This window comes from Bubalus bubalis, chromosome 23 (assembly GCF_019923935.1).
Source record: "Bubalus bubalis isolate 160015118507 breed Murrah chromosome 23, NDDB_SH_1, whole genome shotgun sequence".
In the NCBI taxonomy this organism is placed as follows: Eukaryota; Metazoa; Chordata; class Mammalia; order Artiodactyla; family Bovidae; genus Bubalus; species Bubalus bubalis.
In genome coordinates, this window is record NC_059179.1 from 35,454,269 (window position 1) to 36,438,864 (window position 984,596).

At 38.8% G+C, this 984,596-nt stretch overlaps 1 protein-coding gene, 1 long non-coding RNA gene and 2 other non-coding genes across 8 annotated transcripts; 3 read left to right on the forward strand and 1 right to left on the reverse strand.

Annotated features, from left to right (window-relative positions):
- The first annotated feature begins 73,904 nt into the window (after positions 1 to 73,904).
- Positions 73,905 to 876,536, forward strand: ATRNL1 (attractin like 1). 5 transcript variants are annotated; one of them, XM_025273995.3, is made up of 29 exons: positions 73,905 to 74,360; positions 110,880 to 110,963; positions 112,058 to 112,171; positions 122,271 to 122,399; positions 124,030 to 124,238; positions 135,701 to 135,875; positions 138,880 to 138,967; positions 144,751 to 145,006; positions 182,860 to 183,043; positions 210,018 to 210,172; positions 233,477 to 233,561; positions 235,516 to 235,724; positions 236,971 to 237,089; positions 241,352 to 241,484; positions 245,044 to 245,225; positions 253,766 to 253,979; positions 255,639 to 255,827; positions 268,340 to 268,558; positions 288,829 to 288,966; positions 312,532 to 312,625; positions 336,084 to 336,136; positions 356,736 to 356,830; positions 363,603 to 363,681; positions 365,571 to 365,728; positions 405,718 to 405,779; positions 433,595 to 433,673; positions 599,846 to 599,953; positions 743,289 to 743,403; positions 872,092 to 876,536. In XM_025273995.3, exons 1-29 carry the CDS (start codon positions 74,056 to 74,058, stop codon positions 872,214 to 872,216), a joined length of 4,155 nt encoding a protein of 1,384 aa, XP_025129780.3. In that variant the 5' UTR covers positions 73,905 to 74,055; the 3' UTR covers positions 872,217 to 876,536. The 5 variants fall into 5 exon arrangements, with proteins under 5 accessions (XP_025129780.3, XP_025129781.3, XP_044791039.2 ...); XM_025273996.3 differs by lacking the exon at positions 743,289 to 743,403; XM_044935104.2 differs by lacking the exons at positions 599,846 to 599,953; positions 743,289 to 743,403; positions 872,092 to 876,536 and adding an exon at positions 515,497 to 516,596.
- TRNAF-GAA lies at positions 361,284 to 361,355 on the reverse strand. Its single transcript has one exon. It is a non-coding gene; the product is annotated as a tRNA-Phe (tRNA).
- Positions 614,287 to 614,358, forward strand: TRNAW-CCA. Its single transcript has one exon. It is a non-coding gene; the product is annotated as a tRNA-Trp (tRNA).
- Positions 876,537 to 882,160: 5,624 nt separating the features above from the next.
- On the forward strand, positions 882,161 to 898,567 carry LOC123331366. The gene is made up of 3 exons (XR_006547954.2): positions 882,161 to 882,632; positions 895,856 to 896,002; positions 897,791 to 898,567. It is a non-coding gene; the product is annotated as an uncharacterized LOC123331366 (long non-coding RNA).
- Positions 898,568 to 984,596: the final 86,029 nt, after the last annotated feature.

Below are 984,596 nucleotides of genomic sequence, written 5' to 3' on the forward strand. Positions count from 1 at the left end.
TGTCTGACTCTGAGTGACCCCATAGACTGCAGCCTACCAGGCTCTTCCATCCATGGGATTTTCCAGGCAAGAGTACTGGAGTGGGGTGCCATTGCCTTCTCCGAAGGGCTTCCTGCTGCTAAGTCACTTCAGTCGTATCTGACTCTGTGTGACCCCATAGACAGCAGCCCACCAGGTTCCTCCGTCCCTGGGATTCTCCAGGCAAGAACACTGGAGTGGGTTGCCATTTCCTTCTCCAATGCATGAAAGTGAAAAGTGAAAGTGAAGTCACTCAGTCGTGTCCGACTCTTCTTGACCCCATGGACTGCAGCCTACCAGGCTCCTCCATCCGTGGGATTTTCCAGGCAAGAATATTGGAGTGGGGTGCCATTGCCTTCTCCAGAAGGGCTTTCTAGGTGGTACTAATAGTAAAGAACCCGCCTGCCAATGCAGGAGATGCAAGAGATGCGGGTTCAATCCCTGGGCCAGGAAGATCCCTTGGAGGAGGGCCTGGCAACCCACTCTGTATACTTGCCTGGAGAATCCCATGGACAGAGGAGCCCGGCAGGCTACAGTCCACGAGGTCACACAGAGTTGGACATGGCAACTTAGCATGCACAGGAGCTGAAGGTTAAGAATATCCATTGTGGGAGCATGTTAGGAGTCAGTGAGAGATGGGTAACAGGAGGAATGAAAGCAATCGGGGAAGAGATTGGGTCCAGAGAACCATAAGCAGAGATAGGACAGAAGAATCAGCAGAGCATCAAAGGGCTTGGAGTTGAAGGGTGGTGCTACATGTATTGTTGGGAGAGCTGACTTTGGGGTACCAAACAGGAAGGTAAATGATGCCAGTAGGGGGTGATGGGGAACAGTTAGGTGTGAAGGGATTCTTATGATGTTATATGTAAACACACACAGTGCGACAGTGGAAAATGGTTTGCACCTGGCTTTCCTAGGTGTGGAGGGAAATCCTGACTTAGAGCACTTTTTATCTTTGTGCTATAAATAAACCCACTATGTGAAGAGTTGACTCATTGGAAAAGACTCTAATGCTGGGAGGGATCGGGGGCAGGAGGAGAAGAGGATGACAGAGGATGAGATGGCTGGATGGCATCACTGACTCGATGGATATGAGTCTGAGTGAACTCCGGGAGTTGGTGATGGACAGGGAGGCCTGGCGTGCTGCGATTCAAAGAGTCGGACACGACTGAGCAACTGAACTGAACTAAACTGATGACTGGTTTCAAGCCAACACCCTGAAAGCAGAGCTGAGAATAGATTGCACATGACTGGTTCCCAGCCAAGGAAGAAGGTAAGGAAGGTGAAATCAACAAGGTCAAAGAAAATTCCAGGTCTTGAGATGCCTCAGGTCTACAGGATGGCTATGCTAAGGGTGGGTGTAGGAGTGATTGCAGAGGCTATGAAGCTGACAAGGTGGAAATGGAGGGTAGGAAGATCCATAAATTTTTGCGGATGAGCATAGATGGGGTGGAAGATGGAGTTTATAGAAGTCTTCTATGGCTCTCAGGTCCAAAAGCCATAAAGGATGTGTGACATGGTGCTCGAGACCAGTGGATGTTGGACACAGAATTCTTGCGATGTCACCATTATTCATCACCTGTTGTTGAGCCTCTTTTATGGGTCTGACACTGTGTGGATTATAAAGATGCAGAAGACATTCCTATCAATTAGTAGGGAATGAGGCCAGTGCACCAGGAATTGGAGTGTCATGTGACTGCTACAGACAAGATGTGCATGCTAAGTCACTTCAGTCATATCTGACTCCTTGTGACCCTATGGACTGTAGCCCACTAGTTTCCTCTGTCCATGAGATTCTCCAGGGAAGAATACTGGAGTGGGTTGCATGCCCTCCTCCAGGGAATTTTCCCAACCCAGGGATTGAACCCATGTCTCTTGCATCTCCTGCACTGGCAGGTGGGTTCTTTACCACTAACACCACTTGGGAAGCCCACAGATCAAGTATACTATGGATTAAAAGATGAGACTCTTAATATTAATGATAGATGCCATTTATTAGAGTCCTTAGAATGTGCCTGACACTGTGTTAAGCACTTTCCCTGCATTCCATTTAATCTTTAGACCAGCCCAACTCATAGATGAGGAAATTGAGTCCAAGGTCACATACTTTCCAAGTGGCAGAACCAAGCCTGGAACACGGGTCTTTCTAATGTCCAAAAGTCTGTCCCCTAACCACTGTGCATACTGCCCTCCCCACCCATACAGATAATACTCGGATGGAGGTGCAGGATGGTGTAATAGGAGATTTGGAATTTCTTTTTAAAAAATTCCTCAGTTGGCATATTCCTAAAGAGTCAATTCATGTTAAGAAATAATTTCCCTTGTGCTCGCATGTGACATGTATTTTTAGGATCTGCTGTTAGCAAGTGTATTTTTGTGTGATTGAGTGGGAGAGTGGGAAAAGTTTTGCAGAGCTGTTTAAGCCAGAATGCAGGGGGCACAGCAGAGAATGTAAAATCGCTACCATCTAAGGTCTCGGAAAAACCACAGAGAGACGTGCTCTCAATTTATTATTCTATGTTCATCCCCAGATGAATGACTAACTAAAGGTATTGTTAAAGCATTTTAAATGACCCATTTCCAGCAGTGAACAAAATCACTTACTGTGCCAAGCCAACTGGCGTATCTGAGATTATAAAACCACAAAGTGAGGAAAACGCTAAAACTGCTAAAGCAAAAATGATACACCGTAGTGAAGAAGGATAAAAATTTGAGCTCTATTGTCTGCAGAGGCAGATGGCTGACCACTAGGTGGGCCTTGGTGTAATGTCCAGGGTAATTGGCTGCTGGGGTTTTTTGGCGAGGACCATTCAGACTTCAGCTTGGGACACAGATCCTGGCTCTTTCTCCCCTACGCCTTGCTCTCACCCCCACAACTAGATCGGTGGATCCAAACAAGAAATTGAAAACAGAAAGTTACCTTTACCTTTAAATGCTTTTCTGGAAATAACGACGTGAAAAGTAATTAAGGACCGGATTTCCTACCCATCATTCTCTTCTGCATGTACAATTATCTGCAGATATAAAATTGCCAGCTTTGATAATTACACCCTCCAAATGAGGGGCAAGTGGCTAATTATGCCCACATGTGGCCGATTGCACTCTCCATTAGCCAATTATGTGCACAATCATTTGTGCACGTAAATAATTGTGCTCATGGAAAATAGCGGCCCTCCTTTCAAATCCTCCTGCTTGGAGTGGCTGATGGAGTAATGGTCACACTGGAAATATTCTTGGTGGAGAATGAGAGCGTGTCCGACACCAGGAAACATGTAAGTGACCAGAGCTTGCAGATATGCAGTGAAGCAGATGTCATTAGGAGTCAAAGAGCAGAAAGGACCGCAGGAAGGAACTCACAGGCCAGCCTGTGAGTTAGGGAACCTGCTTCTAAAGATGGCTGAGCTTCTCACATGTGCTGACCCTGTGCTAGTCCTTAACCTTCCTCCAGTTCTACTCCTTCTACAGACCCAACGAGGGTGATGACAAAGCCCAATTCCTTCTACTATTGTAGACGGATCAGACAATTCAAGAGGATTTGCAGTCTATTTTGGGATAAATGTACTACATAAATATGAAGCATTTTCATGTCCATCAGCTCATTTTCAATTGGTAAGGCAAGGTTAGCATCTTCATAGCAAAGTAGGATCCCTGGCTTGGAGGCTGGTGAGGACTGAGAAGACCCTGGGCCCTGGTGTTTCCACTGATGAGAAAACAAAGTGGCATATAGTTACACTGAATTCGTTCATTCATTCCACAAACTCCTATAGAACTCCTGCTCTCTCCTGGGCATTTAGAAACATTTGTCTTGCCTTAGGAGGTCACTCGGAGAAGGCGATGGCACCCCACTCCAGTACTCTTGCCTGGAAAATCCCATGGACGGAGGAGCCTTGTGGGCTGCAGTCCATGGGGTTGCAAAGAGTCGGACATGACTGAGCGACTTCACTTTCACTTTTCACTTTCATGCATTAGACAAGGAAATGGCAACCCACTCCAGTGTTCTTGCCTGGAGAATCCCAGGGATGGGGGAGCCTGGTGGGCTGCCATCTATGGGATCGCACAGAGTAGGACATGACTGAGGCGACTTAGCAGCAGCAGCAGCAGGAGGTCACTGGTACCTTGGCCTAGCTCAGCCATTTACCTGGACCTGCTCTGATTAGTAAATGAGAACTTTCACCTCACATATGGAAATCTGATATGGGTTTTTAAGGTTCGGTTGTTAGGTAAATTCAATGCCAGTGACTTGCTGGGTATGGTTACTTTTATTAACTAAGAACTGTGGTTTTTATTCCAATGCTGCCAAGTGGTAGATGTCACAGAGATATTGGAAGGAGGACCCCTCCCAGGGCCTTGTCTAACTCTTAGAAATGAATTGTCCAAGGAGACACACATGCTGACACAGCCAAAGACTTTACTGGGAAGGGGCACCCAGGTAGAGAGCAGCAGGCTTAGGAAACCAGGAGGACTGCTCTGCCATGTGGCTTACAGTCTCAGGTTTTATGGCAATGGGGCTAGTTTCCAGGTCATCTCTGGACAGTCATCTTGTTTGTGCCCCTATTTGGTCCAATTCAGGCCCCTCCTGGTGGCACACCATCTCTCAGCCAAGATGGATTCCAGCGTGAGGGTTTCTGGGAGGTGGGCAGGACGTATTTTGGGCTGGCGTCTCCTCCCTCCTTTTGGCCTCTCCCAGATCTCCCAGTTAGTTTTGTTTTGTTTTGTTTTGTTTTTGCAGCAGCACTGTGTTCCTTATTGGGACCTCCTGTTGTGAGACAACTCAGGCAAGTAATTATTAATTTTCCTGGCCAGGGTGGGCAGTTTTGGTCAATGGTTCCCTAACAACAGTGTTGCAGGGAGGGGGGGAAGCAAGTGGCAGCTTTGCCCCTTGCCTGGGACCTCATCTCTCCTCTCACTCACAGTGAAAAGAAGTATTCTACTTCACGGGGGGTGAGGAAAGGATTCACAGAGGCAGAAGTGCTAAGTTAGTCTTGTAAGAAGTGTTGGCCAGAAAAATGGGACATGGGGGCTGTGCTCACATTATAAAAAGCCAAGGTATGAAAACAGATTCATCTACGATTAACAGTGTAGACTCTGAAACCAGACTCTGCCTGGATTTGAATCCTGTCTGTGTGATCTCAGGCAAGTTTCTTAATCTCTCTGTGCTTTTGCCCACTCTTCTATAAAATGGAGATTGTAAATATACTTCAGAGAAGGCAATGGCACCCCACTCCAGTACTCTTGCCTGGAAAATCCCATGGGCGGAGGAGCCTGGTGGGCTGCAGTCCATGGGGTCACTGAGAGTCTGATACGACTGAGCGACTTCACTTTCCCTTTTCACTTTCATGCATTGGAGAAGACAATGGCAACCCACTCCAGTGTTCTTGCCTGGAGAATCCCAGGGACTGGGGAGCCTGGTGGGCTGCCATCTATGGGCTCACACAGAGTCGGACACGACTGAAGCGACTTAGCAGTAGCAGCAGCAGTAAATATACTTCTGCCACAAAGTTGTCATAAGTGTCAAATTAGTAAATACATAAATGGAAGTATTTAGAATGGTGACTAAGCACTGATTGCCACTATTGTTATTACTTGACAAAAAATGGACAAAAAATCTATCCAAGAAAAGCAATACCAGGGGTTCCCAAACTTGACAGTCACAAGGGTAACATCTCAAATAAAGCAAAGTCCTGGGTTCCATCCTGAGAGATTTTCATTCACTAGGTTGGACAACAGTCCAGGATGGGCTTCCCTGGTGGCTCAGCTGGTAAAGAATCTGCCTGCAATGCAGGAGACCCCAGTTCGATTCCTGGTTTGGAAAGATCTGCTGGAGAAGGGATAGCTACCCACTCTAGTCTTCTTGGGCTTTTCTGGTGGCTCAGCTGGTTAAGAATCCACCCACAATGTGGGAGACCTGGGTTCGATCTCTGTGGTGGGAAGATCCCCTGGAGAAGGGAAAGGCTGCCCACTCCAGTATTCTGGCCTGGAGGATTCCATGGACTATGCCATGGGGTCACAAAGAGTCAGACACAACTGAGCAACTTTCACTTTCAGAGCCCAGGATTCATCACTGTAAACAAGCATCTCCCCACCCCTACCCCATGTGATTCCAAGGACCAAGGTTTGAGAAACAATCTCAAGGAAGCAGCCCATTTTTTACCTGGTATATCTGTAACAGGAGAGAAGAAGGTATGAAGGCCTTTGGTCAAAGGTGTTTTTCTGGGATTTGGGCCTCTTCTGTGACAGGCAGTGAGAACCCCGAGTAGCACGGCAGTCTCCTCAGGGGCAGGGCTGTGTCCCTGTCCTGGGTGAATGTGGCTCTTGTTGGGAACACTTAGCACCTTCCCTCTCGAACTCTTCAGTAGTTTCAGGAGATGGATTTTTTTTTTAACATGACCGTTTTTATTATGAGATGAAGCCCATCTCACTAATTCTGAAAATAAGAAAAAACACTGCACTTAAAGGAACAAGCTACCAAAGCTGAAAGTTCTCAGCTCCAAGTGATTCACAGCAGTGGAGATGGAGGTGGATTGTGATCACAGGGCAAAAATATCAATCGGTTGTGGGATGCTCTGCATTTTCCAAAAAGAATTGGTTCTGCCTGTTGTGCTTCAGTGCTTAAGGTAAGTGGTTCTTCAAAAGGCTGGATCTTTTAGCCCAGCTTCCTTAAGTAGGAACATTCTAATTGTGGCAAAAATAAAAAATGCATCTAAGTCAAAAAGCTGGGGAAGGGAAAGCAACCTACTCTGGTATTCTTGCCTGGAGAATTCCATGGACAGAGGAACCTGGTGGGTGACAGTCCATGGGGTTGCAAAGAGTCGGACACAATTGAGTGACTGACTGAGACTAACTCAGGCTAACACTTACTGAGGTTAAAAAGGGACCCAGTGCACAATGATTGTCACATAACTTTCTCCTTAGATCATGAAGATGATGGACGGCCTATGTATTTCAAAATATCTCCCAGGCTCCAAGTGATGAAGCAATTGCTGAAAAGATACCATGCATACTTGACAGAGGCATTTTGTTGGCATAAAAAGAAATATTTGTCAGTTATAATAAAAATTGTCTTCATTATATATTACCAAAAAATAAAAAAGATTTGCTTTCCGCAGATCTACATCTTAAATTTTCATGAAGCCAATATTCCCCTAAATATCCACTAACACCAGGAAGTATGCTATGCTTTGTAATGTATTCACACAGATCTCATTGCCTCTCAGGAATGGCAGAGATAGTAAAGGTCATCCTCTCCCCATCGAAGGAGTATTCCCTACATGAAATCCCTAAGAATGGCTTCTACCCCTGCTGGCAGGCAGGTTTAGCTGCCAGTTGGTGGCGGCCACGTCCTCAGTCTTACCCTCATCAGTTTTTATCTATGGCTTTCAGATGAGAACACTGGAGGCATAGTTATCTGAAAAGAGCTTCTCAGGCAAGAAGGAGGAAATGAATCCAATAATATGATACGTGATGAAGATAATTGTGTAACCAGACTCTAGACTCAAAGAGTCTTGCATCATAGTTTTGAGAGCAGCAGAGCTAAGCTTTGGTTGATGAGAACTTCTCTTTGGGCAAAGCAGCCCATTCCATTTGGCCAGCTGGAAGTGCTCACCTGCCATCCATTCTTGCTGTGGTCTGGAAGGCTCGTGTGCCCTGTTCCTCCTACCTCTCCCTCTGTGTCTTAGTATGTGTTACCTTCATGGCTTAACCTCCTTTCCCCCGATCACTCCATCCCAGCCACACTGGAGCCTCTTCTCTGGTCTTTAACAAACCAAAGCACTTCCTGTCTCCAAGCCCTGGCCCAGCTGTCCCACCTCCTTCCAAAGCCACCTCCTTCTCATCCTGTGGGACTCAGCTCAGCTGTCTTCTCACCCTGCTTCAAGTGACCCCTCCACTCTCACTCTTTTTACCCTGTAAATTTCCTTCTAGCGCTCACCATAACGTATATTTATTTTAATTTTTAAATTACATTTGTTACTTGTACTTGGATTCTCTCTCCCATCTTCCTTGTCTCTGTATGCCTTCATAAGCCAGTAATTTAAATTCAGTTAATTTTTTAAAAGATTTTTATATGTGGACCATTTTAAAAGGTTTTTTTTTGTTGTTGTTGTTACAATATTGTTTCTGTTTCAGGGTTTGAGTTTTTGTCTGGGAGGCATATGGGACCTTGGCTCTCCCACCAGGGATTGAACCAGTACCTCCTGCATTGGAAGGCAAAGTCTTAACCACTGGTTGGCCCGAGAAGTCCTTCAGATTAGATCAGTCGCTCAGCCGTGTCTGACTCTTTGTGACCCCATGAATCGCAGCACGCCAGGCCTCTCTGTCCATCACCAACTCCCGGAGTTCACTGAGACTCACGTCCATCGAGTCAGTGATGCCATCCAGCCATCTCATCCTCTGTCATCCCCTTCTCCTCCTGCCCCCAATCCCTCCCAGCATCAGAGTCTTTTCCAATGAGTCAACTCTTCTCATGAGGTGGCCAAAGTACTGGAGTTTCAGCTTCAGCATCATTCCTTCCAGAGAAATCCCAGGGCTGATCTCCTTCAGAATGGACTGGTTGGATCTCCTTGCAGTCCAAGGGACTCTCAAGAGTCTTCTCCAACACCACACTTCAAAAGCATCAATTCTTTGGTGCTCAGTCTTCTTCACACTCCAACTCTCATATCCATACATGACCACAGGAAAAACCATAGCCTTGACTAGACGAACCTTTGTTGGCAAAGTAATATCTCTGCTTTTGAATATGCTATCTAGGTTGGTCATAACTCTCCTTCCAAGGAGTAAGTGTCTTTTAATTTCATGGCTGCAGTCACCATCTGCAGTGATTTTGGAGCCCAGAAAAATAAAGTCTGACACTGTTTCCACTGTTTCCCCATCTATTTCCCATGAAGTGATGGGACCGGATGCCATGATCTTTGTTTTCTGAATGTTGAGCTTTAAGCCAAATTTTTCACTCTCCTCTTTCACTTTCATCAAGAGGCTTTTTAGTTCTTCTTCACTTTCTGCCATAAGGGTGGTGTCATCATTTATCTGACATGCTCCTCTAAATAACTGTATATAATTTTGGTTCATCCTGAGTTGACAAATTTGTTTTAATTATTTTATGGTATGAAAAGAACAAGAGCATTTGTTCATCTATTCTTACCTATTGTTGTACTAAATGATTCAAGGGCTTCCCTTGTGGCTCAGCTGGAATCTGCCTGCAATGTGGGAGACCTGGGTTCAGTCCCTGTGTTGGGAAGATCCCCTGGAGAAGGAAATGGCTACCCACTCCAGTATTCTGGCCTGGAGAATTCCACGGATCATATAGTCCTTGGTGTCGCAAAGAGTCAGACATGACTGAGTGACTTTCACTTTCATTTTCAAATGATTCAAAGCAGACACTATGGGAGGTCTGATGTGTGTGATGACTGGGCAGTCCGCTGTTCCTACACACCCAGCTTTCTGGCACACACACTCCAGCCTGGCCACGTCAGGTCACGGGTCCTGTTCAGAGTGTGTGGTTTCTGAAGCTGTGGCCCCCACCCTCCCCAGGATTGCCATGTGGATCAGGATCCACCGGGCCGCCTTTAACGGTCCTTGCACAGCAGCCAGCTCAGTCCTGATTGGTCGGTTGGCTGGAGCTCGCAGAAGCCCACGGGGTGCGGAGCTGCTGCTGTGAGCGCCTTTCACAAGGACTGCCAAGTAGCCATCAGACAGTGTTAGCGACTTTTGATTTAGGTTTGAACAGAGCAGTCCCCAGGGCCACTCACTATGCTGCATCATCCTCTTTGGAAAATGCTCTTCAAGTAACTGCCCAGCAGACTGAGGAAACGAAATGCTCACAGAGGAGAAAAGCACAGAAAGTCTGACTTCTCCTAACACGGTGTTTCAGTGTAGAACTGCATTGTGAAAAGAGTTCACGTCTTCTATAGGCATTGCAGGAAACACATTTCACCCTGCATCCCCCTTCCACCTGCCTGTCTTTGTCTCTCTGTCCCACACTTGCACACACTTACTTATTCACTGCCAACAGTAATAGAGTTGCTTCTCTCTCTCGGAAAGAAACCTCATTCTGATGAAAACCATGCCGACTAACCTTGCTCTTAATGGTGACGACAATGCTTTACACCTTTATCCTTGCACAGCTGAAAGATCTCTAGAAGCAGTCCTCCAAATGAAATAGAAGGATTCCTGCCAAGAGTTGGCAATGCTGCAGGCTTCTCTCCCTACACTCCACCCCACCCCACAGATTCTGAAGCAGAAAGGGAGTTTGGGTGAGGGTCACCCATGGGCAGGGCCACTTGAAGATGTGATGGGTGATGAAATATGTGTGGAGGTCAGGCTATGGTGCTGACCATGAAATAAAGGGTCTACCCCTCTAGTAACTGCTTTGTCACTTTGGTCACTGCTCTGAAATAACTTGGCAAAATCCACAAGGACCTATTGTAAGTATTAGAAGAACTTCTTAAGGCTGAGGTATATTTATTCCTGCATAGTCGCATGGACTGTACTTTGTGTATTGCTCAGCATTCTTGCTCTGACAATGGTGGAGGGAAGCACTGGAGGGCATGGCTGTCCTCCCAGAATTATAATGGAAGGGTACATCTCCTGGTGTTCACTATGTGCCAACTGCCGTGCTAAGTGCTGTCCTGTGTAATCACATCTAGCCCTCACGGCTATCAGAAGGAAGTAGGCATGGAGCAAAAACAATAAGGACGATCTAGAAGAGGTACCCCTGGTTTCCCTGGTGGCTAGTGGAAAAGAATCTTCCTGTCAATGCAGGAGACACAAGAGACACAGGTTCAATCCCTGAGTCAGGAAGTTTCTCACTCTATTGGAAAGAAGGAAATGGCAACCCACTCCAGTATTATTGTCTGGGAAATCCCATGGACAGAGGAGACTGATGGGTTACAGTCCATGGGGTATCAAAGAGTTGGACATGACTTAACAACTAAACAACAACCAGAGAGGTACCCTCTTCAGATCCCTGCAAACATAAGAATGTGTGTTCTTGCCTCCAAACCCCACCTATTGCTTCTAGGTCTGAGATATTTATTATAGAATGGAGATTTAGAAAGTGATTGTGTATCAGGGTGCTAGTCAAGACAGTGATCGAATGATCAAATGTGGTGCTTATTGAAGGCTGGGCTAAAAATCCCAGCTTCTCCAGCATCCCAGAGTGTAGATGGCCTGGCTCAAGGAAAAGCCAGGTAAATGACTACTCTTTGTTATATGAAGGTTGGATGAGCAGGCTTCAAAAAAAGTGTAAAGAAATCTTTGTGTTTTCTGACACTCAAAAGGCAGCCTCACTTTTTGGGTCAAGGATGGCCAGGTAACAACTGTCCAGGTGAAGGGGACCTGTTTCATCTGGTTCTGTGAGGTGGCAGACACTGACATGAGATTGACACTTGGACCCCATATGCCCTTGACTTTGAGCTGTAAGGACTAAGCACTAGCAGCCGTGACTTTCAGAGCAGCTGTACACATGGTTGGCTGAGGTGCGCTCCAGCAGAGAGGGCTATACGTTTGTAAAGAATCATTGCCTGTGTGCTTCCATCTAGGCTAGAAAGGGCATGATAGGACTAGTAAAAAGACATTGTGAGAGGGACTGTCACACCTTGTAAAAGTGGTGCCTCAAAGAGTCTCCATCTCCTTTTGGTGTTGGAAAAAGACTGATCTTTGTGTTCAGCAAACCCAGTAAGTCCTGGGAGAAGGCAGTCTCATGAGGAGTATACTGCACCCTCTGGGATGTTGGGTAGGGGAAAGGAAGGGTGAGTACTACTTCAGGAGGTCATTCAGGAACCTAGGTGGAAAGCAAAGCTGCCATTTGACATCTGGTTTCCAAGGTGACTGTGGTCATTGACATCTCTACTGTGGCCCTGATGAAAGAGAAGGTAGCTTGGAGGAGTATGTGTGGGAATTTTTATGGGCCAGACCTGAAATGTGTATATTCCATTTCTGATCATACCTAGCGGGAAGGGAGGCTAGGAAATGTAATCTAAGGAAGATGGATTTTTTGGACAGTTAGCAGTTTCTGCTACCTAGGATATGGGGAATCTCAAGAAGCTAATGAGAAAAATACAATGAAAAATGGTGATAGCTAACATTTATTCAGAACTTCATATAGTTGACCCTTTTGAACAACATGGGTTTGAACTGAGCAGGTCTACCTATAGGTAGATTTTTCCAGTAGTAAACATTATAGTACTACATGATCCCAAGTTGGTTGAATCCAAACTACGTGAATTCTGATGTGAATTCAGAACCATGGATATGGAGGAAACTCGGATACAGGAGAACTGGGCCAGTGGACTATAAATTATAGGCAGATTTTTGACTATGAAGAGGGTCTGGGTCCCTCACCTCCATGTTGTTCAGGGTCATCTGTAACAGATGTGGATTAAGTCATTTAATCCTTACAACAGCCCTATGAAGTCAGCTGTCATAATCCCCATTTATAGATGAGGAAACTGAAATGCAAAGAGGTTTAGGAGAGAAGGGGCCATATTTGTACCCTCCGTTTTTGAGCAGTTACTACAATATCACCTGGAATGTGGTGTGCAAAATAGTCTAATAAGGTGTGAGCAAGGGCACTGAGCCTAAGTTGGGCACTTGGGGATGGATGGATGGATGTTCAGATGGACAGATGGATTGGACTTAAAGTTTGATGGAGAAGCTGATGCTTCACAACTTTTGTGGAGCCTTGAAAAGTATGAGGGACTTCACAGAAACTGCTGGGTAGGGCAGAGGAGTGGAGGAGGAAAGGAGGCACAAGAAACCATCCTACGATGGAGAAACCGAAGACGCTAGAGCATGTTCAGGATGTTAAAGGATAATTTTTAATGGTAAATCATGACCTCATACAAATGTAAAGTGAACACTTACCAAAGATTTTATTTATTAATTTATTAATGAGGAAGCCCAGTAATATTCAACAAATTCAAATGGTTCAAGTCATAACCAGTTCAAAGGAGAATTCAAGAACTATTCAAATACAGGCAATGAGGAATGTTGAAATGAATTTGCAAATGGATGCATAGCTGGTTTATCCGTAGAACAATAACCAATCACATTCCATGAGACATGATTCTGTTACATTTCTACAGTCAGGGATTATTTGTATCATTATCAATTTTCTACAACTAATGGAGTTGTGCAATAGCTCAAAAACGGTGAAAGGCAGAGATAGCACAGAAGGGTATGCTAGACAGGACACGCAGGATTTTTTTTCTCATTTCAAAATCTTTCACAATTTTTCAGTTGTATCATTGATTTTGTGTGGCAGGAAGTGAGACTGGGGAAAGAGTTGGGCCAAGTTTTAAGGAGAAAGAGCCACACAAAAGCTTGTGGGCACTATCTTACGGGTCAGTGAGTCTCTAATTATTAATAGAGTGTATAAGGAACACTTGTAGAGCTTGTTATAAATTCATTCCCAGGCTTGGCTCCAAAAGGGTCTGATACAGTACACTGTAGGGGAAACCTGAAAGTCTGCAGTTGTATAAAAAGCAACCCAAAGTGATTTTGATGTATTTTGAGACATACAGGGGAAATTAATAGAGAGATATTGAAGGTTTTTAAGCAGGGTGGGGGCTTCCCAGGAGGCACTAGAACTCTCCTGCCAATGCAGAGGACACAGAGGCATGGGTTTGGCCCCTGGATTGGAAAGCTCCCCTGGAGGAAGTTATGGCAACCCAGAGGAGCATAGCAGGCTACAGTCCATGCGTGCTAAGTCACTTAGGTTCTGTCTGACTGTTTGAGAATTCCACGGACTGTAGCTCACCAGGCTCCTCTGTCCATGGGATTCTCCATGCAATAGTACTGGCATAGATTGCCATTTCCTCCTCCAGGGGATCGTCCCAACCCAGGGATCAAACCTGCGTCTCCTGTGACTCCTGCATTGCAGGCAGATTCTTTACCGCTGACCACCAGGGAAGCCCAGGCTACAATCCAGGGGGTCGCAAAGAATCAGACATGACTAAAGAGACTTAGCATACACATAAGCAGAGTGGAAACTGGAGGACATCTATGCTGCAGCAGAGGAAATTTGATAAGATGTGGGAGAAACTGGATGGTCTTAAAAGACTGCGAAACAATAGCAACAACAGCTAACATATGAGCACTTGTGCTGGGCCAGGGAATGAGTAAGGGGTTAGACGCAGTGGAAGCCTGAACTAGTTCAGTGTCTGTGGAGTGAAAGGCGAGGCTGGAATGGAGAGACATTTCACCAAATCTTGACAACTCAGCCTCCTCCCAAATTCACACTCAGTGCGGCACCTGTGGATGTGCTTCCAGGCTCCTCCAGGGACTGGCCCGAGGTCCTAATATATGGGGAACTTTCCCAGCAATGTAACGCCTAGGCCCTGGAACTCCCTGGATGTTGCTCATGAAAACAATCCAAGAGCCTCAACTCATAAAGCCACTCATCATTTGGAAGGGGTAAAGCACCCGCGATGCAATGAAAAGCACCATTTTCAGTCATCCGTGAAATGAACATTCTGGGAGGTACAGTAAGTTGCTGCGTCACCTGGAGCAGGGCAAAATGAGTGCTCGCCAGGCAAACACGGCGTTTTCCAAGGATGGCAAAGGGAAGAAGGGTGGGGGTGGGGCAAATGCTTGAAATACGTTTCCCCCAATCATATACTGCAATTGAAGACAATCAAATTATAATTTTAATTAAGTACTCTTGGAGCCCTTATTATTTGAAAATGAATTGCCTCCTAACTGTTTATGTGCAAATCCAATACATTAAATCTATTTGAATAAAGCATCAATTTTCAGAAGCCCTAGGAGGATCTCCCAGGTCACATTGATAAACCATAAAGAACAATGTCAACTCATATTTTTTCCTGTGATAATGGGAAATAAAGAGAAATGAGTAATTCAAACTAATGGTTTACTTTTAGCCATAGCTTGACTCTTCTTGTCTCCTTTCCTCTTGCCTAGGTCATTACCCAGTAACCACACAGGCTGGCTTGAGTCTCACTGTTGTGTTCACCGTTTCCCTGACCGTACTGTGCAGAGGCTTTTCATCTGTTAAAATAAAGAATGATTATGTAACTAGGGCTCTCCCGAACCAGGATTTCCAAAGCCTGGGTTCTGATTGTCTTTACTGTTAGGTCTGTGAATGACCTTCACCAAGGCACCTGAGGTGTGCACAAAACTGCAGGCTTGTCATCTTTAAGATGGATTTGATAATTCTCTCTCTATCCCAAGCCCACACTGGGAAAAAGATTACATGATTGTAAGTAGTTACTTAAGAGCCTCGTGGAAAGATGTCTTATAAATATTATAATATATGTTATCCTTAAGTATTGCTTCAATGCAGATCTTCTAAGTATAAATATCAGCTAAGAAGTCAGTTTTCCCTGAAACAAAAATGAAACTTGAAAATGCAAGTTTGGTGGCTTATTTTGCCGTATATGATCCCAAAGTTTGTGCAACACGTATGTAATTTTTTCCTACGTGGAATATTGACAACAAAATTTGACTTAAAAATTTTGTTTCCAGGAATGTTCAGAACCTTAATAAACTCTGATGAGAGGTTTTTATAATTAGTCATTAGATATTTACCTAATGACTTTCATGACAATTAACTTTTTTTTCTATGTAATATCAGTTCACACAAAAGCTCAGAACAACCACACCTTGATGGATTAAATGTTTGTATATATTATTAATGAGAACATTAATCTAGTATGTGTAATAAACATTTATATGTATATGCACAATATCTATCACCTTTTGCCTGGTTAGTTTAAAAGTTAATATAAACTATCATAATATGTGGTGAACACTGCTGAAGTGGACAGAGAGTAGAGCTAGAAGTCAGAACCCTTGGGCTCCCAGGAATTAATAGGCTGCATGGTACACTCGGGGGTATTCAAAGTGGGTGCCCAGACCAGCATCAGGGTCTCCCCAGGAAACCTGTTAGAAATACAAACTCTTGGGTCTGATCCTAACCCCAGTGAATCAGAATCGGTAGGTGTGAGCTCTGAAATCTCTCTTTTCATAGGCTCTCCTGTGCCTCTGATGTGCATTAGAGCTTGAGAAACACTGTGTAGTTAATCCTAACTTAGAAACACTAATGACTCAGACGGTAAAAGCATCTGCCTACAATGTGGGAGACCCGGGTTCGATCTCTGGGTCGGGAAGATCCCCTGGAGAAGGAAATGGCAACCCACTCCAGTACTCTTGCCTGGAAAATCCCATGGATGGAGAAGCCTGGTAGGCTACAGTCCATGGGGGTCTCAAAGAGTTGGACACGACTGAGCGACTTCACTTTCTAGACACACTAGAGATATGATCTTTGAAAAAGTTACATAATCTCACCGAGTTCAGTTTCCTCGTATTTAAAATAGGCCCAATTCTATTTATTTCATAGGATTGCTTTGAGGATTAGCCACAATGTCCATGTTTAGTCTATGGTTGACATTCAACAAATGGTAGTTTCCTTGTTTCTCTGCTCTGCCATATCGTAGCTTGTTAAGTGTGAGCAAGTAATTTAGCTGTTCTCAGTTTAGTTTCTCCATCTGTAAAACGAGGGAAATATCTGTTATATTCCATGAATAAAGTGATTAAAAAATCAGTTGAAATTATATGCACAAGGGCTCTTTGTATACTCTAAAAGATGGGGAGATTAATGAGACTGGGTTGGTGATTTTTTAGCTCAAGTGGGTAGTAAGATTGAGCTTACTACCCTTTTCTGTGTCCACATAGAAACTCTAAGAAATATGCACGTTTGAAATAGAGGTACCATTTGGGGTAGGTGATAGGTTAGTCCTTCAGTGGTGTGCTAGAGCCAGCTTGTAGTAGCTCATGAGAGCCAGTTGGTAAATTTTAAAAAATTTTGTAAACTGGTTGCTAAAAACGGGATTCTTTGCTTGCTTGCTTTGTTTTTCTTTTGGCCATGTAGCATGTAGGATCTTAGTTCCTCAACCAGGGATTGAACCTGTGCCCCCTCCATTGGAAGCAGATTCTTAACCACTGGACCACAAGGAAAGTCCCAGAACAGTTACTATTTTAAATTAACTTATATAAATACATTTATTAAATAAAAACTAAAGCAATGGTTACTCCATACTCTTCCTTTCATAATTATTTTACTATCTATTCCTCAAGATTCTTTACATTTGTTGTACACATATGGTTATAATATTTTATAATGGGGTTCTCTCCATAACTCCACATAAACTAACACTGGGCTAGTAGCTGGAAATTGACCCCAGTAGAAGTGTAAATATTTGCACCATGGAGATTGGCGCTTTTTTTTTTTTTTTCCTGGAGTGCTATCTGTTAAAATTTGCCAACACAAATTTAGTGATTAACTTATAATAGGATACAAAGGCTTTCTCCCATTACAAGAATACATATATTAGTAAAAATTTACCCCAATTTTGGAAAACAAAGTTCTAGCCCTGACTTTAGGTCAGTAGTCATCTTTTCAGTCATTTCCAAGAAGGGACTATCTATTATTATTACGCCTGGTGACAGAGGGAGAAACACAGGAATAGAATTTGCTTTATGTGCAATCTCAAGGTACACAGGCTGAAGTGCATATGTTTAGATACCATCACTAAGAAAAAAAGAGAATAAACTTTCATGAGTAGAGACTGGCACTTTGTCAGAGGGAAAGTCATTCTAGCTCATTGGTTCTTCACTAGAGACGAATGTGACTCCAGGGAACTGGTGGCAATGTTTGGAGGCATTTATGGTTGTCACTCTTGTTGGGGGGCAGGGCAGGTGAGGTGCTACTGGCATCTTAGTGGGTAGAGACCTGGGATGCTGTTAAGCGTCCTGCAAAGCACAGGACAGTCTCCCCACAAGGAAGCACGAAGCCCCAAATGTCAATCGGTCCAAAGTTAAGAAACCCTGTTTTCCTTTTCCCTTTTACATTCTAGTCAATTGTTTCAGCATTTAGGATTCATCCCACAATCAATTGCCCCAGCAGTTTCTGGAGAATTTTTAAAGGGTTGAATCATTTTAATATCACCAGAAAAGAATAAATTCACATAAAAGGATGGATCATTTCACTTGATGATGTCTTTGCCTTTCACATAGCAGAAGCTCAGTAAATATTTTTTAATTAAATGGATTAACAGATTAAAATATTGCTTTCATACAGATTTTAATAAATAACAGGAAAATGGCTTCTTAGAAGTAGAACTTCTATTTGTCTTGAGTGAATCATCAAACGCAGGCTACGTGCAGTTCCCTTTGAATGGATCCAAGAATAATGCTCTTTAAAAGAGAACGCAAAGTGCTATTATTTGCTGAGAGTGTAATGCTAATAAAAGCCAGCCATGAATCCAACCCCCCAGATCTATTTAAAGAATTCAAAGAATGTCATGTGGCTTCAAGGTTAATGTGTAAGATTCACAGAAACTGAAAAATATCACTATGACAAAAAAAAAAGTATGAGCTCTCTGCATGCCTTTAAATCAGAATGACAGCCCAAGCCAGTTAATTATAAAAACAGCTAATTTAACAGGTTTTCATATTTGCCTCCTGCCCCACCTTGCATTTAATCAATAAGCCTTAAAGAGAAATAATGAAGAATGGGAAGCTGTGAACCAGATTTTCTTTATTGTGTACCCTCAGGTCAAACACTTGAGTTTTCCGTCGGCAATTTGGGTGCTTCTGTAGTTTTGCCGTCACAGAGACATGGGAACAGAGGAAGAGGAATAACCCCAGCCTGGATTTAATTATAAAAAGTGACAACAGTTGTGATTAGGTGGACTACAGAGAAAAGTCAAAAGCAGCACTAACAAGGAGCCTCATTCATTATTGCCTAACATAAAATCACGGACCCTTAGAAAAACAGATATGATTAGAAATTTTTAAAAATCCAGTTTCTTTAGTTTTCAGCTGGGAAAACAGATGGTCAGAGAGGCTACATAACTGGTTTAAGAACACAGAGCACAACTCACCCTGCAGTGCAAACTCCTTAATTAACATCAACTTGCAAGGTTTTTGATGTCCCCCAGTCAGCACGAACTCACACTTGACAGAGTCTCATTTCTGCCTTTCTCAGAACAGTTGCCAGTCTGACTAGTTTGGGAGTTGTTTAAATATCTGTCCCTTCAACTGTATCATAATCCCCTCGTTCATCTTTATTCTCCAGTGTCTTGGACTCAATAAATACGGTTGAACCAAACTGAGTTGAGCCCAGGTTTCCCAATCACAGTGTGAAATTAGGATCACATGTCATTTGCCCTTAAGCTTTTTTTCTGCTTTTTTGTTCATATACTTTTTCCATGTGATGTTCCACAAATGTTATTCAAATCTGATACAATGCTACATTTAAACTCATCTGATTAGATTTCTTAAATGTGTCACAGTGATCTTTACACATCAAGTTGTTTTGCATTTTCTAATGCAACTGGATGAGGTCTGGGGATGTGTTAGACGCCAAAATGTATTTTTGTAAATTTTTATTTTCTTTTTGTTCTTTTTAGATAACTTTTATCTTATTATTAAAATAATTCCTGTTCATTGTGGAAACCTTAAACATAGTAAAGGAATAAAATGCATCAGTTCAGTTCAGTCGCTCAGTTGTGTCCAACTCTTTGCGACCCCATGGACTGCAGCATGCCAGGCTTCCCTGTCCATCATCAACTCCTGGAGCTTGCTCAAACTCTTGTCCATTGAGTCGGTGATGCCATCCAACCATCTCATCCTCTGTCGACCCCTTCTCCTCTTGCCTTCAATCTTTCCCAGCATAAGGGTCTTTTCCAATGAGTCAGTTCTTCACATCAGGTGGCCAAAGTATTGGAGTTTCAGCTTCAGCATCAGTCCTTCCAATAAATATTCAGGATTGATTTCCTTTAGGATGGATTGGTTGGATCTCCTTGCAGTCCAAGGGACTCTGAAGACTCTTCTCCAATACCACAGTTCAGAAGCATTAATTCTTTGGTGCTCAGCTTTCTTTATAGTCCAACTCTCACATCCATACATGACCACTGGAAAAACAATAGCATTGACTAGATGGACCTTTGTCAGCAAAGTAATGTCTCTGCTTTTTAATATGCTGTCTAGGTTGGTCATAGCTTTTCTTCCAAGGAGCAAGCGTCTTTTAATGTCATGGCTTTAGTCATTTTCTGCAGTGATTTTGGAGCCCCCCCAAAATAAAGTCTTTCACTGTTTCCATTGTTTCCCCATCTATTCGCCATGAAGTGATGGAACTGGATGCCATGATCTTCGTTTTTTGAATGTTAAGTTATAAGTCAGCTTTTTTATTCTCCTCTTTCACTTCATCAAGAGGCTCTTCAGTTTTTCACTTTCATAAGGGTCACTTCACGCCATAAGGGTGGTGTCATCTGCATATCTGAGGTTATTGATATTTCTCTCAGCAATCTTGATTCCAGCCATAATTGTACCATAGATTCTGATTTTATTAAGCCTTAAGTAAATGCTAGGAATGAGCTTCCCTGGTGGCTCAGTGGTAAAGAATCCGCCTGTCAATGCAGGAGACATGGCTTTGATCTCTGGATCAGGGAAATTCCCCTGGAGAAAGAAATAGCAACCCACTCCAGTATTCTTGCCTGAGAAATTCCATGGACAGAGGAGCCTGGCGGGTTACAGTCCATGGGGTCTCCAAAAGAGCTGGACACAACTTAGCAACTAAACAATAACAAATGCTAGAAATTCAGTAAAGCATCGAAGGTTACAGTTTGGAGAAGCATATTTGACTTAAGAAATTATCTAGGCTAGGCATCTCCTTGCTGGGGTTATTTTGCAGATGATATAACTGAGAAGGTAAGTGACTTGCCAATCCCATGCTAATAAGGGCTTGGAAAGGATATTGGAACACAGATATCTAGTCTCCAGGAAATGGTTAAGAGAGAAGCACTAAAAAGCTAACAGTCTCTCTCTGGATGGACATTTATTCTATTAACTACAATAAGCCACATGGTAAGTCCTAAGGGGCATTTTATTCTTCTAATATGTCTCTACTATATGTAGAATCTGATAATGCCACTATTAGAATTCATCTCTTTAAGAATAAAAGGAACCAAGGAACTAAAGAGAGGGTTGGAATAATCCATTAATTATATCCGTTAAGCTTCAGTTGCAGCTAATAAGGTACATCACATGACCACAGTGTATGTGCTTGTTCTGAACAATGAAGAACAGGAGGAAAGATAAGAGTCGGGACTGAGATGTCCTTCAGCACTATGTAGGTAGTGGTGATGAAAGTCATTAAAAGAAAAATTGATTGAGGTATTTTTAGTAAACAAAAGGATTCACTGCTTACCCATCAGGAAGTGCATTGTGAATATAGTGAGTGCTGTTCAGCCTACTGGAAGAAAATGTTTCTTCATGCTTCTCTTTAGCCTAATTCTTATCCTGTCACTTTTCAGAAGAAAAAAAAAAGATTGAAAACGATGGCCCTATTTTATCTGCTTCAAAAGAAAGAGGCTGTTGCATTGTGCTTGGAACAGTTTACTCTTGGCCTCGACGTAAGTGTGAAAGGAAGACCATGTAATTGACTAGGCTATCTCTGGGGAGGCAGCAAATACAGTGTTAAGAAGAGGAACAGGCATGAAAACAATGGCTCTTTGATAAAAGTAAATAATTTCTGCAACTAACATGTTCTCGACTTATTTTCTTTGATACTGACTTGCTTAATAAGACAATAGCAGAACCATATGTAGCTTGTGGGCATTGCCTTTCTGATATTTTTATTTTGCATTATTGAAATTATAATCACTCATATTTATATTACATTTGGGTGGCACTGAGGATCTGTGACTTTTTATAATAATCTGGAGCATCCAATAGCTGACATATATCTACAGTTTCTGAAGTCTGAGGACTGAACTAGAACATTCTTGTGAACATTAATGTGTTCAGTTACTCAGGCATGTCTGACTATTTGCAACTGCATGGACTGTAGCCTTCCAGGCTCCTCTGTCCATGGAATTTTCCAAACAAGAATACTGGAGTGGGTTGCCCTTTCCTTCTCCAGGGGATCTTCCTGATCCAGGGATTGAACCCAGGTCTCTTGCATCTCTGGCATTGGCAGGCAGAAGTTTTACCACTGAGCCACCTGGTAAACATCAATATCAAATATCAAAAGGAAGTTTTATCTAAGACTTCCCTGATGCCTCAGCAGTAAAAAATCCGCCTGCAACGCAGGAGACAGGTTCAATCCCTGGGTTGGGAAGATCCCCTGGAGGAGGAAATGGCAACCCACCCCATTATTCTTGACTGGAGAATCCCGTGGACAGAGGAGCCTGGCGGGCTACAGTCCATGGTGTTGCAAAGAGTTGGACACGATTGAAGTGATGTAGGATGCACGCATAAACACAATAAAAATACCAGATTCCAAAATGAACATCAGACCATCATACAGATTTTTTAAGTGTGTTGGCAGAGTGTGGTGGGGAGAGACAAGAGAAATATCAGTCTTACAACTTCTAAATATTTCATCCTTGATAAGAGGATGCAAGTGTGGGATTTGGAAATCAGGAAAAGAGCATGTTTGGAAGAGGTGTTTGTTCGCTGTGAATGAATCCCACCCCTTCTAGAACACCCCCATGGAGATAGGATAGGGAGGCCTGTCCTTCCCTTCCAACATGCTTGGAAAGGGTCTTCAATAGGACTTTCAAGAGCCTACTGTGGGAAAACTGTGCTTCAGGAAACAAAGGGCTCTGGTTGCTGACTCTCAAGGAAACAGAGAGACGCTGGTTGGCTGCTTTGATGGTGGAGTGAAGATCAACTGTGCTGGAGTGCCTCTTAAATGTTACCTTGGGGCTCTGCTGCATGGTTCAGGGAGGTCAGCTCAGTGCTGTCATGATCTAGAGAAGTGGGATGGGGGTGGGGAGGCGGGAATGGGGTGTAAGAGGGAGGTTCAAGAGGGAGCGGATATATGTGTGTGTGTATATATATATATATTCAGTTCAGTTCAGTTCAGTCGCTCAGTCGTCTTCGACTCTGGAACCCCATGAATCGCAGCACGCTAATTCATTTCATTGTACAGCAGAAAGTAACACAATGTTGTAAAGCAATTATGCTCCAATAAAAAACTTTTTAAAAAATCATTTTTTATTTTCATGAAGAAAAAAATGTTTCCTTGGGTCTTGGCCAAGAGATGCCCTTGGAGGAAGCAACACACAGCAGCAGAGAGAGGCCAGAAGTACCTTCGGGGCTGAAGGAAGAAGAATGAGTAATCAGTGGGGATTGAATTCATTCACCCGTGTAAGAGTGACTTGGGAAAGATAAGACTCCCTGTCATGGGAAGTGGGGATACCTCTAACAAATACATGCCACCCAGACACACACGCACACACACACACACACACACACAAAGCTAGTTAACCATTCAGCTGTAAAGACATGCCAAGCCTTTAAAAACTCAGATACTAAATCACTACCAGGATACCCGGCAGTAAGAGCTTTGCTCCTCCGCTTACATTTTCCTCCTCCATTTTCTGTTTTCTCTAATCTTAGGGTTCATAAGAAGAGGAGAGGAGGAGTAGAAACCCAGGGTGGGAAGACAGACAGGCAGCTTTCCCTCCTTCCTCAGCTGCAAGTTTCTCCTTTGCCACAGGGTCGGGTTGGGGGAGGGAAAGAAGCGTTTGGTTGAAAATTAAAAACTTGGTGTTATTATTTAATTCAAAAGCATTTTATATCTTGATGATAGTGGGACTGTCTATTTTAATTATTAAAACAAGACCATGTTTTGAAGCTCGAAGTGATAAAAGAATTCTTTTCATTACTTATGAGCATATAGAAAATTTGAGGGGCCTGACAGTGTTTATGCTGGGGCAGGGGGAAAATGAGGTCCTAGAGCAGATTTAAAGGGTAGAAAGAGGAACTTCACTGGTGGTCCAGTGGTTAAGGCTTCCCCTTTCAATGCAGGGGTTATGGGTTCAATCCCTGGTCGGAGAGCTAAGATCCCATATCCCCAAAAGCCAAAACATAAAACAGGGGGAATATTGTAACAAATTCAATAAGGACTTTAAAAATGGTCCACATAAAAAAAGAAATCTTAAAAAAATTTAAAACAAACAAATAAAGGGTAGCAAGAACTTTTTTAAACTTGACAATGTAATTCGTAACTATGCTGACTTATAGACCACAAAAATATTTTTTTTTCTATTTTTCCTATCCTTTTTTAGAGAAGAAAGCTGAACTAGCATCAAAGCCCAATTCAAAACCCCATGGGTGTATTTGCATATTTAGGTCTAAGACATAATCATGTAAGCACTGAATTATGGCATTCATCACTTCAAATGACAAGCTGTGGGGGTTTTTTTCCTTCTAATATAACAAATTAATTTTCCTTAGAAACTTTGGTTCAGGTTTTAAGGTTTTAAGCTTTCATCATGAAAAGATGACAGCATGGGAGATTAAAGCGTCTGATTCTTCTCAAGATGTTCTCAGCCCAGCAAATGATTCTGTGCATATTCAGGTTTCTTTCCTCTCTCATCACCTGTATTTCTCAATACGCTCTTTATATTCTGTAAGATTTTTTTAAAAGAAAAAGAAAGACTTCTGTGGTTGAAGGACACGTCAAAGAAGAGAAGATACAGTTTTAAATCAAAAGAAGTTTCATGATATGGCTTTAGAAGCTCATTTGACTTATGGCCCATCTTTCCTCAAGGAAGCATTAAATAGCTCTGTACAATAAGGCTGACAGTCTTTCTGTAAAATACAGGTGTTTTTCTTCCTGCTCTAAAGAATATGTATTTCAAAATGTTCATATCAGCAGTTATAAAACCATATATATATATTTACTTCTTTTTCAATGTCCTCGAAAACTGTTCCTAACCATAAATATATTTTTCTCCACAGATTTTTTTTTCCCCTTCCAGAAGCTTAGATGTTTCTTTGCATGACACCAGGACCAATGTCTTTTTTTTTTTATTATGTAGAGATGAAAAAGGAGGGCCATATCCCCAACCAGGCATATAAAATTCTGAAGGCCCCTATTTTTTTACTTTGTTTTGCAAAAAGGCCCTTCCTTTCGGGAAAGGTAATTTGTTATTCAGTTTCCTTGTCCTCATATTATCAAGGGACAAATTGTAGAAATTTTAAAGAAAGCTCTAGGCAATGTTTTCATTCCTGAATCTTTGGAGAGTTATAAAAGCAAATAGATTACTGAACCTACAGGAGAAACAATCGTGAAGTCATTACATTTAAGTATAAGCAAAATTTCCTCTTGGATCATTAAGTTATAGAAGAAGAGAAAGATTGCCTTTTGAGATTCAGATAAAGCTAGATAACTTTAAGTCAAACAAGTAAAATATTACAAGTCAAGGGTATTAACAGCAGTTTAGTTTAATAGACTTCTCCCATTCCAAATTTAAAACTTCCTTTACCGGGCTAATAGAGGTCCTGCCTTTAAGAAGAAAATAAATAGGATGAACCAACAATTAAAAATTATAATGTGTTTTTTTCATTCTCTTTATTTGCAAACATTTTTAATTTTTTAAAATATTTACATATATTTCCTGGACTGTGCCAGGTTGGGTCTTATTTGTGGCATGGAGGATCTAGTTCCCTGATCAGGGATTGAACCTGGGTCCCCTGCATTGGGAGCACAGAATCTTAGCCACTGGACCACGAAGGAAGTCCTTATATGAAATTTTTAAATCCCCACAAAAGATTTGAAAGAAGGAAGGAGCAAAAGATCACTCACTCTCTCTCTCCCCAACCATCTCCTTCCAATCTATGCCTTTTCCTCAGGCATATGTGTGTGTGTGTGTGTGTGTGTGTGTGTGTGTGTGTGTGTGCTTTAGTTGCTCAGTCGTGTCTGACTCTTGGCAACCCCAGAGACTGTAACCTGCCAGGCTCCTCCATCCATGGGATTCTCCATGCAAGAATACTGGAGTGGGTTGCCATTTCCTTTTCCAGGGAATCTTCCCAACCCAGGAATCAAACCTGGGTCTCCTGCATCACAGGCAGACTCTTTACCAACTGAGCTATGAGGGAAGCCCCTTTCTTCAGGCATAGGAGTTGCTTAGTGTGCAGCCCCTATCTCACAAGAGGAGTGTCTAGGTAACCTGGTCCTGATCAGACCAAAGCCGTTGACCCTCCCACTCTCTCTCCTCCAGCCTGATCACAGTTCTTGACTTTTGGTAATTGTTGCAGTTCAATCCCTAGGACCTGATTGGCTTATTGATGGATAAAGCTCCTCCTTTCCCTCTGGTTGGTCTAGCCCCTTCTGCTACCTCCAGACCCCTCATTCAGAACAAAAGGGACTCTAAGACCTAGACCTCCCTCTGGCTTCAGGCCATAAGGCAGGCACTCCTATCCAGTGGGCCTAAATCCCTCAGAAACCCAAGGATCTGCTTGAGTTTCCTTCCAGTCCTTTTCTAGTATCATTTTTCCTTCATAGTTATAGGACACTCCCACACATTTGAATATCCTGTCTTTTTCTTTAAAGTTACATTATAAGTATTTAATATCATCTCTATAAACATCATTTTTAATGTAAGAAAGTACTCTCCAAATGGTATATAACAATTTATTGGGTCATTCTGCCACAAGAGTGAACATCTGTTCTTTCTTCTCAGCATCTCTCTTTCCTCTCTGGAAATGCCACTCCCCCTCTGGATAAGATTTTTTCCCTAATTTTATTTATTTATTTATGTTTATTTTCTGTGCTGGGTCTTCGTTGCTGTATTTCCCTAGTCGTGCAGAGCAGGGGCTGCTCTCTAGCTGTGCTGTGCAGGCTTCTCATTGTAGAGGCTTCTCTTGCTGTGGAGTATGGGCTCTGGGACTTGCAGACTTGGTTGCAGTTCATGGGATCAGTAGTTGCAACTCTCGGGCTCTAAAGCACAGGCTCAGTAGTTGTGGCACACAGGCTTAGTTGCTCCAAGGCCTGTGGGAATCTCCCCAGAACAGGGTTCGAACCCGAGTCTCCTGCATTGGCAGGCAGATTCTTTACCACTGAGCCACCAGGGAAGCCCATGGATAAGATTTTGTTGATCACAATGTTTTCATTCCTCATTTTGCCTCACTAAGAGAGAAGCAGATGACCCAAGCCAGGCTGGTTAGATATGTTCTCCAGATAGTATTGAGCAAAATATCACCCGACTCAAAGTTTCCTTGATGAGCCAACAACTTAAAATGTATTTTTGTTATCCTCCTTATTTACATAAACTTTTAATTTTTAAATTAAAAATTGTGACTGACATTGGGTCATTCCCTTTTTCATGTTTTAGGACTTATTTTTTGAGGAGGTGTTACATATTTTTTAAAATTAATTTTTATTGGAGTATAGTTGCTTTATATTGGAGTATAGAGCTTCCCTGGTGGCTCAGACAATAAAGAATCTACCTGCAATGCAGGAGGCCTGGGTTCAGTCCCTGGGTCAGAAAGATCCCCTGGAGAAGGAAATGGCAACCCACTCCAGTATTCTTGCCAGGAGAGTTCCATGGACAGAGGAGCCTGACGGACTACAGTCCATGGGGTCATGAAGAGTCAGGCACAATTGAGTGACCAAAATATTTACATCTGCATAGTTGCTTTACCATGTTGTGTTAGTTTCTGCTGTACAGCAAAGTGAATCACCTATATGTTCACACGTATCCCCTCTCTTTTGGATTTCCTTCGCATTTAGGTCGCCTCGGAGCACTGAGTAGAGTTCCCTGTGCTATACAGTCAGTTGAAGTTAGGTCATCCTCATCACAGCATCCCTGAGAAACATCATCCGCTAACTTAGATTCCTGGAGTTACCCTGGTTCCTATCCTTCCTGATGCCATTGAGTTGAGAAACTACCCAAACTTCTCAATATTCTTTTTTGCTGAAGATTGTTAGAGTTGTTTTCTGTTCTTACAACCAAGGAATTCCAAATGGTAAACTTGTTGCTAGGCATCTTTAGTTATGTTTACTATTTCGAATACTTCTCTGATAAACATCTTTGTATGCAAGCTTGTATGTGTGTCTAATGGCTTTTTACATATTTTAAGTAATCTCCTAGAGGTGGAATTACTTAGTCAAAAGATATGAACATTTTTCTGATTCTTAATATAAATTACTTAAATATTTCTTAAGAGGATTATACCAATTTACATTTTGTATATGTTACTGAAAGTACTATTGAAAAACACTACAATAATCTGTTTCTCTGTTCAGAAGGACCTTGTAGTAGATAATATGTTGAAAGCACTCGATGTAGGAACATCAAGTGTTTTCAGTTTAACTTTTAAACAATTTTATTGAGTTGTTTATGAGATTGTAAAGCATTATGGCAAAACAGGCATTTATAGGTTGATCTGAACCAAACATAGGATAGTAAACAGATTGCCTTTTAAACGAACTTAAATCTGTAAAAAAGATGGACACTTACTGAATGTTTGATATATGCTTTGCAAATGGCTTTGCAATATTCCATGTACTTCTCAAATGATGACATTACTATTATTCCTATCTTATAGATAAGGAAAGGCAGACTTAGAGAACTGATTAACTCACCCACAGGTTGTACTAGGGCCAGAATCCAAATCCATGTGACTTTTAACCCCACTATAAAACTGAATCTCAACCATCTCTTTCTATAGAACCTGGGTCAGAAAACCAGGCTGGACTCCTGATTCCACTACATAGTAATTGCATAGCCTTGGGGACTTCACTCAACTTCTGTGAATCTTAGTTTTCTAAGTTTTATAGAACTGAAAGAGTCATACCTTCTTTACTTACCTCATAGGATTTTGTGAAACACATAGAGATTATGTGGGAAATTTCTCTGCAAATGTTAAATATTAGCATGGTTGCTTACAGTAGTGAACACCATGGAGAAATTTCTCAGACCTCTGCAGGAGATCATAAAGAGTACTGGGGCCTTGGGATACCCACTCCTCTTTTTCTGCCTTGAGTTTTGAAGCAGTTGGGATACCTGCACAAGTCTAACAGATGAAAATGAGCTATCATCTGGACTGGGAGATGGTATATGTGTGACCACAGCAGGCTTCCTTACACTTCATAACTGAATAAGGACACAGACCTACTGACCTGTCATGGACAGATCTGGACACTTTGTGTCTCTCTCACGGGGCAGCATCTTCCTGCTCAGTGATGGAGGAGAAAACTGGCCAAGGACGGGCTACTCCAAAGAGCAGAGCATGGATGGCCCTGAGCCACAGCTGGTCAGGTCCTCCTTACTGAGTCAACAATTGCATCGCTCAGTCTGGACAAGGCCAGTAGGTGGGTGTGGAGACAAAAGGGGCAAGAGTCCTCCCCATCTTTACCTCCTGGGTGTCTCTATGGGAATATGGAAATCTGAGGTTAGGGAGAAGAAAGTTTCCCTCTTTACAGTGAAGAATCACATCCTTATTAGTAATAGGAAAACAAGGATCAGAGGGTATCTTTCCTCAACTCTTTCTGCCTCCCACGTGGCTGAGCTGAAGGGAGCCATCTGTGGTGGCTGCATATGATTTTGTCAACTTTATAATTCCACACCCACTCCCTAACTCCCCACCATGTGGCCTTCAAATTGTTCCTTTAAAAAATAAAATGTGTTCCTTCTCCTATGAAATACAGACCACTGTCAGGATGCTTGCGTTGTTAGCTCTCTGATGTAACTCCTGGGCACCATGTAGGCCTCCTGCTTTCTCTGTGGGGTCCCCTTCAGGTACAAGCATGTGCCAGCCTTCTCTGGGCAGCAGAAGCCCGTGGAAGGGGCACTAGGGCTGATCAATCACAAGAGCTGATTGGGGTTTTGTGATTCGGTGTCATGGATCCCTGGTCCCGTCAATAGTGCTCAATAAAGCCACCAGGCCAAGCGTTATCTTCCGCATGCTAATGGCTGGATCAGATTTCGCAGTACAGAAGTACTTTTCAGGCAGTCAGTTTTAGAATGTTTGTCTTAGTTCTTAAGCGGTTAAAATCCCCAGCTGGTCTCTTATCCGGGTCCAAAGAAATCTTAGTTATGGCTGAGATGCTGCTATGACATTTTTGCCCTTAATATACACACATCTTTTTCCAGTTTCTTAGCTCCCTGAGTCAGCTATATCTGATCAACTGTCTCTTTCAAGTCTCCAAGAGTGATACATATGTACTCTACCAGGTTTAGAGGACAGGAGAACTTCTAAATGTCTCTCTCCTTGCTCCCTTTTCTTTCTTACTGCCTCCCTACCAGTGAGACCCTTCTCTTCACCTTCACCACGACAATAGCCACTAAGGAGGTCGTCTAGGGCCACCCTAGTTCCTGTCCATCCAGAGGTCTGTTGCTCAACCCTTTCTCCTGTTCAATGACCAGCCCTTCCACCATATTCCTATATTGGCTTAAGTTAGCCAGAGTCTTCTTGCAACCAAAAGACTAATAAAACACCAGTCTGTAGTGACCTATGTTGCTGCTGAATTTATGCAGCTTTTCTTGTTGAGTGTATGTTTGTGCACATGTCTTTTCTCCCCAGATAGAAGTGGTCTTCTCAAGGGTGTTGGTCCATGTTCCATCCATCCGTAGATGTTGCATAGCACCTGGCAGTGCCTTTGACAAACGAAGTATACAACAGACATTGATTGACTTGATCCATTTTCTCCTTCCTTATCTCCAGCTGCTCCCCACTGACATCAAACATCTCCACAGAGTACCAGAGAAATAATTAGCTTTATCTGAAACTCTGGTCCCATCCTTGCAGCAGCTAAAGGAGAACCCAGAGAGAGAAATGTAATCCTGACCTGGTGTCAGGCCCTCAGTTTTCTGAGGCCCCCTGGCAAGTAGCAGAGCTTGCCTCCTGAGAAATCTGTATGCAGGTCAAGAAGCAACAGTTAGAACTGAACATGGAACAACAGACTGGTTCCAAATCAGGAAAGAAGTTCATCAAGGCTGTCTATTGTCACCCTGCTTATTTAACTTATATGCAGAGTACATCATGCGAAATGCTGGGCTGGATGAAGCACAAGCTGGAATCAAGATTGCCGGGAGAAATCTCAATAACCTCAGATATGCAGATAACACCACCCTTATGGCAGAAAGTGAAGAACTAATGAGCCTCTTGATGAAAATGAAAGAGGAGAGTGAAAACATTGGCTTAGAACTCAACACTCAGAAGACTAAGATCATGGTATCTGGTCCCATCCCTTCATGGCAGATAGATGGGGAAACAGTGGAAACAGTGACAGACTGTTTTTTGGGGGCTCCAGAATCACTGCAGAAGGTGATTGCAGCCATGAAATTAAAAGACACTTGCTCCTTGAAAGAAAAGCTATGACCAGCATATTCAAAAGCAGAGACATTGCTTTGCCAACAAAGGTCTGTCTAGTCAAAGCTATTGTTTTTCCAGTAGTCATGTATGGATGTGAGAGTTGGACTATAAAGAAAGCTGAGTGCCAAATAATTGATGCTTTTGAACTGTGGTGTTGGAGAAGACTCTTGAGAATCACTTGGACTGAAAGGAGATCCAACCAGTCAGTCCTAAAGGAAATCAGTCCTAAATATTCATTGGAAGGACTGATCATGAAGCTGAAACTCCAATAGTTTGGCCACCTGATGTGAAGAACTGATTCATCGGAAAAAACCCTGATGCTGGGAAAGATTGAAGGCGAGAGGAGAAGGGGTCAACAGAGGATGAGATGGTTAGATGGCATCACCGACTCAATGGATATGAGTCTGAGCAAGCTCTGGGAGTTGGTGATGGACAGGGAAGCCTGGCATGGTGCAGTCCATGGGGTCACAAAGAGTCGGACACAACTGAGCAACTGAACTGAGCTAAACTGAACTGTGGGGGCTATTTTTGATCATCTTCTCTTCTATTCATGCTATGGACCCACTCTGGACTCTCTGCAGGGAGTAAACTGCTAGAGTTTAGGAGCCAGATGTAGGCAAAATTATTATTTAATCATAGCAGTATAAATATTGAGTACTCTGGCGTGTGTTTATGGAAAGCCTATCTTTCTTGGTATGAGAGATAAAGAAAAAGTGAAAACTAGACTATCGTGTATATTATTCAGAACTCTCTGGTTGCAAGTGACAGATACTCAGTTCCAACCAACCCGAGTCATAAAGGAAAATATATTGGCTCACATAACCTTATCACAGAGAGGCCAGGGTGGATAAGGCCTCAGGGACAAAAGACTGGGATACTTGGATTAATCCAGGGTAGATTGCCCACCTGCTCCAGAGCTGGTAGGGTGATAGTGGAGGCTTCTTAGAGGAAGGGGGGTATGCTAGGGTCGGGGTGAGCAGACAAGGGTAAGGCCACCCTACCATTTTTAAAATGGTGCTTTTTGTATCTTCTTAAATTGTGCAAATACTTCCAACAAAGTAGCACACAGGGGAAAGAACACAGGGACTATACTTGTGGTTACTGTTTTTGTGTCTTGAGCCTCATGCTGGCCTTGAACAGCTCATTCACTGCCTTGCCTGAGGCTATGCCTGTGTGCATGCTAAGTCGCTTCAGTCATGTCCAACTCTTTGCGACCCTATGGACTGTAGCCCACCAGGCTTCTCTGTCCATGAGATTCTCCAGGCAGGAATACTGGAGTGAGTTGATATGTTGCCTGTAAAAAGCTTCTACAAAGTGGTTCCCATGCTGGGTTCCTCATATGGTTCTGCCCTTTCCCTGTTGCTTTATACTAGTGAGCTCCCTCGTTTCCTGACCCCTGGGACTGATGACTTGTTGGCATGAACTGCCTAACTTTGCTTTTGTTTTGATCCTGGAGGGCAGTCTTCAGATTACCTTAAACCAAATGAACTGTAGCAAATGAGGCTAGTCTCCCCCTGCTCCAGCTGGGCCATGTTCCCATTTGGGGAGCATGCTTAGGTCTAGCTTAAGTCAAGCATTCCTGGATAGGGAAAAACCTAGCTCACAGTAGACATTCTAAAATCCGATTGTTCTTGATATGTAGTAAAAGTTATTCACACTTTGAAACTGAAACATGACCCCACTAAAAGCAACACCAGCCAGACTGTCCCTGAACTGTGTTAGTCACTCAGTCGTGTCCAACTCTTTGTGACCCCATGAACTGTAGCCCGCCAGGTTCCTCTGTGCATGGAATTCTCCAGGTAAGAATACTGGAGCGGGTAGCCATTCCCTTCTCCAGAGGATCTTTCCAACCCAGGGACTGAACCCAGGGCTCCTGCATTGCAGGTGGATTATTTACTGTCTGCCCCCGAACTGTGGGGAGGGCTAAATGTGGAATGTTCTGGAGAGCAGTATTTTGGGCACATAATGTCTTCTCCAAAAGGTTTGCTTAGGGCACAGCACTGGAAATTAACACTCCTATGTCTGTCATATCCATGGGGTTGGTCTCATGCAACACAGCTTCAGAAGCGAAACCAATCTCTTCTGTTTGGCCAGCCTTCCTCCCTTCAGAAGTCAGCTGTGGTATCTGCTGACTCTCCACAGGAAAAGCAGTGCCTGGATCCTCAAAACCATCACCTGGAGTAGTAAGTAATCCTGACAGTCCCAGAAAGCATTCAGTGTTCCAGCTGCAGGACCTGTGATAGATTATAGGAGTGGAATGAGAAAGCTGAGCTCTTCAGATAAACCTTGTTTTTACAAGTTCCCTCATTTTATTGCATAATTAATTCTGAATCCACTGATAATTTGTACAATTTTCCTATAAGTCATTCACACACAGTTCTCTCTCATTGCAGCACTTGGCTTTGCTAATACGTATGTATTAATGAGAGCTGTGTTTCTCAAGTGTAAATGTTTTATATGTGTTATGGCTCTTGGCTGACATTCAAAGGCTATTGAGTATTCTGATACCAAGATCTCTTCTCTACACATATCAAGAATTCATGGGATTGCTGAGATAGACTGATTTATCCATTTCTATGCTCACATGTAACAAAGGCATCATCAGCTCAGGAAAAAGAAATAAAATCCATACAGTTAAATGAACAGACTGACTTCCCCTGATACAAAAATAAGACAAAAGAAACTACATGAAAGACAGTTTCTTTAATCAGGTCATTGAGATACTGTCTTTCATGCAGTTTCTTTTGTCTTATTTTTGTATCAGGGAAAGTCAGTCTGTTCATTTAACTGTATGGATTTTATTTTATTTTTTTTCCTGAGCTGATGATGCCTTTGTTACATGTGAGCATAGAAATGGATAAATCAGTAAACCTCAGATATGCAGATGACACCACCCTTATGGCAGAAAGTGAAGAGGAACTCAAAAGCCTCTTGATGAAAGTGAAAGTGGAGAGTGAAAAAGTTGGCTTAAAGCTCAACATTCAGAAAATGAAGATCATGGCATCTGGTCCCACCACTTCATGGGAAACAGATGGGGAAACAGTGGAAACAGTGTCAGACTTTATTTTTCTGGGCTCCAAAATCACTGCAGATGGTGACTGCAGCCATGAAATTAAAAGACGCTTACTCCTTGGAAGGAAGTTATGACCAACCTAGATAGCATATTCAAAAGCAGAGACATTACTTTGCCAACAAAGGTCCGTCTAGTCAAGGCTATGGTTTTTCCAGTGGTCATGTATGGATATGAGAGTTGGACTGTGAAGAAGGCTGAGCGCCGAAGAATTGATGCTTTTGAACTGTGGTGTTGGAGAAGACTCTTGAGAGTCCCTTGGACTGCAAGGAGATCCACCCAGTCCATTCTAGAGATCAACCCGGGGATTTCTTTGGAAGGAATGATGCTAAAGCTGAAACTCCAGTACTTTGGACACCTCATGCAAAGAGTTGACTCATTGGAAAAGACTCTGATGCTGGGAGGGACTGGGGGCAGGAGGAGAAGGGGACGACAGAGGATGAGATGGCTGGATGGCATCACTGACTCGATGGACGTGAGTCTGAGTGAACTCCGGGAGTTGGTGATGGACAGGGAGGCCTGGCGTGCTGCGATTCATGGGGTCGCAAAGAGTCGGACACGACTGAGCGACTGATCTGATCTGATATATATATATATAATATATATAATATATTATACATATTGCATTATATTATATACAATAATATATATTATATATCAATTATATATTGATATTAATAATTATATATAATATATAATATAATTATTATATTATTTATGATGAGAACTATCTTGATTCCAGTGGTCAGTGATAACCTCTCTGACCTGTTGTATTTACATAGAATGATGGCTTTGCCATAAAATCTCATCTAGCAGGACCACTGAAATAAGTGCCCTGGCTTGCTTTTAAAAGCACTCTGGATTATATTTTAATCTTTCAGTGAATGAAAGAGAATAAACAAATCCCTCTGTGAGAATACCTCTTCCATCCTTGGGGAAGTCATTCTGCCGGAGTTCTATCTATTAATAGTAGTTACCTTTTCTAATTCATTACATGTTTTCCCAGACCCTGACACTGCTCATTTTTCTCTCATTTGGGATCAACTTAAATACATGGAATTAACTGTTCAACTTCTTTTCATTTTTTCATTATTTGAGTCTCAGGTATATGGCAATACAGTTCAAAATTTGTAAACAAAAGTTCAGCTTGCCTTCTAGGATATACTCAGCCTTATGTCAAAGATTTAGGGAAGGAATTTAGATTTCTGCAGAATCTCTATCATCTCTTCCATCACTCAGATTCATTCAATTGCTTATTCTGTCCCTAAGTTCTGGAAGACAGGCAAGAAGAAAATGCTCCTAGTCCATTTTCTGTACTGGAAACTGTGTTTGTGGCAAAACTGACTTTACAAAGGTACATTAATGCTGGATGACATTAAGGACCTTCTATAGGTCATTTCTTTAAGCACACACACACGCACACACAATATTTCTGCAAAACAGTGGTGAAGGCAGTTTACAGACTGAACCAGCTGTTTCCCAAGAATGTTTTATCCAGTATCCTCCATAGACAGTGAATGCAAAAGACTTAGGTTGGAAAAGTACATTAGCTTTTGATTAAAGATTGGAAGAGGGCCAGTTAAAATTTTAAATCTGAATGAGCTTGCTGACTCAGGCTCCTTAGCAGCATAATGGACAGACAGTCCTCAAAGCTTTCATTAAAAAGGTTTCTGGTAACTGATGTCTAGAGAAATGAGTTGAAATACAATTCACTGAACTGCTCAGCTTTCATCTAAAACAGAATATATAATCTCAGAGAAGTCAACTAGTCTCTTGAAATTTTTAAGTGAAATTAAATTTAAAGAAGCTAGAGCTTAAATATTTTGAAGAAAGGAAGACTCCAGTAGCTTCGTGACTATATCATTTTTTTCTTTTGCATCCTGTATTTAATTGCTTATTGCATTTTGTGTACAGCTGGAGTCACTGATCTCCTGATAACAAAGTTTGGAATCATTGGTGGGAGGTTTTCAGGATGTTTCAGAGGCTGATTTGATTTGAATTTTATTTTTAATTTTGAGCTCTGTCTGAACGATGCTTTCTACTTTTTGTCTTTTTAATCCTCAGTAGTAGAAACAAACCGTCTTTGCAGAAATATCCTGGGAGCTTGGCTACAAAAAAAAACAACTGGAACTACCCTGACCTTGGAGGTGGTTTCATAAATCAGGACAAATAACTCTCATGGGCTTCCCTGGAAGCTCAGTCAGTAAAGAATCTGCCTGCAGTGCAGGAGACCCAGATTCGATCCCTGGGTCATGAAGATCCCCTGGAGAAGGAAATGGCAACGCACTCCAGTATCCTTGCCTGGAAAATCCCAGGGACAGAGGAGCCTGGTGGGCAGCAGTCCATGGGGTCGCAAAGAGTCAGGCACGTCTGAGCAACTAACACACAGGCTATAACTCGAGGTCTGTCAGCTCTCCTCTGCAATGAATGACCCTAGAGGAAAAGGTCTCCCTTCCGTTTCTCACCACAGAATGTAAATGATATTAATAGCCTCCTTTCCTATGGTATCTTTTAAAATTTATGAGATTATGGCAGCTTTTCTGGAAGATGGCTGCCACAGTGGCTGCTTTAGAAAACAGCAGAATTCTTTGCAGTCCACTCTGAGTTGAAGGCTCCTTGAATAACTCATCTTCCCAATTAGGTTGTGAGCTCCTTAAGGCAGCCCCCCCTATCTCTTACTCCCCCCTGATCTCCTCAGCCACTTCTGTGCCACAGGATTCCAACCATCTGTCACCAAGCCATCTTAATCCTTTCTCTGAAATTCCTTTTTGAATATCTGCCAGTTTCCAAAGACCACCGTTCTCTCTTGAAATCAGCCTTACCAGCCGTATTTGTACTATGTGACACATTTGGAGCAATAACTGATTGGAACACTGATGCGCAATGGCCACTAACTGAACCAATCAAATTCTCTCTCTTGGATTTTGAATTGAGATTCAGAAATAGCCATTTAGTCTCTGCATGAGGGTAGAACTGAAACATAAACTCAGAGCTGGAGGAACAGAGGCTAAGAAGTGGAGAGAGATGGAGAGGAAGTCAGCCTGCATAGAGAGAATGAAGTAGCAAGAAGAAGCAGACATGAGTTCAGAGAAGCCTGATAACTTTCTGGTTAGATTCTAGCCAGTTCAGAGGTCCAGATGCGTTCCCTTCTGGGAATATCATGATCTGCTTGTATAAATCTTTAATACATCCCTTTCTACCCCCTTTGCATGTTAGTTTAAGTTCTTTTGCTCTTGAAATCAACAATTCTAAATGATATGAAAATATCTGTTATGCCCAAAGTAGAATGGTGGTAACTAGAGGCTGTGAGGAGGGGAAAATGGGAAGTTAATGGGTATAGTTTCTACTTTGCAAGTTGATAAAGTTGGAGATGGATTATACAACAATGGGAAAATATTTAAGACTACTGAACTGTATGCTTGAAAATAATTAGAAAGGTCAATTTTATGTGATGTATATTTTTTTCACAATTTAAAAGAAAAAAAACCAGTTTAAAAATATGTTATAGTCAGCTTCCTTGTCTTCCTCACCACTACAGTCTTATTCAGGTTCTGTTGCCCCAAGTATGGACAATTGTTGTTATCAAATTAGTCTCCCCTCCTCCTTGAAGCTGATCCCTTGAAGCTGATCCCCAGCAATCTATCCTATTCGCATGGAGCAATTTATATTCCTCAACCTGCACTCAAATTGTGCCTTTCTCCCAATATACAGACTTTCATGGCTACTCATTGAATTCAAGATCAAGTTCCACTCCCCAGTATGGAAAACAGGACCTATGGGACCTTTCTGAGCTTCTGACCTACGGATTCCCAATAGTACTTAAGCAATTTCCCCACCTTGAATATCTTCCTCTGCTGATCACATCTTCTCTCTCTTTCAAAGTCCATTTCCAGGCCCACCTCTTCCATGAAACATTTTCTGACCACTCTATTTCTCCAAGGACATTTATTAGTAGAATCACACTTGTTAGTACTTAAATGCACAGTTTCTTATGTATCCAAACTGTTCATTTGCTAGTTTGCAAAGTGATGATAGAGACTGAGTCTTATACTGTTTGATTTTTCCTAAATTACCTACAGAGGACGAGATGGTTGGATGGCATCACTGACTCAGTGGACATGAGTTTGAGCAAGCTCTGGGAGATGGTGAGGGGCACGGAAGTCTGGTGTGCTGCACTCCATGGCGTCTCAAAGAGTCGGACACGACTGAGTGACTGAACAACAACCCACCAGATACCATACTCTTAATAGGCTCTTAACAACGCTTGTTGAATAAATTCAGAAGCAACGAAGGGCTGCTTTACCAGCTTGCCTCTTCAGGACAAGCACCTGTAGAGAAGTAGTAGAACCATTTATTGAACACTCAGTATTTGCCAGATACCATGCCAAGTGTCTTAAACGGATTATGTGAAGTGTTTAGTTGTTCAGTTGTGTCCAACTCTTTGTGACCCCAAAGACCTGCCAGGCTCCTCTGTCCATGGAATTCTCCAGGCAAGAATACTGGCATGAGTAGCCATTTCCTTCTCCAGGGGATCTTCCTGACCCAGGGGTCGAACCTGTATCTCCTGCACTACAGGCAGATTCTTTACCGTCTGAGCCACCAGGGAGGCCTTACATGGATTATAGACCTCAATCGTTCCAACAATCCTCTCCAATAGAAATGATGATTATCCTCCTTTCACAAATGAGGAAATGCAGGCATATGCAGGAAAATAACTTGTCCATGATCATATCAGTAGAAGGCAGCATAATGATTCTGAGCTAAATCTATTTGGCTCAGAATTTCTTAAACCTATGTTCTTTATATTCTATCACCACACACTTCATACTCTATTGTTATTGCTAGCTTTCTTGCCTGATTTTCCTATGAATTATAACTTCCTCAGGGGGGAGGAATCTTGTCTTAATATGTGGTAGAGGCTCACTAAAAATCTATTAAAGAATGAAAAGATAAATTGCCTATCTCATGTAGGAAGGGAGGGAGAGAAGCAACCAGGGGGGAAGAAACTTTGGGGCAGAGCTTGTCCTGTTACTAAACTTGGCAAGATTCAGTCTTGCAAGGGGCTTGGCTAGAAAACCCTGGCTCATCTTTCTGAACCACATTCCCAATGTCATTGATCCCTTTCCTCTGGGGAGTTTTCAATCATGTGTTCACTGTATGGGTGATAGTTGATAATAAATATTCTCTTGCCCTGGTCTCTCTGGCCAGGGTTCCTTGGCTTCCAGCCTGCACCCTGCTTGCTTTAAACAGATAGTACACGGCCTTCCTTTCTGCTGGCAAATGCTGAAATTTGGCCTCTCTTAGCCACCAAGTCTCCAAATCAAAAGAAAAAGATGGGATGCTCTGCTTAGGCCTGCCTACCCTGTACCCCAACCAGTTATCCATGGGAGCTGTAGATGTGGTGACATAGTTTTAAGGATGAGTAAGCAGTAGCTACAGACTTCCCAGGTGGTAGAGAACCTGCTTGCCAATGCAGGAGATGTAAGAGACGTGGGTTTGATCCCTGGGTCAAGAAGATCCCCTGGAGGAAGGCATGGCAACTCACTCCAGTATTCTTGCCTGGAGAATCAAATGGACAGAGGAGCCTGGCGGGCTACAGTCCATAGGGTCACAAAGAGTTGGACAAGACTGAGGCATGCAGGCACACAAGGAATAGCTACAATCCCTGAAATTACATTGTTGAAAATTATTCCTTTGGTTTAAGAGTCTCCTCTCTTTTCTCTCCTACCTCCTTACATCCCTGATAGAGATAGTAAGGTTGTGATGTTTTAAATGTTTTAATACATATATGTGCCTAGCACAGAACCTCCACTCAATAAATAGTAATTACTGTTGTTGGTGCAGTTGTTATTATAACCAGTGTGTGTGAGTGTTAGTCACTCAGTGGTGTCTGAGTCTTTGCAACACCATGGACTATAGCTCGCCAGGCTCCTCGGTCCATGGAATTTTCCAGGAAAGAACACTGGAGTGGGTAGACATTCCCTTCACCAGGAGATCTTCCTGACCTAGGGATCAAACCTGAGTCTCTTGCATGGCAGGCAGATTCCATACTGTGTGAGCCACCCAGGAAGCCCACTATTTTCAATTGCTCCATAGTGTCATAACCTGGGAAAAGCAGCACATTAAGCCAGGATTAGCCATGAGCTACCTCGAGGGGATTAGTTCATTAGCCTTTTCATGCCATTTCCCCAATGGAGGGTTCATCAAGATGAGAAACAGACAGAAAAGACTTACTGTAAATCTGGAGTCTGGAAATGAGAAATGTTGGGTATTTCAGGAGCAGTGTGAGGAGACAGGAGAGACCCAGGCAGGGGCGAACCCTTTGGCTAATTCAGGTTGCTGCTGCTGCTGCTAAGTCACTTCAGTCATGTCCGACTTGTAGGGACCCCATGGACTGCAGCCCATCAGGCTCCCCCGTCCCTGGGATTCTCCAGGCAAGAACACTGGAGTGGGTTGCCATTTCCTTCTCCAATGCATGAAAGTGAAAAGTGAAAGTGAAGTCGCTCAGTTGTGTCTGACTTGTAGGGACCCCATGGACTGCAGCCTACCAGGCTCCTCTGTCCATGGGATTTTCCAGGCAAGAGTACTGGAGTGGGGTGCCATTGCCTTCTCCCAAATTCAGGCTAGTTTAAGTCAAAGAAAGCTTATCAGAAGGGTAACTGCAGGAAAGTAGGTGTCTCCTCTCACTTCCAATTCTCTTGAATTCCACAAGGCTTTATATTCTCTCTTTCTGTAAACAGGCTTTTATCCATGATGGTGATGACAACCAACAATATATCTTTCCACATCTGTGACCAAAAGCACAAAGACTGTTTTTCTCCTGGTTTCAAATTTGGAAGAGAATCCCAGGCCAGAATGTGCATTGACTCAGTCTATACACCCTGGCTTCTGAGAGGGAGAATTCAACCAGCGTTGGTAATTCCACAAGACTCACAAGAACAGAGCAAAGTAGGAACTAGTTAAGCCAAAAACAACAAAGCTCCCCGGAGTTTATAGTATGTGGGTCTAAGAGCGCAGATATCCAGAGCCAATGTGGCCTACACATCTTCTTTTAGGCAGATGAAAATCCACATTCTTCCAGCTAAAAATATTTCCATATTCTTTGTGAAGAGTTTCCATGGAGAGGCAAGATTCGTGGGAGAGAAGGAAGAAGACAACTCAAGCTGTTTCTCTTTGGGAGCACCTACCTCTTCCTGGCAGTCTAGTCCTGTCCTTCCCCCGGTCCACATGTCATTCCTTACCCTTGTGGCTTCTGAACTTTTTCTCTTCTCTTTGCCTACTGCTCATGTTCCCTCCTCTAAAAGCGACTCTATCGAGAGGGAGATTAGTCAAGTGGGCTGGTTTGAGTACACTCATGATCATAAACCTGGAAAAGAAAACGTCAGACACTCTTTAATAGGTCAAGATATAAAACATGGAGGACAAAGCAAACGGCAGGCTTTCTCATTGCCCACGGACTAATGGAACAGGCAAGGAAAGAACATGCTGAAGGACAGTACTTAACAGCAACTGCTGTTGCTCAGTCGTTAGGCTTTGTCCAACTCTTTGTGACACCATGGACTGTCCAGGCTCTCCTGTCCTTCACTACTCCCACAATTCATGCTGAAATTCATGTCTGTTGAGTCGGTGGTGCTATCCAACCATCTCATCCTCTGTCACCCTCTTCTCCTGCCCTCGATCTTTCCCATCATCAGGGTGTTTTCCAGTGAATTGACTCTTCACATCAGATGGCCAAAGTATTAGAGCTTCAGCTTCAGCATCAATCCTTCCAAAGGAAATCAGAGTTGATTTCCTTTAGAATTGACTGGTTCAATCTCCTTGCAATCAAAAGGACCTGCGAGAGTCTTCTCTAGCATCACAGTTCAAAAGCATCAATTCTTTGGTGCTCAGCCTCCTTTATGGTCCAACTCTCACATCTGTGCTTGACTACTGGAAAAACTGTAGCTTTGACTATATGGACCTCTGTTGGCAAAGTGATGTCTCTGCTTTTGAATACACTGTCTAGGTTTGTCATAGCTTTCCTTCCAAGGAGCAAGCATCTTTTAATTTCGTGACTGCAGTCACCATCCACAATGATTTTGGAGCCCAAGAAAACAAAATCTGCCACTGTTTCCATTTTTCCCCTTATATTTGCCATGAAGTGATGGGACTGGATGCCATGATCTTAGTTTTTTTCGTGTTGAGTTTTAAGCCAATTTTCTACTCTCCTCATTCCACCCTCATCAAGAGGTTGTTTGTATTTCCCTTGGCAATCTTGACTCCAGCTTGTGATTCATCCAGCCCAGGATTTCACATGATGTACTCTGTGTATAAGTTAAATAAGGAGGGTGACAATGCGAATGGTGGCAATGTCTGGTTTTATCTGGGAAGACCACGGTAATGGGGGACAGAAAGAAATGACATCGTCTTCTCTTTTTTTTGGCTGCATCTACATGTGGGATCTTAGTTCCCTAACTAGGGATCAAACCTGCACCACTGCATTGAACATTCAGAATCTTAACCACTGGACTGCCAAGGAAGTCCCTGACATCAAGTCTTCAGAACAGGGTTTATAGAGCAAAGGTTAAATAATGAGAGAAAAACAAATGAAGTACAGTTTCACTGGCTGTTTGATTGGGCCCAGCATGGGCTGTGTCTGTGATGGTACTGTTTACCTGAAGATGCTGGACACTGTCCTTTCCTATTTGGCAAGGGCCTGGTTGAGATAGAGAGAAACAATCACGCTTGTATAGCCTACAAAACATTTTCCTAGTTTAATCCTCTCAATCAGTTTGAGGAGCAGTAATCATATTCCCATTTCATAGAGGGAGAAACTTCGACTAGAGCCCTCGGCTGGTGAGTTTGGAAAGCAGAGCATTAGCTAGCTCTTAACTCTAATGCACAGAAGCACCTACCAGACTTCTAAAAAGGATGTTCTTGTTCTCGACTTGCAGAGTGTCCAATTGAGTGGCTGATTGGGAAGGGCCCTGGACACTTGATTTTTGTCCTGTATTCTAGGTGATTTTAAACCACCAAATATACTTGTGAAACATTGTCCTAGGCACTAGCTGAGGTGGATGTGTAAAAAACTGAAGCACACTAATGATGTGACAAAGTTATTTAACCTTTCTGAGTCTTGGTTTCTTTAACTGAAACACGGGCGATAATGATGAAAATAGCTAGGCACGATGCCGAGCAACTTACATACATCACTTCAGTTAATCCTTCCTATAAACCTACAAAGCTGTGCTATTCTTGTCCCCATGTTATAGGACTCAAAGCCAGGTCATTTGTATTCATTCCTTCTTCGCAGAATTGTCAGGTAAATTAGAGGTAATACAGCGGAAGTATCCAACACATATTTCTGATGAATGAACGGCAGCAGCTCTTAAAACTAACTACTGAGGCCAACCACTCGGACAACGTAGCCACCGCTGAGATGCAGAGGCTGAACCAGATAATCTCTAAGGTCCCTTCCAGCCCTATGAAGCTGTTATTTCAGCATATTGGGTAGTTTCTATTTAGAGAGATTCCTAGAAAGAATGTGGCAGCAACTTAGCTCAACTAGATGAGTGACCTAATTCTTCTTTAAACAGAATTTGTGTAGTTTTAGAGTGAGCCTATAGATGAAAAGTAGACAGATACATTGCTGCCCTGCAGACACAGAGAACAGACTTCTGGACACAGTGGGGGAACGAGAGGGCGGGAGGAATCGAGAGAGTAGCATTCTCGCATATGCATTACCATATGTAAAACAGAGCCTGTGGGAATTTGCTCTAAGGCACCACACTGGGTGCTCTGTGACACTCCAGAGGGGTGGAATGGGCTGGGTGGTGGGAGGGAGGTCCAAGAGGGAAGGGACATGTATTTATCTATGGCTGATTCATATGGCAGAAACCAACACAATATTGTAAAGCAATTATCTTCCACCTCTGTGTGCTCCCATAATGCTCTGTCCTTATCACAGGCATCGGGTGTGACCATTCACACTGTATTATAACTGACTGTTATCCTTCTCTGTATCCCTAGATTGTGAATTTCATTTTTTAAAAATAATTTTATTTAAAAAAAAAAAAGGAAATTTAAAAAACTAGACAGGTATCAAGAAAACTGAGAAATACTGTGCTTTGATAGTACAGTAGGGAAGTAGGGATAGTATTTTTTTTTTTTTTTTTAATTTGAACAGCTTGTTTCTACATATGTTAATCTGGTTTCTAGAAGAAATAAAAATTCAGCAGAAAAGTAGAATACCCTATTTCTCTTGTGCTGTCTATTTACAGTATATTTCTTAAAAGTATTTTTATTATAGTCAGCAACTGAAAATCCTCTATAGAAAGCAAACAGTAAAAGGAAGGTATCAGAGCTAAAAGACTTCACAGCCAACGGACCTAAAGCTCCTCTGTATGCTCACCAGCCTTGGCTTATCTCAAAATATTAGAAGCAAACTGTGATTCAATGCACCATTGCACAGTGTCGAGTCATCTCAGTAGAAAGTTCCCAGAACTATCTGTGCCATAATTGTAACATTCACTCAGTTCTTGGGCATTAAATTTAATCTTCTGTTCCTGCTCCTGACATTAAACAGTGCTTTTAACGTCATTGAAAAGTCAACTATTGAGACCTAATGCTGTGCTTTTTATGTGGGGCATCAAGCACAAACATTTACGGTTCTGAACCTGAGGTTTCCTTGTGTTTAGAGTAGACAGCGGGGGAACAAGAGTGGAAGTGGGAAAATCAGCTAGCAGCTATTATAACAATCCAGGTGAGAGGTGATGGTTGTTTAGGCTTGGGTGATAGCAGTAAGGGAGGTAGGAGTTGGATGATGGACATGGCTAGCTGGCTGATTCACTCTTACACCCGTTATGTCTAAGGTATGTGGCATATAGTACTTGGCACATAGTAGGGACTCGATAAATATTTGCTGAGTGAATGAATAAATGAGAAATAAATTTGGGTAAGGTGACTTCTCCAAGGCTCTGTTTCCTTACCCTTAAAATGGATGTTAGGGGATGGAGATATTAATAATATTCACCTTTGAGGGTTATCATGGGGACTAAGTGAGCTAATTCCTTAAAGAGCTTATCATGTTTCTGAAACATAAACGTGGCTAAGATGTCTTTATGAAGCACATAAATATAAAACACTTGGGGAAGGGTTTATCTTTGGAGAAATGGAGGAGGGTATTATTGTCATTCTAAAAATAAGGCAAGGAAAAAAGTATTGGAATTGTAAGTCATTTTTAACGTCCTTTTTGTACTTTTTATTACTTTTTGAAATTTTTCTAAAATGAATATTGTGGAGTAGAGACAGAAATGAAATGATAAGGTCACCCAAAATTTCAGGGTTTTAGAACTTCATAAATACAAGACTATTTTTCTGCTTCTTCCACTTGGCCCATTTCTCTGACTCTTTGAATGTGAGTATCAATGCTTATCACCTTCCCCTCCTGTCTCTCTTTTCATTTGAGTAAAGTGAGCTATTGAAGCTATTACAAAACAAGAACAATAATCTAGTTCATCCTCAAGGTTTGGAGCCTCTCATTCCTTCGAAAGAACAAGCACATCCATTTAGTGGCTGAAAGTCCCTTGAGCTGAAACTATTTATCATTGTAACTATACTCCATCTGTCTGAAATTTAAGTTATCATTAAAGAAATGAGGCTCCTTGTTGGAATTTATAAATCAAATATCCAAAAAAGGATTCTGGTGCTTTTAAAATAGGGGCACAAAAAGATAACAGCAAGATGCTTGGTTGGAAGGAAAGGAAAAGCCTGAGGTCAGCAGGAGACTTGGTTATTAAGTTTAATCTTAGGGCCATATCAAGAAATAATTATGGGGACTTCCTTGGTGGTCCAGGGACTAAGAATCCACCTTCCAATGCAGGGGACACAGTTCCATCCCTGGTTGGGGAACTAAAATCCCACCAGAGAGACACCTCCGTGCCACAACTAAGACTCAACACAGTCAAATAAATAAATTAATTTTTTTTTTAAGACGTAATTATACTAGAACAAGCTCTGAGATGTAAGCAATGCAAACAGCATAGCTATGCAAACAGCGTAAATCTTCCTGGGCAAAAAGTCCTCCCTGCAATTTCTCTTGCTCTCCTGGACTTCAGCACCTTTTTCTGTCCGCCTTACTGGTGTTAGAGTGCTTGATCCTAAGGTTTGTCCCTTGCGCACATTCAGCTTCCCTGCTAAGATCCAGCCGTCAGTGGCTCTCAACTCTAATCGTACATAGGAAACTCCTAGGAAAAATTTTTTAAGTGAGTGCCTGGGCCCTATCTCAGCCCCTTTAATTTAGAATCTCTTCCTGCGGATCCTGAGTATCCCTTCTCCTCCCTCCCTCCTCCACCCCTTGCCACTTTTTAGGTGTTTCTTAATGTGCAGCCAAAGTTGAGAACCACACGGATAATTAATAAAGCTTAAGAGGTGAACTTTTCCAGGGAGAATTTGCTTTTCTTGGGGATTTGGGAGACCAGAAAACTGTTAACACTTAAAAGAATATAAAAACAATATGAACAATAGCAGTAATAATAGTAATAATATTATTAATATGAATACTTAATATTCACTGAGTTTAAACGTGTTAGCCAATTTAATTTTCAACAACTCTGTGAGATAGTTACTATTATTGTTAATGTGCCCATTTTAATATTCAGTTCAGTTCAGTCGCTCAGTCGTGTCCGACTCTTTGCAACCCCATGAATTGCAGCACACCAAGCCTCCCTGTCCATCACCAACTCCTGGAGTTCACTCAGACTCATGTCCATCTAGTCGGTGATGCCATCCAGCCATCTCATCTTCTGTCGTCCCCTTCTCCTCTGGCCCCCAATCCCTCCCAGCATCAGAGTCTTTTCCAATGAGTCAACTCTTCGCATGAGGTGGCCAAAGTACTGGAGTTTCAGCTTTAGCATCATTCCTTCCAAAGAACACCCAAGGCTGATCTCCTTCAGAATGGACTGGTTGGATCTCCTTGCAGTCCAAGGGACTCTCAAGAGTCTTCTCCAACACCACAGTTCAAAAGCATCAATTCTTCAGCACTCAGCTTTCTTCACAGTCCAACTCTTGCATCCATACATGACCACTGGAAAAACCATAGCCTTGACTAGATGGACCTTTGTTGGCAAAGCAATGTCTCTGCTTTTCAATATGCTATCTAGGTTGGTCATAATCTCACTTTTAATATTACTTAGCCATAGAAGGAAATGAAATTGGGGTCATTTGTAGTGATATGGATGGACCTAGAGTTTATCATATAAAGTGAGTCAGAAAGAGAAAAACAAATACTGTATATTAACATATATATATGGAATCTAGAAAAATGGTACTTATGAACCTATTTGCGGGGAAGAACAGAGATGCAGACATAGAGAATGAACATATGGACACAGCAAGGGGAAGGGGAGGATGAGATGAATTGGGAGGATGGGACTGACATATATACACACTGCTGTGTGTAAAATAGATCGCTAGCAGGAAGCTGCTGTATGGCACAGGGAGCTCAGCTTTGTGCCCTGTGGTGACCTAGAGGGGCATGGGGGGAGTGGAGGGCATTTCAGGAGGGAAGGGATATATGTACACATATGGCCAATTCATGCTGCTGTACAGCAGAAGCAAACACAACAATATAAAGCAATTATACACCAATAAAAAATAAATAAAATAAAATTTTAGAGATATACCCATTTTACAGATGAGGAATCCAAAACACCCAGAACTTAAATAACTTGCCAAGTAAGTGAGTACTCAAGCTGGGATCCAAATACTATCTAGGATCAGTGCTTATACTTTACTACAAAGAGTGGTCATCTTAGGCACCCCACTCCAGTACTCTTGCCTGGAAAATCCCATGGACGGAGGAGCCTGGTGGGCTGCAGTCCATGGGGTCACTAAGAGTCGGACACAACTGAGCGACTTCACTTTCACTTTTCACTTTCATGCACTGGAGAAGGAAATGGGAACCCACTCCAGTGTTCTTGCCTGGAGAGTCCTAGGGATGGGGGAGCCTGGTGGGCTGCTGTCTATAGGGTCGCACAGAGTCAGACACGACTGAAGTGACTTAGCAGCTGGTATTTGTCTCCTCCTTTTTAGGCCTATCCATTCATACTCCAGTGGGCTACACTTTAAAAGCAGAATGTGACTAATATTAATATATGTAACTCCTCTGATATAATTTGATCTAATCAAGAGACTCCATCCCCTGTTTTTAAAGCAATGTCAATTATTTACCAGAATTCTGAGATTCTTTTTGGACTCTAATTTGTGAAATAAACTCACAGCATAAGTTAGAATCATGCATTTTCTATAAATTGCTCATCAATCAGTATGTAATGTAAGATAAAGCAGTAAGCATTTTTCTCCAAAGAATGGTCTTTCTGTTTCTGACAAATTATTCTTGGCAATGTAATTAGCCAGTTGGGTTATTGAAACAGATGGGAAATGTTTCTTCCAAATTTTTAGAACTGAAATGATTCTTATCCTGTTTTGTGATAAATGTCAATTAAAATAGTTTCCCTTCACAGGAAAAATTAAGAAAAAAAATAATTTAGGAAGGTATCAACGCTGATTGCCAGGGGAAATTTGTTTCTGCAGTAGAACAAGCAAAACAAATCAAATCCTTAAGCTTAGGAACAGACTGTATTCTGAAGTCAAGTTTACATCTGAAGATTTTTATAAAATTTATTGGAACAGTTTTGGGTACCTCTATTTTTAGCAAAACAAAAGATTCTTGTTTTTTGTTGAATTTGATCTAAAATGTTACTTTTAGCTGAGTCCTGACACATTCTAACATGACTGGAAAATGTTCTCTATGTTGACAAAGAAGCAAAGATCTTAAATATCAAAGGCAAAATGGACCATCAATCAGCTGGACACTCTTAGACATTCTTTGTAAACTGTGTCTAAGGCCCTTCACCATGGGTTTGATCAACAAGCAAAGAGCTGACAGCAAGTAGTAAAATTAAAGAATTCTTTGTAAGCACACTGTTTATTAATGCTTTTCAAATACACTATCTTAAGTTGCATTTAAAGAATGCTACTTATACTGGGAATTTTTGCCTAAGATGTTTTTAACTATGGCATCTGATGATAGAAATCTAAATAGAATTTATTTAAAAGGACCCTGGAATAACTGAATACTCATCTGTGCAAAATTCTAAGTTTTAATAATTGAAATGTTCTTTCTAATTGCAAGATAACTTTTGGTCATATAGAGGTTTCCACGTGCTAAATTTTTAGGTTTTAACATTAATAAATATGACTTAAAACTCCATTATTTCACAAGTAAACCACTTTTTTTCTTTTTTTATAGAAAAGACAAGGAAACAGCCTCATCCAGCTCCCTAAATCTTGGATGAAAAATATTGACATTTTGACCAACATGGAAAACATTCACATATTTTCATAAAAAGAAAAACTTGGATTCATTATCTCTTTTTTCTTTAAATTTATTGTTATTGAAGTATAGTTGATTTACAATGTCATATTATTTTCTGCTGTACAGCTTTTCCACTATGGTTTATCACAGGATAGTGAATATAGTTCCCTGTGCTACACAGGAGGACTTAGTTTATCTACTCTCTGTATACTAGTCTGCAGCCGCTAATCCCAAATTCCCAATCCATAGCTCTGCAATCTCCGTTTCCCCCTGGCAACCACAAGACTGTTCTCTGTGTCTGCAAGTCTGCAGATAAGTTCACTTGTTTTGTATTTCAGATTTCATATATGACTGACATCGTGTGGCATTTGTCTTCCTCTTTTTGACTTATTTCACTTAGTAGACTAATCTCTAGGTCTATCCATGCTGCTGCAAGTGACGTAATTTTATTATCTTTTTATGACTGAGCAGTGTTCCAGTGTATAAGTGTACTATATCTTCTTCTAAATGTTCTTCTGTCGATGGACGTTTGGGTTGTTTGTATGTCTTGGCTATTGTAAATAGTGCTGCAGTGAACAGTGGGGTGCATGTATCTTTTCAAGCGAACATTTTCTCCAGTTATATGCCCAGGAGTGGGACTGCAGGATCATATCTTCATTATTTCTTCTTCTCAGCATATAGCAGATTTTCATTCGCCTTTTTAGAAAGGACATATTAAACTAGTTTGCTTTCTGGTAGCCCACGGAGGATAAAAATATAGACTTGATGACTCTACAGAACAATAGAAAATTGAACCAGTTCTGAGAATGGCCCAGGTAGCTCTGCAGCAATGCTGGGCACCCTCGTGAGGACCTTGATGTATTCTGCTTGCACAGAATGAAGGAAGACAGCCTCAGAAGGTGGCATGGTACCTGTGCTGGGAGTTGCAGCCTGAAAGAGGCGAGCAAGAACAGCAAGAGTTTGCCCTCCCGCTGCTCACTGTCCATGCCCACACCATCATGGCACATGATGGGAGCCTTTTCCTAAAAGAAGCATGCCTCAGAGTCTTCCTTAACCCTCCTCCCCTGTTATTGCACCTATTTTTCTAGATTTGATCACATTCCAGGTGGCACTAGTGATAAAGAACCCACCCACCAATGCAGGACACGTAAGAGATGTGAGTTTGATCCCTGGGTCAGGAAGATTCCCTGGAGGAGGGCATAGTAACCTACCCCAGTATTCTTGCCTGGAGCAACTTAGCACATATGCACATGTGTGTAAGTAACTAAAAGTGTTTATCAGACAAGCTGGCAGCCTGTCTCTATTCACCTCCCTGTTTTTCCTATAATTTTTTCACTTGTGCCCATCACTCTGCTCCATCCCTCTTGTCTCTGGTGTGCGGCCCTGGAGGGAGTTGGAAATGGGGTTGCTCTAACAATGAAGGACTAAAGGAATAGTAAGTTTTCCATTTATGAGCAAGCTTTCTCTTTGACGTGTAGGTCAATGTCTATGTAATAGGAATTACTGGAATGTTAAAGGAAAAGAATGGACAGACATTAAGTGCCTACTGATAGGGGTTACTACTGGTTTGATGACACTATGGCCTAGGATCCAGGAATGCTAAAATCCTACCTTAACCTACATCCACCCCTCTCCTTGAAGTTCCTAATGTGGGATGGATATATGTACAAGGACTAATGGAAAGTCTAGAAAATCAAAGTGCCACTTTATTATTATCTGGGTCTGCTCCCAAAATTCTATGTCAACTTGCTGTTAAAATGGACTGGATTTTAGGGATTTAGAGACAAGACCCAAGGGGGTAGTATGGGAGGTAGAGAAGGAAATCTCTCTTTCTTTCTAAGCCCTAATCTAAATCTTACAGCCACTCCATTGAGGTAAAGAATGACAAGAGACTCCAAGCACACTTGGTCAGAGAGGAGAGGGAGATGATGGCCTCAAGGGGGCTGTCCTCTTATCGCTCTAGCTACTTGATCAGATGAAGCAGGGGGAAAAAAACCTGCCACCTCCATGCATGCAGTGTTTAACACACAGTGATCTGGAACACTAGTATAAATAATCCATCAACATCCTGGAACCTGATCCATCAGATTACAATTCCTGATTTTTTAAAGGGTGTTGGGAAGTGTGTCAATTCCCCAGAAGTCTACACTTACTGTATTGATATTTTAAGCATATTATTTTCTATAATCTTCGGAAAACTTCTCTATTTTCACTGTTGAGTGACCTCATCCAGTGTTATCTTTTTAAAAAATTTAAATGTAAATGCTAATCTACATATCCTACTCTGTATTATATAATGGATATATGCTGTATTTATATACTTCTCAATTGTATACAATTCTCAAATATATATCTTCATTCCTGATTGGTCTCCTAAGCTCAGGCTCGAATATCCAGCTGCCTATTCAATATCTTCACTTGGATCTGTGATACGCATCTCAAACGTGCCATGTCCAGAAGTGAAGTTCTAATCTTCCCTCCTAAAGCTGCCTTTCCCACAGTTTTCCTCATCCTAGTAAATGGAAATCCCATCCTCCCAGGGTTACTAAAAAACCTGGGCATTATTTCTGACTATTTTCTTTCTCAAACCCCACATTCAATCAACTAGCATATTCTGAAACCTTTAATTTCAAAACATAGCCAGAATGTGACCGCTTTTCTCCACCTCTGCAGTTACAATTTTGGTCCGTTATCTCTTAACTGGATTATTGTAATAGCCTCCTTAATTTATCTTCATTCTTCTATCCTTGTGCCTACTACAGCCTAATCTTAATGAAACAGGTAGAAGGGCTGCCTAAAAAACTTTAAAATCCTAAACCAGATCATGTTATAGGTTTATTAAAACCTCCCTGTGGCTTCTCATAAATGTCAAAGTCCTTGCATTTGGTCTTTAAGACCCTGTGTCATCTGCCCATACTCTCCACCCTTCTGATCTCATCTCCTGCTATAGTTAGTTCAGTTAGTTCAGTCGCTCAGTGTTGTCCGACTCTTTGTGACCCCATGAATTGCAGCACTACAGGCCTCCCTGTCCATCACCAACTCCCTAAGTTCACTCAAACCCATGTCCATCGAGGTGGTGATGCCATCCAGCCATCTCATCTTCTGTTGTCCCCTTCTCCTCCTGCCCCAAATCGATCCCAGTATCATGGTCTTTTCCAATGAGTCAACTCTTTGCACGAGGTGGCCAAAGTACTGGAGTTTCAGCTTCAGCATCGGTCCTTCCAAAGAATACCCAGAACTGATCTCCTTTAGATAGACGGACCTTTGTTGGCAAAGTAATATCTCTGCTTTTCAATATGTTATCTAGGTTGGTCATAACTTCCCTTCCAAAGAGTAAGCATCTTTTAATTTCATGGCTGCAATCACCATCTGCAGTGATTTTGGAGTCCAAAAAAATAGTCTGACACTGTTTCCACTGTTTCCCCATCTATCTGCCATGAAGTGATGGGACCAGATGCCATGATCTTCGTTTTCTGAATGTTGAGCTTTAAGCCAATTTTTTCACTCTCCACTTTCACTTTCATCAAGAGGCTTTTTAGTTCCTCTTCACTTTCTGCCATAAGGGTGGTGTCATCTGCATATCTGAGGTTATTTATATTTCTCCCGGCAATCTTGATTCCAGCTTGTGTTTCTTCCAGTCCAGTGTTTCTCATGATGTACTCTGCATAGAAGTTAAATAAGCAGGGTGACAATATACAGCCTTGACGTACTCCTTTTCCTATTTGGAACCAGTCTGTTGTTCCATCTCCAGTTCTAATGGTTGCTTCCTGACCTGCATATAGGTTTCTCAAGAGGTAGGTCAGGTGTTCTGGTATTCCCATCTCTTTCAGAATTTTCCACAGTTTATTCTGATCCACACAGTCAAAGGCTTTGGCATAGTCAATAAAGCAGAAATAGATGTTTTTCTGGAACTCTCTTACTTTTTCCATGATCCAGCGGATGTTGGCAATTTGATCTCTGGTTCCTCTGCCTTTTCTAAAACCAGCTTGAACATCTGGAAGTTCACGGTTCACGTACTACTGAAGCCTAGCTTGCAGAATTTTGAGCATTACTTTACTAGCGTGTGAGATGAGTGCAATTGTGCAGTAGTTTGAGCATTCTTTGGCATTGCCTTTCTTTGGGATTCCCTGGTGGCTCAGAGGTTAAAGCATCTGCCTGCAATGCAGGATACCTGGGTTTGATCCCTGGATCAGGAAGATCCCCTGGAGGAGGAAATGGCAACCCGCTCCAGTATCTTGCCTGGAGAATCCCATGGATGAAGGAGCCTGGTAGTCTACAGTCCACGGGGTCGCAAAGAGTCGGACATGACTGAATGACTTCACTTCACTTCTTTGGGATTGGAATGAAAACTGACCTTTTCCAGTCCTGTGGCCACTGCTGAGTTTTCCAAATTTGCTGGCATATTGAGTGCAGCATCATCTTTCAGGATTTGAAATAGCTCAACTGGAATTCCATCACCTCCACTAGCTTCGTTCATAGTGATGCTGTCTAAGGTCCACTTGACTTCACATTCCAGGATGTCTGGCTCTAGGTCAGTGATCACACCATCGTGATTCTCTGGGTCATGAAGCTCTTTTTTGTCCAGTTCTTCTGTGTATTCTTGCCACCTCTTCTTAATATCTTCTGCTTCTGTTAGGTCCATACCATTTCTGTCCTTTATTGAGCCCATTTTTGCATGAAATGTTCCCTTGGTATCTCTAATTTTCTTGAAGAGATCTCTAGTCTTTCCCATTCTGTTGTTTTCCTCTATTTCTTTACATTGATCGCTGAGGAAGGCTTTCTTATCTCTCCTTGCTATTCTTTGGAACTCTGCATTCAGATGCTTATATCTTTCCTTTTCTCCTTTGCTTTTTTTTTTTTTTTTTAAATTTTATTTTATTTTTAAACTTTACATAACTGTATTAGTTTTGCCAAATATCAAAATGAATCCGCCACAGGTATACATGTGTTCCCCATCCTGAACCCTCCTCCCTCCTCCCTCCCCATTCCATCCCTCTGGGTCGTCCCAGTGCACCAGCCCCAAGCATCCAGTATCGTGCATCGAACCTGGACTGGCAACTCATTTCATACATGATATTTTACATGTTTCAATGCCATTCTCCCCCCACTTTCACCATTACTATTCAACATAGTTTTGGAAGTTTTGGCCAGAGCAATCAGAACAGAAAAAGAAATAAAAGGAATCCAAATTGGAAAAGAAGAAGTAAAGCTCTCACTGTTTGCAGATGACATGATCCTCTACATAGAAAACCCTAAAGTCTCCTTTGCTTTTTGCTTCTCTTCTTTTCACAGCTATTTGTAAGGCCTCCTCAGACAGCCATTTTGCTTTTTTGCATTTCTTTTCCATGGGGATGGTCTTGATCCCTGTCTCCTGTACAATGTCATGAACCTCTGTCCATAGTTCATCAGGCACTCTGTCTATCAGATCTAGTTAGTCCCTTAAATCTATTTCTCACTTCCACTGTATAATCACAAGGGATTTGATTTAGGTCATACCTGAATGGTCTAGTGGTTTTCCCCACTTTCTTCAATTTAAGTCTGAATTTGGCAATAAGGAGTTCATGGTCTGAGCCACAGTCAACTCCCAGTCTTGTTTCTGCTGACTGTATAGAGCTTCTCCATCTTTGGCTGCAAAGAATATAATCAATCTGATTTCGGTGTTGACCATCTGGTGATGTCCATGTGTAGAGTCTTCTCTTGTGTTGTTGGAAGAGGGTGTTTTCTATGACCAGTGTGTTCTCTTGGCAAAACTCTATTAGCCTTTGCCCTGCTTCATTCCGTATTCCAAGGCCAAATTTGCCTGTTACTCCAGGTGTTTCTTGACTTCCTACTTTTGCATTCCATTCCCCTATAATGAAAAGGGCATCTTTTTTGGGTGTTAGTTCTAAAAGGTCTTGTAGGTCTTCATAGAACTGTTCAACTTCAGCTTCTTCAGCATTACTGGTTGGGGCATAGGCTTGAATTACTGTGATATTGAATGGTTTGCCTTGGAAATGAACAGAGATCATTCTGTCATTTTTGAGATTGCATGCAAGTACTGCATTTCAGACTCTTTTGTTGACCATGATGGCTACTCCATTTCTTCTAAAGGATTCCTGCCCGCAGTAGTAGATACAATGGTCATCTGAGTTAAATTCACCCATTCTAGTCCATTTTAGTTCGCTGATTCCTAGAATGTCAACGTTCACTCTTGCCATCTCCTGTTTGACCACTTCCAATTTGCCTTGATTCATGGACCTGACATTCCAGGTTCCTATGCAATATTGCTCTTTACAGCATTGGACCTTGCTTCTATCACCAGTCACATCCATAACTGGGTATTATTTGTGCTTTGGCTCCATCCCTTCATTCTTTCTGGAGTTATTTCTCCACTGATCTCCAGTAGCATATTGGGCACCTGCTGACCCAGGGAGTTCCTCTTTCAGCATCCTATCATTTTGCCTTTTCATACTGTTCATGGGGTTCTCAAGGCAAGAATACTGAAGTGGCTTGCCATTCCCTTCTCCAGTGGACCACATTCTGTCAGACCTCTCCACCATGACCCTCCCGTCTTGGGTGGCCCCACATGGCATGGCTTAGTTTCATTGAGTTAGGCAAGGCTGTGGTCCGTGTGATCAGATTGGCTAGTTTTCTGTGATTATGGTTTCAGTGTGTCTGCTCTCTGATGCCCTCTCGCAACACCTACCGTCTTACTTGGGTTTCTCTTACCTTGGACTTGGGGTATCTCTTCACAGCTGCTCCAGCAAAGCGCAGCTGCTGCTCCTTACCTTGGAGGAGGGGTATCTCCTTGAGGCCGCTCCTCCTGATCTTGAACGTGGAATAGCTCCTCTTGGCCCTCCTGCGCCCATGCAGCCACTGCTTCTTGGACGTGGGCTTGCTCCTCTTGGCCGCCACCCCTGATTTCGGATGTGGGGTAGCTCCTCTTGGCCGCTCCTGTGACGACGCAGCCTGGCACTCTTGGTCGCTGCTGCTGACCTTGGGCGAGGGGTAGCTCCTCTCGGCCAGGCTTCTGCATTGTCTGTCCCATCTCCTGTTATGCTGTCCCTCAATTTAATCTGCTCCAGGGACTCTGGCCTTCTTTTCAAACATGCCACCAACATTCCTGCCTCAGAGTCTTGGCACTTGCTGCTTTTTTTTTCCCCCCACCTGGGACCCTCTTCTAACTCTCTGCTTCTGTCACTCCTGTTCAAAAGTCAGTGGGCACTTCCAAGATGACTCTTTTTAAAATCACAATTCCCTCCTGCCCTCTCCATTGCCCTTTCTTGACTTCTTTTTCTCATTAGCACTTTGTATATCTTACTTGTTTGTTACCTCCTCTCATTAGAGCAGAGAAGTAAGAGCAGAAAAAAATGAAGTTTGGATTCATTCACTTGGTCAGTTTATGTATCTAGGGGAATCCAGTCTTCTAACCTCAAATCTCTCGAATACACCATGCTATTGGCTATAAGGGTTGGTGCTATTACTGAGCAAAACATGCTATACAAGGAGAAGGCAATGGCACCCCACTCCAGTACTCTTGCCTGGAAAATCCCATGGATGGAGGAGCTTGGTAGGCTGCAGTCCATGGGGTCTCTAAGAGTTGGACACAACTGAGCGACTTCCCTTTCACTTTTCACTTTCATGCATTGGAGAAGGAAATGGCAACCCACTCCAGTGTTCTTGCCTGGAGAATCCCAGGGACGGGGAGCCTGGTGGGCTGCCGTCTATGGGGTCTCACAGAGTCGGACATGACTGAAGCGACTTAGCAGCAGCATACTATAGCTAAGTTAGCTAAGTTGCTTCAGTCGCGTCCAACTCTTAGCGACCTCATGGACTGCAGCCTACCAAGCTCCTCCGTCCATGGGATTTTCCAGGCAAGAGTACTGGAGTGGGGTGCCATTGCCTTCTCTGCAGCATACTATATAAGGCTTAAATATTAATATATGTAGTAAATCTATAAAGCACCAGAGAAGAGTACATTTCTAGGAAAGTGTATTTTCTGCTTCCCAGCTCTCACTTCTCTCCTTTTTTTTTTTTTTACTGAGTTATAACATACCTACAGTTTAGTGCTCAAATATTAAATATATATATATCTCAATGAATTTTTATATTTGTATGCTTCCTTGTAACCTCTGCTCCGACCACATTATAGAACATTTTCAGCACTTGGTAATCCCCTACCTTGAGGCTGCCATGATTTTGATGTCTATACACGTATCAGTTTTGCCCATTCTTTAACTTTATTTAAAAGGAATAATATATGATAAAGTTGGCTGTGCCTGCCTTCTTTTGCTCAATATTATATCTGTGAAAGTCAGCCATGGTATTGCTTATATCTGTAGTTCCTTTTTTTATTGCTTTATAATGTTTCGTGACATGAGTAGACCATGATTAATAAATATATGTGTATATGTATATGTATGTATGTATGTAGGTAGGTATTTAAACTACTCTTGTACCAACTTATACTCTAATCAACAAGGTATGAAAATTCTGGTTGCTCAGCATCCTTGGAAATGTTTGATGTCATTGACCTTTTTAATTTTGGCTATGTTGATCTCTGCCTTGTGGTATTTTATTGTGGCTTCAGTTAGCATTTCCCTCATCACTATTGATGCTAGGCACCTTTTTATGTGTTTACTGGCCATTTGGATGTTCTCATTTATGAAATATCTATTCAAACCCATTTTCAGTTGGATTGTTTATGTCTCCAATGTTCACTTCCAAGTTTAATATAGTCATTAATGATCTTGAGAAGAGAATAAATATTATAGTATAGATTACAGAGTCATTCGCTTATTCATTTAGCTTAACAGATGTTTATCAAGTACCAACTATCTCCTACCACTGGAACAAGGCAGTCTCTGCCTCCGATAGGCTCACTGTCTAGGGAAGGAGACTGTGTAACATGCAATGATGTAGATGTTATCAGAGAGGTATGTCAAAGACATCATGGGATTTCAGGGTGGGAGCACAAGGCAAGGACAGGTGACATAAACTGGAGAAAATGCTTGTAATGGAAGATGTGAAAGTGAAAGTCGCTCAGTTGTGTCCAACTCTTTGGGACTCCATGGACTGTACAGTCCATGGAATTCTCCAGGCCAGATTACTGGAGTGGGTAGCCTTTCCCTTCTCCAAGGGATCTTCCCAACCCAGGTATCGAACCCAGGTCTCCCACATTGCAGGCGGATTCTTTACCAGCTGAGCCAACAGGGAAGCCCAAGAATACTGGAGTGGGTAGCCTATCCCTTCTCCAGCGGGTCTTTCTGACCCAGGAATCGAACCAGGGTCTCCTGCATTGCAGGCGACCAACTGAGCTTTACAAACTGAGCTATCAGGGAAGCCCAGTGGAAGATGATCTGAGCTAAAATATGGATGAGAATGACACTCATGGTTAGGCTTTCAGAGTTTCTAGGATGAGACTCACTCAAGCCAGCTCCGGTAATAGAGTTATTGGATAAATACCAGTACACGTTTGACTCTCATGAAAATCTATGACAGGGAGTCATGGAGATAGGAATTCAGCGGTCATTTCAAGGCAGCTCTAGAATCCTCAGCCACAGGAGTTCATGGCTCATCACTCTACTGCTGGCAATATGATTCAACAACTTTCTATGGGTTTGTTTCTTTGTCTAATTACTAGAAAGAAAAATCTCCTTATCTTCTACTTTATCATTTCTCTATGTCAGAGTTGCTACTTATCTACAATTTTTTCTTCTTAATAACTCTGACCTTCTCATAAGTTGAGTTATACCTTTTTGGCTCCTTCTCTACCCAATGGTTTCTCTTTTTCTGCACAAATTTTCAACTTTAGTTGCTGCTCTTAATTGCTTAATCCTTTTCATATTTCCTAATTCAAATGCCCAAATGTGAGAATTTGATTGCCCTAGTTCATCTCTGTTTGATTAGCACTGGTGAGCCTAAGGATTGGCTGTCCCTAGGTTGGCGCATGTGTCTGTGCTAATTACCAGTAGTTAGTGTTAGTCGCTCAGTTGTGTCCAACTCTTTGCTACCCTATGGACTGTAGCCCGCCAGGCTCCTCTGTCTATGAAATTCTCCAGGCAAGAATACTGAAGTGGGCTGCCATTCCCTTCTGCAGGGGATCTTCCCGATCCAGGGATTAAACCCGGGTCTCCTGCGTTGCAGGCAAATTCTTTACCATCTGAGCCATCTGGAAAGTGCCTTTAGTAGTTAAGCAGAGCTGCTTCTCTGGTAGCATAGACTTGAAAAAATCTTCCTGCAATGCAGGAAACCCAGGTTTGATCCCTCAGTCAGGAAGATCCCCTGGAGAAGGAAATGGCAACCCATTCCAGTATGCTTGCCTGGAGCATTCTGTGGACAGAGGAGCCTGGGGGGCTACAGTCCATGGGGTCGCAAAGAATAGGACACGACTGAGCGACTAACACATTCGTTCATTCATTCATCATGTGTGCAAAGCAGGGCTGCCTAAGTAGGCTTTATCAGTGGAGGAGGGTATCTGAAGGATGTGCATGTTAAGTTGCTTCAGTCGTGTCCAACTCCGCACGATGCTGTGGGCCATAGCCTGTCAGGCTCCTCTGTCCATGGAATTTCTCAGGCAGGAATACTGAAGTGTTCCTTCAGGAGGAATACATGACCTCCTCCAGAGGATCTTCCCAACACAGCAATTGAACTCTATGTCTCCTGCATTGGCAGGCAGATTCTTTACCATTAGGGCCACCTGGGAAAGGATGCATGCACGCATGCTAAATCGCTTCTTTTCCTCAAAAGAAGTCGAGGGTTTTATCTCTAATTATAATTATCTAGTGCAGATGGGAAAGAAATAGTGGATTACTCAAAACTCACAAATGTGGAAATCTAGAAGTACCTACACATTTTACTTAACTAAGTAGAGGATCACACCAAAGATAGAAATTTATCTTGAGATTCTTTGATTCTAATGAGTCTGAGAAAGGAATAATTTCAATAATATCCCCATGGGTATTGAATTTTTTCTAAACCATATTGGAAAAGTATATAGACACCATCAAGAATTGTTCAAAGAGTACATCTTAAAGAGTAGTGGTAGCCAAATAAGTAATAAGAAACCATTCTGGTTAAAAGGGTTATAGAAAATATTGTAATAAATTTATGTTCATTTTTACAAAGGGCATGTCCTAATTTTGAATGGCTTCTTTCTGTTTTTCTTTATCTCAGAAATGACTGAGCCAGATCAGAAATAAATTAGACAATTTCAAGTAAAATAATTATAGCTCGTATAGGAAGATAGAACCCAGAGATGAATGGTGAGGAATTTCTAGTCAGGAGAAAAGAAAGCAGAAATCTGATAAGAGCTATAAAATGATAAAGGTTAAACAGAAGGATAATTGGACACTTTTATTTATGTTTTCTAATAATTAAGGACTAAAAGGACACCTGGTAAAATGAAAAAGCAGAAAAATTTTAAACTAATAAAAGAGTCTTTTTTTTTTTTTGAACTTAACAGTTAACTTTAGAAATTTAATCATGGGATAATTGCTGCAGATAGCTTAGGATGATTTAGCAAGTTCAAGCATTCATGTGAATGAGGATAGCGTTTGCAGCAACAGAGTTAGAATAAAAATAATGAGCACCAGCAAGTCCTGGGGCTTCAGGGCATACACTGATCAGAAGCCAGAGGAAATGTTTCCACTTGATGTAACACTGTTCACCCAGTGGGACCGTCCAGTACCTTCAAGCCTTCTGAGCATGTGCTCGGGTGCTGGCATCAGCTTTTTCAGCTGTTTCCTTGAGTTACTCTACACTCAAAGACATCATACCAACAGTACTGCTGCTTTGCTGTTTATTCCTACATATTTTTGGTGTCTGGCTAGCTCAGAATGCCCAGATTTTCCCCCTTATTAATGAGGCTGATTTTTTTCTTTATTTTGAGTGATCATTTCCAGTTTCATCCTTTCCAATCTTTCTCTAATAAGTATTTCATTTTGACGAGTCTGCATGTTTAAAAGAAGATCAGTTGAGCCAAGAATCTGTCGGCAGTGATGTTATTATTTATGCAGAGGAGACTTGGGGTAATCTTAGAGACTGACATTTCCTTAAGCATTCTCCTAGCCGTTAAAAATAGTCAGGATTTTTGCTGATGATCCCTACCAGAATTGAGTCTGGGGAGGGTGCTTCCAAGCAAACACCCAACCTTTCTTTCTAATTCTTCCCTTAAATTCATTCATCATGTAGTCAGAGATGCCAAAATCCTACTGCTAGTCCAATTTCCATTTAGAAGTAGGTTAGCTACCCACCATACAGCCCGTGTCAACTTTTTCATCCAGAGCCACTAAAATCCCGCCGTTAGCATTTAATTCATTTGTGTTTGTTCTCTCATTGGACTTCATTAATTTTTAAAAAATTATTGTCCATGCCACACGGTGCAGGATCTTAGTTCCCTGACTAGGGATCAAATCCATGACCCCTGCAATGGAAGCATGGAGTCCTAACCACTGGACTTCTGAGGAATTCCTTAGACTTCTTTTAAAACATATAAACGTTCTCTCCATGGACATTATATATATCAGTTCAGTTCAGTCGCTCAGTCGTGTCCGACTCTTTGCCACCCCATGAATTGCAGCACGCCAGGCCTCCCTGTCCATCACCAACTCCCGGAGTTCACCCAGACTCATGTCCATTGAGTTGGTGATGCCATCCAGCCATCTCATCCTCTGTTGTCCCCTTCTCCTCCTGCCCCCAATCCCTCCCAGCATCAGAGTCTTTTCCAATGAGTCAACTCTTGGCATGAGGTGGCCAAAGGACTGGAGTTTCAGCTTTAGCATCATTCCTTCCAAAGAAATCCCAGGGCTGATCTCCTTCAGAATGGACTGGTTAGATCTCCTTGCAGTCCAAGGGACTCTCAAGAGTCTTCTCCAATACCACAGTTCAAAAGCATCAATTCTTTGGCGTTCAGCCTTCTTCACAGTCCAACTCTCACATCCATACATGACCACAGGAATAAACATAGCATTGACTAGACGAACCTTTGTTGGCAAAGTAATGTCTCTGCTTTTGAATATGCTATCTAGGTTGGTCATAACTTTCCTTCCAAGGAGTAGGCATCTTTTAATTTCATGGCTGTAGTCACCATCTGCAGTGATTTTGCCACCCCACTGAAGAGCCGAGGTCTGCAGCAAAGAGAGTTTAGAAGAGAGAGGAGACAGAAGAACAATCTTCCAGCCCTCCCTGCCCTCCCCACCTACCCCCCCCCCCCCGACCCTGCCCCTCCCTACCAGCCCATGGACACCATGTTATAATAAATTGCTAAAGAGTGTTACTATTTTCTTAAATTAATTTTCTTAAGAACAGACTGGGTAGTCGCCCTGTGTGCCATGTATCCTGAGTAGTAGGGAGGGGTGGTTGGGGAGATGATACATCTTTATACTTTTCTTATAATTATTATCAAAACTAGTCTTAGGAATAGGTACAAAGTCATTCATACTAAGATGTTATTGACTGCTGCTGCTGCTGCTAAGTTGCTTCAGTCGTGTCCGACTCTGTGCGACCCGATAGACGGCAGCCCACCAGGCTCCCCCGTCCCTGGGATTCTCCAGGCAAGAACACTGGAGTGGGTTCCCATTTCCTTCTCCAGTGCATGAAAGTGAAAAGTGAAAGTGAAGTCGCTCAGTCGTGTCTGACTCCTAGCGGCCCCATGGACTATAGCCTACCGGGCTCCTCCGTCCATGGGATTCTCCAGGCAAGAGTACTGGAGTGGGGTGTCATTGACTTCTCCGACTGGTACAAACTAAATAAGTTAACCTGTCGAAGGCATCTGCATTAGTACAAGTGCCCCAAACAAAACCTTAAGCTAAAAGACAAAAGCACTGAGCTTGAGTTCCAGGTTTTAACTAGAGTGTGGGGGTAGTATGTTTTGTTCTCTGGGCCTTTTCAGTGGTCACTGGATACATGTGGTCATTTACTTCACCCAGGCATAAGGCAATGGGCTAGGTTACTGCAATGGGGAATCAAGACACTGAGGAGCTACTGAGTTTGCTCTGTGACTCTTCAGTGTCATGTGGCCCCTATGGGTCTCACCACAGTGTTTGCCCAGAAAGAATAAAAGGAGGCACAAATAGGGCTTTACAGTTTTTAAAAAACTTTGACATTTTATCTCATTTGGAATTTTGATTCTCCCATTACCATTCAGGGATGGCTAATATTTTTTGCTGTTTTACAAATGAAAGAACTGAGAGCAAGTGAGGTACATACTGTTTAGTTTTAGAGTTTGGGTCTCCTGGCTCTTTATTCCATCCTCTTGGCACTATTGTGTGCTACCTCCAAAAACTAAAGGACCGTGTCCAGTAAGGAAGAGCATGGCCGTAAAGCATGTCCAAAAACATCTGCTGTCAAGTGGGTTAGATAATTTAATAAATACAGCTCTCGCATATACTTCCTAGTTGTGGATATAACATTTTTCTCTGTTTACTGTAGAAGGAATTTTCCTAGAAAAATATATATCCTCTTCACATGCAGAAAGTCTCTCCAACTACATTCTGATTTAAAAATAGAAAACTTGGGGTTCTTGCTTGAAATCGGCAATGTTCAAGTTGATTTTTTTTTTCATTGCATTTTAAATTTCACATCAGATTTGCAGAGGGATATGGGTGAGGGCCTTACAATAGGAAGAATCATAAGCCTGGTTTTAATTTACTCGTGTATATTTTCAAAATTACTGTGCCTGGAGTCTTCCAAGACTGATGTTTTTAATAAGTAGAATGTCGTGTTATCAGGAGTTGTGGGGCCTGGCTATCATTTGTCAGATATTTTTCTTTTTTTATATGTGCTGTTTTGTGGTTCTTCTGTGTGTCTGAGCTCTGTTCGAGGAAACCTCGCTGCATCCTGATGGCTTGGTTTCTCCTGATCAGAGTGTCCATAATTCTCTTTCATGTTCTTTTCCTTGTAAACATAAACATATTTTCTGATGTCAGGACCCCAGCTTTCTAAAGCTAGTATGTTACTGTTCATATGAATTGTTTATTTTGCTTGGGAGCTTTTGTTTTTGAAGTACTTCCTGTTTTTCTTACAGTGACTCACTTTTTCTTAAAACAGAGAGAACATGAGGCAAATCCCAACTTAATTAAGGTTTATAGAAATTCTACCTAGCTTAGGAGTGTGTAGCAGTTGTTGGATTTTTCTTACAACTAGAGCAATTCTTTCTATTACTCAAAGTCATTTGTATTCAATGACACTATTTTTTCAGCGTATGACCTTTCTTAAAGTTGGTTCATTTGAAAGTAAGGTGATACAGCATAATGCAGTGATTACTAATAAGAGTCATCTGGAGAAATCAGTGATCTATTGGAGAAAACTTAAGACTTTTGAAAATAAAAGACTATAATATTTCCTTTTTTGTTACCTCATTCAAATTGAAGTTTTAAATATTTCTATTAATAAAACTATGTTTTTTTTGAAAGGGGGTTTTGTTCTTTTGCATGAAGGAAAGTACCAGCAAATGAGATGCTGAGTATGCAATAGAGAAACTTTCCTCTGCCTTCATTCTTTCAACACAGTCACAAAAAAGGAGAAGATAGGGAGACCTATGAGTTATCTTGGAATATTTTGGAGAATTCTAAATTTAGGTACCGTTTCTTGACACTTTTTGTCTATCATGGGCCATGCCCTCTCTTCATTTTCAACCATCTTTCTCACATCCTTCTCTCATTCAGTAAGTAAAATTCTTACATTTCCATTTTCAAGAGAAATTTTGTTGCTGACTTGGCTTATGTTTATTGCAGCTTTTTTTTTCTTTTTAAGTTTCTTTCTTTTTTTTTCTTTGTTTTTTCTTTTCTTTCTTTTTCTTTCTGGCTTTTCTCTCCATACTTTGGGAGGACCTTTATTCAGTGGGTTAATTGATACTAATTGATAATCTGTATGTTGCAGAGTCTGAGCTGGGCTTTCAAGGTCTGCCTTTAGCTCTGCTGGCAATTTTTCTAAGTGCTTGGTACAAGGTTCATTCTTTGTCTGCCCCTTGGTTTAGTTTTGCCTCTGATGTCACTAATTTATGTGATGTTGGGCAAATCAGTTAACTTCATTAAAGCCTTGGAAGGCCTTTATGGAGCTAGGTATGGATGACTAACCTGAAAATTTCTCCTATTAGCCTGAACTTTTAAGGTATAAGACAAAGAAAACTGGACTGCTTTTCAAGTAAACTAGGTTTAGACTAAGCTCCATCACTGTGCGAGTTTGCATAAAACTTCACATTTCTGGGTCCCAGCATCTCATCTGCAAAATGAGGAACTTGGACTAGATTCATCTTTAAAATAATGCAGTTTTCTTATAGCTCTGCCTCTTTCTTTGTGTTTTTGTATTGACCAAATCTCTCAATAATTCTTTACCTCACATGGGATTAGAATTCTGTTCCTAAAAGTAATTTTTGAACATTAAATATCAATATTATTAATATATTATACTTTACAATATAGTATATACTTCCCTGGTGGCTCAGACAGTAAAGCGTCTGCCTATAATGCGGGAGACCTGGGTTTGATCCCTGGGTTGGGAAGATCCCCTGGAGAAAGAAATGGCAACCCACTCCAGTATTCTTGCCTGGAAAATCCCATGGACAGAGGAGCCTGGTTGGCTACTGTCCATGGGGTTGCAAAGAGTCGGACACGACTGAGTGACTTGACTATCACTATATTAATATATAGTATAACACTGTATAGTACTTTACCATTTACTAGGTGTGTTCATATATTAGTCTGCTTGGACTGTCATCCCAGCTCTGAAATGGGCATTGACAAGTAGTTTGATTATTCCCATCTTACAGGTGACAAAACTGAGTCACAGAGGTTAATGTCACACAAAGGTAACTAATATATAGGTGGCAGAATTTGGAATCAGACTCAATAGTCTGTGAGTCTTAGGTCCCAAGCTACCTTATTTATTTTCTTAGGGACCTATATTTTTATTTATTATTTCTTTATATTTTATAAGTAATTTAAAAATTTTAATCAAGGAGTACTGAAAGTTTTATAATAAACTGTTGCATCTCCTGCTCCTCTTCCCTATTCCCTAAGAGAAAGTAGCTTTCAACTCTTTTCTTCAGTGTCATGTACTTATTCTACTAGTTCTGTATTTATCAGCTTTGAACTTGTAATCATTTCTTATTAAAGAATTAAGATTTAGCACTATCCTCCTTTACTCTGCTCCCATCTTTTTAATATAGACATTTTATAGATTTTTGGTTAAATCAATAGTGTGCGTGCTTAGTCACTCAGTCATGTCTCACTCTTTGTGACATTTTGGGCTGTAGCCTGCTAGGCTCTTCTGTTCATGAGATTTTTCAGGCAAGAACCCTTTCTCCTCCAGGGGATCTTCCTGACCCAGGAATCATACTCACGTCTCCTGTGTCTCCTGTATTGCAGACAGATTCTTTTCCTGCTGAGCTATGGGAAAGAAAAGAAAGTCTTAGTCACTCAGTCATGTCCTAGCCCATGGACTGTAGCCCACCAGGCTCCTCTGTACACGGGATTTCCCAGCATGAGTACTGGAGCGCGTTGCCATTTCCTTCTTTAGGGGATCTTCCAGAGCCAGGGATCTAAGGCAGTTTTCCCACATTTCAGGTAGATTCTTTACCATCTGAGACACAGGGGAAGCCATGGAGGAAGTCCCCAAATCAACAGAGTTTGCATTATTATGACTATGTAAGTATAATTTCCTGCTGAACCATCTCATGAAGGTTTCCTTTTTCTCATTCTTTCTTTTTTTCTCTAGCCTACGATTGGTTCATTTTGTTCATTTACTTAGGTCTCTGTTGGCTTATTCCATCTTCTACCCAAATACTCCAAGATCTGTCACATATTGTTAATATTTTTTTTCCAAAAGCTCCAAAAGTTTCAAGCACTCATATCCGTTACTTATCTAGATACCTCACTCCCCAGCCTCTGCTGGGGCACTGCTGTGCACCATCCTAGGATATCCTTTCACAGTTCTCTTATATTCAGCCTCTTGTCCCTTTGTTTCATTCTTCAGGAGTTTCCTAAAGAAGGGTCCCTTAGGAGATACAATTTATGGAGGTTTGTGTGTCTGAAAATGTCTTTATCCTCATACTTGCGGACACCATTGCATTTGCCTGTCTCCTTCCTCTCTCTCTTCTCCACTCCCCCCATATATGTGAGTCTGTTAATCTCAGTGTTTTAGGAATCTGGAGTCTCAGTCTAGTTCTGGGAAATTTTCTTATGTTGAATAAATTAATCTAGATAATTTTTTTTTCTGCTCCTACATTGGAGTTGTGCATTAATGAACCATTACATTAATAAATGTCCTCATATGATAAATGCTTAATTTATAATCATACATCATCATTAATGAAGCTTCTAATTTTCATCAGATCAGATCAGTCGCTCAGTCATGTCCGACGCTTTGTGACCCCATGAATCGCAGCACGCCAGGCCTCCCTGTCCATCACCAACTCCCGGAGTTCACCCAGACTCACGTCCATCGAGTCGGTGATGCCATCCAGCCATCTCATCCTCTGTCGTCCCCTTCTCCTTCTGCCCCTAATCCCTCCCAGCACCAGAGTCTTTTCCAATGAGTCAACTCTTCGCCTGAGGTGGCCAAAGGACTGGAGTTTCAGCTTTAGCATCATTCCTTCCAAAGAAATCCCAGGGCTGATCTCCTTCAGAATGGACTGGTTGGATCTCCTTGCAGTCCAAGGGACTCTCAAGAGTCTTCTCCAACACCACAGTTCAAAAGCATCAATTCTTCGGTGCTCAGTCTTCTTCACAGTCCAACTCTCACATCCATACATGACCACAGGAAAAACCATAGCCTTGACTAGACGAACCTTTGTTGGCAAAGTAATGTCTCTGCTTTTCAATATGCTATCTAGGTTGGTCATAACTTTCCTTCAAGGAGTAAGCGTCTTTTAATTTCATGGCTGCAGTCACCATCTGTAGTGATTTTGGAGCCCAGAAAAATAAAGTCTGACACTGTTTCCACTGTTTCCCCATCTATTTCCCATGAAGTGGTGGGACCGGATGCCATGATCTTTGTTTTCTGAATGTTGAGTTTTAAGCCAACTTTTTCACTCTCCACTTTCACTTTCATCAAGAGGCTCTTCAGTTCCTCTTCACTTTCTGCCATAAGGATGGTGTCATCTGCATATCTGAGGTTATTGATATTTCTCCCGGCAATCTTGATTCCAGCTTGTGTTTCTTCCAGTCCAGTGTTTCTCATGATGTACTCTGCATAGAAGTTAAATAAACAGGGTGACAATATACAGCCTTGACGAACTCCTTGATGCCTTGTCTTTTATTCTAATTTCTAGATGATTTCCTATATTTATCTACATTTATTTAAAATGCAACTTTCTATTGCATTTTAATTTTGGCTGTCCTGTTTTTTTTTTTTGTTTTTTTTTTAATGTTCTCTGAGTGTCCTTTTATGTTTTTAAGACTATCCAGTACTTATTTCATGGTTGCAAAACTTTCTTTTATTGCTTTGACTGTGTTTTCTCTAATTTCTTTTTCTCTGTTTTGGTTTCTGTATTTTATGTCAGATGAACTTTTGCTGTCTATATATAAGAAAGAGTCATAAGAAAAAGGATTGAATTGGGCTTACTGACTAGCAGGCTCCATTGGGCTTCATTCATTTGCCATCTGATTGGGAGACCCCAAATGACAGTATCTTTTCTTGTGGACCATTCAATTTTTGCTGATAAGCGTCCTTCAGGTTTCTGCCTGGAGGTTATTCAGTTGGCTATAGGTGTTCTGGGAATAGGTAGGCAAAGGAGGCAAGGAAATGATATCATTCAATATATAGATTTTCACTTAATCTCTCCATTTTTAACTATGTACCTCCTCACTGCCTCCTTCCATCATCTCTGGTGCCCCAAATCTGAAACCTCTTTGATTTAATTTCTTAAGAGCTTTAACCTCCTGTCAGTTGGGCCTGGGTTAGTTTTAGCTGCTTGGGGTGAGGAAAGGTACTGTGGGTCCTTATGTTACCTTAATCATTTACCCTGTTTTCATCCTAAAGCCCCATCTTTACTTTCCATGATAACTCTTGCCTCTGAATCTTGACTTTCCTGGGGTATTCAGGAGAAACCGGCTTCTTATTATAATTTATCTTTGCAGGAATGTATTTCTCCACTCAGTTTCCTCCTTCCAATGAATTGACTCTTCCAAATGCATGGATACCTGTCATCTACTACTTACTTGGTTCTATTCTCATTTTCTTTGTGACTGTGAGTTTATACCTTTAAAAGTTAAAAAAAAAAAGTTCTTTTTTTCCTCCCATGTTGGTAAAGTTCAGAGGAGGAGTAAATGCATACTTAGTCCACTATGTTTAACAAGACGTCCTAGCCCATATTTTTATTGAATTGTTTCACAAAAGACACATTTTTGCAACTGAGTGCTGGCAATCAACTTTTTTGGGTAACAAGTCTGAATATTTAGGATAAAAAGTTTAAACATGCTCATTTTATTTCCCAGTTTTAAACAAAAATGTATTAGTCCAGCAGAGTATATTTAGAATTGTTGGACTTATTTCCTTGGATTTACTTATAACAATATGTTTGAAATGTGTTAAGTTGAAAAAATTGGCAGGATCAGTCTGTATGTGTGTGTTTGCAAGTGTGACAGCAGGAGAAACTGCTAGAAGAAAAGAATGAATCCAAGAGAAAGCAGCATGTTTGATTTTGGTTGTGGAGGGGAGGCGGGGTTTCAGGTCAGAGCCGTATCAATATTTCAATATGATCAATATACTTAAATGAGTATTTAAAGGTGATATTTTTCCCCCTATGCTCAAAACTCATAGACCATTCATACTCTATCAGTGTCTTAAAATACTGCCCCATTTGCACTAAGGGTCCCTTTGAATTAATGCATTTCTGGTTCTTTGGGCCACACTAGCTACAGCTCTCATTACCTTGGCTGCTTTCAGAAGCCTCCCATGAGCCAAATAATGAACAATAACCAGAGTAGAGATCATTCTTCAATCAAGCAACTGAGAAGGGGCTGCTTTGGTTCATAAGTTCAAATAGGATCTTTTACTTTATTTTGAATAGCAATCAACAGAGCAATGGATCTATAATTTCTCTTGTTCTTTAAAAGCAAAATCATTTGCATTTCCTTCAATTTGGCAACATGAAGTCTCAGACTTTCCCTTTTATATTATAGACCCATTGTTAGGTGGTACGAATGGAAATGGAACACACTCCCCCTAATATTTAAGGCTAATTGTTGAGCAAATATACTTTATCTTTCCCCTTGGAGCAAATTTAATAGATACTTTCAAAATCTTAACAGTTTCATTCTACTTCAGTAAAAGTGACTTTTCCCGCACTATCTCTTTGGAGTAAATTTTCACTTTTCTGCTGGATTTATGACTGTTATTACCAATACTATGAATTATTGTAGTGTCATGTAGCACAGCTTGGATGCTGACTCTCCTTCTTTGGAAAAAAGAGAAAGCATCATGTTGGAGTTTTAAAATTTCTTGATCAAAGAAGATATTGAAACATTTGTCAAGATTCTGGGCAAGTTTTATCACTGACTCTTTTGTGAGACCACTGTAAATCATTTAAGTTTTCTGTGTCTACATTTGTAAAATATGTGACATTCAACTGTATAAGGAACTCCCAGTCTAGTGAGCCTAATAAAAGATAAGCTTATCCAGGGGTAGAAATCATGTTTTATTCATCTTTGTTTTCTCTTGCTTAAATTCATAATAGTTACTCAGTAAATGCTGACTGAAAGAGTTTGAAAGAAAAATAGGACATAGGGCAAGTGAAAATCCTGTGAGATCCTTCTGAGAACAATTTTATATAAATTTAATATATTCAGCTTGATTCTAAAGGCAATGTTGAGAGGAGGCCTGTAGGGCCGCATGTTCTTCAGTGTAACGTAAAGTACTGAGCTGATTATAGTGGTTAGAAGATTAAAAGATGTATATTTTTAATGGACAAACCCTTTGCTTAAATATTGCCTACAGTCAGTAAGTGGCTGAGCAGTGATCTCTCTTGTTAAAGTGGCTCCTGTGTACCCTTTGCACTACCTTTGCACTCAGTGATGGTTTTAAGAGCTTGGCCACTTTCCACGTGTCTGAAAGCACCTCTACATTAGACATGAGAAGGATGTGGTTGACTTTAAACTTTGGCTGGCATGAGCGGAATGGAGAAAGCCACAAGGGATTGTTCATGCATGGCTAATACTAGAGACTTGTGATTTTGCCTTCATGGAAATTAAAATGTGTGATCTAGAACAATATCCTCCTTTTACATTTTTTTCCAAAATGTTCTCCTCTCCTCATTTCAACTAATCTCTAAGGGACAAACTGATATGGAAAAGTTGTGAGGTGAAGGAGCTGTCCTAATTTTTAGGTTTGAGGAGGACATTTCTGGTTCTGCTACTTTGGGGGAATTGTGATTTGTTTGTTATATAAACGAAAATCATGGTTTTCCTTTTCCTTTTTTTTACTTCCGAAGGAGTCACCTCTTTCTTGACCTTTTTTCCCCTCCTTAAGTCATTGCTGAGGTATTTGCAAACCAAGCCAATACTTACATTTTATTCACCAAACTAGAACAAAGCATCTGCTAATAGAAACAGCCTGTTAAACAGTTGAAAAAGCACACAAGTCAGAAGACTTGTGTTTAAAGTGCGGTTCATTGCTTACTTCTAATATGTCATTGACAAATCTTTGGACCTTTTTGAGTCTTTCTATTCTCATCTGCAAAATGGGGTTAATGGAGGATTTCATCTACAAAGTGGGGGTAACAGAGATTAAAACAGATGACGTGGGTACATTATGCCCCAAATAAACACGAGTTCAATCTTAACAATAATATTATGACTGTGTGGTTACAATAAAAACTTTTTCTGCTTTTGCTGTCAGAAATGCCTTTGGTAGATTTCAAATTCTTTTCCATACTGCCTGCTCTTTGGTGGGGATCCAATAACATTGCTGTAACTCGAGTGTCCATGGCTGCATTTCATCTTTCTCAAGGGTTCAAATAGCCTGTTCAGAGAAGGTACGAAGGTACAAAGCAAAAATTTCAGCATATGCCATCAAATCTTGGAAAGTCATCTAAAGGAGGAAAGCCTGCCACCGAGGAAGTTAAAAAAAAAAAAAGGCTCTTTTCTGGGCATCATTTCTGCCCTTCTGGAAAAAAAAAAAAAAAAAAAGCCCCGATGTTGCAATATTTTTCATGGCAGAATATTGTCCCAGATGGAGAAGGAAAAACTGACAAGCAGAAAAGGAGATACCTGGGGTTCTGAGGCAGCGTCGGAGGGGTGCGGCGCGCCGGGGGGGGGTCTCAGAACCTCGCCGCTCTTTGTTGGGGGCGGGGGAGTCATTATTTCCGTGGAAGAAATGACACCGTCCCCCACCCCCCACCGCCCCGAGAGGTCCTTCGTCGGCGGATCGGGCTCCGCGACCCCCGCCGTCCCTCGCCCCCGCCCCTCCCAGTTCTTGCGGACCCCTCAACGTGGTCGGACTGCGGTGCCTTTAAGACTTTTGCCTGCTGCACATGCTCAGCTCTTTGTGTGTTGTTGTAGTTTTTCTCTTTTAAGAAAAAAAGAAGAAATAGGCTGGAGGATGGGACGGAGGAAGGGGCGGGGGGAGCGCTGGGGGAAAAACGCTGCACTTTTACCGCTGTAGACAGTGGCCTGGAAGGGTTTCTTTTCTGCTGAAGCTGCGAAGCCGGTCCCACTCTGATCTTTCGTTTGCGGCGGGGTGTCGCGGGGTTGGTGCGGGGGGGAGATCCGGAGGCGCGGGGGCCGGGTTCTCCGGGGCCCCGAGGGGAAGTGCACCGCGGGCGCTGGGGGCCACACCTGGGCGGGGGGCCGGTCTCCCCTCCCGCGGCGGGCCGGGCGGGGTGGGTGCGCGCGCGCGCGCGCGCGCCGGGGGGGAGTCCCGGGTCTCTGTAGGGGCGGGGCGAGACCACGCGCAGGGCCCGGCGGGGAGGAGCGGAGGCCCGCGTGCGAGCGGGAGGTGGCCCCGCACCCTGCGGGCCCTAGAGGCAGCCCTGGCGTCTGGCTAAAGCGGCACCGAAGAGCAGATGGCTGCTGGGGGGCCGCCGAAGGCCGGCCGGGCGGGACGAGGCTGAAGCCCCGCTTCCCGAGTACCCCCTCCCGCGGTGGGCGCGCCCACCTCGGGGGGCTCCCGTGGCCCTCCGCCCTCCCGGGCGCGCGCGGCGGGGAGCCCAGGCTGTTGGCCCGAGCGGCGGGCGAGGCGGGGCCGCGCGCAGGGTCCCCTCCCCCTCCCGCAGGTCCCCGCCTCCGGCCCGGTCCGGGGCGCCACGGCGGTGGGCTCGGCCTGCAGCGGACAAGGTCAGCGGACGGAGAGGCGATGCCCGAGCGCGACTGCAGGGAGCCGAGCGGAGGCGAGCGCGGCTGGGATCTGCCCGTCCGGACCGGGGAGCGGGACTGGGGCAGGCGCCGGTGAGGAGGAGGAGCGGCGGCGGCGGCGCGGTGCTTTCCTCTCCGGCCGGGTTTCCCCTCTGGAGCATCCCTGTCGGCGCCCGCGAGCGCAGCCCCGCCGGCCCGGGGCGCTGGGGAAGATGGAGCCGGGGGGCCGGGCCCGCACTGGCCCCCCGCAGCCGGCGGCCCCGGGGCCGTGGAGGGCTCGGCCGGCAGGCGGCGGCGGCGGCGGCGGCGGCGGGGGCGCCTCCTCCTGGCTGCTGGACGGGAACAGCTGGCTGCTGTGCTATGGCCTTATCTACCTGGCGCTCTACGCGCAGGTGTCCCAGTCCAAACCCTGCGAAAGGACCGGCTCCTGCTTCTCGGGCCGCTGTGTCAACTCCACCTGCCTCTGCGACCCGGGCTGGGTGGGCGACCAGTGCCAGCACTGCCAGGGCAGGTTCAAGTAAGTGCTTTCGCCGGACCCCGAACCTCAGCCTTGCCCCGCAGCGTCGCGGCCTCCTCCCCCACCCTCGTCCCTTCTTGGTCCGGGGTCCCCGGGCTGGGAGCGGCCCCCAGCGCTGCCTTCCTCCGGGCCCCGCGCCTCGGAGATCCCGACCCTGCCCCCAGCGCCCGGCACGACCGCCGTGGACGCGAAGCCACTCTGGGTGGTCTACCTGTCCGCTGCCCGTCTTTTTCCCTGATCGTCAAAAATTTCGCACTCAGTTACGGTGCCAAACACCATTTTGTTAGCGGACACTATTTTTCAATAAAAAATGATGCACGTAAGTCATGAAATACTTGCGCATAGTGAAGCGTTCAAACATTGCAGAAGTGTAAAGGTTAAAAGTTCTGGTCTGCCGGTATCTCCCTCTTCCCCAGCCTACTCCCTTCTCTAGAGGTAACCCCTGCTAACTTGTTAGTGTATTTAGTAACAGTGATCATAAGTCGAATTTATGATGACCTTACTATGTGCCAAACACTGTTCTGAGTGCCTTACGTGGGTTATCACATTTGTTCCTTAAAGAGTTCCTAGTAACAGGATTCCTATACAGGTTTTACAGAGAGAAATCGTGGTAATGAATTTAAGTAATTTGCCCAAGATTACACAGTACTGATGGCAGAATTGTGATCCAAATCAGCTAGCCTAACTCCAGAACGTTTACTTTTAGCCAGTATTACTGTGCTGAATTGTGCGAACAGAATCTTGGATTGAGAAATACAGAGTGACTTTGAGTTAGATAAAGGGATGAAATACCTGGACTTTATAATGTGGTGGCGATAATAGATATTCCTAACTGGTTATTTAACTATCAGCTATTGTGTGGAAGCATCACTTCGGTTTTTCGGAAGCTTAAGGCCCTAAAGGAGCTTGCTTTACAGCAGTAAAAATACTTGTCCCCCATTGGTTCATGTGTATTGCGTGGCTGCCTGATATGAAAAGAAATGGATGAGTGTGGGGCAGCAGCAGATAAAATACTTGAGACTAATAGGGTATCCATCTGACAACTTGTGCAGAACAGTCCTTTAAGTAAGTCAACTTCTGTGTCATCCAGATAGTTCAGATCGAGTTTGCTGGCTGGGTTAGTGGCTCAGAAATTGCATTCTGTGGGTTACTTATTGTCACAGTGATAGCCAAGTCTAAGTGGAGTGTCTCTTGGGTTCTAAGGCAGAGATGAGAATATGGTTCACCTTTGTTGTTGTTTAGTTACCAAGTCCTGACCAGACTCTTTGCAAACCCATGAACTGTATATTCCACCAGGCTCCTTTTCCCATAAGATTTCCCAGGCAGGAATACTCGAGTGGGTTGCCATTTCCTTCTCCAGGGGATCCTCCCCACTCCGGGATCAAACCTGTGCCAGGGCATTGGCAGATGTATTCTTTACCACTGAGCCACCAGGGAAGCCAATGGTTCCCTTTACTTACATATCAAAAGAAAATTTCCTGGGAGTTTTAAACAGCGTATTTTCCTTTTTTTTTTAAACTTGCCGGTTAAGACAAGTCCTTGAAACCTTATTGTAAAAATGTATTTTTTAAAAGGGGATTTTTAAATTTAAGTAGATCGTACTGTTTAATTAACAGCAAGATTTTGGAAGTGAAATCTCAGAATGAAATTTTATGAAATTCTTTTGTAGAAGTTGAAATGTTTCCTAGCTTTGTAATTTCACAAATTAGTGTAATACTCTTGTTTTTTAAAATACTTTAAAAAATTTAGTAGAGTTACTAATTAAAAGTTTTAAAAAATGTTGCAAGACCCACAAAGATACTGTTTTGAACTGGGCTTGTTAGTAGTCTTTTTTACTTAAGTGTTCTTAAACTTTTGCTTTGATCGAAACAGCCAGCCCAGCCTCTTGACCTGGCAAGAGAGGATTTTGAACATAGAAACTGGTAGTCAGTAATAAAAAAAGCCACATACATTTTTTATATCAGTTTTTACATAAAGAGAAAGATTGCCTGATTCATATGTAATTTAGGGACATTGGCCTTTGGTTGGAATTGCTCTGTTTGTCTAAAGAGGACAAAAATTGCTGCAGTCCTGAGAAGCCTCTGTCTACATTGTATAGCAGTGGAATTGTTAATCAGCTAGATCAGCAGCCTGTAACCTCACTAGCAGATGTTGTCCCAGTTAGTAGGAAAGGTCACAGATCAAGTTAAAACCGGCTTGAATAGTATAGAGAGATGGTTGCTGTTCATAAACAGTACATTAGTGAGTAAAAGAGGAATAGTTTTTTTAAAATACAGATGTAGTTAAATAACAATAAACCCTGGACTAATCATTGAATATTCATTTCCTTGGAAGCTATTTCCTATGATTCATTGTACTCTATTAGTAAGTACTTTTTCATTCTCTGTGGAGTACCAGCTATTAATTAGAGTAAATACAACTGGTACAACTCTTTGTGTTTTGTTATATATACTCTTAGGGTAAAGAAGTATTTAATGTTAAAGGGACGAATCAATTTAGAAGAAAAGATTTCTTCCGGGTAAAGTACCTGCTAAGCTAAGAAAGGTTTCTTTCAGAATGTTGGCTTGTTTTATCCAATATTTGAAGTAATAACACAGTGGGAAAGACTTTTAACTGGAAATTCTCACTTCATTAATTATCTTGAAAATCTTTTACTAAACTGAAGGATAGCAACCTTGCACACAGACATCAAAAATGATCAATCTTGGTAAGCAGGTGTCAAAATTAATTGGCTGGTTCCATGGTAACTTAGCTCTTTTTTTCTAGTGTAGGGATTTCACTAGGGAATGAGTATTCTTCAAATGCTTCTTTAGAAGGGAAGATTGATGGTTGGGGGGAGAAATGCAGCAGCAAATATGTTATCAAAAGTGGTGCTTCAGTTCTCTTAGGATTGATTTCAGCCTTCTGTTTCCATTTGAAAAGAATAAAACTCTCAGATTATAGGCCATTCCTCAGCTAGGTAAAACAGAATGAACACCGATCTTTAGCCAAAGCTAGACTGAAAGACTTAGGACTGAGAATCAGAAAGGACAGTGCCAATTTGAAATACAGTAATCAAGGATATGATATATGAAATATATGCAAATTTGAATTACATTTACTTGGGCAGCATTGTATAACATTGGGCTAGAAAGCATTTTGCTACAAACTCTATTTAAATGAATAATACTCTGTTATAAGCTAGGTCTTTAGAATTATTTTTGTAGAGTAGTTGAGATTTATGTTTATATAAATTTATAATTTGAGTTCATACTTGGACATTTTTTTGCTTATATGACTTAGGAACCTAAGACTTCTAATTTCTCTTAGGTAAAGAGAATAGCTGAGATTAATGTTCTGAGATTGGAAAATACCTCATTATATTCTAAATATTTTATAAATCTAAATTTATTATTCAAGTATATTTGTTGAATAGTCCTCTAATCATCTATTAAATCTTGCTGTATGTTTAATGCATGCAGATTTTTTTAAACCTCTTTGATCAGTCGAATATGGATGATGAATTTCACACATTTATAATAGAAGTAATCCATTTCTATTTTAACAGCAAAATGAAGATATACTACCAGGAGTGAGGTTGCTGTTGTAAACAGAAAGCAGTAGCGTTAAATGTGTACATATTTTTCCTAAGTTACTGCTGAGACTCCCCAATATATGTGTGTATATACACATACATCATTTGGAATCCTTTTTAATAATAATAGGGAAGCTATCAGTAACTGTGATGTTTAAATTGCATGCTCCCTGTCCCCAAGTCTTTATTTCAAACTTAGATTCTAATATGTAATTTATATGCATGGGTTCTTTTCATGCTATTAAACTATGAAAATCACACAATGGAATTTTATAATAATTTAAATTGAGTGTTTCTGAGATCCCCAACTGATAAGTTACTTGGAGTAGCCTGGTTTTCAAGACCATGTGTCTGCATAATTTGGTTCCCTTAGCAGATGACTGACGCATTCTTCCAGCTTTCCTGCCTTTTAAAGTGCCTTCAAAGTGCCACATTGCTTTTGGACTCAGGGCATTTCACACATACTGTTACATCTCTCTGAGCCCTCTTTCCTGTGTGGTCTTTGCTTGACTGATTACTAAGCATCCTTCAAATTTTAGCATGTCCTAGTGTCTGAAGGAAGCTTTTCTAACTCTTCAGACTACGTGACTCCTCATTATATACTCTTAGAGCACTGTTTTTCCTTTGTAGCACTTTGAAAATGAATAATTAGAGTTGAAATTTTTTTCTAAAAAATTATTTTTAAGAGCTTAATCAAGGTATAATTGACATGCAGTAAACTACAGTTTAAAAAGCTCTGATGTATGTATGCCCCTATTAAGCTGTCATCACAGTCAAGATCCTAAAAATATTAGTCACTCTCAAAAGTTCCTGGTTGTTGTTCAGTTGCGTCCAACACTTTGCAGCTCCATGGACTGCAGCACGCCAGCCTTCCCTGTCTTTCACCATCTCCTGGAGTTTTCTCAAATTCATGTCCATTGAGTTGGTGATGTCATCCAGCCATCTCATCCTCTGCCGTCCCTTTCTTCTCCTACCTCCAATCTTTCTCAGCATCAGGGTCTTTTCCAGTGAGTCGGGCTCTTCGAATCAGGTGGCCAGGTATTGGAGCTTCAGCTTCAGCATCAGTCCTTCCAGTGAATATTCAGGGTTGATTTCCTCTCGGATTGACTTGATTTCATCTCCTTGCTGTCCAAGGGACTCTTTAAAGAGTCTTGTCCAGCACCATGGTTTGAAGGCATCAGTTCTTCCGTGCTCAGAATCCACCTGCACTGTGGGAGACCTGGGTTTGATACCTGGTTTGGAAAGATCCCTTGGAAAAGGGAAAGTCTACCCACTCCAGTATTCTGGCCTGGAGAATTCTGTGAACTATATAGTCCATAGGGTTGCAAAGAGTCAGACACGATTGAGCGACTTTCCTTTAACTTTCAATGACTAATGATGTTGAATATCTTGTCATGTGTTTACTTGCCATCTGTAGTTTCGTTTGGTGAGCTGTCTGTTCAGATCTTTTGCACATTTTTAAAATTGTTTTTTTCTTATTATTGATTTTTATAAGTTCTTTACATATTTTGCATACTATTTCCTTATAAGATATGTCATTTGCAAATATTTTCTTGCATGTTGGGGCTTGTCTTTTCATTCTCTTAACAGTTTTCAATGGATGGAAGTTTTAAATTGAATGAATTACAGCTTCTCAAGTTTTTCCTTTTATGGATTTTTTGTGTGTGTGTGTGTTAGTATCTAAGAAACCTTTGCCTAAATGAAAGATTTTCTTTCTTTCTTTTTTAGAATTTTTGTAGGTTTACGCTTTGCATTTAGGTTGAGTCCATTTTGATTTACTTCTGCATTTAGTTTCTGCTGTACAGTAAAATGAATCAGCTATATGTATACATATATCCCCTCTTTTTCTGACTTCCTCCCATTTAGATAACCACAGAGCATTCAGTAGAGTTCCCTGTGTTATATAGTAGGTTCTCATTAGTTGTCTATTTTATGCATAGTATCAAAGTGTATATGCTGCTGCTGCTGCTGCTGCTAAGTCTCTTCAGTCGTATCCGACTCTGTGCGACCCCATAGACGGCAGCCCACTAGGATTATATGCTGCTGCTGCTGCTGCTAAGTCTCTTCAGTCATGTCCGACTCTGTGCGACCCCATAGACGGCAGCCCACTAGGATCCCCCGTCCCTGGGATTCTCCAGGCAAGAACACCAGAGTGGGTTGCCATTTCCTTCTCCAATGCATGAAAGTGAAAAGTGAAAGGGAGGTCGCTCAGTCATGTCCAACCCTTTGCGACCCCATGGACTGTAGCCCACCAGGCTTCTTCGTCCATGGGATTTTCCAGGCAGGAGTACTGGAGTGGGTTGCCATTGCCTTCTCCTCAAAGTGTGTATGTGTTGATCCTAATCTCCCAATTCATTTTACACGCCCCCCCTCCATTTTTGTAGTTTGATTTTGTATCCTTAGATCTTCCTAAAATTACTTGTTTGTAGTAGTAGTAGTTTTTGTAGATTCCTTATGATTTTCTACATACTTGATTATGTTGTCTGCAAATAAAGATACTTTAAGCCCTTTCTCTGCAATCGAGATGCCTTTCATTTCTTTTCCTTGCCTTATTTCACTGGCTAGAACCTCCATTATAGTGATATATACAGATGATAAGGAGTAGTTGACTGTGTCTTGTTCCTGATTTAAGGGGAAAATATTCAATCTTTAACTATTAAATATGATAGTATGTGTAAGTTTCTTGTAAATCCCTTTTATCACATTGAGGAAGTTCCTTTCTATTAGTTTTCTGAGAGTTTTTATTGGAATTGAGTTGAGATTGGAATCTGCATCTGTTGAGATGATAATTTTTCATTTTAAGCTTAATATGAATTATATTGCTTAATTTTTGAATATTAAACCAGCCTTACATTCCTGGGATGAACCTCATGTGAAATGATTTATTTTTCTTTTTATGTACTCTTTGGATTTGATTTATTAAAAATTTTAAATAATTTTTGTGTATATGTTCAGGAAGGATATTGTTTTGTTCTTTTCTTGTAGTAACTTTGTCTGGTTTCAGAGTCAGAGTAATGCTGGCCTCATAGAATGAGATGGGACCTTCCTATTCAATATGCCAGGAAAGTTTGTGTAGAACTGACATTATTTCTTCATTACATGTTTGGTAGGATTCACCAGTGAAGCCCTCAAGACTTGGAGTTAATTCTTTAAGTTTGAATTTAATTTATTTAATATAAACTCAGTTCATTTAATAGTTATAGCTAGAAGTTCAATTTATTTGATATGTATAAGGCTGTATGAATAGGACTTAAACTTATTGTCTAGAGTATTGTTCACTTTGGTAAATATTCCTTGTGCACGTGGAAAGAGTGTATTGTGCTACTGATGGGGGAGTGTTCTGTAAATTTCAGTTAGGTCAAGTGGGTTGATAGTTTTGTTCAAGATTTCTAAAACTTCTCTGATTTTCTGTCTTATTCTGTTAGTTATTGAGAGGGCATATTGAAATCTTCAGTTATAACTTTGTAATTATCTATTTCTCTGCAGCCATATCTATTTTTGTTTCATGTATTTTGAGTCTGTGTTATTAGGTGCATGAAATTTTATATTATATCCTATTGGTAAATTGATCCCCTTTTCATTATGGAGTGAGCATTTGTTGAAGAGGCTATCCTGTTTTCATTGATGTTTTGCTGCATTGAAAATTGGTTGGTCATCTCTATATCTGTTTCTTGATTCTATTCTGTTCCATTGATCCATGTGTCTGTCCTTCTGGGGATGCCTTTTTTGACTATTGAATCTTAATAGTAAGTCTTGAAATTAGATAGATTTCTTCAACTGTTTTTATTTTTGAATATTCATTTGTTTATTCTAGTTCATTTGCTTTTTCCATATAAATTTTAAAGTCAGTTTGTCAATTTCTTAAAAAAAAAAAAGCTGGAATTTTGATTGAGATTGTGTTGATTCAAGAGATCATTCTGGGTAGTATTGACAGCTAGATATACTGAGTTTTCCAGCCCTTTAACAGATATATTTCTTCATTTATGTAGGTTTTCATTGATTTCTTTTCAGATACAGATCCTGAACGTATTTTGTTAGATTTGTACCCAAGTAGTTTGTATTCTTTGACGCTATTATAATTGATAGTGTTTCTTTTAATTTCAGTTTCCAGTTGTTCTTTTTCATTACGTATAAATAACAATTGATTTTTGTATGTTGACCTAGTTTTCTGCATTGTTGCTAAACTCAGTTTCAGTAGCTACAGTCAAACCTGTTTTACTTCTTCCTTTCCCCTTATATCCCCTGTTTTTCTTCTTGTTCTGTTGCCCTAGCTAGGACCTTCAACCTGATGTTGAATAAGAGTAGAAGAGTGGATATCCTTGCCTTGTTTCCAATCTTAGGTGGCAAACATTCAGTCTTTAAACATCTTTAAACATGAAGTATCATGTTAGCTGCAGGCTTTTTTTTTTTTTTTAATAAATGCCCTTTATTAGGTTAAAGAAGTTCTCTGCTGTTCCTAATTTTGAGAGCTAATCATTATGTGATAACGGAAAATGTATATTGATCTGCCCCTGGTTCCTGGCATAGAGTTCTTAAAACTCTTATAATTTCCTGAGTGATAAGAGTACTAGAAGCATCTCGTGTTCTAATGTTCTTTTACCTTTGTTCCTAACACAGAGCTCCTGAAACCCTTGTAATTTCCCTGGTGATCATACTGTGTTTTTATGAGGTGACTCATGGGCTCCTGGTTGGCTCCTGGATAAGGGCTAGTTACCAGAAAGACCAAGTCATTGTTTGAAGCTTGGACTCTTCAGCCCTGTCCCCCATTCTCTTGAGAAGGGAGAATGGCTGAAAATAGAGATAATGATCTACGATGTCTACATGGTCAACCCTCCATAAATCCCCGAAGTTTGGGGTTTGGAGAGCTTCTTGGTTGATGAACACTTGGAGGTGCTGGGAGAGTGATGTGCCTGGGCAGGGCAGGGAAATTCTGAACCCCATCACCCGTACGTTATCCTATGTAGCTCTTCTGTCTGGCTGTTCCTGAATTATATACTTGTATAATAAACCAGTGATCTAGTAAATAAAATGTTTGAGTTCTGTGAGCCTCTGTAGCAAGCTGATCCAATACAAGGAGCGGATGTTTGGATCCCCCTGTCTGTGGCTAGTTGGTCAGAAGCATAGGTGATAAATGGGATTGTAGTTGGTGTCAGAGTTGAGGGGGGAGCTTTATAGGACTGAACCCTTAACCTGTGGAATCTGATGCTGTCTTCCTGTTCAACTCCAGAATTGAGTTGAATTCTTGGACACCCTTCTGGTGTCTGTGAGTTCCTTGGCTGTTGTCTTTCTTCAGTTGCTAAGTCATGTCTGACTCTTCACAACCCCATGGACTGTAGCACTCCAGGCTTCCCTGTCCTTCACCATCTCCTGGAGTTTGCCCAAGTTCATGTCCATTGCATCGGTAATGCCATCCCATCATCTCATCTTCTATCGCCTTCTTCTCCCTCTGCCTTCAGTCTTTCCCAGTGTCAGGGTCTTTTCCAACGAGTTGGCTGTTTGCATCAGGTGGCGAAAGTATTGGAGCTTCAGCCGAATTCCTTGGTAATGGGGGAAAAACCGCCATGCATTTGGTGACCAAAGTGAAAGTGGTGTGAGTAGAAAATGAGACTTATGGGGAACAATACATGGTGGGGAAGAACTGGAATTTTTTCTATACTGTAGGAGAGGAACTGAGAGTTTTTCCATTTATAGTCATGTATGGGTATTGAATTTTGTCACATGATTTTTTTCTACATCTATTGAGATAGTCATCTGATTTTTCTTCTTTTGTGTGTTAATATTGGTGAATTAAATTGATTGATTTTCAAATGTTTAATCAACCTTGCATTCCTGGGGTAAACTCCTTGGTTTGCAATGTATTACACTTTTTATAAAGAAAGGCAATGCCAAAGAATGCTCAAACTACTGCACAATTGCACTCATCTCACACGCTAGCAAAGTAATGTTCAGAATTCTCCAAGACAGGCTTTGGCAATATGTGAACCGTGACCTTCCAGATGTTCAAGCTGGTTTTAGAAAAGGCAGAGGAACCAGAGATCAAATTGCCAACATCCGCTGGATCATGGAAAAAGCAAGAGAGTTCCAGAAAAACATCTATTTCTGCTTTATTGACTATGCCAAAGCCTTTGTGTGGATCACAATAAACTGTGGAAAATTCTGAAAGAGATGGGAATACCAGACCACCTGCCCTGCCTCTTGAGAAACCTATATGCAGGTCAGGAAGCAACAGTTAGAACTGGACATGAAACAATAGGCTGGTTCCAAATAGGAAAAGGAGTATGTCAAGGCTGTATATTGTCACCCTGCTTATTTAACTTATATGCAGAGTACATCATGAGAAACGCTGGGCTGGAAGAAGCACAAGCTGGAATCAAGATTGCCGGGAGAAATCTCAATAACCTCAGATATGCAGATGACACCACCCTTATGGCAGAAAGTGAAGAGGAACTAAAAAGCCTCTTGATGAAAGTGAAAGAGGAGAGTGAAAAGTTGGCTTAAAGCTCAACATTCAGAAAACGAAGATCATGGCATCAGGTCCCATCACTTCATGGGAACTAGATGGGGAAACAGTGGAAACAGTGTCAGACTTTATTTTTCTGGGCTCCAAAATCACTGCAGATGGTGACTGCAGCCATGAAATTAAAAGACGCTTACTCCTTGGAAGGAAAGTTATGACCAACCTAGACAGCATATTCAAAAGCAGAGACATTACTTTACCAACAAAGGTCTGTCTAGTCAAGGCTATGGTTTTTCCTGTGGTCATGTATGGATGTGAGAGTTGGACTGTGAAGAAAGCTGAGTGCTGAAGAATTGATGCTTTTGAACTGTGGTTGGAGAAGATTCTTGAGAGTCCCGTGGACTGCAAGGAGATCCAACCAGTCCATCCTAAAGAAGATCAGTCCTGGGTGTTGATTGGAAGGACTGATGCTGAAGCTGAAACTCCAGTACTCTGGCCACCTCATGCGAAGAGTTGACTCACTGGAAAAGTCTCTGATGCTGGGAGGGATTGGGGGCAGGAGGAGAAGGGGACAACAGAGGATGAGATGCCTAGATGGCATTACCAGCTCGATGGACATGAGTTTGAGTAAACTCCGGAAGTTGGTGATGGACAGAGAGGCCCAGCGTGCTGCGATTCATGGGGTTGCAAAGAGTCAGACACGACTGAGTGACTGAACTGAACTGAGCTGAACACTTTTTATATATTGTTGGATTTAATTTGATAATATTTTGTTGAGTATTTTTGCTTATGTGTTGATGAGAGATTGCTCTGTAATTTTCTTGTTATGTCTTTGGTTTCCTTATCATGGTATGATGCTAACCTTATAAAGTGAGTTATAAATTGCTCCCTTTTCTTATGTTTTCTGGAATAATTTATGTAGAATTGGTATTACTTTTTTCACAGATGTTTGACAAATTCATCAGTGATGCCATCTGGGCTTGGAATTTCTTTGTGGAAGGCTTGAAACTGTGAACTCAATTTCTTTAATAGGTGCAGGGATATTAATTTTATCTATTTCTTGAATGAGTTTTGGCAGATTGTACCTTAACAAAAATGAGTCCATTTCATCTAAGTTTTTAAATTTATGAACATGAAGTTGTTCATAATATTTCCTTATCCTTTTATTTTTTTTGTTTTTTATTTTATTTTTTTAATTTATTTATTTTAGTTAGAGGCTCATTACTTTACAATATTGTATTGGTTTTGCCATACATTATCCTTTTAAAGTCTGTGGGGTTTTTAATGTTTCTTCTTCAATTTTTGATATTGGTAGTTTATGTTTTTTTCCCTTCTTTTTTCCTGCTAAGTCTGGCTGGACATTTATTAATGTTATCAATCTTTTCAAAGACTATGTGTTTGGTTTCATTGATTCCTGATGTTTGTTTTTTCTTTTGTTGTTTTCAGCTTCATTGCTTGCTGTTTCCTTTTTTTTTTTTTTTGTAATTTATACCTGGGCCCACAACAGTGAAAACCCCAAATCTTAACCTCTGGATTACCAGGGAATTCCCTGCTTCCTTTGGTTTTAATTTGCTTTTCTTAAGATGAAAAGCTTTGGTCATTAATTTGAGATATTTCTTCCTTTCAAATAAGAGTATTTGAATGCTATACATGTTCTTCTAAGCACTGCTTTAGCTGAATCTCACATATTGTGATATGCAATACTTTGATTTTATTCAGTGTAATTAAACTAAGTTATACTTTACCTTGAGACATTCTTTTTGGCTTATGTAGAAGTGTTTTGTTTAATTTCCAAATATTTGAGAATTTACAAGATCTTTTTCTTTTATTTAGTTCTAGTTTAATTCCACTATGTTAAAAAAAATGTACCTAGTATGATTCCAGTTTTTATAAATTTGTTAAGACTTGTTTTTTGGACTTAACTACAGAGGATGAGATGGCTGGATGGCATCACTGACTTGATGGACTAGAGTCTGAGTGAACTCTGGGAGTTGGTGATGGACAGGGAGGCCTGGTATGCTGCGATTCGTGGGGTCGCAAAGAGTCGGACACGACTGAGCGACTGGGCTGAACTGAAGTGATGGTCTGTTGTTGTGAATGTTGCATGTGCAGTTGAAACAATGTACGTTTTGTTGTTGACTGGAGTGTTTTACAGAAAAGTCAAGATGGTCAAGTTGGTTGTTTAAATTGTTCAGATCCTTTATATCTCTCAGTTCAGTTCAGTCGCCCAGTCGTGTTCGACTCTTTGGGATCCCATGAACTGCAGCACGCCAGGCCTCCCTGTCCATCACCAACTCCCGGAGTTCACTCAGACTCATGTCCATCAAGTCGGTGATGCCATCCGGCCATCTCATCCTCTGTCGTCCCCTTCTCCTCCTGCCCCCAATCCCTCCCAGCATCAGGGTCTTTTCCAATGAGTCAACTCTTCGCATGAGGTGGCCAGAGTACTGGAGTTTCAGCTTCAGCATCATTCCTTCCAAAGGAATTTTATATTTATATCCCTAATGTTACTCTATCCACTTGTTCTGTTGGTTACTTAAAGAGGAGTGTTGAAATTTCCAACTTTATTTATGGATTTATCTGTTTGTTTCCTTTCATTTCTGTCTGTTTTGCTTCTTGTATTTTGAAACTTTTTTGGTAGACACATACACAATTAGAATTGTTATGTCTTTTTGGTGAACTGACCTGTTCATCATTATATAATTTCCTGTTTTTCTCTGGCAATTGGTTTTACTTTGACATCTACTTTGACATTAAGAGCCACAGTAGTTTTGCTTATTGTTTGCTTTATGTATCTTTTGTGATTTGGAAAGAATAATGTGTGTTTTTACGTGTGTGGTTGTGTTGTTTAGTTGTTAATTTGTGTCCAACTCTTTGTGACCCCATGGACTGTAGCCCACCAGGCTCCTTCTGTCCATGGGCTTTTCCAGGCAAGAATAATGGGGTGAGTTGCCATTTCCTTTTCCAGGGGATCTTCCTGACCTAAGCATATGTATGTATGCATATGTAAATATATATATAAAATCCAGTCTGATAATCTCTGTCTTTATATTGGTCTGTTGAGGCTGTTTACGTTTAATGTATCCAGATATCTTTTAGCATTCCACTTAAATTTTCCATTGTCCCTTTGGGTATGTGTCTTTATATTATTTTTTAGTGGTTATGCTAGTGTGTTAGTGATTACAATATGCATGGGTAGCTTTTTATAGTCTATTCAGAGTTAATATTTATATTACTTTAGGAAAATTAAGAAATTTTTGAATCACATAGGTTCATTTATCCTCACCCACTGATCTTTGTTATAATTGTCATATGTATATATATGCTCAGTCATACCCGACTCTTTGCAACCTTGTGGACCGTGGCCTGCCAGGCTTCTCTGTCCATGGGATGTCCCAGGCAAGAATACTGAAGTGGGTGTATATTTACATATATATATATATATATGCATATATATATATCTCACATCTACATGTATGGCATATCCCATCAGATAAAGCTATAAATTTAGCTTTCAAAAATCATACATATTTTAAAGAATCCAAGAAGGTGAAAACAGTCTTTTTACATTTTCTCGGATATCTGCTCTTTCTTTTGCTCTTTATTTCTCAAGATATAAATTTCCTGCTAGGGTCGTTTCCCTTTTGTTTGAATTGGTTCCTTTTGCTTTTTGGGGGGCACAACTGCTGCTGATAGATTATCTTAGTTTTCCTTGTTCTGAAAGTGAAAGTGAAAGTTGCTCAGTCGTGTCCGACTCTTTGTGACCCCATAGACTATACCGTGCATGGAATTCTCCAGGTAAGGCTACTGGAGTGGGTAGCCTTTCCCTTCTTCAGGGGATCTTCCCAACCCAGGGATTGAACCCAGGTCTACCATGTTGCAGCAGATTCTTTACCAGCTGAGCCAACAGGGAAGCCCAAGAATACTGGAGTGGGTAGTCTGTTCTGAGAATATCTTTATTTTGCCTTATTTACTGAAGGATATTTTCCCAAGTACAGAATTCTGGGTTGACAGTTCTTTTCTCTCAGTATTTTAAAGATGTTGCTTGACTCTCTTCTAGCTTTCATGATTTCTGATGGTAAGTCTGCAAGTCATTCTATTCTAATTGTTTTTCCCCTGGGTGTCCAATTCCATTTTTCCTACTTACTTTTAAGCTTTTTATACATCTTTTGTTTTTAGCAGTTCAGATTCTGATGTCTCTGGGTGTAGCTTTCTTTGAATTTACTCTGGTTAGGGTTTGCTGAGCATCTTGAATTTATATTTCTGTCTTTCACCAAATACAGGGATTTTTTTAAATAAAGGCATTATTTCTTGAAAGATATTTTTCTGCACCAGTCTTTTGCCATTCTCTTTCTGGGACTTAAGTGATACTAATGTTAGACTTTTGTTTAGTACCATGAATCCTTGAGGCTCTGTTCTATTTTTTTCTTTCTTTAGATTGTATAATTTCTATTGAACTATCATCAGCTTCACTGACTGTTGCCTCTGTAGTCACTATGCTTTTGAACCCATCTAGTCATTTTAAAATTTAAGATATATTTTCTAGTCGTAACATTTCTGTTGTGTTCTTTTTTATGAATTATTTTTCTCTGTTGGAAACTTTTCTTGCCGTTTCATTTAAGTGCCTTTACCTCATGGAGTCCAGTTATAATAGCTAACATCTTTGATGATTCCAATTTCTGGATTTTCTTAGGATTGATATCTGTTGATTTTCTTTTCCACTGAGAATTTGTTACATAGTCCTAGTTCTTTGGGTGTTAAGTGGTTTTGGATGTATTCTGGATGTTATGTAGGTTCTGGGTCCTGGAGAATATTGATTTATTTAGTTATTTGATGATGGTGGCCATGGTGCTCAGTCATGTCCGACTCTCTTCAACACTGTGGACGGTGGCCTGCCAGGCTCCTCTGTCCGTGGGATGTCCCAGGGAAGAATACTGAAGTGGGTTACCATTTCCTCCTCCAGGGGATCTTCCTGACCCAGGGATGAAACCTGCATGTCCTACATTGGTAGGCAGAATCTTTACCACTGAGCCACCTGAAAAGCCCTGTCCATTTATTTGTACTTATATAGTAGGCAACCCACCAGTTAGATACAAGTAGCAAATTCTCTTGGAGAAGGCAGTGGCACCCCACTCCAGTACTCTTGCCTGGAAAATCCCATGGATGGAGGAGCCTGGTAGGCTGTAGTCCATGGGGTTGCTAAGAGTTGGACTCGACTGGGGGACTTCACTTTCACTTTTCAGTTTCACACATTGGAGAAGGAAATGGCAACCCACTCCAGTGTTCTTGCCTGGAGAATCCCAGGGACAGGGGAGCCTGGTGGGCTGCCGTCTATGGGGTCGCACAGAGTCGGACACGACTGAAGCGACTTAGTAGCAGCAAATTCTCTGTCGTGCTTTTGGAGGCCAGTGGTTCTAATCTTAGTTCCGTTTTCAAAGCCTTTGGATCTGAATGCACACACGCGACTCAGGATTAGTCTGAAACTTTGCAATGTTTTAAATTTTATTTCAGTTCTCAAAGCCTCCGTTAAGCTGCTTTTGGGTCTGTCCCACACATGAGCCGTTCAGATTGAGCCTGAGTCTTCCGTGGGTTCATATACAGAACTGGAATATCTCCATCTTCAGCTCCTCTTTCTTATGATTCCTCCCACACTCTTCGTCTTGAAAGGACACTTTTAGGCAGTTATTCTTGCTGTTTGAAGAGACAGAATTTCTGTTAAGATGTGATCTACACTTGCATGTACTGCTGCCGTTCTCGCCAGGTTTGGCCATCCTTGCCATCTCTCTGGCCGTTTTTGCCCGTTCCTAAAGTTTTTTTTCTTGAGTTGTTGCAGTAGCCCTTTGATTAATCTGATTCTTTTTTTTTTTTTTTTCTTCTTGCTAATTTATCCTGTACTGCGGCCAGAGTTTGTTTGATAGAAGAAAAATTTGATCATATCTCTCTTTTGCCTTGGAGAAGGAAATGGCAACCCACTCCAGTATTCTTGCCTGGAAAATCCCACAGGCAGAGGCGCCTGGAGGGCTGAAGTTCATGGGGTCACAAACAGTTGGACACGAGTGAGTGACTGAGCACTCTTTTGCCTAAGAACTGGAGTATTTAAGATAGTGAGTGATGCCAAGGATTCTGATGAAGGATCTGTTGTCATTTAAATTGTTATTCTCCTCTAAGTAATGTGTCATCTTCCTTTGTCTTTTTTTTTTCTCTTAGGTTTCCAGAAATTTGGTTAGGATGTGCAATTCTTTGAGTTTACTTTGTTTATTATTTGCTCAGCTTCTTGTAAGTTTGTATCTTTTTCAAAATTTGCAAAAAGTTCATTTCTTCAGAAATTTTTTTCAGCTCTCCAGTTTTTAATTCTCCCCTGATTCCAATGAGACAAATGTGAAATGTTTTGTTATTAACTTTTAGGTCAGTGCAGCTCTGTTCATTTCCTTCAGTCTCTTCTATCTATTCAGATTGGATGGTTTCTATTTATGTATCTTTATGTTCACTGATTCTTTCCTCTATCTTCTCTATTCTGCTCTTGGGCCCATCTTGTGAGTTTTTATGAGAAGTTTAATTTATTATATTTTTACATTTTGTTCTTCTTTATGTCTTCTGTTTCTTTGCTGAAACTTTTTTTATATTTGTTTCAAAAATGTTTGTATCTGCTGTTGGGCCATTTTTCTGATAGCTGCTTTAAGATTCTTGACAGATAATTCCAGGATATTTGACATATTAGTAATGGTATCTGCTGATGATCTCTTCTCAGGTGAGTTGAGATTTTATATGGCAAGTAATTTTGGATTGTATTCTGGATTATTTTGAGTACTGTGTAGGAAACTCTTGTTTCTATTTAAATATTCTGTTCTAGGAGGCAGTTGGCTCATATTGGCATATATGATGTAGCTCATTTTTAAAAAGTGACAGCTTTATTGAGTTATAAATTATAGCCATAGTATTCATACATACCATAATACCATTTTAGAGTATATGATCAGTGGTCTTTAATATATTCAAAGAGTGATGCAGCCATCACCACTCTCTAGTTTTAGAACTTTTTCATCAGCCTGTAAGGAAAGCCACACCCATTTGTAGTTGCTCTCCATTTTCTTACCCACCAATTCCATTAATTTAGGCAGCTGCTAATCTACTTTCTCTATGAGATTGCTTCTTATGGACATTTCATATAAGTGGAATCATATAATCCTATGGTCTTTTGTCCCTGACTTCTGTTGCTTAGCATGTTGTCAGATTTCATCGTATCGGTATTCCACATTTGTTTTTCTGTTTATCAGCTGGTGGACATTTGGGTTATTTCTACCCTTTGGCTACTATGAATAATGCTGCTATTGGTTTTTGTGTACAGGTTCTGGACACGTTTTAATTTCTTTTGGGTGTGTCCTAGGAGTGTGCTGTCTCTTCATTGTGCTGAGATTCGAAGACCCATCCAGTTACAGTTTAGTTGGCTTTGGCAGCGCTGTTCGTCTGCCTTGCTTGTCTACCACCCAGAGCCCATTCTGAAACACAGATGGCGTTCCATTCCGTAGTTCAGTTCTGTAAGTTTTTGCTGTGCTGATTCTGATTAGTTTCACACACATGTGAAACTGTATGTGGGAATGTCAAGGACTTCATACCGGCTGTAAAGAATCCTGTTTCACCTGTCTTATCTTTGTCATTTCTTCCCATTCTCTAGTTAGGAGGATGTATGTATTAGTTGCTCAGTTGTGTCCGACTCTTAGCGACCTCATGGATTGTAGCTTGCCAGGCTTCTGTCCATGGAATGCTCCAGGCAAGAACACTGGAATGGTTTGCCATTCCCTTGGTGCTAACTCTGCTGTTCTTCGCTTAGTGCAGGGCAGAGATGGTCCACCCCACAGTCTCTGTAGCTGCTGCACCCTCAGGGGTGAGAGGCAACAGTGCAGCCTCTCTGCTGGTATTTGCTTAGCACAGGTGGGCATGGTTGACGTGACTCCACCCCCATTTACCCCCTCCCACCCCCATGAGGAGGGAGAGATACCATTTTCCCCCATAGAATGTGGGGAATGTAAGCATTTAAGAAATAAAGCCACTGTGTAAATTAGGAACTTCCAAGTTGATTCTCTGTCTCTTATGAAAAATAGAAGATTCAGAGCATTTTCCACATTTTGATGTATTAAGTTTTATGCCAGGCTTCATTTGTACTTTTATGACACTATAATTATGCTAATAATGAATTTTTTCTAGAAAATAGAATTTATTATTCCAGCTATCTCATGTAAGACTAGTATTAATGGCCTTGAAACTAACATTTCCCGAGTTAAAATATGAGTTTAGAGGAGAAATGATATTATGTGGTGAAAAAAGCTTTTACATGTATTGCCGTTTTCATTGCTGATGAAAATCCTGTTGTTATTCTCATTTTGCAATTGCAGTAGAGAATGAAAAACCTGAAGCAGTTATTTATGCAAAGTCTGATAGCTACTAAATTGATAGCTGGGTTGCCAAACAGGTCTTTTTGGGTCTTTTTCCGTAGCAAGCCATCTTCTATTCTTCAATACAAAGTTTCTCCTTAGATATAAATCTCTAATCTTCTCGATTTCTAGATAGCATAGGGGTTCTTATGATCATGAGTTTTGGCACCAAACTGACACAGATTTGAGATCTGTTTCTGTAATTGTGCCGTGAATGTTGCATGGATTTACTTTGTTGCTTTACTGAACACTTGTTAAGTTTTATGTCATTATAGTTTTAAAACAATCTTGTGAGATAAGTGTTATTACTCTTAATTATTTTACACACAAAGAAACTGTGGCTTAGGGAGTTTGCGTGACATATCCAGCAGGTGACCAGGCTGAGATCCTGTAGCTCTCCTGAAGTTTTTCATGTTTCTTCTAGTTTCTTCTTCGTGTCTATTCCTGAGTGAAGAGAGAATATTCTACAGAGTTCTTACGTGTCCTTTATGAAGTTAATATGAATGAGTGCATTTTACAGCACACAGAGATACAGAAAAAAATGTTTAAGCTCATTAAATAATTCTCCATGATATAGCAGTATTTCATGTGTCTCCAAGCTTGTTGATTATTTGAATGTGTATTATAACAGAACTTTTAATATCAGGTTCCTGGATGGGCTGAGAGTGGTTGGTGAATCCTCAGATTTGTATGTTGTTCAGTTGCTCAGTCGCTTCCAACTCTTTGTGACCCCATGGACTGCAGCACGCCAGGCTTTGCTGTCCCACTCCGTCTCCTGGAGCTTGCTCAAACTCATGTCCATCCAGTTGGTGATGCCACCCAATCATCTTGTCCTTTGTCGTCCCCTTCTCCTCCTGACTTCAATCTTTCCCAGTATCAGGGTCTTTTACAATGAGTTGGCTCTTCGCATCAGGTGGCCAGAGTATTGAAACTTCAGACTCAGCATCAATCCCTCCAGTGAATATTCAGGATTGATTTCCTTTAGGATTGACTGGTTTGATTTCCTTGCAGTCCAAGTTATTTTCAAGATCTTGTCTTCTCCAACACCATGGTTCAAAAGCATCAATTCTTTGGCGTTTGGGCTTCTTTATGGTCCAACTCTCACATCCATACATGCCTATTGGAAAAACCATAGCTTTAACTAGACAGACCTTTGTTGGCAAAGGAATGTCTCTGCTTTTTAGTATGCTATCTAGGTTGGTCATAGCTTTTCTTCCAAGGAGCAAGTACCTTTTAATTTCATGGCTGCAGTCACTATCTGCGGTGATTTTGGAGCTCTAAGAAAATAAAGTCTGCCACTGTTTCCATTGTTTCCCCATCTATTTGCCATGAAGTGATGGGACTGGATGCCATGATCTTAGTGTTTTTGAATGTTGAGTTTTAAGCCAGGTTTTTCACTTTCACCTTCATCAAGAGGCTCTTTAATTCATCTTCGCTTTCTGCCATAAGGGTGGTGTCATCTGCGTATCTGAGATTATTGATATTGCTCCCAGGGCTCTTCCCACCTCAGGGATCAAACCCAGGTCTCCCATATTGCAGGCGAATTCTTTACTGTCTGAGCCACCAGGGAAGCCCAAGTATCCCTTCTCCAGGGGGTCTTTCCAACCCAGGAATTGAACCTGGGTCTCCTGCATTGCAGGCAGATTCATTACCAGCTGAGCTACCAGTGAAGCCCTCAGATTTGTATATAAAATATTATTTGTATGAATTTTTCTATGCAGGAGGTAATAGCTTTTACAAGATTCTCAAAAGTGATCTCAGACCTCAAAATGGTAAGAATCATTGTATTATAGGAAAGGAAGTATAATAATGGTCACTGTGTGTGTGTACAATTAAAAATAGTTTTCGACAGATGGAATGATTTCAAAAGTAGTTTTTTAATTTATTTTTTCAAAAAAGTTTAGAAGATTATACAATGAGGATAAAAATTTTTCCTGTTATTGATTGAATTACAGTGTTCAATATTTGTATTACCTGAATATCTATATTACATGTAGATACATATAGATACAATGAATCTCTTTCTCTCTCTCTATATATGTGTGTGGTGTAGGTATGTTTGTGTGTGTATATATATAGATACACATACCTGACATATTTCTATAGATCTCCATCTTTGTGATGGGAAGTTTTCTATCACTCCATCTATATGATACGTATCATTACTTTATATGTTCTACATTTATTTGCTCTTTGTATATTGTCTTCCCTCTTTCTAGACCTAAGTTGTCCGATGTGGCAGTCAGTATCCACCTGTGGTTATTAAAGTAAATTGAAATGAAAGTTTAGAGGATCAGTGCACCTTTTGCACTGGTCACATTTCAAGTGCTCAGGATCCACGTGTGCCTAGTGATTACCATATTGCACATATATAAAACATTTCTATCATTTCAGGAAGTTCTGTTGGACAGCATTGTTCTAGAATGTAAGGTCCAGGAGGGCAAAGACTTTTTTTCCTTTGTTATTTTTGTGTTATCTATTTTAACAGCTTTATTGAGATGTAATTTACATAACATAAATCTCACCAGTTTAAAGTATACAATTTAATGGTTTTTAAGATACACTTACAGAGTTGTACATCTGTAACTATAATTTTAGAACATTTCATCATTCCATAAAGTCAACCTTGTATTTAAGAATGTTCACTCTCCTTTCTTTCCCTAGGTTAAGATTAATCTGCTTTCTAAAGACCTTTCAAAATCTTATCCCCCACACCAAGAATATTGCTTGGCATTTAAGATGGCTCTCATGACCTTTGCTTCCTGGTGTTACTCTGATGATTTTATGTTGTATGGCCAGAGGGAGACTGTCTCAGTAACTTACTCTAGTCACATGGGCCATTTAAAAGTGCCTAGGATTGCTGGAAGGAGAGGAAGCCAAAGGTTGGAGATGCAAGAAGGATTTAACATATTGTTGCTGGAGGGGTTAAGATGGAAGGGCCATGTGGAAAAGGACTCTAGAATGACCTCTGGGAGCTGAGAGCAACCCCTGGACAGCAGCTGTCAAGGAAACGGGGCTTTCAGTCCCGCAGACTCAAAGAATTGAACTTTGTCAACAAGCTGAATGAGTCTGCAAGTGGACTCTTTTCAGAAGCCTCCAGATAAGAGCTCAGCTCAGCTAACTCTCATCTGAGTCCACAGGGACTCCGACCTATAGGAATGTGAGAAAATAATGTTGAAAAGCATGCTGTTTGGGATTTCTAAGTTTATGGTACTTTGTTAACACAGCAATAAAAATAAATTCAAGAGTACATAGAGCAGCAAATCATTGAAAGAAGGTGTTGTTTGAGTTAGTTAATCATATTATTCAATTAACCATAAAATTAAATCATTTCTTTAAGCATGGTAGTCAATTGAGTTTTGTTATTTTTAACAACAATAACACAGGATAATTTGTGGGTTTAGTTTCTTATAATGCTTTGTATACCTTCCTTGGCTTTCTTTGATCTACCATGATTATTCACACTCTAAATGATTTTAGAGGAATCATTTAAATGGTTCTTCACACTCTAAATTATTTTAAAGGAATGACTTTAGAGGAATTCATAGTCTGAGTGATTGGTATAAGTTTACTAATTGATAAGAAAGATGCTGTGGAATTTTGATGGTCTCATCAGCTTGGCCCCAGTGTTTTTCTGAAACACTGCTTGAGCCAAAGATACCTGTTTTACCCTGTAGGTACCTAAACTATATGCTACCTAAAAATAAATCAGAAAATTTTGTTACAGACACATTAAGGTTCTGAAATGATTAGTAGATGTGATGTCAGTTTAGCCAAAGGGGAAGAGGTCGTCTGTGTTATTAGATAGTAGATGAGTTTGAAAAGGATGATTAGCATGTGGAAGGGACTATGTAACTAAAAAAATACTTGAAATATATAGTTTATCCATAGGCAGTGCTAGGCAATTGCTGGTCCATAGTTCCAGGCAGAGCCCTTAATGTGTAGAGGAAGGTAGGCAGAATGCATCACTTCTAAGTTGGCTGCGCCTCACTTGTCCAGGTTTCTCTTCTTAACTTACCAATCAGAAGTCACCGCTTCTGCACTGGGGAAGGAGGAGGGAGTGAGATGTGGGAAGAGAGGCCAGGAGTGTCAGTCTCATCAAAATCCTTCCACATGGAAACACGAAGAGTGGACAATATATGCTCTTTTACAGTCACTAAAAAAAAAAAAAAAAAAAAAAAAAGAGTATGACTGAAAATAGCCTCTTCAAAATTGAAACAGCTTTGCCTAATAATTTTTCTTCCTATCTTTGCAGTTTCCTTGCTTGATGTGGAACTCAACTTGACATTAACCATATTTAACATGGCCAGAAATCTGAAAGTAAATTAAATGCTTAATTATGATATTTGGCCCACAGATACTCAAACATTTGAATTAGGCCTCTGAGGACCTAGAATAACTGTTGTCAAGTCCAATATAACTTATCCATTGATAAGTATTGACATACAATAACTAATGGATTGAGATGACGAAGTCTTTTTGAGATTGGTCTTAGTAACATTCTGCCTGAAGACACTGTTTTGTCCTGGCAACTGTTTGAAGTCTGGTTGAAGATGAAATTGGGAAAGATTAACAATGGGAATGGGGCTTTCCTGGTGGCTCAGTGGTAAAGAATCTGCCTGCAATGCAGGAGATCTGGGTTCTATCCCTGGGTCGAGAAGATCCCCTCGAGAATGGAATGACTACCCAACTCACAGTATTCTGGCCCGGAGAATCCCTTAGACAGAGGAGCCTGGCGGGCTACAGTCCATACGGCTGCAAAGAGTTGGACATAACTGAGCGACTAACTCTCTCACTCAGCAATGGGCATACAGTATTTTGAAGGATCATAGAAAAGAGTTCTCTTTATTTGCTGGAGGGAGATGGTGATGGTCCTACCAGTGGCATTCAACCAGAAGTCAGTGATTTTCCACCCCAGATCCTGGGAGAATGAGGAATAAAAGCGCCTTCCTTCAAAACTAGGCTTGATAGCCAAGCAAGCACATACTGTTTGCTCTCACTGAGGTCAGTGTGTAGACATTTTAGTTAGTGTGTGCTGGTGGCCAGTCCAGTTGGTATATGCAGCTTGGTTAGTGTACTTATATGGGGGAAAATATTAGCTAATAAAGTCAATACTGCTGTGGCCAGGATATGACTCATACAAATTAGTGATCTCCAAAGTGGGCTGATATCCAAGGTGACTTACTGGAGTGTGGGAAGAAAACATTAGGGCTTCTGTTACTATTATTTTTAATTTTGATTTCTTAAATTTATGCTTCATCGTCCATAATATTTAAATGGTCTATGTTTGTTAACATGTAAATATACGTCTAAGAGAAGGAAATGGCAACCCACTCCAGTAATCTTGCCTGGAGAGTCCCATGGACAGAGGAGCCTGGTGGGCTACTGTTCATGGGATTGCAGAGAGTCAGATACGATAAGCACACACATACATATATTATATTTATGTAGTAAAAAATATTCCTGATGAGAGAACATGATAATTAAAGTTTGGAGACTTCTACTGTAGTGGACAAAGTCATCTCACCTCAACTTTTATTAGGGATCAGGTGGACAGAGAGTGCAGACTTGGAGTGAAGATGCACAGCACACTGTAAAGAAAGCAGGAAGAAGTGCAGGCTCAGCACGGTGTAATACAATAAAGTATCACAGTGCAGAGGGGAAAAAATACCAATGAATGTAATCTAGAGGTTCTCTTCATTTTATTTAAAAATAAGTCAATAAATATCAAGTAATATTTTAATTAAAAACACTATTTAATAAAAGACTTGCATGTGAAGTTGACTTCCAAAGGCAGCTCTGGGTAAAGACTATCCCTGGGTGGATCTGATATTTTCTCTCTATAGTGGTTATGCTGGCATTAAACCCATATACTTTGATAAGCAGGACTTATTGTTTCCTGTAATACTTTATAATATTAAAACAATTGCATTTTTCTTATTTTTAAAATGTCTTAATCAGATTTTGTATTCATGGCCAGGGTAGAGAAGAACACTTTAATTGATTTAATGGTAATTCTGTTTAATGTTTCTGCCGGTTTTTCTGCATTTAGTAGTGGCCATTCCTGTGTTATAAACATCGTGGTGTGCTTATTTGATTAAGGACTCTGGATTGAAGCGCTTCAGCTGGTGAGACATTGGCAAGGCATATGGGCACGTGCAGGCATCTAGACAGAGATTGGCAAACTTTTTCTGTGAAGGGCCAGATAGTAGATATTTTAGGCTTTGTAGGCCAGATGGTCTCTGTTGCTACTACTCAACTGTTCTTGTAGCATGTAAGCAGTCTTAGATATAAGTAAACAAATGGGTGTAGCTGTGTTCCAATAAAACTTCATTTACACAAACACACAATAGGCTACAGGTTTATGGAGCCCTGATCTAGATTAACCATATCAATATGGTTCTCAATTCAAGAACACAGTTGCTACAAATTAAGAGAGAAGTTAATTGCTTGAAACTTAGAATGCATTGTAGAAACAACATGAGAAACAGAAGCAGCCTATTTTATCTTTTATGTAGTTGAACTGTTGTTCAGTTGCTCTGTCGTATCCTACTCTGCGACACCATGGACTGCAGTGCACCAGGCTTTGCTGTCCTTCATCTCCTGAAGCTTGCTCAAACTCATGTCCATTGAGTCAGTGATGCCATCCAACCATCTCATCCTCTGTCATCCCCTTCTTCTCCTGCCTTCAGTCTTTCCCAGCACCAGGATCTTTTCTAATGAGTCAGCTCTTCACATCAGGTGGCCAAAGTGTTGGAGCTTCTGCTTTAGCATCAGTCCTTCCAGTGAATATTCAGGATTGATTTCCTTCAGGATTAACTGGTTTGATCTTCTTTCAGTTCAAGGGACTCTCAAGAGTCTTTTCCAACACCACAGTTCAAAAGCATCAATTCTTTGGCCCTCAGCTTTCTTTATGGTCCAACTCTCACATCCATACATGACTACCGGAGAAACCATAGCTTTGACTAGACGGACCTTTGTCGGCAAAATGATGTCTGTGCTATGGGCCTTGGTCCTGTAGTGTATGCTACCTAATTTTTAAAAATCTCAACCCATCTGGAATGTATAGACGTTAAGAGTAAGAGGTGAAGAAATAGATTGGAAACTAGGTGTTTGTGGTCAGAGTGTGACCTTGGAGCGCAAGACTTCTGAATTTTAGAAGAACAGTTCCAGGTTGTGAAGATGTCCAAAGTGTGTAATCGGAGTGCTTTGTTCAAGTGGCATAAAGATGAAGATTCTTTCAGCTGGAGAAGAGATCAGGAACTCCTTCATTATTGTGGAAGTGGTAGGAGTTTTCCTCCTTTTTCTCCTAACTCTTGATGATAAGAAAGGATTTTCCATCCCTTTTGTCTTGGTTTGTGTCAGCACCCCGCTTATTTCTAATAGAGCGAAAATGGCAAAAAGGAAACCTCTTTGCAGTAAGTAGAGGTAAAGATAAGCTCTTGGTAGGTGCTTTTGTTAGGGATGGGGATGAAGGTAGAGAAGAATTTCAGGTGAGTAGCGTTTTCTCTTGGAGAAAGCAATGGCACCCCACTCCAGTACTCTCACCTGGAAAATCCATGGACGGAGGAGCCTGGTAGGCTACAGTCCATGGGGTCGCTACGAGTTGGACACGACTGAGTGACTTCACTTTCACTTTTCACTTTCATGCATTGGAGAAGGAAATGGCAACCCACTCCAGTGTTCTTGCCTGGAGAATCCCGGGGACAGGGGAGCCTGGTGGGCTGCCGTCTATGGGGTCGCACAGAGTCGGACACAACTGAGGTGACTTAGCAGCAGCAGCAGCAGCAGCAGCATTTTCTCTTAAGTCTGTGTAATTGTGCCTCTGAAGATGAAGAGGGTGGGACAGAGTAGGTAGGTTTCATGTGCTCTTGTGCAGCTGAGGTGGGGGAATATAACAGTTCTTTTGCATGACCTTTTATGGGTGGTAGGTAAGGGTTATAGTGGTAACTCCTACAGTATGTGTTTCTTTAGAGGAGGGAGAATATATTTTAAACTAAGGGGAAGAAGTTTCCGAACATAGCACAGGACTGGGTTAGTTTGAGTGGGTGGGTGATAGAGAAACAGAGAGGTTTTGGGGAAAGAAGTCCCAAGTAGCAGTAGATTTCCTCATATGCAGTTCAGGAGGGATATTCCTAACTAGGAAGTTAGAGTGCATGCATGCTTAGTTGCTAAGTCGTGTCCAACTCTTTGCAGAAGATAGATTATACTGTAGATAATAGTTGCAAAGGACTGTTGCTGAAGCTGAAGCTCCAATACTTCAGCCACCTGACTTGAAGAGCTGACTCATTGGTAAAGACCTTGATGCTAGGGAGGACTGGAGGTAAAAGGAGAAGAAGGTGACAGAGGATGAGATGGTTAGATAGCGTCACTGACTCAATGGACATGAATTTGAGCAAACTCTGGGAAACAGTGGAGGACCAAGGAGCCTGGGATGCTATAGTCCATGGGGTTGCAAAGAGTCGGACATGGCTTAACGACTGAATAGCAACAACAACAACAGCAGTTGCAAAGTTGCCTGTTCTTAAACTTCCAGATTTATTTTCTTACTTTTAATAAAAGAGCTGCACATTTCTTGACTATTAAGGTATTTTTTTGAATATGTTATACTTCTCTTCTTCCATTAGAGAAAAAATGGGAAAAGTGGCTGTGTAGGGTCATGGAACAAATTAGGATTCCTTTAAAATTGACTCTCTGAGGCTCTAAACTGTTATCAACAGGCGTGATTTATGTCTGATAATTTGTATCATTAGGTTCAGCCCCAGTTTGGGATTTTTGCAGTTTAAATTGTAGCAATATTTTGATTTTAAGGGTTTGTTACACTATCAGAAACTAGGGAGAAGGATTTCTTAATGGACCCCACTGATGGATCCAAGCCTTGTTTAAATCCAGAGGAAATTTTTATAGCGAATTTCCTCTTTTATTCACTTGATTTTTGAGAGAATGGAAATAATATATGACTTTGAAGTTGTGATAGTAAAATTTCTAAATATTTATTGATATTCTCTATTTGTCAAGACATCATTTTCCTGTTTCCATCTTTCATCAGCTGTTTGTCTTGATTTCCTTTAGCATTTTTGAGTATATTTAGAATACTTGATTTAAGTGTTTGTCTAACAAATACAATTTCTGTGTTTGTTCAAGAACAGTATCTGTTAATTTCTCCTGTGAATGGCTAAACTTTCGTCTTTCTTTATGCTTCGTGATTTATGTTGAGACTGGGCATTGGATTATTTTAACGTGATAACTCTAGAAATTGAGTTCTTTCCCCCTTTCAGGGTTTGTTTTACGTGGTTGTAGATGTGTATTTGTTCAATGACTTTTCTAAACTACTTTTTGTAATGACTGTACTCTTCATTGTGTATGGTTTCTAAAGTCGCTGTTCCTTAGTTTATGGTAAGCTAGTGTTTTGACATCGGAGAAGGCAATGGCACCCCACTCCAGTACTCTTGCCTGGAAAATCCCATGGACGGAGGAGCCTGGTAGGCTGCAGTCCATGGGGTCGCTAAGAGTCGGACACGACTGAGCGACTTCACTTTCACCTTTCACTTTCATGCATTGGAGAAGGAAATGGCAACCCACTCCAGTGTTCTTGCCTGGAGAATCCCAGGGACAGGGGAGCCTGGTGGGCTGCCGTCTTTGGGGTCGCACAGAGTCGGACATGACTGAAGCGACTTAGCAGCAGCAGCAGTGTTTTGACATAGATTTCCTAAAGTGTCCAACATCAAGAAAAAATAAAGAACTCTCTTGCTGTGTACAGATGAACTCTGTTTGGACACTCCTGCAGTGCTTGGCCAGGTGGTTTATGACTCTGCCTTAGCCTTCACTTCCTTCTTGCTCTGAGTCTAAAAATCAGCCAGAGGTGGAAGTGTAGAGTCTCTTCAAGTCTTTTCTGAGCTTGCAGTATAAGAAAAGTCTCCCTGAGCATGCATGTGGCTTCCCAAATTCCCAAGTCAAATAATTGATTTTGAAATTTTTAATATATATGTTTAGAGCTATAAATTTCTTTCTGAATAGTGATTGAGCTTCATCTTATAAATTTTGATATGATGTGGTTTTAGTATTAACAATTAATTTTTTTTTTTGTAATTGTCCTTGAGACTTACTAGTCTGTTTAACTGCCAAACATTTGGGGATTTTAAATTTATTTGTTTTTGGTCACTATATATATATACGGCTGCCAGTAATTACATGGCTTTTGAATGCATGGCTCCTATAGCCAGCTGTCATTGATTTAATCATTTCTGCTGTTACTTGTTTGTGACTTAAGAACAAGTATAGGCATGCTGCTGCTGCTAAGTCGCTTCAGTTGTGTCTGACTCTGTGCAACCCCATAGATGGCAGCCCACCAGGCTCTGCCATCCTTGGGATTCTCCAGGCAAGAACACTGGAGTGGGTTGCCATTTCCTTCTCCAATGCATGAAAGTAAAAATGAAGTCACTCAGTCGTGTCTGACTCTTCACAACCCTGTGGACTATAGCCCACTAGGCTCCTCCATCCATGGGATTTTCCAGGCAAGAGTACTGGAGTGGGTTGCCATTGCCTTCTCTGAAGTATAGGCATACCTCAGAGATATTGTGGGCTCTGTTCCAGACTACCACAATAAAGCCAATATTGCAGTAAAGCAAGTCACATGAAAATTTTGGTTTCTAAAACCAAAGTTGAGCACATGCAGTATATTTGGGAGATTTAGGGACACTGATACAAGTGATGCAAGACGAGAGAAGAAGCTAGTAAAAAAGGTATATTAGCAAGTCAGGTGCCACATTGGGTGACTGGAGCCAAATCCCACAAGGAAGTGCACTTCATTATTATGCCAGCAAAGAGGTAAGGAAGCCTGGAGTTTTTCCAGGTCATTCAGTGGCCAAGGCCCACTCTGGGAGGATGTTGATTCACAGGTACTTTCAGCCCACCACAGGCACAGGAAGAGTGGGTTTTAGTAGATAGAGGGAGCCCTTCAATATAGATGCAGGTGCTGCCGTCTATAGGGTCGCACAGAGTCGGACACGACTGCTGTGACTTAGCAGCAGCAGCTGGCCTGGAAAAGACAGACTCGAGTGTATGGAAATGATAAGAGAATATGGTTAATGCTGACACTGTTGGCTACTATGTATGATATGTCTATTTTCAGCTATGTAAGATAATTTCAGATTACTTTGTAAAGTTATTGTACTGATTTATTCTGTGAGAATTCTTTATATCCACATCCTTGCCAGTATTTGGTATTATTAATCTTTCTAATTTTAGCCATCCTGTTTGGTGCATAGTGGTATGCTATTGTGATTTAAATTTGCATACCCTTTATTATTGTTGGTTTGTTTGGGTCCCGATGGCTCAGTGGGTAAAGAATCTGCCTGCCATGCAGGAGACAAAGGAAATGTGGGTTCCATCCCTGGGATGGGAAGATACCCTGGAGGAGGAAATGGCAACCCACTCCAGTATTCTTGCCTGGAAAATCCCATGGACAGAGGCGCCTGGAGGGCTTCAGTCCATGGGTCGCAAAGAGTCAAACATGACTGAGCGACTAACACTAACTAACTTGGGTCCAATCAGGAAAGAGAATCACAGAGTAATTTTAGTAGGAAAAGCTTAATATAAAGGATTATAGACTGTAACACAGATTGGAGCAATGAGAAATTGGCTGCTGTTGTTCAGTGACTCAGTCGTGTCTGATTCTTCGTGATCCCATGGACTGCAGCACGCCAGGCTTCTCTGTCCTTCACTATCTCTTGGAGTTTGCTCAAACTCATGTCCATTGAGTCTGTGATGCCATCCAACCATCTCATCCTCTATCATCCCCTTCTCCTCTTGCCCTCAATCTTTCCCAGCATCAGGGTCTTTTCCAAGAAATAAAGAGAACTCTGCAGGATATGGAAATAGTAAGATACAAGGATCAGTGCCTACCACGTTATGTCTGAGATAGAGCACATAAGTGAGAGTCCCTGGAACCTGGCCTGAGATCCAGACCTTTTTGGGAGAGCAAACTTGGCTTATTGTTTGGCTGAAAAGTCACTGGAAAGCTCTACCTGTGAAACTTGCTTGACATTTGCCCTTTGTACCTTGCTGTGGTTACTTATAGGATGCTGGGGAAAGCTTTTCACGGAGTGGTGTCTCCCTGGAGGTGCTCCTCTGCAGAACTACCTGAGGGGAAGTGCTGGGGGTCCTGTTGGTGGCTGGGTGCTGGTGGCCATCGGGCACTGTAGGAGCCCAGTGCTGCAGAAGCCGGCAAGGTGCAGGAGCTTGTTGTGTGAGTACATTGGAACCTAGGAGGCAGATCTCTTTCCTTCTGCAGTCTCCAATGTGCTCTGTTGAGAAAGCCTGCAGGCTTAGAATCCTGCCATCTGGAAAAAAAAATTGTTCAAAGGGCCTAGATCCATTTTCACAGAGTAGGCAAAATTTTGAAGTGGGAGTCAATGGATAACTGATACAGTCTGCCCTTTAATTAGCTTCTTCTGTATGCATCCTTCTAAACACATATGAAGTCCCCAACAACCAACAAAGCTGTGTTTCTACCTAAGAATATATACTTTTTCTAAGTGAAGAAGTTCTCATCTTTTGTCCAAAACAAGGAAACAGTTTCCAGAGTCATTGTATCCATCACTGGTTGTATTACTTGCTCTTCATATTCAGTCATAGGCACACATTAACTAAAGTCTAAATTGTAAAGTTAACTTACAGCAACTTGTAAATAAAAATATAGAGGAGAGAGAAGATGTGGGGGTGTGTGTATCAAATAGACACTATTCAAAGCTGTTAGGATACTTAATGTGTTTAATTCAGTTCAGTCACTTAGTCATGTCTGACTCTTTGCGACCCCATGGACTGCAGCATGCCACGCTTTCCTGTCCATCACCAACTCCTGGAGCTTGCTCAAACTTATGTCCATAGAGTCAGTGATGCCATTCAGCCATCTCATCCTCTGTCATCCCTTTCTCCTCCTGCCTTCAGTCTTTCCCAGCATCAGGGTCTGTTTCAGTGAGTCACTTCTTCGCATCAGGTGGCCAAAGTATTGGAGGGAGTTTCAGCTTCAGCGTCAGTCCTTCCAGTGAATATTCAGGACTGATTTCCTTTAGGATGGAAACCTTTAGGATCGAACCTTTAGGATGGTTCCATCTCTTTGCAGTCCAAGGGACTCTCAAGAGTCTTCTTCAACACCATAGTTCAAAAGCATCAATTCTTCAGCACTCAGCTTTCTTTATGGTCCAACTCTTACATCCATACATGACTACTGGAAAACCCATAGCTTTGACTAGACGGACTTTCGTTGGCAAAGTAATGTCTCTGCTTTTTAATATGCAGTCTAGGTTGGTCATAGCTTTTCTTCCAAGGAGCAAGCACCTTTTAATTTCATGGCTGCTTTCACCATGTGCAGTGATTTTGGAGCCCCCCAAGATAAAGTCTCTCACTGTTTCCATTATTTCCCCATCTATTTGCCATGAAGTGATGGGACCAGATGCCATGATCTTAGTTTTCGGAATGTTGAGCTTTAAGCCAGATTATTCACTCTCCTCTTTTACTTTCATCAAGAACATGTTTAGTTCTTCTTTACTTTCTGCCATAAGGGAGATGTCATCTGCATATCTGAGGTTATTAATATTTTTCCCAGCAGTCTTGATTCCAGCTTGTGCTTCACCCAGCCCAGCATTTCGCATGATGTACTCTGCATATAAGTTAAATAAGCAGGGTGACAATATACAGCCTTGACGTACTCCTTTTCCTATTTGGAACCAGTCTGTTGTTCCATGTCCAGTTCTAACTGTTGCTTCTTTATCTGCATACAGATTTCTCAGGACGCAGGGCAGGTGGTCTGATATTCCTGTCTCTTTAAGAATTTTACACAGTTTGTTGTGATCCACATAGTCAAAGACTTTGGCGTAGTCAATAAAGCAGAAGTAGATGTTTTTCTGGAACTCTCTTGCTTTTTCTGTGATCCAACAGATGTTGGCAATTTGATTTCTGATTCCTCTGCCTTTTTAAAATCCAGCTTGAACATCTGGAAGTTCACGATTCATGTACTGTTGAAGCCTAGCTTGGAGAATTTTGAGCATTACTTTGGTAGTGTGTGAGATGAGTGCCATTGTGCAGTAGTTTGAGCATTCTTTGGCATTGCCTTTCTTTGGAGTTGAAATGAAAACTGACCTTTTCGAGTCCTGTGGCCACTGCTGAGTTTTCCAAATTTGCTGGCCTGTTGAGTGCAGCACTTTCACAGCATCATCTTTTAGGATTTGAAATAGCTCAACTCGAATTCTATGACCTCCACTAGCTTTGTTCGTAGTGCTGCTTCCTAAGGCCCACTTGACTTCCCATTCCAGGATGTCTGGCTCTAGGTGAGTGATCACACCCTCATGGTTATCTGGGTTTAATGTGTTATTTAATGTGTTAAAAGACCATAATTGATGTATATTATTTTGTTCTTCCAGTCCCCATTCCATATTTCTCCTGCCCTTGGCTAGGATTTCATCTTCTCGGAGTTTTGCTTGTTGGAGTGACTCACACTCAATGGGTTGAACCCTCAATCATCCTGCTGTAGTCTGGATATTTTCTTATGGACCTGTCTTCTAGATTGCTCATCCTATTTCAGCTGTGTTTAATATATTTAATGCAATGAACATGAACTTGGGCAAGCTCCAGGAGATGGTGAGGGACAGGAAGGCCTGGTGTGCTGCAGTCCATGGGGTCACAAAGAGTTGGACATGACTGGACGACTGAACAACAATAATAGCAACAACATCAACAATGTGTTGTTAAAACTGTCCATAAGATTCTTAATTTTGATTAATATAGTTTTCATAATTAGAATTTCCATTAGTTTTCAAACATACTGTTATTTTTTATGGCTTCAATTAACTTCCAAAATTTTAAATCTTGTCTGTTGTCTTTTTGAACTTAGTAAATCATGTTTATTATGTAGGGCACATCTGATAATCTCCACATATTGGGAATTCTTCAGATCTCTTTCTGAAGCTATTCTGTTGGTTGTTATTTTGTTGTCTTCTATCTTCATATACCTGATTATCTTTGATTATGCTGCTGCTGCTGCTGCTAAGTCGCTTCAGTCGTGTCCGACTCTGTGTGACCCCATAGACGGCAGCCCACCAGGCTCCCCTGTCCCTGGGATTCTCCAGGCAAGAACACTGGAGTGGGTTGCCATTTCCTTCTGCAATGCATGAAAGTGAAAAGTGAAAGTGAAGTCGCTCAGTCGTGTCCAACTCCTAGCGACCCATGGACTGCAGCCTACCAGGCCCCTCCATCCATGGGATTTTCCAGGCAAGAGTACTGGAGTGGGTTGCCATTGCCTTCTCCGGCTGCTGACCTAACAAGTGACAATTTTATTTATAAAATGGGCCTAACAGTCTACAACTTCACTTAAGAATAAGTAAAAGAACAAACATGAACTTGTCTGGAGACAAGAAATATACACTAGATACATTTAAAACGATATAAATTCTCATGTACCTGTCATCTTTCCTTGGGTACACTTATCTAACTGCTTTTACTGGTGTCCTTGGGTACACTAGCTGTATATATAAGATTTATATGAAAATGGAAAACACCAAACAAGTCAAGTAATTGCTTTGGGGGCAAAGTTGATGAGATCTTTATGATGAAAATAACCTTACAATATATTTCTGTTAGATTCCCATGAAATGCTTATAGTAGACATCTTATTTGAAAAATTACTGCTGGGAATAAGTTGAGGACTGGGATCATGTTATCTTTTTATAGAGAACGTTTTTGTATCTTCTGTTAGGAGACTTGGCCTAATACACTGTGGCCTATAGCCCACCAGGTTCCTCTGTCCACAGGGTTTTCCAGGCAAGAATACTGAAATGGGTTGCCATTTCCTTCTCCAAATAGTAGTTCTAGTCTCACCTTAAGCCGGTGGTAGGTCTCGGAGTTTTCTGCCATCCCGATGACTTGTAGCTGGGTTGCAGTCCATGCAGATTTCGTTTCTGGTTCATCTTCACCCTTCTAGCAAATCATCATGTCCTAGATCAGAGTGCCATGCTGTTTATTCGAGCCCCTACTTTTGTAGGTTATTGCCTCCAACTTTTGTCCCCCTCCCTCCTTGAGGCTGCTGAAAGCACTCTCTGCCTTTTGGCAGTCTCTAATAAATATATGAAATTCTCCATAGCAAAAGTCACTCTGGATGCCCAGTTCTTAAAGAATTTGCAACTTCTGGATCTTAGCTTAGTAGATCTTAACCATTCTGTTACTTATAAGATTTAAAAATTGTTCTTTTAGCTTTTTCAGTTATCTTCAGTGGAAGTTTGTTTGAATTACTTCATCTGGAGCTATTATTGGAAGTGACAAATCAGGACAAGTTATTTAACCTGTTATTAAAAATGTACTTCAGTTTTCTTATCTGTAGTATGGGATTAATAATGTTTACTATCTCGTGGAGTTTTTGAGATTTTTAAGTGAGGTAAAATTGTGTGCTTCGGAGAAGGCAGTGGCACCCCACTCCAGTACTCTTGCCTGGAAAGTCCCATGGACCGAGGAGCCTAGTAGGCTGCATTCCATGGGGTCGCTAGGAGTCGGACATGACTGAGCGACTTCACTTTCACTTTTCACTTTCATGCATTGGAGAAGGAAATGGCAACCCACTCCAGTGTTCTTGCCTGGAGAATCCCAGGGACGGGAGAGCCTGATGGGCTGCCGTCTATGGGGTCACACAGAGTCGGACACGACTGAAGTGACCTCGCAACAGCAGCAGCATTGTGTGCTTACAGTAACACCTGATACGTAGGAAATTTAGTGTTAGATTAATTTGAGAACCCTGGAGTTTTCCAAGCATGAATTAGCCCCTTTTTTTGCCCAAAGTAATTTTCAGGGATTCTGAAAGATTTATAAGTAACATTTATATTAATTGATCTTTATGTCAATGCTGGTTTAGGTAAATGAAGCTTTTTTCCCCCCTAATGTTTTTAATACTCACTGCTATAAGGAGAATTTAATATTGCCTTAAACTAGATAATGACCCTGGTATCTTTGTGTACATGTATATATATGTGTGTGTGTATATCTATATGTGAATGTATAAAGACCGATAAGCCCCAGGGTGTGTTTCTGTGTTGTGTGTGCGTGAGCTAAGTCGATTTAGTCATGTCCAACTCTTTGCCACCCTGTGGACTGTAGCCTGCCAGGCTCCTCTGTCCATGGGATTCTCAAGGCAAGAATACTAGAGTGGGTTGCCATGCCTTCCTCCAGGGGATCTTCCCTACCCAGGAATCAAATCTGCGTCTCTTATGTCTTCTGCAGTGGCAGGAGGGTTCTTTACCACTAGCGCCACGTGGGAAGCCTGTGTGTATGTGTGTGCCTATATAAATATATAAAGGCTAAATGGAAAGATATCTTAATTATTTAAAACATTGTCTTTTCTTTATAAAATAAATGGACTGGAGCTAAGAACAACATGAAGTAGAATTGGGTTATTCTTTAAATATTTTAAAAGTCTGAAAATCTGAAGCTTTTCTAATTATCTTTTTCTTTTTTGTGTTTAAAATAGTGGATAATTAAAAACCCCTTGATTTACCCTATTTTTAAAATTGAGTTCTTGGACTAGGTAGAAAGTAGGCAAAAGAAAATGATATAAAAACAGGTAGCTGAATTCAGTCAAGTCTGGTGATAGCTACTTTGCAGTCCTGCTGCATGAAAACAAATAGAGCTAACAGTGTAACCTCCCCCCAAAGCGCTAGGTACATACACTGTTTCTCTGCTCCATAGATCTGCATCTTTCAAATGCATTTGATCTTTCTTTTGCCTCCATCTAATTTTTGTGCAGAGGAAGTGTTACTGAATTCATTTTGCATCAGCATGGAACCCATCTGTATAATATTCAGTCTTTCAGTGTGTTTCTCCAGTTTGTAAAATGCAACAATCATATAAAAACTTAAAGAAATTAAAAAAACAAGTTTTTTTTGAGATTTAGAGAGATAAATGGCAATTTGAAAATTTTCTTAAGTTGTAAACAAGTTCTCCTTTTTGGAAGCTTGGATTAGTGTCTTTAAATGTTTTATGCTATTATAGGTATTCATTTTTGTGATTTTGTTTTCTAGGTTAACAGAACCTTCTGGATATTTAACAGATGGTCCAATTAACTATAAATATAAAACTAAATGTACATGGCTAATTGAAGGCTAGTAAGTATACAATTTGGGTTAAATTAATTTATTCTGCAGTGATAAATGCTTACCAATATAGAACATTATAAAGGTATAACAGCTTAAAAGTTACATATTCTGTTGCTTATTGTTGGAAAACATTATTCATTATATTTTAAAATGGGATTTATAAATTTTAGATATCATGTTTACTATAAATTACAATACCCTTGTGACAGTAGTTTAATTTTTGCATATATTTTATTTTTAAGTTCTGTCACTATGGCATTAAATAAAGTATGCATTTTTGGCTTATTTTAAATAGCTTGTTTTAGACTTTGAAGACTCCATAGAAAGTATAAAAATATTCCATGCTGAATTATGCCATTTGTTCATACTGTTCATCATCTTAGTTCTAAGGGTGTTAAAAAAGAACATTTTGTAAAAGAGTTAATTGTCGTTTTAGAGGCATTTTTCAATAATTAGGTTGTGACTGAATTTATCTATTTAAACATATGAATGAATCATAGATGAATTGATATTAGTTATTTTTTAACTGTTTTATGATTTTTAAAGAGTCTGGAAAACTGGGTATTTGTTGTTGTTGTTACTTTAAAAGCTTTTTTAAACTTTAGAGTTATTAATTCCCTGGGAACCTATGGTCTCCTTTATTTGTTAACAAATGGCAGTGTATCATACTGAGATGTTTTGATTAAATTTGAAGACCTTATTAGTACCTGTAGTTAAAGGTTGATAGAAATACGAATAGTCTTGAGTGCTGAATTTAAAAATCAACTTTAGTTAAGTACAATTTGAATATATATTAAGTGTACATGTCAATAAAGTTTCAATGAAGTTTACAGTTTATGTATCTCTACCTTAAGACATAGAACATTTCCTGTTGATTAAATTTTTAGAAAAGGATGATGCATGCCTATGGCTGGTTAATAGATTTTGAAGTTGTATGTCTTTTTACAAATTGCATATGACTGCTTATCAATCTTTTATACTGATGACTTAGGGATTTATAGCTAAATTTCTGTAAATAGATTTTTAATAAAATATTGTAAGATTTCTTCAGATCATGCTTTACATATTACATATTAATTTTTAAATATTTTAATTTTTTTCAGTCCAAATGCAGTGTTAAGATTAAGATTCAATCATTTTGCTACAGAATGTAGCTGGGATCATATGTATGTCTATGATGGAGATTCAATATATGCACCTTTAATAGCTGTACTTAGGTGAGTAGTTTTGTTTAATTGGTGAACTTATAGTCAGTTGTAGAAAAGTAACTGTATAGTTTATTAATTTAAAATATATACTCATCTGTACTTCAAAAATAAATTTAGCATAGATATTGGTGGCTAAATTTCAAAGCTGGTATAAGACTGTTGATACTATGTCAACTTAGGTGTATGTATAATAATGTAAACATTGATATAACAAAGATAAATAAGTACTGTCTCAGAAATATAGATTCATATTTTTATTTTTTATGTTTTTAATTAATGTTTGTATAGTATGTATTTTTACCCTTTTACTTTCAACTATATCATTATAAACAGTATAAGTTTCTTGTCAGCAGTGCATAGTTGGGTCATGTTTTTGTGTGTGTGTTTTTTTTTTTTAACTTTGTGTATGTTTTCAGAACTGCCTATATGGATAGGTTAACGTGAGTTCTAACTGACAAAGAAATTAATAGATGTGTGTTTTTTTTTTTAAGAAAATTAAAATTTATTTTTTCTGGCTTTATTGAGATATAATTGACATACTGTGTTAATTTAAATTTATAACATGATTATATATATATATACATGAGCACACAATTATATAGTGTGTGTGTTCAGTTGCTCCATCTTGTCTTTTTGTGACCCCATGGACCGTAGCCTGCCAGGCTCCTCTGTCCATGGAATTTTCCAGGTAAGTATACTGGAGTGAGTTGCCATTTCCTTCTCTGGGAATAGACATGTATTTTATAGTTGTTTTTAATTTTAGAGAAATTATAAATTTTAAATTCTGTAAAAAAAGATTACGTTATATTTTATGTAGTGGTTTAATAAAGGTGTTTGTATTAGTTCTCATAGTTTGGAAATTTTGGTTGCTTCAAAATATATTATTGTTAGTCAGATGGTCAGACTTAATTTAAAAATTTTAAAATCACAGCATTTTCAGGATCAATTTAAAAATCTTTTTTATGTGTGTATGTACATTATTATGAAATGTTTTATGAACAGAAGAAAACATATTAGAAAAAATTTTGAGCATATAGTATAGGTTTTGTGTACAATTTAACTAGCATGATTGTTGAGTTATTCATTACACTATTCCTTACTTCTGTTGTTAACACAGTATCTCTTTAAAAAAAAATAATTTTATTTATTGATTCTTTTGTCTGTGCTGGGTCTTCACTGCTGTAGAAGCTGCTCTCTATTTGTGTGCATGGGCTTCTCATTGTGGTGCCTTCTCATGTTGCAGAGCGTGGGCTCTTGGGTGTGCAGGCTTCAGCAGCTGCAGCTCATGGGCTCAGTACTTTCGGTTCCTGGGCTCTCAAGCACAGACTCAGTAGTTGTGGCGCCTGGGCTTAGTTGCCCCAGGGCATGTGGGATCTTCCCGGACCAGGCATTGAACCCAAGTCTCCTGCATTGGCAGGCAGATTCTTTACCACTGAGCCACTGAGGATGCCCTACCCCAGTATCTTTTATATGTTCTGTCATTGTTAAAAATTTATATATGGGTAAAAGCTTACTGTTCCCTTTAACTTTTTATTTTACTTTTCTTCTTACTATTTATGTTGTCATTATCCTGTTTTATCAGGAATGTAAATTGTTATTTTTTTGGACAACCAAGGAATTGTATTTTGGAATGACTGTTTTAAAGTGACTCCTTCAGACCTTAGACACACTCTGACATTGCGATTGCTCAAGATCCTTATAGAACTTAATTTTTGAGTTGTTTGAAAGTTTTATAAAGGGTATTCTTGAGTAACCCTTCATCTAAGAATAGTAGATGGAAAATGGAGCAGAGCTTTGTGAATAATTACATTTCGATAGTTAGATAAGATCCTAGGTTCATACATTTATTTGTTGCAATTTAGATATAACTTTCCATTTCTCTAGCTTGGTCTACATTTGCTGACCATCATTTAGATGTGTGGCTTTTTATTTGTGTTTCTAGTAGTTGTGATGACTTTCTGTTAATTAACAGTGATTCATTAATGCTCTTACCAACCATTCCTTTGATACTAAAGGAAACTTTTGTTAGATAATTAGCAGGATGGGATTTAGTATGACCGTGAAGGTGGAACCAGTGACTTTTCATTAGCAAGTGTTTCTGTTAGCTATCCTGAGGGAGATAGAAAGTTCATGTTTATTAAATATCCACTTGATCCTCAGCACTGTATCAGGCAGTTTAAATGTCATCACGTCCTCATAAGGACACTGTAGAAGTGTTGTTAACCCCATTTATTGTTGAGAGAATTGAGCCCCAGAAAAATCAAGTCTGACTTCTGATAGATGGTAGAGCCAGGATTAGGACTTAAAGCTTATACTGTTTGTACTTTACTAAGAATGAGTTGTATGAGTATTTATTGTTCAATAAACGTTTGATAACCTACCCAGTTCCAGAGACTACCATAAGCCTGGAGGATGCAGTAAGGAGTAAGGTACAGGTTACTGCAGACACAGCTACCTGAAGCTGGGTCAGACTTCACAGGTTAAGTGCACAGCCCTCCCCAAAACTGCCCTCACTTCAGACACCAGCTGCAAGTTCAGGGGTGCCCAGGCCACCTGCACTTCTGGACCAGCTGGTTACAAGTTGAGAGGTGCCGTAACCCTCTCAGGTTCAGTCATTAACTAGATAACGCACAGAACTCAGGAAAGCACTGTACTTATGATTATAGTTTTATTCTAAATTATAAAAATCAGGACTAGTCAAATGAGACACATAGGGTGAGATCTGGGAGCATCACAGACAAAGCTTCTGTGTCCTTATGTGTGCTTGGTCATTCAGTTGTGTCTGGCTCTTTGCGACCCCATGGGTTGTAGCCTACCAGGCTTCTCTGTCCATGGGATTCTCCAGGCAAGATCACTGGAATGGGTTGCTATTTCCTCCTCAAGGGGATCTTCCCAACTCAGGGACTGAACCCATGTCTCCTACATTGCAGACGGATTCTTTACTATCTGAACGACCAGAGAAGCCCAAGAATACTGGAGTTAGGCAGCCTGTACCTTCTTCAGGGGAAGTTTCCGGCCCGGGAATCTTAACTGGAGTCTCCTGCCTTGCAGGCTGATTCTTTACCAGCTGAGCCATCAGGGAAGCACTCTGTGTCCTTAGGACAGATGTTATCCTCCCAATGTATCAGTGTGTATTAGGATGCTGTCCTGAGTTTTAGGTGTATAGAGTTAATTGGGAATTGTGTTTCCTATGATTGATTGACTCATTGACCACATGGTCAAACTCAGTCTCCACCCCTATTCTGACTCTGGAAGTCAGGTGAATTTCTTGTGGCTTAGAGCTCCAGGACTTTAATCAGTCACTTGGTCTTTCTGTTGTGGGCAGCTCCTATCCTGAGTCACCTCTAGCATAAACTGTGAGCCCACAGTGAATAATAGAGACATTCTTGTCAGTTGGGAAATGCCAAGGTTTTGGAGGCTGTATCACCACACAGTCGATGTGCCCTGAGAGTGACATGTAAACAGACTGTTTACATGTAACAAGTGTTGTAATCAGATTCTGAAAAGAGTGCTATATAATTTCAGAAGTAGCTAATTTTTCATGGTGTCTTTCATTGTCAGTAGAAGAGTGAAGACAAAGTGTGGGGATTAGATAGGACATCCTGGATGGAGAAAAACACAGTTCAGTTCAGTCCTGTTGCTCAGTCATGTCTGACTCTTTGTGACCCCATGGACTGCAGCATGGCAGACTTCCCTGTCCATCACCAATTCCTGGAGCTTATTCAAACTCACGTGCATCGAGTTGGTGATGCCATCCAACCATCTCATCCTGTGTGGTCGCCTTCTCTACCTGCCTTTAATCTTTTCCAGCATCAGGGTCTTTTCAAATGAGTCAGTTCTTTGCATCAGGTGGCCAAAGTATTGCAGTTTCAGCTTCAGCATCAGTCCTTCCAATGAACACCCAGGACTGATTTCTTTTAGGATGAACTGGTTGGATTTCCTTGCAGTCCAAGGGACTCTCAGGAGTCTTCTCCAACACCACAGTTCAAAAGCATCTGTTCTTCTGCACTCAGCTCTCTTGATAGTCCAACTCTCACATCCATACGTGGCTACTGAAAAAACCATAGCTTTGACTAGATGGACCTTTGTTGGCAAAGTAATGTCTCTGCTTTTTAATATGCTATCTAGGTTTGTCATAGCTTTTCTTCCAAGGAGCAGGTGTCTTTTAGCTTCATGGCTGCAGTCACCACCTGCAGTGACTTTGGAGCCCCCCAAAATAGTCTCTCACTGTTTCCCCATCTGTTTGTCATGAAGTGATGGGACCAGATGCCACAATCTTAGTTTTTGAATGTTGAGTTTTAAGCCAACTTTTTCACTCTTCTCTTTCACTTTCATCAAGAGGCTCCTAAGTTGTTCTTCGCTTTTTGCCATAAGGGTGGTGTCATTTGCGTATCTGAGGTTATTGATATTTCTCCTGGCAACCTTGATTCCAGCTTGTGCTTCATCCAGCCCAGCATTTCGCATGATGTACTCTGCATATAAGTTAAATAAGCAGGGTGACAATAATCAGCATTGACGTACTGGTTTCTCGATTTGGGACCAGTCTTTTGTTCCATGTCCAGTTCTAGCTGTTGCTTCTTAACCTGCATACAGATTTCTCAGAAGGCAGGTCAGGTGGTCTGGTATTCCCATCTTTTTAAGAATTTTCCACAATTTGTTGTGATCCACACAGTCAAAGGCTTTGGCCTAATCAATAAAGCAAAAGTAGGTGTTTTTCTGGAACTCTTGCTTTTTCGTTGACCCAATGGATGTTGGCAATTTGAACTCTGGTTCCTCTGCGTTTTTTAAATCCAGCTTGAACCTATGGAAGTTCACGGTTCACGTACTGTTGAAGCCTGGCTTGGAGGATTTTGAGCGTTACTTTGCTAGTGTGTGAGATGAATGCAACTGTGCGGTAGTTTGAGTATTCTTTGGCATTGCTTTTCTTTGGGATTGGAATGAAAACTGACCTTTTCCAGTCCTGTGGCTACTGCTGAGTTTTCCAAATTTGCTGGCCTACTGAGTGCAGCACTTTCACAGCATCATCTTTTAGGATTTGAAATAGTTCAACTGGAATTCCACCTCCACTAGCTTTGTTCATAGTGGCATATACACCCTAAAGAACATTATATTTTGGGACAGTAGTAAGTAGTGATGAGTAGCTTGATCATAGGAAATATGAAGGGATAGGTGGGAGCCCGAGTACTCTATAAATGGTAATCAATAGCATCTCCTGAATGCTCATGTGCCAGGTAGCATTTATATATACATCAAGTCCTTTATATATACATCAAGTCACTGACTCCTCACAGTAACCTTTCAGGTAGGTATTATTGCTATTTTGTAAATGGAGAATTGAGGCACAGAGAGATTCTGCCAGTGGCTCAGAGTTGCTTAACTTGTAAGCAGTGGAATCAGAATATAAGCCTGGTTTTATTGTCCCTTGATCACTGTAACTGGAGAAGGCAATGGCACCCCACTCCAGTACTCTTGCCTGGAAAATCCCATGGATGAAGGAGCCTGGTAGGCTGCAGTCCATGGGGTCGCTAAGAGTCAGGCACGACTAAGCGACTTCACTTTCACTTTTCACTTTCATGCATTGGAGAAGGAAATGGCAACCCACTCCAGTGTTCTTGCCTGGAGAATCCCAGGGACAGAGGAGCCTAGTGGGCTGCCGTCTATGGGGTCGCACAGAGTCGGACACAACTGAAGCGACTTAGAAGCAGCAGCAGCAGGTCACTGTAACATTGCTTTCTTATTACCACACTAAAGAAATTGACTTTATTCTGCAGGCAAGATAGAACTATATATAATTCTCCATTTTATAATATGGAGATGGGTTGGAATGGAGATGCGTTATTTTTTTTATTGTGTGCTGGACGATCATGTGCCGGACACCTTGATTGTAAAATCATTAGTAGTAATAATTTGAGGCCTAGGAATTTGTTATATTCCCGGAGAATGCTGGGGACACTAGAAATTCACAGCCAACTAAATTCTAAGTCAGGTGTTGAGGTGATTCACAGCCACGCTGTAGTTTCTGAAAGTCCTGTCTTACGGGTTCGCTTTTACTCCTATTGGGTCTCAGGTCAAAGGGGGTTCCGTGTTCTACTCTCTGGTTTCCTAGCTCTGTGAAACAGTCCAGTTTCTTAGCCCTTTGAACCTGACCTCCAACTTTGAAATTAGTGAATGCCTGTATGGAGAAATGGTGAGGCCAGTTCCTTTTCTAGTTGACTTCAGTGAGAAGGTTGGTTGGTCCAATTAGGTATGTTATGTGGGAAGTGGGAATCTTCTTTCATTTATTGTTTTTAAAACACTTACAAACAAACAGCCAAGCAAACAAATCTGCTCTTTTCATCTGTTTCAGAGCATTTAATCATATCTGTTAAAGAGATCTGGGAATATTATTTTTAGCAATGTACTCATGTGATATAATCTTACTACAGTGAAAATTATATATATGTAACTAAAGCTGGTCTTACAAAAATTAATTCTGTTGACAGGCTTCTTTTAAAATCTTTTGTTCCTTCACAAACAGAAGCTAGTAAATGTTATAATAATTGTTAAAACATCAAGAGTTGTTTACTTTTTAATTTGTTTGCTTTTCAAAATGTGTTTACAAAATGAATTCTTGACTATAATATTTCATTTTGTTCTGTCAAATACAATCTGAATGAGGGACTTCAGTACCTGTTGGTACCTAAACAGAAGTTTAACAGTGTCTAAAGGAATCGGATACTTTGAGTAATGTAATTTGTTGTTAGCAACTTTTTTTTTCTTATATGTTTTCTTAGATTTAGAGAGGATAGTATGGTATAAGTAAATGAAGATATGTAATTTTCCCCTGTGAACAAGAATGCTTAAAAAGGGAGAAATACCAGTTATTAATATAGAACTCCTGCTTTTACACAGTTATATTTTTCCCCAACAAACTTCATTTTCTTTTGTGTTTGTTGTCTTTTGGAATAACTATATATTGATGTAATTTGCATGAGTATGCAAAATGCTAAAGAATTATAAAAAGTATATATGTTAAGATAATCTAAAACTAGGTTAGTGAATTGCAGATGTGCAACTTTAACTGGAATATCATTGTAATCACTTAGCTGATCGGATGAAGTGTTCTGTCTAGCTTCATGAGAATTTGCAACCAGTGGGGAAGAGTAACGCTATAAGGTCATTTGTTAGAGAGTACCAAGGTGGTTTTATTTTATCTATCTAATTGAAGTATAGTTGCTTTACAATATTATACTAGTTTCTGGTATGCAACATAGTGATTTGATATTTTTATAGATTATATTCCATTTAAAGTTATTATCAAATATTGGCTATATTCTCTCTGCTGTATGTTATGTCCTTGTATCTTTTTTATGTATACCTAGTACTTTGTACGTCTTAAGCCTCTTCCCCTATCTTGTTCCCTCCACCACCCCTCTCCCCACTGGCAACCATTGGTTTGTTCCCTGTGTCTGTGAGTCCGTTTTGGTTTTGTTTTATTCATTTGTTTGTTTTATTTATTTTTTTTTTAATTTCACATGTAAGTGAAAACATACAGCGTTTATTTGTCTTTCTCTGAGTTACTTCACTAAGCAAAATACCCTTCGGGTTCATCCATGTTGTTGCAAATGGCAAAATTTCATTCTCTTTATGGCTAAGTAATATTCCATTGTGTGTGTGTGTGTGTGTGTGCGCACGCCACATCTTCTTTATCCATTCATTTCTTGGTAGACACTTAGGTTGCCTCCATATCTTGACTTTGAAATAATGCTGCTAAGAACATTGGAATACATATATCGTTTTGGATTAGTGTTTTCATTTTCTTTAGATATATCCCAGAGTAGAATTGCTGGGTCATACAGTATTCTGTTTTTAATTTTTTGAGAAACTTTTATACTGTTTTCCGTAGTGGCTGCATCAATTTACGTTCCCATGAAGAGTACAAGAGAGTTCCCTTTTCTTCACATCCTCTCTAACTTTTGTTATGTCCTCTTTTTGATGATAGCCATTCTGACAGGTGTGAGGTGATGGTTCATTGTGGTTTTGATTTGCATTTCTCTAATGATTAGTAATGTTTAGCATCTTTTCATGTGCCTGTTGTACATCTGTATGTCTTCTTTGGAAAAATGTCTATGCATGTCTTCGCAATCAGGTAAAAAAAAACTTTTTTAAAAAAATTTGATATTTAGTTCTATGAGCTCTTTCTATATTTAGGGCATTAACCCCTTATCAGACATCATTTGTAAATATCGTCTCCCTTTCAGTAGATTGTCTTTTTGTTTTGCAGATGGTTTCCTTTGCTGTGCAAAAACTTTTAAGTTTGATTGGGTCCCATTTGTTTATTTTTGCTTTTGTCTCCCTTTCCTGAGGGGGCACATCCCCCCAAATAATCCTACAACTATGTCAGAGGGTATCCTGCCTATGTTTTCTTCCAGGAGTAGGTATGGTTTCTGGTCTTATATTTAGGTCTTTAATCCATCTTGAGTTTATTTTTGTATGGTGTGAGGGCATGTTCTAATCTCATTGTTTTGCATATAACCATCCAGTTTTCCCATCTGTACTTGTTGAAGAGACCAGTTTTTCTCCATTGTATATTCTTGCCTCCTTTGACATTGATTAATTGACCATAAGTGTGTGGGTTTATTTCTGAGCTTTCTATTCTGTTCCATTGATCTTTTTGTCTTTTTTATGCTAAAACTATTCTGTTTTGATTCCTGTATCTTTGTATTATAGCCAGAAGTCATGGAGCAGGATGCCTCCAGCTTTGTTCTTTTTTTTTTTCTATCAAGATTGCTTTGGCTATTCAAGATCTTTTGTGGTTTCATACAAATTTTAGGATTATTTGTTCTAGTTCCATGAACAGTGTCATGGGTGTTTTGCTAAGGATTCCACTGAATCTGTAGATTGCTTTGTGTTCAGTTCAGTTCAGTCATTTAGTCATGTCTGACTCTTTGTGACCCCATGGACTGCAGCACGCCAGGCTTCTCCGTCCATCACCAACTCCTGGAGTTTGCTCAAACCCATGTCTATTGAGTTGGTGATGCCACCCAACTGTCTCATCCTCTGTCGTCCCCTTCTCCTGCCTTCAATCTTTCCCAGCATCAGGGTCTTTTTCAATGAGTCTGTTCTTCGCATCAGGTGGCCAAAGTATTGGAGGGAGTTTCAGCTTCAGCATCAGTCCTTCCAGTGAATATTCAGGACTGATTTCCTTTAGGATGGACTGGTTGGATCTCCTTGCAGTCCAAGGAACTCTCAAGAGTCTTCTCCACACCACAGTTCAAAAGCATCAGTTCTTCAGCACCCAGTTTTCTTGATGGTCCAACTCTCACATCCATACACGACTATTGAAAAAAACCATAGTTTTGACTAGACTGACCTTTGTTGACAAAGTAATGTCTCTGCTTTTTAATATGCTATCTAGGTTTCTCATAGCTTTTCTTCCAAGGAGCAAGCAAGCGCCTTTTAACTTCATGGCTGCAGTCACCATCTGCAGTGATTTTGGAGCCCAAGAAAATACAGGTAGTATTGCCTTGGGTAGAATGGACATTTTAACCATATTAGTTCTTCCCAGGTGGCTCAGTGGTGAGGAAATCTGCCTTGCAATGCAGTAGATGCAGATTGATATCTGGATCGGAAAGATCCCCTGGAGAAGGAAATGGCAACCTGCTCTAGTATTCTTGCCTGGGAAATGCCATGGACAGGGGGCCTGGCGGGCTACAGTCCATGGGGTTCCAAAGAGTCAGACATGACTTAGCAGCTTAGCAACAACAGTTCTTTCCCAAGGTTTCTTTAAATGAAGGTTTACATAGAACTTGAGTAAAAGATCACCCTATGGTCTTATGAGAGAATGGACAACAGGGCAAAGGGGAGAAATGGGACCTTACAGTCTAGTGTTGAGAAGAGAGAAAGGAGTATGGTGGCCTGAGAGTACATGTTAGTCAGTCAGCAGCAGCAGTAGAGCTCATGGGTGAGAAATAACTGGGAACTCATTTTAGATTTATTCTTCTTGTTGCCCATTGTAATATATAATAGATAGTTAATGAGTGTGAAAAGAATATTTTGAATAAGTCTTATGTGATTAACACTCATACGTACATTAATATACGCAGTGTTCAAATTTGCTCTCTTACAGTGGTTTGATAGTTCCTGAAATACGGGGAAATGAAACTGTGCCTGAAGTTGTTACAACATCTGGCTATGCACTGTTACATTTTTTTAGTGATGCGGCATATAATCTCACTGGTTTCAACATTTTTTACTCGTAAGTGTTTTTTTTTTTAATTCATATTGTAATAATGATTCTTATAATTTGACATAAAAGAGTTTATTATTTGTTTGTATAAATGTCTTATGTACCAGGAATCGGCTAGGGTGTTAAATTCCAAAATATACAGCGTCTCTTCCTGTTACATAAGATTTTTAATAATATGATCCCCCAAATCCTGTCTAAGCTTGTATTAGGATAATTTGTAAGCTTCAAGGCACCATGGTAACAAGTTAGGTTTGGTTGAAAATTAATTACAGAATTAAAAATCGTTGGGAAACGATTAAGTAAAGAAACACACACCGAGTGTAACTTTAAGTCACAAATGTTCAGGATTGCAGAGAGCTGTTATCTGCCCCTCTGTGCTCCAAGGTATTTTATACCTAATCTGAAGAATGAAGAGAGCTACATTTTCATAGTCCTTCTTATTGCAGAAACTGTGCTGAATGCTGTATATACAATAAGATTCTTTAATTCTCTTCACGTCAGTTCTGTCAAGTGAGTATTTTCCCCATTTTACACATGAGAAAATTGAGGCTTAGGAAATAAGGTAAGTGGCTATATACCACTGTCTCTTTAAAATTAGAAAAATAATATTTCTTGAGTGTCTCTTATGTCTAACTCTCTGTGCAAATTTTTTAGAAGTCCAAAGGTGAAGTGAATTAGCCAGAGATTCTTTTGGTTGTTTTCATTAGGAATGACCACAGAAGAATTTGATACATTTTTTTGTTTGTTTCTTTTCTTCAGTTAATGTAGAAAATGATAACCGAGGATTTTTCATGAGGAATAAGACATCCTAAATATCCTTGAATCAGCAATTTATTATAGAGTTTATTTATATCAAGCATGTACACAAGGGAGAATAAATATATAGTAAAATATAATCAGTTAGGGAGCCTTAAAATAAAATCTGATAAACACCTTTTAACTTCCACAACAGTGTTTAGGTGATAGCATGCTATTTAAGTATCGTGTGGCAATGGCACCCACTCCAGTACTCTTGCCTGGAAAATCCCATGGATGAAGGAGCCTGGTAGGCTGCAGTCCATGGGGTCGTGAAGAGTCGGACACGACTGAGCGACTTCACTTTGACTTTCACTTTCATGCATTGGAGAAGGAAATGGCAACCCACTCCAGTGTTCTTGCCTGGAGAATCCCAGGGATGGGGGAGCCTGGTGGGCTGCCGTCTATGGGGTCGCACAGAGTTGGACACGACTGAAGCGACTTAGCTTAGCAGCAACCAGGGTATGTTTTGCCTTCTCTTACTGTTTCATGTATTCATGACCTTATTTTTTTCCTATAAAGTGTACTTATATCCTATAAAACATTTGAGTACTTGAATATTTACCAGACATTGTGCTTGGAACTGTATAGATCCTGCAGATGTTGAGTGTGTAGCCTTGGTAGCAGAGTAAATTCGTTGAATGGACTGAGGCCAGTTGAAGATATGTATACCTGAATCGCCTTAGGGGTAAAAAAGTACAGAGTAAAGAATTGAAGGCACACTGTAAAATGTGTTAAATGAAACACATGGACACATATAACAGTTATAAATTTAACAAAATACCAGCCCAGATTATTTTTCTAATCATCTTGAATTTGAATATATATGAATTATATTTTACAGAATCAATTCTTGTCCTAACAATTGCTCTGGTCATGGGAAGTGTACAACTAGTGTCTCTGTTTCAAGTCAAGTGTATTGTGAATGTGATAAATACTGGAAGGGTGAAGCTTGTGATATCCCCTACTGTAAAGCCAATTGCGGCAGTCCAGATCATGGTTACTGTGACCTAACAGGAGAAAAGTTGTGTGTCTGCAATGATAGTTGGCAAGGTAAGTGGCTTTTGGAACGTATAGTCACATAGCTAATATATTAATACAAATAATACCTACACTCATTTGCTGTAGTTTGCACACCCAAATCTCATAGATTCATTTTTAGAATTTCAATAATAGTCAATGTCTTAATAATTTGCTTCTTCAAAAGGCTTCCCTGGTGACTCAGATGGTAAAGAATCTACCTGCAATGCAGGAGACCCGGGTTCCATCCCTGGGTGGGGAAGATCCCTTGGTGAAGGGAATGGTTATCCACTCCAGTATTCTTGCCTGGGAAGTCTCATGGACAGAGGAGCCTGGTGGTGTGTAGTCCATGGGGTCGTAAAGAGTTGGACATGATTGAACGACTTTCACTTTTTTCACAAAATCAGTAAAGATTTTGTCTACATGCTATTACAAGAATCAAATAAGTTTATAAATGAAACTCTTTAAATTGTAGATGTATGAGTATTGATTTTCTTTAATTTTTTGATGGGTTCCCAAAGATTTGGTGGCTTGGCTAAAATTAACACCTGGTACATCAAAATTTGATTTATAATGGGTAACATAAATAGCATATTGTAAAAATAGATGCTTATCTTGGAAGGTACTGGACTATATTAAACTTCTTTCTTAGTAAAGACTGACCTCTTGTGGCTATTTTTAAAAGAACATAGAATATTTTAAAAAGTTTTTCAGTTGCTTGTGGCAAAAGCAGTAAGAATTAGGGAAGAATTTCTAAATAATTTTTATCAACATGTATTATTAAATATTAAATTTAGAGTATATTGACAAGTTTTAGCTTTAGGTATTTGGGTATAAAATCATAAATCTTACTATTATATAGGGTCTGTATAAAATATATTTATAGATTGGGCTGGCCAAAGCATTCATTTGGGTTTTTCCCTTGCGATGTTACAGAAGAATCCCAGCGAACTCTTTGGCCAACTCCAGTACTTACCTACCGATAGCTTGCTTTGTGCAACTTATATTTACACATTGAGAATCCTGTGTATTAATCCTGTTGATGGGGGAAATTTGACTCAAGAAAATACATAATCTAAAGTTACATGACCATGTGTAGCAGTCGTAGCAATAGTTCCTATCAGACCCAGGTGAAAAGCAAAGAGAGTGTGCTCCTCATATTTAACTTTCCTCAGACAAATTAAACAAATGTTGCTGAGTGTGCTGAGTAGTTATTTGGAGCAATTATTTTAGGCTTTCCATAAATTATGCCCATCTTTAACACATGTTATTTCATTAAAAAATTAGTTACTCCAACCATATGAAATATCAGTGATTATTGAGTTGCATTTGATTCCCTATTATGATTATGACAGATACAAATTTTTCAGTGTTTTTGATTATAGGATGTATTTTGTTGAATGGCTATTTTAATAATTCATGGCCTTTCTTCCCTTAAAAAGTGCCTTGAGGTATCTTTTTTTTTTTTTTCCATTTCAGTCTTGAGTCTAAAATAATGTCCTTTTCTCTGAAGAGACTAGTAAGTACATCAAGAATATATTTAAGCTAAGGCCTGAGAAATAGAAGTATAGCTTATATGCAAGGTTTTTTTTCTAACTTGTCTTCATCTGCTATTAGTCCCCAGCTCATCTCAACAGTCTTAAAAGCAAACGAGAAATATATTTGTAAAATATTCTCTATGAACATCTTTGTCCTTTCTTTGTTCTTTTCTTCCATCTTTAAAATACTTTATTTTCTGGGTGTTTTGTAATATATATCTGGTTGAAAATGTTATCTGTTGTTTTTCTGGCTATGTTTATTGGCATTTCACATTTTATTATTCTTGTCAGGACTTGACTCTTAAATGTCTAAAAGAAAGTGGAAATGGGGGAACAAATACTGGGTATGTTTACTTTTAAAGCAAAGTGATATTATGGAATAGATGGTAGTAGTCGACAGGTGGAAAAAATAAACCAGCAGGCTTCAGGGTCCAATTCTTAATTTATTACCACAAAACATTCCCTCCCCCAATTCTATGGAGTTGAAAAACAGATTATCAGGTTTTGTATGAAAGATCATTACTTGGACAATGAAAAATCGTCCCCGGTCCTTTCCTATTCCGGCATATCCTGTTCAATTCTGTCCTTTAGTCCTCTAATTCTTTATGAATATTCAGTATTCCTTTTCAGTCCAGTCATAGTTCTCAGGGAAGGATTGAAGTTGGATGTTTTCAGCCTTTGAGATTATTGATTAAAAGATAGCATCTTAATGTGTAAGTCAGGTAATTTGTAGTTTTCTATAGTGTTTCTGATTCTTTAAATTTAGTTACAGTTTGTTTGGATTTATTTCGGTTCCTTGCGTGTTCTTTGTCCCTAAATATCTCAAGGCCTTTCTTATTTCTGCACTTCTCCTTCACACCCTCAGCATTCTCAGGGCAGGTCCTGCATTAGATGCTTTCCTAGCACTGTCTCCTTTCAATTTGTAGCATCCACCACAGTTATGCTGGTGTGATTCTTTGATTATCTTTCCTACTGGAATGTAAACTCCATGCAGTTAAGAATAATTATGTTTTGATCATCTTTATATCCTCAGCATCTTCTCTAGTGCCTGTTGTATAGTAGGCACTCAAACTGTTTTCTTTTTTTCCTTAAATGAATGAATTAGAAATGTTTACTTTGCCTGTTTAGTGCTGTGTGGACATTCAGGTACAGATGTTTCAGTAGACTAGTAGTCCGATAAATTATGAAATTTACTTGATAAATAAAACATTTTACATACTGAGGTGAGCATTTGAGTTTAAACAGTCTGGTCAGGTATTTCCTTTCTGTCCTTTGGTTTTAGATTTTAGTATTTGCCATCGGGTGGCAGTATTGACTACCAAAGCACGCACTTAGGACTCCATGGCATTTTTCAAGTTGTAGAAACTTGATGATTTTGTTTGTTTTAGAAAAAGAGGAAATCTTTCATCTCAGATCCATGAATATTTTATCATAAATTATTTTTTTCAGGGTTATTCATGTAACATATTAGGACATAGTTACTTTAGGATAGTGTGTATAAGTACACAGCATAACTTACGTTTTCCTTTAGAAATTTAATAAAGGGAGAAAGAAAAGAGACATTTAAACGACACTAAAATTGACTTTAAGACTTTTTTGACCTTAGATTAAGATAGAGTTGTCATCAATGGATATGAGGGAGACTTTAGGAGGCAGATCAGTTTGGGTTTGGCATGTTATGTTTGAGATATCTTTTAGACGTCTTAGAGGAGATGTTAAAAGGCAGTTGGAGTTTAGTGGAGAGAGGTCTGTACTGTTTTGGGCTGACTGGCTTAAAAATGTTAAATTGGAAATAGTTGATGATACCGAAAACCATGAGTTCAGCTGAGATCATGAAGGAAGGGAGTACAGAGAGAGAATGGAACAAAGGACTGAGTTGTGGGTTACAACAAAATTCACAGACTATTCTGTGCTAGCAGAGGTTTCTTGCTTATAGAAACTTACCTAATGTAGAAAAACTTACAACCACTTATTTTATTGCCTCTGGCTTAGACAGGTAGGATAGGCAGATCTTGTCCTCAATCCCATCTCACTCTGTATTTATCATTTTCAGCTAATCAGAACCAGTCTGTAAGGCTTTGTTTCAGGCCTTTCACAACACGAAAACTGTAATTGGAGAGCACTGATCTTTGCTAAAAGAAGGACAGTCCTTTTCATACTGTAATAGCATCATTGACCTAAACTGTGAGAACCACGTATTCTTGGAACAGACTACTGTAGTGATTACCACTCACACAATTCATTGTTTTATAAAATTCAGATATTGTCAGAATAGCTGTGGACATTTAAACTGCACTAAAATTGATAACTGTCCTTTGGAGATTGGTTTTATGGGCCTTGAAAATGTTTAGAATACTTTGGATACAGAACCCAAATCAGATTTTTCTAACGATGTTAGAAGATAAGATGCGTGCAGCAGTGTTATCTCATTTGCCTTTTATTGTAGAGAATTTCAGATGCAGTGCACATATTAGACCACAGGACTATTTCTGGAGTGATTACAGTAAGTTACGTGTACTGCTCTTCACATCTTCCTTCTCAGCATATTTCTTCCTTTCCTATTAGCAATTCAATTTCTTTTTGGGCAATTGCCTTTCACTCATTGTGAGTAATCTTGATGGGATGATAAATCCATATACCTACCTATTTTAAGTGTAACTTTTCAGCCTCTTTTAAAAATTATTTGAATTTCCCCATATTTCTTCAACAAATTCCCGTTTTTCCTTAATTTCCCCAAAACGAGTTTCTGTGGCTTACAATCAAAGAAATCTGATATACGACACTAGAGATACTATTAGAGGACAAGTTGTATTTTCTGTTACTAGATTTATTTAAAATACCAAAAGTTCAGTATAGAGTTATTTATAGAAATGCAGCTTAACGAGTTGTGTTGATATAGTTCAAAGTTAGCAATGTTTATTTAATATTTCCTGTTGAGGAACTACAAAAAGAAAATAAATAAAAAATTTGTCCTTAATATGTTTCACCTTAGTAGTAAGATAAATATTTTTTTCATGATGTCATAGATTAAATATGAATTAAATGTATGAGCCAAAACTGTATCAAAAACAAGTCTAAAACTCTGGAGCATGATTTTTTTTCCTCCCAAACTCTTGTTTGACTGGGTTACTTTTCAGTTTTTTTTCCTGCTTTAAAATGATGTAAAGGAACTCTATTCAGACTAATTCTTTTTTTTTCTGAGAAATCAAAGCATGCTGTTAAAATGCCAGTCAGTTGTTAGGAGAGATAAAATTTTACTGCTTGATTTTCCATCCTGCATCTTTGTATATAGCACTTACAGTTTTTCTAGTAACATCAGCAGTTAGTATATAAATCTATTCATGAAGTTAGGGGACCTTCCAGGAATTGCTGTTTCACTCAGTTGAAGACTTTAAATTTATATCATTCTTTATGGAAGAAAAAGTATTTTATAAGATTTGTCTAAAGCAAGTAAAATTTTTGTACTGATTTCCATTATCATATCAGAGATAGATTCCATTAGAAAAACTTTTCCAGTGCAAAAGAGAGAAGGAAGGAAGAATGTAATTCAGTAATTCTGGAATTGCTTTGGAAAAACTTTCAAAACTTTGTAGTACTTTATTCTGGGTTTTGTCATTTGCAATTATTTCTTAATTGGATTTACCTGTGATTATAGAAATGTTTTAGTTATAATTTTATTGTTTTCTTTTGGCATGTATATTTATAATACCTAATAATGCTAGGCTTCATTAGCATATTTTGCCTGTAGACTTAATTATACTTAGTTTCCTTGTATATTGAAATGAGAGAATAAACTTCATAATAGTAATATGCTTACTATTATGAAGCTTTCATAGTAGTATTCAATATTAAGTACAGTTTCATTCAGTCTTACTTTATTTACACAGGAGTCTATGTTCTTCAGGTATAATCTCCATGATTAAAATGAAGTTTAGAAAAGTTAAATAATTTTTCCAAGATTTCATGGCTGATAAGTGGGAAAGTGAGGTTTGACTTTGTTTTAATCTTTTGTGATCCTAAGGACATTTTCATTCATCCATTCAATAAGTGAATACTGAGGCCAGTCATGTAGGAGTCGTAGACGATCTTTAGGATTTTTATTTTTAGCGTGATAGCAAATCAATTGAAAGATTTTGAGGGAATTGATAAGAGTAGATTTATGTTTTTAATCATTCTGGTTGCATTATGGAGAGTTGAATGTGATAGGTAGAGAAGAAGAATAGAAATAAGAAGACCAGTTTGGAGACTATTTCAGTAATTGGGGTGAGATGGATGGTGGCTTGGACAAGGATGTTAGTTGTAAAGGAAAGGATCTGTGTGAAGAGACTGGTAGAGATGATTGAATTTAAAAATGTTTATAATTGGTAAAGTTCAGACACTGAGACACCAACCAATCAACAGGATCCTGGATAAGCCATGCTGTGTAAGGTAATTACCCCTTTAGTGGTCTTTTGTGAAGAGTCTGGATTATTGCAGAGGGGCCAGGGTAACTTGGAAGGGGAAGACCTGGTAACCTGCACCATCTACTTAATCAGTGAAGTATTTCTATATTTTAACAGTTGGGAAGGCTGCATTCCTACGTACCTAATGAATGTCAGTCCAGGATTTGTTGGATATGGATATGGGAGAAAAAGAGAACTCAATAGCTCTAAGATCTTTGTCCTGAACAACTGGGTGAATTAGAGTACTGTTTACTGAGATGGTAAACACAGGTGAAGGAACAGATTTGGGAGGGGGGCATCAAGGTTTTAGGTTTGGACATATTAAGTTTGAGATGATTATGAGACATCCCAGTGGAAATGTCATGTCATTTCAGTTCAGCTCAGTCATTCAGTCGTGTCCGACTCTTTGCGACCCCATGGACTGCTGCACGCCAGGCTTTCCTGTCCATCATCAACTCCCAGAGCCTACTCAAACTCATGTCCATCTCATCAGTGATGCCATCCAACCATCTCATCCTCTGTCATCCCTTTCTCCTCCTGCCTTCAATCTTTCCCGGCATCAGGGTTTTTTCCAGTGAGTTGGTTCTTTGCATCAGGTGGTCAAAGTATTGGAGTTTCAGCTTCAGCATCAGTCCTTCTAATGCATATTCAGGACTGATTCCTTTAGGATGAACTGGTTGGATCTCCTTGTAGTTTAAGGGGACTCTCAAGAGTCTTCTCCAACACCCCAGTTCAATAGCATCGATTCTTTGGCGCTCAGCTTTCTTTATAGCCCAACTCTCACATCCATTCTTGACTACTGGAAAAACCTTAGCTTTGACTAGACTGACGTTTGTTGGTAAAGTAATGTCTCTGCTTTTTAATATGCTGTCTAGGTTGGTCATAGCTTTTCTTCCAAGGAGCAAGAGTCTTTTAATTTCATGGCTGCAGTCACCATCTGCAGTGATTTTGGAGCCCTCAAAATAAAGTCTGTCACTGTTGCCGTTGTTTCCCCATCTGTTTGCTATGAAGTGATGGGACCAGATTCCATGATCTTAGTTTTCTGCATGTTGAGTTTTAAGCCAACGTTTTCACTCTCCTCTTTCACTTTCATCAAGAGGCTCTTTAGTTCTTCTTCACTTTCTGCCATAAGGGTGGTGTCATCTGCTTATCCAAGGTTATTAATATTTCTCCCAGCAATCTTGATTCCAGCTTGTGCTTCATCTAGCCTGGCATTTCGCATGATGTACTCTGCATATAAGTTAAATAAGCAGGGCGACAATATATGTAGGTAGTTTAATTTTGAGTCTAGAATTCAAGAGAGATTGTAAGGATGGAGATATAAATTTGAGAGGGATCAGAGTATAATTCTACTTTGGGTTATAGAATAGCCTCAAAAATATTTCTCTCAATGGCACCCCACTCCAGTACTCTTGCCTGGAAAATCCCCATGGACGGAGGAGCCTGGTAGGCTGCAGTCCATGGGGTCGCTAAGAGTCGGACACGACTGAGCGACTTCACTTTCACTTTTCACTTTTATGCATTGGAGGAGGAAATGGCAACCCATTCCAGTGTTCTTGCCTGGAGAATCCCAGGGACGGGGGAGCCTGGTGGGCTGCCGTCTATGGGGTCGCACAGAGTTGGACACGACTAAAGCGACTTAGCAGCAGCAGCAGCAGCCTGTCACTAGTGCCAAAAGTTACATCATTAGAAATTCATTTGTGCTCTTGGATTAACCCGTGGAAAAGGTAAATATTTATGAAACACACTGTAACTTGAACTAGTTTAGTACATCTTTTTCAAGAGAGCTGTAATCTACTTACCTTGAGGAGATTCCCATATTGATTGATGAAAGTTATACAGGGAGAATTATGCAGAGATGTTCCATAAGTGTCCAGATAATAAAGTGATGGATTTTTCATGGATGTATTTTTATGAAATGGGAGTCTTGGATGGGCTTAGATGATATTTAATGGGTGGTGGAGCCTTTGTGTGTATAATGCATTCTTTATAGTTATTTGTGTTTTAAACTAACATTCAGTATATAAGTTAACTCTTTTAATCATTTTAGTTGTAGAGTACAGAAAACTACAAATTAAGACATCTAATTTTCCTTAAAATTTTAAGTCATATTCATATATCTTTCATTCTGTATATAAGTGTATTAATTTAGAGTAAAATAATGACAATCTGTAGAGTTTGGCTGTTGACCATTCCTTCTAATCACTGCTAGAAGTTACAGAAAATATGGTAGTAACAAAGACAGGAAAAAGTTTCTGTTTTGCATAGAAAAGTAGATATTTCAGATTGCACAGTAAAGTTTTTAAAATCTCTAAAGTCTAGTTTCTTGTACTAAAGAACAATATTTATCTTAAGTTAAATCAAAAATTTTAGTTATTAACATTCAGTCAGTTCAGTTATTAGCATTAGTTTCCTACAATTGCTGTAACAAATTACCACAAACTTGTTGTCTTAACGGGGGCTTCCCTGATAGCTCAGTTGGTAAAGAATTCCCCTGCAATGCAGGAGACCCCGGCTCGATTCCTGTGTCGGGAAGATCCCCTGGAGAAGGGATTGGCTACCCACTCCAGTGTTTTTGGGCTTCCCTTGTGGCTCAGCTGGTAAAGAATCTGCCTGCAATGCGGGAGACCTGGGTTTGATCCCTGGGTTGGGAAAATACCCTGGAGAAGGGAAAGGCTACCCACTCCGGTATTCTGGCCTGGAGAATTCCATGGACAGTCCATGGAATCGCAAAGAGTCGGACATGAGTGAGGAACTTTCACTTTCACTTTGGTGTCTTAACACATACTTAAAGGTCTGAATCGGTTTCACTGAGCCAAAATCAAGGTGTTGGCAGGGCCACACTCCTTCTGAAGTCTCTTAAGAAAGAATCTGCATCCTTGACTTTTCTAGCAGTAGAGTTGCAATGCCTGCTTTCCTTGGCTTTTTCCCCTTCTTCCATCTCCGAAGCATGGAGCACAGCATCTTGCTTCAGTGGTCCTGGTGATTTCTCCTTCTGTAGTCAAATCTCTCTTAGAAAGGCATGTGTGATTACATGAAGAGCCCACTTGGTTTGTCCAAGATAACTCCCCAGCTCAAGATCTTTAACTTAATTATGTTTACAGAGTCCCTTTTGCCCAATAAGGTAAGAGTCATAGATTCTAGTGATTAGAACCTGCTTTATCTTTGGTGCTCATTATTTAGCCTACCACAAGGTTGCTCTGAACTGTTTTGTTTTAGTGTGGACTTCATACATGATTATTGATTTGAATATCTTAAGAAGTTTACATGCCAATATTCTCTATCAACCTCTGCCAGGCAAAACTATATTATTTGACTGTTTCCAACTCTGTGCCTTTAGGCAGCAGACTTGTTTTTAACTTTTTATTTAGAAAGAGTTTCAAATTTATAGAAAAATTGCAAGAACAGGGATTGTACAAAGAATATACAAATGCTCTTTACCCAGATTAACCTATTAACATTTTATAATTTTGGTTTATTATTCTTGACTTAAATCTACATTTTTCTTTTAAAGAAAACAGCATTTAGTATTCAGAGCAGTAGGTATACCACTTATGTATAATGCCCATATGATCTTATTTCTTTTCAGTTAAATTAGAGGTTGGCAAATTTTTCTGTAACAACATATAGGAAGTATTTTTGGCTTTGTGAATTGTATGGTCTCTCTTGAAACTGCTCAACTCTGCCGAGTATGGCAAACGCAGCCTTCAGTAATACTTAACTGAGTGAGCATACTGTGTTCTTACAAAACTTCATTTACAAAAACATGTACTGGGTTGGATTTTGCTCATGGACTGTTTTTTGCCAACCTGAGTTAAAAGAGGTCTCAGTGGTTTAGAATTGTAATTTTAACTTAAAAAAAAATGAACATGTTCCTTTAATTTCTTTGGTTACTAAGGTGTAGTTCACTGACTTTTCACTTAGAAATGATACATTTTTCTGTGTCTGATTTAAAAGATTTTTTTGTTATCAAAGAGGTGATCTATCTAATTTTTACCTGAAAAATACAGACTCATAGAATGTAAACCTTGAAAAGGACTTTGAAGATGAATGAATGAATGCATGGGTGAGTGAATAAATAAGCAAATAAAAACTGTAAAGGTTAATATTTCTGAAATTAGGGTCTGTTGGGATGTTTTAACATTTTGTGATTCAGTGATGATCTAAAACTTTTTTGATAAGAAATCATTACTTTCATAATTGTGTAAAAATGCTGCTTGATTGCAGTGCCAGCATTTGTGTTGACTGTTGAGTTAGGACCAAATAGTATTCTTATTATAGGCTAAAAAAAATAATAAAATGTACTGATACTTTTGTGATACGTGGAGGTCAAATGATGTTAGGGTCTATTTTATAAATTAGAAAGGTTTGTAAATGGTAGATGAAAGAAAAGTGCCGTGAGAGTTATTTTGTCAAAGTAATACAGGTATCTTAAAGTTGTGTAAAAAAGGTGCTATAGCATTAATATCATTTCCAACAGGAGTCTAATGAATTACTTTGAGCAGAACAACATCATCCATCATGTTAAGCAAATATTAATTTTACTGATTTTATAAGCTTTTTTATGAACATAATTTATAAGCTTATGTTAGTTTTATATTTATAAAAGAACTTTGAACATAATATATTTCTATTAGTTTCATTAGAGTTAAAATAGTTTATGAGCCCTTAAATTTGATGAAAATAAATGTATTTCCATTAGGAGCATTCCTTCCAAGTTTGAGAAACACTGATCTAGCCTAGTTGGCTACATTTTACAGATGATGAACCAAGACTCATGAGCAACGTAGTGAATGTGGATAGGAAAAGACAATGTTTTCAACTTGTAGTATTTAAGTTATCCTCTACTCATTAATAGTTTTTTTAAATTATGCATAATAATTTTTTCAGTTTATGAACAGTAAGCCTCTCTACCAATGCCAATTTTGGTTGTTCAGTAAGAATGCTGCTAAGAAAAAAATGTAATTTTTATTTTTGTGTTTCTTTAATACAGTTGTAAACAGAAAGTGCCACAATTTACAAATGCTTTAATTTCCACTCTTCTTTAAAAAAACTTAAATATTTATAATAACCCTTAGGAGGTATTTCTGTTTCATAGATGAAGGCTTGACGGTGGCGGAGGTAAACAGACTTACCCAAGGTCACACTTTTAGTGACTGAACTGGGGTTTGAGTACATTGTTTTCCATTTTCCTTTCTAATATTCAAGTAGAATATTAGCATACTAAAATAAATCTGAAATTTATATTATTTAAAGGATTCTTTCAAATTGTGATATGTATTTGAACATATTCAAGCCTAATTTGAGTATATGATTTTTTTTTCCTCCTGTAAGCATTACATTTGCTATTAAGAGTTTTTCCTGTAAGTTATATTCCAGACTATTTATTGTGTACAGTATATTTATTAATATGATGAGCATTGAATTCTTAAATTCCCTTAACCCATATATTCTATTTCTGTAGTCTAAGGTCTTTGTTTAATGCATTGCATTGTTTGATTTTTCTTTTACATAGGTCCTGATTGTTCTTTGAACGTTCCTTCTACCGAGTCTTACTGGATTCTGCCAAATGTTAAGCCCTTCAGTCCTTCCGTAGGTCGGGCTTCCCATAAAGCTGTTTTACATGGGAAATTTATGTGGGTGATTGGTGGATATACTTTTAACTACAGTTCTTTTCAAATGGTCTTGAAGTAAGTTTTTTTCCCATATTTTTACAATCTATTTTTTAAGCTGGGTATTTTTGGATAATGAAGACTATCCTAAATGTCTTATTGCTATGCTGATTCATGAATGGTTGTCTTTGTAATAGTATCTGTTTTCCACATGGGACTGATTTGAGAATGTATAAACTCAGTATATCCAAAAGTTATTTGTCACTCTGCATATATGTTTGTTCTTTGTAGACATTTCTTTAACTTTCTACAGTGCTTTTATTAAATTCTGAATAAGAAAGTATTAGCTTTAAATAAGGCCAGGCCAGGCCTTTGTGAATCCTGGTCACCTTTTATTTTTTCAGAATGAAGTATAATTACTTATATAAAAATAATTTCAGTTTTTTTCCCCCTCAAATTTTAATTTACCTAAACTTTTACTCTGCATTTACTTTGCAAACTTTTATTGGTAGAACGGTACCAGTGTTGTAAAATAGTTTATTGATTTACTGTGGACTTAATGGAGATTGTCCTTTGCATGATTGGATGATAAGGAGAGTTGCATGAATGCCAGCTTTATCTGATTTTTTTCAGCTGTTGACTGTATTTTATAAACTACTCAATAACAAAATGAAAGAGGAAATAAAAATAATTTGATTATCAGTGCTGTTTTCAGGGGTCACATTCATAATATGTAATAACTGGTTTAACTTGGGCATCAAGCAGTCAGAAATGACCTTGGACGGTGTACCATATGGTGTATGCCCCAAAAGGGTTGCTGTATTTAGCAGATAAATATACAGGACACCCAGTTAAATTTGAATTTCAGATCAACAGTGAATACTTTTTTAGTATGAGTAGGCCTTTTGTAATTTTATTTTTCAGTTTTGTCTTGAATGTTGCATGGGTCATACTTATACCAAAAAATTTGTGGTTTATTTGAAATTCAGATTTAGCTGGGCATTCTGTATCTATAAACCCTAATTTCTGAATATATTGGCCCTATTAATTTGGGGGATTAAAAAATTCTGTATATAAGAGGAGATTGCTTTAAAACTATGATTGAGTATGACTGGAATTACAGTGTAAAATAAATTCTGGAGAGAGAGAGGAAGAATTTTGAGTAAACATTGTAATAAATGAAGGATAACAATATCCTTCAATATCCTGTAACAATAAATGAAAGATAAAATATAGTAGAAAGAACTGAAAGAGAATTGGTAGGATTATTAAGATATGCAAAGAACTTGAGGAACTGAGATTTAAATGTGGAAAAGAAAAGGAAATTAGCTATGATTCATGAAAACAAAAAGTTTGTGAAAATAGAGTGGAAGTTTGGATTAAATTATAGCATTTGCAAAGTAGGGTTGTGAAGACAGTATAGTTGTCAAGGAAACTTGGACATCTTAAAAGTTTGTATTCTGTACAGGTTAAATAGCACATTTTAAATTAAGTGATGAAGTTTACTGATATTCTCCTAAACATAGATTTTCTATTTGAACCAGATAGTTTATTTTTTTTGTTTGAAACCTGTTTCTTTTGGTTACAGTGTTTATTTAGTTTTGTGGTAAACTAGAGGTATAAGATTAGAAGTAACTTTGTTGCTGTTTTCACAGGTTAGAGAATGTTTTTTCATTATTCTGAAGGCGGTTTAGTTGTAGGTAAGGATGTTTAAAAAGCTTTTTAGAAGTGATGGTGTCAGTAATAAGTTGATTAATCTTCTATAATATAATTTAATTGAGGTGTACATGTTACATTTAAGACAAATTATTCAGTAAATGATATAAGAATTTTGTATTAGTGTCTATTAGTATTTTACAGAATATTTATTCATTGACATTAGTGAAAATTAACTTGTAATCATGGGCATAGCAAATCGTTTTGAACGCATTATGTGCTTAGTTCTTGTGATATAGAACATCTCAGGTGGCTCAGTGGTAAAGAATCCATGTGCAATTCAGGAGATGTGGGTTCAATCCCTGGGTCATGAGGATTCCCTAGAGAAGGAAATGGCAGTCTACTCCAGTATTTTTGTCTGGGAAATCCCATGGACAGAGGAGCCTTATAGGCTATAGTCCACAGGGTTGCAAAATTGTCAAACATAACTTAGTGACTGAACAATAACAGCTTGGGATATATCAGTGGATATGATGAATAGCCTATCTTTATGAAGTTAGTGAGGAAAGATAGACAATTAGATGAAAAAAGTAACTACCGTGATAACAAGTATACAGGACTTCCCAAGTGGCTCAGTCGTAAAGAATCTGCCTGGCAAGCAGGAGACTCGGGTTTGATCTCTGGGTCAGGAAAATCCCCTGGAGAAGGGCATGGCAACTCATTCCAGTATTCTTGCCTGGGAAATTCCATGAACAGAGGAGCCTAGCGGGCTGCAGTCCATGGGGTTGCAAAGAGTTGGACATGACATACCCACTGAACAACAGCAACAAAATGAATTATGTATATGCACATATATACACAGATAGATATAGATAGATAGCAAAATAGCAGCGGTAAGCAAATTAGGACTGCTGAAGAGGAGGGAGTTGCAGTTATAAACGCAGTGGTTAAAGTGGCTTCATGGGAAAGATGAGAACTGAGCAGACTTGAAGGGTCAGACATGGGTGGTGCAGTTATCTGGAGGCAGAGAAAAGAGCCAGACAAAAGCCTTAAGGTGGATGCTGCTTGGAGATTTCAAGATGCAACAAACAGGCCCATATGACTTTAAAAGTGTAGACGAGCTCACTATTGTTTAGGTTAATCAACTGGTTCAAATGATTAAGCTGAACAGAATAATTCCAGTAATAAATAGCCTAGTCAAGTTAATGCATATTACATATTTAGATGATTGAATCCTAATTTAGAGTAGGTATGTGTTGAATGAGTCTTTATTAAAAATTTCTAATATGGTATATGAAATTATGAGTTTATTTGTAATTGTTTTGAATTTAATGAATATTTAAATACAAAGAAAGCATATGCAAATTAAAAAACCTAAAATGAATCTTAGCTTATGAAGTTATATTTATTTTCTTCTTGTTTTTAGTTACAATTTAGAAAGCAGTATATGGAATGTAGGAGCTGTATCAAGGGGACCTCTCCAGAGATATGGGCATTCTCTTGCTTTGTATCAGGTATGGATCCTGCTTTAAATTTTAATCTTTTTTTTTTTTTAATTAGCCTTAGAGAAAAAAATACTAAATCTCAGATTTATTTCAAATACTTAATGAAAATAAGAGATAAGATGAGTCACAATAACTTGAAATGTCATAGATTTTTTATACTATTTTAGTAAAAAAATAGATTTTAATGCTATCCTTCATTGAACATGGGGAGAAAAGAAGATTGACTTTTTGTTCATGACTTTATACCTTGTCATCAGATCAATCACTTAAAAAATTTTGATAAAGTACACATAACAAAAGTTTACCATTTTACCCATTTTTAACAATACAGTCTATCTAGTGGCATTAAGTGCATTCACATTATGAATGTCATTTCCATTCATAATTTCCATTATTCCATTATTTCTTTTTTTTTTAATTTTATTTTATTTTTAAACTTTACATAATTGTATTAGTTTTGCCAAATATCCAAATGAATCCGCCACAGGTATACATGTGTTCCCCATCCTGAACCCTCCTCCCTCCGCATACCATCCCTCTGGGTCATCCCAGTGCACTAGCCCCAAGCATCCAGTATCGTGCATAGAACCTGGACTGGCAACTCGTTTCCTACATGATATTTTACATGTTTCAATGCCATTCTCCCAAATCTTCCCACCCTCTCCCTCTCCCACAGAGTCCATAAGACTGTTCTATACACCAGTGTCTCTTTTGCTGTCTCGTACACAGGGTTATTGTTACCATCTTTCTAAATTCCATATATATGCATTAGTATACTGTATTGGTGTTTGTCTTTCTGGCTTACTTCACTCTGTATAATAGGCTCCAGTTTCATCCACCTCATTAGAACTGATTCAAATGTATTCTTTTTAATGGCTGAGTAATACTCCATTGTGTATATGTACCATGGCTTTCTTATCCATTCATCTGCTGATGGACATCTAGGTTGCTTCCATGTCCTGGCTATTATAAACAGTGCTGCGATGAACATTGGGGTACACGTGTCTCTTTCCCTTCTGGTTTTCTCAGTGTGTATGCCCAGCAGTGGGATTGCTGGATCATAAGGCAGGTCTATTTCCAGTTTTTTAAGGAATCTCCACACTGTTCTCCATAGTGCCTGTACTAGTTTGCATTTCCACCAACAGTGTAAGAGGGTTCCCTTTTTTCCACACCCTCTCCAGCATTTATTATTTGTAGACTTTTGGATCGCAGCCATTCTGACTGGTGTGAAATGGTACCTCATAGTGGTTTTGATTTGCATTTCTCTGATAATGAGTGATGTTGAGCATCTTTTCATGTGTTTGTTAGCCATCTGTATGTCTTCTTTGGAGAAATGTCTATTTAGTTCTTTGGCCCATTTTTTGATTGGGTCATTTATTTTTCTGGAGTTGAGCTGTAGGAGTTGCTTGTATATTTTTGAGATTAGTTGTTTGTCAGTTGCTTCATTTGCTATTATCTTCTCCCATTCTGAAGGCTGTCTTTTCACCTTGCTAATAGTTTCCTTTGATGTGCAGAAGCTTTTAAGGTTAATTAGGTCCCATTTGTTTATTTTTGCTTTTATTTCCAATATTCTGGGAGGTGGGTCATAGAGGATCCTGCTGTGATGTATGTCAGAGAGTGTTTTGCCTATGTTCTCCTCTAGGAGTTTTATAGTTTCTGGTCTTACATTGAGATCTTTAATCCATTTTGAGTTTATTTTTGTGTATGGTGTTAGAAAGTGTTCTAGTTTCATTCTTTTACAAGTGGTTGACCAGATTTCCCAGCACCACTTGTTAAAGAGATTGTCTTTAATCCATTGTATATTCTTGCCTCCTTTGTCAAAGATAAGGTGTCCATATGTGCATGGATTTATCTCTGGGCTTTCTATTTTGTTTCATTGATTTATATTTCTGTCTTTGTGCCAGTACCATACTGTCTTGATAACTGGGCTTTGTAATAGAGCCTGAAGTCAGGTAGGTTGATTCCTCCAGTTCCATTCTTCTTTCTCAAGATCGCTTTGGCTATTCGAGGTTTTTTGTATTTCCATACAAATTGTGAAATTATTTGTTCTAGCTCTGTGAAGAATACTGTTGGTAGCTTGCTAGGGATTGCATTGAATCTATAGATTGCTTTGGGTAGTATACTCATTTTCACTATATTGATTCTTCCAATGCATGAACATGGTATATTTCTCCATCTATTAGTGTCCTCTTTGATTACTTTCACCAGTGTTTTATAGTTTTCTATATATAGGTCTTTAGTTTCTTTAGGTAGATATATTCCTAAGTATTTTATTCTTTCCGTTGCAATGGTGAATGGAATTGTTTCCTTAATTTCTCTTTCTGTTTTCTCATTATTAGTGTATAGGAATGCAAGGGATTTCTGGGTGTTGATTTTATATCCTGCAACTTTACTATAGTCACTGATTAGTTCTAGTAATTTTCTGGTGGAGTCTTTAGGGTTTTCTATGTAGAGGATCATGTCATCTGCAAATAGTGAGAGTTTTACTTCTTCTTTCCCAATTTGGATTCCTTTTATTAATTTCCAGACTTTTTTTCATCTTCCAAAACTGAAACTGTACCCATACAGCAACTCCACATTTCCCCCCTTTCCCAGCCCCTGGCAAACCACCTTTCTGCTTTCTGTCTTTGTGAGTTTGACTATTCTAGGTACCTTATGTGAGTGGAATCATACAGTATTTAATGATTAATAAATGACTGGCTTATATAATGACTGGCTTATTTCACTTGGCAGTGAAATTTGGCACTTCACTTGGCACTTATTTCACAATGTCCTCAAGATTCATCTGTCTTGTAGCATGTGTCAGAATTTCCTTCTTTTTTTAAAGGCTGAATAATATTCCACTGTATCCATTTTGTTTATCCATTCATCCATTAGTATATACTTGGGTTGCTTTCACCTTTCTGGCTAGTATCAATAATGCTACTATGAACATGAGTATACAACCATCTGTTCAAGTCCCTGATTTCTGTTCTTTTGGATAGATAGTCAGAAGGGGAATTCCTAGATTTATTGGTAATTCTATTTTTAATTTTTTTTTTGAAGAACTGTCATATTGTTTTCCTCCATTGAACATGCTATCCTCCATTGAACATGGGGAGAAAAGAAGATTGAGTTTTTGTTCATGACTCTATACCTTGTCATCAGATCAATCACTTAAAAAATTTTGATAAAATACACATAACAAAGTTTACCATTTTACCCATTTTTAATAATACAGTCCATCTAGTGGCAGTACTTAATTCAAATTGTTGTACAGTCACTTCCATTATTTCCACACCTCTTTTCATGTTGCAAAACTGAAACTCTGACCATTTTATATTCCTACCAACAGTGCACAAGGATTCCAGTTCCTCCATATCCTTGTTAATACTTACTATTTTCTATTTTCTTTCTTTCTTATTTTTAAATAATAACATTCCTAATGAGTGTAAAGCAGTATCTCATGTAATTTTGATTTGTATTTCCCTAATGATTTATGATGTTGAACATCTTTTCAAGTGCTTATTGGCTATTTGTATGCTTTCTCTGAAGAAACTTATATCAAGTGTTTTGCCCGTTTTTAAGTTTTTCTCTTTTTTGGTGTTGAGTTGTAGGGGTTCTTTATATATTCTGGATTTTATCTCCTAACTGGATATATGATTTGCATATATTTTCTGTCATCCTGTGGGCTGTCTTTTTACTTTGTTGATAGTGTCCTTTAATGGGCAGGTATTTTGAAATAGTCCCGTTTATCTGTTTTTTTCTTTTTTTGCCTGTGCTTTTGGTATCATTTCCAATTTTGTATGAGGGTTCCAATGTCTACACATTTTTGCCAACACTAGTTACTGCCTTTTTGATGATAGCCATCCTAATGGGTATGAAGTGGTATTTTATGTTTGATTTGCCTTTCACTGTTGACTAACAATGTTAGTAGTCATGTGATTTTTTTTTGGGTATTTGTATTTTCTTTGAAGAAATGTCTGTTTAAGTTCTTTCCCCATTTTAAAATTATTGAGATGTCAGAGTTCTTTATCTATTCTAGATACAGGTCCTTTATTAGATACGTGATTTGCAAATATTTCTTCCCATTCTGTGAGCTTTTACTTTCGGTGGTGTCTTTTGAAGCACAGAAGTTTTTAACTTTGATGAAATCCAGTATATATACTTTTTCTTTTGTTGCTTGTGATTTTGGTGTCATATCTAAGAATATGTTGTCAAATCCAAGGTAATGCATATTTAGCTTGCGTCTTCTCTAAATGTTTTATAGCTTTTTGGCTTTTACTTTTAGGTCTTTGATCCATTTTGAGTTGTTTTGTATGTTCTGTGCAGTAAGGATTTAGGTTCACCCTTCTGCACGTAACTATCTTTCTTTTCTTAGCATCATTTGTTGAAGAGACTATTCTTTCCTTGTCGAATGGTCTTGGCACTTTTGTCAAATATCAGTTAGCCGTAGGATATGGATTTTTTTCTGGATTCTCAGTTATGTCGATTTATGTGTTTATTTTTTCCAGTAGCTTGCTATCTTGATTACTTTTGCTTTGTAGAAAGTTTTAATATTGAAAAGTGTTAATCCTCCAATTTTCTTTTTCTTTTTCAAGGTTGTTTAAATATTCTGGATCTATTGCAATTCTATATGATTTTTGGAATCAACTTGTCAGTTTCTACAAATCTGGAATTTTAACTGAGATTGCATTGAATCTGTAGATCAGTTTGGAGAGTACTGCAATCTTAACAATATTAAGTCTTCTGATCCAGGAACACAAGATGTCTTTGTATTAATTTAGATCTTTCAACAATTATTTGTAGCTTTTGAAGTATAAATTTGGTGTTTCTTTTCTTAAATTATTCCTAGTTATTTTATTCTTTTTGCTGCTTTGTAAATTGAATTGTTTACTTAAGTTTCATTTTTGGATTGTTCACTGAACGTGTATAGAAATATAAATTGATTTTTTTGTACATTGATTTTCTATTCTGCAGTGTTGCTGAAGTCAATAACTCTAATTCCTTTTTATTTCTTAGGATTCTCTATATACAAATTCCTATCACCTACAAACAGAAATATTTTACTCTTATTTTCCAATCTGGATGCCTTTATTCAGTTTTTGCATATTTGCTCAGGCTAAAAATCTTGAGTACAGTGTTGAATATAAGTGGCAAAAAGCAGGCATCTTTATAACTGACCTTGGTGAAACATCCAGCCTTTTATCATTAAATACAATATTAACTTTGTGTTTTTCTTAGGTGCTGTTTATTAGGTTGAAGAAATTCTTTTCTCTTTCTAGGTTATTGAAATAATAGTGATTTATGTATCATTCATTTCAATCACATATGATTTAATGCCATATGATTTTTATAATTTATAAGTGCTCTAAAGTATCTGCTCATAGCCATGAGAAGTGGTAATAAAAATGTACTCCACATAATATACAGAAATGTGTCTACTTTTCTGGTGAACAATGCTTGATGAAAACGGTGAATGTCTGTACTGCACAAAGCAGTACAAATAGATGGTAAAATTCAAATGTAACAACTAGGGACTTAACAACTACGATGGTTAATCAACCATATAATTTTTAATTAAAACACCTTAAAGTAACTTTTTGAAAGTGTGGCTTTCCCCCCATCTTGTAAGTAAAAGAATTAATCATCATTGTTCATGTGTTCCCATTTGACTTTTTACACATAAGAACTATGTCTTATGCATGTTGTGAGCAATTACTAAAATTTAATGTTTAAACATAGTCTTTAATTCATGTATCTTGATAAGATAGAAATATTTGGCGCATTAACATATGTTTTTTAATTTACAGGAAAACATCTTTATGTATGGAGGCAGAATTGAAACAAGTGATGGCAACGTCACAGATGAATTGTGGGTGTTTAACATACACAGCCAGTCGTGGAGCACAAAAACGCCCACGGTGCTTGGACACGGCCAGCAGTACGCTGTGGAGGGACACTCCGCACACATTATGGAGCTGGATAGTAGAGATGTTGTCATGATCATAATATTTGGATATTCTGCAATATATGGTTATACCAGCAGCATTCAGGAATACCATATCTGTGAGTTACTTTGAACATATAGCTATACTCTTTTTTTTATTGGTTGAGAATATTTTTATCTTTAATAAAATATTAATTTGGATTTATCAAAATGATTAGTTATTTGAAATTAGAATTACAAGCCAAGAATTAGTATTTTTTTATATAAACTTTTAAATTTTGTGTTAGATATTGCCCTATAATATTTATCTTCTTAGCTAAATGTGTGGAAATGTTACAGTACAGACACATTTTCTAAGGATTGAGAATGTGTATTTTTAAGTATGAGAGGTTCCAATAGATGGTGCTATTTCTTTGGATTTTACTTATGAATTGAGAGCTAAAATTAACCCAGTTATCTTTACTATGCATTCCATGACTTCAGGATTTTTCATTTTTCAGGGTTTTGTTCCTAATCTTATTGCAGTATCTCTGTGTATGTATTACTCTTCTGAAGTAAGCTTCTCAAGAATCGTCTTTTGGCTTCTATGAAAGATGATATCTGATGTGTGAGGGTGACTGGGACAATCATATATGACTTTCTCTACTATACTCTTAAATATTCTAATTTATTTTCTTGGTACTTTATTTCTTTGAATTCTTTATGACATTTTCAAATAGATGTAAGCTTTTTTTTTTCTTAATTTGTCTACAAATATGTATATACTATGGTTGCTATTTAGATTCAAGAACATACTTCACTTCTAGTTCTAGCCAGAATTATGAAATCAAGTTTTTGGCCCTTTTGTGTATAGATAACTGTATTCAATTATTTAGAGTCCTTGTGCAGTCTAAGTGAGAAGACTCATTTGCAGATCACTATTAGCAGCAACTTGCCTGGAAAAACCCATGGGCGGAGGAGCCTGGTAGGCTGCGGTCCATGGGGTCGCTAAGAGTCGGGAACGACTGAGCGACTTCACTTTCACTTTTCACTTTCATGCATTGGAGAAGGAAATGGCAACCCACTCCAGTGTTCTTGCCTGGAGAATCCCAGGGACGGGGGAGCCTGGTGGGCTGCCATCTCTGGGGTCGCACAGAGTTGGACACGACTGAAGCGACTTAGCAGCAGCAGCAGCATTAGCAGCAACAGGAGAGAGCTTGCATGTGCAGGAAAGGACTTGCTCCTGAATACTCCACGGTTTCCCCTGCAGTCCTTTTAAGTGATCTTTTCTTTTTCATCTCAAAGTGCAGCTGGGCTAGAATTGGTATATATATTCTCTTTACCTTTTATTGCCATTTCCTGATTTTGCTCCATCCTCCCTGAAATCACTCAGCTTTGAATCTTATGGCATCAGACTGTACCACCTATTACCTCTTCTTACACTCCTCTGTTGTTCCTTTGGTCACTGTGCTTAATTCCTGGAAGAATATAGCTTCTGGCTCACTGTCTGTGTCCCGCATACGTTAGTCAGGTATATTAACATCCAATTAAATACTTCTGGCCTCTCAACTTTTTTGATGTCTCTTCCAAAGATCTTGTCTTCCATTCTGTGGTACCCTTGACTCTGTGTACCTGCAATGAATCCTATAATTTCCACTTCAGATATCTTAGTCTTCAAGTGCTACTGATGTTTCCAGCTTACTTCTGAAGAGGATCCAGACTGGTAGTTCTTCAACCTTACCTCAATAGTCCATTGAGCCTCCTGTCAAGTTTTCAGTCTCTCCCTACCCTCTTTTGTCTGTTTACTTCTCACTTACGAAGTTTTAAGTTCATAATCACCAGTGTTTCTTACGGCTCTCCAAGATGGCTGTTTCATATATTTTCCACTCCCTTAAAACCTTTTAACAGTTTATGCCTCATCATTACTCTCAGTTGATGACTTTACTTCTTATTTTACTGAGAAAATAGAGGGACTCTAAAGAGACTGAAACTCTAATACTTCGGCCTCCTTATGCGAAGAGTTGACTCATTGGAAAAGACTCTGATGCTGGGAGGGATTGGGGGCAGGAGGAGAAGGGGATGACAGAGGATGAGATGGCTGGATGGCATCACCGACTCGATGGACGTGACTCTGGGTGAACTCTGGGAGTTGGTGATGGACAGGGAGGTCTGGCGTGCTGCGATTCATGGGGTCGCAAAGAGTCGGACACGACTGAGCAACTGAACTGAACTGAACTGAAAGAGACTTCTGGTGAGAGGAACATTTTGGATGTAATGGTTAATAAGAAATGCTACATTAAATAAGCTTGTGTACGTGCATTATTGTCATAAACACTCAAGCCCGCAATGAAGCAGATGTGGGTGAGTCATTCTCATTTTTCAAATGGGCCCCAGAGTTGTTTAAGCAAGAGTTACAGATTTTCTGTGTTAAAAAAGTTGCTTTTTAATTTTTGTTTTTATTATAGTGTTCAGGGAATATTTTGGGTATTATTTCTCCTTTTTGTAATTTATTCACATTTTCTTTGGAATCTAGTTTTCATAATTGTTCCATGGATAGTTGAAAAGGAGGTGAATCCTATTATATCAAGATACGCATAGGTTGTTTTCGTTGTTCAGTCACTCGGTCATGTCCGACTCTTCGCAGCCCCATGGACTGCAGCACACTAGGCTCCCTTGTCTTTCATTATCTCCCAGAATTTTGCTCAAACTCATGTCCATTGAGTGAATGATGCCATCCAACCATCTCATCCTCTATCGTCTCCTTCTCCTCCTGCCTTCAATCTTTGCCAGCATCATGATCTTTTCTAATGAATCGGCTCTTCGCATCAGGTAGCCAAAGTTTTAGAACTTCAGCCTCAGCTTAAGTCCTTCCAATGAATATTCAGGATTGATTTCCTTTAGGATTAACTGGTTTGATCTCCTTGCAGTCCAAAGGACTCTCAAGAGTCTTCTCCAGCTCCACAGTTCAAAAGCATCAATTCAGCACTCAGCCTTCTTGATGGTCCAACTCTCACATCCGTACATGACTACTAGAAAAACCATAACTTTGACTATACATAACTTTGTTGGCAAAGTGATGTCTTTGCTTTTGAATATGCTGTCTAGGTTTGTCAGAACTTTTCTTCCAAGTAGCAAGCATCTTTTAATTTCATGGCTGTAGTCACCATTCACAGTGATTCTGGAGCCCAAGGAAAAAAAGTCTGTCTAAAATCTACTTTACTGCTCCTTCTGGTTAGGTCTTCTCTTCCTTACTTATGATTTTTTGATTAACTTGATCTATCATGCTCTGAAAGTTAATAAAAGTATAAAAATACTAGTTTATTTTTGCTTTTATCTTGTTATATATTCTTGAATTTATGCTTTGTAGAATTTTCTATCATGGATATTCATAACTACTAAATCTTTATTGTGAATTGTGTCTTTTAATAGTATATAAGGTGCTTTGTTTGTTTATTGTTTTCTGACCTGATTTCTACCTTGTCTATTATTCATATTATGGCTCTTGAATTTTGGGGGATGGCAAGTTGGTCTTTTCTTGGTGTATTTTTGCCCATTCCTTTATTGTTAACCATTAAGAATCACTTTAAATGTATCTCTTGTATACAAGAGAAAGTTGGATTTTGCCTTGTGATCCCATCTGGTTTTTCTACATTTTCTGTGTTTTGTTTGTCTTTTTTAGTTATGGCTCTTCTCATGTTTAGGGAGCGTGGAGCCCATTTTTTGGTGAGAATGAGAGGGGTAATTTTTGAGATCTGCCATTAGGCTTCTCCCATGTTCCTTGTTCCTTGTCTTCCTTTCTGAGTTCTTGCAGGTTTCTCTACCTGGTTCTCTTAGTTTCATTGGCTTTTTGCACATTCACATCTGATTTGGAGTTGTTGAGTTTATTTTCATTCCTAGTTTCTCTGGAAATTTAATTTTCTTTTTCTTTCACTTCCCCTACTCCATGTTTTCCTTATTTTGTATGTCTTGGGGAGAACAGGAAGATTCAGGATTAAACCGTCATCATGCTTTTGAATTTGAATCATATGTGATGACTTTTGAAGTTTTAAGATGAATACTTAATTAAGTTGGCTGTTAACCAGGACTTTACTCTTTGGTCAACCTCCAATTTACAAGCTACTGTTTTCTACTAATTTAATTAATATTGTTTGTTTTGAACACATGTGACATTATTATAAGTATTTAATGCAAAGGGTCACAATCTTTTCCATAAAGGGACAGATAGTAACCATTTTAAGCTTTGTGGCCCATATGGTCTTTGTCAAAACCAATCAACTCTGCTGTTACAACATGAAAGGATCCATAGACATCAACAGATGGACGAGGCTTTGTTCTAGACTTAGCCTTGGGTCTTCGCTTGTCTACCCCTGCCCTAGAGAGAGAGTGTGTGGACTTTTAGGGGCCTAGCAACCCAGGTCCAAAGTAAGTTAAAGTTTTGGCCTGTGGGTTTTTTTTTCCCTGGAGTTTGTTTGCAGGATGAGTTTATGCCCCAAAGTGACATGATATCTAGTCTATAACCAAACTAGTTTTTTCTTCTGTGTAGAGCCTGAACTGAAATAGATTTTTTTTTTTTCTGTTTGCCTCTGCAGAACAGATTTTAAAAACTCACCTTTCATTAATAGTTAAGCCCTTTAGGGATCCTGGCTTTATATAGAAGTTCTGTGATGCAATAACTGCATGAGTTTACCTGTGTGTGTGTTAATCACTCAGTCGTGTCTGACTTTCTGCGACCCCATGGGCTATAGCCCACCAGGCTCCTCTGTCTATGGGGTTTCACAGGCAAGAATACTGGAGTGTGTTGCCATTTCCTTCTCCAGGGTGAGTTTACCTGTAGTATTGGCTATTAAAACCAAATTCTGTAGGCCACCTGATTGGTACGTGCCTTCCCTACCCCATCTGCCATCTGAATATAGTTTACAATTCACAGAATGCATCTTACTTTTTACATATTTCCCTTTATTGAAGGATAGGCCTGAGACATGGTGGTGGCAGTACTTCCAGAGAATTAGGAAGGCACAGATAATTTGTTCTAATCTCAAATGTTAACATAGATTGTTATTTGTTTTTATTTGGAATAATTTGATTATAGGATGCCAGTTGTAGTTCTGGTAAATTTAAAAGTATTGAGGGTTTTTTTTTTTGGCTTATCCTATAATCAGAATATTATTTCTGTCAATGAGTAAATTTATCAAAAGGATAAATTTTTGGTTTGATTTTTGTCCTATTATTTGTGAGGCACCTTTATGAATGTAGTATAAGATAGAAATGGGAGGAATACATGATTTATGAGTTTTATAAGGATAGTAAATGACTTATGAGTAGTTTTAAAATTCTGTAAATTACTTAGGTACAAAGTAAATTCTAAAATTATATCTTAATAATAAAATTATCATATTAATATTACTTTACTCCTAAAGCATTTTGGATTTGTAGCTTATTGTTAAAGGATGTGATGTCAAAAAAATAATCTGTAAGTACTTCCACTTTTAAAAGTGCTTAGAAAAGAATACAAAACAATAGGTGTATATAGTTTAAAGACTGTCAGAATAGCTAAGTTGTGTATACCATAGACAAGTTCTACTTCAGGTAATGATACGAAGGTAAGTAAAGATGCTCTGAACATAAGTAATGAGATAATTATCTTAGTTATAAGTGAATGCTTATCTCTATGAAAGTGAAAGTGAAGTCGCTCAGTCGTGTCCGACTCTTTGTGACCCCATGGACGGTAGCCTACCAGGCTCCAGGTCCATGGGATTTTCCAGGCAAGAATACTGGAGTGGGCTGCCATTTCCTTCTCCAGGGGATCTTCCCAACCCAGGGATTGAACCCGGGTCTCCTGCATTGCAGACAGACGCTTTACCGTCTGAAGCTAGGGAAGCCTCTATAGGCAGAGTTAAAAACATTTTTCCTTTGTTCTTAGTGGTAATTACTACACTGTGATATGACTTAGGCTGTCTTTTCTTGGCTGTTTTTAATGGCATTAACTACCCAGATGTAGATTGGATTTACTTTTGATTATCCTTACTTTTTTAAAACTTCTAGATAACTAAGAAAAAAGTGTTTTTTAAAAATATTAAATAGGGGCTATGTCTTCAGCCAGCATTGCAGTGAGGGTAGCTGAAAAGAAAGCTGAAGTTATAGCATAGTCATCCACGAAAACAGGGCATTTTACTAGATAAAAAGTTACTCTGAAATATACTCAAAGGATACTGGTCTTAACCAATATGTAGAAATTTTTTAAAAAGACCAAAAACTTTCAGTTAGCATACTCCAAGTGACCACTTACTCAATTTCTAATAGTATTGCAGATAATTCTGAAGTATCTCTGGCTCTGTGATTAGTACTATGCATCTTCTCTGAGATTTTTGTAATATGATTTAGAACAAAGGAACTATCTGGTTACCTTACCTCTAATTATCTTAATTTTAACATTGTACATTGACCTTTGAAAAATATCTGAGATACTACAGAATATTTTTTAGTTCTTGAGACTGTAGTTAAAAGTCTTAGGTACAGTCATTGGTATTTATGAGTTTTAGAGTATCTGTTCTGCCAGAGCACCTTCAAATATTGTGTCAGCTTAGTAGCTTATTGAAGCTCAGTTTTGGTTCCACTTAGTTCCAGAGATATGCAGTAAGGCTTCTCAGCAAAGGATACATCAGGTGTTTTTCCTTCTCTTTATAGAACTTATTTCTAACAGGAAGATACAGTAAAAAATAAACATAATAGGTATGCATATATATGACTTTTATTGTTGTTTAGTTGTTAAGTCATGGAGAAGGCAATGGCAACCCACTCCAGTACTCTTGCCTGGAAAATCTCATGGACGGAGGAGCCTGGTGGGCTGTAGTCCATGGGGTCGCTAAGAGTCGGGCACGACTGAGCGACTTTACTTTCATTTTTCACTTTCATGCATTGGAGAAGGCAATGGCAACCCACTCAAGTATTCTTACCTGGAGAATCCCAGGGATGGAGGAGCCTAGTGGGCTGCTGTCTGTGGGGTCGCACAGAGTCAAACACGACTGAAGTGACTTAGCAGCAGCAGCAGTTGTTAAATCATGTCCAACTCTTTTGCGACCCCATGGACTGTAGCCCACCAGGCTCCTCAGTCCATGGAATTTCCCAGACAAGAATACTAGAATGGGTTGCCATTTCCTTCTCCAGGGTGTCTTCCTGACCCAGGGATTGAACCGCATCTCTTACATCTTCTGCAATTGGCAGGCAGGTTTTTTAACCACTGAACCACCAGGGTAGCCCCATATGATGTATTACAAGGTAGTAATTTTTAGAGTTTGGATGTAGAGTCTGAGGAAAAATGACGAGTCAAGGATGATTCCAGAGTTTTTGGCATGAGCTGCTGGAAAGATGAAGTTGCCATTGAATGACATGTAGAAGTCTCTGAAGCAGGTTTGAGGTGAAGGTGGTTTGAAGGTCAGGAGTTCAGTTTGGATATGTTTTATGTGAGATATCTGTTAGACGTTAAAGTGAAATCGTCAAGTAGGCAGTTGGCTGTTTGGATCCGGAGTTCTAGAGAGAGATCTGGGCTGGATATGTAAATTTGAGAGCTCTTGGCATTTGAATGGCATTTAAAGCTGTGAGACTGGATCAGATCACTAAGGCAGTGGGTATAGATAGAAAGGACTGAGCCTTAGGTTGTTCCAGTAATAAGAGGTAAGGTAAGAAGGAAATAAAAAAGAGTATAGTGAACTAGAAGCTAAGTGATGAAAGATTATTAAACAGAAGAGTAGTCAACTGTGCCAAATGCTGCTCTGCTGATGACTCAAGTAGAATAATTACTAAGGCCTGACCAGTAAATTTAGTACTGTGCAGATCTTTGGTGATCTTGACAAGAGCAATTTTCGTATAGTGTTGGGATTAAAAGCCTGGCTGGATTGGATTTAAGACCGAGTGAGAGGAGTGGGAAGAGTTGACTCATTGGAAAAGACTCTGATGCTGGGAGGGATTGGGGGCAGGAGGAGAAGGGGACGACAGAGGATGAGATGGCTGGATGGCATCACTGACTCGATGGACGTGAGTCTGGGTGAACTCTGGGAGTTGGTGATGGACAGGGAGGCCTGGCGTGCTGCGATTTATGGGGTCGCAATGCGTCAGACACGAATGAGCGACTGAACTGAACTGAACTGAACTGAGAGGAGTGGAATCTGATACAGTGGGCAAAGCCAGCTCTTTCAGGGAAATTTGCTTGTGAAGAAGAGCAAAGAAATTTAGCGGCAGGAAATGTAGGATGCTTTAAAAACTGGGTTTTCACAGAAGCAGAGCATGAAACAAGCATTCAGGTGAGTTTTACTTCACTTGAAAGTGCAGCTGTCGCTCTTAAAGGATTTGAGAAGTGATGCAGGTGTGAGGAGGCCACCATTAAAGGGTCTGTTAGTAAGGCACGTGCCAGTGGTGATGGAGCTTAGTTGTCCAGGCTTTAACTCAGTACATACTATTTCAGTTGCGTGGGCTGTCTCTATAAAGTCAATCGATTCTTTAGCCGAGGATTTGTTTCATTGAGTGTGGCTTGATTTATATTAAAATGTGTGCAGATAACATAACAGAATATAAGAACAGAATACTTAGTATGGTAATAGCTTGTGTGGAGCACACGTGAATAGATCTGGTGGAGAGATTTTTTATCAGCTACCCTAGGGTACAGCTTCTAAAATTATTTGGTTATCAAGGGGTTGGGAGTGACAGTAACCAACAAGCTTCATGCAAAAAATTATTAGAAATTAGCAGGAGTATGTATAATGAGAAAATTAGCTTGCAGTAAATGCTCCATAAACTTTGGTTCAAGTAACAAAGTGGAGGTGGCCTTTGTAATTGTGTAATGATGAAAGACTCTCTGTGTTCCACAGTTGTACTTCTGCCTTTTTCATTTTCTGGAAATGGTTTAATTATCCTCTAAATTCCTGCATCTCTTTGTTTATAAATGAATATGACACATATACTGCTTTTTTTAAAAGGTATTCTTGTTATATTTATATATTTTTTCTAAGTTAATTTTGGAGCAGAATCCTGCTATATATCTCTTTGTATATGTATTTCTAGTAAAGTGCAATGTTTTCAGCAATATTCCTTAAAAGTGAATCTATTCTTTTCCTGAATGTTTTTAAAAAGTGTATTAGCCAAATTATTTTGATTATGAACTGTGCACTTTATTCTTCTTTCATGCTTATTCGTATGGTACTGGATTTGATATTCTCCATTTGTCTCTCCAGATCTACCCTCATCTGCTCCCATGCCCTCCAGCTTTCAGTTGGGATCAGAAGGTGGGAGATGGGTGAGGTTAAGGTATTTTTTCTCCTCTTGCTCCCTCCCTGCTGGATCTTCTTGGTTTAATTGTGTTTGAAGCCTGCACTGTCAGGCATTCTTCCCCATAGCAGTTGCTCTTTTGAGTTCTAGAAATGTTCTTCCTCTTGCTTTTTTCATGCAACAGGATAATAAAGCCTTGCTGCTATGATAGTCCCAGGAATTTACCCTGGCCATACTTCTGTAGGGCTTCCCTGGTGGCTCAGACAGGGTCAGGAAGATCCTCTGGAGAAGGGAATGGCTACCCACTCCCATATTCTTGCCTAGAGAATCCCATGGACAGAGGAGCCTGATGGGCTACAGTCCATGGGGCCACAAAAAGTTGGACACGACTGAGCGACGGACTCTTTAACTTTCACATACTTCTGTAAATAGTCTTTTTATTAGACTCTGTGTGTGTGTGTGTGAACATGCACTCACGCTCAGTCTCTTCAATCATGTCCAACTCGGTGACCCTGTGGACTATTGCCCACCAGGCTCCTGTGTCCCTGGGATTCTCCAGGCAAGAATACTGGAGTGGGATGCCATGCCCTCCTCCAGGGGATCTTCCCAACCCAGGGATTGAACCCGCGTTTCCTGTGTCTCCTGCACTGCAGGTGGACTCTTTACCACTGAGCCTCTGGGAACCCCTGTCACACTCTTCACAGTTAGTCGTCTTGAGCATGTTGTGTTTCCTGTCCAGGTGCTGACTGCCTGCACCTACTGTTCATTCTTAGAGAGTCAAATATAACTTTTAACCTAAATGGGACCTGGTGTGTACTGAGGTATTAGGATCCTGGAAGTTGGGAGAATGAAGTGTTTTGTGAGAGGACGTCACACTTAATGGAGAAAAATGTCAGAAGAAATACAAACTTTTGTAATAGGGTGGAGCTAGGTCCTTTAGTGCTTTTCTACTACTACTGTTCTTGAATTTTTAAATTTTAATGTGGTTATCTGTGGCATTTTAGTTTCTCTTAATGTTAAAGATCGATATATTTGCTTAACATATTTCAAGAGCATTAACTATTCTGACTTTTTAAATACGCAACATTCTTAGCTGTCAATTTATTACTTTCTAATTACTGAAAAACAAACATTTGTTGAATATTCTTTTAAGTTTTCTTCTCATAATTATGTTTACTCTAACTCAACTTTATTTTGTTATTATGTCATCAAAATAGAAGTAGTCATGTTTTACTAGAAAAATCACCCCCAGAAGTACACACCTGATAAGAGGATATTTATTTTTTATTTATTTTTTTTACAGCTTAAAATGTGTCTTTTATTTATTTTTATATATATATTTTTTATTTTATGATATTCATTTTTTAAAAAAATAACAATTTGTAGTGTTCTTTTAAGTTTTCTCTTTATAATTGTTCATGTTCATAATTTTTTTATTTAAAAAAAAGTTTTCTGCTTTCCATTAATATGAAATCCAGAATTTCTTAAAATGCACCATTTTTTTTTCTTAAAAGGAAGAGAGCTTTATCACATAGACATGTATGCTTATATGGGATATTATTTTGCTTACTTATATTTTAATTTTTATAAAGCAGAAATAATATTTTATGCAGTTTTCTGTGGTTTTATTTCTTTCACCACTGTATTACCAGGGTTAATTCATGTTGTTTTGTATTCCTATAGTTAACTTTTTTGATGTATTTCATTGTCTAACTCTTCTGTGATTTGCCTATCCATTCTCCTGTTTATAAGTTTTCAAATTGGGTATCAAGTAAAATTTACCCATAGCAGCAATTTTGAGACATTTTGGTAAAAAACTATATTTTTAAAGATAAAGAAAGAAAATTCCTAGACTCTTTAGGCAGAAAGATGAACGATCTTACAAGGACAAGAGATTAGATTAACAGCTTGAAACTCATGGCAGCCATGGAACAAATATTTCAAGAAACTTAAGGAAAGAAAATATAAGCTAAAGGTTTTTCAGTTCAGTTCAGCTCAGTTGCTCAGTCATGTCGGACTCTGCAACCCCATGGACTGCGGCACGCCAGGCCTCACTGTCCATCACCAACTCCCAGCTGCTGCTGCTGAGTAGTCGCTTCAGTTGTGTCTGGTATTCTTGCCTGGAGAATCCCATGGACAGAGGGACCTGGCAGGCTACAGTCTATGGGGTCGCAAGAGTCGGACACGACTGAGCGACTATGCATACACACAGTTATCTATGAAGTTGTTTCATAAATTTCATTCTTTCTTAGAAGGCTTCCAAAAACAAAGAGAACTTTCACTTATTTTAAAATATGAAATAAAATATTCTGTATGTAATTACCTAGATGGATCTGTTGGACCCTTCTACAAATCTAAGATACATTGTGGGATCTTAGTGTTCTTTTTTTTTTTTTCTATATTTTGAAATATTTCATTACTTTATCCTAGGAATTCATTGCTCATCAGTTATTCCCAACTGTGCTAAAAAATTAAATTACCAAGAAAATAAGTTGTTTAGAAGGATTATGCTACAGTGAAATATATTGTCGTCTTTCTGTTTTCTTATGGTAGTGCCCAAATTATTTTATCACATTTAAAGGAAGCATAAGAGAAGACTGGAAGCATCATCATAGTAGCCTGTTTTTAGCTTTTATTGAACACAGTTGAGAATGTAGGTTTTTTCATTTATGCCTATAATGATAATGGAATAGATCATCTACTTTAGATCTCAGACTATGACTCTTCACTTGATGACTCTTCATATATGACAGTTCATACCCTAAATAATTTTTTCAGGCTCAAAAATTGATGAGTGCACAGTATATTTTAATCCTTTAGTATATTTATTCCCCAGCATTTATTTGATATTGGCTTCCCTAATGGCTCAGGCTTCCCTGATAGCTCAGTTGGTAAAGAATCTGCCTGCAGTGCAGGAGACCCTGTTTTGATTCCTGAGTTGGAAAGATCCGCTGGAGAAGGGATCGGCTACCCACTCCAGTATTCTTGGGCTTCCCTGGTGACTCAGCTGGTAAAGAATCCACCTGCAATGTGGGAGACTTGGGTTTGATCCCTAGGTTGGGAAGATCCCCTGGAGAAGGGAAGGGCTACCCACTCCAGTGTTCTGGCCTGGAGAATTCCATGGATTGTATAGTCCATGGGGTCACAAAGAGTCAGACACGACTGAGCAACTTTCACTTTCACTTCCCTGATGGCTCGGAAGGTAAAGAATATGCCTTCAATGCAGGAGACCTAGGTTCAATCCCTGGTCAAGAACCTAGGTTCAATCCCTGGTCAAGAAGATCCCCTGGAGAAGGGAATTGCTACCCACTCTAGTATTCTTGTCAGGAGAATTCCATGGACAGAGGAAACTGGTGGGCTACAGTGCATGGAGTTGCAAAGAGTCAGATGATTGAGCAACTCACAGTTTCACTTTTTTTTTTTTCAATTTAAATTCTTACTGATATTTTCAAGAAGTAGTTTTTCACTATCTTTTAGTTTTCTATAATTATTTTTAATATGACTTGATAACATAAAATAAGTAAAAGGAATTATTGAACCAAGATAGTAAATGTTGATTACTGTTGTTCCTGGGATACTTAGGATTAAAACTGAGATACAGATGTTAAAAGTTAAGTAGGAAAGGAGAGAATTAAGGCCACTGTGAAGGTATGAACATAGAGGAAACCACTAGAGCAAAAACAGAAATTTTCTTAAATACCAATAAAAGAAGATATCAGATAGAAAAAAAAACTCAGAAAACCTCATCCTAAATCACACAGTAATTATAAATTAGTATGGCAGAGTTGAGATCCAGCATAATATTATCAATAAACATGGATGAGATTAAGTTGCCTGTTCAAAGAAAACATATTCACATTGGTTCATAAAGCAAAATTCAACTGTATGCTGGTCATGGAAAATGCCCTGGAAACATGTTGATTGAGAAAGACTAAAATGAAGAGACAAAGTGAAGGTTTACTAGGAAAAGTGGATACAGTGAGAAAGAGGGGCTGTGATCCTCAATCAGAGAAAGTAGAATTCAGATCACCAAAACATTACATAAGAACACCTTAAGATAAAAAACCTACAATTTATCATAATGATATGATATATGAGAAGAATATCAGTGCAGCAAATAACCCAGCAACCACCTATGCAAAACTGAAATTACAGGTGATGCAAAGAGAAATAGATGGCATCACTGTCATTAGCAAACAAGCCAAGCATTACTTTCAGTACTTAAGAGGACAAAAAAATACACAGATACACACACACACAAATGTCAAACAATACAGCCTGATTACAGACAATGTTATCTGTCCAACTAAACGTAGAAAACTCGCAAAAAGTTGAGTTGACCATATGAAGAAAACAGTATTTTCCAAAAGGTGCAAATATTGAAATTAAATACCTGCATGTTAAATAAAGCCTTCTGGTTGGATGAAAGAAGGAATAAATTGCAAACTTAAATTATAAAATTGCTGAAAAATAATGACAGTAAAAGCAACATGTATAATAATCTGTGAGATACTTTTAAAAGCAGTCATCAGAGGAATATTTTTAGCATTGGTCAACTATATTAATATGAATGAAAATAAATGAACCATATCCCCTTTTTGTGGTATCTGAGACCTCGGCTGGGTGGGCTCACACAGCTGGGGTGACTTGACTGGGGGCGGTGCTGGTATCATCTGTAGCCTTTTCACTCATATATATTGTGTTGCAGTTGAGATGACTGAAAGCTAAGCTCAGATGGGACAGTGTTTAGGTAACTACACAGTCTGCATATAGTTTGGACTTCTCAGCATGCCAGCTGAGTTTGAAAAGAAGCATCCTGAGAGGGAACATCAGAAGATCAGGCATCCACAAAAATCAGGCAGAAGCTGCATATCTTTTATAGCAGAGCCTTAGAAGTCCCATAGCATCACGTCCATATTCTCTCAACTGAAGTTGTCATAGACTTTTGATTCAGAGGGAGGGCTCATTGATTCTCCTTCTTAGTCATAAGCGTTGAAGAGAATTTGGGCTGTGTTTTAAAATCACTTAAATCTCCAGTAGAAATACATATCAGTTTCATTCCAAGGAATTTATCCTGTAGATCCTTTTTTTTGTATGTACAAGGTTATTCACTGTAACATTATTTGGAAACTCCTTCAATGATAAAACTAGGAAAGTGATGGATAAGGTAGTACATCCACATTAGTGGTCATGCACTTGTAGAAAATAATGATGAACTCTCTGAAATCAAATGGAGTGATTTACAGGATATATTGTCACCAAGTATATAATATATATAATGTACTACATTTTGTGTATTAGTGAAGTAAGGGAAATCAGAAAACATACTTATGCCTGTTGATATGAGCAAAGAACACCAGAAGGATAGACCAGAAAACAGTGATGTTGATTACTTACAAGGGTCAGCAGAGAATGCTGTGGAAAGGATAGGAAATGAAAATATATTTCCCTTAATTCGTATTTTTTAAAAAATAGTTTGGACTTTTAAAAGCATATTGCCATTAGAAACATATGTGATCTATGTATAAAAATTAAGTAAACAAGGGAAAGAAGAAAAGAAAACAAAACTCTAGAGTAATGCAAACTGAAACAAATGAGCCCAACTGCATTTCAAACGAATAGTATAATTAAACGCTGAAAGGGGAGAAAAGAACTAATCCAAGAGACTTTTTACAATGACGTTTGTTTGCCTTTAGAATATGTGTGAATGTGAGGAAGAACTACTAACAGATCTTGCAGGTTTGTCTTCTGAAGGGTTTGGTAAAGCAGTTCTAAAATTATCTCAGATGCATGGTTAGATTGAAAGAATGAGTACATGTGTGGATATTATTGGGAGCTAGAGTTCCTGATATGGAAGACAGGAGATACAAATAAGAAATGAGGAAGGCAAGGAAGGATACTGCCAAGATGGTTCAGAATTGGAGGTATCAGCGTGAGTTTTTGATTAGAAAGTAGACAGTTATAGATACTTATTAATTCTTCAGAAAGGGTCTAGATGTGAAGACACCCCAGTAAATCGTGAACACATTGGTCAACCTTATTCCCAGATAGAATTTTTAATAACATTTTTACCACAAGAAGCAGGACTCTTTGGAGAACTGGCTGATTTTAGGGCTGTGGTAGGGAAATATAAAGATAAGCCTGGTATATCTTGTTATGTTAAGTAAAGAAAATATGTGAAAAGAACATAGAGGTCAGGTTGAAGGGGTTCCGTTGGTATATCTGGGATAATTTGAGCATCAGAAAGAAAAATGAAAGTGAAAGTCATTCAGTTGTGTCTGATTCTTTGCAACTCTATGAACTATAGAGTCCATGGAATTCTCCGGGCCAGAATACTGGAGTAGGTAGCCATTCCCTTCTCCAGGGGGAACTTCCCAATCCAGGGATCAAACCCAGGTCTCCTACATTGCAGGTGGATTCTTTACCAGTTGAGCCACCAGGGAAACACAAGAATACTGGAGTGGGTAGCCTATCCCTTCTCTGGTGGATCTTCCCAATCCAGGAATTGAACGAGGGGTTTCCTGCATTGCAGGCGGCTTCTTTACCAGCTGAGCTACTAGGGAAGCCCATCAGAATAATTTAGAGTAATTAGAATAATTTATGAACCACTGAAAACACCGGAATTCGTGAACCTACACAAACTGACGGACACAAATAGAGGAGAAGGGCTGCCTCTTTCCTACACGGAATGCTGACTGACGTTGCTAAAGTTGAAAAATCATTTTTTTTTGGTGACAATTACAGTGAAAATTTATTTAGGAAAGAATCAGCAATGGAATGCCAAATCTATGGGGGTGGGAACAAATTTTTAATGTGCATGATATTTAGATGTCTTTCCCACAGATTGTTCATTGGGTTCGGGGGGAAAATAGTAACTATGTACTGTAAAAATCCATTAGAACCTTGTCAGGCGATGAAAATGAACATTACAAACCATGGGAAATTGGACATTATGTGCCTCTGGATATGGTACCTGCTAAAAGAAACATTACTTAGAGCAGAGTTCTATAAACTTTTTCTGTAAAAACTTACATAGTAAATATTTTAGGCTTTGTTGATCATACAGTCTCTGATTTACTCAATTCTTCCATTGAAGTTTGAAAGCAAGCCATGGATAGTATGTAAATGAATGGATATATCTGTGTGCCAGTTCATTTTGTTTATGAAAATGAGTGGCCGGCTAGATTTGGCCCATGGAACATAGGTTGCTGACCTTTGGCTTACAGTATTCTAAGAATTAATACCTGAATCCAATCATGAGGCCATATTGTATAAACTTCAAATGAGGAAAGCGATTCAAGAGTGTCAGTGTCGTGAGAGAGAAGATAAGGCTGGAAATTGTTCCAGATTAAAGAAGGCTAAAGAAACATGACAATTGAATGCAGTAAAGTGATAAAAGACTGAATTGTACACTGGGAGAATTTGAATTCATAGATTGAAATATATGTGTTTTATTAAACTATATAAATGTTAACCTCCTTTATGTGGATAACTATAATATTGTTTTGTAAAAAAAAGTTTTCATTCTTAAGATATACACCAAATATTTAAGCGTAATAGGAATGATCATGCCTGTTTTTTTTGTGTGTGTGTGTGTGTGTCTGTGAGTATGTCTACACCCTTGCACACACGCGTGCTCACATGTTCGTGTGAGAGATGGAGAGAGGGAACTAACGATAAAACAACTGGGCAGAATATTAGCCATTAGTGAATCTGAGTAATGAGTATATGAAATTCCTTTGACTATTCTTATAACTTGTTTGTATCTTTGAAATTGTATCTAAATAAAGTGCTGAAACAGATGAGAGGAAATAGACTCTTTTTTCATTTGGGTTTATAGGATATATATTTGAACTTGTGAACTCGCTCTGGCAGTGAGGGAAATGTCAGTTTGTCCTTTCTGCTGCACTTAGAATTATAGGAATTTTAGAGAATCTGTAAATCTCAAAGGGGAATTATGTGCATGGTTTTACTCAGTTGGGTCATAAAGCTCTTCTGGGTTAGTCCTGAGAGAAATTGATTTCGTTTTAGGTTAGCAGTACATTATACACTTTATAAGACTCTCAGTGTGAGTCTCAATGTTAGTATAATATTAATGTTTTGCTGTGCTATATTACACGCCATGAGGATTTGGAGGTATAGTTGGGAAGCCATTATTAATGTCATTTTACTTTGCATTTTTTCTTTTGATTGAAAAACCATTAGATATGGTGTTCTTAGCAAGGTAATTTTTTTTTCTCTATAGGAATTGTGATACTATATGGCTTTCTCGTCTCTTCACTTTTAACATCACAGTTTTTTTTTTTTTTTTTCAAAATTCTGTGGTGAATTTCAAGTGTAGATTGAACATTGCTTTCAGCACACTGGTTACCTGGAAATACAGACCTACAGAACACAATATTAGGTGGCGAGAATTAGAAATTTTTAATATATGTAATCTCCCTTTAAAAATAATCCAGTCATAGGAATCATAGAAGACAAATTTTAATGGTGCATAAATTAGGTTTGGCATTTGCTGTATGGGGCTTCCTTGGTGACTCAGACAATAAAGAATCTGCCTGTAATGCAGGAGACCCAGGTTTGATCCTTGGGTTGGGAAGATCCCCTGGGGAAGGAAATGGCAACCCACTCCAGTACCCTTGCCTGGAGAATCTCATGGACAGAGGAGCCTGATGGGCTGCAGTCCATGGGGTCACAAAGAGTCGGATACGACTAAGTGACTTTCACTCACTCACTTTGATGTGTAGTTTCAGTTGTGAAGAACTCGGAGAACTAATTAGATAAACTGAAATAGTTGCAATGTAATAAATAAAATATTTAATAAATTGCTAGGTTTGTGTGACAAAGACTACTGTTAAGATGGTATATGTTTTTATATTTACTAAATGTTTCCCAAAGTACCACAGTAAAAAGCCCTTTAGTTTTGATAAGTGGAATTATTAAACTATATTCTTTTAAAACTGTTTTTAAGCCATAAAAATATTATACACAAATTTAAAAATATGCATTGGTTATATTGAGATGTTTTAATAGATGTGCATTCAGGATTCAGAAGACTCTGGTCTTTTTGTCTCTGCTTAACATTCTTTCATTGATGGAAGTATCAGTCCCTTAAAAGACAGCCATCCTACTATTTTATGTATTAAAATTTTTATTTAGAAGAAATATGCATTTCTTATAATTCGTACTTAGATTTTCATAACTATATAGAACTGTACCTGTGCAAGGTAATCACTCTTCCACATATTGGCCCTGCAAATATTTCAAGATATCTTAGTTTTAACTTACTATTTTCCATGCTTTAGATAAACATCCTTTGTTCCTTCAGTCTTCACATAACAAGCTTTCCACTTACATCTTTTTGATAGTCTTACATTAACACATATTAATGATTTCAAGAATATTTTCCAATAATAATAACAGCAAGTGTTACTCTGTGCTCGGTGTTAGTGTTAACACTTGACAAGTATTGACTCATTTAGTCCTCAACATGAACATGCAAATTTGTGCTCTTTTTACCCATTTTTCAGATAAGGGAACTGAGGCTTAGATGTCTCACCTAACTGGCCAGTGACAGCTACTAAATGGCAAAATCAGGATTATATAAATATAAGATACACATGATCTTAGTTGACCCTTTGTTGTCTTTATCATACTCTCTGGACAAACTACTATTTTGACCTATTCAAACTTATTAGAGCTTAATAATGTGCTCCCTAATGTGAGACCATTGTTTTCACTTGTTCTGGACATATTTTTATTAATATTTTTATTGCAACCTAAATTTATATTTTATACTAATATTATGTTGATTTTGTAGCTAGCCTACAAAGAAGAAAACTTCATGCGTACAAAGTTGCTTCTGTTGTATCTGACTCTTTGTGACCCCATGGACTGTAGCCCGCTGGGCTCCTCTGTCCATAAGATTCTCCAGGCAAGAATACTGGAGTGGGTTGCCACTTCCTCCTCCAGGGGATCTTTCCAACCCAGGGATCGAACCTGCATCTCCTGTGGTTCCTGCATTGCAGGCAGATTCTTTACTGCAGTTCATCGATTTTTGTTTTTTTATGTAACTTCTGGGAAGTAAGGTACTTTATCCTATAGTTATCAATTGAATGTTGTACTTTCAGTGAAGGTCTTGACCTATTAATACATTGTTAAAATAGTTTCAGCTCATCATTGCTTTTGATTCATAATTCTTGTATCTAAAGATTTAATTAATTCCTCCTTTTACTGGGTCAGTGGTCATTTAATAAGTACAACTTCTATGCCTTCATCCTAGGCACTGACAAAAAAATGTTGAAGAGCAAACTGTTGGCAATAAAAACAAGAGAATGGAGAATATATAGATTTAAAGAGGTTCAAAAATCACATCAGGCAACTGTGATGTGTGGATCTCTTTAAATCCAGATTTCAACAAACTTCCAAAAAAAAAAAGAAAAGAAACTTATAAGCTAATTAGAAATCTGAATACTAACTGGATCAGATCAGATCAGATCAGTCGCTCAGTTGTGTCCAACTCTTTGCGACCCCATGAATCGCAGCACGCCAGGCCTCCCTGTCCATCACCAACTCCCGGAGTTCACTCAGACTCACGTCCATCGAGTCAGTGATGCCATCCAGCCATCTCATCCTCTGTCGTCCCCTTCTCCTCCTGCCCCCAATCCCTCCCAGCATCAGAGTCTTTTCCAATGAGTCAACTCTTCACATGAGGTGGCCAAAGGACTGGAGTTTCAGCTTCAGCATCATTCCTTCCAAAGAACACCCAGGGCTGATCTCCTTCAGAATGGACTGGGTGGATCTCCTTGCAGTCCAAGGGACTCTCAAGAGTCTTCTCCAACACCACAGTTCAAAAGCATCAATTCTTCGGCGCTCAGCCTTCTTCACAGTCCAACTCTCACATCCATACATGACCACAGGAAAAACCATAGCCTTGACTAGACGAACCTTTGTTGGCAAAGTAATGTCTCTGCTTTTGAACATGCCATCTAGGTTGGTCATAACTTCCTGGTTTTAAAAATTAACTCTTTTTTTTGAGCATCACAAAAAACTTCTAGGGGTTTTGGAGTAAAGTCATAATCTCTTCTACAGATAACTTTTTGAGAAACAGTTTCTGTTTTGCTAGGCAATATAATTCTTTTTTTCCATTGTCTGCAAGTCTTTTTAGTTACTACTTTTCCTGGAAATGCTTGGTGTAAGTCATCTGTTCTCTTTCTGGCAAGATTTTAAAATGATAGATTCAAGTTATCTGATAGTAAGATTACTCAAGTTTTTTCTCTCTTGTCAGATTTGGTAATTTGATTTTATTTTCAGAATTTATTCATTTTATCTAAAAATTTCCAATGTATTGATCTAAAGTTTTTCATAATATGCTTTTAGTGAAGTCTAAAATAGTTTGTAGTCGTATGTGCATATGCTCAGTCATGTCTGACTCTTTGTGACCCCATGAACTGTAGCCCCCCAGGCTTCTCTGTCCATGGCATTATTTTTCCAGGCAAGAATACTGGACTGGGTTGCCATATCCTCCTCCAGGGGATCTTTCCCAACCCAGGGATCGAACCCATGTCTCCTGTGTCTCCTGTATTGGCAGGTGGATTCTATTATTACTGAGCCACCTAGAAAACCCTAGTTTATAGCCATATCCCCTTTTATATGCCTAATATTGGCTGCCTGGGCCTTCTTACTTTTGTTTGATCAAATTCTCCAGAAGATTATTAATCTTAATATTTTTCAGAGTACTAATTTTCAGAGTTATTGATTTTTAATATATTTATCAATTTCATTAATTCTTATTTTTATTATGATCTCCTTTTAATATATTTTGATTTGTTATGCTTTTTCCATTTTATATTGTTGCTTAATTCATTATTTTTCAGGTTTTATGCATTGAATTTTTAAAAATATATGCCTTTAAAGCTGTAACATAAACAGTGTAAACATGGCTATCCTACATGATTTGGTATCTAGTATTTGGTATGTAGTATTTTAATTATTTTTTAGCTCAAAGTGTGTTTAAAATTCCATAGTCATTTGTTCTTTCACTCATGGGTTATTTAGTAGTGCAGTTTAAAAATTTCAAACACAGGTTTTCTAGTTATTTATGTTTTAGTACTACTAATATCTAGGTAGTTATATTATGGTCCCAGAACATATTCTGTGGAATTCCCCTCAAAATTATGAAATATTTCAGAAATACATGTAAGTTGAAAGAATTGTGCATTGAATTCTCATAGACATGCTACCTACATTCTACAGTTAATCTTTTGCTTTTTCAGTTACCAATGTATCTCTCATCCATCTGTCAGTGTTTTTGTTGTTGTGGCATTTTAAAGACTGTTGGAAACATCAGTACACTCTAAAGATGATACCATGTCTGTTATTAACTTGAGTTCTGTACTTACATTTTTAATGTAAAAGTTACATGTCAGTTCAGTTCAGTTGGTCAGTTGTGTCCAACTCCTTGTGACCCCATGGACTGCAGTGTGCCATGCTTCCCTGTCCATCACCAACTGCCAGAGCTTACTCAAACTCATGTCCATTCAGTTGGTGATGCTATCCAACCATCTGATTCTCTGTCATCCCCTTCTCTTCCCACCTTCAATCTTGCCCAGCTTCAGGGTCTTTTCCAGTGAGTCAATTATTCACATCAGGTGGCCAAAGTATTGGAGTTTCAGCTTCAGCATCAGTCTTTCTAATGAATATTCAGGACTGATTTCCTTTCAGATGGACTGGTTGGATCTCCTTACAGTCCAAGGGACTCTCAAGAGTCTTCTCCAACACCACAGTTCAAAAGCATCAATTCTTCAGTGCTCAGCTTTCTTTATAGTCCAACTCTCACATCCATACATGACCACTGGAAAAATCATAGCCTTGACTAGATGAACCTTTGTTAGCAAAGTAATGTCTCTGCTTTTTAATATGCTGTCTAGGTTGGTTAGCTTTTCTTCCAAGGAGAGAGCATCTTTTAATTTCAAAAGTTACATATAGTGAAATGCATAAATTCTATGCACAATTCACTGAGTTTTGACAAAACATACATCTGTAACCCAAACTTATATCAAGATATAGGATGTTGACCATTACTTGTGAAAATTCTCTCATGATCCTTCGCAGTTGACACCTGTCCTGCTTCCTGAGTTTTTTCATCATCAAATAGTTTTGCTTGTTCTGAAATTCTGTATAAATGGAATCACACATTATGCATCTCTTTTAAAATAAGGCTTCTTTCACTCATCATGCTGCTTTTGAGATTTATACATGTTGTATTTATTAGTAATTTGTTCCTTTTTATTGTTGAGTTCTTTTCCAATGGATGAATACATGGCATTTTCTTTGTTCATTCTCCTACTGATGAATGAAAGTGAAAGTGAAAGTCGCTCAGTTGTGTCCAGCTCTTTGTGACCCCCATGGACTATACAGTCCATGGAATTTTCCAGGCCAGAATGCTGGAGTGGGTAGCCTTTCCCTTCTCCAGGGCCTGGGCTATTTCCAGTTTTGGACTGTTGTGAATACAATCGCAATGCACATAATATACAAATCAACTTGTAGACATGGTTTTATTTCTCTTGTTTGAATAACTAAGGATGCTGGATCAGGAGGAAAACATATCTTTAATTTTTTAAGAAAGTTTCAGAACTTTTTTTCCAAAATGGCTTAATGTAGTTGTTTATTAAATTTAATTACTCATGTTGTTTAAATCTTGTAGATCTTTACTGACATTTTAACTGTGCTTTCAGTCACTGGGAAGGGTACATTACATTTTCCATGATGCTATTGATTTTGTAGATTTCTCTGTATGATTCTTTCAGTTTTTACTTTACATATTTTGAAGCTTTATTATTGTATATTGATCTTTTAACATTCTTGATCTTTATCTTAGATCACTATTTAGGAATCACTGAGAGATTATGTAAAACCTGAGGAAAAGGAGTCAAGGATAGTTCTAAGATGTTTGGCCAAGCACTATACTAAGTTGAGGGAGCCTGAGTCAAGCAGATTTACTTGTCAGCAGTACATATGTATGTGTTGTGCGTGTATGTGTGTGTGTGTGTGTGTGTGTGCATAAAAATACTAGTTTTCAGAGAGCAACTTGATGAGCTTTAACAAATTGATATAGTTGTATAAGTGCCACCTGAATCAGGATATAAAACATTTCCATTACTCCAAAAAGTATGAGTACATGTCCCTGTACAGTCAGTCTCTCATGATTCTTGCTGGCTTATTTGCAGTTCTGTGTTTAACTTTATAAGAAACTTCCGTACTGTTTACCAAAGTGATACTAACATCTGCAACCTACCAGCAAGAGTTCCAGTGACTTCTCATCCCCACCAACACTTGGTAGTGTCAGTTTTTTTTAATTCTAGCTATTCTGGAATTGTAGGGATATCTTATAGTTTTTTATTTGCATTTCCCTGGTGATTAATGTTACTGAATGTCTTTTTATTTCAATATTTGCCGTTTATATATTCCTTGGTAAAATGTCTGTTCATACTTTTTGTCCATTTTAAAAATTAGGTTGTTTGACTCCTTATTATGGAATTTTAGGAGATTTTTAAAAAATATGTTATGGACATTCATCCTTTCTCTGATGTATATTTTGCAGATTCTTTCTTTCAGTTGTGGCATACCTTTTCATTTTTACAGTGCCTTTTAAAAAGCAGAGCTTTTAAATTTGGATGACATACAGTTTATCAATGTGTTCTACCTAAGAAATCTTTTGTCAAGTCCAAGGTCACAAAAGTTTTTCTCTTCCGTGTTTTACTAGATATTTAGTTTTGGCTCTCATCCTCCGATCTGTCTTCTCTTTGAGTTAAATTTCATATGTGGCGTGGAGTAAGGGCTGTGGTTTTTATAGAATATACAATTGTTCTTTGCTTGAAAAGATTTTTCTTTCCCTATTGAATTACCTTGGTAGATATATTGAAGAGTCAAATAACAACATATGTGTGAATCAACCTTTGGATTCTATTCTGGTTCTTTGATGTATTATGTTTAACATCATACTCTACTGATTACTATAGCTTTGAAATCAGGCAGTGACTGTCTTCCCATCATTTTTTGTTTGTTTTGTTTTAAAAAATTTTGGCCTACTCTAGATCCTTCACATTTCCATTTAAAATTTAGACTCAGTTGGTCAGTTTCTTAAGGAAAAGCATGTAGGAATTTTAATTGGAGGTATATTTCATCTATATTGGGGAAAATTGAGCATTTAACAATATTGAGTCTTCTAACTTCAGCATAAAAACACTTATTATTCCTTGTAGTTTTTAGGTAGATTCTTGTTTTGTACACAGATGATCATGTATTATGCTCAGGCTAATAAATATTCATCTTCCTTTTCACTCTATCTACATTTTATTATTTTCTTTGTACTGCTGGGAGCTCTGGTACAATACTGAGTAGAGGTAGTGCTAGCAGACGTTTCTGCCTTTTTAAAAATTTTAGTAAAGAAAGCTCCAGTCTTTTAATTACTGTTACTATATTAGCGATGTGTTTTTTTGGGGATGCTTTTATCAGGTAGAGGAAATGCACTTTTTTTAAAGTAGGTAAGATTTTTAGTTGGAGTTTCAATATCAAACTCTCACAAATTATAGAATGAATATACAGAGAAGTAGAAGGATATAGTAAACCTGAAAAGCACTGTGAACCAATTCAACATAATTAAGATTTATACAATTTTCACACACCAGTTGGATACAAGTATGTTCCCATAAGCTATAAAGGAAATTCACTTTTATTCCTGGTTTGCTGAGTCTTTTTCATGAATAATGTTAACTTTTGTCAAATAATTCTCTGTATCTATTGAGAAGATCATTTTTTTTTATTTCTTTTATTTCTTTTTTTGATTTCTTAGTGTGGTGAATGACATTGATTTTTAGATGTTAAGCTACTATTGCATTTTGGATAAACTCTGCTTGGCCACAATGTATTATTCCTTTCATACATTGCTATAATTGATTTGCAAAAATGTTGTTAAGGGTTTTTATGTTTATGCTCACAAGAGATCTTGGACTATTGTTTTCTTGTAATGTCTTTGCTTTTATAATCTGGGTAACGGTCAAATGATTGAGAAATGTTTTGTCCTATTCTATTTTCTGTAAGTGTTTGTGTAGAATTGGTATTACTTCTTTCTTAAATGTTGGGTTCACCAGTGCAACTATTTGGCCCAGAAACTTTCTTTGTAGGAAAGATTTTGACTATGGCATTTATTTTATTTAATAAATGTTAGCGATATTCAAATGATCAATTTCTTTTTGAATGACATTTGGCAGTCTGGGTTCTTAAGAAATTTATCTGTGTCATTTAAGATGTTAAACTTATTGGCATGAAGCTGTTCATTATAGTCCCTATTATTCTTTTTAATACTTGTAAAATCTGTAGTGATATTTCCTCTTATGTCTGATAAGAATATCTGTGTCTTATTTTTCTGGTCTGTCTGACTAGAGATTAGTAGGTTAATCAATTTTATTGACTTTTTCAAATAACCAGCATTTGTTTCCTGTTTTCTATCATATTGATTAATGCTTTGTTACATTTATTTTCTTCTTTGAGTTTTATTTGCTCTTGTTTTTTTGATTTCCTAAGGTGAAAGAACAGATCATTGAATTGAGATTGAGACCTTTCTTCTTCTTTTTAAAAAAAGTATTGTTATGAATTTCCAAGTCAGTAGTTCTCAAACTTCATACCTAGGAACCACCTGGCAGGTTGTTAAAATAGATCACTGTGCCCTAAACTCTGATTTTCTTATTCATGATGTTAGGATTGTTGCCAGGGAGTTTGCATTTTTAAAAAGTTTCCAGGTAATGCCAGTTGCTTCAGGGAACCACTGTTGAGAATGACCGCTGTAAGTACCGCTTTAGCTGTATCACATAGGCTTTGAAAGAGGCTTCTTCTTTCTTGTTTCTATTTAGTTCAAAATGTTTTCTGCTTTTTTTTTTTTTTTTGTGGTTCTTTTCTTTGGCTCCTGGGTTGTTTAGTGGTATTTTGTTTGATTTATATATTTATATGAAGATTTTTCTGATATCTTTCTTGCCTTTATTTCTGGTTTAATTCTACTATTGTCAGAGACTGTATATTTTACAGTTAAATTTTTTCTTGAGTCTTATTTTCTGATCCAGAATATGGTCTACCTTTGTGAATGTTAAATGTGAATTTGAACAGATACATCTTCTGCTGTTGTTGGTTGGGGTGTTCTATAAATGCCAGTTATATTATGGTTGATAAAATGATTCAAGTCTTCTGCATCTTTACTGGAATTTTGTTTAGTACTTTCTTTAGTTCTTGAAAGAACAGTGTAGAAATTTCCAGTTATGATTGTGGATGTATCTATTTCCATTTTCACTTCTACTGGTTTTTGCTTTACTCATTTATTTTTAATTTTTGAAAAATTAGTTAATTTTCTTAAATTAAAATTTTACTTTGTTTATTTATTCATTTATTGATTTATTTTTGGCTGTGCTGGGCCTTCATTGCTGCCCCCAGGCTTTCTCTAGTTGTGAAAAGCAGGGACCTCGTTTCTAGTTGTGGTGTGCAGGCTTCTCAACATGGCGGCCTCTCTTGTTGCAGTGCATAGGCTCTAGAGCACACAGATTTACTAATTGTAGTGCATGGACTTAGTTGATGGAATTAACTTAGGTGATGGAATTCCAGCTGAACTATTTCAGATCCTAAAAGATGATGCTGTTAGAGTGCTGCACTCAGTATGTCAGCAAATCTGGAAAACTCAGCAGTGGCCACAGGACTGAAAAAGGTCATTTTTCATTCCCATCCCAAGAAAGGGCAATGACAAAGAATATTCAAACTACCACACAGTTGTATTCATTTTACATGCCAGCAAGGTAATGTTCAAAATCCTTTAAGCTAGGCTTCAGCAGTTTGTGAACCAAGACTTTCCAGATGTTCAAGCTGGATTTAGAAAAGGCAGAAGAACTAGAGATCAAATTGCCAACATATGCTGATCATAGAAATGACATATGATCCAATATATGCTGGATCATAGAAAAAGCAAGAGAATTCCAAAAAAGCATCTACTTTTCCTTCATTGACTATGCTAAAGCCTTTGATTGTGTGGATCACAACAAACTATGGAAAATTATTAAAGAGATGGGAATCCCCATGACCTTACGTGGCTCCTGAGAAACAAGCATGCAGGACAAGAAGCAACTGTTAGTACTGGACATGAAACAATGGACTGGTTCCAAATTGGGAAAGGAGTACATCAAAGGAGATATTGTCACCCTGCTTTTTTAACTTATATGCAGAGAACATCACACAAAATGCCAGTCTGGATGAATCCCAAGCTCGAATCAGGGTTGCTGGGAGAAATATCAATAACCTCAGATATGTAGATGATACCACCCTTATGGCAGAAAGCAAAGAGGAACTAAAGAGCTTCTTGATAAAGGTGAAAGTGGAGAGTGAAAAAGCTGGCTTAAAACTCAACATCAAAAAACAAAGATCACGGCATCTGGTCCCATCACTTCACGGCAAATAGATTAAAAAGTTAACAGTGATAGAGTTCATTTTCTTGGGCTCCAAAATCACTCCTGACAGTGACTCAGCCATGAAATTAAAACCTGCTTGCTCCTTGGAAGAAAAGCTATAACAAACCTAGGTGGTGTGTTAAAAAGCAGAGGCATCACTTCACCGACTAAAGTCCATATAGTTAAAGCTATGGTTTTTCCTGTAGTCAAGTATGGTTGTGAGGGTTGGCTCATAAAGAAGGCTGAGCCCTGAAGACTTGATGCTTTTGAATTCTGGTGCAGGATAAGACTCTTGGGAACCCCTTGGACAGCAAGGAAATCATACCAGTCAATCCTAAAGGAAATCAATCCAGAATATTCTTTGGAAGGACTGATGCTGAAGCTAAAGCTCCAATACTGGAAAAGACCCTGATGCTAGGAATGATTGAGGGCAGGAGGAGAAGGGGGCGACAGAGGATAAGATGGATGGTATCGTGACTCAGTGGACATGAGTTTGCGCAAACTCAAGGAGATAGTGAAGGATAGGGAAACCTGACATGCTGCAGTTCATGGGGTCACAGAATCAACAAGGACTTGGTGCTTGAACAACAAGGCTACTTCCCTCTGTCCTTCATAGTTTCTTAGGATAAAGTCTGTGTCATTTGAGCTGTTGTTCCCCTATAGGTTTTTTTTAATTTTTCTGTAGCTGCTTCTGAAATGTTTTCTGCGCTTTTGGTTTTCAGCAATTGCATTGTGATATGGATTTCACGAAATTTATCCTGTTTGTGGTTTTCTCAGCTCCTTGAATCTGTAGGACCATTAATTTGTTAACTATACTTTAAAATCGGAGAAGGCAATGGCAACCCACTCCAGTACTCTTGCCTGGAAAATCCCAAGGACGGGGGAGCCTGATAGGCTGCAGTCCATGAGGTCGCTAGGAGTCGGACACGACTGAGTGACTTCCCTTTCACTTTTCACTTTCATGCATTGGAGAAGGAAATGGCAGCCCACTCCAGTACTCTTGCCTGGAAAATCCCAGGGACAGGGGAGCCTGGTGGGCTGCTGTCTCTGGGGTCACACAGAGTCAGACACGACTGAAGCGACTTAGCAGCAGCAGCAGAATACTTTAAAATTTTATTTTTATAAAGGGTACTCTAGGGTTTATAATATGTATATTAGCTTATCAGATTCTACTTTTAAGTAGTGTTCTACCACTTTACACATAGTGTCAGAAACTCAGAATAGTATTCCTGCATTTCCCTCTTTTTTCCTTTGTGCTTATATCATATCTTGTATGCTATGAAGAGCATAATACATTGTTACAATTTTAGTTTGGACAGTTAATCATCATTTACTGGGAGGGAAAATGAGAAATGACACCTTGAGTATTTACTCATATATCAACCATTTCTATGGTTGATCATTCATCTATAGAAATCATTCATCATTCATCTATAGAAATCCAGATTCTGTCTAGTTTTAAGAGTAATTTTTATTCAGTTTAAAGAACTTTTTGGGTTATTTTTTATAGGGCACGTCGTCAATGATATATCCTCTCTTCTTTTTTTTCCTTTGTCAAAAAAAGATTTTACTCACTTTCACTTTTGGAAAATACTTTGTGGGATATAGATTTCTACTTTGATAGTCACTTTTTAGTATAGAGTGCTTCTCATTAATTTAAAAGTGTAACTTCCTTGACTTCCCCCTTCCTTGGTTTCTGTTGAGAGTCAACTGGCATTCTTAGTTTTGCTCTTCTGCTGGTTCATCTTTATCACTTCATGCTGTTCCTTGGCCTGGGTTTATTTCTTTATTTTGCCCTGTTTTATATCATTGATCTTCTTGGTTTTATGGGTTTGTAAAGATGTCATTATTTCTGTCTGCCACTGGCATACTTCTGAAACTCTTATCATATTAGATTAGGCTACTTGATATGGTTATACAGGTCCCTGATATTCTGTTAATTGTTTTTCATTGTTTTTGTTTGTGTGCTTCATTTTGAATAGTTTCTATTTTTGTGCTTTAAATTAATTGTTCTTTTTTCCCGTAGTGTTTACTCTTGTGTTAATTCTATTCAGTGTATTTTTCATTTCCAGGGATTCTTTTTGAGCCTTTTCTTAAATCTCATGTTCATATTTTTTCTAACACTATTGAACATATTTGAGTGGATTTACAGTAGCTTTTGAAGCACTCTCTTCTTTTAATTCTATCTTCTTTTTTATTCCTGTGTCTCTGTTGATTGGTTTTTCTTCTTGTTATGGATTGTATTTTCTTTGGCCTCTATGCTTGTTAATTTTTTAATGCATTTTGAATATTGTATGTTTTTACTCTGTTGGCTGCTGGGAACTTTGCTGTATTCCTTTAAAGAATGTTGGACTTTGTACTAGCATGGGGTTAAACTTCAAGTGTAAATATTTTGGGAGATTGCTTCTGAGGTCTGTTAGAGTGGATCCAGAGTAACTTTTAGTTGATGGCTAATGTAATCTAGTATTTCATTCCTTTACATCCAATATTACATTTCCTTTTCAGGACCTAATGCCTCTTATACTATGAGGTCTATCTTCTGTGGCTGTTGGGAGCTCAGATTGTTCCCAGCCCTGTGTGAGATCCAGGAATTGTTCAATCTACTGGTTTCTGGTGGTTCTTTCCATGGCTTTAAGTAGTTTTCTCTTATGCACATGCAAATCAGTACTCAGCAAAAACTTGGAACACTCCCGCGATCTCTTGAGCATCCACTCTGTAGAAACCACATATCTGGTATTATTTCCTATGAATTCTAGCTTGTAGGACTGTTCTTTTTTTTTTTTTTCCATTTTAATTGGAGGCTAATTACTTTACAATATTGTGGTGGTTTTGCCATACATTGATATGAATCAGCCATGGGTGTACATGTGTTCCCCATCCTGAACCCCACTCCCACCTCTTTCACCATCCCATCCCTCAGGGTCATCCCAGTGCACCAGCCCTGAGCTCATGCATCGAACCTGGACTGGCGATCTGTTTCACATATGATAGTATACATGTTTCAATGCTATTCTCTCAAATCATCCCACCCTTGTCTTCTCCACAGAATCCAAAAGACTGTTCTATACATCTGTGTCTCTTTTGCTGTCTTGCGTATAGGGTAATCGTTACCATCTTTCTAAATTCCGTATATATGCGTTAGTATACTGTATTGGTGTTTTTCTTTCTAACTTACTTCACTCTGTATAATAGGCTCCAGTTTCATCCACCTCATTAGAACTGATTCAAATGTATTCTTTTTAATGGCTGAGTAATACTCCATTGTGTATATGTACCACAGCTTTCTTATCCATTTGTCTGCTGATGGACATCTAGGTTGCTTCCATGTCCTAGCTATTGTAAACAGTGCTGTGATGAACCTTGGGGTACACGTGTCTCTTTCAGTTCTGGTTTCCTTGGTGTGTATGCCCAGCAGTGGGATTGCTGGGTCATAAAGTCAGTTCTATTTCCAGTTTTTTAAGATATCTCCACACTGTTCTCCATAGTGGCTGTACTAGTTTGCATTCCCACCAAGAGTGTAAGAGGGTTCCCTTTTCTCCACACCCACTTCAGCATTTATTGTTTGTAGACTTTTGCATAGCAGCCATTCTGACCCACGTGAGATGGTACCTCATTTCTCTGATAATGAGTGATGTTGAGCATCTTTTCATGTGTTTGTTAGCCGTCTGTATGTCTTCTTTGGAGAAATGTCTGTTTAGTTCTTAGGCCCAGTTTTTGATTGGATTGTTTATTTTTCTGGAATTGAGCTGCAAGAGTTGCTTGTATATTTTTGAGATTAATTCTTTGTCAGTTGTTTCATTTGCTATTATTTTCTCCCATTCTGAAGGCTATCTTTTCACCTTGCTTATGGTTTCCTTCATTGTGCAAAAGCTTTTAGGTTTAATTAGGTCCCATTTGTTTATTTTTGCTTTTATTTCCGTTACTCTGGGAGGTGGATAATAGAGGATCCTGCTGTGATTTATGTCAGAGAGTGTTTGCCTATGTTTTCCTCTAGGAGTTTTATAGTTTCTGGTCTTACATTTAGGTCTTTAATCTGTTTTGAGTTTATTTTTGTGTATGGTGTTAGAAAGTGTTCTAGTTTCATTCTTTCACAAGTGGTTGACCAGTTTTCCCAGCACCACTTGTTAAAGAGATTGTCTCTTCTCATTGTATATTCTTGCCTCCTTTGTCAAAGATAAGTAGGACTCTTCTTTTCAAATGCTGATCTTTGTTTTCTCAACCTGGTAGGATCACCAGAATCTATTTGCAATCAAATCCTGCTTCTTGCTCAGCGGTGAGAAATTTCCCCTCAGTGTATGTTTCAGCAATCACAGGGCTCACCTTGTTTCTCTTTTCTTTAAAACGATAATTCTGTGCTGCTTGCTATCCAGTATCATTTTTAATATTTTCTTCTGCTTTTTAAGTTGTTTATGGCAGGTTGTTAAATGCTATCTAAATATTTCCATCATAACCTGATAAAGAACTCCTGGTATATATAAGTCATTTTTGCTTTTTACTTTTTCAAAATTATTCTGTTGCTTCATGTATTTGTGTATTTATTGTCTCTCTTCTCTTTAATGAATCAGTGTTTCATTTTTAATAAATTGGGAATATGATAGAGCACATTACAGAATTAGAAACAAAATTCATTCATATGCAAATAACATATCAATCATAAGCAAATACTTTTTCTGAAATGACATATTTTGTTACTTTAAATGTTTATTGAGACAAAAATGATTTTTTACTATGTGCACATTTCCAAATGCGAAAATAATAAAATAAAATGAGAATGTAATCTTAATTTTACATTTCAAGTTAATCACCTATGTCTGAACAAAATTATTTTCGAAATTTTTCATCTGAAACTACCATATCACCATTTCTTATTTGAACTGCTGGTGACTAAACCTTCAGAGATTCTGCAGGGGTATTTAGTAACTCACTTTGGTGTGTCATACCTCTTACACTTTTAAATAGATTTTTAAAAAATATTTAATGAGTATTTGCGTGCAGATGGTGATTGCAGCCATGAAATTAAAAGACGCTTACTCCTTGGAAGGAAAGTTATGACCAACCTAGAGAGCATATTCAAAAGCAGAGACATTACTTTGCCAAGAAAGGTCTGTCTAGTGAAGGCTATGGTTTTTCCAGTAGTCATGTATGGATGTGAGAGTTGGACTGTGAAGAAAGCTGAGTGCCGAAGAATTGATGCTTTTGAGCTGTGGTGTTGGAGAAGATTCTTGAGAGTCCCTTGGACTGCAAGGAGATCCACCCAGTCCATTCTGAAGGAGATCAGTCCTGAGTGTTCTTTGGAAGGAATGATGCTAAAGCTGAAACTTCAGTACTTTGGCCACCCCTTGCGAAGAGTTGACTCCCTGGAAAAGACTCTGATGCTGGGAGGGATTGGGGGCAGGAGGGAAAGGGGACGACAGAGGATGAGCTGGCTGGATGGCATCACCGACTCGATGGACGTGAGTCTGAGTGAACTCCAGGAGTTGGTGATGGACAGGGAGGCCTGGCGTGCTGCAGTTCATGGGGTTGCAAAGAGTCAGACACGACTGAGTGACTGAACTGAACTGAACTGAGTGCAATAGTGTGTTTCATGATGAACCTTCCATTACTAGTAGGGTGATATATTTTTTTCCATTTAAATTTTAATTTGAGAAAATTGTAAGTTCACATACACTTGTAAGAAGAAACAGAGTGATCATATATATCCTTTATGCAGTTCTCCTTGGTGGTAAACATCTTGCAAAAATATAGTACAGAATCACAACCTGGATATTAACATTGATACAATCCACTGATGTTGTTCAGATTTCTCCAGTTTCATTAGAACTCATTTGCTTGTGCATGTATGTAGCGTGTGTAGATGTGTGTGTATATTTAGTTCTGGGCGGTTTTATTGCATGTTGTCTCATGTATCTACCACTGCACTGTCTGTCAACACAAGAATCCTTCACATTATCTTTTTTAGACCACACCTACTTCCCTTACGGTTCAGTGGTAAAGAAGCCTCTTGCAGCCCAGGAAATACGGGTTTGATCCCTGAGTTGGGAAGATTCCCTGGAGAAGGAAATGGCAACCCACTCCAGTATTCTTGTCTGGAGAATCCCATGGACAGGGGAACCTGGCGGGCTACAGTCCTTGGGGTTGCAAAAGAGTGAGATACAACTGAGTGACTAAACAACAACAACATTATCTCCCTAATACCTTGTTCCTTTCCCCTCCCATCCTAACCCTTGACAATCACTCATCTGTTCTTTATGTAATCTTACAATTTTAAGAGTGTCATAAGTGGGTCATTTAAGGTAACTTCAGTATGTTAGTGCCTAAGTCTGCTATTTTATTATTTTTGTTTGTTTCCTGTTTCCTGTGCCTCTGTTTCTCTTCACTTGTTTCTCATGGGTTAACTTAAGAAGTTTTAGAATTCAGTCTTGATTTATTTATAGTGTGTGTGAGTGTATTTCTCTGTGTACTTTTCTTAGAGAGTGCTCTGGGTATTAGAATATACGTAAGTGACTTGTCTGTTTTCTGGTATCAGCGTTTTACCACATCAAGTGAAACGTGGAAACTTTGCTTTCATTTACATCCCTCACTTTCCCCACTTCTAAATATCATTGTCATGAGTGTCAGATGACGTTATAGGTTTTGTTTCCTTCGTCAGATATTATTTGTAAGCCGCAAAGAGGAGAGTTTATTGTGTGTAGTTACATATCTGCTTTATTTGTTTTTCTTTCTTGATGTTATCTTTTCATTTGTCTGAAGAATTTTCTTAAGCCATTCTTTAAGGAGAGGGCCACAGATTTCAAAGTATTTTAGTTTAGTTTTTTTTTAAACTAAATTTTTTTTTGACTGTGTCACATGGCATGTATGATCTTAGTTCCCCGACCAGAAATTGAGCCCGCACCACCTGCAGGGGAAACATTGAAGAGCTGAGTCTTAAGTACTCAGCTGCCAGGGAAGTCTGCATATTTATTATGTCTTATACACAGTTTGGATGTTTTCAGCCACGATTTTTAAAAATAGCTCTTTCAGCTCCATTCTCTTTTTTCTCTTCTTGTGGGATTCCAGTGGTACAAATGTTGGACCAATTGTTATTGTCCCAAAGGTTTCTTAGACTGTTGGTTTTTTTTGTTTGTTTGTTTGTTTATTTTCCCTGGTGTTCAGATTGGGTAAATTTTACTGCTATATCCTCAAGTTTACTGATTCTATCTGTCATCTCTACTATTGAATCTGTCCAGTTAACTCATATTTGTTACTGTATTTTCTTTTCTTCCTTCCTCTCCTCACTGCTTGCCTCCCTCCCTTCCTTCTTTCCTTCCTTTGTCTCCTCACCCTTTTTTTGGCTGAGATTTGTTGTTTCAAGAGAACTTGTAGTTGCTTGTTGTATCATGGCTGCTTTAAAATTCTTGTTAGATAATTTCAACATCTCAGAGTTAGTGTCGCTTGACTGATCTGGTTCCCAACATGACAGGTGATTTTTTTTTTTAATTAGTATCTTGGACATTTTGGCTTTTATATTGGGAGTCTTTGAGTCTGTCTTAAATCTTCTATTTTAGTAGGTTAGTCACTCTGTTTAGGTTTAACATTAAGATCTTGTGGTGGGAGCTTCTTTTCCAATCTCAGGCCTTTGGGGAAAGTAGAACTCTTTCCCTGTCTGCTTATTATAAGCAGTGTTTGGTGAATCCCTCTTGCTGGGCTCCTAGTGTCATCTGGGGTTATCCATGGGGGTTCCTCTTCAATTTGCGGAAGGAATAAGCCTACCTGAGTTGCTTCTTATTGCTGAGTTATGGGTTGAGAAATGCTGGGCTGACTGGCCTTCTTTTGTTGGCTCAGAGGTAATGAGATATCCATCCTATAGTCTCGGAGGCCCTAAGAGTCAGTGTTCCTCCTTACACCTTTCATATTTCTCCTGCGGTTTTCTTTGGGACTGTTTACTGGGTTTGTTAGTGGAAGGAGAGGGAGAAATTAGTCTACACCAACTTTAAACATTTGGTGTGTTAATTTTTTAAACTCTAAATTTTCTTAGTTGTAAAGAAAGGATAGCAATAGTAAACTTTCAAAGCTTTCATACTGTCAAATGAACTAGTGAGATACTCCCTGAGACATAATATATACTCTGTAGATAATGGTGCTATAGCTGATTGCCAGGTTGCTTATTGCATCATTATTTTTAAGAACAAACTAAAACACTAATGAGTCACTATGTAGGATTATTTAAATAAGTTATCATCAGTACAATAGAATTTAGCTAATGAAAGTGAAAGTAATAAATGGGATGTGAAAAGATGCCCCAGATGTTTTGTTAAGTGAAAATATATTTGTAAAATTGCATGATTTTTTTGGTATAAATATTTATAGGTATCTATGTACATGTAAGTCATATATATTTGTCTTGTCTATTGTAATAAAATATTCAGAACTGTAGTTTCAAAATCTTCTGAACATAACAATTTGTGAAAAATACCTCTAGATAGTGCGCTAGGGGAGAAGGTAACATGCACTGTTGCATTATATACCTCTTTATTGCCACAATATTTTTTAATAAGTAGTTTTATCTTTTATTAAAAAGAGAATGAATAAAAATATGAAAACCTTCAATTTGGCGCTATATATATACACACAGATATATATATATATATAGCTTTAATAAGTAGTTGAATATTAAAAGAATGCCCATTAGTTACAAGAATACTGCGAAATTTCTTTAAATATGTTTAGTTTTCTCTGAGTAAAATTGGCTTTAACAAATCCTTCTGATACTTCTTTTATGACTGTTTTTATGATTGATGATGGAGAGGGCAATGGCACCCCACTCCAGTACTCTTGCCTGGAAAATCCCATGGACGGAGGATCCTGGCAGGCTGCAGTCCAGGGGGTCGCTAAGACTCGAGCAGGACTGAGCGACTTCACTTTCTCTTTTCACTTTCCTGCATTGGAGAAGGAAATGGCAACCCACTCCGGTGTTCTTGCCTGGAGAATCCCAGGGACGGGGGAGCCTGGTGGGCTGCCGTCTATGGGATTGCACAGAGTCGGACACAACTGAAGTGACTTAGCAGTAGCATGATTGATGAAGTATGATATTCTTAACTACCTTAAAATTGTGTGAATGTGAAGAATTTTTAAGCATCACTTTTATTTTCTGTTACTTGCTTTGAGTATTTCAATGAGCTGTCTAGAATGCCTAAGTTTAGGTGACAAAGTTAGAGAGAAGATGCAAGTGTGATATGATTGGATATTTAAAGACTAATAACAGATTTCTGTATGGTTGCTCTTTATAATCTAAATTCCTTTACGGCCAAAAGATATGTAGTTTTTCATTTGCATATTCATAAAAGCATTTCTTGCATATGATTAGAACTTGTTTCAGTGAATTTGCTATAGAAATGAGAGTCCCTTCTAGATAGATATATCAAGTAGAATGGGACTTAAAATAGGGAGTTAATTACAGTAGTACTAGAGACATCGAAATGAAGGAATTAGTCAGAAATCTGGAGCTGCTGCATACCTGGGCTGGAACTTAGGACCACGTTTGTAGGTGAGCTGCTTACTGTAGATGCCGCTTCTGCCACTGAGCAAGTGCTGCGCCTGCCTCTGTTGCTGTAAAACCACCACTTCCATTGCCCAGTAGCACCTACCTGTTCCTACTGCTCGAGAAGAAAGAAAGTAGAATGTCTTTCTTCCATTTGCCTTCTGTTCTCTCCCATGTACTTTCATTACTGGAAACTGATGGTAACACAGCTGTCAAATGAGTCTTGGAAATTTAATTTTTAGGTTTTTATCAGTAATACAAAGGACTCTTAGAAGGGATAGTGAGACTCATAACCAAGAGATAAAAGACTAGCACAGTGCGAAAAATTGTTAAGACAAGAGTCTTATCTTTTTAGTCTTTGTAATGTCAGTGACTACCTCAGCCTGTAACATAATAACCTCTCATAAACTTTTATTAGATCTTTCTTTTTTCAGGGTTATTTACAGATACAGAGATATATGTGAGAATAAGGTTTAGTTTTTTCTTGCATATACAAAAAATTAGATATTTTCAATATTTCAAAGATTAATTAAAATCTACAAAGAGACCAGTTTTAATCACCTTTGGTCTTTAGCACCCAACATAGTAACTAGCACATATTTAATACTTTAAATTATTATTAGATATACTTTACTCATAAAATGTGGTATTAGAATGAACTCGTTGGTAGTTTGGTGGTATATTAGTTTTTTAAAAATACTATTTAAGTTCACATTTTATCTTCTTTCTCTTATAGCATCAAACACTTGGCTTGTTCCGGAAACTAAAGGAGCTATTGTTCAAGGGGGATATGGCCATACCAGTGTGTATGATGAAATAACAAAGTCCATTTATGTTCATGGAGGCTATAAAGCATTGCCAGGCAACAAATATGGATTGGTAGATGACCTTTATAAGTATGAAGTTAACCCAAAGACTTGGTGAGTAGATTGGGCTGAAGTATGATGGGAAAATTGGGCACTGTTCTATTTTATATTTGTATAATAGTGGTGTGTATTAAATATTTTCAAGGAGGTATTCTTGACTTTTTTCCATCTTAATTTCGACTAATGATAGTCTATTATGTAGCAGAGGCACTACATGATACATTTTCTCTGTAGCCATCTTTACTGTAAATGATTGACTTTGCAGTGTTTTCCAGTCCTGTAGACAGTCTTGTTCTGTATAAATCACTCATAAGTGCTGATACTGTGTGCAGTTCAGAAGAGCAGTTTTCTTACCAATATATCTTTGAGTTTTGACATTATCTGTACTGGGATTTGTTCTTCTTTACACTCATATTTTATTGTCAGTTGTAAATTTTGAAAGCATTTGTTCAGTTTCATCGTCTAATTTCCTGTGAAATACAAAGCTGTGACATTTAGGTAAATTTTCTTTTATTGTTGTTATAAATAATACTACAATGTACATCTTGAAGCAGTCATTTTACATAAGCAAGAGTTTCTCTGCGGTGCATCTCTAGAAGTGAAATTGATGTATCTGAGGATATTCACATCCTCAACTTTAGGACACATTTAGCAAGCCTAATTGCTTTTTGAGTCACTGTGATAACGTAGTACTTCCTCCAGCAGGGTATGAGTATTCTTGTTTCTTCATAGTCCCACCAATACTTAATAATTATGAGGATATTTTCCTTTTGCCAGTGCAATGGATGTGAATGGTATCCTACTGATATTTTAATGTGCATATCCTGATTGGTACAGTGAATAAGCATATTTTTATGTGTTCATTTGCACTTGTGTTTTTTGTTTAGTGAATTGCTTATTCACAGCCATAATTTTTTCTTATGTTTAAAATGTTAATTTTTCATTTATTGATTTTTCTATGTATGAGTTTTATTGACCAATATGCTATTTTTATTTAAAGTTTTTATTATATTTGGAAAATTTTCAGCAATTATTTCTTTTTAAAAGTTTTAGTTGAAGTATAATTGATTTACAGTGGTGTGTTAGTTTTACGTGTACAGCAAAGTGAAGCATATATTCACTCTTTTTTTAGATTCTTTTTGTTGTACTCATTTTCTTTTCTAAGATCTGGAAAGAGACCAGTGTTTTGTTCTAAGATACTAAACATTCTTTTAAACTTACATGAAATTAACTATATGTTTAAATGAAATACAGTTTTCCACTGAATTGTGATTTGTTCTGTCCCCTTCACTTTCACACATATATTCTAATTTTTGCTTTACTTGAAAAAAAAAGAAAGACAGAATTAAAGAAAATGAAGACTTTTCCTTTGAGTAGCTTTGCTAATTAATTTTTTTTTTTTAGTTTAAATAAAATGCAGTATTTTATTTTAGTAGATAGGCTACTTTGCTGAACTTTTAGAAGATGTGTATTTGGAGAAATTATTTTTCAGTGGTGAAGTTAATTATTCTGGACTATAATTTCCACTTAGAAAAATTAGAAATTACCTCTTTTTAAGGCATGAGAGAACTATAAAGACAGTAAGAATATGTTGGTCAAGATTTAGGAGAGGTAAATGACAAAGGAGGTATGACTGGCATTTTGTACAACTGTTGTTCTTGAAACAATTGTGAGTCCTGAAAGCTTCCTGAGAAACTGAGCAGAACTTTTGTCAATCAATATGGAGGACCAAGTTGTATTTCTAGGTGTGCCAAGGAAGAGAGGTTTTTATTAATGATGTAGTCTGGTCCCTGAAGTTCTAAACCTAAGAGTGAGGATAAGATTATCTTTGAAACATCATGCTTTTTGATTGGATTATGGTGATCTGCCCATGGCCTAAATTGGTGACAGAGAAAAGTAAATCCTCTCTTGAGTAAAATAGTATCATACAGAGGCTCAAATTAGTTCATTTACAATATATGTTGCAAAACAAAAAATAGTAAGTCTTAGAAAAAGAAAAGCCATGAAAAAAAACCCAGCCATTTGAAATATACCAATAGGATAATGGTGGTTTCATAAAGAAACTATAAAATAATTAGGATTTTATGATCGAGGAATTACAGGTAGGAAAATATTGACAGACAGCTGCAAACTTATACTAACTTGATTACTAAGTAATCAAGTAGAAATTATAGAATTGGAAAATTGATTATTAACAAATTCTAGTCAAGGCTATGGTTTTTCCTGTGGTCATGTATGGATGTGAGAGTTGGACTGTGAAGAAGGCTGAGTGCCGAAGAATTGATGCTTTTGAACTGTGGTGTTGGAGAAGACTCTTGAGAGTCCCTTGGACTGCAAGGAGATCCATCCAGTCTATTCTGAAGGAGATCAGCCCTGGGATTTCTTTGGAAGGAATGACGCTAAAGCTGAAACTCCAGTACTTTTTGCGAAGAGTTGACTCATTGGAAAAGACTCTGATGCTGGGAGGGATTGGGGGCAGGAGGAGAAGGGGATGACAGAGGATGAGATGGCTGGATGGCATCACTGACTCGATGGATGTGCGTCTGAGTGAACTCTGGGAGTTGTTGATGGACAGGGAGGCCTGGCGTGCTGCAATTCATGGGGTTACAAAGAGTCAGACACAACTGAGCGACTGAACTGAACTGAACTGAACACAGGTTAGACATAGCTGAGGGGGAGGTTAGTGAAACAGAAGATGGATCATATTGAAATAAAGAAAGACAAAGAATGAAAAATAAAAGAGGAAAAGAAATATGAGGGACATGTGGAAATATTGTAACATGCATGTGATTGAAGTCCAGAAGAGGATTGAGAAAATAATGTAGAGCACTATTTGAAGTCTCAAGTGCCTGAGAATTTTTAAGACAAAAGATGTCCACATACAAATTGTGTATGAGTATGGAGGGGTGAGTACAAAAAACATACACTTAGAAATATCATTGCAAAATTGATGAAAACCCAAATAGAATGAGAAAAGCCACCAGAGGGGAAAAAGACATATTCTCTTTAAAGGAGCAACACTAAGACTGACAAATGATATTTTTTTAATTGGAAAAATGGAATCTAGAAGGCATGGTGTCTTCAAATAGCTGAAGGAAGATAATCATCTGTCCAAAATTACCCAGTGAAAAACCCTTAAAAAATGAAAGCAAAGAATAGACTTTTCAGAAAAATAAGAATTGAATTTGACAATAGCAGATCTGTAATACAGAAAATACTGAATAAATAAAGAAAATTCTATTGAAGTAGAATAAAAATAATCCTGGATACTGGAGGGAATAGAGAAATGGAAAGGGTAAATCTAAGTGATTATTTATTGTAAAATAGTATAATGGTAATTATAAAAAAGCCCTCCATGTCCAACAAGTGAATAGAGGGAAAAATGAGAAGACTACTTAATGCATTTGGAAGAAAACAAGAAAGGAATGGAAAGGGAGCAGAATAAAATTGGGACAAATATAAAGGAAGATGGTTTAATGGTAATTGCTTCCCTGGTGGCTCAGAGACTCGGGTTTGATCCCTGGGTCGGGAAGATCCCCTGGAGAAGGAAATAGCAACCCACTCCACTACTCTTGCCCAGAAAATTCCATGGACAGAGGAGCCTGGTAGGCTACAGTCCATGGGGTTGCAAAGAGTCGGACACGACTGAGCGACTTCACTTTCACTTTCATAATGGTAATAGAGGCTTAAATACATCAAAATTTAAACGCTTGTTAATAGCAGCATATAACTCAGGAAGAAGGGTAAATGTTGTTCAGTATTTCTAAGGTCTTCATATTATATGGGAATTAATTAGAAAACTAATTTAAAGTGGACATAATTAGTTAAGGATTTATATTATAATCATTAGGTAACAAAAAAGCACTCTATGTCCAACAAGTGAAGAGAGGGAAGAATAAGAAGACTACTTAATGCATTTGAAAGAAAACAAGAAAGAAATGGAAAGGGAACAAAATAAAATTGGGACAGATATAAAGGAAGATGGTTTAATTAACTCCAAATATGTCATAATTACACTAAAAGTGAAGAAGGAAATATTCCAATTACACTAAATGTAAGAGACTAAATATTCCAATCAAGAGCTAAAGATTTTTAGACTGGGTATAAAAATTAAAGCCTATCCATATGCTTCTTAGAAAATATACAAAAAGTATAAAGGTATTTAGAGCAATTGAAAGTAAAGGGTGGAAGACAGGTACATATTATGCAATCACGAAACAAAAGAGTGTTGGTATAATTGTACTCAGTTCAGTTCAGTTCAGTCGCTCAGTCATGTCTGACTCTTTGTGACCCCATGAACCACAGCACACCAGGCCTCCCTGTCCATCACCAACTCCTGAAGTCCACCCAGACCCATGTCCATTGAGTCGGTGATGCCATCCAACCATCTCATCCTCTGTCGTCCCCTTCTTCTCCTGCCCCCAATCCCTCCCAGTATCAGGGTCTTTTCCAATGAGTCAGCTCTTCGCATCAGGTGGCCAAAGTATTGGAGTTTCAGCTTCAATATCAGTCCTTCCAATAAACACCCAGGACTGATCTCCTTTAGGATGGACTGGTTGGATCTCCTTGTTCCAAGGGACTCTCAAGAGTCTTCTCCAACACCACAATTCAAAAGCATCAATTCTTTGGCGCTCAGCTTTCTTTATAGTCCAACTCTCACATCCATACATGACCACAGGAAAAACCATAGCCTTGACTAGAAGGACCTTTTTTGGCAAAATAATGTCTCTGCTTTTGAATATGCTATCTAGGTTGGTCATAACTTTCCTTCCAAGGAGTAAGCGTCTTTTAATTTCATGGCTGCAGTCACCATCTGCAGTGATTTTGGAGCCCCCAAAAATAAAGTCTGACACTGTTTCCACTGTTTCCCCACCTATTTCCCATGAAGCGATGGGACCAGATGCCACGATCTTCGTTTTCTGAATGTTGAGCTTTAAGCCAACTTTTTCACTCTCCTCTTTCACTTTCATCAAGAGGCTTTTGAGTTCCTCTTCACTTTCTGCCATAAAGGTGGTATCATCTGTATATCTGAGGTTATTGATATTTCTTCCGGCAGTCTTGATTCCAGCTTGTGCTTCCTCCAGCCCAGCGTTTCTCATGATGTACTCTGCATATAAGTTAAATAAGCATGGTGACAATATACAGCCTTGATGTACTCCTTTTCCTATTTGGAACCAGTCTGTTGTTCCATGTCCAGTTCTAACTGTTGCTTCCTGACTTGCATACAGGTTTCTCAAGAGGAGGGTCAGGTGGTCTGGTATTCCCATCTGTTTCAGAATTTTCTACTATCAGACCAATAAGAATTTAAGTCAGGCATATGCCTGGAAAATATAATAGTTCTGAATTTAAATGTACCTTATAACTCTATGTTAAGTAAAGCAAAACTGACAGAAGATGGGACAAATCATAGTATGATGTTTTAAACCCAGTTATTTTGGTAACTGTTAGTTCTTGAACACTAAAAGCCAGTAAAGATAGAAAAGATTTGAAAAGCTCAATTTATAATTTTGGAGTTTTTTTAACCAAAAAAACCCAAAATATGAGTGCATATTATCCTATGACTGCAAGAATATATGTTGTTTTCAAGTACCCAAGGACCATTTTTCTAAAATTTACCTTATACTGGGTTTTAATGCAAGTCTAAAGAAATTTAAAAAGAATGAAATCATGCAAAGTAATTAACCACAGTGAAATAAATAAAAAGTAACTAGAAAAGGATGTCTGTAATTAATAAACTCCTTAAAATTGGTTAACTAAATTATGCAGAAAATTAGAAAACATTTGTACTGAATAATAGTACAAGATGATTATGATGCTGTCAAGTAAAGACATTTATAACTTTAAATGCATTTATTAGAAAATACTTTAAAAAGCCTGAAAATCAGTGGTCTAAGCTTAACCTCAAGAAGTCAGACTATAAGCAGGAGATTAATCTCAAAGAAAGAATAAAATGAATAAATGTAGAGTAAGACAATAGGAGATAGAGCACAAATTAGTGTGAAATAGAAAACAAACATGTGATAGAGATACAGCCATCAAAAATCAGCAAAGTTGGTTGTTTGTGGAGATAGATCCCCACCCAGATTTAGAAACAGAGATCACAGTTGGCCTTCTGTATGTGTGGATTCAACCAATCATGGATTGAAGATATTAAAAAAAAGTTCAAAAAAGCAAACAGAACTTGAATTTGTCAGGCACCAGCAGCTACTTGCATAGCATTTACATTGTGTTTACAGCAGTTTACATAGCATTTACATTGTATTAGGTGTTATAAGTAATCTAGAAATGACTTAGATTATACAGGAGGATGTATATAGGTCATATGCCATTTTATGTAAGGATCTTGAACATCTGTGGATTTTGGAATTGGCGAGGCTTCTGGAACCAATTTCCCACAGATACTGAGGGATGGCTGTATACTCAAATAACCAATTTTCAGAATGAAAACGGACATTATGGACATTATAGACATTAAATGATAATACATGAACATGATAAGCAACTGTATGAGAGTAACTTTAAAAGCATTAAATGAGCCATGTCAAATATCTAGAAAAATGAAACTTACTAGAATTGATGCATGAAGAGACAGAAAATTGGAATAATCTTATAACAAAGAGGTAGAGTCTATGCTTGAAATCCTCTTCCATTAAAGAAACAAACACAAAGCAAGACAAAATAAAACCCCAAACTAAGACAGAATAAAACCCCAAACTCTCCAGGCCCAGATAACTTTATTAGTGAATGTGCCCAGATATTTAAGAAGTATATATTTAAGAAATAACACCAGTCATTCACACACTTTCAGAGAACAGAAATAATTATTTTGCAGTTTTATGGAGTAGCAAAACCTTGAGACAAAAATATGAAAAACATATTACAGCTAAGGAAATTATAGTGTTATCTTTTTTCATTAAAATAGATAAAAAATCAGGTGAATCCAACAATTTATGGAAAGAATAATACATTATTTGGGTTCACTTTAAGAATAAAAGATTAAATAAAATTTCATGAAACAATAATTAAAACATTAAAAGAATAAAGAAATAAAGGCATATATTTTTCTCAAACAATACATAGGATGTTTAGAAAAAATTTAACTTATATTCATGAAGAACCTCTAATGCAGTAGGAATAGAAGTAAACTATTCATGTAATAAAAGAAAAACTTTATTGCAAACATTAGAGTGTATTGTTGAAAAATTTCCCTTTAAAGTTAGGAATGAACAAGAGTGGTTACTGTCACTGTTTCTATTCACTATTGTATTGGAATATCCAGACAGTGCAATAATATAATTAAAGTAAAAGGGAATACAAAATATAAAAGATACATAGGTAATAGTTTGCTTGACATAAGGTCAATATAAAGAAAATATAATTCTGTATACCAAGAACAATTGGAAAATGATAATTTAAAATTAATATAAGATCAGGATGTCAAAAACATGAGAAGTAAATGTCATGACATATATGCAGGATCTTTACATAGAAAATTCAAAAACCTTGTGAGAAATTGAAGGCCTACATAAATGGAAGATACAGGGTTGGCCAAAAAGTTCATTTGGGCTTTTCCATAAGATCCTACAGAAAAATCCCAGTGAACTTTTTGATCAACCCAATGTATTATGATAATTAGTTGAAATACTCAGTATTATAGAGATATCTATTCTGTCCAAATTGATCTTTAGATTTAATGTAATCCCAAAACACAATTGCAGAAAGTCATATTTTCTTTTAGAAATTGACATGCCTATTTTAAAATTTGAAAATTCAAAGGATCAATCATAGCTAAAACTAGCTTTTAGAAGAACAAAGCTGAAAGTCTTCTTTTCTAGATTTCATGAATGTGAAGCTACAGTAATTAAGTATTGCTGCAAAGATAGAGACATAAACCATTATAGCAAATAGGAATTCCCCAGATAGACCTACACATTCATCAGAACTTTATAACATGGGGCTCTCCTGATGGCTCAGTGGGTAAAGAATCTTCCTGCAATGCAGGAGATACTGGAGGCGTGGGTTCAATCCCTGGGTTGGGAAGATCCCCTGGAGGAGGAAACAATGACCCACTCCAGTATTCTTGCCTGAAAAATCCCATAGACAGAGGGACTTGGAGGGTTGCAAAGAGTCGAACATGACTAAGCGACTAAGTACGGACTAGAGTATAACACAGTCGGCACTAAACAGTTGTTTTTCAATAAATGATTCTGGGTCAGTGGCTATACAGTTGAAATAAACTAATCTGGGGCCCTGTTTTACATCTCATACACAAAAATTAGTTTCAGATCAATGTAAATCTAGATGTAGAGTACAAAATAATAAATATTGTAGACGATAACAGATAAATGTCTTTGTTTTTATTGGTAAAGAAAGACTTTAAAAATAGAATTTAAACAGTATTCTCAATAAAGGAAAAATGATAAACTGAACTATATACATGTAAAAATATCACTAAGAAACTGAAAAGGTAAACTGCATTGTAGGAGGTACTGGCAATACATAAAGTCAACAAAGGTCACTTTTCCTGAATATATAGAGAAGTATTACAAATCAACAAGAAAGTGTCAGACAACTCAGTAGAAAATGGGGAAGCAACTTGAACAAAAATATATCCAAATGACAAAAACACATACTAAAAACTGCTCAACCTCAATTACCACAAGGTAATTTAAGATAACATTCAGATACCACTACACATCCACCTAAACGGTTAAAATTTATAAGGTTGTTTATCCAAGTGTGTATAAGCTGGTAGAAGCATTCTGAAAAACCTGTTGACAGTTTCTGCTAAATTTGAATACATTCATACACATATGTAATATATGTATGCTATGAAATAGTTTTCTAGCTATATATTCAACAAATGTATTATATATGCAAATATAGTATACAAATATATTATATACAAATATATATAAATATTGTGGGCTTCCCTGGTAGCTCAGAGGGTATAGAATCCGCCTGCAATGTGGGAGACCTGGGTTCGATCCCTGGGTTGGAAAGATCCCCCTGGAGAAGGGAATGGCTACCCACTCCAGTATTCCGGCCTGGAGAATTCCATGGACAGAGGAGCGTGGCAGGCTACAGTCCATGGGGTTGCAAACAGTTGGACACAACTGAGTGACCCTCACTTTTTCATAAATACAGTATATGTAAATATAAATATAGTATACAAATACACTATATTTCAGACACTCATTATGCAGAGAAATTGTCAAGGATAAACAGCACCAATGGCACGTTCATCAGTATTTTGTAGAATACTGTTAACTAATAACATATTTGTGAAATTGTCTTGTGTCACTTTTCCAAAACCTGTGACAGTTACATTTTTAGAGAAATCACAAAATCTTGATAGTTCAATAAAGTAGCTTTGAATTGTTCAGTCACTCAGTTGTGTCTGACTCTTTGTGACCCTATGGACTGCAGTCTGCCAAGCTTCCCTGTCCATCACTGTCTCCCAGAGTTTTCTCAAACTCATGTCCATTGAGTCAGCTTTGAATACTCTAATGTAAAAATAACTCTCATTATATCAAATTTAAGAAGCTATAGGAAATCATTTCATGTAACCCAATTAACATCATTATGAAAATATATTTCAAGTATATGTGATTTCAGAGATTTTTTTGAGATTTTAATATAGTCCCACAGAAGCATTATCTAAAACATCCTGTATCTGTAGAAATTCTCATTTCTCAAAAATGATTCCTTTTGTATTTTAGGATGTTTTATTTATTGGTATTATCCTTTGCTAAGAGACTTTAAATTTGCTGTAATGATTTTTGGTACCAGGGCCATTAGGGTCTCCATTTCTTAGCCTCCTTAAATGAGATGTCTCATAATGTTTTTTGCATGTACGTGTTTGTAGAACTTGTAGCAGGAGCTCACATCTTCATTTTTCTTCTGTGTCAAGGCTTTTATGTAACAGAGACCTCAGATTTTTTTCTCTTGTTGTTGAATTTATTTTCTCTATTATGTTCCTTTAAAACGCAATAACAAAAGCACAGTATGTTTTAACACATAAGATACATACAAAACATTATCATTTACAACTTACAGCTGTAATGATAAATTTGATATTTTTTTCCATTTTTTTCAACTTAAAAAAGATTTCAACTATACTTAGAAATACTAAAAAAGTAGTGTGTCTTATGTTTCCTTATGATTATATTCAGAGTTTGCATTTTGGTAGAACAGTAAAATGTGTTCTCCTGTGACTTTTTTTGGAAAAAAAAATAGAAGTCTTGTTACATAAAATTCTCCATTTTAACCATTTAAAGTGTACAATTCAGTGGTTTTTGTTTATTGATAACCTTATGCTGCCATCACCAATCTCAGAATAGTTCCTTCTCCCTTAAAAGAACTCCTGTTCTTTCCTCTACCCTTTCCCTGCATCCCTTGGAAACCACTAATCTACTTTCTGTCTCTATAGTTTTACCTGTTCTCAGTATTTCATGTCAAAGAAATGTACAGTATGTGACCTTTTGCATCTGGCTTCTTTCACTTAGCATAATTTTTTCAGGGTTCGTCTACGCTGTAGTGTTTCTGCACTTGATTCTTTGTAATGACTGGATAATATTCCATAGTACGAATATACCACGTATTGTTAATGCACTCATCAGTTGATGGACAGTTGTTGGGTTGCTTTTACTTTGGGCTATTGTGAGTGAGGCTGCTGTGAACCTTCTGTAGAGTTTAACTTTATATTTTGGTTAAAGTAATGGTTAAAGTGTTTTCAGGTTTCTCCTCTGTAAAGATACAATTTTTCTTTTTTAAATAATAAACAACCCTGTGGGGGATACTTTTAGCTTATGTAAACACAGTTTCTCATTAAATTTTTTCAAAAAATTATTTTTAACTGAAAGATAATTGCTTTACAATATTGTATTGATTTCTGCCATACATCAACATGAATCAGCCATAGGTAGATATATGTCCCCACTCTCTTGCACCTCCCTCCCACTTCCCACTCCATTGTACTCCTCTAGGTAGCCCCTGTTTGAGTTCCCTGAGTCATACAGCAAATTTCCATTGGCTATCTATTTTACGTGTGGTAATTGCATGTTTCCATGCGACTCTCTCCATTCATCCCACTTTCTCTCTCCCTCATCTCCCCCGGTCATATCTATAAGTCTCTTCTCCCTGTCTGCATCTCCAGTGCTGCCCTGCAGATAGGTTCATCAGCAGCACTTTCTAGATTCCATATATTTTATACTAGTTTTAGCATCCATTAATAATTCTTGTGAGAAACAGTTATTACTATGATGATTACCATATGGTGGTATGCTAATGTTTTTCTGTATAAATATCTCAAGTTGTATGTTCACTTATATCAGTATGAAAGGGTAGATTTTTATTTTATTCAATGTTTTATAATCTATTACTGTTCTTTCTTTTGGTGCCCAAAGTGTCCTGGATGTGGCCTCTGTGAACTATTTCAGTAAGTGTTCTGTATTCTTTAGACACGTCCCCAATCACTCTTGTGCCTTTCTATACTTTTTGGCACAGGACTAAAATAAATAAATTTTTTTTACATCTTATAGTTTCCCTGCCCAAGTAAGTCATTTATTTCTTCAAGGAATCTTGATTGCATCTAGTATATGGTTGGTTGGTGGTGGTTTAGTCGCTAAGTCATGTCTGACTCTTAAGACACCGTGGACTGTAGCCTGCCAACCTCCTCTGTCCATAGGGATTCTATAGGCAAGAATACTGGAGTGGGTTGCCAGTTCCTTCTCCAGGGGCTTCCCGACCCAGGAATCAAACCCAGGTCTCCTACATTGCAGGCAGATTCTTTACCCACTGAGCTATGAGGGAAACTATCTAGTATATAATTGTATTTAAAAACAAGATTAGGGGACTAGGTATGTTTATTACTTTTTTGATGTGTTTATCAGTTCAGTTCAGTTGCTCAGTTGTGTCCAACTCCTTGTGACCCCATGAACCGCAGCACGCCAGGCCTCCCTGTCCATCACCAACTCCCGGAGTTTACACAAACTCATGTCCATTGAGTCAGTGATGCCCTCTAACCTTCTCCTCTGTCGTCCCCTTCTCCGCCTGCCTTCAGTCTTTCCCAACATCAGGGTCTTTTCAAATGAGTGAGCTTTTCGCATCAGGCGGCCAAAATATTGGACTTTAAGCTTCAACATCAGTCCTTCCAATGAACACCTAGGACTGATTTCCTTTAGGATGGACTGGTTGGATCTCCTTGCAGTCCAATGGACTCTCAGGAGTCTTCTCCAACACCACAGTTCAAAAGCATCAATTCTCCGGTGCTCAGCTTTCTTCACAGTCCAACTCTCACATCCATACGTGACCACTGGAAAAACCATAGCCTTGACTAGGATGACCTTTGTTGGCAAGTATGTCTCTGCTTTTTAATATGCTGTCTAGGTTGGTCATAACTTTTCTTCCAAGGAGTGTCTTTTTAATTTCATGGCTACAATCACCATCTGTGGTGATTTTGGAGCCCCCCAAAATAAAGTCAGCCACTGTTACCACTGTTTCCCCATCTATTTTCCCTAAAGTGATGGGACCAGATGCCATGATCTTTGTTTTCTGAATGCTGAGCTTTAAGCCAACTTTTTCACTCTCCACTTTCACTTTCATCAAGAGGCTCTTTAGTTCTTCTTCACTTTCTGCCATAAGGGTGGTGTCATCTGCATATCTGAGGTTATTTATATTTCTCCAGGCCATCTTGATTCCAGCTTGTGCTTCCTCCAGCCCAGAGTTTCTCATGATGTACTCTGCATATAAGTTAAATAAGCAGGGTGACAATATACAGCCCTGATGTACTCCTTTTCCTATTTGGAACCAGTCTGTTGTTCCATGTCCAGTTCTAACTGTTGCTTCCTGACCTACATACATGTTTCTCAAGAGGCAGGTCAGGTGTTCTGGTATTCCCATCTCTTGAAGAATTTTCCACAGTTTATTGTGATCCACACAGTCAAAGGCTTTGGCATAGTCAATAAAGCAGAAGTAGATGTTTTTCTGGAACTCTCTTGCTTTTTCCATGATCCAGTGGATGTTGGCAATTTGATCTCTGGTTCCTCTGCCTTTCCTAAAACCAGCTTGAGCAGCTGGAAGTTCACAGTTCTCATATTGCTGAAGCCTGGCTTGGAGAATTTTGAGCATGACTTTACTAGCGTGTGAGATGAGTGCAATTGTGCGGTAGTTTGAGCATTCTTTGGCATTGCCTTTCTTTGGGATTGGAATGAAAACTGACCTTTTCCAGTCCTGTGGCCACTGCTGAGTTTTCCAAATTTGCTGGCATATTGAGTGCAGCACTTTCACAGCATCATCTTTCAGGATTTGAAATAGCACAAATGGAATTCCATCACCTGTACTAGCTTTGTTCCTAGTGATACTTGCTAAGGCCCATTTGACTTCACATTCCAGGATGTCTGGCTCTAGGTGAGTGATCACACCATCATGATTAACTGGGTTGTGAAGATCTTTTTTGTACAGTTCTTCTGTGTATTCTTGCCACCTCTTCTTAATATCTTCTGCTTCCGTTAGGTCCATACCATTTCTGTCCTTCATTGAGCCCATCTTTGCATGAAATATTCCCTTGGTATCTCTGATTTTCTTGAAGAGATCTCTAGTATTGTTTATAGATCCTGTCAGAAGATAGAGCCAGGAGATTTACAAACATACATCTGTATCTATTTATAGAAGTTGGTGTATATCTTTATTACTGTATATCTGTCTAAGTTGCATTATAATGTAATACAACATTATAGGATTTATTTTAGACTTCCTCTCCTTCATATTGGTAAATCCCAAATCCCTTTTGAAAGTGAGAAATCCAGATCCCATTTTATAATTCATGTATTTTTTAATAATTATCTGCTTATTAGGTACTGGAGGTTGGTTTATATATTGTAGTAAAGGTATCACATCTGGAAAAAGAGCCGCAATTTTTATCACCATCAGTTAATTTTCTTCTTGTCTTTTGATTAATAGGCTTTATTTTTTAGAACAGTTTTAGGTTTAAAGAAAAATGAGCAAAAGGTAGGGAGCAAGCAAGCATGCCCAAATACCTGCATATGTTCTCCATGCCCAGTCTATTATTAACATTTTGCATTAGTGGGGTACATTCATTACAATTGATGTCAATATTGATCCATTGTTACTAACTAAAGTCCATAGTTTACATCAGGATTTACTTTCATGTTGTAGGTCCAGAGGGTTCACACCGTGTATAATGACATATTCCACTGCTACTGTATCATACAGAATAGTTTCAGTTGCCCTTGAAATCCTGTGCTCGCCTCCTGCTCTCCCTGCCCTACCCCTGGCAACTGTTGATATTTTTGCTGTCTCCATTGCTTTGCCTTTTCCAGAATGTTATGTAGTTGGAATCATACAGTATATATCCTTTTTTAGATTGGCTTCTTTCTCTTGGCAATATGCTTTTATGGTCCTTGAAGTCTCTTCATGGCTTAATAGCCTATTTTATCACTGAATAATATTGTATTGTATGGATGTGGTACAGTTGTTTATCCATTCACCCACTGAAGGACATCTTGGTTATTTCCAAGTTTTGACAATTATTAATAAAGCTGCTATAAACGTTTTTTGCATCAACATAAATTTTCAACCAATGATCACAGTTATTGGATTGTGTGGTAAGTGTGTTTAGTTTTTTATGATTATGTTTAGTGCTGTAAGAGTGATTGTATAATTTTTCATTCCTACCAGCAATAAATGTTGCTCTGCATCCTTGCTAGCATTTGGTGTTAATGTGTTGAATTTTAGCCATTCTAATAGGTAGTGGTGAGTCATTATTTTAATTTGTAGTTCCCTAATGCCATGTTATCAGAGAAGGCAATGGCACCCCACTCCAGTACTCTTGCCTGGAAAATCCCATGGACGGAGGAGTCTGGTAGGCTGCAGTCCATGGGGTCGCTAAGAGTCGGACACGACTGAGCGACTTCATTTTCACTTTTCACCTTCATGCACTGGAGAAGGAAATGGCAACCCACTCCAGTGTTCTTGCCTGGAGAATCCCAGGGATGGGAGAGCCTGGTGGGCTGCCGTCTCTGGGGTCGCACAGAGTCGGACACGACTGAAGCGACTTAGCAGCAGCAATGCCATGTAATGATGCTGTGAAAGTGCTGCACCCAATATGCCAGCAAATTTGGAAAACTCAGCAGTGACCACAGGACTGGAAAAGGTCAGTTTTCATTCCAATCCCAAAGAAAGACAATGCCAATGACTGCTCATACTACCACACAGTTGCACTTGTCTCACACACTAGTAAAGTGATGCTTAAAATTCTCCAAGCCAGGCTTCAGCAATACGTGAACTGTGAACTTCCAGATGTTCAGGCTGGTTTTAGGAAAGGCAGAGGAACCAGAGATCAAATTGCCAACATCCGCTGGATCATGGAAAAAGCAAGAGAGTTCCAGAAAAACATCTATTTCTGCTTTATTGACTATGCCAAAACCTTTAACTGTGTGGATCACAATAAACTGTGGAAAATTCTTCAAGAGATGGGAATACCAGAACACCTGACCTGCCTCTTGAGAAACATGTATGCAGGTCAGGAAGCAACAGTTAGAACTGGACATGGAACAACAGACTGGTTCCCAATAGGAAAAGGAGTACATCAGGGCTGTATATTGTCACCTTGCTTATTTACCTTATATGAAGAGTACATCATGAGAAATGCTGGGCTAGAAGAAGCACAAGCTGGAATCAAGATTGCTGGGAGAAATATCAATAACCTCAGATATGCAGATGACACCACCCTTATGGCAGAAAGTGAAGAGGAACTAAAGAGCCTCTTGATGAAAGTGAAAGTGGAGAGTGAAAAAGTTGGGTTAAAGCTCAACATTCAGAAAACTAAGATCATGGCATCTGGTTCCATCACTTTAGGGCAAATAGATGAGGAAACAGTGAAACCAGTGGCTGACTTAACTTTTTTGGGCTCCAGAATCACCGCAGATGATGGTTGCAGCTATGAAATTAAAAGACGCTTACTCCTTGGAAGGAAAGTTATGACCAACCTAGATAGCATATTCAAAAGCAGAGATATTACTTTGCCAACAAAGGTCTATCTAGTCAAGGCTATGGTTTTTCCAGTGGTCATGTATGGATGTAAGAGTTGGACTGTGGAGAAAGCTGAGCACTGAAGAATTGATGCTTTTGAACTGCTGTGTTGGAGAAGACTCTTGAAAGTCCATTGGACTGCAAGGAGATCCAACCAGTCCATCCTAAATGAGACCAGTCCTGGGTGTTCATAGGAAGGACTGATGCTGAGGCTGAAACTCCAGTACTTTGGCCACCTCATGCGAAGAGTTGACTCATTTGAAAAGACCCTGATGTTTGGAGGGATTCGGGACAGGAGGAGAAGGGGACGAGAGAGGATGAGATGGCTGGATGGCATCACCGATTCAATGCACATGAGTTTGGGTAAACTCCAGGAGTTGGTGATGGACAGGGAGGCCTGGCATGCTGAGATACATGGGGTTGCAAAGAGTCAGACACGAGTGCACAACGGAACTGAACTGAACTGAATGCCCTATCATGTTGAAGATATATTCATATACTTATTTTTCCATCTTTATGTCTTCTTTGAAAGGCTGTATTTTCAGATCTTTTGCCAATTTTTAATTGAGTTATTTTCTAATTGTCGAGTTTTAATTAAGAGTTCTTTGTATATTTTGGATTCAAGTACTTTTATCAGTTATGTGTTGCGAATAATTTCTCCAAGTCTGTGGCTTACTGTTTCATTCTCTGAATGATGTCTTTCACAGAACTTAAGTTTTTAGTTTTAATAAGTTAGACTTAGCGTTTTTCTTTTATAAATTGTCCATTTGTTGCTGTATCTAAGGAGTCATGAAACTCATGGCCACCCTGTGGTTGTCCTGTGTTATCTTCACGGAGTTTTATAGTTTTGTATTTTACATTTAGTCTTATGATTCATCCTGTGTTAATTTTTGTAAAAGGTATAAGATCTGTCAATTTTCTTTTCTTTTTTTTGCATTTGGATGTCCTGTTGTTTCAGCACCATTTTTTGAAATGACTGTCTCTCTCTGTTGAGTTGTTTTTGTTAGAAGCCAGTTGACTATATGTGGGTCTGTTTCTGGGCTCACTGTTCTGTTCCATTGATCTGTGTGTGTGTCCTTCCCCTAGTACCATGCTGTTTTGGTTGTTGTATCTCTATGGTAAGTTTTGAAGTCAAGTAATGTCAGTTTTCTGAGTTTCTTCTTCTCCCACAATATTGTGTTGACTATTCCTCCTAGAATTTTGACTGGGATTGCAGTGAATATATAGACTAGACTGGGAGCAGCGATGTCTTGATAATAGTAAATCTTCCTGTCCATATATATGGACTATCCCTTTATTTACTTCCTTGATTTCTTTGATCAGAGTTTTGTAATTTTCCTAATATAGATCTTATCCACATTTTATTAGATTTATACCTGTTTCAGTTCGTGTGGGTGCTATGTAAATGGTGTTGTGTCTTTATTTCAAGTATCTATTGTTTATTGTTGATATGTAAGAAAGCGATTGACGTTCATATATTAACCTTGTATCCTGAAACTATAATCACTTACCAGTTCCAGGAGTTTTAAAATTGTTATTGTTGTTGATTGTTCGGTTTTTTGTACATAGATGATCGTGTTATGTGTGAAAAGACAGTTTTACTTATTCCTTCCCATTTTGTATATCTTTTATCCACCACCCCCCTTTTTTGGCTTATTGCAGTAATTAGAGCTTCCAGTAAAATGTTGAATAGGAGTGGTACAGAATATATCTTGTCTTTTTCTTTTTCTTAGAAGGAAAGCATATGTTTTCTTGCCATTAAGCATAAATTTTGGATAATTTTTTTTTTATCAAGGTGAGGAAATGCCCCTCTATTCTTAGAGTTGTTAGAGTACTTTATATGTTCTAGATATAAATTCTTTATCAGATACATGACCTATATTTTCTTCCATGCTGTGTGTTAGTTTTCATGTTATTTTTAGTGTCCTTTGAAGCTCGAGAGTTTTTAATTTTTAAGACTCTTTTATCTGTTATACATTTTGTCACACCTGTGGTGTCATATTAAGCATCCTTTGCCTAATGCAAGGCAAGGAATATTTGTTTCTACAGTTTCTTCTACAAGTTTTATCCCTTGTAGCTCTTAAATTTAGGCATTTTATTCACTTTTTAGTTAATTTTTGTATATATTGTAAGGGAAGGGTTCAGTTTCTTTCTTTTGGATATCCAGTGGTCCTAGCGCCATTTGTTGAAAAGAGTATTCTTCCCTTTCTTTGAATTGGCTATTTTGGGCCCTTGAATTTCCACATGAATCATAGGATTGTTTTTATTGTTCAGTTGCTAAGTGCGATCTCAGGACTGAAGGCTCCTCTAGCCTTCACTATCTCCCGGAGTTTGCTCAAATTAGTGTCCATCAAGTCGGTGATGCCATCCAACCATCTCATCCTGTGTCACCCTCTTCTCCTCCTGCCCTCAATCTTTCCTAGCATCAGGGTCTTTTCCAGTGAATCTGCTCTTTGTATCATGTGGCCAAAGTATTGGAGCTTCAGCTTCAGCAGTCTTTCCAGTGAATATTCAGGATTGCTTTCCTTTAGGATAGACTGGTTTGATTGCCTTGCAGTCCAAGAGTCTCTCAAGAGTCTTTTCCAGCATCACAATTCAAAAGAAAAAATTCTTTGGTGCATAGCCTTCTTTATGGTCCAGCTTTCACATCTGTACGTGGCTACTGGAAAAACTGTAGCTTTGATTGTTCGGACCTTTGTCGGCAAAGCGATGGTTCTGCTTTTAACTACGCAATGTTTGTCATAGCTTTACTTACAAAGGGTTTGTCAGTTAAAAAACATCCAATTGGGATTTTATAGAGTAAGTTGAATCTGTAGATCAGTTTGGAAAGTATGACCATCTTAACAATATTTTGTTTTCCAATCTAGGTAAAAAGGTATCTTTTTATTTTTTAGGCTGTCTTTAATTTCTCTCCTCAATATTTTCTTGTCTTCCTGGTATAAATTTTATGTGTTTCATTAAATTTATTTCTAAATGCTTTATTGTTGTCGATCCTGTTGAAAATTGTTTTATTATTTTTATCTTAATATTTTTCATTTCTTGTAATAGAAGGACAGTTTATTTTTTGCACATTGTTCTTTTAGCCTCCAAACTTGCTAAACTGATTTATTAGCTATAGCAGTTTTTTGTAGGTTTATTTGAATTTCTGTGAAAGATCATGTCATTTACAAGTAGAGTTTTACTTCTTCCTTTCCCATCTAGAAGCATTTTATTTTCTTGCCCGTTTTCCTTTCTATAATCTCAAATACAAAGTTGAATAGAAGTGACAAGAGTAAAAATCCTGCTTATTCCTGATCTTAGAGGGAGAACATTTTGTCTTTGACCTTTAAGTATGACGTTGCTGCTGCTACTAAGTTGCTTCAGTTGTGTCCGACTCTGCGCGACCCCATAGATGGCCTCCTACCAGGCTCCCCTGTCCCTGGGATTCTCCAGGCAAGAACACTGGAGTGGGTTGCCATTTCCTTCTCCAATGCATGAAAGTGAAAAGGGAAAGTGAAGTTGCTCAGTCGTGTCCGACTTTTCGCAACAGCATGGACTGCAGCCTACCAGGCTCCTCTGTCCATGGGATTTTCCAGGCAAGAGTACTGGAGTGGGGTGCCATTGCCTTTTCTGAAGTATGATGTTAGCTATGATGTTAGCTGTGTGTTTTGTTTGTTAGTTTTGTAGATATCCTTTGTATTAGGCTGCTGTAACAAATTACCACAAACGATGTAGCTTAAAACAATGAAAAGATATTCTGTTACAGGTCTGGAGGCCAGGAATGCAAAATCAAAGTGTAACCGTGGCCATGCCTCTTCCAGAAGTGCAGGGAAAAGGCCTTTCTTTGCCTCTTCTAGCTTGGCCTGTTAGTGTTCCCGGAGTTGTGCTTGAACCACTCCAGTTGCTGCCATAGTTACATTCTGGTTTTTGTTCTTGTTCAGTTGCCCAGTTGTGTCCGACTTTGTGACTCTGTGGACTGCAGCTTGCCAAGCCTCCCTGTCCCTCACCATCTCCCAAATTTGCCCAAGTTCATGTCCATTGCATGGGTGATGCCATCCACCCATCTCATCATTTGATGCCCCCTTCTCCTGCCCTCAATCTTTCCCAACTTCAGGGACTTTTCCAATGAGTCTACTGTTTGCTTCACATGACCAAAATACTGGAGTTTCAACGTCAGCATCAGTCTTTCCAGTGAGTATTCAAGGTTGATTTCCCTTGAGACTGACTGGTTTGATCTCCTTGCTATCCAAGGGACTTTCAAGAGTCTTCTCCAGCACCACAGTTTGAAGGTATCAATTCTTTGGCATTCTGCCTTCTTTATAGTCCAGCTCTCACAACCATACATGACCACTGGGAATACCATAGCCTTGACTATAGGGACCTTTGTGGACAGAGTAATGTTTCTGCTTTTCACCACACTGTCTAGGTTTGTCATAATAGCTTCCTGCCAAGAAGCAATTGTCTTCTGATTTCATGGCTGCAGTCAACATTTGTAGTGATCTTAGATTCCAAGAAGAGGAAATCTGTCACTACTTCTACATTTTCCCCCTCTGTTTGCCATGAAGTAATGGGACCAGATGCCATGATCTTTATTTTTTAAATATTTAGTATTAGGCTGGTTACCTTACCTCCTCCTCTTTGCTGTGTGTCTCTTAAATGGACCCTTGTCATTGGCTTAAGTCCACTGGATAAACTGTGATGAGTTCCTCATCTTTAAATCCTTAATTTAATTGTATCTGAAAAAAATACTTTTTCCAAATAAGGTAACATTCCCAGGTTCTGGAGATTAGGACATGGATGCATCTCTTGGGGTGGGCACCATTCAGCCTTACCAGGTTGAGGAATTTACCTTCTGTCTCTCTCTTTTTGGGTGTTCTTTTTTTATCAGGAAAGGGTGTTGGAATTTTTCAAGGCTTTTGCTGTATCTATTGGATATATATACACACACACAGAAGTGGGATTGCTTGATCATATGGCAGCTCTTGGTAGTTCAGTTTTTATTTTTATTTTTTTCAGGAATGTCCATACTGTTTTCCAAATTGACTAAACCAGTTTCCATTCCCATCAGTAGTACTTCTATATCTTTTCTTCACATCCTTGCTAACACTTAGCTTTTCAAACTTGTTAATTATTTTAAATTAAAATATAATCGACATATAACATTATATTAATTTTAGGTGTACAGCTTAGTGAATTGATACATGTTTGTGTTGTAAAATGATTACAACAGTAAATTTAGTTAACTTATACATATAGTTATGAATTATTTTTTCTTGTGATGAGAACTTTTAAATTCTTAGCAACTTTCAAATATAATGCAGTATTGTTAGCTATAATCAGCATGCTGAATATTATATTATCAGGGCTTATTTGTCATATAACTAGAAACTTATGCCTTTTGACCACCTTTACTCATTTCACCCACCTTTTACCACCTGCCTTTTGTGTCCACCAATCTACCCTCCATATCTATAAGTTCATTAAAAGATTTTTTTAGATTCTACATATGAGTGAGATCATAATGTATTTCCCTTTCTCTGACTTATTTCCCTTAGTGTAATGCCCTCAAGGTCCATATGTGTTGTTGCAAATGGCAAGATTTCCTTTTTTGTGGCTGAATAATATTTCTCTAGCTTTTTCTAGTCAACAGTTGATGGGTACTCAGGTGGTTTCCACGCCTTAGTTATTATAAATAATGCTGCAATGAGTATGGGGGTGCAGATATCTTTTTGAAATAGTTATTTCACTTGGATAAATAGAGTGGAATTACTGGATAATTTGGTAGTTCTATTTTTTGAGAAACCTCCATACTGTTTTCCACAGTGACTGAACCAATTTATAGTCTCATCAACAGTTCGTAAGTGTTCCCTTTCCCACATCCTCACAGCACTTGTTACTTCCTGTGTTTTCGATAATACCATTCCAACAAGTGTGTGTGTGTGGGCGGTGGTATCTCATTGTGGTTTTCATTTGCGTTTCCTTGTTGAGTGATTTTCATGTATCTGCTGATTCTTTGTCTTCTTTGGAAAAATGTCTGTGCAGATCCTCTGCTCATTTTTAATTGTTTTTTTTTTCTATTGAGTTATGTGAGTTTTTATACATTTTAGAGATTGCATTTTCTCAACTCCACAAAGCCAGGCCTGCTACGGAGAACCTGTTATTTATTTTGCCCAGGGCATTGCCTGAAGTGTGCAAGTGCCTAAAGTGTGCAAGGTTATGCACATTTGGCCACTCAGCAGAGTGGAGCCAGTTATACACGTGTGCTCGTGCGTGACGTGTAGAAACTAAAGTGTACTGTCTGCGGGGTGTGTTTGGGGTACTGGCTACATGGGGGAGGGATTTATGCGTATGCTGGCTTGGGTGAATCTAATTCATCCTATGAAGTTTATGGGTGGGCTTCTTGGTGAAGTTCCTGAGGTAGTTAGTAGAAACCTTTGTCCTTCTTGGGTTTTGTACGCTGGTTGCTGAGAGCCCTGTTTTCTCTCCCCTGCTGATCCCATTATTGTTTTGGATGGCGTGAAAAAGAAGTGGGCTTCTTGGGCAGTACCCTGCTTGGGTGGATGCTAGTCACCCACTAGGCTCTCTCTTTGCTCATGGGTGGAACAGCAGCTTGGAGAAGTTTCTCTTGACAGTGAGCTCTTGCCTTGGGGCAGGTGAAGTGAGAAAGGTAAACTGTTACTAATCGCTTCGGTCCTGTTCTTGGAATTTTTGCTCTAAGTAGTGCTAGGACTACTCTGCTGGACTGCTGGGCTCTCACAAATGTACTCCTGTCTCCAAGTAGCGGAAAAATCACTGCTTCTGTGGGAGCACCAAGGTGCTGTTGACTGATAAAATAACGCACAACCTAAAGGTTCAGAATTATGTTTTATTTGGTGGACAAATTTAAGGACTTAGGCCCAAGACACAGCATCTCAGATAACTCTGAGAGACTGCTCCAGAAAGGCAAGAGAGAAGCCAGGTTAATAGGAGTTTTTGCAGCAAAGTCCATGTAGCCAGAACATCAGAAGATTACTGTTACTTAAGGAAAACCAGACATCTCAAATTAAGGAACTTAGCACTTTTTCTACATATGAAAAGATACAAAATCTAGGCTCATAGAAATCATTGCTTTGAGATGCACCTCAGCTCTCTGGGGCCAGATGCTTCTCATCCTGAATCTGCTCAGGGTGCTCTGTCCAGGGTGGCCTCACTGGCAGGCATTCTGTTTCCATTCTGAGTTTCCTCAGGGCTCACCATCGAGGTTGCAATGTGATTGCTCGATGGCTGCAGCATCCTTTTTTTTTTTTTTTTTTTACTGATATGACAGGCAATATTTTTTATTCACAGCAGGAAAATCTTATTACAGCACCTTGATAATGTCTCTCCCCTGTATCTTCTTATTCTGGCTTATTAAAAAATTCAACATTTTCATATGCTATCCCATTGCCTTTTGGCCCTTATTGTTTCTGATGAGAAGTCAGTTATTTATCTTATTGGGGTTCTCTTGTATGCAAAGAACCTTCTTTCTGTTGCCCAAGATTTTATCTTTGGCTTTCAGTATTCCTGTTTTATGTCTGAATGTGGCTTTTCTGTACTTTTTTCTTACTTGCAGTTTGTTGAGCTTCTTTAATATGTATGCTAATGGTTTTCATCAAATTTAGGAAGTTGTCAGTCATCATTTCTCAAACAATTTTTTACCTTTTCCCCCTCTACCTTAGAATTCCCAGTAAATGCATCGTCTTGCTGTTAATGGTGGTGTACATTTCTCATAGACTGTTCATTTTCCTTTCTGTTTTTAGAACTGCAGAATCTCTACTGATTTATCTACTAGTTCACTGATTTTTTTCTTTTATCTGCTGAAATATGCTATTGAGCTTCTCTGCTAAATTTTAAAATTTCAATTTTATACTTTAAAATTCCACATTTTTCTTTTCCTGGTTATTTTTCTTTGTTGATGCTTTATATTTAATAAGATATTGTTATACTTCTTTAAATTTTGTTTTCTTTGCTGCTGCTGCTGTTAAGTCGCTTCAGTTGTGTCCGACTCTGTGCGACCCCAGAGACAGCAGCCCACCAGGCTCCCCTGTCCCTGGGATTCTCCAGGCAAGAATACTGGAGTGGGTTGCCATTTCCTTCTCCAACGCATGACAGTGAAAAGTGAAAGGGAAGTCGCTCAGTCGTGTCCGACTCCTAGCGACCCCATGGACTGCAGCCTACCAGGCTCCTCCATCCATGGGATTTTCCAGGCAAGAGTACTGGAGTGGGGTGCCATTGCCTTCTCCTTGTTTTCTTTAAGTCTTTTTAATAGCTGCTTTAGAGTCTTCTTTTTTTTGTTTCATCTGGCATCTGGGTTCTCTCAAAGGTGGTTCTGTTGCTTGCTTTTATTCCTGTGTATGGCATGGGTCACACTTTCCTATTTCATTGCATGCCATAATTTTCCCTGAAAGCCAGGCATTTTAGGCAGTACATTGCAGCAACTCTGGATCCTGACTTTTCCTCCCTCCCTGAGGCTGCTGTAATTTCATTTGTTTAGGGACTTGGCTGAATTCTTTTAGTGAAGTCTCTCTCTTTCTCCACATGCCTTTTTAGTGAAGTCTCTCTCTTTCTCCACATGCGTCCTCTGATGTTCCTCTTCAGATGGTACAGGCTGGGGAGAAACATAGTCACCCTGGGATGATTGGGATTTTAGCAGAGTTCTTCAACTTTTTCCTCTGAGCTCTTTGTTAAGCTATCTGCCTCTGTTTGTATCACCTCACCCCCTGTGAAGTGAAGTCTCTCAGTTGTGTCCAATTCTTTGCGACCCCATGGACTGTAGCCTACCAGGCTCCTTTGTCCATGGGATTTTCCAGGCAATAGTACTGGAGTGGATTGCCATTTCCTCACACCCTAGCCTCCACTAATTGCCAACTGATAGTTCTGTTATTTTCAGCAAAGCTCTGTGGGCATGAATTGCTCCATGGTCTGAATTGCATTTTATACCTTTTACAGGGGTAGTCTGTGAGGCTAGTTGTTGATGTTCTGACCCTAGTAAGGCTCTTATTAGCTGTCTTTACCCCTGATTCTCTCCGATAAACTTCTGGTAGGTCTATTTTTAACTTTTTATTCTCACATAGATACTTGAGAAACAACCTCCATTGTTTCTGAGAGTGCCTTTAAGGCTTGAAGTTTGCTGCCCTGTACCCAATGAAGTCAGGTTCCCCTGGGAGAGCTTTGGGCCTTTCCTTTTCTTAGGCTGCCTCTCCCTGTTGGGGATAACCTCTCTGTGATTGCTTTGGAAATATAGGTGGGGGTTTCTGGCTTGTTCTTTCAGTGACACCACTGTGTTATGTACACTGGATATTGATGGTAGCCTTTGCTCTTCTCAGCCTTCTTCTTTTATCTTGGAACTGTTGCCCTGTAAATTAGGGGTGAAGATTTTTGGGCCCTCGTGTTCTTAACCTGTATGTGAGGCCTGGCTTCTACTCTGTGAGTGGGAGCAAGGTAGAGAATGAGCACTCACACCTCTCGTGCTTTCTCCTTGAATAGAGCTTCTGCCACCAAGAGTTAGGGGGCATGAGAAGTACTGGCAATCTGCTACTCCTGGTTGTATATTATTGGCCTGAACTAGGAACTGAGGGATAAAGGAGTATTCTCTTCTCAACCTTACCAGCCTGGGGTTGAGCAGTCTTGCTGAACAGGTTGTGTTTGTGTCGGGAGGTGGTGGTAACGGGAAGAATGAGAGTTGGTAATGAGTCAGATATCATGAACTGTTGCTGTTCTTACTGAAATGTAGTTGATGTTCCTGAGTAATTCTTTATTTGTTGTTGCTCTTGGCAAAAGGTTTTGAGATCCAAAAAAGACATTTAAAAAAAAATAATTTTTACCAATTATAGTTCTTTCCCTGGGGAGATTGTGTATGGACCTCCTTATGTTGCCATTCTGTAGGTCATTTCCATATTCTTTAAGCATTTGTTGCTGTTCAGTCGCTCAGTCGAGTCCAGCTCTTTGCGACCCCATGGACTGCAGCACACCAGGCTTCCCTGTCCTGCACCATTTCCTGGAGTTTGCTCAAACTCATGTTCATTGAGTGGTATTAAATCTATGGTTTCTAAGATACTATATTTGCCTTATTAACTGTACCATACATGTTAACTGTGTTTATGTTCTGATTCTTTGTTTGTACTGGGGATTTATTTATAAAGTATTGACTCATATTGTCCTGAACCTTTAATATATATCAGTTCATTCAGGTAAAATATACTTGTGAACATATATTTGTAGTTTTTCTCTCAAAATTGCACTGTAATTAATTAAAAGAACATTTACATTAATTTTATTGTTTCTCAAAAATGCATTGAGATTTTCATTTATACACAATATAGATATACCTCAGAAATAATCTTAAGCAAATGAACATGAATACAAATGAATACCAACTATGTCATTCCATTTTGTAAAGTACAAAGACAGCCATCTAAATGTTTGCTATTAGAATCAGAATAGTGGTAATTTTTTATTTTTTGGTCTTAGTACTCATTGCTTAGTTGTATTCATTTTGTGGAAATTCATTGGGTTTTAGACTTATGTGCACTTTTATGTATATATTTAATGAGTTAAAAAACATTTTATTGGATCCATATGCGTCATATAGTTTTAACTGCATACTGTTTAGAATAAATTTATTACATTTAACTTTATTTACTTTGGTGTTTAAAACTGATGATAAGTCAGTCCTCTAAAGAAAATTTGTTTCCTACTTTTATAAATAAAAACAAAATGCAAAATATAAATTATTATGAAATCATTAATGATTATGTTTAATATTGTGTTTCCTCAAAGCATTTTAAGGTACTCTGAATCTCAAAGTATTTTTTAAAAACATTGACGTTTAGAGGCCATTTGTTAAAAATAATAAAGCGTGTTATTTTTACAATTCCAAGGAAAATTCTGTATTCAAACTAGATCCTTTCTGTACTTGATATAAGATCAGGGAGGTCTTTTTATCTTTTGTAATACATTTTTAAATTTTATCCTGTAGGACTATTTTGAAAGAAAGTGGGTTTGCCAGATACCTTCATTCAGCTGTTCTTATCAATGGAGCTATGCTTATTTTTGGAGGAAATACCCATAATGACACTTCCTTGAGTAACGGTGCAAAATGTTTTTCTGCCGATTTCCTGGCATATGACATAGGTATGTATCTGTTAGGACTGTACAAAGTAGGAAATACCAGAAGTTTTTCATGTAGAGATTCTCAAATACATTACTAAACAGCATGTGTATATGTCATTTTAGAGAGAGAAATTCAGCAACAGATTTTGAAAGGAATTCTCTCCAATTTCAGCATAAATAGTAGTATAGGTGAAGGGAGCAAATGAACTGAGGTGAATGAGTGGTGAAGGCAGGGGAATTGAGAAATCTGGGTTTGAATGTCCTATTCGAAGGCTTTTATGTTTTGTGTTCCTACACGAGCACTTTATTAGTCTGTTTTGTTTGACTATTACTGTGTTAGTTTTGATAATGGATAGATACGAAGCACTATCAAATTTACATTGCAGAGAGTAGGAATACAAGCATTTTAGATTTAGTGGGGATGAGCACAGAAAAATTTAAATTAAACTCACAAGATATACTTTCATGGTATAGGAAGCTGATAGAATTAGAGAAAGAAATATAAAGATAGAAAAGCTAATGAAATAATATTTTGGGACAAAATGGAAACCCAGAACATATCTAAGCATGGAAGTAACTAAGTTTTTACCAGGGAATCTAGAAATATAATACATCTATGATTTTAATTGATTTTAATTATCTTATCTATAGTCCTATCAATTTCTGAATGTTAAACAATGTATTTATTGAAATACTAAATTTAGCTACCTATTAGACCACTGTAATGAAAAAATTTCTTCTCTCTGTATATTATAGATAAAACCTAGCTGATTTAAATCTTTAGCAGCACTTAAGAGCACTTTTTATTGATTGTGTGAGGTAATATACCAATTTTAAGCTATTAAGGAACATTTTGATAAATAAAAATAAAAGAGACCAAAGAGTAACACATTTAATGGATATAAGAAGTATACTTCCACTCTTAAACATCATAATGGTACATAATCTACTTTAGAAAATTATTTCAAGTGTCAGCATATAAAGAAAATTATGAACTATTAATAAGCACTTTGACTTCTAAACTATTGTAAGCATGTTTGGAAAGAAATTCCTAGTAATAAAGTTAGGCATAGTTTTAAAACTCTATGAATATTTGCATGTGAGTCATCATTGAAAAGAATTCACTGTCTTTTAGAACCTAAATAGTTAAATATTTGCCTTTTTGAAATAATAATTTGAAGTCATGGTTCATGATGAAATGGGATTGTAATGGCTTTTATAAGGCTTAAAAATCAGTGCCCCAGATCCAGAAAATCAGTTAAATGAAATACAGAATCTAGGCTGGTTTATTATGATGAGACAGTAAGCTTATTTCTCAGGTGGATGAACATTTTATGTGTTTTTCTTCTAGGAATTAAAATCCTAGGAAAAGTGTAGAATTTTGTTGTTATTTTTAAAAATCCATGAAGTGAGATGTTGAACTTTTGAAAAGATTCTTCAGGCAGCTTCTACTCAATTTCTATATTTTAATGAGCAAATTAATGTTGAGCTATTTTGTAGCTGACATATTGGGAATTTATTTTTATTTCTTCCATATTGTTCAAGATGACCATATTTTAGGTTTTATACATTTAAAATATACCAAGGTGAAAAACATTAGAAATATAAGTTTTTCAGAGAAAGAAAGGACTCAGATTATTATTATTCTAATAGCTACTCTTTATTAAGTCAGTTCCAAGAGCTAGGTACTATTGTTGCTGTTTAGTTGCTAAGTCATGTCTGACTCTTTTGTGACCCCTTCCAGGCTCCTCTGTTCATGGGATTTCCCAGGCAAAAGAATACTGGAGTGGGTTGCTATTTCCTCCTCCAGGGGATCTTCCTGACCCAGGGATTGAACCTATGTCTCTTGTATTGCAGGAGGATTCTTTACTGCTGAGCCACCAGGGAAGCCCTATAATAAGAGCTTTATTTACAATGTCTGTAACCTCTCTAATAACCTTGTAAATAAGATGTTAGTAAACTCAATTTTAGATTATTAAGCACAAGACTAAAAGGAATTAGTCCAAAGCCCTGCTGGTGGTAAATCCAGTTTTGTTAAAAACTCCTAAATTGATAGTCTTTCCACTTGACTACACTGTGGTGTTTAGTTGACTCCATTGTATGTTCTTAATTTTGTCAATAAATTACATGACACTTAATTTTTAGTAATGTTTAGTAATGTTTCTTAATGCTATGGAAAAAGTAAAAGTTGCTCAGTTGTGTCCAACTCTTTGCAGCCCTATGGACTATGAAGTCCATGGAGTTCTCCAGGGCAGAATACTGGAGTGGGTAGTCTTTCCCTTCTTCAGGGGATCTTCTCAACACAAGGATCGAACCCAGGTCTCCCGCACTGCAGGCAGATTCTTTACCAGCTGAGCCACAAGGGAAGTCCAAGAATACTGGAGTGGGTAGCCTTTTCCTTCTCCAGGGGATCTTCCTGACCCAGGAATCAAACTAGGGCCTCCTGTATTGCAGACAGATTCTTTACCAACTGAGCTATCAGGGAAGCCCAATGCTATGGAAAGATAGAAGCAAATAATTAGTTTCATTTTTCAAGCAAACTGTTAAAATTGGAGGAAGAATAGCACATTTTAACAGTATTGTTTTTTAACATAGGTTTTTGTTTGCCCTGTGCTAATAAGTAACAACAAAAACAAAAACAGCCTTACAATCAATACAGGATAAAAGCATTTTGTTTTACCTTATTTGATTATTTCTCTGCAGTTCCCAATAAAGTCTTCCTTCCCTGCCCAATCTGTATTTATTCTCCTGGGTTTGTATCATCAAATATTGAAATATTTTCTTGGGAAAAGTGCTTTTCACATTTCAGAAAATGTCTTCCAAAATAATTGTTTTCCTTATGAAGTATAATTTTGTGGAAATAAAATACAACCATTGCATAATGAGCCAACTATGAAATAGATCCTTTTGGGGAAAAATGTCATGTTGCTAGTTTTTCTCTTTTGCACAGTACACTCGGAGTTTATGGCATATTTAATTGGAACGCACCTTAAGATTTAGTTGATTGCTTTGTGTTCTGTGATGTTTAGACAGTAAAAATATGTATGGTAATACTAATTTTTCATTGCTCTAAAATGTACTATTTCAATCGTACTGCCATAGTAAATTTTATATAGCCAGTATCATTAATCTTTGAGGACATAACCTTGCCTTCCCAGTTCTCATTATACTATACATGATGGATGTAGAAGGCATATGATGGTGATTTTCAAGCATGACTTACCTTGGCATTCCCTTTGAAGGTTGAAGGGAGAAAAATCAGACCTCAATAATCTGATTCTCTTAGATTAGGCACTGCGTATTCATATTTTTTAAAAAAATGACTCAGGCACAAGTGATCATAGAACCAGCCTGGTGAATAAGACTCAGTGGACTGTAGCAGATAAAATGATATGTTACTAAATTTTCTAGCTTGTAAATCTAGCTTGAACACATTTTAAATCTGAAAACTTTCTTAATATATTTTTGTCATTGTTAGTGGTATCCTTATTGCACCTGATTCAAGATTAAAATGAATCTGTATCTAGTAAAGATACAGCCTTGTAGTACTGTTGAGGCTAAAGGTGCAATGGAAGGACTTGTCTTACTGAGCTGATCTCAGGTTATTAGTTACATTTATACTTTAAAAAAATAATAATTTATTTTTGGCAGTGCTGTGTGGCTTGCAGGATCTTAGTTCCCAGACCAGGAAGCAAACCTCTGCCCGCTGCAGTGGAAGCACAGAGTCCTAACCACTGGGCTGCCGGGGAATTACCGAGACATAGTTTTACTTTTCGGGGCTTCCCAGGTGGCTCAGTGATAGAGAATCTTCTTCCCAAGCAGGAGACATGAGTTTGATCCCTGAGTTGGGAAGATCCCCTGGAGAAGGGAATGGTGGCCCTTTCCGGTATTCTTGCCTGGGAAATCCATGGACAGAGGAGCCTGGTGGAATGCAGTCCACAGGGTCACAAAAAGGCACTCACAACTTAGAGGCCAAATTACAGCAGCAGCAGCATTTATGCTTTTAACCTGTTTGTCTGTAGAAAGTAAATAGTGTCATAAAAGTTAGTTTTGTAGGGTCCATGGGATAAAAGGAATCAAGCAGTTTGTAAATTTTTCACGTCTTTTTTAATAATCCACCAATCTTTTGAGGGGTTTGACTGAAGATTTCAATATTTGCAAATGAGAGATTTTCCTGAATTTAAACATACCTTAAAGTTGAATTGAATCTTGGGACATTATTTCAGAATTATTTAAAAAATCTATTATAGGATTTTCAGTAGGCCTAACATAATTATGATGGTTTTAATTACAAATGGTGGTTATTATTTTTCAATTATTATTTTATTTAATATTTATTAATATTTTTCAATTATTATTTTTCAAGAAAACTTATCTAAGAGTTAGGAGATTGCATAGAATTATGAAACAAGATGAAACATAGCTCAGAAATACATTGATTAATTTGTTGAGTAGGTTATTTCAGAATAGAGTAGGGTGTCAGATTTGCATCAGAAATACATTGTGTAAAGTGAAGTACCTAAACTTCAAACCAAAACAATAATACAATTAATACAATTAAAAAAATAAATTTCCTGCATATTACAGTTTTACTTATGATATTTAACTTATTCAGTTCAGTTTGGTTCAGTTGCTCAGTTGTGTACAACTCTTTGCAACTCCACGGACTGCAGCATGCCAGGCTTCCCTGTCCATCACCAACTCCTGGAGTTTACTCAAACTCATGTTCATTGAGTTCGTGATGCCATCCAACCATCTCATCCTCTGTCATCCCCAATCTCGCCTTCAGTCTTTCCCAGCATCAGGGTCTTTTCAAATGAGTCAGTTCTTCACATCTGGTGGCCAAAGTATTGGAGTTTCAGCTTCGGCATCAGTCCTTCCAGTGAATATTCAGGACTGATCTCCTTTAAGATGGACTGGTTTGATCTCCTTGAAGTCCAAGGGACTCTCAAGAGTCTTCTCCAACACCACAGTTGAAAAGCATCAATTCTTCGGTGCTTAGCTTTCTTTATAGTCCAACTCTCACATCCGTGCATGACTACTGTAAAAACCATAGCTTTGACTAGACGAACCTTTGTTGGCAAAGTAATGTCTCTGCTTTTTAATATACTGTCTAGGTTGGTCATAGCTTTTCTTCCAAGGAGTAAGTGTCTTTAAATTTCATGGCTGCAATCACTATCTGCAATTTTGGAGCCCAATAAAATAAAGCCACTCTTTCCACTGTTTCCCCATCTATTTGCCATGGAGTGATGGGATTGAATGCCATGATCTTAGTTTTCTGAATGTTGAGTTTTTAGCTAACCTATTCACTCTCCTCTTCATTTTCATCAAGAGGCTCTTTAGTTCTTCTTCGCTTTCTGCCATAAGGGTGGTGTCATCTGCATATCTGAGGTTATTGATATTTCTCCTGGTAATCTTGATTCCAGCCTGGCATTTCTCATGATATACTCTGCATATAAGTAATAAGCAGGGTGACAATATACAGCCTTGATGTACTCCTTTCCTGATTTGGAACCAGTCTGTTGATCCATGTCCAGTTCTAACTGTTGCTTCTTGACCTGCTTAGAAATTTCTTAAGAGGCAGGTCAGGTGGTTTGGTAGTCCCATCTCTTTAAGAATTTTCCATACTTATCGGTAGACAATAATTTAAAAACATAGTTTAAAAAACCCTGCAAAATACTTAATTCTTTATTCGAAGAAGTAATCTTATTTTAATTGGTAATATATAAAAATCATTCTAAACACAGTGAAGTTGTAGTTATGTATACCCTTAAAATCACTTAACTAGTTTATGAAACGTAGCATAAATGTTTTTGTACAGCCCTTTAAAGTGATACATATATATACACACACACATATACATACAATATAAGGAATCATGTGCCTTTCAATTTTTTGGAACTTTCCAGTAGAACTACAAAAATTCAAATTTGCTCACTTTTCATGTTTTTAATTATTTTTATTTTTTGGAGGTTATTTTATTTGTTTCTCTCTTTATTAGTCAGAATTTCTCTATGCACTTTGTTAAATTCTTAGGGCTCTTCCTTGACAAAAGCAGCACCCCTTGTCCAGGTGAACCCTTTGTCCTGAAAGACCCCGTTTGTTTCTTTGTCAGAAAAATTTTAAAACCGTCATGTAATTTTTTCAAAAATTGTCACCAACTGTTGACTGTTTGAAGCTTTCCTACATTCTTTGTCCAAGGTTCTCTTTTTCTTTCCATAATAAACTGTTGCATAGAAAAAATAACAGTTTCTTCTTTTTTAAGAAGAGGCCAGTAAGTAAGGGAGTAAGTGACCTTTCATTTTGAGAAAAGGGAGAACTAATATTCCCTGAAGGCTTCCTGTAGTGTTTTGTACTTTGCATACATTTATAAAGTAATTCTCATGGCATCTCATAACACCTGTGTAAAGTGTATTATTATATTCATTTATAAAGGCAGAAACTGTGATTTAGCCTGACTAAATCCAAATTCACATAGGTTGTGGGATGGTATATTCAGAATTTGAACCTAGGTCTAAGTTCAAAGTTCTTTTGATTCTACCACTGTACTATGTATTGATACTTTCTTGATGTAACAGGAAAAAGTTTGAATGATCTTTAATTTGGGAAAAGGCATATAATATTTGTTAATGTGATGTGACACTCAAGAAAATTAGTTTTATTGATACATTTAATCGGTGACCTTTAAGTTAGAAAATCAAGAAGGAAAGAGTAATGAGCAGTAAATCTCTTTCTTAACAGATCTATAAGCATTTTGAGAGATTGTCTTGAATGCAAAATTTGATGAATAAAGATTCTCAAAAGGAAATGTACACTGAAAGAAAAGTATTTAAATGTGGAAGAAGGCGAGGAACACAGCCATGAACAGAAAATCAAACACCTAGAGTAAAATATTAGCAAATAGAATTCAGCAGTGTTTCAAAGTTATAATGAACTTTACCCAATAGGAATTATTCTAGGATTTCAAGTATGATTCATTATCAGGGAATCAGTAAATATAATCTGTTACCTCAAGACTATTTACTGAAGCCAACAGGAAACCACACTGACATGATAAAGTCATTTCGGTTTGAAATGTCAAATATTGATGTCCATTTTGCCTGATAGAGGATGAGAAATTAAATAAATATTTGTGGAATGAATGCCAGAGGATAAAAATCCTGAGAGAAACTGTGGAGTTGAAACTGTGGGTACATTAAGTGTGCACCTTTTAAAATATTAAGATAAATTTTTACCTGGGGAAGTAGGGCCAGTGAAGCCTCAGCATTTCACGGTTAGGGGGGAAAAGATTTTTGGCAACATTCAAAAATGTGGTTTTTTGGTACATAATATATCGAAATGGCTAATACAAGTTTTTCTTTGTATTCATTTAGTTTTGAGTCTTATGCCTGTGACATGTGCTCTTGTTAGTGTATTTTGAGTGTGCAATTAAGACTGAATTATGAACTGGCATTTGAGATGGAGTATTAAGTGAATTTGTAAAATGTATCCTTAGAGTATTAGAGATGCATATTTTCATGGAAGAATGTGAGTAGAAAAATGAATGTGCATTTTTTTTTACCTGTACTGTTTTATGCATAAGTGGTAAAATAAATATGTCTGTAAATTTCAGCCTTTGGTTTTAATATAACTGTATGGTCCCTCATATGTGAATAGTCCTGGCAGCACAGTATTCTCATTGCTGAGATTTGTGTTTGAGAGAATAGTTACTCTAATTTCTTGATCATGCTTTTTGAAAGTATGGTTTATAAATCAATATTTAGTACCTTGTAGCATAGATTTTTAAAAAGTCTGTATTCCAGAGAGTATATTTTACTTTGGTCTTTATTGCTATGTGACTTTTCTGTTGGTATGGGATGGCATTTCTGTCAGATTTTATGATATCAGTAACTGTGTGGAATTTGCTTTAGTCTGTCTATCCTTGAACTGTTTATGAAGTGATAATGACCTGAGTGCTCTGGAAATATATTTTCTTCTTGGCAAAAAATATGATTATGGATCTTGCAGTCAGACATTCGTAAAAAAGTTATATTAATTTAATATTGAGCTTTAAGGCATTTGATAATTTCTAGATTTTATGGAGAATCCTGATCAAGAATGTGAAAACTTAGCAACAAAATTTATCTAGCCCAACATCCTCTTTATTTGTTATTGAAAAGTTGGAAGGGATAAGTGGAAAGTGTATTTGCCATAACGGTACCTATGTTTTACTCCTGTCATTCTGTTGATAAATCCTGACAGGTGGGCAGATAACCAGCAAGCAGGAAATGTCTCTAGAGCTGCAAGATTACTTACCTCAACTAGCTTTTTATAAGCTTGCAAGTTAAATTTTCTTCTAAACACTTTTGGGAGCGAAAACAATTTACTAACTATTTTAAGATACTCTAGAGGGAAATTTGCACTTATTATAGTGTATCCATCAGTACAGGTTAAGTTAGACTGAGGTAACAAACAATCCTGTCAGTTTGGATCCTCTGAAAAACAGACTCTGAGACAGAGTTTAGTGTTCAGGGTACTAATTAGGTCCTTGGATTGAGCAGCTGTGAAAGAGAAGGGGAAGATGCAGGATTGGGCAGAAAGTACAAGTCAGTTCAGTTCAGTTCAGCCGCTCAGTCGTGTCTGACTCTTTGTGACCCCATGAATTGCAGCACGCCAGGCCTCCCTGTTCATCACCAACTCCCGGAGTTCACTCAGACTCACATCCATCGAGTCAGTGATGCCATCCAGCCATCTCATCCTCTGTCGTCCTCTTCTCCTCCTGCCCCCAATCCCTCCCAGCATCAGAGTCTTTTCCAATGACTCAACTCTTTGCATGAGGTGGCCAAAGTACTGGAGTTTCAGCTTTAGCATCATTCCTTCCAAGGAACACCCAGGACTGATCTCCTTTAAAATGGACTGGTTGGATCTCCTTGCAGGCCAAGGGACTGTCAAGAGTCTTCTCCAACAGTACAGTTCAAAAGCATCAATTCTTCGGTGCTCAGCTTTCTTCACAGTCCAACTCTCATATCCATACATGACCACTGGAAAAACCATAGCCTTGACTAGACGGACCTTTGTTGTCAAAGTAATGTCTCTGCTTTTGAATATGCTATCTAGGTTGGTCATAACTTTCCTTCCAAGGAGTAAGCTGGATCATCGAAAAAGCAAGAGAGTTCCAGATTTCTGCTTTATTGACTATGCCAAAGCCTTTGACTGTGTGGATCACAATCAACTGTGGAAAATTCTGAAAGAGATGGGAATACCAGGCCACCTGACCTGGCTCTTGAGAAACCAATATGCAGGTCAGGAAGCAACAGTTAGAACTGGACATGGAACAGCAGACTGGTTCCAATTAGGAAAAGGAGTACGTCAAGGCTGAATATTGTCAGCCTGCTTATTTAACTTATATGCGGAGTACATCATGAGAAACGCTGAGCTGGAAGAAGCACAAGCTGGAATCAAGATTGCCGGGAGAAATCTCAGTAACCTCAGATGTGCAGACGATACCACCCTTAATACAGAAAGTGAAGAGGAACTAAAAAGCCTCTTGATGAAAGTGAAAGAGGAGAGTGAAAAAGTTGGCTTAAAGCTCAACATTTAGAAAACGAAGATCATGGCATCTGGTCCCATCACTTCATGGGAAATAGATGAGGAAACAGTGGAAACAGTGTCAGACTTGATTTTTTTGGGCTCCAAAATCACTGCAGATGGTGATTGCAGCCGTGAAATTAAAAGTACAAGTCAAGCAGACTTAATTAACAGCCACAGGCAACCCCAGGGCAACTCAGGTTGAAATGCCCATCAGAGGCATTCCTCATTAGGGTGAAACGGACCTGGATGGGTCAGTGTATGAGGGTTGTTCCCAGAAAAGTAGGACCTTGGGTGCAGAAGCTATCCATAGCTAAGGCCATCTCTGCAGGAGCTGGCAGCTGAATGATGTCTACCAGTAACAAGTCCTTTCCTGAAGGGATATTCAGACAGTGCATTTCCATGGTCATCACAATTCATTCTTTGGACCACTCAGCCCACTTCTAATCTGTTTGTTAAACAGCTCCAGTCGGGGGAGCCTAGATTATTGAGCTGGCTTAGGTAAGGTCTCAGGGCTGTTTCCATGGCCTTTGTCCATTATTCTTTCATGTCCCTTCCCCTGAGCTATCACCTGTTCTGGGCACTGTTGTCTTACCTGGAGCATGACCCAGACCCTTGCCCTTAAGTATGTGATCTTCTGATCGCCATGTACCTTCTAGCCTGGGTTACTGTACCTGCCCATTTTTCATCATACTTGGCAAAGGGACACCAAGAGACTCCTAAATGTATTGTCTGTGTAACAGATGTATCCCCTTCCCGCGTTTGTAACAGCAGTCCCTCCCTTTGATGGTCAACTCCTTTTTTGCCTGGTTGTTGGTCCCTTGGCACAAGGAGCCTGAAGTGCCCAAGTGGCAATTATAGCTAACAGTTAAATGGGACATTGCTACTTCTGCCAGAATACTTTTCCCCTTGCAGAAAAGTATCTCTAATCTTGAAGTCCAAAATGAGGCCACAAGAAGTGGCTTTTACTCCTGGATTTTTGGACCTACTGTGTGTCCTTCCTGTTGGTTATGTAGCACCATTTAAAGGTCTTAAGTTGAGGTATATCATACATCCTGGTGGGCTTTCTTTGTGGCCCAGCTGGTAAAGAATCTGCCTGCAATGTGGGAGACCTGGGTTCGATCCCTGGGTTGGGAAGATATCCTGGAGAAGGGAGAGGCTACCCACTCCAGTATTCTGGCCTAGAGTATTCCATGGACTGTATAGTCCATGGGGTTGCAAAGAGTCAGATGTGACTGAGCAACTTTCACTTCAATGACATCCTGGTGCTTTAGTTGTGCCTATGGAAATCTCTAGCAAGTTGTTTGGTTTGTGATCCAGTGGGTTTTAAGGTAGTGGGCCTATTTCTGTACCTTCTTTTCTGTGAAGTGTGTCTCCTAATACATGGGATTGATTGATCAGACGCTGGTTCATTTCTATGATGATCATGCTGGTTAAGACCCTATGGGCAGAAAAAGCAAACATGTATCAAAATATGTGTTCTTGTCATAATGAATTATCAGCCCATCCAGAGTAGAAGGGGCCCAGCGTAGTCAACTGGCCCCAAGTGTCCAATTGGTATTCTTGGGGATTGGCCTTCTCACGGGATCAGAAGTAATACCTTGTTATGAGGCGGGACACTTAGTGGTAAGAGTAGCTCCATCAACTTTTCTCAGAAGGAGCCCCTATCAGTGAATTCCTGGATGACTTCTATCTCTGCCGTGTGGCTACTTAGTTCACGTGCATTTCATTGGCACCAAGGCATTCTGTGATAAGAGACTGACTGGTGTTAGCTGTCTCAGTTGTTTGTTTATTGGTTGTTTAATGTCTCTTCCATGTTGCGTGCCCTCTGATGGCCTTTTACCTACATCACAAAGACTTCGACATTTCACGCTCATCCGGATACATCCATCCACATGTGTCTACTCCAGAGCCTCCTTGTCCCTGATCTCCAATGTTTCTTCTTCTAGTCTCTTGACCAGTCTGCTCGGTCATGAACTACTGCTCTTGGGCCATTTCTCTTTCCACACAATGTACATGAGCACGTTTCTCAAAGGCCTGCCCTAATTGGGAAGATTTATCCTTTTCTACTGTTCTCCCAGGCCGCCCCTGAGTGAAGCTTTCTTGTAGTGATAACCATTTTTGAATTGTGCCTGCACACGAAGTGTCCGTGTTAGCCTTTTTCTCTTCCTGTTATCTGGCATACAGGATTCCTTAATGGCCGTGGCTGTCAGACGCAGGATGAGTGCCAAGGCAGCAGTGGTAGAGAACGCGCGGGCTGAACTCCCAGCTCGTGCAGATTGCGTGTGCACTGCACTCTTGTTCATGCTTGATCTTGAGTACAGCTTCCCTCCTATGTTCCTGTGATTACTGATGACAGAGACAACCTCAGAAAACTCTGAAAACGTGGTCACTTAATAACCCACGTCAAGCTCTCCATCTCTGCCAGGGCTCAATAGTGTGGTGGGACTAGAGATGTAAAATTTTCCACTGCAGATGGCAGGGCCTTTGACCTGTGTGTTGGGTTTTCACTGGGAGTCATTCACAGAAGCTTTCCAGATAATTGCACATGATACTTTTTCCAACACTCCACCGATAGCCATCGTATCTACTGGGGCATGGTGCCCTAGCTGCAGGACTGTTTGCACTGTATCCTGGATCTATAGCAGATCTGTTTTCTGCTGTGATGTGTACTCAAGAGCTGGCAGAAATTTCGTGGTATATGGGTTTGGAGAAGGCAATGGCACCCCACTCCAGTACTCTTGCCTGAAAAATCCCATGGATGGAGGAGCCTAGTGGGCTACAGTCCATGGGGTCGCTAAGAGTCGGACACGACTGAGCGACTTCACTTTCACTTTTCACTTTCATGCATTGGAGAAGGAAATGGCAACCCACTCCAGTGTTCTTGCCTTGAGAATCCCAGGGATGGGGGAGCCTGGTGGGCTGCTGTCTATGGGGTTGCACAGAGTTGGACATGACTGAAGCAACTTAGCAGTAGCAGCAGTATATGGGTTTGAACAGTATTCCCAGGAATAGAATATACTGCCTTCAGAACCCCCAAAGACCTATTGGATGTTTGCTTTTTTCCTTGCAGTGGGAGTTGAAAAGTGTAATAATTGGTGTTTCAGTTCAGTAAGCTATCTCAGAATGTTTTCAGCCTCCAGACTCCTAAAGAACTTAGTAACATGGAAGGTCTCTGAATCTTTGTAGGTTTTATCTTCCACCCTTTGAAGTATCTATGTTTTGACAAGGCCTCCATTGCATTACCAACTCTTGTTCATCTGGCACTATTAGAATGATGCCATTGATGTACCAGAAAAATAAAATGTTCTGCAAGATGTTCAGTTGGACCAAATGTATTCTGATAAAAGTTAACATAACCCTGAAACAAAATTGTGAATGTATGCTCCTCTAGCCCATATGAATGCATACTGCTCAAGGCCCTCTTTTCTGATAGGGCTAGAAAAGAACACATCGATGCAGCATTCTGTAGATTATTTAGAATAATACTAATGTGTCCCAGTCACTCCTTCTGAAATGTAACAGTATTTTAAAACTTATTTTATAACCAACGAGTAACAGTTCTTTTTCAGTGTAACATCCAGGGACCCAAGGTGGGGATGATGCCATTTGCCTAGAATGTCTATTCCAATTATTAATCTAGGGACTTAGGATATGACCACTGTACAGGCCTGCAGACCCAGGGGCTCATTTTGAGCAGAAGCTTGGCCAGGATGCCTTTAATCTCATCATCCTCATGCTGTCCCTGCTGTACAGAGAGGCTGTGATGTGCCAGTGTTAGCTCAGACCTTGTGTCCAACAGTACCTGCCATGTTTGTGGTGGTTTCTTTCTCTAGGCTAGGATTACCCAATAAAATGTCCATTGGTACCTTTGAGGAAGAACTAGGGACACTCTTAGCATATACACTTGCTGTGGTATTGCTGTGTCCTTCTTCCTGGGCCTCAGAATTTTAAATGTATCAGCTGTAGATTTAAAAAGTGACTCAAGTCCAGAAATTGAGTGGTGAATTATGACTTTTCATTGCACCATCTGCCATCCGAATTCTGATCATTTATCCTTGATTTCTTCCAATGACATGTTAGCTAGCACCCTCATTGGCTACCCATCTATTTTGCTTCTAGGGATGCTGTGTTCTATTAAATGTCTCTGTAATTCTCAACAGGTCAGTCCCCTTGACTGATTCTCCAACCTTGCTACTTATTACAATAATTGCACACTACTCAAGTCACCAGCTGGCCCCTGTTTTTCCTGTTGTCTCCATCACTGAGCACAGTTCCGTTACGGTTTTTTATACCATCCGCTTAGGCCCGTGGAGGAAAGCCACCGCTTTCTTAGTGATGCCAGTATCCCTCTCAGCATCACGTCATGGTTTCAGTAAATGGCATCCCTTCTGGTCTGTTCTGTAGGTATAATGACCTGGTGGGTTGTCTGGTGTTACACAGAATATCATGATAGAAAACTCAGGGCACATGTTCACTTAGTTGTCGATGTCAAGCACTCCATCTCTACCATGGCTCAATAGCATGACAGGAAGAGAGGTGTAAAGATTTCCACTGCAGATGGCATGACCTTTGGCAAGTTTGTAGAATCTGCATTGGGATTCTTTCACAGGGACTTTCTATATATTCCACATACTACTTTTTCCAACTGTGACACTGTCATATTCCTAGACTTTTAATCTCTGCTTTTCATGTTTGTTATGACGTTTTAACTTTACTTAGCATAGCCTAATTTTCCATGTTTCCGTGTTTCTTCTCCACCCCCAGTTTTATTGAGGTGTAGTTGATAAAACTGTAACATATTTAAAGTGCACATTTTGATGATTTGATATAGATTCTTGATGATTCGATATAAATTCACATAGTGAAATGATTCTCTCCTCCCATCTAGCAACTGTTGTCACCAAATTATACATTTAGATCCTAAACCATATTATCTTATAACTGAATGCATGCACCTTTTCATCAGCCTCTCCCTATTTCTCCTACCCCTGGAAACCACTTTTCTATTCTCTGTTTTTGAGTTTGACTTCTTTTTTTTTCTTTTTTTTTAAGATTTCACATATAAATGATTTGTTGTTTTTCAGTTGTTAGGTTGTGTCCAACTCTTTGCAACCTCGTGGACTGCAGCGTGCCAGGCTCATTATTTGTCTTTTTCTTTCTGGCTTATTTCTCTTAGCATAATGCCCTCAAGCTCCCATACATGTCACGAACAGCAGAATTTCCTTCCTTCTCATGACTGCGTAATATTCCCTTGTATATATACACTGCATCTTCTTTATCCATTCATTTATTGACGGAAACTTTGTTGTTTCCATAACTTGGCTATAGAATAATGCTGCAGTGAAAGGGAGTGCAGGTATCTCTTTGAGATCTTGTTTACATTTCCTTTGGATATATACCCACAAGTGGGATTGGCGGATCATGTGACAGTTCTATTTTGAGTTTTTTGTGGAACGTCCATATTGTTTTCCACAGCGGCTGCACCAATTTACATTCCTACTGGCAATGCGCCTGGGTTTCCTTTTATCCACATCTTTGCCAACACTTGTCATCTCTTATCTTTTTGGTGATATCCATCTCTCATGTGTAAGGTAATGTCTCTCTGTGGTTTTCATACGTGTTTTCCTGATGACTAGGAATGTTGAGTACCTTTTCATGTACATGTTGACCATTTGTGTGTCTTCTTTGGAAAAATATCTATTCATTTCCTCTGCCTATTTTTTAATCATATTGTTTGGGCTTTCTTTTTTTTTCCTATTGACTTGTGTGAATTCCTTATATATTTTGTTAACTCCTATAAGATATGTGATTTAAAACATTTTCTTCCACTCAGTAGTAAGTTACTTATTCATTTTGTTGATGGTTTATTTTGCTGTGAATAGGAGTTATCTTTGTAGTGAGTTCATACTGTCTTCCAGGGTTCTTGTAAGGGGATGAATCCTAAATCTTGCATCTTGGAGAGTGCTTTCATATAAATAAATTCTTCCTAATCCAATATAAGGGTCTACTCTTTTGAACAAACCCCCTTCAGCAGCTTGTACCATGTGTCGTCCCCCAACTATTACCAGTATGTGCTGTCTAGGTCTTATAGGTCATTTGGGATGTAGCCTGTTTCTTTTCTTGAAGTCCCAGCCTATATCTGGCAGGGTTATGCTGAGCCAAGTTATAGGCCTACTGGCCATTTGGAAAAGTGTGAGCAGATTCTGAACTAAGGCGCAGGTCTTGCTGGCGGGAGGCCTCTGCCCTGTGTTCAAGCGAAGGTGGAGTACTGACTCTCAGTGCAGTAGGGTAGACCACTTCTGCAGTCTCAGCTGATAGAGGAAAATTTGAGAACGCAAAACTTGGGGAGGTTTTCAGGGGCATTACCTCAGATGTTCCCATGCCATGTGTCAGGGTCTTATTCTCTTCCTATCAGGGCCTGGTCTTTGGAATAGTGGACTTTCTTTAACTAGCAGACTCTCCATATTTGGGAGCCTATTTATAAGGCACTAAGGAGGCCTTCTGCTTTCCCAACCTTTCATTATCTTTTTCTAGAGCTCAATATGACCAAGCAGTAGACATGAATTCTGGTATAGTAATACTTTTAATATTGATGCTTCTCAAACATCTAATTCTTCACACCTGTGGAGGATTACCTTCCAGGGGCATACCTTCCTAATATACCACAGGTTTAAGTTTTACCAGTTGGATGGCCATCTCATGCTGGCTGCTATCTGTGCCCCACCTACCACCGGTGATGGATTCTTCTTTATTAGCCTTGCAGTCTGTGCTTCAGCTTCCAAACTCCATCTTATTTCTTGTGTTCTTGTATCACTCTTGGCTCCAAATGCCATAGTGTGAGTTTTCTGGGAAACAAACTCTTATGATAGAGTTTAGTATTCATGATGTCCATTGGGAGTATCCTTAAGATCAGTGTCTCTAAAGAGGCAGAGGAGGAAACAGGGTGGGACAAAGGGAAAGTGATGCTGGATGGATTACCTCAATCAGCCCTACAAGGATCTCCAGAGATAAAATTGTTGCTCAGAGTTGTTCTATATTGGGCTGAAATGGCGGGATATTTAAAACCCTCCTTTGATCAACCATTGCATATAGGTCATCCTTGGAAAAATGTGTCCTTGAATGAAGTGACTCTGCTCCTGAGACAGTTCCTGAGCTTAAGCAGATGACTGTTCACTGACAGCATTCTTAGCAACACAGTTTCTGCCTTGATTGATGGTGTAGGTAGCACATATCCATGTCCATTACAAATCTCCAAAATTCAGATTAACACCAATAAAAGTTTATTTTTCACTCCTGATTCATGCCTAGTGATGGTGGGGAGGATGGATTTGCTTAATCTGTCACTTGGAGGTTAAGGCTACATTACATTTTCTTTCATTGGCAATTAAATGGCTCCATCCAGAAATGGCGTTATCACTTTAGCTTGCATTTCCTTGACTAAAACAAGTCATATTGTCACATCCAAGTTCTCAGGAGTGTGTGAGTATCATTTTGCCATAGGCCTTAAGGAAGAGAACTGGAATATTTGTTGAGCAGCACCAATGTCTGCCACAAATATTGTCTATAATTATTTTTGAAAATTTAGTATAATTGAAGGTGATGTCCTAGAGATAGTTATAAAACCTTCACCTCCTACTACTGCATATGTTAAAAGGCAAATAATTTTAGAAGTAGAATTGTGTTGTATTATTGTTTGTCCAAATTAATTGCTCTCATGTGTAATTAAATACTGTACTGAATGCTTTTCTTCTGAAGGGATGTGAGTACTTAAAAAAAGATTATTATTGTATTTTTATTTTCATGAAGTTAATGTTTATATCAAAAAGGATCTTTTGATGATGTGTTGAGGCAGTATAGCATAAAGAAGTTAAAGAGATCTGGTTTTGTTTTGAGTTTAATATTTAATGACTTTAAGGAAGTTACTTAACCCCTAAAGACTCTCCCTATTTTTAACAGTGATAAAAATATTTACTTCTCAGAGTTGTTCTGAGAATTAAATATTTTATAGCACTGGTAAGCAATTAGCATATTATTTTTACTAGGTGAAAGGTCATGGCTGCCACTTATTTTAGGGATCTTTACCTGTCTAAAAGGGCTTTCTCTGTGGTTCAGTGGTAAAGAATCCTCCTGCACTGCAGGAGACCTGGGTTCATTCCGAGTCAGGAAAATCCCCTGGAGAAGGAAATGGCAACCTACTCCAGTATGCTTGCCTGGGAAATCGCATGGACAGAGGAGCCTGGTGGGCTACGGTCCATGGGGTCGCAAAAGAGCTGGACACGACCTAGTGACTAAACACCGCCACCGCCACCACCACCACCTATCTAAACAGACTATAAAAGGTTTGGTGAATTCTTCAGGTAATTTTATACAGTATTATTCTAGTAATTAAAAGTGTTTTTTAACAATTAGAAGCAGCTATACGCGTTTCTATTTTGGGCTTCCATCGCTTGTAGAATGGAGGAGGAAACGGCAGCCCACTCCAATATTCTTGCCTGGAGAATCCCATGGGCAGAGGAACCTGGGGAGCTTAAGTCCATGGGGTCACAAAGAGTCAGACATGACTGAAATGACTTAGCACAGCACACAGCACATAGCCTGTAGTAGGGGATCAGGAGACATTTTTTGTGGTGAGCCTGCTGGGATTATTTGACTTTTAAACTTTGCATGTGTATGTTTGTGTGTGTGTGTGTGTGTGTGTGTGTGTGTATGCAACTGGAGTAAAAATAAACCATGGCAGTATAGAAATGAAAGGAGACAAATAGTGGGTCAGGGATAAATGCTCAAAAAATGGTTCTAGGCATTTGGTATATTTAAATATACTGAGAAGTATCTGGGAAATGTGGTATATGGGAAAAATTTAGTTAGATCCATGCAACAAATGCAAAATAACTTCCAAATGGATTGAAGATAAAAATAGTAAAAGCCAAACTATGCATCTTTGAAGAAAATTAGAGATTATCTTTAAAATCTTTTGAGGTAAGAGTAAAAAGCACAAATCATAAGGAAAATAGTAAGTTTGACCAAGTTAATGTACAGGCTTTCTGTTGAATTGTGCTACAGAAAAGATATACAGGTGGCCCAATAAGGATATAAAAAACACCCAACATCACTAATCATTAGAGAAATACAGATTAAAACCACAGTGAGATACTACTTTATACCCATTAGGATGGGTGTAAAATAATATTAAGAAATGGAAAATAGCAGTTTTTGGCAAGGATGTGGAAAAATTGGCACGCTTGTACGATGCTGAGGGGAGTGTAAATGGTGTGGCCACTATAGGAAAGGGTATAGAGGTGCCTCAAAAACTTAAACATAGTGATCTAGCTTAAACATAGTAGATCTAGTGGTCTACTTCTGGGAATATACACACAAAAATTGATGACAGGGGAAGGAACAGATATCTGTACATCCGTTTTTCTCACAGCATTACTCACAGTAGCCCATATCTGGAAACAACCTACATATCCATCTATGGATGAATAAACAAAGAAAGTGGTTGCTCAGTTCAGTTGCTCAGTCATGTCCGACTCTTTGTGACCATATGGACTGCAGCATGCCAGGCTTCGCTGTCTATCACCAACTCCCGGAGCTTACTCAAACTCATGTCCATCGAGTCGGTGATGCCATCCAACCATCTCATCCTCTGTCGTCCCCTTCTCCTCCTGCCCTCAATCTTTCCCAGCATCAGGGTCTTTTCCAGTGAGTCAGCTCTTCGCATCAGGTGGCCAAAGTATTGCGGTTTCAGCTTCAACATCAGTCCTTCCAATGAATATTCAGGACTGATTTCCATTAGGATTGACTGGTTGGATCTCCTTGCAGTGCAACAGACTCTCAAGAGTTTTCTCTAACACCACAGTTCAAAAGCATCAATTCTTTGGCACTCAGCTTTCTTTGTAGTCCAACTCTCACGTCCATACATGGCTACTGGAAAAACCATAGCTTTGACTAAATGGACCTTTGTTGGCAAAGTAATGTCTCTGCTTTTTAATATGCTGTCTAGATTGGTCATAGCTTTCCTTCCAAGGAGCAAGCGTCTTTTAATGTCATGGCTGTAGTCATCTGCAGTGATTTTCAAGCCCAAGAAAATAAAGTCTGTCACTGTTTCCATTATTTCCCCATCTATTTGCCATGAAGTGCTGGGACCATTTGCCATGATCTTAGTTTTCTGAATGTTGAGTTTTAAGCCAGATTTTTCACTCTCTTCTTTCATTTTCATCAAGAGGCTCTTTAGTTCTTCTCCGCTTTCTGCCATAAGGGTGGTGTCATCTGCATATCTGAGGTTATTGATATTTTTCCCAGCAATTTTGATTCCACTTATGCCTCATCCAGCCCAGCATTTCTCATGATGTACTCTGCATATAAGTTAAATAAGCAGGGTGACAATATATAGCCTTGATGTACTCCTTTTCCTGTTTGGAACCAGTCTGTTGTTCCATGTCCAGTTCTAACTGTTGCTTCTTGACCTGCATACAGATTTCTCAGGATGCAGGTCAGATGGTCTGGTATTCCCATCTCCTTAAGAACTTTTCACAGTTTGTTGTGATCCACACAGTCAAAGAATAAATTAGAACAAATCTGACTGCTATAGTAGTCAAACATTCATAATATAATAATATAATAGTAATATATTAATAATATAAATATAATATAATAATAGAATAAAATAAATTTAATATAACATTAATATTTCACTGTATATACAGAAGTGTCATATAAACATACAGTTTGTATATTATTAATGTTCAGGGTTAAAAGGAAGGAAATTCTGGAACATTCTGCAGCGCAGATGTACTTTGAATACATGCTGAGGGAAATAAACCAGTCACAACAGGAGAGATACGTCATGATTTTATTCATTGAGGTGCTAGACCAGGCACACTCGTAGGTAAAAAAGTCAAATAATGCTTACCAGGGCCTGGGGTAGAGAGGAATGGGTAGTTATTGTTTAATCGGTACAGAGTCATAGTGTAAGATGAAGAAAGCCCTGGAGATGGATGGTGATGATAGTTTCTCAATAGTGTGAATGTACTTAATGTTACTGATCTGTCCCCTTTAAAAATGGTGAAAATGGTGAAAACAAAAAACAACAGGTTGAACAGAATAAGCAAGGTGGAGAAGAATCTACATAGTTGGCATAGTTTTATACCAGTTGTATTAATATAAAGTTTTATAACCTACAAAAATACTCTATACAGATCATAAATATGAAATTGATAAGCAAATACAGGATAGTGATTGCATCCAAAGACAGAAGACATAAAGCAATCAAATTTGAGAGGGTGTATCCAGGGAGCTGCCATCATATATGTAATGCTTTCTTTAAAAACTCTACCATAGACTTGGTAAAATACTGCCTTTGACAAGTCTGGGTACTGGTGTGTAGGTACTTATAATGTCATTGTTTTTACTACTCTGTGTGCTTAAAAGTTTTTCTTGTTTCCTGAAGACAGTAGCTTGTAGAACTGAAAGAGTTCTTATAAAGGCCTAATTTTTAGAAAATGACCTTTATTCTCTCAGCTGTTTTTCCTGACTCACTTCTTAAATGGTTTCTCTGGGCATTTTTCCTGGTTCTCATCTCTGAAATCTGCTTTTCTCCCTCCTGCTGCTTTGTTTTGAATGATGAGCCAAATTACTTAGTCTTCAGTTCTGGATAGGCTCAGGTTATTGGGTCACTTTCTTTTCTGGACTCCAGATGTCCCCAAAATGATGCTGGATATGATTCTTCTTTGGAGGTTTTTATGATGAACTGGTTTCCAGAAGTCCTACTCTTTCATTTGACTCTGTTTCACTTCCTTGAAGCGTACTCAGGTTTCTGACTCTGTTGTTGGAATACTATATTCAACACACAATTTATGAATTATTGGCTATGTGAGGGGTGTGTGTGTGTGTGTGTGTGTGTGTGTGTGTTGGGTTTTGGTGGCATGATTAAAATCTATCTATGCTAACTCATTAGCTGTCTCTAACATTTTCATCTCTTTTCTTTTTCAAAGTCTTTACCCTTTACAAGTCACCCCTTCTCTCCAAATGGGAATAATCTTTCAGAATCCCATCAATATACTTTTATAAATCAGGCATTCATAAACATAATTTATAGCAAAACAGAGGTAATCTAATGGGCCTTAAGGACATTACTTAACTTCTCCTGGGTCTCATTCTTCATTTCTAGCATATGGTGATACCTGCTCAGTTAGCCTCACTGGATTCTTAACAAAGACTACTTAACTTATGCAGATGAAAGCACTTGGAAATTTTTAATATTACTATGTGCATATTAATGCACATTTCTTAAGTGAACTTTAGCATGTAAAAAGTGGTAGACTATGAATGTTACATGTAGGCCTCTATAATAGTTCTCAAAATGTGATCTTCAGAGCCTTGGCTCTCCTGGGATTGTAAATAGATGCTATGTGAATAGTGCTTCTATGGATAAAACATTGGGAAAACACTGGCTTTAGTAAAGTTAGGCTTCTGTGCCTTTGTACTCTCTTTTTTTCAGAGTATTTAATAATTACTTCATGGACTAAAAAGATTATATCAACTAAAAAATACCCTTTTGGTGGAGGGTATTTATGTACTGTGGGACATAAAACCCAAGATACATTTTATTATTCTGAGTCTTCCAGTTTAATTTTCTAAGCTATGATTTTGGTTTTTGTAATTCCCTTGATCTTTACTAGTAATAATATTTAATTGAAACCAAATTTATTATTTTACTTCTAGTGTAATATATATGGCTGTTTATATAGGAAAACAAGTAATTCAACAGTTACAACTAATTGTATTTTAGATTATTTTTTTCTGTTTCAGAAGGGCTTCTAAGTTGCCAAAATGTGGAAAAAAAATGTTTTTAAAGCTTGTTATACCTATGTACTTATATTAAATACCTAGACCTGCTTTTAGGTAGGCTACACCTAAGAGGATAAAATCCAGAACACTGTCCTGAGAATGTTTCTAGTCATTGAATCCTGAGTTATTTGACATCTCAAGATTTCTAATAATTGATGTGTGGATTCTGAGGTTATATGTAAATGAAAAAGTTTTCTTTAATCATTTTTCTTTCCATAATCATTATGTAACTCATGAACTATTTAGATTTTTTTTCATTTGTTCCTATTTTTTGCAACTAAAGCTCTTCTTTACATAAAATGAAAACTTTTCTTTTGAAATATCAAATTATTAAACTGATTTAAACATTTTATTTTGATGATTCCATTTTAGGCTTTTCTCACGTAAATTCTTTTTAATTTTGCATGCATACATGTAAAATTTGATTTAATGATTTAACTTTATGATACATTTTCCCAGTATTGATGTTCATGAATTTTGCCATATGAACCTTGTGTTATATGTCATTGAAATTACCCTCCAAAATAAAGTACACCTAATTTGTTTCCTTTAATTTCCTTTATTCATTGAAATTGTCATTGAAATAAAGTATGTCATTGAAATTACCCTCCAAAATAAAGTCATTGAAATTACCCTCCAAAATAAAGTACACCTAATTTGTTTCCTTTAATTTCCTTTATTCTCATACATATAAAATTATTTGTGAGAATTTTAGACAGAAGTTATTTTTATTTAGGGAATAATGCTAGTTGAGTAAATCACGTTAAATTGTAGGTCACGGGAAATTAATGAAAGCTTTCCTAATTTTAAGTATTGTATCTTTGTTTGTCCAGGGATCGTTTTGTAGTATGTGTCTTAAATTGTTCTTTTATTTCGTTTTTTGTTTTGCTGTTTGCGTTTTTCTAGCTTGTGACGAATGGAAACTGCTACCGAAACCAAACCTTCACAGAGACGCCAACAGATTTGGTCACTCTGCAGTTGTCATCAACGGGTAAAAGCAGCGTGTTTACCAGTCACACTGCCCACGTATTTTGTTATTCTTTAAGCAAACTATTGTTTGTAATCAGTGGCAGTAGTTTTATGTATCGCTTCAATACCGTGGGAATAAATTTTGGTTCAGTAACCATTATCCTCCTTTCTTTTCTGTTTAAATTTATTTAAGGGGCAGGGGAGTATCAGAGGAAAGATGCTGAGACAGAGCTTCAGATACTCTTTAAAATTTTCATCCTGCCTTAATTTCTTTCTCCAGAGATCAGATCATGAATGATTTCCCTAAAAAAAATCAGCCTGAAGTTATAGAAAGGCTGGCCACATATTTCTATTGAGGAGAGCAAGGGAAGTGAGAATAATTAGGTTCTCATTTTGGTTCTGTCATAACTGAATGTGTGACTTTTGACGAGTCCCTTAACCTATCTGGCTTTTTCATGTGTGTGTGCTCAGTCTCTTTAGTCCTGTGCTGCTGCTAAGTCGCTTCAGTCGTGTCTGACTCTGTGCGACCCCATAGAAGGCAGCCCACCAGGCTCCCCCGTCCCTGGGATTCTCCAGGCAAGAACATTGGAGTGGGTTGCCATTTCCTTCTCCAATGCATGAAAGTGAAAAGTGAACGTGAAGTTGCGCAGTCGTGTCCGACTCTTCGCGACCCCATGGACTGCAGCCTACCAGGCTCCCCCGTCCCTGGGATTTTCCAGGCAAGGGTACTGGAGTGGGGTTCTATCGCCTTCTCCGCTTTAGTCCTGTAGTCCTGTCCAATTTTTTGCGACGTTCTGGACCATAGCCTGCCAGACTCCTCTGTCCAGTGGATTCTGCAGGCAAAAATACTGGAGTGGGTTGTCATGTCCCCCTCCAGGTGATCTTCCGGACCCAGGGATAAAACTTGCATCTCTTATGTCTCCTGCGTTTGCAGGCGGGTTCTTTACCTTGTGGCTCGGACGGTAAAGCGTCTGCCTACACTGTGGGAGACCCAGGTTCGAGCCCTGGGTCTGAAAGATCCTCTGGAGAACGAAATGGCAACCCACTCCAGCATTCTTGCCTGGAAAATGCCATGGACAGAGGAACCCGAGAGGCTACAGTCCATGGGATCGCAAAGAGTCGGACACGACTGAGCGACTTCACTTCACTTCTTTACCACTAGCGCCACCTGGGAAGCGCATCTGGCCTTTAGTACCCTTATATTCACTGGGAATTTGGACTGGATGATCATTAAGTTACCTTCCTCCTGTAGGGTAGTGTGATTTTGCTATTTGTATAGCAAAAATTCATTAATGTGGACTCATGACCATAAATAACATGCTAGATCATCCATTAGCTTAAAATTTGTGGTTCATAATGACATTTTTATCAGGTCATTTTATTACTACCTTATTCTAATTATGTAAAAGTTGTCCAGTATGATGCTGAAAATAAAATTGTGCAAATGGTATCAGTTGGCTTTTGTAATGGAAATAAGTGAAATCCAGAGTGTAAACATAAAGACTTTAAGCTTCTCTGTTGAAAATTGCATTTCGTTGATTTTTATTTTACTTTTTAAATAATAAAAAATATTCTTGAAGTATTTTCTGATCTTTTCCATAAATGAAAATTAGGCTGTTTTGAGGCCATTTCAAATTTCTTTGGTGCTGGTAGTATTACTTCAGTAATCATCTGGGCTTTTCTTTTCAAATTGAAACTTTGAAAATCTTTTTGATTATTTTACTCTTGGTCATTTTATTTTATAAAAGGATAGTAACAGTATACAAAGAATTCTATATCCAATTTCTAAATTCTTTGTATTCAAAAAATTTAATTCTATATGGCAATTCTAAAGTATATCTTGTTATTTCCATATAGCTACTATATATTTCTAAAACTGTTTCCTACCTAGATAAAAAATGTAAAATGCATATTTAAATTTATTTTAGAAACTCATTAGATACTTTTTTTTAAGATTCTTGTTTTGTTTTTAATAGGTCCATGTATATATTTGGAGGATTTTCTAGTGTACTCCTTAATGATATACTTGTATACAAGCCTCCAAATTGCAAGGCTTTCAGAGATGAAGAACTTTGTAAAAATGCTGGTCCAGGAATAAAATGTATTTGGAACAAAAATCACTGTGAATCTTGGGACTCTGGGAATACTAATAATATTCTTAGAGCAAAGTGCCCTCTGAAAACAGGTGAAATATTTTTTTACTTCTTTTTGACATAAAGCATCTCTACTTGGCTTGAAATGGAAGTGCATTCCTGCTCATAAGAATTACCTTAATAGTTTTCAAAAATTAAAAACTCATAATCCTCTAATTAAGAATCCTAATGTTTGAATTTAGCAGTGATTAATAATTTAATATCTTTCTTAACTATCTTTAGTTTTCTTTTTTGAATGTGTAATAGTCATATATCTCTGTGTAATAGTAATATATCAATTTTGACATGTAACATAGCCATATTATATGAATTATTTTTGTATGTAAGTATAAAATTCTCTCAAATACATCCTTTCTTAGATATATTGTATGCTTCAAAGAAATAAAATGAAGTAATTTATTCTGCATTTGGTACTTTTTTTCTTCCTGAATTATTGTCAAACCATCCCATAAAGCTAAAAAGTTTCTAGAATTTTGATGTCCTGTTATAACTCAATATTTCTTATAAAATATTGAATAAATAATTCAAACTTATGAATGTGCATGCCAAGTTGCTTCAGTCATGTCGAACTCTTTGCAACCCTGTGGACTGTACTCCTCCAGGCTCCTTTGTCCTTGAGGATTCTCCAGGCAGGAATAATAGAGTGGGTTGCCATGCCCTCCTCTAGGGGATCTTCCTGACCCAGCTCAAACCCGCATCTCTTGTCTCCTCTTTTGGCAGGCAGGTTCTTTACCATTAGCACCATCTGGGATGCCCTGATTTATGAATAATTAATAGTAAATATTTATAAAGAATGATTTGGACATAAATTTTCAGTTTTCTTTGAATGAATGGGGCTTTTATATATTTTTGGTGCTACAATGAACAGATCAGGTTTTGCTAATCTATAATCAGTCAGATGTCTCTAGATAGCTTTATGAAGAATGATAAACAATGAGCATTTGTTATAATCTTTTCTTTTAAATGTATAGTAATACATTTTGTTTAATAAAATACCTCTAAGTCTTTTCCTTCCTTCATAATGTGTAAATGTCAAATGAGTGTAGGATCCTGATAGAGTGAATAATCAAGAGGAGGGCAGGAGGTATTTAAATCCCTGTAAATCCAGTTAAATTAAAAAACTGCCTTCATATTGGAGAACTTATTTTGATATTGATGATTATATTTATGGTTTAAAAATGTCCTCGTGATTCTTAGCAGATGTTAAAAATATGTGAATTAAGAAGTGTGACATTTTCTTTTCATCCTAATGTGTTCTGTCTCCCATTTGTATCACAGCTGCTTCTGATGACAGATGTTATAGATATGCAGATTGTGCCAGCTGTACCGCCAATACGAATGGATGCCAGTGGTGTGATGACAAGAAATGCATTTCATCAACCAGTAACTGCAGCATGGTTAGTATTTATGGGTAAATGATGATGTAGCTAACACTGCTACTTTATAATCACTAGCTTACCTGTACAAAACACTGCTACTTTATAATCATTAGCTTACCTGTATCAAGACATTTAGAAAAGGGAAAGGGGAGAGGCAAAATAGAATTATGGTATTAAGAGATATAAACTACCATGTATAAAATAGATAAGCAACAAGAATATATTGTATAGCACAGCGATTTATAGCCATTGTTTTGTAATAATGTTAAATGGAATATATAATCTTAAAAATGTTGAATCATTATGTTGTATACCTGAAACTAATTCAATATTGTAGTAAGTAAGTGAAGTCGTTCAGTTGTGTCCGACTCTTTGCGAACCCATGGACTGAAGCCTACAAGGCTCCTCAGTCCGTGGAATTTCCCAGGCTAGAATACTGGAGTTGGGTTGCTGTTTCCTTCTCCTGGGGATCTTCCTGACACAGGGATCATACCCTGGTCTCTGGCATTGCAGGCAGACACTTTACCATCTGAACCACCAGGGAAGCCCTATAAAATTTTGTTTGCGACACCATGGGCTGTGTAGTCCATGGAGTTCTCCAAGCCAGAATACTGGAGTGTGTAGCCTTTCCCTTCTCCAGGAGATCTTCCCGACCCAGGGATTGAACCCAGGTCTCCCACATTGCAGGTGTATTCTTTACCCGCTGAGCCACAAGGGAAGCCCAAGAATTCTGGGGTAAGTAGCTATCCCTTCTCCAGCGGATCTTCCTGACCCAGAAATCGAATCAGGGTCTTCTGCATTGCAAGCGGATTCTTTACCAACTGAGCTATGAGGGAAGCCCCAATATTGTAAGCCAACAATTAAAGAAGACACTTAGAAAATATGTAGGGCATCACTTTACTTCTTGATATGTTGTCAGTCAGTCTAGATTCCATGTTGAATCCAATAAACTTTACTTTCCATGGATAAGATTGGAAAATTCTTTCAAAACTTAATTTAAAAAGACTGTAGCAGAAACATTGGCTTCTGTGCTGATAGAAATAGGAATGTCTAAGTAAGTATTGAAGTCATTTCTATGAGAATCTTGTCAGACATGTGTTAATAGTGTTGTGACTTAGGTTTTATTTACATGCTTTGTGTGCAAGCTTAATCTAAAGTGTTGATATTAGTAGTTTCATTTGATCATTAAAATCGTCTATAGATCTGTGTTTTAAATTAAAAAAATTTTTCTTTAGATCTGTGGTTCTCTGAGGCAATTCTGTCCCGCATTGGGACATCCGGCAATGTGTATTTTTCGGTTGTTTTCACAACTGTGGGACCGCTACCAGCATCTAACATAGAGAAGCCAGGGACACAGGTAAACATCCACAGTGAATGAATAGCGCTGACACAAAAAATCATCACCTGGCTCGAAGTTTCACTAGTGATGAGGTCAAGAACCTATTTTAGGTAGACTATTGAAAATATAATGAAATTAATATTGATAGATTAAAATAGATCAAGAGGAGTAAAAACTAACCTTTTAATGGTGGCATCTCAAAATGTTCCATGTTTTTTAGATGTCAGCAAATTGAAGGAAAATTTTAAAAAATTATTAAGGATTGTATTCAATAGGATTAAAGATTCTCATATTGGAGTGTAGCTTAAATAACTAAAAAAAGTTCCCATACAGATTTTAAACTAAATACATATTAATTTTTTCTTTTTTTGAATTTTTATTAAGCGAGAAAAGTATCCACTTGTTTTTCAAGATAGCAGGAAGTAAAAGGTAAAGAAAAGGGAGTTTGAAAACTAAGTAAAAAGTTTTTATTATGTTATCTAAAGTTTTTCTCCAGTAACCAATCATATTTTGAAATAATTAAAGCTTTATGATTCTATTCTAAAATAATATTAAAATCTTAATAAGGAAAGCTTTGAATTATTGCCTCATCAGATTGAACCCTTTTGTTTTTATACTTACTGTGTTGGTGTATACTTTGCAGAGATATGTTTCTTTAATAATAATAGATACTTCAATTTTATTTGAGTTTGAATGTTAATAGAACATGACTCACTTTGAATGTTTGAATTACTTTTTTATATTTGCATAATATTCATGTAATGGGAGTTATATTAGTGAATAATGCAGACATGGTATCAAAGTAAAATAAAACATGGGAATAAGGGACTAAAATGGAGAATGTCATTAGATAAGAATTGCAAGCAGATTTTATTTAAAACTTTGTTCAATAACTGAGTTAATTTGTATTTAGACATTTACAGTATGTGAAAATACACATCTCAAAAATTGTATTACGCAAATTACTATAAAGTATTCATTTTATAAAGTGGCCTTTTCCTTTAGAGTTTAGTGTTGATAATGTGTTAAAAAAGAAATCAGTGGGTGAGATAGTACAAGTGAACAGATGGAAGTCTCTTATAATTTAGACTTTGATGTAATGTGTCTTTTGGACAGTTTTATCAGAATGTCTGGTGATTAAAATAAACCAAATGCTAATAGATACAGAAGGGTCTATGAGATTTTAACATAAATGATGTCCATTGATATTCTGTTTCATTATTTAGTCATTTTTACGGCAAGTTGCATATTTTGTGCTCTAATAGCCCAAATAACTGCTTTTTTCTTGCAGATTTTCATTTTACATTTACATCTAGATATATTAGGGTGAAGATGAGTAGAGTAGGGGTTATTCTTCATAGTCTGTTTATGAATGTGCATCTGGTTCATTAGGCCAAAAAGTGCCAGCCATGTTTCAGAGTAGCAGTCAGCTTTCTTCTATTATTGAATAAATTGACCCTGTGTGTGATGGAAATACAGTTTCATCTATTGTACTGGCTCAGCATCAATAAATGATGATACTGTTATGAAGAGCAGTAGAGTTATTTCGATGGTGACTCTACCATTGCTGTTCTAAAGATTGGCATTAAGTTCTCATTCTTCCTCTTATTCTAATATGTTGTTTAGCTATTCTCTTGTCTTTCTTATAGACTACTTTATTTATCAGATGATTCAAGTAAATTGATTTGTTTTCAGTTATGTGACAAACATTTGGAAGTATAGTAATCCTATAGACTAATACTAAGATTTATATGCTATATGAGAAAAAAAAGCTTTGAGTCAGAAAAATAACATCAAGAAAATTTGCATGTTCCTAATGAAAATGGTGGTTGAATAAGACTTGCAGTACAATTTGGGCTTTAAAAAATGTATCTTATGTGATTTTTTTTAAAGGAAGAATAAGATAAAAATTTCTTCAACCATTTTTAGGTATGGGAAATTATACGTAAGTTTTAATTGTCAAGTTTTTTGGTTGAAAAGAAATATTTAATCACCCTTACATGAGAAAGCCTCAGGTAAGAGTGTCTACCTCTGGAAAGGAAAGGGAGCTTATGATGCAGCATGTGTTTTTTTTTTTTTTTCCCTCAAAAATGGGTCACAAGAAGAGTTGAGCCCAAAGAATCTGATTTTCATTATCACAGGTATTGGTAACATCATGTGAAATAGCAAACCTTGATATACATAGGGAACTCACACCAAAGTTCCTATGTTGCCTTTTGTTTTGTTTTTTGGCCTTTAACCTTCAACCTCTTAGACCTGAAATTAGTTGAAATATGAGTAGTTGTGTAATAGGACTGATCAAAATGTAACTTTTGCAGGTTCTTTTCAACCTTTATTGAGGAAATGTGATAGATACACACAGGAGAAACATCAGTTAACCAAAATCATTATTTAATGTCTGTGGAAGTAACCAAAACTGTTATTTAATGTATGTGGAAGTAAACTTAGTTTGGGTTATTGAGAAAATAATTTATTGTTTTAGATTGTATTGGATTTTGGTAAAGCATCTCTTTAACTTTTGCTTCTCACTATTTCCTGGAGAAGGCAATGGCACCCCACTCCACTTCATTCCCAGGAGTCTGCATGATAATTTTATTATGACTAGAATTCTTGGATGTGATCATTGAGAGAAATGACTTTGTTCATCAGCTTTATTTATTGAATTGGAAGCCTGTTATCAGATTCAATAGAATACGTTTTCATTACTTGATTTCTGTTTCAGATTGTGTAATTTGCTTGTTTTTTCAATAAGCATACATTCTAAATCTAAGAACTTTGCTTCAATAAATAAATGAATAAGAAATTCTGATTCAGTAGAACTGGGTTTGGTGTTAGAAGTCTGTGTTGTAAAGTTCACCAGGTGATTTATGTGTACGCTCACTTCATAAGTCATTACTGTACAAAGGCGAAAGGTAACACGTTTTATCTTTTAACTTTATAGTCTGTGAAAAACTATACCAAATGCCATGTGAGAAATGAGCAGATTTGTAACAAACTTACTAGCTGTAAAAGCTGCTCACTAAACTTGAATTGCCAGTGGGATCAGCGACAGCAAGAGTGCCAGGCTCTACCAGGTAAAGATTTATATTTGGTAAATCGGTTTTACAGTCCACAGATGAATGCTATTTTTGTAAAGAATGTTTAGTAAGAATATTCCATTTTCTAAAATTAAATCAGTAGCAAATAAACAATAGTATTGGAGTAAAGATAGCAGTGTTTCTACAAGAAAGATTTATACATTTGTTTTCGATTAAGACTTTCAAAGTATCTTCTGTTTATTACTGTTGACTTGATCAGAATACTTTTCAATTAAAAAATTATATCTTAAAAACATAGAAAATAGTAAGTACTCAGATTAATATCCAGATCTAACAGTGTTAACATTTTGGCATATTGGATTTAAGTGCCCTTTATTTTTTAAATTCCAGGAGCATTTTTTTACTGACTGTTCTTTTTTATTAGACATGGTAACATTTATAATAATTATTATATGATTCAATGAGATGCTTAAGTTCTGTAAATCAGAACAAAACTCATTTGAAAAAGAAATTTCAATTTATTTTTACAGTTAGCATTCTTCTTAGTAGACCCCTAAGTATTCTTTCTTTTGAATATGAAAGAGAAAATCAGAAAATCAAAAACTTGTATAGATATTTAACCAGTTCCATCTTCTTGTTATACAGATAAGCTGAGACTGGTTACATGACCTGCTTAAAACAGTAACTGGGTGTTTATCTCTGTTCAGTTTTTTGCCTGTTTCTACCTCATGATTTTTTTTTTTTCATTGAAAAATATCTGAACCTATGTAATTCTAGAAAGTGTTGGAAAATCCCTTCATAGAATTTAAGTCTTTCTTATAAGTTCATGTAATAAAATAAAAATTAGATTGCCTTTAAAAGTACCATTGAGATTTTGGAATTTTGTGTATGTACTAAGCTTTTAAATAACGACGTATGCATGTGTGTTCATTTTGAGTAATTTAGAGGATATTAATGTGGTAGGCAAGATTTGAAAAGCCAATAGTGAGATGACACTTAACTTGAAAGTAATAATTTCTAAGTGTTAAAGTCTAAAAGCTACATGTAGATTAATAAAAATACTTATAAAGTTTCTTTAAAAAGACAGAGTAAATCCTGGACTAAAATTAAAGTTGATTGAAGGAATATATATGTAAAGGAATATTATTCAATAAGAAGAGAATTTGATTACCAGTGGAAATTTGGGAAAACAATAGTGAAGTTATATTTAGTAATACCCATCTACTCTTGCCTGGGAAAAAATTTTGGTTTGGCCTAAGGGTTGTACTTGACCAGGTTATTACTTTGGAGAATAATAAATATAATAAGCTATTTTATTATACCTAACTCCCCTTGTTCTGTATTCATATTTACTAAGAGCCAGCTTGGCATTATATGTAGTTTGGTTTCTGTTCAGCTTGTCTCAAGGAAGTGAATGCTCTAAATGGAGAACTTAGTCTGTAGTAATTGCCGTTTTCCATGAAAATTTGTGAATTGCATTTTTTCCATTGATCTCCTGTGAAATTGGCAATTTGAATTTATTAAGCTTAACCTATTTTAAAAATTAGCTACTATCCTAAAGTTGAGGTGGTGCTCAAAACTACAGAAACTTAAGACATCACAACATTTGGTTTAGTGCTCTGATTTTGTTTTTAGCCTCAAAGGCCCATGCGTTGTTTGCATTTGTATGATTCATTAACCAAGTATTTTTGATCTTATAAAACAAAAGATAACCAAAACTAATGTAAATCCTTCCTTGATTCAGTAAGGAAAGAAAAAGCTGAAATTTAACAAAAACTCCTGCACTGTTTCCTTGAAGTGAGCTGGTAATTTAGATTTCAGAAGACAAGGAAGATTGCTGTATGTGTAGCCTGAAAATGGAAACAGAGGCGTTTGAAGTCTTGCTAAGTGAATGTGGTGTATTGAGTGCTTACTGTGTTCCAAGCACTGTGTGTTATTCTCATTACGTAGTTTAATAGGACAGTAGTTATTCAAGAAGCAAAGGGCCCTGTAATACTGAGATAGTGTGTGCTTTTGTAATTCTCATTCTGTTATAGGTTTACTCTGTATTAATAGTTTTCCAAAGGCTACATAGTGTATGATTCTAATAGATTGAATGTTAAACCAACATTAAAGGGATTTGCAAAAATATAGAACAAAGCCACACTCTTTTATTTTTTGGAGACTATAATTAAGAGAAATTAAATATGCTACTTATTTTGTTATGTATTTCCCTAACATTTTTTAATGAAAAAATTTAAACATTTTTTTATGATTTTTTTAATGAAAAATAGAATTCTAGTGAGGACACTCAGTAACCACACCCTAGATTCTGCGATGCACATTTTACTCTGCTCTATCTCTGATTTCTCTGCCTATCCATCCCCTGTTCATTTATCAACCCATCTCAATTTTTGATGGCAAGGGCCTAATTTAAAACCGTCAGCTTTACTTTCTCAGGGAGAAAATGTGAAGATATTAATACATCCTCTTTGGGTGTATAATAATAGCATTAAGGGGCAAGACATCCCAGAAACTGGAAGAGTAGGTTTGTAATAAAATTTTAAATGAATCAATACATGTATTTTTAAAAGATTAGTTTTAATTTTTAATATGGTCAAGCTCCATAGATATGAAATGTATAAGGAAAAATCTGTGGCATTCTCAATAATTTTTAAGGGTTTAAAGGGGTCTTGAGACCAAAATGTTTGAGAACTGCTGCTTTATAATAATTCCATAAGACCGAACTGATGCATCCAACCTGAAAGGGCAATAGACACTGATATATTTAGTAATATGAAACTGACGGATATTCAAGTCAAGCTTCACAGATTGGTGTGTCAATAAAACACCTCAGTGTTAATGTATCCTAGAGCATAACTATATTGAATTTATAAGTCTGTGTTTTAGAAAATAGACACTGTTTTAAGTTCAATTTGGAGCCTAAGGATAAACCACTGTTACTGAATAGTATGTTTAAACTTTCAAAAGACCTGAAAGGTTATGTAAAAATAAATATTTGAAAGCAAAGTTTCTAGTTTCCTTACGAAGCATAAATGAAATGAGACTTCTCGCCCCATACTTATAATTAAAGAATCAAAGAACCCAGCTTATATCAAAATAGTACACCTGGGCTAAGGAGATTAGTTAATCTAATTCCATAGCCCAGAGGACGGTTATTAATAGCTACACTTGTAGGAATAACTTGCTTTTGTTGTGTGCTGGTTATTTTTCTACTGAAGTGATCTTGTATAAAGTGAACCTTGTGACATATAAATGCAGTAGTGATTTCACTTGCTGTGAAACAATATATCAATACACTAGATTTACACAGAAGACCTAACAGTCAACAGATTTTGACTGATGTTACAGAGCCATAGCTTTTCTTATGTTTAATAGAGAAAAAATTAGGATCTTCTGTTCTTATTCTTCACCAAAATATTAGTCAGATTTTGTTTAGTATAATACAAGGATATATTTAAATTTTATCATAAAAATTATTTAAGCAAATCTAGAAGTTGTATTTATTTAGCATTCTGAAATAATTGAAAAATACGCATGTGTTTGGATAATCAAAAAATAAGACATGATTTTTTTTTTTTTTTTTTTTGACTAGCTCATCTTTGTGGAGAAGGATGGATTCACGTTGGGGATGCTTGTCTTAGAATTAATTCCAGTAGAGAAAACTATGACAATGCAAAACTTTACTGCTATAATCTTAGTGGAAATCTTGCTTCATTAACAACTTCAAAAGAAGTAGAATTTGTACTGGATGAAATACAGAAGTATACACAACAGGTAACAACTGTATTTGTTTTTATTATGGGAATATGCTTATAATCATATAGCTATTGGCAATGAATCATTCTGTTTGTTTTTAAATACATTATTTTTAATAAACCTTGGAAGTGAAAGTAGAACTCATTTCAACAGTAAGTAGTCAGGGGGCTCATTCCGTACTTGTATTTGGTAATATGCCCCTCCCCCCAGGTGGCAGTGGTAAAGAATCCACCTGCCAATGCAGGAGACGCAAGAGATGTGGGTTTGATCCCTGGGTCAGGAAGATCCCCTGGAGAAAGAAATGGCAACCCATTCCGGTATTCTTGCCTCGAGTATCCCATGGACAGAGGAACCTGGCAGGTTACAATCCATGGGGTTGCAAAGATTTGGACATGACTGAGCACAACACAGCATTTGGTAGTTTGGTAATTTTCTAAATTGCTTATCTCATGTTTTGCTCAGTAAACCATTGCATTACCTTAGCAAAAAGTCATCTCATATGAATAAATATACTTTAAAACTTGTGTGTATAATTTAATAATTTGTTTGAAGTGTTATTATTCTTGTAACTTAGGATGTCGCTTATGATCAGAACACTAGACCAGCATATTGGCAATATTGGTATAGGTGTATTTGTGTGTATGTGTGTTTATGTGTATGTTCTGAGGGTTAAAATTTTGAATTATCCTCTTACTATAGATATGCTTGAAATAATATACAAGTAGTTAGCTGGACTTAAACAGATCATTAAAGTATATGGAAGATTTGGAACATACAACACTTGGAAGCATTTTTAATTTCCTTGAAAGCTGTTTTATGGAAAATATTTCCATAGAAATGGACTATTTGCTTGGAAATGGTATCAAATATCATTTTACAATAAACTTTTAATAGGAATCCATAGTAGTTATTTGCTGTTCTTGGGATGTTAAAATATAGCCAACTCTTAAGAACGGATTAAGTTGGAGATTTGGAACTAATCTACGAAACGTAGTTTTGAAATATCTTAGTTCATATACTTACTTGAAGTGTCTTGAAGACATTTGAAAAAATTGAGTAGATTATATTATACATTGTATTGTTTTAGGTGTACAACATAATGATTTGATATTTGTATTTATTGTGATACATGTTGTTCTTGAATTTCTTTTAGATTCTGCATATAAAAATATATGGTATTTTTCTTATCCTGACTTATTTAAATTAGACCTATCCATGTTCTTGCAAATGGCAAGATTTCAGTACTCTGTGATCTCACATATATGGTGAATTTAAAACAAACAAACAAACATCCTAAAAACTAAAAAACCAGGCTCACAGACAGAACAGTTTGGTATTTGCCAGAGGGAAGGATGGAGGGTGGGCAAAATGGATGAAAGCAGTCAAAAGGTACAGACTTACAATTATAAAATAAATAAGCCATGAGGCTAGAATACACAGTGCGATGACTATGTGAATAATACTGTATTACATGTTTGAAATGTGCTGAGAGAGTAGATCTTAAAAATCTTCACAAAAAACTGTGTATGGGGACATATGTTAACTAGACATATAATTCTACAATGTATACAAATATTGAATCATTATTTTGAGTTCTGGAAATTAAAATAATATTATATGTCAATCATGCATCAATTAATGGAGCTTTTCTGGAGGCTCAGATGGTAAAGAATCTGCCTGCAGTGCAAGAGACCCAGGTTCGATCCCTGGGTCAGGAAGATCTCCTGGAGAAGGGAATAGTTACCCACTCTAGTACTCTTGCCTGGAGAATCCCATGCACAGAGGAGCCTGGTGGACTACAATCCATGGAGTCACAAAAAGATGTGGACATGACTGAGTGTCTTTCACTTCACATACCTCAATTAAAAGAAAAAGTATAGTCAACACATAAGAATAGCTTAAGTAGGAGACTTAGAAATAGTTTACTAAACCTAGTTTTGAAATACCTTATTTCGTTCAAATATATACTTGAAATATGCTAATGTAAATTGTCATAGCATCATTATAGACTTTTGAATTTTGTGTCGAAAGTAAAATTAGAGCTCAGTATAGATTAGTTAAGTGATAAAACTAAACAATAATAAATACCTCAGATCTGAGGTATGTACACTTTTGCCCAATGTTTAAAATGTATACACACATATAGACACCACGGGCTAAATAATCCACAAAGTGGCATGATTTCCACACGGGGCTTCCTGGTAGCTCAGCTGGTAAAGAATGCGCCTGCAATGCAGAAGAGCCCAGATTGATTCCTGGGTCGGGAGGATCCCCTGGAGAAGGGATAGGCTACCCACTCCAGTATTTTGGGGCTTCCCTGGTGGCTCAGCTGGTAAAGAATCTGCCTGCAATGCGGGAGACCTGGGTTCAATCCCTGAGTTGGGAAGATTCCCCTGGAGAAGGGAAAGGCTACCCACTCCAGTATTCTGGCCTGGAGAATTCCATGGATTGTATATAGTCCATGGGGTTGCAAAGAATCAGACATGACTGAGCAACTTTCACTAATGGAGGTATGACAATAATTCAAATATTGCTTTGAAAATGGTATTAGATTTCAACAACTTTTTTCGACCTTAGATTATGACTTCTATTTGGGCAAGGAGTCTTTTGGTACAGTGCAGTGGAGATGGTTTTGGCTTGAAAACATCTCAGAACATATATTACCAGTTGCTTTCCATTGAAACAGTTAAGTGATATGTTTTTGATACAGATGATTTTTAAACATTGGGGACAAATGATGCATTAAGTATCAAACTGATGGAGAGCAGGCATCACATATCTCTACACCTTAGTAGCAAGTTAACTTCCACAGCTCTATGTTCCTCATCTGTAACCTGGGATAGTTATTTGCTACCATCCTGAATATTCATTGGAAGGACTGATGCTGCAGCTGAAACTGCAATACTTTGGCCACCTTACTTGAAGAACTGACTCATTTGAAAAGACGCTGATGCTGGGAAAGATTGAAGGCAGGAGGAGAAGGGGACGACAAAGGATAAGATGGTTGGTTGGCATCACTGACTCAGTGGACATGAGTTTGAGTAAATTCCGGAAGTTGGTGATGGACAGGAAGGCCTGGTGTGCTGCAGTCCATGGGGTCACAAAGTTTCAGACATGACTAAGCCACTGAACTGAACTGAACTAATGTTTATTGTGAGAAATAAGTGAGATGTTGTATGTGAAGAATATAAATTTTATTTAAGTGTTTACTAAAGTTATTATTATTATTGTTTGCATTTTTAAGATCGTTATTTTTGTATGTTTCCACTATTGCTATTACTACTATCTCTAGGAATCATTAATTAGATAATGAATTTTTAGGTAACTAAATGAATTTATTCAATGAATAGTTAATATTGATATTGTCTATAGAAAAATATTTACCCCAAACTGGTGTTTTAAATTTTTCCATTTTACAAAGCCTTCCCCCCATCTCCATTAATTATACTAGGATCTTTTTCCTCTTAAGAACATTCCTGATTTATGCTAAAGAATATGAATATATGTTATGGATTTTCCTTTTGCTAATAACAGGGGTATAAGTGTCTGAGTTTTAAAAAGTGACTTAACAGTTTTGTATAAATACTAAAAAAAATTAGAGGGACTTAAGCATATACCCTTTTGAAATGTTTGTATGAATATTCAATTCACTGTTACTGCCTACCATAATTTTTGTATGTGTGTTTCTCATGAGTATTGACATGGATAATTTAATTTCTAATGACATTTTATATCTGTACAGAGTCAAAAGTCTCCCCCTTCATTAGTGAAATTGATAATTTATATCCTTGAGTTCAGTTCAGTTCAGTTCAGTTCAGTCACTCAGTCGTGTCTGACTCTTTGCGATCCCATGGACTGCAGCATGCCAGAATTCCCTGTCCACCACCAACTCGCAAAGCTTGCTCAGACTCATTTCCACTGAGTCAGTGATGCCATCCAACCATCTGATCCTCTGTCATCCCCTTCTCCTCCCGCCTTCAATCTTTCCCAGCATCAGGGTCTTTTCTAAGGAGTCAGCTCTTCGCATCAGGTGGCCAAAGTATTAGAGCTTCAGCTTCGGCATCAGTCCTTCCGGTGAATATTTAGGACTGATTTCCTTTAGGATGGACTGGGTGGATCTCCTTGCAGTCTAAAGGACTCTCAAGAGTCTTCTCCAACACCAAAGTTCAAAAGCATCAATTCTTTGGTGCTCAGCTTTCTTTATGGTCCAACTCTCACATCCATACATGACTACTGGAGAAACCATAGCTTTGACTAGATGGACCTTTGTTGGCAAAGTAATATATCCTTAGTTTTTATAAATATTCAAAATTTTACATGGACATTACATTATGATACTTAGTTGTCTAATATATTAAATGCTTGATATTAATAGGGTAAAGAAAAACTATAATAATTGTTTGTATTATTAAACCATTTTTGTGTGAACTGAAGCTATTTTTCTGAAAAGGATGGGCTAATCTTCATTCATTTAGTATGTATCTGTTGAGCACCCTCCAGAGAAGGCAGTGGCACCCCACTCCAGTACTCTTGCCTGGAAAATCCTATGGACAGAGGAGCCCAGTAGGCTGCAGTCCATGGGATCGCTAAGAGTCAGACACGACTGAGCAACTTCACTTTCACTTTTCACTTTCATGTATTGGAGAAGGCAATAGCAACCCACTCCAGTACTCTTGCCTGGAACATCCCATGGATGGAGGAGCCTGGTAGGCTGCAGTCCATGGGGTCGCGAAGAGTCGGACACGACTGAGCGACTTCACTTTCATGCATTGGAGAAGGAAATGGCAACCCACTCTAGTGTTCTTGCCTGGAGAATCCCAGGGACGGGGGAGCCTGGTGGGCTGCCGTCTCTGGGGTCACACAGAGTTGTACATGACTGAAGTGACTTAACAGCAGCAGCAGCAGCAGCAGCAGCCTTATAGTTGAGGATAAGATGCACATGGTATCATCTAGGAGAGATATCTTGATTTTTTAAAATATTTTTGAAAAATGTAACAGAGTAGTATTTGTAGTTTTGTTTTTAGTTATATGGAGCATACAACATAATTTAAGATCTATTTACATTTTTGTACTAGCACGTGCTTCATTGTTTTCATTACAAAATTGAGGGGTAGTTATCAGTGAATATTTGGACATTAGTTCTACTGAATATATTTAACTTACAAAGAGCTTCTTATTGGTAGATCCACATTCTTTGAATTTTAGAAAAGTACTTCTGTTTGGCTTTGGGCTTCCCAGGTGGCTCACTGATAAAGAATCTGCCTGTCAGTGAAGGAGCTGCATAAAACCATGAGTTCAATCCCTGGATCAGAAAGTTCCCCTGGAGAGGGAAATGGCAACCCACTATAGCAGTCTTGCTGGGATAATCCCATGGACAGAGGAGCTTGGCAGGCTACAGTTTATGGGGTTGCGGAGTCAGACACACCTGAGCAGTTGAGCACAAGCACAAACAAGCATAGTGTCTGGTGTTAGAACTCAACTGCTTTTTCCTTTGTTTATGTTATTCTTAGTGTTTACATTAAAATCTCAAAAAGCGCTACTTGAGAAGCTTCACATTTCAAGACTTCTTCAAGGTGCTTATTTTTTCTTGCTTATGTTTATAAATCATAAAGATTAGACCAACAATTAATTTGAATGTATGCGTCTATGGTGTCGCATGGAGTCGGACACGACTGAAGTCACTTAGCAGCAGCAGCATGATGAACTTAGATTCAATAGTTTGCGGACTATCCTTCTCTGTAAATGTTTTGTTTCATTAGAAATATGAAGTTTAGCAAAATTTCAAAGGTGGAATTTTCTGCAAGGTGACATTGCATTAAACGTATCATTATAGAAAGGGAATTATACCCTGGCCCATTGCAGTTGTATAAACTTAAGATAACCCTTCCGTCATAAATGGAGACTGACACATTCATGCACTTTAAAGAGACATCCTGGGTCAAATGATTATTCACTTATTGGCAATGGCTAATGAGATGTTGCAGTGATTTATGGTGTACTGCAGTAATTTTCATAATATAGTAATTTATCTTTTGTTTCTCAACTGCCTGTCCAGCTCATTTACTGGGTAATAGTTACTTTAATTGTTTCATCAACTGCTTATTTTCCTGCTCTTCTCTTCTTCCTTGCAGATTCTTATCATGATGATTTAGAGAAAAATGTTTCATTTTAAATGACTTGTCTTTACTATAGATAGTTTGGAAATACAGGCAGAGTTGCTATAATGTAAAGCACAATTATTCATCTGAAATATCTGTGCTGGATTGATTCCTGCTGTTATTATCAAGAATTATAAAAATATTATAGCTTTTTTGTTATCAAAATATATTGAGAATAATGTATGAAATATATGATGGTCACAAGACAAAGCAGCATGTGTGTTTTTATAATTAGAAAACATTATTTATTAAGCACTGTCTCTGTGTCAAAAACTGGACGTTAGAAAATAACTATCTCTGTTCTACTGGCCTTGTTTAGCAAAATTTATTGTCTACCTCTGATATGTACAGTACTTTGCTGGGTGATATGAGATCTGTTCTAATGAATGTTTGTTGTTCTTTAGTCCCGAAGTTGTGTCCGACTCTTGCAACCCTATAGACTCTAGCCTACCAGGCTTCTCTGTCCATGGTATTTCCCAGGCAAGAATAATGGAGTGGGTTGCTCTTTCCTTCTCCAGGGGATCTTCCTGACCCCGGGACTGAACTTGTGTCTCCTGCTTGGCAGGTGGATTCTTTATCATTGAACCACCTGGGAAGCCCCTAATGAATGTTAATAATACTTTAATTTTATTTAAGGAATATTTGTTGAGTATTTATGTGTAAAAATCATTATATTTGTACACTGTATAAATTTCAAGGTCTACAAGTTCTTTAGAAGCTCTCAAGGACCATTTGTACAACATATTTAGAATAAATACTGAATTAATATATCTTACTTCTATATTGTCAAAGACCCGGTGGAGGAATGTATTTTTCTCTACCCTGACAGTCGGTAAGGTTAAAAAAAAAGATGATGTGGAGTTTTGAAACCACTTCACATTAAAATATAATATTATTAACTCGATAACTTCAAACATAAATGTATTATTATGTGTATTTAAGTGGGAATGTTTCGGAATGATGTTAACAAGATGGTAGAATGGATATTTCTGATACTCATTCCCTCCCAGAAACACTGATTTAACAAATTACCCATACACAAAATACCTTTACAGAAGCTCAGGAGTCCAGGCGAAAGGTTATAGCATCAGGCATGGCAGAGGGAATAGATGAGAGGATACAAAGTTTCAGTTATGCAGGGCAATAAGTTCTGGAGATCTAGCGTATAGGACAGTTGACCATAGTTAATACTATATTGTATACTTGAAATTTGTTAAGAGAGTAGATCTTACATGTTCTTACCACACACACACACACACACACACACACACAAAGTTATATGAGGTGATAGGTAATATTGATTACCTTGATGTGATAATTTACAATGTGAAACACATATACCAAACAAATATGCCATACACCTTATATATGTATAATTTTCATTTCAATTATACCTCAGTTAAGCTACAAAAAATGAAAATTGAAACCTCAAAAAGAGATGTGTAACTCTAAGCAGAAACAAGACAAGAAAAAGATGTTTGCAATCTACAAAGATTTGTAAGGAGAGTAGCTTAGCACAAGAATATCATTATTTCATCAGTCTCATTAGAATAGCCTTTTAAAATTTAGGAATGATTAAAATAATCTAGGAATGATTAAAATATATAAATACAGAATATATTTTGTTTTTAAGCTGCCTTTGAAGTATTGCTGAGAGTGTTAAGAATATTTACTTTGGCATTTATCAACTTCTGTTAATTAAATTTTAGGCAACAGGGTCAAAGATCTTTATTATTTATTTATTGATCTCTTTAATAATGAAAGTAGATGACTAATTTTATCTAAAACTGCACTTAAGTCCTACTGTACTAGTAGAGGTCTGATCTGGAAGAGGGGCACCTCTTTGTCTTTCTGTGAACCTCTTGTGAAGTCTTCACTCAGCCTTTATTCCTGTTCATGGTTTTGTTTTCTGTTTTCTCAGAGTGCGTATAATGGCACTTGAGCTTTAGATTCTTAACTCCATGACTCATTAGATTGATGGTAGCGGTAGCAATAGCAGCTGCCGCAGAAATATCAGTAACAACAGTAGCGATACAATATGTTGTTTTAAAAAATGATCTGTTCTCATAAGTGGAGAAGGAAATGGCAACCCACTCCAGTATTCTTGCCTGGAGAATCCTGTGGACAGACGATCCTGGTGGGCTATTGTCGATAGGGTCGCACAGAGTCGGACACGACTGAAGCGACTTAGCATGCATGCATGCATTTCATAAGATAGGCAAGATAGATATGTATATCAGATACCCCCATTTTATAGAATAGGAAACTGAGGTTCACAAAGGCTAAATAAATGACCTGAGTCATGTCGCTAAATCTATAGTTTAGACATAGTGTTCTATTGTGCATCATTTTCCAAGATGTCCTAGGATTGAAAAATGTTGCTTTTGCTGTTGTTTACAGAAAGTATCACCTTGGGTAGGCTTACGCAAGATCAATATATCCTACTGGGGATGGGAAGACATGTCTCCATTTACAAATACGACACTGCAGTGGCTTCCTGGTGAACCTAATGACTCTGGATTCTGTGCATATCTAGAGAGGGCTGCGGTGGCAGGCTTAAAAGCTAATCCTTGCACGTCTATGGCAGATGGGCTTGTCTGCGAAAAACCTGTTGGTAAGTAGTCTAAGTAGTCCTGTAAACTAATGTTTCTTTAAAGATGTAGTTTATATTTCCAACTCTTCTTCCCACAACTCCCTTCCAGCCTGTGATCCTACATAGGCCTGAAGTAACTTTCACCATCTTTTAATGCTGCTGATTACTGTGTAAATTTTACCTTTGTCCACTTTCCCCATTTACTGTTAGTGACCTCAGCATTAACTTGTAAAAGTAATAGAATTGTATTGTTTTATACAATCTTTATTTCTTGGTTAAAATAGTGATGTTATAGTAATAATCTGTTCTTAATTTTTTACTGTGTTTGCTTTTATAATAATAGTTTTTGTAAGAAAGATTAATCATTAAGATGAACAACAAATTTAGAATCATTTTAATCCTATAGCTCTATTTCAGTTGGCAAGTGAAAAGAAGCATTCCTGTTACATCCTTTGAAATGGAGTTTTGTTAAGTGAGAAAGGAGTACTGAATTCTTTTCTCTTTTCAAATATTATATTTTGTATTGCAGTGAAATATACATAATGTCAAACTTCATTTTAGCCATTTTTTTCGTTCAGTGGTTTTGAGATATGATTGAGATTTCTAAATCATTTTTAAGTGTCGAGTTCAGTGTCATTAAGTACATCCACATTGTTGTTAATCTATCAACACTATCCATCTCCAGAACTTTTTCATCTTCCCACACTATATCTCCATATCCATTACACAATAACTCCCAATTCACCCCTCCCCAACCCCACTGCTAAGTATCTCATATAAGTGGAATCATGAGGTATTTGTCCATTTGTGACTGGCTTATTTCCTTTCAAATAATGTTTTCAAAGTTCACCCATCTTGTAGTATATGTCAGAATATCATTCTTTTTTAAACCTGAATATTTATCCATTGTGTTTATAGTCCACATTTTCTTTACCTCTTCATACATTGGTGGACACTTGTTGCTTTTACCTACTGACTATAGTGAATAATGATGCTGTGAAGATGGGTGTGCAAATAACTGTTTCAGCTCCTGCTTTCACGTCTTTGTGTATATAGCCAGAAATGGAATTGCTATATCATATGGTAAATCTGTGTTTAATTTTTTGAGGACTTGCCATACTGTTTGCTACGGAAGCTTCACCATTTTACCATTCCTAGAAGTGGAATACAGGGTACAATTTCTCCACATACTTACTAACATTTAAAACATAGCAATCCAAATAGGTGTGATAAAGATTATGTTTTATGTTAAGATTTTATAGTAAATTGTATTGTTAGTTGCTTTTATAAGGTGTGGAATGTTTATATTAACAGAACTGTGACTAGCTTAAAAAGTAAATAATGATAACCATACATATTATCTAGCCAATAGAAACAAAAGCCTAAGTCATGTATTACATTGCTATTAAACAAATTTAAGTTATACAATTTTGTGTACATTGTAAAGGATTAAAATTTTCCAGGGTATTATAAATTTCAAAGTAGGTAATAAATTTAAGAAGTATTGACATGCCATCTTCATTCTCATTTTACCTTATATAATTTTGACTCTAATTTTTATCCCACACTTGGCTTCATTGAAACCTTCCCTAAACAACAACAAAACAAACAAAACTCACATCCTTGTGTCAAAAAAGCACTTAATAAATAAAATAATTATCTTTTGTTAACTTATTCCAGTTAGTCCAAATCAGAACGCGAGGCCGTGCAAAAAGCCCTGCTCTTTAAGGACGTCGTGTTCCAACTGTACGAGCAACGGCATGGAGTGTATGTGGTGCAGCAGCACCAAGCGGTGTGTCGACTCCAACGCCTACATAATCTCCTTCCCATATGGGCAGTGTCTGGAGTGGCAGACTGCCACCTGCTCTCGTAAGTGTTTCTCTAGAGTCACTTTTTGTTTAACTTCAACATAAATCCCCTTTCTGTGATAAGCCGAAAAGTTTGAGGAAGTTTAATAAAAAAAAAAAAATGAGAAAAAATGCTGTCACTAGACCTTCCTTTTAGTTCAGAAGGTAGAGCGTCTGCCTGCAATGCAGGAGACTCAGGTTCAATCCCTGGGTCGGGAAGATCCTCTGGAGAATGGAGTGGCAATCCACTCCAGTATTCTTGCCTGAAGAATCCCATGGACAGAAGAGCCTGGTGGGGTACAGTTTGTGGGGTCCCAAAGCATTGGACATGACTGAGTGATTAACACTACAACTAGTTACCGTTAACAATTGCTATTTACAATTAAAAACTAGTTTTAAAGCCTCTTAATGCTACAAGCCCCTGATTTGCATTATCCCATCATTTTGAATTCCAGTTAATTTTCTTAGCCTTTAGCATTTTGCCATGTTTGTGCTCCCCCAAACTCTGAGTATGTATTGAAGACAGTGGAATACTTCATGAAAGTGCTCCTTCAGAAGAATCCTATATTGCTTCATTATGTTTCTGTGAAAGTGAAGTTGCTCAGTCGTGTCTGACTCTGCGACCCCATGAACTATAGCCTACCAGGCTCCTCTGTCCATGGGATTTTCCAGGCAATAGTACTGGAGTGGATTGCCATTTCCTTCTTCAGTGGATCTTCCTGACCCAGGGATCGAACCTGGGTCTCCCGCATTGTAGACAGATGCTTTACCGTCTGAGCCACACTTCCCATGTCTTCTTTTTTTAACAAGTGTGATTTATAAAAGAATTTACACCAGTTGCTTTGCAGGTTTCCTAATTTGCATTTGTCTAATTGTTTCCTTATGGTTAGATTCAAGTTAAGCATTTTTGGATGAGGATATCATCACAATGGTGGTATGTTGTGTCGTTGGTTAGTTGCTAAGTCATGTCTGACTCTTTTGCGATCCCATGGTGTAGCCCTCCTGACTCCTTTGTCCATGGGATTTCCCAGGCAAGAATCCAGGAATGGGTTGCCGTTTTCTCCTCCAGGGGATCTTCCCGACCCAGGGATTGAACCTGAGTCTCCTGTGTTTCCTGCATTGGCGGGTGGATTCTTAACAACTAGTGCCACCTGGGAAGCCTTTTCTTCTCCTTGGGACCTAGCCAAATCCATATTTGTTCCATATTGGGCACCCCTGTTGCTTAAAGAGTTGAGACAAACGGTAATTGCTACCATGTAGACTAGAACTTGCAGGCTGCAGCTGTTGTGTGCATTTATCCTCCCAGGCTCTTGGTATCAAGTAGAGAGGTGTTCCTGGGATGGGATGGCTGGACCTGACTGTATTGAGCTCCCTGTTGCTCTCCCTTTTTAGGAATTTTGATAAAGAACAGGAATATACTTGATCAAGACTGTAACAGTGGGTTTGTTGCAGACATAAAATGATCTTGCTGGCACAGAAATTTTCTTATAACTAGGAACCAGCTCCCCAGGAGAGTTGAATACCAGCCCCAGGTACTTGTTGGGAGTTGAGACATTGCTCAGCTTCTCCTGCTTTAATTGCTGCTTTTGTTTCTCCACAAACATCAATGTTTAGTGAAAGATGCCTGACACCAAAGATTATGTATGTATGACCCATTTAGATAAAGTCAGGCAAAACTATGCTGTATTATTTAGGAATGAATTTTTTAGGTAGAACTGTTGGGTAAGGTTTTTTATAAATGTTGGCTAGTGGATGCTGCTGGGAAAGAGTAGAGGTGCTGATTAGGAAAAGGGTAGGGAGGCAATGTTCTGCTTCTAGACTGAATGCAGGCACAGAATATTCATTTACAATAATTTATTAATCTCACGTTTTTCTTTATGTAGTTCTCTGTAGGTGTGTTATATTTCACAATGAAAAGAAGTCTAAAAGGTAGGGGGAAAGGTACTTGGAAAGTCTCCAAGCTCTTAAAATTTTAAGAACTTTATAAAAATTATTTAGAGTTGTCTAAGTTGTCTTCTCTGTTCACAAATCTTTATTTTCTTCTCATTTGTTCATCTTCTGGAAAATAGTCTTCAGTAATTCTTTCCAAATAAATTGTTGGTTAGTAAACCTTTTGGGCTTCCCGGGTGGTGCTAGTGGTAAGGAACCCTCCTGCCAATGCAGATTAGATGTGAGAAACTCAGGTTTGATCCCTGGGTCAAGAAGATGCCCTGGAGGAGGGCATGGCAACCCACTTCAGTTTTCTTGCCTGGAGAATCCCATGGACAGAGGAGGCTGGCAGGCTGCAGTCCATGGGTTCGCAAAGACTCAGACATGACTGAAATGACTTAGCATGAAGTAAACCTTTTGAATCTTTGCATTTTTTCATATTCACTTGAATCATGAAATACCTGGGTGTAGAGTTCTAAATATTTCCTTACTTAGAATATCTAGCATTTGGTGTTGTGGGTTAGAATTTTCATGCCAGTCAAATATTCTTTCCTTTATAAGACATCTTTTTTTTCCCCTTTTTTGGAGAGCTTTAAAAACTTTTCTGTTTATCCCTCGCATTCAGAATTTTGCAATTTATCATTCATTCAGTTTTCAGTAACTGATGTGAATTTCAAAAATGGATTCTCATTGGCTTTTTTAATCTGACGAGTATTTTCTATATTCATTTGCTAAGAATATTCCTTAATGTCATAGATTGTTTTCTTCTCTTTACTCTTATTAGAAATCTTAAAACAGTTGTTGGAATTTCTGGGTATATCTTAACAGCTCTTGTTTTTGCATTTTTTATTGTAATATAGTTTATTTACAATATTGTATTAGTTTTAAGTGTATAGAAAAGTATATAGATATATATACACACACATATACATACATATATATATATTCCTTTTTCAGATTATATTCCATTATAGGTTATTAAAAAGATAATTGAATATAGTTTCCTGTGCTATATAGTAAATCCTGTTGCTTATCTATTTTATGTATAGTAATTTTTATCTGTTAATCCCGTACTCTTAATTTAGTCCCCCATCCTTACCCTCCCTTTGCTCTTCAGTGATCATAAGTCCATTTTATAAATCTGTGATTCTGTTTCTGTTTTGTGTATAGATTATTTTAAGATTCTCTGTATACGTGATATATAATATTTGTCTTTCTCTAACTTCCTTCACTTACTATGATAATCTGTATGTCCATTATGTTACTGTAAATGCCAATATTTCATTCTTTTTTGTGGATAAGTAATATTCCATTCTGTACACACACATCTTTTTTTAATTTGTTTTTAAATTGGAGGAAAATTGCTTTTCAGTGTTGTATTGGCTTCAGTGTACAACAGCAAGCATTAGCCATAACCATACACATATACCTCCTTCTTGAGTCTCTCTCCCCTTCTCCCATCCCACCCCTCTAGCATCACAGAGCACCGGGCTGAGCTTCCTGTGTTATATAGTAACTTCTCAACAGCTATCTGTTTTACACGTTATAGTGTGTATATGTTGATGCTGTTTTCTCCATTCGCCCCACTCTTTCCTTCCCCCACTGTGTCCACACGTCTCTTCTCTACATCTGTGTCTTCATTCTTTCCCGGCTAATAGGTTCATCAATGCCATTTTTCTGGATTCCACATATGTGTGTTAATATATGATATTTTTGTTTTTCTCTTTCTGACTTACTTCACTCTGTATGACAGACTCTAGGTTCATCTGCCTCACTAGAACTGATTCAAATTCATTCTTTTTTATGGCTGATTAATACTCCACTGTATATATGTACATTTTCTTTATCCAGTCATCTGTAGATGGACATCTAGGTTGCTTCACTGTTCTGGCTACTGTAAATAGTGCTGCAATGAACACTGAGATATATGTGTCTTTTGGAATTGTGGCTTTCTCATGGTATATGTCCAGTAATGGGATTGCTGTTTCATATGGTAGATTTTATTCCTATTTTTTAAAGAAATCTCCACACCATTCTCCATAATGGCTTCATTAGTTTGCATTCCCACCAACAGTATAGGAGGATTCCCTTTTCTCCATATCCTCTCTAATACTTGTAGTTTGTAGATTTTTTTTTGATGATGACTATTCTGACTGGTATGAGGTGATACCTCATTGTAGTTTTGATTTGCATTTCTCTAATAATTAGTGTTGTTGAGCATCTTTTCATATGTTTATTGGTCATCTGTATGTCTTTGGAGAAATGTCAGTTAGGTCTTCTACCCATTTTTTGATTGAGCAGTTTGTTTTTCTGATATTGATCTATATGAGTTGCTTATATATTTTGGAGATTAATCCTTTGTCAGTTGCAATTGTTTTCTCCCATTCTAAGCGTTGTCTTTTAATCTTGTTTATTGTTTCCTTTGCTGTAGAAAAGCTTTTGTGTTTAATTAGGTCTCATTTGTTTATTTTTTATTTTATTTTCAGTGTACTAGGAGGTGGGTCAAAGAGGATCTTGCTGTGATTTATGTCACAGAGTGTAGTGTCTATGTTTTCCTCTAAGGGATTTATAGCTTCTGGCCTTACATTTAAGACTGTAATCCATTCTGAGTTTATTTTTGCACACAACATCTTTTTAAGCCAGTCATCTGTTGATGGGCACTTGAGTTGATTGTTTCCATGTCTTGGCTATTGTGAATAGTGTTGCTGTAAACATTGGGGTGTGTTTATCTTTTCAGATTAGTGTTTTTATCTTTTCTTACAGCTTTGGCTGAATAAGAGAACTCTTGCCAGTTTCCAGTTGGTTTTCTGTGAAAATTGTTCCACTTGTAGGGGTATTTCTGTTTTGTTTTTTGGGGGAGGTGTGCCCCATTCTGCCATTTTGATCCTTATAAAAGTTTAGTATGTGTTAAATTCATTTGTACTTTCCATATTGTTGTTTGTTAAATGAGGTTCAAATATTTTTTCTTTTTTATGTTTTTTCTTAAAATCTGGAGCTTTTTATCTATTTAAAGTGAATTTTTGAGAACCTTGTAATCCCATTGTAAAGATTGAAGCTACATTTTTTGAAAGGTAAATTAAAAATGATTAGCTATTTTAACACAGATAAGAACCTCAGTTTGACCACAGATGAACCAAATGATGATAACTATTGTTGGTGAGATTGCTAGCTAGGCATGCATGGATCAGTCCTTTAGAGTTGCTTTGGCACTCTTGATTTTTGATGTTTTGCTTCTTTTGTTTTGATTGTTGTAGAGGCTTACTTCCCACTTCTGCCATTTGTTCCTTGAACAGTTAGTCTAGTCTGCTGGATTTTCTCTTTCTATAGGTCTTCTCTCTCACTGTTACGTCTGTTGCCACATTGGCCTTCCCTGTGGCTGTATATAGCTCATTTGAGCTGATGATGTCTAATCACAGTTGTTTTTGTTCCATAACTTTTAAAATTGTACATCCTGTGCATCCGTGTGGAAAAGAGGGGCATTTTACCTTGCCTCAAGGAGCCCTTGTGTCCCTTGGAAGCAGCATTTACCTGGCAGTGACCCACTCCTTATGAACACAAACTCCTTCTCTATTACATTTAATTCTTTTCCATGTGTTTAACTAACAAACATTTACTGAGCAGTGAGGAAATGCCAGAAAATAAAATAGAGACTAGGAATGAAGATGCCATCCTTGCTCAAAATCCAAGTGCTTTCAGCAGTAGTGTTACTGTTTCAAAATGCCAGCTGCTGAGCAATGGTTTTGTCATGCTTTGCCTTGAACAATGTATTTTTTTTTAGTATGAATTATATGTAATGGATTTATATTATCTTTTTGTGGTATATGTTTCTAGTTATTCACCAAACCTTTGACAGTAGGAAGTCTTCACAGCCATTTTTACAGTTATAAACAGAACAGTATTAGAAATGGTCTTAAGCTCACACGCTAATAAAGTAATGCTCAAAATTCTCCAAGCCAGGCTTCAGCAATAAGTGAACCGTGAACTTCTAGATGTTCAAGCTGGTTTTAGAAAAGGCACAGGAACCAGAGATCAAATTGCCAACATCCTCTGGATCATGGAAAAGCAAGAGAGTTCCAGAAAAACATATATTTCTGCTTTATTGACTATGCCAAAGCCTTTGACTGTGTGGATCACAATCAACTGTGGAAAATTCTTCAAGAGATGGGAATACCAGAACACCTGACCTGCCTCTTGAGAAACCTATATGCAGGTCAGGAAGCAACAGTTAGAACTGGACATGGAACAACAGACTGGTTCCAAATAGGAAAAGGAGTATGTCAAGGCTCTATATTGTCACCCTGCTTGTTTAACTTATATTCAGAGTACATCATGAGAAATGCTGGACTGGAAGAAGCACAAGCTGGAATCAAGATTGCCGGGAGAAATCTCAATAACCTCAGATATGCAGATGACACCACCCTTATGGCAGAAAGTGAAGAGGAACTAAAAAGCCTCTTGATGAAAGTGAAAGTGGAGAGTGAAAAAGTTGGCTTAAAGCTCAACATTCAGAAAATGAAGATCATGGCATCTGGTCCCATCACTTCATGGGAAATAGATGGGGAAACAGTGGAAACAGTGTCAGACTTGATTTTTTTGGGCTCCAAAATCACTGCTGATGGTGATTGCAGCCATGAAATTCAAAGATGCTTACTCCTTGGAAGGAAAGTTATGACCAACCTAGATAGCATATTCGAAAGCAGAGACATTACTTTGCCAACAAAGGTCCATCTAGTCAAGGCTTTGGTTTTTCCAGTGGTCATGTATGGATGTGAGAGTTGGACTGTGAAGACAGCTGAGCGCCAAAGAACTGGTGCTTTTGAACCGTTGTGTTGGAGAAGACTTGAGAGTCCCCTGGACTGCAAGGAGATCCAGCCAGTCCATTCTGAAGGAGATCAGCCCTGGGATTTCTTTGGAAGGAATGATGCTAAAGCTGAAACTCCAGTACTTTGGCCACCTTATGCAAAGAGTTGACTCATTGGAAAAGACTCTGATGCTGGGAGGGATTGGGGGCAGGAGGAGAAGGGGATGACAGAGGATGAGATGGCTGGATGGCATCACCGCCTCAATGGACGTGAGTTTGAATGAACTCTGGGAGTTGGTGATGGACAGGGAGGCCTGGCGTGCTGCGATTCATGGAGTCTCAAAGAGTTGGACACGACTAAGCGACTGAACTGAACTGAACTGAAGCTTTATATTGCTTTTAGAAGGTTGTCTTCAGTGATTATTTGAAGTGTTTTTCTTAGTAAATGAAACTTGAAGAAAATTTTTCTTTGTAAATGAGAAACAATCTACCCAACTCTTTTCAAAGTAGCTGTGTTTTGTAATCCCACCAGTAATGAACAGGAGTTCCTCTTTGTTCACATTTTACACACTTGTGAGCATTTGGAGGTGTCAGTGTTTTGAATTTTGGCCATTCCAATAGATTTATAGGGGTTTCCCTGGTGGATCAGTGGTAAAGAATCTCCTTTGAATGCAGGAGATGCAGATTTCATCACTAGATTGGGAAGGTCCCCTGGAGAAGGAAATCCCTCCAGTTTTCTTGCCTGGGAAATCCCATGGACAGAGGAGTCTGGCAGGCTACAGTCCATGAGATTGCAAAAGAGTCAGACATGACTTAGTGGATAAACAACAAACAACAACACATTCCATTTTAGGTTATCTGTAACATCCATCAGCAGTAGAAGAGAAGAGGACTCATGAGGGCTTAAACTAATAAGGGGAGAAGGCAATGTCACCCCACTCCAGTACTCTTGCCTGGAAAATCCCATGGATGGAGGAGCCTGGAGGGCTGCAGTCCATGGGGTCACTCAGAGTCAGACACGACTCAGTGACTTCCCTTTCACTTTTTACTTTCATGCATTGGAGAAGGAAATGGCAACCCACTCCAGTGTTCTTGCCTGGAGAATCCCAGGGACGGGGGAGCCTGGTGGGCTGCCGTCTATGGGGTCACGCAGAGTCTGAGACGACTGAAGTGACTTAGCAGCAGCAGCAGCAAACTAATAAGGGGAATGGAATACAGAGGAAGTCATAAAGAGTCGGATGACTTACCAACTAAACAACAAAAACAGCATTAGGTTTATAATGATATCTTAATTTTTTAGTATTCAATTCGCTAATCATAAATGATGTGGACCATCTTTTGGTATTTGCATTCTGTATATATCTTGTTTGGTGAGGTGTCTCTTCAGGTCTTTTGCCTATGAAAAAATTTTTATTGAAGTATAGTTGATTACTGTATTATGTTCATTTCAGGTGTACAGCATAATGATTCAGTGTTTTTGTTGTTTATACTCCATTTAAAGTTTTTATGAAGTAATGACTGTATTTCCCTGTGCTGACTATATTTCTTGTATATACTTAAACAAGAATAAGTATAGTCTTGTTACTTATCTCTTTTTTCAGTGTAGTTTGTATCCCTTAATCTCATGTATCCATCTAGTCCCTCCCCACTTCCTTGTCTATTTTAAAAAATTGAGTTGGTTGTTTTCTTATTATCATTTTGAATATTCTTTATATATTTTGAAATCCAATCCTTTATCAGATGTGTTTTTTGCAAATATTTTCTTCCACCGTATGGCTTGTCTTTACATTCTTTTGACAGTATCTTTAACAGTGCAGAGATTTAAAATTTGGCAAAGTCAAATTCATCAGTTTTTTCTTTCATAAATTGTGCTTTTGGTGTTAGACTGAAACATCATCACCAGACCCAAGGTCATTTAGATTTTCTTATCTTTTGTATTCTAAGAGTGATATAGTTGTGCTTATATTGCCCATCTCTTCTTGCATGCTCTCTTTTTTCTGTTAGAGCCGTTAGCATATTTTTTTGAACCTTCAGCATATTTATCATAATTGTTCTAAATTCCTGATCTGATAATTCCAACATCCCTGCCCTGTCTGGTCTGATGCTTATTACTCTGTCTCTTCTGTGTTTTCTGCCTTTTGGTATTCCTTGTAGTTTTTCTCTTGACAGTCAGATACAAAATATGGGTAAAAGAAACTGTTGTAAGTAGGCTTTTAGTAATGTAGTAGTAGGATTTTGGGGAGGGGAGGTGTTCTACAGTCCTGTGGTTAGGTCTCAGTCTTTTGGTGAGCCTGTGCTCTGTACAGTTCTCTGAACTTCACTTCACTAGTACATCCCAGTTTTTTGTTTTTTTCTTTTTTCCCTCTCTCAGGTGGTACAGGATAGCTGGAGGGAGCTGGAGTTGTATATTTCTCGTTCCCCACGTGAAAGACTAGAACAGGCTAGAGTTGGTTATTTCCCTTTAACTGGTTCAGTTCTGATAAAACCCCAGTTTAGTCTGTCAAACAGTTTCTCCAGACTTATTAAGAACAGTGCTCTGGCATATTTCAGAATAGTTCCTTTTCCCCTCCCATTGTCAAAAGCACAATGGGGTTTTTCTTCAATATTAACTGTGAGAACCTGTTAGGGCCCCTGAAGGTCACACCCAGAAAAATGTCGGGGCTCTTCCCATAACTGGGTTCCCCTGGAGATATGAAGCCTTAGAGTTGTCCACACTGAGATTCCGGCAATTCAGTAGTTAACAGTTCAGGTTATCGTACCCCGGCACTGGGTCCTGAAGAGGTTTCCATGCCACTAAGTCATGATTTTCTGTATTCTGCTCTCTCTCCAATTATGGATGCTGTTGTTTGCCCTGTGACCTCACTTGTCTCATGGATCTAAGGAGTTGTTGATTTTTCAGTTTGTGGCTGATTTTTCTTTTTCTTAAGATGGAGTGGTGACTTCTAAACTCCTTCCATGCTGGGAAACCAGAAGTCTGCAGTCATCATTTGGTGATATAATTTGTTACGGATTGATTTTTCAAATTCTTACATATCTCATAAACCATATTGAATATTATAAAAGTTAATTTTTCAAAAAGCCAAAAATAAAGTAAAAAATGATTGCTTTGATTACTTATAGCTCATACATAGTCTCCATTCTAGCCATAATGTAGTCAAAATAGCACAGCCTACAAAAACTTTCCCATATTATTGTTTTCTGTAAGAAAATAAAAATCATTAGAGTCTTTCAGTTTTTTGGTTACCACTATAAGGAATGAATATTCTGCTAATTTTTCAGTGTGCACATTGCTCTCCACTCTTGAGCAAGAACTAAACCAGTATTAACTTTTGTAATAATTTCACATATAAAAAAATATAGGAGAGTGAATGTTGCTCTAAATATGACATTTTGTAGCTCATTTTTAAAGCATGCTGCTGCAGCTTCTGCTGCTGCTGCTAAGTCACTTCAGTCGTGTCTGACTCTGTGCGACCCCATAGACGGCAGCCCACCAGGCTCCCCTGTCCCTGGGATTCTCCAGGCAAGAACACTGGAGTGGGTTGCCATTTCCTTCTCCAATGCATGAAAGGGAAAAGTGAAAGTGAAGTCGCTCAGTCGTGCCCGACTCTTCGCGACCCCATGGACTGCAGCCTACCATGCTTCTCCGTCCATGGGATTTTCCAGGCAAGAGTACTGGAGTGGGGTGCCATTGCCTTCTCCTTTTTAAAGTATAAATTCTAATAAACAGACCATTATTAGTTTGTCATTCAGTCAATGCAAGAAAGGCAGGATTCTTCAATCTAAGACTTACCCAGCTGTTTGAAAAGCAACAGAGCAGGTATGCTTGTTTGAGAGCGCGCTTGCTGTGCTTAATCTCTCAGTCATGTCTGACTCTTTGCGACCCCATGGACTGGACCTGCTACGCTCCTCTGTTCATGGGGATTCTCCAGACAAGAATACTGGAGGGGGTTGCCATGCCCTTCCTTCTCCAGGTGATCTTCCCAACCCAGGGATCGAACCCAGGTCTCCCCAGTTTCAGGCGGATATTGTACATTATGCTTCTTTAAGATATTTGATTGGTTATTTTACTTAAAAAGTTAATCCTAAAATAAATTTTATTTTCCTTGGAGATATCTTTAGACTATAAAGTCTAGATTATTCTGGATGAGACCTAGTAAAGATTTACTTCAGTTTATCATGTGACAGGAAATAATTAGAATGTTAAGCTAGCATACCTAATTTGATGTTTAACATTATTTCCCATTGGCTTCATACCAACCCAATATAGGTTTGAAGACAACTAGAATAATCTAGTCAATGGTACTGTGGGCTAGCTACAGAGAAAAGAGAAATATTTCACAGTAAAAAGTCTAAGGAGGAGTATTATAATATATGAAAGGTTCAGTTATCTAAGGATATTTTAAATGAAGTGCTGTTTAACGCTGTGTACTGCTGAAAAAAATTTTCAGAAAGAAGTATGTTCATGTCATTGAATTATTTGTCTACAGGGTTAACATTAATCACTTGTGTTCAATGACTCAAAGAATATTCTTCCTTTTAAATTTATTATTAAGGAAATATGGGAGATGGTAGTCATTCTTCACTTTCTTACATCTAGTCCCTGAAATGCTCAGCACTGAAAAAATTCACAACAACAAATCATACTGTAATTGATGAATTCTTTAATCCAATATTCTATTATCCCTGCACGGTCTACAGTATTGAGTTCCTGTTTTGTTTGCTGAGAAGCTTATGCTGTTCTTATTTGCAGCTTTCTGAGGTGCACTCCTCTTTCCAGTAATATTAAACAACTAAGTAACAATTAAGTTATTACAACAAAAATGAAATTGAGACGGCCACAAGTCTGCCTTGCTTTTCCTTCTCTCTGAGGTTCTTCTAGCACGTGACTAGAAGACCATTCATGGTACTTTGTGCTTATGTGCTGTGTTCTATGGATAAACAATTCCCAAGAAAATATGTGCCTTTTATAGCAAAAAAAAAAAAAAAAAACAGACTAATTTAAAAAACCTCAGCCTGATACAGGGTATTATGACTTTGAAGTAAAAATTCAAAACATCACATAGCAACTATTGTGAATGTGATGGCAGGGGTAATATGTTCATCCTTGGGAAAGGCATCACGGTGGTCATGGGCTTTGCTGAGGCTCATAGTCTAGATATCAGTTAGACAAAAAAAGGTTGAGCTTCAGTGAGATAATATTCTGCAGCCCTGGAAGTCAGAGAGAACCTGTCCTGCTGGTTGCCTGCTGAGGCAGAGTATCCAGTTTCCATATTCCCGTTCAGTTTGGCTCTTTGAGTGAGATTACTTTCAAACATCGCATATCAGGCAGATGCTAGTATCTTGGACGCTTAAGGAGCGCATTGTCCATGCTGGGGTCAGCTATCTCAGGGAGGGCGTAAGCATGACTTAGAGTGGACATTCACAGGCAGATGCAGAGTTTTTCCTTAGAGGCACTTCCTGAGCACAAGAAGAGCTAACATCGCTCTATATCGCAGAAGATGGTAAGTGTGGTCTATGGGCGCCTGCATAAAAAGGTCCTAGTACTGACACAGTTCTCAGAAGTGTGTGAATGCTGACTTCATTTTTCTCCACGCCAGTCCATTCATCTCTTCTTTATTCATAATGTATGCTTTATTTGCTCTTGAAGTAATTGCTGTTTCTTATTATTACAAAATGTTTACATTAACCATAGATGACCCTTTACTGTCTTTTTTCCAGATCATATTTATTTTTCCATTAGCTTGCAATTCCATTTAAATATAAAGTCGTGTAACATATTTGTTAATAATGTTCCTGCCATGCAGCCCAAAATTGTTCTGGATTGAGGACCTGTGGACAATGTTTGGAACAACCTGGGTGTGGCTGGTGCAACGATCCTAGTAATACTGGAAGAGGACACTGCATTGAAGGGTCTTCCCGGGGACCAATGAAGCTTGTTGGAATGCTTAATAATGAGATGCTTCTTGATACCAGTCTTTGTCCTAAAGAGAAGAACTATGAGTGGTCCTTTATCCAGTGTCCAGGTAATAAAAATATTCTGAAAGAAATTTTAATTTCTGCTCAAGAACACTAAGAATTACTTTCCTTTCTTATAAAAAGATTTAGGAAAAAAAAATAATGAAAATGAGACTGAAAATAAAGGATTAAAAAAATTCTTTCCAATATCCATGTTTGTTGTATAGATGATATTATGTTTGGAATCATTAAATAGGCTCGATATATAACTGTCAGATTTGGTTTCATGTGAACTATTACAAGGAAAAAGAATACTGGTTCCATACCAAATTTCTATGCTATAGTATAGTCTTTTGTTGTTTATAATATAATATCTTAGACTTCAAAGGCAACTCAGAGGATTCAGTCAAGCTTCATGCTAAGTATGGAAATATTTTGTGTAATATGCCTGATAGAGTCATTTGACCTTTGGTGTTTGGTGTCATTCAATTTTGAAGGCCAGTGAAGCTTTTAGAGTTTTTAAAATAGGAAGTTGGTTGTTATATGGAATAAAATCAACCACTTGAAAAATTAATTTATTCAGTATATTTCTATTGAGTGCCTACTATATACAAAGAGTGTTTTACATTCTAGTGACATAACAGTTAAAAAAGTTGACTAAAACCACTGCATTAATTGAGCCTAAAGTGAAAGTGAAAGTCGCTCAGTCCTGTCCAACTCTTTAAGACCCCATGGACTATACAGTCCTTGGAATTCTCCTGACCAGAATACTGGAGTGGGTAGCCTTTCCCTTCTCCAGGAGATCTTCCCAACACAGGGATCGAACCCAGGTCTCCTGCATTGCAGGCAGATTCTTTACCAGCTGAGCCACCAGGTAAACACTTAGTTGAGCCTAATTGTATTCTAATTGAAATTAATCAACACACACACAGTGTGTGTGTGGTTATAAGTTAGGTGGGCATAAGTCCTATTAAATAAATCAATAAGGGAGATAAGGCTTGCAATTTAAAATAGAGTGGTAAGAGAAGATCTCTCTTAGGAGAAATGGGTATTAAACATCTCAAGTAGATGAGGAAGTGAACCATGGGGCTGTCTGGGGAAAGAATGTTCCAAAAGACACAAGGACTGGGTGAGATAGTTTATTTACAAGATGAACCTGGGAAGCATAATTGAAGCAATAGAGAGTTTCAGAGAAGAGAGGAAAACCATTAATATGTACATTATGAAGCTGGTTACTGTACTGGGAAATATGAACTCAGACCCACTGGGACCTTTGAAGAAATATGTAGAATGCTCCTCAGGGTTAAACCACTGAAGGACTAGGAGAGTGGGGTATTGATCCACTAACTCTCCTCCACTGAGAGGTGAGTGATGCCTTTGAGGGTGTTGTGCCAGCATGTCTGGTATCAGCTTGTCCTGATACCAGTAAACGTCCTGAGGCAAAAAGCAGAAGATACTGTGGAACTTGCCTCAGGTGAGGCATTGACAGTGCTGCACTGAAACCAGGTAGACTGAGGAAACGCGACACTTCTTCATAAGCTTTGGAAGGTACGAAAACTAAGACGAGGGACTAACTACTGACTCATACAACGGCATGGCTGAATTTTAAATACATTTTGCCTAGTGAAAGAAGCCAGACCAAAGGGCCACGTGTTGTGCTATGGGGATAGAAAAGAGATGAGTTATTTGCCAGAAGTCGTAAAGGCAGAGATTGCCTTCAAGAGGGCTTCACAGTGAAACTTTTGGAGTTGTGAAAATGTTCTTAATACGGTGGTGGTTGATAATGACTCTGTGTATTTGTCAAGCCATACTGAATACTACGGAAAATAAACTTTCCTGACTGCAAATTAAAAAAAAAAAGTCAATCAACCAGGGTGTCAGAGGATGCAACTGTGACAAGTAAATGTAACTGTATTACAAATGCCATAACTTCATCAAAAAAATGAGCTGATCTAAGTAACCTTGGAAAATAGTGTTTTGTTTGGATACTGTGAAACTAAAGCAAAAAATTATATAAACATTATATTCTGATTGGTAAATTTGTTTCTCACATAGTACAGATTAACAATTCTAACAATACTTTATATGTTTACTAGGTTTGGACAAATACATAAATTAATCGTGTTTTATGTGAGCCAGGTATTCTCACTGTCAGAGAAAAAAGTTAAAAATATGCAGAGTAAAGACTATAAAGAACCCTGTGTGGAATTCCCTGCCTTCCGGTGGTTTGGACTCTATGGTTCCACTGCAGGAGGCACAGGGTTGATCCCTGTTCAGGAAACTAAGATTCCCCCATGCCCTGTGGCACAGCTGGGAAAAAAAACTAAGCAAAACAACAGAACCTTGTGGTGTTGGTTTCACGTATAAGCATAAATTCGAGTTTATTTCAATATTTATATATATGTAGAGAAAATCTCATGGATGGAGGAGCCTGGAAGGCTGCAGTCCATGGGGTCGCGAAGAGTCGGACACGACTGAGCGACTTCACTTTCACTTTTCACTTTCATGCATTGGAGAAGGAAATGGCAACCCACTCCAGTGTTCTTGCCTGGAGAATCCCAGGGACGGGGGAGCCTGGTGGGCTGCCGTCTATGGGGTCGCACAGAGTCGGACATGACTAAAGTGACTTAGCAGTAGCAGCAGCATATGTAGATGTGTGATATATATACACATATATTTTCTAGTTTAGTTCTTCAAGGCCTGGAAGCCACAGTGCCCCAGTAGCAATGAGCATCTTCAGTGCCCACATCCTGGTTTCAAAATACTGTTTCCAGTGAAATGAACCAGGACTGTTTGGAGAAATGACCGATTCTATAACTGAGGCAGGGAGAATACAAGATTAGCCTGAAGTATTGCCTAGGCCAGAAAGTAAGAAAGTGCTCAAAACAAAGCAAAGGAGAATGGGAGCATGTCAAAGCGGCATAGTCAACCTGAAAGAGTTCTCAGTGGGTCAAATCTGGGCAAAAAAATAACGACGGTATTAGATTGCAACCCAAAGAACAGAATACATATCCATGATTCTTCACTGATTTAATGATGGAATAAATAATACACAAGTGAAAATGGATAAATATTTCTTACAGAAAATTCTGAATAATAAATGTAGAATGGAGGACTTCTCTGGTGGTCCAGTGGCTAGAACTCTGTGCTCCCATGCAGGGGCCTGGGTTTGATCCCTGGTTGGGGAATTAAGATCCTGCAGGCTGCATGATGTGGGCAAATATATAAATGAAGAATGAACGAAGGAAATAAAAAATTACTGTAGAATCCCACAGTGGTTAAGTGCTGTAAGAAAAATCTGCTTAAGAATATTCAAATTTAGTGGGTGAAACTTTAAGGAGAAGCAAGATATTTGTGTAGCTTCCAAGTGTCTTCTTCAAAAGTATTTATTAACTGCTCTGGTGGTTCGAACACATGTCCACAAGTACCTTGACACTTGTTCCTCTAGGAACTGAACTGAACTGAAGTCGCTCAGTCATGTCCAACTCTTTGAGACCCTACGGACTATAGCCTACCAAGCTCCTCAGTCCATAGAATTTTCCAGGCAAGAGTACTGGAGTGGGTTGCCATTTTCTTCTTCTTTCTCTAGGAAGTGGAGCCTAATTACTTTACCCCCACATGTGAATTGGACATGATGACTCACTTTTAATGAAGAGTGTGTGGAAGGGAAATATTGTAACTTTACAGCAGAGAATATAAGGTGGCATCACCTTGAACAAGTGATCAAGGTTAACTCCACCAGTGATAAGTCATGTTAATATCATGTACCCCTGATGTTATGTGGTAAGAAGGACACTTCACTTTGTAATATTCTTCCCCCAAACCTGTAACCCAGTTTAGTCATGAGCAAACATCAGACTAACCCAGATTGAAGGACATTTTTCAGCATTCTTGACCAGCACTCTAGGAAAGAATCTGCTTCCAGGCTCATTCACATGTTTGCACAATTCAGTGCCTTGTGGTTGTAGGACTGAGGTGACTGTTTCTAAGAGCCCAGGAGACCACTTGGGCTCTTAGAGAGTGCTCACGTTCTCTCCCCCATCCCTCTTCCATCTCCAGAACTAACAGTGTAGAGTCTCCACAATTGAAATGCAAATACCCACATCTTGTATCTTCTTCTTCAAGACCAGTGCCTTTTGAGGGATTATCTGACTGAGTCCATTCAGGATGATCTCCCTTTCTCAAAGCCAGCTGTGCCGTGTGACATAACCTAGTCATCAGTCAGTGACTGTCCCATCATATGTGCAGGTCCCTACCGCACTCAGGACTTCCCAGGTGGCACAGTGGTACAGAATCTGCCTGCCAGTGCAGGAGATGCAAGCTCGATCACTGGGTCGAGAAGATCCCCTGGAGTAGGAAATGGCAACCCACTGCAGTATTCTTGCCTGAAGAGCTCCATGGACAGAGAAGCCTGGCAGGCTACGGTCCATGGGGTCTCAGAGAGTCAGACACAGTGACAGCGCGTGCTACCACACCCAGGACGAGGCCATTAGCATTTGATCAAATAACTGAGGTATTAATGACCTGCGTTCATTGATGCATAAGACTAAGCAGCATACCTTCCTACAGTTTACCCATGTGTAGTGTAGAACTCATTGGATTTTAGCATATTCACAGACTTTTACAACCATCACTACAATCAGGTTAAAAACATTTATCTCCAAGAGAGATCTTGTACTTCCTAGCAGTCACTACCTGTTCACCCTGCCTACCCTTGTCAGCTATGGATTGCCTTCTGATCATCTTAATAAATTAGTTGTAGTTCTTTTGACTGGCTTCTTTCATACTGGCATGATGTGTTCAAGGTTTATCCATGTTGTGGCCTATAGCAGTACTTCACTTCCCTTTGTTACCAAATAATATTCCATTATGTGAACATGCCATGTTTTATTTATTCATTCGCTATTTGGTGGACATTTGAGTGTTTCTGATTTTTGGTTTTTAAAATACGCTTCTTGAATACTATGTACAAGTTTATGTGTGGACATATTTTCATTATACTGGGAATGGGATATCTGGGTCAAATGGTACCTGTGTTTAACCTTTGGAAGAACCACCTGACTGAAAGCTGCTATATTATTTTACATTTCCACCAGCAAGGCATGAGGGTTGCAATTGTTCTACATCCTTGCACACATTGCTTATTTCATACTGTTTCGATTATAGTCATCGTTGTGGGTGTGAAGTGGTATCTCACTGTGGTTTTGATTTGCAGTTATTTGGTGAGTAATGATGTTGAACATCTTTTCATGTGTGTATTAGCTACCAATATTTCTTCTTTTGAGAAATGTCTGTCAGATTCTTTGCCCACTGTTTAATTGGGATATTTGTCTTTTTATTATTGGACTGTAAAGCTTCTTTATATATTCTGAATATAATAAGTCCCTTACCAAAGATTGATTTGCAGGTATCTTCTTCCATTCTGTGGGCTGTCTTTTCACTTTCTTAGTAGTGTCCTTGAAGCACAAGTTTTAAATTTTAATAATTTTTTTTCTGTTTTTTCTTTTCTTTCTTGTGCTGTTGCTTTCATGCCTGTGAAATCATGTGTAGTAAAAGATCCCAAGGATTTTCATCTATATTTTCTTTTTAGATGTGTAGTTTTCTCTCTTACATTTAGGTCTTTGATCTGTTTTGAGTTAACTGTCTGTAGGATAAGATAGGGACCCAATTTAACTCTTTTGTACATGACTATCTGAGTGTCCCAGCACCATTTGTTGGAAAGACTATTCTTGTCTTACTACATGTATTTTAAATTTTGTATGTATTTTTAATCTTTATAAATTGAATTTTAGTCATTTTTATATTTTCCATTTCTCTCCTCATTTTCATATTTTACTTTGTATTCTTGAGTATATGAAGCATACTTTAAATAGCTGTTTTAAAAATCCTTCTCTACTCATTCCAACTGGTATGCTGTTTTCTCTGTTTCTATTGGGGTGTGTGTGTGTGAGTGTGTGTGTGTGTGTGTGTGTGTATTTACTGGTCATGGATCAAAATTTCCAGGATGATTATTTTTGATGGTATTTTCTGGACATTGTGATTTTTTTGTAGGTTATTCAGCTTTATTTCTTTTAGTGTGTTGGACTTTATTCTGCCATGAAGTTATGTTACTTCGTAGATTGTTTGTAAGATTTGTCAAGGCCTGTACATAGCAGCTCTAAGTTCAGTGTTAATTTATTCCCACTACTAAGACAGTGCCTTCTGTATGATGTCCTTTGTATTAAGAGGTCTCTTCACTCCGACTAGTGGGAATACAAGCTATTTCCAATCCTATATGAGTTCTTGGCATTGTTTTAACATATTGTTTTCTGATGGTTCTTTCTCCAGCTTTACAGAATTTCACATTATGTTCATTATTCAACCAAAGATTCAAGGGCACCCATTTGCAGATGGCTAAGTGCAGCTCTCTGTTCTCTAGTATTTGCCTCTCAAGGTCTGGAACCATGGCCTCCCTGAACTTTGATCTTTATCCTCAACTATGTGAGGGTTTGGGGTTCCTTCCCTGAACTGTAGCCTCAAATCTGCCTCCAGGTAGCAAGTCAAGGCAGTCATATTTTGTTTTCTTTTTCCTCAAGGCTGCCATTCCTGAACTGCCTATTATATTTGAAAGTAGTCATTTCATATATTTTGTTTAGTTTCCTTATGGTTTACAGTAGAGGTCAGTCCTCACAGTGATTGATCCTTCGTGGGAAGAAGTGGAAATCTTCTAGTGTTTTTATTTACAATGAATTTCTTGTAAATAGCATACACTACTTGCTTTTTTGTTTTTAAAATCTATTCTGATAGTCTCTGTCTTTTATCAAATTGTGTAGTCAATTTAGATTTAATATAATATTGGTATTATTGAGTTTAGTTCTGGCCTCACAGTATTGGTTTTTAAAATTTCCTTTATTTTTCTCTGTGTTTGTTCTTCCTTTTGCCTTTTTTAGATTAATTGAGTGTTTTTAAAGTCCACTTTTATCACTTTTATTGGATTTTTAGCTATACCTCTTTTGTGTTTTTTTTAGTGACTGCTGTAGTGATTGTAATAGTCATCTTTATCTTATCACAGTCTACCTTGAATCAGTGTTATACTGCTCCATGTATAAGGTAAGAATATTACGCAAGTGTAATCCCTTTGCTCTTTTCCTGTCCTTTGTGTAATTATTGCCATATATTTTACTCCTGTATATGTTATTAACCACATAATACATTATTTTTTTTTTTACTTTATAAGGATAACTTTCTCATAAGGAAATCATAGTAATAAAAAATCTTTTTGTTTACCCATGGATTGACCATTTTCTGTGAACTTCGCTGTTTCCTATTGATCTGAATTTTTTTTTTTCTGTAACATTTCTTTAGCTTGATGAATTTTATGTAACATTTTAAAATGGTGTGTTTCTAAATTGTGGCTATAAGTTGGCTTTCATACATCTGAAAAATTTTTTATTGTGTGTCCATATTTGAAGGATATTTTTACTGGTAATAGCATTCTATGTTGATAGATATATTTTTTTAGTAATTAGAAGATTTAATTTCTTATTCTTCTGGCTTCTACTTTCTCTTAAGAATCCTTTATCGATTTTTTTGTTTCTCTTTTGAAAGCAGCATGTCTTTTTCTTCCCTCTGACTTTTTAAAATACATGTTTTTCCTTAGTTTTTAGATGTCAGTAATTTTAGTATGATGTATCTAAGTATTCATTTCCTTTTTTAAATTATGACTGTGAATTGTATAGTCTTTTTGCTCTGTAGATGTTTCTCATCATGTTTGTAAACTTTTCTGCCATTATCTCTTCAGATATTGCATCTATCCTATTTGAAGGCTTTGCTTCACTTATGTTAGGCTTTTTCACCGTGTCCCCGTCTTTTCTTACTGTCTTGTCTGTATTTTACATCCTTGTATCTCCCTTGATCGGTATTTCAATTCGCTGATTCTTTCTTCACAATTTTCCAATTTTCTTTTAGAACTATGTTTTAATTATCATTATTTAACATAACACTTCAGGATTTGTGTATTAAAACAGTTTTATTCATGATTCTACGTCATCTGTTTTCCTGAATTCTGCTAGGCAGTTCTGCCAGACTATCCTGATTTTTCTCTTGTGGTTCAAGTTATCTGGCCACTTTACTGATTTTGGGTGATCTCAGAATTCTTCACTCACATATCGGGTAGTCTGAACTGAATGGTTGATCTTGGAGTCCTCAGCTACAAATGATTGTTCTCTGCTGTATTTGGTCTGTTATCCTCCAGAAGTGTAGACTGGGCTGCTCTACATGGTATTTTTAAAATAGAACTCTGAGAGAGAGAGAGCAGAGTATATTTTCCTCTTGAGGCCTAAGCTCAAAATTTCCATACCATCACTTCTACATTCTACTGTTCTGAAAGTCTTGATGCCAATCCATGTTCAGAAAGTGGGAAGAAATTGTACTTTTTCAGTGAGAGCAAGGATAAAGTAATATTATCAATGGTGTACATACAGAGATGGCAAGAATTAGGGTGAATTATTTCTCATCTCATCCAATTAGTTCTGTTTTGTTTATTGACACATACATACAATCTTTCATTTTAAAGTGTACAATTCCATGGATTTTAGTATGGCTAGTGGGTGTGCAACCATCATATAATTCCAGAGCACTTCAATTACCCCCAAACAAAATTCCATACCCTTTACCAATCACTATCTATTCATTTCCCCCTCTAATACCGAAAATGACTAATCTACTTTCTTTTCTCTGTGTATGTCTATTCTGGACATTTCATTTAAACGCAGTCAAATAATGTGTCTTTTAGTGTCTGACTTCTTTCATTTAGCATACATTTTTGAGGTTTATCCATACTGTGGCATATATCATTCCTTTACATCTTTTTTATGACTGAGTAATATTAAATTCTGGAGAAGGAAATGGCAATCCACTCCAGTAGTCTTACCTGGCAAATCAAACGAACAGAGGAGCCTGGTGGGCTATAGTTCATGGGGTCTCAGAGAGTTGGATACCACTGAGCGTCTGACACTTTCACTTCACTTTCAATATTAAATTGCATACCACATATTTATACCTCATCAGTTTATGGATCTTCAGCTTATTTCCACTCTTTTGCTGTTATGAATATTGTTGCTATGAACGTTTGTATGTAAGTTTTTGTGTGAACATGTTTTCTCTTTGGTATTTATATAGGAGTTGATGTTTTTGGTAAATGGTACATGTATATTTTACCTTTTAAGGAATTGCCAGACTTTTCCCAGAGCTATTGCATCATTTTATGCTATAGCCAGCAGTGTGTATTGGATCTAATAACTCTCTTCACCAATACTGGTTATTCATCATTTTCTTTATTATCCTCCTACTTGCTGTGAAGTGGTAGCTCATTGTGGTTTTGTTTCATATTTCCTTTATGACTTATGATGTTCTTTTCATTTGCTTAATGGCTACTCATGTTCTTTCTATGGGAAACGTCTGTTTAAATCATTTGCCCACTTAAAAAATTAAGTTGTTTTTTAAATTGTAGAATTGTAAGAGTTATTTATATGTTCTGAGTATGAGATCCTTATAAGACATATGATTCTCAGATATTTTCCCCTATTCTGTGGGTTGTGTCTTCACTTTCTTGATGGTGTCATTTGAGACACAGTTTTTATTTTTTTTAACTTGCAGTTAAAGTATCTTTTTAAAAAATTATTATTATTATTTTTTACTTTACAGTGTTGTATTGGTTTTGCCATACATCAACATAAATCCGCCACGGGTGTACATGTGTTCCCCATCCTGAACCCCCCTCCCACCTCTCTCCCCATACCATCCCTCTGGGTCATCCCAGTGCACTAGCCCCAAGCTTCCTGTATCCTGCATCGAACCTGGACTGGCGATTCGTGTCTTATATGATATTATACATGTTTTAATGCCATTCTCCCACATCATCCCCCACCCTCCCTCTCCCACAGAGTCCAAAAGACTGTTCTATATATCAGTGTCTCTTTTGCTGTCTCGCATACAGGGTTGTCGTTACCATCTTTCTAAATTCCATATATATGCGTTAGTATACTTTATTGGTGTTTTTATTTCAGGCTTACTTCACTCTGTATAATAGGCCCCAGTTTCATCCACCTCATTAGAACTGATTCAAATGTATTCTTTGTGCTGTGATGAACATTGGGGTACACAGAGACACAGTTTTTAAAAATTTTTTATTTTGAAGGTGTCTAGTATATCTCTTTCTGTTAGTTTACTTAAGCTTTTGATGTCATATCTAAGAAACTGTCACCTAATCCAAAGTCATGAAGATTTATATCTATATTTTCTTCTAACATTTTTATAATTTTAGTTCTCAAGTTTTTGGTCATTTTAAGTTAATTTTTATATGTTGTGAAGTGTGGGTCCAAATTCATCCTTCTGTATGTGAATATCAAGCTGTCCCAGCACCATTTGTTGAAAAGACTCTTATTTCCCCATTTAAACGTGTTGACACCTTTGTTGAATATCGATAGGCCATAGATGTATGGTATTATTTCTGTATCTAATTCTGTTTCATGATCTATATGTCTATCCTTATGACAATGATGCATGGTTTGATTATTAAGACATTGAAATAAGTTTTGAAATTGGGAAGTGTCAGTACCTTTAACTCTGTTGTTATCAAGACTTTTTTGCCTAGTCTGGGCTTCTGTTTCTCAATATGAATTTTAGGACCTGCTGTTTATTCCTGTGAAAAAGAAATCTTTTGGAATTTGCATTGAATATGCAGATCAGTTAGGATGAATTGCTATCCTAATTTGAAGTCCTCTAACTCATGAATACAGAAGCCTTTTCACTAACTTTTTTCAATGATATTTTATAGTTTTCTTAACTTCATTTTCAAATTTTTCATTGTAAATGTATATCAATACAATGAAACTGATTTCTCTGTAAAAAACCTGTAACATTCTTGAGGACATTCAGTTCAGTTCAGTTCAGTCGCTCAGTCATGTCTGACTCTTTGCAACCCCATGAATTGCAGCACGCCAGGCATTCCTGTCCATCACCAACTCCCGGAGTTCACTCAAACTCATGTCCATTGAGTCGGTGATGCCATCCAGCCATCTCATCCTCTGTCATCCCCTTCTCCTCTTGCCCCTAATCTCTCCCAGCATCAGAGTCTTTTCCAATGAGTCAACTCTTCGCATGAGGTGGCCAAAGTACTGGAGTTTCAGCTTTAGCATCATTCCTTCCAAAGAACACCCAGGGCTGATCTCCAGTAAATTAAATAATTTTTATAGATTTCTTAGTTTTCTGTATGCGAGATTATGTCATGTGGAAGCAAAGTTAGTTTTTTTCTTTTTAAATCTGGTTGCCTTTTTTTTTTCTTTTTCTTGCCTAATTGCCCTGTCCAGAACCTCCAGTACACTGCTGTTAGAAGTGACAAGTGAGGACAATTTTGTCTTGGTCCTGACCTTAAAAGGAAAGCTTTCAATCTTTCACCATTAAATATGATGTTAGCTATGAAGTTTTTATATATGTCCTTTATCAGGTTAAAACAATTGCCTGCTGTTCCTAGTTTGTTAAGTTCGCTTTGCTTCTGTGTTTTGGAAATGTTTGTGAATAATTGTTAATTCTCCTTAAAGTGTTTGGTAGAATTACTGAGTTAAGCCTCCTGCTTTTGGGCTACTCTTTTCTGGCACTTTGTTGATTTGTAACTCAGTCTCCTTACTGTTATAGCCTATGCATATTTTCTTGGTAGTATCTTTCTAGGAATCTCCCCCTTTCATCTAGGTTATCTGCTTTATTGACATACAGCTGCTCATAGTGTTCCCCTATAGTCTTTTTTCCTCGTCTTTATCAGTAGTATGTCTCATCTTTCATTACTGATTTTAATAATGCGTCTTCTTAAATTTCTTTGTTAGTCTAGCTAAAGCTTTGTTGATTTTGTTGCACATTGCAAAGAACAGTTTGTATTTAGCTTATTGATTTTCTTTATTCTTTTCCTACTCTGCATTTTATTTTATTTTTTTTCACTCTGATTTTTATTAATTTCCTTTCTTTTACATGCTTTCAGTTTACTTTTCTATTAATTTTTTAGTTTATTAAGGTGCAAAGTTAGGTTGATATGAGACCTTTTTTGTTTTTGAATGAAGGCTTTTACAATATAAATCTCTTTCTGAACAGTCTTTTGGCTGTATCTTGTAAGATTTTTGGTATGTTATGCTTTATTTTAGTTTACCTGAAAGTAATTTTTAAGTTTCCTATGATTGTTTTTGATCCATTTGTTACTTAGAATTGTGTAGCTTAATTTCCATAATTTGTGGTTTTTCCATAGATTTCTAATTTCATTCCATTGTAGTTAGAGAACATACTTTATATTACTTCAGTCCTTTTAAATTTATTGAGGTTTAAGACCTGAGGAGGATGAGTTTTTTATGTGTAATTGAGAATAAAGTATATTCTGTTGTTAAATGGATTTTTAAATTTATTTCTATTTGGTCCAATTGGTTTATAGCATTTTCTAAGTCTTCTAATCCCTCGCTGATCATCTGTCTAGTTCTTTTATTCACTATTGAAAGTGAAGTATTGAAGTCTCCAACTATTTTTAGAGTTGAATTCTTTATTTCTATTTTAATTTCTGGCAGTGATTGCTCCATGTAGTTTTAAGGCTCTGTTGTTAGATGCATGTATGTTTACAATTTTTATATCTTATTGATGGATTGTCCTCTTTATCATTATAAAATGTCCCTCTTCATCTCTGGTAACATTTTAAAAGCCATCCCAACTTTCTTGTGGTTGCTGTTTGTATGTAAATATTTACATGTATCTCCTATAAAGGATACATAGTTAGCTCTTTGTCTTTCATCTAGTCTGTCTTTTCTGCCTTTTGATTGAATCATTTGATCTATTCACATTTAATGTTATTTTTTTATGTAATTGGATTTATGTTATTTTTCCCCTGTATATGATGAATGTGGTTCTTCCACTTTTCATGTATTTATTTAGCAGTAAGTAAATATTTTATAATATCACATTTTAATTTTTAATAACTTTTTCATTATATTTTATGAACTATATTCTTAGTGGTTACTCCAGGGTTTTCTTTATATATCTTAACTTATTAAGATATGCTTCATTTATGCTAACATAATTCCAATGAGATAAAATGATATTACTTTTATAGGTCTAATTTCTTTCTTCTCTTTTTGTGGTATCATCATATATATTACATCGATATATGTTGCAAACCAAAGAGTACATTTTACAGTTATCACTTTATATAATTTCATGTCTTTTAAAGAATCTGAGGGAAAAAAGGAGGATGAGTATTTACTTTTAGCTTTCGTTAATCTTTGTATTTACCGTTTCTAGTTTTCTTCATTTGTTCCTGTGAATCTGTGTTAGCCATCCAGTAATACCACATTATATCCTTAGACCAATAGAGATTTTTTTTTTCCCATGCACTTCCTCTGTGCTGTTATTGGGAAGTACTTTCAATTTTATGTTTTATAGGCCCAATAATACCCTTATATCATTTAAAATGCAACCTGTAAAAATCAGGTAAAAGAAGAAAGGAGACAAAATACATGTTTTTACCTTCTTTTATAAATGACAGTTATTGGTGCTCTTTGTTTTATTTTGTGGAGTTAAATTACTGTCTGGTATCATATGCCTTCTCCTTCAAGAGCTTGCTTTAGTATTTCTTGTAAGGTATATCTCCTGGCAGTGAATTCTCTCAATTTTTGTTCATCTGTGAATGTTCTGCTTTAATTTTTGAGAAGTGGTTTTGTTGGTAGAAAATTTTTGGTTGATTATGTGTTCTTTTTTTGAGAACTTTGAATATATTATTCTAATGCCTACTGACCTCCGTTTTTCTTGATTAAAAGTTAGTTATTAATCTTATTGGGATTTTTGTAAGTGAGAAGTAATATTTTCTCCTGCTGCTTTCAAGATTTTCTACTTGTCTTTGCCTTTCATCACTTTTATTATAATGTATTTGTCAATCTCTTCATATGTATTGTAGTTAAAGTTCATTAGGCGTCTTGGTTCAGTTCTGTTGCTCAGTTGTGTGTGACTCTGTGACCCCATGGACTGCAGCACGTCTGGCTTCCCTGTCCATCACCACCTCCCAGAGCTTCCTCAGACTCATGTCCATTGAGTCGGTGATGCCATCCAACCATCTCATCCTCTGTCATCCCCTTCTCCTCCTGCCTTCAATCTTTCCCAGCATCAGGGTCTTTTCAAATGAGTCAGTTCTTCTCATCAGGTGGCCAAAGTATTGGAGTTTCAGCTTCAGCATCAGTCCTTCCGGTGAATATTCAGGCTTATTGGATGTGTAGATTAATATTTTTATCAAATTTGGTGACTTTTAAGGAATTATTTCTTCAAGTAAATTTTAGCCTTCGTCTCTTTCCTATCCCCCCGACATTCCCATTACGTATAGATTGGCTCTTTTCATGGTTTCCCACTGAGGCTTTGTTCATTTTTCTTCATTTTATTTTCTCTGTCCTTCAGCTGACATGGTTTCTATTGATCTCTCTTCACATTTTCTAATTCTTCTGACAGTTCAGATTAACTGTTGAATCTCTCTCTGTAGTATATTTTCATTTCAGTTTTTGTAATGCTTTTTTCCCCCCAGTGTTTGTAGAATTCTGTTTACTTTTTGTTTTTTTTAGCCACACTGCATGGCATGCAGGAACTTAGTTTCCCAACCAGGGATTGAACCTGTGCCTCCTGCAGTGAAAGTATGGGGCCTTAACCATTGGACCATCAGGGAAGTCCTTCATTTCAGTTATTGTTCTATTTTTATCGCTTCCATTAGTTATTTTTTATAATTTTTATATTTTTTGATATTTTCTTTTTGATGAGACTGTAATCTAGTAATACCCACCTTTACTTCCTTAAACTTGGTTTTCTCAGTTTTTTTGCTTTTGTTTTGAATACTTTTATTGTCTTGTAACTGTTCTTTTACTCAAATTCTTAGGGTGTTGGTTCTCATTTTTATTATCTCCCTCTCTTTTTCTTGACTCTCCTTTATGTGGCTTATAATTATTCATTTTGAGGTTTAATTCAGTAAGCGTTGTTGGTTTTTTTCTGTATCAAGGATTTGCAGACCAAGGTCTGATGGCCAAACCTGTTGATTGCCTATTTTTATGAATATAATTTTACTGGATTATAGCTATTATCAATTGTCTGTGTATTGTATGTGATTACTTTTGCACTACAAAGGCAGCAATGGTAGTTGTGAAGAGATTCCATGGTCTGCAGAGCCTGACATACTTGTGTGACCTGAGTTGAAGAAATATTTCAAGAGGCCATTTAAAACTGCTTTTGCAAGCTGCATGAGGCTTTTCTTATTTACAGAGCAGGTTTTAATACTGTTGTTTAATGTTGAGGTTTCTCTACCATATAGACAATGTAAATTTCAACCCAACCCATCTGACTGGCACAGGCTATCATAAGTGACTTTTGTCTTCTATGCAATATGCCAGTGGACTTAATGTTCTTTTCTGCTTCTTTGGGCTTTGATGTATTTTAGTACCTTTTACTGGAGAAGGCAATGGCACCCCACTCCAGTACTCTTGCCTGGAAAATCCCATGCATGGAGGAGCCTGGTAGGCTGCAGTCCATGGGGTCGCTAAGAGTCGGACATGACTGAGCAACTTCACTTTCACTTTTTACTTCCATGCATTGGAGAAGGAAATGGCAATCCACTCCAGTGTTCTTGCCTGGAGAATCCCAGGGACGGGGAGCCTGGTGGGCTGCCGTCTATGGGGTCGCACAGAATTGGACACGACTGAAGTGACTTAGCAGCAGCAGCAGCAGTACCTTTTACACAGAGAGAGGCTACACTTGAAGGCTTTAAGCATTATAAATATGGTTCAGGTTATCTCTTAAGTATGCCAGAGATTATATCTCCTGGTCCTCTAGGTTTTGAAACCCAAACCCACTAGCTCTTGCTTGTCTAGTCCCATGTATAGTAAAGTTCTGTCACTAGCTCAAGCTTCTCTTTAACATTCTTCTTTTGAATCCCAGTTTTATTTTTAGCAATGATAATTCCCTTTTCTTTTAAAGGGCTATGTTTTGAAAAAAAAGTTTTGGGTAAATTTTAGTCTTGACTTTCTGTGTGTATTTTTTTGAGTTTTATTGAGAATGCCAAGCATATATTTTTTAATGTCTTACATCTGTTTTAGAGAACACATATTTTTCAAAACTATGTATTTTATTTGCATATCAAATGTATTTTTCATTATGTTCTGTTTTGAGTTTTTTTCTGTTTGTATGTATATATGTGAAGAGCCATCTGGACTAGTTTTAAAATTTAAACAAAACAATATGGATGACTTCTCTTTAGTTTCACTCATGTTACAGAACCAAATTGTTACTAGAACTGTTCAAGTAACAGTGAATCCTGGAAGAACTGTTAGGTACAAGCTTACATTACCCTTTGATCCAACAAGCCGATGGTAGTGGAAAATAGAGCATCGTCCTAGGTTTCGTGGTGTGTCCTTTTCCTGTATGTTTGATACAGTCGTTACTCCTGGGTCCTGCTCTCTATCACATGCCTTCTTTGCCATACTAGTTACAAACTGCAAGAATGACCATATATATTTTTTTTTCTGGAAATTTTGCAGCAGTTAGGTCTAAATTATATCAGCCTTCTGTATGGTATATTCATTACTTGGAACCTTAGACTTTGCCATATCACATTCTAGCAGCAGTATGGAGGCTACCAATGATATGCTTCTTGATTGCACCATAACCCAGAGCTGCCTTCAGAACTTCTCACTTTTAGGAAGGTTACAGTTGAGTGGCATTATGCCAGAAGTCCTCCTTTAATTCCAAGAGATATAGTAGGTTTCTACTTTCTAGTTTTATTTATGTAGTTGTCATCCAACATCTGTTGGATCATGGAAAAAGCAAGAGAATTCCAGGGAAACATCTACTTCTGCTTCATTGACCACACTAAAGCCTTTGACTGTATGGGTCACAACAAACTGTGGAAAATTCTTAGAGCGATGGGAATACCAGACCACCTTACCTGCCTCCTAGAAACACATATGCCAGTCAAGAAGCAACGGTTAGAACCAGATAAACAACAGACTGGATCCAAATTGGGAAAGGGTTATGTCAAGGCTGTATATTGTCACTCTGCGTATTTAACTTATTATTGCAAAATGCCGTACTGGATGAAGCACAAGCTGAAATCAAGATTGCTGGGAGTAATATCAATAACCTCAGATAATATGCAGATGACAGCACTCTTATGGCAGAAACTGAGGAGGAATGAAAAAACCTCTCGATAAAAGAGGAGGGTGAAAAAACTGGTTTAAAACTCAACATTCAAAAAACTAAGATCATGGCATTTGATCCCATCACTTCATGGCAAAAGATGAAAAAACAATGGAAACAGTGACAAACTTTATTTTCTTGGGCTCCAAAATCACTACAGATGGTGACTGTAGCTATGAAATTAACAGATGCTTGCTCTTTGGGAGAAAAACTATGTCAAACCCAGACAGTGTATTAAAAAGCAGAGACATCACTTTGCCAATAAGAGTCCGTCTAGTCAAACCTATGGTTTTCCAGTGGTCATGTATGGATGTGAGATTTGGACTATAAAGAAAGCTGAGCTCTGAAGAACTGATGCTTTTGAACTGTGGTGTTGGAGAAGACTCTTGAAAGTCCCTTGGACTGCAAGGAGTTCCAACCAGTTAATCCTAAAGGAAATCAGTCCTGAGTATTCGTTGGAAGGACTCATGCTGAAGCGGAAGCTCCAATACTTTGGCCGCCTAATGTGAAGAGCCAAATCATTAGAAAAGACCCTGATGCTGTGAAAGACTGAAGCCAGGATAAGAAGCGGATGACAGAGGATGAGATGGTTGGATGGCCATCACCAAGTCTACAGACATGAGTTTGAGCAAGCTCCAGGAAATGATGAAGGACAGGGAAGCCTGGTGTGCTGCAGTCCATGGTGTCACAGAGAGTAGGGCACGACTGAGAGACTGAACAGCTACAACAACAGCAACATCATACTACAATTCCTGTTGTTGCTGGCAAGTTTTCTTATTATTTCATTGGTAATCTCTGAGGAGGATATTAGATGAGATTACTAAATTTAGTAATTTTATTCAGAAGTTAAGGCATTTATGTTTCTGATGAAAAAAATGTAGCCAGGGGTTTCATAAAAATACTTGTAGTAACCTATCTCTTATTCTGACTTTTTCAGATAATACTTTACATGTAGTAAGAACTCAATAACTTTTGTTTTTAACCTGAGTGAATCAACCCTAGTGGCCTTACATAAAATTTTCTATAAAAAATGACTTAAAAATTTAAGCACAATTTTAAAAAATTAAAGTTCTTATCATTATTTTTTCTTATTATAATAGTAATATGAATTTATAGTAGAAAATTGATGATGTAGAAAAATCTTACTAAAGATAACCACCATTTTCCATGGGCATATTTATACATTTCAAAACATAAGTGTGGTAATTCTAGATATGGGTCAGAAAGATCCCCTGGAGAAGGGTTGGCTACTGAATCCAGTATTCTTGGGCTTCCCTTGTGGCTCAACTGGTACAGAATCCGCCTGCAATGCAGGAGACCTGGGTTTGGTCCCTGGGTTGGGAAGATCCCCTGGAGAAGGGAAAGGCTACCCACTCCAGTATTCTTGCCTGGAGAATTCCATGGACTGTATAGTCCAAGGGGTCACAAAGAGTCAGACATAACTGAGCAACTTTCACGTCACTTCACTTAGATACAATGTTTGATTTCTTATTTTACTTAATTTATTATGAATGGTTTTCTTGTTATTAAATTTTCTCCAAGCTGTTTTATAATATAAAGTTTGAAAACTATATTGTAATTCTCTCAGTTTTATTAGGAGTAAGATTATTGTCCCATTTTTCCCTGATGGCTGCATGCCATTTTTATACTATGTTACATATATTAGAATTATGCCTCTGAAAATTTCTGTAAGATATACGTATTTATTTTTTTACTCTTTTTCTTTACCCTTTGATGTTAACTCATGTTGATGACCTAGTCTCTTGGGATTTCCCTCTTACTTTCAAATTTTCTATATAGAGTATGTATGAAATTTAATATCTGATCTTTGATTCATACATCCTGATTGTGTGTTTATTGCTGCTACTGATGAGATGTGTTGCTTAATCCCAGCTTCTTGATCTTGGAAACAATCCTGAGACTAGTACCTTCTATACAAAACTGTTGTGAGGATTAAATTACGTAATTCATGTATACCACTTGATATTCTATCTTGCAGTGGGGTAGTAGTTACAATATTTAAGAAAACTGATGCAGTATGTGAACTGACAAAGCAGAATAGATAACAGCACAGACTATTGCAGTCGATTTAATAATAGTGGCTTTACTGGTTTGAGGTAAGGGCGCTAATTAAATGCATAGTCGTAATAATGATGAAAATGATGATGATGTTTCTACAAAAAGTTACCAAAGTTAATATTATGCCCCCAATAGACAATAAACAGGAGCTTTCATATATAAATTTTACTTCTCATCTGAAATTTTAAAATTCTATTGTAATATTAATATGAAAATATATTAGATCTGATATCAAGATATAAAATATCTCATGCTTCAAATTTCTTTGTTTTAGTTCACATTTCAAGTAAAATTTCTAGTAAGCCTTGAAGCTTTTTTTGCCCAAGAAGATAAACATTTATCCAAATTAATTTAAAAGTACTATGTTAAATTTTACACTGATGTATTTTCTTGAAGTAAGGCCTTAGCATCACACAGTTTTCTGTGTTTACTGATCCTTTTTTATTATACCTAAGGACAGTTGATACATTTTAGCATCTTTATCAGAGCTATGTTATTTATTGTTGTGTTAACTTAATAGACATAACAGTCACATGCATCTTTAAGGAGTATGTTAAAATGTATTCCCTCCTGGTGGCTCAGATGGTAAAGAATCTGGGTGCAGTTTGGGAGACCCAGGTTTGATCCCTGGTTTGGGAAGATCTCCTGGAGAAGAGAATGGCTACCTACTCCATTATTCTAGAGAATTCCATGGACAGAGGAGCCTGGTGGGCTACAGTTCCTGGGGTTGAAAAGAGTCAAATGACTGAGCAAATAACAGTTTGACTTTCCATTCTCTCCTTAGCTATAACTTTTATGTTTCACTTGAATTTTTAGCTGTTACGTTTTACAGATCGTAGGCAAAATTTGTCCCATGTTAATATTTTGAGACGTATATTAAAAAAAAAAAAAGAAAAAACACTTGGGAAATGCCATTTGTACTTTGCTGTCATTCAGATTTGTAAAATAAATTCTTTATGGCAGTTATACTTGATATTGTTATGTAGATATTATCAACCTTTTTTTTTTTTTTTTTTACTGTTTTCTTTAGCTTGCCAGTGTAATGGACACAGCACTTGCATCAATAATAATGTATGCGAACAGTGTAAAAATCTTACCACAGGGAAGCAGTGTCAAGACTGCATGCCAGGTTATTATGGAGATCCAACCAATGGAGGACAGTGTACAGGTAATTATTTTTTCTTTCACTTCAATGTAGTTTTACTATAGGAAAGAAAATTAAGAAAGATGAGCCCCTTGTGGAAATTATATTTTATTAAAGAAGTTTTTTTCATTGAGCATTTTTGGAAGATAATATATATTTATTGAGGACTATGAACTATAAAAATTCTGTGATATACTTGCTTTAAGAAACTCCTACTTTTTCTTATTTGAAAATGAATACATATTTGCAATAGGAAACAGCAGATGCAGACAAATTAAATTTAGAAATTATGTGTCATCTCAGTATTCTGAAAAAATCACTGCTTATAACTTATTTTTAATAATAGTAAGTGATCACTTTACATTTTAATTTAGAAATAAGAAATAAAGATTTTGTGTATTCCTTATATCTGGTAAGTTTTTGTTTGTTTTTGACAAGGTGATATAGCATAAGGTTTAAGACAATGGGTTTGGAATCAGTCGTTGGCTGAAATTCCAGCTATGCCACTGTTTAAATGTATGGCTTTGGTTAATTCACTTAACCTTAGAGAGTGCTTCATTTTTCTCATATGTAAAAGTGAAATGATAATACTTCATTGGATTGTTGTAAAGATCAAGTGAGATCATGTGTAATGGAGGCACATGTAATAGGAATTAAAGTACATTACAAGAGCATTGTAAGTGCTAACTATTACCATCTCAGGTTTTTGATCCTGAAATCCTTTTATTTGTTTTCTTTCTCTGTCTTGCTACTTTTTTCTTCTTATTTTTAAAAAAAGAAATTTTGGTTTTTCTTTAAAAAAATTTCTTTTAAGTTGTAATTTTTCAATAACTTTCTTCATTTCTAAGTTGGTCCTTGTTCCTTAAATTTTTACTCTACTTTTTCTAAATGAAGAGTGTCTGAATAGCACTCACAGAAAAGCTGTGGTAAGATGTGGAATCTTTAGAGAGAATTGGGCCTGGGGCTGATCTAGACAAAAATTTTAATACTACCTGCATTTTAAAACCACCTGGAAAGCTTTTTTAAAAATATGGATGTATAGGCCACTCCCTAAAATAATTAAATCAATCTGTTAGTTTAGGTCCTAGGGTGATTCTTGGTTCTTTAAGTCTGCCCAAACGACTCAAGTTTACACTCAGAGTTGAGAAAGACAGAATGATGAGCTATGTGCTAGAGTCAATGAAACTGGTGGTAGCAGGTTTCCATTCATTTCTGCTGAATGGAAATTTTGCTCTGCCCTGATTGAGGCTCTAACACATGAATTGGTTGACACTTGCATTTTCTGTGCTTGAGGTACTGTACTCATAGCTTATATTCATTGTCTCATTTCAAGACAACTGTAAGGGAGGAATCACAATTGCTTCCATTTTAGGTACAGCCAAATATACAAAGAAGTTAAATAAAATGCTCAAGATTATACTGCTACTAACAGGCAAGAAATATCTGATTCTTAGACCTAACTCTTGACTATCAATGCAGAAGTAGTGTTAATGTGAACAGGGAGGATCCAGGAACCCTTAGCCAAAAGCCACAGCTTAGTGCTGTGTTCAATGTGTAAAGAAACTGCAGGAGATATCTGTACAATGGAATCCAAAAAATTCAGAGCTTGTCTATTATAATCATAGTATTATATTTTGTTATTTTATGTTTGTTAAGTAAAAAGAACCATACTGTTTCCCAAAGCTTTTTACTACTAAATTTTCTTTAGCCAAAAATTTCACTGGACAAAAAATGTATTTCAGATAGATTAGATAGATAATGATTATTTATAGGGCTTCCCAGGTGGTGCTGCTGATAGATTCTGCCTGCCAATGCAGGAAACACAGATTTGATCCCTGGTTTGGGAAGATCCCAGGAGTAAGAAATGGAAACCCACTCTAGTATTCTTGACGGGAAAATTCCATGGACAGCAAAGAGTCAGACATGACTGAGCTACTGAGCACAGACACACACATACACACACACATGCACACACACACACCTATAAATGCTTTGTTTCCATGACTTTAAGGAAAAAAACCATCTCTGGGTTTGGTTTTTTTTTTACATTGCAATTTTTATGTGTTTGTAACCTTTCAAATATTTATATATAATTGTTTTAATTTACTTTTATAAAAGTTACTTTATTTATGCTTTCCAAATTATTTTAATGCCTATATAATAGTGCATGGGGATTTTGTGAAGTAATTCACTTAATATTTTTCTGTTATTTATATATTGCTTCCATCCATAACCCCATTTTTATAGGGTTTTTCTTAAATTGGGGTCAAATTCACATAGCATAATATTAACCATTTTGGGTTACAATTCAGTGGCATTTAGTACCTTCATAATATTGTGTGACCATCAGCTCCATCAAGTTTCAAAATTTTTTCATCACTCCAGAAGAAAATACCATATTTATTAAGCAGTTATCCCAAGCCCCTGGCAATCACATATCTGCTTTCTTTATGTATTTACTTGTTCTGAATATTTCATATAAATGGTATTATAAAATGTGTGACTTTGTGCCTGGCTTCTTTTACTTAGCCATAATATTTTTAATATTAATTCTTGTTGTAGTATCTATCAGTACTTCATTCCTTTTTACTGATGAATATTATTCCATTGTATACATGTATCGCAGTAGTTTTACCCATTTATTTATTGATGCACATTGCTTTTTTCCACCTTTTTTGGCTCTTGTGAATACTGCTACTGAGAACATTACTGCACATGTTTTTGGGGGGGATTTCAAGTTTTTGGTTATTTTATGTAGCAACTAGAAGAGGAATTGCTGGGCCATTTGGTAATTTTATGTTTAACCTTTTGGGGAACTGCCAAGTTCTTCAAATTGTTTTCCATGGGGGCTGCATGATTTCACATTCCCATCAGTACTGTGGATCATTCCAGTTTCTCTATGTTCTTGCCAACACTTGTTATTTTACATTTTTTAAAAGCTTCTAGCTGGGGTGATAGGTGTAGAAATATTTCTCATTGTCATTTTGATTTGTATTTTCCTCATGACTAGTGATGAAGTTGTTGGCCATTGTATATAGTCTTTGGAGAAATGTCTATTCAAGTTCTTGAGCATTTAAAAAATAATTTTTAAAATTGTGGTATGTACGTAACATAAAATTTTCCTTAAAAGAGTGTGTAGTTCAGTTGCATTAAGTGCATTCACCTTGCTGTGCATTCATCATTACCATTCATCTTGAAAGTTTTTTCATCTTTCAAAGCTAAAACTATATAACCATGAAATAATAAATCTTCATTCCTCAGCACCAGCCCCTGGCAACCACTCTTTTACTTTCTGTCACTTTGAATATGGTTAGTCTAGATACCTCAGATAAGTGGAATTTTCAGAATTTGTCCTTGAGTGATTGGCTTGTTTCAGTTAGCATGACGTCTTCAAGGTTCTTTCATGTTTTAACATATGTCAGAATATCCTTCCTTTTTATTGCTGAATATTCTGTTGTATATGTATACTACATTTTTTTGATCCATTCATCTGTTGAATACTTGAGTTGCTTACATCTTTTGACTATTATAAGTAATATTGCGATGAATATGGGTGTACAGATATTTGTTCTTTTATTTTCTGGTCTCTTCATGTGCCTGTTTCACACTTGTATGTCTTTGGAGAAATGTCTATTCAAGCTCTTTGTTCACTTTTTATTTGGATTATTTGGTTTTGTTGTTGAATTCTGAGTTCTTCATATATTCTAGTCATTGTTGTTATTTAATTGCTAGGTCCTGTCTAACTCTTTTGCGACCCCTGGACTGTAGCCCATCAGGCTCCTTTGTCCATAGAATTTCCCAGGCAAGAATACTGGAGCAGGTTGCCATTTCCTTCTCCAGGGGATCTTTCCAACCCAGGGATCAAACCCACGTCTCCTGCATTGGCAGGCGTATTCTTTACCACTGAGCTACCAGGGAAGCCCGTATTCTAGTTACGAGGCCCTTATCAGACATACGATTTGCAAATATTCTCTCCCATTGTATAGGCTGTCTTTTCACTGTCTAGACAGTGTTCTTAAAGGCACAAAAGTTTTCAGTTTTGATGAAGTCCAGTTTATCTCTGTTTTTCTGTTATTGCTTGTGCTTTGGTGCATATCTAATAATCCAAGAATATAATGTCATGAAGATTACCCAAAGTATTATTTTAATTTTTTTGCCGACATAGGCAAAAGGAACCTTTGAATAACTATTAGCTAAAAGCTGTTTTAAATTAAAATAAGTTATTATTATTCCGACAGGCAGAGTGCTTTTAGAAATATGTTTCCCTTTGGGAATCATACTTCTCTGCTAGATTTAAGATTAATTCAGTTATTTCATATTATTTTTGTTGCTGACATTATACATCTGTAGAGCTGAGGTACAATGCAATAGAAAATTAAAGAGAATGAAAGATAAATACCTTTCTTTTTTTGCTGTTGCACATTCTCTGGTAGTTTATGAAGCTTTAAATAATTCCTTATAGTTTCCTTGTTGCCCAAATTTGGCAAAATAATATTTTGCTGTCTGTGACTTTTCTATGGTGATGTGATATATGAAATTCATTTTTATTTCTTATAGCCACATTAGTTATCTAACTAAATCAAAAATATGCCACATGCAGTGAATTATATTTAATGCGGCAAAGGCTAAAATCAATTTATAAAAAAATGAGAGGCAAAGTTTATTTCTTCATTTTTTTTCATTCACCTCATTGAGAAAAGTTCATTTTCCCCTTAGTATTTGCATTTATTAAAATTCAAAGTCCATAGTGATATTAAGGGAAGTGAGGAAATAGATTTATATTTAAATGGTAAGGCTTAAATGTACTGTAGATGTAGATATGCTTTTAAAAATTCAGCCTACTAAAGCCCTTTAACATTGTTGTAAATATATAAACGTACTTACAAACTTTTGTTAGTTGTTTTTAAACTATGGTATATTTATGGCTATTCTATTAGTGCAATTAACTATTGAGAGTGCTTTATTATTAAGCTATTTTATTTCTTATTAATGTTCAGTCAGATTCCTTGATACATACTTATTCTGGTGCTGATAACTATTTATCTTCCCAGGTGATGCTTGTTGTAAAGAATCCACCTGCCAGTGCAGGAGACATTAGAGATTTGGGTTCAATCCCTGGGTCAGGAAGAACCCCTGGAGAAGGCAATGGCAACCCACTCCAGTATTCTAGCCCAGAAAATCCCATGGACAGAGAATTACAGTCCACGGGGTCACAAAGAGTTGGACACGACTGAGCATGCACACACGCATCTATCTGTCTGTCTGTCTATCTGTCTATCTGTATATGTAGCTATAAAAGAACATAACATTGTTAAGTGTTTGGGCTTTGAAATCAAACTGATTGGATTCATATATTGGCACTGTCACTGTCTCCTTGGGTAGTTATTTAACCTCTTAGTGTCTCCCTTTACTCACCTGCAAAATGCAGCTGAATTTAATTTGTTGTGTGGCTTGAACAAACAGGAAATAACATGTGTTTCTAGCAAATGTTAGCTTTACAATGCAAGCTGATAGTGCATATTATTATTATTTAGAACACCATTAGGGTTAAGTATTTTAATATAAGCGTATGAATCATATTTGTGGGACAGTATTGCTTTTGCTCTATTATCTCCAATATGACTGATACATTTTAGTAGAGAAAATAAGTAGAGAAAATTTCATTGAATAAGAGTAACGGCTCAATGTGCTACAACAATTCAACACTCATTATACTGTATTACTTTGTGATGAAGGATTATTCTTCAATTCCCCAATTATTGGCTACTTACTATATGCAAAGTAGTGTGTTAGGACTTAAGTTTATATACAGTTGACTTAACAGAGATTTGAGCTGCACAGGTCCACTTGACCCGAACTTTTAAAACAGTAAATGCTGTAGTACTACATTGTCTGCAGTTTATTGAGTCTTGTGTATAGAGGATGTACACCTGTGTGTAGAAGGAACCCGATATCTGGAGGAACTGCACATATGGACTGCCCGACTACAAGTTATGTAGGATATTTCTGTTGCACAGAGGGTTGGCATGAGCAAACCCTTTGTTGTTCTAGGATCAACTGAACAGTGTGTAGGTGCTTTAATAGTGTTATGTGGAAGCTGAATGACGGGGAACGCAATGGCACCCCACTCCAGTACTCTTGCCTGGAAAATCCCATGGGCGGAGGAGCCTGGTAGGCTGCGGTCCATGGGGTCGCTAAGAGTTGGACATGACTGAGCGACTTCATTTTCACTTTTCACTTGCATGCATTGGAGAAGGAAATGGCAGCCCACTCCAGTGTTCTTGCCTGGAGAATCCCAGGGATGGGGGAGCCTGGTGGGCTGTCGTCTGTGGGGTCACACAGGGTCTGACACGACTGAAGCGACTTAGCAGGCAGGCAGAAGCTGAATGACAGAATCATGGACTAAGATTAGTTTTCATGAGAGTATTGGGTAGGCCCTTGAAATTGAGGGCAGTTCACAAGCTTAATTTTATGTGATTGTCATTAGTTGCATGTTTTTACAACTTTCTCTGAATATAAGAAACTAAGCTATAATGTTATTAATCTTAAAAATATTTTAATATATTAAGATATATTTTTTGTTTCATTATTCATAAAATGTACCATAAGACAAAAGCTCTCCATACTGAAATATACAGACATTTAAACAAATGCAGTCTTGGGATTTCCCTGGTGGTCCAGTGGTTAAGACTTCGCCTTCCAGTGCAGGGGGTGTGGGTTTGATCCCTAGTCAGGGAACTAAGATCCCACATGCCTTGTGGCTAGCAAAACAAAACATAAAGCAGAATTCATATTGTAACAGATTCAGTAAAGACTTTAAAAATGATCCACATTAAAAAAATCTTAAACAATGCAATCTTGTACAAATAATTTGCTTCATCTAGGTCTTACTTTTTTTTTAGTTTACTGCAAGATGTCTAATGGGTTTTGTTGATGTTACAAATAAATTCTTTCCCTCTGACATTGCATGCATAACTTGTTTTAGTAAATCCGATTTTGTATTTGCTTTTGTCTTTTAGTTCATTTTATTATTCTTTTTCTAGGTTCTTAAATACTATACTTATATGATTTTCTTTCTGTATATTTTTACTTTCAATAATGTTAAATAATTATTTTTCAGTCTGGGATATAAAGAGTTCTTTCAACATAGTGACAGTTCTATTTTTACCTTTGTTTCTTATTAGCAAAACTTATGTTTTTCTTTTTGGCATGCTATTAATATCTGTCCATAGCAGGCTTTTACAGAAACAGTTAAAACTTGACTAAACACACTGGGCTATTCTCTGAGACTTGAGGATAGTAAAGAAGATGAATGAACTCTTCCTTCTCTCTGCTGGAATAAGAGTTTTTTTCATTTTAAACCTTCCTTACATATTGCAGATTGTTCATAGAAGTTGAAAATTTATACCCAAGTGAACTTGAGCATTTCTTAAGTGTAAGAGTTTAATTCTCTCAAAATGGGAGTATTGGCCTGAATAATCTAAAAATGCAGATAACAAAAATCACTGGATATGGAAATCTTGTTTCTGTGGATTATTTTGACACAACAAAGTTAAAAATGTGTATTTTCTGAGTATACATTATCATCCTGTGTGGCCAAGAAACGGCAATATGAGATTTTAAATATTTCAAAGCGAGGACACTAAATAAATAATTGCATTTATATGGTGATATTTAGCATAGGGTATAGCCATGAAGCTATACTTTGACCTAAAATTCTCTTAAATGACATTTTTATATAAATTTAAGAAAATGAGAGAGCCTTTTAAAATAGAGCTGCTCGTTTCATCTGCCTGGTTAAAAAAACAGTCGGTGCACAGTTTCTGTACTATTTTTAGCTAGTTTCTCTTCTCTTTATACTAAATATTAAAAAAAATATATTTGACTGGGTTGGGTCTTAGCTGCAGCATTTGGTATCTTAAGTCTTCGTTGTGGCCTGTGGAATCTAGTTCCCTGACCAGGGATTGAACCCCGGCCTCTGCATTGGGAGCATGGAGTCCTGGACTCCATGTACTGGACCACCAGGGAAGTCCCTATACTAATTTATTGATATCCTTTGTTTACCTTGTAGAGGTGTTCCTTTACATCAAATGCTCAGTAGTCCTGTTTTCTTTTTCTACTCCATCTTTCAAGCTCTTTTCATCCTTTTTGTCCTCATAAAAAGACTTTAAAGGACAAGAAGAACTTTAAGGACAAGAAGAGTTTATGAAAACTGTTTGGCCCTGATATCGTCAGGTATTTTAGAATGACTTTTGATTGTGGATTATTAGAAGATGCAGTTTACTCCTCTTTTCTCTTAGATTCCTTTTGCAAGAATGTCTGTGGACTGTCTAATGAAACCGCTAGAGATATTAGTCAGTGAATTTCTAAGAGCTGGGAACTTTTCCATGCATGACTGACTTTGGCACTTTCCTCATTGGCACTTTTTATTGCAGAGTTTACCAACTAAAATATTTTCTCTGATTTTTTGCATTTGTTTAATGGTTTTTAGGCTCCTAGACATAATGTAGATTATCTCCACCTCTGATTTGTAAGTTTTTGACCGAGAAGTGTGTCACATGAATGCTTTCTTTTCATTAGTAAGTTCACTATATATCTCTTATGGAATTAAAAAAAAAAAGAAAGGAAAACTATTCAATGGTTTTCAGTTCAGTGCAGTTGCTCAGTCATGTCCAACTCTTTGTGACCCCATGGACCACAGAACGCCAGGCCTCCCTTTCCACCACCAACTCCCAGAGTTTACCCAAACTCATGTCCATTGAGTCGGTGATGCCATCCAACCGTCTCATCCTCTGTCATCCCTTCTCCTCCTGCCTTCAATTTTTCCCAGCATCAGGGTCTTTTCTAAGGAGTCAGCTCTTTGCATCAGTTCATTTCAGTTCGGTTCAGTCGCTCAGTCGTGTCTGACTCTTTGCGACCCCATGAATCGCAGCACACCACGCCTCCCTGTCCATCACCAACTCCCGGAGTTCACTCAGACTCACGTCCATCGAGTCAGTGATGCCATCCAGCCATCTCATCCTCTGTCGTCCCCTTCTCCTCCTGCCCCCAATCCCTCCCAGCATCAGAGTCTTTTCCAATGAGTCAACTCTTCGCAAGAGGTGGCCAAAGGACTGGAGTTTCAGCTTTAGCGTCATTCCTTCCAAAGAAATCCCAGGGCTGATCTCCTTCAGAATGGACTGGTGGGATCTCCTTGCAGTCCAAGGGACTCTCAAGAGTCTTCTCCAACACCACAGTTCAAAAGCATCAATTCTTCGGCGCTCAGCCTTCTTCACAGTCCAACTCTCACATCCATACATGACCACAGGAAAAACCATAGCCTTGACTAGACGAACCTTTGTTGGCAAAGTAATGTTTCTGCTTTTCAATATGCTGTCTAGGTTGGTCATAACTTTCCTTCCAAGGATTAAGCGTCTTTTAATTTCATGGCTGCAATCACCATCTGCAGTGATTTTGGAGCCCCAAAAAATAAAGTCTGACACTGTTTCCCCATCTATTTCCCATGAAGTGATGGGCCCAGATGCCATGATCTTCGTTTTCTGAATGTTGAGCTTTAAGCCAACTTTTTCACTCTCCTCTTTCACTTTTATCAAGAGGCTTGTTAGTTCCTCTTCACTTTCTGCCATAAGGGTGCTGTCATCTGCATATCTGAGGTTATTGATATTTCTCCCGGCAATCTTGATTCCAGCTTGTGCTTCTTCCAGTCCAGCGTTTCTCATGATGTACTCTGCATGTAAGTTAAATAAGCAGGGTGACGATATACAGCCTTGACGTACTCCTTTTCCTATTTGGAACCAGTCTGTTGTTCCATGTCCAGTTCTAACTGTTGCTTCCTGACCTGCATACAAATTTCTCAAGAGGCAGATCAGGTGGTCTGGTATTCCCATCTCTTTCAGAATTTTCCACAGTTGATTGTGATCCACACAGTCAAAGGCTTTGGCATAGTCAATAAAGCAGAAATAGATGTTTTTCTGGAACTCTCTTGCTTTTTTGATGATCCAGTGGATGTTGGCAATTTGATCTCTGGTTCCTCTGCCTTTTCTAAAACCAGCTTAAACATCAGGAAGTTCACGGTTCACATATTGCTGAAGCCTGGCTTGAAGAATTTTGAGCATTACTTTACTAGCGTGTGAGATGAGTGCAATTGTGCGGTAGTTTGAGCAGTCTTTGGCATTGCCTTTCTTTGGGATTGGAATGAAAACTGACCTTTTCCAGTCCTGTGGCCACTGCTGAGTTTTCCAACTTTGCTGGCGTATTGAGTGCAGCACTTTCACAGCATCGTCTTTCAGGATTTGAAATAGCTGAACTGGAATTCCATCACCTCTACTAGCTTTGTTCGTAGTGGTGCTTTCTAAGGCCCACTTGACTTCACATTCCAGGATATCTGGCTCTAGGTCAGTGATCACACCATCGTGATTATCTGGGTCATGATGATCTTTTTTGTACAGTTCTTCTGTGTATTCTTGCCACCTCTTCCTATCGCATCAAGTGGCCAAATATTGGAGTTTCAGCTTTAACATCAGTCCTTCCGATGAACACTCAGGACTGATCTCCTTTAGGATATACTGGTTGGATGTCCTTGCAGTACAAGGAACTCTCAAGAGTCTTCTCCAACACCACAGTTCAAAAGCATCAATTCTTCGGCACTCAGCTTTGTTTATAGTCCAACTGTCACATCCATACATGACCACTGGAAAAACTATAGCCTTGACTAGATGGACCTTTGTTGGCAAAGTAATGTCTCTGCTTTTTAATATGCTATCTAGGTTGGTCATAATTTTCCTTCCAAGTAGTAAGTGTCTTTTAATTTCATGGCTGCAATCACCATCTGCAGTGATTTTGGAGCCCAGAAAAATAAAGTCAGCCACTGTTTCCACTGTTTCCTCATCTATTTGCCTTGAAGTAATGGGACCAGATAATAATATTTACGTATTGGGGGCAAGATAGAAAGCATCAAAGTGTTCAATGTTTCCCTTTAGTTTTGCTTGATGTAATGCTTAGCTTCCTCATCATGTTTTACTTCAGGTTTTATGTTGCAAGGAACTGGCACAATTTGTTTTTTAAAAAGTAAGATAAGGTGTTATAATTTAAAGACAAAAATGGCTCTAACCCTAAACCTACAAATGTTGAGGAATTCATATTAGCTCCAAATGACAGGTGTAGGATGAAAATGAAGAGGTGAATTTAAATTGGGGGGTACTACTCATATTCTAAAACATATAAAACACTTATTTAGTATGCTACAGAAAATTAGAGGTTAACTAAGAAACTCTCAGCATGTATTTATCTTTTTCTGATACTTACAGATTTTTTCAAAAGCAAAATCAAGCTAAATACCAATTTACACACACACTTTTTCATATCTCAAAACTACGTAGTGATGGTGGCGAAGTTAATTATATATTAGAAATGCCTAGAGCAGGTGTAAGAAAGCACCAGCAGAAATACTCTCTGTAAATAGTTCATAAACATATTAAAGTCTGTCTTAACATATTTTTTAGGAAGAAATGCCTTTTCTTCAAAGGTCCATTTTTATATATTATAAGACCTCAATGTAAGTGTTAGCTTTTTTCTTAATCACATATAATTTTATATATACCTTGTATATTGCTTTTTCTTTCAAATTTTAGTAAACAAAATTTACTAATTTTACAATAACCATGGTCTGTGCTTTTACGCTTTAAAGCAACTATATAAACATTTAATTGTATATTTAGCATATAATTTATGTTTTGCATAAATTGTACGTATAACAGCCTACTTTATTAAGCAATTTTAACTTATTTTTGACTTCTTATTAAGCATTTCTGTAGAAGGCCACTATTATTCAAATTAATGTTCATAAACTAAATTCAGTAACTATTATGTGAAAGAATGTTCTCCCTTCACCCGCATCTTTAGGCTCGATTTCTGTGGTACCTTTGACTTCTTTTTCTTCAACCCTTGTGCCGTAAACAGACTCCACGTTGTATGTGGTATCTGTACCCTCCTCTGTATTCCATTCCCCTTTATTAGTTTAGGTCCTCGTGATTCCTCTTCTCTTCTACTGCTGATGGAGGTTACAGATTACCTGTAATGTTATTTGTTGTTCTTTGTTGTTTAGTTGCTAGGTTGTGTCCGACTCTTTTGCGATTCCATGGACTGTAACCTGCCAGGCTCCTCTGTCCATACGATTTCCCAAGCAAGAAAACTGAGGTCTTGCCATTTCCTTCTCCAGGAGATTTTCCTGACCTAGGGATCAAGCTCATTTCTCCTAAATCGGCAAGCAGATTCTTTACCACCGAGCCACCCAGGAAGCCCTAAAATGGAATGGATTTTTATTAAATATTTGTTGAGTTAGTGAACGATTACCCTCCTTATATGCAGTCTCTCCATTTCTAATCCACCTTTATACCTCCTTTATCAGAAGACAAAGACACATTTTCTTCCCTCAAAATTCAGTGATTTTATGACCATTTCCACAATTTTTCATTGCTTCCAGAGTATCTGTGAAATAAATAAAAACTCCTTGACAAGACATTCAAGGCCTTTTATGCTCTGACCCTGAGTGATATTTCTGGTTTAATATCCTACCATGGTTCTCATATTTTACCACATCTTTACTTCTCTTTTTCACTGTGTCCACATTTAAGATTCTCACATTTTCCTAGTCAGCCAAGCTCCAAGCATTATATTAAAAACATATATAACTAATATTTAATAGTTTATTTATATCAGGAATATTGCTAAGAAATTTCCCTAATGTTTTTCATTCTCTCCTAAGCATTCTTTCAAGTATGTACTATTACATCCATTTTACAGAGAAGTAAACCAAAGACATAGGGCCAAAGAGTCATGTAAGAGGTTAAGCCAGCAAGTGATGGGACCAGAATTCAAATGTGGACTCCCAGATTCTTGTGCTCCAAAGCAAGTATGTACTTATTCTGTTGAATAAACAGTGGTCAACTCTTATGCATTTCAAAGCCATAATTGAACTGCCATTGTCTGGTGGTGTTTATCTTTACTTTAGCTTAACCCGTTGTAATAATTCCTAAATAGTTCATCTTCTCTCTCTTTTTTTTTTTTTTCACTTGATCATTTGTTCTTCTCTGTGATATTCACAATATTGTTTCTTTACACCTCATCTCCAGTCGCTTCTTTATATTAACCCAACTCTTCACCCGTTTTTCTGATCTTTACTTTCCTGGACATTACTATGCCTCTGCACTCCATTACGCATTTTTCAAATCTCAGCTGAGGGGAAATTTCAGCCTGAAAACTAGTACTTTCCATCCTGACTTCAGGCAGTGTTTGCACCTTCATGGTGATAGCCGGCAGTGTTTTTGTAAGTTACTGTTCTCTTGTCTTTCTAAGTAGAATGTGAACTTCTTGATGAGAAAAGTTTTGTCTTACGTTTAAAAAATCATTTTATATTATCTCTGTGTCCCTATTACATAGGTAGTGGTACCGTGCTTGGTATGCAGTTAATCCATTGCTAAATTAGTTACTCAGAAAATATAATGTTTGTGTGATACGTTTTCCTCATTTTCATATAATCCAAGAGAAAGTGGAATTCAGACTTTCTGCCTAGATGGCTTTCACATTTCAACCAGTTGTTTCACTTCAGAGCCAGAGGTAAAAAGCAGGTTATGATTTTTGGCATGTTAATTTTTCAGTTTTATTTTTCAGTAATAGAGGCAAGAAGCAATATTGACTCAAAGTATATATATTGTTTTTCTCTAAATGAGGGTTAGTTTTAATAATTATAAATGGTGTTTCAGTCTGTACTTATAACATATATTGATTAATAATCCAGTATTTTGTATGTAAATTTTTCATTAAGTACCGAAAAAAGGAGTTATATGAAGTTTGGATAAGGAATAAAATGGAATTTATGTAATTCTTTTCAGTTTCTAGTTTTTCAGACAATAGAATAGAATCTTGGTGTCTGACTTCCCTAAGCTTACCATCTACATTTCACTTCACTAACCTATTAGTTTGGGGTCATTTTAGTGAATATATCATCCTATAAATGTTTTCAGCTGACATCAAAAATATTTATTTCCCTATACTATATGATTTATGTATTTAATGATTTTAAGAGTGTATTTTGTTTATTCTATCTGCCAGCAGTTAACTCTTTCAAGTTCAAAGCTGCATTGTGATTATGAATCCCATTGTTGGTAATAGAAGGCATTTGGGTAATTCTTCACATGGGCGACTTTTCTTTTAAAAATAGGGACTAATATTTTCTTGAGAAATAAAATCATTTTTTATTTTATATATTGTTAACCATGTCCCTTCACTCAAAAGTATAAAAACAAACCCTTAGTAACATACAAGAAAAACAAGCAACTCTTCAGTTAGCATGTTATTACTGACTTATAAGTAGAATGCATAAAAGTGTATTTTATTGTCTGTTTTTAAGTGTAGATATAGTTAATCTTTTCAAAATCAAAAAGGTCTATTCATTTTGGGGAGCATAATTTTACACAGAAAAGTTGTTTAGGATATTCTTTCAAATTTGTTTTTTTTCTTCTTATCTCTCAATTAAATATCATAGGCTTGATGTCCCTCTTTTCCTTAAACATTTTTGGATTTATTTTTTAAAACCTGGGAATTCTCTTATCTACATTATAGTTATAGAAATCAGGCCAGTAACATTGATGCTTATTGTTATTAAACGTAGAACTTACCGCACACAAGATACGACTCTACAGTGAATATCACCAGATGGTCAACACCAAAATCAATTGATTATATTATTTGCAGCCAAAGATGCAGAAGCTCTATACCTCAGCAAGAACAAGACCCAGTGCTGACTGTGGCTCGGGTCACGAGCTCCTTATTGCAAAATTCAGGCTTAAATTGAAGAAAGGGGTAGACTCTTGAGAGTCCCTTGGACAGTAAGGAGATCAAGCTCATCAGTCCTAAAGAAAATCAACCCTGAATGTTCACTGGAGGGACTGATGCTGAAGCTGAAGCTCCTTTACTTTGGCCACCTGAAGCAAAGAGCCAATTTGTTGGAAAAGACCCTTACACTGGTAAAGATGGAGGTTAGGCAGAGAAGGAGGTGACGAAGGACGAGATGGTTGGATGGCATCATTGACTCAATGGACGTGAATTTGAACAAACTCTGGGAGATAGTGAAAGACAGGGAAGACTGGCGTGCTGTGGTCCATGGGGTTCACAAAGAGTCAGACACCGCTGAGCAACCGAACAACAAGAGGGACAACCACTAGACCATTCAGGTATGGCCTAAAACAAGCCCTTATGATTATACAGTGGAGGTGACAAATAGATTCAAGGGATGAGATTTGGTAGACAGAGTGTCTGAAGAACTATGAATGGAATTTTGTAACATTGTACAGGAGATGGTGATCATAACCATCCCCAAGAGAAAGAAATGCAAGAAAGTAAAGTTGTTATCTGAGAAGACTTGACAAATAACTGATAAGAGAAGCAAAAGGCAAAGGAGAAAGGAAATGATATATACCCAACTGAATGCAGAGTTCTAGAGAAGAGCAAAGAGAGAGAAGAAAGCCTTCTTAAGTGAACAATGCAAAGAAATAGAGGGAAACAACAGAATGGGAAAGACTTGAGATTTCTTCAAGAAAATTGGAGATACCAAGGGAACATTTCATGCAAAGATGGGCACAGTAAAGGACAGAAATGGCAAATACCTAACAGAAGCAGAAGAGATTAAGAAGAGGTGGCAAGAACACACAGATGAACTGTACAAAAAGGTCTTAATGAACCAGATAACCATGATGGTCTGGTCACTCCCTTAGAGCCAGACATCCTGGCGTGCGAAGTGAAGTAGGCCTTAGGAAGCATCACTATGAACAGAGATAGTTGAGGTGATGGAATTCCAGCTGAGCTGTTTAAAAACCTAAACGATAATGCTGTAAAAGTGCTGCACACAGTATGTCAACACATTTGGAAAACTCAGCTATGGCTACAGAACTGGGAAAGGTCAGTTTTAATTCTAATTCCAAAGAAAGGCAATGCCAAAGGATATTGGACAATTTTGCTCATTTCACATGCTGACAATGTAATACCCCAAATCCTTCAAGCTAGGCTTCAACAGTAGGTGAACTGAGAACTTCCAGATGTATAAGCTGGATTTAGAAAAGGCAGAGGAACCAGAGATCAAATTGCCAACATCTGTTGGATCATAGGAAAAGCAAGGGAACTCAAGAAAAAAACATCTACTTCTGCTTCACTGACTACATTAAACCTTTGAATATGTAGATCACAACAAACTGGAAAATTCTTAAAGAGATGGGAACACAAAGCCACCTTACCTCTCTTGTGAAACCTGTATGTGGGTCAAGAAACAACAGTTACAACCAAACGTGGAACAACAGACTGGTTCCAAATTGGGAAAGGAATATGTCAAGGCTGTATATTGTCACTCTGCTTATTTAACTTATATGCAGAGTACATCATGTGAAACGCTGGACTGGAAGAAGCACAAGCTGGAATCAAGATTGCAGGGAGAACTAGCAATAACCTCACATACACAGATGACACCACCCTTATGGCAGAAAGTGAAGAGGAACTAAAGAGCCTTTTAATGAAGGTTGAAAGAGGAGAGTGAAAAAGCTGACTTAAAACTCAGCATTCAAAAAACAAAGATCATGACTTCCGGTCCCATCACTTCATGGCAAATAGATGGGAAACAATGGGAACTGTGACAGACTTTATTTTCTTGTGCTCCAAAATCACTGCAGACAATGACTGCAGCCATGAACTTAAAAGACATTTGCTCCTTTAAAGAAAAGCTATGACCAACCTAGACAGCTATTATAAAGCAGAGACGTTACTTTGTGGACAAAGGTCCATATAGTCAAAGCTCTAGTTTTTCCAGTAGTCGTGTATGGATGTGAGAGTTGGACCATAAAGAATGTTGAGCGCTGAATCATTGATTCTTTTGAACTGTGCTATTGGAGAAGACTCTTGAGAGTCCCTTAGGCTGGAAGGGATCAAACCAGGCAACCCTAAAGAAAATCAACCTTGAATATTCACTGGAAGAGCTGATGCTGAAGCTGAAGCTGAAGCTCCCAATACTTTGGCCACCTGATGCATAGAGCTGATTTATTAGAAAAGACCCTGATGCTGGGAAAGATTGAAGCCAGGAAAAGAAGGGTGCAACATGGGACGAGATGGTTGGATGGCGTTACCTACTCAATGGACATGAGTTTGAGTAGGCTCTGGAGATGGTGAAGGACAGGGTTGCCTAGCCTGCTGCAGTCCATGGGGTCACAAGGAGTCCATCATGACTGAATGACTGAACAATTAGAGAAACAGCAAACCCCTCAAGCTACAAGAGTGGCACCACCAAACTCCTTCCCTGGGAATTAGCCTCAGCATCTCAGCATCAAGGTGCTGTAGCTTAGAATTGCTTCTGTGAGCATCTGTGCTTTGTCTTGATTTATTTTGTACACTCTTAGCAAGATGTGTCCTACGCTAATATCCCCTTTGTTTTACACTCTTTCAATTTAGGAAAGGTTTCATAGAATGCTCTGCTGTAGGGTGTCCTAGGAAACCTGTCTGGCCTATTTTTGCATGTCTCTACAGTCGGTTGGCTCACAAAGATTCGGACATGACTTAGTAACTGAACAACGACAACTTGCATATACTATTTGGCTTTGTGTGACATTTCTTCATCATAACATTTGATTACACACTTTTGGCAGAAATACCCGTGTAGTTATGCTAAATTCTTCTCACTATATCAGGAGTTACATGCTGTCGTCATTCAGTAATGGTAGTGTTCACTATGAATATTTGGTTAAAGTGGTGTCTGCCAGATTTCCTCACTATGAAATTACTGTTTTCTCCTTTAATGGAAAAATGTCTTGTAGGAGATACTTTGAGACTATGTGAGTATCATATTACTTTTCAAACTTTTATCCACTATTTTTATGATTTTTTTTTCCAAGTGGAGATTTTCTAATTCTGTCATCCTTTCTACAATATCAGTTAGATTTTTTTCTACAATGAAAAGCTTTCTCTTCTCTGTTTTGTCTGTCTGTGAATTTTATCTGTGTATATATCTGTGTATCTATGTATTTATCTGTGTATCTATGTTTTTACAATTCAATGCAACTTTGAAAAATAATCTCATTGAAAGCAATGCAGATTTGAAAAGAGACATGATAAAAATTCAATAATTTGGAATTTAGAATTTGAACTTGAGCCAAGCAGTAATTTTTGGTGGTAGACCTGAATATGGGGAAAAAAACGCCTGGTATTTCACTTATTATTGATGTTTGGTTTGTGAACAGATTCTAATACTATGTGGCATTCTTGCCTCTTCTCTAGCACAGGGTATTAACATTTTGCCCTACTTTTTTAGCTGAATGAAAGCTATAGATTAAAGAAAGAAAACGTAAGAAGTCAAAGTTGAAGAGGTCAAAAACTAATGGTAGTGATTAGGGTGTTCAAGAAATTTATCTTGCTAGTGTTAGAAAATGAAATATGACTAAAGTTACTCATTTATCCAAGCGAAATACAAGATATTAAAAATACAATGCCAGGACAGTTGGGTTGAAATTAATTTTGGTAAAAATTTTTCAGTGTTTATGCCTAACCCTCTTCTGTCAAAAAGGAAAACCAAAACCTTGTTTTGTTTTTAATACATTTTATTTCTTTATTTTCAGCTGTGTTGGATCTTTGTTGCTGTGTGGGCTTTTCTCTGGTTGTGGCGAGCAGGGGCTGCTGGCTAATTGCAGCGTGCAGGCTTCTCTTTGCACTGGCTTCTCTTGTTGCGGAGCACGGGCTCCGGGACGCGGCAGCTTCCGTGGTCGTGGTGTGTGGTCTTAGTAAGTGGGGCTCCTGTGCTCTGGAGCATAGGGTCAGTAGTTGTGGCACGCGAGCTTAGTTGCCACTATCTGGGATCTTCCCAGGTCAGGGATTGGCATGTGGATTCTTTACCACTGAGCCACCAGGGAAGCCCCCTTTTTGGTTTTAAATGAGAGCTTAGTTTTTAACATTCATTCAGAATGTAAAACTGACAAGTTATGTGACTCCAGGCTTTCTGATTGTATTTCTGGAGTTGGCATTTTTTTTTTCCTCTCTAAAGGATCAGAGAGTAAATGATTATTTTTTGACCCAGGTGTTATTGCTGCTTTACTGCTGCCTCCTCTGCTTCCTCTTTCCCTCGCGCTTCAACTCCTCCTCCTTCTTCACAATTGTTTCCATACGTAGAAACCATTCTCAAGTTATGAGCCATTTAAAAATAGGAAATGAGGACATGGCCTTATAGATATCAGTTTACTAATTCTTAAACAGATGGTTAAGGGTTTTTTTTTTTTTTCATTTTTCAATATGTTAGATGGCTTTGAAATGTAAAATATGAAACTTATAGCCCTTTTGGCACTTGAAGACTTTTCAGTCTGTAATTTAAATCCTCAAAACAGCGCCATTTACTTGGCAGTTCCAGCCCTTAAGTTGTAGATTATTGTTCACCATTATATTCTCAGAGTAGCTCTAGAGTACTGCCTTTCACCCAGTAGCATCCAACAACTGGAACAAGGACAGAGCAACTGAGTTTCACTGTACTTCACTTGCTGGGGAAAGGATCATTTCTTAATTTCTCATTTACTCTGTATTTAGGCAAATACAGGTGCCCAATATCCCGAGTAAACAAAGTAATCTCATAAATGAAATGACATATTTTAAATTATGAGACTTATCTTTCCAGAAGAAAACAAAATCGTACTCTGAGTAACAGGTTAATATGTGATAATATTTGTACTTTTTGAGTTTTTTGTGAGAAAAATCAGATTGCTAAGATATTGATATCGACATTCATATTTATTATATTTCAACTATGTTTTTTTTCCTATTTGCATAAGCCACAGATGGTGAATATTTGAACTTAGAACTGTAAATAAAAATATAAGAAGTAAAATATAATTTTAAGTCATGTGGCTGTTTGAACATTTGTCTTTGCCAGAATTCTTACTATATGTGAAACCTAACGTATATCTACTAAATATCAAGTATAATTATGCTAGAAATGTAGAAAGGAAATTAAATGGACATGATTTCCCAACTCCCAGAAGTTGTATGTGCTTGTGAGAAATAGCAATGACATAGAAATTAAAGCTCTAAGCACATAAACTGACTTTGAAACAAATACTGCCAATGACTACTGTTTGATTTCAGTTTTCTAAAGTATGTTCTTTATATACAATTTATTTGAATAACTTTTATAGCGTTTGTTTTCCTATCCTTATTTTTTAGTTTCGGTTATAAGTTGATATTGAAAATTTATATTATAGGGAAACAGAAATACCATGTGACCACATAATGTTCCTCTAGTGTATATCTAAGCTGTAAAATCATCATCATATAAAATTTACCAAATAAAAGGCCACAGTATGATGGTTTTATAGGTGCTTATTCAGCATAAAAAGATAACCTCAAATGCTGACAAAAACAGAATAATTTCAACATTGTCATGTCATAAAATATACATTTTAAACAATTGAATTTAAAATACATTTGTGCCATTTTAGCCCAAAGTATAGTACCTCAAGGGAATTCTCTCAAAATGAGTTTACATTGAAAAGTATTTTAACACAATTTTTTTCTATCTCAGAAATTATTAAAGTTACTATACAATGATAATTCTTTAAAGAAACACTGCAAGTATGACATTATTTAGCTCTGCCGTAAGGAAAAATAAAATGTTTACCCAACTTTTAAAATATTAATGTATATCATTTATTTTTTAGTGTAGTTTTGAATACAAATAGTATTGCTGTGAAACTTCAAGTTAATATTAAAAGATATCATGTTATATTCATTTACTATTTATGATGTTACCTGTCATCAGTACATCTGAGTTCCTTTTTTGCTCACGATAATTTCCTTTCCCTTGCATTTCTGTACCTTGTCATTCATTTCTGTGGTTCTCACATATTGTGTTTCCAGAGTTTATTCACAAATGTAATCTGATCTATTTGCATATTCTTTATGAAGGAAAAACACTGTTATGTAGAAATCTTTTCTAATAAAGAAAACCTCAGTTCACTTCAGTAGCTCAGTTGTGTCCGACTCTTTGTGACCCCATGGACTGCAGCATGCCAGTCTTCCCTGTCTATCACCAACTCCTGGAGCTTACTCAAACTCATGTCCATCAAGTCAGTGATGTCATCCAACCTTCTCATCCTCCATCATCCCCTTCTCCTCCCGCCTTCAATCTTTTCCAGCATCAGGGTCTTTTCGAATGAGTCAGTTCTTTGCATCAGGTGGCCAAAGTATTGGAGTTTCAGCTTCAGCATCAGTCCTTCCAGGGAATATTCAAGATTGATTTCCTTTAGGATTGACTGGTTGGATCTCCATGCAGTCCAAGGGACTCTCAAGAGTCTTCTCCAACACCACAGTTCAAAAGCATCAATTCTTCAGCACTCAGCTTTCTTTATAGTCCAACTCTCATGTCCATACATGACTGCTGAAAAAATCATAGCTTTGACTAGATGGACATTTGTTGGCAAAGTAATGTCTCTGCCTTTTAATATGCTGCCTAGGTTGGTTATAGCTTTTCTTCCAAGGAGCAAGTATCTTTTAATTTCATGGCTGCAGTCACCGTCTGCAGTGATTTTGGAGCCCCCCAAAATAAAGTCTTTCACTATTTCCATTGTTTCCCCATCTATTTGCCGTGAAATGATAGGACCGGATACCATCGTCTTAGTTTTCTGAATATTGAGTTTTAAGCCAACTTTGTCACTCTCCTGTTTCACTTTCATTAAAAGGCTCTTTAGTTCTTCTTTGCTTTCTGCCATAATGATGGTGTCATCTGAGGTCATTGATATTTCTCCCAGCAATCTTGATTTCAGCTTCTTGTTCATCCAGTCCAGCATTTCCCATGATGTACTCTGCATATAAGTTAAATAAGCGGGGTGACAATATACAGCCTTGACGTATTCCTTTTCCAATTTGGAACCAGTCTGTTGTTCCATGTCCAGTTCTAACTGTTGCTTCTTGACCTGCATACAGATTTCTTAGGAGGCAGGTAAGGTGGTCTGGTATTCCTATCTCTTGAAGAAAGAAAATCTTGAAAGAAAATCTCATCTCTTGAAGAAAGCAAACCAAGGTTCATAAAAATCTACCTACTACCAAAATTATTTTTTGTGTGTATGTAGGGTTGTATGTTTTTACTGTACATTAATTATGTGTTTTTTCAAAGCGAGTGATCATAAGCAATGAGAAGCTTAGTTTCTGCAATATTTTGCCACATAAATTTTATATCCTAGGAATACAAATTAATTAGATCAGTGGTTCTCAGTGGGGATAAATGTGGGGATGACAATTATCTCCATAATTATAAAGTTCTAATGGATCCTATTAAAGTAATTAAAAAAGAGGCAGAAGACGATAGGTATCCTGAATGCACAAGCAAATAACTCCACATGACAGTATTTTATATTTTGATCAAAATAGTGACTCATTATCTCATTTTTAAATGTGTATGAAAATCAGGAAAAAGCCAAATAATTTCATTTTTATCAGTAGAATTTTTTAACTAGCTGATTGTGTGCAGAAACACAATAGTTCTCATTAAAAGTTTTTGAAAGGCCTAATGGCATGATCAGCCCTATCTTTTTAAAATACGTCTGAAGGTTGAGGAATGAAATTGTAGCCGAACTGAAGGTGGAATGATCAGTTACCGAATTATATTGGTATCAGTCAGAGAGTGTGAGTGACAGGACTTGAGTGATGGCTATCACCATGGAAAGGAAAGGTCAGATACAAGAAAGATGCTTCCTTGTAGAATCTAGAACGGACTGGCTGATTAGATGTTGGGCACAATGAAGTATGAGGTTTGTGTCCTAAATATTTGGAACACTGATCTTTAACAAAGGAATGTGGAGTAGGAAAATGAAATGAGTTCATATGAACCAAATTCACTGGGTATAACTATTATACTGTGGCATGTTTCAGGTAGTATTCTGGAATACTAAAACTGAGAATGACTTTAGAAGTTTAAAAGAATGATTTTTGGGCAAATAAACTTTTTTACAATACATAAAACTATATTATATTATTGTTGGCAGTGGTAACAGTAGTGGAGGTAATAGTTATTAAGTCCTTGATATGTGTTCAGAATTTAAAATACATTATCTCATTTAATTCTCACAGAAGTCCCAAGAGTATCTCCCTGCTTTTGAGGACAGAGAGACTAAGACTAGAGAGGTTATATAAATTGCCCAAGGTCAACATACTAGTGATTATTCATGTGCATTTTGTAGCTAAGTTGTTTGACTCTAAAGATCTTGTGTTCTTTGAAACTCATTTTATTAAGTAGATGTTCCAAATTAGAAATGGAAAAACATCCAGAAAAGGATGCGATAAGTATTTGGATCCACACTAGACTTCAGGATACTCCAAAGACTTTGAAGCGTTTCACAAAAAATTTTAAATGAGTAAATTAACTTGCCTTTAATTAAAAATAACCCATGTCATAACCCTAGTTTTTGGGTGGCAAGAGGATAATCGATGATTTTAAAAATAAGATAATAAAATCTTCCCTGAAATGTGATGTACATGTTTGTGATGGGGAATATTCAATATAATTTTGGTTTTGACTTACAGCTTGTACATGCAGTGGCCATGCAAATATTTGTCATATGCACACAGGAAAATGTTTCTGCACAACTAAAGGAATAAAAGGTGATCAATGCCAATTGTAAGTAAAAATTACTTTATAGAACTTTCGTGGGTTAAATTTCTGCTGTAAAAGTAATTGCTACAGGTTTCCCTTTGAAGTTTAGTGTTGTGTTAGTTAAGCAACCAATGTTATTATCAACTATGCTGATTTGCATTTTATCAATCTTCATAGAAGTTAAGCCTTTAAATGACGATTTTGTGGAAGTTTTAAAACAGAGCCCATAGAATATTTGTCTTTTGTACCTTTCTGATAAAAAGAAATATTTTTATTTTTTCTAGAACATCTTATATATGAAATCTCAAATTTGGGTGGCTATCTTTATAATTTTCCTCTACATTTTGTTAAAGAACTGAAATTCAATGTTTCTGTGCATTTCTTTGTTTTAAATCTTTTATTATTAATCCTGATCATCAAAATCTCATTAAGCCTTTCAATTGGTTTCTTATACTCATTTTCTTTTTTTTCTTTGTTATTTCATTAGACATGAACCCCCACTCTTGTTGCTACTCTGCTTTTAGTAGTTCTATGAGTGGTTTTTGTCTTTTTGTAATTTAGTTGTTCGGAGAAGGCGATGGCACCCCACTTCAGTACTCTTGCCTGGAAAATCCCATGGACAGAGGAGCCTGGTAGGCTGCAGTCCATGGAGTCGCTAAGAGTCGGACACGACTGAGCGACTTCACTTTCACTTTTCACTTTCATGCACTGGAGAAGGAAATGGCAGCCCACTCCAGTGTTCTTGCCTGGAGAATCCCAGGGACAGGGGAGCCTGGTGGGCTGCCGTCTATGGGGTCGCACAGAGTCCGACATGACTGAAGTGACTTAGCGTAGCAATTTAGTTGTTAATCTGAAGATTGATTCTCGCCCACCTCCAAAAGAAGTAACTTTAAACACTAGTTGTTTCAGGTTATTTAAATGATTTTTCTTACTTATATTCTTTATATACTAAATCATTTTGATAGTTTTGAATTATTTATCTGCATGCACTTGTCTTTGTATTAGATATAATATACTGTATTTTACATAAACCACAAAATTATTTTAAAAATTAATAAAGCATTCTCCAAAACTGTATCTATCTATATATAAATAAAAGTTTATATCCAAAGAAATCTGTTAGCCTTGGAAAATGATCTTTCTGCTTGTTTTTACTTAGAACAAATGTATTATTTGCTGTAGAATTATTCTGCATTTTTCATGTTAGATGATCATGTCTTTGGCTAGTCTCAGAGGTGTCATAGGTTTTCAAGAGAATGTGAGCAGAACAAGTTTTTATTCCTTCTCCATAGTCTCTAAACTTAAAAGTAAAGTCAAAGCGTAAGATCATAGGGAAATTCCTGTTAAGGAAGGCTATTTTGTTCTCAGTACCAATTTAATTAAGCAGAGTCCTATGCTTTAAGTCAGAGATGCCACCAGTATTTTGCAATGCCGTATACTGGTTGTTATAAGCAGGGCTACCTTGGTGGTCACGTGACACGTGCATTTGCACAGGGCCTCATGCTTAGAAGAGCTTCTTGCCTGATTCAGTGTTCTGCTGTTGCCATATTAAAATTTTAATAGATTCTTAACAAGAGCCCTTCATTTTCATTTTCCCCGGTTCCTTGCTTCCCCTTTTCCTAGTGATTTATGTAGTAGATCTTGGTCTTAAGCAACAAATATTTTTGTTGAGCTTCTAATATCATTTTAAACACTGACAGTTTAAATTTGTACTTTATTTTTTCATAAATGGCATAGCCATCCATAATAATTATCTCTTTTGTGATGTAGTACTTTAGTAACACATTTTTGATTCCAGGTGAAAGAGATAGTATTTTAATTCATTGAACTCATGGGTTTGTAAGCTTAGATATACAGTTATAAGATTTGACATATGCATGAAATATTAGAAAAATAATTTATGTAGTTCTGAATGATGAAAGTACATTTTACTGCTAGTGACTAGAATTAGGGTAAATTTTTTACAAGTATGGGAGAAATTGGAATACTAAATTGTGGGCGTATTTTGTAGATAGTTTTTTTGTTTGTTTTCTTTTTTCTTTTTTTAAAAAAATAATTTATTTATTTTAATTGGTGGCTAATTACTTTGCAATATTGTAGTGGTTTTTGCCGTACATTGGCATGAATCAGCCATGGGTGTACATGTGTTCCCCATCCTGAACCCCCCTCCCACCTCTCTCCCCATCCCATCCCTCAGGGTCATACCAGTGCTCTGGCCCTGAGCACCCTGTCTCATGCATCAAATCTGGACTGGTGATCTATTTCACATATGGTAATATACATGTTTCAATGCTGTTCTCTCAAATCGTCCCACCCTCACCTTCTGCCACAGAGTCTAAGTCTGTTCTTTACATCTGTGTCTCTTTTGCTGTCTCGCATATAGGGTCATTGTTACCATCTTTCTAAATTCCATACATATGTGTTAATATACTGTATTGGTGTTTTTCTTTCTGACTTACTTCACTCTGTCTAAGTTTTTTTTTTTTTTTCTAAGTTTTTATAGATAGAATTACTCTCATTGCTTTTTCATTTTACTTATTTGTTTTATTTATTTATATTTATATTTGTAATTATTTACATAATATATACAATATATTTATAAAATAGAAATGTTTATATTACATATTTATATTAAATACCTATAATTATTTTTGTATAAATATTTGTTTTATTTATTTTAGTGTGGGGCAGGGGTGACATTAGCATCCTCACACAATTTTTTTAAGTTAATTAATTTTTTTTTTTTTTTTGGTTACCTTGGGTCTTCTCTAGTTGCGGTGAGTGAGGGCTACTCTTCGTTGCGATGCATGCTCTTCTCATTGGTGCATCTCTTGGTGCAGACCTTGGACTCCAGGGTGCTTGGGCTCATTAGTTGCCCTGTGTGAACTCAGTAGTTGTGATTCCAGGGCTTAGTTGGTATGTGGTACGTGGAATCGTCCCAGGCCAGGGATTGAACCCGTGTCCCCTGCATTGGCAGGTAGATTCTTAACCACTGGACTGCTAGGGAAGTCTAGGGTCCTCATTCTTAAAGCAATTAAAGCAGTAATTTCCTGCCATATGCTTATACTGGAAAAAATGCTCTTGTTAGGAAGTAAAGCTAGTCACTCATGTCAGTAGACAATCATTAAATGAGTGCTTCTTACTATTAATGAAGATGAATAACACATGGCTTTTACTTAAAGTATTAGGCTTTACTAATGGAGACACTAGGCAAAATATACTACACTACTTTCTCACATTAGTGCTTTGAGATGCTTAAGAATGAGCCTTTCCTTCTTCCCAGGATAATTTGTTTGGCTTTAAGTAAGGAGTTGCAAAGAGTAGGATACCACTGAGCAACAGAACAACAACAAATGTAGTTAGAAGGGGGCTTCCCAGGTGGCACTAGTGGTAAAGAACCCACCTGATGTTGGAGACGTAAAGACAGGTTCAATCCCTGGGTCAGGAAGATCCCCCAGAGGAGGGCATGACAACCCACTCCAATATTCTTGCCTGTAGAATTCCATGGACAGAGGAGCCTGGCGAGCTACAGTCCACAGGGTTGCAGAGAGTCGGACACGACTGAAACAACTTGGCACAGCATGCACATGTAGCTAGACATCACATCTTCTGGTAGATTTCATAACCTCTCCAAACTGAAATTGAGTCTCTTCCTATTTATGAATTTTTCCAATGTATTATGTGTGTGCTTGCTTATATCCTTTATTGAGTGAAACTCTTTGGGGACTGTTGCATCAGTACCACAATGTAAATGTTCAATGAATTTATTTAATGGAATAGAATGAAGAAAATATTGAATGAGGACTGAAAGGAATGATTGATTTATCATGGAAGAATAAGGATAGTTAGAACAGGGCATATTTAAGATGAAAGTTGAAGAGAGTTCAAGTTTTCTGAGTATAGAATATAGTAAAGAGAAGGGGAAACAACATTAGTAAAGCAAAGAAATAAACATGAACATGATCATAGCGTTTCTAGTTTTTGCTCAAGGATGTAGAGAGCTGGAAAAAGCATCATTCCCACCTTTACAATGAAAGAAGTAAAGCTGGGCAAATGCAGATTCATGAGTTTTCTTGAAAGCATTGGAGTCCTGAGATTATAGGGTGACCAAATGGCCAGAAATCTAAAGAGAAGCAAGAGGTTTCAGGGAGAGATGATAAAGAAATACTGACTAACATGGAGTGAAGCCAGCAGGAAGCTTAAATGTCCAGCTGATAAATTAGTGCTCAAGTGCTCATCATCAATAATATGAAGGTCCTAGGAATGTGGAGTTGCGGGTCCCCACCCTTTTTAGAGTCTTTTTCCATGAACCCTGCGGGAAATAATTAGAGAAAATTTTAACAATGCATTTCCTGTGGTGTAAGATAGGGAGAGGGGAATAGCAGACATCCTGGGCAGGCCTTCAATATGGGGTCAAAATATTTATTTAAAGGAACACCAAATTATTAATCTTGCACTGGTGGAGTCCTTATTCTGGCACTGGCCTCAACACAGTTGGAACTCAAAATGGGTAAGTTAAAAAAATGAATTTAATGAAACTACAAGCTAACATGAAATGAGTGAAAATTGTTTCTCTGGAAAATTTTTTCAATTTGAGGAGCAACATGCAGACTTTAAGGAAAACACACATATTTTTCCTGTAAAATTTCTCAGTTAACAGTGTGAGGGTGACGCTTGTTTGCATTATGTACAATACAATGTCTGTCATTTTCAATGCGTGTTTAAAGAAGGTCAGAAGTTTTAAGTTTTAAGAAGGTCAGTGGTTCATTTATTTTTCTTTCAACCTCTGACAACACTTCTGATAGATACGGATGTTTCTTGGTGGGAAATAAAAGATTTCAGATGAAAATAGGTGGAAGAAGTTTTGATAAAATATTATGGTATATACTTATGATATCGTCTGGCCAATTCCCATGGCTTTTATGGTTTCACCATGACTACAGTAGTTACTTTTCTGTACCTTTCAATATTCTGCATAAAGAATGAAGATCTTTGTTACTCTTTTAGTTGCAAAGCTACTCATTTCTACTCAGGTACAAACAGGAAGTGTAAGTCAATAATATGTTATATATTGTACCCAGTAAGTATGAAGCTCAAAATATTTTGGCTGGACAAAGGAAACATCCATTTATTAGGTCAGTGGTTCTCAGTGATGATGGAATAGCATCTCTAGAACTTAATAAATTTTCCTAAACCAATACAATATTGTAAAGTAATTAGCCTCCAATTAAAATAAATAAATTTATATTAAAAAAATTAGATAGTGCTATGGCCTTTAGAGATGAATCATAGCCCCTTTGTTAGCATGGAAGCTTATAGGGACCAGGTTATAAATGGAATTTTGGTCCAAATCTTTTTAATTAAGTGTGATAGCAGTAGTCCCTCAGTTGTATCCAATTCTTTGCCACCTATAGACTGTAGCCTGCCAGCTCCTCTGTCCTTGGATTTCTCCAGACAAGAATACTGGAGTGGGTAGCCATTCTATTCTCCAGAGGATCTTCCAGATCCAGGGATCAAGCCCAGGTCTCCCGAATTGCAAGCAGATTCTTTACAGTCTGAGTCACCAGGGAAGCCCCCTACATCGGTCTGTAAACTCACTCTGTGGTCATTTTCCTGTCCCTACGTGCATGATTGGAATGGATATACGTAGCAGCTGACAGAACCTCTTGTTGGTCTTCTGACTCATGGGTAAAGAGCTGTTAGGTAGAAAGGGTCAAGTAGAAGGAGTCTCTGAAACTCCTTCCATCCACTCTGGACCCAGTGAAGATGGTAAATTAGAAATTAGAGATCTTATACCAAGATAAGTGATAGGCTGTTGAAATAGAGAAAATAAGAAAGTATTATATTCTCAAATATTAGCTGGATCTTATTTGTAAATGTTCAGTTCAGTTCAGTTGCTTAGTCGTGTCTGACCCTTTGCCAAAATAATTCCTTAGATTAAAATATAGGTAAGATTTAGATAAAGTGTCACAGAAAGCATTCATTCTACCTGAAACCCTACCGCATATCAAAGCACACATTCTATCTCTGGAACTTAAAAAGACCTTGGAAACTATATCATTTCTTAGACAATAGGAAATAGAGGATAATTTGGAAAAACACACAGTAATACCAAGCTGGTAGAGTTGTGTTTTGGGCTTCTGGGAATGCTGTCAGAATTCCTAGCTGAAAATCAATTGGCATTACTCAAATAAATAGTTTTAATATGTAATTTTTCCATGTACATTTTATATCATAGGAATACAATTTTTTAAATATATAGGATAGGATTAAAATAACAAAATTAGCTCTTATTTTCTTTAAAGGAGTCTGAAACATTCTCTGGACACATATTCCAAAATGTGTGCTGTATATACCATGAATTGCATAAGTATTTGTTGATGAAGTTTTCTGAAATGTTGAATTCATCTTTGTTAAATTCTGAATAATTATATATGGTCTATTTTCAACTTATGTGGTAATAGCATTCCTAGAAAATTCACTATATATTATAAACATGGAAAACTAATTTTTGTTTATAGGTAAAATGGTTAGGTTCTACTGTCAAATAATTATGGACAAAACTCTTTATTTTCTGTTTTCCAAGGTGTAAAATTTGGATTGACTCTTTTTGTCATGTGGAGTTGCCTTGTGCATTCAGGTCATCTATCATCCTCTGCCTCTTTTTTTAGTTATTTTAATATGGTCCATTAGAACTCTATAATTATGGAGATAATTGTTACCTGCACATTTATCCCCATTGAGAACCACTGATCTAGTTAATTAGTGTTTTCCTTTGTTGTTTTATTTATTGTATATAAGATATTCAGTTCAGTTCAGTCACTCAGTCGTGTCCGACTCTTTGCAACCCCATGAATCACAGCACACCAGGCCTCCCTGTCCATCACTAACTCCTGGAGTTCACTCAAACTCATGTCCATCGAGTCAGTGATGCCATCCAGCCATCTCATCCTCTGTCGTCCCCTTCTCCTCCTGCCCCCAATCCCTCCCAGCATCAGAGTCTTTTCCAATCAGTCAACTCTTCGCATGAGGTGGCCAAAGTACTGGAGTTTCAGCTTCAGCATCATTCCTTCCAAAGAAATCCCAGGGCTGATCTCCTTCAGAATGGACTGGTTGGATCTCCTCGCAGTCCAAGGACTCTCAAGAGTCTTCTCCAACACCACAGTTCAAAAGCATCAGTTCTTCGGCACTTAGCTTTATTCACAGTCCAACTCTCACATCCATACATGACCACAGGAAAAACCATAGCCTTGACTAGATGGACCTTTGTTGGCAAAGTAATGTCTCTGCTTTTGAATATGCTATCTAGGTTGGTCATCACTTTCCTTCCAAGGAGTAAGTGTCTTTTAATTTCATGGCTGCAGTCACCATCTGCAGTGATTTTGGAGCCACCCCCCAAAAAGTCTGACACTGTTTCCACTGTTTCCCCATCTATTTCCCATGAAGTGATGGGACCAGATGCCATGATCTTCGTTTTCTGCACGTTGAGCTTTAAGCCAACTTTTTCACTCTCCTCTTTCAGTTTCATCAACAGGCTTTTAGTTCCTCTTCACTTTCTGCCATAAAGTGAATATGCATATTCACTTTATGCATATCTGAGGTTATTGATATTTCTCCCGGCAATCTTGATTCCAGCTTGTGCTTCTTCCACCCCAGAGTTTCTCATCATGTACTCTGCATATAAGTTAAATAAACAGGGTGAGCTCTTAGAGCAATTTATTTCCTTCTGGAGACAAGTATATACATTCTTGATGTTATTAGATATTATGTTGGTAATTTAATCAAAATTTTTGGGTTGACCCACATTCCTGCTTTACTTTTTATCAGTAGTAAATTGAAGATAAAGTTTCTGAAAGGCGTTTGGAACTATAACTACCTGAGATATATGGCACTATTAGTAAGCAGGATATTTTAAGTTTAGTAGTTCAATTCATAACTGAGTACCCCCTTTCTCTTCCTTACATCTTTCCTCTTTAGTGGTCATAACTTTTTCACAGCTACTATGGTAGGATTAAGACTCTGGCTCTCAAAAGTAGGGTGAAGAAGAATCTCCTGGAAAATGGTGACTTAAGCTCTGTGATGGGATCAAAATTTTGCTTTATTATAAGCATTGCAACATTAGTAGTTCTTGCCACACTTCAAGAAATATTGCCATAGGAAAATCTTCTTCCTGAGCAATTTTTCCTCTCCAGTTTACCTTTAGACCAGCAGTATTTAAGATTATTACCCATTTTAATCGATGTTGTTTTGATGGTGGGAGGCAGAGGATGATGTCAGTGCCTTTTCCATTTTTGGATGATCAAATTTGTGCCTTCCTTTTTAGACTAGTTTTTGGGACATAGTAAGGGTTTCTAGGCTTCCCTGGTGGCTTAGATGGTAAAGAATCTGCCTGTAATGCGGGAGACCTGGGTTCGATCCCTGGGCTGGGAAGATCCCCTGGAGGAGGGCAATGGCAACCCATTCTAGTGTTCTTGCCTGGAGAATCCTCACAGATGGAGGAGCCTGGTGGGCTACAGTTCCTGGGAGTTGCAGAGCTGGACATAACTGAAGCGACTAAGCACAGCACAGCACACAAGGGTTTTATAAAACAAATGTAAATTAGTATATTTTAGGATTTTGTTTTCCCCAATTATTTCCACACCCCCCACCCCTTGCTAAATTTCTTTTTGGGAAGGGGAAAAACAGTACTTATCCTGGTAGGAAGGTCAACTTGAATATTAATATAAAATCTCCCATGTCAGGTAAATATTTGAATTGTTGAGTGTGTCTTTTTGAGTTTAAAACTCTTGGATTATTAGGAACTTTCAAATTTAAATGTTAGTTCTGCCATCAGTGTTTCTAAGCCAACACATCATCCTCCAGAACTCTATTAGATTGAATTTCATTTAGTTGTCAGTTATGAAAACTTACTGAACATAATTCGGCATTGTTTCCCATTTTCTATCAGAGTTAGGTTGGAGGTCATACAATTGGATTATGTCCACCGCTTCAGACCTGGCCCCTTAAAAGCTCTTGTGTTATACAAGCTCTCTTTCCCCATATATTGCTTCAGTGGAGATAAAGATGAGGACCTACAAGATTGCAGGACTTAGGAACAGCCCAAGTCCTGGAAAATTGCATGGAATAGCTCTTCCTCCATTCCACCCCTCTACACTGGATTGTGCCTTAAGCTACAAACCTTTTTTATAAAAGACTAGGTTTTAAGATTGTTTGTTGCAAGAGTCACACACCTTTCCACAAGTAGTTATGTTCACTTGGCAGCTTGCTTGACATCCTTAACTATTGCACTTTCATTTGAATAATCTTAAATGACCTGTTCTTTAAGTGTGACTTCTAGGTTTAGATTAGTGAAATGTCTGAGATTTAGAGTCAAATTGTTCCTTGATTCCCATTCATCTCTCAGAACCTTTGCAGGCTTCTCCATTTCTTTTATCAGAGCTTTTGTCATTGGAGGCTGGCTCTTAGGAGACTTTGCCTTGTCCTTGATCTCCAGTTTGATTATTGCATTGACATCAGACATAACAAAGATGTTATTCTTCAGTCGCTAAGTTGTGTTCGATTCTTTGCGACCCCATGGACTGCAGCACACCAGACTTCCCTGTCCTTCACTGTCTCCCCGAGTTTGCTCAAATTCATGTGCAAAGTTAAGTGGTTTTAACTCTAGAGTGTCAGAGTAGGTCTCAATACATGTAGAATTGTTGGGATTGTTAGAATAAAATGATCGTAAAATATAGTGACCAAGAGGACAGAGTAGGAAGAACCTGAACTGATTTCCTCCCATGGACACATCAAAATTACAGAAAAGCTATCTATGGCATTGACCTGAAGACTAGCAGAAAGGACATTCCTGCTATAAAATAAAGACATTAAGGAACCACAATGAGATGAGTAAGTGGGGTGGCGACACAGTATATTCAGAACCCACACCACGGGGCTGGTGATCCACAAATGGCAGAAACACTACAGTCATGAAGGAGTGGTGGGTCTGAGCCTTACATTGGCCTCCTCAGCCCACTGATCCTGTACCAGAAAGACAGGCTCTCAGAATGTCTGGCTTTGAAATGCAGCAGGTCTTATAGTCATGAGAGCCAGAGAGCTATTGGAAACAGAGACGCCCCTCTTAAAGGATGTGCACAAAATCTCAAACCCTTCACTTCCAGCGCTGAGGCAGTAGTTTGAAAGGAGCCTAGGTCAGACGCATGTGCTCATTTTGGAGAGCTTCCCAGTGAAGCAGGAAGCAGCTGGATCTCTGCCTGGGCTGGAGATACTGGTGGCAGGCAGTTCTGAGACCTGGTTCTACTGTGATAGTGAAAGCGCTGCCCTGGCAGGTGTCTTTTGGAATTCTCCCTTTAGCCTCTTCCCGCCAGGGCCTTACCCAGCCCTCAGTGAGCTGGCACAAGCCCCAGGCCCTGCAGGGGATGCACACAGTCGTGTGAGGTCCTGGCCTGACCACCAGTGAGCTGGTAGCAGCCTTCAACCTGCCATCCACTTTCCCTGGGCCATTCAGCCAACTATGCAGGAAGCCTACCCCACATTCTAGAGGGCCTGCAGCTACTATGTAAAGCATGGTCTCATAGCTCACCAGACCAGAGGCCACGTCTGCCTACCAGCATACCCATAGGCGTAGGCTGTGTCACACAGAGGGGTACACACAGCTCATATAGGGGTACCCCTTCACCATATAGTTCTGGTTACCAGAGGCAAGCATACTTCTGGGCCCCATAGGACAATCTCCTACAGAAGGCCACTTCTTCAAGATTGGGAAACATAACCCACCTACCTAAGAAATAGAAATAAACTCAGAGCATTAAGCAAAATAAGAGGGAGGGATATGTCCAAATAAGGGGATGAGACACAACCTCTGAAACAGAACTAAACGAATTGGACATAAGCAATCTCCCCAGTAAAAATTTCAAAGTAATGATCATAAAGATGCTCACTAAACTTGGGAGAAGAAGGGATGAACACACTGAGAATCTGAACAGTACCATAACTGAAATGAAAAAAACACTGAAAGGAATCAACAGTGGCTTAAATGAAATAGGGGAACAGGACCAGCCATCTGGAAGACAGAGGATGTGAAAATACCCAAGCTGAACAGAAAAATGAAAAAAAGAAAAGAAAGAAGGATAGTTTAAGAGACCTCTGAGATAGTATAAAATGTACTGACATTTTCATTATACGGATTGCAAGCGGAGAAGGGAGAGAAAGGGACAAAGAATTTATTTGAAGAAATAATGTCTGAAAACTTTACCAACCTGGGGAAGGACACAGACATCCAGGCCCAGGAAACACAGAGTCTGAAAGAAGATGAATCCAAAGAAGTCCACATCAAAACACATTATATTTAAAATGGCAAAAATTAAAGTAAAAGAATTTCATAAGCATCAAGTGAAAAGCAACTGATTACATACATGGGAAGTCAAGAGTATAAACTGACTTTCAGTAGAAACTTTGCAGTTCAGAAAGGAAAGGCACAATACATTCAAAGTGATAAGAAGAAAATACCTACAGCCAAGAATATTTTACCAGGTAAAGTTAGTCACATTTGAAGGGGTAGATGAAGAGGTCACTGACAAGCCAAAGCTGAAAGAGTTCAGCACCATAAAACTGGTCTTAAGGGCCAGACGTGTTAACAGGACTTCTCTAAGTGGAAAAGAAGAGACCACGTAGAAATGTGAAAATTATAAAAAGGAACATCTCATTGGTAAAGTCAAACATACAATAAAAAGTCATAGACCAGCTACTTTTGAAGCTAGTAGTCAGGTTAAAATACAAACATAGTAAAATCTTCCGTATTCACAATATGTAGTTAAGGGATATACAGAACAAAAAGATAATATGACATTAAAAACATTAAATTTGGGGGCAATGAATTAAAAGAAGTTTGAAATTGTATCAAATATCTTTTCCACCTACAGTGGTATGAGACTAGGAATTAACTACAAGTGGCCTGTGAACAACATGTGTTTCAGCTGGATGGGTCCTCTTAAACATGGAATTTTTTCAATTATATATTGGAAAAATGTATGAGTATTTGGGACAATTTGGAAAAAAATCACAGACAAACCCTGTAATCTAGAAGCATTGAAAAACTTAAGAAAAATGTCATGGACGTATAAAGTATATGTTGATACTAATTTATCATTTACTACCATAAAATAAAAGTTTATTATTAAAATTTATTATGTGCTGAGTTGCTTCAGGGAGAAGGCAATGGCACCCCACTCCAGTACTCTTGCCTGGAAAATCCCATGGATGGAGGAGTGTGGTAGGCTGCAGTCCATGGGGTCGCTAAGAGTTAGACATGACTGAGCGTTTCACTTTTCACTTTCATGCATTGGAGAAGGAAATGGCAACCCACTCCAGTGTTCTTGCCTGAAGAATCCCAGGGATGGGGGAGCCTGGTGGGCTGCCATCTATGGGGTCGCACAGAGTCGGACATGACTGAAGCGACTTAGCAGCAGCAGCAGCAGCGAGTTGCTTCAGTTGTGTCCGACTCTTTGTGACCCAATGGACTGTAGCCTGCCAGGCTCCTCTGTCCATGGGATTCTCCAGGCAAGAATACTGGAGTGGTTTCACATGCCCTCCTCCAGGGGATCTTCCCGACCCAGGGTTTGAGCTGGCCTCTCTTATGTCTCCTGAATTAGCAGGCGCTTCTTTACCACTTGCTCTACCTGGGAAGCCTTTAAAAATTTATTATAAAAAGGAAAAATTAGTGAAAAGTTATGCATGTACTTATAAGACCTTACAAGGCCCCATTTGCGGTTGGAATTAATGTAAATAAATGTAAAGATGCAGTATTAAATTATAACTGCATGAAATTAACAATAATACATAGTTTACTACTGTCATAATCTTGTAGCCATTGTGTTGCTGTTGCGGTGAGCTCAAGTGCTGTGAGTATCCACTTAAAAAGCCTTGTGATGCTAATCATATCTTCATGAGCAGTTCTTCTCTCCAGTAAATTATACATCACAGTAAAAAGCGATCTTGCATGGTTCTTGTGTATTTTTCATCGTGTTTAGTGCAGTGTTGTAAACCTTGAAACCAGGGGACCCATATGAAGTGCCACCTGTGATACTGGAAGTGCTCCTGAGAAGCAAAGTCATGACACTATAGGAAAAAGTTTAATTGCTTGATATGTCCTATAGATTGAAGTCTGTAGCTGCGGTTACCTGCCATTTCAAGATAAATGAGGCCAGCATCAGGACCATTGTAAAAAATAAAAGAATAGAAAATTTGTGAAGCTGTCACTTCTGCTACCCCAGAAGGTGCTCAACCCTTGTACTTATTGCGTAAAAGCTTTAATCTAACATTGAAAATGCAGTTTAAGTTTTTTTTTTTTTTTTTTACGATTTCTTTAAGAAATGTACACCTATAGCCGCCTCTTATTCAAGGATAAGTGAAGTCATTATATGTCAACTTACAGCAAAAGGAAGGTGAAGGGTCTACAGCTGGAGAATTTAATGCCAGCAAAGAATAGTTTGATAATTTTAAAAAGAGGTTTGGCTTAAAGATGTCAAGATGACAGGAGAAGCAGCTTCTGCCGACTGAGAGAGAGCAAATGACTTCCCAGATGCCATTAAGAAACTCATTGATGAGAAAGGATATCTGCTTGAGCAGATTTTTAATGCAGATGAAAATGCTCTAGTCTTAAAAAAAAAATGCCATAAAGGACTGCTATGAGTAAGGAAGAGAAGCACACACCAGGATTAAATCAGGAAGGGATAGGCTAACTCTACTATTTTGTATAAATGAAATCAGGTTTATGATCAGGACTGCCATTATCTATAAAGCTGCTAATCAAGGAATCTAGAAAGGAAAAGATTGTCTTTGGTTGTACAAAAAGGCCTGGACAAGGAAAATATATATATATATATATATATATATATATATATTTTTTTTTTTTTAATTGGTCTCATTGATGCTTTGTTCCTAAAGTCAGGAAGTACCCTGCCCATAGTGAAGTCGCTCAGTCGTGTCCTACTCTTTGCGGCCCGATGGACTGTAGCCTACCACGTTCCTCTGCTCATGGGATTTTCCAGGCAAGAGTACTGGAGTGGGTTGCCGTTTCCTTCTCCAGGGGATCTTCCCGACCCAGGGATCAAACCCAGGTCTCCTGCATTGTAGGCAGATGCCGGGGTCCAGCCCCGGCTGATCCAGGGTATTCGAAGGAGAGACGGCTAGGCGACCTATTCAAATGTTAATTAGAGATAATAAAGAGGAATAGAATGAGGATAGCTCAGTAGGAAAATTCAGTGGAGAAAAGAAGCTGAGTGGCTTGGTTTACGCAGAAAATCAATATAACCCGTGACACCAGGTTAGCTCTGACCACGGAGGCCGCAGGCGCCCTCTCGAATAGCGGAAGGTGCCCCACCTTAGACACCTTCTCGAGTGGGTCTTAGAAGCCCAGGCAAATAAATGGTCGCAGAGGACATCCACGCTCCAGATGGACACTCAGCTGGAAGTTAAAGGGAAGGATGACATGGGGAGACCAAGCGTTGGTGAGCAAGGCCCATAGCTTTATTTTCAACAGGGGCTTTTATACCCTAAGTTACACATAGAGGATAATAGGGGATGCAAAATCAGCAGTCTTTGATGCTTATCAAAAACCAGGGTTTCTTTCCTGCAGATTTATCGTATACAAATGGTTTAGGTGATTTACATCATCTTCTGGCCAGAGGCCTATTAACATTTTATGACTCTTGACAAGCACTTATCAACAAAGACTTATTTTCTCTAAGAGTAATTATTTTAAGGTTTGGCGCCATCTTCCGAAGATAAGATTACGTTCCTATAGGGTGGATGTGTAATGGGTTTACAAAGGAAAGAATTTACTACCTTAAGGGTCTAAAGTTACTAACACCAGGCCACTACTTATTTTTTCTACATACCAACTATATTAATTAATGCACATTCAAGGATACAATTCAGGGGATGTGAAAACTTGGCAACAAACATTGGCTCATCAATGAAATCTTTTACTAGTTTTATTCTGACAGTTTCTAATTCTCTGAGAGGCTTTAAGCTATTTGAATATCTTAAGCTTCCCTTGCCTCTGGAGGCTGGGAGACTGTAAACAATCGTATGCATAGCTGTAGGTGTCCGGGTAAACTTGTCAGGCGAGTTAGAGAGCCATCTGAGGGGTTTGGATTTAAACACTCCTAATTGCCCAGGAACTTTATTAATTGGAGCTGTAAGTTAACTCTTTGACAGAGAGAGTGAGATGGTGGTGGGGGACAGCCCCCAGTAAAGTCAGAGGTGAGAGCACAAAGCAATAAAGTAGGCAGACTCTGGTTTTTTGGGGGGTAGATGCTCGAGAATATCCGGGGGCACTCCCGAGGCTCGATCCCGCCTTTGTGTATGCCGAGCCCCCTTCCTCATGACCTTTGTCACGAGTGGAATGTCTCTCGCCGGCTCCCGGCAGGCAGACGCTTTACCGTCTGAGCCGCCAGGGAAGTCTGCCTATAAGGAATTGACTTTTAAAGTTGTTTTTGATATTGGGCTATGCCCCCTGGCCACCCACATCTTGACTTCCATACTGAAGGCATCCAAATGCTCTACTTGCCCTCTCCCACAATGTCTCTAATTCAGCCACTAGATCAGGGCCTCATAAGAACCTTTAAGGCTCATTATACACAGGACTCAATGAAAAGGATTGTCGATGCTATGGAAGGGAACTCTAATAAGGTGAACATCCTGAAAGTCTAGAAGGATTTCACCTTGGAAGAAGCCATTGTGTTATAGAAAGAACTGTGAAAACTGTGGGGCCTGAAAGAATAAATAACTGCATCCATGTAACTATAATTTGATATTTTCAATGCCATAGAGTATTTGATTATATTGATATGATTATACCACACTTCATTTAATCATTCTTCTATTTTTCTATTGAATATTATAGTTTTCTTTTTTTTAAACATTAAAATTGGTGGGCTTAGAGGATTCTCATGTGTCTCTTGATTCACAAGTACAGACATTTTTGATAGTCTTTGTTGGGCACCCATTTTTTCAATTTTAGAGGATTAGCTCTTATAAAATTGCTATCTGAAATTATATGCTTTCCAGGGCTGTATGAATTTACTTAATGCTCTGCACTCTTGACTACTTGGTGTTATAAGACATTTTAAATTTAAGGATTCTGATGAATGTATAATTGATAGGTTGCAATTTGAATTTGCATTTTCTTAAGAACTGAAGTGCTTCTTTAGTTCTCTAAGATTTAGTATGCTTAATATTTAAAAAAATTTATTGTTTAATCATCAGTTGAAGTTCTCTTTTCTGAAATAGTGCTCTTTCAAATTTCTTGCGATTTTTTTTCCCTATTCTGTTCTCCTTTGCTTAATTTTTTGTAGTGTTTTATATATTCCGGATGCTTATCTTCTATTGATGATATGTGTGGTAAATGCCACGGTGTGGTTTAGGTTTTCACACTGTTTTGTATGTCATTGGTGAAGAGAAGTTCTTAATTTTAATATAATCCAATACATCACTCCTTTCCATATGGTTAGTGCTTTTGGGGGATTCTGTCTGCAATTTCCTCATCTTTCCCTGTATTCAGTTCAGTTCAGTCACTCAGTCGTGTCCGACTCTTTGTGACCCCATGAATCGCAGCACGCCAGGCCTCCCTGTCCATCACCAACTCCCGGAGTTCACTCAGACTCACGTCCATCGAGTCAGTGATGCCATCCAGCCATCTCATCCTCTGTCGTCCCCTTCTCCTCCTGCCCCCAATCCCTCCCAGCATCAGAGTCTTTTCCAGTGAGTCAACTCTTCGCATGAGGTGGCCAAAGTACTGGAGTTTCAGCTTCAGCATCATTCCTTCCAAAGAACACCCAGAGCTGATCTCCTTCAGAATGGACTGGTTGGATCTCCTTGCAGTCCAAGGGACTCTCAAGAGTCTTCTCCAACACCACAGTTCAAAACCATCAATTCTTCGGCGCTCAGCTTTCTTCACAGTCCAACTCTCACATCCATACATGACCACATGAAAAACCATAGCCTTGACTAGATGGACCTTTGTTGTCAAAGTAATGTCTCTAATTTTGAATATGCTATCTAGGTTGGTCATCACTTTCCTTCCAAGGAGTAAGCATCTTTTAATTTCATGGCTGCAGTCACCATCTGCAATGATTTTGGAGCCCCAGAAAATAAAGTCTGACACTGTTTCCACTGTTTCCCCATCTATTTCCCATGAAGTGATGGGACCAGATGCCATGATCTTCGTTTTCTGAATGTTGAGTTTTAAGCCAACTTTTTTGCTCTGCTCTTTCACTTTCATCAACAAGGTGACCAGATGGTTTTAGATTTTTCTTTGTCGAAAGGTTTTAATTACATCTTTAAAATGAGATATAAACTATTGAATTTATTTAAGAGTAATAAGCTATTCAGATTTTTAATTTTTTCCTAGGTCTCTTTTACTCTTTGACTTTAAGTTTTTTCTTTATTTTACCAATTTTACAGTAATTGCTGAAGTTATTATTTTTCATTTGCCATGTTGGGCATTTCAGAAATTTCCAACATTCTTCAAATGTGGCTTCTTCTCCATTCTCTCTGTCTTCTGCTTTCGGAGCCAGTAACACCATAGCTTTTATTTCTTTTTCATATTTTTCCACTCTCTCCTGACCTATTTTTCAGTTTACTGGTTTTTTTTTTTTTTTTCTCCACTGTGTATAGTTTGCTGTTATCCATCCAGTTCTTAATTTTGGTTATCATATTTTCATTTGCTTGTTTTTATTTTCTAGTTTTTCAGACTGAATTCTAATTCTTCATCTATTATAGTTTCTAGTTGCCTTTTATAGTTTCCAAAATTTAGACAGAGTTTTATTCTTGCCTGTTGTCTTCCCCAATTTAATAATTATTTTAAAGCCAGTGGCTTTTTCTAGGTAATATCTAAATTCCCACAGCTCTGTTTCCATTATCCTTAGTTTCTGCTGGTTTCTGTTCTTGTTTTCTTGTCTATTCCTGTCTGTGCCTGGTTATTTTTTATTGATGCCATATTGGCAAAATATGTTTGTAGAACATTTGAGACCATTGCTTAAATCATAAGAGAATTTAATTCTCCTATGTGCCTGAAAATAGTAGTATCTTCATGATTTTCTGGGATAAGGTTGGGTCAAAGTAGATTTGGGCTTCATAGGTGGCACTAAGGTCAAGAATTCTCCTGTCAATACAGGAGACATAATAGACGCAAGTTTGAACCCTGTGTTGGGAACATCCCCCGGAGGAGGTAATGGCAACCCACTCCAGTATTCTTGCCTGGAAAATCCTATGGACAAAGGAGCCTGGCAGACTGCCGTCCATAGGGTCACAAAGAGTTGGAAAAGATGAAGCGATTTAGCATGCAAAGTAGATTTGCAGTCTCTGAAAGGCCTTTTAATGCCTTTAATCCTAAAATTACACTTTGAGTTAAGCTTATCAGTCTTTGGTGTGCCTCGACTCAAGTCCTTTTCTGTGATATGCTGTTCCCATTCATAATTGGAAACATAGGGACCCCTGAAATGGTTCAGCATCCTGGGATTCTATCCTTCTCTGCATCTTGGCCTGGTAATTTTTCACCCCTTTGCTCTCCAATATTTTTAAGTATTAGAAAAAAAAAAACTACTCTTTTTAGTAGTTTTTAATTACCTGGCTAGTTCTATTCATTATTACTGGACTCTCCAAGTCTGTAAATAGCATTACAGTTTTAAACCTGTACCTTTCCTACTATTTCAGAATTTACCATACATTCATGTCTGAATTTTTACTGTTTGTTTATGATACATTGTCTTAGAAGTATGATATCAGTATTGATACTGTGATATTACTTAATATAATTTTTTGTTTATATGATTTTTATGAGTCCCTTTAGAGGAAAAGCAAAACAAAAGCAAGTGTGTCTTACTTTGTGTATAACTTTCATAATTTTTACAAAAACATGAATTTATTTATCAGATTCTCAATTGTTTTAAATATTATGTTTTGATATTTCAAATTATAGCAATTAGATTTAACCCTTCTTTAGCTTCTGAGTAGAAAAATTGTATCTTACAGTAAGATATATATATATATATAGATATATATAAGTAGGAACAAAATGAAAGGTGATATTTTAACACTTAGAAATGGGGGATTATTTTATATTTTGTTTTTTCAAAATGATATTTATGATTTAATATGATCACATAAATAAATGGTAACCATTATTTAGGTGCCATGTAATGATTATATTTACCCTTTCAAAGTCCCTAATGAATATTTCAGCCTAAGCCTGTTTTATAAAAAGGTCTCGCTGTTTGCTTAGTGGGAATAGAGGATGATTATCTCTTTGCTTAGACCCAGAAATACTTTGAAGTTATGTTTTTAATTAAGCCAGGCAGAAGACTTCTGAAGGCTTTTAATGTTTGTTTCTAATCTTTATACAGAAAGATTCTGAGTTTTAAAAACAGTACTTAGCTTACATAACTGAATTATTATTGTAATCTATATAGTACCATACTAATTGGTTTGAAGAATTATTTATGCATATACTTTTCCATTCATATTCTCTTTACCCCTTATAATACGAGTTTGACCTCAGTCAAATACTTTTAGCTTCTCAAATTATTTATTATGTGAATTAGATTGTACATACTCATATCTCAAATAATTGTATCAAAATATCTTATCATAAAAACTTTGTGTATAACAAAAATATTATTGTAGACAGATCCTTAGGTGACTACCAATAATTTTTGCCTTCTGGTCTTCACACACTATTGTATAATCCCTTTTCCTTGAGTATGGGGAGGACATGTGACTTACTTCTAAACCAGAAAATTTAGCAAAGATGATGGATAGCACTTCTATAATTATGTTTAGTGTTTTGTGTGTGTGCGTGGTGTGAGGATTGACTCTAATCTTACATTTTTTTCCAAATGGTTATCCAGTTGTCTCAAGTACTATGTAAGAGAATACTGTCTTTTTACCCCAGACATTTAAAGCACTGCTTTTATCGTATACTAGAATTTTAGAAAATAGTAGCTGTACCTGTTTCTGGAATTTCTGTTCTGTACCATTTATCTTTCTATTGATGTACAAATACCATATTGTTTTAATTATATACATGTTGAGTATATTTTATTTTTTTTCTTTCATTTGTTTTCTTTGTACGTTCTTTTTTTTTAATTTTATTTTTTAACTTTACAATATTGTATTGGTTTTGCCATATATCAACATGAATCTGCCACAGGTATACACGTGTTCCCCATCCTGAATCCTCCTCCCTCCTCCCTCCCCATACCATCCCTCTGGGTCGTCCCAGTGCACCAGCCCCAAGCATCCAGTATCGTGCATCGAACCTGGACTGGCAACTCATTTCATACATGATATTATACATGTTTCAATGCCATTCTCCCAAATCATCCCACCCTCTCCCTCTCCCACAGAGATGTCTTTTCAGTCTAGGTTCCCTCAAAGCCCTTCCTTTCATTGTTGCTTCTAGCTATTCTTGTATGTTTATTCCTGCATGTAAACATTAAAATCAGCTTTTCTAGCTCCTTTAAAGCTCATTAGAATTTTTCTTAGATCAAATTAACCATTATCTTTGAAATTAACTTCCAATTTGATGATCTTGAGATAGCCTAATGAAAAACAAGGCATGTCTTTCAGTTTATTTATATCTACTTTTGTGTTTTTCCAGCTGAATTTTATGTCTGAAATTTCATTATGTTTCCTTTGCAACTATTTATTTCCTCAGTTGTTTGTAAACACTGGTGAGTTTTGAAATGAAATCTGAAATTAAAATGCCAAAAACTGGTGTTTAAACTCAGCTCATATTTTGAAAGTATTTTTAATCATTCAAAAATTTTCAATAATGATTGATATAAAATCTTTTAGACAATGTTGTTTCTAATTTACTTTTTTGAGTTTGAAAATGTAAAGAGAATGTCATTTTTATATTGGATACCTTCAAGAACTCTGTAAAGCCTTTGAGTTTTATTCTTATCAAGGTCGTGTTAATTTCTTATTTCTCTTAAAATTCTAAGTTTGAGTAATGAAAGTCAGCAGAAGTTATTTCCTAAACAGAAGCATATAATTTCATCCTTCTGAGAGAATTTGTGGTTTAGAGAAAATAAAATTTTAAGTATTCCTTGTCAAAATTATGTTGAAGGTATACATGTTATAAGTATATTGATTATTTGAAAAAATGAATTATTAATAAAAAGAATGAAAACTTCATAACTTCCATATTGGAAAATAGGTTTGGGTTGGAGCTTTTAAAGTTAACTCATTGATCAATTAAAAAGTATTTGAAATCCCTTGTTGTTTGTCATGCTAAATTGCTATGGGAACTTGAAAGTTCTCTACTCAATATTTAGGCAATAAGATATGCAAGGAATATGCATAAGAATGGAGGGAATATTATGTTGAATGTTTTCCTATTTTGAAAATGCTACCCAATGGACTGTGGCCCGCCAGGCTCCTCTGTCCATGGGATTCTCCTGGCAAGAATACTGGAGTGGGTTGCCATGCCCTTCTCCAGGGGATCTTCCCAACTCAGGGATCAGACCCTGGTCCTCGTGCATTGCAGGCAAATTCTTTACCATCTGAGCCACCAGGGAAGTGCAGTATTGAGTTATCCATTTGCAACAAGTCAAGTTTACTTTTTGTGAGAGAAAAGGAATTATAGCAGTATTGTAAATCAGTCCTTTAGCATACGTATATATTTGGTATAAAGTGGTAGGATTTAAGGAGCTAAGTCTAAAGGAAGGAACAATAATATAGGAATAGTATGGATTCTGAAGTTCTTAACCCAGCTGTAATGGCGTTCATCATTTTCTAAAGCTGCTGCTGCTGCTGCTAAGTCTCTACAGTCGTGTCCGACTCTGTGCGACCCCATAGACGGCAGCCCACCAGGCTTCCCCGTCCCTGGGATTCTCCAGGCAAGAACACTGCAGTGGGTTGCCATTTCATTCTCCAATGCATGAAAGTGAAAAATGAAAGTGAAGTCGTTCAGTCATATCCGACTCTTAGCGACCCCATGGACTGCAGCCTACCAGGCTCCTCCGTCCATGGGATTTTCCAGGCAAGAGTACTGGAGTGGGGTGCCATTGCCTTCTCCGTTTCTAAAGCTAGAAAACTACTATATATCACACATTTAAAAAGTACCTTTTGGAGAAGTCACCTATACCCTGAAGAAAACCTATACGCCAGAGTTTCTTTTTTCCAGAGAATAAAGTTAGTGGTATAAAGGGCTATATAATAATTTTGTAGTTAATGTAGAAAAATATTTACTCTTCACTTCATTTTTTTTTCATGGATACAAAATATTAGCATGACTGAAAAATGCATTCAGAATGTAACTGATTATTTACTTTATTATTCTCAACTGTTTGGACCTTCGTCGATTAAAACATATATGTATTCCTTGGTTCTAATTGACTCTACTAAAACTAAAGACGTTTTTGGAAGAACCTTCTTGCTTTTTAAAATTCTACATATAATTTAATATTGAGGCACTTTATTCAGTTACCTATGTGTATATATTTTATAATAATTAATTTAGAGGACATTCCAAGAAGTAGTATTATGCAAAACCAAGCTATCTCTCTTTTAGGCATTAATTGTCATTTTAACTGAATTCTGGAAACAAGGATTGGAAAAAATACAAACTTCAGAAATTTTCAAAATACTTACGATTTTCTCCTACTGTTGTAGTTAACTATATTTTTGAAGAATTTAACTTAGAATTCTTGAGCCTGAATGCTCACGTGTTCTTCCATTTCATTATAATCTGCTTACAAGACTTCAAAGTTTGAACTCCTGAATTTAATCTTGAATGATTTAAAGAAAGCTTTTCTCCATGATACAATTGAGGATGTATTTTAAAAATACAGATGAATTGGTTTAAAAACTGGGGAAAATATATTAATTTTGATTACCAGAAGTAAGAAAATAATATGATTTATGAATTCCCGCACTTTTCCATACCTAACAAAATGTCTTTAAATCTTTATCCAGACTTGTAAATTCTTCCTCATGTTGTTTTTTTGTTTTGTTTTTTTTTTTTTTACTTTACAATATTGTATTGGTTTTGCCATACATCAACATGCATCCGCCATGGATGTACACGTGTTCCCCATCCTGAACCCCCCTCCCACCTCCCTCCCCATACCATCCCTCTTCGTCATCCCAGTACACCAGCCCCAAACTTCTTGTATCCTGCATTGAACCTGGACTGTTGTGTTTGTTAAGGAAGAATACATATCCCCTAATTCATAATTTTATCTCATCCTCTATATTCCTTTTGTGTGTTTTTTTCCACTTATTCTCTCACTCATGTCTGTATATAGGCTTTCTACATTAATTCTTTTGAAGATTTGCTTTTAAAACTTTAATTAATAGTATAGCTTTTAATATGTTTTAATGTAGAGTTTAATTACTTGTTTGCTTGAAGGAAAAACATGAAGCTTTTGAATTTTGTTGTTTAATGGTAAATGAGTTTTTTGTGTTTCTACAGATGTGACTCTGAAAATCGCTATGTTGGTAATCCACTTAGAGGAACATGTTATTGTAAGTATTTGTGTTTTTTATTTTAGATAATATATGTTTTATTAGTTTCAGGTGATTTTACAGGTAATAAAATTCATTTTTAATAACTAATGTCATCAATAGTTTATCATTTCTATTTTTGAATCTTATAGCTCCATATATTTTGCTAGGGAAGTAGTGTCTCTTTGCTATATTCTCTAATTATATTAATATTTGGTGCATTTTTTTCCACTCTGAGGAGTAAAACAGCAGATCTTATTTTGAACATGCAATAAAAAACAAAACTTGAGTAACTCAGCTGGATTTTAATGTAATCTTTTTTCATTATGCTGAAATTTTGAACAAATAGAATTCTGTGGTAGATTTTTCTGGGAGGCAATTTTGGTTTTACTAAAAAGCAGTACTGATTTTGTACTGAAAGATCCTGTTATTGGGTAGTGATCATATGGCAGATATATTTTTAACTTTCAAGAAACAAGCAAACAATTTCTCAAATGGTTGTACTATTTTCCATTTCTACCAGCAGTTTATGAGAATTTCAGTTCTTCAGAATCTCTCAGCCCTTCGTATAGTCTTTTACATTTTAGCCATTGTAAGTGTGGTTTTTCTTTTCTGACTTCATTTTGTGTAACTATGGTAATAACTTTCAAAGATGAATTTGACAAGATTGTGTTTTAAAACAAGAATAGTTAAACAGTATGAAGTGAACTTCAAAGATGAACTAAATTCAACTGAGGTCTCTGGATCTGGTAGTTTTTTAATTGGTAGATTCTTTGTTGTTGTTCGTCTTCTTTTCCCACATACATAAATGTGGGCTTTTGGGTTTATTCATTGTTTCCACTGATTTTGTTTTCTAGTTCATCTGTTTTAGGTTTTGTCCTTAGCGATGTCCTTCTCTTTTATAGTTTGTAATGGTTGTTTTTGCCTCCATTTGATTTATATTTGCTTTTTAATATTACTCTGTATAGTTTGTGGTTCAATTTTAACTTCTTTTTGAATTTTTAAAGAATTTTCTTAATTTCAATTAAGTAAATCTTACTAAAACCCATTTTAATTATTTTTTATAATTTTATTGAGAATGTAGCGTAAAAATCCCCAAACTCAGTAAGATATTTTTATAGTCTATGGGACATTTGACAGTGTTTGTAGAGGTTTTTATGTATCACAAGTAGGCATGGGGTGTGGAGCCTGTGGATTTCTAGTGGGTAGAGGTTGCTATTGATACATGTCCTACAACACACGAGAGCTCCTTAGAACCAAGAATCATCTGACTCAAATTTCAGCACCATGAGGGTTGAGAAACCCTGATTTAGAGGTTTAATCAGATTCAGATATGATTTTGGAGGGAATACTTTCACAGGTGGTTTTGTGTTCTTCATGTAACTGAAGCACATAATGCCCGCAAGTCTCCTTTTGTTCTTAGCAGACACTGATGCTCAGTATTAGATTGCAATTGATTTAGGGGTTATAAACTGGTATTCTTACTCCTTTATTTCTTGATTGGAAAACTTTTGTGAAAACAAATTTCCTTGAGCGAGGCATTTGCTTACTTATTGCTACAGGCACATAGGAAAGGCATGATAAATTTTTAATATATTTTTAAAAAATATATCAGTTTTCAAAATAAAGAATACTTGGCCTAATAAGGTTACAACTCGGTTTGCTGTGTTTGTGTCATAAACTTATGGACACATGCGTATTTAATATGTTTCAGTCCACTTGCAATTATTGTCTTTACTGATGTTCACATTGTCTATTTTCTGTTTGTTTTAATTTATCTTCATTCTCTATATTTTCCACATGAATTTTATTTACTTCTCTCAAACATCCTGGATTTTATGGGGACATATTTTTGTCTGACTTTTTAAAATTAGAAATTCCTGTTTTATTCTTCTTAAATTTTAGTGTTTATTATATCCCCAAAGAGTAATGTAGTTACAATTATGGACACAAATAAATTACATTCCAATTTTTAGAAATAATGAATACACTAATATTTAAGCCTTCTATATTTAGGACTAAGATGATTTTTCTTTAGATCAGTGTTATCCAAATTAACCTAGTGTAAGCCATATGTAGAATTAAAATTTTTCTACTAGCTATATCTCAAATATTAAACAGGTGAAGTTAATATTGATAATATATTCTATTTAATTCAAAATATCTAAAACATATCATAGTATTAAAAATCATCAATGGCCTATTTTTATTTTTTCCAAGTGTTTGAGTACAGCTTGTATACTATACTAATGGCAATCTCAATTCATATTAGTCACATTTTAATTACCCAAGACACGTGTGACTTAGTGACTACCATATTGGAAGCTCATCTATTATATAGGACTCCTTGTCTCTTTAAAATGTTATAGGAATAGTCATAAAGCACTAGATGGCAGTCTTGTCACTTGTTATGAGACCTTAAAAGCGTAATAACATTTTAAAAGAAATGGTGTTTTTTAAAAAAGAGAAAAAAGGTCCGTGGTTCTTGTAATAATGTTAATGGAAACTATCCTGATTTTAAAGACTGGAGTGAAATTTAAAATGCAGGTCCACACTGTAACTTGCAGCAATTGACCGCGATGTGGTGTTAATTTAATTGAAACTAATACTACAGCGCTTGTGTCCTATAGAGAGTCTTAGTAGTTTTTTAAAATTCAGTTTAAACCCCCAAATCAAATGTATTTGATAGCTATCATGTATCACATGGAAAAAAAGTTTCTGTCAATGATATCAAGTTTGACCCCTGTAAACATTGAAGGACTTAATTATTCTAGGCAAATATGAAAAGTAGTAGCTACAAACTAGTATAATTTCTTTTTTTTAATGCATTTTGAAAAATTATAATAGCAATTATAGTGAAGAAAACCATAAACACAAGATGGAAGACTGGACTATGAAGATGTTATAGAGATATATTTTCATGAGTAGAATCAGAGTACGAAAAGCCACTTACTGAAATCATCTACTTTATGCTTCTACTATATGTAATGTTCAAACTGCTGATTGTATTTCAGTATATTTCCAAGTAATCTAATATATTTTTGTCACCTTTTTCTCTGAAAAAATAGCTGTTTTGCTTTGATTTTCTCCCATTGCTTTTTAGAGTTCAGTGTGCAATTTTGTGATGAAAATAATACACTTCCCTCTTTTAAGAGTAAGAATTTTACTTACTACTTTTATATTCCAGTCTCACCTCTACCACTGATCGCATCTTGCATTCATTCATATTACTAAAAATTAAAATATTTATCCATTTATCTCCCTGTAAAACCTCTCATTGATTTATTTAATTGATGTTTATGTCTTGACTGAAAGACATTATTTATAAATGTATTATTTACTGGATTTGATTTTTACTTTTGTTTTATAAATGAGAGATAATATTTCTAGTGTGTGTTTTGTTGTTTCTAGTGTGTGTTATAGCTATAAATTAACAAATATCAGCCTCAATTTAATTACTTAAAATTCTATGTCATGTAAAATAGTGAAAACAATTAAAACTTGAATTAACCTTATGTTTAGTATAACTATTCTGTGTTTTGTTTTAAAACAGAGTAAAAAATTTCTCCTCTTTTAAATGAACTATATTGTACTTTAATGGTTTATGTGACTTTTTAAATGATAAATATAAATAGCAATTTAAATCTTCCTAGTACATCTGCAAATACAGCAGAAGTGACCTTGATTGACGCAAAGAATCTAAATTTTTATATTTCACAAATTGAAGAATGATGAATTGAAGATTGATGTGGCAAAACATAAATGAGCCACATGGTTGACATTTTAATCTTATTCTTTGATTCATGTGTTTTTATTAAATTTCCTGAAGCTTATACGCCAGTGTTTTTAAATATGTATCTTAGAATTATTGAAGATCTTAGCATATTCCAAAATGAAGGACGACACAGCACAATTATGAGAAAGTGAAAAAAGCTGAGAGAAAAAAGTTGCTATTAACTTAGAAAAGAGATGAAAATTTATTTGATTGTATATTTATAAAGCGGAGAAGGCAATGGCACCCGACTCCAGTACTCTTGCCTGGAAAATCCCATGGACAGAGGAGCCTGGTGGGCTGCAGTCCATGGAGTCGCTAAGAGTTGGACACGACTGAGCGACTTCACTTTCTCTTTTCACTTTCATGCATTGGAGAAGGAAATGGCAACCCACTGCAGTGTTCTTGCCTGGAGAATCCCAGGGACGGGGAAGCCTGGTGGGCTGCCGTCTATGGGGTCACACAGAGTCGGACACGACTGAAGTGACTTAGCATAGGATAGCTTATTTATAAAGACATGTTGTTCTGGTTATGTAAAGAAACATTGTAAAAATAGTTAAATAAAAAAAGAAGTTTAAGGAGGGGAGCAAAAATGCCTGAAAACCTCCCCCCAGGGCTCCCAAGTGGAGCTGTGCTGTGTGTGTCCTCTGTAAAGGTGCCCAATGCGAGGGAGCAACAGCTGTTGGCCTGTACTTACTTTTCTTGCGAAGCCATGAAATGTGATGCGGGGCTTTATAAGTCTTGAGCAATGGTTGATAGCTCCTTATTTGTATGAAGATGCTGAATGTGCTTTTCTGATGCTGAATGCATGCTTTTCTAAATAAATTATGTCCTGAGAATGGTTTCACATAAAAAAGGTAATAGCATGTCTCATATTCCTATTGTGAACAACTATTTTTCACAGATATATAGTTCATTATTTTGGATCATTTATTAAATAAAACTGGAAAACCATCTGATTTTAAAATAACGATAAACTAGTTAAACTTTATTGAGCACTTACTGTGCCAGGTTATTCTAAGCTTTGTCCATTTATTAGCTTATTAAATCCTTATGAGAAGGGTATGCTTATTATCACCTTTTTTTTTTTTTTTTTCCTCTTGTGGAAACATAGGCAGAGAAAAGTTGATTCATTTATATAAGATCACAGGGTGAGGAAATGTCAAATCCAGTTTTAATCCAGGCAGCCTGGGTCTGTAGCCACTTCTGGGTCTATATCACCCACTCTCAACTACAGGTGATAAAACTATTTCTACTAAAATTCATGATATATTTAACCTGAGTTGTTTTTATATAAATATATGTGTATATATATAAATAAAATTAAAATGGTAATTCTTTACCATTTTAATGGTAATTAAATTGGTAATTCTTTACCATTTTCATGGTAAAGAAAATGAAAACAGGACCTAAATAATTAAAAAAAATTAAACTGTTTTCTCAAATGATGTCTTCATATGAAAATAGGCTTACCAAAATGGATGTATAAATTTTATATAGTTTTAATTAGAATTCATTCAGTTTAATTTTTTGAAATATATGCATTGGAGTAAATTATCATAAACTTTATTTTAAATGATATACTTTTAGAATATTCAGTAAAATTATAAAAAGGAAAAATAGTGAGAAATTCCCACCTGGTAGATACCTAGACATATGGTAACTCTAATCGTACTGGTTCCTATTTGGTAGAGGAATCAAATTAATAAGACAGAGTTCAGAATTAGATTCCTGAACATTTGGAAATTTCTATGGCAGTCAATTTATTTTTATAGACATTCTTAATGACTTAATCTGCTTGTTCTAAGATATCCCAGACTTTACCTTAGATCATGGCTTTTGGATTTACTATTTTTCTGTCTCAAATACTCCATCTCTATTACTTTACTCTTACCTAAAATAGACTTGTTTGGGATCATGACAACTTTTTTTTTCCATCCTAACACTTACACTAAAATGAAGTTGTATCTCACTTATTTGTTTACTTGAATGTGGGTTTTCTTTACTCACTAGAAAGAAAATCTGTTAGCCCAGGACTTTCTCTTGTTGGAACCATACTTATAACAGAAGAGCCTGTGGCTCCTAGGAAAGCTTTCAGTAAATATACTAGGAGTACACATGGAAGCTATTAATAAATAGATGAATACACATATTTGTTGCTGTGTGGGCAAGTTTTTTAACTGATGGGGTGTTTGACCAAAAGTTTTGGAAATCATGTTATAGGTTATCAAGTAAAAGTTGCTTTACATTATTTTTTAAATTAATTTATGTAAAGGGGTACAGTTCATCATTGAAAAGCTTTAAGCACCAGCCATTCATTTAAATAAAAATGAGTTTCAATCTTTGTTTTTCTAGTTAACCTATGGAACATTTGCAGCCAATACAGTTTGAGCAGTTTTCCATGTATCACTGCAGAAAGCTTAGCTACTTGGAGATAGTATGAAGCAAAGGGAGGTGGCTTTTGAAGAGATCATGGTATATTATATGAAAACTTGCAAATTAGAATCACTGACATGTAGACATTGGTGATCATGGTTCATCTTCTGTTATTCATTGAGAAAAAAGTAAGACTCAGTGGGTTGAAGTATGTATCTTAGGCCTCACAATGAGTCAGAGTGTGGATAATAGCAAGGGTTCTGTATTTTTTTCTGTGATACTGTACCTAGAAAGTGTTCAGTTTTTAAAGTTTCTAAACAACAGATTTTGCCTTGGCAATTATTCTAAATGTTTCAAGCTTAGTATAAATTCTTAATAATTGTAAGTATGGATAGTACTGTTCAGGATGCAAGGAAATGTTAGTATTTATTGAGTATTTATTATGTGCAAAGCAATTTATTATTATTTCATTTAATATGCACAAGGATGACATCTTTTTTCTCCTTAATTTTTACTTACTCAAGAGTTACACTAATAGAGCTTGGAGAGACTGTCAGTTATTGGAATTAACTCGCTTTTCTTTATTCATTCAATGTATATTTATTGACTAACTACTCTGGGGATTGACTAACTACTTGTGTTCTGCTCCACTGAAGCTGATAAAGCAGTAGGAAAGATATATATTAAACTTGTCGTACAATTACCTAGATATGATGATCATAAGACCCCTGAATAAGAATTATAGATGCTTTGGGAATAGATTACAAGAGAGCCTGACCTAATTCGTGGACCAAGGGGTAGAAGTGGGTGAAGCAAGAGAACGAGGAAGCGATGACGTGAAAGCCGACTTGGTAGTGGACCGGTGATGGTGTGACGATGGGAAGAAGTAGAATCAGTGGCGGCAGCATCCACAAAGGCCAGTGGTTGGAAAGATCATGGCGCATGAGATGCTCCCATGTTAACACAGAGAATTAGGAGAAGGAATCAAGGGATGAGGTATGTGAGATATGCAGGATCAGATCATGCAGTGCTTTATAGAGCATGCAAGCTTAATAGAGCATTTGGTCTTCATCTTAAGAAAAATGAGAAGCCATTGAAGGATATTAAGAGGAGAGTAAAATGTTAAAATTTAATTTTAATATAATCAGGCTGCTTGCAGTGTGTCAAACAGCTTGGTGAGGGCGATAGAGCATGAGAGCTCATTTTAGCTCATTTTCTGAGGCATTGTTCCCATAGTTACTTTTTAATTATGGCTGTGATACATTTAGACTATAAGTATACCTGACCTTATATTTACTTAAATTTTATCATTTACTAAACAGTTATCTAAGTTGGCACATACATGTACTTATACATAGTTGAGTTCAGTCGCTCAGTTGTGTCCGACTCTTCGCAACCCCAAGGACTGTAGCTCGCCAGGCTTCACTGTCCATCACCAACTCCCAGAGCTTACTCAAACTCATGTCCATCAAGTGGGTGATGCTGTCCAACCATCTCATCCTCTGTCATCCCCATCTCCTCCTGCTTTCAATCTTTCCCAACAGCAGGGTCTTTTCCAATGAGTTGGTTCTTTACATCAGGTGGCCAAAGTATTGCAGTTTCCGCTTTAGCATCAGTCCTTCCAGTGAATATTCAGGACTGATTTCCTTTAGGATTGACTGGTTTGATCTCCTTGCAGTCCAAGGGACTCTCAAGAGTCTTATTCAACACCACAGTTCAAAAGCATAAATTCTTCAGCACTCAGCTTTCTTTATAGTCCAACTCTCACATCCATACATGACTATTGAAAAAGCCATAGCTTTGACTAGACAGACTTTTGTTGGCAAAGTAACGTCTCTGCTTTTTAATATGCTATCTAGGTTGGTCATAGCTTTTCTTCCAAGGAGCAAGCATCTTTAAATTTCATGGCTGTCGTCACCATTTGCATTGATTTTGTACATATACATGTACTTATGTATGTGTTTACATATCAGTGATATGTACTTTTACATATGCCATTGTTTAAAACATACTGCTGCTGCTGCTAAGTCACTTCAGTCGTGTCCGACTCTGTGCGACCCCATAGACGGAAGGCCACGAGGCTCACCCGTCCCTGGGATTCTCCAGGCAAGAATACTGGAGTGGGTTGTCGTTTCCTTCTCCAAAACATACTAGAATTCTCAATGTTGTTGTCGTCAAAGTCTATATATATCCTCTTCACGCTCCTCAGGATGGCTAAATACATAATCATGGGCTCATATATTTAAAACAAATACATAAGTGTATCGGCTGCTCTTGTGTCTCAAATGGTAAAGAAACTGCCTGCAGTGCAGGAGACCCAGGTTCCATCTCTGGGTAAGGAACATCACCTAGGGAGGGAATGGCTACTCACTCCAGTATCTTGCCTGGAGATTCCCATGGACAGAAGAGTCTGGTGGGCTACAGTCCATGGGGTTGCAAAGAGTCAGACATGATTGAGCAACTCTGAAATTGATTTTTGAAATCTTGTAGAATTCATTCAGCCCCAGTAAAACGAATATTGAAAGTGAAATAATACTTATTGAATGCCTTGATTTTATGAGACAGTGGCACTAATATATACTAACACAATTATGTTTAACCCACAGAGCAGTCTTATGAAGTAGGTGGTATTATCTTCATTGTACCACTGAATCTCACTGAGAAAATTAACCAGCATACTATAACCCAGTTGGTACATGGGAGATTATAATTAAGATCTCCTTAAATACTGTGCATAATGCTGAGTTAAAAGTAAAATGCAATATTCACTGGTAAAAAAGCAAATCATTAAACCTTAGTCCCTTTCTCAAAATATTCAAATTAAGAATTTCTGAAATTTGTCTGAACAGTGCATTTATACATCATATGCAAATTGATTTCATTTGCAATCCTGACAGGTTTGCCTTTAGACCTCAGATATATAGATATTTCCAGTATCTTTGCTGGGTTTTATCACTGGTTACTATTTTCTTAAAAATACATTATTTTATATAGCTTTTGCTAAAAGAGTAAAGCAAATATTCACCATTTGCTTTTCATCACCCCAATATAGCATGTACTCAAAAACTTCCCTCGCAGTTCAAGTTCTCTTTGAACATGTATTTTTCTATGTGTAAATTTTTAGTCATCTCTTTACACTTAATCATTAGTTTGGTGGAATATCTGACCTTTTAAATCTGTTCTCTTGATATTTTATTTGCTTAAACTCCTTTTAGCATACTGTTTGAGTTTTACTCATGACCTTGATTTTTATATATAACTTGTTATTAATTATTTGTAGTAAATAACAGCCACTTTTTTGTTGTTGTTGTTGCTCCAAAACTCCTAGTCCTGTATTGACTGAACTATCTAAAAAAATTTGTTGCGTGTTGGAACTTCACCCTTGATTTTTTCCAGCCACAGAAGACTAGGAAGACAGTCTGATTATTTTACATGTTTCAATCATCTGTACCTAAGAAGTAAGTGAATTTGGAATTAGATATGCCATTTTTGGAAAGATATGCAGCCATATAAATTTAATTTCTTGATATGCAAATGTAAGTCATGTGGAAAGCACATTAAAGATCAAGGATCAAAAGAAAAAAAGCTCTCTGCACACTTAAAAAAAAAAATTCCCCCTTTTGGCCCAGTTATGAAAGTTATGCATGTTTCATTCTAGAAAAGAGATAGACAAAAAAGACAAATTAAAAAGCACTGATAATTCTTCTATCCAGAGAAAATTGTTGGTAACATTGTATCAGATACTGTCTCAGTCTTTTATTTATGTACTAACACTGTTTTATGCTGAATAAATGCCTCACTCTCCAAAGAAGGCTGCATTCTAACCCTTGACTTGTGAATATATTATCATAAATGGTAAAAGGGCATTTGTAGATAGAATCCAATTAAGAATTTTGAGATTATCCTGGATTATTCTGGTGGACCCAGTGTAATTACGTGTGTTCTGAAAGAGGGTAGAGGGAGGTTTGACTGTAGTGGTGGAAACTGTAATCACATAAGCAAAAGATTGGAAAGACAGAGGTAGGCTTCATTTAGGTAAAGAGTGAGAGGTCTTCAGAAGCTGAGAGAGTCAGGAAATGGAATTTTTTGAGCACCCCCAGAAGGAACCACCGTCACACTCTGGTTTTACCTTGTAAGAATCATTTGGACTTCAGACTTCCAGAACTATAAGTGAATAAATTTGTGTTGTTTTCAGCACTAAGCTTCTTGTAATTTGTAACAGCAGCAGTATATAAAATATACACACTTTTTGTGTATTTATTTCTTTTCCAAGCATAGCATTACAAATGAAGTATTTCACAACGTTATTATTCTTTAATTTGTTCTTAATACCTTTAAGTATGTCATATGTTCTCTTGTCTCTATCAGCATATCATAGCTTTAAATTATTTTTATTCATTGTTTTTCCATGTTAGCAGTTTCTAAATCGAATTAAATTGAAAATTATATTTCATCTTTAACATGAAGTCTATGCTCAACAAATTTTTATTCACCTTGCTAATTGAGACTTTATGTCTGCTGTCAAGTCCTATTTTCCCCCTCCTCTTGGCCCCTGGCAACCCTCTTGGTACTCTCTAATTTTATGGGCTTGACTGGTTTAGATTCCTCGTATAAGTAGAATCATGCAGTATTTGTACTTCTGTGACTGTTTTATTTCACTTAGCTCCTGCAGTACCATTCTAGGTGTTCATCCAAGAGAGTTGAAGTTGAGATCTCAAAGAGATACTAGCTTTCCAATGTTACTGCAGCGCTATTTAATACAGTCAAGATGTAGAAGTAGCTTAAGTGTTCATTGACAGATAAATGGAAATCCTGTAATATAAGACTTGACTGGAACTTGAGGACATCTAGGCAACTTTACAAAAAGTTCTTTTAAAATTTTCCATGTGAAATAATTTCAGAATTGCAAAAAAAAGGTGCAAATTTCTTAAATGACTTTGACCTTCGTAAAATGTCAGACAGTTATTTTATAGACCATCCCTCAATTTGGATGTATCTGGTGTTTTTCTTCACGATTAAGTTCAGATTATGCATATTTAGTAAGGATACTGCAGAAGTGATGTGTTTTCTCAGTGCATCCTGTCGGGAAGCATATGATATCAATTTGTTCCATTATTGGTGATATTGTCTTAGATCATTGTTAATGCTCAATGTCTGCCAGTTTCTCCACTCTAAAGTTACTTCTTTTTATTGTGTTTAATGAGTGTATTACGGGGAAGTTCTTTTAAAGTGTGTAAATGTCCCATTTCTCACTGTGCTTCCGCCTAGTATTTTCACCAGACATTGATGTGTTTGCCAGATGGTAACTTTCTATTCCATTGTGGCTTCTGTTTTTTCTCTATTTATTACTGTAAGGAAGAGCAGTCCCTTCTCCTTCATTTATTTGTTTATTCACTTACTTGTACTTATCAGTATGGACCCATGGAGATAAACACACACACACACATTTGTGGCTTATAATAGCTATTATTCTTTATTTTATAGCTGAAATTGCTCTAGAGTTGGCCATTGGGAACTCCCTCAGATTGTCTCCTCTGTCTTTTTGACAGTACTGTATCATTTTCTAAGTACTTCCTTATTTTCTTAGACTATAAGATATTTGAGTCACATTGTTCTTTCTCTCCTTAGCACTATAATCAACCATTTTCCAAGAAGCCTTGGTTCCTTATATTAGAGAATGGTACTTAGAAACAAGAACGGAAGCTACATATGCCCATTGGTTCTGGGATATTAGTCTTTCTTTACTTTAAAAAATGTTATTTTTAAAATTAAATCACCAAATACGTTGTTACTCTGTTTTTGAAACTCTGCTATTTTGATTTAACAGAAACTTGTTGTATCTGGAAACCTGACTCTTCTCTAAGGAAAGTGTTAACTGTTTTTTTTTCTTTCTTTCCTGGTGTCCATACCTTAGAATCTAGACATAGAAATAGTATCAGCCTTGCTTCCTTTGAGTTTGACAAATAACTGTTTTTCTTTACTCACTCAAAATTTTTGTCTCCTTTGAAGCAATATTTTACCTCTCCTTGTCGGTGTCTTGCTCTGAAATCCTGTCCACTCCACTTAATCTTTTACCCATTTAAAACTTTGTCCCCTGCCTGCTATCTCTCTTGACATTATTCTTGATTTGTTTCCACATGTGCTTTAATTATGCTTGAAGCATGTTGTCTTCAGTTTCCATGAAGGCCTATAGGACTTGAACACTCTGTACTCTCAGGATAGCTTTATTATAAGCAGAGGATATGCATTGAAAGGGGCCTGGAGATCTTAGATGTTAGGGTTAGCTATATAGTTATAGTAATTAAGGTGGTATAACTTTTTTGGTGTAGAGATAGGCATAATCTCCAACATATTAAAATAGTCCCTAAGGAAGAACTCTAGATGTTTATGTTTTATAACCACATGCTGAAATTTTTATTATTTTAGTAGCTTTTTAATCATTTTATATTTCTTTCAAAACAATCTGATTTTATTTTATTTTTTAAATTTAATTTTATTTTTTAACTTTACAATATTGTATTGGTTTTGCCATATATCAAAATGAATCTGCCACAGGTATACTGATTTTAGATATAAAAAGAGAACTGTGTTTTCTTCTCTAACTTGAATTCTGTCATCTATTCACTGCCAGATCTTTTTGCTAAGTTATTTTCGTATCTGTATTTGTCTCTTAGTTGTAGCATGTGTATAAATAATTTTTTCAGTATATTTTGTGGCATTTTGCTTATCTGAAATAATCATTATGTTGTTTTTCTATTGGGGATGGTTGAGTATATATATATTTCATAAAACATTGCTCCAGTTTCTTTTGACTTATGTCATTACTCAAGACCACCTAACATCTTGCCTAATCTTACTTTCTAAATATTTCCTTTGTGTGTGTGAATGTGTGTGTGTGTTGTGTGTGTGTGTGTGTGTGCACATGCCCATATGCACATGACTGGATAGCAGTAGTATTTTTTCAATAACAATTAATATATAATCTACATACCTAAAATATCACCCTTTTAAATACAATTCAGTGATTTTCAGTATATCCACAAGGCTGTGAAAACATCATCATTATCTAATTTTACAACATTTTTCTCCTAAGAGAAATCTTGGAGACATTATCAGTCACTGCTTCTCCTTTCCCCTAGCTTTTGACATCCTTTTTCCTATCTTTATGGATTTGTCCACTCTGAAATATTGTATAAGTAACATCTTGGAATATGTGGCCTTTTGTGATGGCTTCGTTTATTTATCATGATATTTTCAAGGTTCATCCATATCATATCATCCAAAGTGTTAGCAGGTATCAGTATTTCATTCCTCTTCATGGCCAAACAATATTCAAATGTATGGACATATCATATTTGTTTTCCATTCATCAACTGATGGACATTGGGCTTGTTTTTACTTTGGGGCTATTATGAATAATACTGGATTTTTAAATATTTTATGCAGGTTATTTCCTTTTAATATTTAGGTTTGAATCTTCAACAGATTTTTATCATATATTTAACATATAAGTGTTTCTTTTCAATTTGTTTTGATGTCAGCTTTAGCAGTATTTTCCATGCACATATTGAAAATTTCTGTGTCTTCCGTGATTTTCATCTCTGTTCTATTCTCAGAGGCTTTTTCAGATTTGACCTACATAGCACTGATGCAGAATTATGTTTTAATTCCCTTACTTTCTGATCTATTATTTTTAATTTTGCCATTATATAATTGCATTTTGTTTCTGTTTTGTTTCTTACAGTTGTAACTTACCTAACTCTCTTTTATTGTAGTTTTAAGTGTTATTATCTTGTCTTTTATCTTAATTATGTGGGATATTTTTAGATTTTCTTTTTTCTTTCATGCATACTGCGTAGATACTTTAAATGGCCTAACACACTGACTCTATTGTTGACAAACTGATATTTTTCTCTTCTCTCTTCTTACTATGCAAGTCAGAGTAACAATACAAAAGATGTCCACTTTTCTTTTCTCTTTATTTTCAGAATTTTTTTCATTTATACAGTCAAAATTTGAGGCCAGACATATGAGCAACCTCATGTTTACCTTAAGGTCTACCACGTTTGTACATCCCACTTACCCATATCGCTTTTAGATCTAATTGGGAAATTAATGGCCAGCATCTAGATTTCCTGGAATTATCAAAGATACTTTGCTAATTGTTAGCCAGAATATTTAGTACAGCTGTTACAACCTTCAGGGCTCAGCCTAGAAAATCAGAAGATTGATTTATGTAGTGTTAATAACAAAGGTCCGTCTAGTCAAGGCTATGGTTTTTCCTGTGGTCACGTATGGATGTGAGAGTTGGACTGTGAAGAAGGCTGAGCACCGAAGAATTGATGCTTTTGAACTGTGGTGTTGGAGAAGACTCTTGAGAGTCCCTTGAGAGACTCCCTGCAAGGAGATCCAACCAGTCCATTCTGAAGGAGATCAGCCCTGGGATTTCTTTGGAAGGAATGATGCTAACGCTGAAACTCCAGTACTTTGGCCACCTCATGCGAAGAGTTGACTCATTGGAAAAGACTCTGATGCTGGGAGGGATTGGGGGCAGGAGGAGAAGGGGATGACAGAGGATGAGATGGCTGGATGGCATCACTGACTCGATGGACGTGAGTCTGGGTGAACTCTGGGAGTTGGTGATGGACAGGGAGGCCTGGTGTGCTGCAATTCATGGAGTCACAAAGAGTCGGACACGACTGAGCGACTGAACTGAATTGATAGTTTTCTTCAAGCTTTGAAATGTATCTTTGGTATTTTTCCTATTCACAAAGTTTTCAAATAGTTGTCTCTAGTTAGTACTATATTTGTTGTTGTTCAGTCACTAAGTCATGTCCGACTTTTTGTGACTGCATGGACCACAGCACACCAGGCGTCTGTGTCCTTCACTATCTCTCCGAGTTTGCTCAAACTCATGTCCATTGAGTCAGTGATGCCATCCAACCATCTCATCCTTTGTTGCCCCAGTACTACATTTAAACATACAGAATGCAGGTTTTCCTTTTTAATTATGAAAGATTAAAATATGCTGAAAAGTATAGTGTATATTTTCATATGTATAATATATATAGTTTTGTATGACATATGATTTTAAAAGACCTCCTGCATGATCTAGTGGCAGACTTTATTTTCTTGGGCTTCAAAATCACTGCAGATGGTGACTGCAGCCATGAAATTAAAAGACCCTTGCTCCTTGGAAGAAAAACTATGATCAACCTAGACAGCATATTAAAAAGCAGAGACATTACTTGCTGACAAAGGTCCGTCTGTTCAAAGCTATGGTTTTTCTGGTAGTCATGTATGGATGTGAATGTTGGACCATAAAGCTGAGCACTGAAGAAATGATGCTTTTAAACTGTGGTGTTGGAGAAGACTCTTGAGAGTCCCTTGCACTGCAAGGAGATCAAACCAATCAATCACAAAGGAAATAATCCTGAATATTCATTGGAAGGACTGATACTGAAGCTGAAACGAATATTTTGGTCACCTGATGAAAAGAACTGACTCATTGGAAAAGACCCTGATGATGGGAAAGATTGAAGGCAGGAGGAGAAGGGGACAACAGAGGATGAGATGGTTGGGTGGCATCACCGACTCAATGGACATGAGTTTGAGTGAGCTCCGGTAGATGGTAAAAGGACAGGGAAGCCTGGTGTGCTGCAATCACAAACAGTCGGACATGCTGAGTGACTGAACAATAACATGATTTTAAAATTGTGGACCTATCACTGAGTTTAACAAAGCTTAACACTTCGCCCTGTTTCCTGCAGCAGCATGGCTCTACCTCTGCTCACCTTAGTACAGGATGGGTATGTGGTACAGGGCTTCATCCTACGATCCAGTAGCAGGATTTTCTTAAGGCTTTCTTTTTTCCCTTTGTTGTGAATTTGTTGTTATTTCTAGATTACAGCTACTTTAGCACGCAAGTGGGGAGAGATATAGAGGAAAGAAAAACCAACGAAACAAAACCCCCAGAAACCCAGGGGACTCACATCTGGGCCATCTTTTGAGTTAGGAGATCACTGCCTTTTACCTACCCCAGGGTATTGTTCTAAAATTTCTTCTCTCTCTCCTTTATCATCAACTTTTTCTATTCCACTAAATTTTATTTATGCCAATTATTATGAAAAGCTGTCCTTTCTCCCAGTTTAAAAAAGAAGCTCTCTCACCGCACTGTTCACACTTACTCCTCCAATTCTGTCATTTCTTTGTATTCGTCAATAATTCTATGTTATTTGAATTGATTTATAGTCAAACATGATTTTCTTTTTTATACCATAATAAATCGCTTCATTAAAGTGGTACAAAAACTTATTTTCAAATTATGCACATTTGCATAAACTTGAGGATTTTAATGTTTTATGTTCTGTACCCTACTTTAGCTAAGAAGTTCAGAGTAAATTATAGCATTAAGGTATATGTTTTGTGCCAGGTAATTTCTCATTTGCAACCCCTTTAAAATATACCAGCATGATAGTATTTGAAATTAGGGAGTGAAATATAACTTCTGGTTAAGTGGAAAATTGTACCGTTGGTTTCTGGAATACTTTAAGCAACCTTAAAAGGAACCATTTTGTGTAGAATTCTGAACTTTCTTCAGTTTATAAAAATTCACATTCACTGAGTAGTACCTGATTAGTCACTTGAGTTCAGTAATGCTCCTACTAATTTTGCCCCAGGATTCAGACTGACTTTCTAGCTCAGATGATGTTAGGATTGATCATTACCATGCTTAATATACATTTTACTGATCTTGTTCTTCCAACTATAATAAATAGCAATAGAGAAATCAAATGTCTGGGCAAGAGTTGGGTGACTGTGGCTGAGGACCAGAGTCCCTAAAGCAGAAGAATGTTCATAGGACCAGGGCACTGGAGCCTCTACCCAGAGCTGCTCAAGTGTCCCAGTCACCCAGTCCCTTCCTCCTGAAAGCCTTCTGTTCCTGACTTTTAATGCTAAGTTTCAAGCTAGAAAAACAGGAAGATAATTATTGAGATAAGCATTTGAAAATAGTTTTGAAGTGTTTATTTTTCCTCAGTGGCGGGGATGTTTGTTCAGTCGCTCAGTCTTGACCAACTCTTTGCAACCCCGTGAACTGCAGCACGCCAGGCTTCCCTGTCCTTGGGTATCTCCCAGAGTTTGCTCAGACTCTTGTCCATTGAGTTTAGTGTTTTCTCTTTATTCTGAATTGATGGTATCTTTCCTCAGTATTGTAGCTGTCTGTACTTCTAAAACCTCCTCAGTGGCAGCTGACCGAGCTGATCACTGTTCTCTTTTCTAAGCACTTCGTTTACTTCGTTCTCTTTTCTAAGCACTTCGCTCACTGGACACTAAATTCTGGTTGTGTTTCTATCTCGTGGGTTGCCCTGTCAGCCTCCTTTGTGGGCTTCTTCAGAGGATCTGATTATTTAACATTGTTTTACCTCAGGGCTCATCCCTGGCACCTCTACTCTATTCATGACTGGTGATTTCTTGGCTTCGCAGCTTTAGAGGCCATTACAATGAGGATGATTTCCAAATTGTTATCCATTAGGCACCTGAGCTCAGAGTATCATGTAGATACTCAATAAGTAACTCAAACTTAACATCTTCAAAACTAAGCTTCTAATTATTCCACACTGGCAGCAAATAAAACCTGTTCTCACCCATCTCAGTTAAAGCTGACATTTTACCTGGTCTTGGGCCAAAAAATACAACCTTTTCTTTCTTTAAAATGCTGCATCTGTTTATTTAGCTAATTCTGTTTGTTACACCTTCCAAATTCATTCACTGTGTCTGACCCCTTTCCGTTACCTTCTTTGCCATTCCTATCTCTACCATCACTTTTTGTAGCATTCTTGCCACAGTCTCTTTATAGGAATCACACTTAAGACTTGTTCTTTTGTTGAGATTTTGTGCTTGTTTCCTCTGCCTGGATTACACTTTCTCTTGTAACTGCCATGACTTCTTCTCTTAACTACCTTTGATCTTTAAATTGTTGTTGTTCAGTCGCTAAGTCATGTCCAACTCTTTGCAACACCAGGCTTTCCTGTTCTTCACTATCTCCTGGAGTTTGCTCAGATTCATGTCCATGGAGTCAGTGATGGTATTTAACCATTTCATCTTCTGTCACTCCCTTCTCCTTCTATCTTTAGTCTTTCCCAGCATCAGGATCTTTTCCAGTGAGTCAGCTCTTTGCATCCGGTGGCCAAAATATTAGAGCTTCAGCTTCAGTTTCATTATCTGTAAATTTTCCTTTGCAAAATTGCAAGTGTACTCCTACCTGGACAGAAAATTTCTCTCCTCTTTACTGGATTATGACTATTACATTTATTGTCATTATTATACTAGATGCTTAAATTACTTATTAATTTTCAATGTCCATTTGATGTAAGTTGCATGGGACACAAATCTCTATCTTTTATTATTTTATATTTCCAATGTCGGGAACAACACTGGGCCATTGAATTTTCCCTGCATTTTCTGGCAATCATATGAAAAACAGAAATATGACCTATTATATAATCCTCATTATAATGGATAATGCTGCCTGTAAAAAAGTCTTGGAAAAACAAAGTATTGCCTTTTATTAAATTACATAAGAAATATATAGAGTGGATCTTACAAGGTATAAAGGAAGCAACATGAAGAATGATGCTCTGACAATAAATCCAGTGATATTGTTCCTATCTTTACTTTTAACTTTAATAGTACTTAACAGCTGAGAGATAACATGAATGTTATGTTTCCAAAAAATAGAATTCTTTTCTATTTAAATAATTTGAAATATTTAAAAGATTTCACAAAGTAAAAATTACCATAATAATAGGGACTAGTAAATGCTTTATGGCATGTGGTGAAATATTCACTATCAGTTCAGTTGCTCAGTTCTGTCTGACTCTTTGCAACCCCATGAACTGCAGCATGCCAGGCCTCCCTGTCCATCACCAACTCCCAGAGTTCACTCAACTCATGTCCATCGACTTGGTGATGCCATCCAACCATCTTATCCTCTGTTGTCCCCTTCTCCTCCTGCCCTCAATCTTTCCCAGCATCTGAGCCTTTTCAAATGAGTCAGCTCTTCGAATCAGGTGGCCAAAGTACTGGAGTTTTAGCTTTAACATCAGTCCTTCCAATGAACACCCAGGACTGATCTACCTTAGGATGGACTGGTTGAATCTCCTAGCAGTCCAAGGGACTCTCAAGAGTCTTTTCCAATACCACAGTTCAAAAGCATCAATTTTCTGCGCTCAGCTTTCTTCACAGTCCAACTCTCACAACCATACATGACTACTGGAAAAACCATAGCCTTGACTAGACAGACCTTTGTTGCCAAAGTTATGTCTCTGCTTTTGAATATGCTGTCTAGGTTGGTCATAACTTTCCTTCCAAGGAGTAACTGTCTTTTAATTTCATGGCTGTAGTCACCATCTGCAGTGATTTTGGAGCCCCCCAAAATAGTCTGACACTGTTTCCACTGTTTTCCCATCTATTTGCCATGAAGTGATGGGACCGGATGCCATGATCTTTATTTTCTGAATGTTGAGCTTTAAGCCAACTTTTTCACTCTCCTCTTTCGCTTTCATCAAGAGACTCTTTAGTTCTTTTCACTTTCTGCCATAAGGGTGGTGTCATCTGCATATCTGAGGTTACTGGTATTTCTCCCGGCAATCTTGATTCCAGCTTGTGCTTCTTCCAGACCAGTGTTTCTCATGATGTACTCTGCATGTAAGTTAAATAAGCAGGGTGACAATATACAGCCTTGACGTACTCCTTTTGCTATTTGGAACCAGTCTGTTGTTCCATGTCCAGTTCTAACTGTTGCTTCCTGACCTGCACACAGGTTTCTCAAGAGGCAGGTCAGGTGGTCTGGTATGCCCATCTCTTTCAGAATTTTCTACAGTTTATTGTGATCCACATAGTCAAAGGCTTTGGCATAGTCAATAAAGCAGAAATAGATGTTTTTCTGGAACTCTCTTGCTTTTTCAGCGATCCAGCGGGTGTTGGCAGTGTGATCTCTGGTTCCTCTGCCTTTTCTAAAACCAGAATTACTTAGCCATTAAAGTTCATGTTTTCAAAAAATTTTGAATTTATTAAAGTAGAACATCAAAATGTCTCCCTGTTATCTATTTATACAATCTTAACTTGAATATAATGCACCAAAATATTACCTGTATTTTTCTCCGATTGTAAGATTATGGATGACTTTATTTTATTCTCTTGTGTAGTTTTTCAGGAAAAACTGTAGTTTGTTGAAATTTTATAATGGTAACAGGAGTAATAAATAGAATTTTGAAGAGATAAGTGCTTTTATATCTGCATTTTACTTTTTGTTGCTTGATAACAATGATTTATATTTTGCCAGTCTTGAGTACACCACTAGTAATTTAATGACAATAATTTTCAATGCTGATATTCAATATATTTTCACCTACCTTGTTTTCAAGCAAGTTTTAAAAGTACATATCGGGATTGTATTTTTTTCCCCTACAGACAGCCTTTTGATTGATTATCAGTTTACATTCAGCTTATTACAGGAAGATGATCGCCACCATACTGCCATAAACTTCATAGCAAACCCAGAACAGGTGAGACGATCCTTTAACTTTTATAGTGTAGTTATATCAATGGATGATATGTTTCTTTATGTTTCCTTGTGATTGTGCCTCTTCTCAGAATTATCACACTGTAGGGCTTTCGTAGAAGAACAAATCCTATTAGGTTTTTCTTTTCATAAAACCTAAGTATCTTTGTAATCAGAGAATTTTTGACCTTGATAGTTTAGATTTTGCAAATAGTCCTACAGTGTATACATTATTTCTGATATTTTTTCAGGCTTACAGCAGTGTTTCTGTTTTTAACTATGTTTTCACACTGGTAGTAGTCTTCTTTGAAAATAAAACCTATTACTTCATAACACGAGCTATATTATATATATATGTATTTTTTTAATATACTGTTACATAATAGTAGGTTTTCATTGTCTTTTTTTTAATAAACCCTTTGGTTTATCTGAATTATATGAATGCTAGGTTTTAAAAAACATTTTTATTGAGATATAATTGACATCTTACAGTATAAGTTAAAAATGTATAATATGCTGATTTAATATATGTATATATTGCAATATGATTACAACCATAGCATGACGTAACACTGCAGTCATGTCACCTAATTGTAATTTTGGGGAGTTAATGATAGTTAAAGTCTCTTAACAACTTTGAAATTTATGATACAGTATTGTTATTCATGTTCATTGAGTCATTGATGCTATACAACCAGCTCATCCTCATGTCCTCATGGACATGAACTTAAACAAACTCTGGGAGTTAATGGAGGATAGAGAAGCCTGGCATGCTGCAGTCCATGGGGTTGCAAAGAGTAGGACACAACTTAGCGACTGAACAACAACGACAGCAGCAACAGTATTGTTACTCATAATCACTATGTAGACCATTAGATCTTTAGGTCTTAGCATGTGGTGCTAGTGGTAAAGAACCCGCCTGTCAGTGCAGGAGACATAAAGAGGCGGGTTGGATCCCTCGGTCAGGAAGATGCCCTGGAGAAGGAAATGGCGATCCACTTCAGTATTCTTGCCTTGAAAATCCCCTGGACAGAGGAGCCTGGTGGGCTCCAGTCCATAGCATCACAAAGAGTCAGACAGGACTGAGGCAACTTAGCACACGCTGTTTGCAAGCTTGTATCTCTTAACACTTTTTTCTGGGGGAGAACTCTCAGAGTTGTGCACCTTCTACCAATCTTTCTGAGTCATGTTGGCTGTAGTGAGCCACACACTTTTTGTTTGTTCTTAACTGATGTCAGATGTCCACACTATGCTTGATTTTTCAGTGCTTTCTGTCCAGTCGAGACAGAAACAGGTCATTTGGGCAGTAACCTTAAATAAAGATCAAATATATTGGATACATGTTATACTCTGTTTCCCTTAAGGGAGCGGTCATGGGCCATGTTGGTCTTTCTGATATTGAGCTGTGCTCTCTGGGGTGAGCTGCTGACCTTGGTAGAGTGAAATTGTTCTTTTTATGCATTATATTGTAGCTACTCTCAGTTTTGCACTTAATTTTTGTACTGCAACTTCTTAACTGGATTTTGGTCTGCTCATAACGGTAATTTGGTCCATAGATCATTGTTAAATTGGTGTTTTTGTCAGGGATGAGGGCTAGGACTTCCTATTACACTATTTTGCTGATGTCACTCTTTCTGTAGTGCTTCATTCTAACTATACTTTAATTCAGCTTATTAAGCCCATGTCATGTTTTTTAATGGTTTTTCAAATAGGTGAAACCTCAAAATGTATCCTGACATTTGCAAGCTTCTTTCCTCTAAATTGTTTCACTGAACTTGCCAGCAAGTAGTGTAATTGCTTAAATTTTCATTTTTTAGTAAATTAGATCTCTCTTTCCCCAAAATAGAGAAGTTCGTTTTATGTTCCTCCTTAGTCCTTAGGTTTTAAGGAATGCCTACATTTTGGGGATTATATTTAATGTTTTGACTTTTCCTGGAGTAGGAAATGGCAACACACTCCAGTATAACAAGTTGCATTTTATAGTTATTTTTTCACACTGAGTATTTTTAAAAACAAAACATTTTATTATTAAAATAAAAACTTTGTATAAAGTTTTGATTTTTAAATAAGGACTTTAGAAGATATTTTCTTTACATGATAATACTCTTCACTGATGGCGTGCATTTTTATGAAGACATTAATAATATGTCAGAAACTACAATTTTAGTATAATGAGTGCTTTAATAAATGCATTGTAAACACTGTAGACTTTTTTTATCATAGTAAAGCATTATATTTTAACCATTTTTAAGTGTACAGTTTCATGACATTTAAGTAAATTTACAATGCTATACAACCATCACCACAATCCATTATCCTGTAATAAGCTATTGTATTTCATCAGTCCAAGTAGGATCTCTGTTTCCATTAAGTAATAACTCTCTATTCCTCCCCTACTCCCATTATTGGGAAACCTTTATTCTACTTTCTGTCTCTATATTCCAGGTACCTCATGTGTGTAATCATGTAACATTTTTACTTCTATTTCTGATTTATTTCATGTAGCTTAATGTTTCAGTGTTTCCAATGTTCATCCATATTGTTGCACGAATCAGAATTTTATTCATAAATAGTAATTCCAAACTTGTGGAGTTCATTGAGGATATAAGAAATATAATATAAGTGGGATGTCTGGCTCACAATGTAGGTGTGAACAGTACTTCTCTCCAATATTATCCGTGCTGCTGCTGCTAAGTCGCTTCAGTCGTGTCCGACTCTGTGCGACCCCATAGACGGCAGCCCACCAGGCTCCCCTGTCCCTGGGATTCTCCAGGCAAGAATACTGGAGAGGGTTGCCATTTCCTTCTCCAATGCATGAAAGTGAAATGTGAAAGTGAAGTTGCTCAGTCGTGCCGGACTCTTCGTGACCCCATGGACTGCAGCCCACCAGGCTTCTCCGTCCATGGGATTTTCCAGGCAAGAGTACATGGTGTCATACAAATAAGCTCAGATTAGCCATAATTCTAGTTTGTTTCTCTCTTGACTATTCTCCTCTTTCAAGTCCCAGAAATCCTTGAATTCTTACAGTATCACAGCTTTCAGTTTCACTTTCTGCTGTTTTGTTCAGTTGAAACCAAGAGCCCAGACACATGTTTTGAGAAACTGATGGACACTAAACTATCATATCTTAGTACCGCTAAGAATGCTTGTAACATCATTATAAGTAGTTTATAATTATGTATATATCTATGCATACAATTTATAATTAAAGAGAAATGCAACTTGGAACAATTTCTGAAATTAACATGTATTGTTATTCTGGGCCTCTTCTACAAAAATGAAGTACTTTCATTTTTATGCATTTATTACATTTTGAAAACAAATTTAATTCTAACATACTATATGTCATCTTCAGCCAAGACTTTCATGTTAACAATTTCTGGAGTAGTTTCTTGTATAATTTGATCTTGCTGAACTTAACCATGTCTGACAACAATGTTCTAAATGACTAATTTTTTCACTTACTGTGGTAGTCACAGTATTACTTCTTGGAGTCCAGCATATTTTCCTTAACCTTAAATATATTTTATAGGGCTTTAGTTATAGTACCATATATTCAGTAATGCCTTAACTTGAGAGGATGAAGTAAAATTTCAAGAAAAGTTTTATAGTTTTCTATATCAGTTGGAAATTTTGTGTGACCTTTTTTAGTAATAATAGCAGTTATTCTCAAATTTCCCTGACACAAAATAAGACACACACAATTACTAAGATGCAATTTCATGATAAAAATAATGATTTAAGCTTTCTTAGGGGTGCACTGTTTCTACCATGTTTTGTTTTCATAGAAAACAACTTTTTTTTTTTACTAGTTGATTAATAATAAAGAAAGTCAACCTTTCTCAGAGGTCAGCAGTCATGCCTTCTTTCTGAGTCCTCTAGTAAAAAGGAAGATGAAAAAGGAAAAGGAAAAGAAGAAATCCTGTGTCCCCAGAACTAATAATATCAACAAAACGACCATTATCAGCACGGTGGCCTGAAACCATGATAAATTTTTTGAGAAATTATCTTGTTTAATTTTCCCCAAAAAGTCTTTAGGGAAGTCATGATATTCCCATTTTAGAGACTGTTGTTGTTTAGTTGCTAAGTCATGTCCAATATTTTTGTGACCCCATGCACTGGGGCCTGCCAGACTCCTCTGTCTATGGGATTCCCCAGGCAAGAATACTGAAGGGGACTGCCATTTTCTTCTCCAGGGGATCTTCTCAACCCAGGGATCGAACCTCCATCCCCTGCATTGGCAGTCAGATTCTTTACCACTGAGCTACCAGAGAATCCCATTTTAGAGATAAGAAAGCTAATTTTCAGGAAGGATAAGGGTGAAAAGAAAGTGAAGTTGCCCAGTCATGTCTGACTCTTTGCGACCCCATGGACTGTAGCCCTCCAGGCTCCTCCGTCCATGGGATTCTCCAGGCAAGAATATTGGAGTGGGTTGCCATTTCCTTCTCCAGGGGATCTTCCCAAACCAGGGATCGAACCCAGGTCTCCCGCATTTCAGGCAGACGCTTTAACCTCTGAGCCACCAGGGAAGCCCCAAGGATAAGGGTAGCTCTCTCTAAATCAATACGCATGTACATTAAAGGTCTAAGATTTGAACCCAGGCTTATCCGACTCAACAATGAATACTCTGCAAATTCACTTCATTGCCTCATGAACACGATTTAATTAATATGAAGCAGTGATTGGTTTTTGGGTCTGGTTAGTTCATTATTGATGGAGTAAATCAGTATTTATTACCAAAGAAATTTTTTCTTTTCATATCTGGGTTCTCCTTAATGCAGCATTACAAGTATGATGAAATAGATGTTATTACCACACCTGAATAATGCAGTCTGTTAGACAGATTTATTTGCAGACTGACAAAAGCTTTTTGCATTTATTACTTGAGTCATTAATATTGGCATTATTTTTGAATCAGTGTCGTCTGTTTTCATATCTTTAAAAAGTGCAAAGGTCTTAAGAAGTTTGAAAGTTTTGTGGTACATATTAGAGAATATTTTAATAGCTTACCAATAGAACTCAGTAAATTAACTTCCTTCTTATGTTTGTGGCCAGTTACAAATATGACTCTGATGGATAATATAATGCCCTTCTCAAATACTGTATATTTTTAAACTCCAAGCCTTGTTTTTCTTTGATCACTTCAAATTCTCCGATGTTATCTCTTCAGTAGTAATGAGCACTACCCTGAAAAGTCTATGTGGCAAAATTGTTCAGCCTTACTACCACACATTTTATTTTGTAGGCTCTTTCAAGATGACCATTCTTGTTGAGTTTATATTTGCTTCCTGGAAACTTTGAAGAGAGTATCTTTCAATGATTATGGAACATTGTTAGTAGTTTTTAATAGAGGCCCAGCTGTCCCTGTCTCTATGGCAATCGCTTAGAGTAGTTTTTGCTGCTGCTGCTGCTAAGTCGCTTCAGTCGCATCCGACTCTGTGCGACCCCATAGACAGCAGCCCACCAGGCTCCACTGTCCCTGGGATTCTCCAGGCAAGAACACTGGAGTGGGTTGCCATTTCCTTCCCCAGTGCGTGAAAGTGAAAAGTGAAAGTGAAGTCGCTCAGTCCTATCGGACTCTTAGCGACCCCATGGACTGCAGCCTCCCAGGCTCCTCCGTCCATGGGGTTTTCCAGGCAAGAGTGCTGGAGTGGGGTGCCATTGCCTTCTCCGAGAGTAGTTTTTATTTGAGGTTAAATAATTGGGTCTTGGTGTATCATTTATATGGAATGACTGTCACACATCACCCAGCAGCCCTTGCCTTTTATCATGCTTCTTCTTACTCCTCCCGTATCAGGGAACAACCATGTCCTTCTGTCAGTTTCTTCCTAACACTATTTCTATCAGATATGGGGCACTTAATTGCTTATAGACTTACTTTCTCTAAGAGCCACTCAGAAAATTGGCGATATGTTTTCTATTGGCTTTCTTATTCTTATTTAGAAAAAGTTGTAATATCAAGGTACTAATTTTAATTATTTTAGTAGCTAGGTCTCAGTAACACAGCTTTTTCTAAGAGTCTCTGTATATTTAAAACACAGCAAAGCACACTCAATATCTGTAGCTAAAGCTATTCAATATGACTGTCTTTCTATTCTTTTCTGCAAGTCCTGATAGTTATAATCATACGTAATTTTTGTTCCTCGTCTCTTGGAGTAGGATAATAGCAAATAACATTTAAAGAAATCTCTTGGGTATTTGCTTCTGTACAATTAAATTAATGACAAGATGCAGGTTGATCAATATAAAATTCTTCAGTGCTCCTCTCGACAGATATTTATATGACTTGATCCCCTCTTTTTCCCCAAGTAGGTTTATAACTTTTACCTCTAAATTTTACATTTCAAGTATTTTTTTTCCACCGAAAAATGTGTATATACTAATACTATATGCAGCTAACATGAAATCTTTCAACAAAACAATCATCCATTGCTGTAACATAACTTTGGACTAACCAAACCCATATCATTTAAATATTAACTACAGGTAAGCCAAGAAAATCAAAATACAAGTATTGAATTATAGCAGCCTCTGGCTACATGTGGAAGACCAGGTTACAGTAGGAAAGATAAATGGGAACTTTAAATATACCTTTGATTTTATCACCTTTTTTTTTTTTTCCATTAAAAAAGTGTAATTGGCATCTACACTTTCTCGCTTAACTATTGACTTAATGGTCACAGTTAGAGAAACATAGCATGGACATAATTAAAACATTAAAGATAACATCTTGTATAATTCTGTTTTTTAAATCTTCATGTTTTCTTTCTTGGTAGTCAAACAAAAATTTGGATATTTCAATTAATGCATCAAACAACTTTAATCTCAACATTACATGGTCGGTTGGTTCAACAGGTAAGAGAATTTTGTTGTCGTGTGTCTTTTGCTTCTGTTCCTATATACGTTAGGTTTCTAATATGACCTTTCTACTGTTAATTTAAATAATTGAAATAAAAATATTATATGCCAGAATCTTCGTGCTGTTTTAGGTAAAACTATTAAGTAGCGTTATTAATAAAATATCATTATTCTGTTAACTTTCTCCCTAATTCAGTTAATATTAGGTAGATAACAGATATTTTACACTACTTTTTTTATGGCAGTGTTATGAATTCCTGTGATTTTAATTAAGACAAATTACTTCTTTAATGACTAAAGAGACTGACATTTCAATTATTTGATTCACCATTGAAGCTATAAGTTTAATAACTTTAATATTGATATAAAACAACAAATTGTCTGTGTATGTTGGTAAATTACCAACTTACCTATTACCTTTAAGCTTGGATTTATACCCCCTACCATTGTTGGATTTGGTTCTGAGAGAGGGTTAAAAAACTCTACACTTAATATTTCTTCCATAATAAGGTTTATAAATTGAAATTGCTAACTTTTAAGAAATACAAAAAGTACAAATCTGTATGTTGGATTATGAAAAAGTATGCTTGCTGTCTTAAAGAAATGCTGTATTTCTACTTTCTCTATAAAGGGTATATACTGTTGCGTAAAAATACTGTAAACTTTTAAAGAAAATATAGGAATCCTTAGAAATCCATATTTGATTTCTTAAAATTAAATCATGTGCTATTTTAATAAGTATTAATAGAATAATAGAAACATAATTCAAATGAGAAGGGGTCTTTGCAATTCCAGTTTTTATATTACATATATAAGAATTGAAAACTTTAGATACATATGTACATATTTTGTTACAATAGTATAAACATATAGTAAACTCTTGGCACTGTAAGTTTCATTAACTATGAATTCATGATAACTTGTACTGTTAATTTGAAATTCTGCATAACAAATTGACCCTACAAGAGTTTTAAAATGTGGCAACAAAAATATATAAAACCTCAGTTACCACTTGAGAACAGTGCCTTCAGTATGCAAGAGATTACTTGTAACTTTCAGATTCTCAAAACCAGGTCTTAGATATTTTGATTTATTAGTTTTGGAAGATGTCACCAGGAAACCTGCATTTTAAAAAACTATTCATAGTAATTTTGGAACAGATGATCAGTTAGAAAATAATTCAGTTGCTCAGTATCCTAACTATTCTTAACTCTTTCTTCCATTTGGTTAATTTTAGTAAATATTTATTGAGTACTCAATATGTGCTTAACTAATTGAATTTTTAGCTCATGTTTTAAATTACATCTTCTTTCCACTTTATTCAAAGTAGTGATGGTTCAATACGTGGTAAACAAAAAAAAATTGATTTCTTTTCCGTTTTTTAATTGGATTAAGACATATTTTGTTTTGAAAGGCTCTGTGGAGAAATAAGTAGTGAAACATCAGTTCCTGAAGCTATGTATTACTTGAGTTCCAAAGAGGACTTTACTGTTTAGTAGCTACAAACTTGAGGCAAATGTTTTCATCTTTCTGAAGTTCGGTTTCCAATTTGAAAAACAGAGATGGAATACCTATGGAATAAAGTTTTTATTAGAAGAGAATGTAAAGTCTCTAAGCCAGTTCCTAGTATGTAACACTTAAAATAATTGGTATTATTTTAAAAAATAGTTTTTATACTAAATCTGTTTCCATTATATTTATGACAAATCTTATTTCTTCCTTGTCATTCTAAATTATAAACATGAGTTAATTTGGATAGTTATGTATGTCCTTATAAGCACAGTTACAAAAAGTAAGTAAATATCATATATATGTAAGTGTTACATTAATAAAGATATGTTTGCTTAATATAAATTATTTACATTTGTTATTATTTACATTTTTAGCTGGAACAATATCTGGAGAGGAGACTCCTATAGTTTCCAAGACTAATATAAAAGAATACAGAGATAGTTTTTCCTATGAAAAATTTAACTTTAGAAGCAATCCAAACATTACGTTCTATGTATACGTCAGCAACTTTTCATGGCCTATTAAAATACAGGTAAGTGTTAACAGTATTTAATCTAATGAACACTGAATATTTTCATATGAAAAAGAATGCTGTTTTTGTTCAAAGAGGTGATAAAGGTTTCTATATTTTGCACAATGTAAAGCATGTATTGAACCTTCATAAAAAGGATATAGTGGGTGTCTGTGATGATTAATGTCTTCGTAAAAAATGTTTGAACAAATAATATTGAATATGTACTAATAAGTATGGACATGAGTTTGGATAAACTCCTGGAGTTGGTGATGGACATGGAGGCCTGGCGTGCTGCGATTCATGGGGTCGCAAAGAGTCAGACACGACTGAGCGACTGAACTGAACTGAATAAGTATGTACTAATTTTTCAATGTGATTATATTCTTAAAAAATGTATCAGAACTTGAAATAACTATGACATTTATATTTTCTGATTAATTTCATTCTTTGAGGGTTAAATAGATATTATTTTCTTATAGTCCCTCTTGAAATCATTGACTGTTTTTAGCAATATTTATTATATACTGAACATAATTCAAATCATCATGAAAAATTTAGAACTAGCAGTACCTTACAGTTAGTTCTTTAAGGCTCACTACTTCTCACTACTGATTTCTTTATGTACTCTGTGTATGTTATATATTTTATTTTTATTGTGTTCAGTGATAGACTGCTAAATGCTTCTGATTTATTGCTAGGGACATTTAGGATATTCTTACTATCTTAAAATAGTCAAGGTGTGTATTCTTAATTTATTCTTTTATGAAAGAAATATCTACGTGTTAAAATGTTTAGATTTATTTATTCATTCTTTTATGATTGTATGATTAGATTGAGTTCAGATTAGTTTATTAAATAGCCCATGTGTGCCAAACTCTGTGCTGAGCTGTTATGTTTTGTTATCTTTAAAAAAATTACAGATAATTTATTCTTTTTTATTAATAAATGGCCATTTTTTATTTGTGACTAGAAAATTCTTGCATGCTTTATCAATTTCTATGTGATTTGCGGGAAGACAGAGTGACTTTTAAAAATTGTATATTTGCTTGAAAAATTTTGATTTGTAAGGTTGATTTCATGTCTAAATTGAGGAAATTACTTACTTGTTCAAGAAATATTAGTATAAATTACTACTTAGTAAGTAGCAATGATAATTAATTTGATAAATTTACTTCTTTATTGTGATTGAATTAGACATTAATATAGTAAAAAAATGCCAGAAATGTTTTCTTATGGGTTTTTAGAATTTTGACCTTTAGGATGCTAGAGGTATCATTTTATTTTTTATGATTTATATAGAAATATTAATCAGATTTCATTTGTTTTATTCAGATTATGATTGAAGGTGACAAAAGGCTCATCCATGAGCTTATTAAATAGTAATTAAAATTGAAAGAATTGCTATATTTCTGATTGTTTCCTGCCCTTTATTTCATGGCTATCTAATTATATTTTATTTTTAAGCAAATTACACACTTTAGAATGTTCATGAATATTTAATGATTAGAAATTAACTTTCTAAATTGGATTTTCTTTTGAGATCATACTAGTAATGTGTTCTGGGAGCCAAATCAGAATTTCTATAATGAAATTAAAATATCCCACTTTCCCAAAGTAATAAGATGTTGAAAATAACTGTGATGGTCAAGATAAGTACATCCTAATTCCTACTCTTTGAGTAAAATCATTATATCAATCCTGTGGAATATGTTATGTTACTATTAAGGCTTATGAGTATGTGTGTATGTTTATACAACTATAATAAACTTTGTTTTTAAGTGTAAAAATGGTAAAATTATTTTAATTGAGATCTGTTTGCTAATAGAATTGAGCTACATTGATTTATTTTTGAATGGTCAGCCAATCTTGGTAAAGAGGGGTAAGCTCCACTTAGTCATTTTGTATTACAACTTTAATATATTGCTGGATTCAACTTGTTGAAATTTTACATATTTTTATGCCTATGTTTTTGGGGCAAATTAGTCTGTAGTTTTCTATTCATGCAGTCTTACTAACTTTGTAGGATGGTGCTACTGGCCTTACAAAGTAAATTGGGACGTGTTCTTTCCTCTGTAATTTTCTAAAGCTATTGATATATAATCTCTATATATATGTTTTTAAATTTGTGTTAGAATTCAACATTGGGTTTATTTGAACTTGAGATTTTCTTTGTCGAAATGTTTTAACTACAAATTGAATTTCTCTTATGGATTGAGAACTTTTCTGGTTATCTCTATTTTTCTTGAGTGAACTGTATCAGTTTATGTCTTTCAGTTGTATATTTCCCATTTTGGCTATTTTGTGTAATTTGTTGGCAAAAGATTTTTCATAATATTCACATATTACCCACTGGTATCATCTAATTCCTGAAACTGATAATTAGTTTCCACGTTCTCATTTTTTATCTTGTTCAGTCTGGCTAAAGAGTTAGCAAGTTCATTTACTTTTCTGTCTTTTATTTCATTAATTACTTCTTTTAAACTATTCCTTTTCTTGTGCTTCCTTGACATTCATTTGCTCTTCTTTTTCTGTTTTCTTCAGGTAAATGCTTTCTAATTTTCTTTTTGATTTCTTCCTTGATCAATGGGGTATTTAGAAGTGAGACACTGTATTTCCAACTATTTAGAGAATGTCTAGAAGTGCTTCTGTCACATATTAAATTTTTAAAGATTTGTCAAGACTTATTTTATGGTTCCAAGTGTTTGACATAATAATGGCTCCGCAAAGGTGATCGCATTCTAATCTCTGGTACCTGTGTAAATATTATCTTACATGGACAGAAGACTTGAAGGTGGATTAAGTTTGGTACATTAGGACGATTACTCCAAGTTACTGAGGTGGACTCAACCTAACTACATGAGTCCTTATTATGACCTTTATTTGGCTGAGGTCAGGGTCAGAGGCTGATGTGCTTATGGGAGAATGGTCAGACCAGAACAACATTGCTTGGAAGGGGACTCGAGCCAAGGAATATAGACTCTAGAAGCTAGAAAAGTTGAGGAAACAGATTCGTCATTAGAGCCTCTAAAAAGAAATGTGGCTCTCTGACGCCTTGATTTTAGTCCACTGAAACTTCTGTCAGAGTTCTTACATACAGAACTATGAGATAGTAAATGTGATTTGTCTTAAGCCACTACGACTGCTCTTATTGGTTACTCAGCATTAGAAATGTTCATTTGATCTCTCCAGTTTTCTTGAAGAGATCTCTAGTTTTCCCGTTCTGTTGTTTTCCTCTACTTTTTTGAATTGTTCACTTAAGAAGGCCTTCTTATTTCTCCTTACTAATCTCTGGAATTCCGCATTCACTTGGGTATATCTTGCCCTCTCTCCCTTGCTTTTCACTTCTCTTCTTTCCTCAGCTATTTGTAATGCTCCTCGGACAACCACTTTGCCTTCTTCCATTTCTTTTTCTTTGGCATGGTTTTGGTCACTGCCTCCTATACAGTGTTACAAATCTCTGTTCATAGTTCTTCAGGCATTCTGTCTATCAGATCTAACCCCTTGAATCTGTTCGTCACCTCCACTGTATAATCATAGGAGATTTGCTTTAGGTCATACTTGTTTAGCCTAATGATTTTCCCTACTTTCTTCAATTTAAACCTGAATTTTGCAGTAAGGAGCTAATGATCTGAACCACAGTCAGCTCCAGGGATTGTTTTTGCTTCTCCATCTTCGGGTGCAAAGAATATAATCTACCTAATTTTGGTATTGACCATTTGCTGATGTCCATGAATAGAGTTGTCTCTTGTATTGTTGGAAGAGGGTGTTTGCTATGACCAGTGCATTCTGTTGGCAGCACTCTCTTAGCCTTTGCCCTGCTTCATTTTGACTCCAAGGCCAAATTTGCCAGTTACTCCAGCTCTCTCTTGACTTCCTACTTTTGCATTCCAGCCCCCTATGGTGAAAAAGACATCTTTTTTTTGGTGTTAGTTCTAGAAGGTCTTATAGGGCTTCATAGAACCAGTCAACTTCAGCTTCTTTGGCATCAGCAGTTGGGGCATAGACTTGGATTACTGTGATGTTGAATGGTTTGCCTTGGAAGTGAACTGAGATCATTCTGTCATTTTTGAGATTGCACCCAAGTACTGCATTTCAGACTCTTTTGTTGACCATGAGGGCGACTCCATTTCTTCTAAATTAATCCTAAAGGAAATCAGCCTTGAATATTCATTGGAAGGACTGATGTTGAAGCTGAAGCTCCAGCACTTTGGCCACGTGATGCATAGAGCAACTCATTGGAAAAGACCCTGATTCTGGGAAAGATTGAAGGCAAAAGGAGAAGAGGGCGGCAGAGGATGAGATAGCTAGATAGCATCACCAACTCAATGGATATGAATTTGAGGAAATTCCAGAGATAGTGAAGGACAGTGACGCCCTGCATGCTGCAGTCCATGGGGTCACAAACAGTTGGATGCAACTTAGCGACTGAACAACAGCAGCAGCAATAGAAAATGAATAAACCTAATGTCTTAGTCCATTGGGCAGCTATGAAAAAATACCATTGACTAAGTAGCTTATAAACAACAGAAATTTGTTATTCACAGTTCTGGAGGTGGGAAGTCCAGGATCAAAGCACCAGAATGGAATGGTCGGATTTTGGTGATGATTCCCATGCCCTCACATAAGGGAAGGTGATGGGGAGTTCTGTGGGACCTCTTTTATAGGAGCACTAACCACATTCATGACCACCCACCCTCATGACCAATCCACTCTCATGACCTGTCTAATCATCTTCCAAAGATCCTATCACCTGAATATGAATCTGTTTTGGTCAATGTTCCTGGGGCAGTTGCAAATGTCCTTTGCTCTTGTTGGGTGAAGTCTTCTACAGAGATCAGTTGGGTCAACTTTTTCAAGTTGTCTAGTGTCCACATTGATGTTCTGTCAGTTTGAATAATAAGTGTGGCAATCTCTGACCATAATTTTAGATTAGGTTATTGTTCTTCTAGCAATTTTTACTTCATGTATTTTGAAACTCTCTTACTTAGATAATTGTTTAGGGTTTTTAATGTCTTCTTGCTCAATTGATGACTTGACCTCTTTATTATAAGGAAATTGGTTTCTGAATCCCTGGTAATATTCTTTGCTTCAAAATTTATTTTGCCAAGTATAAAAAGTGTAGTCACTCCAGCTTTTAAAAAATATTACTAGAATGCTGTGTCATTTTTTCATCCTTCTACTTTAACCTATTTGTGTTTTTATATTTAAAGTAGATTATTTTAGACAGCATATAGTTATGTCTTTTTTTTATCCAATCCTTATCCATATGCATGTAATGTATGTATGTATTTATAGGCATACCTCATTTTATTGTGCTTTCTTTTATTGCAGTTTGCAGACATTATATTTCTTATGAATTGAAGTTTTTGGCAACAATGAATTGAGAAAGTCTGCAGATGCCATTTTTCAAAAAGCATTTCCTCACTCTGTGTCTCTGTGTCACATTTTGGTAATTCTCATATTTCAGAGTTTTTCACTGTTATTAGTTATGTGATCTGTGGTCAGTCATTTTTAATGTTAGTTGCTGCTGCTGCTAAGTCGCTTCAGTCGTGTCCGACTCTGTGTGATGCCATAGATGGCAGCTTTCCAGGCTCCCCTGTCCCTGGGATTCTCTAGGCAAGAACACTGGAGTGGGTTGCCATTTCCTTCTCCAATGCATGAAAGGGAAAAGTCAAAGTAAAGTCGCTCAGTCATGTCCGACTCTTAGCGACCCCATGGACTGCAGCCCACCAGGCTCTGCCGTCCATGGATTTTCCAGGCAAGAGTACTGGAGTGGGGTGCCATTGCCTTCTCCATTAATGTTAGTACTAGGATTCACTGAAGGCTCAGGTGATGGCTACTTTTCAGCAATAAATATTTTTTTAAATTTAGCTATGTACATTTTTTTTTAGGTTAGTGCTATTGTACACTTGGTAGACTATAGTATAGTACAAATATAATTTTTATATGCACTAAAAAAACAAAAAAATGATGTGAAATGCTTTATTGCAATATTTGCCTTATTTCAGTGGTCCTGAACTGAACCTAGAGTATCTTTGGGATATTACTGTATATTTTGGGGTTTAAATCTAACATATCATTATTTGTTTTCTATTTTTCTTATTTGTCCATTGTTTGTTCTTTCCTTTATTGTGCTTATTCTTCTGAATTTAACATTTTTTTCTTGATTTCATTTTATTGTTGGCTTATTAGCAGCAATTCTATGTTGTGTTATTTTAGTGGGTATTTTGTAACATTTTGTACATCTTAAACTTTTTATTGTCTGTGTTTAAGTAATATAATATCACTCATTTCTTTGTGTGCATTAACCTTAAAGCAGTCTGCTTTCATTTCCTTCCCCCTGGCCTTTGTGTCATTGTTGAATCTATTTTATTGCTTCATATTTTATAAAACTCTTGTTATACTTTTAGTAGTTTTGATACAGTCAGATTTATTCAGAGATATTAAAAGTAAGAAAACATTTTCTCGTTTACCTACATACTTATTGTGTCCAGCATTCATCATTTCTTTTTCTTTTTTTTGTAAATCCAGACTTTTAAAGATTTTATTTCATATTGGAATATGGTAGACAAACAATGTTGTGTTAGTTTCAGGTATACAGCAAAGTGATCCAGTTCATACACATGTATCTATTCTTTTTCAAATTCTTTTCCCATTTAGGCTACTACAGAATATTGAGCAGCTTCCCTGTGCTATATAGTAGGTATTTGTTGATTATCTGTTTTAAATATAGCAGTGTTTACTATCATTTCCTACTATCTAAGCTGTTGCTACTGCTGCTAAGTCGCTTCAGTCATGTCCGACTCTGTACGACCCCACAGACGGCAGCCCACCAGGCTCCCCTGTCCCTGGGATTCTCCAGGCAAGAAGACTGGAGTGGGTTGCCATTTCCTTCTCCAGTGCAGGAAAGTGAAAAGTGAAAGTGAAGTCACTCAGTTGTATCCAACTCTTAGCGACCCCATGGCCTGCAGCCCACCAGGCTCCTCCGCCCATGGGATTTTTCAGGCAAGAGTACTGGAGTGGGGTGCCATTGCCTTCTCCGAGGGACATACTTTAATACTTCATTGCAGATCTGCTGGCAGTACATTATATCTGCTCGAATATCTGGAAAAAAATATTTTACTTTCGTAGGGCTTTGGAAAATTTTAAATTGTAGCATTTTCCTTTCACTATTTTTGTATATAATCTTTTGGTTTCCATTGTTACTAATGAGAAATCGATGTTTAACCTTATTGTTCCTTTGTGTGTAATGACTTTTTTCTCTTTCCATCTGCATTAAAAGTTTTTTCCTCTTTGTCACTGATTTTGGCCAATTTGATTATGATGTGCATAGTTGTGAGTTTTTGTTTTATGTTTCTTGTGCGTGGGATTTATTGACATTCTTAAATTTATGAAGTTGTAGTTTTCATGAAATTTAGAAAATATTAAGCCATTATTTCTTGATTTTCTCCCACTTCTCTCTTTTGTTTTAGGAATTCTAACAATATTGTATTAAACTGTTTGAAATTGTTTTTTGCTCACTAAGTCTTATTTTTATTTCTTCCTCATTCTGTGTTTCACTTTGGGTATTTTTGTTACCTGTGTCTTCAAGTTCATGAATATTTTCTTCTATAGTATCCAATCACACCCAGTGTATCTTATCTATAATCTCAGACATTATATTTTCTATTTCAAGAATGTTTCTACTTAACAGGGTCCATCAATTTTCTGCCTTCTTGAGTTATAGAATTACAGTTATTATAACTCTTTTAATGTCCTTGTCTGCACATTCTGTGATTTGTGTCATTTCTGAGTTTTTTCAGTTGATTTATTTTTTCTCTTCCTTATGGGTAATATTTTGATTAGTTGCCAGACATTCTGATTTTTAGTTTTTTGGGTGTTTATCAATTTTGATAGGTAAGTTTTACCTTTGTTCTGCAATAGAGTTAACTTGCTTCAAAAATGTTGATCTTTTCAAGACTTTTTTTTTTTCTTTAATAGACCAGAAGAAAGCATAATTTAGTCTAGGGTTAATCTTTCCATTCATGAGGCACTACCCATAGGGGTACTCTACTCTATGACACATGATTTACAGGTTATCTTCCATGGTTGGAGCATGAACTGTTCCCAACCCTATCTGAGTTTTGAGGATTTTTCTCTCTGCTCCTTTCACATGGTCCTTTCCCCAGCCTTGTATAGTCTTTTCAGCAGTACATAGCATTTGAAGGTGAAAAAGGAGACTGAAAAAGTTGACTTAAAACTCAACATTTAGAAAACTAAAATCATGGCATCCAGTCTCATCACTTCATGGCAAGTAGATGGGGAAACAGCGACAGACTTTATCTTTTTGGGCTTCAAAATCACTGCAGATGGTGACTGCAGCCATCAAATTAAAAGATGCTTGCTCCTTGGAAGAAAAGCTATGACCAACCTAGATAGCATATTAAAAAGCAGAGACATTACTTTGCCAACAAAGGTCTGTCTAGTCAAAGCTATAGTTTTTCCAGTAGTCTTGCATGGATGTGAGAGTTGGACTGTGAAGAAAGCTGAGTGCCGAAGAATTGATGGTTTTGAACTGTGGCGTTGAAGAAGACTCCTGAGAGTCCCGTGGACTGCAAGGAGATCTAACCAGTCAATCCTAAAGGATATCAGTCCTGAATATTCATTGGAAGGACTGATGCTAAAGCTGAAACTGCAATACTTTGGCCACCTGATGTGAAGAACTGACTCATTTGAAAAGACCCTGATGCTGGGAAAGATTGAAGGCGGGAGGAGAAGGGGACGACGGAGGATGAGATAGCTGGATGGCATCACCAACTCAATAGACATGAGTTTGAGTAAGCTCCGTGAGTTGGTGATGGACAGGGAAGCCTGGTGTGCTGCAGTCCATGGGGTCACAAAGAGCTGGACATGACTGAGCGTCTTCACTTTCACTTTTCACTTTCTTGCACTTGAGAAGGAAATGGCAGCCCACTCCGGTGTTCTTGCCTGGAGAATCCCAGGGATGGGGGAGCCTGGTGGGGTGCCGTCTATGGGGTCACACAGAGTCGGACACGACTGAAGTGACAGCAGCAGCAGAGCCACAATAATCTGTGGCATTCAAAGGCTTACATCATTTTTTTCTTCTTGGAAATCTTTGTCCTATATTACTTAATATCCAGTATCTGAACAGCAGTGTTTTGTATAATGGGTCTGCTTTACTAGTTGTTTTGGCAGAAGGACAAGTCCATTCCCTGATACTCCATTTTGAAAGAAAGTAGAAAGCCTACATATAATTTTCAGTTCATATAGTAATTGGATTAATATGATAGCGATACATGATGACTGTTAACTATATAAGTTTTATGCTTTTACTGATAAATTGCTTAATTTATAGTTTGAAATTAAGTTTTCAAGTACTTTTCAGATAAATGACATTTTATAGACATGTATCAATATATTTTAAGTTTCATAAGGAAATACTATTGCAAATTCCAGCAAGCTGCAAGTTATGAAAAAGTTTACAATCCCTAGATGAAATTGTTCATCAAGTATTTATAATCTACACTCTGTGGAAGCAGTTATTTTGAAAAGTGGCTGAAAGTGAAAAGTAAAAAGATCCAATTCCTATTTAAAAATATCCACGAGACCACGAGGCACCAAGAATTCTCTGTCCAAAGACAAATGTCACTGTTTTATTTTCACAAAATTTTATCAGTGATGCATCAAACAAGCAGCAATAGTTTCTGATAAAAAATATTTAATTTTTATGATTGTTTTTGCTTAATTAATATAGTTTAATATTTGCTTTAGTTGACTTGTTACACAGGGAGAGAAATTACTATATATAGCTAAAAGTAAGTATTTCATGTTATTTTAGAATTTCTGCTTGTAATTTACTTCTTTTTTATATGCTATAGCATAAAAGATGTATGAAGAGTTTAGTATTTAATTGTTATTTGCATAACAGGACATTGTCGTACCATATCCTTTTTGCAAGCCAAAACTTTCATATAGATTTTGCTTTAATTATTGTCGATAGTTTTTAAATATGTTTATGTGGTACTTTTTTATATTACAGTTCTTTTGAGTACTTTCAGTTATAATGTTTCTATGTATGTTTAAACACATTTAACAGATCACAATTTTAAAAGTGTTACATGAATAAGGAGACACATTAACTGATATGTAAGAAAGTAGAAAAGTACTTCATCTGGTTTGATCCAATTTGGATCTAATTTTGCTTTTAATGAGAAAAAACTTAGTAGTGTGATGATAGAATTTTGTATATTTCTGAAAAATTAAGAAAATAAAGAGGATTGATAATAATTGTTTCTAAGTATCTTCTGTATTTAATCCGTCAAAGGCTAATATAAAGTAGTGCTTCCTACGGAAATGGCGGATATTGTACATTTATATAAATTTTTGGCTATACTCTCCAACAGACGGAGAAGGCAATGGCAACCCACTCCAGTACCCTTGCCTGGAAAATCCTATGGATGGAGGAGCCTGGTAGGCTGCAGGCCATGGGGTTGCTGAGGGTTGGATGCGACTGAGCGACTTCACTTTCACTTTTCACTTTCCTGCATTGGAGAAGGAAATGGCAACCCACTCCAGTGTTCTTGCCTGGAGAATTCCAGGACGGGGGAGCCTGGTGGGCTGCTGTCTATGGGCTCGCACAGAGTTGGACACTACTGAAGTGACTTAGCACTTAGCATCCAACAGATGTTTCTTAAGTTTCAGTCACACACAGGATATTTTGCTAGGGGATGAAATAGTACTGAAAGTATTCTCCACTGTCAAGTAGCTCAAAAAATGTTAATCATCATTGTCTTCAGTTCAGTTCAGTCTCTCAGTCGTGTCCGACTCTTTGCGACCCCATGAATCGCAGCACGCCAGGCCTCCCTGTCCATCACCAACTCCCGGAGTTCACCCAGACTCACGTCCATCGAGTCAGTGATGCCATCCAGCCATCTTATCCTCTGTTGTCCCCTTCTCCTCCTGCCCCCAATCCCTCCCACCATCAGAGTCTTTTCCAATGAGTCAACTCTTCGCATGAGGTGACCAAAGTACTGGAGTTTCAGCTTCAGCATCATTCCTTCCAAAGAAATCCTAGGGCTGATCTCCTTCAGAATGGACTGGGTGGATCTCCTTGCAGTCCATGCGACTCTCAAGAGTCTTCTCCAACACCACAGTTCAAAAGCATCAATTCTTCGGCGATCAGCCTTCTTCAGAGTCCAACTCTCACATCCATACGTGACCACAGGAAAAACCGTAGCCTTGACTAGATGGACCTTTGTTGGTAAAGTAAAGTCTCTGCTTTTCAATATGCTATCTAGGTTGGTCATAACTTTCCTTCCAAAGAGTAAGCGTCTTTTAATTTTATGGCTGCAGTCACCATCTGCAGTGATTTTGGAGCCCAGAAAAATAAAGTCTGACCCTCTTTCCACTGTTTCCCCATCTATTTCCCATGAAGTGATGGTAAATAATCCTAAAGTAGTCTAAGGTGTCAGCATATCAATGACATGGCAAATGTAACAAATATTAAGTCTCTTATTAATGTTATGACTTCTAGGGTAAATCTAAAGAAGAATAAAGGAAAGAATGAAATAACAAGTTTATTGAGAAGAGTTGATGAATAGAAATGTTTTATGAGCTCACAGGAATGTGTGAAAAGAGAAAAAAGGTACATAATAAAGGGTTCAAATAAAAATTAAATAGTAAAATGAAAATACAAGCCTAGCTATATCAGTAACTATATTAAATGTAAGTAGACTAAATATACCAAGTTGAAAAAATACTGATAATTTTTAAAGGAGACACACTTTAGATATAATGATTCAAAATGATTGGAAGTAAAATTATACCAAAATTATTCTAGACAAAAAGAAAATTGAATCATACAAAGTGCACTTTAAAGCAAGATTCATTGCTAGAGTTAAAGAGGTATATTTCACCAAGATGAAGAGGTAACAGACCCACTGAAGAGATGGCACAATCCTGAATCTGTATGTGCCTAAAATGTAGCTTCAGAATGTATGAAATTAATGAAAACAGATTGCTATTTAACAATCCGGTGTAGTACTTAATTGTTGTTGTTTGGTCTCTATGTCATGTTTGACTCTTTGCAACTGCATGGATTGTAGCTGGCCAGGCTCCTCTGTCCATGGAACTTTTCAGGCAAAAATACTGGAGTGGGTTGCCATTTTCTCTTACAAGGGATCTTCCCGATTCAGAAATTGAACCTGTGTATCCTGCATTGGCAGGAGAATTCTTTATGAACTGATGAGAAAATTTTAAAGTGGTTGTTTGGATGGGAATATTGTAGTATTATTTTCAATATTCTCTTTTAAAGGATAATTTTAAGCAGAAATTGATGACATCTTTGCCATTTACTATGTGTAAGGCCTCCCCAGACAGCCATTTTACTTTTTTGCTTTTGTTTTCCATGGGGATAGTCCTGATCCCTGTCTCCTGTACAGTGTCACGAACCTCTGCCCATAGTTCATCAGGCACTTTATCTATCAGATCTAGTCCCTTAAATCCATTTCTCACTTCCACTGTATAATCATAAGGGATTTGATTTAGGTCATACCTGAATGGTCTAGTGGTTTTCCCTACTTTCTTCAATTTCAGTCTGAATTTGGCAATAAGGAGTTCATGGTCTGAGCCACAGTCAGCTCCTGGTCTTGTTTTTGCTGACTGTATAGAGCTTCTCCATCTTTGGCTGCAAAGAATATAATCGATCTGATTTCGGTGTTGGCCATCTGGTGATGTCCATGTGTAGAGTCTTCTCTTGTGTTGTTGGAAGAGGGTGTTTGCTATGACCAGTGCATTCTCTTGGCAAAACTCGATCAGTCTTTGCCCTGCTTCATTCCATATTCCAAGGCCAAATTTGCCTGTTACTCCAGGTGTTTCTTGACTTCCTACTTTTGCATTCCAGTTCCCTATAATGAAAAGGACATCTTTTTGGGGTGTTAGTTCTAAAAGGTCTTGTAGGTCTTCATAGAAGCGTTCAACTTCAGCTTCTTCAGCATTACTGGTTGGGATAGACTTGGATTACTGTGATATTGAATGGTTTGCCTTGGAAACAAACAGAGATCATTCTGTCATTTTTGAGATTGTATGCAAGTACTGCATTTCGGACTCTTTTGTTGACCATGATGGCTACTCCATTTCTTCTAAGGGATTCCTGCCCGCAAGTAGATATAATGGTCATCTGAGTTAAATTCACCCATTCCAGTCCATTTTAGTTCACTGATTGCTAGAATGTCGACATTCACTCTTGCCATATCCTGTTTGACCACTTCTAATTTGCCTTGATTCATGGACCTAACATTCCAGGTTCATATGCAATATTGCTTTTTACAGCATTGGACCTTGCTTCTATCACCAGTCACATCCACAGCTGGGTATTGTTTTTGCTTTGGCTCCATCCCTTCATTCTTTCTGGAGACCTTACAAATAACTGTAAAAAGAAGAGAAGCAAAAAGCAAAGGCGAAAAGGAAAGATATAAGCATCTGAGCGCAGAGTTCCAAAGAATAGCAAGAAGAGATAAGAAAGCCTTCCACAGTGATCAATGCAAAGAAATAGAGGAAGACAACAGAATGGGAAAGACTAGTGATCTCTTCAAGAAACTTAAAGATACCAAGGGAACGTTTCATGCAAAGATGGGCTTGATAAAGGACAGATATGGTATGGACCTAACAGAAGCAGAAGATATTAAGAAGAGATGGCAAGAATACACAGAAGAACTGTACAAAAAAGATCTTCACAACCAAGATAATCACGATGGTGTGATCACTCACCTAAGAGCCAGACATCCTGGAATGTGAAGTCAAGTGGGCCTTAGAAAGCACCACTACGAACAAAGCTAGTGGAGGTGATGGAATTCCAGTGGAGCTATTTCAAATCCTGAAAGATGATGCTGTGAAAGTGCTGCACTCAATATGCCAGCAAATTTGGAAAACTCAGCAGTGGCCACAGGACTGGAAAAGGTCAGTTTTCATTCCAACCCCAAAGAAAGGCAATGCAAAAGAATGCTCAAACTACCGCACAATTGCACTCATCTCACACAGTGGTAAGGTAATGGTCAAAATTCTCCAAGCTAGGCTTCAGCAATACGTGAACTGTGAACTTCCAGATGTTCAAGCTGGTTTCAGAAAAGCAGAGGAACCAGAGATCAAATTGCCAACATGCATTGGATCATCGAAAAATCAAGAGAGTTCCAGAAAAGCCTCTATTTCTGCTTTATTGACTATGCCAAAACCTTTGACTGTGTGGGTCACAATAAACTGTGGAAAATTCTTCAAGAGATGGGCATACCAGACCACCTGACCTGCTTCTAGAGAAACCTATATGCAGGTCAGGAAGCAACAGTTAGAACTAGACATGGAACAACAGACTGGATCTAAATAGGAAAAGGAGTACGTCAAGGCTGAATATTGTCACCCTGCTTATTTAACTTATATGCAGAGTACATTATGAGAAACGCTGGGCTGGAAGAAGCACAAGCTGGAATCAAGATTGCCGGGAGAAATATCAATAACCTCAGATGTGCAGATGACACCACCCTTATGGCAGACAGTGAAGAGGAACTAAAAAGCCTCTTGATGAAACTGAAAGAGGAGAGTGGAAAAGTTGGCTTAAAGCTCAACATGGGGAACACATGTATACCTGTGGCGGATTCATTTTGATATTTGACAAAACTAATACAGTTATGTAAAGATTAAAAATAAAATAAAATTAAAAAAAAAACACTTTAAAAAAAAAAAAAAAAGAAAACTAAGATCATGGCAGCAGGTCCCATCACTTCATGCAAAATATGTGGAAACAGTGGAATCAGTGGAAACAGTGTCAGACTTTATTTTTCTGGACTCCAAAATCACTGCAGATGGTGATTGCAGCCATGAAATTAAAAGACGCTTACTCCTTGGAAGGAAAGTTATGACCAACCTAGATAGCATATTCAAAAGCAGAGACATTACTTTGCCAACAAAGGTCCATCTAGTCAAGGCTATGGTTTTTCCAGTCGTCATGTATGGATGTGAGAGTTGGACTGTGAAGAATGTTGACTGTGAAGAATTGATGCTTTTGAACTGTGATGTTGGAGAAGACTTTTGAGAGTCCCTTGGACTGCAAGGAGCTCCAACCAGTCCATTGTAAAGGGGATCGGTCCTGGGTGTTCTTTGGAAGGACTGATGCTAAAGCTGAAACTCCAGTACTTTGGCCACTTCATGAGAAGAGTTGACTCATTGGAAAAGACTCTGATGCTGGGAGGGATTGGGGGCAGGAGGAGAAGGGGACAACAGAGGATGAGATGGCTGGATGGCATCAGCAACTCAGTGGATGTGAATTTGAGTGAAATCTGGGAGTTGGTAATTGACAGGGAGGCCTGGCGTGCTGCAATTCATGGGGTCACAGAGTCGGACATGAGTGAGTGACTGAACTGAACTTGCCACTTTACTGGAGCACAAATTTCTTTAGATATATACATCTATGGTTTAAAAAAGCAGAAAACAGGCTATAGGTTATGATTAGAAGCCAATTCTAAAATTCCAGAAGTTTCACCTTTCTCGGTTGCTGTAATCTTACGCTGCTACCATTTATATGTATTGTGTCATGTATTTTGGAAATCAGACAGCTAGTATGTAGCAAGCAGTTTTAAGCCATACCAGTCAGTTTGTCAGTGATGATGTCCTCGTTAGCATGCCAATGGATCCTGCTTAGTCCTTGTGCTATTCATGTCTCCGTAGCATTTCTCACTGATTTCTTTTTTTCATTCTGAACTACTTTTTTCTCTGATTTCTGTTAAATCTGTCCATCCCCCATTTGTGACTTCAGTTAAGCTCTTCCTTTGCCTTTGCTTTAGTTATCTCATCTATAAAATAAAGATGGTAGTGCTTACATCATAGGGTTATCATGATAATTAAATAACATAATTATGTAAAATAGAACCCTGCCTGTACTACAGTAAATTACTGCAGTAAGCAGCAGATAGATGATCATTTTCTGCCTCCTCAGCACCATTATCATCACTGTTATGTAAGAGTGTTTTTAATCTTCTTATCATATATCTCACCTGTTTAAGTTCTTCTACGATTTCTCATACCGTTTAAGATAAATGGTATTTATTTTACTTGTCTATAGTAGGTTGATATCTTACAACAAAAAGTAGTACAACAATTATGCCTGCTTATATAACAGTTGAAAATGAAATAGTTTATTTTAAATAATTTAGTTTAATTCACTTTTTTTAGCTTCTTAAGGTTGGAGTTTAGATCACTGATTTTTGAACTTTCTTCTTTTATATGCCTCTGATACTATAAATTAACCTCAATGCATTGCTTTAGGCACATTCCACAAATTTTGGAAAGTTGTAAGTTCATTTTCATTCACCCCAAAGTATTTCTTAATTTCCCTTGTGATATACTCTTTGACTCCTGAGTCATTTAAAGTTGTCTTAATTCTCAAATACTTTGGTTTTTTCCATGTGTGACCCTCTTATTATTTCCTAATTTAATTTTCTCTGTGGCCAGGGAAAACTATTTATGATTTTAATCTTTTATATTTATTTGCTTTGAGTTTTGCTTGTTTACCTTTTGCCCAGAATATGGCTGCTTTTGCTGAAAATTCGTATCTATTTAGAGAAACAAGTGCACTTTTTAATATTTTGTTATTCTTTAAATGTTAGTTGAGTATTTGGTGGATAATATTGTTCAGTATTCTGTACCCTTATTTTCTTTCACCTTTTTCTGTCAATTATTGAGAATGTTTTTGGAATTGCCAACTATATTTGGTGATTTTTTCAGTACTCTCCGATTTTCCTCTTAATTCTTTGCAATTGCACTCTTTCCTACAGATATTTACTTTGGCTAGTATTCCTGCTGTATTGACCCTTTTATTGTTATAGCAGCTCTTTATTTTATTATCTCTAATTCTTGCCATCCCAAGGTAACTTGCAGTTCCAGTGTCTGTCTACTCTCTTTTTTGTTTGTTTGTTTCTGTTGATGACTTTTCTTGTCTTAACTTCCTAACTATCGCTTAGCCTTTGTCCCAGTGCAAATATAACCTCCTCGTATACATGACTCTTCTCTTAAACTGGCAGATTCTTCAGCATATCACATTTTGTTGTAATTATGGTTTCACTCCAGTTCAGTTCAGTTCAGTCGCTCAGTCGTGTCCAAATCTTTTATCCCCTATTAGCATCAGAACTGTGTTACAATAGAAACTGTCCTCATTGCTTAGGTGAAGTAATTCAATGAATAGTTTTTAAATTAAGAGATGAGTAATCTATTTCTCCCTAGGGAGAAATCACAGCAAGTCTACATAGAGAGGGTTTGGAGAAAATGGAATCCTCTTACACTGTTGGTGGGAATGCAAATTGATACTACCACTATGGAGAGCAGCATGGAGATTCCTTAAAAAGCTAGGAATAAAGTAACCACATGTGGATTCTTATAAAACAAAACAAAACCTTTTTTTTTCCTCCAAAAATGAAGTTTTATAGTAGTTTTATTAGATAAAATCTTTTGTAAGGAGTAGAAACTGTCTCTGATAACAGGCAGATGGAAAATATATTATTAGCATAACATACTACTTAAAATGTGAAGCAGGGAATAAGTAATCCAGTTTACAATAGACAGAAAGCTCTTAGTCCTAGAAGTTTTCAGTTCTGAGAAGTGCTTTACATTCTTGCCTGGTCATGGCTACTGTAGTGAGTGAAGTCTCATGGATTTTTCTATTCTTCTATATTACTCAGTCAAGATCTGAGAATCATAGGTGAATGAGTCTGGCAAATTTAGGTCACCCGTCTATTCCATTGTTGTACCAGAGGGTGGAAGAAAAAAGATTTCCCAAAAGAGCTTTCTTAGCTTCCATACTGGAATATATGAGACTAGAGTACACTGCCTCAGTAAGAAAACAAATGTTTGAATAAAATAATTCCTTGTTGGGGCAGGAGGTTTTTTCTAGTGACCAGAAATCAACAAATATATGCTATCATAGGTGACCTTGCTCAAAATATATAATTATCTAGGGAATGAAAGTATCTTTCTGAAATTGATATTTGCCTATATTAGGAAAATATTACATATTTCACTGAGGAAATTATACAATTGTTATTGAAGTGAGAAAAGAGACTTCCTGTATTTTTAAAAGACACAGGAAGTATATTAATTTTAATTTTAATTAACCTGGAGCAAGGTAAATTATATATAATATTTTTTTTTAATCACTGCCGGTCTTCTGTGAATGTTTTTATCTACCTCTCCAGGTGACAGTTGCTTACTTTCTTCATGGTGCTATAGAGTAGGTATTGAGAACACAGATCCTAAATCAGACTATACCTTTACATTTTCCATTTTCGAGCTGTATGATTGGGAAGGAGTCTTTTAAGTGTCAGTACTTCAGTTTCTTCATTTGCAAAACTGGAAATAATAATAGAGTCTGCCTTTATTAGTTTTCTTGCTAAGTAGCATTTAGCCACAAACGTATCAGCTGAAGACAACATCCATGTAGAGCGTCAGTTTTAGGGTCAAGCTCGTTCCTCTGCTCAGTGTTTCCCCAGATGTAGTCACGGTGTCTGCCAGGCTCTTATCTGTGCCCAGATGTTTTGGCAGAATTCGGTTGCTTGCAGTTGTAAGACTGAGGTCCTAGTTTTTTCTGCTGCTTTCAATCATAGTATGTTCTCAGCCCCTAGAAGCTGACTGCCATTGCCTGCCATCTGACCCTCTAAGAATCATGGCATGTTGCCTCTTCAGTATCAGCTGAATAATCTTTTTTTGTTTAAAATCTCTCTCTTTAGTCTGTTAAAGGGGACTCTGATGTAATGTAACAATCATGGGAGTGACTGTTCCATCACCTTTGCCGTAAAATGTAACCTGATTAATGGTGTGGCTTCCATCCTTTTCATAGATTCATGGGAAAGGATGTATAGGGTGTGTACACTAAGGACTGGAATCTTGGAGGCCTTATTAGAATTTTGTCTACCACTCTGTTTTAGGGTAGTTTTGCAGGTTAAAAAAATAATACATGTCAAAATTTCTAGTTAGGACTTAATCAGTGTTGCTGCTGCTAAGTTGCTTCAGTCGTGTCCGACTCTATGCGACCCCATAGACAGAAGCCCACCTGGCTCCCCCGTCCCTGGGATTCTCCAGGCAAGAATACTGAAGTGGGTTGCCATTTCCTTCTGCAATGCATGAAAGAGAAAAGTGAAAGTGAAGTCACTCAGTCGCGTCCGACTCTAGCGACGCCATGGACTGCAGCCTACCAGGCTCCTCCGTCCATGGGGTTTTCCAGGCAAGAGTACTGGAGTGGGGTGCCACCAGTGTTAGCTGTAATTAATATTATTTACATATAAAATTCTTGATTCTCACTAAAAGTAGTCATGTGAAACTAAAATAACCTTCAGATTTTGTAAATAATGCTCAGCTGGATTATAAACTAGATGTATATTTTACAGATAAAATATCAACTTAGATTTAAATTATAAAAATGCCACATCATTCTAATTCTTAGTTATGTGATATACTCTTTCTCTTTAAAACTTCACATTTCTCTCAAGAATTTTTTTTTATACTTGATATTATTTAATTTTACTCTTATGTGGACAGGTGAAGGATTTTTGTCATCTTGTTTTTTTAATTCAAGGAATTGTATCTACCTTATGTTCAAATACTTCAAGTCCATTTTTCTTTGCTATTTTCAGGTTCTCATTATTTGTCCGATCACATTTCTGTTTCTGTCTTCCAAACCATGTAGCTTTTATTTCAAATTTTCCTTTTTCCTCTCCTTCTTGCTTCTCAATCTATTCTTCTAGCATAATATTTTATTGTTTTCATATATCCATTCATTCTGCCTTTTTTCTACTTATTTTATTTTTTAAATGTTTCCTGATTCTCCTTTCACAAAGTATTCATATTTTCCCTTAAGTTTTAATATGCTTATGGAGATAATTTGAAATTTGGGGGCCTAAGGAAGTTGGCTGCTCTGAAAAGTACTGCATATGGGAAGGTGTAGTAGACAATAGTCTGTGTCAGACCTAATAACTGTAGGTGGTAGAACGGATGCTGAAAATGTATAAGATAAAAATCTCCAAGGTGTGTTAATTTGTTATTTAGAAATTTATTACTCAACCCTGAAGCCTGGTGTGCTGTAGTCCATGGGTCACAAAGAATGGGACACGACTGAGCGACTGAACTGATCTTATACCTCAACCCAGTCCTGTTTTATCAACACTAGACTTGCATATCCAGCTACGTTGTTGATATGCCCACTTGATATATAAAAGACATTTCAGACTAACATGTCCAAAAATATTGTCTGTAATATTTTCTCAAAAAAAACCCAACTTTATTCCTTTGTATAATAAATATATAGAGGATATCCAGGCCACAGGACTGGAAAAGGTCAGTTTTCATTCCAGTCCCAAAGAAAGGCAATGCCAAAGAATGTTCAAACTACCACACAATTACACTCATCTCAGATGCTAGCAAAGGAATGCTCAAAATTCTCCAAGCTAGGCTTCAACAGTATGTGAACTGTAAACTTCCAGATGTTCAAGCTGGATTTAGAAAACGCAGAGAAACCAGAGATCAAATTGCCAACATCCGTTGGATCATCGAAAAGGCAAGAGAATTCCAGAAAAACATCTACTTCTGCTTTATTGACTATGCCAAAGCCTTTGACTGCGTGGATCACAACAAACTGTGGAAAATTCTGAAAGAGATGGCAATACCAGACCAACTGACCTGCCTCGTGAGAAACCTGTATGCAGGTCAGGAAGCAACAGCTAGAACTGGACATGGAACACCAGACTGGTTCCAAATCAGGAAAGGAGTATGTCAAGGCTGTATATTGTCACCCTGCTTATTGAACTTCTATACAGAGTTCATCATGAGAAACACTGGCCTGCCTGAAGCACAAACTGGAATCAAGATTGCTGGGAGAAATATTAATAACCTCAGCTATGCAGATGACACCACCCTTATGGCAGACAGCCAAGAAGAACTAAAGAGCCTCTTGATGAAAGTGAAAGAGGAGAGTGAAAAAGTTGGCTTAAAACTCAACATTCAGAAAACTAAGATCAGGCCATCCAGTTCAATCACTTCATGGCAAGTAGATGGGGAAACAGTGACAGACTATCTTTGGGGGCTCCAAAATCACTTCAGATGGTGACTGCAGCCATTAAATTAAAAGATGCTTGCTTCTTGGAAGAAAAGTTATGACCAACCTAGACAGCATATTAAAAAGCAGAGACATGACTTTGCCAACAAAGGTCCATCTAGTCAAAGCTATGGTTTTTCCAATAGACATGTATGGATGTGAGAGTTGGACTATAAAGAAAGCTGAATGCTGAAGAATTGATGCTTTTGAAAGTTGGTGTTGGAGAAGACTCTTGAGAGTCCCTTGGACTGCAAGGAGATCAAACCAGTCAATCCTAAATTAAATCAGTCCTAAATATTCATTGGAAGGACTGATGCTGAAGCTGAAACTGCAATACTTTGGCTACTTGATGCGAAGAACTGACTCATTTGAAAAGACCCTTATGCTGGGAAAGATTGAAGGCAGGAAGAGAAGGGGACGACAGAGGATGAGATGGTTGGATGGCACCACCGACTCAATGGACATGAGTTTGAGTAAATTCTGTGAGTTGGTGATGGACAGGGAAGCCTGGCGTACTGTAGTCCATGGGGTCACAAAGAGTTGGACAAGAATGAGTGACTGAACTGAATTGAACTGAAGAGGATTATCCAGTACCAGTTGCTGCATATTAACAGGGATATTGACAAACTGGGATACATACAGAAGTAAACTGTACATGGGAATTATATGAATAAGGGTTTAATATTTTGAAACTTCTATGTGGACTAAAATTTTAATTATTTCTATAGAACATTAGAGAGTGGAATTAAAATCAGTTGATAGATATTATAGAGAAATGCGTGTGTATGTGTGTGGGCTTCCCAGGTGGTGCAGTGGTAAAGAATCTGCTTGCTAATGCAGGAGACTCAAGAGACGCAAGTTGGATCCTTGGGTCAGGAAGATCCCCTGGAGTAGGAAATGGCAACCCGCTCAAGTATTCTTGCCTGGAAAATCCCATGGACAGAGGACCCTGGCAGATTACAGTCTAGGGCAGTGCAAAGAGTCAGACACGACTGCATGACTAAGCACACATATACATGGAACACTAAACACGTGAATTAAATCAGTCAGTTGATATTATAGAGAGGTATCTGTGGTGTGTAGTTGCTAAGTTGTGTCTGACTCTTTGCGACCCCATGGACTGTAGCCTGCCAGGCTCCCCTGTCTGTGGGATTCTCCAGGTGATAATACTGGAGTCAGTTGCCATTTCCTTCTCCAGGATAGAGAAAGATAGTGCAACTTAAAACAAAATTTCTAATGAACAGACTTGTCCAAAAGAATGGTTTTCCAGCCTTAATAGTGATCACTTCACTTACAAAATTAAGTAGAGGCTTTATTATAGTCATAAGTATTGTAGGAAAAATATAAGTGGCTTTCTAGCTATAGTATTTCATAATTCTACCATTTTAATCACACCATAAGATTTTATATTTTAAACAGATGAGAAAATGTTTATGCCACTTAGTTATTAGAATGCTTATAGAAATTGGTATGTTTGATTAATGAAAAGTTTCTCATTAAATGCTTTAAAATTACTGTTACTTGTATACTTTGTTTTAGATAGGCATAAAATGTTCTGAAAAAGTCAGAGCTGATGAAGTACAAATAGTTTAAATGCAATTTGAGTAGGTAAATACAAACTCTTTTAAAGTTTTTTTTTAACTAGTATAAACTCTTACAAATATATATAAAGTAGTGAATGTGGGATATTATACATATCATATAAAATACATTATAAATCTGTACACATCTATCTATCATCTGTTTATCTTTAGACCTGAGGTAAAAGTAAAATTAAATGGAAAGTTTTATAAACTGGATTTTTTAAATAAAATTTTGACTGAAATAATATTAGTATTTGTATTACATTTTCATGGAAATATATAGTTTCCTTTGGTTATAATGTATATTTTATTACAAGCTGTATATCAAATGTTTTTGTTTTTACCTATCTCTTGTTCCTTTCCTCAATAATCCCATTATATTTAAAATTTTTTATTCTTTTATTATTCAATAGAACCTTTTAATATGAATTATATAACCTAGAATCCTTATACAGATGGCATATGGCTAAATATTGTAATAATCGCTAAGTTAAAAGGTAAATTAAGGCTTCTCATTCTAAAAGTATTATTTCCACCAAAATCCACTGGCCCCATGATTTTTTTAATACTCATTAACATGTTTGAGGAATAAACATCTTTACTGAGGTTATTTTTTTGTTCTATACCATTATTTTTTAGTCCCTGTTAGTGAGTTATATGGATTGTAAAGGTTTAATTCTAATTGTATCATAAATAATATTCTTACTGATAGAATTTTAGAAATCACAGTGATTATTTTGTTCTGCCAGATACGTAACATGTCTACCAGAGTAGGACATTTTTAAGTAGGTAGCCACTTGTACACATTAATCAGACTTTAATTGAAGGGGGAGCCTCTGCCATTTAACGTATTATTTGATCAATTTATATATTTAAGACAGCCATTTCCATTTAAAGTAAATCATTCTAATTTTTAAACAATTTTCTTTATTGTCTTCAATAGAGTATTTTATGTTTTAGATTGCCAAACACTAGCATTCAGACATCTTTAAGACTCCTAATTGTGACTGTAACACCCCTAGCTAGCAGTATTATGTGATAAATATACCAATGATGTAGTAATTAAACAGGAAAATTTTTTCTTTGGTAATGTTAGGAATCATGCTGTTCAGTTGATTTGCATCAGCTTCTTGGGGGAGATTTTATTTTGTTAACCCTTATTCTTTATTACTTGTAATGCCATGCAATTGAATTGACAATAAAAAAAGAAAAAAAATTACTGCTATAACTGCAATGCTAATACCTTAAAAACAGAGAGTGCATTGAACTTAAGTACTTTGTATTCTCCTGCAATAATGCTGGAGATCATCATCAACACTTATACATCACTGTTTAAATTAAATTAAATTAGATTGAATCTAAATTACCTGTTTCTGAGTAAATGGAATTTGGTAATTCACTATTAAGTCAATCTGCAAACTGATGTCATAATTTAGATTTGATTTTTTTAATGAGAATGATGCTAGGAATCATTCTTCAATTTGCAAATCTAATTTCCATAGTACACTAGGTGATATCCTCTTACTAATAATAGTTAAGTTATATAGAACCAAAGAGAAAAAGAACAAAATCCTAATGTTGATGTTTGTAAATTTTTATCACAAGTCTGTTAGTATTTTGAACATAGACATGAGTCATTTGAGCACAGAAGAAGATGCTAGCTACTTGACAAACAGGAATTGGAGCCTACAGGAAGTTTTATCTTGTGAATATGGTGTGAAAGTAAAAGTTATAACAGATGTGTATTAATAAAGATGTGCTTAATTGTTCAGTTGTATCCAACTCTTTGTGAAGCCATGGACAGCCTCCTCTGTCCTTGGGGTTTCTCCAGGCAAGAATCTTGGAGTGGGTTGTCGTGTCCTCCCGGGGATCTTCCCAACCCAGGGATTGAGCCCAGGCCTCCTGCATTGCAAACAGATTCTTTACCAGGTAAGCCACCAGGGAAGCCCAAGAATACTGGATTGGTTAGCCTATCCCTGGTCCAGGGGATCTTCTGTCCCAGGCATTGAACTGGAGTCTCCTGCCATTGCAGGTGGATTCTTCACCGGCTGAGCTACTGGGAAAACCTAAATAATAAAGATGTCCTTGTATAATTTTTCCCAAATTAACTCAAAGGACATATTATAATAATAGCATTATTATCATGATTATCTGCTGTTGTTATTATTGTCTTCCAAATGGGAAAAGGTCAATTTTCATTCCAATCCCAAAGAAAGGCAATGCCAAAGAATGCTCAAACTACCGCACAATTGCACTCATCTCACATGCTGGTAAAGTAATGCTCAAAATTCTCCAAGCCAGGCTTCAGCAGTATGTGAACCGTGAACTTCCAGATGTTCAAGCTGGTTTTATAAAAGGCAGAGGAACCAGAGATCAAATTGCCAACATCCTCTGGATCATCAAAAAAGCAAGAGTTGCAGAAAAAACATCTATTTCTGCTTTATTGACTATGCCAAAGCCTTTGACTGTGTGGATCACAATCAACTGTGGAAAATTCTGAAAGGGATGGGGATACCAAACCACCTGACCTGCCTCTTGAGAAACCTGTGTGCAGGTCAGGAAGCAACAGAACTGGACATGGAAAAACAGACTGGTTGCACATAGGAAAAGGAGTATGTCGAGGCTGTATATTGTCACCCTGCTTATTTAACTTATATGCAGAGTATATCATGAGAAATGCTGGGCTGGAGGACGCACAGGCTGGAATCAAGATTGCCAGAAGAAATATCAATAACCTCAGATATGCAGATGACACCACCCTTATGTCAGAAACTGAAGAAAAACTAAAGAGCCTCTTGATGAAAATGAAAGAGGAGAGTGAAAAAGTTGGCTTAAAGCTCAACATTCAGAAAACTAAGATCATGGCATCCAGTCCCATCACTTCATGGCAAATAGATGGGGAAACAGTGGAAACAGTGACAGACTTTATTTTTCTGGGCTCCAAAATCACTCCAAAATCAAAATGAAATTAAAATACACTTACTCCTTGGAAGGAAAGTTATGACCAACCTAGACAGCATATTAAAAAGCAGAGACATTATCAACAAAGGTTTGTCTAGTCAAGGCTATGGTTTTTCCAGTGTTAGTGTATGGATGTGAGAGTTGGACTATAAAGAAAGCTGAGCGCCGAAGAATTGATGCTTTTGAACTGTGGTGTTGGAGAAGACTCTTGAGAGTCCCTTGGACTGCAAGGAGATCCAACCAGTCCATCCTAAAGGAGATCAGTCCTGGGTGTTCATTGGAAGGATTGATGGTGAAGCTGAAACTCCAGTACTTTGGCCACCTGATGCGAAAAGCTGAGTCTTTTGAAAAGACCCTGATGTTGGGAAAGATTGGGGGCAGGAGGAGAAGGGGACGGCAGAGGATGAGATGCTTGGATGGCATCACCAACTCAACGGACATGGGTTTGGGTGAACTCCGGGTATTGGTGATGGACAGGGAGGCCTGGCATGCTGCATTTCATGGGCTCGCAAAGAGTCGGACACAACTGAGCAACTGAACTGAACTGAAATTGTTAAAGGCTTGAGAAATTTGTTATATATATTTTCAAATGAACCTTTCCTTTTAAGATTCTTCTTTTATTAAACTGTTAGCACAACTTCAAGAAATAGCATTGGAAATTGTTAATTTTATCAGTTACTCAACTAATGTATCAGTTCTGATACTCAGAAAATATCTATGTGAGGACTAAATCTAATAATATTTAAGGAATATATTCTTATAGAGAGGAATGGAAAGTTCTTATGACAGTGACAAAATAAGATTGGTTATGATAGTTACAAATGCTCTGGAGATTCAGAGAAGGAAGATATATCAAGTTTATGCTATAATGTCAGAGTTGAGTAGTAAAAATGAGACCATATTGCTCAGAAATCACAAAATATGTACTAATTTGTTCTCTGCAGAGTTTTGGTGAGTCCTTATATGAAATATTGCTACCAGTGCTGTTTTTTATAACCAACAAAATAGTTTCAATTAGATATGATAGCTTAAGTGTAAAATATTTTTCTAAGAATATGGCTTATAAAAATTTTCAATCTTTTCATTTGTAAAATATTTCTAAGAAATTTTCCAGCTTCTCTATAGTAGTATTTTTAAAAGTCATTACTTTTCCTTTGATGTTTAATTAATCTCTTAAGATTTTTAATGCATTCCGTGTAAATACTCATTGTTGTTCAGTCACTCAGTCATGTCTGACTCTATGAGACCCCATGGACTGCAGCACACCAGGCTTCCCTGTCCTTCACCATCTCCCGGAGCATGCTCAAACTCATGTCCATTGAGTCAGTGATGCCATGCAACCATTTCACCCTCTGTAATCCCCTTTCCTCCTGCCTTAAATCTTTCCTAGAATGAGGGTCTTTTCCAACGAGTCAGTTCTTTGCATCAGGTGGCCAAATTATTGGAGCTTCAACTTCAGCATCAGTCCTTCTAATGAATATTCAAGATTGATTTCCTTTAGAATTGACTGATTTGATCTCTTTTCAGTCCAAGGGACTCTCAAAAGTCTTCTCCAAAACCACAGTTCAAAAGCATCAATTCTTTTGTGTTCAGCTTTCTTTATGGTCCAACATTCACATACATACATGACTACTGGAAAAGCCATAGCTTTAACTATACAGACCTTTGTAGGCAAAGCAGTGTCTCTACTGTCTAGGTTTGTCATAGCTTTTCTTCCAAGGAGCAAGTGATTTTTAATTTCATGGCTGCAGTCACCATCTGCAGTGATTTTGGAGCCCCTGAAAATAAGACCTGTTACTGTTTCCATTGTTTGCCCATCTATTTGCCATGGAGTGATGGGACCAGATGCCATGATTTTTGTTTTTTTGAATATTGAGTTTTAAACCAACTTTTTCACTCTCCTCTTTCACCTTCATCAAGAGGTTAAAGTTTAGTTTAATTTCTCCCCTCTTTCTGCCATAAGGGTGGTGTTATCTGCATATCTGAGGTTATTGATATTTTTCCTGGCAGTCTTGATTCTAGCTTGTGCTTCGTCCACCCTGGCATTTCACATGATGTACTCTGCATATAAGTTAAATATTCACATAACCTAATAAATATTTTTAGATACTTGCACTCATAATTTGATCTTATAGACTGTAATATTTTTATATAAAACAGAAAAATTTTGTTTCTATGTAATCTCCATTATTAATTTTTAAACTAAAATAATTTTTTATTCTATCATACACCTTTCATTGTACATAGCTGAAATTTGAAGTTTTAAAAAAGTTATTGTTGCAGTTCAGTCAATGAGTCGTCTCTGACCCTTTACAACCCCATGCCCCATAGCATGCCAGGCTTCCCTGTCCTTCACTATCTCCCAGAGCCTGCTCAAACTCCTGTGTATTGAGTTGGTGATGTCATCCAAGCATATCATCCTCTGATACCCGCTTCTTCTCCTGCCTCAATCTTTCCCAGCATCAGGGTCTTTTCCAGTGAGTTGACTCTTCACATCAGGTGGCCAAAATATGGGAGCTTTAGCTTTAGCATCAGTCCTTCCAATGAATATTCAGGATTGATTTCCTTTGTGATAGATTGGTTTAATCTCCCTGCAGTCCAAAGGACTCTCAAGAGTCTCTAACAGCACCACAGTTCAAAAGCATCAGTTCTTCTGCATTCACCCTTCTTTGTCTTTTACCCTGGCATTTCACATGATGTAGTCTGTATGTAAGTTAAATAAACAGGTGAGAATATTCAACGTTGATGTACTTCTTCCCCAATTTTGAACCAGATAGTTGTTCCATGTGCAGTTCTAACTATTGCTTCTTGACCTCGAGGTTTCTCAGGAGACAGGTTAAGGTGATCTAGTAATTTCATGTCTAAGAATTTTCTACAGTTTGTTGTGATCTAAGCAGTCAAAGGTTTTAGTGTAGTCAGTGAAGCAGAAGTAGATGTTTTTCTGAAATTTCTTTGCTTTCTCCATGATCCAGTGAATGTTGGCCATTTGATCTCTGGTTCCTCTGCCTTTTTTAAACTCAGCTTGTACATCTGGAAGTTCTTGGTTCACCTACTGCTAAAGCCTAGCTTGAACTATTTTGAGCATTACCTTGGTAGCATGTGAAATCAGTGCAATTGTACAGTAGTTTGTACATTCTTTGGCATAGCCCTTCTTTGGAGCTGGGATGAAAACTGACTATTTTTAGTCGTATGGCCACTGCTGAGTTTTCCATATTTGCTGGCGTATTGAGTACAGCATTTTAAGAGCATCATCTTGTAGCATTTTAAATAGCTCAGCTGGGATTCTGTCACCTCCACTAGTTTTGTTCATAGTAATGCTTTCCCTGGTGGCTCAGATGGTAAACATCTGCCTGTGATGTGGGAGATCTGGGTGCAATCCCTGGCTTGGGAAGATCCCCTGGAGAAGGAAATGGCAACCCACTCTAGTACGCTTGGCTGGGGAAATCCCATGGAAAGAGGAGCCTGTTAGGCTACAGTCCATGCGGCTGCAAAGAGTCAGACACTACTGAGCGACTTCACTTTCAGTGCTTTCCCACTTGACTTCGTGTTCCAGTATGTCTGGCTCTAGGCGAGTGACCATATCATCATGATTATCTGAGTTATTAAGACCTTTAGTTCTGTGTATTCTTGGCACCTCTTCTTAATCTCTTCTGCTTTTATTAGGTCCTTACTGTTTCTGTCCTTTATCATATGCATCCTTGCATGAAATGTTCCACTGATATCTCCAATTTTCTTGAAGAAATATCTGATCTGTTCCCATCCTGTTGTTTTCCTCTCTTTCTTTGTATTGTTCATCTAAGAGGAAGAGAAGGAAAGGGCAAGGGAGAAAGGGAAAGATATAATCAACTGAATGTAGAGTTCCAGAGACTAGCAAGGAGAGATAAGAAGACATTCTTAAATGAACAATGCAATGGAATAGAACGGTTGTGGGGACCTACTAAATTGGTTTTAAAAACACTTTCTTATGGAAAGCACTGTATTCACTGCTTTCTGGTCCATTAGTCTAAATTAAATGGAGAGAAGAGAATAAAAATTAACCTTCAAAGTTTCAAATTAGATGTGTATAGAAAATATTTTTTTCTTGAAAATTTTATAACTTTCATTGTTTCTTTAGCAACTATTAATGCCTTTTTGAATGCAGATGGTTCAATCACTTATTTAGTAGAAGTATATATGTATGGAAAAAATGACATTTGGCAAGTACTGCATGCTTTAGTAAGACTGTGGCTACATTTGCTTCTTTGGGGTTTAGCTGTAAACCTGTTTTTGAAGTTTTAGAGGTAGAACTGAATGATGAAGGGTTGGTGAACATCACTCTATAAAAGGAAGGTCCCTTTTCACCACTTAAATTATAGGAGAGAAGCTAGGTTGTAGGGGGAAAAAAGATAATTTATAGAAGGTAGTGTTACAAGCATAAACTGCATATAGACTTCTATATTAGCCATTACTCTTGCAGTTTTATATCTTTGAATTAAAACCTGATACTTGAAGAATACCTCCTAAATATGCTAATACGATAATCAGGAACAGGTTGCATTACAAATATAAAACTTTATCTTTTCATTTTAATGGTTTGGTTTCATTTTTTAACACTTAATACCGTTTTTGAAATGATAATATCCTTTAACTTACAGAAAATTTACTCTGAATATGTAGATTTAAAGCTCTATGTGTTTTTACTGACTATTCTTGATTTAAAAAGTAATCGTTTTCCTGAACAGCTTGACCTTCAGTAAAATGAAACTGTTTTGAGACTTTCTATTTAGAGCATTAAGTTGCAAATCTCGAGAAGTTACTGCAATTCATTCACTCCCTGGTGTGTCAGATGGTAAAGAATCCACCTGCAACGCGGGAAACCTGGGTTCCATCCCTGGGTTGCTAAGATCCCCTGGAGGAGGAAATGGCAACCCACTCCAGCATTCTTGCCTTGAGAATCCCATGACAGAGGAGCTTGGTGGTCTACATTTCGTGGGATCGCTAAGAGTCAGACACACCTAAGCGACTAAGTACACAAAGACATATAAGTAAAAACGCTAGGCTCTTTGCTAGTTGCTAGAAATGTTCAGCTCAATATTGTACTACTTGACTTCAAATATCTTGAAGTTGAATGGAAAGAGAAGACAGCCGTGCTAATTATTGCAGCGCACTCTGATTAATTTTCGCTAGGAAAGTGTGGAACTTAAGAACTAGCTTCAGAATGCATTGGTTTCCATTTTACCTCCCCTGCTTATTGCCTGAGTAATCTATAAACCTTTATTTTCTTATCTATAAGATGAATTTAATAATATTACCTACTTTATTGGCATATTCTGAGGATTAAATAAATTAGTGTGTAAAAAACACTCTGCGTAGTGCCTGGGCAATGGTAAGCACTTGAATAAGTGTTAGTATTTTAGTAGTACTGCAGTAAAAGTGTATGGTAGGAACAACAGACGTACAATTGAGGGCCACTGTACAGGATCTGGACGTGCCAGGAAGCGGATCATTTGGATAGCAGTTACTCAAGAGAAGAACGTGTTAGTGCAGGAGGAAACAGTTTGTGGCAACCAAAGCGCAGAGGCTGGTAATGTGTGCAGCGTGATCACGGCCCTGTCAGCGCGCTGCGTAGAGAGAAGCAAGGGCCAAGATTTGGGGATCATTGCTTCTATGTCACGGAGAAGGCAATGGCAACCCACTCCAGTGTTCTTGCCTGGAGAATCCCAGGGACGGGGGAGCCTGGTGGGCTGCCGTCTATGGGGTCGCACAGAGTTGGACATGACTGAAGCGACTTAGCAGCAGCTTCTATGTCAAGGAAGGTGGAGTTCAGGCTACAAGTGGTGGAAAAACAGTGGGGATATTTAAGTGGGGGAGTGAAGGATCCTGAGGAGTAGAATTATGGGAAAGTCCTTCAGTTTCAAATAAAGAACATTTTGTAGGCGGGTAAAGAATGACCAGAAACTTATGAGGTTGAAGAAAGTTAGGTTTTTACATTAAACCAGGAGGAAAGTTATAAGTGCCTTCACTAAGGCATGTATTTTCTCTAAGAAGAATTAAACTCATTAAATTTTTATAGACAACATTCAAGGTTTTATAATCAGAGTAATTTGTATAGTATTTATGCAGAATTGGCCAGTATGTTTGTTCATCATACATTTTATTCTATTTTTAAAATCATCCATTTTTTATTTAACTGCATTTACAAAATATTACTTTATCAGAAATGATATAAATTTATATTATCAATAAGCAGTGTATTAGTTATCTATAGGAAATTTATGCTTATTAATATCTCAAATAGATTATCTTAGTAGAGCTTATTCAGTAATAGTTAATTTAAGCACCATTGTACTTTATTTTTAAAAATGTAGAGATAGACCTAATATGATTTTGAAATGCTTTCCTGAAACAAGCCCAGTTGTCTTTGAGATAGGACTTGATGACTAACTTGGATTACTTAACTCTGCTTTTTTGTCATCATTTTGAAGGACCTAATCTGAATAGTGGTTTGAAGAACCTCTCTTTTACTTTCAGTTTGTTAGATGAATTTAATCATTTTAACACATCTCTTCATATTTTCATTTTTTTTATATCTCAATATTATATCAGAATTTATAGCAAGCTGACATTTTGCTAAACACACCAATTTGTCCTTCATAATAAGAACATTTTTTCTGTCTTATAAAATCTGACATTTTGTGGTAAATATCAAACTATTAATCTACTTTTTCATCAAATCATATATTCAAAATGTTGATCATTATTGTTGTTAATGAAAAATACAGCATATTTTAAATCAGGTTTTAGATTTTGGACATGTTTTCAATATGAATTTGCATTTAAGATTAAATGGACAAAATGTATTATCTTTGTTGCTGTAGTTTCAGCTAACTCTGATATTTAGCATTCTAGTTTATCAGTCATTTGGGGCACTTTAAAAGCATGAAGAAAATGAGAATATTGTGAAACTTTAATTGGTTTCCTGATTTTTAAATAATTTTCTTTGAATAATTATTAGATAACTTGAAAAAAATCATTAAAGAAAAGAGAATTTCAGAGGTACATTTTGTTGGTTAAAATTTTAAAACTAAGTTTAAATTCAGCTTAAGTAAACTTTTCATATTTTTCATAGTAATGACCACAAAACCAAATTGGAACATATTGATTATCCATAAAGAGCCATGTTATAGCCAAGTCTTTCTTATTAGACAATTAGAGATTTTAGAGTCAGAAGTGTCCCATATCCTCTAGAGATACACTTTCAGGAAAACTACGAATATAGTATTGCTTTTGTTGTTATAATTTGTCTCACTGTTGTCTAAATAATATTAGCTAAGTGATCAAAAGACCACTCTGAAAGATCACTTGAAAACAGTATCATTTTTTTCATTGGTTAAAAAGTAATATTTCAGGCAATACCATATAGTTTAGATGAGAAGATTGTAGTCTGAACTAAGTCATCTTCTGAAAGAAATTCCTGGAAGACAAGCCTAGTTAAAAATGTTTATTGTTGAAATTAAGAACTGAGGTAAAATACATATTAAGAAACTATTTCTGATATCTTGGTTTCAAAATATTTTATTTATATGTAGGTAAAATTATAAATGGTAGATATTAATTTTTCTGTGATTATAAATACAAACATTTTATTCACATGCAATTTTTTTAGAACATCTGAACTCTATATAATTTTTCTAAGAGTTAATGCTATTTTATGATCTGAAATTAGAAGGTATTTATAGTCTATATGCTTATTGATTTATAAAGGAAGATCAAATAAATAATTTTTTAATGTTTTGAAGAATAACATCTGTTCTTCCTTCCTTTCATGGCTGTTAATAAGGATTTATGATATGCTAAATTTTGATGTTGTTATTTATTTATTTAGCAGATTTTTTTAAATTAAATGCTTACTATGTACTGTGTCGGAGAAGGCAATGGCACCCCACTCCAGTACTCTTGCCTGGAAAATCCCATGGACGGAGGAGCCTGGTAGGCTGCAGTCCATGGGGTCGCTAAGAGTCGGACATGACTGAGTGACTTCACTTTCACTTTTCACTTTCATGCATTGGAGAAGGAAATGGCAACCCACTCCAGTGTTCTTGCCTGGAGAATCCCAGGGATGGGGGAGCCTGGTGGGCTGCCGTCTATGGGGTCACACAGAGTCGGACACGACTGAAGTGACTTAGCAGCAGCAGCATGTACTGTGTACCAAATAGTGTTCTACATAGTAGAATAATGCCACAGATAATATGAACAAGGCTAGTATTCTCAAGGAGTTTACATTTTAGTGGGGAAAGATATTTTAACTAATAATCAAACATCAACCAACAAATCAGATAATTTCAGAATGAAATATTTATAAAAGAAGTAGGTTCACATAACAGTATAGAATAAGGGAGAGGGAAGCCACTTTATCTAAGTGTCTTAGAGCAGTGTGTTTGAGGTGAAATTTAAATGATAAGGAGCTAGCCCTATCAACCAATATCACATGAAGACCAGTTGCCAGTATCACTTAGAACAGTTCTTCATTTATCTCTATTTAGTTCTTTTTCTGTAGGTCTTCCGATTTCATTGGAAGGGACCTGGAGTTGCTGGATACTCTTCCTAGATGGAAAAATACTGAGAATAGTCAGATATATTTGCAACTAATGCTCGTATCATTTCTTTCTGCTACTCCTGCCTTTTTCTCCTATCTGTTCTCAGTATTCCTGCCTATTTTTAGATAACTATGTACATTTATATAGAAGATAGGGCACATTTAGTTTTTTTTTTTACACCATTAGAGTCACTAAATTCTGACACAGTTTATAATTTACAATCGTTATTACTGTTTTTGTCTACTTCTGCTACAACCGCTAAGAATCTTTTCTTCAGTGATATATCCAAGAGTCTGACATGGTGCCCAGATTATAATAGATTTTCAGTGAAATATTTGATGGCTGAATACATTAACTCTCCAGAGAGGGAATCTTGAGAGGGAATCTGCTTGAGTTAGTATTTGCTCGGCCTTGTTCACCAGTGCAACCAAATCTCCTTGTATCTGCCTTCCATTTTTACACCTGTGCCTGATGCTGGACTCGCTGACACAGTATCTTTCCAAGGCTATCTCCTGTGGAACTTCTTAGAAAATCCCAGGTGGAGAAACAACGAAAGAGATTTGCAACACCCATTGTAATACTGACTTTCTGTTTGAACAACCAATATCAAATGCTGTTCAGCTTGAGTCCCTAGAACCCAGATGGCATGCTAAGTATAGAGACTGCTTGCGCCATGCACACTTTTTCTTCAGCACAATTATGTTAACAGATTAGACACAGACAGATAATATAAGTTTCTGAATGTTTTAGCAGTTTAGTTCATTATTGTAGCTTGTAGATGCTTGCTTTGTCTGCTTTCTTTTCGCAAATATTCTTTGGGGAAATTCAGGAACGTATTTTCATGGGTGTCTGTGTTTTGCTTACTTGCCTCAAAACATGATTTTTTTTTTCCAAGTTACTTAGCTATATGGACCTAGAAAGGGCAAAAAGCAATAATAAAATTCTGCAGTACCAGCCTGAATCATGTACTTTGCCATCCTAAATGTATTTTAACACTGTTGGCTATAACCAGTGTTTTTGCATTACGTATCTTGAAGGAATACAAAACCCTTTGTAGATTAAAGAGTCAGAGTGATGATAGCTAACACTACATGTATAAATATGTAATGGTAATGTTAGTTGCTCAGTTGTGTCTGACTCTTTGCAAGTCTGTGGACTGTAGGCCACCAGGCTCCTCTGTGCATGGAATTCTCCAGGCAAGAATACTGGAGTGGGTAGACGTTCCCTTCTCCAGGGGATCTTTCCAACCCAGGGATCGAACCAAGGCCTCCTGCATTGCAGGCGGATTCCTTACCATCTGAGCAATGAGGGAACCCCATATGTGTGTGTCTCCCTCTCTCTCTATATATATATGTATATATATGCCTTTTTCCCTCTCCTCAATATGTGTCACTTGGTTTTTAAAGATTTCCAGGCTCTGTTCCTCTCCCAGAGTTGGACCTTTTTTCCTTTGTTTCCATTTTCCCTGCTCTGCTCAATTTTGATTTCACTTCCAACAGTTTTTCCTCAATATGGGGTCTGTCTTGGAATAGAGATTTGAGTGGTTGCTTTTGAAAATTCATGTGTCCCAAGCTGTTCTAGCCTCTTTTGGAACTTCTCGAAGACCCTTTGCACTCATATACTCTTGGAGTAGACAAAACCACTTCAGTTTTTACTTCCTGTATTCAAATTGGCCTGCCTGGTTCCAGTGAATGTCTTTTGGATTATCCTGTTCGTTCTCTTCTTACTCCCACGTGGACTCTGGTTCCATATGTGCCTTGTGCTATGGCTTATCAGTACCTGTTCATGTTTCAGCAATCAAGAGGATGAGAATTTTTCCTTTAACTGTGTTGAATTATTTTCTTCTTCTTCTTTTTTTTTTTTTTTTTTGCAATTTACTTGATATAGATAGGTAATGGGCAGACAGATAGATACTGTGTTTTTTTCTTTTAATGTGGAAACTAAGGGATATTAAAAAAAAACTATGCTACCATTGTCACTCTCCACCTGGAACTTGACCTCACCGATTATATTTCTCAGTTTCTGAGTAGTTAAGCTTTTTTTGTTTATATTTAAAATTATAGTTTTAATTTTGTTATAATCTGATAGTACATAAAACCCCTACCATTTGGAATTTTTAAGTAGTTTCTCTGCATAATGTATGCTGTCTGCTTTTCTAAATGCACTATGGATTTAGGAAAATATTTGTTTTCCTATTTAATATGCTCCTGATTCTGTCTGCTGTTTTCTAACAGATCTTTTTGAAAGTTCAATCTGTAGTTGCTGTCTCTACTTCCTCACATGACATGTTCGCCTTGCGTTCTCTGTTTAAATGAACATTCCCACCCCTTCATTGAAAGTGCGTTTGTTTATTACCCATGCACAAGGTTGATGTCGGTTCAGTTCAGTTCAGTTCATTTCAGTTGCTCAGTCGTGTCCGACTCTTTGCAACCCCATGAATCGCAGCACGCCAGGTCTCCCTGTCCATCACCAACTCCCGGAGTTCACTCAGACTCAGTCCATCAAGTCAGTGATGCCGTCCAGCCATCTCATCCTCTGTCGTCCCCTTCTCCTCCTGCCCCCAATCCCTCCCAGCATCCCAGTCTTTTCCAATGAGTCAGCTCTTCGCATGAGGTGGCCAAAGTACAAATTTAATATTAATAGTCATATTCCCATCTTCATCTTACTCAACCAACAAAACCAACCAAGACTTTCTTCTTGCAACATTGCTTTTCCTTGACATCCTTGACACAATGCTCTCCTGATTTCCTCCTACTTAATTGTTCACTTTTTTGTTAGTTCTGATAATGGGGTGGCCCTAAACTTCTTTTTAGTTTTAAATGACTCATATCCAATCTTTACCAGGCCCTCTCACCTTTCACTCCAAATTCTGTGCGCATCAACTTGGTTTTATCTGCAAGGATGTTACCCTTGTACAAGCTACTATCATAGCTAGAAAAATCTAGTGTCCTTCTTGTTAATGTCCCTGCTTTTCTTTATCATCTCTTCCTCACCCAGAAGCCAGGATATTTTTCTTGAGAGTAAGATCATGTTATTATATGACTTAGCTCTTATAAAACATTCCAAACTCTTTATCATGCTAAGGACCTAGGTGAATTAACCCCAACTTGTCACACTGTACTCATTTTGTAGCTCACAATACTGCAGCTGTTGTGACTTCAGTTTCTTAAACATCTCTAGCCTAAGCACGCTATCCTCTAAGCCTCGAATTCTCTTCTAACAGACCTTTGTGTGGCTTTACCATTCTTTTGTATGTCAGCTTACACATGGCTTCAGTAAGTCTGGCAGTAACTGCCTGATTTAAACTAGCTACGTAGCCTTCTCCTTCATCACATCACCTTATTTTTCTTTGGAATATTTGCCATTATCGAAAATTATGACATCCACTTATGAGTCTACCTGGTTATTTTCTGTCTCCTGCTATTGGGATGCCAATTCCAAGAGACAAGGAACTTTGTCTTATTTACAAGGTTGTCCCCAGCTCCTAGAACAAAGCTTGCTTAAGCAGTATTTCTTTGAATCTTTCTTCATGATCTGAATGACTGAATAAATTAATTTTCTGTCTGCTTGTTCAGATCAGTTATGAAAGAGATACACATATTAAAATTTTACTATTTAATTATGTTACCTAATTCTTCTTGAAGTCCAACCTTGTGTTTTCACTTATTTGGCCTGTATTTTGGTGCATATAGGTTTATTATTTTTATGAATTATTTGTGCCGTTTATGTTTTATTAAACCAGGTTTTGATTTTGAATTTCACTTTGCTATTTATATTATCCTTCATGGCTTCATTGTTGTTGTTTTTAAGAGCCAATTTTTTTTTTCTTCCCTCACAATCCTTTATATTTTGGCTATAGGTGTGTTACTGTTGTGGATGTGCTGTCTATAGAAAACATAAAGTAAATTATGCCTTTTAACATGCTATGGAAATCTTTTTCTTTTGATGAGGATTCAGTCTGTCACATTTAATGCAACTGCTTCTATACTTCATCTTATTCTTTTATTTTTAAGCTTATTATTTATTTCGTTTCTTTTTCTTTGTATTTGCTAATTTATTCAAGTCTTTATTCAAGTTATTTTTCTGTATTATTTAGATATTTCTAAACACTGTCTAATTTTACCTTCCTAATCCAATTTATCTTAAACCAATTTCATTTATTAGGATTTCAAAATAATTATCCTTTTGAAGATTATCCAGTTAGTTCTCAATTGCTGTATTCTGAATCATCTTACTATGGTTTTAAGTTATTGTTGACAGTATTATTTGGTAAGCTCTGTTTGTAAGATACTCTCATGGACAGTACCTGGGGAGATGATTCATCTATATCATTTCCATTTTAAAAGATGTTTGTTCTTAAATTTTTTAAAATGTTTTCACCTAGAACCAATCTCCTATAGCAATTATCTTTCCTCAGTCTCTGTGTAAATGCTTTGTAATTCTTCAAATGCTTAGAAGCATTTTGGAAATGAATGTTATTATATTTAAGCTTTCATGTATATACAAAAATTTAACTATCTTCTCAACTCGCTATAATTCTTTGTTTTATATAAGAAACAATATTTCTTATTTTAGAATGCCATTTCATTTCCTTGCCCTGAAAACTGGTACAATTATGAAATTCATTTCCTTTGTTTTCCTTCACTCATGGATTATATCGCTGTTTGCCTTTTGTCTAATGTCTGAAAATGGTTTTTCTGTATATTTTGTTTAGTTTTTAGTTCTTTAAGATGAGAGAAATCTCATATTTGTTAGTCTATTTTCACTGGAAGTGGAAATTGTATTACATATTTTTGAAAGATTTACATAAAAGATTATTAAAGGAAAAGGAGATTTCAAGAACTTAATTGTTCACCTCCAGCTACCTGGAAAAATTCACTAGTGTTGACCAGCTCCTTTATACATGATGTAAAAGCATGATATTTATTGTATTATGCCTACTATATACCAGATAATTTTATTTCTATTAATTGAGTTAGTCTTTCCTCTAACACAATGAAGTAGATGCTTTTATTATTACTGTTCACACATGGGACAAAAATAGGTTAAATAGATTTCTAGAATATTTACACCTAATAAGTGAGAAATTGGCTTTTCATATCAAGTATTCTCTATTCAGATGCTGCATTATTGACTAGTACAATGTATAATAATTCTTCTTCAAGAAATGTTTTACAATATGATCTCTATAATGTTAACAAAAGTGGAAAACAACTTTAGATTATTGACTTCTCTCCTGAAATCATTAACATGAAAATATAAACTTTTAATATGTTTTATTCTTTCAGGGGTTTATAACAAAATAATTGCAGCTTCATTAGACAATAATACATGAGAAAAACCAGTTCCCTCTGTTTCCTTTGTAGAGTTGAAATTAAGTTTTTTATCTCATAAGCAATTATCAACTGTATTGATAGAAAAATATGACCATTATTAGATGTAGAAATGCATTTGCATGTTTTAGTTAGGCATATTTTATAGGATTTCAAGTGACAATCTTAGCATAGATTACTGAAGTAATTTTATAATAGTTTTCTTAAAGCATTTAGTGCTATAGCCTGTGTAAAGGTTGTCTTCAGTTTTTGGATGTATGAGGTGTTGTCAATGAAATTTTGGTTCTAGCACATATGATTTATAATATGGTAATCCAAATTTCTTGATGATTTAAAAGTATTGTATTTACAAATGCCATGAAACATCACCACTTTGAAGAAGAACATAGATTCAGTAAGTTTCAAACTTCCTTTTATTTTGATTTTTCAGATTGCGTTCTCACAACACAACACAATCATGGATCTTGTGCAGTTTTTTGTCACCTTCTTCAGGTAATTTGCTTTTATTGACTTTGAATGTGTTAAATCTGTATTCTGATGGCCTGTCAATCTGTTAGGTAATATCAGTTCTTTAACCTTGAATATGATACAGTGTGTCTTGTATAGTTTTATGTACTTAAATATATACTGCAGAGCGGAAGAAACATATTAGACATGTACTATTACAGGATTATTTTGCTATACTACTATTTAATAGCTAGTTAATTTAGTGGAAAGAAGATGATAACCTTGTGTTCTACTGTCACATAAGTAATTAAAGCCTGTTTTAATTAGTGAAATTAACAGTGTTTTCATCATATTGATTAGGTACGTTTCCTAGCATTAAAATCAATTTTTTTGCCTTCTTAAGTTATTATTGTATGTACTTAGCAATGTGATAAAATCAATAGGGGATGAGAAAAAGGATGTATTTTTTTTGCCCTCAAAGAGCATGTAATCTGGAAGTACTAAATGTGACCTAGACTCTACCATAATTTCCTAGAACTTTAGTTATTTGAGATGTTAACAGTAGGTTCACTAAAAAGGGTTCCATAATTAAATATGTTTGGAAAATACTATGTATGTTAAAGTTAAATAGGTCTCTTTATCTCACAGTTTTTAATGTGTTCATTTGCAGTGTATTGTTCTAAAAGAGAGGATAGAGTTTGTAGCATTTCTCAAAACCTAAAAGTTCTTTTCATAGAGCATTTATGTTCATTTCCACGGGATATAACTAAACAATGGGTGAGGAGAAGGAGCTGAGTTTCACTGATAGAATATCTGAGACATGGCATCTAGTTTGGTGGGCTGGGGTGGGTGGCGAGGGAGGTTCTCAAGGGAGGGGACATATGTATACATGTAGATGATTCACTGCATTGTACAGCAGAGACTAACACAACATTATAAAGCAGTTATACTCCAATAAAATAAAAAGACCTAGTCGGTCAATACAGTACTTAAAAAACAAATATTGTCTTTATTAACACGATTATGATGTGTACAGCTTATATTGATCCACAGGGTGCCTTTGTGTGAAGTAGACAATCGTGCCTCCTCCTTCTGGTAGACATAGCCCCACATCACAGCACAAAGATGCAGATGATTTTGATCTTCACTCACCAAGTTGTCTGGGCTGCTTTGTACAGTAAAGAAAATGAAAGTCGCTCAGTCGTGTCTGACTCTGCGACTCCATGGACTGTATAGTCCATGGAATTCTCCAGGCCAGATACTGGAGTGGGTAGGTGTTCCCTTCTCCAGGGGATCTTCCCAACCCAGAGGTTGAACCCAGGTCTCCCACATTGCAGGCAGATTCTTTACCAGCTGAGCCACAAGGGAAGCTTTGTACAGTAAAGAACCTGTTAAACCCAGTCCTTGACACAGATGGTATGCCCAGTACTTCCTCTGCACCTAAGTAAATGATAAGTATTGGTTATCTTATCAAGATACCATACAGTACTTGAATTCCTAATCCCTTATCCACAGGAGTGAGCAAACTTTTTTTATAAAGGGCTGGTTAGTAAATAATTTCAAGATTTGTGGGCTATAAGGTGTCTGTGGTGCTAAAGCAGCCGGAGTCAGTTTGGAAACAAATGGGAGTGACTATTTATGTTCCAATAAACCTTCACTAGAATGAAAATAGCTGGTAGCTTGAATATGGGCTTCCCTGTTGGTGCTAGTGGTAAACAACCTTCCTGCAAATGCAGGAGACATGAGAGAGCTGGGTTCCATCCCTGGGTGGGGGACATCCCCTGGAGGAGGTCATGGCTACCCACTCCAGCATTCTTGCCTGGAGAATCCCATGGACAAAGGAGCCTGGTAGGCTGTAGTCCATAGGGTCACAGATTTGGACACTACTTAAGTGACTTAACGTGCACACAGGCTGAATCCTGCCTGTGGACACAATTTGTCCAACTACTGATCTAACTTATGCCTGAATGCCTTTAATGGCAGGAAACAGAACATCTCTTGTGATAGCATTTTCTAATTTCAGATAATTAGTTGTTCTTTATAATTGAGATGAAATCTGCCTCCCTGTGATAGCTATTCTAATTTACCCATATGGGCCCATACATAGCAAGTCTAATTCCTTCATCTCCATTTATGGCCTTCCAGTTTTCTAAACTCTTTTCTCCAATTCACACATTATCTGTTCACTTATTTGCTTCTTGTCAGAATCCTTGCTGCCGTGTTAGTCACTTTGCTCTGAAAACAATCAGGTTGGTCTGTCCCTTAAAAACATTAATTTCCAAAATTTAATGCTGAGAACATATTTCTTATAACATTGCAAAGTTCATTCATATTTAAATTTGTCCCTTAAAGATGAAATTTGAGGAAACATCTTAAATATATTTAAACACTTTCTGATTTTATACTTGTGAATATTAAGGGATATTAAAACTTAATGACGTTACAATGTTTTTGAAAATGTTAGAAGTTATAATCAAATGAGGTTTATTTAATGCATAAAACTAAAAGTTTTTGACAGGATAATGTAGATGTTAATATACTGAAAAGTTTATTTTGTATAAAAATTCACAAAGCTGAATTGATAAATTATTTAAGTGTTTAGGGTTTTAGTGTAAGCTTTTGAATTTGTGTGCGTGTTTAAGTTCAATAGCTCTTTTATTAAGTAAAAGAAAGCAAGTGTTAACGTGTACCATGTCTTAGAGATGATCCTATTTATTATGTTGGCATCATAGACAAAGTAATATACTCTTGTTATTGTGTGAGATAAAATGTATTTGATGGGTTTTTTATCATTTAAATTTTTTCAGTAGTGAAATGTAAATTAGATGATTTTAAAATTGTCTCATTGTTAAGGAAAATCATGGCCAGAATACTTTTAAGTTTATTTTTATATTAAGTAGACTTACTGTTAAATTTTAAAAGAGAGTTTTAGACAGTTCAGCATTTATGGACAGCCTTCAATCAGGCCACTATTACTGCTATAGCTGTCTCTGTATTACTGAAGTGGTACAGCTGAAGTGTCAGCCTTTCATTTAGGCAAGGTTTAAAGGAGGCCAGTGTCAGCTTTTTACTTTTATATTGGGAATAGTTCTGGTGGTAAACGTAATTCAGTCAGTACTAGTTAGATCTTTTATAGTCACAGCCTGGCTCTGATCTTAGCTTTCAGCGCCATCTAAGCAGATTACCTGAAAGTGAAGTCGCTCAGTCGTGTCCGACTCTTTGTGACCCCATGGACTATAGCCTACCACGCTCCTCCGTCCATGGAATTTTCCAGGCAAGAGTACTGGAGTGGCGTGCCATTTCCTTCTCCAGAGGATCTTCCCGACCCAGGGATCAAACCCGGGTCTCCCGCATTGTAGGCAGACGCTTTACCATCTGAACCACCAGGGGAGCCTAAGCAGATTACCTACTTCCTCTGAATCTCAGTCCTTTTAGGTTTTATTCTGTATTAGAGTATAGCCAGTTAACAATGTTGTGAGAGTTTCAGGTGAACAGCGAAGGTATTCAGACATATATAAACATACACAGATACGTATGTCCTTTATCATAATAGAATTAAAAGGTGTTGTTGTTAAAGCCTGTAGTGTACAGTAATATATAACAGTGAATAATTAAAAAATTGAAATAAATCATTTAAGAAATAAAGACTTTTCTGGTATGTAAAATGGAAAAGCAAGTCTGAATCTGAAAAGTCGGAATTTTTTAAAGACGTTCAGCCTGGTAAATTAAGTGGAGATATAGCAAGGACCCTGTACCATTTAGATTTTTAAATGGTGGTTCTAATTTTCACTGTCCTACAAGGATTACATAATGTTTTTGATTTACCATCTTGACCAAATGGAGGATATTTTCAGAGGTTGCCACTTGGTCTTTCTTATCTTTCTTGATAGATCTTACCTCACAGGCCAGAGACACAATGTAGGGGTTTACTCTAACCACTTTGTACATAAATTCTAGTTATACACTTGAAAAGTAAGGAAATTATCACTTGTTGTTGTTGTTCAGTCACTAAGTTGTGTCTAACTCTTTGTGAACCCATGAACTGCAGCCAGGCTTCTCTGTCCATCACTATCTCCCTGAGTTTGCTCAAACTCATATCCATTGACTCAGTGATGCCATCCAACCATTTCATCCTCTGTTGCTCCCTCCTCTTGCCCTCAATTTTTCCCAGCATCAGGGTCTTTTCCAATGAGTCAGTCAGTTCTTTACATCAGATGGCTAAAGTGTTGTATCTTCAACATCAGCATCAGTTCTTCCAATGAATATTCAGGGTTGATTTCCTTTAGGACTGACTGGTTTGATCTCTTTGCTGTCCAAGGGACTCTCAAGAGTCTTCTCCAGCACCACAGTTCAAAAGCATCAATTCTTCAGCATTCAGCCTTCTTTATGATTCAACTCTCACATCTGTACATGACTACTGGAAAAGCCATGCTGCTGCTACTGCTGCTAAGTTGTGTCAGTCGTGTCCGACTCTGTGCGACCCCATAGACGGAAGTCCTCTGTCCCTGGGATTCTCCAGGCAAGAACACTGGAGTGGGTTGCCATTTCCTTCTCCAGTGCATGAAAGTGAAAAGTGAAAGTGAAGTCGCTCAGTCGTGTCTGACTCTTAGCGACCCCATGGACTGTAGCCTACCAGGCTCCTCCGTCCATGGGATTTCCCAGGCAAGAGTACTGGAGTGGGGTGCCATTGCCTTCTCCATAGCTTTGACTATATGGACATTTGTCAGCAAAGTGATGTCTCTTCTTTTTAATACACTGTTTAGGTTTGTCATAGCTATTCTTCCAAGGAGCAAGCATCTTTTAATTTCATGGCTGCAGTCACCATCCACATTGATTTTGGAGCTCAAGAAAATGAAATCTGACAGTTTCTACATTTTCCTCATCTGTTTGGCCATGATGTGATAAGACTGGATGCCATTATCACAGGGTGGATGTATAGACACAGTTTCCTAGTATGAGCCAGGATTTAGCCAGAATTTGTTATCTGGACCCTGGAGACACCCCAACTCTAACAAGGGGCCTTGGTGGTGTTCTAGTCATTGGCTATCTGGGTCATCACTAACCCTGTCTCTTATAGTAATGAAAATATATATTAATTTGTCTTGCACTGAGTATATACCCATAAATATACTTGTGTAAGCTGCTAAGTCGCTTCAGTCGTGTCTGACTCTGTGCGACCCCATAGACAGCAGCCCACCAGGCTTCCCATCCCTGGGATCCTCCAGGCAAGAACACTTAGTGTGCCCTTTCATCAGCAGATTCCTCATGGCCTCAGTGAATGATGCGTCCCATGGAAAAGTAATCTTCTGGTAGTTCTTCTGACCTTACACAATACATTCTTTCTGGCACATTTCCTCCTGTCAGCTTCTTTATTCTCTTTCTCTTCCATCTTCTCAGGGAACTCAGGCATTTCCATTTCACTTTGCATTGGCCATTGCTTTATTCAGACTACTAAGAGTCACTTCTTCTTCAGCTTTGCACCATCCCCTGGAGTCTTCCATGGGGTATTGCGTTTCCTGGTCCTGAGACTGTGCACCAAAATTCATGAATTCTTGCTGATTCCATCCCCCAGGATCAGATACCACTGATTTCTAATTCCTGTTATACTCCCCTGGCTGTTGCCATTACCTGCTAGCCAGTTCTTGCAGCTCTTCCAAGTATATAATCTCCTTCCTTTTTTATCAGCCCAGGATGCATTATGCTGTCATTAAACCCTAGTTATCAGTCCAGCAACCAGGAAAGGAGACGTTGACAGCTTGTTGAGGGAACGACCCTATTGTTTCTATAGTTGTAGAACTGACTTCCTCAAAAACATCCATCTAGATATTTCATTTTAGATATTCCTAATCCCATATTTCAAGAGCTCCAATTTTCCCAAGCATGGCCATTTTCTTTACATAAGAGGACTGCTCTAGCTGAGCAGTCTATCATCTCTGGAGCTCTGCAGCTCTCACCCTTGGATCATTAGTCTGCTGCTCATTCGTATTGGCTCTTCCACTGTCAGGGATACGAGTCTGAATTAAAGCTATAAAAGAGACCCTCCGGCTCTTATATTTAGCCTGTAATATTTGTTAATGGCCTTCAGTTTCTCAGTAGCCCTTTGCTGGGCTAATGCAAACATTCAGTAATTATCCAACTCCACTATCTTTTGAAAACATTTTCCCCAGATCAGCACTGGTGAAATCTTTAGCAGTTGAAGTCTTCTTCCAGGGATGAATCAAGCAACATGGATGGTTTCCCTTTAGCCTGCCAAGTAGTGAGTGAGCCAATTACAAATCTAAATTTTGCCTCCTGATATCTTAGACTATGAGTCCTCAGAGAAGTGGAGACCAGAATGGCATTAGCCATGCAGTAAATGTATTAGGGGGAGCTCTTGTGACAGAAAGATCAGGGGAGAAGGTGAGAGATCTTTTAGACCACAGTGCCAATCTGACATTTGTGAAGTAGAGCAGGAAGAAAGGAAAGTTGAATGAAAGAGCCTAATTGTGTAATTTAGATTACATTGCAGTCATATGTAAAGTCTAACAAGGTCAGTGGTGAGTCTTCAAGTCAAACTGCATGTACAGAGGAGTTACTCATCTCTCAGGATCAGGCCTTTCCTGCTGTCACCGCCATGCTCAGGAAGTGTGGCCTTGGTGATTACTTCTGTCTCTATGATCTTTACTAATCTAGTTATCTGATGTAAGTAATACCATATAATACTTGTCCTTCTGTAACTGGCTTGTTTCACTTAGCATAATGTTCTCAAGGCTCATTCATGTTGTGATATAGGTAAGAATTTCCCTTCTTTTAAGGCTGAATTATATTCCATTATATGTATTATATATACCACATTTTGATTATTCATTCACCTGTTGATGGACACTTGGGTTCCTTCCCTATTTAGCTGTTGTGAATGATACTTCTGTGAATTTGAATATATAAGTATGTATTTAAGATCTTGTTTCAGTTCTTTTGGGTATATTCCCAGAAGTGAAATTGCTGAGTCATATGGTAATTCTATTTTTAACTTTTTGAAGGGCCTCCATACTGTTCAATTGCACCGTCCACATTCTCAGCAGCAGTGCCATGGGTTCCGATTTTTCCATATTCTCACCAAATACGTGCAATTTTCATTCTTTTCCTTCCTTCTTTTTCATAGTAGCCATCCCAGTGGATGCAACTTGGCATTTCTTTGTGGTTTTGATTTGCATTTCTCTAATGATTACTGCTGATAAGAACATTTTCATGTGCTTATTTGCCATTCATGTCTTTTTTTGGTCTATTCTTTTGCCCATTTTTATGCCAGTATCATACTCTCTTGATTACTGTAGATTTGTAGTAAATTTTGAAATCTGGAAGTGTGGATCCTCCATCTTTGTTCTTTTACAAGATTTTTTCGGGCTACTTAGGGTCCTAAAATTCAAATGGATATGGGTATCCAGATAATTATGTGAGCTTTTCCCCTTTTTGTTAATATGGTGTATGACATTGATGCTCTTTATATGTTAGACCATCCTTGCATTTCAGGAATAAATCCTTCTTGGTCACCATATATAATTCTTTTAATAATAATAATTTCCCTTTTTCTGTGTCGTTATTCATAAAGAATGTTAGTACTTTTCTTGTGTCTTTGTCTGACTTTGGTATCAGGATAATGCCGGTCATATGGACTGAGTTAGGAATTGTTTCCTTTTCTTTAATGTCTGGAACAATTTGAGAAGGATTGGTATTAGTTCTTTTTGAAATGCTTGGTGGAATTCATCAGTGAGGCTATCAGGCCCCAGGCTTTTCTTTGTCAGGAGATTTTTGATTACTGATTCAGTCTCTTTACTAGTCATAGTTCTAGACATTCAGTCAGTTTTTTCATGATTCAAGCTTGGTTGCTTTTGTTTTTTCCTTAAATCACAAATTCCTAAATTGTCCATTTCCTCTAGGTTACACAGTTTGTTGGTGTGCATTTGTTCATAATACACTCTAATAAATCCTTTTTATCATTTTAGGATGAGTAGTATTATCTATACTATATTTATTTTTAATTTATTTTTAGTAAGTTGAATCTTCTTGCCTTTTTTTCCCCCCTTAGTAAATCTGGCCAAAAGTTTGTCAGTTTTGTTTTTCTGTTTGAAGAACTGATTGCTGGTTATGTTGATTTTTCTCTATTATTTTGTATTTCATTTATCTCTGTTTTAATCTTTATTATCTCCTTCCTTTTGCTAACTTTGGGTTTAGTTCTTTTTCTGATTCCTTAAGTTTAAAGTTAGGTTGTTGATTTGAGAGCTTTCTTGTTTTTCCATGAGAACATTTATAGTTAAACCTTTCTTCCTTGGCACCGCTTTCGCTGAGTCCCATCAGTTTTAATATGCTCTGTGTTCATTTTCATTTGTCTCTAAGTAGTTTCTGATTTCCCTTGTGATTTCTTCTATGAGCTGTTGGTTGTTCAAGAGTCTGGTGTTTCCTTTCCCCAAATTTGTGAATTTTCCAGGTTTTTTTTCTGTTAATTTATTTCTAGCTTTATTTTGCTGTGGTTGAAGGAGATACTTTTCATGATAGCTATTATTTTAAATTTATTGAGACAATTTGTGACCTAAAATATGGTATAGCCTGGACAATATCTCATGTGCATTTGAGAAGAATGTGTATCCTGTTGTTGGGAATGTGTTTTATATATGTCTGTTAACTAGTTGGTTTATTGTGTTGTTCTAATTCTGTTTCCTTTCTTCTGTTTACCTGATGTTCCTATAAAGAAGAGTTTGAATTGTTGTTTTAACAATTTTGAATTCTCTTTGTCTCTAGTGAAATTTCGGTCTTAATTTATATCTTGTTTTATGTAAGCTTAGTATCATTTTGTTAGAATTTCCCTCGTAAATCTATTTTCATTACTTTCAGCATTTTTCATCTAATTAGATTTTAAATGTTTCTTCTACACCACAAATATCTGGACATTGTTTATTCTGTTTTAATAATCTGAAAAATCTCTGCCTTTTAAAGTGACAGGTTTAATGAATTTCTATTTATTGTGATTACTGATGTATTTTAGTTTTTTCTTCATCTTTTCACTTTATAAAATGCTTTCTCAAGTCATCTTTCTTTCTTCTCCCCTGCTTTCTAAGAAATTGAATATCCTTTTAATATCCTTTATTTTTTTCCTTTTATCAGTTTAAGAATTATACATTTTATATTTTTTCTTTGATGACTGTCCTTAAATTTTAACATGTATATTTTTTCTAACCAGCATTAATGTTAATCAGTGTCTTTTTCTTTCTACTCCTAAATCATATAGGAACACTAAAAAATTTGAAACTTCCAATTTTACATACAATTGTTTAATTTTCAATTCATTTTCTAATTTCTAATTTTAATTTATTTTTTCAAATAGCCTTATTGAGATATTTAAAGTGTAACTCATCTATTTAAATTGTAAAATTCAATGGCTCTGCAGCCATCTTCACAGTAATTTTAGAACATTTTCATCACCCCCCAAATAAACTGTATGCACATTTGTAGTCATTTCCCATCCCTCTCAGACATCCTAAGTTTTAAACAGTCACTAATCTAGTTCCTGTCTATAGATTATCCTATTCTGAACATTGTCGTATAAATGGAATCATACAGTACGTGTTCTTTTGTGACTGGATGCTATCACCTATGACAGTGTTTACAAGATTTGTCCATGATGTTGTATGTATCGGTGCATTATTGCTTTTTATTGCTAAACAATATTCCATTGTATGGATAAGACACATTTCATTTCTCCTTTTTTGGTTGATGGGCATTTGAATTTTTATCTCTTTTTGGTTCTTGTGAATTATGCCACTGTGAACATTTGTGTTCAAGTTTTTGTGTGGCCATATGTTTTGCTTCTCTTGAGTATGTACCTAGGAGGGGCAGTGATAAGTCATATGGTAACTCTGGATTTAGCATTGTGAGAAACTGGCAAACCGTTTTCCAAATGAGTTGCACCATTTTACATTCTCACTAGGAATGTATGAGAGTTCCAGTTTCACCATATTCTCAGTAACACTTCTGTTTTTATCTCTCTTTTTTTGGTTATAGCTATCTTAGTGGGTATTGCCAAAAGAAATGATGATACTATTTTGGAGGATCCAGAAAGGAAAGGTTTAGGAATCTAAAGAATAGAAAAAGAAAGAAAAAATAGGAGTTTAGCAATTAAAAACAAGAATAATCAAAGATGACCTTATAGAAGTAAGGATGTGAGTGGGAAGAATAATTTAAAATTAATACAGTGATCAAGATTTAGGAAAATGAAGCAATCATGTTGTCCACGAAGATATTTCAAAAGACAAAAAGGAGAGATGTAACAAGGAGAGAGGTAAACCTAAGTCATTAGTATCAAAATGGCATAGCCCAGAGGGGTATGTGGTATAAACATTCTTTTTTTTTTTAATGCTATAAGAACAAAGAACGCTGGTAGAATGAAAAATAGAAGTCCTCCTCTTCCAAAGTAAAATTATGATAATGGATATGTTAATGGAAATGAGGTCTGAAGATACAGATTTCCCTAAGTAGAAACCATAAATTACATCTTATTATATTGGAGGTTTCTTCAGGAATTCTCTCCCTGGCTTTGCTATAGAAGAAAACAGACATATAGGTCCCAACTGTTCTTTTAAACCAAAATATCAAATATGGCTCGAGTAAAAATGTGCCAAGTTCATTGCAACTTAGCTAAACCAGTGCTCCATGTCTCATTTTCAATGCTGAGATTTAGAACACTATAGACTAAAACATACTTCTGTAAGAGTGATATCAGTAACATCATATTTTCACCAGAATGTTGACTAACAATTCAAAATCAACATGTCCTAAACTTTCTGTCTTGGCAAACAGCTCTTTTTTCTAGTAATAGTATTTTCTAGCTCAGTTATGGGTACTGCTACTCCCCCGGTGTCAATACCTTTCTCTTAATCCATGCAAAACCTGATTCTTCCTTCAATCTATCACTCTATTATATTCAAAACAGCAAAAATGATTTTTAACATAAATGATGAGAATCCATTGTTTAAAAGCTTCCCTTCACATTTATAATTCAAACTAGACTTACAAGTTCCTCTGAAACCAGGCCTAATTATATGCCTCCTCTCATACTCTCCACAAATTTGCTATATTACAGTCTCTTTCTTTGGAGGTATCTGGTTTATTTCTTGTCTGTTTTGTTTTTCATTCCTATAAAGTCTTTTAAAATTTATGTGCAGTAAAATTCCACTTGGTGGGATACAGCCATATGAATTCTAAAATACGTATCAGTTTAGTTCAGTCACTTAGTCGTGTCTGACTCTTCGCGACCCCATGAATCACAGCACGCCAGGCCTCCCTGTCCATCACCAACTGCTGGAGTTCACTCAGACTCACGTCCATCGAGTCATTGATGCCATCCAGCCATCTCATCCTCTGTCGTCCCCTTCTCCTCCTGCCCCCAATCCTTCCCAGCATCAGAGTCTTTTCCAATGAGTCAACTCTTCGCATGAGGTGGCCAAAGTATTGAAATTTCAGCTTCAACATCAGTCCTTCCAATGAACACCCAGAGCTGATCTCCTTCAGAATGGACTGGTTGGATCTCCTTGCAGTCCAAGGGACTCTCAAGAGTCTTCTCCAACACCACACTTCAAAAGCATCAATTCTTCAGCGCTCAGCATTCTTCACAGTCCAACTCTCACATCCATACATGACCACTGGAAAAACCATAGCCTTGACTAGACGGACCTTTGTTGGCAAAGTAATGTCTCTGCTTTTGAATATGCTATCTAGGTTGGTTATAACTTTCCTTCCAAGGAGTAAGCGTCTTTTAATTTCATGGCTGCAGTGATTTTGGAGCCCCAAAAAATAAAGTCTGACACTGTTTCCACTGTTTCCCCACCTATTTCCCATGAAGTGATGGGACCAGATGCCATGATCTTCGTTTTCTGAATGTTGAGCTTTAAGCCAACTTTTTCACTCTCCTCTTTCACTTTCATCAAGAGGCTTTTTAGTTCCTCTTCCCTTTCTGCCATAAGGGTGGTGTCATCTGCATATCTGAGGTTATTGATATTTCTCCTGGAAATCTTGATTCCAGCTTGTGCTTCTTCGAGCCCAGCGTTTCCCATGATGTACTCTGCATATAAGTTAAATAAGCAGGGTGACAATATACAGCCTCGACATACTCCTTTTCCTATTTGGAACCAGTCTATTGTTCCATGTCCAGTTCTAACTGTTGCTTCCTAACCTGCATACACATTTCTCAAGAGGCAGGTCAGGCGGTCTGGTATTCCCATCTTTTTCAGAATTTTCCACAGTTTATTGTGATCCACACAGTCAAAGGCTTTGGCATAGTCAATAAAGCAGAAATAGATGTTTTTCTGGAACTCTCTTGCTTTTTAGTTCTTGTAATCATGAGCTCTACCATAGACCAGTTCCAGAATGTCAAAGAATCCTTCATAGGGCTTCCTTTACACTGATGCTTTTTCTTCATCCATAAATCCTGGCACCTATTGGCTGGTACCCTGTCTCTAGAGTTTTGCCTTTTCCAGAATGTCATGTTCATGGAAACATACAGTATGTTATCTCCTGAGACTGATTACTTTCCATTGACATACTCCTTTTAAGATTTATCCAAGTTGATTTTTTTTCCATCAGTAGTTCATTTCATTTTTGTTGTTAAGTGGTATTCCATTGAATGAATAGACTCCAGTCTTGTTTATTCATCCACCCTTGGATAGATATGACTTGTTACACTTTTTGGCAACTATGAATAATGCTGCCCTGGATAAGATACATAACTTGTATAGGGATTGTACACACGTAAGTTTTTGTTTCTTTAGGGAGATTAAAGAAACTTTCTTTAGTGGAAGTGAGATTGCTGAATCATTTGGTAAATGTATATTTATCTTTATAATAACTGCAACTATTTTTTCAGAGTGACTGTATCATTTTGCTTTGCCACTAAGAAAGTATGAGGGTTTTGGTTGTTTTAAATCCTCAATACCTAGTACTGTCAGATTTTTTTTATTTTAGCCATTCAGATGTGGTAGTATCTTGTTAGTTGTTCAGTCTTTTCTGACTCATTGCGTAGCCCTCCAGGTTCCTCTGTCCATGGGATTTCCCAGGCAAGAATACTGGAGTGGGTTGCCATGCCCTTCTCCGGGGGATCTTCCTGACCCAGGGATTGAACTCTGGTCTCCCACATTGCAGGCACATTGTTTACTGCCTGAACCATCAGGGAAGCCCGTGGTAGTATCTTATCATTTTAATCTGCATTTCTCTAATGGCTGACATTGAATATCTTTAAAAGACTGGTCTTTCCTTTTGAAATGCCTTTGCAACTCTGTCAAAAATCAATTCATCATCTAGTTTCCAGTCCCAGGAAACACTACATAACCATACATCTGTATGTCCCACTGGTCTCAACTAGAAAACCTGGATGATGTGCTTGGGTAGTTTCATTGGACAGATCAGGGAAGAACACCAAAATTCAGAAACACCCTGAAATGTTTGAAAGTTAATGGTTTTTCCCCTCCTGTCTCCCCTGACTTGAGCCTCAGTGTGGTGTGAAAACTTAAAGTGACTATTGTGGTCTAGACAGAAAACATCCTGGAAAAATCCCCCAGTTTTTTTTTTTTTTTTTTTTCTTAATTTTTGGTCACGCCTGTGACATATGGAACCTGGGAGCCACAGGTTTCCCTGACCAGGGATCAAACCTGCACTCAGGTGCAATGGAAGGCAAAGTCTTAACCACTGGATTGCTGGAGAAGTCCCCAAATCCTCTATTTCTGACTTATGCTATGGAAAAGGAAATTATTAAAGCTACAAAGAGAGTAGGGGAGATCCACCCCTCAATTTTCCTCTCTTTTCAAAAATTTACTCATCCCCAATTCCAAGCAGCCTTGAGGCAGTGACATTAGCTGCAGCTAAAATGCCTGGGAGGGGAAAGCTGCTAGAGCAAGATCTCCAAGAGGTGCGAGTCTTCTAGGTAACGTGGAACTGTGATCATAAGAGTCTATACAAGTCCATTGCTTTTCCCTCTTCTCTATCCTCCCAACGCAGAATGTGGTCCAGTCACAGAAGTGGGTAGTTATGTGCCAGAGGAAGGCAAAGTGAAGTCCAGAGAAAGTTTGGGAAATATCAGAGAGAGAAAAGCCATCCCAGAAAGTTGAACTTTATACGACAAAGGTCTGTATAGTCAAAGTTATGGTTTTTCTGGTAGTCATGTATGGATGTGAGAGTTGGACCATAAAGAAAGCTGAGTGCCAAAGAATTGATGCTCTTGAATGGTGATGTGGGAGAAGACTCCTGAGAGTCCCTTGAACAGCAAAAAGATCAAACCAGTCAATCCTAAAGGAAATCAGTTCTAAATATTCATTGGAAGGACTGATGCTGAAGCTGAAGCTCCAATACTTTGGCCCTCTGATGCGAAAACCTGACTCATTGAAAAAGACCCTGATGATGGGAAAGGTTGAGGGCAGGAGGAGAAGCGGATGGCAGAGGATGAGATGGTTGGATGGCATCACTGACTCGATGAACGTGAGTTTGTCCAAGCTCTAGGAGTTGGTGATGGACAGGGAAGCCTGGTGTGCTGCATGCAGCCCATGGGGTCTGTTGGAAAGAGTTGGAAACGACTGAGCAACTGAGCTGAACTGAACTGAAAGGTGAACTTCTGGAATCTTCCATGTGAGACTCTTTTCCTAATTAGCATACCAAAATATTTAAGAAGAGGCTAATGGTTAGAACTCTTCCCAGGCCTTAGACAGAATCCACCGGACAGACTCAAATAGAACTGAAAAAGCTTTGGGTACATTGTAAACATAGCCTACAGATACCTAAAATAAAATATCTCTATAATAATATCAACATCTCTATAGGATAAAGTAAGACCTCAGTCCCTCTGTAAGTCTGATACATCAGAGAGGGCTGTTATGGAAGTGGGCCATTCTTCAGCTTGGTTAGCAAGTCAGCGAGTGTCTGTCAGTATTTATTCATATCTTTAAGAAAAACTTTATTATATGTTGGATCTGTTAACCATCCATATTGAGAAAAGTACCATTTGACTTCTACCTCATACTAATAATAAAAATAAATTCCAGGAATAAAGGGAAAACAAGTATCTAGAGAATAATATGGGAATTCTTCACATACTTAGAAATAAACAGAACACACAAAGCATGTCAATAAAATTACAGTAAAACTAACAATTTTTGTCATCAGAAGATATCTTTAGCATCATGCGAAAGCAAGCCATCCAGTACTACAAAATACTCAGATCCTATATAAAGGACAAAGGCCTTATAGTCACAACGTATAACATGTAAGTAAAGAAAAAACAGTCTTAAATCTCATTACCACTCCCCTAAAATGGCAATAGACTTGAACAAGCAGTTCGTGAAAAAAGATATAAAAGTGGCTAACAAAATATCAAAAGGCACTCCATTTAGTTTTTATCAGGGAATGCAAATTAAAACCACAATGTAATACTATTTACTGTTCATCTATCATAGTGTCTGGAAAGGACAAAATTTTGTTGTTAGTCACTCAGTTGTACAAATCTTTGTGACCCCGTGGATTGTAGCACGCCAGACTTCCCTGTCCTTCACCATCTCCTGGAGTTTACTCAAACTCATGTCCATTGAGTCAGTGATACCATCCAACCATCTCATCCTGTATTGCCCCCTTTTCCTCCTATCTTCAGTCTTTCCCAACAGGAGGGTCTTTTCCAAAGAGTTGGCTCTTTGTATCAGGTGGCCAAAGTATTGGAGCTTCAGCTTCAGCATCAGTCTTTCAAATGAATATTCAGTGTTGATTTCCTTTAGGATTGACTGGTTTGATCTCCTTGCAGTTCAAGGGACTTTTAAGTGTCTTCTCCAACACCACACTTCAAAGGGATCAATTCTTCGGCACTCAGCCTTTTTTATGGGCCAGCTCTCATATCCATACATGACTACTGGAAAAACCATGCCTTTGACTATATGGACATTTGTTGACTGTCCAGATCAAATGTTGGAGTAGTCGTGGAACTGTAAACACTTCTGGCAGTCTAGAAGTTGGTGCAGCAACTTTGAAAATAATTTGACTATATTGTAAAATTGAGTTTATACATCCTCTGTTGATCCAGCGATTCCATTCCATCAAAGATCACATTAAACACATTTATAATAGTGCATTTCAAATACCTAAAACTTTGGCATAACCCAAATACCTAAAACTAATAGAATATGGAACAATGAAAAAGAACAGATTAATCCTCAAAGAACAATATAGATGGCATTCATCAACAAAGTGTTGAACAAAAGAAGCTAGAAATAAAATAATATTTTAAGGTTACATTTGTATAAAATTCAAAATAGGCAGAAACAAACTGCGGTGCTAAAAATTTTTATGATAGTGACCTGTGAGGAAGAGGGGATGGGTAAAGTACTGTTTCTTTACTGGGGTGGTTGCTTGTGAACATGCTGAGTCACTTCAGTCATATCGGACTCTTTGCGAGCCTGTGGACTGTAGCCTGCCAGGCTCCTCTGTCCTTGGGATTCTCCAGGCAAGAATACTGGAGTGAGTTGCCATGCCATCCTCCAGGGGAACTTCCCTGCCCAGAGATGGAACCCATGTCTCTTATGTCCTCTGCATTGACAGGCAGGTTCTTTTTACCACTGGTGCCACCTGGGAAGCCCCAGGTGGTGGTTACATGGGCATATTTTCTTTGGGATAATTCATTGAGCTGTGGATTTATCATTTCTCTATGTGTACTGTGCATTAATGTTTTAGGAAAACTGTTTAAAAACAGTGTTTACTTCTTTTAAAATATTTAGAATATTTTGTATTTGAAACTTTTTATCCTATCTACAAGGTTTCAAAAGGTGTGCTTTACATAAAAGTTGAGTGTAGAAAAGAATACTGTATAATTTTTGTGTAAGTTTGTAAGATTAAGATGTTATCCACGTACATGATTTGTAATAGAAGGAGTTAACCAGGAAGGTCTTCCTTATGATATGTTTCTTGCTTTTTTAATAGTTTGCCAGCGAGGCTTTAGAGCAGTCTATTTTCTGTAAAATATTTCAGGAAAGGAATGTATAGTTAACAAATGTCCTCTGTGGATTTTTAAGTCTGTTAGCAATTTTGAGAGGTTCATTTTGATATTTTTCTACAAATTTTTCATAAATGATATCTGTAGTAGATTTTATGGATTCTTTCCCAACTTCATTTAATTCCTTCCGCATGGCTGTGTAGTGATGATTCAATTTGGGAGAAATTGATCTCCCACCAGCGTCATGGGTGGGCTGAAGCCTTCAGTTCACCAAATGATTGGGGAATAGTGGGTGTGCGTGATTGTGTGTGATGTAAATCTGGAACTGCTACATTCATTTTTGTATCTAAGAGGAAAACAAGCCTGAGAATTAAGCTGATGCACAACAGAGTATGTCGTTCAGAAAACAGAGAGAAATGCAGCCAAAGCCTTGACCAGAACAGACCTGCAAGTTATTTTTCTTTTTTACTTTGAGGAGGGTCTGTTCAGGCTCCCGTAAGCAACGAACACAGACTGTAACAACAGAAATTTTATAATCTCACAGTTTTGGAGACTGGGAAGTCAGATCTGAGTGCCAGCATAACTGGCTTCTGGTGAGAGGTTTCTTGGCCTGCAGATGACTGCCTTCTTGGTGTGTGTTCCTCTGGCCTTTTTCTTGGTACAAGTGCTTGGAGAGAGAGCACAAGCTCTGTGGTGTCTTTTGATAAAGGGCACTAATTCTGTTGTCTCAGGGCTCCACCATTATGACTGCATTTAACCTTAGTCACTTGGGGCTTCCCAGGTGGCACTAATGGTAAAAGTACCCACCTGCCAATGCAGGAGACATAAGAGAAGCTGATTTGATCCCTGGGTCTGGAAGATCCCCTGGAGAAGGGCCTGGCAACCCACTCCCATATTCCTGCCTGGAGAATCCCATGGACAGAGGATCCTGGTGAGCTACAGCCCATAGGGTCCCAAGAGTTGGACATGACTGAAGTGACTTAGCATACATGCACAGCCTTAGTTACATCCAAAAGTTCTTCCTTCTAAATATAATCACATTGAGCTTTAGGGCTTCAGCAGAAAGATTTGGGAGGAGCATTTGTAGCATTCTGCCTCTAGCCCCCTCGGTCATGTCCTTTTTGCATTCAAAGTACATTTATTCAATCCCAACAACCCGCAAAGGCTTCACTCATTCCAGAATCAACACTGAAGTCTAAAGTCTCATCGAAATATCATCTAAATCAAATGTGGGTGAGATTGGGGGGTATCATTTAACCTCGGGCAAAATTCCTCTCTAGTCATGAGCCTGTGATACCAGGCCAGTTATATTATTCCAAAATACCATGGTGGGATAGGCACGGAATAGATATTCCCACTTCAACAGGAAGAAAAGTAAAGGAAGAAAGCCATGATGGGTTCCAAGTAAGTCTAGAGCCTAGCAAGACTAGCTCCATCAGCCCTTAAAGATTTGAGAGTACTGCTCTTTGGTTCAGTGTTCGACCTCCAGGCCCCCGAGGGGGCAGTGTCACCCCATAGCCCTGTGGAGTGGCCCTGCTGCTGTATCTCGCCAGGTGACCCTGACGCTGCAGCAGGGGCTGCAGCCCTGGCCCCAGGCCCTTGGCGGTGGCATCCTGGTCCTGCAAAACCACACTCCACACTCGGAAACTGAGGAGCACCCATTCTTGTCCCCTGGGCCGGTGGTGTGAGTGGGAGCCCTAAAGATCTCTGATTCACCTTTGGAGTCATTCTTCCTTTTTCCTAAAGGATAAAACATGTTCCCAGCTGAACAGCCTTATGTTCCCATTTTACAGAATCAAAGAAACCTTACCACCTTCTTTCATTGCATCTTGTTTTCTCTGTTTCCTTTAAACTCGCGGTATCTTCCCTGGTATTATCACTTCTCTTATCCTGGCTTACACTGAAATGGCTGACTAATTCCATGAGTCACACCCATCATGTTTTTATAAAATGGTTCTTCAGCCACACTCTTAGTGTTCTCTTCAGAACAAGTCTCCCCCCCCCCCCCTTTTTTGGTGCAATATAGATAGACTGAGAATTTTCAAAATCTCCAAATTCTGGTTCTGTTTTGCTTTTTAATTCCTACTTAAATTCATCTCTCTCCTCTTGAGTTTATCTATGAGCAATAAGTGAAAGTGAAAGTGAAGTTGCTCAGTCGTGTCCAACTCTTTGCGACCCCATGGACTGTAGCCTACCAGGCTCCTCCCTCCATGGGATTCTCCAGGCAGGAGTACTGGAGTGGGTTGCCATTTCCTTCTCCAGGGGATCTTCCCGACCCAGGGATTGAACCCCAGTCTCCTGCATTCCAGGCAGACACTTTAACCTCTGAGCCACCAGGGAAGCCGATGAGCAATAAGGAGGACCAAAGCTACGTCTTCAATACTCTGGAACCTTCTATGCTAAATACTCAGTTTCAATGCTTTCAAGTTCTACCTTCCACAAAACACTAGAACAAAGTTCAGCCAAGTTCTTTGCCATTTTATGACAAAGATGACCTTTTCTCCATTTTCCAATAACCTATTGCTTGTTTGCATCTGAAACTTTACCAGAGTGGCCTTCAATGTCTTTATGAATATTGGTCTTGATTATTTATGTGTTCTCTAAGAAATGGAAGCTTTCTTTCTAGCTTTCCTGGGTTTTTTTGTTTGTTTGTTTTTTTGAGCTTACATCATACTTGGCTTTAATGTCTGTTTCTATCAATGGTCCTTTCATAGCAATCAAAGCTTTTTCCAGAGTACACCTCAAAATCCCCCCAGCTTCTCCCTATTACCCACTTCCAAAGCTGTTTCTGTATTTGTAGATGTTTGATCCCAAAATCTGTCTTAGCTCATGTTGCTGTAACAAACATGAAACTGAAGGCAAACAACAGAAATCTATTATCTCGGAGTTCTGGAAGCCAGCAAGTCCCAGATCAGGTTGCCAGTATGGTTGGTTTTTGATGTGGGCCACTTATTGGCTTTCAGATGGCCACTTTCTCCCTGAATGCTCCCTTGGCCTTTCCTCAGTGTGTACCCATGGGAAGAGGGAGAGACGGGCAGGGGGGCAGTAAAGGGAGAGGGAGAAAGTATGGGAGTGAAAACTCTCTAGAGTCTCTTCTTACAGGAAGACTAATCCTGTTGCATCTGGTTCCCTCGCTTATGACTTTATTTAACCTAATTAGCTCCTGAATCCCCTGTCTCCAAATATAGTCACGTTGGGTGTTAGGGCTTCAAAAATATGAATTTGGGGAGAACATACTTCAGTTCATAGGAGACAGTGTAAAATCTGTTTAATTCCAAGACCGTTTATCCCATTTTGTGTTAGTTTGTGTTACTTGTATTCGAAATCATCTTAACTGACAGTGCCTTCTAAAGTGTAGTTAACTCTTGCTGCAGATCAGATCAGATCAGTCGCTCAGTCATGTCCGACTCTTTGCGACCCCATGAATTGCAGCATGCCAGGCCTCCCTGTCCATCACCAACTCCCAGAGTTCACTGAGACTCACGTCCATCGAGTCAGTGATGCCATCCAGACATCTCATCCTCTGTCGTCCCCTTCTCCTCTTGCCCCCAATCCCTCCCAGCATCAGAGTCTTTTCCAATGAGTCAACTCTTCGCATGAGATGGCCAAAGTACTGGAGTTTCAGTTTTAGCATCATTCCTTCCAAAGAAATCCCAGGGCTGATCTCCTTCAGAATGGACTGGTTGGATCTCCTTGCAGTCCAAGGGACTCTCAAGAGTCTTCTCCAACACCACAGTTCAAAAGCATCAATTCTTCAGTGCTCAGCCTTCTTCACAGTCCAACTCTTGCTTATCAACCCTCAAAAAAGTTTTTAGCAATTTATGTTGTGAACATATTGCTTCTCCAGTTTCACCCCCTAGGCTTTGCTGGGTTTTCATCTTTGCAAATATGATGATGGAAACAAGTAATTTTTTTAATATGCAGATGTATTGCATTCTAAGTTGATAATTTACTTTGTGAACATTTTAGTTGGTTAAGACAAAAATATCCTTCAAGTGTTAGGAAGGTGTTTTTAAAAGCTTTAAAATATATTTTCTGCAATAGTAGTAATTAAGAAGTAAATGAGTTTTTATAATATTATGTTTCTGTATTTCAAAACAATTCCCTAGTTTGTACATTTTTTTCGGAGAAATAAAAGCATCTTTTAAAAATGTATTTAAGACAAATTTTATGATCACTTAACCTAAATTTCTATAAAATCTTGACAATATTATCTCTTTTTGCATTTGGCTGACTAGATTACCACCAGAGAGTATTTCTCTGTCACTAAAACCATCCTTTACATTATAACCTTACACCACACTGTGTTACTTTTCTTGAATTCTTTTTAATTTTCCCTAAATGAGAGTACCTAATGACTTCCTTATATTTTCACATTAAGAATCTTTTCCATAATGACCATTTTATGAAGGTTCAAATCAAATTATTGAAATATCTCTCCCTGAGTTCTTACGTTTCCTTTTTTTTTTTTAATCCCTGTAGCTTATACATTTGCTTTTAAGAGTTTCTTTTCTTTTCTGTTTTTCCTGTTTCCATTGGGAGGATTTTTTGAAGGGTGTTTAATAGTTCCCATCTTCTAGACTGTTATACAGCTTAAAAAAAAAAAAAAAGACAGCTCAGTTACTTCCTGTACCGCTGCTTCCCTCTGCAATACCTATACCAAGGAACAATTCAAGCCATTGTAAAATATAATAGAAAACAAGATATGAAAGACAGCAGCAAAACTAATTTTTATCTGACAAACTTGCTGCAATATTAGGTTAAAGGATGTTTGATGTTGCCCATTAAGACCTTTGACCTAAGAAATATATTAGGGAAAAGCTAATTGGAGCAGATAAACCCAGAATCTTGGTCACTTTAGATAATAATAATACAAAGTTCATTTATCATTCACTTAAAGTTCAGTGTGCAAAAGGGAACATGTGGAAGGGGCAGAGTGGTACGTAGGGCACTGTGCCACCAGTGAAATTAGACTGATAAAAATGTTGTCATTCTTCAGGCTTCCAGGATTGTCAGTGGGTACTGGCATTTTCTAACAGTCACCAAAGTATGAGTGTAACATTTCAATTATGCTGTCTAAGTTAAGTGTTTTCTTTTGTTTGCCATTTAATAAAGTGAATACCAGCTACCCTGGTAGCTCAGATGGTAAAGCGTCTGCCTACAGTGTGGGACACCTGGGTTCCATCCCTGGGTCAGGAAGATCCCCTGGAGAAGGAAATGGCAACCCACTCTAGTACTATTGCCTGGAAAATCCCATGAATCGAGGAGCCTGGTAGGCTACAGTTCATGGGGTTGCAAAGAGTCAGACATAACTGAGCAACTTCACTTTAATAAAGTGAAAGTCCTTAATTAATTGGATTTTATGTAGATTTTTAATAAGAACTGTTAAGTTTTATTTGCTGTGTAGTTTAGTAGAAATAAAAAAGCTTTATGAAGTATTTACTTTGCCATAAGGATAATAATGCCAAAAAAGGCGTTCAGTTTCAGAAAAAATGATAAGATATTCAAATCAATTAACCAATTTTATTCAGTTAGTAAAGGTTTAATGATAACTACTATATGCCAGGAATTGAGATATATTTTTATTGAATTTTTAATATTTATTGGAGGTTATTAGAATATTAGAAGAAAATTTGCTTAAGCTATTTATTGATTTTACCAATTTCTCATCAGGATAATCTCTGTTTACATTTTATTACCAATCTAGTATGAATTAACATAGAAAACATGCAGACCCCTAAAGTGTATATCTCCTCTTCTCAAGGAGAAAAAGTCATTAAAACTGAAAAATTTTATACTGCCTTTCTGTATTGTTATAAAAGTAACACTCTTTACCTGTGTCATGAAATTTAGATCAGAAAGATTAAGTTCCAAATGGAGAAATTTGATGTCTTTACTGTCCTAAACTGAACCTTGATCATGTAACTATTCTGGAGGGGAGGATATTGTGAATTACTGATTATCAAATATGAATACTTTTTATTGGTATTTATCTTGTGTTTAATCATTAAATATGAATGGATTTTGGTGCTTATACTATTGCCTACTACTGCAGACATTGTGAGAGAAACAGTTGGCAAGATGTGACGTCCGACTGAGTATAAGGGATGATAAAACTGAATGTGTTTTGACATTTTAGCTGGAAAAATAATAGACAAGGCAACATAAAGGGGAGGACTTGCAATTTAAGACTTTGATAACTTTGGCAATTTACATAAACACTTCATGACCTCAACTTTCTCATCTTTAAAATGAATATAGATCATGTGTGATTGTGGTAATGAAAGAATTAATGCATGTGAAACATGTCATGCAGTGCTTGGTACATATTACTCAGTAGGTGTTAGTTCCTTTTATTATGAACGTTATTCTTGAGTTCAGTTTGTATATGGCAGATTTATCTCTTATGTTAAAATTCTTATAGGGTAGGACTTAAATTCAGATAAATGGATCCTTAGATTATATATAAATTATCAATTCTCAGTACCATATTTCAACAGTTTCATGTTAGCCTGGAAATAACATGGGAAATGTAACTGCTGTGCCAGCAATTCAGACTACGACAGAGTTTCAACAGTGTTGGAAGGTTGGGCTGGGGAAAATCTTTGTGATCGGGAGGTGGACTGGCCTCTCTATTGTAGCATATTTATCAGCACCCACTTGTGTCCACCAACTGTTGACAACCAAAAAGGTCTCCAGCCACTGTCAAATGTGCCCTAGAAGGCAAAACTCTCCTGATTGATAAACACTGGGCTAGAGGAATCATGTGAATGTCTTCAACTATATAAAGAAGTATTAACATATAGAAGAAGGAAATGACTGATTCAGTGTAACCCAGAGAAAGAAGCAGCACTGATTAATTAAAGTTAGAAAGACAGGTTAATAGAAAATTTCATAGTTTGAGCTATTATCTTAAAATGCACTAACATGAGTCAGCATCTTCTTAGCTACTATGAATATTTAATTAGGCTCTGGGCTTCTGCTGGGAATTTATTTCCTGGGAGGGAGTCTGAACTAAATAATCTCATTCAGTTCAGTCGCTCAGTCGTGTCTGATTCTTTGCGACCCCATGAATCACAGCATGCCAGGCCTCCCTGTCCATCACCAACTCCCGGAGTTCACTGAGACTCACGTCCATCGAGTCAGTGATGCCATCCAGCCATCTCATCCTCTGTCGTCCCCTTCTCCTCCTGCCCCCAGTCCCTCCCAGCATCAGAGTCTTTTCCAATGAGTCAACTCTTCGGATGAGGTGGCCAAAGTACTGGAGTTTCAGCTTTAGCATCATTCCTTCCAAAGAACACCCAGAGCTGATCTCCTTCAGAATGGACTGGTTGGATCTCCTTGCAGTCCAAGGGACTCTCAAGAGTCTTCTCCAACACATTTCAAAAGCATCAATTCTTCGGCACTCAGCTTTCGTCACAGTCCAACTCTCACATCCATACATGACCACTGGAAAAACCATAGCCTTGACTAGGCGGACCTTTGTTGGCAAAGTAATGTGTCTGCTTTTTAATATGCTGTCTAGGTTGGTCATAACTTTCCTTCCAAGGAGTAAGCGTCTTTTAATTTCATGGCTGAAATCACCATCTGCAGTGATTTTGGAGCCCCCAAAAATAAAGTCTGACACTGTTTCCACTGTTTCCCCACCTATTTCCCATGAAGTGATGGGACCGGATGCCATGATCTTAGTTTTCTGAATGTTGAGCTTTAAGCCAACATTTTTACTCTCCTCTTTTACTTTGATCAAGAGGCTTTTTAGTTCCTCTTCACTTTCTGCCATAAGGGTGGTGTCATCTGCATATCAGAGGTTATTGATATTTCTCCCGGCAATCTTGATTCCAGCTTGTGCTTCTTCCAGCCCAGCATTTCTCATGATGTACTCTGCATAGAAGTTAAATAAGCAGGGTGACAATATACAGCCTTGATGGACCCCTTTTCCTATTTGGAACCAGTCTGTTGCTCCATGTCCAGTTCTAACTGTTGCTTCCTGACTTGCATAGAGGTTTCTCAAGAGGCAGATCAGGTGGTCTGGTATTCCCATCTCTTTCAGAATTTCCCATAGTTTATTGTGATCCATACAGTCAAAGGCTTTGGCATAGTCAATAAAGCAGAAATAGATGTTTTTCTGGAACTCTCTTGCTTTTTCCATGATCCAGCGGATGTTGGCAATTTGATCTCTGGTCCTCTGCCTTTTCTAAAACCATAGGTCTCTTCTAATGATAAGATGCTCTCACTTTGGCAGGTTTAATGACTTTTATTTGGAAATGATTCCAATTGAGGTCTCTGTTGAAGCCATGATAGTAACTGACCTCTTTCTCTGAGCGCAAGAGTAGATAGCAACATGGTTTTGTGAATAAAATTTCAGGGATGTCCATAATTTAAATCAAGGAATCTGGAATGCAGTCTACCTTTGTTGACCCATAGTGTGTCAAGAAGAATGAAAGGAAGCCAAGTAAATAAAGTGTTCAGAAGGAAAAGAATGGTTGGTTGGTATTGTCAATTGAGAAGTAAAAGTCAGTTGATAGAGAAAAGACTAGTTTATTTAATTTTTAAAAAGTCAGGAAAGTAGTCACTAAAATGTTGCATGCTATGTAAACATTAATTATCAATACTAACAGTTTTATTAGTATAAAAATTAGATACCAACTTAATAGATACTAAATAAGACTAGGTTATGAGAAGATTGATATGGCAGTAGCTATGTGGACCACTTGCTCAGTCAATTAGAGAAAGCTTCAGGATTAATAAAATAGGGTTATTGCTTTTTATTTTTTAGGAGACTTGAGCACTTCTGAAAAATTGAATTTAGACAAAGCAAATGGTTTATAAATATTTGGGAGAAAGACAATTATGTAAAAACCAGAAAGGCACCTCGGTGGTTGATCCTGGGGAATATGTAAAACAACTGGTTGTGAGATGGTGTGCAAGCTCAGAGTTCCTAACAGGTGGAGAGGAAAGAGTTTGAGGCTTAGCTGGCTCATTTTGAATTTTTGCTCTATCACTTAAACTCTCTGTATGACTGTCAGCAACTTACTTTGAACGTCTCTGAGCACTGGATTGTTCTTTTCTAAAATGAGAATAGTATATCCCGTCTGGAATGTTCTTAGAACAGTGTGACATACCTAGCACTTACCTGGAATGTGTTCCTACTCAGTGTATCGGCGTTAGAGTTGTCTTCGTCGTCATCATTGAAAGATATTCTAAGATCTCTAAATGAGGCAAGGAGAAAAAAATATATTTAAGGAGAAAAAATATATTTAAGGATTTGACAAGAGAAGAAAGTGTCAACATTTACACTGCTTATGAGTGAATCAATTGATGAATACAACAATTATCATTAAGAGTGAAGACCAGGGTTTTTTTGTAATGACCAGTGGCCAGTGAATTTGTAGTGGCCCTATTCCACTCCCTTCTGGGTCCCTGGAAAAGACTCTGATGCTGGGAGGGATTGGGGGCAGGATGAGAAGGGGACGACAGAGGATGAGATGGCTGGATGGCATCACCGACTCGATGGACATGAGTCTGAGTGAACTCCAGGAGTTGGTGATGGACAGGAGGCCTGGCGTGCTGCAATTCATGGGATCACAAAGAGTTGGACACAACTGAGAGACTGAACTGAACTGAACTGGATCTTTTGATAGCATAATCTTTGACCACAGAGCCAGGGAAGAGAAAAGAAGCAGTAATGTATGGCTGGGGTTGATGAATCATATTCACATAAATCTGTTATTTTGAGATTTATCAGTCTCAAATTACTGCTAAAAATGTATATTCTCCATTATCATTGTCTATGGCATATTGTACTTCATACATATTGACCACATGTATATACATTGTAACTGAATTATTTCTTAATTTACACATTGGCATATACAGGCTTCTCAACTTCAGTACAACTGATGTTTTGGATTGAATAATTCTTTGTCACCGGGGGCAGTCCTGTGCATTTCAGGATACTTAGTAGCATCCCTGGCTGTACTCACTAGAGTATAGTTTTTCTTCTCTCCCATTATGATAATCAGACATGTATTTTGTTGTTCAGTTGGTAAGTCGTGTCCAGCTCTTTGCGATCCAGTGGACTATAGCACGCGAGGCTTTCTTATCCTTCACCATCTCCTGGAGTTTGCTCAAACTCCTGTCCATTGAGTCAGTGATGCCATCCTACCATCTCATCCTCTGCTGTCCCCTTATCATCTGGCCCTCAATCTTTTCCAGTAGAAGGGTCTTTTCCAATGAGTCAGTTCTTCACCTCAGGTGGCCAAAAAATTGGAGCTTCAGCTTCAGCATCAGTCCTTTCAATGAATATTCAGGACTGATGTTCCTTTAGGATTGACTGGTTTGAGCTTGCTGTCAGAGTCTTCTCTAAAACTGCAGTTCAAAAGCAATATGTATGTAGACGTTTTTAAATGTCCCCGGTCCAGGGCAGTGGCAGACGGGAAAGGGCTAGATCACCTTCAGTTCAGAACTAGAGGGATATTCTCAGATATAAGATAGTTGCTGATAATTTAAAATGAATAAATGTGTGATCTTTAAATTTATAAAATTGCCAGAATTTATGACTCGTAGCAATTCTAGATAGATTTATTGATATGTAAAACCAATGGAAGTATAAAGTTACATTCCTTCTGACAGAGAAAGTCTGAGAGATAGACTCTACTGTATCTCAAGGAGTATAAATAATTTTTTCTACCTGTATACTTTGATTTTACTTGAGAATGTTTTAAAAATTTCTAATTTACTCTTTGTTTCTTGAATATTTACCAAGGCAAAGTGATTACTTAAATATATTTTAAAATATTCTACATATTCTTTTATTATTCCATGATATATTACAAGTGTTTAAAGCAAAATTTATTTGTGTTTTATTTTCTAGTTGTTTTTTATCTTTATTATTGGTGGCTGCCGTGGTATGGAAGATCAAGCAAACATGTTGGGCTTCTCGGCGGAGAGAGGTAATAGTAATATTTACTTAATGTTTTGTTTAAAGATTCAGACAAACATATGGATCTCTAGTGCCTAATTGACATGCTCCTTTCAAATAGAGTTTTTCAAATGAATTTCATTTATTAAGATTGAACAAGTCAATCTAGCATTGTTTAAGCTTTAGAGCAAAATTTGCCACTGCCATCTTAAATCCATATCTGTAGAAGCATTGTTTAGTTGAAAGCAGTTTTTTTTAAATAGTGTTAGAATTTATAGTGAATACAAATATTAGTTTTATTGATTAAATAACCTTCAATCACTTTAATTTAGGTAATTATAAAAACATAATTTATTTTTATAACTCTTAAAATTTAAAGGAATATTCTGGGCAATAAATATTAATTTTTTGGTTTGTATCTCATAGAATTTTTTGATAATCAAATTTTTTCCATCTCATGGGTATCTGATAATCCAAGTATGTCTGTATTGCCCCTCAATATGATATATTACTATAGCAGAATTAATCATGTGTATCTGTTATATCTTAAAATTGATAAAAAATATAATAGTCTTACAGAACAACAGCTTATGATATAAATATATTATACAAATATAGTTTCTTAACTTTGTAAATATTACTTAATTGAAAAGAGCAAAAAATATAATATGAGGACCCCATGTGTACAGTAGATTTTTCTATGCTTTATATAATGGAAAAGCAAGTTTCTGTTTTTATTAATATTATTTTAGTCTATTACTATTAATATCAGTATTATTAGCATTCTATTTGCTGTTGCATTGCCCAGTATATTTTTATATGTTTAATTTTGTGCAGTGATGTATAGCAAAGATATAATTGCTTACCTACTTATTTTCACATATTAAAAGATTATGTTTAAAAACAATCCAGAACATTCCAAACTATAGAATTAGTAAATAATATGAGTTCTTCTTAATTATTTTGTTTTCAAATATCCAGTGCCTACCTATGTTTGCAAACTTGAAACCACTTCCCTGCATATGAATTACTGATCCTAATTCCCTCCACCTTTCTGATTTTCTGCATATGGTCAGTGCAATGTCAGTGCGAGTTTACTTGGTATGATGCCATGATAAAAAGTAATCCAATTTAAAAGGAGTTTTTAAAGTGTAAATATATAAATATTTTGCAAAAAGAGTTCTGTGTAGAATTCAAAAATCTTCTACACATGCTAGGCAATTTGTTAAGGTAAAAGTATAGATTCAGGAAGGCTAAAACAGATGAAAAATAAGTGAAGCAGTTTGAAGACCTTCCATAATGGAAGAGAACAAGTGACATTTTATGCCTCTATTCATTAAAAAAGAGGTCAGGAGCAATCAGGGAGACTGGGTTCATACTTTGTTATGATTAGCAATGTTTAAGTATCTGATTTCTACAGTTTATAAAATATGACTATATAAATATAGCATTGTGGAAAGATCCGTGTACAACTCTGCCGTTAACTAGCTGGGTGAGTGGTCTAATGGAATTTGCTTTCCTCTTGTATTGCGCTATATAGCTTAATCTCAGTTAGAGGTTCCTAGAACTGTAGGAATGTTTATATTTAATGACTAAAGTTTATAAGCTATTAAATATTTGAGAAAAATGTTGAGAATTGTTCATTTAATTATGAAACTTTCACACTTTTCAAAATGACAAATTATTTTTCATTAAGCTATGACCTCAGTATAGTAATGTTTACTGCATATTATTGGATGCTCTGGTAAAATGAACTTACTTTAATTTTTAAAATATAAATATATAAAGATTTTTAAACTTTTAAATAAAAAATATATAAATATATTTAGTTTTTGACTGGCAGTCAAAATCTTTCAAAGTATGTGTTGCACATTTGAGAATGAAGGAAAACTAGGAAGGGTGAACTTGGTTAAGGACCTCCGGACCTGTTCTGATCTGTGGTTCTAAATGTTATTGTGTCCTCTTGATAATCCGCAATTTAATGTCCTTCTTTCTAAATCTTTCAGGTAATGAGTCTTTTTAGAGTATAATAATATTTGCATTTAATTTGCTACCTCTACGAAAATTTAAAAATCTGTCCTGTTGAAGGGTCATGTCATGTTACAATATCATATGTTAAGAAATATTATGAGGAGTTTTATCATTTATAATTTTATTAAGTCTTTTAAATGTAAAATTACAAATGTCTTAGAAACCATTCATATGCTGATGTCCAAAGTAAAGATGACATTATTTTGATGACTACCGGACATCTACTTAATTAGTAATTTTTGAATTATTAAAAGACTGTCATTTTGGTTTTAGAGACCCAAAGACTTTTAACTACCCAGTGGTAACAAATGTGGTAATCCCATTTATAGACTTTCTGTAAATGGAGGTTAAAATGTATTTTTATCTGTCTTTATTCAGTCATACCTAATAGATTAGCACTAACATTCCCCAAAGGAAAAGACCTCAGTATTTTTTCTTTATATGGAGATGTTGCTTTCTCTAAAGCGTTAAGACTTCATTTATTATAAACCACAAAGGATCCCTGTGAACAGTAGAATGACAATTTATCTGTAACAGTAAATGAAGGTCATTTAAAAGATTCTTCCTTTTTAGTATTTCTATAATTTTGTTACAGAAATTGTGTTATTTGATTGTCTAAATATAAGGACTGTTTTAAAATAAGTATTATCTTTGAATATTTTAAAAATATATTGTGTTAATTAAACCAGACATACTCCTGTTTTATTTTTAGCTATTTGAAACTTTGGGTCTCATAAACACACACATAGAATTTTGTGTTATAATTTTAATATCAGAAGCCAATTAGTAATTTCCTGCCTTCAAATAATACCTCTTGAAATTCAGGGGCTCTTAAAAACACAAAAATGAAACTATAAAGGACTTTAATTTTAATGTTACCTCTTCATATAAGAGCTCAAAACTCATTTCTGTGACAAGTCTATTAAAAACTTGGAACTTTTGTGTGTATATGGGGGTGCTATGCTAATGAATGCATACAGTAAGTGGATATTGATCAGTGGAAATACTATTATGTATGAGAAGAATTAGTTCATTTTTATAGCTTATGCTTGTTACATAGGTCTTGAAAACCTTCATTTTCAGCGGCATATTTAATTTTAGATAGTCATTACATTACAAAAACATTTGTTAGGACCAAGTATATGTTAAAAGGAGACTTTTAAAATAGCATTGCTGTACTTAATAATTTTCGTGCTTAAACTGAAATTTGAGATTTTCAGTTCATTTCAGTTCAGTTCAGTTGCTCAGTCATGTCCCACTCTTTGCGACCCCATGAATTGCAGCACACCAGGCCTCCTTGTCCATCACCAACTCCCGGAGTTCACTCAGACTCACGTCCATCGAGTCGGTGATGCCATCCAGCCATGTCATCCTCTGTCATCCCCTTCTCCTCCTGCCTCCAATCCCTCCCAGCATCAGAGTCTTTTCCAGTGAGTCAACTCTTCGCATGAGGTGGCCAAAGTACTGGAGTTTCAGCTTTAGCATCATTCCTTCCAAAGAAATCCCAGGGCTGATCTCCTTCAGAATGAACTGGTTGGATCTCCTTGCAGTCCAGGGTATCAAAAGGCATACACTCATTAAAATGTTATGATTACTCCTTGTAATAAAAAAATCTACTCTTATATTTGACTAACATAAGTGAAACTATTGTGCATATCTTAATAGTTAGAAGAAGTTAATTTTTTCAGTTGACACATTTATTCCCATTTATTTTGGGTAGTTTAACTGTATTATGCCTCCATTAAAATCTAACTGAAATATCTATGGACTAATAGATCCCATAAGCAAAGGTAAGGTTATGTTTAATCAACTTCATAATTCTAGTGGGTTTGTGTATTTGAATGATTACGTTTCTTATACCAGGAGCTTTTATTTCTTTAATTCTCCTTACTGTTCTTTAAAGGATAAAAACGTATTATTATAGATCATTATCACATTATTTGCTTATCTTTCATAGCATGATAATGCATCTTTAATGCTTGAAAATCAATAAGAACAATATTGGGGATAAGACAGTGTCCACTGAGTAACTGATCTTTTGTTCATGTTGCTCTATTTTCCTTCACATTTCACAATCCCACAGCATATAGCCTAAATTAGAATTTAACACAATCTACCTGAAATTTGAGTTAGAAATAATAAACTAAAACTCATAAATAGAATCTAGTAGCTCTGAGTAACAAACTACTTTTCTTGAGGCAAGCACATTAATTATTTTCTCTGTATCTGTTCATGGGTCACAAAAAAATGCCCAGAGAAGAATTAATATTATTGTTATACTTTACTAAAGACATGTCATGAGTAAATAATTTATGATAAAATCATCTCTGAGAGGGTAGATTTGCAGTAAATGTGTTCTCATCTAAATACTATTAATGCAATGAATCAATGTTTACAAAGTAGGTTGCTCTACCTCTTTGGAAATACACCCTATTTATTTAGAGAGAGGAGAGTGGACATAGAGTGAAGAAAGTAATGAGAAAATATTATTTGGGGTGGAAAAGTTAAAATTAATTAGTTAGGTACCATACAAAACTTCTTATAGAATTTAGAATTGGTACTTTAAGAATTTGCATTTTACTTTTAATAGTCAAAGATTCCAGTATCTAGATAAAGCTTTCCATGAAACATGTTCCTTTGTCAAAAAAGCAATAAGTTTTAAAATTGTTATTAAATAATGAGCTCATGTAATGTCTATCTGTGCAGTTAATGGCCTTAGTATTACCTTAGTATTTGCTTACCATTTACTCTAACACTATGATAGAAATCAATCATTATTTGAGGTAACAGAAAGAAAGACAATTGCCTATTAATTATGGTTCTCTTGCCACTAAGAGTATTTGTTTTATACTTATTCAAAGGACTCTTAAATAATTACTTAGATATAGATTTTATTATATATCATCACATATATACATTGAACGGAAAGTAGAAGAAAAATAAATTGGTTAAGCTATTACCAAAACTTGTTCACGTTCATAGTTCAGTTTTTCATAAATCACTTTTTGACTTAAGAAAAAATGTTTTGTTTATTTCACATAATATTATTGACTAGAATAATCAAGTTTGTGTCTGTACAAGCAATGACAACTATATCATAACTGCCATCTGGCCAGTATTGGTTGTACAGTTTCATTGATTGTAAGACACATCAGACTTGAGAGATATTAAAATGTGAAAACAATGTCTTAGAGTCAATAGAATATGGTAGGGCCTACTTTATAAGGTTTATAGTACTAAACAAGTTAATATGTGCTGAATACCTCAGTGCCTATTACTTACCAGACTACAACAAAAGTTAGCTATGGTTGTAGCGATGTAAAATAAATAATGACTAGTGTTATATTATGCATTCATATTAGTAACAGCAGCTCCTGTATATCTAGGATTATTTTCCGCTTCCACTTTGACACAGGGGTTATCAATCTAGCAGGTACTTTGGAATCACCTGTAGATCTTAAAAAATATATTTATGTATCCCTGAGTGTCACTCCAGTACTCTACCGCCACCTGATTCATAAATCAAAATTTCTTTGAGTCTCAGCTTGATGTATCTATTTTAAGCCCATAATTGATTATAATATGCACCATTAGCACTGAACTTCTCCTCTTAGAGAGAAAAACATTGAAGGGTTTTCTACAGAGGAGGTAAGTGATTTGAGTTAAAAGGATGTGCTTTTAAACTGATAGTTCTACTGTCGTGTTGAGACTAAATTATAGACAGACCCTTTAGACAGAGGGAGACTAGTAAGAAGGTTATTACCATACCTTGTGAGAGATGATGATGGCTCAGATCAAGAGGTGGCAGTGTATATGGCAAGAAGTGATTGGATTATGAGTACTTCTTGAAGATAATAACTGGATTAGATGAATGGGGTGGTGTGAGAAAGAAATAAACCAAGCATGACTTCAAAGGATTATAAAAACAAGTGTGACTTCAAGGTTTTTGTCTGAGCAACTGTAAAGATAAAGTTGCCATCAACTGAGATGGAGTTGATTGCAAGTAAAATTGGTTTGATGATATGAGTTCATTTTTTCATGTTAAGTTTGACAGTTCAATTTTACATGTTACATTGGATATATAATTAGACAAGTCAAGGAAGCAGAAGTTGATTCTGGATGAGGAAATAGATCTGGACAGGAGAGACAAATTTGGGAATCTCAGAGTATAGATATAGAGAGCAAATAAAATCATGAGACTGGATGATATCACTGAGAGAGGAGAGTTAAGCCCTGAGGCATACAAATATATTGTTATAAACTGACTGTGTTTATTCACAGATTCATATTTGGGGCTCTGAACCCCAACGTGATGGTATTTGGAGGGTAGGTCTTTGGAAGGTATTTAAATTTACATGAGGTTGGTACAGTTGTGATGGGAATAGTGCCCTTATGAAAAAGAAAGAGACACAAGAGCACTATCTTTCTGCTAGTACACAGAGATCTCTTATACCTTTCTAGCACCCTCTTCATGAAATAGATGAGTTAATCAAGAGAGATATGAACCATTCTTCCTACCAGCAGCTCTGGAGCAGTAGCATAGAAATTTTGCCTAGGATGGCAGGTGGTTGTAAGAAGGGTGAGCTTAAAAGTGTCTCTTTAAGTGAAGTGACTTTATTTGGAACAAATTATAGGTAAATTTAACCCTAAAGCTTCTCTTGAAAACAAGGGAGATTGTGGTGGTAATCAATAGAGGAGACTAATTTCTCCATGAGACCAAAAAGCTAAGTCATAAAGAGCTAGAAGTTTACTAGAAAGATTCAGGGCTATATAACATGACGAAGATCTCTCCTAGGGTTGTAAAAAACGTCAAAGCACTGGTCGCAAATATTATCCCTGCGTGCATGCTCAGTCACTTCAGTCGTGTATGACTCTTTTCAACCATATGAACTGTAGCCCACCAGGCTCCTCTGTCCATGGGCTTCTCCAGGCAAGAATACTAGAGTGGGTTTCCATGCCCTTCTCCAGGGGATCTTCTCAACCCATGGATAGAACCCATGGCTTCAGCACTGCAGGCTGATTCTTTACCCACTGAGCCACATGGGAAGTCATTTTCCCTACAGTGGGCCCCAAATTAAGTGGATCAGATTACAAGTCAATTTAAGCCCTAGAGCATTATCATAAGCAATAATCAGGCATTAATTCATGAGGCTCACAGATCAGATCAGATCAGATCAGTCGCTCAGTCGTGCCCGACTCTTTGCGACCCCATGAAGCGCAGCATGCCAGGCCTTCCTATCCATCACCAATTCCCAGAGTTCACTGAGATGCATGTCCATCGAGTCAGTGATGCCATCCAGCCATCTCATCCTCTGTCGTTCCCTTCTCCTCTTGCCCCCAATCCCTCCCAGCATCCGAGTCTTTTCCAATGAGTCAACTCTTCCCATGAGGTGGCCAAAGTACTGGAGTTTCAGCTTTAGCATCATTCCTTCCAAAGAAATCCCAGGGCTGATCTCCTTCAGAATGGACTGGTTGGATCTCCTTGCAGTCCAAGGGACTCTCAAGAGTCTTCTCCAACACCACAGTTCAAAAGCATCAATTCTTCAGCGCTCAGCTTTCTTCACAGTCCAACTCTCACATCCATATGTGACCACAGGAAAAACCATAGCCTTGACTAGACGAACCTTTGTTGGCAAAGTAATGTGTCTGCTTTTGAATATGCTATCTAGGTTGGTCATAACCTTCCTTCCAAGGATTAAGTGTCTTTTAATTTCATGGCTGCAGTCACCATCTGCAGTGATTTTGGAGCCCAGAAAAATAAAGTCTGACACTGTTTCCACTGTTTCCCCATCTATTTCCCATAAAGTGATGGGACCAGATGCCATGATCTTCGTTTTCTGAATGTTGAGCTTTAAGCCAACTTTTTCACTCTCCTCTTTCACTTTCATCAAGAGGCTTTTGAGTTCCTCTTCACTTTCTGCCATAAGGGTGGTGTCATCTGCATATCTGAGGTTATTGATATTTCTCCCGGCAATCTTGATTCCAGCTTGTGCTTCTTCCAGCCCAGCGTTTCTCATGATGTACTCTGCATATCAGATCAGATCAGATCAGTTGCTCAGTCGTGTCTGACTCTCTGCGACCCCATGAATCGCAGCATGCCAGGCCTCCCTGTCCATCACCAACTCCCGGAGTTCACTGAGACTCACATCCATCGAGTCAGTGATGCCATCCAGCCATCTCATCCTCTGTCATGCCCTTCTCCTCCTGCCCCCAATCCCTCCCAGCATCAGAGTCTTTTCCAATGAGTCAACTCTTCGCATGAGGTGGCCAAAGTATTGGAGTTTCAGCTTTAGCATCATTCCTTCCAAAGAAATCCCAGGGCTGATCTCCTTAAGAATGGACTGGTTGGATCTCCTTGCAGTCCAAGGGACTCTCAAGAGTCTTCTCCAACACCACAGTTCAAAAGCATCAATTCTTCGGTGCTCAGCCTTCTTCACAGTCCAACTTTCACATCCATACATGACCACAGGAAAAACCATAGTCTTGACTAGACGAACCTTTGTTGGCAAAGTAATGTGTCTGCTTTTGAATATGCTATCTAGGTTGGTCATAACCTTCCTTCCAAGGAGTAAGCGTCTTTTAATTTCATGGCTGCAGTCACCATCTGTAGTGATTTTGGAGCCCAGAAAAATAAAGTCTGACACTGTTTCCACTGTTTCCCCATCTATTTCCCATGAAGTAGTGGGACCGGATGCCATGATCTTCCTTTTCTGAATGTTGAGTTTTAAGCCAACTTTTTCACTCTCCTCTTTCACTTTCATCAAGAGACTTTTGAGTTCCTCTTCATAGGGTGGTGTCATCTGCATATCTGAGGTTATTGAGATTTCTCCCGGCAATATTGATTCCAGCTTGTGTTTCTTCCAGCCCAGCGTTTCTCATGATATAAGTTAAATAAACAGGGTGACAATATACAGCCTTGATGAACTCCTTTTCCTATTTGGAACCAGTCTGTTGTTTCATGTCCAGTTCTAACTGTTGCTCCCTGACCTGCATGCAAGTTTCTCAAGAGGCAGATCAGGTGGTCTGGTATTCCCATCTCTTGAAGAATTTTCCACAGTTTATTGTGATCCACACAGTCAAAGGCTTTGGCATAGTCAATAAAGCAGAAATAGATGTTTTTCTGGAACTCTCTTGCTTTTTCCATGATCCAGCGGATTTTGGCAATTTGATATCTGGTCCCTCTGCCTTTTCTAAAACCAGCTTGAACATCAGGAAGTTCACAGTTCACATATTGCTGAAGCCTGGCTTGGAGAATTTTGAGAATGACTTTACTAGCATGTGAGATGATTGCAATTGTGCAATAGTTTGAGCATTCTTTGGCATTTCCTTTCTTTGGGATTGGAGTGAAAACTGACCTTTTCCAGTCCTGTGGCCACTGCTGAGTTTTCCAAATTTGCTGGCATATTGAGTGCAGCACTTTCACAGCATCATCTTTCAGGATTTGGAATAGCTCAACTGGAATTCCATCACCTGTACTAGCTTTGTTCATAGTGATGCTTTCTAAGGCCCACTTGACTTCACATTCCAGGATGTCTGGCTCTAGGTCAGTGATCACACCATAGTGATTATCTGGGTCGTGAAGATCTTTTTTGTACAGTTCTTCTGTGTATTCTTGCCATCTCTTCTTAATATCTTCTGCTTCTGTCAGGTCCATACCATTTTTGTCCTTTATCGAGCCCATCTTTGCATGAAATGTTCCTTTAGTATATCTGATTTTCTTGAAGAGATCTCTAGTCTTTCCCATTCTGTTGTTTTCCTCTAATTCTTTTCATTGATCGCTGAAGAAGGCTTTCTTATCTCTTCTTGCTATTCTTTGGAACTCTGCATTCAGATGTTTATATCTTTCCTTTTCTCCTTTGCTTTTCACTTCTCTTCTTTTCACAGCTATTTGTAAGGCCTCCCCAGACAGCCATTTTGCTTTTTTGCATTTCTTTTCCATGGGGATGGTCTTGATCCCTGTCTCCTGTACAATGTCACGAACCTCATTCCATAGTTCATCAGGCACTCTATCTATCAGATCTAGGCCCTTAAATCTATTTCTCACTTCAACTGTATAATCGTAAGGGATTTGATTTAGGTCATACTGAATGGTCTAGTGATTTTCCCTACTTTCTTCAATTTACATCTGAATTTGGCAATAAGGAGTTCATGGTCTGAGCCACAGTCAGCTCCTGGTCTTGTTTTTGCTGACTGTATAGAGCTTCTCCATCTTTGGCTGCAAAGAATATAATCAATCTGATTTCGGTGTTGACCATCTGGTGATGTCCATGTATAGAGTCTTCCCTTGTGTTGTTGGAAGAGGATGTTTGCTATGACCAGTGCATTTTCTTGGCAAAACTTTATTAGTCTTTGCCCTGCTTCATTCTGTATTCCAAGGCCAAATTTGCCTGTGACTTCAGGTGTTTCTTGACTTCCTACTTTTGCATTCCAGTTCCCTATAATGAAAAGGACATCTTTTTTGGGTGTTAGTTCTAAAAGGTCTTATAAGCCTTCATAGAACCGTTCAACTTCAGCTTCTTCAGTGTTACTGGTTGGGGCATAGACTTGGATTACTGTGATATTGAATGGTTTGCCTTGGAAACAAATAGAGATCATTCTGTAATACCAAAGACAGCAGGTAGCTAAAAAGAAAGATCTAGAAAGAAGCAGTCAAAGAGAGCCCTGATCAAACCACTGTCATCTCAGGTGACTGCACAGGCCCAAAGCTCCAGTCTCTCTGGAGCAAGGTCACAGCTGCACTGCAGAGAAAATAGGCTTCATTCAAATAGCCCGACATTGTTACTGCACAAACAAGCTTGTAGAAACATCAAGTGTTGGGTATGTTGAGTAGGGGGCGTGAAAAGAATCACTATCCAGAGTTGCTGCAATCTATTACCTAAAATGTCAGTGTTTTTCAACAAAAAATTATCAGCTGTTCAAAGAAAGATGGCTTTGCAGTGCATACACAGGACAAATAGCAGGCAACAGAACCTGCTTGTGAGAGAACTCTGCAGTTAAATTTCACTGACAAAGGCTTCAGAGCAGCCAATGTAAATATGTCCACAGAACTAAGTAAACAGGGATTAAAGAAGGACAGGAAAGGAGGATGGATATACCTCATTGAATAGAGAATACCAATAACAAGACAAATTATAAGAAAAAAAAAAGAGAACCTAATGGAAAATCAGAATTGAAAAATACAGATTAGACCTAAGCAAAATTATAAGCTTTTTATCTGAAAAGGAATGCATAAACAAAACAAATAAAAAATATTCTACAGATTAGGGGGAAATATATGCAAATAATACGAACCATAAAGGCTTAATTTCCAAAATATATAAGTAGTCCATGCAGCTCAATAACAATAACAAATAAAACAACCCATCAAAAAATGAGCAGAAGACCTAAACAGACATTTATCCAAAGAAGACATATAGCTGACCAAAAGACACATGAAAACATGTTCAGCATCATTAATTATAAGGAAATGAAAATCAGAACTACAATGAGGTACTACCTCACACCAGTCAGAGTGGCCATTATTTAAAAATATATATATAGCAAATGCTGGAGAGGGTGTAGATAAAAGGGAACCCTCCTACACTGTGGACTGGAATGTAAATTGGTACAGCCACTATGGAGAACAGCATGGAGGTTCCTTAAAAATCTAAAAATAGAGCTACCATATGATCCAGCAGTCCCACTCCTATGCATGTATCTAAAGAAAACTATAATTCAAAAATATACACACGTCCCTGTGTTCATAGCAGCAATTTTTACAATAGTCAGATAACCTTAATGTCCATTGACAGATGAATGCTTATAGACAATATGGTATACATACACAATGTAAAATTACTCCGCATAAAAAAGAATGAAGTAATGCCCTTTGCTTCCCTGGTGGCTCAGAGGATAAAGCATTTCCTGTATTGCAGGAGACCCGGGTTCGATCCCTGTGTTGGGAAGATTCCCTGGAGGAGGAAATGGCAATCCATTCCAGTATTCTTGCCTGGAGAATCCCATGGACAGAGGAGCCTGGCGGGCCGCAGTCCACAGGGTCACAAAGAGTCGGACACGACTGAGAGACTTCACACACACACAGTGCCCTTTGCAGCAGCATAGATGGACCTAGAGATTTTCATACTCAGTGAAGTAAGTCAGAGAAAGGCAAATAACACATGATATCACTTATATGTGGAATCCAAAATAGGGCACTAGTGAACTTCTTTATGAAGCAGAAACAGACTCACAGACATAGAAAACAAACATAGTTACCAGAGTGTTTGGGGGAGGGATGAATTAGGAATTTGAGAATCACAAATCCAAACTACTACCTATTACTATAGAATAGACAAACTACAAGATCTTACTGTATAACACAGGGAAGTACATTTAGTGTCCTACAATAAGCCCTAATAGAAAAGAATATGAAGCAAAACAAACAAAAAATCTGGAGAGGAATGAAAACGAAAACATGATATTCTGAAACTTATGGGACAAAGCGGAAGCAGTGCTCAGTGGAAATATATAGCTGCGCATGCAAATATTAAAAAGAAAAAAGAAATTGAATCAGTAGCTTAACCTTCCACGTTAAGGTACTTAGAAAAGAAGAGCAAACTAAACATAGAGGTAGCAGAAAATGAAGGAAATAATAAAGACTAGAGGAAAAATTAATGCAATTGAGAACAGAAAATGAAATACAAAATCAGTAAAGACAAAATTGGTTCTTTGGAAGATCAATAAAATTGACAAAAAAGCTCACTAGGCAAGAATAAAAGAAGATTCAAATCACTAAAATTGGACATGAATGAGGCAATATTATTACTGACCTTCTGGAAATAAAAAGGCATTCAAAGGTATGTTCTGAACGTTTGTCTACCAGCAAACTAGATAATTTAGCTGAAATGGAAAACTCCTAGAAATGCATAAACTGTCAAAACAAATTCAGTGAAGACATATAAAATCTGAATCATGTAGCAAACAGAAGGATTGCATTAGTAAGTTCAAAATTTCCCACTAGATAGATCAATGTCGTGTCTGTAACCAGCACATATAGTGCCCAGACCTTTCTTTCTAATACAGTTTTCAGATGAAAGGAACCAGGGTGTTTTCAAGAGTTGGCCAATTCTAAGACTGGGACAGAGTGCCGGAGTCAAGCTCCAGCAGCCAGGGAATCAGCCTGAAGGGGTGAGCAGTGTTGGTGGACGATGATGTAGCCTCTGACTCATAGTATGGAGCTACATGTTTATTTCAAGCTTCAGGTTCTCTTTTATATTTTGACAAGAGCATGCCGTCAGAGGTTTGACACTCCCAGTTTCCCCCACCCAGATTTACTGTCTCCAGAAATCATTGTTGTCCTACAGAGTTCCTGCTTCAGGGATTCTCAGAATCGGCTTTACTATGTATTATCTACTTTCTCTTACGTGTTCTATACTTGTGATTACACTGTAACTCATGCTACATTCCTCAGTTTATTTCTTATCTTTCTAAATCCTGTTTGCCCCTAGCATCTTAAGGGCACTATCTCCTAAAAAGGCTTCTAGCTATTATTAATTATTCCTAAACCCTAAACTCAGCAAACTTCTTTTGCCATAAACATTTCCCTCGCAAACAGGTCTCAGAAAACAATCCTTCCCATGGCCTCAAGCTGCGGCCTACATGCTCATCCTGGGACATTCTTTGTGAAGATCCTTGAACAAATGTCAGTGGTTACTTTTTAGATTATTTTCTGGGCACAACTGCAGAAGGCTCTGTGCTTTCTCATGCTTCTCTCAAGAACAATGAGCACCTTAACATTCTTTCCAGCCAGCTCAACCGAATAAAGGGAAGAACAAGTCAGAATCACAAGGCCTAACTCCTTCATCCTGGGGCCGTGCCTGGGAGATGAGGAGAGGGGGTTGGGGCCGTGCCTCCATTTTGTCAGTAATGCCTCACGTGGCTCCCGACAACAGGGAATACAAAACTTGAGTTTGGAGGTTTTTGTAGTGCCCAAATGTTAGGAATTGTTCAAACACACAAACACACACCCACATAAACACTACAATGATGTGAGTACGTCAAGAGAACAGTAGGGCCACCAGCAACAATTCCCATGATCATACAGGAACAAGTTGAACAGTAATGTTTCATTATAACCAGGTATATAAAATAAATATCAGTGAGCCCATACCGATAAAAAGTTATTAAATAAATTAATAAATGGGGCAGAACTGATGTTGGCCCATGAAGAAGAATGCAAAATAATTTTATGTAGGTACTTTGCCCCTAACTGGATACTCCTTAAGTGTGAGATAAACATAGTGACTCCTTGCAAAGAACACAGTAAGGAATAGAGTAAAAAAAGTAGAACTGAGTCACATTGCAGCAGAGAACTCTGGCAAACACTCCCTTAACCAGGTGGTCAGGGTTAACATCAGCAAAGCTTTGTCGTGGTGATGTGTGCTATGTGCTAAGTTGCTTCAGTCGTGTCCATCTCTTTGCAACCCTGTGGACTGTAGCCCTCCAGTCGGAGTGACAGTATGTAGCTCTGATATGATATGACAAGAAAGGTTTTTTATCTCTGTGGTCTTCCTCAGATCATGAGTGAAACATTAGGTCAGTCCTAGTTGAGGAACAATACTTGATTCTAAAAAAATACTTGATTAGTGCTCATCAAACCCTTAGGAGATAAAACTATTAAGTGTAATGTGATGTTCTAGAAAGGGTCGTGAAACATCAAAAAAGATACTAGTTTAGAAAGGAAGAGACCTGAATAAAATAATGGACTTTAGCTAATAATCATTAACTAAATAAATATTGGTTCATTAATTGTCACAAATATACCATACGAATGCAAACCGATGCTAATAAGAGAAACTGGGTATGGGACATACTGAAACTCTCTGGAAAAAATAATCTTTGCAATTTTTCTATAAATCTAAAACTACTACAAAATGAAGTTTATTTTTTTTTTAATTTCACAAATTTCACAAAAATCTATGTTCAGATGGCTTAGCTGGTGAATCCTATAAAACATTTAAAGAATTAGTACCAATCCTTTGCAAACTCTTCCAAAAACCAGAATGGGAAGGAACACTTCCTAAGTCAGTTTGTGAGACCAATATTATCCTAATACCAAATACAGACTACAGCATCACAGGGCAAGCACAGACTGATATCCATTGTGATCCTCAAGATCATGCTAACAAACTCATACCAGCAACACAAAGAATTATATTCTATGGCTAGGGGGGATTTATCGCATGGATGCAAGACTGGTTTGGCATCTGAGAATCAGTCAATACGATACACCAAATAAAGAAAATTAGGGACATTGATCACATGAGAATTTCAATAGAGGGTTGAAAAAACCAAACCCTATATTAGAAAAAAAATGAAGTACTGATAGATGCTACAATAATAGATGAACCTTGACAGCATTAGGCAAATCTTTAGAGACAGAAAGTAATTTCATGGTTGCCTTGGGCTGGGAGGTCACTGGTTTTTGAGGAGTAGGAGTGGCGGCTGGATAGCAGGTGGTTACTAATAGGTATAGAGTTTCTTTTTGTGTCATTGGGAATATTTAAATGAGATTGGTGTTGATTGTTGCACAGCTCTGTGACTGTACTAAATACCATTTAATTTATACTTTAAAAGGGTTAATTGTCTTGTATATGAATATCTCAAAATAGCTGTTAGAAAAAGAAGAGGTGTGATAGGAGAAGGAAGAGAGAACTTAAAACACAAAGTGTAGCTAATTGTTTTCTGAAAAACTATTTATTTTGTATTGGGGTATAGCTGATTTACAATGTTGTGATAGTTTCAGGTTAGTAGACTCAGCCACACATATACATGTATCCACTCTCCCCCAACCCCGCTCCCATCCAGGGTGCCGTATCACATCGAGCAGAGTTCATGGTGCTGTACAGTAGGTCTTTGTTGGTTCTCCATTTTGAGTATAGCAGTGTGTACGTGAAGAGGGTTTTGGCTTCAGTGGGACCCTTGTACCTGTAGAGTGTATATATTTTACACTTGTGAGTTTGTTCTGGGGAAATTTATGTTCAGTGAGTGCTTCAGGCTAAAGCTAATCCTTCTAATTCTACACTGTATGCTCATTAAATCACAGATAAGGTAACCATACAGTTGACTGAACTTAATTGAACTTAAAAAAAAGCCACACATGTAAACTGGTTATTTAATTTTAGTGTTGTATAACGTAAATGATTTGCTGCCTGCTGCATAGCATGGGGTCACAAAGAGTCTGACAGGACTTAACAATGAACACAACAACAACGCAAATGGAGTCTTCATTAATATAATAAGTAGAGCAAAGCAAGGAAATTACATTTTATATTTGAAATCCAAGATAGATGCTTCTTATTTACTATCATTTACATGGGTCGGTATTAGAGGAAACAAACTAAAGTAGAAATCCATTTTTGTTTTGTATTTACACCTACTAGGTGACTAGGATTCCCTAATAGCTCAGTTGGTAAAGAATCCACCTGCAATGCATGAGACCCCGGTTTGATTCCTAGGTCGGGAAGATTCCCTGGAGAAGGAATAGGCTACCCACTCCAATATTCTTGGGCTTCCCTTGTGGCTCAGCTGGTAAAGAATCTGCCTGCAATGCTGGAGACCTGGGTTTGATCCCTGGGTTGAGAATATCCCCTGAAGAAGGGAAAGGCTACCCACTCCAGTATTTTGGCCTGGCGAATTCCATGGACCGTATTCCATGACTGAATTCCATGGACTGTAAAGTCCACAGGGTCGCAAAGAGTCAGACACGACTGAGTGACTTGCACTTGCACTTTCAGATGACTAGGATGGGCTCCCCGATAGCTCAGTTGGTAAAGAATCTGCCTGCAATGCAGGAGACCCCAGTTCGATTCCTGGGTTGGGAAGATCCCCTGGAGAAGGGATAGGCTACCCACTCCAGTATACTTAGTGTTCCCTTGTGGCTCAGCTGGTAAAGAATCTGCCTGCAATGCAGGAGACCCCAGTTCGATTCCCTGGAGAAGGGAAAGGTGACCAGGGACTAGTATGTTCCCTCTTAACATAAAAATACCTGGTTACTAAAAGAATTTTTCTTTTATTACAATTTGCATTGCCCTTGCTAAAATAATATCTTTTGCAAAGTAGCAGTTTATGATCTTTTGTTTTCCATAAACTATTGTGGAATGATAGACATAGACTTTTTCTGAATTGTATTAAAAGTTGAGTGTGTAGGAGATAATGTTGCCATCATTCTATATTATCATCATTCATATTTTTAAAATTCCTTAAAATAAGGAATTTTTCCATATAAGAATATTCCATAATTTTCACGTCTGTGTTGGAAAATCCCTCCACCTGACTCCTGGGGCTTCCCAGGTGGCACTAGTGGTAAAGAACCCTCCTGCCAATGCAGGAGGAGGGTTGATCCCTGGGTCAGGAAGATCCTCTGGAGGAGGGCACAGCAGCCCACTCCAGTATTCTTGTGTGGAGGACAGAGGAGCCTGGTGGGCTGCAGTCTATAGGGTCACCAAGAGTCCAGATGTGACTGAAGTGACTTACCCTGCATGCATGCCCACCTCCTACCTCCTTCCTACACCCTCCCCCTTGCCACTGCACACTTTTTTGATAGCTGTATATTATTAATAGTTGGGCATTTATATATACATATAAGCCTAATTCATAATTAAGCAGTTTGTATAATTTTATGAGCTAAAATTTCTTCTCTTTGTGAACTTTAAAAATATATTTTACTGATTCTAATTAGAAAGAATCGGCTTCCAGCAAAACATTTATGTTCTGACTGAATATAGTTACTGTAATGCATTACGTATTGCGTGTCCAAAAGTAGTTTAGTTACCTAACAGCATATAGTTATCTCTGTCATGTGCTTAGTATTTTTATTTCAAAATAAAAGTGCTTTTATTAATAATATCAGCACCCTGAAGAATTGTTTTTTTTTTCCTAGTAATTCAACCATATTAAAAGGAGCTTGAAAACAGTAATAAATGGAAACAATTGATATTGTGCACCTCCATCACTGGTAGTGGTTTATGGTAAATTGTAGTTGTTGTTCAGTCACTAAGTTGTATTTGACTTTTTGCTGCTGCTGCTGCTGCTGCTAAGTCGCTTCAGTCGTGTCCGACTCTGTGCGACCCCATAGACGGCAGGCCACCAGGCTCCCCTGTCCCTGGGATTCTCCAGGCAAGAACACTGGAGTGGGTTGCCATTTCCTTCTCCAGTGCAGGAAAGTGAAAAGTGAAAGTGAAGTCGCTCAGTCGTGTCCGACCCTTAGTGACCCCATGGACTGCAGCCTACCAGGCTCCTCCGTCTGTGGGATTTGAGTCTTTGCACCTCCATATATTATAGCATGCCAGGCTTCCTGTCCTTCACCATCTCCCAGAGTTTGCTCAAACTCATGTCTTGAGTTACTGATGCTATCTAACTATCTCATCTTCTGCCGTCCCCTTCCCCTTTTGCCTTTAGTCTTTCCCATCATTAGGATCTTTTCCAGTGAATTGGCTCCTCACATCAGGTGGCCAAAATATTGGAGTTTCAGCTTCAGCATCAGCCCTTCCAGTGAATATTCAGGGTTGATTTCCTTTGGGATTGACCCATTTGATCTTGCTGTCTAAAGGACTCTTAAGAGTCTTCTTCAGCACCACAATTCAAAAGCATCTATTCTTCGACACTCAGCCTTCCTTTTGGACCAACTCTTACATCCGTACTTGGCTGCTGGAAAAACCAAAGCTTTGACTATATGGATCTGTATTGGCAAAGTGATGTCTTTGCTTTTGAATACACTGAGTTCGTCATAACTTTCCTTCCAAGGATTAAGCTGTAAGGAAGCTTAATTGCTGTCGTCATCATCTGCAGTGATTTCAGAGCTCACGAAAATAAGATCTATCACTGCTTCCACCTTTTCTCCATCTTTTTGCCCTGAAGTGATGGGACCAGATAACATGATCTTTGTTTTTTGGAATGGTTAAGTTTCAAGCCCGCTTTTTCACTCTGCTCTTTCACCCTCATCAAGAGGCTCTTTGGTTCCTCTTCACTTTGTGCCATTAGGGTAGTATCATGTGTATATATAAAGTTTACTGTATTAGGGATTCTCAGTCAAAGAGAACATTTCAAAATAGTGTAATTTGAAAATGTCTACTCTGGATGATTTTGATGTCCCCTTTAGAGAAGCAATTCTCCTTTCTCATCCCCTAGAGTCATAGTTGTACTGGAAGTAATGCTAAATTGGCATTTAATGACATATACTGTCTTTATCAAGAAATTACCTGGTATTCTTGCTATGTAGTATGTTACATTTATTTATTTTAAAATTATTTTAATATCTATGTAATTATGGTCTAATTTGGCTTGCCATTCATTTAAATATTCATATACTTTAATTGTGATATTTAGGTAAAACACTATTAGAATAGTATATTTAATGAACATGGTATTTGTAGAACTTGAAAGAATCTAATATTGAAGGAGTTAGCTATTTTAGTATATTAATTAATTCGAGTCCGAAAACACTGTTACAATATAACCAGTACCTTGATCAAGGGCAGACAATGACAGCTTGATTCTTTATTTCCTAGCACATACAAACTCAAACTCATTTGATTAGCTAAGGACAAGCATGAATTTTTCCCCTCCCTTTTTTTTTTCTAGACACACGTTTTTCATTTCTTTGGTAATTTATATTACAAAATTATATTCTAATAGTGGAAGAGAATATTAACAGTCACTCTCCTCTCTATTGCAAGTAAACATGGGCACATTGTTACCAAATCAAACATTGTTTTTATTAACATTACTTTTTCATTTTTAATATCTATTTTTAATAAGTGATGTATCTGTTTCAAATTCAGTATTTGCACCCTTATTCCCTTATCACTCAATTCTCTCCTTCCCAGAGCCAATCCATGTTACCAGGGCATTTTTGTTTTTGTATTCTTTTGAAGTTATTCAATGCATATACAAGTAACTGTGCACATACATTGCCCCCTTATTATTTACGCTAATGATAGATAATGCATACACCCTGTTTTGAAGATTTTAACATTTAACTTTAAAATTCTGATAAATTCTTGTAATTCTTAGTTATTATTTAAAATAATATATCTAATAGTGAGGAATCAAAAGTATATAAATTGATATTTTCATGCTATATCACATTTTGAGTATTTAAAATTTTTTTTCCTCTTTACTATTTATTTCTGCAGTGAAGTCATGAACTTAGACTATTCTTTCAAAGAGATTTTTGTAAGAATTCCAGTATACCAGTTTATTAATTCTGAAAAATAATTATTTTCTAAAACTTTTTATTAAGGTATTACAGTGTTGTGTTAATTTCTGCTATATAGCAGAGTAATGCAGTTATACACATATATATTATATTTGATATTCTTTTCCATTATCGTTTATCACAAATATCAAATATAGTTCCCTGTGCTATACAGTAGGACCTTGTTTATGCGTCTTGTATGTACTGGTTCACATCTGCTGTTCCCAAACTCCCATTACTTCCCTTACCTACCCTCACTCCACCTTGGCAGCCACAAGACTGTTCTGTATGTCTGTGAGTCTGTTTCTGTTCCATAGACATGGTCATCTGTGTCATGTTTTAGATCGCACATAGAAGCGATATCTTATGATATTTGTCTTTCTGCTGACTTCGCTCAGTATGATATTCTCATGTTGCTGCAAATGGTATCATTTCATTCTTTTGAATGGTTGAGTAATACTCCACTGTGTGTACTTTTCATCTGTCACTAGACACTTAGGTTGTTTTTATTTTTTGGCTATTGTGAATGGTGCTGCTATGACCATAACTGCACATCTATCTTTTTGAATTTATGGTTTTGTCTGGATATATGCCCAGGAGTGAGATTGCTGGATCATATGTGTGTGTTAATTGCTCAGTCAAGTCCGACTCTTTGCAACCCCATGGACTGTAGCCCACCAGGCTCCTCTGTCTGTGGAATTACCTAGGCAAAAATACTGGAGTGGGTTGCCATTTCCTTCTCCAGGGGATCTTCTGACCCAGGGATCGAACCCAGGTCTCCTACATTGCAGGTAGACTCTTTACCATCTGAGCCACCCTGGAAGCAGGATCATATAGCAACTCTATTTTAGTATTTTGAGGAACCTCCACATGTTTTCCATAGTGGCTGCACCTAATTTCCTCTAACAGTGAGGAAAGTGAGAGCGGTGGTCGCTTACTAGTGTCCAACTCTTGCACCCTGTGGACTGTAGCCCGTGTGTAGGCGGATGCCCTTTTCTGCACGCCTTCTCCAGCATTTATCATTTGTAGTTTTTAATTATGGTTATTCTGACTGGTATGAGAACATACCTCGTTGTAGTTTTGATTTGCATTTATCTAATAATTAGCGATGATGAGCATCTTTTCATGTGGTTATTGGTCATCTCGATGTCTTCTTTGGAGAAATATCTTTTTCAGTTTTCTCCTCCCTTTTAAATTGGGTTTTTTTTTTGTTATTGAATTGTGTGAGCTGTTTGTATATTTTTCAAATTAAGCCCTCATTTGTTGCCTCATTTGCAAATATTTTCTCCCAGTTTGTGAGGTTATCTTTTCATTTTGTTTATGGTTCCCTTTCCTTTGTGGAAGCATAAACTTGATTAGATCCTGTTTGTTTATTTTTGCTTTTGTTTCTATCGTCTTGGGAGACTGACCTAAGAAAATGTTGGTACCATTTATGTCAGAGAATGTTTTGTTTAGGTTCTCGTCTAGGAGTTTTGTAGTGTCTTGTCTGATATTTAAATCTTTAAGCCATTTTAAAATTTATTTTTGTGCATGATGTGAGAGTGTGTTCTAACTTCATTGATTTACATATGGTTTCCAATTTCCTATTACCATTTGCTGAAGATACATCTTTTCTCCATTGTATATTCTTTCCTTTGTCCGTAAGTGTGTGGGTTTATTCCTGGGCTCTGTGTTCTGTCCATTGATCCATATTTTTGATTTTGTGTTAATACTACGCTATTTTGATTACTCCTGCTTTGTAATATCATTTGATGGATGGGGGGATTATGCTTCCTGCTTTGTTCTCTTTCCTCAGGATTGCTGTCACAATTATGTGTCTTTTATGGTTCCATATAAATTTTAGGATTATTTGTTCTAGTTCTCTGGAAAATGTCATTGGTACTTGATAGGGATCACATTAATTCTTTAGATTGCTTTGGCTTGTATTGCCATGTTAACAATATTAATTCTTCCAATCCAAGAATATTGGATATCTTTCCATTTCTTTGAGTCACCTTCAGTTTCCTTTATTAATGTTCTGTCAATCTTTCACCTCCTTGGTGAGGTTTATTCCTCAGATTTTCTTATTTTTTTATTTAACCTTACAAAGGATTGTTCGTTTACATTCCCTTTCTGCTACTGAGAAATCATTCTTAAAACCACACTCCCAGTGGAGAACCTCTCAAAAGTTCATTGCTCTTATAATAATAAGTAAGTAATAATAATAATGTTTATAATAATCATATAATGAAAATTCCTAAGGATTTCAGTAAGAAATTTAAGGCACAACAAACTAAATTATAATCTTTGAGAATTAAACTATTGTAAAACTGCTTTAGATTATATTGTAAACTCTGAAATGTGAATAAATGAAAAATAATAAAATTTGGCATATGCTATTTTTGCTTCATTTAAATTTTAAAAATATTTCTATGTAAATAGTTTGTGTTGGTATAGTAAGGCTATGTAATTGTATGGTTGCTGCTAAGTCACTTCAGTTGTGTCCGACTCTGTGCGACCCCATAGACGGCAGCCACCAGGCTTCCCCGTCAAATTAAAAGGATTCTCCAGGCCAAGAACACTGGAGTGGGTTGCCATTTCCTTCTCCAATGCATGAAAGTGAAAAGTGAAAGTGAAGTCGCTCAGTCATGTCTGACCCTTAGCATGGACTGCAGCCTACCAGGCTCCTCCGTCCATGGGATTTTCCAGGCAAGAGTACTGGAGTGGGGTGCCATTGCCTTCTCCGAATTGTATGATAAGGCTATGTAATTGTATAGTCATTATGTCATGTAGTTATAAGTTTGTATGATAGCATTGTTTTTAAGGGTGGTACAGACTCATAAATCAGCACTCAACTACTGATCTTCCACCTATTTCATTTAGAGCAGTTCATATTTATTTACCTTGGCCCTAATTTTTTGCTTTGAAAATTGACTTACAGTGATTTTGAAATGGGCTTCCCAAATACAATCTCTCCAAGTGCTAGTATTTGAACTATAGTAACATCCAAAGTTAAAATCTACACATGGTTAGCATTTTAGGTAAAATATAGAAGATAATAATTAAAAATCCAGGAGTCATCATTTATACTGGAAATTTCCCTTTTGACTATCTTTTCTTGAGGAGAGATTAGTCTGCCTTCATCTTTAATGGTCTACCTTTATTTTTATATATTGCTCTTTATCAAATATTTCTACTAGCATAAAAGTGTATTTTTCTTAAAAAATCCAAGTTCTTTTTGTGAAATACAAACTGACACAATCCTGTTTAGTCTATTCCTTTTGTATTGCTTCACTAAAAAGCATTAATTTAGTACTTCCTGAAGTACTGACATTGTGGACTCCGGTGAGGTTTATAATTGGAACATTATATTTGACTTTCAAAAACCATTCATAACTGTTTAAACAATTCTACATAAAGCCCCTCGTTACTAATCAAAATGAAAGAAATGCACAATTTTTTTAAGGTCGGTTTTATATTATATCATTGAATATAAAACATTTATCTCAAATAGCTGTGGACAATTTATTGTTACTTTCAGAATAGTTATTTGCCTAACAGATGAGCTAACATGAATTAAGCTGTAAATCAGTTTTACTTCCTTTAGATAATTAGTAATTTACATATAACCTTTGGCTATTCTTTTATCTTAGGGTATTGATATAAGTTGCATAAAATTATTTTCTATATGGAAAATGCTTTGAAATGCAAAATCTAATTAAAATGCAGTATTATTTTAAGACAATTGTGTTGCTACATGATTCTATAGAGACTATTGAATACCTGAGGAGTATGAACCAAGTGTATGCAAGCTAAATTGTAATCTCTGTGCACTACTCTAGGTTTTTTCTCCATCAGTTCAAACAAGTGAAATTGTCAAAGTGTTTCCAGTGTTGCATTTTCTTTGTCTACTATAAAAACAGCACTAGAAATTGTGTTATTGTTTCTATATGTATGCTATCTAGCCTATTTCATGGAGAAGGAAATGGCAACCCATTCCAGTGTTCTTGCCTGGAAAATTCCATGGACAGAGGAACCTGGCGGGCTATAGTCCATGTGGTCACAAAGAGTTGGCCACAACTGAGCGCATCAGCACAGCAGCCTATTTGAAGTCAGGTACAAATTAAAAGGATAAGTTTGTAAGATACACCAGGTAAGAGGGAAGACTTGGAATGCAGGTGTCCTGCCCATGAGCTGTGATACAGACCCCGGGGGATGCCCTAAAGTGAGGACATCAGCATATTGTTGTTGTCGTTGTTGTTGTTCAGTCGCCAAGTCCTGTCCAGCTCTTTGCAACCCCATGGACTGCAGCATGCCAGCCTTCCCTGTTCTTCACTATCTGCTGGAGTTTGTTCATATTCATGTCCGTTAAGTCAGTGATGCTATCTAACCATCTCATCCTCTGCCGCCCCCTTCTCCTTTTGCCTTCAGTCTTTCCCAGCATCAGGATCTTTTCCAATGAGTTGGCTCTTCGCCTTATGTGGCCAAAGTATTGGAGCTTCAGCTTCAGCATCAGTCCTTCCAGTGAATATTCAGGGCTGATTTCTTTTAGGATTGACTGGTTTGCTCTCTTCTAGTCCAAGAGACTCTTTTAAGTGTCTTCCTCAGCACCACAATTCGAAAGCATCGATTCTTTGGTGCCAAGCCTTCTTTATGGTCCAACTCTCATATCAGCACATTAATAACCAGTTAATTGCACGCTGGTTGGTGAACCAGACATCAATTACTGGCAGCTAAAATCTAATTTTGGAGAAAACAAAGTAAGTGTTGTACCTGTCTGTCACCTAGGTCATGCAAAAAGTGTTTGTCAAGAACATCTTATTTGCTTAACACATATTGTTTAGCAACTGCTCAATATTGGGTCCAATGGTTGCTTTTAATTTTAAAAGTCTAAAATTATTAGGCTTTTAAAGACAGTGGATTGAGAATACAATCTTGCTTTGACTGGAAACTTACGTTGCTAGATAATTAGTTTTCAAAATTTTAATGTCTTGGGTAATAGGTTATAATCTTAAATTTTTACAAATACAGAGTTAGTGCTCTTTTAGATTGCTGTTTTTTGTTTTCTATGGTTTTGTGGTAAAATAGACTACTGTATTTAATGATTTTTTGAACTGTATTTGGTTCAGTTTTTTCTCCACGAAAACATCTCATTTTGTTTCAGAGGTTAATTAAAAATTAGGATTTGCCTAATTAAATTTGTTTTTCATATAATTTTGATGGATCTATTTTATCATGAAAAATATATATTAATAGTACATATCAGAAGAGTTGGTCAGGGATACTGTACAGCCAACAACCTATGAAAAATCAAGAATTGTTACAATTCATTTCACTTTGATGTCTCTGTTGATAGTTTTATTCTATTTTTAATTGAAAAGTGAAATCGTGTACTTACTCTCAAGTCTTTTTAAGGTGTAATTTTAGATTAATGCAAGGACGTATTTTTTCCTTATTTTGTTAGGACTTACTCATTTTTACATCTCATAATTAGCAAATTATCTGCTCATTAGTGAACAACTAGGAGGCATTTTAATAACAGTAAGTTTAATTAGGATGGTGAAAACCAAATGAATTCTCTAGAAAGCGCTTGCAAGGAGAATAATACATAATAAGTAATCACACTGTCTGTATTTCCTTTTTGTTTAACCTTTATAAAACCTTTACAGTCTTGCTTCTTGATGAGTGAAATATTTGGTGGCAGCTTGAGTACTATCATTCTTTATCTAGTTGTTACTCTACTTAATATGCCTCATTATTGTTCTTAGAATTACTTTTTATTTTTCTTAAGATAAATGTTTGTTGGATTTCAAATGAAGGTGACTTTGACGCTGAAAGCTGGCAGTTAACGATAACAGTAGAATAACTTTTTATGAGTGTGGGTGCATAGAATCACGTCTGGCAGAGGTTATTGTCATACATAGTAAGTGGCCAGCACACTGTGTGCAGGCTATTAAATCTTGGTGATATGTGTTATTTCAGCTAGAGGAAAAAGGATATTATGGTAAGTCCTTTGTCAATATTGAAGTTCACAAGAAATGAAACAAATTCTAATTGACTTCATCTTTTTTATGCCAAAAATTTAATATTGAAAGTGATCTTAATAACCTGAGTACAGGAGCATTAATCAGAATAAAGTATATTCATTGAAGATAGTGTATCAATTTCTAAAATCATGTTTTAGCTTTTTGTTGTATTAAAGCTTTTAAATTACAGCAATAATACTTCTATGCCTTTATTTTCAGTTAGTATTGTCCATAATGATAATGTTTACAGGGACTGGATGTTACCTCCAATTTTATTTTTTTACAAGAATTTAGATTCTAAATTAAAAGTTCTCAGTAATGTTTGGCAAAAACTCAGATGTTATCTTAGCAAGAAAATCATGTGGTGAGTAAAAAGCAAAGGTAGATTCTTTTGAACATTATTTTAAAATTGATATTTCAGTGTATGTTTTATTTAATAAAGTTTAATTTTAGATAAGTAATACATTTACATAGTTTAAAATTATAAGGAAATAAACCATTATAAATTGAGAAGTTTCACATCCTGATGTAACCTTGTCTACTCCTTTACATAGAGCACTATTTCTTACATGTCCTTCCAGGTTTATTGATACAAATATCAACAAAGGCAAATATATAATTATTTTGGACTCATTTCTTACACCAAGTAATATATTTTCTTATTTCTTCAAACCTGACAGCACACAATATAATGCACAACATTTTTATGTATCACCAAGAAAGAAAAATGCTGGCAGTTAGACTGGGACATGGCATTGATTATAAAGTACATTGCAATGTCAGAAATATTAAAATGTGAAATATTCACATCTTAGAATGAAGATGGTATGAATCCTCTGCTACACATAACTTTTATCATTTGATAATATAACCTGAATATCTTTGCATTGCAGACCTTCTTCATTCCTTTTTTTACAGGTACATTGTATTTTATAGAATGGCTGTACCTTAGTTAGCTTGGGCTTCCCTTGTGGCTCAGCTGGTAAAGAATCCACCTGCAATGTGGGAGACCTGGGTTTGATCCCTGGGTTGGGAAGATCCCCTGGAGAAGGGAAAAGCTACCCACTCCAGTTTTCTGGCCTGGAGAATTCCATGGACTCTCTATAGTCCATGGGGTCACAAACAATCGGACACAACCAAGTCGCTTTCACTTTAGTTTGCTTAGACCCTATAAATGACACTTGCTAGTTTTTAGTTTTTGAAACTTTGTATATAGATGATTTTTTATGTGTTACAGATATAACTACAGTATAAATTCTAAATGGGGTTACTGGCTTAATAGTAATGACATTTGTAATTTTATAGCTTTTAACAGAAGTATAGTTTCATCACTATGTTTCTCCAGCAGCTGCATGAAGAGTATGTTGTCAAGCTTTGGATTTTTGCCAATCAAGGAATGGTATTTCAAAGTGGTTCTAATTTGTATTTTTTGAATAAGAGTAAGGTCAAGAGCAGTTGACTATGTTTAAGGGTCATTTGTTTTTCTTTTCCTGCATTCTTTATGTTCTTTGTCCACTCTTCTATGAGATTGTTGTTTTTTTCATCTTTTTTTCTGGACACTCTTTATACTTAAGGAGATTAACCTTTTTTCCTCTGGTATGAGTTGTAAGTATGTCTCTCAGCTTTCTATTGATTCTTCACCTATTTTTCTTTTAACATAGAGTTGTTGTTTATATGTTTAATATAGTCAAATCTCTCAAAATTCTCTTTTCTGATTTCTGGAATTTGAACCAGAGTTAGAAAGATTTCCCTCTCTAAGATTATAAGATTTCCCATGTTTTTATCTGGAAATAGAGCTTCAGTTTTTACATTTTGTGTAGACTTTTACTTTGCTGACCTCCAATGGTCCATATATCCAGATGTTTACACCCTATATATAGTACACCCTTTCTATACTGACTCTCCAATTTGACTCTCTTTATTTTGTCTGATCAAACACAATAGGTGTGATGCTTTGCTAGTTTGAGGTCCAGTCCTTCATTAAGCTGGCAGTTCTTCTTCCATCTTAGAAACTTACTAATGAAACACTCCTTTGGAACCCAGCTGTCGTATATTAAGGCAGCCCCAGCTAAGAGGCCCATATCAGAGAGGACCAGCATCACCAGACAGCGGCTTCACTGAGTGTCCGGTCATCTCCAGATGAGGCAGAATATTCAGGTGCACTAGACCCTTCAGCCCAGGTTAGCTCTCACTTGAGCCTCTGGCTGATTGCAGACGTCCCAGACACAGCCAGCTTCAGGTGGGGCAGAACATTCCGGATAACCCACCGGATTGTGAGAAATAATGCTTTTTTGCTTTAAGCCGCTCAATTGTTACATACCACCTCCAAACTTAGTGCTCAAAATAAGAAAAATCATTTGTTTGCTTAGCGTTTAGTCAGGACTCAGCACACGTGGCCTGTCTCTTCACGAGATGGCATCAGCTCTGGCAGCTCCACTGGGACTGGAGGATCTTTGTCAGTGACGAGCTGGCCATTGGCTTAGAGCTCAGTGGAGTTGTTGGCTAAGGGCTCCTTTTCCTGCAGGTGAGTCTGTCCATGTGACTGCTGGCTTTTCTGATAGCATGGTAGCTGAGTTTTGAGAGGAAGTGGCAGCTGCAGTTACAGGCTTGGCCCGTAATTTTCACAGTGTCACCTCCGCTGTACTGTGCAGGCAGGAGGAGTCACAGGACTAGCTCAGATTCCAAGGTATGGAGGAGTAGATTGTCTTCTTTATGGGATAAGTGTTGAAAATTATTTTTAATATACCACACATTTAAATATTTGATCCAATTTTATCTTTTACTAGATGGCTCTTAGGTTATTCAAAACTGTGTGTGGATAAATTCCTTTCTTTTAATATTTCGAGATGCTTTTATTGCTACATTATAAATTCCGATGGTTTCTGTGCTGTTTGCTTCCATCCACCATCACCATGCTGAGGCCTTAGACTGCGGTTTCTCTCTGGTAGGCTAGTTGCCTCTCATTCTTTTGCTTTCGTAATTTTATTGTGTATGCTTACATAATTGGTTTTATAAATATATTTTATAGTCAGTTTGTCAAGACTACTGGTATTCTTACTGAGATTGAATTAAAATTATAAATTTACGTATTTTTTTGAGTCTTCCTGTTCTACTTTTGTGTCCTTAAGGGCTTTCTTCAAGTAGATTTTACATATTTTAAGTTTATAAACACAGACATACATAGATATGTGCAAATATAAATACTATAAATTCATATTTATTAATGTAACATCTTTATGCTGTATTGAATTTTCTGATCATCGGTAATAGTTTTTTGGTCCAGGCTTATGGGTTCCCATCACATCAGCTGAAAACAGGTTTATTTTTCCCTTTCTAACATTTGCACCTTATATTCATTTCTTTTGTCTAATTATTCTGGCTGATGTCTAGAGTACAGTGTTATTAGTGATGGTGGTGATGGTGGATGTCCTTGTCTTGTTCCTGACTTTGATGGAAACCTCTTCAATGATTTTGCATTAAGTAAGATGTTTTGCAGCTTGGGGCTGATTGATTAATCTATATATCCATGAAATTATATGAAATTAAAATTCTATTTTATTGAGTACTTTTCTTAAGAATTTGTGTTGAATTTGTATTGTGAAATAAAATAGCTTCTGCCATATCAATAAACAAGGATCTAACAGCCATCAGGGACTTCAGGCCTCCAAAGGTGATTGACGGCTCCCAAAAGGGAACCCATTGCCTGTAATCCAGCAGATGCCCCCACCCCCTAAAGTAATTGCTGATGAGCTGGGGGGCGGGGGGATGTGAGAAATCAAAAGGACAGGATGCTGGCCACAGATAGCTGAGATGCATATGAAAGAAATGGCTTTAATCCAAGACTCCTGCATCTTCCCACAAATAGAAGAGCACTAAATTCCTTAACTTGATATCTGGTTTTCCTTACTTAGCAAGAATCTTCCATGTTCAGACTGCCTGCCCAAACTTGTATATAGTCTGATTCCTTCTTCTGCCTCCTAGGGGCAGTCTCTCAAGGGCTACGTGAAATGCTGTCTCGTGGGCTCAGAGTCCTAACATTCCCACCAAATAAAATAACTTTGTACTTTCAGGTTGTGAACAAATTTTCTTAGTCAAATGTATCCAATGTCTTTAAGATCTGTGTAAATACTACATTTTGGCAAAGAAGGAGAAATTGGAGCCTTCACACATTGTTGATGGGAATTTAAAGTGGTACAACTATTTTGGAAAGCAGTTGTAAGTTTCCAAAATGTTAAACCTAGAATTACTGTATGACTCAGAAATTCTACTCCTAGTTATCTGCCCAAGAGAAATGAAAAAAAAAAAAAAAGGTCCACACAAAGATGTGTATGTGAATTTTCATAGCAGCCAGAAAAGTCAAAACAAATTTAATTATCTACTAGTCAAAGAGGAAACAAAATAAAAATGAAGCCTACATGGTATATATATTATATGCTTCAGACACAAAATAAATATTGTATGCTTACGTTTACATGAAATGTACAGAAAAGGCAAATATGTAGAGATTCCCTAGAGCTAATGTGAGAATGAAGAATGACTGGAAATGGGGAAGAGGTTGCTTTTTGGGCGATGGAAATGTTCTTATAATTATATATTGTGGAGATGGTTTTCACAAATCCCTAAATATATTAAAATTCATTGGATTATGCATTATGGTGAATTTTATGGTATGTATATTATATTGCAGTAAAATTGTAAAAAGAAAATCAGAAAGCTCTAGGTACCAAGTGGAGAATTGATTATAGGATAATAAAAGCAAAAGTAGGGAGACTAATTTATATTCCATGTAAGACTAGCTTATATTCCATGTAAGAGATGTTAGTGGTTTGGACCAAGTAGGTGGTAGTAGTCATGGAGAGACAGGTAAATTAAGGATTTGTTTTAGAGGAGGAGTGTATAGTTCTTGCTGAGAGATTGAATGTAATGGGTGAGGGAGAGAGAAAGTCTGTATCTCACTATACCACTAACAGTTTTATCTTCAATGACTAAATATTAGGTTTTACCATAACCTGAAATGATAAGAACTAGGATAGAAAAAATGCAGGGAGGGTAGTTAGGCAGCAATCAAAATGTTATTTAGATTTGGTAAGTTATAGGTGCCTCATAGGTGTGAAATGGATGTACACTTTGTTTTAAAAATACTGATCCATCCATTGTGAGTTGAAAGATGAAGTGAAAAGATACTTCTGTGTCTGACTATAGAAGTTACAACAAGCAGGAAAAATTTGGAAACAGAATTGAATAAATCATTTAAAGCAGTATAGTCTTTGGAAAAAAAATGGTTATCTCAGTTATTCCTTATGGAATCATGCCATTTCTCCTACTTTGTATAAGAATCAAGCTAACTAGAGCAAAATATCCATATCTGCATATGGATATATGAACCATTAGCATGCATATTTTCATTTTCAAAAAAGATGCCTGTAGTTTTTAGTATTATTCCATTGAAACACGTTCTTTCAAATTATTTTTCCTGTTTCTATGTACTTAAAAGATCGTAACGGGTATATCATTAACTATCTTGAGTTCTTTAATGACCAACCCACCTTCTCAACCTTTTATAATTTTTCTGCAACCTATGTGGAGCATCTGGCCGATATTCCTTCCTAAATGCAGTCTACCATTTTCTTTTATCCTAATCACATTTAAACTCTCTGTTCCTCAGGTGCCAGAGGTTTTTTAGCTGATTTCCATATGCAGGTTTCCAGTATCCCCAGAAATCCCCTAGTCATTGCTAGCATGAAAGCCAGTTAGAGTTTGCTCAATTCTGTTCTTGACTATTGCTATTTCTACTTCATAACAGGATGCTAGGACAAAAATTCCCCAATTCTTTCTGTGCAGATTCATTTCAAACATAGCCTACCTCTTTGTGTACACTTAGATATATTTCCTAATTAAACAAAATTGCTTAAAAACAGTTATAAACTATTTTGAAATGGCTGTAAGTTGTGGAAAATTATTGGCATAGTATTTCAAAATAGTATACAGTACTTTAGGTTTGGCTCTTAATTAAAAAAACATAATTCAGTGTAACATACAGGTAACACTTCATTTTTGCCTAGCTAAAAATTTTATGATATTTTGATTCCACTTGTTTGACTTAGATGAATATGCTAGATTTCTAATTTAAAAAATTAGATATGTAACAGCAACAAAAGTTTAGTGTATGCACAGGAAGCTATAGTCAGTATCTTGTAATAACTTGTAATGGAAAATAATTTCAAAAATAATATATATGTATATGTATAACTGAATCATAAGAAAAAATTCTACTTTTTGAAGTTTAGTCATGTTTATCTTTTTGCCAGTTTTTCTAAGTGTCCTATGGATATCTAATAACAATGTATGAGTTATAAAATTTTAAATATATTTGTGTTGGGTATAAGATTAATATAAATTAATACAAAAACAAATATTATATTTACATTATTAATGACATCATTCAAGATGCTCCTATCCTTATTTTTTTGCACTTGATAAAATATTCTCAGAGAAATGTTAACATGTCTCACTATGATTATATATTTTTTTCTTTTCCCCTCTATTTCTTCTGATTTTTGCTTTATGTATCTTTGTTTCCTTGTTGTTACACATCTAATGGTTTATGATGCCTATCTCCTTTGTGAATTGTACCTTTTATCATTAAAAATATTCATCTTTGAACCATTTAAAAATAAATAAATAAAAATAGAATTGTAATAAACATTGCTAGTTTTTCCTTGAACCTGTTAAACTCATTGTTTTAATGGAAAGTCTTTAAATACTCTTTATCTCCAGAATTTATAAACTGCACTATTTTAGAGCATCAGATTTTGGAAAGTGATTTAGGTAGAGCATATAATACATATTCATCTTTTTCTACTTAATGTTGAGCTTAGAAATTGTATGTTGTTAATGGGCCATCCACTTTCAAGTCATTTTGTTTGCTAAGCTAGAACTGAGATCTGAGCAATTATGTGTGTAGTAAAACCTTTAAAACAGAAATGCAGTGCATTAAAGAAAGCTCATGTTCATTTTCAGTGAAGCAGAGAATGGTGTCAGAATTCTGCACTAACTAGGATTAAGTTGAGAAGCAAACTCTGTGAACATTATTGCATTTATTTTTCTCTGAATGTCTGAAGGTTTAATGTTGTTGACATCTGGAGTGTTTTTCAACATTTTTATAATGTGTTTTTACTCTCTTTTCATTGTTGATCACATAGCCATTTCCATTCCTGCTGGTGTTTTCCAAGTGTTAGAGAGACCTTTTTCCTTTCTTCATGTTAACGACATCTACTTGCCACAGCTATATTTTGCAAACATCCTAGATGTAGAATTCAGGCACACTTAAAACAACTATAGGTGATTTCTTTACAATTGTAGCATTTCTTTCCATGTTGAAAATTTTTACAGATGACTACAACATTAATATCGAGTACTAAAGAAGTTACGACTTGATGCTTCCACCTGACAATAAATTGAACAGTAGAGAAATGGCAAGCAAAATAAGAAATATAAGGGAGGTACATATGTCTATGAATTGTGATGGCGGATACTGGGAAAAATGAATATTTTTTTAGGATAAAATTATGCCATGACTATAACATAATACATTACAATGACTTTAAAGATTATTATCATGCTGCTGCTGCTGCATCACTTTAGTTGTGTCCAACTCTGTGTGACCCCAGAGATGGCAGCCCACCAGGGTCCCCCGTCCCTGGGATTCTCCAGGCAAGAACACTGGAGTGGGTTGCCATTTCCTTCTCCAATGCATGAAAGTGAAAAGTGAAAGTGAATTCGCTCAGTCGTGTCTGACTCTTAGCGACCCCATGGACTGCAGCCTACCAGGCTCCTCTGCCCATGGGATTTTCCAGGCAAGAGTACTGGAGTGGGGTGCCACTGCCTTCTCCATTAAAGATTATTAGCATACTTACAATCTATAGAGCATAAGGTAAATTTTGTCAATAATGTCAAGGAAATGCTTGCCGTGGTTATTACTTAGGTGAAGCTTGAGGAATATTTTAATGATCTATTTAAAACTCAAGTACCCTTTGAGCATTTATCTTGGGCAAAAAGTTATCTTTCAAAAGAAAAAAAAAACAAACTCAAAAGAGCCCCCTAGATCAGTATGAGGATTATCATATTTACTCACAGACTTTTATAATTCTATTTTTGCTTTGTCACTGGATTGTCATTTACTTAATGAACAGAACACATTGTATTGTCACAGGGACTGTGTTTTACTCTCTGGCCCTTTGACAGTGATTGTGTAAGAGCTCTGGACCTCACACGGATACTCTCAAATTCTCACTGTATAAAGACGACTTTCAAAGGCTTTCAAAAAGACAAAGGAAGTTTACTTCTCTTTCCTTATTTGAGTGTTTAGGATAAAATATTTCCTGGGCCTAGACCATCTATACCCAGTTGTGGCTATCTTTTTGGCAATAAGTTTTGACAGAGATTTAACATCTGTCATCAATTTTGGTTTTAACTTTGAGTGACATTGTTTAGTATTAAATTTGTTTATGTAACGCCTAATTTTTTCCCAAAGTCTTTTGAATCCAAAATGTCAGAACGTTTATTGATGAGACATGAGGCTGTTAACCTTCCAATAGAAAGGTTAGGTGTCCGTGGCCAGTAATAGTCTTATCAGACAACTCCATTTGGCAACAGGCCATCTCCTTTGCTGCTGTTCATCATTTTCCGTGTGAGACTAAATTATAGCCAACATAGCTTTGTGTTGGTTCTCTGTTAAAAAAAAAAATCCTCTAATATAGCAGCTTACTCCAATAATGTGAAATTCACAGTATAGAATACATTGTAGCAAAATAAATGAATTCATTGTTGTGTTACTTAAATCAGAAACATGGACTTTCGTAGCCGTAAGAATAAATAGATCTGAATTGTAAAGAGTCTGATTGTTAAATAACTGGAGTCATTTTCTGTCATAGGCCACAAAACTTTAAAAGGTCTAAGTGCTTCTTTTAGATAGAAATGCGGAAACTGATTTTACATGAATGCATGTTCTAACAAGATTAGTAGGCTTATTCTGGCCTCTAAATTATACTTTGTTCATCATGAGGAAAAAGGCTTGTAACTACTTCAGTGGCATCCTATTTTCGTTATGATCATAAGTAACTTAAGTTATGTTATTTGCCTTAGCACTTTCCTGAAAGTATATGCATTTGATAAAATGTATATATTAACCTTTAATTTCCTAATTATTGTTTTTGGGTAGATATTTAATATTTTTTATTTGTGTTTTCCATTATTTGTGATAAATACATTGCTTGCCCCGTAAGTAAGTAAATATAAAAAGAAAATATACTCCTTTCGTGTCATGGGGAAAGGAGAGGAGAGATATTTGTAAACAATAGTGAAATCTACTACAGTCCATTTTCTCACACATAAGACCTTCCCTTCCATTTATATAAAGTGTGCACTCATTGCCCAGCTCCCTCATCCAGGAGGAAGCTCAGATGTCTCATCTAATGGTTTAAAAACCCTGAGGTAAAAATATAAGGTGTCTAGCACCATCTCCCTCCACATTCAACACTCAGCGGTGAAACGAGACAGGATGACCATAACAGACACTTCCATTGGAAAGGGAAGAATGGAAGGCAATACGGCACACAGCATTTCTGCACTCCTGCGAGTCGTATGTTCTCGTCTTCTTCACTATGAGTCAGAACTCTTTGCTTAGGCTTTTTGGTAGCAACTCGTTAGTCTGTTGCTCATGGGTCTTGATTCTGCCCTCTGGGAAATCCTTCTATTACCATGATCTTGCCTGGTCATGTATGAAGAGGGCGTTGCAGAATCTATCATCTTTGGAGTTTGAGTGTTGAGTCTAAAACCATGATGGGTTTGGTACAGATACACATGTATACAAACATACATAGTTATTAACAATATGCATATATGCATACACACATACATATATATGTATATATATGCATGTGTATACACAGGCCTTGCACACACACACACATAACATGCACATTATATTGACAGAGTTTGAAAACTCTGGTTCAGAGACACACTGTTTGCCCATACTGTACCTTGTTTCGCTTCCCTGTGCCTCGTTTTCCTGCAGGGTGACCCCCCAAGAACCAGATTTATTCTGCACATGCAGTGAGGTTTGTACCACAGGAGAAATTATGAATCTTGAAGTTTCTATAAGGTAGCTGGTACTTGTGCCTCTCCCTTCCAGATCTGGATATGGAGAGAGGGACCTTTGGTCTGGAATGTGAACAGATATTTCTGGGGGAGATGCTCCTTAATCTTCTGGGAAGTCCTCATCTTTACCTTCTAAGATTTGTTTGCTCTTTCATTATACTTTAATGTAATTTGCCAGTAATATTTTTTTCATAAAGTCTCTTTTTTTTTTTTTTTAATTTGGCTGCGCTGGATCTTAGTTACAGGGCACGAGATCTCCGATCTTTGTTACAGCATGCCAGATCTTTTAGTTGCAGCATGTGGGATCTAGTTCCCTAACCAGGGATTGAACCCCAGACTCCTGCATTGGGAGCACAGAGTCTTAGCCACTGGACCACCAGGGAAGTCCACATAAAGTTTTTAATGTGCTTAGAAAATATCCATCACATTCAGACATTTTCTACCTGGATATTTGTGATTTCAAAGATGGTCCTTTTAAAAATAACTACTTTCTTTAATGGAGAAGGCAATGGCACCCCACTCCAGTACTCTTGCCTGGAAAATCCCATGGATGGAGGAGCCTGGTAGGCTTCAGTCCATGGGGTCGCAAAGAGTCAGACACGACTGAGCGACTTCCCTTTCACTTTTCACTTTCATACATTGGAGAAGGAAATGGCAACCCACTCCAGTGTTCTTGCCTGGAGAATCCCAGGGATGGCAGAGCCTGGTGGGCTGCCGTCTATGGGGTTACACAGAGTCGGACACGACTGAAGTGACTTAGCAGCACTTTCTTTAAATATAATTTGTACACATACAATTCACTGATTGAAAGTGTACCCTTCAGTGGTTTTTATGTTTTCACAAAATTGTATAACTGTTGTCACAATTTTGGAATATTTTTATCACTCATAAGAAACCTGTCCATTGAAAGGCACTCTCCCATTTTCTCCCACCTCCTTCTCCCACCAAGCCCTTGGCAGTCATCTGTATTTTCTGTCCCTGTGGATTTACTTATTCTGGACAGTTCTGTAAATGAAATCATGTTGTACCAAATCAGTCCTGTTGTTTTTCACTTAGCGTTGTCTTTTTGACGTTCATCCGTGATGTATCGTGTATCAGTACTTCATTCCTGTTTGTTGTTGAAGAATATTAAATGTAGTGTTTTATTTTTCCAGCAGTCATTGTCTCTTTTCATCTAGGATGGTGGCATTTTTGACAGTACGAAGCCCTGGAAAACGTAGTTGTTTTTGTTGTTGTTACTCTCTGTTTGATTGCAGTCAGCAACCTGTGCCTACTCACAGTTCTTTACAGGAAATGCTGGTATCTGACTGATCACCCTCTCCCCTTTAACTAGTTATAGGTACTTTGAGCTTATCAGGCATTTTGGTATATATATTTTTTTACTTGTGTTCCCTGAGACATTTTGTTCAACTTAATAGATTTACTGGGGATCGACTTAATCTAACCACAGACTTCAACAAAAGGCATACATGTCATGGAATTTCTGACCTGTCTGTTTTCAGTTTCATCTCTTCCTGAACAGGGTGACAGTTCTTTTCTGAGATTGTTTCCTTAATGGATTAGCTCATTATTTTTAGCAGTAATAGCTAATTCACATCGTGATAATTGTTCTTTGAGAACTTATTTATTGTCTACAATCATATGTTGATTATATATGAAATGATTTGTTATACTTTAAAGTGTTATAGATTTACCAACTCTTTTGTCACTTTATAACAAGGGTTGCCTTTATCCAGCCTGCACGTATACTGTCCTGTCTATCTCCTGGTTTTGAAGCCAATGCTGTGTACTTTAGTTTAATGTAACAACCCAAGTTTTAGGTACCTTTTTTTTTTCCTGTGTTTTTGTTTTTTTATAATCAGCATTTTTTGTAGTAACCCCTAAATCGTAGTAGGTAATGAAATTGTTCCTACCATATGATGGTGGGGACAGTTAACGGTGGCTCTCCTCCAGGCAGCAGATTGACTGTGAGTCTGTTCCATGTTCTTCTTATCCTAAGACTTTAATTGCATCAGCAACACCAATCTGAGAAGACATGCTGTTCTTATGGCAGAGACCAGTAGTAACAGAGCTGTCAAGCCAAATGGTGTAATTGCATTTAAAGCTCTTTTAGAACATGGCATATATCATGTCTGCGCACATTTCATTGACCAAAGCAAAGAACATGATCAAGTCCAAAATCAATAGGTTGGGAAGAATCCTTGCAGGACACATGAAGAAAAATGGGTGGCAAGGGGAGTATTTGTGACATCTTCTGTGAAAAGAAAGGAAATATGTGACTTTTTTCTTTGTGTCAGTGAGCAACTCCCAGTTTGTAAGAAAATGAATGAAGTGATTAGTATCTAAATAGTTTGTTCCCTGTTTCAGAATATTTTATGTGGTTTATTGTTGTATTTGAGAGTCTTACAAGAAAAAGAATTCCATTTCTATCATGGAAATAAAGTTTTATTTCAAATAGGAGCTTATATTTTTATGATGCAACACTGAATATTGATTATGAGAGTCTGGAAAAGCAGGATTTTTGAAATCAAACACAGAGTGATTCTGTTTCATAGTTCGCCTGAGTCTTATTAAACATTAACTCTTTTGCCATTTTAGAATATTTCAAATGCCTGAATGTGCACCAGTCTGTAAATTTCATTGATCAAAGAGTTTGGTTTGGGGACACATAATTGATCTGAATTCCATTTTTATTCCACAGTTTATCAGCAAATCAAGTGACAGATTTCTAGCAGGTTTATTTTAGTAATACATCTCTAACTAGCAAACCATGTATCAGTGTTCTAATTTTTAAAGTTTTCTTTCATCAGTTCAGTTCAGTTCGGTTTAATTACTCCGCCATGTATGACCCTTTGTGACCCCATGGACTTTAGCACACAAGGCTACCCTGTCCGTCACCAACTCCCAGAGCTTGCTCAGATTCACATCCATGGAGTCGGTGATGCCATCTAATCATCTCATCCTCTGTATGCCCTTCTTCTGCCTTCAGTCTTTCCCAGCATCAGAGTCTTTTCCAGTGAGTCAGTTCTTCGCATCAGGTGGCCAAAGTATTGGTGCTTCAGTTTCAGCATCAGTCCTTCCAATGAATATTTAATACTGATTTCCTATTGGAGTGACTGGTTTGATCTCCTTGCAGCCCAAGGGACTCTCAAGAGTCTTCTCCAACACCACAGTTCAAAAGCATCAATTCCTCAGTGTTCAGCCTTCTTTATAGACCAATTCTCACATCTATACATGACTACTGGGAAAACCATAGCTTTGACTATATAGGCCTTTTTTGGCAAAGTGATGTCTCTGCTTTTTAATATGTTGTCTAGGTTTGTCATAGCTTTTTTTCTAAGGAGCAAGCGTCTTTTAATTTGATGGCTGCAGTCATCATTTGCAGTGATTCTGGAGCCCAAGAAAATAAAGTCTGTCACTGTTTCCATTGTTTCCCCATCTATTTCCCATGAAGTGATGGGACCAGATGCCATGATCTTAGTTTTTGAATAATGAGTTTTAGGCCAACTTTTTCACTCTCGTCTTTCACTTTCATTGAGAGGCTCTTTAGTTCTTTGCTTTCTGCCATAAAGGTGGTGTCATCTGCATGTCTGAGGTGACTGATATTTCTCCCGGCAATCTTGATTCCAGCTTGTGCTTCATCCAGCCCAACATTTCACATGATGTAGTCTGCATAGATGTTAAATAAGCAGGGTGACAATATACAGCCTTGACGTATTCCTTTCCCAATTAAGAACCAGTCTGTTGTTCCATGTCCGGTTCTAACTGTTGCTTCTTGACCTGCATGCAGATTTCTCAAGAGGCAAGTAAGGCGTTCTGGTACTCCTATCTAGTAAAGGATTTTCCACAGTTTGTTGTGATCCACACAGTCAAAGGCTTTAGCATATTTAATGAAACATAAGTATGTGTTTTTCTGGAATTCTTTTGATTTTTCTATGATCCAGCATATGTTAACAATTTGATCTCTGGTTCCTCTGACTTTTCTAAATCCAGTTTAAACATCTGGAAGTTCTCAGTTCATGTACTGTTGAAGCCTAGCTTGCAGAATTTTGAGCATGACTTTGCTAGCCTGAGAGATGAGTGCAATTGTGAGGTAGTTTGGACATTCTTTGGCATTGCCTTTCTTTGGGACTAGAATGAAAACTGAGCTTTTCTAGTCCTGTGGTCTCTGCTGAGTTTTCCAAATTTGCTGGCATATTGAGCTCAGCACTTTCACAGCATCATCTTTTAGAATTTGAAATAGCTTGACTGGACTTCCATCACCTCCATTAGCTTTGTTTAAAGTGATGCTTCCTAAGGTCCACTTAACTTTGCACTACATGATGTCTGACTCTAGGTGAGTTACCACACTGTCATGATTATCTGGGTCATTAAGATTTTTTTTTTTTGTACAGTTCTTCTGTGTTTTCTTTTTTATTGAAAACTAATATATCATTAAAGTGATATTTGAAAAAACAGAACCAGATCATAATTATTTCATCATTTTGCCACAAATGTCTATTTACATTGGCACCTAATATGGTCTTATGAACATGTATATATGGAAATTTATATTATTTTTAATGAACATCATTTCATAAACATTTCCAACACATCTCTGCTTTAATGACAGAGTTTTAACAATTATATCTAAAATTTACATTGTAAGAAAATTAGTATCAGCTCTTCCTTGTAATAATTCTGAGACAATAGTTAAATAGGTAGTTTGTCTTTTAATATAGATATTTTTGGAATTCTTAGGAGGTCCAGTGGTTAAGACTTTACCTTCCAATGCAGAGAATGTGTAGTTCTCCTGGCTGGGGAGACAGAATCCCACATGCCTCAGGACCAAAGAAACAAAACATAAAGCTGAAGCAATATTGTAACAAATTGTGTAAAGACTTTAAAAATGGTCCAGATCAAAAAATCTTTTAAAAGAATAGGTATTTTGCTCATTACATATTCTCATTGTCTTGTTTTACAACAAAGATTTACTTTTCTTATCTTTTCCCCCACATAGTGTATGATTATTTTGTTCAATATATGCTTGTATATGTGTGTGTGTCTGTGTGTAACCTAAGAAAGATGGATTTTCATACTGCACTATGAGATAAACTCTGAAATGTATAATTTGGTCAGTAAGATTTCAGATATATTTGGTTTTGATCTATTTATATCAACTGTGGGAAGCTCAGGTGGCTCAGTAGTAAAGAATCCACCGGTAATGCAGGAGACATGGTTTGATCCCTGGGTCAGGAAGATCTATTGGAGAAGGAAATGGCAACGTACTCTAGTATTCTTGCCTGGGAAATTTCATGGACAGAGGAGCCTGGCGGGATGCAGTCTGTGGGGTCGCAGAGAGTCAGATATGACTTAGTGAATAAACAACAACAGCAAATCAGCTATAACACAATTCATATTTACTTTTATTGGTTTAGAATGAATCTAACTATACTTTCTTATGACTATAATTTAATGATTCTTCCTAGAAGAGGAAGAAGCATTTAGCCCATCTTTCATATCTGAATGCAATAAATTCCTCAAGATTTGAAATGCTATCTATCTATATATGTAATCATACATGAATTATAGATCATAAGTAAAATGTTGCCTATTTCATATCCCCCTTAAACATCACATATAACTGATTTGCTTTTATTATAAATATATGCTAAGTGTAAGCTGATTTTTAGGCTCTTTTCTTGTTTTTTCCTGGGGGAATTTCATTTTGCTTCCACAAACTTTGCTTGAAGACTCTGAAAATTTGACTTTAATGAAGAGTCTTAGGTAGTGTGAATTTGGATGTGTCTCAATTTTCATTGCCTCACCAGGGACTCTAGGGTAAGAAAGTAATTCTCCAGTAATCTTATTTTCCTGTAATCCTCTATTTCCCCAAAGAGGTCACATGGTGATTGATGGCTCCAAATCACAGTAGATTTCTCAGAATTTGCTTGTCATCCTTCTTGAGCCATCGTCCCTTTTCAAGTCTCTAGTAATGGAAGCTTAGCAATTCTTTCTTTGATTTAAAAAAGAAAAAATCTTTTCATTAATTATTATGTGTAGGACTATACCTGTTGAGGTTTAATCTGTGTGCTGCATATGAATCATTAAATAAATCAGAAATGCATGAAGATAAATTTATTTACCTGAGCATCTTCACAGAATGAGAACTCCTGTGTAACCATCATCCACATATGTTTATATAAAGAATTGCACTACAGAAGGTCTACTTAGCTCCTACCGAAGCACAGTCCTTTTTAAAATAATACTGTTTCAACATCTTAATTACAATCATCTCTGTCCACTTCGGGCATTTGAAAAAACAGTTCCCCTTCCTTCCTTCCTTCACTCCTTTTTTTCTTTTTTTTTTTTTAATTTACAAGAGGTCGAATACAAGACACCCATAAAATCTTATCTGATATCATCCATTTCCAAATGGAAAATCTCAAGCATAAATGAAATGTTTTTACTTTGTTTAAATAGAGACCACCATGAAATTTGTAATGATATATTTTATCTAGTAAAAATAGCTATTAAAAGCTGCTGTACCACCTTTTACTTGGTACTTTATTCATTTTTAGATTTAACTTATGTTTGGTTAATATGTTAAGAAAATTATTTAAAAAGAGTGAAGAGCTTTTTTTTTTTTTTTTTGAGGAGCTCTATTTTTATGTAAAAACTTTTTTTTCCATTTCTTTGAACATATATATTATATTCCCACTCATTTTATTTAGTGGGCAGAGTTAATTTTTATTTTTCTCAAGATTCAACTGTCACAATATATGATGCATTTGAATCTTTTTAGACATAAAAATGAAATGGGAATCTGAGTTCTTGTTCGCAGAGCCGAAGAATGAATTTCACAAACACACAAGCAAGCGAATAGGATTTATTAAAGAGAAGGAAAGTACAAACCTCTCAGCATAGACTCTGAGAGGGGTTAAACAGTCCCCCAAAGGTGGGGCAGCAGTTTTAATAGTCTGAATATCTACATTTTTGGTTGTCTCCTGTCCTTAAAATGCATCATTTTTAATTATTTTAAAGATCAAGATTCTTAACTTAACATCTTTATGGTTTCTCTTGATCCTCGGATTAAGTCATCACCCTTTTTCATGCTCCCTGGCCAGTCTACAGTGGACCAGATGTATGAGCTAAAGATTAATGATCACCAGTTGTTTTTCCCTCAGGCATATGGAACAGAAGTTAATTACTGCCCTTCCCTGGATCTGAGTGTGATAATTTATCAGACCAAGGAATTAACTTTAGGCCAATGGATGTGTATTGAAAATAAGATCTAGGTCTCAGAGTCTTATACTGATTGCCTAGTAATTTCTACCTTAAAAATAGCAATATGGCTGTTGACATTTTTATATTTATGACTCAGCATATTATGAATTGTTTTATTATTAACTCAAAATGTTGCAATTTGCTCTCAGTTTGAAAGGTTAGATTTAATTATTATGAAGCATTAAGGATTGATAATTAGAATTTGAAATCAAAAGGTCAGTCTATTTATTGTGAAGCTACTTGAATGAGGTGAGATTTTCACGAGTCTGTCAGTTTCATCTGTCGGTTAGTGATCATGAAAACTCCAGCAGGATTCTGTAGACAGCACTGTCTTCAAGTTCTCCTTCAGTTTTTTTTCTCCCTGTGATCTCGTAATTAGAGAAGTACTATTTGGAATGGTGTTAACAGTTTATGTTGTGCTTGTAATTGGAAATGAGTCACACGAATTACCTGTTTTTCTCATTTGAGTTAATAGGCATAGGCTAGCATTTAAATACATGTTCAAATACTATTTTCAACTCATGGTAAACACATTCATAAATAAACAAAAGGAGTAACAGATCGAAGGTCTTTATACTTTTTTCTAACATTTTATAGTAGAGAAAATGGGCTAATAAAAGGAGTAGAAGGAACATTCATGTTCAGTGAGTATACAGATTTATGTGAATTGGGGAAAAGTGCTAGGATAATACTGCATACCTGTGATTTCATATGTATTGATGTTTACATGATAGTCAATAGGAAGTAATATTTATGCAAAAATTCACTTTGTCAAGCTTTAAATTAGTTTGAAATGATTAATCCATTTATTTTTACGGTTAGTTTAAATATCATTATTCTTAATATGTAATATTAAAAAGACATCTGAGATCATTTCTTTGTCATAAAAACCACATATTGTTATCCTGAAATCAGGTTAAACTTACAAGTTGCCTACCATAACTAACTTGCATTACATTTATTTCTTATTTATTGAATTAGTTAAAAATAAACATGAACAATAAGCTTGAAAAAAAAACCTTTCACTGTAATGTTAATTTCTTTTGGTATTATTACTCACATCTCATATTTCAGCCCTAAATAAATTTAATTTATCTTAAACAGTCTAGTATTTTGATTGTATTTACCTCAAAAGATAGATAAATAAATTATTTTAACAGTAAGACAGTATTTTCCCTGTGTTTGCTGAAAGATTTTTTTCTCAATAGAAAAGATAAAATTAATTTTTAATTTTCATTGTTTTACCAAAATGATTCAAGGCTCATCATTTCAGCTAGTGAATCGTACAAGTTCTAAAACACAAATATTTTCAAAAATAAATCTCAAAACTACTTAAAATAGTAATCTCAGTTCAGTTCAGTTCAGTCACTCAGTTGTGTCTGACTCTTTGCGACCCCATGAACCGCAGCACACCAGGCCTCCCTGTTTATCACCAACTGCCAGAGTTCACACAAACCCAGGTCCATCGAGTCGGTGAGGCCATCCAACCATCTCATCCTCTGTCATCCCTTTCTCCTCCTGCCCTCAATCTTTCCAAGCATCAGGGTCTTTTCCAGTGAGTCAGCTCTTTGCATCAGGTGGCCAAAGTATTGGAGTTTCAGTTTCAACGTCAGTCCTTCCAATGAACACCCAAAACTGATCTCCTTTAGGATGGACTGGTTGGATCTCCTTGCAGTCCAAGGGACTCTCAAGAGTCTTCTCCAGCACCACAGTTCAAAAGCATCAATTCTTTGGCACTCAGCTTTCCTTATAGTCCAACTCTCACATCCATACATGACCACTGGAAAAACCATGGCCTTGACTAGACGGACCTTTATTGACAAACTAATATCTCTGCTTTTTAATATGCTTTCTAGGTTGGTCATAACTTTCTTCCAAGGAGTAAGCGTCTTCTAATTTCATGGCTGCAATCACCATCTGCAGTGATTTTGGAGCCCAAAAAAAGAAAGTCTGACACTGTTTCCACTGTTTTCCAATCTATTTCCCATGAAGTGATGAGACTGGATGCCATGATCTTAGTTTTCTGAAAGTTGAGATTTAAGCCAGCTTTTTCACTCTCCTCTTTTACTTTCATCAAGAAGCTCTATCATTCTTCACTTTCTGCCATAAGGGTGGTGTCATCTGCATATCTGAGGTTATTGATATTTCTCCCGGCAGTCTTGATTCCAGCTTGTATTTCTTCCAGTCCAGTGTTTCTCATGATGTACTCTGCATATAAGTTAAATAGCAGGGTGACAATATACAGCCTTGACGTACCCCTTTTCCTATCTGGAACCAGTCTGTTGTTCCATGTCCAGTTCTAACTGTTTCTTCCTGACCTGCATACAGGTTTCTAAAGAGCCAGGTCAGGTGGTCTGGTATTCCCATCTCTTTCAGAATTTTCCACAGTTTATTGTGATCCACACAGTCAAAGGCTTTGGCATAGACAATAAAGCAGAAATAGATGTTTTTCTGGAACTCTCTTGCTTTTTCAGCGATCCAGCGGATGTTGGCAATTTGATCTCTGGTTCCTCTGCTTTTCGAAAACCAGCTTGAACATCTGGAAGTTCACGGTTCACTTATTGCTGAAGCCTGGCTTGGAGAATTTTGAGCATTACTTTACTAGCGTGTGAGATGAGTGCAATTGTGCGGTAGTTTGAGCATTCTTTAGCATTACCTTTCTTTGGGATTGGAATGAAAACTGACCTTTTCCAGTCCTGTGGCCACTGCTGAGTTTTCCAGATTTGCTGGCATATTGAGTGCAGCACTTTCACAGCATCTCTTTTATGATTTGAAATAGTTCACCTGAAATTCCATCACCTCCACTAGCTTTGTTCGTAGTGATGCTTCCTAAGGCCCACTTGATTTCACATTCCAGGATGTCTGGCTCTAGGTGAGTGATTATACCATCGTGATTATCTGAGTTGTGAAGATCTTTTTTATACAGTTCTTCTGTGTATTCCTGCCACCTCTTCTTAATATCTTCTGCTTCTGTTAGGTCTCTACCATTTCTGTCCTTTATTGAGCCCATCTTTGCATGAAATGTTCTCTTGGTATCTCTAATTTTCTTGAAGAGATCTCTAGTCTTTCCCATTCTTTTGTTTTCCCTTCTTTGCATTGATTGCTGAGGAAGGCTTTCTTATCTCTCCTTGCCATTCTTTGGAACTCTGCATTCAACTCTGCATCCTTTGCTTTTCACTTCTCTTCTTTTCACAGCTATTTGTAAGGCCTCCTCAGACAGCCATTTTGCTTTTTTGCATTTCTTTTTCATGGGGATGGTCTTGATTCCTGTCTCCTGTACAATGTCATGAACCTCCATCCATAGTTCATCAGGCACTCTATCAGATCTAATATAATAATAAATAAATAAAATAGTAATCTAGTTATAGTTATTGAAAATTTTATAGTCTATTTTGTGTATAAAACCATTGCTACTCTAGCTTTCTCTTGGAGTGGTTGAAAAATAAGGGGACATGAATGCAAAGTAGAATAATATCTTTCCATATATTCAGTCTATTTTATGATAAAATTTTAGAAAAATATTTTCGTTTTACTAAATACTTGCCTACTATATGAATTAAAATAGTAATTATATACAAATATGTTTTAATCATGTTAAAATTTTTATTATAAAGTATTGGATAATATTTTGAAAACATACTCTGAAACATTGATGCAGACACTTTAAACAAAGATATCCTTAACATTTTTGTACAATTTCTATAGTAGCGAGAATTATAGTCATATAACTGAATGTGTTGCCTAGCGGTATATACATTTCTTTAAGCCTACCAACGTTTCTTTTAGTCTAAACAGGATTTTAAAAATTAAAATACCTCACATAAAAATTCAGATTTTCAGCTTCTGTTAAAAATTGTGAGACATAGGAGCAAGAGACTTAATTCAAAATGACAGATTACCTGGGAGTGAATAGTGCCTGCTCCACTTAAACAGGCTGCACGGTATTTTGGTTCACTCCAGGTCTCGCCACTTTCTCTTGCTTTCTGACTTGGAGTTTGAGTCACTCAGTGATGTTACCTGCTTATAGCCACTTCTGATGTTGATCACTCTTAGCATTGATATTTGCTAGCTGTGTTTCTCTGTTTTCTCACTTGTAAAGTAAAATAGTAATGTCTTTCATTTTTGTTCTGCCTCTTTACAACAGGAATGCCCTGCTTTGTTAAAGGTTGAAGTTGAAATATTCATCTGGTGAAAGCAACAGTTAACCTACTGGTTGCATGTGTCAGAGTAATGAGGCTCAGAATTTGCTATTGTTTAGTCACTAAGTTGTGTCTGATTCTTTGCCACCCCAGGGACTATAGCCCACCAGGCTCCTCTGTCCATGTGATTTCCCAGTCAAAAACTGGAGTGGGTTGCCATTTCCTCCTCCAGAGGATCTTCCCAACCCAGGGATTTAACCTATATCTTTTGCTTGACAGGTGGATTCTTTACCACTGAAGTACCTGGAACGCAAGGGTCAACCTTTCCTGACTGTTGCAGGGGCCACGAGGAGAAAAGAAATGGGGAGAAAACAGGCTGAGAACAATTTCAGGCAGTCAGGAATGTCATCTCAGTGGCTGCAACAATATAATTCCATTCAATAAAGCAGCTCTCAGACATTTTGGTCTCAAGACCATTTTTTATGCTTAAAAATTCTTGAAGGCCCCAGAGAGGTTTTATTTATGTGGGATCTAGGTATATATGTTTATCATTTTACAAATTAAAATTGACAAAATTTTAAATGTAACAAAATTTACTTAAGAAACAACCTAAAACGCATACCTGCTATAATAAATAACACATTCTTTAAGAAAAAAGTATTTTTTTAAGAAATCAGTGAGAAGAGTAGCATTGTTTCACTTTTAATGAATCTCTTTAATATCTTGCTCAATAGAAGATAACTGAATTCTCAAACCTGTTTCTCACATTTAATGTGTTGAGATATGTTTATTGGGAAGTACAGCAAGACAGTCTGACCACACAGACAGGTAATTGGAAAAAAAAAAAAAAAAGGAGTGTTTTTAAAGTCTTTTCAGATAATGAGAATATTTGTTTTGATACTTCATCGAAACCTGACAAGTAATAATTTCTTAAAGTTAGTTTCAATATGTAATCTGAAAATATAGCAGTATAATTTTTGTACCCATGCATGATTGTATAGCATCATGCACTGGTCACTTGGAGAATACTGATTCATTGAATAATTCAGGTCTTCTAAATATTGCCCTATTTCATATTATAGTAACAAAGTATATCACCATCAAAGAATAAAAATAGTCTAAGTATTGGAAGCTGTCAAAATCACAGTGTATAATATAATTTTTTTTCTTAAGTCTCCTATTTTATCATTGCTGACAACACTGACAGTTATTTTCCTTTGTTAATGTTTGAGAAAATGTCTGCAAAATACCCAGTCTTAATAGCTTTGCCTGTAAGTCGTTCTTCAGGGAGAAATGCATACCATTTCTCTTCAGTCGTGTCCAACTCTTGCAATCCCCTGGACTGTAGCCTGCCAGGCTCCTCTGTCCACAGGAATTCTCCAGCCAAGAATACTTTGAAGTGGGTTGTCATGCCATCCTCCAGGGGGTCTTCCCAACTCAAGGATCAAACTTGCATCGCTTGTGTCTCCTGCAATGGCAGGCAGGTTCTTTACCACTCGGGCCACCTGGGAAGCCCCTCAAGGGTAAATAGTGCTCCACAAAAAAGGCAGCTGGATCAGTGGCAATGCAATCACGCAAGTGCATTTCTGAGACACCTTTCATTATGCAGCAGAAATGCTGTGTGTGTCCTTCCCATTTTATGCACTCAAGAGTTGCGATTTTTTTAAATCAGTAATTTCTACTCATTTATCAAGGAAAACTTTAAGTGAATTTGTTTTTTGTTTGTTTTTGTCATTATTCTACAAGAGCTTGGCAGTGAAATTCCATGATGACTGGGAGGTTGGAGCCACTGTGATTTGCGCTGAAGTCCCAGCAGTTTTGCTCTTGCATTGTCTGTGTAAATGTCCACACAGTGTGAAAGGCAAATGACATCCTAGAGTTCACGTCAAAATGTTAGTTGACACCCAGATGCGTTCTGTAGAGCTTCTGCTGCTGCTGCTAAGTTGCTTCAGTCGTGTCCGACTCTGTGCAACCCCACAGATGGTAGCCCACCAGGCTCCCCCGTCCCTGGGATTCTCCAGGCAAGAACACTGGAGTGGGTTGCCATTTCCTTCTCCAATGCATGAAAGTGAAAAGTGAAAGTGAAGTCGCTCAATCGTGTCCGACTCTAGCGACCTCATGGACTGCAGCCCACCAGGCTCCTCCATCCATGGGATTTTCCAGGCAAGAGTACTGGAGTGGGGTGCCATTGCCTTCTCCTCTGTAGAGCTTCCCAGAATCTATAATTCACACTACTATTGCTCTATATCAATTTGCTAATTTTAAAAAATAAATTTAATTAAAATGAAATTTATATACAATAAAGCGCACCATTTTAGCTGTATACGTTAATGAATTTTGAGAGAAATATGCAGTCATTTATCTACCACTACAGTGAAGATAAATAATATTTTCATAACCTCCAAAGATTCCTTTGTATCTCTTCATAGTCACTCTCCATTTCCATTTCCACTCTAAAGCACCATTGATGTGCTTTCTTTATTTTTTTTAAAATTAATTAATTTATTTTTGGCGGTTCTGGATGTTAGTTGCTGCCTGGGTTTTTCTTTAGTTGCAGCAAGAAAGGGCTACTCTCTAGTTGCAGCACTTGGGCTGCTCGTTGTGGCGGCTTCTCCTGTTGTGGAGCACAGACTATAGCGTGCTCAGGCTTCAGTAGCTGTGGCACGTGGGCTCAGTGGTTGCAGTTTCCGGGCGATGGAGTGCAAGCTGTTGGTTGTGCCACAATGGCTTAGTCGCCCTGCAGCATGTGGGATCTTCCCGAACCAGGGATCTAACCCACGTCTCCTGTTTGGGCACCAGATTCTTTACCACTGAGTCACCAGGGAGGCTCATGAAGTGCTTTCTATCACTGTAGATTTTATTTCTCTTTCCTAGAGTTTCAATAAATCCATATACTGTATCTAGGGCTTCTTTCACCCAGCATAATAGTCTTGAGATATATAAGTATTTCTGTGTCTGACATCAGTTCAGTTCTTTGGCGATTAGCCTTTTTATGATGTGAGCATTGGACCATAAGGAAGACTGAACACTGAAGAATTGATGCTTTTGAACTGTGGTGCTAGAAAAGACTCATGAGAGTCCCTTGGACAGCAAGGAGATCAAACCAGTCAGTCCTAAAGGAAATCAACCCTGAATATTCATTGGAAGGACTGATGCTGAAGCTGAAGCTCCAGTTCTTTGGCCACCTGATGCGAAAAGTCAACTCTTTGGAAAAGACCCTGATGATAGGAAAGATTGAAGGCAAAAGGAGAAGGGGTAGACAGAGGATGAGATGGTTGGATGGCCTCACTGACTCAATGGACGTGAGTTTGAGCAAACTCTGGGAGATAGTTAAGGATAGAGAAGCCTGGCTTGCTGCAGCCCATGGGGTGGCAAAGAGTTAGACAAAGCTTGGCAACTGGAACAACAACCAGTTCAATAATTTCTATTGCTCAGTTGTTTTTCAAAACTGTTGCGAATATTTGTTTATAATTTTTTTAGTGAACATTTGCTTTTATTTCTCTTGTGTAAATGCTGAGGAGTAAAATATTTTGATATTACTCTAAAAGTCCATTTTAACTTTATCAGAAAATGTCAAACTCTCTTCCAAAATGGTTGAACAATTTTATGTTCCACCAACAATATATGAGAATTCCAGTTGTTCCACATGTAGTACTGTCAATCTTTTTAATTTTAGTCATTCTAGTGATTTTATAGTGGTTTAAATTTTCATTTTTGTTGCTAATGATATTGAAGGTCTTCTTATGTGTCTATTTACCAATTGCATATCTTTTTGGCTAAGTATGTCTTTAATCTTCTCATTATATTATTTTTTAATCTTATTGAAATGGAAGAGCTCTTAATACATCCTAGGCAAGTCTGTATTAGGTTTATGCAATTCACGTCATTTGTTCCAAACCTAAAAGCTTGCTTTTTTTATTTTCTTAGTGTCTTTCAAATATGTACAGTTTTTAATTTTGATGAATTTCATAATTTTTGTCTTTTATTACTTCTGCTTTTTGTGTGAACATTTAAGAATATTTTGTTTATTTAAAAGTCACAAAAATATATCTTCTGTGGTTTTTTTCTAGTTTATGGTTTTAGCTTTTATGTTTGACCGTGATCAGTTCAGGCTAATTTTGGAATATGGTTAGACTGTGCAACGAGGAAAAAGGAAAGATGTTTTTAAAGGGCTGAAATTGCACAGCCTCTGGTGAAGAAGATTAAGTCTACTGTAGTCTTAGTTCATCTAGGCATAATATGTCATTTTTTGGGGGGTTCTGTGTTGGGTCTATATTTATTCACTGATTTATTTGTCTCTCCTTGTGCTCAGTTTCCTGCTTCTTGGCATGTCTAGTAAGTTTGTATTGGGTTCAAGACATAATATATTTTACGTTTTTGACTATCTGGGTTTTTTTTAATAAACATTTTTAAAATAAATATTTACTAAGTGAATTTTATTTTGGCAGACAGTATAAGTAAATTATACTTGAACTTAATTCTTTTGAGGACTATTTTGAGCTTTATTAGAGCAATCCAGACTATCCTTTTCTCTAAGATTGAAACCACTAAGGTACAGGCTTTCTGTGTTCTCTACTGAGTACTTATAATGACTAACAAAGACTCAACAACCTGGCTGATGGGAGCTCAAGTGTCTTCCAGCCATTTCTGAGCTCAGAAAACTATGAAACTCACCATTCTTTGGTCATTCTTTGCCTTGCCTTATTCCTTTGAGGAAACAGTGGAAATTTAAATATATTTGAAGTTCTTTTTCTGCAGGTACCCCTCCTCTCCAGGATGGAGCCCTATAGCTGGCCACTACCTCAGCCTCCCTGAACTTAGGTTTTTTAACTCAAGTCACCTCTCCTTTTGGATGTACTTCCTGCTCTCCAGGCTGTGATATCCCACCAGAAAACCAGGACAATTGTTAGCTCACTTGATTTGTTTCTCTTCTCAGAAATTGCAGTGCTATTCTGCCTGTTGTCCAATATCTAGAAGCAATTCTACACTCTGTCCACTTTTCTAATTGTTTCTGACAGGAGGATAAATCTAATCTCTGTAACTCAATCATATAGCCAGATGTGGGCATCTTAATTTGCTTTTTAATTAAAAAAATGTATTTCCAATTAGGTTTCTAAAATTGGTATCTAAAATACATATTATCAAAGATTTTTCTCTTAAATTGTGACCTCTGTGCAGAAAGACTCTAATGTTTACTCTTTTGGTATTAGTTCATTTATGACAATTATTTCCTTATAATGCCTTGGATCACAGAGTTTTTTTTCATTATTTCCTTATAATGCCTTGGATCGCAAGATCGTTCGATGTTGCTCTTATTGTGTTCACCAGGAAAAATAACTCTGAATGCTGGAAGTACAATAGGATTGTTAGTTTTCTTCGTTTGAAGGTAGTAATTTGCCTGGCTTACTTGCAAATAATATGCTAGATCCTGATGATGAATTAAACTTACCTCTAGAGGAATGTGCAAACATAATTGCTAATAAGAGAATGTCCAGTAGCTACACTTAGCATGCATGCATATTTAAGTGTGTCTGTATGTATATGTTGGAGAAGGCAATGGTACCCCACTCCAGTACTCTTGCCTGGAAAATCCCATGGACGGAGGAGCCTGGAGGGTTGCAGTCCATGGGGTCGCAAAGAGTCGGACACGACTGAGCAACTTCACTTTCACTTTTCACTTTCATGCATTGGAGAAGGAAATGGCAACCCACTCCAATGTTCTTGCCTGGAGAATCCCAGGGACGGGGGAGCCTGGTGGGCTGCCATCTATGGGGTCGCACAGAGTCGGACACGACTGAAGCGACTTAGCAGCAGCAGCAGCAGCAGCAGCAGCAGTATGTATATGTATATATGAAGAGAAAGAATATTTTAATGAAACACCTTTACGCTTTTCATAGATTAAATACATTTACTCTCATCTTTACCTTTCAAACATCTTTTACGGTAGAGCAGTGTCTTTCAGTATGTTATACAGTAATCCATTGGCAAAATATCAGTGGATCTCATTCATCAAAGTATTTAATTCCTTTACATTTTGCTATTTCTGAATTATATTTATCTTAATTTCTACAGACTGAGTTGTAGAAAACTTATTTTTTCTAAATAGGAGTTTGAGGGTCATGGTCCTTACCATGTATTAAGTAATAACATACATAATGGTTTGAAAAAAAATGGTAGGGAAAAAATAAAAGTAGTGTGTTTTGATGAGCATATCATATCATCATGTGTTAAAAGTCCAAGATCCACTCCCTGACATTGATCGTTCTGGAGTAAATTAAGATGTATTAGACATGACTTGGATTGTCATTTTGCAAATGTACAATGTTGTTTTTTTCAAAAATATTTTTCACACAGACCATTTAATTGAGAGGCAAAAGTTCAGATAGCAGTTATACAGATTAGGCTTTGCATATTTGATTTTGGAATGTACATATTCAGCATGGCACTCATAGAATTAAATGCACAGCTGCCAAAACTGTTAATGAGAACTGCATGCTTAATTTAGTTCTACATGGAAAATATATCCCTTCCTGCTCAATATTTTCAATCAAAAAAATTCATTAAGAAGTGTTCTTATCTACATTTCATTTTCAAGACACAACAAAAGAGTGTTATATTCCATTAAAAATTAATGTTTAAGTAACAAATTTCAGAAATAAAATATTGACTTTTCCAAGTGCTTTTTGGAAAATTTAATTTATGAAGAAGAAAACTCCTGGAATATGATTGTAGCATTTCAATTTTTTTTCCTGTGCTTGCAGTTATTATGCAAATATTATTGCTATTGCAAAAGACCTTTGTCATGAATTACTTTGTAATGGAGCAAGGTTATTGAATACTCTTTTAAAAATAAATGTATCTGCGATAGTATTATACATAAGACCTGAAGATAAATTGATCGTGGTAAAAGACTAAACAAATGCACCCATTTCCCCCCCCTAGAATGTCAGAATTAAAGATGTTTATCCAAATGGTTTAAATCAATTTATTTTTATATTTTCAAGCTAGGCCTGTGGTAGTAAATGTGAAACAATGGTGTACTCAGCTTTCTTCCTTAGCTGTCACTAAGATGGTGTCATAATGTTTAGAGATATGCTCTCTAACTGTCAGCATTTGTTACAGTTCAGTGGTGCGTGATAAAGCGTGAGGGACATTGTCTTCCTGCATTGCTAAATGTATTAATGCAGGAGGATATTTCCCGATGACTTCTTACTCAAGGTCAAAATAATGAGATTCATCTGTATTTCTTCAGCAATTTGTTTATTAATATATTTTGTATCTTAAACTGTTTCCTTAAGTTTGTTAGGTACTTGCTAAATTTTAAGGCAAATATATATTGCAATTTAAAGAACCTGCCATTTTTAACCTTTAATTTTATTTTAAATAATCAACTATGATTTCTCTATTTTTTTAAATATATAAAACCACATTTTGAATTTCTTTTTGTTGTTTCTTATGAAATATAACAGAGGTAGGATTGTAGATTTCTCTAATCCATTTACATTTTCTTCCTGTTTGCGATTTCAGTGAATAGGGAACGTGTTTTGTAAAATAGTTATTATTATATGATAGCCAGCCATTAATTCTACTTGTTCAATAATCATCTATCATTCATATAGTATTTTGAAGTTTATAACTTGCTTTCACATGCAATATTTATTTTCATTCTGATAACAGTTTTTTGGTAGGTATTTCAGAAACTGTTATCCCCATTTTACAGGTGAGGATATTGAACTCAGGGATGTTAATACGCTAAGACCAAACAGCTTGAACTTAAAGCTAGGCTTTTTGGCCTCAAATCCAATACCTTTCCTTCTGTTGCATTGGTATTTGTTTATATTTATTGATAATTTGAACATTGCATAGTACTGGCATAAATATAACATTGTGTTTTCATAGAAAAAAAGTTCAGTTCAGTCACACATTCATGTCCAACTCTTTGAGACCCCACGGACTGCAGCACACCAGGCTTCCCTGTCCATCACCAACTCCCAGAGCCTACTCAAACTCATCTACATGGCATCAGTGATAACATCCAACCGTCTCATCCTCTGTCCATCCCTTCTCCTCCCGCCTTTAAAGCTTTCCCAGAATCAGGATCTTTTCCAGTGAGTCAGTTCTTCCCATCAGGTGGCCAAAGTATTGGAGTTTCAGCTTTAGTATCAGTTCTTCCAGTGAATATTCAGGACTGATTACCTTTAGTATGGACTGGCTGAGTCTCCTTGCAGTTCAAGGGACTCTCAAGAGTCTTCTCCAACACCACAGTTCAAAAGCATCAATTCTTCAGCACTCAGCTTTCTTCACAATCCAACTTTCACATCCATACATGACAACTGGAAAAACCATAGCCTTGAACTAGATGGACCTTTGGTGGCAAAGTAATGTCTCTAGTTTTTAATATGCAAAGTAATGTCTCTGCTTTTTAATAGCATATTAAAAACTTTCCTTCCAAGGAGTAAGCATCTTTTAATTTCATGGCTGCAGTCACCATCTGAAGTGATTTTGGAGCCAAAAAAATAAAGTCTGACATTGTTTCCACTGTTTCCCTATTTCCCATAAAGTGATGGGACCAGATGCCATGATCTTCGTTTTCTGAATGTTGAGCTTTAAGCTAACTTTTTTACCCTCCTCTTTCACTTTCATCAAGAGGCTTTTTAGTTCCTCTTCCCTTTCTGCCATAAGGGTGGTGTCATCTGCATATCTGAGGTTATTATTTCTCCCAGCAATCTTGATTCCAGCTTGTGTTTCTTCCAGTCCAGCGTTTCTCATGATGTACTCTGCATGTAAGTTAAATAAGCAGGGTGACAATATACAGCCTTGACGTACTCCTTTTCCTATTTGGAACCAGTCTGTTGTTCCATGGTTGCTTCTGTATTCATTTTTCTAAATTATCACTCTAAGTGATGTCACCTCTTTGCTCACCAAACTTCAGTGGCTCATTACCAACCCTATTTTTCCTCCATATATCCATACAGTCATTTCAAGAGAAATATTTACACAGATAAGAAATACCATTGTTTGAAGATTTTCATTCACTATAGTTGATTTTATTTCACCGAGTACCTATTGATTGCAAGTGTTGGCATGGGATAATTTCATTTTATTGATTTAATAAGACCCAACATACTCTTTTAGGGCTTCCTAGATGGTGGTAGTGGTAAAGAACCCGTCTGCCCGTGCAGGAGATATAAGAGATGCAGGTTCAATCCCTGGGTCAGGAAGATCCCCCGGAGGAGAGCATGGCAACCCACTCCAGTATTCTTGCCTGAAGAACTCCACAGACAGAGGAGCCCTGGCGGGCTATGGGCCATAGGGTCATAAAGGGTTGGACATGACTTAAGAGACTTAGCATGCAAGAACATATGCTATTGGATTAATGCCAGCTGTCTTTCCAGTTACAATCTGCCTGTCTGTGATATTTGGTCTTTAATTTCCCCATAGCACTTTAGACTTTTTAGGGACACAATTTTCACTCAAAGTTATGCTATCCAACAATATTATTCAAAGTAGGCTCTGTAAAATTTTAAATTCTATATTATTAGCAATGTCATATGCATAAATTAATTCCTTATAACCACTCTTCTACAATAAAGCATCTAAAAGAGAAAAATGTATAACTTGAAAACCTGAACTCTGGATTTCAAAAATCCTCAAGATCAATAAATTTATACCAAGTTAATTTGAAAACTATATCTGAACTGTTGAGTTCTGTGTCAGAAGTTTTGTTTGGAAAATTCCCCATAAGTCAAAAATCAAGGATCATGAGCATTGCATACTTATGCTGATACTTTTAAACAAACATTTATAGCCATGTATCATAGTAGCTCATATATGTGACAATTCAAAATTATTACAAAAAATAGACATTCATATTTTCAGCTATTTAAATTGTGTTATATAGATAATAACCAGATTTTTTATTAATTAAAAATCCAAAAGGTAAAAGTGCATTGGGAAGATCCCCTGGAGAAGGGATAGGTTACCTACTCCGGTATTCTGGCCCAGAGAATTCCATGGGGTCACAGAAAGTTGAACATCACTGAGCGACTTTCACTTTCATACCAATAATATATTTTACTGTTACTAAATAGAATAATTTCCATTGTTGGAAGTTTGAAGAGTTTTCTTGTTTTGTTTTGTTTTTTGTTTTTTTATGGGAACATAAATTCCCAAAAGGATTAGGTTCAGTGGAGTGCCTACAGGTTAAATAAAGCTGCACACTTTAGTTTTCTTAGCTTTATTTTAAAGAATGTATGGTTTGAAGTTTTGATTGGAAGTAGTGAATTCCTTAATAGTTTAAAATTACAGGAGACATAATTAAAAATTTTTCTTTAAACTTTTGTCTGATTTGCTGTGTATAAATAGTAATATTTATTGGAGATTATTTTTAAATTTCTAATTGGATGACATGAATTACAGATATATAAGTACTTATACTGTTAATATAAATACTTTGTAACTAACAGATACATTCAACAATAAAAATTAAGTTGAAGTGTTTATTTTAATGTTATTAGAATGGAATAACACTAATTACTATGAATAATGTTTGGTGAAAATTATGAATTTTTAAAAGGTATATAATTACAGTAGGGCTATTAAGGCTTCACTCTACCAAAATTATCCAGCTTTCTCTGCAAGCATCACTGCTTCTTCAGTTTCACTGCTCTCTGTTGATACGATATGGAGCACAATGAGTGTCTGACAAAGGAGTAGCCAGGATGTGTGTAGTGAGAACACTGGTTCAGACTACAGTGAAATCCAAGCAAAGGAACTCTTCTCTAACCTGCAGGAAGTTGCATCCACAGGGCGGGGCGATAGGGCATAAGTATGCTGATATCATGAGATATGGAGTCTAATCGGGAGGACATAAGATAATTGACAAAAGTTATAAATTTACATTAAATTCTATGCTAAGTGCCTCCTTTAAAATGTATTTCACTTTTCCCCTTTACTTTTTTGAAGTAGATAAAGTTATTATCCCTGTTTGATAAACCAAGCTTGTAGAGGCTATGGAGATACCCAACATAATGCAGGTAGTAAGGCAGAAACCAGAACGCAACCCTGGGCATCATTATTCCAGAAACCATGCTCTTAACTACTCTTTCTGGTACACTGTATCATCTTTCCAAACTTGCAGTAAAAGCAGATTTGATTAGCTAATAGAATAAATTTAATAAATTAAGGAAAGCAATTGAATTCTATGAAAATGGTTTAGAACTAGAAAAATCTGTCTACTAAAGACTTTCATATTCTCTTGGTAGCTTTATTTCTGTAGCAATAATGAGCCAAAAGCCTCATCAAGAGTTTTTCTTTTTTTTATGATATACTTAAGCAGCATTCAAAATGATAGAATAAAGACTGTTTTTATTGTAACATTATGAGTTAATGAAGAGTATCATTAAAATAAAATAACAAATGTAATCAGTTACCTTTGTTCTAAAATTTTGAATTTATCAGTTCAGTTCAGTTGAGTCACTCCGTCATGTCCAACTCTTTGCGACCGCGTGGACTGCAGCATGCCAGGCCTCCCTGTCTGTCACCAACTCCCAGAGTTTACTCAAACTCGTGTCCATTGAGTTGGTGATGCCATTCAACCATCTCATCCTCTGTCATCCCCTTCTCCTCTTGCCTTTAATCTTTCCCAGCATCAGGGTCTTTTCAAATGAGTCAGTTCTTTGCATCATATGTCCAAAGTTTTGGAGTTTCAGCTTCAGCTGATTATATAGATGATATAATATACAAATGTAGAGCTTCAAAATATAAATCCTCCCCAAACAACACAGTAGGTTTCAAAGGACTTTGTTTCTTTTTCTTTTTACTATATACTGCATAATGCAATGAAATCGTGAGAGAAGAACTTAATAAGGTGGAACTGATTGGATTGGACATTTGTATACCTCTGTGGGTATTGTTTAATTGTCCATGTGAGAGTGTTGTTAAATAAGGAGATTAATGTAAGTAACATAAAGAAAGAAAATAATAAGAATATTGGGAAAATAAATTTATTTCTAATGTACAATTATTTATAGGTGGCTTTTTGAGCTTATAAAATATGTACATTTCATTTGGAGACTTATTTTATTATATCAAGTTGCTTAGATTTTATTTCATATAGCATTTGTTGGATACTATCAAAATGAAGCATTTAAAGTTAAACAGAGGTAGAAAATATAAATTAATAGAATGGGTACTTTAGGATTATATAATTCAATGGATTTAGTTTATGTCTTAAGTATATTCATGAAGCATCTCAGTCTACTGTCTTTCACATGTTTATGTTCTAAGGGAAACATTTATGTAATGAAAGAAGAATTAAGGTATTTATAGCATACTTTTTATTGATTTTGAAAAGAATAATTTTTAAGTAAGTAAATGGTGTGATAGAACACTGGAGTGGGTCGCCATTCCCTTCTCCATGAGATCTCCCTGACCCAGGGATCAAAGCATTACATAGGCAGATTCTTTACCATCTGAGCCACAGGGAAGCCCAAAATGGTGTGATATTTAATTAAATGCCATCAGTTCTCATGTAATGCACACAGACATAAAGAGCTTTTGTTTAACATTAGTTTGATTAATATTATTTTAATCATACTTTGTGGCTTGGAATAATGTTACATAGAGAAAATAAGGGCCAGTAATTAGAGACTCATATTGACAGAAGAGGTTAATCAGATCAATTTTTCCACTGGGTTTTGAAGTAGTATATAATTTAAAAAAATTTTCTCAAAAGCATAAATAAGTTGACAAGATGGTAGTTATAAGGCAAAACACTAGGGTAAAGGAGAACTGAGAGAAAAAGCACCGAGGAAGTTTTGCCCTGTTGGCTGCTGCTGCCGCCACCAAGTCACTTCAGTCGTGTCCGACTCTGTGCGACCCCATAGACGGCAGCCCACCAGGCTCCCCCGTCCCTGGGATTTTCCAGGCAAGAACACTGGAGTGGGTTGCCATTTCCTTCTCCAATGCATGAAAGTGAAAAGTGAAAGTGAAGTCGCTCAGTTGTGTCTGACTCTTAGCGACCCCACGGACTGCAGCCCACCAGGCTCCTCCATCCATGGGATTCTCCAGGCAAGAGTACTGGAGTGGGGTGCCATTGCCTTCTCTGTGCCCTGTTGGCATTTGTTCATAAAGGGAAACTTGATAAAATGTCAAGAATGTTTTAAATAATCAGTTTCATATGAATCTCATTGTGTTTCTCTAATGCAGAAAAGTGGGAAATTAATATTAAAAAATTTAACTAGAAAATTCCAGGAATTAGAAAAATCTTTAAAAGCAAATGCTAATGGGACCAAGAATAAATTGATATAAAAATCAGAAAATATGTGTAGTTGAGTCATACTGAAGATGTTACTTATGAAAACTTACAAGATACAGCAATAGCCATACTCAGGCATATCTTACTCTTTTGTGACCCCGTGGACTTTATCCTGGCAGGCTCCTCTGTCCATGGGACTTTCCAGGCAAGAATATCGGAGTGGGTTGCCGTTTCCTTCTCCAGGAATGAATTTTCCTGACCCAGGGATCCAATATGGGTCTCCTGTGTTTTCTGAGTTTCCTGCAGTGGAAGGAGGATTCTTTACCACCAAGTCCCCTGGGAAGCCCGGAAAAGCAGTACTTAGAGAAAATTTATAGGCTTAAATGCTTATATTAACAAAAGAAAGAATCCAAATATCTCTGTCTAGTACTCATCACCCATAACATTCTGAAAATCTTTCCTGCCATTTTTTCATCCATAAGTGTAGAAGAATGAGGGATGAAAGGAATAAAAACAACCAGAAAGATTCATGGTAAACATGGGTGTTACTTTCAGGAAAATAATTATATTTCGTTTTACTTTAAGAAATGGAAACTTAACGGAAAGTAAAATAATTCTTGAAATTAAAAAATTTTATTACCATAAAAGATAGTAATTTCTAAAATATTCCTCTAAGGTTGCAATAAGAAAGTATGAAAAATGTTAAGATTTCAGAATCTAATTTCTTTTTTTTTTTTATGTTCATTTTATTTTATTTTTTTTAATTTATTTTTTAACTTTACAATATTGTATTGGTTTTGCCACTTAACTTTCTGTTAGAGAATCTTTTTATTCAGTTCAGTTCAGTCACTCAGTTGTGTCTGACTTTTTGCGACCCCATGAACTGCAGCATGCCAGGCTTCCCTTTCCATCACCAACTCCCGGAGCTTACTCAAGCTCATGCCTATTGAGTCGGTGATGCCATCCAACTGTTTCATCTGCTGTCTACCCCTTCTCCTCCCGCCTTTAATCTTCCCCAGCATCAGGGTCTTTTTAAATGAGTCAGTACTTTCCACCAGGTGGCCAAAGTATTGGAGTTTCAGCTTCAGCATCAGTCCCTCCAATGAATATTCAGGACTGATTTCCTTTAGGATGGAGTGGTTGGATCTCCTTGAAGTCCAAACGACTCTCAAGAGTCTTCTCCAACACCACACTTCAAAAGCATCAATTCTTCACCCCTCAGCTTTCTTTATAGTCCAACTCTCACATCCATACATGACTGCTAGAAAAACCATAGCTTTGACTAGATGGAACTTGGTTAGTAAAGTAATGTCTCTGCTTTTTAATGTGCTGTCTAGTTTGGTCATAGCTTTTCTTCCAAGGAGCAAGCATCTTTTAATTTCATGGCTGCAGTCACCATCTGAAGTGATTTTGGAGCTCACAAAAAGAAAGTCTGTCACTGTTTCCACCTCTTTACCCATCTATTTGCCATGAAGTAATGGGACCAAATGTCATGATCTTAGTTTTCTGAATGTTGAGTTTAAGCCAACTTTTTCACTCTCCTCTTTCACTTTCATCAAGAGGCTCTTTAGTTCTTCCTAGCTTTCTGCCATAAGTATGTTGTCATCTGCATATCTGAGGTTATTGATATTTCTCCTGGCAATCTTAATTCCAGCTTGTGCTTCATCCAGTCCAGCGTTTCTCATGATGTACTCTTCATAGAAGTTAAATAAGCAGGGTGACAATAGTCTTGACGTACTCCTTTTCCTATTTGGAACCAGTCTTTTGTTCCATGTCCAGTTCTAATTGTTGCTTCCTGACCTGCATCCAGATTTCTCAGGAAAAATCTGGTATTTCTGGTATTCCAGTCTCTTGAAGAATTTTCCAGAGTTTGTTGTGGTACACACAATCAAAGGCTTTGGCATAGTCAATAAAGCAGAAGTAGATATTTTTCTGGAACTCTATTGCTTTTTCGATGATCCACCAGATGTTGGCAATTTGATCTCTGGTTCCTCTGCCTTTTCTAAATTCAGCTTGAACATCTGGAAGTTCACGGTTCACGTACTGTTGAAGCCTGACTTGGAGAATTTTGAGCATTACTTTACTAGCATGTAAGATGAGTGCAATTGTGCGGTAGTTTGAACATTCTTTGGCATTGCTTTTCTTTGGGATTGGAATGAAAACTGACCTTTTCCAGTCCTGTGGCCACTGCTGAGTTTTCCAAATTTGCTGGCATATTGAGTGTAGCACTTTCACAGCGTCTTTAATGATTTGAAATAGCTCACCTGGAATTCCATCACCTCCACTATCTTTGTTCATAGTGTTGCTTCCTAAGGCCCACTTGACTTCGCATTCCCAGATATCCGGTTCTAGGTGAGTGATCACACCATCATGTTTATCTGGGTCATGAAGGTCTTTTTTGTATAGTTCTTCTGTGTATCATTTGATTAGCTGCTTTGATAAAAGAAAATAAAAGTGTTTTCATCACAACTTCACATCTCCCCTGACCATCCTCCCAATTTTGTTATTTGTGTACTCTCTATATTGTGTTGACTTCTAAGGGTCACCTTCTAGTCTATGAATTCTTGTGGTTGGGTAGTATTGGTTATGTATTGTGATGGATTTGATATATGTTACCAGTCCGTTTACTGGAGAAGGGAATGGTTACCCACTCCAGTATTCTTGCCTGGAAAATCCCCTGGACAGTAGAGCCTGGTGGGCTACCGTTCAGAGGGTCACAGAGTCAGCCCTGACTGAGTGAGCACACCAGTCCTTTTACCACAGCTAACTCTTTTATTTTGGTTTATATCTTAGTTGACTGAGTTTCATTGTTAGTCATTCCTTTCTTTCTTTCTTTTTTTTTTTTAAAGTTAATATAGAGTTATTTATTATCCTGTCTCTTTTACAACAGCACAATGAAAAGCTCAGAAGAAAGAAAATTGCTCTAGAGTTATGTTAAGGAACTTTGGTGTTATGTGAGCTATATTTTCCAAACGTTTCCAAAGCTTTTTCTGTTCTAGTACCTTTAGTGTCTCTATGCTCTGAAGCCAAAGAAGTACCTGTTTTGTTTAGTAAATAGTTACATACAGACAGCTTAACAAGTTTTTATAGTCTAAAGACTTAACAGCTATTTTTAAAATGCATACAAATTTAAAAAAGATTAATATTTTATTTCATTCTGATTTACCCCTGTCAGTTACTAATGGGACACATATATGTCTGCTGGATACTGCATGGCTTCCAAAGCCTTAGAATCTGATTGTGCTATGTAAATATCCTATTCTGTGTTGATTTTCATGTGTTTCTTGCCTTTTATCATAACAAGTACTGAATGTTCAGCACAAAGATATGACTTTATTGAAAGGAATGTCAGGCAATCTAATGTTTAAATTGGGTACTACTTTAAGCAATCATCTGCGTGATGTGTCTTTAACTAATATCACTGTATATGCATTTAGTGTTTGACAGAAGTTTTCCCTATTGAACTGGCATTTCAACAATCATTCATTCTACTATCTGTGGCACTTTCCAATCTATGTTACCACAATTGGAACTAGAAGATACTTGCTGTCCCTGAGTTTGCTGAATATTATTCTTGCTTCTGAGAGCAGTTTGATCAGGGAGAACCCAGGATTTGGATGCTGAGGATGAGGGATGACCCTGCATGCTTACAGTTTTTCTTTCATTGAACAGCTTCTCTCTCCAGAGTAAACTTTAATGCCCCTAAATCAAAATCCCTCCAGCATCCCAACTCGCCCTCTGTTAGTATATCCTTGACTAAGCACCCTTACTTTACTGATTGCACACCTTCTTTCTCACCTCCTAAATTTGCCCCTGCAAAATTTTGTTCTTGCCTGGAGAATCCCAGGGATAGGAGCCTCGTGGGCTGCCATCTATGGGGTCGCACAGAGTCGGACACGACTGAAGTGACTTAGCAGCAGCAGCAGCAGCCCTGCAGGGAAAATATCTTGTTAATAATAATTCCTAGTGTGTGGTATATCTTTGTGCCACTTGAGACTGGTACTGACCTGAAACAAGATACTCAACAGTAATTAGTCCTTCTTGAGTAGATTGGATATATTAATATATCAATCATCATTTACACACACACACATCTACACATATACTACTTTTGCTAAGACATATTGGGTAGGTCAGAAATTTGTTTGGGCTTATGCCCAAACATATTATGGAAAACCCAAATGAACTTTTTGGTCAACCCATACACAACAGTGGCTCAGTGGTAAAGAATCTGCCTGAAATGCAGGGGACCCAGGTTCGATCCCTGGGTCAGGAAGATCTCCTGGAGAAGGGATTGGCTACCCACTCCAGTACTCTTGCCCGGAGAATCCCATGGACAGAGGAACTTGGCAGGCTACAGTCCATGGGGTTGCAAAGAGTTGGACACGACTGTGTTACTAACACTTTCACTTTTCTTTCAATATATAACCTATAAATTGTAGGTTAAATAGTGGTTTTCCTATAGCAATTGTTTTGGGGAAGGATTAGGAATAATTATATTTTATAAATTATCCAGTAGACAAAGCAGCAGAGTTTTATTTGAAGCATCAGCTGTCCTGGTAATTATACTTAGAGTTAACAGTGATTTGGCTCAAACAATTTATTTTTGGTCTCTATATTGCTTAAGCATCTGTCCATGAATTAGTTTTTGTAATGTTTCAATATGTTCTGGTTCGTGTTTGGCATATTTTGTTCTGTTATAATAATTAGATAAAACTATAGACTTTCTGATAGCCCTTGGAAAATATTTACCAAGTTCCCTTACACAGGCAGCACATTAAATTATTTTAAGTTCCTAATAAATCTGCTTTTCATCTTATTTGTATTTTATATTAGTGATTAACTTGCAAATCAGCTTCTCAGAGTACACAAACTAAATTGGGGCTAATTTGAAACAAAATAAGTGAAAATGTCACAAAGGAAGATTTTTATCACTGATTGATAGAAAAAAATAATATGTTTTTCCTAACTCAATTTATGACATTATTTTGAGCTTACATGTAAGAGGGAATCTATCTTCTAGCGCCCAGAGAAGAGTCATCCCCACATGTGGAAATAATCAGTAAATGTGGCATGCTCTTGATTAGCCCCTCTTGAAAATCCTTGGCACATATGTATTTCTCAGTTCTTATGTTTAACATGTTTCTTGCCTCCTTAAAATTTCCATATTTCATGCTCTGATGATCGAAATATAATTAGGCAGATAAATGAGTCAATTAAAAAATTAATTCACAAAACTTAAAATTAGCCATTGTAAAGTAAACAATTCAGTGTGTTTTCAAACATTCACAATGATATGCAGCCATCCCCTCCATCTAGTTTCAAAACTTTCTCATCAGCACAAAATAAGACCCTGTACCCATTAAGCATATACCTTGTCCCCCCAACCCTGCACTGGTCAGATCCCTGACCTCCACCAGTCTGAGTCAGCTCTATGGATTTACCTATTATGAATAATTCATATAAATGGAGTCACACATGGGGCCTTTTGTGTCTGGCTTCTTTCACTTAGCAGTGCTTTCAAAGTTCATATTGTAGCACGTATCAGTCTTTCATTGTATGTGTATACGATGATTTTTTTTTCCATTGATGGACATAGATATTGTTTCCAACTTTTGGCTGCTATGAATATTGCTGTTAGGAGCATGACTGTACTTGTATTTGAGTACCAGTTTTCCACTTTGAGGGTATATTCCTAGGAGTGGAACTTATGGTTAATATGTTTGTTCTGTCTTTAACCTTTGAGGACTCACCAAATGTTTTCCACAATACAAAATGAACCCTTTTAATCCCCTTCAGCCATGTACAAAGGCTCCAATTTCTCCACATTTTTGCCAACTTTTTGTTATTTTCCATTTTAAAAATTATAGCTATCCTAGTGGGTATGAAGTGATATCTCATGGTTTGTGTTTGCATCCCAAATGACTAATAATTCTGAGCATCTTTTCAGCCTTTTATGAATCTTTTTGGGAGAAATGTTTAAGTCCTTTGCCCATTTTTTAAGTGAGTTGTTTGTCTTTCCATTGTAATATATTCTGGATACTAGGCCCTTATAAGATATATTATTTACAAACAGTACCATTCTGTAGGTTGTTTTTTTATTCACTTTCTTACAAATCTTGCTTGATGCACTAAAGTTTTAAATTTTGTTGAAGTCTAATTTATGTTTACTCTTTTGTTGTTTGTGATTTTGATATCCTAGCTAAGAACTCACTGACAAATCTAAGGTCATGAAGATTAACCCCTATGTTTTTTTCTGAGTTCTGTGGTCTTACCTCTTATATTCAGGTCATTGATTCATTTTTTGTATTTCTTGTGAGAAAGGAATTTGACATGTTTTCCTTTTTCTTATTTATTTATTTTTGCATATGGATATCCAGTTGTCCCAGTACTATTTCTTTTAATTTATATTTTTAATTGAAGGATAATTGCTTTATAGTATTGATTTCATTTCTGCCATACATCAAAGTGAATTAGCCATAGAAGGAGATCAGCCCTGGGATTTCTTTGGAAGGAATGATGCTAAAGCTGAAACTCCAGTACTTTGGCCACCTCATGCAAAGAGTTGACTCATTGGAAAAGACTTTGATGCTGGGAGGGATTGGGGGCAGGAGGAGAAGGGGACGACAGAGGATGAGTTGGCTGGATGGCATCACTGACTCGATGGATGTGAGTCTGAGTGAACTCCGGGAGTTGGTGATGGACAGGGAGGCCTGGCGTGCTGCGATTCATGGGGTTGCAAAGAGTCGGACATGACTGAGCGACTGATCTGATCTGATCTGATCTGATTCATGTGTCTGGAGAAGGCAATGGCACCCCACTCTAGTACTCTTGCCTGGAAAATCTCATGGACGGAGGAGCCTGTAGGCTGCAGTCCGTGGGGTTGCTAAGAGTTGGACACGGCTGAGCGACTTCACTTTCACTTTTCACCTTCATGCACTGGAGAAGGAAATGGCAACCCACTCCAGTGTTCTTGCCTAGAGAATCCCAGGTGCCGGGGTCCAGCCCCGGCTGATCCAGGGTATTCGAAGGAGAGACGGCATAGGCGAGGGTCAGGAAACAACTGCTTAATTACACTTTAATTAAGGATACAAAGAGTAATAGAATGAGGATAGCTCAGTAGGAAAATTCAGTGGAGAAAAGAGGCTGAGTAGCTTGGTTTACGCGGGAGACCAATAAAACTTCAAGACAAGAAGTTTGCACCACTTACGTAGGCCGCAGGCGTCCTTCCGTTCTCCCGAAGGAGAGGAGACACTGAGGCCTCCCCGGTCGGATCTTAGAAGCCCAGGCATAATTAGCAAGCATGGTGGGTTCTGCGCTCCAGATGGAGACTCAGCCAGAATTTGAAAGAGAGAGCGACATGGGGAGACCAAGTTTCAGTGAACAAGGCCCGCACTTTATTTTCCAAAGTAGTTTTTATACCTTAAGTTATGCATAGAGGATAATGGGGGAAGGGGTAGAGTCATGCAGCAAGCCAGGCTTTCTTCCTGCAAACTTATCATATGCAAAAGCTTAGGTGATTTGCATCATCTTCTGGCCCGGAGGCCTGTTAACATTTTAAGACCCTTTCTTCAGAAAGCTTATTTTTCTCTAAAGGTGATTGGTCAGGAGCCACCCTCCAAAAGCATTAGATAAAGTTGCATTCCTACAGAACAAAGGTGTGGTGGGCTATAACAAGAAAAAGAATTAACTCAAGGGTCCCAGGTTACAAACATTAAAGCTACTACTTACACCAATTATATTAATCAATACACTGCCAGGGACACAGCAGGTAAGGGATATGGAAACTTAGCAGCAAACATTGCTCCAACAAGTGAAAATCCCTTCACCAATACAATTTCTAATCAATCTTTTAACTGCTCAAAGGAATCTGTATTTAGACAGTTTAGAACATGGAGCTGTAAGTTAACTCTTTTTCAGAGAGAGGTAGTGGGGGACAGCCCCCCTAAAGTCAGAGGTGTAGGTGAAAGCACAAAGCAGAAAGTAGGCAGACTCTGGTTTTGGGGGGTAGATGCTCGAGAATTTCCAGGGGGACTCCTGAGGCTCGATCCCGCCTTTGCGTATGCCGAGCCTCCTTCCTCATGACTTTTGTCATGGGTGGAGCTCCTCACGCTGGCTCCTGGCAGTGATAGAATTCCAATTGAGCTATTCCAGATCCTGAAAGATGATGCTGTGGAAAGTGCTGCACTCAATATGCGATATGCACTCAATATGCAATATGCCGGCTCCCGGCACCCAGGGATGGGGGAGCCTGGTGGGCTGCCATTTGTGGGGTCACACAGAGTTGGACACGACTAAAGTGACTTAGCAGCAGCAGCAGCATACACATGTCTCTTCCCTCTTGCACCTTTCTCCCACCTCCCACCCTTTCCCATCCCTCTAGGTCATTAGAGAGCCCCAGTTTGAGTTCCCTGAGTCATACATAAATTTTCCATTTGTCTCAGGACCATTTCTTAAAGACACTATTTTCCCCACTGAATGGTTTTGACCACCTTGTCTTGGCCCCCAAAATCAATTTGCCAGAGGTGTATGTGTTTATCTAGACTCTCGATTATATTCCATTGGCTTATGTTTCCTTACATAAGCTAAATTTCATAGAAACTTTGTTATCTACACTTTTAAATTTATTAATCTATAATTTTCATTGTCACATTGATGTAGATACTGAAAGGTTGTTGTTGAATCACGCGAATACACCAGGATTTTTGGCCCCCGGAGGAGAAGAATTTAATCCGGGGCCAGAGACAAGGCTTGATCGCTCAGAGCTTTTGTGTAATAAAGTTTTATTAAAGTATAAAGGAGATAGAGAAAGCTTCTGACATAGGCATCAGAAGGGGGCAGAAAGAGTACCCCCTTGCTAGTCTTCAGCTGGATGTTATATAGTCACTAGCAGTCTGTTAATGAAAGAAAGGAATGTCTTAAAATTTAGAATGGCACCAAATGGTTTATCTTGGGCCATAAAATAATTAACTTGAATCTTAAAGAAGGACAGACCACCATACAAATAGTTTCATTTACATAGATTAGGGGAACAATATCTGAGTATAACATACTGGTTTGTCAAGTAGGTTTTGGGCCAAGAGGCGGAACCGACTTGGAGACAGAGTTTGGGGTAAAGGCGTAGTACATTAGCATAGCTTAAGACAAACATTTCCATAAGAAAAAGGCATTGGTTATCTCTAGTGTCATTATGGCAACACAGTATTTTAAGAGAAACCTCTCTTTAAATTTGTATAGAGAAGGAAAAAAATATTGTTAGTTTGTTTCTTCCTGCCGCTTAAGAGAGAGAAAAATGTCTGACACTTGCAGGCTATTTCCTCCATTTGGAGACCCCTGGCCTTCCTGCCTGTTACCCTCTCATTTCCCCCTTTTCTTTTAGGAGAATTATGTTGTCTAGGGAAAAGGGGCGTCGTTTTTATTTCATAACTGCTTTCGAGCTGACAAGGGGCGTTGTCCCTAAATTGGTGAGGCAACATATTTTCCTAATCTTCATATTGAGGATATCTGATCCAGGGGCCCCAAATAGTAGTCGGAGGAAGCTACAGCAGTAGCAGGAGTTTGAGCAACCATTTGTAACTTAAAAGCTTTTATGCGGCTAGAAACAAATCTAGTTATACAATTACAGATGCAGGGAGCAAACAGCAAGAACAAAACAACCAGAATTATTGTAATTAAGATAGTCGTCCACCATGGGGAACTAGTTAACGTCTCCCAAAGTGAGGCAATTGAGGCTTCAGGAGTATCCATGGCCCTAATCATCTTGTTCATGTGGTTAGTAAAATGAGTAACATTCGTGTTCATATCAGGTATGTATGTACAGCATTGGGTATGAATAATGGCACAGGTTCCTCCTTGTGCAGCTGTCAGAATATCTAGAGCCAATCTGTTTTGTAAAACCACCTTTTTAATTTGTGCTTGTTCAGCATTAAGAGCTGAAATAGTCTTCTGAGAATCTTGTAATGTCTGTTGAGTAAAATTAGTCAAAGCATCCACTTGTAACATAACATCTGTAGTCCCCAAAGAGAGAACAAACGCTGCAGCCAAATAATCATATCAATAAAATACAGACCTTGTCCACCGAGTTTTAAGGTGGGGTAAATTAGCAGGCTTTTCTGGAAGCTCTGAAAATATAAAGCCATGAGTAAAGGCTAGACCCAGGGTGCATCTCCCTATCCAACCAGGGGGAAGCCACGCCCATAGGTAAGAGCCACATATCCAATAAGTCTCATTTGGCGCAAGCCAGCGTGACTGAGACATCCAGTCCCAATTTGTGCCTGGCCAGACAAAGGGAGAACCTGATCTGGGGTTGGAAAACACGGGAATGATTACATTGTATGTTTCCTGAGACAAATATCCCAATTGTTTCTAATCATTGTAATTAAGTTGTTGGCTAACTTTTGGGGACGGCTCTGTTTGTTCCCAGCATATAGAGGCAGTAGATATTAAGCGTCCTTTTTCAGGAGTTAGCCATGTAACCTCGTCTCATATTTGATAAACGTCAGGCAAAAAACCATTAGATCTAGACCGGTTTACCTTATATGTAGAAAAATAGTCATTGAACCTAGACAATGTATAATCAAAGTTAAAAGTCACATTATGCCCATAGTTAGAGTACAAAGTGTTGCACCAGTCCATTTTAGGGTTGGTAGTTGTCATCAGATGAAGAAGAGGCATCGCATGTGATTGCTGTCGAAGGTATTCACAGACTTGGAGAAAGTCTTTTTCTTGAAGTGGGGACGTCCACCACGGGAAGCCTTTCATTGACGAAGAGGGGAGTGCTCCACAGACCCAGCAGTTAGACCGATTGTGGAATGCAGCATAGGAGTGAGCCCAGGACAGGAAGACATTGTCTTGAGGATCCAACGGCAGACTCAGGATATTTGGAGTCAGCAGAAGTAAGCTCGCATAGGTTATCAGGTACATCTAAAAGGTATAAAGTCAGAGCATAGAAAGTAAAGACATAAAATGAAGTCACTTAATTTTGGTCAGGGTGCCACCTCTTAACTCGAGTATGATGTACCCACGAATCAATTCTTGGCACTTTGACAGCTGTGGGAGAAGAAAGAATAACCTGGTAAGGACCTTTCCAGAGAGGCTCGAGGGATGGGCCCCCAGATCCCAATGTTTTTATGAGGACCTCGGTTCCTGGCTCAAATAGAGGCTTGTTTGTCTCGGAGGCTGGGTCAGGAGTTGTCTCCCGGAGTTCTGTTAATGCCTGTTGAAAAGCTGAGAGCTGAGTTACATAATTAGTTAATTTCAAGGCTTCAGGGTCTATAACAATGTCTGTGCGTAAGAAAGGCCTTCCATAAATACATTCAAAGGGGGACAGTCCCTTCTTTTGGGGGGTAGTTCGAGCCCTCATTAAAGCTATGGGTAGGACTTTAATCCATTTGTCCTGCGTCTCTTGAGTTAATTTGCGCAGATGTCTTTTGATAATGTCATTTGCTTTTTCAACTTTTTCGGAGGATTGGGGTCTCCAGGAACAGTGTAAGTGATATTTTATTCCTAGAGCTTTAGACACCCCCTGAGTTACAGCAGCTTTAAAGGCGGAGCCATTGTCACTCTGAAGGCTCCGTGGCAGCCCAAACCTGGGGATAATTTCATGGATTAAAATCTTTATAACCTCCTTAGCCTGTTCACTACGACTGGGAAAAGCCTCAATCCATCCAGTAAAGGTATCTACCCAAACTTGTAAGCAAGAATATCCATTAGCTTTTGGCAAGTGAGTAAAATCAATTTCTCAGTCTTTTCCAGGATACTTCCCACTTCGTTGTAATCCAGATTTTGTTAGCTTTTTAGTCTTTGGGTTATTTTTTTGACAAATCTCACGCCTTTTGATAATATTCTTTAAAGTTTTCATTACATTTTTACCTTCAAACAAACGAGAAACCATTTGGTAAGTACTCTCGGCACCCAAATGAAAACTCTGATGTAAACCCTTAAGAATTTTCCACTGAGCATTTTCAGGAATTATTAATCGTCCATCCTCAGACTGTAACCATCCTTTATCAGTAATCTTTGTTCCTCGTTTTTCATATCTTTTTAATTTTTCTTCAGTATATTGTGGTCTTTCCTGTTCCACAGGACCTGTCCAGATCAAAGGCGTCTGTAGTGAAGGGGTTTCGTAAAGTGCCGCTTTTCTGGCTTGGCAGTCAGCCAGATGATTACCTTCGGCTATTTTACTCTCATCCCTGCTGTGCCCTTTGCAGTGCATAACAGCTACTTCTTTAGGACAATATATAGCAGTTAAAAGTCTCTCGATCTCTCTGAAATGCTTAATAGGTTCTCCTGTTGCTGTTTTAAAGTGTCTCTCTTTCCATATTGCAGCATGAGCATGTAAAGTCAAATAGGCATACTTAGAATCTGTGTAGATATTTACCCGCTGCCCTTTGCTTAACTCTAGAGCTCGGGTCAGGGCCACAAGCTCCGCTAACTGAGCACTGGTTCCCTGGGGGAGAGATTTTGCTTCCAAAACCTGTTCAGCAGTCACCACGGCGTAACCTGCTTTATGCTTTCCATCCTGAACAAAAGAACTGCCATCTGTAAATATTTTCATGTCAGGATTGTCTAATGGGGTATCCTTTAGATCCTCTCGAGCTGCATAGTTTAAAGTTAGGAATTGAGAACAATCGTGATCAGGTGTTTCATTTTCCTTCTCAGGAAGGAAAGTGGCAGGATTTAAATTTCCACAAACTTTAAGCTTAGTTACTGGTCCTTCTAACAACAATGACTGATACTTAAGAAGCCTACTGTCTGTCATCCAAATATTAACCTTAGAATTTAAGATTCCACTCACATCATGAGAAGTCAGGACAGTAAGCTTTCGTCCATTAATTATTTTTAAAGCTTCAGGTGCTAATAAAGCCGCTGCCCCAATTACTCTTAGGCAGTGGGGCCACCCACGTGAAACTACATCTAATTCTCTGCTTAGATAAGCTACAGGTTGCTGGTGAGGCCCTCGGGGTTGTGTCAAAACTCCCAATGTCACACCTTTTCTTTCAGTGACAAACAAATTAAATTCTGACCCTGTGGGCAAGCTCAGAGCTGGAGCTTGCAGGAGAGCAGTCTGAAGAACCTTAAAAGCCTTTTGAGTTTTTGGAGACCAAACCAGTTTGTCGGTTTGGGCCTGCTGAGTTTCAGCTATAAGTTTATATAAAGGCCGGGCAAGTTCCCCGTAACCCGGAATCCAAATGCGACAGTAACCTGTGATTTCCAAAAATCTTCTCAATTGTCTTAAAGTCATAGGTAAGGGGTGATTTAGTATAGGTTTAATTCTCTCAGGGCCTATGGCCCTAGTCCCTTCTGATATGATTAGGCCCAGATATCTAACCGATTGTTGACAAAGCTGAGCCTTTTCTCTTGATGTCTTGTAACCACAGTCCGCCAGAAAGTTTAAGAAATCTTCAGAGGCTCGCGAACAAGCTTCCTCTGTCTCAGCACAGAGCAAAATATCATCTACATATTGTAACACCACTGTTTCAGAGCTATTAAAGTTTTGTAGATCTCGTGACAAACTTTGTCCGAATAAGTGAGGACTATCACGAAATCTCTGGGGCAAAACTGTCCAGGTTAATTGAGAAGCTGGCTGCGTAGGGTCTTCAAAGGCAAATAGGAATTGACTTTCTTCCGCCAAAGGTACTGAATAGAAGGCATCTTTTAAATCAATTACTGAGAAATATTTGGCCCGTTCAGGAATTTCAGACAATAGAGTATAAGGATTAGGCACTACGGGGTGTAAAGGAACTACAGCCTCATTTATTATTCGTAAATCTTGAACTAGTCTCCATTTACCATTCGATTTCTTTATACCCAAAATAGGAGTGTTGCAAGGACTGTTACAGGAAATTAATAGTCCCTGTTCCTTTAAATTTTCAATGATGGGTTTTAACCCTTCCTTAACTTCAGGTTTCAGTGGATACTGTTTCTTATGTGGAAATACGTGCGGGTCTTTGAGCTTAACAACTACAGGAATAGCATTTTGAGCTCGACCCACAGATTTTCCATCCGCCCATACTCTAGGATTTACATTTTGTTCAACTAAAGGGAGAGAAAGGGAGGGCTCCATATTCATGAAAACAGAGGCATGGACCTTGCTCAGTATATCCCTTCCCAAGAGGGGTGAGGGAGATTCTGGCACAATCAGAAACTCGTGTGAAAACAGCACAGAATCCCAGTTGCAAGATAAAGAATAACTGAAATAATACCTTTTGGCTCGTCCAGACAGTCCCATTACGGAAGCGGATCGGGAAGAAAGTGGGCCAGGGGCTTCAGTGAGCACAGAATAAGTTGCCCCAGTATCTAAAAGGAAATCGACGGATTGGCCCCCCACAACTATTAATACCCGGGGTTCCTCAGGTGTAATTAGGACGGGAGCTTGTGTGGGGACCCCCGGGCACCTTCAGTCCTGATTGTCTTGAGAGTCCGACCCGGGAGACCTACGCCTCTGGGGGCAGTCTCTCTTCTAGTGTGGTCTTTTGCAGACCGGACATGGAGCCGGGGGCGGCTTAGATGCCTGAGGGCAATCCCGCTTGAGGTGCCCCTCCTTTCCACAGTAGTAGCAAGCCCATCTGTTTTTACCTGGGCCCCTCTGGGCACTTTTCTCAGGCTGTTTAAGAACGTTTTTCATAGCCATGGCGAAGGCTTCCGCCTTTTTCTTTGTCTTTTTTTGTCTTTTTTTCTTTTCCTCATATTCCCTACCATAATAGACTGTCTGAGCCAGTTGTAACAGAGTATCTAAAGACTGATTTGGTCCATACGCCTGTTTTAATAGCTTACGGCGGATATCTGGAGCCGACTGAGTGAGAAATCTATCCTTTAAGATCACTTTTCCCTCTTCACTTTCGGGATCAATCTCAGTGAATCTGCGAAGGCCTTCTCTCAGTCTATCTAGGAATTTACCAGGAGCTTCTTTTTCCTCCTGTTCTATATCTGTCAATTTGCCATAGTTTAAAGGCTTAGAACGTGCCTGTCTAAGTCCTTCAAGAATACATCTAACAAAATGATTCTGATCCCATCTTCCTTTAGCTGTGTTGTAGTCCCAGTCTGGTTCTACGGTTGGGACCGCCTGATTCCCAGTGGGGAGGGCCGCTATCTCGTTCTCCCTCTTCCCTACTGATTCATTACCAAGCCATTCATCTCCATAAGCAACCGCTTTTCCCAAAACTCGAGTCTTTGACTCGGGAGTCAGCGTTTGTCCCAAGATATACATCACATCCTTTCAAGTGAGGTTATAAAGCAGAGTAACACCTTTAAAAGCTCTAATATATTTTTTTGGGTCATCTAAATAGTCTCCCAGATCTTCCTTGATTCTTTGTATTTCTTGATAAGAGAAAGGCTTATTAACTCTCACAGACTGATTATTTCTCCCGGTGGGTGTTTCATAAAGAGGCAACAGCTTCTGTGGCTGTTCCTCAGTCTCTCTGGCTGCTCTGCGCATATGATCCCAGGGATAGATTGGAGAAACCTGTTTTTCCTCTTCTCTTTGTCTCCTGTCCTCTATCTCATCTCTTACTTCGATGGTCTGAGTTTCTACTGAAACCAGAGTAGTCTGAGGTCGTACTTAGACAGGAGATGTTTGGACCTCCATGTGGGCAGTTTGAATCCCAGTTTGGAGTCCCCAGCACGGGGGCAAAGTAAGAGGACAGGAGGGAGCTGAAGGTTTCACGCCCAAATCTATACCCTTAGGACATAAGTCTGGCATATTTTGCAGAGAGTAAAAGGGCAACACATATGTTACTTCTACCCATTTCCCTTGTTCCTTGCAGAACCGGTCTAATTGTAGAACAGTATTATATTTAAGAGACCCTCCAACCGGCCACCGTTCGCCGTCCTCCAATGGATACCATGGCCATGCAGTATCACATAGGAAGACCAGGTGTGTCTTTTTTAAGCCCTGGGGATCAAATCTATCCCAGTTTTTCAGGATACAGTTCAAAGGAGTGAGGCTGGAATTGTTAGCTCCCATCTGTAAGAGAGAAAAAAAGCGACCAGCGCCAATTTTTCTACCGGAGGCGTCCCTCCCTGCTCTAGATGGGGGTGTAGACAGACGTTACACCAAAAGCTTTTCCTTCCTGGTCGGACTTAGTCTGTCCCTTACCGACGCAGGCGCCGTACTCGCCCCTCCCGGTTCTACCACCGAGATGGGGTGGGGATGTACCAGGGGTAGACTTGATAGCATCTCTACTTGACGTCCAGCTCTTCACCCTTAACCTTGTTTGCCTCTGATGTCACCTGGGGTGAATCAGAGTAACCTTCCGGAATGCCTCCCAAGCTAAAACCGCTGTGGGAAACATTCGTCACCTGAGTGCCTGTGCACGACCCTGAGCATTTCCTGACTACAATAAGACCGACGCGAACATAAAACTGAGATGTTCTTTTCAAGCATCACCACACCAGTATAACAGCCTCCTCTGATCCACTAAGAGCCGGCGTTACCCATCGCAGTCCCAATCTGCGTAACCTTTAACCTCAGAGATGTTCTGGGAGCTAGAGCTCCATCTAGCTTCCGAACTTTCGATTTCTAGCGAGGCTAGGCACTTTCTTGAATACCAATCCAAGTTTGGGACCTAAGCCACAGTATACAGTAACAATATAGATCACAAGTCTCTTGAAAGTCTATGATCCGATAGATTAGATTAGTACTTCTGATTTTCAAGGAGTTATGAAATGGTCAAAGAGACCGAAAAGTTTGACCGAGAAAGGAGAGTTCGGTCCACACGCTTTGCCCATTTCTGGTCGGTTCCCGAAGGAGACATTGAGTGCCTCTTGGCATTGGCAGGTCGGTATAACGCCCCAACAGGTGTTTTCCATAAGCCGTATGAGATCACTGTGGAACCGCAGAGCAGGGCCCCTTGTTTCACGCAGGGCCTGTCATTCATTCACACAAGCACACGGTAGAGTTAGTAAAGCACAGCAGAAAACGTGTTCGCTAAGAGAACAAAGAACTAAAGCTCCAAGCATCCTTACCTTGTCCTGAAGGATCCCGGACGAGCCCCCAAGATGAAAGGTTGTTGTTGAATCACGCGAATACACCAGGATTCTTGGCCCCCGGAGGAGAAGAATTCAATCCGGGGCCAGAGACAAGGCTTGATCGCTCAGAGCTTTTGTGTAATAAAGTTTTATTAAAGTATAAAGGAGATAGAGAAAGCTTCTGACATAGGCATCAGAAGGGGGCAGAAAGAGTACCCCCTTGCTAGTCTTCAGCTGGATGTTATATAGTCACTAGCAGTCTGTTAATGAAAGAAAGGAATGTCTTAAAATTTAGAATGGCACCAAATGGTTTATCTTGGGCCATAAAATAATTAACTTGAATCTTAAAGAAGGACAGACCACCATACAAATAGTTTCATTTACATAGATTAGGGGAACAATATCTGAGTATAACATACTGGTTTGTCAAGTAGGTTTTGGGCCAAGAGGCGGAACCGACTTGGAGACAGAGTTTGGGGTAAAGGCGTAGTACATTAGCATAGCTTAAGACAAACATTTCCATAAGAAAAAGGCATTGGTTATCTCTAGTGTCATTATGGCAACACAGTATTTTAAGAGAAACCTCTCTTTAAATTTGTATAGAGAAGGAAAAAAATATTGTTAGTTTGTTTCCTCCTGCCGCTTAAGAGAGAGAAAAATGTCTGACACTTGCAGGCTATTTCCTCCATTTGGAGACCCCTGGCCTTCCTGCCTGTTACCCTCTCAATACTGTGTTGTAGGCACTGTGCTAGGCAGAAGGGGATGTAAAGTTGAATGTGACACTGTCCCTCCTCCCCAGGAAGAGCCTCATGTTTAGCATGGTGCCACCATAAATAAATCAGCAATTTAAGTTCAGTCCGATAAGTGGTAATATTGAGGTGGGCTCAGGATGCTATGTCAACTGCAGATGATTGGTCTAAATCAACCATGGGACCTTATGTCCTTTGCCAGGAATTTTTTTTCATGACGGTGTATGCCTAAGTCACTTTAGGCTGAGATTTAGAAATCTCAGGAGAGGTTTCTAAGGGGTTACAGAAATGAAATTTTATTACTCTAAAGAGAAAGCCATAGAAAGTTGATCTCTTTCCAATGGAAATGAATTAGGAAATGCGTTCCCCGAATGGTATCAGTGGTCTTCCGCGAAGCTGCAGTGGAGACTGCAGAGCAGAGAGTCCAAACTGAACTGAGTCCTTAATGGCATCATTGAACTGTTGGCTCAACCAGCCCTGAGGACTGAACTACTTTTATGTGAGCTCATAAATTTCTTTACTATTTATGGCAGCCTGAACATGGAATTATGTTTCTTGAACTTGAAACATCCTTATTATAAGGGGGGGCATAGTGCCAGAGGTACGTCTAAGTATGACTAAAGATCAGATACAGCTTCCCAGAAATAAAGAAATTGAATGTTAAAGAACAGATAGCACTTACCTAAGCAAAGAAGAAGGGAAGTGGCATTGCAAGAAGGAGCATGAAGTGGTGATTACAAAGAATAAAACACGAGCTCTGCTAACAAAGATTTTTATAGTATACTTAGGATAATGGATATAGATATACAAAGACAATGTGTGTTCTCACATGTATTGTGCTTTTTAGTTTTCAGGTCAACCCAGTTAGGGAGGCTAGTGAGTGTAAGGGAATAAGTAGGAGAGACATTGAGAAATTCCAGAGCTCAACAGTGACATGCTTGAATACACAAATAATTGTTGAAGCCAGAGGTGCTGATACCACATCGAAGTGATAACTTAATTGAGGAACTTTCAAAACATCGAAGTCATAACCAAAAGATCCTGGTATGTTCTAGTTAAGGTCTACCTATAGTAGTATATTAAATCTGACATACACTTGTTCAGTTGCTAAGTTATCCAACTCTTTGAGACCCCATGGACTGTAGCACGCGAGGCTTCCCTGTCCTTCACTATCTCCCAGAGTTTGCTTAAACTCAGTCCATTGAGTTGGTGATGCCATCCAACCATCTCATCCTCTGTCTCCCTGTTCTCTTCCTGCCCTCAGTCTTACCCAGAATCACAGTCATTTCCAATGAGTCAGCTTTTCGCATCAGGTGGTCAAAAAGTATTGGAGCGTCAGTTTCAGCATCAGTCCTTCCAATGAGTATTCAGAGTTGATTTCTTTTAAGATTGACTGGTTTGATCTCCTTGCTGTCCAAAGGACTCTCACGAGTCTTGTTACCAAACATAAGGTGGTGACGCCTTCTGATATGATCAAGATCATATTGTGAAAGGAGGAGAAACATCATGAGAACATTTCTAGTGAGTTTCTAGAACTGAGCATCAGTTATTAACATACTGATAGAATGGCCCTCTAGTCTACTAGCAGCAGGGTGGAGTGCCTCCATCTGTGGCAGAAACTCTGCTTCTTCAGGTGATAATACTTACTCCACTTTTATTTTCATTGTGATTTCATTTCCCAAATTGGGCTTCCCTGGTGGCTTAGCTGGTAAAGAATCTGCCTCCAATGTGGGAGACCTGGGTTCGATCCCTGGGTTGGGAGGATTCCCCTGGAGAAGGGAAAGGCCACCTACTCCAGTATCCTGGCCTGGAGAATTCCATGGATGAGTAAGGCTTACCACACTATGTTTATTGTAATTTAATTTCCCAGATTACCTGGATTTAACAAAAGAATACCCTTTTCAAACTGGCAAAACTACTGATTATCCCTGAAAATTTTTCCCCAATATAGATTAATGAATTTGTGTGTTATTTTAGTTTTCAGTGTTTTTTGAGTCATGATTATGATAAAGCTGTATAGTGTATTGGTTAAGACTGCTCACTCTGGAACCAGCCTTCCTATTTGGGTTTGGATACTAGCTTGGTCACATACTAGCTGTGTAACCAAGAGCCACTTAAGTTCTTTGCCTCTAAGAAAGAATGAAAGGATAATAATTATAGAACCTTTCTTACTTAGTTGTTGTGAGAATTAAATGTTGTCCATGTTGAGTTGTCTAGAACAGTACTTGGCATAAAGTTTGCAGTCAATAAATGTTATTCTAATAGGTATTTTATTGCTATACAGTTATTCCATTTTGAAAACATTGATAAAATCAAATTTCTGGGTTTATGAGTCCAAAAAACAGAAGTTGTTCTCTCTTAGGCCAGTTGAGATATCCATGCTAAAAGATACACTTGATGGACTAGCCAGTATCCCTGGACTCCATTGTTATCTTCCATCCGTTGTAAACATGGTGCCATTTCATGCCACAGTAGAATAAGTGAGATAGCCGTCTGATCAGGAAATAGACTCCTAGAGGGAAGGTGATCTTCCCATTGTTGCAGAGCAAGTGACTTTTGGGCTTGGGGCCTGACCTCTGGTCATCTGACTCAATAATCCTGTAGTCGTTTCACTGTATAATGAACATATAAGATTTTCTAGTCCTCTTTTCTCTCGTTTTCAGATTACCAGGATTCATATAAGCAAGTACAGTTTAATGTTCTACAAAGAGGTTCTACTAGTTAAAGCAGGGCCTTTCTTTGAAAACTCATATCCCTTGTTGTGTAGATGCTTTTCATTCTAGAGCACATTCTGCTAAAAGATGATGTGGGAAGAACTTTGGGAAAACATAGCATTTAGGTAATGGTGCATTATTCTCCTCAAGAAAAAGTTTTTAATTCCACTCATAGACGTAAGCATCGTGTATTGTATAATTGTATTACAGAACTACACTGCCTGCTAACTCGTTAAGTTGTGTTCAACTCTTTACGACCCCATGGACTGTAGTCCTTCAGGCTCCTCTGTCCTTGGGATTTACTGGATTGGGTTTCTGTTTCCTTCTCCAGGGGATCTTCCCAACCCAGGGATCCAATCCACATCTTCTACATTGACAGGAGGATTCTTTACCACTGAACCACCTGAGAAGCAACAAAAATATAGTAAACACATCTTAATCTCTCATAGCATGTATACATTTAGTTTATTTATTCATATTATTTAGCAGACAGACTGAATGCTGTAATGGAGACTCTTCAGAAAACAGTGTGATAGAAATGTGTTTGTCTGCTCTGGTATTCCAGGGCTGGAGAATGGTTCAGGGCAGACAGGCAACTGTGTTGCACAAGCTCATCCAGGACCCGAGGTCCGTTCTCTCATTTTCTTCTGTGCTCCAGATGTTTCCTCATTTACATGCTGCAGCTCACTCTCAAGTAGCACATCCTTACGTTCCAGCCCATGTAACCATAAGAAATCAGAACTTTTTCAAAATAATTTTTGAAGAGTATTGTTCAGTGTTGATACCCATCACTTGGTTCACATTTCAGTGCTCAAAATTTATATACTAGTTTCAAAGCACTATGGAACATATGGGCTCTGCAGCTCTGTTCCTGCAGGCCATTCTGGTATTAAAAGGAAGAAGGGAAGCATTAACTCTGGAGAATAGTTAACAGAGTTACATAAATCCATGGGGTGGGACAGGTGATTTCTAGTGACTAGGTAAAGGCAAAGAGATTATATAAGCAGGTAGTCCAGTTATCTGGATGTGAAGGAATTGCTTATTACATGCTTATGAGGTTGGAAATGAATACAACTCTGTAGATCCAATCAATGTTACTGGGAATGGAGCACTGTGTCTTTATGGCTAGGATAAAGAGAGAAAGAAAAAACTCAATGCTTGATTATTTTTCTATGGTCTTCAGTGAATAAGCAAGTTGACTGTAAATAAGAACTCCTTATCTTTTGTTTTCAAAGTAAAAATAGAGACGAGAAGTAGAATGTTTCTTAAATGAGCGTTTTATACTTCTTTAAGAATTTATTTGACGTAGGATGTTGACTGTCTTTCTGTTTCTCATTTCACTCAAATGTTAGCTGATTTTATTTGTCTTAGCAAGCTACCTAATTTTACATGTTATGATATTTTGGATATTTCTTTAGAGTTCTCAAAAACCATAAATAATAAAGGGAATATGCATTGAGTGATGGAATATGCTCCATTATTTATTTGTTTTTTTTTTATCACACTAGGAAGTTCTAGTAGGTATACTGAGATTATCACATACACATACAGTGTTTTGGTAAGCCACAGTACATGAATAATATAAAACTAAGTTTTAAAATCCTGAGTCAGTATTGTAAATACAACCTCTAGGCCCTTAAGCTAAAATTTCAAGAGACAGTATTCTTGTCCATTATTCATTGCAAAAATGCATGTATCTCTAATGGGAAAACCATTTCTATCATGAAGTACAGAAGATCTTTGAGTTTTAGTTCTGTTTATGCTAATGTAAGTATTTTTATCACTATTAAGTTTGCAGGTTGGGTTGTTTTGGGGTTCATCTTGGACAGTTTCTTTCAATGTGTTGAATTTAGTTTATAAGTATACAGTGTAAGGAAACAAACATTCCTTTCTCCTGTAATCTTTAGAGTCATTTCAAAGGCATGAGTTGAAATATTTTGGTAGCAGACATATAGCCATGGGCTCTGATTTAAAAATAAAGCCAGTCAGTAATGCTAATAAATGATTGCTTGCATTTGTTTCTAATTGTTTCTACCATAAATAGAATGTGTGGCAGCTTACTATTAACACTGTGTATGTGACGTAGGCATTTTATAAGTTGTAAATACTGTAAGCGTGAACTAATGTATTTCTTCACATTAATGCTTCTGGCAACAGATTCTTTAGAAATAATCAAATACGGAAATCCTGAAGTACTTGGACATCAAGGATGCCTTAGAAAGTGAGCCTTTTCCTGTGTCCCATGGTAGAAATGACAGAAGGCCTGTATTTGGCATTGGCTGTGGGTAAAGTTTTTCTTATTATAAGAGAAAATTACCTTTATTATATTTACTTTTTATTATCCTCAAAATCTTTATTATAATAGAGAAAAGGGGAAGCAAGTGTTTTATATATCTTGATAATATAATACTAATGATACCAAGATCTGAAAATTAAAATTAGTGTCAATGAAAAAAGTCAACCACACTAATCTTATCCAATAAAACAACTTGCTGCTGCTGCTGCTAAGTCACTTCAGTCGTGTCCGACTCTGTGCAACCTCATAGACGGCAGCCCACCAGGCTCCGCATGCCATTATTATTATATAATTTTATTATCTTGCTAAATTATTTTTGCTATTTTCTAAGTCACTGCAGTGAAACAGATTTTTTTATTTCACACTACACAGTATCAATTCATTAGTGTCTATAATGGCACTTGAATTCAATCAACCATATTAAACACTGACCTATTTCCAGAATAGTTTGAAGAATAATGATATGTATATTTGGATTTTGAGAGTCTTAGAATCGGGTAAAATGTAACATATTTTATGGCTGATAAAATTCATACTGGAACAATGAGTTTAATTTACCACCAGACAGTAAGCAAATAAGATGTCAAAAATTCATGTAATTTAGTAGTCCATTAAGCCTGGTATAGCCATATCCTATATAAGCCAATGGATTTGAGTAAAACTGTATTTTGGAAAATCATCACTGTCCTTTACTATTTGAATGAAATTTAGGAAAATGCTTAATCTGAAAGATTTTAAGCTATTTAATTTTTTTTACCACCCAGTAGTAAACGTTATGCTCAGTAATTTAAAAAGTAGATGCAATTGATCTATTCTAAATAGATTATACTTCTAAATATTTTAGATGTATTTTTAAATACACATTACAAAATTTGTGGAAACAAAATATGTGTTACTTATTAAAACATATTTTAATAACCTTACAGTAGGCAAAGATTTCTTAAACAGGACATAAAAATCTTAACCATAAAAGAAAAATTAATGAATTAGATTATATTAAGATTAATAATTTATCTTCATTAAAGTACATGATTAAGATAGTGAAAAATAAGCTACAGAGTGCAAATAAATATTTTCAACGCATAAATCTGGCAAATGAAGCATATTTAGAATATATGAAGAATTTTTTACAAATCAGTAAAAAGGGATGGATAACCCAATAGAAAAGGGGGTAAACATTTGAACAGACAGGTCTTCCCTGGTGGTGCAGTGGTTAAGAATCTGACTTGCAGTGCAGGGGTATCAGTTCCATCCCTGGTCTGGGAAGATCCCACATGTTGCGGGAGAGCTAAGCCCATGTGCCACAACTGCTGAACCTGCCCTCTGGAGCCTGCAGGCTGCTACTACTGTGCCCATGTGCTGCACCTGCGGAAGCCTGCGTGCTGTAGAGCGTGTGCTCTGAAACAAGAGAAGCACTGCAATGAGAAGGCTGCATACCTAAACTAGAGAACAGTCCCCGCTCTTCTCAACTAGAGAAAAAGCTGCGCTCAGTAACAAACCCAGCACAGCCAAAATTAAAAATAAATAAATAAATAATAAAAATAAATTTGAAAATAATTGAACAGGCATTTCACAAGAGAATATCCAAATACCCAATAAGTATATGTAAAATATGTCAGTTTCTTTAACCATTACAAAAATGCAAAATAAAACTACAATGAGAGAAGACTACACATCTATCAAATGGCTAAAATGAAAAGACAGACAATGCTGAGTTTGTCCATGATATGTAGCAAATGAAACTCTTATCATAAATAGTCATATAAATTGATGCAGACAAAGCATTTCACAAAATTCAATACAGATTCATGATTATTAAAAAAAAAATCAACAATTGAGGAATAGAGGGGCATGGGTTTCCCAGGTGGCTCACTGGTAAAGAACCGCCTGCCAATGCTGGGAATGTGAGTTCAGTCCCTGGGGCTCAAATATCCCTTGGAGGAGGAAATGGCAACCTATTCCAGTATTCTTGCCTGGAGAATTCCATGAACAGAGGAGCCTGGCGGGCTATAGTCCATGGGGCCACAGTGAGTCGGACGCGACTGAGTGACTAAGTACATATACATGTGAGTTCCTCAAAAAATAAAAATAGAGCTACTATATGATCCAGTAATCCCATTTCTGGGTATACATATATATGAAGGAAATGAAATCAACTTATCAAAGAGACATAGGCATCTCCATGTATATTGCAACATTATTTACAATATCCATGATATGGAAGCAACCCAATGTACACTGATGAATGAATGGATAAAGGGAATATGGTATATTCACACAATGGAATATCAGTTTATCCTTAAAAAGGAGGAAGAAATTGCTATTTGCATCAATAGGGAAACATTATCCTAAGTGAAATAAAATAGTCACAGAAAGACAAACACTATATGATTCAACTTACTGGGTTGGTACAAAAGTAATTATGGTTTCAGACCCTGAATTTTAAATCATTATAACTAGGCTCAAATATATCTTTATTAACCAAAATAGTAACCATTACAATGAACACATTTTTGCCGATGATAAATGATATTTAATTCCTATTGCATAAAAATCCACGCTTCGGGATTTGACGAACTCTTGGAAAGCATTTTCTGCCTCCTGCTGGTTGTGGAAGCGTTGTCCCTGCAAAAAGTTGTTGAGATCCTTGAAGAAATGGTAGTCAGTTGGCCAGAAGTCAGGTGAATATGGCAGATGAGACAAAACTTCACAGCACAATTCGTTCCACTTTTGAAGCATTGGTTGTGCAACATGCAGTCGGGCATCGTCACGGAGAAAAATTGGGCCCTTCCTGTTGACCAGTGCTTGCTGCAGACATTGCATTTGCTGTGCATTTCATCGATTTGCTGAGCATACTTCTCGGATGTAATGGTTTCGCCAGGATTCAGAAAGCTGCAGTAGATCAGACAGGCAGCAGACGACAGAACAATGACCATGACCCATTTATTAGTGCAAGTTTGGCTTTGGGAAGTGCTTTGGAGCTTCTTCTTGGTCTAATCACTGAGCTGGTCATCGCTGGTTGTCGTATAAAATCCACCAATCAAGAAATGGTTTGTTGTCATTGTATAGAATAAGAGAAGATAACTCTTCAAACAGAGAAGGCAATGGCACCCCACTCCAGTACTCTTGCCTGGAGAATCCCATGAATGGAGGAGCCTGGAAGGCTGCAGTCCATGGGGTCGCTAAGAGTTGGACACGACTGAGCGACTTCACCTTCACTTTTCACTTTCATGCACTGGAGAAGGAAATGGCAACCCACTCCAGTGTTCTTTCCTGGAGAATCCCAGAGACAGGGGAGCCTGGGGGGCTGCCGTCTGTGGGGTCGCACAGAGTCGGACACAACTGAAGCGACTTAGCAGCAGCAGCAGCAGCAGCAGCAACACTCCACAATGACAGTTTTTTTAAAAAAAAATTTGGTCAATTCATGAGGCAACCACTTATCGAGCTTTCTCACCTTTCCAATTTGCTTCAAATGCAGAACAAGCATAGAATGCTTGACGTTCTTGGACAACTTCTCCTGTAGGTATAAAAGGATCAGCTTCAGTGATCTTCTCAGTTGGTCATTGTCAACTTCTGATGGCCAGACACTGTGCTCCTGATCTTCAAGGTGCTTGTCTCCTTTGTAAAACTTCTTGAACCACCACTGTGCTGTACATTCATTAGCAGTTCCTGGGCCAAATGCATTGTTGATGTGATGAGTTTGCCTCTGCTGCTTTATGACCCATTTTGTACTTGAATAAGAAAATCACTGGACTTTGCTTATTGTCTAACATCGTTTCCATCATCCAAAATAATTATACAATAAGCAGCAAGTAATAATTCATTGGCAAAAACATAAAGCAGGAAATGTGCATCAAAATTAGGTATAATATAACCACATTTATTTAAGAGTGTATTCCAGTATCAAGCAGCAAAGCTCAACAGTGCAAAACTGCAATTACTTTTGCACAAACCTAATATAGTGCTTCTTAGAAGCAGAGACTGGTGGTTGCTGGAGCCTACAGGGAGGAAGAAATGGGAAACTGTTTTTCAAAGAGTACCGTGTGCTTTGCTTAGTTGCTCACGACTTTGCAACCCCCTGGACTGTAGCCCGCCAGGCTCCTCTGTCCATGGGGATTCTCCAGGCAAGAATACTGGAGTGGGTTGCCATTTCCTTCTCCAGGGGATCTTCCCAACCCAGGTCTCCCACGATTGCAGAAAGATTCTTTACCATCTGAGCCAGCATGGAAGCCCACGAATACTGGAATGGGTAGCCTATCCCTTTTCCAGGGGAATTTCCCAACCTGGGAATCAAACCAGGTTCTCCTGCACTGCAGGCAGATTCTTTACCAGCTGAACTACTATAGAAGCCCTTTCAAAGAGTATATAGTTTCTTTTATGTAAGATAAAATAATTTCCGGAGATGTACTGTATAACAAATACATAAAGTATCTATACTTTAAATTGTGATATTTTCCACTTAAAAATTATTAGGAGGAAAGATCTCAACTTAATTCTCCTTACCAAAACACACACATGCACAAACACAAGGAAGATTTTAGAAGAGATGGATGTGTTTAGTATTTTGGTTGTGATGATGGTATCTTGGATATATGTTCAAATTCATCACAATATAGACATTAAATGTGTCCAGTTTGTTGCTTATCAATTATAACTTGATAAAACTAAAACAAGTGCATTATGTGGTGTAGTATCAAAGTTTTAAAAAATCAGTGAGTTTAGCATGGCCAGAGTTTACAAGGCCAATACATAAAATTGAGGGACTTTTATACACACTCAGTGAACAATGAGAAATTGAAATAAATTTAAAAGGTGATACTTAGAATATCTCTGAGAAACGTGAAATATTTAGGTAATATTTAAGGAATTATGTGCTGAAAATTACAAAAGACTGATAAAAAAAAAGTCCAAGCCCTAGGTGGAGAAATCTACTTTTCTCATTAATCGGAAGAATCAATAATGTTAACATTTCAGTAGTTCTCTAATTTATCTATAGATTTCATATAACCCAGATCAGTATTACAGTATATATTTTAATATAAATTAGTAAGATTATTCTAAAATGCGTATGAGAATATGAAGGTCTTAGAGTAACCAAAACAATTTTAAGAAAGTGCCAAACTGGAGGATTCACAACACTTGAGCCACGGGGGAAGTCCTAATTTCAAAATATTCTAAAGTAATTATTCTCAATAGGGCACTGTTTTGCACTTCCAGGGAGAGAAAATATTCGGCAATGCCCAAGGACATTTTGGTTCTCATATTTGGGAGCTTGCTACTGGTAAAGGCTAGAGATAATGTTAAACATTTACAACAATTATTTATAATAGTCTCAAACAAAGAATTCAGTTCAGTTCAGTTCAGTTGCTCAGTCATGTCCAACTCTTAGTGACCTCAGAGACTGCAGCACGCCAGGCCTCCCTGTCCATCACTGGCTCATGGAGCTTGCTCAGACTCATGTCCATTGAGTCGGGGATGCCATCCAACCATCTCATCCTCAAACCCCCTTCGCCTCCTGCCTTCAATCTTTCCCAGCATCAGGGTCTTTTCTAATGAGTCAACTCTTCACATCATGTGGCCATAGTATTGGACCGTCAGCTTCAGCATCAGTCCTTCCAATGAATATTCAGAACTAATTTCCTTTAGGTTGGACTGCTTTGATCTTCTTGCAGTCCAAGGGGCTCTCAAAAGGCTTCTCTAACACCACAGTTCAAAAACATCAATTCTTCGGCACTCAGCTTCATATATGGTCCAACTCTCTCACATCAATACCTGACTACCTGAAAACAGCATAGATATGACAAGACAAACCTTTGTCCGCAAAGTAATTGTTTCTTCTTTTTAACATGCTATCTAGGGTTGTAATAGCTTTTCTTCCAAGGAGCAAGCCTCTTTTAATTTCATGGCTGCAGTCATCATCTCCAGTGATTTTGGAGCCCACGAAAAGAAAGTCTGTCACAGTTTCCATTGTTTCCCAATCTATTTGCCATGAACCAATGGGGTCGCAAAGAGTCAGACATTACTGAGTGACTGAACTGAAGTGAACTGAATGGGACCAGATGCCATGATTTTAGTTTTCTAAATGTTGACTTTAAGCCAGCTTTTTCACTCTCTTTCACTTTCATGAAGAAGCTCTTTAGTTCCTCTTCGCTTTCTGCCATAGGGTGGTGTCATCTGCATATCTGAGGTTATTGATATTTCTCCCGGCAATCTTGATTCCAGCTTGTGCTTCTTCCAGCCCAGCGTTTCTCATGATGTACTCTGCATATAAGTTAAATAAGCAGGGTGACAATATACAGCCTTGACGTACTCCTTTTCCTATTTGGAACCAGTCTGTTGTTCCATGTCCAGTTCTGACTGTTGCTTCCTGACCTGCATATAGGTTTCTCAAGAGGCAGGTCAAGTGGTCTGGTATTCCCATCTCTTTCAGAATTTTCCACAGTTTATTGTGATCCACACAGTCAAAGGCTTTGGCATAGTCAATAAAGCAGAAATAGATGTTTTTCTGAAACTCTCTTGCTTTTTTGATGATCCAGCGGATGTTGGTAATTTGATCTCTGGTTCCTCTGCCTTTTCTAAAACCAGCTTGAACATCTGGAAGTTCACGGTTCACGTATTGCTGAAGCCTGGCTTGGAGAATTTTGAGCATTACTTTACTAGCGTGTGAGATGAGTGCAATTGTGCGGTAGTTTGAGCATTCTTTGGCATTGCCTTTCTTTGGGATTGGAATGAAAACAGACCTTTTCTGGTTCTGTGGCCACTGCTGAGTTTTCCAACTTTGCTGGCATATTGAGTGCAGCACTTTCACAGCATCATCTTTCAGGATTTGAAATAGCTCAACTGGAATTCCATCACCTCCACTAGCTTTGTTCGTAGTGATGCTTTTTAAGGCCCACGTCAAATTCCAGGATATCTGGCTCTAGGTGAGTGATCATACCATCATGATATCTGGGTCAGGAAGATCTTTTTTAGTCTCAGGTAAATACTAAATACATTATAACTATTATTATGCCTCACTGCCTTTCCTCATTTTGGAGTAAGGGAGATTTCATGGTAATTAGAAAACTACCTGTAAGGTGCTTAGAGGCAACATTTCTGGCATGTTGTTAGCAAACCATAACTTGTAACACTTATTGTTCCTGCCTTTGTTGTGCATGAGTATTTGAGGAAATCTTTGTTCCAGCAGGCTCACTCTTAAAATCCTTTTAAGTGCCCAACATTTTATCTAAAATTTCTAGTGAAACACTCAGCTCTGAAGTAGTTATTTGTAAGACAAAATCAGATATTTTCACTTCATGTTATTTCTCAGTTGAGTTTAGAGAATATATGGTGAGGGACATTATCTAAGATATCAAGATTTTACCTCATCACTCAAGCCGTGTGTAAGGCTGAATATTCTTCCAAGAGACTCTGTAAAACACTTAAGATTTGCACTGCTTGTGTTTTCCGTGTTCAGTGGTAGGAGGGTGTATATCTAGCTTGCCAGTGCATACTTACATGAGACTTTATACAGTAGATGAGAAACTATATAGCTTCTCTATTTAAATCTCTAACTTACTCATGAGAAAAAACGTGTTCTCCACTTAAATGCACTGTCCCTCTTAGAGAAAAATTATCAAAAAAGTAATACAGTGAAAAATTTTCTTCATCTTTCATTTCTCATCCTGCACAGTTCCCAACCCATACTTAGTGGTTTCCACTATTATTAGTTCCATATATACTTTTCAGCAATTTTTTTCCTTTTTATGCATATACAAGCACCACAGCATTTGCTAAGAATTTTGGCATGTAACCAAACTGGGTTCTTACCACAAACATTAAGAAGAAAAGATCTGTGCCCTACCATGGGGATCTAAAGAGTGCCTGCGGAGAGACTTGACAAAGTAGACAATAGACACATACTTTGAATGTTTATCTAGTGGTGTTAGTTCTTCCATTTGTTTTCTGGTAGTGATTCAGGGTAGAGTTAGCCTGAAGTTGTCATTGAACTGACCTTGAAGTCCCATTCATTTCACACCACCCCCGCCCAGTTGTGTTTGAAGTAGAAGCTGAAGAGTGAAGATGGTGAAGGTGAACACAGATGTGTTTTAGTCTTTGGCATCTCAAGGCAAAACTGATGCTAGAAACCAGGCTTCTGCCTTCTGATCACATGTGCTTTTGTGGTACTATGCTCAGCCCATGTATTCTCTTTTTGTATGTTTTAACTTTTAATCTGCATGATATACACACTTAAGCCAAGGGAACAGCAGAAGTTATGGAAGACATATAAAAGAGATGATTTTCTTTGAAAAGGTCTTAAAAGTTTTATTGATTTATAGTAATAGGTAAAAATTATTATTCATTTAAAACTATATATTGATACCTTATAATAATGGCTGCTCTAGCATGAAAATTAGTCGACATCAGATCTGGTTTGAACCCTTTATTAATAAGATAATATAGAAATGCTAATTTCAGTAGCCAAAGGAATTTATTTCTCTCTCATGGATCAGTTTAATTTAGCTGTTCCTGCCAGTGGTCTGTTTTCCTTCATATAGTATATCAAGGAGCCCTTTCCCTTCCATCTGTGGCTCCCTCATTCCCTAGGTCTTCCAGTGAGCAGAACAGTGAATATTTTGTGCAGAAGGCACACCTGCTTCTTAAAACCCAGGAGCTTAAAATGATATAAATCCAGATCTGCTGCGTTGCATTGTTGTGAAATAGTCATAGGCTACATAAGAAGAGTAGTTTTATCCATTGATGGATAGCTAGTCATCTCTGGCATAGACTCTTTAAGGTATTTTAAGGTATTTATTACTTTAGTTATTGTCTCATTATGTGGTCCTGTAATTTAGTACATTAGCAAGTTTTGCAAAATTTTGTTTTAATTCAATGGAGCAGCAAAATAGCAACCACCACACTTTGTACAGAACATTTACACGCAAGTTCTCATAGACAGTGCAAAGAATATTTCCAGCGTGAGAATCAGGTCTGTATTTGCTGCTAGTCTCTACCCTCTCTAAGTGTGCGACCTTGGGAAAATCATTTAATCTCCCTGAGCCTGTGTTTCCTCATCCTTAAATTGAGGGGCTGTTGTGATCTCCAAAAGTCCTTTCAGTGTTAAAATTCTATGACATTTAAGTTATGCAGTTTTTTTAAAGTATGTAGTGTGATTTTTTTCACTTATTTGTCACTTTAACATAATGTCATGGTCATTTTAAGTCAGTAGTCCTACTGAAAGAGTAAAGTTTTGGTATTTGTATTTATTCATGCCTAGTTAAATTTAACAGCAACATGAAATAAATGATTACCTGTTTGGATATAATTTCATAATAAGGCCTCTGAAGGTCGTTTGAAATACTGCACTAATTAATGTTTTATTTCCAGCCTTCCTTAATTATTCTAGCCAGATGGTCCTTTATTTATGTTATTGCTAGAGGTTTCCAGCTGAGGTTGTTTGATTGTTGAAGAAAAATATGTGATGGCACCATAAGATAACTGTAATTGAATTGTTAGGTATGTTTGAGCATTCACGCCTTCTGTCCCTGTTTTAGCCACATCTGGGAAATAAGTTTGTTAACAAAGCACTTTGACACCTCATCTGATACTTGAGTGGGATTCTGAACTGTGCAGAAGGAATTCAGATGGGAAAATGACTCTGCATTTATTGTAAAAGGATACACTTTGCAAACATCTCTCTGTGCAAAATTTGTTTTGTGGATGATGAAAAAAAACCTTTCAAATAAGTACACTTTTAAGGACATGATCTGTTTTCCAACGTCCTAATAACTTCAGGAATAAGCTGTTCCATTAAGGTCAAATTCAAAATTTGTGCAGATTAACCACCATTTAGGAAGCAGTTAAATGGAATTTTTATGGCATAGAACTTCAAAAGTCTAAATGAATTATCAGCTGAATAGATAGTCCAATAAAAGAAACAGACTTAAAATGGAAGATAAAAGTGATAAAGTGACAGTAAATTAGAGAATAGAGCTAAAAGCTCCATTGTTATAAAGAACAACAATAGACCTCCTGAATTATCTGTGTTTCTTTAGAAAGTATCTCCTCTCCTTCTTTCACTTGTGAGTTTTAGAATTACTAAATAAATTAATAGCATTTGAGCTGGAAGCTTCTATCAGCCAAGTTAGGTAGGAAGCCTTATTAACATGGCCTTTGGCAACTTAACACTGGACAATTTTCTTCCAAGAGAACGTGATTTCATTATTATAGTACTTAAGCTGTGCACATGCAGAATAAATCAGTTCAGTGACCTTCATCCCAATGTGTTCAAAGACTTTGAGGCCTTAGTGTATGCACAGTGGTTATAATTATAATTAGCATTATTTTCCAACATGCTACTAGTTCAGTCTGTATGCTCTTTGTTCATATCATAGAAGCTCTGCTTGTGCTGTCTTTGCTTATCATGATTCATATAGAAATAAAATTGTATTGGTCAGAAGACTGTTTGCTGTAAATCAAGTTATTGCTTGAATGTGTGTGTGCTAGTCTCTAGGTAGTATCCTACTCTTTGCGACCCCATTAAATGTAGCCCACCAGGCTCCGCTGTCTATGGGATTCTGCAGGCAAGAATACTGCAGTGGGTTGCCATTTCCTCCTCCAGGAGATTTTCCCAACCCAGGGATGGAACCCATGTCTTTTATGTCTCCTGCATTGGCAGGCAGGTTCTTTACCATTAGCACCACCTGGGAAGCTTGAATATAACAAAATTAATAGATATTTGTTGTTAATTATTAAAGAGGTATCAAATCAGGGAGATAATTTTATATTTAATGATATGGATGAAGCAAAACAAATTACTCCCAATAGAATATACCTACATGCACACACACATAGATTCACTTGAATAGGAAAACTGACCATGTGGATTTAAAAAGATTTTTAAAGAAACCAAAGAGGAAAATAAACTATAAGGGGATTGTGTTATTGCTTTGCCTTCTGTTTTAATTTCGTCTATCATTTTTCTCTTTTATGTCAATAAAAGTTAAATGGCACACTTAAGTCAGCCATCTTAAAAGTACTAAATGCTGCTTTATAAAAGGAAAAGCTTAATAGTATGATTATTATTATTATTGTGTTCCCATTTCTGTCATTTGGTTAGTTGATTATCCCAACCTGGATAATTTCTCCCTGCAGTACTCTTTTGGTACCAGTGACTGAAGTCACTTAATTTATATAACGCTGAACTTGTTTAGATTTGACCACGTGGGACATGTTCTAAGAAATATCCACATATGCTGCTTCAATGTACTTAGTTATAGGCAGAATAGGAGCTAGTTTGAGTGTTCTCTTGGCTTGCCATGGAGAAATACTTAACCACAGCCCTTATTTCACCTTTTGGCCACCACCTAGTATACAGGGCTTCCCTGGTGGCTCAGATGGTAAAGAATCTGCCTGCAATGCAGGAGACCTAGGTTCGATCCCTGGGTCAGGAAGATTCCCTGGAGAAGGAAATGGCAACCCACTCCAGTATTCTTGCCTGGGAAATCACATGGACAGAGGAGCCTGGTGGGCTGTTACAGTTCATGGGGTCACAAAGAGTTGGACTTGACTGAATAGCTAATACTTTCACTTTCTTAGTTTATAAGGGGGAAGATCCATGATCCTAATTCCACATGAATTAAAAGAAGAGTTATCTTTGAAAAGATAACCAAACTTTTCATGAAAGTCATACAGATTATGAAAAATTAGAGAGAAAGGAGAAATTAGCATCTTGCTGCTGCTGCTGCTAAGTCACTTCAGTCATGGCCAACTCTGTGCAACCCCAGAGACGGCAGCCCACCTTGCTAGGAATTATTAAATGTATTTTTGTTGGGATCATAAGGCTTCCCAGATGGCTCAACAGTAAAGAATCCACCTGCAGCGTGGGAGACACGGTTCAATCCCTGGGTGGGGAAGATGTCCTGGAGGAGGAGATAGGAACCTGACCCAGTATTCTTGCCTGAGAAATCCCAGAGGAGCCTGGTGGGCTACAGTCCATGGGGTCACAAAGAGTTGGACACGACTTAGTGACCAAACAACAATGGGGATTCATAAGAAGATGAAAGATGTTACATTTAACTAACTTCTTTTATTTACTTTGTTTTTTTGTTTGTTTGTTTAATTTTTTTTATTTAAATTTATTTATTTTAATTGAAGGCTAATTACTTTACAATATTGTATTGGTTTTGCCATGCATCAGCATGAATATGCCACGGATGTACATGTGCTCCCCATCCTGAACCCCCCTCCCACCTCCCTCCCTGTACCATCCCTCTTCGTCATCCCAGTGCACCAGCCCCAAGCATCCTGTATCCTGCACCGAACCTGGACTGGCGATTCGTTTCTTATATGATATTATACATGTTTCAATGCCATTCTCCAAAATCATCCCCTGCCTCCCTCTCCCACAGAGTCCAAAAGACTTTTCTATACATCTGTGTCTCTTTTGCTGTCTCGCATACAGGGTTATCGTTACCATCTTTCTAAATTCCATATATATGCGTTAATATACTGTATTGAGGAGAAGGCAATGGCACCCCACTCCAGTACTCTTGCCTGGAAAATCCCATGGACGGAGGAGCCTGGTAAGCTGCAGTCCATGGGGTCGCTAAGAGTCGGACACGACTGAGCGACTTCACTTTCACTTTTCACTTTCATGCATTGGAGAAGGAAATGGCAACCCACTCCAGTGTTCTTGCCTGGAGAATCCCAGGGACGGGGAGCCTGGTGGGCTGTCATCTCTGGGGTCGCACAGACTTGGACACGACTGAAGCGACTTAGCAGCAGCAGCATACTGTATTGATGTTTTTCTTTCTGACTTTTATTTACTTTGAAGTTGACTTTTACAGCTGTTTGTCATTTGTCAGTGGTTGGTCAGTGCTGAATTGATCTCTCTTCTATATAGCAACAGTGTCTAAATATTGTATATGAAACTTAAAATTAGGCAACCAAATTATACACTAGGATGAACTCTTCAATTACCTACCATTGTGATCATAAAGACCTCTATAGTTTTCTTGATTAAAACCTTTATAAAGTAAGGTTATAGGAATTTGTTATTTCTGTATACTCAGTGACCATTGTGTGAACACATTTATTATAAATTTTAATAACTTCATGCTACGCAGTAGAATCATAAAAATTGTTAGTAGAGAATTACCCTTTGCACTTTTAGCCTTTTATATATACTTTTCATATTTTCATTCATATTTAAGGATACCATTTCTCTTTTCAAAAATATTTTCCAAAAATCATTGTTTTTGTGTTAGCTTTAGATTAACATAGTTTAAAGAGAGTTAGAGATTTTTCTTGTTTGTGTTTTTCTTATTGTATATTTGAGATAAGAAAATCATTCATCATTCAATTCCTAGAAAATAATTCACATAAAGATTAAATATTGTTTTTAATGGTTACATTGTTGTATTATAACTGACTGGTACACTATATTTTATTAAGCCAAAAAATTAGATACAAAATGTTTGCTATTAATCTTGAATTTTATTTTGACAAAAGGGACTTTTTTCTGAATTTTCTTATTTTCTAAATCATTATTGGTTATTTAGTATAGATGAATTATTATAAGAAGTTTATAGTAAATATAGACCTTCCATCAATGTAGTGAAATGGAAAGTCTATTATTGCCAATTTAAATATTATATAGTTTCTAGTTAAAAATATAGAACTGAAGCTTTTTTAATAGTCACTTTTTAAATAATAATCTATACTTTCACTGCATAAAATAATTATTACTGTAAAACTATAAACACTAAATCAATAGGTACTCTAATAAATGCCAGCAACCAAAAAAACACATTTAGCTCATAAATAAAACCCTTCAGATTTTTGACTTTAAATTTGAAAGCTTTCATGTGCTTTTATTTTTGAACTCTGATATGTGACTTTTCAAAAATGGTATACTGGTTGATTACTAGTATGTTTTATATATGTGGCTGTGCATATGTAAGTATTCATCTGAAATGATCGTGTTCATTTACTTTGTCTATTAGTGCCTCCTCGTGGCTTTCAGTGTGAAATCATACTCATCTGCATCAAATTAAAGGCACTAAGTGCTAAGACTGTAGTTATCTCCCCGGGGCATATGTTTCAAAATGTCTTTCTGCCTCAGATCTCGTCAGGCTACACTAGCTTGTTCTGAATCCGCCATGATTTCTCTTTTTCCAAATCTGTTCATAACCTTGGTGCCTCTGTTTAGAATGTTTGCAAACTCCTCCATTAGTCCAAACTGGTCTCCATTGCCAAACAAGGACAATATCCTTGTAATGGACCTTCAGCTGACATTTCCCTTAAGTCCTCCTACCCCAGACTGCACATCCCATATTGTGGAACTTAGGCTGTTTTAGAATTCCCAGTTTACTCATTTCTCTCCCTGATTATCTGAGTTCCTTGTTTGCAAAAATGGTGTCTTTTTTCGTCTTTATATCTCCAGAACAGCACAGCACAACACTGTGGCACAGAGCTAGTACTAAATTAATGTTTGTTTCATTAATGTTTATAAAACAAAATTATTCATGAGATCCACCTACACATGCAATATTAAATGTGCCTATGTTCATATCTTTTTATGCATCATTTCTAAATTTAGATAATGTATCTTGAATGCTGCTATTAAATATGATTATCTTTGGTTTCTCTTGTGAGACAGCGAAATAGCTCTCTATACTGGTCTCTGATAATGTGTTTATCCTTAGAACTGAATGCAGTATATGCAGTCTGAATGATTCTATTCATCATTGACATTTTGTCAAAATAGGCGTGATTTTTAGTCTTTTCCTCATGAGAGAGGTTGGCATTGCTATTGTAGAAAAATGGAAATCTGAGGATTTCTGAAAAATTTGTTTCTCACTCTTACTCATTTTCTCCTTGACTGGTTTAAAATATTGTTAACTGTTTATAGTTGCATTTTCATTTTTTGAGTGAAACGTTTAATTCCCTATAGTAAGACACTGTGTTTTGTATAGCACTTAGCATGGTGTTTTATATGTACTTGGTGTTCATGTTTAGATAGCACGGGGTTCCTTGGTAGCTCAGCTGGTAAAGAATCCTCCTGCGGTGCAGGAGACCCAGGTTCAATTCCTAGGTCAGGAAAGGTACAAAGGCTGTTCTTGGGCTTCCCTGGTGGCTCAGCTGGTAAAGAATACACCTGCAATATGGGAGACCTGGGTTCCATTCCTGGGTTGGGAAGATCCAAGGATAAAGGATCCAGGGAAGAGAAGGGAACAGCTACCCACTCCAGTATTCTGGCCTGGAGAATTCCATGGACTGTACAGTCCATGGGGTCACAAAGAGTGGGACACGACTGAGGGACTGTCACTTTCACTTAGCTAAGTGTGAGAATTGGACAGGAAAATGAATAATTTTCATTATTCCTTCAAATAAGATGTGTTGAATTTAAGATAACCACAATCCTGTGGCATTACACTAATACATAGGTGACACTCTGTCGCCTCCCGTTGAATCGAGGCGATCCCTGTGATGGCTTTGTCCCATGGTACACTGTGGAAACGTCACTGTGCTAGTTTACAGGCCCAGACCTTATGAGATTGGCACCTTCTACTTCTTTTCTTTTCGAATACTTGATCTTAGAATATTTACTCAGGGTAAGCCAGCTGTCATGTAGGGAAGTCTGTCTTCTTTGACACTACAGTGTTGTGGGTAGAAGGGAGTGGAATGAGATTCGGATAGAAGGAGCAAGAGACATACAAAGAAGCATCAAGACACCAGGTATATGACTGACAAAGCCATCTCAGAAGTGGATTTTCCATTCCCGGTACCCTCAGCTGACACAATATGAGTCAGAGATGAACTAAGTATCCCACGTTCTTTCAGAATTCCTTACTCACAAAATTGTGAATTAAGCATTTGTATGGTTTGTTAAACTACAATACATAATCAGAACAAAGGCAATAACATGGAAGCTTGCCATAGTTTCATCTCTACTTCATGAATAATAAGTACAAAAATACATTATTTTTCAAAGCAATTATTATATTTTATTTGAAAGCTGTTAAGAGACGTTGAAAATGTCTTCATTATACAGCTTAAAAAATAGTGAATTATGAGTTATATCTTCATCACCCTTGGCAGCTGTCTCATGTTGTCATAATTTTGTATATTTATTAATAAATTATTCAGTTTATGCTTTTATTATTTAAATACTGACATGAAAAAAGTTTGCGGGGTTTAAAAGAGTAAATTTTAGGGGATAGAGAAAAATCTCATCCTGTAGTAACTGTCTCTTCTGAATTTTGTGAATACTTTTGTCTGACTTGCATGTTTTGAGGCTTAATTTTGCACTTTTGGGGCAAGTCCAACCCACTTAGATGGCAGCAAGATAAGGGTAATAATCTACTACAAATTGCTAGTAATGTGAATCTGCTTGAGTTCTTTCCATATATTAATGCTTACAGCTGAAAATGATGAGGTGTGTTAGTGCTCAGCTGTGTTCAGCTCTTTGTAATCCCATGGACTGTAGTCCACCAGGCTCCCTTGTCTGTAGGATTTTCCAGACAAGAATACTGGAGTGGGTTGCCATTGCCTTCCTCCAGTTTTGATGGAGAGGTGAGTATGGAAACCAGATTAGAGAAGTGAGAAAGCAAAGAGAATGAGCATAGACAACCCTTTCAGGGATTTTTTCTCTGCAAGGGAGAAGATTGTTTTATTGTTGTTTAGTCGCTAAGTCATGCCCGACTCTTTCACAACCCCATGGACTGAAGTCTGGCCAAGCTCTCCTGTCCATGGGATTTCCTAGGCAAGAATACTGGAGGGGGTTGTCATTTCTTTCTCCAAGGGCTGCAGTTTTGGTGGAGATGGTGGTGGCTCAGGAACATGGATGGAATATATGTATGAACACATGTAAGGACATGTATAAATGTACATTCAGTCATGTACATTAATGGAGGAATATTAAGGAAGGAATGATGCTGAAGCTGAAGCTCCAGTGCTTGGGCCACCTGATGCGAAGAACTGACTCATTGGAAAAGACCCGGATGCTGGGAAAGATTGAAGGCAGGAAGAGAAGGGGACGACAGAGGATGAGATGGTTGGATGGCATCACTGACTTGACCGACATGAGTTTAAGCAATCTCCGGGAGTTGGTGATGGACAGGGAAGCATGGCGTGCTGCAGTCCATGGGGTCGAAAAGAGTCGGACATGCCTGAGTGACTGAACTGAAGTGATTAAGGAGGTCTAGATGCTAACAGAAGCAGGCAATAGGTAGTAAATTAAAGGTTCAGTAAAAGAATAATTGACAAATTTGCATTCATGAGAAGATAGGACAGGAACCATATTATCAGTTTACATTGTTCTTTCCTGATAGCTTGGGCACTGAAAAGGCAGAATTTATAAGTTTCTTTGTATCCTCAGCACGTAAAACGTTACCTAGGGAATAGTAGTAGGATCTTCAGTATTTTAGTTGATGGAAAGCGGGAACAACAGCCTGCTAAAATAGTTAATTTCCCTCAGAACTCTCCCAAGATCCTGGGCCAATACTTTCATTATATCCCATCTTTAAATTTGTCAAACATCCATTCCTTATGTATTTTATCTACAGAAACATTTTTAAATTATCCACCTCAGACATTTGATAACAGTTTTAATAATTTTGAATTGGTATTAAGTGTATAATTTCAGGGCTTTTCTATATGCACTAAATGAAAAAAAAAAGTGATAAATGTGAGAAATGAGTAAAACCAATATGGTTAAATTTAATAAAATACAGATTGAAGAACCGACATTTTTTCCACAGTAATATCAGTGAGATATGTGACAAACCTTACTCAATATATAGGTTCCAACAGTATGAGTAAGATGATTACGGGTAGACAGCTTTTGTTTTCTCGGTCCCACATCTCACCTGTTCTTTTGTATTGATTGATTCAGTTTCAAGAGACTCCAGTCTGTTTACATTAGATTAAGACTGCATACCAGCCACATGGTTCTCTGTCATGCTAAACTTTAAAATTTAATAAATGATCAGAAGTTATCTGGATTCAGTAATAATAAATCACAACGTAGTTCATGGATCTTGGCCATGACTCAATTAAAATGAAATTTCATCTGGTTATACTGGTGGTAGTAGAATGTTATTTTGGCGGGAGTGTGATGTGTGTTCTCTGCATCCCATTGTCATTCTTTCTGAAGCATTTCGAATAATCATGTATTCTTAAAAATACACTTATATTTGGAGGACTTTGTGGATTTTTTCGTTTTTGCTATCCCTCATAATACAATTTCAAAACACCAAAAAATAGTTGTTTTTTAAATGATAGGAGAAGCTAAATCCCAATGACTGACCATCAGAAAAGTAGAATTATTAGCTTGATGGTAACTTGATTTTCTTATGCCACAAAAATTAGTGTTCCACATAAGACAAAAATAATTTTACTGAAAATCTTATTAGTTTAAGGGTGAAAGAAAACAGGTGACATATTCTTAACATTAGCTGATGAAAATTAATTTGTGTAAATATATAAAGTAAATAATATAAACAATGAAACTATTAAGTGAAAAATATATACTGTTATCCATTCTGAAAAGTGACTAAAATTTTTCTTACCATACAAGTTAAAATTTAGTGCAGTTTTTTAAACTGGCTGTCTCTGTGTTGCTTTAATAGTATATATCAGGGTTTGTACCAAGTTATTTATTATTATAAACAATATAATAATAGATATTATAAATATAATATTTATATAGTAATAAATATAATATAAAGTATAAATATTATTATACATTACTCATTTAATCTACATAACAGTTCTATAAACTATTATTATTATTATTGCCATTTACCAATGAATAAACTGAGGTTCAGAGAGTTTAGATTGACTTGATATGACTATAAGCTAGTAACTGGCAAAAGAAGTCAAATCTGAGTTAGTCTGAATTGGAAACCAATGCTTTTCATCTCTGTGTTGTACTGTCTACATACACATATTATAATCTTGGCAATCTGTAACATTTGATTTATACTTTAAGTATTACGGGCTTCCCTTGTAGCTCAGAGGTTAAAGCGTCTGCCTCCAATGTGGGAGACCTGGGTTTGATCCCTGGGTCTGTAAGATCCCCTGGAGAAAGAAGTGGCACCCCACTCCAGTATTCTTGCCTGGAGAATCCCATGGATGGAGGAACCTGGTAGGCTACAGTCCATGGGGTCACAAATAGTTGGACACGACTGAGCAACTTCACTTTCACTTTTCACTTAAGTATTATATTTATACAGCCATAATGTAATTGGCTATTATCGTTTATATATTTAAATGTATTTAAGGAATATTTATGTAGTAACTATTATTATGCATAGAGCAGCACTAGGCTTTATGGGTTTCAAAATGTATAGTAAGCTGTCTACTCTCAAGGAATATTCAATCTAGCTAAAAAGGATAACACATACAAATAAAATAGTGTGTAGGCCAAATCGTATGCTTTATAGTACCATATAATTGTATAATATGCAAAAATGTTTGTAAATTATATAGAAGTTTTAAAATAAAATTCTATAGGAATTTTAAAAGAGAATTTGATGACATATTCCATTTTGGGGGGCATGTGTCATTTAGAAGAGTCTTTCGGAAGAGATGAGAGCAGTCATTAATGGATATAAGACACTTGAATTGATTTAGATGCAGAGAATGGACTTGCTGAGATCCATCCGCTTTAGAATTAAGGTTCCTATGAAACTGAACAGTCCCATTCATGTTCTTGTTCTGAAGCTACTTATAGTACAGCAGCTATATTACTGTGATGTAGCCAAGGCGTTTTATTTTGAATTCTGGCACCCCACTTGGCTAATTGAGACATTTCTCTGCTTGGTCCATACTGTTTCGTCATAATGCTTAAGTTTCGTTCTGGAGGATGTGCTCCACCTTATTCTTACTTAAAGGAAACCTTCTTACTGTAGCTTCTTTCCCTGGTTTCTGGTCTCATTGAGCTTTCTTTCTTGATCCCTTAATCAAAGTTCCCCGCTAAAGAGATGGCTAAGTATAAATATTTGCCAGCTTCTGTGGCTAACGGCCTCAGCAACTTGCTGACTCCTGTACCAATGTATAACAAGCCTCGCAGTTAATCACATGCTGTGGTCTCCATGGCAGAGTCAAATGTCCTGAACATCAGGTTTTAGTGGCGGAGAACAGCTTCACCATGACAAAGACATGGCAAAGAGAATAAGTGAATCATCACACCATTTTAAATCCCAAATGTCATTTTCCTTGCTGTGCTTTTAGATTTGAACAATGATGATTTATGAGGATAATATGTAGGTTTTTGATCATTTCTATTTCTAATTTTCTATGAGAATGCATATATAGAAAGAAAATAGTTTTGTTCAAGATAGTGAGTCATTATTTTGCTTATTAACTTTTTATGTCCTGCCATTATGTATGAATAAGCATACAGCTTTGAAACAATTTAATGTTTTGCAGTAAAAACAGATTCAGACATAAAATAGTTGTGCATTTTTCATGTTAATCTATTTTTATCTTCAAGGTTTACAGTCACTTTCCAATACATGAAAATTACCATATGAATAATTTGATATAAAATTTGTCCTCTTCACATTTCAAGGCTTATTTTTAGACACAGAAAAAAAATCAGCTTTCCCCCCTTCCTTCCACTCCCAGAATCAGAATCCAAACCACTTGTGTACTTCTTAACCTGCCTCACTATGACTGTATCCAGTAGTGAACTGCACAGGATCAAGGTCACCTTGCTCTGTGTCAAGCCACTCCAGTTCTTCACTGTTTCTGTATTTTAAAATGTGTTATTAGACATTAAATTCTCAGTTTTTGTTGATTTAATTTTAAAGCCACAGCTAAATTGGTTTGGCTTAGGAACATTATCCCGGAAATGTTTTTAAGTGTACTTGGTCATTTGGCTACTGAAACTGAAGGCCGCATGGGAAAACATCGAATGGTTTCTCATTTATATAGAAAATGCAGCTATGGAAGAAACAATATATTCATTGTAGAAGCCAACATTAAAATAAAAATTATTAAGACACTAAAGACTGTTGTGGAGTGCAAGACAGGAGTTGAGGAGAGGGACTGAGGCATTATTTTTTATTAGAAATATATTGCAGAGCCATGGATTGTTAAAATGAAAATTCCTTAAAAATCTTCTAGTAAAAATTTCTCATTTTCCCAGAGGAAACCAAGGCACAGAGGAAATAAGTGACCTACCCAAGTGCACCCAGGCAGTTAATATTAACCAAGACTGGAACTCCATCTTATTAATCTCAGCCAATACTCTTGTGTCCTTTAAAAAAGAAATTTAAACACATTGTTGTGTTATAGACACCAACATTTGGCAGGAAATATATAAGAAATTCTTAATATTGTTACCTTTGGTTAAAAAAGATGAGTTCATTTTATATATTTTTTTAATTTATAATTTCAAATGAATAAGTGAAACATTAGCACATATGACTAGGATTTTTAGATTCAAAATATTCATTTCTCACGTTAAAATTTGAGTTGGGAATACTGAGTCAATTCTATTGCACTATTTGGCTGTTCTCTGTTAGATACTTTTTGAGGAACTGATAAAACTGTTGTTGTGTACAGCAGTAATTTACCTCCTGATACCTCACTGATTGGAAATCAGCAATATTTTGTGAACCAGCAAAGTGATTATGTATAATATCTAACCTTATAGAAATTGTACTCAGTGGGAGTGGGGTGTGATTTTGACATTCTCGAGGATGTTTGGTAATGTCTGGTTTCCGGTTTTGTTGTCATAATATATGCTGCTGGCACTTAGTGAAGAGAGGCTGGACATGGTGTTAAATATCCTACAACGAGCAAGACTGTCCCCCTACACCTCCCTAGAGACCGAATGTTTGTGCCTCCTGAAATTTGTATGTTGAAACTTAATACCTAATGTGATGTGTTAGGAGACTGGGGAAGTACTTAGGCCATGAAGCTGGAACTCTTACAAAAGAGGCCCCAAAGAGCTTCCTTGCCTCTTTCTCTTATGAGGTTACAGGGCAAAGACATTCATCTAAGAAGCAGACATTTATCTAGGAAGCAGGCCTTCAGTTCAGTTCAGTCGGTTCAGTCGCTCAGTCGTGTCCGACTCTTTGCGACCCCATGAATCGCAGCACGCCAGGCCTCCCTGTCCATCACCAACTCCCGGAGTTCACTCAGACTCACGTCCGTCAAGTCAGTGATGCCATCCAGCCATCTCATCCTCTGTCGTCCCCTTCTCCTCCTGCCCCCAATCCATCCCAGCATCAGAGTCTTTTCCAATGAGTCAACTCTTCACATGAGGTGGCCAAAGTACTGGAGTTTCAGCTTTAGCATCATTCCTTCCAAAGAAATAGTTATCAATAGCAGGCCTTCACAGTACTCCCAAATCTGCCAGATGCCTTGGTCTTGAAATTCCCAGCCTCCAGGACTGTGAAATACAAATGTTTGTTGTTTATAAACCACCCAGTTAATGGTATTTTGTGCTAACAGCCTGAACAGACTGAGATGGCTCCCACAGAAAGGAAGTACCATAAGGCCTGTAATGTCAATAGTGTTAACGTTGAGAAACCAAGCACTAGGTGTATTAACTCCTTGATGGAGCAACAGTGAGATAGGAATCAGGAAGTGCATGACACAGTGCATGGCATTCTAAAAGCATTCCAGTACTTGATAGATACTGAGTTAAGATAGCACTGATTGTCAGTCACCCATCTCTTTTTAGCAACCTTAAGAGTTTTTAGACTAACAAAATAATAACACCTCCCTTCATCTTAAAAGTGGAAAAGGAAAGCTATAATAGTGAGCATGTCAACTTGAAATCACAGAAAAAGTAATAATATTAATTTTAATAAGATTTTTGTTTTAAAATAATTTTATATCCATAAAAAGTTACAAAGATAGTGCAGAGTTCACATATACACCCCAGACCATTCGTTTATTGTTAACATTGTCTATGGCCATGTTACCTTGATCAAAAGTAAGAAACCGACATTGGCACATTACCGTTAACTGAATTCCCAACTACATTTGGATTTCTCCAGTTTTTGCACTAATCTTCTCTTTCTATTCCAAGATCCAGTCCAAGGCACCACATTGTTGTCATGTCTCCTCAGCCCCTTCTTACCTGTGATACTGCATACATAAAAGTTCTTCCTGATGTATAGTTCTCTGAGTTTTGACCAATGCATAATTTCATATATACACCCACCCACATAATGTAGAAAACTGTTCCTTCTTCAGAATTCCTTCTGTGGCTCCTTAGTAGTCACTGTTCAACCCCTCAACTGCTAACAACCAGTAGTCTGTTTTCCATTTCTACATTTTTATCTTTCCCAGAATGTTATCTTAATAGAATCATACATTGCATAACCTTTGGGTCCAGCTTCTTTAAATGCACTCAAGTTTTATTCACGGTGTTGGGTAAAACAAAATCTCATTCTTTTATCACTGAATAATATTCCACTGTATAGATATACCACTGTTTCTTATTCACTCCCTTATTTAACCACATTTGGAAACTTCCAGTTTTTATTTATTATGGATAAAGCTGCTATAAACATTTGTCTATAGGCTTTAGTATGAATGTATGCTTTTAAATCACTCAGTAAATACCTGAGAGTATAATTGTTGGGCCCCATCATATACAAACACACATATATATTATAAAGTTTTATTTTTATTTTTCATTAGCGTTCACACATTTTGATGTTTAAACAATGCTTTGACTTTCATTGAATCAGTCAAGTTGAAAATTGAACTGTATCAGTTAGAGAGAGTTGGTCTTAATAATTCAAATCCAAAAGAGCTTTTTTAAAGGTAGTTCCTCTCCTTGATTTATTGTGTCTGAGTAGTTTCTCATCCCCCACCAATTTTATTGAAGTATAATAGCAAATATATTTAAAGTATATATTTAAAGTGCATAATGTGATGACTTCATATGTAGTGAAATTATTACCATAATTGTTAGTTACCTTGTTTTGTATGTGTGTGTGTGGTAAAAACACCTGCGATCTACTGTCTTAGCAAATTCTAAGTATATAATACACTTCTATAACTACATTCACCACGGTGTATACTAGAGCCCCAGAAGTTATTCATCTTAAACTACACGTTTATACCCTTTGACCAACACCTTCCTGTTCCCCTCACCCTCCCAGCCCCTGGCAATGACCATTCTACTCTCTGCTGTTGTGAGTTCAACTTATTTTCTTTTAGAGTCCACATATAAGAGAGATCATATAGTATTTGCTTTTTCTCTGTCTGGCTTATTTAACTTGGCATAAAGCCATCTAGGTACATCCATGTAGCTAATGGCAGGATTTCCTTCCTTTTTATGAATGAAGGCTATTAAACTGTGTATATACACATTACATTTTCTTTTTCATTTACCTGTCAATGGACATCTAAGTTAAGAGTCACTGTAAAAAAAAGTTATTGTTCACTTTTAGCAGTGTTTTGGTAGAGTCTTTAGGGTTTTCTCTATGTAAGAGCATGCCAACTGCAAACAATTTATTTCTTCCTGTCCATATGTATGCCTTTTATTTATTTTTCTAACCTAATAGTTCTGGCTGTTCCAGACTTTATTGAATAGAAGTGGCAAAAATGGGTACCCATATCTTCGTCCTGGTCTCAAAGGAAAAGCTTTCATCTTTTCTCTGCTAAGTAGGATGGTAGCTGTGGGTCTGTTATATGTCACCCTTATTATGTTAAAGTACATTCATACTATATCACTGAAAGCCTGAATTTTGTTTGTTTCTTGTTCATATTGCCAGCAGAATGTAATAGTTTTCTGAAGAATATAAAATGTTTATCAATAGGGATGTAGCAGATACACACAAGAACTGGAGTGTATCTAGATGTAGAAACACTGGATTTCCTTATTGAGTTCACCACAAGGTGGTATTTCATTGCAGCTATAAGAAATGTATATGACTTATCATAAGGTAAATGCCAACTTGGCAACATGTATCACTTTTGTAGCTGGCATTCTATGTTCAGGTTCATTGTGTTTCTGACATATTCCCATCATTTCCTTTCATGAGAGAATCTCTTCCTTGTGAACTGCAGTGACTTGTTTATTGACATAATACAAGTGCAAAAGCTTTCCAGCAAAGCATCACTTTGTAACAATAGGCCAGAAACACTCTGCCAAGCAATAAGTCATCTATATATTCACTGGAGCACAAAAATATTTCAGTGATGTGCCAGGTAAGATTGACATTCTAGTAGGGAGATTTCAATCAAATGCAATTTCTTATGCAATTTTGGTAAAATTTAAGGTATTTAATTCTTGTGTATAATTATGTTTCTGAACTTCATATATACATTGTTATATTTTTCAACTGAATTCACAGCAGAATAGAAAAACTGAGAACAAGAAGAGGTGTTATTACTTAGAGGTGTTTTTTAAACAGTTCTTCAATTTCATAACTTGTTTCCTTCTACTTTGATTTAGAAATGTGTTACACTCCTGCAAGGTTTCACATTTGATATACATTAAAAAAAAAAAAAAACAAGAATAATTTGAGAGGGATTTTCTAGCATTGGAACTGTTGATAAAGAACCTGCTTGCCAGTGCAGGAGAGGTAAGAGATTGATCCCTGGGTAAGGATTGATCCCTGGGTTGGGAAGATCCCCTGGAGAAGCACTTGGCAAGCCACTCCAGTATTCTTGCCTGGAGAATCCCATGGAGAGAAGAGACTGCCGGGCTACAGTCTGTGGGGTCGCACAGAGTCTGACATGACTGAAGTGACTTAGCACATACTAGCATAGTGGTTAAGAGCTCTATTCTAAAGCCAGACATTTTGAATTTTTAATATTAGCTCTGCCTCTTAACTTGTTTTTAACTTCGTGCACAATACTTACTCTCTTAATACTTCAGCCTCTTCTTCAAAAATGGAAATAATATTCATCTAAATGGGAGCAATAGCTCTGAGCAACCCACTCCAGTATTCTTGCTTGGAGAATTCCGTGGACAGAGGAGCCTGGCAGGCTACAATCCAGGGGTCACAAAGAGTCAGACATGAGTGAGCGACTAACACTTTGAGTTTCTAATATTGTGAATATCATATAGGACATTCTGTGTTTGCTATCATTATTGCTTTTGAAGGAAAATGAAAATACATTTGCTCCAAATATTGAACATATTTAGTTCCAATCATTGCTGTTAATTTATTTCAAGTTTCCTACAGTGAAAAAGGGCTTCCCAGGTGCTCAGTGATAAAGAATCTACCTGCAGTGCAGGAGATGGCGGTTTGTCCCTGGGGGGGGGAAGATCCTCTGAAGGAGGAAATGGCAACCCATTCTCCTGTGCTTGCCTGGGAAGGCCCACGGACAGAGAAGCCTGGCAGGCCGTAGTCCGTGGGGTCGCAAAAGTGTTGGACGTGACTTAGCAGCTAACCAACAGTGAGGAAGAAGGCAGCCCATTCCTTCACCATTATTTGATATTTTAAGTGTTGTAGTTAATATTTATGTATGATATAGCACATATTATTAGATATTGAGAATTTATATATATATTTCACAAGATATTAGATATTGAGAATGTAATAATATATGGGTTGTCTCCATTCCCAGAGACACTAACACCATCCTGCTGCTGCTGCTGCTAAGTCGCTTCAGTCATGTCCGACTCTGTGCAACCCCATAGATGGCAGCCCACCAGGCTCCCCCGTCCCTGGGATTCTCCAGGCAAGAACACTGGAGTGGGTTGCCATTTCCTTCTCCAATGCATGAAAATGAAAAGTGAAAGTGAAGTCGCTCAGTCGTGTCCGACTCTTCGCGACCCCATGGACTGCAGCCTACCAGGCTCCTCCATCCATGGGATTTTCCAGGCAAGAGTACTGGAGTGGGGTGCCATTGGGAAAACAAATTATTATATTACCTACTAAGTAGTCTCTTTAAAATCATCTCATTTGGGGGTTAACATATACATGTTATTCTTTAAGCATTTAATGGTTGATAGTTTTTGGTTTCTTACCTTGATTAAAGATTAAGACCTTCTTTTAACTAAAAAGATGTTTCATTAAGAGGGAGAGGAAAAGAATAACTTTTTCTTTTCTTTTCCAGTTTTTTTAAGAAATATTCTATATACATACTGTATGTGTTTCAATGGTTCAATATGATGGTTTGATTTATATATATTATGACGTGATTGCCACAATAGATTTAGTTAACTTTATCATCTGATATAAATACAATAAAAATATTTCTCCCTGTGTTGAGAACATACAGAATCTATCCTGTTAACAACTTTTCCTATACATCATACAGCAGTGTTATATATGTTATGCATCACATCCCTAGTATTTATTTATCTTATAACTGGAAATTGTATCTTGTGACATTATTCCTCCAATTTCTTCTCCCTCTACCTCTCTGGTAACCATGAATCTGATCTCTTTTTCTATGACTTTGGTGAGTTTTGTTTATCTGTTTTTAGATTCCACATATAAGTGAGATGATGCAGTATTTGTCTTTGTCTGTCAGACTTATTTCATTTAGCATAATGCCTTCAAGATCCATCCATGTTGTCACAAATGATAAGATTCTTTTAAACAGCTGAACAGTAGTCTATTTATATATATATCACAAATTTCCATGTGTTTCTTATCCTAAAAAATCATAACTGAAATTTTACATCTCACTTCATGGCTTTTGGGTTGGATTGTGGGTACTTGGAGTTAATTTTGGATATGATATTATGGTGAGACTGATGACAAATAAGAAAAAAAAAGACTTCTGAATAAATTTCACATACAGATTTGTTTTTAGAAAATACAGGGATAACACCACTGGATTTTTGCAAATGTTCACTTTAAATATAATCTTTAAAACTAAATATTTTGGTCAAAGCTTGAAAATAAGTCAATAAAAACAATGGATTACATGTAGTATATTATTGTTTTGATAATAAAACCTACTGCCATATGTGAGTGCCAAAACCAGGAATTATTCTGCTGCTACTGCTGCTAAGTCACTTCAGTCGTGTCTGACTCTGTGCGACCCCATAGATGGCAGCCCACCAGGCTCCCCTGTCCCTGGGATTCTCCAGGCAAGAACACTGGAGTGGGTTGCCATTTCCTTTTCCAATGGATGAAAGTGAAAAGTGAAAATGAAGTCGCTCAGTCATGTCTGACTCTTAGCGACCCCATGGACTTAAGCCTGCCACGCTCCTCCGTCCATGGGATTTTCCACGCAAGAGTACTGGAGTGGGGTGCCAGTTCTAGGTGTCTTTATATCATGTAATCCTAACAATAACTTGAAACATTGTAAATGTTTAAATCCTTATTTTGAAGATGGGAATAAGAAAGCACAGTTGATCTGCCCCGGATGACCCAGGTAGAAAATTTCAGGATTGGAATTTCGCTTGAGGTTGACTCCAAAAGCCTATTCTCTTTGCAACTTATTATGTCCCATTGGAAAGAATACAACTTATTTCAGCAATTACTTGTAGAAGTATCTCCCACTAATTCATATTTGTAATGTCATATACCAAATCTGAGATCATAGCACTTTAGAAAATAGTATATAAAAATGGAACATGTTTGGATTGGTACAAAGAAAATGATTAAGAGGATAAAAATAACCCAAAGTGATAGTTAATTTAAGCAAATTTAAGCTAAACATTGAGAAGTTAAGAATATAAGCTTCTTAGATTTTCAAAACAATAACCTTTCCTGTTGCAGAAAGCATTTATATAAGACACTGATAATTTTTTTTTAAAAAAAGACTAGTTATATGTTATTAATGTCTCCAACTTACTGAGTTATATCGGCTAATTTTTATATTAAAAAAAATTTTTTTGATCCAGTGTTCCTGTTTCACTTGAGAAAAGAAGAAAAAGAGAAAAGAAATCAATTTTTGAATCCTCATACATGTTGAAGTCATGTGTCAATAGCAAATTAAATAGTCTTATGAGTTCAGTTTATGATACTTTAGTAGTTTTTCCCTTCCTCCGCATACACTTTGTTTCAGTTACTTAGTTCACTGACAAATCTTCCTACTTCTCAGTTTATTTTTCCCATTTCAAATCTAGTTGATATTTTATTTTACAGATTTTGAGAAAACGATGTATGTCGTCTATGTATTCACCAAGAGATGCCCCAGAAGTGTGTATTAATTTTTTCTTAGTGTAGAGTGAAGCATGTGGTTGTGGAAGTACCATGGAGATGGATTCTGATGGAGAAACCCAGCAGCTGTTTAGGATGCTACAAGTGAAGTCAGAGCTTAGGGTACTTATTTGAGGCAGTAGTTTCAAACTTGAATGATATAACACCCACCTTTAAAAGAAATTTTGAAAAAAGAACTCTCATCATTCTTATGGTTGACTTTAATTTTATTCTCTTCTATGTATATAAATATTAAATTAGATATAGTAAATTTGTGCCCTTATAAAGCTATAAACCAAAATTAAAATATTATTAAAATTTTGAACAAAATGAAAATCCCCAAATTCAAAAACCCAAATAAAGAATCTGAAGACCTTTTCTACTCCTCATTTCCCTGTTACAATCTGTCTTTGTCTTAGGAAGTTAATATAATGATATCTCTCCCAAGAAGTCTTTCTTAATCATCCCAGATACAGTGAATGATCACTGTTCCCTAGACCTCTGTGCGAATCACACATCTTTCTCTTGTGGGACTTATCTTGTAATATTTCATTACAGGGAATAATATTACCCTGAACTCTTTTCTGGCTCAGAGGTAAAGAATCTGCCTACAACACAGGAGATGCAGGTTCAATCCCTGAGTTGGGAAGATTCCCTGGGGAAGGAAATGCCAACTCACTCCAGTATTCTTCCCTGGGAAATCCCACTGATAGAGGAGCTGGCAGGGTCGCTAAAGAGTGGGACATGACTTAGCAACTAAAACAACAGTATTACCCTATTCAGTCATGTGTTCCTTGAGAACAAGAACCATACTTTATTTATCTCTGCACACCATAAGCCTTGAATGATATATTTTTCACATAGTTACTTATTGCTAATTATAAAAATAATACATATTCATTTTTAAAAATTTAGAAAATAGAACTTTTTAAAGAGGAAATTTTAATCACCCATAGCTCCAGAGATAGCCACTACTAAAATTTCAGAGTATATCTCTCCATTCCTTTATATTAATCATCACAGAAACGAATTAACAACATAGTTATTTTAAAGGGTAAATGTATAAGGATATGTATGTATTTGTTTATGTATTATTGTTTTCATCCATTCAACCAGTGCTTTTGGTGATATTACTATATACCAGGCTTTTAAAAAAATAATATTAAAATTATGCTATCTGTATGATTTAGTATTATGCTATTTTTACTTTCATTATATCAGGAGTATTTCCTCATATAATTAAGTATTATTCAAATATGAGTTTTATGACTAAATGCAATTATAAGTGAATCCTAAGCTCTCTATTTTAACAACTATGCAATTATGGATGTATTGTAACCTCATTCTATTTTTATATACATTTGTTTTGTGTAGATTAGTATCTTTCACATAAGTATTTGTTGAATAAATAACCTCAGTGTTATTTTATAAGCTTTGTGTCTAAGAATATACCCGTATGTTTGCATAGTTATTATCATTCCACCAATGCTTTTGGAGGTCTGATTGTATGCCAGTCATTGGATAATGTCTGGAAAAACAGAATTAAATGCAATTTCTGTACTAAAAAGGGTTAGATCTCTTAGAAAGACAAATGAGCCAACAATTACAGTACTTTAAGATAGAGCCCAGGGTGCAGCCAATTCACTGATGGAAACTTAGCAATAATGATGTTTTCAGTTTCCTGTCTAACTTGCATACGTGTGTGTGTGCTTAGTCATTCAGTAGTGTCCAACTCTTTGCAACCCTTTGAACTATAGCCCACCAGGTTCCTCTGTCCGTGGAATTCCCAGGCAAGAATACTGGAGTTGGTTGCCATTTTTCTCCTCCAGGGGATCTTCCAAACCCAGGTTTCAAACTTGCATCTCCTGTGTCTCCTGCATGGCATGTAAATTCTTTACCTGCTGAGCCATCACAGAAGCTTAATTTACATGAAGAATGAAAGAAAGAAAGTGAAGTCACTCAATAGAGCCGGACCCTTTTCAACCCCGTGGACTGTAGCCTGCTGGGTTCCATTATCCATGGGATTTTCCAGGCAAGAATACTGGAGTGGGTTGCCATTTCCTTCTCCAGTGAATCTTTCCGTCCCAGGGATCGAACCCGAGTCTCCCACATTGCAAGCAGACTCTTTACCATCTGAGCCACCAGAGAATCCCTAATTTACATAACCCTAAGTAAATTAAGCATTCAGCATTAGACACTTAAAATTAAGGGATGCAAAACCCTTAGTAGAAAATATCATATATCTCATGCCTTTCTCTTTCTCCCCACCCAACTTAGATTTCAGCTTTTGGTTCTATGAATAGAAAACTTTTTGTGAGAGAGCTTAATACATTTGCGGAATGAGCTCTTTTTGAACTGTCAGATGCCTTATTCCTTATTTCCACCTCCACTTTCACCTCCCCACTGATGCCTTTGACTTTAATTTCTCTCCAGTGACCTAGGGATTAATTTTTGTTCTTTCTTCATGTAAGTTTATAACTGTGTTCTCATATGAGAAATTTTATAATTTTAATTAATAAAAATAAAACAGAAGACACCACTATTCTTAGGCATAATGAAAATTAAGGGATTGAAGTTCAGTTCAATTCAGTTCAGTCGCTCAGTCATGTCCGACTCTTTGCGACCCCATGAATCGCAGCACGTCAGGCCTCCCTGTCCATCACCAACTCCTGGAGTTCACTCAGACTCACATCTGTCGAGTCAGTAATGCCATCCAGCCATCTCATCCTCTGTCGTCCCCTTCTCCTCCTGCCCCCAATCCCGCCCAGCATCAGAGTCTTTTCCAATGAGTCAACTCTTCGCATGAGTTGGCCAAAGTACTGGAGTTTCAGCTTTAGCATCATTCCTTCCAAAGAAATCCCAGGGCTGATCTCCTTCAGAATGGACTGGTTGGATCTCCTTGCAGTCCAAGGGACTCTCAAGAGTCTTCTCCAACACCACAGTTCAAAAGCATCAATTCTTCGGTGCTCAGCCTTCTTCACAGTCCAACTCTCACATCCGTACATGACCACAGGAAAAACCATAGCCTTGACTAGACGGACCTTTGTTGGCAAAGTAATGTCTTTGCTTTTCAATACGCTGTCCAGGTTGGACATAACTTTCCTTCCAAGGAGTAAGCGTCTTTTAATTTCGTGGCTGCAGTCGCCATCTGCAGTGATTTTGGAGCCCAGAAAAATAAAGTCTGACACTGTTTCCCCATCTATTTCCCATGAAGTGATGGGACCAGATGCCATGATCTTTGTTTTCTGAATGTTGAGCTTTAAGCCAACTTTTTCACTCTCCTCTTTCACTTTCATCAAGAGGCTTTTTAGTTCCTCTTCACTTTCTGCTATAAGGATTGTGTCAACTTTCCCTCAAATCATTGAAAACCCACTGCAGATGTGGAACATTATATATAACAAGTGCAATAATTAATTTATTTTCTCTAAAAGTACCCCTTGAGAACTAGTATATACCAAGCTTTGAGCTAGGTCCTAGTACTATAGTAATGATTTCTTGCTTTCATAGAAGTTATATTCTAGTGGATGATAGAAGTATACACAAGATACCACGTGTTCATTAACTTAATTTTTGTAAGATACTTGTAAATGGAATTATGTTTGTAAGAACATCTTTAAATAATGTATATTAAATAAAAAATTATACTAATAATGATTACATGGAGTCATTAGCACTATATTTTTTAATAGGGCTACTGTAAAAGAACTTCTGGTTTCCAGTACAATAACTACTGGAAAAATATATGCCAAGATTCAAATTGAAATGCATATGACATTTATCTTCTTATGGAATGAACAGTGAGAACTAGAACCCTGTTGTTACTCCCTTATCATTAGGTAGAATCTTACTCTTCTCCCTTTAAGTGTGGACTGGAAGCAACTCACTTACGACAGAGGTGGAGTGTATTCCATCTAAGTTGGGGATGGAAGAAGCCACAAGGCTTCTTGCTGTTGTGGTGTCTTGAAACGCTTGCCATCTGGATGCTTCCTTTCAACATACTTCCTCTAGGGAGCTACCATGATGTTAAAAGTCCAGGTCACATGAGGAAGGCCCATGCAGGCACTCAGTTGACACACTCAACTGGGTCAAGACTCCAAGTCACTCAACCCAGGTCTCAGACCTGTGAATGAAGTTCTGTATGTGCAAAGAGGAAAGCAAAGAGATATTTGGTGGTAGGTATCAGGGAAAGAGGGCTTCCCTGGTGGCTCAGTGGTAAAGAATCCACCTGTATTGCAGGAGACCTGGATTCAATCCCTGAGTCGGAAACATCAAATGGCAATCCACTCCAGTATTCTTGTCCATGGAGAATTCCATGGACAGAGGAGCCTGATTGGCTACAGTCCATGGGGTTGCAAAGAGATGGATGTGACTAAACACATACACCTAAGACATAATCTTAGATCTCAAGGAGTCAGAGTCTTAGGGTAAACTTTTCTAAATACTTAATTGTTTACTTGCCACTTACAGACTTTGTCCAGAAGAGATCTTTGAAAGTCGAAATTATTTAGCCTAGAATGCAATACCTTTCAAATATGACCTTAACTTCTCATACGTTTATTATTTTCTGTAGCACTTTCCAACCAGAAATCTGGTTTTCCTAAAAAAAAAAAAAAAAAAAAAGGTCTGTATTTCTCAGTTCAGTTCAGTTGCTCAGTCATGTCCGACTCTTTGCGACCCCATGGACTGCAGCATGCCAGGCTTCCTTGTCCATCACCAACTCCTGGAACTTGCTCAAACTCATGTCCATAGAGTCGGTGATGCCATCCAACCATCTCATCCTCTGTCGTCCCCTTCTCCTGCCTTCAATCTTTCCCAGCATCAGAGTCTTTTCCAAGAAGTCAGTTCTTTGCATCACATGGCCAAAGTTGGAGTTTCAGCTTCAGCATCAGTCCTTCCAATGAATATTCAGGACTGATTTCCTTTAGGATTGACTGGTTTGCTCTCCTTGCAGTCCAAGGGACTCTCAAGAGTCTTCTCCAACACCACAGTTCAAAAGCATCAATTCTTCGGCCCTCAGCTTTCTTTATAGTCCAACTCTCACAACCATACATGACTACTGGGAAAACCATAGCTTTGACTAGATGGACCTTGGTCGCCAAAGTAATGCCTCTGCTTTTTAATATGCTGTCTAGGTTGGTCATAGTTTTTCTTCCAAGGAGCAAGCGTCTTTTAATTTCATGGCTGCAAGATGACCTAAATTATCTCTGTTCTTCAAAATTCAACTCACTCTTTATAACCCAACTTAAATACTACTTCTCCAGGAACTATTTCCTGACTGCCTTTCCAAATATGATATATTTTTCTGCTGAAACCTCAATAATAATTTATGCCATCTCTTTATATTTCCTTCCCACTAGACTTTAAGTTCCTTGCAAACAAAGGCTACTTCTTTTTATCTATATCCTATATACCACCTAGATTGAAATATTCCACACAGGAAGCATTCAACAAATATTTACTGAATGGAACTGAGTTGAACACAGTGCCTTGAACTGCAGCTGCATCATTTGTTCATGAATGCATCATGGATTTTAAAAGTATAAGACAAAATTTGATATAGTATGAATATACGGAAATGGGGTTCCAGTTACTATCCTTTGACATTATTCCAGTTACTATTCCATTATTCCAGTTCCAGTTACTATTCCCTTGACAAAATGAAGATTAGTGTATCAAAACTGTTGAGAAAGAGAAAAAACAGCTGAAATGTGAATACAACAATCTTATATAACACCCAGGAATCTAAATTTGCTGTATAAAGTTGATCAATTTTTAATTATTTGATATTAATGAATGCTTTTAAATCAACAAATTTCACCTCTAGGTATAGATTTTTAAAGAGTAAAGAGGAAGATGCCCTAAACTACATGAATGATCAATTCTGACTTCAAAATCCAATAAAATTCAGAAAGTAAAGTATATTAACATTTGGAGTGAACCAAAGACAATGTAACATTCATTAGTTTCAGACTGAAAATCTCATTTTCTGTCCTAGACCACATTATTTATTTGCTTAAGCCAAACAGACTCTTTAGGAGCTTCTGTCTTGCCTTATGTTCCTGTTCCCCTGGAAATACATAGTAATGAAGGTCCTTTAACAGATGTTCCTCTAGACATATTAAATTCCAAGGTTCGCTGTTCATTTTGTTCACCACAGCTATTTTTATTACCGCAAATAAAAATAGGGAAGTACATCAGATCAAAGGACAGCGCACCTACTGCGGTTGTACACCTGGCTGATGTCATTAATAGCACCGCCATAGCTCACTTTATTGAGTGCTCACAATGCCAGCTAGTCTTATAAACGCTTTACATATATTATTCAATCTGATTATCTTAACAGCCTTATAATGTGGTTTATTACTAGTCCCATCGTAAAGATAGAGAAAATGTGGTACAGAAATGTTTGTTGTTGTTTAGTCTGGAAGTTGTGTCCAGCACTCTGTGACCCCAAGGACTGCAGCGCGCCTAGCTTCCCTGTCCATCAGTATCTCCTGGAGTTTGCTTAAATTCATGTTCATTGAGTCAGCTGGGTTCCTGATTTTTCTTTGAAAATCCTGACTAACATTTCAGTTAAAGTAGAAACAAAAGATAGCTGAATCATTATAGTTCCTGTTATATATCTTTTATGCAGTACTTATTTCTCTTCTGTAATTGCTTGTTTTGTATCTGGTTGCTTGCTAGCATATATAAGCCTCCATGAAAATTGATTATGCTGTGTTTAGCTCTATTTATCTTCATTTTCTCAGTGCCTAACATAGTGTCTTACATGTACTAAGCATTTGGTTAGTATCTGTTGGATAAATGCATGTGTGCATGAATGAACAGAAGAAAATAAGCTGATAAAGGGGTCGTGGATATGCATAATTACTCTCCTGGCATAAATGCTATGAAAGTAAGCGTAGGGGAATTTTTGAGTGATTTGGGGGCTCTTTAATGAAAAATGTATGACCACAGGTGCCAACAGAACACACATTTTATTTGGGTGACACTCTGACAATTCCTTCACAGCAGGAAACTCTAGAATCTACCGTGAAGGGCCACCACTCAAAAGGGGAAGGTGAAAAGGAAGCTTCCAGGGGAGAAGTGGTAAAGAGGGGGAGCTTACATGTTTAGATGATGTGGTTCAGCAGCACTTGGAGAGTCTGCTCAGGTTGGAGAGCTGCAAAGGGCATTTAAGTCTTTATGTTTTTGTTGCTATTCAGTTGCTAAATCACATCTGACTCTTTGCGACCCTATGAACTGCAACACTCCAGGCTTCCCTGTCCTTCATTATCTCCCAGAGTTTGCTCAAATATATATCCATTGAGTCAGTCTTCCCCAGTATAGCCCAGTCCCCAGCCCCTGGCAAACACTGATCTACTGTAGGTCTCTGTGATTTGCCTGTGTAGGATATTTCATGTTAATGGAATGATATACCTTTGTGTCTGGCTTCTTTCGTGTGGTGTAACATTTATTCCATGTCATAGTGCATGGTTCTTCATTCCTTTTTATGGTGGTATGATATTCCATGGTATGGATAGACTACGTTTGGTTTACCTCTGCCTAGGGTGATGGGTTTGGGGGCTGTTTCCACCTTTGGCTATCATGGATATGCTGCTGTGAACACTTGTCTGCCAGTTTTTGTGTGGATGTTTGTGCTCCTCTCTCTTGGTTGTGTACCAAGGAGTGGAATTGCTGGAACATGTGTTAATCCTATATTTAACTATTTGAAGGACTGCCAGATTGCTGTGCAAAGCAGCTGCACTGTTCTGTGATCCCATGAGCAGTGCGTGAGGTTTCCAGTCTCTTCACATCCTCACTAGTACTTATTATTATCTGCCTTTAGGGCTTCCCTGGTGGCTCAGATGGTAAAGCGTCTGCCTGCAATGCAGGAGACCCAGGTTTGATCCCTGGGTCCAGAAGATCCTCTGGAGAAGGCAGTGGCAACCCACTCCAGTGCTCTTGCCTGGAAAATCCCATGGAAGGAGGAGCCTGGTAGTCTACAGTCCATGGGGTTGCAAAGAGTTGGACATGACTGAGCGACTTCACTTTTTTTTAATCTGTAGCCTGGGGCTAGCCGATGCAGGGCAGTTATCTGGGGTGTACAAAGCAGATAGGCTCTTATTGTTCAGTTGCTAACATATTCAACTCTTTGCTACCCCATGAACTGTAGCACACTAGGCTTCCCTGTCCTTCACTATCTCCTGGAGTTTGCTCAAACTCATGTCCAGTGAGTCAGTGATGCCATCCAACCATCTCATCCTCTGTCGCACCCTTAGCCACCTGCCTTCAATCTTTGCTAGCATCAGAGGCTTTTCCAGTGAGTTGGGTCTTTGCATCGGGTGGCCAAAGTATTGGAGCTTCAGCTTCAGCATCAGTCCTTTCAGTGAATATTCAGGGTTGATTTCTTTTAGGATTGACTAGTTTGATCTCCTTGCTGTCCAAGGGACTCCCAAAAGTCTTCTCCAGCACCACAATTTCAATTCTTCTACACTCAGCCTTCTTTATGGTCCAGTCCTCACATCATTATATGACTATTGGAAACCCCAATTATCCATGCAGTTCATTAGTTTTAACAAATGTACCACACTGTGGCGAGTGCTGATGATGAGGAAAGCTATGCATATGTTGAGACAGGAAGTGTATGGGAAATCTCTGTGCCTTTCCCTGAAGTTTATTGTGAACCTTAAGAACCAAAAAATGGTTCCCTAAAAAAATAAAGTTTAAATTAAAACAAAACAAAACAAAAGTTTGACCATATGGACCTTTTTTTGCAAAATGATGTCTCTGCTTTTTAATATGCTGAATGGTTGGTTTTGGCTTTTCTTTCAAGGAGCAAGCATCTTAATTTCATGGCTGTGTTCAATGTCCACAGTGCTTTTGTAGCCCAAGAAAATTAAACCTGCCATTATTTCCACTTTTTTCCCCATCTGTTTGCCATGATGTGATGAGACTGGATGACATAATCTTAGTTTTTTGAATGTGGAGTTTCGAGCCAGCTTTTTCACTCTCCTCTTTCACTGTCATCAAGAGGCCCTTTAGTTCCTCTTCACTTTCTGACATTAGACTGGTATCATCTGCATAACTGAGCCTATTGACATTTCTCCTGGCACTCTTGATTTCAGCTTGTGATTCATCCAGCCCAGCATTTTGGATGATGTACTCTGCATATAAGTTAAATAAGCCAGGTGACAATATATAGCCTTGACGTACTCCTTTCCCAACTTTGAACCAGTCTATTGTTCCATCTTGGATTCTAACTGTTGCTTCTTGACCTGCATACAGGTTTCTCAGGAGGCAGGTAATGTGGTTTGGTATTCCTGTCTCTGTAAGATTTCTCCACACTTTGTTGTGATGCACACAGTCAAAGGCTTTAGTGTAGTCAATGAGGTAGAAGTAGTTTCTTTTTGTTTTGTGACACAGCAGATGTTGGCAATTTGATCTCTGGTTCCTCTGCCTTTTCTAAATCCAGCTTGTACATCTGGAAGGTCTCAGTTCATGCACTTGAAGGATTTTGAGCATTGCCTTGCTAGCAAGTGAAATGAGTATAATTGTACAGTAGTTTGAACCTTCTTTGGCATTGCCATTTTTGGAGATTGGAATGCTCTAGCTGACTAAAAATCTGCTTGTCTGGGCGATGGTTTAGACAATAGAGTTATGGTTAGTCACTAGTCATGTCCAACTCTGCAAGTCCATGGACTGTAGCCTGCCAGGCTTCTCCATCCATAGGATTTCCCAGGCAAGAATACTGGAATGGGTAGTTACTCCCTTTTCCAGGGAATCTTCTAACCCAGGGATCGAACCCACGTGTTGCACTGCAGGCAGAGTCTTTACTGTCTGGGCCATAGGTTGTGTAAAAGGTGCTGATGGGCTTTTGAGCTAATGGGTCTCATCCTTCTATGAAGAAATAAACAGCCTAAGTGCAGAGATGATGTTTGGCTCATTTGTATAACAGTAAGTAAACAGGATATAAAAGATAATAATTCAAGAAAGAGAAGAAGTGAGTTTATTGGCTTTTACCCAGCATTATTTCATATACTTAATTTTTTCAAGCACGTCAAGCTAAAAGATTAGATCATGGTAAGGAACAAATTTATACCAGTGTACACATACTCAAATTAATGATCATTTCTATGGTTTGAGTTTCAGTGAAACCACAACTGAACCATAAATACCAATCTCCATAGATTAAGAAATAAGCTATGAATGTTTTTATGAAAATTGATTATGAAATAAACTTTCACTTTTATTAATATAAAAAAGGAATATTATATGGAGAATTCATTATGGGAGAATGAATTAAACCCCTGAAGAAAAATGAATCATAATTGTACTTTTATTACTGTTCCACTATGTATTAGGAAAACTCACTCTAGCTTCTCTTTTAAGAGAGAGATTGTTTGTAATTGTTTAATGTCATTTGAATACCTGTAATATATTATTTGAGTTAACCTTTTACTGTATCATCTATCAGAGTCCAAAGGGTCGCACAGAGTCAGACATGACTAAAGCATCTTAGCACAGCACATCTCCTACTGAGAGGAACTTGTATCTTAAGTCAAATGCTTAGGCTGCGTGTTTTTCACAGACATCACTAAAGATGTCGTGAGTCACAGATGCCAGCGAGGGAAACAGCCCAAAAGTCCTGTCCAATCACTGCATCTGGACCTGGCTTTCTTAGTCCTGAGACTTATGAACTGCAAGGATAATGTCTCTGTTCATGCTGTATTCAGTGCACAATGGTAGACCAGGGACTGGATAAACAGAGCAAACACTTGTATTCAGAAATATGAGGAATGGAAGACAGGCAGCAAGCACTTGGTCTCCAAGCACTTTGAGAACTCCCTGTGCAGTGATGGTGAGGGTGAGGAATCTCAACTGTGTGTCGTTTCTTGTAGTCCCTGGGTGTACTCTCAGGAAGGAACTTCCCTTCTATTATCCTCCTTGGCCACATCTGAAGTAGGTGTAGTAGAACATACCTTACATGGGGGCTGTGAAGCTTTCTCTTCGCACTTTCTGCTTAAAGAAAGTTCGTAACTTAAGGGAAATTTTATGTCTTGAATGATGCCATTATTTTTTTATTGCAGATTTGTGGTTTCTCTCAGAAACTCATAGGGCTTCTTCTCTATTTGATTGCAGTAATTTCCATGTACAAGTAACTGTGTCCATGGTTCTTTTAGAGACGTAATTCTCAGATCTGCTGCTTTCTTTACTTTCTCTCCCCTTACCTCACTCTTTAGACATAGTGGGGGCTGCATTGAGCTACCTGACTTCTGTGCAAAGGCTGAGCTTTTAATCTGATCTTTGTTCTAAGTTATTTGATCCAATTGAAATATTTTAGGGTACATCATTGCTATATTATATTTGCCCCATGGCATCATAATCAGCTCAGCAATTTTCAAACTGGGCAGAAGGCTATAACTTTAATTTGGTCTTTGACACAATGTTAAATTTTAATGAGCCTTTGTCACTCAGAGTCTTTCTCAGCTGTATTATTTTCTGCTTAGGGTCTATAGCAGTTAGTTTTCTCAATATTGCAAGAACTCGAATTTTTGGACTCTCTCATTTCCTTCATGTCTCTTTGCAAACTAATTCTCTCATGATCAAAGATCTTTCCTTAATGCCTTGACAAATGCAACCTAACACACTCCACTAATGCTCTGTTTTCCAATCTCTTCCCCTAAAGTTTGAATGTACTTGGTACATGGCTTGTTTCCCAAGTTACCAAAGACAGCATTCAACCCGATATCTTTCCACTGGATAACATGGATTGCTATCTAGTCAACTACCAGTATGGATTTTCTCATAACCTAGCTACTAAATCAATGCCACGTGGCTAGGTTTTTGTTACAGCAGGGCCTCATGCCAACTTTCAATTGTGGATTAGTCAAGATATGCTTTGTAATGCTGTGATGATGAATTAACATTGAAACCTCAAGCTTTATACAACAGTGGTTGATTTCTTACTCTGGTAACATGTCTAAACGTGATCAGTTAGGGACTTCTGTTCTACATAGCACCCAGGGACTTAGAGTAATATGAGAGCAACATCTAGATTCTCACTGTCAGTTCTTTCCAGTTCTTCCCAGGTGGCGCTAGTGGTAAAGACACTCCCTGCCAATGCAGGAGACGTAAGAGACACAGTTTAAACCCGTGGGTCAGGAAGTTCCCTTGGAGAAAGGCATGGCAACCCACTCCAGTATTCTTGCCTAGAGAATCCCATGGACAGAGGAGCCTGGTGGGTTACAGTCCAAAGGGTCGCAAAGAGTTGAACACTACTGAAGTGACTTAGCACACATAACTCTTATTGGTCAACCAATGCAGCCATAGGTAGTTCACGGAGAATTCACATCTCTGCTTTGGCCCAGAAATGGTAGAACTTTGTCTCCAAATTTCTGGGTTGAAATTTGTATAAATATCAATATTTGTTAAAAATTTACTATGTTTCATAACCATTGATAAAGCATACAAACATAGATAAATAATCCTCCCAAGAAGATTTTCATTAACTCTAAATGTTTTGGCCTAATTAGGTTCTAGGCTAGTAATCTGGATTTTTGATATATAGAGTTTTGTCTAATAATGTGTCATGAGTTCTTCTAGTATCAGTAGACAGTTCATGATAACTGTCTCCATATTCCTATATTATATATATAGCCTATATTAATAATTACATAGTTGTTTAATTGAAAGGAAAGTTTTTAAGAAATCTAGTAGTCTTTAAAATGTATTTCTATTAGCTGAATGTTTTTAGTTTAAACTTGCTCAGTCACTTCAGTTGCTCAGTTGTATCTGACTCTTTGCGACCCTATGGACTGCAGCATGCCAGGCTTCCTTGTCCATCACCAACTCCTGGAGCTTGCTCAAACACGTATCCATCGAGTCAGTGATGCCATCCAACCATCTTATTCTCTATCATCCCCTTCTCCTCCTGCCTTCAATCTTTCCCAGCATCAGGGTCTTTTCAAATGAGTCAGCTCTTTGCGCCAGGTGGCCAAAATGCTGGGAGTTTCAGCTTCAGCATCAGTCCTTCCAGTGAATTAAACTTGCTACTACTTGGCAATATATTGTTTACTAAGTATGTGCTTAGTCGTTCAGTCATGTCTCTTTTACATGATATTTATGTACTTAATAAGATATTCCTAATAAAATAATTTTTCATGAGCCCTCCAATTTCAGTGCATTTGAAAGATGTATTAAAACTTTAATATGAAGCATAATGGGGAACATTTTTCTGTTTTTCTCATGACTCGCTGTGGTTATGTATAATGTTATTGCAAGCAAACATTTTAAAAGCTTTTCATCTTATGGTTTGATGTCCCCCCAGTTTTAAATCTTTAAGGTCTTTTGTGTGTAATTAAAAAAAAATTTTATTGGAGTATAGTTGATTTACTCTAAGGTTTTTTAAATTCTTTTGGAATAAGACATGGATATGAAGAAATAACATAACTAGTGTTAATCAGTTGTGTCTGAAATAACAATATGTTCGTTATGGAGTTGTGGGTAAATTAAAGAAGACACTGTATGTATAAGCGGCTAGCACGTAGTGTTGCTTTAAAAATGTTGGTCTTCTTCCACATCTTTTCCTAGTAATTTAATTGATTTGTGGCTATTACTGCAGAATACTGAGTATTCTACATCAGTGTTTCTTTTACAGTAACTTTAAAATGTAAAAAATGAAATGCAATAGTTATCTGTAGTTATCAGCAAAACTAACTACTTAAACTACATCAGCAATTTCCAATCATGAGTCAGTGGATAGGTGCTATCTATGACCACATGTTCAGTGTACAACTAAAAAAATATCAGGATAATAAATTTTTCATTATGCTAAATTAATTTCGTTGAAGTATTATTCCTAATTGTGTTGTGATTCAAATATTTTCAATGAAATTAAAGTAAAACTAGTAAAGTTTAGGGTCTTAAAATATCTTTTCATAGCAAAATAAAGAAGTTGGGACTCAAATTTCTTTTAAAGTTTATTTTAAATATCAGCTTTGCCACTTACTGTGTGACCTAAGGCAAAAATTATTTAGCCTCTCCTTGCATCGTTTTCTCATCCGTAGAATGGAAATACCAAAAGTAACTAATTGTTGTTCTGGTTTAGTCACTAAGTCATGCCCAACTCTTGTGACGCCATGGACAGTAGTCCACCAGGCTTCTCTGTCCATGAGATTTCCCAGGCAAGAATAGTGGAATGGGTTGCCATTTCCTTCTCCAGGGGACCATCTGGACCCAGGAATCCAACCTGCGTTTCCTGCATTGCAGATGGATTCTTTACTGCTGAGCCAGCAGGGAAACCCACAACTAATTGTTGTTAAAATAAAATTAGATAATACATCAAAACTCTTAGAAGAGTTCTGGAACATGAGAAGAGTTCCATGAATTGCTAAATTATTGTCATAATCACTTGTCTATGAATCTAAAATGCTGGCGATCATGCATGTATTAATTCATCTTATGCCAAAATTACCTCTAAAGTAAGGAAGTCTTATATAGGCAGGTGACGTAATACTTAAAGTCAGAGATTGTCTTTGTTGACTTTGTGATTGAGTATCAAAAAATTTTAAAAATGAAGGAATTTTACAAAATATCCCTATTTTCTGTAATAAATTGAATAGTCATTGAACATTGTTCATACATTATTTGGTGATTTTTAAAGCCCTGTATTTATTTTTTGTATTAAATTATGCTTTGATGCTTATGTTAAGCCCAAGAAAAGAATTTATGACTACATTATTTTTACATCTAAATTAATTATTAAAATGTTCCTATCTTCCTTTTTTTCTCATTAATTTCTTAAAGCAAGTCTTTTTCTACATACCGACTGCACAGTGATGGAGGTCTACATAGTTTTATTATAAATAAAAATAACTGTCAAATATGAGATCTAATTTTTAATTTTTTTTCTTGAGTTGCTTGTATAGTTTATTTCTTGAAGTTAGGAAAATTAGAGTGGTGTTTGTAATTTATTCTTTCTTCTCTTCTTGTAAGGAATCACAAGGTGAAAAAACAATCATTAGATAACTTTCTAATAAAAAGCTTAGCATTTCCTTTCATTTGAATAGCATTTGTTTTGTTTTTCTCAGGAGGAAGTGCTATTGTGTTAATTCTGAATTATTAATGGTATGCCACACCATGGGGGAAAAAACCTACAACCACATATTTCAATGGTTAAAGAGAAAGCATCACCTTTTAAGGAAGAAAATAATGCAGTATTGAAAATATTTCCCTTATAGCAAAAAGCATTGCTCCCTTGCAGACTTTTTTTTAGAGCATTCTAGTCTGACTCTTCCTTGAGACATGTTCATTTAGAAGCTTTTAGTCACGTTTTTCCTAAATATGTAATCGTTGCCCTTTGTCCTCAGGATAAGAGAATAGGAAGGTCCGGTAGGAGCTGCCCTACACCCTCACTCATCTGTGTTTTGGGGGCACAACAAAATTCTGTTCCTGGAAAGTAAGGTTGAGTGGCAGGGGTACCGTCTTACTTTCGTTTCTAGCATGTAGTGTGATACTGTTGGCGCTTTGGCCGGGGTTCAGTGGGCATTTATAAAATGAATAGGTTTCAAGCCAGTGGACGTTCACATGTCCGATGTATGATTAAATTGTTCAAGTCACTTTTAGATAAGTCATTTAATTCAAGTTTTGCACTCCTGGCTTGCTATCCAAATTACCGTCTTCCAGTTTTCTCTGGACTTATTTATTAACAAGTGATAGAAACCGTGACTACATTTGGAACACATGTTGGCCAAGTACTGTGTTGAGTAATGTGTAGAAAAAGTGAGTGATGAATGAGATATTATGAACTTCACCAATGAAACCCTTTTGATCAGTAATGTTCTGAGATTCTTCTCTAGAGTGGAATAAAATAATATAATCTAAATTCCTGACTCCTGAACAATTGAAGAAAATGGTATTCCCCTCAACTGCAGTAATTAAAGTTTTGGCTATTAACAAATAACTGAGCCCTAGTTAATAATGTATGAAGCTGACAGGTGTCTGATGGAACCTCATTACTTTAAGGACATCATTGCACCCTGAATTGTCTTTCCATTACTATACTTGAGGCAAGAGTTCAGGTATGATTGTCAGGAAGCAAAACAGTGCAGGGACTTGCAGAATAAATTGCCATATGGCACTGCCAGGGTACAAAGGTGCAGTCAGGAGCCCTGAACCCTAAGCACATGTACTAGATATGTTACAGGTGAGGGCGTCTCTATTACATTTATGAGCCAATGGGTCCTGGAAGGCTTTATTAGACAACAGATGTTAACTTGTTAAAGCATTTTTTAAAAATAGCCTTATAAAAAGTTTATAGAATGCATGTTTTAACCTGCTGAGATCCAACATAAATAATACTTAGGAAATAATTGTAAAACCAAACAGTAGTTGTAGGAAATGTTGATATTTTAGAAAATACTTTGACTCATTGTAAAGTGTATGCCTTTAGCCATTATTATTTGACTGTAGATATAATCTATGAGTCAGGCAGGATCTTTGTTTTTCCATAGTCTCTTTTAAATGCAATATACCTCTTTATATATAGGCATGATTGCTTCCAAGTTACCACATTCTTAAAAAGGCACTTAGCAAATCCATTCAAATTTAATACATTTATGTGCTGAGGAGCAATTTCTGTAGAAAGTTCTTTCTTAAATTAGTTGAATTTTTTAAATATGTAATAGAATAAAAAGGGGAGATTTTATTCAAATAAGGGTATATCACAACCTTTTTTTTTGATATATAGCAGTACTTTGGTATTGCTGTACTTATATAGCAGAAAGGTGACTACTTATTTCAAAATGTTTTTGTACTCATTTCTTTTTTAATATCCTATTGTGGGCAGAAATGAAACTATACTTAAGTTCAGGTTATTACCATTACTCTAATAGCTATAAATGCACCACTATTTCATGTGAGCAAACATGGGCTGAGATTTAGTGAATCTACTGGATGAGAAAAATCTATTTATCCAATGGCTGGTTTATAGTTTTTCAGTAGAACATTGGCCTCCACATTTTTGGTTAACTTCAGTACCCTTTATCTGAATCAAATTGCTCATGATTCTAAATATAAAATAAATACAAGCTTTTTTGACAGTGGTAGAAGACAGGAGGGGCCAGAGCCTTGTCAGCTTTTATCCTCCTGTGTCCCCAGCCCCATATCTCTACCCCTAATGTTATATTCTGCTATGCTAAGTTGTTTCTGTCATGTCCAACTCTTTGCGACCCCATGGACTGTAGCCCACCAGGCTCCTCTGACCATGGGATTCTCCAGGCCATGCCCTTCTCCAGGGGATCTTCCCGACCCAGGGATCAAATCTGTGCCTCTTACACAGATTTGTAAATCTTGACAACGCAGTTGAGTTCTTTACCACCAGCATCACCTGGGAAGCCCACTAAAGTGCATTTCAAAAAAGTATATTTGAGTGGAAAATCAAATAACATGTAAATTAAATGACTGTCAGTATTTCTGGTAAACTAATTACAAATCCTACATCAACTATCATACTGTTTTCTGATATAACCTCTATATGGTGTTTGCCACTTTTGTTATTCTAGATACCACTTTGCCATTTCTCACTTCCACCCCTGTATCTACCCCCTCTCCCACAGTCTACAAAGAAACACACACACAGACACATACACACACATGGAGCCCACTCTTGATCACTGTCAGTTTCTTAAGTATACCTTATGGTAGATAAAGAGCTTCCCTGATGACTCAGTCGGTAAAGAATGCACATGCAGTGCAGAAGACTGTACAGGTTCAATCCCTGGGTCAGGAAGATCCCCTAGAGAAGGAAATGGTTACCCACTTCAGTATTCTTGCCTATGAAATCTCATGGACGGGGGAGCCTGATGGACTCAGTCTATGAGATTGCAAGATTTGGACATGTGGCTTAGCCATGACTCAGCTACCAACTACCACCACTATGGTGGCTAAAGATCAGATCAGAAGCAAAATTTTGAAGTAGATAGTAAAGAAATTGCTCATTCTATCACTAATCTTTCCTCCTTCGGTAATCCTTCACTAACAGAACCTAGCCATTACCACTTTTCTGGGGAGCACCTAATCATTCAACTTTCTCAGTTGTTTGATGTTGTTATTGTTTGGTCAGTACTTTGTGTGCAATGCTTTAAAACCCAATGGACTGCAGCGTGCCAGGCCTCCCTGTCCTTCACTGTCTCCCGGAGTTTGCTCAAATTCATGTCCATTTAGTTGGTGATGCTATCTAACCATCTCATCCTCTGCCTCCTTCTTTTGCCCTCAGTGTTTCCCAGCATCAGGGTCTTTTCCAATGAGTTGGTTCTTCACATCAGGTGGCCAAAGTATTGGAACTTCAGCTTCAGCATCAGTCCTTTCAGTAGATATTCAGAATTGATTTCCTTTAGGATTGACTGGTTTGATCTCCTTGCTGTCCAAGAAACTCTCCAGAGTCTGCTCCAACACCACTCAATTGTTTGCTTTCTACCAAAACAAATCTGTTCTAGGCTTGGATTCATTCTCTCAAAGCCCTGGTAATTGACATACATCCATTAAACATGTAGCTAATATGTTAATATTAGTAATACAAAATAAATTAGTTTCCCCTCCCTCATCATATTTAACACCCCAATCATTATATTCAGTTGCATAATACAAAGACTTAAGTTTTACCCAGTAGTAGAACTCATTAAATACTTTCATGAATATCATACATTTGGCTGACTACCTAATTATGATAATATTTTAGAATTGTATATTAATAGCGATACTACCTTAGATTTTTATAGTGCTTATAATCTCATTTCTTGAAGTAAGTTAGCTGCATACTAACTTAATGCAGAGAACCAGTCTACCACTGATGTGGAATGTGTAAGGCAGTCTGGGGTGATATGTAAACATTTGGAATTAAGAAGCATTGAAATATATGTTCATTTGTAAATTGTCTTTTTTCCCTTTTGAAATCCGAAACAGAATGTCACTAGTTTTATTTTGAAATAAATTATAAAAGGTGAGTGGATTTAAATCAAAAGGTTATATAACTAATAGTATAGGGGAAAATGACAAGTTTACTAAGGCAGTTCTGAAATTAGGTAAACTTGATAAGCTGCACTAGCTCACTTGCTCTTCATAAAAAATATTTGGGTGGGTGATGCAGCTCTTGGGTCCCCATTTATCAGCTAACGAAACCAAGGCTGAAAGGGGAAAGGGTTAGTGATTTGTCATGTCTAGACAACAGCAAACCTGAATCCTCTCTTCTGACAGTTGTCAAGTTCTCTTTATTCTATATCAAGATATTAAAACAGACTTGTCTTATGATTGGTTATGTTCATAAATATGTGTATATTTATAGTAATAAAAGTATTTTGTGTATGACTATGTACATATCGTTTATTACTGAAAATATGTGCATACAGATAAGACTTCATGTGTTCTAAACTTATAGAACTAATTTGGATAAGTTCTTATAAAGGAAATATTAGACAAATATCTTGCTTAAAGTAGAATGTAGGTAACAGTGTTATATGAAGAAACATGACTTTCAAATTTACCTATAAAATGCATTTCCAAAGAAATTGATACTGTTATATATATTTTGTATGCACTTAACACCATTTCTGATGTTCTTTTTAGGCTCTTGATAGTAAATAAATAATATTTGAGGGAGTAGTAAAACTTATTTAAACACGATTTTTCAGCACAACAAGTTGTGAGTGGAACACAGAAACACTATAAAAGAGGAGACATTTGGAAAAGAATTTCCCAAGATGGGAATAAAGCATATGTTATGATTAGACTAAGTATTAGATTGACTTTTCCTTGCTTTATTTGGGAGAGCAGAGGATAATAGAAATGCGGTTTCAAGGCACTGAATTCTGTTTTTCCAGTCATCTACAAATATTATAAAATACCATACACACATACATATGCACACATATACACACACACAAACACTAAAGATCTCCATCTATTTATTTATAAGACTCTGGGGAGAAGAATGAGGTTGTGAAACATGGTTTAGATTTAGCTAGTATGTCCTAAATAGCAAAAGCATACTGAGTTTGATGAAATACATGTGATGCTTTCAAAAGTAAGCTTTGGGAAAGATCAAATAACTGACAAAAGAACATTTATTTTTTAATTTAAAACGAAAAATCCCAAACACTCTCTTAGTCTAGAAAGGACAGGTGTCAGCAGGTTGACATCTTGCAAATTTGACTTTAGCATTGCTATTCTGAAGTAGAAGTTTCTATAATTGTTAGATTTCATCTCAGGGACCATTACCACAGTGAGAAGTTACTGCAGGAGAAGGGGTCCATGTGCATGGTTAGCTGGATCCCTTCGCTGTTCACCTGAAATTATCACAACATTGTTAATCAGCTATATCGTAATACAAAATAAAAAGTGCAAAAAATAAAAAAAAAGAAGTTAATCTGCACCTGGATTTCAGTACTGTGAAAATATAGTTTATTTCTGTGACAGTTTAATTTTAAAATGTGTGAAATATTTATAAATATATATGGTATTTAAATGTCATCTCTTTAAAAGTATGGAAGATGAAGTTGGTGAAAAGTGAGTATGTGAATCTACCAGCATACAATCCAGACTCTCAATAGTTTGAATCTAGCATAATGTCATTCTAAAACCACCAAAGCTCCTTGACATTGGCCTCAGGAATGGTTTTTTTTTTTTTGGAGTTAATACCAAAAGCATAGATAGCAAAAAGGAAAAATAAGCAAGTGTTATTACATAAATTAATGTTTATTAAATCAGTATATTATTTTTAAATATGCAAAGGCTTATCTTACAGTCTTTCTAAGATTGCACTTATCTTTTCCATGAATGTTCTTGTTTTCTACTAAGTGAAGTATAAAGGTTTGTCTTTCTATATCTGTATTCTATTTCTTTCCCATTAATCTGCCTGTATTGTTCAACTTCAAAGCTGAGAACTACATTACGCATCACATAACTTGCCTTGGCTGTTTACATTTGCTTTGACTTCAGTTAACTGAATTAAAGATGTTTTACTCTTCTTGCTTGGTGTCATGGGTAGGCTGATACTTCACCCAGTAATGTTTGTAAAATATTGTTTTAATTATATGAGAAATATGTACATCTGAAGGGACAGAATGGTAAATAGTGTAAAGGACTGGTTGTGTAGTGTAAAGACTGGTAAATAGTGTAAAGAACTTTGTAATTAATTTCTACAAATTAATACAAATTAATAGTTGGAATTTATAACATACAAATTAATACAATTTTATAACTTATAATACAAATTAATACAAATTTCTACAAATTAATAGTTGGAATTTATAACAATACAAGCGTATCATCTGTTTTTTTTTTTACTTAATGAAAAAATTTAGTGTGTCATAGAATTCCATTATAATCAACTTTTATGAATGCTAGTATTGTGGGCTATATCATATTTTATGCTATTTTGAAACTTCCTTTGAGTTAGAGATCTTTACTTTAGTGACATCTTACTGGTACCCAAGTAAAGCACTTTTTATAACTAAAAAGACACAGCCTCCCTTTGACCCTGTCATTACTGCTATCCTGTACTTGGCTGTGCTTTTTGTTGTAAATTAAAATAGATGAAGGCTGTTGAGCCAAGTCAATGATGGAAGCTAATTTAATGTGTAGTAATTGATGAACTCTAAATTGTCCCACTTTTCCTTTTTGAAACACACTGAGTAGAGCTTAAAATTCCAGACAGAGTATTTTGATTTATGCTTTTTGTCACATGGATATTGAGCAACTCAATGTAGATAGAGAAACAGGAATTAACTATTTATAAATACTTTCATAGTTTCTGTTTATTTGACTGTAAAACAGTCAGAGAAATGGGCCCAGCTTAAATATACTAGTAGAGTAACCATTTTCTAAAAAAGGCGTGCTGTCTGAGAGAGGGGACAGGGTCATATAGAGATTACCAAGTTAATGCAATTAGTTAAATGCTATGAGGCAAACTATTCTAAAAGAGGGGGGAAAATCAAGTAGGGAAAAAAAAAACCCATGGTGACATGTGTCACCATGATTTTGGTGAATTTTGGTGAATCCAAATGCCCTTGAACCTGAATTTACAAGAGGAGAGATACAATAGCATCCCAGCATGATGGAACTGCCTTGCATATGGTACACTGTTAAAGTTCAGTAGAGTTCAGAAGATGCTGAAGTTGTCACTAGTATCCAGAAGCAATGCAAGAAAGCAGCTATCCAGAGACTACCATTGCTAGCACTATTCTGCTCAGTGCTTTTTCCATTCAGTTCAGTTCAGTTCAGTCACTCAGTCGTGTCTGACTCTTTGCAACCCCATGAATCATAGAATGCAAGGCCTCCCTGTCCATCACCAACTCCCAGAGTTTACTCAAACTCATGTCCATCAAGTCGGTGATACCATCCAGCCATCTCATCCTCTGTCCTGCCCTTCTCCTCCTGCCCCCAATTCCTCCCAGCATCAGGGTCTTTTCCAGTGAGTCAACTCTTCGCATGAGGTGGCCAAAGTATTGGAGTTTCAGCTTTAGCATCATTCCTTCCAATGAACACCCAAAACTGATCTCCTTCGGAATGGACTGGTTGGATCTCCTTGCAGTCCAAGGGACTCTCAAGAGTCTTATCCAACACCACAGTTCAAAAGCATCAAATCTTCGGCACTCAGCTTTCTTCACAGTCCAACTCTCACATCCATACATGACCACTGGAAAAACCATAGCCTTGACTAGGCGGACCTTTGTTGGCAAAGTAATGTCTCTGCTTTAGAATATGCTATCTAGGTTGGTCATAACTTTCCTTCCAAGTAGTAAGCGTCTTTTAATTTCATGGCTGCAGTCAACATCTGCAGTGGTTTTGGAGCCCGAAACAATAAAGTCTGACACTGTTTCCACTGTTTCCCCATCTATTTGCCATGAAGTGATGGGACCAGATGCCATGCCATGATCTGCGTTTTCTGAATGTTGAGCTTTAAGCCAACTTTTTCACTCTCCTCTTTCACTTTCATCAAGAGGCTTTTGAGTTCCTCTTCACTTTCTGCCATAAGGGTGGTGTCATCTGCATATCTGAGGTTATTGATATTTCTTCTGGCAATCTTGATTCCAGCTTGTGCTTCTTCCAGCCCAGCGTTTCTCATGATATACTCTGCATATAAGTTAAATAAGCAGGGTGACAATATACAGCCTTGACGTACCCCTTTTCCTATTTGGAACCAGTCTGTTGTTCTATGTCCAGTTCTAACTGTTGCTTCCTGACCTGCATATAGGTTTCTTAAGAGGCAGGTCAGGTGGTCTGGTATTCCCATCTCTTTCAGAATTTTCCACAGTTTATTGTGATCCACACAGTCAAAGGCTTTGGCATAGTCAGTGAAGCAGGAATAGATGTTTTTCTGAAACTCTCTTGCTTTTTCCATGATCCAGCAGATGTTGGCAATTTGATCTCTGGTTCCTCTGCCTTTTCTAAAACCAGCTTGAACATCTGGAAGTTCACGGTTCACGTATTGCTGAAGCCTGGCTTGGAGAATTTTGAGCATTACTTTACTAGTGTGTGAGATGAGTGCAATTGTGTGGTAGTTTGAGCTTTTTTTGGCATTGCCTTTCTTTGGGATTGGAATCAAAACTGACCTTTTCCAGTCCTGTGGCCACTGCTGAGTTTTCCAAATTTGCTGGCATATTGAGTGCAGCACTTTCACAGCATCATCTTTCAGGATTTGAAATAGCTCAACTGGAATTCCATCACCTCCACTAGCTTTGTTTGTAGTGATGCTTTTTAAGGCCCACTCGAAAAGACCATCCACAGTGCATGCATGAACAGAATTGTGCTCTCTGCTCACACAGTCTGTGTAGAATAGCTAATGCAGAGGAACAAAAAGAAAATCAAGACTTTTTGGAATAATATTCTCACACCTTTTACTATTTGGCAGAAGTGTTAGGGGCTATGCAGTAAAGTTGCTAATCGTTTAAATTTGGTACTTCTAGCTGCTGAATTGAGCTATTGGAAATCTTTACTCTTATGATTAATTTTTAACATTCTTATAATACAAATAGACTGAATCACACTCAGAAAGTGACAAGTTAAAATTTTTTCATCGAAAACAAAAACTTTACATAGCTGTGCGATGTGAATAGAACTGCAAATCCAAACCACAGTCTCATCATGCAGTGATTTATTTATTTTTTTGAGTGTTAGGGGGTTGTAGTTTGCTTGTTTTGATTTGTTTTGAGGAGTTAGAACAGCACAAAGTCTAATGGGCAACAAGGAGAGTCCTTTAGAGTAAGGCCATCTAGGACTGTTGATAGGCTGAGAAGTACATCTTGTAAGCAGTGGTCAGCTGCGACCTACTGAAATTTTAGTTTTGTGTTTTGTAAAAATTATTATCAGGAGAAGAGAGCCAAGGACTTCCTATTAAACTTCCAAGTGATGAGAAGCACAAGAACAGTTTAGGGCCAAGAAGATGAAATGACCAATAAAATTAAACTGAATTACAGAGGAAAGTCAATCCTTTAAAAACAGGAACCTGTTGCCAAACTAAGTTCAAAAACACTGCTGCATGAACTCAATAAAGCAGATAATTTTTTTTAAGTGTTGCTAATACCAGGTCAGAACAATATCAAGAGGAATTAAGAAGCACTGATTGAGTCACACAGGCTGTTAGAGGTCAGAGACAAAAATTACAAGTAGGGTATGCCTGCTACCTTAGAGCACTCTTATTGTTTGAACCTCTCTCTTCCTTTGCATCTGTAACTTTATGCAGGTTTAGTTATTTAATGACATCTATGATTATTCCTTCTCATTATTTGTCTGATTTCCAATTTCTGAATACTGGTGTTTATCGTAGTTATAGAAAAAATCATATGGTCATCTCAGTAGATATTAATAAAAAAAATTATAGCATTATTTATGATTTAAAAAACTTAGAAAACTATGAATACAAAGAAATTTCTCATAATTGATTAAAAAGTATCTGTAGAAGTCCAACATATAGCAGACATGGAACTTAGTGGAGAAATGTACAAAGGACACCTTTTAAAATTGTAAACGGTGGAAGGATGCCATCTATCCTGTTTCTATGTAAAATGTACTGGGGCATGTAGCCAGTGTGGTAAGTCAAGAAGAAATTAAAAGTATGCAGGATAACAAATAAATGAATCTTTCATTGTTTACAGATTATGTAATCATCTACAAAGAAAATCTGATTAAATCTATGAAAAAAATTTTAGAAATATTTAAAAAGTTAGAAACCTCAAATAAATATACAAAAGAAAATTTTGTTTTTATATACACAAGTAAAAAGAGTAATGTAATTTTTAAAAATTATAGTAACATCAAAAATATAAGCTACTTAGGAATATTTCTAACAGATGTGCAACACAAGGTATAAAGTTTTATAAAGCTTTATTGAGAAATATTAATAAAGATCCAACTAAGTAGAGAGAGATAACTTCATGGCTGAGAAGATTTACTGTAGTTAAGATATGAGTTCTACTCAAATTGTCGTATAGAATTAATGAAATTGCCATTTCAACAGGGTTTTATAGAATATAAAAGATAATTTTGAGATTTACATAGAAGAGCAAAGTATTGAGAATATCCAGGACATTCCTGACAAAGAAGAATAAGATTAAATGACTTGCCTTTCAAGATATCCAGGTTTAATATATAGCTAGAGCAATGGAGAAAGTGCATATTTTGCACAGGGGTAGAGAGATATAGAGAAGCCAGCAAAATCCCACATATGTTTGGAAACTTGATGTACATCAGTGATAATTATTTGGGATAAAATAAATAAGTTATAACCTCATACAACAACATGGATAATTGTTAGAAACATATGCTTAAATGAAAAGAGCAAGTCGTAAAGGACTGTTCACAGCTAGAGAACATTTGTATAAACATCAGAAAGCACCAGAACTATTGATAATTGTGGTTACCTTTGGAGTGGGAAAGTGGGGGAGTGAATGCGAAAGGAGCACACAGGTGGGTGGAAATTTTAGTCACATTTCTAATTCTTTAGTAGGGTGATGATTCTGATGTTCATTTTATTATGCTTTTAATTGAATACAAGCAACATATGCATTAACTCATATGTATTTATATACATTAAAATATAATCTTTTGTGTGTGTCTAAATATTTTGAAATAAACGTATATGAAATAAATAGAAGAAAGAAAAACCAGGATACTTTAGAAATAGATGAAAAGATTTTTGCCTTTTCTGATATCAAAATTTAATGTAGTGCTTGCATAATGATAGATCACTCTTGGAATTGAATAAAACGTCCAGAAATATGGACTTCCCTGATGATCCAGTGCTTAAGAATCTGCCTTGCAATGCAGGGGAGGTGGGTTCGATCCTTGGTCAGGGAGCCAGATCCCAAGTTGTGAAGCAACTAAGCCCACACACCACAATGAAAGATACCACGTGGCACACTGAGCTCCTGTGTGCTGCAACCAAGGCCCAACACAGCCAAGCAAATAAGTAAATCTTTATAAAGAAAATAGACCCCACAGGAATATATAAAAACCTGTGGGAATTTGATCTATGACTTGATTTCTGTATTAGTGAGGAAAAGATAAGCTATTTAATAAACCATGGTGGGATATTTGATTATCCATATTGGAAAAATGAAACAGGATGTCAACTGGAACAAAAGATAAACTCAGATTAAAATTAATAACATTTCATTTCAAACAAAAGCTAAAGGTTTCACCTGAAAAAAAAAATTACAGGATAGGATCTTAGTAAGTTTAAGATACACATGAATTTCTGGGTAAATTGCAAAAAGAAGCTTGCCTATGTGTGCCAGAGGCATGTACAAAATTTTCTTGGCAATACATTTGTGACTGCAAAAACTGCAGCTAACACACATGTCCATTTAGAAATAAATTGTGCTGTATTCATCTAGTGAAACATTATGAGAGGAAGAAAAGAAACCTACACAGGCATCACATGAATGAATTTCAAAATCTTGAAACTTATGTATAAGAAGAGCAAATTGCAGGAAATATACAGCATGTAATGAATGAAAGGTGCCTATCTAAGCCATATTGTTTAGCAGTGAATCAGTTCAGTTCATTCGCTCAGTCGTGTCCAGCTCTTTTCAACCCCATGGACTGCAGCACGCCAGGCTTCCCTGTCAATCACCAACTAACGGATCTTACTCAAACTCATGTCCATTGAGTCAGTAATGCCATCCAACCATCTCATCCTCTGTCGACCCTTCTCCCACCTTCAATCATTCCCAGCATCAGGGTTTTTTGAGATGAGTCAGTTCTTCAAAAGTATTGGAGTTACAGCTTTGGCCTCAGTCCTTCCAATGAATATTCAGGACTGATTTCCTTCAGTATTGACTGGTTGGATCTCCTTGCTATCCAAGGGACTCTCAAGAGTCTTCTCCAACACCACAGTTCAAAAGCATCAATTCTTTGGTTCTCAGCTTTCTTTATAGTCCAAGTCTCACATCCATACATGACTACTGGAAAAACCATACCTTTGACTAGATGGACCTTTGTTGACAAAGTCATGTCTCTGCTTTTTAATATGCTTTCTAAGTTGGTCATAACTTTCCTTCCAAGGAGTAAGTGTCTTTTAATTTCATGGCTGCAATCACCATCTGCAGTGATTTTGGAGCCCCCAAAATAAAGTCTGCCACTGTTTCCACTCTTTCCTCATCTATTTGCCATGAAGTGATGGGACCGGATGCCATGATCTTAGTTTTCTGAATGTTGAGCTTTAAGCCAACTTTCTCACTCTCGTCTTTCACTTTCATCAAGAGGCTCTTTAGTTCTTCTTTGCTTTCTGCTGTAAGCATGGTGTATCTGCATATCTGAGGTTATCAATATTTTTCCTGGCAATCTTGATTCCAGCTTGTGCTTCATCCAGCCCAGCATTTCTCATGATGTACTCTGAATATAAGTTAATTAACCAGAGTGACAATATACAGCCTTGACGTACTCCTTTCCCGATTTGGAACCAATCTGTTATTCCATGTCTAGTTCAACTGTTGCTTCTTGACCTGAATACAGATTCTCAGGAGGAAGGTCAGGTGGTCTGGTATTCCCATCTCTTTCAGAATTTTCCACACTTTGCTGTGATCCACACAGTCAAAGGCTTTGGCGTAGTCAATGAAGCAAAAGTAGATGTTTTTCTGGAACTCTCTTGCTTTTTTCGATGATCCAGTAGATGTTGGCAATCGGATCTGATTCCTCTGCCTTTTCTAAATCCAGCTTGAGCATCTGGAAGTTTCACAGTTCACATACTGCTGAAGCCTAACTTGGAGAATTTTGAGCATTACTTTGCTAGCATGTGAAATGAGTGCAATTGTGCAGTAGTTTGAGCATTCTTTGGCATGGCCTTTCTTTGGGATTGGAATGAAAACTGACCTTTTCCAGTCCTGTGGCCACTGCTGAGTTTTCCAAATTTGCTAGCATATTGAGTGCAGCACTTTCACAGCATCATCTTTTAGGATTTGAAATAGCTCAACTGGAATTCCATCACCTACACTATCTTCGTTCATAGTGATGTTCACTTGACTTTGCATTCCAGGATGTCTGCTCTAGGTGAGTGATAACAGCATCATGGTTCTCTGCATTCTGAAGATCTTTTTTTGTATAGTTCTGTGTATTCTTGTCACCTCTTCTTAATTTCTTCTTCTTCTGTTAGGTCCATACCACTTCTGTCATTTCTTGTGCCCATCTTGCATGAAATGTTCCCTTGGTATCTCTAATTTTCTTGAAGAGATCTCTAGTCTTTCCCATTCTGTTGTTTTCCTCTATTTCTTTGCATTGATTGCTGAGGAAGGCTTTCTTATCTCTTCTTGCTATTCTTTGAAACTCTGCATTCAGATGGGTATATCTTTCCTTTTCTCCTTTGCCTTTCACTTCTCTTCTTTTAACAGTTATTTGTAAGGCCTCCTCAGACAACCATTTTGCCTATTTGCATTTCTTTTTCTTGGGGATGGTCTTGATTACTGCCTCCTGTACAATGTCATGAATCTCCGTGCATAGTTCTTCAGACACTCTGTCTATCAGATCTAATCTCTTGAATCTATTTGTCACTTCCACTGTAAAATTGTAAGGGATTTGATTTAGGTCATACCTGAATGGTCTAGTGGTTTTCCCTACTTTCTTCAATTTAAGTCTGAATTTGGCAATAAGGAGTTCATGATCTGAGCCACAGTCGGCTCCCGGTCTTGTTTTTGCTGACTATATAAAGTTTATCCATCTTTGGCTACAAGGAATATAATCAATCTGGTTTTGGTATTGGCCATCAGGTGATGTCCATGTGTAGAGTCTTCTTTTGTGTTGTTGGAAGAGGGTGTTTGCTATGACCAGAGCATTCTCTTGGCAAAGCTCTGTTAGCCTTTGCCCTGCTTCATTCTGTACTCTGAGGCCAAATTTGTCTGTTATTCCAGGTATCTCTTGACTTCCTACTTTTACATTCCAGTCCCGTATAATGAAAAGGACGTTTTTGTGGATGTCAGTTCTAAAAGGTCTTGTAAATCTTCAAAAACTGTTCAATTCAGTTCAGTTCAGTGCAGTCTCAGTAGTATCTGACTGTTTGCCACCCGTGGACTGCAGCACACCAGGCCTCCCTGTCCATCACCAGCCCCCGGTAGTTACTCAAACTCATGTCCACTGACTCAGTGATGCCATCCAACCATCTCATCCTCTTTCGACCCCTTCTCCTCCCACCTTCAGTCTTTTCTATCATCAGGGTTTTTTCCAATGAGTCAGTTCTTCGCATCTGGTGGCCGAATGCGAAGTATTGGAGTTTCAGCTTCAGCATGAGTCCTTCCAATGAATATTCAAGGTTGATTTCCTCTAGGATGGACTGGTTGGATCTCCTTGCAGTCCAGGGGACTTGCAAGAGTCTTCTCCAACACCACAGTTCAAAAGCGTGAATTCTTCAATGCTCAGCTTCCTTTATAGTCCAACTCTCACATCCATACGTGACTACTGGAAAAACCATAACTAGATGGACCTTTGTTGGAAAAGTCATGTCTCTGCTTTTTAATATGCTGTCTAGGTTGGTCATAGCTTTTCTTCCAACCAGTAAGCATCTTTTAATTTCTTGGCTGCAGTCACCATCTGCAGTGATTTTGGAGCCCCCCAAAAAATAAAGTCAGCCACTGTTTCCACTGTTTCCCCATCTACCTACCATGAAGCGATGGGACTGGATGCCATGATCTTAGTTTTCTGAATTTTGAGCTTTAAGCCAACTTTTTCACTCTCTTCTTTCACTTTCATCAAGAGGCTCTTTAGTTCTTTGCTTTCTGCCATAAGCATAGTGTCATCTGCATATCTGAGGTCGTTGATATTTCTCCCAGCAATCTTGATTCCAGCTTTTGGTTCATCCAGCCCAGTGTTTCTCATGATGTATTCTGCATATAAGTTAAATAAGCAGGGTGACAATATACAGCCTTGACATACTCCTTTTCCTATTTGGAACCAGTCTGTTGTTCCATGTCCCGTTCTAACTGTTGCTTCCTGATCTGGATACATATTTCTCAGGCAGGTCAGGTTGTCTGGTATTCCCATCTCTTTAAGAATTTTCCACAGTTTGTGGTGATCCACATAGTCAAAGGCTTTTACATAGTCAATAAAACAGAAATAGAGATTTTGGGGGTATTCTCTTGCTTTTTCCATGATCCATGATGATCCAACAGATGTTGGCAATTTGATCTCTGGTTCCTCTCTGCCTTTTCTAAATCCAGCTTGAACATCTGGAAATTCATGATTTACCTGTTTTTGAAGCCTGGCTTGAAGAATTTTGAGCATTACTGTTCAGCTTCAGCTTTTTCAGCATTACGGGTCAGGGCATAGACTTGGATTACTGTGATATTGAATGGTTTGCCTTGGAAACGAACAGAGATCATTCTGTCATTTTTGAGATTGCTTCCAAGTACTGCATTTCGGACTCTTTTGTTCACTATGTTGGCTACTCCATTTCTTCTAAGGGATTCTTGCGCACAGTAGTAGATGTAATGGTCATGTGAGTTAAATTAGCCCATTCCAGTCCATTTTAGTTCACTGATTCCTAAAATGTCAATGTTCACTCTTGCCTTCCCCTGTTTGACCACTTCTAATTTACCTTGATTCATGGACCTAACATTCCAGGTTCCTATGTAATATTGCTCTTTACAGCATCAGACTTTACTTCCATCATCAGTCACATCCACGACTAGGTGTTGTTTTTGCTTTGGCTCCATCTCTTCATTCTTTCTGGAGTTATTTCTCCACTGATCTCCAGTAGCATATTGGGCACCTACCAACCTGGGGAGTTGATCTTTCAGTGTCCTGTCTTTTTGCCTTTTCATACTGTTCATGGGGTTCTCAAGTCAAGAATACTGAAGTGGTTTGCCATTCCCTTCTCCAGTGGACCACGTTTTGTCAGACTTCTCCACCATGACTCGTCCATCTTGGGTGGCCCTACAAGGCATGGCTCGTAGTTTCATTGAGTTAGACAAGACTGTGGTCCATGTGATCAGATTGGTTAGGTTTCTGTGATTGTGGTTTTTATTCTGTCTGCCCTCTGATGGAGAAGGATAAGAGGCTTATGGAAGCTTTTTGATAGGAGAGACTGAGGGGGAAACTGGGTCTTGTTCTGATGGGTGGGGCCATGTTCAGTAAATCTTTAATCCAATTTTCTATTGATGGGTTGGGCTGTGTTCCCTCCCTGTTATTTGACCTGAGGTCAAACATATATTAAAACTATTTAAAATAAAGAGAACAGTTAACACAATATTCAGGATATAGGTCTCTGGAAGGAGAGAGACACAATGAGAAAGGAACAGAGGAGCCTAAAAGATATTGATCACTCCTTTCCTTGAGCATCTGTGAGTAAGTGGACTGCTACAATAAAGTACCACAAATTAGGTGGTTTGAAATAAAAATTTATTTTCTCCTGGCTCTAGAGTCTGTAAGTCCAAGATGACTACATTGACAAGACTGGTTCCTTCTAAACCATGAAGGAGAGTCTGTTCCACACATCTATCCTAGCTTCTGGTGGTTCGCTGTCAACCTTTGGCATTCCTTGGTTTATAGATACATGACCCGATCATTTTCACGTAGAATTCTCCTTATGTCTCTGTCTCTTCACGTTACATTCCTCCTTCTCTACACATTCATCTGAAAGCCTCCCTAGCCCACCGAGCAGTCACTCCCAGTATGTATAAAGTGACCGACCATTCCTTTCTGTCCCTGCAGCTGGTGTGGGTTTCTCTTTTGTGGAATATTTCAATTGTGTCCTGTCTTTCTGTTCTCAGTGGTTAGTACAGGACCAGAATCTGATCTGTACTCAGTAAATGTTCGCTTAACTAAGCCCTGAATCTTAAATAACTGCATAAATTAGTTTACGTTTATGTTTCTCCTATGTTTCTCTGACCTTGGTCAGACTACCAATTTCCCTCTGAATTCTGAAAACTAAAAACTAAGGTCCTCCGTTTTTGTTTTTCAAGTGTAAGTACACATTACAGTGATTCAAATACTAATACAGATTTTTAGCATTACATGTAGAAAAATGTTCTTCTTCGTTTCCCAGGGTTTTAAATAGGATTGGTTAAAATCATACAGGTATTGGTAAAAATAATACAGGGAAGAAATACGCTGCAGATCACTTGTCACACCGGATATCTTTTCATTTTGTTGAACTTATTGAATTTTATCTCAAGCCTCATTTTACTCTAAATCTGTGCTCCACTACAGACTAGCTCTCTCCTTTGCTTAATATTTAACATTCACAGTACATTGGTGAGTGACACATGAATATACTTTTAAGATGTGTGCTACGCTTTTAGGAAGAGCCCCTTAATAGCTGAGTGAAATACATTCACTATTCTATTTCTCTAAATTACCTGCTCAGATCACAGGGATTATGACAGAAAAGAGTTTGTATGTGCTTTCCGGTTGGTTACTTTCTGAAGAGTTTGATGACTTTTTCAGCCTTGAAAAAATTAGTTTAGGGTGCATATATTACTTACTGACAGACATGGCTGTCAGCCCACCAGGCTCCTCTGTCCATGGATTTCCCAGGCAAAAAGACTGGAGTGGGTTGCCGTTTCTTCCTCCAGGGGATTTTCCCAACCCAGGAATCGAACCCACATTTCCTGCATTGGCAGGCAAATTCTTGACCACTGAGTCACCTGGGAAGCAATACTTTTAAAAGAAAAGTACACTTAAAACCACATCTGCTTACCCTCTGACAGTCTAGAGGTCAGAAGCCTGAAGTCAGTTTTACTGAGCTGTCATCAAGATGTTAGGGCACGTCCCCTCCAGAAATTCTAGAATCCATTTTCTTGCCTTTTCCAGTTTCCGAAATTACAGTCCTTGCATTTACTTGCATTCCTTGGCTCCTGGCCCCTTTCTCCATTTTCAAAGCCTGGAGTGTAGCAATCACATTGCCCTGGCCTTCATCTTTTGTAGTCAGGTCTTCCTCTGCCTCCCATTATAAAGACACCATGATTACATTAGGATCCTTCTGGCTAATCCAGGATAATCTCCCTATCTCAAAATCCTTAATTTAATCTCATATGCAAAGTCTCTTTTGCCAAATAAAATACTGTTCACAGGCTCCATGGATTAGAACCTGAATGCTTTTCTGGTTGTGGTTGTTTGTTGTTGGGGGCCATTATTCAGCCCACCACAGCTTTTATCTGACCAAATCAGACAGTACACTTTTCGTTGCTGTGACTTTCATTTTATCCATGGATTTACTTAGTATCAATATTGCTTCACAATTTTAGACCCAATTCACAATTCTGACATAAAAGCATAATACGTGAAGACATCTGATTTGTATCACACTGACCACCAGATGGCAAGCTTTGTCACTGTATTCTTAATCCTAATCTTAAACTAATTCCACAGTCTAAATATGCCAATTTAAAGTCAGTTAAAAGCCACTCAGTTTGGGATCAATTGAATTTTTATTATACTAGATCATTTCTGATGAGATTAACTACACACACTCAATTTTTTTTTTACATTGTCCTCTGAGCCACCTTAATGCTTCTGAAACAGATTACTTAATCTAGTTCTAACATCAGTAAAAGATTCTTCAAGTAACATCTAATATCAATAAAAGATTCTTCCAGTATGGTATTCACTTATTTTTCCAAAAACTAGTTGTACATTTCCTAAATTTTATTGACTATATATAAATAATTAGAGTTAAGATAAATAATTGACTATTGACTAATATTTATTTAATTGTAACTGACCATTATTTATCTTAATTGTAATTGTTTATGTACAGGATTTCTTCTAAACTTTGTTTTTTTAATACTTTTATCTCAGGCAAGTACTAATCCTTGCCACTTTTATTCTGTAATATCACATAATTTATAAATAATATGCAAAATATGCCAACTGTTTATCATATGAAAAGTTATTACTTTATTTCTCTAGTGTTTTTGTTTTCCAGGTCATACATTCTCATGATAGCAGTTCAGAAATTCAGAGGCATAGAAATAATGACAAATACTCCCCTTCTGTCACTGTTACAGAAACTTCTATATAAAAGTTGGGGAAAATATAAACTTAAGTAAATTAAAATTCATGTTATAAAGATAAAACTTTCTTCCCTTTCCTCCCAGGCAAAGGGATGTAGGTATAGTTTAGATATAGATACTATAAGTGAAAGTTGCTCAGTCGTGTCCGAGTCTGCAACCCCGTGGACTATACAGTCCATGGAATTCTCCAGGCCAGAATACTGGAGTGGGTAGTCATTGTCTTCTCCAGGGGATCTTGGAATTCCTAACCCAGGAATTGAACCAGGGTCTCCTGCATTGCAGGTGGATTCTTTACCAGCTGAGCCACAAGGGAATCCCATAGATGATTTAAATATAGTTATATAATTGGAGAATGGCACCCCACTCCAGTACTCTTGCCTGGAGAATCCCGTGGACGGAGGAGCCTGGTGGGCTGCAGTCCATGGGGTCGCTAAGAGTTGGACACGACTGAGCGACTTCACTTTTCACTTTCATGCATCGGAGAAGGAAATGGCAACCCGCTCCAGTGTTCTTTCCTGGAGAATCCCAGGGACAGGGGAGCCTGGTGGGCTGCCGTCTATGGGGTCGCACAGAGTTGGACATGACTGAAGCGACTTAGCAGCAGCAGCAGCATATAATTGGAATAATTCTTTACAGTGATCTTTTTTATTTTGTACTTAATGCAAAATATTGTGTCAGTTGTACAATGTGTGTGTATTCATTGCTCAGTCGTGTCCAACTCTGAGACTCCATGAACTGTAGCCTGCCAGGCTCCTCTGTCTGTGGGATTTCCCAGGCAAGAATGCTGGAGTGGGTTGCCATTTCCTTCTCCAGGAGAATCTTCCCAGCCCAAGGATCAAACCTTGGTCTCTTGCATTGCAAGCAGATTTTTTACCATCTGAGCCACCAGGGAAGCCCATTAATTGTACTGGTCCTCCCCTATTCCATCTCTTCACCCCTCAACCTTAAGTAAACATCATACCAAATCATGTTTTTTTAATATATATATATATATACACATACATACATATATATATAATTTTTGTGATTTCTGGTTTTTTGTATATTACCCTTACTTTTCGTGTAAAGTTCTATCCTTGGCATATTCCAATGTCATTAAAATTTTTTTGAAAACATAATTTTAATGGTCATAAATAATTAACCTTTTGGTACTCCAGTTTATTTGGCCAAATTGTCCTCACCTTTTCACTAGTATAAGCTATGCTTTGGCAGAAATTTATAAGTCTTGCTTGTGTCTCTGACTGCTTCATTAATATAGAGTCATAAAGTGGAATTACTGAGTCAAAGGATATATGCACTAATGATGTTCTTGATATCTATTAGCAAATAGCTTTCCAGAAAGGCCAAATCATTTGGATTCTCTTAATACAATTACTGAAGCTTTTCATTAATTTTTGCTAATTAAATTAAAATACTCTAATGTTTTCTTGTTACCAATTTATCTTATGAATCTCTTTCCTTTTAAATTATTGATATTACATACATAATAAAGTATATATAAAAATCATCATTATCCGACCTACTGTACTAATATTGGAGGACAAATATAATTTCTATAGATGGCAAGAATTAGATGCTGGAACAGAGAATAAATACTCTTTACCTAATTAGCCCAGGGTTCTCTAGCTTCTTATTTTGGGACTAGACTAGTATATATGGGACTAGACTTTAGCTAGTCCCATATATACATTGTGAGTTACTGTTCCTTGAGAAACTTGGAGCCTGACCTCACAAAGTTATTGTGAAGATATAATCACTTTCAAAGTGTGGTATTCCTAAAGGACTCATTGTGTTAATGAAAAGGTATATCAGTATATAATACTTAAAATGATATTTGAAAATTCACAAACTCTTGATCTCTTTTTAATGCTGTTTATTTGAAAGGGTTCAGAGATCTTTTCATAAGAAGAGAGTATTATTTCCAACATTATGCCCTGTCTTCCTGCCCTTTTGTTTGCACTAACAAAAATCTAGCCAGATTTGATGCATTTTTCTCTGAAAGGTATGTTTTGCATCATTTCCAGTTAAATGTTTTAAGTCAGCAGAATATAGTGAATTATCATAAATGTTATTGTAAGTTCAAGCTGAAATGTTAGCAGCAGAATTGCTATAGGGTAGCATTTAACTCATTTATTTGCTTTGTGTATTTGCTAATGTCTGTGGTACATATTCCTTAGACTGATGAGCTTACCATAGCTTCTAACTTGAATTAAAATATGATTTTGGTCTCTTTCTCTTTTTTAATTTTGTGGTCAATGCAACATTTAAACTAGAGGATCATTTGCTTAGTCATTTCGCTTTTCGTATCAAGTAAGCAGTAATTTGGGAAAATAAATTATAATTGTTTACTTAGGATTCTTAGAGAGGAAACATGCATGTGTTTTGTTGAAAACTGTGGCATTCTGTGGATTGAGTAAAAATTTATGTGATAGTCTTTTATTACTGATGTAGAGAAGAGCTGTATGAAAAGTAGCAGAGGCAATTGAATTTTCATGCCTACTTTAATAGTATTTATAAAATTTATAAATAGTATTTATTTATAAAATAGTATATATAAAACTTATAACAGTATTTATAAAATAGTATTTATAAAATAGTTTTTATAAAATAGTTTTTATAAATACTATTATATAGTCTATATAATTTCTTTGAAATTTTGTCTACTTGGCTTTCCAGTGGCTGATGGATATATGATGGTTTCTTAGTTAACAAAGCTTTAAACATCCAATACCGTGGCAGAGTTCCTTTCCTGTTTGTTGGCATGTCACCCATTCTGATACCATGCATGTCCGACTCCTATTGATTGCAGTGTTTGGTAATTGAAGCTTGTGTCGAAGGAATGATTGATACAAAGGTAGTTATGTTTTTCAAATCCTGGATCACAAACTAATTCCAATGTGTCTGAAAAGTAAAATCTTATTTCCTGTGATTACTCTAACTAAAAAAGGAATAGAAACGCAGGGTGAAAAAAGATTTGTGGGATTCAGAAATGAGATAGTTTGAAAGATTCTGAGAGAAAGAAGGCATGAAAGGAAAGGAATAATACACAGGATTTTGTAGTATGTAGAAGAAGGATAAAGGACTCTATTCTCAAAAACAGAATTGTGAGATAAAATAATTATTCTTACCTAAATTATTTAATGGTCATGATGTGGCTCATTTGAATTCTACACGTACTTTAAGTGTCCGTCTGACAGACTTGTTAAGGCCTTTAGTACCAGTCCAGCCTATGGAAATATGATCTTTTTTTGAGATCCTAGCATCTGTTTATGTCACTCACTTGACAACTCTTCACACATTTGCATTTCTGACTTGTTTTGCCACTAAAGTATTCTATTGTCAGTTAACATTTCATACCTTAAATCTCAATTTTGTAAGTAGAATATAAATCTGGAAGATAAGCACTCTGTCCTAATTCTTGTTAAGCTCCACAGCCTTAGCCAAGCATCTTATATTACAGAAGATTCTCAATTTTCTAGTGATTGATTGAGTGTCCCTTGGACTGCAAGGAGACCCAACCAGTCCATCCTAAAGGAGATCAGTCCTGGGATTTCATTGGAAGGACTGATGTTGAAGCTGAAACTCCAATATTTTGGCCACCTGATGAGAAGACTTGACTCATTTGAAAAACCCTGATGTTGGGAAAGATTGAAAGCAAGGAGGAGAAGGGGACAACAGAGGATGAGATGGTTAGATGGCATCACCAACTCAATGAACATGAGTTTGGGTGAACTCCGGGAGTTGGTGATGGACAGGGAGGCCTGGTGTACTGCAGTTCATGGGGTCACAAAGAGTCGGACACGACTGAGCGACTGAACTGAACTGACTGATTGAGTGTAATATATACCACTGTTCACCAAATAAACTAACTCACCCTATATGAAAAGCTAAAATAGCATTGAAAGAGCATGCCGACTTGGGTGAAATTTAGAAGCTTTGAAACATGTAGTTCATGAGTAAGTTATTTATTTTGGTCATATGATAATCCTGAGATGAAGGACTGGTGCTTGTAAGTCAAGATAGTATCAATATAAAGGGTGTGATAAATGGAAAGGGGGTACATGAATCAGATTATTTACATTTTAGAGATGGTGGTTCTAATGAGTACTGAACTGGAATTAATTCCAAAGTGTATCCCTTGAGCTGAAAGTGTGTTCAGTCGTAATTGCAGGACTTATGATAAATTGTCTTTGCCCCAAGACAGATTACAAAACTGGCACTGAGTCAAGAGAGAGTAATTGTAGGGGAATAGAAACCCGTCTGGACATCTGCTAGAAGGCACATTCTGCTGAAAGCTGAAGATAGGATCAATTCTTGACTTGCTTTGCTGACAACTTCACCTCTCAGAAGGTTGAGGGAATAGTGGAGGTCCAGGTTGGGGGAGTGTAAGTCCTGAGAGAGAGGGGAAATTGATTATATCATTTTAGAGTATCTAAAAGTGAGGAAAAGGAACATAGGCGCTAAGCATGTATGTACACCAGATTTTAACAGGATAGATTACAAAATGTTTACAGAAAAGCTGTTTGATCACATGGCAGGAGATGCTAGAATAAAATTGACTATCCTAACAATTAATCATTCATTTGTTTATTCCTTGATTTAGTAAGTAAAAGCAATGATGTTAAGAAACTCTAAAGCAGCTGGTGAATTAAGACCAGATCTGCGCTTCTTACTTTTTTGTTAGGTTAACTTGACTGATACATCTATGATATGCTGCAGATACAATGTATCAATGCATCTTGACTTCAGCAAGGGATTTAACAATATCTGATATTCTCTTGAAATAAACAGAAAAGTGTAATACTCTAGTTATTATTGATGGTTTCTGAGGAGGGGGCAATAACTAGCACTCTCTTCTCCACTGATCTTCTAAATAAACATGAACTAAACAATTAAATGGTTGTTTCTAAACATAATGAACTCCAGAATTAGCATAGTTATCTGCTGTAGATAATGCTAGAATAGAGCATAGTTTGCATGTAGGGATCATTCCAGATAAGAAGTTGTGAGATGAATGATCAGAGTAGAATTGACAGGTTTTTCCTAAGAATAAGAGAGGCAGATCTGAGTTGAACAATCCCAATTCATCAATACAATAAGTCACTCCTCCTCCTATTGTCAATTATGGCATTGATTATACACCCTGAGGAAATAGATCAACAATTTTTCCAGATAACTCTAGTCTCAGCTTCAGGACGGAGGGCACCAAAACCAATCACTGCTTCTCTGGATATTCTCTTGGTAGCTGTGTGTGTGTGTGTGTGTGTGTTAGTTACTCATTCATGTCCGACTCTGTGACCCCATGGACTGTAGCCCACCGAGCTCCTCTGTCCATGGAATTCTCCAGGCAAGAATACTGGAATGGGTAGCCATTCCTTCTCAAGGGGATCTTCCCAACCCAGGAATCCAACCTGAATCTCCTGCATTGCAAGCAGATTCTTTACCATCTGGGCTACCAGGGAAGCCCTGGCACCTGTAGCAGTCAGTTTTTATTTTATATTCAGAAAGCCCTGAAATGGATTAGAACAGTACATATATCAAATCAACTTCAATGAGACGCTTTACCTAAAGCTGGGACTTTATCCTCAATCTATCCCCCATCTCCAGTTCAGTTCAGTTCAGTCGCTCAGCATGTCCAACTCTTTGTGACCATGAACTGCAGCACGCCAGGCCTTCCTGTCCATCACCAATTCCTGGAGTTTACCCAAACTCATGTCCATTGAGTTGGTGATGCCATCTAACCATCTCATGTCGTCCCCTTCTCCTCCTGCCCTCAATCTTTCCCAGCATTAGGGTCTTTTCAAATGAGTCAGTTCTTCACATCAGGTGCCAAAGTATTGGAGTTTCAGCTTCAACATTAGTCCTTCCAGTGAACACCCAGGGCTGATCTCCTTTAGGATGGACTGGCTGGACCTCCTTTCGGTCCAAGGGACTCTCAAGAGCCTTCTCCAACACCACAATTGAAAAGCATCAATTCTTCGGCACTCAGCTTTCGTTATAGTCCAACTCTCACATCCATACATGACCACTGGATAAACCATAGCTTGACTAGATGGACCTTTGTTGGCAAAGTAATGTCTCTGCTTTTGAATATGCTATCTAGGTTGGTCATAACTTTCTTTCCAAGGAGTACACGTCTTTTAATTTCATGCCTGCAGTCACCATCTGCAGTGATTTTGGAGCCCAGAAAAATAAAGTCAGCCACTCTTTCCACTGTTTCCCCATCTATTTGCCATGAAGTGATGGGACCAGATGCCATGATCTTAGTTTTCTGAATGTTGAGCTTTAAGCCAACTTTTTCACTCTCCTCTTTCACTTTCATCAAGAGGCTCTTTAGTTCTTCTTCACTTTCTGCCATAAGGGTGGTGTCATCTGCATATCTACAGTCCATAGAGTGCCACAAAGTTGGACACAACTGAAGCAACTTAGCACTCACCAATAAGGCAACTCACTGTCTTACTGTTCTCTTTGCCATCAAATGCTATTGACCTGGTCAAGGGAATAGAATAGGGCTTGACAGCTGTTAGACATGTTAGTTGGAAGTTGAAAGGATCAAAGAAAATTCTGCACTCAAGGAAAAATACGTTAAAACAATAGTAACAATAAAATATGAAAACTTAAATATAATATGAAGTTTTGAATTTAGCTTAAAAAATTTACTTATAGAAGGGTTAGGTAGGGAACGCTTGCTTTGATCAGAGTTCATGTGAGAAAGACCTGAAATCGTTGATTGGTTCCAACAATAGCATGTTTCTAAACATAACAAGAAGCTATTTTTAAAGAAATAGAAAAAAGGTTGTTAATTTAGAAGATTTAAGAGGGAAATTTCTACCATATTCCACAGTAATCAGATCACATCTAGAATATTGTGTTCACTTTACATTTTAAGAAGGTCATTGAAAAACCGAATGCTGAAAACCATATTATATGAGAAAGTTTTGTCTTCTTTAGGAGACTGAATAAGCTCCTTGAGAATAGGACTGTGTTTCATATTGCTTAAACATGAGAACCTGACCCTCTTCCCTGAACTTTGGTATGTTCCGTAAATGTCTGTTGCAAAATAATGAATGAAAAATTTGAATATTATAATTGTTTATTTGAATATATTAGAAACATTTCAAACACATAACAAATTTAAAGCAGTTTTAGTGATATTAAGTATCCTATTTAATTTTAATGGTCCACAAATGTCCCCAAAATAATGAACTTTCTAACAATGTTATAAACCTTTGGGGGAAAATACCATCTTAATAAAAAGTGGTTCTTCTGCTAGATATATTCAAGGATACTAGATAACCATCTGTCAGAAAAGTAATAGTACTTTGATCCCACTTTAAAGGAAAATTTGGACCAGGTAACATTTAGGATTCCTTCCAGCTCTGATAATGAGTTATTCCATTGAATCTGTTATGATCATTGATTGTCTAACATTCTGATTTTTGTGGTTTAACACACCATTCCAAGTGCGTAGGAAAGCCAATTTATACCAGTCATGAGTCATCTATGCTGCATCAAACTGCCCTTTACATTTTAAAAATCCAAATGATTGAAATTAGCTTTTTAAAATAGTTCTATCATGCCTACTTTCAGAAAAGATTGAAAACAAATAATACTGCATATTAATCTGTCACAGTGATTCGTCTAAGCATCATAAGTACCTTCCAATGGAGAATTAAATACATTATAGTAAGTAGATGTCTTATTTTACAACGAAATATTTTACAAAAGAACAATTTTTAGAGTTTCTCAATAATGAACTGAAAATGACTCCATTAGCTAATAGCAAAATAATCACATTTTCCTTAAAGGAAAAAATATTTTTAAAACACTGTTTAAGAGGAAAATGCCAGTGTTTGAATCATTTATATCTTCAGGAAGATTTTAAGTACCTCTTGAAAAACTTCAAAATTATTGTCACAAACTACTTAAATGTTCAACATGAACTCCTTATACACTAAATGAAAAAGCTAACCGGATTATGTAGCGTTTAGAATTTCTTAACCTAGAAGCGAGCATGTTGTGGTTCAGAATTGAAACTTGAGCTTTGTATTGATTCCCAGAATGAAGGAGAAAAAAAAAATCTTTCTTTAGTAAATTAATTCTTAAGGGGGGAATAAAGCTACTGAAGGATTGATCTGAGTTTTATTGTAACAAGCGCCTCTAGTCATAAATGACTGGCACACAAGCAAGAGTCAATGTGTCATTTCTATTGTAATCAGCTGCTTTTAGATTTCCAGGCGTCAAGGTTGACTAGATCATACTGAGTGCCGCGTGGATGTCAAAGTCATTCATTTGCTCTTCTTGAGAGCAGCACCACTATTTCTCCTCTTGCAACTTAGGCCTCTAACTTGGGGAAGTAATATATTCTACAGTGTGGCTATAGGGGTATTTTTTGTGGGTAAAAAATTTTTTTCAAGTGCAGGTTTCAAAATTTGAAATTATTTAGCTTCTCATTTTTGCTCTTTGAGGAGTAATACGTATTAAACATCCATTCTAGTGATCTAGCTTTTAAATGACCTTTTCAGTACTCATCCTTTGTTCATTTTGATTTGCTCAGATAAATTACAACCACCTGGCCTTTTGTATTAAAGAAGGTTACATACAAAATTGACCTTTCGATTCTTACTGGGAGAGCTAGGTTCATTGTATTTGAGATTAACTGCTGTTGCTATTTTCTGGTTATGTCTTGAATAACTTTATTTGAGGAGGGTAAAGCCTATTTCTTTTGCCTGTTCGTTCCAAACTACTTCTAACACCGGAAGAATGGGCTGTCTGTGCAATACAAAAGGAAATTATGTTTAAAAAAAAAATCTGATTTTTTTGAATCCTATGATGCATGATGATATGTATATGTTATTTCAATTTCTCTTAACCTTGATAAAACCAAAATTATCCTTTGACCATCTGCTCTTTGCCCCCTTGCTTAATAAAACTCAAACGTCTTTCTTTTTGTTGAACACTTCAAGCTCACACTTAAAGCCTGAGGAACTCTGGAACTTTGTATTTGCTCTTACCTCTGCCTGAAATGTTCTTTTAGGCTTTATTTGTTCTTGTGCCACTCACGTAATATTGCGCTTGTTCCCCTGCATTTTGTGGTCTCTATTTAGTTAGGGTGAGCTCTATGGCTATGGAAATATTTTATGTCTGGCCTGAGACATTGAAAAGTCCATGCAGGATTCACTAGTCTCTTTTCGGCCTTTACACTTAAGGAATTCCTGGGTTGAAATGGTAAGAGTCTTAGGACTGGAGCATCCGTATTGCTAAGTTACCAGATGCGAAGTTACCTGGAGTTATAGAAAGTTTATGTGAGTCAGAAATACACTTTTTTAATGTTAAACTGAGTTTTGAGAATGCATACCTACTCTGACTGAGTATTCAAGGTTTCAGGTCAAATGTGATTTCCGCAGAGCCTTCTGTAATCCTCCTGGTCTGAAGCACCTTCTCTCTCCACTGTCTTTCTCCCAACCCTTATGTATTTTCTGTAGCGGTTTTTTTCTTTAATATTTTCATTATTTGTTTATATATGTATATGTTGAACAAACAAGACTTTTATCTGCTGTTAACTATGCTTTTAAGTGTCCAGAGTAATCTTCAAAATTGTCAATAAGCATTTCATTTTTTTGACTTTTTGTTTTAATTGTCAAAAAGTACAAACAGAACAAAATACTGCCTTACAAAACTCTGTTAAATTTTCTGTTGCTCATTAGAAAAGATGGTCTTGTATCACGCAGTATCTGAGTAGTTGGCTCTTCTAGATGAATCCATTCTGCATGATTTCTTTCATCTGGACATGAGATCATCTTTGGCAAAGTCAAAATCAGTGATGCCATCTCTGTCAATGTAGAATTAAGAGTCCATATTTTAATTTTAAACTTGTCCAAAGTAACCTTCAAAAATGTTTGCAGTAGTTTTACATGTCTTCAGGTTTTAGCTCACTAAGAAACAGATAAGGTTCTGTTGCTTTCAAATCCAGGCTACTTGAATGATTCCTCCAGATCACAAGGTTCCCCCAGTTGTCACCTTCCATTCTCCCAGTAGATGATCTGGAGGGATCCCTGATATTTTTTTGCACGCTTACTTGCTCAGTTGTGTCCAACTCTTTGCAACCCCATGGACTGTAGCCCACCAGGTTCCTCTGTCCATGAGATTTCCCAGGCAGGAATACTGGAGTGGGTAGCCATTCCCTTCTGGAGGGATCTTCACAACCCAGGGATTGAATCAGAGTCTCCTGCATTGCAGGTGGATTCTTTACCCTCTGAGCCACCAGGGAAACCAATGTTCTTTTAGTAGCACGGAAATGCTTGCTACATAGAAACAAAAGACTCACCTCATATATCTGTTCCTAGAAAAGTGTCTGGAACACAGAGCTCAGTAAAAGCTTTTTCACTGAGTGAATGATCACAGCCAAACGTAGTCACCAAGTAAATCAAGAACTTCCTATCAAATTGTTCTAAGACTAGGCATTTATTTATTTATTTAGATGGAGAGAGGGAAGGGAAGGAATGAAAACTCTGCCTAGAATCTAAATCTAAATTCTTCAAGATTCACCCTTTGGAACACCAAGTAAAGAAGAATTTCAGCATCTGCCTCTGTTCCTTAGGAAATTCCTTGACAACATAGTAACAGTTGACTGAGAATTGTTTTCTTTTAAAAAAAATATTGATTTGTTTTATTTTTTGGATGTGTCAGGTCTTAGTTGTGGTTCATGGGCTCCCGAGAGTACAGGCTCAGTTGTTGTGGTGTATGAGCTCAGTTGCCTATGGCATGGGGGATCTTAGTTCCCCAATCAGGGATCGAATCTGCATCCCTTGCACTGGCAGGCAGATTCTTAACCACTGGACCACCACGGAAGTCCCTGAGAACTGTTTTCTTATTGCTACTGCGTGAAGAGATGTACCACGTGATGTAACAGCCATGCTTGTTTTCTCATCAGTGAATTACACAAGACATGTTGCCATGTGTAAGATAAAAGCAAGTATACACAAGTATATCATCTGCATAATCAAAATTTTGCATGGAATATCAACTGTTTACTGTTACTAAGTTACAGATGATTTTCTTCTGAAAAAGTGTTCACAAGATGGACTTCTCCATTAGCGTAGCCAACAGACACACAGTTGATGAAAACCAGCAATTAACAGTGCTGGAACATGTATAAATACTGCATTTAGACTGGAGAGAAATGATGAACCTACTCGTTCTTTCCTAATTTACTTAAAAATATTAAGAAAATTGTTGACAAATGCTAGCAGTTTCTGGAGTAGATGTGGGAATTTGGTAGGGATGGTGGGGCTAGTGAGTTTTACTTTCTTTGTTTGCTATACATCACAAACCAGCTTGATCTCTCTAAACAAAGGGTTTGACCAGGGTCTATCCAATGATATAAAGCTTAACTTATTTGATAAGCAACCTTGTAGGGTGCTGGAAGATACAGCTTTTGTATTAAGAAATATTCCATCCTTTTAATATTAAACCTACTTTCCATGAGGACTTATAGTGATTGACATGTACAGACAGTTGTCGGATGTTCTTTCCATTTTCTTGGCTTCAAACTTCAGTTGGGAAGAATTGTGCCATCTAAGAAGTATGGTTTTGGTTTCGATGATATTTAATTCATAATGCATAACCATAAATATATGAGGATAAGGAAGATCTGTCATGCTCTCTTTCTTTTGTCATTTCCTAAATTAACCTAAACAAAGCCAGCTCAGACTTAAAATGCCCATACTCACAAAAGTTGAATGTCTTTTTCTGTAATTCCTGTCAGTAGAAAGCTGATTCTTTGTGACCCCATGGACTATAGCGTGCCAGGCTCCTCTGCCCATGGAATTCTCCAGGGAAGAATACTGGAGTGGGTAGCCAGCTGTTCCCTTCTCCAGGGGATCTTCCCACCCAGGGACTGAACCTAGGTCTCCTGCATTGCAGGTGGATTCTTTACCATCTGAACGACCAGGGAAGCCCTTTAAGACCTTATTGTATGCAAGTGATGGTGATGCTACCAGCCTCATAGTTTGTGCCTCTCTCTTCTTGATAATATTGAAAACTTTTAGAGTTCCATGAGATATATTTCACATGGAAGTTATGATATCATAAAATGGGTATGAATAAATGATACCTTTAGAGTCAAGATAATTCACTACAGAGTATAGGTCACATTGCACATACAACTGCATAAACCCTAAAGCTTGGAACACTGAGCTAGACAAAGGGAAGAAATAAAAGGAAACTTGAGAAACACATGTTTGAACTTCAAACCCATTCTGCACTTAAGAAGTTCTTATTTAGCAAATAGGGATGTGTAGGGAATTTTAAAGTTGTCTTGCTTGCTTTTATAATTTACTCCATTCTGTTTTATTTTTAAGCATGAGTATATATTGATAGATTTGTTAATTAAAAGAATTTTTTTAATTTTATTTTTAAATTTTACATAACTATATTAGTTTTGCCAAATATCAAAATGAATCCACCACAGGTAGACATGTGTTCCCCATCCTGAACCCTCCTCCCTCCTCCCTCCCCATACCATCCCTCTGGGTCATCCCAGTGCACCAGCCCCAAGCATCCAGTATCGTGCATCGAACCTGGACTGGCAACTCGTTTCATACATGATATTTTACATGTAAAGAATTTAAGAAAACAGTGGAGTTACATTTTGATTCTAAAAGAGGGCCAATTAGTTTCTAAAGACAGTAGTAAGTTAAATTACTGAATCTACTGAAATTGGAAAAAAAATTAATAAAAGTGTCATCTTTTAGTGCTAGATTCGTAGATTCATAGATTTTTCTAGTGCTCATCTATTTACCCGTTATAGGTCTATATAGTCTGTAGGTTAAAAAATCTCTGGACCAGAGGATCTATAGGTCCCTTTTAAGTCTAAACTCTGTGATGACTGTCTTTTATTCATATCAGTGATATGTTCAGTGTTATTCAGATGACAACAAAGACATTCATTTGCAGGCATTAATCTTTATCTTGACATTTTATTTTGTTTTAAGGGCTTCCCTGTTAACTCAGACAGTAAAGAATCTGCCTGCCATGCAGAAGACCCAGGTTCAAACCCTGGGTCAGGAAGATCTCCTGGAGAAGGGAATGACAACCCACTCCAGTATTCTTGCCTGGAGAATTCCATGGACAGACCATGGAGTTGCAAAGAGTCGGATACGACTGAGCAACTAACACTTTGACATTTTATATAAGAGTTTTAGTTTTAATTTGAGTTTCAGTTACTTTGAATTATATATATACTTTTAGGAATATTCACACATACACTTTCACACATACATTGACATGAGTATGTTTTATACTGATATAATCTCTTGGCACTTTAAAGGAAATATTGAACTTTGTATTTTGGAAAATTTAGAAGAATTTTCCATTTCTCCTCTCTTCCTCTCTCTGGTAGTAGGCTTGATGACAGTAAAGGTCGGTTTTGTTTCTGACATCAGATCAGATCAGTTCAGTTCAGTCGCTCAGTCGTGTCCGACTCTTTGCAACCCCATGAATCGCAGCATGCCAGGCCTCCCTGTCCATCACCAACTCCCGGAGTTCACTCAGATTCATGTCCATCGAGTCAGTGATGCCAGCAGCATATTGGGCACCTACTGACCTAGGGAGTTTCTCTTTTAGTATCCTATCATTTTGCCTTTTCATACTGTTCATGGGGTTCTCAAGGCAAGAATACTGAAGTGGTTTGCCATTCCCTTCTCCAGTGGACCACGTATTACTTCTCAAACAACAAACTTGCATACCTGAACAATCTACCTTGAATGTCTGCTGTGACCATTTGACAGTTAAGGACATTTTACATTAAAATAATGAAGAAAAACTGAGTAAACTTGTAGCTTGCAGATTTAGTTATAAAAATGATAGAATTATCATGCTTTCCTAATTCATTGATGCACTATCCTTCCACTAAAAAAAATGATCTTTTGCTTATTATACTTTATGTTGTGTCTGTGTTAATAATAGAAATACTTTTTCATGAAATGTTGCTTTACATATAATTCAAGCTCCTTGTCCATTTTAGTATGTAAGCTCAAAAATAATGACTAAAGAATTTTGATTGATCCTTTTATACCTTTCCAAATCTAAATAATTTCTATTAAAATATGAATGCATTGTGATGACTTTATGGCAGTTTTTCCTTATAATATTTACAACATGGTAATAAAGTGAATGAAGAGAGGTAAGAAGCCTAGTGGTGATTTGTTGGGTCCACAGAATTGACCCATTGTAAAAAAATGAATATCCACTTACTTTTGAGCATAAGGCATACATTGTAGAATATCAGAACAGTGTGATTATGTTGGTTGCTCAGTCGTGTCTGATTCTTTACAATCCCATGGACTGTAGCCCACCAAGCTCCTCTGTCCGTGGAATTTTCCAGGCAAGGATACTGGAGTGGATTGCAGTTCCCTTCTCCAAGGGATCTTCGCAACCAGGAATCAGACCCAGGTCTTCCCGCATTGCAGGTGGATTCTCGACTGACTGAGCCACCGGAAAGCAGAAAGCTATACTTTTAAAAGCTTCTTCGTAATTCAGTTCAGTTCAATTCAGTTCAGTCGCTCAGTCATGTCTGACTCTTTGCAACCCCATGAACTGCAGCACACCAAGCCTCCCTGTCCATCACCAACTCCCGGAGTTGACCCAAACTCATGTCCACTGACTCGGTGATGCCATCCAACCATCTCATCCTCTGTCGTCCCCTTCTCCTCCTGCCCTCAATCTTTCCCAGCATCAGGGTCTTTTCAAATGATAAAAATCAGTTTAATCAAAACTTGCCTTCAGTCACATTCAGATGATACAGATTTTTGTACTTTAAGTCACTCATTCATTGTCTTTTCATCAAATACTATTGACTGCAAACTAAGTGCTGAGCGAAATAAAAAACAGAAATAAATTTTTGCCTTAAAGATTTCAGGAAAGCATGAAGGTTTGGAGAGATAGTGCCACACTAATATCATAAATAACTTGTAGGTAAGATGATAACTTCACACCTGGGATGGAGTGGAAGGGTATTTGGAGGTATGGGGGGAGGCTAGATGGAACCTGAACATAGGCAGGCAAAAGGAAGGCAACTGAAAGCGAGTTGGTTACTGTTTTGATTTTTTTTAGAGTGTGTGTGTGTGTTTAAAGATTATTATCCCAAATCCATTAGAGTTTTAGCTTTAGGGGTGATTGGAAAAGTCATTAATATGAACTTTGGGGACTAATATGATATTTGTAGTAGTAGTAGTGTGTGGAAGCATTTCATATATACATTTGATAGAATCAATGACTGTTCTCAGTTGCCGTCTTTAAGCATGGATTTTCATATTATTTTTAATTTCATGGTTTGTTTTGTAAGAGATTTTAAATAATAAAACAACGATCATACATAACGAACATGATAGTAAGAACATCCATAATTTTAAAATGTCCTTCACCACAGTGGTTACAGCAACATGATTATAATCTATTGCATTATGATCAGTTGGTTCTTTTGGCCTTGTCTTTCTGCTGAATAATTGGCAACTGCAGATTAGTTATAAAATAGATCATCTGTTATATGGTTTCTTATCTATATGCAAAATGTCAAACTTCATTTTATATAAAAATCACAACCAGCAAATAATTTTTGAAAGTTCTTACGGAAGCACTCTATATTTCCTCACAATTTTTAGGTTGCGTTTTTATCATTTAGTCACAAATGGCAGGAAGCGGTTCCAAATTAAATTCATTTTTACCACAATCATGACATTTTCCAACTGTCTCATAAATTTGCAACATTTGTTAAAAGGGAGACTAATAGAGCAAAATGTGTCACTAGTGCCCAAGAAAACGGGCTTGTGGTAATTAGAGTGCCATCTTTAAAGACAAAGTTACGGCTTGAAATTTTAACATAATAATTGTACCAATGAACTGTTACTGAGTTCTCACAATGTGCCAGATTCTGTGTTGAGCAGTGCAGATGCATTATTAGCAAAACTTCTAATAGTATTCCTCTTCCCGTTTAATAGAGAATAAGCCTTAGAAAGATCTATGTAATTTGATGATGGTGCAGTAGGTAATGGGTGGAGAAACTGGGAATCAAAACAAGTTCTCTAAGGGCTAGTTGTAGGTGTAGACACTATTGATAGCCCAATTTTGCTATGAGAAAATGTGAGGCTTATAGAGGTCTAAATAATTCAGAGAGGTATAAATAGTACCTTAAACAGCTACTAAGTGGAAAACCACGTATTCAAACACAGATTCTTTTAACTCTAGAGTCTAACTAAATTGCCTGTCAATATCATCATTAAATTTCCAGGAAATTTGAGTTGTAAGCATAAAATGTGAATTGTTTATGTCTCTTTTGTTCTGACACAGAAGGGGCAAAATTCAAGAAGTAATGCACATAGATGTTAACTGGCAAAAGAAAGGACGATTGTTAAGGACTCGGCCGAGAGCCAGGAATTTAGTAGCATGACAAATCTCACTTTGTTCCATGTTATTATTTTAGGGTCATCCTATCAAAGCAAGAGTGTTTTAGGATAAAATTTTTTACTCCCTCTAAGTTTCCCGGGTCAGAACCATTTCATTAGGTTCCCCAAAGTCAGAAACTTGGTACACTAGCCAAAGTCCTCGAACTAGTCCTCTGTTATGTGACCCAGAGTGAATTAATTTGGCGAATTCCCTATTTGTAACCTTTGCTGTACACTGTCTTGTGCTCTCATTATTTTTATTTCACTGTATCTTGTTTTACAAACTTCAGTGTTATGGTCCTGGGCAAGAACAGTGTCTTTCCTCTTTGCAAAGAGTACTGTAGTAACATTCAGTTCTTAAAAACTGATGAAAACTCAATGCTCAGAAGACAAACTGGAATCTTTTAAAATACCTTTTTGTCATATTGGTAAACTTTTTAAAATGAATAAAACTTTCAATCACTGATTTTTCTTTATTATGAGTGTAGGAGGTGGTCACAATAATACATTATTTTTCAGAGAAATCTAGTCTTTGTTAAAGATAGTGAATTTAGAATAATCATAGATTTACATTACAGTCTGTGGGACTGAGTTCTCATTAATTATATTTTGTAGAGCTTTTACTTTTAGGTGTAGCAAAAAGGCAAGGCGAAGAAACAAATTGTTGGGTTTTGTTAAAGAATCAGTTATAGGAGATGCCATTTATAAGCTAAGGGAAACGAGTAAAAATGAAGAAACTTTAATACAAATGTTAGAAAATTGCATTAATCCAAACTAGAATTTATAGTTTTCTCAAGGGAATTATTATATTAACTGTAACAGAGGCAGTTTGTGTATTCCTGTGTGTGTATCTGTGTGTGCATTTATGTTTTACCAGATAAAAAGAACATGGTGTCTTCTACCCTTAGCATCCACTGGTATTTGGAGTAACATTATGTTTGCATTTTGCATAGACACAGTATTCAGATCAATTGGCCACTCCTATCGAAAGAGACACAAATAAGATTCTCTTGGCCAGCAGCTGTATTTTTAATAGTGCAAGTCTGAGTTTATACTAAAGTGAATAATTCGGGTGATTTAGATCGCATTTGCTTTTTACTCTGAGTATGTTTTTAATATGTCTTCATTATGTATCTTCTTCTAAAAATACATACAGTTTAAGACCGTGAACTCTAGCTAGGTAATAGTTGCATTATTTCTGTCCCATATTCGCAAGCGGATGTTCTCTCTTAAATAAGAAAAGCAAGCCCTTAAATTATGTTTGAGATGCTCATTACATGAACACTGCCGCTGCAGTGTCACAAGTGTTAAAATAAAAATGTTAAATAATAAAGAGCCATCAGGTGTTGGTTTTTGTTCCTTCACCATGAGAAAGGGAACTTTATGAATGATGCATCACAGTGCTCTGTACATTTACATTCAAAGATCAGTTGTTAATGTTTTAAGTTACTGCCAGTGAATCTTTAGAAATCACTGTGAATAATGAAGCCATTCATTGTGTTCAAGGATTTTGTCTTCAGCGATAGGATTTTCTTCTCATTTCAAAGAGTGTTTAATTGCATTGCTCATCTACTTTTAATATTTAATAATAATTTTATTAGCTGTGTCGAATGAGGAGGGCAAGATTCGCAATATCTAGTACTGGTCATCAATTTTTTCTTATCATGACTTAATGAATATTATAATTACAAGGGGAGGCAGAAATATAAATTAGCTGGGTGCTTGGTTGGGACTCGCTGGTTTATTGGTTTTTGTTTGGGCAAAGCCGAGAAGAGACGCAAAGAGAAGAAACAAATATCTGAAGAGTGTTTTAGAAGCCCTGGCACACGTTTTTGCAACCTACTAATCATTTAAATAATAAACACCATGGCTTTGAAAAAAGTTAAAACATTGACAATAAAAATCCCTGCTGGTGCTATAGCAATTGACAGGGGGGATCTTGATGACTACAAGACTGGGTCTTGGGGGGTGTATGTTCCTTTAATCTCTATTAATGCATTTTGACAACTTTTCATTCTCTTTTCTCAATCATTTGTACTGCTGTTTGCTTTCAGCTAAGACACAGGCATGAGTTATTTTGAGTGGAAAGACTTGGCACACCCGTCATCATAATAGCAGTTTTTCCTTAAGTAGTACCTCTCACCTGAAATTTTCAAAGTGCTTTTCACTCGGCCTATGAGGTGGCGGTCAGAAGGCACCATACATTTCAAGCCTATAAGGAAATAACCCAGGCCATGAGGAGAAAATAATTTTCATTTTTATTGATCTAGATATGAATATGTGCATTATAACCTCTAAATTTTAGATGCATTTTTTTCCAAACAGGACTAGATATTGTTGAATTTAACGTGTCCTAAAACCTGTCTTAAAACGAGTGCTTTTTAACCCCCTCCAGCAACTGCTTCGAGAACGACAGCAGATGGCCAGCCGTCCCTTTGCGTCTGTTGATGTAGCCCTGGAAGTGGGAGCTGAACACACAGACTTTCTGCGAGGGTCATTAGAGGTAGGAACAGTGGTGGTGAGAGGGGACTGCTGTGATTTGCATATTTATATTACTTCTCTAATCTGCATCTGCTTGTGAAGCCAAATAGAGTCTGATTATCTAGAGTTGACAAGATTCAGCTACATATGTTATGCCATTTTCAAGGCACATAGTTTTAATAGTATGACATGAGCTGTAACAAAAGCCACTGGAGAATCTATTAGTCTAGGCAAGAGTGACAGACTGCTCACCTGGCACCCTTTCCCTGACAGATAGGAACTGAAGGAATTTAAGATACAGGTACGATGAAAGAAACAAAGCATCTGTATTTAGTCCTAGGAGTGCCCAACACCCCTCAGTTAACAGGTCACATCTATCTTTATTAACAAAGTTGACTATAAAAGGTGGGTGGAGATGAGTTGCATTTTAATTACATAGTTTCACTTTTTGAATGTTGAAGGTTGTAGAATATAGTGAATATTTTTATTTTATGGCTGTATTAGTACAGTATTATATTGCAAATGGGGAGATGGAGTATGGTGAAAGAGAAATGATTATGTGCGAGTAAATGTGGTTTTCAGATCTTGAAATAGTGCATGACATGGTTTCTGAAAATAATGGGGGTTCCCAAAGAGCAAAAATCCACAGATGGTGATTCACAACTCATGACAGCATTCTGAGGCATAGCAATTTTATTCTATGCTTATTTTCCAAATTTTTTATTTTATACATGGTAAGATGTTTAAACAGAAAGATTTAAAAATACCTTACAGTTGAAATATTTTATTCACCTTTTAAAAAGTGCCCTTATGTGACTGACTTCATGTTGCTATATTTAGACTTTGCTTTTCTTTAAGGAAAGCAAGGGATATAAAAATAGACTCCTCCAAATACCTAGGCACAAATATAATTGATTTTGTCCATAAAATTTTTGGTTATTCTGAAAAAAATAAAACTAAATCAGACCTTATGATGCTATAGAAAGGACCAGTTTTTAGAGACATTTCTCTAAGTAATTTTTTTTTTTTTTTTTTAGCTTTTGTATCCTTGATTTTTTACTACTGTAGATCACAGGCTGTCACCGAAGCTTAGAACATTAGATAATGTGTGGGTATATCTTCTATTGCTTAGGGAGAAGTGTTCTAATTTCTAACTTTGCAGTAAGTGCTCTAATTTCATTCTGACCCTTAATTTCAAATAACTTTAGTACAGAACTTTTAACAAATTGAAAACTCTATCTGAATCCTTTTTCTCCTTATCTATTTAAAGCATTTTTGAATGCTGTTAAAACTCAACTCACAAGAGAAAAACAAATGTAAATGATGCATACGTAAGTTGAGATAAAACACTCATAAACTTAAGGAACAAATATAATAAATATACATAATAAATAATTTATTTTTTTGAGTTTAAAAACTTCTACCTCTACTTTCTTTTTGCTCATATTTACTTGGTAGTCCTTTTATTTGCGTATTTCCAACTTCTCTGTATCCTTTTGTTATTACTAGTTATATGAATAACTGGTGTGTATCACTTGTTTTCTAAAACTTAAATTTAGAATGTCACAGAAGAATAAAACTACCTACCTACTCCCATTTAGAAAGTTTTCTGGAGATCTGGTTCTACTTACCAATGTGTAGTTTTGTTGGCTTTTTGTAAACAGCTTTATTAAAATGTAGTTCATATGCCATACAATTTACCTGTTTAAACTGTGAAATTTAGGGTTTTTAGTATATCCAGAATTGTGTAACCATCACCAAAAATCAATTTTGGAATGTTTTCATCTTCCGATAAAGAAACTCCCTTCTCACCCCCTCTCTTTTTCCTCAAGCCTCGTTCTCAACCATAGACAAGCCCTAATCTACTTTTTGTCCTTATATGAGTTTCCTATAGTATATTTTCATTCCATTTCATATAAATGGGGTCATACAATATGTGGTCTTCCGTGACTAGCTTCTTTTACTTAGCCTTAGTGTCTTCAAGTTTCATCCCACATTGTGGATGAGTATTTAATTTCTTTCTATTGCCAAGTAATATTTGATATTATTGATATAAGAGGGGTGTCTCAGGTGACTCAATGATGAAGAATATGCCTGCCAATGAAGAGACATGGGTTCAATCCATGGCTCAGGAAAATGCCCTGGAGTGGGAAATGGCAACCCACTCCAGTATTCTTGCCTGGAAAATTCCAGGGACAGAAGATCCTGGCTTGCTACAGTCCATGGGATCACAAAGAGTTGGACACGACTAAGCGACTGAGCATGCACACACACATTATTGATATAGCACAGTTTGTTTTTGCACTTGTGAGTTGATGAACATCTAGGCTATTTCCGCTTTTTGAATATTTTGAAAAATGCTACTGTGAATATTTGTCTACAAATTTTGTTTCCTTGCATTGGAATATATAAATAAGAATTGAATTTCTGGGTAATTTGGTAATTTTTTATTACTTGTTGAAAAGACTTTCTATCTACACTGAATGATCTTGGGACTCCTGTTTCAAATCAATTGACCATAAGTGTGAGAATTTGTTTTTATAATCTCAATACCATTCCATTAATCTATAGACATTTATAGTTTTAAATCTATAATATGACAGTACAACGCTATTTTGATTACTATAGTTTTGTAGTAAGTTTTAGAATTAGAAAATATGAGTCCTCCAGCTTTATTTGTTTTGAACATTGGCTTTTCTGGGTCGTTTGAATTTTGACAGGAATTTTAGGATCAGTTTGTCAGTTTCTGCAAAGAAGCTCACAAGTACTTTAATAGGGATTGTATAAAATCTGTAAATCAATTTGGGAGAATTTACAGTATCTTAACAAGTTATGACCAACCTAGATAGCATATTCAAAAGCAGAGACATTACTTTGCCAACAAAGGTCCGTCTAGTCAAGGCTATGGTTTTTCCTGTGGTCATGTATGGATGTGAGAGTTGGACTGTGAAGAAAGCTGAGCACCAAAGAATTGATGGTTTTGAACTGTGGTGTTGGAGAAGACTCTTGAGAGTCCCTTGGACTGCAAGGAGATCCAACCAGTCCATTCTAAAGGAGATCGGTCCTGGGTGTTCATTGGAAGGACTGATGTTGAAGCTGAAATTTCAATACTTTGGCCACCTCATGCGAAGAGTTGACTCATTGGAAAAGACTCTGATGCTGGGAGGAATTGGGGGCAAGAGGAAAAGGGGACGACAGAGGATGAGATGGCTGGATGGCATCACCAACTCGATGGACATGAGTTTGAGTGAACTCTGGGAGTTGGTGATGGACAGGGAGGCTTGGCAATTCATGGGGTCGCAAAGAGTTGGACACGACTGAGCGACTGAACTGAACAGTATCTTAACATGCACTTTATTAAGGTGGTAGCTTTGTTAATTGAGTACCTTTATCCATGCTCCAAATAAACTTAGGATTCTAAATTCAATATCAGATTTTCTTCATCTTGATAAACAAATATGATTTCTGATATTTAAAATTCCCTATATCCATATATTTCTGATCTCAAGTAAATTGACAACTTAATTTTTTTTAAATTTCAAGTTGAAAATATTGTCCTTCAGTAATTTTTAGAGCTTAAATTGTTTTTTTATATGAATTTAATATCAGAAATAAATAATGGCTGCTAATTTATTTAATATTCTTTGGAAAATATTAGAGGTAAAAGCATAAGGTTTAAAATCATATTTTGTTTTTTCCTTTGCACTTTGTAATTACTACTAACTGGAAGTTATCTCTCTGCTGTATATACACATACATGTGTGTACATATGCATTTGTATGTTGTATGTGAGATTTACTTTCCATTGTCACAGTACTCTAGATCCACTCCAAATCTCTCTTTTTATATACATAACCTAGTATGATGTGGCACTGATTTGCTTACACAGCAAAATATGAAGCCTAGGCCTGTTCTGAAATAACATTAAGGACTTTATTTAAACCTAGAAAATAAAAGTAATTTTAAAATTCCTTTGCTGGGTTTTTCTTGAAATTCAGAGTTTAAGTTTAACCCAAAGCCATAGGTTAGCTGGCTATTACTATTCTGTAAATATTCATTGAGTCTTCATAATGTGGTAATTTAAGGAATGGATTTCTTTCAAGTTAAATTGGACTCTCATGTGCCACTCTGAGTTCCACATCTATATTGTCAGGGGGAGAATATAGGTATAATATAGAATTACTTATACTTGATGCATCCATAGTAATGGTTCTGTTCACCAAAATGTCCTATTCTATGAAGTAGACATGTTCCTAAAAGTTTGTATGAGTTGATTATGTTTTTTTAATAGATGAAGAGTATTCAGTCTTCATAGGAACTGTGTGTAGTAAACCTTAGGTGTAAAAACTCTTTGTGAGTAAAAAAAGGATTTTGGCGTGAATAATCACCCCCTAAATTATCTGTAAGCAAGTTTGAATCATTATATTTTTCTAAATTATAGTGAAAAATTAAGAACTTATTAAAATTTAATAAATACACTTAGAATATAAATTTATAAACTCAACTTGTCAGCTGGTTTTAAATTTATTGTAAAAAAAAAAATAGGGTTATTTTTGTGATGACCTTGTGACCCATATAGTGTGTATTTATCAATTTTCTTCCACTAAGGAATAGCATGATAATTTATAGTAACTGCTTAACAAATGTTTATGGCATGCTGCATATACGTCAAGCACTCTTCTTAGCACTTTAGCATCAGGGAACACAACAAAGAACCCTGTCCTCATGGAGTTCATATTCTAACAGGGAAAATAGGTTATTTAATATGTTGCTCCTGCTGCTGCTGCTAAGTCGCTTCGGTCGAGTCCGACTCTGTGTGACCCCATAGACGGTAGCCCACCAGGCTCCCCCATCCCTGGGATTCTCCAGGCAAGAACACTGGAGTGGGTTGCCATTTCCTTCTCCAATGCATGAAAGTGAAAAGTGAAAGTGAAGTCGCTTAGTCGTGTCCAACTCCTAGCAACCCCACGGACTGCAGCCCACCAGGCTCCTCCATCCATGGGATTTTCCAGGCAAGAGTACTGGAGTGGGGTGCCATAGCCTTCTCCGTATTTAATATGTTAGGAGGTAGCAACTGCAATGGTACAGGAAAAAAATAAAACAGGATAAGGTTTGGAGAGTGCTTTGTGGAGGTGGGGGAGAGCTTGCATATTGAATCAAGTGGTGGTCAGGGTGACCTCATTGAGAAGGTGAGAGTTAAACAAGTCTTGAAAGAGGTAAAGGAATTAACCAGGTGGCAGATTCTCAAGGGAAAGTGTTCCCAGCAAAGAGAATGGCTAGAGCAGAGGTGCTAAGGTGTGCATGGCGGGCAAGTTCAAGAAATAGCAGGCTTTGGGCAGGGGCAGGTACAGGACGAGGCAGACGATATAGGGTCTTGTAGACCTTTTGTAAAAACTTTGACATTCAATCCTAAGCGAAGAGGAGAGAGTCAGTTGCCGGACTGACTGACATAATCTGTTTCTAAAAGATCATTCTGCTTTTTGGGGTTGACAATAGTTTGATGTGGAATATCATTAGATGGTTTCCTGACAAGCCGACATCAAGACAAGGAATTGGTTCATTTGAAGAATATGCTGGTAGGGAAATGGAGCCATGAGAAAGGGAATGGAGACCAGCTAATACCTCTATGGTAAACTACGGCTTGATTTCCATGGAGACACTCTGAGAGTCAGGGTAAAATGCATGTCACACTATGGACATCAGTGCAACAAAGCTGAGTGTTTATTCTTCAAGTCCCTCCAATCACTGATTGAGGGCCACTTCCCAGGAAGTCAGAGAAAGCCCCCAGGCAAAGAAATGAAGGCTTTGGCCTTGGAAATTAGCAGAAAACTGACATGGTAACTGAGAGGTTGGAAATCAACCCAAAGTTTCTGCTATGAGGGGCAAGTATAGAGGGAGAGAAGCTTGTTAGAAAGCTTCTGTGGGAATCCAGGCAAGAGGTAATGGTGGCGAGACCAGGATTTTAGCAGGGAAGTGTCTGATTCTGGACTTTGTTTTTAAGTCATGATGTATTCTCATTTTGAAAGTCTTTCTAGAGACTTTGTGTTTGTAAGATCCAAACAGAAAAGAAGACACGATTTTCTCTCCTTAACTGGCACTGTAATGGATCTAGAGCTTCTGATGCTGCTGTACTTAATCACTAAGAGAAATAGTCACAGTCTCTCAGTGACCGTGGCAACAACAAAATTCATGCCTTTCCTCCTATAATGACAGAAACCATGAGAAACAGATAAAAGAACCGAGAGGCCATTAAGTGACTTAGGTTGACTAGGCTTCCTAGATCTGGTGTCACATGAAAAGTATACAGTTTGATCACAAACAAGTTAATTGATAGCCCTTTAGTTTGATGTTAAAAATGTACTTTCCTTGTTCATGGTTTTTTGTGGAGAGAGTAGTTGTAGGAAGGAAGGAGGGAAGGAGTTGGCAGTTTTATAAACTTGGATGAGTCCTCCAGTGTCACTGATAGTTTTTGCTGGGATATTATTCTTTGTTTCTATTTTTATTTCAAATTATTTTAGCCAATTATTTTTTGCTTCTAATACTGAAGCAAAATAATACTTCTACCTCTAATACTGAAAAACTAAAAACCATTTTAATGGCCAAAAGTAAAGCATTTGTTAGTTAATTTATTATATTTTACAAAATGTAGAAATTGTGATCTAATTTTTTATAAACATTGAAAAAAGTCTGGTATAATAAATTCTTAATAATAAATGTTGTATAGGTGGGTGGCATATATGGGTTATTCTTGTTGCAAGTCAGTGTTGTCCTTTCTATTACGGTATGCATGGCTCTTTTTAACAAGGAAAAAATAAAAGCAACAACAAAGCAAAAATATAAAATATTAAGTTTTTCCCTTAAGTTTTAGACCCTTGTACTGACTGCATATTGGACCTTGAAATTTTGCCAGTTATTCAAAATAAACATTTTCAACCATCATTTCTGTGTTAGGGAACAGAAACTCATATACGTATTATACATATTCTGGACTGCCCTGTTAACATTTTTACCCATCATGATTAATTTATCCACATTTCAATTTTTGAAAATGTAGGTGACCATTGGGTTTTATTCTACAAGCTTAGTACTTAGGTGTTCACCAAGCATTACACTCAAGAGTGCTTTCCAAACAATACAGGTAAAGATTATATGTCAAGATAAGGAACTTAAACCTGAGCTTCCTAGGTCATGAGAACAAGTGAAATGTTTAAATTGAGTTTAAGATACTGTTTTTCAAAACTTATTTACATACACTATCTCAATCTCATTTGAGCCTTATGTCAGTCTTACAAAATACAAAGCAGATTTTGTATGTTCTGTTTACTATTGAGGAAACTGAGACTCTGTGAACTTAAGATCATTGGTCAAGATCACAGTTTAGTCACCAGTAGAGAATGGGGTGGCAAAAAGCCAGATACAACTTAGCAATTTAGCAAACAAGAGAGTAAGCACAGAGTTTGAATCTCAGATTGGCCCTGGAGTTTCTCTTTCACAGCATTCTCAAATATGCTGATTTTAGTTCAAGTTGAGAATACATTTTAGGCCCCAGCATATCTCTGGAGTACTTTTTGTTGTAAAGCTGTTTATGAGCATAGAGTCACCTAATATTTATGTAGTATTCTCTGATTCCTGGTGCTCATGAGTAATGGAGACAGTTCAACCTATTACACTACACAAGAAAAAAGGTGGCAGGCACATTGTTTAAATCAAGGCCAGACACAGTGAGCGTCTCTCATGTTAAGAGCATTGCTGGCTTTGCTCCCAGAGCAGCATGAGCCCAGTTCTCTGCTGATGGACACAGCCGGTGGCCTCTCTACGTTTCATTCCTGGCCTGGCATCTTCATGGACAGTAATTCCAGTGGCTGGCTTGAGCATTTCCTGGATCTCTGATTTTTTCAGATTGTTATGGCTGTCTTGCAGTACTTCATATTTTAATTATTTTATTAAAACTTAGTGTTCTGATCATAAAAATAATAAATCCTCATTGTAGAAAAATACAGAAATAATCAAAATTAAAATATTTCACCCGTAAGTATCCACTGCTGAAACTTTTATATCCTTCCAACATTTTCCTTTTGCATATATGTATGTTTACAAAATTCAAAGTATATTCTATGCGTGATTTTGCATCCTGTTTTTCTCATTATAATAAGAAAAATTTCTTTTCTTTTTTAATTTTTTTAAAAAGATTATAAAATTGAATTTATTGAGTTTCACACAAGATGCACTTATAAAATTAGTACTGAATGCCATTTTAACAGAGGAAGTGAACATCAGTCCAAACTCCCAATATATTCTGCCAAAAAAAAAAAAAAAACTTCCCAAAATGACAGCATAGTTACAGAGTCAATCAGCAGATGAATGGATAAGAAAGCTGTGGTACATATACACAATGGAGTATTACTCAGCCATTAAAAAGAATACATTTGAATCAGTTCTAATGAGGTGGATGAAACTGGAGCCTATTATACAGAGTGAAATAAGCCAGAAAGGAAAACACCAATACAGTATACTAATGCATATATATGGAATTTAGAAAGATGGTAACAATAACCCTGTGTACGAGACAGCAACAGAGGCACTGATGTATAGAACAGTCTTTTGGACTCTGTGGGAGAGGGAAAGGGTAGGATGATTTAGGAGAATGGCATTGAAAAAAAAAAAGAAAAGAAAAATTTGTACTTCTGAGTTTTATTTTAAAATGTCCTGTCAGTTGTCTGTAGTATAACATAATTTATTTGACTGTTTATTTTGAAATAGCTTGATTCTAATTTCACAGTATTACAAATAGGGCTATAATTAATGTTTGTACGTAACTCTTGATTCTAATCTGCAAAAAGATGAACTACTAGGTCAAAAATTGTGACCTTTTATGCATCTTGATATATTGCTTACTTTCTTTCCAGAAAGGTCCTTTTTCAAACTACCTTTAACAAGGAGTGAGAATTCTTGTTTTCCTACATCTTTGTCAAAAATTATTTTAAAAGCAATTTTAAAACAATTTTGGTAATTTTGTATAAGAAATGTTACATTCTCCACCAGACTTATTAGTATTAAAAGTAAAATCAAATATTTTCATATTTTTAACTATTTGTATTTCTCCTAGCTCATTTTATTAACTGTTATTCCCATGTCCTCTTCTGTTTGATATCGTCTACTGATGGTAATTGGATTACATAAGAAATTTTTTATTAGTTACAGAAAATTTGAAAATGTTTCTTAACTAATACAGTATCTTTCTTCATCCTTCTATTGGAACTTTTTTGCTTAAGTTGCTTATTAAATGTTTGTAATTTTCTGTTACAAATAGTTCCCTTCTGGATATTGCTATTAAAATGTTATATTTTCTCTATTTTTTTCCTACTAATCAAACTGGTTTAGTAATATTTTCAGATATTACTCTTGCTTTTTTTTAATCCTAAATTTTTAAATGATCTTTGCTTTTTTGATGGCCTTCTCTTGAATTGAAGATTTTTTTAAATCATTATTTCCTTTTCTCCTCACCTTATACACAGATTACACACTCTTTCTCCTCTTTTGGCCAATACTCTTAAAATTTTAGCAGGTATAGTTTCAGTCTGAATATAATGAGTGCTTCCCTAATATAAATAGAAGGTTTTCAAACAATTTAAACCTTGTTTTCCTCTTATGTATCATAATTATCTTATTTGTAGTTTTGTGAGTTTTAAACATTGTTATTATTTTTGGTATTTTACGTGATCAATATTTGTTTAAATTTTCCTATAAGTCACTATTTTTTTTGCTCACTGTTCTTTGCATTCAGAGCTTCCTTCTGAAGTGTTTCCATCTGCCTATTATTTTTCTTTAAAATTCCTTTAGCACATGTCTTCTGATGATTAACTCTTAGCTTGCTGCCCACTGCCCCCCTCTTTAGTTTCACGTAAGGCTTTGGAGCATCACCATTGCTTACAATCTAAAAAATGTTTTGGAAATACACATTATCAACCATCTAGTTACTTTGCAGTAGGAGTGCCTTACTCAAACACTTTGCTTACGTGAAAATTTTTCTGGCTTTTGGCTTCCATTGTAGCAACTGAGAATTCTTCTGACGGTAGTTGTCATCCTTTTAGAGCTAATCTAGCTTCTCTTACCAATGGTTTTTAAAATCCCTTTGTCTTTGGTGTTCTGCAGTGTTATGGTGATTTTCCTAAGCATACATTTATTTGTATTTATTCTCTTTGGCTTATTTTGTGCTTTCTAGATCTAAGGATTCAGACCTTTTAGAATTTCTTTCTGTTTACTTCTAAAATTTCTCAGTTATCCCTTTGAGTTTTTCTCTCCTTCATTGTCTCTGTTCTCCTAAGATACTGATTAGTTGGATATCAGATTAACTCATTCTACCTTCAGAATCTCTTAATCTCTCAGATTAGTGCTTTCTATCTCCTCTCTCTCTGTTTCTTCTGACTTGTTTCTTCAGAGCCTTGTTATAGCTCACTAATTCTTGTTCAGTAGTATATAAACTGCTCTCTACCCTAGCCACTGGGTATCTTTAAACAGATTTTTTTTTTTTCATTTTTAAAAGTTCTATTTGGTTTTTCTTCAAATCCACTTAGCACTTTTCAAAAGTCTTCTTGCTTGCTAGTTTTTATTGCCTCACATTTCATTCCAAACATAATTATTTTTATTTTATAATATAAAATAAAAATATTTAAATATCTGAAATCATTTTATTAAATAGATCATTATTAAATAGATATTTTAAAAGATCATTTTAATATCTGAAATCCTTGGAAATCTAAATCTATCAGTTTCTTTCTATGGGCTCTCATTTACTGTGGCTTATTTCCTTGTGAATTTGATGATCCTTGTAAACTCTTATTTGTTTGATCTTAATCTGTAGTTTCCTGAAGGCCTATATAAAGAATGCTTTCCTCCAGCCATTTCTTCCAGGGTCCCTGGCATGGCACAGGGATCTCAAACTCAGCTTTCTTATCTTGTAAATTACTTATATCAGCTTTTATCCTCAGGGAATCTCTGCTTTTATGTTTGCTTGCCGCTCCCTGCTCCCCTTTCCAGTTTTAGCTGTTTGTCTTGGAGCACTCCCTAACTGCAATGCTTATAATTTGGTTATTTTGTAGTGAGAGGACCCTGCTTAAATATTATTAATAGCTTTGTCTTCAGCAGGAGCTCAGTTTGCCTGGATGCAGGTTCTCTTTGGATTGCTGTTCTCTTGGCATTAGCTTAATTATATTCATTTTCACTACTGAGATTCCAATATTGACTACCTCTGAGGGGATAGCAGGCAATAGGGTAGGGAGGGTTCTCCCTACTTGTAAATGGATTAGTGGTGTAGAAACAGTCAAGCCACCAACTTCCTACTGATCTTTTTAAACCCTCTAATGCTCAAGAACAAGAAAGACTCAGAACACATATTAAGCTTTTTTTTAGCCTCTTGGGGACCAGAGGGTCCTAGGAAGCTCTGTCAGGGATTATATTGACCTTCTTGGTGTTTACAGAGCTCTCTAGACCAAGTCTCTTTAATATCCCTGCCCTAGGTCTTGATGCTGATTTCTATTCACTTTCCCAGTTCAAAGAGGGTAGCATTCTGCAGGAGTCCCCTCAGTTAGAACTGTCACAGGACCCAAGCCCTATTTGCACATAAATACTCACAGGCTACAGGGGCTGTTTGCCTCAAAGAAGGAGATGATTTTCCATTAGTAGTAGAGAGAGGGAAACTGCTAAGGTCACATCTTCTCACAGTCTTCATAACAAATGCTTTAGAAGACAAATGACTTACTTATTTTAAGAAAATTATTTAGAAAAAATAGATTTTTATATGTACATCTTTGGTCTTGAAGTAAGAAAGTAACTGGTAGTAATTAATGCTTTTGTACTTTTGTGTACTTTTTTTTTTTTTCCCCCTACTATTGCCCATGTCCATTTAGGTATTCCTCAGTTACAGCTCTCATTTTTCAAAATAAAGATCTTTGAATATATACTCAGGTAGAGCAAAGTATACTAAATGTTTTATTAACTTGATATCCCATGGGCATCAGTTGCCAACAGTATGGAAAAAGGGTTAATATAAAACAGTACAAAAGTGTTAAAAACAGTACTTGAAGTAACAGGTTTCCCTAGTTGCATTTAGAATTTTCATTGTCTTTCTTTTAAAGTTGTCAGACTTCACCACGACCATTTAGCAGAAAACGTTTTCCAAAAAGATTTTAGAATTTATAAAATTTGGAATTATAACAATTATAATGGATTTCATGATTGAACGAAGTATGAGTTAAGAATTAAAGATGAATGAGTTTTCAGAATTAACATGATAAGGATAGAACCCATTAACATGGGATGAATATAATACAATACTTAAATTACTGAAATCTGCTTGTCCCTAAATTAATGTAATCAGAAGTCATAATATGTTTAGGCACGAGAAAAGTCATCTGTTTATATTTTTAATACATAGCTTTATAAATGCTCTAGATTAACGATTAACTGTACTTGAAAGTAAAATACTGCTAGCATCATTCAGAATTCACTGAGTTCAAAGCTAAGGATATATATTTATATTTTTATGCACTTTCAAAATTAAAATTCTATAAATGGAAGTTTTCATTGTGCTATTAAAACATTGAGATTACCTTGCCTTAAATCACTTAAAATGAATGTAAACTAGGATGGAGAAGAATATAAAAATGAGAATAAACAACAACAAAAAGACAAGCCCAGTTTCACCTCATGGTGTTTGATATGATAAACAGAAACATTTACAAATACAAAAGGCCTATAACCCTGACTGCCTATATCCATATTGGCTGTCATTTAGCAGAATAATACATTACTTAAGGATACTGTCATATCATGGTTGCAGTTTTACAAATAAGAAGTGGCTATGTAAAGTAGGCTACAGTATCATTTATTGGGAAGTCATAAATACAGTTTAGCAATTCTTGATGGCAGTGTCCCAGCTCTGACAAAAACGATTGAATTTCCAACATCCTTATCTTTCACCTACTCTCAGATAAAACAGACAGTATATTGGACCCATACAAAAAAAATTATGGGCAGATTAAATTTGCTGCAACCAAGAACACACAGTATTCATGGGTATCTTTGAATAATGTCAAACGTTTCCAACACTCGTTCCTTGTGTATATGTTAAAATAATGGTATTTAATATATTAACATAAAACCAATATTAATGTCAATTAATACAGATTACTCAGTAGCTAACATAAAGCTAGGTATATTTTTATCTTGTTTTTCAAACATTTTAGATTGTTTAGAAGCATTTGTTATATATCTGATAGTGTGCAGCATTTATTTTCTGATTTTTATTAAACAAATTACCTGCTTAAATATTTTATTAGGCTATAGTTCTCTATATTGGAGAAGGAAATGGCAACCCACTCCAGTGTTCTTGCCTGGAGAATCCCAGGGACGGCAGAGCCTGGTGGGCTGCCATCTATGGGGTCGCACAGAGTCGGACACGACTGAAGCGACTTAGCAGCAGCAGCAGCATAGTTCCCTATAGCAGATGTTATTTCACTAAATTTATGCCTTTGTTTACTTTTTGCTTATCTTTCATGTAAAATCACTTACTAATTTAACTTGTATTTCTTCTTTCTTTCCATTACATGCATTAGTAGATAATCTGATCAAGTTCATATCCTCAGTGGAATAACTGACTGAAAAAATTCTGTAAAATTCTGGCAAATCAAATAGAAATCTTATAAAGTATAATCCCAGATATTGGAAGTGTAGTGCTAGATAGTTTATATGTAGAAATCTAAGAAACCAATAATGTTATACTTTAGCTAAGCAAACATTTTCATATGTTCTCATACTTGGCTTTCTTAGAAAATAAAATAGCACCCAGGTCAAAATTTAGGGCATTAAATCTGAAAATTTACCTTAAATCTTAATATACATTTCTATTTTAATCAAGGATTATAGCTTTACACTTTCATAGCAGAGACCTTGGTTCATATTTATACTTTATGATTTTGTTCCTATTTATTTTAGGCCTCTTTTAATTTTTGGTTCACAAAAAAAAGGCACTGGATTAACTAACCGTTGATGAAATATAAAAATAAAGAAGACTATCAAATCAGTAGTTTATATGCAATTTTTCATGGAGAAGGGGTCATTATTATTTAGGACTTTCTCCAGCACATTTTAGGAAACAAAAGCAATACCTAAATTTATTTTTCCATATCTCATAATGGAAAGTCAATCGTAGAAATTTTATAGTATAATAAATTGATTTAGTGAATATTTACTAAACTTGCTATATGCAAATCAGTACAGATGGATATAGAAAAGATACTTTCTCTACCTTCTAGGAATTTATACACTGATGGGAAAGATTTCCCATCAGTCACAGCTTCCCTGGTGGCTCAGAGGTTAAAGTGTCTGCCTCCAATGCAGGAGACCCGGGTTCAATCCCTGGGTGGGGAAGATCCCCTGGAGAAGGAAATGGTAACCCACTCCAGTATTCTTGCCTTGAGAATCCCATGGACGGAGAAGCCTGGTAGGCTACAGTCCACGGGGTCGCAAAGAGTCGGACACGACTGAGCGACTTCACCTTCACCTTCACCATGTTCATTGAGTCAGTGATGCCATCCAACCATCTCATCCTCTGTTGTCCCCTTCTGCTCCTGCCCTCAATCTTTCCCAGCATCAGGGTCTTTTCAAATGAGTCACCTCCTCACATCAGGTGGCCAAAGTATTGGAGTTTAAGCTTCAACATCAGTCCTTCCAATGAACAACCAGAACTGATCTCCTTTAGGATGGACTGGATCTCTTGCAGTCCAAGGGACTCTCAAGAGTCTTCTCCAGCACCACAGTTCAAAAGCATCAGTTCTTTGGTGCTCAGCTTTCTTTATAGTCCAACTCTCACATCCATACATGACCACGGGAAAAACCATAGCTTTGACTAGGTGGACCTTTGTTGACAAAGTAATGTCTCTGCTTTTTAATATGCTATCTAGGTTGGTCATAACTTTCCTTCCAAGGAATAAGCGTCTTTTAATTTCACGGCTTCAGTCACCATCTGCAGTGATTTTGGAGCCCCCAAAAATAAAGTCAGCCACTGTTTCCACTGTTTCCCCATCTATTTGCCATGAAGTGATAGGACCAGATGCCATGATCTTAGTTTTCTGAATGTTGAGTTTTAAGCCGACTTTTTCACTCTCCTCTTTCGCTTTCATCAAGAGGCTGAGGCTCTTTAGTTCTTCTTCGCTTTCTGCCATAAAGGTGTTGTCATCTGCATATCTGAGGTTATTGATATTTCTCCCGGCAATCTTGATTCCAGCTTGCGCTTCTTCCAGCCCGGCGTTTCTCATGATGTACTCAGCATATAAGTTAAATAAGCAGGATGACAATATACAGCTTTGATGTACTCCTTTTCCTATTTGGAACCAGTCTGTTGTTCCATGTCCAGTTCTAACTGTTGCTTCCTGACCTGCATCAAGAGGCAGGTCAGGTGGTCTGGTATTCCCATCTCTTTCAGAATTTTCCACAGTTGATTGTGATCCACACAGTCAAAGGCTTTGGCATAGTCAATAAAGCAGAAATAGATGTTTTTTGGAACTCACTTGCTTTTTCCATGATCCAGCGGATGTTGGCAGTTTGATCTCTGGTTCCTCTGCCTTTTCGAAAAGCAACTTGAACATCTGGAAGTTCACAGTTCATGTATTGCTGAAGCCTGGCTTGGAGAATTTTAAGCATTACTTTACTGGCATGTGAGATGAGTGCAATTGTGTGGTAGTTTGAGCATGTCTAGAGCAAAGAGAGGGAAGGACAGAATCCTGGGAGTTCTTCATACATACTGGAAGTCATGGACTTCAGAAAAGAGAATCAAAGACAGAATCTCGGGAAATTGTTACAAGTGAAATATTGGAGGCATACAGGAGGAAAGAAAGTATTAAATGACAGACTGGGAAGAAATCAAATTGAAAAGTTTTGGACCATTAGAGTTAAGAAAAAGAAGCCATGCCAAAAAGGATTAAGTAGCAAAAAATGCCTCCATTTCCTAATCAGTAGGTGAAGCTGAGAACTACAGAGAGATGAAATTTGGTGACTATGTAGTCATTGCTGACTTTTTTTTTCACCTGTTCCTTTTTTTATAAACTTATATATTTTTCAATTGAAGGATAATTGCTTTACAGAATTTTGTTGTTTTCTGTCAAACCTCAACATGATTCAGTGATAGGTATACATATATCCCCTCCCTTTTGAACCTCTGTCCCATCTCCCTCCCCATCCCACCCTTCTAGGTTGATACAGAGCCCCTGTTTGAGTTTCCTGAGTCATACAGCAAATTCCTGTTGGCTATTTATTTTACCTATGGTAATGTAGGTTTCTATGTAATGAATTTTGTGAAAATCGTTTCTGTTGAAAGGCAGAAACAAGACCATCAGAACTGGATTGAAGATGAGAACATGGATACAGCAAGGTAGATTACAGTTTTGAAATCTATAATGTTGGAAGGAAGGAAGGAAATGAGACAGTAGTTTAAGAAATTGGTGGTTTCAAGAGAAAGTTACCCTGGGAGAAAAATTTTGAAGTAGACATAATGTTTTTTTAGGGTTGAGGAGAAGGGAAAGCAGAAAGAGAATCAAGGAGACAGCTATAAGGATTAATTTTGTAAAGATAAGACAGGATAAGAAAATAATGAGTAAAGATGAATTAATTAACTTTGAGCAGTTCCATTTGATAGTTTACCTTTGATGACTGTAATTTTTTTATCGTACTTTGAGAAGTAAGGTCACCTGCTTAGAGTGAGCTGGGGGTGTAAGATTGAGCCTTAAGAATAGCACTTGTTTGAAAGGCTATGATAATTGGTTAAGAGCAAAAACCAGGAGTTAGCCAATATTCATCCTCCTAATCTGGTCTCTATTTTCTATCAGTCATTGAGCTCTGTCAGATCTTCAATGTAAACATAGCCTAAATTCATCACCTCATCCCCACTACTGATCTTCTAGTTTCAAGCCTCAGGATCTATTTTCTTATCTTATTCTGTAACCCTCCTTCCCGGTTGCCCTCCTTCAACCTACTTCCCTCTTCCAGACTTTTTGTCACATTGCTACAAAAGTCTTCTTCGTAGGGTGCAAATATTCATATCACCCTTCCCAAAAATCCCCATTGGATTCTTATCTCCTAGGGTGAAAATTCAAATTCCTCGCATAATTTACTGTATCCTGCAATCTGTTGTTCGATCTTACTATGTCTTTACTTGCCTTCTCATTCCAATAACCGGATCCCTGCTCAATGTCCCTTGCCTCTATCTTTGTTTCTGCTCTTCACTTGTCCTAGAAGAACTTGCTGATCTGGTGGTAGAATTCAACTAATTCTTCTACTCTGAAAAGAAAAAAAAAATAGAATGTTTGAATAAAAGAAGAAGTGAATGAAAAGCATTATCTTAAGGTGACAAAAGGATTGCAAGAAAACCCAAAGGAACTTAGCATGAATTTTAGCATCAACAGTGACTTTGTCTTAATGCTGGAATCAGAAGTGAGGAAAACACCTAGTAGGGTTGACTCAGGGTTCAGTTCAGATCAGTCGCTCAGTCGTGTCCGACTCTCTGCGACCCCATGAATCGCAGCACGCCAGGCCTCCCTGTCCATCACCAACTCCCGGAGTTCACCCAGACTCACGTCCATCGAGTAGGTGATGCCATCCAGCCATCTCATCCTCTGTCGTCCCCTTCTCCTCCTGCCCCCGATCCCTCCCAGCATCGGAGTCTTTTCCAATGAGTCAACTCTTCGCATGAGGTGGCCAAAGTACTGGAGTTTCAGCTTCAGCATCATTCCTTCCAAAGAACACCCAGGACTGATCTCCTTCAGAATGCACTGGTTGGATCTCCTTGCAGTCCAAGGGACTCTCAAGAGTCTTCTCCAACACCACAGTCCAAAAGCATCAATTCTTTGGCACTCAGCCTTCTTCACAGTCCAACTCTCACATCCATACATGACCACTGGAAAAACCATAGCCTTGACTAGATGGACCTTAGTTGGCAAAGTAATGTCTCTGCTTTTGAATATGCTATCTAGGTTGGTCATAACTTTCCTTCCAAGGAGTAAGCGTCTTTTAATTTCATGCCTGCAGTCACCATCTGCAGTGATTTTGGAGCCCAGAAAAATAAAGTCTGGCACTGTTTCCACTCTTTCCCCATCTATTTGCCATGAAGTGACTCAGGGTTAGATACTGGAAAGCTGAATACAGATAATCAAGTTAATGGGAGATGCTGGTATGAGAGCCTCTTTTAAAATTGCTGAGGGGAGCAGACAAGGAGTATAATAGGGAATGCAAAGTTCTGTGCCTAACAGTATGGATGCTCAAGACATAGAGTTGTTATTGTTCATTCTGTTGGTTGTGTCCAACTCTTTCGTGACCCTATAGACTGCAGCCCACCAGGCTCCTCTGTCCATAGAATTTCCCAGGCAAGCATACTGGAATAGGTTGCCATTTCCTTCTTGAAGGGGTCTTCCCAACCCAGGGATCAAACCCAAGTCTCCTGCCTTTTGCGCACTGGGGGTGGATTCTTCACTGCTGAGCTGCTGGGGAAGCCTGATATGTGTTCTAGTCATCGAATACTACAACTTCCATACCTCACTTTAATGGACTGTAGCACACAAACACACAATGTCCAAGAATTTAAAAAACAACAAAAAAAAGTAGGAAAAAAGCTTTCTTTAGAGAAGATGGTGATTTTGAGTGAACAGAGTCTTTTGGTGACCAAATTGGAAAATGTCATATAAACACCGTGTTGTCCACATGCACACATGTATCTTCATGCAGGGGGAAAGAAAGCAAGTATAAGTGAGTTATGTTCTCTAAATGAGTAATTACTGAGTCTTATTAAACCTACGTACTTTTTAAACATAGTTTACTTTTTTTAGAGCAGCTTTATGTTGACAGCAAAATTAAGAAGCAAGTACAGAGATTTCTCATATGCCTGTCCACTGCCCTCACACATACCCTACCTGAGTTTTTTGCTTATGACTTCTTATTAGAATATTCACTTTCAAAACTCTATAAATTTTTGAAGTATATATAGTATATGTGGCCCTTGAATCTCCCTTTGAAATGATGCGTTATGACCTCTGTGTGTATGTTTTGGGGAATTTTTAGGCAGTACATTCTCGAAATAGAATAATTTTACCTTATATAAATTACATTTTAAGAAGTCTCAGAGAATATTTTATTAAAAGTATCAGCTTTTGATGGTTCCATTTATTTGAGGAAAAAGTAGTAAGAAAATGTGCCATGCCCTAGGCACTCCAGAAAATACGCAGGTGTCTACGGTATCATCAGTGCTGCAGACTATCTATTGTCTATGGAGAATGGCATCAGTATCTCCTTCTCCTCTGCCCCTGTTGCTCCTTCCTTTCTTCCCAGATTCGTCCTGTTGCTCCTCACACTCTCAGGCATTATAATAACTCATGCACATGATAATAAACCTGAAGCACCATGAGATCTCAGAATACTTTTGGCTCATTATAGAAAGTTTAATTTTGGTATAATTAGTAATAAAGCTATTTTATTATAGTGAGATTAACATAAGACCACTCTTTCCATCATAACATTTAATTAACTAAATACCTCCAGTCTCCCACTGTGAATGAAGTGTAAATGTATGAGTACATAAATGCCTGTATAAATGCATGTGCACAGTTTTTATCACATACTGAGAGAATATATGGTTGACTTCTTAATAACATATTACTTGACTGTTTTTCCATGTATTCAAGAATTATCAAGGCAATATAGATGTCATAACATCAGTTATTAATTTTATGTTAGTTTATCCCAATGTTTAATATAATTAAACATTCTAATTATAGAAACTTTGGAAAATACAGAAAAGTATATTATAAACATAAGACGCCTCATCCATACTCAGTCAGTGCCCTCATTCCCTTCTGGGTCAGTTCCATCTCTCTGCCCTAAACCCCTGGCAGCAACTGATCTGATTATTTCCTTATAGTTTTGCCTTTACTGGGAGGCCAAATAAATGGAAGCACATAGTATGTAGCCTTTGATGTTTGACTTCTTTCACTTGGCATAATGTTTTCAGGATGCATCCATGTCATTATTGGTGTCAGTAGTTTATTCTGTTGCTGAAGAGCATTCCATTGTATGGATGCTCACAATTTATTTATCCAGTCACCAGGTGATGAACATTTGGATTATTTCCAGTCTGGAACTACTGGAAATAAAACTGGCATTAACACTTTCATGTGTCTTCCCTGGTGACTCATACAGTGAAAAATCTGCCTGCAATGCGGGAGACCTAGGTGCCGTCCCTGGGTAGGGAAGATCCCCCGGAAAAGGCATGGCAACCCACTCCATGCCTGGAGGCGTCTCTTGCCTGGAGAATTCCTTGGACAGAGGAGCCTGGTGAGCTACAATCCATAGGGTTGCAAAGAGTCAGACATGGCTGTGTGACTTTCACTCCTCACTCATAGGTCTTTATATGGAAATATGTTTTCATTTCTCTTGGGGAAATATCTGTCAATGAGATTGTTGGGTCATATGGTAAAATTATATTTTAACTATTTCCAAAGTGGCTGAAGCTTCAATACTTTGGCCACCTGATGTGAAGAGATGACTCATTGGAAAAGACTGAGGCTGGGAAAGATTGAGCAAAAGGAAAAGGGGGTGGCGAAAGATGAGATGAGTAGATAGCATCAGCAACTCAATAGACATGAATTTATACAAACTCTGGGAAATAGTGGAGGACAGGGGAACCTGAAATGCTGCAGTCCATGAGGTCACAAAGAGTTGGACACGACTTAGTGACTGAACAAAAGGTGGCTGTACCATTTTGTATTCCCGTCAGCAACATATAAAAGTTATTGTTGACTTTGGATTGCTTTTGTTTCTCTGATATGTGTATGATGGTATATCTTTGTCGTATTTGATTTTGAGGAGACCTAAACATATTTTCAAGATAGATGGGGCCCCTGCCTATCCATTTATAGCCATCCATATCTTCAAATATTAATTTTTCCACAAACATTATATGCATAGACATCAACTAAGAAATATTCTAAAATAAAAGACTGCGAACAGAGGATATCTAATATTTTCCAATAAAATAAGAATCTAGAAATGTAACTTTGTAAGAATATCTTCATGTAACTTTGGAAAAATATCTTCATAATACAGCTGTATTTTTCCAGCTTCCTATGAGGCCCTCTTTAGTGAAATAACATCATTAAATAAGAAATGAAATATTAATATCACAGATTAATTTTTAAATTTTATAATAAAAAATATAAGCTAGATAGAAATAGATCAGTTACATTCCCAAGCTTTAGCAGTTGGTGGCTCTTGGCCAATCATATTTCATCTCTGCCCTGTTTTTCCCCAGCTCCACAGGTGCTTATTTTGAAGCAAATCCCAGACATCAAAGATTAAATTTTAATTGAATCTCAGAGCTCTTGATTTATCTTATTAGTATTGAGCATAACTATTTTTAAATGTTTAAATTTTAAAAAGTAATTTCTAGTATTTATCTCTAAGGTTTTATCAGTCTTCTGGTTAGACCTATTTATATGTAAAGTGTAAAGTATTTGCTAGTTATGTTATTCCAAGTGTTATTCAATAAGCTGTGGGAAATCATCATACCTGAATGGGAAATAAAAACTCATTAAGTGAGATTGTTTTACTTTATTAGCATATTGTGTATATTGTTTCTTTGGTAGTACTGTATAGACATTAAATTATAATCATTGCAGCTCTGCTTAATGGAAGGTGCTACTTAAGTTAACAATATAGGTCATTTGATCTATATTTTTATTTTCAGTATTATAATTTTTAAATTACACATTGACTATAATCCTAGGAGTACTTTCTTAATTCTTATTATAATGCTGATCTAATTTTTCTCACTGGGAATCTCAACTGAAGTGCATAACCAGTTTTAATTAAGAATGAAAGAAAAAGCAACTTTACATCATTAGGAATTTTGATTTTTGCCACTCTAACAAAAGACCATAAGCAGCATCAGATTAGTCAGATGGGAGAAATTATAACCAACCATTTTAAGAGCCACCTATGACAAACTGCAATAATGGGGGAAGTAACCTTGATATATTTCAGTCCAAGTATGAATATCCATAGTTTGTTATATTCCAGACAGTCCATTACCCAAAGATGTAGGGCCAAATTAACTTTAATGTTGCAGTCTTCGCAAGATGTTCTGTAGCTAGCAATAACATTAAGATAATGCTGTTAAAATAAGAATTTCAATTATAAAGCAGATGAGACTGTGAAAAACATGACAGCCTTAATGAGCAATAGAAGTTGGTATTCACTTTGATAAGAAACATACTTATCATAGAAAGGAAACAAAATACAACCTTCAGCCTTTCATACTGTGTCATGTTACCTGATGCTGAAATGAGCTTTGGGTTCAAATTCAAGTCTGTTCATTCTTGCAGACTAGCCCTAGGATGATGACCACCAAGTACTTATTAAGGGGATACTGATTTTAACCAAGGCATGTGTAACGAATATGACCGAAGTACAGATTTTTTGTGTGTGGTGTTAGACATGTCCTTATTTTTTACTTTACAGTGATAGGGAGAGAAGGAATAGTGAAGATAACTGGTGGGGTTAAGTAAGATCAGAGGAGAAAAAGTCCACTGTTGATAGCAACCTATTGTTTGTAGCCAGCCGCTTCTGCAGTGGCTTTGCCTGCTAGCTCTGTGAGTCAAGCTGGTGAATGTGTACGGTCATTATTCTCCCGGTGTGGTTTAACAAAGAAATCTACCCCTAAGGCTGCTGGCAATGTGGAAGCACACTCTTGTGGGTCCTTAAGTTTCAGTGCTGTTTTATACAATTAAAAAAGGCTAAAAGCCCATCCTGCTCAAAAATCCGTCCTGCTCATCTAATCTAGAAATCATTTGCTTAGTGTTAGTGACCAGCTGTATCATTTTTGTCTCTCAGTTGCAAATTGTTAGGCTTATAGTTTCTTCTTGTTACTTCGGATGTTTCCATGCATGTGTAAATGGAGATTTTTCTTTATATAATGAATAAACCTATATGATGCTTGATGCTTTTGGCTGTTTTTAAGTCTGGAGCTCTTTTCTGCTCTGGAAAAGCCTAAAGACTATTTTGGTTTTCATTTACCCTGTATGTCACTGTTTATTCACCACTTATATAATTAATATAATCATTTCTCTCTATTTCGTTATAAATACATTTATCATAAAGCACTTTCATCTATATTGCTTGCTCTAGAGCATGACCAATTTTGATAGTCTTTTACTACAATAGGCTGTATAATACCCATAATGTTTGTGCTGTCTACTCTCATATTTACTTAATCTATCTTCAAAGGGAGCATGGCTGGTGCCTTTAAGTGAACCAATCGATTACACAACATTATGTTTAGCTTCCACAGCAGAAATTTTGTTTTCTCCCTTAGGAGCCTTAATTCTGGAAATAGGCATTCCATCTAGATTTGGAATGTTCATTTATTAAATGTAAATATATTTTAGCTTGCATAATACATATTTAAAAGATAGATCTATAGAGTAACAGTAAAATGTATATGGCAATTTATTAGTGTCTATGATGATTTTAGATATAATCACAATGAAACTGATTTAAACTACAGATATTACAGTAAATCATTCATGAAGAACCAGAGTTCAGATGCAGAACTGATGTTCTTAATCAATTAGTTAATATATTGTCTAAAAATCTAAAATATAATACCCTATATTGAAGCAACTTTGCTAAACACATCTTATACTCTTAACATATGAGAATATAGCGGATTTCAGCGACATTATTATAATAACTTAGTATCTGTTTTTTTTTTTTTTTACTCTATTTTAGTTTCTTTCCTCATCTATCACTGGAAACAATGAACCAAGCATCTCAAAATAAGGAAAACTTACTATTTTTTTTCTCATTCATTTCCTTTCTGTCCTGTTAGTTGTACCTAGAAATACAATTGTCATTTCCTCGGCTTCTTTTGTGTGCAGCCTTGTGGTGGTGTCTGAACATATAGATTTATAGATAAATTTTAAAACTTAATAAAAATTAGTCTTCATAATCTCTTAGTGAAGTGAAAGTGAAGTAGCTCAGTCATGTCCGACTCTTTGCGATCACATGGACTTTAGCCTACCAGGCTCCTTCCTCCATGGGATACTCCGGGCAAGAATACTGGAGTGGGATGCCACTTCCTTCTCCAGGGGATCTTCCCAACCCAGGGATCAAACCCTGGTCTCTCGCATTGCAGACAGATGCTTTAACCTCTGAGCCACCAGGGAAGCCCAAATCTTTTAGTAAAAAAGTATAAAAACAGTAAAAGACTTATAAACATTAAAAATGTTAAGCAAAACTACTTTATTATTGAATTCAGTCAGTTCAGTCACTCAATCATGTCTGACTCTTTGAGATCCCATGGACTGCAGCATGCCAGGCTTCTCTGTCCATCACCAACTCCCAGAGCCTACTCAAACTCACGTCCATCATGTCGGTGATGACATCCAACCATCTCATCCTCTGTTGTCCCCTTCTTCTCCTGCCTTCAGTCTTTCCCAGCATCAGGGACTTTTCCAACGAGTCGGTTCTTTGCATCAAGTGGCCAAAGTGCTGAAGTTTCAGCTTCAGCATCAGTCCTTCCAGTGAATATTCAGGACTGATTTCCTTCAGGATGGACTGGTTGGATTTCCTTGCAGGCCAAGGGACTCTCAAAAGTCTTCTCCAACACCACAGTTCAAAAGCATTAATACTTCGATGCTCAGCTTTCTTTATGGTCCAACTCTCACATCCATCCATACATGACTACTGGAAAAACTATAGCTTTGACTAGACAGACCTTTGTTGGTAAAGTAATGTCTCTACTTTTTAATATGCTCTCTAGGTTGGATATAGCTTTTCTTCCAACCAGTAAGCGTTTTTTAATTTCTTGGCTACAGTCACCATGTGCAGTGATTTTGGAGCCCAAAAAAATAAAGGCTGTCACTGTTTCCATTGTTTCCCCATGTATTTACCATGAACTGCTGGGACTAGATGCCATGATCTTAATTTTCTGAATGTTTAGTTTTAAGCCAACTTTTCCACTCTCCTCTTTCACTTTCATCAAAGGCTCTTTAGTTCTTCACTTTCTGCCATGAGGGTGGTATCATCTACATATCTGAGTTTATTGATATTTCTCCCAGCAATCTTGATTCCAACTTGTGCTTCATCCAGCCCAGTGTTTCTCATGATGTACTTTGCATATAAGTTAAATAAGCAGGGTGACAATATGCAGCCTTGACGTACTCCTTTCCCAATTTGAAACCAGTCTATTGTTCCATGTCCAATTCTAACTATTGCTTCTTGATCTGCATACAGATTTCTCAGGAGGCAGCTCAGGTGGTCTGGTATTCCCATCTCTTTTAAGAATTTTCCACAGTCAAAGGCTTTGGTATAGTAATTAATATTATCACACTCAAAATAATGTTTACAACTGATCATTTGAAAATGTTATTTTGGCTCTCATGCACTCCTTTTGATGAGGAATAGTTTGTTCATTTCATTGTGATCAGGTTTAGACCTTAGTAATGTGTACATCTCATGGATGAATGTTGTTTTAGAATTGTAAGAGAAACAGAGAAATGAACTCAAGGGCAAGAATGTAGTCTCTAATACAAAGAGCATTAAATTTGAAGTCAGAAGACTTAATTTCAGTTCCAGTTCTACTTTCTGATTAGTGACCTTGAGAAAGTAGCTTAAGCATTTCTGAGCTTCACATTCCTCATTTATAAAGCCAGAGGTAAGAAATACCTTGGTGCCTAGCACTCAGGGTCCTCATTGGCTTAAATAAGGTCTGCTACATTTAGATAGCAAACACAACATTGCTAGCTAAACATAAAGTATTCTAGCAGAGATTTACTGTCCAACATTTTCATTTATACATTTTTAATAATGATTTATTGATTATCCTTAATGTACAAGGAACACTGCTAGAGACCAGGGAAATAAAAGTAGATAATATAATACCCAGCCACTTCAAATTCTAGTGGGAAAAACATCGGAATGCATAATAAATATAATACTTGCATTTCAGTCATTGGCTTTAATGTTGATTGCTGAATGTTTCCTAAGAACAAGCAATATTTATATTAATAAGATATATTATGAAAGTTTAAAAGAAAAGATCTAAAATGAAACAATTTAAAAACTAGATATAGATAAAATTATATGTGAAAATTTAGTATATGAAAAAAGTGGCAAATGCATCAGTGGGGAAAAGATAGGCTTCTCAGTAAGTGGTCCTGGGATAACTGAAGAGCTTTATAGAAAAAAGGAAAACAGAATCGGTTCCAAATTTAATAGAATTAAATTCAACAATGACCCAAAAAATTTTAAATGGAAACAAAGAGACCAACTGTAAAAATGGGCAAGAGATATAAACAGTTCATAGGAAAAGAAATGCAAAGAGCATAGGATATAGAAAACTATGTTCAAATTCACTCATAATTATTAAAGTTAATTAAAATTCATTGAGAATACTTTCATTGTCAATAAGATTGTCAAAAATCTGAAAGGTTAGCAACATATTTGTAGTAGGCAGAATATTAGCCCTCAAAGATGTCTACATCCTAATCCCCAAAACTTTGCATGGGAAAAGGTACTTTGCAGGTGTGATTAAATTAAGTATTGTGAGACCTGGAGAGTATCCTGGATTATCCTGTTAGACTTAGTGTAATCACTAAGTCTATGATCATAATCCATGATCATAGTCTGTGATCATAAGTGTATGATCATAATCACTCATTCTTTACCAATGAAGAGGAGGCAGGAGAGTCAGTCCCAGGAGAAGATGTGATAATCAGGGCAGACGTCAGAGTTCTGTGATCCTTGGCTTTGAAAACAGGAGGGGACCACAAACAAAGGAATATGGGTTGCCTCTAGTAAGAGGAAACAGATTTCTCCTCTAGAGCCTATGGAAGGAAAACACTTGCTGACACCTTCATCTTAGCCCAGGGAGAATGATTTTTTGACTTTTGATTTCTAGAACTATCAAGTAATGAATTTGTATTGCTTTAATCTACTAAATTTGCAGTCATTTGTCACCATAGCAGTAGTTAAATAGTTCAGTCCTCTAAGAGAAATGTTTTGGAAAGCAGGCACTCTCATATCTTCTTGTGAATGCAAATTGTATAACTGTTATGGAGAAAAATTTAACTACGTTTACATATACGCTTGGGGCTTCCCTGTTGGCTCAGATGGTAAAGAATGACTGCAATGCTGAAGACCCAGGTTCAGTCCCCGAGTTGGGAAGATCCACTGGAGAAGGAAATGGCAACCCACTTCAGTACTTTTGCCTGGAAAATCTCATGGACAGAGGAACCTGGCGGCCTGCAGTCCATGGGGTCGCAGAGTTGGACATGACTCACACTTTCACTTTCTTTACATATATGCTTACTCTTAGATCCTGCAGACCATCTCTATCGTGGTGGAAAATATGAAAAGACATGTAGACGGCTATTGCAGTACTGCTTGTAATAGTAAAAAAGACTGACAGCAACTCAAATATCTATCAATAGTAGGCTGGTTGAAAGAAGGGTTTTCAAATGTTGTATCATGTAGTTATTTTCTTAAATTTCTATATTTTGCTATGGAATGATTTCAGGTAATATTGTTAAATGAAAGTGGCAAGGTGGACATTGAAAGTGAAAGTCGCTCAGTCTTCCCTTGGGCTCACCAGGAAAGACTGAGCAACTTCATTGACTTGACTGACTTTGAAACTACAAATAAATCTACTTTTATTAATTATATTATTAGATATAATATGCAATTTTATGTTAAATTGTATTATAGTATAAAAGCAAGAATCAATATTGTTAGGTATCAAGATTTTTTTAATTATCAAAGATTATAATTGTATAATATTGAGAAGTATAGAACAAAATACAATTATTGCAGGACAGTTACTCTACAATATTGTGTTGGCCTCTGCCACACATCAACGTGAATCAGCCACAGGTATACATATGTCCTCTCCCTCCTGAATCCTTCTACCATTTCCCACCCCATCCCACCAGGAGACTAGTAAAATTTTGTATTCATTTAGTTAGTTATATATTCAATAGACACTTACTGAGCACCTACTCTGTGTTAAACTTTGTTATCGGCACTGTGATTCAGCAGTTATTAAAACATTCAAAACTCTTGCCATCACACAACTTACATTCTAGTGGAGATAAAAATGGCAGACAATAAGTAAAAGATAAAAACTGAAAAGTAACCATTAAATTTAGCATTGTTGACCATGACAAGAGCAAACACATTCCTATCACCAAGACACTCATAGTCTGCATAGATGGAAAGAGAAATTTCATAACCAAGTGCTATGTAGTGTGATATATCCTACCTACTTTTTAAGAAGCCTTCATAGAGCTTGCATTTTAGTAGGCACTTAATAGATAGTACTAAATGAATGTTTCCTTTATCTGTAAATGGACAAAAAGTATATTAATATTAATGTTGCAGTTATTTTGTACTCAATCATACTATCCAACTTCTGAAATATTTATGTCTAGGATGATTACCCTAAGTAGGTAGAGCTTACTGAAGATAGACAAACTTAAATACTATTTGACATATCATTAGATAAGGAAGCATTTTCTGAAAAGATGCATAAATTACAACTTACCTAGTTATCAAAGAGCACATTTACATTTTATAACCTCAAAATCATTTTAATCATAGATTTTATAACCTTAAAAATAACTTTAATCATAAATTTTAAGTATACTAATAACATTTAATTATGTAAGTGATATGTGTGAATAAGTATTCTGCCACACGTACCATTTAGATATATAACTGAAGATTTTACTGTAAGAAAAAAAAATTCAATTTGTTTTTCTCCTCTGGAGATTTTTTTTAACTACATAGTAGCATTACTTTATTAATGATAATAAAAGGAAAAAATTAAGATATTGAACTAAGAATTATCAAAAACTAGAATAAAATTAGCAATGTTTCTAAAAGTTAATTTGCTTTTTACTTATCCCACTATAAGTACATACATTTGAAAAGCAATAATACATATAAAAGCAAGATATATTATTTATTTCCCCTTCATGGATCACAGCCTTGTCATGGTGAAGGGGTTGCATAACTCAATGAAGCTATGAGCCATGCCATGCAAGGCCTTTCAAGATGGACAGGTCATAATGAAGAGTTCTGACAAAATGTGGTCCACTGAAGGAGGAAATGGCAAACCACTGCAGTATTCTTGCCTGGAGAACCCCAAGAACAGTATGAAAAGAAAAAAGATAAGATACCAGAAGATGAGCCCCACAGGTTGGTAGGTATCCAGTATGCTACTGGGGAAGAACAACGGGTAATTACAAATAGCTCTAGAAAGAATGAAGCGGCTGGGCCAAAGCAGAAATAATACTCAGTTGTGGATGTGTCTGGTGTCTGTGGATGTGCCTGATGCTGTAAAGAACAATATTGCATAGGAACCTGGAATATTAGCTTCATGAATCAAGGTAAATTGAATGTGGTCAAGCAGGAGATGAGAAGATTGAAGATTGGCAACTTAGAAATCAGTGAAAAAAAATGGACCAGAATGGGCAAATTTAATTTAGATGACCATTATATTGTGCCTGATGAACTATGGAATGAGGTTCGTGACATTGTACAGGGGACAGGGATCAAGACCATCCCCATGGAAAAGAAATGCAAAAAAGCAAAATGGCTGTCTGGGGAGACCTTACAAATACCTGTGAAAAGAAGAGAAGTGAAAAGCAAAGGAGAAAAGGAAAGATATAAGCATCTGAATGCAGAGCTCCAAAGAATAACAAGGAGAGAAAGAAAGCCTTCCTCAGCGATCAATACAAAGAAATAGAGGAAAACAGCAGAATGGGAAAGACTAGAGATCTCTTTAAGAAAATTAGAGATACCAAGAGAACATTTCATGCAAAGATGGGCTCAATAAAGGACAGAAATATTATGGACCTAACAGAAGCAGAAGATATTAAGAAGAGGTGGCAAGAATACACAGAAGAACTGGACAAAAAAGATCTTCATGACCCAGATAATCATGATGGTGTGATCACTCACCTAGAGCCAGACATCCTGGAATGTGAAGTCAAGTGGGCCTTAGGAAGCATCACTACAAACAAAGCTAGTGGAGGTGATGGAATTCCAGTTGAGCTATTTCAAATCCTGAAAGATGATGCTGTGAAAGTGCTGCACTCAATAATGCCAACAAATTTGGAAAACTCAGCAGTGGCCACAGGACTGGAAAAGGTCAGTTTTGATTCCAATCCCAAAGAAAGGCAATGCGAAAGAATGCTCAAACTACCGCACAATTGCACTCATCTCACACGCTAGTAACGTAATGCTCAAAATTCTCCAAGCCAGGCTTCAGCAATACATGAACTGTGAACTTCCAGATGTTCAAGCTGGTTTTCGAAAAGGCAGGGGAACCCGAGATCAAATTGTCAACATCCACTGGATCATCGAAAAAGCAAGAGAGCTCCAGAAAAACATCTATTTCTGCTTTATTGACTATGCCAAAGCCTTTGACTGTGTGGATCACAATAAACTGTGGAAAATTCTGAAAGAGATGGGAATACCAGACCACCTGACCTGCCTCTTGAGAAACCTATATGCAGGTCAGGAAGCAACAGTTAGAACTGGACATGGAACACCAGACTGGTTCCAAATAAGAAAAGGAGTTATGTCAAGGCTGTATATTGTCACCCTGCTTATTTAACTTATATGCAGAGTACATCATGAGAAATGCTGGGCTGGAAGAAGCACAAGCTGGAATCAAGATTGCCCAAAGAAATATCAATAACCTCAGATATGCAGATGACACCACCCTTATGGCAGAAAGTGAAGAAGAACTAAAAAGCCTCTTGATGAAAGTGAAAGTGGAGAGTGAAAAAGTTGGCTTAAAGCTCAACATTCAGAAAACTAAGATCATGACATCTGGTCCCATCACTTCATGGTATATAGATTGGGAAACAATGGAAACAGTGTCAGACTTTATTTTTGGGGGCTCCAAAATCACTGCAGATGGTGATTGCAGCCATGAAATTAAAAGACACTTACTCCTTGGAAGGAAAGTTATGACCAACCTAGATAACACATTCAAAAGCAGAGACATTACTTGGCCAACAAAGGTCCGTCTAGTCAAGGCTATGGTTTTTCCAGTGGTCATGTATGGATATGAGAGTTGGACTGTGAAGAAAGCTGAGCGCCAAAGAATTGATGCTTTTGAACTGTGGTGTTGGAGAAGACTCTTGAGAGTCCCTTGGACTGCAAGGAGATCCAACCAGTCCATTCTGAAGGAGATCAGTCCTGGGATTTCTTTGGAAGGACTGATGCTGAAGCTCACACTCCAATACTTTGGCCACCTCATGCGAAGAGTTGACTCATTGGAAAAGACCCTGATGCTGGGAGGGATTGGGGGCAGGAGGAGAAGGGGACGACAGAGGATGAGATGGCTGGATGGCATCACCGACTCTATGGACATGAGTTTGAGTGAACTCCAGGAGTTGGTGATGGACAGGGAGGCCTGGCGTGCTGCATATTCATGGGGTCGCAAACAGTCGGACATGACTGAGCGACTGAACTGAACTGATATCTACTACTGTGGGTAAGAATCCCCTAGAAGAAATGGATTAGCCCTCATAGTCAACAAAAGAATCTGAAATGCAGTTCTTGAATGAAACTTCAAAAAAGACAGAATAATCTTGGTTCTTTTTCAAGGCAAACCATTCAACATCTCAGTAATCCAAATCTATGTCCCAGCCACTGATATTGACAAAGCTGAAGTTGACCAGTTCTAAGCAGTAAGTCAAGAGATACCTGGAACATCAGGCAAGTTTTGCTTTGGAGTACAAAATGAAGCAGGCGAAAGGCTAACAGAGTTTTGTCAAGAGAACATGCTGGTCATAGCAAACACCCTTTTCCAACAACCCAAGAGACAGCTCTACACTTGGACATCACCAGGTAGTCAATACCGGAATCAGATTTATTAAGTTCTTTGCAGCTGAAGGTGGAGAAGCTCTTACCTGGAGCTGACTGTGGCTCAGATCATGAGCTCCCTACTGCAAAATCACAAAATGTATGGTGATTATTCTTTTCATTTCATTTCCTTTACTAAATAAATCCCACAGAAACAAAGTATTTCCAGAACCTTGCTAAATTGAAAGGTCCAGAGAGAGAACTGTTAAGTATGAGTTTGGTCAAGGATGGGGGACAAAGCTGGGCAACTCCCTCCTTCCTCTTAATGCCTTGAGATCCTAGATGACTTAGCTCACCAATGGCTCCATTTCTTCATCTAGAAAATAGGCATACTAATGCTTGCCTTAATGATGTTGTGAGTGTGAAATGAAATAGACAGATGGTGCTTGTTGGTATATTCAGTGGCATATTATCATCAGTAATAAAAAATTTCAGGTTAATTTAATTATCAACCCTTGTATATTTCAATTGTCATAGGTTAAACATAAATATACTATAAAATAAATTGCTTCCCTACCTTTTTAAGTAGAATACATGTAACAGAATCAATTAGTTTATGAGAATCTTCTTGTTGTATCAATATAAATAAACTATTTGCATTACAGTTTAAAAATACTTTACACAGTCTTCACAGCAGCCTGCTGAGTTAGCATTTCTACTCTCCCCATCTCAGAAATTTAAAAAACGAGCTCAGGCACACCATTTTGGACGTTAGCCCTCATTCTTCTGTACTGTTTATGCAGGTGCTGAAGTTTTGAGTAGTTACACTGAAATGTGTCCTGTATTAGGGAGATAGGTATTTTAAATAATTTTTTTTGTTGTTCTGACTTAACCTTTATCTTTAAACCAGGGTTTCTTGACTTGGCAGTATCAACATATTGGGCTGGTGATTCTTTTTTTTTCTGAGCACTGTAGGATGTTTAGCAGCATCCACCTGGGGCTTCCAGGTGGCTCTAGTGGTAAAGAACCTGCTTGCCAATGCAGGAGCCATGAGACATGGGTTCGATCCCTGGGTTGGAAAGATCTCCTGGAGAAGGGCATGGCAATCCACTCCAGTGCAGAGAAGCTGGGTTGCCTCCAGTCCACAGGGTCGCATAAAGTTGGACACAACTGAAGTGACTTAGCATGCATACATGCACCTTTCTACCCACTAGGTGCCAGCAGCACCCCTGTTAAAGTTGTGGCAACCAAAAACATCTCCCAACAGTGTCAAGTGTCCCCTTGGAGGTAACCCGGGAACATTTGTGAGAACAGACGAGTGAGAGCAAATGAGAAACAGGGAGAACTACTGCTTTAAACTTTAGCACAGCAAATTAGCCAAGTTCTGATTAATGTGTTTTGTTTTTAGTAGAAAGTAAAGACAATGATTTTTAAGGTATTTTATAATATTATCACTAAATATTTAAGTAAACAGAACTTTATAATTGTGAACCTATGAAATTATTCTGACAAAATTTTACATAAATAAAAATGTGAATTTTAGTCAAAGGGAAATTACATATGTGTGTGTGTGTATATATACATATATATGTATTTCTTTCTATATACCTCATTATATACGATTTACTCAGTTAATGCTTCCCACAAAACATAGCTCATCACTCTATGCTTCTTACCAAAAATTGCTAAATTTGTACTAAATATATTTGTGTTATTGGTTTTCATTGATTTTGTTTTTGACTTTACAAATATGAATTAAATTTGAGGAGGGAAGAAGTTTGTTTATTCATTTTTGCTCTAGTACATGCTGTATCATCACAAATATTTTTTCCTATAAGTGCAAGCAGCCTGTTATACAGAGTGAAGTAATCCAGAAAGAAAACCACCAATACAGTATACTAACGCATATATATGGAATTTAGAAAGATGGTAATGATAACCCTATATGCGAGACAGCATAAGAGACACAGATGTATAGAACAGTCTTTTGGACTCTGTGGGAGAGGGCGAGGGTGGGATGATCTGAGAGAATAGCATTGAAACATGTATATTATCATATGTGAAACGAATTGCCAGTCCAGGTTTGATGCATGAGACAGGGTGCTCAGGGCTGGTGCGCTGGGATGACCCAGAGGGATGGGATGGGGAGGGAGGTAGGAGGGGGGTTCAGGATGGGAACACATGTAGACCCATGGCTGATTCATGTGAATGTATGGCAAAAACCACTACAATATTATAAAGTAATTAGCCTCCAATTAAAATAAATTTTAAAAATAAATAAATAAAAGATATTGAATATAAAAAAACAAAAAAACAGTATAAAATGAAAAAATATTTTAATATATTAAATTGTTATTGAATTTGTAATTAAATTATTCATAAATAATTTTAACGACTCCTAAGTAATATGTCTAGAAGTCTTTAAAATGTTGAATAAAACAATTCGTAGTGTAATTAGATTACTCTGGGAAAGATTGAGGGCAGGAGGAGAAGGGGACGACAGAGGATGAGATGGTTGGATGGCATCATCGACTCAATGGACATGGGTTTGGGTGAACTCTGGGAGTGGGTGATGGACAGGGAGGACTGGCGTACTGCAATTCATGGGGTCGCAAAGAGTCAGACGTGACTGAGCGACTAAACTGAACTGAATTGATCAGGGTATATCATTTCTTACTATCCTATTATCCTTGAGTAAAATAAAGAAAAATATAAATGTTGGGTTATCATTAGTATAATTAAAGCATTGAGTTTTAAGTACCATTACTTTGAAACAAAACGTGTGTTTAATATATGTAGCATGACAATTTTTTATTGTTGCTGTTCAGTCGCTAAGTCATGTCCTGCTCTTTGTGTCCCCATGGACTGCAGCACACCAGGCTTCCCTGTCTTTCAGTATTTCCGAGTTTACTCAAACTCATGTCCCTAGAGTCAGTGATGCCATCTAACCATCTCATCATCTATCGTCCCCTTCTGCTCTCAATCTTTCCCAGCATGAGGGTCTTTTTCAGTGAGTCAGATTTTTGCATCAGGTGGCCAAAGGACTGGAGCTTCAGCTTCAGCATCAGTTCTTTCAGTGAATATCCAGGGTTGATTTCCTTTAGGATAGACTGGTTTGATCTCCTTGCTGTCCAAGGGACTCTCAGGAGTCTTCTCCAACACTACAGTTTGAAATCATCAGTTCTTCGGCGCTCAGTCTTCTTTATGGTCCATCTCTCACATCCTTTCATGACTACTGGAAAAACCATAGCTTTGACTACATGGACCTTTGTCGGCAAAATGATATCTCTGTTTTTAATACACTTTCTGGGTTTGTCATAGCTTTTCTTCCAAGGAGCAAACGTCTTTTAATTTCATTATTGCCGTTACCACCCACAATGATTTTAGAGCTGAAGAAGAAAGATAAAATCTGTCACTGTTTCTACTTTTTCCCCATCGATTTGCCATTAAGTAATGGGACTGGATACCACGACCTTAGTTTTTGGAATGTTGAGTTTTAAGCCAGCGTTTTCACTTCCCTCTTTCACCTTCATCAAGAGGCTCTTCAGTTCCTCTTCACTTTCTGCCATTAAAGTGGTATCATCTGCATATCTGAGATTGTTGATGTTCCTCCTGGCAATCTTGATTCCAGCCTGTGCTTCATCCAGCCTGGCATTTTGCATGATGTTCTCTGCACAGAAATTAAATAAGCAGGGCAGCAATATACAACCTTGACATACTCCTTTCCCAGTTTTGAACCAGTCCATTGTTCCATGTACGGTTCTAACTGTTGCTTCTTGACCTGCATACAGGTTTCTCAGGAGACAGATAAGGTATTCTGGTATTCTCATCTCTTTAAGACTTTTCCACAGTTTGTTGTGATCCACACAGTCAAAGGCTTTAGCATGGTCAATGAAGCAGAAGTAGATGTTTTGCTAGAATTCTCTTGCTTTCTCTGTGATCTGATGAATGTTGGCAATTTGATCTCTGGCTCCTCTGCCTTTTCTAAATCCAGCTTGTATATCTGGAAGTTCTTGGTTTACATACTACTGAAGGCACCTTGAAGGATTTTGAGCATTACTCTGCTAAAATGTGAAATGAGCACAATTGTCCAGTAGTTTGAACATTCTTTGGCATTGCCTTTCTTTGGGATTAGCTGTGAGTAAAGGAAGGGCTTCCCTGGTGGCTCAAACAGTAAAGAATCCACCTGCAATGCAGGAGAGCCGGGTTTGATCCCTGGGTCTGGAAGATCCCCTGGAGAAGGGCATGGCAAGCCACTCCAGTATTCTTGACTGGAGAATCCCATGGACAGAGGAGCCTGGCAGACTACAGTCCACAGGGTCGCACAGAGTTGGACACAACTGAAGCAACTTAGCACGCAGGCACAGATTACAAAAACAGAAAGAAAATAGTGGCCAAACTTTTGTTCTACTTGTCTGAAACGTTATCAAGTAGTAAGTAATGCCAGCAGTACATGAAAATGACCAGTAATTCAAGAATAGATCGGACACAGTAGAGTTTGTTGTATTTTTAACTACAGAAGATTGGTCAATAACTGTACTCAATTTGCCGTTGTTTCCCCGTGGAAAGCTCAGTTTGTTAGCTTTAGGATAGGCTCAGTCAATGGATTCTTTTTTACTAAGAGAAATGATCCACGGGAAGTCCCCAGAGGAGTAAAGTCATGAGAAAAAGCAGGCAGCCTTTCATGCTGAACGGCACAACCAGGGAAGTAAGTAAGACTCTGACCTATTTGAGGTAGCTTTTCAAAGACTGTGCGGTTGGAGCTCTTTTTAAAAAAATCAATTCACATTATCAAAAGAAAACTGGAAATGATCGTAAAAAGCTGTTTTTATTAGAAAAACTTTTCTTCTATTATAATAATACAGTATTTGAAGTGCTTGAAATTGGCCTCAAATAATATTAACATGTATTAAGGAAGACAATAATTACCTTTGTAAGTTTGTCTCTTTGTAGATATCCTTTGTTGTTTCCTAGTAAAACAGTCTGAGAGGTGGGAAAAGCACACGTACTTGGGTGAGACGAGCAAAATCCCTTATTTGTTAATAGTTTGTGACTTGATTTCAAAAGAAGGTTGCAGCACCTCATGATCCATACCCGTGTTAATAAGACACAAAAGCCATAAATAATTTCCCCCCATTATATATTGCTTACAATTCAAGTCCCCATTTGGGCAAATGATATTGAAGAGCAATGTCCTTATTGACAGCATTAGGATTTTTTCCCCATTATTATATTCTGCCCTATTTCCAAAAGAGGGTTGAGGTGATTCACAGTGAACAGGACAGACAGAAGCACAGTGTTTGTGGTTGATGGTGGTTGTTCGTGTGATTTGTTTATTTTTAGTAAATAGTGATTCATTAGAATAAGCTTTGGAGTCAAACAAGCTTGGTTATAAATTCCAGCTTTTTCTCTTGTTTGTATTGGGTAGGTTAATTCAATTCTTTGAACTTCATTTCCTTCAACAAAAGAGGTGCATTAATGTTTACCTAAGAATTGTTGCAGCAACTCTGGGAGATAACGAAGGATAGGAAAGCATGGTGTGCTGCATGCAGTCCATGGGGTCGCAAAGAGTCGGACACAACTTAGCCACTGAACAGCAACAAGGATTGTTGCAAATATTAAATGAACTAAGACAGGTGAAATATATAGTATAATGCCTGGATCAAAATGGGGCTCACTCATGAACATGTCTCTCCCTTGACTTTCCCTTCCCTAAGAATAGAAGTTTCAAGGAAGCTTGCCCAGAAGGACTTTTTTCTTCCTCTTTTATCAAAGCATTTTTTAAATTGATGTATACAATGTTGTGTTAGCTTCAGGTGCACGGCACAGCAATTCAGAGAGATATATATATATATTCCTTCTCAGGTACTTTTAATTATTTGTATTTAATACTTAAATAATTAATACTTAATAATTAAAAGTATTAATTCTTTAATACTTTTAATTATTTTTATTATTTTTTAAGAATCCAAGATCACAATAATGAAAGAATATCCAAGTTACATATGGAAGAAATTGTCCATTGGCAGCATTCAGTTACTCATCAGACTTTTTTTTTTTTTTGAACATCTACTCTGTATAATACACCTAGGTATGAACCATTGAGGACAGCATGTAGAGCTGTTGAAATGCCCCAGTCCTGACAGGAAGGACCTTCATGCCCCTTGGAAAAAGGAATGAAAAGAAACCTCAATTTTCTTCTTGCTTCCTGTCTTGAAAACTCTGAGTAGATGTGTCATTAAGCCTGGGAGCTATATTCCTCCTGACTCAGACTGCAGTGATATGACCTGTTCAATTTGGCAGATGAACCAGGATTTGTATGACCTCATCCATGGTGGTTGGAAATGTATAGAGGAGACAGATTTATTGAATGCATAAAATCTAGTAGTTCCTAAGTAATAATGAAAAGTTCAATATTAAGGTTTCATTGATAAGATGGTCACTTAATACGAGAAGAATCAATGTACCGGTATGCTGCTGCTACTGCTGCTAAGTCGCTTCAGTTGTGTCCGACTCTGTGCAACCCCATAGATGGCAGCCCACCAAGCTCCCCCATCCCTGGGATTCTCCAGGCAAGAATACTGGAGTGGGCTGCCATTTCCTTCTCCAATGCATGAAAGTGAAAAGTGAAAGTGAAGTCGCTCAGTCGTGTCCGACTCTTAGAGGCCCCGTGGACTGCAGCCTTCCAGGTTCCTCCGTCCATGGGATTTTCCAGGCAAGAGTACTGGAGTGGGGTGCCATTGCCTTCTCCGATGTACTGGTATAGAACTCAATAACTGAAAAAAAAATCAAGACTTAAGGAATTGATACCTCTATGTAATTTCTCTTGATTATAGCATGAGTTGGAGATAAAGGGTACATTACATCCCATCTGAAGCTAAAGCCTCTCAAAAGATGCTATATAAATACTCTATAAAAGTACAATAATTAAAATTTGCTCCATACTTAAATAGAAACAATAATACTTTATATTGACAAATTCTAACTATGGAAAAGAATTAACTACAAATAGTTAAAGGTGAAAATATTCTCTAACAGGTTTCCTTTTTCATTTCTTCAATGGCTTAGAAAATGACAGATTATAATCTTTAAATTGTGCTTAAATATCTTTACCTACTTGGTTTAAATTATTGAACTATCAACTTAAAAATTAGGTCTGTAGAAACACTAATACTTAAAATATAAAAATATTATATTAAAATATACTCTTTGCTTCTTTTCACAACATAGGTATAATATGAATAACATCTGAAATTGTGAAAGTTTAAATGAATAATCCATACAGGTTATCATAAAAATTACAATGCAATAAAAATAATGAACTGAAGTTCTTTTTTTTTTAATTGGGGTGTAGTTGCTTTACAACGCTGTGTTGGTTTCCGCGACACAATGAAGTGGATCGACTGTATGTATGTCCCTCCCTCTTGGACCTCCTTTCACACACCCCCCATCCCCACTGTCAAGGTCACCTCGGAGCACTGGACTGAGCTCCCTGCAGGCTCCCACTAGCTATCTCTTTTGCACATAGTTGTGTATATATGTGAAATTCTTATCAATAAGGTTTTCTTACGTTTCACATAAACATTTTAATCCTATTACTGTATATAATTTGTATCAAAGGTTAGGAGTTATTAATTTATTTACTAATGCATTTATTTATCACTCAAGAATAGTTATTGAGGAACTATCATAGGTCTGGCATTTTGCTAAGACTTTATATGAAAAGATTAATGAAACTTGGGCCTTGGCCCTGAGACACTCAGAGTCTGTTGAGGGAGAGACAAGAAGCTTGACTTGTAAAATAACAATTAAAGGTACATATTCTCTAGGAACAGAGAGAAAGGAGGAACAGATATGATCAGAGAGGAAGTGGAGTAATTGTTTCAATAAAGGGGGAATATTTGAGCAGGATCTTGGTGGAGGGGGAGAGGGGGCAAGTAAGAGTTCCCCTAAAGAAGAGAGGGCCTTCCCAAAACCTGGTCAAGAGGGAGCACAGTATGGTTGGCTAAGCAGCAACATGGTCCAAGAGAAATGGTGAGAGCCAAAGGAGGAGAGCAGTGGATGGTCACAGAGTCTGAATTCTGTAGGTCCCGGAGAACTGGAGAAGATTTTAACGCACAATACATCTGTATTCTGGATAAATCCTCCTGGTGGTATTATGGGAAATAAATTAGAAGAAAAAGATTGAAGACAGAGAAAGATATTAGGAAGCTACTAAGTCAGAAAAGAAATAGGAATGCGTGCTTGCTAAGTCGCTTCAGTCGTGTCCAACTCTTTGCGACTCCATGGACTGTAGCCGGCCAGGCTCCTCTGTCCATGGGATTCTCCAGGCAGGATTACTGGAGTGGGTTGCCATTTCCTCCTCCAGGATATCTTCCCAACCCAGAGATCAAACCAGTGTCTCTTATGTCTCTCTTGCATTGTTGGAAAGCCAAGAGTAAAATAAGGCTATTCAGTTCATTCATTTATTTAACAAATATCTGATTTCCCACTGTGTATCAGGTACTGTTCTAGGCACTAGAGATTCAGCATTGAAAAAAACACAAAAAATTCCTATGCAGGGAAAGTTTCAGGCATCCTTTCCCAACTGAGTTGCTCATCCAGGACAAGGGTGATTTCTAAGTAAACCTTTGTTTTGTGTTGTGGGTTTAATAAATTGAGAAAGTGTGTGCATGTTTGGTGTATGTATTATATGTGTATGTAGATAGATATTATATGCTTGCATATATACACATCCATATATGTATATATATACATGTATACATAAGTATGTATATTTTAAAAATCTTGTATAGCATGAAGATACTTTTAGAAAATATTGCATTAAATATTGTTTTAACAGATATTAAATGCCTGTTATATAACATTCGTACTCAAAATTCAGGGCTTCCCTGGTGGCTCAGATGGTAAAACATCTGCCTGCAATGCAGGAGACCTGGGTTTGATTCCTGGGTCAGGAAGATCCCCTGTAAAAGGGAATGGCCACCCACTCCAGTATTCTTGCCTGGAGAATTCCATGGATAGAGGAACCTGGCAGGCTCCATGGGTTCGCAAAGAGTCGAACATGGCTGAGTGACTAACGTTAAAACTTTTCATTCAAAAGGTACTAAAGAAGATATAGCGAAAATGAAATTTAAACCACTCTTCCACTTTGACTGTAATTTAACTATTCAACCTCTGATGTGCAGTTAGTCTTTTTTCAACCTTTAGCTCTTTCAGCAGTCTTACAGTGAATATTCTTGTCCATCTCTTCTTATTAACTTCCCCCGACTTACCCCAGCCTGGAAACTAAAGCATCATCCAGTTCTTTCGTTCCCTTGTTTTATTGTCAGTCCCTACTCCAACCCCATAGTAGCATATTAGCTCCAAAAGGCAGAGGTGTTTCTTTGATTTTTTTCTCTCTTGTACTCTTGTTGTTTCTGTTCAGTTGCTAAGTTCTGTCTGACTCTTTGTGACCCCATAAACTGTAGCACATCAGGCTCCTCTGTCCTCCTCCACTATATCCCAGAGTTTGCTCAAATTCATGTCTGTTGAGACGGTGATGCTATCTAATCATTTCATCCTCTGGTGCCCCCTTTTTTTGCCTCAGTCTTTCCCAACATCAGGGTCTTTGCCCATGAGTTGGCTCTTCACATCACGTGCTCAGAGTATTGAGCTTCAGCTTCAGCATCAGTCCTTCCAATGAATATTCAGGGTTGATTTCCTCTAAGGTTGACTTGACTGGTTTGAGCAACAAAGATTCATTTCTGCAACAAAGCAAAAAATCTCCTGCAACAGCAAGGAGAGGTGCTGTTTTGCTAGCTCAATTTAATCTTTGTTGCAGAAATGAATTTTGTGCATGTATGACTATGTCTAGGAAGATATGGTAGAAGTAGAATTACTAGTTCAAGAGGACCATGCATTTATAATTTGACAAATATTGCCAAAGTGACCTTTATAGAGCAAGATATCTTAACCTTGGTGCTATAGTCATTTTCAACCTGATAATTCTTTACTCTGGAGTACTGTGTGTTGTACACTGTTTATCAGCATCACTGTCCTCTAACCACTCAGTTCAGTTCACTTGCTCAGTCGTGTCTGCCTCTTTGCGACCTCATGAATCGCAGCACACCAGGCCTCCCTGTCCATCACCAACTGCTGGAGTTCACCCAAACTCATGCCCATCGAGTTGGTGATGCCATCCAGGCATCTCATCCTCTGTCATCCCCTTCCTTCCTGCCCCCAATCCCTCCCAGCATCAGGGTCTTTTCCAATGAGTCAACTCTTTGCATGAGGTGGCCAAAGTATCAGTCCTTCCAATGAACACCCAGGACTGATCTCCTTTAGGATGGACTGGTTGGATCTCCTTGTAGTCCAAGGGACTCTCAAGAGTGTTCTCCAACACCACACTTCAAAAGCATCAATTCTTTGGCGCTCAGCTTTCTTCACAGTCCAACTCTCACATCCATACATGACCACTGGAAAAACCATAGCCTTGACTAGACGAACTTTTGTTGGCAAAGTAATGTCTCTGCTTTTCAATATGCTATGTAGGTTGGTCATAACTTTCCTTCCAAGGAGTAAGCGTCTTTTAATTTCATGGCTGCAATCACCATCTGCAGTGATTTTGGAGCCCCCAAAAATAAAGTCAGCCACTGTTTCCACTGTTTCCCCATCTATTTGCCATGAAGTGATGGGACCAGATGCCATGATCTTAGTTTTCTGAACGTTGAGCTTTAAGCCAACTTTTTCACTCTCCTCTTTCACTTTCATCAAGAGGCTTTTTAGTTCTTCTTCACTTTCTGCCATAAGGGTGGTGTCATCTGCATATCTGAGGTTATTGATATTTCTCCCGGCAATCTTGATTCCAGCTTGTGCTTCTTCCAACCCAGCGTTTCTCATGATGTACTCTGCATAGAAGTTAAATAAGCAGGGTGACAATATACAGCCTTGATGTACTCCCTTTCCTATTTGGAACCAGTCTGTTGTTCCATGTCCAGTTCTAACTGTTTCTTCCTGACCTGCATACAGGTTTCTCAAGAGGCAGGTCAGGTGGTCTGGTATTCCCATCTCTTTCAGAATTTTCCACAGTTTATTGTGATCCACACAGTCAAAGGCTTTGGCATAGTCAATAAAGCAGAAATAGATGTTTTTCTGGAACTCTCTTGCTTTTTCCATGATCCAGCGGATGTTGGCAATTTGATCTCTGGTTCCTCTGCCTTTTCTAAAACCAGCTTGAACAGCTGGAAGTTCACGGTTCACTTACTGCTGAAGCCTGACTTGGAGAATTTTGAGCATTACGTTACTAGCGTGTGAGATGAGTGCAATTGTGTGGTAGTTTGAGCATTCTTTGGCATTGCCTTTCTTTGGGATTGGAATGAAAACTTATTCCAATGTGGTAACAAATTGTAATGTCTCCAGACTTCACAAGTGTTCCCTTGTTAAGAAATTCTTCTACGGATGTTATGCTATCTTAGATTCCCACCCAAATCATGACAATTCCTGTTTGCCACAACCTTGTCAATACTGTATCAAGTTTTAGCAAACATTTTGCTGTTGGAAATCTGATGATGAAAACTATTATCTCGTGGTTTTAATTTACATATGAAGTCATATATAAATTTTATTAAAAGCATTTTAATAAAACTTTGGTATGATGAATCCCTGTCATTGTACTCTGTAGGGATGAAACTAAGGTTGTTTTTCCATTGTAGAGGTAAAGGGATAAAGTGACTGTATGAAATCTGGAATCATCTGGAAAAAAATGCTATGTGCCTTTATTAAAATATCTAGGTTTTACAAATCCTTTCTTAACCTGCATACTGTTACGACTTCATGGACTGAATCTTCTCTAGAATTACAGAGGTTTGCATTACACTTGTCCTAACTGAGCAAGTCTCTGATAGACTCGTTCATCCATTTGATTCATTTGAGAGTAGGTCTTAATTAATGAACAAATTTTGAATTCAAAAGACTTAGATTTAAATGCAGGTCTTCCTAATTGCTCGTTGTGCTGTCCTGGGGAAGTCACATAAACTCTGAACTGCAATTTACTCACATAAAATTGGTGGACAATAACATTTGCTCCCTTTACATCACTGAGTTATTGTAAGAATTCAGTTTTCAAAGTGTGAAGCCTTTCACAGTTGCAAGAGCTTCAGTTCAGTTCAGTCGGTCAGTTGTGTCCGACTCTTTGCGACCCTATGAATCTCAGCACGCCAGGCCTTCCTGTCCATCAACAACTCCCAGAGTTTACCCAGACTCATGTCCATCGAGTCAGGGATGCCATCCAGGCATCTCATCCTCTGTCGTCCCCTTCTCCTCCTGCCCCCAATCCCTCCCAGCATCAGGGTCTTTTCCAATGAGTCAACTCTTCGCATGAGGTGGCCATGTGAAGTTTCAGCTTTAGCATCAGTCCCTCCAATGAACACCCAGGACTGATCTCCTTTAGGATGGACTGGTTTGATCTCCTTGCAGTCCAAGGGAGTCTCAAGAGTTCTCTCCAACACCGCACTTCAAAAGCATCAATTCTTCGGCACTCAGCTTTCTTCATAGTCCAACTCTCACATCCATACATGACCGCTGGAAAAACCATAGCCTTGACTAGATGGACCTTTGTTGGCAAAGTAATATCTCTGCTTTTCAATATGCTATTTAGGTTGGTCATAACTTTCCTTCCAAAGAGTAAGCATCTTTTAATTTCATGGCTGCAATCACCATCTGCAGTGATTTTGGAGCCCAAAAAAATAAAGTCTAACACTGTTTCTGCTGTTTCCCCATCTATTTCCCATGAAGTGATAGGACCAGGTGCCTTCATCTTAGTTTTCTGAATGCAAGAGCTTAGGATAATTATATGAAGGTTTTATGACCACTGCTTTATCTTATGACTCATAGTGTCCCAAGAGTTTATGTCTTCTCCATACTTTAGCAATCCCTTCAAACTGTTCTCATTTATTTATTCAACATTGACGTTTTGTACCCTTACTGTACCTTTGCTCTAACTCTGTAATCTTTAAATAATTGCAATACAGTTTTCCTCCTAACTGAGCAAATATCTTATAGACTCATTTATTCATTCATTCATTCATTTAATGTTTTGATACCTTAAACGCAATTATCTTTCCCTAAACTGGCTTTCCTTTCCAACAGCTCCATTTTTATTTATGCCATTGTTAATCTAGCCTTGAGAGTAGGAACTTTGCAGTCGTCTACCTTGCTTGTACTCCCTGTCCTGTAGAGCCTGCGTGCCTTGACCAGACTTAGATAGAGTACCACCTTTTTCAGGCTTCCCTGGTGTCTTAGTGGTAAAGAATCCTCCTGCCAATTCAGGAGATGTGGGTTTGATCCCTGGTTTGGGAAGATCCCCTGGAGAAGGAAATGGCTTCCTGCTCCAGAATGCCTGGGAAATCCCATGGACGTAGGAGCCCAGCGGGTATGGTCCATGGGGTCACAAAAAGAGTTGGACCCGACATAGTGACTAAAAACAACAAAAATAAAAAGCCACCTTTTCCAGTTCCCTCCTTCTAACTGTAAATTCCTATTGGCTGCCACCATAAATCCAGAGTATTTCTATTAACACTAGTCATTACCCTCACCAATTCCGTCTTCCAACTACTTTTCCTTTCTTTGTGCCAAGCTCATTCCTGCCTCTGTGGGGTTTTGTTCATAATATTCTCTGCCCTAGAATTTTCTCTGTTCTTTCACCTATCAACCAGCACCATCTTTCAAGACCTATGTCATTCCCAGTGCTCTATGTTCTCCGTTTCTCTATAGTTCAGCTTATCTGATCTCTTTATCTCTCAATTCATTCTTCTTGGCCAGTTTCCCTTAATGTTTCATAGAGGATTTGAGTCCTGGCTGCACATCAGAATCACCTCAGGAAGGTTCTGTTAGTTATTGTGATACCTAATCCATCCCCAGGACCACTCTTGTAGACTCTAGTTCTGGATGCAGCTTAGTGATTATAGTTTTGACACAGTGGTTTGAACATTCTCATGGATATATTAAGCACTTCATTTTTCTTTGCTAACCAAGGATTTATAAGTATCTTGGTGTTGAGAATGATAACTTCTTATGGTCAATAATTGATCACTTGACTGATAGTTTGAATATTCTTTTTCTTATTCATTTTTAGTTTCTTATTTATTTTCTTTCTCATTTCATATTTATTTTCTGCAAGCCTTTTATTTTTTTTTTGCATCCTACCTCTCCCAATTTCTAGCTCCATGACTTTGTTTAAATTACCTATTCTGTTAGCCTCATGTATCTCCATAGGTATAATGAGAATGATAACATCTATATTTGTAAATGTGATGAGAGGTAGAACAAAGATGTAGAAATCACCTATCACAGCTAAACAGTTGATAAATAGTGAATACTTCTATTAATATTAATATTATATATCCTCTCTGCTCTTCTAGAGATGCTGGGATCCCCTTTTCCTTCTTGCTTTAGGAGTCATTAGTTTCTGACATGGTAGATTTGCTTGGAATTAAGAAGACTGAAGATCTAGGCCCTATCATATCACTGCAGTTTTTATATCTTTTAAATCTGATTACATTTTCTTATTTTAAGAAGCAAATGAGTGTCCCATTTCTGACCATCCGTTCATTGACTATTCCCTTGCTATAAGAGAATATGCAACGTTATAGAGTCTTCTTGCCAGCAGCAGTTCTAAGCCATGAATATTGTAAACTTAGGCATCCTAGTCTCTTCTCCTGACACTGTCAAGTGGCTGTTTCTTCCTTCTAACTGCATTTCAAAAGACTTTTATTCGTTAATTTAGCTCACTTTTATTTTACAGTTTATAGGTATTCCATTTAATTTTTAAATTAAGAGAATAATAATTTATTCTATTAAATTTAGACCCATAGTATTTATTATATTCTTGTGAGAATTGCAAGAAAATATAAAGCACTTGGTTTCCCACAGGGGAAAAAAAGTTGCTACTTAAATTACATTTGCTAATTAAGTTCTATCCTAACTGAGTTGTTTTCATATTTTTCTTTGCTTACTGATGAAAAAATGGAAATCTTATTTTTAAATACAAAGTGTAGACATATGGCAGAGTGATATTAGTGACTTTTCTCTGATAATTTAGGTGAAAATAATAACAAAGGAATTAACCAAAGTAGCACACCGTCAACCATAAGATAGGAGAAAATGTTCAGAGCAACTAAATGAAGGATATCACTTCTTCAGTCATGGATATTTACACTGGTTTTTCAGGTTCAAAGTTGAAGTAATATATGGAGGCCATCTGCTTCTACGCTAGAGCTAGAACTGTACAGGTGACTTTGGAGTGCCTGTTACTCGATGCTGGGCTAGTCACATAAATAGCAAAACCTAAAGAAACAGCACAACTAAATAGTGCACATTTTCAGTTCCCAAAATATTTGTAGCTGAAATTTACACAGATGTCAGCAACACTGAGGACTCAGAATTAAAATGAAAGTGCTTGAAAAATTTTGTGAATGACCCTTCTTACAGTAGATTTATGGGGTAGACAAATGTGTGTTTGATTCTCATCTCCTCTGTTACATGAATATATTGGTACTCATGTCATCAAATTGCTGGAAGGATTGAATTAGCATGAGGCCAGCCACATAGTTCGCTCACTATGGTGATGGAACGTGCTGTTTTGAGAAGATGCTATGGTGAGGAGTAGCCCTGACTGCAGTCATTCTCAAGAGGTTTTATTATTTTACTTGTGTGTTATTGTGGGCTTCGAGTGAGATTCAAGAGAGAAAAAAAAGTGTTCCTTGGTTAGATCAGTCTTGTATATCACCGACTTCAAAGTTACCACATCCGGTTTTATATTCCAGATCTATCACCTGATATCTGGCTGACTGGGGCCAAATTACTTACACTTCTCTGAATTCAGTTTCCTTGTTAATAAAATAAAAATAAATAGTGGCCTTATAGGGTGGTCCTGAGGATTTAATGAGACTATCCACATGAAGGGCTTTCCAGTATGTGGTACAAATTATTAGATTCAATGAGTAGTTGCTCTTATTACTCATATTCTTGCTACTAAATACAGTGTCTGCATGTCTTTAAACAATATGAAAAAGTCAAACACCTATTGCCCAGAGTGGATTGACTTTGAAACTAATGAATGTTAAGCCTAAAGGCTCCTTTTTTGCACAGGCCTCTTCCAAAGATTCGTGCTTACTGCTATCTTCTCAATTTTATATTCTTTTTCTTAAAGAATGCCTCCTAAACGCCAAGGCTCCAGTGAAACCTGGATCTAGGCTTTGCTGCCCTGAAGGTTTTGTGGTTGTTCTTGCTTTATAACTGAAACATTTGAAGGAAACTCTTTCTAAGGAAGTCCAAAAGTTGATCCCATCTAATGAACACCTTGATTGATATTGTTCCTATTTTAAACCCAAATACCATAAATTTTGTGTTGTACATTCAACTTCAAAATGATGCTGCAAGTAAAAATGGCATGTTAAGCAGTGGAAATTAGGGGTAACTTGAGTTGGCAGTAAAACTCAAAAGAAATGTCATCAGTACTATGAAATAGTCTTGTTTTTGTTTTTTTATCTGTGCTATGTGTGTTTTTAGTCACGCGTGCCCTTTTAAAGTTTTTGGTTTTGTTTTATTTTCTGGCTGTCCTGGGCCTTTGTTGCTTTGTGTGGGCTTTCTCTAGTTGCAGTGAGTGGGGGATCTCTTCGCTCCAGTTTTGGGCTTCTCACTGCAGAGCACAGGCTCTAGACTCAGTAGCCGAGGGCTCTGTAGTCGCAGCTCACAGAATCTAGAATGAGAGCTCAGTAGTTCTGGTACACAGGCTTCGTCGCTCCACAGCATATGCAATCTTCCTGGACCAGGAATCAAACCTATGTCCCCTGCCCTGGAAGACGGATTCCTATCCACCGCCCTAACAGGGAAGTCCCTATCTAATTTTCTATACTTGGTGTTTCCTAAGCTGTTTTTCCTTAAAGAAGGGAAAATAGTTTTAACTGGTCAGTGAGGAAGTTAACTGATTAAACTTGTTCAAAACCAATATCAGTCGCTCTTCAACTTAAAGTGTATCAAAAGCATCAGTTCAGTTCAGTCGCTCAGTCGTGTCCGACTCTTTGTGATCCCATGAATTGCAGCACGCCAGGCCTCCCTGTCCATCACCAACTCCCGGAGTTCACCCAGACTCACGTCCATCGAGTCGGTGATGCCATCCAGCCATCTCATCCTCTGTCGTCCCCTTCTCCTCCTGCCCCCAATCCCTCCCAGCATCAGTCTTTTCCAATGAGTCAACTCTTCAAAAGCATACTGAGGCACATATCTTCCAACAAATTATAAATTAAATGTCTGTTACTTACACATGCAGTAATTGAAACTGAGAAAATTATATATTTGAAATCAATGAAACAAACTCTGGTATTACAAAAATAAGCTGCAGTCCACAGAAAGTGTATTCTTCTTTTAGATAGCTTCAAAACTGGAGAAAATATTGCTTTGTTTTTCTGGTGATATCAGTTTGAATAAAGTCTTAATAAAATTACTGTAAATGCCTTATAATGTATATTGTTAATCTTGGTCTTTAAAAGAATTTATTGATAGACTTTCTTAACATGTTCAGTAGGTATAACATATGAAAAATACAATGTAAAGCAGTTCAGAAAAATACACTTGATTTATAAGTCAGGTTTTTAAAAAATGTATACCCCCAACTTTAAAAAGAGCATAACTACTTCAGGGTAAATAAAATATATTAAAAATGTTTGACCTAAAAAATACAAAATTTTAATCTTAATAAATAGGTGACACTAATTTTCAGGAAGCCAGATCTTGCAGAAATTAGAGCACGTTTAGTAACAGAAAGGATTATTATTATCTATCAATATGTTTCCTAACATTGTGATACAAAGCATCATTCCCATTTTAAAAAGAAAGAACTGTACGAATAACTGGGATTAGATAATTTCCCCAAGGTTATTGTCGCAACCAGAACAAGCAGTCTTCGGATTCTTGCTTCCAGTCTGTTTCTTAATCTTGTTAGTTCACGTCATCTCAGCATTTTTAGAAAATGCCCTTTTTTATTATGTTTTCAGCAGATTGTGAATCTAATATACCAGCTTTCCTCTTTTCTATGCTTTCCTTCCTTGAGAACAGTTTCAGGAAAGAACTCAGTTATGGTTTTCCATCTCTTCCAAATCGTTAAAAATATAAAAGATCATAGATGTAGTAAATCAGTTTAGAAGCTCGATGACTTGATTGGGATGCTCAATTTTAGTATAATAGCCTAATCTGAAATGTTATCTGAAATGCTTACTCCTTCACAATTCTTTTCTACACTACAAAAATTGTTCATAACAAGAACAATCTTGGAGAAAAAAAAAACTAAGACGAAATGTTTCAGACAGCTTAATGGGGCTGCCACTGTACTAGATAACCATTGTTTAGAGGAGTCTTGGATTAGCTGAAGGCTAGTATAGACTGAACATATTGAAAAATGTCTTAAGTTGCACTTTAAAAGTCAGGATAGACAGTCCTTATAAGAAATGAAAGCTCCTTTGACCATTATAGGTGTTCTGTGGCTAGAGATGAAGTGCCATACAAACAGAACAGAGCTTGCAATTTGTGAAATTGGATTTCAAGGTGAAAAAGAAGGTTAAAAATTTTTTTGTAAAAATTCTTCTTTCCTAAGAACGGAAATTTCAAAATTACTGAATGCAATATTCATAGAGACAATTTTATTCTATACCTGGTGCTTATAAGTAGGAGTTAGAGCAATATCATATTGTTCAATATTTTGCCAACTAATTACAAAAGTCTCCCTAACCGAATTTAACTAAATTGCTCCCCTACAAAAATCTGAACCTTTTAAAGTATCTTAACTCCTTGACATGGTCCATTTGAAGAAGCAATTTATTAGTCTAATGGTTAATACCTGTTAGATGAAGCTGAGAAACGAAAAGATTTTAATTGAAAGCGAAATGCAGTTATTCAGGCTTTTTTTTTTTCTGGTTTCATGAAAGATTGATATACACATGCACAATGTCCTTTTCCCTGGACAATTTTCATACATTTTCCCTATGAGCTAAAAGCCATAAGTAACCCCACAGATATTTTTTTGCAAGTGAAATTGCTTTTCATTTGGCAAAAACTAAACCTGTGATTCATAGCAGCTTAGAGCACTCAAGGCCAAAGAGTACATCTTGCTTGCTTTGACTGACATTTTTGCAGGCTAAATCAGACCTGCATGATTCAGCTGCATCGAGATTCATTATGCTAGGAGGGGAGAGATTTGGGTGGTGTAAATGAGCATAAAGGGAAATTGTCTTGGAAATTGTAACTAGATAAAAATCAACCACAGCCAATAGATAGTTTCAACTGGTATTTGACTGGGGACACAGCATTTTCCTGCCATCCCCTTTGTACAAAGAACTAGCAAAGAATGTTTGGGAAGATTTAGTAAAGAAAACTATTGCTGGTAGGCAGGGAAAGAGGGACCCTCCTTGGCTGAGAAATGACATCAAAGTAGGGGAGCAAGAGCAGGGTCAATGTATCTTTTTTTAAAGTTTTCAGCTCAGGCAATGAAAGGAAATCAAGTGTGTATTTTCTACAAAAGGAAAGGTGGAGAAAAAGCCAACACCAGAACATTTACCCTACTTGCCCACCATTAGCAATTCATTTCTTTTAGATTTCTTCATCAGGTTTGTTCATCAGTTCCCTTGAAAACTCATTCCCAGAAGAGGTTAATTTCTTCCTGCATCAGGTAGGGCTTGTACAAGGAGAACACAAGAAAATTGCTTTGGGAGGATTAGGTTTCAGAAGAGTGGGGTGTTTTAGGAAGATTACTAGATGACAGTCTCACCAGCACCTCCTTTTTTTTCTTAACATTTGCTTTATTTTCTCACAACTGGTACATAACCTAGTCATAGTGGATCACATTCTGGACCAACTGTTGTTGGTCCCTAAGATGTTATAGAAAAGCCTGAGTGAACTTTTTGGCCAACCTATTACATAATCTACAATGCAAAATACAAATAATCATTTTGTTCAAAAATTATTAAAAATTTCAAGATGGAGAATTTTAAGAATTTCAGCAGAGCATTTTTGCAAGCTTGGGGCCATTCTAAGTGCAGGGTTTTGTGCAGCTGCATAGGCCACATGCCCATGAAGTTAACCTTCATTTTAGTCTTTAAAGTGGTAGACACGCTTCCTGGGTTGATTGAAGTATTTCATTAAAGATACCGAAACATTTTGACTTATGAATTCTCAACACTGACACCAAAAATTCAAACCCAAAGTCTTTATAGACTTTAATGTGTCTTTAATGTGGGACTTTAGAAATCACTAAATCCAATATTTTTCCATCCAAATGATCTGTTTTATCTGCCTATCCATCTTTCCATATCTGCCTGACCTGTGCAAATACATAGGATTCATGAGTTCCTGTCTTAGTATTGCAGGTTTGGACCTCTTGTCATCATTAAACCTGACGCTCAAAATCCCTGTCCCCATTTGTCATTCCTAGCTCTTAAGCCAGTCAGGTGCAAAAAGCTAAGAATTGCTCCCTCTAAGCTCCTTAAGCCAAGACTCATCCTAGAATAATCAGCCATTTTCCCAGCCCCAGGTTTGAGGTTAGCATATATAGCCATGGATCATACGTAGCCATGCCAAATCCTTGAATTAAATTAACTAGAGCTAGGAGTTCCTAGGGTGAGGATCTCTGAGATCCTAGTTAATAGGAAAATTAAGCCTACAAGAGCCTTGGTCACCTAAGCTATAAAAAGCACCTCTGGGTGGAATAAGTTTCACATTCCTGTTTAAAATTGAGTTAACTGCTGTGTAAGCCGATACCCATTTCCTTTCTAGCCTATTTTGACTTTAGTTTGACAGTAGCATGCTTTTTGATTCCTCTATTAAATTCTCAATTCATCTTTGGTTTATATGTCACTATAATTAATACTATTATTAATCCCACAACTGACAGAATGCCCTAGGACTTTTCTTAATTTATTTTTTAAGATTAGGTGATAGGGAGGGGTGGGGGGATCTGGGCACAGCATGCAGGATATTAGCCCTGACCAAGGATCAAACCTGTGCCCCCTGAGGTGGAAGTGCAGAGTCGTAACTACTGGACTGCCAGGAAACTCCTCCTTTTAAAAAAAAAAAAAAAGCTGATAACACATCTGACCTTCTGATCTTTCACACAGTTGTGTTCCAAATGAATAAGGTCATTCTTTTGATTTGAGGCTATCTTTTCTTTTTCCCAGCTCTATCCCACAGACATCAAGAAAAGTTAAATGAAATAATGGCATTTTTTTATATTGCTGATGAGTAGTCATAAGACATTAGCTGAGAAATGAATAGCATTGAGTTTTTGAACAGTCAACTGTTAATTTTTAATGTTACACTTAGAATATAATGATAAATCCTGCCCTTGATCAGAGTTGACCATTTGATAATAATGAGCAGTTGTTAAACGATCTTATATTTTAAGTAGATTAACAATGGCTTCAAATTCTCTGACACTCATTTTATCAAAAGGTCAGACCTAAAAGTAGGTTTCCTCCTCTTAAATCTGGGTGTGTCCTGTGAATATTGGACCAACAGATATAATACAAATGAAGCTTTCCAGTTTGGGAGTTCATACTCTTTAGAGGCTGGAAGCTTCCACATCCTGTGTCTTGGAGTATTCACTCTTGAACACAAGCTGTCATGCTCTATGGTGGCACATACATTCCAAGAGATGGAGAGAGCCATATGGGAAGGAACTAAGGCCTCATTGATAATCCTTGCTGAGTTGAGAGCTGAATGCCAGAACCACTTTTCTAGGCATGTGAGTCACTCTGGAAGAGATCCTCAAGAGATAAGCTACCCCTTCCACTTCAGTTCAGTTCAGTCGCTCAGTCCTGTCTGACTGCAACCCCACGAATCACAGCACTCCAGGCCTCCCTGTCCATCACCATCTCCCGGAGTTCACCCAAACTCATGTGCATCAAGTCAGTGATGCCATCCAGCCATCTCATCCTCTGTCGTTCCCTTCTCCTCTTGCCCCCAATCCCTCCCAACATCAGGGTCTTTTCCAATGAGTCAACTCTTTGCATGAGGTGGCCAAAGTACTGGAGTTTCAGCTTCAGCATCAGTCCTTCCAATGAACAACCAGGACTGATCTCCTTTAGGATGGACTGGTTGGATCTCCTTGCAGTCCAAGGGACTCTCAAGAGTCTTCTCCAACACCACAGTTCAAAACCATCAATTCTTTGGCACTCAGCTTTCTTCACAGTCCAACTCTCACATCTGTACATGACCACTGGAAAAACCATAGCCTTGACTAGACAGACCTTTGTTGGCAAAGTAATATCTCTGCTTTTGAATATGCTATCTAGGTTGGTCATAACTTTCCTTCCAAGGAGTAAGCGTCTTTTAATTTCATGGCTGCAATCACCATCTGCAGTGATTTTGGAGCCCCCCAAAAAATAAAGTCTAATACTGTTTCCTATTTCCCATCTATTTCCCATGAGGTGATGGGACCAGATGTCATGATCTTCGTTCTCTGAATGTTGAGCTTTAAGCCAACTTTTTCACTCTCCTCTTTCACTTTCATCAAGAGGCTTTTTAGTTCTTCTTCACTTTCTGCCATAAGGGTGGTGTCATCTGCATATCTGAGGTTATTGATATTTCTCCCGGCAATCTTGATTCCAGCTTGCGCTTCTTCCAGCCCAGTGTTTCTCGTGATGTACTCTGCATAGAAGTTAAATAAGCAGAGTGACGATATATAGCCTTGACGTACCCCTTTTCCTATTTGGAACCAGTCTGTTGTTCCATGTCCAGTTCTAACTGTTGCTTCCTGACCTGCATATAGGTTTCTCAAGAGGCAGGTCAGGTGCTCTGGTATTCCCATCTCTTTCAGAATTTTCCACAGTTGATTGTGATCCACACAGTAAAAGGCTTTGGCATAGTCAATAAAGCAGAAATAGATGTTTTTCTGGAACTCTCTTGCTTTTTCCATGATCCAGCAGATGTTGGCAATTTGATCTCTGGTTCCTCTGACTTTTCTAAAACCAGCTTGAACAGCTGGAAGTTCACAGTTCACATATTGCTGAAGCCTGACTTGGAGAATTTTGAGCATTACTTTACTAGCGTGTGAGATGAGTGCAATTGTGCGGTAGTTTGAGCATTCTTTCGCATTGCCTTTCTTTGGGATTGGAATGAAAACTGACTTTTTCCAGCCCTGTGGCCACTGCTGAGTTTTCCAAATTTGTTGGCATATTGAGTGCAGCACTTTCACAGCATCATCTTTCAGGATTTGGAATAGCTCAGCTGGAATTCCATCACGTCCACTAGCTTTGTTTGTAGTGATGCTTTCAAGGCCCACTTGACTTCACATTCCAGGATGTCTGGCTCTAAGTGAGTGATCATACCATCATGATTATCTGGGTCGTGAAGCCCTTTTTTGTCCAGTTCTTCTGTGTATTCTTGCCACCTCTTCTTAATATCTTCTGCTTCTGTTAGGTCCATACCATTTCGGTCCTTTATCGAGCCCATCTTTGCATGAAATGTTCCCTTGGTATCTCCAATTTCCTTGAAGAGATCTCTAGTCTTTCCCATTCTGTTGTTTTTCTCTATTTCTTTGCGTTGATCGCTGAGGAAGGCTTTCTTATCTCTCCTTGCTATTCTTTGGAACTCTGCATTCAGATGCTTATATCTTTTCTTTTCTCCTTTACTTTTCACTTCTCTTCTTTTCAGAGAAGCCTCCTCAAACAGCCATTTTGCTTTTTCGCATTTCTTTTCCATGGGGATGGTCTTGATCCCTGTCTCCTGTACAATGTCACAAACCTCCATCCATAGTTCATCAGGTACTCTGTCTATCAGATCTAGACCCTTAAATCTATTTCTCACTTCTTCTGTATAATCATAAGGGATTTGATTTAGGTCATACCTGAATGGTCTAGTGGTTTTCCCTACGTTCTTCAATTTAAGTCTGAATTTGGCAATAAGGAGTTCATGATCTGAGCCACAGTCAGCTCCCGGTCTTATTTTGCTGACTGTATAGAGCTTCTCCATCTTTGGCTGCAAAAAATATAATCAATCTGATTTTGGTGTTGACCATCTGGTGATGTCCATGTGTAGAGTCTTCTCTTGTGTTGTTGGAAGAGGGTGTTTGCTATGACCAGTGCGTTCTCTTGGCAAAACTCTATTAGCCTTTGCCCTGCTTCATTCTGTATTCCAAGGCCAAATTTGCCTGTTACTCCAGGTGTTTCTTGACTTCCTGCTTTTGCATTCCAGTCCCCTATAATGAAGGGACTTCTCAGGTGACTCAAACGGTAAAGCTTCTGCCTGCATGCAGGAGACCCAGGCTTGATCCCTGGGTCAGGAAGATCTCCTGGAGAAGGAAATGGCAATCCACTCCAGGACTCTTGCCTGGAAAATTCCATGGACAGAGGAGCCTTGTAGGCTACAGTTGCAAAGAGTTGGACACGACTGAGCGACTTCACTCACTCACTCACTCATTCCCCTATAATGAAAAGGACATCTTTTTTGGGTGTTCTAAAAGGTCTTGTAGGTCTTCATAAAACCGTTCAACTTCAGTTTCTTCAGTGTTACTGGTTGGAGCATAGGCTTGGATTACTGTGATATTGAATGGTTTGCCTTGGAAATGAACAGAGATCATTCTGTCATTTTTGAGATTATATCCAAGTACTGCATTTTGGACTCTTTTGTTGACCATGGTGGCTACTCCATTTCTTCTAAGGGATTCCTGCCCGCAGTAGTAGATATAATGGTCATCTGAGTTAAATTCACCCATTCCGGTCCATTTTAGTTTGCTGATTCCTAGAATGTTGACGTTCACTCTTGCCATCTCTGGTTTGACCACTTCCAATTTGCCTTGATTCATGGACCTAACGTTCTGGGTTCCTATGCAATATTGCTCTTTACAGCATCAGACCTTGCTTCTATCACCAGTCACATCCACAACTGGGTATTATTTTTGCTTTGGCTCTATCCCTTCTTTCTTTCTGGAGTTATTTCTCCACTGATCTCCAGTAGCATATTGGGCACCTGCCAACCTGGGGAGTTCCTCTTTCAGTATCCTATCATTTTGCCTTTTCATACTGTTCATGGAGTTCTCAAGGCAAGAATACTGAAATGGTTTGCCATTCCCTTCTCCAGTGGACCACATTCTGTCAGATGTCTCCACCATGACACGTCCATCCTGGGTGGCCCCACACAGCATGGCTTAGTTTCATCGAGTTAGATAAGGCTGTGGTCCGTGTGACCAGATTATGATTATGGTTTCAGTGTGTCTGCTCTCTGATGCCCTCTCACAACACCTACCATCTCACTTGGGTTTCTCTTACCTTGAATGTGGGGTATCTCTTCACGGCTGCTCCAGCAAAGTGCACCTACTGTTCCTTACCTTGGACGAGGTCGCCCCTCCTTACCTTGAATGTGGAGTAGCTCCTCTTGGCCCTTTGTAAAGCCATGGACTATGCAGTCAATGGAATTCTCCAGGCAAGAATACTGGAGTGGGTAGCCTTTCCCTTCTCCATGGGATCTCCCTCATTGCAAGCGGGTTCTTTACCAGCTGAGCCACCAGGGAAGCCCACCCCTTCCAAGTCCTGCCCAAATTACAGATTCAGATGCATCAGGGAATTCTACTGTTAGAATTATTTGCAGCAGCAGTTAGCTTTATAAGATTACATGGGAGGTAAGGAATCAAATATGAAAGAATAGAGGATTTGAAAAGACAAAGTATATCCTTGGCTTGTATCTTTTCTTTAGACATTTCCTCCCATATTTCTTTCTACTGGGAAACAGGATAATATCCGTTTTCACAAGGCAGGATGAATATGGCATTGTTGGCCCTTAGAATGGTTGGTGATGGTAAGCTTGTGCGTGTGTACCAAGTATTCAAAACAGGCCTTGCCCCACATCAAGAACCATGCTGAACCCATAATTATTGGATTGAACAATGGACAGGTTAATTAGGATACTTTTGTGAAGTTTTAGGTAGAGCAGCTTCTCTGAATAGAGATTTATTTGTCCCAGTTATAACTTTCTAAAGATATAAAACACTAATTTTTATCATGCTATTCAGTCATTCAATCATTCTGTTAATTCAAGGTGGTGGAGAAGTGCCAGTCTACCACCTACTAGTAAAGTTCCTCAACCTGGCATTAAAATGCCTCTGAGATCAAGTACCAATTACATTTTCTGGCCTCTTCTCCCTCCATGATTCCAGGCCAAACCTCTATTCTTAAAAAATGTGTGTATGCCCCTGTGCCACACCCTTGCTCATCTCTCAGCCTTGAACTTTTGCTTAATCTCCTAAAAATCCAACTTATCACTAAAGACTGAGTTCATATTTTTGTGAAACAATTCTTCATGATGGTGCCTGGTATTACCATCTCCATTCCCCTACTTCTGTGTACCACTTGTAGATTATATGGACTTCTTTACTTTATAGTTCTTCCTATCCATGTCTCACTTCTCTCAACGGTGCATAGTATTCTGAGAGGCTGGTAACAAATCTGTGTTTCTCTGGAAGCCTTCATGGAGTCTGGCACCGCGGCTGCGTTTGTCCATTGATGGACTATTCACTCTTAATGAGAGCACCAGAGTAGATGCGTTTACATTACAGATAGGAAAGAGATTACATTACTCCTTTTCTTTTATCATCAAACAGAAATTACGGTTATAGGACTCGAGTTCTTTTCACCTCATGGGCACTTGTGCCAGAAATGTTCACTGAAGCTCCTCAGGCATTTATCAGAAAAACAAAAAGCGAAAGACAGTACAACTATACAACTCAAACAAATATCGAGGCATTTTATAGAAATTAAATAGCTTTGAAAGTGTGTCTGTGTGTACTCGGTTGAGTACAGTATACGTTCAGAGTACGTAAAAAGAATTTACTCCATAGTGTTAAGGTCATTTTCTGTAAAGCTGGAAATTTTATCAAGAACAAAGTTTAAACACTTCCAAACAGTTTAGCTATCCTCCAAATTTTATTAAACGAGATTTGATCTGCAAGTTATTAGGTTGGTTGTATTTTTATTACATCTTAATGGGAATTTAAGTCTCTTTTTCCTCCAGATGGGTGTACTTGGTCACTCAGTCGTGTGTCTGACTCTTTGTGACCCTTTGGACTAACAGCCCGCCAGGCTCCTCTGTCCATGTGATTTTTCAGACAAGAATACTGGAATGGGTTGCCATTTCCTCCTCCAGGGGATCTTCCCAACCTAAGGATCAAACAGGCATCTCCTGTGTGTTCTGCATTGGCCAGCATATTCTTTAACTGCTGAACTATTCTAAATAGTGGTTCTCAAATTTTGGTGTGTGTCAGAATCACCAGGGAAATGCTGTTAAAATGAAGATTCTCAGGCCCATCCCCTCTGACATTTTCACTTAGGGGATCTCAGTAGGGTCCTGAATTCTTCATTTCGTAAGCATCCCTGTGGAGTCTTGTGAGTGTCTAAATGTGTTAGAGTCTCTAATCACTGAGACCTAATACTCTAAATGATGCTTTTTGTTTTCTGTATCTTCTGCTGAAATGGCAAGAGTATAAAAGAGAGAGATTGAGGATGGAGAATGGGTGATCCTCAGGATGTTCTAACCTGAGCTACTTAGCTACTACTGATGAGATTGTCCTCCGTGGCCCATGTCTTATGGAAAACTTATTAAGGACTTCTCTTACTTGGGTTTCTCTTACCTTGGACGTAGGGTATCTCTTCATGGCTGCTCCGGCAAAGCACAGCCGCTGCTCCTTACCTTGGTAAGAGTATATCATGAGAAACGTTGGGCTGGAAGAAGCACAAGCTGGAATCAAGATTGCTGGGAGGGAGAAATATCAAAAACCTCGGATATGCAGATGACACCACCCTTATGGCAGAAAGTGAAGAGGAACTAAAAAGCCTCTTGATGAAAGTGAAAGAGGAGAGTGAAAAAGTTGGCTTTATTAAAGCTCAACATTCAGAAAACTAAGATCATGGCATCTGATCCCATCATTTCATGGCAAATAGATGGGGAACCAGTGGAAACAGTATCAGACTTTATTTTTTGGGGCTCCAAAATCACTGCAGATGGTGACTGCAGCCATGAAATTAAAAGACGCTTACTCCTTGGAAGGAAAGTTATGACCGACCTACATAGCATATTGAAAAGCAGAGACATTACTTTACCAACAAAGGTCCATCTAGTCAAGGCTATGGTTTCTCCAGTGTTCATTTATGGATGTGAGAGTTGGACTGTGAAGAAAGCTGAGTGCCGAAGAATTGGTGCTTTTGAACTGTGGTGTTGCAGAAGACTCTTGCGAGTCCCTTGGACTGCAAGGAGATCCAACCAGTCCATTCTAAAGGAGATCAGCCCTGGGTGTTCTTTGAAAGGAATGATGCTGAAGCTGAAACTCCAGTACTTCGGCCACCTTATGTGAAGAGTTGACTCATCGGAAAAGACTCTGATGCTGGGAGGGATTGGGGGCAGGAGGAGAAGGGGATGACAGAGGATGAGAGGGCTGGATGGCATCACCGACTCGATGGACATGAGTCTGAGTGAACTCCGGGAGATGGTGATGGACAGGGAGGCCTGGCATGCTGCGATTCATGGGTTCGTAAAGAGTCAGACATGACTGAGCAACTGAACTGATTAAGGACTTGCCCACTGAGCATAACTACTGGAAAATGCCCCATCCAAGCAGGCATAAGGGTTGGAGAAGGAACTCTAAAACAGGTCAGTTCCCAGGGAATTCTGATGAATAAAACCAACAGCAGGATTTTAGAAAAATACCAGTCTCTTCCAACTACTTTCACAATTATTTTCATTGTTGTTCAGATTTGATTATTGTTCAGTTGCTAAGTCATGTCTGACTCTTTGCAATCCCATGGGCTGCCAGCACTCCAGGCTCCCTGTCCTTCCGTGTCTCCCAGAGTTTGGTTCAAATTCATATCCATTGAGTCGGTGATACTATCTAACCATCTCATCCTCTGCTGCCCCCTTCTCCTTTGCCTTCAGTCATTCCCAGCATTAAAGTCTTTCCCAATGAGTCCACTACCAAAACCCAGATCCTGGTAGGAATTTGCACTGAGGAGGAACTGTATGAATGGGGTGGATCACTTTTGTCATCTCAGCACCATCACAAAACTCCAAAACACCTCTCAAAAGGCCTTAGAAGGCCAGTAGCAGCTTCAATATGACTCCGTGGCAGTTATCATGCAATAAACAAGTTATCACAGTAGCATGGAGTGGGTACCAGGGGTAAGGTACTTATGTACATAATTGTCAGAGAGATAGGAAATCTTTAGAACATATGAATTGTTTATTATTGGGGCTCTTAGATTATAAGTATCACAGAAAATGTCATGATATCATTGGTTTTTCTTTTCTATGTATGTGTATCTAAGAAACTGGACAAAGACAACATAAAGGAGCTACTGTTTTCAGACTTTGGCTACCAGCTTGACATTGACATTGAGAGTAGAATGGTCCCCCAATTTAAAGAAATACAAGAACCAGCACTTTCATATCACATTCCATATGACACAGGTATATACTTTGAAAGATATGGTAAAGAAAGTTTGAAGATTTGCATTGTCACATATAGAAAAATATTTGTAAAGAATTTTTGAAAGTTTCTATGCCAGGTAAAGTGCTCCCCAATCAAATTAAAATTCTCCCTAGAACAAATAAGCTTGAACATCAATTAGGAATATATACTGAAAGCTTTAGCAATGAAATGTGTTGATGTCTTCAACTTATTTTGAAATGTCTCAAAAAAGATGGATTGATGAAATGGACAAATGGACAGATCTGTGATAAAGCTGTGATAAAGCAAATATAGCAAAATGTTAAGATTTATAGAATTGGGTGACAGGTATATGGTGGTTACTGTACAATTCTTCTAACTTTTCTGCATGCTTGAACATTTTCATAATGACATGTTGTTGGGAAATGCATTTATCAGTAGAAAAGAGGAGCAATCATTTTTTTCTGGTTGGGAAGGCAGACGACCTAGCTACACACTTGAACACAGAATTTATAGTCAGACAGACCAAGATGAAAATCCTTATTTTTCCACATAGTGTCTGTGTGACCCTGGCCAAGTTAATTTAATCACTAGCCTCTTATTTTATCATCTATAAAAAGAGTGTACTAATACCTGCCATATAGTATAGGTGTAAGAATTAAATATATGCAATAACATTAAAAAATAATAGAAGTTACTGTTTTTACAGATTTTACTATTTTTTGTCTACTAGAAACTGAATAAAATAAAATTATGTATGCATCTTAATTTCCTTTAAAAAGTTTCTAAATTTAGAAGATTAATTTCACTACTGGAATTGCGACTTGGTTACATCAAGAAATGTAAAGTTCTTGCTGAGGAATTAATATATTTCCTATAATATCAAAATTGAGCAATAATTCTATCGTATTAGGGAAAATTAACTGACATAAATTCCATGGTATGTGATGTGCTTTAAGATTAGTTTTGCGAAATTTAAATTTAACTCTAGTTTACTAACAGTAAAGAAGATATCTAGTATAAAATTCTAACCAATGCATTGTTTACAGCAAAACAACTCATTCAACAAAAAAGAGCCCAGTGTTTGAAACTGGAGAGAGAAAATGCAAGGCCTTCATCCACAAAAGACTCTCAGTGTGGTTAGGAGGAAATATCCAGCCCCTGGGAAAAAAGAACAATGCATGAGTTAAAAATATAAGACAAGTAACAAAGAAGTATATGATTAAGAACCAAATGAATAATACAGATAATATGTGCTGAGAGTTCAGAAGAGGAAAAAATCATATATGGCCTTGAAGTGGAAGTTTTGGGGCTTCCATGCCTATTTCAGCCCTTTGAAATATGAAAGAAACTTATTGAGAAGATGTGGTTTTGGTGGAACACAGAACACAATTAAAGAGATAGTAATGTTCTGGGCAGGCCTTTCCTTGGGAATTATGAACAGAAGGGAAGAATGAGAACAGAATATGTAACAACAATCACAAGATTAGTAGCTGAATATTATATCCTTCCTTCATTTCAAGAGGCATTTATTTACTGTCTGCTTCATATAAAGAATTGGGAGAGGTGCTGAGGGCGAACATGAATGAGATTTGGCCCTGACTTCAAGGAGTTTATGAGTGACATTAAACAGCACCATCTATTAAATGCCAAGTATATGGCAGGCTTGTCGAAGTTTACAGTCTATTAGAAGAGCTAAGGAAAAAAAATTCTGTGATATACAGAGTATAAAAGAGCAAGTGCCGTAAAAAAAGATTCGATAAAATGCTAGGTGAATTTAAAGAAGAAAGTTTTCTTACAGTTAACATATACGGGATATATTCATGCAGGAGATAACACCAAGTTGGTCTTTGAAGAGAAATGAGCAGAATATGGGCAGAGATACATAAGGTAAAGGATAAGAATGAACCAAGACATAGAAGTAAAACATACATATGAAATCGAGTACATGGTTCTTTCTGGAGACTATAGGGAGAGAAGAATGGTTGCAAAGGAGATTAAGCCACGCCACCAGGGCCTTGAATACCAAGCTAAATACTTTGAAATTTATTCTCTTGAACTGAAGAATGAAATATTTAGAACTTTTTAGCTATTTGTTTTTAATCTGGTAGGTTTGTCAGATGAATTAGAAGAAGAAAAATCTGCAAAATGACTATAAGGCAATGAGAGCCTGAACCAGGGACACAAAAGGAGCTATTTCAGAGGAAAAGGACATAACCTAGTTCAACATCCAGGGCAAGGGAGGCACCAGAGCGGACCAAAGTAGGGTGGGTGATTGACATTGTTTAGAATGCCAACACGTAGTGATGATAAAATGCAGCCAGTTTTTAGTCTCTTTTATTATTTTTGCATTCTCTAGGACAGAGCTTGCTTTATTGCCTGCACCCAGGGAAGACTGTCGCCACTGCCTCCCACCTTTGTGTGCATGGGAGTAGAAGCAATTAAAGAAGTCTCTCAGATTTAAGTTTAACACCTGGGGGTTTGAGGGTGCTCTTAATAGAAAAAGATAAAACAGCAGATATGAAAGTGAGTTCAGTTTTGTGCGTGTTAAATATGAGTTACTGATGGGATGGCCAAGTGATTATACCCTTCATTGGAAATGTGAGAATGGGTGTGTCTCAGCTGAGAAGTTAGAGCAGAGATTGTGGTTGGGGAGTCATCTATTCACAGGTGCTGCAACTGAAGCAGGTAGAATGTCTGTAGCTTTGAGGGCTAAGATGTTTATAATTCACTCACATATCTGGTCTCTAAAGCATATGGATCATAAGCCAAATAATACCCAAGATATGTATAATCCAGGCCACTTGCCAGCAAGCTCCATCTTGAATTGCCTTCCTTTCAGTTCCAGCCAGTACTACAGTTGAAATCATTGATACTTGAAAGCTAAATATATGAAGGATTTTAAGTGGATTCCTCCCCCCCCCCTAAAATCTGTCACTGCAGCTTAATTAATTGGCTAATTATTTATACCTAAATAAATTTTAAAATGTATAGAATTTAGTTTACAGTGACTGCATTAGAACTAAACTGCCTAAAGAAATACTCTCAGTGATTTACAGGGTAATAGTCTGCCTTGGCATTCCTCCAGGGTTGGTGAAAAACATAAGGAAAATGTCAAAGTAGTCTGCAAAGCTAGCATTAGACACATTGTCTGTTACACACTCTAGACTTGTCCCTTTTATAATTTAGTTCCTGGAAAATGATTCTCTTTTCCCAATGATTGTTATGCATCCTTTTGTCTGGCAGTAAAGATCCCTTTTGATCTTGGTTGTTAGGAATTTTAGAACTATATTTAATGATCGAGTGCATTAGCCATTTTATCTTCAACAGCTGGCAGAACAATCTCCCTAGTTCATCTCTGTGGATATGGACTTCTCTTTAGACTTTATTCTTAGTTGCCCTGGTATACATGTGAATTTCATTGTTAGCTATTTCAAATATTTTAGAGAATAAGTCAGGTTATAAATTATGCATAATAATGATAAATAGTTGAATGTGTGATGCTGAACGGTATTTTTTTTTTAATGTTTGGTTAAGGAGGTAACCAAAAAGGAAGAACCAGAAAGAATAGCACAGTATATTGGGGGAAAAAAAACTGTCCCTATAATTCAAATAAGAATAACAACTGCCATTTTTATGCATATATGGTGTTAGGTAGTTTACATTATTATGTCTCATAACCACAGTATTGGAGAAGAGAATGGCAATCCACTCCAGGATTCTTGCCTGGAGAATTCCATGAACAGAGGAGCTTGGTGGGCTATAGTTCTTGGAGTCGCAAAGAGTCGGACACAACTGAGCAACTAACACAACCAGAGTATTACCATATTATAGGGGAGAAAATTAAGGCTCAGAGAACCAGTGACTTTTCTCATGGTGAAGCTGGAGACTGAACAGAGATCTCACTAACTTCCATTGCGTGTGTTTTATCCACTCATCCAGGCTTTATCCTTAGACTGTATATCCAAAGTATGTTTCTGTCATTTGCTAGCTATTGTTTCTGGGTCTGTAAGGGACATTTTAAGCTTAATCTTCTATGCTTTTAGAATGAAATTGAGATAGCAGACAACCAACACCGTACAAAATTTAAAATTTGTACTACTTAGGATAACATCAAAATTATTAAATACTTGGGACTAAATATAACACAAGAAATATGTAAGGCCTCTATACTGAAAACTGAAAACATTTTAAAAACCAAAGATGTCATAGTAAATGGAGGGATCCACCATGTTCAAGAATCAGAAGCCTCAATATTATAATGATGTCAATTCTCCCCAAATTGAAAATAGACTCCGTGTTATCCCAGTCAAAATCCTAGAGTTTTTTTTTTTTTTTTTTTTTTGGAAATTGACAAACTGATTGTAAAATATTTGTGGAAATTGAATGGCAAAGAATATCCAAAGGGGGGGGGGATAAATTATATGCTACTAGATATCAAGACCTATGATAAAGCTGTATTAATTAAGAATATTTGGAGTTGATTTAAGGATAGCCAGATAGACCAATGGATAGTGTAGTATGAATATGACAGAGGTGACATTGCCTTGTAGTAGAGAAAAAAATCACCTTTTCAATAAATCATGGTTGGTTAATTGGATATAGATATAGGAAAAGAATATTGGGATTCCCTTTTCACACTGTAAACAAAATTCAAATAGATCACAGACTTAAAGTGTGATAAAATAGAGAAATAAAGTTTTTAAAAGGAAAAGAGTATTTTATGGCAATATTTAATGATTTCTTAAACATGATGCAAAAGTGGAATGTGGAAAATGGAAATGTGATATATTAAATGATACTGAGGCCCTTTTTTAGCCAAAGATACCATTATCAGAGTGAATATATAGCTTGCAGAATGGGACAAGGTGTTTACTACTTAAATATATAGCAAAAGACTCTTGTCTCATTATATATATATATATATATATATATATATAAAGAACTCCTTCAAATTATAAGAAAAATGTAGTCTAAGCAATAGAGAAAAAGAGCAGAGCACTTGAGCAACTATAATTCATTATACCCATATGTCAGTCAATATTAGAATGATAAGCTGGGCTCCTTTTTGTAAATTAATTGACCATATACACACATGAGTTTGTTTCTGGGCTCACTATTCTGTTCTGTTGATCTACATGTTAGTTTTTAATGCCAATATCATACTATTTTGATTACTATAGGTTTGTAATATAGTTTGAAACCAGGAAATGTGATGCCTCAAGCTTTGTTCTTTCTCACGATTGCTTTGGCTCTTCAGGGTCTTTAGGTGGTCCCATACAAATTTTAGAATTTTTTTTCTATTTCTGTTCAAAATACCACTGAAATTTTGATGAGGATTGTGTTGCATCCATAGAGTGCTTTGGGTGTTATGGACACAGTGACAGTAGTAATTCTTCCAATCGATGAGCACAGAGCATCTTTCCATTTATCAGTGTCTCCTTCCGTTTCTTTCATCAGTGTCATACTTTTCAGTATACAGTTGCCCTCCTTGGTTAAATTTATTCTCTAGTATTGTTTTCTTTTCTGTGTAATTGTAAATGAGTTGTTAAAGTATAGTCTCTTCAATACGTGGTATTGAGAAAAGTGGATAGCCCCATGAAAATTGGATCCCTATCTTATACCATATACAACAATCAACTAAAAATAGATTGAAGACTTAAATGTAAGATCTAAAATCATGAAACTAGAAGGAAACATAGACGATAATGTCCTTGACATCAGTTTTGGCAATGAATTTTTTGGATTTGACACCAAAACCAAAGACAACAACAGAAAAATAAATAAGCATTAAGCTAAAAATGCTCTGAATAGCAAGGGAAACTGTAAACAAAATGAAAAGGCAACCTACCAAATGGGATAAAATATTTGCAAGTCTCATGTATCTGCTGCTGCTGCTGCTAAGTCGCTTCAGTCATGTCCGACTCTGTGCGACCCCATAGATAGCAGCCCACCAGGCTCCGCTGTCCCTGGGATTCTCCAGGCAAGAACTCCAGAGTGGGTTGCATTTCCCTCTCCAATTCATGAAAGTGAAAAGTGAAAGTGAAGTCGCTCAGCCGTACCTGACTCTTAGCGACCCTATGGTCTGCAGCCTACCAGGCTCCTCCGTCCATGGGATTTTCCAGGCGAGAGTACTGGAGTGGGTTGCCATTGCCTTCTCCATGTATCTAGTAAGAGATTGATATCCAATATGGGCTTCCCTGGTAGCTCAGCTGGTAAAGAATCTGCCTACAGTGCAGGAGACCCTGGTTCGATTCCTGGATTGGGAAGATCCCCTGGAGAAAGGATAAACTACCCACTCCAGTGTTTATGGGCTTCTGTGGTGGTTCAGGCAATAAAGAATCTCCCTACAATGTGGGAGATCTGGATTCGATCCCTGAGTTGGGAAGATCCCCTGGAGGAGGGCATGGCCACCCCACTCTAGTATTCTTGCCCAGAGAATCCCCATGGACAGAGGAGCCTGGCAGGCCATAGTCCATGGGATTGCAAAGAGTCAAACACAACTGAGTGACTAAGCACACATCCAAATTATGCAAAGTACTCACACAGCAAAATGACCTCCCCCCACAAAAATCTCATTAAAAATAGCCAACAGGTACTCAACATCACTAATCATCAGGGAAAAGCAAATCACAACTACAGTGAGACATCACTTCACACCTCTTGGAATGGCAATCCTCAAAAAGACAAGGAGTAACTAGGGTTGATGAGGATGTGAAAAGGGGGTAATTCTTGTACACTGATGATAGGAGTGAGTTTGAGGCAACCAATTTCAAAAACAGTATGAAAGCTCCTCACAAAATTAGAAATAGAACTACTGTATGTTCCAGTAACTGGAATCAAGATTGCCGGGAGAAATATCAATAACCTCAGATATGCAGATGACACCACCCTTATGGCAGAAAGTGAAGAAGTAAAGAGCCTCTTGATGAAAGTCAAAGAGGAGAGTGAAAAAGTTGGCTTAAAGCTCAACATTCAGAAAACTAAGATCATGGCATCTGGTCCCATCCCTTCATGGCAAATAGATGGGGAAAACAGTGTCAGACTTGATTTTTCAGGGCTCCAAAATCACTGCAGATGGTGATTGCAACCATGAAATTAAAAGACGCTTACTCCTTGGAAGGAAAGTTAGGACCAACCTAGACAGCATATTAAAAAGCAGAGACATTACTTTGTCAACAAAGGTCCGTCTAGTCAAGGCTATGGTTTTTCCAGTGGTCATGTATGGATGTGAGAATTGGACTATAAAGAAAGCTGAGCACTGAAGAATTGATGCTTTTGAACTGTGGTGTTGGAGAAGACTCTTGAGAGTCCCTTGGACTGCAAGGAGATCCAACCAGTCCATCCTAAAGATCAGTCCTGGGTTTTCATTGGAAGGACTGATGCTGAAGCTGAAACTCCAAAACTTCGGCCACCTGATGCAAAGAGGTGACTCATTGGAAAAGACCCTGATGCTGGGAAAGATTGAGGGCAGGAGGAGAAGGGGATGACAGAGAATGAGATGGTTGGATGGCATCACCGATTCAATGGACACGGGTTTGGGTAGACTCCAGCAGTTGGTGATGGACAGAGAGGCCTGGCATACTGTGGTTCATGGGGTGGCAAAGAGTCAGACACGACTGAGTGACTGAACTGTACTGAATTCACTTCTGGATAGCTATCAAACGGAAATGAGATACCAACTCAAAAAGATACATATAGGGATTTCCTGGTAGTCCAGTGGCTGGGACTCTGCACCCCATTGCAGGGGGCCCGGGTTCAATCCCTGGTCAGGGAATTGGATCCTAATGCCACAGCTGAGACCCAGTGTAGCCAAATAAATAAGCAAATAAATATTTAAGAAAAAAAGGTGTGTACAGCCACATGTTTATTGAAGCCTCATTCTCAGTAGCCAAGAAACAACCAAAGTGTGCTTCAATGGATGAATGTATAAAAAGAATATGTGAGATATATATATCTATTTTTATGTACACACACAAGGAATATTATTAGGACGCAGAAAGACAAATACTGTGTGGTATCATTTATATGTGAAATTTATATGTGAAAAGGCAAACTCATGAAAAGAGTGACTGTGAGGGACTGAGGGCTGAAGGAAGTAGAGGCTGGTAAAATGATACTAACTTTTCAGCTATAAGTTCTGAGACTCTAATGTAAAACATGGTGATTATACTTGATAACACTGTACCATATAATTGAAATATGCTAAGAGAGTAGAATTTAAATATTCTCACCCAAAAAAGGGTTAAAAATAGATAAATTGTAGTATAGTCACATAATGGGATTCCAGAGTGAGCAAGTTACAGCTAGATGTAACCATATGGATAAATCTCACAAACATATGTTGAGCAAAGAAGTCAGACTAAAAGAGTGTATCCTACTTATATAAAGTTTAGTAACAGGCAAAACTAATCTATGGTAATGTAAGTCAACGTAGTGGTTACCCATTCTGAGAATAGAAAGAAATTAAGGCAAAATCCTGAGATGGTTAGAGTGTGTTTTTTTTTCTTAATATGGGAGACTGTTACATGGGTCTGTCTGTTCACTTCAGGAAAAGCTGCCAGTTTCAGATTTTTGTAGTTTTGTATATGTATGTTACATTTCAATAACAATTTCTCTCCCTCAAAAAAAGTAATAGTCTTTCATCACTGGTTCAAATCTATGTTGAGCTGTTATGGTCAGTTAGTAACAACTCTTTTCATCCACATTTTTTTTTTCTGTTGCCTTTCTGCCCTAAATGACAATTCCTATAGATCCTTAGATATATTTAGATACTTTAGGGTTTTATGCCAAACGATGATACATGAGCCCAAGAAAGGGCTAAAGAAAGAGTCAGTGGAAGGTCTGTAAGTGGTTTACATGCCTTCATACTAATTTAACACACTTAGCATGGTATATAAGTAAGCCATATACCACAGAACCTGGATATACCGTCTCAACTTCATGGTTTATTTAACCAAGCTCCTTAGAGAATTATAGTAAGTACATCAAAAAATGTTTTTAAAGTACCCATATTAAATTTTGGATCAAAGGATTGAACAGGAAAATTATCACTCCTTAAGGCTTTCCAGGTGGCACAGTGGTGAAGAATCCACCTTGTGATGCAGGAGACATGCATTCAGTCCCTCAGTCAGGAAGATTCCCCTGGAGGAGGAAATTGCAACCCACTCCAGTATTCTTGCCTGGAAAATCCCATGGACAAAGGAACCTGGCGGGCTACAGTCCATGGGGTCCTAAAGAGTTAGACGTGACCGAGCATGCATGCACACACACACAAGGTCCAATTAACTTTATTTTAACCCTGGCATTTGCTGTTGTTCCAGTTCAGAGAATAATGGTGAAAGGAAGAAATGTTGATATAATCACAGTTTGTCATTTTGTTAATTATGGAAGTCACCTTGTCACAGCATCTGATTCCACTCACCTGTATATTGGGTAACTAAATCTATTCACCTTATAGAATACCAACTGTAAAGTGTTTGTGCTTATCCTACAGAACGACAGTGCTTGGGGAAGAGCAAAAGGGCTGTGAAGTTGAAATTGGGAGTCTGTCGTATTCCTGATTCCACTGGTCATCCTATTAGACCTTTTAGGAAAATCATTTTACCTCTCTGACCCTCCTATTTTCAATCTATAAGCTAATAATAACCCTTGGCAATGAAATGTCTTGAGTGGTGACTTTTAACGTAACAGCAGTCATAAAAATAAAAGATTATAACTCTATAAAAGGGTTTCCAGGATGTTACGATTGGAGCAAATCTTTTTGTGACATATTATTTTTAAAAATAAACAGGATAGTGTTGGTAAGTTCTAGAGAGTGTTGGCATGTTAATTGATCCAATGCATTTGTTGGAGGCAGTTTTATTAATTGTACACATGACTTGTCCTCTTGCAAAAAAAAAAGTCTCCAAATCTTAGATATAGCATTTGAGGACATGAACGTACTTGGTGATCTGGTTGGTATTATTCGGCCTGAGTTCATACTTATCCTAAAAATGAACAATGAGTATAATTCATTGTGCATATCTGCAGTCTGATGGCTCCATAGAGGTGATGATAAGCTGTTGGAGGCTGTGGATTCCCATTGCCTGTAGGATGTTAAGTAGACACATGTGAGCAGACACACACACAAACATGTGTGGGAGGCATGTAAAAAACTAAATGTTTTTAAAGCTCTAAATTGGACTGATAAATATCCACAGGGATATAAACTTCAGTCATGATCTCATAAAGAGTTCATATTTAGAGACAGAGTATAGGTCAGACTTACTAGCTAAATAATGATGGAAATATTATTTACCCTCCATTCACCCCAGCAGACTCATTTTGAAAAAGAGGTCAATAATTCCCAAGTTTGTTCTGACTATTGGATATGATAATAAATGTTAAAATATGCATAGATTGCAAAGTATCTGGAAATGTAGATATTATTAAAATAACCTTTAGGTTATCCATGAGCTTTAACAATTAAATACAATTTTATATAGGCTCATAGAGTAGTAACTCTTTACATAATTCTTGTTAGTGAATTACTTACAGGTGTAGGCTGGAACTCCTTAGCTTGGATAGTGGTGAGGGAGAGGTACAAAGTGATTTGGAGTCAGAACTGTCATGAAGACCTAGCTTTGTCACTTATTTGCTTTGTGAGCTAAAACAAGAAATTAACTTCTCTAAACCTGTTTCCTTTTCTATTAAATTAGAATAATACACTTTATGCAGCATTGTGAAACTTAAAGTGAAAGTCACTCAGTTGTGTCTGACTCTTTGCGACCCCATGGACTGTAGCCTGCCAGGCTCCTCGGTCCGGGGAGTTCTCCAGGCAAGAATACTGCAGTGGATAGCCATTCCCTTCTCCAGGGCATCTTCCTGACCCAGCAATCGAACCTGGGTCTCTTGCTTTGCAGGGAGATTCTTTACCATCTGAGCCATGGGGGAAGCTGTAAAGTAGCCAGTGAAACTTAAAGTAGACTATCTATATAACCACCACACACAGGTCCTATTAGCTATTAGGATTGCTAAGATTTTTATTTGTGCCTGACATAGTCCTAGATGGTTGGGTACAAATAGGGAAAAACTTGGGTCCTTCCTTCAAATCCATAGACCCCCATGGAGGAAATAACACATGAAAAGCTAACATCAATTTGGAGCGCCAAGTCCTGTGATAGCTGTATTGCAGGGAGCATAGGGCAGTGGAATCAGAGACTTCTTAGACGAAATGGTCCTGAACTAGAGTTGACAATTGAGTAAGATACGTGTCAGTTGAAGGATGGGCTCTATTGGGGTGGGTACCATAACAAATTACCACAAACTGGGTGACTTAAAACAACAGAAATTTATTCTCTCCCAATTCTGGAAGCCAGAAGAAAGAGTTCCTTAGGGAGGCTCTGAGACAGAACCCATCTCATTCCTTTCTCCTAGCTTCCAGTGGTTGCCACAAATCCTTGGCATTCTTTGACTTGTCACTGCATCACTCTAATCTCTTCCTTGGTCCTCATGTGGCCTGCCTCCCTGTGTGTTTTCACATGGCCTGACAAAGATACCAGTCATTGGATTCAGCGAGGCCCATCCTAATCCAGTATGACCTCGTCTTAACTAAACTAATTATATCTGCAAAAACCCTTAAGGTCACATTGTAAGGTTTTAGGAGAACATGAAACCTATTTAACCCAGTACAGTCACCCTCTGGTCCCCCCAGATTCATGTCATCTCATGTGCAAAATACATTCACCCCATCTCAACATCTGCAAAGGTCTTAACTCATTCCAGCATTGTTGTTTAATTGACAAGTCGTGTCCAACTCTTTGTGATCCCATGGACTGTAGCCCGCTAGGCTCCTCTGTCCATGGGATTTCCCAAGCAAGAATACTGGAGTAGGTTGACATCTCCGAGCAGACCAGGTTCTACTAGATTTTAAGGTCTGAGAATAATCCTCTTTGGCTTAGTGCCCTATCTTCTGGACCCACGGTTATCCTCTCTGGCCTTTGCATCTGTAGCTTTGCCCTCAGAGTCATTCTTCCTTCATTTCCTCCCATCTCTGCCCCTTTCAGGCCAAGCTGGCACCATTTCTGTTGGTATAAAATTCTCCCATTTGTCTCCCATGCAGCACAAGGGAGATGACACCATGTAACATCAGGTTCTCCACAGATCCTTCCTGAATAACTCTATTTCTATTGCAAACTTTTTCCAGGATTAGTTTATTTGATCCCTGAGTCATATAGCTAATTTTTTCAACAAAATGTAGTCTAGTTAGAACCCTTGTACTCTCTCCAGGACACACTGTCTCATCTTTTGCTGTCTGAATAGGCTGAGAATTTTCCACATCATTAAGTGATGTTTCCTTTTTGCTTATCATACCTCAGTTGATCGTTCCTCTCACATTTTACCATAAGCAGCATGGAGAAAATAGGCCACATCTTCTATGCTTGGAAGTCTCCTCGGCTAATTTATCCAAGTTCATCATTTACATATTCTACCTTCTACCCAAGGGTAGAACACAATTCAGCTAAGATTTCTGTCACTTGGTAACAGTTAAACCATGCCTTTCTTCCAGTTTCCATTAACATGCTCACTAGAAGCAGCTTTAAGTGTTCATATTTCTATCAACATTGTTAATGACAGTATATATTATTCTCTAAGACAATACATGCTTTCTCTACAGCTTCCCTAACTTCTTTCTGAGCTCTCACCAGAATCACCTTTAACATTCATATTTCTACCAATGGCCTTTGCAAGGAAATCGAGACTTTTTCTATCATGTGCCTAAAAATAATTCCAGCCTATACCTATTACACAATACCAGAGTCACTTGCAGGCCTTTAGGGGTATATTACAGTAGCACCTCACTTCCTGGTGCCCAAATCTACATCAGTGTCCTAGGGCTGACATAACCAATTATCCTAGACTGGATGGCTTGAAACAAAAGGAATTTATTCTCCAGAGTCCTGGAGGCCAGAAGTCTGAAATCAAGATGTCAACAGCGCCATGCTCCCTCTGAAGAATCCGGGGAGGAATCTTTCCCCTCTTCTAACTCTGGTGGCTTCTGGCAGTCCTCAACATTTCTTATCAATCTCATTTCTGCCTTTGTCATCAAATGAACTTCTTCCCTGTGTGTCTTTATAAGGCCTTCTTAGAAGGACCACCCTAATCCAATGTGACCTCATCTTAACTAACTACCTCTGCAAAGATCCTCTTCCCAAAAAGGATAGTGTTCAGAGGTTCCAGGTGAATGTGAGTTTGAAATGGACACTATTCAACTTTGTGGGCTTCCCCAGTGGCTCAGTGGTAAAGAATTCACGTGCCAATGCAGGAGACGCAAGAGACATGGCTTCAATCCCTAGGTTGAGAAGATCCCCTGGAGAAGGAAATGGCAACCCACTCCAGTATTCCTGCCTGGGAAATCCATGAACAGAGGAGCCTGGAAGGCTGCAGTCCATGGGGTCACAAAAAGTCGGACATGACTTAGCGACTAAACAACAATTCAACTCAGTATGGTTGCTTATAGATCCCTGATTATCCAGCATCCTCTGTTTTGATTGAAAATGCTAATATGAAGTTGCTGTGATGAGAGTTTACTCATTTGACCTACTGTCTGTATTCTAATCCCCTGTTTCTTTTCAAACTGTGTTTCTTGAATATTTAAACCTTTAAACTGACAGATGGACTGATTGATGGCAATGTCTTGAGAAATCTGAACATGATGTTTCTCTGGAGATGGGAATTTTGCCAAGGTGAGGTCAGAAACAGTAAAACATTGTTTTTAGTTCATTGGATTAATATGTCTGCCTGCTGCTGACTGTGGTTAAATAATAATCTTTGTTTTTGTTCATAGTTAATTACTTGCTCAAGCTGAAAATATCTAGGGTTCTTTAAATGAATCCCTGAATTGACATTTAATACATGGTCTGCCTTGTCTACCCAGCCTGAGGTTTGTTGTTTTAACATATCAATCAGTGGCAAAGTCAATGTGTAAGTTGCTAGTGATTTTGAAAGTTATCTTTGTAGTCAATAGTCTTTTAGCTTGTTTGTAATTGAAGGTCATTCTTTAAGAAAAGAATGATATCGAAGACCATGAATTCACTGCACTTTCTAAGCTCTTGAGAGTGGAGATTTGAAACATCAATGTGTGGTTGAACTTCTACTCCAGCTCATCAGGCTCATGCTCACAACATCAATTCTTTTCACATGATGTAGATAATTCCAATAATATTATACTTGATTAGCCCTTAGAAAATGAATATCTATGTTATCATTTGAAACCTATGAAACAATATCCTTTTCCGTTTTAAGGAAGCCCCTTTGCTCACCAATACATTGACTAGGTTTTACTTCTGTTATCTTCATAGCAATCCTGTACTGGTGCTGTTTAGGCACTAAGTTATGTCTGCCCCTTTGCAACCCCATAGACTGTAGCCTGCCAGGCTCCTCTGTCCATGGGCTTTCCCAAGCAAGAACACTAGAGTGGGTTGCCATTTCCTCCTCCAGGGCATCTTCCCAACCCAAGGATGGAACTCGCGTCTCCTGCTTAGGAAATGGGTTTTTTACCACTAGCCACCTGGGAAGCTCAATCTTTGTAGTAGAGATATCATATTTAGAAATTATACATCATACTAGTTATAAGCTGGGGTGTTGTTCATTGAAGTTCTTGAGGAGAACATGCTCATTTAGATATTGTAGACTAAAACCCTCCTCCACTCCAAAAAGGAAAAAGAAAAACCCACAAAAAAACAATACTTTTTCCCCTGGAACTCATGAATGATACCTTATTTGGGAAAGGGGCCTTTCACATGATTAGGTTAAGGATCTAGGTTATTCTGGATTATCCAGGTCCAGAGATTATTCTGGGTTATCCAAGTCGGCCCTAAATATAGTCACCAGTTTTCTTATAAAACAGAGGAAGAAGATTAGACAACAGAAAAGGTAATGTGACCACAGAAGCAGAGACTGGAGTAATAGAGACACAAGCCAAGAAAGGCCAGAAGTGGAAGAGTCAAGGCACAAATGCCCCCCTGCCAAAGCCTCTCAGGGGGACACAGCCCTTCCAACACCTTGATTTTGGTCCAGTGAAACTGATTTTGAAATTCTGGCCTCCAGACCTGTGAGAGAGTAAATTTCTGTTGCTATAAGTCATCAAATGTGAGTTGTTACAGCAGCTAACATTTTCTCTTAGAAGATGTGAGATACACCACATCCTACCCAAAGCAGTACCCCACCAATGCTCTCTCTTCCGGACCCACAGTTGTCCCCTCTGGCCTCTGCATCTGGGGCTCTGCCCTCAGAGTCTTTCTTCCTTCATTTCCTCCCATCTCTGTCCCTTTTGGTCTAAGCTGGCAGCATTTTTACTGGCATAAAATTCTCTTGTTGTTTCCCATGCATCTAGATTTATATATAATAACTTTGTTTCTTAGTAGTTCTTTGGAGTAAGCATCTACTGAGTTTTGAGTAACCTCTCTGCCCTTTGATGTTAGGAGTAGTACCTAATCTGGTAATCAGAATTAACTCTGAACTTTCCTATTGAACTTGGAAACTATTTCAGTGATGTCATTTAAAAAATAGCTACATCTTTCTCCACTTGAATAGTGTATTTTGGATTTCCTCCTTTTGTAAACATTTATATGCCTTTATAAAGGCTCAAGTTCTATTCAGTTTTCATTCCACTTTATAAATTACAGATTAAACCAAAGCTTCCTTTCTTTATGGGTGCAAAATTGATGGTACAAGGAATTGTTCTCTCAAATGGCTAATTATATTTCCAGTTGCCTACTTGAAGGTCTAATTAGCCAATTGCATATGCTTATGTTGGAGCAAGGAGATAATTGGCATTCTCAAGCAGGTAATTAGAAAAGCAATTAGTAGTGCCCATACCTAATTACAAGAATGAAAACTGTACCCACCAAAATGGTACCAGTGTCTCCTGGGCAGGAAAAACCAGTCTCTGGAAAGTGATAGGAGACTTAATGCATCTGGCAATATCATAATGAGAAGCTGTAAAACAAACCACAGACTAGACCCACCTGGATTTATATGTAACCTTCTCTGAAGGGGCTGTCGGAGTCTTGCTACCTCTGGCAAAAGACTGCGGTTGGGGCCGTTTCTCTACTGACGATAATAACCTGCCAGGAAACTTGAACCTGAACCTAGATCCATGTCAGGATCTTCACAGTCTTCAAAATTCTTTCATTCTGAAACTAACAGATTGTGAAACCCATTCTGCTGTAGTGATTTTGGGTGGTGGTTTGTTATCAGCATCCATTTTTCACGTGTTGTGAAAGTGTCCTGCGAGGAACATCATGTTGGTTTGGGTTGGTTTTCAATGGTACCAGACCAGCTCTTCAAGTAACAGAATTTCAGTCAAATGTTTCACCTTGAGCAGAAAGCTTCCTGTGGATAACAGGTTTTGTTGTTGAAATCCTGGCAGGTTTTCTGCCCGATTAAGCTTCCAGTTGTGCTTTTTGTTCTTTGTTACTCAATCATAAACTAGTCATGTAAATGAGAAGGGTTAGAAATAGGGAAATGTGTTTTCATCTGACAGCAAGTCAAACAGTTTCTCTCCCAAGTAACAAGAAAATAAAACTCGTTGAAATATTTGGTACTCGGAATACCTGAAAACATTGCATCTGCTGTCAAGAGAAATGCACAAGCCTGAGTCACTCCCTCTCCTGACACATTGCAGAGGGGAGCACACAACGCAAATTACAGTGTGGTTGGTGGTGCTGGCGGTGTTGGCACCAGGGAGCTCTGCCCACAGCACCCACTTCTCAGTGCTAAAAGGGTTCAGTTGTGTGGGTTGGGCAGAGAGTTGCCTGAAAGAGCTAAGGAGGATAAGGTCAGAGTCTCCAGAAATAGAACAAGCATGCCAGAAGAATTAATGATTTAACTGGGGAAAATGCCTTTGTCATTTTTTTCCCTATTTTTAAATTTCTTTGGCCTGTGTTCCGTTCTCCCATCATGCCTCTCATCCCCTCTGAGTCAGTAACCTCCATCAGGACTTCCTACCTTGCAAACTGGGGCAGAGTGTCTAGGACTATGGAAAAGTCTTACCTGGAAGCAAAAGTCAAAAGAAATGCAAATCTGCTGTTACAGGTTAAGCAGTTTAAATGCGTCAGCACAATTGAGGATCAAAATTGGAAAATATATTTAAAATAAATGCACAATCAAGAGGTTATTTTTTTTAATTAGCAATGATTGAAGGATATACTACAAAAGAAGGGTTGAAAACATTTACATGACAGATAAAGAATAAGTAGATTTTGCTTAACATGTAATTTCAAATAGTATTATTAGCCAGAGAATAAAGATATTTTAATGCCTTTAAACATTGGTGGTTTTTTTTTTTTGCTTTCATTTTTACCCAAAACACATTTTATTTGTGTGTTTGTATGTATTTGCATTTTTTCTAAGTCAATTTGGGGACCATAAAATATGTGGTCTGAGATGTCAAATACTAAAGAGCAGGATAATCTGACAGTAGTTACCCAGCCTCTACCTAATGATGAACCCAGGGACTCCCCAAGAGCCTTGTTAGTTTATATATATATGTGTGTGTGTGTGTGTGTGTGTGTGTGTGTGTATCTATATCTATATCTATCTATCTATATATTTTTTTTTTCTCTTATTGTTTGAAGGCGTTTCCTTATTTGAATTGACTCCCTCATTGTAACTTCTGCCCACTGGTCCTGTCCTATTTCTAGTCCCCAAAGCTGCCACAGAAAGGATCTGACCCTAATACAGTGACAACCTTTCCGATATCAAAAGGCCCATGTGCTAAATCTTTCTTCCTGATCCCCGGTCCCTCTGCAGGCCTTCCTCTTCCTATTTTATTTTTAGCTGTCTGTTCTGTTAAAGAGTGTCAAAACAATACCTAAATTAAACCTATATTCAACTAGAGGTACACTAGTCAAATTGAGGTGAGGGTAGAAAGAGAGAGGGGACATTCAGTACTCTACTTAATTTAGCTGTAAAAACTTGCAACTTGACTTTTTTTAAAAATGTAGCTGAATATGTTGGTTTCAGAGAGACCTAGCCTGGATATGTTTTTAGAAATGTCCATGCTTTAGGGGCTTCCATCATAGCTCAGTCAGTAAAGAATCTGCCTGCAATGCAGGAGACCTGGGTTCAATTCCTGGATCAGGAAGATCCCCTGGAGAAGGAAATGGCAACCCGCTCCAGTATTTTTGCCTGGAGAATCCCATGGACAGAGGAGCCTAGCAAGCTACCATCCATGGGGTTGCAGGAGTCGGATACAACTTAGTGGCTAAAACCACCACCACCATGCTTAAAGGTAATATTTCATTTACTTTTCTAACTATATTCTCTGTCTCTGGCTACTCTATTTTAATAAGCTAAAACTAGAAGAAAATTAAAAGCCACCTATTTTCTTTACTCTGAGTTTCTCACCTCACATACGTTTCATGCTTCATGTAGAAGTGTCTTTAGTATTAAAGAAAAGAGATCAGAAAGTTTTGAGTGAACACGTTTTCTCTGATTCTGCCATCTCCCAACCAAATGCAGTTTCTATGTGATTTACATGAAGCAACCCAAAGGAGTTATAGACATGGATGGAAGCTGAGAATCTTTCAGGCAACCATGGTAATTTTAAGAAAAATATATTATGACATTTTCCTGTCTCAGGGCCTTTTAACTTCCTTTTACTTCTTCCTGGGAGCCTTTTCCCCTCCAAGATCAGCATAACTTAATCCCTCACCTCATCCCAGTCTTGGCCTAGATGTCACCCTATCAGTGAGGCCCTGCCAAGTCTGCTCACTTAAAATTGTATTTTTTTGTGCACATGTCCATACACCCTGGGTCACCTCCCTTCCCTGCGTTACTTTTCTCCATAACACCCATCAGCATCTTACATGTGCTTTTTCTCGTTTTATTTGTGAAAGCTATCATTCACACAGGAGAGTGTAAAAACACGTGTGTACAGTTGAGAGCAAACACTTGTGTAGCCAAACCCAAGGATAAGAAATATGAATCTTCCCCTGTAGTATTCCCCGAGGTAACCACGATCTTAACATTTCTCATAACCATTCCTTTACATTTCTTTCTTGTTTTATCATCTGTGTATGCATATATTAATAATAATACATCATTTCTTTATTTATCATAGTCAGAATAATAGATCAAGATACTTGGCATTCATTGTACAAATGAATTTCTAGACCTACTCTAGAGCACCCCAAAGCCCATTCATAGTCTAACCCTTGCCTCTTCCATAACCAGCTATCTCAGCTACATCTATTCTACCCCAATCTCCCACCTCACCCCACAAGTTTTTCCCCTTGCTTGGCATTTATTCAGTCTCTTATATTTACCCTTTTTGGATTTTCAGATTATTTCCCAGTTCTCTTAATAGGACAGTCTTCTCTTTTGACTTAGGTCAGAACCAACTGACCAAAGTAGTCTAATTTTACTGAAAATTATTCACCCTTCAGAATCCAAAGTACCTATTGAGCAAATGGCAGGTGTTTCCTTCATTCCTGAAACAAATTTCAGTGGTTGTAGAGTTTCTGATATTTGCTACCCATTCTAGTAGCAGGGAAGCTTGGTCTTGTGTTGACAGCCAAATTCTCTGTTCTCTGGTCCAGTCCTCAGAGTGACTTTGCTTTGGCGAGGGTTATCGCATGTACAAATCGCCGTTTTCATTTCGATTTATTCCAAAGATCCTAACAAGCATACTGCTTCATAGATGATCTCATTTTGTGTTGATAGTGTGCCCAATCATTTCATATACAATCAAAATCTGCAATCAGAGGTTATGCAAATGAAACGTTTTCGTCATTGGGACCTCTGCCTGTTAGCAAGTGTCCTTCATCCTCACCTAGTTGAAGTTCGCTCTTATTCTCTTCTACAGAGTTTCAGTTGAACAGTGTCCACCTTTCTTTTGTACACGTTGGAGTTCAGAGACCTGCTCGTTTTCTTTTTATGTTGTTAGAATTAAAGGTATCATTCATCCACAATCTGAGTCCTACAATAGCTGCAATCACTGTGTCACTGTCCTCTGAAATGAATTTCTAGATTCAGCAATCACTGCACTATCAACATATGTTAGGTGTAGCATCTCAATCTTCTGTTTAGAATATTGCCATTTTAACTATCCAAAGCATTATGCAGTTAGAGTAACAGTATAGATCTAAATTAGGCTTCTCAGGGGGCTCAGTGGTAAAGCATCTCCCTGCCAATGCAGGAGACCTGGGTTCGATCCCTGGGTCAGGAAGATCCCCTGGAGAAGGAAATGGCAACCCAGTCCAAGGAGTCTTGCCTGGGAAATCCCATAAACAGAGGAGCCTGGCGGCTACAGTCCATGGGATAGCAAAAGAGTTGGATGTGACTTATCAACTAAAGAACAACAAAAAATCTCAATTAACTTTCCTTGTGGTATTTATCAGTGAATTACCTTTTCTCTGCATTGGCTGCATTTTACCAGAAACAAAAGTTATGGAGCAATAGATTATCTATACATAGTCTAGGAGTTCCTTTGGTAAAGGAGAAATATTGAAAGTTTGGAAAAAAAATGTAATTTTTTGGCTTAGTTCTTTTCTTCAATAGTGTTAATATTTTTGCATTTCTTTCTTCATTCAAAGAACAGATTTTCAAGTGATGGTTGAGATGATTATATCCTCCTTAATAAACTGAAGCTTAAATAGGCTAAAACACACACACACAAAAACTGTACTTCAAAAAATATAATTGAAGTATCTATTTTCAGTTTGAGAAATTTATAACAGTCATTCTTTCTAGAGATAGTACCTATTTTCTGTGGCAAATTAAACCAGTTCTTTGAGAGATTTATTATTCCAAACATTTAAAAATAACTGGTATCTGGAAGAATGCAATTATATAAGTGATTGTATCTATATAAGAACTAAAATTTTAGGGATATATTTTAAAGTGGAGGCCTAAACATTTTTTTTACCATTACCACAAATAATAATTTGATTGCTTTTGAGGGTTGTGCGTTGAATTGCTCTTGAAAAGAAGATTTTGCTGACAATCTTAAATAAAAATAAAATATGGTTTATAAAAAAGGTAATTTGTGGTTATGCATAGTCTGTGCTCATTCCACTTTTTAGCATAAGGTCATATTGGAAGAAGTATTTTCTTTTATATGTCTACAGCTCAACAATGTAATAAAGTTATCCTGCATTTGAAGAATTTTGTTTAGTCTGTCATCATAGAAACTGATGATAGGTTGCCAATGTGGCAAAGGTTATAAGTTCAAATATACTGATTATTATCATCTGTGTTAAAGTGACCTCAACACTTTCCAAAACATTGGTATACTAGTAGCTCATCATCCACATTTTATTAGACCACAATAAAGATAATACTACCACCATGGATTTTTATAAAATAACTTTCAAGAGACTGAAAATTTCATTTATTTTAATATAATATGCTTGAAGACCAACCACATTTTTAAAAAATGAAAATATAGAAATTACTAGCAGATAGAAATTACCCCTAAAGATGCCAGTCATAAATAGCTGTAATATCAGTCAGTTGGCAATTAATTCATTCATTCATCAAATATTTATTGACTACCTCCTGTATGCTACCACATCCTGAAACAGTAGAAAATTAAATGTTTTTAAAATAAAATTAATAAGGATGGAAATGAAGAATGACTGCTAAAGGGTGTGAGATTTGGGGCTGAGGTGATAAAAATGTGTTCAAATTAGATTGCAGTATTGGTTGCACACCTTTGAATATGATAAAAACTCAACTATGCAATGCAGTTTACTTTTAAAAATATTTATTTGTTTTTGGCTGCGTTGGGTCTTAGTTGCAGAGTGCAGGCTCTTTGTTGCAGCTTGAGGGTTATGGGACTTTAGTTTCCTAACCAGGAATGAAATCCATGTCCTCCTGCATTGGAAGGCAAATTCTTAACCACTGGACCACCAGGGAAATCCATGTAATTAGGTTTAAATGGGGATGTTATAGAATGTGAATTAGATTTAAATAAAGCTATTTAGAAATAAAGCTTTATTGCTGGAAGACAAAAACATCATAATGAGATTATAATATTGACTTCAAGCCAATGTTGATCAGCGAGGCAAGTATGCATCAAGCAGTTTATTAGGCAGTCCTGAAGAAGGTAGACCACTTGAATGTAGGATTAGTGGTTGTTCTACTTCAGATGTACAAGCAGACTCGGGCCTTGCAACACATTATGCTTCTTTTTTTTAAACAACCACAAATTTATAGATAATTTGTGTCACCTTTTTTTCCTGTACCATTTGAGAGTAAGCGGCTGCCTGAAACCCCCTTATCTCCCAATACTTTGTATGTTTCCTAAAAATAAAAACATTCTCCATAACTACAATATAGCCATCAAAGTGGGGAAATTAATTCATTACTATTAATTAATTCATTACATATTAATTCATTACTGCCATATAATCCTCAAGCCTCATTCAGGTTTCATCAGTTGGCTCAGTCATTTATAGCCAGATTATAGCAAAACAATCCAGTTGAGACCCAGGCATTGAATTTAGTCTTTTTTTGTCTAGAATAGTTTCCATAATATCATACAAAAAAAACCCAGACAAACTTTTTGGCAACCCAATATTGTCTGGAAGGTAAGTTGCAACTACAGAAATTTCACATCCTCCATCAAACTTTCAATTTATCGTTAACATAGAATAGTTGGCAAGTGACTCCTGTCCTCTACCTGATCTCTTAAAGTTCCTCAGGAAAAAAATAGGGAAACAATGGAGGCTAGGGTAATATGGGGGTAGAGAAAATTCAGGCAGTCTTATCTCAGGAAGCAGTGAGGTAGAAAGTAGATCCCCAGTAATCACCCAACTCAGTCTTTCTGTATCAGCCAATAAAATGTCTGTCAGCTAACCAGAAGATTCCTAGAATCACAGCTGCAAGATGCCCATGAATGTCAAGATGTCCCAGAATTTTCCCCATCAATTTTAAGCTAGAGTGATCATTACTTCTTGTTGTTCAGTCTCTAAGTCATGTCCAGCTCTTTGCAACCCCACAGACTGCAGCATTCCAGGCTCTTCTGTCCTTCACTATCTCCCGGAGTTTGCTCAAACTCATGTCCATTGTATTGGTAATGGTATCTAACCATCTCATCCTCTACCACCCCACTTCTCCTTTTGCCTTCAGTCTTTCCCAGAATCAGAGTCTTTTCCAATGAATTGGCTCTTCACATCAATTGACCAAAGTGTTGGAGCTTTAGCATCAGTCCTTCTAAAGAATATTCAGGGGTTGATTTCCTTTAGAAGTGATTGGTTCAATCTCCCATCGAACTCTCACGAGTCTTCTCCAGCACCACAATTTGAAAGTATTTATTCTTTGGCACTCAGCCTTCTTTATGGTCCAACTCTCACATCTGTACATGACTACTGGAAAAACCATAGCTTCGACTATATAGAACTTTGTCAGCAAAGAGATGTCTCTGCTTTTTAGTACACTGTCTAGTTTTGTAACAGCTTTCCTTCCAAGGAGCAAGTATCTTTTAATGTCATGGCTGCAGTCACCATCCAGTGTGATTTTGGAGCCCAGGAAAATAAAGTCTATCACTGCTTCCACTTTTTCCGCTTCTGTTTGCTGTGAAGTGATGGGACTGGATGCCATGATCTTCATTTTTTGAATGTTAAGTTTCAAGCCAGCTTTTTCACTGTCCTCTTTCACCTTCATCAGGAGGCTCTTTAATTCCTCCTTGCTTTATGACATTAGAGCAGTATCATCTGTGTATCTGAGGTGGCTGATATTTCTCCTGGCAATCTTGATTCCAGCTTGGAATTCATCCAGCTCAGTATTTCGCATGATGTATTCTGCATGTAAGTTAAATAAGCAGGGTGACGATATACTCCTTTCCCAATTTTGATCAAGTCAGCTGTTTCATGTCTGGTTCTAACTGTTGCTTCTTGACCTGCATACAGCTTTGTCAGGAGATACATAAAGTGGTCTGGTACTTCCTTTTTTTAAGGATTTTCCAGTTTCTTGTGATCCACACAGTCAGAGGCTTTAGCGTACTCAATGAAACAGAAGTAGATGTTTTTTTCTGGAATTCCCTTTCTTTCTCCCGTGATCCAACAAATGTTGGGAATTTGATCTCTGGTTCCTCTGCCTCTTTGAAATCCACCTGATACATCTGGAAGTTCTGAGTTCACGTCTTGGTGAAGCCTACTATGAAGGATTTTTAGCATAACCTTGCTGGCATGTACAATGTGTGCAATTGTGTGGTAGTTTGAACATTCTTTGACATCGCCCTTCTTTGGGGTTAGAATCTAGGTTGTGCCGAACTTCAGACCAGAGTAGGTGGAGTTTGGGTCAGATGGACCTTACACTCCCAAGTGGCCTGCTGCACAGGCTCGGCTTGATCACTTTGTTAATTTTGTAATATCACAACTTCACACAGCGGAAGTTTTTGAACACAGTCTTAGTCCAACTTATCTGATATAATAGAATGTCATAGATTGAGTAACTTATAAATATCAGAAACTTATATCTTACAGTTCTGGTGACTACAGAGTCCAAGAACAAGGTGTGGGTAGGTTCAGTGTGTGGTGAGGGCCTGCTTCCAGGTTCATTGAGCATCACCAGCTCACTGGGGCCACTTGTCAGTCAGTCAGTCGGTTCAGTCACTCAGTCGTGTCCGACTCTTTGCGACCCCATGAATCACAGCACTCCAGGCCTCCCTGTCCATCAACAACTCCTGGAGTTCACCCAGACTCACATCCATCGAGTCAGTGATGCAATCCAGCCATCTCATCCTCTGTCATCCCCTTCTTCTCCTGCCCCCAATCCCTCCCAGCATCAGAGTCTTTTCCAATGAGTCAACTCTTCTCATGAGGTGGCCAAAGGACTGGAGTTTCAGCTTTAGCATCATTCCTTCCAAAGAAATTCCAGGACTGATCTCCTTCAGAATGGACTGGTTGGACCTCCTTGCAGTCCAAGGGGCTCTCAAAAGTCTTCTCCAACACCACAGTTCAAAAGGGCACAAATCCCATTCATGAGGGCTCCACCCTTTTGTCCTAATCACCTACCAAACGCAACTTTTGACACCTAGTACCCTCACACTGGGAGTTAAGATTTCGGCATATGAATTGCAGGGGGGGACACAAGCATTTATTCAGTCTGTAATAGACACCACTGTTTGCATTATGGCAGGGTCCTACTTTTATACCATTTTCTAAGATCTTGCTATATACCAATACTATGTCAGCCAGTTTACACGCTTTATCTCTAATCTTTATAGTAGCCTACAAGGTGATAGGTACTGATATCTTAATTCTGTTGATTCAAAAAATCTGATGCGAAGAGAAGGAAAATCCCTGGCCTAAAATTGTACCGCTAAATAACTGGGAGTCCAAAGTTAGAATTGAATTCAAGCCTGACTCTCATGTCGTACTCTACATAATTACACTCACTCATAAAAGAAAGGAAATCAGAGGGGAAAAAAACTGTTGAGAAAGAAACAGAAAGGTGGAGAAAGGCATTTTTGAAACAGGAGGAAAAAAAATACTTTAGCAGCTCTGTTTTCTTAGTCCCAGAGGTCAGTTCTGCCCAGGAAAAAAGAAGCTTTTAACATTATCCATTGTTTTTATTCCTTTCCTGCTTATCTCCCACACCATAGACTCCCACCAAGACTCTTATGAACTTTCATGTTTCCTGAGGGCATTGAAGCTATAACCCCTAATGGGGTTGTAGGTATGGTCTTTGGGAGGTAACTAGGTTTAGAAGAGGTCATGAAGTTGAGGTCGTCAGGATGGTATTAATGCTCTTACTAGAAGAGAGCTGAGAGCTCTTCACATTCCAATTCTCACATCCATACATGACTACTGCAAAAAAACCATAGCTTTGACTATAGGAACCTTTGTTGGCAAAGTGATGTCTCTGCTCTTTAATACCCTGTCTAGATTTGTCACAGCTTTCCTTCCAAAGAGCAAACATCTTTTAATTTCATGGCTGCAGTCACTATCCACAGCACCTACCTCACAACCCATGTGAGGATTCCTGTAAGCCAAGAAGAGGGTTCTCATTAGAACCCAACCATAATGTCTCTCTGATCTCAGATTGCCCAGCCTCCATAACTGGGAGAAATAAATGCCTGTTTAAGCCACTTCATACTTGGTACTTTGTTATAGCAGCTGAACTTACTGAGAAAATGACTTTTCATTTTCTTTAAATATTCAAGTGAAAGGCCTTTCCCTCAGCCAGACCCATCTCAGAGGTAGGTTCACATCCCCACTTTCCAGCTCTTGATGGAGATGGCAGACTTTCTGTCTTTCTGGACATTTTTTTGCACTTGAACCCAAGGTTTCCCCAGCCATCTAGTCCTTGTTTGGTCTTTATCTCTGGTCTTTATCCCTTCCTCTCTTGATTTAATGCCCTGTATTTGGGGACTCAAACCTCTGGTATGATGGCTAGTTAACTCTCTGTCTTGTCTAATTTTAAATGATGGCCTCTTTTGACTTTGAGGAAATGAGTCTTCTAGGAACTATAATCTTTATGGCCACTTGGAAAACCTTAAAGTAGGGTAGGGTACTTTACTGTGGAGGAAACAAAGAAAAAAGAAAGAGCAAAGATCATTAAGAGAAAAAGAGAAATAAGACTTTGAAGCAGAAGGTTCTGAAATTTCAGTGAATTATGTTTCCAGATGTGTTTAATGAATCATTTCCCCCTTTATTTGCAATAAGGGTGTTGGAATTTTATCTTGGAAATGCAAATTATGCGGTTAACCATTGTTCACTTTCTAAATTCTTTGATCATTTAACTTGGGGAGAGAGGATATTGTTCATGGACTACACCCAAATGATCTACACTCACACAGCTTAATGTCTACATTAGTGTGACTTGAGTTTTCAGTCATCTTTATTAATGTGACTTTACTATTCTACCATCTTCATCAACATGATTTTTACCATTCTAAGAAAGTCTTCCTCAGGAAGATAAAAATTAAAAATTCTTTTGTTGTTGTTATGCTCAGTAGTGTCCAACTCTTCGCGACCCCATGAACTATAGCCAGCCAGGCTCCTTTGTCCATGGAGATTTTCCAGGCAAGAATACTGGAGTGGGTTTCCATTTCCTTCTCCAGGGAATCTTCCCAACCCAGGGATCAAAGTTGATTCTCCTGCAAGTCTCCTACATTACAGGCAGATTCTTTACCACTGAATTCCTTAAATAATCCCACTTTGCCCTCCTGCTTCTGAAAGATCTCTAAAACTGTGCAAGGAAGCTGTCTCCCTTGTGATTGTAAGCAATGAACTCAACTTATTAATGGGCTTGAAAAAGTTTTATTCTGTTGGTATTGTGAGGGAGCCAACATAGAACATGAAGGTGATTGAAACCATTTCCTCTCAGGCTTAGGAAATTAAAGATCTAATTCTGCCCAGAAAAGAGAAGCTGCTCATCTTTATCCTGTAGAATCTGTAAGCTCATCATATTTTTCCTTGAGGAAAAAGTATTCCCACTGTCAAAACCTTAGTATAGTAAGCATAGAAATGGAAAAAAAATTAATCATTTTTGTCAGAGGAAACTAAGTGGAAAAAAAATACAAAACCGCTATAAAAACAATTCATTTGAAGTTATATTTTGAGATTTATTTTCTCCCTGGCATTCAGACACCTGAAATTCACTTTAAAATATGTTGGTGAACAGTTCTCATTCTCCAGAAGTACATTTGTAAAACGGTAGTATTTCATAATAATGGTATAAAATGAAAATAATTGACTGTCTCTTGCTGTGTGGGACTTGGCTTTTAATCTAAATAGATATGAAACCTAATGACATTCATCTATGTGAGACATTTGTAGACATAAGAGAAATTAAGTCACAAACCTGTAAGACTAGTTCATAAATCAGCCAATCAGAAAATTGTTAGAACTTTTCCAGAACACTCTCTAGGGACTCCTTATTCCTCTGCAATTCGTTACCTGTTTCATACGTCCTTTTAGGAGGGGTTCGTCTCCCACTGAATGCTTGGCAAAAGGCATGTATGCAATTCGAGTTTACAAGAGCTTACAGCATTTGTGTCATTTTTGATTTAACAATTCTGGAAGGCTTGTTCCAAGATTACTCCTGATTGTAGCTTTCTTTGGAGTTTTCTAAAATGCTGCTGCTACCAGGGCGTAAAAGTCATACAGCCAGCAGTAGAAATGCTGTCGTATAACCATTAAGACTGCACTAAAAGGCAAAATCTTGTGGCTGAGAGTATTTTTAATGACTTGAAATTGCTTGGAGTGCTTTCTGGAAGTGAAAGGATGCTGATTTATTTACCTAGTATACTTACCTAAATTAATTTGGCAGGATTACTTTGGTCCTAATCCTCTTACAATGAAATTTAGATGTTAATATCTTTAAATGGTGCATCATTCTTTTCTTGAAGGACATAATATATTGCACTGACACGAATCTACCAGCAGTCATTAAAGCAAGAAGTAAATTAACCCATTGCTGAAATAGGAGCAAGGACTACATTTTACATAGGCTATATTTATGATTTTATATGACCTTGCAGATAAAACATCACTATGTAAACGGTTAATGAGAACAAATAGAATCACATTTTATTTCTAGTTTCCCCTCATGGATACTTTCCCCTAGAAATATGGAAGAGGCTTTACTCCGGCATAATTTTTTGTTATCGTGGGCTTTTTTTTTTTTTTTCACATTTTAAATGAATGGGCTTTCTGTATACTTTTCTTATTAAGCACAGACTTTATTACAGGATGAATACTAATGAGATTCTCAGTACAGAGCATTTTTTTATATTCATTCCCCTTTTTTGTAGCTAGTAACCATAATTACTAATATATAAATAGTCTGTTCCAAGAGCAAAATCAGAACAGGTGTACCTTATTATATAAATATTCACTTATTCCAGTTTTATATCATGTGTTTTTCTCCAGTTATGAACATCTCCTTGGTCCTTAGGCTCTTGGCCCTGCCAATAAGTATAAATATCTTGAGATATGTATGAACTATGAAATATATTTTTGACAGCTAATAATTGATATGCCTTTTAAGTGAATGCATGGGACTGGAGAAGGAAATGGCAACCCACTCCAGTATTCTTGCCTGGGAAATCCCATGAACAGAGGAGCCTGGAGGGCTACCGTCCATGGAGTTGCAAAGAGTTGGACACGACTTAGCAACTAAACAGCAATCAGGTTCGTATAGCTGACATTTAATTCATTTTTACCGTGTGCCAGGTTCTGAAGTGAGATGTTGAAACCTTAATGCCCTGTGTGATGGTATTTGAAAGTGGAGCCTTTAGAAGCTAATTCAGTTGTGCGGGTGGAGTGAATGGGATTAGTGTCCTTAAAAGAAGAGATAAGAAAGAGACCTTTCTGTCCGCCCCATGAACCCCAGGAAGAGACTGACTCTCTGCACCAGAAAGAGGGTCCTCACTAAGAACCTGAGCATGCTGGAGCCTGACTCAGACGTCCAGCTTCCAGAACGGAGAGAAACCAATGTCTGTTGTCTCAGCCATCCTGTCTGTGGTATTCTGTGATAGCAACCTGAAATGACTAAGATGGTACATCACTTAATTGTCTTCTAAAATTCTTACAGGAACTAGTGCAGCATTACTTGAGAAAGGAGCAAAGCTCAGATTGTAGAGGTTAAAGAGCTCGTCCAAGATGCACAGTAACTAAAAGTTGTTCAAGATTTGAAAATGCATTTTTCTGCACATCCTAGATAGAATTCTTAACTACTTTCATGCACCATCTTTCAAACGTACTTGTCTTGGTTGATCATTTGACTAACATCTTCCCGGGACACACACAGTGCATGAATCCGTGCAGACCACAAACACCAAAAGCACAGAAACCTTAAAATGAAAGCCGTGACTTTTTGTTCTGACACTGTGAAGCAGAGGTGGTTTTCCTCCCTCCTATACGTCACCCAAGTGGGAACACATTAAATTATAGAGCAGTCAACTTGAAAATATTATTAAATAGGCAAAATATTTTCTGAGACTCCTTTGTTTTTATTGTTCAGTCACTAAGTCGTGTCCGACTCTGCAGCTCCATGAACTGCAGCATGCCAGGCTTCCCAGTCCTTCACTATCTCTCAAAGTTTGTTCAGACTCATGTCCATTGAGTAACGATGTCATCCAACCATCTCATCCTCTGCTGCCCTCTTCTCCTCCTGCCTTCAATCTTTCCCACCATCAAGGGCTTTTCCAATGAGTCAGCTCTTCGCATCAGGTGGCCAAAGTATTGGAGCTTCAGCATCAGTCCTTCCAATATATATAAAACAAGCATACATTTGTTTATTTTAAGATTAGTGCCACTGTAGTGTAGTTTATAGGGTTGTCTAATAAAGCATAGATTAAATCAAAAGAATAATTTGCAAATTGTGTATTTGTTATATGTGTATGTTAGATGGGCAAAGATGGAATTCAAAGCAGTATGCCCTCTAGGAAAATATGTGAAAATGTGGAGGTATTTTTCAAAGGGCTACACATCCAGTGCCCAAGTATTCCCCATCTCCCCAAGAATAGTAGACGAGAATGCCCCTTTGTTTACCAGCCTAAAAATCCAGTACGGCCTCTTTTACAGTCCTTAGTCTGTCCTGTTCCTAACTATAGGAAATCCTCCCCATCCCAGAAGAGGACATTATAAGGTTATTCTTGGATGTCTCACTCTCCTGTGAAAGCAAATTGTGTTGGTTTCAAGGTGCTGCCTTATTTTTTTTTCAACAGTGTCATGATTCTTTCTTCTCTAAATCTTATAGTTATCTACTTCCACAGGTCCATTTTGTCTCTTCTCACCATTTATGATTCTGTAAAATCATTTTCATAAATACATAAAACAATGGTTAGATCATTCGGAAATTCCTACAACTCATGTTTTAGCTCTTCTAAACCAAACATTTACCATTCATGATTTCTTTCCAGCTATTTCACTCCACTGCTACACCACCTACTTGCCTCTGCTCTGCTAGAGGTGTGTTGAGAGAGTGCCAGGGAGTTTAGTTCTGTCTACTAAAACAGAACCAAAAAGCAACTGTAACTTGACAGACTCCTGTTTTCTCTAGCTGCATGATGGGGAGGATACTTGGACACCCAGGTAGTCTGTGGCTTGAAGACATAGCCAGCATGTTTGTCTGTTAGAGACTTTTACAGACCTAGATTCTAAAAATCATCCCAATAATAACCTTATATTATGTAAGAAAAATCTACAATGGAATGGATTTTCACATTCAGAAATTATGTGCATTTTCCCAGCATGATATCCACTTACCTAACACTTTATGCCACATAAAACGATAAATTATCCAGTGTGATCTAAAACCATCAGAAACATTTAAAAGTTTTATAGTACAGTATTTTAAAGTTTACTAACCATTATATAAAATTAATAAGATAGTTTATACAGTTTCTTGCTTTATTGATTGTGGGTAATAACCTGTAGAAGGGAATATAGTAGAATGATGTGACTAACTGCCTTTAAAAGAAACGTATTTAAACTTGAGTCATTTTTTTTTCAATGTCTCTCGTATTCGTTTCACTTCTGAAGTCTTAGAGAGGAGCAGTCAGATATTGAGTTGCTTTATTCACTAAAAATTTTCTGGAGACTTTCTTTAAGGGAAGATGTGGATTTTAATGCATACATTTTTTAGACAGACTATTGAAGTTGAAATTTCATTTCAAGAGGCAGTCAGCTTTGTTTAACTCTATATTTTTAGTATCCAAAGTTACTGAACCAGACTTTGCTTTAATTAATAACTATAGGATGTGAGGCAGTTCCAGTACTGCTTTTTCTATTAACTTGCAATTTCCTGTAGGAAATTAACAAAGTGAAAGAGGGAGGGGCCAGCAAGAGTAAATACATGCTACAGTTGCAAGTCACTAAAATTCATCAGAATAAATTAAGGCGCACAGTTTCTTTTTTTTTTTTTTTAAATTCTCTGAAGTTTCTTAATTCTTAAGCAAATTTGACAAAGAAACCAAAGTGACAAAAATCTGAAAGTAGTCAAATTTAATATAAAATAGATTATTTAATTAACTGGTTAAGATACAGAAATGTGCTAAGCAGTGTGGCTCGCTGGTTAAGAAAATAGATTCTAGAAATACACTGTCTGAGTTTGAATTCTGTGTCTGCTCTTTACTAGCAGTGGGAATTTGGGCAACTTACTTAATCTTTTATATCTCTTTATGTTTAAAATCAGGACCAAGATAAAACCTATCTCATAGGGTTGATGTTTGAATTAAAAGAGTTAATATGTATAGTACCTGGTACATAGGAAGCGCCACATTTGACTGCACTTGTTTTTTCTTCAATATTATTTTGTTGAATATCTTTTCATTAGCTATCTCTTCCCATAACCATTGAAACCAAATCTTTGGGAGAGAAATTTAAGTTTATAAAATAAACTCCCAAATTGTATTTAGTTTTTGAGTCTTTCACATTAATTTGCTTACTTTTTAAGTGATTTGCCTGGGAATCCAATTGGAACCCCTGATTGTACGTTTTTTTTAACATACTTTTAAGTCAGTACTATGAGTACAAAATCCAAGTGTCTGCTAATATGGGGGAGTAAAAAGATCCCTCTTGCTGAGAGTCTAGAAAATTCTTGAAAAAACATTTGGAAGAATACTAGAAGGCAATGGCACCCCACTCCAGTACTCTTGCCTGGAAACTCCCATGGACGGAGGAGCCTGGTAGGCTGCAGTCCATGGGGTCGCGACGAGTCCGACACGACTGAGCGACTTCCCTTTCACTTTTCACTTTCATGCATTGGAGGAGGAAATGGCACCCCACTCCAGTGTTTTTGCCTGGAGAATCCCAGGGACGGGGGAGCCTGGTGGGCTGCCGTCTGTGGGGTCGCACAGAGTCGGACATGACTGAAGCGACTTAGCAGCAGCAGCAGCAACAGTTAATCAGGATACCCAAAGAAACACAGCGGCTGGTACCTTTAATTACCAACATTTAGATCTGCAACTCGGGCTTCCCTGATGGCTCAAAGGTAAAGAATCTGCCTACAAAGCAGAAGACTCAGGACACTAGAATTCAATCCCTGGGTCTAGAAGATCCCCAAGAGCAGGGCTTGGCAACCCACTCCAGTATTCTTGCCTGGAGAATCCCATGGACAGAGGGGCCTGGCGGGCTGCAGTTGATTGAACTCACAGATCTGCAACTCAGCCACGCTGGGAACGGCAGCAGGCTTTCAGAGTGTGGTTGCCTTTTCACACTTGTGGCTATCCTCATCCTACAATCAACATGTCTTGCAATTTAAATAAAGACATTGTCAAATGTAGAATTAAGATGTATGCTGCTTTGACTGTATTGTTTCTCTAGTTAGTAGCACCAACAAATTTTAGTTGTGGCTTTGTTTGTACTGCAGGCTTCCCTTGTGGCTCAGCTGGTAAAGAATCCACCTGCAATGCAGGAGACCTGGGTTCGATCGCTGGGTTGGGAAGATCCCCTGGAGAAGGGATCCTGGAAAAGATCCCCTGGAGAAGGCTACCCACTCCAGTATTCTGGCCTGGAGAATTCTGTGGACTGTATAGTCCATGGGGTCACAAAGAGCTGGACACGACTGAGCCACTTGCACTTCACTTGTTTGTACTGCATGGAAATGTGTAGTCAGTGACATACCTGAAATAGCTTCTTGTTCTTTTTTGGCGTGTGCTTGTGTGTTCAGCTGGGTGTGTCTGATTACTGGGATTGCCTTTTAAAGTTGCTTTTAATTTCTCAAGTTAATTAAGGGCTCCCTAGTTTTGAGAGGTTTTTTTCCTAGGATGGAGGAAAGTTGAAAGAATAATACCTTTTATCATTCCACCTAGTATAATTTATCTTTGCTATATGAATTATTAAGCTATTATATTTTATTAACTAATAATTATGAGTGACAAACAAATGTTAATAAAATGGCTAAAATATATATGCTAATACTTTCATCCTTGTGGTTTTTTTTTTCCCTAGCACTAGTTTAAGTGGACTACAATGGAGAAGGTTATTGTATGGAAAATGTTGCTAATTTGTTGTTTTTCAGGCATAAGATGACATTTGCAACATTTTCAAACTGGTATCTTTTTCAGTGTAGCACACTTAAACCAGTGCTAAGAAGAACTTTTTCTTTATCACTGTAAGTAAATACAATTCTTTAGTATAGTATTTAGTAATTTATCTGTTCATCAGTTTATGAACTTTTGTCTTATTTCCAGTTCAAAGCTATCATGAGTAAAGCTCCTGTGAACATTTATGTAAAGATATTTTTTGTGGACACATATTTTTATTTCTCTTGGTAAATGCCTAAGAGTAGATTGTGTGATAAATAGATGTCTTTGTGAAGAACTGTCAAACAGTCTTCGAAGAGGCTACACTGCCACACATTCTCATCAGAAGTCTTTGTAAGTTACAATTGCTCCACATCCAGCACTGGGTATAGTAACATTTTATAATTTTAGAAATTCTATTGGTTATCTTATCATAGGTTCATTTTGTAGTTCCCTGATGTTGAGCATCTTTTCATTTGTTTATTGACCATTTATATAACTTCTGTGATGAAGTGTCTGCTCCAGTTTTTTTGCCCAATTTTGATTGGGTTGTTTTCTTGCTATTAAGTTGTAAGAATTGTAAGATTAAAAATACATTTTGGACACAGGTATTTTGTCCTGTATGTGTTCTGCCAATATTTCCTCCCAGCTTGCCCTTTGCTCTTCTTAAAGGTGTCTTTTGAAGAACAAATGTCCTTTAGATAATGCTCAATTTATTTAATTTTTTTCTTTTATGGGTTATGCTTTTGGTTTCAAATTTAAGAAATGTCTGCATAAGTCAAGGTCACAAAAGGTTTCATGCAAAAGTTTTATGCTTTAGCTCTTAGATTCAGCTCTATCCTGCACTTTGAGGTTTTGTTAGTTTTTCTTCTTTGCTTTTTGCCTGATATAGTGTGAGGTATGGGCTTAAGTTCTTTATATTAATATGGATATCTAATTTGCTCCAGCACTTTCCTTGCCCTGTTTGTATTACCTCAGCTGTTTTGTTGCAAATCAATTGACCATATATGTATGTTTCTATTTATTGGCTCTATTTGGTTCTATTAATGTATATATCTATCCTTATACCAATCCCACAAATAGTGTGAATCTTACAATGATGAATCTTATCTTTAAATATGTTTTGGCTATTTGGGGATTTTTTTTAATTCCATGTAAATTTTAGAATCAACTTTTCATTTTTTTAAAAAAGAAAAAAATGAAAAACCCTAGCTAAGTATTGAATGGAGTTGGGTTGAATCTATGGATCAATATGGGGGAAACTGCTATCTTAACAGTCTTGTTTCTTCTAATCTATATATATGACAGGATCTCTCTATTTAGGTTCTCTTTAACTCCTCTCAGCAGTGTTTTGTGGTGAAATAGTTTGTTAAATTTGTATTTTTCACTTTTTATCCTATTGTAAATGGTACTTTTTGTTTTAATTTCTATTGTTTCTGGCCACTGAATACTTAAAATGTAGTCAATTTTTGCCTATTAACCCTTTATCTTGTGATCTCTCTAAACTCAAGTTATTTATTTGAATAGAATTTTTCATGGATTCTTTAAGATTTTCTATGTAGAAAATCATGTCATCTGCAAATTAACAGTTTTAATTCTTCTTTTCCCATTTGTATGTCTATTAATTCTTTTACTTACCTTGTTGCATTGGCTAGGACTTCTAATACAGTATTGTATCAAAATGTTGTCAGCTAGCATTATTGCTTTATTGCTATATTAAGAAGAAAAATTTGGTCTTTTACCATTAAAAATAATGTTAAATTTAGGTTTTCTAAAAGTTTCTTTATTGGATGTAAGAAATTTCCTTCTAAGGTTGCTAAGAATTTTTGTCAGGATTGGATGCTGACTTTTGACAATGTTTTTCTGCACTTTCAAAGATCATCTCATGGTTTTACCTTTTTAGTTTGTTGATATTGTAAATTAAGTTGGTTGATGTTCCAGTGTCAAACTGACAATTGTCTTTTGCAAATTCATTTCACTTGGTAATGTCATTTTTATCAGTTTTTTACATGTAGCTGAATTCAACTTGCTGTTTTTAAAAGTTTTTATTTTACCTCTATGTTCATTAGGTTACACTGGTTTGTAATTTTGATTATTTGCCAGTCGTTGTGCAACTTTGATATCTAAGTAATGCTACTTTCATAAAATGGGTGGGAACATGTTCCCTTCACATCTGTTTTCTTGATGAATTTATATAGAATTGGTATTATATAATGCTCAATGTTTGCTATTAACAGAAATTACTAAGAAGTAAAGCCATCTAGTCCCTGGGTTTGTGGGAGGGCGCAGGTAAGGTAGGGGGGGAAGGTTTAAGAAATCCTTTAGTAGATTATTGGAGAAGGGAATGGCAACGCACTCCAGTATTCTTGCCTGGAGAATTCCATGAACAGAAGAGCCTGGCAGGCTATAGTCCAAGGGATCACAAAGAGTCAGACACAGCTGAGCACTAACACACTTTCAGTTCAGTTCAGTTCAGTCACTCAGTCGTGTCTGACTGTTTGCGCCCCATGAATCGCAGCACGCCAGGCCTCCCTGTCCATCAGCAACTCCCAGAGCTCACCCAAACTCACATCCATCGAGTTGGTGATGCCATCCAACCATCTCATCCTCTGTCATATCCCCTTCTCCTCCTGCCCCCAATCCCTCCCAGCATCAGAGTCTTTTCCAATGAGCCAACTCTTCGCATGAGGTGGCCAAAGTACTGGAGTTTCAGCTTTAGCATCATTCCTTCCAAACAACACCCAGGACTGATCTCCTTTAGAATGGACTGGCTGGATCTCCTTGTAGTCCAAGGGACTCTCAAGAGTCTTCTCCAACACCACAGTTCAAAAGCATCAATTCTTCAGCGCTCAGCTTTCTTCACAGTCCAACTATCACATCCATACATGACCACTGGAAAAACCATAGCCTTGACTAGATGGACCTTTGTTGGCAAAGTAAGGTCTCCACTTTTTAATATGCTTTCTAGGTTGGTCATAACTTTCCTTCCAAGGAGTAAGTGTCTTTTAATTTCATGGCTGCAGTCACCATCTACAGTGATTTTGGAGCCCCAAAAAATAAAGTCTGACACTGTTTCCACTGTTTCCCCATCTGTTTCCCATAACGTGATGGGACCAGATGCCATGATCTTCGTTTTCTGAATGTTGAGCTTTAAGCCAACTTTTTCACTCTCCTCTTTCACCTTCATCAAGAGGCTTTTTAGTTCCTCTTCACTTTCTGCCATAAGGGTAGTGTCATCTGCATATCTGAGGTTATTGATATTTCTCCCGGCAATCTTGATTTCAGCTTGTGCTTCTTCCAGCCCAGCGTTTCTCATGATGTACTCTACATAGAAGTTAAATAAGCGGAGTGACGGTATATAGCCTTGACGTACCCCTTTTCCTACTTGGAACCAGTCTGTTGGTCCATGTCCAGTTCTAACTGTTGCTTCCTGACCTGCATATAGATTTCTCAAGAGGCAGGTCAGGTGGTCTGGTATTCCCATCTCTTTCAGAATTTTCCACAGTTTATTGTGATCCACACAGTCAAAGGCTGTGGCATAGTCAATAAAGCAGCAATAGATATTTTTCTGAAACTCTCTTGCTTTTTTGATGATCCAGCACTTTAGTAGACTGTATTTCTTTAAAGGCAGTTCTTTTTGAGTACATTTTAGTATTTATGTTTTCTCAGGAATTAGTCATTTTATCTAAGTTGTCAAATCAGTTGGGATGCTTTTATCATCTTTTCAATGTTCCCTAATTATTCTTTAATATTTGTGGTATCTATAGTGATGTTTTCTCTTTCATTTCTGATCTAGTCTTTTTCTCAATCAGTCTGGCTAGAGATTTATCAAATTTATTGATATTTTTGAAGAAACAGCTTTTGGTTTTACATATTTTTTCTTTTATTTTTATTTTGTATGTAATTGATACTCATATCTTTGTTATTTCTATTTGTTTGAGTTTAATTTACTGTTTATTTCCTAGTGTCTTAAAAGGGGAGCTTGGATTATTGATTTGAACCTTTCTCTTTTCTTAGTATAAGGGTATAAAGATATAAAATTCCCCTTATATTCCTTTAGCTACATTGCACAAATTTTGATATGTTGTATTTTTATTTTCATTCAGTTCAAAGCATTTTCCAGTTTTCATTGTGAATTCTTCTTTGATTCTTGGGTTATTTAAAAGTATGTTGTTGAATTTCTAAATATTTGAGAATTTTCCAGATAACTTTCTGTGATTTATTTCTAGTTTAACACTGTTGTATCCGGATAATATTTTTATATGTTTTCCATCCTTTGAAATTTGTTTGGGTATCTTTTAAGGCTCAGATATGATCTGTTTTGGTGAATGATCCATGTACACTTAAATAGAATGTATATTCTGCTCTTTTGTAGAGTTCTAGAATTGCCAGTGAGGTCAGTTTTATTGATAATATTATTCAAGTCTTCTACATCCTTAGTTCTGTATTCTTACTGATCTAGCCTTAGTTTTATGGTCTTATTGAAAGAGAAGTGTTTATATATCCAGCTATAATTGTGGTCGTGTGGAATCCTTTTTAAAGTTCTATCAGTTTATACTTCATGTATTTTAAAACTGTTTTGTTACTTGTGTACACGTTTAGGATTATTTTGTTGTGTTGATGAATTGACTTATTTATCACTTTATAATGTCCTTCCTTTTTCCTGGTAATGGTTTTTTAATTTGATATTTACTTTTTCTGCTATTTATATATCCAGCTTCCTTTTAACTGGTGTTTGGAATATGACAATTCTGTCTTTTAATTTGTATATTTAGACCACTTACATTTAATGTAATAATCAATATAGTTGGATTAAAATCTATTATATTGTTTGTTTACAAGGTCCTTTTATGGGCTTTGCCCTACCTTTGTAGTCTCATACTTGTTTCATAACATTTCTTCTACTCTACGTATGGACATTATAAGCTTATTCTAATTCCTTCAACGGGGCACATTTTCGCAGCCTCCTGATATTTTCACAAGTTCTTCTCTCTGCCTTTTTTCTCTCTGCTCTGTCTTCCTCTGTTTCTCAGTGTCACTTGACTAATTCTTGCTCATCCTTTTTGCCACAGTAATGATTATATTCCAGTAGGGAGCTTTTCGTATAGATCAGGTACCTTGCCTTACCTTTGCTTCACCTACACTAGTTTGTCTTATTACACTGATTATTTAATTAAAGCTCTGTGTAGAAGGAATAGACTAGAGGGCCAATAAAGATGTCTTTCTCTGAAAAAAGAGAGCCCTTCAGACAGATTGCACTGTGTCACTCCTGGAATCTCTTTTTGAAGTGCCACTACGCATTCTTTTACCCATCCTCCCTGAGATCATCTCAGTAAAAACAATGAGAGTCCCCTGACATCTCTGCAGGGACATATTTTCCTTCCATATTCCCTGGTGGCTCAAAATGTAAATGTCTGCCTGCAGCATAGGACACCTGGGTTCAATCGCTGAGTCAGTAAGATGCCCTTGGAGAAAGGAATGGCTACCCACTCTAGTATTCTGACCTGGAGAACTCCATGGATAGAGGAGCCTGGCAGACTACAGTCCATGGGGTCGCAAAGAGTTGGGCATGACTGAGTGGCTAGCACGTTCATATAATCTGTTTAACCACAATATGGTTTGGCATTTTTGTCTTGTTATTTTTCAGAGAGTATGACCCAAAAAAGGCTCTCTCTCAGATAATTTCTATTTTTATCAAACAAAAAAAAAATCACATGTATATGTTTAGAAAACTAAAGCTGAGTTGTTGAAAATTCAGTGCTATTGTTTTTCAGTAATGGTAATATGAATCATATTACTGGCAGAGCATCAAAATCTGATTTTATGCTATTGCAATAGGATGGCTGCTGATTGTGCTTGGTACCCTTATGAAACAGGATTCTTTCTACATGAGATTATCACAAAAATTTTAAATAACCTTTTCTAAATTTCTTTTTAAAGTTTCCACAACAAAATTCATCACCATTAGGATATCCAAACAGCAACAACTGTAAATGGTACTAAATAATAAATAGATGTCTAGGTAACAATATGTAGTTTTTAAAAATCCTTATAAGACAAATTACAGTAATAGGTCTTGATGAGAAATGTGGTTTATCTATTTATAGAAAACATAATTATAGCAGACATTTTCAAGTATATTTTTTCTTACTCCCTTAATTAATTTTAATCAGACATTCTTAGAACATCCTGTACCTACAAAAAAATGTTCTTTGACAACCAACTACAGTCTGAAAAGGAGAATCTTATTAGAGTTCTTTTTCAATTGAACCGTAGTGGTGAATTTCGTTTTCATTATCCTAGTGGTGGAAGCTACAGTATGTATTGTTTTTTGGGAAAATGAGAAAATGATGTCTGATTTTTTAAAAAGCAACCTTAATAAAATAGGTCAAAAGCCAGTTCAGTCTCTGAATATCACATAAAGGTAAGATCAGGTAACTGAATAAACTAATTCAGGCTTCTGATTTCTCAGAACTTGTCATTGACTGAAGATCAGAATATTATAGTGGTTCCTTTTTTAATGACAAATATTATATGCTTATTTTAATCATTTTGATTGTTTTCATCTTCCCAGTGCATGAGTGCTTACTCGCTTCAGTCATGTCAGATTCTGCAACTGTGTGGACCATAGCCCGCCAGACTCCTCTGTCCATGGGGTTTTGCAGGCAAGAATACCAGAGTGAGTTGCCATGCCCTCCTCCAAGGGATCTTCCTGACCCAGGGATAGAACGCGTGACTTCTGCATCTCCTGCATTGCAGGCAGATTCTTTACCCAGTGAGGCACCTGGGAATCTCAGTCTACCCACTAGATCTTATTAAAATAAAAAAATAGAGTCTAATCATTTAAAATAAATTCCTAATTTGCAGGAAGCATTCCAGAGACATATATAACAGTGAGTTATCAGTCACACAGAGAGAGAGAGAGAGAAGTGTTACAAAGAACAAGCGGGCAGCTGGCCTCGGCAGTCTGAACGTTGTCTTCCTCCATTGGGATTATGCGGTGTTCTGTGACATGCCTTTGAATTGCTACAGAACATTAACCCTCAGGGCTCGGGAATGGCCTTAGCCAAGAGGGTCAGGCAGAAGAAAGAAAGATTGAGGCAGCTCTGGTATGGTTATAGGAGAAAGCACTCTTAATTTTCATAGTGCCTCTCTTACGGTCTAGCTTGTAAGAAAGCACATAGAAAGTAGCCATGAGACCATGGGTGTGAGTTGAACCTCTATATGTCTATTAGATATAAAATCTGAAATGAGTTGTCAAGCCTCTGTGGGCCTCAGTTTCTTCATCTATTAAAAATGATAGTAATATCGACCTCACAGAATTATTGTGTCATCTAAATTCTGTAGGTACATGGGAAAAACCTTTCTCACATAGCAAAGCATGATACATATCAGTTACTGCTCACATACACCATTGGGGTAGAAGCAAATCTGAGAGGCATGTTTGCAGAGGCACATACCTGCCTGCATAATGCATGTATGAATAGGTGGCAGCCATTCAGCAGATGAGCACACAAACATTAAAAATTCAGACCCTCGCTCATTCCTGTTGTAGTTCCTGAAAGCCAGTCCATTTCAAGACTTCTCTCACGCTTATCTTATTCACACTTTAACTTGAGTATAATATGATAAAGACTCATAAGCTGAGAATGGGTGCTGAGAATGTGTACTAAATTGTGAGAACCCTGCACTGTAGAAAAATAAGAGTTTTATTATTTGAAAGTAATAAAATTAGTCTGTTCATGAATTTGAATTTTATTTCAAGTACCTAAAAATGAAGTTGCTGTTGAGTTTCACCACCAACATGTCCAGTTGTTTTTTTTAAATTATGTTTTCTTCAGTGCTTCTCTTAAATCACAGATAAAGTGAAGCTTGACTAATGTCCAAAAAGACTAACTTCACTGTAAATTAGCCTCCCATCTTTAGATCAGTGTTAGTGGCCTGTCTTTAAGTGGAGGCTGATTTAAGAATGAAAATTTTTTTCCCTTTAACTTTGTCTCCTTATCAAGCAGGATTTAACAAAACAAAACAATAGAAATAAGTACAAATGTGTGCACAGAATCAGTGGAAGTAGCGAGAGGAGCCTCTAGACTCAAATCTATAAAGGCTAGAAAATAAGAACGTGGGGGGACTCTGAATAAATGTATATTTTATCTTCTCAATGATTTCCTGCCTTGTAATTCTTTTAAAAAATTATATTTCAATCTCAGATTGCTGGGTAAGAGAATAAATAGGAAGCCAAGCTGATTCCATGAACTTTCAGTACTGTTCCACGTAAGCATGCGGTATGTGGCTAATTATGTTCTCTGGGAACACTCTCTAGAAATGGGTTCAGTGAATTACAGTCTTGGGGCTAAACAAGATAATTTTAAGTAAAATGAAATCCCTCTTCAATGTGACAGTAGAAAATAAGAAACATTCACATTACCACGAAACGCCACTGAGCACAAAACTTTAATCACTTCACATCTAACTCTGTCTACCTGCCAAATTGCTGGAATTCTTTGTGTCTGCTGTCACAGGGTATGATCTGCCAACTGCAGCTTCTCACAATCTGCCAGTTTGTTCTATAAGGGACCCCTGGCTACTATGCATCACCAAGTTCTTTGGGCTCTTGCCCAGCATGAGTGACACTGAACAGTGGGAAATCCAGTTGACCATGGTGAAAGGTTAAGGATGAGATGTACCTACTTATAATGTTCCATGTCTTTTCATTCCTGAGTACAATTCCCCTGTATGAATATACTACAGATTTGTTTATCTATTCACTTGGGATACATCCAGTTTGGGGATGTTACAACAGATACTTTGAAAATTTATATACAAGTTTGTGTGAATATAAATTTTCATTCTCGAGGATAAATCCCAGCAGAGGAATTTGCTGAATCCTAAATTAAGTATGTATATGTATGCTCAGTTGCTCAGTCGTGTCTGACTCTTTGCAACCCTGTCTATCCATGGGATTCTTCAGGCAAGAATACTGGACTGTGTTGCCATTTCCTCCTCCAGGGGATCTTCCCAACCCAGGGATCGAACCCATGTCTCTTGTGTTTCTGACATTGGCAGGCAGATTCTTTACTATTGCGTCACAAGGATTGGGAAAATACCCTGGAGGACGAAATGGCAACCTGGCAGGTTACAGTCCATGAAGTCACAGAGTTGGACACGGCTGAGCAACTGAGTGCATGCGTGTGCACACACACACACATGTTAAGTATATGTTAAACTTTTTAAAAAGTTGACAAAGTATCTTCCATAGTGGCTGTGCCATTGTATACAGTCACCAGCCATGTAGGAGAGTTCAATTTGCTTCACATCTTTGCCAGCACACTGCATTGTTAATATTTTTTTTTCGAATTTCTCATAATAAACATGTAGTGGTAAACAACAACAAAATAAGAGTGAGATGTATTATAATTCATTCATTCATTCAACACATACTTAGTGAACAGCTACTCTGTGCCAGACACTTGGGCACACACTGTAAGGATTTGTACTTGAAATCTAAAAAGGTAAAATACTTAGAAGCAGAGAGTTGGATGCTGGTTACCAGGAATGGTGAGATAGGGACAGTTAGGGGTGGATGGTGATCAGAGGCACAAAGTTGCAGTTATGTAGCATCAATAAGCTTAAAGACCTAATATACAACCTGATGAATACAGTTCCAGGGTCAGGAAGAGCCCCTGGAGAAAGAAATGGCAACCCACTCCTGTATTCTTGCCTGGAGAATCCCATGGACAGAAGGGAATGGCAGGCTATGTCCATGGGGTCCCAGGAGTCGGGCATGACTTAGCGACTAAACCACCAGCACCAGCAGTAATCATTTCATTGTATTGAAAAGTTTGCTAAGAGAGCAGATTTCAGGTGCTATTACCACACACAAAAAATGATAACTGTGTGGAGATGATGAACTTGACCCCAGTAATCATTTCCCTTCCCTAATGGCTCAGTCAGTAAATAATCCTGAAATGCAGGAGACCACCTGCAATGTAGGAGACCCAGGTTCTATCCCCAGGTCAGGAAGATCCCCTGGAGAAGGAAATGGCAACCCACTCCTGTATTCTTGCCTGGAGAATCCCATGGACAGAAGGGGGTGGCAGGCTATGTCCATGGGGTCCCAGGAGTCGGGCATGACTTAGCGACTAAACCACCAGCACCAGTAGTAATCATTTCATTGTGTTAAAGTTCCTCAAAACACCATGCTGTACACCTTAAATATATATAGTTTTATTTAAAATAAACAAGCAAATAAATGAATATTTCAAGTCCAGATATTTCTGGTGTAATGCCTTAATGCCTGTTCCCTTTCATCTGTGTAATATACCCTCACCGTGGGGGAAGAAAATTCGTAACTCTGATGCATAACATACCTCTCAAGTCTCTCTCAACAGTTGGAATAAAATCATGTCTAGATTTGCCTGTGGGTTATAGCAGGTATTCTCCAAATCATATTTGTCTGTTTTTTCCAAATAGAAACTGTTTTCCTTTATATAACTTTTCCTTTTCTTACTGTGCTGCTGGTTAATTTGCAAGGAAATTGCTTCTCTAAACACAAATCCCAGGCCAGATTGGAAATAAGGCGCTCGGAGTCCATTTTTAGGTATTATGTATCATCCCACTTCCCCTTCAGAATCAGAAGCAGGCATCTGCATGTTTACTTCTACAAATTTGGCCCCAGAGTCAATGGAGCACAGAAGGCCTCTAAGGACATCTTTAAAGCCAAGAATTTAAGCTCTACCTCCTGGTCTACTTTAAACAACGAAGAGCATAACGTTTTTTTCCCTTGACCTTTGAATTGGGGGGCAAATCTGATTATGCTGGGCTACTATTATTTTTAAAATCTCGGGAAAAATTATGAAATTATTTATGAGGCAATAATAAATGTGATTTAGATTCTTAGTGTGGATTTCATGAGACTAAATTATCTGAGGGCCTCAAGCACCTGAAACATCATCATTTGTTTGTTTAAGCAGCATTTATTGAGCATTAAGTATAAAATATAACACTCAGGCAAAAATCCAGTGAGACATGGCTTTTGACCTTAAAGTTATATATGATCTAATAAAGACAGACATGTACATATATGATCGAAGAATATAAAAAAAGAGTGAGCCACATGCGTACATCTAATCATAAATTCTTACAAGTGATTGTGTTGAAGTAGACCTCATTAATAGTTTACTTTCTTATACCATTTGTATTTAGGAAAATAAAACCACCTCCTATACAAGAGGGAAACAACTGTCAAGCTATTTCATGAGCTGAATTAGCACTTAGCATTAACTGTCTAAGCTACACCATAAAAGTGGGGGGTTTGCTTTGTTTTGCTTTTTAACTGAGAGATATTTAGCCCTATAAAATAGGCTACTTCCCCAAATACCAAATTTTAGTATATGACTTTGCCTTGATGTTGCATTGTTTCTCGTTTTAATGTGCAGCCACCCAAACTTGAAGCTGTTATGGCTTCAGCTGAAAATTCTAGATGTCATTAGCCAGTGTTTCATCATCAGGGAAAGACTGTTTTACAACAGAATTCCCAAACAAAACTTGTCCTCTCTCACCAGCACCCATTCTCCACTCCCTTTCTTTTAGCTGCTCCGTTCGTTGGTGCAAATTGCATTTCACTTTATTGCATTTCCAGGGCTTCAAAGTGCTTGCTTAGAAACAAATGTTCTCAAGTCCGAGCTGAAGTCCAGGATCTATTTGATGTAATTTTTTGACAATCAGCCAGTCCTTTGCTCAGTAATTTCAGTTTCTGTCAGTAAGGACCAGAACATGGAACTGCTGAAGCTTTAAGGAGATGGAGTCTATTCGGTCCATGACATCACATCATAAGCTGGTCAAACTCTTCCTAAACTGTTTCTGGTTAGGCAGCCTTGCTTTTTGCTTAAGAATTTTCAAGTGACTATTCAAGATTTTAAAAGAATTCAGCATTATATTGATGGGATCATGCCATCTAAAAATTTTTTGTTACTGTCATTATAACTGTCTTATTCTGCATTATATTTTCATATCAGTCTAGCAATCAGCAAGTGATTAATATAATAAAACTCCGTATTAGTTAAAGAAACTGTTGTCAAAGAAAGGCTTATTGTCTAGAAACTGTGTGTTTACGCTTCTCTCCCTAATAGCTCTTTGTACATCTAATAGTTTAAAAGCCAGTGATATGTATTAGGTGTCCTTCCATCCAGTACTTAGATGGTTCTTCCCCCACATGGCCTAATTCCCTAACTGGTGAGTCTGGTAGACGTTTTCCAGTCCTTGTCCTACTGGACTTGACTGAAGCATGTTTTGCTATTGGTTAGTGCTCTCTTAACGTCTTTCACAAATACATCTTAAAAACCATTCTAGTCATGGGGAAGACAAAGTGAACAAGATAACCGTGGTCGTTTCCCAAACAGAGATTATTGCCCAGTGAAAACAGGCAATTACAGAAAACAAAACTCTCTCCCCTTTAATTTTATGACTTTATTCAAGCAAGAGTTTATTTTCTTTCTGAGTCATTTTCATCACAATATCTTTTGCTGGATGCTGTTTGTGTTAAATATGGCTGTTCCTTGGGCTTCCTGTCTAGGCCCTCTTTCTGCTCTACCCGTTCCCTGTAGCTGATCTCACCAGACCTCACCCACCTTTGATGTGCCTGTGATGACAACTTTCTTGATCTGAAAACCCATTAGCCATAGCTTGCTAGACATCTCCACCTAGGGTCCCTTTGGCTCTTCAAACTCAGCATGTTCAAAGTTGAACTCATTAGTTTTTATATCTATTCTTCAGACGTTTATTTCCCCCATCCACTTATATTCTTTTTTCTTAGCTAATGGTATCGCTGTCTACCTAGAATATTTTCACTACAGATTTCTATGAGTGCAGAAGACTGGCCTGACCAGGTCTACATCTCTAGTTCTTAATAAATCGAGGCATTGAAAGTATGTGTTGAGTAAATTAGAGGTTGTCTTGAATCTTCTGTCTCCTACATCATTAGTAAGATTGGTTCAAGTGATTCTTTAGTCCTGAAAATCCCCAAATCTCTCTGGAATTCACCCCCTTGTCATTATCATTACAACATTCTATCTACTTTGAATTCTTTTATAATTTTACAGAGACACTCTTTTTGTCTCCGTATCTCTGTCTCTATCATGATGTCTCTCAGGGAACCCCACACCCCCATTAAATTTTATTTTATAAAATACCCAGTGCAGATGCAATTGCTTGAGATGTGCAGAGTCTGTTATGTTCTTTCACCCCGTCACTGGCCCTTGCCACTGAACACCAAATTAAATGCTAACCATTGCCTTATCTCATAAGTTCTCTTTCTCCTCCTTTTTTTTAAACTTTAATTTATTGGCCGTGCCAGGTCTTACTTTCAGCACATGGGATGATTGTGGCATACAAGATCTTCAGTTGCAGCATGCAGACTCTTAGTTGCTGCATGTGGGATCTAGTTCCCTGACTAGGAGTTGAACCCTGGCCCCCTGTATTGGGAGCGCAGATTCTTAGCCACTGGACCACTAGGAAAATCCCTCTCTGCTTCTTCTTCTTTCATTTGCAAGGCAGAATTCCATTTCCAGGAAACACACTTTCTAAGAAATCTTAACGTATGGTTAAAATGAGGAAAAGGACCTGGTGGGGGAGCAGGAAGGGAGGTTGTTTATTAGGAGATTAAACTAGAACATGCCCTGATACTACTCTATAACTATAGTCCTAAACCATGTGGAAATGGTCTCCAGAAGGTAGCCTAATACGAAGCTACTCTCCTGCTATCATTCAGGTAAATTCCTCTTTAAGACACAGGTGACATACAGCTCTTTCTCTGATCCTCACTCAAAATCACTGTGGTTTTAACACTGACAGAAATTCCATAAATTATCAGAACATAATATTCATTTTATTCTTCATCATTCCATTCTGCCACACTTCAGTGTCATCTTCCTGCCAATCAGATTCACTCTAGGACTAATCTGATTAGTAAGGTTGTGTTACAATATTGATTTGACTTCTCCAGCTTTCCAGTGTTTATTGTCGGGACCCCCATTACCCAAGTGCCGCCGAACTATAGTGCTTCCTTTAGTTCAGTTCAGTTCAGCCGCTCAGTCGTGTCCGACTCTTTGCGACCCCATGAACCGCAGCATGCCAGGCCTCCCTGTCCATCACCAACTCCCGGAGTTCATTCAGACTCACATCCATCGAGTCAGTGATGCCATCCAGCCATCTCATCCTCTGTTGTCCCCTTCTCCTCCTGCCCCCAATCCCTCCCAGCATCAGAGTCTTTTCCAATGAGTCAACTCTTAGCATGAGGTGGCCAAATTACTGGAGTTTCAGCTTCAGCATCATTCCCTCCAAAGAAATCCCAGGGCTGATCTCCTTCAGAATGGACTGGGTGGATCTCCTTGCAGTCCAAGTGACTCTCAAGAGTCTTCTCCAACACCACAGTTCAAAAGCATCAATTCTTCGGCGCTCAGCCTTCTTCACAGTCCATCTCTCACATCCATACATGACCACAGGAAAAACCATAGCCTTGACTAGATGGACCTTTGTTGGCAAAGTAATGTCTCTGCTTTTGAATATGCTATCTAGGTTGGTCATACCTTTCCTTCCAAGGAGTAAGTGTCTTTTAATTTCATGGCTGCAGTCACCATCTGCAGTGATTTTGGAGCCCAAAAAAATAAAGTCTGACACTGTTTCCACTGTTTCCCCATCTATTCCCCATGAAGTGGTGGGACTGGATGCCATGATCTTCATTTTCTGAATGTTGAGCTTTAAGCCAACTTTTTCACTCTCCTCTTTCACTTTCATCAAGAGGCTTTTTAGTTCATCTTCACTTTCTGCCATAAGGGTGGTGTCATCTGCATATCTGAGGTTTTTGATATTTCTCCCTCCCAGCAATCTTGATTCCAGCTTGTGTTTCTTCCAGTCCAGCGTTTCTCATGATGTACTCTACATAGAAGTTAAATAAGCAGGGTGACAATATACAGCCTTGACATACTCCTTTTCCTATTTGGAACCAGTCTGTTGTTCCATGTCCAGTTCTAATTGTTGCTTCCTGACCTGCATACACATTTCTCAAGAGGCAGGTCAGGTGGTCTGGTATTCCCATCTCTTTCAGAATTTTCCACAGTTTATTGTGATCCACACAGTCAAAGGCTTTGGCATAGTCAAATAAAGCAGCAATAGATGTTTTTCTGGAACTCTCTTGCTTTTTCCATGATCCAGTGGATGTTGGCAATTTGATCTCTGGTTCCTCTATGTTTTCTAACACCAGCTTGAACATCAGGAAGTTCATGGTTCACATATTGCTGAAGCCTGGCTTGGAGAATTTTGAGCATTACTTTACTAGCGTGTGAGATGAGTGCAATTGTGTGGTAGTTTGAGCATTCTTTGGCATTGCCTTTCTTTGGGACTGGAATGAAAACTGACCTTTTCCAGTCCTGTGGCCACTGCTGAGTTTTCCAAATTTGCTGGCATATTGAGTGCAGCACTTTCACAGCATCATCTTTCAGGATTTGAAATAGCTCCACTGGAATTCCATCACCTCCACTAGCTTTGTTCATAGTGATGCTTCCTAAGGCCCACTTGACTTCACATTCCAGGATGTCTGGCTCTAGGTCAGTGATAGTGCTTCCTTCATCAGGATCCAAAAAGGAGATAGAGCCATTTGCGGGCGGGGGGGTGGGGGGGTGGGGGGGTGGTAAATCACTAAGTGCTTTGTGCAATACATGTCAAGGCCTTGGATTTTCATAAATTAACAACTGACCTCTGAAACTTTTTTTCCTGTTGAAGATAGATAGGCCTGAGCTGTATCACACCAAGTTACTACAGTCAGAGTCAAAGGGTTCTGGCTCCATTGTTTTCTCTAACCAGCCCACTCTTCACAGTCCCCAGACCTCCTTCTCTGGACCTTTATCTGAGAGGCAGGTCAGAGCTGTAAAGAGGGGGCACTCTGCAGTTTACTATTCTGACAGCTTTCTCTATTAGCTCTATCCCCTGTCTCACCCACTCTCTGCCCCAATTTCTTCCTTTTCTAAAGAAATGATAAAAGCACCTACCTTGTAGATAAAGATAAAAATTAAATGTTTATATATGTGACATACTGAGAAGAGTATCTAGCATGTAGTTGGCATTATTAATATGTAACACCCTTAAAACCCTTCTGCCTCTACCACCTCCCCAACTACGGCTCCCTGTTCTGTGCTGAGTCACTCAGCCATGTCCGACTCTTTGTGACCCATTGGACTATAGTTTACCAGCCTCCTCTTGGCTTTGGGATTTTTCAGGCAAATATACTGAAGTGGGTTGTCATTCCCCTCTCCAGGGGATCTTCCCCACCCAGGGATTGAACCCATATCTCTTGTGTCTCCTTCAGGGCAGATTCTTTACCTGCTGAGCCATCAGGGAAGCCCTATGACTTCCTATTACCAAACAGATTTCGGAAGTTTTAAAAACCTTGTCCTACAAATGGCACAGATGTCCTTTAAGACTTGTCCACACTCTGTCCTTTTAGCCTTCTCTCTAGCCTTCCCTCTATTTATGTGTGTGTGCTAAGTCGCTTCAGTCGTGTCCTACTCTTTGTGACCCTATGGACCGTAGCCTACCAGGCTGCTCTGTCCATGGGATTCTCCAGGCAAGAATACTAGAGTGAGTTGCCGTGCCCTCCTCCAGGGGATCTTCCTGACCCAGGGATCGAACCCGTGTCTCTTACGTCTCCTGCACTGGCAGATGGATTCTTTACCACCTCCCTATTTGTAACCCCTGTTTTTAATCATGTCAGGCTGCATTCCAAGCTCTCTCAGGACCTCACAAACATACTAGTAAGCACTACTCCTTTAAGACTAGCTCTCTAGCCAAACATTGGCTTCTCCAGGAAGGTCTCTGGCCCAGTGGCTAGTCCTTAAACAGGCAGTCAAGTTGTATCAGCTTGCACAGCCCACGTTTGCACTGTCTCAACCCTTTGCTTCCTTAGGTGTCTTTCCGACTATACATTCTCCACCTGGTGAATGTAGCACTCAGTGTCTAACACAGAAATGGTGCTCAGTATGTTTGCTGAAAAATTGAACACTGTCAACAGAAATTAGTATATATGCACATGAGATTTTAACTTTTATTGATTTAGCTTTTGGTCTTTTATTGTTGGGCTTCCCTGGTGGCTCAGTGATAAAGAATCCACCTGCAATGCAGGAGACACAGGTTTGATCTCTGGGTCAGGAAGATCCCTTGGAGAAGGAAATGGCCACCCTCTCCAGTATTCTTGCCTGGGAAGTCCCATGGACCGAGGAGCCTGGTAGGCGACAGGCCATAGGGTCACAAAAGAGTCAGACACAACTTAGTGACTAAAAAAAATATTTTTTGTTAAACATCTTGAAACTTTTTGCAAGGCTGAACTTACATGAAATATACACATGTAATAAAAGCTAGCATCTTGGAGAGCTGTCTCCCGGGAAAAACCATAGATGGTCACTCTAGCAATGATCATAGCCCGACTGTGCTTTCAGAAATAAATCAACTGAAATACTATCCCATTTCTTTAGATCTATTTGCCTCAATTTCTTTAGAGTTCCTGGCATCTTATGTTCAGGTATCACACATCAAGGAACTGCATTTATTGAAGTGGACAACCCCACAGAGAGATTCATTTGTGAAACTGGGTGGGTGTGAGCATCCTTGCTGCCCTGCTCTTATGATGTGTGATAGAACATTAATATGCCCAAAGTCAGAGCTCCAGGAGACAGTGTCCCTGCCTGAGAGGGTCCCCCAAAGCCTGAAATCTAATAGCATCATGACTCCAAGTAACTGCCTTATTAAAGGTGTAAACAACTAAACCCACGAGGGAAGAGCCAAAGCATTGCAACTCAGCCTTCAGATTTTATAGGCTTACATTCCTGCAAACTGTTTCAGGATAGAAAAATCATAACATTGGCCCATGCTCTGGGATTTCACAATTTAAAATATGCTCAATTCATGCCTGCAATTAATGTGCTATCTAAGCATTCACATACCGTTTGAGCACAGAGTGCTCTCAGGCTTCAAGCTGTCTCAGAGGGTGTATTTCCCATGTTTTGTTGCATCAGTCTGAAGCCCTCTGAAGTCAGAAGCTGGGTATTAGTTGATGTTCATGTTGATGATTATGGGCTTCTCTGGTGGCTCAGTGGTAAAGAATCCTCCTGCCAATGCCTGCCAGTGCAAGAGACGTGGGTTCAATCCCTGGATTGGAAAGATCCCCTGGAGAAGGAAATGGCAACGCACTCCAGTATTCTTGCCTGGAAAATCCCATGGACAGAGGAACCTGGCAGGCTACAGTCCACGGGGTTGCAGAGTCGGACACAACTTAGCAAGTCAACAACAACAACAGCAACATGTTGATGATTCTCCAGAGGAATGACCACATCATGAACCTATTGCGAAATGTGGTGTGGGGCTCACTTTTCTTGTGGACAGAATTCTGACAACATCCTAACAGCTGTACAACCCACTGCCTAGGAGAGATTTTAAATCAGAGGAGGAATGAGAGCTCCCTTGTCAACAGGCTGGCTTCCATGTGCCTCATGTTGGCATAGGTAAGAGATGACGCAAGAGCAAAGACAGTTGTCAAATACGACACAAGGGAACGACCCTGGACCCAGCGAGCATGCAGGTGGTCAGAAACAAAACCCAGACTGCCCTCAAGCTGTGGTCACGATGAGGTCATGGCTAAAGAATGTTCCCAGGGGAGCTGCCTCTGATGGCGCTGCCAGTAGAGCTGAGTCTCGTTCAGCACCCGAGGGAAGTGGACCTCAGAGAACTGCGGCAGCCCAGATGGGGACGGGGGCACAGAGACCTCAACAAGGGCCCTCACACACACGGACTGGCACGAATGCCTCAGGAAACCCCAAGCCTGGCACACGGCTCAGGACAGCAGACTCTGTGCAGCTGTTAAGGCTGTGTGGAAAGGCGCTGTGGAAAATGGGAATCAAGGCAATAAAGCAGAGATTCTTCATGGCTTGTCAGTTATTTCACTCTAAAGGACGTTTCAATTGCAGGGGAAGGTTGGAATAGTCAGATAGCTGCAGTTTCAGTCTTTACTTCTCCCTGAGACATGTAGCACGGTGGCAGCTGTCTACCTGTTTATCTTGCTGGTGGTGGTGTCTGATTTCTCAGGGTTTTATTAATGTTTTACATTTTTGTATTCTTTAGACAAGCTCAAATGATAGTCATTATAGTTACCTCCCTAAATTTTATTATATTTCACCAGTCCGTTTGTGGGGGAGTTATTTGCTAATCTAACCTTCACAGTAGTCTATTAAATTGCAGCCAAGTTTCTCTTCAGTCTAGGCTGTGCAAATAGTGAAATATGTATGCATTTATCAGCCTCTGTAGGACACATTTAAGAGTTTTCAAATAAATTTGAAAGAGTGTTACTAAATTCCTGTTTTAAAAAATGCAATGACAGTTTATTAGCCCTCTCCAAATTCCTAATGTTATTAGAAACCCCAAGATCTATGTATGTTGGCAGCATTTTTAGGGGAGAGGACTTGGATTAGAGATAAAGAGTTCTAATTTCTATGGATGGGCATTATTTTACATCATCCCTTTCCCCCGCCCCTGCCCTAATCTTCCTATCTGTAGAATTTCACTCCATAAATATCACCAGAGAACCAGAAGTGAATAGGTAATAGTTACTGAACTATTTTGAATATGAGGTTGATGTCCCATATAGCATTTGAGGGAAAAAATGCAAAGAATGACCAGACCCATAGCAGGATGGTCCTTCATCCCTACAGACATTTCTAGGATAAAAAGGAAACACGTTGGGAGACCAGAGTTGAGGGCATCAGCCATGTCAGGAGGAGGAGCAGAGTGTGGAGAGAAGACAGCTAGCTGGAGGTTTTAATGTTGGTGGTGGTTAGTTGCTAAGTCATGTCCGACTCTCTTGTGACCACATGGACTGCAGTCCGCCAGGCTCCTCTGTCCACGGGATTTTCCAAGAAAGAATACTGGATAGGGTTGCCATTTCCTTCTCCAGGGAATCTTCCTGACCCAGAGATCAAACCTGTGGCTCCTGCAGTGGCAGGCAGATTGTTTACAACTGAGCCACCTGGGAAGCCAGGAAAGCCAGGATAGTTATGTGATAGGAACTCATCTTGGTCTAGGCTGTGTGAAATATTCATACTACGACTCACGCTATTCTACCGAAGTGTGTTCTGTGAGTTAGCTATTCTGACTTAATCTGTAGACCTGCAAGGAGCAGCCTTTATTGCTGGAAAATTCTGCCCATGACTTCCAAAAGCCTACAACTCTAGCTGCATGTGGGTGTTGCCTGGTCCATTGTAGGTTCTCAATAAATACTTGATGTGTGGATGTACAAATGAATAGACTAAGGAGTTTTTTGGCTTTGTTTTTAGTAAAAATAAATGAATCTGGCCAATTGAACTAAGACTATGTAGACACAGAGTTACAAGCAGAATAAATTCTTGTATCCTTATGCTGTTGGAAGTGGTTGAGGTAGGATTCACGGTATCTCTCATTTGGAATTCAGCAAGACAAGCCATCTCATTATGTGAAGCAGTACACTGAGTAATAAGAAATCTGGCATGGCTACAGTATCTTGCACATAGGCTATGCTCAATAAACATTTATTGAATGACTGTCTTGTTACCAAGACTTTGCAGCAATAAGCTTTAGAGGTTTTAGTCTGACCATCTGCTTGAGTGGGATGAGTTGCAATGATGATCATTCCAATTGGGTTTGTGTTCACAAATTCCTAAAATTCAAGTGAGATAGATGCAGATCCTCTGTCAGAAAATATTGCAATATCTGGGAATCTATTGCTTTTCAAATAAAAGGCACGGAGGTGGGACTGCTTTACACTGATGGCCATAGATGGGAGCAGAAGCACCAGGAAACATATTGAAGAAGCTTTACAATTGAATTTTGCTCTTTGGGGAAACTCGGCCAAAGCTGCCTGGTCATTTTTCATGGAAAACGAGATGCCTTTGGTCAGTGGTGCTAAGATGGCTTCTTGATAGCCCTTTCAATGTCAGCTCAATTCTGTGCATCGGTCCTCACTGTGACTGCCTGAGTGACTTCTCTCTAACTCATATGAAGCTATGCAGTGGGAAAAACCGAAACATAGTTCAGGATGCAAACTCGTTGCATATCTGTGGGCTAACCACATACACCGTTCTGGCTGTTGCTTCCTTCTCTTCATATTCCTTCACAAATGTCCTGCCTGCATTTTTTGTGAAAAATATTAAGAAAAGCTTTTTCTTGAATAATAACCCTGCCTACCCGCTTTGTTCACCAAGAAGCACACCAAGCTTTGGTTTTGTTGTTGTTGTTGATGTTTGCTTGTTTCCCTTTTCTTTGTGGTTTGGTAGCCCCAGCAGAGGTATCCCAAGCTGCCACTACTGCCTGCAGCTGGGAGAGACGAGAGTGGAAACAGAAGACCGAAGGGTGCTAGTCTCTGGTTCTCTTCTTTCCCGGCACTTCTCCTCCTCCTCCTTTTTGTGTGTCTCCCTTCAACCTTTCAGTCTTAGGTCTCAATGTTTACAGTAGTGTATGGAATTGTCAAGGGAGAGAGAACTGGAAATCTAGGGGGTTTTTTTGTTTGCTTTTTTTTTTCCGACAAATTACATTTCTTTAATAAATAGGAATAAACATCTCATTTCTTGTCTCATTGTTGTCTAGTCACTCAGTCATGTCTAACTTTTGTGACCCCATGGACTGTGGCATGCCAGGCTTCTCTGTCCTTCACTGCTCCCAGAGTTTGCTCACATTCGTGTCCATTGAGTCAATGATGCCATCCAACCATCTCATCTGTCATCCCTTCTCCTCCTTCCCTCAATCTTTCCCAGCATCAGGGGCTTTTCAGATGAGTTGGCTCTTCCCATCATGTGGCCAGCGTACTGGGGCTTCAGCTCCAGCATCAGACCTTGCAATGAATATTTAGGGTTGATCTCCTTTAGGATTGACTGGTGTAATCTCCTTGCTGTCCAAGGGACACTCAAAAGTCTTGAGTACAAATGGATGGACATGATAAAGCCTAGAGCCCATGGAATCTCATAAGAAAGTTCTCCAGTGGCAAAGGCATTGGGGTGAGGATGGAGTAGGGTATGGAAAGCAAACCGGAGGCTGTGACTCTGTACTATGAAGAGCCCCAGAGTCAATCCTCTTGCACCTCTTGCAACATAATACCGCAATTTCATGTTTCCAAGACTCAACACCCAGAGCCCCAGCTTTGACTGTAAAGTTTAGATAGTAATTATTACTTTAACCACCCCCTCAGAGTAGCTGTGAGAGTCACGGGAGAATTTTTTTTCAAGTGATATTTTGAAGAATTTTGTCAACTCTTTAGTGCCAAAAAAAAAAAGTTGGTAGAGATTGCTGTCACTGAAAGAGACTTTAAAATTACTATAGCTGCTATTAGCCAACAGCAATAAGTAAGTTTTACAACCAAGAAGAAAAATAATATGATTAAATTCTCTGACAAATAGTAATTTCATCTTATTCAAATACTCTTTTTCTGAGGAGATCTCAGAAAATATAGAGCCGTTTACAGAGATTAATATGTCCTAACTTCCTTTTTATGAGGTAAATAAAGGAAAAAAGCTAAGGTCATGAAAAATTTGAGGCCTCGTGGTTGCTAGAATTGGGGAAATTAGTTTGTATTCCTATTTTTAAAAATGTATGGGTTCCGTGAATAGGAGTCATGTGTGCGTGCTCAGTTTTGTCTGATTCTTTGCAACTTCATAGACTATAGACCACCAGGCTCCTCTGTCCATGGAATTTTCCAGGCAAGAATACTGGAGTGGGTGGCCATTTTCTTCTCTAGGGGATATTCCCAACCCAGGGATCAAACCTGTGTCTCTGGTATCTTCTGTATTGGCAGACAGATTCTTCACCACTGAGCCACCTGGGAAACCAGGGGGCATGATCCTTTGAAAAATAAAACTATTGTCTAGGTCAGATAGTTGTCTAGGGAGCCAGAGTAAAATAGGGAGGAATATAGGATTTCCTCACAATGGGCTGGTTCTGATGGCATCTTTCCTGTGAGCCTTGTCTTGGTCAGGAGCTTCTGGTCATCTCTTGCCTCCACCAACCCCATTGGGATATCGGTTCCTGCCATCAAGAACCAGAGGACAGTGCTTAGAGAGGGATAGAAGTTTGGAGGGTCCATCTACATTTCTTCACAACTCAATATTTTTTGCTCGTGTCTCATTCCTTCAAATCTCACAGAATCTCCTAGTTCTGAGCCTTGAACTTTCTTTTTTGTTTTTGTTTTTTAGGGTTTTTTTTCCTCTTTTGGGGTTTTGGGGAGAACGGATACATGTATATGTATAGCTGAACACCTTTGTTATTAACCTGAAACTGCCACAGCGTTGTTAATCGGCTACACCCCAATACAAAATGTTTTTGGTGTTAAAAGAAAAATAAATTTTAAAGAAAATAAAATTTCCCCTCTCTCATTTTAAAGACTCTTTTAAATTTATTTTTTCATTGGAGGAAAACTGCTTTATGATGTTGTTTAGGTGTCTGCCATACAACAATGCAAATCAGTCATAATTATACTCATATCACTCCCTCTTGAGCCTCCTTTTCCTCTGCCATCTCACCCCTCTAAGTCAACTCAGGGCACCAGGCTCAGCTCCCTGCATTATATAGCAGCTCGTTACCAGCTGTGTGTTTTACACATGGAGGTGTGTATATGTTGATGCTACTTTCTCCATTCATCCCTCTCTCTCCTTCCCCCACTGTGTCCACAAGTCCCTTCTTCACATCTGCATCTCCATTCCTTCCCTGGAAATAGGTTCATCTATACCATTGTTCTAGATTCCGTATATATGCACCAATATATGACGTTTGTTTTTCTCTTTCTGACTTACTTCACTCTGTATAATAGGCTCTAGGTTCATCCACCTCACTAGAACTGCCTCACATTCATTCCTTTTTATGGCTGAGTTGTATATATATACCACATCTTTATCCATTCATCTGTAGGTTGCTTCCATCTCCTGGCTATTGTAAATAGTGCTGCAATGGACTTGAGGGTACATGTGTCTTGTAGAAGCGCAGCTTTCTCAAGGTTTATGCTCAGTAGTGGGATTGGTGGGTCATATGGTGACTCAAGGACTTCCTGGTGGCTCAGAGAGTAAAGAGTCCACCTGCAGAACAAGAGACCTGGGTTCTATCCCTGGGATGGGAAGATCCCTCAGAAGAGGGCATTGCAACCCACTCCAGTATTCTTGCCTGGAGAATCCCCATGGACAGAGGAACCTGGTGAGCTACAGTCCATGGGCTCGCAAAGCGTCAGACATGACTGAGCAACTAACATAACATTAAACATGGTAGTTTTATTCCTAGTTTTTTAAGGAATCTCTTTACTGAGAGCCCCTTGGACTGCAGAGATCAATCCAGTCAATCCTAAAGGAAATCAGTCCTGAACATTCATTGGAAGAACTGATGCAGAAGCTGAAGCTCCAATAGTTTGGCCACCTGATGCGAAGACCTGACTTGTTAGAAAAGACCCTGATGCTGGGAAAGATTGAAGGCAGGAGGAGAAGAGGATGACAGAGGATGAGATGGTTGGATGGCTTCACCGACTCAATGGTCATGAGTTTGAGCAAACTCAGGAGATGGTGAAGGACAAGGAAGCCTGGTGTGCTGCAGTCCATGGGGTTGCAAAGAGTTAGACCCGACTGAGCGAATGAACAACAACAACAAATACTAGTCTCCATAGTGGCTGTATCAACTTACATTTCCACCAACAGTGCGAGAGGGTTCCATTTTCTCCACGTCCTCTCCAGCATTTATTGTTTATAGATTTTTTTTGATGATGGCCATTCTGACTGGTGTGAAGTGATACCTCGTTATAGTTTTGATTTGCTTTTCTCTAATAATTAGTGATGTTGAGCATCTTTTCATGTGTGAATTGGCAATCTGTATGTCTTCTTTGGAGAACTCTAGAGATTTCTTTTGATGTGGACCATTTTTAAAGACTTTATTGAATTCATCACAATATTGCTTCTGTTTTATCTTTTGGTGTTTTGGTGCGGAGGCATGTAGGATCTCATCTCCCCAACCAGGAATCAAACCCACATCCCTTGCATTGGAAGGCAAAAATCTTAACCACTGGACCACCAGGGAAATCTCTGAGCCATGAACCAGGCATGAATGGCCATGTGTCTGCCTCTCTCCTATAACATCTCATACCTTCCAGATGCCAGTCTGAAGAGAGGGAAGGAGCCAAGCATTAGAGTCAGGCTGGGGTTCAATTCCTGACTCTTCCACCCACCTTGCACAGGCAAGGGAAATATATAGTACTCAAAAAATGTCTGTTATTATTATGCATATTACTTGTAAACCCATACCTGGTTTTATCCATTCTCTCCCTTATGCTGCCCTTGCTTGCTTCAGATATACCCCTTCTTGATACTTCATCTCTGTCTCTCTTCTGGTCACTGACCCCTGGCTGGCCCTGCCCAGCTCTGACAATAACATGAATTATAGATTCAATGTACAAAGATCTATGGTTAAGAGATGCAGGGTAGCAAGGTAATTCCCTTCTAAAGTAGCAAGGTAATTCCCTTCTAAATGGAAAATGGCCATCACAGGTATTTTCATGGCACAATATTTCATTCTAGTGAGTTTTTCTTTTTAATTTTTTCAGGACATGTAAGATAGGAGAAAAAAAGGAAATTGAAATAGCAAACTAAAAATTTATAGTGTTTAATTATAATAAGCAGGCAAGTTAAAGATATCTCAAATTAAGGAGAAAAAAAGGGCTAAATAATTATATAGCCCTTTATTGAATGTTATACAATATATCAAGTACTTTACATACATTATCTGATTCATTCATTACAAAGCCCTTTCTGAAAGGGCTTTTTTCCCTTTTTGCAGCTGAGGAGACTTGGGCCTAGAAATAACAGTCTCGCTGTCTAAGTGACATGCTGTGTAAGTGGTAGAGCCAGGATTCAAACTCAGTTTTGCTTTTCATAGTGCAGTGGGCTGAATCTAGGACCTGCCTATAAGAGGCTCCTCACAGTCTGTTGTCATACCAGAGCCACATATAAGCTCCTAGGATGGTCCATCATAAGTTAGAAAATTTAAGCTAAGCTATAATTTATTCTTATAGTAAAAATGCATGGCGCATTTAACCGAACATTTAAGAATAGCAAAACAAAATAACAATAGCTAGGAGAGTGAAAAAGTTTGCTTAAAGCTCAACATTCAGAAAACTAAGGTCATGGCATCTGGTCCCATCACTTCATGGGAAACAGATGGGGAAACAGTGGGAACAGTGGCTGACTTTATGTTTTGGGGCTCCAAAATCACTGCAGATGGTGATTGCGGCCATGAAATTAAAAGACGCTTACTCCTTGGAAGGAAATTTATGACCAACCTAGACAGCATATTAAAAAGCAGAGACATTACTTTGCCAACAAAGGTCCGTCTAGTCAAGGCTATGGTTTTTCCAGTGGTCATGTATGGATGTGGGAGTTGGACTGTGAAGAAAGCTGAGTGTCGAAGAATTGATGCTTTTGAACTGTGGTGTTGGAGAAGACTCTTGAGAGTCCCTTGGACTGCAAGGAGATCCACCCAGTCCATTCTAAAAGAGATCAGCCCTGGGATTTCTTTGGAAGGAATGATGCTAAAGCTGCAAGTCCAATACTTTGGCCACCTCATGCAAAGAGTTGACTCATTGGAAAAGACTCTGATGCTGGGAGGAATTGGGGGCAGGAGGAGAAGGGGATGACAGAGGATGAGATGGCTGGATGGCATCACTGACTCGATGGACATGAGTTTGGGTGAACTCCAGGAGTTGGTGATGGGCAGGGACGCCTGGCGTGCTGCAGTTCATAGGGTCGCAAAGAGTCGGACACGTTGAGCGGCTGAATTGAACTGAACATTTGTTGAACACTTGACTTATGCCAGGCAGTATCCCGAGTGGGCTTTGAAAGTGTCAAGTTATTTTATCCTCACATCAATCAGATGAAGTGGTATTGTAATTATTGCTGTTTTACAGATGAGGAAACCGAGCCCAGAGAATTAAGAAATGTGTCCAGGTTCACATAGTAAGTGGTAGAGTTAAGAATTGATTCCAGGTAGCATCGTATCAGAAGCTATATTTGTAACCTCCATCCTGTATCAACTGCATACTTACTTTTGCTTCTTTAATTTCATTTCTTTGAATTTCTTTTAAAAAATGTATTTTCTTTGAGAACTGTAATGGCAAGGTCTCCCTAATCAGCAGTAACCTGCCCTTCAGCAGTTGTAGTTAATATCTGGATGCTCTCAGTAAGGCTTCCCTGATAGCTCCGTTGGTAAAGAAACTGCCTGCAATGCAGGGACCTTGGTTCAATTTCTGGGTTGGAAAGATCTGCTGGAAAAGGGATAGGCTGCCCACTCCAGTATTCTTAGGCTTCCCTTGTGGCTCAGCTGGTAAAGAATCTGCCTGCAATGCGGGAGACCTGGGTTCGATCCCTGGGTTGGGAAGATCCCCTGGAGAAGGGAAAGGCTACCCACTCTAGTATTCTGGCCTGGCCTGGAGAATTCCATGGACTGTGTGGTCCATGGGATCACAGAGTCGGACACGACTGAGCCGCTTGTACTTGCACTTTCTCGTTCTCGGTGAGGCATGCTAGGGAGCAAATATATCTCATGGAGTGATTCCCCACAGCTGTGCCCTGCCCAGTGGGGCTCTTCACTCTTACACTGAAATGGACTTGCTTGTAACTCACCATTTTTCTACCTAGAGTTAAAACATTTGCTATTGGGCTTCCCTGGTAGCTCAGCTGGTAAAGAATCAGCCTGCAATGCAGGAGACCCCTGGGTCAGGAAGATCCCCTGGAGAAGGGATAGGCTACCCACTCCAATATTCTTGCCTGGAGAATTCCATGGACAGAGGAGGCTGGCAGGTCACAATGAGTAGGACACAACTGAGGGGCTTTCACTTTCATACTCCCAGGAGCCAGCTCTCTGGCATGTCCCTCCATTCCTACATCTTTGGTCCGCCCCAAGAGCTTGCTCCCCCAGGAGGTCTGTTGAGTCTGTGGATATGTACTGTTACGTATCTTACTGTCGTCCATGAGAAATGCAAAATTCCTTTTTTAAATCCTTCCATTTAGTTTATTTTAAATCATATTTACATTGTCATTTATTGTATTTTAAATGACAGATTTTAAACCTTCCTATCCCTTGAGCCATATTTTTCTGTGAAGGGGAAGATCCTACCTGCTTGTTCAGTGTTCTTTGCCTAATACCTGGAACAGTCCTACTCCAAGTGTGTGTTTAAAAAGTACCTGTGCTGCTGCTGCTGAGTCACTTCAGTCATGTCCGACTCTGTGCAACCCCATAGACGGCAGCCCACCAGGCTCCCCCGTCCCTGGGATTCTCCAGGCAAGAACACTGGAGTGGGTATAAGATGAATGAATTGCTTTTGCTCAATATTTACATCTCAAAGAGTGCTATTGTGCTTTTGAAAATTCTTGTCATTCCTGTTTAAGTCTCGGTTGTTCAGAACCAGACCAGGATATCAGCTTCTTTATTCTTAGCCTGAGAAATGAAACTGTCATCAATTAAATTAGGTCATATGATCAGTTTCTCCTTGCATTGAACAGAATGAAACATTGAACAGAAAGAGACTGCCAGGAGATATGGAGCTAGTGTTAGGTTTGAAACTGGTATTAAGAAAGCATCATCCTTGTTATTTCTCTAGTTGGATGTCTGCATTGTAGTCCTACAGTTTTGTGACCTGCAAGGAGATCCAGCCAGTTCATTCTGAAGGAGATCAACCCTGGGATTTCTTTGGAAGGAATGATGCTAAAGCTGAAACTCCAGTACTTTGGCCACCTGATGCGAAGAGTTGACTCATTGGAAAAGACTCTGATGCTGGGAGGGATTGGGGGCAGGAGGAGAAGGGGACGACAGAGGATGAGATGGCTGGATGGCATCACTGACTCGATGGACGTGAGCCTGAGTGAACTCCAGGAGTTGGTGATGGACAGGGAGGCCTGGCGTGCTGCGATTCATGGGGTCGCAGAGAGTCGGACACGACTGAGCGACTGAACCGACTGAACTGAACCTCCCCCTAGTACCTTCTGTTCATCCTCAAGTTTATGTAGTCTACCTTAATGTGTATCATCTTGCCTTACTATGATAGGAGCTAACCTTTGTCTTAAAGATACTGATGGAAGCATTCTCCCCAAAGGATTTAGTTTGTTTATAGAAATATTTTTTTAACAACCAAGTATGACTTACATATGCTCTGTGTTTAAAAAGTTTTTAAATCTTGCTACTGTGTATATTAGTATTTAGCACAGTGTCCAGTAATTGCTTTTTATTCCCACTTACTCCCTCTGCCTTAGGGAGTGCTCAATAAATAATGACTCAGTGAATAATAGTTGCCATTATTATTATTAGAGAAGAGCCATATAAATTTGCAGTTTACCAGAAGAGAATATGACTTAGCAGTGCAAAAAGAAGAAATTGGTATCTTCTCTGCCATTCCTTTTGATGACTTACAAAATTTCAGTGATATTGATTAATTATCTCGTCTTCCACTGTGCCTGCATGCAAAATAAGGATGACCTCTTTCTCTGGAAGCTTCATGACTTCACAAAAACTAAGATGCGTTGAGTCATTTGCAGAATAAATGTGAAGGGTAAGCCATGCTTACTCAGTACTTTAGACTATTGACCTAGCCATAGACTTAGCGCTGAGATCATAATTTTTGCCCTTTTTCTTGAAGAGAAAAATAACTATCAGAGTTGCTGGCCAAGGTAGGAAAATTAAAGAGGGAAATCATGGCTCTGAAGAATGAGCATCCTTATAGGAAGATTAGTGATGGCAATAATAAAGCAGCTCCACCCCAGAAGAAGCAAAAGTGTGCATGTCCAATAATCTTATCTGTGCCGTAATGCATCGTGTATGGGTCTGGCCAAAGTCACTTTCTGAGCTAACAAGGCCATTTTTTATTTGAAGTATGAATACAGTGTTGGGGCTGGGATACACTTTAGGACTGAGCCTCCTGTTTTCACAACTCAGAGCTGAGTCGCCCTCTGCTGAAACAAGCTGCCTCACCCAAAATTATGCCCCCTCCCTGAGGACAACCTGCATCCATTAGGAGGTTCCGAGGCTTGGCCTTTTGCCTCGATTTGATACAGCTCTAAAGGACCACCCCTCTGTTGCAGAGAGCCCTCTGTTGCAAATACATCACAGATTAACCTTTCCTTCTGCCCATTTCTGCCTCCATCATCCCACACAGATGTTGTTCCTGAGGGTTCTTTCCAGTAAACTTCATGTACACAATTCTTGGAGTTCCAGAATCTGTTTCCTAGGAAACCTTGACATACAACATATACTCTGTCTACATTCCGAGGAACAATTATTATGACTATTTCCAATTTTATGAATGTCATCAATTTTATGATGATCACCAAATTCTCATAACCTAGTGAATTTTCCCATTGACGTCTGCCATACCGTGCGATATGTACCTTCTTCTTCAAATGAAAGTAGTTTAAACGACCTCAAAATAGAGGAAATGCCCTGAGGAATCAGTATTTATCATAGTTCCAGTGTTATACCCCATAATCATTTCCAAAACAAAGGGAAAAGGTAGCAACCCAGGACTAGTCTCTGACCATCCAGTCAGGGTTCAGATTATGACTGCAGAGATTATATTTGTTTCCTGGAGCTGCCATGAGAAATTAACAGAGACAAGGCGACTTCAGACAACAGGAATGTTTCCTCTCATGGCTGTGGAGGCCAGAAGCCTGAAATTAAGCTTTTGATAGGGTTGATTGCTTAAGGAGGCCCTGAGGGAGAATTTGTTCCCTGCCTTCCTCCTCATTTTTTTTGGTGGTTACTGACTTGGTATTTCTTGGCTTGTAGATACATCACCCCAATCTCTGCCGCTGGATCCACATGGAGTTTTCTTCTCTATGTAGCCTCTGTAAGGCCTCTTCTTTTTTTTTATAAGGACACCAGGTCCATCCTAATCCAGCATGACTTCGTCTTAACTCATTACATGTACAAAGGCCCTATTTCCAAATAAAGTCACATTGTGTAGCTTCCCAGGTGGCTCAGTGGTAAAGAACCCGCCTGCCAATGCAGGGCACACAAGAGGCACAAGTTCAGTCCCTGGGTTTGGAAGATTTCCTGCAGTAGGAAATGACAACCCGTTCCTGTATTGTTGACTGGAAAATCCTGTGGACAGAGGAGCCTGGCGGGCCACATTCCATGGGGTCGCACAGACTGAGCACGCACTCACACACATACACTGAGGTTCTGGGCAGGCACGGAATTTGAGAGAGGATACTCTTCAGGCCACTACAAAGACCAGGTGAGGATGGAGACAAGGTTTGCCTCTCTGTTGGTACCTTTATTTGTGCTGTGAGTGTTTTAATTAGCCTGCTCTTCATTTTGAAGAAAATACACTGAGACAGTTGTGTGCAGTGGGCCACACCCAGTGACAGAAGGCTTCTCAAAGGCTTAATCAATTAGATAATTAGAAAGACCAAGAGGGAATTGGTAAAGCAGCATGAGTAAAACTAGAGGAAGGGTCATTACACAGACTCTGACCATTAACTTTTAGTTATACTGAGAAAGGAGCTTTGAGGGGGAGGATTTGGAGAGAGATTTTATTCGCTTTTACATACTTCATTTTCCAAAGCAAGCTCTGATAAGGTTGTTGAGTTCACACAATCAAATCATTAGAGGAAAAAGCCAAAAAGAATGCAGATATATTTAGTATGATCCCACAAGGAGTCCATATATCTCAGGACATAGATGGAGCTGCAGGCCTATCCTGTGAGTTCCAGAGAGCCCGGGGATGACCAAGATGCCTCCATGAGGACCCCATGGTCTTACTAAAAGCATCTTCTGCCTATTATCAACTTACCTCTCATTTTTCCCCTCAGCCCTCTTGATTATAAAATTAATGAAGTTTTAATCCAGCAAATAATGGTGGGTAAAGAAGTTTCCCAGGCTGCCCAGACATATAAAAGCACACTTAGGAATCATTTCTACGTATGTCCATCGTAAGATAGTTTTCTTTTTGCTGTTTAAGAAAGATTTCAGGGAATCTTTATCTTTTGTGTGTTCTTTTTCCCTCTGAACTTTTCACCACTTGCCTCAATGAATTATCATCTTCTCTAAACAAACCTGGAGCTTGGTTCCACCTTTAATGAACAGATATCTATAACACTGATCCCATACCTGGAACCAAGTTTGAGCCGATGAAAGTCTCAGGAGGAAAAGATTTAAAAAAAAAAAAATCTGGATAATAAACCTCCCCTACTGCCCTACCAGGGCTTCCCAGATGCTCCAGTGGTAAAGAATCTAGCTGCCAGTGCAGGAAATGCAAGAGATGTGGGTTCAATCCCGAGTCAGGAGGATCCCCTGGAGGAGGAAATGGCAACCCAATCCAGTATTCTTGCCTGGAGAATCCCATGGACAGAGGAGCCTGCTGGGCTGTGGTCCACAGGATGGCAAAGAGCTGGACATGACTGAAGCAATCTAGCACACATGCACACACTGCCCCACCATGTATCACCAAACAAAGGGGCAGGGAAGGGTTAAGGTGGAGCCAGATAAGAATGGCAGACATTCAACTGGTTTTGATGAACAAAAGTTACATCTCAAGTGATTTGACTTAATATAAAAATTTAAACATCTAGTGTTTTGTTGGGCACTGTGCTAAAAGCCCTTATTCATATATTATCTTTTATAAGCCTCAAAATAACCTTACAGGATTGATGTTTATAAATTCTAATTTCTGTTGACGAAGCTGAGGCAAAGTTAAATAATTTGCCCAAGGTCCCATAAGATTTGGATTCAAGCCTGCTTCATATTTGATAGTCATTTGGGCCTGAAGAAATCCTTCAAGACTTTATGATAAGATTATTCCCAAATACTATTGTCAGAATTCTCAAAATTAGAAAGATTACTGTGCCTGCAAACTTCAAGTGACATAGGAGGATTTTTACAAACTGTCAGGATGTCTGTGATCTTTGGGACTGCTGATGTAGTCAGTGCTTTGAACGGTGCTGACAGGTCCCAGCACGTGGATAGCAGCAGGTAGAAAGATGTTGGGGAGGATGAGAAAACCCCTTGAGAAGAAGATCACTTTAATTTTCACATTATTGATGAGTTTTATAGAAAAGTGGCTATGTTACTCATATAGCAGCTATGCAGTCTTTAGGCTCCCTTTATATTAATATAAGGGGACAAATAAACAGCAAGCTCTGCATTAGTAGCTTATTAGAAAGAAAAGAAACTCCTAGGGCTATAGCTGTAATGTGCCTGTGTACGTGTGTGCTAAGTCACTTCAGTCGTGTCCTACTCTTTACCGCCTATAGACTGTAGCCTGCCAGGATCCTCTGTCCATGAGATTCTCCAGCCAAGAATACAGGAGTGGCCGCTCCAGGGGATCTTCCCAACCCAGGGTTTGAACCCACGTCGCTTATGTCTCCCGCATTGGCAGGCATGTTCTTTAGCACAAATGTCACTTGGGAAGCCCTATAATGTACATATTCAAACGATTTTAGTTTCAAATGCACATCATTGATGTAATATTTTTATAAATTATATTCCATTTAAAGTTATTATAAAATAGTGGCGGTGTTTACCTGTGCTGTACAGTATGTCCTTGTCTGACTTATTTCACTAAGCCTAATATCTTCTACATCTATCCATGTTGTTGCAAATGGCAGAATTTATTCTTTTTTATGGCTAAGTAATATTGCATTGTTGTCTATGTGTATGTATATATGTACATAGTATATAAATATCACATCTTCTTTAGCTCTTCATCTGTTGGTGGATAGTTAGGTTGCTTCTACATGTTGGCTATTGTAAATTATACTGCTATGAACATGGGGGTGCATGTATCTCTTCAGTGTAGTGCTTTTGCCTTCTTCAGATATACCCAACAGTGGAATTGCTGGGGGCTTCCCTGGTAGCTCAGCTGGTAAAGAATTGCTGGATCATATAATAGTTTTATTTTTAACTTTCTGAGCGATCTTCATACTGTTTTCCACAGTGCCTGCACCAATTTACAATTCTACTAACAGTATACTATGGTTCCCTTTCACCACATTCTTGCCAACATTTGTTATTTGTAGACTTTCTGATGATAGCTATTTTGACAGGTGTGAAGTGATACCTCATCGTGGCTTTGATTTGCATTTCTCTGACATTTAGTGCCGAGCGTTTTTTTTTATATGCCTTCTGGCCATCTGTATATCTTCTCTGAAAAAATTTCTATTCAGGTCTTCTGTTCATTTTTTAATCAGATCGTTTTTTATATTGAGTTGTATGAGATATTTATATATTTTGGACATTAACCCCAATTTGTTTATTGTTTAGGTGCTAAGTCCTATCCAGCTGTTTGCGACCCCATGGAATACAGCACACCAGCCTTCCCTGTCCATCACCAACTATAGTATATTATAGTCTGGTTGAGAATCAGAGAAATGTCCTTCAGTTCAGTTCAGTTCAGTTCAGTTGCTCAGTCATGTCTGACTCTTTGCGACCCCATGAACCGCAGCACGCCAGGCCTCCCTGTCCATCACCAACTCCCGGAGTTTACCCAAACTCATGTCCATTGAGTTGGTGATGCCATCCAGCCATCTCATCCTGTCATCCCCTTCTTCTCCTACTCTCAGTCTTTCCCAGCATCAGAGTATTTTCCAATGAGTCTGCTCTTCGTATCCATTGGCCAAAGTATTGGAGCTTCAGCATCATTGGTCATCATTTGCAAGTATTTTCTCCCATTCAGTAGATTGTCTTTTCATTTTGTCAGTGGTTTCCTTTGCTGTCCAAAAGCTTTTAAGTTTAACTAGGTTTCATTTGTTTACTTTTGCTTTAGGAGACAGATTCAAAAAAATTACTGCTGTGATTTATGCCAAAGAGTGTTCTACCTATTCTCTTTCAGGAGATTTGTGGTTTCAGGCCTTCAATTCATTTAACGTACATATTCAAACATGTATTTGCAACTCCATGTATCCTTAGTATATTATGGAAATTTATGCTCATAATAGTGACCATGGGACATGGAGATAATGTTAAATTCCCTATAGTATATTATAGTCTGGTTGAGAAGCTGAGAAATGGATATTTATTTTAAGGACTTCACCCTTACAAAAAAAAAATCCTAAAATAGCAAAGTCTTTATAGAGCTAATGTCCAAGTTTTTGGAAAAAATCTGTCATCCAGAATGACTCATTCCCTTAGAGATTTAGGTAGGGTTTGCTGTATTTTAATTACATACATGTTTTCATAACCAGTCAGGTAAGATCTTTCATTCAGAATTTTGTCCACTCTTTCCTTATTTATAATAGGCTATGATTGGTATAATAATCATCATACCAGAAATTCATTTATTATGCTGGATCTATTAACATTTGATTCCTCATTAAGAATATTGCCATGTCTGCACTTTTATTTTTTCTGCTGATGGCTAGTTTTCGCAGAGCTTCTTGATTTAGTCTTATGGTTGAAGTTTCAGAAATAAATGTTTTAATGTTCACATGGTATGTATCACAGATGTGAACAATAGTTTAATTAATTGATGTCACAGATGTGAACAATAGTTTAATAAAAAAGCATTGTGAGTTCCTGAGAAAGAAAAGTTTATGGGTGTCCACTGGGGACAGTTTGCAGCAGGTCTTTGAAGGCTGCACAGAGGCCCACTGAGTTCTGCACTCGTCCGTTTCCATCTGAGCATCTAGGTATAACTTTGTCAGCAGGTGCTGATAATCTCAGTCTTGACCAGGAAGGATTTGAAGGGGCTGATGAGAGTCCTGTTTCACAGAGGACCCTGCTTTCCTCTGACCTCCTCTTGTCCTGATCTACTCAGCACTTCCAAGGCTGGACCTACCGTGAATTTCGAGTAATTTCCCAAATAAGTTACGTGCCTCTATGCCTCTGCATTCATGCTTTTCCTTCTATCAGAACTCTCCGTCCTTCATAGTCATCCTCTGCAAGGTCAAGTCCTTCCCCAGAGAATTACTCAAATCCTCCTTCTCCCTCCACTCCTATCCCCATAACTCTGTGAATGCATTTAGCTCTGACATAGTCTTAGATGCCCCCAGTCCCATTGTCCCAGAGAAAGCTTTGCCAGGGTAGGCACCGTGCCTGTGTCATGCTGTACCCCCATGTGCCAGCAGGGGGCCTAACACACTTACCTTTTGTTTTGTTTTGTTTTCCTCACTGTGAAGCATATGGGCTCCTAGCTCCCTGACCAGGGATTGAACCCTGGCCCCCCCACATTGGGAGTGCAGAGTCTTAACTGCTGGACCACTAGGGAAGTCCCACACACTTACCTTTTAAATTGAATTGATCTATCAGCTTCATGACCAAGGTCACATCTTGCATTTATGATGTAATGTGTTTTGGAAAGGATCAAAACACACAGAGATACCAAGATCTTGCTGATTTATATCTATCTACTGTAGACTACGCTTCTCTTTATAACTTTTTTGTCACAACTTTTAGAGATTTACCATGTACTCAATTTGGAAAAGAAAAATCAAATACTTATTTATCCATGAAATATTTATTGAACACACAGTCTTAGGTGCCAGGACAAGTTTACTCTATGTAGCACATAATGCTCACAGTCAGATCGGAGTCCCCGATAAAAGCAGAGAACTAAAATGAAAAAATGGGCAGGTACACAGAAACAGTGTTGATATGACACAGGTGGGAAATTTGGCACTGAGATCAGATTTTTCCCACCCTATAAGCCCACAATATGGCAAAACCAGCACAATATTGTAAAGTAATTAGTCTCCAATTAAAATAAATAAATTTAAATTAAAAAAAAGAATTCTGTCTTTGAGGCTTAATGTCTTAATTAATTAATTTCAAGCCATTAACAGAACTTTTAAAAATATGGTATCTGCCTTTAGACAGCTTACTTTTGAGTTGAACATATTCTTTAATGGGACAGAAAATAAAAAAGCAAAATGGAAACTGGGCAGAATGGCATCATAATAATAATAGCTGACTTTTATCAAGTACTGTAAGATACATATGTGTGTCTGTAAGTCACTCAGTCATTCAGACTCTTTGCAACCCTGTGGACTACAGCCCACCAGGCTCCTCCATCCATGGAATTCTCCAAGCAAGAGTACTGGAGTGGGTTGCCATTCCCTTTTCCAGTGTGTGTGTATGTGTGTGTGCCCAGTCGTGTCTGACTGTTTGCAACCCCTTTGCAACCTAGACCATAACCCGCCAGGCTCCTCTGTCCATGGGATTCTCCAGACAAGAATACTAGACTGGGTTGCCATTTCCTCCTCCAGGGTATCTTCCCAACCCAGGGATCGAACCCACGTCTGTTATTTCTCCTGCCTTGACAGGCAAGTTCTTTACCACTGAGCCACCTGGGAAGCCCCATGCAGAAGGATAGTTAGCTCATTTTATAGCTGAGAAACCTGAGGCACAGAGGCTCAGTGACGTGACCCCAGGCAGCGGTTGCTAATGGTTGTTCTCTTAACCACTACATTATGCTTCCTCCCAGTGGTCACAATAGGAAAAATAGCTTACTCCTAATTATTGAGACAGAGTAGAGTGAGAAGGTGCTGGAATGGCCTGAAATGACCTGGGACGGCTTCTTGCAGATTGAGAGTTTTGAGCTGAATCGTGTGCAAATAGTAGATGTTGGCAAAAAATCCGGGTAGATGAAATGGCCTGAACAAGAGCATAGGGTGGGCTGAAGCAAGATGCGAAGCCAGTGGATTTGACAGACACATTTGTCTCATACTTGGCAGTACTTTCTGAGGTCAGAAGGGATGGTCCCAGTTTTGAAATTAATACACAAAGTGTAATGGTTAGGTTGCTTTTTGCACAGAGCTATGGAGAAAAGTACAGGTTGTAAAAAATCTAATTATGGCAATTATTTAACAGATAATCTATTTCAACTTTTTGAAAAATACTACCAGGAATCAACTTTTAAAGATAATCTGTTCAAAATCACCCCGTATTAACATGCCTGTGTATTGACTAACTCAGGGGCAAAGCATGATTATATCATATCTCAAAAAGATAATATCTTCATTTTGGGGGACCTAAATACCTGTGAAAAAACAAGTGACAAATAACCGCTGTCATAATCTAGCCTATTCCCTCCCCAAAGCAGTGCCACACAATTAAAATCAGAGTAAAACTCAGTTAAACTCTATATTTTACTATAGATATAAACCTTAAAATGTGTGTATATAAGTGTGTGTGTGCATATGTGTGTGTAGTGAGATTATGAACAGAGATTGAACATAGAGCTTATGATAGGAATACCTTTGGAACTCCATGAGCAGGATACTGATTCTGTGAATTATGTTTTATTCCTCCCCCTATTCCCACGTGTAATACCTTATTCTCTTTGAATTTTCTTCTAATGCAGTTTAACCCTGGTTTTGAGAGTGTCCATCAGCTTAATTTCTTTTATTAATATGAATTATCCTCCTAGCAAGTAAAGCTAGCTAATGGGTTTTTTCCTTTATCATTTCATGCAAGTGGTAAATAAGGAGAGAATACGATTTTTACTTTTGGTTTTCTCTCAAGTCTTAACAACAAAATTAGAGAATCCGTTTCTGAGATCTGGAATCTTGGCATTTGTTGATCCTATAGAATCAACATAGTTGATCAGTTGTGAGCCAGACCATCAGGCTGACTTAAATCTATGTTCAGTAAATTAATTCTATTTTACTAATGTGACTAAAAGCTAAATTTTATATCAATATAAATACTCATTAAACTGCGAATACCAACTAGTACAAGCTGTTGAGAAAGACTCATTTTATTTATAAATGGATTTGGGTAAGAATAGCATTAAAAGTGTTCTAATAAGGAAATGTTAGAGTGATTAATGTGCAGTTGTTTGCATTTTTAATATTTCACTCATATATCAGATTAGTATTTGTGCATACTGTCAGACTTTATTCTGTCCTTGTCAAAACACTTATTACCACTGACAGGTATAACATATCCACATTAATCCTTAATTCCTTGATTCAATTTTCTAATTGCTTTTCTGGCATGCAGTGGTGGCCATTTAGTAATATATGATGTATTCATCATATGTATAATAATGTGCTTTAAAAATTAAATGTGTCATTTGAAGTACCTGAACAGGAAAAAATATTACTAAAGATTGGACATTTCAAATTTCACTGTACTTAGAGTAAGTGTTAGATATTGTTATGTCACACATTCTGAAGGTTTTCCATAAATCATAGTCACAGAATGTTAAAGAGATCCTAAAATCATCCAGTCTACTTGTTCATTTTCCACTTGGGAAAATTGGATTCAGTAATAAGCCCAGGATCACACAGGCTAAATACTGACAGAACTGGTTCTGGAACTCAGGTGTTCTGAGCCCTGCTCAGAAATGGGGCAGATACACACATATAATTTTTAAATATGATATCTTAAGTTGATTCCTCCTATTAATAGTCAAGCTGAGAGAATGAGAGACTTCTTGACTTCTTAAGCTATGTTTTTTAACAGTATCATACAGTTAAAAACAGACTTAGGTTCCAATCCTGAACCTGCCACTTTCTAGCTCTGTCACCCTGAGAATATTGTCTGACTTTTCTGAACTTCAATTCATTCATCTGTATAAAATAGAAAATAAGACAGTAATCAAACACAGTGCTTAGCACAGCTCTTGGCTCCTGGTAAGTACTCAGTAAACGTTAGCTAATATTGTTTTTCAGTGTTTTATTTTATCCCTTTAATATTTCATAATTTGGATAGAAACTGAATCATGCCCACCAGTTATCTCACCATGTGATGATTCCATGTATTCTTTCATTTACTAATTCACTTACCATGTGTAAAAATGCATTCCATTAGATGCTGTGTGTGGGCTTAATCACTCAGTCATGTCCAACTCTTTGCGAGCGCATGGACTGTAGCCCGCCAGGCTCCTCTGTCCATGAAGTTTCCCAGGCAAGAATACTGAAATGGGTGGCCATTTCCTACTCCAGGGAATCTTCCTGACCCAGGGATCTAACCTACATCTCCTGCATTGACAGCTGGATTTTTAAAACTGTGCCACTGGGAACCCTCCCCCAATCCCCCACTCCACCACCAGCACCCCATTGGAGGTTTTAGGTAAGGCAAAAAAAAAAAAAGAGTCTAACTTGATATCTGCCTTGGAAGAGCAGGAATCTAATAGAGATATACATGTACACCAATACCTATACTTTTACTAAAAGATTGGGAAAAAATCTTAACGATTGTTATAAGATTATAAATCTTATTTATCTTATAAATCTTCTAAGATTGGGATCAATCTTTTACTATAAGACTGGGAAACAGTTATCCCCAAAAGGTAACACAGGCACTGTGCTTACACTTTTCTAATAGAGGAAGTGAGTACAAGGTCAATAGACATGAATAAGAAACTGGACCTGCCCTCAAGGAGCTTTTTCCAGTGAGAAAACAGTACACTTGCTTAAGTGTCATTTGGAAAATGAAAAGGGCCATAATGATTAGGGAACTAAGGAGGGACAGACTACATACCTCAGACCAGAGGAAACTTCATGCATGAGTTGTCCCTGAGAGATGTATAGTTTTAGGAAAGTTAGAGATCTATAGGAAGGATCTCCTGGACAGTAGGAATATTATGAATGAAGAAGGAACAGATTCTGGAAACCCTGGGTGCAAGTACTGAAGAGTAAGCACTTACATTGACTAAAACATGGCGCTTATGCAGAATAAAAGATGAAGTTTGGTGAATGGGTAGACACAAGAGCCTGGCAACTCTGAAGTGATATCTTGAATTCCATTTTACAAAGTAGTGGCTCTCAGCCCATTTTAACACACAGACTTTTTTTTTTTGGCAGCAACATTTTTGAGGGTGAATATTTTAAATAAATCTTGTACTTTCCAGTTCACTGTGGTGCCCATCACTTTTAACTGTCTTACTCTACAGGTTAAGACAATCTGCTTACCTGTTACAGGCAGTGTGCATAATGGTTAGGCATACAAGGTGAGAAGATAGCTATATTTTTCCAAATCCTGGCTTGTTCACCTGTTAGGTCTGCAACCTTAGTTATGTTACATAAACTCTTTGAGCTTCAGTGTCACAATTTATGAAATGGGAATAGTCCCTACCTCTTGGAATAGGATTAAACCCATGTAAACATTTGGCATAGCATAAGGCATATCGTAAGCACTTAATAAACGTGAGCTGTTCCTTGAAGTAATTTGAGTTGGCAAGCCCTGCTTTGGCAGTATTAAAAGTTTTGGTTTTGTTTTCTGTTTTATTTTTTAATGAAGTATAGTTGATTTACAGAGTTTCAGGTGTACAGTAAAGCGATTCAGTTATATATGCGTGCATGCTCAGTCATGTCTGACTCTTTGCAACCCCATGGACTGTAGTCCGCCAGGTTCCTCTGTCCATGGGATTTTCCAGGCAAGAATACTGGAGTGGGTAGCCACTTCCTACTCCATCAGTTACATGTAATTCTCTCAAATCCTCAGCTTCTGGGGTTAGTTTCCAGTGATGGACTTCAGTGTGATTTCTATAAGTCACTCACTTCCTCCTTCACTCACTCTTTGAGAAGCAAACACTGGAGGAAGGAACAGGCAGCCAGCTTTTGCCCATTGAAGTCTTCTAAACACCCAGGGCTTCTTGTAGCAGCAGTTTTCCAGGACACCCCAGATTCACAAGGTGGTTTCCGTTTCAGAATATGTTACTGGAAGTTTTAAGAACTGTAATCTTGAAAATACTTATGATTTCAGAAGCTTCTCTGGTAACTTGCTAGTCTTTGAATAGCTCAAAAATGGAAAGAGTTTTAGAATTGCTCCAAAAAAAAGCAAGAACTTAAAGATATGAGTACAATAGTTTCAGAAGTAACTGCTGTGAACAAAACAAGTCTTTTGTAAAAGCTCCGCGTGCTTAATAAACAAGGACTGCTAATTACATAACTGTCAGTGATGTTTTCTGGCACGGTCTAACGCCTGGTTCTTTCGGTACAACAAATATGAAAATGCCTAGAAGTAAATCACAGTTGCTGGGTGCTGTGGGCAAACAAACCCATGCCTTATCTCTTTCAAAGGCAGCCATGGAAAATGTATGATAAACTGCACAGTTCAGTGAACATGTTATGTCATTGTGAAATGATTTTGATGCATGGCTATGTATTTATTGCTAAACAACTGACAAACCTCAAGGTATCAGAAATATCATTCAGGGGGGTTGCTATTTTCTGTTGTAAAACCCAAGTGCTATAAAGTGTTTTTCTTTTTTGTTTAAAATACTTTATTGAAAGTAATATTTGCCACAAAGTCTTTGGAAATAATTTTTTAAATTATATGAATTCCTGCCAGAAGTGTCAAAGAGCTGTGCTAGTCACTAATATTTTAAACATAATGAATAATTCATATTTTTGCTAATATCCTTTTATGAAAATTTTATAGCTAAAAATAGAGAAAGTTGTAAGCCAATTTGATTTTAAAATAGGATTATAATCTCCTTTCATATAGCCTATCAATATAGTGAAATTTCTGAATGTTTTCTGTGCAATAGCAGTAAAATTAAGAGTGAGAGAATTATTTTAAGGAAGATTCTACAGAAGTGGCCTCTATGCAAATAATTTCTCTCCCACGGTCAAGATATTTTATTACACTGTCTTTTATCTGTTGCTGACTCTCTGAAGTTTTAAAGTATTAAATAATTAAGCCATTTTCTATTTGAAATTTACAGTTTTTTTGTTTTTTGTTTGTTTGTGTTTTTTTTTTTTTACTAATTTTTCTCTCAGCTGGTGCTTTCAGCCTTGGCGTCCGATGTTTAAAACCTTTTCTTCTAGTGCTTAAAGCAGCAGAAATGTAGCCTGACAACACATAATATGCACAAGGCATATTGTAAGCACTTAATAAATGTTAGCTGTTTATCAGCTGATGTACTCTCACGTTGTTTCTTGTTTTTATAAATCTTGTAAACCAAGAGCACTGTTTCTCAACTGGTTGTTGTTTTGTGTGTTGTGTGTGTGTGTGTGTGTTGTAATTGCGAAATCGTTCTTAGTTTTATAATCGAGTGTTTTAGCGTGGCTTTGGATATTTTGAGTAGTAGTGCTATTGCGTGCTTAGGGCTTCCCTGGTGGCTCAGATGGTAAAGAATCCACCTGCAATGTGGGAGACCCGAATTCGATCCCTGGATCAGGAAGATCCCCTGGAGGAGGGAATGGCAACCCACTCCTGTATTCTTACTTGTGGAATTCCCTGGAGAGAGCCTGGCAGGCTACAGTCCATGAGGTCACAAAGACTCAGACATGACTGATTGACTAACACTTTCACTTTTTCACTTTCATTGAGTGCTTAAGAACAAAATAGCGAAGAAAACCTTGCCTGATGGTGGAAATGATGAATTATTTCTTAGGTATATTAAAAGGGATGCGAGTATTTCTAATATATCACCATCATTTAAACATGAATTCATTCTGTCTTCTCTTAGTATATTTTAACCAATTGACCTTTACATATACTTTGCATTTATTAAATTAGGATAAATTTCAGGAGCCTAGAAATATGGTTCAAAACATTCATAGTGTTTTTCTGTTATCCTTGAAATATGACAAGCCTATTCTCTAAATATTTGCATCATCGAAGAATATCTGTGTACTTATGCTGATTTTGGCTTAACATTTTCAAAAATAAGTCTGTTAAATTAAATGTAAGCTTTAAAGGGGAAAACCATAGACCATGTAACTTGATACAGGTATTGCAACATGGCTTACAGCATTTTCTTGGAAGAGTTTTATGCCCTTTTCTTCTGTTACCATGGCCACTTTCACCTTTATATCGAAAATTCCCCAAAATGTATCTGTATGAGGATAATTTTAAAACATGAGATTTATATCACTATAAAGGAGAAATCCTTTATAACCACATAAAACCGTTGTCACCAGAAATTTCAGTCTAAGTTTTACATGAAAAGGGACATATTTTATCTTTAATGCCTCGTTAAACTTTCTGGAACTGGCAGTATTCTAAAATATTTGAGGTGGATGAATACATATGTCTGTGTTTCTTCTGAGAAATTCCAATATCAGTTTAAAATAAAAGACTAAACAAGGTATTTGTTCTAAAAACTAAAGCAGTGGTATTTTTTCTTCTATTTGATTTTGCCTTTATGTAGAGATGCTACTTTGATAAGTCAACCATGTCTTACCTGCACTTTTAAAGTGAGATAGCCAAGACTAAACAAATCATTTATTCTAAAAATTAAAGTAGTGATACTTTTTCTTCTATTTAATTTTGCCTTTATGTGTAGATGTTTCTTTGATAAGTCAAGCATGTCCCACCGGTACTTTTTGAGGGAAATAGCCAAAATCAGCATCCTCAGGTAAAATGACATTCCTGTTGTTTCAAAGGTGACATTGTATTTAAACTTAAATTCTGTATGTGCTTTTGTTCACATGTGTGTGCGTGGATTGTATGTGTTCACACATGTGCACTTACACATGTGTTTATGTATATGTGTGTGTGGGTGCATGAATTTTCCTACATTCATAATATGATAGACTTCCTTGTGTTGCTAAGAACATCGACTCAGGAGACAGCCTATCTGTGTTTAAATCTCAGCCCTGCTACTTTCTGGTTGTGTAAATTTAAGCAAGTTTTTTTAATCTCTTGCTTCAGTGTTCTTATCTTATCCAGTTGTAAGATTTAAATAAATTAATATATAGAGAGCAGTTCATATACCTAATCCATAGGAAGTACTTAATAAAAGTACTAGCATCATGTGTAATCATTTTCATGTATTCATTTATTTTATTTCTAAAGTTATAGCATATTAAAAAGCAGAGGCATTACTTTGCCAGCAAAGGTCCATCTAGTCAAAGCTATGGTTTTTCTAGTAGTCATGTACAGATGTGAGAGTTGGACTATAAAGAAAGCCGAGCACCAAAGAATTGATGCTTTTGAACTTTGGTGTTGGAGAAGACTCTTGAGAGTCCCTTGGACTGCAAGGAGATCCAATAAGTCCATCCTAAAAGAAATCTTCCCTGAATATACATTGGAAGGACTGATGCTGAAGCTGAAACTCCAATACTGTGGCCACCTGATGTGGAGAACTGACTCATTTGAAAAGACCCTGATGCTGGGAAAGATTGAAGGCGGGAGGAGAAGGGGACAACAGAGGATGAGATGGTTGGATGGCATCACTGACTCAATGGACATGAGTTTGAGTAAACTCCAGGAGTTGGTGATGGACAGGGAGGCCTGGCATGCTGCAGTCCATGGGGTTGCAAAGACTGAGTGACTGAACTGAACTGAACTGAAAGTTATATTATTTAATACAAATACAATGCATTTAATACAAATGCATTGGTGGGGACCTCCCTGGTGATCTAGTGGTTTACAATCCACCTGCCAATGCAGGGGACATGAATTCCATCCCTGGTCCAGGAAGATTCCACTTACCATGGGGCAACACTAAGCCAGTGCCCTAGAGCCGGTGCTCTGCAATGAGAAGCCACCACAGTGAGAAGCCCTCACACTACAACTAGAGTAGCCCCCACTTGCCACAACTACAGGAAGCCCATGAGCAGCAACGAAGACCCAGGGTAGCTCAAATTACAGTTAATTAATTAATTTAAAAATATATTGATGGGTGATTATTACATATGTATTTCACTGAAATGATATTAAAGATGTGTCTTGCTCTATGTCAATTATGTCTCAATAAAACTGGGAAAATATTTTTAAAGATAAAATATTTTGGATTGTGATAATTTGATTAAACTATTTTATCATTGGTGAGAAGAAGCAATTGTGAAAAAGCAACAGAAATTACACAACTTTGTGGCTCACAGACTACATATCAAATATCAAATATATTGAAATACATTTATTTATTTAGATGTAAGCCTGTTGACCTCTACAGAGTGCCAGGATTTAGTGTTAAATGACACAAGGTACTGTGTGATCCTAGTCATGCTCCTTAATATTTACCCACAGGAGTTGAGAATTTATGTTCACACAAAAGCTTGTTCATGGATGTTTTGGGCAGCTTTATTAATCATTGCCAAAGTTTGGAAGCAATCAAGATGTCCTTCAGTAGTTGAATAGATAAAGTATAATACATCAAGACAATGGAATATTATAGAGCACTAAACATTGAAGAGACACAGACAAACATTAAATGTGTATTTTTAAGTGAAATAAGTCAATGTGAAAGAGCTAAATACTGTATGATTTCAACTATAAGATATGATATTTTGGAAAAGGAAAACCTATGGAGACAATAAAAAAATCAGTAATTTCCTGGACTTGCAGGCAGAGCACAAAGGATTTTAAAGGCAGTTAAACTACTCTATGGGCTTCCCTTGTGGCTCAGCAGTAAAGAATCTGCCTGCAATGCAGGAGGCACAGGTTTGATCCCTGGGTTGGGAAGATCCCCTGGAGGAGGGCATGGCACCCCACTCAAGCAAGTATTCTTACCTGATGAATTCCACGGACAGAGGAGCCTAACGGGCTACAGTCCATGGGATCGCAAAGAGTCGGACAAGACTGAAGCGACTGAGCACACAAAACTGTTCTATATGATACTGTAGTGATGAGTACATGTCATTATATGTCTGTCCAAGCCCATGGAACATACAACACCAAGAGTGAACTCGAATGTAAACTGTGGACTCTGGTTGCTAGAGATGTGTCATTCTAGGTTCATCACTTTTTACAAATGTGCTACTCTAGTGGGGATGTTAATAATCAGGGAGGCTGTGCATGGGGGCAGTGGGTTTATGGAAAATATCTATCAGTTCAGTTCAGTTCAGTCGCTCAGTCGTGTCCGACTCTTTGGGATCCCATGAACTGCAGCATGCCAGGCCTCCCTGTCCATCACCAACTCCTGGAGTCCACCCAAACCCATGTCCATTGTGTTGGTGATGCCATCCAACCATCTCATCCTCTGTCATCCCCTTCTTCTCCTGCCCTCAATCTTTCCCAGCATCAGGGTCTTTTCAAATGAGTCAGCTCTCCACATCAGGTAGCCAAAGTATTGGACTTTCAGCTTCAACATCAGTCCCTCCAATGAACACCCAGGACTGATCTCCTTTAGCATGGACTGGTTGGATCTCCTTGCAGTCCAAGGGACTCTCAAGAGTCTTCTCCAACACCACAGTTCAAAAGCATCAATTCTTTGGCACTCAGCTTTCATTATAGTCCAACTCTCACATCCATACATGACTACAGGAAAAACCATAGCCTTGACTAGACGGACCTTTGTTGGCAAAGTAATGTCTCTGCTTTTTAATATACTGTCTAGGTTGGTCATAACTTTCCTTCCAAGGAGCAAGCATCTTTTAATTTCATGGCTGAAATCACCATCTTCAGTGATTTGGGAGCCCAGAAAAATAAAGTTCAGCCACTGTTTCCACTGTTTCCCCATCTATTTGCCATGAAGTGATGGGACCGGATGCCATGATCTTAGTTTTCTGAATATTGAGCTTTAAGCCAACTTTTTCCCTCTCCTCTTTCACTTTCATCAAGAGGTTATTTAGTTCTTCTTCACTTTCTGCCATAAGGGTGGTATCATCTGCAAATCTGAGGTTATTGATATTTCTCCCAGCAATCTTGATTCCAGCTTGTGCTTCCTCCAGCCCAGCGTTTCTCATGATGTACTCTGCATACAAGTTAAATAAGATAGATATATATAAAAATAATAGATAAATAATATAGATAGAAAATATCTATAGCTTCCTCTTAATTTTCTGTAAACCTCACTCACTAAAAAATAAACTGCTAGAGAAAAAAAGATGAAAATAGAGCAAAACAATGAGTACTTTTCAAAAATTGCAAAAACACATGCTAACATGTCCCAAGAAAAATGTTTTCCAAATGTAAATGACCACCACTACAAAAAAAAATAGTACTACAATAAAATACTCAATTGAACTATTAAAAATTGAAAGGTGGTGTCTCTTCAACTACTAAGAATGTACATTTTAGCTGCCTGAAGCATAAGAGAAAAGTAGAGTAACAGTATCGTGTAAACAATGCAAATTTAGAATGGGTTTTCTTTTTCAGGGAGCACCCAAACCAATAGCCATTGAACCCTGTGCTGGGAACAGAGCTGCAGTTCTGACCGTGTTTCTTTGTCTACCGCGAGGGCCATCAGGTGCCCCTCCCCCTGGGCAGTCAGGTAAGATGAATGAGGCACCATCAACAGTTAAACAAAACATGTAGACGGAACAGAAGAAATAAACAATACTACCAGATAGCATAATAAAGATATTTGCAAGGTTCTAATTCAGAGTATGGTTAAATTTTATTAGAATACAACTTCTATCCAAGTATCTCGCCAGTGTTTGTCTTAGAAATGCATATTGAATATATGTGTGTATTTGTATGTAATATACACATGTATGTATGTTACACACACACTTCAATTGGTCATTGTAATTACAATGAGTACTTTCACTAGCGGGGAAAGCAAGTTCTTGACCCTTTTGGGCAGCTACTTTTCTCCCAGTATGTGTATCATATAGGTTGCCAAATTATAAATGCGATTAGAAGCTTGCTTCATAAATACAGAATCTAATTAAGGAACTCACTTGCATGTTTGGAATGTTTTGTGGCATCAGAGAATAAGAGCTTGATGCATCCATCCTGGAACATTTAAGATATGTTCTTGCTGTCAGCACCAGCCAGATGCGGTTCATAGACCTGGGGACCCTCGCCTTTAGTTGAGCACAGCCAGACTTTTCCTCTAATATTCGTTTTCCTGCATGAAAAGCATATTTTAAATTCGAAGTAACTCCATGTATCCTCTTAGAGATCTTCTCATTGTTTTGACCATTGTCTATATTGTAAACATGCCCAATGTTGAGTATAACTTGTTACTAAATCAGAAAGTGTGTCTATTTCTCTTTGTACATATCCTTTTGTTTCTAATTGTTCTTTCTCCCAATTGTTTTCTCTAAACAACTCTTAGTGAAATGGATGCTTTTTAAGGGTAAGGGTGATTTTAAATCTATCTTTCTCTTCACTTCCCCTTAAGGGTAAAATAAAGTGCAAGGATGTGGGCAGGTTCTCAGTAATGGAAATTGATGATGAACTCATCTCCCTGCTTATTTTTCTTTCCTTAATTCCCTAGTTAGCTCTAACCTTGGTCCTTACTTTCTCGATTTGTGCCCAACAAGATACAAAAATGGAAGCTACCCTACTTTATAGCTTATAAATTTTAAGATATTCATGTAATATAATTTTTTCTGTATGGCAACAGAAGATCTCCATCACCTCCAAACTTGTCAGTTATGGTACCTGATGATATCTTGTTGTAGGAATTTCTACCCACAGTTCATTTGTAGTTGTTTTATTCAATGAAATAAACCTTCTCGTATGTTGAGTTGAGTGCCTTCCCTTTCTCCTTTCAGAACCACCAAGGTAAAGGGGATGCAGTGAACAGAATACCTTGGCACTGGTCAGATAAGATGGATAATTATAGGTAGTGTGCCCAGCTAATGGAAGTATTGTTTCAAGGATGGGATGATGTCCAAAACAAACACTTCACTAATGAAAAGAAGTCTATGCAATATACACCAAGGTTCTTCTAGATCCTTGACAAGATGACGTACGGACAGGCAGAGTGAAGGCAACTGCCAATACTCTGTCCCTTTAACCTTTGAAATCTATTTGACTGATTTAAAAAAGCCAAACAGCAGTGAGGACCATTACCTCAGCTGTGTTTTATTACAGATGCATTGCAATTACTAACGATAATGCTATATTCGATGCACACAGATTTTTACTCCTTACAAAGTGTTTTCCTATTTTTCATGGTTGATCCTTATGACAAGCATGAGCTATAGGTATCATAAAACTCACTTTATAAATGAAAAGAATTTATGTTATAAATCTCTGTATTCCTACACTCAAGGAATAATTAGAAAGTATTAGAGTATAGAGCCAAACACCAACAAAAATATTTATTACTAACATTCCAGGCAATTTTCTCCTATGATCTATAGGAGAGAGCTTATTTTTCTGTAATCTACAGCCCATGTCTTCACAAAGCCAAACACTTGGAGGAGTACTGAAAACATCTACAGGGTTAATAAAAGTAGACAAAACCTTGAGTTAATTTGCCACACTGTTTATAGTGGCTATACATTGAACTCTGTTGAATATCTGTGTGCACCATTCAGGATGAGTTTGTTCTTCCTTGAAAAAAAAAATAATTTTTTTAGCCAATTCTATAGGAGTAGGAAAACTCATTGATTCTAGTCCTTCAAAATAAAATGTTGTCTTCTGTCTGCAGTCTATTTTGAAATGCATAATATTACTAATGGGTGGATAGTAGGATGAGCAGATGGAAGATATAAAGCAAGTAAAGAAATGTTAATTGTAGAATCTAGGTGATGTGAATCCTGGAGTCCATTGTAAAATTCTTTCCACTTTTCTGTGTGTTTGAAATTTTTCATGGTAAGATGTGGGAAACAATATGTTTTTTAAGAAAAACTCTTGACTTTTCAGGCGTAAAAAAGACAATGCCAATAGCAATTTTCTAATATTCGCATATGCGTTTTCTCTAATCAAAGCAAATGTTGACACCAGTATGCAAACTAAATGACTTATTTTTTTCCCTTTTCATCAAGATAATTTGGTGTGTACCTCGTCAATGAAAACTTATCATAGTATCATCCAGTATTTGAGAGGAAATGCATTCCATATTGGCTCTTCAGAGGGAAATGTTGACGTTGGTTATTTCATTGCTAATTTTCGGTTCATCTCGTATCTTGACAGGAAGATAAAGATGTGTGTCTCTGCTTATCACAGTGTATAGAAAGCAGTTCATAAATATTTTTGATGATAGGAGACCTGGGAAACATGACCTTGAGCAACCACTTCTATCTATGAGACTCAGTGAGCAATAATAAAATGAGCAGTTGGACTAGAATCCATTCATTGATTCTCTAATCGTACCACCAGGAGCCTTATGTTCTGAAGAGCCTCCTCCAGCATCGGTGCAGGGTTAGAGGTGAGAGGGAGTTAAGAAGAAAGTGGAGGAGGAGCCTCATGGACAAACGCCATTTCCACTGTGTAAAGGACAGGGTTCCCAGAGTCTTCTCTTGGTTCTTGGGCTATTTATGTCTCCTAATGTGAACGTATCTATTCAGTGATGAATAAACATTAATTATTAGATTAAAAGTCCTCTTGCAGTACTTTGTACAATTTCTAATTTTTTAATCAGGCCCTTTTCTGAAACATAGCTTCCTAAATGTCAAATGATGCTTTTCATAATGCACTCTTCATTACCATGAATAAAAGCATTTAAGAGAAGGATGAGTTTCAGGATATGGAGAAGGCGGAAGCATCCTGTGAGCATGGTGGCTTTCTCTCAGAGCCTACACGTCAGCACGATCAAATAAGTGATTTGGAAAAAAGGCAAGGGTTAGTTCTGGCCGTCTCTTTTAAGTAGCAACTAGTGGGGTTGTTTTTTCTTTTTTTAATTCAAATCATGGCCTTGTCTTTTGGACTTTATGCTCTTTCTACCAGCAGATATTCCAGTATTATTTAGCAAGTAATATTAGACATGGCCCTTTTAGCGTCTGTCTAAAATGCATGGAGTCCCTTCTATGGCTCATCTTAGCAGAGGTCAGAAGAGAAACTGCAGATTCATCCTTTAGATTACTCCATTCAGTAGTCTTTTTTTTTTCCATATAATGCATGTAGATGTTATGAGCAATTCTCCCTCTAGGTAGCTTAGAAGAAGAAAAGCAAAAAATACTAAATAGGCTTTTTGGCACTCCTGGTGCTGGGCTAATTAGGTTCCCTGCTCCCTAGCTCTGTAAACCTGCTGCTTCATCCTTGTATTTCCTATGAACCACCACTGCCAACCACGCCAGACTCTCTGGGCTAAAGCAGGATTTCTGCTGTGGACACATGTACACAGCCACTTTCTCTTGACCTCAGAGTGGTTGCAAGGCTGACGTCCCCATGAAAGCAGGGCAAGCATATCACCCGTCACCTTGCAGAGCAAGGTCCCCACGCATTTTAGAGTCATATTAAGATGAAATGTGGACAAAGAGAGCTCTTCAAAAGCATAAATTGAAAATGATCATGATTGCTATCACTTTGTGATGGAGGATGAAGGATTTCATAGTTTATGGATTCTTACTAATATGAAGCAGATTAACTTTTATCACTGGATTAAAAATCTGGTGGCCCAAATGTCCACTGCCTTAAAGGAGTTAGGTGCTCAACTTAAAATGTAGAATGTTGCCCTGATCTGGCTTCATGTTTGGCAAAACAAACAAAATGAAAGCTATTGGAATTTCTAAGGTTTTGAAATTCTTTTCCCTTTAGGCTTTGAAGTTTTGGCAGGCTGACCAGATTATTTTGAAAAATCTAGAAATATTGTACGATGTTTAAAATGACAGTCTACCCACAGTATCATGGGTAATAATGACAAGAAGAGAACTTTGATTTGATCAGATAAAAAGAAAGGATAACAAAAAGCAGAACAAGAGGGAAGAGAGCTCTGAAGCAGGTTCTTTATATACACTAATTCATTTAATCCTCTTAATGAACCTGAGAAGTAGCTATTATTATCCCACTTTTACAAATTAAAAATATATGTATCCTTAAACTCAAGAGAGATTAAATGACTCATCCAAGGGCCAATACTGCCAGTGAGTGAGTAAACCCGAAGTCAAATTCAAGGCCACTTAGATCCTCAGCAGCCAAGACTCTACCTTATCACTGTGCTTCTCTGGATAAAGATACGGTGGGGTTCTCAATTGCTCTTCTTCTGAAAAAAGCTTTATATCCAGATGAAGGAGGAAGGACCTGGAGGGTTCTGCTAAGCATTGGGTTTAAGGCACAAGAAAGGTAGATTTCTCCTTCCTGGTGACTTAACTATAGGAATTTGATAGAATGCAAATACATACATGCTGCGACATATCTGCTAGTGAAAATATGACTCCGTTTTGTAGTAACAACATAGGGCCTGCAGTATTAGGACCGCAACTTTTAGGTCCTAACTCATAGGAGTTAGGGGACTTGGAGTCACAAGTCCCACCCAAAGGGACTTTGGAGTGAGTTAATGGACTTGGAGTCACAAGTCCCACCCAAAGTCCAGATCCAGCTCTGCCACCAGCTAACTGGGTGGCCAAGTCTTTTCATTTCTGGGTTGTATTTTTACGTGTATGAAATGACTGGATTGGGTTTGATTCCTAGGATGGGTTTCACTCCAATCCTGTTGTACAGTTCTACTATCCATTATGCTAAATCATACCAGTTTGGGGTAAGAAGAGCAATAAATTGTTTCTGAGGAGTAGCTTAACTTGCCTTTCCAGCTGCTCAGGACCAGTTAAGAAACCATATTCCATATATCACATGTTAGGAAATAAAAGTAACTAGCACCAATCGTTGAACTAAAAAAATAACGTACACATTGTGAAGTGAAACTGGTGGTTGCTTCAGGCATCTTCGGTTCTTTGCAACCCCATGGACATAGCCCTCCAGGCTCCTCTGTCCATGGCATTCTCCAGGCAAGAATACTAGTGAAGGTCGCTCAGTTCAGTTCAGTTCAGTCACTCAGTCATGTCTGACTCTTTGCAACCCCATGAATCGCAGCACGCCAGGCCTCCCTGTCCATCACCAACTCCCGGAATTTACTCAAACTCATGTCCATCGAGTCAGTGATGCCATCCAGCCATCTCATCCTCTGTCATCTCCTCCTCCTGCCCCCAATCCCTCCCAGCATCAGGGTCTTTTCCAATGAGTCAACTCTTCGCATGAGGTGGCCAAAGTACTGGAGTTTCAGCTTCAGCCTCAGTCTTTCCAATGAACACCCAGGACTGATCTCCTTCAGAATGGACTGGTTGGATCTCCTTGCAGTCCAAGGGACTCTCAAGAGTCTTCTCCAACACCACAGTTCAAAAGCATCAATTCTTTGGTGCTCAGCTTTCTTCACAGTCCAACTCTCACATCCATACATGACCACTGGAAAAACCATAGCCTTGACTAGATGGTCACTCAGTCGTGTTCAACTCTTTGTGACCCCATGGACTATACAGTCCATGGAGTTCTCCAGGCCAGAATACTGGTATGGATAGCTTTTCCTTTCTCCAGGGGATCTTCCCAACCCAGGGATCAAACCCAGGTGTCCCACATTTGCAGGCGGATTCTTTACCAGCTGAGCCACTAGAGAAGTCAACTAGCCAGTAGGAATTTGCTGTATGATGCATGGAGCTCAAATTTGGTGCTCTGTGACAACCTAGAGGAGTGGGATGAGGTGGGAGGGCGGTTCAAGAGGGAGGAAACATATGCTTACCTATGACTGATCCATGTGGATGTATGGCAGAAACCAACACAATATTGTAAAGTATCCTCCAATTAAAAAGTTTTAAAAGTTCTTAATTTTACTTAAAAAGTCTAGTTCCCAGTCTTCGCAGCATGTTTGGATAAGGCAGATCATTCATGTTGCCCTACTTCAGTGAGTAAAGGAATCTCACAGCACCAGTCAGAGACTGAGGGTCTCTGAGGCGGATTGGAAACAGACTCCAGGTCTGCTGACTCTCAGTGCAGCACTCAGGCCTCTGAAGCCTTTTTTTTTTTTAAACTAATTTACATTTTCCAGAAGCTTCTTCAGTTTCCTGTCCCTTAGGACTCTCTGTTTTCCTTCCATAACTCTGCCACAGTATCTTCAAATTACAGAAACACACCTGTTGATGTGTTTGACCTTAGCATTCTTTTTGTTTGAGGTAGCTGGAATAAGAAATAAAACCACTGAATTGTATCACAACTTATTAGAACAATCTGTCATGTAGGTTACCTTTTAACCTCAAGTTCAGACATTGTTTACATCCAGCATATGCAGTGTGTGTGCGTGATCAGTCGTGTCCAACTCTTTGTCACCCCATCAGGCTTGTAGCCCTCCGGGGTCCTCTGTCCATTGAATCTTCCAGGCAAGAATACCAGAGTGAGTTGCCATTTCCTACTCAGGGGGTCTTCCTGACCCAGAGATCAAACCCACATCTCTGGCATCTCCTGCACTGGCAGGAGGATTCTTTACCACTAGTGTCTCATCCAGCATATGGGTCTTCATAAAGAAGGAAGAAACAGTGGGCACTCATGGCAAAGTAAACTACAAAATGAGGAAAGAGAGCCCAGGGTGCAACAGAGATAAGAACAAATGTCTGGGACTATTGTGAATAATATGACTGTGTCTCAAAAAACTCTGATATTCAAAGTAAACAAAATCTACAGAAGAAACTGAATTTATCTTCTTGCCAAAATATAGTTATTATGCATCTTCATTTGTTATATTTATTTATTAAAAAAAAACATGTAAAAATACCTGCTACAGGTCAAGCCATGTATTATATGGTAGTGAACAAAACAGAGTCCCTGCCCCCACAGATGTTAGTGCCTGTGTGGAGATGCACAAAACAAATAACCATGCAAATAAGCCTGTAATTGTGAAACAGGTTAAGTTTTGTGAATGAAGAATAGACAATGTTATGAGAAAGACGTGAAATAAAACTTACCTACAATTGCTAAGCTTGCATATCTTTCAGCAGTAGTACCAAAACGGTAAACATAGTCATTAAAATACACTTTCCTCAGTTCTTACTTATCATTGTGTCTCTGTGGTGTTTGACTGTTGAATATTCCCCATCTCGCCTCTCCAACTTCTGGAAACTCTCTCTGGTGTTCTTTGCCTCGATCTATCACAGGTGCCTACTGAGAATTTACTTGAGATAATGGATGCAGAGCACCTCCCATGTGTTCATTGCCTGCTTCACCAGCACTCTAAGTATAGGTGGGCATTCCCTAAGGATTGGTCCTGAGCCCATTTCTCATCCTTCTCCACCCTCTCCCTTTAGGATGATGCTCTCTTTGCTCATTGCAGGAACTTTTCAGATGCTAACTCCCAACTCCATGGATCTTCAGCCATCACTGGATTTTCTCCAGTTTTAATGTAAAGTCACTCTTCCTTCCCTCTCTCCCATTACTGCCCCCTACTACCCTCCTCTGAATTTACTGTTTTGTTTTTTTGTTTTTTTTTTAATTAAATTTATTTATTTGGTTGTGCTAAGGATATGCAGAATCTTTTGTTGTGCTGTGTGAAATCGAGTTCCCTGACTTAGGATCAAACCTGGGTCCCCTGCATTGGGAGCATGGTGTCTTAGCCAACAGACCAGCACGGGAGTCCCCTGAATTTACTGTTTTTGTAAAGTCCATTTCTGAGTGGCTCAAGTTTGAAACTTTGGAGTTACCTTTCTTCCTTCTTTTTCTCCCCTTCAACATCCCTGTAGCCACGAAGCTCTTTAGGTTTTACCCCTGACGCAGATAGAACAGACTTCCTTCTGCCGTTTTCACTCCCTCCATGTTTTGCTCAGGCAGATTCTGCCAAAGGAAGGCACAATTCTCTCACTCCCTTTCTCATCAGATCAGATCAGATCAGTCGCTCAGTTGTGTCCGACTCTTTGTGACCCCATGAATCACAGCACGCCAGGCCTCCCTGTCCATCACCAATTCCCGGAGTTCACTCAGACTCATGTCCATCGAGTCAGTGATGCCACCCAGCCACCTCATCCTCTGTCGTCCCCTTCTCCTCTTGCCCCCAATCCCTCCCAGCATCAGAGTCTTTTCCAATGAGTCAACTCTTTGCATGAGGTGGCCAAAGTACTGGAGTTTCAACTTTAGCATCATTCCTTCCAAAGAAATCCCGGGGCTGATCTCCTTTAGAATGGACTGGTTGGATTTCCTTGCAGTCCAAGGGACTCTCAAGAGTCTTCTCCAACACCACACTTCAAAAGCATCAATTCTTCGGCGCTCAGCCTTCTTCACAGTCCAACTCTCACATCCATACATGACCCCAGGAAAAACCATAGCCTTGACTAGATGGACCTTTGTTGGCAAAGTAATGTCTCTGCTTTTGAATATGCTATCTAGGTTGGTCATAACTTTCCTTCCAAGGAGTAAGCGTCTTTTAGGTTCATGGCTGCAGTCACCGTCTGCAGTGATTTTGGAGCCCAGAACAATAAAGTCTGACACTGTTTCCACTGTTTCCCCATCTATTTCCCATGAAGTGATGGGACCGGATGCCATGATCTTCGTTTTCTGAATGTTGAGCTTTAAGCCAACTTTTTCACTCTCCACTTTCACCTTCATCAAGAGGCTTTTGAGTTCCTGTTCACTTTCTGCCATAAGGGGGGTGTCATCTGCATATCTGAGGTTATTGATATTTCTCCCAGCAATCTTGATTCCAGCTTGTGCTTCTTCCAGTCCTTTGCTAACTTTTCATTGCCTGTCGAAGTGAGTCCAGACATTCACTCTGGGGTGTAAGGCCCCCCTTGACCTCTGTCCAGCCTTCTTTCAGGGTTAGCAGGCATGGCGTCCTTGCCAGTGCCCACCAGCACGGCACCTCTGGCTAGTTTGGGGCCCATGTGCAATGATTTTATCCTCCTGAGCCCTGTTTCCTCATCTAGGAGATAAGAACGATGAGTGGGTAGAAGGTCTTTATGACTGGGATTCCACCTGTGTATTTCTTCCTGTGATTTCATGAGTGTGTGTACGTCATCTGTCATGCTTACTGTTGTCCCTTGTTCTGAAATGCCCTCTGCCTCTCAGCTGCCCGTGTTCAAAGCCCAGTTCAAATGCCACTTCTTCCATGGAGCCTCTTCAGTTTCCTCCATACAAATGTGACCTGTGCTCATGAAATCCTACACAATTTGCTAGGTCATTTCTTTACTGCTTTGTGATATGTATCAAAGTCACTGTGTACTTTTGTTTAAACTTTCCTCCCAGGTATTAAGCTCTCTGAGGGCAGTGGTTATATCTCAGTTTATCTTTGGATCCCTTGTAGCTAACAAATTCTTTGTACTTAGGAGTTGCTTGATAAGTGTTCAATTAATGAGTAAAATTAATCATCCTTAAGTGATAGAACTTCTTTACCAAAACATATGTAGAAAATATGTAGATATATACTACAAAACTGTAAATTTTACTAGGTAAAATTTCACTTCAGGCCCATAATCATTTTTTAATTATTTTTGTTTATTTTTAATGAGTATAATTACAGGCCCATAATCTTTGATAGAATGGACCTTATGCTTTTATGATTCATGTAGGAGTCAAGCTACATTCTTAGGGACTAAAATCAAGCCCAACACTGTACCTTTGATTAAAAAATATCTATAAAACTTACTTGCTCAGATTTAAGGTTCAAGAAAAATCAAAATATTAGTGAAAGATGACACAAAATAATAAAACATTATATTTTCAATGTAACATGTACTAAACCTATCATAAAGTTGTTTTATTTTTGTAATTTGGACTTTGATTTCTTTCTTCCATAATAATTTTTTGCAAAACCATTTTATTTAAGTTTGAAAGAGCACAACTCAGTTCCACCCTTTATGACCAAAAAATATATACTGAACCTTGTGAAATAAATGTCCACATATTACTTATACACAGGACAAATAACCTCACAAAATATATCTGGCAAATAAAAAGTATCAGTGTCTGGTGTAGTTGTTACCATTAACCCACACCATTAGCCCAGTCTACTCTGTGTTCTTTATGTTTGTTGAATTGGCATTGCCCTCTAATATATATATTATCACTTTAATTTCACAGATGAGGGAAATTAATTCACGGGGCTTCTTTGCCTGTGCGCGTGCACTCGTGCTTAGCCGCTCAGCTGTGTCTGACTCTTTGAGACCCTTCGGACTGTAGCCTGCCAGGCTCCTCTGTCCATGGGATTCTCCAGGCAAGAACACTGGAGTGGGTTGCCGTGCCCTCCTCCAGGGGATCTTCCTGACCCAGGAACTGAATCTGTGTCTTCTGTGCCTCCTGCATTGCAGGCGAATTCTTTACCTGCTGAGCCATCGGGAAAACCGTGTTACTTACCCACATAGTAATTAAGTGATGGAGCCAGAATTTAAAACCAGAAAATTTCACACCATTGTGCTCTTTCCAAATCTTTTTTTTTTTTTTTTTTTTTTGCAGGATTGGTGCGGCGGGGTAGGGGGGATTTGGGGGTTAGCCATATGCCTTTTTAGGATAGTACAAGCTGGCAAGCTTTTTCTTTTACTGACCGGGGTCACTGTGAAATGACATCGCCTTCGTTCTCCCATTTGAGATATTAGTTTATTTTTGTACTATTGTCAGTTGAGAGAAATTGATAATGTATAAATGAAACAAAGAAGAAAATAAAGACAACAAACTTGAAGAATAGTGAACATGGCTAATTAAACATACTGCAGAAGTGAGTGAAACACCCTAAACATTAACTGATTGAAATACTTTCAAGATAGAGTAATTAGAAACAAACTCACATAAACAGTCAGAATTTATGGACATGAAAAATGAGACCATCAGCACTGAAAGCATGGTCAACACATTTCTCTTTTTTTTTTCTTCCCACGTGCCACCCCTTTCAGGTATTTCTAGAAATGACTGGTAAATAATTACTGTGGTCAAAGAGAAAAATAGGAAAAAATATCAACTCAGCAAATCAACTTACAAAGTCAAAGGGGAAAATCAAGATTTGTTTGGAGTAGACAAGCTGCCTTTGAAGCAAAAAAACAACAAAATAAGAATTTTTATGGGCATGAATGAACTGCAAAAGCTAACTCAGTATCCCTGACTCCATAGGTATTTCTTTTGATAGCTAACACCATGATGTATATAAAAACTGCCAATAATAAGACATTTTACTTTTAGCTGATTATGAATTAAATAGTCCTGCATTACATAGGTTTAGGGGAATTTAGCAGAAGGCTTGGAGAAGGCAATGGCACCCCACTCCTGTACTCTTGCGTGGAAAATCCCATGGACGGAGGAGCCTGGAAGGCTGCAGTCCTTGGGGTCGCTGAGGGTCAGAAACGACTGAGCGGCTTCACTTTCACTTTTCATTTTAATGCATTGGAGAAGGAAATGGCAACCCACTCCAGTGTTCTTGCCTGGAGAATTCCAGGGACGGGGGAGCCTGGTAGGTTGCCATCTATGGGGTCACACAGAGTCGGACACGACTGAAGCGACGCAGCAGCAGCAGCAGCAGCAGAAGGCTACTTCCTGCATTCAACAAGGATAGTTGGGTGGCCTGAGTATCAGAGAATTTTAGAATTTTTGGAACTTTGGAAATGGCCTTAGAAATCACTTAATTCTATCCCACATTTTGCAGAGGAAACTTGGAGAGCCAGAATTGGGGCGAGAATTGTCTCCGGTTAACACTGGACAGGAACTACAACCAGACTTTCTGCATCCCTCATGCAGGAAGGGACTTTGCCTCTTCCTCCTGTTCGTTAAGCCAGGTTAAAAAATATAACCTGAAAAAAAAAATAATAACAATCCACTTCTTACCAGAAGGCATACAGAAAGGAACTCCCTAGATCCAAAAAGGAGAATTAAGTAACTTGAGGAAATATGTCTCCTTACCAGCAAACTGACAACATGCTAAGAACGTGGCTCAAGGGTCCTGGGAATTCTGTCTTCTCATGTAAATGTTTTTCTTAGGACCACTTCAGAGGACCAGTGGTTCCTTAATAAATCCAGTAGGAGTACACTCACGTTTTCATCAAAATTCTGTGTTATATTGTTAGCTGATTTAGTCCCAGATCCTACCTTTTACTATCGACCAAAGGTATTTGTGAGTTTGCTATGCCTTAGTTTTTAATGAACGGTGGAGGAACAGGCAGCAGTAGTAGTAATGTGATTCTAAAAAAGGTAAATGTTGATTATAAGTAATTAATGCCTTAAAACACTAGAGCATCTTTCTCTAAGGGCTCTCGGGGAAAGAGTTAATAGCCTTCTGAAAAGTGAATGATTTACCTCCTTTCATTCACTTTCAGTTCAGTTCAGTTCGGTTCAGTCGCTCAGTCGTGTCCGACTCTTTGGGACCCCATGAATCGCAGCACACCAGGCCTCCCTGTCCATCACCAACTCCCAGAGTTCACTCAAACTCATGTCCATCGAGTCGGTAGCCATCTCATCCTCCGTTGTCCCCTTCTCCTCCTGCCCCCAATCCCTCCCAGCATCAGAGTCTTTTCCAATGAGTCAACTCTTCTCATGAGGTGACCAAAGTATTGGAGTTTCAGCTTTAGCATCAGTCCTTCCAATGAACACCCGGGACTGATTTCCTTTAGAATGAACTGGTTGGATCTCCTTGCAGTCCAAGGGACTCTCAAGAGTCTTCTCCAACACCACAGTTCAAAAGCATCAATTCTTCAGTGCTCAGCTTTCTTCACAGTCCAACTCTCACATCCATACTTGACCACAGGAAAAACCATAGCCTTGACTAGACGGACCTTTGTTGGCAAAGTAATGTCTCTGCTTTTGAATATGTTGTCCAGGTTGGTCATAACTTTCCTTCCAAGGAGCAAGCGTCTTTTAATTTCATGGCTGCAATCACCATCTGCAGTGATTTTGGAGCCCCCAAAAATAAAGTCAGCCACTGTTCCCACTGTTTCCCATCTATTTCCCATGAAGTGATGGGACCAGATGCCATGATCTTCGTTTTCTGAATGTTGAGTGTTAAGCCAACTTTTTCACTCTCTTTCACTTTCATCAAGAGGCTTTTTAGTTCCTCTTCACTTTCTGCCTTATGGGTAGTTTTTTACATTATTTTTTATTGGAATAGAGTAACTTTACAAGATCATGTTAGTTTCTGCTGTACATCAGAGGGAATATCCCCTCTATTTTGGATTTCCTTCCGATTTAGGTCACCACAAAACACTGAGTTCCTTGAACTATAAAGTAGGTTCTCATTAGTGTTATCTGTTTTATATGTAGCAGTGTGTATATCCCAGTTTCCCAGTTCATCCTGCTGCTGCTGCTGCTGCTAAGTCGCTTCAGTCGTGTCCGACTCTGTGCGACCCCATAGACGGCAGCCCACCAGGCTCCCCCGTCCCTGGGATTCTCCAGGCAAGAATACTGGAGTGGGTTGCCATTTCCTTCTCCAATGGGTGAAAGTGAAAAGTGAAAGTGAAGTTGCTCAGTCGTGCCCGACTCTTAGCGACCCCATGGACTACAGCCTACCAGGCTCCTCTATCCATGGGATTTTCCAGGCAAGAGTACTGGAGTGGGGTGCCGTTGCCTTCTCCACAGTTCATCCTACCCCTGCCTTATTTGCAAATTAGCAGAGTCCATCTGAATTGGGCTAACATCCCTAACTGATGGGCAGCAAGTTCAGCTGAAGCACCAACAAAACTTAAGAGAAAGCTGATCCTTTTCCTTAAGACCTGGGAGTCTAAAATAGTCCACCAGGCTCTCAGGAGGTGGTTTGAGGAGGTCTACATGGTCCCTGGGATCATTGTTTAGAAGCCTTGGAGGAATAAATGGATTTTTGCCCCATGAACCTTCTGTCTGACATAATTTGAACTGAACCTCGAAGGCTCTAAAAGTCTGGATACAATGACCACACATTCAGTTCCATTTATTCAAGGAGCCAGGGAAGGATCATCAAATCAATAACATGACTCTGCCATCTGCCTTCCCTTTGCTCACCATCATAATGAAAAATGACTCCTTAAGTGTTCTGTGAGGCAATTAACTCTGAATGCAGAGCTGTAATGGGGAGAGGCCAAGTCACATTTATATTCAAAACTTTACTAGTAAAATAGAAAGGAAACTGTTGTCCATATTAATAGACACATAAAGTATATGAATGGGGTAATTAGATATTACTCCATTGATGCACATGATTATACAACTGCAGAAACCAGAGATAGGAAGGGCACTGGAATGACATCTGGCTCATCCAACCACTTGCAGCCACAGCTGGTGACCCTGCCCAGAACCATCTTGGACAGACAGATTTTTTCTAAAGACTTTCCCAAAAGGCATACCCATAACTTCCGGGACAAATTCATTCTATTATTTAACAGTCTTCACACTGCAGTTTGATCCCATTTTCTTTTGTTCTTTTTCTTCTTGTTCTTATTTTCCCAGAAATAGAGAGCAGCTGATTGTTTTCTTTATAATCATCTATCACGTGGGTGGTAGAAAGCAGTTTGGAGATCACCTCCCAGCCTTCAGTTCAGGTTCAATATAGGACACCCTGCCTTAGGACTTCCAGCTTAGGTCACCTTATAACTGTTAGAATGCTCTTCAGCCTTCCCAGATATCACTGGCTTAAGAACCACCCCAATGGCTCAGCAGGTAAAGAATCCACCTGCAATGCAGGAGACACAGAAGACATGGGTTTGGTGACTGGGTCAGGAAGATCCCCTGGAGGAGGAAATGGCAACCCACTCTAGTATTCTTGCCTGGAGAATCCCATGGACAGAGGAGCCTGGTGGGCTACAGTCCATGGGATCACAGAGTTGGACATGACAGCACACACACAGGTCATTCTTTCCCTTTGACAGATGAGGGTACTGAGGTTTACCTGATCAGACTTACTTGGAATCCAATATTTAATTACACAGCAGAACCAATGCTAGAATCCAAAAAGCTTCTCTGGCTTGACTCTTGTTTGTTTTTTGGTGCCTGACCTCTCTTGTGAAATGAACTGCCCTGTTCACTGGTTACTTCCCCCCTTTATAGTTCAGTGGAACTTCTCTGCCGCGCCTAACCTTTTCTGCCATTCTGCATTTTGTCTTTATGCCTGCTACTTTTCTTGCACAAGAAAAGGGAGCAGTGAGTTTCAGTTCATTTCTCTGAGGTTTCAGGGTTATTTTGGAAGCTTCATCATGTCATTCCAAACACCATTCTCATACCCTGTCCCCATTTGTGTTATTTGCAAATATGATGATTTTAGGGAGATGTTAAGTGCCTCACTGGAATCCAACATGACTTTTAAAATACCACTTGTTATGGGTCCACCATACCTCTGTCCCTTTGCAAGTACTGGTCCTTCTGCCTGAACTGTCCTCTAATACACACGCCTACCCTTTCCACCAACAGGCTTTCTTATTCAGTGATCACCTCCTCTGTGAGACTTGTCCCCATCTCTGCCCATTTTCAGTCCACTACTTTGTTGTTTTTTTTTATGTACTACTATAAAAAAGATCAGCCCTGGGATTTCTTTGGAAGGACTGATGCTAAAGCTGAAACTCCAATACTTTGGCCACCTTATGAGAAGAGTTGACTCATTGGAAAAGACTGATGCTGGGAGGGATTGGGGACAGGAGGAGAAGGGGACCACAGAGGATGAGATGGCTGGATGGCATCACTGACTCAATGGACGTGAGTTTGAGTGAACTCCGGGAGTTGGTGATGGACAGGGAGGCCTGGCATGCTGCGATTCATGGGGTCGCAGAGAGTCGGACACTGAGCGACTGAACTGAACTAATAAAAATTTCATTACATTGTCACTGTTCTTCCCAGACAAGCTAAAGGCAGGGATTTCCCCTTTATTTATCATTATATCTCCAGGGTCTAAGTGATACTTAGAGCACAAAAGAAACACAACATATTAATATTTGCCCAATTATTTTCCTTCTTTCTCCTACTTACTCGTCCTTATCGGTGCTAACTTCCCAGAGTCCAGCTCTTAACCTACCTATGAATTCATACTTCCTGATTGCATTTTATCCATGCACTTGTTATTTGTATCTTAATATAAATTAATTCTAAAGACTTCTTAGGTTTAAAAAAAAAGCCTCCTTAATCTCTGGTCTAAATTTTGGCTTGTGAAATAGAATTGAAAACTGTACTGAAATTAAAATGACTGCTTCGTCACTGCTGACCAGGACTATCACTTCAGCCTCATTCTGGAGGCCTGTTTGTCACAGGTCAGGTTACTCATTTTGCAATATGATTTCTTCTACATTTGACAGATTTCTTTGGGTGTTTTGTTATTTTTTTCTCACATATAAAAATCTCACTTGGATGGTTTGATCATTCATATAATCATTGTTTGATCATTTCTAAAGCCATCCTTTTTCCCTATTCTTAAAACTGAATATTTCATAAGCCCTTCTTCATTCTTGGTGCTTTAAGTAGATCAGAGTCCCTACCAGGGACTTCATGGCCTAGGTGGGTCACCATACTCTGCTTTTGCTGTCCCAACTATCCATATTCAGTGTCTCCTAATCTCGCTGAGCTACATGGCTTTTACATCCCTTGTTGCTGGTTTTTAGATCACAGTTATTGTTAAGACAGATTTTTCTAAGACGTCAAGTCTGCTTTAAGCATAGTTTAAAAAAAATGTTTTTTAAATGTGTATTACATTTTACTTTTTTAAATTTTTGGCTGTACCCCACAGCCTATGGGATGTTGTTTCTCTGACCAAGGATTGAACCCACACCCCCTGCATTGGAAAGCAGAGTCTTAACCACTGGACACCAAAGAAGTCTCAGAGCATAATTTTTAGCCTTTTATCTTTCATGTAGAAATAAGTCAGTCTTTTTAAGCCTATTTTATGCACTGCAGATAATGTTCTGTTTCCCTTTATATCTCCATTGGGTCACTTCAGTCTTTGCATTAGTGCTTTTCACTTGCTTCAACACTTCAGAAACAGCTTTTCTTAACTTTCTCCAATGCTTCAGAAGCGTCTTTTCCTAAGCTCCGTAAGTGACTTTTAGTGTTTTATTTAATTTTTTATTTATCTATTTTTTATTGAAGGATAATTGCCTTACAGAATTTTGCTGTTTTCTGTCAAACCTCAACATAAATCAGCCATAGGTATACATGTATCCCTTGTTAGGACATTCCTAAGTTCTGTTTTATCTCTTTGTGAAGGTCTTGTCTGTCCATCTGAGCTTCCCCTCAACGTCCTTTGTCTATCTGCATTAAAAATATTTCTAAGGAATTCAAATTAAAACAATCCTGAGATATCATTTCTCACCTATCATGCTGGTGAAAATTTATAAGTATGATAATACATTGCTGATGAGAATGCAAACTGGTACAGCCCTATTGGGGGAGAATTTGACAATACCTAAGAAAGCTACCCTTGTACTCTTTTGATTCAGCAGTCCCATGTCCAAGAATGTACCCTAAAATAAGCCTCCAGCAACGTGAAAATACACAGCGATTGATTATTTCAGTGTTGTTTGCTACTGCTAAGTCGCTTCAGTCGTGTCCGACTCTGTGCACCCCCATAGACGGCAGCCCACCAGGCTCCCCCGTCCCTGGGATTCTCCAGGCAAGAACACTGGAGTGGGTTGCCATTTCCTTCTCCAATAGCATTGTTTGCTGCCACATAATATTAATAACAGCCTAAATGACCATATGTAGGGAAGTAGTAAAATAAATTATGATACATCCACAAATGGAGTATAATGCATCAGTAAAGAAGAATGAGGAAGTTTTCAATGAACTAATGTGAGATTATTTTCAGGGTATATTATTAAGTGGAAAATGTAAACTGCAAAAGGTTACCTAGAGTATGCTATCTTTTATAGAAATAAATTTGATCACATATATAAAAATCTACTAAATTTTGCAAAAGATTACAAGAAGGCTACTAATGAGATTGGTTACCTACGAAAGTAAAGTGAGAATGGAGTATAAAATGGGGGAGTGAGAGAGGGAGGAACAGGGATGAGGACGAAGAGACATTTCTTTGAGTGGACCTTTTTACAAACCTCTGACTCTTGGAAACACTCTAATGTTTCACATACCTAATAAATAAATCAAACTGGGAGGTGGAGAACCCAAAATGGAATACGAACAGTGGAAAATGAACTTAAATGCTTTACAAATGAATAGCAAGCATAACTACACTGAGGGGATAGGGAAGAAAAGAAAAACCTATGTAATTTTGGAAAATACTATTTTGACTGTATAGAGTAAGGCTAAATGCAAAGAGAAAAATACACATTGTACTATGATTAGCACATTTGTTTCTTCTGGAAACAGGGGCCTGAGTTAGCAATTCTGACAAGACATTATGTCTGTGCAAGGATTGAACGAAGAAGAAAATATGGTGCGGATAATGAGAGCTAATTCTCTCAGTTTCAGAGAAAAACAGATACTTATGAGGAAAGTAAGAAGGGTAGAATGAATCCTGTGGAATTGGTATTTGAGGGATCTGCATAGACTCATTCACATACAGGTAGATTAAAATAGAAATAGAGATGTGTGTAAGTGGGTTAGTATACATATGTATGTTTCCCAGGTGTGTCTGCTGAGAGGGCCTGGAAGCAGTGATATTTCAGTAGCAGCGAATACTCCTAGCACCCATATCTTGGTTTCTTAACACCATTTTTCAATAAAGGGACCCGGGGCTTTTTGAAGAAATGATTGACTCCAAGGCTAGGAAGGGAAAATGCAGGTTGAAATAGAACATCTGATCCCAGAAAGTAAGTGTTCAAAAAATTATAATGACATGTTGAGAAGATACAGAAGTCCATATGCAGAGGCACCCAATTGCCAAAGCTAGAACAACTTGAGCAAAAACATAAATAAGTATACTATTGGATTATAACTCAAAAAATAAATTAAATATTTGTAAGTCTACATTAATATAGTTGTGTAGACTATTGAATAGTTCTTTATTCATAATTGAATACATAAATAATAAAATTTATTTAATTTTAAATTAAAATTGAATAAAATTTGTTCAATTATGAATAAATAAATAAGAGAGAAAGGGAGCTCTTTCTTACAGTGGAATTTCAGTTAATGAGTATATAGAAAATAAGGAAAATATGAAAATGATCATTAGATAAATACTAGAGTAGTAATTATTGCAGGCAAGAACCACTGATGGAATTAAAATTAATGGGAGAATATATAATATAAACTGTACACTTGCATAGCCTCAAAGTATTGATATTACATACTCCCACAAGGCATTTATTAATTACAAATGGGAAAATAATACATTTATTGTAGAAAACTGTAGAAGACATGACCTTATCCAAATGATCAAGGTTAATATCACTGGTAATAAAGCATAGAAATTGTATATCTCCTGATATGTTGCACTGAAAAGAGCAAAACATCACTTCCAAAGTGTTCTTGTTAAATGTGTAACTCCAGTGTAATCATGAGAAAAGATCAGACAGATTCAAATTGAGGAACAGCCTATAAAACAAACTGACCAGAACTCTTCAAAAGTGTCAGGATCATGAAAGACAAAGAAAGACTGAGGAATTAACACCGATTAGAGACTAATGACATTACACGCAGTGAGATCTTGAACTAAATCCTGAGACGGAAATAAAATGTTAGCAGGAAAACTGGTGAAATTTGAATAAGGTCTGCAGATTGCTCAACAGTATTATGCCAATGTTCATTTTCTGGTTCTGACAATTATACTGTAATTATGTGAAATGTTATCATTAGAGAAGCTGAATGAAGGGCAAATGAGAACTCTAATTCTTTGTAACTTTTCTGTAAGTTTAAAATTATTTCAAAGTGAAACGTTAGTAAAAAGCATTTTTCAGGCCTCTTCTTCAAATGGGTCACATTCCAAAAATTAACCCATAGTCCATGTTGGTGGTATAGCGGTGAGCATAGCCCCCTTCCAAAAGTTAACCTATAGATGACAGGCTATATTTTCTCATAGAAATTATATTTACCTGGCTATATGGTTGCTGGGCTAGCACCCAAGAGCTTATTTAACCGAAAATGTACGTGAGTCTCCATTTACTTATAAACTATCCTCAATGTGTTCTAGAATGTAAACTGTTTACTCTGACTGTGTTCTTTGGAGTTTTAACCAGAGAAACAGTGGATTAAGAATAGATAATACATATTGATGATCCTTATGCATGTGAGTTCACACACACACACACGCACACACACAGACGTACATGCACATGCATACGCACACACAAATATGCACACACACACTTATGAACACTGGGGACTCAGATTTCTCTAGTTATAAATTCTGAAAATGGTCCTGCACAGAATCTAGCGAAGTAGGGACTGGTGGCAGAATGAGAAAAAAAAATTGGGGGTTGGCCAAAAAAGTTCATTCAAGTTAAATGACCATACTAGGGAAGTAGTAAAATAAATTATGATACATCCACAAATGGAGTATAATGCATCAGTAAAAAAGAATGAGGAAGATCGCTGTAAACTGATGTGAGATTGTTCCTAGGATATATTATTAAGTGAAAAATGTAAACTGCAAAAGAATACCCAGAGTATGCTCTCCTTTATGTAAGAAATAAAGAAATTTAAGCAAATATCCAAGTAGCTAGTAAATTTTGCAAAAGATCATACAGAAAAACCTGAACAAACTTTTTGGCCAATCTGCTAGCATGCCAAGAAGCTCTGGCAGAAGAGAAGAAATGTTCCCCATGACCGTTTTCATGGCTGCTCCTTGAAAAAATGATTGATCATCATCAGGAGCATCACTGCTTCTTATCCTGGAAAATGCTACACAGAGTTGCCCAGATAAGGAGCAGCTTAATCACAAACCTGGAGCTTCCCATGTGGCTCAATGGGTAAAGAATCTGCCTGCAGTACAGGAGATGCAGGTTCGATCCCTGGGTCGGGAAGATCCCCTGGAGGAGGGCAATGCAACCCACTCCAGTATTCTTGGTGGGAAATCCCATGGACAGAGGAGCCTGGCAGGCTACAGTCCATGGGATCACAAAGGATCGGACACAACTGAGTGACTGAACACACACGCACACAATCCCAAATCTGCTCTCGCAACTCAGTTGGAAGTATCTGTGACTTTCAGTTTGGGGCTCAGATTTTGAAAGCAGTTCTGTCTGTGCACATGACCTCTCCCAGTCAACAGCCACACAAACTTTGTGTGCCTCAGTTTCAGCCTTTCAAGAAAATGGGTATCACAGTCTTTGAAGCTTCTCCTCAGTTTCCAAAGTGAGTCTTGTATGGACTCCACAGTGTATCTTAAGTCAGGCCATCCCAAGCATACCTCCAAATTTAGTGAAAAGTCTATCTAGCCATTTCATGATATGTTAACATATAAATGAAAACTCAACGTATGGTATATAAATAAACAGGATTAAATTTACTGAGTACCTGCCATGTACAGTCACTATCTCAGGGGTGTGTTTGTGTATTTCATTTTCTTACTACAACCCATAGGGGAATCTTGCCTATGTTACAGCTAAAGAAACCAAGCTTCAGAAAAGCTTTATACTTGCCAAAAATGTTTTATTTGCCAAAGATTTTAGAGCATGCAAGTTGTAGAGCTGATTTTAGAGCCGGGTCTGTGTGGCCTGTATGGCAGTTGCCACATGTTGCAGTCTCTGAGGTCCCATCTGCCAGTCCACTTGCTCACATATTGGATGCAGTGAAAATGTCATGCGTGTCCCTGTGCTAGTCTCTTGAATTGTTCCCTGATCCTTGAACTATGTGGTCATCTTTTATTTTGTCCGTTAGAATGCCTTACTCTTAAAATACTAGCTTTAAGTAACTTGTAGATTTTTTTTTCTCTAATTCTGCTTTCCATCTTCAAATCATATTTAATGGGTAAGTTAGAAAGTGTAGAACTGCTCATGCAACAGGAGGAGCAAAGTTAATGAATGCTTAAAGCAAGATGGTACTCATTTACTGAATTATTTGTACTTAACACACATTATCATATTTTTGGTGAAAATTTTGAAAATGTTTGAAATAATTAAACAGCTCAAGATCATGTTGAGACTAAGTTCTTTCTATTAGAAACATTCTTAAATTATGTTGACACAGACATGTTGTAATCAACAATTATAGAGGGTGAAGCTTCTAAAGCAAATGTCATTACTATTACTGATTCTTCCCAATTTAACAACATTTTCGGTAGGCTATGTAAATGTACAAAGTGAGCAGACACACAAACACACCAAACTGAGAATATCTACCATTTATCGGATACTTATTGTGTATCTGTGCTGTGCCGTACTTCGTCCCTTGGTCATGACTGACTTCGACCCCGTGGACTGTAGCTCACCAAGCTCCTCTGTCCACAGGGATTCTCCAGACAAGAATATTGGAGTGGGCTGCCATGCCCTCCTCCAGGGGATCTTCCCAATCCAGGGATCTCATCCAGGTTTCCCACATTGCAGGCGGGTTCTTCAATGTCTGAGCCACCAGGGAAGCCCTGATGTGTCTGTAGTGGCTGTAATAATTGTTTTCTTATATTTTCTCATTTAATCTTGTAACAATCGTATTACTTAGATGCTGAGTGTGTGTGTGTATTTTACAAGTTAGGAAAATTTAGTTAGGAAAATCTTGCCCATTGTCTATAGAGCTAATACCTTTAATCCCTATTCTCTAATGCATCCCTGACAGGGAAATATTAAATACAGCCTAGAGAACTAAGACAGGAAAAAGGACCTTGCATGATATATATTAAGCTTACATTTAATTTGCTCTAGTTTACCACTTTAAAAAAAAAAAAAAACAGAGCCAAAAGAATGGAGGAATTTTAAAGAGTGTTTCAGAGATCAAACATTATGTTATCTTTTGTCCCAGCATACTTGAGATTCAAACCCAAGGCTCCACCACTGCGGATGCACACCCATCTGTGTCTTGTAATTGGTAAATTTACATCATGTGTGAAACCACCAGCTTAAGAAAGGCGCAGGTGTCAGTTTCAGGAAATCCTGGGAGTTGCAGGCCTGCTCAGACCAATTGGTCCTATCGATAAAATGCTAATGAAAAAGTACATCCAAACCTTTACCATAGTACCTCTGAATTCTGACCACAAAGATTAATGTAATTGCCTTTCTGAAATCCCTACATTTTCACACAGAAAAAAAAAAATTCCCTTAAAAAATAAAGACATATTTGTGTTTTTAAAAATTATTAGCATTAAACTGGTACTGTAAGGATTACTAGAAATTCTAATTGCAGATGTTAGCTGTTTTATAAAATTCAGTTCTACTGTTGCATATTCTTAGAACAATAGAATTCCACACTGTCACTTGTTGGATTTAATGTCAACTTGATTATACATCCAGGAATTTTAAGCAACCAACTGCATAAGCAGTAACATCTCTCTAATGTCATATAATCAGAGGAAGCTTCCATTTATTTACACCATCTTTAGTAGCAAAAGAATGGTAGAGACAAGGTCAAAGCCTGCTTACTGGAAACAGGAGCCTGGCAGGCAGCTTAGGGTTCCTGGTATGATTGTTCCTCCCTGAACTGGCCCTCTTTCCTCCTTTCCCAGCTCAGTATTATTAGCATAACAGGATCAGACAACTTGAGTTTATTTTGTTCAGCCCTCTGTCTTATGCAGAGCCCGTCTCATATTTTTAAATATATCCACCCATTGAGACTATCCAGGTTTTCACCGCAATAATTTCCAGATCTTAATTTCCTTTTAGTATTTGGAACATAGCCACTGCATGATTGATTTTCATACAAACACACTAGAGCTGATGCATTGGACTGGTTGCTGCTCCCTTCAAGGCTGTTACCTTGGAAGGTTAAATATACCTACTTGAGTGATATGAATCTTGGTATTTTAGAAATGGAGAGGGCTATGAGACTGAAGGGCTTCCCTTGTGGCTCAGCTAGTAAAGAATCCGCCTGCAATGCGGGAGACCTGGGTTCGATCCCTGGGTTGGGAAGATCCCATGGAGAAGGGAAAGACTACCAACACTAGTATTCTGGCCTGGAGAATTCCATGGACTGTATAGTCCATGGGGGAGAAGGCAATGGCAGCCCACTCCAGTACTCTTGCCTGGAAAATCCCATGGATGGAGGAACCTGGTGGGCTGCAGTCCATGGGGTTGCGAAGAGTCAGACACGACTGAGCGACTTCACTTTCACTTTTCACTTTCACGCATTAGAGAAGGAAATGGCAACCCACTCCAGTGTTCTTGCCTGGAGAATCCCAGGGACGGGGCAGCCTGGTGGGCTGCTGTCTATGGGGTCGCACAGAGTCAGACACGACTGAAGTGACTTAGCAGCAGCAGCATAGTCCATGGGGTTGCAGAGTCGGACACGACTGAGCAACTTTCACTACCACTTCTACTTCTACTACTGTGAGACTGAAACTCACTCAGTCTCTTGCCCTTCCTTCTTGTTCATCTTCTCAGCTGAAATTCATGCTTAGTGTCTATTATCACATCTTCATTTACTCCCCAGCCCGCTGTTCAGCAACTATTTCTCAATTAAATCTGTCCTACTGAGGTCACCAGTGACCCCCATCTCTCTTAATGGGGACAATTTGGTGAACTATCTCTTTCTGTGACCCACTAATTACACTGAAAACGTTCTTACCTAGACTGAGCTCCATGCTCATCTTACCTAGATGAGCACCATCTATCTCTATCATAGTGTCCTGAATGTCCAGTACAGCGCCTGACTCAACAGGCCCTCAACACTTTAGCTGAATGAAAGAATTAATGAATGCATTCATAAATTCTGCCCCTCTAATTTTAAGTACAAAGACAGAAGCCCTAAAGAAGGCCCATGGTTTGCCCAAAGCAGTACAGCTTATTATTGGCAGAAATAGCATATGACCCTACGTCTTCTAAGTCCCAGGCCAACTGGTTTCATACCATACTGCCAGTGCTCAAAGTAAGTTTTGGCTTCGTCTTTTGAACTGCTTTCGAAGCCTGTGGTATAGTCTCTTGAGTCTTTATATTCTCTTGATTGGTGGGTTTTATATTTGGAATCATCCTAAGGTTACCAGAAGTCTCTGTGATGACCCTTCTTCACTACTCCCACCTGCAGATCCCTCACTCTGCAGAAACAGAATCCTCACTGTTTCTCATGCAGAGCCTGGTGGCCCCAACTCTCAGCCTTCACTTATGATGTTCCTTCTCCCAGGAATGCCTTTCCTTTCTCACTCTTCCAGTGCCCAAATCCTACTCATCTTGGATTCATGTTCTTTCCAAAACAAGGATTTAACTTGTAAAGACAGAGGGAGGAAGGAAATGAGGAGCACTGATTTAGCTAGAGTTTTCATGTATCTTGTATCGTTTTAGGAAAGAGCTACACAAGATTGGTGATCAGATGTCTGTACATGTGTGTATACATGTGAACACACACCCACACACACAGCTGCTGAGGACTGAGCAATTGGAAGAGGGTGAAGGGGCACTGTGATTTTCTTCTGAAAAGGGAGGCCTCATTTCTCCTTTGCAGCTCACCTCCACTGCTTCCCACCACCACCACCACCATCACCAACACCTCACAAACACCTGCCAGTTCTCCCTGTAGCGCATGGGTACTTATGTCTTATTGGTCAGTTTTCTGATTATAAAATTAGTATCTTTTCATTTTAGAAAATTTGGAAAAGAGCAACCAAAATCTTACAGCTCAGAGATAACCAGCAAAAGATATGTTTCCTCTGAGGACTTGAGACACATTTAGATTTCTTTCCATTTTACATAAGTGGTATCATTTCTCATGAAGTCCTATATTCTGCCTTTTTACTGAATGTTATATAATGAGTATTTCTCTGTGTCATTAAAAATTCTTCAAAAACAATTTTAATGACTATAATATGGGATTTTATGGATGTATCATAAACATCTTAATTATTCTCTTCTTGGCTATTTATGTTGTCCCCAAGCAGCTGCTGCTGCTCTTTGGCAGGGGTTGGGGGAGGGTAGAATATTGTAAATAATGCCATGATAAAGATTCTTATGTAAAATTTTTTTCCAAATCTCTGATTACTTCCTAAGGATACAGTATTAGTTCTGAAACTGGTAGTATGAACATTTTTTTTTTAATTTTCAATAAATATTGTTAAGTTGCTTTTCAGAAAAGTTTTACCAATTTATATTCAGTGAATTGAGGCATTTTGAAAGTCATGAAAACCCCTGTTTTGAATTATGACCACATCCTTTCCCTAATGAAAGTGCCCAGGTGGCGCTAGTGATAAAGAATCCACCTGCCAGTGCAGAAAAGACATAAGAGATGCGGATTTGATCCTTGGATCAGGAAGATCTCCTGGAAGAGAGCACAGGCAACCCATTCCAGTATTCTTGCCTAAAGATACCCATGGACAGAGGAGCCTGATGGGCTACAGTCTATAGAGTTGCATAGAGTCAGACATGACTGAAGCAACTTAGCATGCCATGGGAGATAGGGAGACAGTCAGATTCCACAATCTAAAGATTAGTTGCAATTAACTAGTGACAGACCATGTGTAGAGTCTTCTCTTGTGTTGTTGGAAGAGGGTGTTTGCCACCAGTGCATTCTCTTGGCAAAACTCTATTAGCCTTTGCCCTGCTTCATTCTGTATTCCAAGGCCAAATTTGTCTGTTACCCCAGGTGTTTCTTGACTTCCTACTTTTGCATTCCAGTCCCCTATAATGAAAAGGACGTCTTTTTTGGGTGTTAGTTCTAAAAGGTCTTGTAGGTCTTCATAGAACCTTTCAGCTTCTTCAGCGTTACTGGTTGGGGCATAGACTTGGATTACTGTGATATTGAATGGTTTGCCTTGGAAATGAACAGAGATCATCCTGTCGTTTTTGAGACTGCATCCAAGTACTGCATTTTGGACTCTTTTGTTGACTATGATGGCTACTCCATTTCTTCTAAGGGATTCCTGCCCATAATAGTAGATATAATGGTCATCTGAGTTAAATTCACCCATTCCAGTCCATTTTAGTTCACTGATTCCTAGAATGTCAACATTCACTCTTGCCATCTCCTGTTTGACCACTTCCAATTTGCCTTGATTCATGGACCTGACATTCCAGGTTCCTCTGCAATATTGCTCTTTACAACATTGGACGTTGCTTCTATCACCAGTCACATCCACAACTGGGAATTGTTTTTGCTTTGGCTCCATCCCTTCATTCTTTCTGGAGTTATTGCTCCACTGATCTCCAGTAGCATATTGGGCACCTGCCGACCTGGGGAGTTCCTCTTTCAGTATCCTATCATTTTGCCTTTTCACACTATTCATGGGGTTCTCAAGGCAAGAATACTGAAGTGGTTTGCCATTCCCTTCTCCAGTGGACCACATTCTGTCCATTCTCTACACATGGACATCACCAGATGGTCAACACCAAAATCAGATTCATTATATTCTTTGCAGCCAAAGATGGAGAAGCTCTATACAGTCAGCAAAAACAAGACTGGGAGCTGACTGTGGCTCAGATCAGAACTCCTTATGCCAAATTCAGACTTAGATTGAATAAAATAGGGAAAACCACTAGACCATTCAGGTAGGACCTAAATCAAATCCCTTATGATTATACAGTGGAAGTGAGAAATAGATTTAAGGGACTAGATCTGATAGATAGAGTGCCCGATGAACTATGGACGGAGGTTTGTGACATTGTCCAGGAGACAGGGATCAAGACCATCCCCATGGAAAAGAAATGCAAAAAGCAAAATGGCTGTCTGGGGAGGCCTTACAAATAGCTGTGAAAAGAAGAGAAACGAAAAGCAAAGGAGAAAAGGAAAGATATAAGCACCTGAATGCAGAGTTCCACAGAATAGCAAGGAGAGATAGGAAAGCCTTCCTCAGCGATCAATGCAAAGAAATAGAGGAAAGCAACAGAATGGGAAAAACTAGAGATCTCTTCAAGAAAATTAGAGATGCCAAGGGAACATTTCATGCAAAGATGGGCTCAATAAAGGACAGAAATGGTATGGACCTAAAGAAGCAGAAGATATTAAGAAGAGGTGGCAAGAATACACAGAAGAACTGTACAAAAAAGATCTTCATGACCAAGATAATCACGATGGTGTGATCACGGACCTAGAGCCAGACATCCTGGAATGTGAAGTCAAGTGGGCCTTAGAAAGCATCACTACGAACAAAGCTAGTGGAGGTGATGGAATTCCAGTTGAGCTATTCCAAATCCTGAAAGATGATGCTGTGAAAGTGCTGCACTCAATATGCCAGCAAATTTGGAAAATTCAGCAGTGGCCACAGGACCGGAAAAGGTCAGTTTTCATTCCAATCCCAAAGAAAGGCAATGCCAAAGAATGCTCAAACTACCACACAATTGCACTCATCTCACACGCTAGTAAAGTAATGCTCAAAATTCTCCAAGCCAGGCTTCAGCAATACGTGAACCGTGAACTTCCAGATGTTCAAGCTGGTTTTTGAAAAGGAAGAGGAACCAATTTGATCAAATTGCCAACATCCACTGGATCATGGAAAAAGCAAGAGAGTTCCAGAAAAACATCTATTGCTGCTTTATTGACTATGCCAAAGCCTTTGACTGTGTGGATCACAATAAACTGTGGAAAATTCTGAAAGAGATGGGAATACCAGACCACCTGACCTGCCTCTTGAGAAACCTGTATGCAGGTCAGGAAGCAATAGTTAGAACTGGACATGGAACAACAGACTGGTTCCAAATAGGAAAAGGAGTACGTCAAGGCTGTATATTGTCACCCTACTTATTTAACGTATATGCAGAGTATATCATGAGAAATACTGGGCTAGAAGAAGCACAAGCTGGAATCAAGATTGCCGGGAGAAATATCAATAACCTCCGATATGCAGATGACACCACCTTTATGGCAGAAATTGAAGAGGAACTAAAAAGCCTCTTGATGAAAGTGAAAGAGGAGAGTGAAAAAGTTGGCTTAAAGCCCAACATTCAGAAAACTAAGATCATGGCATCCGGTCCCATCACTTCATGGGAAGATGGGAAACCGTAGAAACAGTGTCAGACTTTATTTTGGGGGACTCCAAAATCACTGCAGATGGTGATTGCAGCCATGAAATTAAAAGATGCTTACTCCTTGGAAGGAAAGTCATGTCCAACCTAGATAGCATATTCAAAAGCAGAGACATTACTTTGCCAACAAAGGTCCATCTAGTCAAGGCTATGGTTTTTCCAGTAGTCATGTATGGATGTGACAGTTGGACTGTGAAGAAGGCTGAGCACCGAAGAATTGATGCTTTTGAACTGTGGTGTTGGAGAAGACTCTTGAGAGTCCCTTGGACTGCAAGGAGATCCAACCAGTCTGTTCTAAAGATCAGTCCTGGGATTTCTTTGGAAGGATTGATGCTAAAGCTGAAAGTCCAGTACTTTGGCCACCTCATGCGAAGAGTTGACTCATTGGAAAAGACTCTGATGCTGGGAGGGATTGGGGGCAGGAGAAGAAGGGGACGCCAGAAGATGAGATGGCTGGATGTCGTCACTGACTCGATGGACGTGGGTTTGAGTGAACTCCAGGAGTTAGTGATGGACAGGGAGGCCTGGCGTGCTGCGATTCATGGGGTCGCAAAGAGTTGGACACAACTGAGCAACTGAACTGAACTGAGTGACAGACTTCTGCATTCAGTAAACCATAGCCTCTTCAGAGGCCTAGTAGAGGAGGAGTACAGTAGAAATCATCTGAAATTAAGAAAAGGTCACTCATTAGTATATGAAGAAGCTGGAAGAAAAGTTTTTCAATATATATCTATACATATGCTGTGTGTGTGTACATGCATAATTGCTTGATTGTGTCCAACGCCATGTGACCCCTATGGACTGTGCTCTATCCATGGAATTCTCCAGGCAAGAATACTGGAGTGGGTTGCGATTTCCTTGTTCAGGGGATCTTCCTGACCCAGGGATCAAACCCAGGTCTCCTGCACTGCAGGTAGACTCTTTAATGTCCGAACCACCAGAATGTGCTTTATCATTTGGGCTTCCCTGGTGGCTCAGATGGTAAAGAATCCTCCTGCAGTGCAAGAGACCCAGATTCAATCCCTGGGTTGGGAAGATCCCCTGGAAAAGGAAATGACTACCTACTCCATTATTCTTACCTGGAGAATTCCATGGGCAGAGGAGCCTGGCAGGCTTCAGTCCATATACTCCACTTAAAGATGTATGAGGTGAGCCCTGGTCATCTGAGACTTCCTCCTGCAGTGTTCTCTGAGCTCCCCACCGCATGACTGAGCAACCAGATTCCAAAGCAGAGATTATTATCCCTATATTCAGTGGAGTCTAACCAATCCATCGCTACTTGATTACTGATAATATGATGAATATCTTTATACATCAATCAAGAGGCAGTAAAATATGTAAATGGTTAAGGGCATAGACTCTGGAGCCAGACTGCCCGAGGTTTAATTCCTAGCCCTCCCACTTAATAGTTGTGTGATCTTGGCCTGTTACTCAATATATCTGTGCCTTAGTTTTCTCATCTATAAATTGAGGATAATAGTAGTTCTTTCCTTTAGAATTGCCATGAAGGATAAATGGCTTAATATACCTAAAATACTACTACTCACACCCATAGTAACACTATAGATGAATCTTCTATTTCTGTTATTTCAAATTCCTAAGAATTAACTTCCACAGACAATATTAGATAATAAAAAGTTTTAAAGCAATTGCTTGGATTCTGTCAATAAAACGAAGACTATTTTTCAAGTAGATTCCCAGAATATTCTGGTTCTGTCCTTGAAAAGGATATATAGGTAAGTAGGTAAGTAGGGAGAGAGAGAGAGAGATAAAGATAGGAAGAAAGAAAAAGTGAGAAAGAAAGGAAGGAAGCAAACTAGTTTTTAATTGCAGCTATACTTAGTTAATTTTTGCACCTCTCAGAAATATTTGAAAACCATGTCTTCTATGAGAAACATAAACCATAACCATCCCCATCCTATTTGACACTTTTCCCTCTCATATAAAAACGTATACACTTTATCATCAGACATCTTTCAAAACATCTAGCCCTCTATCTTGTTGAAGGCAAGGAATTTCCTAAATTAACACTTAAAAACCATGAAACTTTCCCACAATCTCACAACGACCCACACATAACAATGGCAGTGAGTACAAGCAACCTATTTCCTTTCAGAACTGTTTTAGCCATATTCTTTCACTTGGCTTCACTTGGACAAATCTAAGGGTATTAGCGTGTGTTTAAAGTTTGACAGTTCCATCCCTAGAAAGGCTTGGTCAGATTTTTCATGTGTATATATTGGACTTCCATCAATAAACTGTTTGAAATTTAATTCCACTGAATGATTCTGGTGAACAAATGAGCTAAATGAGAAAGCGTCCAAGTAAAGAAACTGTTCAAAAAATCAGGAACTGCTTGACCAGCAGAAACTAGGCCATGGACTTGAGAGTCTGAAAACTCTAGGCCATAACAGATAATTGAAAGTCATAATCTCCCAAAGGGTTTTAATTGAATATTTGGAAGTCTGTATGAAAATAAATGGGAGTCAACCAAATAAAAATAAACACAGCTATACTGAAGAGTATAAATCTTCAAAAGCATGGCCCTAATTAAAAAGATATATTATACTTCCTGAACTTTGCCATTCTGGTTGTTTTCAGAATCATGCCCCTGGGAAAATACAGCTATTTCTAATCGAATAATCTAAACTCCTGTGCTGGGGCTTCATGGTGGGTTCTCCCATTTTGCTCTTGCTACTTGTTTTGGGGGTAAAGCAGTGCAAATTATTCAGACACCAATCAGATTTATCATCCTGTGCCTTTTGATGACATCCATCTGTTTATCTAAGAAGCCATTAAAGACTTATTGAGTTACAGTGCTATGGAGAAAATTGGGTTATCATCTATGGTTAAATCCAATTCTTGCATCTGCCATCTTTTCAGCTTATGTGGTATATTCTGAAATTACCCTGACTTGCAGACCTGCACTACAAGAATACATTTGCTTCATAGCCTTTTTTCTGTCATTTCTAGAGAATTTCTAATGCATGAGCAATTTGTGGTTCAGGAAAATGTTGACAGAGAGATGTCAGTGCTTTCCCTTGTTAAAAGTTCAAAAGCCTAATAGGGACTGTGCCAGCTTAAAAATCTTATTCAGAAGTGAGTACTGTTCAACTCTGCGGTTTGTATTTAGACGAGCCTATTCAAAGAAAAATTTGACTCTAGGTCACAAAGGTAGAACTGTGTTAATCAGAAGATAAAGATAAATTAATATCAAGCCAGAATTCAAATGGGCAAAAAAAGGTGAGAACTCATCATAAATGATGTTAAATAAATACCAGCAGGTAAACTGATAAGACACAAAGGACCCAATCTTGCTAGGGAATGACGAGGTAGGAGTTCAATGCTTATCTCACAAGTCAAGCAGCTTAAGCAAAACGAAAAGTAGAGTTTTATGAGCTGGCTGAAGAGTCAGCAAACTGGGTGGAGAAAACTAATTGAAATAAAGTGAATATTTGCAGTTTCTTGGAGATACTGTTACATCCTAACTGCAGGAGAGCCACTGAAAGAGCAACTGTAATCAGGCAGATGCTTCAGTTTGCCAATTTTTTCTAGCATTTGTCAGAGAAATAATGAAGAATCCACGAGTAAAACATTTTCTTGATTTGTTTATGTAAATCAAGCCAGAATTCTGGGAAGCCGAGATTTTCTGGGAATCTTCAAAGATTACAGCATAGCTGCCATTCCTTAAAATCAAGCTGTACACACTATTTATTGGCCATTTAAGGAGATCCTTCCGATAATATTTCACAGTGTTCTTTCGTTGTTTTTCCTCTTTGTGAGATAAGTACCCTGAAATGGGAGACAATAGCTATATAACAGCAGAGGGTAATCAATTGAGACCCTCATGCCGGATATGGCTGGCTTCACAAAACTACCCCTTTGTCTGTCTACCTGTTTGCTTGTCTGTGACCTTCATTCAGTTCTGTTAGTGCTGTCAGCAGAGAAGATGTTTTTGTGATTCAGTAGAGATGCTACAATAAGAGAGATCGAGCAACTGTGTCATAGTAAAGTCGACCAGAAGATAGGACCTAGAAAACCAGAGATGCAAATATGAAGTCAAGAGTCTTCTGTGTATATTTCACTTCCTACTAAAACTCATCCACAAGATGAATGTGTGTAAGGATTGAAAAAACTCTTGTTCAGAGTGAGAAGTTGTATACTTTATGACTTTAAGAACTGTGGCCTTTCTCTCTTCAACACTCTGCTGCTGCTGCTAAGTCGCTTCAGTCGTGCCCGACTCTGTGCGACCCCACCAGGTTCCCCCGTCCCTGGGATTCTCCAGGCAAGAACACTGGAGTGGGTTGCCATTGCCTTCTCTAATGCATGAAAGTGAAAAATGAAAGTGAAGTCGCTCAGTCGTGTCCGACTCTTCACGACCCCATGGCCTGCAGCCCACCAGGCCCCTCCGTCCATGGGATTTTCCAGGCAAGAGTACTGAAGTGGGGTGCCATTGCCTTCTCCTTTAACACTCTAATCCATCCATAAAATACTTCTCCCTAACTTGCTCAAGTCTGAAATTCTATGCCTTAAAGAAATATTTGCCTGGGGAAAGGAGGCCAGATGGAGAAAGCACTTTGTTGCACCAAAGTTTTTTCTGGGATCTACTCTATTGATTGTCTGTTGGGTAAACATTTTTACTTTCAATCAAAATGACAAAGAAAAATAAACTGGCAACTTCTCATTCATTATTCAATATTCATGAATTCATTAGAAATTCAAAGACTAATTTCAGAATACCTATGGACTATTTTACATTTTAATTAGTAGCTTAATTAATTTTAGCATGCAAGTAAGAAAAATCATATTGAGAATTCTTTTTTCTCAATCTGTTTCAAATCGAGGTATATTTGATTTACAATATTATATTACTTTCAGGTGTACAACATAGTGATTCAAAATTTTTACAGATTATATACATTAAAAGCTAGCATAAAATGTTGGCAATATTCCCTGTGCTGTACAATATATTCTTGTAGCTTCTTTAATTTATATGTAATAGTCTGTGACTCGTAACCCCTTAGCCCTATCTTCCTCATCCCCTTTTCCCCCTCCCCACTGGTAACCACTAGTTTGGTCTCTGTATCTGTGAATCTGTTTTTGTTACAGTCACTTTTTTTATTCTTTAGATTCTACATGTAAGTGATAACATACAGTATTTGTCTTCGTCTAACTTGTTTCACTAAGCATAATACCCTACAGGTCCATCTATGTTGTTGCAGATGGTAAAATGTCATTCTTCTTATGACTGAGTAGTATTCCATTATACACACACACACACACACATGCATCTTCTTCATCCATTCATCTGTTGAGCGATGCTTAGGTTGCTTCCATATGGCTATTGTATAATAAATATGCTGCTGTGACCATTGGGGTGCATGCATCTTTTTGAATTAGTGCTTTCATTTTCTTTGGCTATATACCTAGGAGTGGAATTGCTGGATTATATGGGCTTCCCAGGTGACTCAGTGGTTAACGAATACTCCTGCCAATGCAGGAGATGCCGGAGATAAAGATTTGATCCCTGGGCCAGGAAGATCCCCTGGAGGTGGAAATGGAAACCCACTCCCATATTCTTGCAGGGAAAATCCCACGGACAGTAGAACCTGGCAGTCTACAGTCCATGGGGTTGTAAAAGAATCAGACACGACTGAGCACACACACACACAGAGTAGTTTTATTTTTCATATATTTTTTTAAATTTTATTTTATTTTTTAACCTTACAGTATTGTATTGGTTTTGCCATATATCAGAATGAATCTACCACAGGTATACATGTGTTCTCCATCCTGAATCCTCCTCCCTCCTCCCTCCCCATACCATCCCTCTGGGTCATCCCAGTGCACCAGCCCCAAGCATCCAGTATCGTGCATTGAACCTGGACTGGCGACTCGTTTCATATATGATATTATACATATTTCAATGCCATTCTCCCAAATCATCCCACCCTCTCCCTCTCCCACAGAGTCCAAAAGACTGTTCTATACATCAGTGCCTCTTTTGCTGTCTCGTATACAGAGTTATTGTTACCATCTTTCTAAATTCCATATATATGTGTTAGTATACTGTATTGGTGTTTTTCTTTCTGGCTTACTTCACTCTGTATAATAGGCTCCAGTTTCATCCACCTCATTAGAACCGATTCAAATGTATTCTTTTTAATGGCTGAGTAATACTCCATTGTGTATATATACCATATCTTTCTTATCCATTCGTCTGTTGATGGACATCTAGGTTGCTTCCATGTTCTGGCTATTATAAACAGTGCTGAGATGAACATTGGGGTACACGTGTCTCTTTCAATTCTGGTTTCCTCAGTGTGTATGCCCAGCAATGGGATTCCTGGGTCATAAGGCAGTTCTATTTCCAGTTTTTTAAGGAATCTCCACACTGTTCTCCCTAGTGGCTGTACTAGTTGAGGCAGTATATATTCTTTAAAAAACTTTTAAGTAATTCCATTGATTGGTCAGGTAAGGATATTAACCCACATACAAATAACTGCTGGAATGGTTAAAGGCAAGGTTCTGAAGATGTAGTGGGAATTGCTAGGGATAATAGATCTGGTAGAACCAAAATGAGACAGCACAGTAATGCCCAGAGGTAGGACCACCACTCTCCTCTCTTTCGTCTTGCCCATCCCCTTATTTCCTGCACAGCTCTCCATGCTTCTCAGCTTGGGGGCAGAGATCTCTCTCTAATGGCCTGCTGGAGAAGATCAGTCGCCTTTTCTGCCTTCCAGTGACATCTGCCTCCTCATCTTGGCTCCACCCTATGGCTTCAGTAGGACACAGAGTCCGAGGCCAAAGGTGCCTTGTATTTCCTGTGTTGAGTTCCTCCTGCTTGAAGATCACCTCCCTTGTTGCCCTACCTCTCAACTGAAGTTTCTATTCTCACAGTGACTGGTACAAACTGAAGCAGATGGCATTACCTGCTGGAATCAGGTCCCTGCCTTTTTGTAGGTTGCCCTTCACGTCTAGCTTGGGATAAGATGTTGTTTACTTCTACAGATGTTTCTTGAGTTTGTTTCTCAAGTACTGGGCATTATTAAAGAAAGAAAATCATGTTAATTATGCACAAACTTCAGGAACAGAAAAGAAAATTTGGATAATTACTTTTCTGAAGGAGACTGTAATTTCAGACAGACAATAAATATATGAAACATAACATTTCTACAGAAGATAAAAATGTGAAGAAAAAAACACTTTCTACACATTATGAACTGAACCATATTCCTCTGAATTCACACATTGCTGTGCTAACCCACAGTGTGGGGCCTGACTTCTATTGGACTGGGGTCCCTATAAGAAGAGGAAGAGTCACTAGGGTTGTGTGTACATAGAGAAAAGGCCTTGTGAAGATGCAGAGAGAAGGCAATCCTCTGCAAGCAAAGGAGAAATCTTAGCCTCAGGAGAAGCTAAGCCTTTCAGCACCTCCATCTTGGATTCCAGTCTCCACAGCTGCATTCTGTTGTTCAAGCCACTCATGATATTTTTTCATGGCAGCCCTGGAAGACTAATACATTAAAAGTTAAACGGAGTCAGTAGAACTTGAGATTTTCAAGTGATGGGCAGAATGCAGGCAGACAGTATAGAAGGAAAAGGTCAATCCAAGCCAAGGGACTCAAGAGCAAAGAAGAGTCAGAAATCATAGTGACTTGTAAGTGGGGAGTTGCTAAGGCAGTTGGAAGATGGCAGGAAGGCCCTTACTCCCAAGGTGCATTTGAATTTGATCTGGTGGGAATTAGGAAACCGTGATGGGTTGTTGAACAGAGAATGATCTAAAAATACAGGGTTTAAGAAAATTGGCTTTGCTGCAGTACACAAACTCAGTTGTACAAGATTAGGCAGAAGTAGAAGACTACTTAGGAAAAAAAATTGCAGTAATCCAGGCAGGTTGGAGTCCAGATGGTGATAGGAAAGGAGAGTATCTGATGGATTTGAAAATTATTGCAAAGTAGGAATCAATAGAATTTGGTGTCCCTGATGGCTCAGCAGTAAAGAGCCCACCTGCAATGCAGAAGCTGTAGGAGATTCAGGTTCAATTCCTAGGTTGGGAAGATCCCCTGGAGGAGGGCACGGTAACCCACTCCAGTGTTCTTGCCTAGAGAATCCCATGGACAGAGGAGCCTGGCAGGCTACAGTCCATAGGGTCCAAAGAGTCAGACATGACTGAAGTGACTGAGCCTGCCAGTAACAAAATTGAATTAAATTCACTAATATATCATTTATTCTTTTGTGCATCTTGCCTTTATATGTTAAAGATAATTTCATGTTAACAGCAAAGTTCTTAATATAAGTTGACTTGAGAGCTCTTTTCCAGTTGAATGAAGTTGTTACAGTGTTGGAATTACCCTAAAGATCTTAGAAAGCAAGACATCATTAAAAATCAGGTAATCTATATAAATACAACATTGAGACCATTAAAACTTAATGTCATTACCCAGTTTTGAGGGGACAGTAACTAGCCAGTCAGAAGGTACTTTAGGGTTAAATATCCTGGGGGACAAATAAAAGAAAAATTTCAGGATTGATTTTCTTAAGAATAGCCAGGAAAGGGACCCCAAAACATATCCCTCTAAACCAGGGTATCAGTCCCTGAAACAAAATGGAACATGGATTGAGGTTAAAGATGCAAGGATCCAACTAGAGCTTATTCATTCATGAAATAATATTCCTGTACAGTGAAGTGAATCAGCTATATATATACGTATGTGCATGCTCATTCAGTCATGTCTGACTCGTTGAGGCCCCATAGACTTGGGCCTGCCACACTCCTTTGTCCATGGGATTTTCCAGGCAAGAATACTGGAGTGGGTTGCCATTTCCTCCTCCAGGGAATCTTCCTGACCCAGGGAGTGAACCCAAGTCTTTTGACTCTCCTGCATTTGCAGGCAGATTCTTTACCATTGAGCCACCTGGGAAGCCAACATATACATATACCCCCTTTCTTGGATTTCCTTCCATTTGGATCATTGCAGAGCATGAAGTAGAGTTCCCTGTGCTATACAGCAGTTTCTCATTCACAGTACAGCAGAAACTAACACAACATTGTACGGACTTTCCTGGTGGTCCAGCGGCTAAGACCATGTTCCCAACACAGGGGGCCTAGGTTTGATCCCTGGTTGGGAAACTGGATCCCACATGCTGCAAAAGACTCAGTGCAGCCAAATAAATAAATATTTTTCTCCAAAGAAGACATACAGATGGCTAACAAACACATGAAAAGATGCTCAACATCACTTATTATCAGAGAAATGCAAATCAAAACGACTATGAGGTACCATTTCACACCAGTCAGAATGGCTGCGATCCAAAAGTCTACAAGCAATAAATGCTGGAGAGGGTGTGGAGAAAAGGGAACCCTCTTACACTATTGGTGGGAATGCAAACTAGTACAGCCACTATGGAGAACAGTGTGGAGATTCCTTAAAAAACTGGAAATAGAACCGCCTTATGAGCCAGCAATCCCACTGCTGGGCATACACACTGAGGAAACCAGAATTGAAAGAGACACGTGTACCCCAATGTTCATCTCAGCACTGTTTATAATAGCCAGGACATGGAAGCAACCTAGATGTCCATCAGCAGACGAATGGATAAGAAAGCTATGGTACATATACACAATGGAGTATTACTCAGCCATTAAAAAGAATACATTTGAATCGGTTCTAATGAGGTGGATGAAACTGGAGCCTATTATACAGAGTGAAGTAAGCCAGAAAGAAAAACACCAATACAGTATACTAACACATATATGGAATTTAGAAAGATGGTAACAATAACCCTGTATACGAGACAGCAAAAGAGACACTGATGTATAGAACAGTCTTTTGAACTCTGTGGGAGAGGGGGAGGGTGGGATGATTTTGGAAAATGGCATTGAAATATGTATAATATCATATATGAAACGAGTCGCCAGTCCAGGTTCGATGCACAATACTGGTTGCTTGGGGCTGGTGCACTGGGACGACCCAGAGGGATGGTATGGGGAGGGAGGAGGGTTCAGGGTGGGGAACACATGTCTACCTGTGGCGGATTCATTTTGATATATGGCAAAACCAATACGATATTGTACAGTTAAATAAAATAAAATTAAAAAAAAATAACACACACACAACATTATAAAGCAACTGTTGGTGGTGGTTTAGTCACTCAGTCATGTCTGACTCTTGCTACCCCATGGACTGTAGCCTGCCAGGCTCCTCTGTCCATGAGGTTTCCCATGCAAGCTTAGTAGAGTGGGTTGCCATTTCCTTCTCCAAGGGATCTTCCTGACCCAAGAATCGAACCTGGGTCTCCTGCATTACAGGCAGATTCTTTACCAACTGAGCCACCAAGTGAAGCAAAATGAAAGTCACTCAGTTGTGTCTGACTCTTTGCAACCCCATGGACTATATGGTCCATGGAATTCTCTAGGCCAGAATACTGGAGTGGGCAGCCTTTTCCTTCTCCAGGGATCTTTCCAACCCAGGGATTGAACCCAGCTCTCCCTCATTGCATGGATTTTTTACCAGCTGAGCCACAAGGGAAACCCATTGAGCCACCAGGGATACTGCAATTTTAAAAATTGAAATAATAATCCTATTGCCTCCGAGCTTTGCATAGACTCTTTCATTTATGTGCATTGACACCTACTAGATATAAGCTCAGGGTGAACAAAGTCAAAATGACCCCTGCCCTTATGGAGTTTACTTTCTGATGTGGGATACAGGCATCAAACAGATAATCACACGAATACATATCTACTTGCGAGTTGTGGTCATTGCAGGAAGGAAAATACAGAGAGTTATGAGAGTATAGCAAGGTTTCCTCATTTGGATTTGCCAGGCAGAAATGATCTGCCTGAGTAAATGACTCTGTCCATGGGATTTCCCAGGCAAAAATACTGGAATGGGTTGCCATTTCCTTTTCCAGGGGATCTTCCCAACCCGGAAACTGAACCCATGTCGCCTGCATCTCCTGTATTGGCAGGCGGGTTCTCTACCACTGAACCATCTGGGAAGCCTGAATGAATTAAAGTGCAGTGGAAACTTTGAAGGATAACCAGGAGCTAGTCAGGCAAAGACTAAAAGAAAGAGATTTGGGGGCGCGAGTGAAGCCAGTGATTTGCAGGGAGCCAGAGGGCTGGCTCCTGGCATGCCAAAGGTGTGGCAGCAGGGCGGAGATCTAGTCATCAGGAGACTTGAGTTCGTGTGCAGGGAACTTAATCCCTGAGGCAAACCAACTATTAAAGACCAGAGCAGAGTTTAAGGCAACTTTCAGTCATAGGGACTTGCAAGGCAAATTAGGAAACCAAATACTGAGAACCTTGAAGACAAAGTAGCAATAGGACACACTTAAGTATGTAGGTGAACTGCTGCCTTTGGTAGATTCCCATGTTATCCTGCCCAGAACCTATAGGCACAAGCTAGATGGGAAAAGCGGTGTGGCTTAATGGTCAGAATGTCAGGTTTGCAGTCAGATGCATGTGGACCACTTCCTAGGTGTTTCTTCCTGAGAAGACATGTAGCCTTTCTTATCTTTAGATTTTCTTCTATAAAATGGGGAAAATACTACCTACCTCTAAAGAATGACATAAGGCTCAAAAGAGATGATGCCTGTAATGTGCTCAATTCAGTGTCTAACAGATACGCTGTTTCTTCATGTCACCAGTACTTTTGCTGTTCTATTTGGTTCATGTCTGTTTGGGTAATAACGTGAAGCTATCTACACACACAGTAAAATGCATGAACTTTATAACTGACATTTTCTTTGCTTCTCAGAAGCTTGTCTGAGTCCTTTCCACCTTTTTCTCACATTGTAATTGTGTTTCCTACTTTTGAGGCTCTCTGAAATGAAATCTCCAGATCCAGGGAAGATGAGGGGATTAGCATTTAAATTTACTTAAACTGAGACGTAGGATTCAGTGTGTGCTCAATTAAAGATTTGATGAATGAATGATTACTGCATAATTATAGAGATTTGACAGTGATAAGCATAGTTAATTAATTGCTAAGATAGTGTATATTAAAGAATGCTTTCAAAGCACCTTTATATATCTTGTGTTTTTAAGTGATTGGTAAACTGGATTCTAACCTCTTGCTCTCTGAATATTCTCTTAGTAATAGCCTACCATGTCTTAATTAGAGAACTGTTCTGACAGTTCCAGGAAAGAAAACATTTTTTTCTGTTAAAGCATTTCTAGCATTTCAGCTAAACGATTTATCTACGATGATTTTTCCCTTTGTAGTAGACAATTAGAAGTATAGTACAGTAAATTTTCTGCCTTATGGATTCCAGCCAAGAACCATACAACTTTTATGCTTTATAAGCAATTGCAAACTAAAATGAGTAGCCTGTATATTGTAATAGAGCTGCTTTGAGCTGCTATTACCATAGAATACTTTTCCGGCTTTCTTAGAAGCATGAGGACAAAATTGAGAAGAAGGCATCTATCTGATTGACGCTAGGAAGCTACTTGCATTGTACTTCACTTTAGGCAGAATGGCAGTCATTTTATTTGCTATTAATGTGAATAGCGAGATCACTCCTTTTCAGAATGCATTCTGCAAAAAGATCTGTAGCCTGTACACATGGTTAGAAATGAAGCTGCCTGTGTAGACCAAAATGTCCCTGAGTTCAGTCAGACCCGAGGAGATCGTTGCAGAAATCACATTGCAAAAACTGTTCCAAATTTATTCAAATGAAGAATGTCTGTTGGTAGTTTAGACTAAAATCTCCCCTTAACTCTTCCTCCAGAATATGGGGGTGCAGGTAGGCCCTATTAGTATAAACAGTTGGATCAAGAATAGGTTAGTGACAAGTCAGTAATGTACGTGTGTGTGCTAAGTTGCTTCAGTCATGTCCGACTCTTTGCAACCCTGTGGACCATAGCCTACCAGGTTCCTCTATCCATGGGATTTTCCAGGCAGGAATTCTGGAGTGAGTTGCCATTTCCTCCTCCAGGGGATCTTCCCAACCCAGGAATCCAACCAGTATCTCTTACCTCTTCTGCCTTGGCAGATGGATTCTTTACCAGTAGCGCCACCTGGGAAGCCCAGTAAGGTACACTCACATTCAAATATTTCTCCTGTGATAATACCTGGATGAGATTATTTTATTTGGGTTTGGGGGACAAAAGTATGACTTGAGAATAGGAAAATCCTAGTATATGCAAACAACAAACAATACAGATTTAACTTAAATATTTCAGCCAACCATACATCTCCATAAATGCTATGTTAGCTTAACCTTACTAGGGACTTGGCAGTACATTTTCCGTAACAAGTAGATTTGACATACATTTACTCATGTATTCAAAAATATTTACTGAGTACAGGCAAAATCCTAAGAAGTGGGTGTATGGCGAACTAAGACTCTTGCCCTTCTGAACCCTTATGTTCTAGTGCAAGAGACAGACAGGAATCAAGTGGTGCCATGGGATCCTTTCTGCAAATGATAACTTTGGAGGAATCCCAAGAGATAAAAATGGAGCAGCTCTGGCAGAAATGGAACAGGGCAAGAAACCTCATTCCTCTTTCCCTCACTGCCCTCTGGGCAAACCTCTGTAGGGCTCTGAGGACCTAGTTTGAAACCACTTTACATGTGGTTTCACTTTACATGTGATCTGACATGCAGATCTCACATGCAGATGGGTGCCTCTTTCTGCTCTGCAGGACACCATCGTGGCTAAATCGATTTCAGATCTTGAGCGCTGGGCTACCACCCTGCTCACACACCAAGGACACAGAACTTCATCCCAACCATCCTGTTCACTCACTCAGTTGTGTTTGACTCTTTCCGACCCCATGGATGGCAGCACGCCAGGTCCCCTGTCCTTCACACATGCTGAAACTCATGTCCATTGAGTCAGTGATGCCATCCAATCATCTTATCCTCTGTCGTCCCCTTCTCCTCCTGCCTTCAGTCTTTTCAGCATCAAGGTCTTTCCCAATGAGTTGCCTCTTTGCGTCAGGTGGCCAATGTATTGGAACTTCAACATCAGTCCCTCCAATGAATATTCAGGGTTGATTTCCTTTAGAATTGGCTGGTTGGATCTCCTTGCAGTCCAAGGGACTCTCAAGAGTCTTCTCCAACACCACAGTTCAAAAACATCAATTCTTCGGCACTCAGCCTTCTTCACAGTCCAACTCTCACATCCATGCATGACTACTGGAAAAACCATAGCTTTGACTAGATGGACCTTTGTTGGCAAAGTAATGTCTCTGCATTTTAACATACTGTCCAAGTTTGTCACAGCTTTTCTTCCAAGGAGCAAGTGTCTTTTAACCATGCTGAAGCTCCACAATTTGCTCTTCTCAGCGAGGGGTTGAGAAGAGCAAATGGTGTAGGCAGGAGAGAATACCACTAGGAAGACTCTTCTCCTAGGAAATGGACAACTATAAGACAGAAATAGATATGGAAAAGTTGAAAGAAGCCTCAGTATACCTGAACACATACACATAGGCATGTCAGCCAAATGCTTTGAACCTGCCCCACAGTTGTCTAAACTTGAAGAGTATCATATAAGTAGATATCTGTGTCTATAGTCTTGGTAGATTAATCTGGGGCAGGAGCCATATATCCTCCAGGATATATTTTCTTTTCCTATTCAAGTGTGTGTACGTGTGTACTCAGTCCCTTTAGTCGTGTCCGACTCTTTGAGACCCTATGGACTGTATGTAGCTCACCAGACTCCTCTGTCCATGGGATTCTTCAGGCAAGAATGCTGGAGTGGGTTGCCATGCCCTCCTCCACGGGATCTTCCTGACCCAGGGATTGAAGCCACGTCTCTTGTGGCTCCTGCATTGCAGGCAGGTTCCTTACCACTGAGCCACCAGCAGAAGCCCCAAGAGGGATCTGGAATGTGCTTCAATTATAATCAGAATAAGAAGATTCAACTTGACATCATATTATGACCTTATAGTTTCAAGATTCTGTGCTCTTTGCTGTATAAGGTGCGCCCTTTCACTTTTCACTTTCCTGCATTGGAGAAGGAAACGGCAACCCACTCCAGTGTTCTTGCCTGGAGAATCCCAGGGACGGGGGAGCCTGGTGGGCTGCCGTCTCTGGGGTTGCACGGAGTCGGACACGACTGAAGCGACTTAGCAGCAGCAGCAGTGCGTGTTCTGTTACTACCCTTACGATTTAATGCTAGTGCCCCTGGTACTCTATATACAGGGTAGAGCAAGTAGCTTCTTGGGCCAGCAGTGACACGGCCTATACATGTAGAATTTATCTCCTAAGCCCGCAAATATTGTTTGATTGGAGGATTAGACAATTCCAGTGGAAAGGATGAGGAAAAGCGAAGTGTGGGATTTTTACATATACTAATAGTATAACAGAAAAATTATAATGGCTATTGCATGTATGTTGCATATTCTATGCCAGATACTCTTAAAATAGTATGTGTGCATGCATTCATACACTCAAAGGTTACAACAGCCCCATAGATCAACATACTCACTATTGAAATTTCATTGATCTGGAAGCCAAGGTAAAACATCTTGCCCAGGATCACACAGCTTACAAGTGACAGGATTTGAACCCAGACAGTCTGGCTGTCTAGTCAATGCTTTCAGCTCTGTGCTATGCAGCCACAGTGCTGGGAGAGCCCTCTGCTGGATGTGAAGGTAGAAAGCAAAGATTTCTTTTTAAAGTAATACAATTATGTAAAGTTTAAAAATAAAATAAAATTAAATTAAAAAAAATAAAGTAAAAGGAGAGTGTGAATTCAATGAGGCTGTTTAATAGGGCAAACAAAATTGTTTACCCTATAAATTAGGAACTTTGAAAGGAATCAAGACAAAGGTTGACAGGGAAGACCCTGACTATGATGATTAAAATTGCAAATAAAAATAATAGTCACTTAGCTGCTTTAAATTCTTTTTAAGAAATAGTGGATAAATTATAAATAATCCTCACCATAAGTTTATTTAAGAATGAATGATGAGAGGTTCTGGTCCAACTGTGTTCAAGTAGCTGCAAGGAAATTCAAATTATGTCTGCAAGGAATGCATTTTCAACCAGAAACTGAGGTTGCACTCAGCACCAGTAAATCAAAGCCAAAATGAAGCTATGGATGATGGATGGGAGCTAGATGAAATAACAGTGTGAAGAAGCCTAGAGTCACAGTGGAGCAGTAAAAGCTGAATTTAAGAGCCAGGACAATTTTCGGAAGCTAGAAATCAAAATTCACCAGATGGTAAAAGCCGACACAGCAAAGTTGATGCCAAAAAGTATCTGGAAATGAGGCAAAGGTTGCCTCAGACATGAAGTATCTTATATGCTGGACCAGAATTATTTCAGGATAAAGTCATCTTGCTCCAGCCTTCAGGTAGAGTGCTTTACCTAGACTGGCAGATGCTGCCAGCCCAGGAGGTAGATCTGTGGCTCAGATGGAAAAGCTCACTTTCTGAAGGATCCATGGATATGAGATAGTTGGTTCAACCTGAACCTGGCCATCATAGAGGGCCTCTGGCTAGAGAAGAAGACCTGTGATCATTGGAAAAGAGTGAAACTGAAAGGGCCTGGAAGAATGTAATTAATGTTGTGAAACACCTCAACCATCTGTGTCCCCATCATCTGACTAATTAGTATTGAATTTTTATCCTGACTGTCTTGTACACCTCAGTGTAAAGGTAGTTGTGCTCCTAAGTGTTTACAATGTACAGAGTATATAAGGGTGAAGGGACTGCCTTAGAAGGGACAGGGGGAGGCAGTGGATCACAAAATAAAGGATTTGTTCCCTTGAGAAACCAAAATAAACAAGCTTTGGGTGGGTAGTTAGGAGACCCCCTTCTTACTTGGATGTATCTTAAGTCTGAATCACATGATGCCCATCAAGTGGAAATTACCCAGGGGAATAAACCCTGAACACTCATTGGAAGGACTGATGCTGAAGCTGAAGCTCCAATACTTTGGCCACCTGATGGGAAGAGCAGACTCATTGGAAAAAACTCTGATGCTGGGAAAGATTGAAGGCAGGAGGAGAAGGGTGCAGCAAAGGAGAAGATGGTTGGATGGCATCACTGACTCAATGGACATGAGTTTGAGTATATTCCAGGATAGTGAAGGACAGGGAGGCCTGGAGTGCTGCGGTACATGGGGTCACAAAGAGTCAGACATGACTTAGCCACTTAACAGGGGGCACATCTGTCTGTGGAGCCGCACTTGTACCTGTGACCTCAGAGCCTGAACTGTCTTTTCAAGGGCAGGGCCCCCCCCCCCCCCCCACCAAGGGCTTCCTCAGTTTTGTGCTTGGGTCAGTGACTGGGTGGTGTGAGCGGACACTTTCCCATCTCTGAGTACTCCTCTCGGGGCCAGGCTACCGACCCTGCTCACTTCTCAGTTATAGATGGGGGTCTTGTATTGCCAGGGCCACCGCTGGCTCACGTATTGCTTTTGAGCAAATGCAGTTCCACCCAGAGTTCATGCGTTGGCACCCAGAGTGTGAGCTGCATGTCAGCCCACACTCACCCCTTCCCTAGGGTTCCTGCTCAGTGGTGAGCTCGCACAGCCACTCAGAGCACCCTGAGGATTGCTTCCGTTTCTGCCTTGGTGATGATGTACAAGCAACTCAGACGCACTGGAGCCATAACTGAATCCAGTAGCTTTCCCCCACAACTGCTTATTTCTCTGGTTCTCACTTGCTTGCCTAACCAAAATATAAAAATCATTTTTGACTCCTTACTCAACCTCCACATGCAATGGAATGTTAGTCTGATCCCAATTCTGAGTTCTGAAATGCTACTTCTATAGTTCAAAAAGCTAGGAACTGTGAATCTTTTTTACTCACAACAGGTTGTCTTTCTCAGCCATTATGTCCATTTTATAAATGCAGAAACTTCTGATTAGACAGTTTAAGTATTTTGATCCCAAATGAACCTGCGTGACTCCAAGTCCCGTGTGTTTTTGATGAGCTCATTGCCCTGTCCTCGTCAGTTGCTCCAGGGCCTCTGAATGGCTTCCCTACTTCACTCTCACCTCCCCACCCTCCTGGGGGCTAGAGGTAAGGACCTCAAGCACATTCAGCCTATGCTCTTAAAGGTTGTGCAAGGGCCAGCTGATTCTGACACGGGAAGTTCAACCACTTCAACATGACAGCCCACATTTATATTTCCAACTGGATTTTCTAACACTCAGGTCTCATTCCCAACACCGCTAGACTGAGACCAGCACAACCACGCTGCTGAGCATAAATGGTGGCTGGGAGATGCTGTACACTCAACCATGAGCCTTCACACACAGGTGTTGTCTCTGGGGAAGGGATCGGGGGGTGGGGAAGCTGAGACACAGAAGGTCTTGAATAAAAAGTGCGATATAAGCAAGGACTCACGTACACTGGGATGCCTACAGAGTGTCCAGATGACTGGATGTGTGATGACTGGATTTTGTGGGGCAAAAGCCAGCAGCCAGCTTCACATCACCCAGTGTTGTGGGGGCAATTTTTATTGAACTACCTTAAATAAGTGGCCTTAAAAGCACCACTCAGACTCTGATGCCCACATTCTTCTTTCTAATCATACTGAACCATTCTTGGTTTCCTGAAAGTGCCTTGTATATTCATACATCCATTCCCTTATCCCAAGATATCCCTTCAGCCTATAAAGGCAGTTTGTCACCTGGAAACATTTGGTCACTTCCTAGGGTCACTCGTCATTGTCTCCTCTTTGAAGCCTTCCAGACTCTTTCCAGGGCGGTGTTAAAAAGTGTTCTCTGTGGATTTGTGACAGAGGAATAGACAGAAAGTTTGAGGAGGTAGGGGACTGAACTGAAGAGTGAGAAGCAGAGGAGGGAAGAGAATGGTGTCTCTTCTTTCCTTACAGACTCTTGGATAAGTGAGAGTTTGCTTGTCTAACTACAGTAGTATCAACCACTTTGTGTGTTGGCCGGTTTTATGATTAGCCAGATATCTGCAAATACCCCAACCCTGGCCAAACAGCAGGCTTCAGTGCTCTCTGCTTCTCAGTAGGCTACTAGCTATTTCTGAAGTCTCCAAAGGAATCAGCCACAGTTGCCATGAGAGCCTTCAACTCTGCTTGAACCCTCCGGCTCCAGCTGTCTCTTGTCCATGTCCCCTGCCCACAAAGCTGTTAGATGCCTCCACCCTTCCTTCACCTATCAGGGGAATAGATGCAAGTAGCAGTCCAAGGTTGTGTCCTCTTTATAATCCCAGACAGGACAGCGGGAGTGAATCGTCTGGCACCTGCATACCTCTCTTCATACCCATCCCAACCTGTAGGCGCCTTATTACCCCTCCTTCATGGGGAACTCCCATCCAGTTGACAAGACCCGGTAGGAAAATAGATGCCATTTCTTTCCATACTTCTCCCTCCATCTCAGACCTATTCTCCAACAAAACTCTCTGTTACAAATTATCTCATGAGTTAACAGCTGTTAGGAGTCACCAGGGCAATGGTATCCTTAGTTACAAGCCCAACAGAAATGGGTAGAAATATATACAAAATAACCTGAACAGGAATGTTCATGGCAGTATTCCTGAATAGCTAAAGTTTGGAAACAAGTCAAACAGCCATGGCAGTAGAATGGATAAGTAAAGTGTAGGTATATTCATGCACAGGAATAGTATGTAACAATGGAATAATAAATTATGGCTACAGGCAGCAATGCAGATGCAGGTAAGGTTAAGCAAAAGAAGCCAGCCACAGAAGTGTGCCTACCACCTGTGTGCAGACTCAGTCATGTCCGACTCTGTACCCCATGGACTATATAACCTGCCAGGCTACTCTGTCTGTGGAATTTTCCAGGCAGGAATACTGGAGTGGGTTGCCATTTCCTACTCCATGAGATATTCCGACCCAGGGATTGAACCCATGTCTCCTTTGTCTCCTGCATTGGTGGGTGGATTCTTTACCACTAATGCCACCTGGCAAGCCATGATGATCCCTTTTATATATTGGGTTTATTTATTTAAGGTATAGTTGATATACAATGTTATATTAATTTAGTTTTTTTAATGACAATTATCCATGATAATAGGAGTCAGTTTAGTAGTTAGCCTTGAAGAAGAGAGAGCAGAAGGAGTCTTCTAAGATTTCGATATGGAGAGAACTGACTTTGAGGAGTAAATGTTCTGGCTAAGTCTGGATCCTGTACTGGCATATAGATCTCTTGACTCATTCAGAAGTCTCCTGGATCTGAATGCAGATGCAATCTTTTTGTACTCTTTACTTTCAGCCTATGGTGGGGCATTTGCAGTCAAAGCAGGGGAGTGACATTTTTCAGTAGCTTGATATCCACTCTGCTCATAGGAAGAAACCTGATGGTTGATACTGTAGACAAAATTCCAGGGAAAACAGTGTGCATTTAGATACAGGATCTGGTAGCAGCAGCGCTAGAGCTGAGGAGAAAGGGAAACCGGCTGTCATAAAAAGGCAAAAGAGAATAGCAATTTCCATCTGGACCTTACCTTTCCATGGCTGTTTCAGTCCTCATCATTCCAAAATGGATTTGAAATGGTATCTTATCTCACTACTCTTTCTATCTGGTCCAATATTTCTTTTGGTAATCCACGCTTACAAAGCACCTATAAACAGAATCTTGGCCTATTTTCAAGGATGGGAGCTATGGCACACACATTAACTATAGAAAGGTTTGGATTTGGGATGGTTTTATTTCATCATGCAGAATGTTTCAGTCGTTTCTCAACATAGCCAGCTATTGCAAACTCTGATACCAGAATCATATTACTCCCAGAGTAGATCCCTTGGCTGTTAGGAGATTCTCAGCAAACAACAACAAAAAGCATTAAGCCTCTTCTTCCTAATTATGTCTTTCTCTAAATATCTAATTATCATTGAGAACAAATTGCATGTTACAGAGATAATATTACGGGGAATCGTTAATCTGTTGGGCTTCTGCTTTTGAATTCCTGAGTCGGTGTTGCAGCTGCTGGAGCAAAAAATTTTGCCACCTGGACAGTTCATTACAATTTCATATTTAAATGCAAAACTGCCGAAGAGCCATTCTACTCGATGGACTTGGCATCTTTAGGCATTTTGTAGATATGCATCACATGAACAGCTTTTCCAAGCTTCCCAGGTAGCTGGAAATATTGAATAATTGAGCGTTTAGAGGGACAGAATTACAAGGAAGCAGTGGGAATATAGTTATACCAATAAGGTGACAGTGGAATTAGCTTCTGTAATTATTCTTTCTTTTTATCAATGCACAAAGGTCTGCAGATTTTTATGACATTCCTCAGTAACTACATGGGATCACCTTAATAAAGGCTGATCCAAAAAGTACACATTCCCAAAGATTACCTGATAATTGCACCTACTGTAATATGCTTAAAGCTAATTAACATTCAGTCTTCACTTTAGAGAATAGAAATTACTAGGTACTTATCCCATAATTACATCTTTGTGCACTTGCTATTGTAATCCACAGCGTTAACTATATAATTAAATGATGAACAGTGACTGTATAAGTAAAGAGTACTTATATAAAATGTGTCTTATACAAAACATAAAAAATAAACAGTTTCAAAGAATCACATCTCATTGTAAATTCCATTGTTCTCAGGGAGATTAGATAGCATGTCAAGAATTAATAATAATACTGTTACTCCTTGGAGGTGGAAAGATGATAGTACCGCCCCACGATCAGGAAGATGTCCATTGTGGTTCATCTCACCACGAGGGGTGAGTTCCATTCAGCAGTTCTCACTGTTTTCTCTGGGTGTACATCAAAACACAAATGCATAGAAGTTGTTGTAGTAAATATGGCCTGTGTCTAAGCTACTAAGCCCTATAGTTTTGTGTCGGGTGCTTTTTTTAATATTTCTTTGCAAAAATAACATTTTATCTGATTATAATGCTAATATGTATTCATTAAGAAAATTCATAAAATGTTGAAAAACAGAAGGAAATAGAAATTATAATACTGTATTGTGTTATGGAGAAGGCAATGGCACCCCACTCCAGTACTGTTGCCTGGAAAACCCCATGGATGGAGGAGCCTGGTAGGCTGCAGTCCACGGACCCACTAAGAGTCAGACGCGACTGAGAGACTTCACTTTCACTTTCCACTTTCATGCATTGGAGAAGGAAATGGCAACCCACTCCAGTGTTCTTGCCTGGAGAATCCCATGGACGGAGAAGCCTGGTAGGCTGCAGTCCATGGGGTCGCACAGAGTCGGACACAACTGAAGCGACTTAGCAGCAGTATTGTGTTAACTTTTTGTTTTATATGCTTTGTCTCTTTTCTAAAAAATTATTTTAAGAAAATGTAGTTGCCTTGAAATGAAGTCGCTCAGTCATGTCCGACTCTGTGCGACCCCATGGACTGTAGGCTCTAACATCCATGGGATTTTCCAGGCAAGAATGCTGGAGTGGATTGCCATTTCCTTCTCCAGGGGATCTTCCCAACCCAGGAATCCAACCCGGGTCTCCCGCATTGCAGGCGGACGCTTTACCGTCTGAGCCACCAGGGAAGCCCTGGTATGTTGTAGTTGACTTACAATATTGTGTTAATTTCTTCTGCATAGCAGAACAATTCAGTTATATATATATATATTTAACTATATATATGTAATTTTTCATGTTCTTTTCCATTATGGTTTACCATAGGACATTGAATATAGTTCCCTATGCTATACAGTAGGACCTTGTTTTTTAATCTATTCTATATATAATAGTTTGCATCTGCTAATCCTAAACTCCTAATTCTTCCCTCCTCCACCCCTGCCTCCTCCTTGGCAACCACACGTCTGTTCTCTATGTCTGTTTTGTAGATAAATTTTTTTGTCATATTTTAGATTCTACATGTAAGTGATATCATATAGTATTTGTTTTTCTCTTTCTGACTTACTTGACTTACTATAACAATCTCTAGGTCCATCCATGTTGCCACAAATGCTATTATTTTATTCTTTTTTTATGACTGAGTAGTATTCCAATATCGGAGAAGGCAATGGCACCCCACTCCAGTACTCTTGCCTGGAAAATCCCATGGATGGAGGAGCCTGGTAGGCGGCAGTCCATGGGGTCACATAGAGTCGGATACTACTGAGCGACTTCACTTTCACTTTTCATTTTCATGCATTGGAGAAGGAAATGGCAACCCACTCCAGTGTTCTTGCCTGGAGAATCCCAGGGACGGGGAAACCTGGTGGGCTGCCGTCTACGGGATCGCACAGAGTCGGCACGGCTGAAGCGACTTAGCAGCAGCAGCAGTATTCCTATATATATATATATGTCACATCGTTTTTATTCATTCATCTATTAATGGACATTTAGGTTGATTTAGGTTGTCTCCACATCTTCGCTATTGTTAATAGTGTTGCTGTGAACATAGGGGTGATGTGTCTTTTTGAAACATGTTTTTATCTGGATATACACCTAGGAAAGGGGTTTCTAGATCATATAGCAACCCTATTTTACTGTTTTGAGGAATCTGCATACTTTTTTCCATAGTGGCTGCATCATTTTACACTCCCACCAACAGTGTAGGAGGGTTTCCTTTTCTCCACACCCTCTCCAGCACTTTTTATCTGTAGACTTTTTAATGATGGCCATTCTGACTAATGTGAAGTGGTACCTCATTGTAATTTTGATTTGAATCTCTCTAATAATTAAAAATATTGAGCATCTTTTCATTTATCTTTTGGCCATATGTATGTCTTTTTTGGAGAAATTCCTGTTTAGGTCTTCTGTCCATTTTTGGGGGGTTGTTTGTTTGTTATTAAATTGTATAAAATGTTTGTATACTTTGGAAATTGAACCCTTGTCAGATGCATCATTTACAAATATTTTCCCCCAATCTATAGGTTGTCTTTTAACTTTGTTTATGGTTTCCATTGCTGTACAAAAGCTTGTATGTTTAATTGGGGCCCATTTGTTTGTGGGTTTTTGTTTTTTTTTTTGACTTTGCTTTTATTTCTATTGCTTTGGGAGACTAACCTAGAAAAACATTTGGTATGATTTGTGTCACAGAATCTTTTGTTTATGTGCTCTTCTAAGAGTTTTATGGTGTCATGTCTTATATTTCAGTATTTAAGCCATTTTGAGTATATTTTTGTGTATGGTGTGAGGATTTGTTCACTTCAGCTTCATTGATTTCCATGTGGCTGTCCAATTTTCCCAACACCACTTGCTGGAGAATTTGAGTCTCTTTTCCAAATAAATCAGTCTCTCTCTGTGTATGTGTGTATGTATACACATATATATGTATGCTGCTAAGTCGCTTCAGTTGTGTCCGACTCTGTGCGACCCCATAGACGGCAGCCCACCAGGCTCCCCCGTCCCTGGGATTCTCCAGGCAAGAACGCTGAAGTGGGTTGCCATTTCCTTCTCCAATGCATGAAAGTGAAAAGTGAAAGTGAAGTTGCTCAGTCGTGTCCAACTCTTAGTGACCCCATGGACAGCAGCCTACCAGGCTCCTCTGTCCATGGGATTTTCCAGGCAAGAGTACTGGAGTGGGGTGCCATTGCAACCTGCTTTTTAAAGCAGTATATTCTGAACCCTCTAATGAAGTATTATTTCTCATCTTATTTCCCATGATCCCATAATATTATGTAATACTGATAATTCCTAAATTATTTAACCATTTTCAATGGACATTTACTTCCAGTTTTTCACAATTTTGTGGTTAAGTCACCAAGTCGTGTCCGACTCTTTGTGACCCCATGGACTGCAGTTCTCCAGACTTCCCTGTCCTTCACTGTCTCCCACAGTTTGCTCAAACTCATGTTCATTGAATTGGTGATGCAATGCAACCATCTCATCCTCTGTTGCCTCCTTTTCCTCCTGTCCTCAATTTTTCCCAGCATCAGAGTCTTTTCCAGTGAGTTGGCTCTTCACTCTCTTCACAGGAGAGTGAAAAGAGTTGGCTTAAAGCTCAACATTCAGAAAACTAAGATCATGGCATCCAGTCCCATCACTTCATGGCAAATAGATGAAGGAACAGTGGCTAACTTTATTTTGGGGGGCTCCAAAATCACTACAGATGGTGACTGCAGCCATGAAAGTAAAAGACGTATACTCCTTGGAAGGAAAGTTATGACCAATCTAGACAGCATATTAAAAAGCAGAGACATTACTTTGCCAACAAAGGTCTGTCTGGTCAAGGCTATGGTCTTTCTAGTAGTCATGTATGGATGTGAGAGTTGGACTATAAAGAAAGCTGAGCACCGAAGAATTGATGCTTTTGAACTATGGTGTTGGAGAAGACTCTTGAGAGTCCCTTGGACTGCAAGGAGGTCCAACCAGTCCATCCTAAAGGAAATCAGTCCTGAGTGTTCATTGGAAGAACTGATGTTGAAGCTGAAACTCTAATACTTTGGCCACCTCATGTGAAGAGTTGACTCATTTGAAAAGACCCTGATGCTGGGAAAGATTGAGGGCAAGCAGAGAAGGGGATGACAGAGGATGGGATGGTTGGATGGCATCACCGACTGGATGGACATGAGTTTGGGTAAACTCCAGGATTTGGTGATGGACAGGGAAGCCTGGCATGCTGTGGTCCATGGGATTGCAAAGAGTCGGACATGACTGAGCAACTGAACTGAACTGGCTCTTCACATAAGGTGGCCAAAATATTGGCACTCCACCTTGAGCATCAGTCCTTGAATGAATATTCAGGACTGATTTCCTTTAGGATTGACTGGTTTGATCTCCTTGCAGTCCAAGGGACTCTCATGAGTCCTCCCCAGCACTACAGTTTCAAAGTATCAATTCTTCAGCACTCAGCCTTCTTTATGGTCGAACTCTCACATCCATACATAACTATGGGAAAAACCATAGCCATGTATGATTTGATTACACTGTCTAGGTTTGTCATAGCTTTCCTTCCAGGGAGCATCTTTTGATTTGTGGCTGCAGCCCCCATCCATGGTGATTTTGGAGCCCAAGAAGATTAAATCTGTCACTGCTGTTTCTGCTTTTTCTCCATCTATTTGCCATGAAGTGGTGGGACCAGATACCATGATGGTAGTTTTTTGAACGTTGAGTTTTAAGCCAGCTTCTTCACTCTCCTCTTTCATCCTCATCAAGAGGCTCTTTGCTTTCTGCCACTAGATTAGTATCATCTGCATATCTGAGGTTGTTGATATTTCTCCCTGCAGTCTTAATTCCAGCTTGTGATTCATCTAGCCTGGCATTTCATGTAATATACCACCCACTCCAGTATGTTTGCCTGGAGAATTCCATGGACAGTGGGGCCTGGGGGGCCACAGTCCATGGGGGCACAAAGAGTTGGGTGTGACTTAAGCGCACATCCACGCCACCATTTAATTATCAATTTTGCCCTTCGCTGTGTGAGAAGTCCCTAAGAGAAATTTTAAATATTATGTTTTCATGAAATCATGTTCTAGGTTCTCTATTTTAAATAGTTACCTTGTGACAATTTCAGTGCCTGAGTTTACATCTGTATTCACACCGTACTGGAGCCCTGGTGATTCACTTTCATTGTCATGGACTAATGAGAAAGGGTGGAGGTTGACTTATGCAATTATTTGTGTACTTGATACCACCAAACAAAACCAAAAAACTTCACAGGGTGCATGACAAATGGAAGTTAGAATAAAGAAAAGCGGTTGTAGGGTTGTGGCATCAGCAGTAGCACAGATACAAGAACCAAAGAAGTTGACACCATATTCACATAGCAGATAGTAATCAAGGTTCAAATAAATATCAGTCACTCTAAATTAATGCTGTTGATTTGAGTGGTATTTGTTTTTTAAATATTTTATTTAATGTATAGATTTGTTTTAAAATTGGTTGGTTGTATAAGAACTGTAGTCATAAATAGTTACTATGTAATTTCATATTTTTACACATTTAAGTAACACAGTGAAAATAATTTAGTCTAACACTGAGGGAGCTGTAAGAAGTTTTCTTTTAAATGGATCTATACATTTTCTCCATTTGGGTTGCACTGTTCTCACAGCTACATCCTTATGCATATTCTTAGAATAAATTGTTTCCTTGGGGAAATTTCTTAGACATAAAATTACTGTCAAATGTTGTAAACATTCTACCGTTTTTGATGTTTTGAACTCAAATTTGAGTTCAGAGTCTTCAAGTTACTTTTTCTGCCTTTAGTTTTGTCTTCATTTTAATGTTTTCCTCAGTAATTCACTTACTTCAATTTGCAAATATTTACTGCGACTTTACCCTGCATACGCATCATGCTTCTCACTGGGCCTTCAAAGGCAGAAGAACTCAGTCTGTGCCCCGGAGCCCCCAACTCACAGGGAGGCGATGGCATAAGGCAGTGATTCTCAAACCTTTGTTTTCACATTTAGAAATGATTGTGGGCCCCAAATAGCTTTTGGGGAGATGAGTTATGTCAATTGATATGTATTCTGTTAGAAAATGGATAAATTTTTTAAATGCCATGATTCTTATTTTCACTTTAAAGCTTGTGTTTTATCATTGGCCAGATGTACTGTTACTCATTTTTCCTGAAATGACAAGCTTACTTTGCTCATTTTTGAGAAAAATTTTTCCATATACCTAAGTCCGAATAACCACAATTTGTCAGTCATTCATTTAAGAAAGAAATGGTGTCCTGTAAAAGAAGAAAGAACACAGCTAGTTCATCTGGCAATTCAAACCATCACGTAAGTGCTTTCCTTGAGACAGCCATCTTACTTTCGTATGCAGCAGAAGTGCTGTGTGCATAATTGCTAATTTTTTTTTTTGCCACGAGTGTGGAGAAGATGAGTAATACCTCAGTGCTCTTACAGCTTGGTACCACCGTCTTGATTCACACTATACAGCTCTAGCAATTGTATCCAACATGTCACTTGCACAATCAGTGTAAATGTCTACCCAATGAAAAAGGCAGTAATATCTTAGTGTTGATAAGGCTTCCCTGGTGGCTCAGTAGTAAAGAATCCACCTGCCATGGGTTCAATCCCTGGGTCGAGACGATCCCCTGGAGAAGAGAATGGCAACCCACTTCAGTATTCTTGCCTTGGAAATCCCATGGACAGAAGAGCCTGGCAGGCTACGATCCACGGGATCGCAAAAAAGAGTTGGACACATTTTAGTAACTAAGCAACATTATGTTCGTAGATGATGTCTTTGTGCTATGAAAATGGTTTGACTTAATGACCCTCCTAAAAGGGCCTCAAGGACCTGTAAGGGTCTGGAGACCGTATTTGGAGAACCACTGCTATGAAGTGTGATTACTAGGTGATGGATGGATGGATGCGCTGTGTACAGTGGCTGCATAAGGGAAAGAGAGCCTCAGGCTGAGTGGAAGTCAGAAGAGGGGTTCATAGCTAAGTAACAATTAAACTGAAACTCAAAGATTAGGGCGGAGAAGTTGATGACAACCCACTCCAGTACTCTTGCCTGGAATATCCCATGGATGGCGGAGCCTGGTAGGCTGCAGTCCATGGGGTCACTAAGAGTCGGACACGACTGAGCGACTTCACTTTCCCTTTTCACTTTCATGCATTGGAGAAGGAAATGGCAACCCACTCCAGTGTTCTTGCCTGGAAAATCCCATGATGGCAGAGCCTGATGGGCTGCTGTCTATGGGGTCGCACAGAGTTGGACACTACTGAAGAGACTTAGCAGCAGCAGCAGTAAAGATCGGGGAATTTGCTTAAGAACATATCAGTAAAACAAGAAGTCCAGAACCCCACATTTGCTACTTCATCTTTCTAATCTTCACATCACACTGGTATGAAGTGAAGTGCACAGCCTCCATCTCCTCATTTCCACTACAGCTTACATTCTGGCCTTCTCATATACCCAAACCATCTTGCTCTCTCTTAAAATACTCCCCTGCCTTGACTTGACTTGCACAATATTCTTCTGATTTTCCTCCTGTGTTTCTATCTGTCTCTTTTCTGCTGTCTTGCAGTCTTCCATGCCTCTATCCAGCCACAGCAAAAACTAGTACTACTTCTAGACCATCATTTCTCTGCACCCCCTCTAAAGCACCCCTACACACACCCAAGGCTTTCATTATAGTTTCTCATCAATTTTAGCTCCAATCAAACTTGTCCTCCAAACTTCAGCTGCTATAGGCCAGCATCACTGGCATCACCTGTGAACCATGGACCCACCCCAGGTCTTTTGAATCAGAATCTGCATTTTAACAAGATCACCCAGTGATTTCTGGTCATATTCAAGTTTAAGGTGCACTGTTCTTAGAACCAGACCCAAAGGTAGAACTGCTTCCCTGGCATTTCTTCTTGGTTCTCAAAGGAACCTCAAAATCAGCATGTTCAGAGTAGAACTTATATATTTTTTCCAGCATATCTAGTTCTTTTTCTAGGTTACCTCATCTCAGTGAGTGGACTAGTCATCCACCCAGTCATGTACGTGGAAACCTTGCTCTTTTATCTTCCATTTATAATTTATCACCAAGTTCAGGATCTCTCGCATCCTCTCTGTGCCATCACCCTCTTCACTGTCACCGTCCTTGTCTGAGCTATCATTGTCTGCTACCTGGACATTTTGCAGTATCTTCCCTAATGGTTCCCTTCTTTGATCCTTACCCACTCCAACTTATTTTCATTTTCCACAATGCTTAGAACATTCCAATGACCTTCCATTGCTCTTATGATAAAGATGAAAATCCGCCTTGGGAGATCTACCTCCTACCGGCCTCTCCAAACTCACCATGTCCTTTAAGATTTCACTCATCTCACACCTTGCTCTCTTACCACCAGACAATTTATCTAGTAGATTCCCATTCTTCCCTGGACTTAAGCTCAATCATTCCTTCCACAGAGAATCTCTCTGGCCTTTATAATTACATCTCTTCCTCTTATTCTGTGATCTCACCCATTTCATTTATTCTCCTGCATTCTTGTCAGTTGTAACTCAACATTCATTTTTTTTTTTTTTTTTTGGTTAATATCTTTGATGAACCTTTGGTTAATATTTAACATTCTCATGAGCCTGCAAGGTCTGTTAAGGCACCACGTATGATTTTTCCCACTACTGTAACCTAGCTCAGGGCCTGAAGGATAATAGGCAAAGTCCTGCAGGTTCTTACCTTTGTTTGTGAATTCTGTGAGGAATTCTTTTCTCCCCATTGTCAGGTAACAAATGATACCTGTCTTTGAAGATTGAGCTCCTGCATGTGGTCTTCCCAGCTAAATTGCTCTTCAAAACTTCTTATATGGTACTTACTACCTTCTACAATAATTTCTTTATAACTTTTTAATTGGTGTAAATAGCCCCTAGTTGTTAAAAAGTTAAACAGAAGTTTAATTTTCATGACACTCAGTCCAGTGGGCTGAGTGAAGCAAGTCCTCCATCCAGTGACTCAGAGGTTATGTTCCCTTCATCTCATCCTGCTGTTTTCCTAGCATGTGGCTCCCAAGGGTATCACAGGGCACGGAGATGCCTCATAGTCTCTTAAATGACCTGGCCCAGAAGTGACATGTAATTTCTACTGCATTAATAATCTGATCCATCCTAAATGGATGAGACAGTGGAGTATAATCTTTCCATATGCCTCAGAATGTTCACAGAACCAAATACAAATGAAAACCAGTAATCCTACGAACTGTAAACTCCTCAAAGAAGACAGGGTCAAGGTCTGAGTCATCATTATGAGAACACTTAACTATTTGATCTTTTACCTGTTTGGTAATTAACATAGATTACTGGTTCAATGAATAAGTTTTCAGAAGATAAAATCTGTTGCCCTGTTGTTCAGTGGCTAAGTCGTGTCCAACTCTTTGTGCCCCTACGAACTGTAGCACACCAGGCTCCTCTGTCCTCTACTATCTCCCAGGAGTTTGCTCAGATTCATGTCCATTAAGTTGATGATGCCATCCAAGCATCTCATCCTCTGCCACACCCCTCTCCTTTTGCCTTCAATCTTCCCAGCATCAGGATCTCTTCCAATGAGTCAGCTCTTCACATCAGATGTCCGAAGTATTGGAGCTTCAGCTTCAACATCAGTCCTTCCAATGAATGTTCAGATTTGATAAAAACTGAGAGGAGACAAAGCCAGAGAGAAACAGAAAGGCAGGTACAGAACAAGATTGGCAGATATTTCTTTTAAAACCCATTGCTGTTTCATGTACTGACACAGGTTTTGGTAATGCAGACTAACCTGTTCAACAGCCTGAGCCTCCCTCCCTTCAAAAAAGTCAGGTTTTGTTGGATGGCTTCCTATTCTATGATGATATTAATAAAAATTTTCTCAATACAGACATACCTCAAAGATATTGCAAGTTGAGCCCAGACCACTCAATAAAGTGAATATCTCAATAAAGCAAGTCACATGGATTTTTTGATTTCCCAGTGCATGTAAAAGTTATTTTTTGCTATACTGTAATCTGTTAAGTGTGAAATAGTATAGCATTATGCTCCCAAACACAATGTGCATACTTCAGTTGAAAAATACTGAATTGCTAAGAATGCTAGCCATCATAACTGCGCAGGGTTGCCACAAATTTTTAATTGTAAAAAAAAAAAAATGCAGTGCCTGCAAAGTTCAATAAAGTGAAGCACAGTAAAACAAGAACAAGATATGCTTGTAAGGTTTATACGCTGGATAGTGTGTTAGGCAGTCTATATGTTCTGCCATGCAGTCATTCTTTCAGCAATTCTCTGATATAGTCATTCTTATCTCAGAGCTTATGTGTCTTGTTCTAGACCACACAGCTCACAATTAGCTGTCTGACTCTAAAGCCTATGTGTTTAGCCATGATGCCACACTGAAGAGTTTGTTAAACATCTGAATATTTATCCACCTTAAGAACAAGTGCATACATGTAGTGCAATTAATCTATCCATCATAATCCTCATGACCTAACTTGGGTAATAGACTCCGAGGGATCACTTTTAGAATTTTGCCAAGACTGTAGGCAAATTCCAGAGAATGTAAGTATCTGTGTTTAGTTGAGTTTTGTATTCTAAATCCAGAGTTTCCCTGGTGGCTCAGTGGCAAAGAACCCGCCTATCAATGTAAGAGATGTGTGTTCGATTCCTAGGTCAGGAAGACCTCCTGGAGAAGGAAATGGTAACCCACTCCAGTATTCTTGCCTGGGAAATCCCACGGACAGAGGAGCCTGAAGGGCCACAGTCTCTATGGGATCACAAAGAGTCAAACATGACTTAGTGACTAAACAACAACAACTCTAAAGCCAAGGTGATATCCCCACAATTGGTTAGTGTTGTTTTGGATGGGTTTCTTGTAGGGGAGGGAGATTTCCAACTGATACAACAGCCACAAAGTGCCTTGTTCCTTTTTCCTTTGATATATAAACTCATGTACACTTGCATAAGTCAGACCAGCCTTAGCTTTATGTTTAGCTTTATGTGCAGTCAAAACACTAAATTGTGAAACTGTTTATCACAAGAAAGCCAAAGAAGCCCTTTCTTCATTGTCTCTGCACCCACATTCCTGTGGGCGGTGGCCGTGAAAGCATGCTGGCAAGAGTGGGAGCCTGTGTGGTGTGAAGATTGTGGAATCTCTTAGCACAGACTGAGAGGCTGAAGGAGTCCATTTTTTTCACAAACTCTAATAGGGTTAATTTTTAAAGCTGTTTATTGAACATAAAGACCTTTGTTTGAGCACTTGGCACTATGAATCCTTCTCTACCACTCTCATTCATCTCCTGTTTTCATTGTATTTTTGTTAAGATTTGCAATAATGATGCTTATAAAAGGCTTACTGTGCCTATAAAATAAGATTTTTTTCTCAGCTCATCTTTTGAAAATTGTCATTTCTCGTTATTTCACATTCTTTCTTTCCAACTGCACTAGGTTTATCTGCTACAGGAAAAGATTACTTAGAGATATGTATACTTTCTATTTCCTTTAATAACGTATGTTATGATGTTTGATAGTTCATGAAGGACGCTGTCAGGTTTGAAGAAGGAGCCAATAAACTGTAGGTACTAAGAAATACAGCCCCATAATGATGCCTACTCATATGTGAAGATATTTTATCAATTTAATGATACCTTTTAGTATCTGACATCTTTGGTTTACAGGTTTGCTCAATGACCTGTTTGCCTCTGTGCCAAATTAGTGTTGAGGGAGGTTTCTGATAAGAAGAATATTCTATTTGAATGTTAGAGTTATGGTCATCAAGTTGGAGGTGGGCACTCTGGTTTATCTCAAATGGTACCTTTTACTGCTGATGCAGACTAGGGAATCGTGAAATGCCAGAGGAACTCATGGTTGATTTTAAAGGAGTAAGTCCAAGTATGAGGCATATAAGGGCACCTCCAGCATTAATGGGAACTTTTTAAAAATGTGTTTCTCTTCCCTGGATACATTATTTTTAAAAATCATACGTTCATCTTACGTTAGACATATTCTTTAAATTATAAATGATAGCCTACAATATGTAAAATAGAATCCATTGTCATATTAAAAACATGAGTAGTCAAAGAAGAAAATGGACAATGAGGACATTTATGGAAGGAGAAATTCAGATCAGGAAGCAGAGAATGTAAGGTACAGAATCCTGAAAGTCTCGAGGAAGGGGGAAAGCTGAATTTTAGCCCTAAACTGCCTAAGCTTGTCAACCTGATCCAGAAACACACTTGGGAGTGAACTTGCTTTGCCTTTCTCTTTGGAAATGCACAGTTTGGCACATATTGATAAATGAGGGAATACTTAACTATTTTCATACAAAAAGTTCTCAAGGATAACATATAAAATTACATTGTACCTAGAATTATGCCACGTTTGGAGCAATGACTTAGTTTCAAAGTGAATTATCATAGACTTCCTATCAGTTATTTCCCTGTCCTTGGATCCACTCATTGGCAATTTATTCCTTAATTTCTTCTGTTTTAGAATGCATTGTCTCCAAATACTGTATTATAAGATCATTTAGTTCTTCATTGTAAAGAATTTGTCTCCTCAAAATGGAGAAGAACTTTCAAATGTCACAAGAAATGATAGCTTTAGTTTCTGTTTGTTTGTTTTGGCAATTAGATTATCTGGCTGAGATTCATTTAATTTAGTCTGATAAACTAATAAAAGCTTGTTTTTCTTTTATTAATAAAACTTACATTGTTTTGTTACACTGATCAGATAATTTTACATATATGAAATATCCTACCCTTTAAATAGGACATTATTAATTCAACTCGTCAGTCCAGTTCATCACAAATGCGTGGTGCAAACGCTTAGCCATTGACTTACGGAGTGACAGGATGCAGCATAAGAAAAAACTTCATCCTTATATGGTGAGAGTAAAATTGTGAACTAAGATTCAGAATTTGAATAGGGATGAGAGTCTACTAAGTCTGCTGAAACCCTATCAAATAGCTTAGGGTGTTCCCCCCCACCCCACAAGGATATTTCTGAAATCTCATGACATTACAAAGGCAGTTTTCATTAAAGCAAAATTTGATGGCTTTAGTTTCAGAAACTTTTCAGATTTACAAACACAACCAGTTACTAATCCCTGTTGAGGGAGTACAGTAAAGTTTTGTGTAAGAGACCATTTACTCAATAAGGGTGAATTTACAGTTTCCAAAAGTACAAAGTAAAAGCTATCCAATTTTTTCTTTGTAGTTTATACTTCTGGTAATGCATTTTCTGCCCTATTTAGCCATCAGTAATTTCAATATGTACAGTAAATCTTAAAAACTTGTATATGACACAGCATCATTTAAAGTGATGCAACTTTTCTTATTGTATTTTAATAAGAATAGTGGATTCTAGGGCAGCAGTGTTTCATGCTGATATGCATTTTATAAGACTATGAACTCTTTGAAAGCAAACATAGCAAGTATAGAATTTATAACATACTGCATGTTTATTTGGGGAAGATGCAAATGGAGATTTCAGAAGACCAAAAGCCCCCTCAAGCCACCCATATTAATGAGTCATAGCACTGCATACTGCAGAATGGATTTGAATTCTGGTAGAAATCTTTCATGATCAGAGAGCATTTAGAAACAGGAAGTTCCGGCAACTGGGTAAAGAAGGACTGAGCTCTTTCCCAAGCCTGTTTATGCCCCTGTGTTTGTAATTTTACCCTTAATTATATTTGTACTGTATTACAATTAAGTGATCTAATTATATATTCTGTAAACCAGTAAAATGATAGCTCAAAAAATTGTTTCAATTAGAATTAATGCTTTAGAAATGCTTAATCAAGACCAGTTGCTTTAAAAAAAAAATTGCTGTTGACTTATATGTGGACATGCATGTAATGGAAAGCTGGTGGGGAAAGGGTTTCGAGAATGAGAGGGAAATTCTTGTGTCAAATGCCTCAAGAATAGGAGGAGAATAAAGAATCTGAACAGACCATGGGTTTGTCAACTTAGAAGCCACTGCTGACTGTCCAGGTTAAAGTTTCATTATATGTGTGAGAGCAAAAGCTGAATTCCAAGATATTAAGCATGAGGTGGAGGGAGATGGGTGTAGGCTATGGAGACCTTGACTGTGTGTATCATTCATCAGCCAGGTGAAGTGATGAGAAAGAAGTTATAGAGAAGAATGACAGTCTGTATCTGGGAAGGACTTTTTAATTATTAAAGGGTATGATACAGAGCAAAAGAACAAGGCTTTGGGTTTGCAAACTGTGTACTTTGGGCAATGCATTTAACTCCTTGAGCATTTATCCATTACTTCTATAAAGTCGAAATAACAATACCTAAACCAAAAGATTATTGGGTAAATGTAACATCAGAAACATAAAACTTTGTGGTGGGGAGAGTAAAAATGTAGAGCTTTGGAATGTGTTGTTAAAAGTTAAGATGTTAACAGCTTAAAATAGACTGTTATAAATATAAGTTGTTATGTGTAGCCCTCATAGCCCCCACAAAGTAGAAACCTATAGTATACACAGAAAAGTTACTGAGAAAGGAATCTAAGCATACCACTAAAGAAAGTCATCAAACACAAAGGAAGAGAGCAAGAGAAGAAAAAAGTAGCAGAGGGATTGCAAAACAGCTCCCAAGCAATTAACAAAATGGCAAAAAGTACCTACCTATCAATAATTACTTTAAATACAAATGGACTAAATTCTCCAATCAAAAGGCATAGAGTGGCTGAATGGGTTTTAAAAAAATACCAGCTATATGCTCCCTATACAAGAGTCACCTCAAGCATATGGACAAGGGAAAAAAAAAGAAAAGAAAAAGGACTCAAATATTAATAACTAAAATCAGAAGTAAAAGAGAGGACATTACAACTAACAGGAAAGAAATAGAAATGATCATAAAAGACTACTAAAAACAATTAAACACTAACAGATTGGAAAACCTAGAGGAAATGGATAAATTCCTAGAAATGTACAAACTATCGAGACTAAATCATGAAGAAACAGAAAATCTGAACACACTAATTACTACAAAGGCAATTGAATCAATACTCAGCAACCTCCCAACATAGAGCTACATTGGTGGATTCTACCAAATATTCAAAGAAGTAAAATCAATTCTTCTCAAACTCTTCCAAAAACTAAAAAAGAAGAGAAAACTGCCAAAATCATCTTACAAGGCCAGAATTATTCTGATATCAAAACCAAAGACATCACAAGAAAATTATAGGCCAATATCTCTGATGAACATGGATGCAGAAATCTTTAAATCATTCATTAGCAAACTGAATTCAACAATACATTAAAAGGAGCATATTCCATGATCAATTATAAAATATTATATGTAGACATTTTCCCAAAGAAGGCATAGCCAATATGTTCATAAAAAGATGCTCAACGTCACTTATCATCAAGGAAATGTAAATCAAAACCACAATGAGATATCACTTCACACCTATTAGAATGACTTCTTTCAAAAAGACTAGAGGTAACAAATGTTGGCAAGGATGTGGAGAAGAGAAAACCCTTGTGCATTTTAGAGGAAATGTAAACTGGTCCAGGAAATATAAACTATGGAAAACAGTATGGAAGGTCATCAAAAAAATTAAAAATAGTTACCATATGATTCAGCAGTTTTATTTCTGGGTATTTATCTAAAGAAACCAAAAACATTCATTTTAAAAGATATATACACTTCAATTTTCTTTGCAGTCTCATTTATAATAGTCAAGATATGTAAATATCCTAAGTGTTCCATCAACAGATGAATAGGTAAAATGATGTGAGGTGTATATATATATATATACACACACACACACATATATATATACACATATATATATTATTCAGCCATAAAAAAATGAAATCCTGTCATTTGTGAAAAACTGGAAGGATCCCGAGGGAATTATGCTTAAGTGAGATAAGTCAGACCAAAAAACACTGTATAATCTTGCTTATATCTGGAATCTAAAAATAAACAAAATTGAGCTCCTTGTCATATATATAACAGAATGTTTCTCTTCTTTATATCTCGCCTTTCTTACAAGAAGGGTGCATCCTGTCCATTTGGAAGACGTTGGGCTCTGCTGAGCATGCTGCTGGACTAGCAATTGCACTTTGGAAGCAAGCCTGAGGGCGGCTGAGTTGCTCTACATTTAGAACACAGAGAGCTGATTGCTCCCAGAGGGGATTTGGGGGCCAGGGGCTGGCAGCGCATGGCAGTGGGAGTGGAAGGCCAGCAAGGGGGAAAGACAGCTGACAGGGTATGAAATGTGACTCCGAGGAACTCCCTCCAAAAATAATTTTTCTAATGCCTACTACACTCACAAATGCTGAGTATGGATATTCTTATGATGTGAAACAAACAAGGATCTTTGTTACATACCTGAGTCAACATGATAAAGGAAGTTTCCCGAGGAAGCCAGAATTCAAGGAAAGTTAAAAGATCACCATAACCTCACCTTCAAGAAGGAACAAAAATCTTTGGAAGTACTTCATGCTTCCACAGGATGAAGAAAGAGGTAAGAGAAATAAAGGGGAATTTCAGTGAGACTTTGGGGGACAAGGAAGCCCTGCGCTAACTCCTAGGCTGCATGTAAAGCCTAGTGTCTTAAACATAATTAATATTGAATCAGTGATGCTAATTAGCATAACTTTTGACTAAAGATGCACCAGAGGGGATTGCTGATGGCCCACTATCCACCAAGCGGTTGGAGGAATAGGCCTGAGATGATGGTTATATTTCTCTGCTTTATAGGCCATGAAATTAATGACTAGAACAGAACTTTGGCATCGTGTTGCTTTTCCTTAATTTTGCTGTCCTTTAGGAAGTCACATTGAGCTTTGTTCAGGAACTTGCTGGCCTTGTCACTATTCATCCAGTAGACAATACTTTAGACTCACTTCCTCAAAAATCTAAGAGCTTTGAAATTGGCTATAGATAGGTGCAATGTATGTAAAGCAGTAACACCTAAGGGAATTTTATTCCTTGTCTATCATTGCAAGGACATTTACCAGGCTTCTGCAATATATTGGAGTTGCAATATAAATGTTCTGGTAATCTCCAAAAACTACCAAGGAAAGCTAGTGTTTGAAGTAGCTACTAAGATTTTAACCACTGTTGAATTGTTACCATGGTCAAGAATATGTTCTTATAAAAGGAATCTTTATCCTATTAATAATGATTTAAGACAATAGCAAAGTCATGTTGTGTCTGGGATGCTACCACCTGATACCACTGGACAGTAAGAGTGGCAATGAAATTCCTTCCAAAATCTACCACAAATATCTACCTCCTTCTGTTTATACAAAGGCAATCATAATGGCTTTTGCTTCTGGCAGACTGAAATAACATGGGGGCCTGTGTAGAAACACTTGGAGTCTACAAAATGAGCTTTTAGTTTATCCCCTGGTAGTTAATTACTATACCTCTAGGTCAATTAAATGGCTCCTAATCGCTCAGTTGTAACTGTGGTTTCACTCACAAGCTGTGTGTGGTAATTCTAGTTTACTTGTTTCTTAAGTAAAACTCAAATTGCCGTGTGCATGAGATCCAGAATAATGATGAAAACTGAAGTAGGCCAAAGTGGGCTATATAATTAAAGCAATTTCATCAAAAGCTTCTTATTTTAAATTGCTGTTATACTGTTAATGTCCTTTTGGTTTCTCCAAAGATCATTTCTAAAAACACAATAAAATAAAAGGAGCAATTTACTGTCATAACTTTAGCACAAGTATTCAAAGATTTGCATGATCTGAAATGAGACCAGAGGTACAAAGTCCACGGTGGTTGTGTGTATTGAAGGAACAAATCCACTCTGGTCCTTGGGGGACACAGCTGAATCTATCAGAGGTATTTGTTATAATTCACATTCTTTCGTGCAGTACAAGGGCTTCCCAGGCAGCGCTAGGGGTAAAGAACCCTCCTGCCAGTGGTTTGATCCTTGGGTTGGGAAGATCCCCTGGAGAAGAGCATGGCAACCCACTCTAATATTCATGCCTGGACAATCCCATGGACAAAGGAGCCTGGCGGACTACAGTCCATAGGATCGCAAAGAGTCAGACATGACTGAAGCTACTTAGCACACACACACACACAGAGCAGTATATTCCCAGCTGCCAAAAAGTTATCCCTCCAGCAGTATGTTTTTACACAGTCTTGGTGCATCATATTATTGTAATGTGGATGCAGTACTTCCAGCTCTGGGACACTCCAGCAGGGGCTTATGGTCACTTCCTCCCCAGTCTTGCCTGTGAATCCTACATCTGAACAGAGTGAAACATCTTCTGTCTCCCCTACCCAGGAGAGCCAGCACCTCTGCTTTGTACATTCAGCAAATACCTAGTGAGCATATGCACTATGCAAGATAACACTAAACACCAGACAAGGTAAAGAAGAACCAGCCGGTACTCAAAGATGTTAATATCCTGTGAAGGAAATAGACTTCAGAGCAGTGGGTGTTCCCCCTCCTTTTTGCTCATGGCATTTTGTTCTGTGGGCATCATCCAAAGGGCATGTGCAAAAGAGGATTCCTAGAAGCATTCTTACTGGAGCTGGTGCCTGAACTGGGTCTAGAAAGTTGTGAGGAATTTGTCAGGTCGATTACGTAGAGGGCAGAGATGTTACCAGACAGAGGAGAGAGCATGAATGAAGGCGGAAAGGGTGGCTTTATATCTGCTCGCTTGATTGACCACGTGGATAAGGATGCCATCAACCAAGAAAGAGACCAGAAAACGAGAAAATGGGATGCGTGCTGGAACCCCAGTTAGATTCCTCTCTGTTACTATCACTGTTACTGCCATCACATCCTCCTCAAACTCTATTTCCCTTTTCCATTCCCCTAATACAGTCAGCAGGTTGATAAAAAAGCCACATTGCCCGCTCTGAATGGATCCGGTGGAATGTTGTCTTCCTATGTGTCACATGTTCTCTTGGATTATTTTTCTTCCTGTGCTATACTATTAAGTTATAAAGAAACTCATGAGCCACAAGTCAGAAAGCTTAAATTGGCCAATAATCACAAAATATTTAATATTAGAAAGGTATTTTAAACGTATGCTCTAAAAAGTGCTAGATCCACACGATTTTATAGGCAAATTGTTTTAAAGCTTTCAGAAAAAAAAATTCAAATGCTAATTAAACTATTTCAGAGCATAGAGATCTAAGTCAACTTTTTCTGAAGCAAGTATAGCTATAGTCCAAAACCTGACAAAGAAAGCACAGTAAAAAGATATCTTGACAAAATGGTTATATAATTTATTCAAAACAATAAAGGTATAAAAATATCTAGTAAAAGCCTGGAAAATAATAATGAGAAAAGAATAATTATTCTAGATACTAAAACATAAAGCTATAGAAATTAAAACACTGCAGGGCTTAGACTAAATCACAAATCAATAAAATAAAAAATAAAGAGTACAGAAATATGCGCAAATATATGTGGTAATTCATTGCAATAATAAAGAACATCAAATATGTAAAAGAAGGATAATTTTTCAATAATAGTATTGGGACAGTTGCCTTATACTATTAAAAATATGAATTCATTTATCCTTACTTCCAAATAAGTTCAAGATGGATAAAATAACATACTACAAAAAGACACACATTAAATACAGTAAGTCAAAATATGAGTAAACAGTTTTATAACTTTTAATTGGAAAGACTCACCAAGAAAAAAACTAAATGGCCATGATGGCAGTACTGACATAAATTCCATAACCAAAGCCACAGTGAAAGATTAAAACCCAACTGACAAACTAGTTACAGCATTTATAATGCATTCAATATTCCTAACGAAAGTGTCCCGATTAATTTTTGAAAACAGATGTGCCAATACGAAACAGGCAAAGGAAGTGAACAGGAATTGACAAACCTGCATACCAAAGAAAGAAAGATGAATGGCCTATAAGAATGCAAAAGGTATTAAACTTTGCTAATACTTAAGGAATGGGCGGCATCACTGACTCCATGGACATGAGTTTGAGCAAGCTCCGGGAGTTGGTGATGGACAGGGAAGCCTGGTGTGCTGCAGTCCATGAGGTTGCAAAGAGTCGTACATGACTGAGCAACTGAACTGAAGGAAATGCGAAGTTGTGACTATAGTAAATAATTTTTTATGGCCAGTTAGAGAAGACCTGATGCTGAAGCTCAAGCTCCAATACTTTGGCCACCTCATGCTAAGAGCGGACTCATTGGAAAAGACCCAAATGCTGGAAAAGATTGAAAGTAAAAGGAAAGAGGGTCAGCAGAGGAAGAGATGGTGAGATAGCATCACAAACTCAATGGACATGAATCTGAGCAAACTCCAGAAGATAGAGAAGGACAGCGGAGCCTGAGTGCTGCAATATGTGGGGTCGCAAAGAGTTGGACACAACTTAGCAAATTAACAACAACAAAGAGAAGCAAAGATGAAACAGTTCTGTACTATCCGCTGTTAACAGTGTTTCAAGAGAGGAACATGCTCATGCCTTGTTGGAGGGACACACTTTTGGAGGCAACACTTATCAAAATGTGGAGTGCTCTATCAACCTCTCTTCAGTTCAGTTCAGTTCAGTCGCTCAGTCCGACTCTTTGCGACCCCATGGAATGCAGCACGCCAGGCTTCCCTGTCCATCACCAACTCCCAGAGCTTCCTATCCATCAAATCAGTGATGACCTCCAACCATCTTATCCTCTGTCATCCCCTTCTCTTCCCACCTTCAATCTTTCCCAGCATCAATCTTTTCCAAGGTGTCAGTTCTTCACATCAGGTGGCCAAAGTATTGGAGTTTTAGCTTCAGCATCAGTCCTCCCAATGAATACTCAGAACTGATTTCCTTTAGGATGCACTGGTTGGACTCCTTGCTGTCCAAGGGACTCTCAAGAGTCTTCTCCAACACCAAAGTTCAAAAGCATCAATTCTTTGATGCTCAGCTTTCTTTATAGGCCAACTCTCACATCCATACATGACTACTGGAAAAACCATAGCTTTGACTAGATGGACCTTTGTTGGCAAAGTAATGTCTCTGCTTTTTAATATGCTGTCTAGGTTGATCATAACTTTTCTTCCAAGAAGTGGGCATCTTTTAATTTCATGGCCGCAGTCACCATCTGCAGTGCTCTCCAAAATAAAGTCAGCCACTGTTTCCCCATCTATTTGCCATGAAGTGATGGGACTAGATGCCATGATCTTAGTTTTCTGAATGTTGAGCTTTAAGCCAACTTTTTCACTCTCCTCTTTCGCTTTCATCAAGAGGCTCTTTAGTTCCTCTTCGCTTTCTGCCATAAGGGTGGTATCATCTGCATATCTGAGGTTATTGATATTTCTCCTGGCAGTCTTGATTCCAGCTTGTGCTTCATCCAGCTGGCATTTTTCATGATGTACTCTGCGTATGAGTTAAATAAGCAGGGTGACAGTATACAGCCTTGATGTACTCCTTTGCCTATTTGGAACCAGTCTGTTGTTCCATGTCTGGTTCTAACTGTTGCTTCTTGACCTACATACAGATTTTTCAGGAAGCAAGCAGGTCAGGTGGTCTGGTATTCCCATCTCTTGAAGGATTTTCCACAGTTTGTTGTGATCTACACACGGTCAAAGGCTTTGGTGTAGTCAATAAAGCAGAAATAGATGTTTTTCTGGAACTCTCTTGCTTTTTCCATGATCCAGCGGATGTTGGCAATTTGATCTCTGGTTCCTCTGCCTTTTCTAAATCCAGCTTGAACATCTGGAAGTTCACATTTCATGTACTGTTGCAACCTGGCTTGGAAATTTTTGAGCATTACCTTGCTAGTATGTGAGATTAGTGCAGTTGTACAGAAGTTTGAGCATTCTTTGGCATTGCCTTTATTTCATGTTGGAATGAAAACTTACCTTTTCCAGTCCTGTAGCCACTGTTGAGTTTTCCAAATTTGCTGGCACATTGAGTACATCACTTCCACAGCATCATCCTTTAGGATTTGAAATAGCTTAGCTGGAATTCCATCACCTCCACTAGCTTTGTTTAAAGTGATGCTTCCTAAGACCCACTTGACTTTGGATTCCAGGATATCTGGCTCTAGGTGAGTGATCACACCATCATGCTTATCTGGTTCATGAAGATCTTTCTTGTACAGTTCTGTGTATTCTTGCCACCCCTTCTTAATATCTTCTGCTTCTTTTAGGTCCATACCATTTCTGTCCTTTATTGTGCCTGTCTTTGCATGAAATGTTCCTTTGGTATCTCTAATTTTCTTGAAGAGATCTTTAGTCTTTCCCATTCTATTGTTGTCTCTATTTCTTTGCACTGATCACTGAGGAAGGCTTTCCTATCTTTCCTTGTTATTCTTTGGAACTCTGCATTCAAATGGGTATATCTTTCCTTTTCTCCTTTGCCTTTCACATCTCTTCTTTTAACAGCTATTTGTAAGGCCTCCTCAGACAGCCATTTTGCCTTTTTGCGTTTCTTTTTATTGGTGATGATCTTGATCAGTGCCTCCTGTACAATGTCACCAACCTCCATCCATAATTCTTTATAGTCCAACTCTCACAGCCGTACATGAGTACTAGAAAAACCATAGCTTTGACTAGACAGACCTTTTTTCTCAGCGTAATGTCTCTGCTTTTTAGAATGCTGTCTATACTGGTCATAGCTTTTCTTCCGAGGAGCAAGCGTCTTTTAATTTCATGGCTGCAGTCACCATCTGCAGTGATTTTGCAGCCCAAGAAAATAAAGTCTCTCACTGTTTCCATTGTTTTCCCATCTATTTGCCGTGAAGTGATCTAGAAATTAACAATATCCAAACCAGTATTTAAGGGTAGATGCAACACTGTTGACTTCAGCATTTTATATAATGAAAAATTTTAAAATGCCCTAAATGTTTATCAGAAGGACATACAGTTTCTCTCAAGAGATACAGAAATATCTTACGCTGAAAAGTGAACTGAGGGAAGTGGGTGAAGTGTGAGGCTGTAGGGAGATGTGGGGACTCTACAGAACAGGAGAGCAGTTCCTTTCTCAAGGGCACCGCTTCTCAGCTCCAGCTACTTGTTGCTGTGAAATTGCAGAACTGAGCTGGGCTGCCAGGTTTTCCAGTTTTCTGTAAAAGAAGCTGGAAATTGGATTCTGAAGCTTAATGATAAAAGAAAACACCATGTGGGTTTATTTACACATATATGTCAAATTTGACCTACAAAACACCAATTTGTGCCACCTAATTTATACTATGAGATACTATATAACCATCTTTGTGGTAGACGGGTATGCAGGCCCCACATTGGCTTTCCCTTCTATGAAATGAGTTTATGTACCCCACACTCGAGAGCTTCCCTGGTGGCTCAGTGGTAAAGAATCCTCCTGTAAGGCAAGAGAAGCTGGAGATACGGATTCAATCCCTGGCTCAGGAATATCCCCTGGAGGAGGGCATGGCAACCCACTCCAGTATTCTTGCCTGGAGAATACTATGGACAGAGGAGCCTAATGGGCTACAGTCCATAGGGTTGCAAAGAGTCAAACTTAGTGACGAAACAACCACAGGTATACGTATTAAAGCAAATTCTGGAGGATATACAAAAATAGTTGATGGTGATTTTCTTGAGATGTGGAGCTTAGGACAGTTTTTACTTCTGTTTTTGTATTTTTCTGTATTTTTTATTTTCTACAACAAATCATCTTTGTAGAAAGAAAATAATTAATATCCTTAGATGATTGATGGTTGAAAGAAGCTCACGAGCCACATAGACGATAATAAAATCATCCCATTAGAAGATTTCTTCCCCTAAAAAAAAGTAAATATCTGTCTTCTCCTAAAAACTTGATTGTAGAGCCAAAACTAGCCAGGGAAATCCCCCCAAAATAATCAAAATGCAGAGATTTGCTTATCAGGATTTTAATAATTATTATAAACTCTAATAACTTTAAGACAGTGTGGTACTGGCACAATACAGGTATATGAACCAATAATGAAATGTTCAACATGTATACATATCTAGAAACTTGATTCTTGAAACAAAGCTAGCAAGTGTGAAAGAAATGCATGTTCCAACAACTGGTGTTGGAAGATTGGCTATCCAAATTTGAAAAATGAAACTGGACCCCTGCCTCACATAGTAACTCAAAATTAATGTCACAAGGCTTTAAAGCTTTACTAGGAAAGGTAATATAAAACATTTCTTAGAAGACAGTCTACAAAAGACTTTAATGACTTGGGAAGAAGGGAGGGATTTATTTAATATAAAGCTCAAGCCAGAAAAAAATGATTAATTCAACTTCATTATACAACTTGTGTTCATGAAAACACTTCATTAACAAATTAAAAGTTAAATTAAAACATAAGAGCTATTAAAAATCTGCAACTGGCAAATATTTTTATTTAGTAATTTTTGAGTGCTTACTGTGTGATAGATACTGTACTCAGAATTTTGCCTATATTAATGAACTTCATTTTCACAACTACCCTGTGAGACAAGTCACATTGTCATCCCTACTTTATGGATATCACTGAGGCACAGAGAGATTAGGAAATTTGTGCAAGTCCACACTGTAGGTGGTAATTTGGGATTTGCACCCAGGCAGACTTCCTGCAAAGTTCGTTCTTTTAGCCACTTGAACACTGTGTTGTACTTCCTCGGCTATAATAAATAAAGCATGATGATCCAAAATATATAAAGAACACCTACAAATCAATAACAAAAAGACTACAATAAAAAATGGGCAACAGATTTAACATTCACATCACAGAATAGGAAATATCAGTGGTCAATAGTCATGTGAATAATGTTCAATTTCATTAGCCATCAATGAAATGTAAATTAGAGCTACAAAGAGCTATAATTGAACATTCACCTGATTGTCCAGGATCAGAAAGTTTGGCAAATATTGTAACATCAGGCATACAGGCACTGTAAATTGATCAATATATCAAAGTCATCCTCATAGGAGTTAATTAATTGGTATTTTGGTCCTACTATCTAAAGACTTTGTTAAAAAAAAAAACACAAAATCCTAGCTCTCTTTAGGCTACATTTTTCTTTATCTAACATGGACACATGAAATAGTCCCATTAAAAATGGAAGCAGATATGTTTCAATTTATAAAATATGCTTATGGAATTTATTAAATGGCTTGTAAAATATAAAATTAGTCTTTAAAACTTGATGGAAAAATTGAGCCTCATTCAAGTCTATTTTCATTAAGTAGAGGGTACATATTTGAGTGAAAAAAGTATTTAACTTTTTCTTGAGTCTATTTAAGAAGGATTTTTGTACTGCTTTGGAGGGGTTGACCAACCAAAATAATAACTGTTAATTAATTGTAGGGTTTTAGGCTGTGTTTTATTAATCATTTAATCTAGTGCCCTTTGCCTCATTTCTCACTGTTCCTTGTATGATATTTATCTTAAAATATTGAATCAGTAAGAGAAGTGTCAGAAGATTACAGCTCAGTTCATCTCAAACCAATGTGTATCTTTACCACTGGCCTGCAAAACAGTCTCAGTGATGTTATTATAAGAAGGCCAGAGAGGAAAGATTTAAAAAAAAAAAAGAGTCTTCTTGTTCTAGAAAGGTTCCTAACATCAGTGCTAAAAATCATCATGTTTAAACTATCATGGTCATAGTGATTAAAAACAGAAAGAAAGCCTCCCGTCCATCCTTCAGTCCAGTCCTGCAAGAATTAAGTCTGAGAGGTGGTCCCTGTCCAGTTTGTTTGAGATATTGATCTGTGAAGCATCCGGATGCTAACAGCAGCTCATGGGGCCCGAAGTATAATAATAGGGTAGATTATGTTTTCTTTTCCACATCTGCACACTGAGATTGTTTTGGAGATCTTTCAACTTTGCTCATTATAATCAAGTTGTACCAGCCTTTGTTTTAATAAGATTCTAATCTCGAGGTCTATCCTTCGCGTCAATGACTTTACACTGTTAATTGCTTTCTTGTCCTCCATTAAATTGCGGTTGCAATTGCTTCAACTTAACAGGCGATTTGTGCTTTGTATTCTGCCCCATGCTCTGCAGACACACTAACATCATCTTCCTAAAGAACGAAATTACCTATTATCCCTTTAATTTTGATGTACTTTTTTATGTATTTGGTTTCTAGCTAGTGTCCAACCAGGAAGCTACATATTATCTTCTTTAAAAAAAAAAAAAATAGTGTTTTTGTTTTTTTTTTAAAGCAACCTAGTACGGATGGCCAGAATTTATTTCTAGACAGAGCTCACGTAGTGCATTCATTTATTGTTTTATAGGACCAATTAAAAAGACAAAGGGGTCTATTCTCCCCTTGATACACAAGAGTGACTTCCATTAACATTAATGGAAGGGAAACACTTGCATAGAGATGAGTGGGGCCATCATATTAGAAAGTGAAAAAAAAAAGCGGAGTCTGGCATGAACGTCTCCATGTTTTTCTCTAGAGAAGCTGCACAAAAAGCCAACAGCTCAGTTCACAAATGTGTTTTCCCCCTACGCTTTCTGCTTGTTGTATATTAAAGAAAATCAGTGAATAATTTCAAGGCAATTCCATCCTCCACAAATCAATCGGATGTGAATTTGTTATTTTAGCACAAATGACACAACTTAACAGGAGGAATTTGGCAATGAAAAGCAGCCGGGAGACTTGACAGGTTATTGCTGAAGCAGAGTCCTGTGAGACCTGCTTTTGGAGGCAGAGGTGAAAGTAGAAATTGGTTACCTGCAGAACTCTGTACACAGAAGCTGAATTTTCAGGGGAGCCAGTCTGTCCATGTCAGGCTTCTCTTCTGACACATCTTCCCTGAAACCTATCAAAATCTGGAAACTGCTTCTGACTTTTCGGTGTAGCCTCTGAATCAGTGATCCTCTTAGCCCACTTGTGTGCCTTATGAAAGCTTTTAATGTTAGACTGATATGCTGCTGCTGCTGCTGCTAAGTCGCTTCAGTCGTGTCCCACTCTGTGCGACCCCAGAGACGGCAGCCCACCAGGCTCCCCCGTCCCTGGGATTCTCCAGGCAAGAGTACTGGAGTGGGTTGCCATTTCCTTCTCCAGTGCATGAAAGTGAAAAGTGAAAGTGAAGTGGCTCAGTCGTGTCCGACTCCTAGCGACCCCATGGACTGCAGCCCATAACCTGATGCAAATTGGGCAAGCTTCTCTTTCATCATTTTGTTTTCTAGTTAATTGCCTGGGAGTCAAATTATTTAAAGTGTGACTAGGTCCCCATGCCATCATCTTTTCTTTAAAAATATTGAGACATTCATTTTACATCTGGCAGATGTTGAGTTTACATTGAATTTTAAACTTCAAAGATGAAAGCAGCCCTTCTGAGTAACAGCCCTCTCCTTGGTATCTTTCAGTCTTGTCCTCCTCCTCCTTAGCCTGGACTTTGACTACAAAATCCAGGCTCTGTAGTATCATTTTCTGCCTCCTTTTTTGTTACTATTCATACTGACCTGGAAAATGCTTCTGAGATGTTTCCTACTTTAATTGCTTCCTTTCTCAACTATAACAAATTCCATGCTTCAGTGCATTATCTTCAGCTTTCTTCGGAACCAAAAGAGATTCAGCTCCTGTAGCCAGCGTTCTTTTTTTAATTTAAAATGTGACCGTATCCCAGTCCTTTATTAATCACTTTTAATATCCTCTCCCTTGTCTTGGGATCCAATTCAACCTTGATATACTGTTGTCAGAATTCCCTAAAGAATCATCCTGTTTATCCCCCACTCATAACAGCCCTGTTTTTTTCATCCTCAGTATTGTGAAGTGGTTTGAGAAATGTATCCAAGGAAAAGTGATGTTGGAGGAAGTAGGGAGGACAGTAAGGAGGCCCCATAGGCATTTTATTTTAACTTTATGTTTTTAAAGTACTTTTATTTCCCCCTAATGTCCCCCAGTAGGGTTTCCCTGGTGGATCAGTGGTAAAGAATCCACCTGCCAATGCAGGAGACTTGGATTTAATCCCTGGGTCTGTAAGATCCCCTGGAGAAGGAAACGGCAACCCACTCCAGTCTTCTTGCCTGGAAAATCCCGTGGACAGCAGAATCTGGCAGGTTACAGTCCATGGGATTCCAAAAAGAGTCGGACACAATTTAGTGACTAAAACAACGTTTCCCAGTGTGTTAGTTCAGGTCTCCTAAGAAACTGACACCAATATGAGAATAGATGCACAAGATCTTTATTGGCAGAAATGCCTGTAAAGGTACATAGAGTAAGCATGGATGAGTCAGGAGACACTTCGGCCTGGATGTACATCTGACACCTGTGAAAGGGTAGGGGGAGGAAAGGATGATTGGGTAGGCCCCGCACCATTCTCAGAAAGCTTTGGAAGGCCAGTGGGAAAGTCGTCAAGCCAGTCACCTGCTGGAGAAGTCCCTCATCGGGCTGGAATGGACCTGCACTGGTACTTACCGTACTCAGCAGTGGCAGGGAGCAACCTGGGAGAACCCTGGCATCCTGAACACAGTGATGAACCCAAGAGGTGGCAACTGAGGCTGTCAGGCAACTGTGTAGGAGATCAAACTGACACCTTTTTAGGCCCCCACACCCAGCTGTTTGTTTTCCCCACTTGCAGTGTAGTTACCGCCCTCAGGGTAAGATACCAGCAAACGATCAGAGCAGTCAGTTCCTTCTGGCCAATCTCCCAGTACCAGCTATTGTTCTTTTGAGAATCATCATGGGATCCCTGATGGGCAGTGCAGATCTTTCCCCCACCGAAAGCTCGGAAGTTGATGAAAACCATACATCAATTAAATTAGCTCCAAGGCAATGCTGTAGTCAAAGCTGAAAATCCATTTCCTGTTCCCCATTTCAAATTATGTATAGCCATGTTTCTAATAGAGCACATAACAGGTTGTAGAGATCAAACACCATTAAGACTCTTTAATAAGACTGCCAATATGAAGACGCCGTAAGTTTGAATAGAAACCCACTCCCATTTTTCAAATTCCTGCAAAGACATTTAAATCCAAATATTGAATAACTTTACAAATTGAAATTCAAAGTAAATGAAGTCTATAAGCAGGTTCTCTTGCCCTACTGAATTAAAAAAAAAAAAATTCCAAAAAAAATAAAGAGTTCACTCTCTCCAATATTTTATGTTGTTCAGGGCCAACTACTGAGGTTCTTGATACCTACGGGAGTTAGAGTTTCTTTACCAGCTTTGTTGTGGACTGTCCAGAATTAGGATGGATGTAGTTCCTTCCGTGCTTCATAAATTGCTGGGTAATTTTGAAAGAGTTCATAAAGTTCATACAAACCTTGAGATTATTTCAACCCCGACCTCATACTTATCCATACTAGACCTTGAGCTAGTCCCCAGCCCCTAATGTAATTATCCCATCCGCCAAACCTCAGCAGAGATTCAGTGGTAAATTAATGAAGGGTAGATGGAGAAAATCTTGGTTCTAGTCTCCCAAGAATTCCAGGCCGTTTATGCCTAATGCCCAGAATCCATGACCTGTGAGAATAAATTCAACTGGGAAAAATCTTTCCATAAGAGGTTAATTAGGCCTTATACATTTATATCTATGGGGCAAAAAATCCATCTGTTTAAATGTTCCACTCCAGTGAATGTTCTTGACCCAGGAACACTTACCTTGAGGCCAAGAACTATGTCTGTCATGTGCGCCATGGAATTTCTGGCACCCAGAACTATGCCTAACATATAGAAGGGGCTTGATAAATAATTGTTGTAATAAAATAGAATGTAATAGAATATAATTCCCACTCATGTCATTCAAGCTTCTATATGACCTTAGTTGAAAAATAGCCTGGTTTACAAGGTGACCTGTTAAAATATCTAGTATAATTTACAACTATGTGATGTAGGAATTTCTAAATACTATGCAAAAAAGGAAAAGTAGAAATAAGTCAGGCTCTGAGACCAATATTACTCTCACTGTCATCTATAACCTCAGATTTAAAATTCATCACTATAGCCATTTTCATTCATTCATTTTATGACAAATGTTTACTGTTGTAACTGCTTAAATGGTTATAAACAAAGCATATTTATACAAGTAAAAAAATCATTTAACAAAGTGTGATCTTTTTAAAGCTAGTTTTCTGCTAATAAAGTTTGAAAATCCCTGATTTAGCAACAGTAAAGTTGGCTTTGAGCCAGAGTTTTATCTGGATTCAAGTTCTCTGTCACAACATATTTGAGACTCAGGTAAGTCTTGTAAAGTGGAAGTGATTATATATAACTCAAAGTTTGTTGCAAAAATTGAGAGAGCTAAGTAAAATCTTCAAAGCCCCTGGCACAGAGCAGCTCTCTATATGCCTTTATACAGTGGACGATACAGGACGGCAAACAAAATAGGCACTTACTTTAATTTTATTTTCAGTATTTGGAGATATTCTCCTTATTTTAAATAATTTTAACTATAACTGGGTAAAACAATTTTTATTATTAAAATTAACAACTTTCCAGTGTTTTATGTTACTAATTTTTTATAGCTCTGCTCCAGCACATACCTCCCACTAGACTTTCGGTGCCTTAAGGTTAAGGACTGTGTCCTAGTCTTCATCGTCACAGTGGGGGCCATGTAATCATACTCAGTAAACTTCTGAATAAATACTATTTTTTAATTCAGCAAACACACGAATAACCCTTATATGTATCTGTCTCTGCTATGAGTGCTTTGTGAATATTTACCCACTTCATCGGCATGATCCTCTGAGATAGCTACTCTCATCACACCCAAGTTATAGATGGGGACTCAGGCACAGACAGCTTAAGTGACCTAACTAGAGTCATAGGGCTGAGCAAGTGGTAGAGTCAGATGGAGCTCACTGTTGCCTGGCTTCAAAGTCCATTCTCTTGATCCTTACACAGTGCTGCCTCCTCTTGATGAAAGTGATGATCCTATCACCCAAAGGGAGTTGCAATAGCAAGCTGATTGAATTAGCAATCATTCAGCACTAGACTTGAATTGTGGTTTCCATAGTAACCTTAACTCTTCACTCTTGGGATGTAGTTTTTCAGTTGCTCAGTCCTGACCAACTCTTTATGACCCCATGGACTATACAGCATGCCAGGCTTCCCTGTCCTTCATTATCTCCTGGAGTGTGCTCAAACTCATGTCCATTGAGTCGATGCTATCCAGCCATGTCATCCTCTGTCACTCCCTTCTCCTGCCTTCATTCTTTCCCAGTGTCAAGGTCTTTTCCAGTGAGTCTCCTCTTCACATCAGGTGGCCAAAGTATTGGAGCTTCGGCTTCAGTATCAGTCCTTCTAATGAATATTCAGAGTTGATTTCCTTTAGGATTGACTGGTTTAATCCCCTTGCTGTCCGAGGGACTCCCAAAAGTCTTCTCCAGCACCAAAATTTGAAAGCATCAGTTCTTTGGCACTTAGCCTTCTTTATGGTCCACCTCTCACGTCCATGACTACTGGAAAAACCATAGCTTTGACTACATGGACCTTTATTAGCAAAGTGATGTCTCTGCTTTTTAATACACTTTCTAGGTTTGTCATAGCTTTTCTTCCAAGGAGCAAGCGTCTTTTAATTTTGTGGCTGCAGTCACTGTTCACAGTGATTTTGGAGCCCAAGAAAATTGGATTATGTGTGTTATAAAAGAAGCATTTGTCTAGTGTTGTGGGTGTGGTCTTAATACTTGGAACCATCTTATCTATCAGTACTGTGAGCACAGTGCCTCAGGCATGAGGAAGTGTTTAAGAAAGGAAACAAAAATTCTACTGTAAAATAAGAGAACTACAAAACTTAAATTAAGGAATATCTAGAAAATGTAGTAGAATACCAACTTTATTAATTAGTCAATTTCGCACTCATAAACATTTCAGTATACTTGCAAACAGTCTAGGCTTCCCTACTTCATTGAAATCCCTGAGTAAGCAGGATCATCACTGAATAATCATAATCAATCATATGTTCCATGAGATATCATAGTAAATGTTTTTAAATAAAAATTATAAAAACTTTTCAAATCCTGTATAATAAATAGTTCATGTCCGTATATTTTACTGTATTTGGTATGATGTGTAGAGGGATCTATGAAGGTCTTAAAATAACCTTGTAATGACTCATTTCACTTCAGTCCTTCACAGACTCCATAGCATGTGGCCCGCTTGTCTGTACTTGTACACAGCAGCCATGCTGAATGGAGTCAGAAAGAAAGTGTACATTGTCTTATTTATAAGCTTCGTATGTAATCAATTTGTAAAAATTAATAGGTATTTTTCTTGAATACTGCCATGCAAATATTTGAATTATGCCTCCTCTGCCTTCTGATTTTGTAATTCTAAGAAATGCACCCTGGAAGCAGCAGCAGTAAATGGCAGTATCAGGAAGGCGGGAGGGGGGAAGCTTGATCAGGAAGGGCTGGGAGTGGCAGGTGAACCAGCTCACCACCCAGATCATAAACTCCTGAGGCCAGTGACACACCTGGGACCAAGAAAACTCTGTGAATACATAAAGATTCTGTGAATACATAAAACCAGGGCCCTTAGCCCATTTGCATTATTTTGAATATCCCATGACTCCCCCTCAGCACCTAGTACAGTCCTCAGCAGTTTGGAGGCTTTTTGGTTTCATAATGCTGTTATAACAAACCACCACAAACCAGGTGGCTTGCAAGGCAGATTTATTATCTTTCAGTTTTGGAAGTCAGAAATCTAAAACAGGTCTGAAGAGCTGCATTTCTTCTGGAGGTTCTGGTTGGGGGGGAACTTGTTTCCTCACCTCTTCTAGCTTCTAGAGGATACTGGCAGCTCCCACCCGACCCTGCCCTCTCCCCATCCCCTGCTTCCATCCATCTTCAAAGCCAGCAACTATCTGGTAGAGTCTTTCTCAATTGCATCACTCTGACGGACCCTGCCCACCACTTCCACATGATTGTATTGCATGCATGCTAAGTCACTTCAGTCATAGCTGACTCTTTGCAACCCCATGGACTGTAGCCCTCCAGGCTCCATTGTCCGTGGGATTCTCCAGGCAAGAACACTGGAGTAGATTGCCATGCCCTTCTCCAGGGGATCTTCCTGACCCAGGGATCCAACCTGGGTCTCCTGCATTGGCAGGTGTGTTCTTTACCACTCATGCCACCTCAATTGTATTGGGCCCTCCCAGATCCCCAACAATCCAGGATTGTCTTTCCCATCTCAAAATCTTTTATTTGGTTACATCTGTAAAGTCCCTTTTGCACGTACAATAGATTCTTGGAATTAGGACTTGGCGTGGGCATCTTTAGTGGTTGGTGTTATTCTGCCCACCAGAGGCACTTGGCAGGCTCTAGGTGAGTAGACTCCTCAGGGCTCTGAGTGATTTCCAAAGCTTGTTCAGCTCATCTTGCTGTGTTCCTTGTACGGCTCCCCTAATGCACCTTGCGTTCTGCCTCTCAAGTTGCTGCTGCATCTCTTCCTACTCATTACTTTACCCTTAAACCTAATGATAGGGAAGTTGTATGATTCACTATCTTCCTTTTATTCTCTTGATAATAATACCCTGTGAGAGACCCTTGATGGGAATGGGAGCTATGTTCGCAGATATGTGTGTGAGATGTCTGCATATCCATACTGACATTTTTCTATCCTGTATTTATCTCTGTTTTCTCTACTTTTTAGTTGGACAAAAATTTTTAAGAAAATTGCCACATGCAAAGAGTCCTTTCAAGATGCCGTATGAGTTACTAATGGACGTGGCTAATAATGACCCTGTTCCCCTGCTCCCCACGTCTCTTCTTCCTTGTCCCCCATCATTTAAAGGAATCAGAGGCAGCAGGGGAGTAAAGCTATCAGAGTCAGATCTGCCATGTACCTGTGAGTCCTCAGTGAATTTCTGATCCTCTCCGTGCCTCAGTTTTCTCATACAGAAAAGGGAATGGCGGTCAATTTTCTGCTTCATACTGCGCTCAGGAACCAGTGTTTCACTTTTGTCTTTTATTGGAACCCATTTGATTTCCAGAACAGCCCTCAAGACTGCCTGCAGGGTAGAGGACAAACTCCTCAGCACAGAGGCTCTTCAAAGTCTGATCCTACCCGAACTTTCCAACTTCGTCTTTCATTGCTTCCACTGCACACAGCCCTCGAGCAAAACCCTTCTTGCCTGGCCCCAAACATGCTCAAGAAAGGAGATGACGAAGTTCACTCTGTGTGGGTTTTTTTTCCTTCTTTGGTGAATAGGAAAAACTGGGGCTGGGGGAGAGACCCATTGTTTGAGAGATTTTCTAAAATATTAGAATGATTATCTTGCCTTGGAAAAGGAAAGGAAATAGAGTGTATTTAAATTCAGATAAAAATGTACGCTTGAGTTTAGAATATACAGCTCATCAGACATAACATTGTAGTGGCAAGTGATACCTGGCCAGAAGGATGTTTTTAGCATTATTAAGCCTTATCTTGAGCTTCCCTGATGGCTCACATGGTAAAGCATCTGCTTGCAATGCGGGAGACCTGGGTTCGAATCCTGGGTCGGGAAGATCCCCTGGAGAAGGAAATGGCAATCCACTCCAGCACTCTGGCCTGGAAAATCCCATGGATGGAGGAGCCTGATAGGCTACAGTCCATGGGGTCGCAAAGAGTCGGACACAACTTCACTTTCACTTTCACTTCCAAGCCTTATCTTGAGCTTCCCAGGTGGCACTAGTGCTAAAGAATCCACCTGCCAAGGCAGGAGATGCAAGAGACGCAGGTTGAATCCCTGAATCAGGAGGATTCCCCTTGAGTAGGAAATGGCAACCCACTCCAGTATTCTTGCCTGAAGAATTCCATGGACAGAGGAGCCTGGTGGGCTACAGCTGGACGCAACTGAGTATGCACACATTACATCAAGCCTTATCTTCCCTAAACAAAGTAGATGGGCAGGCCAAGAATAACTGAGTTCCTGCTTAACTCAGTGGACATTAGGAGTAAGCAAATAATGGAAAAGCAGCTTCTTCTTGGGATGTCACAGCCTGATTTGGGGAGGGTTGAGCATGGAGACCAGGAAGGGTCCCTCTCATCTCTGAAGATCCCCCTTCTGAGTCACCTGATGTCTTAACACCGGTTACGTGGTGAAAAGCAACAATTCAAGGGTCATTAGCATCACACTCTCCTCAGGTCACTTTCCTATGAGGAACAATGCCTAAACCAAGAGAATATTGTGCTGGGGGTCAGGGCTGTGGTGGCAGAGGAAAGGGGCCGCCGTGCCTTCGTTCTCAGCCTCTTTCTTCATCCTTCTGCCCTTTACACTGTCCTCTTTCACTTTTTAAGAGCTGTGTTAAGTGTGCTCAATCCGATTGTTCTGGTGGATGAATTTTTGATAGATTGTTTTCCCCAACACCTGTCTCCACCTCTCAGAGAAGCCACCCAGGACACACGTTGTGCCCTTTCATACCCCGAGACTTTTGTACATGCGGTTCCTGCAGCCGAATCAGCCTTTTACCCACCTCCACCAGCACACCATTACCATTCCTGCTCATTGTCTATACACAGCATCAGATCTGTGAAGCTCTTCCTAATGACCGGTGCAACCCATCAGACACAGCCAGGAAAGGTCATTAATTAATATTGTATGCTAACCTTTAATGTGTTATACCGAATGTATATGTGTATAGCAGAATTTCCCTGCAGAATTTTCATAAAACATTTTGTCCGGCAGGCTAAACTGGCCACCATAGAAGTAAAGTTAACTCGCTATGATGTCTGTGCTTCAGGGACATTTAGATGTATATCGCGAGGCAGAAGCAAGAGGGAGAGGGAATGAAAAGAAACCAGATCAATCATCTGAGAAAAACCATAAGCTGCTCACCCTACTTGACAGCGAACTTTTCCTTTAAGATACTAAATAACAACAGGAAAACTTCCACGGGAATGTGTGATATATTTTTTTTTTTGCCTTACAGCTCACAGGTTGTTTTCATGTTCGTTATCTCACTAGATCTTGACGACAACCCTGTTCAGTGCACTTTACAGATGGAGAAATCAAGGCCCAGCAGAGCAACCGTTTAAAGTAACAGAGTCATTGGGTGACAGTTAGGAAAGGAGGGTGTGGTCATCCATCTACCGTTCCTCCAACAAGCCTTTAAAAGTGAAAAGTGAAATGTGTTAGTCGCTCAGTGGTGTCCGACTCTTTACAACCCCAAGGACTATAGCTCGCTCAGTTCCTCTGTCCATGGAATTCTCCAGGCAAGAATACTGGAGTGACTAGCCATTCCCTTCTCCAGGGATCTTCCTGATTCACGGCTCAAACCCGGGTCTCCTCCATTGCAGGAGATTCTTTACCATCTGAGCCACCAGGGAAGCCCCGAAGAGGTGATGGTGGTGGTAGTTTATTGTTCAATTGTGTCCTGCTCTTGCGACTCCATATAGTGTAGCCCACCAGGTTGCTCTGTCCATGGCAGACAGCAATAGCTGGCATGTCCTGGGCACTAGTAACAACACAAGGAAACACACGCTCTGGCTTCGCCCCTCAAGGACCTGCTGCCTTGCTTAGCCCATGCCCCATCCTGTGTTTCTCCCCCTTACTGCTTATTTGAGCCACCTATCATTTGAGTAACTTGTTCCATGCCCAGTTGGAAAGTTTGAAATCTGGAAGGTCGTAATTTGTGATTCACTTCCTATGTCTGCGTACCTTAAAAGAGCCCCATATGATGTGTCTCCTCTATGCAGTCTTTCTTGCCACCACACCATGTGCTAACATCAGACTATTAAATGATTTAATAGTCCTCTTCTGACTTAAACAGCTTCCAATCCATTGGGATAACAGGAAGAACTTTGTTGGAAGAACTGCAGGAAGCAGTGGCACCCCAGTCCTGAAGATTTTTATTGATAATGAAGATATGAAATGACAACCACAGCAAGGGGAGGGGCAATCTACGGAGCTATTACCAACAAATACAATAAAATGTTGACTGTTTTATTATAGGGAATGCTCATACAAATAAGGGAAACCTAATACATCAGTACAGAAAGAGACAAAATACACAAAGAAGCAATCGATAAATAGACTGATGACCAATAAAAAATATTAAAAGCTTATAATCTGAGTAGTAATCAATAAAATAGATATGAAAACAGTGTCAAATTAAAACATCTGTCAAATTAAAGAAAAATTAAATATATGTGTATACAATGAAATAGGCCTATTATAAACATCATGGGTAGAGATATAAGTCTCTGTAAAATAAACTGGGACCATGTATCAAGAGCTTCAGCATGGTTCATTTTCTTGCACTTGTGCTGTGCTTAGTTGCTCAGTTGTGTCCAGCCTTTTGCAATCCCACGGACTGTAGCCTGCCAGACTCTTGTCCATGGGGGTTCTCCAGGCAAGAATTCTGGAGTGGGTTGCCATGCCCTCCTCCAGGGCATCTTCCCAACCCAGGGATTGAATCCAGGTCTCCCACATTGCAGGTGGATTCTTTACCGTCTGAGCCATTAGGGAAGCCCTTAGTGAAAATTTTCTTTTTTCACTTTTCATTCTTGCACTTAGTAATTTCATTTTTAGGAATCTACTTGAAGGAAACAAACAGAAGTCTGGTCAAATAATCAAAAGCAGAGAAGGTCAACCCAGCATTATTTTTAATAGTATAAAGTTGAAAGCTTAGATAAATAATAGCAAGAAAAATGTACGTAAATGATCATGTAGTCATGTGTTATATAATAATAATGCCAAGAATATTTAATGACAAGGGGAAATGTCAGTTCGTTAAGTGTTCAAAATTCATTCACCTAAATCTTGGAAGAATGTCATGGCTCTTCATATGGTGAGAACGGTGAGGTAATAAGAGACCATCTCCGTATCTAAGAGGGCATGTGAGGCAGGAAGAGGACCCTGGGCTGAGGACCAGATGCCCTGGCTGCCACCACTAACTAACCAGGTGGCCTTGGCAAGGTCTCTAGACTACCCTGGTCTCCCAGTTCCTCCCAGTGCCCTCTGCTTCTGCCTCAGAGTGAGAACTGTGAGATGATGTGTATGAGAACTGCCTTGTGGTGGTGAAGCTGGCTGCTGTTAGTATCGAGTGCAGGTGCTCAAGAGGGAAAATTAGTAGTAGGAAGGATGCTGCTGCTGCTAAGTCGCTTCAGTCATGTCCAACTCTTAGCGACCCCATGGACTGCAGCCTACCGGGCTCCTCCATCCATGGGATTTTCCAGGCAAGAGTACTGGAGTGGGTTGCCATTGCCGTAGTAACTGTAAACACACTTTATAAACTCATTTTTCAGTTTATGTTTAATATTTCAATTCATTCCTAATTTTCATTTTTTTCCACATAGAGAGCATGCATCTCCCCAGCTGTCATCAGCATCTTTAAAAAAGAAAGTGCAAGTGTTAGTTGTTCAGTTGTGTCTGACTCTTTGTGACCCCATGGACTGTAGCCCACCAGGCTCCTCTGTGGAATTCTGCAGGGAAGAATACTGGACTGCATAGCCATTCCCTTCTCCAGGAGATCTTCCCAACCCAGGAATAGAACCCAGGTCTCCTGCATTGCAGGCAGATTTTTTACCATCTGAGTCACCAAGGAAGCTCCTTTCACTCAAACAGTTCTGAGTCCTTTGATCACACCCACCTACCCCAGCTCCCAGAGATGGTTCTGGCCTCACATGGAGCCTTGCAAAGTAGAATTGTGGTTAAGATGATCAGCTCCAGGGTCAGGACACCTGGTTCAAACCCCAGCTGTGTAACAGTACCTGTTAAAAAAACATAAGTCAGGGTGCTTACACTGCTGTAAATCCACAGTTTCTTCTACTGTGGGGATGTTGGAGATAAGAACCTCAACCCCACTGGGGCCATGGGAAGATTAAATGAAATGGTCCAGGTAAGGGCTTGGCTAGTGCAACACCTGGCACAGAGTCAACAATAAATGATATAGGATTTATTATTATCATTACTACTGCCCCAAACTCCTGCATGGCTCTCAGTTTCCAGTTACAGAGCAGTGCTTCTAACGTGGTCTGGTTATAAGGAGTCCAGGACATGTCAGCCAGCACGGGAAGCATAGGTGATGTTACAGAACTTGGTAGAAATCCCAGTGGACATCCAGACTGCTTGTGGATTCCCCAGACTGTGAACTCCAAACCGTGGATCCCTACTTCGATGTAGGTTTTGAGTATAAGTGGAAACTGGGAGTGGTTAACATTTGAAAACACTTCATGGAGAAATTGGGACGGATCATGTGTCGGGGAGACTGAACACTGGGAAAGGATATGCATTGAGAGGAAGAAATGTGGTGTGATCTATAAAGCATGTGGAAGTGATGGAATCCTAAGGTCCCGTGACCAGAAAGCAGGCATTTGGGGGTGAGAAATAAGCCACAAATGAGTCAAAGTAGAAGGAAAATGAGGCATATGTTGAGCTCCTCTCCAATTTATGAACGCATTTCCTTATTTTTCAAATGTTAAGCAGTGAAATAATGGAAGATAAATATGGGCTTTATAATAAAGATATATCCATCTGAATGCAGAGTTCCAAAGAATAGCAAGGAGAGATAAGAAAGCCTTCCTCAGCGATCAATGCAAAGAAATAGAGGAAAACAATAGAATGGGAAAGTCTAGAGACCTCTTCAAGAAAATCAGAGATACCAAGGAACATTTCATGCAAAGACTGGCTCAATAAAGGACAGAAACTGTATGGACCTAACAGAAGCTGAAGATATTAAGAAGAGGTGGCAGGAATACACAGAAGAACTATACAAAAAAGATCTTCATGACCCAGATAACCACAATGGTGTGATCACTCATCTAGAGCAAGACATACTGGAATGCAAAGTAAAGTGAGCTTTAGGAAGCATCACTAAGAATAAAGCCAGTGGAGGTGATGAAATTCCAGTTGAGCTACTTCAAATCCTAAAAGATGATGCCGTAGAAGTGCTGCACTCAATACGCCAGCAAATCTGGAAAACTCAGCAGTGGCCACAGGGCTGGAAAAGGTCAGTTTTTATTCCAGTCCCAAAGAAAGGCAATGCCAAAGAATTCTCAAACTACTGCACAATTGCACTCATCTCACATGCTAGCAAGGTAATGCTCAAAATTCTCCAAGCTGTGCTTCAATGGTACGTGAACCGAGAACTTCCATATGTTAAAGCTGGATTTAGAAAAGGCAGAGGAACCAGAGATTAAATTGCCAACATCCGTTGGATCATAGAAAAAGCAAGAGAATTCCAGAAAAACATCTATTTCTGCTTTATTGACTATGCCAAAGCCTTTGACTGTGTGGATCACAACAAAGTGTAGAAAATTCTTCAAGAGATGGGAATACCAGACCACCTGACCTAATTCCTGAGAATTCTGTATGCAGTTCAAGAAGCAACAGTTAGAACTGGACATGGAACAACAGACTGGTTCCAAATTGGGAAAGGTGTACGTCAAGGCTGTATATTGTCACCCTGCCTTATTTAACTTATATGCACAGTACATCATGTGAAATGCCAGGGTGGATGAAGCACAAGCTGGAATCAAGATTGCCAGGAGAAATGTCAATAACCTCAAATATGCAGATGACACCACCCTTATGGCAGAAAGCAAAGAGGAACTAAAGAGCGTCTTGATGAAAGTGAAACAGGAGAGTGAAAAGGCTGGCTTAAACTCAACATTCAGAAAACTGAGATCATGGCATCTGGTCCCATTCAGTTCAGTTCACTTCAGTTCAGTCGCTCAGTTGTGTCTGACTCTTTGCGACCCCATTGCTTCATGGCAAATAGATGGGGAAACAATGGAAACGGTGACAGACTTTATTTTGGGGGGCTCCAAAATCACTGAAGATGGTGATTGCAGCCATGAAATGAAAAGACACTTGCTCCTTGGAAGAAAAGCTATGACCAACCTAGACAGCATATTAAAAAGCAGAGACATTACTTTGCCAACAAAGTGAAAAGACACTTGCTCCTTGGAAGAAAAGCTACGACCAACCTAGACAGCATATTAAAAAGCAGAGACATTACTTTTGCCAACACAGCTATGGTTTTTCCAGTAGTCATGTATGGATGTGAGAGTTGAACCATAAAGAAAGCTGAGCGTCGAAGAATTAGTGCCATTGAACTGTGGTGTTGAAGAAGACTCTTGAGGGTCCCTTGGACTGCAAGGAGATCCAACCAGTCTATCCTAAAGGAAATCAGTCCTGAATATTCATTGGAAGGACTGATGCTGAAGCTGAAGCTCCAGTACTTTGGCCACCTGTTGTGAAGAATTGCCTCCTTTGAAAAGACCCTGATGCTGGGAAAGATTGAAGGCAGGAGAGAAGGGGATGACAGAGGATGAGATGGTTGGATGGCATCACTGACTCAATGGACGTGAGTCTGAGCAAGCTCTGAGTGTTGATGATGGACAGGGAAGCCTGACATGCTGCCATCCATGGGGTTGCCAAGAGTTGTTCAGGACTGAGCGACTGAACTGAACTGCGCTGAAGTATGAGCTTTAGAGACAGAAGACGATTCAAGCCTCAGCTTTGCTACTTCCTTATAGCCCTTGGAAAAGCTATTTAATTTCTCTAAGCCTCCATTTCCTATTTGTAACATAAGTGTAAAAATACTATATCCCACCCCAGTCTTGTGAGAATTCGGTAAAAAGAAATACTTGTAGAGAAGCAAGCATATATTAAACAGTGAATCCCTTCTTTCTCTTCAGTAGAGAAATGTTTAATGCAAAGATTGCATTTTATGCATTTGCGGATGTTAAAAGTCAGTATTGTTCTTGTGGCTTTGGAAATATCTAATCAAACATGTTCATAAGTGTTTTGAAGATTAAAAATATTTGACAATTACAAACAGGTCAAGTGCTAAGGATGTAACAATAAGTAAGACAAAGTTTTTGCCAGTTGGAGCTTCCTAGAAAGCTGTTGGGAAAGACAGCAGATAATTAATATGTATACAAATGATGTATGAAAGAAAGCTTTTCATAGGAAAAATAAGATATTCACACGTGCTTAGTTTGCATGACTTTTAAATGGAGATTTTGCTGATTGATTGATGATCTTAGCTGGTGATAAGAACAAGTGAATAAAATCCTGGACTCCAAGGTAGCAGATCCTAAAGAGATTAGAGTGAGGAGGTAGATTTTGAGCTGAGAAGGCTCACGTGTTGATGTCTAAAAGCGTGCATTCTATAAATTGTGACACCTCTGAAAACGAAGTCAGCTAGCTTTCCTAGGCCAGCAAATTGCCAGTGACCCTAGAGAATTGTGTGAGGCCACAATTTAATTGCACAAGCTTTAAGAGATCTGCAGTCCTTTATCCCATTAATTCGACCTGCAACTTTGTTCTCTCATCCTTTTGAATATGCAATTCTCATTGATTTCAATGGGAGTTACAGACTCAGAGAAAGGGAAGAATTGGGCCAATTATCTGTTCAAAGCAGAACATCATTTAAAGCACACTTTTAAAGTGTTTTCAGGCACATTAGTGAGTCAGCTCCTCACTCGTTTGTCCAGAGGCTTTCCAGCTTGAATGGAGCATTTTAAAGGGCAGCTTCCTTCCCCAGCATCTCGTGTCATACTCATGCATCAGTAATCTGATTGTGACTGCTGGGAGGCAGTGACTTTACGTTTTAGTCTCCATTTTGCTGCTGAATTGTTTCAGATTAAAGCTTTAGCCTGATCATAATTACCAACCCCAAATAACATTACAAATTCCTAAAATGCCTGTCGAGCTCAGAGTGGTATTCTACAAGGCACGTTAAGTCGACCTAGCCTTGACCCTCAGAGACATTTTTGTTTGAAATAGTCTCCGTCCATCAGTCCCACAGCAACAAACTGCAAAGAGGGAAAAGGGCTGTAAATATAACATTTAAAGCCACGTGAACTTGTGCAGCCGGTGAACACAGCCTGGTGATTTCGGCTCTCCCTCACCTTATGGTCTATATGTTACAGCATGTGGCTGCCCAGTTAGTATCTGTAAAACAAATCCTAATTTTCTACTGACTCCCATTCTGTAATTCCACACGCATTAGAATTCACAAAAGTCTTATTTGAAAATGTCAATGGGGAGAGATCCAGATGAGGTTAACTGCCAGACACCCCAGCTCCCCAGCTGTCCAGTGTCTGTAAGACACCTCTCCACGCTGGGACCACCTGCAGTCCTGGGAGCTCAGAATCTCTCTTTGCGGGGCACTCTTTCTCTGACCCTTAGAAAGTTATTTCTTCTACTTTAAGATACCTTGCTTGACTTTGTGTACCCACACCCCTTCTTTTCTTTTGTCCCAGTATTTAAAATGTTCAGTAGGACCAGGCTTAGGATTGGTCTCCATCAGAAGTCCTCTCTAAGTGGGGCACTGAGTCCAGAGCTTTCCCTTTTGCGATGCAAATGAAGAGGATAAGCCATATACAGCCATGCAGGTTGCCCAGCCCACCCCACGTATGGCAACACTGCAAATGCCATCATCTTGCAGCGCAGTAGAGGGAATGTTGTAGGGGTTTGGGGATGGATTCTCATTCTGCCTTCAAGTTTAGTAGCTGTGAGATCTTGGGCAATCCATCTATGACATCTATAAGAGGAAGCCATAATATTCACCTTCTGGAGTGATTGTGTGAACTAGACGTGATTAAGTATGCCAAAAGCCTGCTCAGTAGGTAGTGGTTTTCTGTTTGGTTGGTTTTGTTTTGAATGAGAAGGGTTACTTAAATATTATAGACTTTCTGTGGTGTAAAAAGTCTTTATGTGATTAATATTTTTTTTAAAAAAGCTTATTTATTTTTCTCAGATGCTGTTTCATAAAAGAAAAACAGAGACCCTGTGAAATAAGCTCACCAAATATTTATGATAACTATATTCTGTTCACAATAGTGCTTGAATGAAAACTTTCTGCAGGGGCTGATTATTAGTACATGAGGTCAGCTCAATGCTTACTTACCTGGTATTCTCCCTGTAAACAAGCAACCACAGGATGAGCGGGAGCAACAGAAATCCCTGCCATTATAATTATGACACACAGGTATTCTTTGATTGGTTGGCTTTCATTATATGAAATCCTATTTCTAATAATTGTTAAAATAGTAAATAATAGGTCCCAGAAATAATGATTACTATCATTTTAAAATCTTTTTAAAGGTGTTTCTTGCCTTGCTACAAATAAAGCTTCTGAAATTTGAGTGATATGTGTTTTAGCTTGCAGCAGTTTATTTTCCAGTATCTTCTTTTTGCCTTCTGAGTAGTTATGGATGAATAAGTAGTAATAGCTTACACAACTCATAGAATATAGGATTAAGAAACCCTCAGGAAAAGTTTAAAAAAATGTAGGGCAACTAGTTTAGTAAATTTTAGGAAATAATTAGCTTTTTTGAAAATACTACAAGTGAGTGTTTCTACAGTAGAGGTGTAGTGGGGTTAGGGATTTGAGGATCCTCTTCAGTCTTATGGATAGAACATTAAACAATAAAAACCACCAGGAGTTGAATTATGTAATGCAGGCTTCAGGTGCTAATAAGTTCAGGAGAGAAATTTTAGTGCAGTCTTTGGTAATCAGAAAAGCTTGTGGAGAAGTCAGGTCTTAGGCTGGATCCTGAGAAACAGAGGAACAGAATTTGGATAGGCAGACGAAATATATTCCTTAAGTGTTTTGCACCTCTGGTCTGCAGTGAGAATCTGTGAACTCTTTCACCTTATAAGAGTATAAAACATTTCTAGATAATTAGCAAACATAAGAACTTGACTATGAATGGCTAAAGTGACTGGCCTTTAACTCAGCAGTAAAACTTCACAGAGATGACCCCCTGGGAAGAGGGAATGCTCCCACTGAGGCCCACCTTTCCAATTGGCACGCCAGTATTGCCCTGAATTTTTCCAGGCAGATCTTCAAAGGATAAGGGGTCAACAGATTGTGTTGATGCAAATTAGATATTCGAATTCTACTTGGGAGCACAAGCAAATAGGAAACAAGAGAACTTGAAAGTTAGCTAAATTGGAAAGCTGGCTGAAATGCTAAATGGAACATACTTGATAAGAAATGATGGGTTCTCTCAGCCTGGAGGAAGTGCAGCAGAATGGAGACTGTTTTCTAACACAGCTCTGCTCATTAGGATCCCAGCTCAGAGTTCCCCAGTGATAGGTACAGAAGGCACATAGGGAGCTCTCCACATGTCTAATTATTTCCTGCGAAGTCTGTCATCCAAAAGTGCAGACATTTAAGAATCACAGTGAGTTTTACCTTCAGATAAAATGATGAAAGTTTTAGAATTCTGTGCTATAGATGATATAATACAAATATACAAGTGTAAGTATTTAGTTCCAGATATATATATGTTGTTGTTGTTTACTTGTTCAGTCATGTCTGACTGTTTGCAACCCCCATGGACGACTGTAGCCCACCAGGCTTCTCTGTCTACGGTATTTCCTAGACACGAAACACCGGAGTGGCTTGCCATTTCCTTCTCCAAGGGATCTTTCCCACCCAGGGATCGAACCTGAGTCCCTTACATTGGCAGACGGATTCTTTACCGCTGAGCCACCGTGGAAGCCCACAGATTTACATACAGGTGATATGTAAATTAACACTCATAGTTGCCGTAAGAGTCTGCTCACCTGCCCATGTCACTTCCTTGTACCCTATTCTCGTCTCTCTACAAAATCCCATCCTTCCTCATTCATCTCAGAACCTAGACCTACAGACAGCCATTCTTTACCCACTGTTTCCCATGACTCCATGCCCAAGTTATGTTACATTTGTGGGAATCCTATTAATTCTCTAGGTCTTTCATGTTCCAAACAGGGGCGGCTTGTTCCCAGCTTTGATGGCTGTGGTGGTTTTTAAATATGTCCACAAATACTTTGATACTCCCTCCTTCAAAAGATGGGGCCTAATTCTCCTCCTGGGTGTAGGCTGGACTTGGTGATTCCCTTCTAACAAAAAGAACAAGATAAAGGTGATAGTGTGCAACTTTTGATGCTGAGTTATAAAAGGCATTTCAGCTTTCCCCTCATTCTCTCTCCTGGATCACTTGTTCTGAGAAACGTCAGCTGCCAGGTCCTGAGGACACAGACTACCGAGAGGTCCCCATGGTGAGGAACTGAGGACTTTGTTCCTCAGCAGCCAGGAAGGAATTGAGGCCTCCTGCTGACAGCCATGTAAGTGAGCTTCCAAGTGGATCCTCAGATCCCAATCAAGCCTTCATTCAGATGACTGTAGCCATGGCCAGCATCTTACTTACAACCTCATGAGAAGCTTTAACCAGAACCGTCGGCTTAGCCTGCCCAAATTTTGACTCACAGAAACAGTGAGATTAATAAATGCTTATTATTCTAAATATCTACTTTTGAGGGTACTTTGTTATATTAGGACTTCTCTGACTGCTCAGACAGTATATCCCCTGGAGAAGGAAATGGCCACACACTCCAGTGTTCTTGCCTGGAAAATTCCGTGCACAGAGGAGCCTGGTGGGCTACAGTCCATGGGGTCACAAAGAGTCAGACACGACTGAGTGACTAACCCATTCACTTCACTTTCTTATATTTTATATATATTTTTGATACTGTATACAGTGACTTAGTATAATGTGTTCAGTCAGTTCAGTTCAGTCACTCAGTCGTGTCCAACTCTTCAACCCCAAGGACTGCAGCATGCCAGGCCTCCCTGTTCATCACCAGCTCCCGGAGTTTACTCAAACTCCATCCAGTCGGTGATGCCATCTGACCATCTCATCCTCTGTCATCCCCTTCTCCTCCTACCTTCAATCTTTTCCAACATCAGGGTCTTTCCAATGAGTCAGTTCTTCACATCTGGTGGCCAAAGTATTGGAGTTTCAGCTTCAGCATCAGTCCTTCCAATGAATATTCAGGACTGATTTCCTTTAGGATAAACTGGTTGGATCTCCTTGCAGTCCAAGAGACTCTTAAAAGTCTTCTCCAACACCACAGTTCAAAAGCATCAATTCTTCAGTGCTCAGCTTTCTTTATGGTCCAGCTCTCACATCCATACATGACTACTGGTAAAACCATAGCTTTCACTAGACGGATCTTTGTTGGCAAAGTAATGTCTCTGCTTTTTAATATGCTGTCTAGGTTGCTCATAGCTTTTCTTCCAAGGAGCAAGCATCTTTTAATTTCATGGCTGCAGTCACCATCTGCAATGATTTTGGAGCTGAAGAAAGTAAAGTCTGTCACTATTTCCACTGTTTCCCCATCTATTTGCCATGAAGTGATGGGACCAGTTGCCATGATCTTAGTTTTCTGAATGTTGAGTTTTAAGCCAACTTTTTCACTCTCCTCTTTCACTTTCATCAAGAGGCTCTTTAGTTTCTCTTTGCTTTCTACCATAAAGGTGGTGTCATCTGCATATCTGAGGTTATTGGTATTTCTTCTGGCAATCTTGATTCAAGCTTGTGCTTCATCCAGTCCAGCGTTTCTCATGATGTACTGTGCATGTAAGTTAAATAAGTAGGGTGACAATATACAGCGTTGATGTATTCCTTTGCCTATTTGGAACTAACTGTTGTTCCATGTCCAGTTCTAACTGTTACTTCTTGACCTCATACAGATTTCTCAGGAGGCAGGTCAGGTGGTCTGGTATTCCCATCTCTTGAAGAATTTTCCAGAGTTTGTTGTGATCCACACAGTCAAGGCTTTGGCATAATCAATAAAGCAGAAGTAGATATTTTTCTGAAACTCTCTTGCTTTTTTGGTGATGAAACAGATGTTGGTAATTTAATCTCTGGTTCCTCTACCTTTTCTAAATCCAGCTTGAAGATCCGGAAGTTCATATTCACAAACTGTTGAAGACTGGTTTGGAGAATTTTGAGCATTACTTTGCGAGCGTGTGAGATGTGCAATTATGCAGTAGTTTGAGCATTCTTTGGCATTGCCTTTCTTTGGGATTGGAATGAAAACTGATCTTTTCCAGTCCTGTGGCCACTGCTGAGTTTTCCAAATTTGCTGGCATATTGAGTGCAGCACTTCCACAGCATCATCTTTTAGGATTTGAAATAGCTCAACTGGAATTCCATCACCTCCCCTATCTTTGTTTAAAGTGATGCTTCCTAAAGCCCACTTGACTTCGCATTCCAGGATGTCTGGCTGTAGGTGAGTGATCACACCATCATGCTTATATGGTTCATGAAGCTCTTTCTTATACATTTCTTCTATGTATTCTTGCCACCTGATCTTAATACCTCTACTTCTTTTAGGTCCATGCCATTTCTGTCCTTTATTGTGCCCATCTTTGCATGAAATGTTCCCTTGGTATCTCTAATTTTTTAAGAGATCTCTAGCCTTTCCCATTCTATTGTTTTCTCTATTTCCTTGCACTGATCACTGAGGAAGGCTTTCTTATCTCTCCTTGCTATTTTTTGGAGCTCTGCATTCTCCTTTGCCTTTCACTTCTCTTCTTTTCACAGCTATTTGTAAGGCCTCCTCAGACAACCATTTTGCCTTTTGCATTTCTTTTTTTGGGGGATGGTCTTTATCACTGCCTCCTGTACAATGTCACAAACCTCCATCCATAGTTCTTCAGGCACTCTATCAGATCTAATCCCTTGAATCTATTTGTCACTTCCACTGTATCATCATAAGGGATTTGATTTAGGTCATACCTGAATGGTCTAGTGGTTTTCCCTACTTTCTTCAATTTAAGTCTGAATTTGGCAATAAGGAGTTCATGATCTGAGCCACAGTCAGCTCTCAGTCTTGTTTTTGCTGACTGTGTAGAGCTTCTCCATCTTTGGCAGCAAATAATATAATCAGTCTGACTGACCATCTGGTGATGTCCATGTGTAGAGTCTTCTCTTGTGTTGTTGGAAGAGGGTGTTTTCTATGACCAATGCATTCTCTTGGCAAAACTCTATTAGATTTTGCCCTGCTTCATTCTGTACTCCAAAGCCAAATTTGCCTGTTACTCCCAGTACTTTTTGACTTCCTACTTTTGCATTTCAGTCCCCTATAATGAAAAGGACATCTTTTGGGGGTGTTAGTTCTAGAAGGTCTTGTAGGTCTTCATAGAACTGTTCAACTTCAGCTTCTTCAGCATTACTGGTCGGGTATAAAGTGTTATCCTGAAGTAAAAACAAAAAATAAAACAAAAAAAAATTCAAGGAGTTAGATGAGAATTCCTCATTTATTTTGATAGCCCTTAAAAAGGGAGGATAAGCCTTGGTCCACCACTGTTATTTTTCACATCTGGACCAAAGGAACACATTGACAACAGTGATTCTCAGTGGGGGCAATACTGCCTCCTAGGATTTTTCTAGACATCTGTAGTACACTGGATTTTCATAATGATTGGGGCCACTAGAAAGGCAGAGAGCAGCAGGATACAGAGGGCCCAGATGCCCTGCAGAACATGGACAGTGCCACAGCAAAGAATCATCCTAACTCCCTCACCAGTTTAGAGGGCCCTGCTAGACATTTATGAAGGTAAAAACAAAAACTGTTTTAAATTCTGTTTTATATTGAACTCAATTTTAAATGGTTTTTACTATAGACTGAATTTTTCCAGAAATAGAACCAGCAGGTAAGTTGATAGCAGGTTATACCTTTATTGGCTTATCATCTTTCCACAGTTGTTCAAAACCTCACCAAAAAGACACTGATAACAATCTGCATTTGTACCTGAACAATTCTTGGAGAGTCTTTAATAAGTGAAATGATATGACTACTCATAGCTGTGATCAAGCATCGCATATTGAGAACCATTGCTCTCAATCATTGCAGATGTGTTGAGAGGCAAAGTAGAGTGACAATCAGACCCAGATTCAAGTCCTGGTTCTGCCACTTACTGTGAGTTAGTAACTTTTACCTCTTTCAGGATTAAGGTTTCTTGTTTGTAAAATAAGGTAATATTAATAACAACTACCTTGCAGAGTTTTGGTAGGGTTAGAGTTAATGTTTTCAAGTGTTCAGGATGGTGCCTGGCCACTGTCAGTTTGTAAGAATGATACATATCTTGGTACATAATAGTACATATGTTGACCCATTCAATAATGGGCAAATCAGTGATCATTCCTCCTAGGTATGCTAGCTAGGATGCCAGCTTGATTCTGAAAACTAAAAATAGTTTTTCCTAAAAATAGTAATAGAAAAACCCAATGAAATATAAGGTATCACTCAACTGGAGAATAAAGAGACAAAGCTCTAAGTCAGTGGAGTACTTGAAAGTAATGCACTAAAATTATTAGCAAGCTAAGGGATCTCTTTTTTAATATGCAATAACATTTTCAGTTATATTTCTGATGCAGAGAATAGCTGTCATCCATGCTATATATGGTGACTGCAGCCATGAAATTAAAAGACGCTTACTCCTTGGAAGGAAAGTTATGACCAACCTAGATAGCATGTAAAAAAGCAGACACGTGACTTTGCCAACACAGGTCTGTCTAGTCAAGGCTATGGTTTTTCCAGTGGTCATGTATGTATGTGAGAGTTGGACTGTGAAAAAAGCTGAGCGCTGAAGAATTGATACTTTTGAACTGTGGTGTTGGAGAAGACTCTTGAGAGTCTCTTGGACTGCAAGGATATCCAACCAGTCCATCCTAAAGGAGATCAGTCCTGGGTGTTCATTGGAAGGACTGATGCTGAAGCTGAAACTCCAGTACTTTGGCCACCTCATGCGAAGAGTTGACTCATTGGAAAAGACCCTGATGCTGGGAGGGATTGGGGGCAGGAGGAGAAGGGGACGACAGAGGATGAGATGGCTGGATGGCATCACCGACTCCATGGACATGAGTTTGGGTAAGCTCCGGGAGTTGGTGATGAACAGGGAGGCCTGGCATGCTGCAATTCATGGGGTCGCAAAGAGTCGGACACGACTGAGCGACTGAACTGAACTGATGCCATACAAAGTGAAAGTGATGAGCTTCCTTTGTGGCTCAGATGGTAAAGAGTCTGCCTGCCAGGCAGGAGACCTCAGTTCAATCCCTGGGTTGGGAAGATACCCTGGAGAAGGAAGTGGAAACCCACTCCAGTACTTTTCCCTGGAAAATCCCATGGATGGGGGAGCCTCGCAGGGTACAGTCCATGGGATTGCAAAGAGTCGGACATGAGTGAGCGCCTTCACTTTGACTTTCATGCCATACAAAATGTTGCACCAAAGCTACAACAAAGCACAGTGAATTTGAGATCTATGTTTCTCCCATAGTCACCATAGACCCCCACCATCCACATCCCTCCTCCCACGAGGATGCGATGATTTGGATGTCAGTGTTGAGAGCTGTTGTGTTCTGACACATGCTGTTCTCTGATCTCTCCTTTGGGCTCGTTGGTGAACAGAACCTCATTCTGACACTAGCACACCTGAGGAATTGTGCTAAAACGCATTTTGTCCTCACCCGGTCACCACTGCCACTACCGATGGAACTCAAGACCAGCAAAAGCTAAAGTTATCACAAGCTCCTCCGAAGAAATGGCAAAAGCCAGATTATGGGCAGGAAGGGGTGATAGTAAGACAGTCATTCCGAGACTCACACATCCCTGCTGGGGAAGACTCTGATTGTTTACCTGCATTAGAACTCAGAGGCCGAGGAGGGCACAAGAGCCTAGGTAGTCAGATCTGGCATGAGACTCATGTGCTAGAGATGCTCAGGAGAGACACTTAGAAGAGGCAGACCTGCCCCAAAGTGCATGGAGTGGCTTTAAACTGTCCCTTAAAGTGACCGTCCACTGTTAACCAAAATCTGGATTCATTTCCACTGTGCTTTTTGAAAAAAGTCACCTTCGTAACCCTAGATGGAAACATTTATAAAAGAGTGAGCTTTTCTAATCAGTATACATAAAACGAAGTCATATGAACTCAATGTTTTATAGATATTGCTACTGAAATTGCAAAAAAAAAAACCCACAAAATTTAAGAGAAAAATGAAGATGTTAAGAATAATCAAAATATCAATACTTTTTTCTATAACTGATGTATATATGGAAGATATTGAAATATAAATCATCTGTTAACAAAAATGAGGAGATCAAAATAGCACAATAACAGAAATGATGATTAAAACCATTTGAAATTTCCTCCAAGTTTCACAGTATCAGGTACTGATATGACAGTCTAAGTTGGTCACAGACTAAGAGAGTATTAGAGAAATTTTAATAGACATTATTGTAGTTTCACAAAAGGAGGTTCCTGAAAACTAGAAGATGGTTTAGATAATGCAATTATTTAATCAAGAATGTCAAATACCAGCCATTAAACCATCTGCTCTTTAAAGTAAAGGAAACCAGGAACAAAAAGGAGTGTTTTTAAAAGAAGAATAAATGACAAAAGGAAGAGAAAAACATAATTGCATACAGTCTCAAAGTTATGGGTGTAGCTAAGCAGTATTTTTCTCAAAAGTGTATATCAGCATACTAACTAATATGTATTAAAGGATAAAAAGCAAATTGTAGTAATTAGCACCTTTTTTTAAAAAAAGGATGAGTAAGAGGCTCATGCTATAGCATCTTTTAATGTTAGGGTTCTTTCATTCTTGAATACCTTCTGCCTCCACATTACCAGCTTGTTCTGTGCTGCAGTTTGAAGAATACGGTCCCCATTTACCTTCTGGCTGCAGCTGTTCTTCATAGTTAGGGCTTGAATCTTAAGGAGATTGCTCAGGTGTTGAAAACAGCAAGCAGCAGGTGCCACGCGAGTATACACCTAGCATCAGTACCAGAAGAAATATAACGTGAACAAAGCCTCACTTCAAGCAGAAATTGATTTTCTAAGACGCACGTCAGTATAAAACATTAGTGAATCCCCTCATATCAAAGTAAAATTATCTTCAACTTAATAACCTCTTTATAACTGCATTTACAAATATTGTCAAATAAAAAGAGATCACCTGAATGCTGTGAGTAATTCAGGGTTAACCAAAACTTTCTATTTTCAAACCTATGAGTGAAAGTATTGGGTTGGCAAAAAAGTTCATTCAGGGATTCCCCCCCGGCCCTGCCCCTATAAGATGTTACAGGGAAAAAACCTGGATGAACTTTTTGGCCAACCCAATATTTCTTAAACATTCATCTGCTCCCTGTCTCAGTGGTTTGGACCCACCTGGAGTATCAGGGCTAAGGTTTGCTTGGCTGAATGAGGCTGCTTGTCAGCCTTAGTACCCAGGGCTTGTAGATGACAGTGCTGGATTGGGCCTGAAACGTCTCTGAACCCAGTCTCACATTCCCACTAGATATATTATGCTCCAAGTTTACCTGAAGTGAAAAATTTTGTGTATGTATGTAGGCAGTTTGGCATTGCCTGAGCTTGGGAGAATATTTTTACTTTAATTCTTATCTCTTAGAGAAACAGTACATTTTGTCCACTGGGATTTGTACATTTTTCTAAAGAAAATGGAATGAAGAGTGGTTTGTCTGTAATCATTTAGTTAGAATTGATATCATTAAAATTCTCAGAGGATAAATAGCCCATAAAAATTAACTATAATTTAAGATAATGTGACCCTTCTAAGGTGACTTCCCTGGTGGCTCAGACAGTAAAGAATCCACCTGCAATGTGGGAGACCTGGGTTCAATCCCTGAGTCAGGAAGATCCACTGGAGGAGGAAGTGGCAACCCACTCCAGTATTCTTGCCTCGGAAATCCCATGGACAGAAGAGCCCGGCAGGCTGTAGTCCAGAGGGTTGCAAAAAGTCGGACACAACTTAGCGATTAAACAACAACAACCCTTCTACATATATAAATAAATAACCAGGGTAGTATTCTTTCTGAAAAGTCAGTAGGATTATCTCTAGCAAAAAATACTCTTTTCCATATTGACATCTGTGGTAGTATAAGAACAGATTAAAATTTTTTAAACTAATGAGAACTAAGGCAAGCTCTTTTATATGTGGGTTGCCATTTCCTTCTCCTATATGAAGAATAACATGTAGATAAATAATTGTAGGACTAAAGAAGAAGAAATTAAATTTATTTCTATGGAAACAAAGAATCGATGGAGTAAAAATAATTTAGCACAAGGAAAACACAACTCGTGTGTGGTAAGTGGGCACATGGATTCTTTTCTTCTCTCCTTAAGATAGTAGTGTTTCTTTCCCTCACAGTAAAAGGAGAATATAAATTATTTCCATAATTCAACATAATGTGTGAATCTTAAAAAGCTTTTCAATTCTTTGTTAAGATTATTCTGTAGGCACTTACAGTGTTTTCTTGTCCAAAGTCTTTACTTAAGGATTGAAAGGTTTCTAATGGTGAAGTGACTGTGATGAATTGGTTCCATGATTTAACTTTTTATATCACATCTTTATGCAACTCAGTAATTAATCTATATGTATGGGCTTCCCCAGCTGGTGCTAGTGGTAAAAAACCTGCCTGCCAATTCCAAAGGTGTAAGAGACATGGGTTTGAGCCCTCCATCGGGAAGATCCCCTGGAGGAGGGCATCGCAACCCACTCGAGTATTCTTGCCTGGAGAATCCTGTGGACAGAGGAGCCTGGAGGGCTACAGTTCATAAGGTTGCAAAGAGTCGGACACAACTAAAGCGACTTAGCACGCATGCGTGTATATATACATATATACACATACATAATACATATGTAGGGGATCAAAAGCATAATTACATTTCATTGAAAAATTTTGAACATTTGCTTAGAATATTGTGATTACTGTTGCTTTTAGTAATCTTTGTATTTAAAAAAAAAATACCAAAATTTAAATTTAAAAAAGCAATAGAAAACAACATAGGAATACCTTGTGACAGTCTAAGTAGAAGAGACTTTTTCAAACAGCACATAAGCATAGGAGTTCTAAAGATGATTTGTAACTTGAAACTACATCTGAAAACAAAAGTTTGATGCTAAAAGAGAAAATAAATAAAACAAAGTAAAAAGACAAATGGCAAAATTATAGAAATATTTGCAGTACCATTACAAAAACTAAAGACTGTTGTTGAATGTTTCTTTATCCAAACCATTTCACAGTGATACAAGCTTGTAAATGTATTTGACAATATTTCATTAACTTGTCAAAGGAATCAGTGCACAATGTAGATGCCAGGAACAGTTTTAGTGCTGTTTTCATGCTAGTTTTTAAAAATCTAAATTCCACAGTAGGTATTTCAAGTTATGATTCAGCATGATCTCTCAGCTCAGACTATACTCTTAAACCTTAGGGATGGGAAGTAGCATGGTTCAGGAGGAACTGAAGTCATTTAAAAGCCAAATTAGTCAGCACTTGAATAATTCTAACTTCTGTGCTGGTTTCCAGTGGAGAAAATGAGAATACACCCTCTTCACTACCCTGCTCCATGAACAGTTTTAGAGAAGAAATTGTTCTTTCCCCATTTGTTAAACCAGAGAATTTCTAAGATTCCTTCCAGCTCCAAAATTCCCTAGTTCTATGAATATGTCTATTATCATTACACCTCATTTTGCTTCAAGAATGTTAAATCAGTAGTCTCTTATCTTACATCTATCTTCGTGAGAAAGAGTAAAGAAAACTGAATTCAGTTTCTTCATGATTAATGCATTTGTCAAATTCTTTCCAAGCAGCAAATTAATTTATTGTGGGTTTTTTTTTCCACAAATGCAGATCAAAGCCATGCAAACTATTGTGGTAAAATTTAGCAGTCCTTTTTCATAAATTAGAGCTAACTGATTTAATGGTAATGAAAGGAACTATATTCAAATACAAATTTTAATAACTTGATTGGAAAGAAAATCTTAAACTGTATAAGCTTTTCCTTACATAAAATTCATGTAACTTGCACAGAAAGTCATTAAAATGTAATTTTCTATAGTGAAGCTTGTATTAATTACCTTGTATGAAACTCTGAGGATTTCCTTAATAAATGTCTGGTCCTGTGTGTCCCTGAAGAATTGTCTATTGATTAGTTAATTATCTTAAACCAAGGGTCCCAGATTTAGTTTTTAATGATCACTGTTTTACCTTTTTCCTTGTTTGAATATTTTTTATCAAAATCAGAAATAAAAGTTTTTTTTTCTTTTTCTTTTTTTTATATAGATAATATTTTGCTTCTGTTCATATTGATAGTACAAACAGAACCAGTATATATTTAATAGGATCTTTTGCAAGTTGTTGGTTCTTAGGACTTAATCTAATACTTCATGCATATATGCCTGTGTTTATGTGTGGAAGGCATCTTTATTAGTAGGATAAGATTTTAAGGATGATTTTAGAAACCTGTCCTGTGAACTTGATTCCTTCATCCTTTTAAAATTGTTAAATTCATTTCAATAGGATTGTAATACATAAAGGCATTTCCAAACTTACATAGTCCCACAAACCTCATTTTCTAAATACTTATCCTGAAGAACACGAGACTCTCTTTAAGTCAGTATTTTCTTTTGCTTTTGTATTATAACTGCGTTTATGCTTGGTTTTTTTTTTTTTCACTCAGTTCAGTGAGAAGAAATTTCAATTTTTTTATATTGACAAAATAAATATAAACTAGAGGAACTCATTTATGCTTATTTTTTTAAAAGAAAAAAATTTGCAGATGCTAAGTTTGGTTGCACATACTTCATACTGGGATTTAGGAATTTTTGTGTAATAATAAAAGTACCTGTTTTTTTATATTAAACTTTGCAGTATTCACTAAATTCAAAAGGTAGTGCCAGCTTAGATTTAATCTTTACTTAATTCTAGGGCTAATCATTTAAATTGAGAAAGGGAAATTGTTGACACATCCTATCTTAGTTTTATGTCATACTTAAAAGTCATAAAAATCGATAAAACGAAATTAAAGCTGAAATGCATCCAAAAATCTTTTTGTCTCATCATTTAAGAACCAGAGAAATGCCAAATATGAAGGAACCCATGCTTGAGAATGTCACAGGGGCCAGTTACTTTATCTAGCCTCCAGGGTTTTAGTTTAAGAAAAAAAATGAACTCATGGAGGAGAACCACTGGCTTCCCATGATGAACATATGTAATATTTTTCACCCACTTTTTAGTTTGTCTTGGCTGCCTCATGTCTTCTTTCAAAATGTCAGCAGTGATTAGATTATATTATGGGATAATTAACATGAACTTTTATCTCAAAGCTAATTTTGAGCAATACTAGAACAAAACACAAGTCAGTATATTAAAGGCTGAAAGTTGAACAGATTGCTTATGTATATAAAATATATTTTTTCTCTTTTCAGTTCACCTTTCTTTTCAAATATCAATCCAATGTAAATGTTTGAGAAAGGTTAAATAACCTATGGAAGAAGCACCTCTTGAAGTTTGGTGGTAGAGTTGCCAGAATTTTTTCATAGATTGTGCTGTGCATTCTTGCATAATAAAATATAGGACATGTTGGGACACTTAGGGAAAATTCTTCATGTACCTGGCTTAAGAGTGTGTGACTATATTTGATATATTATGTTGAATTCACATTTTAGTGCCAGTGCTCCATACTTTAAAATTATCTCCCCGTGGCCTCCTGTGGTCTGTTTCCTTCTTCTAAACAGGCTTTTTCCCAAATTTAACTTTAGTCATTTAAAATTACTAAATAATCTATTTCATCCCACAGAACAGTAGAGATTTATTAGACATTTGCCCCGACGTTGCTTCTGCCATGTTTAATTACACATCTAAATAAAGGCCATGCTCAGAATTGGAGTGTAACAACTCATCATGTTGGATCATAAACTTCAGAAAATGATCTAGTAATACACGAAGAGCACCATAAGTGGATACTGATATGAGTGGTTCAAACAGCCAGGCAATTCAGTCACCTCCACTTCAACTGCTTTTATTTAGATTAAAATTAAATTCTGAATAGAATTGGTTTTGCTATTGATTCAGCTGAGTGTCACTTCTGGCCAAACAAGTAGGTTCATTTTTTACAAAGACAGTCCTCCATTTCAGGCAGGTCACCCAACGCTTTTTACGAATAATGTTGTTTATAATCCCCTTTAAAGAGTGTTGTAAACATGCAACTGAGAGTCATGCTGATAGACAGTAGACATCTAAGTCAGGAGCATTAGGATCTGCTTTTTTGTAACACTGACTTTCCATCCTTTGCAAATTATTCTGCGGCTGCTGCTGCTAAGTCGCTTCAATCATATTCGACTCTGTGCAACCCCATAGATGGCAGCCCACCAGGCTCCCCCGTCCCTGGGATTCTCCAGGCAAGAACACTGGAGTGGGTTGCCATTTCCTTCTCCAAAGCATGAGAGTGAAAAGTGAAAGGGAAGTCACCCAGTCGTGTCCGACTCTTCATGACCCCATGGACTGCAGTCTACCAGGCTCCTCTGTCTATGGTATTTTTCCAGGCAAGAGTACTGGAGTGGGGTGCAATCGCCTTCTCTGGCAAATTATTCTAACTATTACAAATAATGGGTGGCCCTTTGACATCATGGCTCATTAACTCAAGATCAATATTTTTACTTCTCTAATTTCTTCTCTCAATTCTCTCTTGACCAAAGAAATACAAACAACTGATTGTCTATTTACAGCTCTAGAAAGTGAAATGAGAATGATATATAATTAATTAAAATCTGCAGTTATTCATCAAGGACTTGCTTTTGTTTTGATTATTATGATCCCAGTTTGTCAAAATACTTTTAAAAAGGTAGTTTTATACACACAGGGAAAACTCAATTTAGTCAATTATAAATAAGACATTTATAGTTGGTCCTTTCAAAATCCTCTTTTACATTGTTTTGGGCAAGTCTTAAATACCTTTGCAAATAATTGCAATCAGGATTTCTCCAACTTTAATGCAAGGGTTTAGCATAAGGAATATGAAACAAATCTGATGTAATATATGTACTTTCTAAAACCTGATAGTACCATACTTCTGCTGTTCTTCTCTATACTTTGCTTAAATTTAATGCCTTTAAAGTGTAAGTTTCTTTTGATTATTTAAAAAGATTTCTTTTTTTCTTCTAATTATGGGAACTCATCGACCATTGAGTTGAAAGTCATCGGCAGCTGGGTGGTGAACTGGCCCTTTGCCCAGATCTCGGAGTAAGACTAATTTGCAAACTCTTTACAGAATGCAGCCCAGAGCCTCCTGCTTAGAAGATTCTGCTCTAATCAACCATTGATCATAAGAGATTGCCTTTATTGACCTGAAAGCAAGTTTTTTCATCTTCCTGCTAGCTGAGGCCCTTACTGAAAGTAGGTAGATAATATCCAAAGTGAATATGCCTGATAAAGAGGGCAGAGTCTTCCATTTCTCCCAAGTGACCTTCTGATTCTCCAGTGGACCTTCTATAATGACGTGCTATTAAGAATTTCTATCTCCACCCATCTCTTGACCCATTTCCCGCCACCTCTGGGGAACCTATGGTTAGCAAGACATCCCTTCTACAAATACACTTGGCAGATCACTTAGGAAACCGTAGTCAGGGTTTGTGGAACAGTGTGTGAGAATTCTCTTTGTGTCTGGAGATAGCTTGGAGTGAATGCAAGGCCATGTTTATCCCCCTGGATATAACATCAGAAAGTTGCAGATGACTCTGAAGGCTGCTCCCTCTATGATTTACCTGCCTGTGGAGTTCGTAAGGTTTCCACTAGCGCTGACTCTTTGTGACACTTCTCAATTTACAGTGGCTCAGAGACCACATTCATTGCTCCCAAAGGCAAAGTAGGGCAAACTGATACCTTTTTCACTCAGCAGGGTCAGCATTTATGGGACGTGCTCAGCCAGATTCTCAAAATTGCATCAGAGAATGAAGGTTTCTTTTATACTCTCCTCTGTGAGATTAAAGGAGGTCATTTTAACAAACTACTTCCCCAAAGTCCCTGTTTTGAATTACTGGAGAGAAACCGTACTATCTGGGGTCCTGGATCACTTACCAAATATCAGAGAAATGGCTCAAAGTCTGTTTTGAGAAATACACTGTCCAACTATATTGCCTTTCCTTCAGTGGAAGAGATTTATCAAGGGTCAATTTGGCTACAGACACATCTGTTTTTGTTAAAATGCCTTTGGCTATTAAGTTATCCTTAATAACTTTTGGTAAGGTCTAAGCAATTTGTAATAGTATTAATGGAAAAATCATGATTCTTTATAGCATTTTTCTCATCCATTTTATCTAAATGGCTAGAAGTGAGGATTTGCATAATTTTATCTGTTTTTTTCCCTCCCATTTTTGTCAGGATCTGAGTTTTATATAGAAGGCATAAATTTGTCATTGAAGTTTGTTAAAATAGTATTTTGACTCTGCAGATATAGTTCCATGTTTTCAACTTCTTTTAATGTTGAAATTTCTTTTAAAATATTGACTGTTAGGAACTTAGAGGAGCAGAAACATCACCTTGGACAATACTAAATTTTTTTATTTTTGGTTGGTGACTTGTCCTTTAATATTCAACAGGGGTTTATCTATGTAGTCAAAGCTATGGTTTTTCCAGTAGTCATGTACAGATGTGAGAGTTGGACCATAAAGAAGGCTGAGCACTGAAAAAATTGATGCTTTCAAATTGTAGTGCTGGAGAAAACTCTTGAGAGTCCCTTAGACAGCAAAGAGATCAAACCGGTCAATCCTAAAGAAAATTAATCCTGAATATTCATTGAAAGGATGGATGCTGAAGCTGAAGCTCCAGTACTTTGGCCACATGTTGCAAAGAGCCAACTAATTAGAAAAGACCTTGATACTGGAAAGACTGAGGGCAGGGGGAGAAAGGAATGACAGAGGATGAGATGGTTGGGTGGCATCACTGACTCAATGGACATGAGCTTGAGCAAACTCCAGGAGATAATGAAAGACAGGAAAGCCTGGCAGGCCGCACTCCATGAGGTTGCAAAGAGTCGGATATGACTTAACAACTGAACGACAGAGAATATCTGTGTAGAGAACATAAGTGTCAGGGAAGTTGCTCAGTTGTGTCCAACTCTTTGCCATCCCATGGACTGTAGCCTACCAGGCTCCTCCATCCATGGAATTTTCCAGGCTAGAGTTCTGGAGTGGATTGCCATTTCCTTCACCAGGGGATCTTCCCGAGCCAGGGATCGAACCCAGGTCCCCTCATTGCAGGCAAACGCTTTACCATCTGAGCTACCAGGGAAGTCCCTACTTGTAACCATCTCCCATACACTCCTGTAAATGTTATGGGCAGCAGTGATTCACATCAGCAGTCAGCACTGTTTAACCTTGCTTTAAAATTGTAATCTAGTTTCTTTAAAAAGATTCATTTGTATTTTTGTGTTGGCTCTATGTTTGCACAATTTCCAGGAAGATCTCAGTACATGAAAGGTGAACTGATTTTTTTCCTTTGGGGAAGTGGTCCATCCAGGAACCAAAGGAAGCTTATGGTTGTACTGCTAAAGTTGATTTAAAATATTAAAAGTCTCTGCAAAGACATTCGGGGAGAATTAAATGGCTAATGCTTTGATGCCAAGCAAATGTTGCAGGCGCTTCAGGTTTTCAGTATTGTACACACAGCCACACATACTAAAACCCATTTAGGGACAATATTGACCAAGATACTGTGAGCCCGACGCTCACGAATGTAGCTCTCACTCTCGTGGCATGAGCACACCCAGTCTTCAGGAAGGGGTGTGGACACTTTGCAGCACAGTGGCTTCATGCAGGAAACTTTCCCCTGGGTCACCTTCTTGGACAATAGGTTAATGGTAGCCATGCTGGTGCTGGGGTGTCCATCCTCTGCCATGCCTGATTCCCACCTTCCTCTCTGTAACCTCTCTGCAACTAAATACATAGAGAAACAGAGGGCTTCCCTGGTAGCTTAGCTGGTAAAGAATTCACCTGCAATGCAAGAGACCCAGGTTCAATTCCTGGGTTGGGAAGATCCACTAGAGAAGGGATAGGCTACCCACTCCAGTATTCTTGACTTTCCTGGTGGCTCAGCTGGTAAAGAATCTGCTTGCAATGCAGGAGACCTGGGTTTGATCCCTGGGTTGGGAATATTCCCTGGAGAAGGAAAAGGCTACCCATTCCAGTAGGCTTCTGCACTCTGGCCTGGAGAATTCCATGGAATGTATAATCCATGGGATCACAAAGAGTTGGACACGACTGAGTGACTTTTGCTTTCAGAGAAACATAAGAAGGAGGCCAACCTGTATTTTCAAATACCTTTAAGGTAAAATAGTAGACTTCCCTGGTGACTCAGATGGTAAAGAATCTGCCTGCCAATGCAGGAGACCTAGGTTCAATCCCTGGCTCAGGAAAATCCCCTGGAGAAGGGAATGGCTACCCACTCCAGTATTCTTGCCTGGAGAATTCCTTGGACAGAGGAGCCTGGAGGACTACAGTCCATGGTGTCACAAAGAGTCAAACACAACTGAGCATTGTGATACACCATTTAATTCTCATGCAAGTAATATTTATCAACCACCCATCTTAAATTAAGCATTGGGATATAAAGATAATGAAAATGTAATCCCTGCTTTCAAGGTGCTCCCAGTCATGAGTGCCGTGCTGCTGCTGCTGCTAAGTCGCTTCAGTCGTGTCCGACTCCGTGTGACCCCATAGACAGCAGCCCACCAGGCTCCGCCATCCCTGGGATTCTCCAGGCAAGAACACTGGAGTGGGTTGCCATTTCCTTCTCCAATGTGTGAAAGTGAAGTTGCTCAGTCGTGTCCGACTCTTAGCGACCCCATGGACTGCAGCCCACCAGGCTCCTACGTCCATGGGATTTTCCAGGCAAGAGTACTGGAGTGGGGTGCCATTGTCTTCTCCGATGAGTGCCATAGGCAGAGTTATAAAGACAGAATTGTAGTATAATGTAAGGAATTAGAAAATTAAACTGAAAAAAAAAAAATGTCCATTAGCTTGTTCATAGCTTTCTAGGTGTAACATCAAGTCCCAACCTGGTCTTTGACACTGCCCAGACTCTTTACTTCTCTGATGTGAGACTTAGAGCCAGTTTCTTCAGTGACATCATATTAGTAAAAACCACACCCAACAAAGAATAAGTAACAACACATACCTGATATTACCAGTATGGTTCTCACTCAGGTAAAAGTATATCCATTCCTTCCCACGTCCTTAACTACCAAAAATAAGTGCAGATTTCTAGCAAGGAATATCTTGAACCCAGCTAGCCCTTTGACTTCACAGTGGTGCCTGTGGCAGTCACGTGAGAACACCTGTGAGAGAGGAGGTCAGCAGAGATGCTGGGTCCCCGCTGCTGGCCTGCTGGAGAAAGGCAGCTGCAGTCATAAATGCATGGAGCCAGAAGTGACCTTAGCAGCCACCTTCTCCAACTTCCTTCCAAGAGAAATCTCTGGGGACATTCTGAATTCCAAATCAAGAAAAACTTGGAAGCCACGAACTCAGCTGGCTTACAGTTGTCATGGAATTTGAGGGCTATTTATTGCAAACAGAAACAGGAGCCACAGGTTGTAACTAGCCACTGCCTCGTCTTAAAGAGTCTGTGGACTGTTTCAGTCCTGTCTTTCTCCTACGTTTTTGGGTGTTCAGATCTTCTCATGGGCTCCCCTTCTCCATTACCAGCCCTCTGCTTGGTCCTTCTCTCCCTCTTACTCTTTCTCCCAGGCTTTATCCACTCCAGTAGCAGAGGCTGCTGGCCCTTCAGCCAAGATTTCTCCTTCCCTCAAACAAGGAGAATTGTTTCTGGGAAGCTGATGGCATTGAAACAGAGTCTTGCGCTTTTCTGGTCCAAAGTGGTTTAGAAGGGACTGAACCTTCTTCACCCTCTCTTCTCCCACCTGCCACCTCACAAAATATTGAAGGCCCCGTTTCATGGCAGTTTTAAAGTTGAACTGCTGTAGGAAATAACTGGGCATTCTTGAGAATTGAACATGGAATGTGTACACAGGGAGAGGAAGTAGCATTGCATTTGCCAGCACTGTATTCTAAGTGAAAAATGTAATGTCTTAAATAAAACTGTTTTTAAAATTGGCCAAAAAGTTAGGGGGCTTCCCTGGCAGTCTAGTGGTTAAGAATCCATCTTGCAGTGCAGAGGACACAGGTTCAATCCCTAGTCCGGGAAGATCCCACATGTTGTGAGGCAGCTAAGCCTGTGAACCACAACTACTGAGCCCGTGCACCTAGGAGCCCATGCTTAGCAACAAGAGAAGCCACTGCAGTGAGAAGTCTGTGCGTTGCAACTAGGGAAAGCCCACATGCAGGAACGAAGCCCCAGTGAAGCCAAAAGTAAATAAATAAATAAATAAATAAATAAATAAATAAACCCCACACCCCAGTATCTCAGTGCTCAAGGCACTCTGGAAACCCCAGAGTGATGCATCATCAGGCTGGGTCCCGGAGGAACTACATAGAATTGATGCTTTCCTCATCCCCTCACACATCCTGGCACCAATCAGGACTCCCACCTCAGTCTTTATATAGTGAGAAATAAATCTCTATTTGTCAAGCCATTGAGACGGCAGGATTTAGCTATTGTAACAGCTAGTATGACTCATCCATACGTTTACAAAGTCTTCATATTCAATACATGCAAATAGCCTCACGGGGCTAGACTTATTCCCAGGCTTCACACCTGCATCTCCAACTAGACATCTCCACTCGATGTTCCACAGGTCATCAAACTCGGGATGTCTAGAACTGAGCAAGTGATCCACCCCCTTCCGCACACCCTGATTGTTCCTGGTCCTCTTTCCTATAGTAGCAAATAGCATCTGTATGCATTCAGCCACCCAAGCTGGAAAGCTGGAAGTCACACGAGGCTCCTCCCTGTTTTTAATCTCCCGTATTAATCTCGCTTAAATATCTGTCCTGTTCATCTCCTTTCTCCCCTATTTTTTTCATTTTCTAACTATTAATTTTATATTGGAGTATAGCTGATTAACAGTGTTGTGATGGTTTCAGGTGCCCAGCAGAGCGACTCAGCCATGCATGTACTGGTCTCCATTCTCCCCTAGTTTTCTCTTTCCTCACTGTCTCTATCTTATCTGGCTTTGATAATTGTAGACTCACCCACCACTCCAGCCTGTCAGTGCTACCAGTAGAGGTATCTCTTTGAAATGCTTTTCAAAGGTGACTCTGAAAAGTCTGATTATGCCTCTCCCCTCCTAAAAACCATTCCGTGGCTCTTTCTGGCTTATAGGTTAAAAGTCTATTTCCTGCTTTGGCATCTAAGGCCAGTTTGTGGACCCACTTCTGCTTAACTATCTTTCTTCTCTCTCATCATTCTCCATTCACACCTATGTTCCACCCATAGCAAATGTCCCGAGGTTCCCCAAACATCCTTCCTCTCTGTGCTATGCATGTTTTAGTTCCCTCTACCCAGAGCATACTGCATTCCTCATGCCAGTAGTCTTCATCTGACTACTTCCTTCTCATCTTTCAACCTCAGCTCAGAGATCATCTTCCCTGGGAATCTTCCACCTCCATACCCAGCCCTCAGATCTCACCTGTATCTTTCTTCCTCTCTTGCCTCATGCCCACTTTATAGAATTTGTCTCTGTGCCACTGGTAGCAAATCTAGGAGCTTTTGTACAATATCATTGTCCTCGCTTGATGCTATTTGGTAGTGACTCTTTAGCTCAGCTGGTAAAGAATCCGCCTGCAGCGCAGGAGACCCTGGTTCAATTCCTGGGTCAGGAAGATCTCCTGGAGAAGGGAATGGCTACCCACTCCCTAATCTGACTTAGAGAATTCCATGGACAGAGGAGCCTGGCAGGCTACTGACCATGGGGTCACAAAGAATCAGACATGACTGAGCGACTTTCACTTTCACTTTCACTTGTTCACACTTTGACAACAACCAACCTCAACCACACTGCCTGTAGTATGCCCTCAATGCATGTTGATGGGTTTAACCTGTATTGTCATCCACTCCTATCTGCATAAATGGATAAAATAATGCATATAAAGTGTGGAGGGCAATGCCCGGCATGTAATATCAGTATTAACAGAATAGTTACTGTTTATATTATTGCTGTTGTTTTTATAACTATGTTGTTGTTCAGTCACTAAGTCATGTCCGATTCTCTGTGACCCAGTGAAATGCAGCACTCCAGGCTGCCGTGTCCTTCACTATCTTCCGGAGTTCCCTTCAATTCATCATGTCCATTGAGTTGATGATGCTTTATAACTATTAGCAATAATTAATGCCTTTGACCATAACTGATTTTAAATCCCTACCAGTTTCTTCTTTTCTTTTTCTTTTGGTTCAAAATCAAAGCCATTTGTACTAACACAGAAGTTTGCTGCTAATGGCAATAAATCGAGCAAAGTGGGAGTCAAAGGATCTAGAATCCTGGGTTCAGGTCCCGCCATGACCACCAGCTGTGTGAGCCTGAACTAGTCATTCAGTCAGTCTGTGGCTTGTTCTGGCCATCTGTGACGCAAGGATAAAAATAGCTTCCTGGCCTACTTCAACAGAACAGTCTTAAGGAACAACCTAGATAATTAATGTAAAAGCATTTTTAATTCTAAAAAATGGATGCAGGTTAATTATTAGTGGTGTCTTTAATAGTACAAGTAATATTAATATAATGGTTTCTTTATTATTGTCATTCATCTATTTTACCATTATCACTTTCAGTTATTTTTATATTCCTTAATGAGCAGGCAACATACCCAAGTCATTCATATGTTCATGAGCAAGTTCTCATGTTTATTATCCAGAGTATCAAAACAATTGACTTGAGTTCTGAATAAAGTATCACCTCACAGACAGTATTGTTCTTAAGTGATACTATCTGTGAGTCTTTAAGTCTGTCTTTCTATCAAATTTTTCCCCTTCTTTTTTCATTCCACATGATAGCTATACTGGTTTTTGAGTGAATTATTGAATGAATGAACCTAAAGGATAGAGACAAAATCTTGAAGGCCCAATGTTTTATCGATTTCCTATTTGACTTCAAACTTGCCACTGTCGATGATGATGATGGTGATGGGCATGTTTGAGCTTTTATATGCCGGGGACTTCTCTAAGCCCCTCACATTCAATCCTCACAGTAACTTAGTCAAAAGAATACGTGAGCTTGACTCACTATGATGTAAACATCAGGAGCTACAGAATCTTTTATGTCTTGTCTGTCTTATTAACTTAACTCTAATGGACCAAAGCAGTGCCTGGCATATAGGAGGCACTCAAGAAATAATAGTTGAATGAAGTGATCTGCTGTTGAAACAACTTTTTGATCCTTAGGAATTCAGAGTTTTCTGAACATTTATGATTTGATTGTGATTTCTTATTATTGGCGGTAGTATCTTATTATTCTGAGCTTCCCAGATGGCTCAGGAATCTAGCTAAAGAATCTACCTACCAGTGCAGGAGACACATGTTCAATCTTGGGTCGGGAAGATCCCCTGGAGTAGGAATTAGCAACTTACTCTAGAAAATTCCATGGACAGAGGAGCCTGCTGGACTGCAGTCCACAGGGTCAGTGGGATATGACTGAGCACACACTCACATACACACACACAAAAAACTCTATTATTCTATTATTGAAATGATTAGCTCACTTTGTATAATGCTCTATAGTTTATAAAATACTTTCACATGTAATTTCATTTAATCTAAAGCAAACAATGACATGGTACTACTAGAAATGCTAAAATACAGTGTCTCTACATAATGGAAAATAAAATGTTGCAATGTTTATAAAACTGCTCTAGTTCAGTTTCTTCAATGAACAGTATGCTCTTAAATAAAAGATAATTAGGGCTTAAAATAAGGGATTATCATATAACAGATTTTTTTAATTGAATTAAGAAAATACTAGGATATATTTTCCCTGTTGGCTTAGAAACAGGGAATTCTCAATTAGAAATTTACTTAAAAGCATGAAGAGGCAGCTGCAAAGCTGGTTCTTACAGTGTTCGTGGTTCTAAAAAAAGAGTCACAAAGTATTTGAAATGAGGCAATAAAATTTCCTAGTATGTAATTAAAATCAGAACTGAAAAGATCTAAGAGAAACTTTGCTTGTGAAGAACCATGAGGATTTGCCTTAAACAGTGACTTGAGACAGTACCGTCCATGATCTGTTCAGCTCATTCCAATGAGGAAACAGTTCATATAAAATTCAGGAAGTGCTCAGCACTGTGGTGCTCAAGCAAGATTACATTTTGTAGAATTTTATAGTGTGTATTTAAATGAAAATTTAAAATATTATGATGTGTTAAAGGCCAAACAAAATTTTATAAACCAGAAGACAATAATCATTTGTATTTAAACCCTGGCATCTGTAGTTACCACCGGTTTTTAGTAGGTGAAGGGAATGCTCTCTTTAACTCTCAGACAAATTTGACTAGTCCATTTGTCATTCCAGTATCTTCAGCACTTGAAGTATTTCAATTTTTGTTCAACAATGTAACCTTTGGAGTTTTGCCTAGTAATGACTTCAGTGGTGCTGGCCTTCCAACAGATAAATTAAAATGGAAATGCATATTTTCTAATTATGCATCCAGCCCTGGTTGCCTGTTGGCAAGGGTGGCCACACTGAATATTAAATTCAGTCTGCACAAGAGCACAAGTCTATGTCACACCAAAGTTTCCCAAAGTCACTTTCTTAATCATGTGAAGGATAGCCAAGACTCCGATCAGTAGTATGTAGCTGTATACAATCAGAGGGAAAGCATTTAAACATCCCAGCATGGTATTTCCATTTAAATCTGATTACAGTGAAATAAAACTGTAGCCATTAAAGGTTTAGAAGAACTACAAATACAAGCCGTAAAAGAAGACAGATAGTAAATGAGGTAGTAAAACATTCCAGCGGGCCAAACAGTTTCCAGCACTCATTCAAGTCTTCCTGAAGCAGGCTGTGCAATTCACTACAGACCCAGAACCATTCCCTGAGCTCCACTTAAACCTGCAATTAACCTTTCACGCCTAATGAAGCTGTTTTCTTGGAAAATTAAAATATATAGTGGTGCCTGCTCTTACACAGGCTTGGGAGGAGAGCATTTCAAAATGAATGACTTTTCTGAGGCTCTGTTCAAATGTAAAATGGAAGTGCGATGTCTGTACATAAAGCGAGAGTGTTCTTTCCAAGGCAATTTCATTTGATGTGCAGTATTTTATTCCTGTACTTATTAATTGTTCTGCATAATTGTAAAAAAAAACAAACACACATCAGTAATTTTATGATTAGATTGTTACTGCTGGCACCTACTAATACCATTTCACTTCCATTAGAAAAAGCTAACGTTTTACTCAAGATAACTAAATTCCTAATGTTTCTCCGTGGTGGTTTTTATCTCAAACTTAGTGGTCTTAGAAAGATATATTTACCATTTAAATTATTTACCTGGTACTCATTTCCATTGCTTTCTCTTTGGGGTGTGTCTGTACATGTTTACTGAGAAATGAAGTTCTTAAATTTAAGAGGAAAACATAGTTTTTTAATCCGAGGTCCTGAGTAAAGGCCTGATTTGGGTGCATCTTCTACGTGTTCTAAATATCTCTGGTAGCTCTTGGCATGCGAACCAGTGACTACGAAGCAGTGCCAGTGTTCTGAAAGAAACATGCATGGCCCCAAAGAAGCCTGCTTTCCTCCCAGCTTGCTCCACCCTGGTGAACCAGGGCAGCCTTGCTGACGCTCCCCATTAGCAAGCACCAGTTCAGAATGCCAAGAGGCCATGGAAAATGGAATAGGAGATAGAAGATGGCACCTTCTCCCTTATAAGGTTGATAATTCATATTTTAAATAATCTAAATGTCATAGTATCTGGTATATAAGAACTAAAAGTGCAAAAAGGTAAAGCTTATAATAAATATTTAAACCTCAGCATATGTATTGAATCTCCTGGCATATTTTGATGTAAATTTTGCTAGCCTGTAGCATCTGTGCATCATCTTGACATGGTAAATGAAATTCCTTTAGACCACCAGTCTAAAATAATAAATTGTTCCCCAGTTAATTGTATTGCTTTGATAACAAGAAACTGTGCTAGGCCTAGAGAACACAATAAGTGGATTTCATCAGATGATTTGTGTGACTTTTTGAAAAATGATCTTCGCGAGTGACCCAATTTTAATGGAACATGGGGCGTGCGCCACTGCACAGCCTCCTGCCAGGAGGAAGTACTTTCTCCAGCGGCTCTCGGAGTGTGGGATCATCACCAGAAAAACCTCTCACTAGGAAAAAGTTCCTAGCGAAATCTAAACCAGGAGAAAGCATTTGCTTCAAAGACCGATACGGAGACCTAATTTCTAAGTTGCTTTGATTTTCTCGATGTACGTTTTCTTAACAATCCAGGAAAGATCTCAAGCAGCCTTTATTTCCTCATTGCCAGTGTGACAATAAACCAAGACCAACCAAATTAGAAGCAAAGACAGCTCATTCAGAACTTGCTACCCAGTGAGGGAGTCATCCATCATTGCTTGTTTGCGCTGTGGCAGAGACGTGTTGTTCAGTTGTTAAATCACGTCTGACTCTTGGGCGACCCCACAGACTGTAGCGTGTCAGGCTTCCTCTGTCCATGGGATTTCACAGGCAAGAATACTAGAGTGGGTTGCCATTTCCTTCTCCAGGGGATCTTCCTGACCCAGGGATCGAATCTGGGATCGAATCTGCATCTCCTGCAATGCAGGCAGATTCTTTACCACTGAGCCGCTGGGGAAGCCCCGTGAAGACTTAAGAGCCCGGCAAATGTGTGGAAACATTCTATAATGGAAAAAAAGAGAGGCCTTCAAGTATGTGCTTCTTGGAGACTGTTGGCACCAGAGAGCTGGAAGGCTAGAGGCGGGCTAACCAGAAGTGGGACATCCTATGTGGTTGGTTGTGTGTTTAGTCACTCAGTCACATCCAGCTCTTTGCAACCGCAAGGATACCTGCCAGATTCCTCTGTCCATGGAATTCCCCAGGCAAGCATACTGGAGTGGGTTGCCATTCCCTTCTCCAGGGGATCTTCACGACCTGAGATCGAACTCAGGTTTTCTGCATTGCAGCCAGATTCTTCACCATATGAGCCACCAGGGAAGCCCACATGGTTGGTTAGGGATATATATTTACGTTTCTCCAGTAGGTCCTAAGTTGAAAACAGGGTTACAAGAATTAGGGAAGCTGTCAGTCATTAATCAAGTCCTGACTTTTCAGGGCTCATTGTTACAGGGGTAATTGTTTGACACCCTGAATTGTTACTAAAGATAGCAGTCTGACTCCCGTAAGCCTGACATAGCAGATGGGGTTCTTGGGCCGGTGACTGCAGGTAAGAGGTTGGTTTCCTGTGCAGGTGGCTACAGCCTGTGGGCCAGAGTTCTGTTTTCATATATCATCTGGCCATTGTCTGTATCTTTAGTCTCTTACCAGCATATAACTGTTACATTTTCTGGGAGAAGGGAGGCAATATTTTCTTTCTTTAAAGAGCTACTGATTTGACTTCCTTTTCTCAATTAAGAAAAGTAGGTTCCTTACAATAAATATGCTGAAAGGTAATGACAGAAATTACTTTAATTTCTCTCTCTTTTTTGATGAGTCCTTCACACACTCATTAAATTTAAGACAATTTAAGAAGATAGGATTTTTGTCTCTCCAGTTTACTTTTGTGTCCAGGGCCTCCTCAGGTTGAAGGAGGACCTATCAATTATTGCAATTTTTAAAAGTTCTTCATATATGAGTGGGCTTCCCAGTGGCTGAGTGGTGACGAATCTGTCTACAATGCAGGAACCGTAGGAGACCTGAGTTCAATCCCTGAGTTGGAAAGATCCCGTGGAAGAAGCATGGCAACCCACTCCAGTATTCTTCCCTGGAGAATTCCAGGCAGAGGAGCCTGGCAGGCTGCTGTCCAAAGGGTCGCAAAGAGTCAGACACGACTGAGGCAACTTAGCACCAGGCTGCTGTCCAAAGGGTTGCAAAGAGTCGGACACGACTGAAGCAACTTAGCACACATACACACATGTATGAAAATATGAAGAAATGCAAACATAGTAATAAAAATGTACACTTAACACAAGGCACACACACATACATGCAATTATTATGATGATTGTGCTGTTTCTAATTAGATTACGGGATTTAAATGCAGAAGAACTCATGGTGTGCCACCAGTTGTGTGGTCCAGTGAAAAGACTCAAGCTTAAATTTGAATAAAAGCATCATTTGGCCCATTAAGAAGATAAGACCTGGGCAAATGGCCCTCTGAGTATCCTCTATGAGTATACATGGTGGTCACTCAAACATCACTGCCTGGAGGAAAGCACAGTTTCTTCAATACAAATTGCTGTTAATGTAGAATCTGAAAATGCAATTGGTTGTTCAGTTTTCATAAGAAAGGATAAAAAGCTGTCAAATTAGAAACAAGCGTGATTTGTAATTTTAGTTTTAAATTAAGGACTGAAATATGGTCTATGACTGATTAGTTTCAACTGAATGTTTCTAAGCTTACAAATCATCAGTAAACCCAGACTTCTCATTCACATACCCCAAAATACACAGATCAGTCACAGTTTAGGATTAGCATAAAATTTCCTGTTTTGGCCACTTAAACTGTTTACTTCTCTCTTGGCCATGTATCTTCTGTATGGAAAACAACGTTTGCAGCCACAAGTAAGTGGGAAAGTGTTATTTCTCAGGGCTCTTTGGACGAGGTCATGCAGGAGTTTAATGAATAACATGATTTCATATTTGGATGCTGTGATCATCAGAATTCGTGTAAGTGGTCTCTGTCCACATTAAAAAAGACATGTATTATTTTTCATATTTGGCTGTCTCTGGATAAGATGGTGCCAAGGATAAAATAACAGAAGGTTGTAAATTTTGACAGACGTGTGCCAGAATATCCTTGGAAACTTAATGCCTGTCTGAACAGAACTGTCGCTTAGCACAACCATGGTCTGTGGTTTTTTTTTTGTTTTGTTTTGTTTTTTAAATAATGTGCTTCAACTCCCTCTTTTAAAGAAATAACCAAATAATTATTTCTTACAGCAGAGTAAGTGGTTAAAACGTCCATTTTTTACACTTCGGAAGTTCATATGGGCTCTTCGTAGGTCACAAAAGCAGTTTTTACTTAAACTTTGAACCTGTGAGCTTGTGTTATCTCTAAGAAACTCAGGATAGTTATTTAATATCCTGAAAGAGTAGTTTATTTAGCAGCAACTCTTAAAAGGGAAATATGGAAGATTATCAGCCTAGCCAGTGATTAATTTTTTAATCCCTTCCCTCTATAACATCATTCATTTCTCCTTCTCCATAAATACCTTCTCTTCTGTTTTCACATGTACCTGAAACTCTGTTTTCCTTTAAAAAGTATATGTACTCAGACCATCACATGCATTCACCTAGATCTCATCTGACCCTGCTGCTTCCTCTCTGTACCAGCTTACTTACCTCTTTCCATTGACAAATGCCATCAACATAGAAGTAATATCTGTTGGCCACACTGCCTCTCACCTCATTACCTGCTGAATTGTCTGGCTTCCATCCTCAGCTAAGTACGGAAATGACTCCAGGATCACCAGAGTCTTCCTTGAGCAGATCCAAAGGCCTCTGTGGCGAGCCTCGCCTGCTGGCCCCTTGTGTACTTCATGCAGATGACATGAACCCCCTTTCCCTTGATTTCTACAGCACAGGGCTGTGCCGGAGACTAGTTGACCTTCTTAGAGTGCCCATTTCGCCTCGCTGGCATTCCTTTCTGTTCATAAATCTCTGGAGTTCTGTTCTTGCCACATCATATTTGAGACTTATCTAGTATACATTGACCCACAGGAATAAAATAATTCAACAACACCTCGCATAGCATGAGATTCCAATGTGAGGACCTCAAGATTAGCACATTGAGAAGATGTCTGTGAGAGCTCAGGGACTGGTTCAACTCAATTCAGAGTCAAGTCTCCAAGACCTTGCGGAAGGGAAATTGGTGACTTCTTGAAGCAAGCAGTCTCGTCTCATGTATTAGTATGGGGATTTGGCACATCTCATTTTATTCAAAAATTCTGTGGAAGTCGACAGAAACTAAAACGGTTCCTATATAGCTGTGAGAAACCAGGGTATGAGGGTGACCCAAGGCAAATGGGTCATGGTGGAGAGTTCTGACAAACCGTGGTCCACTGGAGAAGGGAATGGCAAACCACTTCAGTGTTCTTGCATTGAGAACCCCATGAATAGTATGAAAAGGCAAAAATTTAGGACACTGAAATATGAACTCCCCAGGTCAGTAGGTGCCAATATGCTACTGGAGAAGAATTGAGAAATAGCTCCAGAAAGAATGAAGAGACAGAGCCAAAGCAAAAACAATGCCCAGTTGTGGATGTGACTGGCGATGGAAGTAAAGTCCAGTGCTGTAAAGAACAATATGGTATAGGAACCTGGAATGTTAGGTCCATGAATCAAGGTAAATTAGAAGTGGTCAAACAGGGGAAGGCAAGAGTGAACATTGACATTTTAGGAATCAGTGAACTAAAATGGACTGGAATGGGCTAATTTAACTCACATGACCATTACATCTACTACTGTGGGCAAGAATCCCTTAGAAGAAATGGAGTAGCCATCATAGTCAACAAAAGAGTCTGAAATGCAGTACTTGGATGCAATCTCAAAAATGACAGAATGATCTCTGTTCATTTCTGAGGCAAACCATTCAATATCACAGTAATCCAAGTCTGTGCCCCGACCAGTAATGCTGAAGAAGCTGAAGTTGAACAGTTCTATGAAGACCTAAAAGACCTTGTAGAACAAACATCCAAAAAAGATGTCCTTTTCATTTTAGGGTACTGAAATGCAAAAATAGGAAGTCAAGAGATACCTGGAGTAACAGGCAAATTTGGCCTTAGAGTACAAAATGAAGCAGGGCAAAAGCTAATAGAGTTTTGCCAAGAGAATGCTCTGGTCATAGCAAACATCCTCTTCCCACAACACAAGAGAAGACTCTATACATGGACATCACCCGATGGTCAATACCAAAATCATATTGATTATATTCTTTGCAGCCAAAGATGGAGAAGCTCTATACAGTCAGCAAAAACAGGACCGGGAGCTGACTGTGGCTCAGATCATGAATTCCTTACTGCAAAATTCAGACTTAAACTGAAGAAAGCAGGGAAAACCACTAGACCATTCAGGTATGACCTAAATCAAATCCTTTACAATGATACAGTGGAAGTGACAAATAGATTCAAGGGATTAGATCTGATAGAGTGCCTGAAGAACTATGGATGGAGGTTCGTGACATTGTACAGGAGGTAGTGATCAAGATATCCACAAGAAAAAGAAATGCAAAAGGGCAAAATGGTTGTCTGAGAAGGCCTTACAAATAGCTATGAAAAGAAGAGAAGTGAAAGGCAAAGGAGAAAATGCAAGTTCCATTTGAATGCAAGTTCCAAAAAATAGCAAGGAGAGATAAGAAAGTCTTCCTCAGTGATCAGTGCAATGAAATAGAGAAAACAATAGAATGGCAAAGGCTAGAGATCTCTTCAAGAAAATTAGAAATACCAAGGAAACGTTTCATGTAAAGATGGGCACAATAAAGGACAGAAATGGTATGGACCTAAAAGAATTAGAAGGTATTAAGAAGAGGTGGCAAGAATACACTGAAGAACTACACAAGAAAGATCTTCATGAACCAGATAACCATGATGGTGTGATCACTCACCTAGAGTCAGACATCCTGGAATGTGAAGTCAAGTGGGCCTTAGGAAGCATCACTTCAAACAAAGCTAGAGGAGGTGATGGAATTCCAGTTGAGCTACTTCGAATCCTAAAAGATGATGCTGTAAAAGTGCTGCACTCAATGTGCCAGCAGATTTGGAAAACTCAGCAGTAGCCACAGGACTGGAAAAGATCAGGTTTTTTACTACACAGTTGCACTCATCTCACATGCTAGCAAAGTAATGCTAAAAATTCTCCAAGCCAGGCTTCAACAGTACGTGAACTGTGAACTTCCGATGTTCAAGCTGGATTTAGAAAAGGCAGAGGAACCAGAGATCAAATTGCCAACATCCGCTGGATCATGGAAAAAGCAAGAGAGTTCCAGAAAAACATCTACTTCTGCTTTATTGATTATGCCAAAGCCTTTGATTGTGTAGATCACAGCAAACTGTGGAAAATGATCTTCAAGACATTGGAATACTAGACAACCTTACCTGCCTCCTGAGAAATCTATATGCAGGTCAAGAAGCAACAGTTAGAACCGGACATGGAACAACGGACTGGTTCCAAATTGGGAAAGGAGTATGTCAAGGCTATATATTGTCACCCAGCTTATTTAACTTATATGCAAAGTACATCATGCAAAATGCCGGGCTGGATGAAGCACAAGCTGGAATCAAGACTGCTGGGAGAAACATCAGTTACCTCAGATACACAGATGATACCATGCTTTATGGCAGAACGTGAAGAGGAACTAAAGAGCCTCTTGATGAAAGTAAAAGAGGAGAGTGAAAAAGTTGGCTTAAAACTCAACATTCAAAAAACTAAGATCATGGCATCTGGTTCCATCATTTCATGTCAAGTAGATGGGGAAACAATGGAAACAGTGAGAGACTTTATTTTCTTAGTCTCCAGAATCACTGCAGATGGTGACTGCAGCCATGAAATTAAAAGATGCTTGCTCCTTGGAAGAAAAGCTATCACCAACCTAGACAACATATTAAAAAGCAGAGACATTACTTTGCTGACAAAAGTCCATCTAGTCAAGGCTATGGTTTTTTCAGTAGTCATGTATGGATGTGAGAGTTGGACTATAAAGAAAGCTGAGCACTGAAGAATTGATGCTTTTGAACTGTGGTGTTGGAGAAGACTCTTGAGAGTCTCTTGGACTGCAAGGAGATCCAACCAGTCCATCCTAAAGGAAATCAGTCCTGAATATTCATTGGAAGGACTGATGTTGAAGCTGAAACTCCAATTATTTGGCCACCTGATGCAAAGAGCTGACTCATTGGAAAAGACCCTGATGCTGGGAAAGATTGAAGGCAGGAGGAGAAGGGGATGGCAGAGGATGAGATGGTTCGATGGCATCACCCACTCGATGGACATGAGTTTGAGCAAGCTCGGGGAGTTGGTGATGAACAGGGAAGTCTGGCATGCTGCAGTCCATGGGGTCACAAAGAGTCAGACACAACTGAGCGACTGAACTGAACCGAACTGAAACCAGGGCATTGGATGCAGCCATTGCTTGTATAAATTTAGGAAAGGCTTTACTATTTCTGTACATATTAACACATGTTCCTGTCAATCAGTGGACAAAACAATATTCTTCATTACCTTTGATAGCTAGAGATCCACTTTCATGTAGATATTCAATTGATAATACTAATGATCTTTTTCTCATTTTAAGACATTTATTCACAAAATTTCTACAAGTTGTCTTTCTTCTATGTGCATTTCACAGCTCTATCCGTAGGGTACTTTCTTACCTCTTAAAAGCAATGTAAGAGAATGAAAAGACAGACAACAGTCTGGGAGACAATATTTACTAAACCTGTATCTGAAAAAGGACTGGTATCCAAAATGTAAAAGAAATATCTTAAAATTCAACAATAAGAAAACAAACAAGAAAATTAAAAATAGACAAAAGGTCTGAATGGATACCTCACTAAAGAAATATGTGCATATGACAAATGAGTATAGGAAAAGATGCTCAATATCATATGTTATTGCTTCTGCTTTCTGTTTAGCTGCCAAGTTGTCTCCAAGTCTTGTGACTGTATGGACAAACTATAGTACCTCAATACAATGGAATATTATTTAGCAATAAAAGAAATGGGTCATCAAGCCAAAAAGAGATATGGTGGAACTTAAAGGAATATTGCTAAGTGAAACAAGACAATCTGAAAAGGCTACATACTGTATGATTCCAACTATATGACATTCTGGAAAATGCAAAGCTATAGAGATATTTGAAAAAAAGATCAGTGGTTACCAGAAGCACAGGGTAAGGGGAATGATAAACTGGTAAAGCCCAGGAAATTTTTAGGGCAATGAAACTATTTTGTATGATGCTTTCACAGTGAGTGTATGACAATATGCATTTATCAAAACCCATAGAACTTTGTGTATAGCCCAAAATGTGATCCCTAATGTAAACTATAGAGTTTAGTTAATAATCATGTATCAATATTGGTTCAACATTTCTGTAAACCTAAAACTACTCTAATTAAAAAAAAACAACAATATGCTGACTTTTGTTATACACACACACACACACACACAACCAATAGTAACACTGAAAGTTCCTGATACTTTTAGAACACACTTGTGTTTGGACATAGAAACAAAGGTATGGAGTCATATCCACACTGATCGTGGGGTTTTGTCACACAGCAATTTGCTTGTCCAAAGTCAGAGTCAGTTAATTTTGTTAGGTCCTTGCTCTTCTTCATGTATACAGTTCATATGTCCGAGGTTAGAAATACTGTAAAATGTAATAAAGAATGTATTTATGCATATAACTGTATCACTCGGCTGTATAGCAGTAATTATTACAGTGTTGTAAGTCAACTGTGTTTCAATTGAAAAAAAGTAAAACAAGATATAAGTAAAGGGTAAACCACTTGACAACTTCCAGTAAACAGCTTACATGTTTGATCGCTGAATATAAAACAATACTAGGCCACCACTGTTGAAATCCCCAAAATGTCTAACCAAACGTTTACCTGCCTTTTCCTCTTCTTCCAGGCCTTGCAATTGCCAGTGCCCTAATAGATATTTCACAGCAGAAGCCTTCAGATAGTAAAGACAAAACTTCAGGAGTCCGAAATCGAAAACACCACCTCTCAACGCGTCAAGGAACTTGTGTCTGAGAAACAGAAACTGCTCCTGTAGATTCTGTCATGTTTGACTCTGTAAATGGCTTCCATTAAAGGCTGGTCCAAGGCCTCAGTTTTCACGGAGACAAATCTCTGTATGGTCCCAGGGCCCAAACACAGTTCCCTCTGAAAGGGGAATGACCCGAGTGGCCAAAGAATGTTCATGAGTTTTATAAAATTTATAGTATTGATGGTCACAGGTGATAAAGTTAGTTTTTACAGCTATCTTAGGCTTATCATAGATAACATTAAAGTACTCTGGAAAAAAAAGATGTATATTGTTTCTTAATGCAGATGAAAAATATGTAATTCATATAAACCAAACTGTTTATATCCCAGGACTTTAAAGAAAGACATTTTATAATGCCTGAGTGATGAGAATTGTACAGTTTTTGCCTCCTAAGCAAACTTATGTCACTTGTATATGAACAGGAAATGAACAAACTGCAATGGCTTTAAATACTATTTTATCTCCTTGTAAATGTAAAAGCAAGATTTTGATTTAGTAGGATGTAGGTAAATGTATTTAAATATTTCACAGGACCGTATCATGTCCAAACTCAGTTTTCAAATGTGATTCTTTTTCACCTAACTGGAATGCAGACCAAAATGAATCCATCTGGCTAGATGGTATTGTGCAACTTCACAGGAGGTTTATTAGAATTCTGAGTGACGAGGACATTGCTGTCGTCCATGCCAACTGCCTAACTCATTATCAGAGCTGATAGAGCATGGAAAAGCTGGTCCAGCAATCAATTTTTCCCCTCCTTCCCAAACCAGCCTCCAATGCCACAAACCTGAAGAGAGCTGAAATAGTTATTTTACAGTATGCAAGCTTCTGCTCTAATATGGTAATTTTTTTAATGGCCTCAGAATCATTGGATCAGACCTCAGTGATCCATCTGCATTTTTATAAGAATGGATCACGTTCGTTTGGCCCTCCTCTCCTAGCTGCTAGATTTTATCTACCTTTTACAAACGCTGTGAAAAGCATTTTAGAGTCAAAACCCCCTCTAAGTCATAATATGACCCAGGTTTCTTCCTGCCAACTGTTTTCACTTAGAATCCAAGTAGAGAAGAGCATTTGCTGGCAAGCATCTACAGTATTCCTATTTCTAACACGAGCACATTGGTGTCATGAAAGTCTCCAATTTGAGAAATAAAATAAGTTTGTCACTGCCCGCATTCAGCATATTCTTAATGATTCAAACATCTGAATTATGGCAGAAAGGGAAGACGGTTTAAGACAGCTTTCACACTGGAACGTAGAATCACGCGTGTCCTAATTTTTGCCAGCCGTCCACTAGAACTCAGTAGATGAACAGAGCTTGTTTGGAACTGCAACTTCTTAACTTCAAGGTGACTACAGAATATATGAAGAGAGCAGTGACAAGAGACACATCCAAAGCTGCTCTGTGCAATAGAGTTTTGTTCAGTATGAAAGTCATTTAAATATAATTGATGTTTAGTACGCTCTATGTACTTACCACATTCTTTGGATTTCTGGAAGATAATGACACTTTACTGTTTACAGCTAATGCATAGTTACTTGCATGCTCTGGTTGTACAGTAGCAGAATATGACCCTATTGTGATATTAAATGTTTATTTCACAATGCCACTTTTACATAGCCAGCTTAATTTGATGAGGATCAAATGTGATGTATCGCAGGAATGATCATAAATATGTAGTTGCATCATATATAAGATTGCTAGGTTGCGTCTAACCACGACTATGTCATTGTTTTGATGATTAGGCATTTATGAATTATAGTATATATTCCTTATGTTGGCATGATAATTTTGCTATTTTCCAGGCATTAAAAGTTAGACTAATTCTTAGATCAATTTAATCTATAGCCTATGGGGTTTGGGTAGGGATAGGAAGTGGAGCTGTTTGTTTTTAACCTCCCTATGAAATTTTCTTTCAAAAAAAAGAAAGAAATTGAGCGAAGTTTGTAAATGTCTCCTGAAAACAATCAAGCAATTTTATTAGCTTTCTGGGGGAGCCCTTTAAATGTTGATTTTTTTCTCATGGAAAAATAGATTGACAAAACTGATGAATACAAAAGTAGAATCATGTAAAAATAAAATGATTGCCCAGTTTGCTTAATACTCTGTAACAATTATAATGAAAGCATATATAACAAAGAGACAGAAATATACAGAGTTGAATGTAAAATCTATTTCAGCTGTGTTTTTAGAGAGGCTAAACAAATGGAATTACTGTGAAAGAACTGTCAAGCCTCACTCATCTCAAATCTCAGAGTTCTTAAAATTTGTAAATCTGAATTTTAGACAATTATGGGACATAATGCAATGTTAGGTTAAAGTCATATACTCGATGTTTCTGGGCCAAATATGGCTAACTCTGTGACTAAATTATGCAATATCTTCTCAACTTTCCAAAGCTTTTTACTGGCAAGAAAATACTTTACCCTATGTGAAATAGATTGAAAAGACCTTGGGGATAATCGCTTTGAATCTGTATCATTTTCTTTTTTCCCCACATCCCAAACACTTTTAATCTGGAAGCTTCCTTTGAAAAAAAAAAAAAAGAAAGAAACCACAAGTATACGCAGATACCGTTCAAGAAGTTAGGCATTAAATGACTGATTCTCTTGAAAATTTACCTTAATGGAACTCTGTGCATTTCCGTTTAGAATGACTTTGAAAAATTCTTTAACTTTTAGGATTTCTTATTCCACCCAAGATGAAAAGCTTTGGTAAATAGAATGAAAAGTTTTAGTTAAAAAAAATTTTTTTAATCATTTTAATAGTGGAAAATTAGAGATTTCTTGTTAAAGAGGATGCACATGCTCACAGATCAAATTAATACATTTGAAGAGGACTGAGATTTTCATAATTGCTTTTAAACAAAAATTTATTTAGTGAGACACATAGAAGGAAAATGTATGCCATATACTATGGTGTTATGTTCAGTAGGAAAACTACAAATAGAGTATATTTCGACCTGTAATCGATCCTTACTGTGCTTCCCAATATCTCCTTTTCTTTGGGTTACAGGAAGGCAGCAGTGACTACATGGCTTTGCGCTGCTGCAGGGTCACTTAGAGTGCAGACCGGTGGTTGGGCCCGAGAACAGATGTTGCAACCAGCTTTGAGCTGTGCGATGCTGGCACGTTTTACCCTTTCGAAGCCTCAGACTTACCATCTGTGTGGGGAAGCTACCGTACTCACCTTGCAGAGCTGTTGTGAACCTACAAGACAGTGGACATAATAAACACAAAGCTTCCACAATGGGCCCTCAGTGCAGTATATGTAGCTGGTTTTTAACAATCGTGGGGCCATTCTTTTTCTACCAATTGTTTTATAAATTCATCTCTTAATTTTTCATTCCTATTTTCACCATCTGTAAAAGCCACGTAGGTGTTTGCAAATGAAGATTTCATAAAAACCTCGAGTCAGTTCCTATATTTCTAGACTATAGAGATTCCTAAAAAAATCTATTTGGATATTTGGGTCAATATCAGCTTTGACTCTTTCAAAATATATAGTTTTAGTAAAGCATTTTTTAAATGATTGCTTGGTGACATTTAGACAGGAACATCGATTGTCACTTTCATGTTCAAATTTGGCAAGAAGGGATCGGTCCTTACATTTGGTTGTCATACGTGATACATCTTTGTGGCACTGAACATAAAACTATGATTTGAAAAGTGTTTCATATAAAATGTTTTAAAAAATTAAAACTGATCAAATGAATGAATTCTACCTGCTTTAAAAAAAAATCAACTTTCCAAAGCCTCTTTGCTAAAATAGGTGTGAGTTTACTTAGATGAGTTTGGAACTTGATCATGTGAACTTCCTGGGTCAGTGCACATTCCTGCCTCTGCCTGTAGAGATTAAGGTACAGAAGGACTGGATTGGACCCTGGAGATTCATATGCTTAATAAGCAAGCACCTCAGTGATTCTTAGGATTAGGCAAATTAAGGATACATTGCACTAGGCCAAAGAGCTGCCTTTATTTACAGTTAGAAGAATTCCTTTAAATAATGAAGTCATCATTCTAAGTCAAAATGCTTTAAATAATTTTTCAAGGAATACAAGCCATCTGGTTGGTGTTACAGCAGTGTTTTCGTTATAGTGTACATGTAACATTTTAGTTGTATCAAATTTTTTAAATTAAGAATTAGAACCATCTCAGTATATATGTATACAGGTATGCATGCCAGTGTTGAAACAGATTGTGTAAAAGTTCAAACCTGCTTTAAAAAGCCAACATTTTATGATATAGTATGCTATTCATCAGGAGTTTAATTGCTGAAATAAAAACATTGGATCTTCCAACCCCCATTGCCAATGCAGTTTTGTTATATATATATATTTTACCTCCCCAAGATCATCTAGGAAAAAGCACTCAACCAAAGGAGAAGTTTATCTGCCATCTATGACTTGGTTATAAAATTGGGTTATTGAATTCCACATTCAAAATATATTTCTCTCTCCTTCACCTGATTTTTGTTGGCCTTTTATACATGTTCTCTTTGGGTTTGTTTTTTTAATAGATTTTTTTGGATGTGGATCATTTTAAAGTCTTTATTGAATTTGTTACAATATTGCCTCTGTTTTACATTTTGGTTTTTTTGGCCACGGGTCATATGGGATCTCAGCTCCCTGACCAGGGATCAAACCAGAACACCCTGCATTTGAAGGTGAAGTCCTAACCGCTGGACCACCAGGGAAGTTTCCCTCCATGTTCTCTTTGAATTGCAAGCTGAACACTTCAACTGTTCCTGAGAATGGACGCCTAAGTGGCCAAGATTCCAGCCCAAACTGAGGATCTCTGTCCAAACCATGTGTTCTGTGTTTACATAAGTTGTTCTTGTTGTTCTTTAGTCACTTATTCGTGCCCGACTCTTTTGCGACCTCATGGACTGTAGCTTGCCAGGCTCCTCTGTCCATGGGATTTTCCAGGCAAGAATACTGGAGCACCTGGGTGGCCATTTCCTTCTCCAGGGGATCTTCCCTGACTCAGGCATGAAACCTGTGTCTCCTGCATTGGCAGGTGAGTTCTTTATCACTGAGCCACCAAGGAGGCAGTGAAAGTCCTCTTTCTGACTCTGGTGCAGTCGTGGCATAGCTGAGGAGTTTTCTAAGAAAAGACTGCTTGTTCTTTGGCGAGTTTTGGGTTTCATCCCCACGTTGCCCTCTGTGGCCTGGCCCATGTCTGTGTCACTGCTCTTGTGGGCCTTAGTCTGGCGTTATTAAGAAGGGAGTAGCCAAGACAGATCCAAACGCCTCTCTTCTCTCCAACCCCACAGGAGGACCAAGTATCTCTGACTCTTCTTGTGCTCAGGGGCTCAGGCAAACCCTCTGTCTCCTGACCTAAGGCCGAACCCTGAGGGTGGCCCTGCTAGTACTCTGGGGGATAACATGGCAGACCCTTTCTCCCAGGCAGCCCAACTCCACACATCCCAGAGGTCAGGTCAGGGAAGGGGACCACTCTGCCCTGAAAAACATGCCCAGCCTGCTAGCATGCCCCAGAAAAGAGAGTTTGGGGGGGGCGGGCCTCAGAGGAAGATGTGTCTGAAGCACGTAGCACTTAGAGTTGAACCCTGGCTCCTCTTACAACAAAAAGCAGCAACTTCTCTGAACGTCTGAGCCTGGAGCATCCTCCTCTTCCGTTTCTTGATGGTGGATCAGTGCTTGTTGGAGGATTTGAGGATTTCAATTCAACACTTATTTTTCTCTGCCCTGAGAGATTTCCTCTGGGAAGTCACCTGTAAGTGGCTGGAGTGAGGGGCTGGCATTCTTTCAGCTCAAACTCACAGTGCTTTCTGATGAACATGCAACCCCATCTCCAATTTCTAATGCATTCTTCTTGTTTAGCATCAGGGTGCCTGGCACAGCTACAACCACCAAGAAGTATTGTTGACCTTTACTTTCTCCAGGTGCTCAAATGAAAACAGCAAGTATTATTATTTTGCCTCCTAAATGTGAAAGTACATTGTATTTTGGATGAGCTTCTAGAAACTGCACCCCCCTCCTCCACTCTGACCTGTCTGCCTTCCAGGGATCCCACCCTTTGATGAGGAAATAATTGTGCCCTGCTTGACTGGTTGTGCAGCAGCCCTGAGTGAACAAGAAACTGAACCCCTCGAAGACCCCTCCAGATATGCTGTGTTCTACTCATCCATCCAAAGGTTTGACCAGTTTTATTTTTGGCAGAAGTGAAATTTTCACTTAGGCAAGACAGCAGTTTAAGCACCATCCTCTTTAAACCAGCTATGAGCATGGTCAGATAGGAGAGCTCACTCTAGAAAATCCGCCTTGGGAGATGGCATTACTGAGCAAATTCTTGAAACAATTCTTTGTGCCTCTTTAGCCCCTGTTGCTGAAAGATTCCTTAAATGTTGTGCTTTTCAGTGATGTATAGGTTGTGTTAGAATAGGTCTTGTATGGGATATATTTGAGTTTTAGTGTGAGCTCAAATGCCAATTCTTTTAATGTCTTGGATCAATTGTCTAAACTATTCCTAAGTAACCTAGGATAAAAAATGCTCATCTGTCTTACCTAGGTGTTGTGATGGGTTTATGTTGTTGTTGAAATAGGAAGTAGATCAGAGTTTGATGTTTTATCCATATACTATGAGAAGATTCAAAGTTAAATTCAGAGAATCATATGTAACAATTCATGCGAAGAGTTGACTCATTGGAAAAGACTCTGATGCTGGGAGGGATTGGGGGCAGGAGGAGAAGGGGACGACAGAGGATGAGATGGCTGGATGACATCACTGACTCGATGGACATGAGTCTGAGTGAACTCCAGGAGTTGGTGATGGACAGGGAGGCCTGGTGTGCTGCGATTCATGGGGTCGCAAAGAGTCGGACACAACTGAGCGACTGAACTTAACTGAAAGGGCATATATGTGCCAGAGTTCCCAAATAACCAAATTATAATAGAAACCAATGGTATATATTACCTGGTAATTCAGAGTTGTGCTTTTCAAGATTTTTAAAGTATTTATTACATTCTGCAAATATTTTCTCAACTTTAGAGGGTAATTTTACAGCAAATACCAACAGATTGTTTTTCTTTCCCATCATCACACATCTTTCCGACCCTTCATCAACTAGTCAGCTTGTTTCCCCCTGTAGCAGACTAGCACTCTCATATCTCTATCAATGCTTAAAAAAATAAATAACATAAAATAGGTCTTGAACATCTTTGTTCCCTTGTGACAATGCACATTGGCAGTGGTAATCTTTTCCTTTAGATCAGCTTGTTTGAAATACGACGGTACTTAAAAGGAAGGCCGGCTGGAAGGACACCAATAAAAATACCAGCTCAGCTTAAAACAATTTGATTTCAACCTAAAATGAATTACCTTGCAGCACAAATAGATAATGGCAAACGGGATATCCTACTTATCAGGACTATTCCCTGCGGAGAGTTAGAACTCCAGGTTCATTTGAAGCTCATTGCCCTGTGAGGATAGAGAATACGGTCTTCTGAACATTTATGTGCAGATGAACTAGTTGGAAAAGGAAACAAACTCTGAGTACGCAACATCCAGCCCTTGCTGATTCCTGAAGTGACAGCTCCAATTTGACCTTCAACGTTGCAAAAGTGCAATGGGATGACTGTGAAAAGAAGCAACCCTTCTGTAAGGCAAAAATACCAAATAGCATCATTTCGTTTCTCAAGAGGCTGTGTCTCTCATAAGCTTTACAAACTAGAGGTTTGTAAAGATATATAAGGATACTTTGTTTGTGTTTTTGTACATAATAGGCACTGTTTTAATGACAAGATTTTCCTTTCCTAAACCATACATAGAAGACAGTTATGGGATAGGCTTTTCATTAGTAATTCTTACTTTGATAGCATATATGAACCACATGGCCTTTTGCACATTAGTGAATTGAGATTTATTTTGTCCTAAAGTAGAATGGCCAAATAAAGAATATACCTTAATGGGAATCCATGAGAAAAAAATAACAGTTTTTCTACTGTTTCAATATATCATAAGATTCTTATATCCTCTCATAATACATTGATTCAGTTAATGACAGTCTCCTTTCTCTGTCCCTCTCAACCTCCCCTCTCTCTCATGCCAATTACTTTGTGTAGATATTCTCAATGTCCTCTTTGTAATGTAGTCTTCAAGGGTTTATTTACAGTATTTTCAAAGATTATGACTATGTCAAATTTATTATCTTGGTGAAATAGAAGATAAAGAATAATAATTAGAAATCTTTACAAAGTTTGCAATGTATTGTGACTGTTGGTAAAAAGTTTGATTTCACATGCAAAACAAGTCATTTCATATTACTAAAATTAAATGCAAACTCCCAGAATTGGGTCTTAACCACATTAATATCAATTTTGAAACGGCAGCATTGTTGGGGTCATTTGTGCTTTATATTACATGAACCAGTTTAAACTATACACGAACCAAAAACACCCAAAGAAGCAGAGGTGGTTGAATCAATTCTGTCATTTTTTTCAAAGGCTGTTGACCCATGAGCTAGTGGATAAAATGGAGAAAACTAGAATAAAACCAAGATACTATCCTTAGCTAAATAACAAGTCTTACCATGCCTCCTTCCTTCCTGGGTACTTAGGAGAAATAGAGAGTTTTCAGAAACTCAGATCCAGTCCCATATGACTGTTGTTATCAGAAAGCTGTCCAAATGGCAGTGTGTGTGTGAACCTTTAGTGATATTCTTTACATTATCATAGCACCTATAATAATTTGATTTCCTAATGCTACCCCTGTGGGGGTAGCATTCAGTGTTTTCTAGACTGAGAAGGCAGAAGGGTACATCAGGTCTCACTGGACCCACAGAAGCTCCTGTATTTATTGTATCACTAGATAAAGAAATAAATGACTCAGGTGCAACATCATGATTTGAATTTCCATTTGTAGCTGGATTTTGTGAAATTTAACATTGCTGCTTTCTATCCTACTGTTAAATGATAAAGTTACTCATCTGTATATAAGCATCTGAAGTGTTAGCAGATAATTACATAAATGAAGTATTTTACACAAAGCATTAAAATTTGTACCAGAAAGAACAGCTTATATTATTTCTCAACCAATATTGGCCCATGTAAAACACTTTGAAAGCTCTCAACAAGATAATAAACTCAGACATTTCCCCCTCTTTACTTCTGAGTCCTTATCTAGATATTTTTCTTTTAGATAAACAATCAGCAGTGTGTTTACTGAAGCTCACATTGATATTCCCCAATAGTGTTTGCAACTTGAGTTTTATTCCAGCAGCTACATGAAATGAGTCCACAGTGCAGAGCAGGAGGCCCCTCTGGAACCTGAGATTATTTGTTCTCTCACTGTTCTAAAGGTAATTAAGGAGCATTGCATGTTTCTCAATTAATGATTTCTCATTCAACAGGGGATCTTTGATGCTAATTTGTTTTAATCAGGGCAGAGGCTGCTCAAAAACTCTAAACAATTCAGTGAAGAGGAACTAAGAATTTTTAATCAAGTGGAAGAGATTTAAATGCTATGAGGGACGCATTTATCATGCACTTTCAATTCCCGTTCATTTAACTCTGCTCTTCTGAGTTTTAGACACGAATGTGAGAATTATTAAATAGAGTATATTGTGTTACATAATATGGTTATCCTTATGCATTTGTGTGTGTGTTTCGTAGACCTCCCATTTAAGTCCTATTTATTTACAAACTTCATTTCTCTGTCTGTATAGTTGTGTTTATACATACATCTCACACCCTTATTTATTATATACACTTATAGAACATGCTTGTGTAAGAGTAATTTACATATAGGTAGCAAAAGAATCCGGAGAAGGCAATGGCACCCCACTCCAGTACTCCTGCCTGGAAAATCCCATGGACGGAGGAACCTGGAAGGCTGCAGTCCATGGGGTCACTGAGGGTCGGACACTTCACTTTCACTTTTCACTGTCATGCATTGGAGAAGGAAAAGGTAACCAACCCACTCCAGTGTTCTTGCCTGGAGAATCCCAGGGACGGGGGAGCCTGGTGGGCTGCCGTCTATGGGGTCGCACAGAGTCGGACACAACTGAAGTGACTTAGCAACAGCAAAAGAATCAAAGAGGTTGAGTCATAAGGGACCATTAGGTTTAAAAAATTCTTTTCACTCCTTAGACAACTGGCCTGAATGACTTCACAGCTTGAGCTGCTGAATCACATTGCATTATGTACATGGAAACACTCATAATCTATGGAGAAGTTGCACCTTGAAGAGGCATTACACTATGATTAGATCATAGTTCATATAAAAAATGACTTCAGCAGGAGACTACTGGCTTATGAATATAAATATTCAAAGTAACAGAATTAAAATACTGCTTTTTCTAATAAAAAGGTTCTGATCATCTCATTTTGATATCTTCAAGTCAAGGCTACTTTGCAGGAACGTCAATCACGTGAAATGAGGTGGGTTTCTTTTTTCCTTCCTCTAACCAACTGAATATAGACAAATGTAAAGAAATGTTTGAGAGGCCTAACTAGTTAAATACTGGTTCTCTGTATTGAAATAAATGTGAAAGAAAAAAATTTTTTTTTAACCAGTGGTTCTCAAACTTTTAGAGTACATCAAGATCACCTGGAGGGCTTATTAAAATAGATTTCTGGTGCCCAATACTAGAGTTTCTGATTCAAAAGTTCTGGGACGCAGCCCAAGAATTTTATTTCTAATAAGTTCTCGGGTGATGCTGAGGCAGGAGCTGGTGACCCCACTTTCAGAGCTCCTGTTGTAAACAAATCAATCAGAAGGAGATGGCCATGGTTTGAATGCACCACTGAACAAAGACTCCAGGTCCTTCATGTATTCCAGTGTGTTTCTCAGAGATGCTCTGTCAGGAAGCAGCTGGACCTTGTGTCTCTGGGGTGAACTCTGGGGAATTTCTGGATCAGTTGGGTAGGGGCTAAGTGGTGAACTTGGGCAGGGAGATGACATTAGTGCCTATATTTTAATTCATGGAAGCTCCCTTGAGGGCTTTACTGGAATCACAAACATTTGAAAACAAACTTATGAATAAAAATAGCAATCTAGTCCACCTGTACTAGTGGGCCTTGCCAGAAGCCAGACTGGCTTGTAAAAAGCTGGACCAGGATGATGTTTTCCAGCCCTGCTGATAAGAATGATCTGGGGCTCTGTCAGATATCTGTGCTTATAATAAGGGCTCCAGTTAGCTCAACAGACAAGTCTGGAGAACTTGAAGTAAGGAGCGTTTTTTTTCTTTTTCATAGTGGTGCTGAATTTGCTGGTATAGAGCTTCAGAGAGATGCCCATTCATAAATCCATCTGGGCCAAGTGCCCGCCCACTGCACAGACTGACCTCATTCGCTCAGCTTTCCCTGACATGTGGCATACTTCTGTGGGTCATGAATTGGCCTGGTGTATCTCTCAGTTGTATAATTAGGCCACATTGTGTAATAAGTTTGATTGTGATTTGCTCTGTTTCCATCAATTCTTCTGACTCTTGTATCATAAGGCAGTTTGGGTGTTGGGGAGACTAGGTTCTCCTGTAGAGGCATGAATGGTCATTTCATTGTTTACATTTGCCCTTAAAATCAATCAATAGGTATGGAATAAGCTTCCTGAAGATGATTCTGTTTTGACAGATATCTCCTAAAAGTTCAAATAGTGAATAGTACCTACTATGTGCCAGAAAGTATGCATGTTATTTAATCCTCTTACAACCAATAAGAAAGGATGATTAGAATCCCCTATTTTACAGATGAGAAAATTAACCTTCCCAAGTTCAAGTGGCAGATATGGGAAAGGATCTATCAGAGTGTGCCCCAAAACCTGCTGGTGATTAATTAACACACAGCTTTCAGACAACAGCGAGAAAAATGGTGTCAAAAACTCCAGCCATCATACCCTTATTATAATATCTAACGATCGAAACAGTTTTAATTGAAAGGATATTTTGCCGTTTCTAATGAGCAATCTGAGCTTTCCGAGCCATCACAAAAATGAGCTGTAAGTCTCCCCAGCTCTAGGCAGCCTCAGGCTTTCAAATGCCCATGACTCACCGTGCCCGTGAACCGACTTAGTTAATCACACAATCATCGTGCGTGTTCCTGGGCTGGCTTCAGACCTAATCATGTCATATCGTCGGGTCACAAAAAGTGCCAGTGATCTAATTGAATGTGACTTTGCAATTACAAGTTACATCTTGATGTGATCATATTGTCAGCATTCCACTTGGTTGGGATTTACAAATCTCTGTGGTTGTGCGGTTCATCAAAGCCCAGAGCAGAAGGTCATCAGAAAGGTGGTCAGGGCCCTCGCAGAGACTCACTTATCCATCGTTACTACTCCATTTGGATAGCATTTATCACACTGCCCTCTTTGACTCTCTCCACACCCTGTACTGAACAAACCTCTCTTTGCTGGATTCTATCTTGCACTGTTGCTTACCCAACTCTTCCCAGGGTTCGGAGCTCTCTGAGAATAAAGCACAGGCTATAATGGGTGCCCTGTATTTGTATCAGTTCAAATCGCATTACAAGTTGCAATAAGAGGCATTCCAGTTCTTTCCTAGAACTCTTGTATTATTCTCATAAGAACTAGCTGTTCAGAAGACTTCTTTACACAGGTCTGGGCTTCCTTGGTGGCTCAGATGGTAAGGAATCTGCCTGCAATGCAGGAGACCCAGATTTGATCCCTGGGTCGGGAAGATCCCCTGGAGAAGGAAATGGCAACCCACCCCAGTGTTCTTGCCTGGAGAATCCCCATGGACAGAGGAGCCTGAGAGTCCATGGGGTTGCAAAAAGTCAGACACGACTGAGGGACTAACCATCCTTTTTTTTCCTTTCCTTACACAGGTCCTACAATAATAGGAATTGACACACAACCCTTTTCAATGAAAGTGTGTTTGTGAAACTAGTCTGGCTACTTCACTTTTCCTCAATCTTAGTTTTCTCATCTGTCTCATAAAGGCCCACGTCAGGACATGCTGGCTGGTTCTCTCTGCATTCTTACCAGATGGCAATGCTATTGTGCAGCCTGGTTTACTGTGCCTTAGATTTTTATGGCATTAGCTCCAAGAAGGCTGTGTTAGAACCCATCAGGTTAGTGCATGCGTGTGAGCATGCTCAGTCCCTCAGTTGTGGGCACTCTTTGTGACCCCCATGGACTGTAGCCAACAAGGCTCTTCTGTCCATGGAATTCTCCAGGCAAGAATACTGGAGTGGGTTACCACTTCCTTCTCCAGGGGATCTTCCTGACCCAGGGATTGAACTCGAGATTCTTGAGGCTCTTACATTGGCAGGCAGATTCTTTACCACTGAGCCACCTGGGAAGCCCTTCACAAAAAATATATATCCTTAAAACAGCACAGAAATCCTCACAGGGGTGGCATTTTCGAGGTCACAGTTTTTATTCTGATTTTGTCCCACTTTGGTTATATTTCAAATTGGCATGGTATCACATTAAAAGAAATGGGTATCATAGCCTTCTCACACATTTTCTTTATTTTTTTTTACAAGAGAGCCTTTGAGGTACACATACTTCAAATATCTTTTATTCACCACCACCAGAATACTCAATTCTTGTTTCATTTCTCAGTGAAGCTTAATTTCTACCCAAAGGACAACATATTGTGCCTTCATTGTTTCAGCTGTGTGTCAAACCTTCATCGCCTCTAAAGGGACGTTCTTTCTACTCAGTAGATAAAATGAGATGCGGAGAATTAATCAATCATTTGGACATTAAAAGATTCTATATGAAGAACTGCTAGTTAACAGAAACAGAAATGTTAATGTCCTTTAGTCTCCAATAGAGATGGTTGAAAATATTTTTGTGGCAGCCAACTTTCAGAAGAGACATCCCAATTACATTAAGATTATATTGTGGAGAAATAGTCATTTCTCCATTCAGGGCCAGAATAAACAGCAAGTCTCCAACAAGCATGGGTCTCACATTTTAGAAACATGCCAAAGCTGGGTAACTAGCTGGTGTGTTTATATGCAACATGCAGATGTCTGACCTAGATACATCTCTAAAAATTAATTTAACAGTGCTGCACTGGGCTCGGCTAATACTCTAACAAGTTTTTTTTCCCCCTTTAATGATGAGCATAAACCCAGAGGGCATTATGTTTGATAGAAGTGACAACTCGGCAAGATGCAGGCTCCTCGATGAGTAAGTGTGCTGACTCAGAAAACAGAAGGACGGCACTGATGAGAGGGGAGTTGTCAGACAAATTAGTAACCTTCTCCTTTAGAAGTTATGTAGCTAATCAGTGCTATAGGCATGCTATAGCCATATCCCAGAGGCAATGGTGACGTCCTTAAGATTTGCTTCTTAAAAGAAAAGTTGGTATAGAACCTAGAATCTGAGCTGTGAAACGTCCCGGGTCTCTCTCCTTTGATTGTTTGATATATTTTTGAATTCCATAGCCTCTGAATAAAGGAAGTCATTTTTTTCCTTCTTTCTTTAACTCCCTTCTCTCCCTACCCCCAGCCTCAAGAAGGTCCATCATGTTACAGAAAACACACAGGATATTGAAGTCTTTGTCATTCAAATGTGCTTAGAAATAAAATCACAGATGTTTGTATATTTCTATGATATTGCATAATTAAGTCTGATCTCAATGAGGGAATTCGAACAAACAATTCTACCAGAAAAATAGGTATTTATGTCTATTTGCCTGGGATTTTCTTTAAAGTAGCTCAAGTTACACTGAGGATTAATTAATCTTGTGACTGATTGCTGTGATGCATGGAGCTGAGGGAGCATTTGGAGGATTTGGGAAGTGTTTGCATGAGATGTGGTGCCCAGACTGAAATAAGCACACTGAAAGGGACATGCAAGAAATATCTTACATGGAGGGGGTTTAGATATTTTAGATAAAAGGGGAAGTGACTTAAAGGGTTTAGCAGCTCAATGTCAACATTAGATTCCTAATTATTACAGGTAGTATCTACCCAATTGTAACTTACAGAAGTAACTAAAGGATTCTTGAGACCCTATTATAAACTCTGGAATGAGAACCAAAGGCACACTTACCATATAGTAAGTGCATAAAGCCTCATAGTAGTGATTGGAGGTTCACACAGGAGTTTAATTCTACTCCTCACTGTGAAGAACTGGTGGGTTTCTAGTCTTTAGTCCTTTAGTCTCCTTCTGGTGGTTGTATCTGGACTCCAGTTCTCCATGCCTTTCCTTCTTCTTTAGGTTTCTTCTGAGGTCAGGTATCAGTTCAGTTCAGTCACTCAGTCATGTCCGACTCTTTGAGACCCCATGAATCGCAGCACGCCAGGCCTCCTTGTCCATCACCAACTCCCGAAGTTCACTCAGACTCACGTCCATCGAGTCAGTGATACCATCCAGCCATCTCATCCTCTGTCGTCCCCTTCTCCTCCTCCCCCCAATCCCTCCCAGCATCAGAGTCTTTTCCAATGAGTCAACTCTTCGCCTGAGGTGGCCAAAGTACTGGAGTTTCAGCTTTAGCATCATTCCTTCCAAAGAAATCCCAGGGCTGATGTCCTTCAGAATGGACTGGTTGGATCTCCTTGCAGTCCAAGGGACTCTCAAAAGTCTTCTCCAACACCACAGTTCAAAAGCATCAATTCTTTGGCGCTCAGCCTTCTTCACAATCCAACTCTCACATCCATACATGACCACAGGAAAAACCATAGGTCAGGTATATGCAGCTACAAACAACAGCAACCTGAGCAAACAGGGATTAAACCATATGGAATTTATATTTTACTTAACAAAAAAATCTGGTAATAAGAGTCCGGAGATTTTGATGGCTCAGAGATGTTCCCCTCGTTTTCCTCCTCAGTGGATTGACTTTTCTCCTCAAGTGTGTCTCTCTTGGTCACAAGATAGCTGCTGTTATTCAAGGCCTCAAGTCTTCCTGTGACATTACACAAAGGGCGATCTTGGTTTTTCCTTAGAATTCTCTGGTCTTTCATCAGGGAGAAAATCTCTATTGGAAGTCCATCCTGACCTTCACCTCATCTTTTTTTAGCTTTCATTAGCCAAGACTGGGTCACATGCTCACCCTGGACCAGTCCCCAGCAAGGGGTAATGTGATTTCTGTGACTGGCTCGGACCCTCTCTACTCAAGGTGTGGCCCAAGGAGAAGCATAATTACTTCACCAGGGAACCTGTTAGAATTGCAGGGTCTTAGACCCACCCCAGACCTATTGAGTCTACATCATGATCCCAGCTTTAGACCAATGATGATTCAGCCTCTGGGGCTGGGCATGTTCAAGGGAAAATCAGGATTATGGTAGCAATAAAGATGGGAAGTGCATTGGGGGTAGGCAGCCATCAGTATCTGCCACAATCTTCTAGTCTCGAATCACTTGGAATCATCACTTGTTTTGGTGACTATGATTTTCTCTCCACACAACTCTGCAAAATGTCATCTGCTTATGTTATGTGCTAACCCTCGGAATACTTTTGGTCCACTTGAGTGACCCTGCAGCAGTCTCCCTTGTCTGCTGGCACTCAGATCGTGCCAGTGATCTCCCTGAGTGCTGGGTGTCATCCACTCCCCTTGGCAAGAGGGATCCCTTCCTGTGTAGGGCCCAAGCTGAAAATGGTCTTCCTGTTTGGGTAGGCAGAATAATGGCCTCCAAACATACCCATGTCCTAATCCTTGAAACCTGTATAAGTTACTGCAAAAGATACTTTACAAATATTATGGAAGTAAGGATTTTGAGGTGCTTCCCTGGTGGTGGAGAGGTAAAGAATCTGCCTGTCAATGCAGGAGATTCGGGTTCGATCTCTGAGTTGGGAAGATCCCCTGGAGAAGGAAATGACAACCCACTTCAGTATTCTTGTGTGGGAAATCCCATGGACAGAGGAGCCTGGTGGGCCACAGTCCATGGTATTGCAAGAGTCAGACTTGACTAAACCACCACCACCAGGATTTCCTAGCTGCTAAATTGGGAAGATTAAATGGTGGTAATGTTTCATCGCCTGGGGCAGAATGAATGTTCCAGAATGCCACACGCAATGCTTAATCTCAAGTCAGTTGGCCATTTGGTCCCTTTCCAAGAGATGGATGGTGGCATTGTGCCCTACTCGAGGTGTTGACAGACTTAGCCATTCAACAACAACAACAACAAAGGATTTTGAGATGGGAAGTTTATCCAGTTAGGCCCTAAATGTCTTTGTAAGAATAAAGCAGAGGGAGGATTGGTTTCAGATGAAGAGAAGACAGTGTGACACCAAAGTTGAGGTTGGAGTGATGAGCGACCCACTGGGGAATGCCATTGGCCACCAGAAGCTGAAAGGGGCAAGGGAGGGATTCTCCCCTCGAGCCTCAGAGCGAAGCAGCACTTGCTTTTAGTCCCAAAAGACTCATTTCAGACCACTGGCTGCCAGAGCTGTAAAAAAAGAAAGAAAAATACATTTCTCTTGTTTTAAGCCACTAGCTCTGTGGCAATTTGTTACAGCAGCCATAGGAAACTAACACACCAGCTTTACAGTCCCTACAATTCCTTGTGGCACAATTTGTAATCCAGCCATGTTACCTTTTCATGATTTTAATATAGTTTGCAGATGGAATTAATCGTTTCATTTCTATAAGACCTTCAAACACTGTCAAAAGAAGATCCTCTTTGGGTTAGGATAAGAAACTAGACCAAGGGAGCCTAGTGAGGCGGTCACCTGTGCATGATGTCACTGTTACCATCTTCTCCCTCCCAGAAAGAGGAAGGACATTTGGGAGTGGGGAGGGGTGGGTGGCAGTGGAGAGGGAGAAGCTGAGCTTGACTTTAGCAGCTCACAGAGAAGAAGGACAATTAGAAAACCAGCTTCACCTATGCCTGCCAGCTGCCATTCTACAGTGAGCTGAGTCAATTGCACTTTTCTCCGCCAAAACCATTTGACGGGACAATAAGGACTGAGAAAGGTCAAAAGCAGAAGCTCTGAGGAGACCCAACAGGCCGCTGAAATGAATAAAGGGTGGTCATTAGCAGCCATGGAGAGACACAAGATGGGTCCGGAAAAGGCCTAGTAGGGGCACTAGGGTCTCATGCAAAGCAGGGGCTGCCGCCGGGTGGGCAGAGGTCACAGCGCCAGTGGTCTCAGGGGAGGCGGTGATTCTGCAGACAAGGGGTGGGGGGACCTGACCTCCAGCAGGGAGAAGGAGCCGTGGCTGGCATCGGCACGTTTGTGCTGAGGGAGGCTTTTAAAGGAGCTCTTTGGACAGTGTGCATCTCGGGCCATTTGGATGGAGATGGATGAGGGTCTGGAGGGAGGCAGACTAATGTGAAGAATCATTGTTTGCACTGCTGGGAAGGAGGGGGAAGGAGCTGTCACAATCTTGCAAGCACAGCTTCTTTTCAGAAGTGAGCTCTCAGCCTTGATGTCTGCTCCTAAACACCCTGAGCTGCTGAACGATACTGGTGACCACTCATCCCACTGCCTGCCGAGGAGCCGGGGCGCTCAGAAGCCGGCTTCTCACCTCCAGTACTGCGGAGCACAGAGCCTCGCCCCTGGTGCTCATTCCTTCTCTTGGAAAGAGCCAGCTTACCTTTCACCGCTCAGCTCTCTCTCCACCACTGCTGTGCTTTGCCCGTGGAGAGGACTTGTTGTTCAGTCGCTAAGCTGAGTCCGACTCTTTGCAACCCCTGCACTGAAGCACACCAGGATTCCCTGTCCTTCACAAGCTCCTGGAGTTTGCTAAATTCATGTCCATTGAGTCAGTGATACCATCCCACCATCTCATCCTCTATCGCCCCCTTCTCCTGCTGCCCTCAATCTTTCCCAGCATCAGGTTCTTTTTCAATGAGTCAATTTGGAGCTTCAGCTTCAACATCAGTCCTTCCATTGCATATTCAGGGTTGATTTCCTTTAGGATTGACTGGTTTGATCTCCTTGCTGTTCAAAAGACTCTCAAGAGTCTTCAACACCACAGTTTGAAAGCATCAATTCTTTGGCACTCAGCCTTCTTGATGGTCCAACTCGCACATCCGTCTGTATATGACTACTGGAAAAACCATAGCTTTGCCTATACAGACCTTTTTCTGCAAAATGATGTCTCTGCTTTTTAATACTCTGTCTAGGTTTGTCATAGCTTTTCTTCAAAGGAGCAAGCATCTTTGCCATGTGACATTTATTAGGTGGGTTTCTGTTTTCATTTTTGTTTCTTGGACTTTGCCCTTTTTTGTTTGTTTACATCATCTTAGTGGTGTACCTCACCCTCACTATAAAACAGATAGTCAAGCAGGACAGACCTGGTTTCTTGGTCCCAGAGAAAGAAAAGCCAAGCAAAATAGAAAGAAAATACATTAACATTCAGTTCTGAGTTTTAATATTCCAAGATCCAAAGCTTAGCAGGAGCAATAGGTTTGACAGAATATTTAGCCAATGGACCTCTGCCCTCAGCCATGCTCAGCCATGGAAAGGGGCCATGAGAGATGCCTATACTGATGACAGGGAGAATATAGAGAAGAAGAGAAAGCTGGACAAAGAGTTGAAGGCCTTGTCCTACCTTTGCTCTAAGACAAAAGGTCACGGGAGTGTGCATGTCCAAACCTTTGTGTGTCAGGGCCGTAAGGTCATGGCTGTTGACAGCAGCCTGTGGATCATGCAAGTCCAAGGTTAGCAGAGAACCAGCTGCCTCAGCAGATACCAATGGGGATGTTGCTGGGCAGAGCAAAACAGAGTGATAGCCATCCCCAGATGAGTCAATTCCTAGGCAGGCTGATAAGAAATCCAGGGGTCCCCAAGGAGAAAGGGGTCTGGAATTCTCAAGGAGGAGAAAAGGACAAACTTTTTTCCCTCTACATCCCTTAGGATTATATAACAATAATGTATCCTGCTTGAGGACAGTTTCTGGAAAAAACCTTCTGACTAATCCTGTTATCTTAAAATGTAAATTATGGGAGTGGGTCTAGTAAGGTCTTTACAACCTCCAGACATTCTTTTGATTCACTGTAATAACGAATTAAAAGTATATAACTCCATTGCAAACACTAGTGAGGGCGTACTCTTTCTGCCCTCTTCTGATGTCTATGTCAGAAGCTTTCTCTGTCTCCTTTATACTTTAATAAGACTTTATTACACAAAAGCTCTGAGCGATCAAGCCTCATTTCTGGCCCCGGATTGAATTCTTCTCCTCTGGAGGCCAAAAATCCCGGCGTCTTTCGTGGTTCAGCAGCAACCTTTCACAGAGATGCCTCCATGAATAGAAGGTGGCAGGAGACAAAGACCATCTTTCCCACTGACATGGGCACACCCCCTGCTTCCCATCACTCTGCCCACAAGAGGGTAGATGTGCCATAAGGGAGAGATACAACTGGAAACCTTAGGTGAGACCTTCAAGTAGCTGAGTTTCCTCAACTTGCCTTAAATTCTGCCACAGTTGGAATGGAAGCTTGGGAAAATAAATGGTTTGAGTAGTGGGGAATAGTTGAACTATTTATACACCTGAGTTAAGTGGCTTGTGAAGTAGTATAGCCAATATGCCCATTTTATTTCACCACTACCATGGGACTTCCCAGGTGGTGCTAGTGGTAAAGAACACACCTGCCAATGCAGGAAACATAAGAGACATGGGTTTGATCCCTGGAGGTCAGGAAGATCCCCTGGAGGAGGGCGTGGCAACCCATTCCAGTATTCTTGCCTGGAGAACCCAACAGACAGAGGAGCCTGGTGGGCTACAGTCCATAGGGTCACAAAGAGTCCAACATGCCTGAAGCAACTTAACACACACACAGCACATCATGAAAAAAATATTTCCTTTAAGCTGTCCATTTCAGCTCACTGTTTGGAGAGGGTCTGGTTGGACGTTTCATCTACTTTGACTGCCTTTTCTAGCCTTCCCAGCAGGGCTGATGTGAACAAATGATGGATTCCTCTGGATGGTCTCATTCACCCTGTGAACTCATTGAATGTGGTTCACATGTGAATTAAAAGTACCCATGATATAGAGAAAGAACCATCCAAAGGGGACTAACACTAATACTTGTTGTGACACCATTGTTCTCAGAAAACATCTTGCTCCATTCAGTGGCCTGTGATGTGGTTGCTGTAACTCTCCACTTGCAGAGAAAAAAGCAGACTCTCGGTGGTCTACCCAACAATGCATGACTCGCACTGTACTGCCTTGCCAAGGAAATCTAGAAGTACACTGAACATAAGACCCACAGGAAACTTAAGAGGTAGAAGGTAGAAAATACCAACGTTGAACAAATCAGACCCTCTAGTGAACTAGAGATGCCTCAGCCTGGGGGATTGACTCTCTAGAGGCTGGAGTTCAGTCCAATAGATGGTAGTTGAGGAAATAATTTGAGATGAGGCATAATCAGTAAACAACAAGTTGTGGGACACCAAAGGATCTGATTAAATGGATGTCACATGGAAAATCATAAGCCCACAGACAGTCAAAGAATAACATGCATAGCAGAATAACATGGCATCCAACACAGAACCTAGAAACCTAGCTGTTAATGAAAGAGTTAGGCATGGCCCAAGTGTCACTGAATATCACTTCTCCTACTCAATGTCAGTAATGAAGCAGAGAGGGCTCAGACTCTAAAGGAATATTTACGTGCCAGAATGCCTGGCATCGTCTCCTCAAATGACCATCCTCTCCCTCTGGTGGCCAGCGTTTACACACATGAGCTGGCCCAGGGGTCATCCTCAGGATGCCAGCAGCTAACTCTGTGCTCATGGGTCAGTTACCTCTGCTGAGCAAGTAGCTGTGTGATGAGGGATCAGTTACCTCTTCTCTTATACTTTCCTCTGCATGATGAGAGTGCTGGGGATAGTGGAGGCCACCCTCACTTCCAACACACTGTGATTCTCTCATTATAGTAAAGTGGGTTTAGCTCCAATGTCTTCATCCATTCAGGCTGCTATAACAGAATCCCATCAATTGTTTATACACAGCTGAAATTTATTTCTCATGGTGCTGGAGGCTGAAAAGTCCAAGATCACAGTATCAGTAGACTCAGTGCTTCCCAGACAGGGATCTTTTCATTGTGTCTTCACTGGGCAGAATGGACTATCCAGCTTTCTGGAGTCTCTTATTAGGACACTAATCTTATCATGAAGGCTCAACCCTTAATACCTAATCACCTCCCCGAGGCTACACCTACTAACACCATCACCTTTCTGGTTGGGATTTCAGCATATGAATGGGTGGGGGTGGGGGTGCCAGGGAGTGCACCAGTATTCAGACAACAGCACCTGATGGAGAAAATCCTGACTTCAGCCTCAAGTAACTGCAGTCAGTCCAGAGTGTGCATGAAATGGTTTTCTTCTCAGAAAGCCCACGGCTCCTGGTGATGTGATTGGCATTCAAAGTTACAAAAATCTGTTTATAAGATTCTTTGCTCCTGCCACAAAGGAACTGACTTACATCTTTGTCCATGCATAGCTTGTTTTTGGAACATTTTTTAAGCAATCAAAAATTCACTGTTATCTAAAATGCCTGACCCTTTATAAGGCTCCAATGATTTTCCTCTGGCGCACTTCCTCCTTCACACAGACTAACATTTCACTTTGCCATCTTTACGGTTGAATGTCCAACTCCGTCTTCGTGTTCCTCCCAAGAAATCGTGTCTGCAGGCATCCAACGCTCCAAAACTGGGGAACAATCTCTCTGGAGCTCCCCGCCCCTCCACCCACTCCCCAGGCTCTGGTTCATTTCTCTCCAACTATGATTTAATGAGAAAATGTCCCACCTCTTTGTAGATCTTCAATTTCACATAACTTTCTGGGTTCTTCTGAACATATTCATAGCTTAGACAGCACTTGATTTTATTTTTCTACCCCAATAAATTTGTTTTTCTACGTGAACAGAACTCTTTTTTAACCCATAGAAGATTTCTCTTTCATGTAATAGAAGATGTCTTTTCCTTCCAAGTAAACAGGGTTACAGACATCTGCTTAGCTTGATCAATAAACAAATGGATTATCAAGTATCCTTCAAATAAATAGCCCATACCACTTGATTGCCAATGCAAGTGACGTCTTTGAACTAAATCTAATAGAAAAAGGCTGGAGTAACTGATTCCTGCGTGTATGTGTGTGTTTCCTTTCTTGAGATAAGATGAAACTTGAGCCTACAGACAACCCTGTCATTGATTTTTAGCCTTTTATCTTCCATGAAAGAATCCCCCTTGTTCCAGCTTTTGTTGTTGTTCAGTCTTTAAGTTGTGTCTGACTCTTTGCAACCCCGTGGACTACAGCCTGCCAGGCTCCTCTGTCCTTTAGCAAAATAGCAAATAGCCATTGCCTCTGTTTCAAGTCCTGTGTGCTCTCTCTCTCTCTCTCCTCCTTGGATTAGGGGTCACACAGTCCATGGTGATGCAGGATTCCTCAAGAAAGGCCTCTGGCTCCTCCACTGGTCCCCTTGAACCTGTTAGAACATAGCGGGCCAGGGCAGGTGGTGGGGGCTGCAAGGTGGAAGGAATGCACACAGCTTCTGCTGAGAACAGAAATAATGCAAAAGGCTGTTGAACAGCGGTGAAGTGCAGCACGGATGGGATTTAAACACACATATAAGATGCGCCAAAAGATGGGGAAATATTCAAAACCAGTGACATGGGCTTAGAACTAATGAGCTCACAGCACACCCAGTGGAACCATGCAAAGAGAAGCTGGGGGGTTTTATCCTGCAGGTAGACTTTTTATTCAAGTCTGCATCTGATAAACTGCATCTCTCCAGACCTTCCTAGGACTCGGCTTCCTCCTGGGACCCCTTGCAAAGGAGCAGCTAATGATTCCGCTTGACCCTCAAGAGCCCACAGTCGCTGAGCCAGACCACCAGCCTTTTCTGTCGCCTCCCCCACCCCTGGAGTCTTCCATTATTCAGGTGTGTATTGGCACCTACCAGGAAGTCAGGACTGTACCCAGGGTTGGAGAGAGGAAAAAACTGTGGCTTTAAGCTTTTTGATTTTGTGAGGTGAATCTCTGTCTGCGACACAGTATGATAGGTGCTGTGAGACAGTTATCAGAGCAAGCATGTGAGTACCCCTCCCCTCCACCACTCTGAGTGATTCACAAACAGTACGTCAGTATTCAGCGCCCACAAGGGCCTGGAGGCACTGCTATTACACCCATTTTAGAGATGTGGAGACTGAGGTGTCTACTCTTAAGGAATTGCTCGAGGTTGCAGCCTTGTCTGCAGCAGTCCAGGGCCAAAGCTATCATGGGTACAGAGCCAGAGGAAGTACGAGGGATTTTTGAGGACACCCCGGCAACTTTCTAGCTGACTTTGGCAGACACGTCGGGGGAGAGCCACGTCTGAAGGATAAGCAGGGTTAAATATAACTGCAGAGGAGGAGAGTCATTTCAAATATCAAAAAACAGCATGGCCACAGACACAAGGCTAATCTTGATGCTGTGACCCCATTGAGATCATGACTGGGGTAGGGGTGGGAGACAGGCTAGCAGATGAGGCCAGAATGAGACACCTTTGTGTTCTGGTGAATGCTGTCATCCCAGCCTGACCTCTAACAGCTCCCTCCCATTCAGAATGTCCTGGTCTTGCGGGGGGAGGTAGGTGGGGGGCTTCCCAGGTGGCACTAGTGGTAAAGAATCCGCCTGCCAAGCAGGAGACCTGGGTTCAGTCCTGGGGTTGGGAAGATCCCCTGGAGGAGGGCGTGGAAACCCACTCCAGTATTCTTGCCTGGAGAAGCCCATGGACAAAGGAGCCTGGTGGGCTACAGTCCAAGAGTCGGACATGACCGAAGTGACTTAGCACACACTCACGTCCTGGTCTGGATGGTAAATTGCATCATTACCTTGGGCCAGACGGAGAAGCCGGGACGAGATTCTTGCTAAGGAAGCAGACGGAAGTTTTGGAAAAGTTTTCCTGATAGCAAGGAGGAGGGGTTGGAGAAAAATGAGGGACCCCTCAGGAGGTCATGACCGGGGTCCAGAATGTGGCCCTGAGCCCAGGCAGTGGCTGTGACGGTAACAAGAAGGGAAGAGCCTCTTGACCAGAGGTTAATTGACATGACTCTGGAACTTGTCATTGGAAACTGCAGACGGATGACAGGTCTAGTGTGGGCGGCTAGAGACGCTTCGGCTCTCTTGGAGGGCACAGACTAAAGGCCTGATTTTCAAAATCTTGAACTTGAGTTGCCGAGGAGCTTCCTACAGGCAGAAGGAAACGTGGGGCCACCGACGGGAAAGGAGTGAGATTTAGAAGGTAGATTCAGGAATAGCCAAAGGAGATACAGATGGTGAAAGGGAAGGGATGCCTGAAATGAGAGAGGAGAGGCCAAGGCCTGAGAAAAACTGTCAGGGAGATGAGGGAACAAGAGGAGCCCAAGAATCAGAGACAGAGAGCAGGCAGGGGTGGTCCGCGGGCCATGGGCTGGCTACTGCTAGCTGTGTCTTGAGAGAGCAGTGGCAGAGGTAGGAGCAGAGATTTCCTTCAGGGCTTTCCAAGGATTGCGACTGGTGAGGGCAGAGCCTGGGATCCAGAGCAAGATCCCTGCAGGAAATGGATCAGCTCACCTTGCACTCAGAACCCTACACCCCTTCTCCCTGGCCTCCCTGGCCTTTGCTCTGGCTGTGCCCAAGGCCCAGCCCACCCTCACTGGCTTACTCACTCCAGACCCTTCTCTTCTCTTAATTTTCTCGCCATCCACAGAGAAGCAATCAGCAAATCCTGTCTCAACCACTGCAGGGGTTCCAAAGCCAAATCAGAGGACCACCGTCACGTCCCCACCATCACCTGTCTGGTCTGAGCCATCATCACCCATCACTGCCTCACCAGTGCCCCCTGCTCCTTCCCCCCAGCAGATCCAGGGCAGGCCTCTGAAGGTGGAAGTCACAGTGAGTCACTCTCTGACCTGATGGCCACCAGCCGACTTCAGACCTAAAGTTCTTGCTGGGGCTTAGGGCTGTGGCTCTGACGCCCCCTCTCACTCTCCAACCAACTATTCCTGAAACCCTCCCTGGAGCACCAGCCTCGGGCCCCTGCTCTGCATCCTGTGGCCTGGAACATTCTCCCGTAGAGGGTCATATGCCCACTAGACCCACTAGCTCTCTGCTCCAGTGTCACTCCCCTGCCTCCCCCGCCACCCATCTAAAACGCAACCCCTTAGCTGTGTCTTTCTCTTCCCTTAGCTGGTTTTGTTTTTCTTCATAATCGTTATAACTTCCCATTATGTTTTTCCATCCTCCTGATAGAATCTACACACAGTAAAATTCACTCCTTTTAATACACGGTTTTCTGAGCATTGAGAGAAACTTCAGTCCTTTAACCATGGCCACAGTCAAGATCTGAAACAGCTCCATCACTCCCCAGGTTCACTCAAGCCCCCTTGGAGTCAATCCTTCCACACCTGGTCCTCAGCAATCTGTTTTCTGTTCTTGTAGTTTTGCCTTTTCCAGAACATCATATAAATGTTGGAGTCATATAATATGTGGTGTTTTCGTGTCTGTCCTCCTTTCTTAGTGTAATGTGTGTGGGGTTCATTCATGATGTTGGATCCAGTAGTTCGTTCCTTTTTTGTAGCTGTGTAGTATTCCATTGTGTGGATGACTGCACAATGTTAATTCCCTATTGAGAATATTTGAGTTGTTTTTAGTTTTGAGTGAATGTGATTACAGTTCCTCCGCAACTTGTGATCAGGTTCTTGTGAATACATGAGGTCTCATTTTTCTTGGGTAAATAAGTAGAAGTAAGAATTGCTGGGCCCTATGGTAGCTGCATGTTTAACTTTACAAGAATCTGCAACCCTTTTCCAGAATGGCAGTACCATCGTACATTTCCACAGCAAGAGGTGGCAGCTGCAGTTGCCTCATCACCAGCTGCATCCTCACCAGCACTTGGTGTTATGGGTTTTTTGGTTTGTTTTTGTTTTGCCATTCTAACCAACATACAGCGGTATCTCATCATGGCGGTCATTACCTGTTGATTTGTGAGTCTATATATACAAATGGACAATGGCTAGACCACATGTGACAGTAGAACTCTAACCCACCACCTCTGTAGCAGCCAGCACACAATGGGCCAGCCTGAGTCAGAGAGGACCAGCTCCCTCTAATGTTTGAACCCCATGCACTTCCAACTCAGGACCTACTCAAGAGAGTCAAATATGCTCCCCCAACCAAGCACATAGGATGCTCTGCTTCTGTTAACCCCTCTTCAGCTGCCCAAGGTCACCAGCCTGCAGTCAGGGCACACCTGAAGCCTTCCTTTTACATCCGCTTATGTCTAAAGCTGTCCCACATCCTGCCTCCCTTTGACTCTACCTAACATGAGTGATTGCAGCCATGAAATTAAAAGACACTTACTCCTTGGAAGGAAACGTATGACCAACCTAGATAGCATATTCAAAAGCAGAGACATTACTTTGCCAACAAAGGTCCTATGGTTTTTCCAGTGGTCATGTATGGATGTGAGAGTTGGACTGTAAAGAAAGCTGAGCACCGAAGAATTGATGCTTTTGAACTGTGGTGTTGGAGAAGACTCTTGAGAGTCCCTTGGACTGCAAGGAGATCCAACCAGTCCATTCTGAAGGAGATCAGCCCTGGGATTTCTTTGGAAGGAATGATGCTAAAGCTGAAACTCCAGTACTTTGGCCACCTCGTGCAAAGAGTTGACTCATTGGAAAAGACTCTGATGCTGGGAGGGATTGGGGGCAGGAGGAGAAGGGGACGACAGAGGATGAGATGGCTGGATGGCATCACTGACTCGATGGACGTGAGTTTGAGTGAACTCCAGGAGTTGGTGATGGACAGGGAGGCCAGGCGTGCTGCAATTCATGGGGTCACAAAGAGTCGGACACGACTGAGTGACTGAACTGAACTGAACATGAGTGAGGGTAGCTGGCTCCCTGCTCTAGGAAGCACTCCATAAATAGCCTCTGCTTGTTCTCCTTTGGGCTTCCCTGGTGGCTCAGACCATAAAGAATCTGCCTATAATGCAGGAGGCCCAGATTCAATCCCTGGGTCAGGAATCCTCAACCCCTGGTTCTCCTTTGGGTGGTCTTCATTTATTTTCCAAGTTTGTGTATTTACTGTCTTCTTCCATCAGGAGAGGGTCTCCAGGAACAGTGCCTGGAGATGCTAATAGATGCTCCAAAAATTCTGTGGACAGACTTCAGGAATTTCTAGGACTCAGTTTGAGCCCTTGGCTCATTTCCTTTGAGGGGTGGCAGAAACTGTAGCCCAGGAAGTTGCCTGATCAATAGGGCCTGGGGCTCTGGCATGTCCCCTGCCCTCTGCTGGGGTTGGGGGTGGGGTGGGGTGTGCCCAGCTCTGCCAATTCTCCAGACCCACCCCATCTCCTGATTGGCAGCTTGCCTGCCCATCTGAGCAGCTTCCCTCTGCTTCCCTGAGAAGAGGCTTAGACAGTTTGGGGCAGCTCAGGGCGTATGGGGAGAAGACCTTCTAGTTCTTTCTAAACATCTTGTCTGCTGTGGAAGAATGCAAAGCCCTGAGAAGGAAAGCCCACAGGAGGCTCTTTCGAAGGCAGCCAGAATCTTCTCTACTTTTGGAAACTGCCTCGTGGGAAGGGAGGCCTGTTAGACTAAATATCTCACGGTCCCAAACTGCTTCAATTTTGGAAATGCTCCCCAGGCTATGTCTCTCTCTGGGAAAAGGGAATTATAAACCCTGAGTCTGAAGCAGTTGTACATGCATCTCAGCTCAAGGGCTTTCTAGAGTCCCTTCTGGAAGTCATCTTCGGAAATTGGACTTGCAGCAGCAGAAAAGCAGATGCTCCAGCCCCGGGTGGGATGGGGCTCAGCCCTGGTCTCCATGGGTCCCCCCTGGTCTCCATGGGTCCCATCTCTCCTGAGGCTGATGGGGAGATGGCATCGGTGCTACAGGGGGACCTCGGAGCCCTGGAGGCACCCACTAAACCGAACAATAAAAACAAACAGCAGAATAAAACTTTCAAGACTGCACCTCCATATGTGAGGATTTTTAAATATTTTTTATCACTATGTTAGTCACCCAGTCATGTCCAACTCTTTTCGGGGACCCCATGGACTGTAACCCACCAAGCTCCTTTGTCCATGGAATTCTCCAGGCAAGAATACTGGAGTGGGTAGCCATTCCCTTCTCCAACGGATCTTCTCAACCCAGGGCTTGAACCTGGGTCTCCCACATTACAGGCAGATTCATTACCATCTTCACCATCTGAGCCACCAGTCGAATTTATTTTCTTAAATATGTCTAACTGTTCCTTAGTCAGCAGTTGTTTAAAACACCTCAGTTTCATCTCAGATTAAGTATTTAATGATCTCCAAAGGAAGACTTGAAGCTACTCAACAGGGCTCCGATTTTTCTATAATATGATCCCTTTTACCTGCTATCTGTTGGAAAACCAGCCACTTAGTGAAATTTTTAAGAATGAGTTAATGGGTGATGCAGGGAGGCGGGGGGGGGGGGTCTCCATCCTCACCCTGAGCCTTGTTCCCATAAAAAGCCTCAGCTTGAGGAGACCTGAGCTTGGATGAGCAGGATGCCTGTGGAAGGGCTGTGAATTTGGGCTCTGGCTATGGATGAGACAGCAAGTCTTCACGTTTGTCTGGAAGGCAACCACAGGGTGACTCACGAGGTTTGGGCTCCATAGCTCAAGCAACACTTGACAAACAGGAGCCTTTATTACTACACATACCAACCCAGATAGTTCAGACACACAAAAACAGATTGAAGTTGGGAGAGCATTGGGCAGAACTGTGATATTTGAAGTATGTACACCTATTGCCTAAGACTCTTGGTTGTGTTCTAGGAGGGAGAGTTTGTTTTGTTTCTCGTGGATCACTTTGCTATTTAATGAATTTTTTTTTAACCTGGCAATTCTGTGTAGGACACACTTCAGGTTCATTTCCAGGGGAGAAATCAGAACCATGAAATTACTGACAATGAATGAATGGATGGATGAACTGATGGGCACTGAGTTGTTGAAGTTCCAATATTTGGCCACCTGATGCAAACAGCCCACTCAATGGAAAAGACGCTGATGTTGGAAAAGATTGAAGGCAGAAAGAGAACAGGCTGACAGAGGATGAGATGGTTGGATGGCATCACCAATTCAATGGACATGAACTTGGGCAAATTCTGGGAAATGCTGAGGGTCAGGGAGGCCTGTCCATGGGGTCACAAAGAGTTGGTCTTGACTTGGTGATTGAAGAACAGAAAATGAGTTGCTGGGAGGCACAGATGTTGGGCCAAGGAATTTTACATTTTCTCTTGTCTTTTCACCTGCCCAGCAAAGACTTCTTGTGAAATATCTTAACAGACCAGGATGCAGGCTTAGTCACGTCTGACTCTTTGCAACTGCAAGGACTGTAGTCCACCAGGCTCCTCTGCCCATAGAATCCTCCAGGCAAGAATACTGGAGTGGGTTGCCATGCCCTCCTCCAAAGGATCTTCCCCACTCGGGGATCAAACCCACGTTTCCTGAATTGCAGACAAATTATTTACCCTCTGAGCCACCAGGGAAGCTTGCTTAGGATTACTGAGAGGCAAAGATGAAGTCTGATCCCAGCTGAAAGGGCTCTTGGGGTCATGAGTGCCTGGACTTGGGTAGAACCAGTGACTTCATCCTGAGCCTCAATGATGCTCACCCTCCCCTTTTCCTGATCCTGCTGAAGGAGCCTTGCAAAGTTGGGGTACTGCCCGGGGGAAGGGGAGAGGTGTGTGCAGAGGAAGTGATCCCACACCATCTTTCCCTCATCTGAGTTTTTCCCCGGGCCTTCAAATGATATTCTGCTCCCTGACACCCTCCGTCTCCAGCATCAGTAATGACTGGCCTCCTGGGCCCTCTGCTGCTTCTCCGCTGTTTCCCTGATCCAGCACTTTTTCCTCGGTGCATTATTTTCCCCTGGATTTTCAAATTCCCTGTGGACCCTAATCAGACAGCAAGCTGCGCACACTTGGCAAGTTTTGAGTTTTAATAAAAAATCATGTTTATTCCTGTGAAGGCTTTTTTCCTTCCCCATGAATTCTCCTAACAAACGCAGTTTTTTCTTGACTCGGGCTTTTTCTTGAGTTGGGTTTTTCTTTAAAGCTGACTGTACTCGCAGGTTCACTCTGATCTCAAGAGGCAGGAGCCTGCACCGCAACTCCAACAGTTTCAGGTCCTACGGAAGACTTGCATTAGCCCCCTTCTGGTTTTTGCTCCTGGTGTGTCCAAAGCAATTTAAAATATCAAAGGAAAAGGAGGAAAAGCAAAAAGAAATGACCCAGGCCTGCATGAAGATGTAAAAGGCATTCTGATATTCTGAGCAATAAATCAATGGCACCTGATGTCTTAGTCAAGAGCTGGACGGGCAGCAGGCCGCCTGATAGGTCTGTGGTCCCCGGTTCTGTCCTGGGAGCCACCACGGCAGGGACCACTCTCTGATGCTATGTCACGAACGTGGGGAGGATGATGTTCGCAGAACCCAGTCCTTCCCCATCTACTATTATTACTACTGCTCATAGCTCACCATGAGCCTGGTGTGTGTGCCCAGTCGTGTCTGACTTTGTGACCCCTTGGGCTGTAGCCCACCAGGCTCCTCCGCCCATGGGATTTCTCAGGCAACAATACTGGAGTGGGTTGCCTGCCCTCCCCCAGGGGATCTTCCCAACACCAGGAATGAACTCGTGTTTCCTAAGTCTCCTGTATTGGAGGCTACATCACGTCAAATAGCTGACCTCAGTTTCTTCCTTCCCTCCCTGTCTTAATCCTCTAGCATTGGAGGTGACTGTCAATGAGGTGGTGAAAAATGTGACGATGAAAAGAAGTTGCAAGAAGGAGTAAAGACCTTGTACTGCCTCAGTTGGCATTTCCGGACAGTGGAAGAATTAGACTAGATCTTCATCACGTGGAATGACCTGGAGAGCTTTCTAACACTTCACCTGCCCGGCCCTGACCTATTGGATAGTCTCTGAGGAAGGGGCTGATTGTGTATTTTGTTGTGCATTCCTTGGTTGAGGGGCTTCCCAGGTGGCGCTAGTGGTAAAGAACCTGCCTGCCAATGCAAGAGATGTAAGAGACGAAGGTTTGATCCCTGGGTTGGGAAGATCCCCCGGAGGAGGGCATGGCAACACACTCCAGTAGGTTTGCCTGGAGAATCCCATGGACAAAGGAGCTTGGCGGGGTACAGTCCATAGGGTCACAGAGTCATACACAACTGAAGCGACTTAGCATGCATGCATGCACCTTGGTTGAGACCAATTGGAGAAAGTGATGACTGTCAGGATCCCTCCCCATCCAGATGCTGAGTCAGTGAACCCCTTCTGCCAGAGACCACAGACTCCTAGGAGATTGTTTCTTTCTCCCCAGAGGATCACACCCTTCCCATCAAAACATAGTAGGTACTCAGGAAACATTTCTGGAATCAAGTAGATGGAGTTATCTTCTTATGTCTCATTTTCTTATTTCTACTGCTTATGAAAATACATTAGTGGGAATGGACAATTTTGTAACCCCTAAACCGTGTGGACTTGATCCATTTATAACACAAAGTTAATCTAACCCAGGTTAATCATCCTGAAGCTCTTAGCCATTTGGAATCTCTCTCTGATGGGACAAGAGGTCATACATTTACAACGTGTGGATTTTATGAATAATTGTTTCCTCTTCCAAATTAAGCTTGTTTTCTCAATGAAAAAATCTACATTTTTTTTCCCACCTGATCTGAGGTTCTTCTCGCACTTGGAGACACCTCAACCCTTTTTTTTTTTTTTTTAATAACTCTGGGTCTTTGGACCTTTCATCTCAGTTTTCCTACATATGCCCCTAGATGCAGTCGAAAAATCTATAATGTGCATCTAGCAAGTGGCCTCCAGAGGGGCCTGACTTGTGGGCTCACCACACCTGTGTTTTCTAGTGCTTTCTCATTTTAAATGCTCCTAAACCAACAGCCGGCAGCACTGGTCATTAGGGAAGCTGTGGACGCTGAGCCGGTGCATCAGCCCAATTACCGGGGCAGGTCCGGCAGGCTTTCTGCTGTGGGTCGGGGCCCCTGGCACTGAAAGTGTCTTCAGTGCATTGGCAGCCTAAGCACTTGTTTTAGGCTTAATTGGCCTGAGGCTGGTACATGGACCCCAGCTTTGTCCCCTAAAGCAATGCACAGAGCACTGTAGTGGAGAAGGGATGAGCTGCTTCCGCAAGGCCTTGTACAAGAGGAATAAAGCCTTGGGTCATTGTTGCCACATGGTCGCTGCCACCTGCTTTGGCCCCTCTCACCTGGGGCTTGCTGCGTAACGTCGCATGTGGTGCACCAGGAGTGATGAAATGTACTTTTCTTTTTAATTCTGAGCTCCAACCAAATGCTTTCCCATGATGTTTTTCTCCCATAAATCAGCCTCAAGGCATGTGTACACAAACATTTCTTACCAGTCAGCCCTTTCTTGACTGCTCTGTAGGAAAACAAGTGACAGTGTTTTTCCCACCCTGCTGTCCAGAGAGTGGGTATAAGGAGTGCTGGGAGTGGGGAACCAGATGACAGGCTGCAGCCCTGGCTCTGCCCCAGTGCACTTGGGACCTTGGAGTTGACATTTAACCTCTTCTAGCCTCAGTTTACCCATAGGAAAAATGGAAATAGTGATACCTATCCTGTCTATCTCACTGATAATTTAATTATTGTTGTTGCTGTTCAGTCACTCAGTCATGTCAGACTCTGCAACCTCATGAACTGCAACACGCCGGACTTCCCTGTCCTTCAGTATCTCCTGCTGCTACTGCTAAGTCACTTCAGTCGTATCCGACTCTGTGCAACCCCATAGATGGCAGCCCCCCAGGCTCCACTGTCCCTGGGATTCTCCAGGCAAGAACACTGGAGTGGGTTGCCATTTCCTTCTCCAATGCATGAAAGTGAAAAGTGAAAGTGAAGTCGCTCAGTCATGTCCGACTCTTAGTGACCCCATGGACTGCAGCCTACCAGGCTCCTCCATCCATGGGATTTTCCAGGCAAGAGTACTGGAGTGGGCTGCTATTGCCTTCTCTGAGTATCTCCTGAACTGTGCTCAAATTCATGTCCATTGAGTCGATGATGCCATTCAACCATCTCATCCTCTGTCGCCCTCTTCTCCTCCTGGCTTCAATGTTTCCCAGCATCAGGGTCTTTTCCAATGAGTTAGCTCTTCACATCAGGTGATCAAAGTATTAGAGCTTCAGCATCAGTTCTTCCAATGAATATTCAAGGTTGATTTCCTTTAGGATTGACTGGTTTGATCCCCTTGCAGTCCAAGGGACTCCCAAGAGTCAGTCTTTTTCTAGCATCGCAGTTCAAAAGCTTCAATTCTTTGGCGCTCGGCTTTCTCTATGGTCCAACTCTCACATCCATACATGATTACTGGAAAAACCATAGCTTTGACTGTAGGGACCTTAGTCGGCCAAGTGATGTCTCTGCTTTTTAATAGTTGAGAGAAAGCGATCTGTGAGAAGTACAAAATTATCCAAATGCCTGGTGGTGTTAATTTCCACGACTTGAGTGAATGGGGATTTTTCCCTTTGGATCTGTGTGGTGGCCTGGTTTTCAGTTGCCACAGAAAAGTGTCTTCAGGTCTGGTGTGTCTGGTAGCAGTAGTACGGCTCTCCTTCCTCATCCATCACTGTGCATCACATTTCCTAAAGAAGATCTCTGTAGATCATGTGCCAATTTGTTGGGGGCAGTTATCCATCAAGGTGGAACCTGGGTCATTCATCTTTACACCTGGCAGCTGCCGTCGACACATAGCAGATGCTGCCCTGAAGGACTAAAAAGTGACAGGAACAGCTCATCTGACAGGGAGCCACAGCACCCCGTGACTTCTGATGTGTCCTTTGGGGGAAGAAATTCCAAAGAGAGGAGGTGTGTTTGAAATTATCGCTCCCCAAAACCCCAATCCTGTTTCACGTGTTTTTTGCCCCAATCTAACACCCAAGAAGGAAGGGATGGTCTTGGGAGACTCTGGTCCCATTTCCAGGTGTCTTATTGTCGCTATGATTAATATTCAGTTCACAGAAGGTATGGAAAGCTCAGGTGAGGCTTTTGTGACCACTCACACTTTGAGGAATTAGGCATCATTTGTGCAGTGAATGTCTGAGCGTGCGCTCTGCTCCGGGAGTACGATGGTGAACAAGACGGACAGGGCCTTTGTTCTTGAGGTCTGACAGTCCAGGGGGAGGACAGGATGACAGATAACAGGCAGTCACTGCATAATGTGACATGGAGACATAGGGGGATCGAGGAACTTCTAGGGAGGCAATTCATCTGGACGTGGAGCCTCAGGGAAGCTGCTGAAACATTAACCAGGTGGGCAGGATGGGAGTCAGAGGGTGGGAGGGCTGTGGGGCAGAGGGACAGCAGGTATAAGGCCCAAAGTGGAAGGAGGGGAGTCTGCATTTGAGCAGCAGTCCAGGACTAGCATCACCTGGGAATTTGTTAGAAATGCAGTCTTGGGCCCTACTGCAGGCCTACAGAATCAGAAACTTTGTGAGTGGGGCAGGCCCAGAAGTCCATTTTAAGTAGTTCCCAAGTCACCCTGATCCACATCCTAGCTGGAGAATCACCATGTTAGAGGAAGTGTAAATTGTTTAATCCAGAATCTAGCCCAACGGAGCATCTTTCCTTCTGGAAGAGACATGACCTCCATCTCTGCCACTACAGTGGGGTCCCTCCTGGCACCCTGTCCTCCTCTTCTTCCCCGCCATTTGACTGCAGGGTTTTATTAATATTCTCAGCTTCTAGTGGGGATGGTACTCAACTTTCTGACCTCCACATTCCCCTCCCCCAAAGAGCTACAGAGAGAAATAGACATATCCAGTTACAGTCAGAGATTTCATCAGTCATCTCTCCATAACTGAAGGAAGAAGGAAAAACAGAAAATCAATAAGGATAGAAAAGACTTGCACAACAATATTACCCAGCTTGACCTAGTTGACTTTTATGAAACACTCCACTTCCAAACAGGAAAATACACATTTTTTTTTTTCCAAGTATGCACAGAGCATTTACCAAGACAGCCTACATTCTGAGTTACAAAACAAGTCCCAATAAATGCAAAAAGATTCAAGTCACACAAAATATTTCTCTGACCACAGTAAAATTAAATTAGAAATCAATTACAGAATGATGTCTGTAAAATTCCCAAATACTTGAAAACTAAATAATACACATCTAAATATCATATGACCAAAGAAATCAAAAGGGAAATTACAAAATATTTGAAATGAATGAAAACACACTGTTTCAAAATCTGTGGAAGGCACCTAAAGTGGTATTTAAAAGGCCATTTTTAGCATGAAACACCTATACACAAGAAGAAAAACCTAAAGTGACCTTAGTTTCCATCTTAAGAAACTAGAAAAGTAAAGGCAAATTAAGCCAAAAATAAGCAAAATAAATGAAATAAAGACCAAAGTAAAAAGCAATGATGTAGGAAAAAAACAAAATAGACAGGAATGAAGCCAAAATCTAGTTCTTTGAGACCATCAGTAAAATTAATAAGCTTCCAGCCAGATTAATCAGGAAAAGAGGAAGAGATAGAGAAAAGACACAAATTGCTAATATCAGGAATGAGAGAGATAATTTTACCACAGATTCTACAGATATCAAAAGGATAATCAGGGCATAATACAAGCAAATATGCCAATAAATGTAAAATCTTGGATAAATGGACAAATGTCTTGAAAGACAAACTACAAAAGTTCATTCAAGAAAAAAATTGGTAACCTGCATAACCCTATAGCTTTAAATAAACTGAATTCCTTTACATTTTAAGTAAATTCAAAACATTCCCATGAAATAAAACTCCAGACTCAGATGACTTCACTGGTGAATTACAACTGAACATTTTAAGGAACAAATGATATCGATTCTATAAAAATTCTTCCAGATAATAGAAGTGGGTTATCTCCCAAACCTTTCTGTGAGACCAGCATTACTCTAATACCAAAACTAGACAGACATTGCAAGGAAACTACAGGCAATATCCCTCATGAATATATATGCAAACATTCTCAACAAAAGTTTAGCAAATAGAGCTAAACAGTATTTGTTGTTGTTGTTCAGTCCCTAAGTTGTGTCCAGGAGAAGGCAATGGCACCCCACTCCAGTATTCTTGCCTGGGAAATCCCATGGACGGAGGAGCCTGGTAGGCTGCAGTCCATGGGGTCGATAAGAGTCGGACACGACTAAGAGACTTCACTTTCACTTCTCACTTTCATGCATTGGAGAAGAAAATGGCAACCCACTCCAGTGTTCTTGCTTGGAGAATCCCAGGGACAGAGGAACCTGGTGGGCTTCCGTCTATGGGGTCGCACAGAGTAAGACATGACTGATACGACTTAGCAGCAGCAGCAGCAAGTTGTGTCCAACTCTTTGCCCATGGACTGTAACATGCCAGACTTCCCTGTCCTTCATGATCTCCCAGAGTTAGTTCAAATCCATGTCCATTGAGTCGGTGATGCCATCTAACAGTATCCAACAGTTAAACAGTATGTCTAAATAAAAGTACACCATAACAAGTGGGATTTATACTAGGGATACAAGACTGCTGGGAAAGTTTGAGGGCAGAAGGAGAAGAGGGCATCAGAGGATGAGATGGCTAGATAGCATCACCGATGCAATGGACATGAACTTGGGCAAACTTCGGGAGATGGTGAGGAATAAGGAGGCCTGGCATGCTACAGTCCATGGGGTCACAAAAAGTAAGACATGACTGGGCGACCGAACAACAAGACTTTAACATTAAAAAATCAATCAATTTATTTCACATTAACAGGATAAAGGGGGAAAACTACATAATCCTCCAATAGATGCAAAAAGAAAAAAAGAGAAAAGAAGGAAGGAAGAAAAAAGTATTTGACAAAATCCAGTATGTATTCCTAGTAGATGTTGGCAAGCTAGGTGGAGAAAGGCATCTATAAAAAACACAGTTCTTGGTGTTCTGAGACTCAGTTTCAACTTTGGGGTAGGAGAGGGGGCAGCGGTTCCCCAAAAATACAATAAATGATTTTGAGACACTAGTAGGGTATCCTAGAATTCAACTAAATTCTGACACTCTCTGGCACCAGGAGATAGCATTAGATTGCACAGGTTAAGGGTTCAGTCCTACAAGACTCCTGCCTCCAGCACCTCACCTACTCAGAAGCCAGTCGAAAGCCCAGGCTGTTATCTGTGCTTCTGACCAACTGGCTATAAATCCAAGGTTTCCATGGCCTCCTCCTCAGGTCTGATGACCTTGTGAGAGAGGCTCACAGACTTACAGGAAAAACTGTAATTACTAGATCACCGGTTTATTATAAAAGGCTGTAGCTCAGGAGCAGCCTGATGGCAGATTTGCACAGGAAAGGCATGTGGGAGGGACTCAGAGCACCCGTGCATTTCCAGGTGCATCCTTTTCCTAGCATCTCCACGTGATCACCAACTTGGAAGTCCTTCGAACCCTCTCCTTTGGGGTCTTTACAGAAGCCTCACTGTGCATGCATGTGTGCTGAGTTTCTTCAGTCCTGTCCGACTCTTTGCAACCCTATGGACAAAAGCCCACCAGGCTCAGCTGTCCCTGGGATTCTCCAGGCAAGAATACTGGAGTGGGTTGCCATGCCCTGCTCCAGGGAACTTTCCAACCCAGGAGCCTCCTGCAGCTCCTGCATTGCAGGCAGATTCTTTACCTCTGAGCCACGGGGAAGCCCAAGGCCTCATTACACAGATGCAATTGATTATATCATTGGCCATTGGTGATAGAACTCAATCTCCAGCCCCTCCCCCTTTCCCAGAGGTCTGGGGTTGGACTAGAAGTTTTGATCCTCTAATCACGTGATTGACTTCTCTAACAATTAGCCCTCTTCCTTTGCTGAAACCTGGCTTTCCAAAAGTCCCCTCATTAACATATCAAAAGACACCTCTATTGCTCTTTTCATCAAGGAAATTCCAACTGTTTTAGTAATTCTCTACCAGAAAAGGGGAGAAAGACCAAGTATATAGTTCTCATTTTACATCACCAGGGTTCAATCCTTGTGTCAGGAAGATCCCCTGGAGAAGAGAATGGCTACCCACTCCAGTTGTTCTTGCTTGAAGAACTCCATGGACGGAGGAGCCTCGCAAACTACAGTCCATGGGATCTCAAAGAGTGAGACACAACAGAGCGACTAACACTTCCACTTTCATACATCACAATATCACAAGTTAACATCATATAAAACAGTGACAGACTGATTGCTTTGCACCTAACATCTGAGCAAGGCAAAGATGTCTGTTCCCATCACATCTACTCACTGGGAGATTCTAGCCAGTGCACCAATGCAAGAAAAAAGTTTAAAAGACATCCAGATTGGAGATAAAACAGGAAACTCTATTCACAGTCAGCACGATTGCATAAGAAATCTACCAAAATAAAAACAAAACTAAAAATCTATAAGAACTAATAAGTTAACTATACCAAGATTTCAGGGGGCAAGATCAATACAAGAAAATCAACTATATATTTAATTACCAGAAACAAACGAATGAAACTTTAAATGAAATATCACTTACAATATCATCAAAAAATGAAACTAGGGATTGATCTAACAAAAAGATGTACAACTAAAATTCCTGTCATTGCTAAGAGAAATTAAAGAATTCCTAGGTAAATAGAGAGATATAGTTTGTTAAAATGTCCAGAAACTGGATATTATTATTAATGTATCAGTTCTCCCAGATTGAATATACATTCAATGCAATGCAATATACACATACAATGGACATTATGCTAAGTGAAATAAGCGAGTCATTAAAAGACAGATACTGTGTGATTCCACTTACATGAAGTATCTAGAATAGTGCAATTTGGAACAGAAAGTGGAATGGTGGTTGCCAGGGGCCAGGAGAAGTGGGGGAATAGGACGCAGTATGTAATGGACACAGCAGTTCAGTTTTACAAGATAAAAAATGTCTGGAGGTGGATCATGATAACATTAGCACAGCAGTGTGAATGTTCTTAAAGCCCCTGAACTACATGCTTAAAATGGTAAATTTTATATTACTGTATGTTATCATAATTTTTTAAAAAGACACAGAAAACTTATGGAAGTCATAGGTATGTTCACTATCTTGATTATGATGGTTTCATGGGTATATGTAAATGTAAAAGTATCAGATTGTGTAATTTCAACATGGACACTTTATTATATGACAAATATATCTCAATGAAAGATGTTTAAAAAATGTAATACAAAGAATTGCATACATAAGGTAAAGATGTAGATTCTTATGAAGTCTGCATGTATTTTTTTAAGTGTTTGAAAAATTATCTTAAAGTTCACCTTCAGGAGTAAACAAACAGGCGCATCTCTTTTTACCTTGTTAGGCCTTGTATACTTGTCATTCCTTTTCCCACAAAAAGAAGACTGGCACAGCCTTTTATCAAGGAGTAAATTATTCACTCATTCATTCTCTTACATGTGAGATCCTGCCACAGACCACGCACCCGTGGCATCAGGTGCTGGCACTCAGAGAAGAAGAACATCCCGTTAGGGGCACCTGGCTTCCTGCTGAGGGGGAAACAGTCAGAAAATCAGCCTACAGGGCACACATGAGAAATGGGGTGAGACTGTTTGTAGTCATGTATCAGTTGGATCTTGAGAAATGTACAGATGTCAAATGATCAGAGGTGAGGGAACATCTTTTCAGAGATAGGGACCAAAGCGTGCAGGTGGGGTCACCTGGAGCCCTGGGTGAGAGGTTCTGTGTTGCTTTCCTGGGGCCACAAATGGACGGTTGGCCCAGAACACTAGCTCCTCACAGTTCTGGAGAACAGAAATCTGGAATGGAGGAGTCAGCAGGGCCATGGTCCCTCAGAAGTCTCCAGGGGAGGGTCCTTGCATGCCCATCCCAGCTGCCGGTACTTGCCAGCAATCTTTGGTGCTCCCCGGCTTGCGGCAGCAGAGTTCCCAATTTCTTCCTCCACCTTCACATGGTTGGCGTCCCTCTGTATATATCTGTGTCTCCACGTGGCTTTTTTATGAGACTACAAGTTATTGGATCAAGTACGCCTTCATCTCAAAGAACTAAATCTACAGAAATTCTGTTTTCAAATAACGTCTGAGGTTCTGGGAAGAAGTGAATGTTGGGGTCCCAGGCTCTGTAAAGGGTACATCAAGTCCCTGGTGGCTTAGCTGGTAAACAGTCTGCCTGCAATGTGGGACACCTAGGTTCAATCATTGGGTTGGGAAGATCCCCTGGAGAAGGGAACGGCTACCCACTCCAGTAGTCTGGCCTGAAGAATTCCATGGAGTCGCAAAGAGTTGGACACGACTGAGCAACTTTCACTTTCAGGTTCTGTAAAGGCTACATCAAGAAATGGGAGTGTAGCAAGTGATAAAAACTGAAACTGATGAAGATTGCAGATTGATAAAGAAAGGTTTGATATTATTCTAAAGGCAATGGATTGCCTTTTTCTATTTCTGAACAAGAGACAGAGGGTGGTCAGATCACCACCTTTAGAATCTGTGTAGTATCCACATAGTAGATAATTTCAGAAGGAAGAGATGGTGTAAAGTGCCCTAAATCTGGAACTATTATAATTTTTCTCCTTATTTTTAAAGGGAGAAACTACAAGAGGGGCAGGAGCATGACTGGATTATGAGGAAGGGTACTGGTTGGATGTAGAAAAGAAAAATAAAGAATAAAGGAAAGAATAATTTCAGGGGAATGCATGGTTTCCAAACTGGAAAGAAGGAAACCTTTATAGAAGGAATTACAGAGCCCTGACAGGAGGAAGAGGAGCATTAGCAACATTAGCAACAGAGATGACAGAGGAGCAGCTAGTTGCTCTTGGGGCCAGGGTCTCAGAAGGTGGGAGTCAAGTTTTTATTGTAAAAATGGAATCTAGCGTGAGTCGTGTGGATCAAACCCAATGACGAACAGTTTTGGAAAAGTTAGGAGTCAACAGTTCTCCCGACCGTCAGCCCACAGTTTTTCCCAGGGCACAGAGCCAGGACTCTTATGAGCAGCCGGAAAGGGGGATGGTATACTTAAGAAAGACATGGAGACTGAAAAATGGAGATGCAGGATTCTATTCTGGAACAGGCGTGTCTTGGTTCAGCAGGGTGGGCACTTGGATACGTCTGCTGAAGAGGGGAAGGAAAGTGGTTCTTCCTAAGGTTTCTCTTTCCCTAAGTTTTCTCAAATTGTGTTGGCTTGGATTGGGCTGCAAGCCTATGCCTGTATCAGTCAACAGCAAGAGGACTGGACCAGCTGTCTTGTACCAATCATTGGGAATGGGGAGGGGGGCTGGAATAATTGTCTGGAAGTCAATCAATCCACGGAGAGCATGTGAGCACTAAAAGGGCTGGTGGGTCTCCAAGAGAAGGCATGGACTTCCCCACTCTGAATTAAATACAGAACTATTTTTGTACAGCCAGTTTGAGGAAGGTTGTCCTATGGAGCACTCATAGAAGAATCTCCACCTAAAGACTGAGCAGGAATAGCCAGATAGGTAGGAGGAAAACAAGCACCCAAGATATCAGATACATCAGGTCCAGAGGACTTTCTAGAAGGTAAACACTTTCTCTAAAGACTCTATTTTAACCTTCATTCAAAAGGTAGTTTGCATGTGTTAAAAGTGAAAGTCACTCAGTCGTGTCTGACTCTTTGAGACCCCATGAACTATATAGTCCATGGAATTCCCCAGGCCAGAATACTGGAGTAGGTAGTCGTTCCCTTCTCCAGGGGATCTTCCCAACCCAGGAATCCAACCAGGGTCTCCTGCATTGTGGGTGGATTCTTTACCAACTGAGCCACAAGGGAAACCCAAGAATACTGAAGCGGGTAGCCTATCCCTTCTCCAGCAGATCTTCCCGACCCAGGAATCAAACCAGGGTCTCCTGCATTGCAGGCAGATTCTTTACCAACTGAGCTATGAGGGAAGTCCATTTGGCTTCAGGTAATAAACATCCATATTTTAATCAGCGCTCTTTCCCTTCTCACCTCCAACATCCCACCTATGCCCTATCTCTTCTACTTTAACAGATTCCACAAGCCAGGAGATTCCACTCAGTGCATAGTCAAAAGGGAGTGCTTTCACGTGGCCCAGAGCAGCAAATGTCCCAGTGACTGATGACTGTATTCTGGAGCAGGATTTGGGGTGTGTGTGTGTGCATGCACACACACCCCATCACACATGTCATTCTTCTGCAGAAAAGGAGAGAATAAAAATTTCCAACAGGGAAGTTAATGGTCAAGGTCATGCTATCGCTCCTCCCACCCCACACACAGAGGCAGCCAGAGCTCAGCAAGTTCACAGATGGAGCTCACTTAAGGAAAATGGCACCTCTTATAAGCCACTACAGCATCCAAAATCACTATGGACAGTGACTGCAGCCATGAAATTGAAAGACGCTTGTTCCTTGGGGAAAAAGCTATGACAAACCTAGACAGTGTATTCTAAAGCAGGGACAACGTTTTGCCGACAAAGGTCCCTATAGTCAAGCTATGGTTTTTCCAGTAGTCATGTACAGATGTGAGAATTACATAAAGAAGGCTGAGTGCCCAAGAATTGATGCTTTCAAACTATGATGCTGGAGAAGACTCCTGAGAGTCCCTTGGACTGCAAGGAAATCAAACCAGTCAATCCTAAAAGAAACCAACCTTGAATACTCATTGGAAGAACTGATGCTGAAGCTCCACTATTTTGGGCACCTAATGCGAAGAGATGACTCACTGGAAAAGACCATGATGCTTGGAAATAATGAGGGCAAGAGGAGAAGTGGCAACACAGGATGAGATGGTTGGATGGCATCACTGACTGAATGAACATGAGTTTGAACACACTCCAGGAGATAGTAAAGGACGGGGAAGCCTGGTGTGCTGCAGCCCATGGGGTCACAAAGAGTTGGACATGACTGAGCAACTGAACAACAACAGCATCCACATTAATTGCCAGCTCAGGAGTAGTGGGCATTACACAGCAGAAGGGACCCGTGGTCTCTTGACTAAAGGAAACCTGCTTCTGGTCTGTCCTCCACTCAGCTACAGACATGTGCCAAGGAGGCAAATGCTCCCTGGGGCGGGCATTAAGCATCAAGTCCTCAGGCCTGAAGCTCCTTGTCCATTGCTCGCTGACCCTGGCGGCCCCGTTACATAGGCGCGTTTGTTTGCTCACCCAGCTGTCTCAGTTTAGAAACCTGAGGGAGTTCATGATGGGAAAATGAACTTGGTGCATGCACTTCTAATAGGTGTGGTGCCTGCTGCCTGTAGATACAGAAGCTGCATTGTTGCTAGCTGGGTTTTATCCCAATGAGACAGAGATTAATTACAGGAGGCGAGCAAAGACTCCCATTCAGGAATTTGGGACCGTGCAGCAGTCAAGACAGAGACAAATTAGGCGTGCCTACACCCGAGGTGCCTGTCAGAGGAGGACTCGAACAGATGGGCTTTACATGCATGCACTTCAGAGGATTGTTTCTTCCTTCATGGAAGCCAAAACTTTCTAAGGAGGGTATTCTGATACAGAACAATAATGGCCGCCATCTGCATTTCAAAACCAGTGCGGACAGGCAGATGACGGCTCAGGGAGTGAAAGAGAAGTTTGAATAACTATCTCAAGGAAATCACTTTTAATCATTGCTCTTGGAGGCTGGCTCATCAGTCAAAGCAGCAACTGTTACTGACAACGCAGCTTTCATACATTTGATATGAAAGTGTAGTCAAGAGACCCCAATCTCTTTGAATTCTCTTCAGCCCATTAAGCGACTCCCAGTGAGTGGGAACTGGTGACCTTGAACGGGGAAAATGATGCAGTGAAAGATGTGCAGTGAACTTATCAATGGTGGCGCACTGGGACAGTGGCAGGGCTGTGTCTTTCTGAGAGAAGTTTCCTTCCTGACAGATGGGTGTGTGTTGACAAAGCCTTACTCCTTTCCAAGGCATCTGCCTCAAAAAAATGCTGGGCTTGTGGAGTCGGAGGTTCCTGTTCTCTGAGTCCCACAGCAAGATGACGGTGGGACCAAAGGGCTGGGTGCAATCCCTGCCCCGCCCAGGTCAGGGGCATAGCTCCTATGAGCCATTTGAGCCAAGTCCAGCCCTCTGGCCCCCAGGAAGGCAGATCCAGCCCTTTTCTGGGAGGGAAGATCCTACAGTAAGACTAGATGGGTTGCGGGATAGTAATTGGGGGTGGGGGTGGGAGGAAGGTGAGTTGGAAAGGGGAAGCCAGCTAGGCTTTAAAATACTTTTCAGTAAATCTTAAATTCTGCATTTGGTTTGTGTATCGCTCTGTCCCTGGCACCCAGAGCAGAGATTGGCCCAGGGCAGGTTGTTTCATGAACATTCTTTCTTCTCTCCCCAAAATCTTTCCATGGAGGGCTGGTTCTTAAACCTCAGTGCTCATTTCATGGACCTTACTGCCAACCTACTGGATTGGAATGTGAGGGTAGTTTTGAGACAATTTCCAAGCACCACGGGGTGGACTGCTTTGTGTAGGATCTTGAAAGGCAGGTTTGGCTTCTGGAATTCAAATGTAACAAATCACTCGGGAGCAGGGACCATCACAGAGACCTGCAAGCAGAGCATCTTGTTCTTGGTTTTGATCTGTCTCATCCATAAGCCAGTCAGTCATTATTTACTCATCAAAACAGACAGTGAGAAGGAAGGGAGGCATTAGGCTGTCTGTCCTGTACTGTGAATAAGCTCTTTTATATGCTCTTTTTTGACTGCAGTTGAAATTAATCAAAGACAGGACGTCCTGTTTGATTATAGAACCCTTCCTTGAATGTGATGCCTTGCAGGAAACGTTGACTCCAGCCAGTTCTGTGCTCTGGTCAGCTCGCCCTGGATGATGGTACACATCTCTTCCCAATCCCTGTTCAGAAGGCATATCGCTGGCTGGAAATTAAACATAGAGGGAGCCCACTGACTCTGGGACAGACAGTCATATCTGCTCTGAAAATACAGAATCTTACTATTGCATTCAAGGGAGTGTGAAAGAAGGAACACTTGCCAGAATGAGAACCAGATGTGTCCCTACAGGATGCCACCCTGGGAGGGCCAATGTGACCCTCGGGTACACTGTAGAGCTTTATGGGCATCCCTTCCCCACACCCTTCTGCCTACAATGGTCCTCTCCTCTGACTCCACCCACGTTTGTCTTCTTGTCTATCCTGCTGCTTCGTAACACCAACCAACACGCATTTCCTGAACACTTAATGAGCCTATTCCTGTATCTGGCAATGAGGGGCATGAAAAGGTGTTTGAGGCTCTGCCCCTAAAGAAATTAGGATGGAAGAGGAGATATGAAAAGAGAGGATAACCTGTGAGCACATTAATGAACAGCAAAGCGAAAAGCCAGGAGCAAACTGAAATTCAAAGACTACAGAAATGAGGGCATGCCAGGGGCTTCTGAATAACGTCTTTAGCTCCCTTGTGACTCGGCAGGTCCCTGTGCCTGCCTCCTTATGTAGGACCTTACTGCATTTGAATGGCCACTCACACCTGACCCCTCTCCCAGCCCTTGGGCGCCTCATGGGACACGATGATGGTCTGCTGTCTTTATAACCAGGCTGTACATGGCAGTGTCCAGTGGGTCCCTGATACCCAGCAAGCAATGGTGGGTGGGGGTGAGTAGATGGACTTGAACCTGAAGAATGGGTGGCACTCAAAATCTGGGGATTATTGAGACACACAGTGCTGAGAAAGACTTGCCCAGGGGCCCTGAGAAGCCCAGCGACACCCCCTCCTCACCCCACACTCCCCACCTCCAGGATGGCAGTGCCCTTTGTGGGACCAAAGGGAGTGAGGTTGAAAGGGGAAAGTGAAATTCATGAGAGCTTGGGCCTGCCTGAGCAGGTCAAAGATTTTCTAATTATGTTCTCCCGAGAAGCCCCAAGGCACAGCAGAGGTGCTCCTGGAGCTCAGAAAATAATTTAAATTTAATTTTCCAAATTACACATTTTAAACAGTAATATGATTACATTGGCACATGAAAATTTGGTTTACACTAAATTTTAACACGTTGTTGGCCTCCAGTCGATTAACTTACACTACCTGATCAATTCTCTGAATACAACTCTGGGCATCGCTGTTTAACTGAAGACAATTCTGAGATTGCCACACATGCTATTAAGCTGTAAAGGGTGTCAGTTTTACTGACGTGAATCAAGATTTTCTCCATTTTATGCAACTTAAATCTCATACAGAAATAAATTACATGCTGAGACTGATATAAGATTACCATTTTCTTCCATAAACACAGATTTCAAATTTTTATGTTCCTCAAAATAGCTTCATTATTCTCATTGACTGTCGTCATTGTATTCACAAATGTTTAATCATTTGGACTTACAAAATAAATTTATATTAATGTTGCAGCGTACCTAAGCAGAAAAGTAGACCCTAAGATTTTTTGAAATCTTACTGAGCAGAGCTAAAAAAAACAACTAAGAAAATCCAACCTGCCTTTTAACAAACCAAAACTGATCATCTTGTAAGAAGTGGGAATGTCAAAATTCCTTTGGGGCAAAAGGTTTCTTTGTTTTCAGAAAAACATCCAACTGGGGTCTTTATGGAAATGTAAAGACAAAACTTTTTCTCTGAAATAGAGATATTTGAGATGCAAGGCATTGCTTTAAGAAGCTGAAAGCTGCTATGGAAATGGGGAAGGAAGTTAGCTAATATTAAGGGACAGAAGCAAAGACGAGGGGTTGAATTATGTCAATTAGAAAGGTATGTTGGATTCTTGTCCTTCTAAGCTGTGCTTAGTTGCTCACTCGTGTCTGACTCTTTGCAACCCCATGTAGCCTGCCAGGCTCCTCTGCCCTTGGGGATTCTCCAGGCAAAAGTACTGGAGTGGATTGCCATGCCCCGCTCCAGGGGATCTTCCCAACCCAGGAATCAAGCCCAGGTCTGCATTGCAGATGGATTCTTTAGAACCATCTGAGCCAACAGGGAAGCCCAAGAATACTGGAGTGGGTAGCCTATCCTTTCTCCAGGGGATCATCTTGACCCAGAAATTGAAACAGGGTCTCCTGCTTTGCAGATGGATTCTTTACCAGCTGAGCCACCAGGGAAGCCACACGTTGGATTCCTAACCTACAGTAATTCAGAATGTGACCTAAATTTGGAAATAGGGTCTTGGCAGAGGTAATCAAGTTCAGATGAGGTTATTGCTGTTGTTGTCCAGTCACTAAGTCATGTTTGACTCTTTGTGACCCCATGAACTGCAGCACGTCAGGCTTCCCTATCCTTCATTATCTCCCTGAGTTGGCTCAAATTCATGTCCATTGAGTCCATGATGCTATCTAACCATCTCATCCTCTGCCGCCCCCTTCCTCTTTTGCCTTCAATCTTTCCCAGCAGCATGGTCTTTTTCCAATGAATCGGCTCTTCACATCAGGTGGCCAAAGGAGCTTCAGCTTCAGTATCAGTCCTTTCAATGAATAGTCAGGATTGAGTTCCTTTAGGATTGATTTAATCTCTTGCTGTCCTAGGGACTCCCAAGAGTCTTCTCCAGCACAGTAGTTCAAAAGTATCAGTTCTTTGGCCCTCAGCCTTCTTTATGGACCAAGTTTCACACCCGTACTGATGTCCTTATAAAAAAGAAAAATGATGGTCACAGAGACAAGCACCCACACAGGAAGAATGCCATATGAAGAGTGTCATGTCACCACAAGCCAGAGGACTACTGGAAACTAGGAAAGAGGGCCAGAACAGAGCATTCTCGAAGAGCCTGCAGAAGGACTATGGCCTTGCAGCACCTTGACCTCAGACTTCCAGCCTCCAGAGTGTGAAAGAATACGTTTCTATTTTATAAGCCACTCACTTTGCAGTACTTGCTATGGCAGCTCTGGAACACTGTAGAGCAGGCCAGGGCTGCTCCTGGAGAGGATGAGGGAGTGCGTCGTGGCATCTGCAGATTACCCACCACTCCCAGGAGTTGAGCCCCTGCTGCTTAAAGGGGAGAGAGGGCAAGCCCCTGAGGGGAGCTTCTGAGCAACAAACACCAGGCCCAATTCCATCACAGGCTGGGGTTCAACAGGATCCCTATGTCTAAAAAGGGAATTCTACTATTAGAAAGAAGCTTGGGTGGCAAAACAGAAGAAGTATTTTAGGAAATCTGTTGGTGTTATACAATGTCATTTAACAGCTGCAGCCCCCCAGGACATGGGGAGGCCCTCCAGGCAACTCAAGTCTCCCACTCCAGGCCAGGGTGGGGGCCCCTCCAGTCACTTGGGGCCCACTCTTGCTCAGAGCACAAAATCGCCTAGAAAAGTGATTGGACTCCCAGCAGGGAGTTCTCTGGAGCCATGCGTTATTATCCAGAATGAAGTCAGGAAACTTTTTCTTGCACCCTCAGAGAGGAGATGGGAGAGTGACCAGAAAGGACTTCTGCTCAGGGCTCATCAGGCTTTTCTAAGCCAGCTTCTCTTAGGCTGTTGACCTGGTCAAAGGGAAACCTTGCTGCTCTGAGTACCCTGTTCCTGACTTAGTCTTTTCTCTTTAATCCAGATTGAGAAGGGAGTTTAGTCAGTAAGTCGTGTCCGACTCTTTTCAAACCTATGGACTATAGCCCACCAGGCTCCTCTGTCCATGGGATTTCCCAGGTAAGAATACTGGAGTGGGTTGCCATTTCCTTCTCCAGGGGATCTTCCCAACCCAGGGATAGAACCCATGTCTCCTGCTTGGCAGGCAGATTCTTTACCACTGAGCCATCAGGTAGGGGAAAGGGGCAAGGATGGCTGAGAAGGGCAGGCTGGACATCTGCTCTGAAGCGGTAAGTGGCTCTAATGGCCTTTGGAAGAGCCCTCCCCAATCATCCAGGTTCCCTTGAGCCTCTGGGAATGGACGGAAGGAAGAAACAGAACAGGCTCTATCTTGAAAGCAGGACTCAATCTTGGGCCGAACAGTGGACTTTGATCTATAGGCCCAGTATCTATGGAAACGACATACCAACTAGAAAACCAAGCCCCTGGAAGGAAGAGCCCCAGGGCTCTCCATCGCCTAAAAGAATACCCTAATTATCTGTGTAACCAAAAAGAATTATACATTCTATTATGCTTATTGGGGTATTACCACAAGCTATTGGTAATTGTCCACTGTTAACTACCTAGGCTTAAGGCACTTGAACCATTGGTTAACTTTGATTGTATCTTTCTTTTTCCATCGTTCAGGATAGTTTCGGGGAATTTGGGGAGGTGGGTTTAGGCACGTATGCTTAGGGTATATAAGGTTTTCACAAAAACTGATGAGGGTCCTTGGCTAAGAGAAGACTCTGCCTTGGGCCCACCGGTGTAATAAACTGCACTCCACTATCTGCATTGTCCTTCTGAGTGAGCTGGTTTCCCGGAACACGTGCCTACAACAGGACTAGAGAGTCAGCCTTTAACAATTCCCCCACCCTCAGATAAGAGGTCACCGGACTGGTTGTCAGGGCTGCTGGCTGGGCAGGGGGTCCTTTGATACCCCGTGGAAAACTTGCACATTGTTTAATGAGTTTAACTTGGTTGCTTTGCTTAATTTGAGCATTTGGCTCCTTCACCTTCCCCTGGTCTTTGAAGTTGATTGCTGGTGAAGCACTATTGTTCATTCAGAACTTGAATAAATTTAAGAAACCACCCAGCCCCTAAAAGAAAGGAAGTGAAGCTTAAGCTGCCAGATATGGAGCCGGATGAATGCCCTGCCTGATGCCCTACCAGGGCTGCTCAGGGTAGCACACCATGCAGCGGGATTGGAGGGTCTCGCTGACCCCAAACATTTCACCCACAGACCTGTTCTAAAGTCAGAACTCCCGTTAATGTCGTGAGTTTCAGGGTTAATAAATGGGCTGTCACATTTGTTGAGAGGGCTTACCCTGTTGAAGGAAATATATTTTATCTGGGGTAGCTGCTGAAGTCAATGGTCCTTCATCGACAGTGTCCTTCCCTCAATCGTTCCCAGCAACAGCCTACCATGGGTGAGTCGTGGTGAAAAGAGAGGATGGCCGGGGGCCCCAACTCTAGTAGCCTTTCCCAGCCTCTCCCCATAAGCGACTGAGCTAAAGACGCCTGGAGTCCTGCAGCCTTGGCGGAACCCGCCCTCTACTGGCTACGGCCCTCTGCTTTTTTATTTGTTTCCCCAAAATTTATTTATTTGAAAGCACTGAGTCTTAGTTGTAGCATGCAGGATCTTTAGTTGTGGCAAGTGGGATCTAATTCCCCAACCTGGCATTGAACCCAGTGCCCCTGCATTGGGAGTGTGGAGTCTTAACCCCTGGACCACCTGGGAAGTCGCATCCCTCTGCTTTTAACCAAGTGCTTAATTAGAGGTTGATTGTTTTACGTGTAAAGATCATTGGCCTTAAGCTCTCTTTCCTCTCTTAAAAAAGCCCCTTCCCTTCTCCAGCTTTATTTTTTTTTTTCTTTAATAAAATTTCCATGGTTCTTTAACTCTATCATCCATTAGTCTGAAAGTTTCTTTCAGGCACGGATGGCAAATTTTCCTGGCCCAGATATGCTTTGCCCTCTAAGACCCAGCTGGGGGTTAAGCGCATTCAGTTCAGTAGCTCAGTCATGTCGGATTCTTTGCGACCCCATGAACCGCAGCACGCCAGGCCTCCGGTCACCAACTCCCAAAGTTTACCCAAACTCACGTCCATTGAGTCGGTGATGCCATCCAACCATTTGATCCTCTGTCGTCCGCTTCTCCTCCTGCCCTCAATCGTTTCCAGCATCAGGGTTGTTTCAAATGAGTCACCTCTTCTCAGGTGGCCAAAGTATTGTAGTTTCAGCTTCAGCATCAGTCCTTCCAATGAACACCCAGGACTGATCTCCTTTAGGATGGACTGGTTGGATCTTCTTGCAGTCCAAGGGGCTCTCAAGAGTCTTCTCCAACACCACAGTTCAAAAGCATCAATTCTTGGGTGCTCAGCTTTCTTTGTAGTCATTAGGGGAGCCTTGTAAGTCCTGTGAGTTGACATGAGGGTGGGTGGTCTTCATCTTGTCCCAGTGCAGCCAGAATCACAAAGGAAGACAGTTCTGACTCCCCTGATCACTTTTCCCTGAGTAGTTATGTTAATAACATTCATTTGCATGTGTGCTCAGTCCTTCCAACTCTTTGTGACCCCATAGACTATAGCCCTCCAGCAGGTAAGAATACTGGAGTGGGCTGCTATTTCCTACTCTAGGAGATCTTCCTGACCCAGGGATTGAACCCACGTCTCTCATATCTCCTCCATTGGCAGGCAGATTCTTTATCACTGAGCCACCTGGGAAGCCCAGTCACAGGGACCAGCATTTATTGACTTCTCTCTACAAGTCTGGACTTGGGTTGACTTATCTCATTTAACTCCCGGAGCCCCACTGTCCTGCATGTATGACCTTTGAGCTCTTGAAAAGTAACCATAACCAGCCTGAGCTGAATGAGCTGTAAGTATAAAATGCACACTGAATTTAATAGACATAGTGTGACAAGAAGATTATAAAACATCTCATTAATGACATCAATAGTATTTTACATTGGGACTTCCCTGGTAGTCCAGTGCTTGAGACTCTGAGCTCCCCATACAGGGGACCTGGGTTCAATCCCTACTTAGGGAACTGGATTCCCCATGATGCAACTAAGACTCAGAGCAGCCAAAACAAAAAACAGAGTAAGGCATCGTTATTTCATTTTGATTATATGTTGAAAAGCTACTATTTCAGATCTACTAGGCTAAATAAAATATCAGTTCAGTTCAGTTGCTCAGTCTGTCTGACTCTTTAGTTAAAATTAATTCCACCTGTTTTCTTTTTATTTATTTTTAAGTAGCTACTAGAAAATTTCGAATTGTGTCAATGGCTTATGTCTGTGGCTCTCAGTATATTTCTGCTGGACATCACTGCCTCAGAGCCACAGTCAGAGGGGCTATTATTTTCATTTTATAGGAAGGACAGTAGGGCTCAGAAAGGTTAATAAATAACTCAGGGTCACATGGGCAGTAATTGAAGGAGCTGGGATTTGACCCCAGGTCTGTCTGGTTCTAAACACAGTGTACATGACCATTTCATTTTCCTGTCTCTCAAATTTATTACTCCCTAAGTGTATTTTGATTCTCAACAAGAGCTTAAAGCCCACCCATGGGCTAATGGAAGAGGGAGCGTTTATATGTTTTGCACACCAGCATCACATATGATTAAAATCTCATCATTCTTTGCACTGTGCTAAGCTAGAAGTCCTTGGAGTTCAAGTTCAACCACTGAGAACCAGCCTGCATGCTCTTCATACCCTGGCAGACCTCAGGAACTTGGCTGGCTTGTTCAGTGTCTTTTAGGAGCATAGCATACAGTCCTCACTCTAAGTGAGTCTGTTGACTGATGGAGGAATAAGCGGAGACAATTTTGATCGGATATAATCTTAAGGTCAGACAAAGGTCGGAATGACAACGGTCCTGGGCGGATAGAACAACAAAACCCGAGACACACTCCGACTTGTGAATCCCATCCAGAACTTTCAGCCTGTCACTCTGCTTGATCAGCCTTTAATAAAAGGCAGTTCCTTCTCCCTGACGGCTAGAAGAGCAATATTATATATCTGTGGTTTGGGATCTGACGGGAAATTAGAATTTACCCAGAGAGGCTGGGCAGGGGGAGGGGTCGGAGAACCAGAGCGGTACCTGGAATCTGTGAGTGTTTTCTAGACGTGTTTTTCAAGAACACCTTTATTTTAAGAAAAGGCGAGAACAAAGCAGCCTTTAAAGACAGAGCTTTTATTTCTCATCTCAAAAAATATCCAAACACAGTGGGGTTAGACAAGTGTCACAAAAGAAATTAGGTTTCTCCTTTTCTCTGCAAGAACAAATGTTTCTAAGTGTGTCATTTGCTGGGTCTCATGGTGAGGAACATAAATACACGATTTTGCTATGCTTTCTGCCCAGAGCAAAAGAAGGGAATGTTGTGAGCGTGTGTGTTTGGGGGGTTGGGACCTAGGGGTTAGAAATAGCTTACAGGAGAAGAAAAAAAAAAAAAAAAAAAGGCAAAAGAAGCTCTCCCTTTCCCCTTTTGTCTGTCTGGCTAAAAACCCAATTAAAACTTTCCTGTTGGTTTGTGGGGCTGCTGACAGCAGGTTCCACGTCACTGAACTTTGGCTGCCGTCCTGCTCCCAGAAAAACAATGTGAGATTTCTAAACTGGCCTCGGTGTTAATCAGGGCCATGGGGGATGAAGCGGTACAGATTGCTAGGGGCTCTGATCCAGTGTGTTCATTCATTTATCTTGCTTTTTCCCCAACATGTTTGCTGTCAGCTGCAGAGCTAAATACTGAGGCATTCTGAGGTGGTTAACTTCTGCTGAAGCTGAGAAAATAGCTTTCGGAGCCCCTGATCACCAAATCAATCTATCTGGTAAACCCCTGAAACTAAAATAATATGTTTTCACAAATTTCTGGTGTTTGACGGCCCTGCGAAGTTATTTTTTTCAATTTAGTTTAATCTGTCTTTCCCCCCCACCTCTCTTTTATTTTTGCAAATTGAGTTTTTATTTCCCCTGTTCATTGTTTAAAATTCCTTTAGAGGCAAAGTTCATGAGACTCTCCTGTGGATTTTTCTGGATTTTAACTCAATGCTGCCCTGCCCCTGGCTCCCCTCTGCTCCTGTGTGCTGACTGGGAAATACTAAGTCAAGTGTACCCGGAGGCTGTCCTTGGAGGGCACTTTTGGACATCTTCCTGGTTCTAGGGACCTGTCATCTGGCAGTCTGTGCCCTTGAACTCCCAAGAGAAGAGGTGGCCTAAGTCAGAGCTGTCCAGCTGAAAAATAACATGAGCTACATATGAAATAATACATTTTTTAATAGCTACAGGAAAAAAGTAAAAGAGAAATAGGTGTAATTATTTTAGTATGTTTTATTTAATTCAAGATATTCAAAACGTTATTTCAACATGGAATAAATATAAACAAATTATTAAAAGAATTGTTTTCAGTGCTAAGGCTGGGAAATCCTGTGTACCTGACATAGTACACCTCCGTTCCAGCCTGGCCGCATCTCAAGTTCAATAGCCATGTGTGGCTGGTGGTGCCATAACGGGCAGCTCAGGTTGAGGGTAACAAGCTGTGCTCACTCTCTCATGCCTGCCAGCTGTTTGGGAAAAGCCACGTGATGGTTTAAGGAGAAGTGTGCCAAGTCAGCCCAGGAGGTGGGCACTATGACCCTGTACTGAATTACTAGGAAGAAATGAATGGGGATGGGGACTGGAATTTCCAAGAAACGTTCCCAGAGGAGACAGGACAGAGCAGATGCCATAATGTCAAGGACAGAGGAACCTGTAAGCTGGGCTGGAACTATCCACATCTCCAGAGGCAGAGAAACTGAGGCAGGACATTTCCCTTCCCTCTCCCAAACCGCCTTCCCTGAGTCAACTTCCCAGCAGCTCAGGGACATGTCAGGGTCAGGGGGCAGCCATTCCCTTTGGGGTGATGCAGAGGAACTGGGGCATACAGCAACATTTCTCAGAGACACTCAAAACACGGCACAGTATGGCAGGACAAGGAGGGGCTTCCACGCCAGTCATCCTGGCTTTACCATTTAGCAGCTGCGGGCTTTGAGCAAATGGTTTATCCTCCCTGAGATCATTTCCGAAGATGAGGACACCGGCAGCAACTACTTCATAGGGTAATTGACAAGATTTAATGGAGTCCTTGGCCCAGAGGCTGGTAACCCGATGGTAGCTCTTCCGTCTTTTTCAGAACAGTGAAAAGGACCCAGTGTGGATTTCTGTTACAAGCAGCAACAGCAGGTACCATGTATGTCAGGTCGCAGGTCATGGGCTTTCAGGACTCGAATGGTCCAAGGGAAAGAGGAGGCTAGTTTCCAGGTGGCTCCGTTGTTCCCTGCTGATTGTTTGCATCTACAAATGCCCAACCTCGTACATTAAGCTGAGACTTGACATTCTTCCTTTCAAACTCGAATATTTTATACCACATTTTTGGTCGCTTAAGTTCCAATCAAGAAGTCCCTCCGAGACACTGTCCTCCTCCAAAATCGATAGCCCAACAACAGGAAATGTATTCCACCTTTCTGGACGTGGAAAGGGGTGTTGGGAATGATCATTCTGGGATGATCAGAGTACATGTGTTTATGTCTCTAAAACAAGGGCCCACCCTGAGGGGTCATGATATTTTTCACAATACCTGTATTTCTTCGAATTAGCTTTTCCATTGTTTGTGTGGTCTGTGACTGCATTGCAAGCCTGATCTGGCCTCAGGTCTCCATCTGCAACATCACCTGCTCCCAGTCCCTGGGTGGGAGGAGGCTCCGTCTCCTCTGCATTTCTTCTCCATGGCTTGACCTCTGCCCCCAAGACCGTGGCCCAGTGTCCGTGAGGCTGGCTTGGCAAACACCTCAAAGACAGGGCCCACTTCTCTAGAGCCGTAGGCCAAAAAGACCCTTTCCACTCCATTGCGAGTCTCGGGAAACTTCCTTGTCATTGTCGTCTCCACCATTTATTAAGCTTTTATTATGCTCTGAGCAGTTACACGTATTTTCTCTAATCCTCAGAATAGTCATGCAAAGTGGCTACAGCTCAGCTGTTTACTCACATCTCAGACACAAGACCAACTCATTATCCTCCAGGGCTACTCTCTTCTAAGCCTTTGAGTTACACTGACCCTGAGAGAAATAAGCTTTGTTAAGACACAGTTCTGCATGGGAATTGACTGCTTCCATGCTTTTATCTGCTCTGGGCACTATAATTTTGACTGCAAAGTCAGGCAGGGTCTGCTCAGTTAAGATACTTATCTGTAAGGGCATGTCAAAATGTTCTTTCACTCAGGGACTTTATAAAGACAGCCAACAAATTAGTTGAGAGCAACTGAAAACCCAGTGTGAGGGAAAACTGCATACATCTTATCACGGTCAACTAGGCTGTTTACTTCTTAATGTTTCTCCTCTTCCTCCATTCTAGGAGGAGGAGGAGTAGTTATTATTTAGTGAGGTTCTGCTTCAGTTATTTATTTATTTTTTTTAACTAAAGAACTAGTAAATCTTTCGGTAAAAGTGGGTAAAAAGAAGAGAGACTTCATGGTCAAACACTGATATGGCTTTTCAGGCATTGTCCAAATTATCAGATTTTCTCTTTCTGTGTCACCCTCTCCTTACGTTTCCCTACTTAGCACTCAGATTTTTCTTCCTCACACTAAGATCTGTCTCTCAGTCTGTGCCTTTGGACTTGCTCACATTTAAGCACAGACCTATCAATTCCATTGCACACGAGACAGTGTTTTCTTCCCAACACCCACCCAAACGCTGCTCCCTGCTTTTCTCAGTAGCCTAAGTCCAGCTTCTCACTTTCTTGGCTTAATGCACGAATCTCAGTCCCCTTGGGTCGCAGTTTTCTTTACATGTGGTGCAAGGCCATGATTGGTGGGATATGTTAAGCAACATTTGGGGGTTAAACTGAAAAGGAAATCTCCTGTTAGACAGAACCATGAAGACCATATGGGACACGACTCACCATTTTTCCTCCTAGATATAGTAGCTCAGGAGTCTTCTCATCTTAACATTTCACACTCATTTGCACATCGTTGTGGTCGGTGTGAATGGAAGTGTGAACATATGGTCTCACTGTGGTCATCTGCTCACGGCGCAGCTGTCCCCTAAACCATACTCTGATTGTGGATTATGAGTCAGGCATTGGAAGCGCTGGAGGTGGGGAAAAGGCAGTGGGACAAAGTGTTTTAATCGAGAGTTCACCATCTAGAAGGGAAGAGGGAGTCTAGATGAACCCAGAGGACACCACTTCTTCAGGGGCAGAGTTTCACTGAGCACCAGAGTGAGCACTCCAGGTTGTCTTCTGGGAACTTAGCAAGGGGGAGAGCACTGCTGACCGGACCAATAATAAAACTTCCAGGAGAAAGTGCAACAACAGAGAATGGAGCTGGATTGATGGGTTGGCTTTGATAAGTACAGGAGCATAGGAAGGGCAACCAGAGCAAAGGAAGAAAATCTTCAGTGGCATAACCCATTCAGAAGAGACCAGCCTAGCTGGTTAAAAAAGGCTCCTGCTGGGGACATGCAGAAGAAATGGTAGGGTGGAAAGACCAGTGTCCAACAGATGGTCTAGGAACGTGTTGTCCATTGTGCTTGTCTGTAGCCTCGTGTGGCTATTTATTTTCAAGTCTAAATTAATTTAAATAAAATACATTAAAAATTAAGTTCCATGTTTGCACTAATCACATTGCAAGTGCTCAATAGTCACATAGGTCTAGTGGCTACTGTATTGGACAGTGCAATTATAGAACATCCATTTCCATCCCTGCAGAAAGTTCTAATGGACATCCTAGGATACCCAACACCATGCTGAAGAATATGGATTTTTCATAAGGGCATGAGGGTATCATTTATGGTATTTAAGCAGGTTTCATGAGGGTGCAGTAAAGTGAAAGTGTTAGTTGCTCAGTGCTGTCTGACTCTTTGCAACCCCATGGATCCTAGCCCACCAGGCTCCTCTGTCCATGGAATTCTCCAGGCAAGAATACTGGAGTGGGTAGCCATTCCCTCTCCAGGGGATCTTCCCCACCCAGGGATCGAACCCAGGTCTCCCACATTGCAGGCAGATTCTTGAGGGCATAGTCACTGAATTTTTAAAAAATAAACACTTGTTGAAAATTTTATTTAACTCAGCAATTAATGAAGGAGCTAGTAAAATGGTACAACAGCTTCAGTAATTGAGTTTTTAAAAACTGAGATGAAATTCACATATTAATAGCATAAAATGAACCATTTCAAAGTGCGTACCTTAATGTCTAGTTGTGGTTGGGGAAAAAAACTTTTAAAATATTAATCTGGTGGCTGTATGAAGGGTGTCGTGGTAGGGAAAAAGATAGGAGACAGGGAGGCCAGTTGGAGGTCTGGGCAGGGCACTGGGTCTAAGGAGCTTCTGAGGCTTGTATCAGGGAAGCAGGAATGAGGTGAGTGGGTAAGAAAGAGCCAGGAACATTTACAGGCAGAGCTGGTCAGATTGCTGGATGGATAAATAGATGATAATTAGCAATGCAAAGTTCCCGAAAAGTGGAGAAGTTGTTGGCCTGGAGGAACAGACAAATTCAGACCCGCTGTTCCCTGTAAATGGATGAAGAGCCATCCAAGGAATGGCTTCTACAAAGTATTGGAGGTAGAGTTGTAGAGGGACCAACATGTGGGTCTGGCACATCATTGGTTGCATTAGGCAAAAGATGTGCAGATGTCTTGACATAGACAAGGGCAAAAGGGCAAAGCCACAGTGAGAGACATTCTGCAGAAGAAAAGGAACAGGTGGTTAAGTAGGATGGGGAAGGAGGGCTTGGTTCTCTTAGCCAATATTCATTGATAATCTACTATGTGCAAAGTATCTTGCTGATCCTGGGGAAATGATGGTGATGATGCTGCTCAAAACGCAAGCAGCTCCGAGACCCATGGGATATATGATTCAATGAGAGAAGATAGATTTGGAAACAGGGAAGTGGTCATTGCCAATTGCTGCCAAGAAGTCAATGAGGAAAGGGAGCCCCGAGTAGAGCTTTTGGGTTTGGCAAGAAGGCAGCTGTTGCCAGAGGCTAGGAGAGACAGCCACAGAATTGATACTTTTGAACTGTGGTGTTGGAGAAGACTCTTGAGAGTCCCTTGGATTGCAAGGAGATCAAACCAGTCAATCCTAAAGGAAATCAGTCCTGAATATTCATTGGAAGGACTGATGCTGAAGCTGAAGCTCCAATACTGTGGCCATCTGATGTGTAGTACGGACTCTCTGGAAAAGACCCTGATGCTGGGAAAGATTGAAGGCGGGAGGAGAAGTGGATGACAGAGGATGAGATGGTTGGATGGCATCACTGACTCGATAGACATGAGTTTGAGTGAGCTCTGGGGGTTGGTGATGGACAGGGAAGCCTGGCGTGCTGCAGTCCATGGGGTCGAAAAAAGTCGGACACGACTGAGTGACTAAACTGAACTGAACTGAGGAGAGACAGCAATCTGAGGGAGATCAAGAGAGCAGAAGGCAGATCGCGGAAGACTGAGGAGTGATTGGCAGGCAAGGAAGTGGAGACAGATGCCGTCACCACCACTTCAGGAGGCTTATCAGTGAGAGGAAGATAGAAAACCCATCTCTAGAGGACGCAGCAAGTCTGAGCAGAGGCTTTTTGTAGGGATGGTGTTATTCTGAGGGAAGATGGCAAGAAGCTGGTGAAGAGCAAGCTGGGGAATTTACTAGAAGGAGGTGCTAAGAGTGAGAGGAAAGTTTCTCAGGAGCTGTGAGAGGATGAAATCTAGTGCACAGGTGACAATTTCTTTAATTAATTCTCTTTAAAGGAAAAAACTACACATGATCATGGTAAAAATTCAGAAAATGATAAAGCATCTCTCTCACTCTTCCCAGAAGTAACTGGCACCAATTCCTTATGCATCCTTCTAGATACTGTATCCACATGTAACTAGGTATGTGCCTGAGTTTGTGTGTAAAATCCCAGTTACCCCCTTTTTAATATATGTAATTGGGTGGGAGCAGATACTATTTTCTTACTTTTTTCCCTTTCACAAGGAAGATTTGGAAATCATTTTCTATTGATACATAGAAAGCCAGCTAATTATTTTTAACAGCTACATTTTCTTAAATGTGCTGTTCTGTTTTTGTACCAGCTTCCAATTCACCAACACTTAGGTTGCTTCTGGTATTTTGCTATTACACACAGCATTGCAGGGAATACCTCATGTTAACATATTTTCTTTTTTATTGTGATAAAATATGCATTAAATAAAAATTTTAAATGTACAATTCAGTGGTATTAAGTACAGTCACATTGTTGTGCAAACATCATCACCATCCATCTCCAGAATTTTTTATCTTATAAAATGAAAATTCTACACCCATTAAATGATAATTTCCTATTCACTGCCCCAGGCCTGCCACCCCACAGCCCCTGCCTTCTCCTTCCTCTGGCAGCCACCATTCTACTTTCTGTCTCTAGGAATTTAACTACTTTAGATTCCTCACATAAGTGGAATCAGACAGTATTTGTCCTTTTTGTGACAGACTCATGTCACTTAACATAATGTCCTCAAGGCTCATCTATATCATAACATGTATCAGAATTCCCTTCCTTTTTAAGGCTGAATAATATTCCAGACTCTGGGGGATGGTGAGAGACAGGGAAGCCTGGCATCCTGCAGCCCATGGGTTCGTGAAGGGTCGGACACAACTTGGCAACTGAACAACAATGTTCCATATTATGCATATACCACACTTATTTATCCATTCATCTATCAGTAAATGTTTCTACCTTTTGGCTATTGTGAATAATGATGCCGTGAACATGAGTAAGCAAATACCTGTTTGAGTCCTTGCTTTTCTTCCTTTTAGGTATCTACCCAGAAATGAAATTGCTGAATGATACAGTAACTCTATGTTCAGTTGTCTGAGGACCTGCCATACTGTTTTCCAGCGACTGTTCCGTTTTACATTCTCATCAGCAATGAACAAGGGTTCTAATTTCTCCATATCCTTGCCAACACTGGTTATTTTCTGTGTCTGTTTTGATTTGTAAACTGGTTGTCTGCATATCCTTTTTGGATAAGTAGCTATTCAAGACCTTTTCTCATTTTTAAGTTAGGCTGTTTATAAGTTAAATTCATATTTATAGAGTCACCAGATTAAGGGGTAGGTGCATTTGAATGTTTTTACATACACAAGTTGTTGTGCAAAGAGATGCTATGGGCTGAATGTAGGGTGGTGTATGGGGATTCTCAAGAATTCAATATGAGTAGAATCATACAGTATGCACTCTTGATTTTCTGTCTCTTTTTGCTCAGCATAACTATTTTGAGACTCATCTATCCTGTGTGCATCAACAGTTTATTTGTTTTTATTAATGACTGTATTCCTTTTAGAGCTATATCACTGTTTGATGGATATTTGGTTTAGTTCCAGTTTAGAGCTATTAAAATAAAGCTGCAATAAACATTGATTTCAAACAGGTCCATATGTAAACACATGCTTATATTTCTCTTGGATAAATACCGAGGCATGGAGTGACTGGGCCGCATGGTAGCTGCATGATTAAATTTTTTTAAAAAACTGTCAAACTATTCCCCAAAGTGGTTGTACTATTTTTACATTTCCCAAAGCAGCATATGAGAGTCCCAGTTGCTTCCCATCCTGGCCAGTACTTGTTTTTGTCGGGCTTTGTAATTTTATTTATTCCAATTAATGTATAATGGTATATCAGTGTGGTTTTAATTTATGTTTCCTAATAACTAATAGTGTTGAGTCTTTTTTCATGATCTTATTTGTCATCTGTAGAAGTAACTGATGAAGTAACTTGCTAGTATTCTTATTATTGTGTTGTAAGAGGTTTTTTTTATGTAATATAATGACAAGTCCTTTATAAGGTATATGTTTTACAAATATTATTTCCCATGCTGTGGTTTGCATTTTTGTATTCATAATCAGATCAGATCAGTCGCTCAGTCGTGTCCAACTCTTTGCCACCCCATGAATTACAGCACGCCAGGCCTCCCTGTCCATCACCAATTCCCGGAGTTCACTCAGACTCATGTCCATCGTGTCAGTGATGCCATCCAGCCATCTCATCCTCTGTCGTTCCCTTCTCCTCCTGCCCCCAATTCCTCCCAGCATCAGAGTCTTTTCCAATGAGTCAACTCTTCGCATGAGGTGGTCAAAGTACTGGAGTTTCAGCTTTAGCATCATTCCTTCCAAAGAACACCCAGGGCTGATCTCCTTCAGAATGGACTGGTTGGATCTCCTTGCAGTCCAAGGGACTCTCAAGAGTCTTCTCCAACACCACAGTTCAAAAGCATCAATTCTTCGGCGCTCAGCCTTCTTCACAGTCCAACTCTCACATCCATACATGACCACAGGAAAAACCATAGCCTTGACTAGACAAACCTTTGCTGGCAAAGTAATGTCTCTGCTTTTTAATATGCTATCCAGGTTGGTCATAACTTTCCTTCCAAGGAGTAAGCGTCTTTTAATTTCATGGCTGCAGTCACCATCTGTAGTGATTTTGGAGCCCAGAAAAATAAAGTCTGACACTGTTTCCACTGTTTCCCCATCTATTTCCCATGAAGTGATGGGACAAGATGCCATGATCTTCGTTTTCTGAATGTTGAGCTTTAAGCCAACTTTTTCACTCTCCACTTTCACCTTCATCAAGAGGCTTTTGAGTTCCTCTTCACTTTCTGCCATAAGGGGGGTGTCATCTGCATATCTGAGGCTATTGATATTTCTCCCGGCAATCTTGATTCCAGCTTGTGTTTCTTCCAGTCCAGCGTTTCTTGTGATGTACTCTGCATATAAGTTAAATAAACAGGGTGACAATATACAGCCTTGATGAACTCCTTTTCCTATTTGGAACCAGTCTGTTGTTCCATGTCCAGTTCTAACTGTTGCTTCCTGACCTGCATACAAATTTCTCAAGAGCCAGATCAGGTGGTCTGGTATTCCCATCTCTTTCAGAATTTTCCACAGTTGATTGTGATCCACACAGTCAAAGGCTTTGGCATAGTCAATAAAGCAGCAATAGATGCTTTTCTGGAACTCTCTTGCTTTTTCCATGATCCAATGGATGTTGGCAATTTGATCTCTGGTTCCTCTGCCTTTTCTAAAACCAGCTTGAACATCAGGAAGTTCACGGTTCACATATTGCTGAAGCCTGGCTTGGAGAATTTTGAGCATTACTTTACTAGCGTGTGAGATGAGTGCAATTGTGCAGTAGTTTGAGCATTCTTTGGCTTTGCCTTTCTTTGGGATTGGAATGAAAACTGACCTTTTCCAGTCCTGTGGCCACTGCTGTTTTCCAAATTTGCTGGCATATTGAGTGCAGCACTTTCACAGCATTATCTTTCAGGATTTGGAATGGCTCAACTGGAATTCTATCACCTCCACTAGCTTTGTTCGTAGTGATGCTTTCTAAGGCCCACTTGACTTCACATTCCAGGATGTCTGGCTCTAGGTCAGTGATCACACCATCGTGATTATCTGGGTCGTGAAGATCTTTTTTGTATAGTTCTTCTGTGTATTCTTGCCATCTCTTTTTAATATCTTCTGCTTCTGTTAGGTCCATACCATTTCTGTCCTTTATCGAGCCCATCTTTGCATGAAATGTTCCTTTGGTATCTCTGATTTTCTTGAAGAAATCTCTAGTCTTTCCCATTCTGTTGTTTTCCTCTATTTCTTTTCATTGATCGCTGAAGAAAGCTTTCTTATCTCTTCTTGCTATTCTTTGGAACTCTGCATTCAGATGTTTATATCTTTCCTTTTCTCCTTTGCTTTTCGCTTCTCTTCTTTTCACAGCTAATAGTGCCTTTTAAATACAACTTAGATGTGATAAAGCCCAATGTATTGAGTTTGTTTCTTTTGTAGTTTATGCTTTTTATGTCCTGTTTAATAAAATCTTTGGGAAATGTAAAATTGCTTAGAATTTTTCCCTTACATTTTCCTCTAAAAATTTTATAGTTTGAACATTTACTTTTAGATGTATGATCCAATGAGTTAATTTTTGTGTATTATATGAGGTAAGGGTTGAGGGACTTTTTCTTCTTTCAATCCAATTGCTCTTTTTGGCTTTATTTAATTATTTATTTATTGGCTAATCAGCTGTTCCAGCACCACTGGCTTAAAATATTGTACAATTTTCATTGAATTGTTTTCATACCTTTCGTATAATCAAAAAGACCGGAGGAGGCCTGTTTGTGTGTGCTAACCTGTTATGATGATCTGTATATTTACCTTCTACCAACGCCATACTGTTGTAATCACTGTACCTTTACAAGGTCATGAAACCATTTAGTGCTAGCTCTCCAAATGTGTTCTTTTGTTCATATTTGCTTTGGCTCTTCTAGGTTCTTTCCTCTTCCATATAAACTTTAGAAATAGCTGGTCAATTCGTGACCAAAATAAATAAATAAATAAATAAATGCTGAGATTTTTATTGGGAATACATTGTGTCAAACGTATAGATCAACTTGTGGAGAACTGAGAGTTGCCTTTCCAAGCTTATTTCCTCAACTTCAAAAGTAGAAAACAGTTGTGAAACCAGAAAATGTGAGACGACAAGCTAACTTAACTTCTCATCTTCATTTTTGGAAGATACATTTGCTGGCTGTAGAGCGCAAACCCTCCCCTACAAAAGAAGCCCCAAACCAAACCAACAAAAAGCCTTTTAACAATATCTAACCACTATCTTTGGGCTTGTGTTACTTCTGAGAAGGTATTTTCTGTCATTGTTATCTTTATTCCTCTGTAAACAATGTACTCTTTTTCCTCTGTCTGATTGGAAGAGTCTGTTTTTTGTCACTTGTTTGTTTTTTTTTTTAAGTTTACAATATTGTATTGGTTTTGCCAAATATTGAAATGAATCCGCCACAGGTATACATGTGTTCCCCATCCTGAACCCTCCTCCCTCCTCCCTCCCCATACCACCCCTCTGGGTCGTCCCAGTGCACCAGCCCCAAGCATCCAGTATCGTGCATCGAACCTGGACTGGCAACTCGTTTCATACATGATATTATACATGTTTCAATGTCATTCTCCCAAATCTTCCCACTCTTTCCCTCTCCTGTAGAGTCCATAAGACTGTTCTATGCATCAGTGTCTCTTTTGCTGTCTCGTATACAGGGTTATTGTTACCATCTTTCTAAATTCCATATATATGCGTTAGTATACTGTATTGGTGTTTTTCTTTCTGGCTTACTTCACTCTGTATAATAGGCTCCAGTTTCATCCACCTCATTAGAACTGATTCAAATGTATTCTTTTTAATGGCTGAGTAATACTCCATTGTGTATATGTACACGGCTTTCTTATCCATTCATCTGCTGATGGACATCTAGGTTGCTTCCATGTCCTGGCTATTATAAACAGTGCTGCGATGAACATTGGGCTACACGTGTCTCTTTCAATTCTGGTTTCCTCAGTGTGTATGCCCAGCAGTGGGATTGCTGGATCATAAGGCAGTTCTATTCCCAGTTTTTTAAGGTTGTTTTAAGTGTTAGTTGCTCAGTCATGTTCAACTCTTTGCAACCCCATGGACTGTAGCCAGCCACGCTTCTCTGTCCATGGGATTCTCCAGGCAAAAATACTGGAGTGGGTAGCCATTCCCTTCTCCAGGGGATCTGCCCAACCCAGGGATCACACCCAGGTCTCCCTCATTGCAGGGGGATTTTTTATTTTCCGAGCCACCAGGGAAGCCCACTTGTTTTAAACAGCCTGCTTATGATGTATCTTCGAATATTTAACATATGTATTTCTTGTGCTTGAGGTTCTTTGAGGTTGGTCTGTGAATTTATTGTCTTCATCAAATTTGGGGAAAAAATTGATGAAAATATTTTTAAAAGTATTACTTTAAAAATATTTTATCTGTCCCTTCCTCCTTATCCAGAGGACTTGATGTTGTCTCACAGATCACTGCTTTGTAGTTTGTTTGTTTATTTGCTTGCTTTTTAGTCTTCTTTTCTTTCTTTGTGCTTTATTTTGGGCATTTTTAGTTGCTCTGTCTTCAAGTTCAATTTTCTTTAGTATTGTCTTATATGCTGTTAATACTATCTGGTATATTTTCCATCTCTTTGTAATTTTCACCTCTAGAAATGTGACTTGAGTTTTTTAAGTATCTACCATGTCTTTCTTTGTCATGGACTGTAGTTATAAATGCTTTAATGTCCTTGCCTACTAATTCTAGCATCTATGTCATTTCTTGGTCCGTTTCTATTATTGATTTTCCTCCTCTTTACAGGTTGTTTCTTCCTGGTTCTTTACACACCTGATAATTTTTAATAGATGCCAAATATTATGAATTTTACATTTTTTGGTGTTGGATATTTTGTGCTCCTTCCACAGCATCCTAGTTGTTGATGGCCATGGCTATCTCTGATGCTGAGCTAGGGGCTCCAATGCTGAGCTGGGGGCTCCAAGGGAGCAGAAACCAGGTATATTGTGTTCTGCTGATTTCCCTGATAGCTCAATTGGTAAAGAATCCGCCTGCAATGCAGGAGACTTCAGTTCGATTCCTGGGTTAGAAAGATCTGCTGGAGAAGGGATAGGCTACACACTCCAGTATTCTTGGGCATCCCTTGTGGTTCAGCTGGTAAAGAATCTGCCCACAATGTGGGAGACCTGGGTTCGATCCCTAAGTTGGAAAGATCCCCTGGGGAAGGAAAAGGCTACCCACTCCAGTATTTCAGCCTGGAGAATTCCATGGACTACTGTCCATGGGATCGCAAGGAGTTGGGCATGACTGAGTGACTTTCATATACACTGATTCCCCAGCAACTAAAAGAGTGCCTCGTATGTTTAAGGTACTCAGCAAGTATTTGTCAAAAGACAAATGTAAGAATGAATGAAAAAAAAAAAAACCACTTAGATGTCCTTGTGTTTCAGTTTTCCTTTGTTGTGTAACAAATAACCCCTAAACCTAGTTGCTTAAAATGACAACCATTTTATTACATCTCACAGTTCTGTGGATTGAGTGGGTTCCACCTGGAAGTTCTTTTGCTGGTCTTGAGCCTTGCAGATGGCTGCAATAAAATGGGGCTGGAGTTGTATGAAGGCCGATGGGATGCTAGAATGACTGGGCCTCTCTCTCTCTCCACCTGGCCTCAAGACCTCTTTCTGTGCACAGTCTCTTGCTATGTTTGCTCCAGTGGGACAACCAGATTTTGTGATTTGGGGGCTCAGTCTCTCTGAGACACATATGTACCAGGAGGAAGGACTCTGAGGCTGCCAGTCCCCTGAAAGCCTAGGTTCAGAAACTGCTCACCGTCACTTCCATAGCCTTCCACTGGTACAGGAGCCACAGGACCAGCCCCAATGCTGGCAGAGAAATTGAACTTCACTTTCTGATGTAGTGCTTTAAATGCAACTATTCTGTGAAGAAGTCCTGGACTCACATGCTCTTTTTCTCTGAAGGACTTGTCAGACTTAGATTTAGCTACAGCCTCAGTGGGAAGACCAGGAGGGTCTCTGGTCTCAGGTATTTCTCATTTGGGGTCCTTACCTGCTGATGAAGTGTCCTCAGGGATAGCTTCAGATCTAGATGCAGAGTTCCATGTCAGCAGAGCAGTCCTGATCTCACCTAGTCTTCTCAGTGGAGTGCCTGCTGGCTGCAGACCCTGGACTGTGATTACTTTTCATGCCGCCATTTTTCTCTCTGCCACTATTTTTAGAACTCTTAATATTTAGAACTAGTTTCTTTCTTTCTTCTTAGAAATTTCATTTGGCTCTTGAACTTTGGATCTTGGATCTGGAATAGTTTTTATTTTTGGCAAAATGACCTTTTTATTCTTTTTTTCTCAACTGGTGTTTGCTTCTCAAATCCTAACATGATTTGGACAGTTGACTAAACTTTTTAAAATGTGGTACATATAGGTTTTGTAGAGTTGGAAGAGTTTTGGAAAAAGAACTTCTCTCCTTCTTTGCCAAATTTTCATTCAGGGAAAAATTAAATGAAAACCTGAATGAAATGAAAATGAAATGAAAACCTGAGTAGGTTTTTTTTTTTCCTAACACTATAATCACCAGGAGGGCAGGAATAAAAGCCATGAACTTCTGTTTTCGTAGTACCTCCTACCACTGGCATTTGAGAACTTGAGACATGCTTGTCAGAGCTGATGTTAAACAGAGGCTTGACGACCTCCAGGAGTTTTAATCTTTGGTTTCATTTCCTCATTGGCCGCCCCTGAAGATCACAGTTTCCTCAGACCCAGATGTTATGATGATCTCGACCCACTGCCTTTCTCTCTGAGGTCACCAGAAGTTCAACTGAACTAACTAGAAAACCACACATTTCCAAGTTTTAGATGCCACGGCAGACAGTCATGAAGAGCTGGACTTGTTAAGTTACATTTCTCTATTTGGAACTTCTAACTCCCTATGTCAGCAATGGAAATGCATGTTTATTTCCACAAGAAAGGAGAAAAACTGTTTTCTCCCATACATAGGTTCCTATACCATCAGTCAAACCCTCTTCCCTGGAGATTATCTGATGAATAAATTAGCCTTCTATAAATATATGTTGCAAGCACTCTTGTACCATTCAGAACCATTACTGTAATTCATCAAAGCAAATCTATAAATGGGACAAGTACATCGAGGAGGGAAGAATTAGGACATAAAGATTTACCCATATTTTTGAGCAGATTTGAAACTTCAATTTGGTACCCAATGATTTGGACCTTACCAATGTCCTTGGAAAACCCAGAAGCCTCATACCTGGCCACCTTCCCACTTTTTTGACATTTTTGCTTGGGATGCAACACATTGCGTGCATTGTCTGATATTTTCTGCTAGATAATACTTTGGGCTATTTTTTAAGCCAAGCACTTGAGCCGATAAGAGTCATATTTTTCCCATCTATATTTCCAACATATTGCCAGAGGTTCTGGGCAATAGATATGTTTTTGAGTAAATAGAATACTAAATTGAGGCAATGGATCATAAGTTTCAGGCAAGAAGGCTCTGTCTTCACCATCCAATAAAAAAGGTCACTAGACAATGAGAAAGGAATGGAATGATGAGAGATAGAAAGTTTTAATAATGCCGTCATCAGAAAGATCAGTCATGCTTTTCTTCCTCTTCCCGGACTTGAGAAGATGAAGTCCTCATCAGAGCACAGGAAACACGCCTATTTTCCATCTTAAAGATGTGCAGTTCTGGGGAATCGATCACCGCAGTCCCTGCCCTAATCTCCTGAAAATTCATCAAACTTGTCTCTCGGGTTTGGGGCTTGAGTCATCGCCCTGAGGAGGTACAGGAAGGTGCTCATTTATTGGCCTTTGTGTGTTTTTTTTAAAAAAGAAACAGGAGCCACTTCATCTTTCCCAGGGAGGCTGAACTTTCTTTTGGGTTTGAGACCTTTTCCTCTAAGTGCCCTCTTGCCATTGGTGGAAATAGGAGCTTGTTGTTATTCAGTCAGCAAGTCATATCCGACTCTTTTGCCACCCCACAGACTGTAGCCTGCCAGACTTCTCTGTCCATGGGATTTTTCAGGCAGGAGTGCTGGAGTGGGTTGTCATTTCCTTCTCCAGGGGATCTTCCCAGCCCAGGGAACGAACCCGAGTCTCCTGCATTGGCAGGAAGATTCTTTACCACTGAGCCACCTAGGAAGCCCGGTACATGAGAGCAGAACGGAGTGAAAGAAGTACCGTCTCCTTTATTGGCTGCTAAGATGAAAGGGTGTGTAGAAATTAGAGGCTAGAAAACCTTCTCCCCTCACTTTCATCCAACCCCACGCCAAAGCCTTTGGTATGGTGCACATCTACACTGCCAGGGAGAGCGGGAGGGGCAGTGAGCTCATGGGAAATGAAAGAACAAAGTTGAAAGTTGGTGTTCTATGCCCTCTACCTGTCCCTCTTTGAGGAAACATTATCATCCCTCATTTCAACTTGAAATGCTGAGCCTTGGCCTTGTTTTCTCAGAAGTCGACAAAAGGAGGAGTTGATTTTTATTTTAATTTTTAATAAATTCAGCAACAGTGCCAAGTGATGGTTGATTGTGAATTACCTCTTGTAGCGCAGCTGCTGCTGTTGGAGAGTTCTGCTGATCATATAAACAAATCACTTTTTTCCTGTAATGGTTCTGAGCTCTATGGTGGCTCAGTTGCTTGTGTTGTTTTTGCATTGTTCTAGAAGCAATAGGCCATTGTACAGTGTCTTGGCAAGAGAGCTTCTGTCTCGGGTTTAACTGGCATCTATGACTCTGCTAAATTTTTTCAAACTTTTTTTTTTTCTCTCTCTCTCCTACTGCTTCTAAGCTTTATGTGATGTTTTATTTAATATGGCATATAAGATATTGGTCTTCAGTCCAAATTGCAATTTCACATCAAAACCGATTCTCCTGACAATTGGATGCGGATGATCCATTTCTGAAGTTTACATGCTGCCCTAATTCTGGAGGGGAAAATAGAACAGCTACCTAGCTTAAGACTTTGTCCACAATAAAACAAAGGTTTTTCCCCCAACCAGTGTGATGTAATTTACTAGTCTCCTTCAAATGCTTTGCTGCAATAAGGGATCGTGGTAAAATACAGCTGCCATTTCCCAAGAAACAGGCCCATCGGCACTTTAAATCTACACTGGCATGCAACTCTAACATTAACAAGAATCTGGGGTTACTGAAGCAATTATCTGTGAATTTTTGAGTTTCTCCTTCACAAGATCTGGGCACTGCCTGGCCTTCCATCTCTTTATGAAACATACAGCTTCATCACAAGTTTTTACAGACTGGTCTTGTTAATGACAGTTGGGCGAAAACCACTGAAAGAAAAACTTTAAACTCATGTGCTGGTACCTTTTTAGCAGCCTAGACAATATGTTCTAAATGTTTGCCTGTGGAAATAAAAATAAGATGGCAATCTTAAAAGTATATTAATAATTGTTCTTAAGGCTGAAATGAACAGAAAGGCCCTAATTCTCTTTGGAATGTGGTAGGGTGGCTTTCAGCTCTCTTGAAAGGATGACCCCAATTAGCCTTCCAATTTTATGTCCCATTGCTTCCCTGTTTGTTGATTAATTTATTCAGTTTGTGCAACCAGCGTTCATGGAGTATCTTCTATGTGCCAGGCACTGTGCTTGTGTTGAATAAGCCTGGTTCCCTTTTTTCTCAGCCTATAGGAATCCTGCCACCTTTCAAGATCAAAGACCATTTCCACTTCCTCCTATACCTTCTCAGATGCTCCCAGGCCACAGGAATCTCTCCTGACTCCTTTGTGTCCTCCTTCAGCTCAGTTTGCACTATTCTGTCTTGCTCCCCCCAAGTGATTCTTCCGGGATTCTGTGTCCTGAGTCACGAGCGTGTGTATTTCCTCCTTCAAGGCTGGATTGCTCCTTGTTGTTTCTTCCTTGGCCTTATAGCTCACAGGAGGTGCTCAGTGTGTGTTTCAGTGAGTAAGTGATCACACGGTCCCACTGTCCCACCTTTTCTAACCCCAGCCCTTTTATCCTTCTGTGAGGCTCCTCCAAGCACACTGCTGCTCAGAGGCTTGATGCTCACTGTTCCCACCGTTTGGAACACTCCAGTCTCAGTTATCTGCGTAACTTCCTCCCTCACTTCCTTCAGGTCTTTACTCAGTGTCTCCTCATTGAAGAGGACCTTCCTGACCACTTGGTGTGAAACACCACCACTCCCTACTGGACTTCATTCTTCTTTATCACTAACCACTGGCTGTATTCTTTGCTCTTAAGACAGAGGGGTCTGTCTCTCACCCCTCACTAGAATATAAGCTTCTTGGCTTCACGGACTTTTTTTTTTAACCAAGCTATATCTTGAGTTTTTCCTGTGGTCATGTATGGATGTGAGAGTTAGACTGTGAAGAAGGCTGAACGCCGAAGAATTGATGCTTTTGAACTGTGGTGTTGGAGAAGACTCTTGAGAGTCCCTTGGACTGCAAGGAGATCCAACCAGTCCATTCTGAAGGAGATCAGCCCTGGGTGTTCTTTGGAAGGAATGATGCTAAAGCTGAAACTCCAGTACTTTGGCCACCTCATGCGAAGAGTTGACTCACTGGAAAAGACTCTGATGCTGGGAGGGATTGGGGGCAGGAGGAGAAGGGGACGACAGAGGATGAGATGGCTGGATGGCATCACTGACTCGATGGACGTGAGTCTGAGTGAACTCTGGGAGTTGGTGAGGGACAGGGAGGCCTGGCGTGCTGCGATTCATGGGGTGGCAAAGAGTCGGACATGACTGAGCGAATGATCTGATCTGATCTGATCTGATATCTTGAGTATCCAGAGCAGGGTCTGGATCATGGGAGGCGCTCATATCTGCATGGAGTTAGTGAATAGAAAAAATGTGTTTTGCAGGGCAACTCTGCCATTGTGGTGGGTCCCTCCTGAAGGATTTGTACAGCACAGCAGTGGGCATCAGTATCATGCTCAGGCGTCCACCTTCAGGTAGATTTGAACTAACCAGGATTGACAGTGTGTGCTCTGGGGTTTATTACCCTGCCAGAGTCTCAGGCCAGGCCCAGTTATATTCCTCATAGCAAGGTAACCTCTCTCTCTCTTGGTTTCTTTACCTGCAAAATGAGAGTTTTTATTGTTGTAAGAAAAGAAAAAATCATAATTCAGCAAAGTTGGTAGCCCAGTGCCTGACACACAGGAAAAGCTTGGGTAATGTCAGTTATTACTGAACTGGATGGATGACTTTGGTCGACTCTTTGGTGCTGCCCATGAGAAAGGCAGTGTAGACAATGGGCTTGTGTGGACTCTATGAATGTCCTTAATTCATGAATTCTTAAGAATGCAGATGTCAGAGAGTATAGGGATCTTAGTTCCCCAACCAGGGATTGAACCTGGGCCCTCAGCAGTGAAAGTGCTAACTTTCTACAATTTCTTTTTCATACAGAAAAAAAAAAAAAAAGAAAGTCCTAACCATTCAACTGCCAGGGAATTTTGGGAATGGACTTTCTTTTTTTTTTTTTTCTTCCCATACTTTTATTTCTTTGTCAAATTGTGCTCACATGTTGGGGGTCATATTTTCAGGAATTCTGTATGAAAAAGAAATCTCTAACTTTGGATGTTAAAAAGCATCTTAATGTACAGAATTCTGTCACATTTTCTCCCTTCTTCCTATGATTTTCTCTACAATTATTCACAAACAGATGTGTTAGTGAAAATCATTCTGCCACAAGGCATCATAAGACTCAATTTGTTGTTGCTGTTTAGTTGCTAAGTCTTGTCTGACTCTTTGTGACCCCATGGACCATAGCCTGCCAGACTTCTCTGTCCATGGGATTTCCCAGATAAGAATACAGGACTGGGTTGCCATTTCCTTCTGGGAATGGGCTTTCAATGACAGGTCTATAGGGTGTCAGTCAGCTGCCCTGATAAGAAGCACTGGGGGCTGTGAACTTGGCTGTGCCCCTCACTGAAGCCCAGTCATCTGCTGCTGCTGCTACTGCTGCTAAGTTGCTTCAGTCCGACTCTGTGCGACCCCATAGACGGCAGCCCACTAGGCTCCGCCATCCCTGGGATTCTCCAGGCAAGAACACTGGAGTGGGTTGCCATTTCCTTCTCCAGTGCATGAAAGTGAAAAGTGAAAGTGAAGTCACTCAGACGTGTCCGACTCTTAGCAACCCCATGGACTGCAGCCCACCAGGCTCCTCCGTCCATGGGATTTTCCAGGCAAGAGTACTGGAGTGGGGTGCCATTGCCTTCTCCGCCAGTCATCTGATTGCCCCACAAAACCCAGGCTCCAAGTGAGGATGGTAGGTCTGATTTTGCCGTTGGCTGATGCTGATCTGACACAGAGATAATGGAAGAAAAGAAAGAAAACGGGAGAGAAATCCAATGTCAAAACCTAGGTGAATCTTGACTGATTGGCTTTAGGGAGTTCTCTCCTAGGCTGTTTGTTTTAACTACACAGTTTGACTTTTTTTTTTTTTTTAAGTTTTCCTTTCATGCCTTTGTTCAGACAGGGGAAGGAGATAAGAGCTTCTAGACAGCTTTTTGTCTTGTTCCCCTGGTAAGCACAATTGGTTTCTTGCAACCTAAGGTAACAAATTTATTGTAACCTGCAAATATACCCAGGGCTTTGGTCTAGCAGCTTCCCATGTGCATGTCAGAAACTTGACATTGACCAGCATCAGAGCCACAGTAGAACTAACTCCTAGCCTGCTACCTACCCACTTCAAATACTGTGTGTCTCTCCACACAGCACATATTTTTCTTATTACCTAATTTTAGCATTTGATTCATTCTCATAACTCTAAAAGGGGATTGGAGTTCTCTTTCTATTACCTATCATTAGGATGCCTAAGAATAATTTTCCTTCGGTGATCCCAAATATTCTTCAAAGACTAATTTGACCTTGAGAAGAAGAGTCGTTTTCATAGGCAATTTGACAGCAGAGCTGAAAAACCACCTCTGTGCCTCCTAACAGGCACTCTCTTTGGGAAAAGCCAAGGAAAGCTGAGAAATGAGGTGCAGATGCTCTTCAATCATGTTTTCTCAAAAGGCATATCTGATCCTGAAGTGATGGAGTTTGGGAGAGAAGATCAAGTTTTGGTTTTTTTTTTTTTAAAGATAGAAAAGGATGACTAAAGGAGTTTCATTTTCCTGATAAAGTTGAGACAGTGGTCAGACATTTTTCTATCATGCTACCGCAATATTAAATTTCTTACTTACCAGAAATTTAAATAAAAAGAAAGAAAACAATTACCTATCACTTTCTTGTGAGCATCAGTCTTTATTGACAGTACCTGCATTCTTTTCTTGAAAATGGCTGATCAGCCAAGGACACAGCCTTCAGAAAATGGGACAGATAATTGCTTACATAGGTGATGCCTCAGCAACCTCCACATTCCTGCCTGGCTCAGGAGGTCTGGACTTGGGCCTCACTGTGAATTTCACATTTCAAAGCACCTTATGAGGGGGAAGCATGGAGTGACCGAAAGTTTGAGATGTTTATAACACTTGTGATGCTTATCAGCGAAGGTTCTGGATCTGGGTTCACATCTAGGTTCTTCCAGGTACAAGGGGTGAACTTTCTATGCCTCAGCTTCTGCATCTTTAAAATGGGACTAGGACTTCCTTTGTGGTCCACGGGTTAAGAATCTGCCTTCCAATGCAGGGGACATGGGTTCCCCTAGTCGGGGAACTAAGATCCTCTATGCTGTGGAGCAACTAAGCCCTGACCCCATAACTACTGAGCCCGCAGGCCACAGCTAGAGAAAAGCCTGCACACAACAATGAAAGATCCCACATGCCACAACTAAGACCCAATGCAGCCAAATGAATAATGAAAACCATATAATGGGACTAACGATCCTGCCCCAGGAGTGGGAGGCTGGATGCGGTACTTCCGGTTAAGGAACTAGAGCGGGGCCTGCCCCTGTGCAGCTTAGGCATTGCTGCTGCTGCTGCTGCAGGTCTCAGTGTTTCTATAATTGGTTGAGTCTGAATCTGTGAGGGTAAGATTCCTGGAAGCAGGGCTTGGGAGACTTAAAGGCATAGAATCCAAAGAGGCACACATTGTTTTGCTTCTGCTGTTCCCATTTTGATGCCAAAATCGAAGTCTGGATTGTAATTTTGAGGACAATGTGTTGACAGTCCTGGGAAGGCTAACTGGTGTTGTTTTTAAGCCCACTAGAGAACACTGACGTATCTGAATTCAATGTGAGTGTTGGACACATGCAATCTAAACACCCTCCCAACATCCCAGCCTTCTTTCCCAGGAAGAGGAGTCAGAACTTCTGTCTTATCTGTCTGGGGAGAGACAAAGTTTCACAGCAGTGGTTTCCAAAACTCAGTCATTCTCCAACTGTCTTCAAGTCTCCTGCCATGTCTAAGTAATGTAGCTGTTGTTTAGTCACTCAGTCCTGTCCAACTCTTTTGCAACCCCATGGACTGTAACCTGCCAGGTTTCTCTGTCCATGGGATTTCCCAGGCAAGAATACTGGAGTGGGTTGCCATTTCCTCCTTCAGGGGATCTTCCTGACCCAGAGATTAAACCCAAGTCTCCTGCATTGCAGGTGGATTTTTTTACCACTGAGTCACCAGGGAAGCATCTAAGTAATACCAGTCCTATGATTGACTTATTGCTATTTACATTTACCTAAACATACTAGGCAATGGCTCGGAGAAGGCAATGGCACCCTACTCCAGTACTCTTGCCTGGAAAATCCCATGGATGGAGGAGCCTGGTGGGCTGCAGTCCATGGGGTCGCTGAGGGTCAGACATGACTGAGTGACTTCACTTTCACTTTTCAGTTTCATGCATTGGAGAAGGAAATGGCAACCCACTCCAGTGTTCTTGCCTGGAGAATCCCAGGGACGGGGGAGCCTGGTGGGCTGCTGTCTATGGGGTCACACAGAGTCGGATACAACTGAAGCGACTTAGCAGCAGTAGCAGCAAACATACTAGGGGTTTCCCTGATGGCTCAGCAGGTAAAGAATCCACCTGCAATGCAAGAGACACAGGAGATGTGGGTTTAATTCCTCGGTCAGGAAGATCCCCTGGAGGAGGGCATGGCAACCTACTCCAGTATTCTTGTCTGGAGAATCCCATGGACAGTGGAACCTGATGAGCTACAGTCCAATGGATTGCAAAGAATCAGACATGACTGGGCAACCAACTTATACAAACATACTGGGTCAGGATAGCAGCCAATTCAGTATTCTTGCCTGGAAAATTCCATGGACAGAGGAGCCTGGTGGGCTGCAGTCCATGGGGTCACAGAGTTGGACACAACTGAGCTACTGAACACACACGGGTTAGGAAGATCCCCTGGAGAAGGGAATGGCTACACACTCCAATTTTCTTGCTTGGAAAATCCCATGGACAGAGGAGCCTGGCAAGCTACAATAGTCCATGGGGTCATAAAGAGTAGGACACAACTGAGCGACTAACACTTTCACTTCAAACATACTGACTTTTATTATTTTGCCTCATTCTAAGTAATCTTACCTCTAAATTTATTGAAACATTTGGATGCGCTAATTGTACTTTCAATAATACCCAGGAAAGTAACTCCATAGAAATTAAAATGAAGTCTACATGTGTCTCACCTAAAATGAGCTTGTCCACCAACTTTAGAACACAGGGCATCCTTTGGGGGGCTCTGGCCCTAAGAGTCTGGTGGGAAGGAATATTGATTTAAGGCAGATCCTTAACCAAAGGCCCCTCCAAAACCATGGCCCTGGGCCCTCAATGGTTTTGCTCGACTGTCAGCCCAAAGCCGAGGACTCCAGAAGGACAGACGCAGAGGAGCCATTTTCTGTCAGTGACAAGGGAGTATGTCTCAGACAGCTGTCACTGAACAATTAATCTTCAAAATGAGATCTCAATTACCAAACATGTGTTCTCATGAGCAAGGCCCTTGTCTCATCATCCAGAGCTACTATTAGACACAAATAATATATATTTTTTCCATTCATAATTATCTCCTCTTACCGCAGTCTCGACGATTATGATGTATGTTGTAACTGGTTGACTCCTCGCAGTTGGAATTGTTAACATATTGTGAAAATATGCACAAAATCATTCTTTCTAGGCTGACTTTTGGTGTTAAAATTAGAAAGACCAATATGAGTTTGAACAGCATGAAGAGGAAGACTAGATGATCAATTCTTGTGCTTGGAAACGCAATTGCCTCTCTGGAGCCAGGATTTCTTGCTTTTACATCTTATTTCTTCTTGAGCTTATTAAAATAAAGACAATAAAGTAAAGTGAAAGGGGGTGGAGGCTGAGAGGGTATAATGGGATATTTTAGTATAAAGTGATTTTGATTTTAATATTTTTCTATCTGTATTAACAGATAGACTTAGCCCTTGGAATTTTTACACAAAAGTGCACTTAGTTTTTTGAGGGGTTTGGAAGTGAATTTTTAATTTTAATGTCTTTTGGTTTCCTGTTCATCTGAGAAGGAGAAAAAGTATTGAAGACTAGAAAAAAACCCATATAATACACATATCTTTAAAAAAATTGTCACTAAAATTAAACACATATCTATTGAACTGACAAAGACCAAGTTCATTTGTTCAGCTCTGAAACTTGACAATGGTGTCTCCAAAGAGACTAACGACTCTTGATTATTGTAACACTTAGGATGTTTGTTTTAACAATTGTAACTGGATGAACAACACTTTCTGTTCTTTCTCCCATCCCCTTTGAGAATCCCTCTGATTTCCTGCCCAGAACTGATTTTCCTTCTGCCCCTCTTCCATTGGCATTTTGTTCCAAGAAACCATTAGGAGGAATAGGTCAGTCACTCATGGAAGCTAAAGTTGTGTTTTTGGCTTTTCATCCCAGAAGCATTCCATGACCCACAAGTCCCAGAACTGAGGTCCAAAAGCCATTCCCAACCCCACCCTGTCACCAGAACACCCTGCCATTTTACCCTGACCCTACAAAAGTCTCCCCTTACTCTGGGTCACAATAAAGCCATCTTCCCTGTAGGGGCTTCAGCCTTTGTAGAAGAAAACCTTGTCCTGAGGGTCTAGTGAGTCTGACATCTAGAAATCCAGAAACCTGCCTTGGTGAACCCCCAAAACTTGTTTTGAAATAATGAGCACTTTCCTCGTTTTAAATCATAAGCACAGATTTGTTACAGTTCAGCAAAGAGCTGTCTGTTCCTCCTGCATCAAACACTAGTGGTGAAGAACCTGCCTGCCAATGCAAGGGATGCAGGTTTGATCCCTGGGTCAGGAGGATCCCCTGGAGAAGGAAATGACACCCCACTCCAGTATTCTTGCCTGGGAAATCCCATGGACAGAGGAGCCTGGCAGGCTACAGTTCATGGGGCCGCAACGACTGAGCACACACCCGACTCAAGGGAGTATTTCAAAACTTGAGTATTCTCCTCATACCCAGCACTAATGAGAAGCAGAGGCTGATAGGAAGAGACAAAGTTCCTATAAGCACATATTATGAAAAATTAATACCATCCCAAAGCAGACCACCAGCACAGAAAACATGTCTCCTGTACAAAATGAGGGGTGAAGGAGACATTTCTAATTAAGTTTCAGTCTTCATCCAGATCTTTGTTAAAGCACAGAGAAAATTTTTTTGCAATGTTTGGTTTCACTCTGGATAGTTTGAAAAGATAACATGAGGTTTAGCTCAGCACCAGAATCTCCATTAATATTTATTTCCACAGAGTCTGGGTTCAGGGTCTAGATCTTTTTATGGGAAAGGAGCTACCAAAATCCTAGCTACAACGTTCCTTTTGGATGACTTTAGAAATTGTACATAAAAGTTAATTATTTAAAATTGCACAGGGTGCTTTATGGAAGCATACTTTCAAAGTTAGTATAACCTGATAATAAACATTGCAAAATAGCACATGATCTTTTAAGGAAACATACCTTGAAGTTAGGATAACCTGGTTATAAACATCTGTCTCTGTGTTTTATCAGAAATCTCTGGAGTTTTGGGTTTTGGGGAGAAGTGAAGTTCTGGAACATTTCTGAGAGAGCCTCGGTTGGGTTGGTGGGTAAGTTGTCTTGGCTTAAGTACTTATCTTGGTGGGGTATTGATCAGAAGCTGCATATATGGTTTTACTTGATGTCCTGACCGTTCCAATGGCTTAAATGTATTTCAAATAGATAAGCTAGAAGACAGGGCTTTAAATATGCAGAGCAACAGAGCAGGAAGTCCATATGGCATGGAATAAAGACACATACACTTCTGAAAACTTAAAAGGCTGTCATCTGCTAAGCCTGCCCGTAATAACCACTCTCAAAGTTAATTGCCACCCATGTATCCTTGATGAAAAGTGCATCATGCTGCCCAGGAAATTGGCTTAAACAGCAACAAGAAAGATGTAGATTACCTGAGGTAGGACTTCCTGCCTGACCAACCTGGGTTATGAGAGTGAAGGACTCTTAGATGGGCTTTACTGTCCTCAGACTTTCATCACATCTCCTTGTTGGAACTTGAACTTCTCCTTGAGCTGCAGAGTAGACAGGATGTATCTCCAGCATAATTGGAAATATGGGAAAGTGAATTTTAAGGAACTTAGCTTGTTTCCTCACTTCCCATGTGTGCAATTGTAAAAGATTCTGATGGAGTCAACCAATGCAGGAGGACTGGGCCCATCTCGATGACCTTGGGCACCATTCTGGTTGCTGGGTGGCTGCACTCAACATCTTATCAACTGGCCAGCAAAGCAATCCATAAGCATCCAACAATCTCATCCATAGGCAGAGCTTCAGGAAAATGAGAGGGTGGAAAGGGCGGACAGTGAGGACCATTTAGGAAATGATTTCACCCATTGGGTAGGACAGTTTCAAAGATGGATAGGCAGGGGACCAAGGAGAGACTGGGGCAATGGGATGATGGGGGAATAGACAGACTTGAAGCAATGGGTTCCCCATCCATGCCTGCAGAGCTGTGGGGTGGGGACAGGAAAAGTCAAAGAGGGAAGCAGTGCAGGTTTGAGATCTTACCTCCTGAGCCTGGTGGGACATGCAACTAGCATGGCAGACCCATGGGATTACCAGGGAAACCAATGATTTGTATTCCACTTGAGATCAAAGCTTTTGAATCTTAAATGTTTTCTTGAATCTCTTGAAGCTGTGAAATTTGAGAACATGCTGACCACCAATGGATTTGCACTTCTGTACACAGTTAATTAAAACTATCATGAGATCCTTGACTATATGAACAGACAGAGCTAAATGCTGCTGAATTTGTTGATGCCTCTGAGCCCATGTCTATGGGGTCACTTCTGACTCCAGAGCACTTTCTTCCTGGGAGCACAGCCCCCTGCCCCAGAAGCTCGCAGAGGCCTGAGAGGGGCCACCAGGGCCAGGAGGGAATGGCCAGCACTGGCGTTGGTATGTCTGGAGTGGACATAGTGGTTTGTCTTCCTCTCATGGACCGCATGGGCTTCTTATGCTGCATGTTCCTGGGTGTCTGCCCATGTCTTCCAGAATGGGGGTTGCTAGTGGTAGCCATGGAATCTGCCATTTACAGGCCCCACTTCCTTTCAAAGCCCCACATGCTCAAGCAGGGACTGCAGACAGAACCCAGGCAAGACTCCCGCTCTCTGGGCATCAGGAGTCGGGCCCCACACCCCCTTCAGCCTGTGTGCCAGGCCCTGGTGCATCTGAACAGTTCTGTCAATGCCCTTGAGCTGCATAATTTGCACTCTTGCTTCAGAGACTGAGTGTTAGAATTAGAAACACGCTTTTCTGTGGATCCTAGGCTATTTTGTCTATTTGAGGATAATAATTCTTCTTATGCTTTGTGGTCCTTTTTAATAAAAATGACATTCCCCTTATCTTTAAAGGTTGAAATCTCAGCCTAATGTATGACCCATGCTATCCTTGGAGAGTTATAAAAATTAGATTATATAACCTCACATTTCCCACTAATGAACATGGCGATGCTTCTGCCCAATGAGAGGGAGACAAGAGATGGGGATTTATGCTTTAATAATCCTGCTTAGATTGGTGTGTGTGGCTGTGGGCAGCGGGCCACCATTGGGCGCAGCAGGCACTGTGGCTTCCTGGCCAACAGGGCAATATTTCTATAGCAGTAAATCTCTCTCGGGTGAGGGCTTCTTATATTGCACCAGGGGACGGCTCTGGCAGTGGCTTGGTGCATGAAATTGCTCTGAAAATAAGACTAGTCTTATCATCTGGAAAAATACTACTTAGAACTGTTGCTCTTTGGGTCCTAATGTTTAGACACTGTCCTGGGCCCCCGCTGGTGCCAGACTTGATGCTGGTTGCCACGCTTACCATTTTTCCACCTAAGCTTCCTGCTCTTCCTATGAGGAAGGCATTGTGAATGTCCCTGTTTTACACTGTGACCTTTCTGAGGGCAGAGACCATGTCTTCATCTCCATGTCCCCAGTGTGTAGGGCAGTTCATAATAGGTGGTTAGTCAATGTTGCTGAATAATGAATAACAAACCTGTGATGGTTAATTTTATGTGCCAACTGGGCCAGGCCACAGTATTGAGATATTTGATTATACATTATTCTTAGATGTTTCTGTGAAGGTTTTTTTTTTTTTGGATGAGATTAATAGTTGTACTGGGAGACTTTGAGTAAAGCAGATTATCCTCCATAATATTGGTGTGCTTCATCTAATCAGTTGAAGCCCTTTAATAGAAAAAGCCTGCTCTCTCCAAACAAGAAAAAAAAAAAATTCTTTCAACAAACTGCCTTTGGGCTAGAACTGCAATGCTTCCCTGGGCCTCCAGCCTGCTGGTCTACCCTGCAGATGTTGGATTTGGCAAGCTTCTGCAATCATGGGAGTCAATCCTTTAAAATAAATCTCTCAGGTAGATAGATAGATAGATAGGCATCTATCTTTCCAGGTGGCGCTAGTGGTAAAGAACACTGCTGCCAATGCAAGAGATGTAAGAGGCACGCGTTCAGTTCCTGGGTTGAGAAGATCCCCTGGAGAAGGACATGGCAGCCCACTCCAGTATTCTTTCCTGGAGAATCCCGTGGACAGATGAGCTGATCAGACTACAGTCCATAGGATAGCAAAGAGGTGAACATGACTGAAGTGACTTAGCACACACATAGATCTATTATCTATCTCTATCTCTTGTCTCTATCTCTTTATCTCCTATTGGTTATGTTTCTCTGGGGAACCTTAACTAATACAAGACCTAACAGATTTTTAAACATGAACCTCCTGAGACACTCTAGGGATTTTGAAACAAATACTAATTTCCTGGGCCCCATAATCAGATATTCTGATTTAATTGGTCAGGGTATAGATAGAAAGTATGGTGCTGTCATGTCTGACTCTTTGTGACCCCATGGACTGTAGCCCACCAGGATACTCAGGGTATAGATAGGAAATCAGTGTTGTGTTGTTTTTTTTTTTTTTAAAGCTCCCCAGGTAGCAATCAGAGAAATGAAAATCAATGAGATTCTAGGATGGCTATAATATAAAAGACAGATGACAGCAAGTATTGTTGAAGATGTGGAAAAATTGAAACCCTCATCCATTGCTGGTAGGAATGTGAAATGTGCAGCCAGCTTGAAAAACAGCCTGCACGTTTCAAAAATGTTAACTGTAGAATTACCATACGACCTGGCAGTTCCCCTGCTAAGTATAAACTCCAAAGAAATGAAAACATACATTCACTTAAAAACTTGTGCATGGGTATTCATAGCAACTTTATACACAATAGACAAATGCAGAAACAACACAAATGCTCATCAACTGATGAAGGGATAAATGTGTATTCAGTCAGTCAGTTGTGTCCGACTCTTTGCAACCCTATTGACGCTAGCCTGCCAGGCTCCTCTATCCATGGAATTGTTCAGGCAAGAATACTGGAATGGGATGCCATTCCCTATTCCAGGGGATCTTCCCAACCTAGGGATTGAACGCATGTCTCCTACACCGTGGGCAGATTCTTTAACACTGAGCTGTTGGGGAAGCCCCTTGAAGGAATAAATAAAATGGGGTATATCCATACAATAGACTATATTTGGTAACGAAAGGAAATGAAGTACTGATACATGCTACAACATAGTTGACCTTTGAAAACATTATGCTAAGCATAAAAAAACAGACACAAAGGACATACATATGATTCCACTTATGTGAAATGCCCAGAAGAGGAAAGCCTATAGAGACAGAAAGCAGATTAATGATTGCCTAAGGCTGGGGACAGATTGGGGAGAAATGAGGATTCTAGTTTACTGGATTCTTAATGGATACAGGGATTCTTCTTGTGTGATGAAATGTTCTAGAGTCAGTTAGGTGTTGGTTGCATGACACTGTGGATACAACAAAACCACTGAAGTGTATACTTTAAATGGGTAAGTTGTATAGTGTGTGAATTATATCTCAACCTGTTTAAAACGTTACCCAGGGTGATTCTCCTATGACCTGAATTTGAGAAACACTTGTCACTTGAAGCATGGGCCACAGAGCAGCAGTCCTGGCTTTATCTGGGGCTTCTTTTTTAAATTAAATTAAATTCATTCATTTTTGGCTGTGCAGGATCTATGTTGCTGTGCAGGCGAGCCAGGCCTACTTTCTAGTTGCCATTTGAGCACTTCTTGTTGCGGCGGCTCCTCTTGTTGCGGAGCACCGGCTCTAGGGTGCGCGGGCTTCGGGAGTTGCCGCGTGGAGGCTCAGCAGCTGCACGTCTCCCTTACCCGGGCCTTGTTAGGAGTATGGATCCTCAGGTCCCACCCCAGACCTGCTGGATCAGAGGCTGCATTTGACAACGGTACCAGTGGCTTCCTGTACACATTCAAGTTTGGGAAGCAGCCACGGTAATGACCTCCCCAGGCCTCTGTCCCCTAGGACAGCCGCATCCTGGAGCTTCCTGGATGTGTGGGGCAGCTTCTCCAAGCTTCCCTGAAGTTACATGTTGTAGGAAACATATGTATTGTACTTGGGCCATTTTCATTTACAAAAGCGATGACCCTCCTGCCAGTCTTCATCCACTGAGAGGATGAGCAGTGAGGGAGCAAAGGGGGCAGACGGAGAAGGAGGCCCCCAACGGCGGCTCTGCTCACCCTGCTTCCAGAGCGAGGGGAGCTCAGGCTTAGATTTCCAGAGTGGCTCCCTTGGTGCTCGTGGAGCAGGGGTGGCTCTTGGTAAATCAGCTGCTCTGTAAATCATTCATTCGTTCAGGGGAGTCCTTCAGGAGCAGGAACCACATCTGAGATGTCCCTGACTCTGGCCCTCGGTGGGTCCTTGGTAAATGAGCTGAAAATGCCGTCTGCTCACCCTCCTCTGTGCCTGGCCCTGTGCTGAGCCTGTGTCCTCAGCTGCCCCGTTCACGCCTCACCTCAGCCCCTGGAAGTGAAGGGAGTGCCGAGTTCATGTCTACGGGACAGATGAGGAAGACAGAAGACTAACTTGCCCAGTGCCCCTCAGCTAACACCTGCCAGGGCCAGGATTCAAATCCAGAGTGTCTGACTGCCCAGTGGGTGGGCGGGCATCCAGTACCTCGGGCTGATTTGGGGTTACTGGTGTCTGGGAGTGGGATGCGTTATGGTGGAGAGCAGCCCTCTGGGGCTAGCTGTCCATCAGGTGATTTGGAGAGCTGGGAGACTGAGGCTGGGACCCAGGGAAGGTTGACTACCCACACCCTCCGTACACCCAGCCCCACCAGCTACCGGCCAGGGACAAGTGAGGGACCTGGTGGCAGGGGGGAAGGTCTCTCCACCTGCTCATCAGGGCTACACCCGTTCACCACCTCCTGACTGACCCGGCCTGCTGCTTGCATCAAATCATAAACACAGTGCAAGTTCAACTCCATTCCGATTCTTCATTTTTTGGCATTTTTTTTGTTGGAACACTGATCCCTAAAGAAGAGAGGCCAGTGGCAACAGATGGCACTTCAGAAGAGCACCTGCGAAGGGCAGACTTCTCTTTTGATCCCGCTGATTGTTAGTAGCACATTTCCATTTCACTAATTGCAGGAAAAGTGTCCCTGAGTGAGTGGCCAGCGGTGTCCCCGGTTCTCTGCAGCTTTTGCTTAGTGAACATCCACGCCCTCTGCCCAGGGTTTGGACCTGACCTGAATCTGTGGCCAGGGGGTCAAGTGTGAGTTGGCTGCCTCTGGCACATGTGGAAAACCTGCCCACTCCCCTCTGGGGACCCCAATCCACATCCTCCCCTGTTTCCTGTGCCAAGTATTCTTATCTCCCTAGCATTACAGACCAACACAAAGGCTAGGTTTTTGCACCTTGGAGAGGCCATCAGGTCCTCCAAGTCCATCTGGTTGGAAGGAAAGTGCTCCCAACGCTGCCCTTACCTGCACCTGGGCAGAGCCCTCAGCCCCAAGGCTGGGTTCCCATGCCTGCTGCATGGCCTGTGCTTCCTGGCTGCTGATGTGCTTACCACCTCCCAGCCTTGATCGCCACTAACGGTGTGAACCCACTCTTGCTGCGTTACAACCCGCTCCACAGTTGTAGCTGAGTGCAACCACTATTTACAGATCTTCTTTGCCTTATGATGGGTATAAGCCCATCCTATGGCAGAAAGTGAAGAGGAACTGAAAAGCCTCTTGATGAAAGTGAAAGAGGAAAGTGAAAAAGTTGGCTTAAAGCTCAACATTCAGAAAACTAAGATCATGGCATCTGGTCCCATCACTTCATGGGAAATAGATGGGGAAACAGTGGAAACAGTGTCAGACTTTATTTTTTGGGGCTCCAAAATCACTGCAGATGGTGATTGCAGCCATGAAATTAAAAGACGCTTACTCCTTGAAAGGAAAGTTATGGCCAACCTAGATAGCATATTCAAAAGCAGAGACCTTACTTGGCCAACAAAGGTCCATCTAGTCAAGGCTATGGTTTTTCCTGTGGTCATGTATTGAAAGGTTGTGGTTGAATCACGCGAATACACCGGGATTCTTGGCCCCCGGAGGAGAAGAATTCAATCCGGGGCCAGAGACGAGGCTTGATGGCTCAGAGCTTTTGTGTAATAAAGTTTTATTAAAGTATAAAGGAGATAGAGAAAGCTTCTGACATAGGCATTAGAAGGGGGCAGAAAGAGTACCCCCTTGCTAGTCTTCAGCTGGATATTATATAGTCACTAGCAGTCTGTTAATGAAAGAAAGGAATGTCTTATAATTCAGAATAGCACCAGGCCCCTCGCCCATAAGATGCATTTTGGGATAATCTTGGCACCAAATGGTTTATCTTGGGCCATAAAATAATTAACTTGAATCTTAAAGAAGGGCAGACCACCATACAAATAGTTTCATTTACATAGATTAGGGGAACAATATCTGAGTATAACATACTGGTTTGTCAAGTAGGTTCTGGGCCCAGAGGCGGAACCGACTTGGAGACCGAGTTTGGGGTAAAGGCGTAGTACATTAGCATGGCTTAAGACAAACATTTCCATAAGAAAAAGGCATTGGTTATCTCTAGGCTCAAGAATAGCTAACTTCAGGTGAAACCAAGTGTCATTATGGCAACACAGTATTTTAAGAGAAACCTCTCTTTAAATCTCTATAGAGAAGGAAAAAAATATTGCTAGTTTGTTTCCTCCTGCTGCTTAAGAGAGATAAAAATGTCTGACACTTGCAGGCTATTTCCTCCATTTGGAGACCCCTGGCCTTCCTGCCTGTTACCCTCTCAGTATGGATGTGAGAGTTGGACTGTGAATAAAGCTGAGCACCAAAGAATTGATGCTTTTGAACTGTGGTGTTGGAGAAGACTCTTGAGAGTCCCTTGGACTGCAAGGAGATCCAACCAGTCCATTCTGAAGGAGATCAGCCCTGGGATTTCTTTGGAAGGAATGATGCTAAAGCTGAAACTCCAGTACTTTGGCCACCTCATGTGAAGAGTTGACTCATTGGAAAAGACTCTGATGCTGGGAGGGATTGGGGGCAGGAGGAGAAGGGGACGACAGAGGATGAGATGGCTGGATGGCATCACTGACTCGATGGACATGAGTTTGGGTGAACTCTGGGAGTTGGTGATGGACAGGGAGGCCTGGCGTGCTGTAGTTCATGGGGTCACAAAGAGTTGGACACGCCTGAGCAACTGAACTGAACTGAACTGAAGCTGAAATTATCATGTCAAAAGTGCCTTTAATGCACTTAACCTACCCAAAACAGCATTGCTAAGCTTCACCCACCATAAATAAGCACAGAACTCTCACATGAGCCTGCAGTTGGGCAAAATCATCTAACGCAGAACCTATTTTAAAATGAAGTGTTGAATATCTCATGTAATTTTTTGAATGTTTGTGTATGTGCTAATTCACTCAGTTGTGTCTGACTCTTTGAGACCCCAAGAACTGTTTGTAGCCCGCCAGATTCCTTTGTTCATGGAATTCTCCAGGCAAGAATACTTGAGTGGGTAGCCATTCCCTTCTTCACAGGATCTTCCCGATCCAGGGATTGAATCCAGGTCTCCTGGATTGCAGGCAGATTCTGTACTGTCTGAGCCACCAGGGAAGCACCCCCTCCCCTTTTAAATACTGTATCGAAAGTGAAAAACAGCATGGTTGTCTGGGAACAGACTGGCTTTGTCCACGTGTAGGCTGTTCACCCTCGTGATTGTGAGGCATCTGCCAGCGCCACGAGGCAGTATCATATGGAATATTACTAGCCCAGGAAAAGGTTAAAATTCAAAATCTGGGGTTTTTTACAATGGCTTTCACACCAAATGAAGATGAAAAATCTAAGGTTGAACTATGGTTAAGTCTGGGGCCATCTAGATATGGGTCACAACTCATAGGCAGGTCATTTGGGCTAGTTGAAACCGTATGATTCTTCTGGTCTTAGCTGGGCTCATGCATGCAGTGAGCTGCTGGGCCACTGGGGCCTCACTGATCTAAGAGGGACTCAGCCAGGACTGCTGGGCTCTGCTCACACAGTCTCCCACCCACCATCAAGCCAGCTGAGCTTGTTCGCAGGGCGATGACATGCTCTGGGACAGGAGAAGGTCTCAAGGCTCTCGGAACCTGGGCTCAGAACTGTCCTCTCTTGGCAAGTTACTCCCACTGTCCTCTGCCAGGCAGAGCAGGTCACAAGGCCAGTCCCGATTCACAGGTGGAGAAATAGACGCCAGGTCTTAAGGGAGGAGATGCAGAGTTACTTTACAAAGGGCACAGGTACAGGAGGTATGGGATTTTATTATATGCAGCGGGATTGCATATGAATAGAAAACTGCTTTTCTAGAGCCGTCACCTAAATTCCTCCTGGTCCACAGGAGGAAGGTGGAAGGTTTAGCTCACCTAGTCCCAGAATATCTGAAACACAAGGGGGAGATGGATCATAGCGTTAGTTAACACTATTGCCTCCTATGAAAACAATTTCTATGAAATACAGTAGGGTGATTGTTGAGGCAAGAGCTATTCTACGCTACTGTTAACCAGACCTGCTTTGTTAGCTACCATCCTATATATAAAGGATGGATTGGAGGTACTTCTTTTCTTCTCATTTTAATCCTTGCTATAACTTATCCAGAGCTTACCAGGAAGTTAAGAGACTTAAAAGGACTTGACCATGCACCTTTACGTTTGATGGTTGCCGTTTCCAGTATAGGATATTCTGTTAACCATCTCTGGCAATTGAAGTTTGTTCTGTCATAGCTTCTCAATGGCTTGTGGATGAGCTAAAACCAATTCTGTTATGTTTCCCAGAAACACTACATCGCCTCAACGTGTATAGGCTTTCATAAGAACTTCTGAGTAGTAAATAATCACAAACAAATGAAATACGAAATACGTGCCAAGATTTTGTTATGACAAGTGAAATAAAAATCAGAAGGGGCTATTAGGATCTCATTAAAATTGAAAGCTTAGCTAGTATTTCTCATGCTCTCAAAGAAGCTAGTTGAAATGAACCTCCAGGGGAGGCTAAGTTTGGCAGTCAGATCTGGTCCTGAGAGAACTTTCACTTAGCTGATGTGACCACGTTGCAAGGGCTGTATTGACCCAGATCCTGAAGGATACCTCAAAGGCTTAGTCACAGCTTTACAAACCAGAGTTCAGTTATCGCTGTGGAACTAGTGAAAGCCTTTTATTGTGTAACTGGTCAAAAAGCTAAAGTTCCATAAATGCCTGGGTAAGATTTCTCGTCAGTAGACTTCATCAAGAACTGTACCGTTCTAAGTTAAACTTTACCAACCTCACAGGTGAGAGACTTCTTGTCTCTCTCATTTGCTGATTCTTTCTTTTGGTTCCATTCTATTGTTGAGTGCTTCTAATGAATTTCTAATTTTGGTTACTGAATTTTCAAATCCAGAATTTCCATTTGGTCCTTTTCTTATCAATTGTTATTTCATTATTGATATTCTCTATTTGATATAATACTGCCATCCTTTACTTCCTTAAGCATGGTTTCCTTTAGTTTTGTGAACACATTTACAATGGCTATGTTGAACTCTTTTCTCTTTTATATATAGGACATCTAGACACTTTCATAGGTATTTTCTGTCACCTAGTGTCTTTTTTTTTTTTTTCCCTTAGTGTACAGGCCATTCTTTCCTCTATCTATGTATGTCTCATACATTTTGTTGGAAAGAAGGCATTTTAGATAATATGTCATAGCCACTCTGGTTATTGGCCCCTCCCTGGGACCTGTTGCTATTATCTTTATCTGTTGAGTGATTGGCTGGATTATTTTAGTAACTCTGAGGGTAAAGAGTGCCTGCAGTGCAGGAGACCTGGGTTCCATCCCTGGGTCGGGAAGATCCCCTGGAGAAGAAAATGACAACCCACTCCAGTATCCTTGCCTGGAAAATTCCATGGACGAAGGAGCCTGGCAGGCTACAGTCCGTGGGGTCACAAAGTGTCAGACGTGACTGAGAACTTCATCTCCCCTCCCCAAAATGTGAAGCTGCCAACATTACTTGTCAGAGGGCATGGCTTAGAGTAAGCCTACAATCATCCAGGGATGACAGTAAATTTGACAGGGTCGGTTTTGACTGTCTCTCTCCCTGACCATACTCAGCTGTTAAATTACACTAATTGCCATCTGATTATTCTACTTTTTCAACGTTGCCTTGAGGGCATAAACTGATAAACTCAATCAAATCCAAGCTTCTTTGAAGGGATAATTCCCACAGTTGGTGTTTTAGATTTGTTCTGAGCCTTGGAGGGCTCCTCCCTGATGTCTCTTTCCCTGGGTCTCTCCAGCAAACTTACTGGCCCACAATTTAGCCTGTATCTCCAAGGAATTCACCAGTCTCCTCTCAAATGCCTTTTACTACAAATTCCACGGGTTTTGAGAGTGCTCTTAGACTTCACACTCCATTGCTGACGAAGTCAGTTACTTTGGGGAGAGATTAGGAGTTCTGTTTCTTCCCCCAAGCAAAGTGTCTGCTCTACAGTTGTGGAGCTGGATGAGGGAACAAAGGTGTGATTCTATCTGAGTGACAACCCTATGTTAGGAGCCAAGTATGTTGTAGGCGGATGGGATGGGGAGGCAATAGACTCAGAACTTCTCAACTTGCTGCTCCTGACATGGAACCATCGCCTTGTGAGGCAGGACAAGGGTGACTAGGACTCAGTATTCTTTTTTTTTTTTTTTTTTTTACATTGGAGTATAATTGCTTTACAGTGTTATTAGTTTCTGCTGTATAATGAAGTGAATGAGCCATAAGTAAAGTAAAGTAAGTAAAGTAGCTCAGTTGTGTCCGACTCTTTGCGACTCCATGGACTGTAGCCTACCAGGCTCCTCTGTCCATGGGGCTTTCCAGGCAAGAGTACTGGAGTGGGTTGCCATTTCCTTCTCCAGGGGATCTTCCCAACCCAGGGATCGAACCCCGGTCTCCAGCATTGCAGACAGATGCTTTACTGTCTGAGCCATAAGTATACATATATCCCCTCCCTCGTGAGCCCGCCCCACCCCCATGCCACTTCTCTAGGTCATCACAGAGCACCGAGCAGAGCTCCCTGTACTCTACAGCAGCTTCCCACTAGCTCTCTGTTTTACACATGTATTTTTAGCAATCCTACTCTCCCAATTTATCCCACCCTCCCCTCCCCGCCCTGAAAAGGAAATAGCAACCTGATCCAGTACTCTATTCTTGCCTGGAGAATCCCATGGACAGAGGTGCCTGGCAGGCTACAGCTCATGGGATCGCAAGAGTCGGGCACGACTTAGTGCTCTCTTTTGCCTCCCCTCACTGTGCCCACATGTTTGTTCTCTCCATCTTGCATCTCTATTTCTGCCCTGCAGATAGCCTCGTTTCTACTGTCTTTCTGGATTCCATTCATATGCTTTAATATGCTGTATTTATTTTTCTTTTTCTGACTTATTACACTCTGTATGATAGACTCTAGGTCCATCCACATCACTATAAATGACCCAGTTTTGTTCATTTTTCTGGCTGAGTAAACACTTCGCTGTATATATGCACCACATTTTCCTCATCCACTCATCTGTCGATGGACATCTAGGCCGTCTCCCTGTCCTGGCCACTGGAAGTAATGCTGCGATGAACTCTGGGGAACATGTGTCCCTTTGAATTATGGTTTTTTCAGTGTATATACCAGCTTCTCTTGTGGCTCAGCTGTGAATGAATCCACCTGCAATGCGGGACACCTGGGTTCGATACCTGGGTTGGGAAGATCCCCTGGAGAAAGGAAAGGCTACCCGCTCCAGTATTCTGGCCTGGAGAATTCCATGGACTGTATAGCCCTTGGGGTTGCAAAGAGTCGGAAAAGACTGAGCCACTTTCACTTCAGGATATAGGCACAGTAGTGAGACTGCTGGGTCACATAGTAGTTCTATTTTTAGTTTTTTAAGAAGCCTCCTCACTGTTCTCCATAGTGGGTATATTAATTTATGTTCCCACCAACAGTGCAAGAGGGTTCCATTTTCTCCACATTCTCTCCAGTATTTATTGTTTGTAGTTTTTTGATGATGGCCAGGACCCAGTATTCTTACTGGTGTCTTGATCAAGGTAGAGATTTCATCCTTTGAAAGCAGGCTGGGTGAAAGGAGAAAGCCACTACTTCTTAGTTACATTAGTTATTGATTTTCAACTTAATCATATTATAGAGAAAACATGCTTTGCATGATAACAGTTATATGGAACTTTTTCAGACTCATAGCTAGAATGATCATATAATGTAATGTACACACAGGGACAATTTTATCCGGAGTAACTGCCAAACTGAATAGATGGGAAGACAAGATGTATAAACTGGTACTGTCCTAGAAACCAGAATGTGTGTTATCCTATTTACGGTTGAGTATGTGATGAAATTTTTGAATATTTCATGTGCGTTTGAGAGGAATATTTCTTTAGTTCAGTCTTCTTTGCATGTCCATTAGACCAGACTTGATTATTTTTAAACGTTCTTTATCTTTACTGAATTTTTGCTTGTTTAATCTCTCAGTTGCTGGAAGATGTGTCAAAATATTCCAAATGATTATAAATACATCTAGTCATCCTTGTAGACTGTCAATATTTGTATCACATTTTGAAGATATGATGCATATCTTTAAAACAATCTGTATAGGTTTCTTTGTGTTTTACTTTTGTCATTTTCAAGACCTTAACCTCCACTAACGATTTTTTCTCAAAATCCAAGATGGACGATCTGCTACTAATACAACTACCTCAATTTTCTTTTAAAATTTCTTTCTGTATTTTTTTGGCTGTGCTGAGTGCTGCTGGTTGTGGCTTTTTCTCTAGTTGCGGCAGGTGGGGGCTACACTTCGTTGGGGTGCGTGGGCTTCTCAGTGCAGTGGCTTCTCTTGTTGCAGAGCTCCAGCTCTATGGCACGAGGGCTTCAGCGGCTAGTGGGCTCTACAGCACAGGTTCAGTAGTTATGGTGCACGGGCTTTGTTGCCCCAAGTCATGAGGGATTTTCCCAGACCAGGGATCCAACCCCTGTTCCCTGCATTGACAGGTGGATTATTAACCACTGGACAACCAGGGAGGTCCCTCAACTTTCTCCCAGTAGAGACTTGGTTAGAATTTAAACCTTAGGACACTACCATTATCAGTATTATTATCATCATTATTCTGAGCTATCAGTGTTTCAATTTAAGCATATTCTTTCCTCTATTCCTTCTTTATTCTCAGATCTTCCACGTGGAAAATTTCAAAGAACACAGAACTGTATAATGAAGCCTAATGTACTCTGGCTTTTTAAATATTTACTCTTTATCTTTGGTGTATTAAGGTTTCATATGGGTGTGTTTCTTTTTATATATTTGTGGGGATCACTGTGATTTATTTTTTTACCTCTTCAAATATTCCTTTTGTTCCATTCCTTTAACTCTAATTCTGGAACTTAACATAGATCCAGATTTCTCAACTTCAGCAGTATTGCCACAGTTCTTTGTGGCCCAAGGCTATCCAAAATATTTAGGCTGTCTAAGACTGCAGCCATGAAATTAAAATCTGCGTGCTCCTTGGAAAGAAAGCTTTGACAAATCTAGACAGCATATTTCAAAGGAGAGACATCTGCCGACAAAGGTCCATCTAATCAAAGCTATGGTTTTTCCAGTAGTTATGTATGGATGTGAGAGTTGGACCATAAAGAAAGCTGAGCACTGAAGAATTGATGCTTTTGAACTGTGGTATTGGCAAAGACTCTTGAGAGTCCTTTTGACTGCAAGGAGATCAAACCAGTCAATCCCGAAAGAAATCAGTCCTAAATATTCATTGGAAGGACTGATGCTGAAGCTGAAGCTCCAATAATTTGTCTACCTGATGCAAAAAACTGACTCATTGGAAAAGACCCTGATGCTGGGAAAGATTGAAGGCAGGAGAAGTGGGTGACAGAGGACGAGAAGGTTGGATGGCATCACCTACTCGATGGACATGAGTTTTAGCAAGCTCTGGGGTTGGTGATGGACAGGGAAGCCTGGCATGTTAAGTCCATGGGGTCGAAAAGAGTTGAACGCAACTGAACTGAACTGAATGGACCTGGACCCATGACCTCTAGCTACTAGCTACTAGCTACTAATAACTCATACCCTCTACCCTCTGCCAGTTGTTACAACTAAGAATTTCTTCTGGAAGGCCAAACTACCCCTGGTTGAGAATTGTTGACTTAGACATATATTAATATTAAACATTTTAATTTATCTTTCCTATTTCTTAATGTCTTGTTCATATATTCTAAATCTTTGTTATTTCTTGACAGTAATTTGGATAATTTCTTCACTACCACTTTCTTAAGCTATATTGTCATTTTTTATAGTGTTCAGTCGCTTCAGTCATGTCCAACTCTTTTTGATGCTATGGACTGTGGTCCACCAGGGTCCTCTGTCCATGAGATTCTCCAGGCAGGAATACTGGAGTGAGTTGTCATGGGCTTGCCATGCTCTCCTTCAGGTGATCTTCCTGATTCAGGGATCGAACCACATCTGTCTGCGTCTCCTGCATTGCAGGTGGATTCTTTACCCACCAAGCCACCTGGGAAGCCCCATAGTTTCCTTATCTCTGCTTATATTCAATATTATATTTTATATGAATAAACATAATTCTCTTAGGTTCTGTCTCTGATAATTTTAGTATTCAAAGTTGATACGGATTTTTGTTTTTGCCAATCATCACTTTTCTTCCCTCGTTTCTGTGTATGCTGAGCAAATGAGGTGCTCATTTTCCTTGGGACTTTATATGTGGGGATTTCTTACCTGTGGAATAAAGGTGGCTTCCTTTAGTGAGGGTTTAATTTGGCTTCAGCTGTATGCCTGGAATCACTACTAATCTAGCGTCACTTAAATTGTGGGGCTGAGGATTTTCAGAATCCAGGTCATAAGAATTCTGACTGCAGACCTGAGAGTGGACGTGCTTGTGGTATCAGTTCCCAGGAATTCTTAGTTCCAAAGTTCAAGGTAACGTGTCCAGGAATGCCGTTGGCAGTAGGGAGGTAGGGCAGTTACTTCTGATTCAGCCTTACATGGAACTCGCAGCTCCTGGGATCCTAGTTTTATTACTCAGTGTCTCCTGTTCAACTCCTTCCCAGGCGGACCCTGCCCTCTTGTCTTCTGCACCCTGTGAAGCTGTGAAAAATCTAAGCTCACTATATGTAGTTCTGCAAATGCCCCCAGGGTGAATGAAAGCTGCTCAGTTTTCTATTTACCTCTTGGGTTCATACCTTTGCTTTTTGTGTGTGTGTGTGTGTTCATGCTCCTTATTTTCTTGCCAGCTCATCATGCACTTCAGAAGGTGTTTACAATTTTTCTTTTTGCCAACATTTCAAACTATTTTCAATGGGAAAATTGGTCAAGGTACCTCGTTTGTTATTTTGCTGGAAATGAATATCAAGTTCCCTGTTTTTTTCTTTCCCTGGTTACAGACCAATTAGTTTATTGGGCATGACACTTGTAACTATACATGTTTTATCCACAGTGCAGAAGCAGCCTGAATTTCTTAGGTTGGCGTTTTACAGGAGGTACAGATGGAAAAATAAGTCAGGAGTACTATTAGATGGCTGTTTTCACAGACCTTTCTCTCCTTGTTGATTCCCTGGCTACAATCAATTATAGGCCAATGTGTGTGAACCTAACAAAGTCTTGTTACTGAGGCTTGTCCAGACCATGCACTGGGAGACCACTGAGCATATCACTGTCACAGCCCCACATGGTTGCCAGAATGATCAGTTAATAATTTCCAGCACCAAGGAAACAATTTCTGGCATCCGCATCTTTTTAACCTGTTCCTTAGTGATGGAGGGCACTTTTTCGAATGAGCTTGGAGAGTGCCTGGATGCAATAAAGAATAGAAAAATATGCCAGGGAGATAGTTTGTTGTTATTACCTGGGAGTGGCCAGTAACAATAATGAGCTAGAGGATGACATCGGGGGGTTTACTTTGTACAATTCACCATTCTTGCGACTTACCCAGACTTAGCAATCCAGGTGATCTCATCTAATTAATCTCAAGAACAACTGGCCCTGCTGTTTAATAATTGCCAAGTCAAAACTGATCAAGAGCTGCTGTATGGCTAATAAACCACCTCAGCCATTCACCTCATTCACGCACCTTGCCATTAAATTTTGGCAACTTGCTCAGGTAGGTGGGCGAAACTCTCAGCACTGCACCCCATAGATGTTTCAATGGTGTATTTTCATGGATGAGGTAGATACTTAGTTTTCCTATTGCGAAGACATCATGAGATAAAATTATTACAGTTCTATGACATGAAAATGTTAGGCAAGAATCCCTATTTGTCTAAAACAGATATTTTGGGGTGTGCACTATGGAAAATCTTGGGTCTGTCTGCAAGGGCATCTTTCATCATGGCCAAGTGGAGATGGAGTGGCTTCCTCATCTAATTCAGAATCTGGATATACAACCCATTCATTCTGTACACCAGTGATTTCCAAACTTTGTGTAAAACAATCTCAAACCTACCCCAAAATTTGACAAGGACGCTACAAACAGCTTTTCTGTTGTGAAGTACTTGAGAGTAAGCTGCTGAATTACAGATTATCAACTCATTATTTTCATTCCTGTGTTGGCACGGTCTTGTCTTCACTTACCAGTTTTCCTCCTGCATGGGTAAAGATTGAGAAAAACTTAATGATATGAAGGTCAGATGACACAGTCTTGCCAAGAATAAAAGAGGGGGCCCTATTTGGGAGGAACATGGGGAGGAATGCATGCCAGCTGAGGTCTCATTCTCACACTGCTCTTGGCAAACCTGGATGACAGTCATCTGAAGGGCAGGGATTCCATGCCTAGGTTCTGAGGTCTGAGACCTGTTAGTGAAGAAGTCAACAGAAAGTTCTTATAGGACTCATGGGTTCATACTGACATATGGGATGTTTAAGGGGAAAGAATCAGTTCCTAGGGAAGTGATCCAGGGAAAGTCTTTGGTGGTAACAGGAAACATCTCGTCCATTTTCTGTGAGATTTTGTATCCCAGTTCCAGGACTTCTGGTCTCTAGACACTCTAAACTTATTCTTGTGTTTAGACAGCCTATCTCTCCTTGCGGGTAGGGTGATTCCAAGACGGGGTGAGCTTTGGGAAGTGCCTGAATGACCTTTATGTTGTCGTAAATTATTATAACAGGTAGGGCCCATCTATCCAGTTTACACTGTGAAAGCGATGCTGCTCTGTATTTTTAAAATTGATTTCTTAAGACGGCTCGAGCCTTATCCATGTCATCACGGGTGGAGAGAAAGAACATGAGCTTGGGGATCTCACTTCCCAACATGCTAGATCAGGAGAGAGATGCATTTATAATCCTCATCTGTAAAATGGGAGAAATCATCACATCTTCCTTATGGGCTGCCTCGAGGAGTTAATGAGATGAAACATAAAGCGCTTTGCCAGTGCCTGACATACGGTGGCTGCTGCGTGAGGGTAGCTGAGATGCCGATGGTGGTTGATGCACTCAGTGAGTGTTTTCTTATCAAGTGGGCAGGGCAACAGTGAGGAGCTCCCAGGGTGGGAGATGGGGGTTGAATGTCCCTGCCACTGGGGTCCTTCTCAGCTTCACTCTGAGGTGAATTGGTTGACTATACTGCCTTCCTGAGGAATCACTGGCCACAGATGATTAAAAAACAATTACCAAGTCTCTCCTGGAGAAGGGAATGGCAACCCACTCCAGTATTCTTGCCTGGAGAATTCCAGGGACAGAGGAGCCTGGTGGGCTACAGTCCATGGGGTTGCAAAGAACTGGACATGACCAAGCAACTAACACTTTCACTTTTTCACTTTTCACCAAGTCTTTCATCTTCTAACTGCCAACTCAATTGCCTGACTTCTCGGTAGACTTTTTCACCAATATTCTGCCAGCAGGTTAAATATCCTGGCCCCGACATCCAACATGATGATCCCCGTACCCCACCTCGCCTGGTCCTATCCCTGGAAGCATCTCTGAACCTTCCTTGCACCCACTGCCTCTTTCCCTGCTTTCCCAAGCCAGGGACTTTCAATATGACAGCATTTCCCAAGAGCCAATATATAAGTTAAAATGGGGAGTGTGGAGTGGAAGGCAATAGAATGAGCACCCGCACCCAACCCTCCCCTTTAGCCCTGACCCTGGGGCTCACCCCAAAGCTCTGGGGAACAGTTTGAAAGTCACTGCCCTGGACAACTGTGACTGCCTTCCAAAGGGCCCCCAACCCCTGCTGCATGCCGCTGTCCCAGGGGGTATCTTTGGTAACTTCCAGCTGTGTTCCTTCCCTGCCTAAACTGTCTACTGCTAATAGAGCCCACTGCTCAGCTTGGTATTGCTGGCTGTGTGACACTGGGTAAGTAACTCAGTCTCTCTGCATCTCAGTTTCCACATCTATAAAATGGGGTTGTAGTGATGTCGGATCCAATTATGCACAAAAAATCCTCAGCTCTATGGCTGGCACATTATAAATAAGTGTTCAGGAAATCTTAGATGACAATCTATTCATTATTTAAAGACATCTCATGGTTTTCTTATTCGATTATAAATTTAACCCAGAAGACTTATAATCTAGTGCTTCATAGGGGGCCTGACATATACGTTTTTGCTCAGTGAGAATTTTGACTTTCTATATAGTTTATCTGGAGAAGGCAATGGCATCCCACTCCAGTACTTTTGCCTGGAAAATCCCATGGGCAGAGGAGCCTGGTAGGCTGCAGTCCATGGGGTCTCTAGAGTCGGACACAACTGAGTGACTTCACTTTCACTTTTCACTTTCATGCATTGGAGAAGGAAATGGCAACCCACTCCAGTGTTCTTGCCTGGAGAATCCCAGGGATGGGGAAGCCTGGTGGGCTGCCGTCTATGGGGTCGCATAGAGTCGGACACGACTGAAGCGACTTAAAATATATATATATATATATATATATATATATATAGTTTATCAGAATTGTGGCTTTGGATTGCTAGATCATTATCTCAAAGTGTGGGTCAGATATGACCTGCATCAGAATCATCCCGAGCGTGTGGAAATGCCGAGACCTTATTTCAGACTTCCTGGGGGCCCAGGAATCTGCATTTCAACATATTTGTGTAAGGATTCTTTTTAAAATTAATTAGGCTGCATCGGTCTTAGTTGGGGCATGTGGGCTCTTTGTTGCGACATGGGGGATCTTTCACTGCAGGGCACAGATTCTCTACTTGCTGCGTGTGGGCTCTCTAGTTGTGGTGTGTGTGCCTAGTTGCTCAGAGGCATGTGGGTCTTAGTTCTCTGACCGGGGTTCAAGTCTGCATCCTCTGCATCATCACTGGACCACCAGGGAAGTCCCACATCCAGAGATTCTTGTGCGCCCTGTAAACCGATGTGCATGTTGGATTTGCCTCTGGTTCTATCCTAGGCTCGGAGGACCTCTCTCAGCTTTGAGATGGTGATTCTTCAGTCCCATTCCCATCAATCCATTTGTATCAACATCTAATTTTATTTCAGAATCCTCTTCCTGCCCCATGATGATGTGTGTGTGCTCAGTCAAGTCTGACCATTTGCAGGATATACCCAAACAGGCTCCTCTGTCCATGGAATTCTCCAAGAATACCGGAGGGGGTTGCCATTTCCTTCTCCAGGGAATCTTCCTGACCCAAGGATCAAACCCAAATCTCTTGAGTCTCCTGCATTGGCAGGCAGGTTCTTACCAGCTGAGCCACTGGGGAAGCCTCCCCATACCGTCCTATACTGCCCCATACTGTCATATAATCAGCCCCATGCCAAAAATATTGATTCAACACAAGAAATTCTTGTAAAGCTATTTCTCCTCTGGCTCAAGTCATGATATTATCTGGGGGTGGGGTGGACTGGGTCTTTTTGAATGGCTAGGTCTCACTGTTTAACAGTTCACAATTAACAGCAAAAGGCTTTCCATTTTTTCATTCATTTACCGTCATGGTAAAAGCTTATTTTGGTTCCATAGAGGCAACTAATTAATTACCTAATGTTCTTTTGCATTTTTACCAACATTAGACCAAGTTTACGTCGTGGAACAAGCCATCCATACCGTATGTGTCATAATTACTGTTTTGCAATTTCACACCAGCAAAAATTTATTAAAACTTCACGACTCATTAATAGTAAGTGATCATAATCGCTTAATAGAAAAGGAAACTGTGCTAATCATGGTGGCTTTGATTAACATATTTGATCTTAAGTCATAAAGTCAAGTGAAATTAATATCACTGAGTGTTGAACATAAGGTTTTTTTACAGTTTGCATCATTTCGATCATCATAAAAGGAAAATAAACTAGTTTTGAGTTTGACTAGATTTGAAACCATCTTAACTCTTCATAACAGATTGAGGGAATATCAATGAGCTTCTATATAATGATGATGAAGTGAGGAAAGGTGAGTAGATGCAGAGGTGGCTCTTTTCTGTCAAGTCCTGGAGCAACACCGTCCAACTGGCTGGGTAAATGTGCAGACACGTCACTGGGGTAGGAGCTTGTCTTGGCAGAATCCAACATATGGTGCATGCATGCCAAGTCACTTCAGTCATGTCTGACTCTTTCGGACCCCATGGACTTTAGACGGCCAGGCTCCTCTGTGCATGGAATTCTCGAGGCAAGAATACTAGAGTGGGCTGCCATGCCCTCCCCCAGGGGATCTTTCTGACCCAGGGATCAAACCTGTGTCTCTTATGTCTCCAGCATTGCCAGGCAGGCTCTTTACCATTAGTGCCACCTGAGAAGCCCCTAACATATAGTAGTAAGGGACTTCTACCTCCTAATTTCGTCCACTCCTCTTGCCCTCAGAACCTGCCCCACCCTCCTTTGCACGGGCCCTGTACTGGCCCTGACTGTTCTCTCTGGCCCTTTGCTGGCCTCATGGGTATGGGAGACCTCCTGCCTACAGTTCTGTGCCCTCTCCTAGTGCACAGGGTCCCTACCCATCTCCAGCTTCTCCATCTCTCTCCTCAGTCCCTCCATGCCAGCCTCCAGCCTCCCTGGACTGACCACATTCATTCCCACCTCTTGGCCTTGACACTGCGTTCACCTGCCTGGAGCACTCCCTCCCCACTTCTGGTGCATTCTTAACGTTTAGACTTTACATCTGAGGACGGGCTTCCCAGGTGGTGCTAGTGGTAAAGAACTCACCAGCCAATGTAGGAGACATAAGAGACATGAGTTTTTTTTGTTTGCTTTTTTTTAATTTTATTTTATTTTTAAATTTTACATAATTGTATTAGTTTTGCCAAATATCAAAATGAATCCGCCACAGGTATACATGTGTTCCCCATCCTGAGCCCTCCTCCCTCCTCCCTCCCCATACCATCCCCCTGGGTCGTCCCAGTGCACCAGCCGCAAGCATCCAGTATCGTGCATCGATCCTGAACTGGCAACTCGTTTCATACATGATATTTTACATGTTTCAATGCCATTCTCCCAAATCTTCCCACCCTCTCCCTCTCCCACAGAGTCCATAAGACTGTTCTATACATCAGTGTCTCTTTTGCTGTCTCGTACACAGAGTTATTGTTACCATCTTTCTAATTTCCATATATATGCATTAGTATACTGTATTGGTGTTTTTCTTTCTGGCTTACTTCACTCTGTATAATAGGCTCCAGTTTCATCCACCTCATTAGAACTGATTCAAATGTATTCTTTTTAATGGCTGAGTAATACTCCATTGTGTATATGTACCAGAGCTTTCTTATCCATTCAGAGACATGAGTTTGATCCCTGGGTCAGGAAGATCTCCTGGAGGAGGGCATGGCAACCCACTCCAGAAATCTTGCCTGGAGAAGCCCATGGACAGAGGAGCCTGGCGGGCTGCTGTCCATAGGGTCACAAAGAGTTGGAGATGGCTGAAGCGACTGGGCACACAAGCTCAATAAGCACTTCCTGTGGATTTAGTGCTTCACTGCGTGCCCATATTGTAAATACCGTGCCTGAATAAGCTCACATAATCCTCAGCATCTCCCTGGCATTATCATCCTTATTTCTCAGATGAGGAGATCAGAGAACTGGCCAGCTCACATTTTATTTGTTTACCATTGTAAATGCTCTTCCCTTGCCTGTGTAAGGGCCAATGGGAAGAAAGGTTTGTCTTCTCGTATCCTCCAACCTGAGCCACCCAGGTGGCACTAGTGGTAAAGAACCTGCCTGTAGGAGATGTAAGAGACTTGGGTTCGATCCTCGGGTCAGTAAGATCCCTTGGAGGAGGAAATGGCAACCCACTCCAGTATTCTTGCCTGGAGAATCTCCTGCACAGAGGAGCCTGGTGCATACAGTCCATAGCACTGCAAAGAGTCAGACATGACTGAGCAGACACAAAAAAGATCCTTCATCCCATCCCCTGTGGGAAGGATGCCTGGTACCAAGTAGGGCTGACAGAAGTCAAAAAAGCCAGTGGGTTGCGAGAGTTGGTGGGAGGAGAACCTCCCCTGTGGGCAGGCTGGTTCAAGGAAGGGTCATTCTTCCCAGGGAGGCGGGAAATACTGGAAACTGCCGGGGTGGGGAGGGCATAGGGAAAGCTGTCCTGAGTCCTCACTCCAGGTGGCAACTGAAGCCAAGCCAGGGCAAAGGATAAAATTGCCAAAGAGGACAGGGCAGCGAGAAAGAGCAGAGGAACAGAGACAGAGCCTTTGTGGGCAGGGGAGTTGCTTGTGTAGATACACAGGCAAAGTTTGGAGTCAGAACTCATGAAAATGCCACCATTTCATTTATTGCCTTTAAAAAAAAATGGGGTATAGTTGCTTTAAAATGTTGTGTTAGTTTCTGCTGTACAACGAAGTGAATTAGCTATATGCGTACATATATCCTTGGAGAAGGAAATGGCAACCCACTCCAGTATTCTTGCCTGGAGAATCCCAGGGACGGAGAAGCCTGGTTGGCTGCCATCTGTGGGGTTGCACAGAGTCGGGCACGACTGAAACGACTTAACAGCAGCAGCAGTACATATATCCCCTCCTGGACCTTTGCCCCAGCCCCCATTCCACCCCTCTGGGTCATCACAGAGCCCCTAATTGAACTTCCTGTGCTGAACAGTAGGTTCCTACTAGCTATCTGTCTTACACATGGTATAGATGTGTATATGTCAATCACAGTCTACCAATTCAGCCCAACCCCCACCGTGTCCATACATCCATTCCCTACATCTGCAGTTCTATTCCTGCCCTGCAAATGGATTCATCTGTACCATTTTTCTGGATTCCACGTACATGCGTTAACATATATTTCTCTTTCTGACTTCACTCTGTATGACAGAAGTTCATTGCCTAAAGGACAGCTCTGTTTCACTGTCAGTAAATCCCAAATTAAGAAAAAAATATCCAAACACATACATTGGTTTTTTCACATCACAAGAGGATTACCAATTTAAAACCTCAGGTTTCCTTAAAGACCTAATCCCTCTGTGGCTTTGACAAATGATGTGATTTTGCAGGAAGCCGCTTCAGGAGCCATGCAGTTGCAGGATAAATACCCAGTTGGTATCAGGCGGACCCTCAAGTTGAGCTGCTGGGGTTTGAATGCTGGGGTCTCCCAGCCAAGTTACCTAACCCCTGAGGTGATTTCTTCATCGGCAAAACTGGGACAGCAGCTCTCGTTTCAGGGCTGCTGGAAAGATCCAAAAAGAGGGTCAGTATTAGTGCTCAGTAAATGAAGGGCACAAGGTCTTCTACTGAAGATAGGAAAAGGCAAGGAGTAAGCAGGGACCAGACAAGAAATGGGCTCGATACGGGAGGGGCTGGGAGTTGGGGACAGAGACAGATCTGGAGTTTCCAGCTTGTGCCTGGGCTTTGTGGTTTTGTGCAAGTGCTGAGTTCTGAGGATGCAGCCACGCTGGATGTGGGGGTTCCCTGCCTGGCGAGGCAAGGCCAGCTCATCAGCAACTAGAGGTAACAGGGTCCACCAGTGGGCAGCACGGGCACTGCCCTCATCACCCTGCCCCCACACCTTGCTCTTGGTGTGCAACCTTGAGGCATTTTATTGAGGTTGCCACCATCCCTGGAATGGAGGCCACCCTCCCCTGCCTCTGCTTCATCTGTTGGTCCACCATGGCCGAGGCTTCAGAGTAAGGGAAGAGCACAGATCACCTAGCAGATGGGCACGAAGGTTCTGGATTACAGAAGAGGTCTTCCCTGGTAGCTCAGCTAGTCAAGAACCCGCCTGCAATGCAGGAGATCCCGGTTTGATTACTGGGTTGGGTAGATCCCATGGAGAAAGGATAGGCCACCCACTCCAGTGTTCTTAGGCTTTCCTGATGGCCCAGACAGTAAAGAATCCATCTGCTATGCAGAAGACCTGGGTTCGATCCCTGGGTTGGGAAGATCCCCTGGAGGAGGATATGGCAACCCACTCCAGTATTATTGCCTGGGGAATTCCATGGACAGAAGAGCCTGACAGGCAACAGTCCATGGGGTCGCAGAGAATCGGACAAGACTGAGCAACTAAGCACACAGCACAGATTACAGAAGAACACTTAATACCCTTTAAAAATTGCCTTGAAAAACTCAGTGGAATTTAAAAAAAAACTCTAGATGTGCTCGGCAAAAGCTGATAGTCAGAACAGTTTGCCATTCCCCAGTGAGTGAGAAGATGCCAGCAAAGGAGAAGGGAAGCTAAGGAGAAGGTCATGTTGTCGGAGGCAGGGCTGAGTGACAACTAGGGCGGGGAAGGGGGTGCTTCTCTACCACTTGCAGCATAAAGACCTTTCTGGGCTTCTATGTTCACATCCATAAAATGGAGGTGCTCAACAACTCCCCACCTGGCAGCAGAAGAATGGAAGGAGAATGTGTGTAAAGGAGCTTGGTAAGCTGTAAAGCACTTGCAGGTAAAGGAGATATTATCTGAATACCCTAAGGGTCCCCCAGGGACAGAAATGTTCTGGAAGAATGGAAACCAAGGAGCTTCGCATCAGAGCGCAATGGCTTCTTTCCTATTCCGATACTGGTTCCCACGGTTAGTGGGAGAGGCTTGGGGATTCATTCTCAATTGATTCAAGGGAAGCAAGCCTAGATGAGGCTCATGCATTGCAGAAATCACCTTTTCTTTCTGCCTGTTGTCCATTTTCTTCTCAATTTGAGTACCATTTTCTGACGATCCTGTCCTGGAGTAGGAATGGAATCCTGGCAAGTCAAGGAATAAGACCCACTTTCCATTACTACTCTTGGTCTGTCCACTTCGAAAGTAGATACCCTAGGCCTGAGATAAGATAAAAGCAGCTGCTAAAGCCACAGGCTCTCTCTCCCCGCACATCTTCCAGTCATGGGGGCAGAAGTAGGAGAGGTCAAATTTAGGGTATGAGGGATGAAGCGGTTTTCCTGAGTCAGCCACCCTGACAGTGACACAGCTGGGGGAGTTGGGGGGTGGTGTTCTGAGGATGGTGACAGGGTGCCCCTCGAAGCTGGTACTGGGTCAAGTACATCCAAAATCTCACAGTAACAGGCCAGCCATGTTTTTCTGGGCACAGTCTGGGTAAATGAGATCCTGAAAGCAGTTAGGCAGGCTTTTGTCACTTGTTAACTGTATATGTTGCAGCGACTTTAATTGGTTTTATGTCTAGAGTGAGGGACCGAGATGGAAGTGGGACTCTTGGGGGAGCGGTCCTGGCGCTCAGATGGCTTGTTACATTTCTTTTTTAATCTGCTGTTCTTTTCTTAAGGCGAGGGAGGGAATGTAATTATCTCTTGAAGATGAACGCATGCTGCAATATGTCAGCTTGGGCTGCTCTCATAACATGGCCTCCAGTGTGGGTGGAGGGAAATGAAGTGGGAATGCGGGTGGGTCTGTAAGCTTTCCTACTCAGAAGTCAGGAGACTTTCCCCCAACAGGCTGGAGGGCAGAGAAGAGTTTGAATGGGCACAGCCCTCGAAAATCTGAATTCCTGTCCAGCTTTCCCGTGGCTGTGTGACTTTGCATCAGTCATTCACCATCTCCGAGCCTCAGTGGCTTTTGCAGCAACATGAGATTAATTCTATCTAGGAGTTACTGTGAGGACTGAATGAGATCCCATGCACAGAGCCCATCCATGCTGGTCTGGGGGGCACGTGGTGAGCATCCAGTCCCACCAGCTGTTATTACCAGGCCGTTATTGTCCTGAGCATTCTGAGGGCACTATCCACAGTGCAGGGTAGGCAAACCCCTTGACACTCTTGTCACCAGAAGAGCTGACCCAGCCTCCCCTTGGCCGGATGGGCCCTGCACAGAGAGGACTTCATCCCATGTCACCAACCAGAGTGAGGAATTATTTAAAAAGTCCTCCTATGCACACAGTGGACACAGCACCTCTGAGGTGCTTCTTCCCCAAACTGTGGCAGTTCATCTCTAAAGAGGTTCTGTGGGGCGGATGCTCACTGCCTCTTGGGCTCTGTGGAGCTTTGCTGGACACAGGAGAAAAACTCCAGTCCTGAGTGTGGGCTGAGACAAGGCTGCACCTGCCTCTTTCTTCCAAAGGGCGGGAACCCTGAGCTGGTTTCCAGCCACTGCACATCTCAGTTTATTCTTTTCTTCAACACTGTTGGTAAAAATAATATCCAGACATGGTAAAAATGCTGAAATCTAGGTAAGATCCATCCATCCATCCATCTATTCATCATCTATTTATCTATCCACCTATTTACATCTTCTGTCTTATCTATATATCATCTATCATGTTTTTAAATGTATACAAATAGGACTGTATTTTCATTGTTCTGTACCTTTGCTTTTTATTTAACATATACCATAGACCACTTTCCTTTTCAGTGGACGTACATCTAATTTTAAAAATAGTTGCATTGTTGTTCAGTCACTCAGTCATGTCCGACTCTTTGCGACCGCATGAACAGCAGCAGCACACCAGGCTTCCCTGTCCCACACTATCTCCCGGAGTTTGTTCAAACTCATGTCCATCGAGTCAGGGATACCATCCAGCCATCTCATCCTCTGTCGTCCCCTTCTCCTCCTGCCCTCAATCTTTCCCAGCATCAATCTTTTCCAATGAGTCAGCTCTTTGCATCAGGTGCCCTAATATCCCCTTATCCAAATGCACCATGAGTTCTTTTACCAGTTCACTGTTGACAGACATCAAATGGTTCAAGTGCTTTGCTATTGCAAATTATTCTGCTATGAAAATCCTTTCGCATGTATCTTGGCACTCCGTGTAAGAATGCAGGGTAAACTCCCTGCAGTGGAATTGTTGGCTCAAAGAGAATGTGGATTTTAAATTATGACGTGTATTGGCAAACGGTTTTCTAGAAAAAGATTGCCCCTTTTTATGTACCCACCCAAGGTTTCCTTAGGCCAGGCGCTCACTTTATCTTTGAAACATGGTGAAGTCTTTGTCTACTAGCTAGGAAGGGAGAAACCTTCTCGAGGATAAAACCCATCAGGGCAGCAGCACCGCCAGTTTATGTGACTTTTATGGATACCCCTCTCTTATCCTTCACATCATTGTGTTTTCGTTTATGCTTTATTTATTTCACCAAACACAAGCAGTCTTGTATCTTGTTTCTGTCACCGCTTTTATTCACTTTCTTGGTATTTCTCTCAGGGTTTTATTAGTCATTGCTTGTTCCAGCTCCTAAAATTTCGATCACCTGCATGCTGGGGATTTGGTTGTATTCAGGAGATGATTAGAATACTAAGAACTGCTGGAGGAAGCTCGAGGTCTCCCTCCCCTTTTCTGTTTGGTGATTCAGGGGACAGCAGAGTTCTGTCCTTCCTGGGGGGCCGGCCTGCTGCTGCTGGTCTCAGACTGAGCTTGGAGTTTTGATCAGGCTGCCCCAAGCCTGATATGTTGGGGTCTAGGGCTTTCTTGTATCTTTAAAATACCAGGCTCAGCTTCAAAGGCTCACAAACTTTGAATCCAAACTATTGAGTCTGGCAGAAATCACCCTAAACTTGATCATTTGAAAGCAGCTCAGAAAGGGAGTAGAAAAACGCAATTGAATGAAAATTCACAAAGAATAAAAATACGTTCTACAGAATCTCAAGCAAAATGCAGCCTTCTCTGTCCTAACAAACAGCAAGATCTTCTTGGTGTTGAGTGGGCTGCAGCTTTTAGACTGAAGCAAATAACAATGGTGATATTAATTGCTGTGATTTGGGTTTCAATAATTTATCTTAAAAAAGCCAGGTGGTGATTTGGTACCAGAAATAACTTTCCCAGGGAAGTGAGGAAGTCATATTTTGAGCAACCATGATCATGATAAAAATCCAGCCTTATGTGGTATAAAGTGATTCTTCCTTGCCCCAGCACGGAGTTAGAAGCTGGAAATAAGAAAATGTCCCCGGGGGACTTCCCTGGTGGGCCTGTGGTTAAGACTCTGTGCCTCCACTGAAGGGGGTGTGGATTTGATCTCTGGTCAGGGAACTAAAATCCCACATGCTGAAAATGGTCTACCCTGTCTCAGTTGTTGTTGAGCGCTAAGTCGTGTTCAACTCTTTTTGACTGTAGCACTCCAGGCTCTTCTGTCCTCCACTATCTCCTGGAGTTTGCTGAAATTCTGTTTTTAGTTTTTATCAAAATATTTACAATTTGTAACTGAATACAAATAATTTACCAAGTTTCTCTGGTGGCTCAGACGGTAAAGAGCCTGCTTGCAATGCGGGAGACCCAGGTTCAATCCAAGGGTCAGGAAGATCCCCTGGAGAAGGAAATGGCAACCCACTCCAGTACTCTTGCCTGGAAAATTCCATGGATGGAGGAGCCTGGTAGGCTATAGTCCATGGGGTCGCAAAGAGTCGGACACGACTGAGCGACTTCACTTTCACTTTCGTTTCACAAATAACTTAATACATGTATGATAGTAACCAGAGAACCCACCAACCTCATCCTCTTAATATAAAACTGCACACTGAAGACACGAGATAAATATCAGCTGCGGCCTCACACTAGAACCAGGTTCCTCATGGTATAGCACAAAGGGGCTATTAGGTTGGGTCTAAAACTGTGGCTTCAACAAGTGGTGATGTTGGCGATTTGCTGCTGCCCCCTCCCAGGGACTTGCAGTGTCTTTGGCGGAGGGGAGAGGCTGCCTCTGGATCTGTGGGTAGAGACCAGGGATGCTGCTAAACATCTTACAATGCATAGGACCAGAAAGCCCACTGGGCACTTCTAGTGTTGGGAGATTTCAGTAACACTTTCCAATGAATTACAATAAAAGAAAAAGGCACCACGATAATCACTTTAAAAAAAAAAAAAGAAAGAAAACAATGTTTATTAGGATATTCTGGGGCAGGGGAGGTGGTTGAAGGGACTCCGTACGTACATTCTGTAATGCTTGAGCAATATGCTAACAGAAAATTCAAATATCACAAAGCTACTTCCAAAAGTCCAAAGAAAAAAAGGTGTACTTCTGCATGGAGATGGTCTTGCGCGGGTGGTGGTGATAAAGCAAGGTGCAAAACAGCTGTGTGAGGAAGCTGCGTGGGAAGGACCCCAGGAGAACATCCAGGTTCCTCAAGAAGCAGATACATGAGATGATGAAATAAACACGTTATCTTCTACATGTGAAAAACTCAGGACACACACAATGTGAAAAGGAGACCAGAAAGAAAGCTGCTCATCCATACCCTCTTCTAACTGGGGGCTTCCGCAGGGCTCACTCTACCCCTCACCCCAGCTCTGATGAGGCTGGGTATCTGAACCCCTCTCCCAGGACAGAATTCTATAATGATCCTAAAATCCAGAATCCTTCTTCTCTTCCACCTGTATCGTTAACTTGAGTGAAACAGAACTAACATAACTGAGATGTACCCTCCGGTTAAGAGGAAAAATGCAACACCATCCAAAAGACACAGCAAAACAGCCCCACTTCCTACAGCTCATAGGGCTTCTCAGCAGGAGCTGGATTAAACAAGAGAAAATAATTTCAATATCAAGGGGAAATGCACAGAGGATGAGAAAACTCTTTAAAGCAAACTCCGGTTTAAAAAGTGTTTGCCCACCTCCCTTGGGGGAGAGAAGGGAGAAAAAGAGAAAAGACAGATAATTAGGAGAACTCTAAGGCCCTGGATTTCAGGTTTCCGAAACCACTGCTTCAACCCTCTGAGGACAATCAGCTCTTTCTGAATCCAGAAAAACACATCAGGAATGTCTGATTACCAGAAGACCACAGCCAAATCAGGCAGGCAATCTGTGATTTGGTTCTATCGTTTCCATTCTCTTTTTCTCCCCCCCCACATTTCAGAAATGCCTTCAGCTAAAGCTAAAAAATACAAAACCAAATTCTAGACCAAGCACGCTTTGCACACCAGGAAGATAAAGCTGGATCATCCAGCCCTGCAGCACTTGCGACACAGAAAGAGAATGGGAGCTTTACAGATGGAGCTTAAGTGCCGCTGAGCCCAGAGAGCCCAGAGTACCTTCACCTGGACCCATGCAGACATCCCGCCAGCCTGGTGACAGGTGGCAGGCTTTTACTGACTTCTAACAGCCTTACACCCAGGGCATCCACTGGGTGTTCTGATTTCTCATTCTGCTCTTCACTAGTTCTAAGATTTGTGTTTGGCGGACAGCTCTGGGGTCTCCCATTCCCACCAGCACCATGGCTGATGCCTGGCAGCTGGGACTTCCACTGGCCTGTGGAGCTGGCCGTGCTCCCGTGCTCACAGCCCCTGGAGGCTCGAGGGGTGACTCCATTGGATTTTCCATGTGGCCTTTTGGGTACAGGCTGAGGGTGGATATATCTGCCTTCTTCATGATGGGTGGGCTGGGCGGGTTGTAGGCATGTGGACTGGGACTTACCTCTTACAGACTGAGTCTGAAAAACAGCTTTATGGACTATCTACAAAGACAATTTAGATTCTCCAAGAGATATCAGAGTGAAAGATTATGCCAATCTGGAAATGATGGTTGTTCCCTTAAGTGGCTGTCAGAGGGTCTTGGATTCTCAACTTAGCTTCGGCTCCAAATGATGGTTCATTCAAGCACAGTAGATGTTCCACACACATGCTGAATTGTTCAGCACCCGAGTTCGCTTCTCAGGATGCTGGCAGAGGCTGCATCCCTGGGGTTGGTCAAGACTGGTGGAACGATCCATCTTCCTTGCCAGCATCCTGCACTTGAGGCAAGGTTAAAACATCAGCAGACTCACTGGCTAATTTCCCACAAAGTCCACTCCATGTGGACTCAATAGCTTCAGGAGGATACCTTGCAGCATCTTCATGGCTGCAAGAGGATGTTAAATGGGCCAGTTCTGACTACTGCATTACAGAGGAAACCCTTTGACGTCCTGAAGTTTTTCATTTACCCAGCAGTGTTTAACTTCCTACTATGGGTCACAGTTTCTGCTAGGGAAGCTAGTAAGGTGAACAGAAAAAAAATGTTAGAAAGAAGGAGGTGATGGTCTCTGGCCAATCCCTTGGCATTTTCTGCAAAACGAAAAACAGGGATGGGTAAGAAAGCTGGGTCCAGGATGAAGAGAAAAAAATCAGAGAAAACCTTCTATTGATGCTGGTGCTGGGTTTGGCAGCTGCCCTTAAGCAAAAATAAACTCCCCGTGGCAGTGGGACAAGATGCTGAAACGGGCACCTGCCAGCAGCAGATCGCCGAAGTCGCAGCTGTGCTGGTCAAATGAGCCTGGAGCCCTCAGGGGGCTGGGAGCGCCATGGCTGTGAGCAGGCTGCGTTCTCTGCAGGCAGTTGATTGAAGCAGGGCTTGCGTGCCTTCCCCACCCCTCCGGGCTGGGTCTCAGAGCTATCATAAGTGCAGGTGGTGCAGCCCGCTGAACGAGCCGGGCTATCTCCGGGAGGGAGGAGAAGCTCGACAGAGAGCTCTGGGAGCAACAAAGGGATGCAGCAGACAAGACAATCCCAGAGTTCAGAAGAGGGAGCTCGGGAGAGGGCTGGCTGGATGAACTTTCTACTC

Excerpts from the sequence above, each read along its gene's own strand:
- ATRNL1 (XM_025273995.3), top strand. The coding sequence starts at position 74,056 with ATGGAGCCGGGGGGCCGGGCCCGCACTGGCCCCCCGCAGCCGGCGGCC. Across the intron at positions 237,090-241,351 it reads CAACCAGTAACTGCAGCATG|TCTGTGAAAAACTATACCAA; the intron begins GTTAGTATTTAT and ends TTAACTTTATAG. Across the intron at positions 245,226-253,765 it reads TACAGAAGTATACACAACAG|AAAGTATCACCTTGGGTAGG; the intron begins GTAACAACTGTA and ends TGTTGTTTACAG.